At 44.2% G+C, this 1,153,433-nt stretch overlaps 5 protein-coding genes and 1 pseudogene across 16 annotated transcripts; 4 read left to right on the forward strand and 2 right to left on the reverse strand.

Annotated features, from left to right (window-relative positions):
• Positions 1 to 37,068: 37,068 nt before the first annotated feature.
• LOC149324282 (C-C motif chemokine 19-like) lies at positions 37,069 to 43,059 on the forward strand. The gene is made up of 4 exons (XM_089513686.1): positions 37,069 to 37,135; positions 39,367 to 39,496; positions 40,964 to 41,084; positions 42,867 to 43,059. Exons 1-3 carry the CDS (start codon positions 37,069 to 37,071, stop codon positions 41,073 to 41,075), a joined length of 309 nt encoding a protein of 102 aa, XP_089369812.1. The 3' UTR covers positions 41,076 to 41,084; positions 42,867 to 43,059.
• A 13,715-nt stretch (positions 43,060 to 56,774) lies between these two features.
• On the forward strand, positions 56,775 to 85,019 carry LOC149324283 (C-C motif chemokine 19-like). Its single transcript, XM_089488635.1, has 4 exons — positions 56,775 to 56,855; positions 58,002 to 58,125; positions 65,003 to 65,099; positions 84,972 to 85,019. The coding sequence occupies exons 1-4, from the start codon at positions 56,786 to 56,788 to the stop codon at positions 85,017 to 85,019; spliced, it is 339 nt and encodes a 112-aa protein (XP_089344761.1). The 5' UTR covers positions 56,775 to 56,785.
• A 13,463-nt stretch (positions 85,020 to 98,482) lies between these two features.
• On the forward strand, positions 98,483 to 105,682 carry LOC149324284 (uncharacterized). Of its 2 annotated transcripts, XR_016280378.1 has the most exons (8): positions 98,483 to 98,756; positions 99,715 to 99,859; positions 100,564 to 100,650; positions 100,733 to 100,798; positions 102,288 to 102,370; positions 103,506 to 103,582; positions 104,754 to 104,959; positions 105,454 to 105,682. XR_016280378.1 is itself a non-coding variant. In XM_089513705.1 (7 exons), the coding sequence occupies exons 2-6, from the start codon at positions 99,731 to 99,733 to the stop codon at positions 103,576 to 103,578; spliced, it is 438 nt and encodes a 145-aa protein (XP_089369831.1). In that variant the 5' UTR covers positions 98,483 to 98,756; positions 99,715 to 99,730; the 3' UTR covers positions 103,579 to 103,582; positions 105,454 to 105,682. The 2 variants fall into 2 exon arrangements, 1 of the variants encoding a protein (XP_089369831.1); XM_089513705.1 differs by lacking the exon at positions 104,754 to 104,959.
• A 9,055-nt stretch (positions 105,683 to 114,737) lies between these two features.
• On the reverse strand, positions 114,738 to 261,476 carry IL11RA (interleukin 11 receptor subunit alpha). Of its 6 annotated transcripts, none has more exons than XM_089498406.1 (15): positions 261,392 to 261,471; positions 259,646 to 259,826; positions 189,796 to 189,874; positions 142,947 to 143,046; positions 142,148 to 142,208; positions 141,116 to 141,282; positions 140,610 to 140,724; positions 136,771 to 136,797; positions 133,196 to 133,359; positions 130,954 to 131,117; positions 127,506 to 127,647; positions 125,699 to 125,794; positions 124,039 to 124,138; positions 118,458 to 118,540; positions 114,738 to 115,594 (listed from the first exon to the last, which is right to left on the reverse strand). In XM_089498406.1, the coding sequence occupies exons 4-15, from the start codon at positions 143,044 to 143,046 to the stop codon at positions 115,578 to 115,580; spliced, it is 1,236 nt and encodes a 411-aa protein (XP_089354532.1). In that variant the 5' UTR covers positions 189,796 to 189,874; positions 259,646 to 259,826; positions 261,392 to 261,471; the 3' UTR covers positions 114,738 to 115,577. The 6 variants fall into 6 exon arrangements, with proteins under 6 accessions (XP_089354532.1, XP_089354511.1, XP_089354517.1 ...); XM_089498385.1 differs by having other exon boundaries at positions 124,039 to 124,141; positions 261,392 to 261,468; XM_089498391.1 differs by lacking the exon at positions 261,392 to 261,471 and having other exon boundaries at positions 124,039 to 124,141; positions 259,646 to 259,836.
• A 41,599-nt stretch (positions 261,477 to 303,075) lies between these two features.
• On the reverse strand, positions 303,076 to 861,318 carry CNTFR (ciliary neurotrophic factor receptor). Of its 6 annotated transcripts, XR_016277980.1 has the most exons (12): positions 861,131 to 861,318; positions 714,349 to 714,460; positions 560,096 to 560,180; positions 492,367 to 492,597; positions 390,494 to 390,611; positions 381,644 to 381,810; positions 366,178 to 366,341; positions 329,503 to 329,683; positions 320,352 to 320,512; positions 319,813 to 319,921; positions 319,491 to 319,617; positions 304,714 to 304,775 (listed from the first exon to the last, which is right to left on the reverse strand). XR_016277980.1 is itself a non-coding variant. In XM_089498443.1 (11 exons), coding segments are annotated over exons 3-11 (1,218 nt in total). In that variant the 5' UTR covers positions 714,349 to 714,460; positions 861,131 to 861,318; the 3' UTR covers positions 319,433 to 319,615. The 6 variants fall into 6 exon arrangements, 5 of the variants coding, with proteins under 5 accessions (XP_089354595.1, XP_089354569.1, XP_089354583.1 ...); XM_089498443.1 differs by lacking the exon at positions 304,714 to 304,775 and having other exon boundaries at positions 319,433 to 319,617; XM_089498457.1 differs by lacking the exons at positions 304,714 to 304,775; positions 861,131 to 861,318 and adding an exon at positions 859,536 to 859,650 and having other exon boundaries at positions 319,433 to 319,617.
• LOC149324287 (biogenesis of lysosome-related organelles complex 1 subunit 4-like) lies at positions 815,570 to 818,312 on the forward strand (annotated as a pseudogene).
• Positions 861,319 to 1,153,433: the final 292,115 nt, after the last annotated feature.

Below are 1,153,433 nucleotides of genomic sequence, written 5' to 3' on the forward strand. Positions count from 1 at the left end.
AATCAACTTTCACTCAAAGACACCTGCTCACACACGCAGACAACAGCTCGCAATGTAAAAGTTAGTAGCCGATAGCAATTCAGAGAGATGGGCAATGCATCACTGGGGTCCGGCATGGAGCTCCGATCGGGAGTGTGCAATAGAAGATTCTGGCTTAGCACACAGCTGGGGACATGTGCCAAGGAGTCAAGAGCCTTGTGGGACCCCACTGGTCACTTCTCTCCAGGATGAAAAGGAGCCATTGCTGAGCATCCTTTGGCTTCGGCCGGTCAACCAATTACAAATCCATGTAACAGTTACTTTGTCTAGCCCACATTTTACAAGCTTGTATGCAAGAATGTCATGGGAAACCTTGTCAAAGGCCTTACTGAAATCAAGATATACTATATCCACAGCATTCCCTTCATCTACCAAGCTGGTAATTTTATCAAAGAAAGAGATTTGTCTGGCATGACTTGTTTCTCTGAAACCCATGTTGACTTTTTGTGATGATGGCATTGCTTTCTAGATGTTCACAGACTCTCTGTTTAATGATCTGCTCCAGAATCTTTCCTGGGATTGATGTCAGACTAACTGGACGATAATTGCCGGGTTCCTCTTTTTCCCCTTTTTGAAGATGGGGACAACGTTTGCCCTCTTCCAGTCTGCTGGGATTTCTTCTTTTCTCCAGGAGTTTTCAAAGATTATTGCCAATGGCTCTGATATGACATTTGCCAGTTCTTTTAGTACCCTTGGATGTAGTTCATCTGGTCCTGGAGACTTAAATTCATTTAGATTAACAAGGTATTCCTCTACTATCTCCTTACTTATTCTGTGCTGAAATTCCTCTATTCTGTCCTCTGCTCCATTATCCTCAGGTTGAGCCCCTTTTCCTTTTCTGAGAAGACTGAGGCAAAGAAGGTGTTGAGGAATTCTGCCTTTTCTTTGTACCCTGTTAGCATTTTGCCATCTTTTCCGCGCAGTGGTCCTACCTTTTCCTTCTTCCTTTTGCTGCAGACATATCCAAAAAAGCCCTTTTTATCATTCTTAACCTCTCTAGCAAGCCTGAGTTCATTCTGCGCTTTAGCCTTTCTGACTTCACCCCGACACATGCTAGCTACAGTATTTGTTTGAATTCCTCTTTGGTGATTTCCCCATTTCTTATACATGTTCCGTTTAAAACCTAGCTCAGTTAAAAGTTCCTTAGTCATCCATCCTGGGTTCTTGACTAAGGAACTTTAAGCTGAGCTAACTGTCTGTATCCTGCTGAGACAGAATTGGAACTGCCCCAAATGGGCATTTTATAGGGTCCTCCAGAGGCAATTTTCCAGGAGTTCAAAGGATTTTTCCCAGGGGGAATAACTACCATGGTTTGGGGGAAATGGCAGATCAGTCCATCTAGCTGTGTCACACAAAAGGTAACCCCTCCAGAGGGGAACACCCTTTGATTCACAACCCTTTGGCAACAACCAGATGTTTTGACCTCCATCATTCACCTGTCTGATGTAGAGTCCAGCCTCAAATGATCCATCCTGTGTACCTGCAGCTAGTGATCCCAATCTAAGTCTGCTGGATGTCCATTTTTGGGCAGGCTATTCTTCCTCAGCGTCTACTTGACCAAACCTCCCTTTTTAACGTCAAACTGATATCAAAGGTCAACTAGGGGTAATGGAGGGCATCGTGTCTTCTAGCCTAAAACCCCCATTATGCCACCCCCAAGCCAGGAAAGGAGGATCATTGAAAGTGACTGTGGAGGGGGAACCTTAGCAGAGGTGAAGGGACATGAAACATCATTGGGCTGCAACTCCCATCCAGCCACCTAGCCCATTGTTGGTCAGTTTCAGCCTGTGTGCCTGCCACCCTTGGAACCGCCTGGCAATGCCAGTCCTGGCAGTTCTCACCCCAAGAGCCTGCCTAGGGAGGTGTTTTGATGCTGGAGGAAAAGTCTGGCATCCTCTCCTTCTCCCCTCCTATGCCCCGGTGTGCCAGGCACAGTTGACTCATGGAGATGGGATGGTGGTGGTGGGGCTCACAGGGCCCTAGAAATCCCAAGGGGTTTTGGATGAACCCCATGGAATGTCCCTGCACCCTGCTGAGTTTAGCTCCATTCCCCCAGGGGCTGGCGAGAAACACATTCTTTCAGAACCAAATAAAGGCATAAAGGTATTCTATAGCACCTTTGAGACAAACTGGGAGGAAGGAATTTCCAACAGAAGCTCTTGTGGACATAGTTCACTTCAAATCAACTGCAGGAAAAGAGATTCCACCTCAACATTAGGAGGAACTTTCTGACAGTAAGAGCTATTCAACAGTGGAACACACTCCCTTGGAGATTTTGGTGGAGTCTCTTTCCTTGGAGGTCTTTAAGCAGAGGCTGGATGGCCATCCATCAGGGATGCTTCAATTGTGACTTTCTGCATGGCAGGGGGTTGGACTGGATGGTCTTTGTGGTCTCTTCCAACTCTGTTTCTTTTTCTCATCGTAACCAGATCTGACAGGTCAATTTGCACTAGTTTTAGCTGTGCAAATGTACCCCTGGCCATTGCCAAAACCTAGCATCCAGGTTCAGAGTTAGGTCTAGGAAGAAAACACCCAAACCGCGAGCCTGAGATTTCTATGGGAGTATAGCCCCAGCCAGGAATGGGAGAGTCCCTGTTCCCTGATCTGCCTTTCATGCAGAAGCTGCAGCCCATACAGGCCTTGTTCTGTCCATGGCCCAAAGCATGTCCTAAGTCCCCCTTGTGCTTCTGCCCAGTTATACTGCCTTGCTCCTCATCAGAAGATCCAGGTGAGCCACTTGCATAGAGATGATGCTTGTTTAGGGGCCTTAGTGCTACCCACTGCTGCCACCTAGTGGCCAAGGGGAGGGAACATCAGGCAGGAATGAAGACATATAGTGGATTGCAAAAGTGGAGTCCTTGTTGATATGCAAATAAATTTTAAATTTCCTGGACTTTGCCCAGTTGCCACATGGCCAGAGGAAGAGCGGCCAGCCTGCTAAAGACACCCTCCCCATACTATCTTAACTAAGGACAGAAACAACAAAATGCAGGCATCTTACTAACATCTCTAATTTTTCACTTGTTTGGATTGTAACATCTTGCCTGATGAAGAAGCCAGTGGAGCCTTGAAAGCTTGCAACAGGTATATTGTGCATTTCAGTTGGCCAATAAAGGTAGGGTTGCCATAAGTCAGGACCTCCAAACTGGGACAAATGTAGGACAAATGTAGAACAAAATTTCAAATGGAGGACACATTTTGAAAAAATGGAGGACGCTCAAAAAGTTGATGGTTTTTTAAAATTTTTTTTCATATAAATGCATGTTTCTTAGGCATGATAAAAATGGAGGACATTTGGCATTATTCCTAGACAGATGGCAGAAATGTGCTTCCCTTTCTGGCCAAAAACCAGAAGAGGAGGAAGAGTGGAAGAAGCAGAGGAGGAGGAAGCGGAGAAGAAGAAAAGGAGGAACAAGAGGAGGAGGAGGAGGGGTAAAGGAGGAGGAGGAAGAAGAGGAAGTAGAGGAAGAAAAAGGGGAGGAAGAGGGGAAGGATGAGGTGGAGAAGAAGAGGAGGAGGAGGAAGAAGAGGAGGAGGAGAGGAGACAGAAGAAGAGGAGGAGGAGAAAGAAGAAGAAAGGCTCTTTCTCCTGCCTTGAAGCCTCCCTTGCAGGCGGAGGAAGCTTCAAGGCAGGGGGAAAAGGGTCTCCCCCCGGGGAGAGACCCTTCCTCCCCGCCTTCAAGCCTCCCTGGCCGGTGGAGGAAGCTTCAAGGCAGGGGGAAAAGGGTCTCCCCTTGGGGAGAGACCCTTCCTCCCTGCCTTGAAGCCTCCCTTGCAGGCGGAGGAAGCTTCAAGGGAGGGAGAAAAGGGTCTCCCCGAGGCGAGACCCTTCCTCCCTGCCTTGAAGCCTCCGTGGCCGGCGGGGAAAGCGGCAAGGGAGGGGAAAAGGGCCTTGCCGAGGCGAGACCCTTTCCCCTGGCCCTCCCAGGCCGCCTCCCTGGCCGGCGGAGGAGGCCAAGCAGGGAACGAGCCTTGCTGAGGCAAGACTCTTTTCCCTGCCTGGCGTCGGTGGGGGGGTGGGGGTCCCGGGGGCGGGGCCAAACCGGGGCGGGACCGTGTGGCCACGCCCCAAACTGGGAAAGTCCCGCCCCCAGGCGGGATATGGCAACCCTAAATAAAGGTATCACTGTTTGTGGATTTTTGTTTGAATTTACTAAATGGCCAACACAGCTACCCCTGAATATTTTCTGGATACTCCCTCCCTCCCCCTCTGCAAACACAGCACAACAGAACAGATCCCGCACCGATACAAAGGGCCAACTGTACTACTCTCGATTTAGACGCTATACTTCAATTGATGCAGCCTAGAATTGCATTGGCCTTTTTAGCTGCCGCATCATACTGTTGGCTCATGTTCAACTTCTGGCCTACTAGGACTCCTAGATCCCTTTCATACATATAAGTCTGGTGTCCCTCATTCTATATCTGTGCATTTCATTTTTTCTGCCTAAGTGCAGTAGCTTACATTTTTCCCTGTTGAAATTCATTTTGTTAATTTTGCCCAGCTTTCTAATCTATTAAAGTTATCTTGAATTTTGATCCTCTCCTCTGGGGTATTAGCTATGCCTCCTAATTTGGTGTCACCTGCAAATTTGATAAGTATGCCCCCTATTCTTTCATCCAAGATTGATAAAGATGTTGACTAGTACTGGGCCCAGGACAGAACCATGTGGGACCCCACTAGTCACTTCTTTCCATGATGAAGAGAGTGGTGGAGTCTCCCTCCTTGGAGGTCTTTAAACAGAGGCTGGATGGCCATCTGTCAATGATGCTTTGATTGAGAGTCCCTGCATGGCAGAATAGGGTTGGCCTGGATGGCCCTTGGGGTCTTTTCCAGCTCTAGGATTCTATGATTGTAAGAGGAGTCATTGCTGAGCACCCTTTGGTTTTGGCCATTCAAACAACTACAGAACCACCTAACAGTTGCATTGTCTTGCCTGCATTTTACTAGCTTGTTTGCAACAATATCGTGGGGGATCATGTCAAAGGCCTTACTGAAATCTTTCCTCTGTATTAATCATAAAAACATAGAGTTGGAATTTTTAACATCATTTACCTGATGAAGAAGCCAGTGGAACTTCAAAAGCTTGCATTATATGTCTTGTGCATTTCAGCTGGCCAATAAAGGTGTCACTCTTTAGTGGATTTTGGTTTTAGTTTTATTATGGTGGAACACACAGTCAAACCTGAGCAGGCTGAAGCAACTTCAGAGAACCTGGAGAACAGCAGAGGTTTGGATCCAAAGGTTCTGTTTGATTGTTGGTTCTACAAAGGCATGGAGAACCCTTCCATTATGACAAGAATGCTTCTCTGAACCAATGTGGAAGAGGCGGCATTGTCCAGATGAATTCCGTCTTCGTTTGGACAGATTCCAGGACCCAGTTCAGGGTTAGAAAGATGGAGCCAGCCTCCTCCAACTACATTTGCCAGCCTTTGGACTATCCCTTGGTTTTGTATGGCATCCTATTCATCATCATCACCAGAGCAGCAATCTGGATCGTAAAAGGTTTGGGAACCACCAAGTCTTATGAGGAACACCTGAGGGAGCTGAGCTCAGTTAGCCTGGAGAAGAGGAGAGTTATATGACAGAGCCATTTTAGACATCCCAGGGGGCATCATGTAGAAAGTGGAAATAGTTTGTTGTCAGCTGCTACAGAGGCTAGAACCCAAACCAAATGGGTGCAAATTTCAAAGAAACAGATTGCCTCAAGGGCTCTCCTTCTTTGGAGGTCTTTAAACAGAGGTTGGAGTGAGGGGACATCTCACAGAAGCACTTTAGTTGGGGATTCCTGCATAGCTGAAGGGCGTGGACTGGTTCTAGGTTTCTGTTATTCTTTGCACCATGCAAAGTAGTTTTAAAAACTGATTGGATTTTTAAAGTATGCTTGCAAAGAAAAGAGGGGGAGAAAGAGAGAGAGAGAGAGAGAGAGAGAAGGAGGCAGAAAAATGGAATAGGAAGTACAAAAGATATGAATGTGGATGAGGCATATACATGCCACAGCTCCAGAGACTAGGACACAGAGCAATGGTTAAAAAACTAAAGGAAAAGAGATTTCGCCTAAACATAGGGAGGAACTTCCTGACAGTAAGAGCTGTTCGACAGTGGAACACACTCTCTTGGAGCATGTTTGAGTCTCCTTCTTTGGAGGCTTTTAAACAGAGGCTGGATGGCCATCTGCCAGGGATGCTTTGTTTGTGAGTTCCTGCATGGCAGAATGAGGTTGGACTGGAGGCCCTTGGGGTCTCTTCCAACTCTAGGATCCCATGATTCTATGATTCTAAGATTTAATTTATTTCATATTAGCTGACCATGGTCAGTTATGCGCCAGTAAAGCAGACCCACTCAGCCAATTTTTGAGTGGGAACTCAACACATTGGTAAATCCCACTGATTCAATGATTCTCCTCTAGTCAGGACTATTTTCAAAAATACATTTTCTTGACATTGACGTCCATATGACACTCATTCCTGAGCAGCTAAAGCAGTGAGATATTCTGACTGTCAGATGATAGATGATGACGTTTATCTCCCTGAGCTTGACTGTAACAGTCCAAAGACAGAGGATCCAACCCCATTGACCTTCTGTTAGATTCCACATCAAAGAGACATTATTTAGAAGAATACGCAGGTCTACCAATCCCAACAATTTTTCCAAAGCCAAACTGAGATGCTGTAGTGACACTTCCAACCCAAAGGGCTGCCCTTCCTGAGATCCTGTCTTCCTTTCTCTTCCAGGTGCCTGTGTCTGGGAGAGAGAGACGTGGCTTTGGCCCTCCCGAGATGGGATCAAATGCCGTGCCTCCATTCGCAAGTTGCTTTGCAGCAACACATCATGTGCCGTGTGCAAGCGTGCAGCCAGGGAGGCTGAGAAAATGATGCATGCTCAAACATCACTCCGTACCACTTTGTACACTGAGGGCTCCAGCTTGGCATGTGCTGCTGGTCTGAGAGTCTCCATGTCTGTCCCACGAAGTGCCAGTGAGCCTGCTCCTGACTGTGGCCCCCTCCTTCTGGACTCAGAGGCAGCCGCTTCATCCCCACAGTTGGTGCCCCATTCTAGGACTAAGGAGCAGGAAGAAAAGGGGCTTCATTCTGTTTGGAAGACCACCACTGCCTTTAGGGAAGGGGATGGGTGCTCCTGTTGTGCCCCCAGCCTTCTATCAACCAGCCATGGAAAGGCAAGTAGAGGTAGTCTGGAGGACAGTGACAGTGAAAGGGACAAGGAAGAGCCCATTAACTCCTCTTCCAGTGCATCCAGCCTGTCGGTCACCAGGTGGATGCAAGACAGCCTCTATTCCAGCCTGACAACATCACTTGAATCACATGAGAGGTACCACCTTCACCAGCGTGGCCAACAGGAAAGCTCTTCTCTGAGTGACAGTGATTTGTCTTCTTCTGAGAGCCAGGAAGAGGGGTCTTCAAGTCCAGATTTCCTTCCCACACGAAGGCAGCATTTCTTCTGTTCATCCCAAAATGCCTCATCTGTGAGTTCCTATGAAAGTGTCAGATCACAAGGGGCTGTTTTTGCTGGCATGGCCACTCCCTTTGTAACGGATGCTGTACGGACAATCTTGGAAAAGCACCTGCTTGTAAAGAGAGTCCAGTATAAAATGGGACTGCCTTCTGTCCTCCTCAGATCACTCAGGGCCTTTTTGCCACTAGCTCCAAATCCCACTTTTCGGCAGCCCCCAGAAGAGGACCTGATGGTAGTGACAAGGCCTCAATTGTTTCCCTTCAGGAGCATGGCCACCAGAAGGACATTGGAGCACCATATGAAGAAGATAGTGTACCACAGGTGCTGCAGGCTGCCCAGGAAGGTCCGAAGGGTTCTCAGCCGCATGGAAGGGGGTTCCCAGTCCACTTGGGACAGGATGGCAACCTATTCATTCACAGAGGGAAACCTCACTGGAGTAAAGGGTCAGAGGGCAGGAAAGACTCGTTGGCATGTATTCCGCCATGCTTCCGCAGCCGCCAAGGACTGGCCCCTTATGTCCCCACTTCCCCTCCAAGCTAAACTCCAAATTCATGTTGGGAAGAAGTCACTCCAGATTGGACAAGAGGCATTTCCTACACTGGTGGTGATTTCTCAGAGAGTCACTGGCCCAGAGGAACAGAGGAAGCTGCCCTTACCCAAGTTGATCCCACGGCACAAGAGCCGTCCGCAATGGCGTAATGGACCAAGCCTTCGTCTCCGGAGGAAGGCGGACTATGTGGAGATGAACCTCAGATGCAAATCTCTCCAGATCTTGTGGACCCTCCCCTCCTGGTACACTCAGTCCCTGTCCAAGGTGATACCCAGTCCATTTGAGCCACCAGCATTTGCTCCATCTAACATGCACCGCACCGTTGAGTTCAGAGAGGCAGAAACATCATTTCTGCCCCACTGTACACGCCAGCTCTTGGAGTCCCACCTCATCCGGAAGAAAGTCCAGCACCAGTGGGGACAGCCTGGGCTTGTCCAGCGATCTGTGGAGAGCTTCCTCCCAGATGCACCACTGGCCGCTGCCCGCTGTGCCCCTGTACCCTGCTTCCATCTTGATGTGGAGGTGTTCCCAAGTGGCTCCCTGTCTTTGCTCAGCAAGGAGGCCACAAGGCAGCTGGAAGACCACATCAAGAGTAAGATTGTAGAGAGGAGGTGGGGACTTCCCAAGCGGGTCATGGAGTCTCTCCACCACTTCATGCCAGGCTACCTCACCCTGACAAAGGAGTCTAGAGAGGACAGGGCCACCTCAACGTCTTCCCAAGGCAAGAGAATTTGGAGGAGAACAGCTTCTGGTGAGGAGCTAAATCTCCTGGGGCAATGTCCAGGACACAATCAATATCCAATACTGCAACAACATGTGGCCAGAAAGCCCCTTGAGATCTACCTGGAACTGGCAGGTTCTGCATTTGATGTGTCCGCAGCAACTGCTCACCAGGCCAAGGAACCTCACAGCCTCCCTAAAGTGGTGCCACGTGGGCTGAAAGCCCAGCAGCTGCGGCCCCAAGAGCTCTGCTTTATGGAGAAGGGCGTCCTAGGCCATATTGAACTCAACCTCATCCATAAAAACTTGACTCTCAGATGGGGTCTGCCCACACTCTACCAAACGTCCCTCTCCTCTCTGTTTGAGGATGACAAGTTTCAGGTAACTCCTCCTTCCTTAACCCACAAAGGCACCGAGTTTGAGTTCTTCTCCACAGAGATTCCATTCATTGCCCAGAAAACCCAGGCAGAGCTTGAGTGGCATGTAAGAAAGAAGAAGCTGCAGCACTTATGGGGGCTGCCTAGTCTTGTCCAGAGTTCCCTACAGTGTCTTTTCCCAGAGGCCCCCCACATGCAGAGACCAGGACACATGGATGTGGCTGCCCTTCCTGCTCAGCTCTCCTTCATCAGTGACACCACCACACAACAGCTAGAGAGAAATGTCCAGAAAAGGACCACCTTCCAGCAATGGCACCCATCCAGGAGAATCCTTGAGTCCCTCTGGCTGGTTTGTCCAGAGACGGTGGGTATCGCAGGTGCAGAACATGGGATAAGGAAATGGAGAATGACGGCAACATCCTCTTCACATCCTCCGCGGGTGCTCCTCACACTGCAACCTGAAGCCCTGGAGAAGGTGATGCTTCACTTCAATAAGAAATGTGTGGTGGTACCTCTGGGAACTTCCCCCGCCCTGGCTATACTCTCTTCGTCGCCCCCATCAAGACAGACTCTGCCCCAAATGATCCTCCCTGGCCAGAGATGCCCAAAACCACGCTGCCACTTCCTGCCCTTTCTGCGCCTGGAGGACTTGGACCATATTGAGCTGACTGTGCGACACAACCATCTAATGTCCCTCTGGGGGCTGAGCAGTCATTACACCTCCTGTTTCTTGAAGCCTCCCAGGGCCAGGAGGGCAGAAGCTGTGTTGTTTCCAGACATGGAGACACAAGAAAGGGAAACCTTGGAGCTCCACTCTAGGAGGAAGCGACACGAGTGGGGCTTCCCAGTCCTTGTTCAAAGGTCACTTAGGGGCTTCTCAGAAACACAGACACTGTTCCTCTCTGATGTGGACCGAGAGACCTTAGAGCACCACCTCAAGAAGAAGCGTCTCCAGTATGAATGGGCCCTGCCCAGTCTTGTCAAGAGATCACTTGCAGGATTCATGCACATGGCTCCTTCCATGCAGCCCCTTCAGAAGTCCAGGGCACACATCCAGGTCAGGGTAGAGGAGCCCTCCTTCCTCCCTTCTGGTGCCTGCAATCTTCTGGAGCAACATACGGAAAGGATAAAGCAACACCAGCAATGGGGTCTGCCCAAGAAGATTCGTCAGTCCCTGAAGCATTTAGGGTTTCAATTCAAGTCAGAGATCACAGGGAAGAAAGCTCTTAGGCCTCATCTTCCAACCACTGAAAGAAACTGCAGGGAAATATCAGGAGAGCTGGATGTAGGGAGAACCAGGACATCTCCTTCTCCTTCTCCTCCTGAACATCAGCCATTCTTCATGGTTGAGTGCAAGGTTTGTAGGAAGATGCATCTCTTTTTCCTTAAGAAGAGTGTAGAGGTGCTGCTGGGTGTTTTCCCAGATCTTGCAAAGGAATCCTGGCAACGTGTCTCTACCAGGCCAACCCTCAGCAAGCCAGTCTCCCTCTGCCTCCAAGTCCCCCCACAACCCCGCCACAGCTTCTTGCCCTTTTTATGGAGGGAAGAGGTAGGTCAATTGGAGCTGGCAATTCTGCGCAGCCACTTAGAATCCATATGGGGGCTGGGCAGAAGCTACACTGGTGTTGCGAACGTGTTGCAGAGCAAACTGTTCTCCGGGACTCCAAGATGTGCTGAAGATGGCATTGAGTTCTCAGAGGAGCAGACCCCATTCCTCCAAGACCAGGTCAGAGAGGCTTTAGAACTGCATGTGAGGAAGAAGAGGCTGGAGCATGAATGGGGCTTCCCAGGGCTCATTCTGAAATCTTTGGATGGCTTCATGCAAAGGCCTCCCCCACAGGCCAACCCCCCAAAGGCTGAAATCCAGGTCCATGTTCTGCGGCAGGACCTCACCTTCCTTCCACAAAGGGCTTGCAACCACCTGGAGTTCCACATTCAGAGGATGAAGCTACAGCGGCAGTGGAGGCTGCCCAGAAGGGTTCTGGATTCCCTCAGGGTCCTTTGCCCTGAGTCTGAGACACGTCCCTCTGATGCCAAAGAGACTGTGTCTTATGGGAAGGCCTTCCCCCATTGTTCTTTCCATAGGGAGGATTCTGGGCTCTCCTCCCTTGGCAGAAATAAGAGGAAGGTTCTCTCCTTGTTGGAGCCCAAAATCAGGAACAAGATACAGGTCCACTTGGCCAAGAAGTACATGGAGGTGCAGCTGGAAGCCATATCAGATGTTGCCAGCCACTCTTGGGTGCAGATGGCCCTTCCTTTAAGAAAGCCCCTCCCCAGGCTGATCCCTCCATGTGTCATGCTGCACCAGCTCCGCACTTCCTCCTTCTCATTTTTCCATGCAGGGGAAGCGGATCAGATTGAAATGTCTGTTAAGTGCCACCATTTGGCATTCCTGTGGGGCCTGGGGACCAGCTATGTGGAGGCTCTGGGGGGGATGATGGAGCTCAAACTAGCCCCTGAACATCCACAGCCAAGGTGGACCCACATTGAGTTCTCAGAGGTAGAAACACTCTTCCTCCAGGAGAAGGAAAGAGAAGCATTAGAAGCTCATGTGAACAAAAAGAGACTCCAGCACACATGGAGCTTGCCAGTCCTTGTCCAGAAGTCACTGATGGCCTTTGTGCAAGAAGCTCCTCAAGCGCTCTCTCAGCAGAAGACCAAGACCGACATCCACATCATTCAAGAGGAACCATCTTTCCTTCCCCAAAAGATCTCCAGCCGCTTAGAATTCCACATTTATAAGAGAACCATCCAGAGACAGTGGGGGCTGCCCAAGAGGGTGTTGCAGTCCCTTCGCCTGCTGTCTCCAAGTGAGGGGGACAAACTCCATGTGCCAAGAGCATCCCAACCTTCAGTTGATCAGATCTGGAGGAGCCTTGGAACAACCTCAGAGGGTTTACCAATGGGAGCAACACACACTGAGAGGGATATCTGGAAAAGGAGAGAAGCAGAGAGTACACTGGAGCCCAGGATCTTGAAAATGATGCAGCATCACTTAGCTAAGAAACATGCAGAGGTCCAGTTTCAGGCTCTCCCAACTGTCCTTGGGATCTCTGAGCAACAGGAGAGTCCCTTAGAAGGAGAATCCTTTCCAAAGCTGATCATTCCTGGACATGGAACCAAGCAGCCTCGCAGCACCACTCTGACTGTTGCATCACCAGCAGAGATGCGGCGGATTGAGTTGGCTGTTCAGCGGCATCGCTTGGCTTCCTTGTGGGGCCTGGGCACCAGATACGTGGAAGGGCTTGCTGGAATGGAGCCTGGCTTGCCCACCCTGTTCTCCAAGTACAGACAGATGGAGGTTGAGTTCTTGGAGATGCAGACACCCTTCCTCCAGGAAGTGGAGCGAGAAGCACTAGAACTGCATGTGAAGAAGAAAAGGATCCAACACACATGGGGTTTTCCAGTCCTTGTCCGGAAGTCACTGATGGCCTTTGTGCAAGAGTCTCCCCAAGCACTCTCTCAGCAGAAGACCAAGATTGATGTCCACATCATTCAAGAGGAACCATCTTTCCTTCCCCAAATGATCTCCAGCCACTTAGAGTTCCACATTCATAAGAGGACCATCCAGAGACAGTGGGGACTACCCAAGAGGGTGATGCAGTCCCTTTGCCTGCTCTCCCCACGTGTAGGAGGTGATCTCCATGTGCCAAGAGCACCCCGGCCCTCTGTTGACCAGATCTGGAGCAACATCCTCAAAAGGCCCAGCTTTGGGACAACCCCAGGCAGACAGGCGAATGTTGAGTTCTTGGAGAGGCAGACACCTTTCCTCCAGGAAGTGGAGCAAGGAGCACTAGAAATGCATGTGAAGAAGAAGAGAATCCAACACATGTGGGGCTTACCAGTCTTTGTCCAGATGTCTCTTGAGGGATTCATGCACAAAGCTCCTTCCTGGCCCAGCCATAAAAAGGAGCAGGTTAAGGTCCATATTGTGGTGCAAGAGTTATTTTTTATTCCCCTGGCCACCAGGAACCATTTGGAGCAGCACATAGAGAGGTGGATGCTGCAGCACCTTTGGAGGTTACCTAGGCAAGTGCTTGGTTCCTTGAAGAGCTTCCTCCCACCAGCCGGGCCAGTGACCGTTCCCCGTTCTTCCAGTAAGGAACTTGGAGAGGATGATGTTGATGAGGAAAAAGAACAGACAGGTCAAAGATGGAAAGGGGTGTCCCATGCCTCATCCCCAGAGCAGAAGTGTGTAATGCAGAGCCATCTCAACAGAAAACACCTTGAGATGCACCTGGAAATGGGCCCTGGTTCTGTGAGGAAGTCTTGGGAAAGGTCCAGCTGTTTGGAAAGGGGGTCGCTTCCTATATGGAGTCCTGCTGGTGGGGTCCCACTAGTTGCAGAAGGAGTGAATGTTGGGCCATTGAGCCCCCCAGGGGCAAAGGCTTCTTTTGTTGCTGCTGGCGAGAGCCCACATGCCATGGAGAAAATCAAAGAAATGCTCCCATCATCCACAGAGGAAGTGAGCAGAGGTGGAGAGAGGCCATCATCCTTCATGAAGGATGGGAATAAGCTGGAGGAGAGCCCAGAAAATGCCACAGGAACAGTGATTCCTGAGGAGGGAACTCAGGCTATGGAAAGAGTCAGCCTTGGCTCTGAGACTCCACTACAGGCTATAGAGGAAATGAGCCTTCCTGGGCCACAGACTTCACAGGACAAAGAGGATGAAAGCACCCCTGAATCTCAGAGTCAATTGGCCACAGAGGGCATGACCACCCTTACTTCTTCAAGCCCTCAGGCTTCAGAGGAAGAGAGCACTCCTGTGGCACAGAGCTCACAAAGCATGCAGGAAGACAGAACCTCTGAATCACAGAGTCAATGGGCCACAGAGGATGTGACCACCCTTGTTTCTTCAAGTCCTCAGGCTTCGGAGAAAGAGAGCACTTCTGGGGCACAGAGCTCACAGGGCACAGAGGATGATAGCACCCCTGATCCATCAGGCTCACAGGCCGCAGAAGATACCTCTCCTTCTGAGTATCAGAACCCACAGGACATGGGAGAAGAGAAGATCCCTGATCCATCCAGCTCACAGGCGACAGAGGAAGAGAGCATTCCTGGGCCACAGAGCCCACAGGGCACAGAGGAAGAGAGCACCCCTGAATCTCAGAGTCCACTAGTTGTGGAAGGAGAATGTTTCACTGGTGAAAGCACTCAAGATGAAGATGAGCTGCACAGTCTTGTTGAGGCTCCAAGGGCCATGGCCAGAGCTAGTCTTCAGGTGGAAGAAGGAATGAGCTTTTCCAGTGAGAGTCCACATTCTAGAAAGGAAAAATATCCCCATCCAGCTAACTTAGGTAAGAGTTCGAAGGCTGCTGAAAAAGACAGCATCCCTTCATCTCTGGAGGAAGGGAGCCCTGACAGTGGAAAGGAAGCAACAGTCAACAAGGAATCCCCAGCAACAGCAAGTCCACCAGGACAAGAGGGGATGCCAGCTGCCCAGAAACATTTCAGGGGGAAAAGGGAAATGACCAGTGCATCTGAGAATCGCTGGAAAGCAAAGCAAAGGAGTATCCGTGGCCAGAGCGTGTGGCCAGGCACAAAGGAGCACATGGGTGCCTACTCCAGAAGGCACAGTAGGTGGGGCTTTCCTAAAAGGATCCACAAGTTGCTGAAGACATTTTTGCCTCAATCACAGCTCAGGTCTCTCAGCTGTCCCAAACCAATTCAGGGAGTCAGAGTCCGAGCTATGGCAGAAGCAAACTTAGATCCTCGATCAGGCCTGCGGGAGAAATCTCTGTCCTACCATTCCGAGCTGTTGCTTCAAGTGCAGCGTGGTGGAAGAATCGGTTCCTGGGTGTCTGCTGAACGGTCTCTTTTCCCACCTTCTCCGCAACTTTATCCCTCCATGGTGATTCCAGAGGAAAGCGGCCATCTGCGGGTGACAACAGATGGGAATGAGGCAAGAAGCACCTGTCTCAAGGGAAGAGCATCACAGGACAAGCCAGCACAAAGGTCCATTCTTCACATCCATTTGCAGAAAGCAGCCCCAAAGGAGGAGTCAGTGATTTCTTGTGAGCCAGGAAACCATGAAGTTATGCCATGTTCCCCTCTTACTGTTCAGCGCAATGAGTTTGATTCTGGCCCCAGCCGTGACCAACTCTCCTCCTCCTCTTCGGAGCTCAGCTCTGCAGACAGCAGCACTAAGCTGACTCCGAAAAGTCACATTGAAAGATTGCTTTGGGACAAAGGGAAGATTTCCCGGCAACTGGAATGCAGCCTCCAGGGGATGGTGCAGAGCAGTCACTATTCCCTGTCATTCCCTGCAGGCCACATCCTTGTTGCTGGAAAATCCAAGAAGCCAGAATGGGCATCTCCATCCCCAGGGGTCTCGCATGTTACTGGCTCTCCCAGCGTTTGCCCATCAGCAGTAAACCAGAGATGCCCCATCTGTGATCCTTGTTTTTCCTCTGCAAGGAACATAATGGATACCAGTATCCCAGACAGTAAAGGTGTAGATGAGGAAAACCTCCTCAGGCCTTCTGAAGCATCAGTGCATCACCTGCTCTGTGCTCACATCTCCGAAAAGGCCTTGGGATCCTTCCTTCTTCCTCCCTGTGACATTTCCTCACAATCCACCAATGAAGACTTGGTTGTTCAACTGATCAGGCAAGCAGGCAGGAAGCGCCAGGAGAGAATAAGAAGAGAGTTCAACAAGAGGAAAGCCAAAGAGGACCATGAGGAAGAAGTGAGGCTCTTGCAGGAACACTTGGGCCATGGTTTCCCTGATGGAAGGTCAGAGATGGCAGCAGAAGAGTCTCCTGGGGAGCTGAAGGACTGGACTGATGGAGTCTCACCTAAGGAGGCCACTCAGGGCATGGAATTTCTTCCGGCCCATGGAGGCACAACAGCTGATGAAGAAAGTGGTGAGGCTTCAGCTGTGGGCTCTGAAGAGGTCGCAAGAGAATTGGGACAGCTGGCCCCTCCATCCTCTTCTCCGGATGCAGAGAGTGACCTGCCAGCCCCTCCATCAGATTGGTTTGAATCAGAAAGAAATGATGCAGGGAGAGACCCTGAGAGCAGCACCAGCAACCTGAAGCCCCCAAAAGCTTCTCAGGAAGCTCCTGCCCACCTCCCCAAGGAACAGCCCCCACCAGCAGAAGAACAGTCCCAATTCAGCACAGAGTGGGAGTGGGAGACAGTTGGGGACTGGGACAGTGACAGCATTCAGACATATGACAGCAAAGGCTTGGCCAAAGAAGAGGACAGCGCTGGTCATCAGGATGGATGGAGGAGACCAAGGGGGCCATCTTGTTCCAAGGATGAAGTCCCCTTGAGATCCCATGGTCAAAGGGTCTCATCCAGCACTGACAAAGAGGCCGCTGAGCGCATGTCTATCATTGGCTCCATCTTGGAGAGGAAGCTGATGCTGAGGGATGGGATGAAGGTCTGGCTGCAAAGCCAGGGGACAAGGAGGGCTGCCTGGAAGGAGGGGGACAGGGAAAGAGACCCCACTCTTTATGGCCTTCTAGAAGAGGAGTCGGTGAGAGAGTCAAAGGAGTTTCACTGCCTTGAAGAGAAGATCCGATCGAGGCGCCGGGTGCTATGCGGCTCCTCAGAGAGTGAGGAGGAGAAGCCTGTATAGTTCATTTGTTCCAAGTGTTTTAGGGGCTGGGGGGCTTTGTAAATATTAGTGTGGCCAGTAAATAATAATAATAAACCTTTGTTTTGGTAACAGGCCATTTTATGTTTAGGATCCTTGCTTTTTTCTTTACACTTAGGAGTTTATCACATTGGGACAAATTTTGGCATTAAAGAGAGATTAAAGAACATTTAAAGCATCCTGCAAACAAAGCGAAAATGACGAGTAAATGCGTGAATAATTAACACATGCATTTACGCAAATAAAGTCATATTGGAAATGCATTGTCGCTGAAATCCTGAAAGTAAAAAGATGCACGTTAATGCTTCTTTGTGACCACTTTAATGACAGGTTTTGTGCAACGTCATGTGAAATTGTTTCACATGATTATGCAGTTTCCCCGGGATATTCATGGGATAAACATCCGATCTCCTTTGTGTGATAAACTCCTTAGTGGTTTTATTGGTTTCTTGAATCCAGTTGACCATGGGCCTTGGCCCCACCACACCTTTGGGGCCTCCCAAACTGTACCTTCCTCCCCTCTCCCAGGTAATCCTACCTACACATCCCTCCCTATGAATAATTCAACCACACAGAGTTCACCCATGCTTGCTGTCATAAATGGGAGTCCCTCCAGCTTCCTTCCCTGATAAGAAAGTCTTAAATGCTGGGGGAGGTACATTTCAATGAGGGTCACATCACAGGTGATGGGATGGCAACTGACCAGTGAGATGGGGCAGTTGGGAGATGGTTCTGAGAGAGACACTTTTAAAGGCTGGATGCAACAGGAAGCTTTTGTCTTGAGCCTTCCCTTTGGGGCCTGGCTACTGTATGTAGGTCTGCCTGCCTGCCTTCTGGCCAGCAGTGAAAACTAAGCTGATGGAACTGGATAATGGAGTCCAGGCTCCCAGCTATCCAGAAACAGTAAGGACTACCTGGGACCTCTTCCCCTCTAGATCTGCATCACATTGCTCCTCCAATGTTGCTGGACTGCTGCACCAAGAATTCCTCATCCTCAGCTATGTTGTCTAGCACAGCTGGGACTTGTAGTCCAACCAAACTCGGAAGGGCCACCTGATTCCCACCCCACCACAGCCTTTCTTCAAATGTTTGCTTTTTACTTTTTAGTGCTAGTAGCGTACAAACTACATATCATTAGGTGCCTGCTCTATCCCCCCCCCCATTTTTTTAAATACTCCATAAAAATCCTCAGATTAGAAGATGTATTTTATAGGAAGTTTACAGTACACAATAAAATATCTACATATTAAAACAGTTTAAATGTGTTCAATATAGGTAACATTTTTCCATCAGCAACGACCTAGTAAGAATTCGCTAACTAGAAAACTTACCTACCTAGTCTGGAAACATCTTAGTGGAATGAACATTTGAGCAAAACAGAATCTAAAATCCAAAACATCCTGCAGAAATAATCCAGTTTGAGACCGCTTTAACTGTCCTGGCTCAGTGCTAGGGAATCCTGGGAACTGTAGTTTGTTGTTGAACCAAGCCCTCTCTGACAGAGAAGGCCAAATGTCTCACGAAACTACAATTCCTAGAAATTCCTCAGGTTGAGCACCCTTTTCTTTTTCTGAGAAGACTGAGGCAAAGAAGGTGTTGAGTAATTCTGCCTTTTCTTTGTACCCTGTTAGCATTTTGCCATCTTCTCCATGCAGTGGTCCTACCGTTTCCTTCTTCTTCCTTTTGCTGCGGACATATCCCAAAATCCCTTTTTGTTCTTTTTAACCTCTCTAGCAAGCCTGAGTTCATTCTGCGCTTTAGCTTTTCTGACTTTACCCCTACAAATGCCTGCTATTTCTTTGAATTCTTTTTTGTGATTTCCCCCTTTTTCCATTTCTTATACATCTTCCGTTTCAAATTTAGCTCGGTTGAAAGTTCCTTAGTCATCCATCCTGGTTTCTTGAGACTTCTCCCGTTTTTCTTTCTCACTGGAACTGTTTGAAATTGTGCCTTCAGTATCTCCCTTTTGAGAAAGTCCCATCCATCCTGAACTCCCTTCCCTTTTAGTATTTCTGACCACGGGATCACCCTCAATACTTCTCTAAGTTTAGTGAAATCCGCTTTCCTAAAGTCTAAGATGTGTGTCTGACTATGCCTGGCTTCTCCTTTCCATTGTATAACAAACTCCAGGAGAATATGGTCACTTCCGCCTAATGATCCCACCACTTGCACCCCATTAACCAAGTCATCCTTGTTGGTTAGGATCAGATCTAAAATAGCTGACCCCCTTGTTGCCTCTTCCACCTTTTGGATCATGAAATAGTCTTCCAGGCAAGCGAGGAATTTGCTAGACCTTGTGGATTTGGCTGAGTTTGACTTCCAGCAAATATCAGGATAGTTGAAGTCGCCCATCACTACTACATCTCTCTTTTCTGACTGTGTGGTCATCTGTTCTAGAAAGACATCATCCAATTCCTCAGTCTGACTTGGGGGTCTGTAGTAGACTCCCACCATAACATCCTTGTTGTTTCCCTGCCCTTTGATTCTTATCCAGATGCTCTCCACCTGGCTTCCATGATTGATGTCCAGGATCTCTTCACTGGTGTAAATATCTCTGACATATAGTGCTATTCCTCCTCCTTTCCTGTTTGGCCTATTTCTCTTGAAAAGGTTATACCCCTCTATTTCCACATTCCAATCATGAGACTCATCCCACCAGGTTTCAGTGAGGCCTATTATATCATATTTGCTTTGTTGTACTAGGAGTTCGAGTTCATCTTGCTTATTTCCCATGCTCCCATGTCAGTAGGCTTGACCAGTCTTGTCAGCCTCTCTGTCACATCACGGATCTTTGCCCCTGGAAGACAACACACCTCTCGAGACTCTTGTCAGGCCTACAAATCACTGCTTCTGTACCCCTCAGCAAGGAGTCCCCCACTACGACCACTCGCCTCCTCCGAGGCTTAGCAGCGACTGTTCCCTCGGGTGGGACTCTCAGGCTCCCCTGCTCTGTCCCTGAAGTCTGTCCATGCTGCTCTTCTTCATCCTCCTTGATAAGGGAAAGAGCTTCGAATCGATTCTCTAGCTGCAAGCTCCCTGAACAATCCCTTCTTGGCCTACTTCTCTGTGTGACATTCCTCCAGCTGTCTGCCTCCTGTGTATGTGAAGTGACCTCCGCTCCAGCATCCTCCTCTGCGTGGTATTTGTCCAGGATTGTTAGTTCTGTTGTGTCCAGGAAATCCTCCTGCTCCCTACTATGCTGAAGTGTAGCTACTCTGGACTCCAACTGCTGCACTTTCTCCTCCAAGAGGGCTACCAACTTGCACTTAGGGCATGTGAAGTTCTCCACGTCTGTAGGCAAGAAGACAAACATCCCACAAGTGTTGCAGGTGACTGCTGTGGTTCCGTCAGTGTCCATACTGAAACGTCTTAGGAAATTACTGGAACAGGACTGTGGTTCCTCCTGAAAAAAAGAATCCTCCAGAAAACACCAACATTAAAGCCCCTGATGTTTCAACAATTTGTGGCAGTGAGCTCAATCAACTCTGCCTCTGCTGTAGATTTCCTTGGATGAAAAAAAATGAAATAAAAATAGAAACAGAACAGAGCGCGCGGCTCTGGGAGGAGTAATATAGAGCTAGTCTGCTAGCTCCGCTCCTAGTGACTCACAGATGTGCCTCACTGAAGATGTGACTACAAGCACACTCTTCCTAGAGTTTAAAAAGAAATTAAACAGTCACCACTTACAGTGGCTGACCAGCTACCTCTCTCCTCCTCCTCTCTGTAGCAGGAACTGCTCTGGAGAGGCTCTGGGAAGAGTAATATAGAGCTAGTCTGCTAGCTCCGCCCCTAGTGACTCACAGATGTGCCTCACTGAAGATGTGACTACAAGCACACTCTTCCTAGAGTTTAAAAAGAAATTAAACAGTCACCACTTACAATGGCTGCCCAGCTACCTCTCTCCTCCTCCTCCTCTCTGTAGCAGGAACTGCTCTGGAGAGGCTCTGGGAGGAGTAATATAGAGCTAGAACTAGACTTCAACATGTTAGGGAGCAAGAGGCTTTCCTGGACAGAACAGACTGGACAGTCTTGGATGGGAAAGTTGCTGGGGAGGAGCAGGTCACTTCACATACACAGGGTGTAGGCAGTTGGAGGAATGTCACACACAGAGATAAGGAAACCAGGAATCGTTCTTCTCCCTTAGCAGGGATGATGAGGAACAGCATCAGGGACAGACTTCAGGGACACAGCAGGGAAGCCTGAGAGTACCACCACAGCCAGCCTCTGCTTAAAGACCTTCAAGGAAGGAGACTTCAACTCTCTCTGAGGGAGTGTGTTCCACTGTTGAACAGCCCTTACTGTCAGGAAGTTCCTCCTAATGTTAAGGTAGAATCTCTTTTCCTGTAGATTGCATCCATTGCTTTGGGTCCTATTCTCTGGAGCAGCAGAAAACAAGCTTGCTCCCTCCTCAATATGACATCCCTTCAAATATTTAAACAGGGCTATCATATCACCTCTTAACCTTCTCTTCCCCAGGCTAAACATCCCCAGCTCCCTAAGTCATTTCTCATAGGGCATGGTTTCCAGACCGTTCACCATTTTGGACAAGCTCCACTTTCTCAATGTCTTTTTTGAATTGTGGTGCCCAGAACTGGGCACAGTATTCCAGGTGGGATCTGACCAAAGCAGAATACAGTGGCACTATTGCTTCCCTTGATCTAGACACTATACTTCTATTGTTGCAGCCTAAAACTGCAGTAGTCTTTTTAGCTGCTGCATTGCACTATTGACTCATGTTCAACTTATGGTCGGTCCTCCCTCATTAACATCCCTGCCTCTCTAGGAAGCTGAGCACTGGCTTCTTTCACCCCTCGAGGACTGACAGGAGCGCTGTATTTTTGGCTCCCCACTCCCTCCTCTGTGCTGCCTACAAAGCTTTAATCTGCCTCCTTTTGTGCCTTAAAGAGGATCCTATGAAAAAATGCTGGGATAGCATTGAAGCTATACTTGGAAACTACCCCTTTCTCTCCCATTCATCCCGACCTGCTTTGCTTAATATGCATCCTGAGGAATAATTTTGTGAAATTCACAAGATTGAGCCTACTATTGTAAACAATGCCCTGGGTCCCAATAGTCTTCTAGAAAGTTTTACGTTTGTTCAGCAAGGAGAAGAGATGATCGACAGACCTTCAGAACTGACATCTAGGGCCCTGCTAGTTTTAAATGGCTTCTCTCCTGTGTGGGTCCTTTGATGTGTGTTTAGACTTCCACTGTGACTGAAGCTCTTTCCACATTGCATGCATTTATATGGCTTCTCCCCTGTATGGTTCCTTTGATGTGAGTTTAGATTTTCACTGTGACTGAAGCTCTTTCCACATTCCATGCATTTATATGGTTTCTCTCCTGTGTGAGTTCTTTAGTGCCCAGAGCAGGCATTACTTTCTCTGAAGCTCTTTTCACATTTCATGCATTCATGTGGCTTCTTCCCTATGCGAGTCCTTTGATGGGAATGCAGATGTCCACTATGTGAGTTCTGTAATTTTTTTTGGGGGGGGGGGGAGGATGGGATATAAATAAATAGAATAATGATGATGTAAAGCCACTTGCAGGGAGAACCTTTGTGGCTAAAAAGCAGGGTAGAAATATGTTAAAGAAATAATAATTGTAATTTCAACCACAAAGAGCATAAGCACGAATAGTTAATATGGCAGAGTCAGAGAGGAATGGTGGTCACCTGCGTAACATTTGCATCTGATGGAGAATAAAAATGCAAATGTGACCAGCTTGCAGGGAGGCTTGATCCAAATGTTACCCAGGTGACCACTGTCCCTCTCTGACTCTGCCATATTAATTATTTGTGCTTATGCTTGTCATGGTTGAAATTACAATTATGGCAATTAGAAACCAGTCACTTTAATAATAATAATAATAATAATAATAATAACAGATTTATATGCCACCCAATTGCTGGGAATCCAGGCGGCTTACAACAGAGGGGATAATAGACGGTTCCCTGCCCAGACGATGTGGCCTATGTTCTTACCACAGCAACGCACACCGAACCAGCCTTGCTGTCCTGCTTTCATAGAGTTGGAATTTGTAACTTGGAAGATTTTAGCATTCTCTCTTCCTCTCCTCAGACAGATAGGGTTTTTCTGCATACAAACTCCGCTCTCCACCCCCTCATTTAAACATCCCATTTGCTCCTACTGAATCACAGGGCAATAACTTTGCAAACTGGTAAACTAACCAAGTGATTCAGGCCAGGCCACATTTTGGGAAGCTCTCTCACGTTAAAGAGATTTCTCCTGCCCTGATGGGTCCGCCATCTTCCTCCTCTCTCAACTTTCTTTGGAAAGATGGTGAGATAATGATTTCTTCTTTACTTGAACTATTCCTTAGCTAGATTAGCATATGGCCTTTATGTATATCTTAAAGACACTAGTAAACATTTGTTTAAACTGAAAGCTACTTGTGTTGTGTCTGAATCAGTCTCAGTTCTTACAGGAGCATTGGCAGGATACATGTAGACAGGGTGCCACCATTTTGATGTATAATAATAATAATAATAATAATAATAATAATAGTTTTATTTATATACCGCTTTTCCAGCATGATTGAAGTGGTTCACATCATATCAAATATATCACAAGTACAAAGAATAAAACAACTGTTAAAAACATCATATAAACAATCTTAAATATCTTAATCGCAGACCAGACATCTAAGGTAACTTCTGTGAGGGGATAATTTTCTTTAAGAAGAGTCGGGAGGGTATGCTAAACAGAAGAGATGAGTTTTCAGGAGTTTCTTAAACACATCCAACGTGGGACTAAGTCGAATCTCTTCCGGAAGTTTGTTCCAATATTTTGGAGCTACCGCTGAAAATGTTCTTTGGTGAGTTGTTTCCAGTCTCACCTTGGGGTACTCAAGTATATACTTCCCTGATGTTCTAAGAGTGCAAGGCGGATTGTGTAGGGAGAGGCGTTCCCTCAAGTAACTCGGGCCCAAGCCATATAGGGCTTTATAGGTAATAATCAACACTTTGTATTGAGCCCAGAAGCTAATTGGCTGCCAGTGGAGAGATTTTAAAACAGGTGTTATATGGTCCGACCTTGAAGTTCTGGTGACCAATCTGGCTGCAGCATTTTGGACTAACTGAAGCTTCCAAACCTGGTACAAAGGTAGCCCCATGTAGAGCGCATTGCAGAAATCTAAGCGAGAGGTTACCAGTGCATGTACAATTGTTTCAAGGTCCTTTCGGTCCAGACAGGGAAGCAGTTGGCGTATCAGCCAAAGCTGATACCAAGCACTCTTGGCCATCGCATCCACTTGAGATGATAACTGCAGAGATGAATCCAGGAGTACTCCCAAACTGCGAACTTTGTCCTTTAGGGGAAGTGTGACCCCGTCCAGGACTGGATGGCAAATTTCCCTGTCCGGACTTGGGGTGCCTATCACTAGTACCTCTGTTTTCTCCGGATTCAGCCTGAGTTTGTTTTTCCTCATCCAGCCCATTACTGACTCCAGGCAGGCATCCAGAGGAGAGGTGCCATCCTTAGTCACTGTAGCAGTCAGAGACATGGAGAGATAGATCTGGGTGTCATCAGCGTACTGATAACACCGAACTCCATGGCTCCAGATGATCTGTCCCAGCAGCTTCATGTAAATGTTAAACAGCATGGGGGACAGAATGGCGCCCTGAGGGATGCCAGATGTCAGCTCTCTTCTACTAGAGCAACTGTCCCCCAGCATCACCATCTGGAACCTTCCCGAGAGGTAGGACCGGAGCCACTGGAGCACAGTGCCACTGATACCTAACTCTCTCATGCGTTCCAGAAGGATACCATGGTCGATGGTATCGAAAGCCGCTGAGATGTCCAAGAGCACCAGCAGGGTCACACTTCCCCTGTCGATGCCCAGACGGAGATCATCGACTAAGGCGACCATGGCAGTTTCAACTCCATATCCCGCCTGGAAGCCAGTTTGAAATGGGTCCAGATAATTGGTTTCATTCAAGACAGCTTGGAGTTGGAAGGCAACCGCTCTCTCAATCACCTTGCCCAAGAATGGTAAAAGGGAGACCGGTCTATAGTTGCTCATCTGCAGGGGATCTAGGGAGGGTTTCTTCAAAAGTGGTTTTACTATAGCCTGTTTTAAGGCGTATGCAAATATTCCCTCCCGAAGGGATGTATTAATTAGGAGCTGTAATGAAGATGTTATTATATCACCTCCCTGAGCGGTCAACCAGGATGGGCAAGGGTCAAGAGAGCAGGTCATCCTTCTCACGCAACCAAGGAGCTTGTCTACTTCATCAGTACTCACAAACTCAAAACGATCCAGAATAACCTTGTTTCCAGAGTCACTGGACACCTCTTCTCGTGATTCTATCAAAGGACCTGCGTCAAGATCAGCCCTTATCTGAGAGATTCTATTGGCAAAAAAGTCATTGAAAGCGTTGCAGCAGGCTGTAGATGGTTCTAATAAAGGGTTCAGGGTGGCTGGCAGTTGTGTTAGTTCCCTAACCACCCTGAACAGCTCTGCTGGAAGAGACTCTGCTGATGCAATCCGTGCAGCACAGAATGAATTCTTTGCTGCATCGACTGTCACTCCGTAGGAACGTAACATGTTCTCATGGAGTGTCTTGTCAGATATGCGCTGATGTTTCCGCCAGTAGCGCTCTAGTCGTTGTGCTGCCCACTTCATCTGGCGTAGATCTTTAGTGTACCAGGGTCTTCTATTAGAAGCGGGCTGGCAAGGACGCTTAGGAGCAGTGCTGTCTATTGCCCCGGTAAGGTTCTTATCCCAGTAATTGACCAGGGTTTCGACAGGGTCGCCATCGTTCCCAAACATAGAACCCTCTAGGGCTTCTTGGAACCTTTTGGGTTCCATCAGCCTTTGAGGGCGGACCATTCTAATAGGTTCTCCACCCCTGAGGGGTTTTTGGATTGTGGCCTTCAGTCCTACCTCGACCAGAAAATGGTCCGTCCATGACAAGGGGGAAATCGCACTTACTTCTGCCCACGGATGTTCTCGGTCCGTACTGAAAACCACATCGAGTGCATTACCAGCACAATGTGTTGGACCCGAGACCAGTTGGGACAGTCCCATGGCCGTCATGGAATCCATGAACAGCCGAGCTGCACATATGAAGTATGTGCTAGGGTTAGGGAGGGTCTGTAAAGGATGCTCTGAGGCAACCCTAGCACATACTCAGTACGTGCTAAAAGGCCCACCTGGACAGGGCCATAGTTGGAGAAGGACACTTTTCTGCTACTCATATTATTTGAATTTAGATCTTAACAGGCTTAGCTATTAATATTTTTGATCTTGCCTTCCTTCCACCTGGGCTCCACCCATGCCTTAGCTCCTGGACTTAAGGAGGAAGGCTGGCCCTCCTCCTTCCCTCCTCTTCACCATCTGCCAGGGAATGCTGGGCTGAGTGTTTGCTGCCTTCCTTCCACCTGGGGTTTGCATTTGGGGTTTGTGAGTTGGCCCAAAAAGTGTATTGCTGTTTTGTGGGTTAGGGATTTCAGTCTGTTTTGCTCCATGCCTGACACTACTCCATGCCCGAAACTACCAAGGTCTGGCACGGAGCTCCAAATGGGAGTGTGCAACGGAAGATTCTGGCTCAGCACACAGCTGGGGACTTGTGCCAAGGAGTCAAGGGGAAACTAGAATCATAGAATAATAGAGTTGGAAGAGTTAGTCCAACCTCCTGCCATGCAGGAAATCTCAATCAAAGCATCCCCGACAGATGGCCATCCAGCCTCTGTTTAAAAACCTTCAAAGGAGGAGACTCCACTACACTCCGAGGAAGGAGTTTGTTCAGTTGTCGAACAGCCCTTACTGTCAGGAAGTTCCTCCTAATGTTGAGGTGGAACCTTTTTTCCTGGAGCTTGCATCCATTGCTCCAGGTCCTGTTCTCTGAAGCAGCAGAAAACAAGTTTGCTCCCTCCTCAATATGACATCCCTTTAAATGTTTAATCTATTTTATCCTTGTATTTTTAAACTGCCATTTAGCTATCTGTTTTAAACAGAATTTAAATTGAATTGTCTTTACCTTTGCACTGTATACTTTTTAAAACAGAATTGCTATTTTGAATTTTGTAAGCCACCTCGGGTCCCCAGCAGGAGAAAGGCGGGTCATACACTGAATGAATGAATGAATGAATGCCACTGTGACACACCATCTTATGTAACCTTGGGGTTCATTAGAATCCTGGAGTTGGAAAAGTCTTCAAGGCAGGAGGACAGAATCAAAGCCCTCCCTGGGAGAGATGGCTGTCCAGCCTCTGCTTAAAGACAGCCTCCAAAGGAGACTCCACTGCCCTCCATGGAGGCAGCAGCCTCTTCATAGAAGCCTTGAATCCTAGAGTTGGAAGACACTGCAAGGGCCATCCAGTCTAACCCCCTTCTTCTGCCATGCAGGAAGTCACCATCCAAGCCCTCCCCAAAGTTGGCCATCCAGCCTCTCTTTTGAAAACAGCCTCCAGAGAAGGAGACTCCAGCACCCTCCATTGAGGCAGGAGCAGTGTCTGTGTGAGCATATATATAGCCATACATACAGTGTACACGCACACACATGTTTTCCTAGAGGCCAGTATTCTCCAATGATTGCCTATTGGCAAGTACTGATATATCTTTTATTACCTCCCATTCAAAATATTCAAAGTACCGTAAGTACAAATACATCTAGCAGCCCTTGACTTTGTCGTTTTGTATAATACTCTGGGGTCAACCTCTGCCAGGCATTGACCGTGCCATTCAGCCGGAGGAGCTAGGAATGCCCAGAGCTTTATCTAGCAATCTTTAGGTCCTTCGCTGTTGTGCCTTTGATATATCTATATCTATATCTATATCTTACAAATAATAAAATGACACATGATAATACATTGAATATTATTTCTATATTTCCCCCTATGAATATGGCATTATATACAGTGTTTTCTTCATCTCTATTAGTTTGTCTTTTTCTGTTTTATGCCAGACATAAACCTCAAAGCCTTTAAACCCTTTCCACTGAGTCTCCGTCTTCCCTTTGAGGTCTAAAAGCTCCTTTCCTTCTAAGCGCAACATGTCCTCCGTAATCCTTTACATTTTAGCAACCATTCTGTCCCTTCAGTGAAATATTTTCCCCGTATTATACCGCAGTTTCCTTTCTTTTCGTCCATTGTTTTCTTCCTCTTCTTCATGAAGGAAGAGAGCCTCGCAACCTCCATAGAACTGCTCTGGGCTTTGCTGAGGGAAGTCCATGGTCCTCCTCCACTGAGACCTTTGGTTCAAGGTGACCCCAGAGTTGCCTTGGAGGAAGGACCTAGAGGCTCCCAGAGAGGACGCATGGCTAACATCTGGGAAGAAGCCTCATCTGCAACAGTCAATGCCACAAATGTGGATGGACGAGGGTCTAGACATTATATACACACACACACATATAGATATACACACACACACAGACACATATAGACACACAGACACAAACAGGTATGCATTCCAAGTACGTCCCTCCCTTTCCCTGCTGAGGGGAAGCCTTCCCTCCTGAGCCCTCTTCACCTCGGGCTCCATTCCTGCCTCCAAGGAAGGAAAAGGAAGGAGGGCCTTGCCTTGCTTTGACTTCCCTCAAAGGCCGCCGCTTCAGGAAGAAGATTCAGAAGCAGCAGCAGCAGCAGAGGCCCTGGCGATCACTGCGCATGCCCCATGGGAAAAAAAAAGAGGCGATGAAGCACGCATGCGCAGTCTTCGCCGCTGAAGCCATTACTGCCCTCACTGTCTGCCCTGAAGGGAAGGAGGGAGGAGGAGGAGGAGAAAGAGGAGGTCTGCTGCCTCTGAGCATGCGCAGTCCCTCCCAGGGAATCATAGAATCATAGTTTGAAAAAGACCGCAATCGCAGGGCCCTGATCCAGTCCAACCCCATTCTGCCATGCAGGAACTCTCAATCAAAGCATCCCCACTGACAGATGGCCATCCAGCCTCTGCTTAAAGACCTCCAAGGAAGGAGGAAGGAGTGTGTTCCACTAGCCCTGACTGTCAGGAAGGTCCTCCTAATGTTGAGGTGGAATCTCTTTTCCTGCAGCTTGCATCCATTGCTCCATTGGGTCCTGTTCTCTGGAGCAGCAGAAAACAAGCTTGCTCCCTCCTCGTTATGACATCCCTTCCGGAAACCATAAAGCCCTCAGAGGAAAGACTCAGGGAGCTGGGGATGTTTAGCTTGGAGAGGAGGAGGCGAAGAAGTGACATGATAGCCCTGTTTAAATATTTGAAGGGATGTCATATTCAGGAGGGAGCAAGCTTGTTTTCTGCTGCTCCAGAGACTAGGACCCAGAGCAATGGATGCAAGCCCCAGGAAAAGAGATCCCACCTCAACATTAGGAGGAATTTAGGAGGAGGGGGCTGTTTGGCTTGGGGTTCTGAAAAGAGCCTCAAAGGCCATAGCCAAGAGGAGGGAGGAGGCGGAGGGACCCCAAAGCTCCTTTTGGGGACACACACACACACAGAGACCCTTCAAGGGATGTAGGTTAAAGGAGGAGAAGGGGAAATGCAGAGGGAAGGAAGGGAAAGTGCCAAGGAAAGATGATAATGATTATAATAATAATAAGATGATGATGATGATGATGATGATGATGATGATGATGATGATGGAAAAAATAAAATAATTGAAGCCAGGAAGAGAAAAGATTATGCGTTGACTCTGTGGAAGTGGGAAGGAAAATGTTGAAAACTGCTGGCTCTCTCTCCTTACACAACGTTTTCTATCTGCTGTAAAAAGTGACACTATTTTATCAATGGCAGTTGCTGGGTTTTTTAGTCCTGATTTATGGTGACCCTAAGACTCCATCCTGTGGAATCTTGGGACTTGTAGTTTTGCAAGGTATTTAGCCTTCGCTACCAAAAAGTGCTGGTGCCTCAGAAAAGGACAAATCCCCGGATTCTGCAGGAGGCAGCGGTGGCAGTTAAAGTGGTGCCAAACTGCATTATTTCTACAGTGCAGGTGCACCTGCCTCAGAGCTCTTAATGGGTTCATAAAGAGAGAACGCAGTCCTTCAAATAACCCGGGCCCAAGCTGTATAAAGGCAAGATGGTGTAATGGTTTGAGTGTTGGACTAGGACACTGGGAGACCAGGGTTTGAATCCCAGCTTGGCATGGAAACCCACTGGGTGACCTTGGGCAAGTCACACTCTCTCAGAGGATGGCAATGGCAAACCATCTCTGAAGAAACTTGCCAAGAACACCCTATAATGGGTTCACCTTAATGGGTTGCCATAAGTTGGACACAATTTCAAGGCACACAACAACAACAACAAAATGGTGTTGTATAGGGCTGTATAGGTCAAAACCAGCATACTGAATTGAACTGACCTCATTTAACCTGTCCCACATTGAATGCTGTGACAAAGATGGAGAGCAATACTGGAAGAAGGATAACAATGATTTGTTATTGGCAGAATGGTCTCCTGAGATGTATTTATTTTTACAAGTGAGGTAACAGGGGAGATGAGAAGCCATGCAAGGAAGTCGGGAATGCCAAGGGTCTCCCAGACCCAATAGAGGATCGACTGGGGTTGTCCTTGCCAAACTGAGACAGCTGAAGGACTTGCTTTTACACAAGTAGGTCAGCAGGTTGAAGACCAAACAGCTTGATTTCTCAGCACCAAACCCAATGTTTGTTCTGACAGGTTGTGCCAAGTCCACTTTTCTTCCATATCAGCTCTGTCCCAGGACCTCGCCTGCTCCTTCTGCCCATGTTTGCTCATCTCTGTCCCTGGCTTCCTTCCAGGTGCTTTCCTTCCATACAGTAAAAAGGATCCTTCCTATATCTCTGGAAAAGAAGAAAAGGAAACGAAAAAGAAAGTAGGTCAAACCAAGGGAGGCAAGAAGGGCAAAGATCTTCCCTTTGTGCCTTGACTAGCTGAGAATGTCAGGGTTGCAGGAGGGGAAGGGACCAAGTCAGGACATGACATGGAGGAGGATGGGAGGATGGGAGGGAAGGAAGGAAGACCGCTTCCTTCCCTGGGCAGAAGATCTTGGCCAGAGGGCAAATGGGGAGATGGTGAAATCCTAACCAAGATCCTATGTCATGGCAAAGATCTCCAAAGAAGGAGAGTTCACCACGCTCCAAAGCAGCCCATACTCCACTCACAAACAGCTCTTACAGACAAGAAGTTCTTCCTAATGTTTAAGTGGAATCTCTTTCCTTGTCATTTGAATACATTGGGGTAGAATTCAGAGACATAGCTGTGTTAGTCTGGAAGATCAGTATGCAAAGGGATCTGGTAGCACCTTTGAGACCAACTGTGAAGAAGCTGTAACATAAACTTTTGTAGACTTGGTCTACATCCTCAGATGAATGATCTTATCACATCTTTGGGACTAACAGTATGAAAGACATTGTAGCATGAGCTTTCGTAGATTTGCATCGGAGGTAGTAGACCGAATCTACAAAAACGTATACTACATCTTCTTTTGCACTGCTAGTCTCAAAGGTGCTACAAGATCCTCTGGAGTAGCTGAATCCACTGTTCTGTGTTCTAGTCTCTGGAGCAGCAGAAAACAAGTTCCCTCCATTTTCTACAGGACATTTCTTCAGATATTTAAAGATGTCTTTTAGATGCTACATGGAACATGGAGGGAGGTTGTCTTCTGTAGCTGCTTCATAGAATCATAGAATTACAGAATCTGAGAGTTGGGAGGGTCCCCAAGGGCCATCCAGTCCTACCCCATTCTGCCATTCAGGAATACATGATCCAAACCCTCCCTGCAACTGAGGCTGGATGGCCATCTGTTGGGGATGCTTTGATTGTGAGTTCCTGCATGGCAGAGTGTGGGACTGGATGGCCCTGGGGTCTCTTCCAACTCTGTGATTCTGCAACACATGGCCATCCAGCCTCTGTTTAAAGACCTCCAAAGAAGGAGACTCCACCACTCTCCAAGGCAGTGTCTTCCACTGTCAAACAGCTCTTACAGTAATAAAGGTCTTCCTAATAGGAGGAATCTCTTTTCTTGTAATTAGAATCTATTGGGCTATTTTCCGTTCACACTATGAGCCTTATTGCATGAGGAAGGGAAACCTGAACTAGTGGTGGACAAGTGTGCTTTGCTTGGGGTTTATTGCACTGTGCCGTTGCTCTCCTGTTATTCTCCCGTCAGAGATGGTCTAGAGAGCTTTTTTTTTTTTACAGATACACACACACACAAATTGTTAATGACCGCCTTTCTGTAACTGTCTGGTTTTGAAAAACCAGAGTGCAAAAGTTAAATTCCACTTTAATTGCAATTTTGGGTGGTCATGCTGGTTAGTGGGTGTGCTATGGATGGGGAAACTAGATCAGGGTAGAAGGAGGAAAAGGAGATGGACTTTGTTTTTTATTGTCAAATAATAGTGAGAAATCTTTAAATCGTCTTTTCTATATAGAAAAATAATCCTTTGATAAATGTCTGCTCTCCACTTTGGGGCTACTTAGAAGCTGAAACTTTGCTCGCTAACCCCATGCTTTCTTTCCCAGTCCAGTTCTGTTGCTAGAACATTACAATGCTATGGTGATATATCTTTATTTGGAGGGTGGTGCACACACATGCACGTGCGCACACACACAGAGTAAGGAAAGCAAAGGCCATTTTAAAAGCAAGACTGTGATTTATATTTCAGTGGACGGAGGATCTCTGTGTGTGTCAGTGGCATACGTAGAACATTTGACACCTGGTGCAGATCATTTTTAAACACCCTCCAACAAAATTATTGTCAGTAATCATCATGAAATGAAATGGCCCATCTCTTTGGGGCACCCATCCTGAAGAGATGAGCTTATTAGCAGCAGTAATAGGGGTGACAGGCCAACTCCAGGTTTCTACCACCATTGCTTTGGGGCACCGTTCCCCTTTGAAGAGATGGGCTCTCAGCAACAACATGTTTTGGCCATGGCCACCTCTTTTCCCTTCCTCTGCTTACCTTTCCACTCAGGTCTGAAAGGTCTGGCCAGGGAGTAAAGGAGGAGAAAGGGAGAAGTCCGTGGCCACCAAGTCTCAGTGGGTGGAGAAGGAGATGCTCGTCTTGGAGATTTCAAGAAGCATCTCCTTTATCCATCCACTGAGCTTTACCACATCCCACACCTTTGACATTTGGGGAGCAGTGTCATCACCCCACTTAGGGTGCAGCCTGAAGTCTCCGCACAACCCTAGTGCGCCAAACTAGGGAAAGGGGCAGTACTTGATGGGCAATGCCAAATGCTGTGTGCGATAGGTTTTGATCACAAATGAAGGCTGCAATGCTGGGAAGATTCCAAATGGGTGATGATGAAGAAAGCAGTCCTTGCATTGCACCTTTGAATACAGTGCTTACATTCAGCAAGAGAAGAGTCTAATGTGATAAGGCCCTATGCAATTATAGCACTCTGATTCTACTTTAATTGCCACAGTTTGGTCCTATGAAATTCTGGGACTGATACTTTAAGGCAGGATATTTAGACAGTCTCATCAGTCTACAAACTCCAGGGTTCCATAGGATATTGCCATGGCATTTGAAGTGGAATCAAAGTTCCATAGTTATGCAGTGTGCATGGGCCCCTATTCTCTGGCGCAGCAGAGGACAAGCTCACTCCATCTTCTACATGACATCCCTTTAGGTATCTGAAGGCGGCTGTCTCACATCACCTTTCTGTTTTCTTTTGTTGGAGCTAAGCAGTCACAGCTCTCTAAGCCGATGCTTGTAGTGCTTTTGGTTTCTAGACCCTTTGCTATTTTGGTTGCCCTCCACTTTCCTGGTACAACTGACATTGTGAGACTGATGGTGTTCTTGCCAATGTTCATTGTGCTATCCTGCATTGGAGGATGCCCAGTGGCTGTTTCTGCAATCCCAGAGAATCATGAATAGTTAGAATAGTTGAATAGTTATGTGCAACTGTGTGAGCAATGCCTACTTTGAAGCATGGCAGGGGGAGGTCCAGGATTAAATCCTCCAACTGAGGTCCCAAAGTTCATCGCTCCAACATCAGCTTTCCAGTCAGGAATCAATGATTTGGAAAGTACCTCCAAAAGGGTCTCCAGGCCAGTCCCAAATCCTTCGATGATATTCTCCAGAAAAGAGCTCCAGAGCTCTCCTGCTATTAAAGGCATGGAGGTCTGTGAGAGAGGGATAGACTCCCATTGCACTCAAAGTGCTCTGACTCAGAATGCATTTTGTTCCTCCCTCCAGGAAGATTTCCAAATTGGCTTTTGGAGAGACTCTTCTTGAAGTGCAATCGGTTTCATTTTGGGAACATTCCTTGCTTTCTCATGCATCCCACACACAAACATAGTGTGAAGGAAAGCTAGAAGTTGGAGAAACACTTGAGAAGAAGAGCTAAGGCCCAGCTGCACAGCCACAAATAACATTTGCCACTTGAAACTAGAAAAAGCCAGTTGAATCCCCTGTTGAATTGCTTGGGACTTGGAAGGAGATGACTTGCTTTTGGGGGGAGCAAATAGGGAGGGGTGCTAAGCCTGAAGGAGGGTTAGCAGCTGGTGTGCAGCTCAATGCAGGATGCAATTGCTGATGAAGGTTTTGAAGACTGTGTTGAGGGACTTAAGTCTGGCCTGGAGACCCTCTTGGGGTACTTTCCACATCAATGATTCCTGACTGGAAAACTGATGTTGGAGCAATTAACTTTTTGGACTTTTGCTTTTGGTGTACATTTGGTTCAAGGTTATAGCTACATGGGGCAAAATGTCGGCATTGTTTCCCAAAATAAGAATTTTGCCATTCTTTCCCATAAAATGTTCCCCTTCTCCCTAAATTTCTCGCATTCCAGCAACTGAAAACTTCAGTTGAGCATTTGGAAATAGAGTTTAGGCATCCAAAGAAAAGGTGCAGCAGGAAAGGGGCACCCAGAATGCAAACAGAGCAAACTGAAGGGATTTTGGTATGAATCAAAAATCCAGAATCTCACTGTTTGCAGTGTTAGAAATTTGGGGACGGTATAAAAAATCCTTGGTGGGAGAGGAGATCTTAGTTAGGGAGCAATGCCATCATTTCAACACCCCCCCCCACAACTGCACTCCTTTCACACCACCTGTTTGCATCACCCATTTGCATTAGATTTCCGCATTGTGGTCTTACTTCTCATGGCAAAGAAAGATAGGGCTGCTGAGAAAGCCAGTTTCTGCGCATGGAAAGGTGGGGGCCAGGATTCGGAAATAAATTAGGTTCAAAACACTGCAGAAATAATCTGATTTGAGACTGGTTTAACAGCCCTGGCTCAGTGCTAGGGAATCCTGAGAACTGTTATTTTGTGAGACATTTAGCTGTCTCTGCCAGAGAGCTCTGGGGCCACAATAAACTACAATTCCCAGGATTCCCTAGCTCAGGGCAGTTAAAATACTCTCAAACTGGGTTATTTTTGCAGTTTGGTTTGGGCCAAAGTAACATGTAATTAATAACTTTTTGACAGTGAGGGTGCCATGACATTGTTTTGAATAACCATTGGTACAAGCGGAAATGAAATTATATTACTCCTATTGTTGCTGTGTGCCTTCAAGTCGTTTCTGACTTATGGGGACCCTCAGGTGAAGCTATCATGGGCCTTTCTTGGCAAGATTTGTTCAGAGGGTGCGTCGTTTTTGCCTCCTTCTGAGGCTGAGAGTGTGATTAGAGACATACTAGTAACATAGGAGGAGGAGTGGGCTGCTCTGCGCAGATATTGTAGTACTATGACTCCGATCATCCACCACTGGCCAGCTAGCAGAGGCTGGGAGAGTCCTATCATCAGCATCATCACCACCACCATCATCATCCACGCCTTTTCCAATCTAGGACTTAAGTCAGCTAACAAAAATTAAAACAAATACTGATCAACACTTTTCATTGTATAAAGGGATTTGTGTTAGCTGTGTTTGTTTTGACATTTGACTGTTCAACCATTTTGCTATTGTGGTTGTTGTTGTTGTTGTATGCCTTCAGTCATTTCTGACTTATGGAGACCCTAAGGCAACACTATTATGTTTTTTGGGGCAGGATTTGTTCAGAGGAGATTTGCCATTGAGGTTTCTGAGGCTGAGAAAGTGTGACTGCCTAAGGTCACCCAATGGGTTTCCACGGCTGAGTGGAGATTCAAACCCTACGCTCCAGCGTTGTAGTCCAATATGCAAACCACTACATTGAGCTGGCTCTGACATTATTGGTAAAACAAGCAATGTTTTCTACCTCCTGTAAAAAGTTACTTTTGGAGTCCATTTTCCAAGGGCATTCAGACACAGTTGAATAGGAAAGGTTCCTGATTGCCCTCATTATTATTATTTTAATTGTTTTTACAAACAAGTTGGTAAATGTACATTTAACTCTCTCTCATTCTCTTTTTTCTTAATACTATCTTTCATTGAAACTTAATATAAGTTCCATTCTGTATTTTTTCTGTATTCTTTCAAGCATTTCCAATCATTCTCTGCCTCTTTCCGGGGCTCGTTTTTCATTATCTTTGTGAGTATATCCATATTCATATTTTCTCTTAGTTTCTTAGTTATTTTATCAATGGTTGTTGTTTTTCAGACTTATGGTGATGCCAAAGCATGGTGCCTTGGTGGCGCACTGGTTAAACGCCTGTACTGCAGCCACTCACTCAAAACCATAAGGTTGCGAGTTCAAGACCAGCAAAAGGGTTCAAGCTTGACTCAGGCTTGTCTCCTTCTGAGGAGGTCGCAGAAATGAGTCCTCAGATTGTTGGGGGCAAATTAGCTTACAAATGTAAACTTCTTAGACACTGCTTAGCCTTAGGTGGTATGAAGCTTCTTTGTTTTCTGGACAAGGTTTATTCAGAGGAGGTTTGCCATGGCCTCCTACTATTTTTTATAAGTAGCACAAAATGATGAGCAAATGGATGCCCACGTTCCCAAGGTCTGGGCATAGTATCTAAGGTGGCAAAATGTCCTGGAACTGACCCGTTTGTCTGAAAAGGAAACCTGTGCCATGATGGAGAGCAGCAGGAAGAAGAGCAATTGCATTGCTTGCCACTATGTGTTTGTTCTGGGCTAGAATATTGCAAGTTGCTCACTATAGCCTACTGATGAATTAGAAACAAAAGTTCATTCAGGTCAGTGGGACTGGGTTTGTGTAGGAATCTGTTCCAAGGATTGGGAACTGCAGAAGCAGAGAAGCTGGTTTTCCAAATGAGCAGGACCATGCCGGGAACACTGTCCCCCCTTTCCCTCCCCAGCACATGTTCTGGCAGGAAGGAGGCATTGATCTGCCAAGAATCCCAGGCAGAAAAGAAAGTGAAAGGCACCAAAAGAGGTATATATTGGGGGTCAGCAAGGGAAGTGCTCCACACCACAGAGCTCCCTGCAGCCTCCTGAGAGCCCACAGAGAGAGAGAGTCCATCTCTGCACACTTCCTCCATCATCATGGCTCTCCGTGCGCAGCTCATCTTCTGCCTCCTAGCTGCCAGTCTCTGCATCATTCAAGCCCAAGGTATGAGATGTCTGTAGTTGCCATTCCTTTGCACATGTGTGTGTGTGTGTGTGTAATGCTTCCTTTCCTGCAAGATGCCCCTGCTAAGTGGAGAAGGACCTAAAAGAGCACTGTCTACCCCTGCTGCCCTGCCTTAAGCAAAGTGGGCAGAATTATCTTGCTTAGCTGTGCCGCTCTCATAGAATCCAAGAACTGGAAGAGACCCCAAAAGACCATCCAGTTCAACCCTCTTCTGCCATGCAGAAAGACACCATCTCTCTGGGACAGATGGCCACTGAGCCTCTGTTTAAAGGCTGTGTCTGGTTCTGGGCACCACACTTCAAAAAGGATGTGGACAAGGTGGAGGGTGTCAGAAGAGGGCAGCCAAAATGGTAGAATTCAAATATATAGCTCTGTTAGTCTGTAGAACCAGAATGTAGAGAGATCTTGTAGCACCTTTCAGACTAACTGAAAGAAAGAAATTGTCAACATGAGCTCTCAGTGGGTTATGTCTGCGTTCTCGGTAGACTTACATCTATGAAATGCATCTGTAAACTTAAGTCTACGAAAGCTCATGCTACCAACTTCTTTCTTTCAGTTAGTCACAAAGGTACTACAAGATTTCTCTCTACATACCAAAGTGGTGGAAGGTCTGGAAACCACCAAGCCCTGTGAGGAGTGATGTAGGGAGCTGGGGATGTTTAGCCTGGGGTAGAGAAGGTTAAGAGGTGATATGATAGCCCTGTTTACATATTTGAAGAGATGTCATACAGAGGCTGGAGCTTGTTATCTGCTGCTCCAGAGAAGAAGACCTGGAGCAATGAATTCAAGCTACAAGAAAAGAGATTCCACCTCAACATTAGGAAGAACTTCCTGGTAATGAGAGCTGCCTTGGAATGTGGTGGAGTCTCCTTTTTTGGAGGTCTTTAAGCAGAGGCAGGGCAGCCATCTGTCCCAGAGAGGGCTTGGATGGTGTCTTCCTGCATGGCAGAAGAAAGGGGTTGGACTGGATAGCCTTTGGGGTGTTTTCTGACTAGGATTCTGTAATTCCATGATGAAGACCTCCAAAGAAGGAGACCCCACCACTCTCTGCTGGAGTGTGTTGCACTGTCAAGCAGCTCTTACTGTCAGAAAGTTCCTCCTAATGTTGAGGTGGAATCTCTTTTCCTGAAGTTTGCACCCATTGCTCTGTTTCATAATCTCTGGAGCAGCAGAAAACAAGCTTGCTCCATCCTCTTTATGACATCCCTTCAAATATTTCAATATGGCTATTATGTCACCCCTTAAAGTCCTTCTTTGATAGATGATGAAACTGAGGCCAAGGGTGGTCAAGTCTGAGATAACCCACACAAGTCACAGATGAGTGGGGACCCCTGGGTTCTCAGAAAAGCAACTCATGAGCCATTTACTTAGCTAAAGCAACCTGCCTGATTCTCCAGTCTACTTGAGTACCAAGCCTGTAGCCCAGAGGAGAGATTAAGAGGTGATATGACACAACCATATTTAAAAGGCTTGTCATGGAAAGGGTGGTTGTCACATAGAAGATGTTTTCTGCTGCTCCAGAAGATAGGACCTGATCCAATATAGATTAAAATTGCCTGGACTAGACATTAGAAGAACTTGAGTGTAAGAGCTCTTTGGCCCTGGAATGGACTCCCTCAGGGGCTGGTGGACTCTCATTCACTGCAGGTTTTTAAACAGAATTTAGATACCCATCTTTCAGGGATGCTTTACCTGTCATTTTTTTTTTTTTTTTTTTTTGCCTTGCCCAGGGGTGGGCACTGAGCAGTTGGGATCCTTTCCAAATCTGTGATTCTATGACCATCACCCAAACTTTGGCCCCAGTCCGTTGTTCTTTCAGTTGATTTCTTCCAAGGCTAAGTAAGCCATGCTCTCTTTGATAAGGGAGCAGTTTTACCATGGTCTTTGGAGTCAGGGGGGATGCAATTCCCCAAATCCTTTTGGGGACCATTTAAAACAGAACAAAGGCTTTATGACAAAACATTGTATAGTTTTGTCATGTTTTATCTGTGAGCAGCTGCCAGGTAGAAATTTTGGGGCAGTGTCAAATGGATGTGGTATCTGGAGCCTAAATCTCAACAGTTAGTCCCAGCCAGAATAAAGTCGTTGAACCCAGGGAGCTGTCTAGATGACCTTTGGTATTCCTTCCAGCTCTATAAGCAAAACTGAGCTCCGAAGAGCAGAGAAAGATACCTCCGATTTGCAAACTCCTTTTCTCCTCCCTGTTTCAGGAAGCAAGAACAATTACCTGGATTGCTGCGAGGCGACCAAGGATGTCCCGCTCTCTCTCAGAAGGTTGCACCTGTTTAAGTCTTACATTATACAGGATCCTCAGATGGGATGCTCTCTTCCAGCGATTGTGTAAGTAATATGTAAAAGTACCACATTTAAAAGTGTGTGCCTGCGAGTGAAGAAGCTTCTTGGGAATGCACTGAACACTCCTTAGGCTGCACCTGCATTGCAGAAATAATGCAGTTTGACACTACTTTAACTGTCATGGCTCAGTGCTATGGAGTACTGGGCTTTGTAGTATTGTGCGATATTTAGCCTTCTAAAGGCTAAATATCGTGAGGCGTCAGAGAGGTGGGGCGTCAGAGAGAGCTCTGGCGCCCCACCAAACTACAAATTCCAGGATTGCATAGCATCAAGCCATTGCAGTTAAAAGTGGTGCCAAAGTGCATTATTTCTGCAGTGCAGATGCAGCCCTGCACACTGCACACTGATGGCATAATTTTTGGAGTGGTGACAGATTCCACATTGTCTTTTATTCACCTGCAGGGATGTCATTTTGGATGCAAACTCCCAGTGGCTCCTAACCTGGTTGGGGGACTATTGAGAAGTTGTAATTCAAATATGTGAGGACCCTGACCTTACACACACACACACACACACACACACACACTCCCATTGCCTGCCCTCTTTGGACACATTTGATGAAGTTCAGGCTTTTACTTGAAACATGTCCTGAAACATGGAACGTGATTCTTCCTTATCTGGGTTGTCAGCATCCCAGCCTTAGAATTGCCTAGAAGAAATAAGGTGCTGGTGGGGGAATAAATGCAATGAATAAATCAGAATAATTATATTAGTGGCAAACCATGTACAACAACATCAGCAACATGCTTTGGAAAAGACTCCACTTACCAGTCTGGATACCCTTTTTGGACTTTGATGCCCAGAATCCCAAACTGGCTCAAGGACTGTGTGTATTGGGGTCCAAAGAATGGTCTTTTCCAGCCTCTGATTGTCAGATTGGATTGTACATATTTATGGTTAAGAACTGGTGCAAAATTTGAAATATCTGAAGGGAAAGGAAATATCTGAAAGGAAAAGGCTATTATGAAATTGGAAGCTAGGAGATAATGTGTTATTTTCTGAATTATTCTCTGGCTTCCAGTTTCACACTATTGCCTTCTTGCCTTTGGTCCAGAGGTTTCAGCTTTTGCATTAATACTCTGGTCTGATCCTGGATGGCTGCCCTTGTGTTCTTAGGTTAAGATGGAATTAATGGCTAAGATCTGTAAAAAAAAAAAGAAAAAAAAGGGGGGGGGAAGCATTTTTTCCCTCCCTGATTCCATGGAAGAACACTTTTTCACTTCTCAGCATTTCACAATGAAGACCGGAGACTTTTCATTTTCCTAAAAGGAAAGGGTTCTTGAAATCCTAAAACCCTTTGGCTCAAGGTGTGATGAGACCAAAACCAAGATCCCAGAGGTCTCAGTGTTGCATGATCAGTTGTTGTAGTTGATAAATGGGATTATTATAGATTGTATTGCCATGGGCCAGATTAGCGAGGTCTCCAGTAATTCTCCCTCATTCTTGGTACAGGTTGGTCACCAAGGCTGGACGCGGGCTTTGCTATCCTCCTGACTCTCAGTGGGCTCTGGACATCAAAAATGCCCTGGATGCCAAGAAGGCTCGGAAATCAAGGCGATCCTAAATGTAGGAGGTGGGTACAGTGAGGATTTCTGGGGTGCCCTGGCATCAAAAGGGGCAGAGCACAGGGAAATGCAGTTCCGATGCTTCCAGAGCAATATTCATCATCCCCAGCTGGCATGGTTACTGACCATGGTGGAGCAGGATGATGGAAAGATGATCCAGATGATGCACATCTGCAAGGCATGAGGAACCATGGAAACTGCTTTGATGTGTACATGCAGAGCCAAGGCTGCACTTTGCCTCTTTAATTTAGAGCTTTAGAAAGTTACCTTTTTGGACTACAGCTCCCAGCATCCCTGAGCAGCCTTCCAGAGCTGCTGTTTTTAAGGTTTGTATAGAGTCTTTTAAAGGTAAAGGTAAAGGTTCCCCCTTTGACATGATTGTGTAGTCGTAGTCTTTTAAATTTTTAAAATGGTTAAAGTCATGCTCTCTCAGCCTCAGAGGGAGGCATTGGCAAATTCCTCTGAACAAGTCTTGCCAAGAAAACCCTATGAAAGGTTCACCTTAGGGTTGCTATAAGTTGGATATGACTTGAAGACACACAACAACAACGTCCACATGTCGGTTAAATCGAATTGGTTCAATGATTCTACTCTAGGACTAAAAGAATTTACAACAAAAAAGAACAACAACAATTGTTTACAATAGCACCCCAAATCTATCAAACAGTGATACCTTTATGGGAACAACCCAAACGCACAAAATATATGTTGCAAGCTTTTGAAGCTCCACCGGCTTCTTTGTCAGGCAACGATATTAAAAATCATACAGGAGAAAAAGTTTTTGACAGTATTAGTCACAAGCCTCCATTTTGTCAAAACGTTGCTGTTGTTCTGAATTGAGATGGTACAGAGGGATATCTGTGCTGGCAGAGGCCATTCCTCCTTCTGTCCATTAGCCACACAAAAAGATACTTCCTTTGCAATCCAGATTGTCTCTGTTCCTTGTGAGACTGCAAACCCTGGATCTCAAAGGAAGAGAACATTGAATTTCTCAAGAAGCCTGCATGCTTTTGCATTAGGAAAATGTTTAGATGCTCTTTAGGTAAGACAATCCCAATGTTGTTGCTGTGATTTAAATGGTTCATTCATGGCAAATGATATTACTTTCCCTGTGCCTAGCGCTGGTGAGGTTAAAGCTTCGTAGGGCACAATCCCAGCTGGTTTTTTAAAATTACTTTTTATTGGAAACAAACAATTAAAAGAGATGAAGTTAATCTTCCAACATACTTTCATCCATTTCCATACACTGACTTCCCCCGGCAGGTCTTGGTCCCTATATCAAATATATCTATTCTGTACCCTCTATAAACTTACATCTGAATCTAACATATACATTCCAAAGTGAATATAAATATACAGATTACAAGCAGTTCCCACCTTAGACTTTAAAGCCCCTATCTGCCAACTCTCCTCACTTAATAATAATAATAATAATAATAATTTTTGAATATTATTTTTTCATTTTGTTTTAGACTTTTCTGTTCCTAATAGGTACAGTTAGGGATTTGTTTGGAACTTTATTTTTAATATTTTCTCAATCCTTTGATGTATTGGTTTCCAATTTATATATATTGCTTTAAAACACTTCCACCAAGTATGATAAAAGGGATCTGTTTCTGCCTCCCACTTCCAACATTTACTCTCTAATGTCTTAGACATTTTGGACTTTTCAGAGGTGAGGTACCACCTATAATGCATTTGGATATAGATCCAGCTGTTTTTAAAGCACACTCAGCCTGATCTGTCAGAAGGATCCCTCTTCATTTCTCTTCTCTTCTCTTCCTTTCCAGGAGAGCAAACCATCCCTGCCAATGGCTGAACCTGCAAGAAAGAGAAATGCAAAGAACGTCCTTTGGCAGCGAATGCACTTTGGCTTTGTATATACCGCCATCCCTGCAGTGATGCACCTGCGTAAGGGTGACGGATGGGGGCCTCTGGAATTCATCCCTCATATTTGTCTTGCATCCGCTGCCCTCCCATAAAGCCTCCCCAGCCTACCCTTCAAAGCACCCATTTCTCCCTTCTTGCCTTAATGGAAAATCCCTCAGCCTTGGGTGCTTTGTGCTCAGCCCCAGAATGACATCCCAAACCTATAAGGCTGCATCCGCAATGGCAAACTCATCCGGTTTGACACCACTTTGACTGCCATGGCTCCATCCTGGGATTTGCAGTTTGCTGTGGCACCAGAGCTCTCTGGCAGGGAAGGCTAAATATCTCACCAAACTACAAATCCCAGTAGAGGTTCAGATGGGGATAAAATAAAGTTAGCTTTATGGGTCAAAAAATGATGAGAAAGAAATGAAAGCCAGAAAGAATGATCAGGTGGGAAGTAGCTTTGTATTTTTGTATCTTTGTGCTCCACCAGATGACAAGCCCCAGAAGACTGTAGGATGCAGCCATGGCAGTGGGACCAAAGTCTTATCATTTGATAGTATGGATGAGCGCATTGGTTGAGACTAGACTTGAGTAGGGGGATGCTGGGCATTTCAGTCCAACAGTATCTGGAGGCCATGCAGTTCCCACCTAACTATTGCCCACATTGGCTGAGGGATTCTGGGCATTGTAGTCCCAAAACACAATTGTGATTCAGGCACTGGAGTCATTATTCATCTATGAACAAAAGGAAGCTACAAGTTGAATCTCTCTTAGCCAGAATTCTGAAATGCTCCAAAATCCAAAACATTTTCATGGGTGGCTGAGACAGTGATGCCTATGCTTTCTGACATTTCAGTGTGCGCAAACTTTGCTTCATGCACAAAAGTATTAAAATTATTTGGTATAAAATTACCTTCAGGCTATTTGTAAAGGTGTATATGAAATGTAAATGAATTTTGTGTTTAGACTTGGGCCCCATTCCCAAGATATGTGTATGCAAATATATATACATTATGCATGTATATGCAAATAAACATGTATATATATTCATTATGTATATGTATATGCAAATATTCCAAAATCTGTAAAAAAAACCACTTCTGGTCCCAGGCATTTCTGATAAGGGAGACTCAACCTGCACCTAAAACCTCAGCCACAAAGTCTATGTTTAATGCCAGGCATTCAATCCCTGACAATGTGAAACAGATCGGGAGAAGGGGATACCACATAACCAAATTAAAATTTCATTTCTTTGAGCCGAGGCTTCAAAGGCAAAGAGGAGAGAGTTCCTTAGGAGGCCAAATGCAAGACTCCTGCCTTTTCTTTCTTTCCCTCACATTTAGTTAACCTCCTTCAAGATGGCAGCTTTCCCCTTTCCCAGCAAGGATGTGAGTAAACAACAGGAGTCTCTGCTTTTTGTAAAGGGCATTAAAAAGCCCTTAGAAGGATTTGCAAATGACTGAAATCCTAGTCCATCATGTAAGAGAGACAGAGAGAGAAAGAGGAGAGGGGTTCATTTTTTACTTGAATGGAGATACTTAGGTCAAAATCCCATTTAATTCTTGCTGTGCTGTGATCCCTGGCAGAGTAGCTTTATTTAGGAAAAAGGATAGGTCCCCTTTCCCTGTTTGGTGGTTTGGACTCTTTCGCTGTGAGGAAAAATGTTAGTAGGCTTTGAGAAATGGGGAAATGGGGATCTATGGAGATGTTTGCAATGCTATATTCATGCAGACATGTAATATGTAATCTGTGTTTCTTGCATTGCCTGCCTTCTCTTTAGCCACTGTTTTATACAGAAGTATGCTTAATAAAAAGTATTCTTTTTAAAACGTGTGCGTGGTTGCTTCATTTTCTCTCTCAGCCACCTAATCCTATTCCAAGTTCAGGAGGAGCTGATGCTGGACAGGGGATGATGATGATGATGATGATGATGATGATGATGATGATGATTTCTTACCCACCTTTCCCCATAGATCAGGGAGGCAAGATGACCACTGTTGACTATCTCAGTCCTTGCAAAGTGAGATCCTAAATGCTGGACTTAATTCCCAAAACAATAACATTTCCAGAAAACAGAAAGGATAAGTGGGATTCAAATTCCCAGGATCTCAGGGCCTGTCCTGCCTTCTCCATTTCTCAGGGAGAAAGGAAGGCTCTCAGGGTGAGGACATTTCCTTGAAAAGCATGTTCATACACATTTTCCAGGTTTCTCAGACCTGGGCTTTTTGTGTGAGTTATATTCTTGGAGCAAATGTGGTTGATGCTGAGCGTATCACGCTTGATGGCATCACCAGGGATACATTTCTAGAATCAAAGTGTTGGAAGGGGTCTGCAGAGGCCATCAAATCCAAGCCCCTGCTCTCTGCAGGATTTCCAGCTGAAGTATCTCCAGCAGGGAGCTGTCCAGCTTCTTTTGGGAGACGCCCAGAGAAGGAAATCCCATCGCTTCTCTAGGCAATTGGTTCCATTGTCCAACAGCTTCCAAAGCCAAGACATTCCTTCTAATGTTCAGCCAAAATCTGCCCTCCTGGAACATAAAACCATTAGACCTAGTCCTCACCTTTATGGCAGCCCTTTAGGTATTTAAAGGGGGCGATCATGCCACACACAGCCTTCTCTTCACCAGGCTGAACATGCCCAGCTCCTCCAACATCTCCTCATAGGTTTTGTTCTCCGTACTTCTTATCTCCCTTGTTGTCCTTCCTCCATCACCTGTGTGGCTTCATTTGGCCTCAAGGATACCATCCTTTGGTCTAGGCTTTTGGCTTTGAAATGTCAGGGATGGAGATATTGACTCAAGTTCAGCTTGTGGTCTACTTGGACTCCTAGATCCCTTTCACACATGTAAGTCTCACTAAGCCAGGTGTCCCCCATCCTATATCTATACATTTCATTTTTCTGCCCCAAGTGCAGTATTTCTCTGTGTTGAATGTCATTTTGTTAGCTTTGGCCAAACTTCCTTGTCTATTGAGGTCATTTTGAATTTTGATCCTTGTTGGAAAATCACTGCTTTCCCTCTCCCCTCCTAAGATAGATAGGATTTTCTCTGCATGTATATTTCACTGTCCTCTCTCCTTGAAGCATGCCATTTGATCTTGCTGGATCCCAGGGGCAATTTAGTTCAGTATGAAGTGGTATATAAATGAAGATGTTTTGTTTTGTATGTTAATACTCAGATGGGAGACCAGCAACAAATCCCAGGTGCTGGAGGCTACATTTCAGAGAAAGGCAATTACAAAACCTCCTCTGAGTATTCTTTGCCTAAGAAAACCCTATGAAAATCATGGAGGTGACTTAAAGTGACACAGGCGATGCACACATACTGTACACACACTGCATGTGAAAATAGTTGTTTTCATGCTCCAGGAACTGCAGCCTACCAAATCTCTTTCTCTCTTGCACAACCTGCAAAGGAAGGGATTTTTCAGACAGGTGGCTGGGAAGGGTGGGGAGTCCTTTCTTTCCAAACAGAGCGGAGGAGGAGGAAAAGGAGGATGTTTAATGAACAACTCCTGAGATAACCAGCGGTAATAAAAATATCAAATAACTCAGGCTGATTTGCAAATGAACCTCCCAGTCCCTTTGCTGCGGGGAATGCATTGCTCATTTTCCCTTCTTGCATATGATTGCCAGGAAAGAAGGGGAAGACAGGTTGGAGAGAAAGAAGACACTCCTTTTCAAGTGTCAATTCCCCTCAAGACTAAAGACATAAAATTTGCTTCTCAGTCATCTGGCACACACACAGAGCAATTTTGTCCGTGCAAAAGAAAAAGGGGGAGAGGATGCTCAAAGCAGCTTTAATTTTAAGAGCAATGATCACATTAAAGCAAAGGGGGGGGGGGGGCACGGCAAGGTCCTGCTTTTTTTTGGTCGTCATTTTTGTGTGTGGCCCCTATCCCTATCCCTGGCCAAAACAAGACAGAAGAAGCCTTTAGAATCAACAATCCAGATTTTAAATAGGTTGGAGAGTTCTACATTTCTTTAAAATACCAATTTTTCAAAACCAGCAAAAGACTTCCCACCCTCTCTGGGTTCTCCCACCAGTTTAGGACTTTTTCAGCTGTCTGTGAGTCTCCCAAAGTGTCCCAGGGGTAGAAAATTGGCTTCCCAAACTTATCACAGTTGTCAACTCCTGTATGAGAGGCTTTGGAGTTTTTCCTTTGGTGTGAGATTTCCTGGCCAGACAAAATTTCCTAACCAAGTACCTCTTTGCAGACAGTGATGGGCCTTCTTCCTAAGAGCTGTGCTGTGACTGTGAAGGGATCTGGGGGTCTTAGTGGGCCACAAGCTGAACATGAGCCAACAATGCCATGCTATTCTGCTTTGGTCAGACCTCACTTGGAATGTTGTGTCCAGTTCTGGGAACCACAATTCAAGAAGAACGTTGACAAACTGGAGTATGTCTAGAGAAAGGTGACCAAAATGATGAATGGTCTTAAAACCACAAAGCCCTATGACAGTGATGGTGAACCTTTTAGAGGCCAAGTGCCCAAACTGCAACCTCAAACCCACTTGTTTATTGCAAAGTGCCATGTACCTCTGGCTTTCTAGTAACAAACTCTGTGCTGGGGCAACCGCACATGTGCCCACAGAAAGAGCTCTGAGTGCCTCCTCTGGCACGCATACCATAGGTTCGCCATCACTGCCCTATGAGGAAAGACTTAGGGAGCTAGTGATGTTTAGCCTGGAGAAGAGAAGGTTAAGGGGAGCGGAGGAACATGATAGCCCTGTTGAAATATTTGAAGGGATGTCACATTGAGAATGGAGCAAGTTTGTTTTCTGCTGCTCCAGAGACTAGAACACAGAGCAATGGATGCAAGCTACAGGAAAAGCTATTCCTCCTCAACATTAGGAGGAACGTCCTGACAGTAAGGGCTGTTCGACAGTGGAACACTCTCTCTTGGAGTGTAGTGGAGTCTCCTCCCATGGACATCTTTAAACAGAGGCTGGATCAAAATCTATAAGGGGTGCTGGAGGTCAGAAGAGGGTTGGATTGGATGGCCCTTGAGGTCTCTTCCAACTCTATGATTCCATGGAGATTAGAACGTGCTTAAAATAGGAAGAAAGCCTAATTGCACTAAAAGAAAACTAAGAGGCAGAAGTGAACATTTAAGGGGAAATACAAGGAATTCATAACATGTTGACATTGAAAGGATAACAGAGGAGCTTAGAGAAGAGATTAAAGTAAAGCCAACATGTTCAGACACGCACGCACGCACGCACGCACACACACACACACAAGTGGGCATATTAACTCAGTCTAGCTTTGTCAGGTCAGGAGCATCTCCAGCCCAAATATTTCAAATAATCCAAGGCCTACATTTGAGGCCCTTGCAATGCCACAAAGGGCAAGGATGAGTGATGTTACACTGCTGTTGTCACAGGGGCTCGAGGGAGAAAATGGGACATTTGGAAAGTAGCTGAAAATGTGGCAAGACAGAGGATTAACTGAGACTATCTCTACCAAATCAGGAAATCTGAGGGTATAACGTCGGTCTGGAGAACAGGTCTGAAAAATTGATTGCAGTCTTTTTATGCTAGGCCTCCAAAATTCCAAAAGGTGGATTAGTTGTGTGTTAGTGCGTTGCACGGTTTGCAAACTTGCCTCTGATTTTTGGCAAAGGTGCATTTGTATGTGGCACTTGTGGGTGAACCCTGCAAATGGCCCTCAAGGCTGTCCTTGCTGCTCCTAGTGCACCCTTCAAAGAATCCTAGAGTTGGAAGAGACTCCAAGGGTCATTCAGTTCAATCTCATTTCGCCATGCAGGAATACACAAACAAAGCATTCTATCACAGATCAATGACTGATATTTTTCACAGAGATGAGACTGGTGTGTTATACCGATCTCTCAAGGCATCCCAAATAAGCTATATAGGACTTTCTAGAAAATGCTGGTGGCCGGACTATGGTGAACCACCTGCAGAAAACAGAATTACAGAGTACTAGACTTGGAAGAGACCCCCAAGGGCCATCCAACCCCTGCCATGCCATGCAGGACTGCATATTCAAAGCAGTTTCTGTGATAGATGACCTTCCAGCCTCTGCTTAAAGGAACCTCCAAACAAGGAGACTAAGCAAAGGAGACAAAGTCCTCATTCACACGAGGAGATAAACCGATTTTTGCACTGGATCATTTTGATTTGATGAAGCGATTTGGCACCGAATAGATGTTCAGACTATTGCTTGCCACAATCGAAGCTGTCCATGATTGTATTAAAGTTAACACTGAAAGTGGCCATCAGAGCTGGCACCCAGGAGGGAGGGGCAATGGACAGAGGGTAGAGTCATGGGGGTGGGGAGTCATGGGTGCCATGAGAGCAATGGGTCCATGGGTGCCATGGGGAATTACACCCTGGCATGCATGGATTCATGGATTTATAGATGCCATGGAGAATTCTTCCCTGGCATGCATGGATTCATGGGTACGATGGGGGATTACACCATGGCATGCAGGGAAAAATCCTCCATGGCACCCATGAATCCATGCATGCCAGGGAAGATTGCCCCCACGGTACCCATGACTCCCCTCTCATGAACCTACACAAATGCAATAGTGCACAGAAGCTTTCAAAGTTTTAAAACAACAACAACAATGAAAAACAACAACAAACAACAACAACAACACGGTATAGCATGCCTCTCTATGGAACCCCCTGACTTCCCCAACCTCTGGCCCACAGGGAAAAGAGAACCAGTTCACCAGCAGAAACAGATGCATGGTGATTTAAAGGGACCACTTTGACAGCCCAGGAAATTTGAATTCACAAAGAGCCCCATGGAATCGTGAGCACTGAGAGGGGGAAAAGAATGGCGGTTTGGCAAGACTTTTGGGATGGCTATGTCCCACCCCTCTGCCCACCCTCTGCCCATTGCCCCTCCCACCTGGGTGTCCCGAATGTGATTGGCAGCATGTTCACTTTTGGAAAAACTTGCGTCTTTTCAAAAGATGCAAAAAAAGATTCATATTCAAAAGAACTCATTCAGGCAGGCTTGAGCAGATTCACCTCGAACAAACTCATGGGAGTAATCGACTTGACTGTGAATGGGGCACATTTAACCCAGTTTGCAAACTGGTTAAATCATCGTGTGAATGAGGCCAAAGAAGGCTAAATATACCCAGTTCCCCAAGATGCTCCTCATAAGTCTTGAGGGTTTCCACACCTTTCATTATCTTGGTAAAATTCAAAGATATAGCCATGTTAGTCTGTGAAATCAGTATGTAGAGAGACCTTATAGCACCTTTGAGACTAACTGAAAGAAAGAAATGCATCTGAGGAAGTAGACTGAGGTCTACAAAAGGTCATGCTGCCTATTTCTTTCTTTCAGTTAGTCTCAAAGGTGCTACAAGACCTCTCTACATCTTGGTAAAAGATGGTGAAGGGGTGTTGGGGCAGATGATCATCCAGGAGGACTCCTGGCAAAGTTCCTGGCAAGCGAGACAGGGGCCAATGTGTAACTCTGTAAAGACAGTGATGTGCATGAAAATGGGGCTGCTGGGCGGTCAGGTTGAAACACCGGGATCTCTGTTTTCTCCATCAACTTTACACACTCAACAGGCAGTCCATCTGCCATCACTCTTTTGGGTGAGATGAACTTCTTTCACCCCGGGAGCAGAGGGATTTTTGCTGCTTCTAGGAAACGGGCCAAAGACCAGACTGAATTCTAGGAAGGCCTGGGGTGTTGATGTGATGGAGGTGGGTGGGCACCAGAGAGCCCTCAAAGCTCTGGCTTAGCAAAGGGAACTTTTCTCTTTTTCTAAACAATGGCGTTTGGCTGGTTGTTTCTCTACCTTGTGAAAAATCCCCATGGGATTTTTCTATGGTTCCATTTATTTGTATTTTTATTTTTGCACCAAGCCGCAAAGCCTGACAGAGGAAGCAGGAAGAGGACCTGAGCAGCTGGGAGATGGATTTGAAATAAATGTTTGAATAAGGGAGGAAGAGACGGCTGTGTCTTGAACAGGAAAGAAGGAAGGCAAAGGGAGGGAGGGAGGGCAGACCTTTGTGGCACCTTTGCCTTTCCTCTACTCTTGGAGAAGTCTTGCAGAAGGTTTCCACCAGGACCATTCCCTCCTTCCCTCCTTCCCAGCAAATGCAGAGTACAACTTTTGCCAGGAAAGCAAGTACTGACAGGATAAAGTAACAACCTGAATCTAAAGCCCTTATCAGATGAGTCTGGAACTGGGGGTCTTCAGCACTGGGCGGTTCGAATTCACGTTATTTCGCACAACACCATCATACCTGGGAGCCCCTCCGAATTGGCATGATTCAAATTGGCCAATACGCATTCGCGCGAAGTGCATTCAGTGCAGAATGTTTTGTCACACCGGTGCTCAACATGAGGATTGGCCGATTCGTATCGGCCCCCTCGCACATGCTCAGTGGTGCCCTGCATGGGTTGCGACCTTAAACGCTTCCGGGGTGAAAGGGGAGGTCACGTCATGACAGTCCGGTAAACAGCTGGAGAGCCAGCTCATGCACATTAACAATCGCGATACAACGTGCCCTCTCTACATTCCTCTCTGTTTCCTCTCTACATTCCTGCTTGGTTTTAACGTTACCATGACCTTCCCTTGCAACAAATTAGCAATGCCCGGTTGTACGTGTGAGTGTGTGAATATGTATTCTGGGGGGGGGGGGGGGAGGACCAGTTCCAGCGGCTGTCAAAGAGGCTGGATGGCCATCTAAGTAAATGGGGATGATTTTTTCCTCCTCCTCCTCCCGGCTTGGGAGCCAGCATAAGCTGCATCCCAAGAAGGGAACAGGCGCGGGGCCACTAGAATCGCGTTCCAGCGGCCCCCGCACCTCTTCCCTTCTTGGGATGCAGCCTATGCTGGCTCCCAAGCCGGGAGGAGGAGGAGGAGGCTGCCGGAACCACGATTCCAGCGGCCCCCGCGCCTCTTCCCTTCTTGGGATGCAGCCTATGCTGGCTCCCAAGCCGGGAGGAGGAGGAGGAGGCTGCCGGAACCACGATTCCAGCGGCCCCCCGCGCCTCTTCCCTTCTTGGGATGCAGCTTATGCTGGCTCCCAAGCCGGGAGGAGGAGGCCGCTGGAACCGCCCCCCCCCCCCGCTTCCCTGGAACCGGCAAGAGGAAAGACCCACCGGAAGTTAAAATTGGAATCTGGGGGTCTTGCGATGGAATTCAGGATTGGGTAGTCACACCAGAGCCATTCGCACTGAGATCGAACAGAGCCCCAATCCAGGATATTGCCAATCCCCTTATCAGCGCACTGGCCAACACGCTCCAAAAAGAGGAGCCAGTACGCATTCAGTTCGGCATCTCGCGCATTCACGTGAGTTCGGATTGGGCCATTCGAATGCTGGTATGATGGTATTGTGCGAAATAACGTGAATTCGAACCGCCCAGTGCTGAAGACCCCCAGTTCCAGACTCATCTGATAAGGGCTTAAGAAATAAAAGGGCTGCAATGGGGGGAGAGAGGAATGGCTGGTTCCCTTGAGAGAACGGAAAGAAACTCAACCCATGTGAGACTGCTGTTCTGTTTCACCTGCTGCTTTGAGCATCTCCAGGTTACAAATGTCTCCAACCTCCTTTCTCTCACCAAATCTAGGGGAGGAGAAGATCTTCAGATCAGTTTGCCGAATTCATACTTCACAAGTGGAAAGTCCCAGGTTAAAGCACATGGAAGAAAGAAGGAAGGAAGGAAGGAAGGAAGGAAGGAAGGAAAAAGACTGATGTAAAAGACCTCTGAGGCTGTATCTGCACAGCAGAAATAATGCAGTTTGAGACCACTCCAACTGCTATGGCTCAATGCTATGGCGTTCTGGAATAAGAGGTTTTATGAGCCACAGTCAGTCCTCTTTATTCTCTTTATATTTTTTATTTACAGATTCAAGCATCCACAGTCTGAAAATATTTTTAAAATCTATAAATTCCCAAAAGCCACCCTTCGTTTTGCCATTTAGTATAAGGGACACCATTTCACAATGCCATTTTATTTCATGGGACTTAGTGTCCATGGATTTTGTTATCCATGGGGGGTTGTTGAACCAGACCCCAGTGGATACCAAGGGCCCACTGCATTTTGACCCTCTGTAAGAGACCTCAGGGGCCACAAACACTTCAAATCCCAGGGCTCCACAGCATCAAGCAATGGCAATCAAAGCAGTGTCCAACTGTATTATTTCTGCAGTACAAATGCCATCTGAGGTTCCAGAGTCAATTTCTTTGCTAGAAAGATGGTCAGCACATAGAATAGCTGCAGGAACAGGAGCAAGGAAGGACAAAAATTAAAACAAATACGAGGAAACATTTTTTTTCATTGTACAATAGCTGTATTTGCTTTAACTTGTGTCTATCCAACAATTTTGCTGGTGTTGTTATGTGCCTTCAGGTTTTTTTATGACTTATGGTGACCCTAAGGCAACTCTATCACAGGGTTTTCTTGGTAAGATTGGTTTAGAGGAGGTTTGATCTTGCTTTCCCCTGAGGCTGAGAGAGTATGACTTGCCCAAGTGGGTTTCCATGGCTGAGCGGGATTCGAACCCTGGTCTCCCAGTATCCTGATCCAGCACTCCAACCATCACACCAACAACAATTGTCCAACAATCTACTCCTGCATTAACAGGGGTCTGAAGAGACTAGCCCCCCATTTTTATGAGAGAGTAATCTCTCAGCAGTTAGGATGGCCACACCAAGTAAGAAACATACAGGCTAAGTGACCCTCTCTTAGCCCTCTTTGGCCCAACTCATCTTGACATGTCAATGGCTGAGGACCTGTGGTGCAGAGCAGACATGTCTGTATGCAAAGTTACACACTGGTTGTGTGATGAAGTCCTTGGACTGAATGGCAGTGAATCAAGACACCAAATGTGCAGCCAAATGCACAATGCCAAATCCATGCTCAGTGCATTCCTGCATGCACAAGCCCACTGTGTGCCCAACTCTGTTTCTGCAATCTTGAACTGGAGTCTCCTTTGTTGGAGGTTTTGAAACAGAGGCTGGATGGCCATCTGTCGGGGTTGCTTGGATTGTGTCATCCTGCACGACAGAAAGGGTTTGGACTCTAGATTCTATGATTCTAAGTCTGAAACAGGATTCCAGCCAGTGGACAGGCTTTGGAGCCACACAGAATTCAGCTTGCACACAGAGGCAATGAGGTGCAGGCACTCTGGCCATGCTCAGAGGATTCCCTTCTCTTTATTTACTGCTCTCCATCTTCCTTGACAGTAGACGTTTTCAGGGGCAGTTTCTTTGTGAGGAAACTGTCAGCTGAGTTTATCACATGAAGGAGCTTGGGAGTTTATCCTGTGAATATCCCGGAAAAATCATGTAATTACACAAAACTATTTGACATGACATTGCACAAAACCTGCCGTTAAAGTCGCAATGAAGCATTAACACACATCTTTTTACTTTCGGGATTTCAGTGACAATGCATTTCCGACATCACTTTATTTGCGCCATTGTGTGTGATAATCATTCGCACAATTACTTGCTATTTTCACTTTATTTGTGGGATGCTTTAAATGCACTTTAATCTCTCTTTAATGCTAATATTAACTCCAGTGTGATAAACTCCATTAGTCTAGGAAAGTATCTGCAAAAGCAGGAGGAAGGAAGGAAGGAAGGAAGGATGACCAACTGTCTTCCACAAAAGCATCACTGCCCCAGAAGCTAGAGCAGGATGACCAGATGTCCTAATCAAAAAGGAGGACAGAGCACTACAAAATGTAGGACAGTCAAGCAAAATGTAGGACATGACGAAATAAGAGCTAAAAACTCTCATATAAATTTAAATGTATGCTTCTTAGTTGTGCTCAAAATGGAGAACATTGTGGAATTCCTCCTGGACAGAAGGCTGAAAATGTAGGATGTGTCCTGGAAAAAGAGGACCACTGCATGTGCTACACACAGTTTTCTCCTCTGGCTGCCTGTTAGCTATAGAAGATCCTTCTTTGCCATTTATTTTTGCTGGCTTTATTAAAACAACAGTTCTCCCTATGGACCAGAAATACAACTGCGCCCAAGGAAAGTGACTTGCTTTGCGCAATAACTCCCAGTATTCCCCAGGCAGCAAGGCCAGTAGGACATTCTGGGATTTGCAGTCCAAGAAAGGAACTTTCCAAGTTCTGTTTATCTCCAGTCTCATCTAGTTCTTGACTATGTGCTGAAAATCTTGGTGTGAAGGAAGTGTTAGGAAGAAGGTGGAAGGTGGCGCTCGGCTCAAGGAAGGACATTAACAGTGGTGGGCACCTGCCACAGGGCAGTGGTCACATGACATTCAAAAAGGGAGCATTAAAATAGAATTCAACTGTTTTAATGTTCACTTTGTGTATGTTTTAATTGTATTGTCCTTTAAAATTGTGAAATGCTTTGAGTCCCACTTTTCTCATTTAGGCAGAAATAAACCAGTTCGACATCATTGACTGCCATGACTCGAGGTTTGACCATATAACACCAATACTAAAATCTCTGCACTGGCTGCCAATTAGCTTCCGGGCGCAATACAAAGTGTTTTTATTATCTTTAAAGTCCTACATGGCTTAGGCCCGAGTTACTTGAGGGAACACCTCTCCCTACACGATCCGCCTGCACTCACAGAACAACAGGGAAGAAATCACTAGACTGCGTAAATACCAGGCTAGTGAGCACTTCCCACAGAACATTTTCCTCCGTGGCCCCCAAGTTGTGGAATGATTTGATGGAAGAGATCGGTCTCATTACCACCTTGGATGCTTTCAGGAAGGCCCTGAAGACGGATCTCTAGTGGAGAGCCTACCCTCCAAACCTGCTGTAAAATCCTCACCTTTATCAGTATGGTATGTTTTTTACAGAGAGTCCACCAGCTGTATGTTATTGATAGTAATGTATATATATTTTTATGCTATGTATTTGATATTGTTGAAATATGTTTTTATTGTTGAAATTTGCTGACTGCTGTAATCCCGCCTCTATCTGCAAGGAGAGGCAGTCAATATAAATAAATTATTATTATTATTATTATTATTATTATTATTATTTGACTCAATGCTACGGATTTCTGGGAATTCATAGAATCATCATTGGAAGAGACCCCAAGAGCCATCCAATCCAACCCCATTCTGCGACGCAGGAACTCTCAATCAAAGCATCCCTGACAGATGGCCATCCAGGCTCTGTTTAAAGATCTCCAAAGGAGGAGACTCCACCACTCTCCAAGGGAATGTGTTTGACTGTCGAACTGCTCTTACTATCAAGAGGTTCCTCCTAATGTTGATTTGGAATCTCTTTTCCTGTAGCTTGCATCCATTGTTCTGGGTCCTAGTCTCTGAAGCAGCAGAAAACTAGCTTGCTCCATCCTCAATGTGACACTGCTTCAGATACTTAAACAGGGCTGTCATATCACCTCTTAACCATCTCTTCTCCAGGCTAAACATACCTAGCTCCCTAACTGTTGTAGTTTCTTCTTGCACCAGGGCTTGCTTACAGAGAAAGCTCACAACTGTCTCACAAAACTACAATTCCTAGAATCCCAGAGCATCATGCCATGGCAGTTAAAATGGTGTCAAACTGAATTATTTCTGCAGTGTGGATGCAGCCTTTGTCTTGCCACCTGGCCCACCGTATAAGCCACCAAAGGGCAAGAGGGTGGCCAGGTGGGTCCAAGGCAATGTCCCTGTGTAGAAAGTAAACTGCTCAGTCACTGTGATTTCCTTCATTGCTGACTGAGAGATAGAATGAGGGAAAGTGAAAACGAGAGTCAGGAATCTTGGTAACCATAAATAGGAGAGGCAGGAGCAGGTTGGGCACCAGACAGCTCTCAAACCCAGCAAAGCCATTCCTGAGAGGGCTATTTTCTCCCTCCCTTGAGTTCCCTGGGCTCCAGCTGACATGGTCCTCTTCAGCTCCCCCCAGGGCCTCCTGTGTCTGCTGGCTCTCTCCTTCTGGAGCCTCCTACAAGGTAAGATCCAATTAACAAAATGAGTGGGGGAGAGGGAATGTAAAGTACTACACTTGGGCAGAAAAAAAGGAAATGCACTGATATAAGATGGAGAACAGCTGGCTTAAGGAAACTACGTGTGAAAGGGATCTAGGGCCACATACAGACAGGCCAAAATAAAGCTGCTTCGGGTCACTTTGGAGGTATGCTGTTTAAATGACACTCACATGCATCTTAAGAAGTCAGAAGCTGCATAAAAGCTTACGACTGGAGTGTGCCTTTGATACGGCTTCCAGCCTCTTGGGATGCATGCATCGTTTAAACAGCATACTTCCAAAGTGACCCAAAGCAGCTTTATTTTGGCCTGTTTCTATGGAGCCACAGAGTCCTAGTAGACCACAAGTTGAACATGAGACAACAGTGTGATGCAGCAGCTAGAAAAGCCAATGTGATTTTAGGCTGCATCAATAGAAGCATAATGTCTAGATCCAGGGAAGCCATAGTAACACTCTATTCTGCTTTGGTCAGGCCCCACCTGGAATAATACTGTGTCCAGTTCTGGGCACTAAAGTTCAAAAAGGATGTTGAGAAGTTGGAGCGTATTCAGAGGAAGGCGACCAAAATGGTGAAAGCACCAAGCCCTCTGAGGAGAGGCTTAGGGGGAGCTGGGGATGTTTAGCCCAAGGAAGGAAAGGTTAAGGGGTGACATGAGAGCCATGTTTAAATATTTGAACTGGTGAAAAATGGCCATTCTTCTTCACAAAAAGTACGTAACTTCCACTAGGGACCTGAAGGTTCACTATTTTAGCCTCTTTTCCAGACTTTAGTCTCCAAATTTAAACAAATGCAAGTTAGTTTGAATTAAGGGTTTCTGTTTTTCCACATATTTGTTTCTTGCTGAGCTTTCCCAGCTCCCACTTTTTCCTATACTGTGCAGCTTTTTCTATTTTCCCAAAGTCCCCCCTTAGGCCATCTATTCCCTAGGATGGTCTCCCATTCAAACCCTATGTTTTTGATTTGGGTACATCGTAGCAGGCCTAGGCTTCTGCAAAAGAAGGTTAATTCTTCATAACCTCATTGCCAAGACTGGAAGGCAGGCTGAGCAAAGGGGAAGCCTTGGCTTGATCTTCCTCATTACTTTCTCCTTCTTTCTTTTTTCTCCCTCAGTGTCTGGCCATTCCCAGGTGATGGATTGCTGTGTGAGGACCAGCCCAATTCCCATCCCGGCCAAAATCGTCCGTTCTTACTGGGAACAACATGTCCAAGAAGGATGCCTTCTCCAGGCCGTGGTGTAGGTTGGGGTCTGTACTTTGCACTAGGGAAGCATCAGGCTTGCTGGGAATGGAAATCTCTATCCCTTTGATTCTTGTAGGCAAGATTGAACAATTGCAACCCTTTTCTCCTTGCTGTGAGAATGTCCTGGAAAACTGCACCATTTTCGACCTTCAGACTATGGGACTTATTTGGCACATGGTGCCTCTTCTGCAAAACCCCCTGAATTTTCTGCAAAGAAATAGTATTTTCTACACAGAAGCACAATTTACTGTGTAGACATATTTTCTGTGCAGAACAATATGCTTTTCTGAGCAGGAACATTGTTTTCTCTGCAGAAAATGCCCCTTTCCATCCATCCATCCAAAACACCCCCCCCCCCAAAAAAAAAAAAAACCATGTCTGTGTTTATTTCAAAGAAAATGGCCCTTTCTGTATAGATGCTGGTTGAGTTTCTCTTATCTGAAATGCTTGGGACCAGAAGTGTTCTGGATTTTGGATCCCCTCCCCACAATTGCTTCTGTGTCACTTCTTGATAGAAAACTAGGTCTCTTTTTGGCTTATAATAGACAAGAGAGTGTTGAAAGCGTTGTGAAATGCCGCCCAAAAGTATTGGGGTGGAGAGTAGGGAGAAATGATCAATTTCAGGAGGGTGAAAGGTTCTTCAAGGTGCTCTGGAGAGTCAATTGTTGTTGGGTGCCTTCAAGTCATTTCTGATGTATGGGAACCCTAATCTTGCAGTTTCCTTGACAAGATTTATTCAGGTGAAGTTTCCCCCAGTGCCTTCCTCTGAAGCTGAGAGTGTGTGACTTGCCCAGGGTCACCCAGTGCATTCCATGTCTGAGCAGGTATTTGAACCCTAGTCTTTAGTGAGGCTTAGCAGTTTGACCGTCACACTATGGCCCCACTCACGCTAAATTTTAAACTGGGCTCCAGACCAGTTTAAATTCTATGATTCTATGAAATTGCGGTCGTTCACACTTGAGCAGGGTTTTCCTCACCCAAATTAGGGGATCTGTTCACACTTGCACTGGGGTTTTACGACCCAAATTAGGGGGTTGTTCACACTTGCACCAGGGTTTTCTGACCTGGTTTGGGGAGGCATGGTGCAAATCCCCTTAAACCCGGGTTTGTTTTTTTTAAAATGAGATTTCTTGTGGTTCTTTTTAAAAAAAAATCGGGATATTTTTGCAGGAGCTGCCAATGGGAACTCAAAAGTTGATCCCATTCGGAGCATCCTGCCACCTCCATTCTTCTTCCTGCTCCTCTCCTCCCCCCGTCCTGCCAGGATCGAATCTCACCATGGCATTTTATCCCTAATTGCCAATGTGAATCGAATTGGGGATAAAATGCCATGATCGTGGCAAATCAAAGCCACAGAGAGTTTCAATCGTGGCAAATCATGAACATAACATAGTTACCGGTTCTGAATGTGAATATGAATGGGCCCTAAGACTGCAAAGAAGATCAAGGTTTGATTCCCTGCTCAGCCATGGAAACCCTCTGAGTAGAGAGTAAATCTTTGCAGCCAGCTTTGGGTAGTGGTTTGAGTGTTGGACTGGGAGTCCAGGAGACCTGAGTTCAAATCCCTGCTCAGTTTAGGAAACCCACTGGAAACCACACTTTTTCAGCCCATGAGGAAGGTAATGGAAAACTTCTGTGGAAAAAATCCTACCATAAATTGGAGTTGATTTGAAGGCACACAATAACAACAACTAGCAACCCAGCCATCTTAATCCAGACTTGACTGTGCAGATGGGCTAAATCTGTTGGGGGAGATATTTTTTCTCTTGGCTTCTCAGTCTAATGCCATTTGCCGCCTCCTAGTTATAGCTATTCAACATCGTTATGAGTGACTTGGATGACAGAATTGGGGACATAGTTACTGAATTAGGAGGAATAGCTAATACTCCAGAGGACAGAATCAAAATTCAAAATGACCTGAATAGACTAGAAATCTGGGCTAAAGCTAACAAAATGAACTTCAATGGGGAGAAATGTAAAGTACTGCACTTAGGGCAAAAACAAAACAAAACATAGATATGGGATGGGGGACACCTGGCTTAAGGAGACTATGTGTGAAAGGGATCTAGGAGTCCAAATAGACCACAGGTTGAACAGGAACCAACAGTGCGATGCAGCAGATAAAAAGGCCAGTGTGATTTTAGGCTGCATCAAAAAAAGTATAGTGTCTAGAGATCAAGGGAAGTAATAGTGCCATTATATTCTGCTTTGGTCAGACCCCACCTGGAATATTGTGTCCAGTTCTGGGCACCAAAATTAAAAAAGGATGTTCACAAATTGGAGCGTGTCCAGAGAAGGGTCACCAAAATGGTGAAGGGCCTGGAAACCATGCCTTATGAGGAAAGACTTAGGGAGCTGGGGATGATTATCCTGGAGAAGAGAAGGTTAAGAGGTGATATGATAGCCCTGTTTAAATATTTGAAGGGATCTCATGTTGAGGAGGGAGCTAGCTTGTTTTCTGCTGCTCCAGAGAACAGGACACAATGGAGCAATGGATGCAAGCTCCAAGAAAAGAGATTCCACTTCAACATTAGGAAGAACTTGCTGACAGAAAGGGCTGTTCAACAGTGGAACACACTCCTTCCTCAGAGATTGTGGTGGAGTCTCCTTCTTTGGAGGTCTTTAAGCAGAGGCTGGATGGCCATCTGTCAGGAATGCTTTGATTTAGATTTCCTGCATGGCAGAATGGGGTTGGACTGGATGGCCCTTGCGGTCTCTTCCAACTCTATGATTCTATGAAGATTATCGCACCGGGGTTAAAACGTTCCCCGGTGCGTTCTAATGGAGGCGCGCACAGAGCGTGACGGGAACGCGATGGGGCCTCGAACGCCAGTTTACTGCACACCGGAATGCCGCCTTTGCCTCCAGGCATTCCCATCGTGTTCCCATTGAGTTCCAGAGGGTGCCATTTCTGGGAACTGTTTCAAAGTGTCCCCAGAAATGGCATCCCTTGGAACTCAATGGGAATGCGATGGGAACACCCGGCGGCAAAGGCGGCATTCCAGTGTGCAGTAAACTGGCGTTCTGGGCCCCATCGTGTTCCCATCACGCTCTGTGTGTGCCCCTGCGCGGGCATGTTAGAACGTACCGGGGAACGTTTTAACCCCGGTGCGATAACCTTTATGATTCTGATTCTAGTTCCTGAGCTACCCCCCCCCCCCCGCCCCGGTAAACTCCGCACAGGTGTTTGGGCTCTGTGAGCTCCAGTTACTCTCCTTTGCCTTCAAGGAGAGTTCACACAGGTGCTGAGGAGGACTTGGAGTGCTAGCATTTACTGCCAGTCGAGCATGAGAGAGGCCCTGAATAGGTTCTTTTATGACAGATCTGCTCTTCAAGAGTGTAACCAAGAGCTTGCTCCACTAGTAGCATGAAGACAGGGGTACAATGAGTCCAATTCTCCTGCTTGATGCTAGAATGGATTTGCATCCGTGCAAGGCATGGAGCCATTCTTGATGGGTTGGATCCGTTAACACTCGCAAGGGAATATTCCGGGATCTGATATGTTTGACTGACTCCCAAAAGACTAAAGTGGGAGAAGAGAAAGAGGGCCATGTCTCCCCCGCTCTGATCTCCTTCTTGCTGTGTCTTCATATCAATGAACTTCATATCTCAGGCATTGAGGGGAAGGCAGGCAGAGAGGATGGAGACCTTCCTTTTAGGGACTCCATCTCCCAGATTCTAGTAGCCAGGAATTGGTGGAACACAGAGCTCGAGGAAGCTCTCTTTATTGGACTATAACTCCCAGAAGCCACCCACCAGTGCCATTGCCATGGCTTTATCCTACAGAATCCTGGAAATTTTAGTTTTGTGAGCACTCTTTGGCCAAGCCAGCTAAAGACATTGTAAAACTACAAATCCCAGAATTTCATAGGATGGAGCTACAGCAATTGAACTGACATCAAATTGCATTATTTTACAGTGCAGATGCATCCTAAGTCTTAAATGCTTTAAAACTGATTGTATTGTAAGCCAGCCAGGTGAAAGAAATAAAAGGTAATATATAAATACCGATTCCCTGCTTAACCATGGGCACCAACTGGGTGACCTTGGGTAAGTCACACTTCTTTAGCCACAGAAAGCTCCATGCTGTGTTTGTCTTAGGGTCACCATAAGTCAGAAGTGACTTAATGGGACACAATGGCAAATATTTCAATCAGCAAATATTCACCACATCTGCACATAGCCCTGCGGCTGGCAATACCAGAGATGCAATTCCTTGCTAGGTTCCCTCTGAAATGAAGCTATAAAACTATGAGTAATTTTGGCCGCTTTCTTCCTGCCATGATAAAGTCTTCAAAACTCATGCAATTTCTGAAGCCTATTCACAATTTGGGACTACTTCTGCACAAAATTCGCACGTGGTTGTTTTCCACAAAAAATGCCATTTTTGGCACAGGAACCATCATTTTCTGTGCAGGAAATAATGAAAATACCATTTCCTGTGAAAAACAACCATGGGTCAATTTTGAGCAGATTAAGTCCTGAACTGCAAAGCTTCCCCTCAGTCCAGGGTTCTTTTTGTTGTGGTTACTCAACGCTCAAAAAACCTTTTGCAAATATTTGCAAATATTCCTTCTATCCCTATGCACACATGACAGTTTTCAGCTCCTGTACCTTCCCATTTCGGACCATAATCTCTGATGAATTTTGGTGCAATTCAGTTGGCATCTGCGGTCTGTGGCTTGCAGCCAAACCAGGCTTAAGAGGCTTTTGCGTTCCACCTGCACAACCCGCTGAAGGATGGGCAAACTTGGCAATTGTGTCCCATGCCTTGTAGCTGTTCCTTTGGCACAGTCCCAAACCACAAGAGAAACCGAGACAAAAGAGGGAAAACGAAACCCTCTTTTCAATCACGCTGATGAAGGAACAGGCAAATAGTTTCATTTCACAGTCCATTTCACAACACTGAGGCCTCTAATCTGGGGCTCTGTCTGCACGGGTCAGGATACTTGTGGGCACTCTGGCATATTCTGGGCCCAGAGCTGCCCTGGCACTCCCACTGTGATGCAGGCAGCTGTTTGCATGTGTGTGCTGCTGTGTTGCCCAGCCTGGCTGCCAATGTGGGCAACTCACTTACTCCAAGGTCAGAACTAAGTGCCTAGCATTGATCACATAGCTGGGCACCTCGTTCTGCCCTCAGAGCAATCGACTCACGGTGGTTGCACCAGGTGGCATGGCGGGACATGGTGCAAACAGCAGCCTGATGTTGCAACGGCAGGCTCTGGATTTTCCAGGAAGATCTGGAGCAAAAAGGGGTTATTTTAATTTGTTTTTTTAATTTAATAATTAAAACAATGATTTACAAAACAAGAATATAGAATAGTTGGGATCATTTGTATAAGTACAAATAACCCTGTTTAGACATGTCCATATGGTATGACTTCCCAACAGTTCAATTCGTATCTACTCCCTCAGCTCCTTTATTCTTCTAGACTCCTTTTCATCATTTTTCTTCAAACACAATTTTAGACTGTCCTCCTAAATTTGCCCACCATTCAGATTAAGATACTCCTGATTATTTATTCCCATCTTTTTTTCTTTTTTACAATATTCCACTGCTGGAGGCTATTCCTCTCCCCTTTCTTCAATATCTTTATTATTCAAAGTAACCAGTCAGTTTATCCATTTCTAATATGTTGTTAACTTTTAATATCCACTCATTTATCTTTGGTACTTCCTGATTTTTCCAATTCTGTGCTAAAATCAACTTGGCCATTGTAATCAAAGACAACATAACTCTTCCATATTTCCTTTCTATCTGAGAAGGTAAATTATTTAACATGTTTAGTAAACTTCCGGTTCCATTTTGAACTTTATATTTAACATCTTTTCAATTGTTATTGCTGAACCCGATTCATCTTTTGTCCTTTTAAATTTCTTTGTTATCTTTTAAAGTGTATGTTCCAGTTGTTTTAGCACCATGAATGCTTTAACCCCAATTTAATGTTTACTTTGTGTACATTTTAGCTGTATCGTTTTTGTTTTAAATTATAAGCCTCCTTGGCTGCATCTACATTGCAGAATTAATGCAGTTTGACACCATTTTTACTGCCATGGCTGAATGCCCACTTTTGTATGTTTTTGACTGCACTGGGTTTTTTTAATTTGTAAGCCGCTTTGTATCCCAGTTGAGGGGGAAATCTGGGATATCATCTCAATCATAATCATGTTATGGAATTCTGGGATTTGTAATTTTGTGAGAAATTTTGCCCTTGCTGTCAAGAGAGCTGTGATGTCACAACAAACTACAAATCCCAGGAGTCCATAGCACTGAGCCATGGCAGTTAAAGCATGTCAAACTGCATTATTTCAGCAGTGTGGCAGCAGCCCTTGACTCCCAATTTTAGGGAAAAGGTGTAGCAACAGCAGCAACATTTTAGAGTTCAGCTCCCTGGATAACTCCTGTAAGGTTTGGACTGAAACCAAAAAAAGATTCACCACCAACAGCCAGCCGCTGCTCCCTCCAGCCTTACTCAAGAGAAGATTCCAGCATATATATATATATATATACGTGTTTCTTGAATGTGTCTTGGAAGCAGGGTTCCAGATTCCTACTCCAGATGCTGTCAAAATAACAATAGCAATAGCATTGACATTTCTATACCGCTTCATAGTGAACTCCACACTCTCTAAGCAGTTTGCAGTCTGTAAGCCAATTGCCCCCAACAAACTGGGTACTCATTTTACCAAGGTACAAAAGGATGGAAGGCCGAGTCAACCTTGGAGCCCTGCAGGGATCAAACAAACAACCTTGTGGCTGCAGAACCAGCATTTAAACACTGCAACACCAGGGCTCCCTAGATTGCAAAGGTCATCTCTTCTTTTCTCCCTCTCCTCCGTCTAATTTTTTGCTTCCATGTGTTTTCTTTCAGCTTCATCACCTTCAGAGGGAAGCACCTCTGTGCCCCATCCCATGCCTGGTGGGTGAAGCATCTGAAAGTGAGGCTGGACCAGCGGCGGCACCTCAAGGTGAGAAAGAGTGGGTTATCTGTTGCAGCCTTGGCCCTGACAGGTGTGTCTGCTGGGTGGGGGGCTATTTTGCACACTCAGGCAGAAGGGCCAGCTTGGATTTAAAGCAGGGGTGGGTAAAATGTGGCACACATACGACCTGTGGCTTCCAAGGCTTGCAAAACTTACAGGCACAGCTGCCTTTTAAAGATTCCCCTACTCACTGGGCCAAATTAACAACCCATAGGAGTTCCACTGAAACCGTTACCATCAGATTTTGACCCAAGCTTCTTTTAATGCAGGAATCATAGAATCCTAGAGTTGGAAGAGACTCCAAGGGCCATCCAGTACAACCCCATTCTGCCATGTGGGAATACCTAGAATTAAAGAATCCTAGAGTTGGAAGGTACACCCAACGTCCATCCAGTACAATCCCATTCTGCCATGCTGGAAGACATAATCCAAGCACTCCCTGGGACAGATGGCCATCTAGCCTCTGTTCAAAAACCTCCAAAGGAGGAGACTCCACTACCCTCCAAGGCAGTCTATTCTACTGTGGAACAGCTCTTACTATTAGCAAGTTTTTCCTAATGGTTAGGTGGAACCAGTGGAGTGTGGTGGTTTCAGTGTAGGACTCAGGAGGCCAGAATTCGAATCCCTACTCAGCCATGGTAACCCACTAGGTGACCTTGGACAAGTCATGCTCTCTCAGCCTCAGAAGAAGGCAATGGAGGCAAACCTCCTCTGAAGAAATCTGTCCCCACAAATAGAGTCAGTGTAGTGCAGTGGAGCAAGTACTGGACTAAGATTCTGGGAGACCAAGATTCGAGTCCCTGATTGGCCATGGAAACCCTCTGGGTGTCCTTGGACAAGTCCCACTCTCTCAGCCTCAGACGAAGGTGATGGCAAACCTTGTGTGAGGAAGTCTGTACAAGAAAACTCTATAATAGCTTTACTTTAGTGTCATCCTAGGTGAGTAATGACTCAAATGCACACAGCCACAACCTGTTATCACATATTGTGGCTAAGTAGAAACCAATAGCCAACATTTTCTCCCTTTCTGTGCAACATTTGAATGCACCATTTGCTATTCCTCCTCTCTTGCTAATTTAATCAATTGTTTAACAGCTGCTCTAACTGCCTCTGCCCTGTTTTTAATAACTGATTTATTAATTGTTTAATAATTTAATTGTATTTTATTGTGGATAGGAGGGTTTGGGATACAACGAATATAAGTTATTATATTTTACTGATGCTTTTATTGTTAGCCACTTTGATCTGTCTGGAGAAGCAGGATAAAATAATAATAATAATAATAATAATAATAATAATAATAATTCATTCTTTATAGATCTATATGTCTCTTTTAAAAGACCTTTGCCTTCTGGAGGAAGGAGGGCCAGCTTAACCTATAATGGGAGGGAGTTTCCAAGCTTGGGGATAGTCACCAAGAAGACCCAGAACATTAGTGGCACCAAGTGAAACCTTCTCCAGATTATTTTAAGCTTTGAACAGGATTTTAAGTTATACGCATATAGGTTCAGGCTGGAGGTCTTATTGCAACCTGTCCTGAGCCCTTGTGATAGGGAGGGAAGCCATCTAAAGAAATCCTTCCAATGTTAGCACTTGAGAGTTATGGTAAAACGGCATTGCTAATAATATTGGTCTCTTTCTAAACTTCCTAGAGATCACCTTGGACTCCCTCCTAGACCATTGGCCAGCCAGCTTGCCTCCTGGATGGAGGACCTCTCTAATAATAACCAGCTTCGCCAAATACCTGTCTTTCCTCAAGGTGGATCCCGGCTGTGATCTGGCAGGGAGGCTTGTTGCTGCTTGACTTTTGCACACTCTTCTTGCACCTTCTGCATTTGCAAATGTCCACCTGAGGTTGGCTGAGCCAAACCCACCAGCTGCCAATGCTCCTAGATGTTGGGCCCGGAAAAATAGAAGTTCCCAGTCTGCAACATAAAATGCAATATTGTCAAAACTAGATCAGGGATGGATTTCAGATTTCTTGGGATCTCGTTTTATTTGAAGCTCTATGCTCAGCATTAAAACAAAGGGTAAAAAAGGACTAGGAGGTGTGGGAGCAGACAGGGACATGCAATGAATGGTAAGGGTGCTTTTCTGAATGCCTGCTTGGCTCCAGAGGATGGAGTGCAAAGCCTTTTGAACCAAAGTCCACCCCAACCTTCTTTGTTGCAACAGTCAAGATTTTAAACTGTTTGCTTGTTGAAGTTTTGGGAGTCAGAAAATCTGGGCTGATGTACTTGGAATCTTAGAGACAGAATCCACCTTTCGTCCATCCCTGCGATAGAGGAGCAATTTTGCAAAAGTCCCATTGGTTTGCCTTCCTCTTTTCTTGAAATGTTCTCTTCTTCCTCCTCCTCTCCCAAATTTTGACCTCATTTGCTGTTATTGCCATGCTCAAAGGGAAGAGGGAATTGGGTGTCTTTGGTCTCAGGGATACATTATTTTCACTCCTTGCTTGCTGCTGCTTTCGATCCTGAAATAGTACGGCTGGGTTGTGAATGAATTGCCACTGCACATTATGCATGCACATTCATTTGTGCAATGTTTCACCTCACTACCAAGTTGGCACTGCACAATTGTTGTGTAAAGCCATGAATATAAACCAGGGCTGCTCAATTGTAGAAAGGTGGGAGGCTGCATTAGCCCCTCAAATAAATAAATAAGTAAATAAGTAAATTTTAAAAAAAGTACCTGATATAACAAAAAATTGTCCCCAAATGCTCTTTAAGGGACACGGGAGGCATTTTTACCCAATTTGGGGACATTCTTGGGATGCATCTTTAAACACCAGAAAGTGAGTAAAAGCCACTTTCAGTTTCAGGAACCCATTGGCATCCCTGCTGGTGGCTGCATCCTCCACAAACTCCAGGGAACATGATGCCATGAACCACCATGGTAAGGAACTGCCTTCTGTAAATTAGTTGCTGGAATGAACTAGACAGACCTGGCATCTATCTATTGAGTGGCACTATCAGGAACTTGCCAAGGGAAGATGTAGAAGAGGTTCCCTTCACTTGCTGCCACCAAGGACTGAGCCTGAGACTTTCTGCCTGGGCCTTCTGCCATGGGCCCACCCAGGCTGCATCTGCACTGCAAAATTAATTCATTTTGACACCACTTTGGCTGTGTCTGTACTGTGGAATTAATGCAGTTTGACACCAGTTTAGTTGTATATGAACTGCAGAATTAATGCTGTTTGACCCCACTTAAACTGTCATGGCACCATCTTATAGACTAGTGGGATTTGTAGTTTGCCATGGCACCAGAGCTCTCTGACGGAGAAGGATAAATATCCTACTAAACTACAAACCCTAGAATTCCATAGGATGGGGCCGTGGCAGTTAAAGTGGTGTCAGACTGCATTATTACTGCAGTGCAGATGCATCCTCAGTCCTTTCCAATCTCTTCGGATGTTTTAATATCTAGTCTTCAAATCCTGTCCAGTTCCCCAAATGCTCCTTAGCAGAGTGGCCCAAACCCATCCTTTCATAAGTCCATGATCTTCTTGATTTCTGTGTTGAAAAGTCTTTTTAAAAATGTTTGTTAAGCGGTAACTCAAGCATTTCAAGGGAGCTTGGAAGTGGAGTCTCTGCCCCAGCAGTGTTTGGAGCAAAGGTTTCTCCGTTGTTTGCCGTCATGGCATACATGTCTTACAAATGTTTACTCATGGATCTTAAGTAGAGGTGTTGTTATTCTTTCTTTCTCTGTAATCTCGTTTGATTCCTAAATAAAAAAAGTAAAAGAAAAACATGTTGGCCTGGTCCATCTGAGATAAGAAGAATATGAGACGCTACCTATTATAAAATCAGTTCACTGCCGCCTTAATGGACCAATGGACTAATTTTATAATTCTGCAGAATTAATGATTTTATAATTCTGCAGAACTGATGCTGTTTGATATGACTTTAACTGTCATGTATGTTAATTACATTCTGGAATGTAAAACTAATTTTATAGATTTGTATGATCATGCGGTTGGGAGGGACCTCCAAAGCTACCTAGTCCACCCCTACACTGCATTTTCCATGTAGTCGCAGCCTTCCAGATATTTAAAGATGGTGGCATCATGCCACCTCTTAAGGCTAAACATACCAGCTCCCTAAACCATTCCTCATAGAGCTTGGTTTCCAGAACCCTTTAAACCATATCAGCCTTCTCTCAGGGGTGTCACTGTCTCAGCCACTCATGGAAACAGTTTTGGTTTCTGGAATATTTTGGATTTTGGAATTCTCAATAAGGGAGACTCAACCTTTGATTAGTTTTGTAACCTGGAAGACCAGTCATGCAGAATCTGGCCAATTTTGGATTTTGGAAATCCAATAATGGAAGACTCAACCTGTATTAGGGCTTGGGTCTTATTCCCTGGAGCAGCAGAAAAAACCATCTTCCACACAGCTGCAGCCTTCCATAGGAAGTCTAGGTTTAGGGAGCTGGGCATGTTTAGCTTGGAGAGGTAGTATGATACAGAGATCTTTAAATATAGCTGTATCATACCACATCTCCAAGTTAAAGGGGCCCAGCTTCCAAAACCATTCCTTATAGAGCTTGGTTTCCAGAACAGCCTCCTCTCAGAGGTGTAGCTGCAGTGGGGGCAGAATAAGGGCATTGCCCCCTCCAAATGAGAAGTCTCTCCCCCTCAAAATGAAATTTTCATTCAGTTCCAGATTCATAAGCATTGCAGAGAGTGAGTCATTGAAAATGGTTCCTGTTTTGCGGTCTTATTTGCCCTCTCCACCTTCCCTGGGTCCCTTTGCCTGCTGGCCCTTTTTTCTGGATGTCAAAACTCTTATTTCTTAACGCTCAGCTGACATTTTAAGTTACTGCAATGTTAAAAACCTGGGGACTGAAGGACATTTTGCACCCCTGTAAGGACACACTGCCCTCTTCTCAGTATGTTCTAGCGTGTCATGTTCCAGCTTTGGTACTTTCTACCCCAGGGATCTATTTTCCCAGGCATTTGGAGTGCAGTTTCTAGCAGGCTTAGTAAGGAGTTCTCAGCCTAAAATAGGGAATGTAGGAGCTGCAGTCCAACACCCCCAAGAAGGCTGTGTGATTTCTACCCCTGATCTATACTGACTAGCAGTAGCTCTCTGGGGCTTCTGTAGGACATTATTTACAGTATTTATACCCTGCCCTTCAGCCCTAAAGGCTCTGCTAGCCCTACCTGGAGAAGACAGGATTCAAACCCTGGACCCTTTGCTTGCAAAGTAGGTGCTCAGCCATGGAACTATGGCCAAATTGCAGTGATGAAGCTATATCTGTGTGAAAAGGCTGTAACACAGCCTTCTCTCAAAGGCATGCCTTTCAGATATTTTAGACTACAACTCCCAGCATCCCTGGTCATGATGCTGATGGAGATTAGAGTGCAACTTCTCTGGAGAGGGCACCTGGTCGAGAGGGACAAATGGATCAGAGTTCAAATTGGAATACCGGGGAGAACCACAGTGGTTCAAGCCTCAATCCTGGTTAGACTATTGCAGTCTAATGCATGTAGGACAGCCCTTGAAAAGTGTTCCAAAGGAACAGTTTTCATGCACATACTCACATGAACACATGCACAGATATTATTTTGCAAGTTCTTGCACAATGCTCACCCTATGACATCACAAGAGTCTAAGTGGTGAGAGGGCACCAAGAGAAATCTGTTCCAGATTTTAATTTGGACTCCATAAAAGCTGTCCAAGGTTAGCACCTTGGACAGCTCCCTTAACATTTAAACATAGGTTGCTGCCACATTGCAGTCTGACACCCCTTCAGCTTCCATGACTCCATCCTATGGAATCCTGGGATTTGAAGTTTGTTGTGGCACCAGAGCTCTATGACAGAGAAGGATAAATATCTCACCAACCTGTGTCCCTGAATTCCAAAGCACTGAGCCATGGCAGTTAAAGTGGTGTCAAACTGCACTAATTCTGCAGTGCTGGTGCAGACTAAGATGAGTAATTGATTTAGTGCCCTACTAGTAATGGAAGTCAGCTGCTGCAGGTTTAGCTTCTCCGGGCAGCCACAAAATAGAGCTTAAAACCATAAAACAGTGGTCCTCCAAGTGTTTTGGACTTCAGCTCCCAGATGCCCTACCCAGCTTGACCAACACTCAGGAATCCTGGGAGATGAAGTGCAAAACATCTGGAGGGCAAAAGTTTGGGAACCACTGCCATAAGATGTAAGAACATTGGAAATGCAGCATTAAAATCTTTAGAAACCAATTGAAGGAAATAAAGGTTTATCCAAACTAAACCCAACAACAATGGAAGATCTCCCCCCGACCTCAAACACACACCAATTTTTAAAAACTGAAGTTTGGAAAAATAAAACAATGTACAAGATTCTGTGGCTGTCTTACATGTGCCTAAGTTCCCCTCTGGAAGGGAAGGGGCATGTATGCCTAATATGGAGCAGTCATATCCAATTCAAGGTTGTCAAAATGAAGCTGTGCATGGAGTGCCATTGCACACAATAAAAAACTGAGCATGGGTTCATGCTGATGCACACTGTCTATCCAGATTTGCATGCACCGCTGGCATTACAATTCCCTAACAAGATGCTTTTGCATAACTCCATGAGTGTAAAATACATCTTCTTGATGTAGGAGGTCAACCATCCTTTGTCTGGAGGCACAGGGGCTTCTGGCAGCGAAGGAATTATGCACCTGGGAAGCCACCACTGAAATGTCCATCACATTTGTCTCAGGTACCTTGGGGAAGGCCTCCTCTGAGGATGTCCTAAACATCTAGGAGGGAAAAACTCATCCAGGTAATATGGCCCCATGATCCAAGGTAGAGAGGTTGAGTCTCACTTGAAATGCTTTGGACCAGAAGTGTTTTGGATCTCAGGGATTTTTTTTTTTTTGGGGGGGGGGATTTTGGAATAGCTGTGTTTGTATACATGTATGACTATGGAGACCATAGTTTGATTCCCAGCTCAGTCATGGAAACCCACTAGGTGACCTTAGGCAAGTCACATGCTCTCAGCCTCAGGGGAAGTTAATGGCAAACCTTCTCTGAACAAATCTTGCCAAGAAAACACCATGATAGGGTTGTCTTATGGTCACCATAAGTCGGAAACGACTTGAAGGCACATACCACTGCACATAATGAGATAGCTTGGAAATGGGACCCAAGTCTAAACACAACATTCATTTATGTTTCATATATGCATCATACACGGAACCTGAAGGTAATTTTATTTATAATGTTGCTAGTTGCAGCAACCAATGAAGCCTCTCTGCTGCTTAAACTAGAGATTCCTCTTGTCTGGAGCTGAGACCCCCAAAACGAGAATTTGCACCTTTGGCTCCTGCCTGGTAGAAGACCTGTGACAACTGGACACTTTGTGCTAAGCCCCCAGACCTGGAAACTCTAATTCGGGCAGCTCCAGGGAGAGGAATCCAGCCCTAGGTAGGGAAACTTCAGTCTTGCCAACCAAGGATTGACGATAAGAATGATTTAAGTGATTTACAATAAAAATCCTTTGCTTTTTAAACAAAGCATTATTTACATTATAAAGAAAGGCACTGAGAAAGGGGATTTTAACAAGACTTTTTTTGACTGATGTGTTTCTAAATGGCTTTTTAAATTCAGCAGTACATTAATATGATCACTTCTTGGGTTTGATCTTCTTTAGGTCTGTTTCTGCCTGTACTTTAGGACTTTATCACACAGGAGGAATTTCTCTTAATTTCGAATGAAAAGAAAGTGGGGCCAGAACGCATTTACATGAATTTGCTAGTTCAGCGAATTTACGTGAATGCAAATTGCGTTCAAACTGGCTTCTCATTGCCTGAAAATAGTATGCCATTGCCCAAATTTGCGTGTGATCACCTCTCACACAATTTTGTGAAACCCCATGATTGCGCTCGGACTGACTTCCCATTGCCTGAATTTGTGTGTGGTAGTCTATCATGCAATAACGTTAAACCCCATGATTGCATTCGGATTGCCATTGGATTATACTTCCAATTTCCCTTGTCTGATAACGTCCCTTGTCAGGAACTTCCTTGAGTCCCAATTTTGAGGGAAAGGAGGCTAGAAGTCAAAGGAAGGAAGGAAGGAAGGAAGGAGCTGTGTTTTGCATTTTGAAAATTGTTGTAAAGGGTTTACATTTGAGTAGCCATACACATGCCATGCAGAATGTTGTCATTTGCATTCTCTAAAGCTAAAGCTTGCTGCAGTGGGCATGAAAAGGCATATCTTGAACTGAGGTTGCATCTACACTAGAGAGTTAATGCAGCTTGATACTGTTTTAATTGCCATGCCTCAATGCTATGGAATCCTGGGGTTTGTAGTTTTGTGAGATATTTATCCTTCTCTGTCAGAGAGCTCTGCTGCCACAACCAACCATAAATTCCAGGATTCCATAGGATGGGGCCATGGCAGTTAAAGCTATGCCAAACTGCATTAATGCTGCAGTGTGGCAGCAGTCTGAGTTGTGCTTCATATCCTTGGGAGCATAATGTCCAGTTGGTAAGACTCTCTTGGTCCTAAAATGACACACACATACCCACAAAACATGGCAAAATGCTCTTCTCCACCTGGCAGAGGACATTTGGGATACTCTTTTATTGGGGGGGGGGCTTTTTCTCCCCTTTAAAACCAATTAATTCTAGGGGATGTTGCCCAAGGTCTCATGTACAGTTGCTCAAGGTCCAAACAATGTGCACACTGATTTGGCAAAGGCTCCTTCTAGCCAAACCAAGGGCCAAAAATACCAGCCCTTTGCCCACCCATTTCCTTCCAGAAATTCGCTTTCTTCAGTGGCTTAGTGACTGGGGAAACAAGAGTCGCCTATGGCGATCAGACTGTGACTCTAGCCAGGCTCCTGTTGCTCCACATTCTTATCTGGCAGCAGCACCAGCACACACTGATCTCAGGAGATTAGATTCAACAGGAGTTTTCTCCTGGCGCTCTAATCTTTATGGCCGTCACCTTGAGTACACAGAAAATGAAGGGAAATGTGCAGGTAGGGCTGGGAAGCTTTGCTTTGAGCTGGGAGACTATTCTCCCCTTTGGAAAGCCCCAAGAAATTCCCATGGGGAGGGTGGCGGGTCATTGCAGGACACGCGCAGGCCAAACATGTGCACATCTTTTGATGCAAGCCAGCAGGTGCGGCTGCATTTCCTCCTATGGGCCTGATCCCCATAGGTTTAACCTAAGAAAGGGGTATGTAGAGAGAGCTTGCAGCACCTTTGAGACTAACTGAAAGAAAAATTGGCAGCATGAACTTTCTTAGACTTCAGCCTACTTCCTCAGGGTGTTCACTGTGGTGGCAGCTGAGAGTTCCCATGTCATAGAAACATAGCATCAAATTGGAAGGGACCCCCAAGGGCCATCTAATCTAACCCCCTTCTGCCATGCAGGAAGACACCATTAAAGCACCTCCAACAGATTGCCATCCAGGACTAGTTACCACAATAACATTTCTCTTTTTTGACAAAAACCCCATAACTGCACCTTCAAAGAAGGAGACTCTACCACACTCCAAGGCAACGTCTTCCACTATTGAACAGCTCATAACTTCCAGAAGTTCATCCTAATGTTTAGGTGGGATCTCTTTTCCAGTAACCTCCATCCCTTCAAATATTTAAACAGTATGACAATATGACATCCCTTCAAATATTTAAACAGGACTATCATATCACCTCTTAATTGTCTCTTCTCCAGGCTAAACATACCAGCCATCACAATTCAAAAACAATGTTGACAAGCTGGAGTGTGTCCAGAGAAGGGCAACCAAATGGTGAAGAGTCTAGAAACCTTGATTATGGTTCTATGATTCTATGGAGGATGTGGCTATAAATGGCTCCTAGTCAGATTGGCTATATGGCACATCTGGCACCAGAGGCAGAATGCCCCTTATTACCAGTTGCAAGATGAGAGGTGCACTTGTGCCCATTTCCTGCTGGCTGGCTTCCCATGGGTAACTGATGGGCCAATGTATGAACAGATGATGATCGATGTGTAAAGTAGTAAGGCCCATCACTTGACCCAGCATGACTCTGCTTTTGATCTCACAGACCAATTTCCTGCACTGTCTCCTAAACAAAAACAGTCAAGAGACATTCCAGTTGCCACAGCCAGTGTGCTTTCCACGTCTGGGCAAAACAAGGCACATATTTACCATGTAGTGTCTGTCCCTTTGATAATAATACCTCAGGTTCTCAGAGAAAGGCATGTCTGCCTCCACTACCATCCACTCCATTCACACAAAAACCTTTTAAACCCATAATCAGATGCATAAAAATGAAGATACTATTGATCTACTAGGTTTATAGTCTAGCAGGAGCTACCAATTGGACTTAGGCCATAGAGACATGAAACCCCAGGGTTCAAACCTTTCTGCTCAGTCCACAGTTTGGAAAAGTTCCTTTTTCTTGGGATTGCAGCTCCCAAAATCACCAGCCAGCATGACCTTTCCATTTGGTAGGACCTTAAAGAGCTTCCGTGGCCTGAGCAATACTTTGGTTCAGGCCAAAAAGGATAAGGGTGGCCACAAAGCAGTGACACACTGCTAGGTTGCATCTACACTGCAGAAATAATCCAGTTTGACACCACTTTGCCATGGCTCCATCCTATAGAATCCTGGGATTTGTAGCTTTAAGAGCCAGTGTAATAGTGGTTTGAGTGTTGAACTATGACTCTGGAGACCAGGGTTCAATTCCCAGCTCAGTCATGAAGCCCACTGGGGACCCTGGGCAAGTCACACATTCTCAGCCCCAGGGGAAGGCAATGGCAAAATGCCTCTGAACAAATCTTGCCAGGAAAACTCCATGAGATTTACGGCCTTGTGACTGCCGTCAATCAGAAATGACTTGAAGGCATACAACAACAATGCGTACAGAAGACCTTGTCACCAAAGGAGTTGGCGGTCATGCATGTTCTCGCAGGGGAACATGATGTTTCTGTCTGTTGTTGCATTCTCAGGTTGCCAGTCTGGATGACAATATCATTTTCCCAGTTGGAGCACAGATGCATGTGCCTTCAAGTCATTTCTGACTCATAGTAACCCCCAGGTGAACCTATCTATCCTGGGCTCTCCTTGGCAAGATGTCTTCAAATGAGGTTTGCCCTTGCCTTCATGCTTGCCTGAAGGAAGAAGAAGGCAAGCAGGGATTCAGCCCCTGATATCTCAGAATCCTAGTTCAATCCTCAAACAACTGCACCATGCTGGCTCTCCATAGACAGATGACAGGCTCTTTTCTTTTCTTTCTTTATTTTAAAGAAAATAGGGGAGGCATACTCTTCCCTTTAACAAGCATGGGGGAAAAACACATTTGTCACTATTTCTTTTTTGGCTGGAAAATGGGTTTGCTGGCATTTGAGGAATCCTGTTGGGAAGCATAACACAGCAGCAGACTTCTTTGCCCCCATCATTGTTATCATCATCGCCATCATTTTTATTGTGCTTTTCCCCTGAGATGGAGATTCAAGGCAGTTTGCAGATTAAAAACAATGACTATATAATCAAGAACATAAAACATATAAAGTCAGCATTAAAATGGAATTGAATATTTGAAAAGGTGTCATACTGAGGATGGAGCAAGTTTGCTTTCTGCTGCTCCAGAGACTAGGACACAGAGCAATGGATTCAAACTACAGCAAAAGAGATTCTACCTAAACCTTAGGAAGAACTTTCTGACAGTAACAGCTGTTTGACATTGGAAAATGCTGTTGCCTTGGAAGGTGATGGAGTCTCCTTCTTTGGAGGTCTTTAAACAGAGGCAGGATGGTCATGAAACCCACTGGGTGACATTGGGCAAGTCACACTCTCTCATCCTCGGACAAAGGCAATGGAAAACCTCCTCTGATCAAATCTTGCCAAGAAAATCTGTCCTGTTCATTGGTTCTGTCCTGGGCCCAGTGCTATGCAACATCTTTATCAATGACTTGGATGAAAGAATAGGGAGCATGCTTATCAAATTAGCAGATGACAACAAATTAGGAGAAGTAGCTAACACTCTAGAGGAGAGCATCAAAATTCAAAAAGACCTGAGTAGATGAGAAAGCTGGGCCAAAGCTAACAAAATGGCACACTCTAATGCCCCTTTCTTTAAAAGTCAACAGTTCCAAAAGTCAGTCTGAATTTAAAACGTCTTCCACTGCTGGCAGAAGGGGAGCATAGAAGGAAGGGGCCGTTCTAGTCTTCCTGGAGAGTGAGCTCCAAAATCTTGGACAACCACTAAGAAGACCCTCCCCTGTTTTCTCACCAACTGTATGAAGATAGCAGGGCCTGGGCAAGCTCATATTGCACAATACAGTGGGTTTACATAGCTGAGCCAGGATTTGAATGCTGGCCTCCAGGCTCCAACCACTACACCACAAAACTATAAATCCCAGGAGTCCCATAGCATTGAGCCATAGCATTTCAAGTGTTGTCAAACTGCATTATTTCTGCAGTGCAGATTAGACCATGGTCTAGGGGGACAGTGTAAAAGGGAAAGGCAGATGCTTGCTACCTGCCACAATTCAGAGTCATCTGAGCATTCAATGACCATCTCCAGGACCCAATTACCATCTCATTACAGTAATCCAAATGTAATGCAACCAAGGCAACCATCACTGTTTTCTCCTGGTTCCCTAGCATTAGTCTAGAGATGTGGGTTTTCTAAAGAAAATATTCCCTTGCCCATGTTTTGTACAATGATGTGCTTTTCAGAACAAAATGCTCCTCACTTTGGGATGTGCAAATATGGGGAGAAGAGCACACAGAAATAATGTTACTTAGAGGTTATTTGACCTTTCACAGAAGGATGAAAAAGTCAGAGTTTTTGATCCCTAGTCCTCAATACGAATTGAAGACACTGCTTAGGAAATGTGATGCTGAGGATGCACCTGATGCTTTGACACCACTTTAGGGGTGAAAGGCGGGGGGGGGGGGGGGTCTGGCACAAACTCCAAGTTCTTCTCTTGTTAAATACTTGCTGCCTCTGGACTTAATTCCTTCCCCGCTTTGCCCCCCAGATCTCCATGGCTCCCTAATATCACACTTTCCAGCTGTTTGACTTTTCTAGTGCACTGACACTCCAAGTGCTTGTCCTCTTGTTCTCCTGCCAATCACTTCTCATCTTCCCAGTCAGTCATTACAACTCTGCAATGCACACCCCTTGATGTGGAAACCATTCATTTTGTAAATGTTTGTGTTTCTTAATCAACTCAAAGAAGGCATCAAGGAGTGTTTGCAATCTTCCAGGCAGTGCTCCTGCCCAGGTCACATTGAGGCAGGGTGAGCAGATGGTCTTGCTGCAAAGGAGGACAAGGCACTGCAAAATGTAGGACACTGAAGAAAAATTTAGGATGCAAATATGAATTCATGCTTCTTAGTCCTGCACAAAATGGATGACGTTTTGGCATTCCTCCTGAACAGATGTAAGACATGTCCTGGAAAAGGAGGACAGCTGGTCACCTTGCAGTGAGGGCAAAGAGGGACTGTGCACAGTACATAGCAGTAACAGGATTCAGGCCAATGAGATTATGTTGCTGTTGTTAGCTGCCATCAAGTTGACTTTTACTTACTGCATCCTCATGAATGAAAGACCTAAAAAAAGAAAAGAAATATGTGTGTGTGTGTGTGTGTGTGTGTGTGTGTGTGTGTGTGTGTGTGTATGGTTTTATTATATTGCAGGATTTGATGTTTAAAGATGTAGATTTCATGGACTTTTTGTTAACATTGAGCCCTTACAGACAGGCCAAAATAAAGCTGCTTTGGGTCACTTTGGAGGTATGCTGTTTAAATGATGCATGCGTCCTAAGAGGCCAGAGTCCATAGAAAAGGAGGAAAACAGCATTATAGGTAATTAAAAAGAAGCTGGATGGTCATTTGTTGGGGATGCTTTGATTGTTTGAGTTCCTGCATGGCAGGGGTTCGACTGGATGACCCTTGTGGTCTTTTTCAACTCTATGATTCTATGTGTATCTTAGGTAGATTGACTCCAGCTGCATCTGCACTGCAGAAATAATGCAATTTGACACCACTTTCACTGTGGCATCAAACTGCATTATTTCTGCAGTGCAGATGCAGCCAGAGTCAATATTCCCATAATGCAGTCTCCCTCTTTTTCTACTGTCTTCCATTTCAAGCATGATCATCTTTTGCAAAGAATCCTCATCTCAGGATGTGTCGAAAGTACAATGGCCTTTTTTTGGCTGCTGGGAAGAATTCAGGCTTGATTCGCCTTTGGGGCCATTTGTCTGTTGTTGTTATTGAATTGAATAAAACTCTCCTCCAACCCAGTGTTTCAAAGGGGTCAGTTTCTTCCTGAGTTGAGTTTGCCAATGCCATAGTAATATTTCTTTTTCATGTTCTGCCTTTTGTTTTGTTTTCCCCTCAAAGAGCATCCTTGTGCATTTCCCCATGAGGTTGTGATTGTTATATTTCTTGGTTGTGACTGTTGTGAAATGACATAATCAGCTTTGGCATGTTGAAACCAGCTCCAGTTCAGGAAAACTCATCGTCGATCATAAAACCCTGGGATCTGGCACAGTGAGATGGCAAATGAGTCTGTGCCAACCTTCCCTGACCTGGTGTTTCCCAGATGTGCTCAGACTATGATGCACACAACCACCAACCAGCATGGTGCATAATGGCTATGCTGGCAGGGCACCATGGGAGTTGTAATCCAAGACACTTAGGGGGAAGTTTGTATTTGTCTTATATCTTGTTGCAAAGAGAATGGGTGTTGTGGCCAACTTACTGAAACCTGCGGCCAGCACTCACAGACACAAGCTGATAAGAATAGCTCAGCTCAGCAAGTGGAGGCAAAACACAGACCTTGCAAGGATTCAGCGTGAAAGCAGTCCGAGAAGTCAAGCCGAGGTCGGGATACCAGAAGTCAATGCAATCCGAAAGCCAAGCCGAAGTCAGGATACTGGGAGTAAGAGTGGTCAAAGCAGTCCGAGGTCAAAGCCGCCAGAAGATAACAAGGGTCCAGTCCAAGGTCAAAGCAACAAGTAATCAAGATACAAGAAGCCAGTGCTAGCAGCAATCACATCAAGGGATCATACAATAAACTCTGACAAACAGTGAAGGTCTCTCAACAGTTTAAATAAGGGAAACTCTCCCCCGTGCCACCTGAGGCTGGTTGGCTAATTGCCTCTCAGCAATCCTTTTGGATCTGCGCCTGCAAGCACTCTCAGCCCTTCTCTCTTGGAACGTAGGCACCTCCAGGCAAGCTTCCTCCCCAGAGTCACCACTAGGCTGTTGCACCATAGGAGGCCCTTCTCTAGCACTAGGACCTGGTTGGGCCTCCTCCTCTGGGGCTGGGAGAGCACAGCTGGGACCTGGCAGAGCAGGATTGACACCTGGTGTAGCCTCAATCAGCTCTTGCTCTGGAGGAGGCTCATCCTCCTCCTCATCCTCCGAGAGCTGATCTTGGCTGGCCATGACAGGAATGACTTGAAGGCACACCACAGTAACACAAGTTATGTCACAACGATTACCCTGTAGTGATAAATGGGGATTATGATTATGACCAATGATTCTGTATAGTGTTTTTGGGAGGAGGTTAAAGGGGGATGGCACCTTGAATTATCGCACTGGTTGACGTCAACCTGAGTGTTGCCTTGGAGGTATGTGACTCACCTGCTTTCCACTTTTATCCTCACAACAACCCTGTGAGGTCAGGCTGGGAGACACAGGTTGAGCTTCATGGCTTAGTCCTAACTATTAGGCCTTTCAATATCACATTTTCAGTCTAGTTCTTATTTTTTTAATATTACAGTTGGCCCTCCATATCCACAGATTCTTTAACCATGGATTCAATCATCCACAGCTTGAAAATATTTCTTCAAAATTAATTAAGCAAACCTTGATTTTGCCATTTTATATAAGGGATGCCATTTTATTATGTCATTATATTTAATGGGACTTGAGCATCTACGGATTTTTGTATCCACAAGTGGCCCTGGTATCCCAGCAGATACCAAGGGCCCACTGTAATTTATGGTTTAGATATGTTTTTACCATTTTAATCATGAATAATATTGGCATTTAATTCTTTTTATCTTTTGTAGAACAGGATTTTTTTTTAAAAAAATGTCATAGGTGTTTTATATTTATATAAGTCACTTTGGATCCCATCCTGGGAGAAATGTGGGGTAAATACATGAACCCTCAAGACTTCTCTCAAGATTTAAAGCCCAAATCATCATCATCATCATCATCATATGAACACTGAACTATTTGCAGTTACATCAGCCATAAACCGTCCCTTGGAGACATCAGAGAGGGGGGGAAGACTTTTCTCCTGCTTTTCTGGAAACCGCCAAACCCTCTGAGGAGAGACTTAGCTGGATATGTTTAGCTTGGAGAAGAGAAGGTTAAGAGGTGACATGATAGCTGTGTTTAAATCTCTGAAGAGATATCATATTGAAGCTTATTTTCTGCTGCTCCAGAGACTAGGAGATGGAGCAATGGACTCAAGCTGCTGATCCCCTTCACCACCATCAATCCCTTCTCCTTTTGTGTCGTGTCTTTTTTAGATTGTAAGCCTGAGGGCAGGGAACCGTCCAATTAAAAATAATAAGTGAAAGCCACTCCGAGAGCCTTTAGGGCTGAAGGGCGGGGTATAAGTCCTCAAATAAATAAATAAATAAATAAATAAATAAGGAAAAGCTACAGATAAAAAGATTCCATCTCAACATTAGGAAGAACTTCCTAAGGGTAACACCTTCCCTTGGAGAGCGGTGGAGTCTCCTTCTTTGGAGGTCTTTAAACAGAGGCTGGATGGCCATCTCTCCCAGGGAGGGCTTGGATGATGTCTTCCTGCATGCCAGAAGTGGGTTGGATTGGATGTCCCTTGGAGGTCTCTTCCAACTCTATGATTCTATGATTCTTCCCGCGGGGTTGCAGCTGCAGCGGGTTGAACGGCAACACATAGGCCCAGCCACCCAGTCAGCCTTTGCCTTGGCTTCTGCCATGTGGCCACACTGCTGTGGAGAGGAAGTGGGTTGAGCAACCTTGAAGCCTTCATGGACCCCTGTGAGAATATCTCAGCCCCTTGGTGGTTCTTAGATGAAGAGCTACTGGTCTAGTTGGATCTCTTGCACTGAGAATGTTTGTGTGCGAAAGAGCTGAACTAATAGAATCATTGAGTTGAAAGGCACCTGCAGGGGCTATCCAACACCCCATTCTGCCACACAGGAAGACACCATTGAAGCCCTGCACCACCTTCCAAGGAAGCAACATATTCCAATGTTGAACTGCTCTTACCCTCAGGATGTTCCTCCTACATTTAAGTGGACTCTCAGTGGCCTATGGGTCCCTTCCAACACTGTGATTGTAGGATTTTAGGTTTCCCATTTGTGTTGTAGAGGTATACCTCCTGTGGAAGATATTTTCCCCATCATTGCAAACCAAGATTGACGGTGCAACCATACAGATGATAATTTAGAAATTAGGTACCATTGTGTTCTGAGGAGACTGATGATGAGGGACGCAGGGATAAGTTTGCAGCCATGGATGGAGGGGCAGGACATGCGGTCGCTTCCTTCCTATCAGTTTCATGCAAGCTTTTTTTTTAATGTGTTTTGATTCAGCTTCGACTCAGATTTTTACTCAATTGTGCAGAATGCTGAGGTTTCTCTTTCTGGCCAGAATATGTACTTGGATGTGCATTTTACAATTTCAAATGCTAAATTGTTATTGGCTGCTCTTAAATTGTGTGTTGCATTTTAATTTTTGCTCCTTCTTGTAAATGACTTCAGGACTTTTTTCCTTTCTGATAAACAGTCTGGGAAGCATCCTTAATAGAGGAATAAACAGCCCTGTGTCTCAGTCTGCACCATCCCACCTGCTTTTAACAATCTTCCCACAATATCCGCCGGATCAGCTCTCACTTTTGTAGGAGGACAAACTCAACTTTCACATTACACTTTCTGAAAACTTGGCCCAGCTGTCAAATTTATTTTATTGTTGCTTAATGCTATTTCTTCCCTAAAGTACTTTCTTGGCAGCCATGTGCTGGAATTTCAGCCAATTCGAAGGAAAAAAGGAAAAGCTTCAACTGCTTTCCAGATCTGACAGAAAATGCCTGCCCCTGCATGCCAGCCCAAAAGTCATGTTACATTAAATATGTCTTCATATTTACATTTCTGTTCTCCCACCCTCTGAAGTTTGGAGATGGTGCTTTGGGATGGGAAGGAGAGAGAGACTTTGCAGAGGGTCCTGGTGGAGCGCCCACAAATTGTACTCAGTGGGGAAATTAATTTAGTTCAATAGGAAGCAGCAATATGGCTTTGGTAACATAAAGCTGGGATCCTGACCTGTGTGTAACGGTTCCAAACCCAGTGAACACCAGAAGCAGTTCCAAATTAATTCAGTTTATACACAAGCACATTCTTTCATGCACACAAGAACTAACAAAGCAAAGCTAATAGTTAATAGTGAGTTGCATGTTCTCTAAGAGGTAATACTCTGTCGATCCTGAAGCATAGCTCCAATTGCAGGGTTACCAGAATGAAAACGGCTCAGTAGCTGCCTGCAGAACCTGGGGTAGCCAGCTACTGAGATGTCGAGTCAAAATCGAACAGAGGTTCTGTCTACTTTCCAAGTAGACCAATTTACTAGTATCTGGGTATCCTTATCAACACCCAGAAATGGGTCTTGTGGGCAGTGTTTCAGGATTTGAGAGGCTTAAGCGACTTTCCCAGGGGAAAAGAATGGAGCTGTGTGCGTTCCTGCATATCAGAAAGGGTTGTACTGGATGGTCTTTGTGGGCTCTTCCAACTGTATGGTTCTATGGGTGCAATATGCAAGAATGTCTGGACAATCGGCGTCAATGTCTTCACACAAAGGTAGCTCTAATCTCTGAAAGAAGCTCTCTTTGTCTTCTGTATGCAAACCACCTCCATGTCCCATTTGTTACCACCACTCCCTTAGTGAGGGGATTATGCCAACTCCGATCATGAGAGATCCCATCATGGCAAAGTGCCTTGGGTTTCTCCCATGCTGAGCCACCCAGATGCCCCAGCATGGCATGTCTGGTTTCTTGGGCTGGGGAGCCCTCTTTTAGCTGCTTACCAGCAACCTCTCTTTTTGACATTAATTTGATATCCAGGGTCACAGAGGGTGACTGAGGGTTGGATCCTGGGTTACACATGGGATACACATTCAAATTTAATTCTTTACCCCTTACTCCATGACACTACTGTACATTGTGGCTATGCAAAATATACCCACCCACACATTTAATATAAGGTGTGGTTTGTGTGCAATCAGAGGAGAACTCTGAAATATAAGGAATAACTTTCAAAATAAAGTACATATTCAGCAGGAGTTGCTGTCAGAGACATAGCTGTGATAGTCTGGAATATCAGTATGCAAAGGGATCTTGTAGCACCTTTGAGATGAATTGTGTGAAAGATGTCGTAGCATGCGCTTTCGCAGATTTGGTCTACTTCCTCAAATGCATGGAGTAAACTGTTGCATACATGCATGTACTCCATGCATCTAAGTAAGTAGACTCATGGCATGGCAGGGGGTTGGACTGGATGGCCCTAGTGGTCTCTTCCAACTCTACGATTCTATGATTTCTACCAAAGCTTCTGCTACAATTTCTTTTGCATGGTTAGTCTCAAAGGTCCTACACGATCCCTTTGCACACAGGAGTAGCTCGGTTGGCCATGCAGCACAATACAGCAAAAACGAAAATCCACAAAAGAACAGTACCTTCATTGACTAACCAAAATGCAAAAAAATATATCATGCAGGCGTGTGCAGGTCCGCTGGCTTCTTCGTCAGGCAGCAAAGTTAAAAAATATTGAGAAAATAGCCCACTAAAGATATGAAATTGGATGAGCTTTAATTCTGCTTTGATAAAGCTTGCTGGTTAGTTCTAACATTAACTGTCTCTGTTGTACATCTCTCTAGATGCTGAATAAAGGTTTTCTTACTTCTCAAACCAAATGTCTGAACTAAGGGGTTACCAGACTTGACAAGGGAGGACTAGATACAAAAATCAGAACCATCCAGGACACAGAATTAAAAAAACATAGCTGTTTTAGTCTGGAAAATCAATCTGCAAAGAGATCTTGTAGCACCTCCAGGGCACAGTAGTTCCAATTTCTTTGCTATGGAAAGTTGGAGAGTCAATCAACTCATTTGAAATGTGGTACCGGAGGAGAATTTTATGTATAACATGGACTGCTAAAAAGATCAATAAATGGGCCCTTGAGCAAATCAAACCTAAACTCTCCCTAGAAGCCAAAGTTACTAAAATTGAAGCTTTGGACATCGCATGAGAAGACAGAGCCCACTGGAAAATGCAATGATGCTGCATCAAGTGGAAGGCAGGAGGAAAAGGGGAAGTCCATATTGCAGATGGAACAGGATGGAGCCAATCAAGGAAGCCCCAGCTGCTCCTCTGAGTTTGCAAGACCTGAGCAGGGCTGCATCCACACTGCAGAATTAATGCAGTTTAACACTGCTTTAACTTCTATGGCTCCATGCTATGGGATCCTCAGATTTGTAGTTTTGTGAGATATTTAGCTTTCCTGGTCAGAGAGCTCTGGTGCCACAACAAACTACAAGTCCCAAAATTCCATACCATGGAGCCATGACACTTAAAGTGGAGTCAAACTGCATTAATTCTGCAGTGTGGCAGCAGCTGGCTCTTGGAAGTCTCTCGTTCAAAAGAGTGTCATAAGTCAAAGTCAGCTTGATGGCAAATAACAAGAACAACAACAAATCTATTTCCAGTTCTCCTTACAGCAGATATTTCCAACCATAGAATCAAACAAAGCTGCTAACTATTATAAACTGTATATTTCCAGATAAACTGCAGATTAACCATGGAGTCTAGGGGCTCAGTCACAATAAAATAAGGTTCCCTTTTCTCTCCCTGTATCCTATGATTCCTTACATTTGTATTTTCTCCCCCTTTCTGTAATTTTCTTCTTCTTTTCTGTCCTTCTTTTTAGCTCTTTAAGCTACTCCTGTCATTTTGAAATAATATCAGTGGGAACACAATTGGTTACAGTTTGAATTATTAAGATTCAATATTTATTTTACGTCTTCACTTCTTTTTAGTTTACTTAATGCATGTGGACTAATTGATAGAAAAACAACAGCTAGGTGATGATCAATGTTATAATCAGAAGGAAATTTTTCCTTAGATTTTTAAAAAATAAAAAGAAATCCTATTACTCCTTTAGTGGAGGATAACAGTGGTTTGCCTTTGAGGACCAAACCAAACTAAATGGCTTTGAAAGCACACGACTGCAAAACATATATAAAAGCATTATTACAAAAGTACAAAATTACAAAAATATAATTGTAGAAGAAAAAATAGTGTAAACCTAACACCAGGCTACTAAACTTTTTATGTGTATGTAAAATATAAATAGATATGAATATTATAAAAGCATCTTAAAGAGTAATTGATGTTTGCAAAAACATTGTGTGGAATGGTTGTTGCTGAGTGCCTTCAAGTCTTTTCTGACCTATGGCTACCCGAGGCTAGGCTTGCCATATCCCGCCAGGGGGCGGGACTTTCCTGGTTTGGGGCAGGTCCGCACGGTCCCGCCCTGGTTTGGCCCCGCCCCCGGGACACACACCACCCACGCGACGGACACCAGGCAGGGAAAGGAGCCTCGCCTCCGTTCCCTGCTTGGCCTCCTCCGCCGATCGCGGGTGCTTTCCTCCCTCCTTCCCGGCCCCTATGGAGGCCCAAGCCTCTACCGAGGCCGGGAAAGAGAGTGGGGGCCGAGAGGAGGCTGCTTCCCACCGCGGTGATCGCCGCGATGAGGAGCAGCCCTTGCATCCTTCCCGGCCTGAGAGGAGGCCGAGGCTTCCTCCCAAGCCGGGGAGGAGGAGGAGGACAAGGTTTTAAAATGTAGGACCTTAAAAAAAAGTCCTACATTTTTAAGCCTTGTCCTACATTTGTCCCGGTTCGGAGCTCCTCAGTTATGGCAACCCTACCCGAGGCAAACCTATCAAAGGGTTTTCTTGGCAAGATTTGTTCAGAGGCGGTTTGCCTTTGCCTTCCTCTGAGGCTGAGAGAATGTGACTTATTGGCCAAAGCCACTCAGTGGGTTTCATGGCTGAGCAGGAGTTGTAGTACAACACTCAAACTACTACGCCACAGTAGCTTTCTAGCATGGAAAGAAAAATGAATAAACTGTACGCACTAAACACCAAATGTCTACCAAACAAAGCTAAGCAATAATAAGCAGAAGGCAATGAAACAGTCAGCAACTAAATGCATATCTACAGCAGGACATCTTGATTATATCCTGTGTCATGTCAATATATCTCATGCCCTCTGACATTTCCAAGCTCAGGATGGGGAAACATATGGCCTAGCAATTTCAGATTGTGGTCAATTTTTACACTTGACACTTTTGCAGTTTGCAACAACTGAAGAAAAGCTGAGAACAAAGGGGAAAAGCGGGAGGAGGAAAGAGAAACTGGGACATTTTAAAATCAGCTGGGAAAGTGGGATGGCAGAGGATTAATAGGGACTGTCCCTGTTATACAGTTGGAGAGTATGCTATCTTCCACAGAGTTCTTCCCATTACACTTCCAAAACACACACAAACATAATGACAAACACAGGCTTTATCTGCAATGCCAAAAGAATGCAGTTTGACACCACTTTAAATGTCATGGGCCAATGCTATGAGATTTTGGGGTTTGTAGTTTGGTGACATATTTAGCCTTCTTTGTCAGAGAGGTCTGATGCCACAACAAACTACAGATCCCAGGATTCCATAGCATGGAGCCATGGTAGTTAAAATGGTGTCAAGAAAACCATATGAAACCATAGAAAAAATTAATGGGGTTGCTGTAAGTCAACAGGTGAGTTGAAAGTACATACACAAAGAAACAAACCGCAAAACCCAGGATTCCATATAATAGAAGCAGGGGAGTTAACTGCCATGGCTGAATTGCTATGGAATTCTGGGATTTGTAGTTCTGTTGGAGGGCCCTGGTGCCACTACAAACCACAAATCCCAGCTTTCCATTGCATGGAGCCATGGCAATCAATGCGGTGTAAAACTGCATTATTTTTAACCATTCTTGCCCAGTTAGTCTGACATCAATCCCAGGAAAGATTCCAGAGCAGATCATTAAACAGAGAGTCTGTCAACATTTAGAAGTGAATGCCAGAATCACTAAGTCATCATGGATTTCAGAGAAGCAAGTCAAGCCAGATTAATGTGATCTCCTTTTTAAATAAAATTACCAGCTTGGTAGATGAAGGGAATGCTGTGGATATAGTATATCTTGATTTCAGTAAGGCCTTTGACAAGGTTTCCCATGACATTCTTGCAAACAAGCTTGTAAAATGTGGGCTAGACAAAGGAACTGTTAAATGGATCTGTAATTGGTTGACCGGCCGAACCCAAAGGGTGCTCAACAATGGCTCCTTTTCATCCTGGAGAGAAGTGACCAGTGGGGTCCCACAGGGCTCTGTCCTGGGCCCAGTGCTATTCAACATCTTTATCAATGACCTGGATGACAGAATTGGGAGCATACTTATCAAATTTGCAGATGACATCAAATTAGGGGGAATAGCTAATACCCCAGAGGACAGGATCAAGATTCAAAATGACCTGAATAGACTAGAAAACTGGGCCAAAGCTAACAAAATGAAATTCAACACGGAGAAATGTAAGGTACTGCACTTAGGGCAGAAAAAAATGAAATGCACAGATATAGGATGAAATGCATAGATATAGGAGACTTTGTGTGAAAGTTGAACATGAGTCAACAGTGCGATGTGGCAGCAAAAAAGGCCAATGTGATTTTAGGCTGCATTAATAGAAGTCTAGTGTCTAGATCAAGGGAAGTAATAGTGCCACTGTATTCTGCTTTGGTCAGGCCCCACCTGGAATAATCATCTGACAAGTTATGGGCACCACAATTCAAGAACAATATTGAGAAGCTGGAGCATGTCCAGAGGAGGGCGACCAAAATAATAAAAGATCTGCAAACCATGAAGCCCTCTTAGGGAGCTGGGTATGTTTAACCTGGAGAAAAGAAGGTTAAGAGGGGACATGATAACCCTGTTTAAATATTTGAAAGGAGGTCATATTGAGAACGCTGCTCCAGAGAATAGGACCCAGAGCAATGGATTCAAAGTAGAGGAAAAGGGATTTCACCTGAACATTTGGAAGAAGTTTTGGAGAGTAAGAGCTGTTCAAAGCAGAAGATGCTGCTTCAGAGGGTGGTGGAGTCTCCTTTTTTTGGGGGGGGGGGGGGGTTTAAACAGAGGCTGGATGGCCATCTGTCAAGGGGTACTTTGATTCTGTATTCCTGCATGGCAGGAGGTTAGACTGGATGACCCTTGGGGTATCTTCCAACTCTGTGATTCTAGGATCATCACCATTATCATCAAGGTGGCAGCAGCCACATGGAGGTAGCAGAAACAATATTTGAACTCTCCTGGGATTGTGACACCAGAAGCATGGAAATTCCCTGCACTGGGCCTCTCCCCTGTTTACTCATTGCCAGTGACTTCTAGTACATTGGGTGGCCCCATGTCCCGAGTTGGCCTTATGGGAAGCTGGAAAGTGAGGCGTGTGTGTATCTCAGGGAGCTTCGTAGTAAGAGCACCACAACTGGGAAGCCCCACGATCAATGCTCTCTTTTCCGTTGAGATTTTTTCTTTTTTTAAGTTTCCTTCTTCAGTGATGGAAAAACAAATTGGGTTCAGGGTTTGGGTCATCCCAAAGTGATACACTGGATATGAAGGGACTAGGAGAGGATGGAGTCAATGGATGGGAAATGGGGAAATGGTGTGGAGTGGGAAGCGAATGCAAAACACCCATTTGTACTTGCAAGGAAAAGAAACTGAAAGCTGGAAGAGTTCCAGGAATGGTTCTGAAGAAACGTTATAAGAACATTAGGCTGCTTCTGCCACACTGCTGAAAGAAAGCAGTTTGAGACTGCTTTAACTGCCATGGCTCCATCCTGTGGGATATTGGGATTTGTAGTTTAGTGCAGACACTAGAGCTTGCCGACAGGGAAGGTTTAGTAGCTCACAAAACTATAAACCCTGGAATTCCATAGCATTGAGCCATAGCAGTTAAAGCAGTTTCAGGGTGTGCAGGCTTCCTCCTTTTCCAGGATGTGTCCTACATTTCAACCTTCTGTCCAGGAGGAATTCCAAAAGGTCCTCCATTTAGGGTGACTATATGCCCTCCTTTTCCAGGACCTATCCTACATTTCAACCTTTTGTCCAGGTGGAATTTCAAAATGTCTTCATTTTGAGTATGACCAAGAAGTATAAATGTATATTTTTAGACGAGTGTTTTTAGTCTTTCTTTGGTAACATCCACCATTTCTCTTGAATGTTCTGCATTTTGCGGTGCCTTGTTCTCTTTTGCAGTTAGGACATCTGGTCAGCCCGAAGCAGCATTGAAATGCTTTATTTCTGTGGTGTGGATGTACCCTTAAACCATCATCTGTGTATTAGGGGACAGATAAGACAGGAAGAAACTGTGGGAGCAACCAGCAACGTTAAGGAGATGTCCCCAAGGAGACCACGTTGCAAATAATCAGTTATGGAAACAGCTGGGGAGATTTTCCAAAGTGCTGTGGTTCCACATCTGGAGCCGGTGACAAGAATGTTTTGAAATCACCCCCAGGAGATGATGTGTCTGTCTAGGATGAAACCAATAGCAGACGTCTGGCTGTGCAGAGCCATGAAATCCCCTTTCTTGCTCACATGAGAAGACAGAAAAGGAAGAGCCAGGAGAACTCAGGAGGCATTTTTAAGTTTGCCTTTATATTGCCTAAGATCCAGAATTGATGCCATGGCTGAATGCTATCAAATCCCAGGATCTGTAGTTTTGCAAGGTTTTCAGACTTCTCTGTCAAAGAGCTCTGGTGCCACAACAAACTACAAATCCCAGGATTGCATAGAATGGAGCCATGGCAGTTAAAGTGCTGCCAGCGTGCATAGTTTCCACAGGGAAGATGCACCCTAAGAAAACCATATGAAAAATTAGTGAGGTTGCCAACTCATAATAAGATGAGTCAAAGGCACATACACAGAGACACAGAAGATTTTCATGCCAGCTCTTACTGTGGGGTAAGCGCTGGTAAAACCTCAGTAAAATGTCAGGGAAGTGTGTGTGTGTGAAAGCTTGATGCCCTTCTGAAACATCGGAGAATCGTCCCCTCGCCTCTATTGTCCTTCAATCGTTCATGTAGCAGCAATTTCTTATGAATGCAAAGTTTCTGTTCATAGGAAATTGCTGCTCCACGAATGATTCAAGGACACTAGAGGCGAGGGGACAGTTCCCTGACATTTCAGAAGCACATCAGGCTTCCACACACATGCGCTTCCCTGACGTTTTACCAGTGTTTTACCAGCACTTACCCCACAGTAAGCCCTGGTGTGAATATCTTTATAAACTGCAAATACCAGGATTCCATACGAGAGAAGCAGGGGATTTGAAGCGGAAGTGTCATGTGTAGTGAGAAAATGCCCAAGGAAAGTTTACAGAATCATAGTATCAGAGTTGGATGGAACCACAGAGATCATCCGGTGATTCCCAAACTTTGGTCCTCCAGGTATTTTGGACTTCAAGTCCCAGAAACCCCAGATAGCTTAACCAACTGTCAAGAATTCTGGGAGCTGAAGTCCAAAACAACTGGAGGAACCAAGGTTGGGAATCACTTATCCAACTTCCTGCCATGCAGGAATATACAATAAAACACTCCAGAAATGCACCCATTCAACCTCTGTTGAAAGACTCCAAAGATAGAGAATCCACCACCCTCCAAGACAGTCCATCCCACTCTCAGAGTTCATGCAGTAAATAAGTCTTTCCTGTTGTTTAGGTAGAATTCTTTTTCTTGCAATTTGAATCCATCAATTCATGTTTTAATATTTGGAGCAGCAAAAACCAAGCTCACCCCATCTTCTAGTAGACCACAAGTTGAACATGAGTGAACAATGTGATGTGGCAGCTAAAAAGGCCAATATGATTCCAGGCTGCATCAATAGCAGTACAGTGACTAGACCAAGGGAAGTCATAGTTAGGCTTGCCATATCCCGCCTGGGGGCGGGACTTTCCCGGTTTGGGGCGGCTCCACACGGTCCCGCCCCAGTTTGGCCCCGCCCCCGGGACACCCCCCTCCCAGCGAGGGCCTGGAGGCTGGGGCTTGGGAGAAGCTCTCCCAGGCCCCTCTGGAGGCCTTGGAAGCGGCTCCGCGATCGCGGAGCAGTCCTCCAAGGCCTCTGGGGCTTGGGAGAAGCTCTCCCAGGCCCCTCTGGAGGCCCTGGAAGAGGCTCCGCGGTCGGAGCTCCGGCTGTGGGGTCCTCCAAGGCCTCTCCAGAGGGGCCTGGGAGAGCTTCTCCCAAGCCCCAGAGGCCGAGGAGGAGGCCGCTTGCCACTGCGGCGATGGCCATGATGACAGGCGGCCCCCACGCTCCGTCCCGGCCTGGGAGCAGCCCGAGGCTTCTTCCCAAGCCGGGAAGGAGAAGGAGGACAAGGTTCGAAAATGTGGGACCTTTTTTTTTTTTTTTAATATTTCTGGCCAGGAAATTAAAAAAAAAAAAAAGTCCTACATTTTTGAACCTTGTCCTACATTTGTCCCGGTTTGGAGGTCCTCAGCTATGGCAACCCTAGTCATAGTGCCACTCTATTCAGCTTTGGTAAGGCCCAACCTGGAATATTGTGTCAGTTCTGGGCACCACAATCCAAACAGATTGTTGAGAAACTGGAGCGTGTTCAAAGGAGGGTGACCAAAATGGTGAAGAGTCTGGAAACCATGCCTTATGAGGAAAGACTGGGGGTGCTGGGTATATTTAGCCTGGAGAAGAGACAGTTAAGGAGTGATATGATAGCCCTGTTCAAATATTTGAAGGGGTGTCATATTGAGGATAGTGTCAAACTGCATTTAGGAGATTATGCACAAAGCTTCCATCCGGATGCTGTTGTTGCTTTTAAAACACCTGAAACAGCCACCTCAACATTAGGAGGAATTTCCTGAAAGTAAGGGCTCTTCGACAGTGGAACACACTCTTTCCTCATAATGTGATGGAGTCTCCTTCTTTGGAAGTCTTTAAGCAGAGGCTGGATGGTCATCTGTCAATGGGAATGCTTTGATTGAGATTTCCTGCATGGCAGGGGGTTGGACTGGATGGCCCTTGTGGTCTCTGCCAACTCTACGATTCTGATTCTTATCGCATTATCACGCATTCACAAACTGATAACAGGTTGCACACTTCTTATCACACTTCTGTTCTGTTTACTATCTAAGATTCATCAGTGTCTTGCCTTTGACACTGGGGTGTGTACATTGGAGGCCCTTTAAATCTAGTTTCAAAGGGGTGGTGGAGCAGTCAAACCCCTCTCTGAATTACCCCTGAATGACCTATGGCACATTCTTGTCGCGGCAAAGAGACGCAGAGACAGGAATGGGGGTGCACAAGACTCCCTAGCCATATCTTGGCTGGGCCTTTTATTGTCATCTTGCTTACTTCCGTCCATTGTTTTCCTTACAATCATTGATGATAGCCTTGCTCCTAGGTCATCTGACTGGCATGACAGGTGCGTGATCAGTGCATGCAAGGTGCGTGCTTCAGAGGCAAGGAAGCAGGATATGGGGACCAGCTAAGCCAGCCAAATCAACATGGGCTTATCTATCTAATTATGGATAAAGCATTGTCATCTTGAGAGAGGGTCGAAGTCCTATGGTTTGCCAATAGAACTGCCACGTCTCAATCTTGATGAGTATTGCTATCCTGAGAGAGGGTCACGACCCCACGGTTTTACCCATGGGGTTGCCACACATTCTTCAATAATGGGCCTGTTGCAGAATTGACAACTATTCACAAGATTTTCCCATTCATTAAAAGCAGTGGCAGAAGCACGGATTGACTACAGGATACCTACTGCCTGGCCACGATGTAGTGCAATAAAATCTGTGGATTACAGTGTCAATCCCACTTTTATCCAACTATTAAAGAACCGTGTGATAATCTATAATTCTGCAGTGTGGATGCAAGCAAAGATGCAATCTATTTTTTTTATGGATTGCAGCTCCATGGATTTGGTGATCTCTAGTCTCCAAAGTCATTCTCCAGAAGTACGTCCAGGATATTCTGTGAACATCCTGACCTATGACCATGACATCTGTTGGGAATTGAGCTGGGCACAAGCATGCCACCCGGCCACAACAGCCTTTCCTCCCTTCAGTGCTGTCAGCTGAGGACTGGCATCTCTCCAAGGGTCCTTTCTGGGGCGTGTTTCACTTCTTGTCTGGCTGCCAGTTTCCTGATGCCCACTAAGTTCTGCATTTAGTTTCTGTTCTGGTTTGAGGAGGGCTGAGCTTTAACTTTGAATAAGAGTTCCCCAGAAAAGAGAAGCCTGAATGGAGAGGAGGGAAATTTGCAGGGCAGAAGAGAAAGAGGGAGAAAGAAAGGAGGAAAGAGGAACAGAGCTGTTTCAGCTGGCTCCAAGATGCTGCAGTTTATAGAGAATTGTGTTTATCTTAGCAAGTAAACTTCACCAGAAGGAACTGCATGTACCACACAGAAATCAAAACTGCAGCAAGAGGATTTGAATCACCTCCTCTGTGCTGATTGGCAGAGTTTTGTGGGCCTTGGAAACAGAGAATTGGGCACAGCAGATGTTGACAGCTGCCCTGTTGCCCACAATGCAAAAAATACCTCACTCAAAAATGCCCCCCTTAAGCATGTGTTTGTTGTTGTGTGCCTTCAAGACATTTCTGACTTATGGCAACCATAAGACAAACCTATCATGGGTTTTTCTTGGCAAGATTTGTTCAAAGGAGATTTGCCTTCCCCTGAGGCTGAGAGCATGTGACATGCCCAAGGTCACCCAGTGGGTTTCATGGCTGAGCAGAGAGGGAATCAAACCGTGGTCTCCAGAGTCGTAGCCCAACGCTCAGACCACTACACCGCCCTGGTATCCAGAGATAAAATTGTTTTCTTTTTATTTATTAAAGCATTTGCATGCTGCCATGTATCCATGGATCTCAGTGAGGACACATGCAAGAGAATCAAATCAAAAAGTTTAAAAGCAATTTAAAACTGTAAGGAACATTTTAAAAGACTAACATCACGTTAAAGCATTTAACACTGAAAACGAGACAGTTCAATACTCACACGAAGGCAAAGCAGGTCTTTCCAAAGTTTGGCTGCCATCCAACAGCCATTCAGCCTAAATAGCCACATGCAGAGAGACATTACTGTAACACTATACTGTACTACCCCCATGTGGAATAGTAACATGGCACAACACATGCCCATGACTGTGTGCCATTATGCATTGCATGACTGCAACACATGAAGTGGAACTGCAAAGTGCATCTGCAATGCACAATTCTGATTCTACCACTGTCAACAGAATATATCTGTTGCACTATGGGAAATCATGGAATCATACAGTTGGAAGAGACCTCAGGGGTCATCCAGTCCAACCCCATTCTGCCATGCAGGAAGACACAGTCAAAGCACCCCCAACAGCTGATCATCTAGCCTGCACAAAATCCTCCAAGGAAGGAGACTGCCACACTCCGAGGGAGCGTGTTCCACTGTTGAACAGCTCTGGCCATCAGATATATATATATTCTATAACCACCCCCCGCCCCCCAATATTCTCAGTACTTATTCCTAGCATGTGGAAAACACAGAGGTGTACAGGTTAAGTCATCAGAAAACATAATTTTACGCATAGAAATGTTATTATCTATGAGAAAATCATGTTTCTAACCAGGGAACTTATTTTCTGCACAGAAAATGCCAATGCATGAAGATTCTTCTCTGTTCTGGATTCTCCTAATCAATTTTCCAACAGCTGGGAAACCATTTTTTCAACTGTTATTCCAATATTTCTGAATAATCTTTCTCATCTGTATTGTAAAGTTAATTTCTTTTCATGGCTCCAACCCATGGAATCCCGAGATTGGTAGTTTTGTAAGGGGCATTTTAGTGATGTCAGTACATTAGAGCTCTCCAGCAGACTACGGACTACAAATCCCATGGTTCCATAGAATGGAGCCATAGGAGTTAAAGTGGAATCAGACTGCTATCACTTACACAGTGCGGATACAGACTGAGGACACAGTGTGTACTGACACTCATGGAATTGTGGAGCAATTATGCAACACTATCTTTGTGTGTGTGTGTGTGTGAGAGAGAGAGAGAGAGAGAGAGAGACCAAATGTTCAGAGTGCATGGATGCGCATGTACAATGCACATCTGTTTCTAGTACACCCTATGCAATGGCTCACAATGTGAATGCACACCCCCCCCCCCCCCAGCATTGCATTTCAGTAGTGCCCTTCTTCATCCTTCATCTCCTCCCTCTGCCTCCTGCTTTTCCAGAAAGCACTAGGAATCGTGTCCTTTTGGAAGGAGAGAGCTGCCCTCTAGTGGAAAATCTCAACAACGCTTGCCTCAGATTTTCCCATATCTGTGCCCACAACGGCTGCTGCCACACTGCAGCATTAATGCAGTTTGACACCGTGTTAACTGTCCTGGCTCCATCCTGATATTTTTAGTTGGCTGTGGCCCTAGAGTTCTCTGACAGAAGACCTTATCACACGGGAGGGAGTTGCCCAAATCCCATGGATAAACGGGGTTTAAATCTGGGAATATCCCCAGAAAAGTTTTTAGATGATGTCAGGTTAATTGTTTTTAGACAACATCAGGCTAATTGAGCATTAATGTGACATTAACCCATGCAGAAAGTCGCAAAATTGCAACGCATTTTACATTCGGGAAAATCCCAGAAGTAAAAAGCAGTGCGATTTTGCAACTTTCTGCACGGGTTAATGTCACATTAATGCTGAATTAGCTCAACGTGTCTGAAAACAATCCCGGTTTTGTGGGATATTCCCAGGATCTAAACCCCATGCAATTGAGTGCTTTGCCTCCCATGTAATAAGGTCCAGAAATGGCTAAATACCTCACAAGACTACCAATCCCAGAATTCCATAGCATTGAGACATGGCAGTTACTGCATTAATCCTGCCATGCAGGAAATATCAATCAAAGCATCCCCACTGACAGATGTTCATCCAGCCTCTGCTTAAAGACCTCTAAGGAAGGAGACTCCACTCCACTCCGAGGAAGGAGTTTGTTCCACTGTCAAACAGCTCTTACTGTGAAGAAGTTCCTCCTAATGTTGAGCTGGAATCTCTTTTCCTGGAGCTTGGATCCATTGCTCCATTGGGTCCTATTCTCTGGAGCAGCAGAAAACAAGCTTACTCCCTCCTCAATATGACATCCCTTCAAATATTTAAACAGGGCTGATATAGCCATGTTAGTCTGTAGAATCAGTACTTAGAGAGATCTTGTAGCACCTTTGAGATTAACAATTAAAATCATCTAGCTTTAAAAAGCTATACAATTACATAAAAAATGTAATAAAGAAGTTGGCAGCATGAGCTTTCCTAGACTTAAATCTACTTCCTCAGATGCATTTAGTGGATCTGAGGAAGTACACTGAAGTCTAGGAAAGCTCATGCTGCCAACTTCTTTAATCCATGTTTTATGCAATTTTATACCTTTTAAAGATAGATGATGTTAATTGTTTTTAAATTTCTATTGTAAAACGATTTTATCTGTGAGCCACCTTGGGCCCCTTTCTGGGAGAAAGGCAGCATAGAAATAATAGTATTATTTAATTGGTTCTTTTTAAAAAAGCTTTTGTTGGCTATTGCTTTAATTGTTGCAATGTTTTATATTGCGTGTATATTGTGGTGTAGGGATAAGAGGGATGAGGAAGAGGAACAGGTTGAGTCTTCCGTATCCAAAAGGCTGAGGACCACAAGTGTCCTGGAGTTTGGATTACCTGCATTTGCATATACATCTACATGATGAGATATCTTGGAAATGGGGCCCAAGCCTAAACACAAAATTCATTTATCTTTCATGTACACCTTAAACAAATGGCCTGAAGGTAATTTTATACAATATTTCAAAATTATTTTGTGCATGGAACAAAGTTTGTGTACACTGAGCCATCAGAAAACAAAGGTGCCACTTCCATAGCCACTCATGGGAAAAGCTTTGGTTATTGGAATATTTTGGTTTTTGGAATTCTGACCAAGGGGGATTTCAAGGCTGAATGCAGACACCAGCTGAGCTTTTCCATCTGCACAGTCACATCTCAAGCCATCCTTTCCAGAGCTTTGTTTTTCATTACAACTCCCAGAATCCCTCATCTAGCTTGGTCAATGGCCAAGTTGAGCAGGATAGAGGACTCTGGGAGCTGAGTTCCAAAACAGTAACTCTTCTGAGCTCCATCTCCTGTCCATTGCTACCCAAGAAGGCCTCTCCTGATCTGGCTTTGGCCATCAGTTCTGCTGGTTCTTGGAACTCTGGCACGGCATTCTAGAGATGGAGAAACGGACGCTGGCAGCCATTTTGTCCCATTGCCTTCCCACTGGAAGTGAAGGGTCTGCGGAGTCTTCTTTAGCTGGCCTTTGCCACAGGCCAAAGTGTTACTTCTCAGAGCGGTGGATGGTCGAAAGGTCTTCCTTCAGACAATCCACCAGTGGCCATAGGGTCTGTGTTTTAGCTGGGAGGCAGCTGTGTCCTCCCTCTGCCTCTGCTGAAGACGAAGAAGACCCCAAAGCATTTCCACTCCAGGAGAGACCTTTGGGAAGAGGCTGAGAGATTGGCAGGCTTGGAAGCTGTACGTTGTGGAGAGCAGAGGAGAAGAGGTTCATATTATTTTTCTTGGGATTAGTACTTGGATGGGAGACTGCCAACCAAAAGCAGGTTCTGGAGGTCTCAGAGGCAGGAACTTGCAAAATTACCTCTGAGGTCCCCAAACCACCTCTGAGGTCCCCAGAAGTCTACAATTGATTTGAAGGTGTGTGTGTATGTACATGTACGCACACACAAATAAATGGTTTTTGCTTTGAGGCACAACAAGGAATGTCTCTTCATGGTCTGGTGGCAACAGACCAATGGAAATTCCTTGTACCTCTTCTTGAGAGAACAAGGCAATATCTTCTTTGGCGGCCAGAGCATTTGAGTCCATTTCTTGTTGGGCTGCCATGAGCAAACCAAGGCGTGGGCCAGGCCTTGCGTCTCAGGGCTGGGACCTTCTTCTCTGGTCCTCAGGAGGGGATGATGAATTTCAGGGTGAGAGCATTGTCTTGCAAAGTGTGTATGTATTTCTATTTCTATTCAGATTTGGTTTTCTTTATTGCTCAAAGGCCATCCACTGAGCAACTGTGGTCAATGTTTTCATGCCCTCCAACTGACCCAGTTTGGCAGGGACAGTCCCTGATTAATCATCTGTCATCCCACTTTTTCAATTGCTTTCAAAATGTCCCAGTTTCTCTCTCAGTCTTGCACTTTACTTCTTCATCTTCAGCTTATTTCAGTTGATGCAATTGCTGCAAAAAGATTTTGTACTCAGTTAACTCAGTGGAGGAAAGAGGACAGGAAAGGGCAGAATCCTGCTCTTTCCAGCATTTCCAGGCAAAAGCAAACTGCTGCAGCCTCCTTTAGCTTGTCCATTCTTCCTGCTTCACAACTTTTGCCATCTCGAACACACTCTAAAATTGCTAGGCCATACATGGGCCACTTTTCACCTGTGAAATATTGGAGGGTAGGTACTTAATGACTGTGCTGAATCCCTTGCTGTCTCCTCTTTCTCTTCCTTGCAAGGCCCCTGCGGACAGAGATGGATTGCTTCAGTGGTCAAAAGGTTCCCACTGCCCAGTCAGTATCAGACCAGCGAGAGATGGTGCCAAGGTTGAATTGGGGGAGGAAAAGTAACTGCAAAGCCATGGGAGGAGATGGCACCTACCAGGTCAGTCCCACCCTCCGAGAAAGCAGTATGATGGGGAACTTGATCCTCTGCCACACATTACGTGTGTGTGTGTGTGTGTGTGTGTGTGTGTTGGGGTGTGTGCAGACTGTACTGGGTGACACCTTGGAGGAGTGACACCCAACTAGGTCCTTCTCCCACTGCCAGGGGATAGTGTGTGATGCTGCTCCTGGTGCCAGCTTCTTCTCCGATGCTGTGTCTCTCTCGGCTGGGGGAGCTAAGGCAGTGAAGAAGGAGGCATGGGAACATGCCCCTTACAGCTTCTCCACTACCATGGCTCTTTCCACCAAAGGAGCCAAGACACTGGAGAAGAATGGATATGGACGAGCACACATCCCTTCCATCCCTTCCTGATGCCTCGCTTGCCTGGCAGCCTTTTCCAGGTCATGGTGAGCAGATGGCAGAGGGGTGGTGGGTGGGCAAGCAAGGTAGCAGGAAGGGAGAAAGGGCAGGGCAGGCTTCTGCCACCACTCACAGGGCTTTCTGGGCACCTACACCAGGTAACACCAACTCTAATGATGCCACTGCTCTCTGGCAGTGTCAGATAGGATCTCAACCAGTTACAACTGTGCCTGGGTTCCTAGAGGAAGTCTTCTCATCCTTTCCCATAGAGAGGTTATGGGTGCAGTAGGTGTAAATATCCCCAAAGTCCCTTATCTTCAGTTCTCTCTATCTCCCTCTTTCAGAAAAAGAAAGAGAAGCTGTCTCAGCAGCTGCTGGAAACAAGAGCTGGCGAGGACCGCTTGGCCCATGGAGAGGGATGCTTGGAGCAGGTACAGGGTGCCCAGGTGGCTCTTGGCATGTTGGCCACAGCCTCGAAGGAGCTCTCAGTGACATCTCTTTTCTGACCCACAGCACAGCCACTTGGAAGTCAAGCAAGTCTTGCAGCAAGGAGTGAAAGGAGATGAAGACCATCTGGAGGCAAGTGGAGGCTTCCAGAGGCCCGATGGGAGGGAGAGCCCTTGCAAAGGTGGCCCAGGGGACTGTCAATGGAGGAAAACACAGCCTTTTCTGAGCTGCCTCCTTTCTACACTAGGTGGAAGGAATCCTTTGTAAAGTGATGCCCAACCTCCAATGGTTCATGCCCTAGGTCCATGGTGGCGAACCTATGGCATGCGTGCCCTCTCTGGGCATGCAAAACCCATCTCTGAGGGCATGCAGATGAGGATGAAATCCAGGTGCAGTAGAGAGGGAGACCCAAGAACACAGCTCCGTGTGTGTGTGTGTGTGTGTGTGTGTGTGTGTGTGTGTGTAAGCTGTGCCGATCCTCACTCCCATTTCACAATGCACTCTGGCACTTGGTCTCAAGCCCTTCCAGGGTGACAGAGGTTCGGGGGAATGAAGTGCTCCCTTCCTCTGGCCCCTGTCACCCTGGAAAGCCGCAGCTGTCAGGGTATCCTTGGGGCATGAAGCCCCAAGGACACCCCATTCCAGGCCGGGGGGAAGTGGCGTTTTGCCATTTCCCGAAGACCTGGTGAAGTGGTGGATTGGGGCCTCTGGGGCTGTCACTGCGGATGCCCAGGTCCCAATCTGGTGGGGAAAGGGGCGGGTGCAGGCTGCCTCAAAGGGGCGGCCTGTATCCCGCCATAGATTTTTTAGAAAATCTCTGAATAGTTGGATCACTAGCCAAATATTCACTGATTATTTGATCTGATATTTGACAAGTCTTGCTAACTGGCGCTCATACCTCCTTCCCCCTGAAACCATGAAAGCGTTTGATGATGTTGTAGGCATCCTAGGAGAATTCACACTTGACTCCCACCTATACCAAAATAATCAGGAAGGGGACAACTCTGAACCTAGGAGAACAGCAATATCGCAATTATTAGAGTGTAGATTTCATGTTTGAAATTTTAGAGCCAGGGTCCTACATTGTCTTTGCAGCATGGACATATACATTCAAAATGTTGATAGTGATGTGATGCAACTGATTGTGTATCTACCAGTGTGCAATGGATGTTTCTGCAAAGCCGGTGAATCAAGGTATCCAAAGGCACGGATGAATGTTTACATATCACTGTTGAACATGCAATGCTTGCATTTGTGGAATTCTGCGTAGGCAACTGTGAACTGAATACAGACATAACAAGATGCCTCAAAAAGTTACAACCAGAGGTGTAAGGGAACCTTAGGCCTCAAAAGTGTGATGTAGTATTTTGTAGCTTGTGGCTTCAGTCCCAGCAGGGTACAGAATCTGCTCTGTCTTTTAGTCCAGACTTTAGAAATGCTATCCAAAGTGCTGAAACTTCAGGGAGGGATGGAGGCTGTCATCTTGGGTAGCTCCTTTAAAGTTCAGGATGAAACCCAGAGTGGATTCTCTACCCCACTGATCTTAAAGTCATCAGTTGCCATAGGATGATGCAGAGAAAGGACCCCATCTGAGACCACGAATCCTGATTTTGTCCCATAGGATGGAGTCCTGCTAGGGCAGAAGGAGGGGCTGGACACTGGCAGCTGGACGCTGGACTTTGAGTCAGAGTCGATCCATGAAGAGTGAGTATGGCAGCACTCTTAGCGGATTCTTCTCCCTGGTCCCTTCCTGGTGAGGTTGGGTCTGTTCTGTAGGGTGCATTCATCATCTGCATGGGTGGTATTGCATGTGTAGAGAAGCACCAAGATGCACCAGTATGTCTCAGAAGGTGATGCCATCCTTTTGCATCTGGCTTTGAATGCAAGTGGTTCTGTTGCATTTGGTGACAGTAGATACAGCTTTCTAACATGGAGCGGGGCTGTTTAATTTAATGACGTTAATGTTTTTAAACTTGTGTTTTAAATCAAAATTAGTTTCATTGCATTTTAACTTTTGTATTGAGAGGTTTTTTTTAAAAATGTATTGTGTTTTTTATTATTGGGTCCTGTACTTGGATAAAGCTAGGATATAAACTAAATAAAATGAATAAATAAAGATGGGGTCCTAGCCAGATGCTTGTCTTATCTGCACCACACTCCATCAGCCGTGGAACGGCATTGGGAGAGGAACTATCACAAGGCAACAAAGAGTGATGGGAGGACTTTGCTTACTGCAAAGGAAGGAAAAATATACCAATCCATGAGTCTACTAAATGTAGAAATCTCTGCAATGACAACAACAACAACAGCAGCAACAGCAACAACAACATACACAAGCATCAGGTAGACTTACAGTGACTGACCTATTGCTTCTACTGCATTGGAAACATGAGTAGCATCCAGTTGGCGACGCATACAGGCATAAGTAGCCTTACATAAATGGCTAGACATTTTTGTCTGATGCATAACAGCAGTATTCAGTTTTAGTTTGTAAAAGGAGAATTACATATGTTGCACCATTGGTCATGGTTGCACATCGTGTACTGATATGCACTTTGCACCAAAACATATTGTGTACTGCTCATTGGGGTACCTTGTTGTCCACTGCACAGTGTGCATCAGTGCACACTGCACACTTAGTTGTGCATTGGTGCAATGCTATAATAAGGTGTTGCAGTGATTCCATATAGCTATCCTCAATGTGGGATCCTGGTCCATGTTTTCTGTACAGGAGCCAGGAGCCAGTAGACACCATGTTCTAAGGTGGCTTCCATGTCAGTGGGGATAGTGGCCCAGATACCTCAGGTTTGCTTGATGACCTCTCTTGTATGTTTTCCAGGATTTATTGGGGCTGTTTCTACTTTTTCCCTTGGCTCAGGATGTGCAGGAAAGACAAAAGGGAGCAGCCGTAATGTGGTATGTATATGGGGCTCATTTGCAAAGCGGGAGATAGACTAACTCTCTAGGAGGCTTGAGCAGTGGGGGATGTCTGCACTGGCTGAGGGTCAGATTAGATGGCCCTTGGGGATCCTTCCAATTTCATAACTCTATAAGATGAGCTGGTGGTCACCTTGGCAAGCGGAGGAAGGGATAAAGGTATAAGAAGGCTGGGGGAGGACCAGATCTGTGAAATTATTCTGCACATATACATTAGAAGCCAGAGAATAGGCAGCAGCAGGGGATGGCTTGATCTCAGAAGAACTGGAAATTTCATGAGATTACTCGGAGAGCAACCGCACAGTGTCCTTCTGTTTGTCAAGGAGCCCAGAGCTGTTCTAGAGTTGCCAACAAACTCAGTGAAATCTTTTTTTGTGGCTGGATATTTTGGAGGGAGGGAGGACTCTTGTCTTGCTTCCCGCCTTCTGATCCCTCAATGGAGCACAGGTGAGCCCCCACGGTGGCATTCTGCCTTCATGCCAAGCAAGTGTGCCATGACAGAGAGCTGGCCTTCTCCTTCTTTATTTGGAAACCAGCTGGCAAAGCAACACAGCACAAAAGCCACACTGGGTGGTCAGACTCCGAAGTCAGTGGGCAACAGCTGTAAAATATATGGCTTAGTTGGGGTCTTTCAAGGGCCATGTCTCCCTTTATGAGCCCATAAGGCCATCTGAAGAGGTGCTTCTCTCCATCCCATTATCTTATCAGGCTCATTTGGTAGAAACAAGGGAAACGACAGGGTCTCTTGGGCAGCTGCTTTCAGACTCTGGAACTCCCTTCCTAGAGAGGCCAGGATGCTTCCCTCCTCACTCTCCTTCCACTGGCAAGTTAAATAATTCTTGTGCCATCAGGCTTTTAGAAACTGACCTTAGGTTTCCTTCTGTCTCTGTGATACTGTGTTTTTAATCTAAGAGGTAACCACTGCTACACAGAAGCCAGGCTGGAGCTGAATGCAAAGACCAGGAAAGGAGCTCTTTATGTTGGAGTAACTTTTCTCCAGCCTGAAGGGAAGCTTTCTGGGAATCATGGGAGTTGTAGGTGCTAGGTCTAAGGGGAGACTGCTCTAGAGTGCAGGCTGATGTTTCTGGAGTTAACATCTGACATGATTAACCAGTTGCTCTGCTCTTTCTTGCCTTTTTCTCCTTCCAAGGATGCTGCGAAGGAAGGGGGGATTCAGTCCCTGCTGCCAACACCCCTAACCCTCCCCCCTTTTGCCAGATCACAACGGAAGCATTTCAAGGAGCTTTCTCCTCTTGTCCCTGATGTTCCCTATGCTGGTCGTCCCGATATATAGATATATATATCTGCCGTTCTTTAGAAGTATGAAAGTCTCTGCCATATTCAAGTATTAAAAAAGTATGAAATCACTTTTTCTGTTGTTATTGTGTGCCTTCAACTTGTTTCCAACTTTTGTTGACCCTAAGGCAACCCCATCAGGGTTTTTTGGCAAGGTTTGTTGAGAGGGGGTTTGCTTTTGCATTTCTTTGAGGCTGAGAGTGTGTGACTTGTTCCATGGCTGAGCAGGGATTCAAGTCCTAGTGTCCAGAGTCACAGTCTGTCACTCAAACCACAGCTAAAAGGCCATCACCATTTTAAAACAACAACAACAACAACAACAACAACAACAACAACAACTCTCCCTTCCCATCATAATATTTGGCAAGATTTGGCTGGGCTTGGTCATGTCTCCCTTCTGACAGCAGAGAGTGCTAGCTCCCCAAGTGTGGCCTTCACTTGGACCAGGAATTCAGCTCCAAAAAGCAGGAGAGCGGAAGGGAGAAAGTGTGTTGTATCTGTATTCGTCAGTTCTCTTTACTTTTTCTTTCTTTTCTTTTCCTCCTCCTCCCCAGGAGTTACTTTATTCATTCAGAAATAATAACCGAAAACTATTTGGCATCAAAAGGAGTACAGAGTCCAGATCCAGGGAAGTACAGTTGCCCTCTGCCTTGGTGGCTTTGATTTTCCCGGACTTGTAGCACATTTGAACTTTTAATGTGTAATGTTTTTAGCTTTTAAAAACGTTGTATTTACCTTTTAATCAGTGTTGCCGATTTCTGGGGAATTCCCCGGAAAGTAATTACTTTTTCCCCATGGATTTTGTCTAAATAATAATAATAAACATTGGGGAATTCCGGGGATTTTGGAGTTTAGTAAAACATTCTGAGGAATATCTTTGAGACTTGTTGGTAACACTCATTTTAATGCTTTTGTATCATTTTTTAACTTGTATTTTTAAAAAAATTGTTGTTAGCTGCCTTGAGTTCCTATATCAAGAGAAAGGCAGGATATAAACAAACAAACAAACAAACAAACAAATAAATAAGTTATCTCTAGGAGTCTCTACATACTCCAGTGTGACGCTGTGGTCACCTTCCACCGGACATTGGCCATGGAGTGTGCTGGAAGACTTAGAGATTGCTAGAGAGGACACTTTTCTAGGCATATGTAGGTCTCTCTGGTGCAAGTCTCTGGTCAACTTCTTCTACTGGAGGACCTACAGATTACTAGCAAGGTGTTCTTTCAGGTTAAAAATGCTTTTTTTATGTGTGTCTTTTCCACTTTTATGAGGGTCCTGAACCCCTAAACCCATTCACTGAAATGTGGAGAACTCTCTGTAGTAGCATCACTCTGTTTTGCTCTGGTCAGACCTCACCAATTCAGGGAACCACTGTTCAAAAAGGAGGTCAACAAGCTGAAAGGTTTCCGGAAGCGCTATGGAGGTGGTCAAAGGTCTGAAAACTAGGTTTTATGAGGTTGACTGAGCTGAGGAAGCTGGGTATGTTTAACTTGGAGAAGAGAAGACAGGGAGGTAACATACAATCAAGTTCCTCCTAATATTGAGGTGGAATCTCTTTTCCTGTAGCTTGCATCCATTGCTCTGTGTCTCAATATGACATCCCTTCAAATACTTAAACGGGGCTATTTTATCACCTCTTAACCTTCTCGTCTCCGGGCTAAATATCCCCAGCTCCATAGTTTTTTGTGGGTTTTTCAGTCTATGTGGCCATGTTCTAGAAGATTTTCTTCCTGACATTTCACCAGCATCTATGGCTGGCATCTTCAGAGAATGCTTTGCCTGGAAAAATTGGGTGTATATATACTGTGTGAGCCTGGGAATGCAGGAGTGCTTTGCATGTGTCTTGTTCTGTGCTGATGGCAGGCCTCAGGCTGGGAGGCTAATGCAAACGAGGATTAATGTCTGCTAATTGGTGATCATTATCTGCTGGGAAAGCCCCTGACTCTGAATGGTTTCCCATTTGCTGAGTCCTTATTTTGCTATTCCTCAGGACTGGTAGCCAAATCTTGTTCACTTTAAGGGTTTCTTCTTTCCGGTTGAAATTGTCCAGGTGTTTGTGGATCTCAATGGCTTCCCTGTGCATCTTGGCATGGTCCAAAACTTCAGTGTTTTCAAACAGTATTTTATGCCCAGGATGGTCTGTGGCATGTTCTGCTACTGCTGATTTTTCTGGCTGGCTCAGTCTGCAGTGTCTCTCGTGTTCCTTGATTCTGGTTTGCACACTGCATTTGGTGGTCCCTATGAGTCAGGGGCTTTCCCAGCAGATAATGATCACCAATTAGCAGACACTATTCCTCTTCTGCATTAGCCTCCCAGCCTGAGGCCTGCCATCAACACAGAACAAGACACATGCAAAGCACTCCTGCATTCCGAGGCTCACACAGTATATATACACCCAACTTTTTCCAGGCAAAGCATTCTCTGGAGATGCCAGCCACAGATGCTGGTGAAACATCGGGAAGAAAATCTTCTAGAACATGGCCACATAGCCTGAAAAACCCACAAAAAATTATGGATGCCGGCCATGAAAGCCTTTGACTTCACATCCCCAGCTCCTTAAGTCTCTCCTCAGAGGGCTTCATGGTTTCCAGACCCTTCAGCATTTTGGTCACTCTCTTCTGGACATGCTCCAGCTTGTCCACATCCTTTTTGAATTGTGGTGATCAGAACTGGACACAGGATTATTCCAGGTGTGCCCTGACCAAAGCAGAACAGAGTGGCACTATTACTTTCTTTGATCTAAACACTATACCTCTATTGATGCAGCCTAGAATCGCACTGGTGTTTTTAGCTGCCTGTTGACTGATATTCAACCTGTGGCCCACTAGGACTCCTAGATACCTTTCAGTGTCAAGGGCTATCCTGTCAGCCCTTAGCCTTCTCATCTCCAGGCTAAAGACCCAGCTCCCTAAGTTGCTCCTCAAAGGGCTCTGCCCTGATGTCACAGCTACAATTCCCAGAACTCTAGTTTGGCTTTAACAAGGGGTGTCACCTTGAGGATGGAGCAATCTTGTATTCTGCTGCTCCAGAGACTAGAACACAGAGCACTGGGTGCAAGCTATAGGAAAAGAGATTCCACCTCAACATTAGGAGGAACGTCCTGACATTAAGGGCTGTTCAACAGTGGAACACACTCCCTTGGAGACTGTCTCCTTGTTTGGAGGTTTTTAAACAAAGCCTGGATGGGCATATGTTGAGGATGCTTTGATTGAGAGTTCCTGCATGGCAGAATGGGGTTGGACTGGATAGCCCTTGCAGTCTCTTCCAACTCTATGATTCTAAGCCATGCCAATTAAAGTGGTATCAAATTGCATTAATTCTGCAGTGCAGGTGCTGTCTTGGTTTCCATTTGTAACTATTTGTTGCCCAATCATAGGTGCTAGGATTGCCTCCAGACAATCATGGTCTGGCCTAAATAACCTAAAGACATTAGATCCCATCTGATCCATAAGCCGGGACAGCACTAGTTAGTGTTTGGATGAGAGACTGCCAACAAATCTCAGGTGTTGTAGGTTATATTTGAGAAGGAGGAACTGGAAAAAGCTCCTCTGAGGGTTACATGCCTAAGAAAACTCTATGAAATTCATGGGGTTGCCATAACTTGACAGGTGAGTTGACAGCACATCCACACACACATTCTATTAATGCACCTGTATGTTGTGCTATGTGTGTGGAGTGTGTTTTGGACAATGCACAATGGTTGCACCTAGCTTGTGGGTTAAGCAGAGTTGTACACATCAAACCATTGTGTACATGGTAGCACATTCAAGTATACAGAGTAGCCTTTGTGCACATTTTTATTGCATATTAGGTTGTCAGCCATGTTCCTGATCCATATATGTTGCTGTACATTGGTGTATAATATAAGGGTTTGTTGTTAACTACTGGCAAGTCGACTTTGACTTCTGGCAGCCTAGGAATGAGAGACCTGTAACCCTGTCCTCAACTGCTCTGCTCAGCTCTTGCAGACTGAGTCTGCCTTTGTGGCTTCTTTGATGGAGTCTATTGACTTGTAATACAGCCCTCCTCCTGTCTGTCTTCCATTTCTTGTTGTTGTGTGCCTTCAAGTAGTTTCTGACTTACATAAATTTTTCACACATTGCGAATCATTATCCCGGGAATAACCAAAGGAAATCTCATGAATGATTTGTTGCTGGTTATTACCTGGATAATGATGCTTTAATCATGATGTGTGTGAAAATCTTAATCACAATGGTACGATTTTCACAGGATAATCACTGTTTAAATCCCCAGTTTCCCCCCGTGTGATAAAGTCCATAGTGACCCTAAGGCAGCCCTATCATGGGACAAGAGTTCTTCAGAAGAGGTTTGCCATTGCCTTTCCCTGAGGCTGAGAGCCTGTGCTTTGCCCAAGATCACTCAGTAGGTTCTATGGCTGAGCTGAGAATCAAACCCAGGCCTCCAGAGTCCTAGTTCAGCACTCAACCAACTACAGCACCTTACCAAGCATTATAGCCTTTCTAGAGAGTCATGAGTCATATAGGAGTTATGTAACATTAACCCCACCAGTGGGTATTTATGCTACTCTGAAATGATGTAGATGTTTGGCCATGGAGACCAGTGGGGCCAGTTTAGTGGCAAAATAGCCCCCAATCCCAGTAGGAGAACAGAGAGGTTCTGAGAATTGTCAAAGTTGGCTGCTTCTCAAGTACCCATTGCTGCAACTGGTAGGCCGCTTCCACGTATCTCCTCTTAATGCAGTCATGGCCTTCTGCCTTAGGATTGGATGGCCCCTTCTTAGGATTGCCTTAACTGGGATCCTGCTCTCTTATACCTAAAATCCTCTGCAGTGTCGAAAGGGGTTTAGATTAGTTAACTCTTGGGCACCCCTTTAAATTGCTGTGATCCTTCTCCATTTGCTAGCCCTTTCTCCCACTTCTCCCCCTTTCTTGCTTTACCATAAGATAAAAGAGAAACAGAAACACAACTGTTAGTTTTTCTAGCGAATTTATCACATGGGAGGAATTTCTCTTAATTTCGAATGAAAAGAAAGTGGGGCCAGAATGCATTCATGTGAATTCACTAGTTCGAACTGACTTCCCATTGCCTGAAAATAGCTTGCCATTGCCCAAAATTGTGTGTGATCACCTCACGCAATAACATGAAACCCCATGATTGCATTCGGATTGCCATTGGATTATACTTCCAATTTCCCTTGTCTGATAACGTCCTAGGACGTTCATGTGCATTTGAGAAGTCACCAATCCCAGAACCCCAGAGTTAACAGAGGACCTGCCTTCCTTCATTTCTTTATTTATAGGCGAGCATGACAAAACCCGCAGCTATTACACCGTCTGGCATTAGCTTATTGTCACCAGGTTCAAAACAGGAAGGGGATGGGTGAATGCCACCCGAAACAGTGCATAATGGAGCTGGTTGAGAGAAGCCAACGGCAAGCGTCCATGGTAGAAGAAGAGCTGCTCTGGTCTTGCATGGTGGGGTCAGTCTCTTTGGAAAAGCAGAGCAGAGGGTGGAAGACTCAGAGAGGAGCGCAGGAGTGCCCTGTCGTAATGCTGGGATGAGAGGGTGGCCAGAGGGAGAAGGGCAGAGTGTTTCATACAGACCAGCGACCAAAAGAGCAGTGGGAAAACTGACCTCTCTGATGGGCCATGGGCAGAGGAACAGCCATGGGGATGGTGACAGCCGCCTAACTCCCCTTCCAGACAGAGGAATGGCATCCTTCTAGAAATCAGCCCAGTCTCACTGCTGTGTGCAGAAGAATATCTCAGTCCTGAATCAAAGCAGCAGAAAAACTCTGGCACTGAAAGAGCCCAAGGAAATGGCACAGATCAAGACTCTGAATAAATGTGGCTGCAAGGCGTTTGGCCTCTTCCCTTCATCTCTCCCACCCCCTCTCTTGGCACATCTGGCCATTTGGCAAAATATGTTTTGCTTTTGGCTCCATTTCTCCAGTTTCTTCTGAATCCAGAATAGGCAAAGGGGGATAGACATAGGATACTGAAGTCCCCATCTGACCACTGGGCTTCACTCTGGCCTCTCTTTGCTTCTGGGGGCCCCAGAGGCACAGCACACACCAGCCAAAAACCTGGTAGTAAGTTTACACATGAATGAGTCCCTTTTTGGATTCATTGACCCTCAGCTCTGACCAAAAACTTCCCATGCCCAGCAGCTATCACTAACCAGTGGGGATGGGAAGGAGGAGGCAATAGGGGCCATGAAGCACTCACTGCTCTGAGCTCCTGGGGAAGGGAAAAGTGAGCACACCCGCACTTCAACCAAGCTGAGACCATCTGCTTTTCTGTGGTCTCAGTTTTCTCCCTCCTCTTTCCTTCCCTCCATTGAGAACAACAGAAGACCCACCTGGACCTTGACAGCTCCTGGGTGGAAGGAGGATGCAGAACTGCAAAGCCACACAAAGACATCGGAGTTCGGTCATAGCCTCGACCTCCTCTCCGAAATCATGAGGGCCAGGAAGCCATGCTTCTTTTGAAATAACAAAGCTGAAATGCTGCATGCTGCCAGACTTCCTATGAACACATTGTGGGGATGGATCACACACACATGCACACACCCAAATACTGCATTAGATAAGCATCATACATACACGTGCGTGCACACACACAGAATCAATACTTCAGCTAATATAGAAATATGACCCCTAATTCTAGAGTTAGGCAACTGGTAGTAGGTCGGGGGGGGGGGGCAATTTTCTCCCCTTCAGGGGACACACAAAAGAACAAAAAGCATAAAGCAAAACAGGTAAACTTCTGGTTTTGGAGAAAAAAAAGAGAGATGGAATATTTTTGGATGCTGAACAGTTGAGGAAGAGTTTTGCAATTCACAATCTGGAGAACCTGCACAAGCTGAGGGCTACAAGAATAGCACTGGGCCCCACATCTGGTCACAAGCTAGCCTTGCCCACCCGCTGCCAAGCATGACCTCCTCTCTGCCCACAAAGGTGTGGAAGAGTCTTCTCTGATGAAGCTGCAATCCCCCTCCTCTCACTTCAAACACTTGGATCACAATGCAGACTCCAAAGCACAAGTGTTAAGTGAGGAGGGAGAGTGGATGGCTACCAGAGACAATGGCAGCTTCCTTCTTCAAACCAAACTGCAGGACAGCTTGGGGATGGGCGAGCTGGGAGCCCACAGGCTGTGCACAACCCATGAAAGAAAGAAATGCCCATCTGTGGTACCACTTTTTCCACTGCCTCCCACCCTCAAGTTGTGGGGAGGGCCATCAATCTCCTCAATTTCCTCTATAAAACAGCCTGGTCACAATCCTGCTTTGTTCTTCTTGGCCAGTTCAGACCAAAGCTTGGGTACGTTATTTTTTAAAAAAGACAACTCCCAGCATCTCTCAGCCAGTGTGGCCATGTGCTGACCAGGGGAACTGTAGGCTGGCATCCTATGGGGGGTCTTGCACACATGTTAGTTCTCTTCTGCACATGGTTGCACTTTTTTGGCTGAGGCTGGATGTCTATACTGAATTCCACAAAACAGAGTAATGTATGCAGTGCCATTGTATGCCATTGTGTACTGATTGCATGCTTGTGTATAGTGCATCAATGTGCTATGAGCTTAATTTGTGCAACTTTGCAATTCTGTAATAAGGTGGTGTAGCACAAATGTGGCATAATTCCATGAGTGTAAAGTTATACCAAGTCTTGTAATTGGAGGATCTCAACCACAGTCTGGAAATGAAGTTTCCATGCTCTGGTTCAGAGCTAACACTCTTTTGAACTACACAATCATACCTCTCTGACAACACTTTCAATTACCGAGGCTGTGCCCTGGGATTGTAGTTCCATGAGGCATTTATCAATCTCTGGCAGAAGGAGGGGAGGAAGAGTGGAGGTGGCTGAGGAAGAGGAGGAAGGAGAATGATGGAGGGAGCAAATGGAGGCAAGATTGGTGTGACAGAGGAGGGAGGAAGAGGAGGAAGGAGAAGGACGGAGGGGGCAAATGGAGGCAAGATCAGGGGTGGCGAATGGAGGTGGCTGGAGGGAGGCAAGAACAGGGGTGGCTGAGGGAGAGGAGGAGGAAGGAATTGGATTGGAACGATTTTCAAGTTCCCATCGGCAAAAAAATGGTTCTTTTGAAAAGAACTGCAAGAAAATCCATGGCAAAAAACCCTGGGTTAAGGGGGATTTACACCCCCCCCCCAAATCGGGTTAGAAAACCCCGGCACAAGTGTGAACGACCCCCTGATTCGAGTCATGAAACCCTGGCGCAAGTATGAATGATTCCCCAATTAGGGTCATGAAACCCCGGCACAAGTATGAATGACCCTCATTTAAATTGGATTGGAGCCCAGGTTAAAATGCAGTGTGAATGGGCCCCTAGTTGAGGGAAGAGGATTAGCAATGGCAAAGCCTCCTTCTTTGGAGGTCTTAAAACAGCAGCTGGATAGTCATCTGTTGGGGGTGCTTTGACTGTGAGTTCCTGCATGGCAGGAGGTTGGACTGGATGGCCCTTGGGATCTCTTCCAACTCTATGATTCTATGATTCAAATGCCTGCAGTAAACTACAGATCCCAGGATTTCAAGTGATGGAGCCATGGCAGTGGAAGTCCAACCAAGCTGCTATAATAGTGCAGTACAGATGTCTGTCCACCAACGTGGCTACAACTACCAGAAAGTGAATAACCCCACCATGTTAGTGGCAAGGGACAAAAAGGGCTCCAGGTCCAAGACACACAGACCACCACACTCCCTTTTGTGCACATTCACACATGGAACACCTCACAGAGCCAGTTGCAACTTTCCTCTTCTACCTCCTCCCATCCGCAGCCCTTTCCCAGCTACTCTCTTTTGGACTTTGCTTCCCTCCCCAGTTGGCAGGAAGGACCACTTTGACCCCTGTGCCCGGCTCAGTTCTGGCAAGCCTCCTGGCAGGAGAAAGTGTACTTGATTATTTTTAGCTTCCCTCCTGCCTTTCCCCTCCTCCTGCCATCTGGCGCCTGCCACCACCACCACCGCTGCCTTCATCTCAGGAAGTTTCCATCAAGTTTGATGCCTCAGAGGGTTTGGCAGGAGACGGGGACTGCTCACTACACAGCCCGACCCCACCCGATTGCTGGGCTGGCTGGTGGGTGAGGGGACTTTGGCACAGCTGGATGCATGTCTCTGTGAGCAACGACTCCTCAGAGGGGCCCAGAGGAGCTAGCTGTTTTTGCTGAAACTTGCAGCCTGTCCTAGCTCCATCCTTAGGCAGACAAACCCTAGGCAGGCCAGTGAGACACACACTAACACATCCTGCCTTGTGTGCCTATGCTTGCTGTATTTCCTAATTATACACAGAGGCCTGGAGGCAATGTGCTCTGCATAGAATCATAGCATCCTAGAGTCGGAAAAGACCCCAAGGGCCATCCAGTCCAACCCCAGTCTGCCATGCAGGAATACAACAATTAAAGCACCTCCAACAGATGACCATCCAGCCTCTGTTTGAATGATGGAGTCTCACACAGTCAGAGCTGTTCAACAGTGGACTACCTGATGGACTCTCCATCTTTGGAGGTCTTTAAACAGAGGTTGGATGGGTATCTTTCAGGAGTGCTGCAATTGCGTCTTCCAGCATAATAATGGGTTGGAGCAGATGACCCCAGGGCTGCCTTTCAATCCTATAATTTTATAATTCTACAAAGTGCAGGGGTGACTGAGTTGGGGTCCCCAAATGTCCAAAGAGTGCCAACAAGGGCTCCCTGTCTCCAACTATGCCACTCCTTGCCCTGGCAGATTGGCCAAGCTGTGAACAAGCTATGTAGCACTTACACCAATTTGAGCAGCTTCTCTTGAATGACACGGATGTCCTCATAGAGCCTGACGGGAGGACTACATTTTTTTTACAAAACAAATCAAAAGCCAGGAATTTAATTCTTGACCTGAAATGTCTCATACTGACCAAGTGAACACATATGCACAATCACACCTCACAAATACAAACGCACGCACGCGAGCAAATTCATGAGCTGGTAGCTGTGCCGTATGGTATTTGTCGAGATCTGTGCCACCACCTCCGGTCTCCCTGGCTGATGCTTCCACCCACTCTGGAAAAGGCCCCACAATGCTTTGAGTCCTCTGGACTTCCCACAATGCCCTGTTGCTTCTGGTGGCTCACTGAGCGAGGCTACCTTTGACTTGCAGGGTCACAATTTGAGACTCAAGCAGACAAAAGGTCTACAGTCCGAAAGGGCCATGTTTTAGTCCCATGGGAGTGATGAGGGAAGGAAGGGGATGTTGAGAGGGTGCCAAGTCTGTGAAGCTGAGCCAGGCATGCCAGTCCTTTTGCCCAATGCAATGGCTGCCGTCACCAATGCCTTCTGCCAGGCTTGGTGGACACCAAGACATCAGTTGCAGTTTGGTGTCCATTGCAAAGAACGAAGGTGGACACAGGCCAAGAATGGGTCCAACACCAGCAGCCACCATCCGGCCCGCAGTTTGCATCTAGAAAAGGGATGAGGTACTCCATCAGAGGTGGCACCCCTCCTTTGGTACCAAGGTGCCTTCCCAAAACGTCCTTCAGTTGGGTTACTTTCCTTTTGACTGCAGTGGCTGTTGTGCGTAGAGTGGCCAGGCAAAAAGGTACCCAGGTTGCCTCTCTTGGAGGGTTGATGGGCAGCTGCAGATGAGGAGATGAGTGGCTTGCTGCCCCTCTTGTGGGTGGGCATTGCCCTGCCAGGGGTCCCCGACCCAAGCTACAAGATCTGGGCTTCTGCAGGAGGAAACAATGGAAGAGGGTCAGGGGGGTTTCCTACCAGACAATGGATCACTAATTAAATAGACACCCTGAGGCCTTGCCATTCAACAAAAGAACAATACACAGATTAACATGCAAACCACTTCCTCTCAACCAACAGTATATATATCCCACTCACTTCCATGACAGCATTCTCTGAAGATGCCAGCCACAGCTGCTGGAGAAACATCAGGGATGATGGGTTAGAAATCCCAGGAGTCCAAAAAACTGGAAGGCCAAAGATTAGATAAGGCTGTTCTTGAGGCATTCTGATCCCTTAGGGTGTATCCACACTGCAGAATTACTTCATGTTGCCACCACTTTAACTGCCATGACACAGTTGTAGTTCTGTGAAATATTTAGCCTTCCCTGTCAGAGAGCTCTGATGCTGCACCAAACTACAAATCCCAGAATTCCTTAGCATTGAGCTATGGAAATTAAAGTTGTGTCAAACTGCTTTATTTCTGCATGGTGGCAGCAGCCTTACTCTCCTTTGGATGCTTACAGTATCCTCCAGGGCCAAGTTCAGACAGAAGCTTTTCAACAATTTGTGGTTCATTTTATCCGAGACTATTCCTCGCATTCCCCGAATAAAGAGAGAAGGAAATTTGAGAAGCCAAATGTGTTGCAGACAGGCAGAGAAGAAAGAAATCTAGTGGCACCTGGTAGTGGTGGGGAACTGCAACTCCCAAACATCTAGCAGTCTTCCTAGCTGGCCAAGCCAATGGTGAAGGATGCTAGATGTTGCAGTCCAACTACACTTGAAAAGCTACTGTGAATCTGTGGCTTGCTACAGAGGCCATGAGAAAGTCTCTTTTGTTGGTCTTGCTTCAGGGATAGGGAAGTTGCAAGCCACAGTCCATTAAAGCAGATTGTGTCTGAGAGGCTTGACAGACTGCCCCTTTTAGTGCCATATCAGGGCCGTGGCAACTACATGCTACAGCCCCGATCTCGCCGTCTCCTACGAAATCAAGTGAACCTTTTTGTCTGATACAAAACAACTGTATTCAATTCAAGGTTGTGGAATCTGGGAGCATGGAGCCATGGCAGTTAAAGCAGTGACAAACAGTTTTATTTCTGCAGTGCAGATGCATCCCACATTTGGGAAGGCCTTTGAAATGCCAGAGGAAATAAATAAATGCTCTGCTTGAACAAATCCCTCCCCTTTTGCTCCTTGTACTTCTAAAAATAATTGGAAGCACTGGCTTTACTACGTGGCTGGGTTCCCAGGAATGTCCAGGGCTGCTCTGCATGGAAGGTCTGACTCGCCCCAAATGTAGATGGACAAGGCTGTATTTTTTCCTCCCTGCAGGATTACCAATAAAGCACCATTTTATGGCGCTATGCAAAAAGGAATCATGCTTTTCCAATCTAACCTGCCTGCAGCACTGCCTCTTCTCTCCCTTCCTGCCTCTGTAGTGAATGCCACCGCCTTGGAAAGCTTCCAAAGGGTTGCAATAAAAAGCTTCCAAAGAATTTAGGGGTTATTCAGATGGTGAAAATAATCCAGGTTGAGTCTGGGTCGAATCTTTGTTGATCACATGCATTTCAAATGTACCCGATTACGTTTTTTCTTTGGTGGGGGGGCTGCCAGACCCCCCCCCCCCCACCTTAACCCAGGATAATTGATCTGGTCTTCCCCCCTCCCCAAGTATTCCTAAAAGATTCACCTTGTCGGCTGTGTGAATACCTGATGAAAATGGACCCAGGGTAAACCATGCTTAAACTCTGCATGCCTTGATCATGTTTTGAATACATTTGCATCATCAACTCCATCTTTATTTGTAGCGCTGGCATGTGTGAGCAGCAGAACATGCAGAGATGCATAGAGATGTGGCTCCATAGTGTGAACAAAAAATCCGGAATACGTGAGTGAGATTATTCATATTTTTTCTGCTAAAACAACAGTGTGTGAATGACCCCTTGATCTCAAGACACACTACTGGGCCATTAAGGGGCTGAACAGATTGCTTCTAAGGGGCGGCTTGCACCAGCCCCCTTTCAGGGCCAGATGCGGCCCCAATCTGGCCTTTCTGTGGTGTAAAAAGGAGCCGCAAAAACTGTGGAAAGGGCGCCATAGCCATGGGCACTGTGGCTTTTCAGTGCTCCTTTGGTGCTGCATCATCTGGATGCAGCGCCAGAGGAGCACCGTGATGCCACCCACCATGTGGTGGGGTGCGCGGTGTCACACCAGCATGGGGCAGAGTTGGGGCATGTGTTGTGCAGGTACCATGCCCCCACTCTGCCCCAATGTTGTCCTTTATGGCCAGTCTGTGGAGGCTTTAAATCCCTAGCAATGACTCTACATTCTCCCATTTGGGATGTACTTTGGTTGCAGACGTCATACCTACAATATCCAGCCAGATTTTGGGATGCCATGCCACTTCCCTCATCGCTTCCATTTTAATTTTTTCCCACACCCCCACCCTGGGAAGAGTTGTGGACAAAGTGAAAGCTTGCACAGTCTTGTGGGATTTTACAGGGTGTAGTTATGGTGGGACAAAATGAGGGCATGGCCACATAAATAAGAATGTTGCTGTGGGTTTCCATGGTGGAGCAGAGGGGTTTCGAACAGATGGCCATTCAGACTCTTTATAAACCTCCAAAGAAAGAGAATCCACCACTCTCCAAGGGAGTGTGTCCCACTGTCAAATAGCTCTTACCATCAGAAAGTTCTTCCTAATGTTTGGGTGGAATCACTTTTCCTGTGAATCCATTGCTCCATAAGATGGAGAAGCTGCTGTACTGAATTTCTTTTTCCCCTTTTGACAGTATGAATAAAAGGACGCTTTCTCTCTTTTTCTTCCCTCCACAGAAGGAGAGAAGGGACTGTACTCACTGGGCAAGGATTTCATGTGGATGGCAGCTGCAAGTAGATCATGGTTTTTTGTGGCCTCCTTGCTGTGCTTCTTCATCCGGATCCTTGGAAACAAGGAGAGAATTGGGGATGGGGAAGAAAGAGAGAGAGAACAAGAGAGATGAACCCTTGCAAAGGCAGCTGTAGAATCCTAGAATCCTAGAGTTGGAAGAGACCCCAAGGGCCATCCAGTCCAGCCCCATTCTGCCATGCAGGAACTCTCAATCACAGCATCCCCAACAGATGGCCATCCAGCCTCTGCTTAAAGACCTCCAAAGAAGGAGACTCCACTACACTCTGAGGAAAGAGTGTGTTCCACTGTCGAACAGCTTTTACTGTCAGGAAGTTCTGGCCCAACAAGACCAACCATGGAGTTAGATGAATGCAAGGAAACCTGAAACCATGTGCCCCCTCCCCCCCCCCCCCCCCCCGCTCAGGTTTCACCCTGCCTGCCCTACTATTTATTTATTTATCTGATTATATACTTCACTTTTCTTCTGGGATGGGATCCAAGGCTGTTAACAGCAACTCTCTGGATGAGATCCAATAGTGGTGTTGTGTAGCATAAATCTTCACATGTGATATTGTGTGTTAATTGTGCCACAACCCTTCTGTTGAATGGTAAGCTTTTGCAACTGATTTTTGTTGTTGTTAACTTCTTTCAAGTCAACGTTGACCTATGGCGACCCAAAGAATGAGAGACTTCCAAGTCATTCTGTCCTCAACCGCCCTGCGCAGCTCCTCTAGATTCATGGCCATGGATTCTCTGGCCCCATTGATACTGGTCTAAAAGACCTGGAAGGAACTGGGCTGATCCAGATGCCCCTCCCCCGAATCGCTCCGTTAGCAAGTGCCCACTACAAATTTGAAATCGAATGCATTTTGACCTGCAAATTAGAAATGGAATGCATTCTGTGTCTGCTGGCGAGGTGGCTGCTGCCAATCAAGCTATCGTCATGGTGACGTTTGCAGGGCATCGGGGAAAGTGTCCTCCCTTTTTAAAGAGCCAGGCACAGGGGTTTCAGCGGCTGAAGCAGGGAGAGAGATGCCTCTCTCTCTCTCTCTCTTTTTATAAACCTGTGGGCTTTGGGGTCAGATCTGCCCCTGTCCCAGGCAAAGGATGGGATTGCCATGCATTTTTTTTAATGCTTTTAAAAGCAACATTAGCTTTCCCTTTGCTTCCCTTGCTGTATCTGCTCAAGAAGACAAACCATGTGCATATTTGCTCCAAAAAATTGTTAAAAATGTAACATTGATTGTTTGCAACATTTGTAGCTTCCCCCTCTGCAGAAGGCAAGGAGATCCAAGGATATAAAGTGCAAGCCCAGCTCCATCTGCCTCTGGAATACAAACATAATGTATTCAATGCGCATATTTGCTCCAAAAAAATTGTTTGAATTTGAAAAGGGGGGGGGGGGTTGCCTGACGTGAGCTCCGTTCATGACCTGAATTTTTTCCTCCTGCAAGGGAAGGAATGCCCAGCGACAGAGGGCTTTGGGCAGGGGATGCAGGGAAAAGAGGCTCCTAAAGAATGCCTTCCCTTGCTCCCTTCTTCCCAGGGCTCTTTCCTCCTCCCCCTCCCCTCCAATGAGGGGAGGAAATGCCTTGCCCTTTGCCCACCCTCTGACCTAAATCCCTCCCTCAATTTGCCTCGATCGTGATCGAGGCCAAGTTCTCATTCCCAGGACCCGGGGTTTTCCAAAAGAAACGGTATTTGCGCCGATTTCAAAAACACCGCGCTAGGGGCCATTTACCACAGAACGGGTGTGCAAGCCTCGGATTCGCTTGTGTGAGATTCCGGGTGAGTATGAACTTCACGTGATTGAATCGGTTTGAAAACCGATTTTTTTTTTGTAGTGTGAATGGGCCCAATGATTGAATCTATCCACCATCTGTTTTATGATCTTCCTCTGTTCACTTCCACTGTCTTCCACTTTCCCAAGCATTATAGTATTTTCTAGTGAGTCCTTTCTTCTCATGATATGGGCAAAATAGGACAACCTATGTAGTCATCTGTGCTTACAGGACAGTTTGCTCTAGGATTCATCCATTGGGCATTTTAAAAGTCCACAATATTATCAGAACTTAGAACCACATCCTAAATAAGTCACTTTCCCCCTATCTTCTTTCCTTCTCTGTCCAACTCTCAAAACCACACATAGATATGGGAAATACACTGGCATGGACAATTCTAACTCTGGTATTTAATGATATATTTTTACACTTCAAGATCTTCTCTAATTCCTTCAGAGCTGCCCTTCCAAGTCCTAGTCTTCTTCTGAGGTCTTGACTGCAGTGTCCATTTTTATTCATAATCACCACAATCAATGTGATACAACACCCTTTCTTGTCAAGAAAAAGAAAATCTGTGAGTGTTCTTTGCAGCCTTAATATTAGTATTCTGAATAGCAAGATTATGTTGATCCTGGAAGCCTTTGACTGGCTGGCTGCAGTAAGTAACAAGAGACTGGGATGTTATCCAGCAGTCTTGCTCTTAGTGCCACAGCTGCCCTCAGCAAAGCAAATCTATTTTCCCCGTTATCCGCCGGACTTCCCTTCCCCGGAATTGGAAACCCTGGCTTCTCAATTCAGTTCCAGCACTAGCGACGCCACTAATTTTCATCTTGTTTGCAGTGGAGAGGCTCCAAAATGCAGGTGGATCCCAGCCAGAAAAACACAACAGGCTGGTGTTGGGCTGCAATGTGGATGAAATGGTGGTGGAGGGAAAGGGGAAAGGTTTCTTGCCAGACTTTCTGGCCTAGACCTGGTCAGAATTCCCTCTGGTGTGGATCTTCTGAATGTGAGAGTCCTGACCTCAGAGCTGCCATTAAGGTTTGGCACAGCAGGATAGTTGCTTGGAGAGAAGAAAGACATGCCACTCCCTGCAGATGATGGTGGTGGCGGTGATGCGGAGGAAGCACAAAAGCACTGCTTCTCCCCAAAGCATCCAGCAATGAAGATCAACCCTTGGTGAGATTTGGGGGGTCCTTTCCTCCACATAGAGGAGTGTCCATGAGTGGATTGGGGGCCCGTTGACAGTACATTGAGGGCTTTTCTTCAGGGCACCCAAAATGTGATAGCTATGGATCCCAGCAGGACTGGGTTGGAGCAGATGATCCAAATATTCCCTCCATATCTACTCTCTGTGTATGTGCCTTCAAGTCGCCTCTCCAGTTATGGTGACCCCATGAATTCCATAGGGTTATCTTAGGCAGGGAAAATTCAGAGATGGTTTTGGCAATTCCTTCCACTGAAACAGATCTATAGCACCCATGATTGGTTGGCAATCTCCCATCCAAGGACTAACCAGGGCTGACCCTGCTTTGCTTCCAAGATTAGAAGGGATCTGATGCCTTTAGGGTAATTAAGTCTACTAGATCTACTAAATCAAATGTGGAGAAAGTACTGCCCTTGGGCAAAATAAGGCTGCCAGGTTGAAAACTGGAGAGGATTCCTGTAGCTTTAATGCCAGTGTAGAAAAAGGAATTTCAGCAAGGTTAGCTTAGAATCTGGCTGAGTGACAAGTAACCCTTTGTGAAATCTCCTCTTCTACCTATCCATTATAAGTACAGGAGCCCCCTCTGGTTTTTAACCTGGCACTCTTATGGCCACAAGTAGTCCCCAAGGTTATTTTTTCAGTTCCCTAAATGTTCCCTAGCAACTCCTCTCCTTTCTAATGACATTTTGCCCCCATATATTTCAAATGTCCACTAGGAAGATTTGAAGGAGCAATTTTGTCATAGAATCATAGAGTTGGAAGAGACCACAAGGACCATCCAGTCCAACCCTGTGCCATGCAGGAAATCCAAATCAAAGTATCCCCGACAGATGGCCATCCAGCCTCTGCTTAAAGACTTCCAAGGAAGGAGACTCCCCCACAGTCTCCAAGGGAGTGTGTTCCAATGTCGAACAGCCCTTACTGTCAGGAAGTTCCTCCTAATGTTGAGGTGGAATCTCTTTCCCTGTAGCTTGCATCCATTGTTCCGGGTCCTACTTCTAGATCCCTTCCATGGATATTTGTCAGGGGTGGCTTCCATCTGTCGGGGATGCTTTGATTTCCTGCGTGGCAGAGGGTTGGACTGGATGTCCCTTGTGGTCTCTTCCAACTCTATGATTCTAATATTCTATTTTAGGCTGAAAAGAGGCCTTTTCTAAACAGAAAATGAACCAGATGTTGACTTCTGGATCATGTCCTGTTAATAAAAAGCCCCTCAAACAGCACAAAGGAGGTGAAATGTGATGAAATTTGCCTTCCCCTATAACCCCTCGGTGGACTATTGAGGCATTTGAGGGCAATTTTATTTTTGGATTTTTTTTCTAGAGTTGGGGATGTGAGGTCCTTCCAGGTCAACTGGGGGGCTAATGCAACCCCCCAACCTATATAGTCTCCTAAAGGACACTTTTTATTCAAAGGGGGCTTCTCCTCCCCGCAAGCCAAGGTTCCTGTCCCCAGTCATCAATGAGGGTGTTATTCTACCCCCAATAGCTTCTTTTGCCTCTAATTGAACCTTGATATCAAACTCCATACCTTGGCACATAGTCCTGGATGAAAGCACTGGGTGTAATTCACCCAGGAAGTGCCAAGATAGGCAGGAATAGATTTGACATTTAAATCTATTTCTCCGGTTTCAGAGGCAAAGATGGCTCTTCTACTTGTTGCCATCCAGACACCAAAGAGGCAAGCCATATGGATCTGCCACCTCTTTTATTTAGTATGCTACATTTTATGGCATAGGGTTTGCTCTTTCCTCCCCATGGAAATTTCCACCTTTCAGATTCCCAAGAATCTGCCTGCAAAGTAAAAAGTTTAGAGGGCTGTTGAAGCCATGATTTTATCTAGACTCCTCAGAATTACTAGCATTCTTAGTTGACTTTCTCTGCAATTTCCCCTCTGATCTGGACTTCTGGTCTTTGCATTGGTACCGTATGGTCCCCATCATTCTAATCTCTATCCCATTTAACCTACCTTTAATTTGTTCATGTCTGAGTGGGTGCTTTGTATGAATGTTACAATTATTATTATATTATATTTTCTTATATTCCGCCTTTCTCCCAATATAGGGACTCAAGGCGGCAAACATGTATAAAACAATACAGTCGGCCCTTCTTATACACGGATTTCTTATACACGGATTCAAGCATACATGGTTTGAAAATGTTCAAAAAAAGTATAAATTTCAAATATCAAACCTTGATGTTCCATTTTTTATAAGGGACACCATTTTGCTATGTCATTATATTTAATGGGACTTGAGTATACATGGATTTTGTTATACACGGGGGATCTTGGAACCAAACCCCAGCGTATAACAAGGGTCCACTGTACAATTTAAAAACAGTACAAAATATAAAAATACATAAATATAAAATTTAAAAAAACAATTAAACAATTTTAGGGATTAAAACAGTTATAAATTCAGGAATTTAGTTTCTTGGGCCTGGTAGACGAAGGCTGAAAGATCCTTGCTTTTTAAAGTTACCAAAAAGCCACCTCCCTGCTTCCTTGAGCCAATTCTCATATCAAAATTAATCTGGAGCAAAATAGGTAACAAGGGGCACCTACCACATCAGAAAAGCAAAGACCAGAATGGCCGCAAGGACGAAGAAGGCAAAAACACCCAGTGAGACCAGAACTGCCACTTTCTCCGTGGGATCACTGCGACCTGCTGGAAAGAGAAGGGGAAAGGTGATCCTTCGGGTCTCCTGCTTCTGCAAACTCCTCACCTCCTGCCCCACTACAGGTCTAGGGCCCCATGTCAGGATGCCCAACCAACTTGCATACTAGGCTGGCCAAACTGTGGGCTGTGGGTGGCACATTGCTTCCCCTTTACAGCCCTTATTTTATGGATCCCCATAATTTTTCTTAATCAACATTATGAATTTTCGTTCACGAAGTAAAGCCAGAGGGAGAGGTTTGATGTCAAAATCCAACACCTAAGGTTGCCAGAGGGAAAACTGGAGAGAGTTCCTGTACTTTTCAAGGTTAGGGAGGAGAAGGGATTTCAGCAGGTGTGCCTTGGTATCTGGTTGCATGACAAGCAACATCCGCTGAAATCCCCTCTTCTGGGAAATTATTAAGGATAAAGGAGACCTCTCTAGTTTTCAGTCTGGTGACTCTAGTTTTGTCTCTTTCCACAGTTTTAATAGTTTCACAGTAGTTATACATTCATCTCCATTCAGTTCAGTTCAGTTTCTTTCAACTAAGGAGCAGTACATCAAAGAGTATTTTCATAACTATCAGGCAACTTCATTTAGAATCCACTTTTCCTGCCTTTGATCAGTAGTTGGTAACAGTAAATCAGTCAAATCCACCAATAACGATTAAAAGGGGTTGGTGATGGCATTTGCTGGCTGCAGATACATGGTAGCTGATGCTCCCAATCTCCTCCACTTCTACTTTTCTCCAATCTCCTAATTTTTTAAAAGTTATCGAAAAACTAGAAGTGGGAACTAGATCTTTGTGGATTCCTTCGATTCACTCAAATTCCCGAGTAAGGCAAGAGGCTTCACAGACAATTTTGAAGTCCCTCTTCACACCACCATTGCCACCACTGGTGGCAAGAAGGCTCTTGCACTTACAATTTGTTAGCCAATGGAAGGCTAAGTCAACCTTGGGGCCTTCCTCTAGGATTGAATTTACAACATTGTGGTGCAGGACCAGCATTTAACCACTGCGCCACCAGGGCTCCTTAATGCAATGCAGCTGTTCACACAGCCGTCATGTTGTGCCATCCAATGCGTAGCATAGCTGCAGCAGTGGCAAACCACTTGCTCTAAGGCCAGAACAAGGGACCTCAACCACATGGCACAATAAGACACATTTTAAACACATTTAAAGGATGGATCTGGAGCTCCTGGAAAGATCTGGAGCAAACAGGGTGGTTTTTAAAATATGTTTTAAGAGGGGTATATCTTGAATTTGGTGCTGAATGGATTGGATATTGTCCAGACTGTTCACACCAGATTCAAGGATTGGGTGCTGCATCATTTGGACCCCATGCCAAGAGAATGGGGAGGGGCTATTTTATTTGGCTGCAAATGTGGCCCCCCCCGATAAGCTCTCTGAAATTAAATCTGGCCCTTAGGCTGAAAGAGCACCACCCATTCCTGGTTTAACATTATTTCAAATGTCCAGAGCAGAGTTTATTTTAGGAGATGTTGCTCCCCTCCATCCAGAAGTGTCTGTTGTGTCTTGTATTTGTGGGGAGATCTTGCGTACGTACCAACCAGCTCATTGTTGGGGGCCAGAGAGGGCTCCTCCGCTGGACTTTCTGGCTCAGCGACAGCGGTGGCAGCTTCACTGGGTGCCGCGGTTTGTCCTGAAGAAAGGAAAGGGAAGATTTGCACGATGGAACTGCCATGGAGAAAGGAAGTCCTGGTGGAAGACCAGGTTTAGGCTCATGGGTTGGTCTGAGGAGAAGCTTGCAAGAATGAAGAGTCCAAGGCCTACAAAGCCCACCCCTGTGCAATGCTGGCAATCAAGAGTTGAGGAAAGTACAGACTCTGGTGGCCCCAACTTTTCTTTTGTGACATTATATGCCTCCCACTCCAAATGGCCAGGCTGGGATTTGGAGCCTGGTCTCCATTGCTCAAATCACTACAACACACTGGCTCCTGGTGCACACAAAACGCCTCCAGGAAACACACAAAAGTCACCACCTGAAGTCATTTCCAATTGCTACCAGAGAGGGGGTGTTTTAGCAAACAAACAAACAAACAAACAAACAAACAAACAAACAAACAAGCATGCTACTCCAGGAGACCTGTTAGAGGACTGACCAGCCTTCCAGGGAAATGTTTTTGCTAAGCGACCCCTTGCCAAAATGGGGAGCTGCAACTGGACATGAAGCAACTAGTGCTTTTTGTCTGATTTCTTTTTGGCCAAACATGACCCCATGTGACCTGTTCCAGGTGCAGATGGAGCAAAAATTGCTCCCTTTCTCCACAGCAGTTAGCAATAGCAACTACATTTTTATACTGCTTCTCAGTGCACTTGAGCACTCCCTAACCGATTTACAATCTGTAAACTAATTGCCACCAACAAGCTGGGTACTCATTTGAGCGACTTCGGAAGGATGCAAGACTAAGTTGACCCTGAGCCCCTGGATGGTATTAAACTTACAACCTTATTTAAAAAAATCAATCAGTGATACCTTTATTGGTCAACTGAAATGCACAAAATACTTGTTGCAAGCTTTCAAAGCTCCATGGGCTTCTTTATCAGGCAAGATGTTACAAAATAAGAAGGAAAGAATTGGAGATGTTAGTCAGATATCTCCATGTTGTTTCAGTCCTAAGTAAAAAAGGTATGCTGGGGAGGATATCTTTTGCAGGCAGGTTCCTCCTCTATCTATCCATGTGGCAATAGGGAGAATTTCAAAGTCCAGGAAATTTAAAGTCTATTTCTATCTCAACAGGGACCCCTCTTTTGCAATTTTTTGTTGTAAATTTGAAAATCTTTGTAACATCTTGCCTGATGATGAAGCCCATGGAGCTTCGAAAACTTGCAACAAGTATACTGTGCATTTCCGTTAGCCAATAAAGGTATCACTGAAGGATTTTTGTTTGGATTTATTAAATGGCCAACACAGCTACCTCTGCATGTTCACAACCTTATGGTTTGTGAGTGAGTGGCTGTAGTACAGGCATTTAAACACTGCGCCACCAAGGCTCGCCCCTGCTGTAAGTTGCTCTACCATCCTCATCAAAATAAGTTTAAGTGGCAGTCCCTGCCAGAAGAGGTCAAATTTAACATCCAAGAGACAGGAGAGGCCAGGACAGCCAGTGGTCTGATGAATCACAGTAGCTCACCCCCGATTGGTATTTTACCTATACTTTGTCTTAATCTATGTTCCCAGTTTTGAGGAAAAGATGGCACATAAAATAATAATATTAATAACAACCACAATAATCTTAAATATTGTTGTTTTGTACAGGTCCGCTGCCAGGTGGAAGGCAGGATATAATTAATTAGTTAGTTAATTAAGTCCTAGTGACGCTCTTGCCCCAGTCTTTTCAGGAGCACCTTACCCATGGCAGGCATGCCCCATGCCTCTGAGCTCCATTCACTCCAGCTGCCAGCATCCAGGAAGTCCTTGGCACAGACCTGGACCACATGCACCAAGCCCATGACCGCATCTGTTATCACCTCGGACACATTGGCTGTCTCCACCTGCCAATCCAAGGAACGCAAGTCAGTTATTTTCAAAGGGAACCTCCAACTCTACAATCCCTTCCTCTGAATTTGGCCCTCCTTAGGAGTGAAGTGTGGCTTTGCTGCGGCTTCTGGTCTCTTGGGACACATGCATCATTTAAACAGCATACCTCCAAAGTGACCTGTCTGTTTGGGCCCTGAGTTCCAAGGTATTTGTGATCTCTCACAGCCTCAGGGGTTTACTGCATCCCATGCAGCTGTGTCTACATAGGGACCACCAAGCGCAGTGTCCAAACACAAATCAAGGAACAGGAGAGACACTGCAGACTGGGTCAGCCAGAAAAATCATCATCAGCAGAACACATTATAAACCATCCTGGGCTCAAAATGCTGTTTGAAAACACTGAAGTTCTGGACCATATCGACAACTATGAGGTCCAAATACACAGGGAAGCCATTGAAATCCACAAACACTTGGACATCTTCAACAGGAAAGAAGAAACCCTTAAAGTAAACAAAGATTGACTACCAGTCCTGAAAAACACCAAAATCAGCACTGGCAGATGAGAAACGACCCAGGGTCAGAGACTTTCCCAGCAGACAATGATCACCAATTAATAAACACTAATCCTCTTTCGCATATCCTCCCACCCTGAGGCATCTCATCAACAACAGAGCAATACAAATTAATATGGGAATCATTCCTCCTTACCCAGGGTCACACAGTATATATCTATCTATACCCACTCTCTTCCAGGTCAGCATTCTTTGGATGCCAGCCACAGATGCTGGCAAAATGTCAGGAATAAACTCTTCTAGAACATAGCCACAGAGCCCGAAAAACGCACAAAAAATATGGATGCTGGCCATGAAAACTTTCAACTTCATATTTGTGATGACTTTCAAAGACTCAATGAAAGCTGAGGGAGATCCTCTTGCTGACTATATCTGCCTGACCGTTAAGATCCATTGGGGCTGCTGGTGGATTAGGAGCAGTATTATCATAATGAAGGGCCACATATTGCCAATATTGGCTTTATTTTGTCCACAAATTAAAACATTTGTGGACCTAGGCTCTTCACCCAGGCTTTTGAGGCTCAGTGATCACACCTTGACATTGGGTCCTCTGGATTGATTGCAAGTTCTCTTCTGATTTTCTTTTTACATAATCACAGAACTAGAAGAGATATTTCTATATTCCCCTGAAATATTGCCCAGAAGCCAAGTACAAAACCAACTTCATGACATCCTCCCAGGTTGATCACAGAATCGTAGTGTTGGAAGGGATGCCAGGGGCCATATAGTCCAACCCTCTGCCAGTGCAGGAATCCCCACCAAAAGCCTCCCTGAGAGGTGGCCATCCAAACTCTGCTACAGAACTTCTAGTGAAGAAGAGCCTGCCACCTTCTAAGAGAGTCCACATTTAAGTTATAATCAGAAAACAAGCTCACTCCATCTTCCTTGTGACAAGAGCCTTTCAGATATTTAAATATGGTTCTAGTATATCCCTGCTCTAAGGATGCATTCACACTGTAGAAATAATGCAGTTTGACACCACTTTAACTGTTGTGGCTCCATTCTACAGAATCCTGGGATTTGTAGTTTTATGAAGCACTAGCCCTCTTTGGCAGAGAAGGCTAAAGACCTTGTAGAGCTAAAAACCCAAGGATTGCATACGATGGAGCAACAGCACTTAAAAGTGGTGTCAAACTGCATTATTTCTACAATGTAGATGCACCCTCAGTCTTTTTTCCAGGCTAAGCACACCCAGTGCCCTCAACTGTTCTGTTCCTCATGGGCCTTGTTTTCCATACTTTGCACTATCTTGGGCGGCATACGCACTGGAGAAATAGTCCAGTTTGACACCACTTCAACTGCCATGCCTCCCTGCTATGGCATCCTGGGAACTGTAGTTTGTTTTTGCACCAGAGCTCTCTGACAGAGGACTTTTTCACATGGGGAGCTATGTGCTTCCATTCCAAAAATGGTTAAAGTGGTGACATCCCGGAAAAGCAAGCCCATTTGCTAATGGTTATCACACAGAGCATAACAAGGTGTTAAAGGCACATTAAAGTGGGTCCAATGTGAAGTAGGGTATCAAACGGGTGAGGACAAATCCTCATTGCCTGCTTAGAAATATCTTTTCTGTGCATGCTCCAAACTGTCATTTCCCCAAGTGCAGACACACATCTGCTCCAGAGAGGGAAAGGTGGAGAGGGAAGGGTGCCCCCTTGCCCTGGCATTACCTGCTTCCACTGTCCCCCCCGGTGCACACTTTTTGCTCCTCCCCCCATGGGCTATCCCCTCCCAACTCGGAGATTGCCCTCTCTGGGGAAGGGAGGAGGAGGAAGAGAAGGCCATGCAGCTCAGCTTTCTGAGAGGCTAGACAGAGAGCCAAGTAAGGAGGGACTGCCACATGGCCAACAGAGCCGTGGCGGCAGTTCTGAAGAGCACAGAGCAGAAGACCAGGGCAAGTGTTACCTGACCCCCCCCTTTAGGGAAGCCACGGAGGGAGAAAGGCAGCGGCTTGAGGATTCAAGCCCTCCCAAACTCCAGGTCACTGCTCCAGGGGTTGCTGCCCCCTCCCGTTCTGCTCACCCACCCCCCTCTAGCATAGCTCTGAGGAGGAGGAGGAGGAGAGGAGGCTCGCCTTGGAAGGAGAAGGAGTGGCGGTGGGGCAAAAAGGGAGCCGTGATGAGGACTTAGGCTTGATTCCCTCAAGTGTCTAGGGTTTTGGGTGGCTCTTCTGCTGCCCGAAGGGATGCAGGAAGGGAAAACTCAGCAAAGGAGCATGAGAATTGTAGGTCTTTTTGTAGGAAGAGAATCCATGGCTGATGTAAATAAGCATTTCAGACCAAGGCAAATTCGAATTGACTCCAAATTTGCTGTTTCACCGAATTTAGCTATTTCTTGGATGACGCGTGATTCCGTGTGCATTGGCTGCGAATTGGTTGTGACGTCATCCGATATTCTCTTGCAAAATTCGCTAAATAGGAGGGTTGCCCTCAGATTCACCCTCAGATAACCATCCAATTTTCATCGTGTGAAAAAGTCCAGAGAAGGTTAAATCTGTCACAAAATTACAGTCCCCAAGATTCCACAGCATTGAGCCATGGCAGTTAAAGTGGGATGAAACTGGATTATTTCTGCAGTGCAGATGCAGCCTTGGTCACTCTCCCTCCAGACAGCATCCCACTTTTTAACATTTCTTTAAGTTGTATCATTGGTTATACTGTCTCCTCAGATCAGAAACAGGCTGAGATATAAATATGATAAATAATAGATCCTTAATTATTTAATCTGCTTTGCAAAGAAATAACTCACCACTGACCAGGAACTGTAAATGATGGGCCGATATTGCAGCCGGAACTGCAGTTCAAAGTGGGGCTTCTTAGGCCAGCTGGAGGGGTATTCCCAGCTCACCCGCAGCCGCCGGGGGGCAGAAGGCACCGGTTCCACCCTCAGACCCTCCGGAGGGTCCGGCTTGACTGGTGAAAACAAAGGAGAAGAAAGTTAGGGGTCGGCACCTGAAGGGGGTAACTCAGATCTTTTTTTCCTCCTGGATCTCCAGCTCCCCACAACCTGGGAACTCCCTGCCACTTGAATGAAAAATGAGCCCCACAGCCTGGGAGCAGCCACCAAGAAGGCCCTGCCTCCTATATCTTCCATGGAAAGGCTTGTGGGGGTGGTAGGACTAAAAGAAGAGCAGCCTCCAAAGATCTTAAGACTTGGACAGACTCGTATGATGAGAGATGGGCTTTCAGAAAACCTAGTGTTACATATAAATCATAACCAGTGCTTTGAAATGAGCTCAGAAATAGGAGCTTATCGCACAGTCCCTTGGTACGCTCCTGGCGCAGAACAAAAGGGGGCGAGATGGGAACAGAATGGGGGAAATCACCCATTTCATCACATACCGGAAGGCTGCCGATGCTGCCAGAAGTTCCCAATCCATTCCCATCTGTCCCAGAGGAGGTGATTTTCAGGAACTGTTCAGAAGCATTCTGAAAATCGCCTCCTGTGGGATAGATGGGAACGGAACGGGAACTTCCAGCGGCATTGGCGGCATTCCAGTGTGCGATAAAATGGGTGATTTCCTCCATTCTGTTCCCATCCCGCCCTCTTTCATTCCGCACCGTGAGTGTACCAAGGGGCTGTGTGGTAAGCTCCATAGTTTGGTTTAACTGTCATGCCCAGCTTGGAGGATAGCTCAGAGGATGAGCCAGAGACTCTGGGACCTGAGCCTAAAATTGGGGAATCTGTGGCCTCTCCAGAGGTTCAGCAGCCAAGTTTGCCTGGGGCCAAGGCTGTAGACATAGAGGAGGGTCAAGGGACTGTGCCTACCTTGAGCGTCAAGCCACAAAGGAGGGCCTTCGAAGGTCACAAAAGCTTTATCAGAAATGAGTTGGCAATCACACACACCTGAATGCCTGCCTATTTAGGCAGATGGAGCATGTGTGTCTGGTTGCCAGTGATTACTTAACCTTCTTGGAGGAAAGACTCTGTCTCTGTCTCTCGCGGCCTTTTGGAGCAAAACCCTTGCTTCTTAGACTACTGACCTATCTTGATTATCTGGAATTCTTGACCTTGGACTGCCTTATCAACCTGCCTATCTGATACCTTGAATCTTGGGCCATTTGACAACTCTTTTGGTAATCCTTCTTCTGATACTGCCTTTAAACTCAAAGACTGCATTGCTTGCATTGACTCTGCTAGCCAGGAGTTTGTTTGTTTGGGAACTAGGCTTGCCTTATCAGCCATTTGGCTGCCTTCCTGGACAATAGCAGGCCTTTGGTATCAAGTGGGATTTGGGTCTAGGACCCCTTGTGGATACCAAAATTGGTGGATGCTCAAGTCCCATTATATACCACGGCACAGTAAGATCATGTCCCTTATATAAAATGGCAAAATCAAGGTTTGCTTTTTGCAACTGATATTCTGGAATATCAGCCATGATCAGCCATGGATGGTTGAATAAGTGCATGCAGAATCTGTGGATATGGAGGGTCAACTGTTTGTTGTTGTTCTGTGCCTTCAAGTCATTTTTGACTTATGGAAACCCCAAGGGTTTTATTGGCGAGATTTGTTCAGAGGAGGTTTGCCATTACTTTCCCCTGGGGCTGAGAGAGTGTGACTTGCCCAAGATCACCCAGTGGGTTTCCATGGTTGAGCGGGGAATCGAACCCTGGTCTCCAGAGTCACTATCCAGCACTCAAACTGCCGCATGTACCCATGAAATAAGTAGTCCAGAAGACCACAGAGTGCTCAGCCCCAGTTACCCACACACACCCCTAGCAATTATGCTCATAGGTCAAAGCACACTGAGATGGTGAGGAGGAGCAAGCCAAGCCAAACACAGGAGAAACTGGGCAGTGGTGGACCAGTCGCCACTTTGCATTTGGCAGCTCATTTGGCCTGGGGATGGAAAATCTCTTCCTGATTGAACTGATATGTCAAGGGGGTCCTTCCCAAACATTAAGATGGTGGCAATGTGTCCAGAAAGTGTATCCACTTTCCCATTCTGACAAACACTCTCTTCTATCCTTTTCCAGAGGGCAAGACTTACTAATGGCATGCATTGTGACATCTAGAAGGCGGAAGCTAGAGCCCAGTGGGTTCACCTCCGTCACATTCATGCGGTAGGAACTCCAAAACCCAGAGTTGTTGACTGTGCAGGAGAGTGGGCGGGCAGGGTCTTGGATGCACAGCCCCATGTTGATGGTCGGAGAGCTGTCCAGATAAAACAAAAAATATGTCAAAATGTCAGGAGTTGCATATGCTTTTGTCCTGCCCCAATATGTGGGGCAATGTGATGATGGGATATATGACAGTAATAGTAGGATTTGAAAGGGTGAGCTCAGACACAAGATAATGCAGGGAAGGCGGTAAACCTGCTCAAGATCATTTATGTGAGACCACAGACAGAGGGTGCCGCATTTGGGCAGGCTGATGATTCTTCTCTCCTGGTCCTCTGCCCAAAATGACATCCCTCCTCAGGAATACTGCCTGCAAAAGGGTACATGCATGCACACAGCAGGGCTTGGCAGAGAAGTCTTGCCTGGGGCTTTCCTGCACCTGGCTTTGGGCCAAGCATGCTCCTACATTTCTGGAAGGTTACACAGAGGTTGCAAGGAGTGAGCTTCATGCCAAGTCAGGAAAAAGGAAACAGATTCAAATCCTGTGGTAGGCAACAGAGGAACGCAACAAGATCGTGTGTGGGACAGGGAAGAGAGTTCAGCTGAGGCATGCACCAAACGCCATGGGTATAAAGCAAGGGAGCCCTTCAGTTCCTTCACACCCACCAATTGCAAGATACCCAGCCTTTCTTTGTTGGAGGCAGGGTGACCAGATGTCCTCCTTTTCCAGGACATGTCCTACATCTCAACCTTCTGTCCAGGAGGAATTCCAAAAGAACTCTCATTTGGAGTATGATGAAGAAGCATGCATTTACACTTATATGAGTGTTTTTAGCTTTTACTTAATAATGTCCTCAATTTTTCTTGTCCTATATTTTGCAGTACCTTATCCTCCTCTGTGGCTGGGACATGAGGGGGGCTATCATAGCACAAGAGCTTGTGCAGGGTTTGTGTCATTGTAGAGGTAGACACTGAATGCTACTGTTAACTGATTTTGAGTTGACTCATGGCACCCCCCCTGGATGAGACATCTGCAAGATCCTCCATCTTCAATGATCGCTGCCACCATTGTCACTGACTAGGCCCCCTGTTCTAGGCAGTGTCCAATGTGACCCAGCCTGGGGACATCAAAGGCAGGTGAGGGTCCACTAGGATCACCACTGCCACTGCAGCAGCCCAGAGCAAAGAGGAAGAGGCACTGGAGGATGACCTGCACCAGCAACAAAGAACATCAGTTGACATCTTTAGACAGCTTTAAAAAGGTTGTCAAGACGGATCTCTTCCGGCAGGCCTTTCCGGAATAGATAACCCTGGCCTCAGGAACCCTGTTCTTATGAGAGTCCCCAAGGTCCTCCTTGGAAATGCTACCATAGTTTACTGTTTTATTTGTTTTGTTCTGTTTTGTTTTTGTCTTGTAATAATGGGTATGTGTTAATGTTGTTTAATTAGTTGGTTTTAATTATAATTGATTTAATAATTTTTAAGGGGGGGGAGGGAATTTTGATCTACAATGTATTGTATTTTATCGCTGTTAGCCACCACGATTGACCTCAAGGGGCGGGATATAAATAAACTTTTATTATTATCAATGACCTGGATGACAGAATTGGGAGCATACTTATCAAATTTGCAGATGACACCAAATTAGGAGGAATAGCTAATACCCCAGAGGACAGGATCAAGATCTAAAATGACCTGAATAGACTAGAAAGCTGGACCAAAGGTAACAAAATGAAATTCAACACGGAGAAATGTAAGGTATTGCACTTAGGGCAGAAAAATGAAATGCACAGATATAGGATGGGTGACACCTGGCTGAATGAAACTACGTCTGAAAGGGATCTAGGAGTCCAAGTAGACCACAAGTTGAACATGAGTGAACAGTGTGATGCGGCAGCTAAGAAGGCCAATGCAATTTTAGGCTGCATCAATAGAAGTATAGTGCCTAGATCAAGAGAAGTAATAGTCCCACTCTATTCTGTTTGGTCAGGCCCCACCTAGAATATTGTGTCCATTTCTGGGCGCCACAATTCAGAAAGGACATTGAGAAACTGGAGCGTGTCCAAAGGAGGGCGACAAAAATCGTGAAAGGTCTGGAAACCATGCCCTATGAGGAACGACTTAGGGAGCTGGGGATGTTTAGCCTGGAGAAGAGAAGGTTAAGAGGTGATATGATAGCCCTGTTTAAATATTTGAAAGGATGTCATATTGAGGAGGGAGCAAGCTTGTTTTCTGCTGCTCCAGAGAACAGGACTTGGAGCAATGGATGCAAGCTGCAGGAAAAGGGATTCCACCTGAACATTAGGAGGGACTTCCTGACAGTAAGGGCTGTTCGACAGTGGAATGCACTTCCTCGGAAGGTGATAGAGTCTCCTTCCTTGGAGGTCTTTAAACAGAGGCTGGATGGCCATCTGTTGTGGATGCTTTGATTTGGATTTCCTGCATGGCAGGGGGTTGGACTGGATGGCCCTTGCGGTCTCTTCCAACTCTACAATTCTATGATTCTATTATTATTATTATAACATGGGGGTGATAGTGGACCAAGAGGAAGTAGATTTGAGGGGGGAAGGCTGGAGTCATTGAATACCAATCTCCAAAATCACAAAAATATACATAAGCAAGTGTAAGAGAGACTTTTGCTTGCATATGTTGCTACCAGGATACTAGCTGGATTTTTTTTTCTTTGCACAAAACCCTTGTATTTTGCCCAAACATTAGTTTTTGTACTTTTGTTGTGTAAAAAGCCTTTCTGAAATGTTACCTCCCCCCCGCCCCAAAAGTCACGAGATGAAAAATTGCACCAATAAATAAAGGGATATGCTCTCATAATTTTCCAGAGTAGAGAATTTTCTTCACACACACAAACAAACACGCACACATCCTTGAAGCTGAGAACAAAATGAATTAAGCTATGCACTCCTGCTCAACTCCACTGAGGAAGAAGATATAGACATTCAAAGATACAGACATATTAGTAGTCTGTAGACTCAGTATCTAGAGAGATGTCTATAGCACCTTTGAAACTTTAGATTTTTTGCACAGCTAAAAAACCCAGCTTACCTTTCCCGGTTTGAATCCTCTGCTTGCATTTTGCTGCCAATGCTGCCTCCTGCCTGAAACCCGCTTAAATCCCAGCCATGCTCAGCTGGTGATTTGCAAAGTCAGGAGCTTCCCCGCTTTGCAAATCAGCTGGCTGAGCATGGCTGGGAGCCAGGCTTTAGGTGGGAGGCAGCATTGGCAGCAAAATGCAAGCAATAGTACCCGGCTGCATCCTGGAAGAGGATTCAAACCGGGAAAGGTAAGCTGTGTTTTTTAGATGTGCTAAAAACTCCTAACTGAAAGAAAGAAGTTGGCTGCATGAGTTTCTGTAGACTTAAGTCTACTTCTTCAGATGAGAAGGAATGGTTCCAAAGAGGATGATTTCAGTGTAACACATAGGGAGAGTATTTCTAAACATGCAAGTAGCACAATTTGCATGTAGACTGTGACATCAGCCAGCTCTTACCTTTCATTTGCAGATTGTTGCTTTTTCCTGAAAGAAAAAAGAAAGAGAAAAGAACTTTGAAGATCTAGATTTCACCTTACTTCACATGGTAGAAAATGGCAACTACTACAAAGGGTAGTCACTACAAGATTTGGGTGTCAGTTTTTTATTTGAGTGCAATGGCAGCCTCAAGACTGTGGCTCAATGTCAGGAAAATGTAACAGTTACATACAACAACTCAGGAGCCAGTGGTTTGTTTCTCGCTCTCTCTCTACACGGAGAGAAACAAATTTTACCCTGTTTCCTCTTAACCTCATTTTCTCCATGGAGGCCAGAGAAGCCCAGAAGCATTGCTTCCAGAGAGCTGGGTATTCTTTGCAAAAGAAAGAGTGCTAATGTCTCTCACCCCTCTTTTGCCTCCTTACACACTGGCTTTTGTATACTTTCAAGATGCTGCAAAGGCTCTTGGGCCAGGATGTGTGAAAGGGAAATATAATGGTGTATACACTAGCAAGGAAATGGATGCTCTATGAAAAACATCTGTCTCCGGCTTTCAGCAAGCCCAGCGTGAATGACAGATGACCTCCGAAATGCCCAGGGAGTGGACAGGATGGCTGGCTGAGAGGAAAGGGTTGCAATGTCTGAACTTCTTTCTTAGGCATTCGGATAAAGGCCTTTTGGACCATGGCTTAATGCCAGCAGTGAGGGTATTTTTGCTGAAAGGACACCAGGGCAGACAAATGCACTACCCACTCAGGATCTGTTACTACATCCAGTCAAACAGACTGCATCTTCCTATATGAGAATCCCTGGGCTTTAAGATGTTCCAGGGAGGCCTTTTGTTTCAGGCGTACCTTCCCAAATACATTTGGTGGGAATATGAAAGAGGCAGGGCCTTCTTAGTGGCTGCTCTCAAGCTTTGGGACTCTCTCCCAAGTCATTTCAGTTGTCTTTCTCTTTGCTGTTCTTCAGCCAAAAACGTAAAAACTTTTCTGTTCTGACCTATAGGTTTGTAGGAACAGACAGTAATGGGCTTTTAATGGCGTGCAACTTTTGTTGATTTTTATCTTCTGCCTTTGAATGGAATTAAAAGGTTTTGATTCTCTAGGTTGTTTAAATGCATTTTAAAAACAAGTTGCATATGTTTTATTGATGTTGTTATACAGTTGGCCCTCCACATTTGCGACTTTGACTTCTGCAGCTTTGATTATTCACAGCTTTGGTTAATATATTCTCTCTAGAAATCCCTAGGGACTTTATCACGCAAAGAAACTGACCATAGAGTCACATTGGAGGACCTAAGAGTTTTTCACACGGGGGGAAATTGCGGTTTAAACAGTTATTATCCCGGGAAACTCACGCAATCACAGTGAAAACTTTCACACGATGTCGCAATTAAAGAGGACTTATCCTGGGAATAACTAGGGAATAACCAGCAACAAATCATTCATGGAGAAATCTCTCAGGTAAAACAGCAACAACAAAATCCTGCCTTTTAAAATTTGCAGTTTGTCCCCTTTCGTGGGGGTCTTGTGCCCCTAACCCCAGCAAACTAGAGGGCCCAGTGTACAGTCGGCCCTTTGTATTCACAGGGGTTCGGTTCTGGACCCCACTGCAGATGCCAAAAATCACTCTACCTGAAGTCAGTTTTAACGATGGCACACAGTGAGCATGGCCATGGCAACTCAGCTGTGTGAACACACCACCATTGAGGGAAATGGGGAAGGGCCATCCCTGGATGCTCAAATCCGCAAATGGCAAGTCTGCAGTGGGGGGGCGGGGGGGGGGGCAAACTGTATGTATTTTAAGATGGGAGTTTAATCTTTGTAAGCTACCAAGGTCATCCTGTGGGTTTCCATGGCTGAGCAGGGATTTGAACTTTGTTTCCCCATAGTCCTATTCCAACACTGAAAGCACTGTACCACATTGCCCTATGCGGTTGTTATGTGCCTTCATCTCATTGTTTAATTGTGTTTTAACCTTTGTATCTCATGGATATTTAACAAGGATTTTTTCAATCATCATAAGTAATTTTGAGTCCCAATATGGGAAAAAGGCAGGATATAATCATCATCCTCATCACCACCACCACCTCCAGTCCAAGTACTGGGGAAAAGGCAGGGTGAAATCATGATGATCAGTCATGATCATGATCATCAAGATTTAGGAGATTATCACATGAACTAAAAACCTGACTGCTTCTCAACAGGAAACAGTCAGGTTGTGGGTTGCTGCCGGGTATTATCAGACTTCATTCGCCACTGCTGTCATTGGGCGAGTGCAACCCAGCTGCATCCTGGGTCCCAGGCACACTTTGGAAGCTGCTTTTCCAAGGTTGCAAGCTCCTGTCTTGGAAAAATGGCCTCCAAAGCACGCCTGGCATCTGGGATGCAGTCAGGTTGCACTCGCCTGGTGACAGTGCTGGTGAATTAAGTCTGATAATACCCACCAGCAACCTGCAACTTGACTGCATCCCATTGGGGAGTCAATACAATAGTCAATGCAATAATTTCCTTATTGTGAGGAGGTTTACCATTTAGGATGAGAAAGTGTAATTTGGCCAAGGTCACCCAGTGGGAAGGCCATGGAAACCAGTGGGTTTCCATGGCCTTCCTTCTGCAAATTGGCATTTGGCAATGCAGAAAACAGATCACACGATAATGGACTGCCAACACCCTATTGTGGGGGAAAGTGTGATAAGAAATGATGCCAAACTGGTATGCTCCTATTCTTAAACTAGCTCAATTGTGGTGGGAAAGCAGGCTGCTGGGATAAAGTCCTAAGATAATAATAATAATATTAACAACAATGGCCAGACTCGCTAGCTCAGCCTGGTTCTCCTTGTCCAGCCCAGCAGGACTAATGAAGCAAGCAGGGTGTTCCCCAAGTTGTGCATTGGGTGGAGGTGCCTAGTCTGAGTCCTTCCACCCTCATTTTCTTTCTGTCATATAGGTGGGGGAGTGGGGCTTTAAGTTCGGTTGCTGCCTGGCTCATGGCAGCAGCTGCGGTGGAGACAGTAGACCTGGCAGTGTTCACTCCACATTGTGATTCCACCCTTTTGGTATGCTGGGTGGCCAATCGAGGCTCCCTTTCCATGCGATCTGCACCCCCCCCCCTCTCTGCTGGAAAGCCAAATCTCTCTGTGAGTATCACTTTGGATGCTGCAATGGAAACCCATGTGATATGTGGGCTTTCTTTTCTTTTTGGGAAGGCTTTCGTTCCAAGAGCTGCAGCCAGCAAACAGGACTTGGAACATAACAGAGCAAACTTGCTACCAAAGAGAATGTTTAAATCATAATGGAGAAAGAAAAGGGAAGGCACAGAAATACAAAGGCAAGGCATGGCACTCGGGCAAATTACTGCTAGTGAATACGGCTGCGGCCACACTGCAGAAATAAAGCAGCTTGATGCCACTTTAACTGCCGTAACTCAATGCTATGGAACCCTGGGGGTTTGCAGTTTTGTCAGATATTTAGCCTTCCCTGCCAAAGCAGTCTGGTGCCCACCCCCAAACTACAAATCCCACAGAAGATAAACTGGCATCAAATTGCTTTATTTCTGAAGTGTGGCAGCAGTCTACATTGGCCAGAATCACTCAGCTACAGATAAGAGGAAGCAGGCCATCAGCATCACATATCATTTGTGTCTTTTCAAAAGACTGTCTGGTGGGTTCTGGGAGTTTGTAGGCATCGAAGAATAACTGTTACAAGGTCTGGCAAGACCAAATGGCCTCTAAAAACTGCTTTTTGTTTTAATTCTCTTGCCTTTCAACTAACCTCTCACTACAAATGAGTCACAGGTAGGTCTGGGCACTCCTTTGAGGAAGGGTACACCAAGACCTCATGGACACAGAGCCATACCTATAGGTGGTGATGTATTTAGTAGGCAGGAAGGTCTCAACGCTAGGAGCCCAGAAGCAAGAGAAGTTCTCATAGTTGGAAGCTCGGCATGAAATGGAAGGTAATCCTGGCACCCCTGCAGAGAAGGGAGAAAAGGAGACATTGTTTAGGGAAATGTCCACGAGTGGAAGGAGCTCCCCACATTCTACGCTCCTGGAGAGTCCTGGTTCATCTCCAGCTGCTCCTCAATGCCACATAGCAAACTGTCCAAGAAGATACTCCCCCAAAGAGGAATCATCTCCACATCGACCCCCATCTCTGCATCAATCCCCATCTAAAGGAAGAATTCATCTCCACATCTACCCCCATCTAAAGGAAGGAATCATCTCCCTGTATACCTCCATCTAAAGGAATTATCTACGTCCATCTAAAGGAAACATCTCCCCATCTACCTCCATCTAAAGGAATCATCTCCCCATCTACCTCCCCTTGCAGGATGTCTCCCAAGCAGAAGGGTCAGAACTTACGGCCAAGGCGAAGCATGATGGAGCTGAGGAGGAGTCCACCAGTGTCATGGCAGCTGTAGAGGCCTTCAGAGGAGCGCTCGGCGTGCGGCACGATGAGCTGCCCTTGCTGGACCCAGGAGTCCTCCGGCAGGACTGTGGCTCCATTCCACCGCCACTCCACTATGGACCTAAAGGCCAGTAAGATGCTGTGAGATCCATTGAGAAGGGGAGAAGAAGGAGAACAGAGAAGGGTTGGGAGGACCCTATGAGGTTCGACTTCTTGGCATCTCCTGTCATCTTCACCTAAAGTTGGGAGCCAAGATACATTAAACATCTACTATTGCACTCTTTTATACTGTGCTGGTAGTTTTACTTTGAAAGGAAAGCAGCTATGATGAGGCCCCAATTTTCTCTCCCCATGGTGGATTTTATTCTATTTATAGTGCCCTCCTTTTCTGAAGCCTTGGTACTCAAAATGGCTTACCAACATTCAGCCAGATATTTTTGTTAATGTATTTTCACTAACAACAACCACAGCAACAAATGTTTATTTCTTTCCCGCCTCTCCTCAAAGCTCAAGGTAGTGTACAACATGCTAAAATATAAAGCACAATTAAAAATCATAAATCCACAGTTAAAATACAACACTATAAAATCATTAGAAGACACTTGTAAGAGTACATGTACAATTAAAAAGTCATGATTTAAAATTGACTGGGTAGGCCTGCCAGAAGAGAGATTCTTTAATGCAGTTTTAAAAGTAGTTAGCATTTTCACCTGTCGTATCCCTTCTGGAAGATCATTCCACAGTCTGGTGGCAGTAGACAAAAAAGCCCTCTGGGAAACTGTTGCTCCCATTGGAGTAAACATTTCCAAGAGCACTTGAGTGGGTGAATTGTATGGATTGCACATCTGCACTGTGCAAAGGGATCTTGTAGCATCTTTGATACTAACTAAAAGAGAGAAGTTGGCTGCATGAGTTTAAATCTATGAAAGCTCATGCTACCAACTTCTTTTTTTCAGTTAGGCCCAGAGACACCTCAAAGCACTTACCCAGGGTTTACTCTGGCACATGTCAATGTCACATCTTTTCCTAGCTGTCCGTACATCACACCTGGAAGAGAAACCCATAAGTCGTGAGATGCAAGCAGGAGGTGGCTGCTTTCTTGACCTTTCATCTGCCACAGATTGTCCCATCCTTGTCCTTGACAAGACTAGACTGAATTCTTGGGATTTTATAGAAATCGGGCAGAAAGCAAGTCTTCCCACCTCTGTTCCACAAAAACGAAGCCATCCCAATTCTTTACCTCCCTTGTATCAAGAAATCAAGTCAAGGATCAGGGACAGTGAGTGTGGGCCCTTAGTTTTGGGGCTAAGGGCCACAAGTCATGCAAAAGGCTGCAGATACAAAAAGCTGTTACCTGCAGAGAAGTCTGGGATTATCAACATTTTAAGGTAATAAGAATGGAGATTAGGAGTATGGACAGTGTAAGGAGATATATATCTTCGCCTGTTTAATTTTTCCATGTAAGAAGGAATCATCTCAAACATCTATTCCCCGCTGGCTGACCTTACAAGTGTTTCTAAATATACGTTTTTGATTATTTTTTTACACTTCGTGGCTTCTTTTACAAAAAAATTTTTTTTTGCTTATTTTTTGCACCCCCCCCCCCCAAAAGAAAGAAAATCCAAATCCAAGAGTTTAAAGAGAATGCAGTGCCTTTCACCATCTCACTCCGGCCACTTTATCCCGACTGAATCCTGCTCAGATGTCATCTTGAAAAGTCTTTACCTCCTGAGCCCTAATATGGCAAAACTATCCCAGGGTTTTACTCCATGGGTTTTAGCTCACCTTCTTCTCCCCATTCTCCTGACATGGTGATGGATGTGGTCACCAGAACAGCTGCCAAAAGAACCACCACTCTGCTGACGCAGGAGAGGAGCCTCTGCATCTGTGGGACAGAAGAGGGGGGGAAAGACAGAGAATAATGGTACATTATTAGGCAGATGATGAACATTTGAATCCTCCTGAGAAGGACAAAGATGACTATGACCTACTTGTGGAGAAGGTTACCTAACATATACATCTCTTACCCCAAGATCTGGCCCTCTCCACCCATCCTTTTTCACAATATCAAGTTGATATCAAAAGGGGTGTTTGAGGCATGTAGCCAAGAAGGTACCCCCAGTGCAGGAAACTAGCCTTGCCATGTAAGGAGATCTGGGACAATATTTGAGGTCTGGGAGGCCCATCATGGGGGAAGCTCAAGAGCACATGGCCAGGACAGATCACTCAAGATCAGAATCTGCATAATCCCATCAATGATAGGAGTGATGGTGGAGGATAGACCTGGTGTTTGCAAAAGAACAAAAGTCTGACTATACTTCCCTCGGGAGGAATTACTCCAATGTCCAGAGACATTTGCAATGATTATCCAGTTATGTACAAGTCCCTTTATTGGTCCTCCCTTCTGGAAACCTCATTTTAATCCCAAACTCTGCCCCCAGGATATGTTTTGCCCCATAAATATGCCTGCATGCCATAAATATTGCCCCAGTCTGGTCTTGCTTGAGATTCAGATGACACTCTGTCAGCATCTTGCTTGACTCCTCAGCATTGCTGGCAGCTTGCTGAGTCACTTCTGCATCACGGTGTCCCCACGACTGAAACTCCACAAATGGAATCAGTACAGCATGGCCCTGCAAACCCTTATGCCACTGTCTGCTACCACCTTCTATATCATTAGTTCTTGGATGTGTATGTAAGAGAGTGCCTTTGTGTGAACAGCGATTCTCTTTGACTCATAAATAAAACTATTTTGGAACTTGTACTTTAGAATCATTTCTCAGAACTGGTATACACAGGCCTGATCCCTGATTTTAGTTACCTGAATCCTCTTGGTGCTGTCATTTGATCTAAGTAGATTCCCCATTTGAATATTAAATTTTTGCTCAGTATACCCTAAAACTGAGTCCAAGCTGCTGATTTACTGACAGGAGGAAGGCTGATAACTGTGCCATCTTACTGGCTATCACTACGTTGGACCCATTCAGGGAAAAATGAATGTACTAATCTCTGGAGACAAATATTGGCACAGGCAGAGACCAAAGGTAAGAAACAAAAGAGTTTCCCCTTAGGAGCTATTTGCGTGTGTTTGCTTGTGTGCATCACCCCAGCTAGGAATGGTTGAGGAGAAGAAAGAAAGAGAAAGAGATAGAAAGAAAGAGGGACAGGTGGCTTCCATTTATGATCTGGTTTCAGCAACCCTGTTAGAACAAGGATGAGAGCCAGCATGGTGTAGTGGTTGAGCATTGGACTGGGACTCTGGAGACCAGGGTTTGAATCCCAGCTCAGCCATGGAAACCCACTGGGTGACCTTGGGCAAGCCACACTCTCTCAGCCTCAGAGGATGGTAGTGGCAAACCCCCTCAGAAGAAACTTGCCAAGAAAACTCAATGATAGGCTTGCCTTAGGGTCACCATAAGTTGGAAAATGACTTGAAGGCACACAACGACAATAAGAACAAGGATGGGCAGAAGTACAGAAAATGCTCTCTGAGTATCCTGACACATTGCTGGCAGAGAGCCACAGGAGGGACCTCCAACTACTCCCTAAGAACTGCACATCCATGTTTTTCTACACACATGATTTTTCTGTTAGGATTAACCCTAACCCTAACCCTACAATTATCACTACTGAACATTGAATCATGTTACTGCTAGAAGATAACCTTTCTTGGTGGCAAATGATGCAAGAGATGGTACACAGCAGAGAAGCCTTCCTTCCTCTTTGGTGATGGATTCCAGCATCCTCTCATAGCCAGTGGTTAAACTGAGTCCCCTAATAACTAATTCTACCTGAGACATATCACTTGGTTGACAATTAAATCCAAGGCTCATTGCTGGAGATATGGGGAGCCCTTGGGCTTGGTGCACCTTCCAGGGAGGTCCATGGAAGATGGATGCCCAGGGGTTTTATTAGTTCTGAAGCAAAGAAAGACAACCAAAATGCATGAGCCTCACCTATCTCCTCCCTAACAGCCATGAGAACTGTGCAAGCTGGTTAGCAACAGAGGGAAACCCAGCTCCCCAGATCTTATCTCTTTCCAGCCCCAAACAGCAATGTGAATGCAAAAACTAAACAGCAAAGATCACCAACACAAAGGAGCCTTTCCATGCCACTGGGCAGCTGTTAAGGTTTGGCCATGAAGAGAGCAGAGCCTCTCAAAATCATCTGGCTGGTGGCAGAGGCCCAGCCCACTACAAATAATAATAATAATAATAATAATAATAATAATAATAAATTGGCAACATTATAGAACCATATCCAGGGTTAGATGTGTTGACCATATAGCAAAGTGCAATAACATCCAAAATCCACAAAACGGGGATACTTTTATTGGACCAAACAAAATGCATAAAAGACGTGTTTCAAGCTTTCAAAGCTCCACTGGCTTCTTCCTCAAGGAAAGGTGTTAAAAATCATACAGGGATTTTTGAAAAATGCAATGTAGATACAGATAAATTTAAAAACATTTTCAAACACACAATTAAAATAATAAAAACCTGGGGGTATCTTTCAACTCTTATGATGTTATGAATAGGTATTGGGGATCTTGGGGGGTCCCTTATTCACAGGGTCACCAGAAGCCAATAGCAATAGCAAGTACAAAGCCAACTTAACAGCAATTAGCAACAAAACTGTATACCAACTTAGTGCAACATATGTCAATCCATGATAAATGCGTATGGCTGACCATACATTGTGCAACTGCAATGGACAAGTGCAAAGGCAATTGCATAGAGATGAAGCACATTCACATGCAATGCTGTGTACTTTAATGAGCTACTGCATGTGAAATAGTCCCACATGTGTACAGTGGTCCCTCCACATTTGCTGGGGTCAGGGGCGAAAGACCCTCATGAATGTGGAAAGAGGGCAAATAAAAACCCCTGTTCTTTTTACCTGAGAGAACACCTTTCTAGGAATTTCCAGGTCCTCCAGTGCAACTCCGTGGTCAACATCTGCCAGAGGTTGATCATAGAATCATGCTGGAGGACCTACAAATGCCCATAGAAGTGTTTTCTCTAGGAATCTCTAGGTTCCTCAACACAACTCTACAATCAACTTCTAGCAGAGATGAGCTGGAGGACCTAGAGATTCCTAGAGAGCAATATTAATCAAAATTGCAAATAGTCAAATCTGCAAATGTCAAAGCCACAAATGTGGAGAGCCAACAGTAATTCTCACACTGTTCGCTAGATATGACTATTTCACACCGTAAGAAAATAAACATAAACAACCACTGCATAGATACTATATGTGTGCCACCACTCGGATGTTGGCCTTGGTGTAGTTGCTCATTCCTGCCATTAGAGGGGGTGGCATACTGAGACTGGCACATCTATTAACTAATTTTTGGCTTCCCTTGATTCTGCACCTCACCAATCTGAAGACGCCTGGTTTTCTTTTCAAGCTGAGGCTCTGTTATCTACCAAGCACATCTAGTTTCCTTCCTGGACTATTTCTCCCATCCCCAAAAATACTTTTGGGGGTATGTCCTGGAAACTTCAATGTCTCACTGAGAGCAAGTCTACACATCAGTGTATTAAGCGAATTTCTGCGGATTTTCGCACATTCGCTTTGCCAATTTATAGTCTTTCACATCTTTTTGTATGTATTTGCTGAAAATTCACACAAAGAGGTTGGCTGGCCATATGCATAATAATGCACCTTTTTACCAGCAGATACCCTGGTAAAAACCGTGAAGCCTTTTTCTGCCGCGGTGGCAAGTCACTCACCCTGAGGTCTGAAGAAGGTGCCCAGCCAAGTGATTGATGCTGGGTGCAGCATCTTGATCTCAGAACCAGTGGCTCACTGCCACCATGCCAGGTGACACTGCGGGATGTGTGTGCAAACATCTACCCAGCACCATGCCAGGCGGCACAGCGGGACGCGTGTGCAAACATCTGCCATGCACCATTTTCTGCAGAATTTAAGGAGTTTTTCAGAGACCAAATCACATTCTATTTGACTGGAATGAGGAGTATTTTAATCGTGTAGAAAAGACCTGAGTATGTACTGTATGGTTTTGAGCTTATGTTGTGAGCCACTGAGAGTGGCCATGTCAGGAAAAAAGTGGAATATCAAATAATAAGTAAGTTAGTATGTAAGTAAGTAAATAAATCTTGCTGTTGTATTGCTTTCAAGCCATTTCTGACTGATGGTGACTCTAAGGGGGTTTCTTGGCAGAATTTGTTCATGGGGTGGTTATCTTTAACTTCCTCTGAGGCTGAGAGTGTGAGTTGCCCAAGGTCACTCAGTGGTTGAATGTGGATTCGAACCCTAGTCTCCCAGTGTGGATATCTTGAAATCAAAGAGATTTCAAATACTGTGGTTTTACACACAACACAATTATGGCACTATAATCCCACTTATAGCACTATAATCCCACTTTAAATGCCATTGCAACATCCTATGGAATACTGGGATTTGCAGTTCAGGGAGGGGCATCCTGGTTTGGCCATGCAAACCCACCCTGTGATCTAGGGCAAGAACACACTCTCAGACTTAGGGTTAAGGCAATGGCAACCTCCCTGTGACAGAACAGTTGACAAAGGCTATGTGCAAATCAGGACTTATTCTGCTTTCACGTTGTTTCTGACTTATGGCAACTTTAAGGCAAACCTATCATGGGCAAGATTTGTCCAGAGCGGTTTTACATTTGCCCTCTTCTGAGGCTGAGAGAGTGTGACTTGCCCATGGTCACTCACTGGGTCTCCATGGCTAAGCCATGAATCGAAACCTGGTCTTCCAGTGCCTTAGTCCAACACTCAAACTACTATGCCATACTGGCTTTCCAGAAATGTTATTTACTGTGCAAAAAATCCTGTTTCATGTCCCAACAATGTTATTTTCAATGCAAATGAACCACATGCAACTTTTGAGTAGGGTATATCCCCAATTAAAGCATTTTAATTTTGGCACAGGAAATCATGTCTGCATAGAAATATTATTTCCTGTGCAGAAAATACTATTTCCCGTGCAAAGCATCCTTGAGCGAATTTTGAACAGGATTGGCCCTAATTGTGATCATTCTCATCAATCCAAGATTCTTCTCATCAGGGTTTCTCAGCACTTGAAAAACAGGCCGGGGGAAGCTGTGTTGGCCATTTAGTAAATACAAACAAAAATCCACCAAACCTTTATTGGCCAACTGAAATGCACAATATACTTGCTGCAAGCTTTTGAAGCTTTGCTGACTTCTTAATCAGAAAACATGAAACACGTGAAAAACATGTTTTTGACCACTTTGTATTTAAAATATGTTTTCTTCTGCTAAACTATTAATTAAAACAAGACACAGATAAATGTAGAAGTTCCAAATACTGGAAGTTGCACATGGGGTCTCACCACATGTGTATGTGCAGGCGCACTCCACATGAGTTCCCACTGTCCACTGTGCATGGGTGTGCATTTTGCATGGATTTAGATTTACATTTGGTTGTGCCTTCAGCTGCATGCTAGGTTCCTTGGTCCAATGGCACACTGTTGCCATGCATAGGATCAGCAATGGACTCAAGCTACAGGAAAAGTGGGTATCCTCATGCCCCACTGAAGGCATTAACACAACAAGAAGGTTATATCCCTTGTAAGCCAGGCAGGCGTTGGGTCCTGACTTTTCCTCCTCCTTCTCCTGCGTTGTGCAGAAGGATTCCAGTGAACCAAGATGTCTGGAATAGTTGGACATGGAAAAAATAACAGTGGATTCCAACCTATAATGGATTGGCATGTTTATTTAAACAGAGATCCCAGGGAACTATGTGGAGGCCAGGAGGGGCTGCAAACAGAGCAGGGAAATCTAAATTAAACCAACCCAAGGCAGTGGTTTTTCTTTCTGGATTAACAGGGAGATTTTGGGAGAGCCAGTGTCGGGTCTGGGATTCATCTGCCCTGCAAAATTAATGCAAACTGACACAGCTCTAACTGCCCTGGCTCAATGCTGTGGCATTCTGGAATGTGTCAGTTTGTGAGATATTTAGCCTTCTCTGTCAAAAGCTCTGTTGCCACAACAAACTACAAATCCCAGGATTTCACAGGATATTTTGGATCATTTTGGTGTGTGTGTGTGTGTGTGTGTGTGTTACAAAATTCCTTTGTAAAAATTGGTTTTAACCTCTAGGGGTGTCCAGGGGGATTCCAGATGTGGAGAAATGCCCTCCACACTCCCTAGAGTGCATTTGGGGGCCTTATGAAGCACCATATATATATGTGTGTGTGTGTGTGTGTGTGTGTATTGTAAAGCTATTCTGGTATATTGATGAAATTTTGTCAGAGTCATAATTGATCACTAAGTGCATGATGTTGAGAAAAATCAGCTCATTGTGCCCTTTATTTTTGTTACAAGTTGCACCAGAATTGATTGTAATATGTAATGTGTAATATGGAGAAGATTGAGGCTGATAAAGTTCCTACATTTGAAGGGTAATAGTGCCCAGCAAATTCATGATGAGATGATGGTAGTTTATGGAAACAATTGCCCATCTTATGACATCTTGTGAGGTGGCAAAGGAGTTTCCAAACTGGCCACATGTCCCTCACAGATGAGGCAAGACCTGGAAGACCATCATTGATGGACGATGCGGCCACAGTGAAGAAAGTGGAGTGTTTAAATCTGGAAGACAGATGAGCAACCACCCAAATGATCATGAATGAAACTGGTCTCGGTTATGGTAGTGTGTGGGAAATTATTCATGACAAACTGCACATGTCTAAGGTGTCAGCACACTGGGTTCCACATTTGCTAACTCCTTTCCAGAAACAAACACGATGTGACCTTTCAAGACAGATGTTGACACTGTTGACACAGGATGAAGAGGATTTTTTTTGTCATCTGGTAACCATGGATGAATCTTGGATCTATCAGTATAATCCAGAGACCAAAACTATGAGCATGGAGTGGATGCATGCTGATACCTCTCCCCCCAAAAAGGCAAAAGTGCAAAAGTCAGCTGGGAAGGTCATGCTCTCAGTTTTTTGAGACTGTCGTGGAGTCATTCTCACAGATTACCTTGAAAACAGACAAACCATCATTGGCTCATACTACAGCAATCTTCTGGACAAGTCGCGAGATTCTCTGAAAAGGAAACTCCATGGTATGCTCTCCTGAGGCATTAGTCTCCTAGCTGACAATGCACTAGGCTCACTCATCTCAAGTTGTAGTTAAAGCAAGGGCATGTGGCTTTGAGATTTTGCAGCATCCGCCTTATTCTCCCGACTTTGCATCAAGTGACTTTTTCTTGTTCCCAGAAATGAAAAATCCGTTGTGGGGTTGCCGATTTGACAACACAAATGACGTAATTCATGAAGAGGAAGAGTGGTTTAAGGTGCAATCTGCAGACTTCTCCAATAACGGTATTTGGAGGGTCAAGAAACACTGGGAAATTTTGTCCATCTCTACTCTAGAGGCAAGCTCTTTGCAGAATGTATAGAGGGGAAAGGCAGAGTTTTGGGAACTATAGTCCCAAAAGACCAGGGGACATTCCCAAACTTGGATCCTTTCAGAGCACATTCCCTCTTGCAAGCAATTTATTTCCAAACTCTTTTGATGTCTTGATGCCCACCTTTTGCTTGCAGGTTGCCAAGACTCTTTCTACAGCCAACCGGCCACCATTACAGCAGCAATCCACAAACATCAGTGTTTAGTCTGTGCCATGATAATTTATCACTTTAGTTTGTTTATTATTCCCCCAAGATGGCTCAAGGGAGGCTGCAACTATTTCCGCACATTCAGCTCCCTCCAAAATATCAAAGTCCTGGTGGAACCGCACAAAAGCTGCCTTTACTTCTTTGCAGACCATGGGTGGGCAGCTGCCCCAAGGGAACAATTTTCACCCCTGATCTCCCCCAGTGGAGTCCACCATGTTGAAAATAAAGCCAAAACAAAGCTGGAAGTCATTCACAACTTTATTTTTGGTTTTGGAGAGCTGGGACAGTTGGGGGAGAAAAATGTACATGCTGCACTTTAGGAGAGTTTTGCTTTAAATTTATTTCTGGCCATGCCTTTTCCCATTCATTATCAATCAAACACCCTTAACTAAGCACAATGTGTGCATAGAAGTGCCCTGTATGTGCTCAGTGTCAGTTATTTTCACTTATTTTATTTTGATAGAATACTATGATTCTATGAAAATAAGAATACAGACTCACACATGAAATTTTCTTTCTGTCTCCAAATCTGTAGCATTGCAGTGACATAAAAGTTTAGTTGAGCCTTTAGAAATGCAATGTAGGCATCCAAAGGAAATGGGGAAGGCAAAGCAACCAAAGGAATGCCAACACAGCAGAATATGAGAGCTTGCGATATGAACAGTTTTGAGTATCTCACGCTCTGCAGTTCTAGAAATTGGGGAATGGAGGAAAATTTCATTGGGGGAAATAAGTCTTCTAATTTGGAAGAGTGTCCTCATTTTACCTTTTTAGTTGCTGAACCTCTGACTGTGCTCTATATGGGGTTTTTGGCAAAATATTAGTCAGCCCTCCTTTTCCATGCAGTCTTTATCCATGGATTCAAGCATCCATGGCATGAAAATATTAACACACACACACACACACACACACACACACACACACACTCTCTCCAGTTTTGCAATTTTATTTAAGACCGATTTTGCAATATTGTTTAAGGGACACCATTTTATTTTATTCAATGGGACTTGAGCATCCACGGATTTTGGTATTCACAGGGGGTCCTGGAACCAAGCCCCAGCAGATACCAAGAGCCCACTGTATTTGAAACTATGAGTATTTCCATGTGTGCATGTGTACATGGGTCTTTGAGCCTTGTTTGTGCCAAGTCCCTGCCATGAAGAATTAGACCTTACAGGGAGAGGAATTCACTAGAACGAGGAGAGAATGTTTTCCCCCCATCTAGCTCACTCTTAAATCGTGCAAGACAGCATAAATCACAAGGCTGGCTGGCTGGCTGGCTATTTCAGCTGTTTTTCTGATGGGTTCAATATTTGGCAGTTCAATGACCATGGAACTCAGCGCCACAGGATGTGGCTGGGCTCAGGCCAGATGTCTAGCCCGATTCCTCGAGGAATTGGGGTATGTGATTGCATTAGGCGGACAAACGTTTCCAGACGAGAAACTCACGCCAGTAACACACACAGAGAAAGTGAGGGCTGACATTCATTTATGGACAGCTAAAGGTTGAAGGAAGGTTCACAACTGGGTCTTGCTCACTTGAAAACTGCTTTTACATTGGTTTCACTCTCTCCAAATTCATTTGGAATTAACTGTAGCTTTGCTGGGCTCATTTGAGAGACTGGACTCTCTAATAAACCCAATGCTGGTACTTTTGGGTCAAGGAAGAGGTAATTCTACATTAAAGGCATTTGCTAGGCACTGGGTCAAATCTATATTTATACAACGATGGTCCAATCCACACTGCAGAAATAATACAGTTTGACACTGCTTTAACGGCCCTGCTCAGTGCTAGAGAATCCTGGGAATTGTAGTTTGTTGTAGCACCAGAGCTCTCTGGCAGAGAAGGCCAAATGTCTCACAAAACTACAATTCCCAGAATTCCCTAGCATTGAGCCAGGGCAGTTAAAGCGGTCTCAAACTGAATTATTTCTGCAATGTGTACTGGGCCAATATATACTAATTTAGGCGCATTTGCTAGATTTTATTTAAATTTCATAAAAGGCAAAGGCAACCAACTAACTTCCTTCCATTACAGCCCAGGTGATATAAAGTCATCCATTAATTTTCATTCGACACTCCTAACTTTCCAAATCAGTGGTTCCTCTTTAATTACAAATAATTTGCAATGTAGAAAAGCGTTCAAAGATTTATTTTCATGAGGTACATAGCCCTCCAAATAGCAACTTTTGCATTGAAAGAGAGTTCCAGAATGTGGACAAAGTATTACCTATTCCCATGGCAAACACAGGTGAATCAGAGAGCTGTGTCTCCTAGGTGATTTCCTCCTGAGATCTTGCACCCAAAATGCAATCAGTTCATCAACAGAATCATAGACTCACAGAGTTGGAAGGGACCCCAAGGGCCATACAGTCCAACCCTCCACCATGCTGGACTCCACAATCAAAGCCGTCTCGAAAGATGCCCCCCCCTCTCTGTTTAAAGACCTCCAAAGAAGGAGACTCCGCCACTCTTCGGAGCACTTTATTCCATTATCAAACAACTTACTGTCAAGAAATTCTTCCTAATGTTGAGGTGGAGTCTCTTTTCTTGCAATTTGAACTCCACAATTCAAGTTTAAAATAAAAGGAACAGTGATTGAGCTGTTTATGTTTGTATGTTAGAAGAGGATGTAGTGGTTTCACAACTGAAGTATGACATTGGGAAACCAGGGTTTGAATCCCCACTTGCCATGGAAACCTAACGGCGACCATGGCAAAGTTGCATTATCTCAGCCTCAAAGGAAGGCAAAGACAAACCCTCTCTGAACAAATCTTGCCAAGAGACTCCCACCATAGGTTCCCCTTTGTTGTCATTGTGTGCCTTCAAGTCATTTCCAACTTATGGCAACCCCATCATGGGGCTTTCTTGGCAAGGCTTGCTCAGAGAGGTTTTGGCCTTGTCTTCCCGTGAGACTGAGATAACAGGACTTGCTCAGGGTCACCCAGTGCATTTATATGGCTGAGCCGGGATTTGAACCCTGGCCTCCAGAGTCCTAGTCCAATGTTCAAACCACTATGCCACACTGGAACCTTATGTTTTAGCTATTTTTCTAAGACTGTTTATGAATCAGAGCTTTGATTCTTATTGAAATGAAAGATATATTCATGTTTATTATAGAGAATTTTGTGTGTGCCTTCATGTCGCATCTGAATTATGGTGACCTTATCATGGGGTTTTCTTGGCAAGATTTGGTCAGAGGAGGTTTGTCATTGCCTTCCCATGAGGCTGAGAGAGCGTGACTTGCCTAGGGTCACTCAGTGGGTTTCATGGCTGAGCTGGGAATTGAACCCTGATCTCCAGAGTGATAGTCTCAAACTACTATGTCACGCTGGCTCCTTAGGGTTGTCATAAGTCAGAAATAATCTAAAAGCACACAACAGCAAGGAGGAGGCATGGAAATAGTTAGTGGGGTGTGTGTGGTTCACCGGGTGGGGCACGAGATAAGGACCATGAGGAGAAACAAAATACATTGGGAAGGTCTTTGCCTGAGTCAACAGTGTGATGTGGCAGCTAAAAAGGCCAATGCAATTCTAGAATGCATCAACAGAAGTATAGTCTCTAGAACAAGAGAAGTAATAGTGCCACTCCATTCTGCTTTGGTCAGGTCTCACCTGGAATACTATGCCCAGTTCTGGGCACCACAATTCAATAAGGATATTGAAAAATTGGAGTGTGTCCAGAGGAGAGCGACTAAAATGGTGAAGGTCAGGAAACCATGCCTTAAGAGGAGAGACTTAGGAAGCTGGGGATGTTTAGCCTGGAGAAGAGAAGATTAAGAGGTGATATGATAGCCCTGTTTAAGTATTTCAAAGGGAAGTCATATAGAGGATGGAACAAGCTTTCTTTCTGCTGCTCCAGAGGCTAGGACCCAGAGCAATGGATGCAAGCTGTAGGAAAAGAGATTTCACCTAAAAATTAGGAGGAACTTCCTGACAGTAACGACTGTTCGACCGGGGAACACATTCCCTTGGAGAGCGGGGGAGTCTCCTTCTTTGAAGGTTTTTAAAGAGAAGCTGGATGGCCCTCAGTCGGGGATGCTTTGATTGTGAGTTCCTGAATGGCAGAAGGGGGTTGGACTGCATGAACCTTGGGGTCTCTTCCAGCTCTGTGATTCTATGTTGATGGAAAGGGTCCAGCACAGATGGCATGGGAAGGGGCACCGCTCTGGACAGGCCATTGTTCCCCCGTGCCTGGCAGCTCTGGCTCCTTGCCCTGCTCCACACATGTGTTGCCCAGCCCCACATTTCAATAATGGGCCCATAAATCCTTCCTCCGCCACATGCTTTCCCCACTAAAGCAGATGAAAAATCCATTATGTTTCAGCGCGCGCCCAATAAATGAAAACTTAACCTCGTCTGCTGCAGCCCTAACGAGCTGCGTTTCGCATTAAGCGGTCACCCTGAAAGGAAAACATTTGGGTTCTCTAAATTGTGAAAATTTTTATTTCTTTGTTACCTATAATTTCCTTTTTTTGAGCCAGAAGCCATTATGAAATCCATCCCAGAAGGAGAGGGTGGTGGTGGTGGTGGGGACACGGTCTGCCCTCCTTGGATCTGAGCCTGCTCCTACAAAGGGATCAATGGGTCACCTCTTGAGGAGGAGAAACTGAAGTCTCTTGAAGGATACAAAACACAAATAATGGTCTGGAAGGATGCCTGACCTCAAGGTTTCAATGTTCAGGCTGCATCTGTCCTGCAGAATTAATCCAGTTTGATGCCACTTTAACTGCCACGGCTCTATGCTACTCAATTCTGGGATTTGTAGATTGGTGGAGCGCCACATGTCTCAGAAGACTACAGTTCCCAGAATTATATAGCATGGAGCCATGGCAGTTAAAGTGGTGTCAAACAGGATTATTTCTGCAGTGCGGATGCAGCCTCTCTCACACACACATGCTTGAGCTTCTTCCATTATCAAGAAGATCTGGAAGTCAAAGTCTATGAGAAACAGTTGAGGGACCTGGGGATATTTACCTGGAGACGACAAGGCTAATGTGACCATGATAAAAATCATCTTTAGATACCTGGAAAGCTGCCATTATATAAATATATATTATTTTAAAAATCACTTTTTAAAAGCTACAAATTCCAGGATTCCATAGCATGGAGCCATGGCCGCTAAAGCAGTGGCAAACTGCATTAATGTGGCAGTGTAGACGCAGTCTTTGACCTCTCTGCTGAAATGCTGCAGAACATTTACATGAACAATTATTCTTCAGTGACAGAACTCATACAAAAATTTAGGTAGATGTAGAGGAGGATTGGATTTCACCACAGTCGTACCATGAATATTTCTCCGATAAAGTCATCTTACGCAGCAAATTTCAGTCTTTAAACACCTTATCATAAAACATCTCACACTCCAGGACACAATGTTGCTTTGTTTTTTTTGACAACCACAGTTTCAAGTAGGGATCTTCAAACCATTTTTGTAACATAACAGGCCATTTTTCTTGACAACGGGACAAAATTGACATTTATATTAATATGATGAGACAGATGGTCAGGAAATATGAAGAAAACAGTACTGTCCTGTTTAAAACGGTACGTATGGCCAGCCTAAATATATCAGAGGCAGGAAGACAGACTGCAGAGGGCAAAGAGAAGGAGCAAAGTGCAGAGCCCATAGCTTTTTGTGGGTTTTTCAGGCTATGCAACCATGCTCTAGAAGAATTTGTTTCTGAGTCTTGTCAGCAGCTGTGGCTGGCATCTTCAGAGAATGCTGGCATGGAAGTGAGTGGTATATATACAGTATATACTATGTGACCCTGGGTTGAGAGGAGTGATTTGGTAAGCTTGGATATGTTAAGCTATGCTGGGACAGACAGGCATAGCTTACCATATCCAAGCTTACTTATCACTCCTCCCAACCCAGGGTCACACAGTGTGTGTGTGTGTGTGTGTGTGTGTGTATATGTATGTATGTATATATGTGTGTACACACACACCACTCACTTCCATACCAGCATTCTCTGAAGATGCCAGCCACAGCTGCTAGAGAAGCACCAGAAACAAACTGATCAGAAACAAGCAGAAACAAAAAGCCAGCAAAAAACTATGGATGCCGGCTATGAAAGCCTTTGACTTCACATCGCATAGCCCATGTTGGAAGATTTGTTTAAATTGCAGGAGGGCAGATTTCCTTAATTTTAGAAGGCACTCCCTGATGGTAAGAGCAGTTTGGCAATGGAACCAAAGACTTAGGAGCGGGGTGGGATTGCCTTGTCTGGATATCTTCAAAAAGAGGCTGGACAGCAACCTGCTGGGGATGTCTATCGGGAGAACCTGCATTGAGCAATGCGGTTGGGCTCCATAGGCTCTGGGGACCCTTGACAACTCTGTTGTGTGCTTTCAGGTTGTTGCAGACTTCTGGCTACCCTAAGGTGACCATGTCTCTGGATTTTCTTGGCAAGATGTGTTGAGAGAGAGGTTTGGTTTGGCCTCCCTCTGAGGCTGAGTGACTTGCCCAAAGTCAGCCAGTGGGTTTCCATGGTTGAATAAGAATTCGAATCCTGGCCTCCAGAACTGTAGTCCAACACTCAAACCACTGCACTACATGGGCTCTCCTTCTCCTATACTGTTATATTATTCTAAGCAGGGTCATGATTGGTTAGTACATCAATGGGGGACCACTAGGGGAAGTTTTAAAACAGATACCCACCTATTAAGGACCCTCAAGGGTAGCCCCTTGAGACCAGAGTTCTCTTTCCAGCTGGGCTTTGAAACCCACTGGGTGACCCTGGGCAAGTCTCACTCTCTCAGCCTCAGAGGATGGCAATGGCAACTCCCCCCCCCCCCGAAGAAACTTGCCAAGAAAACCCATGCTAGGTTTTGTCTTAGGGCCACCATAGGTCAGAATTGACTTGGAAGGAAAACAACACTACACAGATATATCCCTTCTGTGCAAGTGCAGGATGCAAGAGGCACTGGGGTTGAAGAAGAAAAGGAATTCCTTGCATCCCATCCTTTTTTCCCTTCCCCTATAATCAGCCTATAATAAGTGCAATTCTACAGGATTGTTTTTGCAAACAAAACCATCAAATGGGGGAAAGGAGGGGGAAGACATGCCTCTATGCCAGGCATCCTCCCATTCCTGCCACCCAGGAGTGGCTGCCCGCTGCTGTGGTTTCCAACTGGAGAAAAACCATAATCGCCAAGCCAAGATTGTTGTGGCTCTCTGGTTTCTACCCCACGCAAGGAGGAAAGCTTTGCATACTTCCTCTCTCTTCTCTCCATTTATTCTGTTTCTACATTAAAATATTCATAGGTAAGGTAAAAGTTTCCCGTTCACAAGGTTTTTAGGTTGTGTCTGACAGTAGTATATCCATGCTTCAGACTTAATTACTATTTTCAGTGTTAATTTATGTACGAAATTAAAAGCTAAAAAGACTCATATAAATAAAAAAAATCCATGCTGCTTTGCCATGCTCAAAATGGAGGACGTTTTGGAATTCCTCCTGGACAGAAGGCTGAAATGTAGGGCATGTCCTGGAAAAGGAGGACGTCTGGTCAGCTTGAATAGGGAAAATCCCATTTAATCCTCTGGCAGTTTCTCTTGCTTTTTAAAATGTCCCAGTTTCTCTCTCTTCCTCCCACTTTCCCCTTTGTCTTTCACTTGCTGCAAACACAGTTCAGAGTCTCAGAATAGTTTGCACTCAGCTCACCAAGAATGTATGTATGTATGTATGTATGTATGTATGTATTTTATATCCTGCCTTTCTCCCCAGAGGGACCCAAGGCGGCTCACAGATAAAAAGAACTGAAATAAGAAATCCCAGTCTTCCCACTTGCAGCCTCTTCTCCTTTGTCGCTCCTTCCTCATGCATACTCTACATCCACACTGCAGAAATAATCCATCTTGACACCACTTTAACTGCTATGGCTCCATGCTGCAGAATCTCAGGATTTGTAGTTTGATGTGGCACTAAAGCTCTCTGAGAGAGAAGGCTGAAGATCTCACAAAGCTACAAATGCCAGAATTCCATAGCATTGAGCAAGAGCAGTTAAAGCGGTGTCAAACTGCATCAGTTCTGCAATACAGATGCAGCTCAAGTCCAACACTCAAACCACTGAACCACAAAGTCACAATTTCGTGTCTGGATTTATTCAGAGGATGTTTTCCTCCATTGCCTTCTTCTGAGGCTGAGAGAGTGGGCCTTGCTCAAGGTCATCCAAGGGCTTTACAAGGCTGAGCAGGGATTCAAAACCAGGTCTCCTGGAGCCTGGGGTTATTATTCCCAAAGGGGTTTTCTAAGTATCAAGAAATCATTTTTCTAGCAAGTTAGTGAATAACAAGAAACATTCTTTCTATCTGTAGTTTGGAATTAGATCGATCAGCCAATAAACCTGCCATTTGGAGACCGCATTTCTTGAGTCCTCATTCAAGAGCATCCTGTGTGAAGCTCACAAATGGTCCCCAAATGTCTGGCGTTTAGACAGGCCAAGGAAGTCAGAGGATTCGGTTATTTTAAGCCCTTGGGGAAGGCTCAGTTGTAAATTACACACTGCAAGATCACAGCACACAGCAGTGGAATGGAGCAACAACTTCCATTTATGAATGGCATAAACAACAAATAATTGCAGGGTTATGCACTGCCAGCCAAAGGTCCTAATTCTGAACGTATTTGTGCTCCCAAACCTTTGAAGTCAATGAAAGAGGCTAGATTGGCACCTTCCTTGCAATCCTTCCACAAGCAGATAAAGCTCTTTTTATCCCACCAAGCCTTTGAGAACAGATTTGTTGCATGTTGTGGTTGTGCACCTTCAAGTTGTTTCTGACCCAAGGCAACCCTTTCAAGGGTTTCTAGGTAAGATTTGTTCAGGAAACGTTTGCCTTTTCCCTCCCCTGAGGCTGAGACAGTGTGACTTGCCCAAGGTTACCCAGTGGCTTTCTAGGGCTGAGCAGGGATTCGAACCCTGGTCTCTAGAGTTGTAGTCCAACACTTAAACCACTACACCATTCTGGCTCTTTGTTGCTGTGTGCCTTCAAGTCATTTCTGATTTATGGTGACCCAAAGGCAACCCTATCATGGGGTTTTGTTGGCAAGATTTGTCCAGAGGCGTTTTGCCTTTGCTTCCCTTTGAGGCTGAGAGACAGTGACTCACCCAAGCTTACCCAATAGGTTTCCATGATCGAGCAGAGATTCAAACCCTGGTCTCCCAGTAACTCAAACTACTATGCCACTAAACTGCTGGAGTCACTGTTATTTTTTCATTGTCCTTATTTTTTAAATGGTTAATGTTTTTTTTTAACTGAGTTTTTATTTGTCGCTGTGGTTCTTTTTATGTTGTTTGAACTGATTTCAAATTTTAGGATGGATTCATTGCTTTCTTCACTTTTGTATGTTGTTAATTTTTGATGATGCTTCTTTGAACTCTTTCGGCAGGATATAAATGAATGCAAATGAATGGATAAATAATTCTGCTCAGCCCTGGCTTTGTGGTGGCATCGTCCCACTTTGCATAGAAATGGTGAATTTTGTGGGATGCCTCTCTATATCAGTTGCTGGCGCATGTAGGGATGTGGTCACTCTGCAGAATTAATCCAGTTCAACACCACTTTAACTGCCATGGTTCCATCCTATGCAATCCTGGGATTTGTAGTTTGTTGTGACACCAGACAGAGAAGAGGCTCAAACTCTAAAAAAAAATCCCAAACCTACAGATCCCAGGATTCTATAGGTCTGAGACATTGCAGATTTGTTCCAAGGAGTTGTGCCATTCCTTTCCATTGAGGCTGAGAGAGTGTGACTTGCCCAAGGTCACCCTGAACCCACAGCTGAACTGGGATTTGAACCCTGGTCTCCAGAGTCATAGTGCAACACTCAAAACATTATGCCATACTAGCCTGAGGTTTTTAGGAGCTCTCTTTGCTTCTTCTTCCTTGTAACTGGACAGGATTGCTCATTCCTCTCCCTTCTGCATGCGTTCACAGACGCACACGCTGAACATTAAACCAGGGCAATAAATCATCCCATAGAAATATCCGCACTTATGAACAAAAAATAAAACAAGGCTCTGCCGCCCACCAAATCCTGAATGTGGAAAAACTAATCTTAAGATGATCCTGGCTCCAAAGCCAAAAACCTGATCCTAGCAATTAATGCAAAGCTCCTCCAGACAAGGCAAACATTTCGGAGGCTATTGTGTGGTATTTCTTGTCATAGTTGTTGCAGTTTGTTTAAAGCATCTAAACAATGTGTTGCTGTCCTCCTGGAGTATTTTCTAGCAATTCCTGGCATGGGTTGCAACATTCAGAATGAAAAAAGGATCATTTCTCCTTCCTCTTTTTATATCTTTTATTTACAGGGCTGGAAATGATGCCAAGGGGCATCTAGACCACCCCCTTGCCAGTGTGGGAAATGCACCAGAACTGGTCTTCCTGGTGCATCGGGTCCAGTCTCACAATGCCTTTCAATAAAGACATTCCTCTTCACTCCCCCCCCCCCCAACGCTAGACGCCCTGAACCACAATACAATGGTAGCTAAGCTGCTAGCAAAGGCAAGCCTTTGGGACAAGAGCCAAGACACTCAATCTTTAGAGGAATCGGGAGTGTTTTGCCAAAAGGTGATTTGGTTCAGAGACAGTCAAAAGACGACACCGTCTTGAAAGAGGAAAAGAGCAAGAGGATTGGTATGCTGTGCAATTGCCTCTAAACTGAGATAATGACTATGGCTGGAAGGGATGCTTTGTGTTAAGTTACATCAGCAGCCAAAGAGCAGCAGCAGCAGGAGCACCGGAAAGGGATCCCTGAGGGTCATCTAATCCAGCCCCATTGCCAGTGCAGAAAAGCCACCGGTAAAGCATCTCTGAGAAGGACTATTTCTACATTATTCTGCATGATTTGTACAGTATAGATGCACCTGTACTCCAACACACAAAGAGTGGGCCTCTTTGGAAATTTAGTCAGCATGTAGAGAGATCTTGTAGCATGAGCTTTCGTTGAGTAAAGTCTACATCACGGCTATATCTTTGAATAGTCAGCTTGTATTACTGCATATGCCTAGTCTACACTGTAGCCTCAGTCCCTTTCCTTGCAATTACACAACTACACTCAGTACCTCAGTTTTGGAAAATGCTATAACAACAATTTGTACTAAGGCAGCAAGAGATTATTACTCTCATCTCTGTGACCTTTGTACCCAGCACTCCCATTTTGTTCGGTCATTTAATTTTGGTTGAATTCCTAAGTTAATGTTTGATGGCTAGTCTGGTAATATTTTGGTTGTCATTCTTTCAAAACAAATGAAACTGAGTAACGGAAGTTAGGATGTATAAAATATATCACTAAATATAATAAAAGAAAAACTTCAAAAAGGAAATTAATACACCACCATTATACAATTTTATACAATCACTAGAAAAATGCATAAACCATTAAATCCTAGAACGAAGAACCGGTCTTTAATGGTAGGAGAACATATGCAATCTGACAAGATGCAGAAGCTCTTCTTGAAATAGATGACTAAAGTGAAATCCTTGATAGCAAAGAAGTCAGTTGGCTTCTGTATGGTACGGAACCACCATCTGCTCTCAACCAAAGTCTTCCTCAGTTATTCTTACTTGGTCAGTGTTTATTAAGTTCCTTTATTTAGATAGATAGATAGATAGATAGATAGATAGATAGATAGATAGATTCTAACTTGAGTTATTCAGTTTCTGTTGGTGTTGGTTAGGTATCATCTCCCCAATTTTCAATTCAAAACAAATGAAGCATTTATCTAAAAATGCCAGCCACAGCCGCTGGTGAAATGTCAGGAATAAACTCTTTGAGAACACGGCCTCAGAGCCCAAACCCCCCACAAAAAACAAATGAAGCATTTAAAAAAACCCAATACAAGGAAAAAGAAGGAGGTAAAGGCAATCAAATCAGGGGATGTGAATTCAACCAGGGAAGGACAGTCCGGAAGACAGAAAAACCAGGGAAGAAACAACCAGAGAGCTTTAACCTCCAGGAGCCTTTGCAGCTGCTCACAAAAACATCTTGGCACACATGGCCAGGCAAACTCAGGGAGGCGGCACAGAGGCTGGCAGTAAATTCTTGGTGAAGCAGAAATTATTTGGGGATGGGGAGATGGGTGGAAAGTTTCAATTCCAGAATCCAAAGAAAAGGTCTCCTCTTTCTCCTCCTTCTCTGCTCCCCAGACCTCCATCTCAGGTCACCGTCTTTCCTGCCATCCCAGTGAAGCTGTTTTGTTTCCCCCCTCACTGGCTTTGCCTCTCCGTTGGCTGGCGCAATTAAGGTCTGGCAGAAGCTGAGAGATGCAGGGTGCCAACAAACACTTAGCAAGGGCACAGTTATGCAAGCACAGGGCTAGGGCTAAAGCCAAGAGGCCTCCTTTCTTGTGATATGCACACACACATGTATACAACTAACACACACTGCTCCAAGGAACTGCTGGCATCTGGGCTAAACATCTCATGGCAGTTGCAGCCCTTCTTTTTGAAAGAGGGGCAGGAGGAGTGGATTGCCAATGGCACAGATGGCACAATTGCTCCTGGAACCTCAAAGGCTAGGTCCCAGGAAGCATACCCTCCAACTGTCCCTATCTGTTAATAACAGTTGCAATTAATGTTAAGGTGAAACCTATTTTCCTGGAGCCTGCATCCATCTCCTTCTCTCTGCCCACCCAATTTTTTCCTCATTTCCCCCCTCAATTTTTAGCTAACTCCATTTTAATGTTTTTATATTGTTTATTGATATTATAGAATCATAGAGTTGGAAGAGAACGCAGGGGCCATCCAGTCCAACCCCATTCTGCCATGCAGGAAATCACAATCAAAGCATCCCCGACAGATGGCCATCCAGCCTCTGTTTAAAGACCTCTAAGGAAGGAGACTCCACTACACTCTGAGGAAAGAGCGTGTTCCACTGTCGAACAGCCCTTACTCTCAGGAAGTTCCTCCTAATGTTGAGGTGGAATCTCTTTTCCTGCAGCTTGCATCCATTGCTCCGGGTCCTAGTCTCTGGAGCAGCAGAAAACAAGCTTGCTCCCTCCTCAATATGATATCCTTTCAAATATTTAAACAGGGCTATCATATCACCTCTTAACCTTCAGGCTAAACATCCCCAGCTCCCTGAGTCGTCCTCATAGGGCAAGGTTTCCAGACCTTTCACCATTTTAGTTGCCCTCCTTTGGACACGCTCCAGTTTCTCAATGTCCTTTTTGAATTGTGGTGCCCAGAACTGGACACAGTATTCCAGGTGGGGCCTGACCAGAGCAGAATACAGTGGCACTATGACTTCCCTTGATCTAGACACTATACTTCTATTGATGCAGCCTAAAATCGCATTGGCCTTGTTAGCTGCCGCATCACACTGTTGACTCATCTTCAACTTGTGGTCTACTTGGACTCCTAGATCCCTTTCACATGTTGTCTCCTTAAGCCAGGTGTCCCCCATCCTATATCTGATATTGTTTGTTTTAGCACTGAGAGGGGGTGGGGGGTGGGAAGGGATTATTTTGAATTTTATTGTATTTTTAATGTATTTTTATTGTTGTTACCCATATGGATTCCTTGTGATTGGGCAGGATACAAATAAATCATTTATCATTATTGCTACTACTACTACTACTACTACTACCCATTGTTCCAGGTCCTGTTCTCTGGAGCAGCAGAAAACAAGCTTGCTCCCTCCTCAATATGACACCCGTTCAAATATTTAAACAAGGCTATCATATCACCTCTTAACCTTCTCTTCTCCAGGCTAAACATACCTAGCAGCTCCCTAAGTCTCTCCAGGCCATGATTTCCTCATGGTTCCCAGACCCTTGTTTCTCTCCAAAAATTCATTTCTATAATAAAGTAATCTTACATGTAAAAAATATAAATAAACAAGAAGGAAAAGATACTGCAGAACATACCTCGTTTTCTGAGCAAAATGATGGTTTTCTTTTGTTGTTGGTGGGGAATTAATCACTTGGGAGCCTTAAAGTTTTTGTCCGCAAAGGCAGCTGCCATGCTGCAGAATTTACACAGTCTGACACTGTTTTAACTGTCATGGACCCATTCTAGAAAATCCTGGGATTTGCAGTCTGTTGTGGCGCCAGAGTGTGCTGACAGAGAAGGCTAAGTAGCTCACAAAACTACAGATCCCAGAATTCTATAGCACTGAGCCATGACAGTGAAAGCATTGTCCAACCTAGATGCAGCCAAAGAATCCCAAAGTTTTCCACCATTTTCTCAGTAGAGTCTCTTGATGCCTTAACCCACCATTCCAGCCAATAATGAGAACATTTGCACGTATTCTTTAGACTGGTGTGTCGGTATCGGGGGAGGATGAAGGGGCTGCCCCCAAATAAATATTCTGCACCCATGAACATTTCCTTCAAACCCTGTGTTTCTATAATTGCAGCAATTTACAATGTCCACCGAGCATTTAGGAGTACAGTGTATGCACTCAAAGAAAAGGAGGATGGCAAGGTAAGCAACAGAATGTGAACACAGCAAATGGAAGAAGAGTGTGAACTGTGAACAATTTTCAGCATCTCATTCTCTCTCCGCAAATGCTATACATTTTGTGGACTAAAGGAAAATTGCATAAGGAATATGGGAGGGGTAATAGCTAGGCTGGCCATATTTCCTTGAGACAAAAACAGGACATTTGGATGGCAAAAACAGGGACGGGGTTATGTCATATTCCGTACTCATGAAAAAGCAAGGGCATAACAAAAGTTTTATTGCATGAACATATTGAGCTAACAATTATTATTTGGTGACACAACTCATACTAAATTTGAGTAGATGTAGAGGAGGGCTGGATTTCACCATGACTGTACCATGAATATTTCTCCAGTGAAGTAATCTTTCAGTCTTTCAACACCTGATCATAAAGCATCTAGTCACACTCCACGCACAATTTCTTTTTAAAGATAACCACAATTTCAAACAGGGATCTTCAAACCTTTTTTGGCAACATAACAAGGCACTCTTTCTTAAAAACAGGACAAAATTGACATTTATATTAAACAACAGGATGAATTGGAAATACACACACACACACTGTCCTGTTCAAAAGGGCATGTATAGTCAGCCATTTTGGCCCCTTTGTACCTACAGCATCCCTGTTTAAACCTCTCCCCTGCTCCAAATCTAGATTCCTTCACTGGTTGGGGAGAGGAGGAGTTCCATGGTCTATGGCCATTAGCATTAGCAGCTTAAAGCAAACAGTAGCGAGATACATTGCAGATATATTGGGTGTCTATTGCAAAGGTAAACAGCCTGGAAGGGGGCAGAGCCGGCTCCATCTGTCTTCTTGCAAGGTCACAGCAGGGCACACCTGTGGTGCCCCTTTAAGCAGCAATGAGAAGAGGCTTGCAACTACACACTGCCGCCTTGTTTGGCTCAGGGCAGGGTGGAGGGATCGCGGGCCGATTCCTGGCAGACAGCGGGCCAAGCTGATAGCAACAAGTGTGCCAGTGAAACACGGGCTGCACACCTGCCGTCCGGCTCTCCATCTGCAAACACTGGCTTTGCACAGCAAACCTCTCTTATGCATTCCTGGCCAAGGAGGCACAAAATGTACTATATAAACTCATGTACAAGCCTAGAAATTTTAGTCAAAAAATTGACCTCCCCCCAAATCAACTTATCCACAGGTCAATGTAAGTACTGTGCTTTATTAATGCTTATAAAAAAGGTACCATTCCCTCGTGAAAGGCAAGAGTGTAATCTGTCCTGGAAGCACTGACCCCCCCTCTACTCTCTCATCCATCCAGCCTAAACAGTTATTACTGTAGTCAATTAATTCTGTTTTAATATACTGTACTACAGTATTTTTGTACACTTTTAACTGTACAGTCCATCCTCGCCTTACGCGGGGGATCCATTCCGGATCCCTCCGTGTAAGGCGAATTCCGCCTATGCTCGAGCCCCATTGGAAACAATGGGGCTCGTGCGCGGCGGCGTGGGGCGCAAGTGCCCATTCAATTGAATGGGATGTGCCGCCCCTTCCGCCCCGCGCGCGTGCCGCGGCTTGAGCACGTATGCTCAAGGCCGCGTATGGCACGCCCGCGTATGGCACGGGCGCACTGTATGGTGTTTTTAATGTTGTAAGCCATCCTGAGTTCCAGCCCTGGGAGAAGTGTGGGATATTAATAATAATGATGATGTTGCCTGCTGGAATTTCGTAAGTTCCTTGGTATCATTTTCCTTTGTTTCATCCTTTTGATCCTTTGTTACATGCCCTTAAGCTTTACCCTCAATTTATCCATGGGGCATACCAAACCTGCCCTCGTCTTATATATGAGGCTGATGTATAGTTGAGTATAGAGGGCAGGTTGTGTTATGGAACATCAAGGATAGAAAGAGATGGAAATAACTCCTTCAAGGGCAGAGAAGACTGTTGAGCAAAGGCCAGAGCTTGAGAAAATCAAGGTGCATTTGCACTGCAGAATTAATGCAGTTTGACACTGCTTTAACAGGCACAACTCCATGCTATGGAATCCTGAGATTTATAGTTTTGTAGTTCTCTCTGTCAGAGAACTCTGGTGTCACAACAAACTATAAATCCCAGGACTGGAAATTTACATCCAGGGGATATACTGTAATGCTGAATGCTGCTCTTATATATTATAACCCTCCCCCTTACGAAGACAAAGAGCAAAGTCTTAAAGAGGTCCAAGTAATATATATATTCAATGCAAGAAGAAAGAAGCCCCAAAAGACTTAATGGGGACCATATTGCATATTTTGAGTGCTAAGGGGAGATGGGTTGGATAATAAAAAAGTAAATGTGTCATGTGGAACAAGACTGCATTATTACCTTGAAAGCAGTACATGCCAGAACTTGATGTGAAAAAAGATCTTGGGGGTCTTAGGAGATTACTACACATGGCTTTTAAATTGCTATTAGACACGAGGAAAAAGCATCCTTGGCCATACCTGTCACATGATGACGCCTACGGCCCATAGCTGATGTGTGGTGAGGGTGTCCCTTTTCATTGGCAAAGAAAATCTGTCAATGACCTCCCAATCACGCAAGTCCCCAAGTGCAAACCATCACTGCCGAAGCAGCTGCAATATTTCTCAGCGTGGTGTATCTTCCTCCTCTTCTCCAGCATTCGCATCTCTAGTCCCAAGCAGCTATTACCTTTACGTTATTTTATTTCTTTTCTTCTTTTCAAAACTCTGCTCTACTGCACCCATTTTTCATCGATCTGAAAATACTTTTTAAAAAATAAAAAAAATATTCCACACTCCCTCCAGATTCACTAACTTCCCATTCGTGGTTTTGAATTTCCACGGATGGGAAGCCAGGAGGGACAAAATGGCACATGGATGTTGCCATGTGCGGGAGTGTGGCCATTAAAAACAATGGGGCTTCAATATTTGTGGTTTTCTAATTCGCAGGGGGATCAGGAAGTGTCTGGAACAGACTCCCTGCAAATCGGAAGGGATGTGTGTGTGTGTGTGTGTGTGTGTGTATGCATTCCAAAAAGCAAACTTTGATTTTGTCATTTTATATAAGGGGCACCATTCTACTATGCCATCGTATATAATGAGCATCCACAGATTTTGGTATCCATAGAGGATTCTGGAGTCAAACCCCAGCAGATACTAAGGGACCACCATAGTTTTCAGAAATGATTTCAGAGTAGTAAAGATGAACATTATGGAGATGAGAAGAATATTAACATATATTTGGGAAATGGTTTTTTAAAAAAACTACAGTAAGGGGAATCCTGGACTGACGCTTTGCAATTCAGGATTTGCTGTCATTGCTGTGTGCCTTCAAGTTGTTTCTGACTCATGGCAACCCTAAGTGGCGTTTTCTGAGGCTGAGAGTATGTGACTTGCCCAAGGTCACCCAGTGGGTCTCCATGGCCAAATGGGGATTCAAACCTTGGTCTGCAGAGTTAGAGTCCAATGCTCAAAGCACAATGCCACGCTGGCTCCAGTTCAGACCTTACTCTGTGCAAAATCTGGACATGCTTCTTTTGTGCAAAAACAGCATTTTCTGTGCAAGAGATCATCTTCTTCATGGAGAATGCCTGTTTTTGGCAACCCCTTCTCTGTGAATTTCACACAGAATAAGTCCTGAATTGTGCAATCTTCCAAGGTGGCACAGTTTTCAAAGACTTTCTTCCATCAGGAAGATATTTGCTAAAATTACTTGTGGTTTCCTTTGAGAATTAAATTAGTGATGAATTGCATCCCTTGTGAACACCTTGCCTTAAACATTTTATTCATCATTTATTTTTTTCCATTTTCCCCTGAGAGGGGGGAGCCTTGGAAAGAAGGATGGAAAGTCCCCCTCAATCCCCCCCCCCGACTTTCAAATCTCTATTCCTGACTCTGGATTGGGACCTTTGTAGCCAATCCATCTCCAGATACTTGAGGAAATTGGTGAACCCCCTCTTTGCTCTTACCTACTTGGAAAAGTTTGTCTCGTCCAATGATGTTTTTCTAGACTGGGTTCTTTCAGATGAAAGTTTCCTGATAAACCTTTGCTAGCTGCTAACTGACCTGATTTTGTCCAAAGGTTTGCACAGAGCCAGCTGCCTTGTTTGTAAGTAAGAAGACTCTGGTTACCCATTAAAAAGAGAGGCAGAGGAAAACCAGGCATTTGGCACTTAGGACAATGGGGGCAAAACTGATGCAAAAGTCTACAATTTCAACATCATGACATTTTACAGTAGTTAAAAATCTGTCAAAATCACAGCCTTCTTCATTTTTCTGATATTTAACAGTTGGACGGTTCCTTCTATGTTTGGAATGAGCAAAAAAACTTTAAATGGGGGCAGAGAAGGCTGACTGGAGACACAAGATGTGTGAATATATAGAAATTGATAAGTTAGCTCAGTTGATAAGGAAAAAACCAATAGACCATTTCAAAAGGGATTGGGAACTGCTTATAAATTATTTACAGAAGCAAAAAAAGTTCTAGATTTGTAATTGGTTTGGAATACAAAGGGAAAATAAACATACTGTATTATTTGTTATTTAGAAAGATCTTACTATGGAGAGTTATATAGGAAGACAACATAAGAAGCATGTATACTTTAGAGGATTGATATTGAGAGTAAAGAAAGAGATAAAGAAGTCATTATTAGTTGTGTTATGCATTATATTTAGGTGAAGTGTGTTTGTTTGTATAAGAACTGTATGTTAGGTATGTCTGTGTTGATGTGATGTGTGGTGATCTGATGCTTATTTTGTGGCCCTTGAGCTTCTGGGGGGGGGGGGGACAGGTAAGAAGTAGCATCACTAAGGTTGGTATTACCCAGTACAGTAACTCATGGAGTCACCCTCATGGATAGGAAAGAACGTCCAGGTGGTGCTGGTAGCAGCGGAGTAGCCCTTGACTCCCGCTGCCTGTCTGCCCACTTGGCAAGACCTGGAAAGACCTGGCAAGACCTGGCCAGTAGTGCAGAGGACTGTCCTATTCTCCTTTTCCTCCCACTGCCTCACCCACCACCCACCTGGAAAGACCCAGGTGGCTGACCGACTGGACAGGAGGGTGAGGAAGGATGGGCAGGGCAATGCTCTGCATTGGTGACATCCTCCTCTTCTTCCATGCCACTCTCTGCCCCCTTTTGCAAAGGTGCTGTCATGGGCCAGGAGCTGCAGGACTGGGACCCAGAGGAAGAGTCTGATGAGGAGGCAAATCTTCCAGACAGAGAAGCTTTCCCTGTTGCAGAGCAGCCTCCGCCAGCTCATCCTGTGGAAGTGCAGCCTCAGCCAGCAAGACAAAGGGAAGACTCACCTGCAGATGAAGCAGCTGGGGTCCTAAGTCCTCAATACAACAAAAGATAGACCAAAGATGCTCAGCCAGGCTGTGGGCCAAGCAGCAACAGGGAAGCTCTGAGTAGGACCAGCTGGCATCAAGCCATTTAGGAGCTGAGTCTGCTTAAGGCTAGTACTGGAAACAGCTTGTCTGTTTCCTGGCTAGCATTCCTATCCCTGATACCTGTTTCCAGACACCTGCACTTCATACTTCAGACCTCCTGGCTTCTGCAACCCTTGGACCATGCTGACCTTGATTCTTGTTGCCACCCTTGACTCGGGCTGCTTGACTAATGCCTTTCTCTTAACGGACTCCCGCAGGCAAGGATGCTTTCTAGCTGCTGGTAATTTACTGCCTCGGTTGATGAGTCCCTCCTAGCCAGCCTGTGGCGATGTTTGGTGAATCAGGACAGGTCCCCTGGCAGGGTGATTTGAGATGGATGCTCAATGCGTATGGTCTGTACCCCCAGCACCCCGTAGTGACTCCCCTGCAGGTAAGCTCCATGCATGATGACATGCCTCTCATATATGCCTGTCTGGGCATTGAAGTCTGTTGGCATGGCCCTCCTCTGTGTGCCACCACTTGGAAGGGCATGGGATCAGTGGTCTTCTCACCCTGATTATGGAACACCTTCCCCCCACAGGTCCAACTGGCACCAACACTGCAGTCATTCCTGGGCCAAGAAGAAACATTGCTCTTTATTAATGTCTTTAGGGCCTAATGGGTTGCATGTGTTATGGCTTATATTGTTTTCAGTTGTTTTCATTGGTTTTAAATGGTCTTGGTTTAAGTGTTAAATGGTTCAATATGCTTCTTATGATTATTCTTATCATTCTAAACTTTTCCAAACTGATTTTTATTGTCTGTCGCCCTAAGATCTGCAGGAATCAAGTAGATGATAATTACAGGTTTGGACACCAACCAAGCCATGGGAAGAAGGGCTTAGGAACCCTCCTAAGCCAATCTTCCTAAGGTTTGATTTCCAGACCTTTAATTATATTTTACCCCATTTCTGAGGGTTAGCTTGGAGAGAGGAAAAGATTGCCATCTTTAAATATCTGAAAGAATGTCATATAGAAGATGGAATGAGCTTTTTTTTCTGCTGTTCCAGAGAGTAGGGCTTTATCTGCACTGCAGAAATGATCCAGTTTGAGACTGCTTTAACTGCCAAGGCTCAATGCAGTGGAATCCTGGGATTTGTAGATTGTGGTAGCCTCAGATCTCTCTGACAGAGAGGTTGTGCAGACAGCCCCTACAGGGCAGCCTCCAGATGCCCTTTTTACAGCCAGATTGGGGCCATGGCAACTGCATGCTGTGCCCCCGATCTGGCTTTTGCAGGGTGCAAAAAGGAGCCTCATAAAGCTATGGCTTTATGGCGCTCCTTCCATGATGCATCATGCGGATGCAGTGCCAGAGGAGCACCATGGCACCGCACACCGTGTGGAGCGGTGTGTGGTGTCACACTGCCCTGGGAGCAGAGTCGGGGCATGCGTCATGTGGATGATACACCCTGACACTGCCCCCAAGTTGGCCTTTAAGGCTGATCTGCACAGGGCCAGAGAAGGATAAATGTCTCACAAAACTGCAATTCACAAAATTTTATAGTATTGTGCCATAGTAGTTAAAGCGGTATCAAATGGGATTACTTCTGCAGTGTAGATGCAGCCTAGGACACAGAGCAATGGATTCAAATTACAAGAAAAGAGATTCTACCTAAACATGAGGAAGAGGACAGGATCAACATTCAAAATGATCTGAATAGACTAGAAAGCTGGGCCAAAGCTAACAAAATGAAATTCAATACAGAGAAATGTAAGGTACTGCACTTAGGGCAGAAAAATGAAATGCACAGATATAGGATTATGGGGGACACCTGGCTGAATGAAACTACATGTGAAAGGGATCTGGGAATCCAAATAGACCACAAGTTGAACATGAGTCAACAGTGCGATGCGGCAGCTAAAAAGGCCAATGCAATTTTAGGCTGCATCAATAAAAGTATAGTGTCTAGATCAAGAGAAGTAATAGTGCCACTCTATTCTGCTCTGGTCAGGCTCCATCTGGAATATTGGAGCGTGTCCAGAGGAGGGCGACTAAAATGGTGAAAGGTCTGGAAACCTTGCCCTATGAGGAACGACTCATGGAGCTGGGGATGTTTAGCCTGGAGAAGAGAAGGTTAAGAGGTGATATAGCCCTGTTTAAATATTTGAAAGGATGTCATATTGAGGAGGGAGCAAGCTTGTTTCCTGCTGCTCCAGAGAACAGGACCCGGAACAATGGATGCAAGCTCCAGGAAAAGAGATTCCAGCTCAACATTAGGAAGAACTTCCTGACAGTAATGGCTGTTTGACAGTGGAATGCACTTCCTCGGAAGGTGATAGAGTCTCCTTCCTTGGAGGTCTTTAAGCAGAGGCTAGATTGCCATCTGCTGGGGATGCTTTGATTTGGATTTCCTGCATGGCAGAATGGGGTTGGACTGGATGGTCCTTGTGGGCTCTTCCAACTCTATGATTGTATGATTTTATGATAAGAACTTTTTTTACTGCAAGAGCTGTTTGACACTGGCATAGACTGCCTCGAAGGGTGGTGGACTCTCCTTCTTTGAAGGCATTTAAACATAGATTGGATGAGCATCTACTAAGAGTACTCTAGTTGTGTATTCTTCATGGCAGGAGGTTGGATTAGGTGGCCCTTGATGTCCCTTCTGACTCTAAAAGTGAACCTACAAGATAGAAATAATGCAATTCGACACTATTTCTTGGGATTTGTAGTTTTACAAGCCTTCTCTGCCAAAGAGTGCTGGTGCCTCACAAAACTACAATGCCTAGGATTCTGTGGGATGGAGTTAAAGTCGTGTCAGACTGCATTATTTCTCCAGGGTAGATGCATCCAAAAGCCACATCTGCACTGCAGAAATAATCCAGTTTGACACCACTTCAACTGGCATGGCTCAATGCGGTGGAATTCTGGAAACTGTAGTTTAGTGAGAGATTTAGCCTTCTCTGTCAGAGAGCTCTGGTACCACAGCAAACTACAGTTCCCAGTACTCCACAGCACTGAGCCATGGCAATTAAAGTGGTGTGAAATTGGAATATTTTCACAGTGCAGATGCATCCTGAGTCACGAAAACAACAAGAAGAAAAAAACCCTGCTGAGAATAGCTGATGTGTGTGGCAGGGAGGGCAGATCCATGCTTTGTTTGGAGGCACTGTTATACCCCTTCCTTCCATTATTGCCCTCCAAATGTTCCAAAGAGACTCCTTGACAATGTTTTGTGGTGAGCCAGTCCCCTTCTCCACCAGAAGCCTACCGAAGCCGTGGTGCTGGACAGAGGCAGCCTCTTGGCTCTGATGGCTCTATAAAACCAATTCCTCCAAGCACAAGAGTGGCCTGTTCTTGTGCTCAGCGAGTGTTTCCAGGCTGGTCCTTTTATAGGGGCTTTTAACTGCATGGAGTTTTAATTGTGCTGCAGCCCCGGGGCCTGGGCAAGAGAAGAGAAGGACTGGAGGACAGCAGCCAAATGCAGTTCCATTTTCCATCTAACGGCCTCTCTCTGCCAAAGCCAATGGCCAGCACTGAATGCCCAAGCTGGAGAGGCACTGAGCCAGATGGTCAGAGACTCCAAAATCCTCTTTAGTTTTCCAGGTGGAGAGTTTGGGAAGTTACTTTTCCTGGACTACAAGTTCCCATATTCCCCACCCACCCAGCTGTGGATTACAGGAGCTGCAGTCCAAAGAAAGAAAGAAAGAAAGAAAGAAAGAAAGAAAGAAAAGAAAGTAACTCTTCCAAGCTTTGGTTGAAGAGCTGACTGCAGTCAAACCAGTGGTACGAGAAATCCATCCTGCACATCATCGCAGAATCAAAATACCCAAATCTAGTCCAACCTCCTGCCATGAAGGAACCTGAAGCTAAACACCCCTGAGAGGTAATCATCCAACCTCCATTTAAACTAATGAGGGGGTCCATGACCTTTGAAGGAAATCCATTCCACCGGCCAACAGCTCTTAACATCAGAAAGTTCTTCCTAAAGTTTTTCAGAGTTATTCTGTAAGTCTGCTGTGAGCCTTCAAGTCATTTTCAACTTATGGCAAACCTGTCATGAGGTTTTCTCAGCAAGATTTGTTGAGGGGGGGTAGTTACCTTTGCTTTTCTCTGGAGCTGAGAGGGTGTGACTTGCTCAAGGTTACCCAGAGCGGTTCCATGGATGAGTGGAGATTCGAACTCTGGTCTCCAGAGTCACAGTTTAACACTCAAACCACTACACCAGCCTGGTAAGTATTTTCATGCTACAGGTTGAGTTTCCCTTATCTGAAATGCTTGGGACCAGAAATGTTTTGGAGTTTTTCAGAGTTTGGAATATTTGCATATATGTAATGAGGTATTTAGGAGATGAGATCAAAGTCTAAACATGAAATTCATTTGTTTCACATACACCTTATGCATACAACCTGAAGGTAATTTGATAAAAGATTTTTAATAATTTTGTACATAAAACAAAGTTTGTGTCCATTGAACCATCAGAAAGCAGAGGTGTCACTATCTCAGCCTCCCATGTGGACAACTTTGGATTTTGGAAGATTTCGGAATCCCAGAGAAGGGAGGCTCAACCTGTATCTCTCTTGAAAATGAGGACTCAAAAGGGAGGTCTTGTAGATTTTCATTCCTCACCATAAACTGATCAAAGGAAAGCATTCAGGAGATTAAGGGAAATTTTGCAGTCACTTAAAATCAAGCCCAGTCCCTGAATTACCTATTTTCACAAACATAAGCCCTTTGAAGACAGCATGTACTCCTCCAAAAGCCACAACACACCTTTGCAATAGCTCAAAGAGGACCCTTGCGAGGGAGCCAGCTGCAAAAACTGCAGTGGATGTTGCTCTTGGTTCTGGTTTTTAATGGGGGGTATTAAAGAAATTAATTGGGATGCACACTGCTTTGGATGTTTGGTACAGCAACACAACACACACATACATGGATAATTACATGAAACAAAAGCCAAGATCCTACCTGGTGCTTTGTTGTTGTTCAGACCACTATGCAGTGCCAGCTCCCACTTACAAATTTTGGGAATCCTCTGCATGGGTTTCCGTGGCATGATTTATTCAGAGGGGGTTTGCCACTCCTCTGAAGCTGAGTGAGGGCAACTTGCCCAAAATCACCCTGTGCATTGCCATGGCTTAGTTGAGATGTGAATCCTGGTTTCCCAAAGTATTAGTCCAACATACAAGCCACGAACGACTACACCATGCTGGTTCCACCACATGGTGCTAATCTACATGTGCATAGTCAAGTGGAAGTTGGACTACATCACTCTTCCACCAAATATAGTCTCCATATCCATGGATTCTTTATCCAGGAATTCAACCATCCATGGCTTGAAAATATTAAAGAATGTATACTAATTCCCCAAAACCCAAACAACAAACCTTAATTTTACCATTTACTGGTTCACTATGCCAATTTATATAATGGAATTTGAGCATCAACAGATTTTGGCACTCATGGAGGTTCCTGGAACCAAACTCCAGTGGACACCAAGTACCTACTGTACCAGCATTTTGCAACTGGTTGTATATCTGTTGATGCGCTTGCTCCTTCCACAATCACGGTGAATCAAGTGGGACCTTTTGCAAACACCATCCAAGAATGCACAACGGCATGTGCCACAGTTACACTTGTGGAGCTCTGCTTATTGAACCATAACCTGAATCCAGATGTAATTCCACTGGCCCCCAAAATAGAACCTAAAGGCGGTTATGCATATCTAAAACACTGGCAGGGGGCCAGTAAAGGATCCTTTCTCCCTTCTTCCCGGCTCTTTGGACTTGCTTGTTCCCCTGCACAGCTCCACTTTCAGCTCCCACCCTAGCAAGCAGGCATTCCTAGCTAGCCTATTAATTAGCAGCCTTCATTAAGCACTGAGAATAACGAGGCTCAGTGGAAAGCAGGCCAGGCATGTAATACAGCATCATTCTGGAGGCGCCTGGGGGTCAGAAGAGAGACCTACCCATCTGCACAGATTTCAAAGCCCCCCAGTTTCTCTAGTGGAAATTCACACGCCTCTCGTTCTTCCCTGAGCAAAAGCGAAAATGGTTTGGGCTTGCAAGGAAGGGCTGGGCAGATGTATTTATCTAATTAATGTATATTCCACCATTCTTTCAATATGAGCAGCTCAAAGCACCAGTTTTTTTTTAAGTTATAGCTAAAACACAATACATAGTATTGCAATTAAAGAACAATTTAATAAGCTGTCATGAGCCAGCATTGTACAGCAATCTGGGCATTGAGCTTTGACTCTGGAGAATAGGGTTCGAATCCTGACTTGATCATGTAAACCCACTGGGTGGCCTTCAGCAAGTCACACTCTCTCAGCCTCTGAGGGAGACAAAGGCAAATCGTCTCTGAACAAATTCTGCCATGAAAACCCCCGTGATAGAGTCACCTTAGGGTCACCAGAAGTCAGAAAAGACTTGATGGAGCACAATGACAACCTTTTAAAAGCATGAACTTAAAACAGTTGAATAGCATTTTAGACAAGGGAAATAAAAACACTGCACTCTTTTCCCCAGTAAAGGACTCTCCAACAACCATTTAACAACACGTTGTTGTTATTGTTTGTGTGCCTTTAAGTCATTCCCAACTTATGACAACCCTAAGTTGAATCTATTATGGGGTTTTCTTGGCAAGATTTGTTCAGAAGAGGTTAGCCATGGCCTTCCCCTGAGGCTGAGAGAGTGTGATTTGCCCAAAGTCACCGAGTGAGTTTCATCATGGTTCAGTTGGGAATCGAACCCTGGTCTCCAGAGTCGTAGTCCAACTTTTAAAGTACTATGCCATGCTGGCTCTCTCTTAACAGCCTGTTGAAATAAAAAGGTCTTTGCTTCCCAGCTGCAAAAGAACAGAGAGGGAGATAGTTTAGCCTCCTGTAAAAGGGAGTTCCACAGGCTGGAAGCAGACATCAAGAAGGCCCTTTTTCCTGTGGGTCTCCCCCCCAAAGGTCCTTGTGATGGTGGTGGGACTGAGAGAAACCCATACCTCAGTGTTCTGGATGGCTTCCGTAGATGAAGAGAAGGGATGGGAAGTCTCCTTGGCTGCATCTTTACTGTAGAATTAATGCAGTTTGACACTGCTTCAGCTGCCATAACTAAATGCTTTGGAACTCTGGGATCTGTAGCTTTGTGAGATATTCAACCTTTCTGTCAGAGACAGGGTGACCAGATGTCCTAACCACACCAGAGGACAAGGCACCACAAAATGTAGGACATTACAAAATAAAAGCTAGAACTACTAATGTAAATATACATTTATGCTTCTCAGTCATTCTCAAAATGGAGGACCTTTTGAAATTCCTCCTGGGCAGGAGGCTGAAATGTAGGACATGTCCTGGAACAGGAGGGTGGCTGCTCACCCTGACTGTACATTGTGTATTGCATGTTGCAGCTGTGCATTGTGCAGAGCAGAGGTGTGCAAACACCAGAGAGCCCTGGTGCCAGAAGAAACTACAAATCCCATTACCCCATAGCATGAAGCCATGGCAGTTAAAGCAGGGTCAAACTGCATTCATTCTGCAGTGCAGATGCAGCCACTGAGAGCATTCACAGTGGGCCAGTCCTGCGGCCATCAGTGAAGGGTGAGACCTTCGTGGATGCTTGGAGAGAAGGAGGCAAGGGTTTGCTCTGGATGGCTGAGCTGAGCAATTCCTGCAGGGCAGGGTGTCCATCATCATGCTGGTCTGCTTCCCTTCAAGGACAGCCACCTTGTGCTTGCATGCTCCAGTGCTCCAACCATAATTCATGCTTTTGGCCTTAGTGATTTATATGATTTATATAGGCTTTCTGCTTCAGCCTCTCTGACCAGCAACCATGGATAAGAAGAGTTGCTTCATTGCAGCCCAAGCAACATCCACTGCCAAACTTGAAGCTGCTGAAGCTGATTTGCAGCAGGTTTGGGAATAGATGAAAATTACCTTTTTGGACTACAAATCCCAGAAACTCCTGACAACCTTGCTGGTTGGGGGATACTGGGAATCGTGGAGCATAGAGTCTTCCCTAGATCTACTCAGGATGGCCCATGTACAAGGCAGTGGAAGCTGTGCTATTGTGCTATACACAATTTAGTTCTTAAAGTGATACAAAACTACATTATTTCTACCAACAGAGGCTTTGACATCTGGTGAAGTGGGCTGAGTCCAGAAAACCTTGTGCTAGAAATTTCTCTTTGCCAATTAAGACTGAAAGGGGCTACTGGGTTGCTTAATGTCCTTTCAAGCTTAAGAGAGAAGGAGAGAAGGGTGGTTTCTCAATTAGTCCCCCACGTTCAATCTAGCAAACAGATTTTACTGCTACACCTGTTGTTTATGAGATCTGTGACCCAGAAGCCACAGAGGTGGTGGCATGAGGGGGCTTACAAACAGCCCAGTGCCTGGCTGCAAGAGGAGAACTATTTGGAGCCTGGCACATTCCTGGGGAAAAAGCCAGTCCCTGCAGAAGCTGGGATGCCTGCAGGCACCTGTGCCCATCAGCTGAGATGCCTGGCTCCATCCAATACAGCTGCCAGCCCTCCTCCTGTTTTTATTGAACACTGCGCAGGGCTCAGACGCCTGCTGCTTGGGCAAAACAAAGTGTGTCCTAAGAGGAGCCTTCCGACATTCGACCATCAAACCAGGGCTCTTCAGCTGCATATGGCCCTAAAAGGAGTCCAGGGACCTCTTACCCTTTCCCTCCACCACTCCCTTCTCCTTCTGTGTCATGTCTTTTTAGATTGTAAGCCCGAGGGCAGGGAACCGTCTAACTAAAAAGATTGTATGTACAGCGTTGTGTAAATGTACAGCGCTTCATAAATAAAGGTGAATAATAATAATAATAATAATAATAATAATAATAATAATAACAGGGTCCAGATCTACTCAGTTTCTAGGCCAACCCGAGCTCAAAATGTCAAAATGAAAGGTAGTCTTAGGAGGAGCTCCAAAACAGTGGTTTATGGACCACACAGAGATACCCAACAGGATGCAGCAAGAAAACCAACACAAGGGCAAAGGCAGCTCACATCCCTCAGCTGATGGAAGCCATCCTTTGTCACAGTCACTGGGCTCCCTATAGACTCAAAGAATCAAGAGTTGAAAGAGACCCCAAGGGGCCATCCAGTACAATCCCATTCTACAATGTAGAAGACAAAATCCAGCCTCTTGCAATTGATGGCTATCCAGACTCTTGCTTCAAAAACCCCAAAGGAGACTCCACAATCCTCGAAGGCAGCATCTTCTACTGTGAACTAGCTCTTACCCTTGGAATGTTCTTCCAGAAGTTTTGGTGGAACCTTTTTTCCTGTAGCTTGAATCCATTGCTCCGTGTCCTAGTCTCTGGAGCAGCAGAAAACACACTTGCTCCATTCTCAACATGGCATTCCTGGCTATCATGGCTATCATGCCTCCTCTTAACCTCCTCTTCTCCAGGCTAAACATACCCAACTCTCGAAGCTTGGTGGTATCCAGACCTTTCACTACTTGGGTTACCCTCCTCTGGGCACCTTAGTATGCTGGGTTTGGGAGGACAGATCAGGAGATGGCATCTAGTCACAACATCATAACTATGGAATGCCGCCCCATTGGACTGGTTTCTTGAGCTGTGATACAGCTGGCACCCTCACCCCTAAAACCAGACCGATTCCTAGATTCTTATCACATTACGTTGCTAAAGTGCTATTTTACTTTAATTTTAATTAATAATTAATAATTTGTTTTATTTATATACCACTATTCCAAAGATCAGAGCGGTGAACAGCAAGTAAGCTAATTAGCAAGTAAGCTAATTTGCCCCCAACAGTCTGGGTACTCATTTTAGCTCCCTCCTCGGAAGGATGCAAGCCTGAGTCGAGCTTGGGCCCTTTTGCTGGTCTTGAACTCGCAACCTTCTGGTTTCAAGTGAATGGCTGCAGTACAGGCATTTAACCACTGTGCCACCAGGGCTCCTTTAACTGCCATGGCAACATTATATGGAATCCTGGGATTTGCAGTTTATGGTGTGGTGAATTCTCAATCAAAGATCTCTTGATCTTCATTAAACTACAAACCCCAGAATTCCACAGGATGTTGTTACGGCATTTCAAGTGGAAAATAGTGCAAAAAAAAATAAATAATCAATTTTAACTGCTATGGCAAGAGAGTCAACTGTAGTTGTTTGAGTGTTGGACTAAGACACTGGGAAACCAGGGTTCAAAAGCCCTTGCTTAGCCATGGAAATCCACTGGGTGATCTTGCAAGTCACATGCTCTCAGCAAACTCCCTCTGAATAAATCTTGCCCAGAAAACCCCATGATAGCTTTGCCTTAGAGTCACCATAAAAGGCACACAACAACAAAGCATTATTACAGCGTAGTGTGATATAGATTCTGTTCTTTAGATACCTTTCCTGGTTTGTTCTAGGTGATGATACTTTCCAGGGCTGCGTGGAAAATACTTTCTAGGGCTGTGTGGAAATCACCCCTCATAAGCAAGCAAGGAAAAATTTCCCAGGTATTCTCTGATGGAAACATTCCTATGTGTCCCTTCACATATGCTGATCTTGCATAGCCTGCTAGAGAGAATGCATACAGCTACTGTAACCCATCACCCTCATTACTATTATTGGAACCAGCCCACCTGATTAACTAGCAAATGCCCACCTGCTATGTTATGTTATGCATCACCCAAGTATGTGGAACGTGTCTATAGTGTGAATGCAAATGCAAAAGTGTGAATCCATTCTTCCTCCCCAAACTCTGCAAGTCCCAAAGGGTATTTTTCTGGCCTCTACTCCTCCAGATTCCCTAACTGATCTTCTGGGAAAAAATTAGTAACATTTGTCTGTCTTAGAAGCCTCCAGGAGAAGCAACCCACCTTTCAAATAGGTTGCAGGCCTCCTCTGCTTTGTTTAACACAGAAAAAGCCTTTAAAAAAACAAGCTCTAAGCTGCACAGCAGAAATAATGCAGGTTGACATTGTCATGGCTAAATGCTATGGAATTCTGGGTTTTGTAGTTTTGTGAGCTATTTAGCCTTCTCTGTTGGAGAGCTCTAGTGTCACAACAAAGAAAAAGAATCGTTTCTGTTTTCTGTGGCCCCCAGCAGAGGATCTCTGGGGAGGAAAACTGCCCCTGCCCCAGTCCAGCCTGGCTTTAAGGGATCACAAGGTAAACCCATGATTCAGAAACTGCTTCCGATAAGAAAGGGGAAAGAACAAACACTGGGCACGCCTGCTAAGCGCATATTTAAAGAGAAAGCCATGCTCAGCACTGGACAGAAGATTACAGGATACATAGATTGCAAAACTGTGGCACTGAGGGGACTGTTGCAGAAGCCAGGGAAAAATAGATCCTTACTAAGTACAATGCAATCGTTCTCTCTCCAATAATAGCCCAGCAATGCTTTGGCAAGGACAGTTTTGCCAATGTGTGTTGCTCAATTAAGCACATAGGAATAGCCCTGTGAGGTTAACTGAAGTTCCCTTCCAGCCCAGAGTGCTGTTCCACAGGAACCTACCAAATTAGAGAGCCCATCAGTTGGCCATAAATGCCACATCTCTACTTACAAGATCCAGGGGTTCTCATGTCTGTTCATGGAAGGAAACGGCAGAAGTTTCTGTCACCGATACCTAGCTCTCTCCATCCCCTGACCAGTTAGACACACAGCACATGGAGGTTGGGTGCAAGTAGCGGCATCACTTGGAGAGTGCGAGGGGTATGATCTGCACCAGGTGACACTCTAAGAGGAGTGACACCACTGCTCTCTAAACATCTGCCTTTGGGCAGAAATGAGCTGCGGTGTCACCTGCATCCCTTTAAAACACTGGAGCTCAGTGGAGGAGATGGTGCAAGTGGGACGAGGCTCAGCTGGAGGAGGAAGGAGGGGACCCAGAATTAAATTGTAAACTTTAACATTTTAAAATCTTCTTTAAAGACCTCTAATGGGCTTGTGTGAATTGTTCATGGCGCTTGGCTCATGGGGCCAAAATGATGGATTTTTGATGTTATCTGTGGAGAAGTTGAGGCCAGTGTGCTGTAGAGGTTTGAGTGTTGGACTATGACTCTGGAGACCAGGGTTCAGTTTCCCACTTGGCCATGGAAAGCCACTGGGGGATCATGGGTGAGTCACACACTCTCAGCCCCAGAAAACCCCATGATATGAGGAAAGAGAAACTGGGATATTTTAAAGCAGATGAAAAAGTGGACTAACAGAGGATTGATCAAGACTGTTCCTGCTAACCCGGGACATTTGGAGAATATGTATAAGATTAGCCATATCATATTTATTTGTAGCCATGATTGACCCAAGGATTCCTTTGGGAAAGTTTACCCTGTGATACTTATTTTCTTCTGGAAGGTCATCCAAAATGGTCTAAACAACATTGCCTCTGCCCATTTTCACACATCACATATAAATCTGGGATGTTGCTCTTATTTTTCATTTCCACAACCATAACTCAAACGAAAAACAAATCTTCACTGCGTAGTGTGTATGCTCTATTTTTAAAATGGCCATCTTCCACTTTTTGCACCTCATTAACCAATTTCACACTTTTCAGACCATTTTTTCAAAGCATCACTTCCGCAAATGTCCTTAGATGCTCTGTCAGAAAATTCAGGGCACAGACATGCGTTGGCCATGCACCTTTATGGGATACCTGCATGACAAACTGGGGATTAATTTCATGCTGCTTTCACCATCATGGCTTCTTCCAAGGAATCCTGGGAAGTGTAGTTGTTGAGCAGATCACTACCCACACCTCCAAATTGGAGAACTTACAATGCCAAGTATTTACTCTGGAAGATGGATGGCTGTGAAACACTTCTAGATCTTTCCTGTAGATACGGAGGAATGACCAACTTGTGGCCCTCAAGTTCTTACTAGACTACAACTCCCATCAAGCCCATCCAATAACCAAAGAGTTGGGTGTACCAAGTTTATCAGAAGCTATTTTGTAAAACAACGTCTTTGAGGAACTCTTGGGGGGAATTGGGTATGTTTGGTGATGAAACATTTGACAGATGATACAATACAGCCATCCTGAATTACCTGCAAGGCCATCATCACATGGAAGATAGCGCAAGCTTGTTTTCTGCTGCTCCAGAGACAAGGATATGGAGCAGCAGAAAAGGGATTCCACCTAAACATCAGGAAGAACTTCTTGATGGTAAGAGCTGTTTGACAGTGGAAGATATTGCTCCCTCCGTGGGCGGTGGAGTCTCTCTGGAAGTCTTTAAAGAGAGGTTGGATGGACATCCCTAGACATGATGCTTCACAGACCAGGGCACAAACCAACAGCGTGAAATGACAGGGAAAGAAATCCCACCTAAACATTAGGAAGAACTTCTTGACTGTTAAAGAGTTATTTGATAGTGGAATAGACACGCTTGGGCAGTAGTGGACTCTCCTTCTTTGGAGATCTTTAAACTGAAGTTGGATGAACATCAAAAAGCATGATTTCATTGCTGATTCCTGCATGGGACAGGGTTGGAATAGATGGCCATGGGGTCCCTTCCAACTATGATGGCATGATTACAGATGTAACAACAGCACACTAGATCTATTCTCATGCAATCAGTGCTTGTTTAATGCAGAAGACAAAGCAAGTAGATTCAAGCGATAAGAAAAGAGATTCCACAAAACACTGGGAAGAACTTCCCAAGAACTTCCATTTTCTGGCCCCTCTGTGGCCTCTGCTGTGGGCCTCTCCCCCTTTCCTTGCTAAGATGGCAGTGCCCCAAGGCGCCCGGGCCAAGGTTTGGCCTTCAGGGCTAAGTCAGAACACTCCAGGCAAACTGGACAATTCATTTATTGTCAGCTTGGTTCCAACATCCCAGAGAAGGTCATAAAACGAAAAGGGGCAACATAAAACATCATTAAAATGGAACTTTATTCCAGCACTGAAATCCATATTTTAAAAAAAAGCAGGGGGGGTGGGTCCAAGCCTCTGGCTTTTTCCTACATTGAGGCTCATAAAAAGTCCAGCTATGCTGAAACTATTTTTGAATGCTGGGACTCAGCCTTAAACCACAACAGCAACGTTTAAAAAAGAATGTCCCAGAGCATGTGCAGAAAAGTCATCAATTTTGGGCTTCATCTATCTCACGATTTTCAAGACAAAGCTGTGTTAGTCTGGAATCTCCATAACACAAAAGGATCTTGTAGCACCTTTGAGGCTGTGTGAAAGAAGTTGTAGCATAAGCTTTCATAGATTTGGTCTATACAATCTCAAGATCTGGGTAAACACCACCAGCCTGAATCTTACTTTTAGTCCCAACCAGAATTAGATCCAACAAATAAATTGCTGAATGGTGGATCAAAACAGAAGTAAATCCTTATTGTTACTGCAAGGACTGGTCCTCTGCACTCACTGTTTCACTAGCAAGTTGGTATCAAAAAGGATGTTTGAGGCATGTAGCCAAGAAAGCACCCCAGTGCAGGAAACTAGCCATGCTATATAAGGAAATCTGTGACCAAGTTTAGAGATCCAGGATGCTCAGCATGGTGGAAGTTCAAGATAGATCACTCAAGATTGGGATCTGTATGATCCCTTCATCAATAGAGGTGATGGTGGGTGGTACACCTGGTATTTGCAAAAGAACAAAATTTCAAGTATACTTCCCTCTGAGCATTCATAGATGTCAGCCTACTTCCTCAAAAGCATCTGAGGAAGTAGACTGAAGTCTACGAAAGCTCCCGCTGCCAACTTCTTTCTTTCAGTCAGTCTCAAAGATGCTACAAGATCTCTCTAGATACAGCTTTTATATTGTTAGTATGTGTGTGAGAGCATGCTTTTGTGTGAGTGGCGATTGTCTTTTACAAATACAACTGCATTTGGACCTTGCATCCTGGAGCTCCATTTCTTGGAATGGCATATATAGGCTTGATCCCTGCTTTTAGTTGCCCAAGACACCTCAGCAGCTAACTGAGCTAATGAAAATACTCTATTAAATATTGATTGTGGGTGCCCTCTCGGGACCCTGGCATTTTGGGTGACAGTGGGTCTACTCTAGGTGGAACGAACCAACAGTTTAGACCTTCAGGCATTGGCAGTTTTCTCTTGGGAAGTTTCACTGGGGTTTTTATTGGGGTGGTGGTGGTACAGCTTAGTGGCTGAGTACTGATTTGGCCTAGGGACGGTCTCTAGTTCAACTCCTGGCACTGTTAGTTAGAAGAAGCAGCGAGTGAACAAGCCTCTGTGTAGGCATAAGGGCAGCCATCAATTTGGAACTAGCTTGAAAAAGGTATTTGGGGGGCTATACCTCCCAGAACTCCACAATCAGCACAGTCATAGTTGGGACCAACAATAAGTTTGAGGATTTCAAGCCACTGATCGTGCTGTTTTGGAGCCACAGTCCCCAAAAAGTAATTTCCAAAAGCATTACACCAGACCCTACAGTCTTCTCCTCTGGCCTGAAGAACCAGCTACAAGCATGGCATTCTACAACATGGGCCTGCCCAAACTCTGTGGTCATCATCTGAAAGTTGTCCACACATCTGACAAGACAGATACCCTTTGAATAGATGGCTCTCATGTTGAGTTTGTGCAGCCTCTCTTAGATCAGCTTGAGGTCTTCTTGAAAGACCAGGTTAGCACAGATTTGGGGTTCTTCTTTGGTCCAGTCCTGCCACTTTGGACTCAGGTTATTAGTGGTTCCCACATCAATGTAGTGGTGGATCTGCTCTGAGTTTCAACTTAAACTTGAAGGCCAGAATATAAAGTTGTCGAGCCAGGTGTCCCACATCCTATATCTGTACCTTTTCCCCCCGCTACCTAATTGTAGTTTTCTACATTTCTCTTTGTTGAACTTCAAGTTGTTAGTTTTGGCCTAGCTTCCTAATCTGTTAAGATCATTTTGAATTCTGAACCTATCCTCTGGGCTATTGGCTAATCCATCTACTCAAATTCCCTTCCCAATGGAGGTATCTACCACATTCTTAACTTGCTCACTTTCGATAAAGAAGACCTCAGTACTCCCTGAGGCAGGTTTTCCCCATTAGGTTTTTCTCCTAATGTTTTAACAAAATCTGTCTCTATGAAATTTGTACTGATCAGTCAGATTTCTGTCTTCTAGACCAACAGAGAATAAGCTTGCTCCATCTTCTCCATGACAGACTGAGATATTTGAAGACCACCACTGTGTTCTCTCTTAATTTCCCCAGGTCCTTTTCTTGTACAGTACATCTTGAATTGGAAAAATACCAGCAAATGTCAGGGATGTCTATTGCACCCACTTATAGTCCTGGGCCCAGTGCTGTTCAACATCTTTATCAATGACTTGGAGGACAGAATTGGGGGTATACTTATCAAATTTGCAGAGGACACCAAATTAGGAGGAATAGCTAATACCCCAGAGGACAGGATCAACATTAAGAACGACCTGAATAGACTAGAAAGCTGGGCCAAAGCTAACAAAATGAACTTCAACAGGGAGAAATATAAGGTACTGCACTTAGGGCAGAAAAATAAAATGCACAGTTATAGGATGGGGGACACCTGGCTGAATGAAACTACATGTGAAAGGGATCTGGGAGTCCAAGTAGACCACAAGTTGAACATGAGTCAACAGTGTGATGCAGCAGCTAAAAAGGCCAAAGCATCACAAATCATCAATAGAAGTATAGTGTCTAGATCAAGAGAAGTAATAGTGCCACTGTATTCTGCTTTGGTCAGGCCCCATCTGGAATACTGTGTCCAGTTCTGGGCACCACAATTCAAAAAGGACATTGAGAAACTGGAGCCATGTGTCCAAAGGAGGGCGACTAAAATGGTGAAGGGTCTGGAAACCATGGAGCCCTATGAGGAGAGACTTAGGGAGCTGGGGATCTTTAGCCTGGAGAAAAGAAGGTTAAGAGGGATGTCATATTGAAGAGGGAGCAAGCTTGTTTTCTGCTGCTCTAGAGACCAGAACATGGAGCAATGGATGCAAGCTGCAAGAAAAGAGATTCCACCTCAACATTAGGAGGAACTTCCTGACAGTAAGGGCTGTTCGACAGTGGAACAAACTCCCTCAATGGAGTGTAGTGGAGTCTCCTTCCTTAGAGGTCTTTAAACAGAGGGTAGATGGCCATCTGTCAGGGATGATTTGATTTGGATTTCCTGCATGGCAGGGGTTTGGACTGGATGGCCCTTGCAGTCTCTTCTAACTCTATGATTCTATGAAGGCTGAATATCTCACAAAACATCAAATCCCAGAATACCATAGCATTGAGCCATGGCAGTTAAAGTGAGGTCAAAGGACATTATTTCTGCAGTGTGGATGCAGCCCTATTGCTAGCACAGGTGTCAGACACAAAAAATAGTACAAAAGTACTGTAATCTTCAACTTCTGTTTAAAGAAAATCTGAAGAATAAAACAATACTCAGATGAAACGCCAGCCCAAATACTCTAACACCTTCAACAAAAACATTAACCCTTACCTATCTCAACAAAAAGTATCCCAAAAACCTTATATATCAAAACTATAGGTATCGATTTGCATACTGGGCAATACAATTATTCACAACCAGGAGAGCACAGACAACCAAAATAATAAACTCTAGAAAATCTCTAGCTAGCTACAAAAAATAGCTGCACATACACCTATTTTATATTTTGCACAGTACCGAAATAAACTGAAGTAAATGATTTGCTTAAGGAATGGTTAATTAGAGAGCCATCAATGCAACTCCGTGAGCTCGCTCCACCCTGCAGACTCAATGCAGTTAATAGGCTGCAGTTAAAACAGTCATTTAAATTCCAGTTAAACACGTAGGACTGAGCTGTCACTCCATCCACACCCTGCGCATGGCATGCTCTCAACCTCAAAAGCAAATGCAAGATCTTACATCATTTTCGAAAAAGGCTACAGAGGAACTGATAAGCTTCCATGGAAGCCTGTCCCATAAATGCAATGGCACACACTGCCCCTGTTTCTCTCTACCTTCCTGGTTTATAGTCCTATTAAAAGGTTGCTTCTGGTTGGGCTGGGAGACGATCAGGCAATGAGACCACTATGCATCACTGCTAATGGGTTTGGCTTCTTTTTTCACTCACCGCTTGGAAAAGTTACCTTTGGGGAACTAAAACTCTCGGAATCTCTTGCCTGTTCCCAAATTATAACATTTTCCAAGCGTTGGTATTACTAGAAAAGAATTAGAGGGACATCTGGATTTAGATTGTGTCTAATTCAGTGTATACATTGAATTTTTAATTTTTTAAAAGTAATAATTTGTAATTAATGTTTTAGTAGTATCTCTTCCAAATCTTTGTAAGCCACCTTGAATCCCATTTTGGGAGCAAGGCGGGATAAAAATCCAATAAATAAATACACTATAGAATTAATGCGTTATGACACCACTTTAACTGCCATGGCTCCATCCTATGGAAATATGAGATATTTAGCTTTCACTGTCAGAGACCTCTGGTGTCTAAACAAACTCCAAATCCCAAGATTCCATCGGATGGAGCCGTGACAGTTAAAGCGGTGTCAAACTGCATTAATTCTGCAGTGTGGTAGCAGCCCATATCTGGTATAACTCCTACAAGGAGTAAAGGGAGAGCAATGGATTGGCATGTCTCTGCCCTTTCAACCGTATGTTGGAACTCATTTTACTTCACGATAAAGCCAATACATTAGAGAGAAATGCTTTTTAGTAGTCCCAGAACAGTATTATTAAAGCTCCATCAAACAAAATTTGATTGTTGCAAATTAATTGCATGTTGGAGCAGTCTTGTTTTTCGTCAGTGGGATATAGCTAAGTCAAATAAGTGGACCATCGAGAGATTATTGGAGTTGCAAAGACCATAGGAGGAACAAATTAAATGCATAGAAAGAGAAAGAAATGTACATATGCCTTCAGCTTCACCACAAACCTCTATGAAGTGCGCTGAGCCAGAGCACATGTTTAGCAACACTCTGACTCAGATGCCCCAGAGTCCACATTGTTTGGAGCGACCCCCACTGACTCAAGGGTCCTGGAGTTGTGACTGGGTGGACGATGACTCAGAGATGCCGGGTTGCCTCTGGAATAGCCCCACAAATTCCACTGGAATGAGCATGCGGAGAAAGAACAACCCAGGACTGCTCCACCGATAGGGCACATGAGGTTTTGAGCTGTGATTGCAGCTCTTTCTTCCAACTCTGGAAGGACTTCTTCGGTGGTGACTTGTGCATCATGCATCTGAACAGGACCACAACCCCAAAAAAGAGCCCCCTCTTTGCCCCTTGGTGCCCTGGGTGGGAACCCATCTACCTTCTCCCTCGATTGCAACTCACCTTCAAGTCCTGCTCCTTCTGCTTCCACCGCTGGCTCTGCTGTTCCCCATGGCCTTCCAGCTACCAGAACACAAGAACTCTGGAAAAAAGAGAGCAAGAAAGGGGGAAAGGGGGGTTATTCTTCAGGCTGGCTGCAGCTGGAGATTTGAGAACACACCCACCTTCTCTCAGTCCTCACCAAAGCCCCCCTTCCTTAGGCAGCCCCACGGCATCCAGCCACAATCCCTCATGCCTGCACCACCGCAATGGTAACCTGAGGCTCTCTGGCAGCTCCTGTCAAACAGCCAGGGCTCTGTTAACCATCCCAACAACAGCCAGCCCTCCTGCCTGCCGGGGAGGAAAGCAGAAACCTTCTTTCTCCCCCTATCCCAGCTCTGGCAAGTCCCAGCCACATGCTGCAGAAATTCCTAACGATAATGTCAAAAGCAAAATGCTTGTTTAAAAAAAGCCCCAAGAATTCAGTGACTGGGGATGTGGAAAAGGAGTAAGAAAGGAGGACGAAGGGCACGAACGAAGGACAAGCTAGGCCCAGGTTGTTGGCCAGAGGAGTGTGCTATCCAGGGATGGACCAAAAAGCAGTGGGACGGAGCAGCCATGGCAAGCACTCAGGATATAGAAAGAGTCTACACTGGTCTATTGGAGTCAGTATGGTGAAATGGTTTGAATGTTGGACTATGGCTCTGGATGCCAGGGTTCAATTCCTTGCTCGGCCATGGAACACGGTGACCCCAGTATAGGGTTGCCTTAGGCTGTCATAAGTTAGAAACAACTTGAAGGCACACAACAACAACAACAACAACAACAACAACACAGGTCTACTGAGCTGGGTTGGAGGTTATGGGGAGTTGGAGAGAAGCTGAAGGAAGCCACCATCTCCACCATAGTAGTTTTCATTGTCTCCCAAGTGTTACCGAAAGAAAATCGGAAGCATCATTGATTTGGATTCTAATTCAGAATCTAGGAATCAGCGAGGAATCATGTGGCCCGTTTGCATTTGGTAATTGTGATGTTAGGAACCTATCTATGACAATTTCATTCAGTAGTTTTCCAATTTATGGCAACCTTCATAGGATTGCCATAAGTCTACAGGTGACTTTAAGGCACATACACACATAAGGCAAACCTATCAATCGTTTTTCTTGGCCAGATTTGTTCAGAGAGCTTTTGCCATTGCTACAGTTTTTGTTATTGTTCCTACTGTTACTGTCAGGAAGTTCTTCCTAATGTTTAGGTGGAATCTTTCTATATTGTAGTTTTCATCCATTGCTCCAAGTCCTAGTCCCTGGAGCAGCAGAAAACAAGCCTGCTTCATCCTCAATATGACACCCTTTCAAATATTTGAACAGGGCTATCATGTCTCCCCTTAACCTTCTCTTATGCAGGCTGAACACATGAAGCTCTCTAAGCTGCTCCTCATAGGACTTGGTGGTTTCCAGACCTTTCCCCATTTTATTTAATATTCACCAATACTTTGTTTAAATATTTGAGAGGGTGTCCTATGGAGGTTGTAGGAAGCTTGTTTACTGCTGCTCTAGAGATAAGGACATGGGGAAATGGTTTTAAGTGACAGGAAAAGAGATTCCACCAAAACCTTAGGAAGAACATCCGGATGGTAAGAGCTGTTTGACAGTGGAATAGACTGCCTCGGAGGGTGGTGGAGTCTCCTTCTTTGGAGATTTTAAGCAGAGGCTGAATGGCCATCTGTCACAGGGAGGGCTTGGATACTGCCTTCCTACATGGCAGAAGGGAGTGGGTTGGATGGCCCTTGGGTCTCTCCCAGCTCTAGAATTCTATGATTCTAAAAACAAATGCCACTTTGATATGCTAGCAAGATTAATTGTGCTTTAACTTTTTTGTCATCAGTTTTTTAGCTTCATCTCATTTTAGACTTCTTGTAAGCCTCCTTGTGTCCTGTATTGGGAGAAAGGTAGGATACAAAGCAAGGGAGCAAAGCAAGAAAGTTGGTTAGTTAGCCAGTCAATCCAGAGAGAGACAGCCTCTCCCCCCCCCCCCCCCATCTTGAAAACCAGAGCAGTGTAACCTCCTTCCTTCTGGATGCAGCAAGGGAGCTGTGCCTTGGCTCTAGAAGCCTTTTGGCCCCAGGGCCAGGCACAGCCATGACTCTGCTTCCAGGCACGGAGGAGATGGGTCAGCCAGCAGGCGGCCTCCAAAGCAAACAGCCCACCATTCCTGCCTTCCTTCAGTCACCAGAACGAGAAGGTTGCATTCCAATAACGTGCAAAACAGCCCTCTGTAGCTCCTAAAACAAAGGCCTCATTTTGGTCTCTCTGGATTCTAAGTGTACCTGAAGGTTGGCCTGAAAAACAGCCCCCTCCCCAAAGGTATGTGTGTGGGGACCTTGACTCTTTCAGAGGAAGGAAAGGAAGGCCCCCTTAACCTCTCCACTCCTGGGGTCAGAAAAGCCCAAAGCCCTGCTGTGCTCCAAGCAGAGAGTTGGAAAGGCACAAGTAGAGTGGAAGATGCACAATCTTGTTTTGTTCCTACCCATAAATCATTTTCTGCTCAGATATGACCCTGCCAGCCATGCTGTGATCTCCTGTCACTGTCACAAGTCATGTCAGAAACATAGGCCTGAGACAGATGGGCCAAAAGGGGCATAGCCACGGTGAGACTAGGGTTCTGGACCCTAGCTGGATATGTTTCACAAGAGGAAGAGAAGGTTAAGAGGGCACATGATAGCCATATTTAAATATTTGAAGGGATGCCATGTTGAGAATCATAGAATCATAGAATTGGAAGAGACCCCAAGGGCCCTGATCCAGTCCAACCCCCCTGCCATGCAGGAAATCCCAATCAAAGCATCCCCGACAGATGGCCATCCAGCCTCTGCTTGAAGACCTCTAAGGAAGGAGACTCCACTACACTCCGAGGGAGTTTGTTCCACTGTCGAACAGCCCTTACTCTCAGGAAGTTCTTCCTAATGTTGAGGTGGAATCTCTTTTCCTGGAGCTTGCATCCATTGTTCCGGGTCCTGTTCTCTGGAGCAGCAGAAAACAAGCTTGCTCCCTCCTCAATATGACATCCCTTCAAATATTTAAACAGGGCTATCATATCACCTCTTAACCTTCTCTTCTCCAGGCTAAACATCCCCAGCTCCCTGAGTTGTTCCTCATAAGGCAAGGTTTCCAGACCTTTCACCATTTTAGTCTCTCTCCTTTGGACACATGGCTCCAGTTTCTCAATGTCCTTTTTGAATTGTGGCGCCCAGAACTGAACACAATATTCCAGGTTGGGCCTGACCAGAGCAGAATATAGTGGCACTATTACTTCTCTTGATCTAGACACTATACTTCTATTGATGCAGCCTAAAATCACATTGGCCTTGTTTGCTGCCGCATCATATTGTTGACTCATGTTCAACTTATGGTCTACTTGGACTCCTAGATCCCTTTCACACGTAGTTTCATTCAGCCAGGTGTCACCCATCCTATATCTGTGCATTTTATTTTTCCGCCCTAAGTGCAATACCTTACATTTCTCTGTGTTGAATTTCATTTTGTTAGCTTTGGCCCAGCTTTCTAGTCTATTCAGGTCATTTTGAATCTTGATCCTGTACTCAGGGGTATTAGCTACTCCCCCTAATTTGGTGTCTCTGCAAATTTGATAAGTATGCTCCCAATTTTGTCCTCCAAATCATTGATAAAGATGTTGAATAGCACTGGGCCCAGGACAGAGCCCTGTGGGACCCCACTGGTCACTTCTCTCCAGGATGAAAAGGAGCCATTGTTGAGCACCCTTTGGCTTCGGTCAGTCAACCAATTACAAATCCATGTAACAGTTGCCTTGTCTAGCCCACATTTTACAAGCTTGTTTGCAAGAATATCATGGGGAACTTTGTCAAAGGCCTTACTGAAATCAAGATATATTATATCCACAGCATTCCCTTCATCTAACAAGTTGGTAATTTTATCAAAAAAAGAGATCAGGTTTTCTGGCATGACTTCTTTCTCTGAAACCCGTGTTGACTTTTTGTGATTATGGAATTGCTTTCTAGATGTTCACAGACTCTTTGTTTAATTATCTGCTCTAGAATCTTTCCTAGTATCGATGTCAGACTAACTGGACAATAATTGTTGGGATCCTCTTTCTTCCCCTTTTTGAAGATGGGGACAATGTTTGCCCTCCTCCAGTCTGTTGGCACCTCACCTGTTCTCCAGGACTTCTCAAAGGATGGAGCATGCTTGTTTTCTTCTGGTCCAGAGAAGAGGACCCAGAGCAATGGATGCAAGCTACAGGAAAAGAGATTCCTCCTCAACATTAGAAGGAACTTCCTTGAGAGTAAGAGCTGTTTGACAGTGAAACGCACTTTCTCGGAGAGTGGTGGAGTCATCTTCTTTGGAGGTTTTTAAGCAAAGGCTGGATTGATATCTGTCACAGAGAGGGCTTGGATTACGTCTTCTTGAGCAGCAGACTAGGATTGGATTGGATGGCCCCTTGGCCCCCAACTCTATGATTTTAATCTATGATTCTATGAAAGGAGGATCGGTTGATCCCAAGGAAAACTGAAAAAATGAATTAAGCCCTGTCTGCACAGTCCAAATAAACTGGCCTCCCCCAGACCTCATGGCAGGGAGACTAGACAATGCACAGTGAGAACAGAACAGACGTTCCACCTGTTCAGCATTAGAACCAGGGTATACCCCTCTTAATACACATTTTATTAAGCGTAAAATGCATATTAAGAGGGGACACCCCAGTCCTGGTGCTGAATGGACCTGACATCTGCTCTGTTCTCATCAGAACTGGGGTTTGGGCTATGCATTGTCCTATTGCCAGATCTCCCCAAAGAATCCCATAGGATGGAGCCATGGCTGTTGAAATGGCACTGCTATAATTGTGCAATGTGGAAGGAGCCAAGGTGAGGTAGATAGATGTGGAGGGAAGAGGGTGGAAGATCTGAGTAGATGGCAAGGCAGAGCAGAGGCTTCGAGAGGTCAAGCTGACCCAAACCCCAAATAAACAACCCAGAAATGTGGATGCTGTTCCCTTCTTTTCTGGGCAAGAGGCCTTCCACGTGCCTGGCAGCCTCCCTTGGACTCACCGCTGCAGTCCAGGAGCCAGATGAAGATTTTTTGCTTAGCCTCCAGCCTCCATGCTAGAAGCCTCCAACATTGGTGCCTCTGACACAGAACAACGTTCATAGTTCACCCCACTGGTGATGTGCTGCTGGTGCATACTCCCTTTCCCTCTTCCTTGTTGTGTCCAGTCAGCAAAATAAGAGCCAAATCTTCTGCCCCCTTCCCACAAAGGCTCCCCAAATGGAGAGGCACACCATGGCCCTCCCAACTGTCAACAGCGGCCACGTTTCCCCTTGGCCTCTGCAAAGGGAGCAGTAAAACAAGACTCCCTCAGGTGCGTTTGCCTTGGCCTGGGTTCAAGTCCAGCCAATTAAAGCTACAGAAAACACACACATATGTGTGTATATATATTTTACAAACCCAATGGAGGAAAATAATCTTGCCTGGGTGGAATTGCATATGCATGTGTGTGTGTTTTCTATCAAACCCAGATGGCGAAGGCGCAGAAGTGAAAGAGGGAAAGCAGGAGAGAGGGGGAGGGAGGGAAAGGGGGAATGCGAAATACAAGGTTGGAAAAGAATAAAAGGAGAGCCTTGTCTGAAGCCTGCTGCTGAAGTGGGGAGCTGGAGGCACTGGTTTCTCCACATCCCAGAGTGGATGGGAGTGGTGTAAGGGGGGCTCCAATGTTGCTTTTGGGGAAGAGCAGTTCATGCTAGAAGGGAAGCGAAGGCTTACATTTTAAAAAGGAAAGCTAGACCTTCACACCTTTCAAATGCTCATGTTAGTCTGTTGCAAGAGAAAAAGGGAGGGGCAGAAAAACTAAAATAAAAATAGCATCCCCTTTAAACCTAACTGGCTTTTATTTAAACATATGTCCAATGTAGATTACAGAAGGGCATTGCTGACATAGGGCGGCACATGTCACCATGGAGGATAAGCACATAAATGCACTTTTGATACCATGCTGTACTGTATGTGCCTTCAAACCATTCCGACTAATGGTTACTCTAAGGCAACCCTATCATAGGGGTTTCCTGGCAAGTTTCTTCCGAGGAGGTTTGCCACTGCCATCCTCTTAGGCTGAGATAATGTAATCTGCCCAAGGGCACCCAGTAGGTTTCCATGGCCGAGCCACGCTGGCTCTCCATATCCATACCTCCAATATTTTACAGATAAAAATGGAGACATTGGGGACAAGCATCATCAAAATGTGGTCAAGAGGGAAAAGGGTAGGAGAGGCTGCAGCAGTTTGCTTTTGCCAGAGCCAACTGGGAAGGACAAATTTCCACCCTTTGCTCCTCTCTGCTGAGCTACTTGAGTGCAAACTATATTTGCACTTTGAACTCAGTTTGCAGCAACCGCAGCACTTACAAGCTGAACAAAACGCCCTAGATTTTGTTTCTGTTCTTTCTGATCTTATAATGGATTAAAACCAACTGACCTAGGGACCTGATATAAAACCAGATGTGTCCTGCATTAAGGTGAGGAGAAAAGAGGAAAGGTGGGAGGAGGAGAAAGGAATTTTAAAAGCAGCTGAAAAAGTGGAACCAGTTTCCAAAAAAGGTGTGGTGGGCTCTCTTCTCTGGGTGACATCAAAAAAGGCTGGACAGCTCCCTGCTGGGCATGTTCTAACTGGATATCTTGCACTGAGGAGGGGTTGGAACTCATGGATTCTGGGGGGCCCTTCCAGCTCTAGGATTCTAGGATTCCAATCCCATAAAAGCAATGCCAGAGTTGACAGCTAAAGCACTCCTGAGAAGTGGGCATCCAACCTCTGTTTGAAGACCTGGAAGAAAGTAGAGTCCACCATCCAGTGATATGATACCCCTGTTTACATATTTGAAGGGATTATTATTATTATTATTATTATTATTATTATTAAACTTTATTTATGCAGCACTGTAAATTTATACAGCACTGTACATGCAATAAATTAAAATAGATAAAATAATCCTGCCTATGGTGTACATTCTACAAAAATAATTAAATATAATACATATCAGTACATGTTAACATTTAATAAAATAAGACAGACAACAAATTAAAATAACATTAGATAACAATCATGTAATGCCTGGGGACACTTCCCTGAGCAGTATAGTCTTTAACTCAGTTTTGAAGCTGGTTAAAGAGGTGATGACCCATGTTCATGAGGGAAGGAGGTTCCAGGAGTGAAGGGCAGCAAGTGAAAAGGGATGGATTCAGGACGGATGTCATATTCAGGAGGGAGAAAGCTTGTTTTCTGCTGCCCCAGAGAACAAGACCCAAAACAGTGGATGCAAGCTACAGGAAAAGAGATTCCAGCTCAACATTAGGAAGAACTGCCTGACAGTAAAGGCTGTCTGACAGTTGAACACACTCCCTCAGAGAGTGGTGAAGTCTCCTTCTTCGGAGGTCTTTAAGCAGAGGCTGGATGGCCAAAGAGATGACAAACAGACGGAGATGGACCAACAGGTCCAAAACACACTGCAGAAATAACCCAGTTTGAGACTACTTTAATTGCCCTGTCTCAGTGCAAGAGAATTCTTGGAATTGTAGTTTATTGTGGCATCAAAGCTCTCTGACAGAGAAGGCTAAATATCTCACCAAAAATATAGTTCTGAGAGGCGCGTTACAGACTGCCTGAAAATGGCGCTCTGCCGGCGCCGCTGGTTGCTGCGTCCCGGAACCTCAGTGGTCAAGCCGTGCGGTTCCCAGACACAACAAAAGGAAGCTGGAAAAAGCAGCTTCTTTCTGTGCCCTGGAAGTGGCGCCGCAAGTGGCCAATGACGCACTCGCGACGTCACTTCTGTTGTGGGACGTGCAGATGCTATGCATCCGCAACGTCAAGATGGTGGCACCCGTGTAGAATGGGTGCCGCCATTTTGTACGTCCCCAGGACGTACTAGGGTTAGGGGCGCGCGTAAAGGACGCCCTTTCCTAACCCTAGTACATCCTGGGGACGTACTTTACGCTCATGCGGAACGGGCCAGAATTCCCTAGCACTGAGTCAGGGCAGTTAAAGTGGTCTGAAATTGGATTATTTCTGCAAAGTGTTTTGGACCACAGACAGACAGACAGACAGATGAGACAGATACTCAGGATGAAACCCAAGTACCTTGGCTCCAGAGATGCATGTGTGAACAGTCCCCCCCCCCCCCCATGTCACAATGAAGGACTCCAATCTTTCTGCAAGATTTGAAGTAAAAGTAAATTTTTAAAATGTATGTTATGGGTGTTATGCCCCAGTTCTAATGCTGAATGTGATGGACATCATTCCATCTGTTTGCACCAGAACTGGGGTTTGGGCCATGCATTGTCCAGATTCCTTGCAGAGAGGACATGGGGAGGCCAGTATATTTGGACCATGCAGACAAGGCCACAAAGATATACCCTACCCTTCCACGATCAGGGGGCACTATCTGGCTAATTGCTCTGTGAAGCTCTGAGCTGCTTCCTGGCCAGACACGTCTCATTTGGGATCAATTCTTTGCCCCCTCTTTTCCTGCATAGCAGCTTCTTTATAAGAATGCTTGCAAGGGGATGCAGCCTGTCACCAGCTTGTATTTTCACACCCTGGAGCTGTCTTTTGTTTGACCAGCAGACAAGCTTCCTCCTCCACCCAAAATAACATGAGCAACTCCGCTGCGGAGGCAAAGAAGGTGACAGATGCAACAGAAGGTTGCCCAGATAATTTGTTCTCCACAAGGAGTCTGGTGGGTGATGGCTCATGATTGCAGGGATGATAACCAAGTAGGCAAGGGAGTCATCTGAAGAGGTTTAAGGTATCCAAAAATGCTGGCTGACCTTTTTCTTCTGGAAAACAGGAGACATCAAAACAATATACAGTGAGCCCTTGGTATCCGCTAGGATTTGGTACCAAAATCCATGGATACTCAAGTCCCATTAAATACAATGGCATAGTAAAATGTTGTCCCTTATATAAAATGGAAAAATGAAGGTTTGGATTTTGGAATATATATTTTCAAGCCATGAATGGTTGAATCTGTGGATATGGAGGGCTGACTGTACCCCATTTCTTTCCTGGCTCACATCTGGAACCAGAGATCCATCCCAGAAGTAAGTCATTGATGCATTCCTTGGCTAAGAATCTGCATCAGGGTTGTGTAGCATACAATATATACTAGTTGTTGTCAAGTCCAGATACCCAGTTCAGGCTTTGGTAGTTAAAACTCAGAAGCCCTTTATTTAAGAAACTATAGATCCAGCCCACTGCTGTTCATTGTCAGAACTGACCAGCAAGAGTTAACATTGCATAATTAATCTACATACGATTTCAAAGTTCAGGGGGGCTTTATTCTTAATTAATAAACACATTTCTCCTCGCATTCCCTTCCCACTCTCTTCTTTGCTGTTATAACAAGATTCTTCCACAGAAGCAACTTTGAACAAGCTTGGCTCATGCTTGCCTCCCTTCCAGCATTATCTCAGCACCTGTGTCTGAAATCACCACAACTTAACAATGCCATTTCTACTGTATAACCCATCACACCTAATTCCCAACCTTTTGTGGCAGGCAAGCTGTCTATGCAACTCCTGACAATTGTGCGACACCTCCCTTGTTTTGAATGGCAACATTGTGCAACTGAGCAAAGCTTGCAACTGAATAAATGCACAGCCCAATGTGGATGCACATCCATGTCCCATGTGAAATGCAGGCTCATGGAATTGTGTGTCCATGTTCAGTGACATCACATACACAACTCTGAGGAGAATGAGGCTTTTGTGCATGGGGCATAGATGCCCAACTACATCCACAAGGAAACTTACACACGTGTAAGTCACCAACAGGATCCTGGCTGAAGCGTTAGGGAAAACACAGAACCCCAGAAGACAACATTTCTGTATTTTCCTTGACAGAAAGGAAAAAAAAGGAAAATCTGCTAATCCTGGGAAGGTTAAGAGAGAGGGAAGGTTAACATGAAATTTCTTATCTGAGCTTTAGGTCATAAAACGTCTCATATGTATACAACGATTGCACAGACAATAGTATCGATAAAAAGAAAGATATAAGCAGGGCTGGTTACAATCCATTCTTCTTATTGAAACCTGCTGTGCGGATTTCTAGATAAGATTGACAAAGTTTCACTTCCATAAAAGAAAATGAAGAAATAATGTTCTTTTTTCTCTTTCCATTTTCCTGCAGTAAACAAAGTATGTACAGCATGGAAAAGGAGGATCCCCCAGGCATAGCTGGAGAGTGATGCCAGGAACTTTCTGACCCCAGCACTCTTAGCATCCATGTTGTGGCACGGCCCTTGATCCCGTGGAGAAAGAAATGGGATTCTGCACATGTTCTAAAGCACCCTTTATCATGGCAATTGCACAATGTTCTGGAGTTAGGAGATGAAAGGACATAGACCACAGAAAGTCTCAGGTCTCACACTATGATCAAACTTTGTTGTTGTGTGCTTTAAAGTCATTTCCATCATGGGGTTTTCATGGCAAGATTTGTTCAGAGGAGCTTTGCCATAGCCTTTCCCTGAGGCTGAGAGAGTGTGACTTGCCTATGGTCACCCAATGGATTTCCTAGCTGAGTGAGGAATTGAACCCTGGTCTCCAGAGTCATAGTCCAATACTCAAAGATCTGTGAGAATGCAATTGCATCCCCAAGTCTGCAAATTGCAATGGATGGGAAGTGGCCATGCTGCAAGGGAGAGTGGCATGTTCTTTTCCTCACATGCCATGTGTTTCTCCCTCAAGAAATTCTATATAGTCACCCACCAGATCAAGGATTTGCATCCACAGATTGCAACATCCACGGAAAATATTTCTCCCCCAATAAAAACAAAACTTGGTTTTGCCATTTAACATTAGGGGCACCATTTTACTACCCCATTGTATATAATGGGATTTGAGCATACATGGATTTTGGTATCCAGGGGGGTCCTGGAACCAAAGCCCAGCAGATACCAAGGGCCCACTGAATCTCCTGTTTTTATGGGTGGAAGAGAAAGGTGGATGAGCAAAAAAAGCCAAAAGGTAGAGAATGAACTCATTTGAAAGGGTAGGACTTCTACAGACACAATGGACTGCTGAAAAGACAAATGAATAAATACTATAGAAACAATGTAGTCATGGCTCCATCCTACAGAATCCTGGGATCTTTAGTTTTGTGAGGCACCAGCATTCTGTGGCACTGTATTTTCCTCGTTCAGCTTCATAAACATTTCAGAAGTTAAGTCCTTGTCTTTCTCTCATGCCCTCTCTTTCTTTCCCTTTTCTCCAGCTGCATCTGCACTGCAGAAACAATGCAGTTAGGCATCACTTTAACTTTCATGGCTGAATGCTATGGAATTCTGGGAATTGTAGTTCATTGTGGCACCAGAGCTCTGTGACAGAGAAGGCTAAATGTTGCCCACAATTCACAGAATTCCATAGCATGCAGCCATGAAAGTTAAAGTGGTATCAACCTGGATTATTTCTACAGTGTGGATGTAGCCTCTTTCACATACACACATATGCATATGTATGGATCTGAGCTTTTTCCACCATCAAGAAGGCCTGGGTGCCAAAGTCTATGGGAAACAGTTAAGGGACATGGGGATGTTTAGCCTGGAGAAGACAAGGCTATTGTGGCCATGCTAAAACCATCTTTAGCTATCTGGAATGTTTGCATTATATATTTTTAATCACTTATATCCTGCCTTTCTCCCTAAATGGATCCAATGTGGCTCACATTAATTTTAAAAAACGTCCAACTAAAACTTTAATTTACAAAGGTTAAAAAGCAATTAAATATCAACTTTATTAAGAACCATATTAAAAACAGCTAAAAACCATTTTAAACAAGATGGAGCCAACTTGCTTTCTGCTGCTCCAGAGGGCAACACCTGAATTCAAATGGCAAGAAAGGGGACTTTGAATAAATATTGGGAAGAACTTGCTGACTGCAAGAGCTATTTGATGGCTTCTTAGAAGGTGGTCGATCGGTCAACTTTAAGCAATGTCCAGATGGCTACTTCTCAAGGATGCTTTCCTGTATCATTAATGAGTGTGGAAAAGATGACCCTTGGGGTCCCTTCCAAGCCATCTCAGACCCTCTAGGAATCACAAAAAACACATGGCTCTTTCCATTTGGTTTTGTATTTCTGCATTAAAATTACATTTGTTTTTCTGCAGAATAATTCCTTTGCTGTACTTCAGGACTATTAAAGAAGGCAAGTGCCGAGGATACGATAGAGGGCCAAAAGGACAACCAAAGGGTCCTTGAACAGATCAAGCCTGAACTCCTTCTGGAAGCCAAGATGATAAAATTGAAGCGGTCATACCTTGGACATATCATGAGAAGGCAGGGCTCTTTAAAATAACAACAATACTACTAGGAAAAGTAGAAGGTAATAGAAAGAGAGGAAGCCCCTGCACTGGATACACTCAGTCAAGAAGGCCACAGATAGATAGACTCAGTTAGGAAGGTTACAGGTATTATCATCATCATCATTTATTTATATAGTGTGTGTGCGCATGTGTGTATAGTTCTTTATATATTTATTTATATAGTATTTATTTATAGAGTGGTAAATATTATCATATATTTACATAGAATAGTAATTAGATCATCATCATCATCATCATCATCATCATCATCATCATCATCATCATTTATTTATGTAGTGTCACCAATGTACATGGCACTTTGCAAACAGTTACAAACTAGAATTTGATATGGTATGAACTTGCATGACCTGAGCAGAGCAGTGGAGGATAGGGGTTCTTAAAAAGTCTCATCCAAAGGGCTGCCATGAGTTGGGGTCCCCTCGAGGACAGTTAACAACAACAAACTTCAGGACATTCAAATGCAAGAGAAAACCATATAGAAATATTCATTTTCTCCTGCAATGAAGAAAAACCTACAGCAATGATTAGCCTTTGCATGTGAGGGTGAAGAAGTCAAAGGATTTCCTTCTCTAAATGGCACTCGGTCATTCTCCTTTAGCAGGGATGTCATTTCCGATGCCTGTCTCTTCTCCCGTCTTTGGCGGCCACCACCACAAGGACTGTGCCTCCTTCCCACCTTGTTAGAGCCAAGCTTTGCATTTCTGTCCCTGTTTGAAGGTTAATATGCACGCCTGCAAGCCTGGGGGCATGGCTTTCCCCACACTTCCCGGCTGCACATGCCACCCAAAGAGGGAGAACAGACCAGGCAGTGTTCCATAAGGGTCTCCAGTTACTGCTGGGAACCTGACACCCCACTCAAGCTGCTAGATGCTTCCACAACCTTTGTACCAATACAAGGACAATTCCCAGCTGCCGTCCCTCTGCCAGTTCACCACAGCAGCCCTCTTGAGACTCTGCAACCAGAATTCTTGGGGTTTCAATTTCGGCTCCAAGGTGGTTATCTGGAATCCAGGAGGCGCGTTTCAGGGTTGCCAGTCACAAGGAGTGCTGACATACACACTGAGACCCACACTGATTTCAGTAAGGCCTTTGACAAGGCCCCCCACGATATCCTTGCAAACAAGCCAGTAAAAGGTGGGCCAGACAATGCATCTGTTAGGTGGATCTCTAATTGGTTGACCAATTACAATTACAATTGTAATTACATATAATTACATATTACATATAATAATTACAATTACAATTAGGAAGAACTTCCTGACAGTAAGCACTGTTTGAAAGTGGAAGTTGCTGCCTTGGAGAGTGATGGAGTTTTCTTCTTTGGAGGTTTTTGAATAGAGGCTGGATGGCCATCTGTCAGGAGGGCTTTGGTTGTGTATTCCTGCATGACAAAACTGGATTGGACTTGTTAGTCCTTTGAGTTTTTCCCAACTCTATGATTCTATGAGTGGCCAAACCCAAAGGGTGCTCAGCAATGGCTCCTTTACTTCATCCTGTGGACAAATGACCAGTGGGATGCCACAGGGCTCTGTCCTGGGCCCAGGGCTATTCAACATCTTTATCAATGACTTGGGTGAAGGAATAGAGGGCATGTGTATCAAATTTACAGAAGACACCAAATTAGGAGGAGGAGTAAATACCCAGAGGATAGGATCAAAATTCAAAATGACCTCAATCAATTAGAAAGCTGGGCCAAAGGAACATGAGTCAACAGTGTGATGCAGCAGCTAAAAAGGACAATGTGATTCTAGGCTGCATCAATACAAGTATAGTGTTTAGATCAAGGGAATTAAATCTGGAGACGTTCTCTCTGGCTGAGAATTTTAGGTATTTTGTGAAACTAAGGGCCCAAACAGACAGGCCAAAATAAAGCTGCTTCAGGTCACTTTGGAGGTATGCTATTTAAATACTGCATGCATCTTAATAGGCTGGAAGCTGTGCCAAAGCCATGCTCCACTCCTAAGGATGTGTGTCAGATTATTATTATTATTATTATTATTATTATTATTATTATTAACCTTTATTTATGAAGCGCTGTAAATTTACACAGCGCTGTACATACGATCTTTTTAGTTAGACTTAAACAGCATACCTCCAAAGTGACCTGAAGCAGCTTTATTTTGGCCTGTCTGTTCAGGCCCTAAATTATCTTGTGAACCCTAGATTCCCTAGGATGGAACCATGTGCTACAATGTGCAGTGTGGATGGGCCCAGAGTTCAGAAGTGAAGAAAATGACTCAAGATGCTCAGGCAACATAGAGCTCCTGCTGCTTGTCTTGTCCCTCACTGGCCACTGTTGGCACAATGTACACTGGTATTCTTTGTGGTTCTGTGCTTTTAAGTCAATTCTGACACATTTTCTACTGTTCCAGGTACTAGAATGATGAACCAGTGGATTTACATTACAGGCTGAGTACCTCTTCTCTGGAATTCCAAAACACAACCAAAACTTCTTTGATGTGTGACTGAGACAGTGCCAACTTTGCTCTCTGATGGTTCAAGGGACACAAATTCTGTTTCATGCACAAAATTATTTCAAAATACAATATTGTATACAATTACCTTCATGAAGTTTGTATTTAAACTTGGAGCCAGTGTGGTTTGAATATTGGACTAGGACTCTGGAGACCAGGGTTCAGATCCCAGCTTGGCCGCTGAAACCCACTGGGTGACTCTGGGCAAGTCACATGCTCTCAGCCTCAGAGGAAGGCAATGGCAAACCCCCTCTGAACAAATCTTGCCAAGAAAACTTCATGATACATTCGCCTTAGGGTTGCCATAAGTCGGAAAGGACTTGAAAGCACACAACAATGAACAATAACAATGCTGTATTTAAAGCTGGGTCCCATCTCCAAGATACTCATTATGTACATATAGCCAAATACAGTACAGGTATTTTAAACTCCAAAAAAGAGAACAAAATTCCTAAATCCAAAACACTTCTGGTCCCAAGCATTTCAGATATGGGAGAATCAATGTGTTCAAGTAAAAAATTTTACCTAAATATTAGGAAGAAATTATTGATGGTAAAAGCTATTTAGTAGTGGAATAGACCACCTCAGAAGATGCTGGCCTCTCCTACTTTGGAAGTGGAATCAAAGAGTTGGAAAAGATCATAAGGGCTATCCAGCCCAACCCCTGCCATGCAGGAATGCTCAGTCAACACATCCCTGACCAATGCTGCCCAGGCTCTGCTTAAAGACCTACAAAGAAGGAGACTCCGTCACTCTCCCAGGCAGTGCCTTCCACTGTTGAATAGCTTTTACTGTTAGGAAGTTCCTCCTAATGTTGAGGTGGAATCTCTTTTCCTGTAGCTTCCATCCTTTGTTCTGGGCCCTATTCTCTGGAGCAGCAGAAAACAAGCTTGCTCCCTCCTCAATATGACATCCCTTCAAACATTTAAACAAGGTTATCATATCACCTTTTCACTGTCTCTTCTCCAGGCTAGACCTACACAGCTCCCTAAGTCTCTCCTCATAGGGGTTCATGGATTCCAGACGCTTCACCATTTTGATCACCTCTGGACACTTTCCAACTTGCCAACATCCCTTTTGAATCCTGATGCCCATAACTGGACCCAGGATTATTCCAGGTGAGGCTTGACCAAGGCAGAATACTGTGGCACTATTACTTCCCTTGATCTAGAGACTCTACTTCTATTGGTGCAGCCTAAAATTGCATTGACCTCTTTTGATGCTGCATAATACTGTTGACTCATGATCAACTTGTGGTCTACTAGGACTGCTAGATCCCTTTGACATCTAGTCTTATTAAGCCTTTAAGCAGAGGTTTGATGGAATCTTTCAGGTGTGCATCCATTCATGGCAGAAGACTAGATGACCCCTTGAGATCTCTTCCAGCTTTAAGAGTCCATGAATGTACCGTGGGGGCCATTACTTTCCTCTGAGGCTGAGACTGTGTATGTGACTTCTCCAAGATCAACCACTGGATTTCCATGACTGAGTGGGGATTCGAACCCTAATCTCCCAGAATGCTGCTCCAACACTCAAACCACCATGTCATGCTGGGTAAATGATGGTGTCTTGCAGAAAAGAGGTGCCCACTCTGCCCTGTAAGCCTGGTGTGTTCCACCTTCAGAACGGAGAAAGGAAGCAAGATTTCTGAAGGAGGACGGAGCCGGTGGCTTTTGCATCATGTGTTTCCTTTTAATTCTCTGCCTCCTGGGCTCCTGGGAGAGACACTTGACTGCCTGCCAACACTTATCCTGCACTCTTTAATTTGAGCCCTTTTACGAGCTGCAAGGAGTGAGATTGTTGGGCTGAAGGAGGAGGAGGAGGAGGAGGAGGGGGATGGCTAATTCCAAACTTTGCAAAAGCAGAGCTGCTCCCTTGGCAAAGAATATGGGGCTTTGCCAAAGGCTCGAGGCTATTCTCTGGCTCAGATTTAGCCCCATAACTCCACATCTGGGATCCTATTTGCCCCAACAGACAGGAATACCTGTGCAGGTAGACAGAAGCTGCTGCAAAACACGTGGTGTCTGTTTTCTCCAGTCTGTTGCAAAATAGATGGTGTGTTCCCTCCAATCCTTTGATTCTAGGCTTCTCTAGTCGCTAAAAGGAGTTGACATTTTATTATCCATCTTTTATTGCTCTTTGTCTCTAGCCCTCACAAGGCCAATAAGGGGAGCAGCTTCAGTCTGCACTGAAATCCCTCAGTACCATCTTAACTGACAACATCTCAGACGAAACGTAGGCCTGAGAACATCCAGGGAGCCATGTTGGCCATATAGCAAATCCAGGAACACCAAAATCCACCAAACAGGGATACCTTTACTAGACCAACCAAAATGCAGAAATATACAAGTTGTAAGCTTTCGAAGTTCCACTAGCTTCTTTTTCACCAGGTAAGGTGTTAAAAACCATACAGGAGAAAAAATTGAAGATGCTAGTCATGCATTTTGCTGGTTTTGTTCTCAGTTCAGATGATATGGATGAGTATTCTTCCAGGCTGGAAAATAGCATCACCAGCATTTCAATCCTGTATAAACATCTTTGATGAAGAACCCAGTTAAGCTTGAAAAGTCTGCATAATGTACAGGTTGAGTCTTCCTTACCTGAAATGTTTTTGGGACCAGGAATGTTGTGGATTTTAGATTTTTTTCCAGATTGTGGAATATTTGCATATCCAAAATGAGGTCTCTTGGGGTGCATCTACACTGTAGAAATAATGCAGTTTGACACCACTTGAACTGCCATGGCTCCATCCGACAAAATCCTGGGATTTGTAGTTGGTGAGGCACCAGCATGCTTTGGCAGAGAAGGTTAAAGACCTTACAAAACTACAAATCCCAGGATTCTATAGGATGGAGCTGTGGCACTTAAGAGTGGTGTCGAACTGCATCCTTTGGAGATGGGATTCAAGTCTAAACACAAAGTTTATTTATGTTTCATATATACTTTATTCACATAGCCTGAAGGTAACTTTATATGAAACAAAGTTTGTGTCCACTGAAACATCAGAAAGCAAAGGTGTCACTATCTCAGCCACCCATGAAAAAACAGTTTTGGTTTTTTGAGTATTTTGTATTTCAGAATTCCAGATAAGGGAGATTCAACCTAGAATCATAGAATCATAGAATCGTAGAGTTGGAAGAGACAGTAAGAGCCATCCAGTCCAACCCCATTCTGCCATGCAGGAAATCCAAATCAAAGCATCCCCAGCAGATGGCAATCTAGCCTCTGCTTAAAGACCTCCAAGGAAGGAGACTCCACTACACTCTGAGGAAGGAGTGTGTTCCACTGTCGGACAGCCCTTACTCTCAGGAAGTTCCTCCTAATGTTGAGCTGGAATCTCTTTTCCTGGAGCTTGCATCCATTGCTCCGGGTCTTTTTAATGTGTTTACTCCTTTCTCCCAAGGCAGCTCCTAGAGTGAGTCAATTAAACACCTTCACAGTAAAACATTAAAAACAGTTCAAATCACCCCATGAAATAGTACAAAATCATTTACAAGACACCCCAAAGTGTTAAAGATAAATAAGGCATCCCAATGAGAAGCTCTCCTGCTTACATATAAAAAGGCAGCTTAAACTAAAAGCTTGCCAGGAAAAACAAAGGTATCACTATACTGTATGGTGAATGTTTGATTTTGTTGAATTTTGCTGCATGGGGCTAAGATGTTCTCAGCAAAGCAAAGCAATGCCTCCCCCCTTCCTCTTATGGAAAGCAAATGGCTGATCAGGCTTCAACTTTTATTTCACTATTGATTTAAGAGAAACCAAATTAATCTTGGTTTTCGGAGGTCATTTCTCCTTAAATCCTAAAGAATCAACCATCAGCAAAACAAACAAGCAGGAATCATCCCAAGTCATATATTGCTCAAACGAATTGATATGCAGACCTTGGAAAAGTTTCTTTCTTTAGACTACAGTTCCCAATACTCTTCAAACAGCATTTTTGGGAATTATAATCCAGACAAGTAATTTTTAGAGATTATGTTAATCTGGCAGGAGAAAAATGCATCCCATTTGTTGACATTTTCCTGCACAACTGGACACAAAGACTACAGTCATAGCGAAACACAGCTATTCTGCACTCAATCCCAGAAAATGTCCAGGCTATCTGAAGGATCCTGTCTCCCTATATGAGCATGTTTGAGCTCTAAGATCTTAAGGAGAGGCCCTTTTCTTTTCCAAGGCTGCTTTGTGGGAACATGGGACCTTCTCTGTCACTGCTCCCAGAGGCTGAATCTGCACTGCAGAAATCATACATCCTGATACCACTTTAACTGCCATGGTTCAAAGCTATGGAAGTCATGGATTTGAAGTTTTGTGAGATATGTTGCCTTCTGTGTCAGAGGGCTCTGGTGCCACAACAGATTTCAAATCCCAGGATTTCATAGGATGGAGCCATGGCAGTTAAAGAAGTATCAAAATGCATTACTTGTGCAATGTGGATTCCATCAGAAACTCCCTCCCTGGAGAAGCCCAGCTGGCTCCTTCCTTGCTCTCCTGCCATAAAGAAGTGAAAACTTTCCTATTTCTTCAGGCTTTTAGGAATTTACTGAAATGGGCTTGTAATAGTGTGGTGTTGTCTTACTGACATTGCTCTGTTTTTACTTGGACTGCTGAGGAGACTTTTCAATATAAACCCAGAGAACTCAGGTATGAAACCCACAGCTACCTGCTGTGAAAAATATCTGCTAGGTCCTTCAAGGATAAAGTTCCTTGATTTGTTCAGGACTTGACACCACACTTGTGACAGAGTCCAGGAAGGTGTCCAGTACCAAGACTCATGGGGTCAGTGCCAAAAGCCAATGTGATTCTGGGCTGCATCAACAGAAGTATAGTGCCTAGATCAAGGGAAGTAATAGTGCCACTTTATTCTGCTTTGGTCAAGCCTCTCCTGGAATACTGCATCAGTTTCTGGGCACCACAGTTCAAGAAGGATTTTGAGAAGCTGGAGCGTGCCCAAAGCAGGGCAACCAAAATGGTGAAGGGTCTGGAAACCATGCCCTATGAGGAGTGACTTAGGGAGCCGGATATGTTTGACCTGGAGAACAGAAAGTTAAGCAGTGATATGATAGCCCTGTTTAAGTATTTAATGAGATGTGATATTGAGGATGGAGCAAGCTTGCTTTCTGCTGCTGCAGGAAAAGAGATTCCACCTCAATGTTAGGAGGACTTCCTGACAGTAAGAGCTTTTCAACTGTGGAAGACGCTGCCTTGGAGAGTGGTGGAGTCTCCTTCGTTGGAGGTTTTTAAACAGAGGCTGGTTAAATGAATGAATGAATAAAATATTTATTTATATCCTGCCTCTTCCGTTTTGGAGTCGAGGCGGGTAACAACATTATATAGTACATAAAGATCAATCATTAAAACCGACAAAACCCCTGCCTAACCCTCCCACCCAAATTTAAAATTACATAGTAGGACACAGTTAAAATATATAACAACACATCACAATTATTGCACAATCCACGATGAAAGAGGTGGTGGAAAAGGTTCAATTGGTTCTGGACAGTTTTCAGTCTGGGTAGGCCTGCCGGAAGAGAAGGGTTTTAGTCTCCTTTTTGAAAGCCTCCAGTGAGGAGAATTGGCAAATTTCTTCCGGCAGGTCGTTCCAAATTTTTGGGGCGGCAGCCGAGAAAGATCTCTGGGAGGTTGCCGCCAATCTGGTCTTTCTTATTTGTAGGAAGTTGAGACAGAATGAGGTGGGACTGAATGGCCCTTGGGATCTCTTCCAACTTTATGATTCTATAATTCAGTATTCTGGGCATTCAGCTCCAAACCTGAAGTATGGAGAAATGATAGGTCTGTTTAAGTATTTGAATGAATGTCATATCAAGGATGGAGCAAGCTTGTTTTCTGCTGCTCCAGAGAATAGGACAGAGCAACGGATGTAAACTATAGGAAAAGAGATTCCACCTCAACATTAGGAGGAACGTCCTGACAGTAAGGGCTGTTTGACAGTGGAACAGACTCCTTCCTCAGAGAGTGGTGGAGGCTCCCTCCTTGGAGGTCCTTAAGCAGAGGCTGGATGGCCATCCATCACAGGGGCCACTTTGACTGTGTCTTCTGCATGGCAGAAGAGGGTGGGATTGGATGGCCCTTTGGGAGCTCTTCCAATTCTAGGATTCTATTATTCCATCTCTTGGTCTTCCTGGATCTCTCAGCAGCTTTTGATGCCACTGACTGTTGGATCCTGAGCGAACAGACACTGTGTGGATTAGTGGCTCTTGAATCCAGGAACTGGGTGAACAGCCTGTCCTGGATGGGGTTGCTCTCCCCCTGAAGGAGGAGGTGGATTGCTTGGGAGTGCTCCTAGACCCATTCCTGTCCCTGGAGGCCCAAGCAGACTCTATGGCTCAGAGTGCTTGGTGCCAGCTTTAACCAGTGTGCTAGTTACAGCCTTTTCTGAACTGAGATAACTTACCCACTGTATGTACAGAGATCTTGTATCATTGTTGAGACTAACTGAAAGAAAGATGTTGGCAGCATGAGCTTTCGTAGACTAAGGTCTACTTCCTCAGATACATTTGGTGGAGTGGAAACAAGGGACGGACAAATACTGTATATGCCATTGATATGTGAGAATGTGGGAACATCTTCTTTTTATGCTGCCACCTTCTTTCTTTCAGTTAGTCTCAAAGATGCTACAAGATCTCTCTACATACTGGTTTGACAGACTAACAAGGCTATATCTTTGAAATCTAGCCACATTTCTAGTCCATGCACTGGCATCCTCACAATTAGACTACTGCAATGCACTCTACATGGGGCTGCACTTGGAGAAGACTCAGACGTTGCAGTTAGTGCAAAATGTAGAAACTGCAGTGCTGAGTGGAATACCAAGTAATACCAGTCTTAAATGAATTGCATTGGATGCCAGTAAGTTTGTAGTCTGAATCTATCAGGCAAAAGCAAACTGCTGTAGCCACTTCTTTCTTCTGGTCTTCCTCATTAATACCTTTTCCCATTTTGCCATTGTTTTGATGTTGCTCAGGCACACATGCCATGGTTTTCAACTGTGAAATGTTGGAGGATATGAAATTGCAAACTCCATAATTTCAAAAACATTTGCTTTTGAGCAGAGCTAGAAGGCTCTGGCAGATCAAAGAAACTGGAGATGGACTTTATTGGCCTTTATGACTCCTTGGTTGGGGTTAAAGAATAAAAGAAATCATTTCCTTGACTAGCAACCTTTCTCAAGGGAAATAAAGCTTTTATATTTGTATTTATTTATGATAAAATGACTAAGGAGCCTTCCTCTGTGATACAGGAACAAGGCAGCTTGTGAAAACAAAAAGCCAAAGCAGCTATCATATTAATATTAATAATAATAATAATAATAATAATAATAATATTAAAAAAGAAGAAAAGTGCAGCAATTTAACACAAAGCAGGACAGAAGATCTTGAAAAGTCTTGGCTAAAAGATGGTAGCAGTAACAGAAATCCTAGATACTAAATATTGAAGAGAGTCATGCATGTATTCCCTGAAGATGGCATCCCAGGAAATGACTACTAATGAATATGCAGGAACAAAATGGAAAAGGAACATCATACAATCATAGAGTTGGAAAAGACTGCAAGGGCTATCCAGTCCAACCCCATTCTACCATGCAGGAACTCTCAATCAAAACATCCCTGACAGATGGCCATCCAGCCTCTGTTTAAAGACCTCCAAAGAAAGAGACTCCACTACACTCCAAGAGAGTGTATTCCACTGTTGAACAGCCCTCACTGTCAGCAAGTTCCTCCTAATGTTGAGGTGGAATCTCTTTTCCTGCAGCTTGCATCCATTGGTCTGGGTCCTGTTCTCTGGAGCAGCCTAGAATCACATTGTCCTTTTTAGCTGCCGCATCACACTGTTGAGTCATGTTCAACTTATGGTCTACTAGCACTCCTAGATCGCTTTCACACATAGTCTTGTTAAGTCAGGTGTCCCCCATGCTATATCTATGACTTTCATTTTTCCGCCCTAAGTGCAATACCTTACATTTCTCCATGTTGAAACTCATTTTGTTAGCTTTGCCCAGTTTTCTAATCTATTAAGGCCATTTTGAATTTTGATCCTGTCCTCTGGGGTGTTAGCTATTCCTCCTAATTTGGTGTCATCTGCAAATTTGATAAGCATACCCTCTATTATTTCATCCAAGTCGTTGGTAAAGGTGTTGAATAGCCCTGGGCCCAGGACAGAACCCTGTAGCACCTACTGGTCACTTCTTTCCAGGATGAAAAGGAGCCATTGTTGAGCACCCTTTGGTGCAAACGCAAATGAGAAATCTCCCAGCAGACAATGAGCAGGAAGAAAGCAGACATTAATCCTCTTGTGCAGACCCGCCACCCTGAGGCCTGCCATCAGCAACAAACAATATACATGCAAATCACTCCTCCCTTTCCAGGTCACACAATATATATGCCCAACTCCTTTCCAGGCAAGCATTCTCTGAAGATGCCAGCCACAGATGCTGGCAAAACGTCAGGAAGAAACTCTTCTAGAACATGGCCACAGAGCCCAAAAAACGAACAAAAAACTATGGATGCCGGCCATGAAAGCCTTCGACTGCACATTAAAAACATAGTGTTTTTGTTATTTGCAGTTTTGCACATACATGGGGTTCCGCGGCTTCTAATTCCAGTGGATGTGGAGGGATGAGTGTGCATTTAAAACGTAGCTCCTTTGAAGGCTCCTTAGTCATCCATCCCGGTTTCTTGAGACACCTCCAATTTCCCCTCCTCATTGGAACAGATTGAAATTGTGCTTTCAGTATCTCCCTTTTGAGAAACTCCCATCCATCCTGAACTCCCTTCTCTGAATATTAAGGGAACAAAAAATAATGACCACCAAAAGATTTAAATAACTTAAAACCTGATGATGCATCAAAGTAGTGAAAGATTTGGAAAATCAGTATGAGACTGTAGTCATGAAATTAGAAGACTTGGAAAGATTGCTAGGAAGGAAATACTGTAGGTAAGATTCTGAAGTGCAGTCAGCCCTCCGCATTCACCTGGGTTAGGGGCACAGGACCACCATGAAAGTAGAAAAACCACAAATAAAAAACCCACTAATTTTTTTAATCTGAGAGAATACCGCTCTAGGAATTCAGCTAAAAATATCCCGCTCCCTAAGCCACTCCTCATAGGGCTTGATTGTTTCCAGACCCTTCGCCATTTTGGTTGCCCTCCTCTGAACACACTCCAATTTGTCAACATCCTTTTTGAACTGTGCTGCCCAGAACTGGACACAGTATTCCAGGTGAAGCTTAACCAAAGGAGAACAGAGTAGTACTATAACTTCCCTCAATCTATACTTGCATTGATGCAGCTTAGAATCGCATTGTTTTTTTTAGCTGCCGCATCTTACTGTTGACTCATGTTCAACTTGCGGTCTACTAGGATTCTTAGATCCCTTTGTCAAGGCATGTGTCCCCCATCCTATATCTATGGATTTCATTCTCCCCACCCAAGTGTAGTACTTTACATTTCTCAGTGTTTACATTCATTTTGTTGCAGTACTGTGCAGTGACTGCAGTTGCCAACACATTTCCAAAGCAGGGTGATGTGTGAACATTCACACAGCAGCCAGCTTTCAGAGGTGGTTGGCAGCCACAATTGCTTATTCATCCCCTTGAACTGCCTGGAATGCATGTTTTGCAGTGCAGAAAACAGGTCACACAACCATGTATCACCAAAGCTCTATCGTGGGGGGAAGCATAATAAGAAATGATGCCAAACTGGTATGCTTCCGTTCTCAAACTAGCGGGATTGTGGCGGCACAGCTGGCTGGTGAGATAAAAGTCCTCTGAGTGGTGTTGGTGGACCAGATGGAGTTTCTGGAAAGCACTTACTAGCCCCAAACAGAGACAGACCCGGGCGTAAACTTCCCAAGCCATGGACTGGTCATATTGACCAGCTCCAGAACATCACCTTGACCTCCAGAACCTTTGATGCTCTCCAGACGTTACAGCAGGAAGAGAAGCAGCTCCCTTTCTGGGCCTGTGAAGGCTGAGTGGGCTCACAAGACTCAGTGGGGCAGGAAATGAACTCTGCCTGCCCTTCTAGGATGGCGCCAGGCCGACATGAAGGGGAAGGGTGTTTTGGCCCGGGAACGTGGAAGCCCCCCAGCCTTCAAGCTCCAGCCTGAGAGGTTAGTCTCTACTTTTTGCTTTCCTGGAGAGGGAGGGAGGTAAGTGCTTCCCGGAGCCAGGATTCCTGGGGTCTGTTTATTCCGCTGACCCTTTTTTGCAATCCCTTTGGCAGGTCATGGCCCTCTTACGTGTCTCCTTCAGCTTGCTGAAAATGTAGACAAGACCTCCTTCCATCCCTTTACAGAGCCAAGGGGGATGCAGGGGGAATGCACTCTAAACAGCCCTAGGTATTATACTTTTATTAGCCCTGCTCAAAAGGAATCTGCCTATTCTGGGGGACCTTCCCCAAATCACACCAGGAAAGGCATTAGAAAAGGATGGGGAAAGTCTTCAACAGCCAGGAATCAAGGTCCAGGACCAAGGAACAGACCACCTTTTGGCTAGGAATAGTCTGCTCAAAGTATTTTCTCAAAAGTATTTTCATTGCAACTCTCTCTCTCTGTTTGAGTGTTGCATGTACAAGTGTATGAGTTCCCTCAAGGCACAAATGCAAATGTGTCATGCACTTCAGCCAGGTACCAATGAAGTGTGAACACCCCAAGTTATGTTCATGCCACCATCAGGGCTCACAATGTTCCAGATAGATGCTAAAACAGTGCACGGATTAGTGTTTGTTATTAGCATATGAATCATGCGCCTGGGGGCCATTACAAGCATTTGCATGTTCACCAATACTGCACGTTATCCCGAGGTGAGGAATGAAACGGTCAGGTCATATGCCGGTCATGTTCCTTTCTTAACTATTCCTGACCCTTGTAAAACCTGAGGTGTTCAACAGCCAGATCACAAGCTCTATCTTGGCTATATGTGTTCTTTACTCCTTGTTAATAGGGACAGAGAGCCAGCATGGTGTAGTGGTTTGAACACTGAACTATGACTCTGGAGACCAGGGTTCGAATCCAGGCTTGGCCCACTGGGTGACCTTAGGCAAGTCGCACTCTCTCAGCCTCAGGTGAAGACAGTGGCAAACCTCCTCTGAACATATCTTGCCAAGAAAACTCCATGACATATGGACCTTGGGGTCGCCATAAATCAGAAACAACTAAGAGGCCAGCATCCTGTTGATGTCTTATACATGCATAAATTGCTCTACAGAAGTGGTTTGACTGCGTTTTTCCTAAATCCAAACATCCTTGAAGAGTGACTGGCCAAAGGGATTGAGTCTTGCAGAATTGTGCTCTGCTATCTATCTGTGTTTTGTTTATTTGATTTTTATAATAGCTGTTTTGCAACACATTTTTAAGGATAATTTAATGATATTTGTAACTTTTGAGTCTGGTATATTTTTTCCCAGATATGTTTCTTTTAAGTATTGCAAGCTGCTTTGAACAGCATACTGGGGAAAAGGAAGGATATAAATAAATAGAATCACAGAATACTAACAACAACATTCAGTTAAAGGTTGCAGAAGCAAAGTTGCGCATTGCAGCCATGTGCAAGTGGATATATGTAAGTGTGCAGGTGTGCACCTTGATGCACATTGGGGACTTCCTATATTTAGGTAGGTATTTGGTTCTTAAATTATATGTTGAGTCTCTCTTAGCCAGAATTCTACAATCCAAAATGCTCCAAAATCCAAACCATTTTTCATGGGGGGCTGAGATGGTGACACCTTTGCTTTTTAATGGTTCAGTGTACACAAACTTTACTTCATGCACAAAATTATTAAAAGCATTATGCATAAAATTACCTTCAGGCTATGTGTATAAGGTGTATACAAAACACCTTTCCCTGAGGAAAAAGCCAGTGGAGTTTTGAAAGTTTGCAACATGTGTTTTGTGCATTTGGGTTGGTCCAATAAAAGTATTGCTGTTCTGTGGATTTGGGATGTTATTGTACTCTGCTATACAGCCAACGCAGTTAACCCTAGCTATGAGCAAACTTGATTCATCCAATTGCCTGGCTTTCCTTTTTCATTCCATCTCTTCACAAGCTATTGTACAGCAACTCCCATCAATAGTCCCCCATTTCTTTGTTAGTTCTACTCCCCTGAAAAGCCCCATGTTCTGCAAATACACAAACCAGGCCTCCATCCAAGGACCCTATCAAGTCTGCCACCCTGTACAGTATCTCTCCCATCACTGGCGCCAAGCAACAGTTAAAGAGAAATTACAGGCGAGTCTGCAAAACCATGTGTGAGCAGGCAACTAACTCCTCTTACCCCAGAGCAGCCCCATGGTCTCCAATAGGGCTTTGGAAGAACAAATGGTTTTATGCAACGCAGCCAAGAATGACTCATTCTGGTGCCTCATGTACTCCTGTGGTCAGGGGTTTGTGGATTGCTATAGTGAAGCCCACCAAATTTTGCATCAGAATAAGTTAGGGAAAATTACTTAATTTTCCCCTCCAAATGACTTCCAGATGCAACATCTGGGTTTCTGCAAGAAATTGATTTTTTTTTTTAAATTACAAATACTGGGGTTATAGAGTGCAAAGTAACAAGCAGTATGGGAATGAGTGAAGTTGGGGAGGGAGGCTCCAACCTTTGGAAATTGGAGACGGAGATGAAGGAAGGGGCAGAGAGGTGTTACAGAAACTAGGAGACCTCTTATTGGAGAGGTTTATATTTGTTGTTGTTGTGTGCCTTCAAGCCATTTCTAACTTGGAGGTCTCTGTCCCGAAGGTGAAACTTTCATGGGGTTTTCTTGGCAGGTTTCTTGCCATTGCCATCCTTTGAGACCAAAAGAGTGCAACTTGATCAAGGTCACTCAGTGGATTTTTCATGGTTGAGTAGGGATTTGAACCCTGGTCTCTAGGGTCATAGTCCAATGTTCAAACCACTACACTTCCCTGGCATTTAGGCAGCTCTGTTTTTTAACTTCTGGATTTTGGGACTATCAATGGGCTCAAGAGAGTCAGCATGGTGATATGGTTTGAGCACTGGACTATGACTCTGGAGACCAGGGTTCAGGTCCCTGCTGGGCCATAAAACCCACTGGGTAACCTTGGGCAAGTCACACTATTTCGGCTTCAAACTTCCTCTGAACAAATCTTGCCAAGAAAACCACATGATAGGGCCTCCTTAGGGTTGCCATAAGTCAGAAATGACTTGAAGGCACACTACAACAACAAGCTCAAAGGCCTGGACTTCATGCAGGAGAGCTGAGTTCAAGTTGCAGGACAGCAATAAACCCAACTGGTAGAGTCTGGACCATGTCCAGCTTCATATCTAATACATTTGTGCAAACTGTTTCAAGTTCCTTTGCACAGGTAAGGGCTAGGTTCACAAATCTAAATGTTCCAAAAGCATTCCCAGATGTGTGTTACTAAAATCAAAAGTGGGTTTGGAGCAGTGAATGGAAAGAGAGATGGCCTTTTGCCACAGAGAACTGGATAAAATGATAATCTCCTACCAGTTGCAATTAGATGCACAAAATACTACATATACTCATATGTATGTCTAGACAGTTTAGCTGAAAAATTTGACCCCAAAAACCTGGGTCAACTTATCCGCAGTACAGTCAGTCCTCCTTAACCACTGATTTTTATCCATGCTTTCCACCATCCGCAGCATAAAAATGTTCACAGATAATATAAATTCTTGATTTCACAAATTTAGTTAAGGACAACATTTCACTATGCCATTGTATTTAATGGGACTTGAGCATCCATGGCTTTTGTTATCCACGGGGGTCCTAGAAGCAAACCCCAACAGAAATAGTACAATAGTTTAATGTCTATCAAAAAAGGAACCATTCCCTTTGGCAATAAGTGAGCACCTTACCAAAGCTCTGACCTCCTATAATCCTTTCACTGAGGCACAACTTCTGGCCTTTTTTAATGTCTGGGTGCAAAAATGGCAGCGACAGCATCTCTTTGGTGCTTCCTCTCAAAAGAGCTCCAAGAGGAATCAGGCACTGAAGGGTCTGAGAAAGACATTTGTGTGTATTTGCCAGCTTTTCTGGGTTAAAATCAGGCAAAGTTATCACATTAAAGTTATGACGTCACTGCTAACGTAGTCGCCATTTGTTTTGCCTTGCTTTTTAAAAAATCATTTTTGACACGTGCCTGGTTGCCATTTACTGTCATTTCCTCCTCATCCAGAAAGTGAACACAAAAAGTTATGCTTGCTGGAATTTTGCAAGGTTTTTTGGGCATCGTTTCCCTTTGCTTCATCCTTTACATCCTTTGTTACATGCCCATAAGTTTTACCCAGGACTTATCCACAGGTCAAATCAAAATCCATAACTGTGGCCCCAAAACCTGCCCTTGATTTATACATGAGGTCAACTTATACATGGGTATATGTATTAGCTAAAGATTCAAATGGACTAGACATCATCCGTTCAGGTCCCAGGAACTACTCCCCTCCTCTAAAGAAGAATCTACCATTTTGTTTTCCAATATATTCTGATTTGTTCTTACAACCTCCTTACTGCAGTCCAGTCTTTCTTTGTTTCTGCCTAACCCAAATACAAAAAACGTGCATCTTTTCCATTATTGCCTAACCTTTGCTGTTGTTGTTGTGTGCTTTCAAGTGCGACTTATAGTGACCCAAGGTGAACCATTGGGTTTTCTTGGAAAGATTTGTTCAGAGGGGGTTTGCCACTGCTTTCCTCAAGGCTGAGAGTCTGTGGCTTGACCAAGGTCACCCAGTGGGTTTCATGGCCAAGCAAGGAATCAGACCCCAGTCTCCAGAGTCCCAGTCCAATGCTCAGACCACTACATCACACTGGCCTCAACATATCTACAGATAAAATCAAAATCCATAATTCTGACCACAAAACCTGCCTGCAATTTATGCATGAGGCCAACTTACAGTCAAGTATATATGGTAGGCATTGGGGCAGGTCAGATTTGGGGTTGTTTTTTTCCCAAGTCGCCAGAGGTTTCCTGCCAGTTATCAGCATCTTGGCTCAGCACATCGAAGGCATTATTATTATCTGGAGGGGCTGTGCTCCTTGCGGGAGGACAGGGCCAGTAATTAAGTCCTTGCTGGCATCGTAAACCACTGTGACAGGCAAGGCAAGGACGGCAGGTTGAAGGAACAGCTGAGCATCGGGAGCAGTGCACCAACCAGGTGTGCCTTGGAGCTGTGCAAATGCATTCGTTGTAGAGCTGCCGCAGCCCCTACAATAAGCATCCCTGGTGCCTTGTGTTCTTCTGAGCAGGAACTGGCTGCAATTCCAAGCCTGTCCAAGACTTTGTTGGGTACTGAAAACTGACACACATCCTTGCTTTATCGGAAAAGATTTATTGGAGGTATAGGGATGCAGTAGTTCATCTGCAAGAGAGGAATTATCTCAGCCTGTTAACTGATGGCTGGCTGATGGATCCTCTGGGATAGGATAGGTTTCCCACCCACAGCAAGGCCACTGGTAGATGGATTGTTGTTGTGTGCCTTCAAATCATTTGTGACTTATGGTGACCCTAAAGAACCAGTGTGGCAAAGTGGTTTAAGCATTTGACTATGGTCTAATCTGCACTGCAGAAATAATGCAGCTTGACCCCTTTAATGCCCCCAGCCCCAGCTATGGGATCCTGGGACTTGTAGTCGGTCACAGAATCCTAGAGCTGAAGCCTTGGAAAGAACCCTACAGTTCATCCAGTCTAACCCTCTGCTGATGCACTGGGATAAATCACTGCTGAGAGATGGCCACCCAACCTCTCTGCACATACTTCTATTAAATCGTGCTTCTGAAACAGTTAGTTACATCCAGCTACCCATAAACTGGAATAGGACAAATGCAGAACTGGCTGTAATTCCAGGCTTCCCCAAGACTTTGTTTGTCCCTGAAAACTGACACATTATTGCTATAAGATCAGCTTTACTGATGGCAAATGATCCAACTGATGATCTCCACCAGAGAGGCCTCCCAGCCCTTTCATTTATGGGCTCCAGAATCCCCTCAAAGTAGAACCAGACCTCAGGAACTAATTCTGTGGAGACCATCCCCTGGCCAGCAGTCCAATTCCTCACACCTGGGTTAATGAGAAACCCCTGAGCTGGGATGCACCCTGGCACAGAACAGGTCAAGGAGATGGAAGCTGGACCCCCAAGGCATACCATCCAGAGTGACCAGATGTCCAAACCACAAAGGAGGACAAGGCGCTGTAAAATGTAGGACATTCAAGAGAAATGTAAGACACTGCCAAAAATGCTAAAAACACTAATATAAATATAAAAATATGCTTCTCAGTCATGCTCAAAAAGGAGGACATTTTGGAATCCCTCCTGGACAGAAGGTAGAAATGCAGGGCATGTCCTGGAAAAGGAGGATGGCTGGTCACTCTGATAACATCCAATTGTCTTAATTTGGCAAGGACAGTCCTGATTAATCCTCTGTCATCTCACTTTCTCCATTGCTTCTAAAATGTCCCAGTTTCCCCCTCTTCCTCTTCCTTTATCTGTGCTTACTTCATCTTCTGCAAGCCAAGTTGAAAGTGCAAAAATAGGTTTGCACTCAGTTACACTTGGCATGGGAGGAAAGGAGAGGATAGGATGTAACCCTTCAGTAGGCTCAGGTAACAGCAAACTGCTGCAGCCTATCTTTTGTGTGTTCTTCTTCATTAAAAAACCTCTTAACCTCTTGTGGAAAAACCACAAATAAAAAACCACTATTCTTTTTACGTAAGAGTCCGGCCAGAGAGAGGAGAAGGAGAGGAGCTGCTTGGCAGCCATTTTGAGACCGTGTGCTTGAGACCGTGTGCTCGTTGCTGAAGGGGCGGAGCTTCTGTGAGTCACATCTGTGAGTCACAAGGGGGCGGAGCTAGCAGACTAGCTTTATATACCAACTTCCAGAGCCGCGCGAATTTTAGTTTTCTTTAACTGAACAACTCTGCTCAAGTGGCATCAGGTTAGAATCAGATATTGAAACAGAACCTTCCCTTTAAGTGTAAGATAGCAGCCAGTACATTCCTTTAAAGAAGTATTCCCAGTAGATTGACTGTTATACTCATTACTAAAGACTTTGCAGTATGGACAACGAGGGATCTGCTGCAGTCACCTGCAACTCTTGTGGGATGTTTCTCTTCTTGCCTACAGAAGTGGAGAACTTCACATGCACCAAGTGCAAGTTGGTAGCACTCTTGGAGGAGAAAGTGCAGCAGCTGGAGTCCAGAGTAGCTACACTTCAGCAGATTAGGGAACAAGAGGATTTCCTGGACACAATAGAACTAACCATCTTGGATGAGTACCACGCAGAGGAAGATGCTAGGGTGGAAGAGGTCACTTGCCAAACAGAGGAGGCAGACAGCTGGAGGAATGTCACAAAGAGAAGTAAGCCAAGAAGGAATTGTTCGGGGAGCTTGCAGCTAGAGAATCGATTCCAAGCTCTTTCCCTTATCAAGGAGGATGAAGAAGAGCAGCATGGACAGACTTCAGGGACGGAGCAGGGGAGCCTGAGAGTCCCACCCGAGGGAACAGTCGCTGCTAAGCCTCGGAGGAGGCGTGTGGTCGTAGTGGGGGACTCCTTGCTGAGGGGTACAGAAGCAGTGATTTGTAGGCCTGACAAGATGTCTCGAGAGGTGTGTTGTCTTCCAGGTGCAAAGATCCGTGACGTGACAGAGAGGCTGACAAGACTGGTCAAGCCTACTGACCAATACCCCTTCCTTTTGGTCCACATGGGAACCAATGATACTGCAAGACACAGCATTCAGAACATCAAAAGGGATTACGAGGCGCTTGGTAGGAAGCTGAAAGGAATGGATGTACAGGTTGTCATCTCGTCTCTTCTGCCAGTTGAAGGGCATGGTCCAGGAAGGGAGAGGAAAATAGCAGATGTGAACAACTGGCTTCGCAGATGGTGCCGCCGAGAAGGATTTGGATTCTTCGATCATGGGCTGCGGTTCCATGAGGAGGGACTTCTTGCAACAGACGGGTTGCATCTCACGCCAGTTGGAAGAAATGTTTTTGCCAACAGTCTCAAGAACTTGATCAGGAGAGCTTTAAACTGAGTTCCGAGGGGAAGGGAGACAATATTAAGGAAGGCGAAAGGGATGGCGAAAATAGTCAAAATGACATAGAGGAAACAAGGCAAACAGTGCAAGGACCCAACAGTGGGAGGCAAAAAAACTTGCACAGGCAGCAAGTAAAAGGGAACCATGGTCTGCGATGTCTCTACACTAATACACAGAGCATGGGAAATAAGCAAGATGAACTCGAACTCCTAGTACAGCAAAGCAAATATGATATAATAGGCATCACTGAAACCTGGTGGGATGAGTCTCATGATTGGAATGTGGAAATAGAGGGGTATAACCTTTTTAAGAGAAATAGGCCAAACAAGAAAGGAGGAGGAATAGCACTATATGTCAGAGATATATCCTGGACATCAATCCTGGAAGCCAGGTGGAGAGCATCTGGATAAGAATCAAAGGGGAGGGAAACAACAAGGATGTTACGGTGGGAGTCTACTACAGACCCCCAAGTCAGACTGAGGAATTGGATGATATCTTTCTAGAACAGATGACCACACAGTCAGAAAAGAGAGATGTAGTAGTGATGGGTGACTTCAACTACCCTGATATTTGCTGGAAGTCAAACTCAGCAAAATCCTCAAGGTCTAGCAAATTCCTCACTTGCCTGGAAGACAATTTCATGGTCCAAAAGGTGGAAGAGGCAACAAGGGGGTCAGCTATTTTAGATCTGATCCTAACCAACAAGGATGACTTGGTTAATGGGGTGCAAGTGGTGGGATCCTTAGGTGGAAGTGACCATGTTCTCCTGGAGTTTGTAATACAGTGGAAAGGAGAAGCCAGGCAGAGTCAGACACGCATCCTAGACTTTAGGAGAGCGGATTTCAGTAAACTTAGAGAAGTATTGAGGGCGATTCCATGGTCAGAAGTACTAAAAGATAAAGGAGTTCAGGACGGATGGGAATTTCTCAAAAGGGAGATACTGAAGGCACAATTTCAAACAGTTCCAGTGAGAAAGAAAAACGGGAGAAGTCTCAAGAAACCAGGATGGATGACTAAGGAACTTTCAACCGAGCTAAGTTTGAAACGGAAGATGTATAAGAAATGGAAAAAGGGGGAAATCACGAAAAAGGAATTCAAAGAAATAGCAGGCATGTGTAGGGGTAAAGTCAGAAAAGCTAAAGCGCAGAATGAACTCAGGCTTGCTAGAGAGGTTAAGAACAATAAAAAGGGCTTTTTTGGATATGTCCGCAGCAAAAGGAAGAAGAAGGAAACGGTAGGGTCACTGCGTGGAGAAGATGGCAAAATGCTAACAGAAGACAGAGAAAAGGCAGAATTACTCAACACCTTCTTTGCCTCAGTCTTCTCAGAAAAGGAAAAGGGTGCTCAACCTGAGGATAATGGAGCAGAGGACAGAATAGGGGAATTTCAGCACAGAATAAGTAAAGAGATAGTAGAGGAACACCTTATTAATCTAAATGAATTTAAGTCTCCGGGACCAGATGAACTCCATCCAAGGGTATTAAAAGAACTGGCAAATGTAATATCGGAGCCATTGGCAATAATCTTTGAAAACTCCTGGAGAACAGGAGAGATCCCAGCAGACTGGCGAAGGGCAAACGTTGTCCCCATCTTCAAAAAGGGGAAAAAAGAGGATCCCAACAATTATCGTCCAGTTAGTCTGACATCGATACCAGGAAAGATTCTGGAGCAGATCATTAAACAGAGAGTCTGTGAACATCTAGAAGGCAATGCCATAATCACAAAAAGTCAACATGGGTTTCAGAGAAACAAGTCATGCCAGACAAACCTAATCTCTTTCTTTGATAAAATTACCAGCTTGGTAGATGAAGGGAATGCTGTGGATATAGTATATCTTGATTTCAGTAAGGCCTTTGACAAGGTTTCCCATGACATTCTTGCAAACAAGCTTGTAAAATGTGGGCTAGACAAAGGAACTGTTAAATGGATCTGTAATTGGTTGACCGGCTGAACCCAAAGGGTGCTCAACAATGGCTCCTTTTCATCCTGGAGAGAAGTGACCAGTGGGGTCCCACAGGGCTCTGTCCTGGGCCCAGTGCTATTCAACATCTTTATCAATGACCTGGATGACAGAATTGGGAGCATACTTATCAAATTTGCAGATGACACCAAATTAGGAGGAATAGCTAATACTCCAGAGGACAGGATCAAGATTCAAAATGACCTGAATAGACTAGAAAGCTGGGCCAAAGCTAACAAAATGAAATTCAACACAGAGAAATGTAAGGTATTGCACTTAGGGCGGAAAAATAAAATGCACAGATATAGGATGGGTGACACCTGGCTGAATGAAACTACGTGTGAAAGGGATCTAGGAGTCCAAGTAGACCACAAGTTGAACATGAGTGAACAGTGTGATGCGGCAGCTAAAAAGGCCAATGCTATTTTAGGCTGCATCAATAGAAGTATAGTGTCTAGATCAAGAGAAGTAATAGTGCCACTGTATTCTGCTCTGGTCAGGCCCCACCTAGAATATTGTGTCCAGTTCTGGGCACCACAATTCAGAAAGGACATTGAGAAACTGGAGCGTGTCCAAAGGAGGGCGACAAAAATGGTGAAGGGTCTGGAGACCATGCCCTATGAGGAACGACTTAGGGAGCTGGGGATGTTTAGCCTGGAGAAAAGAAGGTTAAGAGGTGATATGATAGCTCTGTTTAAATATTTGAAATGATGTCATATTGAAGAGGGAGCAAGCTTGTTCTCTGCTGCTCCAGAGAGCAGGACCCGGAACAATGGATGCAAGCTACAGGAAAAGAGATTCCACCTAAACATTAGGAGGAACTTCCTGACAGTAAGGGCTGTTCGGCAGTGGAATGCACTTCCTCGGAAGGTGATAGAGTCTCCTTCCTTGGAGGTCTTTAAACAGAGGCTGGATGACCATCTGTCAGGGATGCTTTGATTTGGATTTCCTGCATGGCAGGGGGTTGGACTGGATGGCCCTAGTGGTCTCTTCCAACTCTATGATTCTATGATTCTATGATTCTAAGAGGACACCTCTCTAGTAATCTCCAGGTCCTCCAGTGCAACTTTGTGGTCAACATCTGCCAGAAGTTGATCATGGAACTATGCTGGAGGACCTATAAATGCCTAGAGAAGTCTTTTCTCTAGGAATGTTTAGGTTCTCCAGCACAACTCTATGGTCAGTTTCTGGCAGAGTTGCGCCAGAGGACCTAGAGATTCCTAGAGAGAACGTATGAATCAAAGCTGCAAAGAATCAAATCCACAAAAAGTCAAAGCCACAAATGTGGAAGGACAACTGTAATAGGCTCCCACTGAAATCATTCACCTCTCAGCTTTCTGTTTAAATGTTTTTGGAGTTAGATCAGCCTGGTACGTGATTTGGGGGGGGGGGGCAGAAGTCCTCCAGGGCAACCCAGCTACACAGCGCACCACAACCAGGAGGAAGATACACACGACAACACCACAATCCCCCTCCTCTTCCTCCCAGTGGTCAGGAGTAATGCTGTCCACACCGGGTAGTAAAAGGCCAGGGAAAGTGATTCCACAAAAGAGGAACAGTCTATGTTTGAGGAGGTAGAAGGCTGCCCATTTGTCTGTTTCCATCCAAAGGATGGTCCCTTTTTTATGACCAGGCAGATTTAAAGACAAATACTGCACATACAGTATTTGTGCATCCTTTCATTACGTGAGGGATCAGTTCCGGACTCCTCCGCATAGAGCGAATTCTGCCTATGATCGAGCCCCATTTAAATGAATGGGGCTTGTGCATGCAGCAGCACACATGCGCCATAGGCGCATGCCCCATTGTTCCCTATGGGATGTGCCGCCCCTTCTCCCTGCATGGCTTTCAGCGTATGCTGAAAGCTGCCTAAAGCCACACTGGACTCATGTATACACTAGTCAGACAAGGCTGCATCTTATCTCCCTACCTGTTCACCTTATATGCAGAACATATTGTAAGAAAAGCAGGCTTGGATACAGAAGGAAGAGGAGTGAAATAGGAGGAAGGAATGTCAACAATCTAAGATAGGCAGATGGCACCAGAAAGGGAAAGGTAGTCCCTTGACATGAATGTCTAGTCGTAACCAAGTGTAGGGGGCAGTGCTCATCTCCGTTTCTAAGCCACAGAGCCAGCGTTGTCCAAGGACTGCTCTGGTGGTCATGTGGCCAGCATGACTCCACCGAACACTGTTACCTCCCCACTTAAGTGGTACCTATCTACTTGCATCTGCATGCTTTCGAACTGCTAGGTTGGCAGAAGCTGGAACTAGTGATGCGAGCAAACCGCGTCATGCAGCACCTGGCCCTTGAACTGCCAACCTTCTAATCTTCCATTCATCAGAACTATCATCTTAACCACTAAGCCACCGCATCCCTGGATGATACCATAATACCAGCAAAATAACTAACAGATTTCGAACAACGACTAAGGAAAATGAAGGAAGAAAGTGAGAAGTTAGGCTTACTGTTGAACATAAAGAAAACAAAAATAATGACCACAGAATGTACACAAATTCAACCTAGACAATGGGGATAGAGAAATAGTAAAAGAGTTCTCATGCCTGGGATCAAATATTGGTAGGAATGGGGACAGCAGCCAGGAAATCAGAACTAGACTCAGAATGGGAGGGCGGCTATGAAAGAACTGGAAAAGGTCCTAATATGCCAAGATATACAGCTGAGCATAAAAGTTAGAACTGGATAGTTAAGAAAGAAGATAGGAAGAAAACTAACTCATTTCAGATGTGGTGCTGGAGAAGAGTGCTGAGGATCCTGTGGGTGGCCAAAAACACAAACACATGGGTCCTACTAGCCAGAAATCTCCCTGGAAGCCCAAATGACAAAACTTAGGGTCATGTCATGAGATGGGAAGACAAATTAGAAAAAAACAATAATGCTGGGAAAGGTGAGGTAGAAGCAGAGGAAGGCCACATGCTAGATAGATAGACCCTATTAGGATGGCCACGAATATGAATGTACAGGTGTTTAAAAACACTTAAAGCAGAGCAGTGGAAGATAGAGGGGTCTTGGAGAGATCTCATACACAGGATTGCCATAGGTAAGATTGACTCAAAGGGCACTTAACAAACAACAAATAAGTAAAAAAAGGAAGCCAGTGTGGCATAGTGATTTGAACATTGGACTATGACTCCTGAGATCAGGGTTCAAATCCCAGCTCAGTCATGTAAATCCACCAGGTGATTTTGGGCAAGTCACTTTCTGAGGCAGGCGATGGCAAACCTCCTCTGAACAATTCTTGCCAAGAAAACCTCACCGTAGAATAGCCATTATTCAGAAATGACTTTAAGAGATACATCAACCACCTGCAGTTTAGGAAATTGCTCTCTAACATGTGAAAAAACATTGCGGGTAATGAATTTCATAACAGCATTCCACAACCTGTCCTGCTCCAGATGCGCTGCACTACAACTCCCAGTGGCTAGACTAACTTTGCTTTGCCTTTTCATTCTTTTATCCTCTTAAAGCATAAAACTGAGAATGAAAGTATGGCACCCCCAAGATCATCCAAACTGACCCAAAGAAATATCGAAACACAGAGGTTGGGATGATTCTTGAGCCAGAAAATGGGGCACAGGAGAAGATCCCAGAGGAGGAGAAACTGACCAACAATCCCACAACAACGTTGAAAGCAAACCCATTTGCAATTGCAAGAGCTTTGGTGGCAATCCACTCAATTAGAGGCAACACGGGTGATCCAAAATTCCAGGAATGCATTGAAGATGCATAAAAAGGAGGAAGGCGGGAATGGGGAGATAAAATAAATATTGCAGCACTTTTACGACTAACTGGTTTTTATTTTTTGCGTGGGCTTTTGGTGGATGTAAACCCACTTCTTCCGGGGGCAGGCAGAATGAATGCAGTCAGCCAAAGGGGAGGAAGGAGGGGGAACTGCAGACTGCAAAGGCAGAGGGAAATTAAATGCTGGCATTCCTGACAAGGGCAATGATGCTCTTTGCCCTGGGCCACCGGCCAAAGGGCTGCCGATAAGACACACTTCCTGGCGCTGGGAAAGCCGCAAAAAGCTGGTGACAGACTTAAGACTTCCCCACACATTCTTTAACTCAACGCACACACTCTCCCTGGCTGCATCTGCACTGCCAGATTTAATCCAGTTGGACACCGCTTCAATTCTCTGTTCTATGAACTCCTGCAATTTGCAGTTTGTTGTGGCACCAGGGCTCTCATGATAGAAAACGCTGAATACCTCACGAAACTCCAAATCCCTGGACTCCATAGCATGGAGCCATGGCAGTTAAAGCGGTGTTAAACTGCATTAAATTCTTCAGTGCAGATGCACCTTCTCTCTCTCTCTCTCTCTGGCACACACACCTATACTCCTCTCTTTGCTGCTCACACTGTCTCAACAGCTATTTTAAGGTCCATGACGAAACAATGAAACTGAAAAGACCAAAAGAAAAAAATACTACAAATAATCTTTATATCTGCCTAAAAGGGAACAAAACAATGTATGTAACACAAGCATTCAAAACCAATAGATACAACATGGACCATAGTAATAATGGCAAACAGAATAACACAACATAGCAAATACATCAAATAAGATAAACTACATTGACACAAGTAACAGAAAATATAATGCCCCAGAAAACAGTCTAAGAGAAAAGAGTGAGTGAAAAAGAGAGAACCACAACCTACAGCCAGCCTTTTGAAGGCGCAACAGCTGATTAGGGCAATACAAGCAGCTGAAGATCATTTCTATCTCAGTAGCTCACCATCAACCCTATAATGGTCATTAACCCTATACTGACTCAAGGTATAGATCTTGTTCCTATTCCAACAATGACAAGGTACTTGGGGAGGCTGGAAAGCTTATTTTTCAGGGCTGAGGCTTTCGCAGTCAAATCTGTGTCCATTTCCTGCACACAAAATGCATTTTGCTGGTTGCATGTCGGCCCAAAGGCCTTTTGTTTGCGGCTGATCCAGCCCCTCCAGAGACCCCAAGTCACACCCCTATATTTATTTATTTATACATTTACCACCTTTACTCCAATATGGTACCCAAAGCATCTCACAACATGGATTACTTCTGTAAGGGAAATATGAGCAAAGCTTTTCCCTTCTGGGAAGGTTCTTGGAGTGCCCAGCAACAAAGGAGAATCAGAGTTCGAGATGTGGTCCAAAGTAAGACACAGGTTTATTTCACCGATCGGGGCTGGCAGCTCACCAAGAAGGTGAATCCAAAACTGCCGCGCCCTGCTTTGTATCTTTCACATTCTTATACATTTTCCTACTTCTCTATATCCTAGCATAAGCCAATTACAAAAGCAAGAACAGCCCACTACCTAATAAGGGTGCAAGGTTCAAAAATTCATGAGTTAGGCTTGAAGTTACTAGCAAGGAGTTTCTTCAGCCGTTGCCTTGCGAAGGGAGCTAATTAACAAAATAGGGTCGCGGTCAGGCTCACTTACAGGAAAGAGCAAGGGGTAGCTTCAATTGCTTGAGCAGAGCTTGTCTGTGGCAAGCTTTGTCCCTGTTTCTTCATACAAATGAATAACATGAACATAGCTATTTCATATTTATAAACTTCAAACCTCTCACTTCTTTTTTTAAAAAAACAACAACATTTTATTAATAAAGCAACACCAATACAGAGACAAACAAACAAAACAGTGAAACAAAACAAAAACAAACAAAAAATCAGACACATCTAATACAAAACAGTAACAATAATAAACCAACACCTAATACCTAACACTAACAATAACAAACCAACATCCATTTCAACTAAAATTGACTTCCTTGTCTTTGACTTTTTCTCCATCTGTATTGTATCAGATTCGAAACACTTTTTATTTCTGCAATACATATATCTTTCCCATCATGTCAACTTTCTCAGCAACAAAACAACAAAGATTTTATTCCCCAGTATTTATTTATTTATACATTTCCGACCTTTACTCCAATACAGTACCCAAAGCATCTCACAACACAGAGTCAAATTAAATACAGCTTTTTAAACAATCAAAATGGTTATGCGTGGTGTAGTGCTTTGCACCTTGGACTATGACTCTGGAGGCCAGGGTTCAAATCCTGGCCATTGAAATCCACTGGGATGACCTTGGGCAAGTCACACTCTCTCAGCCTCAGAGGATGGCAATGGCAACTCTCCTCTGATGAAATCTTGCCAAGAAAACCCCATGATAGGTTCACCTTAGGTAGCCCTACGGCAAACTACTTGAAGGCATACAACAACAACAAGACAAGTTTACAAATAAATTAAATAAGCTCTCTAATTAAAAGCAGCACTAAATTAAAACAGTTTAAAAGCATTCAAAGCATAAAATGTTGAATAAAACTATGCCACATCTAAGATCATTCAAAGAAGTATCAAAATGCAGAGATTTTGGTGATTTGGCTCCATTTTCAAATCTCACTCCTCAAAATCAGAAAAAACATTCAAAAATCTAGAACTGTGGAGGCAACACACCAAACCTTTGACGCCAACATTTTTATTTTTCTGCCGTCCAACTCTGACTCCTTCATAAATGGCAGCTGAATATAAATTTACAACAACAAACGTACTGCAGCAAAATGGCAGCACAAGCATTTCACCAGCACCATCTGGATCCATTGGGCTGCTTAAACTGATAGAACATGAAATATATTTACGGATTAAACTTTCAGACCAAGAAAACTTTCCTAAATTCCTATATGAAAGTAAATATGCAACAAACTAGGCATTTCATATTTTATATGTATTTTAACATGGAATTGGTACATTTCTACTGACTCCTATGCCTCTCCAAACTGCTTCTGACTCTGATTTCACTCAGCCCAAATTGGAACCAATTTCCAATTACAATCTGGCTAGCAGGATCTTATCATTGCAGCCCACTGGAGAAGGAAAGCAAAAATGGTCCCACATTTAAGATGCTGTCACCCATCCCGATTTTACTACATTGTTTACAGACAGAATCGGTCCCAGCACAGTGTCATGATCTGAACTAGGATTACAGGAGACCCGAGTTCAGATCCCTGTTTGACCATGGAAACCCAAGAGGTGACCTTGAGCAATTCTCACTCTCTCAGCCTCACAGGAAAGCCAAGGCAAAGCTCTTCCAAAGAAGGGTTGCCAAGAAAATCCCATGATAGGTTTGCCTTAGGATTGCCGTAAGTCAGAAACAACTTGAAGTCACATAACAACGACAAATTACTTCCCTTGATCTGGACAATATGCTCGTGTTTATGCAGCCCAGAATTGCATTGGCTTTTGTAGCTTTCACATCACAGTTTGCAATTATATTAATTGTTTATGGAACACATTCAGAGGAAGCCGTGTTGGCCATTCAGTCAAATATGACAAAATCAAAATCCACAAAAGAGTGATACCTTTATTGGCCAACCAAAATGTGCACAATACATCATGCAAGACTCCAACACTCCACAGGTTTTTTCCTATGGCTAAGTGGCAGAATGGCATCGGCCGAGATCCCTCCAGAACCCCCGAACTATTGCAACTTCAAGGTACACAACAATAAGTGGAGACTGGCCTGTTTGCCCTACAGAAATATCAGAAAGGTACTGCAGGTGACATATTCCTGACAAAGCAGTCAAAGCAGTCTCCCTTCCTGCATCAAGATGGGATGTTGAGATCTTTCACACCAGAAGAAAAAAGGTGACAAAGAGCCTATTTTGCATCAAGGTTTCTCCAATTTGCACAAAACATGTCTGCACAAAACTAGCCTCCTTCGTGCACACGCACACCACATGTCCAGAGGTATTGGTTGCTTGATCAAAAAGACACAAACAACCCACAGGATGCTTCTAATTTTCTGAAGCCCATGCAACAAACTAGCCGCTATCGTAACTTAGTCACACAAATTGTGTGGTTTCGCAGTATGCAATGTGTGCGAAAATGGTTCTCACAAATGCAGACACGGGCAGAAAATATTGCATGGGCCAAAGTGGGGGAAATTTGTGGTTTCTAATTTATCTTTTTAATTGTATTCTGTTTTTAAACAACTGATCTGTTTTAATTTTGCAACAGTATAATTCTATTTTAATTGTCAATTTTGTAAGTTTTTAATTGTAAGCTTTTAGACAAGCTGCTTAGGGTCCCATTTTTGGAAGAAAAGTGGGATACAAATTAATACAACACCACCAACAACAACACATGTACACAAGAATGGGACAAGGATTCGCATCACCACTGGACCAGGACTCTGGAGACTACGGTTCGAAACCTGGTTTGGCCATGGAAACCCACTAGTCAGTCTCTCAGCCTCAGAAGAAGGCAAACCCCTCTGAACAAAATCTTAGAGTCACCATAAGTAAGAAATAACTTGAAGGCATACAGCCACAACCTGCACTTTAGGCAAAGTGTTCTCTAGCAGGTGACAAACCATTGCAGATGACAAATTCCAAAATGTCTTTTCACAACTTGGCCTGCTCCAGATGTGCTGCACTACAACTCTCAGTGACTACTCTAACTGGGGAGGGGGCGATGGGCTTTGCACTCCAACACATCCAGACCATTTCGGTTAGGAAACAAAGAGTTACAGCTTTTGAATGGCAGGAAAACCATCCGGTTTGTATCTGGAAAATTGAAAAGCCTAAATTCATAAAGTGTAAAGTGGGACAGCATGTCAATGAATTCTTTCGAGCTGTGGCCAGAGGCACTTTATATCAAAAGGAACGAGGGAGAGCAATGGGTTTGTTTCTCTCTTGGCTCAGCTGGAAAGCATGTTTCTGTGATATTTGCACATTGCACACAAAAGCCTTTTATTTATCTCCATAGTAAAGGTTTTATGGCAAACCTTGATGTGTTGAGAAGAAAGGAAGGGAGGAATCATGTTTCCCCATGGAGAACAATGTCTGGCTCCCATTCGGAGCTTTCCTCCACCTCTTTTCTCGATTTCATTTGCTTTGGTTATGCACTTCCTCTGGGTTCAAAGGAAGTAAGTTGCCTGTTATCCTCCTCTTTCAACATAGAAATCAAAGAATGCTGGGAAACAGTGAAAGAAAGAGCAATGCTGAACAGCCACTCGGCTCCAAAGAAGACATTTTAGCAGCAAAGAATAACTGGTGGCGAACCAGAGATGCTATGTTGGGGCAGCAAAAAATACTTGGAAATTTCTTCCTTTTCATTGTGGATCGTTCCCCCAACAAACAAAAAAACCCACAACACTTTCGTTCTTTCTTTTTTGCAGAAAATAGGGATCGGATTCTTCACTTGGGGCCTCAACAGATCGGCAGTAAATGCTGGCCTCAGGGCAGAGCGGGGGCGTGGCATCCGCATGATGTACATCACAAAGTTGCCCTGACACTGATGTCATGCTATGCGCCCAACCACATGGCAGGTGGCATCACAGCACTCCTTTGGCGCTGCGTCCAGATGACGCTTGCCAAAAGGAGCACTGGAAAGTCAACCATGGCGGCAAAGGTGCTTTTTCCCTGGGGGAAAAACAAGTGCAAGGGAAAGGCCAGATTGGGGCTCAGCAAGTAGTTGCCATGGCCCCGATCTGGTGAGGAAAGGGGCTGTGCTGGACTGGGGCCGTGGCAACCACATGCCGTGGCTCCGATCTCTCCTTTCCACAGAGCAAAAAAGAGCTGCAAAAAGTGGCTCTTTCTTGTGCCCCGGAGGGTGCCATAGCCCACAGCCTTGCGGCTTTTCTGTGCTCCTTTTGTGCTGCGTCATTTAGACACAGCACCAGAAGAGTGCCGTGATGCCATGCACCATGTGGAGCAGTGAGTGAGTTTGCCATAAGTTAAAGCTGACTTTGAAGGCACATAACAACAATGACATGACCACACATATCCCCACAAACTCCTAACATTGAGCAATTAAGAGTTAGGTATTAAATGCCTCCTGGATCCTGCGGAAAATTAGAACTGTTACCACAGTGGACAGCTATGTGCTGAACACAGAATCCTAGAGCTGGAAGAGACCCCACAAGTGTCATCTAGTCCAAGTCCATTTGGCCATATAGGAAGACACAATCAAAGTTCTCTCTGGGACAGATGGCCATCCAGCCTCTGTTTAAAAGCTTCCAAAGAAAGACTCCACAACTCTCTAGTCAGTGTCTTTCAATGTTTAACAGCTCTTACTGTCAGGAGGTTCTTCCTAATATTTTGGTGGAGTCTCTTTTCCTGTAGCTTGAATCCATTGCTCTGGGTCCTAATCTCTGCAGCAGCAGAAAACAAGCTTGCATCATTCTCAATATGACATCCCTTCAAATATTTAAACATGGCTCTCATTCCACCGCTTAACCTCCTCTACTCCAGGCTAAACATACCCAGCTGCCTAAAGCTGATCCTCATAGAGCTTGGTGGTTTCTAGACCTTTCACCATTTTGATCACCCACCTCTGGGCATGCTTGTCAGTATCCTCTTGAACTGTGGTGCCCAGAACTGGACACAATAATCCAGATGAGGTCTGAGGAAAGCAGAATAGAGTGGGACTATTACTTTTCTTGATCTAGATACAGTGCACCTGTATCATACACTGGAAGCGGTGCTGGGAGAAATGGCACTGTGCGCCAGGAAAAGTAATGGGGCTGCAGGCACAAGCCTCATTATTTTTAACGGGGCTTGAGTATCCACGGAATTTCCCTTATGCAGGGGGTCCAGAACAGATCCCCCACATAAGGGAAGGGACTACTGTACTATTCTCCTACTGATGCAGCCTAGAATTGCAATGGTTTTCTTAATGCTGCATCATATTGCTGGCTGTGTTCCACTAAGACACATGTTGCACATGTAATATCTTCCTAATGTACTTTTTTCTATGTTTTTAATTGTACTGTTTTTTAATGTAGTGAAGTCGTTCTGAGTCCCAATTCTGGGGAAAGAGCGGGATATGAATAAATATAATAATAATAATAATAATAATAATAATAACAACCACCATGTGGCGGGTGGAGGGAATGCATGAATAGTGATCCTGCACAATTGGGGCAAAGGATAGACGGGAAAGCTGGAAATGTGTCACCAATGCAGCAAATGACGCAGAAGCAGACCGGTCATCCCTGGAAGCTCAGCTCCATCACAGGTCTGTCTTATGCAGAACTAGTGCAGGTGAAGCAAGTATAGGACAACTGAGAGAATTATTTACAGGGATCTCACCCAGACAGAGATACTTTTTGGGCTCCAGTTTGATTTGTGGTCAGAGCTATTTAGGAAAACCAAGGCTGAGGACTTCAAAGGAATGGAGCTCTGAAGTTGCTGGGGATCAAGGAGATAAGAATTAATCACTGCAGAAGACCTGCAAATATTTGAAGGACATGATGACTCTTTGGTGCTTAAACTGGTGTGTGTGTGTGTGTGTGTGTGTGTAAACAAAAATGGTTTGAGAGATAAGATTAGAATTCAAAGCGTTTGCAACCAACAAGAGCCCTCTGAGAAGATCATGCTTAGGGAGAACATAATAGTGGGATTTGCCTAAGAAACAGGAGATGTCCATGCCATGAAAGGGCCATGATTAAAATGATAAAGTAAAAGAAAAAGAAAATAGTATGTCCAAGAGGGAAAGCAATGTCCAAAGAGCACTATCAGACAATCCCACCAGTGTCTCCTCCAACCAAGGCTGCTTGGTGGCTTCAGTTTCAGTGGAAATAGTTAATCTAGCAGAAAACAAAGTATGTTAAACAAGAGAGGGACAATGAATACCCCTCTTACATGTGAATATATATATATATATATATGAGTGCATATAAATATTAAGGAGCATGGATGTGTGTGTGTGTGTGTGTGTGTGTGTGTGTAAGTTTGCAAGGGAAATATGAGGAAAGATGAAGGAGGGGAAAGAGTGAAGAAATAAAAGAGAAGGATAAGAAACTAATAGGGAAATATACATCTCTTGGGAATAGAAATAAATATATTTCTTGACATTTGATGTGTTGTAATGCTACAATTATGGATGATAGAAACACAATTATAAAGCATAGAGTCAGGAAAAAAGAATCTAGATAGGAAACTAAACAAACAGGAAAGGACAGAAGTCTAAACACCGTCCAGGAAGGGGAACAAAGCAAGGAAATAAGATTCATGTAACTCAACCCTATTTGTGACAACTTAGGCCATATGTATCATATGTGACCTACTGTACTACTGTATTGAATTCGTATTGTATTTGTATTTGTTTGGTGTATGTAAGATATTGTCTTGTTAAATTTTGCTTAAATAAAAACTTTAAAAAAGAGAGATAGTTAATCTAGACTAAGATCTAGCTTGAACTTTAAAAGAACTATCCATGGTGTTGACAAATAGCACCACAAAATAAGTTACTCAATCCAGAGAATATCTCCAAAGCAGGGTTAGGCAAATAAATGGGGATGAAGAGCCAATCTCCCCCAACTCACCCAGCCCAGGGGCTGCATCCCCCAACACACACATAAAGCAAGCCTAAATACTTCCATTTCCCTCTGTGGGCCCTTTCAAAATGGTGACGATGCATCACTTCTTGCCACCATATTGAGAAGGACCACAGAGGAACACAAAGGCATTTGGGGGTAGTATTGGGTTCTGAAGTGCTTGACAGGATGGTGTTATGTTGGACTATGACTCTGGGGATCAGGGTTGAAATCCCCACCATGAAAGCACTCCCTGTGACAGATGGCCATCTGGCCTCTCCTTAAAAAATAACATGATGACTAGGAATGGGAATAGGAATAGGAATAGGAATGGGAAGTAGAGAGATCTTGTAGCACCTTCTCCACGTACTGAGTCTACAGACTAACACGGCTATATCTTTGATTCTAGGAATGGGAAGGGCAGTCATGAAAGAGCTAGAACAGATCCTAAAGAGTATAGATATACAAGTGAGCAGCAAAGTTAAAATTGACCAAGCATTTTATTCCCCTTCACCATGGAACGGATGTGGGAGCTGAACAGTGAAAAAAGTGGACAGAAAGAAAATCAACTCATTTGAGATGTGGTCCTGCAGAAGAGTGCTGAGATAGCCAACAAGACAAAGAAATGGGTCCTTCGACAGATCAAGCCTGAACTCTCCCTAGAAGCCAAGATGCCTAAATTTAGGCTGTTGTACTTTGGCCACATCAGGAGATGGCACGACTCTTTAGAAAAGACCATGATGCTGAGAAAGGTGGAGGGGTAGTAGAAAGAGAGGAAGACCACACACCAGAGGGCTAGCCTCAGCCAGAGAGGTCACAGGCATGAATTTACAAAGCAGTGGAGGACAGGTCTTGGAGATGCCTCATCCATAGGGTCTCCATGAGGCGTAGTCAACTCAAGGGCAGCTAGCAACAGCAACATTACTTCCCTTGATCTAGACCAGGCCTGCACAACTTGGCACTAGGTAGGGGCCAAAATAAAAATAGGCTAAACTTCTTCAAGCCGTAGATATGTTTTAATTAAATGTTATTAATTAATTAATAATACTAATTAATATTAATTATTAATTAATTGATATTAATTAATATTTATTTTCTCCTCCTCCTTCCCTTTCCTTGGCCCTCTCCTCGGGAGAAAGCTGAGCAGCAGGGGAGCCTTTCCTATCATTCTCCTCCACCTGGACTTTCCCTCAGGCTCCTCCACTACTTGGTTTTCTCAGAAGGAAGCCAAGTGGCGAAGAAGCTTTGAAGTCGTTCCACATCCCTGCAGGTCATCCAAAATCCTTGGCAGGCCGCATGATGCCCCTGGGCCGTATGCTGTACAGGTCTGCTCTAGACACTACACTCCTACTGATCAAGCTAGAATCACATTACCATTACCAGCCTGGAATAAATTACCATTCCCTTCCACCTGGCACCAGTAGGAATGAATCTACAAGATTGTTTTTGTGGGTTTTTCGGACTATGTGGCCATGTTCTAGAAGAGTTTATGCCTGACGTTTCGCCGGCATCTGTGGCTGACATCTTCAGAGAAGATGGCTGGCACCTACAAGAATTAAGCACAGCAGTGGAGGAAAGGGAGCTTGGAGATGTCTCGTCCAGAGGGTCACCATGAGCCGAGGTTGACTTGAGGACCACACAGATCTGACATCAAAAGTGTAAAGTGTTAAGTATCTTAGCCTCCCAAAATACCTTCTCATGGATGTTAAAGCAGCTGTTGAGACAGTCTGTTTCAGGAGACTGACTCTCTGACTCAATGGCCTTGGGTTTCATTCTAGAAATTGTGTCAAGAGAGGTGCTAAGTATTTGTCACTTTGTCTAATGAAACCACAGGGCCTCTGTGCAGCCTCTGAGCCTGCAGAGCAGATGTTTCCACAGATCTCCTTCTCATCCACCAGAAGGCTTGGTCCCTGGAGGAACAGTGAGTTCATTTGGAAGCCAGGAATGCACAGCTGCCACGGAGCGCATTCTCACGGCCACAGAACATGAAGCACCGCTGATGTCCTGCACAGTCACCCAGCTCCGCTGCAACCCACAAGGTGCCTCTGCAGCTCACCAAAACACCTTCTTCCATTTTTCTCTCCTCCATCTTTGTACCCTCTCCAGTACAAAAAGGGTTGTTGCTGTTGTTCTTGTGTGCCTTCAAGTCATTTCTGACTTATGGTGACCCTAAGGCGAACCTAACACAGGCTTTTCTGGAGCTGAGAGGATGTGACTTGCCCAAGGTCACCCAGTGGGTTTCCATGGCTGACCAAGGAACCGAACCCTGATCTCCAGAGTCCTAGTACAACGCTCAGATCACTACGCCATGCTGGCTCTAAAAGGGTTACCAATGTTTTATTCCATGTGTATGTGTGTTTGCTCAGCTCTACTTTTCATCCTCACCTCTATGCTTCAGGTTTTGTTAAAAACAGGACTGTTTTTAATGGGATAGCTTGAACTTTTTTATTACAATGATTGGGTTTTTAGCTTCTTCCTCTTTTTAATACACGCTGTGAGCTGCTCTGGCAAGACATGAATACACTTTGGAGGAAGGCAAGACATCAATAAATAAATGTATGAAATAAATAAATACAGTGAATAAATTTAGCCTCAGCAGCATCTATCAACCATGTTATTCCTCTTTTTGTTTTGCTTTTCTTTTTCCTTCCATTTACTTTTGTTGTTGTTGTTGTTGTTCTACTGATATTTTTTTGTTATTATCATTATATCCTGGGTTTGTTGGGACTTTTTTTGAAAGTGTGTACAAAGTGAAATGATGATGATGATGATGAAGAGGAGGATCATCATAATCATCATCATTTCATTTTGCACAAACCTTCCCACTCAAAATCCCAGCAAACCCCAGGACATTTAAATTTTATTGTTGTTGTTGTTGTTGTTGTTGTTGTTATTTCTTACCACCTCTCCCCATGGCAGGGGACAACAACAATTAATAAGCAAACAACATCAGTTAAAACACGTTGGTTAAAATACACAAATAAGATGCACACATATTAAAACAATCCACATCTAAAATTCAGCATTTTAAACCCACAATTTAAGCAACATGCTCATTAGAAACCACAGGTCTGGAAGCCATGTCCTATAAGGAAGGCCCACCTAACCCTAAAAACTGTGATGATCTGATATTGTAGCAGCCCAGGTAACCTGTGCAATTCTTGGTCTGTTGGCAGGCTGCAATTATTTCCCTTAACTGAAATACAAAACTATTTGCTTTTGTCTTTCTTTTTTGTTATTGTTGTTCTATTGATTTTGCTTGGTGCGGTGGTTTGAGTGTTGGATTATGACTCTGGAGACCAGGTTTTGAATCCCAACTCAGCCATGGAAACCCACTGGGTGACCTAGGGCAAGTCACACTCTCTCAGCCTCAAAGAAGATGGTATGTAATTTGTTTTAACATTGTAATAATCTGATTTCTACTTTAATGTACCATTTTGTATGCTTTTAATTGTACTGTATTTTAATGTTGTGAGGTGTCCTGAGTCCCGGTTTTGGGAAAAGGGTGGGATAATCATCATCATCATCATCATCATCATCATCATCATCATCATCATCAAACCCCCTCTGAAGAAATGTGCCAAGAAAACCCCATGATGGGCTCACCTTATGGTGGCCATCAGTAGGAAAGGACTTGAAGGCACACAACAACAACAAATGTGTGTAGTGAAAGAATGAATGGGCTACCAAAGAAACCACAGGTAGGTGTCTCTGACCAGCCTGAGCAACCCCAGAACCGAGTGGTTTTTGAATGCAATTTCCTTTTATTTAAGTTACAAACAGCCCACTGGGCACAGCAAGTTGGTATTCAAAGCCCCAAGTGAGCTTGTGTGACTCAGAGCATCTTTGTCCCAGCCGCCTTCTGGCTCTCTGCAAGGCCTTGTTGCTGGGTCAGGACTCAAACCCAAGCCTCAAACCAGAAAAGGCAGAAGCAAAACCATCCTCATCCACCTCAGACCACATCACAAGGCCAAGGGATTAAACACATTCCTGGTGTAAAAGCATGCAACTTCCAGGCCATGAAAAAAAGGACTCAGCTGTCAGGAAGAACAGCTGTAAAGATGCAAGGAATCTGCACTTGGAGGGGACTGATGTGCACTTGGAAACGTTCCTTTTCCTAGTTCCCCAAAGGCCCCAGACAATGTGAGCAGTGAGTCTGAATACTGCTGTTCCAGAAAAGTCTATTATGCCAAGCTCTGGGAGGGACAAGAAAGTGGTTCCCAAACTCTGGCCTTCCAGGTTTTTGGACATCACCTCACAGAATCCCATTCTATTGGCCAAGATGGCTGAAAAAACGTGGAGGACCAGAGTTTGGGAATCACAGGATTAGAAGAAGAGAAAAAGTGAAGGACCAGGGTGCCCAGATGTTCTCACTGCAAAGGAGGACAAGGCAACACAAAATGTAAGGCATTAAAGAAAAAATGTAGGGCATTGCAAAATAAAAGCAAAAAACGCTCATACAAATACAAACTCATGCTTATTTGCCATGTTCAAAATGGAGGAAATTTGGGAATGACTCCTGGGCAGAAGACTGAAATGTGGGACATGTCCTGGAAAAGGAGGACCTCTGGTCACCCTGTGAAGGACTCACTGAAAAGTCTCAGGCTGAAGTAATGCAGTGTGACATGCCTTTAACTCCCATGGCTCTATGCTAGGGAATCCTGGCTCAAAAATGTTCAAAAATACAGCAATATAAATTTCCAAACACAATCCTTGATTTTGCCATTTTATATAAGAGACTTGAGTATCCATGAGGGGTCCTAGAACCAAATCCCAGCGCATACCAAGGATACTACAGTATTTCTTGTTCTGTATCTAAAAGGTGTGTTTGTGTGTGTGGTACCTCCCTTCCCTTCTCTCAGGTGTTTTGCAAATTAAAATGTGTGCAAGTTAACAGTTATACTTCGTAGCCTCCAGAAAAGCAGAAACGCTGCCCTGAGTGAAAGACTGAAAGTGAGGAAAGTGTTTCATCTTTGCTCTCTTTTCTGATGACAAAATCCTCAAACACAGGCCAAGGAGAACTGCATATTATTCTATGAGATCAGGAAGAGGGTATTTGTGGCTTGAGGTTAGCAATTTAGCTGATTCTTTGCTGTTTTGCCCAATATACCGTATTTTTGGCTGCTTTTTAATTTTTAATGGTGCAGCATCAGCCCATTGAAATTTCAATTTAAGCTTTGGTTGGATGGGAACAATTTGTATGGTGCAATTGCTGGGAGACTGAGCCTGGGATCATGAAGTCCCTGGTTGAAATCTCACCTCAGTCAACAACTGCTGGGATGTTGTTGCTGTTATTGTGTGCCTACAAGTCACACAATAACTTTGGGCGCCCCAAAGAAGAGATACAAGGACTCCCTGAAACAACATCTCAGGCTTGGCCAGATAGATCACCAACAATGGTCCTCCCTGGCCTCGCATCGGGAGCATGGAGATGCACTATCCATGACGCTGCAGCCTTCTTCAAAAGCTCACGCCGAACGAGCCTCGAAGAGAAACGACAACGCAGAAAGAACTGCAACCTGGAAACATCACCCAAGGAGACTTTCTGCTGTGCTTTCTGCAACCAGACCTGTTTATCTCGAATTGGCCTTTTTAGTCACCAACGCGCTGCTTGTACAAAGCGCGGGATGCGTCCTTCCTGAATCTTCGTTCGCGAAGCAAAGCCAGAGAAAGAGAGAGAGAGACAAGTCATTTCTGATTTATGGCAACCCTAAGAAGACCCTATCACAGTTTTTGTTTTGTTTTGTTTTGTTTTTTTGGCAAGGTTTGTTCAGAGGGGTTTGCTACTGCCTTCCTCTGAGGCTGAGAGAGTGTGAGGTGCCCTTTTCCATGGCTGAGTGGGATTCAAATCCTGGTCTTCAGAGTTATTATCCAATGCTCAGACCACTACACGACACTGGCTCTCATCAATCCATGAGACGGCCTTAGGTAAATATGGGTAACTTTAATGCTCACTTTCTCTTAGAGGGCTGTGTGTAAGGACTGCAACTAGGCAGTGCATGAAAAAGCCCTCTGCAGTGTTCAAAGTACACTCCAAAGGCTAAAGATTATTATTGTGAAGTCGAAGGCTTTCATGGCCGGCATCCATAGTTTTTTGTGAGTGTTTCGGGCTATGTGGCCATGTTCTAGAAGAGATTATTCCTGACGTTTGGCCAGCATCTATGGCTGGCATCTTCAGAGAATATTTGCCTAGAAAGGACTTGGCTATATATATTTTGTGTGATCTGGAAAGGGAGGAGTGATTTGCATGTATATATTGTTGGTTGCTAATGGCAGTCCTCAGGGTGGGAGGGTCTGCACAAGAGGACTAATATCTGCTTGATTCCTGCTCACTGTCTGCTGGGAAAACCCTGACCCTGAGAGGTTTCTCATTTGCATTTGTCTTTATCTTGCTATCTTTCAGGACTGGTAGCCAAACCTTGTTTACTTTAAGAGATTCCTCTTTCCTGTTGAAACTGTCCAGGTGTTTAGATTATTATTGTTTAAAGCATGCAATCAATGGTTCCCAAACTTTGGTCCTCCAGATGTTTTGGACTTCAGCTCCCAGAATCCCTGACAGTTGGCCAAGTTGAAGTCCAAAACACCTTGGAGGACCAGCGTTTGGGAATCGCTATGCTAAAGCAACTGCAAAACATTCAGAAGCCTACTTTGAAGAAACATGTCCCATTGTGAAAATGGCTGCCTTGAGGACCTTAGGATTGCTTAGTGCAAATCTCTGAGTTATGATTTGATTGTGTTATGCAGCCCTTGTACTAAGCGGCAGAGTATTGAGCAACTGAACCAAGACAACAAATGCACAGCTGAATACACAACACACTTTAAATCCACATTCAGACACAATGCGTCTCCAAGCACACCCAATTAAAATACATACACATATCCATGTATGATGTGTGCCCATCCAAAATGGTATCACATGCACAAATCTGCTTCTGTAGCCTGAGTGCAGCTGTACCACAATAGACAAATATGTCCAAACGCTTCCACAGAGAACTTGTGCCTGCCCAAGAAACCAACATAATTCTTGTCTATGTCATTTCTTCATTGGGCTAACCTCCCGGCAGGCAGAGACACTACAAACCCTCTCTAGTAAAAGTCTTGTGGTGCTCAAATGCAGCCTGCCCTAACCTGGTCCCCTCCAACTGTATCAGGCTACAAATACCATCACTCCCAGCCAGCATTTGGCAGGCACTTGCTTGGGGACTCCTGCCTCCAATGAGAGATGGTGTGTGCATGCTGCCTCCCTTCTTATTATTTCCTTGTTATTTTGGTGTTGTGTGTGCCTTCAAGTCATTTCCAACTTATGGTGACTCTAAGGCAAACCTATCATGGGGTTTTATGAGGTTGAGAGTATGTGACTCACACCCAAGGTCACTCACTGGGTTTCCATGGACAAGCAAGGAATCAAACCCTAATCTCTAGAGCTGCATCCAACACTCAACCACAACACCACACTGGGTCTCTTTTTTAAAACTGTGAACCTTTTGCAGGTCTTCCTTCATCAGTCTGATCTGATCTGATCAGTCAGTGCTTGTTTGTACGAGTTGTATTTTTAATGCTTCTGCTTGTTGAAAATTTACATGTTGAACATTGAAAATAACCCCACTGAAAAAGACCAACAAAACAACTGTACAAGTTCCTGCATTTCCTGGTCTTAACGTATTAAAATTGGGTGTAGTTGTTCTTTCCGCATGAGCATTTATAATTTATGTCATGGTTTGTTGGAACTCTACTCAAGCGTGCACTTTTGTGGTTCTTCTATTCTCTGTTTGTTGTTGACTTATGGAGACCCTATGAATGGCATTCAGTGTGGCTTAGTGGCTTAAGTGTTGGACTATGACTCTGGAGACCAGGGTTCAAATCCCCACTTGGCCATGGAAACCCACTGGGTGATCTTAACAAGTCACACTCTCTCAGTCTCAGGGAGAGAGAATGGCAAACCTCCTTTGAACAAATCTTGCCAAGGAAACCCCAGTGATAGGTTATGTTTAGGGTCACCATAATTTGGAAATGACTTGAAGGCACACAATGCACACAGTGTATGAATGACAGACTTTCAAGTCCCTCCCCGTCATCAACCATCCCATCTGAACAAATCCTCTCTGAACAAATCTGTGCAAGAAAACCCCATAGGTCTGCCAGACCCAAAAGGCAGCCCCTTCCGACTAGTGGCCAGGGGGGTCTTGGGAACCACCATCCCATCAGGTGTTCAACGCCTCCTGCGGTGTCAACACATGCAATCCACACTCCCTGCACCTCCCTCTTGACACCTTTTGTTCAAGCAGAGAGAGCTTCTCCCCAACACCTGGTTGTGGTTGTCCTCCTTTTGGATCAAAAACTAACATAGCTCTTATCTGTATGTAGAGAGATCTTGTAGCACCTTGGAGACTATGGTCCAATCCAGACGGGCCTTTGAGGCACCCTCATCACGTGCGAGGGTTGCCTGGTAGGCACAGCGGTCACACAGCCGGCAACCCTTGCACGTGACGAGGGCGCCACAGCTGCAGCATGCCCACCAGACACGGCGCATAATGGTGACATTGCAGCTGTGCCACTTCCAAATGGGGCAGCGCAGCTGTGACGTCTCCGTGCTGTTGCTGGCGCTTTGGGGTGGCGGAAGTGCGCCACAAAAAGGAGCCACACAATTTGGTTGCTGCGGCGCTCCTGCAGAGCTCCTGCGGAACAAAGAGAGGCACTGGGGATGTGCCTCTTTCTGGCGGTGTGTACCCTGCCTAACTGAAAGAAAGAAGTTGGCAGCATGAGCTTTCATAGACTTAAGTTTACTTCCTCCGATGCATTTGGAAGAGGAAGTAGACTCAAATCTATGAAAGCTCATGCTGCCAAGCTCTTTCTTCCAGTTAGTCTTAAAGATGCTACAAGAATTCTCTACATACTGGTTCTATATGGTTGTATCTTTGAATGGCTCTTATCTGTACATCTGTCACCTCCAAACAGAAAACATTATCAGTTAGTTCACTGGAAGGCACATGTACAGGATGGTGCCCATGGCCTCCATCACTTTGGTATACCTAGCAGAACCTCTGAGCATGATGCTTCCAGCCCACTAGCATCATACTGCCAGTGCAGAAGGGAACAGCAGCCCTGGTTTACCCACAGTGCACAAACATAGCAGTTTAATACCACTTTAACCATCATGGCTCCATCCTATGGAATTCAGTCATCACATGGAATTATGTAATCTTGAAGGTTACATAGAATTCTTTGTCAGAGAGCTCTAGTGTTGTAGCACTAAAGGATTCCCAAGAAAGTCAGCAAACTGTAAATCTCAGGATGCTATAGGATAGAGGCATGGCAATTAAAGTGGAGTCCATCTGCCATAATTGTGCAGTGTGGATGCAGTTAAACTGGGAAAGCCTTTGGGGGGCTTGGAAACCTTCCTTGTACAGTCTATGACAGAATCCCCTACTTGGCTTCCAATATGAAAGCGACAAACCTGACCTTCAAGCAGAAACTCATCCACCTGGTTGCAACTTGCAAGTACCAAATTTGGCCAAGGAGATGGGCTAGCAGGAGGTGATTTTGTGTCCTCCCACAAACTAGACAATGGGGAAAGCAGGGAGGAAAAGAAAGATACCTCGGGGTTATTTATTCCAGACAATTTGACTTATTAACACATTTAAACTTTCAAGGTAGGAGAAGGAGAGCATCCACTGCTTTTTTTGAAGACGTTAACCAATTAGCAGATTCATTAGCCTATTAAAATAAAGTATGACGGTATTTCGGAAGAGGTGATATATGAAAGACATTGCTTTTGACTTAATAACACAGACAAATCATTTTTACGCAGTGCATTCCAGTCATGGTGGGTGAGCTTGCTCTAATAGGAATGTCAGGTTCATTGCAAGGGTGGGCACGATCTTGAGCTCGGAGGGCTGCTGGCACTGTTTTTTGGCTCCTCTGGACATGGCACCATCACAGACACCCACTGGGGTGACTGGCCATGACACCAAGCCACTCTTGGTCACCTTTCATGCCTTCCATGGAAAGGGAATCATGTGAATTTGGGTGGAGTACAGCCCCAAAAGAGCATTTTTAACCATTTGCTGTGTGGCGATGGCTATCATGTCTCTTCTTGGTCTACTCTTCTCCGAGCTGAACATCCCCAGCTCCCTACATAGTTTCCAGGCTTTTGAAGTAAAAGAAAGCCAAGTAGCTCTGTGTACATTTGTGAGTGTGTGGGTGTGTGAGTCACACACAGAATGGCCTGCTATAATCTGCATGCTGATGTCTCAGAAATGCAATTTGGGAATCTGCATTTTCCAGCATACCAGTGTATGTGTACAAGACCCTATACCAGTGATTCCCAAACTTTGTTCTTCTGTGTGTTTTGAATTCAAGAATCCAAAACCTAAACACCTTTAGAGGTGGTCATCCACCCTCTGTTTAAAAATTTCCAATGAAAGAGAGTCATCCGCTTTCCAAGGTGGGAAATGGTTAGATAAAAATGATGTCCATATTTTCAATGGAGTTATAAGAGAGATGCATAGGTGAGTCATAGGCTTATGGTGCTTATCCCAAATTGCAGGGCCTGTGTCTCCTTATTTATTTTGTTGCTGTCTTGAACACAAGACACATCAAATTCAGTTTTCTTGACCAGATTTGTTCAGAAAGGTTTTGCTTTCACCTTCCTTTGAGGCTGAGAGTGTGTGACTCGCTGGGTTTTCATGGCTGAGTGGGGATTCGAACCCTGCTTGCCAGAATCCTAGTCCAATGCTCAAACCATGACACCAGACTGGGTCTCCTCCACACTCTGATGCAAGGGGTGCAACTCTTACCCTCTGGTCACTATTACAGGCTTTGCTAGAGAGGGCAACGTTTTCTAGAATTTGACAAAAGCCCAGGAGAATTAAGAACGGTCATGAGAGACAAGGCACAGTCTCAGGTTTAATCTGCACTGCAGAAATAATGCCATTTGGCACCACTGTAATTGCTATGGCTCAGTCCTATGGAATTCTGGGATTTATAGTTTTGTTTAGCCTTCCTTGTCCGAGTGCTCTGGTGCCACCATGAACTAAAAATCCCAGGATGTCATAGCATGGCAGTTAAAGCGGTATCAAACTGCATTAATTTTTCATTTCAGAGGCAGCCTCAGAGCCCTTGAAAATGCTGCAGTACATTCCATGGCATATTTTGACAATCTAAAATTAAAAGGCACAAACAACAACTTGCCAGGTCCTTGGCTTCCATCCAGGGAAGTCAAAAGAAGGAGCCCAGAGCCCTTCTGTCTTTCCTCAGGCCTATTTCCAGCCCCCGCAACATGACAGGACCCATCTCTGCCCCGCAAGCAGTGCTCCAAATGCACGGGATGCCTGCCTGCCCACCCAGAGGGTGATGGAAACTATGAGTATCTGGAACCAGCAAATTGATAAATCATCCCGAAGAGCCTTCACCTCATCTCAGCCCTTGCAGCGGTTAGAAGCAAGACCAAACAAGGTTTCAAGGAGCTGCCAAAGAAATATTTCTATTTATTACTCAGCAGGAGATTTTACAAAACTGGCAGTTTTTGCAATATATAATAATACGTATTTAGAAATGTTTCAATAATTTATTGAAAGTTTTTTTAAAAAATGGCTTTCATTTTAAATCATTTCCTCCTAGAAGAATGGTGCAGGAAGGGGCCTCCGAAGTTATCTGCTCCAACTAGTTGGCAGCACCAGAAAATTCACAAGAGAAGTGTCCCTGACGGACAGCCATAAAACGTCTTAAAACAACAACAACAACAACAACAACAACCACACAGTCCATCACCCGCTGATTTAATTGTTCCACAGTGGAAGAGCTAGAACCATAGAGTTAAAAGGGACCCCCAAAGCCCAAATGGTGTAACCTTTTTCTACTAGTGTAGCAGAACCACAAGTAAATCACCTCTGATATAGGTGGCTATCCAACCTGTTTGAAAGCCTCCAGTGAAACTGAGTCCACCATTTTCATAGAATAATATAATCCTAGATTTGGAAGAGAACCCAAGGGTCATTCAGTTCAACCTCCTCCCATGCAGGAATGCACAATCAAAGCTCTCCTGACAGATGGCCATCTGCTGGTAAGAAATCCCCAAAGAAGGAAATTCCATCGCTCCCCCAGACAGCATCTTCCTCTGTCAAACAGCTCTTACCAGCAGGAGGTTCTTCCTAACCTTTAGGTGGAATCCCTTTTTCTGTAGAACCAAGAGGAAGGTCTCCTCAAAGGATCTTAAAACTGAGGCAGGCCCATAATATGTCATACTACAGGTTGACTCTCCCTTATCCAAAATGTTAGGGACCTGAGATCTTTTTTATTTCAGAAATATTAGACAGACAGACAGACAGACAGACAGAGGATTTCAGAATACCTGTATTTTGTGCTTTGCAGGATCCTGCAAGCTCTTCCCAATTCTTCATTTGCTTGAATGTTTGATGTTCAGAGCTGGGCAACCCATAGCCCTTCCTAGATATTGTTGAATGCCAAATGTCCCTCAGATGCGGCCAGCAGGGCCAATAGTCGGAGTGGTTGGACTTTCTTCACCATGGACAAGTTTTTGAACTTTGCATTAGGAACTAGGGAGATCTGGGTTCAAGCTCTAAGTCAGGCTTGATATGCTGTTTAGGCAGTGGATTTGAGTCTTCCTTTCTCAGTCTTGGGCGGGTTATAAACCGCCATGAAAGTACGGAGTCAGTCCGTACTAGGGTTAGGAAGGTGCGGTGCTTCCGCACCCCCCTAACCCTAGTACGGACTGAGTCCGTACAAAATGGCAGCTCCCCTTCCACATGGGGGCCGCCATGATGACATCATGACCGCGCTGCCTCTATACGGGGCGGCGCGGACGTGACGTCGTCGGTCTGTGCCAGGGCAGTTAGTGCGCCCTTTGCTCGGACCAGGAAGGAGCTCCATTTCGGAGCTCCTTCCTGGTTTGCGGCGCCGCTTTGCGTCGCTGGGTGCAGCCTTCAGACGGCTGCGCCCAGCGAAGCAAAGGGAGAAAGGGGCCAAGCGGCCCCTTTCTCCTCCTCCCCACCGCCATGGGGTGTCCTTGGGGCTTGAAGCCCCAAGGACACCCATTTCCAGGCTGCGGGGAAGGGGCCTTTTGCCGCTTCCCCACAGCCCGGAAAGCGGCGGATCGGGGCCTCAGCGGCTGCCGTTCTGGCAGCTGAGGCCCCGATACACTGGGGAAAGGGGCGGGTACAGCCCGCCCCAAATGGGCGGTCTGTAACCCGCCTAAATCACCTTTTTGGGGCTGATGTGAGTATAAAATATGACAGAGGAACAAATGTGATAAATTCCATCTCAAACTCTTTGGATGAAAAGTACAATATAAAGTGCAATACAGGTTGCGCCTCCCTTACCTGGAATTCCAAAATACTTCAAAATCCAAAACTGCTTTTGCTTGGGTGGCTGAGATAGTGACTCCCTTGCTTTCTGATGGTTCGCAATCTTTGTTTTATGCACAAAATTACTAAAGATAGAGTGGGCCCTTGGTATCCGCTGAGGTTTGGTTCCAGCAGCCCCCATGGAGACCAAAATCCTTGGATGCTCAAGTCCAGTTAAATACAATGGCACGGTAAGATGGTGTTCTTTATATAAAATGGCAAAATCATATCTTGGTTTGTTGGATGTATGTCTTTTAAAAATATTTTTAAAACATGGTTGCTTGAATATGTGGGTAAAAAATCTGTGGATACGCAGGGCTGACTGTATTGTATAAAATTGCCTTCAGACTACGTATATGAGGTGTATATATGAAACATAAATGAATTTTGTGTGTAGACTTGAGTCCCATCTCCAAGACATCTCATTATGTACATGTTGGATCACAACAAGCCAGGAAGGCAGCCCACTTTTTGTCCAACACACCTTCAAGAGGGTTGCCCCAACCTCTTCCATTGGGGAGCTGGGTATATCTAGCCTGAAGATGAGAAGGTTAAGAGGGGAAGTGATAGACCTGTTTAAATAATGTCATACTGAAGATGGAGCAAGCTTGTTTTCTGTTGCTCCAGAGACTAAGAGGCTGTACAGACCGGAGAAGAGATTCCACCTCAACATCAGGAAGAACTTCCTGACAATAAGAGCTGTTTGACAGTGGAAGACACTGCTGCCTTGGAGAAAGTCTCCGTCTTTGCAGGTTTTTAAACAGAGGCTGGATGGACATCTTCCAGGAGTTCTTAAATGTTGTATTCCTTCATGGCAAGGGGTTGGACTGGATGGTCCTTGGGATCTCTTCCATTTCTACGATTATATGAGAACATAATTGAAAAAAGCTGGGAAAGTCCAGACACAGGCCCCCAGATTACACCATTTCTGTTCGCCCACATGTGTCCCAGCCACGGGGCACCCAGTTCAGCACATGGATGAGACCTATAGCCAAGATATTCCTCCCACCCGTCCACAATTCCCTGGGATGAGCTGGCCAGAATGGCATGGCTCCTACCACTAGTCCCTTAAAGAACAAGAACCCAGAAGGACAGGCGCTGGACTGTAAACCTCAGTGCCAAGGCTTCTGATAAGGCTGCGGAAAAGACCAGAAAAGAGGAAACTTGTGTGGCTGCCAGGATGAGCCAAGCTCAGGGACGGAGCACGGGGGCTGAGTCACTTGCTCCTCGGCGGTTCATTCATTCCTTGATTCATTCATGCTTCCTAAGCCAGGCCAGAGGAGCCAAAAGGCCTCCCAATCTCCCCTCCTCCTCCTCCTCCTCCTCCTCCTCCTTCCTCATCTCTCACGCCAGAGGGAAGAGATTTCATATTCCAGCCAGGAGAAAGTTGCTTCACCCACATTACAAGGCCATTGTGAACTCTGTGGCTTCCCACCGCCTGAGGCCAGATTCAGCTTTTTGGGGCCTTGGAGCTGCTCCTAAATAAAGTTGTCAGACTGAAAACTGGAGAGAGCTTGTTGTGTGTGCCTTGAAGTCATTTCTGACTTACGGCAACCCTAAGGAAAACCTATCATGGGATTTTCTGGGGGGAATTTGTTCTTGCCCAGTGGTTTGCCTTTGCTTTCCTCTGAAGCTGAGAGAGTGTGACTTGCCCAAGGTCACCCAGGGGGATCCCACAGCCAAGTGAAGACTTGGACCTTGGTCTCCAGAGTTGTAGTCCAATGCTCAAACCACTACCCCACACTGACTTTCTCCTCTACCTTTAATGGTTGTTCCAAAGAGGACATTTCAACAAGTGTTTCTTGCTATGAGAAGCCTCACCTGCTGAAATTCTCTCCTCTACAGAACCATTAAAGGCATATGAGCCCTCTCCAGTTTTCACTCTGTTGTTATTGTTGTGACCCTTCAAGTCATTTCCGACTATGGTGACACTAAGAGAACCTCTCAAAGGATTTCCTGGGGCTGAGAGTGTGTGTCTTATCCAAGGTCATATAGCGAATTTCCCTGCCTGAACAGCAAATTGAACCCCAATCTCCAGTGTCCTTTGAGCACGTATGTACGCTTTTTCTCAGAATCAGGGGATAGAAATGAAAAGGTACGGCAGAAAACAACATGCAAAATCTTCATCTGTGCAAACATGTTTTCAGCACAACCACTTTCACAGAGGAATGGACTCCTTCAGAAGATAGTGGACTCCTCTTCTTCAGAGGTTTTTAAACAGAGGTTAGGTGGCTACCTTGCAGAGTTGCTTTTGCTGTAGATTCCCTGAAGGGCAATGGCCCTTGGGGTCTCTTCCAACTTTATAATCTTAGGATGAGACTAACAGTCTGGTCCCCGGGGGTAGAATTCAGAGACTTAACTGTGTTAATTTGGAATATCAGCATACAAAGGGATCTTGTAGCACCTCTGAGACTGAGTGAAAAACATTGTAGCATAATGTGAAGACAAAGGCTTTCATGGCCGGCATCCATAGTTTTTTGTGGGTTTCTCAGTCTATGTGGCCATGTTCTAGAAGAGTTTATTCCTGGCGTTTTGCCAGCGTCTGTGGCTGGCATCTTCTCTGAATAAACTCTTCTAGAAGATGGTCACATAGCCCAAAAAACCCACAAAAAACTATTGTAGCATAAGCTTTCAAAGACTTCCTATGGGTATGGTGATGAGGTGACAAGTTCAATTTTAACCTTCATTTGTCACCCCATTACTATACCCAAAAGTGTTACATTTCTACATTTATTCATACAGTCTGCTTTTAAAGGACCTTCCTGGGCACCAGTTCGCTCCATGGATCTGAGGACGTGGGCCAAGTCTAAAAACGATTTTCCTAAAACTTCTTTTGCACAGTTTCAAAGATGCTGCAAGATCCCTTGGCATACACATACTCGCCTTGTTTTGTTGAGGCTTAGGACCCATTACAATTGTAGGATCCCAGCCCATTACACAGAGCTGTTTTGGACTACAGCTCTCCAAAGCCTCCAACCAGTAACTTTGTGGGGACAAAGCTCTCAAGTAACACGTACAATGATGTTGATATTAGAAATACATGGGAAACGGAAAAGAAAAGGAAGCTAACGGCACCCATTTGCCTTCGGTCTTGGGCTCCCTTTGATAGCCAGTGAGAGACATAGTGCAGCTGCACAATTGCATCATTAATCTGGCCTCTGCCTCTGTCTCAATGCTGGACTTTCCCATGCATGGGAATCACTGAGACACCACAAAAAGGTATCTTGAGAAGGAACCAGAGGGCAAGAAAGAGAGAGATCAGCCTCCTTCTTCTGAGCACTGGCTTCCATTCAAAGACCCCCTTGGCAGCCCCTTCCCCACCTCTTGCCCAGCCAGCTTCTACATCCTTTTGCCAAGACTGGCTTTCTTCCTCCTCTCTTGTAATGGCAGCTCTCTCTCTGGTCTCCCCTTGTCAAATCGTTCTCTTTCCCTGGAAATTGCAGCAGCCAAGACCCAGTTCAGAATAATCCCTTCTTCCTCCCTTTCTTTGCCACCAGTAACTATCACACACACACACACACACACACACACACGACAATGTGCTAGGAAAAAGGACAGAGATGTCTCCATAACAGACAGAGGCATGGTGCCAAGATACTCAGACAGCTGCAAAGCCTCTTGGGAAGTTAGAGCGGCATTCCAGACTTTGGGTCTGGTGCCCTAGAAAGCACACAAGAGCAGGAAGCGAGCTGAGCAAACCCCAGCAAGGCTGAAAAGAGCAAATGGGCAACGCAGGAGGAAGAGCGCAATTGCACCAGGTGCAGGGAGGAGATTTTGGAAATGCAGTGGAGAGATAGATCTGGCCTCAGTGGCAAGGACTGGGTACAAAGCAGGAGGTCCCATCATCCTGAGGGCCCAGGGCAATCCCAGTCCAACAGCTGCTGTACCCCTGAATCCAGTGGCATGACTAGAATTGGCATCACCTGATAGGGTAACTCACCCACTGACCTCCTCCCATGCCACAACATTACATCCTTAGCAATGATTTACACTAAAATTGCTCATAAATCACAATCCCCGTATATCACTGAATGTAATGGCAATGGTTGTGACGTAAACAACTATGCCTTTAAATTACACTATCATATGCACAGCCTGGCTCCGAACCTTTTTGACTCACTGAGCCCTTATTTCTATGGTGGCACCCCTAAGAGACCTACTCTATGTCTTACAAGTTAATGGTGATATAGGAGTATATATAAGAATATAGTTGGCCCTCTGTTTTTGTGGAGAATCTGTTTCGGACCCCCTGCGAAAATGGGGGCTTGTGCATATTCAAGCCCCATAGGCTTGAATGAGGTACACTCCCATATGTGTATGTGTTGGGCATGTGTGCCAGGTGCACAGCCCATCGAAAATTGTGAAGGTCGCCCCTCCATGGATTTTCGAGGTCAGTTAGGAGGTGTGACTGTATATTCTTATTCTTTAATTTCATTCAGTTTTTATTTCTTTCTTGGAGTGCCATGGAGCACCTGAGAAGCATACATTGGGAACCCCTGGCCTAGATGTTGGCCCTCCATATTTGTGGCTTTGACTTTTGCAGATTTGATTATTTGATGTTTTGATTAATATGATCTCTCTAGGAAGCTCTAATTTGTCCTCTTGCACAATTATGCTGGAAGTTGACCATACTTGTGTTGGAGAACCTAAAAGTTCCTAGAGAAAATCCTTCTCTAGCCATTTGTAGGTCCTCCAGCATGATTCTACGATCAACGTCTGGCAGATGTTGACCATAGAGTTGCACTGGAGGACTTGGAGATTCCTAGAGAAGTGTTCTCTTAGGTAAAAAGAATAGTGTTTTTATAGTTTTTTGTGGGCTTTTGGGGCTATGTGGCCATGTTCTAGAAGAGTTTATTCCTGATGTTTCACCTGGGGAGGGCAGGAAATGTCTAGGACCGAGCCCCCTGAGAGTAGAAGCAAACCAGAGGAACAGAATCCTAGAATTATAGGATTGGAAGGGGTCCCGTTAAAGCCATTAGGTCCAACCCAGTGTTCAATGTAAGATATCTTCAGCTAAGCACACCCAGCAGGTAGCTGTCCAGCCTTTTTTTGAAGACATCCAGGGCAGCCAGCATGGCATAGTGGTCTGAGCATTGGACTATGACTCTGGAGACCAAGGTTCGATTTCCATCTTAGCCATGAAACTCACTGGGTGACCTTGGATGAGTCACACTCTCTCAGTCTCAGGAGATGGCCATGACAGCCCCACTCTGAAGAAACTTGCCAAGAAAACCCCATGATAGATTTACCTTAGGGTAAGGTAAGTGGGAAGTGACTTGAAGGTACACAACAACAACAGCAGCAACAACAGAGAAAGGCCTCTCTAGGCTATTGGTTCCATTGCCCAACCTCACACACTGTCAAGAAGTTCCTTCTAATGTTCAATCAAAATCTTGTTATTATGTGCTTTCCAGTGGTTTTGTTTTATGGCAACCTTAAGGCAACACTAGCATGGGTTTTTCCTGGAAAGATTTATTCAGAGGAGGTTTGTCATTCCCTTCCCCTGAGACTGAGAGAGTGTGACTTGCCCAAGGTCACCCAGTGGGTTTCCATGGCCAAGTGGAGACTGGAACCCTGGACCCCATAATTGTACTTAGGGTGTCCAGGTGTCCTCCTTTTCCAGGACATGTCCAGCATTTCAACATTCTGTCCAGGAGGAATTTCAAAATGTCCTCCATTCTGAGCATGACTAAGACATTGAGCACAGAATTGAGCTGGAGGACCTACAGATGCCTAGAGAAGTGTCCTCTCTAGGAATCTGTAGGTTCTCCAATCTGTAGGTTCTTCTTCTGGTGGTGGTTGACCATAGAGTCATGCTGGAAGACTCTGAGAGAGATCATGTTAATGAAATCTGTGAATAATCAAATCCGCAAAAGTTAAATCCACAAATATGGAGGGCCAACTGTATTTCCCTATAGAAAGTTTAGGGGGTGGTTCTAGAAAGGGAAGGGACTGAATTTGAATGCTTGATGAAACTACAATTTCCCGAAACTCTGCCAAAGAATATCTAAACACAGCAATGGAATTTTCAGCATCAGCCATTTTGTGTCACCCAAAAAAGCATGGCTTTTCTGGGCAGAGGATTTGGTTTAGCACAAGAATGAGGATTCTCTGCACCAGAAACCTGATCCTGATGCAGAAAATCCAATTTTCTTGCCTATAAAACCGCCAAGATTCCTGTACAGAAAATCCCGGCTAGAATCCTGAAGATTAGTCCCAACGAGAGTAGACCCATTCAGTCAATTGTTCAATGGTGAGTCAACACAGAAGTCAAACCCATTGTTTCAAAAGCTCCTCTCCAGTCAAAACTAATTTGTTCTTCTTATTTCCTGTGCTCTTTTTTTAATCCTCTGATTTAAATGTCTTTTAAATTAATATACTAGCAAGACTGCTTGTTTAATAGCCTTTGAAACTGTTAAACATTTTAAATCTGCCTTGGGATCCCATGCTGGGAGAAAGGTGGAATAGGAACTGATTTCAAAGAAAGAAAGAAAGAAAGAAAGAAAGAGCAGGAATTAGGCCAACATTTTTTCTCTGCAGAAGATAAAGATTAAAAAACAAAATTGGTATTTTGTTTTGGTTCACTTTGTACAGAGCAAGACCTGGCCTGAGAAAAATGCACCAGTTTCAGGGAGTCTCTCAAAGCAGGAAGAAAACGGCATCAATTATTTATTCTTGCTGGTGAGAATAAATACAGTAATAACAAATAACTACTAAGACGATTAGCTTCCCTGGGGAAGGGGCAGGCAAGGAAATGGGGCTTTCTAGGGCTTTTCTCCTCCCCAGCAAGGAACACACGGATTATGGGGAAGGGTTTCATTGTTGTTCATGTTCCAGCTGAAAAACAGGTTTCCCAATAATTGAAAAATAACACAAAGGCAATAATGTTGTACGGTTATTCCCTGGACTTCTTACATCTTGACATCATTTGGGAAATTATTCTATGCAGAAATACATGGAGGTGGCTTGGAGTAAAAAAAGGGGGGTTTGCACAAAACCTGCTTGTTTGCACAAAAAGTGTATTTTTGGAAGCACTATTTTTGTGCACAAAATCTTTTTTGGTGCAAAAAATGATTTTGTTGCAAAAAATGAATTTTGGGTGAAAATTCATTCCTCTATTATTCTTGTCAACTGAATTTTTCAACTATTGAGAAACTCATTTTTCATCTGGGACATGAATAACGGTGAAAACCCTTTCCCTCCGCAGTGTGTTCATTGCTGGGTGTACATTTGGAGACAAGAAGGCCTTGCCCTACAAAGCAAAAAATGAATTTTTGGTGCAGGTTTTCATCAGTTTCCCCCGACATCTGAGGGTAGGAAGGAGCAAAGTAGAGCCCACATGCCACGTTTTTGTGGTAGCTTGGGCATTTTTGTATCAATGTTTGGCCCTCCAAAATGATTTTCTTAAAAGAAAAAAATTCTAAGGGTGTGAAGTTTTGGAGTACATCCAATGCAACTTCAGGGGCCTGCTTTATCACCCCTGATGTTCCATAGGATTCACCCCAAAACCTCACAACCCCGGAAAAAAGAGGTGGCATGATTATTTTCTTTTCCCCTTCCCTGCTCTAGTTAGAATTGGCTAGGGCCATGGAGGAATAAGTCGTTGTCGTCGTCATCGTCATCATCATCATCATCATCATCATCATCATCATCATCATCTCACCTTCCTCCCAACAATGGGACTCAAGGTGGCTAGCAACATATCTAAAAGAATACAAATTAAAACCAATACAAAAATGTTGATATAAATATCAATACCAAAGAGGAGCCAGAAGCTCAGCTTGACTTTGTGATGTAAAACAAGGAGACAAGAACCTTGCACACATTTGGAAACTGGACACTATCGCAAAAAGACTGTGTGCAAGGAGACCCTTTCTTCCCACCTACTCAGACAAACACCAAGTCTAACAAATGAGAAATGCACATGCTTTTCAAGACACCGCTCTCACCCTGAGATTCCTTCTTCATGCCCTGAGGACCAGAGGTGGCCCATACTCTGAGATCTGGGGGTTTTGCCTCCAACCCCCTTTGCTCTTCCAAGGCTATTGAAGCAGAAAGGCAACAAATACAATTCCAAACAGCAGTTTGTGGCTTGTGTGAATGATGCGGCCTGTCTCTCCACAAAGCTCATGCTGGCTGCAACTACACTGCAGAAATAATCCAGTTTTATATCACTTTAACTGCTATGGCTCCATGCCAAGGAATTCTGGGAACTGAAGTTCTGTGATACTTTTAGTCTTCCCTGTCAGAGCACTCTGGAGCCACAACGAACTACTAATCCCAAGATTCCATAGGATGGACCAATGGCATTTAAAGTGGTGCCAAACTGGATTATTTCTGCAGTGCAGAGGCTGCCACTGAGATGTATCTTTTGGGGCCAGCTCCAGTTCTCGACTCAAGTCTTTTGTCTGCCCAAGCCTTTCCAATCTGGGTCTCAGGTAGATGCCTGGTCCATTACTATGGCACAGCAAGATCTGTCAAAATCTACAAGAATGCAAGCTCCGTCTTGCACCAACACAACTTCCACAATCTGCGCCAAGCACACTTCTGGTTTTTCGTATGGCCATCAGCATGTACTACAAATGCATTATACAAATCACTTTTGGGGGAAATCACCTTTGTTGGCCACAGAGCAAAGTACAGTCAGCCCTCCCTATCCACAGACTTTTTTTTTATCAAGCATCCACGGTTTGAAAATACTTTAAAACCATCATAAATTCCAAAAATTCAACCTTGACCTTGCCATTTTATATAGGAGACACCATTTTACTATGCCATTGTATTTAATGGGATAAGCATCCACATGGATTTTGTTGTCCATGGAGGGTCTTGGAAACAAAATCGGAACGGATGCCCAGGACCCACTGTAATATAAAAACTGCAGGTGCATATTTCATGTTGTGCAACCCAATGTAGGATCTGAGCCATAGTCTTCTAGAGTTGGAAGAAGCCCAAGGGGCCATCTAGACCAACGCAATGCCAAGGCAAGAATCCACATTGAACCAACCAGGAAGGTGGCCATTCAACCCCTGTGTACAAAGCTTCAATGGAGGAGAGTCCACCACCTTCCCAGGTTGGCAATTCCACCATCAGAAAGCTCTTACCACCAAGAGGACCTTCCAGATGTTTCATCAGAATGTATTGTTTCATCATTTGGACCTATTGCCTTGGCTCCAACCTTCCAAAACACCAGGAAACAAGCTGGCTTCACTTTCCATGGAATGGCAGCCCTTTAGATATCAAAAAACAAGGAGACCGTTCTGGGACCAACCCAAAAGCATCATGCAAAAGTCCCCTTTCTTCCTTTTACCTCCTTAGCTTTCTTCCACACCGGAGGCCTCACTGCGTCGTCCCAGATCCTTCCAAATCCTGCCGCAGCCGATGCTTAAAGAAGGGGCATTGGGATGCCTGCCAAAGCACACAGCAGAGCCTCCCAAATGACGCCCCTTCGAGGCGGGTCCGGTCTGAAAGCGGGTGCTGCTGACCAGGACCTGCACACAGAGAAAGATTTGTCTGCTCAGGAAGTTGTGCATGCATGGCCTCTGTGTGCTGTGTGTGTGTGTGAAGTCACAGCTGGCTGGCATGGATGTGCCAAGGAGAGATTTACTACTGTTTATGTTTTGGAAGGGGGAGGAAGGACAGCCAGAGGGAAGGCATGTGCCATGCGCAATGAGAAGTAGGCAGCTCCACATCACTGTGGATGTGGAGCCAGTGTGGCCTAGTGGTTTGAGTGTTCGGCTGGGACGCTGGGAGACCAGGGTTCGAATCCCAGCTTGCCCAGGTTAAACCTTGGCCTTGGGCAAGTCACACTCTCTCAGCTTCCAGGGAAGTCCATGGCAAACCCCTTCGGAACAAATCTTGCCATGACAACTCCAGGATAGGTTCACTTTAGGGTTGCTGTAAGTTGGAAATGACTTGAAGGCATGCAATCACAACCACAACAGAAGCCACAGACACCAGCTATGTGCCCTGGACAAGTCACACTTTCTCAGCCCCAGAGAAAAGCCATGGCAAACCCCCTCTGAAGAAATGTTGCCAAGGAAACCCCTGGATAGGTTTGCCTTAGGGTTGCTGTAAGTTGGAAATGACTGGAAGACCCACAACCACAACGAAGGTCCCAAGTTGGGCCCAGAAGGTTCATCCTTTATTTATTTTTTCTCTGCAGGAAAGGAAAAAAGTGGGAGCCCTTCTCCAATTCTGGGAGGGAGGGGCAGGACTGGCATCATGGGAGGGGTGCCCTCAGCCCCCCCCCCCTTTGCTGCCCTTTTGGGCCCTTGCGGCAGGGCAAGGGGGGGGGAGGCTGGGCAGCATCTCTTCCACTCCTCCTTTGCCTTGCCTTGCCTCCCCTTCCCTGCCTGCTGCCTGCTGCCTGGCACTTTTACGGGCATCGAGCTGCTGGCTTCTCTCTCGCAATAAAAAGCTTGTTTGCCAGCTGCAGCTGCGGAGAGGGAGGGAGGGGGCAGAGATGGCAGGTTTTTTGGGAGGCTGGCAAAGGAAGGAGGGCGATGCAGAGGGAAAGGGAGGGCTGGGAGGGGCAGGGGTCTCTTCCCTGGAGGGCCTTGGAAGGAGGCAAGGAAAGGAAGGGGAGAGAGAAAGAAAGAAAGAAAGTCAAGGGGAAGGAAGAGGGAAGGGAGGAAAGAGGGAGAGGGAGAAACAAAAAAGAAGGAAGGAAAAAGGGAGAAAGAAAGAAAGTCAAAAAGGAAGAAGAGGGAAGGAAGGAGGGAGGGAGGGAGAGGGAGAAACAAAGTCAAAAAGAAGGAAGGAGAGAAAGAAGCCGAGAAGAAAGAAGGGAGAAGAAGGGGGGGAGAGAGAAACAAAGTAAAAAGGAAGGAAGGAGAGAAGAAGAGGAGGGAGGGAGGGAGGGAAGGAAGGAAGGAAAGAGAGGGGAATAGAAAGGAAGGAAGGAAAGAAAAAAGAGCGAAGAGGAGGAAAGAGGGAAGGAAAAGAAAGAACGGAAGGAAGGCAGGGCTGAGGGAAAGGGGAGGCAGGCTCCCGGGTCCCTTGGGGCTGGGAGAGGAGCCGCTGTCGTCCCGGGGCCTCTCTCCGCCTTCCCTACCTTCCTCGGCCGGCGCTGCTCTCTCTCTCTCGGGGCTGGCCCTCCTCCTCCTCCTCCTCCTCCTCCGGGGCTGGCCCTGCTGGGACTGAGTCGGGAGGGCCGGAGGGGAGGCGGCCAGGCCAGGCGCTGCTTGGGCTCCCTGCAGCAGGCCCAGGAGGGAACTAGGGGCCCTGGAGCAGCCAAGAGCCTCGGCTCCCTCCCTGCCGCCCAGGAAGGGGAAGGAGGGGGCCCACTGCTGCCAGCAGGACCTTCCTCCCAGGCTCAGCTGCAAGCCCTGCTCCTGGAGCTTCTGGCGCTGTCTAGCCGCCACGGGGCCAGACCTCCAAAGGAGCAGACTCCATCCCCCTCGGAGGCAGCATCTGCCACTCCCGAACGGCGCTTAGCCTCTGGAAGTTCCCCCAAAGTCTCTTTCTCTGTAGCTTGCATCCATTGCTCCATTCTGCTCTCCTCTCTGGAGCAGCAGAAGACAAGCTTGCTCCCTACTCAATGGGATGACACCCCTTCACATCCTGAAACAGGGCGATCATATCACCCCTTCAGCTTCTCTTCTTGCTAGATGAAGAGAACACTGTAGATATACTATATACGCTATATAGATATAGTATATCTTGATTTCAGTAAGGCCTTTGACAGGGTTTCCCATGACATTCTTGCAAACAAGCTTGTAAAATGTGGGCTAGACAAAGTAACTGTTACATGGATTTGTCATTGGTTGACCGGCCGAACCCAAAGGGTGCTCAACAATGGCTCCTTTTCATCCTGGAGAGAAGTGACCAGTGGGGTCCCACAGGGCTCTGTCCTGGGCCCAGTGCTATTCAACATCTTTATCAATGACCTGGATGACAGAATTGGGGGCATATTCATCAAATTTCCAAATAGCTAATACTCCAGAGGACAGGATCAAAATTCAAAATGACCTGAATAGACTAGAAAGCTGGGCCAAAGCTAACAAAATGAAATTCAACACGGAGAAATGTAAGGTACTGCACTTAGGGCAGAAAAATGAAATGCACAGATATAGGATGAAATGCACAGATATAGGATGGGTGACACCTGGCTGAATGAAACTACGTGTGAAAGGGATCTAGGAGTCCAAGTAGACCACAAGTTGAACATGAGTCAACAGTGTGATGTGGCAGCTAAAATGGCCAATGCAATTTTAGGCTGCACCAATAAAAGTATAGTGTCTAGAAAAAGAGAAGTAATAGTGCCACTCTATTCTGCTCTGGTCAGGCCCCACCTGGAATATTGTGTCCAGTTCTGGGCCCCACAATTCAAAAAGGATGTTGAGAAACTGGAGCCATGTGTCCAAAGGAGAGAGACTAAAATGGTGAAAGGTCTGGAAACCTTGCCCTATGACGAACGACTCAGGGAGCTGGGGATGTTTAGCCTGGAGAAGAGAAGGTTAAGAGGTGATATGAGAGCCCTGTTTAAATACTTGAAGGGATGTCATATTGAGGAGGGAGCAAGCTTGTTTTCTGCTGCTTCAGAGAACAGAACCTGGAACGATGGATGCAAGCGACAGGAAAAGATTCCACCTCAACATTAGGAGGAACTTCCTGAGAGTAAGGGCTGTTAGACAGTGGAACAAACTCCCTCAGAGTTTGGTGGAGTCTCCTTCCTTGGAGGTCTTTAAGCAGAGGCTGGATGGCCATCTGTCAGGGATGCTTTGATGGAGAGTTCCTGCATGGCAGAATGGGGTTGGACTGGAGTTGGCCCTTGTGATCTCTTCTAATTCTATGATTCTATATTGATGCAGCCTATGATGACATTGGCCTTTTTTAGCGGCAGCGTCCCATTGCTAACTTATGTTCAGGCTGTGGTCCACTAAAACTCCCAGATCCCTTAGATATAGGGTAGTGTCAGCTACCCTATATCTATGCATTTCGTTTTTACTGCCAAGGTGCAGCATCCTACATTTCTCACTGTTGAACTTCATTTCTTTTAGTTTTGTCCCAGCTTTCTAATCTGTTAAGGTCATCTTGAATTTTGATCCTCTCCCTTGGGGTATTAGCTACTCCTCCTAATTTGGTCTCACCTGCATCTCCTCTATACCATCTCCTCTATACTATCATCCAAATAACTGATAAGCAGCGGGGGGGGGGGGGAACAACAGGGCCTCGTGGTCATAGAATCATAGAATCATAGAGTTGGAAGAGACCACAAGGGCCATCCAGTCCAACCCCATTCTGCCATGCAGGAAATCCCAATCAAAGCATCCCCGACAGATGGCCATCCAGCCTCCGTTTGAAGACCTCCAAGGAAGGTGACTCCGCTACACTCCGAGGAAGGAGTTTGTTCCACTGTCGAACAGCCCTTACTCTCAGGAAGTTCCTCCTAATGTTGAGGTGGAATCTCTTTTCCTGGAGCTTGCATCCATTGCTCTGTGTCCTATTCTCTGGAGCAGCAGAAAACAAGCTTGCTCCCTCCTCAATATGACATCCCTTCAAATATTTAAACAGGGCGTCAATTGATTGATTGATTGATTTCCAGGATTTATAGCCTGCCTTTCTCCACCATAGGATCAAGGCAGGTCAGCCCCCACTCAGCCCCATGGCCTTCTCAGCAAGCTGGGCCTTGGATCCTGAACTCAGTGAGATGGAGTAAAAGTCTGCTTGGAATTCTTCCTGATCACAATTTATATGCCCTGCCTTTCCTTCCAAAAATTCAGGGCTCAGGCGGCTTGTACAATAAAGCAAACAAAATGTAGTTAAAATGTAAGAAGCCTTTGGGATTTTAGCTATTATTTCCATAGACCTCTTAAAAGGGACCCCAAAGGGCCATCTAGTTCAACTCCTTTATGTCAATGCAGGGAATCCACTATCAAAGAACCCCTCCAACCTCTGAACTTGATTTGAATTATTGATTTACATCCCACCTTTCCTCTAGCCTTGGGTCTCAAGGCAGCTTGGGAAAAACTAAAGCAGATCCAGGCTTGAGTCTCCCTCAACTTGGGACCACAAGTGTCTTGGGGTTCAGATTTCTGCCCCTCTCCCCCAGGTTTTGGCATATTTGCATATACATAAAGAGACATTTTGTACACCGAACCATCAGAAAGCAAAAGTCTCACTGTCTCAGCCACTCAGGTGGAGAATTTTTTATTTTGCAGTATTCCGGAATTCCCAGTAAGGGATACTGAACCGGTTCAGAGGAGGACTCCTCAGTAAAGAAGTGAAATTCTTAAAACAGAATTAAAGTATCAGTTGAATGAAAAGCCAGGAAAGGCTCCTAGGATGAGGAGGAGCACCTCAGAAGAACACTGCAGTGCAGCTTCTAAATCCTTTTCTCCATAAGCTGTTCCCAGAGGCCTGACACAACTGTCTCCATACCCCTCTGCTGAGTGCAAATGTTATGCATCAGACAAAAATGGCCAACTGTTTCTGCAGGGGACCTTGCACATGAGTAAAGCACCAACAGGATGCCAACCCAAGTGTACACATACAAGTGCCTGGGCAAAAGGACCCATGCATCTCTGTGTGAATTGACAATCTGCAAAGGCTCACATAGGATCCCACTATTGAAGCACATCATGGGCTCCATGATAATGTCTCCCACTCCCATATATATATATATATGTGTGTGTGTGTGTGTGTGTGTGTGTGTGTGGTCTAATTGCAAGGTAAGATTGCAAACTGAAGGCTTTGGTTAGTATCATTATTATCTCAGTTTCACAGTCTACCAAGTACAACATGCAAAATGCACAAACAGCAATTACCTTTATGGGGCCAACCAAAATGCACAAAATCCATGTTGCAAGCTTTCAAAGCTCCCTTGGCCTCTTCATTGGGTGAAGGTGTTAAAAATCATAGAGGAGGGGGGAAAACTGACAGTGTTAGAGTCACAGGTCTACAATTTGTCAAGATTTTGTTGTTGTTGTTGTTGTTGTTATCAGTTAAGATGTTATGGAGGAATATCCATTTGGGCCCTGGAAAGGAAAGAGTCGTAAAGTCCAGGAAATAAAATTTAAACATCTTCTGCCTGATGAAGAAGCCGGTGAAGCTTTGAAAGCATGAAACATGTTATTTTGTGCATTCTGGTTGGTACAATATAGGTATTGTTGTTTTGTGGATTTTGAATGTTATTGCACTTGCCTGGCCAACATGGCTATCCCTGGATGAGTCTGCCAGGTGTTATTGACCGGAGTTTTGGACTGTCAGTGATTCGGATTCTGTCCAAGAATCTAGCAATTGTTGGGCTATCGTCAGATATTGTGGCTTGTTCCAAGTAGTGTCGCTTTTTGCAACTGTGCCCTTGTGATCCTCTCTATGGCAACATCATTCAGATGCTTTGGCAGTCCGTTTGGAATGGTTCCCAGAGTACTTATTATCCCTGGAACTACAGTTGTTTTCTTTTCCCAGAGCGGCTGAATCTCCCATTTGTAGGTCTCGATATTTCAGTAAACCTTCTCCTCTCTTTGTCTCCGAAGAGTCTTCTGTCTCTTCCCTGGGAGGGACTGCCACATCTAGAACCCAAACATTTTTTCCTTCTCAGCCACAGCTATGTCTGGCATATTCCATCCAATTTGAATCTTCAAGTTCCATAAACTTGTTTTACTTCACTATTTTCAACAGCTTTTTCAGCCTTATGTTCTCACCGGTTCTTTGCAGATGGTAAATCGTAATTTTTGCACAGATTCCAATGTCTCCTTGCAGATAGTTCATGGCGTTTCTTATATCTAGTCTGTGCAATCTTGATGAAGGAACCTATATGAAGATTGGCACTTTCCTATCTTTTGTTACATCACTGGTGACAAAGTGTGACCCGTGGGCCATATGTAATCCATAGGACTTCGCAGAAGCCCCTCAAAGTCCCCCCAGATCCCCCATCATTAAAAAAAATTGGACTGATTTTGGGGTGCCACAAAACAACCTCAGATCTAACCCTCCAGACCCTGAAACCTTCCCAAAAGAGTGATATCCATAAAAATATGAGTTCATTGCCCCAGTGAAAGTTTGCCAATTTCTAAACAGGGGGAAGGAGAATTTGGGGCCATTCAGACTACCTTTTGCCTCGGTTCAGAACCCGGATTAACCACGGGAAGTTCATATTGGCCCGATCCTTCCACAAGCTAAAACAAGGCTTTCACACCTGTTCAGGGGCAAATGCCCCTTGGCGCGGGTCTTTTGCAAGCGGAGTAAAAGCTGTATCTTTTGACAAAAAAATGGGTCCGGCAAATATGAACTTGGCCCCGGTCATGATCGGGTCAAGTTCAGGGGAGGGATTTAGGTCAGAGGGAGGGCAGAGAGTGGAACATGCCTCTCTTCATTGGGGAGGAGGAAGAGGAGGAGGAAGAGGAGGAGGAGGAGGGGGGATCCGGGGGCGCCAAGGGCAGAATCGGGAGACGGAGCAGGAAAAGGAGAAGGAAGGAGCCAGAGAAAGGGCCAAGTTCAGGGGAGGGATGGTCAGAGAGAGGGTAGAGAATGGAAGAAGCCTCTCTCTCGCACCCGGCGGCTTTCTCTCTCTTTTTATTTTTTTAAAATTATTTTTGACAGACTATGAGAATGATTTTTCTGCAGCGTGATACATATAGGCAGAATGTGTGCGCTTGTGCTACTTTTCCCTTTCATTTGCTTGCTCCCGGAACGACAGCCTCACTTTGCAAGAGGCTTTTTTTGGTAATATGCGGATGCTACAATGTGAATGTTACAAATGTTTCTCTTTCTATTTGGCAAATTGATACAATATGTGAATGCTTTTGCTACACACAACACACACACACACACCCCTGGAGGTTTTTACATTTGACAGAATAATCGCACTCTGCTACCAGTTTTTCAAATAAAAGGAGGGGGTCCAGTTGCTGTCGGAAACGTCACCTTTGATGAAAGCGGAAGTGAATTTGATTGACAGCAAAGGAGGCTTCATTTTAAACAGTGCCACAAATGTGAACTTCAGAGCGGTAAATTACCCCAATCAAGTTAAAAGGTAGTGGGCACTTGCTTCCGGAGGGATTTGAGATGGGGGGGACCCAGATCTGCCTAGTTCCATCCAGGGCAAATAGGTGAGTGGGAATGGGGCCTTTGTAGTTTTCTTTGCTGCAGCAAATAGGTATTTGTCATTTTATTTGCTGCTGCAAATAGGTATCAGTGGTCTCCTGACCCAAAAAACTGACACAAAGGAAAGAAACAGACATTGTTCCATATATACTTTCCCATACGATAACCACAGAGCATCTTATCTCTAGAGTCACAGTGTCACTAATCAGCAGGTTACATTTGAGCATGTGTACTAAACAAGTCAAGTACTCCAATCCCATAATGATATTGCACTGTCTAGTGAGGAGGATACTTTGGGCATTGGTGCTTTAGGGCTGTGCCATCAATAAGGCACCCAGAGTTCAGGAATATGGATGAATCTGGGATGCCTCCAAGTGTACAAGTTGAGTACCAAGCATCAGCCATAGCTGGACAAGTTTGCCAAGCAGGTGCCACTTTATCTGCCATGCTTGCATGAAACCTCAGGTTTTGTCTTTTTCATCCCCCTTGATGCATTCGATTCTCTGTTTCTCTGTCAAGCGGATATTACCAGGGTTGCTTGTTATGTTGAAAAACTGGGAAAGGGCAGGAAGATACATTTTTGATCCTATTCTATTGGCATGGCGTTTCTATACTGATTCCTCTTACTGGTTTTTGATACCGGTTTTCCATTTTCTACCAGTATACCTTATCAACAGCCACACCCTCCCAAAAAAAGAAGAAAGAAAAGAAAAGAAAAGAAAAGAAAAGAGAAAGAAAGAAAGAAAGAAAATGGATTGAAAATGGGCCAAAATAGCACCAAAAGTGATATCATGTCACTTTGGGTGTATTCAAATGTGCTGCTGCATACTGCCATTTGGGCTCAGGGAGGAAAAATGGCCCTTTGCTCTGTTTTTAGCTGCCCATCTTTGTTTTACATTGGCAAGCTGCCCTTGAATCCCATTTTGGGAGAAAGGTGGGATAGAAGTCAAATAAATAAATAAATATTGCAATGGGAACTTGTAGCACTTCTGAGACCAAGAGAAAGAAGTTGGTTGCATAATCTTTCATAGGCTAAGGACTTTATCACCCGACATGTGAAAGGGACCTAGGAGTCCTAGTAGACCACAAGATGAACATGAGTCAACAGTGTGATGCAGCAGCTAAAAAAGTCAATGCGATTCTAGGCTGTATCAATAGAGGTATAGTATCTAGATAAAGAGAAGTCATGGTGCCACTCTATTCTGCTATGGTCAGGCTTCACCTGGAACACTGTGTCCAGTTCTGGGCACCACAATTCAAAAAGGATGTGGACAAGCTGGAGTGAGTCCAGAGGAGGAGGATCAAAATGGTGAAAGGTCTGGAAACCATGAAGCCCTATGAGGAATGACTTAGGGAGCTGGGGATGTTTAGCCTGGAGAAAAGGAGGTTAAGAGGTGATATGACAGCCTTGTTTAAATATTTGAAAGGATGTCATATTGAGGAGGGAGCAAGCTTGTTTTCTGCTGCTCCAGAGAACAGGACCAGGAACAATGGATGCAAGCTCCAGGAAAAGAGATTCCACCTCAACATTAGGAGGAACTTCCTGACAGTAAGGGCTGTTTGACAGTGGAAAATGCTGCTTCTGAGTCTCCTCCTTTGGAGTCTGGATGGCCATCTGTCCCAAGGAGGTCTTGGATTGTGTGACTTGCATTGGATGACCCTTGGGATCTCCTCCAGTTCTATGATTCTATGAACCCCCGTTCTCACCACACAATCATGGTAATGCATGCATACTTTTTTGGACCCACTTCTGTTTGCATGTCCCTTCAAAAGTGCAATAAGGGTGTAGTGGTCCTGTGTGCTCTCTTCCACACATGTCTTTAATCCTGCCTGCCTCTCCTACATTCCTACCCAGTGTGCCTTTCATTTGTATACATATGTTCGTGTGTGTGTTTGTTTTTTAACACAGTTTTGGAGTTATGCTGTTGTGGTTTAACATAAAAACATAAATAAGAAAGTCCAATGAAAACAAAAACTAGGCTGTTCTGGAATAGCAATGGGGAGAGGAGACAGGGAAGAGGAGCAGAGGTTGTCACCACACGACTGTGCAATCCTGGAACTGCCAGAGTAGTTAACTTATCACACCTGAGGATGTCCTTTCCCACCCATGGAGACCCTAAGGTGACCCTTCTTGGCAAGGGTTGTTCAGAGGAGGTTTGCCTTTGCTAATACTAATACTGATACTATAAGTCTTTTATATGGGCTGTGTATTCTATTTGTGTTTTTTTAAACTTTTGGATGCTTAATTGCAACTTTAAATTATTTTAGCAAGATGATTTTAATCATTTTTACATTGTATTGTAAAATTTTAACTGATTTTATCTGTAAGCTGCCTTGAGTCCCTTTCCAGGAGAAAGGCGGCATATAAATGAAATAAATAAATAATAAATACTTCACAAAGGCTGCGTCCACACTGGAGAAATAACCCAGTTTGGCACCGCTTTAACTGCCCTGGCTCAAGGCTATGGGATTCTGGGAGTTGGAGTATGTTGTGGGGTCCAGAGCGGAGCAGAGCTTCCAGAAAAACATGGCTCAGATGTCCCACGTAAACCCTGCGAAATGCCGGAGCAGAAACAGAGGACGTTTATTTCTTGATTCAGAGTATTTCTGCATTGCCTCCCAGTCTGCAAGGGCTCTTGAGGCAATGAACAAATAAAATCCTTTTGTGCTCCAGTAATTGGTTTTTCCTCATCCAGAAGGTTGGGGTAGAAGAGTAATTGGATGGGTATTTGAAATGTTTAATCGTTTTTCTAATTTCTGGAAATTGACGAAATTGAAAAAACACACAGCAAGATATAAATAGCTCTCCACTCTGCGATGCCGGTAGAAATACCAGTTGTGGTTGTTGACTTTTCCATGGAGCAAAAACTGAACTGTGCCAGCTCTCGCCAGCCAGTTCTGTGGCAAGTCTCAAGTAAAGCCTATTTTAGCGTGTGGCGTTTGGGCTGGTTTTGGGGTCTTCAGGGTCCTCCATCCCTCTTGCTCTCCATCTCACCTAAGGCTAGCGGCCCTTAACATACGGACAGTAGAGAAATTCTGGTTTATGATAAAAATGCAAATGCAAATTATCTTACTGAGAAAAATTAATCTTAATGCAGACTTGTTTCTGTTAGGGCTATTCCATTATGATAAAAATGCCAAGAAAGAGATTGTCAGGCTCAGCTGGCACATGGGATAATCCTCTGGATAAACATTGGCGATTGTGCACTCCTCCGACAGAAGCGGAATGGATAGGGAAGTTAGTAGATGTAGCCCAAATGGACAAATTTATGTACGTCCTGGAAGGGAAAGCTAATAGCAAATTTACCAGAGTTTGGGAAAAGTTCTGTGTGTATTTACAATAAGAATGCGATGATTTGACTATTACTGGATTTGACAATGGTTGAACTCTTTAATTTTTGTTCATAGGACATAGGTCTACAAAGTAGATAGTTTAAATTAAAAAAGAGGATTTGAAAACTGAAACTATTAAAGGAAAATGATATGAGTATCTTACCAATTATCAATTCTTTTTCTGTCTCGACTAAGAAAGTCGGATAACTACAATGACTTATGCTGGCCCCTGTTATTTGGGAAGTCTTTTTTATCATATTGTCAATGCGTAATTGATTCCCGTGTATGTATGTGTTTTTCTAGTGATATAGTATGTTTTATGTGGATAATTGTTACATGTTGAATTATGTTTTATGTGTGTGATAAATCAATAAAGATATTATTAAAAAACGTGCAGCCAATAGTGGCTGGTGAAGACTATATTTTTAAATATATGCAATCATTTTGGAGTGGACTGACATGGCAGCCACCAGCCACCAATGGATGTCCTCCAGCTTTGCAAAAGAGGAGCTGGGTGGCCAACGCTGTGTTTTTGTTGTTAGCTCCCTTCAAGTTGATCTCGACTCATGGTGACCCTGTGAATGAGGTGTCTCCAAACCCCACTATTCTCTCCTGCCCTGTTCAAGTCCTGTAGGCTCAGGTTCGTTGTCTCTCTGATTGAGTCTATCCATCTGGCACATAGTCTTCCTTTCTTTCTCTTTCTCTCCATCTTACCCAGCAGCATTGTCTTTTCTAAAGAGTCATTCCTTCTCATGATGTGGTCAAAGTACAACAGCCTCAGTTTAGTCATCTTGGCTTCCAGAGAGATTTCTGGCTTGATTTGTTCCAGGACCCATTTGTTTGTCTTTTTAGCTGTCCATGGGATCCTCAGCACTCTTCTCCACACCGCATCTCAAAGGAATTACTTTTCTTCCTATCCACTTTCTTCACTGTCCAGCTCTCATAGCCCTACATGGCAATAGGGAATCATAGACTCCTAGAACCATAAAGTTGGAAGAGACCTCAAGGGTCACCCAGTCCAACCCCATTCTGCCATGCAGGAACTCTCAATCAAAGCATCCCTGACAGATGGCCATCCAGCCTCTGTTTAAAGACCTCCAATGAAAGAGACTCCATCACTCTCCACCACACTTGAACAATTCTAACTTTAGTGTTCAGCTGTATTCAGCTGTTTTTCAGAAAGGACATTGAGAAACTGGAGCGTGTCCAAAGGAGGGCGACAAAAATGGTGAAGGGTCTGGACACCATGCCCTATGAGGAACGACTTAGGGAGCTGGGGATGTTTAGCCTGGAGAAGAGAAGGTTAAGAGGTGATATGATAGCCCTGTTTAAATATTTGAAAGGATGTCATATTGAAGAGGGAGCAAGCTTGTTTTCTGCTGCTCCAGAGAACAGGACCCGGAACAATGGATGCAAGCTACAGGAAAAGAGATTCCACCTGAACATTAGGAGGAACTTCCTGACAGTAAGGGCTGTTCGGCAATGGAATGCACTTCCTCGGAAGGTGATAGAGTCTCCTTCCTTGGAGGTCTTTAAACAGAGGCTGGATGGCCATCTGTCAGGGATGCTTTGATTTGGATTTCCTGCATGGCAGGGGGTTGGACTGGATGGCCCTTGTGGTCTCTTCCAACTCTACGATTCTATGATTCTATGATTCTATATTTTTACACTTTATGATTTTGTCTAGTTCTTTTATAGTTGCCCTTCCCATTCCTAATCGGATTTCTTTATTGTAGTCTCCTTTCTGATCAATATTGGATCCAAGATACTGGAAATCTTTAACTATTTCAAGTTCCTCATTTCCTAGGTTGAATTTATGTAAATCTTCTCTGACCATTATTTTTCTTTTCTTTAGGTTTAACATTAGGCCTGTGTTTGCGCTTTCTGCTTTGACTTTCTTTAGTGATTATTCCAGATCTATGATATTTTCTGTCAGTAGTATGGCGTCATCTGCATATCTTAGATCGTTGATATTCATTCCTCCTATATTTACTCCTCCTTAGGTGTCCAAGCCTGCTCTTTGTATGACATTTTCTACATACAAGTTGAACAGATAGGGGATAAGATGCAGCCTTACCTATTGGGAACCATTCTGTTTCTCCATATTCTAGCTACATGTAGTTAGTTCCATCTCTGATGGCCCAGCTCTCTGCCCTATAAGCTCCAGTGGGCATCAGCCACCACTGACCACTGAAGGTTAATGGATATGTGGCTAGAATTTAGAAATACATCCATGTTTTTCTTGCCTTCAGGGCAGCTATTACTTATGGGGATCCTATCACAAGGGTTTTCCTGGCTAGGTTTCTTCAGAGGAGGCTTGCTACTGCCTTCCTCTGAAGCTGAGAGAGTGAGACTTGTCCAAGGCCACCCAGTGGGTTTCTGCAGCTAAGCAGAGGTTCAAATCCTGGTCTCCTGGGATTCAAACCACTATGCTATGCCAGCTTTCTAACTGATATACAGCCAAAATCTAATGCCCTTATTCAGCATCCATTCAGCCTCTATTTGGAATCCACTCAGGGCTCATGAGTGTTTCTCAATGAGCTGGGAAAAGACAGTAACCAAAGGCCCACATTGTGTTTGCATAGAGTAAATCTACACGTGTGTAATTAAATTGTGACTGCACTGTTACACCCTTCAGCTCAACACCAACATTGTGTAGCTTGTGGTGTATCTACCAATGGGTTTATCAATCTGCAATCCCAGTGAATCACATGCAACAGTGAAGGCACTGATGACAGCGTGCAAAGCCTACTCTTGCAGAATTCTATGTATGGAATTGTGAGCTGAATAGGAAGGTTAAGCTGGGGCCAAACAGGACAATAACTCGAGTAAGGGAAACCAGTGTGTGTAGGGATGCCATATCCTGCCTGTAGGCGGGGCAATCCCGCTTTGGGCGGTGCCATCCCGGTCCCGGTCCGGTTTGGCACCAAGAACAGGACGGCACCACCCGCGGCCACCTCTGCCCCCGCGTGCGCCGCGGGGTCCTCCAAGGCCTCGCTGAGGCCTGGGAGCGCTCTCCGCGGTCGGAGCTCCGGCTGTGGAGACGCTCCCTCCCAGGCCCCAGCGAGGCCTTGGAGGTGGCTCTGCAATTGCGGGGTCCTCCAAGGCCTCCGCGAGGCCGGGGAGGAGGAGGAGGCCAATTGGCACCGCGGCGATCGCCGCGATTCCAAGCAGCCCCTGCGCCCTTCCCGGCCTGGGAGCAGGCCTAGGCTTCCTCCCAAGCCGGGAGAAGGAGGAGGACAAGGTTTAAAAATGTAGGACCTTTTTTTAAAATTTCCTAGCCAGGAAATTTATTTTAAAAAGTCCTACATTTTCAAACCTTGTCCTACATTTGTCCCAGTTTGGAGGTCCTCAGTTATGGCAACCCTAAGTGTGTGTGCCAAAAATACAAATAGGTACTAGCCAGTGTCTGTTTTGGAACATTTCCTTTTGGTTTTTCACGCTCTTGCACCATGTGCTGATGGTGTACTCCGTGCATGTGTTTGCATGGGTATCTTATCATTTTGACTCTTGAACATGGCAGTTCCCAGCACAGGCTGTCACTTGGAAATTCAAACATACCCCAAGGAAAACAAACACTCCTGGAATGGAACAGGGAAAGTTTGGGAACTGGACAGGGGGAATGCAAACAATGATTTGTAACAAATCCAGGACTTGCACCCTAACCCTAACCCAAATGGTTTCAATACTTTGAAGAGACAATGTCAGGATGGTATGCACCTGTTGATGACCCCTGTGCAGAAACAATTCCAATTTAACAAATCTGGTACAGTTCACTGCATAACAATGAAACAGCCACACTGAATTGGCTGTGCTGAATCATCCCATTCCAGGCAGAAACAGAGTTGCACAGGTGGTGCCACTGTTCATAGATGTTCATTGTACATGGATGGACATCACAAATAGGCATGCATGCACATTTGGTTGTGTGTTCGGTTTCGGTAGCACATAGGGTGTCTTGGATCAGTTGCAGGAAGCAAGCTGCAGGGCTACTCTCTTCACTCTGACATTGAGGGTGATACTGTTGTTTCTGCTTGGTGTGCTTCTCACTTTCAGCTGCCTCAGCTAGCCAGCTTATGAGAAAGGGACAGATGGTCATCTGGCTCAGGACCTGGATGGGGGGGGGGCTGGTCCTCCAAAGACTGGGCACCTCAGACAATGGTTTGGGGAGGGGAGTTCACAGCAAGTTGGGGCAACAAGGAGGCAGCAACTACAATCAGCCCTCCGTATCCATGGATTTTTTATCGACAGATTCAAGTATCCACAGCTTGCAAATATTTTTAAAATATTTGTGCATGGTTGTGCATGCACATTGTGAAGAAACTGCATATGCATGTTAGGCATGAATGAACATCCATGCACATGCATGTAGATTGCGCATGGACATGCATGCATGTTGGGGATGGAGGGATATTGTGCATTGTACAAGTAGATGCATATTCAGTTCAATAACTTTCCAATTCACAACTGCTGTGCACAACCCTTTGAGCAATGGTTTGCTTACTTGATGAAGAATTTCAGGTCTAGATGTCTATGCTCTCCTCTCACACAAGAATGGGAAATCTCTGTGTGTGTGTGTGTGTGTGTGTGTTTGTACTCCTGAATCTTCCAGAGAAGTCAAATACTGATGGTTTTATGGTGGGTGGCGAAGTTTAATTTATCACTGCACCAGTCATACATGGTAGAGGAAGAAATGGCATCCCCTTTTACAGTCTTGTTTATGACTCTTTTATTTAGAGATGAAACCACAGGGCAGAACAGCAAAGCTTTTCCAATTTCATAAGACATGTTGTGAATTTGGCCATCTGGATCATTGTGGAAATGGTCTGTCGCTGTTATCCTGCGTGAGATGGCACCTAGAAGGAGAATCACAGAGTTGGGAGGGACCAAAGGGCACCTAGATCAACCTTCTGCCAGTAAGGTTCTGGGACACTCACTTTGGCCAACTGTGATCTCTGGCCTCTATGCAATATCTCTACCAGACTTGCAGATACTATTCCAGTTGGTTGATGTGCTTAAATTACTTGATATCCTTCAACTGTTCCATGTTACAGATCCCAGGTTACAGGTTGCTATACAAAAGAGGGTACTGATACATCACAAATGGGTTTATAGTTTTCACACGCACACACCATTATCAAATCCTGCTCTCCATGCCTATGTGAAACATCTAGGCTTCTTATGGGCTCTTTCAGATCATAAACAGTGTGAATTAGTACCATTGTAACTATGAGCATCGCATAGCTGATGTTAGCTGGCAAATATCAGACTGCTATCTCTTCCAAGGGATAGAAGGGAAGCGGTAGCTTAGTGGTTAAGACACCAGTTCTGATGATCAGAAGAAGGTTGGCATTTTGAGGTCCAAGTGCTGCATGATGGGGTGAGTTCCTGTCACTAGTCTCAGTTTCTACCAACCTAGCAGTTTGAAAGCATGCAAATGCAAGTAGATAGACAGGTACCACTTAAGTGGGAAGATAACAGTCATTCTGGCCACATGACCAGCAGAGCAGTCCTTGGACAACACTGGCTCTTCGGCTTAGAAATGGAGATGGTCCCGGCGTTGGTTCCTACAGTTGGTTATGACTAGACATTCATGTCAACGGACTACCTTCACCTTTACCTTTATCCCTTCCAAACTTGTGCCAATGTTTGTTGTACTTCTGTGACTTCTTCTGAGGCAAAGCTATACTAAGCAACATAAGATGGAGTGAGTTTGTTTACTGCTGCTCTGGAAAATAGACTGCCTTGGAAGGTGGTGGACTCTCCTTCTTTGGAGGTCTTTACACAGAGGTTGGATGGGCCTCTCTCGGGTGGGCTTTAGTTGTGTATTCTTGCATGGCAGTTTTGCTGGCTATTGGCCATAATAAATGAATTTAATTGAATTGCATGGCAGAGGGGTGGACTGAATGACCCTTCCAGTCCCTTCCAAGCCCATGGTTCTATGATTCTATGAGAGTAGGACACAAACCAGTATACACCATCAAAAATGTGTAACTACTGTACATGGCTGCAATCCTGTGGATAAGAGTAAAATAATTGACTCAATCACTGAATGGAGAGTCAAGGCATAAGTAAACCCAATAGATCCATTGCTCCTCTCACAGGATTCCAGCCATGCACTTGCACACTGTTGGAATGTGCTTTCAGGGGTATGCAGAAACAGCCCATTCCCCATTGCACAAGGAGGGCAACCAAACTGGTGAATGGTCTGGAAACCTCCAAGTCTTCTGAGGAGAGACTATGGAGCTTATCACACACACTTTTGTCTCCATTCTGGGCAAGGGGCAGGGAACGCATGTGGCAGAGTGAAAACAGAGTTTATCACATGCTAAACCATTTTCAAGGTGTCCCCATGCCATTGCTGATCCTAACCCATCCCTGAGCCAGGCTGAGATGTGAGAATTTTCCTCAGCCAGAAAGCTTTCTTGCTCAGCCAGATCTTTCCAGCTAAGCAAATTTCACATGCCTTGCCTGGCTTGGGGATGGGTTAGGGCAGTTTTGGCATGAGGATGCCTTGAGGACAGTTTTGCATGCGATGAACTCCATTTTCACTTGGCCAAGCATGTTCCCTGGCCGTGCCCAGAATGGAGACAAAAGTGTGTGCGATAAGCTCCTAAGAACCTGGAGCAGTAGATGCAAGCTACATGTAGATATTCTACCTCAATGTTAGGTGGAACTTCCTGACAGTAAGAGCTGTTCGACAGTGGAACACAATTCCTCGGATGTCTTTAAACAGAGGCTGGATGGGCATCTGTCGGGGATGCTTTGATTGAGAGTTCCTGCATAGCAGGGAGTTGGACTGGATGGCCCTTGTGGTTTCTTCCAATTCTATGATTCTAAAGACTCTTGGGGGCCCTCTTCTAACTCTAGGATTCTATGATTCTAAGGGGGCATAAAGGAGGAGTACTGGTCATGCCATGTTGGTATTCAGAAGTTTGGAATAGCACAACCACTGTGGAACTACATGAATACTGATTTATACTGCACTGCAGAGCTATACTGCATGATATAGAAAAATAGAATCCTAGAGCTGGAAGAGACCCCAGCCATTCAACCTCCTGCTGTGCAGGAAGACACAATTCAAGCACTCCCATCCAAAGGCTGTCCAGCCCCTGTTTAAAAGCCTCTAAAGAAGGTGACTCCACCACTCTCCAAGGGACTGTGTTCCATGTCGAACATCTCTTACTGTCAGGAGGTTCTTCCTAATGTCGAGGTGAAATCTCGTTCCCTGTAGTTTGAATCCATTGCTCCAAGTCCTATTCTCTGGAGTAGCAGAAAACAAGCTTGCTCCATCCCCAATATGACATCCCTTCAATTATAAATTCCTTCAAATATAAGATCACAGCCATATACTATAACAATAGGCTGCATATGCTATTCTGCAGACAGCATGTATAGGGCTGGACAGTGCACTTGGGGTATCTGTAGCTTGTTGACTGACCAAACCCAGAGAGGACTCACTAAAGGTTGCTCTTCATCCTGAAGACAACTGACAAGTAGGGTACTTCAGGGTTCTGTTCTGGGACTAGTGTTGTTTAACATTTTTATAAATGACTGTATCCGCACTGCAGAATTAAGGCAATTTCACACTTTGTTCACTACCATGGCTCTATCTTATGCTTAGTATAACTTTGCCACATAAGGAATCACAGAAGTACAACAAACAAACCTTTGGTGCAAGTTTGGAAGGAATAGAAGTCTGAGATTTGCTAGCCCACTTCAGCTATGCAATGCTCATAGTTCCACAAGCATTTCTGATCTGAAATAATAATAATTTATTTATATTCCGCTTTTTCACAAAGGAATCAAAGCAGATTCCAACAACATAAAATAACACAGTATACAGTTAAAAATCACAATTAAAAGAATTAATCCCAAGACCTAACCCACCCCAATCATAGATAGAAACATATGTACAAACAGCAAAAAATATAAAAGATATACCAGAGCAACATAATAGAATAATAAAATTATAAGTAAATTATACAAAACAGTTATCCCATGGGAGGGACAGGGAAAGCGACAATTGCCGATGTCAGTATCAATATTGGGAACAATACAAGCGACAAGAGTACCATCAGCAGTAGTTGCAATAATCGGGGGAGAATGATCACGGAGGCTCCTCGGGAAAGGCCTGCCAGAAGAGATGCATCTTAATTGCCTTTTTGAAGGCTTCCAAGGTGGATCTCGTCCAGCAGGTCGATCCAGAGCCTGGGAGCAGCAGAAGAGAAGGTCCTCTGGGTCACTGCTGAAAGTCTGGTCTTCTTAGGTTGCAGCAGGCTCTTCCCAGAGGACCGAAGTGTGCGGGGAGGATTATGTGGAAGAAGACGCTCCCGCAGATAGACTGTAGGGCTTTAAAGGTTAAGACCAACACCTTGTATCTTGCCTGGAAACTAATAGGCAGCCAATGGAGAGATTTTAAAACAGGAGTCATATGCGCAGTTCTAGGAGTGCCTGTGACCAACCTGGCTGCCATGAAAGAGACTGTAAGTAGGCTAGATGTTTGGCATAGGCGTGGGGTGTTTAGGGCTTTCATAGTGGTGTGTGTGTGTGTGTGTGTTTATGAACAATGAACCCACACAAACCCATCAAGCCTGAACTCTTCCTAGAAGCCATGATGGCTAAACTGTGAGTGCATCTACACTGTGGAAATAATGCAATTTAACACCACTTTATGTGCTGTAGCTCCATCATATGGAATTCTGGGATGTGTAGTTTTACAAGATTTCTGCCAAAGAGTGCTAATGCTTCACAAAACTACAAATCCCAGGACCCCTTGAGGGATTTAAAGAGTGCAATCATGTCATCTCTTAGTCTTCTCTCTACTAGGCTGAACATGCCCAGCTCCTTTAACTTTTCTCATAGGTTTTGTTCTCCATCCCTCCTATCATCCTGGTTGCCCTTCTCTGCTCTTGTCTATTATCCTTCCAAAAATGAGTTGCACAGAACTGAACACAGGACTCCAGAGGAGATATGACCAGCACAAAATATAATGAGGCTATGACCTTTTTTTCCTACTTGAAAATTATATGTCAATTAATGCAAACTAAAGTAAAATTGGCCTTCTTTGCTGCAGCATCACACCACTGGCTCATGTCCAGCTTTCAATAGTAAGATAATCCCCAAATCCTTTTTCCATGCTCTGTATTATGCCAAGTATCCTCCCTCCTATACCTATGCATTTGGTTTTTGTGGTCTAAATGTAGAATTTTGCATTTGTTTCTGTTGAATTTCATTTAGCGAAATTCAAATAATTCCCTACCCACTTCCTTCACACCCTGCCTGTTAGCCATACACTTTTCTGTGCCTCCTTTAGTCATCCTTTCTCCCCCATTTCATTTTACACAATTTATTTATTATACTTTTAGACCACCCAGCAGCAACCAAAGTTCACATAAAAGACCACCCCCCCAAAAAAACGCAAGCTGTAATTTAAAGAAAAGAGCATGTCGTAAAAATGAGATACAACCAGTAGCAAAGAGGAAAATGCACGGCTGCACAAAAAGAAAAGAGGGATGTAAACCAGGGGAGGAGGAACACTTGTGGCCCCAAGATAATTTCTGAGGGGCCTCCTTTATCCCCAAAATTTTGAATGAGCCTATTTAAAAAGCAAAACATCTTGATAATAATGATAGAGAGCCAGTCTGCTATAGTGATTTGAGTGTTACTCTGGAAATGGGCATGCTTTTAAACTGCATTTAATTCTAAGGGTAGTTGAATTGTATTTTAACTTTTGTGCAATGCGAACTCTTAGCTGGATCTGTTTTAGGTTTTGTAAGCTGCCTTGGATCTGAAAGTTGGGAAAAAGGCAGGCAGGCAAGAAATGGGAAGGATATGGCAGGGCATGGCCCTCTTAAGACATTAAGATTAAGAAATGCATCCCCAAACCCTGGTGGTTGCACACTTCTGATCTGCAGTGCACATCTACAACATGTAATGCCCAAAGTACAGTAATAGAATCATAGAATTAGAGAGTTGGAAGAGATCCCAAGGGTCATCCAGACCAACTCCTTTCTGCTGTGCCCTCCCTGGTACAGATGGCCACCCGGCCTCTGTTTAAAGACCTCCAAAGAAGGAGACCCCACCATCCACCGAGGAAGTGTCTTCCATTGCCAAACAGCTCTGACTGTCAGGAAGGTCTTCCTGATGTTGAAGTGAATTGCTTTTCCTGTAGCTTGAATCCATCCTTCTTGTTCTCTGGAGCAGCAGAAAACAAGCCTGTAAAATGGTCCTTAGCATGGCATTTACCAAGACAAGCCTCAGGATATTAGTAACTATCCAGGAGAAGGACGAGAAAAGGAAGAGGAAGGATGTATCCACATTGCAGAAATAAAGCTGTTTGATACCACTTTGTCCGCCACAACTCTGTCCTACAGAATCCTCCGATGTGCATTTTGGTGAGGCACCTGACCTCTCTGGCAGATCAGGCTTATCAAACTACAGATCCCAAGATTCCAAAGATGAAGCTGTGAGAGTTAAAGTGGTGTTAAACTGATTTGTTTCTGCAGTGTGGAAGGGCTGCTAGAGGCAGCAGCTAGCAAGGCCAACAGCCACCCTTGCTTTGAAAGAGAGCAGAGACATATTTTTACCATGCTCAGGCTCTGATGTTGTTTTCGTTGATCTTATGTAAGCTGCTGCCCTGGGAGCTCCGTCAGCTGAAGAGCAGGTTACAAATGATGACAATCAAATTAAAGAGTACATTCCCCCAAAGGTAGGCAAGCCCTCCAGCTATGAGCCAAACAGGAGGCCTCTGTTCACTTATTTAATGAAGCATTTCTGTTCTGTGCTCTCTTGATCTGTATCTGTTTTACTGTTGGTAAAAGGTGGGATAGGAATAGCTGAAATAGTAAGAACTATCAAAGCATCCAGTGGCCTCTTTCTTTTTGTAAACCAACCAGATGCTTTTTCCAAGCCCCAGGGAACCTGGGCATAGGCTGCCCTCTGCTGGCCGTCTCAGGGGAGGCACACAGGTTAAAAGGATGTCTAACAGTAAACAGCCATCTCCCTACATTTGCGGCTTTGACTTTTGCGGATTTGATTATTTGCGGTTTTGCTTAATATGTTCTCTCTAGGAATCTCTAAGTTCTCCAGCGCAATTCTGCTGGAAGCTGACCATAGAGTTGTGATGGAGAACTTGAAAGTTCCTAAAGAGAATGCTTATCTAGGCATTTGTAGGTCCTCCAGCATGATTTTATGGTCAAATTTTAGCAGATGCTGACTACAGAGTTGCACTGGAGGATGTGCAGGTTCCTAGAGAAGTGTTCTCTCATGTAAAAAGAATAGTGGGGCTTTTTTATTTGTGGTTTTCCCACACATAAAAATTTTTCTGGCATTTTCCAGAAAAATATTTTTTCTTAAAACACAAACACATTTTAAAAAATTACTACTGTATATAGACAAACACATATGTCTCTCTCTCTGTGTGTGTGTGTGTGTGTGTGTGTATACATATCAATGTATAAACCACAAAAGCACACCACTATCAAATGATCAACCAGAACCAGACACACTAAACATACACTCCTTTAGTATGACTAACATACTAAAGGCTTCCCCTTACTAACGGAGAATTCTTTTTCTCTAATTCTTCATCCTTCCATTAAACCTTAAAATGTGTTTTACTTCTACTAGATAATCCAACCTAATTCACTTAGTAAAATTGATATTTGCCGCCGGCAAAAAAGAAATAAAAAGTTCCCAATCTTTCTTAAATCCAATTAAAGGCCAGTTGGGCCTTTTTGTTTGATGAAAAAGTCTATATTCAGCTGGAGGCAGTGGAAGTAGAGTTGTGCATCTGGTGCCTCTGCAAAGGGGCTGGAATCAGCCTCTGTGTTGGGGAACTACATATGCCATATTTGTTCTGTTTTCCATTCAGAATGACCCAACAACAACACCTTTCCTTTCAGAGGGTCTTAAGATCCAAGGCTGACACTCAGAGAGTGGCAGATCTATATTCCTTGGCTAGATTTAGGTCTTTATATAGCATCACAAACATCACATTCAGACAAAACATTACATTCAGTGGACTAAGACACTGGGAGACCAGGGTTCAAATCCCTGCCCAGGGAAACCCACTGGGCGACCTTGTGCATGTCACACACTCTCAGCCATAGAGGCAGGCAAAGGCAAGAACCCCTCTGAGCAAACCTTGCCAAGAAAACCCTGTGATAGAGTCACCTTAGTGTGACCATAAGTCAGAAATGACTTGTGAGCACTTAACACCCACAAAATTCAGTGCCTGTTGATGAATCAAGCAGTGACAGAAATAGAAAAATGGGCTGGCTTTTCGTTGAATCAGAAATGCATGAATCAGAGAAGCTGAGCTTAAAAGAAGCACTTGGATGACCCTGAGATTCCTTGGCTCAGATCATATTGATAAATCTGCACTCATGTAGTTTCGTGGTAGTTGTGCTCAACCACTCTTTGGCCAAATACTGACACTGTGCAACTGATGTTAGTCTCTCTCTCTCTCTCTCTCTCTCTCTCTCTCTCTCTCTCACTCACTCACACACACACACACACACACAGTGGACCCCTGGTGTTCACTGGCTTTTGGTTGCAGGATACCCCATGGATTACTAAATCCGTGATGCTCAAGTCCCATTATATACAACAGCACAGTAAAATGATGTCTTTTATATAAAATGGCAAAATCCAGGTTTGCTTATTGGAATTTATATATTTTGATGAATATTTTCAAGCTGTGGATGCTCAAATCCATGGATAAGAAAATCTGTGTATATGCAGCTCCAACTCTGCTGCATATATATACATATATATATAAAATCTCATATATATGTGTTTGTCTACATCTGTGTGTATGTATATGTATATATGTGTGTATCTCATATATATGATAGATGTACCTGTTGTGTCCACAATCCCAGTGAATCAAGTGGGACACTGAAAGTACTAAGTAGTTCGAAAAATGTATGACTGCTTATGCAATTGTGAGTTGAATATAGACATGATTCCATGGCAAAAAAGGGTACAGCCACATACATAAAGGGTGTGTGTTGTTGCTGTTGTTGTTGGCCCAGCACAGATGGACCAAAAGTGTTGTGCCGCTGCCGATACTAGGGTTCCGGAGCGTGCAGCATCTGCATGCTCCGGATGCCTAGCACATGACGGCAGCAGCATCATGGCAGCATCCTGTCCACACGGGCGCTGCCATAATGACGTAAGCGATGTGCACTGTACAGATGTTGCTGTGGGTCACTTATGTCACAAGTGCGCCAATGACACAGTCGTGACATCCATGTGGCGTCAGAAAAAGAACCCTGTTGTTCTGGGTTCTTTTTGGGGTGCAGTTTTGCTGCTGTGACGTCCCTCTGGGGGAAAACCAGATGCCTCCAGCCCGCCCTGAAGGGGAGGTATGTACTGGGCTGTTGTGTGCCTTCAAGCCATTTCTGACTTATGGTGACCCTAAGGCTTATCATGGGTTTTTTTTGGCAAGGTTTCTTCAGGAGAGGCTTGCCATTGCCTTCCCCTGAGGCTGAGAGAGTGTGACTTGACCAAGGTTACCCAGTGGGTTTCATGGCTGAGCAGAAATTGAATCCTAGTCTTCAGAGTCAAAGTCCACTATGCCACACTGGCTTCAAATGTTGTTGTTGTTATTATCCACCCTCGAGTTGATCTTGACCTATGGCGACCCTGTAGATGAGACATCTCCAAGAGTCCCTATGCTCCACTGCTCTTCTCAGGTCCTGCAAATTCATACCCATGACCTTCTTAATAGAGTTCATCAATCTAGCATGTGCCTTTAAATCGCCTGTTGATTTATGGTAAGCCTATGAATTTTATACGGTTTTCTTGGGCAAGGTTTGGCCATTTCCTTCCTCTGAGATAAAACCTACAGCAGCTGGTATTTGTTGATGGTCTCCCATCCAAGGAGTAACCAGGGCTGACCCTACTTACCTACATAGATCAGATTACATGGGATCTGGTGCTTTTAAGGAATTTAGGCCTGTAAGGGATCTTTTCTTTGCTTAACACATGAATAGGATGCCAGTCATATTCTTACAAATAATAATAATAATAATAATAATAATAATAATAATAGCTTTATTTTTAGCCTGCCTTTCCTGGGATCAAGGTGGGTCACAACAGCCAAAAACACAATACAATCAATATACAACAAAATTAAAATACAGAAAATACAAAATCTTACAACAGTTAAAATACAGCTAAAAAGTTTCCCAACTAGCACAAAATTGCAAAAACAATGAGGAGAGAGAAGGGGGCAACATGGAATGTTAGGAGTAAGCATGCTGGAACAGAAAAGTTTTAAGCCCCTTTTTGAAGTGGTCCAGGGAGGTGGCTGAGCGGAGCTCGTCCGGAAGCGAGTTCCAGAGGATGGGGCCCGAGATAGAAAAGCCCCTCTGAGTGGTGGTAGAATATCTTGCCTCTGGGACACATAACAATTGCTTCCCAGCAGATCTGAGTGTGCGGGGCGGAATGTATGGGGAGAGGCGGTCCTCCAAGTACCCTGGGCCCAACACCTTGTATTGTGCCCGGAATAGGCAGCCAATGGAGATCTTTCAGAATTGGTGTTATGTGACTGGTCCTGGAAGAGCCAGTGACCAGTCTCGCTGCCATGTTTTGAACCAACTGAAGCTTCCGAGTATGGTACAAGGGTTGCCCCATGTCGAGCGCATTACAGAAATCCAAACGAGAGGTTACCAGAGCATGTACTACTGTTTCAAGGTCCCCCCAGCCCAGGTAGGGTCGCAGCTGGCGTATCAGCCTAAGCTGATAACAAGTGCTCCTGACCGCCGCATCCACCTGAGATATAAGATGGAGCGACGAATCCAGAAGCATCCCCAGACTGTGAACTGAGTCCTTCACGGGGAGCGTGATCCCGTTCAGGACAGGTGGACAAACAGCCTGTCCCGGGCCAGGAGAACCTATCACGAGCACTTCCGTTTTCTCTGAATTCAAACTGAGTCTGTTTTCCCTCATCCAGCCCATTACCGACTCCAGACAGGCATCCAGAGGAGAGATGCCATCCCTGGTCACTGCAGCAGTCGGAGGCACAGAGAAGACTATCTGGGTGTCATCAGCGTACTGATAACACCACGCCCCGTATCTCCGGATGATCTCACCCAGCGGGTTCATGTAAATGTTGAATAGCATGGGGGACAGAATGGCTCCTTGAGGGACACCAGATGTAAGCGCCCTCTTATCGGAGCGCATGTCCCCCAGCTGCACCATCTGGGACCGACCCGAGAGGTAGGAACGGAACCACTGGAGCGCAGTGCCACCAATTCCCAACTCTCTCAGGCGTCCCAGAAGGATACCATGGTCAATGGTATCGAAAGCCGCTGAGATGTCTAAGAGCACTAACAGGGACACGGTACTCCTGTCCATGCCCAGACGGAGATCATCGACCAGGGCGACCATGGCAGTCTCAACTCTGTAGCCCGCCCGGAAGCCGGTTTGAAATGGGTCTAGAAAATCAGTATCATCCAAGATCGATTGAAGCTGGATGGCAACCGTCCTCTCGATCACCTTCCCTAAAAATGGCAATAGCAATACCGGCCGATAATTATTATGCATCAGGGGGTCAAGGGAGGGCTTCTTTAACAATGGTTTTTACAATAGCCGTTTTCAAATTAGATGGAAATTGCCCATCCCTGAATGATCTATTTATTATTCGGCGTAACAAGGTAGTTACCACCGATCTGATGAAGTTCAGAGCTGCTATTCCATTAGAGAGACTAGAACTGGATGTGTCTGTGTGACTTTCTTACCTCTTCCATAAACTCGAATCCTGTTGGTAAGACACTGTGACACCCCCTCCTATGACTCCAAGGTATGTACCTCTTTGCACAATGGCTACCTTCCATGCAGGAGGAGTAGCCAGGGCCTACCCAGTTGCATTTGCACAGCACAGAAAGAAGTAGCAGACTTCTGAACCTCCAGTGCATTTAGTGGAGGTTACACAACTAAAAGCCTGGAGGTGCAGTGCAAAGGAATCACTGTGTGACAATAATGGTCACATACTCTCCAGCTATCTTAATCCAGCAGGGACAATCTTGGTTAAGTCTCTGGTGCCCCACTTTTCAGCTGCTTTTAAAATGTCCCAGGTGAAGCATCAGCACTTGGGGAAGTTCCTTTGTTGGGGTGGGGTGGACAACAACTCCCAGAATCCCCCAGCTAGCATGACTACTATGGGGAGGGGATGTTTCTGGAAGTCATTAATAAAAAAAAGGAGAGGAAGTTTTCCAGCCTGTGGATCTGGATGAACATGCAGTATATAATGGCTGGGATCCTCTCAGTGTCATATGCATGGGGTAAATTGTTTGCCATGGCACAAAAGATGTACAGAAGCGGAACTGTGCATAAAGCAGTGTTGCATGTTGCAATTGTGTATAGCAACAGCACATTGTATATTGTGGGTACACATTGTGCATTACAGTTGAGCACTACAGCAGCATTTTATGCATTTTGCAATGACACCCAGTCCATTGACGTGTTGTGCAATGTGTCTACCCTCCATGGAGGTTGCATAGGCTGCCATAGCATTCAGCTATGGAATGGGCTGCCTCACAGGGTGGTAGAGTCTCCTTTGGAGGTTTTTAGAGGTTGGATGGCCATCTGACAGGAGTGCTTTGGTTGTGTCTTTCTGCATGGCAGAAGGGGGTTGCATTGGATAGCCCTTGAGGTCTCTTCCAATTCTAGGATTCTATAAAACAGAGACAGAGAAAGGAGAGAAAGTATCAGTGAAAACTGCAGGGGAGATCAGTGGTCCCCATGATGATGGGGAAATGAATTCACTCTGGAAGTTTATTTCTTGAATTTGGAAGAACCTACTGAGGGTGTTTTACTGTTCAAGAAGGCCTTAAGGCAAAAATAAATAGCTATTCAATTGCCTGGAGGAGAAATATCTGAGACTGTTTCTATATTGTGCTGATGCTGATCTTTGACATATTTTAGTTGGGTTGTCTTTGCAATGTTTTTTGCCACCCCAATCTTTCTGTACAGCGTTCTGCAGACTACGGACTTTATCACACTGGGGGGGGGGGGGGGTTGCAGCTCAGATCCGCAGTCACTCCTGTTCTAGCAATGCAAAGCATGGTGTTTTTTCACACCAGATCCAGAGTCACTCCTGTCTAGCATTGCAAATTAAGGCTAAAACGTGAAGTTTTACCACACCTGGTTGCCTTACTGTTGCCCTTCCGAATTGAGGGAGAAGCGAAGTCAGTTCTATTCTAAGCAAAGCAGAGTGAGTGCACATTGTATTACCACACCGGAGGGTTCAACGATTCAAATCGGCCCCCTTGCACATGCTCAGTTGGGCTCTGGATGCTGTCTTCCTCCCCTGCCCCCTCCTTAGCTGTCATCCTTCATGGGGTGAAGAAGCAGTCAGGGGATGATGGGATAGATGGCAGGTTGGCAGAGAGGGTGAGATGGGGATGCAGGAGCAATCGGGGGATGATGGGATGGATGACGGGGTCACTGGGGCCAGGATTGGGATGCAGGATAAGGCAGGGGATGATGGGATAGCTCTCTGGGGGTCACTGGGGCCAGGATCGGGATGCAGGAGAAGGCAGGGGATGATGGGATAGCTCTTTGGGGGTCCCTGGGGCCAGGATTGGGATGCAGGAGAAGGCAGGGGATGATGGGATAACTCTCTGGGGGTCGCTGAGGCCAGGATCAGGATGCAAGAGAAGGCAGAGGATAATGGGATAGCTCTTTGGGGGTCCCTGGGGTCAGGATTGGGATGCAGGAGAAGGCAGGGGATGATGGGATAACTCTCTGGGAGTCCCGGGGCCAGGATCGGGATACAGCAGAAGGCAGGGGATGATGGGATAGCTCTCTGGGGGTCTCTGGGGCCAGGATCGGGGTGCAGGATAAGGCAGGGGATGATGGGATAGCTCTCTGGGGGTCCCGGGGCCAGGATTGGGATGCAGCAGAAGGCAGGGGATGATGGGATAGCTCTCTGGGGGTCGCTGGGGCCAGGATCGGGATGCAGGAGAAGGCAGGGGATGATGGGAATTATGGGATGGGTTGCAGGGTGGCAGAGGGGGCAAGATGGCATGAAGGAGGAGGGGGGATGACAGAGCAGGATGTAGGGGGGCAAGGGGAGTGACATCGGAGTGGTTTTCCACACCAGACCAATTCGCAGTGCAATCGAACGGAGCCTGGAAGCGAATTCTGTGAAGTCACTTTTTTCCGGTTTTACCAAAATGAGGGATCACTTTGGAATCACTGCAGAAGCACCTCGCAAGGAGCTCCCATAGAAAGGAATGGCGTCTGATAACACATTCATGTTACGATGTGAATGCGCATCGTTGGAAGCGCAGTCACGTCGGAACTGAGCTGGAAAATCTCCAAAAAGCTCCGTGTGATATACTCCTACATCTGTGTGGAGGATTTTCCATCTGACAACCCCAGAGACTCCAGCATAGCTATGCATACTTTACTTCATTGCTTGCTAATAACAAATTATAGCCACCCCTCAGAGCCTTCATAGGCCTGACTTTTTTTTTTATTACCTTAAAACCTCTCATGCTCAGCATGTCTGGTCTTGCATCCAACAAGTATTATGATAATGCAGACTCCAGATAAATCTGCCATCTGTCTTGGGACAATGCTGTACAAGTTATTTATTGGAGCCTGGTTTTTGACAGCAGCTCCCTGAAGTATGTGTGTGTGTGTGTGTGTGTGTGAGTGCAATTTAATAGCATTTTGAAACAACATGGCCTGCAGCCTACTGTTAATCTTGACTAGAGTATAGCTAGTAACAGAACTAGTGTGATGCAGTGGCAACATTATAGGGGTGCAGGTTGTACGGACCACACCAGGTGACGCCTTCTCCACTGCTCTGGCTCTCTTGGATGAGGGAGCCCAGGCACTGGAGAAGGAAGGGCACATGCATGTGCATGCCTCCTGCCTTCCCTGGTACCATGGATCTCAGATAAGGGAGCCAAAGCACTGGAAGAGAAATCATAGAATTATAGAATCATAGAGCTGGAAGAGACCTCAAGGACTATCAAGTCCAACTCCATTCTGCCATACAGGAACACACAAGCAACCACTCCTGACAAATGGCCATTCAGCCTCTCTTTAAAAACCTCCAAAGAAAGAGACTCCAGCACCTCATGCGGCAGTGTATTATTCCACTATCAAACAGCTCTTACTGTCAGGAAGTTCTTCCTAATGTTGAGGTGGGATCTCTTCTCCTGTAGTTTGAATCCATTGCTCCATTGCCCTGGTCTCTGGAGGAGCAGAAAACAAGCTTGCTCTATCCTTAATGTAATATCCCTTTCAATATTTAAACAGGGCTATCATATCCAATTCCCTAAATTGCTCCTCATAAGGCTTGGTAGTTTCCTAACCTTTCACCATTTTGGACATGCTCCAGTTTCTCACCATTCTTTCTGAATTGTGGTGCTCAGAACTGGACACAGTCTTCCAGGTGAGGCCTTACTAAAGCAGAATAGAGTGGGACTCTTACTTCCCTTGATCGAGACACTATACTCCTGTTGATGCAACCAAGAATCACATTGGCTTTCTTGACTGCCACATCACATGCCCCTTCTGTGTCACTTGCTCATCTTGTCCCTGATATCCCCAGGTGGGCAGTGGGTGGGTGCGGGGTGACCAGGCGACCATTTGAGTTAGTGAAGCCGTGGGAGGGGAGGAAGGGCAGGGTAGCCCACTGCCATTGCCTGGCAGCCCATTCTGGGTCTCGCTGGGCAGCAGCTGGTCAGGTAACTTGGGGGGGGGGTCATGTGAGACAATGGGAGGGCAGGGGCAAGGCAGGCAGCCAGTGCCACCCCACCAGTATCCCTTTCCAGGCAATTGTACTGGATCGTACCAATACTAGAGGCATCACTGGTATGATGTACTGGTTTGTTTGCGTGTTGGATTAGGGCTTCAGGGAACCAGGGTTAGAATCCATACTCAACCATGGGAACCCACTAAGGGACAGTAAACATGTCACCCTCTCTCAGTCTCAGAGAAAGAAAAGGGCAGACCTCCTTAGAAGAAATGCTAGGAGAGCACTGTCATAAGTCAGAGAGGACTTGGAGGCTTAAGACAACAGAGTGTGGCCAGTGAATCCATATTATTTACTTGTGTGTTGTGTGTTGGCAATACTGTGTTCAGTTCAGGCCGCCACAATTCAAAAAGGATGTTGAGAAGCTGGATGGTGTCCAGAGGAGGATGACAAAATGGTGAAAGATCTGGGACCCACCAAGCCTTATGAAGGGAGACTTAGGGAGCTAGGTATGTTTAGCCTGGAGAAGAAAAGAAGAGGTTAAGAGGTGATAGCCCTGTTTAAGTATTTGAAGGGGTATCATATTGAGGGTGGAGCAAGCTTGTTTTCTGCCGCTCCAGAGAATAGGACCCAGAGCAATGGATGCAAGCTAAAAGAAAAGAAATTGCACCTAAACCTTAGGAGGAACTTCCTGATGGTAAGAGCTGTTTGGTCATGGAAGACACTGCTATGGAGGGTGGTGGAAACTCTGGAGATTATCGCACTGCGTTCTGAGAACGTTCCTATCATCACGTGATGAGAACGTTCCTGGAACGGATATTACTGCATTAGTAAACTAGAACGTGATCAGAACGTGATCAGAACTGCATTTTACCGCACAGCGATTCCTGAAACCGTTCCGAGAACATATTCCACCAAGGCCGCCTCCGTCTCCTGATTGGCTGAAAGAATGACAGGCAGGCAGGCAGGGAAGCAGGCAGGCAAGCGACTGCAGTGAGGGAAGGGGTGTGTGTGAGAGAGAGAGGGGGGAAAGGAGGAGGGAGGGAAGGGAGGGAAGAAGGAGGGATCGGGAGGAAGGCAGGGAGAAAGAGAAATGGGGAGAGATGAGCCTTGCAAGTTACATCCCAAACCTCCTTTGCAAGGCTGGGAAGAAGGAGGAGCTCCATGCAGGTCTCTTCAAGCCGAAGAAAAGCAAGTTGCCAGGGAGGGGACTGGGCCAAGGGCAGAGCCCCGGCAGCCATAGCAGCTCTTTAAACCGGTTAGAAAAGAAGAGTCCTCTGCTGTCATCCCAATTCCCCATTTTGGCTGCTTGTCAGCCTTTTGCCTCCTGTGTGTGTGCGCATGTAATGTGTGCCTTCATAGAATCATAGAATCATAGAGTTGGAAGAGACCACAAGGGCCATCCAGTCCAACCCCATTCTGCCATGCAGGAAATCACAATCAAAGCATCCCCAACAGATGGCCATCCAGCCTCTGCTTAAAGACCTCCAAGGAAGGAGACTCCACTACACTCTGAGGAAAGAGTGTGTTCCACTGTCGAACAGCCCTTACTCTCAGGAAGTTCCTCCTAATATTGAAGTGGGATCTCTTTTCCTGGAGCTTGCATCCATTGCTCCGGGTCCTAGTCTCTGGAGCAGCAGAAAACAAGCTTGCTCCCTCATCAATGTGACATCCCTTCAAATATTTAAACAGGGCTATCATATCACCTCTTAATCTTCTCTTCTCCAGGCTAAACATCCCCAGCTCCCTAAGTCGTTCCTTGTAGGGCATGGTTTCCAGACCTTTCACCATTTTAGTCGCCCTCCTTTGGACACACTCCTTTTTGAATTGTGGTGCCCAGAACTGGACATAATATTCCAGGTGGGGCCTGTGAGCTTCCCTCCCCGCTTTAATTCTTGTCTGGCTCTTTGCTATGGAATTCTGGGAGTTGTTTGCTTGCTTTTGTGTGTTGCTCCAAACAGAGGAGCTTTTGTGGGTTCCTTCCTGGAGGGAAGGAGGAGAAGGTCCTGGGCATCCCTGCCATCCCTGTTTCCTGCAGGCTGCCAGCACAGGAGCCCCGCTGGACATGACACCAGAACCGCCCCCCCCCCCCCCCCGCAGAAGCAGCCAGACTCTCTCCCTCTTGCTCTCTGCTCTGGCCCCCCTGTTTCCCTCTCTCTTTCTCTCTCTTTCCCTCCTTTCCTCTTCTCTCACTTGTCCCAACTTTCCTCCCTTCCCTCCCTCCTTCTTTCCCCCCCCCCCCCACACACACCTTCCCTCACTGCAGTCGCTCGCCTGCCTGCCTCCCTGCCTCCCTGCCTGTCATTCTTTCAGCCAATCAGGAGACGGAGGAATGAGAGAACGGATTTGAGAACAGATAAGAATATCGCACACACCTCTGTTGGAACGTTCTCATCACGTTTCAGCTCTCTGGGAACACATTCATATCTGTACCCTCCTGGAACACATGTGGAACACATTTAAACGTTCTGAGAACCCGATTGGAACACATACGTGCGGTATACTCAAATGTGTTCCGTTCTCATCACGTGATGAGAACGGTCTCAGAACGCAGTGCGATAATCTTCTCTTTCTTTGGAACCTTTTAAACAGACCAGGTGGCCAGCTGTTGGAAGTGCTTTGATTGTGTTTTCTTGCATGGCAGAATGGGACTGGACTGGATGGTTCTTGGAGTTTCCTCTATGATTCTCTGAAGGTTATCGCATGGGGGCAAAACCGTCCCCCGATGTGTTCTAATGAGCACGAGCGCGGGCGCGCACGGAGCATGATGGGAACCCGATGGGAACCAGAACGCTAGTTTACCGCATGGTGGAATGCCGCCGCTGCCGCCGGCGTTCCCATCGGGTTCCCAATGTGTTCCAGGAGGCGCCATTTCTGGGAACGCTTTTGAAACTGTTCCCAGAAATGGCGCCTCCTGGAACACATTGGGAACCCGATGGGAACACCGGCGGCAGCGGCGGCGTTCCACCGTGCAGTAAACTAGCGTTCTGGTTCCCATCGGGTTCCCATCACGCTCCGTGCGCGCCCGCGCTCGTGCTCGTTAGAACACATCGGGGGACGGTTTTGCCCCCATGCGATAACCTTCTATGATTCCAGGATTCTGTGGCTCAATAGTTAGCTGACAGGGTCGACTCTTGTTGGGACAAAACATACGGCTGCCAGGCCATGCTGACTTTAATGTTAGGGTTAATAACACAGGCCTGCAAAATTAAGGGTCGTCTCTCCTCTCTCTCTCTCTCTCTCTCTCTCTCTCTCTCTCTCTATATATATATATATATAATTTAAAATATATATTTGGTTTTCTAAGAATTTGGTGTTCTAAATCCAAAAAGGACCTCAGATTTGCTTCATCACAGTTTTTTCACAACTCGCTTTGACATTTCTGTGTTGTAATATGACACTGAGTGAAATGATCCTACAAAGATTTACCCTGCAAAGAGTAAGTAAGGGGTTAGAGTCTTCTAATAGACTTGCAAAATGCTTTAATCCGCTGACATGAAACACAAAATCTGTACAAAAGCATTAGAAGGAACCGCGCCGGAACGTCAGCGTCCATACTTAATCAAATCTGAGTTAATACTCAATTGATAAAAATAACAAATTGGTGAAAGAACCATGTGGAACGACAATTTTATTATGTTTTTTAAATTAAGCACCCAAAAATACATCAGTAAGAGCTACAACATTGAAGAAGGGTTTTTTCATCACATGTCGGTGTAATTAATTTGTGAACATTGCTAATCAGAAAAGGAAATAATCAATTCATTGTCGCTAATGATGGGATGGTGGAAATTCAGTTTGTTGCCTTGCTTGTTAATTAATTCATTAATCAAATCTGCAGTTTTGAAAAGAGCTCTGAGCTTTAGAGGGAATGGCATATTTGGCTGTCACTGTTGTCCCCAATGACATACAGTCAGCCCTCCTTAAACACAGATTTCTTATACACGGATTCAAGCATCCACGGTTTGAAAATGTTCCAAAAAAGTATAAATTTCAAATATCCAAGCCTGATTTTCCATTCTTTATAAGGGACACCATTTTGCTATATCATTATATTTAATGGGACTTGAGCATCCACAGATTTTGTTATCCACGGGGATCTTGGAACCAAAGCCCAGCGTATAACAAGGGCCTACTTGTTATTGGCTCTCTCAAAAGCCCATTTTTGTGTGTAATTTTAAGTTAGCTCTGTCATCTTATTCACCATGAGAGCTTCCAGATGTGTTGGACTACAAATCCTACCGTATTATTGCCTGGGGATTTGTAGTGAACCACATCTGGAGATTTCCAGCTTGGGATGTCTACCCCATTGCATGACATCTAACATTTTAGGCTCAGTAAGCCAGCACTGAAGCGTGTGATCCTCTTTTCTTGATGGCCCCTTGTGCAATGAACAATGAGGGCAAACTGCATATCCAGTGCATTACAGAGAGAGTGACTGTTGTTTCTTAAGTCTTGCTGGAGAAGGAGGAAACTGGCTTCGATGTCAATGGAGTGGTGAAACCATCCCAGGTTTTATCCTGAATTTAAAAGAGCAATCCAAATTGTTGAGCCTAAAACCCAGAGTGGATTCACTGCTCATCTGACATGGAGGCACCAGCCATCACCAGTAGTAGAATGCATGTAGTTTCCAATCAGAACAACCCAATAGCAGGGACTGGCAATTTTCAGAGAGTAGGGGTTCTCTATCTTAAAGAATCCTGGGATTTGTAGTTCAATGAGGCACCTGAGCTCTCTACAAATCCCAGGATTCCATAGGATAGAGTCATAGCCTTAAAGTGGTGTCAAACTGCTTTAATTCTGCAGTGCGGCTGCACCCGAGAGGACCTTAGAGGACTGCAACACCATCACACACTCTGAAAAAAATAAAGCTTTCTTTGTTACACAAATGCAGGTGCCCAGCTGTCCTCACTGAAAAGGAGGACAGGATACTGCAGATTGTAAGACAATCAAGAAAAATGTAGGACATTACCAAATAAAAGCTAAAAATATCAAATATTTTTTCATCGTGCTCAAAACGGAGGACATTTTCAAACCCCTCCTGAATAAAAGGCTAAAATGTAGGACATATCCTGGGAAAGAAGCATGTCTGGACACTCTGCCCAAATGCCCTCTAGAGTTCAAGGGAGGGTTTTTTTTAGTATGCTTTTCAGAGGGAACCCTGGGACATTTTACACTCAGTAGGGAGGGTTTTTTTTTTGGCAAAGGAAGCGATCTGGGGCATCGAAGGTGGCTGTCCAACAGTGGAACACACTCCTTCCTTGGAGGTCTTTAAACAGAGGCTGGATGGCCATCTGTCGGGGATGCTTTGATTGAGAGTTCCTGCATGGCAGACTAGGGTTGGACTGGATGGCCTTGTTGTCTCTTCCAACTCTATGATTCTATGATTCTATGATCACTTTTTGTTTGTCAAAACCTACTCCTGGACTTAAAATGGCACAGTGCCCACTCCCAAAGAGCACAGTCAAAATGCTTCCTACACTCCTAGCTACTGTTTGGGGGTATTCTGTGATTAAACACCCCCCCACCTCCCATTTTTCCCACTTTAAAATAATAAAACCCACAAAAGATGTCTTTAGGTAGCTGCACCGTTCTTCCTTTGCCCTACCACTGGAACACTCATCCCTCCACATTTGCTGGTGTTAGGGGCACAGGACCCCCGTGAATGTGGAAAAAATGCAAATAATAAAAACACTATGCTTTTACTAGAGTGAACACCACTCTAGGAATCTCTAGGACCTCCAGTGCAACTCTGTGGTCAACATCTGTCAGACATTGACCATAGAATTGCACCAGAGGAGCTACAAATGCCTAGTGGAATGTTCTCTCTAGGAATCTAAGTCCTTCACTGCAACTTTTAGTTAAAGTTGGCCACAGAGTTGCGCTGGAGGACCTAGATATTCCTAGAGAGAACATACTAATAAGATCCATGAATAATCAACTCCACAAAAGTCAAAGACACAGATGTGGAGGGGGGCAAATGTATTTGTAAAGGACTTCCAGTTGAGACTTTGGACAGGAGCTGTTCCTTACAAAGGTCTATATATCTGTGGCTGAGATCAGCAGAGTTTGACTCCAAACAGTTTCCGTGATTCCAACTGAACCCTGGACCAAACTCAGGACTAGAACCATAGAGTTGGAAGAGACCATCCAGTCCAAACCCCTAATCTACATGCAAATGTATTATGCAAATTGCTGCGGATTTTCGTGCATTTGCATTGACGTTTCCTTCCCTTCATGTTCCTCCACAAATTTGCATCTATTTGCCCTCCCTCTGCCCAAAATTACCAGCAATGCCAATGGTTATAAGCATGTTGTCTTTTGTAACGTAAGCCTGAATATATCAGAATATAAGCTTTTCTCCCAATGAAATCTAAAGTAATTTGATTTGTTACTATCTTTTTAGGATATGGATGCAGCATACATGAACAAAGTAGAGCTGGAAGCCAAAGTGGATTCCCTAACAGATGAGCAACACTTCCTGAGGGCCCTCTATGAGGCAGGATTCAGTCTTCTTATATTGAGGCAAGTAAACCCATGAGTTCCGTAATGCACATCTTCCAGTACATAGCTCAAAGCCTTCCATCGCTTGTGGAGTTTTTTGTCCCCTGGACCACAGTGTGCAAAACGCCCAAATTCCTCTGAATCATGTGTGCCACATTCTTAATAGAATGAGGAGTATTTCAATGGTGTAGACAAGCCCTGAGAGCCAATGTGGTGTCATGGTTTGAGTGTTGGGGACCGGGGTTTGATTCCTAGCTCGGCCATGAAATCTTTTGGGTGGCCTTGGGTGAGTCACTCTCTCTCAGCCTCAGGGGAAGGCAATGGCAAAACCTCCTCTGAACAAAACTTGCAAAGTAAACCACATGGTAGGTTTGCCTTCATGGTCTCCATAAGTTAGAAAATACTTGAAGGCACGGAACACACACACACACACACACACACACACGGTTGGACTACAACTCTGGAGACCAGAGTTCAATTCCTCGCTTGTCCACGAAACCCACTGGGTGATGTTGGGCAAGTTGCATGGTCTCAGCCTCAGGGGAAGGCAATGGCAAGCTTCCTCTGAACAAATCTTGCCAAGAAAACCCAGTTATAGGATCACCATAAATTCGAAATGACTTGAGGGCACACAACAACAACAACAACGAGATCATGTTACCTCTACATAATCTCTCCTCCATGTACCCAATGAATATACCCAATATAGACCGATGATGTTGTTCAAAAGGTATCACCAAAGGTGCTATTATGCAACTTTTATGGCTATTTAAAATCCACATCCAGTGGGATAAAAGTCCCAAGTCTACTTTATCAGATAAAGTTTTGTTGTTGTTGTTGTTGTTATTCCTGTCCTTTTGTGTCACCTACTAATCAAAGTTTCCAGAGCACTGTGCAAAATGCTAAAATGTGAAACGCTTTCATCTCTAGATGCAGCAGTAGCAGCTGTAATATAACAGCAACCACAAAGCTCAGCCAACCCCCTTGGGTAACCTTGGGCGAGCCGCACTCTCTCAGCCTCAGGGAAAGGCAATGGCAAAACTTCCTCTGAACAAAGCTTGCCAAGAAAACTCCATGATAGGTTTGCCTTAGGGTTGCCATAAGTTGGAAACAACTTGAAGACAAAGAGACAAAGCATGAGAAGCCAGAGGTCAAGTGTCCAGTTCTACTTGCTGGTCAGTCTGGCCTGATGGTGCATCACTGCACCTTCCTCCTTCCCTCCCTCCCCAAATGTGGACCCAAACAAGTTGCTTGGATGGTCAAACAACAGACACAATTCCCCATCCTTGTCCATTAGGAAGAGCCATGTGCCTTCCACTCCAGAGAAAAGCCGCCATCGGCTGTAATAAATCACTCAGGCTTTTAGGGCCCTTAATCTATAATCAGTGCATAATTAATTACCAGATGTTTTCAACACTAATGAAACATTAATAAATGATGAAGCCATATTGTCTGGTAATGGAGCATTTAAAAGGCTGACGGCGAGGAGCCGGCTAATTGTCTGACGTCCTGGAGGCACTCACTCTCACAGCGGGACCTGAAGCAATCGGAGGTTTCCTTGTGAGTAGGTGGACGAGGAGGAGGAAGAATCACGAATGAGGAAAGGGAGAAGGGGAAGGACAGGGGTGTGTGTGTTGTGTGTAACCTGGAAAAGTATTCCAAGGGTACAATTATCTATTTCATAGAATCATAGAGTTGGAAGAGACAACAATGGCCATCCAGTCCAATCCCATCCAGCTTCTGTTAAAAGACCTCCAAAGAAAGAGACTCCACTACACTCCAAGGCAATGTCTTCCACTGTTGAACAGCTCTTACAGTAATAAAGTTCTTCCTAATGTTAAGGTGGCATCTCTTTTCCTGGAGCTTGCATCCATTGCTCCGGATCCTATTCTCTGAAGGAGCAGAAAACAAGTTTGCTCCATCCACAAAATGACATTCCTTCCAATATTTAAACAGGGCTATCATATCACTTCTTAATCTCCTCTTCTCCAGGCCAGGTGTGTGCATCGTGAAAAATATTGTAAGGCTGAAATGATTGTTTCTTTCAATCCCTCTCAAACATTATTGTAATGCAAGAACCTGCAGACTTGCTGCAGACACAGAGTTCTGCAACTGACATTGCATCTGTTTCTCTCTGAAGATTTTGGTGTAACAAGTGAAGAGGTAGTAGTGGGGGTGAGCTTGTAACTAACTGGAAGCAGAAGCTAGATGGCCATCTGTTGGGGATGCCTTGTTTGAGAGTTCCTGCATGGCAGAATGGGTTGGACTGGATGGCCCTTGTGGTCTCTTCCAACTCTAGAATTCTGTGATTTTAAGTGCAAATGCAAATGCTCAATGGCTGTTCAATCCCAGTGATTGAAATGGGGCATTGAAGGCACCGCAGGATAGTTATGCACCATCAAAGAATGCACAAATACATGTGAAATGACTACACTTGTGGAACTCTGCTTTTTGCAGCCATGAACTGAATATGGACCTTATCACACATGGGGGGTTTGCAGCTCCGATCTGCAGTCACTCCTGTTCTAGCAATGCAAAGCGTGATGTTTTTTCACACCAGATCCAGAGTCACTCCTGTCTAGCAATGCGAATTAAGGTTAAAACGTGATGTTTTTCCACACCTGGTTGTCTTTCTGTTGCCCTTCCGAATCGAGGGGGAAGTGGAATCAGTTCTATTCCAAGCAAGTCATGTGATGCGGATTCAAGCAAAGGGGAGTGAGTGCACATTGTATTACCACAACGATTCGAATTGGCCCCCTTGCACATGCTCAGTGGGGCTCTGGATGCTGTCCTCCTTCCCTGCCTCCTCCTTAGCTGTCATCCTGCATGGGGTGAAGAAGCAGTCAGGGGATGATGGGATAGATGGCAGTTTAGCAGAGAGGGTGAGATGGGAATTCAGGAGCAATCGGGGGGTGATGGGATGGATGGTAGGGGGTCACTGGGGCCAGGATTGGGATGCAGGAGAAGGCAGGGAATGATGGGATAGGTCGCTGGGGGTCCCTGGGGCCAGGATCGGGATGCAGAAGAAGGCAGGGCATGATGGGATAGGTCAGTGGGGGTCCCTGGGGCCAGGATCGGGATGCAGAAGAAGGCAGGGATGATGGGATAGGTCAGTGGGGGTCCCTGGGGCCAGGATCGGGATGCAGAAGAAGGCAGGGGATGATGGGATAGCTTGCTTGGGGTCGCTGAGGCCAGGATCGGGATGCAGGAGAAGGCAGATGAGATAGCTCACTGGGGGTCCCTGGGGGCCAGGATCGGGATGCAGGAGAAGGCAGAGGATGATGGGATAGCTCTCTGGGGGTCGCTGAGGCCAGGATCAGGATGCAAGAGAAGGCAGAGGATGATGGGATAGCTCTCTGGGGGTCGCTGGGGCCAGGATCAGGATGCAGGAGAAGGCAGAGGATGATGGGAATTATGGGATGGGTTGCAGGGTGGCAGAGGGGGCAAGATGGCATGAAGGAGGAGGGGGGATGACAGAGCAGGATGTAGGGGGCCAAGGGGAGTGACATTGGAGTGGTTTTCCACACCAGACCAATTCACAGTGCAATCAAAAGGAGCCTGGAAGCGCATTCTGTGGTCACTTTTTTCCGGTTTTACCAAAATGAGGGATCACTTTGGAATCACTGCAGAAGCACCTCAAGGAGCTCCCATAGAAAGGAATGGCGTCTGATAACACATTCACTTTACAACGTGAATGCGCATCGTTGGAAGTGCAGTCATGTCGGAACTGACCTGCAAAAGCTCTAAAAATCTCTGTGTGATAAACCTGTATGTCTACTGAACAATGGCCCCCAAAGTATAACCACATACGTAGTGGAAGATGCTTGCTGAAAGGGCAGTGGGGTCTACCTCTTTGGAGGTTTTTAAACAGAGGCTGGGTGGCCAACTATCCAGAGTGCTTTGAATGTGAGTTCCTGCATGGCAGGGAGTTGGACTGGATGGCCCTTGAGCTCTCTTCTAACTCTAGGATCCTATGATAGCCATGTTTAAACATTTGAAGGGATAGCATATTGAGAATAGGACAAGCCTGTTTTCTACTGCACTAGAACATGGGACAAGGGATCAAAGCTACAGGAATAGTGATTGCACCTAAACATTGGGAAGAACTTCCTGATGGTAAGAGCTTTTCAGTGCTGGAAGATGCTGCTGCTTTGGAGGCTGGTGGAGTCTCCTTCATTGGAGGCTGTTTTTAAAGAGAGGCTGGATGGCCATTTGTCTGATGGAGGGCTTGGATTGTGTCTTCCTGCATGACAGTCTTGGACTAGGTGGCCCTTGAGGTCTCTTCCAACTCTAGGCTTGTATGAATGTAACTAAATGCAATGCCATCTTGTTAATGAATTGCAACCCCCAACACACACACACACACACGCACACGCACACGCACACACACACACACACACACACACACACACACACCTGTATATGCAATATGTATCAATGTACACCCATAAAATGTCCCTTTGGTATCCACTGGGGTTTGGTTCCAGGAACCCCCCCTCCCCCAATAGATACCAAAATCTGAGGATGCTCAAGTCCCATTAGAAATAAGAGTAATGAAATGGTGCCCTTTATATAAAATGGCAATTTTAAAGCTAATTTTGTGTGTGTGTGTGTGCGTTTGGGGGGGGGGAGTATTTTCAAGCCATGAATGCTGATCAGTGGGTCTCCATAGTCAAATAGGGATTCAAATCCTGATCTCTCAGAGTTTTAGTTCACCACTCAAACCACATTTTCAGGGCAAGACTTCTGCCAAGAGTCTTTCATTGCCATCCCTTCATTGCCAAGGAAAAGGTGGGCATATTCCATTGGTCAGCCCTTGCCTAAGCTGAGACTAATCTCTAGAGTCAGAACTGCATCCCTCATTCCTCCCTTTCCCACTGGTAAGTAACAACAACCTCCTCCACCTGTGCGTTGGGACACAGAATGACACATGCACAGTTATGTTCATATGTAGGGTTTCAGCTAATGTGCATCCATGTGCAATGGCAATGTATGTGCAATTCCATTTCTGCAGCCTTTCTCCATCAGACAAAAATGTCCAATGTCTTCTGTGGGGAAAACTTACACCTCTGTAAGAGACCAGTAAGATGCCAGCTCCTGGCCTGGATGTTTTTTCTTAAAACAACAACAACATGTTCACCGAAAAGTCATAATGAAATGGTCACATTTAATGAACAACCTCTCTCCTATGTGTGCCCCCCCGCCCCCGCCCCACATGTATGCGCGTGAGTGTGATTTTGTAATATTTTTATATACATCTATAAAAAGTTCAAATACATGGTTGTTATCATTTGGAATAATAGGACGTACGGTATTAAATACTGCACTTTGAACCAGGGGGAGGTGGGGAAAGGGGAGGGCCAAAAGGGGGCATTACAAAAACAGGACTTGGGGTTTTTTTGGAGGGAGAGGTACAGAAGGGGTGTGTGTGTGGGGGGGGACATTTCAGTGTCATTACATTTCCCTTACGTATACACCCCACTCCCCAGTAATAAGACCAATACACAAACCCAAGTGTTTCTTTGTATAAACGGGATGGGTGCAGTTACAAACGGAGGGAGTCAAGAAGTCAGGGAGGGGAAGAGACGTTCCAGGATCGGTTCCTCCATCTTGTTCCGATCAGGGAGACACACCGTTTGTATTTCAGGTTGCAGGTGTGTACAGTTATATGCATTGTCCTTTTGTTTTGTTTTTTAAAAAGAAAAACAACCCCATTTCCACCCTCCACCATCACTGCTCTTGACACACACATACGAGTCTTGTGGCCCCCAGAGTTTCTTTCCTTTCTGGTGGTGGGGGGATACTGATGCTTTCCCATACTTCTTTTTTTCTAGTTTTGCTTGGCCAAGGACTTGTGACAGGTTCGCTCTTCTCACAGCTGGAAAGAAGAGGAGTTGCATCTGCAGGGTTGGTCCCCCTTCTGCCCCCGACAATTTCGAGCCAGGTGAGTGGCCTCCCCACCTGAGCTGTCCAGTCCAGCTTGCTTCTGTGGCCCAGAGTTGCAGGGGAGCATCTTTGGCATGATGGCTTAGCTGTATGATCCGAACTCAAGGCCAGGATAGCTGGTGCTCCCTCCTGCTCCCCTCTGTCCCACCCCCACCCTCCCTTCCTCTTTTCACTCTACCAGGTCAGACCCCCAGCACCCCACCCCACAGAGAAGTCCTTCAGTTTTGCCCAAGAAGCATTTCTCTGTCCTTTGAAAGGGTTCCTTGGCTGAATTTTCAACTCAGGGAAGGTGGAGATGGTGGGGTGCCAGGCAGGGCAGGGAGCCAAGAAGGGGGATCTCTGGATTTAAGAGGACTCCTCCTTCAAGGAAATGAAGCAATGAAGAGAAACATGACACGTCCTTCAGACCATGTGCAAAACAGAAGCAAAGACAGACAGTCTGGCAGGTTGGTGACCTTCCTCAGTGGGGCTTGGAGGCAGAGTCTATAGGAATGGGGAATTGGGAAAAAAGGAATGAAAGAGAGAAAAAGAAGGGGAGTTAGTGTCCTATTCTTGTAGGTCAGGGATGCAGCCCACCAGGGCTTCCTACCTAGCCTGCGAATGTCTTCTGCTCTTATCTCCAATCAATGATTGGTGATAAGAAGCTATTTGGAGCCCAGTAAGCTATTTCATGGAACCCAGCTGTGCTTTGCATGCCTGAAAGCAGTTCCACCAGAACCAACCCATGAGTAGACATGCCTCAAAAACATGGGGATGTGTCCCAATTACATCTCATTCCAACTGTGTGGCATTGGTTTTGCCTTGAGCCTTTGGCCTTGCCCACTGCCAAACAGGAAACCCCAAGATCCATTCTGCCTTCTGGAGTGAGAATTGTACCCTATTGCTCTCATGCAATTGTGGGGAAGAACTTGTTTTTTAGGGAAAGATGGCTTTAGCACCATTTGAGCTTTTCAATAGGAGAGAGAGCAGGACAGATTTTAGCCATTCAAACATGCATGATTAAGAAGGAACAAATGATAGCTTGGAAATGGAGTAGTTGGTCTTTAATTTCTCAGACATGCAATCCCTCCATCTGTCCTTCAGACACCTGAGGATTTTATTCCTGTTCTCAACTCTCAGGGCAAGCATATCACTGGACTGGGAGGGGCATTGCCCTGGGGTCCCCTTTTGGTCCCCCAGTCCTTGTCCCAAGAGGGCTAGAACCCTGTTAGTAGACGTGTACAACCAGTAGGCGAATGGTGAGTCAACCCATAGGTAAATCCCATTGGACCAAGGGGTCTACTCTGTTGGGGACAGAGGGCCTGTGCAGTCCACCTCTAAGGGGCAGCCTGCAGCCACATTCAGGTGCGCTAGGTCAAAGTGCAAAAAGGAGCCACTTGAAGGCTCTTCTGAGGGTGCAGCGCCAGAGGAGCACTGTGGAGCAGCGCATGGCATCATGGCACCCTGGGGGCAGAGTCGGGGTGTACGTCATGTGGACGTGACGCCCCGACTTCACACCCAGGCTGGTCTGCACAGGGCCAAAGTAAAGGATTTGGATCAATGGCTGCTATGTTTCGAGGACTCATTTGCCTTTAATGGAATTACAGCATCATAGAATTGGTAGGGACCACAAGGTCTATCTAATCTGAGAAGAAGGATATAAATAAAGCTTAGCTCTCTCCCTGGGGATCCTTTTCTGAAACCCCAGTCATGGCCACTTGGAGACCCATCTGGAAAGACATCAGGGATACTCACTAAAGAAAGTGAATGCTGAACGCCACCAGTACCAGGCTGACTACCAAGGAAACTGCCACGGCTCCATCGCTGCTTTGCTCATCTGAGTCATACACGCTGGTGGTGGGGGGTACCATGAATGCTGATGTGCTGGCGGTTGTCGTCTCTGCCAGGAAAGGAAAGAATAAGAGTGGAGGCCAGGAGGTGAATCAAGCTGGCATTCTGTCCTCACTGCACACTTTTTGAGCACAGAGCAACTTAATAGTAGTTACATGCAATTAGTCCCCCCTCCCCCATCAAATAAGGTACAGTCATGTTACACTGCACTGTAACTCAACCTGGCATTATGGCCAGATCAGTGTATGGGGATTGTGGTGTATAAATGCCCGTGTGCAGTTTTAAGATGTTATGGTCAAGATTTTACATTGCTCATTTTAGTAGATTACTAGACACGGCTTTTAAACTGCAATTACAGCCGGGGGGGGGGGCACCTTTGGTGATACTTAATGCATGCTGCCACCTCCAATCCACAGCTGATGTGTGTCTGAAGTACGCTTAGAGCATCTCTTTTCATTGACAGGGAAAACTTGTCAATGAGCTCCCAATTGTTTTTTCTTTCTCTTTTAAAACTTAAACCACATTAAATCCAATAATATCAAAAATATTGGATTTGCTATATGGCCTAAAATCACATTAGCAGAAGTCTGGGATTGCATGAAAACAACAACAATAAAACCCCCCAAAGCATGCTGGGTAAGGGCCAGGGTATAAAGGCAAGGTTAAGCAGGAGCATGGGATAGAGCACAATGGCAGAAGCAGCCCCAGTTGTGCAGCTGGCCAGATGTGTGAGAATGGCTGCTCTGAAACTGCAAAATGTAGGCCATGCAAGAAAAATGTAGGCTATTACCAAATGAAAGCTAAAAACACTGATCTACATATCCATTCATTTCCTATGGTTTACTTACAGCTATATTAGAGATATTGTATTTTATTATGGACTCAGTCGTATTTTTCTGATCAACTTGTCTTCATTAAAATGCTTTGTTGGCTTGCAATATACTTACTGAACTCTGAACAAGACAAATGCTTAAAATTGGACTTTACTAGCCACAAACCCTTGACTGAATCTATGTTTAAATCATTCCTTTCATTTGTCCACAGTGCTGAAATTAAGGGGAAAGCCCTTCCAACATGCGTATTGAGTCCTCAAGCAGCCCATTGCCTAAGACGTTTGCTGTCCTTTCCCCCTCTGAGAAACAAATGTACCCCAAGCTCTTGCTGGCTGCTGCTCTAGGAAAAAAGTATTTTAGAAGGACCCATCCTGTCCTCCTTTTTGCAGCAAGGACAGCCTGCCATGTAAGTGAATTTCTCAAAAGGGAGGAGCAAACATGGAGTTGCTCAATGGGCTTCTTAGTCATGCTTAAAATGGAGGACAGAAGGCTGAAATGTTAGAGATGTCCTGGAAAAAGAACATGTCTGGTCACCCTACTTTGGAGAACCCAGCAGATGATAACACCAGTCTGCACCTGGCTATTAGGACCTAGCCAGATGCTCCTTCAATCCGCCATGCTCTCCACTAGCCAAAGAATGGCTCTTAGGTGATCGTGGTGGGACTTTAACATCCAAACTGAGAGTCTGGAGGGGCTTTGGTGACTGCAGAAGGTGGAGGAGAACACCATCCTCTTCAAAGACCAAAACAAGACACATGCAGGTGGACTCATACTTGGATAAACCAATAACCACAGCTTGTGACACAACTCTAGTGCTGAATGGCAACATTGTCCAACCAACTATCTAACTGAAAGAGTTAGCCTGATTTGGTGTCATCTGCAAATTTGATAAGCATGCCCTCTATTCTTTCATCTAAGTCACTGATAAAGGTGTTGAATAGCACTGGGCCCAGGACAGAACCCTATTGGACACCCCACTAGTCACTTCTCTCCAGGATGAAGAAGAGGAGCTATTGTTGAGCACCCTTTGTGTTTGGCCGGTCAACCAATTACAGATCCATTTAACAGTTGCCTTTTACTATCTTGTTTGCAAGAATGTAATGAGGAACCTTGTCAAAAGCCTTACTGAAATCAAGGTTTGCAATATCCACAGGGGTCTCTTGCAGATGCCTGTTGGCAGTGTATCCAGCTCCAGAAAAACAGTGGGTGCATCTCCGTTGAGCCCCTCATGCTCCAACAGCACAGTACTGTATAGGAGGCTGTGTCTCTTACAAAACTAGAGATTTGATGTGGGAGGGGTGAGACAGCATTGAGAGACATAGAATCATAGAATCCTAGAGTTGGAAGAAATCTCAAGGGCCATCCAATGCAACCTCATTGTGGCATGGAGGAAGGCACCATTCAACCCCTCCCTGTGACAGATGGCCACCCAGCCTCTGTATAAAATCCTTCAAAGAGGCTCCACTACCCTCCAAGCCAATGTATTTTACTATTGAAGAGCTTTTACTGTTAGGAAGTTCTTCCTAATGTTGGGGTGGAATCCCTTTTCCAATAGCTTGAATCCATTGTCCAGGTCCTGTTCTCTGGAGCTGCAGAAAACAAGCTTGCTCCACCCTCAATATTAATATTTAAACATGGCTATCATGTCACCCCATGATCATCACTTCTCCAGGCTAAACATACCCAGCTCCCTAAGCCATTCCTCATAGGGCCTGGTGGTTTCCAGACCTTTCCCCATTTTGGTCGCCCTCCTCTGGGCACGCTCTTGAATTGTGGTGCCCAGAACTGGCTATAGGATTATTCCAGATGGGGCCTGACCAAAATAGAATAGAGTGGTATTATTCATTCCCTCACTTTAGACACTGTTCTTGTACTGATGCAGCCTAGAACTGCATTGGAATTTTTAGGTGCTGCATCACACTGTTGACTCATGTTCAACTTGTGGTCTAGTAGGACTCATAGATTCCTTTCACATGTACTGTTGTCAAGCCAGATCTATGTATCTATGCCAGATATGTGTCTCCCAACAGAATATCAACTGCATTAAAAAAAAAAAACCCTGACCGAAGGATGATGAGATGACAAAATGAATGCAGTATCCTGGAATCAGTTGGGCTACTTAGATTTCATTAAAGTCATTAAAGATTTAGGATTGCAGATGCAAGTGGCTTCCCCCCCCCCGAACTATGTGTTCAGGCATGTGGCCACCAGAGGGCAGTGCAGGCCTACTGAAAACTCAAGGTTGCTACATTCGTCACATTTGCCATCTTTTCTGTAGGTGAAAAATGTCATTGAGAATGATGCTATTTTGTTTCAACGAGAAAGCATATGTTTTGTTCTGCATGTTTCTGATTGTCACTGATCATCACTGGTACAGATTTTTAGTTTTACATGCCAAACTGAACTAGACCCAAAGTGGGGAGACTTTTGCAGATATTTATTTAAGGAAGCCTTACCCATGTTTTGGATGCTCAACAATTCAGAACTGGGATAAACTTCCATTAGCAAGTATCTCTCCTGTCCCACCTGGATCAATTTGCCCTCCAAGATGGCATCATGTAGCCAAACTGACTGGCCATGGGGTGTTGTGATGTCACTGCATGGACATTACAATCCCCACTTGGCCAGGAACACCCACCTATTTGTTATTAATTGGCTGGGATCTCCCACATATTTGTTGCTAATAGCTGTTTAGAGTCCCATTTGGGAGAAAAGTGGAATGTAACCCAAATAAATAACTAAAAAAGAAAGAAAGAAAAAAGATTTAGGGCTGAATCCAATTAGAATAAATCTTTCAAATCAGTGGTGAAGTCATGAGTTAATATACAAATACATCCCATCAATTCAATGGGTCTACTCTAGTCAGGACAACCAATAGGAAGCAGGCCTTAATAATGAAGGGGAGAAGGGAATAGCGTGGCAGCAAAGATCACAAACACATTGCAGCAAACAAAACAGAAAGGAAGTGAACCCTCCTAAAACCAGTACCATACCATCCCAGTCTCATTTGATTTTGGAACCAAGTAGGGTTGGACCTGGTTAGTTTGTGGACGAGAACTGAGTAAGGAATGCCAGCCAATCTCAAAGTTAAACCAATGGCCAGGCAATGCCTGCCTTCTATAAGTGCACTCTAGCACTGAATAGTGAGAGCGCATAAAGTCACATGGTTGGATTTGTTGGCTATAAAGTAAAATATACCACCAAGATGTAACATCACTCACAAGGGACCTTACAATTGCAGAAGAGTAAAGCGGGGTGGATATTTTGGACTTCAGCTCCCAGAAGCCTCAGCCATCTTGGCTTGAGGTTCTGGGAGTCGAAGTCCAAAACACTTGGAAGGCAGAGTTTGGGAACCAGTGACCAGTCCATTCAGAGTGAGAAGCGCTGCCCTGATTCTGAGCTGGCATTGCTGACTGTGCTAGTTGGCTCTCTCTGCGGCAGAGATCCTGTGGCTCTGAAGCAGCCATAGTCTGTGTTTAAACAAACAAACAAACAAACAAACAAACAAACAAACAAATCAGCACTGCCAAAAACAGGCTGGTGAAACAAACAGCCAAGAAGAACAGGATACAAACAAAACCAGGGAGATATTTTGAACACAGCCTGTTCCAAAAGCATCCCTTTGCTTTGCAGGAAAATGTTGGGCGCAGCTCTCAAACAATGAGATCAAGTTTGCTTTTTTAAAAAAATACTTATTGGGGTCATTTTTTTGTAATTATTATTATAAGTAAACAACTATGTACAAAACAATAAAGCAAAATAAAACAATTCATCTCACAACTTTGAATTATGTTGCAGGTCTGCTTCTTGGGTTCTGTTTAACGTAAGTGGTCATTTTAAAGTCCATTGCTGTCTTTGTGCAAATCTAGTTCAGAATGTCTGACCAAAGGTTCAGATGAGATAGAGGCTGTCTTCTCTTACTTCTGTCTTTGTTTAACAAGTCAATGAGTGGGAACCATTTGTCTATGAAAGGTCCTGATTTTGGTCATCCTGCGTAACTTGCCATTCTGTCAGGCAGTTTTTCGAGTACCTATAGGTCCCATACCTTTTCCCACCACATAAAGATACCTCCCCTGTTTTCCAGCATCTGGCAATTTCTACATGGGCCGCTGCGAAATCTATGAGGTCCACATATATTGATAACAAAAGCATTTCTGGACATAACTCAACTTCTTGGTTGCTAATCAAGGAAATTTGTTCAAGTACCAACTGCCAAAATATGTTTATTTTGGGGCAGTCTACCTGCAGTTGTAGAAATGCACCATTACAATGACAGCCGTGCCAACATTTGGAGGAAACATTTTTAACCATTCTGGCAGCTTCGCTGGAGTCAAATACCACCTGGGCATCATTTTCAAGGTGTTTTCTCTAATCTGTGCTGATTTGGATTTAAAAGGGGTGGAAGACCAAACTGTACTCCATTTTGAAATGACAATTGAAAGATTCAAATCCGTTTCCCGGGTTAGTTCTCTGCCACGGACATTTCGGTAAGAGTGGTCAATCAAACAGTTTTAGATTAAAGATGTTAGTCCTTTGGTGCTTTGGGAATGGGGAATACACCTCAAAAAAGGTAAGTGCCTCAAAAAAGGTAAGTAATCTAGGTGGTCCTCCTTTTCCCTTTAACTTGTGTGTAAAAGCAATTATCTGATGTAGATGAAACCAACTAGCTTTTAATGGATCTAGATCTAAAGTTAGTTTGTCAATTGTTTTTGGTCTGCTATTATGAAAAAGGTCTCGGAGAAAGTATACACTGTTGTTGTTGTTCCCATCCATGGAATTGATTGAATTTATCAGGGGAATAGAAAGATTTGTGGACCAGAAACGGGCAAATAGGAGAGGGATGTGGTGCTAGAATTTGCTCGCATCTTGACCATATCTTTACTGATGTTTGTAGCCATGGGTTTTTAATTTTTTAAAATGTTTTTAATTACTGAGATCAAGCCTGCTACATTCAACATGGAAAGCAGACCTAATCTTTGGAAAATGCACAGGCTTGAACCTTGGAGAATCTGCAGGTGAAGGGAGATTCAGGGCTGCGCCATGTCCTAGATCCACAGCTGATGCTCTTCAGAGGCCCCTTGCTGCTTAAGCTCTTGGTGGAATGAAAGAAGAGGAGAGGTGGCATCTTAAGGTGACCAGATCCATGCTGAGGTCCTAGATCAGTGATGGTGAACCTTTTAGAGACCGAGTGCCCAAACTGCAACCGAAAACCAACTTATTTATTGCAAACTGCCGCATTATTATTATTATTATTATTATTATTATTATTATTAATTAACTTTTATTTATAAAGCGCTGTAAATTTACACAGCGCTGTACATACAATCTTTTAGTTAGACGGTTCCCTGCCCTCAGGCTTACAATCTAAGAAGACACGACACAAAAGGAGAGGGGAGTGGTGGTGGGGAATGGAATCAGGTCCAGCAGTTCTTCTCCACCTCCGAGGCCTGGACCAAGGCAGATCTCTGGCTTTCTAGGTACTACCTCTGGCAAACTCTGTACTGGGGTGATGGCGCGTGTGCCCAGGGAGAGGGCTCTGAGTGCCCCCTCTGGCACCCATGCCATAGGTTCGCCATCACTGTCCTAGATCAAGCTAGCGATCTATGTCTTCTGACAGCTGCTTGAGCATGAGGAAGTGGATGGTCTGGGCTGTAAGGAGAAGGAAAACCAGGGTCCCCCCCAGCACCTGCTATCCTGAAAAATACAGCCCACATCATCTGAGTCATCTTGTAATAGGCAATAAGAAAACCTCAGCCCTGCAGATGCACATTTTCCAGTGTCTAACTGGCCACCTTCCTCTCTCATTAAGACAACTTTTCTCCTTCAAAAGGATTGCTAACAGAGACAACAACCCTGTTAGCCAAGGAGCTGAACACTTGCAAGGGGGTCCATTTCACAGGTCTGGAAAGGGATTGGGGCCTTGCAATGTGATTTGCTTCTTCACACAACACACAATCTGAGAAATGGTTGGGTCAGAAGATGGTTATGGCTTTGAGAAGGAGTTAGACACATTGGGAGTTATGCGCACTCCTACTGGGTCAGGCTATTGGCTGATCTAATCTCCAACAGCCTGCTAAGACATGGGCCAACATGACCATCCAAGATGGACTGGGGAAAATTTGGTCTCAGGGCCACATATGGCTCCCAAGGCTATATTTTGGACGGCCTTTTTCTGGAAAGAGCAGTTGTTCGCCTCTGAAATGGGTTCTAAATTCCCCCTGCACTGTTTAGCATTTTCAGCACCATACTCCTTTCCAAACCTAGAAATCTGGACTTCTTTCTGGCCACTTATATTTTAAGAAGCATTTTCCCTGGCCGATCCAAGACATGGACAATTGCTTTCTGGACTTGCTGTTCTCCATCATCAGAAACAAAGCTTGGGTGGATTTATACCCAAGTCTTTCTGCCTGGGATTGATCCAGAGACTTCAAATGCATGCAAAAGAGATGTTTTGACACTTTTCCTCTCCCTTCACAGAGGAGGAGGGCTATTAACAGCCATGGATCATGACAGCTAGATAGACCCCCCATCTTCAGACACAGTGTACCTGCAACACTGAAGATAGCGAAAAAATGGAGACCATCCCTAAGATAGATAAATGGATCTACCTGTCATGACTGGGAGGGAAATCATACCTAGGACAGGTAAAAAGAACCTCCATTTTCAGATAAAATGCATGTTGGTGACAGAGAGGAGGAGGTCAGGAGAGATAAAAAGTAATAGATAATTATTCTAAATAGTAACTCCATCTTCAGAGGCAGTATACTTCAATTCAAGGGACAGAGAAGAGGGAGGCCATCCCTATGACAGGTACATGGGCACTCTATCTTCAGAGACAGTGTACCTATAATTCAGGGGACAGAGAAGAAGTAAGAGGTCAAGCCTAAGAGACTCCATCTCCAGGGAGAGTGAAGCTTTCCTCCTGGACACAGAAAAGCTATTTTGAAGAAAAGATAAATGGAACCTCCATCTCCAGAGACAATCTACCTGTCATGCTGGGGACAGAGGAGAGGAAAGACATCCCAAAAGGAGATAAATGAACCCTCCAAAATGAGTGAATGTGCTCCTGTAATGCTATAGATGGAAGAAGAGGGAGACCTCCCCTGGATAAATGGAACCTCCACCTTCAGGGGCAGTTTACCAGCAAACCTGAAGGCAGAGAAGAGGAAACTGTGAGAGTGAAATGTCCCGGCCAGCACAGCTGGTCCTTTGCAGCTCTCTGATCCAGGACTGTGCCGTGTTGGTATTTCCAACAGCACAACGGGGAGCCTGTTAGCGAGGAAAGCCACAACGTTAACAGCTCTCTGTTTCTAGGAAAGTGCTGGGCTCCCTTCCAAGTGCATAATGTGATATCGCCGGCCTCCGGCTTCCCAGAAGGAGTCCAGGCCTGTCCCCCTCGCTGGCACCGCTGGCCCTCTGGGGTTGGGAAATCAGGCAGAGAGCCTGCCCGCTACTAGGAAGGGACTGGGAGACGTGCCAAAGTCCCTTGGGGAGCTCTGGCCACACACACACACAAACAAACACACATAGGAGGGAGTGTGCAGATGTATTGCTGTGGCTTGTGAGACATTTCAAGAGCGCAACAGAGGTCAGCTTGTAGCAGCTGCTGCATTGGGGACCAGGCAAGGCAGATTTCAGATTAACAGAACCACAGAATTATAGAATTGGAGGGCACACCAACGGCCATTTAATCCAACCCCTTGCAGGAATCCACAACCAAAGCATCCTTCACAGCCAGCCATCTGATCATTGGCCAAAATGCTACATCATGCTTGCATTGTGTCAGTCTACACTCATGCAGTGTTACACTATCCTTCTGTTGAAATCCAATACTGTGCAACCAACTGCATATCTGCAATTGTCTTTGCCCATTCACCATTGCGCCACAAGGGATGTGCAGTGAAGAAAGTGGTACTGTATATACTCGACTATAAGTTGACCTCATGTATAAGTTGAGGGCAGGCTTTGGGGCCAAAATTGTGGATTTTGATATGATCCATGGATAAGTCGAGGGTAAAATGTAGGAGCATGTAACAAAGGATAAAAAGGATGAGGGGCTGGAGCAGACAAGCACAAGAAAGTGGCCAGAGTCCACTCCAGCCAGAAGTGGGTCAGACCCCTGCTGTCCACACAGTTTGCTTCCAAAGCAGGCTTCAGATGCAGAGGCTGATCAGCGTTGTCAGGAGTTGGTTTTTCCCAGATCCTTTTTGCTCTGGTCCCAAGGACTTCGGCACAGCTTCTGGCCACTTTTGAGGCATGCATCATTTGAATGGCATGCCCCCAAAGCTGCCAGAAGCCACTTCATTTGACCGTCTGTTTGGGCCCTAAGTAAAGGAAAACAATGCCAAAGAAAATTCTGGTGTAACTATTTGTGCTCACCTAAAGGCTGGATGGATGAGATAGTAGAAGGGATCAGTGCTTCTTTTAAGTGCTCCAGGACATTCCATGGTCTTGCCTTTCACTACTCTACTCAGAGAAAGGGATGGTTCCATAAGTACTTACATACACTTATATACATGTACTTATGTACTTATATACATTAATCTGTGGATAAGTCAACCCAGGTTTTTTAGGTCAATTTTTTTGGCTAAAATTTCTAGACTTACACATGAGTATATACTGTATATTGAACGTACCAATGAGCAGTTATTTATAACCGAATGCACAAATGTACACACACTACGTGGAATGAATATGGATGTTATGCCATGGCCAAAAAGGCACAACTGGACAGGTAAGGGACTTACATGTCCACCAAACCCAAAGAGGATGCCAACCTTTGTTTAAAGATCTCAAAGGTGGGAGAGTCCACAACCTTCCAAGGCAGTCTATTCCACTATTGAAATTCTCTTCCACTTGACCCCCCCCCCCCAAATGTTTAGGTGGGACCACTTTTCTGGTACTTTGAATCCACCGGTTTGTGTTCTGGTCTCTAGAGCATCAGAAAACAAGCTTGCTCCAGCTTCTCCATGAAATCCCTTCAGATACGTAACAATGGCTCTGTCATGTCACTTCTTCTCCAAGCTGAACATACCCAGTTTCCTCAACTGCTCTTCACAGATTTTGGTCTCCAGAAATAACCTCTTGGTCACCCCCCTCTGGGGATTTATAGATTAGCAGCACTTGGGGGGGGGGGGAGTCTGAGACTACAAGCCCCCCCCCCTTCACTACATGCCTAGTTTTTTCCACTGTTTATCCTCAGAACAACCTTCTGAAGCCAGCGCTTCTGAGAGATTGCAACACAAATCAAGGAACACGACCGACGCTGCAGACTGGGTTAGCCAGAAAAATCATTATCAGCAGAACACATTATAAACCATCCTGGGTGCAAAATGCTGTTTGAAAACACTGAAGTTCTGGACCATGTGAACAGCTATCAGGTCAGAGTGCATAGAGAAGCCACTGAAATCCACAAACACTTGGACATCTTCAACAGGAAAGAAGAAACCCTTAAAGTAAATAAAGTTTGGCTACCAGTCCTGAAGAACACCAAAACCAGGACTCAGCAAATGCAAATGAGAAACCATCCAGGGTCAGGGGCTTTCCCAGCAGACAATGATCAGTAATTAAGCAGACACTAATCCTCTTTTGCATATCCTCCCACTCTGAGGCCTGGCCATTAACAACAGAACAATACACAGATTAACAGGCAGATTACTCCTCCCTACCCAGGGTCACACAGTATGTATACACACACACACACTCACACACACTCTCTCTCTCTTCCAGGTCAGCATTCTCTGAAGATGCCAGCCGCAGATGCTGGCGAAACATCAGGAATAAACTCTTCCAGAACATGGCCACATAGCCCAAAAAACCCACAAAAAACTATGGATGCCGGCCATGAAAACCTTTGACTTCACATTGCAAGTGTTTGCTCCCTTGATTGAGTGGGGTTTGAAGCACTCAAATATCGAAACCATTTTTTGGTGCAATGGAAAAGGCTGTATTTAGTGTTTAATAAGCGATATCCTGTTCTATATCATAAGACCTCAGGCTGTCGTAAAATAAAATCAATTTAACCAATTGAAATGTCATTAAAATGGTTTGAAAACAATTAAGCAGACTAAGGGCTTTATCACATGGTAGGTTTTTTGCATGATTGCACTGGCGCTGTTCTGTGTTTGAGCTTTCCTTATTACACAATGATGTTTATTCTCCTGTTGTTATTTGGTATTCACATCATTGTTGGACCAGATCTTTTCATGGCTGGGGAAAACCTGTCAATGGCTCCAATACTGCTGCTGTTCAGCTATTGCTTCTGGTGTGATAGTCTCATTCCAATGCAGTTCTAATATCCCTGCATTCATGTGGTCTGAGTGGGCAGGGCTCTCATTTTCTCTCCCTCCCTGTTCACAAGTAGGGCAAAGTCACCCCACTTCTGGTGTTTGGAAGAATGGGACAGAATGGTATGCAAGAATAATGATACTTTTACACCACTGTTCTGTTCCCTGCTTTTAATTTTTTAAAAAAGTTTTACAGTCATCATGCAATTCCACTGCTGTGGTAGTTCACCAGCATGCCACAATTACACAGTTATGACAGTGCCCACCATTTGTTGTGGTTTCCACTATTTTGGATTAATGGTGAGGATCTTGCAGAGTTCCATGGGAATTTGAAATTATGTGCCATCAGTGGTTGTTTGTATGTAATCACCCCTTTGTTTTCCCCTGATGGCTCACTCTAAACCCATGTACCATTCTTTAACTCACATCTTCTAACCACTTTTTCTTCCAGGATAAATCCAGGCCTTGTCTATGTAGGTTATTTACACTGAATCCTCTCCAAGCTTACTGACCCCTATTTACATGATTTAGGGATGAAACCCTGAATTGGATACAGACTGTCTTTACGGTAAAGGTATTCCCCATGCTGAAGAGCCAGCATTGTCAGACTACTTTGTGATCATGTGGCCAGCATGAGTACACAGAACGCTGTTTACCTTCCCACCCGAGTGGTACCTATTTATCACTTTGCATTTGCATGCTTTCAAACTGCTAGGCTGGCAGGAGCTGGGACTAGTGATAGGAGCTCACCCCATCATGCATCGGGTTCTTTCTGCAGTGATGACAAGTGCTGCCATTCCACCTGGCGCCATTGCTGATGGCACAAGCGGCTTTGAGGTCAGAACAAGGTGCCCAGCATTGATCACTTTGTTGTGACCACAGTGGTGGTGCCAGTCTGATGAACAGGGCAGCCAAGAGTGTTTTACCCAGTGAAGACAAGCCCCCAAATGAGTCAGGGCTGGACTCTCATGTATCCACTCTCTTATGCGTCCATGCTGTGGGGAAGGTTGGTGCACAGATTGGATTACATAAATCAGGTTACAGAGTGGATAATTTGTTTTATGTGTGGAAGTGTATATAGTGTGGTTCTGATGCACAGTGGAAATGGTTATGGGGTATGGAAATATGCAATGGCTGAACTACTACATATTGCCAGAGAGAGACAGAAAGAAAGAGAAGCAAAGAGAGGATATAAGAAGCTTGCATTTCCTCCTACCTCCCTTGGGTATTGCGCCTATTACCCATGCCATGCTGCTAATAACTCTTCAGGGACAAAGAGGATTTAAGGGCTTTTAGGAGCAAAGCTGCTCCTCTCCCAATATAATAATAATATATTTTTCTATGTAATGTGGTTTTGTGAAATGTACATGTACACGTACATTAATGCATCTTGGTGCATACCTGTGCACATATATGTACAGGATCCTCAATACGATGCTATTTCATGCAATGGATGACATTGGATTTAGATTGTCCTGAGCAAATTCTCAGAAGGCATTCACTGTTCCAGTGCTCTGCTCTGGGCAGAGCCTGGGAAACAGAGGAATAAAAACTCCCACCTCTAAAGCTTGGAATGGTGGGACTCCTTCCCATGCTTCACCTCCCTTGTTGAACCTTCTGTGATCACTATCTGATTCCTCCCTTGCTTTTTGGGTGACTTTGGGTTCATATGGCCCTGATCCTTCAGGCGCCACTTCCTTGGGATCTGTTGCAAGTGCACACCCAACCACACTGTCCACAATTGCCAGGCTGTGGGTCAGAGACTCTTGCAGCTGTGGAAAGTGAGTGGTGACTGGAAACCACACACAGAACAATCCCACCCAGAATAAATTGGAGAGAGTTCAACAGCAAGTCTGGATGAATGCCGGTGAGTTGAGCAAAATGATACAGAAGTCTAATAAGGTACTGGCTACATTGTGTGCTGCTTTGACATTATCAGCTGCAGTATCAGGGTGCTGCACCCGCTCTGTCTTCATTTGATAACTGGGGTACTAATGCATATTATTTGCTACTGATTCCACCTAGACCCCCTACCCACCTAATAATCCTTCTGTGGACATACAGGGCATTGCAGTGAAGGTATCTGTTGTATTTTGTCAGTATAATATTATGCCTGTGCCGCATCTTGAACTGTTTGTCTCCCTCTCTAAGTTGCAAGCCAGAGTAATACCCTAAACATCCCAGAAGTGATCTGTGGCCCAGATCACTTCTGGGATCTACAGCCCTGGTAGCATGACTCTGGTAGCATTACAGTGTGTGTGCTTGTGGGATTGGCAGCATGTTTTGGAAGTTGTTTCTGAAAGTAACTGCACCTTGAACAGCATGGCACATTCTCCCAATGCTCTGTCCCAAGCGATGTCAAGTCTCTGGTGCAGCTGCCCTTGGTGTCAGCATTGCTCATCAACTGTTTTAACTGGTGGACTTCCATCCATGGCAGCATCACTGGATAATTGCCCTCTGCATCACTCCTTGACAAGCTACTAAGGACTTCCACTCCCTTTTCTTCCTCCAAAAATAAGAGCTTTCCCTTTTGCAAGGAAAAGTGAATGCCTGGGTGCATGGGTTCTGTGGATGGATGCTAGACATCTCTGTGTGGGGTGTTAGTGTTTCTGCTTGTAGTTCTGACTGCTGTGTGTGTGTCTCAAACAACCCACTGGGGTATGGACTAAGAAGCTGGTGGGATGTTACTCTCAGTGTTATTAATGCCCCATTTCATAAACAACTATGGTGCCTTCATACAACTTCCTTGCTTTAACAGGCTTTGTTTGTGGTAGCTGGTCCAAAATGCAGCAAGCCCTCTGTATCCAAGGATTCTGCATCCATGGATTCAACCAACCAGGGTTCAAAAATATTCACAAAAAGAATTCCCAAAAGAAAAGACTGATTTTGCCATTTTAGATCAGGGATGCCATTTTACTACACCATTGTATATAATGGTACTTGAGCATCCACGGATTTTGGTATCCACAGAAGGTCCTGGAATCAAACCTCAGCAGATATCGAGGGCCCACTGTAGCATTCATTTTACACTGAAGTCCCTGTTTGCCTCTCAGTCTCATGCAGCTAACTCACTTGTTTGGGAGCGTAATGATGATGTTTTGTCCTCTCATTGGTCTGGTAAATTGGGTTTCATTTGCTGGCGGATCACATGAGGAAAGAAAGCAAAAGTTTAGTCAGATAGTAGTGCCTTTCTATGTGCCTTACAGCAAGATGTCGTAGTTCTTCAGTTCTCTTCCAATGGGAAATAGTCTTAAAAATGAATCTTTTGACAAATGGATTTTTCCAGCTAGAAAGAAAGATTCGCTTTTAAGACTGTCTCCTATGGGAAGAGAATGGAAGAACTACAGCATCATATGGTAAGGCATACAGAAAGGCACTACTATTCAGCTTAACAGCTGCTTTCTTTCCTTCTGTGATAAGCTACTTAGAATCATAGAATCGTAGAGTTGGAAGAGACCATACTTGGTGTATGATCATCTCTTTTGGCAGATATTGTGCCCTTGTTCAGATTTGCTAAAACTTTCCTTCACTATTTTCCAATCTTTTTCGTAGGTTGAAAAGATATACAGCAATTGCACACTGAGAACTACCAGGCTTTAATTTTCAGAACTACATACAACTATATACAAATGAAGATGTGCCTACACCACATCACCACTCCTCTTGTAGCTATCCATCCATTGCAGCAGGAGATTTACAGTTGCTTCCATGGCACTAAATCGATGCTCTACCCTGCTCATAAATGCCTTGGTCTGGGCAGCAAATGCTTGCTCTGCATGGAAAAAAGGAAAACAAGATGTTAGGGGCGTGGTATGAGAGCAGCAAGATCTGCTTATTGCTGGCACTCACTTGTTGGTTAGACATGCCATGCATCTAGCTATGTAGTGTCAGACTTTGCAGTGTTACTCCATTGTGAGCATACTGCTCTTTTTCAGTTGCCAAAGGTGCTCTGGGCAAGGATATGTACAGTCAGTTTTGAGAGACTCTTTGTAGGAGAGCACATATGGGGATGTGGACTGGAAGTTTGTCCTGGCTCCTCTGTCCCTTGCTCCTGCCTCTTTGGAGGTTCGGGTTTCCTGTGTGTGTAAAGAATGTAGTTAGGTCCCACAGACACAGACCACTAACATCAATTTACCTTGCTTTGGCCTAAGTCCATTAATTTAGGGACAAGGGGGTGCAACATCTGGACCCATGTTACACACTCAGTATCTTCTAAAGCAGTGGTTCTCAACCTTCCTAATGCCACAACCTTTTAATACAGTTCATCATGTTTTGGTGACCCCCAACCATAAAATTATTTTTGTCCCAGTTCCTAAGACCATTGGAAATATGTGTTTTCCGATGGTCTTAGGCGACCTCTGTGAAAGGGTTGTTTGACCCCCAAAGAGGTCATGACCCACAGGTTGAGAACTGCTGCTCTAGAGGGAAAGGGGGAACATTCCCTGAGAAGAAAGCAGACAGCTGTCCTCTCTCCAATAGCAAGTGAGGTGATCATGGTGTGCCTACCTGTGCTCTGTGGGAGTTCACTTGGCCCACCTTCACTTGGGGCAGGCCTGGTGTCTCTGCAGAGGGATGCTCCTCTCCCCACTGTGGCAGGAGTGATGTAGCAGCTTCTAGGGAAGGCTCCCACTGCAGAGTGCCTTCCTTCTCAGCCACAGGAAGTGCACCTATGGAGCAAACATTATGAAGATGGCCCTGGAAGTGCATTTTGGCTCCATTATCCAGAGGATGAGGTGTACAGGGCTCAGAACATTTCTTATTATGCTACCAAAGTACCTGTGCCTATTGTGACGCACTGCCTTTGCACAATTATATATGATTCCACTTGAAAGCCATGGGGTTTATAGTTTAGTGAGGCCCTAGACCTGTCTGGCTGAGAATTCAAAATACTCCTGAACTACAAATCCCATGATTCCATAAGCTGGAACTATGGAAGTTAAAATGGAATGGTAGTGCAATAATTCTGTAATGTGAAAAGGAATAGAACACCAATGTGAATCAAATAATGGACAGGCACACTACACAAAGATGTGAATGAAGCGAGTAGATTATGAACTGCATTGAGGATGTGTGAGGTTTCAATTGGATCATTGTTGGGAGACATGTGCTATAGATCAGAGTTCAGTCAGGTTCATCATCTCCTTGGCCCAACAGTGAAGTCCACAATCTATGCATAATAGTTGCATTCTGCCAAGTCTCTTGCTATCTAGTTTATAGATAAGAAATCTCAAACTGGCGAAGCCATGGCAGTTGAGGTAGAAAACCAGTGCAAAGCAAGGCATGATCAGGGAATTCGGCTCAAGACAGAAAAGTCTACAGATATGTTGCACCAGGAAATATACCACTCCATATCATCCTTTCTGCAATGCCCAGCATAATTCGAGCATAATCACACTAAGTCATTGCTGTACTATAGTTCTACTAGCACTGCCATGGACCCGTCTTGAGAAATGCTGTGATTTGGAGGGGCTTTAAGAATCAGTAGTCATAGAGTCCAGGTTCCTTCACAAACTTTAAACCCCAGGATTCCAAAGGAAGTTAACATGTCAGTTGCAGCAGAATTACAGCACTGTAACTGTTTAGCGTGAAAGGACCTATGTGTAAAACCTTTGATCATTGACAAAAATGGCACCCAAACATGATTGAAAGCAGCATGGAGAGGATCTCACATCATTTCCAGCTCAGCTGTCCCCCAGCTATTGTTTTTAAACAGGAAAGAACAGGGAAACCACATCTTATGCAATCCTTCCTTTCATGTGTTGGCTGAAACTCAGTAATGCCATGAAAAACATAATGGCATGCTTGTTGTTCATGTCTTGCACAATGGCCTTCTCAGGAATCCATTGCAAAATGGGAGCAGGATATATCCAGATTACAACTTTAAGCATTCCTCACCTTCTGCAAGCAATATCAGAAAGGGGAGATTGGTTTAATAACACAATGGCATCTTTATCAGGATATTTAATCATGAAGCCTGAAGCCATCTGCAAATGGGACTTGACATCTGAAGGAAGCCTCCAGGTCAGTAACTGTTGTGTTTGGGGATGGTAAAGCTTGCAAGTTCAACCACATTTGTCTAATGAGAGTTCAAAGTGTAAGCTTTATGTGGATTGGCTTGAACTGCCAGCAACAACGAAAAGGGAGTGATAATAAAGCACAAAGAGTTTCTCCTGTTCTATCCTGCTCCTAAGCCTCAGGGAATCTACCAATATTGAATTAAGGGAAGTGGGAAATGAGGTTTCTTGTGGAGGGAATGATATTTCAGTTCTCCCCTGGTTGTTTACAATGGCATGGTAATTCCTGCAGCAGTGGATTTTGGCAAGTTGTTAAATAAACTTTGTTTACATGCAAACAGCAAGCAGAATCCACACAGCAGTTTATTTGGAACAAGGGGACAGTGAGTTTACTCAGTGAGGCTGTAGTAGGAAAAACAGAGTGCAGTAAAGTTCTTTGTAAGATACTCCCAAACTTGACAAGCAATAACAGGAACTGGCCTCCATGGTCCAGCCAGCATAACAGCTATGGCGATCCTGACCATCTTCCCCTCCTTTGCTCACCTGTCATTGTAGGACTGATACTGTTCCTGATATTCAGGAAACTCCAGCTCAGCTGGAGCCCTAATGTCCTCATCACATACCTAGCCCCCTGACTCACAGATGTTGTGTAGCACAGGGACAAACACATTAAGTTATGCTCCAAGGTACTGTCACCTAGATGTCAGACATCCCAAAGCCTACTCAAAAACATTTCATGTATGATTAAAGACACTGTTAAAGACCTGCTTTCTGTTGTCCAGGAAACCTCTAGAAACCTTCATCAGTTACTGATGCATAGGGTAGGTGCCATCTGAAAGGATGAGTGGAGGAATCTGAATCCCATGGATGGTTATGGTTGGGTTTCCAGGCACAAACACACCTGCATCCATGGTCTGGCATAAAACAGAGTGCCTGAAAACATGGGTATCATTGTTCCTCTCAGTTGATCCAAGCTCACTGTCAATAAATCTGCCAGTGCGATCAGTAGTTCCTGGGCTACTGCAGGACTCCATTCTGGAGGATTTGTGATTCACGATCTCCTCATCTCTACTGGGGGAGGGGGGGATAAACAGGGATATGTGTGAGGGCGATCAAAGTGGTGAAGGGTCTGGAAACCATGTCCTATGAGGAACGTCTTAGGGAGCTGGGGATATTTGTTCTCACCTGGAGATGATAAGGTTAAGGGGTGATATGATAGCCCTGTTTAAATACTTGAAGGGATGTCATATTGAGGAGGGAGCAAGCTTGTTTTCTGCTGCTCCAGAGACTAGGACACAGAACAATGGATGCAAGCTGCAGGAAAAGAGATTCCACCTCAACATTAGGAGGAACTTCCTGACAGTAAGGGCTGTTTGACAGTGGAACACACTCCTTCCTCGGAGTGTAGTGGAGTCTCCTTTGTTGGAGGTGTTTAAGCAGAGGCTGGATGGCCATCTGTTGGGGATTTGGATTTCCTGCATGGCAGAATGGGGTTGGACTGGGTGGCCCTTGCAGTCTCTTCCAACTCTATGATTCTATGATTCCATCCATGACCCCCACACACTGAGGGAGTCCCATTACCTGGAAACCATCCATGATCTGGGGAGGAAAAAGAAAGCAAAATGATAGTTATTTGAAAACTAATGAAGGTGCAGTGTCAGGAGCAGCTGCACTATCACATCGCCCTATGAGCCACCTGTCCAGGTGTCCAATTGCAGTGTTGCAATGGATTGAGATCCTCCCTCCCACATCTCTCACCACAGCTCCTACAGGCATGATGTAGATATTGGATATTCTCTAACAGGCTGCTCCCAAATTAAGCACTATGGCATGCTCCATGGTATAAACACAGAACTGAAGCATGGCAGGAGCCCAATGATGTTAGGGAGATACATGGCCCAGGCTACTGCCAAACACCTTGGAGTGTATGGCAAAATATTCCCAGATCCAAAGCACCTACAACAGTGAAGGACACAAAGGGACAATGAAGAGAAACTGAGAAAAAGGGAGGAAGGACAGCATACCTTGCGATAGTCACCCAATTGAACAGTTTTTCTCAATAGCATATGCTCTGTGGAGAGGCAGACCTCTATGGCAATCTCTGGAACTATTGATGTGCTGAATCCAAAGTGAGCTGGTACCGTGTGGTATAAGAGCCTATAGGGCCACTAAATTGCGGTGACAACTCTGTCTTCAGTGGTAATGGCCTCCCTTGTTATTGTTCTTTTGGGCTGGAAATGAGGTCACAGAATCATAGAACCACAAGAGTTGGAAGAGACCCTAAGACCATCCAATCCAACCTCCTGCCATGCAAGAATACACAATCAACACATTTCCAACAGATGGTCATCCATCTGTTTGAAAACCTCAAAAGAAGGAGACTTCACCACACATTGAGGAAGCATATTCCATTGTTGAATATCTGTTATCGTCCGGTACCATTTTACTATTAGCAATCTCAAAAAGTATGGCCCTGGTCATTCTGAAATTGTGCAGCCACGTGCCATCATCCTACAAGGCAAATACCTTCACCACTACTGTCTGACACAAGATTTCTCCACCAACCTCTTGGTGCAAGCAGCTGTCAAACCAGATCAGTAGAACATCCTTGGTTCCTAGCTCCAATTGTTCGTTGTTGAAAAGAGTTGCAAGTAAAAGTCTCAGTTGTTGCAAATTTCTACAAACACACAGGCGTAGGCATCACTACTTAAGCCTTTGTTGCAGCTCCCCCTTAAAGAAAGCCTCCATCAGCTCTCCCTAAATGCTGAGCACAAGGGAAGCCACCTGGACAGGATCCATGGACAACTATAATACAGTGAATACATATTGCCAGCACCAGAGCAGCAGATCAAAAGACTGCTATTATCAGATGGTTGCAAGAGCGAAATGGCAGCAGCACAGGAGCATATGACTCCACAATAGCAGCAGCAAAGGAAATGATGCGCATAAGTAGTCATGTGAGAAGGATCTAAACTGTGCAATTATACAACTGCAGCAAAAACAAACAAACAATGCAGGTGTGCTATGTAGGACAGACACAGGTAGCCAGGTGGGGTGAGCAAGGCAATGCATAAGACCGATTGTGGGAATGTGGATCACCAAAGTAGCACCATAGCACTATTACAGAGGTATGAAAATTGTAGTTTCTTTAATGGCATGTTTCTGTTTGCTTAAACAAATAAATTTGACCCCAAAGGTTTTAATAAATTAAATAAATTAAATAAATTCCCACAACTCGCCATGCCTGGAGGATGTAAGAAGAGAAGAAGGTTCAGAGCAAGGAAGAGCCATCTAGATTAGGAGCCCTTTCATACTGCATAGTTATAGCATAGTTATAACCCATGGATTCCTGGGATCTGTAGGTTGGTGAAGCACTAGATCTCTCTGGCTCAGAATTCTAAATATCCGTCCCTAAACTGAAAATCTCAGGATTCTGTAGAATGGAGCCAAGGCAGTTAAAGTGGAATCATAGTACTACTAATTGTTTAATATAAAAGGGCCCCAGAACCAGATGTAGGAGACCAGAAAAGACAGAATCCTTTCTCCATACCCATCTGAGGCATTGCATTTGGAAGGCAAAGCCATGGTGCAGACAAAGGGAAACATTTTACTCTCACATCTCCCTGATTCAGGTTTAGTACTGGCCACCACACAATACAGCGACATTCCACCTGATAGCAGAAAAGGCCCCTCAGAAAGCTGTGGGCCCCTTGGATAGATACGAGTGTGGAACATGCCAAGTCACATCCAAGTCACCATTCCTATCTTGGGTTCAAAGAGATGCTGTGCCATGGCTTACTTCTGATGCCGGAACAGATAATTTTAGGATCTATCTCAGAGGAAGCACGAAATCTCTTGGATTTCATGTGCCAGATACTTGCCAGTGTTGCCATTTTTCAACACTGAGAGCTGGTTGCAGGACCTCTTGCATGCTGGACTGTTTTTTGTGGGTTTTTCAGGCTATGTAGCCATGCTCTGTGTGGCAGATAATGATCACCAATTAGCAGACATTAATCCTCGTTTGCATTAGCCTCCCTGGCTGAGGCCTGCCATCAGCACAGAACAAGACACATGCAAATCACTCCTGCATCCCCAGGCTCACACAGGATATATACACCCAATTGTTCCAGGCAAAGCATTCTCTGGAGATGCCAGCCACAGATGCTGGCGAAACGTCAGAAAGAAACTCTGCTAGAACATGGCCACATAGTCTGAAAAACCCACAAAAAACTATGGATGCTGGCCATGAAAGCCTTCAACTTTACATGATGGACCATTTGGTTGAGACTTGTGCAAGTCCCAGGCAGAGCTTTTGCTAGTTCCAGAAAAAAGAGTGATCCAAAGATAGAATTGAACACAAGTTTAGCTTCACCCCTTCATGTTGAAACAGATCCTCATTTGTCAGGTTTGGGATGCTTTGATTTATGGGGAATGCCACAAATCTCAGCCAACAGTTATCCTCCCACATCTTTGTTTCTGACATCACTTCCACCCTTCATGGATTTTTCTCTGCAAAGAGTGAAGGCAAGCATTGCTACAGAGTGGAGTGTAGGGTGGATAAAATGTGCCAAGAGGATTTAAAGGCCTCAAGTCTTGGGTGCAGACTATCTGAAGGACCATAACTCCCAATATGACCCTCCCTAAATTTTAAAATCTGCTGGAGAGTACCTTCTCTCAGGCCTATCACTCTCAGAGCCATCTCTGGTGAGGATACGGGATGCAAGGCCTTCATGCACAAAAGTACTAAATATTGTGTGTAAAATTTCCTTCAGGCAATGTGGATAAAGTGTATACGAAACATAATTGCATTTCATGTTTAGACTTGGGTCCCATCTCCAAGGCATCTCATTATATATTTATATTTATTTATTTATGTATTTATTTATTTGGAATAATAAATTCCAAAGTCAGACTGAGGAATTGGATGATATTTTTCTAGAACAGATGACCACACAGTCAGAAAGGAGAGATGTAGTAGTGATGGGCGACTTCAACTATCCTGATATTTGCTGGAAGTCAAACTCAGCAAAATCCTCAAGGTCTAGCAAATTCCTCACTTGCCTGGAAGACAATTTCATGGTCCAAAAGGTGGAAGAGGCAACAAGGGGGTCAGCTATTTTAGATCTGATCCTAACCAACAAGGATGACTTGGTTAATGGGGTGCAAGTGGTGGGATCCTTAGGTGGAAGCGACCATGTTCTCCTGGAGTTTGTTATACAATGGAGAGGAGAAGCCAGGCAGAATCAGACACGCATCCTAGACTTTAGGAGAGCAGATTTCAGTAAACTTAGAGAAGTATTGAGGGCGATTCCATGGTCAGAAATACTAAAAGATAAAGGAGTTCAGGATGGATGGGAGTTTCTCAAAAGAGAGATACTGAAGGCACAATTTCAAACAGTTCCAGTGAGAAAGAAAAACGGGAGGTGTCTCAAGAAACCAGGATGGATGACTAAGGAACTTCCAACCGAGATGAGTTTGAAACGGAACATGTATAAGAAATGGAAAAAGGGGGAAATCACGAAAAAGGAATTCAAAGAAATAGCAGGCATTTGTAGGGTAAAGTCAGAAAAGCTAAAGCGCAGAATGAACTCAGGCTTACTAGAGAGGTTAAGAACAATAAAAAGGGCCTTTTTGGATATGTCTGCAGCAAAAGGAAGAAGAAGGAAACGGTAGGGTCACTGCGTGGAGAAGATGGCAAAATGTTAACAGGAGATAGAGAAAAGGCAGAATTCCTCAACACCTTCTTTGCCTCAGTCTTCTCAGAAAAGGAAAAGGGGCTCAACCTGAGGATAATGGAGCAGAGGACAGAATAGGGGAATTTCAGCACAGAATAAGTAAGGAGATAGTAGAGGAATACCTTGTTAATCTAAATGAATTTAAGTCTCCAGGACCAGATGAACTACATCCAAGGGTACTAAAAGAACTGGCAAATGCAATATCGGAGCCATTGGCAATAATAGTCTTTGAGAACTCCTGGAGAACAGGAGAAGTCCCAGCAGATGGAGGAGAGCAAACGTTGTCCCCATCTTCAAAAAGGGGAAGAAGAGGATCCAAACAACTATCCTCCAGTTAGTCTGAGATCAATCCCAGGAAAGATTCTGGAGCAGATCATTAAACAGAGAGTCTCTGTGAACATCTAGATGGCAATTCCATAATCACAAAAACTCAACATGGGTTTCAGAGAAAGAAGTCATGCCAGACAAATCTAATCTCTTTCTTTGATAAAATCACCAGCTTGGTAGATGAAGGGAATGCTGTGGATATAGTATATCTTGATTTCAGTAAGGCCTTTGACAAGGTTTCCCATGACATTCTTGCAAACAAGCTTGTAAAACGTGGGCTAGACAAAGTAACTGTTAAATGGATCTGTAATTGGTTGACCGGCCGAACCCAAAGTGTACTCAGCAATGGCTCCTTTTCATCCTGGAGAGAAGTGACCAGTGGGGTCCCACAGGGCTCTGTCCTAGGCCCAGTGCTATTCAACATCTTTATCAATGACCTGGATGACAGAATTGGGAGCATACTTATCAAATTTGCAGATGACACCAAATAGGAGGAATAGCTAATACCCCAGAGGACAGAATCAAGATCCAAAATGACCTGAATAGACTAGAAAGCTGGACCAAAGCTAACAAAATGAAATGCAACACGGAGAAATGTAAGGTACTGCACTTAGGGCGGAAAAATAAAATGCACAGATATAGGATGGGTGACACCTGGCTGAATGAAACTACGTGTGAAAGGGATCTAGGAGTCCAAGTAGACCACAAGTTGAACATGAGTGAACAGTGTGATGCGGCAGCTAAAAAGGCCAATGCAATTTTAGGCTGCATCAATAAAAGTATAGTGTCCAGATCAAGAGAAGTAATAGTGCCACTGTATTCTGCTTTGGTCAGGCCCCACCTGGAATATTGTGTCCAGTTCTGGGCGCCACAATTCAGAAAGGACATTGAGAAACTGGAGCCATGTGTCCAAAGGAGGGCGACAAAAATGGTGAAGGGTCTGGAAACCATGCCCTATGAGGAACGACTTAGGGAGCTGGGGATGTTTCGCTTGGAGAAAAGAAAGTTAAGAGGTGATATGATAGCCCTGTTTAAATATTTGAAAGGATGTCATATTGAGGAGGGAGCAAGCTTGTTTTCTGCTGCTCCAGAGAACAGGACCCGGAACAATGGATGCAAGCTACAGGAAAAGAGATTCCACCTGAACATTAGGAGGAACTTCCTGACAGTAAGGGCTGTTCGACAGTGGAATGCACTTCCTCGGAAGGTGATAGAGTCTCCTTCCTTGGAGGTCTTTAAACAGAGGCTGGATGGCCATCTGTCAGGGATGCTTTGATTTGGATTTCCTGCATGGCAGGGGGTTGGACTGGATGGCCCTAGCGGTCTCTTCCAACTCTACGATTCTATGATTCTATATATTCCAAAATCTCCAAAATCATTACACTTCTGGTCCCAAACATTTTGGATAAAGGAGATCAACCTGTAGTGTTATTTTGTTTACATCGATGCTGTAAGCTATCTTGGATCCCATACTGGAAGACAAGTAGGGAATAAATTGATGGATGGATGTATACCTCTCCATGGGGCATTTCCCCCATCCCTGTCAACCAACTCCACTGGCCCCATTTCCCATTTCTTCACCTGCTCCCTGGGCTTCTGTGGTGAGATGTTTGGGCTCCTCTGTCCACGGCGTGGCATGCACAGCTACGCTCCAGTCACTCCATGTGCCAATTTCATTGTCCTTGGCTGCAACCTGGATGATGTATTCCTTGCCTGCATAGGCATCTGTGATGATGTGGGATGTTCCATCGGACAGTTCTACCTGTGTGGGTGAGAAGGAGAGTTTTGTGAGATACACCCAGGGATTGGGATGTTGCTTTTAAAAAAGGAACAAGTTACTTTACTCATTACTCTGACTACACAGTGGGTCATAACTTGTTACTATTAAAACAGTCCAGAAAGATAGCTCACTAGTTATTTGCTATTTGTTATTAACTTTTGTCATAATGTCACTGGTAAATATAATAAGGTGTTCGTTCATTTCCTCAAGTGGCTAATCTTGATTTTGATTTTGATATTGCATTGGAAATTCTGAGAAAAATGGCAGACACTGCAAAGCCATCCTTCCTGGCTACTACACAAGGAAAACACCTATGAACTCTTTCTCCTCACTCTCCTCCTTCTCTGACACTACACTGCCCTTGCGTTGAAGAAGATGTTGTGCAACTGAATGGAGACATGGGATGTGCAACCAAATGCACCACCAAATGCACAATGGGCATGCATACACAATACAAAATGTGGCATGCATGTATAATAGTGTCACATACATACACTGATTCTGCACAACTGAACTGCATGGGGATATTCCCTATTTCCATCTGCTTCCATAGTGCAACCAAAGTGCTGCCTTGGTGAGCCAGGCTATAGCAGAGGTTTGGGCCAGGAGTCACCTCTGGGAACTCAACTTGCTCAGGAGAAGACTATTTGGTGCAGCAGCAGCTTCCTTAGCTCAAGGGGGGCCTTTTGGAGACTGCCCACATCCAACCCTGACAAAAATACAGCATCATCTGGGGATATATGATATTCAAGGACAATACGATGAAAGGCTGCTTAAGACTTCTATAGGACTTGGCTCCCTTCCTCATTACAAACTGGGGGGGGGGGGGTGTCTGTGTAGCCTTGAAAGTCCTTTGGCATTTAGGGAAAAGATGGCAAAGTTCAGGAACAGAAGCGAATTGTATGAAGCCTGGCAGATGTCAGTCAGAGAACCATGGCAGGAAGGGGCATGAGGTGGCATACCAGCAGACTCCAAGGGGACGGGACTGTTTTCCTCTGCCACTCCAGTGAGACTGTTCTTGTTGTGTGCCTTCAAGTTGTTTCTTATTTATGGTGACCCTAAAATGACCCTATCATAGGGTTTTCTGGGCAAGGTTTGTTCAGAGGAGGTTTGTTATTGCCTTCTTTTGAGGCTTAGAGAGTGTTTTGCCCAAGTTCACTCAGAGGGTTTCCATGGCTGAGCAGGGATTCAAATCTTGGTCTTCTGGAATCCTAGTCCAAAACTCAAAGCACTTCATCATGCTGTCTCCAGAAACTAGAAGGGTCCAAATTGCAAGGAAAGAGACACTTCCCCCTCAAAAAAGAACTTCTTGATAGTAAGAGCTGTTCTTCAGTGTAACAGACTGCCTCAAAAGCTGCTGGATTCTTCTTCTTTGTACTGTACAATAACATCCAAAAATGATGATACCTTTACTGGCCCAACCCCAAATGCACAAAATATAACATGCAAGCTTTTGAAGCTCAATTGGCTCCTTCACCAGGCCAAAGTGTTAAAAATCATACAGGAGTGGAAGACAAAAATGACGTTATTTGAGTCATGGGCCTACATTTTGCCAAGATGTTATTTTTGTTGTTGCCAGTTAAGGTGTTTTGGAAGGCTATCAGTGAAGGCAATGAGAAAGCGCTCTTCTCTTTGGCCATTTGGGCTCTGGGAGGCAACGAGTCATAAAATCCAGGCAATTAAATTTCAACTCTATTGACAACAGAAAAAGTAACTTCCCTTGAGATCTATACTGTTTCTGTCTGTTTCTATTTCTCCTTCGTTTTAGGTTTTTCAGCAAAGGTTGGATAGGCATCTATCAGGAGTGCTTTAGTTGTGAATTCCTGCAAGCTAAAAGGGTTGGATTAGATGACACCCAGGATCTCTTCCAAGTCAGAGGATTTTATGATTCTATGAAATTGTTACCACTGGGAAAATCCTCTGTGACCTCTCTTGGATAGACTGAGCCAATCTTTCCCCTTCTCCTTCCCTCCATCTGGGCTCATGGTCAAGTCCTGGAACCATTAAAGAAGGCCACAGCAAAGCAACTTTACATCAGAGACAGGCTAGGAAGACCATCAAGCTTGCTTTTTGCTGCTCCAGAGACTAGGACATGGAGCAATGGATGAAAACTATATGAAAAGAGATTCCACCTGTTCAGTAGTGGAAGACACTCCCTCAGAGAGTGGCAGAGTCTCCTTTGTTAGAGGTTTTTAAACAGAGTCTGGATGGGCATCTGTCAGTGGTGCTTTGATTGTGTCTTACTGTATGGCAGAAGGGGGTTGGATTGGAAGGCCCTTGGGGTCTTTTCTAACTCTATGATTCTATGATTTTAAGTTAGACCAGCACTGACTGCCTTGGTTGGACGAAATAGCTCTCCCAGCTCCATCCAGTTTTCAAACTGGAAATTGGAGTTTGGGAGCGAACTGTTACAGGTACACAGTGGTAACATAGGCTGTGCCCCCACAGGCCTTCCCCTATCCTCATGGTAAACAGTCCTGATAACATAGGGATCAATCCCCAGTTCTGGTGCAAACTGTCCAAACGATGTCCAGCCAGTTCAGCACTGAATTTGCTGCATGCTCCACATATCCAAATTTTAAAAACTCACTCCAGTACTTCCAGAGTTTTCTGAAGTAACGGTGGGCAGCAGTTTACAATGTGTCCCATTGTGCCATGCACTTTCACAATTTGCTCCCTCTCAGGTCAGAAAGAGATGCATAGCCATGATAACGATGCCATGTGCCTTATTTTGGCCTCAAGACAGCAACCTGCAGTAGCGGTGGGTGGCACAGTGGGACATGTATGTGAACAGCCACTTGCCATCACTCGAGTTTGCAGGTAACAAGGGAACATTGAGGCAACTTTGGGATCAGAATAGTATGGGCTGCTCCCAGAGTATTCTGGCCCATGCAGACACCACCTTAGTGGCATAGGCCAATATTCAGCATTGTAGTTATGGATTTATACCTAGTGTTGTGGGTCTGGAACTGGTCTATATTCAGCAAGACAGTAGAGTCTTCCTGGAAACCTATGTAAATGCCACCCTCACCCATTTTAAGAGCTGAAACTTGGATTTGGAGAAGGAGGTCTGCTCAGCTTCTAACTGGGGTGCAAGGAAAAGGATATTTCCATCTGTTTCTCAGCAGCTGAAACAACCAAGCAAGATCCCTGGAAGTTGTCTACACAGGCAGGAAACCCTGTAACCACCCTGTTGTTGCTGGAAAACACAGATTTCAAGTCTGCAGTGACTCCGCGAATGCTACACTCAATGAGTGAGACTGGAGCAGCCCCAGATGAAAAGGTCAGTCCTACGACGAACACATATCCTATAGTGCAGAGTATTTCTGGCCACATGGTTATGTCCTCTACGCTGATCTGGATTTTCCAGGCAAATGCAGGGTAAAACGAAGTTCTTTTTTCCTATGGATTTTGGGGAAAAGTCTCATGTTGCCTGTGAATCCTGAAGAACATTGTGTGTCCAGGTCGCAGCTGCTATGAGGTGGCTATGGGGTTTCCTTTCTCTGTAGACAAGTCCTTTGCCTACAAGCCCCTTGGAGTATGGTGGACTCTCCACCTTTATAGGGCTTTAAACAGAGTTTGGACAGCCAGCTCTCAGGATTGCTTAAGTTATGGATTCTTGCATGATGGGGGATTGGACTAGATTGCCCTTGGGGTACCTTCCAGTTCTATGATTCTGTGATTCTAAGTGCTGGTTCCACAGCCAGCCTAGCAAGGATCTTTCCTCCTCTTGAGAAAAAGAAAGTGGTTTTCCAAACCATTTGCTCCCCATTATAGCTGACCAGTTTGGCCAAAATGCTGGCCATTTCTGAAAAGCAACAGACAGTCAAAGAAAAGGTCTTCTAAACCAAAAACCATGCAGAGGTAGCTGTGTTGGCCATTTAACAAATGCAAACAGGAACCCATCAGTGATAACGTTATTGGCCAACTGAAAGCTTTCAAAGCTCCATGGGCTTCTCCATCAGGCGAGATGTTACAAACCAAACAGGAGGTAAAAAACTGAAACAATTGGAGATGTTAGTCAAATGCCTGCATGTTGTTTCAATCTTTAGTAAAGATGGTATACTGGGGAGGATATATTTTGTGCAGGCAGGCTCCTCCTCCTTCATGCATCAATGCCTTGCAAATGGACTTGTAAGTTTCCTGGACTTTCAAAATCTCCCTATCACTGCCTGGCCAGAAGGAGGAGGAACCTGCCTGCACAAAATATATCCTTACCCGTATACTATCTTTACTATAGACTGAAACAACATGCAGGTATCTGACGAACATCTCCAATTGTTATTTTTCTACTGTTTGGTTTGTACCATCTTGCCTGATGAAGAAGCCCATGGAGCTTTGAAAGCTTGCAACAAATATATTGTGCATTTCGGATGGATTTTTGTTTGCATCTCCTAAACCAAGTCAGCATCTTAGCTGCTGAACTACAGGAAAAAACCCTCTGCTTTTCTTCAAGTTTCTTGGCTCACTCAGCCATTCCTCTGTTGAGTGGATCGGCCGTCAGCTGTCCCTTTGTATCTTTCCTTTTCCCATGATTAAAGGATGGAACCGCTTTCCTTCATGAAAAGCCTCAGAAAACCAATTCCTGGTTCTGTGGCCAGTTTCAAAAAACAGCCCTGCCAGCTCTTCCATTTTGAAAAAGAGATAGTTGCTTCTGGACCCTCTCCATCCCTCTCACTCCAAAATCTGATTTTGCTTTGTCCCAGACAATTTGACCTCCATTACATTCCCCCAAATAACTGGCAAGGCTTTCAAGAGCTGTTTGCACAATCAAAGCATAACTTGGCAGGACGGCTCTGTTTGGGCCAGATTTCATCTCCTTTGCAAATTATCCCTGCTAACTTCATTAAAGTGGAGCTGTTAGAAAGGTCAGATCTTGGGTCCTGCCAAAAGATTTTGGAAGACCTTGGCTTGAGCTTTCCCATAGTTTAGAGTTTAGCACAGTTTCTTAACTGGCACTTTTGCCAAGAAGATCAGCAGGCAATATCGAGATTAAGAATTACTAGCATTGTAGTACAAATCAGCCTTAGGAAATGTGAATAAAGCATTCTGCCCCTTTGGTAAACACAGCAAACTGGGAAACCTGAAGGACAAATGAAGGATCTCTACAGCCTGGAGAATATAGAGATTTGAAAAATATTCACACAGTTTATCAGTCTCAAGAAGAGAGACTTTCTTGACCTGCTGCAACAGATGACCAGAAAATAAAAGCCTCACAACATCCTCATTCTCATCTAAGAACACGAATCATAGAAACCCCGAGGGCTGTCCTGTCCAATGCAGGAAGACACAATCAAAGCGCACCTAACTGATGGCCATCCAGCCATCCAATGAAGGAGACTCCGCCATGCTTCAAGGCATCACCCAAGATACCATCCAAGCCCTCCCTGGGACAGATGCCCATCCACCATCTGCTTCAAAGCAGCCTCCAAAGGAGGAGAGTCCACCACACTTTGGGGCAGCCTCTTCCATTGTCGAACAACTCTTACCATCAGGAAGTTCTTTCTAATGTAGAAGATGAATCTCTTCTCCTGTAGTTTGCAACCACTGCTATAGATCCTAGTTTCTGGAGCAGCAGAAAACAAGTTTGCTCCATTCTTAATAGGATATTCCTTCAAATATTTAAACATGGCTATCATGTCAATTCTTCACCTTCTCTTCTCCAGGCTAAATATACCCAGCTCCCTAAGCCATTCCTCATAGAGCTTGGTGGTTTCCAGACCTTTCACCATTCTGCTCACCCTTTTTGGGCATGCTCCAGCTTCTCTACATCCTTCTTGAACTGTGGTGCCCAGAACTGGACACAGGAGTCCAGGTGAAGCCTGATCAAAGCAAAATTGACTGGTACTATTACCCCCCTCAGTTTAGTCCTTTGGATGCAGCTTAGGATCATACTGGCTTTTTAAACTGCATCACACCATTGACTCATGTTGAGCTTATAGTCTACAAAGAATACCAAATCATGTTCACACGAACTGTTGTCAAGCCACGTGTCCCCTATATCTGAGCGTTTCATATTTTTCTGCCTAAGTGCAGTACCTTACATTTCTCCCTGTTGAAATTCATTTTGTTAGTTTTGGCCCAGCTTTCTAGTCTGTTAAGGTCATTTTGAATTCTGATGCTATCCTCTGGGATATTAGTTGCCTCTCCTAATTTAGTGTCATCTGCAAATGTGATAAGCATGCCCTCTATTCCTTCATCCAAGTCATTGATAACAATCATAGAATCATAGAATTGGAAGAGTCCACAAGACCACAAGTTCTCCAGTCCAACCCCTTGCCATGCAGAAAGACATACTCAAATGTTGAATAGCACTGGGGTCAGGACAGATCTCACTCCTCCCTCGGGACACTCTTTTTCCCCCTCAGGGCAGATGTCGGGGTTTCTCTAATTTGTGCACAAAACTCTCTGTACAGACCGATGGTCTTTTTCTTTTGTGAAGCAAGACACTCACAGCAAGCACAAAACGATGGAACAGCTCATCTGATACCTTCTTTTTTTTTTTTTTAAAGCCCATGCAAGAAGGGAGCAGTTATGGTAATGTAATGTCACTGTGCAATTGCCACACAAGAATATCATCCTTGCAAATGTGAGAGCTCTCATCAAAAAGGGCAGGAAATGATTTCAGCACCTCACAAGGCTAGGAGAAAATTTATGCGGTTTCTTATCCTCCTAGGCATAGGATGAGACAGGTGAGGATTTACCTTCTGAGTGAGATGGCAAGGTGCTAGTCCCTAATCAAGTAGGAAAAGGGAAGCTATAATTTGGCTTTATGATCCCACACACAGAACACTACAACCCATTTTTTCTTGAACATGCTGCATTGGTACAGCTTTCTGCTTGCAAAAAGGATAATCCCCCCTTTTTTAATTAGAAGTTTTGGCAAGCAAGAGGGGAAAAGCAAAAGTTTAGCAGCCACGAAGCTATTCATGAATTAGGGCCGTCTGGCCTCAGTTGCCTGCATATTTTGATAGAGAATAAAGCCCAGAAATCTTGGAAATTAAACCTTGCAAGTCAATGCAAACCATCTTGGGCTAAGTGGACCAGCTGGTGTGACTCGGTATAAGTGTTACTCCCAGGAAAGCCAACCAGTGAAGCCAAAAGAAACTTTGGCTATGATCTTATACATGGGTCATGTATCACAAACCTCTGCGGGAGGAGCTTTGAGATTAGTTTTCATAGGCTGAAGGAGCTGTGCAGACTACCCCTAAGGGGCAGCCTGTAGCTGCCTTCAGGTGTGCCGTATCAAGGCAGTGGTAACCGCATGCCACAGCCCTGATCTGGCCTTTCCAGGGTGCAAAAAGGAGCCGCAAAAAGAGACTCCTTTGCACCCTGGAAAAGGAGTGATAGCCGCAGCACCATGGCTTGAAGGCGCTCCTTTGGTGCTGCATCATATGGATGCAGTGCCAGAGGAGCGCCATGACACTGTGCGCCGTGTGCAATGGCACGCAATATCATGGTGCTCTGGGGGCAAAGGTGGGGTGTGCATCATGTGGATGTGACACCCTGACTCCACCTCCAGGCTGGCCTTAATGGCTGGTCTACTCAGGGCCTGTAGTCTACTTCCTCAGATTTAAGTCTCCAAAAGCTCATGCTGTCAACTTCTTTCTTTCGGTTGATCTCAAAGGTAGCTACAAGATCTCTCTGCAGACTGATTCTACAGACTATTTCTTTGAATTCTTTTCAAGATGTTAAAATGTAAGTTCTGTCTTAGATTCAAACTACAGTGGATCCTCCATATTCACTGGGGACTGCTGTGAAAGTGGAAAAGCAACCAATTTTTTAAGCTGAGAGAACACCTCTCTTGGAATCTCTAGGTCCTATGGTGCAACTCTGTGGACAGCATCTGCTGGAAACTGACTGTAGAATTGTGCAGGAAGACCCACAAATGCCTAGAGAAGTGTTCTCTCTCAGAATTTGTAGGTCCTTCAGGTCAACCTCTTGTGGAAATTGACCATAGAATCATGCTGGAGGACCTAGAGATTCCTGGAGATAATATACTAATCAAATCTGTGAATAATCAAACCTGCAAAAGTCGAAGCTGCAGATGTGGAAAGCTGACTATATTTGAGAGACTGTATCTCCCCATATGAACCTGCAAAAATTCTAAGGTCTTCGGTGGAAGGCTTTCTCTTAGTTTCGCCACCATCCCAGGGTTGCTTGGTGAGCACAGTGACTGCTCCCAGTCTCTGGGGCTCTGGAAAAGGAGCCCTGGTGGCACAGAGGTTAAGTGCCAGTCATGCAGCCACAAGGTTGTGAGTTTGATCCCAGGCAGGGCTCCAGGGTCCACTCAGTAGGTCAGTAAAATGAGTACCCAGCTTGTTGGAGGCAATTGGTTTATAGATTATAAGCCAATGTGAAGTCGAAGGCTTTCATGGCCAGCATCCATAGTTTTTTGTGGGTTTTCTGGGCTATGTGGTCATGTTCTAGAAGAGTTTGCTCCTGATGTTTCACCAGCATCTGGTGCTAGCATCATCAGAAGATGCCAGTCACAGATGCCAGAGAAATGTCAGGAATAAACTCTTCTAGAACATGGCCATGTAGCCTGGAGAACCCCCCCCCCCAATTGTAAACCACTTAGGGAGTGCTAGTTCCCTGATAAGTGGCATAGAAATGTACTTGCTATTGCTAACTCCCTTCTGCAATGGTTGGGCTGGCCGCTTCTCTGCTCTCTTTTTGGTGACAGGCACAAACCTTTCTTTCCAAGCAGACTTTTATAGCAATAGCAAGTACATTTCTATACCGCTTATCAGTGCACTTAAACACTCTCTAAGCAATTTACAAAGTGTAAGCTAATTGCCACCAACAAGCTGGGGACTCATTTTAGTGACCACCTCGGAAGGATGCAAGCCTGAGTCGAGCTTGAGCCCTTTTGCTGGTATTGAACTCACAACCTTATGGTTTGTGAGTGAGTGGCTGCCGTAATACGTAATTGCGCCCAGGGAGCCTTCTCATTGAGGTATGTTTTTAGTGGGTTTGATATGTTCTTAGTAGTTTTATATTTCTAACTTAGTATTTTTAAGGATTTTACTTTTGTTTGTTTTTTACTTGTTGCATTAATGTCGTGATTATAATTGTGTCTTTAAACTGTACTGTTTTATTGTTGTTTTTAAGTATCTATTGTGAGCCGCCTTGGGTCCAATTTGGGAGAAAGGCAGCATATAAAACCATTCAATCAAATAAGTTGGGTTATGCATGGAGAGCGATATTATTAGTAGTAGTAGCAATGGTCACATCCAGCTGATGGTGTCTTATGCAGAGCTGCATATTTGGGAATGCTGTGTATTATGTTACAGAGAGTACCATGTGAATGCACAAGCTGTTGCATGTTTTTGATTAATGCATTTTAATTGATTTTATTCATTGTTGATTTTGTTCCCCTCTTCGATCTATGCAGAGAGATGAGTAAGAAACAACAAGAATAAAAACAACACTCTTAAACCCCGTTCCTTAAAATAACTTTCAGCTTTAAAAATATGTGGGAATAGTAACAATAACAACAACAATATAAACAAAGTCTCTGCCTGCAAAAGGAAGGGCAGAAATAAGGGGGTTCTTTGGCTGTTCCCACATTTTGGAACTCTCTCCCACAAAAGGTTAGGAAGGCTCTTTCTTTGTTTTCCTTTCAGCAACAGCTTGACATCTTTCTTCCCCAGAAAGCCTTTGGAAACTGATTTTTTAAATAACAGCTTTTATGGCACTGTTCTGTTTTTAATCTCTTTTAAAGTAAGATTTTAATTGGCTTTTATTTTTTTGGGGTAAATATTTTTATTGTCTTTTTACATGTTCATTCCCCCTAATCCTACCCTTCCCCTCCACAAATACAAACTGTATAATGGCTTCTCATGCCCCAGGCCCAGAGACATAATTACAAAGCTCTCATGTTTTTCTTTACTTCTACTACCAATATAACTTGCATAAATAAACCATAAATATATAACATAATTTAACATATACAGTCAGCAATCCATGTTTGCAGATTTGACTTTTGCGGATGTGACTATTTGCAGTTTTGATTAATATGTATATTATCTCCAGGAGTCTCTTGAGATTCAGTGCAACTCTGCCAGATGTTGACCAGAGTCACTCCGGAGGATCTAGAGATTCCTAGAGAGGTCTTCTATTATATAGATATTGTTAATTTGTTTTTAATTTGCAGCCCAATCCCACTGAATGTAGAAAATCCACTGTATAATACTATACTAAAGCTACCATAAACAAACAGGTAAAAGCAAAAGGTTCAATGTCCATCACTCAAACGCCAGAGATAGTCTTCCCTTCTCAGTTCTCTAGAAACTGTATAAATGGTCCCCACTCTTTCACAAAATTATCTAATGATTTCTCTTTCATCAAAGTGGATAATGTATCAATTTCTCCATTTCAAGGATTTTCACTCTCCAGTCCTCTTTTGATAGAATTGCCATACTTTTCCATTTACCTGCATAAATCTGCCTTGCTGAAAAAACAAATCACCTTACATTTTAGCTCCCTAATTTTCTTATATGTCATTCCTAATTAAAAAACCACAACAACTCTGGTTTACTTTTAAATATACTTTTCCTGCATATTTATTACTTTCGCACATCAGCCCTAACTGAACACTGCAAAGAGCTGAAAGATCCATATCTGGGCACCCCTTTGAAAATTTAGGGCAAAGGACATGATTTGTATCCTTTTGGATCCTATTACATTCTATCCCACTCCCACATCTGTATAAATATGCTTTATACCTGAGACTTTAATACTACTTATACTGCATCTGAAGAAGTGGTTTCATATTCATGAAAGCTCATGCTAAAATAAAAGCCAATTATAGGTTCATTACAACTACATCCCTTATTTGGAGTTCCAAAATCCCAAATGTTCCACAATCTACAATTATCTGCATGGGTGGCAGAGATAGTGACATCTTTGCTTTCTGATGGTCCAGTGAACACACACTTTGTTCCATGCTCAAAATATCATATAAAATTACCCTCGCACTATGCATATAAGGTGTATATGAAATATTAATTACTTTTGTGTTTACATTTGGATTCCATTGCCAAGATTTTTCATTATGTACATATATAAAAATACAAGTATTCCAAAATCCAGAATATCAGAAATCCCAAACAACCGTGGCCTCAAGCATTTTGGAGAAGAGACTCAGCTGGTAGTCCCAAAAGTGTGATCACTTTTCTTTTCCCCTCTCCATTCCTTTCTTCTTTTTAATGTAGAAGCACTGTCTCCTGATCCGCTGCACAATCGCCCACCTGCCAAACTCACTGGCTTTGCAAGGCATCTAGCAAACACATCCTTCAAAGACAGATCATGACCTGCTAAACTGATATTCCTTCTTTTTGAGAAGGCAGCTTATTTGCCAAGCAGAGAAATGAGACTGGTTTAATCTGATTTCAGTGTGGTTCTAAAACACATCTGAGCGCAAGAAATTATGTCAGTGGAAAATATGAGCATCAACAGAAGTGGTGCAAGGCAGATTGGTCAAGGGGGCAAGTGGGTGGCCGGAAGGGTGGGAGACTTAGACCAAAGGCCCTCCTCACCAGTTCCCAAACTATTTTTCGATGTACGCTTGCAGACGGTGGTGGCTCTCTTAGCAGACCACTCCAGCTTTCACAACCATACATACAAATACAAAAAATGATGGAACGGACCATCCTAACTTCAGCATCCAAATATATACCTTCACACTTCTTATCTAGTTCCTTCATAGCTGCCCTTCCAAGTCCTAGTCTTTTGATTTCTTGACTGAATTCTCCATTCTGATTATGACTGACATAAGGTGCAGAAAATCTTTCAGGGTCTTCATTGTCTACTTTAATTTACATCTATTATTTGTGGTGATCATTTTTTCCCCTTAATGTCCAACTGGAAACCTGCCTTTGCACCTTTTTCCTTAACGTTCTCCAGTAATCATCCCAAATCCTTGCTATTTTCTTCTACTAATATAGTTCATCTGTGTACCTTCAACTGTTGCTGTTTGTTCCTCCAGTTTTCATGCTTCCTTCCTCCGAGTCTAATCCTGCTTTATGTATGATATGTGCAGCATACAAGTTAAACAGATAGGGTGATAAGATGCAGCCTTGCCTTGCCCTGTTGTCACCTGCAAACCCTTCAGTTTCTTTGTATTTTGTCCTGGCAGTGAACTCTTGCCCTGAGTATAGGTCATGCATGTGTTGTTGTTGTTGTTGTTGACTGCCCTCAAGTCGATCTTGACCCTTGGCAACCCTGTGGATGAGCCAGCTCCAAGATCCTCTGTCCTCCATTGCTCTGCTTAGTTCCTGCAAACTGATACCCGTGGCCTCATTAAAAGAGTCCATCCATCTAGTATTTGGCCTTCTCTTTCTGCTTCCCTCTTCCTTTCCTAGCATTATTGTTTTTTCCACTGAGTCCTGACTGCCTTCTCATGATGTGTCCAGAAGTTTTGTTATCTTGGCTTCCAAGGACCCATTTCTTTGTCCTTTTGGCTGTCCTTGGCATCCTCAGCACTCTTCTCCAGCACCATATCTCAGATGAATTCATTCTCTTCCTATCTTGTGTCTTAATTGTCCAGCTCTCACATCCATACATGGTGACAGGGAATACAATGGCTTGTATGATTCTCACTTTTGTACTCAGTTGTATATCTTTGCATTTTTATTTTTGTTTTCTTTATGTTCAACACTAAGCCTGCCTTTGCACTTTCTTCCTTGATCTTCCTTAGTCATTGTTCAGTCTATGAGTTATTTTGCTAATATTATGGTGTCATCTGTGTATCTTAAGTTGTTGATATTCCTTCCTCCAGTTTTTAATCCTCCTGTGTCCTGTTTTTCTTACAATATGTTCTGCATGTAAGTTGAACAAATAGAGTGATAAGATGCAGCCTTGCCTGACTCCTTTGCCAATTGAGAACCATTCTGTTTCTCCATGTTCTGTTCTGACATTAGCCTCTTGTCCTGAGTACAGATTCCTCATCAGGATTATCAGATGTGTTGGCACTCCCATCAGGTCTTTAACGGCATTCCATAGCCTTTCATGATCTATGCAGTCAAAGGCTTTGCTATAATCTATAAAGTACATGCTTATTTTCTTTTGGAATTCCCTGGTGCACTTCATTAGCCATCGTATATTTGCAACGTAGTCCCTAGTGCCTCTTCCTTTCCTGATCCCTGCTTGGACCCCTAGGATTTCTCTCTCCATGTATGGTTGGAGTCTATGCTGCAGGATTTTGAGCATGATTTTGTTTGTGTGGGAAATCAGTGTTATGGTCCTATAGTTGCTATAGTCTTTGGTGTCTACTTTCTATGCATAAGGACAATGCATAAGGACATATGTTTGTATTGTTTGGACATGCCTAAAGAAAATTTTGCACATAAAACTTTCTTTCTGCACAAAAACCACTGTTCTGTGGGCTAAAATATTTTTGCACAAAAAACAATACATAATTTTGCACAGAATTGTGTATAAAAAAGTCACTACCTGTAAAAAAATAACAGAAAGGTGTCCAAGAATCCAACAAGTAAGGGGGAAAAAACCATTTAGAATTCTATCGTGTCTCTGAGACTGAAATAAGTGAAAACGCACATCCCCAGCAATGAGCGCATGTGTCTGAAGACGTGTCTGTGTGATTGGCAACATGTGTGAGAGCCAGGCCCCTCAGGCGGGAGGGTTGATGGTGTGAGTTAACTGACGGAGTCTGCAAAACCAGAAACAGGCTATTAGCGATCCATTAGGCAGGCGTATCCAGTTCCAGCCTAGGTAAACCATTAAAGGAACATCTGAGCACATTAGGAGTGTGCTGGGCTTGGCCAAGGCCAGGACGTGACTGAAAAGAAAAGGGAAGGAGCCAGGCCAAGCTGGGTTGAATTACAAACTTTAAATGCCTTAAATGTTTAATGTTTCATGTTGAAGGAGACAGAACAGGAAAGTCAGCCAAAGAAGGACTGGGAAGATCCTTGATGCGGCTACAAAGGCTGATAGTATAAGAGCCTGGAAAGGGGTTACATTTTTTGAACTACAAGTCCCATAATTCCCCATTGCCCATGCCAGCTGAGAGGAGATTCATAGCATGAAACCCCGCCTCCCAAAAAAAATAAAGAAAAAGAAAGAAAAGAAAAAAGAAAGGAAAGGAAAGAAAAGGAAAGAAGAGAGAGTATATTTTCAAGACTCTATGACTTTCTTTCTTTCTTTCTTGGATTTATTTATTTATTTATTGTATTTATGCCTTGCTTTTCAGCCCCAAAGACTCACAGAGCAGATGGTTGATTTGACAGTCCTGGGCCCGCAGGCTTCCACCACCATTTTAAATTCCTTGCTTCTAGTAATGGGGAACCCAACGATGGTGCTACCTTTCTTTGATGGTATGACTGCATGCTCCTGAAAGTCCAGAGGCTATTCTGACAGCAGCAGTATGGCTGGCGAGATCTCCCATGTCAGAGAGGCTTTAATTTCCTACACATGCAAAGTGATGCTCAAAATTCTACAACAAAGACCTTTACAATAAATGAAGTGAGAAATGACAGACGTCCAAGCTGGGTTTAGGAAAGAAAGAGGCACTAGGGATCAGGGACACCTGACTTAAGGAGACTACATGTGAAAGGGATCTAGGGATCCTTGTAGACCATAAGTTGAACATGAGTCAACTGTGTGATGTGGCAGCTAAAAAAGCCAATGCGATTTTAGGCTGCATCAATAGAAGTATAGTGTCTAGATCAAGAGAAGTAATAGTGCCACTGTATTCTGCTCTGGCCAGGAATCACCTGGAATATTGTGTCCAGTTCTGAGCACCACAATTCAAAAAGGAGGGCGACTAAAATGGTGAAGGGCCTGGAAACCATGAAGCCCTATGAGGAACGACTTAAGGAGCTGGGGATGTTTAGCCTGGAGAAGAGAAGGTTAAGAGGTGATATGATAGCCTTGTTTAAATACTTGAAGAGATGTCATATTGAGGAGGAAACAAGCTTGTTTTCTGTTGCTCCAGAGAACAGGACCCAGAACAATGGATGCAAGCTAAAGCAAAAAAGATTCCACCTTAACATTAGGAGGAACTTCCTGAAGAAAGGGCTGTTTGACAGTGGAATACGCTGCTTCAGAAGGTGGTGGAGTCTCCTTCTTTGGAGGTCTTTAAGCAGAGGCTGGATGGCCATCTGTCAGGGATGCTTTGATTGTGAGTTCCTGCATGGCAGGGGGTTCTGGGTGGCCCTTGGGGTCTCTTCCAACTCTAGGATTCTATATTGCAAAAATATGTTGTCTAATGAAGCACACTAAATAATTTCAGAAGAAAATCAGCCTGTGCTCCATAGATTATAGCAAAACCTTTGGTTGTGTAAATCATGAAAAGCTGTGGGTGGTTCTTAAAGAAATGGGTGTGCCATAACATTTGACTGTCCTGATGCATAACCTGTACTCAGGACACAAGGCTACAGTTAGGACAGAATATGGAAAAACAGAAAGATTTCCAATTGGCAAAGGGTTAGGCAAAGCTGCATTTTATCACCCTATCTGAGTGATGGTGAACCTTTTAGAGGCTGAGTGTCCAAACTGCAACCCAAAACCCACTTATTTATTGCAAAGTGCCATGTCCCTCTGGCTTTCTAGTAACAAACTCTGGAAAACTCTGTGCTGGGGCGACGGCACATGTGCCCACAGAGAGGGCTCTGAGTGCCACCTCTGGCACACTTGCCATAGGTTCGCCATCACTGCCCTATCTGTTTAACTTGTATGCTAAACATATCATATGCAGACACTGAGATTAGACAGTGAGATTAGGAAGGAGGTGTGAAAATGAGAGAAAGGAACATCAACAATGTAAGATATGCAGATGACACCATACTACTAGCAGAAAATAGCAAAGTCTTGGAATGGTTATGGAAGGAAGTTAAAGGAAGAAAGTGCAAGTGGCAGGTTTAGAGTTGAACATGAAAAACAAAAATAATGATCACAAATGATTTACATAACTTTAAAGCAGACATTGAAGACACTGAAATAGTTCAAGTCTTTCCATACCTTGGCACAGTAATTAATTGGAATGGAGACTGCCGTCAAGAAATCAGAAGACGATTAGAAGGGCTGTCTTGGCCAAATTATTTCAGTGCTTTTCAGTCTGTCACCAAAAAGACAGTTGCACCCTCAGAAAGTTTGGAAAGAAAGGACAGATGGCTACTAACATCTCTGGGACATGGCTTGGGCTTTTTCCAGAGTAGATGTCCACTTGTCAAACGGTGAGATGATGGTGTTAAGTAAATCCCCAGCAAGATGAGCAGTTTAAGGTTTTGAATCTGCCATGCAAGTGAATGGGGCTATGAGGGAGACCCACTTCCTGTGAAGCATCATGTGTGCATGCTTAGTTGGAGAATAGCTGTCAGGTGGGTTTTTGAATTGTGAATGTTATCAGAAGGAAAGCAACAACAGGTGAACAGATTTCAAAGCTGGAAAAGAGAGAGAGGGAGAGGGAGAGAGTGAGCACAGGAGATCAAACCTAAAGACAGATATACCTCCCACTTCAAAGAAGCATAGTTGGTAGAAATGCAAGAGAAAGGGAAACTTCTCTGCAGGGATCCCACTGAACACTTTTGCCCGGTCTTAGATGTTGTTTTGCTCTCTTCTGGAAGAATACATCATAGAATCTTAGAGTTGGAGGAGACCACAAGGGCCATCCAGTCCAACCCCCTGCCATGCAGCAACTCACAATCAAAGCATGTTTGTTATGGTTTCCATTTACCAGCCATGCCTTCATAGCTCCTTCATTTCCAACATGGGTGAGCCTGGGGACAATCTACAGCCCCTTGGGCCTGCCGGGGCCACATGGGTTTGCAAAAATGTCAGAACAACACACCAACAAGAAGCCAGATGTTCTCTATCTATGGCATGGTGCTAAAAGTTCTCTGTAATACCTACTTCCCAAAATCTGCATGTAATTTTGTCACAGTAGCTTGAAAGGTTGCCCTTTTGTATTGTAATCTTCCAATTTGCAGGATCATAGCTTTAATTTCTGGATTTTTTCAGATCGCCGATAGAACCAGGTCAATGAAATGTATGGACTTTTTAAGTGCTGAACTCCAGGTTGTCATGAAGTTCCTGTTCTTGCAGAAGAAAACTCCAAAGGAAATCCATGTGAGTATGAGGCAACCATTGAATGACAGGTGTCTGTCATACTCAACTGTCAAGAAGTGGTGTGCCAACTTTCAGTGTGAAGATTTTGAGACTGAAGATGCAGCAAAGTCTGGGAGACCTTCAACTGTGTCAACTCCTGAAATACTTGAGACTGTTCATGACCTGATTTTGGCAAACTGGAGAATCTCATCTGTAACAACTTCTGTTCTGAGACACTAGAGGTATCACAGGAATGCCTTGGGTCTATAATTCAGTTGGTGATGCAGAAGCTGTCAAGTGGGTGCTGAAACCTTTGAATATTGACCAGAAATGAAATCGAATGGATACCTCCAATTGGATTCTGCAGCATTTTGAGTGATAAACTTTTCAAATGACTCATCACTGCTGATGAAACATGGTTACATCGCTATAATCCAGAGACCAAACAACAGTCCTTGCAGTGGCAGCTCTTGGGTTTTCCACAGCTAAAGACATTCAAGACTCAAAGATCAGAAGGAAGGATCATGGCCAACATTTTTTGGGATCAGAAAGATATTTTGGTGAAGGGCCAAACAGTTAGTGCCGAATTCTACTCTGTCTTGCTGTGCCAATTAAAGGAGGCATTGAAGGCTGAACATTGAGGGAAGCTGAGGAAAGGTGTTCTCTTTATGCAGGACAATGAGCCTGATGCTCACAGGGCTGATAAGATGATGGACATTTTGAAGAATTTGGGGTTTCAATCCATAGACCATCCACCCGATGCACCAGATCTTGCTCCATCTGACTATTGCCTGTTTTCAAACCATAAAAAGAGTTGGAAAGTAAAATAACTTTTTGAATGTTTCTGAGATGATAGCAGCAGCAGAGTAGTATTTCAGTGACCAGACATCAGATTTTTTTTTTCTTGGAAGGGTTAAAGTAACTTGGAAAATGAGGTATCAAGAGTGTTGAACTTTGGGGTAAATATGTGCAAAAGCAGATAAATTTCATGGTTAGGTAATTCCCTTCTTGGTCAGGCTGAGATCTATCTATCTATCTATCTATCTATCTATCTATCTATCTATCTATCATCCCACCTTTCTCCTTGCAGAGGATTCATAAAAGAGTTGGGAAGGACTGACCAACACTTTGAATTCTGCCTAGAAATGGATTAGCAGGCAGTGACGCTTTCAATATGGGAATCATACCTTCCCTGTAATTGGCCCAGACACCAGCATTATGGAGCCACTCAAGTTTCCAAACAGTTTCCAAAGGTAGACCCACATAAAGTGCATTACGGTAATCCAGACAGAGTGTTACCAAGAGGAATGTACCTAGCTCTCCTTGCTTTCAATTCTGCCATCCTCAAAATTGTGTGTGTGTGAATGAGAGAGAATAACGAAAACGTTTAAAAGTTTGTGGTTTCCAATAGGAGAGAATCTGGGTCATTGATGTTTCAAAACTCTAGTCAATAAAACCTTGTAGACTGTGCAACAGATGTTGATGATGATGGGTGTTTGGGATGATGGTGTGTATCATACTTCAAGGTGCACCAAAGTGCCATTTAGCAGCATGGAGAAAAAGAATAAATGCTCAGCTTCAGAGTACCAACAGACTCCCAATGGAGACACAAACCTGTTTTTAGATATCACGAAGACCTTAAAGGAGAAGTGAGCTGAGAAAAGGTGGCCAAGATGAGCAACTTCAGTAGGAAGAAATGCTGAAACAAGAGTATAAATTCTCTCTCAAGAGGAGAAAGAGAGCAACAGAATTGGGGCACCAGGCTGGAAAAAGGGACCAGAGACATACAGAGAGTGAGCCTGAATCAACACAGAGACTTCCTGGGGAGAGAAGAGTAAAGGGGAAGCAAAGCTCAGCAGGATAGGCAGCTTTTTTAAAGAAGTGGGACAATGTGGGAGGTGCAAATTTGCAGCTTCTCTTTCTCTCCTGAGCAAATGATTACAAAAAATGACCTAGAGATCTAAAAGCAAGCATCCACGAAACGTGTCACCAAGGGGGAGTAAAAGGGCCTGCATGCATGAGGAGAGAGGATCGGAAAGCTGTGTGTGCGTGTGTTGGGAGGAATTTTGGTGGGAGGCAAGGGACGCTAGAAGAACGTGGTATGGGGCCATTGGTGGAAATTTGACCCAAACTGCAGATCAGAATTGGTGTGTGAGTAGCAGGTGGGACTAGTGCTCATGAACATGGATGGAAATCTCTTTCTAATATTGTTGTTATGTGTCTCCAAGTCATTTTTGACTAAGGGGACCCTATTACAGGGTTTCCTTCACAAGTTTTGTTCAGAGGGGGTTTGCCATTGCCATCCTCTGGGGCTGAGACAGTGCGACTTGCCCAGGGTCACCCAGTGGGTTTTTATACTTGAGTCCAGTATACTTGTGGATTTACTTGGGACCTGGCCTGAGGTTTCAGCTGCTGTTTCCTTAACCATAAAAGCTGAAAATGTGTGACCAGCTTCAGAGGGTTGTCATGCGTATAATGCAGGGAGGCATCACACCTCCTCTTGTATGTTGTATATGTATGTGCCTTCAAGTCACCTGTCAGCATATGGCAACCCCATGAATTTCCTAGGGTCTTCATAGGGAAGGGATCCTCAGAGGTGGTTTTCCCTGTTCCTTCCTCTGAAATAGAGACGTCAGCACTTGGCATTCATTCGTCGTCTCCCATCCAAGGACTACACAGGGATGACCGTACAAGATCAGACAGGATCTGGTGCTTTTTGGATATTTAAGCTACACCCCTTGCACATTAGTTGGAGCTGATGGGAGTTGTAGTCCAGCACATCTGGAGAGCATTGGCTTGGAAAGCAAGCCTTATGAGGAATGACTTAGGAAGGTGGAATATTTTTAGCATGGAGAAGACCAGATGGAGAAGGGACAGGACTGCCATCTTTAAATATCTGAAAGGATAGCAGGTAGAAAGTGGATGGAGCTTGTTTTGTCCTCTTTTAGAGACTAGAGCACAAACCACTGTTTTCAAAGGACAGGGAAAGAAATTCCACCTAAACTTTAGGAAGAATGCCTTGGTCATAAGAGCGGTTCAACATTGGAGGGATGGGCTCTCTGTCTTTGGAGGTCTTTAAAGAGACATGGGATGGGTGTATTTCAGGAATGCAGAGTGCATTGCAGGGGGTTGGATTAGATGACCTTTGGGGTCCCTTCCATCTTTCAGATTCTATGAATAGGGTTGCTAGATTCTACTGATGGCTGCTTTCTGTACTCCAAGTGTCTGGTGCATACTCCCCCAGACCTCCCTTCCTCCTCCCTCAGCCTAGATAGAAGCAGAATTCCATCTATGAAGCCACTGATGACACCCATTGCTCCTCCTGGAACTAGGGGTGCATCCGCACCATGGAAATAAAGCAGTTCGACACCACTTTAACAGCAACAGCCATGACTCTATCCTACAGAATCCTGGGATGTGTAGACTGGTGACACACTAGGTCTCCCTGACAGACCAGGTTGAATACCACTCCAAATTACAAATCCCAAGATTCAATAGAATGGAGCCATGAGAGTTAAAGTATTTCAAACTGCTTCGTTTCTGCAATGTGGAAGTACTGTCAGTTTCATTATTTGGCAGGCTTCATCCCATTGCCCAGCTGTGATGGCCATTTATAAAAAGAGAAAGTCGTGTTGTCTGAGTTATACTCTTAATAGATGCCTTGAGGAAGCCAGAAGAAGAAAACCAAGCCTCTCATCCACTGCTTGCAGACACACCTCAGCAAGTTGCAATAGTGAAGGACCAGAGCATTGCAAGCTTTCTTTAGACTACAACTCCCAGAATTCTTCAGCCAGTCCAGCCAGTGGCTAGGAGATTCTGGGAGCTTTGTAGTCCCAAAAAGTAACTTCACCAGTCTCTGAGGTAAACTGCTCCTGAGCTGTGAGGTTCCACTTAACAGAGTTTGGGAATAACCTTTGCTAATGAGTGCCTCCCTTCCCTCAATGAGGCTTAAAAGACAGCACTGTTCATTCTGGGGATGCTCTCAAGAGGAGGAGGATCATGTGGTTCAGTGCTGGTGTGTTGTGTCTGAAACATATTAACTTATTAGGTTTCATGCTTAGGACAGTCTTTCCCAACCTGTCTTGCACAAAAATATCTACTGATCCCAGAGATCAGTCAGATTGAGAGGTTTGTAGTGCAAAGTACAGTATTGGAAAAGTACCAGGCTGGGGAAGGAAATCTATAACCTAAAACAGGAGGAGCCAATCACAAAATGGGCCACTAGGGGGCAACAGAGTCCTACCATTCTTTGCAAACACTAGAGTTTCTGTAAAAACAAATGATCTAATTAACTAATTAACTTCTTAATGCTGAATACAACATATTAAACTTCCTCCATCCCAGAAGTAACAAAAATGAATTAATTTCCTAATTTTCCTCTAATTAATTAATATATTTTAACTTATTTTTATTCAAAAACATGAAAATGAAGAATCCAAATTTTAATCAAACTTAAAGAATAATTTCTAACAACAACCAAGAAATGTTATCCACACAGTTTCACAATTTTACAAAGTAAAGGGTAGTCATTACATACAATAAGATTCACAGTAAAGTATGATGTTGTTGTTAAATGAACAAGAAGGCCTCTTCTATTTAAGAAATCCAAATGTTCATATTAAAATTTATAAGTAACTTAAGTATTAATAGAAAGTGCTAAAAATTAATATTTATAAGTAACTTCCTAAACTCTCGGTGTCAGGCGCTTCTCTCATGTTTAAGGTTCTCCAGCTTTGAGAATTTTCTACATTGACTCCTACCTTCCACTTCACGATTCATCTAAACATGTTGACTTTTAATGTTGACTTTTATTTAACACCATGGAATTCTACTAAACATGGATTTAGCTTCAATATATTAAAGAGGGTGTACTAAATACTTCTTAAATGGATATAACAGATGTCTGTTATCATTTTATGTAAAGCTAAGGGTAATTTCATTCAAAATATAAGACTGCGAAACTCTCCCATTTGTCCTTCCATACTAGGATAGTATCTTCCCAATCTTCTATTCCTTGTTTTTTGGTTGTATCATCTAAAAAGGTTTGTTAGTATATCCATCTCAGCTGTATCATATAGTTTTATTAACCATTCTTCTTCCTCTGGAAATTTCTGCATTTTCCACTTCTGATTTATAAAGTTAAGGTTCTAAGCTGTGACTTAGAGAGATGTCCCTCCAGTCCGATCTGGACATCAAACCTTGGACTGAAGAAGGAGCCAATGATTAGTGATAGAACATCACGATCTGGAGCAAGTGGCTCCCAAATGTTGGTCTTCCAGGTGTTTTGGACTTCAGGCCCCAGAGGTCCTGAGAGTTGGCCCTGTTGGCTGGAATGTCTGGGAGATGAAGTCCAAGACATCTGGAGCACCAAAGTTTGGGAACCACTGGAAGATCAAAGTTTGGGAACCACTGATTTAGATCAAGGATGGGCATCATAGCCTTTTAGAAGTTGTTGAACTGCAAGCCCCATTAGCCCTAGACCAGTGGTTCCCAAACTTTGGTCCTCCAGCTGTTTTGGACCTCCATTTCCAGAAGGTCCAGCCAGTTTGGCCAACAGTCAGGAATTCTGGGAGATGAAGTCCAAAACACCTGGAAGGCAAATATTTGGGAACCGCTGTCCTAGACAATGCTGAGGAATGCTGCACTCCAGTAACATCAGGAGGGCCATATAATTTCCATCCCCAGTTTAAAGTTTTGGACTGGGGAGACTGAGGTTCATGTAAGCTTCCTAAGCTCACTGGCTAGGCATAACTTCTCAGCCTAGCCTACCTCACAGGGTTATTGTGAGGAGAACAAGGGATGAGGAGAGCCATGCATATGGCCCTGAGGAGCACAGAAATGCTAGCAAAACAGAGAAATAAATGAGGTGTTTCCCAGGACAGCGGGGTTTGATTCTGTTTTAGGATAGTGCCCTCCCCGTGTTTTGGATTATGCACAAATAAGCAAGCACTGGGCCATGTGATCCTCCTCCTCTTCCTCTGGAAAGCACCCCCTGCAGTGAATAACATGGCAAAATCTCCTACTTTCTGCTTCAAAGGAAGAATGAGTGATTTCAGCTAAGCCTCATTGGCAATTGGGGGAAAGGGGGGGTGGGGGGTGGAATTAGCAAATAACCCATGGCTCCTGCACCCCTCCAGCTCCATCCCGTCCCAAACATTTGGAAGTAAATGAATTTTAAGGAAGCCTCCAGATGTTTCATTTCACAAGTCTCCCCTACCGCATCTGCCTCCAATTTCTCACAGGGATGGGAGAAGGTAAAGCAAGATATTAATTTAAGCCACATGGACGAAAGGAGGAAGGAAAAAGGAATAAGAAGAGCCCAAATTGCTCCATTCCTATTTCACTCACACGCCACAAAATGAGAGAAATTGTGACCAGATGATTAGTACTATTTAAATCAAACCAAGCTGCCACCACCTTCGCTGTCTCCTCTTTCCTTTGCAATCTCCTGACCTCTGCATCCAGACTGCTGGCTCTGGAGCCTCTTCATTGGAGCTCTTGGCTTTTCCGATCCTCCTAGCCTTGCCTTCCTCCTTTGCTCCTCCACTGAGCATCATCCTTCCTGCCTCCGCAGCCAAGAAAGCCACTGGGCAACAGGCCAGAGAAGTAGCAAAGGTGGCCGGGGAGAAGGTTTCTCTGTCTATATTCAGCAACAAAGGAAACAACGGGAGGCTTCTTTCTGCAGAAGCAGCCAATTTGTTTAATTTATTGTTGATTAGAGTTGCTCTAATCAGCTCTAAAATTATTGGTATCATTTTATCTTTTACCATTACTCATGATGATGTGCTGGTTATCTTGTGAGCCGCTTTGGGTCCCTTGTTCGAAAATTAAATTATTTTGAAATTTTTAATTTTTTAAAATTCTTTTTAAAAAATTCTTTAAAAACATAATCTTCTACCTCAACCAAACGAAACTAGGCATATGTAAATACACTGAGGCTAAGTGTATGTTATTCTATGTTAAAGATATAATTTTAGTTTTGCTAGTTGTTTTACATAACAACAATGGCTGTTGCATTCAGTGATAAAAACAAGAATTACGATTTCATAGAATCAGAGTTGGAAGAGACCGCAAGGGCCATCCAGTGCAACCCCATTCTGCCATGCAGGATCTCTCAATCATCTAACCTCTGTTTAAAGACCTCAAAAATCTCCAAGGGAGTGTGTTCCACTGTCAAACAGCCCTTACTGTCAGGAAGTTCCTCCTAATGTTGAGGTTGAATCTCTTTTCCTGCAGCTTGCATCCATTGTTCTGGGTCCTATTCTCTGGAGCAGCAGAAAACAAGCTTGTTCCATCCACAGTGTGACACCCCTTCAAATGTTTAAACAAGGCTATCATATCACCTCTTAACTTTCTCTTTTCCAGGCTAAACATACTCAGCTCCCAAAGTCTTTCCTCTTAAGGCATGGTTTCCAGACCCTTCACCATTTTGGTTGCCCTCCTCTGGACACGCTCCAATTTGTCCACATCCTTTTTGAATTGTGGTGCCCAGAACTGGATTATTCCAGGTGAGGCCTGACCAAAGCAGAATATAGTGACAGTATTACTTCCCTTGATCTAGACACTATACTTTTATTGATGCAGCCTAAAATTGCATTGGATTTGTTAGCTGCTGCATCACACTGTTGACTCATGTCCAACTTGTGGTCTACTTGGACTCCTAGATCCCTTTCACATGTATAAGTCTCCTTAAGCCAGGTGCCCCTCATCCAATGCATTTCATTTTTTTCCACCTAAGTGCAGTATCTTACATTTCTCTGTATTGAAATCCATTTTGTTAACATAATCTGTTCAGGTCATTTTGAATTTTGATCCTGTCCTCTGGGGTATTAGCAATACCTTCATTTATATACCACTTCATACTGAACTAAGCAGTCTCTAAGCGATTTACAACTAATTGCCCCCAACACGCTGCATACTGATTTTAGCGACCTCCTCGGAAGGATGCAAGCCTGAGTCCAGCTTGAGGCCTGGCTAGTACTGAACTTGCAACCTTGTGGTTTTGAGTGAGTGAGTGGCTGCAGTACAGGCATTTAACCCCTGCGCCACCAGGGCTCCTATTAGCTACTCCTCCTAATTTGGTGTTATCTGCAAATTTGATAAGCATTTATGAGTAACATTAGTACAAAAAACATGACTAAGGATACTCTATGGTGTGATATAGGAAAAGGTCAATGGAGGGGGAGTGACACCACGAGATACCACATCGGTGACACCAACCTTAGTGACATTATTGTCTATGGATATTCAAACTTTTGGACTATGCCCAGTGCCTGTCTTGGCTACTTTTGTTCTGAGCTGGAACTGGACGCAATTCCTGGTCTCCTCAAAGCTTTGTTTGGTACCAAAAAGGCACACACATTCCAGCTCTACAGAGGTATATAAGCTGGAGAGCAGTGGGCAAAATGGAGACATTGCCCCACAAATAAGAATTCTACCCTCCAAAGAAATTTCCTTCCATCCTTCAGATCTCTAGCATTGCAGTAACATAAAAAACCTGATTGAGCAATTAGAAATAAAGTTCTAAGCACGCAAAGAAAGTCAGCAGGCAAAGTGAGTAAAGGAATGCAAGCACAGCAAATGGAGGCATTTCAGATGTGAACGATTTTCCATGCCTCATTCTCTGCAATGCAAGAAATCTACAGGCAGAAGGAGAAATTCATTTGGAAGGGCAGAATTCTTATTGAGCGGGGGGAGGAATGCATAGAATAATACAGTAAAATTCAAAACACAGCGATACCTTTATTTGGCCAGGCCAAATGTACAAAATACACTAGGTGAGCTTTCAAAGTTTCTTCATCAGGCGTAGATGTTAAAAATCACTTTTAAAGGGAAAATGTAGAATCATAGGATCATAGAGTTGGAAGAGATCCCAAGAGGCCATCCAGTCCAGCCCCAAAATGCCATGCAGGAAGTCACTATCAAAGCCCTTCTGACAGATGTACATTTAGCCTAACAGCCTAAAAAGCTGCCAAAGAAGGAGACAATAGCATATAGTTCTATAGAATTGTAGCAATATAGATATAGATAGATGATATATAGGGCCACACCCAACTGCAGCAAGGAAATTAGGCTGCATCTACACTGCAAAACTAATACAGTTTGACATCACTTTAGCTGCCATGAATTGATGCTATGGAAGTCTGAGATTTGTAGTTTTGTGAAATATTTAGTCTTCTCTATGAGGGAGTTCTGGTGCCACTTTGTTGTTGTTGCGTGCCTTCAAGTTGTTTTTGACTTATGGCAACTTATGGCAACTCTAAGGTGAACCTGTCTTTGCAGGATTTGTTCAGAGGAGGGTTGCCATTGACTTCCTCTGAAACTGAGAGAGTGTGACTTTGCCCAGGATCACCCAATGGGTTTCTATGGCTAAGTGTCCAAGTCCTAGTCTTAAACTGTTTTACCACACTGGCTCTAGATAGACGGATAGACAGACAGATGGATCAATTAGTGATTGGCTGTTTGTTTGATCAATTATTGCTGTCGTGTGTCTTCAGGTACAGTGGACCCCCACCCCCCCGCGTAAGCCAAAAAATGTGTAAGCTCGAGTCCCATTCAATTGAATGGGGCTCATGCTCGCGTCGTGTGAGCATGTGCGCCACTGACGTGTGCCATCCACTCTCCCATCGCATGGCTTCCACATAAGCTGGAAGCCGCATATGGGGTATCTGCCTATAGCATGGGCGCACTGTAATTTCTGACTTATGGACACCTAAAATGAACCTATCATGGGGTTATCTGGGGCTGAGAGAGTGTGACTTGCCCAAGGTCACCCAGTGCATTCCATGACTGAGGTAGGAATCACACACTGGTCTCCAAAGTCATAGTCGAACAGTCAAACCACTACACCATGCTGGCTCTCTCTGATGCCAAAACAAACTACCAACTGCCCAGTATCCCATAGGAAGGAGCTGTTAAAGCAGAGTCAAAACTGCATTAGTTCTGCAGTGTGGAAGCAGACTTTAAGGGAGTTAAAGGGGACTGGCAAAGCTATCTCTGAGCACTGCTAGGTTAAGAAAACTCTATGGAATTCATGGGGTCGTCCCAAGTTGGCAGGTGACTTGAAGACTCATGTACACAAAAGGAAAGATTATTTCCTCCCCATTTGTACCCAGAAGAGACCCTTCCATTGCCCTCATTGGAGATCCCCATGGCTGAAGAAGGAGTCTCCTGGACCAGGCTGCATCCCTCCCTGGTGAGGTGGCTGGAAGAAGGGTTAGATAGCAGACCGAAATAAAAGAAATGGAGCTGTGTAGTCAGGACCCATCTCTCATCCTAACAGATAGGAGAGCCATCTGAGCAAGGCGCTCACTAGGAAATTCATTCTCCTGGTCTCTTCCCAGCCTCCTCTGTCTCCTTGGATTGCCAGGCTAATGCATCAACAATCTAGTAGGTCCTCCTGAACATACAATAGTCCTTCCTAGGCCACTGGACAGCTCTTAGCATTTGACCATGGTGCTAGGCTGACCATATTTCCCGGACACAAAAGCAGGACATTGGGATGGCAAAAACAGGACAGGGGTATGTCATATTCCATATTCATGAACAAGACGATAACCAAAGTGTTATTACGTGAACCTATTGAGCTAACCATTATTCTTCAATGACCAAACGCATACAAAAATTTAGGTAGACGTAGAGGGGGAACTGTATTTCACCACGACTGTATCAGAAATATTTATCCGATGAAGGAATCTTCTGGAGCAAATTTCAGTCTTTCAACACCTTATCATAAAACGCCTCACACCCCCATGACACAATTTTGTGGGAGATGTTTTGTTTTGAAACCACAATTTCAAACAAGGATCTTCAAAGCATTTTCACAACGTAACAGGGCATTTTTCTTGAAAACAGGACAAAATTTATATTTATATTAGAATGACGGGATGGTCTGGAAATATGAAAAAAAAAAGTACTGTCTGTTTACAATGGTACATATGGCCAGCCTACCATGGTGCTGGCAAGGACTCTAAGGCCCATCAGTCTGGTGACATGGACCACACTGACTACAAGCACCTCTTGCCCTTTGCAGACATTTTGTTCCCTTGGAGCTCCCAGGAATGTTCAGTCTCCATCTCCCCCAATCTCCACCCCAGAAAAAGCAATAATGAAGGAGAAATATGATAACCGCCAGGCAATTTCCATGTCCCTGACAGGACGGAGTGTTATGACAGAAGATAGTTTATCTCCTGTTCATAATCTATCGCACCAGAGAGCGCATAAATGCTGTGACATTTATACTTTAAATACCTTTTACATCTTGCCGGGCAAGTTTTATGCGGAACATATGTATGGAAAATAGACCCCAGTTTTTAGAACTGCGGAGAGGGACGGGAGCCAGAAAGAGCATCTCCGAAAGCAAAGAGAAAAAGGGAGTTAAAAGAGAGATGAAGGAGGGGGAGAGGAGGGGGATGCGTCTCTGTGCGCCTTTGTTTTGTGGTCTGAAATAAAAGACGGCAATCAAAACGGCCGGCACATCCCTACCGGCTGTTTAACAGGTGCCAATGTCGCTCCAAGGACGCAAATCAACCCTACAAAATGGGAAGCAAGTTGGCTCCGGTTTAGCCCTCCCAAAACTCATTCCTCTCCCTTGCAATTTGAAGTTGCACAGAATTGCCAGGTTTCCTTTCCAATGAGAAACAGTCCACCTGGGTTTATCTTTGCAGTGTGGAGACAGAGAAAGGAAATGGCAAACCTCCTTGGAACAAATCTTGCTGAGAAATCCCTCAGGTAGGCTCACCATAAATTGGGGATGATATGAAGGCACGTAACAAATGCAGACATACTCCAATGGACAGATGAATGACAGTCCACACCATGGGACAGGATCACAGAATCATAGTGCTGGAAGGAACCACAAAGGTAATGTAGCCTGACATCCTGCCCTGTAGGAAGGCATCACTCAAGTATCACTGAGAGATGGGAAGTCTGCCTTTGTTTGAAAACCTGGAAGGAAGGCGGACACACTCTGAGGTTATTCCATTCCACTGTTTTATCACCAGAAAGTTCTTCCTAATGGTAAATAGAATTTCTTTTCTTGTAATTTGAATTCATTGGTTCATGTTCCAATCTCTGGAGCAGCAGAAAACAAGTTGCCTCCACCTTCTCCATGATGGCAGCCCTTCAGATGGCTAGCATGTCACCTTTTAATCTTCTCTTCTGCAAACATATCCAGCTCCCCAAGTCATTCCTCATAGCATTTGGGGGCCTTCACACCTTTGCCCATCCTGGGCACAGGGACATAGCTAGGATTTTAGGAAGGGGGGGGGGGGGTCCAGACTAAATGCCACCATTATAATGGGGCTTGGGTGCGGCGGCACAGCAGCACACACCATTCATTTTTCTAATGGAAGGGGGGGGGGTCCGGACCCCAAGAACACCCCTCCCCCTTGGCTACGTCCCTGCTGGGCATCCTTCTCTGGCCATGTTCTAACTTATATTATTTATTTTATTCCAAGGATTTATATCCCACCTTTCTCCCACAGAGAGATTCAAGGAGGTTTACAATACTTGCCAACCTCCTTCTTGAGAACTGGGCACTGGATTCCTCCAGGTGAAGTCTGACCAAAGCAGAATAGTGGCAGAGAGCCAGTGTGGCATAGTGTTTTGAGTGTTGGACTATGATGACTCTGGACCCAGGGTTCGAATACCGACCCTGCCATGAAATCCACTAGGCAACCTTTGGCAAATTCTACTGTCTTGGCTTCACAAAAAGGCAAAGGCAAAATCCCTCTGAGCCAATCGTGCCAAGAAAACCCCATGATATGGTCACCTTAGGGTCACCATGAGTTGGAACTGACTTGAAGGCACACAACAACAACAACAACAAATCACTTTCCTTGATCTGGACACTATGGTGCTGTTGATGCAGCCCAGAACTGTGTGGTTTTTGTAGCTATTGCATCACTTTTATATTAATTGTTTATGAAACACATTCAGGGAGAGCAGCGTTGGCCATTTGGCAAAATATGAGATAATCAAAAATCTACAAAAGAGTGAGACCTTTATTGGTCAGCCAAAATGCACAAAACCCATCATGCAAGCTTGCAAAGTCCCACAGTCCCCCCCCCCCATAGCCATGTGGGAAAATGGCCTTTGCCTGCACTGAGATCCCTCCAGAACACCTGAACTACAACAAAAACAACATCTGATACAAAGTGTAGGCCTGTGACTCTACCACATGGGTCGGCAACCTACGGCCCGTGGGCCGGATGCGGCCCACGAGCACTATAGGACCGGCCCCTGGCCGACCCTGCCGCCGATTGCCGCCGCCCCAGGGGGCGGGGGCAAGCGCTGGGGCCGCCGGAGCGCTCCGTTTCCCTGCCCCCTGGGATGGCCTCTGGCCTCCCAGGGGGCGGGGGCAAGCGCTGGGGCCGCCGAGCGCTCCGTTTCCCCGCCCCCTGGGATGGCCTCTGGCCTCCCAGGGGGCGGGGGCAAGCGCTGGGGCCGCCGAGCGCTCCGTTTCCCCGCCCCCTGGGATGGCCTCTGGCCTCCCAGGGGGCGGGGGCAAGCGCTGGGGCCGCCGGAGCGCTCCTTTCCCCTGCCCCCTGGGATGGCCTCTGGCCTCCCAGGGGGCGGGGGCAAGCGCTGGGGAAGAAGGAGGAATGGAGGAGGAGGAGGGAGGAAGGGAAGAGGAAGGATGAAGAAGAGGAGGAAGAAGGAGGAAGGAAGGAAGGAGCAAGAGGAGGAGGGAGGGAGGGAGATTGAAGAAGAGGAGGAAGAAGGAGGAAGGAAGGAAGGAGCAGGAGTAGGAGGGAGGGAGGGAGGATGAAGAAGAGGAGGAAGAAGGAGGAAGGAAGGAGGGAAGGAGCAAGAGGAGGAGGGAGGGAGGATGAAGAAGAGGAGGAAGAAGGAGGAAGGAAGGAAGGAGCAAGAGGAGGAGGGAGGGAGGGAGGATGAAGAAGAGGAGGAAGGAGGAGGAAGGAAGGAGAGAAGGAGCAAGAGGAGGAGGGAGGGAGGGAGGGAGGATGAAGAAGAGGAGGAAGAAGGAGGAAGGAAGGAAGGAGCAGGAGGAGGAGGGAGGGAGGGAGGGAGGATGAAGAAGAGGAGGAAGAAGGAGGAAGGAAGGAGGGAAGGAGCAAGAGGAGGAGGGAGGGAGGATGAAGAAGAGGCGGAAGAAGGAGGAAGGAAGGAAGGAGCAAGAGGAGGAGGGAGGGAGGGAGGGAGGATGAAGAAGAGGAGGAAGAAGGAGGAAGGAAGGAAGGAGCAAGAGGAGGAGGGAGGGAGGGAGGATGAAGAAGGAGGAAGGAAGGAGAGAAGGAGCAAGAGGAGGAGGGAGGGAGGGAGGGAGGAAGAAAGATGAAGACATGCAGTCTTTCTGAAGGTGAGACAGTGTGACTTTCCAAAGTGCATTTCTATGTATTTTCAGTGCTTTCAATGCTGAAAGGTGTGCTTTTACAAGGAGAGTGGTAGTGATGGTGATATGTCAGTATGTGGGACATGCAGTCTTTCTGAAGGTGAGACAGTGTGACTTTCCAAAGTGCATTTCTATGTATTTTCAGTGCTTTCAATGCTGAAAGGTGTGCTTTTACAAGGAGAGTGGTAGTGATGGTGATATGTCAGTTTGTGGGACATGCAGTCTTTCTGAAGGTGAGACAGTGTGACTTTCCAAAGTGCATTTCTGTGTATTTTCAGTGCTTTCAATGCTGAAAGGTGTGCTTTTACAAGGAGAGTGGTAGTGATGGTGATATGTCAGTTTGTGGGACATGCACTCTTTCTGAAGGTGAGACAGTGTGACTTTCCAAAGTGCATTTCTGTGTATTTTCAGTGCTTTCAATGCTAAAAGGTGTGCTTTTACAAGGAGAGTGGTAGTGATGGTGATATGTCAGTTTGTGGGACATGCACTCTTTCTGAAGGTGAGACAGTGTGACTTTCCAAAGTGCATTTCTGTGTATTTTCAGTGCTTTCAATGCTAAAAGGTGTGCTTTTACAAGGAGAGTGGTAGTGATGGTGATATGTCAGTTTGTGGGACATGCACTCTTTCTGAAGGTGAGACAGTGTGACTTTCCAAAGTGCATTTCTGTGTATTTTCAGTGCTTTCAATGCTAAAAGGTCTGCTTTAACAGTGAGAGTGGTTTCGGCCTTCCCCTTCGGCTGAAAGGGCCCCTTGGAGCCCTTTCGGCTGAAAGAAGGGGCGAAGGAGGAGAGGGCAGGCACACGCCTCCTCCTCCCCACGGGGCTTTGGCAGCCCTGAGGTGTCTTTCGGAGGACACCTCAGGCCTGGCAAAGCCCCGAGGACAGGAGCTGGGGCCGCGCGCCTGTTGCTCCTGCCTCTCACGGGCCCTTACTGCTTCTCTGAGAGGCAGCTGGGGTCAACGGAAGGGCAGGAGGAGCAGGCGCGTGCCTGTCACCCCCTCTCCCAATCCCCCCCTTCTAGCTGTCTCTCAGACAGCGGGAGGTTGGGAAAGGGAGCAGAGAAAGCCCTGCCCCCAGAGGGTGGAAGCTCCGCCCCTGGCACGCAGCCCCACCCCCAGAGGGTGGAAGCTCCACCCCTGGCACACAGTCCCACCCCGGAGGGTGGAAGCTCCGCCCCCAGCATGCGGTCCCGCCCCCGGAGGGTGGAAGCTCCACCCCTGGCACGTGGCCCCGCCCCCGGAGGGTGGAAGCTCCCCCCCCTTTCGGCCCCCCAGTTGTCTCAGGGACAGCAACCCGGCCCCCGGCTCAAAAAGGTTGCCTACCCCTGCTCTACCATCATCACTTTTCTTCTCATGTCTGTGTTTTGCAAAACACCTTTTGCCTGATGAAGAAGCCAGTGGAATGGATTTTGTTGTTATTTATTTATATATGGCACAGAATTTTGCATGATAAGTCATGTTTGTTCATATTACCCTGGGATATAGTTCATCTCATCCTGCAAATATCAGCTGATGTAGGGCAGCTAGGTAATTCCTGATTAATAATTCCCTATTAATCTCAGTTTGCAATCCAGATCCATTGCTAAGGTCTCTGATGCTGCATGGAAGCACACAATTCTCTTTTGGGGGATAACTGAAGCAAAATAGGTACTGAGCAGGTTCTGCTTTCCTTCTGAGCTGTTAGCATTTTTCCATCCTTACTGAGCAGTGGTCCCACTGTCTTCTTGTTCATTCTCTAGCCTCAAATGTATCTGAAAAACTCCTTTATGTTGGTTGCCTAGCCAATCTCAGGTCATTCTTTATGTTAGTCCTGCAAGCTTGGGCTACACATCTTTACTCTTCCTTGGAGGTGTACCCTTCTTCCATTCTTCATGCATGCTCTTTGTCTCTTGTCATGCAGCCACACTGGATTTTTCAGAGGTTTCCCCCTTTCTTTTTCTCCCATGTGATTGTGCTTTTTGCAACTCCTTCAAGAATTCCCACCCTTGTTGAGTATGTTTTTTCTTTAACACCTCTAGCTATGGGATTCCAACCAATATTTCCCTGAACTTGTTAAAATCAGTTTTCATGAAATCTTTGCTCTGTCCCACAATTGCAAATTCTAGCACACCGTGGTCACTGTCCGCAAAAGTGCCACCTGCTTTGATGCCACTGACCAACTCCTCGCTGTTGGGTGAGACCGAGTCCAGAACTGCCGATTCCCTTCCTCCATCATTTGAAATGGGAAATTATATCCAAGGCACATCAGGAATTTATTGGACAGCCTATGCTTGGCAGAGTCAGCCTCCCAGAAGATTTCTGGGTAATTGAAATCCCGCATAACTACTAATTCTTGCATCTTTGAGATTTCTGAGATCTTTCTCTCTGAAAAGCATCATCCACTATTTTGGGAGGCTTCCAGGAAAGGCTCTACGTCATTTTAGTTTTATTCAGAAAAAAAGACTGAAGGACATCCTGGGAGAAGTATTACATGGGACTCCGGGGCTACTCTTTCCTCACCTGTGCAACATATATTTAACCATACACATTTATTTCATTTTATCTGTTTAAACAGTTTGAAACCACCCACACCACCCATCTGCTGTTGCCAGCATGCTCTCCTGGAATAATTGAAACAATGCAAAGCAATTAAAACTTTAAAAAAGGCAATACAAACTCTTCCTGAAAACAAGCAACCAAGCAAGCAAGCAAAGGTACCAAAGCAGAACAATAGCAATGGAAACTGGAAAGTACCCCCAAAGACCAGCTAGTCCAGCCCCAGGCCAATGCAAGAAACCCAAAGGTAAAGAGTTCCCCCGAGAGGCGGTCACGATCCAACCTCTGTTTAAAATCCTTGAAATAATGGGAGTCCACCCTCTTTTGAGCATAATGAAGTAGACATTAGCATACTTTTCTCGTCAACAAAATAAATGGCTCTGAAATAAACGTATGGTGACCATTAATTCTTATTTCCCAATGGATGAAATAGGAGCAAGCTATGACCAAGGCCTATGGACAATTCCACTCTAGAAAATAATAGCTCTTTGGTCCTTCTTTAAATGCCATAGAGCTGCATTTTGTGGAAACCTGGACTTTGTAGTTTGTGGGGATTTTGGATTCTTCATGGAACTACAAATCCCAGGATTCCATAAGATAATGCTATAATAATGGTGTGAAAGAGACCTTAGTTACTTGCTAGAAGATTTTCAGCTAAAAGCTGCTAGTATTTTTGGACCCATCCTTTTGCTTTGACCTGGAACATGATCCCTAAAATCTTTCCTGGATTTGGATTTGAGTTTCAGCTGAAACAAAGCCCTCAGATCACTTTCAAGCAGCCAAGTTGTAAGTGTTCAAATCATAGGAAATCTTTACATTTAAAGGCCCCCTTCACATTACACAAGTAAAACACCTTGATGTCATTTTAACTGCCCTGGCTACATCCGATGGGATCCTGGGATGTGTAGTCCTGTGAGTCACTAAAGCTCTCTAAGGCTGCATTCTTAGCATCTCTTGAAAGTAGACATTGCAAGGCTTCATAGTATAGCACCAACGCAGTTAAAGTGGTATCAATGTGCTGCAATTGTGTAGTGTGAATGAATCCTTAGCAAAGGATCCTGGCGGTAGAGATGTGGGCAGACAGACTCTCTGAGGCTCAACCAAGGATGTAAATCTTCACTAATTTCATTCTTGAAGTAAGCAAGGAATAATTTCAGGTACTATCATCCCATCACAAGACAGGCTTCAGATACTGCATAGTTGCTTTTGAAGAATATTCGCAGTTTGGAACTTTTTATTTGCAAACCTCACAGCAAAAACAGCATTTTGCAGTGTAGGAAACAGCTTTCTCTGTGTAGAAAATAATATTCGATTCTTCTTTATAGCCGATCCTTCTCTAACTGCCATAGAGCTTTTAATTGCACAGAAATATTACTTTTTCTGCAGAAAATGCTGTTTTCCCAGGATTTTGGAGGGTGTAGGATTCAGAAGCTTTAAAATTGAAAACAGCATTAAAAACCAATCTCTTCCAGCAGGTTTACCCTGAAGAATTTTAAATTCTGAATTTTAAATGTGGATTGTTCTAATCAATGTAAATCTTATTTTTAAATTGATGTGTGTTTTAACATGTCTTTTAACGGATGTTGTCTTGTCTGGTAATTGTTGTTGTTCCCTGTAGAGACTGGTAAGAAATCATCATCATCACCACCACCATCATCATAATCATCATCAACATCTGCATTATTTCCATGGTGTAGGTGAACCAAGGTTTCCGAATACTTGAATAATAATAATAATAATAATAATAATAATAATAATAGAGTATTTGGAAACCTTGGCTTATCTAAACCATGGAAATAACATAGTGACACCATTTTAACTGCCATGGTTCAATAATAATAATAATAATAATAATAATAATAATAATAGAGTCATGGCAGTTGAAGTGGTGTCAGACCACATTATTTCCACAGTGTAGCTGAACCAAGGTTTCCAAATACTATAATAATAATAATAATAATAATAATAAAACTTTTTTGTGTAGGGAACATCACTTTCTGCAGAGAAAATAATGTTTCTGTGCAGTTAAAAGTTCTATGGCAATTAGAAAGGGATCAAGTAGAAAGAGGGATGAAATATTATTTTTTGCACAGAAAAAGCTGTTTCCTACATGGAAAAATTTGGTTTATAATACAAAAACAAAGTGTGAGGTTTGCAAAGAAAAAGTCCCAAACTGCGAATACTCTTCAATTGAGTATTCTTATTCATATTATTAACTATTTGGAGAGCTTGGTACTACACCATCGAAATAATGCAGTTTGACACCACTTTTATTGCCTTGGCTCCATCATCATCATCATCATCATCATCATCATCAAGTCACGGCAGTTAAAGTGACATCAAACTGCATTATTTCCACGGTGTAGAGGAACCAAGGTTTCCGAATACTGAAGAAACACATTTCCCAACCACTTTCCTGATTATTGTCAAATATTCCTTCCACCTTTAGCCTCAACATGCCATTCAAATGCCCCCCCAAACCCAGAAAAGCAAAGCCCCCAGAGGGTTGCCACTCACATGCTGCCACTGGTCAATGATGAGCGGCCGGTACCTCAGGAAGAATTTGAGGGGGAAGGAGTCGGGGTCCGGCCATGAGGAAGGGTACTGCCACGTCACCAGCAGCCTCCGGGGGTTGTGGGGGATGGCCTTGGCCACCACGTTCTCCGGAGGGTCCGGCTTTACTGTTCAAAGAAACAAGACACGGAAGAAGGCGAGAGGGAGGGGGAGACAAAAAGGCTTGGTCAGTGAACCTTTTGCACACCAGAAAGGACTTTCAATAGGTGGAAGCAACATCTTTTCTTTTCTTTTAAAGCCATATTTAATATTTTGGGGTTGTGATTTGTTCAATTATGTGTTAAGATTATCATTTTTGCTGCTTTTATTAGTGGAGGGCACTACTTAGTGTAAGATGATTAGTCTAGGGCAGGGGTAGGCAACCTACGGCCCGCGGGCTGGATGCGGCCCGGCGAGGCCTTGGGACCAGCCCAGCCCGGTCCTGCCGCCGATTGCCGCCTGGGCCTTTGGCCTCTCGCGCGAGGGGGCAAGGAGGGGCAATTGTCTATAGAAGCCTCAGAAACATGCATTTATATTAACATTTTTGAAAAAATCAGCAAATATTTTCACATGTCCTCCATTTGAAAATTTTGTCCTGCATTTCTTTCGGGTTATTTATTTATTTAATTTTTTTTAAAAAAATTATTTAATTATTTATTTTTTGGCTTTGGCCCCCCAGTTGTCTGAGGGACAGCAACCCGGCCCCCGGCTCAAAAAGGTTGCCTACCCCTGGTCTAGGGCTACATTTGCAAGGCAGAGTTAATGCATTTTGACACAGATTTAACTGTCATGCTCTATGCTATGGAACCCTGGGATTTGGCACTAGAGCTCTCTGACAAGGAAGGCTAAATATCCCAGAAAACTACAAATACCACAAATTTCACAGCATTAAGCCATGGTAGTTAAAGTATTTCTACAGAGCAGATTACACCGTAGTCTTTGCCTTTCTCTTTTGCAAAACCAAATGGCTGCAGCCTCTCCTCGTATATGTGTTCTTCTTCATTAATAACTTTTGTCATCCTGAACAGACTCTGATATACTTGCGCCAACTTGTCCTGGTTTAGATGTGATAAATGTTTGAAGGTATGTACTTGCATTGTATGCATCTCCACTTCTATAGCTACACAGTGTTTGAGCTATGCCAACCTTCTGAAAACCAGCATTGTAAAACTTAGTGATGGTCTCATAGAATCATAGGCCCGTTCCACACGAGCGTAATAGTACGGACTGGGTCCGTACTAGGATGCCCCTAACCCTAGTACGGATCGAGTCCGTACAAAATGGCGGTGTCCGTTCCACATGGGGGCCGCCATGACTATGTCACCACCACGCCACCTCCAAACAAGGCGGCACAGTGGTGACGTCATCGCACCGTGCGAGGGCGCCTAGAGCGCCCTTTCCGCAGTGCGAGAAGGAGCTCCGAAATGGAGTTCCTTCTGCGGTTTGCGTTGCTGGCTCAGCCTTTAGACAGCTGCGCCAGGGACACAAGGGAGAAAGGGGCCGAGCGGCCCCTTTCTTCGCCTCCCCACCACTGTCAGGTGTCCTTGGGGCATGAAGCCCCAAGGACACCCATTTCCAGGCCGTGGGGAAGCGGCCTTTTGCCGCTTCCCCACGGTCTGGAAAGAGGCAGATTGGGGCCTTGGAGGCTGCCGTTCTGGCAGCTGAGGCCCCGATCCGGCAGGGAAAGGGCCAGTTACAGGCCGCCCCAAAGGGGTGGTCTGTAACGTGCCATAGAGTTGAAAGAGACCTCAAGGACCATTCAGTCCAACCCCTGCCATGCAGGAGCACAGAATCAAAGCATCTCCACAGATGAACTAAAAACAGCCTCCAAAGAAGGAAAGTCAACCATGCTCCGAGGGAGCATCTTCCACTCTCAAACAGCTCTTACCATCTGGAAGTTCTTTGTAATGTTCAGATGGAACCTCTTTTCCTCTAGCTTGATTCCATTGCTCTATATCCTAATCTATGGAGCAGCAGTAAACCAGCTTGCTTCATCCTCAGCATGACATCCCTTCAAATATTAAAACAGGGCTATCTATGTCTGCTCATGGTCCCTTTGCGCTATGGGGAAGGCGCAGTGGCAGTTTCTGAATCCCAGTGAATCAAGAGGTCCAATGAAGGCACATAGAAATACTTGTGCACCATCCAAGAATGCACAAATGTGAAATGGCTATATTTGAAGAATTGCCCTTATACAACCATAGACTGTGCAATGGCCAAAAGAATACAATTGCATATGTTATGGAAATTAGTTTCTGGACTCCTGATGTTTTACAATATCTGGTTTCCACACAGAGTAGTGTGAGTAGATGAAAGGGCACATCTGAGGTCTTGCCAGGCCTTTCTAGTGTCAATCCAACCAGATTTTATGGTTGGGTTTCATTTGTATCTGGATGAATCTCCTTCCGATAGTTGTGGATTTTATTCAGAGACAACATGAGGTGAGGGAGGGGATGTCTATGCAGACTCTCACATGGCTCTGCAACCTTTCTTTGTTCTCCCATTGAGTTGGTGGGAGCAGGGGGACATCATGTTATATAGAAAGAGCCTTGGAAACCTAATCCAAAGCCAGAGAAATCATAAATCTGACAAGGAAAAATATAAACCCAACATCGGCTCTGCAGGCTTCATAGGTTTTGGCTTCCAGAAGAAGAGAGGTTGTTGAGCCAAAGGGACCCAGAGGATTCCCAAATTCAGTTTAGGGTCAGAGGTTGTGAAGAGCCCCGGGGTGAAAAAAGGCTGGGGCCAACTCAGCAGGAGACCTTGTGATGGGAAAGGCTCAACAGCCTTTCCCAGCTGTTTGCTCCACAGCTGTTTCACAAAGCTGTCTCCAGATAGCTTGTTTTTCTTCCTCTTGGTCTCAGACCCTTTTTAGTTGAGTAAAACTGCATAGATGTAACTCTGATAGAAAGTAACCACAAGGGAATGGGGATTGTTCAGCCTTCTGGATGTTGCTGAACTCCATTCTCCAGCATTCCTCATGATGCTGGGCTGCCTATAGGGCTTCTGGGAGCTGCCGTCCAGCAACATCTGGAGGGGCTTCATTGTCCTCACATCTGCTTTATAGGGATGGGTATGTAAAGCTAGAAGGACAAGACAAAGGACATCAGTTGGGGTTTCTCAGAGAGCAAGAAGGCCTATGTTGGATCAGAATATAGTTCTGTCTAGTTATAGAAGCACAGAATCATAGGGTTGGAGGAGACCACAAGGGCCATCCATGGCCATCCAGTGCAATCCCTTTCTGCAGTACATAAATACACAATCCAAGCACTCCCACAGATGGCTATCCAACCTTTGTTTAGAAACCTCCAAAGGAAGAGACTCCACCTCACTCTGAAGCAGTGTCTTCTACTGTCAAACAGCTCTTACTGTCAGGAAGTTCTTCCTAACGCTGAGGTGGAATCTCTTTTCCTGTAGTTTGAACCCACTGCTGTGTGTCCTGTTCTCCGGAGCAGCAGAAAACAAGCTTTCTCCATCCTCAACATGGCATCCCTTCAAAGAGGGCTATATATCACCTCTTTAACTTTCTCTTCTCCAGGCTAAACATCCCCAGCTCTCTAAGCCGCTCCTCATAGGGCTTCATGGTTTCCAGGTCTTTCACCATTTTGGCTGCCCTCCTCTGGACATGCTCCAGCTGGTCAATATCTTTCCCGAACAGCCTTAGGTGCCCAACTGGCAAGGACACAGGCCTCATTCTGATGCTAAGTTAAATCATGGCTGTTCATGAAAGCTTGAAAGGTTTAGTGATCTAATCCATGTATTTCTATTTAAAAAATACATTGGACTGTGAGTTCTATTTTGCTTTTAGTGAAATGTTTTATATGGCTGTCATTATTTGGGTTGTTGGGTAGGATGTAAATATTTAAGCAAACAGCGGCCTAAATCCTGTTCTTGGTCCTGACTAGTAGAACCAATGAATCAGTGAGATTTACCTATGTGTTGACTTATCATTCAACAATTGACTGAATAAGTCTATTCTAGTTGGAACTCACCAAAGGATGTCTTTCACATGCATATGTTCCCTACTGAAATAGTTGGCCATTTTTGTCTGAAGCAGAACATCCACATTAGGTTCAATGTTGCAGAAGTGAAGTTGCCCACGCAGTACCATTGTACAGGGAGGCACACTGGGTATTGCTATGCAAGTGCATTGTGCATGCAGACACACTATGATTTGGTTGTGCATTTGTCTGCATGTGTGGTGTCTTGATCAGTTGTGCAATGTTGCCATTCAGTACAAAGGGTTGCATAGCACAACTAATGCATAACTAGGCTTGCAGAGACTTATACTTTGGAACTCCAAAGTACAATCTTTGCATAAATGTTCCAATTTTCTGTAGCCTCTAAGGGGCTGAACAGATTGCCCCTTTCAGTGCCACATTGGCGCCGCAGCAACTACAAGCCACAGCCCCAATCTGGCCTTTCTGTGGTGCAAAAAGGGCATCATAGCTGCCAGCACCATGGCTTTTTTGTGCTTCTTTGGCACTGCATCATCTGGACACAGTGACAGAGGAGCACAGTGATGGCGCCCATCATGTGGAGGAGCGCACAGCATCATGCTAGTATAGGGGAGGAGCAGGGGCATGCGTTGTGCAGATGCCATGCCCCCACTCTGCCCCAATGCTGGCCTTTATGGCTGGTCTGTCGAGGCCCTGAGTCATCTTTTTTTAAAGGCTCACAACTTTGAGAGGGCACTAAAACATAGAAATGAAATAATGGCTGAAACCCTACACTGAACTTTCACAGTGTAAATTTGCACATTATGGTTGCACTATCCCACCCTCCTTCTGCATCCTGATGTTCCACAACTGATATTTTTTTAAATTTATACTTTCATTGAAGTTTTTGTAGTTTTGCTCTGTATTGTTCTAAGTAAGTTGTTAGCCACTTTGAATCTCATTATTGAAAGAAAAGCAAAATATGTATGAATAAAATAATATTAAAAGAATTGTAAGACAACATGAAGACTTCTTGAAGTCCAAAACATGAAGCAAATGTCTGGACACCTGATTGTCCTGGGCTTAGTCATACCCCATACTTGCGTGCCCACCTGCCTGCCTTCTCTTTTGTCTTCCTACCTGGGAAATTTGGTGCCTTGTTAAGTAACCTGGTTGCAATAATTTTGGACAAATGTCTCATGATACCTTTCATCAAGCCTATTGTTCTGTTTCTTCCCATTTATGAGACATTTACATAAATCTACCAGAGACAGATTGCTATTCTGGTCGTTGAGAGAGGGATTATTCCTTACTTGACACAATCACACTATGAGCTCACAGAAGGATCACACAGAGACACTGTACGTATAGTTCTCTATAGAAGAAGACTAGGACAGGGGAGGACAGCTGTGAAAGACCTAGACAAGATCCTTGAGTGCAAAGATATACGACTAAATACTAAAGTTAGGATCGTCCAAACCATAGCCTTTGGGCTGAAGAGTGGGGTATAAATTTATCTATCTATCTATTTATTTATACGCCACTCTTCCTATACTGGGAAAGGTGGAAGGCAGTGGAAAGAGAGGAAGACCACACATCAGATGGTCAAATGGCATTGAGCTTTTAGGACCTGAGCAAAGCAGTTGAGAGAATAAAGCATATTTGTGCAGGCTAGTACAAGGGGAGTCTGCCCTGTTTAAAGCTGTTGTAGCATGAGCTTTCATAGACTAGGTCTACTTCCTCAGATGTATGAAGCGAACTGGTGCTCAGGAAGGACCTTTATAGACTATATGAATACCCATGGAAATGTAAAACATGTGGGCATGTTAAGCATGCAGACAAGTGTCTCTTTCTCTTCCTCGTGGTCTGCAGCTGTTGCCTGAGATGGACTGGTATCTGCCTTTCCCACAGAGATGCTGTGGCAGGATAAGCTGGCCCAATTCAAGCTGAAGATGTTGTGGCAGTCCTGCCATCATCCTCATCTCATGCCCCTTTCTTGCTAGTTTTGCTAAGAGGCTCTCCCTCCAGGCTTTGAGTGACACAGGTTCCTTAAGGAACAACTTTGTTCTTGTGCGCCTTCAAATTATTTCTAACCTATGGCAAACCTAAGGTGAACTGATCACAGAGTTTTCTTGGTAATATTTGTTTCACAGAGGGTTTGCTTTGCTATTCTCTGAGGCTAAGAGAGTGTGACTTGAGCAAGGTCACTCAGTGGGTTTCCATGGCTGAACAGGGATTTGAACCTTGGTCTCCAGATTCATAGTCCAACACATAAACTACTATGCTATACTGCCCCCCCTCTCTCTCTCTACACACACACACACACACACACACAAAAGTTATGGGAAGAACATTTAAAGATACTCCAAAAAAGGTTGAAAATAGGAGCTGAGAAACCCTAATGAGAAGAAAGTTGGACTGATGAGAATCTCTGTAGTTCGGGTTTTTTTTCTTTGCAAAACCTGCACTTGTTTTGTCCAGAAAACAACATTTTCTGCAAATGAAACAGCATTTCTGCACAGAAAATAGTATTTCCATGCAGTAATTTTATGTGTGGGAGTATTAATATAGCATGTGCAAATTTTGCGCAGAATAAGTCTCAAACAGTGAATGGTCTTTGAAAACTGTGCAATTTCCCAAGACTTTCTTCCAGTGAGAAGTAAATTGTAGATATTACTCATTGCTTTCCCTGAGAAGAAAAAATTATGTCCCCGTTGTGTAGAGAGGACAATAAAACCCAAACCAAGCCCAGATGTTTCCCTTGGACTATTCCAGCAAGAGCCATCATCTGTGCATCACATGGAGCAGCAGCAGCATCCGCCCTGAACGGCTTTTGATATGCAGAATAATTAGCGCTGTCAGGATGTTACATTTTTAATGCCCTGTGTTTGCTTTCCATAATTTGCCCAAGGCTCCTGTTAGAAAAGCCAGGGATGCAGCATGTGCCCACTCATCCTCTTGTTTTCTTGTTGCTACACTGGGTGTCCCCCCCTTTGCACTGAGGATGCAAACACCATCTGTCAAAGCTGTGTTCTCCATTAGAGCTGTGAAAAAAAAGAGGAGAAACCAACAACGTTGTACCAGCAGCAACTTGGCTCTGCTTTCCTCCCATTCAGGCAGATCTCTGGATCTGTGACCCAGCAACTCAGACAGAGGCCTTCCTGGGACATTTCAGTAAGGTGGGTGCTGAATCACCCACTGATTTTTGCTACTTAAATATCAAGCTTGTTTAGCTGTTTCTAGTGGGTTTTGGACCACTGGCACAATGGAGAGCTTGGAAACCTTTCCCTAACATCTTGTATTTTGGGTTGCAATGAGCAAGGTTACAACAGGGGAGCTTTGTCACTGACATAGACTCCAAGAATCCTAGAGTTGGAAGAGACCTTGTGGGCCGTCCCATCCAAGATGAAGGGAATGCTGTGGATATAGTATATCTTGACTTCAGTAAGGCCTTTGACAAGGTTTCCCATGACATTCTTGCAAACAAGCTTGTAAAATGTGGGCTAGACAAAGGAACTGTAAAATGGATCTGTAATTGGTTGACCAGCCAAACCCAAAGGGTGCTCAACAATGGCTCCTCTTCTTCCTGGAGAGATGTGACCAGTGGGGTGTCCAGTGGGGCTCTGTCCTGGGCCCAGTGCTATTCAACATCTTTATCAATGACCTGGATGACAGAATTGGGAGCATACTTATCAAATTTGCAGATGACACCAAATTAGGAGAAATAGCTAATACTCCAGAGGACAGGATCAAAATTCAAAATGACCTGAACAGACTAGAAAGCTGGGCCAAAGCTAACAAAATGAAATTCAACACAGAGAAATGTAAGGTACTGCACTTAGGGCAGAAAAATGAAATGCACAGATATAGGATTATGGGGGACACCTGGCTGAATGAAACTACATGTGAAAGGGATCTGGGAGTCCAAGTAGACCACAAGTTGAACATGAGTCAACAGTGCGATGCGGCAGCTAAAAAGGCCAATGCAATTTTAGGCTGCATCAATAAAAGTATAGTGTCTAGATCAAGAGACATAATAGTGCCACTGTATTCTGCTCTGGTCAGGCCCCACCTGGAATACTGTGTCCAGTTCTGGGCCCCACGATTCAAAAAGGACATTGAGAAACTGGAGCCATGTGTCCAAAGGAGGGCAACTAAAATGGTCAAAGGTCTGGAAACCTTGCCCTATGAGGAATGACTCAGGGAGCTGGGAATGTTTAGCCTGGAGAAGAGAAGGTTAAGAGGTGATATGATAGGCCTGTTTAAATATTTGAAAGGATGTCATATTGAGGAGGGAGCAAGCTTGTTTTCTGCTGCTTCAGAGAACAGGACCCGGAACGATGGATGCAAGCTCCAGGAAAAGAGATTCCACCTCAACATTAGGAAGAACTTCCTGACAGTAAGGGCTGTTCGACAGTAGAACACACTCCTTCCTCAGAGTGTAGTGGAGTCTCCTTCCTTGGAGCTGGTAATTTTATCAAAGAAAGAGATTAGATTTGTCTGGCATGACTTGTTTCTCTGAAACCCATGTTGACTTTTTGTGATTATGGCATTGCCTTCTAGATGTTCACAGACTCTCTGTTTAATGATCTGCTCCAGAATCTTTCCTGGTATCGATGTCAGACTAACTGGACGATAATTGTTGGGATCCTCTTTCTTGCCCTTTTTGAAGATGGGGACAACGTTTGCCCTCCTCCAGTCTGCTGGGATCTCTCCTGTTCTCCAGGAGTTTTCAAATATGATTGCCAATGGCTCCGATATTACTTTTGCCAGTTCTTTTAATACCCTTGGATGGAGTTCATCTGGTCCCAGAGACTTAAATTCATTTAGATTAACAAGGTGTTCCTCTACTATCTCTTTACTTATTCTGTGCTGAAATTCCCCTATTCTGTCCTCTGCTCCATTATCCTCAGGTTGAGCCCCTTTTCCTTTTCTGAGAAGACTGAGGCAAAGAAGGTGTTGAGTAATTCTGCCTTTTCTCTGTCTTCTGTTAGCATTTTGCCATCTTCTCCACGCAGTGACCCTACCATTTCCTTCTTCTTCCTCTTGCTGCGGACATATCCAAAGAAGCCCTTTTTATTGTTCTTAACCTCTCTAGCAAGCCTGAGTTCATTCTGCGCTTTAGCTTTTCTGACTTTACCCTACACATGCCTGCTATTTCTTTGAATTCCTTTTTCGTGATTTCCCCTTTTTTCCATTTCTTATACATCTTCCGTTTCAAACTTCGCTCGGTTGAAAGTTCCTTAGTCATCCATCCTGGTTTCTTGAGACTTCTCCCGTTTTTCTTTCTCACTGGAACTGTTTGAAATTGTGCCTTCAGTATCTCCCTTTTGAGAAATTCCCATCCGTCCTGAACTCCTTTATCTTTTAGTACTTCTGACCATGGAATCGCCCTCAATACTTCTCTAAGTTTACTGAAATCCGCTCTCCTAAAGTCTAGAATGTGTGTTTGACTCTGCCTGGCTTCTCCTTTCCACTGTATTACAAACTCCAGGAGAACATGGTCACTTCCACCTAAGGATCCCACCACTTGCACCCCATTAACCAAGTCATCCTTGTTGGTTAGGATCAGATCTAAAATAGCTGACCCCCTTGTTGCCTCTTCCACCTTTTGGACCATGAAATTGTCTTCCAGGCAAGTGAGGAATTTGCTAGACCTTGTGGATTTGGCTGAGTTTGACTTCCAGCAAATATCAGGATAGGTGAAGTCGCCCATCACTACTACATCTCTCTTTTCTGACTGTGTGGTCATCTGTTCTAGAAAGATATCATCCAATTCCTCAGTCTGACTTGGGGGTCTGTAGTAGACTCCCACCGTAACATCCTTGTTGTTTCCCTCCCCTTTGATTCTTATCCAGATGCTCTCCACCTGGCTTCCATGATTGATGTCCTGGATCTCTTCACTGGTGTAAATATCTCTGACATATAGTGCTATTCCTCCTCCTTTCCTGTTTGGCCTATTTCTCTTAATAAGGTTATACCCCTCTATTTCCACATTCCAATCATGAGACTCATCCCACCAGGTTTCAGTGAGGCCTATTATATCATATTTGCTTTGCTGTACTAGGAGTTCGAGTTCATCTTGCTTATTTCCCATGCTCTGTGCATTAGTGTAGAGACATCGCAGACCATGGTTCCCTTTTACTTGCTGCCTGTGCAAGTTTTTTTGCCTCCCACTGCTGGGTCCTTGCACTGTTTGCCTTGTTTCCTCTGTGTCATTTTGACTATTTTCGCCATCCCTTTCGCCTTCCTTAATATTGTCTCCCTTCCCCTCGGAACTCAGTTTAAAGCTCTCCTGATCAAGTTCTTGAGACTGTTGGCAAAAACATTTCTTCCAACTGGCGTGAGATGCAACCCGTCTGTTGCAAGAAGTCCCTCCTCATGGAACCGCAGCCCATGATCGAAGAATCCAAATCCTTCTCGGCGGCACCATCTGCGAAGCCAGTTGTTCACATCTGCTATTTTCCTCTCCCTTCCTGGACCATGCCCTTCAACTGGCAGAAGAGACGAGATGACAACCTGTACATCCATTCCTTTCAGCTTCCTACCAAGCGCCTCGTAATCCCTTTTGATGTTCTGAATGCTGTGTCTTGCAGTATCATTAGTTCCCATGTGGACCAAAAGGAAGGGGTATTGGTCAGTAGGCTTGACCAGTCTTGTCAGCCTCTCTGTCACATCACGGATCTTTGCACCTGGAAGACAACACACCTCTCGAGACATCTTGTCAGGCCTACAAATCACTGCTTCTGTACCCCTCAGCAAGGAGTCCCCCACTACGACCACACGCCTCCTCCAAGGCTTAGCAGCGACTGTTCCCTCAGGTGGGACTCTCAGGCTCCCCTGCTCTGTCCCTGAAGTCTGTCCATGCTGCTCTTCTTCATCCTCCTTGATAAGGGAAAGAGCTTCGAATCGATTCTCTAGCTGCAAGCTCCCCGAACAATTCCTTCTTGGCTTACTTCTCTTCGTGACATTCCTCCAGCTGTCTGCCTCCTCTGTTTGGCAAGTGACCTCTTCCACCCTAGCATCTTCCTCTGCGTGGTACTCATCTAAGATGGTTAGTTCTATTGTGTCCAGGAAATCCTCTTGTTCCCTAATATGCTGAAGTGTAGCTACTCTGGACTCCAGCTGCTGCACTTTCTCCTCCAAGAGTGCTACCAACTTGCACTTGGTGCAGGTGAAGTTCTCCACTTCTGTAGGCAAGAAGAGAAACATCCCACAAGAGTTGCAGGTGACTGCGGCAGATCCCTCGTTGTCCATACTGCAAAGTCTTTAGTAATAAATATAACAGTCAATCTACTGGGAATACTTCTTTAAAGGAATGTACTGGCTGCTGTCTTACACTTAAAGGGAAGGTTCTGTTTCAATATCTGATTCTAACCTGATGCCACTTGAGCAGAGTTGTTGAGTTAAAGAAAAGTAAAATTCGCGCGGCTCTGGAAGTTGGTATATAAAGCTAGTCTGCTAGCTCCGCCCCCTTGTGACTCACAGATGTGACTCACAGAAGCTCCGCCCCTTCAGCAACGAGCACACGGTCTCAAGCACACGGTCTCAAAATGGCTGCCAAGCAGCTCCTCTCCTTCTCCTCTCTCTGGCCGGACTGTTCTGGAAGGCTCTGGAAGGTGGTATATAAAGCTAGTCTGCTAGCTCCGCCCCCTTGTGACTCACAGATGTGACTCACAGAAGCTCCACCCCTTCAGCAACAAGCACACGGTCTCAAGCACACAGTCTCAAAATGGCTGCCAAGCAGCTCCTCTCCTTCTCCTCTCTCTGGCCAGACTGTTCTGGAAGGCTCTGGAAGTTGGTATATAAAGCTAGTCTGCTAGCTCCGCCCCCTTGTGACTCACAGATGTGACTCACAGAAGCTCCGCCCCTTCAGCAACGAGCACACGGTCTCGAGCACACGGTCTCAAAATGGCTGCCAAGCAGCTCCTCTCCTTCTCCTCTCTCTGGCCGGACTGTGAAAGTCTTAGTAGACTACAAGCGAATATGAGTCAATGGTGTGATGCAGCAGTTGAAAAAGCCAATGCAATTCTAGGCTGCATCAGGACGAGTGTAGTGTCTAGACCGAGGGAAGTAACAACCCCACTCTGTCCTGCTTTGGACAGGCCTCATCTGGAATACTGTATCCAGTTCTGAGCATCACAATTCAGGAAGGATATTGACAAGGAGAAGGAAGGAGGATCATTAGCAGCAACAACAAGTGATACCCCCCCCCCCAGTCTTGAAATGAAAAAGTCACCCACTCAATTGGATATTCTGAAAAACACCATTTGGATATTTTTAAAACTCCAAGAACTACCGAGTTATAAATACTGCATCTTCCCAACACATTCCTTCTGTCTGCAGGAGACCTCTCTTCCACTGACCTGGAGGGGGCCTTTCTTCTGTCCTCCCTCCTCTTATGCTGCATCTTTTCAAACCAGCAGCTGCACTTTGAGCTGCAAGCACAAAGCCAAGCAATATGTTCCAACAGGCACAGTGTGGAAAATTTGTTCTCCCACAATGCTTAAAAAACAAAGAAAAAGAAAATCCATCTGAAAAACAATTGGATTTATAGCTGATAGATTTTTTTCTTTTACTACATAACTCTCGTTAAGGGATTTCTAAACTGCATCTGGCACAACGGCTATTCTTCAGTGTATCTACATGATTATAGGCAGAATCTTGCTGGTGTTTTATGCATGTGTAGGTTCCCCAACATGAGAACCAGTGTGGCACAGTGATTTGAGTGTTGGACTATGACTCTGGCGACTGGGGTTCGATTCACAGTTTAGCCATGAAACCCATTGGGTGACCTTGGGCAAGTCATGCTCTCTCAATGGCAAATCCCTACTGAACAAATCTTGCCAAGGAAGCCCAATTATAGGGTTGCCATAGGGTTGCCATAAGTCAGAAATGACTTGAAGGCACACAACAACATTCTGCTGCAGAAATACTGTAATTGGATATTTCATTCAAATTTGCAAAACTGGAGTTGGACAGGCAGCATTTCTGTGCATGTGCAGATTTCCATCTGTTGGATTCAAGTGCTGTAAATGATCAAGTGGAACCCAGATTGCAGATCTGCATGTTCATGTGCATTCAGGTGTGCATTTAGTTGAACATTTGGGTGTGTGAAACACAAAATTTTGCAGCACAAGCAACTCCACATGTGAAGCTTTACATTACTCAATCCCAATGTACAATCTCTATTTCCCTACCTTTCCACCACAGAGTTAGATCAGTTGAGTGCCACTTTAATTGTCTTGGCTCCTTCCTGTCAAATTCTAGGATATGTGGTTTTCCTTGGTACTTGTATTTTTTCTGCTAGTCCTTAATTCAGGGGAGAGGATTAGATTTTCTTTCAGAAAAAAAATCCTGTGGCTTCCCCAAACCACAAATCCCAGGACTCCTGCGGACAGAACCATGGCAGTTCAGGTGGTATCCAACTGCTATAACACTGTGCACTATTTACAGTATCAGGGATGGAAAGGAATTTTGTCAGTTCCCTGGAGAAGAGAAGGTTAAGAGGTGATACGATAGCCCTGTTCAAATACTTGAAGGGATGTCACATTGAGGAGGGAGCAAGCTTGTTTTCTGCTGCTCCAGAAAACAGGACCCAGAACAATGGATGCAAGCTACAGGAAAAGAGATTCAAGCTCAACATTAGAAGGAACTTCCTGACAGTAAGGGCTGTTCGACAGTGGAACACACTCCTTCCTCCTTGGAGGTCTTTAAACAGAGGCTGGATGGCCATCTGCCGGGGATGCTTTGATTGTGAGTTCCCGCATGGCAGAAAGAGGTTGGACTGGATGGTTCTTGTGGTCTCTTCCAATTCTATGATTCTATGATTCTATGAAAATAATTTACCCTGCCTTTGCAAATGTCACTGTTACTGAGACAGTTAACACTGTGGGATGTGCTGTGCTGAGAAGGAGCGTGAAGCTTGTAGCTCAAGTGCCATTTTAATTGCTTTTTAATTTCCTGCTCCCAGATCTGAGACCCTCTTTCAATTTCGAATGTTTGCACAGTTAGTCTGAAAAGTCCCGTTCTCTCCATCTGCTTCAGGTATCTCCTCACAACAAAGAACAAGTGGTACTTGGTGTGTGAACTCGGCTGATATCTCTTCTGCAATTCTGATAAAGAGCCAACCTTGAGCATCTCTCCATCTATCTGGGTGGAAGGCTCTGGTGAGCAAGGGGGGCATTACTGGTGGGGAAAGCAAGCGGTGGGTCAGAGGCAGTGGCTTCAGAGGAAGAGCTGAGCACTCCAGAATAATATGAACTCAAAACGAAGGGGAAGGGGCACATTTCTCCCACTGTAATTTAAAATGGAAATGTGGTGCAGCTTCTCACAGCTGGAAACTAATCACTGTTGGAGCATAGCTGTTGCAAGGGATCGCAAAAGGACAGACCCTTCATTTCCGACTCCATGAACACTCTTCCATCTTGTGGGTGAGAAAAGGGAGTTTTCTGCTGGAGGTTCCTTGCTGTAGGAAATGGGTGATGACCATTCCATTTGGAGGACTGTCCCTTAACCCAAAGACAGGGTGAATCGACATGGCAATTTAAAGTCAAGTCCAGTTTTCCTCAAGATCGTAGAATTGGGAGTGGAGGGCTGGATGACAGAAAGAATAGAGGGGAAGTGGCTTCAACCACCAGGCTTCCACCCTTGTTCCCATCATGGCCAAAGGATCCCTGCTCTACATTGGCATCAAAAGGGTTATTTGGGGGTTAATAGGACCAGTGTGGTGTAATGGTTTGAGCGCTGGACCATGACTCTGGAGATCAGTGTTTGAATCTGAGCTTAGCAATGGAGGCCCACTGGGTGACCTATGCTCTCTCAGCCTCAGAGGGAGGCAAAGGCAAAGTCCCTCTGAACAAGTCTTGCCATGAAAGCCTTGCGATAGATTCACTTTAAGCCCTCTATAAGTTGGAAATAACATGAAGGCACACCACCACAACAAACAACAAAGTCCTAGCCAGCCAGCATTGTCTAATGGTTTGAGTGTTGGACAAGGATGCTGGGAAGCCAGCATCTTAATAGCTGCTGGGTGATCTGGCACAAATCACACTCTCTCAGCCTTAGAGGAAGTCCGTGACAAGCCTCTTCTGAAAAAATCTTGCCACCTCCCCAAACCCCCAATGATAGGGTTGCCATAAGTCAGAAACAACTTGAAGGCACACAACAACAACAAGGGTGCTTAACACAGCGATTCTGCAAAATGTGTAAACACATTTTTATTAGGTTAGATTATTAGATTGTTAAATTATCAATATTGATGGGGGGATGGATGGAAAGAATATTCATTACTGTTCGTTATTGAACAATGGGGTTCCCAAAACTCAATAAGCCCTTGTATGAAGAATAGAGCGCTGTCAAGGGTTCTTTACACCTTGCCAAGTTTTTTTTTTCTTTTCAGAATGATTCTATGCAAAAGCAGAAATGGTGAGAATGAACCAGGACTGAAGCCCATAAGCTCCCCAAGGCTGGAGGTTTAGTGCCCAATTTACCTATCATAAATTCGTCGAAGGAGATGGTTGTGGAGCTGCTGCCCAGTGGGTTGGTGGCGGTCAGAGTCACCCGGTACTTCTTGGAGGAGAAGAGGTGAAGGTACTGGATGTAACACCGGTTCTTGGCAGGTATGTCCTTCTTGCACACAATCTCCTTGGAGTCATGCCTAGAAAAATAAGGAGGTTTTAGAAAAAGAAAAGAACAAGGAGAGATCAGATGAGAAAATGAAGGTTGGGTGAGGGAGAGAGAAGGTTTGGGAGGTTTCACCGGTGGGTATTGCTGTGCTGAAAGCAAGGAGAGAGACTGTTCCTCCCCTTCCATTGCAATATCCACACTTTAGGACTACAGTCACTATTATTTAGCTGAATAATTAAAAATCAGCATACAGTGTGCACTGCAGAAATAATGCAGTTTGACATTGCTTTAATTGTCATTACTCCATCCTACTACATACTGCTACAGCCATTATTACAGGAGAGAAGCTCTTATGGCTGCAGGAATCTATCACATACCATGCAGCTGCGGACAGGTCTACATAGGGACCACCAAATGCAGTGTTCAAACACAAATCAAGGAACACAAAGAGACACTGTAGACTGGGTCAGCCAGAAAAATTAGCAGTAGCAGAACACATTATAAACCATCCTGGCCATAAAATGCTGTTTGAAACCACTGAAATTCTGGACCATGCCAACAACTATGAGGTCTGAATGCACAGGGAAGTCATTGAAATCCATAAACACCTGGACAACTTCAACAGGAAAGAAGAAACCCTGACAGTAAACTATGGCAGGGTACAAACTGTGCAGCTCCCTGATGCAGCAAAAAGAACCCTCAAAAAGCGGGTTCTTATTGTGGTGCGATTATGATACCACAGTGCACCAAAGGCGCACTTGTGGCATCATAATGGTGCTGTGATGTGCAGACGCTAAGCGTCCGTCACGTCAAAATGGCGGCGCCCATCTGTACAAGGTGCCGCCATTTTGACGCCCTTGTCACATGCGAGGGGTGAGGGGCATCTGGAAGTGCCGCCCCTTGCACATGATGAGGGTGCACTATAGTGCCCGTCTGTACAGAGCCTAAGGGCCCAAACAGACAGGCCAAAAGAAAGGTGTTTTGGGTCACTTTGGAGGTATGCTGTTTCAATGACACACACATCTTAAGAAGCCAGAAGCTGCACCAAAGCTGCACTGCAGGTCATAGGACTGGAGCGTGGCTTTGGCGTGGCTTCCGGCCTCTTAGGACGCATGCATCATTTAAACAGCATACCCCCAAAGTGACCTGAAGTAGCTTTATTTTGGCCTGTCTGTTCAGGCCCAGAGTTTGGCTACCAGTCCTGAAAAACACCAAAATCAAGATCCAGCAAATGCAAATGAAAACCACCCAGATTGAGGGGGGTTTCTTAGCAGACAATGGATCACTAATCAAATAGACAGGCTGTAGGCTTTGCCATTGCTGTCAATGTCTTTCTTTCAGTTAGTCTCAAAGATGCTACAAGATCTCTCTATGTACTGATTCTACAGAATAACACAGCTATATCATTGAATTCTGTATCACAAAGATTTCCTTTGATTGCACTGGCTGGTTCTCTGGATCTCAGCCTTAGAGCTCATGGGATGTGGACTTGCCTTCATCTACAAGCCCTTCCAACGGGGCTAGTGGCTCAATGGTTAAATGCCTGTACTGGAGCCACTCACTCAAAACCATAAGGTTGTGAGTTCAATACCAGCGAAAGGGCTCAAGTTCAGGCTTGCATTCTTCTGTAGGTGGCTAAAATGAGTCCCCAGACTCTGGGGGCAATTAGCTTACAGTTGTAAACCACTAACGAAGTGCTTAAGTGCACTGATAAGCGGTATAGAAATGCACTTGCTATTGCTATTCAACAACAGAACAATACACAGATTAACATGCAAATTGCTTCCTCTCAACTGGTATATATACCCCACTGTCTTCCAGCATTCTCTGAAGATGCCAGCCACAGATGCTGGTGAAACATCAGGAAAAAACTCTTCTAGAACATGGCCTCATAGCCCAAAAATCCCACAAAAAACTATGGTTGCCGGTCGTGAAAGCCTTTGACTTCACTATTGTGCATATCCAAAACAATAGCTCTGTGTGCGTAGTGCTACCTCCTTCTGTGTGGGTCACTAATAGGTATGCAGTTCTTCACTAATTTTCATATTAAAGCCAAAAACAAATAATTTTAATTAATTTCTTCCCATTGCAAGAAGTCTTTGAAAACTTTGTGCTTTTCAAAGCGTAATTGCAATTCAGGTCTTTTTCTAGGCAAAATTCACATGTGGCTATTTTGCACAGGAAAAAAAAAGCCTTTTCTTTGCAGGAAACAATTTCTTTGCACAAATAATAATATTCCTATATATAAATATTAGTTTATGTGCAAAAAGAGATATTTTCTATTCAGAAAAGCCTGTTATTGACACAAAACAACTACATGTGAGTTTTGCACTTAAGTCCTGAACTCTGAAGATTCTTGGCAGTCTATGATTCTTTTCATCAAGGTTTTCTTGACGCTGGAAAACCATATTTTAAAACTAATTTTAAATTAATTTCATTTTCCCCATCCTCAGTCACCAACAAGATGCCAGCCTATGCTTCTATGACACGACCAAGCCCTAAAGTACTGGACTAGCTCCAGAGCATATATAGGACACAAACAACATTTACAGGGGGACAAATACTTGCAGAATGCTGCCTGCTTAAAGATGTCAGATTTGCCCTTAGTAGACAAAGCTGTTGCGAGCTCCTCTGCCCAATCTCTTGTCTCAGAGTGTAAACTCACCTTGGCTTAACAAAACAACTGAACATGGATATTTCCTAGGGCCACTGCGGGGGCCAGAGCAGTCTATCTCTGCCTGGGACATGGAATCTCCAACCAGGCTGCCACAACTGGGAGAGAGAGAGGGCAAGCTACTTCTCCCATCTATTACCAGTCAAGCATCCTTAACTATAAACACTCCTACAAGCAGAATGTGTACTTAGAAAAAGCCTTCATACATTCACTGTTGCTTACTCCTAAACAAGTGTGCCTATCATAGACAAATTATTATAGAAATAATAGGTATGCTTTGATTGAGAGTTCCTGCATGGCAAGGGGTTGGACTGGATGGCCCTTGTGGTCTCTTCCAACTCTATGATTCTATGAAAAAAACTAGGGATCAGGGGTCATACTTGCCTCCACCCCTATTATGGGTACAAAAATATGGATGGGTGGAAGCAGAAATGACCTCTTGTTGATAACAAAGGGTGTGTGTGTGTGCGTGCGTGCGCGTGCCTGCCTTTGTGTGCAGATGATTTTGTATTAGTATGTATGAGAGGAAAGTGTATGTGATTGTGGTCTATCACTCACATTTCAAACATTTTCCCAAGAAACAGCCAGATATCTGATTATAAAAGTATATTCTTTGAACCCAATGTTCATAGAATTGCAGATGAGAAAGTTCTGGACACACAAATAAAGGTCCCAGTGGGAAAGTTCAGATGGATGCCTCATGTTCTCCTCATCCTTGAACATGTACATGAGGTTGATTCTGTTGACCCCCAGAATAATATCTGTTACAGTCACTGAATATAGAAGAAAGCAGCTCCATGTCCTTGTCATTCTGGAAGGGAAGCCTACGCTCTCTCCTGCACTCAAGATCAGAAGAATGATCCACCAGAGATGAACACTGGTATTGCAATCACACTTAGGTGATCCCAATTCTACTCCATGTGACCCGCAAAACTCCTCCTTGGGCTACTTGCTCTCTCAGCTTGACCCTCCTCACAGAGTTGTTGTGAGGACACATTAGGGAAGAGATGGAGGAAGATGTGCCATTGGGGGGTGCAGAGAGAGTGGATCAGGTAAGCAGGCAAACTCTTATCCTGGAGTCCAGAGTTCAAATCCCCCCCCCCCCAACACACACACTCTCTCAGATTCAGAGGAAGACAAAGGAAAAACCCCTCTGAACAAATCTTGCCAGGAAAACCCCATGATAGGGTTGCCATAAGTTGGAAATGACTTGAAGACAACCACAACTAAATACACAACATCCAAGGTCCTACACGGGACCATAGCTCCACCTGAGCAATTCAGCATCCTCTCCTCACACCAGCAGATGTCAGGCCCTTGGCGAGGGTGCTACTTTCTGGAGGGAACGGGAAGAATCAGGGAAGTAACTTGCACCATGCAGTAGCACCTGGTCTCTGCTGGGTATGCATGGAGTGAGGAATGGCAGTGCACTCTCAATGGGAGTGCACCCTTGTTTCCCTTCTCCTGGGACTCTACAGCAGCTGTGTCTTCATGATCTGAGTTATTTCCCTGATCCATGCCCTTCCTTCGTCTCTGGTGCTTGACAGATGTCCAGGATTGGAGCAGGCTTTCAGATGGAGGGCAAGAGGAAGACAGTAGCCCCCTGCACACTATACCAAAAAGAGATGAACCATGCCCTCCTTCTGTCCAATTTGGCAATGACAGTACTGACATTCCCACCTGCTTTTAAGATGTCCCAGTTTCTCTTTCTTCCTTCATCTTCAGCTTACTTCAGTTGTTGCAAACTGAGTGCAAAGTGCAAAAGTAGTTTCCACTCAATTAACTCAGTGGTGTGAGTGGGGTTTTGTCCTTCCCAGAAGGCTCAGGCAAAAGCAAAGTGCTGCAGCCTCTCCTAGCTTGTCTGTTCTTCTTCTTTAATAACTTTTGTCATCTTGACAACGCTCTCATTTTCCTTGGCCACATGTGGCCCAGTTTTCATTTGTGAAATGATGGAAGGTGTGATATATGTGCGCATGCGTAGAGCCAGCGTGGCAAACTGGTTTGAGTGCTGGACTATGACTCTGGAGAACCAGGTTCAATTCCCAGCTCCACCATGAAACTCACTGGGTGACCTTGGGTAAGTCACACTCTCTCAGCCTCAGGGAAGGCAATGGCAAACTCCCTCTGAACAAATCTTTCCAAGAAAACCCCTTAGGGTCACCATAAAATGGAAGCATCTTGAAGGCACACAACAGCAACAACAGCAACAACAAAGCTGCACTTATACATGCACACTCCACTAGCAGTATGTCTGCAGCTATGTGTGGCATGGATGTCATTCGGTACAAATTATGCACGCAGGCCTAGGACAATGTGAGACTGTAGAACGGGGATGGGCAACTGTGAAGGGCTAGGGGAGACCCTGGATGGCCACCCCCCCCCCCCCAACATTTGCTCCTGGAAAAGAGAAAAAAACCTTTATCCCCAGATGTCATCTAGGAACATGGGGACATGTTTTTGGGTCTTACTGGGTCCCTAGAGGGCATTTCAGGGCAAGACACTATTTTGTAGTGGGAATGCCCCCCATATATCATTTTGGGGCATTTCAGATCTCAAAAGATTTGGTCCCTGGGAGTCCCATGGGGCCTCATGCAGCTTGAGGACTGCACTTTGCCCACCGCTGTTGTTGAAAGAGGGCAAAAGAGGAGAAAGAATGTAAAATAGCCCAAATTCTGTGGGATAATCCCAACTAGGGAAAACCCACAGAATCAGTTGTTGCATTGTGAGTTGACACATAGGTAGCTCCCATTAATTCAATGGGTCTATGCTAGTTGAGGAAAAAAGCTGGGAGGTGATACCCTAAACAAACACAAGCAGGTGAATGAGCAAAAAGTTTAGGGGAGATGGACACTCGGCAATTTTATTTAAACAGTGTATTGCACTCAAATGCAATGAATGTATTTAAAAAAATTATTAAAATACAAAGCATGCGATCTATAAAAGGTAATTCAAGCCTGTGGGCCACGTCCTAACAGACATAAACGTAAAATGAACAATCAGTACTGGGCCAGAAAACTGCAAATCCCATGGGAACATATACAGTACATGAAATATCAGTTCATTTGTGCCTCACAGAATGAGATTAAAGGGTATACAACGGGTTAGAGAGTGCACAATGACTAACAAATTAAAAGGGATAATGCAGTATGCCCATTACAAAAGAATAAATGTTGACCAAACGCGTTTCGACATATGTGTCTTCCTCAGTGGTCATGTACAACTAATGAAACAATCTTGGAAAGGTACTCATAAGATGTATGGGGACATCCCGTCTCTATGGGTAAGTTGTAGCTCCTAATGGACCAAATATCCTGCCTGAAAGAATATACATGCAGGCAACTAGGACTGGGAGCTTGCTACTGTGTGTGGGACATCCCAGTCCTAGTTGCCTGCATGTATATTCTCCAATGGGATTTGGGACCCACTGTGTTAGAGGGTGTCATTCAGTTCAAATTAAGTCATAATAGGACCCTGATATCTCCAGATCATGGTCACCCCCAAAACTGCCACCCAAACTGAAATCTCATGCTGTTACTGGAAATTCTAGATCCAGAAAAATATTGGGAGATTGTGAGTGGGTTGGTGGGTGGGATTGCCCAGAAAATGGCACGCCTTGCAGAAAACATGCATTTCTGCAGAGAAGCAAAAATTGTGTTTGTGCAAAAATGCACAGTTTGCAAACCCTAAATTCTTTGTGAATCTTTCACAATTTCTTAAATTAAAGAAGTCTCAAGTGGGAGATTTATGTTTTAAAAAAGTTGCAAAACCACTCTCAGTATCACCTTGTCTAAGGAGGGAATGTTTGTGGTTTTCCAGCCTAATTCATGACAATGAAATAAGCAGAGATGGAAGTTTCTGGTTATTTCATTCTCACAAACTGCAATGGAAAATCTTAATGTGTGATCAAATCGGTTCCTGTGTTCCAATTATGTTTCCTTCATAATTGTTTTAGCTCAGCTATTTCCATAGTCCAATATTCATTCCTGAAACCCAGGAGGCTGAGTTTGTTTTGCCAATATTTCCTTGTTCCTCTGTGTGTATTTGAGAGCTTTGGGGTCTTCTCAATTTCCCCCCTTGCTCTTGCTCAGTGAAAACATGACTATGTTTGCCCTCTCCATTCAAGACACGCTCTAGTTATTTATACAAGACTGAACTCCCAATCTAGATTCATTAATGCAAAGTGAGTAAAAATACAACCCGGGTCACTAATTCATCCTCGAATCCTTGTTTTCAACGCTACAGATATTTTAATTGCATTTGAACGATACAGGTTGAGTCTCCCTTATCCGAAATGCATGGGACCAGAACTGGTTTGGATTTTGGAATATCTCTATTTGCATATATGTACATAATGAGATATCTTGCATATGGGACCCAAGTCTAAGCACAAGATTCATTTATGTTTCATACACACACAGCCTGAAGGTAATTTTATATATAATACATAAGTTTAATAATATTGTGCATGTAACAAATTTTGCTTACACAAAACCATCCGAAAGGTGTCATTCTCTCAGCCTTTTGGGAATATTCTGGATTTCAGAATTCTAGATAAGGAAGACTCAACATGTAACTTTCTGTATGATTTTATTTATGCCTCATGTGTACTTTTAACTAAATTTGATTTAATTTTTTTAAGCTGCCTGGAGTTCCTGTAATGGGAAAGGATGATATATAAATGAAACAACAACAACAACAACAACAACGTTAATTAGATAAGATTTACTGAATCAATTGGATTATTATTATCAATGTTTATTTATATAGCACCATAAACTGCCATGGCACATAGCGATTTACCTATGTGAGCCAACGCATTAATTCAATGCATTTCCTGCAGCTGAGTTTAACTAATAGGATTCAGGCCAAGGTGTTTATAAGTGCCACAGTAAAACACAAGTTTAGCATCTTAGGTACCACCTAGAGCCTTATCTGCACTGCAGAAATAATGCACTTTAACTGGCATGGCTCAATGCTACAGAATTCTGGGATTTGTAGTTTTGCAGGATATTTAGCCTTCTCGGCTGAAGAACCATGATCAGCCATGCTGGAAGCCACAAATTCTCTGCCTATGTCCTTTTTGTGCTCTTTTGGCTTTTTATCTTGGCTATTATTCGATACTGTGTTAGTTACTTAGGTGTTTTAATCTTTTCTGTGTTTCAGTATATAGAAAAAGGTGGCTTGTTTGTTTATGGTTTTTTATAATAGAAATATTATATAATAAATACAATCATAGAATCATAGAATCATAGAATCGTAGAGTTGGAAGAGACTGCAAGGGCCATCCAGTCCAACCACCCCCCTGCCATGCAGGAAATCCAATTCAAAGCATCCCTGACAGATGGCCATCCAGCCTCTGTTTAAAGACCTCCAAGGAAGGAGACTCTATCACCCTCCGAGGGAGTGCATTCCACTGTCGAACAGCCCTTACTGTCAGGAAGTTCCTCCTAATGTTCAGGTGGAATCTCTTTTCCTGTAGCTTGCATCCATTGTTCCGGGTCCTGTTCTCTGGAGCAGCAGAATGGATAATAGTAAATAACAACAACAGCAACAACAATAGCAAGTATATTTTTATACTGCTTATCAGTGCACTTAAGCACTTCATAAGCGGTTTACAAAGTGTAAGCTAATTGCCCCCAACAATCTGGGGACTTATTTTAGCCACCTACGGAAGGATGCAGGCTGAGTCAAGCTTCAGCCCTTTCACTGGTATTGAACTCGCAACCTTATGGTTTTGAGTGAGTGGCTCCAGTACAGGCATTTAACCACTGGGCCACTGAGAAATCTTGTAGCACTTTTGAGACTACCTGAAAGAAAGACGTTGACAGCATGAGCTTTCATAGACTTCAGTCCACTTCCTCAGATGCATCTGAGATCTCTCCACTTCTCCACTTCCACTTGTGTGTCTGTTATGGAATGGCTAACTACATCACTCTTGTCATACTGCCAACAACTTCCCACCTTTCTACCCATCTGCAGAAGGAACATAAGCTGTTCCCTGCGTAGCCTTCGGTACCACCATCCCACAAGCGCCACTTACATTACAGTGATGTCAAAGGTGTCATTAATGTAGGTTGGGCTGGGGAGGTGCCAACTGCAGTAGAATCCGTTGGGGTAATTGTTTGACCGACACATCAGTATGGGCTCCTTTGGTGGTGCTGTTGGGAAAGAGAGAGAGAGATAGAAAAGATGGAAAGGTCATTGTAACTCCTCTTTCCTGCCAAAGCAAACAGTTTTGCAACCTAGATCATTTCTTCACTATGAGTTTCAATAAGTTTTTAAATGTCACCCTGTTTCCCAAAGAAAATGGCTGTCTGCTGAGTTTGTGGGCATCTGATGGACCATGTCCAGAGAGGATGCTTTGACTGAGAGTTCCTGCATGGCAGAATGGGGTTGGACTGGATGGCCCTTGTGGTCTCTTCCAACTCTACAATTCTATGATTCTATGACTCTAAGAGCATCCAAGATGGTCAAAAGTATGGAGACCGTGGAGATTACCGCATATCGTTCTCAGAACGTTCTGCACTTAACGTGATGAGAACGTTCCTGGAACGGATATTACAGCATTGAGTAAACTGGAACGTGATCAGAACGTGATTGGAATGCATTTTACCGCACAGCGCTTCCTTTTTCTTGAAACCGTTCTCAGAACGGTTTGCTGTATTACGTTTTGTGGGCTGTGTTCTGATGACGTCCCACTCAGTGGTTGGACGGCTCGGGAGAGGCGCTGCTCCCAGGAAAGAGGAAAAAGGGAGGCTTGGGCCATGGAGCTCGCCTCTCCTGAGTCCCTCACCTCCCTTCCCCATAGGAATCTGAAATCCCTCACCTCCCTTCCCCATAGGCCGCCCCCCCCCCAGCTTGTCTTCCCTCCGAAGGGAGTCCGAGGATTCTCTTGGGAGGGAAGGAAGGCAAGTCCCTATAAAACGTTGGGGCTTCATATGCTGGCATATGTTTGAAGAAAATAGGATAAAACCTATGTAACTTGATGGGCCAAGGGCAGAGTCCCCTCCTTGGCAGCCTGGGCTTTAAGGGAGCTCCACAGAGGTCCCTTCAAGCGGAGGGAAAGGGAGGGGACTGGACCAAGGACAGAGCCCCGGCAGCCACTGCAGCTCTTTAAACCGGTTAGAAAAGAAGAGTCCTCTGCTGTCATCCCATTTCCCCTTTTTGGCAGCTTGACACCCTTTTGCTCCTGTGTCTGTGCATGTAATGTGTGCCTTCAGGTTGTGAGCTTCCCTCCCCGCTTTAACTCTTGTCTGGCTCTTTGCTATGGAATTCTGGGAGTTGTTTGCTTGCTTTTGTGTGGTGCTCCAAACAGAGGAGCTTTTGTGGGTTCCCTCCTGGAGGGAAGGAGGAGAAGGTCCTGGGCATCCCTGCCTCCTGCATTGTGACAGCACAGGAGCCCCACTGGACATGACACTAGAGGCCCCCCGCAGAAGCAGCCAGACCCTCTCCCTCTTGCTCTCTGCTCTGGTCTCTTCTTTCCCTCTCTCTTTCTCTCTCTTTCCCTGCTTTCCTCTTCTCTTCCTTGTCCCACCTTTCCTCCCTTTTTCCTTCCTTCCCTCCCTCCTTCTTCCCCCCATCTCTCTCTCTCTCTCTATCTCTCTCTCTCTCTCTCTCACACACACACACACACACACACCCCTTCCCTCACTGCAGTCGCTCGCCTGCCTGCCTGCCTCCCTCCCTGCCTGTCATTCTTTCAGCCAATCAGGAGACGGAGGAATGAGAGAACGGATTTGAGAACAGATAAGAATATCGCACACACCTCTGTTGGAACGTTCTCATCACGTTTCAGCTCTCTGGGAACACATTCAAATCTGTACCCTCCTGGAACACATTTGGAACACATTTAAACATTCTGAGAACCCGATTGGAACACATACGTGCGGTATACTCAAATGCGTTCCGTTCTCATCACATTTTGAGAACGTTCTCAGAACGCAGTGCGGTAATCTCCTAAGTCTTATGAGGAATGACTGTTTAGCTTGCTGAAGAGAAGACTGACAGGGGACTTAATAGCAATCTTTAAATATCTGCAGTGATGTCATGTAGAAGATGGAGCCACAGAATCATAGAAACAAAGCGTTGACAGAGTCACAAAGGCCCACCCGGTTCTGCCACGCAGGAAGACACAGCCAAAGCCCTCCCTGGGACAGATGGCCATCCAGCCTTTGTTTCAGAATCTCCAAAGAAGGATTGTTTTCTGACTGGTTTTTTTGCTGATCCAGACACTAAAAGACAAACTGATGAATTCAAATTGTGAGAAAGGAGATTCTACCTAAACATTAGGGAGAAACTTTTGACTGTAAGAGATGTTCAACAGTGGAACAGACTGCCTTGGAGGGCGGTGGACTTTCCTTCTTTGAAGGTCTTTAAACAGAGGTTAATAATAATAATAATATTATTTGTAAGCCGCTTTTCCAACTTGTATGATCGAGGTTGGATGCATATTTTCCAGGAAAGCTTTAGTTCTATAGTCCTACATGACTTAAGGGGATTGTTCTAGATGGCCCTTGGTGTACCTTCCAGCTCTATGTTTCTATAAAAGGGTTAAAGGGTTGATGACTGAAATTTTCACAAGGGTCACACAAAGCCCCTATTTATACCACAGTAATAACATTTACGTCATCATCATCATCACCACCATCACCACCATCATCATTGCTATTGTTGTTACAGCACACCTTTTCCTATGCCTGCGGCCTCAAAGTGGCTTACAAAAGTTAAAACAGATACATATAAAAGTACACATTCTACCAAAGTTAAAACATAGTCAAACCATAAACAGAACTTAACATAGTTCAAAGGTCAACTATTAAAAAAGAAAAACAACAAATATAGACAATATTATTATTAATATGAAAAGCCCTCTCCTCTTGAGCAATCTGCCCTCCAAGCCCTGATGAAATGGAAAGATCTTCAGCTTCCTACAGAAGGATAGTTTCCTTAACCTTTCTAGGGAGCTGTTTGCATGGGCCAAAAAGCCCCATCCCTCCGTTTGGACGAAGCAGACCAAAACCCTGGGGCAGACTGGGCATGGATGCCCTGGGTCCAGCCCAGTCGCAGGGTGAACAGCCCTTATCCCTGGTCAATTTGACTCCCAGTTTGCCACGGAACTTCCTGGAAACTCTGCAGCACATCCCGATAAACGGCCCCTGCATGCGCCTTATCTTTCAGAGTTGTTGCTCCTACTGGGAAACCCCTGTCAGCACATCTGATATGGAAATTAGGCACCTGGCCACATGGGTGCAGCCAGGCACCCTGTTTGTGTATCACAAATGGCGATGGGGGGCAGGCTTCCTAGTAGAAGAGACAGTGTTGAAAGGTATGGAGTGCATGCAAGTAGTGGGTCCCTGGGCCCTTGCTTTCTTAGCCTGTCTGCTCAGGGCCTAGGAAAGGAGTTCCAGATCCTGTGAGGAGCCATTAAGAAGGCCCTCTCCTGTGTTCCCACCAGAAGAACCTGTGGAGGGCCTCCCTGGAAGTTCTCAAAACACAGTCAGGCTCATATATGGAGATGCAGTCTGTTAGATAGCCTAGCCACCCACAAAAGGCTTTAGAAATGGTCTAGGAGCAAGTATAGTTGTTTCAAGGGAGTTGTGTGCTCCCAATCTGAGTCTCAGTTCTTGCAAAAACCTACCAACATTAGGTCTGAAAAGAATTTGCTTGCATAGTGCAGAAAGACTGACATCGATAAGGCTTTGTTCTGCCTTTGAGGGGGAAAGCCAGTGATATGTTTGTGTGCTGGATGTGTGCCCCCCCCCCCCCAGTGCTCCATTCCTTCCTAGTCTTTTGCTATCTCTGGAAACTATGAATGGACGCCACCCAGCCCTATGAGGCGCAAGTTAGGGATCTGGGTAGCATGGAGAAGTGATGGTTAAGAGGTGACAAGACAGCCCTCTTTAAATTCTTGGAGGGATGTCATATTGAGGATGGAGCAGAGACAGAGTTTTCTCCTGCTCCAGAGACTGGGACCCAGAGCAATGGGTTCAAATCAAAGGAAAAGAGATTCCACCTCAGTATTAGGAAGAACTTTCTGATAGTAAGAGCTGTTTGACAGCAGAAGATGCTGTTTCAGAGGGCGGTGGAGTTTCCTTCTTTGGAGGTTTTTAAACAGAGCCTGGATGGCAGAATGGGGTTGGACTAGATGGCCCTTGGCGTCTCTTCCAACTCTAGGATGCTATGATTCTATGACCTTTGGCGTGAAAGCTCACCACTAGTACAAAAGATTGCAGTATTGGATACACTCTTTCCCAGCTCTGCTGATCTTGAAACTGTGTTGATGATGCGCCCAAGTGGAGATAACAGTTACTCTACTTCTCTTGTGCTGCTTTGGGATGCAGTGAGTTATTGATGTGAGACTCTGTAAATTACTGTAAAATTACTCACTAAACCCTTTAATTAAAACAAGGAACAAGAAAAGATGTGCTCATTTTGAGACAAAAAATTTCATCAAATGGCACCTGTTGAGCTTATAATCTGAAACTTAGTGCCCTTGATTGATGCATGCTCCCACCGCACCAAATTTTGAAAGGGTCCCACACAAATTGCCAGCAATCTATCAAGTTGTAAAATGTTGAAAATTGATACATTTTCTGCCTTTTATAAGAACAAAATAATGACCAGCAATTGCGCATCAAGATTTTATAGGGGAAGATAAATCAAATCCAAACACAAAATATATCAGTGTACATGCCAGCTTCAGTCACAAGAGTTTGATGTTTGCATCTGTTTTGTCTTCCCTCATAAAATCTTGATGCTAGTTGTTATTTTACTCGTTTACAAGATTGGAAAGATGTGTTTTGCATTGGCAATATGGTGATTAGCCTCCTGTACTCCAGTTTTCAAACAGGAGTATCACACATTTCTGTCAAATTTTGTTGTAAATGTCTTTGATTAAGTGTAGTGATATATATATATATGTATTTTACTCAGGCTTGGAGGAGGTGGCCAATCCTTTATCAGGCTGGGGGAATTCTGAAAAACAGTTCCAAAACTACTGAGCTTTCCTGTCCCATTAAAGAATGGCAGCCACTGCTGGACAAGGAACCTTGTGCACGACCTTTTCCACCATGAAGCTAAAAAGCCGATGGTACTCTTGAGTTTCCTGAGGGACTGTATGTTGCAAAGTTAATCTAATCAATTCTATGTACATGCCTCCCAAGTTCAGAATACATGTTGCTATTTGTATAGAATCATAGATTCTTAGAGTTCACCAGGTCTGCAAAGACCTCTAGTTCAACTTCTTGCCTGGCAGGAATATACAACTAAAGCAGTCCTGAAAGATGGCCATGATCCATCCTCTGTTTAATAATCTCCAAAGAAAGAGACTCCACAACCCTTCGAAACTGCAATGTATTCCACTGTTGAACAGCTCTTACTGTCAGGAAGTTCCTCCTAATGTTAAGGTGGAATCTCTTTTCCTGGAACTTGCATCCACTCTGGTCTCTGGAGCAGCAGAAAACAAACCTGCTTGATTCTCAATGTGACACCCCTTAAAATGTTTGAACACGGCTGTCATGTCACTCCTTAACCTTCTCTTTTCCCAGCTAAACCTATCCAGCTCCCTAAGTTGCTCCTCCTCATAGTGTTTGGGAGTTTCCAGACTTTCTATTGTTTTGGTTGACCTCCTTTGGACACCCTCCAGCTTGTCAATATCCATCCCTCTTGAATTGTGGTGGCCAGAACTAGACACAAAATTCCAGGTATCAGGGACTGGCATGGTGCTATTCCATTTTTAATCAATATTTTTACATTATTGTTTTATATAGTTTTAATTCCATTCTATTCTTAACTTATCGTAGGTTGTTAGCTATATGTGGTTTTGCTCCTACCACTGCTGTGGAAGCTGCCTTGAATTGCACTCTTGGAGAAAAGGTGGGACAGCAGTAAACTGACCGACTGATTGATTATCTGGAGCTGGGTTTCTCAACCAGGGTTCCCTGGAATCCTATGGTTCTGTGAGAGATCATGATTTGAGGGGAAAGTAGATTGTTTTGAGCTGTAGCAATAATGTCTGGAATGCATGATTGCAGAAGCAAGAGCTACACATCCACAACTGATTCATTTTCACTATCCCTGCATGTTTGATAGTAGAGGGATTGCCTAGGGATTGTAAAGTACATGTGAAGGGAACTAGGAATCCTAGTAGACATTGCATACAATGGGGATTATCACACGGAGGCTTAACTTCTCTGAAACATTGCTAAATCATCCGTAAAGCGCTAGGGTGTGATTGCCGGTCACACTCTTCCCTGTGATTAAATCGTCATGGAGGCGTCTTGTCATTAAAGGCTTCGCGGAGCAGCCATTTCTCTGCATAATGGAAGCTCCTGTTATGCAGAGAAATGGCTGCTTCATGAACATTTTAATGATGAGACACCTATGAATTCTATGATTAAATAATGGGGGGAAAGCGCAATTGGCGATCACACCCTCATGCTTTACGGATGATGTAGCAACGTTTCAGACACTGTAAGCCTCCCTGTGATAATCCCCATAGTTCTTTCAGCCTCTCCCAGATGAACTGGTGGTTGTGGAGATAAAGAGGGTGAGAAGGAGAACCATGTAAATAGCCTCAGGGAGTTCTCTTGGGGGAGCACTATGAGATTACAATGCAACTGATCTTATCGAAGGAATTTAATGTGTTGGCATCTGGCATGGGTTTTTGTTGTCCCCTGCTTATAATTATTTCTTCCTATTTATTTCTTTAAGTCAAGCATGGCCAGCCGAGTTCCTTGGAGTTCTGACAGGCAGCTGGTTAAATCGGAACATGTGTACATAGCAAATGAGGCAGCAAATTACATCTGTGGAGTTGCTAGCTTCTCTTTTGGTCATTATTATTATTATTACTTTAAATCATAGTAATTGTAATATTCCTTTCCCCCGGAAGGAATGGTTGCATGAATTGGATGGCAGGGCAGGCAATGAGGGGACCATGAACTCTTTGCTGGACCCAAGCACTCCAACCTCATCCCCATCTAGATTTGGACCTGAAAGACTAAAAGAAAAGGGTGCAAAAGTTGTGGTTAGAATCTAAGCAAGCACAACCAGAGACACTGCACAACTGGATACAGTAAGGGATTACGGCTCAGGGAACATGGAGGAAGCTGCTGTTTGGCTTGCCTGTCATATGCAGATGCACAGAGGTAGAATAGGATCAGCAAGAGGCAAATCCCCTGCTTTCCCATCTCATGCTTTATTGAATTATTTCTGGCAAACATGCTGCTGCAACCTGGTATCAAAACTCTGGGTTTCTCCAGTCCTCCTTCACCAACCTCCCAATGCCCATGCTGGTAAAAAAAAAACCTCCCAACTGGACAGGGGATGAGGAAGGAAAGGGGAGAGGCATAAAACACCTTTGTAAAAAGTAGCTTCACTGGCAGAGTCTTTATTAAATGAGGTATACCTATACAGTAGGCCTGCCACATTGGCTGGCTAGCAATCCACAGATTTGACCACTCATGGATCCCCACAGCTCAGATTATTCAATAGTAGCCTGTGCATGGAATTGCACCGACATGGACATATCATCACACATGTAGGGTGCAACTGTTTGCATTTTTTGCTCATCGGGAGGTTCCCCCCCCCCCCCGAACCAAACCCCTGTGGATGAGTAGGAGGTTGCATGGCTTGATATACACACATGACATTAATATACATGAACACCAGATATACATACAGACTATGAAATTGAAGGGTTTCACAGCTGGCATCCATAGTTTTTTGTGGGTTTTTCAGGTTATGTCTAGAACACGGCCATATAGCCCGAAAAACCCACAAAAAACTATACAAACAGACTGCTTACTAGAAAAGTTAGAAGGGAAACGTTCACACAATTGTCCCCTACAATGGGACACATATCAGTCTGCTCCATTAAAATGTATACATCCCAGAGGATTACAACTGGGCACATTTTGAACGACAACAAGTATGGGACCATTCTGGCCTCCTTGGGAAGAGAGTCCCAGTCTGGAGGCAGCCCTCTTGTGCGTCCAAGCCAACTGTGAATGCAGTGGTGGTGGGGCTGAGAGAAGAGCCTCTCCTGAAGATCTCAGAACCAAGGCTGATAGATACGGGAGGTACAGTCTGCTAAATAGCCTGGACCTTAGGCATATCAGGCTTTATAGGTCATAACCAGAACTTTGAATTGTGCCTGGAAACAGATTGGCAGCCAGTGGAGCTGTTTCAACAGGGGCATTGTGTAGTCTCTTAACCTGCCCCAGTTAACAGCCTGGCTGCAGCACTTTGGACCAGCTGAAGTTTCTGAACACTCTTCAAAGGCAGCCCCAAGCAGAACACATTACAGTAGTCCAAACAGGATGTAACTAAGTGCTCCTGGCCAGTCAGAAGTGCTCATGACATGTACCATAAAGGCTAGATCCGGTGTCTCAAGGAACGGATACAGCTGGCACACAAGTTTTAAATGTGCAAAAGTATTCCTGATCACTGCTGAGACCTTGGCCTCCAGGTTCAAAGCTGAGTTCAGGAGTACCCCCAAACTGCACACCTGCATCTTCAGGGGGAGTGTAACCGCATCTAAAACAGGCTGGGTCCATATTTCCTGACCTGCCTTCTGACTGGCCAGGAGCACTTCTGTGTTATTTGGATTAAGTTTCAATTTGTTTGTCCTCATCCTGTCCATTACTGAAGCTAGACACTGGTTTAAGAGCAAGACTTCCTCCTTGGATTGGGGTGGGAAGGAATAATAGAGAGTTATCTGCATATTGATGGCACTCTACTCCAAAACTCCAAATCCTAGCAGTTTCATGTATATGTTGAATAGCACTGAGGACAACACAGAGCCCTCAGACACCCCACAGGCCAATGGCTAGGGGATCAAGCAGTCCCCATTCATAAGGTCAGCGTAAACTGAAGTCAACCTGATAGCAAATAAGAACAAGCTAGCATCCATCAAGTAACTGATGGGGTCCAGTGAAGAAGGAGTACTATTTATCCATCCTGAATCCACCCTTCCTTCAGTTGCAGTAAGCAATTCTTTCCCACCTCTCAGTTTCAGTACTAGCAAATGGTTGGGGGGGGGGGTGTAGGAACAGGCTCTCTGTCCCTTTTCTACATGTCAGCAAACATTTATTGAAGTTGAAGCCATAAGGGACTCATGTTCCTCTGTCTTGCAGAGCACAGGGTGCTAAACCACCTCCAGTAATTATAAGCATCTGTCATGAGCGCCAGAGTTGGAGTTGGCATCCTCACATTAACCCCCCACAGAGAAGGATCTCATGCCTACCTTCCAAAAGGAGGCGGAGGAGGCGCACTTGCAGCTCACTACAGAGAGAAATTAGCCTGCAAATTAGCCATTGGCTAACTCATCTAGCAACACAGCTGCAGCATTTGCCCTTTCAGGCCATGTTTTGCATCAAAAGTTTTTAAAAGCATCCCGCAGATGAGACACGGCATCAGAAATATACTTTGGTCCCCCTATTTCCCACCCCCCAAAAGCCAGTGGCACAAGATATTGGCACTGATCCTAAGGGTAACAAGGTGTAAATCAACACATGTGGGAGTTGTGTGTCAATTGTACACTGATTCAGAGCTGTGTTTATAAAGGGCGCAAAATGAGGGCTTTTCTTCCTCCAGAAAAATGGAGGAAGATTTCCTTTCTTTCTTCAATGGGATTTTCTTGTTATAGAGGGCATATTGTGGAGAGAGGGAAATGTGCTGCTGTTGTTGTTTTTGCCCCAAACCCCTTTTTTTTCTGCAAAGGAAATCTGTTTTCAGCACAGAAAACAAGATTTTTTGCCCCCCTCCCCACAAAAAATGCATGCACTCCCCCCTACTGAATACTTTTCCTGAAAGACTTTGCTACATTCAACTACAGGGAAAATACTGAGGAGGGGTGTTCGTTTTCTCCCACAGTGAGGAGAAAACTGTCCTAATTATTCATCCTTGCAGGCAACAACAACAGCAACCACACACACACACACACACACACACACACACACAGAGTAGGCCCTCCGCATTTGCTAGGATTAGGGGTACAGGTCTTCTATGAAAGTGGAAAAACCACAAATAAAAAACCACTATTTTTTAACCTGACAATACCTTGCTAGGAATCGCTAAGTCCTCCAGTGCAACTCTGTGATCAACATCCACCAGAAATTAACCATAGATCTGTGCTGGAGGACCTACAAATGTCTAGAGAAGTATTTTGTCTAGGAATATCTAGGTCCTCCAACATGAGTCTGTGGTCAACCTCCAGTAGAGTTACTTTGGAAGATGCAGAGAGAACAGATCAACCAAATTTGGAAATAATCAAATGTGCAAAAGTAAAAGCCACAGATGTAGAGGGCTGACAGTATGTATGTGTCTATCTATCTATCTATCTATCTATCTATCTATCTATCTATCTATCTATCTATGAGGAATGGTGAAGGACGTACATCCCTGTGTTTGCATGTGTGTAGTAGTGTCATGATTGTCAAGTAGAGTGTTAAGATGCAAAGAGAGCAGGGTGCATCCACTTTCAACTGTTGAGTAGCAGACATTTTGGTAGGTGTGGCTTTGCCATAGCCAGCTTGTTGACGCTGTGTGTTTTCAAGTCATTTCCAACTTATTTATGGGAACCCTAAGCCAAATCTATCACAGGGTTTTCTTGCGTAAGACTTTTTTTTGCAGATGAGGTTCCCCACTGCTCTCCTCTTGGGCTGAGAGAGTGTCACTTGCCCAAGGTCACCCCAGCCCCCCCCCCCCCCAACGGCCCAAACATTTATTTCAGCAGCTAAAATATTATTAAGTTTTATGGAACATAACACAACATATATAATAAAACTTTATAAAATAGGATCATTATTAGATCACATACTTTTCTCCCCCTCCAATGGCTATGACCAAGTAAATTAGTACCCAGTAGCCATAATGTAGAATAGCTTATTAATAATTTCTCTAACTTCATTGCACCCCCTTTCAATTTTAACTTTTTCAATCCAACATCCCCATTTTTCCCACCAGACCATTTTGTTTATTTGACCATTATATTTTCCTTTTCTTTCCCTTAAACATTCAAATTAAAGATATTCTGTAATATAATGTGGCCAATCCCCCCTCCAACTTTGTTTATTTTTCCAACCCAATGCAATTACAGCATGTGTGGCCCTTACCAAAGGTTTTATTATGTAATCTTTTGTTTTATTCAATCTGAATTTTCTCAGATTCAGAGTTAAACAATTCTTCTTATCAAACTGAAAGTTTGGGAGTATTCTAGCCCCAAACCTGTCCCAATGTCCCTCTGTTGTCTTGCTCACTGCATTGCAACTGCAAGTGGCTGTTCACATGTACATCCCACTGTGCCACTTGGCACTGCTGACACTGGTGCGTGTCACTCCCTCTGAGGTCAAAACAGGGAACACACCTTTGATGACATTGCTGGGTGGCTTGTTCTGACCTCAGAATGAATGACTTGCATCATCATCATAAGCAGAAGATGTGGGTGGCACAGCGAATTGTGCGTGCAAACAGCCACCCTGTGTTGCAAAGAACAAGAGAAGAACTGGAGCAAAAGGCAACTTTTTATGAAATTGTTTAGGGGGGGTATAGGGAGGGTTCATTGATGAAATGGCTGCACATCATCTGGACAGTTTGCACCAGAACCTGGGCCATGCATCATCCAGACTCATCGCCAAGAGGACAGGAGCATTTTGTTTGGCCTGTGTGGACAATCCCTAGTGTCCCGGAGTCCTAGCCCAGCGCTGAAGCACCACACCATGCAACCTCCCATAGGGTTTTCCTGCCACGATTGCTTCAGAGGAGGGTTCATACCTTTGCCTTCCTCTGAGGTTATCACATGGACATGGATTCTGACTCAGAGATGGAAGTAGTGGACCTGGAGGGACCTGGAGCTGAACCAGAGCAGGACGACGTTCCAAAGCCATACATGTCAGAGACCAAACAGAGTGCAGGACCAGCTCTGAGAGAGAGTCCTGCCCATTCAGATACACAAGACCACTTACCCCTACCTACCTCAGGGGCAGTACAGACAAGAGACTCCGTGCCGCCCCTGCAAGCCCCATGTCTGTGCTGCAGCATCCCCATCCCCTATGTGGCTTTTTTTTGCGGTGTGTCCCCATTCTGCAGCACAGACATACCACACACACACACACACACACACACACACACACACACACAAATAAATCCGTGTAGCATTCAATCTTTGGCTGCTTGCCTGGATTGTGTCTGGGACATAGGCTGAGAGAGTGTGACTTGCCTAATGTCACCTAGTAGGTGTCCATGGCCCAGCCACAATTTGAACTGTGGTCTCTCAGACCTCTCACCCCACCTTCATACTACTGTGCCATGCTCATTCTTCCATCCATTAGGGAGCCCTGGTGGCGCAGTGGTTAAATGCCTGTACTGCAGCCATTCACTCAAAACCAGAAGGTTGCGAGTTCAAGACCAGCAAAAGGGCCCCAGCTCGACTCAGGCTTGCATCCTTCCGAGGAGGGAGCTAAAATGAGGACCCAGACTGTTGGGGGCAAATTAGCTTACTTGCTAATTAGTTTACTTGCTAATTAGCTTACTTGCTGTTCACCGCTATGATCTTTGGAATAGCGGTATATAAATAAAACAAATTATTATTATTATTATTATTATTATTATTATTATTATTATTATCCAAGCCACACTATATGAAGCTATCTCCTAAGAGTACAGGAGTCATGTTTTCTTTTACATTTGGCAGCCCTATAATCAAGTTTAATTCATCATCTTAGAATTCTTTTCCTAATTACTCTTTTCAAAGATTTCCGAGACACAATCTAATGTGAATAACCCTTAAACCAGAATGTATTAAAAGCATTAATTTAAGTTTAATATCATCTTCTGTCACCATTGCCTTCACCCCAAATTAGATCCATATATCATCAATATCACCTATTTCCCAGACTGTAAAATATCTTAATTTCTGTTGTGTATTACATTTTGGGTTTATATAGAAAACAGATGTTGGTGGGGTCAATTGAAGCTTAGTCTATTCCTGAATGTATCTGAAACACTTAGCAAATTGGATAATAACAAATTATGTATAATTTTTAGAGCCTTTCCGAGTTATTCATCCATAATGACAATGAGACAGGAACCTTTGATGGCGAGCTTGTTCAATTTCCAAGCCATTAAGTATTCCGAAAATCGTTCGTCAATTCTATGGCCCAATCTGTGCAATTAGTAGGCTAACATTAGGAACGGATAGTTCTTTGCTTTAATCTTCCTGCAACAGGCTAATCGTTGCACAGAAGAGAGAAGTTCACAGGGCCCAAATCTGTGAAAAATGCCTTCTGGAATTGCCTGATAGTCTTCTCCATTTTTGGACTTTAAAAAACCATTTTGAAATCTGCTGATTATTTTAGCTACCCAGAGCCTTCCTGGGACAGAAGCCAGGCCTGCAAATCATGCAGAATAAGATAATAACTAGCCTGGAAGCCTGGTGGCATCTTGTTATTAGATGTCTTTAAGTCAATTCCAGCTTATGGCAACCCTCTCCAAGGATTTTCCTGGCAAGATTTATTCCTAGAAGGTTTGTCATTGCCTTCCTCTGAGGATACGAGTATGGCTTGCTCAAGACCACCCAGTCGATCTCTAAATCTGGGATTCGAACTCTGGTCTCCTGGGTGCAAGTCCAAGACTCTGACACAACACCATATTGACTTTCACAGGAAAGATTTCATCAGAAGAAGACTTGTCAAGGCGAAGGTTGAGGCTGAGAGAAGGTGACTTGTCCAAGGTCACACATGTGGGTTTCCATGGTGGAGTGGGGATTTGAACCCTGATCTTCCAGAGAACCCTAGTCCAACATTCAAACCACTACACCATACTGGCACTCAACATTATTTGTCATCAATGTGATTCCTAATTATTACTATCCTAGGGTGATCCTGGTGTAGGGGAGTTGCCACTCCCTCTAGGGCTGAGAGAGTGTGACATGCGCAAGGTCACTGAAGGCTGGCTAGTGATTGGAACTCTGCCCTCCAGGTATCCAAGCCCAGCACTTAAGCACTTCATCATAGTGGTTCTTGTTGGTGTCTGACAGATGTATAGGTTTCCACATGAAAGTAGTTCAACATGTTTATCCAACATGGAACATCCACATTTAGTTCGAGCTTGCAGAAGTTGATTTGCACATGTGGTGCCACTGTGCATACACATGTGCATACAGTGGTGCCTTCAGCTGCACACTCAGATGTGCATTCAGTTCAGCAACTTTGCCATTCAACACAAGGTTTGCATAGTCAATGCCTACCTCCACCTGTGAAGACGTACACTACACAAAGGCAATGGAGGATTTCAGCCTTAGAAATGTGGAACATGTAAAGAATGAAGCTTTGAGAAGAGATGACTGACAGGTGATATAACAGCTGTCTTTAAATATCTGAACGGAGAAGGGAGAGTTTGTTTTTTTGCTGCTCCAGAGACAAGGGCTGCATCTGCAATGCAGAAATAATGCAGTTTGACACCACTTCAACTGTCCTGGCTGCATCCTATGGAATCTTAGGACTTGTTGTTCATTGTGGCACCAAAGCTCTCTAACAGAGAAGGTTAGATATCTCACAACCCTTCAAATCCCAGAATTCTGTAGCACTCAGCTATTGCAGTTAAAGCGGTGTCAAACTGAATTAATTCCGCAGTGTGGCAGCAACCAGTGGATTCAACTAATAAGAAAATAGATTCCATATAAATATTAGGAAGAAATTCCTGGCAGCAAATGCTACTCAACTGTGGAAAAGATGGCCTCAGAGGGTGGTAGGTGCTGCATTTTGGAGGTCTTTAAACAGAAGTTGGATGGGCATCTTTCAGGGGAGCTGGAATGGTATATTCTTCATGGCAGCAGTATTCGACTAGATCGTCTTTGTGGTCCCTTTCAAATCTAGGATTCTATAATTCTAACAAGCTAAACAAAACTATCTATCACATTTCACAAACCATAAAATAACCCCCAATATGCCACCAGACAGCTGTTAATGTTTGACTGTGATGTTGACAAGGGCTGGATCTACACTGCACAAATAAAGCAATTTAGACATCGTTTTGACTGCTATGGTTCAAGGCTACGGAATCCTGGGATTTGTCGTTCTGTGAGATCTTTAGCCTTCTCTGTCAGAGAGCTCTGGTGCCACAACAAACTACAAATCCCAGGACTCTATAGCATGGAGCTGTAACAAAGTGGTGTCAAACTGCATTAATTCTGCAGTCTGGCAGCAGCCAAGGACTCCAGAACCCATCAACCTGGTGGCAGATCACCACCTGCAGCATCACATTGCCCTCCTCACCAGAAGCTGTGAGTTTCCCATATCCATCCCCTGTGGACTCTGTGAACAGTTTCAACACAGGATTCTGTATAAGGTGCAGAATGCGAATGCTAAAAGTATGTACTGTATATTGTTCTTTAGAAATAAATTCAACATTTTAGTTCAAAAGACAGCAAAGGTCCCTGCCGCCTGTCTGGGCTCATCAAAGCCTGACACAACTTTAATTTAAGAGTCAGAAGTCACCCCAGGCAAGCAGAGCTACAGCACTGACTGAAATGCCCCAGGGTACTGGGTTCAAGTCCTGCATTCCAGGCACCTGGAAGACAGGGCCTCAGTCAGGTCTTGCATAAGATGCTTGCTGGGGCTTGGAGGCCTGGTCCTCAGCAGCCCTGCTCCGGGAACAGACTGAGAAGCAACGAGCAGAGCAATTAATAATGAGTATTTACCAAAAAAGATGTTTTAACTAAAAAGGAACAATCACTAGATGAAGAAAATGGAAGAAAAACCGGGTTTTATTAGAAATTTGTCTAGTAAATTTATGTAATAACAAGGAGAAGAATGAAAAGAAAATTGTTTGCATTTACTTTATAAATCCCCATTAGATATGATCGTTGCATAAATTAATTTCAGAAAGATAGGCAATTCTTGAATTCATCCGAGAAAAAAGAGGAAAACATTAAGCTTCATATAGAAGTTTGTAGAACTGGAAGTTACAAGAGAAAGATGGATTGTACTGTTTGTGTGTCTGGTAACTTTAAGGATTATATTAATAAAAATAATGGGGAAAATATTTTAAAAACCAAAAATCAAATGCAACCTTTCTGGGAATGAGAATTAAACAAAACTGGCTGCTTTGAAGCGTGGAAGGAAGACCCCGTGGTCCCAACGTCTGCCGGGTGACCAGGTGTCCTAATCCCCAAGGAGGACAAGGCGCCACAAAAATGAAGGACGTTCCAGAAAAATGTAAGATATAACCAAATAAATGCTCCTAGTCATGCTCAAAATGGAGGACATTTTGGAATTCCTGCTGGACGGAAGGCTGAAACGTAGGACGTGTCCTGGAAAAAGGAGGACATCTGGTCACCCTGCAGCATCTGGAAATCGCAAACAAGCTTGGGAGTCTGTTTTACTCTGTTATAGAGAGTGGCACAGATGTTAGATTCCTTTTTCGGGGAAAAAGAAGACGACTCCAGGTTCTTTAATTAATTTAAAGCCCCCAACTAATGAACAGATTTACTTGCAAATTCCCAGAAAATCCATTTTGCATGCAAGGACTAAGTGTCTCTATGGCTGGGGAGGAGCAGACGGTGGCTGGCACGTGACCCAGCGTGGCTGAATTAAGTGCATCATAAAACTCAGAGCTATTGACAGACTGGAGACTGCTGCCTCCATGGAAATCTGAGCTGGGATCCTTTAGTGGAGGCTTCTGATTCCTGGCAGGTAACTGGGCTTCAGAGGAAGCCAAGGAGGAATCTCTCAAAAGATGCCAGGGTGGCTAAAAGGGCACTCTTCCAAGCAGGCCATTAATAAAATCAAATCACAGATGCCTCTCCTCCTCCTCCTCCTCCTCCTCCTCCTTTTCCTTTTAGCAAAGAACAATCAGGGCCTGTCGCATTCGTCCCAAAGTATGAGAGCGAGAGAGAGAATGAAAGAGACAGAGAGAAAGAGGAATGAAGCTGCTCCTTGAATCAAGGTCTGATGAAGAATTACATGAAAGTCAAAAGCTTGCATATTGCCTTATCTTTCTCTTTTCTTTTTTTGCATCCTTGACAGAGAGATGAATAACGAAGCCCTGACAACTTTGGTCTTCAAGGGGAGAACACATCAATGCGCAAAGGTTTAAGATTGCAGATAGCAGATATTCTAAACCTGCAATCCTCCCCCCCCCCCCCAACACACACTTTCTCTTTTCCCTTGCAGAGCCCTTGGAGTTGGACTTTTAGCAGATGCACAACAGACAGAATTAACTGATTAATTCATTTCTTGAGTTTCTCCTAGTGTGGGATCCAAGATAAGCTGATACGTCAATCAATCAATCAATCAATCAATCAGAAAAGCAGCCATCTCTCCCTAAATTGGGATGATTGGCTGCATCCACACTGCAGCAACAATCCAGTTTGACACCACTTTAACTGCTATGGCTCAATACTATGGAATTATGGGATTTGTAGTTTGTTGTGGCACCAGACAGAGAAGGCTAAATGTCTCACAAAATTACAATTCTCAGAATTCCATAGCACTCAGCCATGGCAGTTAAAGTGGTGTCAAACTGGATTATTTCTGCAATGCAGATGCAGCCACTGACAGCTAGAAAACAATTGACCAAGATCTAACATTGCAGTCTATGGCCAGAATTCAGGCAAGGGATCTGCCTTCTTTGGAAACTTCAGGGGTTGGTATTAGGGATGTAATACTTCACTAAGGCTCCATCCATGCAGCAGAAACAATCCACCTCAACGTTAGGAAGAACTTCCAGGTAGTAAGAGCTGTTTGACAGTCAAAGATGCTGCTGTGGAGAGTAGTGCAGTCTCCTTCTTTGAAAGTTTTTAAACCGAGGCTGGATGGCCATCTCTCAAGGGTGCTTTGATTGTGAGTTCCTGCATGGCAGCAGGTTGGACTGGATGGCCTTTGTGGTCTCTTCCAACTCTGTAGCCTCATTCCCACTTACAAATAAATGGGTTTGCAATCCAAATCGATGGATCGATTTGAAAGCAGAACATGGTTCACACTACATTTGCCCGATTGCATTATTTTCCTGTAAAATAACCCACTTGTCGTTCATATTGATGAATGAATCAGTTCAAAATGGACCTACTTCCGCTGGCTGAAGGGCAGATTTAAATTGATTCTGATCCACATTCTGTTCACACTTGCGCAGAATCAATTTATCACAAAAGAAGTGGAAAAAAATCAGCATCAAAAAAACACTCATTAAATGGGTCGAGTGTAAAGCTTCCCTCTCTGAACCACTTCAACGATTCAGTTCAAGTGTGAACCAGGGTCATTTAAATGGCTTCAAACCAGATTGCAAATTGGTTTAAAATGTAATGGGAATGAGGCCTATGATTCTATGTAATGGAGTAAAACTCCTCACATTTCACTCTGGATCTTCCCTCCGATGCAATGCCAGCTGGCCCGGTGTTGAGGTCAGAACAAGGCGTCCAGCCTCATTTTGACCTCAGAGTCAAGTGGCCCATGGTGGTGGCACTGGGTGACACAGTAGGCACATGTGCCAACAGCCTTTCAGTGTCAAAGGGCCCTGGGAAATGGGGAGAGGTCAGGGCAGTTGGTTCCAGACTATTCTGGCCCATGCGGACACTGCCTAGGATTCTGTGCTTCTGTGATTGCATTCTTCCATATCTTCAAATAACAGTCAGAGGGAAGGATCTCTCTCAGACTGAGATGTTGGAAAGCCATTGCTACTGTATGGGCTGGAGAGGTAGCCAGTCTTATTGGTTTTTAAGATGTCTGCATGTGTAACCGGGAGGTGGATTTGACCCTCCAATTACTAGTTACAACCCTCCTTTCTACTTACTAACCTGCACTTCTTGGCAGGGTAATTTATCTTAAATCCAAGCTACTAGATGGCTCAGACCTACTGTCTGAAAAAGCTGAGGCTGGTAGAGATGCATGGCTCAAAATGAGACTGAGAGATTGAGAAAGGGGGGAGTGGATGGAGAGAGAGAGACCTGGCATCCTCGCTTCTCCCTTTATCATCTCCCTCCCTGCTCTGCTTCAAGATGAGCATCTCTACTAATGGCTATTTCAGCCCTCAGACACTAGACGAAGGCCAGCGCCTGGATAATGAGGCTGACAGATAGATTATTCAAACAGGCCCACGACAGGGAGACACAAAGAGGAATAGATAAGAAAAGAAAAGATTGCAATGGCCAAGGCAAGGCTGGCATGAACCTTTCCTGCTGGAGCTGCTCTGTCGCAGCTCTGCTTGCTAGCAATGCCAAAGGGGCAGGCAATCAGCATAAAGGCTGCCCAGTCCTGGTGTGGAAGGAGAGAAAAAGGAGAACACCACCCCAGGGCTAATGTACCCCTGCCATCCCTTTCTGGACTTGTCTGTACAAGAGAAAGAGGCATTTCGGAAGGAGGAGTGATGTTCAAGAAATCCCACAAGGTGGCAGCACATTACAGAGAGTTTGGTTCCTTACAGAAAATTCAGGAGCCCTGCTTAGCTGGATCAGGCCTGGCAGGGCTTGGAAACATTATTTTAGTGCAGTGGTTCCCAAACTTTGGTCCTCCAGATGGTCTAGACTTCAGCTCCCATAATTCCTGACTACTGACCAAGCTGGTGGGGGGCTTCTAGGAACTGAAATAAAACACCTGGAAGATCAAAGTTTGGAAACCACTGTTTTAGTGGAAGACAACTCCCAGAGTTCCTACCATGTTGGATTGGGGATGCTGGGAGCTCTGACCCAACAAAAGTGCATTTCCCACACCATCCAAGCCCTCCCTGTGACAGATGACCACAACGCCTCTCTCTAAAAGCAGCCTTCAAATAAGGAAACTCCAAAACTCCTCCACTCTCTGAGGCAGTGTCTTTCACTGTCAAAAAGCTCTTACTGTCAAGAAATTCTTCTTAATGTTTAGGTGGAATCTCTTTTCCTGTAGTTTGAATCCTTTGCTCTTTGTCATAATCTCTGGAGGAGCAGAAAACTAACTTGCTCTATCCTCAGTATGACACCCCTTTTAATATTTAAACATAGCTATTATGTGATCGCTTAATCCTCACTTCTATAAGATAAACATATAGGCTAAACATTTGTTGTTAACTGCCCTCAAGTTGATCTTGACTCATGGTGACCCTTTGGATGAGACATTTCCAAGACCCCCTGTCCTCCACTGCTCTGCTTAATAGAGTCCATCCATCTGGCATGTGGCCTTTCTCTCTTCCTACATCTCTCCACCTTTCCCAGCATTATTGTCTTTTCCAAGGAGTCCTTCTTTCTCATTATGTGTCCGAAGTACAACAGCCTCAGTTTGGTCATCTTGGCTGCCAGGGAGGTTTCCAGCTTGATCTGCTCCAGGACCTATTTGTTTGTCCTTTTAGCTGTCCATGGGATCCTCAGCACTCTCCTCCAGCACCACATTTCAAAGGATTTCCTTCCTATCTTCTTTCTTAAGTGTCCAGCCCTCACATCCATACATAGTAACAGGGAATGCAATGGCTTGTATGACTCTAACAATTGTGCTCAGTTGTATATCTTTGCATTTTAGAATCTTTTCTAGTTCTTTCATAGCCACCCTCTCCATTCTTAATCTTCTAATTTCCTGACTACAGTCTCCATTTCTATCAATGTTTGATCCCAGGTAGGGGAATTCTTTTACTATTTCTATTTCTTCATTGTCTAAGTTGAACTTGTGAAGGTCCTTGGTGGTCATTATAGACACTAAACAGCTGGCTCTTCATATCTGTGGGGGTTCTGTTATGGATCTCCCTCCCTGCCAATAGCAAAATCTGCAGGACCTGAAGTTCTGTTGTTCCCAATGGTGCACAACATGTATGCAAATGCATTGATGCAGTTGCATGCAAATGCCACAACTGGGAACAATGGGCTGGGGCGATATGTGGATGCTCAAATCCAAGGATGGCAAGCCTGTGGAAGAGGACAGCCAACTGTACTCTTATTGATGCAACCCAGAATCGCATTGGCTTTTTTAGCTGCTGCATCACACTGTTGACTCATGTTCACCTTGTGGTCTACTAGGACTCCTAGATCCCTTTCACATGGAATCTTGTTAAGCCAGGGGTCCCCCATCCTATATCTATATGTTTCATATTTTTTTTCTGCCTAAGTGCAGTACCTTACATTCCTCCCTGGTGAAATTTATTTTGTTAGCTTTGACTCAGATTTCTAATCTATTCATGTAGTTTTGAATTTTGATCCTCTTCTCTGGGGTATTAGCTCCTCCTCCTAACTTGCTGCCATCTGCAAATTTGGTAAGTGTCCAGTGTCCAAAGAGGAAAAGACTAAAGGTCTGCTATGAAGTATGTGCGGTGCTACCATCTTACCCATCAGTCCAGGTGGAGACAGGCATCAGTAACAGGGCCAGTCCTGTGGTCCACCCCTGGTATGAAGAGTTGTTCCTCCAAAACTCAGAAATCTTTCTAGAAATACTGTATGGAAAAAATTTGTAATGCAGTTCCCAGAATCCCCCAGACAGCTTGCCATCCTGTCTAGTGGATTCTGGAAATCGTAGTTGAAGCCCCCTCCCCAAGCCTTCCTGAGCATTAGGTTTCATAGCCTTGGTTTACTTCCCCAGATGCATGCATGTAGCTCATTCTACAACTAGCAACCCAAAGAACAGCCAAAGCAATCCTAGGCTGCATCAATAGGAGTATAGCATTCCCAAATTCTAGTCCTACAGGTGTTTTGGACTTCAGCTCCCAGAAGCCTCAGTCATCTTGGCCAATGGCCTGGAATTTTGGGAGTCAAACTCCAAAACATCTGGAAGACCAAAGTTTGGTAATAGAGGTCATATGATAGCCCTGTTCAAGTATTTGAAGGGATGTCATATTGAGGAGGGAGCAAGCTTGTTTTCTGCTGCTCCAGAGAATAGGACACAGAGCAATGGATGCAAGCTCCAGGAAAAGAGATTCCACCTCAACATTAGGAGGGACTCCCTGACAGTAAGGGCTGTTCGACAGGGGAACAAACTCCCTCAAAGGGTGATAACCTCTTTCATTGAAGGATTTTAAACATAAGCTGGATGCCATCTATTGGGGATGCTTTGTTTGCGTTGGACTGGATGTCTCTTGAGGTCTCTTTCAATTCTATCATTTTATGATTGCATTCTATGATTGTATACCCATGTCATATCCCATGCACAATAGCACCACATGCACAACCATGCTGTCACAGTGCAGAACTGAATATGGATTTGAGCCTCAGTGGAAAGAGTCTGGAAACCATGTCCCATGATAAGAGACTGAGTGAGTTGGATGTGTTTAGCCTCAGGAAGAGAAGGTTAAGAGGTGATATGATAGCCCTGTTTAAGTATTTGAAGGGGTGTCATGTTGAGGATGGAGCAAGCTTGTTTTCTGCTGCTCCAGAGACTGAGGGGCTGTTGAGACACCCCTGAAGGGGTAGCATGGAGCTGCCCCTGTTTCAGCCACATCGGGGCCATGTCTCTGAATTTATTAGCATACTTTCTCATGTAACAGTCAACAGTTCACCCTGCTGAGAGAGAAAAGGAATATTCTCTTGTAGCATTTTTCACCATTTGAATGTCTCAAACATTTTCTCTGTGTGCAAAATCTTGTCTTTTGTGTAAAAAAAAAAAAAGAATCTTGCACAGAAAACTACTCCCAGCACAGAAAAGTGTTTCCTGCACAGAAAGTGGGTTTTTCCACTGGAAACCTGTTTTGCATGTAGGTTTTTTGTGCATTAATAATCCACTTTTTTGTACATAGTATAATTTCTCTGCAGCACTTTGGAACATTCAAATACTGAGAGAAAACGTTCTTTTTGTTGTTGTTGTTGTTGTTGTTGTTGTTGTGTGCCTTTATGCTGTTTCTGACTTAAGGCGACCCTACAGCAAACTTATCATGGGGTTTTCTTGGCAAGTTTTGATCAGACGGGGATTGCCATTGCTTTCACCTGGGGCTGAGAGTATGTGATTTGCCCTTCTATTATTTCCACCCCCAACAGCTTTAGCATGGTGTAATGGTTTCAGCTTTCGACTATGATTCTGCAGACCAGGGCTCAAATCCCAGCTCAGCCATGTAAACCTACTGGGTGACCTTAGGCAAATCACACTCTCTCAGCCTCAGAAGATGGCTGAAGAAACTTACTAAGAAAACTCCATAATAAGGGTTGCCATAAGCTGTAAGTGATTTGAAGGCAAACAACAACCCCCCTCCCCCCCCCCCTTGAGAATGAATCATAATGAACATTTGAAAGAAAAAAGAATATTTTTCCATCCCTAGCAGAAGGGTGATGTGGAGATGCTGCACCTTAACAATGTGAGTGTAGATCTGCATAATGCAAATGCAATGCAGGCTCTCAACTATGATCACCTGCTCATGTTTATGGATGAAGCTGCATTTACAGGCACAGTGAAAAGCCAGCAGAAAAAGTTGGCAACCCAAATGCAAACTCAGCATTCCTGTCCCCCCCATCACCACCATTTGAGTGCAACTCCTGTTCCTTCTGCCCCCCCCCCTGCTGTTAAGAGCTTTGCATTAGGAAAGGGAAGATCAAATAGCTGTGTCCAATCAATATGGAGGGTGGATGGTGGGCTTAATGCTGTTTTTGGACCCCTGCCAGCCCTACTGGGGATGGAGAAGGAGAGAGAGCAGAGTGAGTGGCAGGCGAAGGAGATGAAAGGTGTTCCCCTGCTCGGAAGCTCAGACTCCCTGAGCCCCCAACAGCTGATTAAACAAAATGGCTCCATTTGCCAGCACAGCAGCTGAGCTGCACACGAACCAAACCAGGAGGGAACGCAGCAGCGCGGTGTCACTGGAAGACAAGGTGCTGAGTTGTCAGATCACCTGTGCATTGAACCTTCCGCTCGTTGAGAGCCTTCTCCCTGAATCCCAGACTCACAGGTGTGCATTGGAGTCGGTGCATGGCCACAGCCAGAGTGGGAGAGGCTGACTCTGTCACAACTGAAGGCAATTTCTTCTCTGGTACCATAGCACAAGTGCCAGGCCTTACAGCTGGCACCAAAAGCAAGCTTGGCTGCAAAAACTGGCAGGAACAAAGTTCTGCAAAGTAAGATATCCCCGTCTCGTTTTCACGCAGCGGCTTGGCAGGAGACATAAGAACGGACTTCCAAGAATGGACTGGCCAGGTTCCTGCCAGAGATGGATCCTTCAAGCTATCTGTCAGTGGGTGTCAATGGAAACTGTGAGCAATAACCCACTTGTTCTGATAACAATAACTCCTCTGGCTGCCAGGTAGTTTCCAGGCAAAGGCAAAGTGTTGGTTATTACCTTTAAAGCCCTACATGGTTTGGGTCCAGGTTACCTACAGGATCGCCTCCTCCCATATAATCCACCCATACGCTCAGGTCCTCTGGGGAACATTTACTCCAGGTGGTCAGGACTAGGAGCTTTATCACACTAGGCAAATCCTGCACAGAAACGGGATTTTAAAGGTAGAAAAAACCCGCGCTTGCACCAAAGAGTAGTAATGTGAAAATAAAGCAAACGGAAAGTCAACAAAGATGACACCTTTTTACTTTCGCAAGTTCCCAAAAGTAAAAATGTATCATTTTTGTAGACTTTCCGTTTGCTTCATTTTCACATTACTGCTTTTTGGAAGAAACATCATCTGAAAAACATCCCACATTTGCGGGGTTTTTCTACTTTTAAATCCCATTTTTGCCCAGGATTCATCTAGTGTGATAAAGTCCTAGGCTGGCAACTGTCAGCCAGGGGACCTTTTCTTCAGCCGCCCCAAGAATGTGGAATGACCCGCCAGAAGAGATTTGACATACACTGTCTGGATTTAAAAATGCATTAAACACCAGTCTCTTCCGACAGGTTTATCCCGATGATTTTGAACTTGAGAATTTTAAGTTTGGACACTTCAGTTAGTTCAAAACATGGCAGCCAGATTGACTACTGGGCCATCCAAGAGCAATCACATTACACCAGTATTAAAATCACTCCACTGACTGACAGCTAGTTTCTGGGCAAAGTACAAAGAATTGGTTATTACCTTCAAAGCTCTACATGATTTAGGTTCAGATTATAACCTCCTCCTCCGATATAATCTGACCCATACACTCAGGTCTTCTGGGGGACATTTATTTCAACCAGTCAGGGCTAGTTGGCAACTGTCAGCCAGAGGAGATTTTCTTCAGCCACCCCTAGACTCTGGAATGACCTTCCAGAATAGAGTCAATGGCTGAATACCTTGTCTGAATCTCAAACAGGATTAAAGACCTATCTCTCTGGCAGGCCTCTCCAGTCGATTTTAAAGTACAGTTGGCCTCCATATCCACAGATTCAACCAAAAGATATACATTCCAAAAAGCAAACCTCGATTTCGCTGTTTTATATAAGGGGCATTATTTCACAACACCATTATATTTAATGGGACTTGAGCATCCATGGATTTTGGTTTCCATGTGGGGTCTTGGAACCCAACCCTAAACCAAGAGCCCACTGTAAATTGATATATAATTTTAATTTTATGTTGGATGGTTTTAATGTGTTCCATGTTTAATGTGTCCTATGTTTAACACAATGTGTCTAAATGGCTCTATGTGTTTTAATTAGAGATGGGAAGGCGCAGAAAAAAGCTGGAAAAATTTGGAAACACCCCCCTCCCCCCCCCCCAAATAAATTGGAAACATTGGAAAAAAGTAGAAAATTGATTATGGAATGTTTTATTTTATCATGATGAATAAAATCTTTAAGATAAGTGCTCATATATTCTCCAAATTACTTCTAAAAACTAAGTACAATATCAGATTATTCCAATTTCTGTGCACTGAATGAGGACAAGCAAGTCCTCGGTTACAAACTGAGCTCTCCAATGCAAGAGCAAGATGCATTTCTTCCTCTCCCAGACTTCCTGGCTGTTGGCCAAGCTGACTGGGACTTCAGGGAGCTGAAGTCCAAAACACGTCAAGGACCAAAGTTTGGGAATCACTGATCTAACCCTAACCCTATCCTGCCATGAAGGCATACACAGATAAAGCATTCCAGAGATATGGCCATCCAACCTCTGTTTAAAGACCTCCAAGGATGAAGAGTCCACCTCCCTTGTCAAATATTCTCTTCTCAAATAGCTCTTACAGTAAAAAAACAAAAAGGCCCAAATGTTTAAGTAGAATCCTTTTTCGTGTCATTTGAATCCACTGGGTTTTGTTCTAGTCTCTGGAGCAACAGAAAACAAGCTTTGGAGCACACCTCCCTGTATCCCCCAGCCATCTAGGCCCCTGGGGAACTGTAGGAAAGAAAGAGTCATGCTTCCAAGCTCTGCGACAAACACTTAGGAGAGCAATCATAGCTGTTCAGGGGTGAGGCAGGTCCTGTTCTATAGTGGGACCTAGTGACCTCTGAATAGCCCTAACAGGATGACCAGTAGAACAGCTGGCATCTTATTGGTGTTTTATGCATTGGTTGCATTTTATTATTATTTTGGCCATGGTACAATGTTCTTATTCCATTCAGAGTTCCATAAGTGCTGGATGTACAGTTTCAGGCTCTTGAATTGGGCATGATGTTGGTATTCAGGAGAAATATGATGTAGTGCCATCACCATCGAATGATATGAGACTGGCACCTCAGCAGTGACTTACACATGCTTAAGTCCCCCACACACATGCAGTTTTACCTTTTGGCCATGGCATGATGTTGGCATTCAGGTGAAGTTTGTGAAAGCATAGTTGAATATGTGGTGCCATTACACACATAAGATGCCACACTGCATTGTACATGCAGATATGCATGCAAAAATGCATTCTGCATTTGTTTGCAAATTCAGTTGCTTAGTATTGCAACTCACTAAGGCTAAGTCATCACATAAATCCATTCCTGGCATCCTGTCAGTGACTTATGCTCACAAACTCAGTGTGATGCCCGTCTTACAGTTATTCTGAAATTGTGTAATGGCCAGATTCAGCTGATGGCAAAGGAAAGAGAGTTGTGGATGTGGTACTGTTGTGCATGCATTTGGAAGACCTAAAGATAGCAGTGCACACATTGGTAACCTCAAGGCTAGACTTCTGCAATGTACTCCACATCAAGCTACCTGTGTATCAAATTTGGAAAATTCAATCAGTTCAAAATACGGCAGCCAGACTGATCGCTGATACATCTAGAAGTTAGCATATCACACCAATATTAAAATCACCTCCACAGGCAAAGTACAGAGTGGTGATTATTACTTATAAAGCCCTACATGGTTTGGGTACAGAAAAGGGTGAGCAAAATGGTGAAAGTTCTGGAAACCACCAAATCATCTGAGGGGCAACTTAGGGACCTGGGTAGGTTTAGCCTGGAGAAGAGAAGGTTAAGAGGTGATATGATAGCCCTGTTTACATATTTGAAGGGATGTCATATTGAGGAGGGAGCAAGCTTGTTTTCTGCTGCTCCAGAGAACAGGACCCGGAACAATGGATGCAAGCCCCAGGAAAAGAGATCCCACCTCAGCATTAGGAAGAACTTCCTTATGCTGCCTCAGAGTGTAATGGAGTCTCCTTTGGAGGTTTTAAAACAAAGGTTGGACTGCCATCTGTCAGGAATGCTTTGATGATGCCTTCCTGTATGGCAGAAGTGTGTTGGACTGGATGGTCCTTGGGGTCTCTTTCATCTCTAGAAGTTTATGATTCTAAGTCAATTGCTGTGGAACAGGACTGGGTCCAGATCTTCTGCAGGAATCCCTGCTAAGCCATCTGCCTTGGGAATGGAGGAGAGAAGCGCTCCAGAAGTCCCTCTGCCCAAATCACAGCAATACTCCTCCAGCCAAGCTGCTCTCTCCAGCTTGCAGGCAGCAAAGATTTATTCCTGGCTCTGGCCTTGCTGGCCCCTCCGTTACCTTGCTCCATCTTCCAAGGAGACTATCAATTCTCCAGGCCTCTCTGGATGGATATGACAAGGGGAAAATAGCCGGAGTAATCAGACACAACAGGGGCCCATCAAGGAGAGTCATGTGTCCTCTGCAAAGCTGTCCCATCAGAACCCCCGCAAGCCCTAGATTTAATCGGAGTTGGGGGTGGATCTCTGGAGACTCCAAGCAAGCTATTTGTCATGCACCGTGCAGAAACAACTCCTCTCCATATCCAGGTTTTTCTTCTCAGTGTGCTCTCCCTGTGGATGGGAGCGCATACTAAAGGCAATTACCATGAGCCCCAAACTCACCGGGGGACTCTCCATCTTTTCTCCTCTACAGATGGATTTTCATTTTGTCTCCCGCATGCATTAAGAAAGAGGCACTGGTGTGTTTGTGCATGCATGCACACATGGGGCCTTGACTCTCGCACTCCCCCAGCATTTAGGAAAGGCATTCTATCTTTTGGTGGTAGAGTGGAGTAAAGAGAAGCAATAGCACTTCACATCAGTGGTTTGGGAAAGTGACATTTTTGGACTAGAGTTCTCAGAATCTTGCTCCAAATGTGGTCAGTGGACATATTTCTTTGGAAAATCCAGCTTCCAAAAATGACGTGAGAATCCAGTCTGAAAATGGAAGTTCATTTTATTTGTCCCTTTGCAAAATCTGGGTCCACAGGACATAGGGTTGCTTTGGTTTTAGACTTGCCACCTGGTGCTCATTTCAGGCATTCACTGGTCTGGATTCTAAGGCTGAGATCAGACTCTGGGGCTGTAAATATCCCCATGTAGAGTTAGGTCCTGATTTTGCTTTATAGGTGAAGTCGCCCTTCTCTGAACTGCTTGGGACCAAAAGTGTTTTGGATTTCATAGCTTTCCAGATTTAGGAATATTTGCATATACCTAATGAGATATCTTGGAAATGGGACTCAAGTCTACACATGACCATCATTTTTGTTTTGTATGCCCCTTATATACATAGCCTGAAGGAAATTTCATATACAATATTTTAAATAATTTTGTACACGAAACAAAGTTTGTGTACACTGAACCATCAGAAAGCAAAGGTGTCATGATTCTCAGCCATTCATGAAAACAGTTTTAGATTTTGAAGCATTTTGGATTTTGGAATTCAGGACAAGGGAGACTCAACCTGTACAAACCTTGTGCTGAATGACAACTTTTATATGACAGAAAGCACACATTAATGTACAAGTGAAGGCACAGTGTAATGCAGAATCCAAAGCACATTTGCATCTGCAATAGGACAGCATCTGCCATCACTGTTGCTTCTGCAACCTTGAACTGTCTCTGAATGTTCTGCCTTGGATAAAAATATCCAGTTGCTTTGGTAAAAGAACTTAGGAATGTGTAAAATCCCAACCCCAACTTAAGGTTGTTTGGTTTTTAAATATGCTTCTAGCAAGGGTGGCCAGATGTCCCAAAGATCAATATGGTACAGCCCTCCCTTCTGCCAGGCAAGCTTATAAAAGGTCTGCACCATCAAAGGCTCAACTGAATGTATAGCCAAATGCACAATGAACCACCCTCTTTCATCAGGTGCAGGAAAGCTCTGCTTTCATTACCTTGAATTATGAAATACAATAACATCCAATAGCCACAACACAGTGGTATATTTCAAAGCTCCACAGGCTTCTTCATCAGGCAAAAATCATACAGGAGAAGGGAAAAATTGACGCTGTTAGAGTCATAGGCCTACATTTTGTCAACATGTTTTTGTTGTTGTCAGTTTTTCCAGATGCAACAGTAATGTTTTCCTTCTAAGAAAGGAGCAGGAAGGCTCTCCCAGGCCTGGAAGTCACTAATGGAGTTGATGTTCTATTGCCTGGATTTTATAACTCTTTTCTCCTCCTCCTCCTGATTTTAACACCTTTGCCTGATGAAGAAGCCAATGGAGCTTTGAAAACTTGCAAGATGTATTTTGTGCATTTTTGGGTTGGCTCAATAAAGATATCACTGTTTTGTGGATTTTCAATGGTATTGTATTTTGCTGTATGAATTTGCAGACTAAGCAAGAAGGTCCAACCACTTCTGTAGGGAGGTCTTACATATGTGTAAAACATCCACAGGATGCACGTAATTGTCATGGGCAAGGGGCATGATGTTGTGGAGCCAGGGCTGTAGGACACAAAGCATCAGAGAGCTGACTGTCTGTCTGTCTATAGCAGGGATGATGGCTTCATCTGTCACCTCTCAAACTCTCTAGGATTGCTTGTTTCAGTCCTCTGAATTTAGCCACAATTAGTATGGAGCACAAAGGACTTTCTCAGAACAAATATATTATTGTGGGCGATCTCTGTTATTATTCAGAGTATTTTGGGGCAACCTGGTTTTGAATGAGCAATTAAGGCCCATTAGATTTACAAAAGATCCATTCTTGGTGGAGATGACAAGTTCTAGAACTGGTTTGTCAATATGGATTGACACAGAGGCTGGGCTCAGGATAATCACTACATCACCAATATCTATGCTGGCTGGGGAAGATGGGTGTTGTAGTTCAATGTATCTGAAAAGTGACAGGTTTGGGAAAAACTATTACTTTTTTTTAAAAAAACTCAAAACAAATGTGTTGCCAAATTAATTGAGTGCACCATTTTAGTCAGTTTTAAATAGTTCCTAATTGATTTATAATATACCTGGAAAAAGTCCTAATTATGGATATTAAACTCTCAGGTTCACGATTAAAGTGCCAGATTAATGACTCTGACAAAGTGAACATGATGGTTACAAATTCCAGTCTGTAGCCTCAAATTTGACCATGGATAATATGAAGGCAAATTATAATACTTCTGGATAAAACCACAGTACTATCAGTTTTTTACTCTTGGGAGAGGATTAAGACTTAGCCTTCTCTTTTTCTGTACAAAGCGTGGATCACGGCGAATTGATGGTGAGACATCTTGCATTTATTCATTAGGTGTATTTGTTTCAGAAGCATTGTATGCAAGGCTTCAATATAAATATTCATCAGATGGCCAGCAAACCAGCAAAACATTTTTTTAAATAAAAGCCACCCATCAGTTTTTGAAAATAACAGCAAAACAATGCAAAGGATAAAGAGAGGAGGAGAGAAGAGTGTCAGACAACTCCACATATTTACAGGGTCTGGAAAAATAAGGACAGGCGATCTGATGTGGAGGACTGGCAATTATTTTTCCCCAAGTGTCAGGGACCATCACCAGATTTCTGTCCATTATCTATAATTATTATTTTTCCTGGATTACAGACCAGCGCCTTTCATGGATGTTGTCTTACATGTCTGTAGTTCCCTTATTTATTTATTTATATTTTATTTATTTACTTTATTAATATGCTGCCTTTGTTCCAGGCTGGGTCCCAAGGTGTCTTCCATAACAATACATTAAAATGTTACAAAGAGTTAATTTAAAATATTAACTAAATTAATTTTAAAAAGTAATTTAAAAACACCACATTAAAACACAATAAGGCTGATTAAAGTCATACAAAAGTTAAAAACCCTGCAGATGAGACATCTTCAAGACTCCCTCTCCTTGACTACTCTGCATGGTTCCTGAAGATTCATACCAATGATCTCCTTAACAGAGTCCATCCACTTAGCATGCAGACTTCCTCTCTTTCTGCTTCCTCCACCTTTTCTAGCATTATTGTCTTTTCTAATGGGTTACTCCTTCTCATGATGTGACCAAAGTACAACAGCTTCAGTTTAATCATCTTGGTTTCCAGGCAGATTTCTGGCTTGATTTGTTCAAGGAGCCATTGGTTTGTCTTCTTGGCTGTCCATGGTGTCCTTCTTCAGCACCAAAGCTCAAAAGAATTCACTTTCATCTTATCCGCTTTCCTCACTGTCCAGCTCTCGTATCCGTACATGGTAAAAGGGAATACAGTAAAAGGGAATATCATGGCTTGTACGATTCTAACTTTGTTACTCACTTGTATATCTTTACATTTTAGGATCTTTTCCAGTTCTTTCATAGCTGCTCTAGTTCTTTCCTCTTTCATGCAGAGAAAGAAAGAATGACTCAGCTAAGATGCCCTCCCTTAAAACTGAAGACTGGGAGGAACTCCTCCAATGGACTCTGGGGATGGCCAGAGGTGCAGGAATTAGACATCCAGGAGGCCTGCCAAGGACTCCAGATGTTTAATTAAAAACCCCTCCAAAATCACCTCTATTCACCTGCTGAATGGAAAGGGAGCAGCGGCTGGGAAGGATCTCCTGCCAGGACTCTGCTGGGCCGGCGCTGCCTTTCCTGCCTCCGCGGAGGAGCTTGGACACATCCTCTGACCTCTTCTCCCCGGATTGTGAGCTCGGCTGGCCCTGAGGCGGGCGTGAGAACCAAGTCTTTTGCAAAGACTTTCTACCTGGGGCTAGAAAACCATGGAAAGCTTGGAGGTGGTGGTAGACGACTAATTTGGACTGTAGAACCCTAGGTCAGTATCGTCAGGCTGACTAGGGATTCTTGGAAATGTAGTACAAACTACAGGAGGACAGTTTAGTCCTCCAAGGGCCCTCTCAAAGATCAGGGTCTGCTGGAGGGCCCCTTTGTTCTCAAACCTTTTTTTAAATTGCCCTTAAACTTTCTTCAGCCTCCAAAACCTAAGGAGAATGACTGAACTGGCTGTTGTACTTTGGACACATTGTGAGATGACATGTCTCATTGGAAAAGATGATACCATTTCAGTAAAGGGACCGAGAAACTGTGGTGCACGTGTTGATAACCTCACGACTCGATTTCTGCAATGCATTCTACATGCGGCTACCCTTGTGCTTAGTTCGGAAACTTTGGTTAGTGCAGAACATGGCAGCAAGGTTGGTTTCTGGCAAAGCCAGAAGCGATCACATAACACCTATTTTAAAATCGCTCCACTGGCTGCCCATTAGTTTCCAGGCACAGTGCAAGGTGTTGGTCATCACCTTGAAAGACCTAAATGACTTGGGTCCAACCTATCTCCAGGACTGCCTCCTTCTGTATCATAGAATCATAGAGTTGGAAGAGACCACTAGGGCCATCCAGTTCAACCCCATTCTGCCATGCAGGAAATCCAAATCAAAGCATCCCCGACAGATGGCCATCCAGCCTCTGTTTAAAGACCTCCAAGGAAGGAGACTCCACTACACTCTGAGGAAGGAGTGTGTTCTACTGTCGAACAGCCCTTACTCTCAGGAAGTTCTTCCTAATGTTGAGGTGGAATCTCTTTTCCTGCAGCTTGCATCCATTGCTCCGGGTTCTGTTCTCTGGAGCAGCAGAAAACAAGCTTGCTCCCTCCTCAATATGACATCCTTTCAAATATTTAAACAGGGCTATCATATCACCTCTTAACCTTCTCTTCTCCAGGCTAAACATTCCCAGCTCCCTGAGTCATTCCTCATAGGGCAAGGTTTCCAGACCTTTCACCATTTTAGTCTCTCTCCTTTGGACACATGGCTCCAGTTTCTCAATGTCCTTTTTGAATTGTGGTGCCCAGAACTGGACACAATATTCCAGGTGGGGCCTGACCAGAGCAGAATACAGTGGCACTATTATGTCTCTTGATCTAGACACTATACTTTTATTGATGCAGCCTAAAATTGCATTGGCCTTTTTAGCTGCCGCATCGCACTGTTGACTCATGTTCAACTTGTGGTCTACTTGGACTCCCAGATCCCTTTCACATGTAGTCTCATTCAGCCAGGTGTCTCCCATAATCCTATATCTGTGCATTTCATTTTTCTGCCCTAAGTGCAATACCTTACATTTCTCCATGTTGAATTTCATTTTGTTAGCTTTGGTCCAGCTTTCTAGTCTATTCAGGTCATTTTGGATCTTGATTCTGTCCTCTGGAGTATTAGCTATTCCTCCTAATTTGGTGTCATCTGCAAATTTGATAAGTATGCTCCCAATTCTGTCATCCAAGTCATTGATAAAGACGTTGAATAGCACTGGGCCCAGGACAGAGCCCTGTGGGACCCCACTGGCCACTTCCCTCCAGGATGATGAGGAGCCATTGTTGAGCACCCTTTGGATTCAGCCGGTCAACAAATTACAAATCCATTTAACAGTTACTTTGTCTAGCCCACATTTTACAAGCTTGTTTGCAAGAATGTCATGGGAAACCCTGTCAAAGGCCTTACTGAAATCAATCCACCTCGCACACACAGGTCCTCTGGGAGGAATTTATTGCAGCCTATGGAAACTAGGCTGTCTGCAACCACCCAGCGGACCTTTTCGGCAACTGCTCCCAGATTATGGAACAGCCTGCCAGAAGAGATCCATCATATTACCAGTTTAGACAGCTTCAAAAAGGCTGTCAAGATGGATCTCTTCCGGCAGGCCTTTCCTGAATAGATAACTGGCCACCAAAATTGGAACCCATTACTGCTCTGAATCAGCTATAGCCATTGTTAGAACTATTTATCTTGTTTATCTTAAGGTATGTTTTAAATTGTGAATTGTTTTTTATTTTAGGTGGAGGGAGGGGGGAGATTTTGGCATATTGGATTGTACTTGTAACTTGCATTGAGGCCTAAACCCATATTCACTTCTGCACTATGGCAGCATGGTTGTGCATGTAGTACTAGTGTGCATGGGGCATGAGATGGGCATACAATCACAAAATATAATCATAAAATCATAAAATTGGAACAGCTCTCAAGGGACATCCAGTCACCCCCTGCCATGCAGAAAGACACAAACAAAGCTCCCTTGACAGATAGCCATCCAACCTCTGTTTCAAGACCTCTAAGGAAGGAGACTCCACTACACTTCAAGGAAGGAGTGTGTTCCACTGTCGAACAGCCCTTACGGTCAGGAAGTTCCTCCTAATGTTGAGGTGGAATCTTTTTTCCTGCAGCTTGCATCCATTGCTCTGGGTCCTAGTCTCTGGAGCAGCAGAAAACAAGCTTGCTCCCTCCTCAATATGACATCCCTTCAAACACTTAAACAGGGCTATCATATCACCTCTTAACGGTCTCTTCTTCAGGTGAAACATACCCAGCTCCTTAATCCGCTCCTCATAGGGCTTGCTGGTTTACAGACCTTTCACTATTTTGGTCTCCCTCCTGTGGACACGCTCCATGAGATAAGTAGTTGTACACAGGTGCTCATTTTCGTGAATGTGCATGCAGATGCTCATAGACATGCACCCCAGAACATTTGGTGGCCCTGAGTGACAGATCTTGCTATATGTTAATGCTGATTTGATGGTACTCAGATTAGCAAACAACAGTCTTGAAGTTCTGATCCAGAATTCCCAAGGTAGCATGGTTTTACTTTTAAACCAAGAAGTAACCAGTTAACCTCCCTCTGCCTCCTCCTTTTCCTCTTCCTTTGACCTGCTGTACAAACACCTGGCATTAAATTGGTTGGCAACCTTCAGGAGAGGAGTGTGCGGGGCTGCCTGTAAGAAGATCCTTCCAGCTTTGGTGTGGTTACAGCAGCCCTTCATTATCATAATCCCTTTCCCAGATGATTTTTCCCCTTCCTTTTTAGTCTCAGTGACAAGTTTATAGGGCTCAAGAACTTAACAAAATGCAAAAGGGGAAAAAAAGAGAGAAAGAAAACAAAAAGAAAAGTCTGTAAGTTTTGGACGTTCTTCAAGGGCTGGCGAGCAGCCAAGGGCTTGCTGGCTTGGGGACAGGAGCTGGGAGATAAATACCTAGGAAAGGATTAGAGGAAGTGTAGTGTAGCTGTTATGTCCCTTGCTAGCAACAGGCTGCAAAGCCAGGATGGAGAGAATGACCCGGAGGCAGCCCGGTTCCTCCTCTTCATTCATGCCTGGGGTGTCCATCCCTTTCCCAGCCTAAACCAGGCCACCTGATGCAGCCGCCTCTGCGGAGCAGAGTCATCAGGTTCCTCACCCAGGTCATGGACACATACTTCTCACTTTGCAGAACTCGAGTAGGCTCTTTTCCAGGGACTCACAACTGCCAAGAACTCTTGGCTGCCCCCTTGAACAAACAAACAGTCCCCCCCCCCCCCCCACATACAAGGCTTTGGCCTCCCCGCTTAGCACTTTGGGGGTGAGAAACATAGACGTGTTGTTAACAATCTGCAGGTACTCCCCCTTGGAGACAGCCAGCACATGGCTGTCAAAGCTCTTGTCGTGGGCAGGGAGTGGGTCTTGTGGTTTGGGACGGAAGGGTGTAGCACTTATTCCATCATGTCAAGGAGACAGGCAACCAAATTGCAGTATCCACTTTCTAGCCAAAGGGAGCATTCATTGTCAAAGGCTCTGGGGGCAAAGAAAGAAACCAGTGGCTACCAAGAGCGGGTTATGGCCATCTTTTGCATTAATTTATGTCAAACTCTCCTTACAACCAAGATGATGGATTTTCTGAATTTTGCACAGACCTTCAAGTTGGTGGCCTTGAGTTCTGCTAGCAAAAGATGGCCAGGATCCTGCATCAGGGCTACATAGTTTTAATCTCCACATGCAGAGTTATGCATTAATTGCAAGTTGCAATGAATGGCTGGCAGCTTGCTGGTGAAACCCTCAAGCCTAAATCCAATTTACTCCTGCATATGCCTTATTTTAGCTGTTGTGGAGCTTGGAATTCCCTTCCTTCCTTCTTTCCTCAGCAACAATCAAAGCCTCTCTCCCGCTCAAACAAAATTCACCATTTAGCTGCTACAGCCCCCACTCAATGGCCACTCAGTGGCTGGAGAGGAGTCAGGGGGACCTGAGAAGCATCTGGCTGTGTCCCTGTTGCCAGATAGAGAACAGTGAGATAATCTGCCATGACCTCCAGAGGGTCCCAGCACAAAATGGCAAATGATGTCCACATTTTGCATCTGGTGAAGGTGATGTAGCCAGATGCTTCTAGACTGAGGGAAGTAATAACAGCACTCTACTCTGCTTTGGTCAGACTTCACCTGGAATAAGAATTGCTATGACAGCCCTGTTTAAGTATTTGAAGGCGTGTCATAGTGAGGATGGAACATGTTTGTTTTCTGCTGCTCCAGAGAACTGGACCCAGAACAATGGATGCAAGCTCCAGGAAAAGAGATTCCACCTCAACATTAGGAAGTACTTCCTGACAGTGAGAACTATTCGACAGTGGAACACACTCCCTCAGTGGAGAGTGGTGGAGTCTCCTTCCCTGGAGGTCTTTAAACAGAGGCTGGATGACCATCTGTCAGGGGTTCTTTGATTTAGAGTTCCTGCATTGCAGGGGTTGGACTGGATGGCCCTTGTGGTCTCTTCCAACTCTATGATTCTCTTGTATCCAGCTGGGCACCACAATTCCAGAAGGATCTTGAGAAGCTGGAACATGTCCAGAGAAGGAAAACCAAAATAGTGAAGGATCTGGAAACCATAAAGCCCTATGATGAGAGATTTAGGGAACTGGAGAAAAGAAGGTTATATACTATAGTATACTGTATACTATATCAATGGGCCCGAACAGACAGGCCAAAATAAAGCTGCTTCGAGTCACTTTAGAGGTGTGTTGTTTAAATGACACACACATCTTAAGCTGCCCCAAAGCTGTACTCCACTCCTTAGAACTGGAACATGGCTTTGGCGCGGCTTCTGGCCTCTTAGGACACATGCAGCATTTAAGGAGCATACCTTCAAAGTGACCTGAAGCAGCTTTATTTTGGCCTGTCTGTTCAGGCCCAATATATACTATATCCACAGCATTCCCTTCATCTACCAAGAAACAGATAAGCAGTGATATGATAGCCCTGTTTGCATATTTGAAGGGCAGTCATATTGAAGGGGGAGCAAACTTGTTTTCTGCTGCTCCAGAGAATAGGACATGGAGCAATGGATTCAAACTGCAGGAAAAGAGATTCCACCTAAACACTGGGAAGACAATGATATAGCCAGATGCTTCCTCAATCCCCTCCACTCTCTCCATCAGCCACTGAATGGACATGGGGTATAGCATCTGAATTGTGAATCCTAGATAGGGTGATAAGGGAACCATAGGGTGATTCTGCCCATCGGACCTTTATGCTATCCTCCATGACACAGGAGCTCAGCACTTGTGTGGAATGGCAATGTTGTGCTGAAGGCCAAGATCCAAAGCATGCAGCCAAGTGCACAAGAGAATGTGCATGTGCATCCACCATGTTCCATGTGCATCCATGCAACACAGCACCAGCAGAAATAGATATATTGGCAATGTTGATCAAAGAGAAATTTTGAAATAATTTTAAGAAAGATTGGGATTTGTTTATTGCATACTTGTAGTTACCTGGGAGATATGCATCAGTTTTGGATTTGTAACATGAACAGAATTGGTATACTTTAGAGGCATAATTACCTTATCATATATTAGGAAGTAGAGAAATAGTGGTATAGATTCATCACCTGGGATGGGAGTCAGTAGTGTATGTTTATTTTTGTCTAATGGTTTGTTTTGTTATTATTTGTTTGTCATTATTGTAGTTTAGATATATTTATAAATTTGGTTTGTGATTATTTATGTCATTAATAAAATGATTTAAAAACAAACAAATAAACAAAAATCAGGACCATACATGCAACACATCTCCCACAACCATTCCAGATGAGGCAAAAATGCACAGCTGGCTCAATAGGAGAAACCTACCTACTCTGCGACAAATGAGAGCTAGTAAAACTACTAGTGGAAATCTTGAGACCCAGTATAGTGTAGTAGTTTGGGTGCTGAACTATCTGAAGACTAGGGTTCAATTCCCAGCTCAGCCATCAAACCCACTGGGTGATCTTGGGCAAGTCACACCCTCTCAGCCTTAAGGGAAGGCAATGCCAAACCTCTTCTGAACAAATCTTGCAGAGAAAACCCATGACAGGGTTGCCATAACAACTTGAAGACACATAATAGCAGCAACAACAACAGACAACAACAATAACAACAACAAAGTGGAAACTCCACATCACAGTCGTAAACTTGCACTCAAATGCTTTGACTTCTTTGGAGATGGTGGAAAGGTCATACTCAGCTGGAGATGGCAGGAGTCTCCAATTACCACATTAGAGCCTGGATACTGTAATGAGCTAGATGGAAGCCAGAAAAGTAGAACTGAATCTCAGGCCTTGTCTGCACAGGCCAAAAGGCCCTTTCCCCCTCTCATTCTGATATTGTCCTGCTTGGATAATGCACATCCCAAAACCAGGTTCTGGTTCAAGCATTCTGGTTGGCGTCCAGCATGTTCCACACCAGAACCTGGGCAGAACAATGTTAAAATGGTGTAAAATAACCTACCAGTTGCTCTGGATCTTTTGGAAAGATCCAGAGCCCTCCATTCCTGTGCCATGCTGTCTGTCTCAATAGGTGACCCATTGGGCCACCCGGCGCATCTGCCGCTGCTGCACGCCATTCGTTGTGAGGTCAAAACAAGGCGCCTAGACTTGTGACCATCACTGGGCACCTCGTTCTGCCCTCAGAAATGCCATGGTGCAGGAATGGAGGGCCAGTAATGGGGAGAGGTTGGGGAAGCTGTAGGGCCAGGTTACTCTGAACTGTCCCGGGAGTATCATGGTTAGTGCAGACAAGGCCACAGACGTTGGAGGCTCCATAGGTCAGTGGTTCTCAGCTCCAGGAACTGGGCAAGGAAGCAGCCCTAGATGGGATTCTTCTTCTTCTGCTTAGAGCAGCATTGGGACCACCCCTGTGCTTGACTCGGAAATTACAGCTGGTTCAAAACATGGCAGCCAGGCTTGTCTCAGGAACATCTAGGAGGGACCACATTACTCCGGTTTTGAGGTCCCTCCACTGGCTGCCTATCAGCTTCCGGGCCCAGTACAAGGTGTTGGTTATCACCTTTAAAGCCCTAACTGGCTTGGGTCCAAGCTATCTCAGGGACCGCCTCCTCCTGTATAATCCTCCCCGCGCTCTCCGGTCCTCTGGGAGGAACTTACTGCAGCCTCTAAAATCTAGGCTTGCAGCGACCTCCCAGAGGGCGTTCTCTTCTGTCGCCCCCAAACTCTGGAACGACTTGCCGGATGAGATCCGTCAGATAACATCATTAGACAGCTTTAAAAAAGCTGTCAAGACGGATCTCTTCCGGCAGGCCTTTCCAGATTAACCATCCCGGCCCAGGTTCCCTGATTCCCTCATTCCTCCCGTGGCCCCATCTTAGTGATGGTTGAGGATCAACAGAGGGATATCAGGGGTTTTAGTTTTTAATTGTTGTTTTTATGCTTTGATATTGTGTTTTTAATATGTTATACTGTTTAATACTGTCTTAAGGGGGGAGGGATAAAGTGTTTTTAATTGTTGTATTTTATATTTTACTGTTGTCAACCGCCCGGATTGGTTTCCCATAGGGCGGTATACAAATTATTATTATTATTATTATTATTATTATTATTATTATTATTATTATTATTATTATCCTGGACCCATCTTTGGCCCTAGAGGTGTAGGTGGGCTCCACAGCTAGGGGTGCTTCAGTGATGTATTCAAGTCAAGACTCATGTCAAGTCTCAAATCTCTACCTTCAAGTCTCAAGTCCTTGCAAGATACTTTCAAGTCAAGTCTCAAGTCTGAGAGTCAACATCTTACAGGAAAAATAAGGCAGGGTGCGTTTCCTGGAGGGAACAGCAAGTGCATTAGGCAGTGGGCTTGAAGTCTGCTTGGCAGCCCATGCCCATTGCACATCAGAGAAGCCTTCTAAAGCTTTTCAAAAGCTTTAGAAAGATCCTTCCACCTCAACGCTTTTCTTGTTCCCTTCCAAAAAAAAAAGTGCTCTGCAATTTGGGGGTGGGTCTTGCCTGCTGCTCAAAGTGAATGGCACCAGCAAGTCAGGCACTAAAAATATACAGGTCTCAAGTCAAGTCGAGTCAGTGTGTCATTTTTGCCAAGTCCAAGTCAAATCATGGAAGTGACTTGTGTCTGACTTAACTACGAGTCAATTGAGTCAATCTACACCTCTGCCAACTTCAACTGGTCCACCAGCTATGACTTTTCCTGGAAAGTGATAACCAAGCCACAGGAGTTCATGCGCTGGTAATTCCCCAATGAGATTACAGCAATGCACTCTACATGAGCAAATTAATTTGCAAACAAGATCTCCTATGAACTGAATGCCAGGTTACCAAATATATTAATGCTGGAGGTGTGAGATGACAAAACACACTGGCTCATGACCCCCCCCCCCTCTCTGTGTGTATTTAAATCATAGATATTTTGAGGTTAACACCGAAACCTTTGCCAGGGCCCACTGCCACCAGATATTATGGAAGGAACAGCTTCTTTGGCTTTACGCTTTCCATTCCGTGCGCTCTTTGTCCACTTAACATATAATGAGTGCTACAATTTTTCTTTGTCAAATATTTAAGAGCATGCAGCCTTGGCAGTTCTCCCGGGTGACTAGCAGCCAAAAGCGTCCTCTCCCGATTAGCCTGTGAGATAATCACCTTGGAAGACAGCTGCTCTTTGTGGTGTCCTAAGATACAATCTACCACATCATTTCTTTATACAAAATGCCACAAAAATCTCTCTCCCTCCCACTCCAAAAGGTTCATTCAAATTTTTGTGGCCTTTGGTCTGTGGAGCTGTGCACATCAAATCCTGAGCCAAAGTTATGTCAAACCAACAGATCTCAGGACAACATCCATCAGAAGGAATTCCTTCACATTCCTCCACAGATCTTAATAATCAGTCTGTTATATCCTCTTTCCAACAGCAAACATTTATGTTCCATGGAAAACAAATGGCTAAGATCCTACATTGAGGAGAGAGAGTGCAATTTACACTCACACAGATGAATGGCAGCTGCAAAAGGCTGTCTCAGTAAATTACAACACTGAACAACTAACAATGCATTATACATTGGTGTGCATGCATGATGCACATCCATTCACAATCTGCAATGTACACTGTATGTGTTGTTGTTGTTGTTGTTGTTGTTGTTGTTGTGTGCCTTCAAGTCGTTTCTGACTTATGGGAACTTTAATGCAAACCTAACATGAGGTTTTCTTGGCAAGATTTGTTCAGAGGGCGTTTACCACGATTTCCTTCCCCTGAGGCTGAGAGCATGTGACTTACTCAAGGGCACCCAGTGGGTTTCATGACCTAGCAGAGGATTGAACCCTGGTCTCCAGAGTCATAGTCCACCACTCAACCCACTATGCCACACATGTATCACGTGCCTTCAAATTGCCTGTCAACATATGGAGACCCCATGAATTTCATATGGTTTTCTTAGGCCAAGAAACTTCAGAGGTGGTTTTGCCAGTTATTTCTTCTGAAACAGAGTCTACAGCACCTAGTATTGGTTGGCAGTCTCCCATCGAAGAACTAACCAGGGCTGACCCTGCAAGAGCAGTTGGGATCTGGTGCCTTTAGGGTATTTAGGCGCTGGAATGTGCACTAATGCATAATTAATACCAGTTCACAATGGCACCATATGTGGAACTCTGCTTACATGTTCAAAATGTGACTTCCTCCATTGTACCACAGTGTGGAAGGTCAATCCATAGCACAAATGGGATGCCAGCTACACAACTGAACATCAACTCCTTAAAAGCCTCCAGAGGGTAGCAAAACATAAAACTATAGAATCATAGAGTTGGAAGAGACCACAGGGCCATCCAGTCCAACCCTATTCTGCCATGCTGGAAGACACAATCAAAGCACCCCCAACAGATGGCCATCCAGACTATGTTTAAAGACCTCCAAAGAAGGAGATACTACCACTCTCCAAGGCAGCGTCTCCCATTGCTAAGCAGCTTTTAGTGTCAGGATGTTCATCCTAATGTTGAATTGGAATCTCTTTTCCTGTAGCTTGCATCTATTGCTCCGTCTCCTATTCCCTGGAGCAGCAGAAAATAAGTTTGCTCTATCCTGAAAAGGGACACCTCTTCAAATACTTAAACAGGGCTATCATATCACCTCTTAACTATCTCTTCTCCAGGCTAAACATACCCAACTCCCTAAGTCTCTCCTGATAAGGCATGGTTTCCAGACCCTTCCAGACTAGGACATGAATTTCAAATTTGGGGAAAGATACAAACATTGGAATGGGAAAACAAACAAATCAATGGTGCTATGTAACCAGAACCTAATTTCAAAGACATGTGTGTATGGATTCCACTATCAATGGAGTGATGGCTGGAGTGCCCTTAGTGTTTGTCATGCACAAACCACTCTTAAGTTAAGATGCACAAGAATGCCATTTTAGAACTCCAGATTCACCTATCTGGCCTGAGTCCCAGGCAAAGTTTCATGGCAAAGAACATTTATGGCATGAGTTTGTCTGTAAAGGTAGTTCAGCTGCTCCCAAGCTCCAGTGATTTTGTTTCCTTTGCATGATCCCCCCCCCCCCCCCTTGCCCTCCTGAGATATTTTTGTGGAATTTCTACAGGATTTGAATAAGCCCTGACCAGATTTATGGGGAAAGCATTATCAGAGGCTCAGAAGGATTTTGCTACACTCTTCAAAAGATTCCACAGGAAATTACTATTAGCCCATGGAGGAGTTCAAGGGATAGCCTTTTTCTTCCTCCCTCCCTCCCCCCAAAGTGACATTCACCTTAATCATTCAGTGTTGGGACACATTTTTTACAGGGTGAAGGCGAATGGATGTTCTCTTTCTGGGATCTTTTCTGCATGAGCCAAATAAAACAGCCCCTTCCTCCCATTCCCACAGCAACTACACAGCCCTCCGTATCCACTGATATTTTTATCCATGGATTCAAGCATCCATGGTTTGAAAATATTCAAAAAATATATAAATTTTTAAAAGCAAACCATGATTTTACAATGCTATATAAGGGACACAATTTTACTATTCATTGTATTTAATGAGATTTGAACATCCACGTATTTTGGCATCAATGGTGGGTCCTGGAACCAAATCCCAGATGATACCAAGGGTCCACTGCAGTCTGAATCCGGCAGGATCCAGTTGCCAGTTCTGGTGCAAACTGTCAAGGCAATGTCTGGCCAGTTCAGCACCAAACTTTCAAATTTCACTATTTTGCTCCAGATTTTCCCAGAAAAATACAGAGCCCTCCACTGCAATGTTAAGGAGCTATATACAGCACATCCTGATGTGGTGCCCAGTGTCAATGGTGCACATCGCTCTGAGGTCAGAACAAAGTGTCTAGCCATGGGATTAATGCTGACCTCAGAACAAGCAACTCACACCAGTGGCCATGGCACCAGATGGCACAGCGGGATGCACATAAAAACAGCTGCCCAGCATTGCAATGGCTGGAGTATTCTGTCCCATGTGGATCCAGTCTATATCACCAAGATATAGCCATAGCCACATAATTCTATGGTCCAAATGATGTTACAGGGGCCCCAATGGACACTGGGCTACTTTGAAACAACAACAAAAATTGAGCCGCAGTCCAGATATCTGCCCTTCTGGAAAGTATGATGTGTTCTTGAAGGATGCAGTGGGCACAATATCACTGGGTTTTGGAACCTTTGTTTTCTCTATTTGTGTCTGAGAAAGGTTTCCCATCCATGGCTGTTGTTTCTTAAAAGAGTCTAGCAGAGCATATATGTTTTCTGTAGATAAAGAGCCATCTGTGCGCTGCTTAAATAGCAGGGTCTAGATATGGGCTCTTGGATGTAAGAGATTATTCTTTTTTATAGTGAATATGAACAAAGACAATGGCTTAGTAGCGCACTACAGATATTAATACAAAAGTCCTTGCTACTGCACATATAACAAAAAGAGAGAAACGTGAAACAAGAGAAATTGACTTTTGGTAAGCAGATGTATTCTTTTCATGTATCAACGCTAACAGACCAGTGTAAAGATCAGAAGACCTGTAACACCTCAATCAGCTCTTTGACAATTTGCTTTGCAAATATTGCTGTGCAAATCATCCTCAGTGCAACCACTCTTCTTCTCCCCCTTTTTTATGCTACAAAAGCTACCTCTTTGAAAACCTTTTTTGCTGTGTAGTCCCAGTAAGTAGCTGCCTTTCTTCGTGTTTGTCTGAGTCCATATCTGGACTGGAAGACCAAGAGATTTGTTGCTGCTGCTCCTCTTCCCACATGCTTTCAAGTTGATTCCAACTTAATTAATATTTCTGTGTTCTGTTTTGAAATATTATTTCCCATGCACAAAATGCTGTTTCCTGTTGTAGGAAATGCTGTTTTCTAGGTAAAACAACCCCATGTGAATTTTGTGCCAAGTACGTTTCTTACTTATGGTGACCCTAATTGGGAATACCCTTCAAAAACTGTGCAGTTTGTGAAGGTTTTCTCACAGTGGGAAGACAACTGCTGAAATTACAACACACCCATATGTGGGTATGCCATACGCTGCTTTCAGCTTATGCCTGTGCACCGGTAGTGGCAATGGTGTGTGTGCGCCACATGTGCGAGCCCCATTGTTTTCAATGGGGCTTGAGCATTCATGGTATTTTCCTTAGGCAAATCCCCCACATAAGGGAAGGGGTCATTGTACCTGTTACTAACTTTGAGAAGGAACTAAGGGGTTGTACAGACAGTCCCGAAGGGGCGGCCTCTAGCCACCCCTTTTACAGCCTGGTGAGGGCCGTGGCAACCACATGCCGTGGCCCTGATCTGGTCTTTCCAGGGCACGAAAAGAAATTTTATGGGGTTCCTTTGGTGCTGCATTGTGTGGACACAGTGCTAGAAGAGCGCTGTGATGCCACGTACTGTGCGGTGCATGGTGTCATACTGCCTTGGGGCAGAGCTGGAGCATGCATCATGTAGATGGTACACCCCGATTCCAACCCCAAGCCAGCCTTTAAGGCCCGTCTGCACAGGGCCTTAGTGAAATTGCATACTTAGTTCATGTACAATGAAGCCACCTTGCCTTGTTGCTGTTGACATGTGTCATCAAGTTGTTTCTTACTCATGGTGACCCTAAAGTGAACTTTTTATGAAACTGAGAGTGTGTGACTTGCCCAAGGTCACCCAGTGAGTTTCATGGCCAAGCTGGGATTTGAACCCTGTTCTCCACAGTCATAGTCCAACAGTCAAGCCAGTACACCATGAAGGCTCCTTACCAATACCAATGCAAACCAACAGCCATTGCACTGAATCACAGAGTTGGAAGGGAACCCCAAAGGCCACCCTGTCTATCCCCCAAACAGTACAGGACATGCACAGCTAAAACGCTTCTCAGAGGTGGCCATCCAAACTCTAAAAGCCTCCATCTTCTGAGATTGCCCATTTCACTGTCTGCCAATACTTAGTAATGTTTACCTGGAATCTTCTTTTGTGTAACTTGAATCTGTTCGTTTGGGTCCCAGCCTCTGAAAATCTAATCTAATTCAAATAAACAAATAAATAAATCACAGGATTAAGTTTTCCGATCTTCACAATGCCTTTATAGCATCATACTCTTGCCCCAGATCTGCATGCCAATAGACACACAAGAAAAAAACTTGGGGGGAAATCTATGGCAACTGATGAGAATTTAAGCCTTTCCTTTATGAGGAAGAGAGGGATTTGGGAGACTAAGGGGTTGTTCTCACTAGGTGAAACCCCGCGTTCTGAATCGAATCCAAGGAGTGGCGTTCCTATTAGGATCCGATTTAAACCTAGAACGGTTCTAGAGCAACCCGCAATCGTCCCCACTACAAATCGAATTGTAGAGCGGAATAAAATTTTGAATCGAGTTTTCCTCATTTAACGCGTGTTAAAAAAACACTAGGGTCCGACCTACGTTTTTCCAACCGTTTAGGAACCGGAGCATTTAAATAGGAACGACAGCCTTTGAAATTGCGTTAGATGAATGGGAGGAGCGGAGTGCGATGGGGCTGTCCTTGGGGGAGTTGCCCTTTCTGTCCCCATCCGTCTGGCTGTCGCCATTTTTGCTTCCCTCACCCCTTTGTCCGCTGTGGTCTTTCAATAAGAGATAAGGATTATTTTTATTTTTTATTTTAATGGTTTACAGGCGCTTAATCTCTTCAGCGCTTTAAACACCTGAAGTCCCGGCTGCTCAAGGCTTCCCCCGGTGGATTGCAACCTCCCCTCTGTGTGGGGAGAGCTCATTTCTAACGGAGGAGAGGCAGGGAAGGGATGGCTCCTCGCGAGGAGACATCTGATCTCGCCCAGGCAGGGAAGGGCTCTAATCAATGGGGGGGGGGGGGGATAGAGCCTTTGTCTCTCCCTTTCTCAAATGGAATCTGCCTTCTCCTCCAACCCTGGAAAGAGAATCTTTGGGAAGAGTGCTCCCTCCCTGCTTTTCCAGCAGCCTCCTTCATTGATCTCTGGGCTCTCTGAAGGGATTCTCCCATAGTTCCTCTGGAAAGAGCTTCGCTTTTTGCCAGCAGCCTCCTTCATTGATCTCTGTGCTCTCTGAAGGGATTCTCCCTGGCTGTCAATGAAATGGAAACGATGCCAAAAGATAAATCGCTTCCAAATATTCCGGATTAACGTTACGTCATTCTGACGTACTATTGATTGACAGCTCCAAATAAGGTATGGAGGAGAAGAATCGCTTTATTTAAACACCGATTTCATGCCAAGTAGGAACGCTTGCAGGTAAAAACTTCGATTTAAACAAACAGATGGGAACGATGAACAAAGCGATTCGGATGGCGGGATAAGAACAGTGTTATTTTGAATCGATTTTATTAAAAACGTTGTATTTTAAATCGTTTCAAATCTTAAGTGAGAACAACCCCTAAGGCAGAGGATTCCTTTTCGGGGACAGTGGTGTGTTTTAACATTCTAGTCAATAAAAAGGCTGGGAAAGTTGTGATCCGAGTCAAGAACCTGTGAGCATGTCTATGGTTGCATCCACACTGCAGAAATTGGGAACGGTAGTTTGTTGTGGCACCAGAGCTCCATAGCATTGAACCATGGCAGTTAAAGTGGGGTCAAACCACATTATATCTGCAGTGGGAATGCAGCCTATATATGTGTCCTTCCTTTCCCAGCCAGCCTGGCAGCACAAGTTTAGCAGTTCTTTGCCCATGTGTACAAATGATCAAATTGTGGGGATGAGCCAAGTATTGTACAGCTGAAATAATAGAGTAAAAGCAGCTGGCTTGCCTGCCAGTCTCACAAGCGGAGCCTGGGAGAGCTGACTCCAGCATTCTCATGCCTGAATCTGGCAGCCTTAATAGGCTTGTGATGTATTATCGGTATTCCTATCATTAGTCATGCCTATTAATATCGATTCAGGTCTGCACATTTTAACTTTCATTCTTATTTTGCCCGTAAACCATCCCGAGTGTGTCCTTCATGGTTACCCAGGCAGGACAGAGCATTTAAAATGAAATAAAATAAAATAAAAAATAAAGAAGATCAGTGGTTTTTAAATTTTTCTTTACCAGGGACCCCCTTTAAATATATTTTGTCACTGCACACTCTCAAGGCTTAATTCATTATTTTAGTAGATAAAACCCTAACAATGATTATGATCACGATGGTATCCACTGTGGTTTGGTTCCAGGACACCCCCCCCCCCCCCCCCATAGATACTAAAATGTGTGGATGTTCAAATCGCAGTTTATACATTGGCATAGCAAAGTGGTGTCCCTTATATAAAATGGCAAAATGAGGATTTTTTTTTGGGATTTATATATTTTTTCAATACTTCCTAGTCATGGATACTTGAATCTATGGATAAGGCATCTGTGGCTATGGAAGGCTGACTGTAATATTAATAATACCTGTCCTGTGGCTGCTCCACTGCAGAGAGGAGGTGGGCAGGACCACCTTCCAGCCTTCATAGATCCCAAGTGAGGTCACTGCACTCCCCTGGAGGGGCTTGGGCAAGAGGTTATGAAACTCTGGTCTGGGTTATTCTACATCCTGAGCCCTTGAGTAAGGGATGGAGAGCTAGTAGCTGGGAGCCTCTATTTCCTAGTTGTACTCTCCCTGCACCTCTCCCCCACTATTTTCCACAGGAAAATGGAGAAGCGCATGAAGTCTGCTACCACCTTGGCCTCACAGGGAGAAAAGGGACAGGCTTGGCTCCACCATGCCTAGCCCCAAAGGCAGATGAAAGGCCCTCCTTCCATCTTAAGTGCTAGCACCCTGGCTTTGGAGGGAGAGAAGAAGAGGAAGGCACAGCTTCACCATACCTAGAGACAAAAGAAGGACCCTCCCTCTATTCTAACTGCCACCATCCTGGCACAGAGGGAGAGAAGAAGAGGCAAGACAGGCCATGTCTCCATTTCAGCTGCCACCATCCTGTCCTCGAAGGGAGAGACAAAATGGCAGCATCTGCTGTGCTTGATCCAGGAAGCTGGGGATATTTAGCCCAGAGAAGAGAAGGTTACAAGGTGATACAATAGCCCTGTTTAAATATTTGAAGCTCTGTCATATTGAGGAAGGAACAAGCTTTTCCCTCGCTGCTCCAGAGAACAGGACCCAGAACAATGGATGCAAGCTCCAGGAAAAGAGATGCCACCTCAACATTAGGAGGAACTTCCCGACAGTAAGGGCTGTTTGACGGTGGAACACACTTCTTCCTCAGAGAGTGGTGGAGTCTCCTTCCTTAGAGGTCTTTAAACAGAGGCTGGATGGCCATCTGTCAAAGGGGATGCTTTGATATGGATTTCCTGCATGGCAGGTGGTTGGACTGGATGCCCCTTGTGATCTCTTCCAACTCTACGATTCTATGATCCCTTTATCCAGTACTGTACCATTCCCTCCTCCTTTTGTAGCATGTCTTTTTAGATTGTAAGGCTGAGAGCAGGTAACTATCAAATTAACAATCTGTTAGCTGCTCTGAGAGTCTTTGTACCTGGAAAGCAGGAGATAGATAGATAGATAGATAGATAGATAGATAGATAGATAGATGTCTTGTTGATGCTTTGCACAGATAAAAAGTTTGCTTGCACATGCAGTTGTACTTTTTTGGCCATTAAGCAATGGGCTGGAATGTATCTAGTTCAAAGCTGTGTAAGCAGAGCCCCACAAGTGTAACCACTGCATTCTCAGATGGGGTGCAATTATTGTGCAGTGGCTTTAGTACACTTCCTGATTCTCTGGGATTGTAGCAATAGCTATGACATATTCCCCATTGCACAATGGAACAATAAGCAGGCACATTGGGAAGCATGCAGTTGGTTGTAAAATGTTGGTATTTAGCGGAAAGATGGAATAGCACAACTACCTCTTGACTACATGTGTACAAAATTAGGCTATCCAGGTGTGGCACAGGAGAATCCCAGCCAGTGAGTTAGCTGAAATGAGCCAGCTTGCCCCTTCTTTTTACTTGGAAAAAGTGCATCCTGAGACCCGTGTCATCAAAGCGCCATTGAAGTATAACAGGTGCAGAAAAAACATGTTTATTCTAAATTCAAAGGATTGCTTCAGGGTAGCAAGGCATCATAGAGCTTGGAGTCCCTCTCTAAAACTGTTGTTGCTGTTGTTGCTGTGTGCCTTCAAGTCATTTCTGATTTATGGTGATCCTAAGGTAAACTATCAGCTTATAATATTGGGGAATTAGAACTCCCTCCTTGATCTCCTTTCAATAGCGGGTGAAGACATATGGCTAAAGTATGCTAGCCTCAGTTTAATCATCTTGGCTTCCAGGGAACTCTCAGACCTGATCTGTTCTATGACCCATTTGTTTGCCTTTTTGGCTGACCATGGTATCCTCAAGGGTCTTCTACAGCACCACATCTCAAATGAATAGATTTTCTTTTTATCCATTTTCTTAATTGCATCCATACATGGTAATGGGGAACACAACTGCATGTACGAGTTTGACATTTATGCTCAGTTGTATATCTTTGCTCTTTAGGGCCTTTTCTAGTTCTTTCATAGATGCCCTCCCCATTCCTAGTCTTCTTCTGATTTCTTGACTGCACTCACCTTGTTTGATCCAAGATACAGGAACGCTTTTACTACTTCTATTTCCTTATCATCTAGGTTGAATTTATGTAAATCCTCCATGGTCATTATTGTTGTTTCCTTTATATGTTCAGCAGTAAGCCTGCTTTTGCACTTTCTTCCTTGATCTTCCTCAGTAGATACTCTAGCTCTGTGATGTTTTCTGCTAGTAATATAGCAATAGCAATAGAATTTACATTTCTATACTGATTCATAGTGAACTCTCAGCACTCCCTAAACAGATTACAATCTGTACCCCAATTGCCTCCAACAAGATGGGTACTCTTTTTACTGATCTACGAAAGGATGGAAGTCTGCGTCAACAATGGAGCCCTGAGATTGAGCTCACAACTTTATGGCTGCAGTACTGGCATTTAACCACTCGGCTCTTAATATGGAGTTATCTGCATATCTTAGATTGTTAATATTCCTTCCTCCTATTTTCGCATCTCCCACATCTGTGGGATCCCAAATACTCACTCTCCCCCGAGCCTCTGGGGTAGCCCCATCCCTTGCTGCAAAGCTGCTCCCAAGTGCAGTTTCCTTGCATCCTGAACAGATGTTTGGGGTTCTCTAAGAAGGGATGGCTTCCCTCTCCTGATTTATTACTGGACGGGACCTTCTGGAGCCTCTCAGCAATGCCTCCACCCCCTTCCCTATCTGCTTTCACAGTCACTTTGCAGATGCCCCTCTGACAATTCCTTGCTGTATGCACAACAGTCTCCTTTCCAGTACTTAAAAACCCACAGGGTATGTCCCATTGAGTCACAAAGAATCTGCTTCCCCCACTCACAAACTCCATTTCCTGACTGCATTTTATTCTCAGGGAACAGTTTTTTTGTTTTATTACATCCCAACTTCTCCTTTGGTGTTTTCCTTAAGATTTATAACGTGTCCGACTAAGGCTGGGGTGGCCTCTCCTTTGCCACATCACATATGCACTGTTAAAAGAAAATCTAACGATATATCCCTGTAAGCAAAGCCACATTGAGGGAGGAAGAAAGCCTCGAAAGAACCCAAACTCTAAAATAGTGTCGGAAGGTACAGCAAAGATGAGAGTCCCCTTCCCAAAATCTCTCTAAAGGACTTTTGAGTAGGAAAGGCCATTCACCATAAGGACTTCTAGGGCTTTCTAGTGTCGTATCAGACAACTGCACTGGGACCGGTGGCCACATATGGGCTGGTTGAAGGCTACATCCTTTTCCCATTTTAAAAATATTTTAAGAATGTAATTAACTATTTTTAATGTTAAGGTTATTATTTTACTTAACCAATCCTACTTCCTTACTTATGATTAGCCTTATGGCATCATAATAAGAATATTATTATTTTCTCTGTGCGACACAAAAGAAAATGAAATTGCTGTTGATCCTCCACATTTGTGGCTTTGATTCATATGTTCTCTCTAGGAATCTTATCTTCCACCATGACTGCTGGACTTTGACCATAGAGGCACCTAGAGATTCCTAGAGAAAACACTTTTCTAGGCATTTGTAGGTCCTCCTGCATAGTTCTAGGGCCAATTTCTGGAAGATTTGGACTACAGTTATGCTGGAAGAACTAAAGATTCCTAGAGAGCTGTTATCTCAGATTTAAAAAATAGTGTTTTTCATTTTCAGTTTTTCCATTTTTCAGGGGTCCTGCACCCGTGACCCCAGTGAATGTGGAGAGCCCACTCTAGTTTGTTATCTCACTGATGCAAACTTACTAGACCAGGTTCTGGTCGATCTGCTCCTCTCTGGAGCCATTGCTTGGTGTTCTCCAAGCACCAGAGTGTGCTCCCATGATCATTTAGAAGGAGGGGGTTGAGGGTTCAACATGAACACAGACATGACTATCATACCATCCGGAGATCTGGGAGTCCAACATCTGTTCTCTTCATCCAGTTGCAGAATTGCAGCTAGACACTGCCTGATCCTCAGCCACAAATTGGCCAGGTGTGTACAACTCCGGAACTGGGAAGCTACCTTCTGCAGGAGGTAGAAGGGTTAGCTGAGCAGAATGTCATGGGCAAAGTGTTACATTGTGGAGGTGCAATGTAGCATCACAAACTTTTTTGGATTTTGTTTTTGTTTGGCTACCACTCTTCCATGACATGACAAGCTCTCTCTGTGATCTGTCACTTTTTAAAATGAAGCTTCAGTCCCAAATAGATTTGCCAGTAGGGCTGTCACTAGGGGGTTGCGGTGAGTGTGGAATGCACCAGATGACATCTCAGAGGGAGTGGGGTGATTGCACCTGTCCAGCCCAAGACCACCACCCCCCGGTCAAACCCCTCCATCCCTCCTTTGCTGTCCATTGGCTGTGGCTACTGATGGCGGTGGGTTGGCCTGCTGCTGCCCAGCAACTCCTTCTGGGTCTGGCACAACTGCTGGGTGAATGGGGGAAAGTGTGCTGGGTGGCAGAAGCAGGCCACTCCCACAATGGCAGAGGTGCCCTGATTGATGGAGAAGGACACGTGAGAGGTGTACGAGGCAGACTGGGGGTAACAGCATGAGTTACCACACTGAGGTGGCACCAACCTTAATGATGCCACTGGCTGCCAGTTCAGGATTGCCCCAGGCCCTGAGGTTTCCAAGCCCAAACCTAACACCTCAGGATGGCTCCTGGTGATATCATTAATGCATTTAGTACCAACCACAGTTGCTCACAGCTTCTCATCCAAATGCACACAGAAACATTAACCAAGGGGAACTATTCCTAGATCAAAGTCAAATGGGGGGATTATTTCTTCTTGCTTGTTTAGGGAGACAGGAAAAGGGACATTTCATCTGTTAAAATATATTTCTAAATTGTATTGAAAATGTTCAGATGTGTCAATGGTTAACTAAGGTTTAAAATGGTTCCTGTTGCAGGCCAGAAAGCCTAGGCCTGGAAGAACAAGTCTTCAAGGACATGTGCTGAGACATAATATACACAAAATGTATTATTGTTATGGTCTTGTGTAGTATGGTGACTTCATGGGAAAGAGGTGTGTCCACTTGGTGGGAAGGTTGATCTTGTGAGAGAACAAAGACTGATGTCACATTCAAGCTTCTAGCATGGACTCTGGAAGAGTATAGATGTATAGTAGCTTACTGTGTAAAGTGTAAATAGCAACAAAGTTAATAAACCCTCATTTGAGTGAAAATCTGTGTTGAAGTTACTTTGTTCCTGAGTAGCTGAGAAGACTGCATCTGTTGCAGTTGGTACCAGTCCAGAACCACCGGTAACAAGAGACATCAACCATCCCAAAGATCCTTTTTCTCTAACATCATCTAGCCTAGTTGCTAGGTAGATGCAGAGTAGAGAAGAGGGTGAGCCCTGGTGCCATAACTGCTGGCAGAGAAGAAGGAAACTAGCTCAGAAAATATACAGAACCCACTCACCACCAGAAAATCTCTGCAAGTGCAGCAACCAATCACTGAAGACTCCAAAGTGTAGCAAGCTGCTCCTCTACTAGCTCAGCTGGATATTTTTTTACACAGCCCCTTGCCTGGAAACAACACTGGAGAACCTGCAACCTCATCTTCCACCTGAAGATCACAGAATCATAGAGTTGGAAGAGACCGCAAGGGCCATCCAGTCCAACCCCCTGCCATGCAGGAAATCACAATCAAAGCATCCCCGACAGATGACCATCCAGCCTCTGAAGACGTGTTTGAAGATGACCCACAAAAACTGGAAACTCCAAGCCAGACCTTGAGATCTGGCCACCCTAGTCCCAAAACATTATGAGTTGTCCTTTTGCAGTTATGGCCTGTTTTTCTGCTACACACAATTCCACCATTTACAGAAGGGGAGAGGACAGTTAATGGAAAACAGAACACTCTTCAGGCCACTCTGTTCCAACCAGGAGCAGAGTTTGTGCCCACCAGGCTTTGTTAAAAGTCACCATGATTGAGTTGGCATATCTTGTTGACAGAAGGCTTTCCAGCCTTGGCTGCATGGGACTTTCATCTCTCTATCCACTGTGCAATGTCACACGGAGGAGGTAACTTATTTACACAGATGAGCCTGACCTCTGCCAAGAAAACACACACCTGGCAGTTTTGAAACGATTCCCTCTTCCGGAACCTCACCTACACACATTGCCGATTAACTACCACTGGATAATTCCTCCTCCTTGTTTGTTTGCCATTCATTCAGTCTTTGTGGGCCACACAATAGTAGAACATGTTCTCTTTGTTTGTGAAGCAAAGACGAAGGCTTTCATGGCCGACATCCATAGCTTTTTGTGGTTTTTTTGGGCTATGTAGTCATGTTCTAGAAGAGTTTATTCCTGATATTTCACCTGAATCTGTGGCTGGCATCTGCAGTTGAAAATGCCAGCTGCAGATGCAGGCAAAACATCAGGAATAAGCTCTTCTAGAACATGGCCACATAGCCCCCAAAACCCGCCCAACCCCCCCCAAAAAACTAAGTTATCTTAAGATTCTGTAGATCAGGAACTGATGCAACAGTCATTGCACTGTGGTGAAGTCTTCCATGCTCATTGCCAGATTTGCGACTGTTGGGGCTCTGGAACATTTCTCAAACCAGGGCAAATACTGAGTTGCTCTAGTAATAGTGGACACTGAAATTTAACAGTACAATAGAGAGCAGTACAAAAATCTCCACATCGAAACCCATTCTCACCCTGCAACTTCAGTGGAACAAACAGTCTGGTCCATGTGCATGTTGACTCAGATACTCAAGAAATAAACACCATGTTGATAATAACAAGCGATTCAAGATGTGACTGGAGAGGAAGAGGAAGCAAATGGTCCAGCAATGGGCCTTTTGCCCAGGGATGGGCCTGGAGAAATTGCACCCAGTGAGCCAATAATCAAGGTAGTTGCATATATAGTGCTATTACTCAAGTCAATGCATATGCAGTTGTGCATTCCACTGTGCACCTGCTTCAGCAATATTGTCATTAAACACAAGGGTTGCATAACACAGTCAGCACAGTAGACCACCTATAAAGGTTTGTAGGATGCAAACATGATATTCCAAAATAAACTGAGGTTGTTGTACTTTGGACACATGAGACAACATGACTCACTGGAAAAGGTGGTAATGCTGGGAAAAGTGGAAAGCAGCAGGAAACAGGGAGAATACAGTACAAGTGGATTGTCACCATCAAAGAAGCCAAGACCTGATCAGGGATGTGGTAGACCAAGGTTCTTGGAGGTCCCATTCATAGGGCTGTCATACACAGTGTGTAGGCACTCAGAAAGGAAAGCTGTGATAACTAAAAGTCAACATGGGTTTCTCATGAGGAAGTAGGGTCAAGTTTACAAAAGCTCATACTACCAGCTTCTTTCTTTCACTTAGTCTCAAAGATGCTATGAGAACAGTGTGATGCACAGCTAGAAAAAAACCAATGTGATATTAGGCTGCATCTATAGGAGTATAGTGTCCAGATAAAGGGAAGTGATGGTGCCACTTTGGCCAGACCTCATCTAGAATATTGTGTCCAGTTCTGGGCACCAGAATTCAAGAAGGATGTGGACAAGCTGGAACATGTCCAGAGGGGGGTGACCAAAATGGTGAAGGGTCAGAAAACCACCAAGCCTTCTGAGGGATGGTTTAGGGAGCTGGGCCTGTTTAGCCTGGAGAAGAGAAGGTTAAGGTGTGACAAGATAGTCCTGTTTAAATATTTGTAGGGATATCATATTGAGGATGAAGCAAGCTTCTTTTCTGCTGCTCCAGAGACTGGAACATGGAACAACGGGTTTGAACTATAGGAACATTAAGAACTTCCTCATGGTAAGAGCTGTGTGACAGTGGAAGATGCTGCATCAGTGGATGGTGGAGTCTCCTTCTTTGGGGATTTTGAAACAGTGGCAGGATGGCCATCTGTCAGGAGAGCTTTGATTGTGTCTCCATGAATGGTAGAAGCAGGTTGGACTGAATGCCCCTTTCAAATCTCTTCAGACTTTATGGTTATGTAATTCTATAATATGAAACCAACTTGACTGCATAAGAACAATGATATCAGCAACCACCACCAGCACCACTACCATGATGTAGGATCTCAGCCAGAGAACCTATAAGCACAAAAATAAATGCATAAGAACATGTGTAGAGTCCTGTCAAAAATCTCCCTAGTCCAGCATTTTGTTTACACAATGAGCAACCTGCTGGAAGTCGACAAACAAGTCATGAGCATTGCTTAGGAGAGCTATTGCTTGGGAAAGCAGTCACGTAAAGGAATGGAGCAGAGGATATTAAGGTCAGTGCAATTACCCCACAGATGAGAACAAGACACCAGGAGGATAGTAGGTTGTTGGAGTTAACATCCCCTAAATTCAAGTTGGAAAAGCTTTATTGCTTTCAAAACTTGGCATGTCTGTTTGTGTGTTACTGATTCTTGTCGGCTGCCCCTCCTGATAATTGGGAAAACAGCCCATGAGTGTAGACAGGCTCATTTTGTGGGGTATAAATGCCAACAATCTCAAACGATAAAGGTTTGACTGGATGCATTCCTCTTTATGACTTCTCAGCCTCAGAGAACGATTTACATTATTATATGCCTCTTCCATAGTTGTTATCAGTCTGCGCCGTTTTCTTGTTTGCTGTCCGTTTTCATTAATGCAATCCTTGTAAACCCTACAATTCACTTGAATAATTTTCAAACAAAAAAATTGGGCTATTTTTTAATTTTTATTTTTAAAGGAAATTGGTCAAGTTTTGCATTTCAGCCACAAAGCAGCTAGCCAAGTCATGCGCCTTCCAATCCCGGTTCTCATCTCAAAGGCAGGACTCCCTGTGGGTCCTGAAGAGAGAGGAAAACCCATTCCTCACCGCCAGGAACACTTGAAAGCATGTTCCACAGCAGGGATGTGAAAAATACTCCGTAATGTTGGCATTCTCACCCCCAAAGGATATCTCAACACTCAAGACACGTCACCAAGGAAAAGGACGCAGATGCAAGATTCTTTTCAGATTTCATTGGGGAAAATTTATTTGTGCTCAAATGCACATGGTTTTCCTGTGCGGTCTGTATTAAGAGATAGATTTTTGCTCAGAAATATCATGTGTGGTTTTCCTGCATGTATTTTCTGTGCAAATCACCCCCCCCTTTTTTTTTTTGCAGGAAACAGCATGTTTTGCCTAAAACACAAACTTTTTACCCCCAAATATGCATGCAGCTACACTGTGGAAATGATGCAATTTGACCCCACTTTAACTGCTGTGGCTCCATCATACAGAATCTTGGGATTTGTAGTTTGGTGAGGCACCAGCACTCTTTGGCAGAGAAGCTAAAGATCTATAAAGCTACAAATCCAATGATTCATAGGATGGAGCTACAGTATTGTCAAACTGCATTACTTCTACAGTGTCGATCCCCCTTATATTTTCTGTGCAGGAAAACCATGTGTACTTTTGCACCAATGAATCTTCCCCAACAAAGTCCCAAAATACAAGAAGTGCTTGGAAATCTCAGAGAAACCCATCTGGCAGACCAGGGAGAAAATGGTTGAAATCCTGTATTCTTGCAGGTAGGAACAAATGAAGCAAAGGTTTTCATTGTGACTTCACAGTGGCATTCTGTTCTTTCCAGAGATCGTGCAGAGCTAGCATTATATTCAGGAGTACCTTTTTGTCTCCTCAAAGAAGCTGTGCTAGTTTATGTAGCAAGAGGTGTGCAGAAGATCCTCTCTAACAACTGATCGAAGCTTGGATTAAGCTTGGAGGGGGAAGAAAAGCAACCACAACAGCCACAACCTGTCATCTTTCTATTGCAAAGGAAGGGCTCACAGCCTGTTTCCTTGGGAAAACATCGCCTCATCATTGCTATTAAAGCTGACTGCAATCTGATGTGTTTGGAAGAAAGAATGATGTCTGAAGCAAACACTGGGAAGACACCAGGCACAGATCTGCCAGGAAAATCCAACGACTGATGATTCATAAACTTGGGCAGGTGGGGATGCCGACTGAGGTGCCAGCCATTGCGTTATCCCTGGTCTTTGACACATTTGCAATAGTTGGTGTGGTTGCTAAGAGAAGCCACCTGGCGGCTGGAGGGACCACCTGTCTGGAGTACCCATGTTGGCTGAACTTCACAGGTGCCAGCTGCTAGTGCCAAGCCTCCCTACCTGTGCCTGCTGATTTGGAACCATCTGTGCCAGCCTCCCCAGTGTCATCAAAGTAAGGAAGGGCATGGATGTGTCTCAAAATATTATATTAACAGTTCCACCTGCCTCTGTTGTGCTGTCATAAGATAGGAAGTCATTTCTCAATGCAGACAATTGAAAGTTGTTGACACGCTTGATCAGAAAGAGTGTTCCGACACATTGAGACATGATAAACTGATAAAATGCCACAAGATCACACACACACACACACACACACACACACACACACACACCTCTCAAGACTACTTTTGTGAAAAATTCATTTTTGGGAACAACAAGTGGGTTAGCATTGGAAAGTAGAGTTTCGTTTTTGCAGAATGCAGTACATTTGGCAGAAGATACACTCCTTTCTTAGCAGAAATGCTGTTTTCCGTGCAAAAAATCCAAGCTTCTTTGGCACAAACAAATATTGTGCAAGAAAGTCTCTGTGTAGCACCAGCGTAGTTAGTGGCTTGAGCATTGAACTATGACTCTGGAGACCATGTTTTGAATCCTGACTCAGCCATGGGTGACCTAGGGCAAGTCACACTTTCTCAGCCTTAGGGGATGGCAATGGCAACCCCCTCTGAAAATAAGTCAGAAACGACTTGAAGGCACACAACAACAACAACAACAACAACAACAACAACAACAGAAAGTGGTAGAACACTTCCTTTGCACACAGGAGGCTCAGGTTTAAATCCCTAACATATCCAGTTTTGAAAACATTTTGGAGAGGATGCCACCTGTGGGAATTTGGAAATTATAGTACAAAACAGTAAGTATTGCAAGCTCTGATGGGGCTGAGAAGGACCTGAACCTGAGAAGCCATAGACTTGTTGGCGTATAGAAGGTAAGAAGAAAGGAGGAAGATGGAAGGTACCCATTTCAATCTCTGGATTCTCCAGCAGAGAGGATACCAGCATGAGATTCTGGGAGCTATAATATCAAGAAGGACCTTTTTCCAAGCTCTGAAAGGACCTCAACCTGATGTCTTGACTAGATGGCTCAACTTATTTGTGCACATTCTGCTATCCTCCCAATTCCACAACATTGAGCATAGAGCACCAGATGCGGCAGAGCAAAATCCAAGTACAGGAGGACATTATCTGGACTCCAGCTACAGCCCAGAGAGCCTCAGGTCTAGAGAGGGTTGATTATTTGCACAATTTGATGTGCCATGTCAGACACAACTGTGGCGTTTAGAAGGGCATCAAAGATCAAGGAAGGCCAAAAGACAACAAGGATCACATCACATCACATCAGTTGTTCTGCAAGAGGCGATAACTGTTCCTGGATGAATGAACAGGGTGACTGCCAATAAGACAACAGGGGGAATGTGTTGAGCATTTCTGAGTGCCTCCATAAGTCGACAGGGAAACTGCAAGCATGCGCGCGCGCACACACAAACATAATACTTGAAGTTCTCTGGCCACAATGCAGATCAAACAGCTCAAAACACAAAATAAACAGAAAATAAAATCAATAAAACATAGCGTTTCTAACAAGTAGTGTACATTGGCCAAAACCCTGTTGGCGTCTTACGTATGAGTAAGGAGGCCCTTTATTTTTGTCTAATGCAGAAATGTCCACATTCAGTTCAAGGTTGTGCAGACAGATTTGCACATATGATGTCCATGAAGATGTACATTCTGCATTGATTGTGCACTTGGTTGCACATTTGATATGTTGGTTCAGTAACATTGACTTTCAACACAAGGGTCACCAGGACAAGTAACACATGCAGAGGTTTATGTTACAGAACTTAATGTAGGATATGGGCCATTACTTTGCTTTACTCTTGCAGGTGTACTCCTCCCAGATACTACTGGAGAAGACTGGAGAGAGACACAAGAATCTGTGAAATGATGTGAATTCAAGCATAGTGTTTGGCGCGACTCCATCCTTCTGCCATTTCACAGATCCTTGCATCTCGCTTCAGCCTTGAGTCTCTCTCCAGCTTCACAAACATAGTATGGACCACACGACTTCAACCTCCTCCCAAATCCAAAATATTCCAAAATCTGAAAAAATGCCAGGTACAAGCATTTCAGACGAGGGATACTCAACCTCATCTGAAGATGGGTAAGGGGGTGTGTGGGGGGGTATGTGTTATTGTGGACTTTGGGGGGTTGTGGAAATGTTTTTATTTAGTGGGAAGGGGGCAAAATTATCACCAGTGCAAGCTGGAAAGATTATGACAAATGTTTCATTTGAGGAAGGTTTAACATGGCCATCATTCCTTGGCTGAGCTCTTGTGGTCCATACAGAAATTTCCAGGTTCAATCTGGTGGAATCTTCAAGTAAAGTGGAAAAATACTCATGTCTTAATCCCTGGAAAAATGGCGACCATCCAATGTAAACAATGTCCTCCATCCTAGTGTTACTCCTGACTACTGTGAAGCCATTAAATCTAATGGATTTACCTATATATTGACTCAATGACTGATTCAGCAGGTCTACACTTTGTTGTTACTTTCTATCAAAACAACTTCAGCTTAAGGTGATCCCCTGAATGAGAGACCTAGAGGTCATCCAACTGCCCTGCTCAGGTCTTGTTGACTCAGGACAGTCCTTGACTGAATTCATCCACCTGCTCTGTAGTCTTACTCTTTTCCTATTGCCTTACCAGGCATTACCATCTCTTTCAATGAGATACATCTTCTCATGATGGGTCCAATGTATGACAGTCATGGGGTGCATCTACACTGTAGAAATAATGCAGTTTGTCACCACTTTCGCTGCAATGGCTCCATCCTCCAGAATCATGGTATTTGTAGTTTTGTGAAGCAATCTTTGGAAGAGAAGGCTAAAGACCTTTAAGACTACACACTGCAGAATTCCATAGGATGATGAAGCTACATCACTTAATGTGGTGTCAAACTGAATTATTTCTACAGTGTAGGTGCACCCACAGCTTAGTCATCATGGCTTCTAGGCAGAGTTCAGGCTTGATTTGATCCAGGATCCATTACTCTGTATTATTAGCTTTCCACAGTATCCACAGAACTCTTCTCCAGCACCATATTTCAAATGGGCTGACATTACCTATCAGCTTTCTTCACTGTCAAGCTTTCACAGCCACACATAGACAGGGGAAATAGCTACTGAGCAGCAGCATTACAAGGGACTGACACTGTTCAAGGATCTCTCAGAGGCAATGGCAGTGGTTTCCCTGTTGACTCCAAAAGAGCAGATACTGCATCAGGGAAGACAATGGGAAGCCACACCTGGAGCCTTTTATCTTGAAAACCCTATAAGGAGTAAACTCTAGTTGGGATTAACTAATGCTAGGTTAGATGGACCAAAGATCTAACTGAGTATAAAGCACTTGCCTATATTTGCTTTCAGTCTGTTGGAGAAGAGAGTGCCTCTCAGGCAATAAGGGTGCCTTCCCTCTTCTTTGTGTAACCATCAGGGCACCCTATGTTTTTGAGACTGGGTAGGAAGATTATGGCTGCATCTACACTTCAGAATTAATGCAATCTGACACCACTTTAATTGCCATGGCTCAATGCTATGGATTTCTGAGGTTTGTAGCTTTCTGAGATATTTAGCCTTTTTTATCAGAGTGCCACAACAAAGTACAAACCCCAGGATTTCATAGCATTGAGCCATGGCAGTTAAAGTGGTGTCAAACTGCATTAATTCTGCAGTGTGAGCCTGGCAGCTTAGAGCTTGGGAAGTTTACATTACTATGATTCCCTGACTCCTCTAGCGTAAATAACCATGAGGACAAAATTTGGAAAGCTGAAGTCTAAAAAACTCACATTTCCATGCGCTGCGAAATTTCCAGGCAGGAGTTGCAAGGGGCAGTTTGCTTTTCTGACAAGGCAAATTTCAGAAAATGAAGTGCTGATCTCATCTCAGGTCACTTAAAACTTCCGTTCCCAGTAAGCTGGTGGCAGGGACTTGCCCCTGCAATTTAAATAACTTATTTTAAAACAAACAGCCAGCTGACACATGCCACTGTCCTGACGGCACGTCAGCGAAATATGGATTAGGAGTGTTGAAATAATTGATCAGGCCTGCCTCACGTACAGCACGGCTGCTCCCGGCTGTCTATTATCTCCAGTGAAACCAAGTTAGCAGCGTTTTTATCTGTCAATTAGGAGCTATTTGAAGCCATTATTATTAGACAGAGGAAGTTGTGAGTCTGCTGTTTCCTCCTCCCCTCCCAGGCAGAGCCCAACACACCAGCAAAAGAGTTTGCAACTAGACCATCACAATGAGGAGCTGGCGTATTGTGGCTCCAGGGTGGGATGGGCAAATGTGGCCCACAAGCTCTATCCAGATGCAGGGTCCCCACTATTTCTGGCCCCTGAAATTCCCCAGCAGTCTCACAAACTCTCAGTGTTTTAAATACAGTGCACCGTGTCATATGCGGGCACATGGCTTCCAACATACGCTGGAAGCTGCACTGGAAAACATCCTCGCACGACCCAGAAGGAGTAATGAGGCATGTGCCTGTGGTGCGCCGCAGGCACAAGCCCTATTACTTCTTATGGGGCTTGAGCTTATGTGTCTTTTCTCTTACGCGGGGGGAGGGGAACAGATCCCCCATGTAAGAGAAGGGACCACTGTATACAGTTGGCCCTCCATATACACCAATTCTTTACCCATGGATTCAACCATCCATGGCTTGAAAATATTCACACACACACACACACATATTCCAAAAAACAAATCTTGATTTTGCTATTTTATATAAGAGACACCATTTCACTGTGTTGTTGGTGTGTACCTTCAAGTCATTTCTGACTTATGGTGACCCTACGTTGAGTCCATCATGGGGTTTTCTTGGCAAGATTGGCTCAGAGGAGGTTTGCCATTGCCTTCCTCTGCGGCAGAGAGCATGTGACTTGCCCAAGGTGCCAAGACATATACACACACCGATGGAGAGTTGGGACTTTGCTATGGGGATACAGGGAGTGTAGACCACACTAGGTGACATCTCAGAGGTAGTTGTCTGCTTACTGGTGTGGAGTATACCAGATGCCTCTCTGGAGGTAGACGGGGACTCTGGGAGACTAAAGTGACTGGGAAGAAACCAGTCCACCTGCCTGGGGGCAGCAAGGATAATGTTGGCATGCCATGGTGAACACCTGGAGACCTCTTCCATTGCTCGATGTCTCCTGGACCCTTTTTGGACCTGCCAACTAGGCAGGCAAACCACAACAATCCGGGACACTATCCCAAATAACAGAGCAATAAAATGATACTAAAATAAACTTCTTTGCATACTTACAAATTTATATTACTAACAGGTATACATTTCAAAAACCCACATTTTTTTCATGTGGTAATACAATCAGACCAATTGCTGCTCCAAATTCTTGAAAAAGTCCTTCATATATGCAGTTGACATAAGATCTCTAGAAGGAGTTCTACATATGCATAAATACTGGAAATTCAGGGCCATTACACATGAATACTAGATATTCAGGGCCAGCCCCTGAGATCTGGCAACTCTATGTGCAACTGAATGTACATAGATGCACACTGTACACAACCTATGTTGGTATGGGTGAACATCACATAGTCATGTGCATACACCTGGCTCCACAGGCAGATGTCTCTTTCTGCAACCATGAACTGATTGTAGATGTTTCAGGGAGCTGGGGATGTTTAACCTGGAGAAGAGAAGGTTAAGAGGTGATATGATAGCCCTGTTTAAATATTTGAAAGGATGTCATATTGAGGAGGGAGCAAGCTTGTTTTCTGATGCTCCAGAGAACAGGACCCAATGGAGCAATGGATGCAAGCTCCAGGAAAAGAGATTCCACCTCAACATTAGGAAGAACTTCCTGACAGTAAGGGCTGTTCGACAGTGGAACACACTCCTTCCTCGGAGTGTAGTGGAGTCTCCTTCCTTGGAGGTCTTTAAGCAGAGGCTAGATTGCCATCTGCTGGGGATGCTTTGATTTGGATTTCCTGCATGGCAGGGGGTTGGACTGGATCAGGGCCCGTGCGGTCTCTTCCAACTCTATGATTCTATGTTGGTCAAAAATATTTCACTGTGTCCATAGGAGGAGGATTTGCACATGTGTAAGACACCAGTCTGATCAAGACATTGCTAAAGACACAGGAGTATGAGCTGAGAAATGAATCATAGAGGTAGAATAGATCTGGCAATTATTGTGGACTAGATAAGATGCTAATAGGATTGAGACCTAGAATAGTCTCTGATCAAAACAGGTTCCACTTGCTGCTGTCAAATCTTGAGGGAGTCCAACTTACAGAGGCTAACAGTTCTGACTGGCAGAGTCTCTCCAAAATCTGTGCAACCAAGAGAGCTTTCCTAGCCTTCTTATTGAAAATCCATTAGCAAGAAGAGTCTGCTGGGGATTAAACTTGAGACTTCATGCAAGGCAAGCATGTTCTCTGGTATGGGATGAGGAGAGACTCCCCTCAGAAGAATTGTCAAAGGACGTTATTACTGTGAGCCCCTTTCACCCCGTGGTTTCACTTTTCCTTTGCATTTTTGTTCAGGAAACAATTTCCAGGGATTACCAATGGTCATGCTCTGGTGTGAAGGGTATTAAAGGGATGTGAGATTAGACACGCTGTTCTAATGGAAGGAACGGCTTTAGTTCTTATCTGATTGCCTGCAGATGATGGTAACCACAAAACATCCCTTCCACAGGGAGCACCAGGCACGTATTGGCCAGGGCGGCTCGGCAGATGTCATCTCACCTTCTCACAGCTATGTGGAGGGGAAGAGAAACGGCAAGGAGGTTGCCAACTGATTAGATTTTGCCTCTGTGCTTGTGCCAAGAGATTGATCTCCAGAAATCAGCACATGGGCATGTTCACAGCTGTTAAAAGCACAAGAATAGGAGCTGGTAAAACAATTACACATGTGGAAAGGGAATTTTTGTGTGCATAAAACTCCAACAAGTTCTTGGCCAATGCTATGCAAGGTTTCCCCCCTCAAACTCCCAGTTTCCAAAGTACAGTCGCCCTTCTGTTTTTGCAGGGGATCCATCCCCCCCCCCCCCAAATGGAGAATTGCTGATATTCAAGCCTCATTGGCATGAATGGCAGCGAGCCCTATTTTGTCCCCTTCTGTTTGCTGCTCGAGAACAGGCGAGGGATGATGATTTCAAGTCCGCAAAAACTAAGGGGTATGTACATTTTTCAGTGAATTGCTATTTGTGTGCATGTGCCTTCAAGTAAACCAAATAAAGACTTAGGCCTTGCTTGCCTGTTGCCTGCGGCCGTCCTGTTCTGGCAATGCTCTGTTCAGATGATGCACAGCACAAACTTTGGTTCGAGTAGAATCCGTGCAGATGATGTCTGGCATATTCTGCACCAGAACCAGAGTCTAACATGCCTGACTGGGTTTCACCCTTCCTTTGGCATCTCAGCTGGTGCAGTCCACACCCCTCACATGCCCCCATTGATACCACTGCTGTGCACTAAAACCTTGTCTTTAAAATAACTTACATCTTAGATCTTCCCAATACAGAGCCCTTTATTTCTGCAATGGACCACCTGGAGTATCCACCACAATTGCTTGTCACTCCCTCTGTGGTTAGAAAGAGGTGTCCAGCCATGACAATTGTTGGATACCTTATTTTGACCTCAGAATTGAGTGACCCATGGTGGCAATGGATATGCCAGGTAGCTCATGCAGACAGCTGCCCGGGTGTAGAAACAGAAGGCCAGGTAATGGTGCCAGGTCAGGGCAGCTGTGGAGCCAGGACACTTTGGGCTGCCACTGGAGTATCCTGGCCAGTGCAGACAAGGCCTCAGTATCCAAACTAGTGTTCTCTGCAAGTATAGAAGCCCAAATTCCTGGACTGCTTTGGCCAGCTGCCCTTCCTTCCTGCCTTTTTGCCTGCTGATCTGCTCGGGAGTCGCTCAGCTTCCCAGTCATCTGTCCACTTAACTGAGTCTCTTGCTTTCATTAGCACTGGCTCCCGAGTTCATTTGGCAGAAGCAGACGGCAGACAGACAAAGTGCGAGAGAGAGCATGAGACGGAGAGAGGGCAGGTTTTCTTGTCAAGCTGTCTGTGGCAGACAGAGGGAGAGGAAAAGGTGATGAGAAAAGGCCTGCTGGAAAGAAAGAAAGAAAGAAAGAAAGAAAGAAAGAAAGAAAGAAAGAAAAGGGGGCATGGAAATAATGAGCCCCATTCCTAGTAATGAGAAGGAGGTCTCCTGATCTCTGGCTAATGGGAAATTGGCCAGGGGCTTTTTACCATGAAACAGGTAGATACAAAGGTGAAGATGATGGAGGAGTCCCCCACTGCCTTTCTGTAGCATAGTATGAATCCCCTCTGCCATTCTGCAGACTCATCCAGACATCTCCAGGTCCATGAGAGAACTATTTCTTCAGCATTTTGAAAAAGACTCCATTGGAGGTGTGTGAGGGGCAGGACTTGTTGCAGATACATTTTTAGTCCATACCAGTGGCATCAATGGGTGTGTGTGAGGGGTGCAGACTGCACCAGATGTCACACCAGAGGAAGGATGACACTTAGTCAGGCCCGCTTCCTGTTCTGGGTTTATGTGTGTTAACCGGTGCTGCTGCATCTATCTCTGGCTCATTCTCCACTGCCTGGGTCTCTCCCTGAGGAGGAAGCCCAGTAGCAGAAGAGGAGGAATGTGCAAATGCTCGCCCCTCAAAGCTTCTCCACTGCACAACTGTGTCCTGAGGAGGAAACTGGGCAGCAGAGGAGAAGTAGGATTGGGTGCACCCCTCTGTCTCCTCCCAGTACTCCATTCGCCTGGCTCTCCCTCATCTGGCCTTGTTTGCAGCCAGGAAAGCAAGAAAGGGATTGAGACAGCAGGAGGGGGGGGGAGGCAGGGGGTCCTACTGCTCTGCTTCCAGAAGCCCTTACAAGGTCTGGCCAGGTATTGGGCCAGGTATTGGGTGGGGGGGGACAGGTGAGTGAGGTAGCAAGCGTGTGTGTGGGGAGACCACTGCCACACTCTCTGGCACTCTCTCCATACCAGATGACACCAAAGTTAGAGACCCCACTTATCCATAATGCCTGTTAATGATGCTGAGTCTCATGGTCAACAGAATCCAGAGTTGCACCAGTTTTGCAAAGAACCAAGATGCCAAGAGCACATGGAGTAGGTTGGGATAGATGTAAAAGTTGGCTAAGATCCTACACTATGGTCATTTTCAAAGAAGCAGCTGCATTAGTCTCTTGCAGCATACAAAGGAGGCACGGAGGTGGAGGGGGGTAGGAATGTGGCTGCATCCTTAAGTCTAACTGGTTTCTATTTTAGCATGAGCGTTTGTGGATATCAATCTACTGTTTTGGATGCAATGCCAAGTGGTATTAAGGCCTTACGTATAAAGGATATTTATACAGCTGTGGGAGAGTGACAGAATGCTGAAGGATCCAGAAAGATGCATCTAGATGCAAATCACATCTCTTGCCCTAAATTTTCAAGGTCTGGGTAAAGGACTGAGGTGGCTGTCCCATCTCAGAGGGAACCCCAGGCTCATAGGTACCCTCATGAACATCCTGGACTCATGATTCCAACTATCTGTGAGTAAAATAGGAGAATGTATTAGCTAGTCACAGCAAGGTTGTTGTTGTGTGCCTTCGAAGTCATTTCTGATTCATGGCAACCTTATAATAGAATCATAGAGCTGGAAGAGACCACAAGTGCCATCCAAGGCCATCCAGTCCAACCCCATTCTGCCATGCAGGAACTCTCAAACAAAATACCCCTGAGAGATGGCCATCCAGCCTCTGATTTAAAAAAGCAACTCCTTCTTCGAGGAAGGAGTGTGTTCCACTGTCAAACAGCTTTCACTGTCAGGTTCTTCCTAATGTTGGGGTGGAATCTCTTTTCCTGTAGCTGGCATCCATTGTTCCGGGTCCTGTTCTCTGGAGCAGCAGCAAACAAGATTGCTCCATCTTTAACATGACATGCCTTCAAATATTAAAATGAGGGTGTCATATTGAGGATGCAATGGATACAAGCTACAGGAAAAGAGATTCCACCTAAATATTCGGAGGAACTTCCTGACAGTAGGAACTGTTCAGCAGTGGAACATACTCCCTCAGAGAGTGGTGGACTCTCTTTCTTTGGTGGTTTTTAAACAGAGGCTGGATGGCCATCTGTCAAAGGATGTGCTTTGATTCTGTGTTCCTGCATGTCAGAAAGTGTTTGGACTGGATGTCTCCTCCAACTCTATGATTCTACGATTCCATGGTCCTAGGTGCTCTCTGGAGGTCCCATCTGCCCAGCAGAAGCAAAAGGAAAGAACCTCAGAAGCATCACACCATAGATTAACTTCCAAATAACCTTGCCCACTTTTGAGTTGTCTTTCTGCAGAAAAGAAGGTGTCAGCAAAGGCCTTCCAGACCAACGTCCTTCTCCTTCGTGGATCTGGAAGTGTTTACTGTCAGCAGTCATCCCAACCATGCCTGAGGGCTGTGTTAACCTTTACAGAGTCCTCTCTGCCTGAGCAGCCGGTCCGGGCTGATATTAAAATTAAATTAAAAGGCAGTGGAGAGCAAAACTTGCCTCTCACTCCCCCATATAAACAACTGTGATAGCTTTACTGTAATAGCGGCGTTTAATTTATATTTACGCTGTGCTCTTGTACCAGTTGTGGCACACTGCAATGTGTTACTGCTTAAAAGCTTCACTTACCGCTACATATCATTTATATGGCACTTTTAACCTGCAGAGTGCATTATGACTCTTCCTGCCTCCCCTCCCGTCACTACTTTTGTGAGATGGGAGATGCAACTGTTGCCTTTGGCACTGGTGGGAAAATAGGCCTGTTTCAATGCTTATGCTCAAAGGTGAAGATGTGCCACCAAAGGCACACTACAGGGGCATGCACAATGATGCATCATGTACAACTCTGCTTCTGCTACCTTCAACTAAAGGCAGATATTTTGCACCAGCCATTAACATATAATCTCTCCTTTAGGGGAATTTACACCTCTGTAAGGCACCAATAAGCCTCCATCTGCACTGCAGAATTAATGCAGTTTGGCACCACTTTGTGATGGCTCAGCGCTATGGAATTCTGGGATCTACGAGATATTTAGCCTTCTCTTTCAGAGAGCTCTGGTGTCCCTACAAACTACAAATTCTAGAATTTTATAGGATGGAGCTATGACAGTCAAAGCGGTGTCAAACTGCATTATTTCTGCAGTGCAGATGCAGGCCAAGATTCCCAATAGATAGAAACATATAGATAATGAAGGAGGAGGAGGAGGAGAAAAGCTCTTCAAAGGATGCTCTATATGTGATAAACAACATTGTCAAAGGAAGTGGGGTGATGCATTTCCCCTCCTTCTAGATATGTCCTCTTCCTTCCCTCCTAGTGACCAGGATGCTGTGGTGGTACTGGGATTGTGACCTGGGTGCAGGGTGACCAGATGTCCTCCTTTTCCAGGACATGCCCTACATTTTAACCTTCTGACCAGGAGAAATTCCAAAATGTCCCCCATTTTGAGAATGACTAAGAAGCCCATGTATGTTGTTCCCCTTCAAGAAATGCATCTACTTGGCAGCCTGTCCTCTCTTCCAAATAGGGGAATAGGATGGATTTTTTCCTAGGAGCAGCAGCAAGCAAAACTTATACCCAGAGCTTGGAGAATGTTTGTTTCTTGGAGGGGAAAAGAACAGCAGACATATTGGGCAATGAAGACACACTGCAAATGTTGAACCCCCCCCCCCCCAATTTCAACTCAACAGGCTGAAGGAATAATTTCAATGTAGATTCAATTAAGGGTTTCTTGCTAAGCAAAGTCCATTTTAAGCCTTTGACTTGCTCAGAGTTCTACAACTATCTTGCAAGCCAGCAAGGTATTTTAGCAACGATAAGTTCATCAGAAAAATACATTACTTTTATTTAGTAATGTCCTTCATTTTTCTTGACTGTCCTACACTTTGCGGCGCTTTGTCCTCCTGTGTGGTTATGACATCTGGTCACCCAGCCCAGGTGTCCTTTTGGAGGGAGAGCTGTTCATTGAAGTTTCTTTATGAGCTCATAAATGACCTTGTGAGGGTTCAGTGACACAATGTAATTAAATGAAATGCTTCACTTCCTCTGTGACCCCACGCCAACATCCTCTCCGCTAGCACTGAGTTGGCATAGTGCAACCATCACCCCCTGGCACCGCCTCCAAGCCACTCAACCAATTCCTGTGCCAGCTTTGGCACTTTCTGTAACTTTGGCTCAAGGTGAAAAACCCAATCTTTCCTGCCAGGTGGGGAAAAACCAAACATCTGCTTCCTCCCTCTAATTGGCAGTGTTCCTTCTTTCTGTGCCCTGAACCCACTGGGTTGGAAGGAGGAGAAGAAAACAGCAGCGGTTGGAGATGTTCCTGCAGAAAGCCACCTTCATGGAGGAGAGCCATAGCAGGAGAATACCAAATGCACCTGAGGAAGTAGATTTAAGTCTATGAAAGCTAATGCTAGAATCATAGAATCATAGAGTTGGAAGAGACCAACAAGGGCCAGCCAGTCCAGCCCTATTCTGCCATGCAGCAACTCACAATCGAAGCATCCCCGACAGATGGCCATCCAGCCTCTGCTTAAAGACCTCCAAAGAAGGGGACTCCACCACAATCTCCGAGGAAGGAGTGTGTTCCACAGTCGGACAGCCCTTACTGCCAGGAAATTCCTCCTAATGTTGAGGTGGAATCTCTTTTCCTGGAGCTTGCATCCATTGTTCCGGGTCCTATTCTCTGGAGCAGCAGGAAACAAGCTTGCTCCATCTTCTTTATGACATCCTGTCAAATGTTTAAACAAGGCTATCATATCACCTCTTAATCATCTCTTCTACAGGCTCTTTAAGTCTCTCCACATAGGGCATCGTTTCCAGACCCTTCACCGTGATGGTCGCCCTTCTTTAAACACGCACCACCTTTTCAACATCCTTTTTGAATTGTGGTGCCCAGAACTGGATATATTATTCCAGGTGAGGCCTGACCAAGGCAGAATAGAGTGGATCTATTACTTCCCTTGATCTAGACATTATACTTCTATTGGTGTAAATCTACAGCGCTATATAAATAAAGTGTAATAATAATAATAATAATAATAATAATAATAATAATAATAATGCAGCCTAGAATCACATTGGCTTTTTTAGTTGCCACGTCACACTGTTGACTTTTGTTCAACTTGTGGTCTGCTAGGACTCCTAGATCCCTTTCACATGTAGTCTTGTTAAGCCAGGAGTCCCCCATCCTATATCTATGCATTTCAACTTCTTTTTTGCAGTTAGTCTCAAAGGTGCTCCAAGATCTCTCTACATACAGCTTTTAAAAGCTATTTGTGGACAACTTCCAGAATCTCAGGCAGTGGCTGCTGGTGGTTCCCAATTCAGTGGGACGGAGACTCTACCACCCTCCGAGGCAGCATATTCTACTACTGAACAGCTCTTGCTGTCAAGTTCTTCCTGACATTTAGGTGGAATATCTTTTCCTGTAGTTTGAATTCATTGCTTTGGGTCCTGGCTATCATGCCACCTCTTAACCTTCTTTTCTCCAGGCTAAACATACCCAGCTCCCAAAGCTGCTCCTCATAGGGCTTTGGGGTTTCCACACTCCACCATTCGGGTTGTCCTCCTCTGGACACTTCTCTGGACAGATGATTCTGCCTAATTGTAAATAATTCATTATCTTTAACTCATTGATCCCAATTTCCAGTAGAGACAAAGGTCCAACACACTCCAACAGCAGAAGGAAGTGCAAAAGAGTGCTTCTCCATGACAATACTTGCTCTGCGTGTAGACAGGTAGCTTGTAAAGAAAGCCTACACTTTCCCCTGGCTTATTAGTGGCAAGAAGGGGACTTCTGGAGAAGACCAAAAAACCATTGTGGCTGGAAATGTTTGGAGTTAACATCCCCTCCTCTCAAACCCAGTGCTCCCCATTTCCCCAAATGCCAACACCCCTCAAAGAGCCAGTTTTAAGTTGCTTTTTGGAGCAATGACTGTTAGTTTTAAGGAAGTAGGAGCTAGGATTCAACCCCTGGGAGTCTGTTTGAAGTTGAAAAGCAGGACATAAATATGCAAAATGAAGGATAATACAATAAAATAAACACGGGACGACCTGGAAATCTCTTTGTAATTCAAATGTGGGGAGTAGCAGTTCCGTTGGTTACAAATCAGCAAAGTTCTATTCCTACCAGCTCTAGAGAACTGCAATATTTTTAACGAAGGAGTGGAAATGAGGTTGTTTATTCTGGGAATTTGCAACTAATAATCCTCTTCCAAGCATAATGGGAGAGCAAAGTCAAAGGAAGCTTGCTATGCATGCATATGGGTGCAAGAGTGTCAGGTTGAGGGAAGTATCAGAATGGGGCAACAAGCAACCATTCTTTGCCTTTGGGATCTTTGCTATAATTTGGGATCTTTGCTATAAGTCCAGGAAATCAGAAGCTACAGAGCTTGAAAAAGTGATGTTTTTTGGATTGTCATTTAAGATTATCATTTCCCAGAATTTCTCTGTCCTCTCCCAGCAGCAAGTGTGGCCACTGGTTGGACGATTCTGTGGGTTAAGTCCAAACCCCTAACTTTCCCATGCTCAGAGGCATATGAGTCAGTTGAACTCACCCGGCAATCCTTAGTATGGCATGTAATTTAGAAATGTCTCCCTCATCTCTCCACCCCCAGTGTTCTGGTTCTCATCTCTCCACTTAATGTCTTTGGGACTGCAGGCAATCTCTGCTTAAAAGGACTTCAGGTACATTAGTCTGAATTAGCAGTGATGCGCTCACTACACCAAAGATTCTCGATGTCTTGGCAAAAAAGTTTGGCTGGCATCCTCTTAGTAACTTATGCATGCATAGGTCCTCCTACTGAAGTGGCTGGACATTTTTGTCCAATGCAGAAGTCCTCATCTGGTTCAAGGTTACAGAAGAACTGCTTGTGGGGTGTTACTGTGTATTTCACATGCAGATGGGTATTGAACATTGCAACTGTGCATTTCATGCTTGTTTGCACACTCACTTGGGCAATGTTGAGATTCACTGACACACAATCATTACAAAACTCTACCAATGCAAAGTTACATTCTTTCTCCTAGATGCAGGGTCTTGGAAATGAAGAAGCTGCCAACAGAAATCTGTCAGTCAGTCAGTCAGTCAGTCAAATTTACTTAATTAATTGCTGTCCAACAGGAGAACAGTCTACCTTGGAAAGCAGAGGACTCTGCCTCATTGGAGACTGTAAAATAAAGGTTGGATGCCCCCTCAGGTTCTCCTTCTTGGGACAGCAGAAAACAACTGAGTTCACTGTTGACATGACAATCCTGAAGACATTGATCCTTTGTTCATGCAACAACTCTTTAGAAAAGCAGAGATGTGGTCTGATTCATCTCTTACCCCATCAGTTTTTGGATTAGTGTGTGTGTGTGCGTTTTAAAAAAGCAAAATCCATACATATTTTTGCTTGCATCTCCCCAGAGTATGTGCATTTTTGCAAGCTATTTCCTCTAATTCATTCTTTTGCTGTGCTGCAGTCTAATGTATGCATGCTGTATGCAATTTCTCCTAATATATGCCTTTTATGTGGGAAAGAAGAACAGGATCATAACATTTAGAGATGAGAAAAAAAGAAAGGATAACAACATGTTTCAGTACACATGATAGTTTGGGATGCGTAAATTATATCACCCATAGATATTTGTGAAGCAAATCACTCCCCTGCCCCCATCTGTAGCTTTCTTTGCAAACTTTAGTAAAATACAAATGAGAAAGAGAGAGCACAACTGCAAGGTGATAGACAACAGTTGCATGAAAAAAGAAAGAATAGCACAAGAAAATAAGTTCAATAACATTAAAGAAGTTAAATAAGAAAGGTACAGTATTATAGATGACAAATTCTAGCCACCCTCCTCCATCTGGACTGTGTAGTGTAAACATTGCATAGTGGTGATGTTACACACAATTGTGCTACACAACCCTTGTGCTGAATGGCATGTTTGTGCAACTGAATGTGCACCCAAATATGTAACCAAATATACATGTGCAAGCACATGCACATCTGGATGTATGTACACATCTGCAGGTGTATCAGTATACAATGTGCAGTTCAGGTTTGGCAACTGTGAACTGATTGTGGACATTCCTTATCAAACAAATATGCTCAACAGTTTCTGTAGGGGAACGTGAAGTCGAAGGCTTTCACAGCCTGCATCCATAGTTTTTTTGTGGATGTTTGGGACTTCTCACATAGCCCAAAAATCCCACCCACAAAAAACTATCTGTGGGGGAACTTGTGCACATATAACACACCAGCAAGGTTCAAGCTATTAGTTTCTTTCATAGATACAAGCTTTATCTTTCCATTTTCCAATGGAAGGGGGCAGCACTGATAAAAATGTTGAGTAGTCCTGCATCTACCTGCAAAATAAGAGGGAAGGCTGTATGCTAATTAAAATAAATGAGACAGCATGGTGTAATGGTTAGAGTATTGGACTCTGGAGAGCAGGGTTCCATTCCCTGATTGGCCGTGGAAACCCACTGGGTAACTTTGGGCAGGTCACACTCTCTCAACCTCAGAAAAGGGCAAAGGCAAACCTCCTACAAAGAAATCGAGACAGCAAAGCCAGTGTGGTGTAATAGTTTGAGCATTGGACTATGACTCTGGAGACCAGAGTTTAAAACCTTGCTCAGTCATGGAAACTCACTGGGTGACTTTAGACTAGTCACACTTTCTCAGCCTCAGAGGAAAGCAAAGGCAAAAACCTGCACTGAACAAATCTTGCCAAGAAAACCGTATGATAGGTTTGCCTTAGGTAAAGGTAAAGGTAGTCCCTTGACATGAATGTCTAGTCCTAATCAACTATAGGGGGTGGTGCTCATGTCTGTTTCTAAGCCGAAGAGCCAGCATTGTTCGAAGACGACTCTGGTGGTCATGCGGCTAGCATGGCTGCACTGAACGCTGTTACCTTCCCACCAAAGTTATACCTTTTAATCTTCTTGCATTTGCATGCTTTTGAACTGCTAGATTGGCCTATATCATAGAATTACTGAAGCTGGGATTAATGGCGGGAGCTCACCCCATCATGCAGCACTCAGGCCTTGAACTGCCAACCTTCCGATCTTATGATCGTCAGAATGTTGGCCGCTAAACCACTGCATTACTATAAATTGGAAACCAATAGAAGGCATACAACAACAAAAACAAAAATAAAAAGCACCCACCATCCTACCAAGAACATTACCGCTGCTGCTGCTCCCATTCTTCACAGTTTGAAAATGTTACTTTCTTGGACTACCACTCCCAGAATCCCCAAGCCACCATGACACCTATTTGTGCTGTCAGACGGTCTCTGGGAGTTGTAGTTCCCCTCTCAGACAGTCACAAAGCTCTGCAACTGATGTGCTTCAGCATCAACATCCAGAATGGGAGAAGACAAGAAGAAGGAAAAGAAGGAGAAGAAGAACAGGAGAAGGAGAGGTTATTTGGGGTGACAATCAGGGCCGGGTGCTTTTCTGCCCAGTGGCTGCCAACGGCCTCCCAGGCTGCCATTGGCAAAGTGAGTCTGATCAAGGCGAAATGGGAGAGGCTGGGATGAGCTCTGGAGGAGGAATCCGACCGTCCCTTGAGACTGCCTCATTAAGGGGGAATCGGCTTCGCTAAGAACCTGGCCAGCCTCTGGCGCACAGCCTGGGACAGCTAATTCTTTAGAAGTGGGATCAGGTTGCTTGTTGGAGATGATGCAGCAAATTAGATTTTTTGGAAAGAAAACTCCTAACAACCGGAATAATTTAACAGAGTCAAGCAAGGAGAAAGTGTCTCTCTTTCTTCACCTTCTCCATCCCTCCTGACTCTAGATGTTCTCTCAACCACCCAAGCTGTTTGGCTTGGTATCTCTTCCATGTCCTTGGAGCAAAACCCCTGACACACCCTCAGAAAACTGAAATGTGGAGCCTGTAATATCATCACAGTGGTTCCAAAGATTCCTGCTTTGACAGTGCAGAGGGTTGTGCCATCAGCTAATTTGACTTAGTGGAAAACTCTGGCTGTTTCCATCGAATGGAAAGGACTCCAACGGTTGTCTACTTCAACCTTCTGGCATGCAGGAATGCACCATTAAAGTACTCCTGAAAGATGCCCATCCAACCTCTGTTAAAGACTTTCCCCTAACATTTAGGTGTAATCTCTTTTCTTGAATTCAACTCCATTGGTTCTCATTCTAGCCTCTGGGCAAAACAGGATTCCTCCATCATCTGCTTGTCATCCCTTCAGATATTTCTTGAGGTCTACCACACCTCTTTCTAGGGTTTGGTAAAATGGAAGGCAGTAGGAAAAGAGGGAGATGACACTACAAGTGGATTGATTCAAACAAGGTAGTCACAGCCCTGACTTTGCAAGATGACCAGGAGGAATCTTGGAAGTCTCTCATGGTGGCCATAAGTCAAAGCTGACTTGCCTGCAAATAACAACAAAGACAACAACTTATGCCACCTCTTTTTCTTCTCTAAACTAAACATCCACTGTTCTCACAGCTGTCCTTCATCAGGCTTGGTTTCCAGACTTTGGGTCATCTTGGCCGCCCAACTCTGGACAAAGATTAACAGCTTATCAATATCTCTCTTGAACTGTAGTGCTCAGAACTGGACACAGAATTCTTCCAGGTAAAGCAGAATAGAGAGACACTACTACATCTATTGATGTGAGCACTGTGCTCCTGTTGATGCAGCCTAGAGTTGCATCACCTTTTCCTCTTTTTGTGCCCACCTCCTGCCCTTTGATGCCTCACAGCTTGGAAAGCCAAGGAGTGCCAATCAATTGGCTTTGCCAGTTTACTCAGAGGTGAGTGGCGTGATCCTTGGCAAATCTGTCCAAAGTCAAATGCCATCCTGTGACCTACCAGCCGAGGCCCTTCTCTGGAGTTGCATTGCATAAATCTCCCTGTGTAGAGTCACACATTAATTGTGCTATGCAAAGTCATGTGGTGAATGGCAACTGAAAGTTCTACTGAGTGCACACCTTGACTCAACACTCAAGCCAAAGCATGTTCGCATGTACTACAGCACCACACGTGTACTCTTCCTGCCATAACTTGGAATTAAATGCAAATTTCTTCTGTATCTCACTTTATGAGGCCATTAGAACACTAAGATCATCTGGAGACTCTCCAGTGGAGAGGCCCTTCTCTCTCTCTCATCACCCTTCCAGGCTTGGCGTAGCCTAGAGAGCAGGTCTTCAGGACACCTGCCACTCAGAGCTATTGCCAGCCCACTTGGTATATATGTCTTGCAAGAGGCATTACTTTCCAGGTTACAGTGAGAAAAGGAAAAAAAGGCCATGAATCGTTCCTGTTTCACTGGGAGTCTAAATGCCTCATCTTTTAAATGTATACGGCGTCAGTATTGTTGTAATTCTTCATCACAGGGTCGTTTTTGAGGCCCTAAACACCTTTAATTGTAATATGCAAATTTCTCCCAAAGCTGACCAATAGGAAAGAAGCAATCAGCCCCCCTCCGCTTGGGTTGGTTTTCAATGGCTTGGAAGGAAGAGATTTTGCCTTGCAAGTTGCTGGTAAATAATAGAAGGCTTTGGGGTAGCAAAAGGCTGCAGAAATAGTTTGACCCCCCCCCCCTTAAACATCCATGGCTCAGTGCTATGGGATTCTGGGAATTGTAGTTTCTTGTGGCACCAGAGCTCTTTTGACAAAAGGAGGCTAAATGGTCCACAGAGGAGGCGTTGCCTGGGGGCAGAGCCTCTTGCCAGCAGTCTGCGGTGGAAGAGAGGAGGCTGCGATGATAAGGAAAAGCAGGGGCTCCTCCGGGTGGTCCTGGCCACTTCCCTTGGCTCCCTCCCTCCTCCTCCTCCTCCTCTCAGAGCTCATTCACTCTCCCTGGCTTTTCTCTCCCCCCCCCCTGCACTTTGAGACCCCTTTAACTGCCAAAGCTCAATGCTCTGGAATTCTGGTGTCTGTGAGGCATTTGGCCTTCTCTGTCAGAGAGCTCTGGTGCCACAATAAACTACAATTCCCAGGATTCCATAGCACTGAGCCCTGGCAGTGAAAGCAGTGTGTTTTGGACACAGATATCCTCCTTTTGTGAGTTAATGAACGAATCCAGTCCCTAGCCTTTCTATCTCTCTCACACACTGCAGGAGTAATAACCCACTTTGAGACTGCTGATCCAGCCTCTGTTTAAAGACCTCCAAAGATGGGAGACCTGACCCCACCAGGCTCCAAGGGAGTGTGTTCCACTGTCTACAAGCTCTTACTGTCAAGAAGTTCTTCCTATCGTTTAGGTGGAACCTCTTTTCCTGTACATTGTTCTTTTCTCTGGAGCAGCAGAAAACAAGCTTGTTCCATTCTCGATGACACCCCTTCATATTGGAAATGAATTGAAGGCACACAACAACATGCTTCAACACACATACCAGTATGCTAGAATGCACACACCTTCCAGTGGAACTTGGAGGCTGCAGTACCTTTTGGCTTCCCTTCCCAATGAAATTCATATAAGGAAAGCTTCTGCAAAACACCCCCTTCCTCATTTCCTTGATCAGGACACCTAAATAAGTGTGAGTGCATTTGCTTGCCTCCCTTGCCCTTCTCCTTCACAAACCATCTAAATTTAGATTGCATGCTCCAGGCAGGGATCTGTCTATGGCTTATCCTCTCCTGTAATCCCCCACGTTCTCTGACAGTGCAATATTAAATCACCACTGGAGGCTTGTAGCCAAAACACATGCATACACACACATCGCTTTGCACTGGTAAATTCCAATCAACATGTAAACTCCCTCTTTAGACTCAGTTCCCAGCCTAAGTCCTTTGTTCCCAACTTATGGCGACCCTATCATGGGGTTTTCTTGGAAAGTTTCTTCAGAGGGAGGTTGCCAGAAGAAAACCCCTCTGAGGCTGAGAGAGTGTGACTTGCCCAAGATTACCCAGTGGGTTTACATGTCCAAGCCAGGATTCGAACCCTGTCCTCCCAGTGTCCTAGTCCAGTGCTCAGACAATTACACCATGCTGGCTCTCCCTATACTTTAGAGTACTAGAGGGTTGCTCATTAAAGAAGGGGGTATCCCTGCAAATGGTGGGATGATAACCCTGCGCTGAGAGAGAGGGAAAACAGGCAATGCCTGGAAGGAGTGGATGCAAATATAGCACTACGACCCCACTTTAAGTGCCATAGCTTCCAGCTATGTTATGCTGGGATTTATAGTTTGGTAAAGCTTAGACTCAGAGGCTGAAGGCATGAAGATCAGAGGAAGGAAGATTAATAACTTATGATACACTGACCACACAATGCAATATCCACTGGGCTTTGATTCCAGGACCTCTCGTGTTTACCAAAATCCATGGATGCTCAAGTCCCATTAAATGCAATGGCACAGTGAAATGGTGTCCCTTATATTAAATAGCAAAACCAAGGTTTGCATTTGGAATATTTTCAAGCCATGGATGGTTGAATCCATGCATAAAAAATCGGTGGATACGAAGGGCTGACTGCATTACTAGCAGAAACAAATAAAGACCTGGAGCAATTACTGAAGAAGGTCAAGGAGGTAACTGCCAAAGTTGGATTAATGCTGAACGTTAAGAAAAACAAAAGTAATGACCATGGAAGATCTACAAGAATTCATCCTAGACAACAAGAAAATTGAAATAGTCAAAGAATTCCCATATCTTGGATCAAACATCAATCAGAACAAAGATTGCATTCAAGAAATCAGAGGAAGGCTAGGAATGGGAGGGCCAGCTATGGAAGAACTGGACAAGTGTAAAGATATGACATTGAACACTGAAGTGAGGATCGTCCAAGCCATTCCATTCTCCTTTATCATGTACGGATGTCAGCCTTCTCTGCCAGAGTGCTGGTGCTGCATAAAACTACACATCCCAGGATTCTGTAACATGGAGTCATGAAAATTAAAGCAATGCCAAGTTGCATTATTTCTACAATATAGATGCATCCCTAGTCCAATACTCAATCCATGATTCCACCCCCTCAGATCCAGGAAAACTCAGTAATACCCCTCCTCTGGTCTCTGAACCGTCACTTCAACATCATGGTTAATTCTGTTTTTGTTACCACCAAGAAATCCTAAACACAACTAAACCCTAATCCAATTACGGAGTGGCAAGTAAACAAAACAGACCACCACCACCACGCAGCTACTGAGCCAAGGATTAACACATATGAATGCAATTATACCGAGATGCAGGAGATGCCAGGAATTCCCATTCTAAGTTTCTGTTTGTATCAAAATACAAAATTTTACAAGGGAGTGTGTGTTTGAGGCTGCGTGCTTAAAACAGCCCCTATGGCTAAATCACTGGCTGCAACTGCACTGCAGAAATAATACAGCTGAATGCTGCTTTAACTGCCATGGTTCCAGTTTGTGGGATCCTGGGATTTGTAGTTTGTTGTGACAGCAGAGTTCTTTGACAGAGAAGGATAAATACCTCAAAAACTTACAAATCCCAGAATTTCAAAGCATCGAGCCATGGCAGTTAAAGCAGTGCCAAGATGCATTATTTCTGCAGTGCACAGCAATGAAGCATTTGAAAATAACATCTGGTTATTCTAGCTTCCTCTTACAGCAGTGACTTTGACTCTCCAGATGTTGCTCCTAAAATCCCTGACCATTGGCCAAGCTGCCTGAGGCTGCTTAGCGTTCAAGTCCAAAAAACACACCTAGAGGACCAAAGTTTGACAACTAATCTCTTCCAATACGTGTCAGCTGCTGTTCGCTATGTCTCCTTCTTGCCTGAGTCTCTGCAGCATAATTTTGTCATGGGTTGCCATGGAATTTTCACAAAGGGCTGAGGTAGAAAGGCCAGCCACAAAATGCCAAAGGATAATGGAGTGGCTCTGGAGGATGGGCAAAGTCAACTTGGCACTGAAAAAAAGCTTCTACAAAATCGTTTGTAGAAATGAATGGGGTGGAGGTGTGTGTGTAAGAGGGGGTTGCAAGTCCAAAGAAGGGGGGGCAGCTATAGACTGCTTTGCAATCCTAAACTGAACATGAGCTATCAGTGTGGTGCTGCAGCAAAGAAGGCAAATGCTATCTTAGCTTGCATTCATAGTTTCCAGGTTGAAGGAACTAATAGTCTCACTATATTCTGTACTGGTCAGACCTTGTCTGGAGGACTGCATCCAAGTCCTCGGCACCCCATTTTAAGATGGACAAGTTGGAGCAGGTTCAGAGAAGGGCAACAAGGATGATAGAAGGAATTGAGGACAAAACGTTTGAGGAAAGGTTAAAGAAGGTGGGCACGTTCAGCATGGTCAAGTGAAAACTAGAGGATGCTGGCTTGTTCTCTGGTCTAATTGCAAGAGGGGAGATTTCAGCTGAAAATTAGAAGGAACCTCTTGACAGTGAGAGAGGTTCAAGTGGTTGCCTAGAGAGGTGGTGGATATCTACGCCTCTGGACGTCTTCCAAAACAGACTGGACAGCTACCTGCCGAGGATGCTTTAGCTGGAGCTCTTGCACTGAGCAGGGGGTTACACTGGATGGCCCATGAGGCCCCTTCCAACTTCATGACATTTTGAGATTTTCAACAGGTGTGTGCTGTTTTCGTTTGCCCATTTCACCTTCTGAAGATTGATGTTAGGAAGAGCCCAAGTGAATGTGAGGGAGAGCTCCCTGGTGGAAAGAGCTGCTCAGCAGTGGAACCTAAGAAGGTGGTGGAATCTGCTTGGAAGCCCACCTCTGAGGGATGGGTTGGCCACGGTTCCTCAATATCCAGAGGAGTTGGATAAGTCTACAGTTCTTTGATGCAGTGCAACAGCAGCTGGTGCTCCCTGGGACTGGTAGGGTAAGGTGGCCTGCAGAAGGCAGGACCTGAAGAAATAAAATTCAGTTGTAGGAAAGGAGATACTAAATAAAAATTGGGAAGGAATTCCTGATTGCAATTGCTGCTTAGGTGGCTTCTCTTCCCTTGGATGTTTTAAAGGAGAGACTGTGTGGAGTGCTTTAGATGTGTGGTGTAGTGGTTTGAGTGCTGAGCTATGACTGGGTGACTTGAGGCAAGTCACACTCTCTCAGCCTCAGAGGAAGGCAATGGCAAACCCATCTCTGAATAAAGCTTGGTAGGAAAACTCCTTAGGGTTGCTATAACTCAGAAACAACTTGAAGACACACAACAACAAAGAGGGCTGGAATGGATAATCTTTGGATCCCTACCTGCACTATTTCTTCATTTCTGACAGTAAGAGCAGTTCAACAGTGGAAGACGCTTCCTTGGAGGATGATGGAGTCTCCTTCTTTGGAGGTTTTTCAACAGAGGCTGGATAGCCGGCTTTTGGAAGTGCTTTGACTGTGGGCCTGAACAGACAGGCCAAAATAAAGCTGCTTCGGGTCACTTTGGAGGTATGCTGTTTAAATGGCACACGCATCTTAAGAGGCCAGAAGCTGCGCCAAAGCTATGCCCCAGGACTAGAGCGTGGCTTTGGCACAGCTTCTGGCCTCTTAGGATGCATGCATCATTTAAACAGCATACCTCCAAAGTGACCCAAAGCAGCTTTATTTTGGTCTGTCTGTTTGGGCCCGGTGTCTTCCTGCATGGCAGAAGGGATTTGGACTGGATGGCCCTGAGGGGGGGGGTCTCTTCCAACTCCATGATTTTATGATTCCTATGTTTTTTGCTTATTTTTCTCAGCACGATCAGGGGATGGGGGGGATGAAGCCACTAACAAAGAGCAAGTTGCTAAAGAAAATGCTTGCGTATTTTCTTTCACACACACACACACACACACACACACACACACACACACACACACACTATTTGCAGGTGCAAGGGAGAGAAAGCTTGGCTGTTCCTCCCCAGCCTGCCCAGGGTCAGCCAGATGTTTTTCCATGCAAGAAGTGACCCCTTCCACCCTCTCACCACCCCTGTGTGTGGCTGCTTCAAATGCATCTTTGGTTTTCCTTCCCTCCGCTAATCACATTAGCAGCGCATAGCACAGGCCCGCCTTGGGGAACCTGTCCAGATCCCCAGGTCAGACCTCCACTGTGCATAGTGAACGATGCTTCATGCTTCTGCAGCCAGCTCTGCACAGTTCACAGTGGGGCAAACAGCAGGAGGAGAGGGAGGCAGGAGAGGGGCAGAAGAATGGCAAACTGGTTGCAGGTTAGGAGAAACGCCCTGTCTCTATAATCCAAAAAAGCATTCATAGGTATTTTTCCAGGTAGTCTGAAAAATCAATATACATACAGTGGTTCCCAAACTTTAGTCTTCCAGATAGTTTGGACTTCAGTTCCCAGAATTCCTGACTGTTGGCCAAGCAGGCTGGGGCTTCTGGGGGCTGAAGTCCAAAACATGTAGGGGTCCAAAGTTTGGGAATCACACCTTTGAGACCAATTGGAAGAAAAAAGTTGGTAGCATGAGGTTTCATAGTCTTCAGCCTACTCCCACAGTTGCATGGCTGACAGTGAAGCCTTCCTCACTTTGTAAAACGTTATTCAAAAAATCTTCTGTATATTTTTTAAATGTCGTTTTATACTGTTTTCAGCTCCTTGTTGTGTGTACCTTCCAGGGTGATCAAATGTCCTCCTTTCCCCAGACATGTCCTACATTTCAGCCTTCTGTTCAGGAGGAATTCCAAAGGTCCTCCATTTTGAGCATGCCCAAGCATGTTCAAGGCTCAGTTTATCCTGGGTAAATACATATTGCATCAGTTATTCACACAGCTGAGAATACAAATCTTTTAGAGAAACTCAGAAGAAAATCTAACATTGATTATCCTGGGTTAATTTGTTTTTTTGGTAGCCTTCCTAAAAAAAACTAATTGGATGCATTTGAAATGCTTGTGAACAACAAAGATTCAACCCAGATTCTACCTGGATTATTTTCATCATCTGAATAATCCTTGAGATTCCAGTTCAGGCCCTAAGATCTGACAACTCTAAGGCCAGTTCTTGCAAGTTCACTGGCTTTGCTGCAAAGAGCATGGCCACTTTCCCTGCTGTTTGCTGGCCATTAATCCTGGCACGTTCAACTTCCCTGGCAGGAGACAGACCACCACCATGGCAAAGCAAAGGCAGTGGTCTTCCCTGGGGGCTAAGATCGTAAACCATATAAGTAATGGATTAGTTCCTACCTCTCCCTCCCAACCGTTCCCTCCTTTCTCCAAACACCACCTTGTTTTGTTGGCAGACAATGCAAAATCCCTCCAGGGAGCCTGGCAAGAGAGAAAAGGGGCATGTGTTTAGAGCCTTTCCACTCAATTCAACTCTCCTGGGCTATTTCTATCTCTTCTTGTCAAAATTTATCAAGTGTGTAATTGTTTAAACAGCATTAAAGAGCCAGGGGCCAAAACAGCGAAGAATTGTCCCATGTCTGCCTGCACGACTCACACTGATAACTTGGGGGGTGGCTGGGGAAAAGATGTTACCAAGGAGAAGGAGGCCAGGACTGGGTAAAGGGGCACAGAGGGTCCTTGAGAAAATATTGCAATAAAGGTATCCCTTTTGCTGTGTGCTTTGAAGTCATTTCCAATTTATGGAGACCCAAAGGCAATGCTATAATGGGGCTTTATGGGGCTGAGAGTGTGTGCCTCACCCAATGGGTTTCCATGGCTGAGTGGAGAACTGAATTCTGATCTCTGTAGTCATAGTCCAATGCTCAAATGTAAGGTGACTGATTGTGGCCCAAATCCTATTGTGAGTTCCAGTTACAGCAAACACATTAAACCAGTGAGTTAACAGTAGACCTCTTTAGATATTTGAAGGGATGTCATATGGAGGATGGCACAATCTTATTTTCTGCTGCTCCAGAGAATAGGACATGGAGCAATGGATCCAAACTACAGGAAAAGACGTTCCACCTCAACATTAGGAAGAACTTCTGGACAGCAAGAGCAGTTTGACAGTAGAAGATGCTGCCTCTGAGATTGGTAAACACTCCTTTTGGGGAATTTTCAAACAGAGGCTGGATGGCCATCTGTCACAGGGAGGACTTGGATGGTGTCTTCCTGGAGCATGGCAAAAGAGGATGGCCATTGGGGTCTCTTCCAATGCTATTATTAGGGACTAATGAATTGAATTCATCTGAATCCACACACCTGCAAAACAGAGCTGAAAACTCAGATCTGAAATCCTCAGTAGAGGCCCCATTGCATGTTGCATCAGAGGTATTCCTTGGTTAACAAAGAAAGGGATGAGGAGAAATAAGAGTAATTCAGTAAATGTGCAAACCAGTCATTTTGCTTGTGGGACTCAGCCCCTTAGGATACAATCACCACACCTGAAAGCAGAGGTTGGATACTTGGGTGGTTATTTCTCTGTATAGACATTTGGGAGGTCTATACAGCCAAAAACAATCTATATGCAGAGTGAAAGCAACAAGTGTGAATAAATCCAGCATAAACATTTTCTTTTCTAAAGGAAAGCTTGTCTGGTCTGAGACAGACTGAGGCTGAAAAGTTTGACAGTGAGATGGTCCCAGGAGCAGCTTTGGCAGAGATCTGGCATCGGAGGCTAGAGCTTCATCCCTGTTTGGAGCCAGGAGAGATACAGAGCTCCTGCCTGCAGGGTTTTCCTGATCTTGGCTGGATCCACTAAAGGAGAGCCACAGAACCCAGCTAAAAGACCTATGTCTCACGGTGGGGATGGGTGGTGCTCCTGGCACAGGAGGTAAAAGATACCTCCAGGCCAAAGGGACACCTAGACTATGGAGCCCTGGGCTGGTGAATTCTGTGGCTTTGGAAGAAGGAGCCCATGAGGCCTGGACCTCAGTCCAACTCTCCATCTTGGGTCAACAGTGTCATTCTCACCAGTGGCATCACTAAGGTTGGTGCCACCCCAGCGCAGTAACTCATACTGTCACACTCACACACACCCCAAGCTGCCCGGCTGGCACGTCTCCAGCTGCCACCCTCTGCCAAACAGGCCACCTCTGCCAAGGTGGGTCTGGCATGACTGCTGGGTGAGCAAGAAAGTAAGGCCATGTCCAGCCAGCAACCATGCCAGGCCTGGAAGGCAGCCCCTTCCCACCAGTAGTTTCTGATGGGGGTTGTGATGCTGCCACTACCTGGCAGTGGGTGTTTGGTCTGGACTCTGGCGTAGCTGCTGGATGGGGAGAAAGGGAAGTGATTACCTTTCTCACTTGTCCAGAAGCTGTGCCAGATCCAGAAAGGGCTTCTGGGCATCAGGAGCACTGCCCCACCACCAGTAGCAGCCACAGTTGATGGATGGCAGAAGCACCCTGGCTGGCAGAGGGCAACTGGGGGGGGGGGGTGTCCTTTGGACAGATGTTCCATGAGGTGTCACCCAGTGAAGTTCACTCCCTCTGCATCCTCCAGTGAAGTCCCAGGTTGTCACTGGCAGCTTTTTTGGAATAGGAGGGAAAGAAAAGTGAGATGGGTTGTTGACACTACCACATAGATCTTTTCTGGGTTTGTTATATTAGGAAGGAGATACAAGTGGATGAGACCAGAGGCTGGTTTATCCTCCCTTCCTAAAGTCCAGTCACACTATCATCTGCCAGGCAGAAGGCTGCAGAAGCAAGAGAAGAGGGACAGACTTGAAAGGTTGGGATGAATTAAGGCAAGGGGTCTTCTTCCCCACCCATTGAAACATTGGTAGGATGATATTTGCATTGTCCTGATTTAGCTGAGATAGTCCTGATTAGTCCTCCATCATATCACTTTTTAGTTGATTTTAAAATGTCCTGTTTTCTCTCTCCTCCTCCTTCTTTCCCTCTTTGTCCTCAACTTACTTCAGTTGCTACAAACTAAGTTCAAGGTGCAAAAGAAGTTTGCACTGGTTAACTCAGCAGAGCGGAGAGGAGGGGGAGAGAGTCTTGCCCTTCCCAGGAGGCTTGGGCAAAAGCAAAGGGCTGCAGCCACTCCTAGCTTGTCTATTACTTGGCCATAGGTATTCCAGGTTTCACCTGTGGAATTTGCAGGGTGTCTTTTCACATCTGCTGTGCAACCAGAGACCTTTCAAGGCCTATCCATCTCCAGTGCAAGCCTGGACACTCTGCTTGCCTTCACCCATGGACATTTTGACTAGTCATCCCTACTACCCAACATCCTGATGTTGGATTGAACTGCTATGCCCACCATTCCCAGCCAGCATAGCCATGCTGTGGAGCAACCAGGGAAAGCAGGTCTAGTTAAATCCCTCTGGTTAAATTAATGATCCAGAGGCAGTCATCATTACATTGGACTTTTTCTCAATAGAGATCTATGCCCAGGATATGTGACAGTCTGTTTCTCTACCTCCAGGGCTGTACATCCATAATCCTTTATGGACGTGCCTCTTACGGCTGTGCGAGGGATTGGCAATTATTGTTTTCCAATGCACCAGGGACCAGCACAACATTTATTCCCATTAGGTACAATGGTTTCTTTCTTCCCTGGAAACTCACTGACAGCAGTCTAGGAACCGCCACTTTGAGTAGCATCACTTTACAGCAAAGCCACATCTCAGCCCTGGATTTAGTACTTCATCCTAATATTTTCCTGTGATGGAAGAATTTCCATGGTGGATAACACACAGACATCCCCATAATGGAAAGATCCTATATTATGTTTGGTTAGTGTATATCTAGACTCCGGTTGCTCCACCCTCTCCTAACATTACTGTCTTTTCCAATGAGTTGTGCCTTCTCATATTCAACTATAAGTTAACTTTTTGTATAAGTCAAGGGCAGGTTTTAGGGCCAAAATTATGGAAATTGTTATGGCCTGTGGATAGGCTGAGGATAAAACTTAGGGGCCCATAACAAATAATGTAAAGGAAAAAGCAAAGGGAAAGGCTGGCAAAGAACTTACAAAATTCCAGCAGGCACAACTGTTTGTGTGCCTCCTAAAGGCTGGATGGATGAGGAGGGAACTACAGTAAATGCATGGTGAATGTGGGAGGCAACCAGATGCAAGTGGGGCTAAGAAAATGTGTGCATCAAAAAGGGATCAAAAGGCAAAGCAAAGAAAATGGTGGCTATGTTAGCAGTGATTACAGTCTTGTAACTTTAACGTGATAGTTTTGCCTTTGTCGGGAATGCTTTCACTGTGTATTCCTGTATGACAGAATGGAGTTGGACTGGATTGCCTTTGGGAGTCTCTTCCAACTATGGTTCTATGAAAGACTCCTCTGCTTGTCCAACCTCCTGCTTTCTCCAAGTGGCCAAGCAAATCTCCAAAGGGGTTACTCAAAGCAGTATTTTTCTGGTGATCACCAGATCAGTGGAGGTAGGGAGGCTGCCCTTGGTTCCAGTGTGAACTTCAAATGACCTGATCAGGTGCTGATCTTTTTGGGAGGAATGAACTATCAGTACTTTTAAAGTTCAAAATAAAACCCAGACTGAATCTTTTGGCCCACTGAGCTCACAGCCACTGTGCCATTGCCCACAAGCCAGGCATGTATGCAACCACACACACCCATCTTGTGTTCCCCATGGTGACAAGAAGTCATTACAAACCTTCTGCTCCTAAAATTTGGGATGCTATAGGAAAGCCTTTACTAATAGGAACTGGTTTTGCCTCACTTGGTTGGATCTCCCACTCCATCATTCCTCTTAGAAAACTTATTTTCTCCCTGAACCTACAGCTAACCTCTTCCAAGATGAGGTTGTATATTCTTCAGAAGCTCAATGGAGCCTTCCTAACAGCCTGCTATATATTTGGAAATCATTACCACGTCCTGGCCCCCAATCTCCTTTGTTTTTCAAGAGAGGTGACCTGGCCTTGTGAGTCTCCTTTCATGTTTTTGCATTCTCAACTCAACTCAGAAGTGGAATGGAGTGGGGGAAAGAAGATCAAGGAACATCTTTAATCCATCCAAAGAGGGAGAGGGAGAAGATCAGGGAACATCCTTCATCCTTTTAGGACATCTTTGACCCTTCCCATCACCCCAAGCACCCAGCTCTGCAAAAAGGAAAGGAGATATTTTAAAAAAATTGTTCCTGATATCTGTTGACCCAAATTCATCCTTTCCTATCTTAGGCGTGTGCACATTCCCCTTTGTTGTTCTTACTTTCCATCAAGTCAACTTTGACTTATGATGATCTTCTGGGTGGGAGACCTCCAAGTCCCTCTGTCACTCACAGCCCTGCTCAGGTCTTGCAAACTCAGCTGGGGCTTCCTTGGTGGAGTCAATCCACCTGTACTACATTCTTCTTTTTATTAACATATTTCCCAGTGAATCACATCATCACATGAAATGTCGAAAGTATGTTTAATAATCAGTTTAATAATCTTGGCTTCTAGGGAGAATTCAGGCTTGATTTGCTATAGAAGCCATTTATGGATAGGGCTGCAACATATAAAGTGTTGTCAAACTGCCTTATTTTGGCAGGCTAGATGCAGCCTGTGTCTAGTCTAGGACCTAGAACTCAGGGAGGCCTAGAAGATTCTCTGCCAGGGTGACCAGATATCCTCATTTCTCAGGACATGTCCTACATTTCAAACTTCTGTCCAGGAGGAATTTCAAAATGTCTTCCATTTTAAGAAGCCCATTGAGTAACACCATGTTTGCTGTTCCTTCGCATGAAATTCATCTACTTGGCAATCTGTCCTCGCTGCAAATAGGGGCAGAAGATGGATCCATTAAAAGTTATTTTTTCCTAGGAGCAGCAGTAGACAAAACTCGCACCCAGAGCTCAGACCCCATTTGTTCCTCAGAAGGGAAAAAGACAGCAAACATGTTTGGCATTGGGCAGCTTGAGGACACAGTTTAAATTTTGAAAGGGGTTTCCCCTTGATTTCAGTACATGAACAAATGAAAGGAATAACTTAAACGTAGATTCAGTCAAGGGTCTGTTGCTAGTACAATTTTAAGCATTTGCTCAAGAGTTAAATAAGTATATTGCAAGCCAGCAAGGCATTTTAATGAAGTTCATCAGAAAAATACAGTTGAGTACATAATAAAATATAGCAACTGCAATATAGCTGTAAATAAACCATATTTGGTTTATTTTTGAATGTGGTTTATTTATGAAATGAATTTATATTTATATTAGTATTTTTAGCTTTTATTTATTAATATCTGGCATTTTTCTTTAAAATGTCCTACATGTTATGTGGCCTTGCTCTCCTTTGTGATTGTGGCATCTGGTCACCCTGTTCTCTCCTTGCTGTCCTTTCCTCAGCAGGCAAAGCCATTATTATTATTATTATTATTATTATTATTGGCTTTGACTGCTGGTGAAAGGACAGCAAGGAGAGAACAGGGTGATCAGATATCATTAATAATATCAATAATAATAATGAAAATAATAATAATTTTATTACATAGACATTTAGAGATGGACAGAATATTTGAAAGACAATTGAAGAATGGCCAGATAATGTGTTTTCTGAAAACTCTGGCAAGGCGAATCATGGATTGACAAGAATCTCTGCAATTCAGGTCTTCTTTGTGGGTATACAGAAAACCACACAGCTACCTGGGATGAAAGCAAAGCTGTTTTTTGTTTTGTTTTGCACAAAAGAGCTATGTGCAAATTTTGTGTTGTGAAGTTTTGAAAGACTCCCCCCCCCCCCCCCAGCAGCCGAAGGGAAATGGCTAAAATTACTTATTACTTCCTTGGAGAGAGAAAAAATAGCAACGATTCACAGGCTTTTCAGAAGTGAAGGCTTTTAAAGAAAGGACATTTTAGAGAGTGCTGTGTTGGTCTAACTGTACTGGGTTTTTAAAAACTGCCTTTTGTTATTCTAATTGTTCTTAACTGCCGTTAGGTTGACTTCAATTTATGGCAACCCCATGAAAGAGAGAGACCTCCATATCATCCTTTTATCAACTGTCCTGCTCAGGTCTTGCAAACTAAGGGCAGCCATGTCTTCTCTGATGGAATCTCTCCATCTAGAATGTGGTTTACCTCGCTTCCTACTGCCTTCCACTTTTTCCAGGCATCATCTTCTTTCCTGTCTTCTCATGGTGTGTCCAAAGTATGACAGCCCCAATGTAGTCATCTTGGCTTCTAGGGAAAATTCAGGCTTGGTTTGCTCTAAGACCCATTTATTGGTCTTTCTAGCAGTCCATAGTCCATACTACTCTCCTCCAGCACCACATTTCAAATGAGTTGATTTTCTTCTGACCAGCTTTCTTCACAGCCAAATGCCTGGCTTGGCTGTGTTTGCTTTTGTTGTATGTACTTCTTGGCTTTTTCCAGGTCTTTCCCTATCCAATTGCATGTGGTTTCCCCTCTCCTTCCTTCGCCTTTGCCAGCTTTGCAGTGACAGATTGGAGGCGGCTGCAAAATGAGGGCACCCAGCATGGAGTCTTTCCTCTCTCTTTCTCCCCTGCTGCAACGGGTGGCATGGTGCCAGCTATCTCTGTTTGGGAATTAGAACCATAGAATCATGGAATCAGAGTTGGGAGAGACCCCAAGGGCCATCCAATCCAATCCCTTGACATGCAGAAACACACAAAGCACCCTTGACAGATGGTCATCCATACTCTGTTTAAAAACCTCCAAGGAGACTCCATCACTCTCAGAGGCAGCAGCATCTTCCACTGTTGAACAGTTGTTGGTTCTCCCAAGACTTTAGAGCTGTTGTTTGACACACATCACGGTGACAGGAATGTTAATCGTGGGCTGGAGGGGGGGGGGAAGAGTGTTAAATTGAAATCCTGCCAATTAAATTAATTACCCCACCAGCACCTCACCTGATTAGCGCCGTGCATACATAATTCCATTACCAGCGCCAGGAGGTCCCCTGCACTGCAAATCCCCCTGCGCAGCTATGTACACAGTCACCTAAAGGCACAACAGCTCTTGGGGAAAGCTCTGGATAAACCCTACTCTAATGCAAACCAGCAGGACTTCCACTCCAACACGATGCCCTCCCTGCCTTCTGTGGCTGATGCCTCCTCTCAAGAGTGAAGTGGTGGACTTCTCCTCCAGAGACTTTGCCTGTAGCCAAGAAAGAAACACCACCATGGAGACAAAAATACACCATCACTGCTGAGAAAACTACACAGGAAGGCTAAGAAGAGGAGAACCATTTCCTAAAGTGGTTGTGTTTGTCTGAATTGCAAACCGCCTGGCTTTCTGGTTGCAGAATTGGAGTGCTCAGCTGAGCTCTCATTCTTCACCAGACCAAGTGAAGACTTGAATTCAATACCCAACAGCTTTGAACAGCTCAAGAAGGTGGTATGAGCCCATCTCTTGGTTGGCAAACTAGAGACAGGAAGAGAATGGTGGGGAGGTTTCTCTCTTGGTCCTCTATCTGATGCCACCTGCGATGCCTCCTCCTTGCCTATCTTCCCTGTCCAGATGGGGAGAAGGAGAGAGATGCCAACCTTTGACTGTTTCATCCTTGCATGCCAGGATGCATTATTTCCACAATTTTCTCCCTACTGTAAGAGAAAACAAATAGCTCTGTGCACCTCTGCTTAGTTTTCATACATTCTGAGCTCTTTCAGGAATTATTCTGTGCAGAGATAGATGGGCTTTTGCTCAATAGAAGCATGTGTTTCTGGGTTGGATGGGGGGGCAAAATGGTGCTTTTATACACATACAAACACACATAGACACGATTTTTCAGAAGCACGTGGTTGTTGTTGTTTTGTGGGGAAATACTGGTGGGTTCTCTCTTGCTCTCCCTTCCACCTTTCTCTTTTTTGTACCAAGAAACCGGATTGTACACACACACACGCACACACCTAGTCCTAGGGTTGCCATGCCCAGGGCTCTGCCAGGACATTCACGTTTAACTGTTTATGAATGTCCTGGCCCGAGTTTGGAGCCAGTCCTGGCTCCCGCCTTCTCCTCCGTCTCCCCTTCCAGGGTGGGGCCTGGGCCCTGAGGAGCAAGGCCTCTGTGGCAAGGTCTGTTCTCCAGTGGTGGCAGAGCCAAATGGGGCCCCGCACAGCAGGCATTGGTAGAGGAGAGGTCTTGCTGTGGTAGCCTCCCTCCTTGGGAAGCCAGCTGGATGGCTGAGGCCCTGCGTGGTTCTGCCGCCTCTGGAGGAGATGCCTTGCTGCAGAGGCCTCCCTTCTTGAGGCCCAGCTGTCTGGCTGAGGCCCCACATGGCAGGCAGCAGTGGAGGCCCTGCCCCGAGCCCAGCAAGCCTAGCAAGGCAGCAAGGCCCAGAAGAAGGAGGCTGCGGTGGCAAGGCCTCCTCCAGAGGCAGCAGAGCCGTGATGGCCTCCTTTTTGAGGACCTAGCTGGGTGGGTGAGGCCCCGTGTGGCTCTGCCGCCTCTGAAGGAGGCCTCGACGTGGCAGCCTCCTTTTTCAGGGCCCGGCCCAGCCTTGCTACAGCAGCCTCCTTTTTGGGGGGTCTAACTGGTCGGTTGAGGCCCTGCAGGGCTCTGCCACCTTTGGAGGAGGCCTTGCCACAGCGGCCTCCTTCTTTGGGGCCCAGCCGGCCTCATTACCGCCAGGAAGTTCTTCCTAATGTTTAGGTGCTGCTATTATTATTATATGTATTTATATCCTGCCCTTCTCCCAAGGCTGGGACTCAGGACGGCTTAAAACATTAAAAAACACCATATCGTTAAAAACATACAAAAATAGTATATTAAAATAGAATTAAATTACTACAAAAATTAAAACAAATTCAATGCTAAAATGAAGTTTAAAAAGATTAAAATGCTGAAAATATATAAAAACAATATAACAACACCCCATTACATGCCTTAAAACCTTTCTGTTTTAAATGCCTGTCTAAACAAGTAGGTCTTAGTCTGCCGGCAGAAGGATAACAAAGAAGGGGCCGTTCTGGCCTATTCCCTGGGCAGGGAATTCCAGAGTCTAGGGGCAGCCAGGGAAAAGGCCCTCTTTTCTCATGCCCTCCCAACCGTGCTTGTGATGGGGCTGGGATGGAGAGGAGGGCCTCCCTTGAGGGTCTCAGAGCCTGGGCCGGCTCATAGAGGGACATATGGTCTCCCTATATGAGCCGGCCATAAAGGGCATTATAGGTCATCACCAGCACTTTGAATTTTGCCTGGAAACAGACTGGCAGCCAGTGGAACTGTTTCAACAGGGGCTTTGTGTGATCTCCATAACCTGCCCTTTTAGCAGCCTGGCTGCAGCTCTTTGAACCAGCTGATGTTTCTGAATACTCTTCAAAGGCAGCCCCATATACAGCACATTACAGTAGTTCAAACAGGATGTAACTAAGGCAGGTACCACTGAGGCCAGATCCAGTGTCTCGAGGAACGGGCATGGTTGGCGCACAAGCTTTAAATGTGCAGAAGCACTCCTGGTCACTGCAGAGACCTGGGCCTCCAGGTTCAAAGCTGAGTACAGGAGTACCCCCAAACTGCAAACCTGTGTCTTCAGGGGGAGTATGACCCCATCTAATACAGGCTGGATCCCTATTCCCTGACCTGCCTTCTGACTGACCAAAAGCACCTCTGTCTTATCTGGATTAAGTTACAACTTGTTTGCCCTCATCTAGTCCATTATTAATGACAGACACTCATTTAGGACCATGACAGCCTCCTTGGACTGAGGTGGAAAGGAATAATAGAGTGTCATCTGCATATTGATGACACCGCACCCCAAAACTCCAAACAACCTCTCCCAGCAGCTTCATGTTTATAGTAAACAGCATAGGGGACAACACAGAACCCTGAGGGACCTATCAGGCTAATGGCTAGGGAGGGTTGAGCAGGAGTCCCCTAGTACCATCTTCTGGATTCGCCGCTCCAGGAAGGAATGGAGCCATTGTAAAACAGTGCCCCCAAGTCCTATCCTAGAGAGGCGATCCAGAAGGATACCAAGGTCAATGGTATCGAAGGCTGCTGAGAGGTCCAGTAGAACCAACAGGGACATACTCCCCCTTTCAAATCCACCAAAGCGACCAAGGCTGTCTCTGTTCCATAGCCAGGCCTGATCTAGATAATCCGTTTCATCCAGAAACCCCTGGAGTTGGGAAGCCACCACATGTTCTAAAACCTTGGCCAAAAATGGTAGGTTGGACACTGGCCGATAATTATTCATTATTGTGGGATCCAGGGATAGCTTTTATCTGCTACATTTTATTGTTTGAATGTTAACATGTATTAATATGTGTTATATTTAATTATTTTTGTAGAATGTATGCCATAGGCAGGCTTATTTTATCTATTTTAATTGACTGTATGTACAGCACTGTGTACATTTACAGCACTATATAAATAAAGCTTAACAACAACAACAACAACAACAACAGCAGCAACAACAATAACAACAACAACTGCATCCTCTAGGCAAGGTGGAACTCTGCCTTGTTGTAAGGAGGCACTGACTATCCCCTTTACCCACTCCGCCAGTCCCCCTCTGGCCTGTTTAATAAGCCAAGAAGGACAAGTGTGGTGGCTCTTACCTCTCCAAGGATCCTGTCCACATCATCAGGCTGCACAAGGTGAAAAGTATCCATTAACACTGGACCGATAGGAGCCAAAGTTACATTCACTGGTACTGTATTAACTGTAGCAGCCAAGTCAGAGCGGGTCTGAGCGACTTTATCTGCAAAATGCCATGCAAATTCTTCACAGCAGGCGTCTGAGTGGTCTGCATGTTCTGCTTGAGAGTGAGTGTGTAAAAGAGCCCTGACCACTTGGAACAGCTCTGCTAGACAGCTCCGTGCAGATGCAATGCTGGCAGCAAAAAATGGCCTTCAAATAAGCTCTAGCCTGTGTTCGGTCAGATTCACTTTGCGTCTTCTGCCAACGTTGCTCTAGTCTCTGTCTCACTTGCTTCATCACCATCAACTCCCTGGAGAACCAAAGAGCTGGTTTGGTTTCACTCCGTAAGAGGGGACACTCAGGAGTGAATGTGTCCACCGCCCTGGCCATTCCTCTCTTTTCTTAATGGAGAGACTCAGTCAAGGAAGCTACAGCCCGTGGTCTGCAAGACCTGACCAAGGCTGTTGATGACAGCATGACTTGGAGGTCTTTCCTTCATAGAGCCATCATAATTTGAAATGACTTGATAGGAATTATCAACAAAACCAATGTGAAGATACTAGGAGAACATTGTACAGAATTCTCCCCTCTCTGTTATGTTTTTCAACCAGTTTTCCCCAAAGTCATGAAACCTATTTTTCAGCAGGGAAATTAATAAGGACGAATATTCTTTCCATCTGTAGCTCCAAGTTTCTTATCAAGTCTAAAAAAGGAACAAGCAAGATGGCACATCTGGAGAGGAGGAAGGGGAGAGATATGGAGACTGAGGGCTAATCTGCACTGAAGAATTAAAACAGTTTGACACTGTTCTAACTGCTGTGAGTTCATCTGGGGAATTCTGGGGCTTGTAGTTTTGTGGGATATTTAGCTCTCTCTGCCAGAGAGCTCTGGTGCCACAACAAAGTACAGATCCCAGTGTTACCTAAACTGCTCCACAATTGACTTTGCTAGAGGCGTTCATGAATTAGCTCAAGGCAGCAGGAAGGAGGCTTTCGGGGACTTTAATAAGTGGGGATCTTTTTACCAGGTCCAAACACCAGAATTACAGAGTTCAAGGTTCAAATGTAGTTTTATTGAAACAGCAAAGGGGTTGCAACATTCACACAAAAGCACTCACTCACTCTCATACAAGAGCTAACAAAATAAAGATAGGTTTAATGGGGCAGAGATTAGAAGGATGGGACCATACATTACCAGTTCAAAGGCCAGGTTTCCAAATCAGAGGGAAGATTGTGGGGACGATGGACTCAGGTTGCTGCCTGGCTAGAAATCTGAGCAGCCTAAATGAAATCCGACAGCGTAATTGCCTGGATTCTCCCAAAACCAGACAACCAAGAGCAAACAGCTCCCCTTTATACTTTTTAGGTTTGGGGGCAGATTCTTGGGAATCTTTGGGATGGAATTTTCCAGGGAAGGAAAGAGGAACCAACAGAGAAATAAAATGTAGCCCTCCTAAACAAAGCGGTGGCAAATCCATATGGCTGTCCCTTAGATGTCCAGATGGTACCAGAGCAACCTGTGTCTCTGAAACTGAAAGAATGGATTTGAATTTCAAAGGATACCTTTCTGCCTTTAGTGCTTCCTGGCTGAATCACTCTGGGGGGCTTTTTCCAGGCCTACCTAACAGGGCATGCCTTCCAGGATGGAGTTTGATGTTGAAGTTCAGTCACAGTGAGAGCCTTTAGGGCTGAAGCGTGGGGCATAAATACTGTAAATAAATAATAAAATAAATACATAAAAAGAGGCTATTGGGGCTAGTAATACTGGGATTCCACAGGATGGAGCCATGGCAGTTAAAAGTATTGTCAAAGTGCTCTGTTTCTGGAGTGTAGATGCACCCTGAGATTCCCAGTCTCTAGATCATCTGGTTTCTAGGAGAAGAACAAAGTCGTGGTTCCAGCCACAGGGGTGAGATGGGGGCAAGTGTCAGGGTGGCAAAGAAATGGGGGGCACATGAAAGAAGAAAAAGAAAAAGCACTAGAAGTACATTAAGAAAAAGACAGGACAAGTTATAGAATCATAGAGTTGGAAGAGACCCCAAGGGCCATCCAGTCCAATCCCATTCTGCCATGCAGGAACTCACAATCAAAGCATCCCTGACAGATGGCCATCCAGCCTCTGTTTAAAGACCTCCAAGGAGGGAGACTCCACTACACTCCGGGGGAGTTTGTTCCACTGTCGAACAGCCCTTACTGTCAGGAAGTTCCTCCGAATGTTGAGGAAGAATCTCTTTTCCTGCAGCTTGCATCCATTGTTCCGTGTTCTAGTTTCTAGAGCAGCAGAAAACAAGCTTGCTCCATCCTCAATGTGACACCTCTTCAAATACTTAAAGGGTAATACTTGAATTAAGTCAGATCATTTAGAGGACATTGTGATGGTTTACTGAAACAGTCGGGTCCTTGGTTTTGCCTTTCTGCCAGGTCTTCTTGGTTTTGTGTGTTGCCTTTTCCCATTTCCATTTGGGTGATGAAATTTGACATTTGGCAGCAGGGAAACGCAAAGGCTGTGGGCCGCCAGCCGCCTGTGTGTTTGCTGTCATTGTGCCTCTGTCACTTCGCATGTGTCTGCCGATGAAGACTGTTTGGTCGAAATGCCTTTCAGAGCGTGGCTTCTAAATTTGTACTTCACTCTTACTAACACATGCCGCTGTTGTTACCCTAGTTAGTTTTGCTTGTTCATTTTGCATGCAGTACACATAAAGTGACTGTGCTTTTCTTACCCTTGTATCTCTTTAGCAGTACACTTTCCTTGGGTTTGTTTGCTTGTTGTTTGCTCAGACCCAGCAGAGAAAGAAACCAATTCTGAGGCTGCATCAAGATTGCACTTCCAAAAAGGTGAAGATGGAAAGAAGAATAAGAGGAAGGGAAGGTCAGTGGAAGGACTGGAAGAGATGAAGTGAAAAAGAGCAAGAATGATTAAGGAAGGAAGGGAAGAAGAAAGAGAATGGAGAAGTAGAGATTGAAAGTGAAAGAGGAGTGAGAAAATAAGAGAGACTGTAAGATCAAATAGGAACAGATGTGTAGATAAGAAACATTTTAGAATGCATTGAATATATTGAAGATTCAGCTGATGGGTTAAGATTAAGATCCATAAAAATGAGATGATTGTGTGGATGTTTGTGATATGGAGCATTTTGGTCTATATGTTTGCAGTTTTTTTATGGCAATAAAATTTAATTATTTAAAAAGGTGGTGTTGGTGTTGGGGAAGGATTGTGCTTCCAAATGCCCACTGCATCACCACATACACCAGCATGGATGCTATGTGCTCATTGCAGCCACTTCTGCTGAGCTGGTCTGCTCTGAAAGGCATTTGCCGAGTGCTCTGCTCCTTTTGTGCCAAGGGGAAATAAATAAACCACACAGCTTTCCTCAGGCTTCCTTTTGGCATTACTTTGGCTCACAGAAAACCACTTCGAAAGACAAAATGGAGAAAAGTAACCCTTACGAATAAGGCTGACACTGATGTCCCAGAAATCTAGATCAAGGATGTGCAAGTCTAGATCTTTATGGGACTCAGATAGGGTTGCCATATCCCGCCATATCCCAGCCGGCAGCCATTAATGTGGCCGGCCGACCAGCCACCCACCTCCTCCTCCTTCATGCTCCTGGGTGGGCCGCGGCGGCAGCTGCAACGCCCAAGGCAGCTGTGCAGACTGCAGATGGTTCCTCAGAGAAGGAGGAAGCTTCAGAAGAGGAGGAGGAGGAGGAGGAGGAGCACTGAGAGCCTCTGGCTCTCGACCAGAGGGAGGAGAATGGGCCATTTCCTGGCGCGATTTGGCACCAAGTATGAAGAGGAGGAGGTGGGTGGCTATTTGCACAATTTTTATTTTACATTTCTGGCCTCTGTCTAGGAATAATGCCCAAATGTCCTCCATTTTGATCATGCCTAAGAAACATGCATTTATATTTACATTTTTTAAAAAATCATCATTTTTTTCGCGTGTCCTCCATTTTAATAAAAATGTGTCCTACATTTGAAAATGCTGTCCTACATTTGTCCCGGTTTGGAGGTCCTGACCTATGGCAACCCTAGACTCAGAAAGGTTGTCTGGCAAAGTCTGCTGCACTGAAACTGCAAAAATTGTTGTGGGATTGACTAAATAATTAGTTGCCTTAAATCCTGTCCCAGGAGAAAGGTGGCATGTAAGTTCAATATAATAATAATAATAATAATAATTATTATTATTATTATTATTATTATTATCCCACCCTTCTCCCAAGAATGGGACTCAGGATGGCTTACAACATTAAAAACAGTAAAATTAAAAGCATATAAAAATAGTATATTGAAAGAGAATTAAATTACTGCAAAAATTAAAACAAATTACATGTTAAAATATTAAATAGATTAAAAGAGATAGGAAGGTTTAAAACACATAAAAAAGCCTGCATGCTCATCTGTGCCTGCAGTGTACAAGTTGCACACTGTGCACTGCAGTTGTGCATCATGTATTGTGCATTGCACAATGACACCTAATCATTGGCCTGTGTTTCAATGTGTCATTTCTTAAATTCATGTTTCTTTTTCCCAGTTATTTTTTTTATTGAAAATTTACACAAATTAACAACAGTGAGTGATCGCCTCTCACTGATTCCTGTAGAGAACATTCAATGAATTCAAAATAAGATCAGTCACAGGCAGAAATAGATCAGAACAGACACTGGCTATGATTCTCCATGATTGCTTCCATGCTTTGAGAGTGGACCACCTGCAGAATTTACAGGAGAGATGTGTGTGATAAATGAGTACCTGGTGGCCTCAAAGGTATCTTTGGCTCTTTTGCCTCTTAGAAGAACAAGTTTAAATACCAATTTCTGCAATGTACCAAGGGTCCAAACTCTGTCCAGCCACTATTAGAAAGACAAGCCCTTATAATTTTATCAACTATTACCTGTCAAGTTTCCCTTGTCTGAAATGCTTGAGACCGGAAGTGTTTTGGATTTTGGGGGAGGATTTTGGAATACCTTTATTTGCATATACCTGCATAATGAGATATCTTGGACATGGGACCAAAGTGTAACCACAAAATTCATGTATGTTTCATATGCACCCTATACGCATAGCCTGAAAGTAATTTTATATGTAATATTTGTAATAATTTTCTGCATGTAAAGGACACCTGGAAACTCACCAGGAAACTTCCATTTAATAGCAATAATTTAAACTATAAATATCCATTGTTACACATAGTTTTTGTTTGTTTGTTTCATCATGCACTCACTTTGTTGAGTCTATTTTATTCAAAATGCTTGGGACCAAAAGTGTTTGGGATTTTTTCAGATTTTGCAATATTTGCGTATACATAATGAGACATCTCAGTGATGGGACCCAGGTCTAAACACAAAATTTATTCATGTCTCATGTGCACCTTATACATAGCCTGAAGGCAACCTTATACACTATTTTAAACAATTCTATGCATGATACAAAGTTTGCATCCACTGAACCATCAGAAAAGCAAAGGTGTCACTATTTCAGCCACCCATGAACAAGTTTTGGTTTTTGAAATATTTTGGAATATCAGAATTCAGGATCAGGGAGACTCAACCTGGACCTTGAATGCCAGTTTCCTTGCATTTTTGGTTATTTAACCACTTTGCAAACATTTTGTGCTGGTTCTTGAGTCTATAATCTGTTTTCTCTTCAGACCATGCAAATCTTTCACCTTGAGTCTATTTTCATAAAAAGGCTGGATAAGAAAAACCCATAATAGATAGATAGATAGATAGATAGATAGATAGATAGATAGATAGATGATAGACAAATGCAGAAAGAGCACACACAAATTCTGACTACAGATATGACTTGTATCTTATTGTCAATCCTAATCAGGGTAGGCCCATCAAATCAATGGAATTAACTTGTGTTTTGACTTGTAACTCAACAGTAGGTCTACAGTGGGTATATAGTCTATAGTTAATCTGTCTTGAGTCCCATTTGGGTAGAAAGGTGGAATATCAATCAATCAATCAATCAATCAATCAATTACAAGGATTCAGGTCAAATTTTTCCTTATGACAAAATTCTAGATGCACAAAAGGCTGGTGAGGCAGATTACCAGTTAGCAATGCAAAATACTGTACTTACTTCCAACTTTGAGGTTGACCCGATACTTGAGGTGCCACGATGTTCCCTCATAGCAGGAGTACTGGCCGCTCTGGGAGAGGTCCACGTTGCGAAGGACAAGGCGTGACCCATTGAGATGGGATGCATCCAGGTCGGTGGTGTTAGCTGTCCAGGTGACTACAGCTTCAGGGTCTACTGACCCACACTGTAAAGTCACATCGGTCCCCAACTGTGCGTAGTGAATGCGGGATTCTGGGATTGGAAAGAGGAGAGTAGATTCATCAATACAACATCAAGTAGGGTGGGCAAAGTTTATGTGCACCTCCAAGTCTATTTTTAGCTATTTCACTAGGGTTGCAGCTACACTGCAGAAATAATGCAGTTTGACACCACTGTGACTGCCATGGCTCAATGCTATGGATTTTGGGGGGTTGCAGTTTTGTGAGCTATCTACTTTTCTCTGTCAGAGAGAGCTCTGGTGCCTCATCAAACCACAAACCCCAGGATTGCATAGCATTGACCAATGGCAATGGTGTCAAACTGCATTATTTCTGCAATGCAGACACAGCCAATATGATATTTAGCTTTCTCTCTCAGAGAGTTCTGGTGCTACAACAAACTACAAATGTCAGGATTCCATAGGATGGAGCCATGAGAGTTAAAGATGTCTCAAACTACATTCATCCTGGAATGTGCCAGCAATCCAGGACTAGCGTTGCAAGTTCAGATTTATTCCAGGTCCTAAGATTTCTGGGCCAAAACCTGAGACCTGGGAAGAATGACCTCTGGCGATGTGATTAAAGGTTATGACTTAAGTACCAACCACAGCTGCTCACACACAGGGAGAGATTGTGGATTGTATATAGTCTTGCCTTGAATCCCATTGTGGTAGAAAGGCAGAAAATATATATATATATATATATATATATATATATATATATATATCCTACCCCACTTTGAGACTCTTAGTGCAAGCTGCTGAAACAATGCAAGCCCCCTCCCCATTTATATAAATTTGGGCATTTCTCCCGAAACACCAGAGGAGGCTGAATTAACTGAATGCAAATGAAATTTGCACTTTGAACCCAATTTGCTGCAAGTAAAGTAATGCAAAGGAATAAGAGGGAACGTGGGAGGAGGAGAGAGAAACCAGGACATTTTAAAAGCATCTGAAAAAGTGGGGTGACAGAGGATTAACTGGGACTGTCCCTGCCAAATCAGGACAGTGGGAAGGTATGCATCTCTAGTTTTGGTGTGGTGGCATAGTGTGGTCCACTGGAAGTGAAAATTGCCCCTGCAGTTAGTGGCATTGCTAACTGCTTTAGAGGCAAACGCAGTGGGCCCTCCACATTTGCTGGGGTTAGGGGCTGAATTTGGAATTTATATATTTTTAAAAATATTTTCAAAGTTGAATCTGTGGATAAATAATACGTGGCTATGAAGGGCCAACTATACACACAGAGATCAATATACAGGGAGTGAGAGAGACAGAGAGACACACAGAGACAGAGTGAGTGCCAGGAGGTAGGTAGGAAATCAGTCTATCAACCAATCAATCAATAAACAAACACTTCAGATGAGGGGTGAACCCACCAGAGAGAGAGTCCACTGCTCCCATTTCACTCTTTCATTTGCCCTAGTTTTGCTCCCCTGGACTTTCCACACAAGACAAGGCAATATATTCCACTGAATTGCAGAAATGACTGAGTGCAGCCCAGACAAACTACAATACACTCGAAAGTACAATAAATCTACATTAAACCTCGATTGCTGCTGATGGATCGCATTAGCTAAATGAGACCGTGCGGCAAGGAAAAGTGCTCCTTTGACTTCAGCTGCCGGTCAGCCAGGAAAGATCAGCTTTCTTGCTATGATTGAATTGCAAAAGGAATTGAAAAACAGGAGGGATCAATTTTGTTTGTTTTAAATCTTTTCCTTCCCCTTTTTACTAACATTTCCCAGTTCTGCAATCAAGTATCAACAACAGCAAGAAAGAGTAGTTCACGAGAGACTTGGATCTCCCCAAAGTAGAAATTTCATAGAAAATTTTGTAGAAATTATAATTGATAATAGACACTTATTAGCCACAGTAATTAACTGATTTAGAATGAATTTTCCCAGCCTTTTGTCTCTTTCTGCACAAAATTTGTCCTCCCAACTATCTGGTTCTTAGCAGGGCACCATAATATCAGTGTCCAGAATGAATAAATCCAAGAAGTGGAAATTAAAATGGCAGATCTCTGCAATGAGATCTTTCCTTGGGATCCAATACTTGCATCCATTACCTAACAGATAATGGGCATGTTTAGCATGGAGAAAAGAAGACAGAGAGGCAAAATGATTGCTATCTTTAAATATCTGATGGGATGTTAGGTAGAAGATGGAGTCAGCTTGTTTTCTCCAGAGACTAGAATGCGAACCAATGGATCAAAATTACTAGAATAGAAATTCCCCATTTAAACCTTAGGAAGAACCTCCCAATGGAAAGAACTGTTCTGACAGCAGAACAAATTGCTGGGTACATCTACACTGTAGAAGTAATGCAGTTTGACACCACTTTAACTGCCGTGGCTCCATACTACAAAATTCCAGGATTCTGTAGGATCCCTTGTGTCCTGTTATTGGAAGAAAGGTGGGGAATAAATGGATAAAATAACTAATACATTTGTAGCTTGGGGAGGCACCAGCATTCTTTAGCAGAGAAGGCTAAAGACCCTGCAAAACTACAAATCCCAGGATTCCATAGGATGGAGCTACAGCACTTAAAGTGGCGTGAAACCCTGCTTTGGATGGTGCTTGAAGCTTCCTCATTGGAGGTTTTTATTGAGAGATTGGATTTTCATGAGAGCTATGGTAAACCCATGGATTCCTCCATTGTGGGGGTTGGAGTAGAGTGCCATTGAGGTCCCTTCTGAATCTATGGAGTTTATCACACTGGGGCTAATTTCGGCATTAAAGAGAGATTAAAGTGTGTTTAAAGCATCTCACAAATAAAGTGAAAATTGTGTGAATGATTATCACATGCAATTGCACAAATAAAGCGATATCGGAAATGCATCGTTGCTGAAATCCCGAAAGTAAAAAGATGCACATTAATACTTTTTTGTGACCACTTTAATGGCTGGTTTTGGGCGACATCATGTGAAATTGTTTCGCGAAATTATGTGATTTTTCTGGAATATTTGTGGGATAAACTCCCGCTCTCCTTTGTGTGATAAAGTCCTATAATTCCATGAAAACAGAAGTCTAGTGTCTAGATCAAGGGAAGTAATAGTGCCACTTTATTCTGCTTTGGTCAGGCCTCACCTGGAACACTGTGTCCAGTTCTGGGCTCCACAATTCAAAAAGGATGCTGAGAAATTGGATTGTGTCCAAAGGAGGGCAACCAAAATGGTGGAAAGGTCTAGAAACCATGAAGCCCTATGAGGAACAATGCAGGGAGCTGGATGTATGTTTAGCCTGAAGAAGAGAAGGTGATATGATAGCCCTGTTTAAGGACAGTGGACCCTTCCCTTATGCAATGGGCCGCATGCTTGTGGTGCGTACACCATTCGTTTAATTGCTGCGTAGCTTCAGCATATGGTGTGGGCACACTGTATTTGAAGAGGTGTCACATTGAGGATGGAGAAAACTTGTTTTCTGCTGCTCCAGAGACTAAAACACGGAACAATGGATGCAAGCTACAGAAAGAGAGAAATTCACTTTAACATTAGGAGGAACTTTAAGAGCTGTTTGACAGTGGAAAACACTCCCTTGGAGAATAGTGGAATCTCCTTCATTGGAGGACTTTAAACAGAGGCTGTTGAGGATGCTTTGGTTGTGAGTTCCTGCATGGCAGAATGGGGTTGGACTGGATGGCCCTTGAGGTCCCTTCCAACTCTAGGATTCTATGATGCTGTGATTTCATGAGAACAGTGACTTCCAAGTGCTCTGTGGATGTCACTGCTGATCGATGGTCAGGAAACTAATCCTGTTACATCAGTTTGCAACGGTGCGCGTTCTTTCCCTTGAGGCTGATCTCCACTTTTTTCATTTTATGGCTAAAATGAAGGACATGCAGTCAAGTCCCTACTACTACCACTACGACGACGACGTCTTCTTCTCCTTCCTTCCTGCCTGCCTGCCTGCCTGCCTTCCTTCCTTCCTTTCTTTTAAAAAGAAATGCTGCTTCAATAAATAATAGTGAAACGGGACTTTAAAACTAATGAAAGCCAGGGTATCTGAAGAAAGGGCTTGGGGTTTGTGCTGTCCTAACTTGGGGACCAAGCCAATTCAGTCCTTGACTGGCTTGCAACGTCCGTCCCACAAAATGTGCAGATGGAAGATATGCAGAGTATTACCTCTGAATAACCCTTATCATCTGTGTGCTTCTAGGGACTTGCGGGAGAATTCCTCCCGCCTGCTGAGGCATGACCTCTCCTTCCACGAAAGCTGTGTTGACTCTACCCTGATGCTGCCTGTATTTATCGACACAACTAATAAATCTCTCTCCTTCCCTGGAGTGGCTGCCAATTTGTGGTGTGCTCCAGCTGTGTAGCCTCATCGCCTTCCACTCCAGAGGAGTTCAGACCAGACAGGAGATAGGAGAGTCCAACTGGGACCAAGCTGGAAAGGCAGCTGGAAATGGGAGTAGGGGGAAGTTGGAGATGCATCCTGGACCTGAAACTGATCCTGGGCTTTAGGTTTGCCCTTCCTAATCTAAGGCCAAACTAGGGATGGCATCCTGCCTCTGTGTTGCACAAACCTAAGTTCCTTCATGTATGTTTTTTTTTTTGGAGGGGGGGCAGGGGCATGATGTTAACATCTCTATTTAGAACACAACTGCATATGTGAACCTCTACAAATGCCACCATTGCACAGGCAGTTTCACACATCTCTCTGTCTCTGACTTCAGGTTGCCTCTTGACTTATGGCCACCCCTTTAATTTCATAGAGCTTTCCTCAGCAAGGAATACTCAGAAGTGGTTTTCCCCATTCCTTCCCCAGAAATAGAGCCTATAGTGCCTAGTATTCATTGGCACTATGAATAGTGCCAAGAACAAACCAGGGCTGACCCTGTTTAGCTTCTCAGATCAAATGGGAACTGGTGCCTGTTTAGGATATTTGGGCCACATTCTTGGATTGTGCATAACTCTTTATCAGTGTCTTCAATGTACGGGTGCGCGGCAGGGACGGAACGGAGCCTCTTGGAGGATCTCTTTGTGTGCGATAAACTCCATTTTCTGCCGGATGCACGCGCACAGGAGCATCCTCCTTCAGTACCCAAAACATTGAAAATTGTGTGTGCGATAAGGATCAGCTAATGGCTCCGACATTGAAATTACCAATGCTGGAGACTGGGAAATGGAAATCTAGTCAAAGTATGCCTTTCCAAAGGCACTAGCAAAAGCAGCAAAGAAGGAGGGTCCTTTGACCAGCCCTCTAGAAAAACTGAATGTTCACATTTTTAACTTTTTCTTCCTCAACACTTCTTTCTTTGTGTCGTTCCAGATGACAAACCTGTGGACAGGGACTGGTCCAAATCCAGCTGCTCATCCCAGTCAGAATAGGTCCACCAAACCAATCACTGAGTGGTAAAATGACACTTGTGCAAATCTCACTGACTCAGCAAGCTTACTTTTGCAGAGACTGGCAATCAGATTTTGAATACTGTCTTTTTAAAATACTACGACTATGACTACTACTACTACTACTACTACTACTATAAATAATTCAGCTACTGTAACAGCCCTGTTGGCTATTCAACCTGGCCTGTGAAGGAGAGCATTTTGGGTGTTAACTGATATATGGGGATACATGGATTGCAACAGGGCAGGAAAGGGCAAGCTGCACTGCCATATGCCTTAGAAAGATATTACTGTCTGTTGCTTGAAGGTACAAGGTCACGGGTTCAAGTGCTGGCAGCATCTCCACTTAATCTTAAATAAGAAATAGCTATTCTTCCCCCCACCCCCACTGGAGACCCCAGAGCATCACCATTTCCCTGGGCTAGAAGAGCCCAGTATTTGAATCTAACAACAGATTAAACAGAAGCCGGCTCCTTTGTACCTTTTTCACATTCCACGCAATTCTTTTATTGCAGTCGGCAAAAACTTTGCAATCCTGGCCTACTTGCATTTGCTTGGACAAAAGAGGAGGACGTTCACAGGCCCGAGCATGGAGAGATTGCCGGCAAGTCGTTGCGCCGCCTAATTAGCTCCCCGTGCCTGATTTCTCCTTCATGAATAATGGATGGATTGATTTCCAAAGAGCCACAGGTGCACAACGAGATTGACGGGTGGATGAAAAGTACCGTCTCCGGACCCTGCGGCTTACTATGTGGGTGAGATGTCCAGACGCCACCGGAAAACAAGAGCCAGGCCTCTGGGGCATGTGAGCGTGTGGGGAGAAAATAAGAAAAGTCCCCCACCTCGGAGGGAGGGAGGGAGGGAGGGAGGGAGGGCTAGGGAAAGACTCCCGCAGCAAGAGACCTTCTGGGTGAGGATGAAGGACTACATCTCATTGCATGGGGTGGAAATCATGTAGACCTCCAGGTGTCTTTGGGCCACAACTCCCAGTGTTCCTTACTCAGAGTTATACAGTGCAGGCCCAGGCTATTTGAATGACCTTATCTTCCCCTCTCAGTCTGACCAAGTGCTTTTGGAGAAGCAATTCTCTCTGTCCCACCAAAGGACCTTCTCTTTCGTTGCTCTCACACCTTGGAAGTCCCTCATTAGGAGCTCTTACAGTAAATAAGTTCTTCCTAGTCACACACTCTCAGCCATAGAGAATGGCAGTGCAAATCCCCTCTGAAGAAACTTGCCAAGAAAACCCCATGATAGGTTTGCTTTAGGGTCACCATAAGTCAGAAACAACTAGAAGGCACACAACAACAGCAACAATAAAATGATTAGGAGGAAACCCTTTTCTTGTCATCTGAATCCAGTGGTTCATGTTCTATGGAGCAGCAGAAAAGAAGCTCAGAAGAGTTGGGGGGTCTGAGCTTCAGTTCCCGGGCTCCCCAAGATTTCATTTAGTACCAAAAGCTGACTCACTTCGAAAGCTTGCAATATGTATACTCTGCATTTTTGCTGGCTCAATAAAGGTATCACTGTTTTGTGGGTTTTTGGATGTTACTGCACATTAAAGCTTTAAGGTAAGCGCTATGGATGGTAAATGGATGTGACAGTGATTGCCAGCAAAAGGAAGAACCAAAGCCCTTTAGCTGATGGGTTCCAGCACCATCCCAGAGAAAGTGGTAGAATCAGACCCCTAAACAATAAATCCTACCAGACACTACCAAGTGGGGAGGGAAGGGTTGAATAAGATAGCAATGCTATGCATGTGCAGTAGGCACAGGAGCCCACAGGGCAGGATGAGGCTCCCTCCAGTGCCAGTCTTCCTGCCCAGTTTCCAGCTTCATCACCACTGCTGAATTTTAATTTACTCACTGACCTGTGATAAAGAAGGAATCCAGGGCATTTACTGCTTCAACTGGCCCAGCCAACTGGGACAATTTTTTCTTCCTTCAATCTGGGATTTTCAGTTTTCTAGGACAAATGGCAACCCTAGAGGTGGGCTGCACCCCACCTTTGGCAAAGCTATGGAAGAAGGATCCCCAGATTTATGTAGAACCAAGCAAGGGAAACCAAACCCCACAAGAGCAACCATTTCCCACGAGATATGAGAACTGTACAAATGCCTGGCTGGCAGGAAAGTCACCCCTGGCCCGTCTACTGCCAGTCTACTTCCTGCCTTGAATTGCCAACCTAAAGCATGAACCATCTAGAAAGGCCAACTGAGCACAGTCCTTTCAAAGCCATTGGGTAGCTGCTGACATTTGATGGTGACAAGGACTCCAGAACCCATCTGCCTGGTGACAGAAGGACCTACCCACTAGCCGCAGCAACAGTGTTTGCTGTTGCCACTACACTGTTGTGTGCCTTCGAGTCATTTCCAAGACTAATGCTATATCATGGGATTTTCTTGGAAAAATTAGTTTGCCTTTGCCTTCCTCTGAGGCTAAGAGAGTATGACTTGCCCAAGATTGCCCAGTGGGTTTCCACGGCCAACTGGGGATTTGAATCCTGTTTTCTTGAATTGTAGTCTGACACTCAAAACTACTATATCATGCTGACTGTTTACTGGAAGAAAATGCTATTGTGTTCATTCTCACATAGAGCCAATTGGGAGGGGGGGGGGACACCACCTTTTGACTTTTTCATCTCAATGCGTTGGCTCTTATCATGTCATAGAGAAGAAAATGTGTGGATATATTCTTTATGTCCCTAAGTGAGACACATATTTTGCCATTCTGTTTACAAGTTGTTTCACAAAGAGAGAACTAGGCCATGTGTGAAATCAATTAAAAAATAAAACCACAACTCCAGTAAAACAAGGACCAGGCCTGTTCCAAGGGAGCTGGTGGTAGCATCGCAGATAACACAGAGACCAAATTTATTGAGATTCATTAATTAAAACATTTATATCCTGCCCTATATTGAAAGAGCTCAGGGTAGCTTACAATACCATTACAACAGGTTAAACAGGCTAAAATCAGTAAGATAACATAAGGCTGGTACAGATGGGCACTTTGTGGCATCCTCACTGCGAACTAGGGCTAGATGAGGCTGGGCATTTACATGACGGCGACATCCTTGTGAACTAGGACCTTGTATTGCGCCCGGAAGCTAATTGGCAGCCAGTGAAGAGATTTCAGTATTGGTGTTATATGGTCAAACCTACCATGTTCTGGTGACCAATCTGGCTGCTGCATTTTGAACCAATTGAAGCTTCCAAATTTGGTACAAGGGTAGCCCCAAGTAGAGTGCATTGCAGAAATCTATATGGGTTGAGTCTTCCTTATCCAAAATGCTTTTGACCGGAAGTGTTTGGGATTTTTTTCCAGATTTTGGAATATTTGCATATACAGTGGGCCCTTGTTATCCGCTGGGGTTTGGTTCCAAGATTCCCCATGGATAAGAAAATCCGTGGATGCTCAAGTCCCATTAAATATAATGACATAGCAAAATGATGTCCTTATAAAAAATGGAAAACCAAAGTTTGATATTTGAAATTTATACTTTTTTTGAACATTTTCAAACCGTGGATGCTTGAATCTGTGTATAAAAAATCAGTGTATAAGAAGGGCCGACTGTACATTGTGAGATATCTTAGAGATGGGACCCAACTGAAAAGAAAGAGAGTCGTGCAATTGGTAGATTGACTGTCCTGAAATGAAAAGGAGTTGCTGTGTGTCCTCAAGACATTTCTGATTTATGGCGACCCTGAGGCAAAGCTATCGTGGTTTTTCATGACCCGATTTGTTCAGAGAGGGTCCGCCAATCCCTTCCCCTGAGGCTGGGAGAGTGATACTTGGCCAAGATTGCCCAGTGGGTTTTCATGGCTGACCAAACCCTGGTCTCCTGGAGCTGCATTTCCACTATAGGAATAATCTAATTTGACCCACTTTAACTGTCCTGCCTCCATCCTATGGAATCCTGGGATTTGTAGAGCTCTCTGGCAGAGAAGGGTAAATATCTCATAAAGCTATAAATCCCAGAGTTCCATAGCATTGAGCCATGGCAAATTGGTGTCAAACTGCATTATTTCTGCAGTGCAGATGCAGCCCTTGTTTAATGCTCAAACGACTACACCACATTGGCTCAAAATGCAGAGATCTCCTGTTATGATCAGTCTAACCTATCTCACGGAAGGTTGGTTTTGAAGATAAAATGAATTGGAAACCATTGATAGTGCCTTGCTTTCCTTGGTAAACCCTCCTGGTACCAATGAAAACAGATAAATAAGAACAGCGCCTCTGATGAATTTGGGTTATTTTGCTTGCTAGATTTGTTTCTTAACACTTTCATTTGGGATACCTATAGATCACTGCCAGAACAGCTTGTTGGAAAGTGGCCTCTACATTTGCAAATATGAAACAGCATAAAATATTGCAATTATCTCAGCAGCCTCAGGACTACAGCATGATTGTAAGGAAATTCTCCTCTTTCGACCAGCCTCCCTGGAGGGTTTTGTCGAGGTAACAACTATCTGTCTGCTGCTTTAGATCAAAGGCAGGCACCTGCTCTGACGACATCGGATGCCTTTAGCAAAATCCGATATGACAGATCAAGCACGGATGGTTTAGCCTCCCACGGATGTTGCTCGGAGCAGCTAAGGTTGTCATCTGTTTGGTAACTGGAATCGGGCTGACAAGATGTGAGGGTGGCATCTTGTTAGGGACACACTTGTGTGTAAGTGCAGCTTCCGCACATGGATGAGTGCATTTACACTGCTGAAACAATAAAGTTTGACACCAGTTTAAGTGCTGTAGCTCTATCCTATGGAATCCAGGGATTTGTAGTTTTCCAAGGTTACTAGGTTTCCTTGCCAAAGAGTGCTGATGCCACAACTGTGAGAGTTCTCTGGGTCCTATTATTGTTGTTGTTATGTTCATGTTTATGTTTATTTAAATCCTGCCTTCCTCCCAGTACAGGGACTCAAGGTGGCTTCTCTTCTCTTCCCTTTTCTTGCCTGAGCCAGATGGAATCCCAGTCTTTTATCTAAATGCAGTGATTCCCAAACTTTGGTCCTCCAGGAGTTTTGGCCTTCATCTCCCAGAATTCCTGACTACTGACCCAGCTGGTTGGGGCTTCTGGGGGTTGAAGTGCAAAACACTTGGAGGACCAAGTGCACTGCTGAGAAGGGAAAGAACGGTGTACTGTGGATACACTCTCATTTCTTTCCTCCTCCGAGCCAAGATATTCCACTTTAAATCATAGAATCATAGAGTTGGAAGAGACCTCAAGGTCCATCCAGTCCAACCCCATTCTGCCATGCAGGAACTCACAATCAAAGCATCCCCGACAGAGGGCCATCCAGCCTTGTTCAAAGACCTCCAAAGAAGGAGACTCCACCACTGTCCAAGGGAGTGTCTTCCACTGTCCAACAACTCTTACTGTCAGGAAGCCCCTCCTGAGTTTTAGGTGGAATCTCTTTTCCTGTAGTTCGAATTCATTGCTTCATCCATCCACTTCAACATCTGAATTGTTTTCTCTTGTCTCCCTCCACCAGTAAGCAGCAACCCCACCCCCACCCCCCACCTTGGATTTCATTTTCTGGGGCATGGAGTGTGCATGGGATTCTGCTGAGGGTCTTCCATCAACTTTATACCAGAGGAGGGGAGTGAGGCTTGTGAGTTCAATGTGGCCCCAAGTCAAGTTTTGGGGTGCTTAATCCCCCTGATGTACCTGAATCCATATTTTTAAGAATAAGAATTTCTCCTCCTGAAAGTCTCCAGAAGCAGCAATGTTCCTTAAAAGCATGGGTACAGCCACACTCACACCATGCCCCCATAACCTAAAGGTGTGTGTATGTGTGTAGATCCAGAAACAGAGTTGTACTTCCTTCTAGTTTTCTTTACAGGGTGGCTTGTTTTTCTTTGCACTGCTAAGGCTGGGAAGGTCCATGTGGGTCCTAATGGACCATCCCATGCTCAGAACATACTGATCCCTGGTCTATGTTGTCTTGGGAAATGATGCAAGGTCACTGGGTAACTCTTGGAGGTATTAAAATTCAGAGTCATTGGCATGTTAGTCTGGAAAATCAGTATGCAAAGGGATCTGGTAGCACCTTTGAGACCGACTGAAGGAAAGGAGCTGGTAACATGGGTTTTCGTAGACTTGGGTCTACCTCTTCTTGGAGATGCGATAACAATGAGTGAGTATATGGCAGCTCCAGTTAACAGTGTTCTACTCAAAGCTAGGGCATATTCCATGCTTGAGGGCAGGGAGATTTGGAGAGCTGGTTGTGCTGACTGGGGATTGTAAGAACTGTAATCTGAAAAATGTTCTTCCTTCAGTTCTGGTGCTCCCCAGTGCTGAAAGATCTGGAAACCATGTCCTACGAATGAGGAGCAACTTAGGGAGCTGGATATGTTTAGCATGGAAAAGAGAAGGTTAAAAGGTGCCATGATAGCCATGTTTAAATATCTGCAGGTACACCATTTTGAGGATGGAGCAAATTTGTTTTCTGCAGCTAAGGGACAATAAAATCAAGCTACAGGAAAAGCGATTCCACCTTGACATTAGGAAGAACTTCATGAGGGTAAGAGGCCCACCTTCGGAGGGTGGTGGAGTCTCCTTTGGAGTTTTTTTAAGCAGAGGCTGGATGGCCATCTGTCACAAGGAGTGCTTGGATTGTGCCTTCCTGCATGGCAGAAGAAGATTGGAATAGATGACCCTAGGGCTCTTCCAGCTCTAAGATTCTATGATACTATAATTACCACCCCTTCTGGGATGTCCTGAAAAGGGACAAATTATAGTCAGCAGACTCTTGATGATATGTGACTTCTCTTGTGCCTCAGGAATCCCTCTGTCCTGGGGGATGCTGCCAGGTCTATGTGCACCAGCAATGGGTTCATCAGGCTGATTAATATGAGTTATTAAACTAATGCTGAGATCCTTCATCAAATCTATGAAGTGTGATCAAATGCTCATGAGTTACGCAGCAGTCATGCAATGTCATTCCACCAGTGAATTGCAATGTGGCACAACTAAATGTGCAACTGAATGCTCATCAACGTGCATATCTGTGCATCCACAAACACCATCATGTGCAATAGCACCATATGCTTAATTTTATTTCTGCAACTTTGACGTGAAAATGGATGTTTTAATTTTATCAAGGGGAGACAGTGTGGTGTAGTGGTTTGAGTGCTTGACTATGACTCTGGAGACCAGGGTTTCAATCCCCTCTCGGCAATGGAAACCCATTGGGTGACCTTGGGCAAGTCACACACTCTCAGTCTCACAATCCTGTGATCTGAAAGAAAGAAGTTGGCAGCATGAGCTTTCGTAGACTAAAGTCTATTTCCTCAGATGCATTAGATGAATCCGAGGAAGTAAACTTTAGTCTACAAAAGCTCATGCTGCCAACTTCTTTCTTTCAGTTAGTCTCAAAGGTGCTACAAGATCTCTCTACATACTGATTCTACAGACTAACATGGCTATATCTTTGAATCCTGTGACAGGCTTGTCTTTGGGTTGCCTTACATCAGAAATGACATGAAGCCACACAACATGTTTAGGCAAAAATGTTCCGCCACTTCTATAGGGTAACTTGGGGAGGATACCAGTAGGCTTTTGGCACAGGTCTGCTTTCCTATTTGCTTCACTTATGAGATGTATTTCACAAAGGCTTATATGCTTGTGTACCTCCAGAGGTGTAGCCACATGGATGGATAATGAAGGTATTGCCCCTCCAAATAGGAATTCTGTGCCCTCATGAAATTTTCCTTCACTCTCCAAATTTCTAGCATTGCAAAAGATCTTGAAAATCATTCACTCTTTTAAAACATGTTTTCTGTGCAAAACAACCACATGTGAATTTTGTAAAAGGTTAAGTCCAAAATTGTGAAAAAGCTTTGAAAACTGTGTGGTTTTCAAGGACTTTCTTGCAGTGGGAAGAAAATAGTGAAAAAGTCCTTGTTGCTAGTTTCAGGAAGAAACATAGTGAAGAATTACAGCCGTAGCCAGGAAACCATGGTCTCTATTTGAATCTCTGTGTTGAATGCCAGTGTTGCACAACTGAATGGACAATCAGTTGCAGCTGAAGTGTGCAAAACTGGAAGTGCATGCATGCACATAGACCTATGCATCTGCATGCACATACATATTTTCATGCACAACAGCACTGCAGAAAGGGCAACCTTAGTGCTGAATGGTGCCATTTCACAACTCAATACACAAAGGAATGTGCAGCTTACTGCACATCTGCATGCACAATGATAGCACATGCACAAATTCATTTCCTCAACCTTGAACTAAATGTAGATGTGTCAGACAAAAAGTCCAATCACCTCCAGAGGAGACTTTATGTATGCATAAGACGTCAACAGGAGTCCATCCAAAATATTAATGGAGAAAATAGAGTAAAGCAGAGGAGGAGGGAAGATTGGGGGAGGAAAAAGCAACTGGGGAGGGAAGAAGATAGAAATGATCAGACAAAGATGAGGTTGGAAGGAGGACAGCTTGGATGTCTGTGACAGATTTACAATTTGGACAAGAGCAGCAGTGAAATGTAAGGCGATTACTTGATTGGGAGACCATTAGCAGGCTGAGCGCCTCTGTTGTTCTGGTTGCCTTCTGACAACTGAGTGTTGAATGAGAGCAAATATTTAAATTGCTCAACTTGTCATCTTAGTTCTCTAATTTGGAAATGTCAGGAGCGGAGAGATTCTGGATCACAGGGCACCCGCGGAGGAGCTTCAACTACCTCCTCTACATTTTCAGAAGCGGTCAGGTGTGTCGATGGCAATTTGCCTTCACACTCATCCCACCCATCAGTTAAACTCTGTGGTTTCCGTTGCTCTTTGTGGAATCTGTAAATTTCAGCCTGATCCCTTCTTAGAAGCAAGTTGAGTCAAAGGCCTTTTATCTCGCACCGAAGGAAAGGCATAAGGGAAGTGACAAAAGATATCACAGCAGAGGAATGCCTGATCAAATGCAAACTTGATCTGCAGGAATGTCTGGCAAGTCATTGTCACGTTAGGTTGTTTTAGTCACCCTTACCTAGCTTCCTGATTTCTTCTCATGCTGGAAAAATGGTCAGCTATGGAGTGTATTTCAAAATGGCGAATCCCTTTGGAAACAGGGCAGGAGGGAAAGTAGGGGATGTGTGTTCTGCAAATAAAGGCTGCATCCCTCATAGATCATAGAGTTGGAAGAGACCCTAAGGGCCATCCAGTCCAACCCCTGCCATGCAGGAACTTCTAATCAAAGCATCCCAACAGATGGCCATTCACCTTCTGTTTAAAGACCTCCATCACTCTCCGAGGAAGGAGTGTGTTCCACTGTCGAACTAATGTTAAGATTGAATCTCTTTTCCTGTAACTTGCATCCATTGTTCTGGGTCCTAGTCTCTGGAGCAGCAGAAAACAAGCTTGCTCCCTCCTCAATATGACATCCCTTCATATTTAAACAGGGCTATCTCAACCATCTCTTTCCCATTGCCAGCTCCCCAAGTCTTTCCTCATAAGGTATGGTTTCTAGACCCTTCACCATTTTGGTTGCCCTCCTTTGGACACATGGCTCCAGTTTCTCAATGTCCTTTTTGAATTGTTTTGCCCAAAACTGGACACAATATTCCAGGTGGGCCTGACCAGAGAAGAATAGAGTAGCACTATTACTTCTCTTGATCTAAAGACTATACTTCTATTGATGCAGCCTAAAATTGCATTGGCCTTTTTAACCACTGCATTGCACTGTTGACATTGGTAGACTGCAGCCAAGGGTAACCCCAAATTACTTTCCTGATCCAGTCCCCGAGGGGAAGAATGGAGGTATGAAGCTTAGTAGCTCTCTCTCCCAATAAGACCTCTACCCTCCTCATAAATTTTTACATCAGTCCCCAGATTTATAGCATTGCACAAAGTTACATTTTCACTTGAGTATTTAGAAAAAGAGTTTAGTCAACCAAAAATGTAGTGGTTTGAGTGTTGGACTATGACTCTGGAGACTCTGAGTTCGAATCTGTCCTCAGCAGTGTAAAACCTTCGGCACGTTATATGCTCTCAGCCTCAAGGGAAAGTAATGGCAAACCTCCTCCGAACAAATCTTGCCAAGAAAACTCCACGATAAGGTCACTGAAAGTCAGAATCAACTTGAAGGCATGCAACACATACGTACAAGTTACGAAGGGAATGAGAATCACAGCAAAAAGAAAAAAGAAAAAAGAAAGCCAATTTTATGCATAGAAAATCTATGCAAATAACCAGCATGCAAATTTTGCACAAAATAAATTCTGAACCTCAACATTTTCTGTTTATGAAATGTGATTTTAGGCTGCATCAACAGTAGTGTCTAGATCAAGGGAAGTCATAGTGCCACTATATTCTGCTTTGCTCAGGCCCCACCTGGAATATTGTGTCCAGTTCTGGGCACCACAATTCAAAAAGGACATTGAGAAACTGGAGCCATGTGTCCAAAGGAGGGCGACTAAAATGGTGAAAGGTCTGGAAACCTTGCCCTATGAGGAACGACTTAGGGAGCTGGGGATGTTTAGCCTGGAGAAGAGAAGGTTAAGAGGTGATATGAGAGCCCTGTTTAAATATTTGAAAGGATGTCATGTTGAAGAGGGAGCAAGCTTGTTTTCTGCTGCTCCAGAGAACAGGACCCGGAACAATGGATGCAAGCTCCAGGAAAAGAGATTCCACCTCAACATTAGGAGGACCTTCCTGAGAGTAAGGGCTGTTCGACAGTGGAACAAACTCCTTCCTCGGAGTGTAGTGGAGTCTCCCTCCTTGGAGGTCTTCAAACGGAGGCTGGATGGCCATCTGTCAATGGGGATGCTTTGAGAGTTCCTGCATGGCAGGGGGTTGGACTGGATAGAATTCTATGATTCTATGATTCCTATATGGAAAATCCTGGTTTTTGCACAAAGTTCCCACATGAGAATTTTGTAAAGAATAAATCCCAAAATGAAAACGCTCATCATTCCAGAATTCTTCTCATCAGGATTTCTTGACAATGAAAAGAGCATGCTAGTTTTTTGGACAATTTTTCAAGTGTTTTCAAACATTCCTTCTATTCCTATTCCTGGCACATTGCACATATTAAAATATTAGTTGCCCTCCCAGCTACAAAGTAGGGTTCCCATGCCTCCTTTATGGCAACACTTCCAATATAGCCATATCAGTGCACTAAACCCAGAATTGCTTCAACTGTTCATTTGTTTATCTGCATTCCTTGTCTTGTATGTGACACTTTTCCCCACCTTGTTCCTTTCAATACTCTTTAGGACCCTCCTTGAGGATAAACCTGTGTCCCTGTCATCATACCCACATAATTTGCACTTCTTTCATAATTCACACACTCCCCACCAACTTTGTTGCTATACATGTCTGTCCATAGAGGCTTCACTCCATGCATCTGATGAACTGTATGGAGTCCACAAAAGCTTTTTTCTAGACATTCCTTTTCCTCAGGTCTAGTCTGCACTGTAGAAGTAATGTAGTTTGATACCAGTTTAACTGCCATGGCTCAATGCCATGGGACTCTGGGATTGGTAGTTTTGTGAGATATTTAGCCTTCTCAGTCAGACAGTTATGGTGCCATAGGTAACTACAAATACCAAGATTTCATATGATAGAGTCATGTCAGTGTCAAACTGCATTATTTCTGCATCACAGTTCCAAAGGTGTTATAGGCTCCCTATTACTGTGAGCTTCTATGGACATAGAAGCCGCCAGAGAAAAAAAGAACATTTCAATTGCAAATATGTACTTTATGAAATAGTTACTAGGGGAAGGGGAAAAACACTTTGCAAAACAAAACAATGAACCCTAAGAAATATTAGCTTACAAGCAATATACTAGGTTACAAGCAATTGCTGCATCCAATTTTGTGGGTGGAATGTCATGAGCTGACATTATCATTTTTACTTTTTAAGAATCAAGCTGCAATGGAAATCCCTCGGCGTAACCACCATGGTGCCATGTTTCAGAAAGGAATTAAACACTATCAGTTTCATCTTTCCCTTCTTAACCATTTCAGTTTCAGCATGATTTTCAAGATTTACATTTTGGAACCGCTATAGGCAATCCTTCATTTCAAAATGTCAAATGGAAGAGATTCCGTTGTTCATGTTTAAAACCATGGCTGAAATCCTATAGTTAGCCCTGACTAGAGCAAAGTCAAAGGATCAGTTGAATTTACCTATGGGCTGACTTACCACTCAACAACTAATTGAATGGATCTACTTTGATTGCAACTAAACAGGATTCCTGTCCATAATTTTGACAAAAGCATGCAACCAGTAGATCTTATGTCAGGATTTAATGACTTAGGCTCTGTCTGCGAGGGCCAAGTAACATGTCCTCCCACCGAGGGGAGGTCTGAGGTCTGCTCAGCAGCCTGTCCCTGCTGCACATCAGAGGAGACTTCTAAGGCTTTTCAAAAGCTTTTGAAGGATCCCTCTGCTTCAATCCATCAGGACTAGCCTGGAAGAAGGAAGAGCCCTCCCTCCAATCCATCTGCCTTGGTCCAGGCCTTAGAGGGAGAGAAGAACCACTGGACCTCATCCCCTTTCCCTCCACCATTCCCTTCTCCTTTTGTTTCGTGTCTTTTAGATTGTAAACCTGAGGGCAGGGAACTGTCTGATTAAAAATAATATTGTAAGCCGCCCTGAGAGCCATTAGGGCTGAAGGGCGGGATATAAATACCTAAATAAATAAATAAATAAAAATCCCATTCCCTAATAAGTTTGCTGTCCCCTTCCAAGAAATGCACCCCACATTTTGGGGAGCGGGTCCTGCCCACTGAATGAAATCAATGGCACCAGCAAGTCAGAGTTGAGTCAACTCAAGTCAGTGTGTCATTTTTGCCAAGTCCAAGTCAAGTCATGGAAGTGACTTAAGTCCAACTTAAGTCCAAGTCAATTGGCTCAAGTCAACATCACGGCAAACTGTCTATTCCCAATTCAGTACCGAATCCACAGTATTTTAAAAAGTCATCTTTTGAACCAGATCTTCTCAGAAAACCCAAAGTGTCTTGCTGTACTGTCCATCACTGCTGGTGCAAGTTGCTCTTTTGACATCAGAATGAGGTGCCCAGCCATTTTTGGCATCAGAGGAGTGACCCATGGTGGTGGCAGCAGAAGGAACAATGGAACATACATGCAAACAGCCGCCCAGCATTTCTGTAGAGTGCCCACATAATGGGAGGACTCTGGGAATCTTCAGTGCCAGTATACTCCAGGTTGTCCAAACACAGCCAGAGAAAAAGATAGGGAACATGTGGGCTTCCAGATGATTACAGGACCATAAGAGTTAGGAGCAATGTCAAAAATCATATAGTCCAGGCATGGTCAAAGTGCACCATGCAGGATGCATGCAGCCATCAGGGCTCCTGGGGTGTGTGTTAAGTTCTTTTTCAATATTTTTGCCCCCCTAAATGCCTTCTAGGGTTATCTAACTCAACATTCTCCTCGCCTTCTGCTTCTAGGTTCCTTTCTCTGTCCGTTATTTAACCAAATATCCCTTGAAGAGGAAGGACGCACCTTGTGCAAACAGCACCAGTTGCTTCAGGTGTGATTTAAAAGGATGCTTCTCTTTCAAGAGGAAACAGATGTGATGAAGTGGGGTCCACGCAGCCAGAGATATGGACCGTTCCAGGTTTAATTTGGTCATTAACCAAGAACGGCGGGGAGCAAAGCCTCCGTTTTGTTTGCAGAAACCTCCAGAGTCAGCAGCTCGGCTCTCTTGACAAGGAAAAATAATTAGCAAGGAACTTTAATTAAGAGATAACAGATGAGTGCTAAAGGACTTCCACTTAATCACAGTGAGACACTCGGCAGCTCGATTTCTATTTACTTCAGTGGCATAAGCCAGAGGGGCCTTTGCAAAATGGGGTACCTGGCTCTTGCTCTGTTTTGGTGCGGAGGAAGCCATCCATTTTCTGTCCTTCTCCATCGCTGGTGAAGAATGGCAGCTTCCTGCAAGGTCCTTCTCCCTTGGAGATATTGCCAGGAGAGCCAGTGGAGAATGGTGTTGGCTGGCATTGTGTGAATCAAAAAGAGAAGCAAGAGCAAATGATGCCTGAACTCTCCCTAGAAGTCAAACCGACTCAACAGCAGCCATCATACTTCGAACATATCATGAGAAAACAGGACTGACTGTAAAAAATGGTCATGCTTGGTGAAGTGGAGGGCAGGAGGAAAAGAGGGAGACCGCCCTATTGGTAGATTGAGTGAGGGTCCATCTGCAGTGCAGAACGAACACAGTTTGACACCACTTTGAGTGCTGCAACACCATCCAATGAAGTCCTGGGATTTGTAGCTTTACAAATTCTTTAGCCTTCTCTGCCAAAGAGGGCTGGTAGCTTGCAAAAGTACAAATCCCAGGATTCTGTTGGATGGAGCCACGACTGTTAAAGTGGTGTCAAACTGCATTATTTATAACCAGTGTAGAGGCACCCTCAATCAAGGAAGCCACAGCTGCCCTGAGTTTGTAAGGCCTGAGTAGGGCAGCTGATGACAGGGTTGCTATAAATCAAGCTGACTCAATCGCAAATAACAAGGAGCAGGAGGAGGACAGTGAGAACAAAACAAGACGGAACTCTCCTAGAAGCCACAATGACTATATGGGAGCTATTGTACTGTGGACATATCATGAGACAACATGACTCACTGGACAAGATGATAATGGTGGGTAAAATGGAAGTTAGCAGGAAAAGATGGAGACCGCTCTCCAGATCAATTGATTCAGTCAAGGAAGTTTAAGTTTGCAAGACCTGAGAAGGGGGCTCTTGGAAGTCTCGCATTCATAGGGTTGCCATAAGTCAAAATTGTGACCACATTCTCTTAGCCTCAGAGGAAGGCAAAGGCAAACCACCTCTGAACAAATCTTGCAGAGACAATTGTAGAGTCACCATAAGTCTGAAACGGCTTGGAGGCACACAATAAGAAGGAAGAAACTCTGAGCAAAATCCAGTCCTGCACCAGAGACCAGATGTTTTCAGTGGAGGCACTGGAGGCCAGCTGTTCCTTAAATCAGCTCCAGCCCACCACTGAACCATACTAAAGTTTTAATGTAGGCAAGCCCTCAGTGGGACAATCCATTGGAAGAAATCAGTTAAGGAGGAAATATTGCAGAGCAATTCCAGCGTGGTGCCTTTTACGTCAGCCAGAAGAGGTAAGAATATATGACTCCCATGAAGAAGAAGGAACAGAGGGGGCCTCAGCTGAGACAACATTTTCCTTCATGGGAGCAGATCTGGAATGTGTTCGGTGGAGGCAGAATAGTAAATTCTGCAGGTACAATGAAATCAACCAAATCTGGCTGAGAGCAAAGTAGTGAAAAGTCTGGAAACCACAAAGCCCTACAAGGAGAGGTTTAGGGAGCTGGCTATGGTTAGCCTGGGGAAGAGACGGTCAAGAGGAGACATGATGGCCATGTTTAAATATTTGAAGGGGTGTGATACTAAGGATAGAACAAGCTTGTTTTCTGCTGCTCCAGAGGCTAGGACCCAAGCAATGGATGCAAATGACAGGAAAAGAGATTCCACCGCAACATTAGGAGGAACGTCCTCAAAGTAAGAGCTGTCTGACAGTGGAAAACGGTCTTGGAGTGTGATGGAGTTTCCTTCTTAGGAGGTTTTTAAACAGAGGCTGAATGACCAAGAGGGCTTTGGTAGTGTATTCTTGTATGGGAGAAGAGAGCTGGACTGGATGATCCCTTGGAGTTTCTTCCAACTCTATGATTCTATGAAGCCTAATGTACTGAAGGGCTTGAGAGACTGAACAGCATACCATAAACTCCCTGCTACAGTTTTGGGCTCTGCCACAAACCCTTTGGAAAAAGTTGTTCTCAGCCTCAGTTTGTTTGTTTTTTTAACCTGCAAAATGGGGATAGGAAGATGGGCATGCTCTTGAAATCCTTGGAAGACCATTTACGTAAAATAATTTGAATCAGAGCCTGGAAGTACTGAGCTACAAGTAACTAACTATACATCTTGAAACAGTTACATTAATTCAGTTGAGTACCATTTTTTAAGTGGCAGTACTAATTCAGTTGAGTACCAACTTTTAGAATTCAAGTCTGTTTTCAGGGCTCAAGATGAGCTGAATTCACACAAAGACGGGGCAGTTCTGGACAAAAAGGCCTGCAGGGAAGCCGCAGCCACCAAACCGTGTGGCTTCCCGCCGGCAAAAAAAGAACCTGCAAAAAACTTTTTGTGCCACCACTCATGATGTCACAAGTGTGGTGCAACGTGCGGATGCTATGTGTCCGTCACGTAACAATGGCGGTGCCCATATACATGGGGTGCCGCCATTGTTATGGTGCCGTGCCGTACGAGAGTTAGGGACTGTGCGGTTGCCGTGCAGTCCCTTAACCCTAGTATGCCACCAGCATGGCGCATTTGGTGCATCTGTACCACATCTATATGAAACCAGCCTCTTTTACAAAGGTTTTATCCAGTCCTTTTTGGAGTCTGGTGGGCACTTATCTATCACTGGCCAAGCTGCAGACAAAATGTTTTGCTTCAGAAATTCTTTGTCTTTTAAGTGCTAGAGAATATGTTAGTCCCAAAGTGGATTCCCCCCCAGGTAAAATAACTTCATTTTGATGAAATGCAACAGCTTGCCCTCTCTTCCCCCTCTGACACATTCCTGCTTGTAAATCAACACAGCTTGGCAGCCTGCGGGTGTTGTAAGCACATGTAAACAGCCTTGTGCATGCATTTGTACTATTTTTTGGCCACAGTGTTAATGTTTAGTTCACAGTTGTGTAAGTGGAGTTCCACAAATGTAGTGCATGCAGTTGTGCATTCTTGGATGGCACATAACTACTCACTGGTGCTTTCAAGATCCCACTTGATTCACTAAGATTGCAGATACGGCTAGCGCACATTCGTAGATACATGGCAGAGGTACATAACATTCATATTTAGCAAAAGGGTTGTGTAGCACAACCAACACTTACCTACGATCTTGTCTGCATTGTGGAAATAATGCAGTTTGACATACTTTAGCTGTCATGCTATGGAATTCTGGAATTTGTAGTTTTGTGAGATATTCATTCTTCGCAGTCAGAGAGTTCTGGTGCCCCACCAAACTACAAACCCCAGGATTCCATAACATTGAGCCATGGTACAGGGACGTAGCCGGGGGGGCGGTTCTTGGGGTCCGGACTCCCCCTTCCATTAGAAAAATGAATGGTGCGTGCCGCCATGCCGCCGCGCCCAAGCCCCATTATAATGGTGGCAGTCTGGATCCCCCCCTTCCTAAAATCCTGGCTACGTCCCTGCATGGCACTTAAAGTCATGTCAAGCTGCATTATTTCTGCAGTGCAGATACAGCCTACATGAGTGTAGGCTGGTGGAGGATTTTAAATTCTCATTTGTTATACAGCAATGCCCACACACAACAGATATCTTTCAAAATGAGTGTTCTGCCTGGTGGACCTTTCCTGAACAATCCTGATACCTGACTTGGGTTTTTTAAAGTCATGCCTTGAAACTGTTCTGAAGGCAATTCACCAAATAGATAACATAGATCCAGGGGAGAAGGGGAATGGGAGAAGGATGGCAGGGTTTACTCCATGTAGTATTTCGTCATATATTTAGCCAATTGTTTTCCAAGTGTGATCACACTGTGGATATTTGTGCCCTGATATTGGTCGTTTTGTTTCTGCTTGCTCTTCTAATTATATCCAGTTTGAGATTCCCTTCCTTTTCTTCCCACAGCAGCACTGGGTCAACAGGTTCACCAAGACATCGTTCATGGGACCAAGATCTCCAAAGATGCTTCTCAATTTCAGGTATCAACCTGCCTGGTACCTTAAAGAAATTGGGAGATGTGTTCCAGCATGATGGAAGGGCCAAACCTTTGGTTCTCCAAACACGTTGGACTTCATCATTCAGATGACCTAACCAGCATGGCCAACTCTGAGGGGTTAGAATAATCAAAGGTGGAAGGGACTATGTAGGCCACCTAATCCAAACCCCTTCCCATGCAGGAATACATGAATAAAGCACTCCTGAGAGATGATGACCCAGCCTCTGTTTAAAGACCTCTAAAGAAGGAGAGTCCACTGGCTGTCCATTCCACTGTTGAAGAAGTCCTACCATCAAGGCATTCTTCCTGATGTTTAGGTGGAATCGCTTGCCATGTAGGGTCAGCCATCCATGGCTTGAAAGTACACACACACACACAAACACACACACACACTTAAAAATCCCAAAAGCAAACCATGATTTTGCCATGTCATATAAGGCACAACATTTTACTACGCCATTGTATATAATGGCACTTGAGCATCCACAGATTTTGGTATCCATAAGGGGTTCTGGAACCAAACTGCAGCAGATACCAAGGGCCCATTGTAGTTTGAACCCACTGGTTCATCTCCTAGGGGGTCATGCAGACGTCAAGTTTTTTAGCACAATGATTTTGCTCATGCATTCTAGATTTATTATTCACGCTATGGAACTGCATCAATGGGCACCTTTGCAACTATCATTGCTCACATGTACAAGCATTTGGGTAAAGATGGAGTCGATGATGAAAATGTATTCAGGATATTTTCAAGGCATGTTTTAACCCAGGTCTATTTGGGTCTATTCACATTGGTTATTCACACTACCAACAATGCAGATCATTTAAAAAAAAAAAAACTTGGGGGAAAACCTGATATCAGTTATCCTAGATTAAGTGTGGGTTTTTTGGCAGCCTCCCTCCCCCCCTAAATAAAAAAATCAGGTGTATTCAGGCTGTATGTGAACAACAGAGATTCAACCCAGTTTCATCCTTGATCATTTTCATCATCTGAATACCCCCATCCCCCAGTATATGGATCAGCAGAAAACAAACTCCATCCATCTTCTACATGGTCTCACTTCTGATATTGAAAGATGGCTCTAGTATGTCACCTCTCTGTCTTCTCTACTACAAGCTAAAGATCCCCAGTTCCTGAAGCTGTTCTTCCCAGGGCTTGGTGATTTTCAGACATTTTAACTGCCTTCCTCTGGACATGTCAGTATCAAGCTGGAGCACGGGAACAGCAGGAGGTGAGGTCCAAAGTACCAGGAGGAACCAAGGGCTCCCCATCTCTGCAGTAATGTGTGGTGACAATTCTTCTCAGTTTGCAACACCCTCCTTCCATTTAGGCACCCAGTGCCTGCCAGTCCTCATGAGTATTCATCACTGCATTAGTCACCCCAGCCCAAGCCTTTCAATTCATGTTATTGTCATTTTTAATCTGCTACAATCCAACCTTCAGTAATTCTGGAGTGTTTTATCTGCTACTAATTCAGTCCTTAGACTGGTTTTCATCCTTTGCTGCTATGTTTCTTAAAACAAAGCACAATCAAAGCTTTGGCCATTATAATTATTCCATTGTGGTAAGCTGCCTCATAAAAGACTCTTGATCAACTAGGATGCAAAGTTAGTTAACCAACCCACCCTTGTCTTGGGGGGGGGGGGTGTCTAAGGATGCATTTCCACTTTAGAAATAACACAATTTGACACCACTTTAAGTGATGTATCTCCATTCTATGGTATCTTAGGATTTGTAGTTGTACAAGGTCTTTAGCCTTCTCTACTGAAACATGCTGGTGGCTTGCAAAACTACAAATCCCAGGATTCTGTAGGATGGAGCCATGATAGTTAAAGTGGTGTCAAACTACATTATTTCTTCTGTGTAGATGCAATGGATGTCTGCATGTGTCACTAACAGGATGCTAGTCACAAAATTGAGGTGCGATGTCTTCCTTGCTGACTGGTCTCTCAGGTGTATTGGTCTTCAACTTCTGGCTAGCTCACTTCTCTTAGCTACATTCCCACTTTCTGCTATACCATCTAGACATATGTCAAGATATGACCAGGCCACCACAGATGTGGCCAAAGGTTCCCTCCTCCCATTGCTGACTCACTGGAATTGATGTGGTTGCATCACTGGCTCTCCTGTTCACGCAATAGGAGGAAACCTGTTTGTATCTTATATATGTGTACGTTCCTCCACAGAAGCAACTGGACATTTTTGCCTGATGCTGAATGGCCATAACCAGATCAAGTCCGTAGAAGCAAAGATCTGCATATGGTGTCCTTTTGCATGGAAGTACATGGTGCATTGATAGATGTGCATACTGTACACAGCTGCACACTGATACAGTTAATGCCTGGATGTGCTGCATATGTGCACCAATGTGCAAACAATGCACCTTTAGTTGTGCTACACTGCAATTCAGTAAGGAGGCAATGTGGTGCAGCTGCCACATAACTTTGTGGTTGGCATTCTGTTAGTGAGTACTCAGTTTGTTGGGGCAATTGGCTTACATATTGTAAGCCACTTAGAGAGCACTGAGTTCACTATTAAGTGGTATAGAAATGTAAATGCTATTGCTGTTAGTGCCACATGCAGACTTAAGTTGCAATATGCATGAGAGTGATTTGTTTAGACAATGCACAGTGGACGTTTCCAATTGACAGTGGTGTACCTGGAGTTGTGCATGTGGGACCATTGCACACACAGTACACATTAAATTACACAGAGCACCAAGTGCATTACCTGCTATCCAGTGCACACTGCAATTGCACAATGAGTTATCAGCCATCTGTCCAAGACCATAGATCCATATATACTGCTTAACTATCATATTTGGTATAGAGGTTGCAGAGCTTGAATCTCACAGCAGATATTTCATATTCACCAACATTTCATAGATGCAAACTGGAACATATGTGGTCAAGCAACATCAGAGTGTGGTGAAAGTGGTCAATTATTAATGAAAAAGAACCCACAAGCAAGGAGAAACTGTAGCAGTTTGTTTTGTCCATGCCTCCTGGGAAGAGCCAGATTCTGACCCTACTTCTTCTCTCCCCATGGTTGTTCTAATGCAGGGATTGGCAAACTACGGCGCGCGGGCCGGATCCGGCCCGGCGAGGCCTTGGGACCGGCCCCAGCCCGGTCCTGCCGCCGATTGCCACCCCCTCCGCAGCTTCCGTGCTGCTCCAGGTGCCATTTTTGGGAGGTCTGGCGGAGGAAGGGCCGCGATGGAGCCCAGGACCTGGCAGGCCACCGTCCTGGGCTCCCTCGTGGCCTTTCCTCTGCCAGACCTCTCTCTTTGGAAGGAAGAGAGAGGAAGAAGAGGAAAAAGAGGAAAGTGGAGGAAGAGGAACGAGAAGAAGAGGGAGGAGGAGAAGGAAGAAAGGGAGGAAAAGGAAGGAGGAGGAGGAAGAATAGGAAAGAGATGGAAGAAGGGGGAAGGAGGGGAGGGAAAAAGGAAGTGGAGGAGGAAAAATGGGAAAGGAAGAAGAAGGGGGAGGAAAGGAAGAAAAGGAAGAAAAGGAGGAAAAGGAAGGAGGAGGATGAACGACTAGGAGGGAGGAAGAAGAATAGGAAAGAAGGAGGAAGGAGGGAAGGAAGAGGAAGCAAGAAGAGGAGGAAAAAGGGGAAAGGGAGACAGAAGAGGGAGGAGAAGAAGAGGAAAGGGGAGGAAGGAAGAGAAAGAGAGATGAAGGAAGCAGAGAAGGAAGAAGGGAAGAGGAAAACAGAGAGGAGGAGGAGGAAGAAGGAAGCGGGAGGAGGAAGAGAGAGGAGGAGGAAAAAGAAGGAAGACTACAACTCCTGAGGCTGTGAATGGTTTTGGGGAACTGCGTTTTGAAAGGCGTTGCATGAGGAGAGTACGAGGCAGTGCTTATTTTTTATTTATTTATTTACATTTAAAAAAATTATTTATTTATTTATTTATTTATTGGCTTTGGCCCCCCAGTTGTCTGAGGGACAGCAACCCGGCCTCCGGCTCAAAAAGGTTGTCTACCCCTGTTCTAATGGAATGAAAGCTACTTTTGCACTTTGACCTGTCTGCAACAATTAAAGAGTGCGTTCCCACTATGATTTAAAGCGAATCGCTGATTGGGTTATATGACCGTCATTCCCATTTGAAACTGGTTCTGATCCTACTTTGATCGATTTCTGTTGCGATAAAGCAAAGCAAAGGCAAAAAAACCTCATTTTTTTCACACACTAGTTTCCTAGCAGTTCTTTTGAAAAGAATTGATTCCGGAGCGTGTTCAACAAGTGGGAATGATGGATCTGAATAAGATCATTCTAGAGGGGAGGGACTAATGGAAGAGGGGTGTTTACCACCCCTCCTCAGTTTTTGGTAGATCCAGCATCTCCCCCTTCTCAGCACTGCCTTTGTGCTTATGATGTGACCGATGGGTGCTTCATTTTTTTAAAAATAAAATTGATAGAAGATTGGATTAATTGGTTTTGCAACTACCACTGATTTGAATCTTCTATCCATTTATTTTAATAGTGTGTGTGTGTGTGTGTGTGTGTGTGTGTGTGTGTGTATAATTCCCAAGCTGGGCTGCCCAGGTTGCCACTTACGTCACTGATGATGCACAGATGATTGACATGCATTTTGAAGTGGTGCAAACTAGTGGGGACGACAATCCTGCCAAAAAAGAAGTGATTACAAAGGGATAATAAAAAGATCCACTTTCATAGTGGGAATGACGGATCTTCTGGAATCGATTTACCAACATGGAGCGGAGGCGAATCGGAAACCGGTTTAAATGTAAGTGGGAATGAGCCCAAAGTAATCTGGGAACAAAGGGGGAAAGTGGGAGGAGGAGAGAGAAACCAGGACATTTTAAAAGCTGCTGAAAAGTGGGATAGCAGAGGATTAACCAGGACGATTCCTGCCAAACCAAGACTATTGGTATTTACCTTGCACTGAAGGAATATAGAATCTTGTGCTGTGAGTTTAAATTTAATGCAGGATCTTGGACGGTTTGTCCATGGGACTGCTCATATTTATTTTTAAAGACAGAAATGCACAGAACTTGCAAAAAAGCAAAAGCAGAGCAACCAAGCCAGGGAAAGCTCTCCCCTCCCTCCCTCCCTCCCTCCCAAGTGCTAATGAAGGCCACGAAGCCTACAAGGATGTAAGACACTCTCCCATCTTTCCTTTAATAGTCCTCCTGTGTCTCATCGCTTTATGCTGGGAGCCACAGAAGAGCTTGGCATGGAGGAGGCCTCCCCCGTCCCCTTTAGCTATTCGGCTGGAAGAGGCAGAGGCATGTTCCGTGAAAGTTAATTCCACATTTATGGGGGAGTCTCTTGACGGGAAGGGACAATTGGGAGACTAGACAAATATGCTGTTGTCACAAGAGATGAGCTGTTCACAAGCCACCCTCCTACGCTTCTAGCTGGCAGGGAGGTAGTAGTTATGAGGAGGGATCCTATGATTTCTTAGCAAATACATATTGGGGACGGAAGGAGGTGTCCTACTGAGTGTGACGGGGGTACAGCAAAGGTGCAAAAATGATTTGTAAATGATTTGGGCACGGTACTCCGAAATAAGAATTGTGCCTGCGAATGAAATTTTCCTTTAGTCCCCAAATATCTAACACTGTAGTAGCATACTCTCCAGCTGTCCTGATCAATCCTTTCAAATCCCACTTTTCAGCTGTTTTTAAAATGTCCCAGTTTCTCTCTCCTTCTCCTGTTTTCCCCCTTTATCCTCAGTTTACTTCCATTGGTGCAAACAGAGCCCAAAGTGCAAAAGTCATTTGGACTCCATTAATTCAGCAAGAGGCAGAATACTGCCTTTCAAGGGAGGCTCAAGCAGAAACACACTGCTGCAGCTTCTCCTAGCTTGTCTGTTCTTCCTTTTTTGCAAAATTTTGTAATTTGGCCACTCTCTCATGTTACTTGGCAATGCATGTCTCAGCTTGCATCTGCGAAATCTTGGACAGCAGAAACTAAACCTCAGTGAAACAATTAAGAATGCCATTTATGAATTGTATAAAAAAAAGAGGATACAGTAGAATATTGCAAAATTCCAACACTAAGGATGCATCTCCACTGTAGAAATAATGCAGTTTGACACCACACTAAGTGCTGTAGCTCCAGCCTATGGTAACTTAGGATTTGTAGTTTTACAAGGTCTTTAGCCTTCTCTACCAGTGTGTGCTGGTGCCTTGCAAAACTACAAATTCTGGGATTCTGTAGCATGGATCAAGCGCAGTTAAATTGGTGTGGCAAACGTTCTAAAATATACATGTACAAGGAAGCCTTGACATGCATGTGCCCTGGGTCTGCTGCAGAATTCACTTCTGGTGCCTCTACAGCTGTGTGTGAAAACTCATTCTCAGCTTTGATGCATGAGGTGACTCCATAAAAGCACACAGTGCTTCATCAGAGAAAATTTAGTCATCTTGGTTTTTGACAGTAACATATCTGAAGGAGTTTCAAGTGGACCGTTTCTGCACAGGTTTGCAGAGAAATCAGATATGATGAACAGTTCAAACCATTATTGTTGGATGACTTTCATAATGTACATTCAGTTCCTAGTTACTGTTATTTAATTATTTTGGCATGTGGAAAATGTTGTATTTTAAATAGAATGCCTTTTTTTTTGCAAGCTTCAAGATGTATGTTGTAACTAAAATGCATTATTTGGGGTTTTTTTTGTCATTACTTATGAAACTCCCCTCCCCACAGAAACCTCTCTTATAGTGACCAATGCCGAAATCTTTCTGCATCTTCAATTTTTGCCTGTTTCGCCACTCCCCAGTGAAAATTGTCTTACTGCACTCCTGTAGGGCTGCTTACCTGACTCCAAGATGGAAGAGGTGTTGACAGGAGCAAAGACCCACTCACTCTTGGGGTGCATCTACCCTGTAGAAATCATGCCATTTAAGTGCTGCCTTAATGCACTTTAAGCATTGTAGCTTCATCCTATGAAATCCTGGGATCTGTAGTTTTACAAGAGTGGTGGTGCCTCACAAAACTACAAGTCTCACAGTATTGTAAGATGGAGCCATGGAGTTAAAATGGTGTTAGGCTGCATTATTACAACCATGTAGATGCAGTTCCTCACTGCTGAGAAATGATAGGGACAAAACAAACTGCCCCGAAATGGCGGACTGGAGTCTCCTCTTTTAACTCCGAAGGGATGCCGCAGCAGCCAAATTGCGTGGTGTCCCTCCGGAGTAAAAAGAACCTGTGAGAAGGAGGTTCTTTTTATGGCACCTGGCTGACGTCACGAGTGCACCATTGGTGCACCGGTGATGTAAGCTACATCATAATGGCAGCAGCAGTGTGGACGGGATGCCGCCATGATGCCACCACCCGTATGGACTAGGGTTCCAGAGCGCTGCATGCTCTGCAACCCTAGTATCGGCAGTGGCACACTGCTTTGCACCCATCTGTCCTGGGCCACTGAGTGCCAAAGCAATCCATTTTTAAGTACAGTATTTGCCAGCATGTAGTGCTTCAAAAAGAGGAACAGCTGAGCTTCTAGCCAGCCAGGAAGTTACAAAAATGTGCAGAAAGTTGATTTAGAGAGCATTATCTCCCTTCTCACAATAAGGGTCATCCGCTGCAGCTGAGTGGTGCACAGTTAAAGAGAGAAAAAGGAATACAGTACTTTCCTTTTCAAAGAGCAGAGTTTAACAGTGGAACTTACTACTACTAGGTTTAGCGATAGCTTCCAACTTGGGTAGCCTGGGAAAAAAAGGTCTTAGGCAAATCCACCTAAATTATGGCCACTGTTGGCTACTAGTCAGGATATATATCACCTCCAGGATTAGAGCCAGGAGGTCTGTTACTAGAGACTGAAAGATGGAAGGTGTAATTGCACTCACATTAGACAAATGGTTGGCCCGATGCAAACAATATATTGGACTAGAAAGGGGGATTTCTTTGGAATCATCATGTCTTTATTCACAGAAAAAATTAATAAAAGATTTATTTTATTTCAAGGATTTATATCCTGCCTTTCTCTTACAATGGGATAAATAAAATAACAAACTGGAAAGCAATAAACTGCCAAATAGTTCTAAGAATGTAATGGCCATGAACCTACGAATTTTATCACACAGGGGAAATCGGGGCTTTAAAAAGGCATTATCGCGGGACATTCATGTGATTGTGGGAAAGATTTTTCCACACATCGTGCTTAGAAGGGACTTATCCCGGGAACAACCAGGAATGCTCCAGCAACAAATCATTCCTGGTTCTTCCCGGGACAAGTCCTCTTTAATCGTGATGTCGTGGGAAAATCTTTAGCAGTGATCGCAGTGAAGATTTTCATATGCATCACGATTAAAGATGACTCTTCTTGGGAATAACCAGCAACAAATCATTCATGGGGAAATCCTGTGAATGATTTGCTGCTGGTTGTTCTCTGGCTATTCCCAGGATAATTCATCTTTAATTGCGATCGTGTGTAAAAATCTTTGCTGCGATTGTGCGACTATCGCTATATAAGCCCGTTTAAACCCTGATCTTCTCGTGTGATAAAGTCCAGAGGCTGGATGGCCATCTAGTACAGGGAGGGCTTTGATGGTGTCTTCCTGCATGGCAGAAGGGTGTTGGACTGGACGGCCCTTGGGTGGCCATCCAACGCTATGATTCTCTGACTGTCTTTGCTATTTTTTCCATTTTCCTTTCCAACTTCTCTCTTGCTTTCTCTCCCCCCTCCATCCTTATAGACTAGTCAAGGGGAGATGGAATGAGAAAGAGAGAAAGAGAAGGATTGGGCTTGTCTGTCTTTGATGCTACACAGGATATCCAGGTCTGGAATGGAGGCAGCTGCCTCAAGCCTTTTTCCTCTGGAGGCCCGTTTGGGAGAGGGTGAGAGAGAGTCCTGTTTCCCCTCCTGGCCGGGGGAAGCCGTAAACCAAAAGGAACATTAAGCAGACCAGACCCGCTTTTCCCCCTTTGCCTTTCTTCACAAACACCTCCGGATTGTTCCTTGGGACGCTGTCCCCGGAGCAGCGGCTGGGATTTTGGACGTGTTGACGGGACCCCGGCGTCTAGTTATTCCTCGGCTGTGAGCACAAGACGAGCGCTCAAAGAGATCTGGTTTCCAGTAGGAAATGGCTGCGAAACCTACCCTAGGATTACCTAATCCATCCATTTTGGGGATGGATGAATGGATGCAAGGGCCATCGGGGGATGGTCCATTGCCTCAGGCCTGACTGTTTGCAGCAAATTTCGGGGAGGGTAAGAGGGCACCTGTGTAGTGGACTGTTTAAGATGCTTTGGATCACAATCCTCATAATCCCAGGGTGGTTGGGAACTCTAGCCATAAGCATCCAGAGTGTGGTCAGTACCAATGTCAGAAAAGGCTGATGCCAGGCTATGTAAAAGAACATATCGCCAAGTACAGTCAGCCTTTCACTTTTGCAGGTTTGACTTTTGCAGATTTGATTATTTGTGATTTTGATGAACATGTTCTCTCTAGGAACCTCTAGGTCCTCCAGCACAACTCTGTCAGAAGTTGACCATAGAAATGTGCTGGAGAACTTAGAAGTTCCTAGAGAAAACATTCTCTAGGCATTTGTTGGTCCTCCAACATGATTTTATGGTCAAATTCTGGCAGATGTTGACCACAGAGTTGCATTGGAGGATTTGGAGATTCTTAGGGAGGTGTTCTCTTGGGTGAGAAAAAATAGTGGGGGGGTTATTTGCAATTTTTCCACATTCATGGGGGTCCTTCACCCCTAACCCCAGCAAATGTGGAGGGATCACTGCATCTCCCTACCAGTTGTTAACACAAAAACTCAGGGAGGATAAGAGGGCATTAATTTGGCATACTGTTTAGAGTGCTTTGGATCACAGTCTCCATAATCACATAATCCATGTGCCAGATTGAGTTTTATGGGAACCAAAAACATCTAGAGTATGATAGGAAGCCTGCCCTTAGGTCAGTGCCAATGCCAGACTTGGAGTGCCTCTACACGGTAGATACAATGCAGTTTGACACCACTTTAAGTGCTGTAGCTCCATCAGAGGGAATCCTGGGATATTTAGTTTTCCAAGATATTTCGCCTTCTCTGACAGAGTGGGCTGGTGTCTCATCAAACTACAAATCCCAGGATTCTGAAGTATGGAGTTGTGGCAGTTAAAGTGTCGTGATGAGCTCTCGACTGAAGCTGTATTTGCACTGCGAAATTAATGCAGTTTGATGTTGCTTTAACTGCTATGGCTCCATGCTATGGAATTTTAGGATTTGTAATTTGGTGAGCTATTTTGCTTTCTTTCTCAGCTCTGATGCCACCACAAACTAGAAATCCTATGATTCCATAGAATGGAGCAATGCCAGTTAAAGTGGAGTCAAATAGCATTCATTCTGCAGTGCAGATGCAGCCTATGTTAGCAACCATCAGGCTGATGATAGCCTTGTTCAGCACTGCACCCCCCCCCCCCCCAATTCTGGAATTGGTGACTTGGTTTGGTGCAAGAGATATGGGGAAATGGCCCTTTTATCCAAGCTGTCAAGACCTCTGTCTCCCCTCTGGTACAAATTTCGTGATGAGATTTGGCTTTACTGCCAACTCTCTCTTTCAATTTGTCCCAAGTAGAACATTTGATGGTTATTGCTAAGATTTTGCTTGTCTTGGATGTTTCTCTTCTGGGTAACCTGTTTAGAGACCAAACGACTGAAAAGCAGGTTATACTGCTCAATAAACAGAATAAAATTGAGGAGACATGCGAGGAACGCATACGCATGGTTAACTCAGCTTGAGCTCAGCAGCATAGCTAGGCTAAAATGGTCATGTTTGTCTTCTTATTAGCCCTAAAAAAAAGACGGTTAAGTTTATGATCCCTTTTACAGGGCAGGAAGATAAACATAAATTGCCCAAATCTTCCAAAAAGGGATTGGAACTTGGCTTCCTCCAGTTTCTTTGGGAATCACAGCTCACTTCCAACAAATTGTGCAACTCTTATTACCCCAAAATTTCACAGATAAAAACTGGAACATGTGTGGCAAAGCAACCTTTGAGCATGGGCAAGAATGCAAAGGTTATTCATGAAAAAGATCACATAAACTAGGAGATTCTACAGCTTCTCTGCTCTCCCTTTGACTCGGGTTCAGTGCAAACCATAAAAAAATTATTGCAGTTTGCAGCAATATGCAATAAGCTGAGGACAAAGAGGCAAAGCAGGAGGAGAAAAGGATGGATGTGGGATGGGGAACACCTGGATTGACAACAGTGCATGTAAAAGAGATCTAGGAGTTCTAGTAGACCACAGGTTGAACATGGGTCAACAGTGAGATGCTGTAGCTAAAATAGGCTGATACAATTCTAGGTTGCACCAATAGAAGTAGAGAATGTATTCTGCTTTTGTCAGACCTCATCTGGAATATTGTGTCCACTTCTGGGCTCCACAGTTCCAAAAGGATGTTGAAAAGCTGGAGTGTGTCCAGAGGAGGGCAACCAAAATGGTGAAGGGTCTGGAAACCATACCTTATGAGGAAAGACTTACGGAGCTGGGGATGTTTAACCTGGAGAAGAGAAGGTTAAGAGGTGATATGATAGCTCTGTTTAAGTATTTGAAGGGAGATCATATTGAGGATGCAGCAAGCTTGTTTTCTGCTGCTCCAGAGAATAGGACCCAGAGCAATGGATTCAAACTACAGGAAAAGAAATCCCACCTCAACATTAGGAAGAATTTTGTGATGGTAAGAGCTGTTCGACAGTGGAAGACACTTCCTTGGAGAATGGTGGGTTTTCCTTCCTAGGTCTTTAAACAGAGGCTGGATGGCCATCTGCCTGGTATGCTTTGATTGTGAGTTCCTGCATGGCAGAATGAGGCTGGACTGGATGGCCCTTGTGGTCTCCTCCAAGTCTATGATTCTAGGGGAGAGATACTGGGCCTTTCTAAAAGTAGATGAAATAGTGGGATAGCAAAGGACAGTTTAAATCTGGAAAGTTAAATGGTATGGCAACGTAACATTTGAAGACTTCCACAGCAAGCAAAAAGTTCAATAATATCCTTCCTGGGAGTTTTTTAAACAGAGGCTAGATGGCCATCTGTCAGGGGTGCTTTGACTGTGGTTTCCTGCATGGCAGGAGGGAGGTTGGGCTGTATGGCCCTTGGGGTCTCTTCCAACTCTATGATTCTAGAGTGTGGATTAGCCCAAAGCAAAGCCCCTGAGATCCGAGGGCACTGCTGGAGAAGGGAGATGAAGCCTGCATCCTCCCAACATCCTGGAGATGGGAGCAATGCTAGGCAGAGAGGTAATGGAGCAGGATTTTCCTATCCAATGACTTCCTACAGAGTTTCATGCGCTGGCTACTTGCACACAGTGGATTCTCCATTGACCGCTTGCTGAGAAAGGCCATTGCTTTACCTGCCTGCAGGTCATGCTTAGCCATAAACCCACACAGAGGCACGTACGCGCTTTCCACCCGGGATGATGTGGTCTGGATATGCAATCATTTTTTTATGAGGACATTAAAATGAAACTCAAATAAAGAATCGCAGCATTAGAGAAAGTGTAAAAGATCTACTGGGTCCCATCCAAGACACATTTGCCATGGGCCCCGGTGGCGAATTTGCTTCGACATTCTCCGCTCTCGTTTTACATCCCATCCCGCCTGCACAGGGTCACATTATGGCCGCCGTGTGAGCATTGAAATGCTCTGCTCAGTGGCTCTGGGGTGTGCGAAATCTTAACCATGCCGCAGAATTAACATCCCTCCCCTGCCGTCCGTTCCTTTTTCCTTGTGCATTTAATTGCTTTTAAAATCCCTCCCCTGGGTAGACTTGCTGCCTGGTTGTTTTTCTGGGCTTTGCATCGGGTGTTTTGTCACTTACTAAAGATCAGCCTTTTATTTTTTGGTACACAGACACACACAGAAAAAATTAAACACATCTCAATTAAGCTCAGTCCAAAGAAAGTACGCTGGGAAAAGAAAATGTTTATTTTGAAGAGTCGTTTAAAATAGAAGAATGAATCCCAGCTTGCATAAACAGAGGGAGAAAAGATGGAGAAAGGAAATCTTCCCTTTGCTAGACAAATGAGTGAAATCTCAAAATAGTAACCAACTCTATGAGTCTGTAATTCTATGAAAGGGAAAGGGGATGCATGGTCTACTTTGACAGACTTGCAAGTACCGGGTTCAAGTCTGCTCTTTGCCAGGGATGACTTCCTTCTCTGATAAGTGGCTTCCATCCCCCTCAATTGAATAAGGGAGATACAGAGAGTAGCCACAAACAAAGGGTGGATTTTTAAATTTGTTTTCCATTTCTGGGATGGAGGGGGAAGCAGTCAAGAAACTGTATCAGGAAGAATAATGGAGCAGTGGGACTTCTACAATAGGACAGGCTCACCACATACTACAGACAGATTGGTGCAGTAGTTTGAGTGTTGCGCTAGGAGTCTGGGAGATCAGGGTTCGAATCCCCACTCAGCCTTGGAAATCCACTGGATGACATTGAGCAATTCGCACTCTCTTGGCTGTAAAAGAAAGTCCGAGGCAAACCTCCTCCGAAGGAAGCCTGCTAAGAAAACCCTAAGAAAGGGTCACCTTAAGTCAAAGTCAACATGAGTGTTTTAAACATTTTAATGTTTTCATTGTTTTTTATTCTTTTGATATGTAACTTCTTTTAATATTGTAATACTTTAATTCTATTTTAATGTATTGTTTTTATTTGCTTTTAATCATACTGTTTTTTAAAATGTTATGAGCTTCTCTGAGTCCCAGTTTGGGAAAAAGATGGGATATAAATAAATATAATAATAATCACATCAAAGCACATAACAGCAACAACAGAAAAAGCCTATGATCAGTTTGCGGGACCTAAGGATTCCTTTTTACTTTCCCAGATGCCACATACAAGTGGTAACCTGTTGGTGTTTTGCATGCATGAAAGTTCTTTTATCTATGCACATGGTGCAACTTCCACGCTCACAGTTCTGCAACTGTAATGGTTGCATGTGCATCTGCGCCTTCTTGGATCATAGAATCATAGAAACCTAAAGTTGGAAGAGATCCCAAGGGCCACCCAGTCCAATCTCATTCTGCCACGCAGGAACACACAACCAAAGGACTCCCAACAGATGGCCATCCAGCTTCTGCTTCAAAACCCCCAGAGAAGGAGACCACCACCCTCCAAGGAAGTGTCTTCCACTGTCAAACAGCTCATACTGTCAGACTGTTCTTCCTAATGTTGAGGTGGAGTCTCTTTTCCTGTAGTTTGAGCCCATTGGTCTGGGTCCTTTTCTCTGGAGCAGCAGAAAACCAGCACCATCTTCCCTATGTCACTACTTCAAAGATTTAAACAGGGCTATTGTATCATCTCTCAACCTTTTCTTCTCCAGGCCAAGCATACCCAGCTCCTTCAACTGTTCCTCAGAGGGCTTGAGGTTTCTCAGACCTTTCACCATTTTTGTTGCCCTCTTCTGGACATGCTCCAGTTTCTCAACATCCTTCTTAAACTTTGTTGCCCAGAGGTCTGAAGATGTTGTGGAACTGTTCACCAGCACCTTCCATGTACAGCTTGTTTCCATTGGATTATGCAAACAGCAAACCCATTCACTGGTTGCACAGTGTTGGAATTGAGCAGAAAGACGGTGTAATGAAACCGCCATTGAATTATGCAAGTGCAGATTTATCCGATGCAACCACAACATAGGATCCCAGCTCCATCTTCTTTTTCTTTCATGTCTCCATATTAGCAGCCATGCTGCACTGGTGTGTGTGTGTGTGTGTGCATGTGTGAAACCCTATTTCCTAATTAGTATGGGAAAACAAGTCCATTTCCCCCTCTGCTCTATGCAGGGCTGCTCTTCCCAATGCTCCCCCCAAAAAGATCTCCGCGTTTCCTATTCTTTCCCCTGCAGAATATTTTAACCCCCTCTCCCTGCAAAATCCCCCCTCTCTGATTCTTGTCTAGCCCAAGAATGGTTTCTCTTTTCTTTAGGTGACTGGATTTGAAAGGATTGTTCTCCATTGAAGGCCTCAGAAAAGGCATTTTCCTGTCTGATGGTGGATTTCTATGCCTGGGTGCATAGATTTGCATTGATGCGAAGGCGGGAAGAGGCTTCCTTTTTTTGTAAAGCTCTGCGCCTGCTTTTCCACTTTGGGTCCAGAATGGCTCTCCGATGGCTGCGGCTTTTGTGTCTGTGTTTTGTTCCCTTCATCCCCTGAACCGTTTTCGTGCCTCGTTATTATTATTCATGACTTCATCTTCATTCTCCAGCTTCTAACAACCTTTTCACAGCAGTCTCATTTCAGGATTCCCAACCCCCCTTCCCTTGTTACCAAAGCCAAGATTTTTTCCTCCCTCTCTTCCTCCTGAACCCCAATGCAATCGGATGCTCAGCCTAGGAAACAACACACACACACACACACACTTTCCAAAAATTAATTACTTTGTGTTAGGGGGGCGAGGACATTTGACCACAAAAGAAATCTGTGCAAAGGCAGCTAGAATTTCAGTTCCTCCGTGAAATGTTCCATTTGTTTGGGGAATTTCAACACCCCCCTCTCCCCCCCTCCTTCGCCCTTTCCTTTCCTGGTGTTTAATTTTAAAACATGTCCTTGTGACTTTTCATATTACTCTCCCTGTTTCAAATGAGACTTCCAGAGCCTCACTCAAACTCTTTTTCTTGCTGCGGCTAGAGAAACTGAGGTCTCATTCCCGCTATGTTATAAACTGGTTTGCTAACCGATTTGAAATGGTTTAAATGACCCTTGTTTGCACTTGAGCCGAGTCGCTGAAGCGGTTTGGAAAGGGGGGCCCTGAACTAGACCCATTTAATGTGTGTCTTTTTGACACTCTTTTTTTCTGTGTTGTTTGCAATATATTGATTCAGTGCAAGTGTGAACGGGATGCAGATGGAAACTGATTTAAATTTGCCCTTTAAATTTGCTGGCCATTTTGAATCGATTCATTAGTCAATGTGAACAACAAGTGGGTTATTTTACAGCCAGAAAATGAGATTGGGGAAAATGTAGTGTAAACCATGCTCCGCTGTCAAACTGATCCAGTAGATATCAGGCAAAGCTTTTTAAAAATAGAGCAGATCAAGCCGGAAACCTCTCTGGAAGCCAAGATGACCACATGCCAGATGGATGGACTCTATTAAGGAGGTCACCATGAGTTTTATGGGGTTGCAGGAATTAAGCAGAGCAGTGGAGGGCAGAGAGTCTTGGAGATGTCTCATGCATAGGGTCGCCATGAGTCGAGATCAACAAAACAACAACAACAACAACAACAACCAGGCAAAACATGTAAAAATAATATATGCAGGCTTTGCTATTTTAAACACTTACGTTTTTAAAACAAAGAGGCTAGAATCCTTTTTCTTTTTCTTAAAGACACATGAAAATTCTCCCGCATTTTCCCTCCAATGTGGAATGACCATATCCAGATCAAAATTGCAGATGGAGAGTTGAGTACTCGCTCCCCATGATGCATTGAAGCACACATAGGCAATGTGAACAGATGTGCGTTTTGCATGCAGCTGAGTATGCATGATTGGTTGTGCATTTAGTTGTGCAACATCACAGTTCACTAACTAAGTGAAATGGTGCAACCAGCATGTGACTCTGTGATCATCAAGTTATGCTCCTTCTCCACATCCAGGTCGCAGGGAAGCGCGTTTTGCTGCTTCCCCGAGGCCTGGAAAAGCGGCGGATTCGGGCCTCCAGGGCTGCTGCTGTGGCAGCTCAGGCCCTGATCCGTCGGGGAAAGGGGCAGTCTGTATCCCACCATTGTTTATTAAAAAGAAGCACTGAGGTGAGGATGCCCTCCTTTCCAACTCAGTTGGTAGACCACTGCATGTAACTGTGTTGAGTGTAGCAATAACTGTTCATTTTCAGAATATCTGTACACTGAGCCCTAAAAGGCTTATCCACAATCTGATGGATAACTAACAGATGTGATTTCTCTGTTGCATGACCTTGTCACAGCTAAGGCAGCTTTCAGAGGAGATGAGACAAATTCCCAAGTGGCAGTTGCTACAAAATGCCAATCATACCCACTTCTATGGGGCTGGTGTTTCCCATGTAATTATGTGTGGATGTAAAGGGGAGTGGATCATCTCCAGGATTTAGGCTGAGCTCTTTGGAAGCAAGGTGCTGGATCTATCAGGGAACTAAGTTCAGCACAGAGTCTGACCAAAGCAGAATAGAGCGGCACAATTACAACTGTTGTTGCAATAAATATCTTCCTCCTAATGTTTAGGAGGAATTTCCTTTCTCGCAATTTGATCTGGTCTTTGGAGCAGCAGAAAACAAGCCCACACCATCTTTTACATGACATCCCTCCATATCTTTAAACTTGGCTATCATGTCACCCGCTAATCTTCTCTACTCCAGGCTAAACATACACAGCTCCTTAAGCTGCTCCTTTTAGGGCCTGATGGTTTCCAGACCTTGGAGCATCTTGACTGCTCTTCTCCAGACACCTTCCAGCTTGTTGCTGGTGTTTCCCTAGGGCAGGCCCAGTAGATTCCTCCTCCCCAAATATTTTCCCCTACTTACATGAATCTGAGGGCTGACATTTATCTCTCAGAGGCTCTGTTTTGGCTATATGCCTTTCAGCAGTTTTCACCTACCTCTTTCAGGGTTTGTTGTTGCCTGCCATCAAGTCATTTCTGACTTATGGTGACCCTAAGGTGAACCTATCACAAGGTTTTCTTGACAAGTTTCATCAGAGGGGGGTTGCCATTTCCATCCTCTGAGGCCGAGAGAGTATGACTTGCACAAGGTCACCCACTGCAGTTCCACGGCTGAGTGGGGATTTGAGCCTCCAGAGTCATTGAACAACACTCAAACCACTACACTACACTGGCTCCACCAGATGGAAAGTAGAAGGGCCGTTTTATGAAACCTTATTAGCCATGACAACTAACTAGAAGATTCATGTTTAAGGGCAGTCTCCATCTGAGTACAAGGGATGGAGGGAATATTCAAAAACATTTGGAAATGTTTACAAACCCTGTCTTTCCAGTCTTGAGAAACCTTGACAAGGAGAATCCTGGACTGATGAGAATCCTCACACTTCAGGACTTATTCTGTAGGAAATTTACATGGGGTTGTTTTGCAGAGAAAACAGCATTTTCCATACAGGAAATAATATTTCTGCCTTTAAATATTATGTTCCACACAGAAAATGTGGTAATTAGGGATTTATTCTATGTAAAATCTGCACATGGATAATTTACACTTTCTGCTCAGAAAAACAGCATTTTCTATGCAGGAAATAATATTTCTGTGCTGAAATATTATTTTCAGTGCAGAAAATGTTGTTTGTGACAACATTTGTTTTTTTGTGCAAAACAATCACATGTAACTTTTATACACATTAGAATTCCACAGCGTGGTTTTTGAAGACTGTCTTGGAGCAAGAAGAAAATGTCTGGATTTGTTTGTTGCTTCTTTCAATAAAAGAACTTGGTGATGAATTACATTTCTGCTGAGCAGAGACAAAGGTTGGGTCAAGGAACCGGTGTTTGCATGTGTGGTTGCTCTCGCACCCTACTTGTGAACTTACTAAAGGCACCACAATATGTGGGAGTTCTGAAAAGTTCTTCCAAAATGAGCATAATCATATCACTGTGGCTTGAAAGAGTGTCCTTTTGTGTTGTAAACTGCAAGTTTGCAAGATTGTAGCTCTAATGCAATGGTTCCCAAACTTTGGTCTTTCAGCTGTCTTGGATTTCAGCTCCCAGACTTCTTGAGTGTGTACCAAACTGGCTAGCACTTCTGGGAGCTGAAGCCCAGGCCCCTGATAGAGCAGAGTTTGGGAACCACTGCTCTAATTTCTGATTATTTTTCCAGCACAGTGATAGAACAATATCAATGAAAAGTGTAGAATATCCTGGTGCTGAACTCTGGGCTATCATGAAGTTTCTGTTCCTGCAGAAGAAAACTCCAAAAGTAAATCCACGAGGATATGATGCAAACATTGAGTGACAGGTGTCCACCGTACTCAACTGTCAAGAAGTGGTGTGCCAACTTTCAGCATGGAGATTTTGAGTCTAAAGATGCAACAAAGTCTGGAAGGCCTTCAACAGTGCCAGCCCCTAATATTGTTGAGTGTGTTCATGACATGATTTTGGCAGATTGGCGAATCTCAGCTAAATCTGAGACCCTGGAAAAATCCCAAGAACCAGTGTGGCGTAGTGGTTTCCGTGTTGGACTATGGGACCAGAGACCAGGGCTGGAATCTCTGCCAAGCCATGAAGTCCACTGGGGGACCATGAGCAAGTCCCACTCTCTCAGCCCCAGAGGATGGCAATCACAACATCCCTATGAAGAAACTTGCCAAGAAAACCCCATGATAGTGTCATCTTAGGCTTGCCATAAGTCAGAAATGACTTGAAGGCATACAAGAGCAACAAGGATGTCCCAGAAATGAATTGGGTTTATAATTCATGAGCAGCTGGCTGTGCAGAAGCTGTTAACCATCTGGGTGCCAAAATGTCTGAAAGCTGACCAGAAATGAAACTGAGTGGCTACATTCAAGTTAATTTTATAGCATTTTGAGCAATCTGTTGATAATTTTTTGGAACAAGGCATCACTGTTGATGAAACATAGTTACATTACATTGATCTAGGACCCAGCAACAGTCTTTGTAGTTGCAGCATTCAGATTCCCACCCAAATCCTGTTGGTAATTCCAAATAGATTAGTGGGATTTCCCTGTGTGTTGACCCACTGTTCGACAATTGAGTTTCTGGATCTACTGTAACTGGGAATAACTCACATAATTTCAGCCAATGTGGGCTGCAAAAAGCCCCACGGACCCTCACCATTCTCCCTGATGCATCAGAGATTTACAGTGCAATCCTATCCATTTCTACTCAGAAATACTTAAATCCTATTGACTTCACTGGGACTTCTCTTCAGATAACAGCACAACAGCTTAGGGGGACACAGCCTTGCCTGAACTGAACAGACTTTTCTTCAGAGGAGACCCATAGAAAGAGATAACATTGTTTCAAACCGATTTATCCCTCTCCCACTAAACCCCGAGAATTGTCATTTTGCTTGTGTGGGAAGACTGGGGTTGCGTCTACACTAAGAATTCATGCAGTTTTACACTGCTTTAACTGCCCTGGCTCAAAACTATGAAATCATGGGATTTGTAGTTTAGTGAGATATTTCACCTTCTTTCTCAGAGAGCTCTAGCGCCACAACAAACAACAAATCCCAGGATTCCATAGGATGGAGCCAGGGCAGTTACAAGTAGTATCAAACTCCATTATTTCTACACTGACGCAGCAGCCTGAGATTGTCTTTTAAAAAATAATTATCAATATCATTTTTGCTGAACTAAAGCCTTCCAAGGATTTATTTTTGGGAGATGAGGGGAGTGGTGGTGGGAAGCCAATGACACTCTGTGGCCAAAAGCCACAACGTTTTTGTAATGGAGAGATGCTCTTCCCTTTGCTTAAAAAAAAAATACTAGAAGTGAGAAAACATGTTTGAAAACAACTCTCCAGAAAGGAATCCAATGCCAAAATTTTATTTTCGATGCAACTCTAAGGATGGCAGCAGGACATTTGGAAAACCTCACCCGCAGATTGTGTTTGCTTGGTGATGAGCTGCTAAACCTCCTTCCCAGGTTGCCATTTTCCTCTCAGTAAGCAGGAGGTCGGGTGGAGAAGGATTATGGCTGCCATCTTAATCCTGAGAGAGGCCTTCTGGGTTCGCAACCAGAAATCCCATGGATGGATCAACTTAAATGGACATCTCTGTTTGAGCTGCCAAAAATATAATTGCAAAAACCTGGCGAATGGGGATGGGGACATGGTTAGAAAGTGTGAGGCAGACAGAGGCTTCAATTTCCCTGCTTATTCCTTTTCCAAAGCTATTTGGTGGGAGTAGAGCTTAATGGAAGGTAACATCTCCCTTCCTGGGGAGCAGGGAAAACGTGAATTAAAGCCTTGTTTAACCCAGGAGAACCAAAGAGAACATCTTTGGTGTATGCAAATGCGTTAAACTTCCTACTCAGGAGAGATCAACTGCCCAGGAAAAGGTGGATTTTCTCTCCCTGCCCACACTCACTCACAGCCCATCATCCACATGGCGGCAGCAGTTGGCAGCAGCCATTGGTCTGCGGCTACCCCTGCCTACATCGCTTCTCTTTTAAATGTGTTGATTTGCCTTCCTCCTACAAAAGATATCACTAGTAGGGAGTACACTGCAAACATCCAATGGTGAATGGAGTGCACCAAGGAATTCCAGAAGAAAATTAGCATGTGCTCCATAGACTACAGCAAAGCCTTTGACTGTGTAGATCACGAAAAACTATGGAATGGTCTGAAAGACATGGGCGTGCCACTACATCTGATAGTCCTGATGAGGACTCTGTACTTAGGGCAAGTGGCTACTGTTAGAACAGAATTGCGAAAAACAGCACCGTTCCCAGTTGGCAAAGGGGTCAGACAAGGCTGCATCCTATCTATTCAACTTATATGTAGAACATATTACAGTTGGCCTGCCATTTTCAAGGGAGATCTGCAAAAATGGAGGCTCGTGCATATTCAAGTCCCATAGGCTTGAATGGGGTGCCCCCATGCATGCAGCCTGAATGCATGCACCATTGAAAATAGCGGAGGTCACCCCTCCACGGATATTCAAGGTCATGGACCTCAGAGCTGTGAGTTAGGAGGGGTGACTGTATAAGGAAAGCAGGCTTGGACACTGAAGAAGGAGGAAGGAAAATAGGAGGAAGGAATATCAATAATTTGAGATATGCAGAATACATCACAGACCTAGAGTAAGTACTAAAGAAGGTCAAGGAGGAAAGTGCAAAGATAGGCTTAATGGTGAACATAAAGAAAACAAAAAATGATGACCACAGAGGATCTACATAACATGGATCGCTCTTTGTTTTGAGCAATAAGGAGGCATCTATAGCAAAATTAGGCTGTGAGGTGTGATGGCGTAGTACTAAATGATCTGTGAAAGGAGCATCTCAATTGTCTGTATCTGCCCTAAAGAGAATATCGTCTTCCTCTCTTTCTGTTGCCTTTCCTAGCATCATCATGTTTTCTAAGAGGAAACTGAAATAGTTAAAGATTTCCTGTACTTTGATCAAACATTGATCAGAACAGAGACTGCAGTCAAGAAGTCAGAAGAAGACTAGGAATGAGAAGTGCAGCTATATACGAACTGGACAAGATCATAAAATGTAAAACTCTGAAGGCTAAAGTCAGAATGGTCCAAGCTGTTGTATTCCCCATCACCAGGTATGGATGTGAGACCTGGGCAGCGAAGAAAGCAGACATAAAGAAAAGCAACTCATTGGAGATGTGGTGCTGGAGAAGGGTGCTGAAGCCATAAAGACAAGCAAATGGGTCCTAGACTAGATCAAGCCTGAAATGCCCCTTGAAGCCAAGATGACTAAATTGAGGCTGTCATACTTTGGCCACATCATGAGAAGGAAAGACTCATTATAAAAGATGAAAATGCAAGGAAAGGTGGGAGGCAGCAGAAAGCGAAGAACCGAGTTGAGCAGTGGAGGATAGGGGTCTTGGAGATGTCTCATCCAGAGGGTCGCTATGAGTGGCAGAATGGGGTTGGACTGGATTGCCCCTGGGGTCTCTCCCAACTCTAGGATCTTATGATTCTAGGACTGAAGCGTACAGTTGCTGCAGGCATCTCATGTTCTCTTTAGGGCAGATACAGACGGCCTCAACACAATTCTTTCCTTCCTTTCTCTCAGTTCTGCCAAAGAACTCCAGCAGATAATTGAGCAGCTCCCATCACGGATAATCTAGTACCACGCCATCACACCTCACTGCCTAATTTTGCTATAGATCCCTCCTTATTGCTCAAAGCAAAGAGCGATCAATGTTAATTAATTAAGGGCTGGAATCTGCCAGCCTCAGTCATTCGTGAGGCCCAAGGAAGGCTTGCAAATTATGCCTCTTGAGCAGTTTCTTTCCCCCCGAACAGCTGTCCCTTGCTATATTTCAGAAAGACACAGAAGAGCAATTATTTCCAAAAAATTCACAGCCTTTTACTCTGGATCAGTTAAAATCTGCCCTGACCAACATTGCTACTACCACCATAGAAGTTGTATCTTTATGCATGTCTAGTATTTTTTAAAAATTAATATCTGTTTGTTGGTTCTTGGTACACAATGAATAACACTATGGAGTAAGTGGCTTTGAGACCACTGTTTCCCCAGATTCCAGGAGATGAAGCCAGGGGCCCTTTCACACTACACAGTTATAACTCTATGATTCCACTTTCATTATCCTGCTTGCAGCCTAAGGGACCCTGGATTTGATGTTTAGAAAAGGGCATATGGAATTCTCTGGTAGGGAGCTCTAATGCCGACCCAAACTACAAACTCCACGACTCCACAGATTTCAGCCTGGGCAATTTAACAAGGAATCATAGTGCTATAACTGTCTCTGTGGTATGAAAAGATTCCAGGGCTGCATCTGCATTGAAGAAATAATGCAGTTTGATTCTGCTTCAACTGCCATGGCTCCATGCTATGGAATTCTGGGATTTGTAGTGTTGTGAGATATTTAGCCTTCTCTGTCAGAGAGCACTGGTGCCCCCAACAAACTGCATTATTTCTGCAGTGCAGATACAGCCCATGCCTGCTAAAATGGGATCATAGCCATATGGCTTTGAGGTTGTTCCAAGACAGGGAAGGCAAGACTGATCAGCTCCCAGTCCCACCAGAAGCATCCACCCAGCCTACTGGTCCTGTATTTTTCTACCCATCCACTTTCCCCCATATGGATATTTTCCGATTCTTTGCAACCCAGGCAGCCTCAGAACAGAACTCTTAATGCTTAATCAATCATGCCCAACCAATCACTCCATTACTCAGTCTAATCAATAGCTGCACAGCAGGAACACAACTATGGCTCACTCAGACTAGGATATCCCTGCAGAGTCCTGAACAAGTCCCAATGACAGGGCCTATGCTCGGTGTTTTACGGTATCCCAAAATAACCTAATCTTGTATGTTAACCTAAGAACCAAAGGGGGGAATATGTCAAATAACAAGGGAAGGATGATCACTGACATATAAATCATGCATGGATTAAATTGTTGCCTGTTTCATCCCAGTAGTTGAGGACCAGTAATTTCTGTAGATTCCCACTCTTGTAGAGGAAGGGTGTTTCCATACTGCAGAAATAAAGCAGTTTGAGACCGCTTTAACTGCCATGACTCTATCCTACAGGATCGTGGGATTTGTAGTTTGGTGAGACATCAACAGCTCTCTGACAGACCATGATGAATGCCTCAGCAAACTACAAATCTCAGGATTCCACAGGATGGAGCCATGGCAGCTAAAGTGGTCTCAAACTGCTTTGTTTCTGCAGTGCGGCTACACCCAGACTCTCTCCTTCAAAACTACCAAAACGAATTCCATCAGGGAGAAATGTAAGGTACTGCACTTAAGGCAAAAAAAAAGAGAGAAATGCACAGGTATAGGGTGGAGGACACTGGCTTGACAACAGTACATGCAAAAGGGAACTGGGAGTCTTAGTGGACCACAGGCTGAACAAGAGTCAACAGTGTGATGCTGCAGCTAAAAAAGCCAACATGCTCCTGTGCTACATCAATAGAAGTTTAGTGTCTAGCCTGAGGGAGGTAATAGTGCCACTCTATTCTGCTTTGATCAGAGTCACCTGGAATAGGTATGTCCTGTTCTGGGCACCACAGTTCAAGAAGGACGTTGAGAAACTGGAGCGTGTGCAAAGGAGGGCGACCAAAATGGTGAAAGGTCTGGAAATCACCAAGACCTATGAGGAGTGACTTAGGGAGCTGGGTGTGTTTAAGAGGTCAAGAGGAGACATGAGAGCCCTGTTTAAACATTTGAAGGGATGTCACATTGAGGATGGAGCATGCTTGTTTTCTGCTGCTCCAGAGAATAGGACCTGGAGCAATGGATTCAAGCTACAGGAAAAGAGATTCCAGCTAAACATTAGGGAGAATGTGTTAACAGTAAGAGCTTTTTGACAGTGGAAGACACTGCCTCAGAGTGTGTTGGAGTCTCCTTCTTTGGAGGTTTTTAAAGAGAGTCTGGATGGCCATCTGTTAGGAGGGCTTTGACTGTGTCTTCCTGCATGGCAGAACGGATGGCCCCCGGGAGTCTCTTCCAACTCTACGATGCTATGAATTATCTTTTTGCTAGTCAATGGTCTCTGCAATACTCTCCTACAGCGACATGTTTCAAATGAATTGATTCTCTTTGTCAGCTTTCTCTGCTGTCCAGCTTTCACAGCCATGCATAAAAATTGGGGAAAGAATTTCTTGGATGATCCTGACTTCCTGTATCTTTTTAGTAGTCCATGGCATCTATATGCACCTCTTCTCCAGCACATTTCAAATGGATTTATCTTCTTTCTCCTGAAGTTTGCACACCCCAAAATTTTCAATGGAATTATCCTCTATTCTGTTTTTCCCTTTTTTTGGCAAAAGAAACATATTTTCACAGGAAAACCATGTGCGTTTCTGCAAAGAACTGTTCCTTGGAACTCTTCAGGATGCTTCCAGTATCAAGAGAAAACTGTACAAAAGGTCTTTCTCTGATATTATTCTTCCCAATGGGGTTTCTTGGGTTTGGGACAACGCTTTTCTCAGCTGAATATTCATTCTCTTCCTAAGGAAAGCCAAACATAGGCCGCCAAGGTAGCCAGAGGTGAAAGGCAAGGTCCCTCCGCTAGCACAGGTTGAGATTAAAGCAAGCTTCCCCGTTCCAGATATGAAACCTATTTCGTGTTACTGAACTGTGATTGCAATAGAGAAATATTATCGCAAAAGTGGAGGATATAATGAAATTCACAGTTTGTCTCACGCTGGACAAGAAGAGGGTGCCTCATGTTGTGTTTGTGGTTTTTAATCTTCAGATGTTTGGTGTACTTTTATACTGTTTTAGCAAGATGATTTTAACTGTCTTTTAAACTTTTATTGCAATTCTTTAAACTGGCAGAATTCCTCAACACCTTCTTTGCCTCAGTCTTCTCAGAAAAGGCAAAGGGGCTCAACCTGAGGATAATGGAGCAGAGGACAGAATAGGGGAATTTCAGCACAGAATATGTAAAGAGATAGTAGAAGAATACCTTGTTAATCTAAATGAATTTAAGACCAGATGAACTACATCCAAGGGTACTATCAGAGCCATTGGCAATAATCTTTGAAAACTGCTGGAGAAAAGGAGAAATCCCAGACAACTGGAGGAGGGCAAACGTTGTCCCCATCTTCAAAAAGGGGGAAAAGAGGATCCCAACAATTATCGTCCAGTTAGTCTGACATCGATACCAGGAAAGATTCTGGAGCAGATCATTAAACAGAGAGTCTGTGAACATCTAGATGGCAATTCCATAATCACCAAAAGTCAACATGGGTTTCAGAGAAACAAGTCATGCCAGACAAATCTAATCTCTTTCTTTGATAAAATCACCAGCTTGGTAGATGAAGGGAATGCTGTGGATATAGTATCTCTTGATTTCAGTAAGGCCTTTGACAAGGTTTCCCATGACATTCTTGCAAACAAGCTTGTAAAATGTGGGCTAGACAAAGGAACTGTTAAATGGATCTGTAATTGGTTGACCGGCCGAACCCAAAGGGTGCTCAACAATGGCTCCTTTTCATCCTGGAGAGAAGTGACCAGTGGGGTCCCACAGGGCTCTGTCCTGGGCCCAGTGCTATTCAACATCTTTATCAATGACCTGGATGACAGAATTGGGAGCATACTTATCAAATTTGCAGATGACACCAAATTAGGGGGAATAGCTAATACCCCAGAGGACAGGATCAAGATTCAAAATGACCTGAATAGACTAGAAAGCTGGGCCAAAGCTAACAAAATGAAATTCAACACAGAGAAATGTAAGGTATTGCACTTAGGGCGGAAAAATAAAATGCACAGATATAGGATGGGTGACACCTGGCTGAATGAAACTACGTGTGAAAGGGATCTAGGAGTCCAAGTAGACCACAAGTTGAACATGAGTGAACAGTGTGATGCGGCAGCTAAAAAGGCCAATGCTATTTTAGGCTGCATCAATAAAAGTATAGTGTCCAGATCAAGAGAAGTAATAGTGCCACTGTACTCTGCTTTGGTCAGGCCCCACCTAGAATATTGTGTCCAGTTCTGGGCGCCACAATTAAGAAAGGACAATGAGAAACTGGAGCCATGTGTCCAAAGGAGGGCGACAAAAATGGTGAAGGGTCTGGAAACCATGGCCTATCAGGAACGACTGAGGGAGCTGGGGATGTTTAGCCTGGAGAAAAGAAGGTTAAGAGGTGATATGATAGCCCTGTTTAAATATTTGAAGGGATGTCATATTGAGGAGGGAGCAAGCTTGTTTTCTGCTGCTCCTGAGACTAGGACCCAGAGCAATGGATGCAAGCTCCAGGAAAAAAGATTCCAGCTCAACATTAGGAAGAACTTCCTGAGAGTAATGGCTGTTCAACACTGGGAAACACTCCTTCCTCAGAGTGTAGTGGAGTCTCCTTCCTTGAAGGTCTTTAAGCAGAGGCTAGATTGCCATCTATTGGGGATGCTTTGATTTGGATTTCCTGCATGGCAGAATGGGGTTGGACTGGATCAGGGCCCGTGCGGTCTCTTCCAACTCTATGATTCTATGATTCTATCAGTAAGGCAGCATAGAAAAGTAATACATACATAAATAAAGCAAATCTGGCTGAGATGCCTCATCAAGAAAGTGGTCAGTTTTTGTGAGATTGTTCACATTTGGGGTCAATTTTTGGAGGTGTCAAGTGCATCAAAAGGGGTGGGTTTTTAAAAAAGCACTTATTGCACAGAACAACCGTTGTGTGTTTAAATTAACAACCTTTTGGGGTAGAAAGTAATCCATTTTGAGGAAAATGTAGTGGTCCTGTGTGACCTTGTTTTTATTTTTAAACAATTATTTCCCTGAAAATATTCCTGAAATGTGCAAAATAATAATAATCATCATAAACGAATGTAGAAAAACTCTTATAATCTCAACCAAAAAGTTTTGAAATTGTTTTTGTTCTTAAGCAAATAAGCAAAAAATCTCCCTCCTTCTTACAAAGAAGAAAGATCAGGTTCAGTCATGTTGCTGCCCGATTAACCGCAGTATTTTTTGTGGATTCAATGCAGAATTCTGCATTTGTCTCTGCTGAAGTTCATTTTATTAATTTTTGCCCGATTTTTGAGTTTATCTAGGTCTTAATGAATTCTGCTCCTCTGCTCCAATGTGATAGCCACCCATCTCAGTCTGGTGTCACCTGCAAACTTGAAAAGGAGTCTCTCCACCGTCCTCTAAATCATTCGTAAAAATGAAGCATAATGGCCCTTGGACAGAACCCAGAGGCACTCTCCTCCAGACCTCCTTCCACTTTGAAGCATAGCCATCGAGAAGGACTCTTTTGAGCCCTGTTTTTTTCAACCAATTATGGATCCATCTAACAGTATGTGGCGAGTTTATATGACTTTGGTAACCTTTAGTTGCTCAGATGCTGTCCATTGTACATTTCTGTAAGAATACTGTATGAAATTGATTTAGTTGCTTGTCTGATATAGAACTCGAGGCTTCCAGCAGCCCTATTGAAAGGGTTTTTAAATGGTGAATTTTGAATTACGAATTTTAAATCTGGAATGATTGTTTCAATATGTATTTGTCTTATTTGAGCCTCTAAACTGCTGCTGTGTTTTGGATAGTGTGTGCTTTTAATTGATGTTGGATTATATTAGTCTGTTGCTCTTCCCTGCCTCAATTCATGGGGAGGGGTTGGTAAGAAAGACATCATCATCATCATCACCATCACCACCACCATCCTCACCAACATCATCATCATAATCAAGCAATTATTATTATTATTATTATTATTATTATTATTATTATTAATTACCAAGCTGCTACATTGTTGTTTTGATGATAATGATGATGATGATGATTACCACCAAGCCAGAGCCCACCTAACAATCTGTCATTAAATAAACTGCTGGGTTCAATCTACTACTAGCCTCCATTCTTGACACTTAAAGGGTTAAAAATCCCATTCACTGTCTCAACTCTGGCATTAGGAAGAATCTTTTGATAGCAACAAAAATTTGAACACTGCAATGGACTCCCTTGGAAGATGGTGGCCACTCCTTTTTTCATAGACTCACAGCCTCCTAAAGTTGGAAGATCTCTCCAGTGCGCATCCAGCTCCCTTCTGCCATGCAGGAAGACACAATCGAGCCTTCCTTGTGACAGATGGCCATCCAGCCTCTGCTTAAAAACACCCAAAGAAGGAGACTGCACCACTCTCTGAGACAGCAGCATCTTCCACTGTCGAACAGCTCTAACTGTCAGGACGTTCTTCCTAATGTTTAGGCAGAATTTCTTTTCTTAGGATCCACTGCTCTTGTTCCTAGTCTCTAGAGAAGCAGAAAACAAGCTTGTTCCATCCTCAATATGATACCCTCCTCAAATACTTAAACAGGCCTATCACATCAACCTTCTCTTCCCTAGGCTTTTGAAGGTTGTTAAGCAGTGGTTGGGTGGCCATATCTTAAGGGTGCTTTAGGTGTGGATTCTTGGCACCGTTAGGGGAGTAGATTAGGTGGTCTTTGGGGATCCCTTCCACTTTGCATCGATTATATGATCTTTGGCCTTACAACTTCCATGCATCCTACAAAGCATGGCTGACAACAAGGGATTTGGGGAGCTGTAATCCAAAACAGCTGGCAGGGCAAAGGGAGAACTCACTGAACTCCCAGAGCGACTTCCAAATGAGTAAACACACTTAAGACTCAACTGTCAGCCAAGATGTTGCACCAGCAAGTACAGCCATATCAATCATTGCAGAGCAAACAGGCACACACACACACACACACACACACACACACACACTCCCTCTCTTCTTGTGTGTCTTTGGCAGGCATGCCTAGAACAGATAATCCTTTATGACTGATCATCATACTCCCCACTCAGTAGGTTGGCTAGAGATCTCACAGTGGCAAGGGGATGACACAACCACACATGGCCTGGGTTTGGGAGACTGAAAGGGTGGGAGTGACACCACCTCCTATCTGTCCCTCCACTCCCTGGTTGAAGGAGAGGTGCTGTGAGATGCAAATCTCTGAATTTTGATCACACAATCATGCAAGGCTTGAGTACTTTACTTTAATCAGGTGCAACTGATATATTATGCAACTGCGACTTCAATCAAGTGCAACAGATATATTAGGAACCAGCACCAGACAGCATAAAGAGCTCAACCTCAACTGTTGGTAAAGGTGCTCTGGGAGGAAGCGGGTACAACTTTCAGGACCATCTAGCCTGCATGATTTGGGGATTCTGAGAGTTGCAGTCCCCAAAAGTAACTGCCAGAAGTTCTGAGCTGAAGTCAGCTGGGACTTCAATATACTGCGATGACCTGGAATCTCACATTAGAGAACCAAAGCAATAACCAGAAAGTAGGCTAAGAAAGTGAGGCAGGGTGGCATCCAAACCTCTCCAGGCACCATTAAATAACCTGGAGGTGTGTGTTTTTCACAGTGGAATGGAGATGGAGTGATGCATGGGGGTTGTAAAAGAAGTTCTGATGTTAACAGGAAAAGAAATGCTTGCATTGCAAGTTCAGAACACAGTTTTGGAGCCACGTTGAACCATCCATGGAAGGTTGAGAGAATAAAACTACTGATAGAATTAAAAGCAATTTAAAATCATAGCAATGGCAACGGGTTGGACTGGATGGTCCTTGAGATCTCTTCCAACTCTATGATTCTGTGGTTTAAATGACAAAAGCAACCACAAATACAGACAATACTGCATATCATTAAAAGGAGTCAGCTTTCAAAAGGCCTTAAAAAAGGTCTTCATTTGTTATTGGAAGGACACCATGGAGGGAATCAGTCCAGTCTCTCTATAAAGGGAATTCAAGAGCCTAGGCACTACCACCAAGAAGGCCCTGCCCCATGTTCCTAGCAGATGTACTTGCGAGGGCTGATGGGGTGGAGAGAAGGGACTCTCCTGAATAGCTCAAGATATGGGCAGACTCGTAAGGTGGAATATGGTCCTTCTAACTTGGACCTCAGCTGTACAGGACGCATCATTGCCTCTGAGCATAATCGTATAACCTAAGGATGCATGACTACATTTGTGCACAGTCTCTCTTTGCTAATCTTGTCTGAGGCAGTGTCATGGTGAGGATGGAGCAAGCTTGTTTTCTGCTGCTCCAGAGACTAGGACATGGAGCAAGGGATGCAAACTAGAGAAAAGGAGATTCCATCAAAAATTTGACAGAACTTTCTGAGGGTAAAAGCTGTCTGACAGTGGAAGACACTCCATCGGAAGGTGGTAGTATTGCCTTCCTTGGAAGTTTTTAAGCAGAGGCTGGATGGCCATTAGCCACAGGGGAAGGCTTGGATGGTGTCTTCCATGGCAGAAGGGATTGGATGACCCCGGGGGGGGGGGTCTCTTCCAACTCTAGGATTCTATGCTTCTATGTTTCTAGTACCCCCCCCAGCTGTTTTGTACCCCAAAATTCATGTTTCCTATGTAACCTAAGGAGGGGATTTTACAGGTGAAAGGGAAACAGCTGAGCTTTTTGCTGAGGCTGGTCATAATCATAATCATAGAATCCTAGAGTTGGAAGAGGGACCTCCCAATCCAACCCTATTCTGCCAGGCAGGAAGACACAATCAAAGCATCCCTGACAGATGGCCATCCAGCCTCTGTTTAAAACCCCCCAAAGAAGGAGACTCCATCACCCTTGGAGGCAGCAGCATCTTCTGCTGTCCAACAGCTCTTACTGTCAAGAAGTCCTTTGAAAACATTAGGATAGAGGCTTCAATGCTTAGGAAAGGAGAGACTTCAAGACTAGCAGGAACAGGTCCGTCTTTTGGCCAACTGGGCCTTCCTTGCCATCTGTCTAGATGTCCTCCCTTGCCCCCAGGTGCCCTCCTTTCAGTTTGTTCTGCGTTTTCTCAGACCTGTAAGCTCTTTCCTCCACTTTGGCGGCAAAAGGCACGCAAGGGAGTCCAATACCATTATTCAATATTAAGAGAGAGAGAGAGAGAGAGAGACGCAAAGCACAGAACAGAACAGCCTGAAGGCTCTTTCCTGCTTTTAAAATATACATGGGTGTTTGTTTGTCTGCTGGCAGGTACCGGGCAGGGCTTGCAAACAAAGCCACAGTGACAGCTTTGGGAAAGCTCCAGCAGTGCCTGGTTGCTGGCCAGCTCTTGGCTTGGCAACTCTTTTCAAGGGATGCATCAGTAAACAGAGAGAGACAAAGAGAGTGGCAAAGGGGGACCGGGAAGAACTTTTTGACTGCTGTTTGGCTTCCTGTTGCTTTAGGCGACTCTCTGGAGATTTTAAAAGACTCTTCTCTTGTAGTATTTGTTTTCATCCTGAGCTGCCTGGAGGGCCTCCCGTGGACCAACAAAGGCAGGATTAAAATTTAAATACCGATAAAAATAAGCCCGAGAACCTGCCCATGCATTCTCTGTCATCAGTCTCTGATGGTTGTGAACTCGCTGTCCTGGTTCTGCTGGAGCCCTGCAAGCAAGGCATGGCAGACAGACCCTCACTGAACTGGGGAACCCACTGCCACAAGGAAGGGTGGCAGCTGCCAACTTGGATGGTTTTGAAAGGGGACTGGGAGCCATCTGTGAGCAGTAGCCAGGATGGACACCAGAGTCTATTTTTAATGAGGCGTGTGTCCTATATTTTTAGTACGGTTGTTATGTATTGGTGTGATTTCCCATTTTGTAAAAATGAATTATATTTTAATGTGAAAGCTTGCCCTTTGTGTTTTAACTTTTTATTTCCAGGGTTATGGCCAGTGTGGCCCAGTGGTTTGAGCGTTGGTCTATGACTCTGGGCATATATAGGTCTGTCCCTGGCTTTCTACTCCACCAACGGCATCTGAGGAAGTAGACTTAAGTCTACGAAAGGTCATGCTGCCAACTGCTTTCTTTCAGTTAGTCTCAAAGGTGCTACAAGATCGCTCTACATTTGGGAGATCAGGGTTTGATTCCCAGCTCCACCATAAAACCCTTTGGGTGACCTTGAGCAAGTCACACTCTCTCAGCTTCAGGGGAAAGTGATGGCAAACCTCCTCTGAACAAATCTTGCCAAGAAAACCCATGCTAGGTTCAGCTTAGGCCTGCTGTAAATTGGAATTACATTGACAAGAAAATCCCATGATAGGTTTACTTTAGGATTGCCATAAATTGGGAATTACTTGAAGGTAGATAACAACAATTTCTTATGGTTTTATGCTGGAAGAAAGGCAGGGTGAAAACAAAATAAAATAATGAACACAAAACAGTGGGTTCAGTTGCACTTATGCCCTACTTGTGAGTTTCCCAGGACCAAGCATCTGACTGACTATGGAGCTTTAGACCCAGTGTTGCCAACAAGCCTCAAAGATAATTCCCCAAAATGTTTGTCCAAAACCCACTGAATCCCCCCAGATCACACAGAATATTCAGCCACAATTCCCGGAAAATTCCCATCATGTTAAAATGGCAGATGTTTTGCAAATAAACGTAAACATAATTGAATAAAAATAACTGTAACTTATTTCAACTCTCAAAATCACCATTGAACCAAACAAAGAATCTTTCAGTCCTTTAAAGATATTTATTTTGACATGAAGGGCGTTCAGGAAGCTTTGTGCCAAATAGAAATGTTTTAGGCTGCAACCGCACTGCAGAAATAAATCCAGTTTGACACCCTTTTAATTGCCATGGCTCAGTGCTAGGGAATCCTGGGAATTCTAGTTTTCGGAGACAGTTAACCTTCTCCCTCAGCAAACTCTGGTGTGACAACAAACTACAATTCCCAGGATTTCATAGCACTGGGCCATGGCAGTAAAAACGGTATGAAACTGGATTGTCTCTGGAGTGAAGATGCAGCCTGAGTTGGGTCCAAGACACACTGCAGAAATAATCCAGTTTGAGACTGCTTTAGCTGCCCTGGCTCAGTGCTAGGGAACCCTGGGAAGTGTAGTTTTGTGAGACATTTAACCTTCTCTCTCAGCAAACTCTGGTGTGACAATAAATTACAGTTCCCAGGATTTCATAACACTGGGCCATGGCAATTAAAACGTGAGTGAAGATGCAGCTTGAGTTGGGTCCAAGACACACTGCAGAAATAATCCAGTTTGAGACTGCTTTAGCTGCCCTGGCTCAGTGCTAGGGAACCCTGGGAATTGTAGTTTTGTGAGAAAGAGCTCTGGTGCCACAGTGAATTACAATTCCCAGGATTCCCTAGCACTGAGCCAGGAGAGTTAAAGAAGTCACAAACTGGATTATTTCTGCAGTGTTTTGGACCTTCGTTATTAAAAATGCTCAAGGTCCAATCCATACTGCAGAAATAATCCAGTTTGAGACCGCTTTAATGCCCTGGCTCAGTGCTAGGGAACCCTGGGAATTGTAGTTTTGTGAGAAAGAGCTCTGGTGCCATAATGAACTACAATTCCCATGCATCTGAGGAAGTACGCTTAAGTCTAGGAAAGCTCATGCTGCCAACTTTTCTTTCAGTGAGACTCAAAGGTGCTACAAGATCTATCTCTCTATCATCATCACCATTATTATTATTATTAAATCCAAATGCAGCTGAAGAAGTGGACTTAAACTGGCAACACTGATATCCTGTAGACTCATTCTTTGGGGCTGTGATCTGGAAGCGTGGAGGCAATTCCCTTGTCAAACCAGGGAATCCTGGGAATTGTAGTTTGTTGTGACATGTTGAGACACTGCTTTTACCGGCAGCCAGGGCTCCATGCATGAAATTCTGGGCTTGGTGGTTTGTTGTGCCCAGAATCCCATCATCGCAGGGAGCCTTGCAGTTAGAAGCAGTGCCAAAGTGGATTATTTCTGCAGTATGGATGGCAATGGAAAAGGGAACAAAAAGAGAGCCACAAAACAACATTCTGGGAAGACAGGGCAGGGATGCCAACTTACTAGGTGCTCTGCCCATGCTCAGAGGCATATTTAATCACTAACACACACACACACACACACACACACACACACTCAGGGACATCACATTCACATGATCACACAGCAGCCACTTTGCTTTCCCCTGGAGCCTGAATGCCTGAGGGGGGGGGGGGGCAATCACTGTCCTCTCTCTGATTGGCTGAAAACTGTTAGTGTAATTCCTCCAAACAGTTGGTTGGTTGGTTGGTTTGCTCTTGCTCCGTCCGTCCTCGCTCTCTCAGAGGGAGTCATTGAGAGAGAGAGAGAGAGAGAGAGTTTTTTCTCCAGCCCTCTCTCTGATTGGCTGAAAACTCTTACACTCCAAAGGGTTGGTTGCTCTGCAGCAGTCTGGAGCTGAATGGGCCAAAGTCGCAGAAAAGGCACTGAATTAGAGCCAGGCGTGAAAATCACACGAAAAGCTCTGAAAAGTCCCCGTTTTCGCGTGAAAGTCGCGAAATTGGCAACACTGTTTAGACCAGATCTCAGGAAAACAGCAGGGGATACATTCAATAAGTAAATAAATACTCAGCCCGATCCAGGAGGGCTAGGCTTATATTCTTATGACTTTGCTTTACACAAATCCTCAGCTGTTCCGCCAACTTTGCACAGAAGCCTAGAAGCCTAAAACTGTAGAGTCTTCAAGTGAGAAGAAATAATGCCAGCTTTGACTTTGGCAGAGTTGATTTATTCACCAATTTGAGTCATATGTTCTCTCTAGGAATCTCTAGGTCCTCCACAGCAACTGTGCCGGATGTTGACCATAGAGTTGCAATGGATGAAACCAGAACTCTACTTATTAAACATAACTTCGATCTTGGAGTTAGATGATGGGAAAAAAAATACTGCCGTATTTTATTACATCTAATAACAGCAGCAAGGATATTAGTTGCCAAAAAACTGGAAATCAGAAAACTCCCCCAATTTAGAAGAATGGATGCATAAAGTGAATGAAATAAGAGAGAGAGAGAGATTAACATTTATGGTTAACAATAAGAAGACAAGTGATGTAGAAAAAGATTGGCATCCAATCTTAGAATACTGGGCGGATATTTGGGGGATAAAGCAAAGAACTTTTAGAAAATTACAATAACAGATAATAACAAAGCAGAGACAAAATAAAAAAGAAGAATTGTGAAATCATTAAATAGAAGAGAAGAGGAAGAAAATAGGCATTATACTGGAGAATAGAGAGGATGAAGATAAGGAAAAGGCAATATAGTAGCTCCTCTGTTTTCGCAGGGAGTCCCATCTGGACCCCCCCCCCTGCAAAAATGGAAAATCACTGGTATTCAGTCCCCATTGGCTTGAATGATGCCATGTGCCCACAGGCACTTGCAGGTGCGTGCCATGGACACGTACCCCATTTTGTCCCTCCATTTGCCGCCCACGAACAGGCGAGGGACACAGATTTGAAGTCTGTGAAAATGGAGGGGTGACAGTAGTTTTATAAGTAATGATTCTGTAATGGATATTTACAAAAATAAGGAAAGAACAGAAATATGATAAAAATTGATAAGGGAACCAGAAGGGATTAAAAAGATGAAGTCTTTACAGGAACAGCAATGGAAGGAAGGAAGCACTAGAAAGAAAAGTTACAATAATGATGTAAACTTATGTTGAACTGTGTTTTTATTGTAGGAATTACACTTGTTGGTATTTATAGTTGTTGTAGTAGTTGTTAGCTGCCCTTGAGTCGGTTCTGACTCATGGGGACCCTGTGGATGAGGCATCTCCAGGAACCCCTCTCCTCCACTGAGTCTTGCCCAGATCCTGCAAGCCCTTGTCCACAATAACCCCCCTGATTGAGTCTGTCCACCTGGTTTGTGGTCTTCCTCTCTTTCTTCTACCCTCTACCTTTCCTAGCGTCATTGTTTTTTCTAGTGATCCATGCCTTCTCATTATGCAGCCAAAGTACAATAGTCTCAGCTTGATCATCTTTGCTTCCAAGGAGAGCCCTAGTCTGATCTGTTCAAGAACCCATTTGTTTGTCTTCTTGGCTGTCCATGGGATCCTAAGTACTCTTCTCCAGCACCACATTTCAAAGGAGTTGATTTTCTCTCTGTCTGCATACTTCACTGTCCAGCTCTCACATCCATACATGGGGATGATGGGGAATACAATGGCCTGAACTGTTCTGACTTTAGTGCTCAGTTGTATGTCTTTGCTCTTCAGTATCTTTTCCAGTTCTTTTGTACTGTATATACTCACGTATAAGTCTAGGAATTTTAGTCAAAAAAGTGACCCCAAAAACCTGGGTCAACTTATCCATGGGTCAATGTAAGTATTGTACTTTAACTCTTACATATATATAAAGGAACCATCCCCTTTCCCTGAATAGAGTGATAAAAGGTGAGAGCTTAGTCCATCCTGGGAGCACCAGAAAGAAGCATGGATCCCCTCTGCTTTCTCATCCATCCAGCCTTTAGGATGAGCACAAACAGTTATGTCTGCCAGAATTTTCTAAGTTCTTTGGCCTTGTTTTCCTTTGCTTCATTATTTAGATCCTTTGTTGCATGCCCCTAGGTTTTACCCTTGACTTATCCATGGGTCATATCAAAATCCATAATTCTGGCCCCCAAACCTGCCCTCGACTTATACATGAGGTTGACTTATAGTTGAGTATATATGGTAATTATAAAAAATAAAGTGATGGATGACCTAGGGATTCCTAGGGGAAACAATCTCTAGGCATATGTTGGTCCTCCAGTGTGGTTCCCTGGTCAAAGTGTCTTTGCTAGAGATGTCATTCTGCTTGCAGTGCAATCATGGCCTCTGTGGCCAGAGGATTTTGCATCCCTCTGGGGTGCTGTGGCAAGATGTTAAGAACCGATTGCCTACATTTCATCCCAGAGACAGACCCACGGGAGAAGGAGAGGGAGGGCACAGGAGGGAAAGTCAATCCTCCCTCCCTCCCTCCCTCCCTCTGGTTAAGTAACGGCAGACCCTAATTGCTTATTGCTGGTTACTAAGCTACGGGATGGCAGGAGCTTGGACACCCATCGATATATGAACCTTCGGCATGCAGCCTGAACAAGCTCATTCATTTCCAAGTGTGTTTATCTCCCTCCTTGTCTCCTCTCTGGGAAGAAAACATAATTATTATTTAAACGTGAGTTAATTCAGCCAAGGTGTGGATCAATAAAGGAGAATTATTCTTTGGGAAAAGAGAGGCCTTGGGAGGTGAAGGCAGGAAAAACATGCCCAGCCCTAGGAGAACTCAATTATGGTGAAGGGGCTCTGCAAAAGTAATGGAGGGGGACCCATTAAGGCCAGGTCAGAGGTGAACTCCAGCTGGGCCACCCAGCCCTGTCTCCAAAAGGACACAACCTTTGGCCTCTGCAGAAGAGGGCTAAAAACATGTTGGAGCAGATTCATTTGTCACATTGTCTGTCTGTGTTTCTGGTTTTACCCAGAAAGATAAAGGCTAGATTCCTGTTGGTGTCATATACTTGTGCAATATCCCTTTCACATGACAGTCTCACTTCTTTGGTATCTGTGTGATGGGTATTTTCAGTTCAGTTGTGAAACTCAGTGTGTAACCATTTCACATCAGCATAAATCCTATTGTTAGCTATGACTAAAGGAGGGTCATTGAATCCATAGAGAGCCAGTGTAGTGCAGTGTAGTGGTTTCAAGTGTTGGACTCTGGAGACTAGGGTTCAGTTCCCAACTCAGGGATGAGACCCGCTGGTTGACCGTGGGAATAGGGTTGCCATTTCACGGTGGTGGGCGGGACTTCCCCCCCTGGGGGGCGTGCCAGGTCCCGTCCCGCCCCCGACCCCACCCCCGGGTGGCTGCCCAACTCTGGGCTCCCAGGGCTGCTGCCTGCCTTCTATAGAGTGCTGCCTGTGAAGCATGGCTGGAGCAGCAGCAGGAGGACTGAACCCAGCAGGGGCGGGGTCTGCTGCACTGCCCTGCCTCTATTGGCCAGCCCTCTGCTTCCTTATTTGGGCAACATCCAAGCAGGGAGGAATTTACACTCAGGCAAGCTGCTTCCCCCCTTTCTCTTTCTCTTTCTCTTTCCCCTCCTTCTCTTCTTCTTGTTATTCCGTTTTTTTCTCCTCCTCCTCTTCCCCTCCTCTTCCTCCTCTCCTTTTTCTTCCTTTCTTCCCCCTCCGCATCTTCTTTTTCTCTTTCTTCCTCTCTCTAAGCCCCCCTCCTCTTCTTCTCAGGGGTCCAGGGCTTCTCAAGGCTTTGCCCCCATTAGAAAAGAAAAAAGGCTTTGGATCTGTCCCATAAATCCCTCCTAAGTTGAGACATACCTGGGAAAAAGAGGGGGCGAGGGGTTTGGGGGGGTTGGAGGGGGCAAGGAAAAGGAGGAAGGGGGGAATTGCTAAGAAGGCTTGGGAGTGGGAAATGTAGTTTGCAGTGGCACAAGGGACTGCCTGTGATCTTGCAAATGCTATGCCTGCTTGGGAGTGGGAAATGTAGTTTTCAATGGCACAAGGGACTGCCTGTGATCTTGCAAATGCTATGCCTGCTTGGGAGTGGGAAATGTAGTTTGCAATGACACAAGGGACTGCCTGTGATCTTGCAAATGCCTGCTTGGGAGTGGGAAATGTTCTTGTAGAATTTGGGGGGGGGGTGTTTGGCCAGAAAGAGAAGTACATTTCAGCCTTCTGTCTAGGAATAATGCCAAAATGTCCTCCATTTTGAGCATGCCTAAGAAACATGCATTTATATTAACATTTTTAAAAAAAATATCAATTTTTTCATGTGTCCTCCATTTTTTAAAAAACGTGTCCTACATTTGAAAATGTGGCCCTACATTTGTCCTACATTTGTCCCAGTTTGGAGGTCCTGCCTTATGGCAACCCTACGTGGGAAAGTCACACTCTCTGAGCCTTAAGGGAAGACAATGGCAAACCTCCTCTGAACAAATCTTGCCAAGAAAACCCCATGATAGGTCTGCTTTAGAGTAGCCAGAAATGACTTGAAGGCACACAACAACAACAGCAACAGCCTTCAGTGTATTCAGTGCTTTCTGCTAAGAAAGGGGTGGGCAGCCGCACAAAGGACAGAGGCAGCCTGGATTTCAAAGGAACTATCTCTTTCTGTTATTGCTAATGGAGTTTAAATTTTATTACTTGGACATTAAGGCCTTTTTGTCTCTCAGAGCTTACAGGGCCAGAAGGAATAGCCTCTGCCCGCCTGCCATCTCAACTCAGAACAACAATAACAATGTCTTGTCAAAATGCGTAGGCTGTGACACTAACACTGTCGTTTTTTCCTTTCTCCTGTATGATTTTTTAACAGCTTTGCCTGATGAAGAAGCCAGTGAAGCTGTGAAAGCTTGCATTATGTATTTTGTGCATTTTGGTTGGCCCCATAAAGGATATCACTGTTTTATGGATTCTGGATGTTGTTGTACAGTGCCTCCAATGCCCTACTTTATTCACTGGCATTGCAGAAACAATTTTTGCTCATTCCCCATGGTACCAGCAGGGAATAAGTAGGCATAGAGATGCCTATCCAGGTGCACAATGTCAGTGCTCAGCAAAAGGGAGCAGAAGCACAACCATTGTGTAATTACATGTGTGTAAATAGACACGGCACAAGCATGATGCAGATGTTCTCTGTCTTATTTGCTAGACTCCCAATAAATATGGAGAGAGAAAAATGCAAATGATGGGAATAAGTTCTGGTTTGCAGATCAGGAAGACATTGCTTGGCACAGGAATCCTGGTGTACAGACTGCAAAAGCTTTGCTTGAAGCCACAACTCTATATTGCAGATTGGCAACAGTTTGTTTTAAAAGTAGCAATTCCTATAATGATCCATTCTCAGCACGAAGCTAACAATTACAAATTATTTATTGAACCCCACTAATGATAAGTGAAACGCATTCATTTTTCAAATTAATGCTCCAATCTGGAGGGTAAACAGTTTGGCTATGTCACGTGCGAGGAAATCCCATCTGATGACCCAGTGATGAGATGGAGCATAACTTCATGCTCATGGAGCGGTGGTTGCACAACACTGCATGTAACTAAGTGAATTGCAGCACTGCAGAACTGAATCCACTATCAAGTGTACATGCACATCCCTGCGCAACATGCATGGCCATGTATGCCCAATGTGTATGTGCAACTCCAGGTCCACAACTTTAAACTAAGGGTGCATCTACACTAGAAATAACAACACAGTTTTTAAGTGCCATGGCTCCATCTGAATGAATCCTGGAAGTTGTAGTTTGGTGAGGCATCAGCACACTCTGGCAGAGAAAGCTAAAGGCCTTGTAAAATTACAAATTCCAGGACTCCATAGGATGGCATGTAGAACTTAAAGTGGTGCCAAAGAGCATTATTTCTACCGTGTAGGTCTACTATACATGTGGCTACTTCATATCAGGCAAAAATCACCACCTACTTGTATAAGGAAAAGTATGCAGGTGTAAGACATCAACAGGATTTAGTCTTTATCTGTCCTGTATCTCCCACCATTCAGCTGCCAAGGGAGACCTTGCTGGATTCTCACATTGCGAGAGAGAGAGAGAGGAAAAACATCTCTCTGTTTACTTTTTCTCCCTTACGCATGTAATTACTTCATCGTACAATTTTTAACATGCTTTTTAAAATCATCTCTGCCTTTTTAATATTTTAAATGTTTGGACTCTTGCGGTAACTTTTCCCATTTATCAGTGTGGACTGTTGGTTTTAGCTGTTATTTTTGTGAACTGATGTTTAGTGAGTTTTGTTTCAAATGACAAGGATGTTTTTAGTTGCTAAGTGTTTGGATCTGGTTCCTTGCAGCTTTGAGCTTCCAGGGGGAAAGCAGGATGCACATGCTTTAAAATAAAATAACATATTGTTATTTCACAGCTGACAAATCTTTCCAAAGAAAGAAAAAAGAAAGAAAGAAAGAAAGAAAGAAAGAAAGAAAGAAAGAAAAGCAAACATACCAGGAAGCATCTCTGAGGATGTATCTACATCACAAAATTAAAGCAGCTCGACACCAATGTAACTGTCTTCACTATCCTGCAGAATCCTGGGATTTGTAGTTTGGTGAGGCACTAGAGTTGTCTGACAGACCAGGGTGAACATGCCTCCTGATGTCTGCTGTCACCCCTTTGGTAGTGTCACCCAGTTCAGTCCACATCGCCTGTATCCCCCTCGTGACACCACTAGCATGATATTGCGGTTTGAGTGTTGGACCAGGAGATCAGGGTTTGAATCCCTGCTCAGCCATGGAAAGTCAGTGGGTGACCTTAGGCAAGTCACATTCTCTCAGCTTCAGAGTATGGCAGTGGCAACCCCCTCTGAAGACGCTTGCCAGGAAAACCCCACGATAGAGTCACCTTAGGACCACCATATGTTAGAATCAACTTGAAGGCATGCAAGAACAATAAAAAGGTCCCTAGGTCTCAGATTTCAACACAGAAACATCAAGAGATAGGACAATCTTGAACTGCCAACTCTACCCTAGACAGCAGGGACAACTGTTGTCTTCCAAGCCAGTAGTGTGGTAAATGTATCCTGGGGCTTAAAATACATATCTAAAATGTTGAAACCAATATCCAAATGGGTTCAGCTTCTTGGATAGTTACTTTACGGCTGAGATTGAACTCCAGAGTAGAAGCTCAATGACATGGTCATGACCAGCTGCCATTGCTTGGCAAAGGGAAGCAGCCTGAAGCATACATAGCAGAGGTTGAAGAAACCTGTGTGGTGTGTACATGTGTTTCCACTGTTGTGTACTTTGCAAGGGGGTATAAACAGACCGCTGTCTGGATGCTTCAGTAATTATAGAAAAGCACAGACTGGCCTGCTGAGATATGGGTTTCTATCACACCGGGCTTGTAAAGCACCACAATCTCAACAGTGTTAGAAATGCAAACATGCAGGGTTGGAGACGATCGTCATTGCACAGCTCTTCAAAAGTGAAATGGTGTGGCTACTATCCTGGCCTCTGTCATTCTCACAGCAGCCACTATAGCCTCACCTCCCTGCCCTAACCACTTCCCAGCATGCTTTTCTGTCTGTATTTATTTTCACTTTTAATTGTTGTTACTATTATTTATTTTTAGTGGCAGTGTGGCATAGCAGTTTCAGTGACTCGGGTTTGAATCCCCACTTGGCCACAGAAACCCACTGGGTGATCTTGGTCACATCCTCTCAGCCTCAGGGGACGGCCATGGCAAACTTCAGCTGAACAAATCTTCCCATGAAAACCTCATGATAGGTTCACTATAGCATTGCAAGAAGTCAGAAATGACTTGAAGGCACACAACAACAACAACAACAACATGTTTTTAGTGCAATTACAGGATCATGACAATCCAACAAGTAAAAAAAAGAAAAGAAAAGAAATTGAAAGGAGGAAACAGCTTGCTCAGGAAAAGCAAAGAGGAGCAGAATCTCACCCATTCACACCACTTGGCTACCTGCAGAGCAGAACTGCAGCGGGAGGAACTTATCATAGGTGAATTAATAGAGGAAAAGCAGCATGACCAGAAGGCATTGGTGGGTTTTGCCTGTCAGTGAGAAGGAGCGTTACAGCAATGGATGGATTACAGACCAGATACTGGACAGACACAGCATTGTGTGATAAGGTAGGGACACAGAATCTGCTATCCTATTCTAATTCGGCTTTTCAAGCCTGGTATGGTAAAGCTCTCAGATAAACCCTTTCATCATCATCATCATCATCATCATCATCATCATCATCATCATCTATTTCTTACCCACCTCTCCCAATGGATCAAGGTGGGAAACAAACACAAATAACATGACATAACACATGACATCAGTTTAAAAAGCATATAAAACCAAAACATATTAAAATCATTCAATAAATACAAGAATTCATAATTTAGAACTCATCTGGATAAGTCTGATGGAAGAGACTGGTCTTTATTGCTGTTTTAAACTCTCCAGCTCTTCTGGGAGGTCATTCTACAATCTGGGAGCGGCTGAAGGAAACGTCCTCGAGGGTCACACTTTTCAGGCTATTACAATAACATCCAAAATCCATAAAAGAGCAATATCTTTATTAGGTGAACCAAAATGCACAAAATACAAGATGCAATAATTGAAGAAGCTGGTGGAGCTTTGAAATAATGTGTTTTGTGCATTTTGTATTGCATCACGTATTTTGGATTGTATCGTGTATTTTGGATGACTCAATAAATCCCAAAGTTTTGGAGATTTTGAATCTTATTGTACTTTGCTACTCCTGGATAAGTTCTCAAGTCTAATTTTGGCTGAGTGAAGTAAACATCCCCGAGAGGACCTGAGAATCCATATGGGCCAATTAGACAAGCGAAGGCAATTCTAAGTAACCTGGACCCAAACCATGTTTCGCTTGTAATGGCAATAACTAACACCTTGTACATTGCCTGGCCAATGTGGCATAATCAATGGCTCGGAGAAGGAACTGCATGCATAATCCAACCATTGCATGGCTACTTGACCCCACACTGACAGCCACACAAACCAAGTCAACCAACATCTGCTACATGATGCAAACCCACTCATTCAAATGTGCCTTTCGTGCAGAAACTAGATACTCTGTGGCAGAGAGAAAAGGGGAGAGAGGGTGGCTACTTACCCAGCTGGCTGTGCCTCTGAACATAGCCTAGCACTGCTGCTGCTGCAAGGAGCACCCAGCATCCTGCCGACATGGGGAAAGCCATCTGTGGGAAGAACAGACACAGTCAATTAATTACATTATTTATTTATTTATTTAAAAAGGAACCTGGGGCTTATCATTTGTACTCCCACTGAACCTTGCCCCGCTGTTTCTACTCAAAGGCTGATGTCAGGAGATCAGTGGTGTCACTCCCATCTTAGAGTGTCACTCGGTGTGCTCTGAACCCCCTGCACCCCTCTAGTAACACCCCTGACTTCATGGACAACCTTGCTTCTACTTCAAGACAGTGGTGTTACTTCCAGGAGGGGCTTCCAGCAGTGGGCCCAAAAGAGCATGCCCCCTTGCCTTGCTGCCAGGCCCTGGCTTATCATGAGTAAAATAGCACATGGCAGGGAGGGGGGTGCTTTGGGCACTCTCCCCTCCCTGCCAGGCACAATTTTACTCATGAGTAAGCCAGTGCCTGGCAAGGGTTGGGAGTGCTCTGGGCATCTCCCTGTTACACAGTGGCATCACTAGGGGGGTACGGGAGGAGGTGTGTCGATCATACCAAGTGACACCCCAGAAGTGGGGTGACACCAGGCTGAGTGCACCCCCCTCCCTGCCACAGGCCATTTTATGCATGAGTAAGCCGGTCTCCTTCCTTGCTGGGAGTTGGCATATTCATGAGTAAAATGGCCTGCAGCATGGAAGGGCATGTTCTGGGCACTCCCCCCCCCCCACCAGGTGCTGACTTACTCATGAGTAAAATGGCCTGTGGAAGGGAGGTGTGTGTGTGGTCAGCCAGGTGTCACCCCTCTTCTGGTGCGTCACTCGGTGTGGTCCGCATCCCCTGCACCCCCAAGTGATGCCACTGCTTCCAGAAGGGAACTCAGGCATTCATAAGAAATCACCAAGATTCCAGACAATGTGAGTTAATCCAGAGACCGGAATTGAATTTGTGCCTTCTACCTCTTACTCTAACACAGGAAAGATCTGCAGCACTGAGTGTAACAGAGTTACATTTCCTCTTAATATGTTCTTCTTTGCAGTCTTTGCAGACTGTGTCCCTCCGTCCAGGTGGGAAATCATCCCCTTAGAGGTAGACACACCAGCAATTCATTCTGTGTATATAGCAATACTTTTTAAATGGCTGTACCTCTTGCAAGGACACTGCCATCATGTGTTATTTTGAATAAATAAGCAGTAAATCAGGACGGATCAAAACCACCACAGCAGTTGTGTAGAGAATGACCTTCTGTTGGGCATTTTTCTTCACTTATTCACTCTCTGTCACAGACATATCCTTGTGATGGTTTTGTGAAACCAACGTTTTCAGAAGAAAAGATGCTTCTTCTGCTTTGACGGAAAATGTCACCTTGGTTTTGCTAAAAGAAGGCAAAACAAAACACTTCGTGTCTAAATGTTTGACTTCATGTCAATTTGCAGCACTTCAAATGGGCTTCGCAGGCTTGCTTTACCAAAAAAAGAGAGCGAAGAATAATCTTTTACAAACTTATTCAGATTAAAAGCATCTGTCATCACAATGGAAAAGAGAGATGAGTGCTGGTCCTGTTGAAACAGATGGAGCATGCTTTTCAGGGTGCAGGATGATTGAGAAATGATCCAATATGGGGATGTAACCAGATACACACAGGGACACACACACTCACACACACCTCATATCCGCCAACATTTCACAGGCAAAGACTGGGACACATACAGTCAAAAAACATCAGACTGTGGCCAAGATGCTGAATATTATAAATGAGGATAAACACACAAACTAGGAGAGGATGCATCAGGTTGTTTGTGCCTGAGCCTCTTGGAAAGGGCATGGCTTTGCCTTCTCCTCTTCTTTTCCCTTCCCCAGTTGAATTAATCTTGCTGAATAAACTTTCCTGCTGGCAATCTGTACTGTTCTCATATCTATTTGGATGGGAGATGGGCTGTGCCTGTATGTCCACCAACAATTAAAACTGGGATATGCGTGGCCAAGCAACATCAAAGTGTGGTCAAGATGGCAAAAGGTATAGATGTGGAAGAGCACACGAGCGAGGAGAAGTTGGAGCAGTTTGCTTTTGCCTGAGCCTACTGGGAAAGGCAGGCTTATGCTCCTTCCTCTCCTCTCTCCATTGCTGAGTTAATGGCACACAAAATACTTTTGCACTTGGAATTCAGTTTGCAGCAACTGAAGGAAGACAAAGAGGAAATGTGAAAGGAGGAGAGAGAAACGAGAACATTTTAAAAGCAGCTGCAAAGTGGAACAGCAGAGGATGAACTGGGACTCTCCGTGCCAAACTGGCATAGTTTGAGGGTATGACACAGCCCTGAAAAGAGGTGAAGCTTATCACAATGGACATATCATCATCTTTGTATTCCTGCCTGGTGCCAGCTTTTACTAGAACTTGACAGGACATCAGGAGAAAATCCATACACATACCTCAAATTGCCTTTTGTGGCCTTCAGGAGCCACTGAAATCACCCATTTTAAAAATTACACAATTTTCAGCTCCAGCACTCCCAGAAAAGAGTGCCAGCATGTGTACTGGTTTGAGCATTGGACTATGACTCTGGAGACCAGGGTTCAAATCCCAGATCAGCCATGGAAATGCCCTGGCTGACCCTGGGCAAGTCATACTCTCTCAGCCTCAAAGCATGGCAATGGCAAACTAACTCAGAGCAGGTCAAGACAAGTTTTGTTTGTATAATGCTGAATAAACTAAAATAAAGTAAAATAAAAAATAAACATGCCACCCCCCCCCCCAACAACTAATGATAGGGTTGCCATAAACTGGAAATGACTTGAAAGCACCCAGTGAAGAAAAGTCTTGTTTGGGGGAGCAGAAGGTGGTCCCATCCTGGCGAAGTTGCTTACCTCTCATATTCATGGAAAGGGACACTCCCCACCTTTCCAGTCAAGATGGAAAGGGCCAGAGCCCCAAATCTATCCTCTTTGAAGCTTCTCCCAAGTTCTCCCAAAAACTCAACAAAGGACAGGGGAGATCTTAGGTGGCGGATCATGAGATGCAAATAGCAAAGTCACAGGAAGAGAGCAGAGAACCAAGGAAACCAGTCTCAGAAGAAGCATCACATTTGGAGAAACAACAACAACAACGACCACGGGTGATTTACGTATTTTTGCAGTGGATAACAAAGACATGAAAACAGGTACAGATTTTGTATCACTGGGCTCAGTCATTAATCAAAACAGCCGCTGCGGTCGAGAAATCAAAAGACTTGGACATGGAAAGACAGCTATGAAGGAAGGAGACAGAATCCTGGAGTGTCAAGATATATCACTGGACACTAAAATTAGGGTTGCCCCTGCCATCTCATTTTGTATAGAACAAATCAAGCTTGAGCTTTCCCTACAAGATGACTAAGGGTTCATCTACATTGTAGAAATAATGCAGTTCGACACCACTTTACGTGCTGTCGCTCCATCTGATGGAGACCTGAGATCTGTAGTTTTACAAGGTCTTGAGCCTTCTCTGCCCAAGAGTGCTGGTGCCTCACAAAGCTACACAGCTCAGGATTCTGTAGGAGGGAGCCTTGTCAGTTGAAGTGGTGTCAAACTGCATTATTTCTACTGTGTAGACACACACACTGAACCTCACATTATGAGCTGGTCTACAGCTCATAATTATTCACTTCTGATGATGGTGCACTGAAACATTGGAACAGCTGGGAGCTATGCTGTGCTTGGCAGGTGCTGCCCCTTTTATGCCAAATGGAATTAGCAATGGCAACTGGATGGGGCAGTCAAAGGGACGCAAAGACCAACTGGTGTTCAGTCTTTGTCAGGCAGCTGTAAATAAACAATTTGTTTAAAAGGCTAATTTATGGGTGGATAGGTGTGTTTTCTAACTGTTATAAGTACAAGATAAGAGCGGCAATGGCTGAGGGACAGAGAATGCATCTACACTGTAGGAATAATGCAATTTTAACACCACTTTAACTGCCTTGGGTCCATTCCACATAACAGCAACAACAACATTTATTTAGTTATTACCCACCTATCCCCATGAACTGAGGTGGAGAACAACAACAGACCAACAGACACACAACATCAGTTAACAACACGCTTCAATTTAAAAGCACAAACAAGACACATATATAGTAAAACAATCTACAGTTAAAATTGATCATTTAAAATGTACATTTAAATATCATCTGGATAGTCCTGCTGGAAGGCCTGCTTGTATGTAAAGCACTGTGTACATTTACAGCACTATAGAAAATAATAATAATAATAATAATAATAATAATAATAATAATAATAATAATATTGGAAGACACTGATCTTGAATGGTGTTTTAAAATTGGTGGCGTATTCAGCTGTTGAGTGTCTTCCAGCAGGTCATCCCAACAGGCTGAAGTTAAAGTCCTCCGGGATTTGGGATATGTGAGCACTCTTTCGCAGAGAAGGCTAAACAGCTTGTAAAACTACAAATCCCAAGATTCCCTAGGATGGGTCTGCAGCACATAAAGTGGTGTCAAACTGCCATATTTCTACTGTGTAGCTGCACTCTCAGAAAATCATTATGCTCTGGGCTTTTCTGGGCAATCCATATTTTGTGCAACCCTGGGATTTGCCTCATCCACAGAGTCACCCAAAAAATTCAGCACGGACCTCCATTACAGTATACCAAACAACAGAGCAATGGAATAACACTAACAAAGCTTTTTTTTTTTTTTTTGCATACTATAAAACTATATTACAAGCTTGACTATACATTACAGAAGCCCCAAATAGCATTCTTTCCCCACCTCCCATGCCCACTGTGTATGTGGAAGACTTTTTTTTTGGAAGAATTTTGAACAGCCATTTGCTGTATTGTATGTTCATCCACAGAGTCATCATGAGTTCTTGCGGTTGATTCAATGGTAGTTAACAAAAAATCCTACCACCTCTTCATCTCACCCAAGAGGTGCTTAACAGTGTACTGACCCATGGTCATCTGCCACTGCATCTCCATCATGTGGATCTGCTGCTGGAAAATAGCTGGGGGAGCACCTGAAGATTTCTTTTCATGGGTACAGAAACGGGCACTTGGCAGCCCTGTGCAAGGGCTGTGCCCTTTTGGGCATCCTATGAATCCTGCATCATTTTTCTCCAGAGGAAAATTACCATGGCTTCACCGCTGTGGATGCTGGATGCTGGAGTGGTGGAGAGGAGTGAGGGATTGGTGCATGACCTTGGGCCACACTGCTGACCTGGGATCTGCCTGGCATGCAAGGAATGATGTGGCAGCTGCCAGGCTGTGGGCTGCCCATCTGGCTGGGACCATGCTGTCAACGCTGTGCCATTTCTGGTTAAACAAAAGGAGTAAATAACTGATTGTTTAAAACCCACCAACTGACATCTGAAGACGTGAAGCTTAAATTGAGGGTGGCAGTGGAGAAGGGAACAGGATGGCTGTCTTTACAAAACCAACGAGCAGCTCTTGCAGTTTAATTTGTTGTGTTGAATGAGAGCTCTGGGTTAGCAGGTTGCGCACCTGATGGAAGCAAGAGCCAGCCAGAGGATTAGCGTTTCGCCAGAGGACATGAACAGCCTTGGGAACTCACTTCCTGGGGATATTGCAGCAGGGCCAGGCTGGCCTCTCAGAAGAGCTAAACCTGGGCTATCCTAGCTCTCATCAGAGGGGCAGAAGCTGGAATCTTTTTCTGGGACAGACAGTTCTTGCCATGTTCACAGCATGGTTTCATGCAGCTTCTTCAGTTCTGCCAGGGAACATTTTGAAAAGAAAGGCAGCCACTGGAGCTGTTGCAACATGCTCCCTTGTTGCAACATAACGTTGCAACACACAGTGGCTGTCTCTGCAATCCCAGGGGATCTGCAAGTAACACACTGTAGACAGGACAAATAGCTAAGCATCATTCAAGAAGCATGTGAAATGGTTAAACTTGGGAAACCTGACTTATGCAACCATGAACTGACACTACAGCCAAAAAGGTGCAACCCCACAAGAGTAATGTAACTTTACACATGTGTATGATGCCAACAGGATTCTCACCTAAACTGTTGTATCAGAAATGCAAGTCAGGTAACAGGCTGTTTGTTGCCTTGAGTCCCTATATTAGGAGAAAGGTGGGATATAATAATAATAATAATAATAATAATAATAATGGGCCTTAAGGTGCCTCCTGAACCAATAAGTGCAGAAAATGGAGATGAATTAGGAGAGTGAAATTGCACCAATATGTTCTAGACTAGAGGTGAATCTACACTGTAGATATAATGCAGTTTGACATCACTTTAACTACTGTACCATCCTATGGAATCCTGGGATTTAGGATATTTAGGCCATCTCAAAATATGATAGCCTCAGTTTAATGTCAAATTATCTCATCATAGGGTTTTAATGGTAAAAGATATTCAGGAGCGGTTTCACAGTGAAGTCGAAGGCTTTCATGGCCGGCATCCATAGCTTTTTGTGGGCTTTTTTGGGCTTATGTGGCCATATTCTAGATGAGTTTCTTCCTGATGTTTCGCCAGCATCTGTGGCTGGCATCTTCAGAGAAGATGCATAGTACTAACAAGTGTTAGCTATGGTATCTATGGTAGGATCTTCCACCAGTGTCACCCCCCCCCCCATAATGCTGCTGACCAGTATCTTTTTTTTTTTGTTGTTGTTGATAGAATTACCAGCTTGGTAGATGAAGGGAATGCTATAGATATAGTATATCTTGATTTCAGTAAGGCCTTTGACAAGGTTTCCCATGACATTCTTGCAAACAAGCTTGTAAAATGTGGGTTGGACAATGCAACTGCTAAATGGATTTGTAATTGGTTGACCAGCCAAACTCCAAGAGTACTCAGGAATGGCTTCTCTTGTTCATCCTGGAGAGAAGTGACCAGTGGGGTCCCACAGGGCTCTGTCCTGGGCCCAGTTTGCCATTCAACATCTTTATCAATGACTTGGATGACAGAATTGGGAGCATACTTAGCAAATTTGCAGATGACACCAAATTAGGAGGAATAGCTAATACCCCAGAGGACGGGATCAAGATTCAGAATGCCCTTAATAGATTAGAACCCACTCCCTCAGAGAGTGGTGGAGTCTCCTTCCTTGGAGCTCTTTAAACAGAGGCTGGATGGCCATCTGTCAGGGATGCTTTGATTGTGAGTTCCTGCATGGAAGGTGGTTGAACCAGCTGGTCCTTGCGGTCGCTTCCAACTCTATGATTCTATGATTCTAGATGTTTGGCACATTGAAGTCTGGCTCTTCAGCAAAATTGGTCTGATGTGGGAGACCCTACCAGCAACAGTGGCATGGCTGTCATTCCTTGGGTCACAAATAACCATTGTATCACTGGTTATTTGTAACTGACCTTCCCCCATAAAATAGTTTCTCACATTCCTATTTAGACAGCAGCCCTGATGATGGGACAAATAGCCAATTCTGGAAATGCAACACGGCTTGAATGTGGCAGAGGGATCTGGAGAAATCTTGCTAAATTACTCATCCTTGATGAGACAACCTGTTGAGAGTTCATTAACCCTCCAGAGATTTCTCACCTCCAGCTTGTGTACAAGAATAACACATTTCTTCTTGTTGTCAAGTTCCCTGCAATTTTTGCATAATGTCCCTTTGCAAAACTGTGTTTGTTTTTTTCACTCAGTGAATCAGAGAATGTAGCATGAAAGACAGACTGGTTGACTGATGGAACAGATGCAAACAAATTGTTTGAAGTTTCTGCTTTTGAAAAGTCACCAAGCCACCAGCTTTATAATTTGCACAAATGTCACTGTTGTGAATGTGAAAAGCAAAATGTCTGACTGTCTCATAAATAAGGAGGGGGAAATTTGTTCTCTTAATCTTGCATATGAGACTGAGACATGTGAGAATCTAAGTCCTTGATCCAACAGAGCCTCATTGCAACTTTCATCTCACTTCTCACAATTTTGGAAGACTATTTGGAGTTTCAAGACTTATCCTGTGCAAAATTCACATAAGATATTTTTTGTACAGAAAACAGCACTATTTGTCCAGGGAACAGCATTTTCTGTGCATTATTTCAACCGAGCTAAGTTTGAAACGGAACATGTATAAGAAATGGAAAAAGGGGGAAATCACGAAAAAGGAATTCAAAGAAATAGCAGGCATGTGTAGGGGTAAAGTCAGAAAAGCTAAAGCGCAGAATGAACTCAGGCTTTCTAGAGAGGTTAAGAACAATAAAAAGGGCTTTTTTGGATATGTCCGCAGCAAGAGGAAGAAGAAGGAAACGGTAGGGTCACTGCGTGGAGAAGATGGCAAAATGCTAACAGGAGATAGAGAAAAGGCAGAATTACTCAAGACCTTCTTTGCCTCAGTCTTCTCAGAAAAGGCAAAGGGTGCTCAACCTGAGGATAATGGAGCAGAGGACAGAATAGGGGAATTTCAGCACAGAATAAGTAAGGAGATAGTAGAGGAACACCTTGTTAATCTAAATGAATTTAAGTCTCCGGGACCAGATGAACTCCATCCAAGGGTATTAAAAGAACTGGCAAAAGTAATATCGGAGCCATTGGCAATCATATTTGAAAACTCCTGGAGAACAGGAGAGATCCCAGCAGAATGGAGGAGGGCAAACGTTGTCCCCATCTTCAAAAAGGGGAAAAAAGAGGATCCCAACAATTATCGTCCAGTTAGTCTGAGATCAGTTCTAGGAAAGATTCTGGAGCAGATCATTAAACAGAGAGTCTGTGAACATCTAGAAGGCAATGCCATAATCACAAAAAGTCAACATGGGTTTCAGAGAAAGAAGTCATGCCAGACAAATCTAATCTCCTTCTTTGATAAAATTACCAGCTTGGTAGATGAAGGGAATGCTGTGGATATAGTATATCTTGATTTCAGTAAGGCCTTTGACAAGGTTTCCCATGACATTCTTGCAAACAAGCTTGTAAAATGTGGGCTAGACAAAGGAACTGTTACATGGATCTGTAATTGGTTGACCGGCCGAAGCCAAAGGATGCTCAGCAATGGCTCCTGTTCATCCTGGAGAGAAGTGACCAGTGGGGTCCCACAGGGCTCTGTCCTGGGCCCAGTGCTATTCAACATCTTTATCAATGACCTGGATGACAGAATTGGGAGCATACTTATCAAATTTGCAGATGACACCAAATTAGGAGGAATAGCTAATACCCCAGAGGACAGGATCAAGATTCAAAATGACCTGAATAGACTAGAAAGCTGGGCCAAAGCTAACAAAATGAAATTCAACACAGAGAAATGTAAGGTATTGCACTTAGGGCGGAAAAATAAAATGCACAGATATAGGATGGGTGACACCTGGCTGAATGAAACTACGTGTGAAAGGGATCTAGGAGTCCAAGTAGACCACAAGTTGAACATGAGTCAACAGTGTGATGCGGCAGCTAAAAAGGCCAATGCTATTTTAGGCTGCATCAATAGAAGTATAGTGTCTAGATCAAGAGAAGTAATAGTGCCACTGTATTCGGCTTTGGTCAGGCCCCACCTAGAATATTGTGTCCAGTTCTGGGCGCCACAATTCAAAAAGGACATTGAGAAACTGGAGCGTGTCCAAAGGAGGGCGACAAAAATGGTGAAGGGTCTGGAAACCATGCCCTATGAGGAACAACTTAGGGAGCTGGGGATGTTTAGCCTGGAGAAAAGAAGGTTAAGAGGTGATATGATAGCCCTGTTTAAATATTTGAAAGGATGTCATATTGAGGAGGGAGCAAGCTTGTTTTCTGCTGCTCCAGAGAACAGGACCCGGAACAATGGATGCAAGCTACAGGAAAAGAGATTCCACCTGAACATTAGGAGGAACTTCCTGACAGTAAGGGCTGTTCGACAGTGGAATGCACTTCCTCGGAAGGTGATAGAGTCTCCTTCCTTGGAGGTCTTTAAACAGAGGCTGGATGGCCATCTGTCAGGGATGCTTTGATTTGGATTTCCTGCATGGCAGGGGGTTGGACTGGATGGCCCTGGTGGTCTCTTCCAGCTCTACGATTCTATGATTCTATGATTCTATGATTCTATTTTCAGCGCAGAATATCCAGTTTCCTGTGTAGAAAATGCTGTTTGCTGTGCCAAAATACTATGTCCAAATTTTCCATTAAATAAGCCCCAAAATGTGAAGACTGTCGTCAGTCCAGGATTCTTCTCTTTGAAGTTTAGCCTCTGCTGTGACAGTTAAAATGGTGCCAAAAAGGATTATTTCTGCAGTGTGGATGCAGCCTTCTTCTCCATCACAATCCCTCATTCTCACATCCATTCATCCCAAAACTGGATTCTGCCCCTACACTGGAGCACAGCTACAATAAAAGGTGAAAGCCATTCAGGGATGAACTGGTGGTCTTAAATTATAATTAAACATGGCACTCAAAACTCAAAAAGCAAGACAGAAGGAAGGAAGGAAGGAAGGAAATTCCACCTTAACATTGGAAGAACTTCCTGATAGTACGTAAGCGGATATACATTGTGCATGGATGTGCCTGGTGGATTCAGTTGTGCAACACTGCAATTCACTTACAAGGCAGTGTTCTGCAATCACTGCTCCATGAACGTAGAGTTATGCCCCATCTTGTCATTTGACCATTAGGCAATACTTTCTTTCACATGGCAGAACCAAGATTTGGGATTTAATCTCCAGATCTTGGAGCACTAGTTTGAAAGATGAATGTGTTTTGCTTATCATGATTGGGTTTCAATAAATAATATATAACTATTGGCTTAATACTGAGGATGGATCATTATATGAACTGCTACTTTTAAAACAAATTGTTAACAATCTGCAATACATAGTTTCTGTTTTCAAGCAAAGCTTTTGCAATCCTGACAGTAAGAGCTACTTGACAGTGGAAAACAAGGACAAAACCTTGTTTGGAGGATTTTAAACAGAGGTTGGATGGCCATCAACTGTGTATGTGTGTGTGTGTGTGTGTGTGTGTGAGGGGGGGGGGGTTGATTCTGAGTTCCTGCATGGCAAGGGGTTGAATTGGACAGTCCCTAGAGATCTCTTCCAACTCTGATTCTAAGAAAGAAAGAAAGAAAGAAAGAAAGAAAGAAAGAAAAATGAGTACAAGTGTTGGGGGGACTGGGGATATCTCCTTCCCTCCTCTTGTCATCTCCAGATGTTCTCCAGTAGATGTTTCCTCTGCCCTTTTCCCAGCATGATCTCAGCACACAGTAGTACCTTGCAGTCTATGCTGGTCTACACCACCGCCAGCATCGCCCCAGATGTGTCTTTTGCCCCCTGTGTCTGGACAGCATCACCCCACAGCTAATAACGCCATGCACATTAAAGCCAGGAGAGGCGCATAACTCAGCCAGAGGGGCCTTTTGCTCTTGCCCCTGTCTGACCTCGGTCCCTTGGGGCCGCTGCACACCTTGGCTCCATCATCGTAAATGTGTTTCTTGTGGCTCCCTCAAGACCCACCACCAACATCCAGGATGGAGTCCAGGCTTCCCTGAAAGCCTTTGAACCTTCAGCGAATGCAACTCTCTCTGTGTGTCTTTGTGCATGCGCCATTGAGGGGAACAAAGAGGAAACCAGTTCCCTCTCCATGCTGAGAGGAAAAGGAGGTCCCCCAAAAGGGGCCGAATTCAGGGCTGGATCAGCTGTCTGACCTCAACAGTTTTTTATTTTATTTTATTTTTTACACAACAAACAGTTTTAAAACATTTCCATACAATAAACACAGAAAGAGAAACCAAATCGTTTGTCAAAACGTACAAACATACACAATACAATATACTATCTTACAACACTTACCCATTATTTCAACACTAAACACTAAAGCAATAAAGACTTCCTAAATCTCTGCCTTCTGAATGTTTCTTCATAATTACATTATTTTTATCTTTTATTCCATTCCAATTTTACTCTATCTTGCCACCTCTAGCAATCGTCTTCTATCCCTAAATAAAGGAAAAGAAAGAAAAACAGGACTTGCTGTCCTTCAATCTATTCTTTTTCCCAATCCCCCCAATATATTCTAAGACGTTTGACCATTCTTCTTTATATTTCTCTGTTGATCTATCCTTAAGCAAATATGTTGGCTTACCTATTACAATGTAATCATACATTTTCCATAGCCATTCTGTTACTGCTGGACTTTCTTCTTTGCAGGTTCTAGCATGTACTATCCTTATTGCTGTTCTCATATAATATGACCTTACAGGGTGTGTTCTGGGTTTTTTTGTTGTTCAATAATGGTATCGCTCTTTTGTGGATTGTGAGGCCAGCATGGCTACCTCTGAATACATACACCATAAGGTTGACAGGAGTATGGCATAGATCAACATAGCAGCTACTCATGATATTATGTGGGTACTGTGATTATCCTCTACTGTCTCAGGGTGATCAGACATCCTCCTTTTCCAGGACATGTCCTATATTTCAACCTTCTGTCCAGGTGGAATTCCAAGGTGTCTTCCATTATGATCAATGTACACACACTTTCCAAGGCAGTGCTCTCACCCTGAGAGTCCTCCCCTAAGAGGTGCCAAGCCCTGAGACCTGAGGAACCGTAGCATGATGGGATGTGTAGGGTTGGTTTTTGTTTGTTTGTTTGTTTTTAGAAAACATCAAGCTATAGATAGGGGTGGAACATCTTTTCTGAGGACCCATGGAACATTAATAAATTGTGCATGGGATTCTTTGACTTCAAACCCAAATTGATGGGTTGTTTTTTTTATCCCTGAGATATTAATGCATTTCAAATTTTGCTACAGCCCTTCTCTCAATCTCAGCCTGCATACTGACAAAACAGGCATGCAATGGCTTAGTTTATACACACAAGGTAATTTAATCCCCATCATGGGTATGAATTGGGCCGGGCTTTCCATCCTTCAAATCCCTGAGTTGACAAATTCTGACCAAAGCCATAAAAGCTGTGTTATGTTTACAGCAAATGGAAACCCGTGATAAGGGAACTGGCTGTGAACAGCCAGGCAGAAGAAGGGGAGGAAGGCCAGGAGTCTTTTGCTTGCGTTTGAAAAGGGAATTTCTTTTATCAAGGACACAGCACCATCTGTTTCTGTGGACTGTGTGACCTCTTCCCACTCCCAGCCCAAGACAGCTTTTGAAAAGAGCCTTTTCTTTTGAGGCAACATTAGAAATTTGGCAAGGAAGGCTGGATTTGCACCAGAGGAAGGCAGGGGTGTAGCTATGGGCATGTGGGCAAAATGAGGGGGTTGCTCCCCCCAAAATAAGAATTCTGCCTCCCCAAATGAAATATTCCTTCACAACCCAGATTTCCAACATTGCAGCAACGTAAAACTTGCATTCAGTATTCAGAACCAGAGTTTACACCTGCAAAGAAAAGAGGCTGTCAACCCTAAAAAGACAGGAGCAGCAAAGCTCTGGTGCCACAACCCACCATAATCCCCAGAATTCCACAGCAGTAAGCCAGGGCAGTTAAAGTGGTGTCAAACTAGATTATTTCTGTAGTGTGGATACAGCCCTAAATCAACCCCACCAATCTGGATTTAACGACAGGGGTTTGCTCTCTTGACTTCTGACAGGGATGCAGCAGATGGAGATTTCCAAACCCACTCCTGGGTTGATCTCTGGCATGAGAAGGAATTGCAACAGGGATTCTGCTTCTGATTGTCGCACCAAAGATTGCTCACAAAAGGTGGTGGTGGAAACATCAATCTCCCATGTCCAGATTGACAGGAGAACAGACCACTGCTGCTCACAGCGGCTGATGCCCTGTAAGGAAGGATTAGAGGGCGTTCACAATCCCTATGTATTCCGTACACTACTGAATGCATAGAGATTGTGAATTTAGATCCATTAGAAATTTGTGATTGTAAAATTCCAGCCAAGAGGAGGAAATACTAGTACTAATATTTTAAACCCGGGGGGGGGGGGGAGTAGGCAGCCAGTGTGTTGTAGTGGTTTGAGTGTCGAACTACAACTCTGGGGACTAGGATTTGAATCACTGCTTGGCCATGAAAACCTACTGGATGACCTAAGTCACACTCTCTCAGCCTCAGAGGATGGCAATGGCAAACCCCCTCTGAAGAAACTTGCCAAGAAAACCCCATGATAGGTCTGCTTTAGAGTAGCCATAAGTCAGAAATGACTTGAAGGTACACAACAACAATGCTCTCTGCTAATACAGAGGTGAGCAGCCTCACAAAAGGACAGAGGCAGCCTGGAAATGGCAACCTTCCTTCAAAGACACTTGTTAAGAAAGCCCCATGATAGGTTCACCTTAGGGCTGGGAAAAACTTGAAGGCACACAACAGCAACACACAAGAAAGGCAATGTTTTCAAATCAAAACTAAACAACCCTGAGATGATTCAGGCCATAGACCTCTGGGCCCTGCTAGTTATTCCATACGGCACTGAATTTATTTGAATTAATACAACATTATGTTTCAGCGCTGGATGATGAGTGCAGAAAACAGGGTTCGAATCTCCACTCAGCCCTGGAAAGCCACTGGATGATCTTGGGCAAGTCCCACTCTCTGTGCCTTAGATGAAGGCGAAGGCAAACTCTTTCTGAACACATTTTGCCAAGAAAACGCTTAGAGTTGCCATAAGTTGGAAATGACTTGAAGGCACAGAACAACAACAGCAACAACATAAACATGAGCTTTATACTATCATTCAAGAGGGTTTGCATTCAATTTTGAACCAAAACACAGAGCTAAAAATGACTTTAATGTTCTCATCCTTAATGAAGAGTTTATTTCCAAATGTCAAGGGAGTCAAAGAAACCTAGCTGCAAGATCTCAAAATAGGCTTAGATGATGGAAAATGAAACCGTAATTGGAAAGAAAAACACACATACCAGATATTGCTGGGATTGTTGTCTGGATTAAAGCAAAACTAGATGTGCTAGACAGGAATACTCAGAAAATTATGGCAAGAAACCAGGCTTTATAGTCTCAAAGTGATATTGACTGACTGTATCTATCACATAACATTGGTGCCCAGGGGTTATTGCAAGGGAAATAAACTGTTGAAGGATAAAGATCCTTGAAGGATCATCTAAGGAAGCAAAGAGAAATGTTCATAGATGTATAAGGAGAAAACTTATAGAACATTGAAGAAACGAAATATGCATATAGAATGAAAATAATGTAAAACTGCCTTTAAGCCTGGCAAAATAGACCACTCTATGGTCAATACATTGAAGGCATAGAAGGGAGACCATTGGGAATTGTGACAGAATGTGACATTGAAAGAATTATTTGTCGCTCAAGAGCAGGTGCTCCAAACAAACAGCATCAAGGCAAATACTGAGGGAGAAAAAGAGCTATGCTTAGTGACTGTTGTCTGTGTAAATAAAAATGTGAAACTGTTGACCACTTTATTGGCTTATGCAGCAAGATTACACAGACCAAATATACTGGGCCCTCAGTATTCGCTGGGGTTTGGACCAGCACCTCTCATGGATAGCAAAAACCATGAATGTTCAAGACCCATTAAATACAATAGCATAGTATTTTCCAAGCTTCCCAGATGGGAAAAGCAGCTTCCAAAGCGTGGCTAGGACCTGGGATGCAGCTGGGTTGCAATCGCCCAGCTGCACTGGCAGCAAATTACATGTGATAATTCCCAGTAGCACCCCAAAAGGCGACTGCATCCCATTGGGGAGCAGTTGGGTTTTTTGTCAGTGTGATAAGGTCCTCAGTTTTGGAGTCTCTGAATGCAGTTAAAAAGCAAGGGCAATGCCATGGCTACTCATGGCCCCTGAAGGTGTTTCTCTATGGCCCTTAATCTATTCAGACCCCCTTTACTGCTCCCTTTCTGCACCACTCAAGGAAAGAGGGAGTGTTGAACTGTCTATCCCCTCACATGGCAAAAATCTCTATTTGGGTTTTGTACAGCGCTGTGTACATTTACGGCGCTTTATAAATAAAGCTAATAATAATAATATTTCTTTTCAAAGCAAGACATGGATTTTCAGCCACTTCAGGGTTTTATTGGGGGAGGGGGGGGGAGGGTCTTCTTTCAAGGGAGCCACATTGAATCTCATTTTGGGAGAAAGGTGGGATATAAATCCCACTAATAAAAATAAATAAATAATGCTTTTGACAGTCCCATCGTGCCATTGCCAGGTGGTCATCACATTTCCCAACTCTTCCCAACTAACATCTCATTACTGAGCTTGGTTTAAACAAAGTGGCTCTTAGTCCAAGTTGTGAAAGAGAGAACTTGACTTTTATACAAGGTACCTGGTAAGGGCACACCTGGTTTGAAGGAAAGGTGGCATCTGGAATGCATGACTGCTGTGATAAATGCATAACATAGAGCCACACATCCACAACTAATTTGTATTCACAATCCCTTCATATTCAATATTGTAAGAAATATGTAGGGGTTGTAAAAATTCCCCAGCTTTGTTTACTGGGCAGCTGGGGCAAGCAACTGAGGTATATTCACAGCTGACTTCCATCCTTGCAACTGATCTCCAGTGCAAGGGGAAATTACAACCATTACAATTGCAACCTGGATCCTGGTTCCTGTTGTTGCACTTCAGATTGGTAGATGGAAGGGTGGTAGCTCCTGCATCCTGATCAACAGGAGAACAGATCCCCATTGCTCACCGCAGCTGCTGCCCAGTTAGTCATGCCTGGGAAAGGGATCAGGCCAAGAGGCCCTATTTAGTTAACAGTTCACCCTCCACATTTTCAGCTTTGACTTTTGTGGATTTGATTATTTGCCATTTTGATTAATATGTTCTCTCTAGGCATCTCTAAGTGCTCCAGTGCAATAGAGTTGTACTGGATAATCTAGATATTCCTGGAGAAAACAGCTCTCTAGGCATTTGTAGGTTCTCCAGTAAGATGCTATTATCAGCTTCTGGCAGACGTTGACCATAGAGTTGCACTGGAGGACCTGGAGATTCCTAGACAGGTGTTCTCTCAGGTAAAAAGAATAGTGTAATTTTATTTGTGGTTTTCCCACATTCACGGGGGTCCTTTCCCCAACCCTAGTGTGGAGGGAACACTGTACTTAGACAAGGAAACATATTCAGAGGTACCTCTGTTGGCCATGCAGCAAAATAACACAAAACCCAACATCCCCAAACCTATCACACTTTCATACTTAATTAAGCAGCTGATCTAGAAACTCAGACATCATCTTAAAGTGTCAAGTGCTTCATTTCTTGCTGCTGTGCCACTCAAATCTGGTGGTAAATTTCATGGTGGCAGAGTGCACCTCCTTGTTCTTTTTCAGAGACAGAATGACCCCCAGACATGGAAATGTTGCCCATCTGGAAGTCTAGAAAGTGCACAGTAAGCCAGGCTCATTGAGACTCTATATACCTTCCTTAATCCGTATGCAAAGAGATCTTGTAGCACCTTTGAGACTAAGGGGCTCGACAGATGGCTCCAAAGGAATGGCTTCCCACTGTCCCTTTCAGCACTGGATCAGGGCTATGGCAACTGCACGCCATGCCCCAATTCGGCACTTTGCCAACTGTGAAAAGGCCGGCAAAATGTTGTTTTTGCCACCCCCACAGAGTTTCTTTAGCGCAGTATGTCTAAACGTACACCAAAAAAATGGCATGAGACCGCCTGCCATCTGGTCAGGCAGGATAACACTGGAATTGGGACAGAGATGATGCATGTGGTCACCATGGCCCCACTACTCCCCAATGCTGCCATTTATCACCAATCTATTTAGCTCCTTACTAAAAGAAAGAAGGTGGTAGCATGAGATTGAGTCTGACAAAAGCTCATTTTACCAGTTTCTTTCTTTCAGTTAGTCTCAAAGGTAATACAAGATCCCTTTGCAAACTGATTTTTCATACTAACATAGCTAGGTCTTTGAATTCCTCCTTAATTCTTTACCTCTTATTGTCTGATAAGAATCTCTTTGGGGTTGCCCACATGGGCCCCCAAAAAAGTAGTTTCGCCTCAGTTATTTGCACGACACATGAGACCAAAATGGGGTAAAACTGTGACAAAGCCATGTTCCAGGCTGAAAAACCAGAGTAAACAAATGTCTATTTGCTCCACTCTGGTGTGGGAAGTGTGCATTATTGCACCAATGTATGTACAACATGACATGAGTGTGGGAACCCAGGCCCAGGTGGCTTATGGAAGCAGTCTCCTGCATGTACCCTGCGCCTGGTAAGATGCAGCCACCAACACCATTGCTTGCCATACTTTTTTTTCTTTCCCCCTTTTGTACAAGTTGCTAGCTGCATCACTGGGATTCCATTTGGCATGTTTTGCCTAACAGTACCTAACATTTTCCTAATACAAAAGCATGGCGACTTCTGGAAAAATTCAGTGTTCTCTGCCAAACAAAGGGGTTTGTAGCCCCACAAGGGACTGAGACATCCTGGATCTCAAAGGGAGTTCCTTTTTGCATTGCTAATGGAATTTAAATTTCATTTCCTGGACATGGCCAGAAAGAGGAGTGGCTGGCCGGCCTGCATGGATATCTCTCCTTGCCATCATAGCTTAGAACAACACCAACAATATCATGACAAAATGCAGGCTTGTGACTAATATAATCAATTTTCCCCCTCCTGTATGATTTTTGACACTTTTGACTGATGAAGAAGCCAGTGAAGTTTTGAAAGCTTGCATCAAGTATTTTGTGCATTTTGGTTGTCCTCATGAAGGTATCAATGCTTTGTGGATTTTGGATGTTGCCATACTTGGCTATACAGCCAGCACGGCGAACCCTGGATATATACTCTGGGATTGTATTCAGTCTCTAAAGGAGCTATCCTAGGTCCTGAATATTTTCTCCAAATTAGGTTCAGAACCTTGGAAAGCTCCTTTCTTGGTTGAAATAAAGTGAAGACCGTGTAACCACTACAAAGCCCAGGATTCCATAGCATGGAGCCGTGGCAGTTAAAGTGCCATCAAACTGGATTATGTCTGCAGTGCAGATACTGCCTTGGTTGCCTTTCTAGGAAGGATGCCCTGTGTTGAAAAAGGTCAGGGGGAGCACAGTCTTGATTCTAATGGACTTCTCAATGGATTTTGATGCCAGGGACTGGGGCAGCAATAATTCCCAAGTCAAAGGATGGCAAAGGCACTCTCTCTCTATAAAACAGAAAACATGCAGACCTGTAGTAAGTATCTCCAACAATATCACATTTCACCCCTGTGTTAACTTCGTACCATCTTTGCCAGAGGAAAAGAGCAGTGAGCTCTGAAAGCTGGGTTGTTGTTTTTTTAACACCTTCTGGTTGGCCTATGAAAGGTATATTTTGTATATAATGGAGTATAGATTTGTTTAATGGTAAAAGTGGCTCCCCCTGTATTATTTTATATGTTTTATTTCAGGGTTTACAGCAACCTAGGGGTTGGCTGTCTGTCTGTCTGTCTAGCTATATATGCTCCCAAATGACTTCTAGGGAATATTGGGGGGGGGGGGTGTTGCAATTTAGGCCACTTTTGAAACACATTTGGCTTCTGCTAACTTTCTCTTGTTGAAAGGGGTATCTCCTGGGTCTAACATGCACTCTGGGGAGTTGAAAATATGACAAAAATGCCCCATAAAGGGCATTTGGTGGCATTTTTTGCAGCGGAGGTGCAGTGGGGGTGATGCACCCTCCAAGGTCTCTTGAGGGCTAATGCAGCCCCTCAGCTTTACACACACACACACACACACACACACAGAGAGAGAGAGAGAGAGAGAGATTGTATATATAGTTTTATTTAACATAGTTGAAAAGACTATAAAGGAGGTGCCTAAGGTATTGAAATCTAGCCTAAAATTTGCTTCAGAGCCATGGATACTTTGTGTGTGTGTGTGTGTGCATGCACATGCTTTCAAGTTGTTTGTCGACCATGAATTTCATAGAGTTTTATTAGGCAAGGAACACTCAGAAGTGGGATCAGGCAAGATATGGTACTTTTAGAGTATTTTAGAGTCCACTTACAGCAACCTCATGCATTCCATAGGGTTTTCTCAGGCAAGGAATACTCAGAAGTGTTTTTCCCTAGTTCCTTCCTCTGAAATGTAGCCACCAGCACCTAGGATTTCTTGGCAGCCTCCCATCCAAGTACCATCCTGGGCTTAGCCTGCTTAGCTTCCAAGATTAGACAGGGTGCTCTTTCATAGTCACCCATAAAAATTAGAGTGGATAAAAGCCATATAATTTAGAGCAACTCAGCAACAGACAGGTGGGATTTCGGTCCCTCCTCTATGCCCAGCCTCCATGCCACTGGAGCTACACATTTTGCTTGCCAAGCATTCTCCTCCCCCATCAGTTGCACATCAAAGGAGTCAGCTTGGTCCATTGCAAGACACTTGGGCTCATGGGACTTGACAGGCCAAGTGCTCAGAGTGGGATGCCCACAGGCTCTGGCTGCTGCTGCCCAGCTGTTCAGCTGCATTTCCCTGGTGCTGAGATAGGACACAGAGAGGCTGTCTGTTATGGTCCCAGCAGGAAAGCAAGGCAGGAGGATGTAGTGCTGGGAGCCTTAATTCTGGCATGGAAGAAGGGAATATCTGCCTCCTTCTGCCATCTCTCATTTGCCTAGCTGTCTCTCCTTCTCCCAGCACAGAATTAAGCTCTGGAGTTCAGTGCCACACTGAGGGTCAGTAGCTTCCATGTCTTTCAAGGGGGGCGGGGAGAAAACCCATTGCCAAGAGCAAAGTCTCTCCATTGCTATTAAGGCATTTCTGGAATCAGAAAATCCTAGAGCTGGAAGAAACCCCAGGGACCATCCAAGACCTTTCTGCAATGCAGGAAGACACCATCCAAGCACTCTCGAAAGATGGCCATCCAGCCTCTATTTAAAAAACCTCCAAAGAAGGAGACTCCACCTCTCTCAGAGGGAGTATCTTCCACTGTTGAACAGCTCTTATTGTCAGGATGTTCCTCCTAATGTTGAGGTGGAATATCTTTTCCGTAGTTTCAATCCATTGCTTTTGGTCCTGTTCTCTGGAGCAGCAGAAAACAAGGTTGCTCCATCCGAACCATGACATCTCTTCAAATATTCAAACATTTTTATCATGTCACATCTTAACTTTCTCTTCTCCAGGCTAAACATACCCAGCTACCCAAGCCACTCTGCACTCACAGGTTTCAGCGAGTACCATTTACTAAGAAATAAAAATGGGGAAGGGTTCTTGCCCTCATGTCCTGTTTGTGGACTTCTTGGGAGAAGAACTTAGAACTTTTACTTTTAAATTTCCAAACACTAATTGGAAAGTTCATGTTTGGACTAGAGCTGCCAAAGATTCCACAAGCAATATGGCCCATCCATTAAAGAGGCAGGTCTTCCAAATTCTCCATGTATCAAAATGGCACTTCAAGAGACAAAAAGCTGGACTCTATAGGCACCTACGCCCAGTTCCTACGGCAGGAAGATGGAGCATAACATTTCTCTCACAGTGTTTCATAGAATCATAGAATCACAGAGTTGGAACAGACCACAAGGGCCCTCCAGTTCAACCCCATTCTGCCATACAGGAAATCACAACCAAAGCAGCCCTGGCATCCAACCTCTGCTTAAAGACCTCCAAGGAGGGAGACTCCACCACTCTCTGAGGAAGGCGTGTGTTCCACTGCCAAAAGTTCCTCCTAATGATGAAGTGGAATCTCTTTTCCAGTAGCTTGCATCCATTGCTTCATTTCTAGTCTCTGGAGCAGCAGAAAACAAGTTTGCTCCATCCTCAGTGTGACACCCCTTCAAATACTTACAGGGCTATCATATCACAGCTGCTACACACCACCACCTTGCTAGTGAGTTGTTACACTGTGCAACCGAAAGTGCAAACAAATGTGTTTTTTCCTTGCACCTGTAACTTATGCCTGCATGCATAAAGTATAATGTGCACTATATCTGTAACTCTGCCTAAAGACCAAACACACATGTGCATCCATGTATAATAATTACAAGGCTGTATTCACACTTCAGATATAATAATTACATGTTCAGAATGTGGACTTTATATGCCACTCCATCTCTGCAACGTTGAACTGAACACAACTGATTGCATTAGCCTGAAATGCCCAACCACTTCTGTAGGGAAACTTACACATGCATAAGGTACCACATAATTCTGGCCATGCTGCATCACTCTGTTTCTTTGTCTGATGGGGCAGCATAAAGTGTTGAAGCAAGATGTTCATTACAACTAATTCAGCCCATGACCACTGCTACCTGCCTCATCTCTCACTACTCCTAGAGTCATATAGTGGGGATAATGGGGCTGTTTGGAGATCCCAGTGTTGCTCCTCACTAGAACAAATCCCCCAATTTGCTGCCCTTCCTGCTGTGCTGCTTGAGATCATATTTTCATCCCACATCATGGAAGATCTAGCCTTCCCATGGGAGTCATCATAAATCAGAAACAATTTAAAGGCACACAAGACAATAACAACAGTGTTAAGGGAGGGTCGCCAGCTCACAGTTCTATTGATTTGCTAAAAGAAGCAACTACAGGTTGAGTCTCCTTTATCCGAAATACCTGGGACCAGAAGTGTTTTGGATTTTGGAGTTGTTTGGATTTTGGAATATTTGCATATACATAATGAGATATCGTGGAGATAGTGCTCAAGTCTAAACATGAAATTCATTTACATCTTCTACAAGCTGGAGGCAATTTTATACACAATGTTTTTTTAAAATAATTTTGTGCAGAAAACGAAGTTTGTGTACATTGAACTATCAGAAAGCAAAGGTATCACTATTTTGCCCACTCATGTGGCCAATTTTGGAATATTTCAGAATTCCAGATAAGGGAGGCTCAGTGAATACTGCAATTGCCAAATGCTGTGTTGGTACTCTGCAAGAATCCTGCAGATCTCCTGCTTAATTAACTTATCACAAAGAGCATAAATTGATTAACAAAAGCCAGGTAAGTGCCCTTGATGTGCATCTTGGATGCACAGATGGTGTTGTTAACAGAGCTGTTCTTGGGGTGACTTTGGTGATCAGCGTGGAACTGTAATGTATGCAAATGAGCAAAGGACAAATACGTTTCTGTCTCTCCTAGGGAGGATTAAAGAAACAGAGGATAAAGTCCGAAAGAATCTTAAGAGTCCAGGCTGAACCTCTGCCCTGAGAAACAAACCCAGCAAGAATTTGTTCATCTGTTACACTACACAAATCAGTTTTTTTGCAGTCTCAAAGGTGCTACAAGATTTCCTTGCATACTGATATTCCAGACTAGCACAACTACGTCTTTGAATTCCACCCTGTTGGAATAAAAAAAAGCTTTGCCCACTAGCAGAAGGAAAGCAAGGAGAGGGCCATTCTGGCCTCCCTAGAAAGGGAGCTTCAGAGTCTAGAGGCAGCCACAACGAAGGCCCTGTCTCAAATTCCCATAACAGTGGCTGTGGCTGCATCTGCACTGCAGAAATAATCCAGTTTCACACACTTTAACGGACATAGCTCAGTGCTGTGGAATTCTAGGAACTGCAATTTGTTGACGGGGCTTGCAATTTTTTTACTGTCCAGCTCTCACATCCGTACATGGTGAGGGGGGGTACAATGGCTTGGACAATTCTCTAACTTTAGTGTTAAGAGTTATATCTTTACACTTTAGGATCTTGTCTAGTTCTTTCGTAGCTGCCCTTCCCAATCCTAGCCTTCTGATTTCGTTGTTGCAGTCTCCATTTTTGAGTCGAGGTATGGAAATTCTTTGAATATTTCAATATTTGCGTTGTCTAGGATGAATTCTTGTAGATCTTCCATGGTCATTTTTGTTTTAAATGTTCAGAGTTAATCCAACCTTGGCACTTTCCTCTTTGGTGTTCTTAAATATTTGCTCCAGGTCTTTGTTGGTTTCACCTAAGAGTATTTTGTCATCTGTGTATCTTAGTTAATGTTCCTTCCTCTGATCTTCACTCCTTGTACATCTGAATTTAAGCCTGCTCTGCATACAATATTTTCTGCATACAAGATGAATAAATAGTGTGATAAAATGCAGCCTTTCCTGACCCCTTTGCCAGTTGGGAACCATTCTGTTTCTCCATATTCTGTTCTGATGGCAACCTCTTGTCCTAAGTACAGGTTACACATCAGGACAACCAGGTGTTGGGGCACTCTCATTTATTTGAGAGCATTCCATACCTTTTCATGATCTATGCAGCCAAAGGCTTTGCTGTAGCCGGTAAATGATACTGAATACCATAAATTTCAATAAAGGATCAGAGGTACAGAGAACAAAATGTATGAGGAAAAGTTGAAGGAATTGGGCATCTCCACTTTGGGGAAGAGAACGGGGAAAAGGGTGACATGACTGCCCTCTTTAAATAACTTTAGGGCTGTCACAGAGAGGAGATGGCAGATTGGTTCTCTGCTGCCTCAGAGGCTAAGACCAAGTCTAAGGGGTTTAAATTACTGGAGGGTAGATTTCAACTGAACATTAGAAGGAACTTCTTGACAGTCAGAATGGTTTGCAATGGAACCAATTGTCTAGAGAAGCGATGGGATCTCCTTTTCTGGGTGTCTCCAGAAAGAAGCTGGCCATCTTCTTGCTGGGGATGTTCTCACTGGAGACCCTGCATTGACCAAGGGATTGGACTGTGTTGATCAAGGGGCTAAAGATCCTACATTGACCAGGGGTTCTCTAGCAGTTGCTAACACTACAAAGCAGCCTCCAGGAGAACAGACACTGCCCATCCCTGTCTTACAGACTGTGGTCTTTCCTGAACTCCTCAAGATGCTGTTTGTGGATAACATGCATAGCTATCTTCAACCTTTCATGAATATTTGAGGCCTGAGACCAGAGACCTGTTTGTTTTCAAGGCAGCCTAGTAAATGCCATCTCTGTGAAGGAGCAGATGAGTTGGCAAGAGCCAGGGACAGATGTTCGGAGAGAGCCCAGGGGTTGCTGTGCACAACCCTGGAAAGATCTTTTACAATAAGCAAAAGCATACCATTTTCCCATGAAGGCCACAAGAAAAGGAAAGCACACACTGAAATGGGATTTTAATTGCAATTGCCCCCCCCCCCAATTGGAGGCATAAGAGAGGCAAGACCCTACATTCCGCTTGCATAATAGTATAAATGTACATCCCCAAAATTAAGTGGTGGTTGCACTATACCACACTTCTGATGAATACCGACACACAGGTGTAAATATCCTTGACATATAATACTACTACTACTCCCTTATAATAATAATAATAATAATAATAATAATAGTAGTAGTTTTATTTATATTGCTCCGCCTCTCCCTTCGGATCTCCCTTCCTCCTTGGCCTCCTTGGATGAAGACAGGGAAGGAGACAGCCTGATATACAGTGCCCCCCCCCCCACATACACTGGGTTAGGGGTGCAGGACCCCCATGAAAGTGGGAAAAACACAAATAAAAATTGAATATTTTACCTGAGAGAACAGGTAAATCTACGGTCAACATCCACCAGAGGTTGACCATAGAATTGTGCTGGAGGACCTACAAATGCCTAGATAAGATAAAATCTCTAGGTCCTTCATTGTGACTCTATGGTCAATGCACAGCAGAGTTGTGCTGGAGGACATAGAGATTCCTAGAGAGAACATAGTCCTCAAATCTGTGAATAATCAAATCCGCAAAAGTCAAAACTGCAAATGCAGAGGGCTTACTGTGTAGCCATCCTGACTAATAGCCATGGATGAATCTATCCTTCATGAATGCATTTAGGACCTGTGTAAAGCCTTCCAAATTGGCAACTATCATGACACCCTGTGATGGTGAATTCCAGCGATTATCTGTATCCTATGTGAGGAAATCCATCCTTTGGCCCACTCAGGACTGTCAACCTTCAGTGGAGGACCACACTGGGTTCTCCTATGATCAGAAAGGGAGAAGGCTTCTCCTTCACTACCACTTCCACACCAAACATAATCTTATATAATGCTATGGGGAAAGGTTGAGGAAGCTGGGCATGTTCAGCTTGGGGAAGAGAAGAATGAGGGGTGAGATGATTGCACTCTTGAAATACATCCAGGGCTGTCCTAGATAGGAAGATACAAGTTTGTTCTTTGCTGCCCCAGAGGTTAGGACCAGGTCTCATGGTTTGAAGTTACAAGAGAGTAGATTTCAATGGAACTTTAGAAGCAACTATTGACAGTAAGAATGGTTCAGTAGTAGAACCAATTTTCTAAACAGGTGGTGGGGACTTTTTTGAACATCTCCAAAAAAGGGCTGAACTGCAACCTGCAGGGAATGCTTAAAGCTAGAGATCTTGCATTGAACAGGGGGGTGGGTTAGATGGACCATGAGGCCCCTTCCAACTAAGTAATTCTATGTGTGAATGTGTGAAGAAGTGACATGGAGCAGGAACAGACTTTTCATCCCTATCTCAGAAGATGTTCCTGGCACACACAGAAAGCGGAAACCTTTGAAGCTAAACCTCATGTGTATGTACCTTTCAAATGAATCTAAGTGTCATCATCATCATCATCATCATCTTCATCATCATAATCATCAGAAAAATGATTGCATCACACTGTATTTGGCTTCTCTTTGGAAATGAGGTGTGGAGAGGGAAGAAACAAACTTGCTAGCTTCGCAACATTTTTTAAAACCAAGTCTTCAAAGAAAGCTCACATAGTCATAGCTTCTAATGTTCTGAAATGTACAAGAGGTTTCTGAAAGGCCACCGTGTAACTAGAAGAAAAGAAGAGACAGAATCGTTCATGCAGCAAGGAGAGGTGCAAGAGACAGAGCCTTGGGCAAATCAGCCAGCAGTATGCCAGGAAATAAAGTCAGAGAATCACAGAATCATAGACCCAGACCCTACATTGCTTCAGAGCACTGGAAATAATCTGCTGGCAGAGTTATGTTATGAAACCCCTATAGTGAATGCCAACCTTAAACAACGTATATGGTTCAATGATGAATGTGCACGGCTGACAACCAACTGGAATATGCAACGCAGAGAGGGAATGTGCATGCATTCCATTCTCTGTGTAGGTGTGAATGTACTACTACATGCACCATGGACCTCACACACATAGGTCTGCTTACATTGCTGCCATCTTACAATGACCATTATGCTTTCTCCAAAGAAATCAGTCAGGACACCTCTCTGGACACTACATAATGGAGTTTGTCTGGAGGATGCAGACCAAAATGGTGGAAGGCCTGGAAACCACCAAGCCCTATGAGGGGCAATTTAGGGAGCTGGGTTTGTTTAGCCTGCAGAAGAGAAGGTTAAGAGGTGACATGCTAGCCATGCTTAAACATTTGAAGGGATGTGATACTGAGGATGGAGAAACCTTGTTTTCTAATAATAAAATAAAATAAATAAAACTTTTATTTCTATCCTGCTTTTTGCTGCTCCAGAAACTAAGATACAGATCAATGGATTCAAGGTACAGGAAAAGAGATTCCACCTCAGCATTAGGAAGACCTTCCTGGCAGCAAGAGCTGTTTGACAGTAGAAGACGCTGCTGCCTCAGAGAGTGATGGAGTCTCTTTCTTTGGCGGCTGTTTTTAAACAGAGGCTGGATGGCCATCTGTCACAAGGAGTGCTTTGATGGTGTCTTCCTGCATGGCAGAAGGGGGCCGGATTGGATGGCCCCTTGGGGTCTCTTCCTTCGCCATGATTCTATATAGTATAACTTATGTCTACATATGTCACTGACAAGATACCAGGTACTGAGACGAAAGGGATCCCAAGGGTAATGTAGTCCAACCCTTTGCCAATGCTGGGCTTCACAGTTAAAACACCATCCTCTGGTTAATATCCTCCAATGAAGGAGCGTCCTCCACAATGCAGTTTGACACCACTTTAACTGTTATGGCTCCATCTTGTGGAATCCTGGAATTTATAGTTTGGTGCGATATTTGGCCAGATGTGTCAGAAAGCTCTGGTGCCCCAACAAACTGCAAACCTCAGGATTCTGTAGGACAGAGTCTTGACAGTTAAAGTGGCGTCAAAGTGTTTATTTCTGCAGTGTAGATATACCCTCCATTTCATTTCTGAAGAGCTCTTAGCACCAGAGAGTTCTTCCTAATTAATGTTCAGTCAGAATCTCCTCTCCTGAGATTCAAATCCAATGCTTCAAGAGCAGAGCAAAAAAGAAAAGGGTCTCTCAGTCTTCCACGAACGATGGGAGCATCTTTTCTTTTCTTTTCTTGCTACTCTTCTGTAAATGGGAAACTGAGACAAATCGGCTGTTTCTCCTCAATCTAGACAGGAATTTGTTGTTGTTGTTGAAGACTGATACGAACCTTTTTACACAGGAAAGCTCAGAAAATAGCCCATGAAATCAATGCAAATGATCCTGTCTCCTTTTCTTATCACCAATGTAAAGAATATTCACAAATATTCTTGTCCCCAATGAGAAACATTTTTCTCGGGGAATGATTTGTGTGAAAAGTTCAGTTGTGCAACATCTCTTTGCACATTCTTACACAGTAATACTAAGTTTTCTGGACAAAATGTAATATTTTGTACAAAACCTTTTTTATAGGTTTATATAGATGGACATCCAGCCTCTGTTTAAAAGCATCCAAAAGATTAGAGAAAACACCTTGAAAATGATATGCAAGTGGTGTTTGACTCCAGTGAAGCTGCCAGAATGGTTAAAAATGTTTCCTCCAGATGTTGGCACGGTTGTCATGATAATGGCACATTTCTACACATGGGACTAGACTGCCTCAGTAAAAGCTCATTTTGGCAATTGGGACCTGAACAAATTTCATTGATTAGCAATCAGGAAGTAAAATTGTGTCCAGAAATGCTTTTGTTATCAATATATGTAGACATAAACTCAAATTTGAAGCATAAAAACCTTACAGATTTCTTCATTGCAGCGGCCCGTGTCGAAATTGCCAGATGCTGGAAAACAGGGGAGGTATCTTTATGTGGTGGGAAAAGGTATGGGAACTATGGTACTCGAAAAACTGCCTGACAGAATGGCAAGTTACGCAGGATGACCAAAATCAGGACCTTTCATAGACAAATGGTTCCCACTCATTGACTTGTTAACAAAGACAGAAACAAGAGAAGACAACCTCCATCTCATCTGAACCTTTGGTCGCACATTCTGTTCCAGGCAAAGCATCCTCTGGAGATGCCAGCCACAGATGCTGGCGAAACGTCAGGAAGAAAATTTTCTAGAACATGGCCACATAGCCTGAAAAACCCACAAAAACCCATGGATGGCAGCCATGAAAGCCTTCGACTTCACATTCTGGACTAGATTTAAACAAAGACAGCACTGGACTTTAAAATGGCCACTTACGTTGAATAGAACCCAAAAAGGAGACCCACAACATAATTCAAAGTTGTTAGATGAATTGTTTTCTTTTGCTTTATTGTTGTGATATGTCTTGTACATAGTTGTTTACTTATAATAAAGCTAACTCAGGTTCAACATGTGATTTACTAGGATTCCTGGATCCCTTTCCCATGAACTGCCATCAAAACAGGTGTCCCCCATCCTATAGCTGAGCCTTTCATTTTTTGTCTGCCTAAGTTTAGTACCTTGCATTTCTCCCTGTTGAAATTCATTTTGTGAGTCTGGGCCCAGTTCTCCAATCTATTCAGGTCATTTTGAATTCTGATCCTTTCCTCTGGGCTGTTAGCTACTCCTCCTAATTTAGTGTCATCTGCAAATTTGATAAGCATGCTCCCTATTCCATCATCCAAGTCACTGATGACTTCTTTATTATGGACTGGTTTCCATTCATTTCTTTTATTAATAGAAACAGATATAATCTGGCTCAATCCAGTTCTCATGCCTGTCTTTGGAATGCTATCTTAACTTGAAGGCTAGAAAAATACGTGTGAGCGCATATGCATGCATTTCATGTTTGGCTAAGGCATGCTGTCAGGTTGCAAATTTAATTTTGTCCTGTTGAATTTGTAAAATTATATTGATTTCAATAAAAGTTGGGGGGTTTTAAGATAAAAAATGCACAAATGCTCTAATAATGTTGCCTAGCACACAAACATATTAATGTTGCCTAGCACACATAAAAACATATGATTTGCTTCTGGGTGCAAGAAATAATATACAGTTGCCACTTCTTTCTCGTGGACTTGAGGTCCACAGTCTTGGATATTCCAACTATCTATATCTATTTTCACATTCAGGAACAAAAAAAGTGAAGGTTTATAATGCTGTTGTGTGAATACAAGACCTTTCAGAAGGGCAGGCAATTGTGTTTCCTTCCATTGCCATAGTTCAGTGCAGCAATCTGCAAGCCCACATCTTCCTTGAAAGTGGAAAACAAGTTCATTATCCCTCTTCTTTTCTCAGACCTACTCATAGGCATGAAGAACAACTACATCATCCTACAAATGCGCGGACAAATAATGTCCATAGTTTTCTCCCTGATTCAGGAGAACACAAATATTTCTACACTGCAATCTCCCTGTATTCTCACTGTCTCAAGCATTCGGGGAAACTATTATTTGCAGTGGATCCATCTAAACTGCAAATCCCAGAATTCCATAGCACTGCACCATGGCAGTTAAAACAATGTCAATTATTTCAGCAGTGCAGGTCACCTATCTTCAAACTGTCCTGATTTGGCAGGCACCAGTCCTAATAAATTCTCTGTCACCCCAATTTTCCAGGTGCTTTTTAAAAAATACCCAGTTTCCCTCTCCTCCCCTCCTTTCCCCCTTTGTCTCTGGCTTATTCCGATGGCTGCAAACTGAGTTCAAAGTGCAAAAGTAGTCTGCACTCCGCTAACTCACCGGAATCTTGCCCTTCCCAGTAGACTCAGGCAAAAGCAAACTGCTGCATTTTCTCTTAGCTTGGTTGTTTCTTCTCCTTCATAACTTTCACCTTCTTAACCACACTGTTTGGCCACATGTCTCCTGGTTTTCATCTCTGAAATGTTGAGAGGGTACGAACTCACCCTCCTTTCCCTCCAAAAAGCCGGCAAAGAAAGGAAAGAAGGTTTCAATTTAAAATCCAAACGGAGCCTGATTCCTCAGCCTCCCCCTCCTGTGAACCAAAAGGTTGGGGTTTGTGTGTTTTTATCTGCAGTGAGTTAGAAACTTCTGAAGCCTTTCCTTCTTCCTTTGCCCCTTTCCCAGCCCCCGTCCCGATTCCTTTCCTGCCTCACTTCAGAAATTTGACAGGACCATTAGAAATCTATTCCCTCCGGCTCAGCCCTTTCAGACCATATTAGTCAGACAATCCATTAAAGCCCGGCGCATTCTTTCGCTAATGCCCTTCTGCAAAATTAAAGGAAGGAGGGGAAATATTCCATCAAAGTCATCCCCATCACCTTTGACGAGTTACTGTAACTGCCCCTCTCTGTCGGCCAAGAAAGAGGCAAGGCTGGTGGGGAAGGAGAGGATCTTCTTGGAGGGAGAAGGATGCCTGGGATCATCCCCAAAACAAGCTGAAAGAAGCCATAGGAGGGATGCTGGAAAGGGGCACTGTTGTTACCCAAGTGCCATCTTTGCACACGGAGCTGCGGCAAGGGATGGGCAAAGGAAAGACACTTGAAAATTCATGGCAGTGAAGAACAGGAGAAAGAGGACTTCCCACCATCAAAGAACCACATTTATGTTTGTGTGTGCCATGTACCAGATGAAACTTGCAAGGTTTCATTGGCCAGATAGTTTTTAGGGACATTGCCGTGTTAGTCTGGAATATCAATTTGCAAAAGGGTCTTCCATCTCCTTGAAGACTAAGAGGTTGTTCAGACATATAAATAATCCCAGATTACTATGGGATTAATCTGTTGTTCACATGAATTTTGAATGCATCTGATTATGTTTGGGATTAAATTGGGATCTTGCAACACCATGCGGATGAGGTTGTAGCATGAGCTTTCTGAGATGATATTCCCACGTTGTTGTTTTAGCACAACTATGTGAATAATCTCACTCATGCATTCTGGTGTTGTTCACACTACTTTGTTTATCTGAACCGCCTCTATGTGCATCTCTGTGAGTTTGGTTGCTCACACATGTCAACATTAAGAATAAAGTTGGGTCGACAATGCAGAGGTATTCAAATCACTTTCAAGGCATGCAGAGTTTTATCCTCGTTTATCCAGGGTCTATTTGCATTGGTTATATACACAGTGAACAATGGAAATCTTTTAGGAAAACTCAGAAAATCCCCTCAATCAATTGCTTTATCTTAAATGGGGTTTTTGGAAAGCCCCCCTCCAACTTACTTGGGTGCATCGAAATGCATGTGAACAACAAAGATTCAACCTAGATTCTACCGGGATTCTTTTCGCCATCTGAATAACCCCATGGACTTCAGTCTCATGCTACAACTCCTTTCGCACACTTAGTCTCCAAGGGGATGCAACATCCCTTTTCATACTGATTATTTTTAATAACCCACAAATAAAAGCCATCTTTAGATCTCCAAAGAAATGCCAGGCAGAAGGTGGAGCAAGCTTGTTTTCTGTTGCTCCAGAGATTAAAATATGAACCAATGGATTCAAATGACAAAAAAAGAGATTCCATCTAAACATTAGGAAGAACCTGCAGTTTATAAGAGCTGTTTCATAGTGGGATAGACTTCCTCAGAAAGTGATGGGCTTTCCTTCTTTGGGGGTTATTAAACAGAGGCTCGGTAGCCATCTCTGAGGAGTGCTTTCATTGAATATTCCTGTATGAGAGGAGGCTGGAACAGATGGCCTTCTGAAGAAACTTGCCAAGAAAACCCCATGGTAAATTCACCTTGTGTGTGAAGTCAAAGGCTTTCACAGCTGGCATCCATAGTTTTTTGTAGGTTTTTCAGGCTATGAGGCCATATTTTAGAAGAGTTTATTCCTGACGTTTTGCCAGCAGCTGTAGTGGCATCTTCAGAGAACACAGCCTCATAGCCCAAGAAACCCACAAATATGTTCACGTTGTGTGTTTGTTGTGCACCTTCAAGTGGTTTCTGACTTATGGTGACCCTAAGGCAAACTTAGCATGGGGTTTTCTTGCCAGGATTTGTTCCGAGGGGGTTTGCCATTGCCTTCCTCTGAGGCTGAGAGAGTGTGACTTGCTCAGGGACACCCAGTGGCTGAGTAGTGAATCGAACCCTGGTCTCCAGAGTTGTAGTCAAACACTCAAACTACCACGCCACGCTGGTTCTCAGGTTCACCTCACCATGAATAAAAAAATGACTTGGAGACAGACAGCAGCAACAACAACATGGATGTCAAGCAAGCACTGAATTCCTATTCTGGATTTAAGAATCTGAATCTGCTCTCAGCAAAAATCTGCCCTCCATGCCACCAAGAAAAGATAGTTGGAGTGCCACCCTTCCAGGGCTCAGATTTCACCAGCCACTAGTTCTGCAGCCACCAGCAATGAGAATCGTTTTTAGTAGCAAGGACATAACCAAAGTAATGTGATGAGTTTAATGAATACTGGCATCTGGTTGCTTCTAAAAGTTACTTTGAGGCCTTAATCCTATTGCTAGCCCAAAGCAGAGCAGATGCATACAATTAGGGGACCATACCAAACATAAGCATTGATTTACCAAATTACTGTTCATTAAATGGGTTTACTTTAGTTGAAACTAACACCTGGAATTAATGCATTTTTTTTATTAACTTTTGAGAATATTTTATTATGCTTTTTTGTCTGAGGGTCTCTAAAGCAACGAAAGCAGTATTAGTAATGAAAAAGTAACCATGGAAAAGTACCAACTAATTGGGGTCTAAACAATTGCAGGAGTGTAAATGTCACTGAGCTGGGATTATCCAGTCAGTAAATGAATGAAGACAGATCCATCAATGGATGTTACAGTATCAGACATAAGAGCTGCTCAGAGTCCTGCAGAGAAAATGCAAGAGATGCAAGAAACAAGCAAAAAACAAAGTTGGCTTTGGGTTGGTTTGGTTTAAATTTTTTCCACCTGGGAGGACTTGTACAGTTGCAATATCTAGCCTTTTAAAAAAGTGAATGGGCAAAACCTTGCCTCCAGAGGTTGCTCAGGGTCCACCATCCAGTTGCTGGATGAGTGAAGTCAAATTGTCCTCATCACTTCCATGACTCTTCTGTGAAATGGAAACAAGAGTCTCCGAGCTGAAAGGCAGGTTGCCAAAGTCCATGAGCTCCCCAATTGTTCTGCACATCGGCAATAAAAATGTATTTCTGAGCAGCCTAGGAATGGGAGGAATTTTTCTTCATTGAAGACAACTATTTTTTGACATAGGAGTTTATCACACAGAGGGCAAATTGGTTAAATCCCATGCAGAAATGGGACTTAAAAGTCCGGGTGTTGTTTGTCAGATGCGTTGGCATGAAAGAGAAATAACGCAAAATAATCCAAATGGAAAGCTCATTTGTACTTTCAGAATATAGTGAAAGTAAAAAGGAGCTGGTTTTGATGACTTTCCATTTGAGTTATTTTCATGTTATTTGTCTTCCACACAAATGTCTGAAAAACATCCTGCAAATGTGAGTTTTTTTCACCTTTCTGTTCAGGTTAACCTCAAATGTCGTCTGAAAAACAACCCACAAATGCGTGTTGTTTTCAGTTTAAATTTAGTTTTTGCCTGGGATTCGTCCCGTGTGATAAACTCAATAGAAAACAACGCACAGAAATATTATTTTCTGCACTAAAAGCAGTGCTTTTTCACATATTTTATTATGTGCAGAATATCTATTTAGTTATTTTTTGGGTTTCCATCCTGCCTTTCTCCCAAAATGGGAATATGAAACTTTATTTCTTCATAGAAATATTTTCTGCACAAAAACAACCACATGCGACTATAGTGGGCCCTTCCCTTATGCAGGGGATCTGTTCTGGATCCCCCTGTGTAAGGGGAGTTCCGCGTATGATCGTGCGCCATTGCAAACAATGAGGAGCATGCTCGCAATGTGGTGCAGCACACGTACCACAGGTGCACATACCATTTGTTTATTTGTCATGTGGCTTCAGCATAAGCTTGAAGCCGTGTATGGTGTGCCCATGTACGGTGTGGGCACACTGTGTTTTGCATGGAATATATGGGATTGCAAACACTCCCTAAAAATCCTGCAATTGCTGAGGAAGAAGAGAAAGAGCAATAACACAATGGACAATGAATTGGCAGAAAAAGGCCACTACTTTATTGAATACAGCAAACAAACAAAGAGGGTTGGACTGAAAGCATGAGGTCTGGATCTGCCATACACCAACCCGTGTTGTTCGATGAACCGAAATGCCTGGTCACAGCCAGGCTTCGGGATGACAGAGGGCGAACCGGCTTAGGGTATGCATGCCACTCAGGGATCTGGTTATGCACATATGTGCATCTTAGCCCCATGACACTGGGGGACACTGAATTAATGCCGTCCCCACATTGGTGACATCACTAGACCCTCAGCACTCCCATGTCCCCGAGGGACTCCCGATTCAGTGCTCCACAGCACTGGAAACCACACCCTCCAGATCAAGACCTATGCTGCTGCCCTCGAAAAATTGTGACAGCAGATCAGCAATTCTGGAAGAAAGGGAGGGAGGGTTGGGAGCCAAGCAAAAAATGGCACTGAGCGCTAGTGCCGTATGGCCCTAAATAGGCTGGCCAGGCAATCAGGGGCCGGGAAGCCTAGGAAGAACACCCCCCTTCGGACTCCCAGCCAATCCTGGGCTGCAGCCCTGGAAGCAACCAACTCAAGGCCACCTCCGCCCCGCAAGGGAACGTGGGAATTGAAGTCTCCCAGTACCAGAAGTAGCCCAGCTGCCTGATGGCGGTGCTTCCGGTCCCAGGGAACCTGGGAGTTGGAGTCTGAGTGGACTGGAAGCGCCACTGTCCTGTCCGTCGTACGGAGTCCTGAGGCTCGTGCCACCATGCGGGGCCCCAGGACACCACCAGACCACCAGCGAGAGCTGCCTTGCTCCCTCCCCAGCAACATAACCAGCCCGGAAAGTTGGGAGGTCGCATTTTTCAGAGACTTTCTCTCCGTGAGGAGAAAATTGTTAAAATTCCTCACTACTTCCTTTGAGAGGAAAAGGAGCAAAGGATTGCATCCCAAAAGCAGCTTGATGTGTGGAGTGTGGCTTGTAGGAAGGAAGTCTGATTTACCTCCCTCTTTGATATTTTGAAGCTTTCTGGAGTTTTTTTGCTTTTTCTGCTGCCAAGATTTGTTTACGGGGGAGAGAGAGGCTGCAGGAGCTAGGCCAGCATCTGACCTTTCCTTCATGAATAATTTACATTCTCATTGCCATCGGTGAGACCCCATTTGGGGTGCAAACATGAAGCTGTCAGGAATGATGATCAGAAGGGACAGGCTTTCCAAAAGGCAGCAAAGGGGCCAAGACAGCCTTGTGTGGGAACCCAGTTTTGCATGCAGAAAAATGTGCAAAATCTGGGCAGCAGGAGAGAGATGAGCAGCATGAAGACAGTTTTCAAAGATCTGAAAGAATAGGAAGAACCCATTGCCAGGAGGGCAGAACAAAGGACTGATGGCATTCATGGATGTGGAGAAGTACAAAATCAGCCAAGGAGAAATAGTCAGCACCAGCAGAAGAGGATTAAACAGGAACTAAGGCACGGGACAGACTGCCAAGAAATGGCAGTCTGCCGGCACCCATTTTTGCTCCTTTAAGGATGGCGCAGCCCCCTAATGGAGTGCCACCACTGCGGAGCAAAAAGAACCCAGAATTTCCAGGTTCTTTGTGTGATGCCACAGTGACATCGCAAATACACCATTGGCGCACTCGCGACATAAGCAACACGCAGCACCATGTGGATGACACGTGGCGCTTATGCCACAATAGCAGCACCCGTGTACATGGGGCATCACCATTGTTACACCACCACCACATAGTAGGATTGCGGGGCATTTGTTTGTTCTGCCCCCGGGCAACCCTACTACGTGTCCAGGCTGATGCAAAGCACTGGTCTGGATCAGGCCAAAGCTCTTTGGAACTTATTTATTTTATTTCTAGGCTGCCATTTTCCCAGAGTGGGACCCAAGCTAGCTATCAAAGAAAGACATTTTTTACCCAAAGAACCAATATTTTTCTTTTTAAAAAATTAAACATAGAATCATAGAAATATAGAATTATAGAGCTGGAAGAGACTTTCAAGGGCCATCCAATCCAACCCCATTATGCCATGTGGGAATACACAATCAAAGCACCCCCAACATATGGCCATCCAGACTCCCTTTAAAAACCTCCACAGGATACTCCACCACCCTCCAAGGGAGTGTCCTCCATTGTTTAGGTAAAAAAGGCAATGCGATTCTAGGCTGCATCAATAGAAGTATGGTGTCTAGATTGATGGAAGTAATAGTGCCACTCTATTCTGCTTTGGTCAGGCCCCATCTGGAATATTGCGTCCAGTTCTGGGCACCACAATTTAAAAAGGATGTTGAGAAACTGGAGTGTGTCCAAAGGAGAGCAACCAAAATGGTGAAGGGTCTGGAAACCATGTCCTATGAGGAACGACTTAGGGAGCTGGAGATGTTTAGCCTGGAGAAGAGAAGGTTAAGAGGTGATATGATAGCCCTGTTTAAATATCTGAAGGGGCATCACTGACATTGAGGATGGAGCAAACTTGTTTTCTGCTGCTCCAGAGAACAGGACCCAAAGAATGGATGCAACCTATAGGAAAAGAGATTCCACTTCAACATTAGGAGGAACATACTGACAGTTAGGGCTGTTTGACAGTGGAACACACTCCCTCAGACATCTTTAAACAGAATCTGGATGGCCAGATGCCAAAGGGAAGGCCTGGATGGTATCTTCCTGCATGACAGAAGAAAGTTTGACTGGATGGCCCTTGGGTTCTCTTCCAACTCCATAATTCTATGATCCGATCTGGATTAGCCAAAAGACAAGAGATGTCAATGAATGAATCTGATTACTTGGGATGCAAGGTACCTCTAGTGTAAATCGGCACTCCCCATCAGGCAACCCCATCCAAAGCCCTGGCAAAACAGTTGTTGAACTGATGTGGTTTAACAGACTGCCGTTTATGACACCACGGTAGTTAAGAGACACGGGGTTTTTTCAGCCCCTCTAGGAGCCGCACATAAAATTTGATGGCTAAATAGTTGTAAATGTTACTGAAGTCTGACAAGTTGGAGAGAGGAAGCGAAGAGAGGCGGAGGGAAAAAAGAGTCCACCATGCGCTCAAGTGGGCCCAAAACACTCAGTTCCATTGAACCAACAAGACTTCCGCTCTCATAAAACTCTTTTTATATTGGGAGTGAGAATGTGTGCCGAGCACATGGACGCCTGTTTATTGGGCTGGGTGTGATGCTGAGAAAAGGTTGTTAAAATCTCTACAAGTCTTCCTGGGAGCACCAACAAGGGGACTATAAATCAAAACCACCGTTCTTTTTTTTGAAAAAGTATTTTTCTAAATTAAAAAAGAAAAGGAAAAGAGGAGGCTTCCATTTTGGCCCAACCATGCTGGTTTTCGAGGCAACTTTGGGAGTGTTAAAGGGGATGCAGCCACATAACATCCCTTGACATCCACAGAGGTTGCCCAGCTAACCTAACCAGGGGATAGACGGGGGAGTTGATCTGGGTTTCATACCCTCCAACTGCCCCAATTTGGCAGGGACAGTCCTGGGAGCATCTACACTGTAAAAATAATAGTGTTTGACACCATTTTAAGTGCTGTAGCTCCATCCTATGGAATCTGGGTATTTGTAGTTAACTGCCATGGCTCCATCCTACAGAATCATATGTTTTGTAGTTTTACAAGGTCTTTAATCTTCTCTGCCAAAGAGTGCTTATGCTTCATTGTTATTGCTGTTGCTGTTGTTGTGTCCCTTCAAGTCATTTCCAAGTTATAGCGACCCTAAAGCAAACCTGTTATGGAGTATTCTTGGCAGAAGAAGTTTGCCATTGCCTTCTCCTGAGGTTGAGAACATATTTTTATGCCGTCTTTCTCTCCAAAAGGGACCCATATGCCTTGTCTAAGGTCACCCAGTGGGTTCCATGGCTAAGCCAGGATTCGAACCCAGGTTTCCAATGTCGTTATCCAATGCTCAAACCAATACACCATGCTGGCTCTCAAAAACAACCTTAAAATAGTCTTTAAAAAGCCTACTTTTTACCCCAGACCTTCTGGGAAATCCAAACCCCTCCACTTCTATGCCAGACCCGCTGTCTTCAGAGGCATCCCACTGAGTCACCCGACACATCCACTGCTGCCAGGGGTCACTTACTATGTGGTCAGAACATGGTGTCCATCACTGGACATCTTGTTCTGACCTCAAAAGCAAATGACCAGCAGCACTCTTAGGTGCACCCAATGTCTCAGCAGGACACCAATGTAGACAACCACTCCAAGTGGAAACAAAGGGCCAGGTAACAAATGGGGAGACTGGGTCCAGGAGAACCTGGGTTGCCCCAGTGTATCATGGCCCATGCAGGGTCAGGGCCTATGCTGATTTTTCCCCATTCGACACTGTTCCTGTATGTGTATGTGTCTCTGGGACTGGGGTTTGTCCTGCTTCTGCTTTGCCAGGTCAATTACTTGGCTTGAGAGATCTAGTACTGTACTATCTCTCACATTTCCAAAGAGTCCTAAGGTTGAGGAAGAACTTCTATATGCACACACAAAAAAGAAGCTGCAGTGAACTAGAGCTCAGGGCCTTAAGGAATCGGAGGGGGCTGCCTCTCCAAATTTAAATGTAGGCACAGACTCTCTGCCAAGCTTCGTAACCCTAGGTTATTTATTACCTCTTTGGTTTCCTGCTTAACATTCAAGTTAGACCAAGGAAAAAAGAAAAAGAAAACAGACACACACATATACACACACCACCCAGGGCATCATAGAAGGAATGTCAGCCAGACAATTCCTGTCGCTTCTAAGATAATGGATTTTTGTACTTGATAGGATGCCCGTGATTCGGGTGCCGATTTCTCCAAGGCTCCTTTTTAAATTCCGGCACTAATCTGTTTATGGCCATCACTCCCACAGTCATTTTAAGCTTAGATAATTTATATATCTAAATGCACACATCATTTTTCATGGCCACTATCCTTTTTTTTTCTTTCAAATGAGGAAAACTATTTCTTTTCTGCTTCCAAGAATAAGTCCATCCACTGAGTCGATTCACAGCCTTGCTTTCTGCTGCATATCTGGCAAAACATGGATTCATTTGAGTACATGACATGGCAATGTGGTGGAGTGGGTTGAGTGTTGGACTGTGACCCTGGAGACCAGGGTTCAAATTCTGGCTTGGCCATGTAAATTCACTGAGTGAACTTGGGCAAGTCATATTCTTTCAGCCTCAGAGAATGGCAATGGCAAGCCCCCTCTGAAGAAACTTGCCCAGAGAACTTCATAATAGGTTCACCTTAGGGTTGCCATAATTCAGAAATGACTTGAAGGCACACAATAGCAGCAACAACAACATGCCAGAAAGGTCCCTGATGGGCTAGATCTCTTCTTACTGGAATGCTCATGCCAATATTCATTTTTGTAAAAAGTTGCAAGTGCAACTGTTGCACAGGCTGTTGTGCATTCTTAGATGGTGTGTAACATCAGTGCCTTCCATTGGGACCGTGGAACCAAAAAGCACATTGGCAGGTACACAGTGAGTCAGACAATGCTAGCATCCTGCAGAAGGGCAACCGCCACTCAACTTTGTCAGTTTAGATTTGCTCTACACAAACAAATCATGTATAGTTGGATTTTGGCTCACACCTCTTTTTGACACTGACACCTGCTCCTTTTAGGAAAAACTAATCTGCATTACATCTGGGAACCTACTGTCTGCATTTCTGCTACGTAAGACTATTCGTCCAAGCATTGTTTCACGTTGCTCTCAATATGCCCAAATAGATGGGTGTGTTTTGCAGAACAAAACCATCCTTCAGTCTTCATTTGGCAATTGTTTTGCCCAGATTATTCCAGGCTCTAGATAATGTCTTCTGAGAAGCAAAAACTATGTTATGTTAAGTATAAGACTAAGGAAAAATATTCAAGACATTGAAAAATGTCTGTTGGCAGCTGTGATGCCCAAAGGCGAACAGGTGAGGTTTTATTGGTGCTTAACAAGGGCAAGTTCAACTTTTTTCCTAATAACCTCCACAAAGAACTGAGGCCATAAATATTGGAGCTCATTAGCCACATACTGGGCACAAGCTTCTGGGAATTTCTGCCATGCAAACATGACGAAATGTGTCCTCTTGCATCAGTCCCATTCCTTTCAGTGAAGTTTGCAAGGGGGAAGGGGGAAATGACCGATGTACTTTGCTTACTGGCTTTCCCATTCTTGCAAGGAGATGGGAGGAAAGAGACACAGTGCTCCTTTGAACAGCTTCCAGGTCTGGAGCATCTGCAAAGTTGCTCTGGAAACTTTCTGGGAATGCACAGACCCCAAAGAGTTTGGATGCTTCCTCTCTATCTGAATTTCATCTGTTAATGTTGTGAAACCTAGAAACCCAGTTGATGCTCCAGACTGGAGTCTGCGAGTGTGAGCATTTGGACTAGTCTCTCTCTTTCTGTATGTGTGTGCAGTGTACAAATCTAGGGCAGCTCCCTTGGTCCTCTCCTACAGCTGTGCAGCTTATCTCATCTCAGATGGCGTCTTCGAAGCACACATCTGTCTTTCTACCATCTCCCAGTGTGACCCTTTCTCAACTGCTGAGGTCAAGGAATCTGCCTGGCCTTCTATGTATCATAAATCAAGAAATGCATTCTCCCAGGAAGGATCTGACAGGTCCCCAGGGAGCCAAGCACAGGTTTAGAAAATACATCTTAGTTTGCAGTCACCTACAAACACAACCCCCCTCCCCCCCAACAAAACACTTTAAATTCAATGAGATTTTTTAATTACTATTTTCGTTTCCATTCAGTATTGCAAAATAGACAATTATCAGAGTCAACAAAGGCTAGACTCCATAAAGGTTAGAGTCCAGATCCTACACACACACAATTATGCAATGACTGTACCACCTACCTTTATGCAGAACACTAACATTGCACAACCAATTGCAAAGCTATGGATGTGCTATGGCAACCCTAGGGGATCAAGTGGGACACAGAAGGCACTCACGAGTAATTATGAACCATCTAAGCGCTCACAGTTGCATGGATAACATATCCAGGGGTAGCAGCCACGTTGGCATATAGCAAAGTCCAATAACATCTAAAATCCACAAAAAATGTGATAGTTACAGTTGTGGAACTCCACTGCTTAAGCAACTGTGAACTGAAGACACACATTATGCTATGTGGTTAAAACACCAAGAGGGTGCCATCCTTGGGGAGGTGTGTGTGTCTTTGTGTGTGCGTGTGCATGTGTGTGTGCCTATGTGTGATTGTTGTCTGCCTTGAGATTCATTCAGTCAAAATAACATCAGTCTTCTAAAGAAACAAACACTCTATGAACTATCATGATAAATGAGACCCAAAAAGCAGCCATGCAACCCAGAATTCTTGTCCTAACATGGCTAGTTGTTGATGGGCTATAGAAAAAGATCACCATCTCCCAGGATTTTATGGCCTCCAGTTCTACCAGCTTCCTTCAGCTCTCATGGTAAGGAAGCATGGGTAGAATCACAGAGTTGGAAAAGAATCCCAGGGGCCACCTAATCCAACCCAACCCACAGCAAAACACCCCTAAGAGGTGGCTACCCAACCACTGTTTAAAAACTTCCAAAGAAAGAGATTCCATCACCTTTCAAGTTACTCTATGCCACTGCCAAACAGCTCTTACAATTACTTTCTTCCTGTCTATAACCCCCAAGGCTTTAATTTCCAGACTTCTTTCAAGCTATGTACAAGCTGATAAAGGGGATGCAGTGGCTTAGTGGTTAAGATGCCAATTCTGATGATCGGAAGATCAGAAGATTGGCAGTCCGAGGCCCAAGTGCTGCATGATGAGGTGAGCTCCTCTCACTAGTCCCAGCTTCTGCCAACTTAGCAGTTCGAAAACATGCAAGCAATGGACTCGATGAGGGAAAACCGATTCAAGCTGAATCCAGGTAAGATGGAGGTACTTGCTATAGGAACCCCGAATCCAGGAATGGAGTTGTGTCAGCCAGTTCTGGATGGGGTCACACTTCCCCTGAAGGATTCTGTTCGCAGCTTGGGGGTGCTTCTTGACTCGTCGCTCCAACTGACAGCTCAGGTGGATGCGACAGTCAAGAGCGCCTACTATCAGCTCCGTCTGATACGCCAACTGCGCCCCTTCCTGGAGCCGAGGGACCTGGAAACAGTAGTACATGCACTGGTAACCTCTCAACTGGATTTCTGCAATGTGCTCTACTTGGGGCTACCCTTGTGCCAAGTTCGGAAACTTCAGTTGGTACAAAATATGGCAGCCAGATTGATTATGGGAACTTCTAGGAATGACCATATAACACCAGTCTTGAAGTCCCTGCACTGGCTGCCTATTAGTTTCCGGGCAAAGTACAAGGTGTTGGTGATTACCTTTAAAGCCCTCCCTGGCTTGGGCCCAGAGTACTTGAGGGAATGACTTCTTTCCTATTGTCCATCGTCCCGCACACTAAGGTCCCCTGGAAGAAATCTACTACAGCCAAAAAAATCTAGGCTAACATCTGTCTCCCAGAGGGCCTTCTCTACTACTGCTCCTAAACTATGGAACGACCGGCCGGAGGAACTCCGTCACATTCCCACTCTGACAGCTTTTAGAAAGTACTCAAGATGGATCTCTTCCGGAAGGCCTTGCCAACTTAGTTCCCCTCCCCAGATATAGAGATATTTGTCCCCTCATCTGTCTATTCTTCCCCACTTATGTTTCTGCCTTTTTTTTGTTTTTGCTTAATGTTTTTAATGTTTTTATTGTCAGGAATTGATATGGATGTGGCCACTAGGTGGAGCTGTTGTGCAAGTTATATACAGCTCTAGTGGCAGTCCTATGTGTCAGCATTCGAACAGTGCATCATTGGAATGTTGATGCAACTGTCAACTGTCAGTTCTCAACTGTCACTGAGGGAGAGTGAGACAATTGGTGCCTCAGAGTGGGCTGTCTCCAAATCTGAGAGACAGTGAGTTGTTTGGTGTAGCTGTGGCTGTCTCAGAGGTTGTGTTATTATTGTTGGTTGGTGTAAATAGTGTGTATTAGAGATGGATGTCCAATACACTGTGTATATCTATTTCGTAAATACTGCAAATGAAGATTAAAGCCCTCGTGAAGAGTGAAGACTTGCACGAGTCATTATTAGTTGCAGATATCTTCACAGATTCCTTCTTCCTGTCGTCCTGTCGATGTGGTTCAACTCTGCAGGTGGTCGTGGTAGACACATCGCGTCTTTCCTTACGCCCCAACATTTATATTATTACTGTTTAATTCTGTTTTAGTACTGGGGATGGGGGGGGGGGGGGTAGGTCTAGGGTTTGATTTTATTTTAACTCTATTGTAACTTGATGTATTTTACTGTTGTAACCCGCCCAGATTCTTCGTGATTGGGTGGGCTAGAAATAAATCTTTATTATTATTATTATTATTATTATTATTATTATTAGATAGATATGTACCACTTTTCCGTGGGAAAGTAACAGCATTCGGTACAGGCATGCTAGCCACATGACCACCTGAGCAGTCCTTGGTCAACGTTGGCTCTTCGGCTTTGAAACAGAGATGAGCATCACTCCCTACAGTCAGTTATGACTAGACATTATGTCAAAGGACTACCTTTACTTTTGAAAAGATGATAAGCACCAAGAAGAATATATCAAAGTGGCATTTGTCACGCATTAGGATAATAGAATCATAGAATTCTAGAATTGGAAGGGACTCCAAGGGTCATCCAGTCACAACATGCAGGAAGATACCATCAAAGCACTCCCAATAGATGGCCATCCAGCCTCGGTTTAAAAACTTCCAAAGAAGGAAACTCCACCACTCTCCCAGGCAGCCTGTTGCAGTCAAACAGCTCTTTTCTTGTAGTTTGCACCCATTGTTCCATGTCCTAGTCTCTGGAGAAGCAGGAAACAAGCTTGCTCCATTCTCAGTATGGCATCCCTTCCAATATTTAAACATGGCTCTCATGTAACTCCTTAACCTTCTCTTCTCCAAGCTAAACATACCCAGATCACTGATTCACAGTGTCTCCATAAGCTGAAGTAGACTTGATGGCAAATAACAACCACAAGACATACAAGGACAGCATAGTCAAGGGTTAGCATCTTCAGCAGAGAGAAGTGTGTGTGTGTGTGTGTGCATGTGTAGATGCAACTAGGCTCAAATGAAAGAACCAGATTTTTCCAATTCCAAAACCCAGCTCCCCTCTTATGGGAAATTCTTTCCTCTCCCCTGGAAATATTTTTCCTCCATACTTTAGAGAAAGAACCCGTTTGCTTCCTCTCAAACACACTGACATTATTTTTCACCTGGGTTTGCCAACAGCTCAGGCCTTTTCCCACGGTCTTACAAATCAACATGTCCAAGTCCCAGTCACTGGTGAGATTGGATATCAGTAACTGATTGCCTTTCCTTTAGCAGTTATTGCTGGAAGCCAAGAAATAAAGGAGGGAGGCTGGGGAAAGAGAGGAGCAAGAAATGGGGAGAGATCAGAGATGGGTGAATTTCAGGAGAAAGGGCATGGCCTCCACACAGACCTCCCCCCGGATACTGGAGGGCAACCAAAGAAATTATGCAGTTTGCCAACAGCTCCTCTCTGGCTGGCAGGGAAGTCATAACTCATGGGCAGAGCTTTAAATAACACTTTCCCCATTACAACTCCTAGAATCCCCAACCAACATGGCCAATGGCCCCAGTAGTCCAAAAGGCTAACTTTTATGACTTGCAGGTAATGCATTAGGTAACAACCAAATAATCCTCTCCACAATGGTATCAGTCCATCTTCTTTCCTGCCCCATCGTCAGCTTATTAATAAAAAAAATCAATTAATATACAGGATTGAGTGGTACACATCCAAATTAACAAAATCAATTTTGCTCTCAGAAAGGTATTTCATTTCTTAATCAATTTTTGAAAACAAGAAGGCTCTCAATGCTTGGATTTGACAGATGCAAAAAAGGCATTGTTTGCTTTTTAATATCATTTCATCAAGACGTCAGGTAGAGGAAAAATGGGATTGGGCGTGAGTTCCAGCACGGCAAACAGATCTTAGCAAACTATATTACTGAGTATATCAGCTAACATTGTTCTAATCTGCAGTGCAGAAATAATGTCTGACACTGTGCTCCAGTGGTTCTGTTTCTACCTCTCGGGCAGATTCCAGATGGTGCAGTTGGGGGACACTTGCTCCTCTAAGAGGGAACTTACATCTGGTGTCCCCCACTTTGTTTAACATTTACATGAAACCGCTGGGAGAGATCATCCGGAGACACAGGGCGCGGTGTTATCAGTATGCTGATGACACCCAAATATGCTTCTCTGTCTCTCCGACTGATGCAGTGTCCAGGGATGGCGTCTCTCCTCTGAACGCCTGCCTGGAGTCGGTAATGGGCTGGATGAGGGAAAACAAACTCAGCCTGAATCCAGAGAAAACGGAAGTACTGGTGATAGGTCCCCCAGGCCTTAGAAAGGAAATTTATCCACCTGTCCTGAACGGTGTCACACTTCCCCTGAAGGACGAAGTTCGCAGTTTAGGAGTACTTCTGGACTCGTGTCTGCAGTTGACATCTCAAGTAGATGCGACAGTCAGAAGTGCTTGCTATCAGCTTCGGTTGATACGCCAACTGCGGCCCTTTCTGGCCCAAAGGGACCTTGAAACTGTGGTACATGCTCTGGTAACCTCTCGCTTAGATTTCTGTAATGTGCTCTACATGGGGCTACCCTTGTACCAAGTCCGGAAGCTTCAATTAGTACAAAATATGGCAGCCAGATTGGTGACTGGTGCATCCAGGTTTGACCATATAACACCTATCTTGAAAGATCTTCACTGGCTGCCCATTCGCTTCCGAGTGCAATACAAGGTGTTGGTCACTACCTATAAAGCCTACATGGCTTGGGCCCGAGTTACTTGAGGGACCGCATCTCCTCATATGATCCGGGGGCCCCGCACACTCAGAACATCTGGGAAGAACTTACTGGTAATTCCACCTTCCAAATATGTTGCCACATCCCAGATGGCCTTTTCAGTGGTGGCCCCATAGATGTGGAATAATCTACCCAAGGAGCTCCGTCTGACAACCCCCCTAGAAACATTCAAAAAGAGGCTTAAAACTCTTCTTTTTTGTCAAGCCTTCCCCCCGAAGAATGAAGTTATCTACCCTATTGCCATCGATTCCCTGCTTACCCTTGAAGGCGAATGATTGTGCTTAGACTTCTGTAATTGTATGGTTTTAATTGTCTGTACACCGCTTTGATCTGTGGAAAAGTGGTATATAAATAAAATTTATTATTATTATTATTATTATTAATGACCATGGCTCCATCAATGGAATCCTGGGATCTGTAGTTAGTTGTGGGCCAGAGCTCTCTGACAGAGAAAGCTAAATATCTCACCAAACTACAAACCCCCAAATTCCATAACACTGAGCCATGGCAGTAAAAGTGGTGTCAAACTGCATTATTTCTGCAGTACAGGTTAGATCAAAGCCTCTGATCTTGAAGCTTCTTTTTACAAAGATTTTTTCATACCCACCCAATCCCTTTTGCTCCCTATCCTCTGTCTATCTTCAAGTTTCTTAACAACATCAGTTTGAGGGAGATGATGAAAGAAGACTGGGGAAATGCACACTTCCAGTGTTGGGTGCAGCAGGGAATTTGCAATAAACGATACAATAAAATTTGAGCTGGGAAACAGTGGGATTCAGCTGTGTCCAATCCTATTGTAGTCATATGTGTTTGCATGCAACAGGCAAGGTGAACAGCAGTTGCCTCTAGCATCCTTTACTGACCATGCATGAAAAGCAAAAGAGATGAAAAGGGGAGAGGTGATAAATCTGCCTCATCAGCCCAGATCATATTTTAAAAAATAAGCCATAAATCTGTAAGTTTGGCCGCTAAAGTGGAAATCACAAGGAAAGGTGGAGGTGGGTAAAATAAAAGGTCATCCCTGGGTGCATTTTGGAAGAAACCTTCCAGTGGTCTCCTGAAGGTTCAAAACCTCTTGATATACTTATGCAAGCCTCATTTGGCCTGGTTGTTTTATTCCACAGGTACTGGGCCTGTTTTAATCAGAATCATCCAGGCATTTCAAATTTCTATGCAGAAGGCTGAAAGCTGGACAGTGAAGAAAGTGGATAGAAGAGGATCAACTCATTTGAAACGCGGTGCTCAAGGAGAATTCTGCAGATGCCAAATAGTCTAATAAATGGGCCATAGATCATACCAGGCCTGAGCTTTCCCTAAAAACCAAAATGACTAAACTGAGGGCATGTCTACCCAGGCCAACTGAGCCACTTTCCCCCTTGCCCTGTCTTCACAGTGCAGGGCCAAAGTCCAAATCAACTGTGGCCTGACTTCATGACAGAAGGCCAGTTCTGTATCAAATCTGGCCCATCCCTCCCTTGAACTGAACCAATCAAAAAGACTTACCTTTTGCTCTAGATGTTTCAAGAAAATTCAGAGCACTCTAGAGTGACGCTGGGTGGCTGTTTACACACATCTCCCACTCTGCCACCAGCACTGCTGTTGCTAACAAAAGTTACTCCATCTAAGGTTGCAATGAGTTGCCCAGCCATATGATTGATGCCGGGTACCTCATTTTTGATCTGAGAGGAGTGACTCATGCCAGTGGCAGCAGTGCCAGGGGACACAATGGGAAGTGTGTGTAGACATCCGGCTGGTGTTGCTACTTAGTGCAGAGGTAATGGGGGGAATTCAGAGCAGTTCTGGGGCTAGAATACTCTAGGAGCAGCCCAGAGTATTCTGGTTGGTGTAAACCTGCCCTGAGGCTATTGTATTTTGGACACATAATGAGACAACATGATTCACTGGAAAAGACAATGGTGCTGGGGCAAGTGGAGTGCAGCAGGAAAACAGGAAGACTGCACTACAGGTATAAGCTGGAGGACATTTGGCTTGACAACAGTACATGTGAAACGGCTGTAGGAGTCCTAGCAGACCACAAGTTGACCATGAGTCAACAGTATGATGTGGCCGCTAAGAAGGCCAATGCAATTCTAGGCTGCATTAATAGAAGTATAGTGTCTAGATCAAGGGAAGTAATAGTGCCACTCTATTCTGCTTTGGTCAGGCCTCACCTGAAATATTATGTCCAGTTTGGGGACTAATTTCAAAAAAGATGTTGAGAAGGTGGAGTGTGTCCAGAGGAGGGCAACCAAAATGGTGGAAGGGTCTGGAAACCACCAAGCCCTCTGAGTAGCAGATGAGGAAGCTGGGTATGTTTAGCCTAGAGAAGAGAAGGTTAAGAGGTGATATGATAACCCTGCTTAAATCTTTGAAGGGATATCACACTGAGAATGGAGCAAACTTGTTTTCTGCTGTTCTAGAGGCTAGGACCTGGAGCAATCGATACAAACTACAGGAAGAGAAATTCAGTCTAAACATTAGGAAGAACTTCCTGATGTTAAGATTTGTTTGACAGTGGACGACGCTATCTTGGAGAATGGCAGACTCTCCTTTGGAGGTTTTTAAAGAGACCCTGGATGGCCATCTGTGGGAAATGCTTGGATTTTGTACTCCAGCACTGTAGAACCGGGTCGGATTGGATGGCCCTGGGAATCTCTTCCAACTCTATGATTCTATGATTTCAAGGAAGCCTCAGTTGCTGCCTTGTTCTTGCAAGACCTGAGCAGGGCAGTGGATGACTTCTTAGAGAGGTCTCTCATTCACAGGGTCACCATAAGTCACACCTGACTTGAATGCAAGCAGTAACAATTACAGGTCAAAGAATTCATTTTCCCCAACATCTCTTAAGACCCACCTCTCTGTGCCTTATACTTTTAATGTCAAATCTATCCTCTCCAGAAGCAAAGAGAATCCATTAGAGCAGAAGGGGAGGAAGAGGGAATGAGGCAGTTACGCGAGGCGAGTTTGAGCAGATGTATCCAAGATTGATGAGACAGACGAGTGGAACCAAATGAGAGGACAAATGAGTCTCTTGCGGAAACATCTCCTGGATCTCTGCCTGTCAAAAATACCGTTTCCCAGGTGCCTGATCTCTTCTCTCTTCTGGCAGCTGAGACAAAAATCCCTGTCAAGTGGAGTGATATGAGGAAAACCAGGTCACGCAGAGAGGATGGTGTCTTCCAAGCCAGTCCTTGATGGATGGATCACCTGAAAAGTCACCTGCCTGCCTTACTGCCAAGAATCCAAAATAATCCAGGTGTCAGCAGCACCTGAATTTGTCATGTCCCCCATAGGCTCAGGGCTCCATCTAATGTCAAATTTCACTTTTGGAAAGGTTTAGGCAAAAGTCCTGGTATCACAGAATCATAAGAGTTGGAACAGATCCGCAGGGCCATCCAGGCCAACACCATTCTACCATGCAGGAGTACACAATCCAAACATTCCCAACAGATGGCCATTCAGCCTCTGTTTAAAAACCTCCTTTAAGACTTCCAAGGGAGGCGACTCCATCACTCTCTAAGGCAGTGTTTTCCACTGTCAAACAGCTCTTATTGTCAGGAAATTCTTCCTAAGGTACAATCTCTTTTTCTGTCGCTTGAATCCATTGCTCTGGGTAGGGTAAGAGCTATGGGCCAGTGAAGACACTCCCTCAGAGAGTGATGGAGTCTCTTTCTTTGGAGGCCTTTAAGCAGAGGCTGGATGGCCATTGTGTCACAGAGAGTGTTTTGATTGTTTCTTTCTGCATGGCAGAATGGGGTTGCACCAGATGGCCCTTGTGGTCTCTTCCAACTCTATGATTCTATGGTCCTAAGTGCAGGCCTAGGACTCTGGGAGGCCTGGGTTCAAAACCCAGCTCAATGACCAAAACCCACTGGATTACGTTAGGCAAGTCACTATCTCTCAGCCTCTAAGGATGGCAGTGATAAACACCCTCTGAAGAGGACTTGCTAAGAAACCTCCATAATAGGTTTGCTTTAGGGTCACCATGAATCTGAAACAACTTGAAGGCACACAGCAATAACAACAATGTATCATGAGAAGTCAAAAAAGGATTCTGCACAATCCATTTGCCAGGCTACAGGGGGCCATATCCTTCAAAGTTTTTAGTTGCTGCGAAGTTACTGATGATTGGGCTGCAAGACATAAAATAACGTGTCAGTGATCATACAGACATCCCAGCATGAGATTCGGAAGAGGACCCTCTGGAGTGGGGTAACAGACCCCCTCTCTGGTCAAGGAGAACACCCCACCAAAGCCAACAGCTGCACAACATCACCTCCATCCTCGCACCTAGCAGAGGCACATAAGCCAGCAAGGGGAACGTTTCCCGGAGCCAGTGCAGATGACTCACAGTCGGGGCTGTTCCTCCCAGTGGGCCCATCCCTCGTGAGCTGCCTGACAAAAGATGCAGCAATCACAAGGATGGAGTGCACATTTCTCTTGGCTCCCTTGTCCTTTGCAATCCATCTTCCCCTTAGTCCATGTCCCCAAAGGAACCGCAGCCCAGGTTCACCAAATTCCTGGAGTGCAAGCCTGCACAGCAACACACACACATGCATACACAAATCTTTCTTTGCAAATGCAAACCAAGTCACAACTGGGTTGGGGAAATAGTTGTTGAAGGACACATCCATCCACCTACCCAGAGTGTTCTTGCCTTCTCCAAAAAAAAGGTAAATATAATCCTAGTGAACCTTATCCTCCCCCCCCCCCACACACACACACACTTTTTGCAAATGACATATTATGCGATCAACTGTGGATTGCATTCCTGCTCTTGTATGGGACTTCAGGGACAATCATGGAAAGGCTAAGATATATCTGGCTCTGTTGTGCACATTCTCTACCTCAGTCCTGCTCCATGGGGTGGGAGTGAAGGTATAATATGAGAAAGGGGTTAATTCCTCTGTGGACTTTTCCCAGAAACCCACCCTCTCTTAAATAAGTTTCTTGTCCTTTTTTGCAAATGGAATATCCAGGATAGGAACATTTCAGGCTCTCTAAGCTGTTCCTCATAAGGTTTTGTTTCCAGACCTTTGACCATCTTGGGCTGCATCTGCACTGCAGAAATAATGTAGTTTGACTCTGCTTTAATTGCCATAGCTCCATGCTATGGCATTCTGGGATTTGTAGTTTGTGATGGCACCAGAGCTCTCTGACAGAGAAGGCTAAAATATATCACCTAACAACAAATCCAAAATTTCATAGCATTGAGTCATGGCAGTTAAAGCAGTGTAGCTGCATTAATTAAAATTAACTGCATCAATTTTGCAGTGTAGACTCAGTCTTGGTCATCCTTCTCTGGACACCTTCCAGCTTGTCACCATCCTTCTTGAACTGTGATGCCCAGATATTGATGTTGAATTCCAGGTGAGAAATCTTAAACCTTTTCTACTTCCCTCGACTGGGACACTATGCTCCGGTTGATGCAGCCCAGAACTGCATTGGTGCCCATCAAAAAATCCACACAGCACCACTATCACCTCCAGAAGGAGAGTTGCCCCTTTGATTAAGCCAGGGCAATTGTCAGAGCAGTTCTAACATGTCCCTATGGAGAGGGATCTTGTAGCATCTTTGAGACGAATGGAAAGAAAAAGTTGCAAGCACAAGCTTTTGTAGATTTGAGCCTACTTCCTCAGATGCATGTTTGGAGTGGAGAGTCAAGAGACAGACATATATAGGCCCAATTCTGTGTGAAAATGTCAATAGAAATGCAAAACTTTGTGGGTCTGGAGATGAAGTGGCAAGTTCAATTTTAATGATGGTAATTGGGGGGACAAAGGCAGGAGGAAGGATGTTGCCTACAGCCAAGGAGAATAGATAGCCATATGAATGAGTATCTGATTGTAGTATGAGAGACAGAGAGGGGAATGTGATGGCCAAGGATCAGGATGGGAGGTTACATAATATTGAAATGTGTGTAGTGTGCCAGGAAACCATTGTCTCTGTTCATCCCACTGCTGGTGAACTGGAGTCTCTGCAAACATTTCAGCTCTGCTATTGCTCTTTCCAATCTTCCTTTGTAGTTCTTTTGTTCAAGGACTACTGTTCTAATTTTCCAGACTAACACAGCTCTACTTTTGAATTCTACTAACATCTCCCTAGACCTAGTCATTGTACAAGTGGGCTGTACTACTTTGGACCACTCATAGGATTAAGTGCATCTTGATTAAAAGAAAGAAAGAAAATAACAGAGTGTGGTGAAGAGGGCAAAGGAAAGAAAAGCACCATTGAAGAGCTGAAGTGTGCAGTTGATGTGCAGATAAAAAGAGATACAATGGCTTGTTACAGACAGCCAAAATAAAGCTGCTTCGAGTCACTTTGGAGGTATGGTATTTCAATGATGCTTGAGTCCTAAGAGTCTGGAAGCTTCACCAAAGCTGCACTCCAGTCCTTAGGACTGGAGCGTGGCTTTGGTGTGGCTTTTGGACTCTTAGGATGCATGCATCATTGAAATACCATACCTCCAAAGTGACTTGAAGCAGCTTTATTTTGGCTGTCTGTAACAGGCCAATGATGTTCTGAATAGATCCCTCTTAAAAAAATGTTCTCAGAGTGTTGCCTTTCCTGATCAGAATTTCAGTAGTCTGAGCATGATTTGAGGACAGTCTTCCAGCCATGGTTCTTTGACTGGCTCATCAGCAAAAATGCAAAATCAAGATATCAAAGTACTCTGTGTGGGAGACAAATCCAGGCCACAACTTATGATGAAACTGCCCCTGGAACTTTGTCTTGGAAAGTCTACTGGATTGTGCAATTTTTTGTTGTTGGAGACATTGAGGTGGGTAGAGCAATATTTGCAGAGGTAATTGCAGAGTTGGACAAGGTGCAGGAAGGGGACAATTCCCCTTTAAAGGAATGACTGCCATATTTCATACCTTCCAACACTTCACATATGAAAGCAGGGATAACATCCAAGTGCAGTAAAGGGGACAAAAGCTATTATACATATAAGCCAGAAGAGGCTGCAACAGTTTGCTTTTGCTTGAGCTACCTGGGAAGGGCAAGATTCCACCCCCTATTTTCCTCTCTCCTGACTGAGTTGATTCATCATTTTGCACTTTGAATTCATTTTGCAGCAACTGAAGTAAGTTGAGGACAAGGGAGGCCAGTAGGAGGAGAGAAAACTGGGACATTATAAAAGCAGCTGAAAAAATGGGATGACACAGGACTAATTGGGACTGTCCCTGCTGAACTGAGAGATAATATAGTATACCCATGTATTCTCATGTTGTGCAATAGTCAATATAGCTCCCCATCCTCCACAAAGGACTCTATTTTTGGGTCTTCTACTCATCTCAGCATCCATCCTAGCTGAGAAATTCCAAGAACTGTCATGAAGAAAAGAGGCTTCTCCAAGCTCTAATTAAGACACTGGAAAAGGTCTGGCTTGCCCCTCTGCCTCCATAGTGGGCTCTGCGGATGCAACCCATTGTGTATCAACTGTCAAAAGCTCCTGCTTCAAGAAGCTCTCTGTATGTGACATCCAGATTCATCCTTGGCAGAATTAAGTGCTCCTAAGGATGTCAAAGGGCATAAATTCCCCCAAGGCTCCAGGTCCCATCTGATCTTGGAAGCTAAGCATGGTTAACCCTGGTTAGTACTTGGAAGGGAGACTGTCAACAAATACCAGGTGATGTGGGATGAATTTCAGAGGAAGGAATTGGCAGAACCATTCCTTCCAAATAAAGCCATATGAAATTCATGGGGTCACCATAAGTGGACAGGTAACGTGAAGGCAGATTCACACACATTCCTAAATACCATAAAGGCACGATGAGATTTTTGGATGGTATACTCCTCTGAAACATGGTTGGGAATGCCAGATGCTCTAGGCGATATTGCAGAGGAAGATACTGGCAAAACTACCTCTGAATGTTCCTTGGAAAGAAAATCATATTAATTTCATAGGGTCACCATAAATCAACAGGTGTCCTGAAGGCTGATCTTTTCATGCATTTAAAGTGTGCTAAAATCGAGGACTTCAGTCCATTTCAGGGATCTGTCAAGAGGTGTGTTGGTGCTCAGCCCTGTTGCCATCTCTCAACTGCTCCCTACCTCTTGGGGTTAAAATCATAGATTTGGAAGAGACCTCAAGGGCCATCCAGTCCAACCCCCGGCCGTGCAGGAACTCTTACTGACAGGAGGTTCTTCTTAATGATGTGGAATCTCTTTTCCTCTAATTTGAGTCCACTGCTATGAGTCCTATTCTTTGGAGCTGCAGAAAACAATCCTACTCCATCCTCAGTTTGACACCCCTTCAAATACTTAACAGGGCCATCATATCACCTCTTAACTGTCTCTTCTCCAGGCTGAACATACCTAGCTCCCTAAATCTCTCCTCAGAGGGCTTCATTGTTTTCAAATCCTCCACCATTTTCATGGCCCTCCTCTGGACTGAATGGTCCTTGTGGTTTCTTCCAACTCTATGATTTCTATGGAATTGATCCAGCTTGTCAACATCCTTTTTAAATTGTGGTGCTCAGAACTGGACACAGTATTCCAGGTGAGGCTTGACCAAAGCAAAATAGAGTGGTACTCTTACTTCCTTGATCTAGACACTATACTCCTATTGATGCAGCCTAGAACCTATTAATGCAGCCTAGGTTGCTGTGTGGATTAAAGTGTATGTGTGCACATGTCTCTCTCTCTCTGTCAACCCAAGTCTCAACCCACTTACCCATTTCCTCCAGATTAACACTACATGCTGGTGCCTCAGGTAGGGAGGACTTTTAGGGAGGGTCAGCCATGCATGCCACCTGCAAAGAGGTTCCTCCAGTCCTTCCTCCACCCAAGCATGGTCCCTTTTTCTTTCCCTTGGCTGAAGAGTTGGCTCAGGAGAAGGCCATCATCTGCCGCCATGGAGCCAGCAAGCCAGCCCTGCACTATTGTTGTGCAAGGAACCAAGTGAGAGAGACAAGGCTTCCCTGCCTCCAGATTGCAAGCAGATGTGAGCCTAAATTGCTTCTGCTTCTGAGGTGTAATAATATTAAGCACTGTTCTAGGACTTGTGCTGAGAAGCAGCCTGAAGGAAGGAAATGTGGGGAGCAAGCGAGAAGGTGGATGGGGCAAAAGTCACCATCTCGGGAAACAGAAGAGGTTTCCTGTGAGGTGGTTGGGCTTCCCATAGCGGAAATAAATCACCTATCAGCTCCCCAGCCCAAATAGACAAAAACCCCTTTTCCCTCCCCTCCCAGCCTGGGCTGTATCTGAGACTGCCAGTTTTACAAAACATTCTCTTTTGCTTAAAGAGCAGCAGGAAAAATCCCAGATTAAAGTATGTGAAATCTCTCCTGTTTCAAGTCCTGAAGCCAAGTGTGTTGGCTCTTGGTACACATTTGCACACAGTCTGGGACTGACAAGATCACAGAATCATAGAGCTGAAAGGTACCCACAAAGGCAACCTAGTCAAACCCAGGACTGCTAGTACAACAAATCACTAGTAAAGCATCTCTGATACCAATAGATATCCAATCTGTTTTAAAAACTCCATTGAAGGCGATTGCACTACCTGCTAAAGGAGACTATTTCACTGTTTTAAGAGCCAGAGTTGTACAGTTGTGGTCCCTTCCAGCTCTGTAGTCTAATCTGCACTGCAGAATTAGTGCAGTTTAACACCCCTTTAATGGCCATGGTCCATGTATCCTGGGCTTTGTAGTTTGTTGTGGCCCCAGAACTCTTCATCAGGAAAGGTTAAAGATCTCGCAAAACTACCAACCCCAGAATGCCAGAGCATTGAGCCATGGTAGTTAAAGTGGTGTCGAAATGCATTATTTCTGCAGTGTAGATATACCCCCAGTCTTCTCTTCCCCAGGCTAACCATATCCAAGCCCCAATGCTGTTCCTCTCACTTAGTACTTAGTGAAAATGGCAGAAAATTATCGCATTTGTGTTGCTTTTTCCTGACCAGGTTTTCTTTCCGCTTGGAAAGGAATAGAGTGAATATCCTTTCCATGTGGGAGAGGAGGACACAAGTCAACCAGCCCCTGCTTGCACCATTGCCTTGTAGACCCATAGTCAGGCTTACCTGAACCTTCATTGTCTTCCTAGCCAGAAGAGGACTGCCTAGTCAGAATCTCACTGGGGCTTTATTTATTTTTATTCCCGCTTGACTCTCAAATGGGGATTATTTCACTGTTTTCCTGGAGTATAAGCCTCACCCAGATCAAGAGTCCTGGCCAATGGACCATGCTCACCAGGGAGGTCCTGCTGGGAATAGGTGGAGCATCACAAGTATCTGGTGTAGTTTCATCAGATGACATTCATTAGCAAACATGGCCCTGCTGCCATTGACCATGAGATTCCCCAAGCCAACATGTCAGTCATTGCTCCATGCAAGACAAACATTACAAAAGGACAGTTCAGGAAGGATTTAATAGCCAAATTACTGAAAGCTAAAGGCTTGGAGGCTCAAAAAGAAAGAAAAAACAACCCTACAAACCTTCTCCCTAGTGTGGCTGAGGGACAGAAGTCCTACCAGAAAGGCTGTAAAAGATGGGCAGAGCTTGGGAAATTTCTTTAAAAATATTTTTGGATATGGCTCCTATTCCAGGAATAGAAGCCAACATGGCAACAGAATGGGCACATTGTCTGGGGATTCTGGGAGTCCTAAAAAGAACTTTCTGAACATCTGGGGATAGAAAACTCAATGGGGAATTCCTTAGCTTGAAGGAGATTTTCTCTAGGCTTCCAGGGCTGCATCTACACTCCAGAATTAATGCTGTTTGACACCACTTTAAGTGCCATGGCTCCATGCTATGGAATTCTGTGATTTTTAGTTTGGTGTAATATTGAGCTCTAGTACCACAACAAACTACAATCCCAAGATGCCACAGGATGGTACCATGGCAGTTCAAGTAGTATCAAACTGTATTAGCTGTGCAGTGTGGCAGAAGCCTAGGAGACTTGCAAAATACTCCTCCCCCCCAAAAAAGTAGGTAAAGATGGTTTTAGTGTTGCAGTTTGTGACCTTGCATCCTGGTTGTAGGATTCTGGGTGCTGTAGTCCCCTGTGGTACCATTGCCAAGGCCTATCCTTGCCAGAAAACTGAGAGCGTATCCACACTGCAGAAATAAATTGACGCCACTTTAACTGCCATGATTCTATCCTATAGAATCCTGGGATTTGTAGTTTGGTGAGGCATCAGAGCTCTCTGACAGACCAGGATGAATACATTATAGAATCATAGAGTTGGAAGAGACGCCAAGGGCCATCCAGTCCAACCCCATTGTGCCATGCAAGAACACACAATTGGAGCACCCCTGACAAATGGCCATCCAGCCTTATCAAGCTACAAGTCCCAGGATTCCACTGGATGCAGCCACGACAGTTAAAGTGGTGTCAAACTGCTTTATTTCTAAAGTGTAGCTTAGCTCTTGTTGTGTAAAGCAGTCTGGGACTGACTCTTAGCAATGCCTGAAGTGAACTGGTTCTCTCCTGTCTCTGGAGGAGAGATCCTGACACGCTTGCAGCCTTGCTTGCTCTGAGGCCTATTCCCCCCAGGATCCAGACTGACATTTTCCTTTGGCCAGTCTCCGTTTAAGTAGCGGAAAGTGAAAGGATTTAACAAGGCAAAGCGGACTCCTCCTCGAGGGGAGCTAGAGGTCAGTGCCAAGTGAGTCCGTGAGCAGAACAGAGGTTTTCAGCAGCCGGGGAACTGGGAAGGTGGAGCGGAGGATGGGGTTGTTTTGGAAAATCCTAGAAATACAGAAAATGGAAAACTTCTGTCAGGCTTCCCCCAAGGAAGAGCCTCTCAGGTTTTCTAATGCCTTGCCCAGGCCAGGGATCTACAGGAGGATTGCAGCTCACTTTGGAAATTGTAGTGCATTCAGTGAAATCCTGGGGAACCTCTGGGAAGGGTTGGCTGCAAGAAGTCCAGAGAAGGTGGAGCAAAGTAGCAAACCCCTTCAATGTAATTTCCCCTGGGCTAAGAATTCACTTCTGCTGGTCCAGAAATGACTGCACAGCTCAGCAAAATCTCCACTAACAGAGGAATCCATTGGTTTTGCTGTATCACAAATCATGAGAGAGAAATTGGGTAGCCTCTGGGTGTCACAATTTTGGGGAGTCCAGTGTGCTCTCCAGAAAGCTCAATGAACCTTTCTCATCTAGCCTCCGGCAACTGCCTAAAACACCCTCTCTATTTTCAGCTGGAGAAACATTAAAAAGTATTTGAGGACATTTGAAAATGCTGTTTTGGGGGTCCACTGCCCTAAATGGCAAGATCCACTCCCCCAAATAACCAGGCTCTAAGCTGACAGGGAGTGATGAGATGTTAATTCCAGCTGCCCAAAGTAGAAGCCACAGAGACATAGTCCTCTGGAGCTGTGATGGAGCAAAACTGGGGTGGTGCCCCTGTCTGTGGTCAGGTTGCAAGGCATTTCTTCACTGACCAAATGCTTCCAGGACAGGCAGTTCTTGGGCTTTCTGGGAATGATCTGCTGCTGGGACCAGGGGCATCATTGGGGGGGGGGGGGTGCTGGGAGTGTGAACCGCAGTGGGTGACACTTGAGAAGGAATGAACACCTGGTATGCCTTACACTTTATATCCAGCCCCTAGGGATACTTGGTGACATTTTGTAACAAAGACCTGATGGTCTTCTGATGAAACCAATAATGGGATTGGACAATGACTGAGGGTTTTAACTTCAGATTGACAAAACAGTGATTGGATTTAGGACCACCCTAGGATAGCTGGAGAGGGAAGGTGTCTGGGAACATGGCAGGGAGTGGATAGGAAAATTGACTTACTAGCCTTGGTGCAATGAGCCCTCTTATCTCTTGGTGCAAGATATAACTGGGGCAGGAAGGAGTAATCAGCTTTTTTCTTGTCATTACCTAGTTTTGTGGGTGGTGATGTGAGTGTTGGGCTATGACTCTGGAGACCAGGGTTCAATTCCCAGTTCAGCCATGAAACCCACTGGGTGACCATGGGCAAGAGACACTCTCTCAGCCTCAGAGGAAGGCAATGGCAAACCTCCTCTGAACAAATCTTGTCCAGAAAACCCCACCTTCGGGTGGCCATAAGTCAGAAATGACTTGAAGGCACACAACAACAGCCTAGTTCCTCTACATATCTTTGGGGCCACATTCCTTTCCCATGGGAAGTTTCCCTGTGTTTCAAAGACTGTGACCTCTTCAAACATGATGTGAAAATATGCTCTAGATGTGAAAATATGAAGAGTCCCGTATACAGCACAAGTATGCAAAGTGTGCTAACACTACACCACCAAGTGTAGTCCCTTGCCAGTAAAGGAATCTATCGCTAAAGCACCTTGGAAAGGTGGCTGTCTAAGCTTTGCTGTAAAACCTCCAACAAAGAGAACCCACCATCTTCTGAAGCTGTTTGGCTCCACTTTCAAAAGGCTGCCATCAGGAAATTCTTCCTAACACTTAGTCAGATTCTTTTGTTTTTCCCCTTGAAATTTTAAGCAATTGGTTGGGCCCTTTCTCACCACTCAGTTATAGCACTGTGATTCCACTTTAACTGCAATGCTTACCTCCCATTTTGTCCTGGGATATGCAGTTTGGTGAAGCTCTAGAGGAGAATGCTAAGTATCCCTCACTAACCTGCAAGATCCCATAGAATGGAGCCCTAAGGACAATTAAAGTGGGATAAAAGTGCTATAATTGTGTAGTGTGAAAGGGTGCCAGCATAAAATGAGCTTGCTCCATCTGTCCTTTGAATATCTGACAATGGGTCTTGTATCATCTCCCAGCTCCCTCTTCTCTAAGCTAAACATCCCTGCCTCTTTCAGCATCTGAGGTTTCTCCTCAGTTCCTTATCCTACAGAAGGCTGGAAGCATTGCCTGAAGTGGTCAGTTTACTTCCATCACCTATCCATTTTTTTAAAAAAGAAAAATAGCTCATGATTAGGGATAGAAATACTTCAGTTTTCCCTGATTAATTTTGCTTTGCCATTTTGTGCACAGCTCCTTGTTTCCAGGACCATCTGAAATTTAATTATACCTTGTTTTGCACCTCCTGGCAGACCCTTGCATTAAAAAGGGAGAATTACACCTCCCCAAGGCAACTGGGAAAGGGAGAAATGTGTTCCCTGTGTTTCTTAAGAACTGGATGAGAAACACATCACACGGTACATTGCAAACTTGGGATGTGGCAAAATACCAACAACTGTTGCAAAGCCAAACATCAGGCTGAAGCTGAGCTTGCAAACACAGGGCCTGGCCTTGCTGGTGATGTGTTTCATATACTGAATAAACTGCTGTTTTGGAAACAGAGAGAGAGAGAGAGAGAGAGAGAGAGAGAGAGAGAGAGAGAGGGAGGGAGGGAGGGAGGAGGTGGCAGCCAACAGTCCAGGAATTCACTCTGCAATGAGGCCTATTAGGTGGATTGTTCCATGAGAGCGTTCGCTTCTGCCCTGTTGATAGAGGAGGACATTGGATGTAATTTGTGCTATGGATGAAACAATTATTTGGAAATATCTGAGAAAAAATACTGAATAACATGCTTCTTGAGTGTTGGAAAACCCTGTCAGGAAAAACCTGGACTCCCAAGAATCTTTGCAGTTAGGGACTAATTCTATGTAAAATTTGCACTTGGCTGTGTGTGTGTGTGTTTGGTTTATGCACAGAATAAAGAAATTTCTATGTATCAAAAAACATTTTCTGCACCAAAAGCACAACAAATGTTGTTTTCTGCACTAGTATTGCTGTTTTCTTTGCCACCCTCCAAAACCCACCATCTGCAAATTTTGAATAGAGTAAGTTCCCAGCTACATAATTTTGTTCTCAGGAAAGAGCATTCTCTGCACAGAAAACAATTTCTCTACGCAGAAATATTATTTTCTAGATAGAAACTGCTGTTTTGTGCACAAAAATGCCATGTTCGAATTTTGTGCAGAACAAGTCTTCAAAAACTATGCAGTTTTCTAAGAAGTCCTCACAGCAGGAAGAAAACGGCTAGAGGTTATTCATTACTTCTTCCAAGAAGAAAATTATCAAATAATTACATCCCTAGTTTGTGCAGAATTAAATGAAGAAAGATGGAGCAAGAAAAGAAGTAGTTCCTTCCTTGTTTTCATCCTCATTTCTCCTTGGCTGAACTAGGAGAGAAAGTAGAGGAACTAGCTCAGAAACCTCTCTGTTCTCTTTGCAAATACTAACAGCTTATAAGCAGGAGGCATGACCAATTTGGAGGGGGAAATGTCGACAAATTTCAATTGTATTTTTGTCTCTGGCATCTGAAAGCCTCCTTCCAAATTGGAAAATTAATGAAGACGCCTGCCTAGATAGAGCAACCAATCCATTTCAACTGTCAGTTTCAGCCTCTTGCTTGAACGGCTACCTTGCAGGGAGAGGCATGTTCGGTTATGACTGAGACAGAGGTGTCGCTACAAGGGCAAGGGGCAAAATGAAGGCATTGCCGCCTCAACAGGAATTCTGCCTCTGGAATGATTATTTCCTCGTCTCCATATTTCTAACATTGCACAGTGCGAGACACTGAAAATTGTCAACACCTTCAACTCCTATATTTCTCCCATTCGCATTCCCTCAAGTAGTTTGCTGTCCCTTTTCTTTGGATGCCTAAACTGTATTTCTAATTTCTGAATGGAAGTTTTAAATTACTGCCATGCTAGAAATTTGGGGATGGAAGCAATGGTGTCACAAAGGTAGGTGTCGCCCAGTGCGCTAACTCATGTGGTCATCAACTGTTAGGTGGATTTGTAATTGGTTGACTGGCTGAACCCAAAGGGTGCTCAGCAATGGCTCCTCTTCATCCTGGAGAGAAGTGACTGTGGGGTCCCATAGGACTCTGTCCTGGGCCCAGTGCTATTCAATATCTTTATCTATGACTTGGAGGACAGAATTGGGGGCATATTCATCAAATTTGCAGATGACTCCAAATTAGAAGGAATAGCTAATACTCCAGAGGACAGGATCAAAATTCAGAATTACCTGAATAAACTAGAAAGCTGGGCCAAAGCTAATAAAATGAAATTCAACATGGAGAAATGTAAGGTACTGCACTTAGGGCAGAAAAATGAAATGAACAGATATAGGATGGGGGTCACCTGGCTGAACGGGACTACATGTGTGAAAGGGATCTAGGAGGTCTAGTAGACCACAGGTTGAACATGAGTCAACAGTGTGATGTGGCAGCTAAAAAGGCCAATGCAATTTTAGGCTGCTTCAATAGAAGTATAGTGTCTAGGTCAAGGGAAGTAATAGTGCAATTCTATTCTGCCTTGGTCAGGCCTTGCTTGGAATATTGTGTCCAATTCTGGGCACCACAATTCAAAAAGGATGTTGAGAAACTGGAGCATATCCAAAGGAGGGTGACTAAAATGGTGAAAGGTCTGGAAACCGTGACTTATAAGGAGCGCCTTAGGGAGCTGGGGATGTTTAGCCTGGAGAAGAGAAGGTTAAGAGGTGATATGATAGCCCTGTTTAAATATTTGAAGGGGTGCATAGAATCATAGAGTTCAAGAGACCTCATGGAGGTTTAATCCTTCTACCGTGCAGGAAGGCACAGTCCAAGTACTCCTTGTGACAGATGGACATCCAGTCTCTGTTTCAAAACAGCCCACAAAGAAGGAGACTCCACCACTCTCCAAGGCAGAGTCTTCCACTGTCAAACAGCTCTAAATGTCAGGAAGGTCTTTCTAAAGTTGAATCTCTTTGCCTGTATTTTCTTGCTCAGGGGCATCCCATCCTTGCTGTCTTGGGCAGAAGAGGATGGCAGCAGTACAATGATGGGTTCCAATGGGGTGAGACCCTCCCTCCCATCTTTATCCCAATCACAGGAGATCCATAGATAGAATAATAGAATCATAGAGTTGGAAGAAACCCCAAGGGCCATCCAGAACCCCCTGCCATGAGGGAACTCACAATCAAGGCATCCCCTACAGATGGCCATCCAGCCTCTTTTTAAAGACCTCCAAAGAAGGAGACTCCTCCACTCTCTGAGGAAGGAGTGTGTTCCACTATCAAACAGCCCCTACTCTCAGGAGGTTCCTCCTAATGTTGAGGTGGAATCTGTTTTCCTGTAGCTTCATTCCATTGTTCCAGGTCCTGTTCTCTGGAGCAGCAGGAAACAAGCTTGCTCCATCTTCAGAGTGACACCCCTTCAAATATTTAAACAGGGCTATCATATCACCTCTTAACCTTCTCTTCTCCAGGCTGCATTTAGTTCAGAGTTGCCAAATGTTCACATGGCTCCATTGTGCATGCTTATTCATTGTGTATGAACACTAATATGCACACAGAGTGCACATGAATACAAAGGTGTGTTGAGCATGCAAACAGATGTGGAAGTGCATTTGGTTAGGCATTCGCTTGCAATCCACTAACCACAACACCTGTGACCCCCTTGGCTCTGCGCCACCAGCCACCAATTCTCACTGCCAACTAATTACAACCAGACCCACACTGAGAAATTCATATGCTCCAAATGTAAGCCAGAGGCATGAAAGAACATCTTGGCACTGTTCTTTACAACAACAATCGATAACAACAATTATAGCTGCTTCCTTTTCAAGCAACTCCTCTTGTTGAGTCTCATAGTCCTCCCCACCCCAAATTTCAAATCGCAGCTCCTGATTTTGTTCTGATCTTTTACAAATCAAGAGGTCACTCTTGTCCAAATATCATGCTAAGAAATTCCAGCTACACAGCCTGACCTTGCAAGATTCAGAGAAAAACCAGGAAGCCTCTTTGCAAACATGTCTAGAACACTACCTGAATGAAAGCAGTTACCCTCCTAAAAGAAAAGAAAAACAGCATCCTGGTTTAACCCCCACTCATCATTGTGAGCCTGATATAGAAATGTATTTGCTATCACTAGCAGTCACTATTAGTTGTGTCCCAGCTAAGGAAAGGTAGTAGCAAGACTTCTGTGCAATATTCTTCTCATATTTGCATGCCTCAAAATGCCCTGAGAATTCTTCTGTGCAGAACTACAAATACATTTTGTGCACAAGGAGATGTGCGTTTTGTACAGAAAACACATTTCCTTTAGAGAAAACGTGGCAGTTTTTACAGGAAGAAATGTAAGGTACTACACTCGTCCCTCCTCATTTGTGGTTTTGACTTTTGTGGATTTGATCATTTGCAGATTTGATTAATATGCTCTCTTCAGTTCCTCCAGAGAAATTCTGCTGGAAGTTGATCATAGCGTTGCAATGGAGGATTGAAAGATTCCTAGAGAAAACACTTCTCTAGGCATTTGTAGATCCTGCAACACGATCCTATGGTTAAATTCTGGCAGATGTTGACCACAGAGTTCTGCTGGAGGACCTAGAAATTTATAGAGAGGTGTTCTCTCAGATCAAAAAAGTACTGTTTCTTTATTTGCATTTCCCCCCACTTTCACACTCCTTCTTTGGAGGTTTGTAAACAGAGGCTGAATGTCCATCTGTCACAGTGAGGGCTTTGATGGTATCTTCCTGCATGATAGAAAGGGGTTGGAATGGATGGCCTCAGGTGTCTCTTCCAACTCTATGATCCTATGAGATACAACATGTAGATTTCTGCGTACAGAATAATTCCCTGGAACCCTCTGAGATGTGCAAAAAGCAGATGGAAACTGCAAAGATATATTCATTTTCTCCTGAAGTGAGGAGGAAACTATGGAAATTAGTCTCTGTGGACTGGACCAGTGACCTGAGGCAAAAACCTCCAGCGAAACCCTTCTAACCTATGTCTCACAGCTCTGAAATCAAACTTCAGTTCGGTCCGCTGTGTGCAAACTCTGGGTGTCAGGGTGGGATGTTTTAGAAATTCAATAGCATTCTCTTCCTGGTGAGTTTTTCATTTCTTTACTTTTACTTGACAATTGCTTTGCAAAGTTCCCATGAAGACTGGAATACATGAGAGAGAGTGATTGGCGCTAAGCTCCTGTTCGGCACTTCCACAGTGTGATCAACACACTCATACACAGTTGCACTACACTGCACCATTGTGCCATTGATTGTGCCAAAGGTAGTAGGGACACCTCTCAGGGTGTATATGTTGCACACAAATCTTTGTGCAAGTGGGTGGAAGCACTTGTGCAAATATGTTCTGGATCCCAACTTCCATTGGGACTGCATTGTTGTTGCTGTTGTTGTTGTGTGCCTTCAAGTCATTTCTTACTTATGGTGCCTCTAAGACAGCCTTATCGCAGGGTTTTCTTGGCAGGTTTTTGCCCTCCAATACTTCACAGATGAAAACCAAGACACATGTGTCCAAACAATTTCAGAATCTAGTTGAAGTGGCAGCAATTTGCTTTTGCTGAACCTGCCAGGAAGGACACAATTCCTTCCCTCCTCTCTCTGCTATGAGTATAAAAGGTTTTCGCACTTTGAACTTTGAACACCATTTGCAGCAATTGAAAGACTGCTACTGCTTTGCTTTTCTGAGATGCTGAAACCAGAAAGTAATGAAACTGGGCTTCCTTGGTTGGTGCTCAACCTCAGTAAGCCCTACAGGCCTTTTGCATGCATGCGTTATGTAGATGTGAAATTAAACATGCAGGGAATGTTATAGAAAATATGTAACCATTTCACAGATGAGAATACTGTGAATGAGGATTAACCCAAATGGCAACCATTTGGTCTCTTTTATTTATACAATTGGCTTAAGGAGGGTCTCATTTTTATATCCAAATGGGTGCACTTTGGAGAAGATCTTATTCAATTGCATTCAGCTACTTTTAGCTGTTTTTCCAAATAGGACAAAAAAGGAAGAGGATGAGAGAGAGAGAAATGAAGGCTGCATCAGCACTGCAGAAATGATCCAGTCTGACGTCACTTTAACGCCCATGGCTGAATGCTATGGAATTCTAGGAACTGTAGTTTTGTGAGACATTTAGCCTTCTCTATTAGAGGGCTCTGGTCCCTCAACAAACTACAATTCCCAGAACTCCATAGCATTCAGCCATGGTAGTTAAAGTTTTTGTGGCCTGAGTGCTGCGCCCATAACCCTTGTTGGGACCTATGGAAATGACGCACAGTGTCCACCACGACCATCTGCAGAGTTCAACCACGTCGACAGGACGCCAAGAAGAAGGAATCTGTGAAGATGTCTTCAACTAATAACGACTCTTACAAGTCTTCACTCTAAACGAGGGCTTTAATCTTCCTTTGCAGTATTCACAACATAGATATACACAGTGTATTGGACATCCGTCTCTAATACACACTATTTACACCAACCAACAATAACACAACCTCTGAGGCAGCCACATTAACACACAACCATCTCACTGCCTCTCAGTAACAGACACAGCCCACTCTCAGGCACTAACTGTCTCACTCAGTGACAGTTGAGGACTGACAGTCGACAGTTGCATCAACATTCCAATGATGCCCTGTTTGAATGCTGACACATTAGCTGCCACTGGAGCTGTAAACTATCAGCACAACAGCTCCCCCTAGTGGCCACACCAATGTCATTTCCTGACAAAAGTGATGTCAACATGGATTATTTCTGCAGTGTGGATGCAGTGTAAGGCATTTTAAAATCATCTGGAAAAGTAAGTTGTTAGAGGATCAATCAGGACTGTAGCTGCCAAATTGGGACAGCTGTGAAAGTGCATCATAGGAATTACACATGCAAGAAGATTCCAGCCAAACTTTGCTTGGGGTGGTGTGGAGATTTGTGGGATTTTCTTCCACCCCACTAATAGTGGATTAATGTACTGAATGATCAAATATCCTTGGTTCTTCTTCTTCTCCCACCAGATCCCACATCTGTCCATCCATCTCCACAGATAAGCAACACAATCAGCCATGGCCGCTCTTGTCTTGAATTCCTTCTCCTTCTTCCAGCCAAAGACGGAACAGTCTCTGGTGGCCTCGATTCACTAAATAAAACCCGCCTTGAAGGCCACCTGTAATAACACCGGCACAGAAAAATTGACATTCCTCTGACTTCCCATCAGCCTTGGCGTTGTTTGTTTGTGAATTAATAACATTGACGCTTGGCTGCATTATCGATCGCCGGCTCCGCACAACGGCAAAATGCAAAAACTAAATTAATGAGCCGATGATAGCTTAGCTCTGATGAACTTGCAGGGCATCCAGTGGTCGATGGCTGGGGTCAGAGCAGGGAAGAGGCAGGTGGGGAGATGCAAGGAGGCCTGAGGCACTAAGGAGCCCAAACCCCTGTAAATGTGGGTTGCAAAAGAACATTCTCTTCCACCCCAGTTTAATCCCTTTCACACTCATGTTACAGAAGATGACAGACTGCCCTTTACTGGAGGTTTTGTTTTAAACAAAGATTGGATGGATGCCTTTCAGGGATGCTTTATCTGTGGATTTCCTGCATCAATGAGAGGTTAAGTCGTCCACCTTTGGAAAACTTTCAAAACCTGCAGTTCTGGGATTCCTGTGAAAATCAGGTTTTCCCTTCCTCTTGCCAAGAGAGGAACTGCCTTAGTTAGCAACATTCCAGTGGCCATGAGGCTAAGAAACCACAAAGGTTGTTCCAGGTTCAGATTTTGCTTTTGCTGCACATTCAAAGGAATTCTTCAAAGAGCTGAAACTTATGCTCCAAAATAGGTTCAGCACTTTGCAATGCTTCTCTTAATGTTTGCACTGAAATCAAGAGAAGATTCACCACCCCACTGATATGATTCTCTGATCACCTTCTGGCAGATGTTGACCATAGACCTGCTCTAGAGGATCTAGAGATTCCCAGAGAAAACACATCTCTAGGCATTTGTAGGTCCTCCAGCATGATTGTCTGGTCACCTTTTGGCAGACGTTGCACTGGAGGACCTAGAGATCCTTAGAGAAAACACTTCTCTAGGAATTTGTAGGTCCTCCAGCATGATTGTCTGGTTACTTTCTTGCAGATGGTGATCACAGACTTGCATCAAAGGACCTTGAAATTCTTAGATAGGTGTTCCCTCAGGTTAAAAAAAAGATTATACACACACACACACACACACACATGTTTTTTCCACTTTCCTGAGAAAGTCTTATGACCCTAATCCCAGAAAATGTGAAGGGGACACTGAAAGTGGTTGGACATTTTTATCAGATGCAACATGTCTGCTTTCAGTCGGAGGCTGTGGAAGAAGAACTGGGCATGCAGAATCAAGGAAGATGTCAAGTGTCATGTACCGGCTAACTTCAGTCCAGACAATACGAGCTTTAGCAGGTTGAGAAAGCCTTTCTTTCAGAAGATGAAAGTTGTGCCCAGAATAACAATGTTGTCAGGACTAAATCAATTTCAGTTGCACAGTATAATAAAAACACGTAGTTTGATGGTACGGGTTCAAATATTTTGGAGCAGTGATACCTCATTCTTCTCCAGACTAAAAGATTTCTGTTCCCAGGACTGCCTCGCCTTCCCTGCTCCATACCAAACGCCACACCAAGCTTTCCCATCAAATTGAACTCGGACAGTTCAAGCATATATTTATTTTATTTTAATGCTACATTTCTCCTAAGTTAGACCCAAGACAGCTCACAAAAAATACTTTAAAACAATACAACTTTCAAACAGACTTAAAAACATCAACTCAATAAAGCAAGTTAAAAATACCAAATCATTAAAAATACGCTAAGCTAAAAATATAAAATCATTTTGTTGTTGTTCTTAGCTGCCCTCAGGTTGGTTCTGGCTCATGGCAACCCTGTCCATTAGACATCTCCAAGAATCTCTCTCCTCCATTGCCCTGCCCTGCAAGCCCTTGCCCACAAACGCCCCGATTGAGTCTGTCCTTCTGGTTTGTGGTCTTCCTCTCTTTCTTCTACCCTCTACCTTTCCAAGCATTATTTTTTCCCCTAGTGATCCATGCCTTCTCATGATGTGGCCAAAGCACAATAGTCTCAACTTGGTCATCTTTGCTTCCAAGGAGAGCCCTGGTCTGATCTGCTCAAGAACCCATTTGTTTGTCTTCTTGGCTGTCCATGGGATCCTAAGTCCTCTTCTCCAGCCCCACATTTCAAAGGAGTTGTATCAGCAATTGTGACACTACTGTTCTCTTTGAGCCGACTTCAGCATCACCCACCACTACTGCTGCAGCCCAGTAGCTGTTCCTATGTTTTATAATCATTAAAAACATACCAAAAACCACTCCAAAATAAGAATATTTCCTCTCCTCACATCTGCTCATTAGTCAGTCTCAAAAAGATAAACAATCTTGTCCACCCACCATCGCCATTTGTATAGCATACCCTACCATCCAGTATTACAAAGCATAAACAGAATGAATGACTTACAAGCATGGCAGGACTACGATCCTAACACTGAGGCACCTTTTACATGGTGCATGTAGGCTCATTATATTTGTAGCTGCACAGAGTTTGTACAGAGGCACTTGGCACATAGTGTGCCTGTTGCTCTAGATCAAGGCAAGTCAAAGTGCCAGTCTGTTCTGCTTTGGTTAACCTCACCTGGAATATTGTATCTACCTGGGCATCACAATTCAAGGAGGATGTTGACAAGCTGGAGCATGATCAGAGGAGAGTGACCAAAATGGTGTAAGGTCTAGAATCCATAAAGCCCAATGAGGAGCAGCTTAGGGAGCTGGGTATGTTTAGTCTGGAGAAGAGAAGGTTAAGAGGTGGCAAGATAGCCTTATTTAAATATTTGAAGGGATGCCATATTGAGGATGGAACAAGCTTGTTTGCTGCAGCTCCAGAGAATAGGACCTGGAGCAATGGATTCAAACTACAGTAAAGAGATTCCACCTAAAACATAGCAAAGACATCCTGATGGTAAGACCTGTTTGACATGGGAAGGTGCTGCTTCTTTGTGGGCTGTTTTGCAGCAAAGCATGGATGGCCATCCATGACAGGGAGTGCTTTGCTTGTGTCTTCCTGGATTTCTGGTTGGACTGGATTGCCCTCGGGGTCTTTTCCAACTCTAGGATTCTGATTCCTTTGGCTGCATCTTTCATTCCTCGGTTCAGTTGCACAAAAGTGTCATTCAACGCAATGGCTGCACAGCAGAATTAAAGTGTTAACTCTCTTTGCATGAACAAATCCTGCTCAGCCATGAGGTAAGATTGCAGCACCTGCCATTGGACACATGAAAAATCCCCCAATTTCCCCAAATTTTCTAAGCCAAGGATCATTTCATTGTGAACAAGTGGCTTCAAAATAATCCAGCTATATTTACTCTGGCAGATACCTTTATTCCAATGCACCTGCTTCTCTGCTCCTTCCCCAGGAATCCCATTTTCTGCTTCTCCATTCTTGCCTGCTGCTTTCTTACTCCCTCTCCACTTACTCATCCTCTCCTCTATTCTTTTTCTTCTCTCCCCCCAATATTTATATTCTGCCTTTCTCCAAATTTGGGACTTGCGGCTTACAAAATTAACTGCTGATAAAAGCACACACAAAGACTATGTGAAAACATACAGAACATTAAGATGCAATTAAACTGTCCGCAGAATTGAAACAACTCCATTAAAATAATCAAAGATTTTTAAAAAGCCAGTATAACAGCATGCTATTAAAAACCCTGGCAATCAGTTCCTAAAAGCCTATTGGATAGCAAAGTTTTCACTTGCTGATGGAAGGACAAGGAGAAGAGAGCCATCCTGGTGGGGATGCAAAGACTGGGAGCAACCACCACGGAGGTCTTCCCAGCAGAAGTAACTGTGGAGCTGATGGGACTGGGAGCAGGACCTCTCCTGGGTGTTTCAGGGCCCTGGAAGGCTCATATGTGGAGATAAGGGGTGGCATTTGGTTAGTGAGCAGCTCACCCTCCACATGCAGGATGAATTATTCACTTTAAAACAATGTACATATTCTGCTGAAAGCAGCAAAAACCAAACTATACATACAGCAATGTTGTACATTGAGGTTTCAGATTCTACATTTCATATTGCAGTTGCACTTTGCATATTGTACATCTGGTACTGAATTTTTGGTTAAAGAGGTAATCCCCAGGAACACATCCACTTCATTGCTTGGAGGTATACCTGAACTATTTACATCCCTACTATGAATTTTCTGGGTCCTAAATACCCTCAAGGCACTGGATCCCACCAGATCTCTGAAGCTAAGGAACTGGGAAAACCACCCCTGAGGGTTCCTTGCCTAAGAAAACCCTATGAAAAATCCATGAGGGTGCCATAAGTTGACAGGCAACTTTAAGACACACACACAGAGACAACTAAATACCCTGAAGACACAAGATCCCATATGATTTTGGAAGCTTAGCAGGGTCAGCCCTGTTCAATTCTTGGAAGGGAGACCACCAACAAATACCAAGTGCTGTAGGCTCTATTTCAGAGGAAGGAAAGAACTAGCAGAAACTCTGGTTATTCCATGCCTATGAAAACCTTATGAAAAATTAATGAAGTTGCCATAAGTCAACAGGTGACTTGAAGGCATATGCATACATGCGCATGAATCTTCCAGAGACCTAAGACTGGCAGTGGATGCTGGGCTCACATCCCTCCCCATAAGATTATTTAAAACACCTCAGGATCTTTTAATTAACTTATGTTACTCTGCGTTTCTCAGTTTTTACAATCTCTATGTTTTACTTTGGGGTCCTGTGAACTTTAACTAGTTGCAATATTTTATGTTGCCTTTGATTGTATGGCTTTACATTCTACTTTGCATTTAAATTGTGTTTGTCGATATTTATGCATTGTAAGCTGCCCACACAACTTTGCTTTGGGCAGCAATGCAGAAAGTCAAATAAAATAAGAAGTGTAGCTCTGTAAAGTTGTTGGCCTCAGGTGGAGGGGCCTTTTCTGCAAAGGTCCAGTCTTTCTGGAATACCATTTTCAAATGCTGGACCCCTCTCTGTCTCTTTCTAAAAGGGACGTTCAAATGGTTTCTGACTACTTTTAGATGAACAGATGCTGATGTTTAGTTAGTTCATAAATTGCTGCTATTCTAAGCATCTTATGCTGAGGTCTAAGTTGATTGCATTAAGGTAACTCTGCAAATTGTTTTATATCCAGCAGCAGCCATGTTGGGCATGCGGCAAAATACCTGAACCCTTTCAGGAAAATAGTTTCTAAACCTCTGGATAGCTCCTTGGAATCCTGCAAGAAAACTCTGAGAGGATTCAGTGTTTTATATCTTTAGTATATTCAATTATCTGCACTATCTATTTTGTTTTATTTTGCATTATATCTATGTGTGGAGGGGGGGGGAGTTCATTGTATTTTAAGATTTCATTTTAGTATTTTATATTATTGAACAGTATAGATATGTTTTATTCTGCAGCTGTCTGTAAAGCGCCATGAGGGAACCAGTGTGGTGTAGTGGTTTGAGCCTTGGACAACGACTCTGGAGACCAGGGTTCGATCCCCATCTCAGCCATGAAATCCACTGGGTGATCCTCATTGGGAGTCACACTCTCTCAGCCTCGGAGGCGGGCCATGGAAACCCCCCCTCCCTGAAGAAACTGGCCATGAAAACTCCACGATAGGGTCGCCTTAAGGTCGACATAAGTCGGAAATGACTTGAAGGCACACAGCAACAACAAACATGGATGGCACTATACAAAATTAGTAGTATTAGTAATAATAAATAATAATATTTATTGCACCCCTGAGACACAGAAAGCCTAAGACACGATTGGATGAGATTTCAATGAATCGGCTCATCATTATTATTTTTTTCAGACCGTAAAGGAAGTGTCCGTGGTGCTGAAGTCTAGCCTGAAATTGGCTTCTTGACCCATTCTGACTCCATGAACTTCACAGGGTTGGGGTTTTTTTTTTTTGGGGGGGGGGGGAGAATCCTGCCACATTGCAGAAACAATTGAAGCATTGGGAACATTACTTGGGGATTCTGGGAGTCTCCCAAAAAGGAACTTTCCCAAGTGCTGGGGATGGAGACCTCAATGGGGAACACCTTACCTTAAAGGAGACTTTCTCAAGGCTTCTAGGGGTGCATATACACTCCAGAAACAATGCAGTTTGACAATAGTTTAACTGTGCTGGTTTGATACTATGGCTTTCTGGGATGTGTACTTTGGTGAGATATTTAGCCTTCCTTGTCAGAGAGCTTAATGCTCTACCGAACTACATATCCTATAATTTTATAGCATAGAGCCATGACAGTTAAACTAGTGCCAAACTGTTTTATTTCTGCAGTGTGACAGCAGGCAAGGAATCCTCAGAAGTGTTTTTTCCAGTTCCTTCTTCTGAAATAGAGAGCTTGGTATTCACTGGCAGTCTCCCTTCCAAATACTAAGCAGAGCTGAACTTGCTTAGCTTCAAAGTTAGATAGGATCTGGTGCCATTAGGATATTTAGGCTAGTAAAATGAAAATTTAAAAACCACAGTGATCCTTTTTATTGTTGTTGTTGGGTGCCTTCAGGTCATTTCTGACTTATGGTGATTTTAAAGCAATCCTATCATGGGGCTTTTCTGGGCAAGATTTGTTCATAGGAGGGAGGTTTGCCACCATTGCCTTCCTCTGAGGCCAACCCAAAGATGCAAAATCCATTATGCAATCCTTCAAAACTGATAGGCTTCTTCATCAGATACAAAGGTCAAACATCATTTTAGGGGAAGAAATGCAATGATGGAGGATCACAGAGCTGCATCTCTCTTGAGATGTTAAAGGTGAGTTGAAGATGATTGTGAATATAGGTAAAAGCCACCTTGCTTGCAGGCCACGAGGTACTGGAGACCCAAAATCAAGGCAAGGCAGTACATTTTCTCCTTCGTTTTTAGAAATTCTCTGGAGACCAAGCCCGTTCCTGTCTTGTGTGAAGCAACAAGCTCCTATGTAGACAGGATACAGTGAATCTTGAGAAGCCTCTGTACTGATGAACTTGGCAAGAAAATTAGGTGCTGTAAGAGGTCAAAACTCCTTTCTCCTTTGCTTTCACTCACAGACATTCTTATTCCCCTCTTATGGGTTTGCCTTTGCCATCCTTTCAGGCTGAGAGAGTGTGACTTGCCCAAGTTCATCTGGTGGGGTTTCATGGCTGAAGAGAGATTTGAATCCTGCTCTAGGTTTGTAGTCCAACATTCCTGAGAGTAAGAGCTGTTTGACAGTGGAAGACACTCCTGCTTCAGAGAGTGGTGGAGTCTCCTTCTTTGGGAAGCAGATGGCCATTTATCACTGGGAGCGCTTGGATAGTGACTTCCTGCATGGCAAAAAGAGATTGGACTGAATGGCCCTTGAGGTCTCTTCCAACTCTAGGATTCTATGATTCTGAACAAAAATAATTACCACTGAGGACCTTCACAAGTTCAACCTAGACAATGAAGAAATAGAAATAGTAAAAGAATTCCCATAACTGGGATCAAACATTGGTAGAAATGCAGGCTCCAGTCAAGAAATAGGAAGAAGATTAAGAATGGGGAGGATGGCTATGAAAGAACTAGAAACGTTCCTAAAATGCAAAGATATACAGTTGAGCACAAAAGCTAGAAATCAAACAAGCCATTGCATTCCCTATTATCATGTATGGATGTGAGAGCTGGACACTTAAGAAAGAAGATAGGAAGAAAATCCTTTGAAATGTGGTGCTGGCGGAGAGTGCTGAGGATCCCCTGGATGGCCAAAAAGACAAACAAATGGGTCCTGGAGCCCATCAAGTTGGAAACCTCCCTGGAAGCCAAGATGATCAAACTGAGGCTGTTGTACTTTGGACCCATCATGAGAAGGAAGGAAGGACTCATTGGAAAAGACATTAATGCTGGGAAAGGTGGAGGGAAGTAGGAATAGAGGAAGGCCACATGCCAGATGGATAGACTCTATTAAGGAAGCCATGGGTTTTATGGGGTTTCAGGAATTAATCAGAGTGGTGGAGGACAGCGGGTCTTGGAGATGTCTCATCCATAGGGTTGCCATGAGTCAAGATCGATTCGAGGGCAGTTAATAACAACAACATGTATAGAATATCTGCAACTCTGGTGAGTAGGGTGCTGTAAAAGGATGCATCCGTGAGTTGTGGTGTTTGAGCTCCTTGTGAAACAATGGCTCGCTGGTAGGTGGGGACTGGACATATCAGCACCCTGTACACAAGTACATCAGACTACGGCCCTTTATGTACAAAATGGTGGTGCCCATTCTACATGGGTGCCGCCATTAGGATGTCATGGCCGCACCGCCTCCAAACAGAGTGGCGTGGACATGACGTCCTGGCGCCGTGGAAGGGCGCCTGTGGTGCCCTTTCCGCAGCGCCGGAAAGAGCTCCATTTCGGAGCTCCTTCCTTCATTTGTGTGGCTGGCACAGCCTTTACACGGCTGCACCAGCAACACAAAAGAGAAAGGGGCCAAGTGGCCCCTTTCTCTTTTTCCCCACCGCTGTCGGGGTGTCCTTGGGGCTTGAAGCCCCAAGGACACCCCTTTCCAGGCTGCGGAGAAGTGGCCTTTTGCCGCTTCCCCGCCGCCTGGAAAAGCGGCGGAACGGGGCCTCAGGGCTGCCGCTGTGGCAGCTGAGGCCCCGATCCGTCGGGGAAAGGGGTGGGTACAGGCCACCCCAAAGGGGAGGTCTGTAAACCACCATAGTCTCTCTTTAGGGCTGTCTGGATCCATAAAGTGGGTTTGAGGAATGTTTGAGAGCTAGGGTTTGAGTGTTGAACTTAGACTCTGGAAACCAGGGTTTGATTCCCCACTTGTCCATGAAACCCTCTGCGTAAAAGACCCACCCTCTCAGCCTCAGAGAAAGACAATGGTAGCAAATCCCATCTGAATAAATAGCCAAGAAAAACCCAGGATAGGGTTGCTGTAAGTCGGAAACTGACCTGAAGGTGCATAACTACAACATGAAGATTTGGACCTACAATCTTTAATTTGAATTGAACAGAGAAAGTATACATCAGAACACATGCGTGGGTATGAATGTAATATAATTACATAAAGACATGAATAGAATGAGCAATTGGCAGGAAAGATTGCATTATATGCCCCTGTGTCCTGCCCCAAGACATATCATTGGTTATGCCTTTCCAAGGGCATCTGGAATATGTGTATATACAGAAATGCTACACTGTCTGGTCCCTTTATCTCTATAGTTCTGTAATTTGGAGAGTGTTTACAATTCCAGTGATTTCTCGCAAAGAGTATGTATAACTTTGATAAGATTTATAAGAGCAATTTTATATCATAATTTAATGAGTGTTCTCCTATCTTTTAAAATATTTATCTTAAGTGTATTTATATTTGTTTTCAGCCCCTGAAGAAGGTCTAGTGTGGCTGAAACACACTGGGCTTTTTAAACTCTATAAACATTGAATAAACAGCTGACCATCTTAGAGCATGTGGAGCTTGTCTTCTCTCGGTTTGCTGCTTGGCTACGTGTTTCAGTTCCTTATTTGTACTGCACAACAACAACAATAAAGGAAGCATTTGCAATGGTGGCAATGGTCAGAAATGTAAATACCAAACAGCTGTAAGGTTGCAAATCCAGCTTCCCATCTCATAACTAACTAACAGGAAGCCAGCTGATGCATGATGCCTGTAAGGAGCTATCCCTATGTGGGTATAACAAACTCATGTTTCAGAAATGATGCAAAGACTGTGGACAAAGTCAGCTCACTGGTGCAACAAGTTACAAAATGCTAGAATCCTAGAATTGGAAGGGACCCCCGGGGCAATCCAGTCCAACCCTTTTTGCCATGCAGAGAGGCACAATCCAAGCAGAGAGACACGATCCAAGCCCTCCCTTCGACAGATGGCCATCCCCCGTTTTATGCCCCTTTCATTACTTCTAAAGGTGGAGGGAAGTTTTAAGTTTAGAGAGAAAGAGAGAGAGAGAGATCCTTCTACTGAAACAGATTATCTCTCTCAAAACCTTGTACCATTTTTGATTTAGTTAAGTTTTCAAGGTTTTTCGGTAGCCAGTAAAACTGCTGACAGTGAAGTAAAAAATGCCTTCAGTTACTTTTTGAAAAATCCACTGTAATGAACAGCAGCAACAAATTATTTCTAAAACACTGCAATGAATAATAGGAACAAACTACCTTTAAAAAGATAAATAACTTTGCAAGGTCTGAATAGGATAGTAACAATATTTAATATGGTGCACATTTACTGGACTGTCTCACCTCAGGATTGTCAAGGTACACAGCTTCAGGAGTGGCTTACCATTGCCTTCTTCTGTGTAACACAAACAAGCATTAGCTATAGTGTCACTGCTATTGTCTCTGCCAATGACAACTGCTACCATACAACCCCACCATGGAAAGGTAGTGCCTTGGTGGGAGTTTTGGGGATACCCTGTACTACCTAAAGGGCAAATAAAGGGGAACTAGGTTGTACCTACACTGCAGAATCATAGAATCATAGCAATGGAAGAGACCTCAAGAGCCATCCAGTACAACCTCCTGCATGCAGAAACTCACAATCAAAGCATCCCTGACAGATGGCCACCCAGCCTCTGTTTAAAGACCTCCAAAGAAGGAGACTCCACCACAATCTTCAAAGAAGGAGTTTGTTCCACTGTTGAACAGCCCTTACTGTCAGGAAGTTCCTCCTAATGTTGAGGTGGAATCTCTTTTCCTGGAGCTTGCATCCATTGCTCTGGGTCCTGGTCTCTGGAGCAGCAGAAAACAAGTTAGCTCCCTCCTCAATATGATAGCCCTTCAAGTATTTAAACAGGGCAATCACATCATCTCTTAACCTTCTCTTCTCCAGGTTGGACATACCCAGCTCCCTAAGTCTCTCCTCATTGGGCTTTATAGTTTTCAGACCCTTCGCCATTTTAGTTGCCCTCCTCTGGACACGCTCCAGCTTCTCAACATCCTTTTTGAATTGTGGTGCCCAGAACTGGACACAGGATTCCAGGTGAGGGCTGACCAAGGCAGGATAGAGTGGCACTATTACTTCCTAGAACTAATACAGTTCCAAAACCACTTTAACTACCTCTATGCTATGGGATTCTGGGATTTGTAGTTTTGTGAAATATTTAGCCTTCTCTGTGAGAGAGTTGTGCAGCCAGAACAAACTACAAATCCCAGGATTCCATAACATGGAGCCATGGTGGTTAAAGTGGTGTCAAAGTGGAGTTATTCTACAAAGCAGCTGTAGCTGTAGAATAAATCAGGCCTATTCTTTCCCTAGAAGCCAAGATGACTAAACTGAGGTTGTTGTACTTGAGACATCTCATGAGAAGATAGGACTCGCTAGAAAATAAAAATAATGCTTGATAAGATGGAAAGGAGTAGGAATGGAGGATATAATTTCCCAAAGGCTAGATTCAATGAGAGAAGCCATGGCCCTGAGTCAGTAAGACCTGAGCAGGGCTGTTGGGGGGAAGAGAGTGTCTTGGAGGTCTCTCATTCACAGGGTCATCATAAGTCAAAGTCAACTGGATGGCAGTTAGCAACAGCAACATTTACGGAACCTGAGGAGGAATATTCAGACCTCGAAACCCTTTGCCAATGTGTTCTCTTGTTATCCCATTGTGCAGCAGAAGTTGTGCAACGGCCCTCTCTGCAAACCCATGGAATTGAGTGGCACAATGAAGTCACTTGTGAACCATTACACCAAGAATGAAAAACTGCATGCACTATGGCGATATATGTGGAACTCTGTTCCGCTGGCTGCAAACTGGATACACAGATCATGCCACATTTTGTTTTTTAAAGGACAATCACATGTGTAAAGGACCTCCTATGTGCATGAAACACCCAAAAGATGCTGGACATATTGAATCAATGGGTATACTCCAGATGGAAAGAATATTTGAATACTTTAAAAAAATTGTGAAAAGCAAATTTCTGAAGTGTTGGAAAACTGTAAGATCATCAAATCATGCCATGCAGGAGTACCCAGCCAATGTGCTCCTAAGAGATGCCCATCCATTCAATTTAAAGACCTCCAAAGAAGGCAAGTCCAACACCCCGCAAAGCAATCTGTTATGCTGTTGAACAGCTCTTACCATAAAGAAGTTATTCATAATGCTTAGGTGAAATCTTATTTCTTGTCATTTGAGATCAATTTACAGCAAAAGAGGTTCTGCTTGCCTTGATGAGGAGAATCCTAGACAGTCCAGGGAATCCCTACAGTTCAGGACTCATTCTGTGTGGAAAACGGACTTTCTGCACAGAAAACAGCATTTTCTGTGCAGAAATCCATACTTTTGTGACATCTTCTGTGCAGAAAATGATTCCTGCACACACACACACACACACACACACACACACACACACACACACACACACAAAACCTACATGCCTCTTTCTGACAGACTACATCCTGCTTTGTGAATAGCTTTCAAAAGTTGCAGGTTTTAATTCCTTTCTCACAGTGAGAAGGAAAATAGTAACATCATTTCTTCTTGCCTTTGAGAATGAAATGTGCAAAGATTTACCTCCTCCAGTTTTACTCCAGTTGGCACTAACATGGAGATCAAGGCCCAAGTGTGGAAAAGATGCTTCTGTGTGTGTGCCAGAAATAGCTTGCATTCTTTCAGCCTTGCAAGGTGTATCCTCAGCAAATATTTCTCTCCTCTTTTCTCCAATTGCTCTTTTCCTCTGACTCGCTTTTCATCCCTGTTGGGAGATTTCCTTGCCCCTCCTGGAGGCATTATTCAGGTTTTAAAAACACCAGTATAAAGCAAATATAGAATGCCTTTCATTCAGGGAATTTCAACTTCCCCTCAACAATCAAACTTAAGTGTGCGATTACTAACCTGGCAAGAAAAGTCCTGCTCCTTTGCAGCCAGCCAGAGAGACACTTGGTTGTTAACGCTGAACTGCTCATTTGCCTTGTGCTGGTTTACGCAGCTAGCAAAGCAAAGGCACATGCGCATTATTCTGCCCTAAAATGATCTCCAAGCCTCTGGCTGAAATAAGAGGGTCCCAGACCCATCCAGGTGGGCTTTGGGCTTTGGGATGAACTTGGATAAAAACAGGGCGATCAGATGCCAAAACTGCAAAGGAGGCCATGGCACGGCAAAATGCAAGGCTTTCCAGGAAAATATAGGACATTACCAAATAAAAGATAAAAACACTAATATAAATTTAAATTCTTTTTGCATTGTTCATTTACCATTATATGTCATATACAGCCTTCCATGTCCACTTAACATTTATCCACAGCATCCATGGCTGAAAATATTCAGAAAACATATATATTCCAAAAAAAAGTAAACCTCAATTTTGCCACTTTATATGAAGGACACCATTTTACTATTCACTGTATTTAATGGTACTTGAGCATCCATGGAGATACCAAGCCCCAGCAGATACCAAGGGCCCAATGCAGAGTACTTTATTTTGGACTCAACCATAGTTTTCTGGTGAACCTTTCTTCATTAAAATGCCTTGTTGGCTTGCAATATACTGACAGAACTCTGAGCAAGACAAAAGGCTGAAAACTGTACTTTACCAGCAAAAAACCCTTGACTGAATCTACACTGAAATTATTTCTTCCATTTGGCAATTGTGTTGAAACTAAAGAGAAAAAACCTTGTCAACATTTGCATTGTGTCCTCATGCAGCCCATTGCCCAGCATATCTGCTATCCTTTTCCTCTCTAAGAAACAAATGCGCCCCAGTCTCTGGGGGCAAGCCTTGTCTGCTGCAGCTCCTAGGAAAAAAGAACGTCAGAAGGATCCATCCTATTTCCCTGTTTTCCAGAAGAACAGGCTGCCAAGAAGAGAAATTTCTCAGAGGCAGTCAGCAAATGTGGTGTCACTCAATGTGCTTCTTCGTTATGCTCAAAACGGAGGACATCTTGGAATTCCTCCTAGACAGAAGGTAGAACAGTAGGACAGGTCCTGGAAAAGGAAGTCATCTACCATAGTCACCCTGGATAAAAGGTTGTGGCCATGAAATGTGCCTGCAAGCCTAGTGAGGATCTAACCAATATGGATGGACAAAGGGGAAAGACAGGACCTGAGATCTGCAAAGAGGAGTAAATGGAGAGAACCAACACCATTAGGATGAACCATCCCAAAACCTCCCTGGAGATACCCACATTTCCTTATTCTGGATCACATTTAAGCAGTGGAAGGGGCGCAACAGTTCCTTCTAGGGCTGCTGTCACACTGCAGAATTTTCTGTCTGGAAAACATCCTTTTCTGAGCAAAAAAAAAAATAGCACATGTAAATTTTGTTCGAAATTCATATTTTGTGCAGAATCTTCACAGTTTGGGATTTATTCTGCACAGGATTTGCATCTTGCCGTTCTACACATAAATATGCTTTTCTGGGAAGAAAATGATGTTTCTTTCACAGGAAAGAGTGTTTTCTGCTCAAAAAAGAAACCAGGACAAACGTTGTGTAGAATAACCCTTGAATTGCAAACAGGCTTTGAAAATTGCACAGTTTTAAGAGACTTTCTTGCAATGAGAGAAAAACGGCTATAATGTCATATATATAAAACACAGTAAATGGAGTTGTGTTGGGTCTGATACCAAGAGAAAGGCAATATGTGAATGTAATAAACAAATACTTGTTGCTTCCTTCGCAAAGCAAGTTTCTGAACATTTACATCCCTTCTCTTACCCGGACTCCATCATTTCTGCTGGACATTAAGAGAGGAGAAAGATTTAGGGAAGAGATGGCTCCACACCTCAACATCACCGGAAAGAGGGAACTGGATCTGTGGCATGATCCCAATGTAAATCCAACAGACTTTCCAAGATCTTCAACCAGGGTTGCAATATGCAAATCTCTGCATGCAGAGTTCACATTAATTATGCTATTCCACTCCTTTACATTGAATGGCAACCTTATGCAGCTGAACTAAGGTACAAAACATGCAACTAAAGACGTGGCCAAATGCACATGTGCCTCCACACAGACTGCAGAGTGCTCTTCCATGGGCAAAATGCACAACTATTTATTATCCATTCATTTATTAATGCTTAGACCAAAGGCCATTGGCGTAAAAAATGATAAAATGCAATACAACATGTAAGAGCAGCATTATAAAAGTACAATATAAAACAAATAGCTTAACACTCTTGCATATAAAGAATTTAAAATTCAGTTTTCATGGCTGCCAAGGCAAAACCAGAAACCTTACAAATTACCATAAAATTAGTATCAGTCAGGAAATAAAGAAACATCTTTTCTGAAACATTATTAGAATCTAAACAGGGAAGAATAGATCCCAGAAATTTGCTTCTAGATTCAGAATATAATGAACAGAGAAATGCACAATGGATCCATGCATGAAGCTCTTCTTCTATTGCTTTGAAATGATGAATGCAGATGTTTCACATCAGTCCAATCTATCTAACCACTTTTGTAGAACTTTGACCTGTGAAAGATGCCTTTTCTGGCGTTTCTGTTTATAATCTCATACTGAAGGATCATCTGCTGGTCTGGAGACTAAAACGAGAACCAATGGACTCAAATGGCAAGAAAAAGAGATTGCACCAAAATATTAAGATGAACTATTTTACTGCAAGGGCCACTTGACAGGGAAAGGGCTGCCTCATAAAGTGCTGGATGGCCATCACTCTGGAGTGCTTTGGTGGTATACCAGTACATTGGAGTAAATGGCTTTTGTAACCCCTTTCAGAGTCTGGGATCAAAATCCACACCGGGTCGGAAACTGTGTGGCATTCAAAGCAATAAAGACACAAATAAGACTTTAAAAACCCCCCACCAATGAAGCCCCTCCACTTTTAGACTTGGGAAAAGGCATTTCTGAACGGCAGCTGTTTTTTGTGATCCAGAGGCTGCTAAGTGTTTCCCCGGTGTGTGAAGCATTGAATTTGCAAGATAAATCCGTCCGCTCATCAATAACCTTGCAATGAAAGCTAACCACAAAATCCTTTTGGAGACAGGAACATAAAAATTATCTCAGACCCCATGAATAACCGATATTGATTGCCTTAAGTGCAAGTCCGCGCGCGTGCATAAATTACACGAGATGATCAATAAAGTTTTACACTTTCCCCCTATTGAACGGCATTATTAAAAAATTCCCCTGAAATTATAAATACTCGACGGCGAACTCCTGCCAACTGATAAATACAGTGTCATCTCCCCTATTGTTTCTCCAGACTATTACAAGAGAATAGGTACTTTAAATCAAGTTAACAAAGATATAACCTCCAAATAAATCCTTGGATCAGAAGTAAGTTTATTGAATTTCATTAGAATAGGAATCTTCTTGCTCAATGGACACAATCAGTCAAAAAATCCTATTGTAATGAATGCTTCTGGCTTACAAAGTTTGAAGTTATTTTTTAAAAAATCTGTTTTAAAGTAATTTGTTACTTCTTCCAGAAGATAAAAACTAACTCCTTCTTGTTACTCACGGCACTGTTCTTGGCTGCATCTACACTACAGAAATAGTGCAGTTTTACACCATTTTAACTGCCATAGCTCAGTGGTAGGAAATCCTAGAATATGTAGTTTTGTAAGATATTTAGCCTTCTCTGTCAGAGAGCTCTGATGCCACAACAAACTACAAATCCCAGCATCCCACAACATGGAACCATGGCAGTTAAGGTGGTCTCCAACTGCATTATTTCTGCAGTGTGGATTAAGATGTGCTACTCATTGTTTTTTGTTACTTGTTTTGAAGATTAAGATGGATTTAAAAGTTTCCTAAAAATGGAAGACCATGTTAAAAGGCAGCTAAAAATACCCTTATGTTACTGGACAACACATTTTTCTACATAATAAAGGGAGGTACTTCCCAAGTACAACATTACTTTTGAAATGTGGGTTTTTGTTGCAGGTAACTTTGTTGTTTTTTTACTAGTTACTTCCAAAATTTGGTATTCTACAAAATATCAATGGCACCTTCCTTGCAACTGCTTCCTATAGATCCAGGGTTTTTAACTTGCGTTTTGTGGACCTTTTCAGGGTTTATTAATGGACTTCAAGCTATCTGTGATATGCAAGAAAAAACAGGTTTGCCTCCCTAGAAAGGTAGAATCTTAGATCTGGAAAGCATTCCAATGGCCATTTTGACTGACCCTCTGTCAAGCATGAGTAGGCACACCTAGAGCACACCTAAGGCTGCATCTACATAGCAGAATGCGATGGAATTCTGCAATGTGTAGTTTGTTGTGGCAAACGTCTGTCTCTCTGATATCTCACAGAACTACAAATCCCAGAATTTCATAGCATTGAGCCATGGCAGTTAAAGCCGTGTCAAATTCTGCAGTACAAATGCAGCCCAAGAGACATTTATCCAAATTCTGTTCACAAAGCCTTGTAGAAGTGGAGTCCACTGCCTTCCAAGGAAGTCTGTTCCAATGACAAACAGCTCTGACACTTTTAAATTTGTGTTCATGTGATTTTTTTTTTCTGCAAAAAGAGCTCCAAAAAATTTGCCTCAGATAGTAACGGAAAATGATGAAGGAAAGACTGTGTCTATGTCCCCAGATGTAGAAGGTAGGATCCTGCATATCCCACCATGTGTGCTCCAAATCCAAGATCCAAAATTTGAGGGAGGGGTTGGATAAAGTGAAGGAACTGTAGGAATGCTTGGACTTAGTATCCTCGTGGGTCCCTAAAACATATAAGATTTGGGACCTGCTTTACCTGCATGCAGCTGAGTAGCAGAAAGGAAATAAGTTGGAACTGACTGAAATTGGAGGCCTTCCCAAGACTGTTTAAAACTGAAAACCAACGCACATGCATATTTCCACTGTCAGATAATTTTGTTGTTAGCTGCCCTTGAGTTGGTTCTGACTCATGGTGACCCCATGGATGAGACATCCCCAAGAAGCCCTCTCCTCCACTCCAGTCTTGCCCAGATCCCTGCCCACAACCCCCCTGGTTGAGTCTGTCCACCTGGTCTGTGGTCTTCCTCCCTTTCTTCCACCTTCACCTTTCCTAGCAATATTGATTTTTCTAGGGATCCATGCCTTCTCATGATGTGGCCAATGAACTACAGTCTCAACTTGATCATCTTTGCTTCCAAGGAGAGCCTTGGTCTGATCTGTTCAAGAACCCATTCATTCGTCTTCTTGGCTGTCCATGGGATCCTAAGTATTCTTTTCCAGCACCGCATTTCAAAAGAGTTGATTTCTTTCTGTCTGCTTCCTTCCCTATCCAGCTCTCACATCTATTCATGGTAACTGGGAATACGATGGCTTTCTCAACCCCAAACAATCCTTTCTGTGCTATTGGTCAGCTGTTAACACTTGAGGTGAGCTCCTATCACTAGTCCCAGCTTCTGCCAACCTAGCAGTTTGAAAGTATGCAAATACAAGTAGACAGACAGGTACCACTTCTCAGTGGGAAGGTAACAGCATTTGGTGCAGTCATTCTGGCCACATGTTCACCAGAGCAGTCCTTGGACAACACTAGTTCTTCGGCTTAGAAACGGAGATGAGTGCCGGTCCCTACAGTCACTTATGTCTAGACATGCATGTCAAGGGAGTTCCTTTACCTTTTAACTTAGGAATCTCTAGGTCCTCCAGCACAACCCTGCCAGAGGAAGACCATAAAGTTGCATTAAAGGATCTAGACCTTCCTAAATAGAACACTTCTCTAGGCATTTGTAGGTCCTCCAGCATGATTTGATGGTCAACATAGAATAGCCGCCTTGAGTCACTATACTAGGTGGAAGCGGGGTATAAATCACTCACTCACTCAATCAATCAATAAAACAACATCATCAACAACAACAACAACAACAACAACAACAGGCAGATGTTGAGCACAGAGTTGTGCTGGGGACCTAGAGATTCCTAGAGCAGTCCTCTCAGATTTTTAAAAAAGTATTATTTCACAGTGATCCTTTTATCCGCTTGGGTTGGTTCCAGGATCCCCCATGGATAACAAAATCCATGGATGCTCAAGTCCCATTAAATATAATGGCATAGCAAAATGGCATCCCTTATATAAAATAGAAAATCAAGGTTTGCTATTTGGAATTTGTATATTTTAAAAAATATTTTCAAGCTATGGATGCTTGAATCCATGGATAAGAAATCTGTGGATAAGGAGAGCTGACTATATATGTGTTTCCCCCCCACTTTCATGGGGGTATTGTGCCCCTAACCCCAGCAAATGTGAAGGGTCCACTCTATGTCCACAATATCTCAGTCTTCAGAGGTGGGCCAGGAATTCAGTAAGGAGGCTTATCCCCTCTGATGTTGCAGCAGATGTAGCATGAAGAGTTTGGGCTCAAAAAAAAGGACACATACACCCATCTCATGTTCAAAGCTGCAACTGTGGCATCCCTTCAAGTGGGATTAACACAATGAAGAAGGACATGAGAGAGAGGCTTATCCACCTGTTGAATGCCCTCCCCTCGGAAGCCCAGCTGGTGACAACATTGGTTTCGTTTCCATGCCACATCAAGGCATGTTTTTAATTATTAAATAATAATAATAATAATAATAATAATAATAATTTTTATTTCTATCTTCCTGCCTCTCCCAGTGGATCGAAGCAGGATCACAACAAGGTTAAAATTACAATTACAATATAGCAGCATTAGTTACTGCACCAATAAAACCACAATTAAAAGAATAAAAGCATAAGAACATAAAAACATAAAAACTTGAAAACATTGCAGTATAATTTTCTTTTAAGGATGCGCAGTTGGCCCTCCTCATCCAAGGATTCAAGCATCTTACTGCTTGAAAATATTTTTAAAAAATACAAATTCCAAAAAGCAAACCTTAATTTTGCCATTTTATATAAGGGGCACCATTATATTTAATGGGACTTGAGGATCTGTGGATTTTGGTATCTGGGAGTCCTGGAACAACACTACACTACACTATACTATACATATAGTCTTTCCTATCCTTTTAAAACCATTTGAACCTGTTTGAGTTATTTAACACATTTTTTATCTTGTTTAAATTATTTATTGATTTGAGTTTGGAACTGCTTAAATTGCTTTATCTATTTGCCACCCTGAGATCTCATGATAAAGGAACAGAATAAAAAAAACATTGTAATACCAATATTAGGCAGTTAGCCAGTTATGAGGTCCTAAACTAGGCTTAGGACCTCGTAACTGTTCAGTATTCACATTTATGAATATAGCACCATTGCCACAACCACAAGTACACTACAAACCCACCTTGAAATACAGGCATTATTTATACTTATAATAGTTATTATATTGAAATACAGGCATTATATACAGTACATAGAATATCTGGTTGCATCTGCACTGCAGAAATAATCCAGTTTTAAAGCATTTTCGCTGCATTCGCATTGCAGAAATAATCCAGTTTGGCACCATGTAAACTGCCATGGCTCACAGCTATGGAATTCTGGGATTTGTAGTTTGCTGTGGCACCAAAGCTATCTGGCAGAGAAGGCAATATGTTCCACAAAACTACAAATCCCAGAATCCCATTGCATTGATCCATGGCAGTTAAAGTGGTGTCAAACTGGATTATTTCTGCAGTGCAGATGCAGCCATAGAATCACAGAGTTGGAAGAGACCACTAACTAGGGCCATCCAGTCCAACCCGCTGCTGCTAGGCATCAAGGGGTTTTCGTAGCAAATTTTATTCAGGGAAGGTTTGCCACTGCCTTCCACTCAGAGAACATCTGTCCAAGATTAATTAAGCATAGTGCCTAGACAGAGTGAAAAACATAACTAAAACAGACACCCCATGGAAAAGCCACCTGGCATGGTTATATATTAAAAAGCCTGCCTGAATAAAAATGTTTTTGGGTGCAGATGAAAGATAAGCAGGGAGAGGGCCAAGCTAGCCTTTTGTAGCAGGGAGTTCCTGAGGTTGGGAGCAGCCACCGAAAAGGCTCTGTCTCTCCTGTCCTGACCAAGCGAGGCTGTGATGGTGGCAGAGCTGAGAGAAAGGCTTCTCCTGAAGACCTTCGGCAGGTTCATATGAGAAGGGACACAGCCACAACCTTGTAGCTGTGTGTCTCATGCAGAATCATGGCCAGCAACAAGAGGTTAAAATAAACTACAGACATCAGACAAGATTGAAGTGCATTAACTGGGCAAAGGAGCAGAGCATCATGGCTGCAAAATGGATCATTTCCCAACATTACTTCAACAGTACTTGCCAGCATGGCATAGTGGTTTGAGTGTTGGACTATGACTCTAGAGGTCAGAGTTCGAATCCCCACTAAGCCATGAAGCCCACTGGGTGACTTTGGGCAAGTCCATTCTCTCAGCCTCAGAGGATGGCAATGGCAAATCCCACCTGAACAAATCTTGCCAGGGAAACCCTATTATAGGTTCGCCTTAGGGTCATCATAAGTTGGAAATGTCTTGAAGGCACACAACAGCAACAACAAAGTTGATAACTGCTGTTATTTGGCAAAGAATCCTCTCTGACAAGCTTGAATTGCATAAGGGCGTGTGTGTGTGCGTGTGTGCGCGCGCATATAATGCATGGCATAATTTATTTTATTTAAGAGATTTTAGATTGCAAACTGGTAAAATAAATGGAAAAGAGACAAAGCCAGAGACAAGGAAATGGCTGAACTCATATTCTCCAGTCTACTAGAAATATTTGAGAGTCAGCTTAATGGTTGATCAAGGAGAATGGGATTCAAAAAAAGAATTAATAGCTTTAGCAAAATCAGGTGCTTTTGTAATCTGCCTCAGAATGGATTTCTTTTCAAGGTAAGCTCAGGGACTCCCGTTGAAGATAAATTTTTAGAGGCAATTGTTAATACAAGATGTATGTAAGTTTAAACAAAACCAGAGATTATTGACTGACAGATGTGTATTTAAACATAGAAAGTAAATGTTGAATTGATTTAACACACATTTTTTCTCTCTTGGAAATTTTCTCTTCAAAAAATGGTGTTGGAAAATCCTGACATGGAGAAACTAGATGAGGATTTTTTCCCTAGATGGGAATTTTTTGCACTTTGGGACTTCTTCTGCAGGAAAAAGGCATGTTGGTTTTCAGTGAATGAAATAAGGATTTAAAAATTAATGTACACATGCTCAACAACCATTGCAACTGTGATGATGGGTGCTCTTGTTATCTGGCCAAGGCAGCTGAAGGGTATCGTCTCTTGTCCATGTAAACAATGTGTGGATGATGTTTAGGGTATATTTATTGGGGATCAGGAGATCTCACAAGAAAATGGTCCAATGTGAGACATGTGGAAGCTTGGAGATGCTTGCAAGAGGACAGGTTATAAAAACAAACAAACAGTGCCACACGGAACCACAGACTGAGAGAGCCTTTGGGACTGATCAGTGTGCAAAGGAATCTTGCAGCACCTTTGAGACTAACTGTGCCAAACACGTTGCACCTTACACTAGGTTTACTTCCTCAGATGCATGGAGTGAATACTGTCGATTGATCAGGAAGCAAAGGGATCTTGTGGCACATTTGAGACTAACTGCAGCATGAGTTTAGAATTAGGATTAGAATTAAGGTTTTTTTTTCGGGGGGGGGGGGGCAGCTGCCAACAACCTCACTTTACCCAGGATAATCAATATTGGTCTTCTTTCCCCCGAGTTTTTCATTGGCTTTATAAACAATGATGTGAATAGACCCGAGTAGATTTAAAATACAACTCTCCATGCCTTTAATGGGTTTCGAATGCATCCGCGTTTTCAACATCCTACACAGTTGAGAAAGTGCAGCCCCTTCCCCAGAAGAACAGCCAAAGCTGGGGAGAAAAGAGGAAGAAGAGAGGAAAAGAGGGGAGAGAAAAAGGGATGTGCAAAGAAGGGAAGGACAGCTGCATGTGTGAGCAACCAAACGTGCAGAGATGCAGAGCAATACGCTTCCCAGAAAGATATGGTCCCATGGTTGTGAATAACAAACCCAGAATGTGTGAGTGAGGTTATTCATTTCATTTTGGTATTAAAAAAAAAACCCTGACATATGAATGAGGCTCCCATTGACTTCCTTAGATGCATAGAGATTGATTTAGGACTGATGGGGTGGTAAGAGACATGCCGCTTCCCTCACCATCCCTGAGGAAGCTTGGTCATAGGCTGGACAAAAGGGGTGAAAACTTCCAGTTTTCCACAAACTTCCAAAGATCCAGAGCTGTCTCTGAACTTTACCACATTGGCCTTGGAACAGGCCTGTAGCGTTCCAAAACGGAACGTTCTGGCAACGGGAGGCAGCAGATTTTACTGCACAGCAAGAACGTTGCCGCCACCTCCGAGTGTCCCCATCCCATTTCGGATGTGTTCCCCAGGGGGCGATTTCCTGGAACGTTTCTCAAGCATTCCCGAATGTTGCCCCCTCTGGGATGCATCTAGAATGGGATAGGGAAGTGCGGCGGCGGTGGCAGCGTTCTCGCTGTGCGGTAAAATCCGTTCCCTGCCACCTCCCATCCCCAGAATGTTCCGTTTTGGAATGCTTCAGGCCCCTTCCAGGGCCAATGCAGTAAAGTTCTTTGTTTCACGAATAGAATAGGAATGTTTAACTAGTGTTAGGGCTTATGTTTATTTTAACTTCAGCTGAATATGACTTAGGCTGCATCTGCACTGCAGAAATACAATCGTCCCTCCATGTTTGCAGCTTTGACTTTTGCAGATTTGATTATTGATGGATTTGATTAATATGCTCTTTCTAGGAATCTCTAGGTCCTCCAGCACTACTCTGCCAGGCATTGACCACAGAGTCACACTGGAGGACCTAGAGATTCCTAGAGGGAACACTTCTCGAAGCATTTGTAGGTCCTCCAGCACAATTACATGGTCAACCTCTGGCAGATCTTGACCATTGTCTTGGAGAACTTAGACATTTCTAGAGATGTGTTCTCTTGGGTAAAAAAAAGTATTTATTTGTTGTTTTTCCACTTTCACGGGGGGCCTGTGCCCCTAGCCCCAGTGAATGGGGAGGGTCCACTGTAATGCAGTTTGACACCACTTAACTGCCATGGTTTAATGCAGATTAATGGGATTTGTAGTTGGTGCCATAACTCTCTGACACAGAAAGCTAAATATCTCAGAAAACTACACATCCTAGGATTCCATTGCATTGAGCCATGCCAGTTAAAGTGGTGTCAAACTGCATTAATGCTGCAGTGCAAATGCAGATGCAGTCTTCAACTGAAACCTTGTAATTACTCAATTACAAGGGTAATTGAGAGGGGTAAATTAGTGGTTTGTGGCAGCTAGATACTCTTTGGAGGTCCCGTCTCCTACTCAAGATCATTAGATGAAGCCACAAAGCCTGTTACAACAATGCACCAGGAACTGGGTGTGACAGGACAATACGGGGCTAGCGCTTCCCTTTTGTTTGTTTTTTGAAAAGCAGGGAGTTTATCAGCAACCTCTGCTGTCTTTTTAGCACTGCCTGGAGGTTCTTTTTAAACTTGTCTATGCCTATTAATGTCCCCTTTACAATGCTCTTTCTGTGATGGAGTTTAGCTGCTGGAATAGTAAGCCAGCATTGCTTGTTTGAAATTAACAGCCGATAATATATGGATCTGTTTCAACAACTGAGCTCCTCTGACACTTCAAAAGTGCATGTCATATAAATGCTTTCTCTGCTATAAACTCACTCCCTAAGGAGCATGAGGCACACATTGGTTTGTACACATTTTTCACCATGGGTACAAGCATTTCCTATTAGTACAGAAGTACCAGCGGCATTCTTCCATGGATATGTTCCAACAAAGTGCCTGTAAGGAAATAGAGGCTTCTGCATCTCAGACCCTTCTAGACTTGTTTGACTAAAACTTCTAACCATCCCTAGGTCACCCTGATCTGGGGATGATGGGAGATGCAGCCTAACACAGAATCATAGACTCTTAGAGTTGGAAGGTACCATGAGGGGCATCTAGCCCAACAACCACAATACAGGAATACACAACTAAAGCACTCCTGAAAGATGTCCATCCAACCTGTGTTTAAAGACCTCCAAAGATGGAGAATCTACCACCCTTCAAGGTAATTGATTACACTGTTGAATAACTCTTCCAGTAGAAAAGTTCTTTCTAATGTTTAATTGAAATTTCTCATAACGTGTCTTCAGAACAGCAGAAAACAAGCTGGTTCCATCTTCTACATGCTCTTCCTGCACATATGTTATGACAGGCCCGGGACAGTCCGCCCCAAAAGGGTGGCCTCCCAGCAGCCTATTTTCCTCCTCAGGGACGGCGCAGCCCCCAAACGGCGTTCCATCACTGCGGAGGAAAAACAACCCGGTATTTCCGGGTTCTTTTTTGAGCGCTGCAATGATGCACGACATAAGCGATGTGCGGTGGTATGTGGATGCCATGCAGTGCTTACATCACAATGGTAGCGCCCGTATGGATGGGACGCCATCATTGTTGCGCTGCCACTGTGTACTGGGGTTAGGGACCATGCGGTTGCCACGCAGTCCCTAACCCTAGTATCGGCTCTTGTACGTCGCTTGTTGGTGGTGTGTACCAGGCCACAACTACCATATCTCAGCCTTCTCTTCTCCATGCTGAACTTACCAAGCTCCCTATGTTGCTCCTCATAAGGCTTGGCTTCTAGACGTCTGACCACCTTGGTCATCCTTCTCTGGACATGTTTCAGCTTGTCAGTATTAGTCCTGAACTGTGGTGCTCAGAACTTGAGACAAATCTATTGGTGGATTCTTGTTTGCTGATCAGAAGAGACTGGGCAATGCATACAGAATCTCAAAAAACAGCCACCCAACAATTCTCTTTAGGAATCAAGCTTTTTAACCTCTTCTAATTGCCATTCATTAGGGAGAGAGAGAAGATCTCTTACTTGGAGATCCTGAAGCTGATAAATCAGCATACAAAGCAATTCTGGACAACCAAATCTTTCCTCTCAAAGTGCTGAGCTTGGCCCATTTCTCCCCAAAGGACTCGCATTAAGAGAACAAATAGTCTGCCAAGGCCTATTAGGCAATCAATCCCCCTTCCCAATGCTTTTTCTTCTTCTCTCTTTTTTTAAAATAAGGAAATAAAAGACAATTAATGCTACAATACATTCATGTGATCCTTCCATTTTTATAAAAGCCAAGAAGAACCCTGCCCCTCATCTTTCCAAGCACCATCCTCTAGAGTCTCAGAAATATCCAGAACATCTGTCATTTCAGGGGAGCAAGGGGACGGATGTAGCGGGGGGGGGGAGGAGTTAAACTAGAGTTTTAGTGACATTTTTAGGGTTCTTTTCATGCTTTTTCAGCCTATTTTGGAAAAATTATATGCTGACTGTTTGAAGTAATAAATGAAATGTAATGTTAGGCAAATTTTTCTTAACTATGTAGGGATCTCAGAGCTTTGGGGACCTCCAAGGAAGATCTGAAGACTGCAAAATGAGCCCCCAGCAATGGCATGTGGCTCATGGGTCACTCAACTCTTCGTCCCTGTTCTAGAGCCTTCTCTAAAATTGCCTCCTTTTCCCAAATCAAAGATGGCTTGTTAAGCCATGCAAAGGAGGGCATGTCTAGAGGAAAGCAACCAAAATGGTGGAAGGTTTATAAATGCCCAAGCCCTCTGAAGAGTGGCTTAGGGAGCTGAGTATATTTCACCTGGGGAAGAGAAAGTTAGGAGGGGACATGATAGCTATGTTTAAATATTTGAAGATATGTCGTGCTGAGGATGGAACAAGCTTGTTTCCTGCTGCTCCAGAGACTGGGACACAGAGCAATGGATTCAAGCTACAGGAAAAGAGATTCCACCTCAACATTATGAAGAAATTCCTGAGAGTAAGAGCTGCTTGACAATGGAACAATCTCTCTTGGAGAGTGGTGGAGTCTTCTTCTTTGGAGGTCTTTAAACAGAGGCTGGATGGCTATCTTTTGGGAGGGCTTTGAAGGTGGATTCCTCCATAGCAGAAGAGGGTTGGACTGGAAGCTCCTGGGGGTCTCTTCCAACTCTTTGAGTCTATGAATCAAATTATGAGTAAAGCTATAAAGCCCATTATTCCATAGGATGGAGCTACAGCATGTAAAGTGGTGTCCAACTGCCTTATTTCTACAATGCAGATGCATCCACTGAATTTAGTTTGATGCAGTATGAATCTGCTCTTATATTCTTGGGCATGGCCAGACAGAAGCATTTCTAGTGGTTTTCTGCCCAGGGGAGGGATATTACAGAGCAGACCGACTCCTTTCAAATCCAGGAGGAAGCTTTGATTCACAAACTGCAATCCTCCAACTGTCCCCATTTGGTAGGGAAAGGCCCAATTTAAAAAAAGGTAAAGGTAGTCCCTTGACATGAATGTCTAGTTGTAATGCCTGTAGGGGGGCAGTGCTCATCTCTGTTTCTAAGCTGAAGAACCAGCATTGTCCGAGGACTGATTTGGTGGTCATGTGGCCAGCATGACTGGACTGAATGCTGTTATCTTCCAACTGAGAAGTGGTACCTGTCTATCTCCTTGCTAGGTTGGCAGAAGCTGGGACTAGTGACAGGAGCTCACCCCATCATGCAGCATTCACACCTCAAATTGCCAATCTTCCGATCTTCTGATCATCAGGACTGGCATCTTAACCACTAAGCATCCCTCGGCCCAATTAATCCTCAGTCCAATGCTAAAAACAATACTTCTCATAAATCCCCCAAATTACATGTCTACTTATTAACATAATATCAAACATCAAATCCCAGAGTTACTATATTATCCCACTCCTGCTTCATGAAATCTATTAATAATCTGACTGTAGGATTCTAGTTCATTTGGCTATACACCAGAGTGCCCTCCATCCTGGAACACATTACAATTATAATACAGCCGGCCGTCTGTATCTATGGATTCTTTATCCACAAATTGAAGCATCCACAGCTTATAAATATTCAATATAAATAGATTCCAAAAAGCATGTGTGCATGCCAAAGATTTTAGGGGTGTGTGTGAGAGTCTAGGGTTGTTGTTGTTGTTGTTGTTGTTGTTGTTGTGTGCCTTGAAGTCAATTTTTACTTATGGTGACACTAAGGAAAAGCTATCATGGGGTTTTCTTGGCAAGTTTCTTCGGAGGGGGTTGCCATAGCCTTAACCTGAGACTGAAAGAGTTTGACTTGTCCAAAGTCAACCTAATGGGTTTCATAGTGGAGCAGGGATTTGAACCCTGGTCTCTAGAGTCCTACTCCCATGCTCAAACTGCTACATTATGCTGAATCTTTTGAGGTTGCTAAAAAAATGACAACCTTTGACAAGACTGTCAAAGGGGGAGGTGCTCAATACTAAGCCAAAAAGCCAGCATTATGAAAGACGACTGTGTGATCCTCTGGCCAGCATGACTGCAGAACGCTGTTACCTTCCCACCAAAGTGGTACCCATTTATCTACTTGTATTTTGACATGCTTTCAAACTGCTAGGTTGGCAGAAGCTGGGCCTAGTGAAGAGAGCTCACTCTGTCATTTGCCTCGAACTGCCGTTCTTGGAGTCATCAGAGTTAGCGTCTTAACTGCTAAGCCATAACTGAGGTTGTTAAGCCCCGCCATAGCCCCTCAAAGGGTCCCTTGCTGCCCATCAACCATATAATTTCTACCACTGATCTCAACAAAACATTCCCTCTCCCTTTCCTGGGAAGTGCCGAAGGAAACAGCAGAGGTTTCCTCCCTTTGGGGGCAAGTTTTGTTGGGACACATCAATGGTCATTGCTTCAGTCCTCCTCCGCCCTGGAGAGACAGCTAACACTGTTTCACACAGCTGTAGTTATAACCAAAATATGGGTCCAGCTTGTGCCTGCCTTTGCATTTGGGCAACCTGCAATCTTGGTGAGCAAGGTTCAGAAACCTGGTCATCCCTTGGTCATCATCAGACAACCGTGAGCTTGTAGCCTCAGAGACAGAGAGACAGAAGGACTTGCTCAGCCTTTCTCACCCCATGAACAAATTTCACATTTTGCTTTCTGCTCAAAGAAATCATCCGAGGCCTCTCCCCGGCCTCCGTATGCGCTGTCCATTGAGCAATCGCTTGGCCACTCTGTCTGTTGTTGACAAGAGTTGGAGTTTGGCAAGAGGGGCCCATGTCCTCCTCCTTGGAAAGGATGCTTGGGCCGTGCAAGAGAGAGCCACAAGAGTAACTTCCACAGATCGCCTCTGGAGAAGGCTGGATGGAGCAAGGAGAGCACTCTGCAAACTTTTCAGAGGGGGAGACCTTTCCCTGAAGCAGGAACAGAGCCAAAAGCAAGTCCTTTGACCAAGTTCCACTGCTGCTAAAACTTATCCCTGCTTTGCCATCTGGCTTTGCCTATGTCCTTTGCAAAACCGAGTCTTTAGAATCATATTATTCTTTTTTTATTTCAATAAGTGAAAAATTCATTCCAAAAATGAAACAAAGTTAAATAAATAATGCTTGATTACATCACATATTTGATATTTGACTTCCAAATAAAATCACCTAACTACTTAAAAAGAGCCATATTAATGGATGTTGTCCTCTGTTATATATTAACAGTTTCCCTTTCAAACAAATGTTACATCTTCTTCATGTTTGTACATAAAACTGTAGATAAGACTTACATCTTATTCATTTTGTACATAAGACTGAATCTTTACACGTCTGTGTTTACAGCAAGGTATTATTATAATTGATCATACCACTGAAAGTATATTTATACCTCTCTCTCCGTGTGTCTATGTGTTCCTTTATTTCTCCTCATCTTACTTACATATTTATATTGAATAATTTCCCCCGGATTGTAGTTTTTATTTCCTAGTGTGTGGCAAAACCTAATCTTTGTGCTCCTGACATATACTGGAAATATCAAGGATAGATTTAGGCTGCATCTGCACTGCAGAAATAATCTGGTTTTACTGTCATGGCAGTTAAAGTGGTGCCAAACTGGGTTATTTCTGCAGTGCAGAGGCAGCTTTAGATGCCGTTCCAACTCAGAGTTGGAGAGACTGATGCAATCGCCCTGTGAGGAAAGTTTGGGGATCTTTGTCTGAGACAAATAAGGGGAGATCAGACAATTGCATAAAATTTAAGACTCGAATGAATACTTGAAAACACTTGGAAAACAATTGAAAACTCTTCCTCTCTCCCTCTATAAATATAGGCACAGACCTGTTAAGACAATGACACATTTATATATAGATATATACCCATGCATGATAATGGCGTGTAGGTATGAAATACTGGTGTAAGAATTGACAAAGCAGAAAAAACTTACATCAGATATGAAGATGGTTGCTGTACTAATGGGAGAGATAGAATAGCAATGAAGGACATAAATTAACTGAAGAAATGATAATTAGATTAAGGCGGATAAACTCAATTCTGTAAGGAATAAGGAAGGGAGAAGAGGCAGGATTTAAAAGTAAGAGAATGGGAAGATTCGAACAAACTGTTTCAAGTTGAGATGGATGGAAACAATGGATGCATTTTTCTGTTTAAAGAAGAAAAAACAGAAAACTGTATTTCTCAAACTTTGCGAAAGCTGATGAGAAGAACATTGGAGCAACAAGAATCTTTGCAGTTTGAAACTTACTCTGTGCAAAGCTTGCACACATCTCTTGAGAATGCTTTCATTGGGTATTTCTACAAAGCAGAGGGTTGTACTAGATAGCCTTTGAGGTCCAATCCAATTCTTTACATTCTCTGGTTCTATGAAGAAATCTGAGGCCATATTTGCACGACAGAAATAATCCAGTTTGATATTGCTTTAACTGCCATGGCTCAATGCTATTGAATTCTGGGCTTTGTAGTTTGCTGAGATATTTCGCTTTCTCTGGTGCCATAGCAAACTACAGATCCCAGGATTCCATAGCATGGAGCCATGGCAGTTAAAGCAATGTCAAACTGGATCATTTCTGCAGTGTGGGTGCAGCCAAAATACAAACTACTTTTGCTCTTTGAACTCAGTTTGCAGCCATGGAAGCAAGCTGAGGACAAAGGAGGAAAAGAGGAGGAGGAGAGAGAAAGTGGGACTTTTTAAAAGCTGCTGGAAAATTAGGATGATAGAGGATTAATAGAGAATGTGCCTGCCAAATCAAGAGGATAGATGACTTTCAGCCTTGACAGACTGGCCATTAAGGCTGGCATCGGGGCAGAGTGGGGGTGTGGCTTCTGCATAATGCATGCCCTGACTCTGTCCCCATACCGGCATGACACCACACACCCCACCACATTGACGCAGCATGAAAGGAGTGCCAAAAAGCAGCTATGGTGCCCTTTCCACAGTGCAAAAGGGAGCCGTGGAGAGGCCAGATAGGGGCCATGCCATGTAGTTGCTGTGACCCTTATTTGGTGCTGGAAGGGCAGTCTGTTTGACCCCTTGGCATCTAAATTTACACTGCAGAAATATTGCTGTTAATTGCCATGGCTCAAAGCTATGGCTTTGGGGGTTTTGTAGTTTGGTGAGAATTTTAGCCTTCTCCGTGCCACATCAAATGACAAATCCCAGGATTCCATAGCATGCATCCATGGCAGTTAAAGCAATGCATTAATTCTGCTGTGCAGATGCACCCGGAGAATGGTGCTGAGGTCTGTTGCTTGCCTTCTTCTTTCCTTCCTTTCCTTTTTGGATGCACAGAAAGGATTTTGGACAGGAGAGGGGTGACCTCTACCCCAAGAAAGGATTGGTCCTAGAGACTGGACTCAGCAAGGAGAGGGGGGCCGAATTGTCCAGCACCTGCCGGCCTGAACTCAGAGGCTGACCTGCAAGGAGACCACGCAAGGGAGCAGATTCCAGACAATTCTTGGCAAGCCTCTGTGTCCAGCGCTTGCTCTCGCTTGATGGTTCCTTTGGGCCCTGTGAGGGGCCGTCAGCACAATGGATGAGCGCATGCAACGTGCGAGGCGTGGAGGCTCTTGCCGTGTGTCCTGGTCTGTATGCGTGTGTATGTGTGTGCAACTGTTATGTGTGCCTCTTCTTGGTCCCCCTAGGCTCAAACCAACCCAGAGACAGAGCGCAAAACAACAGCAAGGAGATGTGAACGAACAATTTTCAGGATGGAACTGAGGCAAAGGCAGCCTTGTGGAAAGTCAGGTTTTAAAAAGAATTCATTCCCCACTTTTTTTTCTTATTTTCTTTTTTCTTTTTCTTTTTTGCACTGTCCATTATTCGGTTCAACGCGGAAACATTATGATGTTGAAACTCTTCTATTCCCAAATGGCTGCCTTGTGTCATTGGGTGCATCTGCACTGCAGAATAAAGCAATTTGGCACCACTTTAACTGCCATGGGATTTGTAGCTTGGTGAGGCACCAGGACTCTTAGGCAGAGAAGGTGAAAGACTGTATAAAACTGCAAATCCCAGGATTTCCATAGTGGTGTCAAACTGCATTATTTCTACAGTGTAGATGCATCCTCACTCTTGGGGAAAAGGTGGACTTTTCCCCAAGAAGTAACCAATTGATTCATTGATCAATTGAAAGTTGTTGCATCACATTTCTATGACTTTTTAAAAGGGAAAATCATCCCTCCTTCCTCAACTGTCTCTGATTTTATCAGAGAATAGTATAAAAGTTAAGGGGGCAGCTGCCAAAATATCTCTACAATCCCCTTCTAAAAGGAACTTTTGGAAGTATCGAGTGCGTATGACTCCTTGCACTAGCAAAGTAACTTTACTCTTTCTTATCAGATTGTTTTTGAAATGTAACACTGCTTGTTACCCGAACAGGAACCAATTCTAAGGAGTTTATCACACTGGGGTTAATTTTGGTATTAAAGAGACATTAAAGCAAAGTCAAACCATCCCATGAATAAGGGGGAAATGACATGCAATTTTAGAATCACACATATTTGCATTCTGCATGTAACAATGTGAAAATGGGGGGGGGGGGAGAGAAACCGAATTTCATATTCAGCAATGTTTTCAGTGAAGATAAAGGAGAATAGGATGTACTGCGCATGTTCACAAACGGAGGAAGAATCATCCCGTAGCCTGAAATCATGGAGCCCCACAGCTTCTACCTCCTTTTGTGACAGCTAGGAGGTGGGAGCTTTGGGCTGCCCCTGAGGTCCAGTGCCTCGTGGGGCTTTTGGGAAGGAGCAGGCACCTAGAGATCATTATGGGGTCCTCCTCCCACCCCAACAAGGCAGTCTACATGCCAGGATTGCGAATAGGTTAGAGACATATAAAGGTGCCTCAGGGACATAGCCAGGATTTTGGGAAAGGGGGGGGGGGTTCCAGACTAAGTGCCAAAATTATAATGGGGCTTGGACGCAGTGGTGCAGCAGCACACACCATTCATTGTATCTAATGGAGGGGGGTCTGGACCCCATGGACTCCCCCCTTGGCTACGTCCCTGGGTGCCTTTATCTATCTCCCTATTACACTATCCATGTGTGTGTGTGTGTGTGTGTGTGTGTGTACACACACACACACACACACAGAAAGATACTACATGTATACATATGGTTTCGGAAACCAAAACATGTTCCTACACATTCTGCCAGCCATCATCAAGTCCCACCAAACGCTATCTCCCCGAGGAATGGGCAATGCTGTGTCTAACCTCCCTTTCCAAAAACCAAATAACGACATATCAAAACTGGATGCGATCTTTGGCGGGGGGGGGGGGAGGCAGCATCTCTTTCTCCAAGGCACCACCAGCAGCAATTCTGCCCCATAGAAGCATGGGAAAACAAAAAAAAAACACACAAAAAACTAGGGTTATCATGAAGATAACATGAATCATGCCATCACAATTTCACAAATATAGGAAATTCGAAAATGCATTTTCACTAAAGTTCCAAAGTTAAAAAGATGTGGATTAATCCTACTTTATGTCTGGTTTAACTGCAGTCTTTGTGCGACGCTGTCTGAAATTGTGCCGCATAATTACGCAGGTTTTTTGGGGATAGTTTTGGGATAAGCCCTTGATCTCCTTCTTGGGATAAACTCCTTAGTAATTCCATTTCTCGTTGCTCATATTGCCACATTCTGGGCCTAACTGATTTTGTCCAAATGTGCATATGGGTGTCATTTCAAATTGCCTTAAACTGTTTCAAACTGCTTCCAGTGCAGAATTGCTTAATTCACCATTAGTCTGTTTCAATTATTCTTCTTTTGAGCTGTTTTAAACTTTAATTCTATTGCATTCAGTCCTCAGATCCTTGGATATAAGGCAGGAAATAAATATGAAAGCCAGCATGGTTTAGTAGTTTGAACATTGCACTAGGATCCTGGCAGACCAGGGTTCGAATCCCTGCTCAGCCCAGGAGCAACCACCGGGTGACCTTGGGCAGGCCACACTCTCTCAACCTCATAGGAAGGCAATGGTGGCAAACCCCCTCTGAATAAATCTTGTAAACCAGCATGGTGTGGTGTGTTGAAAGTTGGACTAGCACTCGGGGAGATCAGGGTTCAAATCCTCACTTAGCCCTGGGAACCTGCTGAGTGATCATGGGCAAGTCATACTCTCTCAGTTTAAAAGGAAAGCAACGGCAAGATTCAAGCTGCTGCACCTCTGGGTCCCTCAAAGGCCCATTTTAAAAAAATTGTATCTCCAATTCTTCCCCATGGATCTTGAAAATATCCCCAAAGCAGCAAGCAAGCAATAAATAAATAAATAAATAAATCAAGCCCAAATAGACAGGAATGATGTAGACAAGCTGGAGTGCAGTCCAGAGGAGGATGACCAAAATGGTGAAAGGTCTAGAAACCACCAAGCCCCATGAGGAGTGGCTTAGGGAGCTGGGTACATTAAGCCTGGAGAAAGGAAGGTTAAGAGGTGATATGACAGACCTGTTTAAAACTTTGCAGGAATGTCATATTGAGGATGGAGCAAGCTTGATTTCTGCTGCTCCAGACAATAGGACATGGAGCAATGGATGCAAGCTACAGGAAAAGAGATTCCACCTGAACATTAGGAGGAACTTCCTGACACTAAGAGTTGTCCAATAGTTGAAAATGCTCCCTGGGAGCGTGGTGTTGTCTCCTTCTTTGGAGGTTTTTAAACCAAAGCTGGATGTCCATCTGTCATGGAGGGCTTGGATTGCATCTTCTTGCATGGCCTTTGAGGTCTCTTCTAACTCTAAGATTTGGGAATGCTGGGCGAAGAGACTATGGCATTTTTCATCAGTTTGGAGTGACTGGGGTGGGAGACAAATCACCAGGGATTTTTTTTTTAAAGGGGGGGGGGTCTGGTAGTTTCCATGAACTCAAGGGACTACATTTTTGGAATCATGCAGGCTAATTTTGCTCAAGGTCTGCCATTTGTCCTCATCCATCCCAAGAAACTGGATTTTGCAGCTCTGAACTCTGGGACCTTTTGCTGAGTTCCACACGGCAATCAGTAAGTTAGACCAAGGAATGAGAGAAAGAGGTAAGATTGCAAGGGAGGGAGAATGGGAAAACCACAGAAGGGTTTGAGGTGGATGAGAAACAGGGGTTTCAAAAATCCATGCATCTATGTCCTTCTCTCTTGGGCTCAAAACAGAGAGAAAGAGAATCATGGATGGTATTTTTCACCTTTGATCTTGTAATGAATGTACTGTAGTCTTTCAACTTAAACTTAACTGGCAATTTAGCATAAAGGCAATAGTTAATTTCTTCCTCCATTTGACATAAATGTAATTGGATTAGATTTTTTTACCTTATTAATGTTTAACTAAACACATCAGCCCATTTCTGCTGACATTCCTATATCTGATCCTGGCTTTATAAAGGTGAAGAATATACCAGCCATTCATTTTTTGCTCTGGCATCTCCCTCCCCAAAGGGACCTTCTCAGGCATTTCCCCACACTTTCTTCCTTCTCCCTGACTCTGTAAACCTCTGCAATTTACTCATGGGAACTGCACTGAAACCACTTATCATCCTCTGCATCCATCCCAGGATTGCATCTTTGTGAATCCAATCATCTCTTATTGCCAGCAGTTATCTTCAGAAAACTGTCACCTTCAAATGCGGTGACTGGCAAGCTCTGTTAGCATTCTGTAGATTGTCAGCGGCTCGTAGGGTGCCTTAATACAGAAGGAAGGCAGACAAGGTGCTCCTTGCTGGGGAAACAATGACAGATCTCCATACCTGCACCAGAAATCACAAGTCGGCAATCAAAACAGAAATGCTTCAACAACTTGTGGAGTCAGTCTCCATGTAGAAGGTCCCAAAGTTCAAGTCTTGGCATCTCCAGAGAATCTGGAGCACCATTGTTTCTTTAAAATTAGATTTTGAAAAGTATAATTACAATGGGGGGGGGGGGGGAGGAAGGAGAGGAGAAAAAAAGCATGCAGGGAGGAAATACATTGGATGTGAATGTGGGCAAACATATATGTGGATGTAAGCGGACCATATCTCCAAAAACAGGGTTTTCTCCCCTTGAAGTTGACATCTATAAAATGCACTTTTAGACATAGTTGAAACAGAAGTGAGATCTTCTGACCACTGAGTGATAAACAGTGAATGTTTATCTTTTTAGCCTAGGAGCGCAAGTCTTCTGGCGTCAGTAAAAGCATCCAGAGCACAACCACATCGACCCTATGACAAATGCTACATTACAGAGCTATAATTCAATGTAACATGCATGTCAACAAATGCAAACTTTTTTTTTCCTAACAGAAAATTAATATGTTGCCATACATCCACTGTGGTTCAATGGCTTGAGTGATGGACCAGGGCTCCTAGAGACCTGGTTCTAATCTGCACTGCAGAAATAATGCTGTTTGACACCACTGTAACTGTCACGGCTCCATGCTATTGAATTCTGGAGTTTATAGTTTTGTGAGATATTTAACTTCTGGCAGAGAACTCTGGTGTCACAACGAAATACAAATCCCAGGATTCCACAGCATGGGGCCATGGCAGTTAAAGTGGTGTCAAACTGCATTAATTCTGCAGTGTAGATACCTTTGACTCCTGAAACATCGAGTGACTTTGGCAAAGTAATATCCTCTCTGCCTTAGAGGAAGGCAAGGGTAGCAAACCTTGCCTATGAAATCTTACCAATAAAACCTTGTGATAGGTTTGCTCTGGGATCGCTATACGTCAGAATCGACTTGAACAACAACAAGCCATCCAACCTAGATAAAGTACCCACTGTCTACACCATATGCCACGGGGGAAATTGCCAGTGTTGTATTGCCAATATCTAGTTGAAGTTGACAATTTTGGGTGGCAGTGAATATTGACCCAGATGGACCCAAGGCCTCAGTAGAAGGCTGCTTCTTATATTCAACCTGCTCTTAGGACCTTTAAGTTGGATAAACACAACTTTTCAGGCTTCAGAAGAGTTTAGATGAAAATATTCATCGAATCTTGGGACCTGAGAACCAAGAAGGAACCTCAAGATATGCACCTTCAGTATTCTGACACTCAACTGCATTCAGTCAAAGGTTAATTCACACAACTTTCCATTGATATATTAAATTGGGGTGGGAAACTGTGGTAAGTAGGAGAGAGTAACATCCTCCAGGATCCTCTGGGAGTTGTAACAATTGCCCAAAAGGACAAAACATACACACACAAAAACTGGAAGAGGGTGTTGCAATGACGATGATGATGATGGTGATAGTGATGGTGGTGGTGATGATTCAGGGCAGCAGACCCTACAATCTACTTGAGAAGAAAAGAGATTCCACCTAAATAGCCTTGGAGTATGGAGGAGTCTCCTCCTTTGGAGGTTTTCATACAGAGGTTGGATGGCCATCTGGATGGCAGAAGGGGGCTGGAGTGGATGGCCCTTGGGATCTCTTTCACCTCCAGGAATCTATGATTCTTAGGAAGAACCTGCTGGTAGAAAGCTGTAAATAGTGGATCCAATGTCCAGCATCAAGAAGGATGTTAAGAGTAGGCTGATCAAACTGGTGAAAGGTCTGGAAATCCCCAAGCCCTTTGAGGAGTGACTTAGGGAGCTGGATATGCTTAGCCTGGAGAAAAGAAGGTTAAGAGGGGACATGATAAGCTTGTTTAAATGCTGGAAGGAATGTCATATTGAGGATGGAGTAAGCTTGTTTTCTGCTGCTCCATAGACCAGGACATGGAGCAATGGATTCAAACTACAGAAGAACTTCCTGACAGTAAGAGCTGTTTGACAGTGTCCTTCCTTGGAGGTTTTTAAACAGGCTGGATGGCCATCTGCAGGGGTGCTTTGAATGAGTGTTCCAGCCGGGGATTGGACTGGATGGCCTTGTGGTCTCTCCCAGCTCTATGGTTCTATGTTCCTAAGCACTGGATTCAAATTACTAGAAAAGAGATTCCATCTAAACATGAGGAAGATCTTCTTGATGGTAGAAGCTGTCAGACAGTGGAATGGACTGCCTTGGAGGGTGATGTACTCTCCATGTTTGGAGGTCTTTAAGCAGGGCTTTGGTGGCCACCTCTGGAGGGTTCCTTCATGGCTGAAGGGGCCTTTGTGGCCCCATTCAACACTAAGATTCTGTGATTCTAGCCAGATGTGTCAAGGCTTACAAAACTACCTTTGCCCAACCCTGTAGCATTTTTTAAAGCCATCACCTGAACATCTGTAGCAGCAAAGGTCACTTTTCTGAAAGATTCCTCCCTCATTTCTGTTCTCAAAATGGCTTCTGAAAACCAGTTGGAAATCCAGCTGGGTGAGTGTTTCATGAAAATGGAAGCCTAAGCATTTGATGGCATCATTTTCATTTCTTAATCACATTCATATGCACATGCAGGCACGATCCACACACACACACACCATAATTATGAATGTGTTAGTATTCTTCATCCATGCACAGTATTCTGATTCTTCATTTTAATTATAATAATTGTTATTATGGCAATCAGCTCATTTTTAAAAAAAAAATCAGTTGATTAATCTTTAAATTAATTAAATTCAAATTTGCATGATAAATTCTCAAGAAAGGTGCCTTTTTGAGATGCTTAAGAAGTATGGGAACTTGCAATGCAAACAAACAAAAACACAGTTGCTTGCTAGCAAGAAAGTCTTTTGGAGGCCTTCCCATATCGCAACCACAAAAAAGCAGTTTCCTGTGCAAACCAAGAGAGTAGAAGATGGAGAGAGCTTGTAGAAGATGGACTGGACTCGTTTTCTTCTGCCTCCAGAGATCAGAACATAAACCAATAGATTCAAAATAGATTCAAATTACAAGAAAAGAGATTCCACCTAAATGTTAGGAAGGACTTCTTTACTGTAAGAATAGTTTGAGAATGGAATGGTTTCAGAGGGAGGAGAGTGGACTGTCCTTCGTTGGAGGCATTTCAATAGTTTCAATAGTCTCCGAGGGATCTTTTAGTTGTTTATTCCTGTATGAACAGGTGGTTGGACTAGACTAGGCCTCTGTGGTCCCTTCCAAGTCTTAAGAGTCTATGATCCTAAGGCGCATTTTAGTGGATCTGGCAGTTTATAACCAAGTAGATGGGTTCTAGAATCCTTTTCTGATTTTTTCGTGATACCTGATGGGATATATACATTTTAATAATTGGAATTAGTGAATGAATGAGTGTGTGTGTGTGTGTGTGTGTGTGTGTGTGTTGTATTCTTGTGGTTAAAAACCTCCTTTGGACAGGCATTTCTTATGAATGCTTATCAAATTTGCAGATGACACCAAACTAGGAGGAGTAGCTAATACCCCAGACGACAGGATGGAAATTCAAAATGACCTTAATACATTAGAAAGCTGGGCCAAAGCTAACAAAATGAACTTCAACATGGAGAAATATAAGGTACTGTACTTAGGGCCAAAAAAAGAAAAAAAAGAAATGCATAGATATAGGCTGGGAGACACCTGGCTTATGGAGACTACATGTGAAAGGGATCTTGGAGTCCAAGTAGACCACAAGTTGACCATGAGTCAACAGTGTAATGCGGCAGCTAACAAGGCCAATGCAATTCTAGGCTGCATCAATAGAAGTATAGTTTCTAGATCAAGGGAAGTAATAGTGCCACTGTATTCTGCTTTGGTCAGGCCCTACCTGGAATATTGTGTCCAGTTCTGGGCACCACAATTAAAAAAAGGACATTGAGAAACTGGAGCCATGTGTCCAAAGGAGGGCGACTAAAATGGTGAAGAGTCTGGAAACCATGACTTATAAGGAGAGACTTAGGGAGTGGGATATATTTAGCTTGGAGAAGAGATGATGGATGTCGCACTGAAGGAGTGAGCTTGTATGGGTCTATAGTTTTTTGTGGTTTTTTGGGGCTATGTGGCCATGTTCTAGAAGAGTTTTTTCATGATGTTTCACCAGCATCTGTGGCTGGTGATTCTCTGAAGATGCCAGCCACAGATGCTGGCAAAATGTCAGGAACAAACTCTTTTAGAACATGGCCACATAGCCCAAACACCCAGAAAAAGCTATGGATGCCGGCCATGAAAGCCTTTCACTTCACATTGTATGGGTCCTAGGAATGCTTCAGCTATATATTCCTGCATGGTGAGGGGCTGGATTCGATGGCCTTTGAGGTCCCTTACAGCTCTAAGATTCTGTGATCCCCTCCATCCTGCTTTTTCTGGGATGAAGGTGGGGAGCTGTCAAGTTAGTCCTTCTTGCTGCCCCTCCGAGTTTGAGAGGAAGTCAGAAAAGTGAAAGGAGATGGTGGACTCCTTCCAGCCTTTTGGTGGCAGCCCTTTTGCAATTAGCTCCTTTGGATTATGCCAGGAGACAAATGCCTGTAATTTACAAATAGATTTTTATCTGAAGACAAGTCCCTCATCTGACACCGATTGATTCCCAGCCCCAGCTTCCTGAGGAGGAGCCAGGCTGCAATTAAATTGTCACATAATTAATACACCGGGGGGGGGGGGGGGGATAAATAAATAAAAGCCAACCGATACCAGCATTGTCCAGCCAGATTACAAAAAAGCTTCATCTGCCAGGTCCACTTTTATCCCCCAGTCAGCACATGGATCAGATTTATCTGGGAGAAAGTGAGGCTTTTATCTGCCTCTCAGAGGCTGCTGCCAGCCCTAAGGCAGAGACGGCTCAAATTATGTCTACACACGTCGGAGCGCCTGCCAGTTAGCGGCCGACGGACGGAGCTTGTCTAGAAGTCTACTCTCGGGAGAGTGGATCAGCAAGGAACAAACGGAGCTGAGGGCATGATCTGCTTCAGAGATCTGCTTTGACTCTGGAAAAATCTCCCATATGGAATTTGGTTCCGACTTTAGAATCCTAGAGTTGGAAGACACCTCCAGGGCCATCCAGTCCACCCCATTCTGCCATGCAGGAAAACACATTCAAGCATCATCCAGACTCTGTTTGAACACCTTCAAAGAAAGAGACTCTATCACACTTTGAGGGAGTGTGTCCCACTGTCGTACAGCTCTTACTGTCAGGACATCCTTCCTAATGTAGAGGTGGACTCTCTTTTCCTCTAGTTTGAATCCATTCCTATGGATCCTACTCTCTGGAGCTGCAGAAAACAAGTTTGCTCAATCCTCAGTGAGAAACCCCTTCAAATACTTAAACAGGGCTATCATATCACCTCTTAACCATCTCTTCTCCAGGCTAAACCTACCCAGCTCCTTAAGTGTCTCCTCAAAGGGCTTCATGGTTTCCAGACCTTTTGCCATTTTTGTGGCCCTCCTCTGGACACACTCCAACTTGTCAACATCTTTAATTGTTGGGCCCAGAACTGGACACAGTATTCCAGGTGAGGCCTGACCAAAGCAGAATAGAGAGGCACTATTACTTCCCTTGATCTAGACACTATACTTCTATTGATGCAGCCTAGTATTGCATTGGCTTTTTTAGCTGCCGCATCACACTGTTGACTCATGGTCAACCTGTGATCCATTAAGACTCTGAGATCCCTTTTGCATGTGCTGTTGTTAAGCCAGGTGTCCTTCATCCTATGTCTGAGCCTTTCATTTTTTTCCCCATCGGTCTCAAGAGCAGCACTGACATACCTTCCTCAGAAGCATCTTTTCTACCTGGTTTTCTACAGTTTCTCCCTAAAGGTAAATTCATACTTTCCATCCCTTTGGTGAACTTTCAGTTTCCCCAAATTAATGCAAATAAAAATAAAATCAAAAAACCAGAAGGCCTGCCTCTCTGCCTGTCACTTCCGTATCTCGGGCTGAGCAAGGAAAGGAGAAAGAGCAGAACAGGAAGTGTGTTAAAAACTTAAGCTGCTTTTCAGCAAGCAAATGTCACAGGAGACTGAGCTACAAAGGATTAGGATAGGATATTGGAAGCTTAGGAGGCGTTTGGGGAGTCTTGGCATAATTACCCACCAAAGGCCCCGGGAGATAAGAGCACAGGCCAGCCTGGGTTTCTCTGGCAGAGAGGAAGACTTTGACCATCTCCAGAGCTTAACAGGAAAGCAAGGTGCTCTACTGATATCCTTCAGGCTTAAGTTGTTCCCCAGGCACTTCTTCACAGCAAGGAAACTGGAGGGTGAGGTGAGGGAAAAGCCTCAGAAGGCCCATGGCATCATCACCACCACCACCACCACACTATCAGCCTAATGGACTATGTTCTCCAGCTGCAAGGTCCGTGAGAACTTCATTGAGTTTAATGCCAACTTGTAGCACGGTTGCCACATGTCATTCACAAAACAGAAAGCAGCCGAACAATTGAAAGCTATGTACAAAATTCCCAGGCCACAGATTTCTTTTTCAGTTTTGGGGATTTGAATGGCCTTCCTCTAGTCATCAATGAGCCTATCAATGCTTTTGTTTGATTAATTAACTAAATTCCATTTATTCATCTATCTATTTCTTGCCTAAGAAAACCCTATGAAATTCACAGGGTTGTCATAAGTTGACTGGCAATTTGAAGGCACGCAAACACATACAAACACACACAACTCAATACCCCAAAGTAATGGTTCCCAAACTTTGGGCTTCTAGATGGTTTGGCTGCCCAAGATCCTCAAATTATTTTTGTGCCACTGAGTGCACCTCAAAAAAACACTGAACCCCCCTAAATGCTCCCAAACCTCTTAGGGTGAATGGCAATCTTTCATGGCAATTTCATCAGGTTCTTTTGGCTCTCTCTATGAGCTGTTTTAGGCCTAGGAGAGGCAGTTGTGTTGATCTGCTGGCTCTAAATGCTCCCGAACATCCCTTCGGGAGGAGTATGGCAATTTTTTGGTGTTTGTCTTGAAAACATCACCTTCTGAACTACAACTCCCATCATCCCCCGGCAGCACGATCATTGCATGACAGTCTTTTTGACTCTCCATCCACTGGAAAGGACTTCACTTATTAAACTTCCTATGAAGCAAAAGTACCAAGGCTTGCACAACCCTGGAGAAGACACCACCCTTGTGCAACAACCCTTGAGAAAATACAAGCACTGGCATAGCAGCTTTTCCGCCAGTGCAATGCCACAAGAGCTTGGCTTGCCCAGAAGCAAGTCCTAGGACTGCAGGCTTAATAAGTGTTGTTTTTTCATCCCAAAAGACCTCAAGGAACATCTGAGATTATTTTTGTGTTTTCCAAAAAAGAAGCAAGAAACAAAACCCATCCTGCATGTGAGCATGCAAAACTTTAAAAGCTTCCAAACTTTTAGCAGAGTACAAAATGGCTGCAGAATGCTGGCTTTTCCATCTGGGGGAAAGATTGTCATGGCAACCAAGAAGAGGAACTGCTATGGAGTGTGGATGCCCCGCTCCTGCCTCCAGTTCTGTGTGAATGTCAGTTTGATGGGTGACCCTTGCATGCCAATTTCACTCAAAGCAGAACCTACAGAGATTTTGAATGACATCTGCATACAGCTTCCCTTCTTTTTTAAAAAGAAGGTTTGGAGGGGAGTCTCAAAAATAAACCTACTTTGGCTTTTTAAGAAAGCCATGGTATTAAGAACCATCTCCCTCCCTTCCTTCCTTGGTGCTCAGAGTTTATCAGATTTGGTCTTGGACCAACCTGGCTAAGCAACGCTCACACAGTGTTATGCCAAAGTAGATAAGAACCTCCTTTCAAAGCAGGAAAGAAACTTGGGCCAAGGGTTGACTCTGGTGCCAAGGAGGGCTGCTAGGTCAGGAGTATAGCAAACCCTGAAATTTCAGGATGAAAACCTGGAAACTAGGGATGATCCCTTGCAATGTTAACAGCAGTAGACCCTGAGGATGCTACATGGCAGTCATGTAGACTCAAGTCAACTCACTCAGACTTAAGTCACTTCAGTGACTTGACTTGGCAAAGATGACACACTGACTCGACTTGAGACTTGTGTATTTTTAATGACTAACTTGCTGGTGCCATTCACTTTAAGCAGCAGGCAAGACCTGCCCCCAAAATGTGGGGTGCATTTTTTGGAAGGGAACAGCAAATGCATTAGACAATGGGAGTGAGGTGGAAGGAAGGATCCTTCTAAAGCCACAAATCAGAAACAACATGAAGGCCCACAACAACAACAGCAACAAGGTGGATAACAAAAGATGAAGATTTCTAACACTTCAAATTATTGGTTTTCCAAATGAAAATAAAAAGGTGCATTTTTCCCCTGTGAAAGCATGAATATTTCATGGAATGGCAAATATCACTCAATGGAGCTGTAAGAGCTTCAGGTCTGTTGGCAAAGTTGTAACTTGCAACACACACACACAATCCTTCCCATAAAGGAGAATGCACTTCCAGTCTGGGAAAAATGAACCCTGGATGTAGATAGAACTCAAGATATAAATGTTCATTTTTTTTCTGCTCACTTACCAGAATTAATCATTTCAGTAGTACAGCCAGCCCTCCTTATCCACAGATTTTTTATTCTTGGATTCAAGCATCCACAGCTTGAAAATATTTTTTTTAAGTATAAATTCCAAATAGCAAACTTTGATTTCCCATTTTATATTAGAGACACAATTTTCCTTTTCTATTATTTTTAATGGGACTTGAGCATTCATGGATTTTGTTAACCATAGAAGGTCCTGGAGCCAAACTCCAGCGGATAACAAGGGCCCACCATTCTGGCAGTTGGGGAGAAGTGGAAGCAAAAAAGAACTTCCAAATTTATGCCTCTGCTTAGGCTTTGTGAGTTTTGCCAGGACATGGCTGACAGGTCAGAGTTGCATTGCAGTTTCTACTTTCTTTCATTGAACTGGCTGAGAGAAGAAGTAGATGAAGAAACAATGTTGGGATGGTGGGAGGGATGACTGGAGCTCTGCAGGGCAGTTTCATCTCTGCGGGAGGAGTACCTGGGTTCAATTGTTGGAAAGACTCCTTTGCCTTGGAGCAGCTCCAATAGTTAAAATATCTCCCTTTCCCTCTCCTTGCCAGTCTCCAGTCCAGAGCATCTGGCTTTTATAAACCTCTCTATACATACACCTGCTGCACCCCTCTCTGCCCCAACGAAGAAGGATTGAGAGTCCTTCCTTGCCAGGAAGAAGCATTTACCTTTCCACCTGGTCACTTTGGGAGCTGCAACTGAACAGCTAGCTGAGCAGTGACCAAAAGGCCTTTTCTTCTTCACTTTGTTCTTAGACTGTATGCCACAGGAAGGCCTTTATTTGTATTCTGCTACTTACTATGTACAGCGCCATGTAAATTTATGGTGCCTTATAAATAAACATCGGCCCGATACAGACAGTGCAGAAGCGCCATCCTCGGGCCAAAACTAGGGCTGGGGAGCATGCAGCATCCACACGCTCCCCAGCCCTAGTTTGTATGTACGGTGCCATACAGTGCACGTGACGATTGCATCACGCATGCACCGCCTCCACACAGACCGGCGCATTTGTTATGCCACCGTGGGGCTGCAGGGCGCTTGGGGTGCCCTTTCCACATCGCGGGAAAGAGCTCTGAAATGGAGCTCCTTCTGTACACGTTCACTGCTGGCGTGGCCTTTACATGGCCGCGTCAGCAGGGCAAAGGAGAAAGGGGCTGGGCAGCCCCTTTCTCCTTTTCGCCATGCCTGTCGAGATGTCCGGGGGCATGAAGCCCCATGGACACCTCTTTCCAGGCCACAGAGAAGCGGCATTTTGCTGCTTCTCCATGGCCTGGAAAAGCGCCGGGTTGGGGCCGCAAGGTTTCCTGGTTTGGCTGTCCTGCCTCCAACCCAGCAAAAAAAGGGGCGGCTGCGGACCACCCCTTTTCCATGGTCTGTACCGCGCCATCATCATCATCATCATCATCATCATCATCATCATCATCATCATCATGTTGCCTGAACTGGCCTTTGCCACAAGGCAGTAGCGTCAACAGGATTGGTGTCACCTGGTGTGATAACTCATGGTGTCACACCCCCTTGAGCTCCACCCCTACCAGACCAAAGAGAATCATTAGTAATGCTTTTTGTACTAATGTTACACCTTAATAATTCTGTATATCTCTGAACGTAATGCCAATAGTTGTGACTTAACTCCTAAACAATTCTAACATTCGACCTCCTGAAGCTGGAGGCTGCTCTCCACAAGAGACTGCAGCTTCATGAGTGGACAAAAGGCATCCATTTAGGGAGCAGCGCTGGTGTTACTTGAGTGGTTTTCGCGAGTCACCCCACTTAAAGTGTCACCTAGTGTGGCCCGCACCCCCCATGTCCCTTAGTGATGCCTCAGCCACAAGGCTGGCATGAGAGAGGAGCTTCTCAGTCAGTGCGCAGCCAGCTATTCCATTGTTGTTCCCAGGGTGACCAGGTGGCAAAGGGAGCAGTGACTGAGATTGATTGTTTTGAAAGTACAGTAGAACAGTAGACCTAATATCAAGAAATACATGTAGAGGGAGGGGAGCTAGGGTTGCCACATAATATGAAAGGGGGTAGTAGCACAAAAAAAGTTTGGGGACCACTGTGTTAGGTGTTGACAAACTTGTAACTTATGACAAACACATCCTCCCCATAAAGAGGAATGGGTGTGGGCAAATTACTTTTCTTTTCCCAAAACATGTCACCAAAAGTATTCTTTATGATGCTAGACAGAACCCATGACTTCTACCTTCTGAAGATCTCTCTTCAACTATTTTTTAACCTTTTACATTCTAGATATGAGGTTATAACTTTAGGTTTTCCACCATGGGATCCAGCACATGGGCACAAAATTCTTGAACGCTGGAACACTTAATCTTTCTTTGCATTTATTTCCCAGAAATATTTCCACCTCTCTGAACACGGAATTGTGTTGCTAGTTTGGGACGTATTTCACTTAAAGCAGGCCATTTCCCTTCTTTAAAACATACACACACACACAGGCACTTTTCACAATTCTAAATCCCTGGCGCACATTGCCCATGGGGGTGATGTGACTGTGCGTCATCATGCAACCCCTTCTGCATTAAGCTCAGCAGTGCAGTGCTTCCTTTTTGCATTCTGAGACTCTACTAGGAAATCCAATACTCTTATTCAGTATGTTCTACCTCTGTGTTGAAAAGGAAAGCCAACACCTACACCATATTTCTTTGCATCCCAGCTGGAAAAACTTACTTTCTTAGACTACCAAAGATATGGATGGTGTAATGGGTTGGGCCGAATGGCCCTTGTCGTCTCTTCCAACTTTGTGATTCTATCTATGATTCTATGGGGTTATTCAGACATGGTTTTTTAGGAGTGAATAAGCTCACTCCCGTATTCCTGTTTTGTTGTTCACCCTATTTTTAATCGGAAATGCATCTCTGTGCATCTCTGCAAGTTCTGTTGCTTGCATGTTTCAGCACTGCAAATAAAGATGGAGCCAATGATGCAGATGTATTCCAAACACATTCAAGGCATGCAGAGAAAACTTTATCCTGGGTCTCTTCTCATTGGTTATTCACACAGCTGACAATGCAAACCTTTTAGGAAAACATTGAGAAAAAAACCTGAGACTGATTATCCCAGGTTAAGTGGGGGTTTTAGGTGCCCCCCCCCAAAATACTTTAGCAGATGAATTCAAAATACACATGAAGAACAGAGATTAATCCCACATTCGTCCAGGATTTTTTTCACCATCTAAATAATCCCTATGATATACATCCAGGGTTAGCTGTATTGCATAATATATTTTGTGCCTTTTGTTTGGTCTAGTAAGGGTATCACCACAATGCCTGCCTGCCTCCTTTTTTCCTCCTTTCTTTTCCTTTCTTCCTTCCCCCTTTTCTCTTTCTCTCTCTTTTTAATTGGGTGGAGTTTGCTGTATTTCTTGAACTACAACTCCCAGAATCTGACCATGTTGTCTGAGGACTCTGGGAGCTGTACTAAAACAAAACAAAACACCCCCCCCCCCTGTAAACCCTCTGTAAAGCTAACCTGCCCTTTGCAAGGAGTGAAGAAAGTCTGGAAGGTTTTAAATAGTTCCTCAGGGAGTTAACTAGCAATAAACTGCTTGTGCAAATGCTTTAAACTGTGCTTAAATAGATGACCCTTGAGGAAAACCAGTTTTGTGTGTATTATGGAATAAAAGCAATTCTGAGTGGAAGCAATGCTGATTCTTTTAAAGCTAAGTGCAAAGCAAAAGGGGAGAGGATCACATCAGCTTTTGTGAATGTGTTTGGCTTTCTCAAATGGTACTATCTGTGTGGGATGAATTTCAAGAAGCTTTGCTTCGTGACTCTCTTTCTTTGGAGATCTTTAAAACAGAGGTTGGATGGGTCTCTTCTGGGAGGGCTTTAGTTGTGTATTGAGGGTTGGAAGAAATGTCCCTTGTGGTCCCTTCTGCTCTATAGGCTTGTCCACATGGCCTAAAAGGAAGATCTCCATCCTGTTCCTGTACTGACCTGTTTAGACAATGCCTGGGGCCAAAACGGGTGGAACATGGGCCCAATCCACGCTCCAGGGTGATTCTCTGGAGTAAAAAGTGTAGATGGAGGCTCTACACTTCAGTGCAGGGATGGGAGAGGAGCATTAGCAAGCAGTGAAAGCTGTGACCTCTTCCTACCCAGAAGCTCTAACTTACCACAGCATTTTCACTTTCGAGTTTGCACGGTTCCTCCTCCGGCAACATTCCTTTTGCAATCCATTGCACTGACATATTCACACAACAAGTTTGTGGAGAGCGTTGGCCCATTGTGGAGGCCAGATATGTGGACTGCTCCTGCTCCCCATAGATCTGGAAGCCCTGATGGTAAGCCAGGTTTTCCCATCAGAGTGGACATGACCTATGAGTCTATGAAGTTTGGCTTGGGCTGCATCTGCACTGCAGAAATAATCCGGTTTGACAGCACTTTAACTGCCATTGCTCAGTGCTATGAAATTCTGGGATCTGTAGTTTGCTGTGACACCAGAGCAAAGCAAAGCTCTGGTGCCACAACAAACTGTAGTTCCCAGAATTTCATAGCATTGAGCAATGGCAGTGCTGTCAAACCGGATTATTTCTGCAGTGCAGATGCAGTCCTGCTTGACCATAACATGAACAGTAACCTCCCCAATATAGTATTATCTTTTGTAACCCATCCTATAATTGGGGTCCCTCTGTGCCAGCAACAGAAAGAATATGTTTTTTTAAATAGTTGAAAGATATGTTTCTTGGGTGTCAGGCATCCCTGAGAAGCTGAATCCTGGACTGATGAAAGTCTCTGCAGTTTGCAATATATTCTGTGAAAAATTCACACTGGCAGAAAACAACTTTTTGCTGTGAAGGAAACAGACATATTAATTTCTGTGCAGAAAATGCTGTTTCCTGTGCATGAAATGATGTTTTCAAAGCAAAAATATCCCATGCAAATTTTGTCTAGGATCCCAAACTGCAAACAGTTTGCTTCTCAAAACTGCAAATAGTCTTCAATAACTGCACAGTTTTTCTTTATCTTTCTTACAGCAGGAAGCAACTGGCTAAAATGACTTATCGCTTCTTTAGGGAAGAAAATTAGCAAAGGATTGCACCTCTACTATACTCTAAGACCATCTGAGAGGTTCTCAAATCACCACATTGCTGCTGAAACTCTCAATGAACCTGTTGCTTGTTCACATGTTCATTGTGCCATAACCAGACGCATACACACCCTTCTACCAGTCTTTCCCCAGTTCTGAAGGATTGGCTCTACCCTGTTCAACTATTTCTCACAGGAACCAGCTGCTGCCCTGCAGGTGAGTTTCCTCGGAAATAATAAATAGCTGAAAGGAAGCCACACTGAACAATTCACCAGCCAGGAGTGTCCCTGGAGCCTTATTAATCGCAGCAAGAGTGGCAGTTCTGCAGACGACAGGCTCCTAGGCCCCCAAAAGTTCCTCTTCATTGCTCTTTGCCACTGCTGACACCTTTCCAAGAAGATGAAACAGTAGTAGGTTGTGTTACTAAAAAATGGAGTGGTATAAGTTGTGTACCAGCAAAAGTGAGAATTTAGTAACAAATCTCTGTTAGCATTAGAGATCGTGATGTAATTCTTCAGCAATGTGGTCTTTCCAACTAAAAATATACATAATATAGCTCAAGTGTTTTAATTGTTTTCAGTGTTATTGTTTTAAAAATTGTGTTTTACTTGGAGATATTATTATTACTATTATTAACTTTATTTATATGCCACCTTTCTCCTAGGCCAGGACCCAAGGCGGCTTCTGTAACACATTAAACGTATCTACAAAATGTTAACTGCTCCGTTTTAATTTCATAGACTCATAGAGTTGGAAGAGACCACAAGGGCCATCCAGTCCAAACCCCATTTTTTCTGTGAGCCGCTTTGAATCTCATTCAGGAGATAAGCAGGAGATAAAATAAATAAATAAAATGCAGGGGTGACCTGTTTTTATTAACATTTTTAACACACACACACACACAATAATACATCAGTACTGATATTCAACCCATCTTCAAATCCAGTCAGCCCTCCATATCCATTCATTCTTTAGCCACAGATTCAGGCATCCATGGTTTGAAAATATATACATTCCAAAAAGCAAGCCTTGATTTGGCTATTTTGTATAAAGGGACACTTTTTTTTACTATCAATTGTATGTAATGAAACTTAAGCACCCCTGGATTTTGGTATCCACAGGGGGTTTTGGAACCAAACCCCAGCAGATATCAAGAGCCTTCTGTATCTCACAAAAGGACATATCCCAGAATTCCATAGCACTGGGCCAGTTCAAATGGTGGCAATTATTTCTGCAGTCCACAGTCTTCAAAGTCTATTCACAAGTCAGAACTTACTCTGTGAAAAATTGTGCATGGTTGTTTTGCACAGAAAACAACACTTTCTGTGCAGGGAATGGCTTTCTTTATGCAAAAATATTCTGCCCAGATTCCTATGCAGAAAATGCTGCATTCTGTACAAAACCACTGTGTGCAAATTTTGCGCAGAATAAGTTCCCAAAGTGCCAAGACTTGTCAATCCAGGATCCTTCTCATCAGAGTTTTTATATACTCAAAAAACCTTGCTTTTCAGTCCTCTTTCAGCTATTTTTGAATACTACATCCATCCATAATTAGAGATGCTGGGGAAATTGTTTTTGCAGTTTGCTGGTCTCAAACCTTCTCTCATGACCATAGACACTCATGATCCTGGACTGCTTTATCTCTATTAAATTTCTAGCCAGGAGGGAAAGCTCCACTGCTCTCAAAATTTATGGAGATATTTAAGTTTATGCCTGTGGAAAAGCACTGTGTTACTTTTGAAAGTGATGGATGATGATAAAAGAGATGCAAATGAAAGGGAAGCGAGAAGGAGTGCATAGATTTATGTAAACAAGTGCATATAAGTGGCTTCATATTAGCACGCCTTGTAGAAAGTATTACTCTGTGTAGTATTTTCTAACCAAAATCTACCACCAGGAGGGTGGAAGTGATGGTGATGTGAGAAGCTGGACAATCCTGGAGAAAGCCAGACAATCCCACATTGATGTGTGCTGGGTTTTAGCACCAAACACAGTCTTGGATAGGTCTGGGACTTGCAGTCATTTCCAACTCCAAACAGGCAGAATAGAAGTAGATCAATCAATAGGCAGCAAACTAACCAATGGGGTTTTAGTGGAGGCAAAGGAATGTCCGTGAAGAATAAAGTGCGAATTCCCCACGTCTATTCTCATGTTGCCGCAGGCAAAAGAAACATCTGCAAAGAATGTCTGGAACCAGAATTGTTCAGGTTTTCTGAGAACATTTTGTAGTGCTAGATCGGAGGCTAGATTTTGATCAGAGGCTAGATTATAACAGCCGGGGTGGGGGAGTTGGAGCTGCTACTTTGAATCAATTTCTCTCCCCTCTTTTTCTTTCCTGACAGCTCTGTCCTCCTTTTTACAAATTGGACTGGCTCTCTTCTTGCACTCCCAAGTCCAGGAAGCCTCCTCGATTTGGCTGATAACTACAGCCTCCATCTCCCAGGGCTGTTGACATGGAAGCCGTCCATGACCTCCCTCTCCCAATTTCAAGACCAGTACCAAAGAAACAAATAATGAGGAACAGAAACCAGAACCTCAAGGCTCCTAGGGAAGAGTCCAAGGCCCTCCCGGCCTGCATTCTGATTTATGAAAGCCGACATGGCTGCTGACCTTTCACCGTGGCCGCACCACTTGAGGGGACTTGTGAGCCCACCCGGGACTCTAGGAGTACAAAAATGACAAGGAGCGCCAATTAGGTTGCGCCGCCCTCATTAACGCCATTAGGCATCCGCATTTGGAAGAGGAAAGGCGGCTCGATCGGAGATGAGCCAATGTTGCTGGAATGTCCATCCAGGCAAGCCAGCAAAGCAGAGGCTGCATTACTGGACCAACCTTCCTGATATCCCTCTCGGTAGAAATCTTGGGGTTTTGCTACTCCATATGTCATTTCCAGATGCAGTTTTCTCAACTGCATACACTTCATCCCTGCCATTCTTTCCTCTGGAAAGGCTGGAGGAATCACACACATCCCTGTTCATGTTTTAGGCAAACAGAAATTCCTTTTGCATATGCTGTTGTACCTTTTGGGCCATTGCACAGCATTCCACATTCAGTTCACAGTTGAATACAAGCTATAGGCAGAGTCCCATAAGCATAACTGCTACATGTGCAATTGCACTATCTTAGAAGGTGAACGGCTATTTGCTAGTGGTTTCGATGTACAAGAATCTTCATGATGTCATAGAAGCATAGAGTGGGAAGAGACCGCAAGAGCCATCCAGTCCAACCCCCTGCCATGCAGGAACTCTCAATCAAAGAATCCCCGATGGCCATCCAGCCTCTGTTTAAAGACCTCCAATGTGTTCCACTGTCATGGTCAGTGGAATCACTAGGACTGGTCTCACTCCAATGTGGTAACTCATGCTATCATCTCCAGGCTCAGAACCACAAGGCTCATGGTCCTACAGGAGAAGATTGCGATACTGTGGAAGAATGAAAGAATCATAGAATCATAGGATGAAGCAAGCTTGTTTTCTGCTGCTCCATAGAGTAGGACATGAAGCAATGGATGCAGACTACAGGAAAACAGATTCCACCTCAACATTAGTAAGAACTTCTAGGCAGTAAGAGCTGAAATGGGCTTCAAGGGAGCCCTGGTGGTGCAGTGGTTAAATGCTGATACTGCAGCTACGAAGTTGTGAGTTTGATCCCAGGCACGGCTCCTGGTTGACTCAGCTTTCCTTCCTTTTGTAGGTTGGTAAAATGAGTACCCAGCTTGTTGGGGGCAGTTGGCTTACAGATTGTAAGCCACTTAGAGAGTGTTGAGTTCACTATTAAGTGGTATAGAAATGTAAATGCTATTGCTATTGCTGTTTGACAGTGGAAAATACTGCTGTCTTGGAGGGTGGTGGAGACTCCTTCTTTGGAGGTTTTCAAGCAGAGGCTGGATCTCCATCTGCCACAGGTAGTGCTTGGATTGCACCTTCTTGCATGGCAGAAGGGGGTCTCCCTTGGGGGTCTCTTCCACCTCTAGAATTCTATGAAATCTCTGCATATTGAGTTATGAATTAATTTTACTATGAATAGCATCATTGTGCATCTGAATCAAGGCAGCCTGTGCATGATGAATGGCACAATGAAATGTACCTGCACATCCATGCATGCTTTGGAAAGTATGTGCCTGTGCAACCCACACCTGCATGTACAACTCCACTTCTTCAGCCTTAAATTGAATGAAGATGTTCCACATAGAAGAAAACTGTCCAGCCACTTCACTTGGGAATGCATATGGGCCATAGACACCAATATCTTACCAGCCACTGTAATGTAGATATACCCCATGCCATGTTGCTAGTATAGGATCTATTGTGTTGTAAGTGTGTTTGAATCCAAGAGACAAGATCCAGGAGTAGCTGTGTTGGCCATGTAGCAAATCCAATAATTCCTGTATGGTTTTTGATACCTCCTAATGAAGAAGCCAGCAGAATTTTGAAAGCTTGAAACACGTATATTGTGCATTTTTGCTGGCTCAGTAAAGGTATCACTCTTTGGTGGATTTTTTTGTATTAAATACAACAGGTCTAGTTTCAGCTTACAATTGAAACACTGAGCTCTACTACACGAATCCCTAGAAAAGAAAGCAACAGAATAAAAGGGAGAGAGAGGACAAGAAAGGAAAACTTTCAGCTACAGATAACTGGCAGCACACACTTATATTTCGAGAAGGAGGTTTCTTGCAGACAGCCAGAATCCCCGAGGTTTGCACCTAGGACACGCCAGCATTCAAGACACAGCCGTGGGATTTGATCGTTCTCCTGGGGCCTGGACGTCTGCAAAGCAGAATGTATAAATAGCTCTTTCGGGGGGGGGGGGGAATTGAAATTGCACACTCTTGCCAATCCTCTTTGAGCACCACACATGTGGGAATCGGTGCCAGGCGTTTGGAGGAGGCTCTGTTCTCAACAGCTCTTGTGTTTTCTGGCAGTGCCCTGGGGCATTTGTTTTGAAGCGGTGTTTACGCGCCTTTGATCAGACATGTTTAACTTTTCAGCTGCATGACAGCAGCAAAACAACTTTGATACGTGGCTAATGAAACACATTGCGTTGGGGAGCGCTTAACAAGGTCTTGCACATCCTCTGCTATGGCAGCGGATGATGTGAGTTGTTGGGGGGAGAGGAAAGAGCAGGGTGCAGAAATGTTGCAAATATAGTTTGGAGGGGAAGAAAACAAAAGCAAACACAGCCGCCAAGAACAGAGTGCCAACTCTGGATTCGGAGCATCTCAAACCAATTTTAGACTGCCTTTGATCTGACATGGACACAAGAGCCATGCAAAATCCTCCGTAATTTCATCTGGGGGCCTGTCAGACCGTAACAGGGGAAGAGGCCACAGTACTCCATCCTTAAGGCTTTTATTCAGGGTGGGCCTGTAAACATAGCCCTCTTCTACCTCACTGCTCAGGGACCTTAATATAGCAAGCCAAACCATGTATCCAAGCCTGCTTCCTATTCAAAAGATCCCAAGACTTAGAAAACTCAGCCACAGGCGCTGGCATTAGCTATGAAAGTCCATGCCCTGAGTAATTTTGACCCTCTTCTTTACGATTCTAGCCCTCGTGGCCTCAAAGAGGTTTGATCATGCCACAACTTGGGTGCATCTGCACTAGTGATTCCCAAATGTTGGCCCTCCAAATGTTTTGGACATTAGCTCCCAGAATTCTGGACCGTTGGCCAAGTTATCTGGGACTTCTAGAAGCTGGAGTCCAAAACACCCAGAGGGCCAAAGCTTGGGAATCACTTATTATAAAATATAGAAATAATGCAGTTTGACACCACTTGAAGTGCTGCAGCTCCATCCTATGCAGGGTGAGCAGACGTCCTCCTTTCCCAGGACATGTCCTACATTTCAGCCTTCTGTCCAGGAAGAATTCCAAAATGCCCTCCATTTTAAAACTTAAAGCATGAATTTACATTTTGTGATGCCTTGTCCTCCTTTGCGGTTGTAACATATGGTCACCCCTTGCATCCTATAAAATGCAGGGATACATAGTTTTACAAGGACTCTAGCTTTCTCTGCAAAAGAGTGCTAGTGCATCACCAAACTACACATCCCAAGATTCTGTAGGGTGAAGCCATGGCAGTTCGAGTGGTGTCCAACTACATTATTTCTACAGTGTCTGGACTCCAGGTCACTTTGTCAAAATGCCACTCAAGGACATCTGTGTCAGCCACATTTCTTGATTCCTCTGTTTAAAGTCAAAGGAAACTAAAGTCTGCAAAAGGAGCTCCTTGACATCTGTGAATTCAATATTCATATTCAGGACAGTTTATTGTTACTGTTATGAACATTCAAATCAGCTCCAATTTATGAGGATGGTCTCCCAGGATTTCCTTGAGCGGATTTATTCAGAGGAGGTCTGCCATTGTCTTCCCCTGAGGCTGAGAGAGTGTGACTTGCCCAAGGTCACACAAGAGGTTTGCATGGTTGAGCGGGGATTTGGACCCTGGTCTCCCAGAGTGTTGGATCAGGACTCCATTTGGGTCCTGGTTTTCCTCTGTGAGATATGGGAGAGTATGGGACTTATCACATGAAAAATTTGCCCGTGGTTCTTTTGTGCACAAAATGTTGCTTCCTTGGCAGAAAATGTCGTTTTCTATACAAAAATGTGTGTTCCTCTCTGTGTCTGTTTCTGCACACATGTGTCTTCGCGTTGCTTGTTGAGCTATGATGACCCCATGAATTTCAGTGGTGCCCTGAGTAATTTGGAGGCAACTGGCAAAACTGAGTATTCCTTGCCTTAAAAGATGAAGCCCATGTTGCCTGGTATCCACTGGCAGTCTCCCATCCAAGTACTAACCAGGGCTGATCCTGCTGAGCTTCCATGATTAGACAGAATCTGGTGCCTTTAGGAGGTTTATATCCTACTTGTATAAAAATGCCACCTGCAAACTGTGCACAATAAGTCCTGAAATACTTTCCCGCATCCAGAAAAAATAATCACTAAAATTATATGCTTCTTCCTTCAAGGAGAAAATTGAATGAAGAACCAAACCCCTAGTTTTCAAAGAGATAGATTTGCTAATCTGTTTCAACATAAAAAAGTAAGGTAGGGGCAGAGAAGGTATTTAGTTATATTGATGGGCTTTAGCATGAGGTTTTGTGGATTTTAGTCCATTTCTTCAAATGCATTGACAGAATCAATATGAAAACCACAGGTTGCTCAGTTGTATAGGGGTTTCTGGGGAGGGGGGATCAGAGTGTAAGAGGATACAGAAAGATAAAATTTATGGCCTTCAAAGAGCTGTGTACCTGTATCATCTTACACAACTCTTTGAAGGTTTAAGGCCAGCATCACAATTTGTAACGTTCCATTATCCTATTACACTCTGACTGCACTTTTGTCACCATCACTTGGAAGAGGGTTCTTTTGTATTATAAATTGCCAATTTGCTCCAATTTCTGATTATTATTTTTTTCAGATCATTTGTAGACCCATGTCAACAAAAAGTGTCAAATGTTCAAGTGCTGAACTCTGGGCCATCATGATGTTCCTGTTCCCACAGAAGAAATTTCCAAAGGAAATCCATGAATGCATGATGGCAACATTGAGTAACAAATGCCCGTCATACTCAACTGTGAAGAGATGATGCTCCAACTTTCAGCATGGAGGTTCTGAGCCAGAAGCAAGGTCTGGGAAGCCTCCAACAGTGTCAGCTCCTGAGATTATTGACCATGTTCATGGCCTGATTTTGGCAGATCAGCAAATCACAGCTAAAACAATTGCTGAGACATGAGAAATATCGTGGGGTGCATTGGGTTTATAATTCATGAGCAGTTGGCAATGTAGAAGCTGTCAGCCAAGTGGGTGCCAAAATGTTTGAATGCTGACCAGAAACAAAACTGAGTGGATAGCTCCAAGTTGATTTTGCTGCATTTTGAGTGATCTAGTGATAATTATTTTGGAATGACTTGTCACTGTTGATGAAACGTGGTTACATCACTATGATCCAGAGACCAAAGCACAGTCCTTGCTGTGGCAGCACTTAGGTTTTCCATGGCCAAAGAAATTCAAGACTCAGGGGTCATCAGGAAAAGCAATGGCCACAGTTTTTTTGGGATAAGGAAAGTATTTTGATGACCGACTATCATCTGAAGGTCCAAACAATGTAGCACACTACTGTATCTTACTGAGCTGACTGAAGGAGGCACTGAAGGAAAACACCAAGGGAAGTTGCATAAAGTTGTTCTCTATTTGCAGAACAATGCACCTGCTCACAGAGATGGCAAGAGGATGGACATTTTGAACAATTTGGGATTTGAATGCATAGACCACCCACCCTACTCACCAGATCTTGCTCCATCTGACTATTTCTTGTTTTCAGACCTTAAAAAGAATTTGAAAGGAAGAAAATTTTCAAATGGTTCAGCGGAGTTAGCAGCAGGAGAGCAGTATTTCAATGGCCAGACACCAGATTTTTATTTTTTATTATTTTTGGATAAAGAAAATCCAGAAATGATGTGCCAAGTGCATCATACCTCAGAGTGAATATGTGGACTAGCATGCAAGTTTCATGGCTCTCAGTCATTCCCTTCTTGGTTGGGCTGAGACCTTTTCAGCATCCATTCATATGTAAATGGGCATGGATTACAATAGGCTGGGAGCAATTATATAGCAAAACTGGACCCCAAGCGTCTCATGTTACTGAGCCCCTCAGGCACTATGACTCAAAGTGTGCTAAATGACCAAGATCACAGAAATATTAAGAAAGGTGTTGTTGAGCCCTCCCAGGAATAATAAAGATCGTCTGCCATCTAAACTGTTCAAATTGACTTGGTTATAAGCGCTATTGAGGAAGAAAGCATGATGAGAAATGATGTCACACCAGTATGCATTGCATAAATTCGTAAACTAGCACAATTGTGGCAGGACAGCAAGCTGACGTGATAAAATCCTAAGGAAATGAGGGTCCTCGCCTCTTGTAAGCTAATCTAGATTCTTTCTAGGGTTCCATTATCACCTTCCAGCCACCTGAGTGCCCAGTTCAAGATAGTAGGTAAACTAGATCGTCCGAATTCCCACCAACACTCCATTCTTAAACATCGGTGATCAATGCAGGATCCCAGCTGGAGTATCTCAGCTGGCAAGTGTCCACCCTCTTTTTGAAGATGCCCAGAGAGGGAGAACCCAGCTAAACAGAGGCTGGATGGCCATCTGTCGGAGGTGTTTTGATTGTGTATTCCTCCTTGGCAGGACTGGATGGCCCTTGAGGTATCTTCCAACTCTATGATTCTCTAGGCAATTGGTTCCACTGCCAAATAATTCTTACTGTCAAGAAGTTCCTGCTAAAGTTCAGTCAAAATCTACCTCCTTGTAACCCAAAGTGAGGAGTTCCTTGAAACATCCTTCTGCTACCTTTAAAAGCTTTTGTTCAGCATTTAGAATGGGGTTTTTTGTGGGCCAAACTGGCATTTTGGGGGCAATTTTAACAGGGAATGCTTGGGTTTTGAGAGGGCATGCAGGATTTCTCAAAGGACTGCACAGGTTCCCATCCAGAGCACATGGCCGCCTTTCTAAAGATGACCCCAATGGCTTTCTGAGCTATTGACCTGAGTTTTCTCTAAGAAAAAAGCTCCCAGCAGAGCTTCTGGTGGCTGATGCAGCAGAGAAGACTGTAATTTGGAAGAGCCAAAAGGGAGGAGGGAAGGAGGCCGTAAAAATCACTGGGGAGGAAAAATGGCTTCCACTAAGTGAAACATATATATATTCCCTTCTTAATTTCGTTTTCATTTAAACATCTTTAACATTTAAATCTGCTGTGTACATTTTTTTTGTAAAGAAAAGACAAAGATTCTCTGTCTCTCTCTTTTACCTTTACCGCTTTAAAATCTATGTGGTTAAAGTGGCCCTATTAAAACTCTCTCCTTTGCCAAGTAAATCCTCCCCCAGTAAAACAGCATTAAAGATTGAGGAAATTAGCTGAGAACTGGGACTGATCCCAACCTCCCATAAACGGGAGTACTTTGACCCATTAATCAGGCTTGGCCTCCGCTTTAAAGAATGAGAGCCTCCCGGCAAGATCTTCCACCACTAAAAGCATGTTAAATATTTATTGTGTCTGAGTGCTGGAGCACTTTCTTTGGTGGGAGAGAAGCTGTTTCAAACACACACACACCGCACAAAGAATGGGGACTGCAAACCCCATTGGCTTCTCACCTGCTAGCATTATTCTCCAAAGACCCCTCATCCTAGAAAGCTATGCTATATATTGGTTTGTGAACGCCCACAACATCAGGGTAGTTAAACAGTGACCCATGGAGCAGATGCATCCTCCTTCCCATTGGTCCTTGTGACTTTCAGGGTAACAGAGAACCTTCTATTTTTCGGGAGGTGGGGGTGGGGAGAGACCCTTTGGTCGAAACAGAACAGGGCATCCAATGAAACAGGGCATGCTGTCAGGGGATTCTAAGAATCGTAACCTAAAAAGGTAACTTTCCTCAATGTTGCTTCCACCCTTGCAACCCAAGGGTGGTTGCCACCACCCACTCATGACCCTTTCAGACATGGCAGAATTAAGTTCCTGGTAACAATTTAGCCTAATACCACGTTCTGTCACTAGGTGCCACTATTGCAAATACTTGCTTCCTGTGCTGCACATGGCCTAATATTCCACATCACACTGAAAAGCAATGCTCACAATCAGCTTCCTCCCAAAACCAAGAAACCAAGAATGTTAGCCATGCAACACTGACTGCACAAATCCAATCCTCCAGGGCATTACTAAAATTACTATAAGCTTGCACTTGACAGAGTTCCCCTCCATCTCTTGATTTTCAGACCAGCTGCACTGGGACAAACAAACCAGTATGAATGCACACCTTTCTCCAACTGTTCTTTAGAGCTCAGTGGAAATAACTCTTCCACCCAATGGTTGCCTTCATTTTCTAATCTTAGTGGTCCAATGTGGCAGAAGTACAATGTGAGTAACAGAAGGAGAAGGCAGGAGAACTACATCCTGTCTGCATCTTGCAGGGAAAGCACCAGTAATTCCCCATTAAGCCACTTAAATGTGTCAAGTGTCCATCCAAAAAGTAGAATCCTTCATATGAGCTCCATAGGTTGCCACCACCAGAGAGCAGAGACTTTGGCCTCTGTTTACTTGACACCCAGCCAGCAACATAAATGCTTCCTCAGCTGATGTGTAGAGATCCTTTCTGATAGGACTGCATTTAAAACTGGACAGGATAAACCACTACCAAAGCCTGCTAAGCAGATGTTGACTCTCCCTTATGCAGAATGCTTTGAACCAGAGATGATTTGGATTTCAGGTGTTTTTGGATTTTGGGGGGGAGGATTTTGGAATACTTGTACTTGCATCAACAGGTATCTTGGAGATGGATCCAAGCGCAAACACAAAATTCATTTATGCTTCATATACACCTTATACACATAGCCTGAAAGTAATCCTATACAATATTTTAAAAATAATTTTGTGCATGAAACAAAGTTTGTCTGCATTGAACCATTGCAAAAGTGTGTCACTATCTCTGCCGGCCATGAAAAAAGGTTTGTTTTTTGGAATATTTCAGATGTCAGAATTCTAGATAAGGGAGACTTAACTTGCATTTATTTTGAAGGTTAAAGTAAACAAGGAAGAGAACTGGTGTGGTGTAGTGGCTTGAGCAGTGGACTGCAACTCTGAGAGACCAGGGTTCAAATCCCTGCTCAGGCCTAGAAATGGAGTAACTTCAGGCATGTTGTACTGTCTCAGTCTCAGAGGAAGGCAATGGTCAGCCTAGACAGACAGACAGACAGATGAGTCATAGATAGAAATGGATTTGCACATGAGCTGTGCAAATGCAGATAGAAAGACAGAATTGGATTTTCACCCACTCCTGCCAATAAATGAATTTAATGTTTGTGAAGAGCTATGACTTGTAGTAGTAATTGTAGTTGTTGTGTCTGCCTTCAAGTCACCTCCTTACAGACACATCCAACTGGGTTCAGGGAGATTTAGTTTTGCTAAAGTCCCAAAGACAGATCAGGGCTCAGGCTGTTGAAAGAGGAGGGCTTGTCCCAAGAGTTGGTTTCCCCTGCCACAGCACTGCAAGTCAACACTCCAGCATCTGTTGACAGCCAGTGAGACACAGCCTGGCTAAGATCCATCTCCTTCTCCTCCTCCCTTTTCATCCACTCCTGCTGTTTAATGAACCCCCGAGTTCCCATAATGCTCTCCACCAGCACTAGCAACTCAGTGGTCCAGCCGGCTTTCATCTGTAGCCTGTCATTACTTTCTAATATCCGCTGTCACTGCCGCTGCCTCCCGCTCATCTTCTCTCACACTAACTGTTCTTGCAATAATTGTCTTTTCTCACTCCTGTAAACAAAAGGTAGACCCATCAGTGCAGATTAACCTGTACGCTGTTGGCGGCACCAACAACCCCGGCGCTCGGCGGCCCGAGCATGGCTCTCCTTTGCAGAACTGACAGCCAGCGAGCAGCTTCTCCAATTAGGGCCTCCAAGACATCCCACCAGGCATATGCCTGTTTTCACAGAGGGATGTCTCTCCAGCTTTGCACCCCAAACAAAGATATCCCTACTTCTCTCATCAATGGATTTTGCATGAAGCATAAAGGCCAGAGAAGAGATACCACCAGACTATTTGTACAGCTGAGGTTCAGATTGTCTGAAAGAGCATATATTCCTATATTAACCTGGCAGAGACTTAAGCTCCCCAGAAAAGGGCTATCTCTTGGTCCCACCACACTCACAAGCCTGTCTAGCAAGGACACAGGAGACAGTCTTCTTGGTGGCTGCTCCCAGGCTGTCAGATTTCTTTCCAAAGGTCAATTGCATTGGCTATGTTCTGCAATAGAACATGCAACTTGGTGCATAACTGTACATGCAACAGGATATGCTACAAAACAAACAATGGAGTGTACCCTGTATGCATTCCACACACATGCACAATGGCACTGTACACACAACACTGTTTCCAAGCTGTTGAACTGAACATCATATGAACTTATTTGAGTCACACGATCTTTGCAGGAAGGCCTTTCTCTTAGTCTCACCACCATTACAGGCCTTCTTGGTAGCTGCTCCCATGCAGCCCCTGAACCCAAGTTTTGTTGCTCATGGGGCACTCTGCCAGTCCCCCCCCCCAACTAATTTGGGGCTAATTCTTTTTTAAAAAATATTTATATTGCATTTATTTATTTGCCTATAAACGGCCCAAAATGCCATATAATTTCCTCCTTCTTTGGGTTTTTTAAAGCAGAAGCTAGGTGACCATCTGCCAGAGGGAGTGCTTTGATGGTGTCTTCCTGGTGTTGGACTGAATGGCTCTTAGGGTCCCTTCTGACTCTAGGATTATGTTATTCTAAACATGTGTTTCTAGTTCCTCAGAGATTTGGGAGCTTGTAGTCCCAGAAAGTCATCTTTTCCAGACTCTGGAAACAGGATACACTATGCAGCCCCATTGGGAGATATTCAAAAAAGACTAATCTGTGCCTAATCCCCGCCCCACAGTTGCAAAACCCCCCAATGGAATTGATGCTTTGGCTATGCACATTTTTGCTGATGGCCCCTAACAGTATATCTCCTTGACTGCCTGCTATGTTGTCACAATTTTAATACAGAATTCTAGATGGAGTATGTTTACCAAAGAAAAAGAGGCAGAAAAAAAGGGAGAGGCGTTTGTGTCACCATTCAGCCTTCTCTCCTAATGAAACCCAGGACATCATCTTAACATTATTTGCAAGACCTGACAGAGTCAGCCCAGAGCTAAAAAAATAAGCTGCAAAATGGCAAACAGAAATGTTGTGACACCATTCTCCATGTGTCCAGATATGCTGGGGTGTCCCGTGGGTGGGAAACAAAGGGGCAACAATTGTTCCTGTCCCATGCAATTGTTTCTCCTTCCATTTTGAGGCAGCTAGGCTCTTCTATTTCCCCATCTGGCATCAAGAAAGGCTTAGGGTTGTGGAGGGTGGCAGAGAATTCAGAACCGAAGGGAGACGAGGGAAGCAGAAACAAATAAACCTGACACGAGCCAGGAAGTTTGATGGAGGGAGACCGTTGGTGGCTTGGAGACTGCTATTAATGGAGAGCTCTCTCTAATTGCTTTTGTGTAATTGGCGGCTGCTAGGCGGAACTGGGTAATAAATGAAATCCAATTACATTTTCTCTCCGTATTTATTTTATTAAGTAGAATTCGTCAAGTGAATGAAAGGCCCACTTCAAGGTAATGGCTCGTGACTGAGAAGGAGGCAGCCTTCATTTCGCTGCCTGGCGGACCAACACAGGCACTGCTTCCTCCCACGTTGTCCACATCCTTGCATTTAAGAGAGGAGACAGTGGTGGGCCAGTTGTCCATTTCAGGAATTTGACCCCAGACCAGAAGATTGTTGGTGAATGACAAGCATCTGACACGACTTCTGGAGTCTGGCTCTGCAAACCAAGATTCCTTCTGCATCCTGTGAGCCACAAAAACTGTTCATCTAGCACTTCTCCCATGTGCCAATGCATGCATAGCCAAGAATGCACTCAAGCTGGAATCTTGTGTTGATCTGGAATCCAGTGTCTAGGTCTGGGCACCACAATTCAAGAGGGATATTGAGAAGCTGGAGCTTGTCCAGAGGAAGGCAGCCAAAATGGTAAAAAGTCTGGAAACCAAAGCCCTCTGAGGAGCAGCTTAGGGACCTGGGTATGTTTAAACTGCAGAAGAGGAGGTCAAGGGGAGACATGATAACCATGTTTAAATATGTGAAGGGATGTCATATTGGTAATGGAGCAATGTATCACCAGAAATATAGTGTCTAGATTGGGGGAAGTAACAGTACCACTCCATTCTGCTTTGATCAGGCCTCACCTGGAATATTGTGTCCATTTCTGGGCACCACGATTCAAAAAGGATGTTGACAAGTTGGAGTATGTCCAGAGGAGGACCACCAAAATGGTAAAGGATCTGGAAACCATGCTGTATGAGGAGAAACTTAGAAAGCTGGGTCTGTTTAGCCTGAGGAAGAGAAAGTTAAGAGATGGCATGAGAGCCCTGGTTGAATATATGAAGGGATGTCATATTGAGGATGGAGTGAGTTTGCTTTCTGCTGCTCCAGAGATTAAGATACAGAGCAATGGATTCAAACTAAAGAAAAAGAGACTCCACCTCAACATTAGGTTGAACATAATAACAGTGGAAGACACTGCTGCTTCAGAGTGTAATGGAGTTTCCTCCTTTGGAGTTTTCAAACAAGGTCTTTAGCCTTCTTTCCCAAAGAGTGTTGGTGCCTTACAAAACTACAAATCCCAGGATTCTGTAGGCTGGATCAAGGCAGTAAAAGTGGTGTCAAACTTGATTATTTGCACAGTGTAGCTGCACTCAAGATCTGTGGGCTGCCATGGTTCTATGATACATTGGCCTGAGATCTTGTGGGACTAATCCTTAGTTAGCCACAAAGTCATGGTGCTGTTTTAGGAATCCTGATGTTTCGTGAACTTCTTCAATGCCAGAGGTTTAAACTGAGAATCTGTGTGACAGCCGGCTCTGAGACTCCCTTCCTAGCAAGGCTAGAATGTTCCCTTCATTGGCTGGTAAAGGTTTAGTAATAATAATAATAATAATAATAATGTTTATTTATAATGCCCGTTCCACCAAATTTTAATTATTATTATTCTGGCAAGTTTTTGAGAACAGAATGTCTTTTTAAAAAAGCTTCTGTAATAGGCTGTAGATGGCTTTTAATGGAATGGTTTTAAAACTACTTTTTTATTATTTTTAATGGCACGCTTTAAACAGTTTTAAATTTTACTGATAGCTTCAATTTCATTTCACTGTTGGCTTTCCATAGATTTTAACTATATTGTACTTGTTTTAATTTGTATGCACCCATCGCTCAGCTGTTTATGTGCGTCCATCACTAGTGAAAATTAAGGATGCACAGATCCAGGTCGGATCTACAGAACAGAGCTTAGAAATATCATCATTTGGAGCACAAATACCAGAAGCCCACTCATGCTAAGTCCTTTCTTTGAAGAAGAAGAAAAGCCCAGCACATTTCAGTTAGGAGATTATATATATATATATATATATATATATATATATATATATATAATAGAACCAAGGAATCATAGAGTTGGAAGAGACCACAAAGACCATCCAGTCCAATCCCCTGCCATGCAGGAAACCAGGAGATTTCAAGCTGCTTTCTTTTGAAGAATGCCTTGAAATAGGCCAAAGGCACTGGGCTATTTCTTCAAATGAATGCACTCCAAGACTTTGCCCCTATTTTTAATGCACCACAAGACTTTGTCTCTACATTGGATACTTTCAATTTTCTTTGCTTTCACTTGTAGTTCCCTGAAGCAACTTTCCTAAGCTCTGCTCAAGAATTCCACCTCACTTTTGCACCTTTAAAAAGGAGATTATTATTACACTGTCCTATAGAAGTATTTTCTCCCAATAGGGAATTAAGATGACCAATTCTTTGGAATGAAAATGTGTTTTGCAGGCTAAAAATGCTATCAGGACTCAGTCCCCAGACTATAGACACTTCATGCGGAGTCATGGAAATGGAAATGGTCTTGAAGTGTTGCTCTGTCTCTGCCTAACCCATTTCTCCCAAGGATTGTGCCGTGTGGCATTGTGGGCATTGTGCTGTCTTGTTTGGCATTTTATGTTATTTTGGAAGTGGAGGGATTTGGAACCATTTGGCAGTTGATGGCAAATCCTCAGCAACATGGCAAGGGCTAGGAAATGAAGATCTCTGCTCTAATGTATCAAACCAAGGTGTTGTCACACAAACATTGCAACCTGCATTTGACAAAGAAAAGTGGCATCACTAGTGGTAACCACTGTGTCCATTAGTAAGGATGGGGTGGTCCTGTTGCCCCTTCCAGATCTGGTGGGGCTGCTGACTGGACAGAAAAGGAAAGCGAAGGTGGCAAGAAAGGAAGGAGTCTGTGACACCACTTCTGTCACTGTCGGCACCCCGCTTTCCCAACCAGCCAGCATCCCTACCAAACCCAGAAAGGGCTGCTGGATGGCAAATGCACATCATCTCCACCAGCAGCTCAAGGGCAGAGGAGCCCTGGATGGAGGGTTGTGGGACAGAAAGTGAGTGATGAGTCCCATTGGTGTCATCTCATCCCAGTGAATTCCACACACTCCTTGTAACTCCCCTGGCTAAGAAAGACATACTGGAGAACAGGAATTGGGTCAAGTCACATGGACCCCTCTACATCACCCCCAAGGACATGATGAAGAAGCCAAAAGTGTACAACCCCATGCAATCTCCATGGTCACAGAAAAAGGCAGTCCACAGCAGTTCCAGGATATTAGGGTCTATGGGTGAGCAGGAGACCCTCATCCTCAGTTGTGGGAGAGACCTCTGAATGGTTGCCATGGACAAATGTGTCAGTGCCACAGTGCCAGCAAATGTTTCCAAAGGCATCAATTGCCCAAGATGGTGTTTCCATCCTGGAAGGGCTTGCATGGACCATAGCCTCCAAATGTCCTGATTTGGCATTTTGCAACCCATGAACAAATAATAACCAAACCATATCCTACATGGGAACTAGGTACATTTAGCCTGGGGAAGAGAAGCTTAAAGGGGTGACATGACAGTCCCGTTTAAATATTTGAAGAGATGTCACACTGAGGAAACCTCTTTTCAGCTGCTCCAGTAAGTTCTGCTGCTACAGGAAAAAAGACATTCTGCCAAAATATTAAGAACAACATCCTGATGGGAAGGGCTATTAAACAGTATAATACTCAGAGGATGGTGAAGTGTCCTTCTTTGGAGGTTTTCAAACAGAGGTTGGATGGCCATCTGTCACAGGGTGGGCTTTGGGTGGGTGTGTCTTGGTGCATCCTAAAAGAAGGTGGGACAGGATGGCCCTTGGGATCTCTTCCAGTTCTATGATTCTTTTATTCTTTCCACTTCTACATTGTGGTCCTTTGCACACTACACAACCATAGGCAGTTTGATCCCACATTAACTGACTAGGGGCTCATTCACTCTGCACCATTATAACACTATTATTCACACACTAACTTTCATGGCTCCATCCAATGGAGTCCTGGGATTCATAGTCCACCGAGGGACTAGAGCTCTCTGGCTGAGATTCCCAAGCACTCCACACTGAACCTCCAGTCTCAGGACTGCACTTGATGAAATGTTTACAGTTCTCTGCCAGACAGTTTTAGTGTGCCCCCTAAAACGATAAACCCCACTGCTATAATCATATGGCGTGAACTTCAGTGAGGTCCAAAGCTGGCCTAGAATGGTCCTATGGAGCAGAGGTCCTCTTGCCCAAAGGTCATGCTATAGATGACTAGAAGCAAAGTTGTCACCATCCTTGGGGTGAGGAGGAAAGAGGGAGAGAAGAAGGAAGGAAGGAAGGAAGGAAGGAAGGAAGGAAGGAAGCCAGTCACACAAAAACCACGGTTACCCACACCATTGCTAGGGATGCTGATATGCGTTTGATGTGAGACTGGATGTTGGAACATTTTTATTTTATTCTATTTCATGTGCTGCCTTTCTCATGGAGTATGACCCAAGGTGACTCACAGAAAGAAATCAATTAAATTTTACAGTGCAATTTTAAAAACAATTAAAATAGTCACAATGAAAAGAATATACAATTATTTAAATACATACAAAAGCTAAGAAGTAAATAAAACACAGACCCCAATAAAAAGCCTCCCTGGTGTAGTTACATATTAAAAGCCTTCTGGAACAATACTTTGCCTGGTGGCTAAAGAAAAACAGCGAGGGGTCCATCCTAGTCTCCTGTGGAAAGGAGTTCCAGAGGTTGGAAGTAGCCACAGAGGAGGCTCTTTCTTGTTTCCTCACCAAGCAAGCCTGTGATATTGGCAGAGCTGAGAGAAAGCCTTCCCTAGGAATCGTAGGATGAAACTAAGAATTGAGATAATGTAGTGTGGCACCACTTTAAGTGTTGTAGCTCCATCCTATGCAATCCTGGGATTTGTAGTTTTACAAGGTCTTTCACCTTCCCTGCCAGAGATTGCTGGTGCCTCCCAAAGCTACAAAGCCCAGCATTGGAATCATAGAGTCAGAAGAGACCACAAGGGCTATCCAGTCCAACCCCCTGCCATGGACGATCTCTCAATCTGTAGAATGGAGCCATGGCCATTAAAATGGTGTCCAACTGCATTATTTCTATGGACCCTGGTGGGTCCAGGCTATCTGAAGGTCCGTATCTGCCAGAGGCCTTTCTCTCTATCCCACCACCCTTTGAGGCCGATCTGGTGGGAACAAGAGAGACAAGGTCTTCCTGTTGGCTGCTCCCAGACTTTGGAACCCCCTTCCTAGAAAGGCCAAGATGGCCTTCTTCCTGCTCTCCTTTCGACAGTAGATCAGAGAATCATAGAGACTCCAATACACTCCAAGGAAGGAGTGTGTTCCACTGTCGAACAGCCCTTACTGTCAGGAAATTCCTCCTAATGTTGAGGTGGAATCTCTTTTCCTGCAGCTTGCATCCATTGTTCCGGGTCCTGTTCTCTGGAGCAGCAGAAAACAAGCTTGCTCCCTCCTCAATATGACATCCTTTCAAATATTTAAACAGGGCTCTCATATCACCTCTTAACCTTCTCTTCTCCAGGCTAAACATCCCCAGCTCCCTGAGTCGTTCCTCATAGGGCAAGGTTTCCAGACCTTTCACCATTTTAGTCACCCTCCTTTGGACACATGGCTCGTTTCTCATTGTCCATTTTTAATTGTGTCACCCAGAACTAGACACAATATTCCAGGGGGCCCTGACCAAAGCAGAATAGAGTGGCACTATTACTTCTCTTGATCTAGACACTATACTTTTATTGATGCAGCCTAAAATCGCATTGGCCTTTTTAGCTGCCACATCGCACTGTTGACTCAAGTTCAGCTTGTGGTCTACTTGGACTCCAAGATCCCTTTCACACGTAGTTTCATTCAGCCAGGTGTCCCCCATCCTATATCTATGCATTTCATTTTTCCGCCCTAAGTGCAATACCTTACATTTATCCATATTGAATTCCATTTTGTTCGCTTTGACCCAGCTTTCAAGTCTATTCAGGTCATTTTGAATGTTGATCCCGTCCCCTGGAGTATTAGCTATTCCTCCTAATTTGGTGTCATCTGCAAATTTGATATGTATGCCCCCAATTCTGTCCTCCACGTCATTGATAAAGATGTTGAATAGCCCTGGGCCCAGGATAGAGCCCTGTGGGACCCCACTGGTCACTTCTCTCCAGGATGAAAAGGAGCCATTGCTGAGCACCAGATATTCATTCAAGAGATTAACTTTTTAATGGCAGAGAGTGGGGAAAGAAATGAAAGATAAATTAATAAGTAAACCACTGCATTGTACTATTTTTAATGTGCAATATTTGTAACTTTTAAAATTGTTTCATTGCTTTTAAATTTTGTAGCTACATTTTAATGCTTTTGTATTATTATTAACTTGTTTTAAAATTTGTTGTTAACTACCTTGAGTTCCTATAGGGGGAGAAAGGTGGTATATTAATAAATGGCTGATTGTCATCATCGTCATCATCATCATCAACAACAACAAGAACAACAACAATATAAATCCACATCCCTATAGTTGCACATGATTGTTCTCAACCACCTTTCTGGTGAATATTGACATTGCAGAACTGGTTGTTTCGTTGCACAATGGGCCACATGCAGTGACTGCCTATGGAATCCCACTGAGTCAGGCAAAGGCCCTGACAAATCACTAGATAGTGTTACAGAATGTGCAACTGCACGTGAAATTCTGACTGTGCAACTGAGGACAGAATCCATCAATTGCACAATGGCCAGGGAGGTAAAACCACATGTGTGAAGGAACATAGGCAACACACACAAAAGACTCTAGTTAGTCTACAGTTTTTGCTTCTTTTATGCTGTGCTGAATGGGCTTGCTCCTATTGCAACCTTAACAAGATGGCTGGGGATGGTGGGGATTGTAGTCTAATGCCTCGGATTAGAAACCACAACTATGCAAACACAACAGCAACAACAACCTCCCTTTACATCACATCCCACTTCTACAACTCTTCTTTTGACACTTCTCAGGCTGGCTCTACACCATGTTTTAACCACTGTGTCACTTCTGTCACTGACAAAACCTTCTCTGCTTGGTAATTTGTGGCAATGAAGTGTCAGCGGCAAGGAAAATCTATGACATCCCAGGAGCGTGTAAATCTCTGATCCATAAATTTGTGCAGGCAGGGCACATCTACCGGTGCCCCATCTAAATCCCCCACCCTACTCCGCTTTCCTCAACATGCAAACTTCTTTTCTTTTTCACATCAGTGTCAACATTTAGCAAAAGAGAAGCCAAAGCACACATGGAAGAGTGAAGGCGAGAAAGGGGCCCGTGTGTGATCTCTCTCGCAGAACCTGTCTGTGCGAGTTTGTTAGACACAGTAATGAGCCGAGCGCCTGTTCTGTTAAAAAAGGATTCGGCGGAGCTGGCACTGTCTCAGCAAGTGCACTTAGAGCTGCTGCAAGAACCTGACTATAAAGGAGCAAGAGGAATCTTTGCAGGCAAGACTTTCAGGTGTAAATTTAAGATATTAAGTCACGTTGGGCCACACGCACAGAGAGGCATTGGAGAGGTACGCCAGCCAAGGAACCAGAGTATCTAGCAGTCTCAGCGGAGGGTTTAGACCAGCCTGGGTTTCAGACCAAACTTTCATCAAATCATAGAATTTTGGAGTTAGAAGGGGTCATAAGGGTATCTAGTCTAATCCCCTCCATGCAGGAATACACAGCTAAGCACTCCTGAAAGATGCCAATTTTAAAGAGCTGCAAAGAGAGGGCACCACTGAGAGTCTATTCCACTGCCAAGCAGTAAAGAGGTTCTTCCACCTACTGTTTTCAACCTCTAGTCTTGCATTTTTTCACCCACAGGTTCTCAATCTAGTCTGGAGGTCTTCAAGGAGAGGCCACAAAATTGCCTCCTGGATTTCCTGCACTGAACTGGAGGACCTCCTCTCAATCCTGCCTCCATAAGAAGCAGGTCTGATGCAGTCAAGAGGAGTGACCAAGGGACATGAGATCCATCTTTAAATATCTGAAGGGATGTCATGGAGAAGAGGGAGCCAGCTTGCTTCCTGCTACTCCAGAGACCAGAATGGATTCAAATTACAAGAAAAGAGATTCCACTAAAACATTATGAAAAACTCTTTTACTGTAAGGATGGGCTGCCTCAAAGGGTGGTAGAGGCTCCTTCTTTGGAGGACTTCAGAGGTTGGTAAGGCACCTTTCAAAAGTGCGTTAGTTTTGCATTCCTACATGGCTGAAGGGGACCCTTGCTGCCCCTTCCTCCTCTGGGATGCTATGACTCTGAGAGAAAGCTTTCTCAGTGACTGCTCCCAGGCGGCTGTGGAACTCCCCTCCAGGAGGAAATGATTTATTCATTCCCCACCCTTCTCCTGATAGAGGGACTCAAGACAGCCAAGGCTAGCTGGCTTTCTGTTTTCCTCCCACCAGCAAACGGAATATTTATACAAACTGCTTGGATACTCTTATTTCAGGTTGCTATTGGTTTGAGTGCTGGACACTACAACACACCTTGAATCCCATTGTGGGAGGATGGTGGGGTATAAATCCTGGAAATAAAATAACATAAATACATTTCTGGAGACCAGGTTCGATTCCCCTCTCGGCCATGAAACCCATGAAACCCTGGTAAGTCACACGCTCTTAGGAGTTTATCAGACAAGGGGAATTGGAAGTATAATCCAATGGCAATCTGAACACAATCATGGGGTTTAACATTATTGCATGATAGACCACCACACACAAATTCAGGCAATGGGAAGTCAGTCCAAACGCAATCAGGGGGTTTCACGTTATTCCGTGATAGACTGCCACACACAAATTTGGGCAATGGCATGCTATTTTCAAGCAATGGGAAGTCAGTTCGAACGCAATACGCATTCATATAATTGCGCTAAACTAGCAACTTTAAGTGAATGCGTTCTGGCCCCACTTTCTTTTCATTCCTCCCATTTGATAAACTCCTCAGCCTCAGGGGAAGGCAACAGCAAATCCCCTTTGAAGAAATCTCACCAAGAAAACCCCACAGTCGGTTTGCCTTGGGGCTGCCATACGTTAGAAATAACTTGAAGGCACATAACAACAACAACAACAACAACAAGAAACAATGCTTTTAATTGAGGCTTGAAACTGATTGCTTTTTTTAGTTGCTCTAATTTTAAGTGTTGCTTTTAATTCTCTGCATTGGAGTTGCTACTCCATTTTGGTGGGGACATGGGATAGAAATATAGTAAACCTGTTAAAGAATAAACACCTGGTTCCCCAGTGATTCTGCACTAACAGAAAGGGCTGATACTGAAACATGTATCTTCCTGCTGAGTCCTAACCTTCACTTATCTCTTATCCTTACACACACAAGTATGTAGCCAGGGGCATTGTGGTGTGTGGCTCTCCTATTTCTGCCCGTAATGATGTTGCTGAAACCCAGTTGCACCTCTTTGTGCCAGGTTTGTACCAAATATGCATTTCTCCAGCTGGTTGCACTCAGCTTCAGTCAGAAATGAGCTGCCTTTTCTTTGCAAAATGTTGCTACCTAGCTCAGTTTGTGAGACAGGCAATCAGGGTTCAGCACTCCGGCTGCACACAACCACAATGGTCAGCTGGCAGTAGCATTTTTTAATGTCAGACATCTAAATTGTCACCCTTCCCATCCTTGCATTCAATGGCAAATGATTACCATAGGATTCTCCCCAGTGTCAAAAAACAAAAACAAACAAACAAACAAACAAAAACAAAGTTCTTTAATAGTTAGCAGTCTGGAAAGCCTTTCATGGACTTGTTCTGTGCAGAAAAATATATATCGCTTTTCTGCACAAAGATGTGTGTCCCTTTGTAGAGCACATGCTCTTTGTGCAGGAAATAATGCTCTCTGTGCAAAATGCAATATGCCAGCAACAGTGTTTTCTGTGCAAAAATGTCAAGATCACTGAGCATAAAACAGCATTTTCTGTAAAGGAAAGAACGTGTTTTGCATAGAGAATTATATTTCTGTGCAAAATATATTTTCTGTGAAGGACATGAAGTTTCTTACATGGACAATGATGTGGTTCAGCACACCACTGTGCCCAAAAATCTTCATGTATTTTAAGAGCGTTTTCGCATTAAAAACAAACAAAGTCACTTCCAACTTATGGCGCTGCTAAGGTGAACCTATCATGGAGTTTTCTTGTCAAGATTTGTTCAGAGGAGGTTTCCCATTGCCTTCTTCTGAGGCTGAGAGCATGTGACATGCCCAAGGTCACCCAGTGGGTTCTGTGGCTGAGCGGGAACTGAACCCTTTTCTCCAGAGTCATAGTTCAGCACTCAAACCACTACATGCACTGTCTCTCTATGATTCTATGATCTGATTATTCTAAACCTCTACAATTCTGGGGTTTGTAGTCTGCAAAATTCATCTTTTCCAGATTCTGGAAACAGGGTACCACCATGCAGACCCATTGCGGGATATTTTTAAAAGACTGTTTTGTGCACCATGGCTGCAAAAATTCCAGTGGGACTGCTGTTTTGCCTACGCATATATTTGCTGGTGGCCCCTTGCAGTATATTTCCTTGACTGCCTGCTGTGTTGTCACAATTTTAATACAGAATCCTGGATGGAATACATTTGCCACCAAAAAAGAGGCAGAAAGAGAAGGAGAGGGAGAGACTTTCATCTTGCCATCCAGCCTTCCCTCCTAAGGAAACATACTGCAGCACCTTAACATTATTTGCCAGACATGACAGACTGCCATCCATACTGAAGGATGTGACTTATCAGGAAACGCTGTCTGTTTGCATTAGGAGATGCAACACAGCCAATAAGCGCTCTATCAGCTAAGTCCCACAGCCACTTTCAATACACTGCTCTCTGGGGATGTCTGTTATTTTACCCCAGATCCTGCTTTCACTGCATGCTCTATCAACAGAAGCAAGAAATATATCCATCTGTGCTGAGCCAAAGCAATGAAGAGCTCAGAGATAGCAAATAGATGGTGGGGGAGAGGGGGAAGAAAATATAGGTGAAACCGCTTTCAGTGCCAGCCTCTTGGTTTCCTTTCATCACGAAAAGGTCTACATATTCCCAGCTGAGAAAATGCTTGCAATTGTAACTGTGCAAATAAAACAGGCACAAACACAAACACACACAAACACACAGGGGGGCATTGCAGGGCAATCGCGCCACAGGGAATTCCACCATCAGTAGAGAGTAGCTAAGAATCTCTCCATGCTCTGTGAACAGGTTTGGGCACGCTGGAGTGAAAATGGAAAGCATGATGGAGCCAACTACATTTCCAACGGCACATGGGGGACATCAATCAAGACACTTCAGCTAACACAGTTCCTCAGTCTGTCCCTTGGCTGCCTTTAAAATGTTCGGGGGGGGGGATTATGCTGGGCACGACTCAGGTTTGGACCCTATAACAAGAACACCCCCCCTCCTGTGGTACAGTAACACTTTTTCAAACCAGAAGACATGCTTTTTTGTCTATGGTGACAGATGCTTTGATTACATACCGTTTGGACTACTATAATGCACTCTACGTGGAGCTTCCTTTGGAAACTGTTTAGAAACTTCATCAAGTTCAAAACTCTGTGGCCAGAATGCTGACCAGGCCCAGTTATAGAGAGCTATAACTCCCTTGTTGAAGCAGCATCACTGGCTATTGGTTTGTTTCTGTGCACAATTCAAAGTGGTTATGGTTATGGTTATGACTTATAAAGCCCAACATTGCTAGAAGGAGTAGAGGACAGGATAAAAATTCAAAATGATTTTAATAGGCTAGAATGCTGGGCCAAAACTTACAAAATGAATTCCAGAGAAAAACGTAAGATGCTACACATAAGCGGGGGGAAATGAAATGCACAGATATAGGATGGGGGGCATCTGGCCTGACAACAGTACATGTGAAAAGGATCTATGACTCTTAGTAGACTTACAAGTTGAACATGAGTCAACCGTGTGATGTGGCAGCTAAAAAGGCCAATGTAATTCTAGGCTAAATCAATAGAAGTATAATGTCTAGCTATATGGAAGTAACAGTGCCATTCTATTCTACTTTGGTTAGGCCTCATCTGGAATATTGTGTCCAGTTCTAGGCACCATAATTCAAGAAAGATGTGGACAAGCTGGAACATGTCCAGCAGAAGGCAAGCAAAATGGCGACTGAAATGAATTTCACTAGAGAAGAATGTATTGTTGTTTTTATTGCATTTTCTGTACACCGCTTTGATCATTGTGGAAAAGCGTTATAAAAATAAAATTATATTATATTATTATTATAATGTAAGATACTACATAGGTGGGGGGAAATGAAATGCACAGATATAGGATGGGGGACATCTGGCTTGACAACAGTACATGTAGAAGGGATCTAGGAGTCTTAGCAGACTACATGTTGAACATGAGTGAACAGTGTGATGTGGCAGCTAAAAAATCCAATGTGATTCTAGGCTGCATCAATTCAAGTATAGTGTCCAGACCAAGGGAAGTAATAGTACCACTCTATTCTGCTTTGTTCGGGTCTCACTTGGAAGACTGTGTACAGTTCAAGAAACTGGAGCATGTCCAGAGCAGGACAACTAAAATGGTGAAAGGTCTGTAAACCATGCCTTATGAGGAGAAACATAGGAAGCTGGGTATGTTTAGCCTGGAGAAGAGAAGGTTAATGTTAATATAATAGTCATGTTTTAAATATTTGAAGGGATGCCATAGGGAGGTTGGAGCGAGATTGTTTTCTGCTGCTCCAGAGACTAGGACCCAGAGCAATGGGTGCAAGCTCCAGGAAAAGAGGTTCCACCTCAACATTAGGAGGAACTTCCTGACAGTAGAGCTGTTTGACAGTGGAACACAATCCCTTGGAAATTGGTGGAGTCTCCTTCTTTGGAGATCTTAAGCAGAGGCTGGTCGGCCATCTGTCACAGGGAGGACTTTGACTGTGTATTCCTGCATGGCAGGGGGTTGGACTGGATGGTCTTTGGGGTCTCTTCCAACTGTATGATTCTGTGATTCTTTCTGAAAGACTATCTCCTCCATATGAACCTGCCAGACCCTTAAGATCTTCAGGGGAAGGCTTTCCCTAGGTCATGCCACCATCACAGACTCACTTGTTGAGGACATGAGAGAGAGCCTTCTTGGTGGCTGCTCCCAATCTCTGGAACTCCCTTCCACAGCTTTCCTTCTGCCAGCAGACAAAGGCGTTTTTGTTCAAGCAGGCTTTTAATACTGTATATAATAATTGTCAGAGAAGCTTTTATATGTGTGTGTTATAGGGATGTATTTTAGCTTTTGTAAGTTTAATACAATTTTATTTTGTTTAACAAAATGTTTTTTACATTTTTATTGCAAAGTTTCTAACCATCTTTATCTGTGAGCCCCTTGGATCCCATTCTGGGAAAAGGCGGCATGTAGAATAAATCAATAAATAAATTCAGCAGTTTTGGAGAGTGGAGTCATGGGAGCACAAGAAAGAAAGACTCCATGTACATATGTATGCATGTGCTTATGTATAAATAAATACATATTTAAATGTTCTGGGGTACTTTTGAATGGCTGGGGAGGGACTTAAAATTGGCCAATGAATGATGGATACTTTGGGTTGTCTCCTGGAGGTTTGGGAATGCACATGGTCAATGGGTCACACCACTCCCCACTGTACACACCAGCCTTGCATGTCACAACAACCTATACTGGCCTTCTTTGAATTCATGTAATTCTGTAGGGTTTTCAATAGTTGTTGCAAAGGCAATGCACTAACAATGTGCTATTTTAATTTTTTTAAAACAATTAACATTAAAGGATGGGATTTTGCATCATGGGCTAAAATGTGTAACTTAACAATGATGGAGCTATGCCACTGGCACCATACCCATACACCATGTTAGAGAACTGCAAAGTATGCAGCAGTGCACTGCACAAGATCTCCTGTTGTACAACTAATTGTGTATCAGCAAGTCATGTCTGTTTACTGTCACATTTTATATCAGGGAATGCGCAAGGGCTGTCTCCACAATCTCAATGAGTCGAGAGGTACCCTGGGGTTCCCACAACACAACAGGGCATCATAAAAGCTGAGGACCTTTCCCCATATGGATGCAGCGTAACAATGGTTTTTTCCACTTTGGGTTACCAGTGCCTTATACAGTAGCTCTGTTGGGGGCTCTTGCCATTCACTCTTTGTGGAATTAGAATCATAGGATCTTAGAGCTGAGAGGGTCCCCAAGGGTCAACTAGTCCACCCCCTGCCATGCAGGAATACACCTTCAAAACACTCCTGAAAGATGCCCACCCAACCCATTTTTAAACTCCTCCAGAGCTGGAGAGTCCACCACCCTCCAAGGCAGTCTGTTCCACTGCTGAACATCTCTTGCAGTCAGGAAGCTCTTGGCAATGTTTAAGTGCAATCTCTTTTCTTGCAATTTGAGGGAATTCATCTGTTTTCTAGCCTCTGGAGGAGCAGAAAACTTGCTCTATTTTCTATAACTATAACTATTTAGGTGTTTTTGGAATCTGAGGTTGGCTCTCCTCCTCCACTTTCCCTTATGTTTCTTCTGTCCTGTGAAAAGTTTGATGCTGTCACTCTTATTTTTCTCTTCCTTGGATCTTTATGGATGGCTTTTGCCAATGTTCAGGAAAAAAAATAAGTTTTTGAGAAAAATAGTATGTCTTTTAGATGAAATTGATTTCAAATATGTTATATCTGCACTAAAAAAACCATTTCCTTGTCCTTGCCCATTAAATAGGATAGCTACATGAAGAAACACTTCTGTATCATTTCCCAGAAGAGCACCATTGTCAGGATAAGTTGAACCTTTTTTTTAAGGGAGAGGATTTGAAAAGCTGGGATTTGCATTTTGCTTCCTCTTTATTTCAAAAGCAAGATGAATGTCATACTTCACATAGCACTAGAAATACGCTGCAATATTTGTGGTGGGCCTACTTGCCATTCTCACCCCTTGAGATAGACTGTGAACACTAACATTATGAAACCAATTGTGCATCAGAAAGTCATGTCGGTTTACTGATACATTTTGCATCATGGAATGTGCAATGGCTGCCTCCACAATCCCAATGAGTCAAGAGGTATCCTGGAGGCTGCAATGAAATTGGCATGCACCATCCAGTAATGTGCACTTGCAGAGCTCTGCTCCAGCAATTGTGAATTGAATATGGATGTTAGACACAGGCGTCATTAAGGAGGTGCATGGAGTGCAGTCTGCACCAGGTGGCACCCTGAAGGGGTGACATAACTGTCTTTAGGTAGAAATGGATGTGGTGTTTGCCTCCATCTCTTTAAAATGCCAGAGATTATGTGAGTGGGAAGTTTTTTTAAAATTTAAAATTTAAATATTAATTTAAAAAAACAAAAATCACATCTTATGAAATTTTGCCATTACATTCAGTGATCTATAGGAGTTACAATTTATGAGTAACATTAGGACACCATTGCTGTGGTTGTAATGTTGTGGTATGGGAGCAGTTCAGTGTGGGGGCTGACACCATGAATTACCACACTGGATGAGGCCAACCCTAGTGACGCCATTGATGTTGCACAATAGGAAAAAAGAGAGAGAAGAGAGAGCTCAACCATACATCTAAGGAAAACTATATGTGCATAAAATGCCAACATGATCCCAACTCGCTGTTCAAAGCAAAATGCTGGCAAATTATAACTGTTGGTGCATTGCAAACCAGCTCTTTGTAATACTGAGTTTTAAAAGAGGACATTAAAACAACAGCAGAGTGGTGGCAAATGCTTCCTTTTTGTACACGCTGTGTGTGTCGGAGGAAAGAGAATGGCTCTCGCTGCTTGCAACGGCCTCCATTTCTTGGAGGCTAATTAGACAATGGCACGGGACAGGCTCGGCTGGAGGGAAAAAATAATCCCCGTCTTTTCCCCCTCGAGCCACAGACTTGGAATGGACGGCCAGAGCCTTATTTTTACAGATTTGTAAATGCAAGCTAATTGCGTGTTTAATGGCTGGTGCATACCAAAGGGCCCTGGAGGGGCAGGAATTATTTAGATCTTGCTTAATAAAGCGTATGATCAGGCCCATTAAAAATAATAAAAAATAATAAAAGTACTGCCGCCACTCCAACGCCGGAGACATGGCAGCTGGGCTCCGGTCGGCTGATAAGGGCCCCCCAACTCACCCCAGAAGTTGAACAAGGAAAATAGGAACAGGAGCCAGCAAGGCGGGGGGGGGGGTAGTGATGGAAGGAATACTGGAAAATATTGGAGATATGGTAAAAACTAGTATTGAAAAAGGCTGACAAGAGGAATCCTTTCTGACAAAAATCTTCAACGTTCAAGATTTATTCCGAACAAAATTTACATGTAGTGTTTTTGCACAGAAGGAAACAGAATTTTCTGTACACAACGACAACAATAACAACAACAAGAACAAATGGCCATCTGTCCCCAGGAAGGCTTCAATGGTGTCTTCCTCCATGGCAGAATGGGGTTAGAGCGGATAGCCCTTGGAGTCTCTTCCAACTGTGACTGATAATCGATTTGCACACTGAGACAGACTCTTGGGAGTCCCACCTTGCTCAGTTAATGTCAGCTCTGGATGGCAGCCCTGGTTCCCCAGGGTTTCAGGTGAGATTCTTTCCTAGACCACCTGGAAATTCCTGGTCTTCTCACCTTGTGGCCTCTCATCCAAGGACCAATCAGACCTCACTCAGCTCGGCTTCCAAAATCAAAGCATCAGCTATGGACTAAAAGGGTCATATTTCATGGTCTCAGAATACAGTTAATGCCCAGGGATTTGCTGGCTCCATCCTATGGTAAATCTAAAAGCATTTCCAAACATACCCAGCAAGCAACACTGCAGCAAGTAAAGTGTTAGCTGTCCAAGAGCATGGAACTACATAGGCTTTTTGCTGAGCCAAGGAGAGGGGAAAGCTTTGCTAACTAGCAGCATATGGGCAAAAAGACCCTCAGTAAACTTTACCCCAACCCTGAAAAGCCCCCTCCCCACAGATGCCCCACTCTGGCTGGTTTTGCTCTGGGCCACTAATCCAATTGAGCGAAGCGCCGCGCTCGTAACAAAGCTGCGAGACACGTTTGTCAGATCTCTGACTAGACCCGTGGCTAATTTTACAGTGTTAATTTATCTTAGCATATTATATCGCTTTAATTTTGTCCCTCTGGATCCCATTACTGCCTCTGTACCTTGTAGCCAACGTGTAAATGGTAATTGCTGTTATTAGCAATGTACCGTGCATTGGAGCTGCTCCACAAATAAAGGGCGCAAGGAAGATTGGAGACGTCGGGCTGGCACAGACTTGGCACATGGGGAAGGCCTGGGGGTTTAGGAAGGGGATGGCGACAAGCCCATACAGCAGGAGGAAAGAAGGTTAGCCAGAATGATCAGGGGGACAGAGAATGGAGAGAGTCAGTGTGGTGTTGAACTGTGGAAAACGTGGGTTCAAATCCCTGCCTGACCTTGGAAACCCAGTGGGTAACCTTGTGCAAGTCACACTCGCTCTACAATGGAAAACCTACTCAGAAGTCTTAAGCACAAACATAGTGCAGTGGTTTGAATGTTGCACTACACTACATCCCTGGGAGACCAGGGACGTAGCCAGGATTTTGAGAAGGGGGGTCCAGACTAAGTGCCACCATTATAATGGGTCTTGGGCATGATGGCACACACCATTCATTGTATCTAACGGAAGAGGGGGGGTCGGGACCCCACAGACCCCTCCCTTGGCTATGTCCCTGGGGAGACCCAGGTTCAAATACCCAGTCAGCCCAGGAAACTGAACTTGTAAAAATGAATCAAGCCACATTTTATTAGCCTCAGAGGAAAGCTATTATTATTATTATTATTATTATTATTATTCACCTTTATTTATGAAGCGCTGTAAATTTACACAGCGCTGTACATACAATCTTTTTAGTTAGAGGGTTCCCTGCCCTCGGGCTTCCAATCTAAAAAGACATGACACAGAAGGAGAAGGGAGTGGTGGCGGGAAAGGATAAGAGGTCCAGCAGTTCCTCTCTACCTCCGAGGCCTGGACCAAGGCAGATGGACTGGAGGGAGGGCTTGGCTTCATAATGGATGCTTAATCTTCCAGGGAAAATACATATGCTCAAATGACAAACCTCCTCTGAAGAACTCTGAAGCACAAGCATAGTGTAGTGGTTTGAATGCTGGACTAGGTTTCTGGGAAACCTGGGTTCAAATGCCCACTGAGCCCCAGAACCCTAATGATCTTGGGCAAGTCACATTCCCTCAGCCTCTGAGGTGGGCAATGGCAAACTCCTTCCATGTAAATCTTACCAAGAAAACCTTAGGATAGGTTTGCCATACTGGAGCCAGTCTCGTGCAGTGGTTTTATTGTTGGCCCTGGACTCCAGGAGCTCAGCGTTCAAATCCCCAGCTCAGCCATGGAAACCCACTGGATGAGCTGGGGCAAATAATTTTCTCAGCCTCAGAGGAAGGAAAAGGCAAACTCTCTCTGAATAAATCTGGCCAAGAAAACCCTAGGACAGAGTGGCAGTAAACTGGAGAAACTTGAAGGCACATAGCAACAACAGAAACTGCAGCCATGATGAATGGACTGGAGAGATTTCAGCTTTCCGTCTATTTCCGTGTTTTAAAGAGACAGCCAAGCGTGTTGATATGGGGAAACTTCATAACACATTTATACAGTTGTGAATTGCATGGAGAGAACTGAAATAGATGTAAGTTCTAAACTCACTCAAAACTGTAGGATTTGATATCAACAAAGGTAACTATTTGATGGGAAGTTCAGGGCAGAGGAACAATTGATTTCCCCCTATTACAAACTGATATTAAACCAAGGAACTCACTGCCACAAGATGTGGCAATTACAGTCCTTAAGCGAGAATGGGAAGCATTGACTCCTGTGAGGCTTGGATTGAAACCCATCCCCCTGATATGGCAGCCATGGTCCACCACTGGGAACCACAGAAAACCATAGTCTTCCATGATCTTCTTCCCAACCCAGTTGGGGTCTTGACACTGGACAAGATGGGTCTCATTGCCATCTGGGAAGGCGACTGAGGTTTTGGAGTCTCACAGAGGATGGAAGATCTCTCAGCAGCTAGGACCCACAAAAACTCTGGGAAGAGGCCACACAAGGGCAGTTTCTTTGGTGTCCCTTTGGTGGATGTCTCCTAGAGGCATTCCCTGTGGGATGCATGAATCTGAATATTATGTAGGTTTTTGTGGGTTTTTCCGGCACAGACGTATTATTTTCTATGCAGAAAATGCTGTTTCCTGCATAGGAGATACTGTTTTCTGTGTGAAACAAACACATGTGAATTTGCTGCAGAAGTTCTCAGTTGTGAGTAGGCTTCAAAACTGTGGGTTTTGAAGACTTTCTCCAGCAGGAAGAAAATTGCTGAAATTACTAATTGCTTCCTTCAAGGAGAAGCCTAGTGATGAAATGTCTCTGTGGCAAAACACTGGTTCCCAAAACTGCCAGGTTCTCCATCCCTGGACCAGAGTTTCCTTGGAATAATTCACCAGGGTTCTTTTAAACTAGTTGTAGTTGTTGCTGTGTATCTTCAAGCTGTTACTGACGTATGGCAACTCTAAAGTAAACCAATCATGGGAATTTCTGGGGCTGAGAGCGTATGACTCTCCCAAGGTCCCCCAGTGGGTTTCCATGGCCATGCAGGAAATAGAACCCTGATCTCCAGAGCTGTAGTCCAATGCTCAAACCACTACACCATGCTATTTCCAACTAGTAGACCCCAGTGTTATTCTTGTGCCTCAGCCTCTCTGAGGAAACTGAGTAATTCAGCGACTGAAGTAGAGGGATCTCTACAGGATCAGTGCCAACAAAAGGCAAACATTTCTTCTCATTCCTGATATTGCACAACTGCTGGTCCGGATGTTGCTGTTTGATCAGAGATTTGAGGGCTGGGGAGCACTAGTGAGTTTTACTACATCCTCAGCTTAAACAAACAGATAAGTCTGTCTTCTCAGATCCTACCAGCCGCCAAGTCCAGGACAAAATGTCAAGCTTGCTGACAAGAAGCAGCTGTTGTTCCTATCTATCTCCAGCCCTGTTCAAGCAGGGATCTCACTGGTGTTCGCTGAAATGCGAAAGAAAAAAAGGCTGTCCAGTGAAATCCACCACGTATTGACATTGCTGTGGAGCCACGGAGGTCAGCATCACATAAACTGAAAGAGGTCCGGTTTCATAAAAAAAATTGCAGAAGATTGAAGAGGAATTCTTTTGTTCGACATTTGTCAACCCCTATTTAGCTAGAATTTTTGGTGCGTTGTTGCTGTTCTTGTTTGTGTGGGGTTTAAAGGTTGTAAATAGCAATATTCTTTAGTAGATATTGGTATTATAAGTTATATAAGCACTTAAGTTATATACCAGTGATGGCGAACCTATGGCATGCGTGCCAGAGGTGGCACTCAGAGCCCTCTCTGTGGGCACATGTGTCATCTCCCCAGCACAGACTTTGCCAGAGTTTGTTACTAGAAAGCCTGAGGGATATGGCACTTTGCAATAAATAAAGGGGTTTTGGGTTGCAGTTTGGGCACTCGGCTTCTAAAAGGTTCACCATCACTGTTACATACTGTATATACTCATGTATAAGTCTATAAATTTTGGTTTAAAAAATTCCCCCAAAAAACTGAGTCGACTTATCCATGGGTCACTGTAGTACTGTATCTTAACTTTTACAGCATTTTCAAGAAGGAATGATTCCTGGTGAAAGGTAAGAGTATAATCTGTCCTGGAAGCAACCCCCCCCCCCCCCCCCACACACACACACAGATACTCTGCATCCATCCTGTCTTTACTGTGAGCACAAAAGGTTATGCCTGCTGGAATTTTGTAAATTCTTTTGCATTGTTTTCTTTTGCTCCATCTTCTATGCTATATGCCACTAGGTTTTACCCTCGATTTATCTATGAGTCATATCAAAATCTATAATTTTAGCCCTCAAACTTGCCCTCGACTTATACATGAGGTCAACTTATAGTCAAGTATATACGGAAAGCACTCACCCAAGATCCAACGTTGTCGTCTATGTTTTATAACTTTACAAAACTGTAGCCATGTTGCAAGAAATACAACAGAACCTTGTTAGTGAATTGCAAAGATGTGGACTGAGAGTTTCTGAAGCACACTGGGCACTTCTGAAGACCTTTGGGCACTTCGAATGTCCATTAGTTGCTCCTAGTGTGCAGTAATGTACGTGAAGTGGTGTGCTTGATTTTGTTTCACATATAGTACTGCCATATAATTTACAACTCAAAGGCTTCCCTGAATAGAAAGATCTTTACCAGCTGATGAAAAGAGGGCAAGGAGAAGGCCAACTGGACTGTGAAAGAGAGATCTACTACCAGGGAGCAACCATGGAGAAGATCCTCTCTGGACTCCTCACCAAAAGTGCCTGTGAAGGTGGTGGGGCTGAGACAAAGCCTTCCTCTGCAAATCTTAAAGCTTGTGCTGGCTTGCACAGGGAGATATAGTTTTTCAGACATTTACATCAAAGTGTCAGTGAAGTTCTTGATCTTCAGTTCCTTGGATAGCTCCTTTAAAGTCATCCATCCAGACTGGGAGGGAGTGAAAAGGCAGGTCCAACTCCATCAGGCCTAGCCAGAGCAAGAAGAAGGGCCCTCCTTCTAGTCTATCTGCCTTGGTCCAGGCCTCAGAGGGAAAGAAGAGCCACTGGACTTGATCCCTTTCCCCACTACCATTCCCTTCTCCTTTTGTGTCATGCCTTTTTAGATTGTAAGCCTGAAGGCAGGGAACCATCTGAATAATTATCTGTAAGCCGCTCTGAGAGCCTTTAGGGCTGAAGAGCAGGGTATAAATACCACAAATAAAGTCTGGTTTTAAAACCAGGGTGGATTCACTACCCCACTAACTTGGAAGACACCAGCTGCCTCTGCTTTCTTCCATTTTTCTCTCAGTATTTCAGCGTCTACACACTGCGATCGCTGGAACAAAAGATGGCAGAACAGACTGTAATCCCAGCACTGAGATTTCAAGAGACCTTTCAAGGAATTTTTGGAAACTTGCAGAATTCTTTACTTTGCTTCAAAAACAGGCAAAATGTACAACAATCCGAAATCTATATTACATTGAGGCCATTCAGAACAATAGCAACAAAAATAAATCCACTGTCTGGATTCTATTACAACCAACACCACCTATTCCTTCCCCCAATGTACGAAGACTTAAGGTATATTTGCAACCAGCATGTGTCTCTATGTGCTTTCAAATCACCTGTACATTTATAGTGACTCCATGAATTTCATAGCATTATCTCAGGTAAGGGATCTTCACAAATGGTTTTTCCAGTTCCCATCCTCTGAAACATAGCCTACAGCTCCACAGATTTGTTGATGGTCTCCCATCTAAGTACTAACCAGGGCTGACCCTAGCTAGCTTACATGCTCAGATGGGACCTGATGCTTTGAGAGCAGTGGTTCCCAAACTTTAGTCCTCCAGGTATTTTGGACTTAAGCTCCCAGAATTCCTGACTATTGGCCAAGGTGGCTGGGGCTTCTGGGAGCTGAAGACCAAAACAACAGGAGGATCAAAGTTTGAGAACCACTGCTTTAGAGTGTTGGCCTATTCTCAACCAGTATCCAAGCCTAAAAGAAGAAACAAGCAGATAAAATGAAGATGAACCCCAGAATTGTTCAAGAGTCCTTTGAGACCCTTGCATGAATCCTCACTTTCACATTACCCTCCAGAGTGATGAGCTCAGAACAGCTCTCAGATCATCTCCAAGACTGGCACAATGACCTCACCACAGACCTGAAGACTCAGCTAAAGGCTTGGATCATTCATGAGATCACCTTGAAACACGAGACACAGATATCTCATTTAGCAAACAAATTGCACAAATGCTGTTCCAAAATTACCCTGAGTTATTCCACTATGCGGGAGTGTGTCTGTTACCCACAATGCAAAGTCTACAATCTGTGATTTTGGGGACTTGCCAAAGTAGCCAAACCCAAATAAACTTCCACAGGTCTCCAGGAGCGAAGGAGTAATATCTCATGAAGTCATTGTTATTCTTTTGACAAGGACTGGATGGAGAAAACCCAAGAGTGTATTGAGTACTGTTAAGGGCAAGTGCAGAACAGAGAACCTTTGACATCCCAAAAGTGCAACATACAAGTTGCTGATATAGTCAGATTTCTGTTCCAGCTTTGACGTACCACCACCACACACATAGCTATCCATCTGAGACATAATGTGAGGATTAATCACACTTAGATTGCAATGCTATATTTCTTGATCAACAATTAACAGCAATGGCTGCCGACCTTCCAAGGAATGAAACATGCATTTGGTGATGCAAGGATCAGACACTTACCTTTTCAGTGTTCCAGATCTCTCAAGGTCTGGTGCAAACAGCTCATCCAACCCCTCTCAACTTCTCCACACTCAGTCTGTGCTTCAGTCTTGTCTTGGAAATATGTGGCTTTCTGCCAAAAGAAAGACATGGGTCATGATCTTAGAGCTCTCTTTCCTTATTTTACTAGTGGCACTGATGCATAGTATCACAGCATTCTGTGCAAAATGCTTATACAAAAGGTATTGGCTCAAATCTTACATCATGGTTGCATATTATAACCTTGGGCTGAATAGCTGCATCACACAATCAAATGTGCACTCAAACGCACAACCCAGTGCTCACCTGGACACAATGCAGAATGCACACAACTTCTGTATGAGACAAAATACTGACAATGTATCTTTTGTATCACACAAAGTGTCCAACTGCTTCCATAATGGAACTTACACAAACATAAAACGTCAGGATTTTGACCCTTGTCTTTTTACACTACTCATTTTCCATGGAGGCCATGGCAGTGTGCTTGGCCTCTCAATAGCTCTGTAAGATAGACAAGACGGAAAGACATTAACCTGTCCAATAGCACCTTAGCCAAGTTTATCCTGGCTGAGCCAGAACTGAACCACAAATTTCCCACACTCCAAGAAGAAAATGAGGGAATACGTCAATAAAGGAATGAGAGAAGGGAAATTTCGGAAGGCACCCAAAGTGGCACCTTAGTTACTCGCAGGCGGTTCAAGTACCATGCTATCAAGGGTGTTGATACGCCAAAGTGGCACTGCTTTCTAAACACTACAGTGTTAACAAAATAATAAAAGCTGAGATCCTACACTGTGTTTGTCTAATGTACGTCTAAATTCACATACTTAAGTGGTGATTGTGCTATTCCACTTCTGTTGAATGTTAACACTGTACAAACAACTGTCTTTCTACTGTCATGGTGAATCAAGTGGGACATTGAAAGAACCAAGTTACACACCATCCAAGAATATATAATATTTGCAGTTATGTAACTTATCTTACACAACTGCATACTAAATATATCACGGCCAAAAATGTTCAACTGTATGCATAAGGTAACTTCAAGATGTTTCTAACTGCTTTATCACACTAGGGGGCAAACAGGATTTAAACGAGAGTTAAACAGGAAATGTTGTGTGATAAACATCAGGCATTTCCTGTTTAACTTTTGTTTAACTCTTGTTTAAATCCTGTTTGCCCCCTAGTGTGATAAAGCAGCCCATTTTTGCTGGGTTTCCTTGCCAAGCTTTGCTCAGAAGTGGTTTGCCAGTACCTTCCTCTGAGCGTGCGATATGCCCACGATCACCCAGTGGTTTCCATGGCTGAAAGGGGATTTAAACCTGGTCTCTGAAACCTTGGTCCAATAACGTATGTGTACATAAATCACTAACAGGATGCCAGACAACTTGTATTTTGGGATACCAAAGTCACAGTCTCTCTCTTCTCCTCACTATATATACACCAAACAACATCACAAATCTTCCACCTCCCATCCATCTTCACAACACTCCTTTGAGGGAGGCTGCCATCATTGTACATTGTTGGCTTTCCAAGAAATGCTGAGGGATGACCTATATCTGCAAATTTTACAGCGCTTTATAAATATAATCATCATCATCATCATACAAACACTTCTGTGCTTTCGTTTCCATTTCTGTGCTTCTGTTCTACTGGTTGTGTGAAAGAGGGTCCATCTTGCAACTCAACATAATGGAACTGGGGCTGCATAAACAAGAATCATAAAGTTGGAAGAGAACCCAAGGGCCATCCACTCCAACCTTCTGCCATGCACAAATCTGCAATTCATAGATTCATAGAGTCATAGAATAATAGTCATAGAATCACAGAGTTGGAAGCGACCACAAGAGCCATCCAGTCCAACCCCATTCTGCCATGCAGGAAATCCAAATCAAAGCATCCCCGACAGATGGCCATCCAGCCTCTGTTTGAAGCCCTCCAAGGAAGGAGACTCCACTACACTTCAAGGAAGGAGTGTGTTCCACTGTCGAACAGCCCTTACTGTCAGGATGTTCCTCCTAATGTTGAGGTGGAATCTCTTTTCCTGTAGCTTGCATCCATTGCTCTGGGTCCTATTCTCTGGAGCAGCAGAAAACAAGGTTGTTTCCTCCTCAATATGACATCCCTTCAAATATTTAAACAGGGCTATCATATCACCTCTTAACCTTCTCTTCTCCAGGCTAAACATCCCCAGCTCCCTGAGTCGTCAAGGACTCTCAACAGCCAATGTTTAGAAACTTCCAAAGAGAGAGACTGCATCACTCCCCAAGGCAGGATCTTCTATGGTCAAACAGCTCTTACCATTAAAAAGTTCTTCCTAATGTTTAGATGGAATTTCTTTTCCTGTAGTTTAAATCCATTGCTCCAGGTCCTAGTCTCTGGAACAGCAGAAAACAAGCTTGCTCCACCCTCAATATGGTATTCCTTTAAACATTTAACAAGGGCTATCATGTTACTCTTTAACTTTCTCCTCTCCAGGCTAAACATTCCCAGCTCCCTAAAGTTGCTCCTCATAGGGTTTGGTGGTTTCCAGACCCTTCACCATTTTGGTTGCCCTCCTGTGGACATGATCCAGCTTGTCCACACCCCTCTTGAATTATGGCGCCCAGAACTGGACACAATATTCCAGGTGAGACCTAACCAAAGTAGAATAGAGTGGCACTATTACTTCCCTGTCTAAACACTATACTTCTGTTGATGTAGCCTAGAATCACATTGGCCTTTTCAGCTGCCGCATCACACTGTTGAGTCATATTCAGTTTGTAAGTCTACTAGGACTCCTAGTTCCCTTTCACATGTACTGTTGTCAAGCCAGGTGTCCTCTAGTCTATATCTGTGCATTTTAATTTTTTCTGCCTAAGTTCTCCCCATTGAAATTCATTTTATTAATTTTGTCTCAGCTCTCTAACCTGTTAAGGTCATTTCAAATTCTGATCCTGTCCTCTGGGGTATTAGTTAGCCCTCCTATTTGGTGTCAGCTGCAAAGAAGAGGCTAGTGAGTAAGGGCAGAGAACTCAGGACAGGTTGCTGGCCAGCCAAGCGCCATTTTGTGCTGAACAGCTGAGAGTAGAGAATTTGGCCAAAATCGGTGGGAGTCCTTGCATTGTGCTTGGATCGGATCTTTAGCAGGACCATTAAACAGAAGTAAATAAGGCAAACTCCCATGTGAGGCTGATTGAGAAACTCATTTGTGAAGCGATAGGAAATAATTGCAAAGTTTTCCTGGAGCTTGAAGGAGGAAGCCGGCCGTTCGTCACGCCGGCAGCCCATACCTTATCCAATTCATCATGCTTGTCAGGTGTCAGCCACTGAAAAATTTAACTATGCCTTCTTTCTTCCCACTGGGTGCCCCTTCGATGACAGCGCACCCTGCTAGGATGGCTGGAGCACCAGAGCAATGAGTGACAAATTTGACTCCACTCCCTCCAACATTGCTACACACACACACAGAAAGAGAGAGAGAGAGAGCGAAAGAGAGAGAGACTGCCAGTTGCATTCCACACCTTGATGCTCACAGATTTTGATAGAGCTCGAGACTGCACTGGCAACAGACTGCTAAGTCTATTTTTCTTCACTGCCAGGTGGTTGGCAATGTAGGGGCCAAGTTTTGTAAATTCTTGTAAAATAGGAACAGGGCCCAAATTGGTATGTTGCATGTATGTGGGAGGTACAGGGAATACCTTGCTTGGGAACAAAGATCCAGAGGTTCCTGCAGCCCCATTGCCATGGAAAAAAGAAAGAAAGAAAGAAAGAAAGAAAGAAAGAAAGAAAGAAAGAACCAGGCTAAATTTTGGATCATAATTGGGATGCTAACTTCCCTGTATCTATGTAAGTATAGTTGGACCACCATATCCATAGAGGATCTGTTCAGGACCTGACTCCCACCACCCCACCACCCCCCGCACGGATAAAAAAAATGAGGACCTCAAGTCCTGTTCTCCCTAATGGCAGTGCAACATGTGCATGACTGCTAACACAGCTGCATGCATGCATGGCCATTGGGGACAACAGGGGCTTGCTATCTGCGGATGCTCAGATCAGAGGATCTTCTGACCCCCCACCCGCTGCTAGCCCCATCCCTTGCACTGGGTGACACGCTGGGTGGGGATGCCACTGATGACTTCAGCAAAGTTGGTGTCACCAATCTGGTAACTCCTAGTGTCACCCCCATACAGAATCCTTAGTAACATTTTGCTTTGTGATGGCAGGCCAATCATTGCAAGCTGATGCTTGGCATCAGCCCTAGCAAATGGGATGGAAAAATTGGTGTGCTCTGCCACCCATAACCCCAGGAGACACAGCTGGCATTTGTAAGGTTTCAGTGCTGCATCAATGCCATATGCTTGAGAGCACAGTTGGTGACTGCTCTCAAATACAGGATTTGAGGCACCCCATTTCACTCCAAAATGGTACCCAACTTTCGGTCCCCAAATACGGGATGTTTAATACAAGACTCCACAAAAGTCTAGATTCCCCCTCCACACCTGAACTTTCACTACTCAGTCCTTTCCCTGGCTGAACAAGCTTTTATTCTCTCTCAGGATAATCAAGCATTTATTCCGGCAGTATATTTTAAGAAGCCATTTCTTTATAGACCTGTTTTACCTTGTCATTTCCTCTTCATACCTTGATGGCTTTATAATTAATATTTTTATGCTGCAATATTCTTTGTGTTTATAAAGCCTGGCATCAGTTCAAAGCTCTCCCTGTGTAGATATGCTGGCATATAAACGCGGCGAACATGTCTTTTTGTTAAAAAGGAAGTATACCTGTTAAAATTAATAAGTGTGTGTGGGGAACAAAACAAGAATGGGTTGGCTGGTGAAACCAACTGGCTGGAAACCTGCTGGAGTCCTACACTTGTGCAAGTACCTCTATGGAAGCTGTTGGGACATTTTTGTAGCATGTGGAATGGTGATGTTGAAGGATGTAGTTATGGGGCCATTTCTGCACACTGAACACCACACAGATACATATGCATGCACATTTGGTTATCCATTCAGATGTGCCTTGTCATAATCCTCAAAACAGCATATGTATGCACCCCCAGAGACCAGGGTTCAGATTTCCACTTGGCCATGGAAACCCACTGGGTTGCCTTGGGCAAGTCACATCCTCAGAGGAAGGAAGTGGCAAACCTCCTCTGAACAAATCTTACCAAGAAAACCCTGTGATAGGCTCACATTAGGGTCATTATAAGTCAGAAATAACTTGAAGGCACACAGCAACAACAACCATTATGAATGTATGGACATATGGCTGGACACTGTTCATAGTTGCACTTTGTGAATGGTTGTAAATTGCATGTGCAAATTCACATTTGGTTGTGCACTGCATTGCACAACCACTTTCTAATTCCCTGACCGTTATGGTCCTTTGCCTTAATGGAGGATCTTGTCCACAGACAGCTGCTGTTCCTGTTCCCCATCCCCATCCTGCAAGACCCCTTGCAGAAATGACCTTCTGATGGAAAGCAGAAGCAAAGCAGAAAGAGAAAAGGACCCAATGAGGCCACCTGCTATTCCCCCAGAACTAAGTGTTCCATGGATGTTGTAAAGTATTGACAAAACCAGAGACTAAAGAACTGTGACTGCTGCAGCTGGAGCTCAACACTCCCCCAAGGATGGGGAGGGAGCCTCTGTGTCAATGTGAGGAAGGGAGGCAGCCCTTGGGACGCGGTGTGCTTTGCCTAGCCCCATTTAGTGCAATCAAGCCTGAGCTCAGCTAACCAAGAAATTGGGCTGTTGTCTTAAAACAAATGCACTTTAAACAAACCAAGGAAAGGGAGCAAGTTGATGTTTTGGAGAAGCTACCCTGAGAGTGGGGAACAAGCAGGCCTTTGGATGGTAGCCTCCTATCAACCCCAGCCAGTAAGCGGATGGTCAGGGATGCTGGGATTGCCACCCAGCAGTTGAAACTGACTTAATTACCAACAATCCTACAAAAAAACAAAAACAAAAACAAATGGGTGCTGCAGATGCCATAAACTGCCCCACAGACAAATAAATGGATCCAAGAATAAACCGGAACTCGATTCTCCCGAGAAGCCAAAATACTGAACTGAGGCTGTCATGCTTTGGATACATTGTTGGATCATGCAATTCACTGGAAAAGAAAATGCTGTTCAGCAGCAGGAAAACAGGAAGACCACATTACAGATGGATTGACTCGATCAAAGAAGCCATGTCTGCCCTGAGCTTGCAAGACCTTGTCAGGGCCATAAAGAACAAGGTCACTTGGAGGTTTTGCATCCAGAAAGTTGGGCATGATCAGACCAAAAGCAGGGCATGGAGGCAAGAGCATATGTGGATACACAGACACACATTCTCACACACCAGCGCATCCCCAGATTCTGCATCTGGAGTTTCTGTTGATCCGTCATGATTTCTTGTTGTTGTGTGTCTTCAAGTCATTTCCAACTTATGGTGACCCTAAGGCAACCCTATCATGGAGTTTTCTTGGCAGGCTTCTTCAGAAGAGCTTTGCCATTGCTGTCCTCCGAGGCTGAGAGAGTGAAATTTGCCCAAGGTCACCCACTGGGTTTACACGGACGAGCTGGGAACTAAACCTAATTAGAGAGGGAGGCTTGGGCAGGAGATGCCAGCCTGGCAGTAGCCGTTTTGGCACTGGGGACTCCATGCTGAAAGAAACCAAATTAGTACATAATAAAGGGCTCCTCCAGAGAGGAAGGAGGAGCACACAACTTTGTCACTTAGGCAAAGTCATAACAAATTAAGCTGGGAAGAGGAAGAGGAGGAGGCAGTGTCCCTTAGTGTTTTTTAAGTGTTAAGATTAATTTTCTGGGAGACAAGGAGCAAGAGCATGGTCACATGAAGTGGGAGGGTTTCATGTGCAGAAAGTCACTATGGCTCCCTGGTCACTTGCCCCCAACTTCATGGTGCTGCTCTGATTGCAAGCCCCATGGCCATTTCATGGCTGGTGGAGAGCGATGGGGATCAGAGAAGCTCCTGGCTATATTCCTATGTATGTGTGTCCCTGCAAGTCCTCTGTTGACTTATGGTGATCGTATGCATGTCACAGAGTTTTCTTAGGCAGGGAATATTCAGGTGTGGTTTTTCCAGTTTCTTCTCTGAATAAACCTGGTATTCATTGGCAGGGTTCCTATCCAAGTCCTAACCAGGACTGACTATGCTTAGCTTCCAAGATCAGATGGGATCTGGTGCTGATGATATAATCTGCCAAGATTTGTCAGGTTCTCTAGAGATCTCAAGGGATGATGTTCATGATGGGGACATAGCCAGATACGTCTCCAGTTCTCCTCCTTACCAGCAATGGAACTGGCTATCACAGTGAGTCTAGAGAACTAAGTGAGAAAGGGAATACTAAGCTCCACAACAACAATCACAAAAATACACATGCAAGTGATCAGTGGAATTACACAAACCAGTGTGGCATAGTGGTTTGAATGTTGGACTACATTGCTGGAGACCAGGGTTCAATTCCCAGCTCAGGCAAGAAAGCCACTGGGTGACCTTGGACAAATTACATGCTCTCAGCCTCAGGGGAAGGCAATGGCAAACCTTCGCTGAAAAAATCTTGCCAAAGAAAACCCTTGATAGGTTTGCCTTAGGGTCACCATAAGTCGGAAACGCCATGCAAGACACACAACACAGCAACAACAACAAATGCCGCTAACAGGATACTGGCCAGGGTTCAGCTCTCCACTCAGCCATGGAAACTGGGTGACCTTGGGCAAGTCACACTCTCTCAACCTCAGAGGAAGGCAAACATCCACAGAATAAACCTTGCCAAGAAAATTCTGAAAGAGTTAAGACAGTGGCTTCAGTATGGGATTGGGAGATGTGGAAAGCAGAGTTCAAATTTCTTCTAAGCTCTGGAAACCTACTGGTGAGCTTGGCTGAGTCACACCCTCTCAGCCTGGCCAAGAAAAACCTGTGACACAGTTGCCACAAGTCATAGAGGGCTTGAAAGCACTTCACAAGTAGATCAAGGAAGAGGAACAGGAGGAAGTTTGTTCCACCTGAATTAACCTCTCCTTTTTTTCAAAACCATTTTGGAAGACTAGAAAGAGCTTTAACATTTGGCACATTCCAAGACATTGGTGAAACCGTTGCCTAGATCTCACATGTTTGGGTTTTTTGAGAAGGTTTGGGACATCTTGCAGGAAGCTTGTCAATCTTGTTAATTGGGATCAGATGACTTCTGCTGCCAAAGACATGGATAAGAAGTTAGAAGAACCATTCTGATCAGGCCAAAAGCTTCTCAAGTTCATCCGCTGTTTGCACAATGGCCAATCTGTTGCTTCAATGGGATGCCCACTACAAAATTAACTGCATGCAACATCTCGCGTTCACCAGCAACTGATACACAGAATAGTATCAGCCTCCACTGCAGATGACATATGGCCATTTTGACAAGTGGCCCTGGATTGACATGCTCAATCATCAGTTTATCCAACTCTTTTTAAAAGTCATCCAAGATGCTAGTCATTACTAGTACACTTTGTGGCGGTGAATTCCATAGTTTTTCAAAACATATTGTGCAAAGGATTTAAATAACTTTTTTAAAACTTTTGTAATCAATGTTTGTACTTTATGATTCTATGAAATAAAAGAGGATTTATAGGTGTAAATCGTTTTCATTGTCTCACCCTTTGCAAAGCTAGAAATTTGGGGACCACAGGAAAATTTCATGGGATGGGGCAGACTTCTTCCTCCTCTTCCTCCTTTAGTAGAATAACTACTGCATTTGACCCCACTTTCATTTCCCATACCCAATGCTATGGAACCCCAGGAATTGTAAATGTCCTACAATCATAAACCTGGAATAGTTGGAATAAAGTTGGAAGAGACCGCAAGGGCTATGCAGTCCAACCTCTTTCTGCCACGCAGGAAGACACAATTCATGCCCTCCCTTTGACAGATGTCCATCCAGCCTCTGCTTAAAGCCCTCCAAAGAAGGAAATTCCAACACTCTAAGGTACCAATGTATTCCACTAACAAACAATACATAGATGCCTTCTTGTATTTACTGTATTTGCATTCCCCGTATCCCTCTACATGCTCCAAGAGTATTAAAAGAACTAGTGGCAGAAGTAATCTGAGGACCTTAGTTTTTTTGGGTGGGGGGATTCGGGTTATGATGCCATGTTCTAGAATGAGGCTTTGTATTTGCAGGGAAGATGCCAGCCACAGCTGCTGGCAAAACATCAGGAATAAACTCTTCTAGAACACAGCCTCATAGCCCAAACACACACACACACACACACACACAATGGATGCCTGCTGAGAAAGCCTTTGACTTCACAAATATGAGAACCACTAATCTTTGAGAATTCCTTGGGAACAGAAGAAGTCCCAGCAGACTGGAGGAGGACAAATGTCCCCATTTTCAAAAAAGGAAAGAAGAGGATCCAAACAATTACTGACTGGTTAGCCTGACATCAATACCAGGAAAGCTTCTAGAGCAGATCATGTAACCAACCATCTGTAAGCACTTAGAAAGAAAAGCTGTGATTACTAAAAGTTAGCATGAGTTTCTCAAAAGCAAGCCATGCCATACTAATCCCATCTTCTTTTCTTACAAAATAAATAAAAACACCAATGTGATTCTTGGTAGATGCAGGGAATGATGTGGATGTTGCTTAACTTGATTTTAGTAAGCTCTCTGACAGGGTCTGCTATTTCTTTGCAAAAATATTTCCTTGCAAAAAAGCTAGTAAAACGTGGGCTCAACAATGTCGCTGCAAATCTCAGGAACTAAAGTGGTGTCAAACTGCATTATTTCTACAGTGTAGATGCACCCTAAGTAGCTGATACAGAATACTGGCCTAAATATCTGTGCAGAAATATTGTACTGTGAAGAAGAAAAAAAGCTGGTCCCTTGCTCAGAAAATGCTGCACAAAGCAACTACCCACAAATGTTGCACACAGAGTAAGTGCTGAACTGCAAAGATAAAACTAGGATTCTTCTAATCGGGTTTCTCAACATGTTCTTCAACATTTTTTTAATTAGTATTTTTGAATATTGTTTCCATTTCAGGCTTGGAGTCTGGGTGGCCAAAGAGAGGGAGGTTGTGAGAAGGTGCTCCCAGGAGCCATTGTCACTCTGACCTCCCAGACCTTGTCCTCCTTGGCTGCTCTGAAGCTCACTCAGCTGTGACTCAGGCCTGAGCTGGAAATGACAGCGGGGCCATCTGTCAAGCCCCATCTCCTACCCTCCCTCTCCAATTGCCAAGGAGGCTTTGACCTTGCTGGTGACACTGAGTCATGCTTGGCTCTGAGTCAGAGCAACGTAATCCCAGCGGAACCTGCATCGTGGTGGATGATAATACAATATTACACATGCTGTTGAACACTTCTCTGAAATCCACAGGGGCTCGGGGGCGGTAGATCAATGCAGAAAAGGACAAGTGAAGTCAAAGGACTGGAGCAACTCCCTCATGGGGGAAGAATAATAGAATTATAGAGTTGGAGCACACCCCAAGCATCATCTAGCCAACCCCCTACTATTGTACGAATTCTAGATCTAAAGATGCCCATCCAACCTCTGCTTATTGAGGATGGAGCAAGCTTGTTTTCTGCTGCTCCAGAGACACGAAGCAATGGATGCAAAACAGGGAAGGAGATTCTACCTGGACATTAGGAAGAACTTCCTGACAGTAAGAAATGTCCATTAATGGAACATAGAATCAAAAAGGGCGCTCTGCTGGCACCCGTGTTTGCTGCGCGAGGGAGCCACAGCAGACAAACTGCGCGGCTCCCTCGCACAGCAAAAAGTGGGTTCTTCTTGCAGTGCAGTTGTGATGCCACAAGGCGCTGATGGTGCACTTGCGGCATCACAGCTGCGCCGCGCCATGCGGACACTAAGTGTCCGTCACGTCAAAATGGTGGCACCCACGTGTATAGGACGTCACCATTTTTACATCCCCAGTACGTACTAGGGGTGAGGCCTGATTGGACGCTGCATCCTTGGCCAACCCCTAGTACGTACTGGGAGAGGAGCAAAGGCCCGTCTGGAACGGGCCAGAGAGTTGGAAGAGACCACAGGGGCCATCCAGTCCAACCCCCTGCCATGCAGGAAATCTAAATCAAAGCATCCCCAACAGATGGCCATCCAGCCTCTGCTTAAAGACCACGAAGGAAGGAGACTCCACTACACTCTGAGGAAGAGTGTTCCACTGTCGAACAGCCCTTACTATCAGGAAATTCCTCCTAATGTTGAGGTGGTAGCTTGTAGCTTGCATCCATTGCTCCATGTCCTGGGTCACTCTCCCTGCCCCTTTCCATGAAACTATGTGTACTATCCCTTCCCTTGGTCTAGTTACTACACTCTGATTGATACAACAGAGAATCACATTGGCTTTTTTTTTAACTTCCCACCACAACCTGAAGTACTTAGCACTGTCTCCTAGAGAGCACTAAAAGAATTCAGTGAACTGCATTGGAGAACTCTAAGTACCCTTCCTTAAACTACAAGTCTCAGGATTTCATAGACTGGAGCTGTGGCAGTAGAGTGATATCAAAGTGCTCTAACACCCATGAATACCCTCAGGTTGAGTATCCCTAATGCAAAATGCGTGGGACAAGAAGTGTTTTGCATTTCAGATTTTATATTTGGATCTTGGAATATTTGCATTTACATAATGGCATATCTTGGAGATGGGACCCAATTCATTTATGTTTCATATGGACTTTATAAACATAGCCTGAAGGTAATATGAAACATAATATTTTCAGTACTTTTGTACATGAAACAAAGCTATGCACACTCAACCATCAGAAAGCAAAGGTGTCACTCATCAAAATTTTGGGGAATTTGGAGTATTTTGGATTTTGGCATTCTGGATACAGGTGACTCAACCTATAGTGCCAAAATGTAATTGCTGTGCAGTGTGTATAAGTGCAGAGATTCTGATGGTGGATTAACTTTATTAAGTTAGTGAGAAGAATAAATACAATCATGCACATAGACAGAGGCATGTACACATGATGTTCGAGTGCAAGGATTCACCATAGGGCAGGCTTTGAGTGCTATATCTCATTCCTGGAAGCCACCATGCCCTATGAGTGTGGCTTAGGGGACTGGGTATGTTTAGCCAGGGGAAGAGAAGGTTTAGGTGTGACATGATCACCCTGTTTAAATATGTGAAGGGCTACCATATCAAGGATGGAGCAAACTTGTTTTCTTCTACTCCAGAGACCAGGATATAGAGCAATCGATTTAAGCTACAGGAAAAGAGGTTCCATCTCAACATTAAGAAGAACTTCCAGATGGTAAGACCTGTTTGATAGTGGAAGATGCTCCGTTGGAGAGTGGTGGAGTCTCCTTCCTTGGAGGTTTTTAAGCAGAGGCTGAATGGCCATCTGTCACAGGGAGGTCTTTGGCAGAAGGGGGTTGGATTGCATGGTCCTTGAGGGTCTTTTCCAACTTTCTATGATTCTACATCTATACTGGTATAAGGGGTCCTGGAACCTAAACTCCAGAGGATACTAAGGATTCAGTGTACAGAAGAAAAGGTCCCACCAAAAATATTAGGAAGACGTTCCTGCCAGTTCCTGCCGGAATCTTTCTCTGGAGGTTTCTAAACAGAGGCTGCATAGCCATCTGTCACAGGGAGTGCTTTGATGGTGTATTCCTGCCTGACAAAGTGTTGGACTGGATGGCCTTTGGGGATCACTTCCAACTCTCTATGATCCCACTCATGTGTGAAATCCAACAGCACCCTTAGCAAAGCAAGCCAGGGCTGAGTCAGCCTCTTCAGCATCTCTTGATGTCTGAATGGCTCCAGTTATTAGCTGGCGTAGGCAAAGAACACCAAGGCTTTTCACCCACCTCTGCTCAGCAGAGCAGACAACTGGTTGCTATTTGCCAGATGAAGAGGTGAGTCAACAGCCCTTGACCCTGTTGGAGAAGAGATTTTGTGCCTCTCTGTGTGTCCTCTCAAGCTTCCCACCGCTGCTTTGCTTACACAGTGAAGGGTGAAAGGAGGAGAGATTGCTAGAACTCACTGATCTCAAAATTCAACTCTTGACTTAAGGAGCAGGCCAATTCTTGCTCCTGGTGTTGTGGTTTGAGTGTAGGACCATGACTCTGGGAGAGCAGGGTGTAAGTCCATTTGCTCAGCCTCAGAGAAAGGCAAAGGCAAACCGCCTGGATATAAACCTTGCTTTAAAATCCCTAGGAAAGAGTTTCCAGAAGTTGGAGTCAGCTTCAAGACACATCATCATCATCATCATCAACAAGGTAATTGTACTGTTTATACAGCCAACGTGATCAGGGTGACCGGATGTCCTGACCACAAAGAATAATAATAAATAAATAATTTGTTTTATTTATATACCGCTATTCCAAAGACCATAGCGGTGAACAGCAAGTAAGCTAATTTGCCCCCAACAGTCTGGGTACTCATTTGAGCTCCCTCCTCGGAAGGATGCAAGCCTGAGTCGAGCTTGGGCCCTTTTGCTGGTCTTGAACTCGCAACCTTGTGGTTTTGAGTGAATGGCTGCAGGACAGGCATTTAACCACTGCGCCACCAGGGCTCCAAAGAAGGAGAAGGCACTGCAAAATGTAGGACATGACTAAATAAAAGCCCCCAAACCCCTATCTAAATGGAAATTCATGCTTTTTAGTCATGCTCAAAATGGAGGACATTTTAAAATTCCTCCTGGATAGAAGGTAGAAATGGAGGGCATGTCCTGGAAAAGGAGGACATATGATCACCCTGAATGTGATGCAGTGAACTAGGGTGCATCTACACTGCAGAAAAAAATGCAGTTTGACACAACTTTAACTGCCATGGCTCAATGCTACGGAATCCTGGGGTGAGTAGTTTTGTGGGCTATTTCACCTTCTCTGTCAGAGAGCTCTGGTACCACAACAAACCACAAATTCCAAGGTTTGTAGTTTAAAAAAAAAAAAAAAAAACACCTTTATTTTCCAAATGTTGTGCAGGGTAATAGTGAGGTTCCACAATCTGGGCTGCCCCCCTGTACCTCAGGTCTGAATTATATGGCCCCTCAGATGTTGCTGAACTGCAGTCCCAGAAGCCCTGGGCAATATACTCGATGGTATGGAATGCTGGGAGCTACAGTCCAAGAACATCTGGAGAGCTACACAATTCCTGCCATTGCCCTACTCACAGGGAAGGTACTACTTTGCTGCTCTGACACACAAACTGGAGCTTAGAGAAAAGACTTGCCTCTCAAAACTACAAAACCCAGCATTCTGTAGGATGGGGCCATGGCAGTTAAAGTAGTCTCAGACTGCATTATTTCTGCTGTCTAGATGCAGCTCTGGGGAGGGGGGGGGCTCCACAATTCCCACTCTGGTCTTACCCACAGGGAAGGTACTACTTTGCTGCTCTCTATATCATCCAGTGTATAGACTGGAACTTAGAGAAATAACTTGCTTAGACTAACACTCCCTGACTCTCCGCCAACCACACAGCCTTTCAAGGGAGAACTGCATGAGTGTCTTAAAGAGTCATTTTTAACACACCCAGACACTTGCAGCATCACACAGGTGCTAAATCAGAACCGACATGGAGGCAGTGGCAGCAGCGAGTTAGATTCCTGCTTTGGTAAAGAACAGCTGCTTATTCAAGGTCTAAGCCCTTTGCCTCATTCATCACATGCAGCTGCCTTAATCTTGCTTAAGTGCCTGGGCTATATTTTAGAGAAAGGAGCATTGCAGGTAGCTGAATACTCTAGCATGGCCCAGCGGTAGGAGTTTCTCCTTGCCAACCTTCTAAAGATGGGGCTGCACATTTGTGTCACATCACCATCTCTATACTGGGGTTGTGCTTATCCCAAGTATCATCATTTGCTGCACTTATCAAAGAATCATAGAGTTGGAAGAGATCCCAAGGGCCACCAGTTCAACCCACTTCTGCCATGCAGGAAGCCACCATCAAAGCTCTCTCTCATGAGTCCTCACTGGGTCAGTGAAGGTGCTCCCTTGCAGATCTTAATGCATACACTGGGTTATATAAGGAGATAGAGTCTGTAGATGGAATGTGGCCATGCAACTCTTGAACAATCCTAGCATCTTCATGATGCTGGATTGCTTTCATAGAATCCTAGAATTGGAAGAGACTCCAAGGGCCATCCAGTCCATCCCATTCTGCTGTATTGGAAGACACCATCACAGCATCCTATGATGGCCATCCAGCCTCTGCTTAAAACCCCCCAAAGAATGAAACTCCATCATGCTCTGAGGCAACGTATTCCATTATAAAATAACTCTTACCATCAGGAAGTTACTCCTAATGCTGAGGTGGAATCTCTTTTCCTGTAGCTTGCATCCATTGCTCCAGCTCCTAGTCTCTGGAGCTACAGCAAACAAACTTGTTCCATCCTCAACATGACATCCCTTCAAATATTTAAACAAGGCTATCATATCATCTCTTAACCTTATCTTCTCCAGGCTAAACATACCCAGTTTCTTAAGCCACTCCTCATAGGGCATGGTTTCCACTGATCCGTGTCCCAGTCTCTGGAGTTGAGGAACACAAGCTTGCTCCATCCTCAATGTGACATCCCTTCAAATACTTAAACAGGACTATCATATCACCTCTTAACCATCTGTTCTCCAGGCTAAACATACCCAGCTCCCTAAGCCACTCCTCAGGGGGCTTGATGGTTTCCAGACCTTTCACCATTTTGGTGTCCTTCTCTGGCCTTTTCTCAACAGAATCTGAAGCCTCTTCCATATCACATCCCCATACACCATTGCTAGCCATTGTTCCAAAAAAGAAAAACAATAAGGGGCTTATGCCCAGTGTAGCTACACTTGCATGAGTCACCATCCAATGTGTGTAGAGCCTCTGCCCATCCATCCATCCATCCCTTTCCCCATTTTTTGATTAAAACCACACCTTCCTCTTCGAACGGGACTCAAAGCTGCATAGAAAATTACAAAAACACAGACACTTAAAAACAAAGAAACCCTTGTTGTGACTGTTATTAAAAATACTTATAAAGTAATATAGGGGTTTCCAACTTGCAGTGCAAGAGCGTATGAGATGGAATATCAGGTGGTGCAGCAAACAGTGGCTTGTGTCCTTTAGTGACACGTCACAAGTCATCACTCTTTTATTCGGAATAAATTAGAATCTAATTGCTCAATTTGGATTTACATTTTATGCATTGAGTTAAAGTTTATCTTTTAAAGTTCAATTTGTTCACCAGCAGTATTGTATGTGGTTCAATTTGTGGTTCAAAAATTAGAAAATAAACGTCTTTATCTTCTAATGTGATATTACTTTTGTAGGGGGGGTGCAAACATTAATCCAACAATTCCTAAGAGAATGAGGCATAGAAAAGGTTGTGAAGCACTAAACCGACACCAGAAATAAAGCCATTTAAAGTATAAGCTATTATTGTTGCATCTGTACAAGTTGTTTCTGATTTAACGGCAACCATAAGACAGAGTTTTATTGCCAAGACTTGTTCAGAGGGGATTTCCCATTGTCTTCTCTGAGGCTGAGATGCTGTGACTTGTCCAGTGGGTTTCATGGCAGAGCGGGGAATTGAGCTTTGGAATCCATCAGCCAAAGGCCTAGAATTAATAATAATAATAATAATAATAATAATTTTAATTTATAGACCGCTATTCCGCTTTGATCATAGCGGTGTACAAGTAAAAAATTGCAATGACAAATACAAAGTATAATGAAAATATTTTAAAAATAAATAATTGATATTAATTAAAAAAGAATGTTGTCTTCCAGGTGAAGCCTGTTGTTTCTGGCCTGCCTCTCTCCCCCTCAAGATGGTGGTCCGTAGGAGGGCTCTTTGCCTTTGAATTCAAGGTGTCATTATGCTGGTGTTTAAAGCCCTAAATGGTTTGGGACCTCAATACTTGAAGGAACACCTCTCCCTTTATATATACATCTGAGAAGGGATGGCCCTTTGTATTGCCAGTCGGAGCAATACAAAATGCAGGGATATGAGAGAGGACCTTCTCAGTTGTGGCACCGCAATTGTGGAATGCCCTGCCCCTGGCACCAACAGTGATTTCAATCTGGCACCAAAACTTAACTTTTTATTAAAACTTTTGAAAACTGAGTTGTTTCAAGTGTATATGTACATGGTTTTAAATTGTTGCAATTGTTTAAAAAGTAGTTTCAACTCTTGCTTTAAAAGTGGTTTCAAATGTTGATTTGCTTAATATGTCTTTATATTGCTCAAAATACACCCCCCCCCCCCCCGCTCACTCAATATCCATGGATTCAACCATCCATGGCTTGAAAATATTTCCCCCAAGAAAGCAAACCTTGATTTTGCCATTTTATATAAAGGACACCATTTTACTCTGCCGCTCTATATTAAGGGATTTGAGCATCCATGGATGTTGGTATCCATGGTGTATGCGTGTGTGTCGTGGAACCAAACCCCAGAGGATACCAAAGGCACATTGTATTTATGCTTTTAGCCTGGAAATGTTTCAGATTGTTTGTGTTGTACGCTGCCCTGAGACCCTGTGATAAAGGGTGGGATACACAGGCTTTGAGGGAATTCAAAGATACAGCCGTGTTGAATCAGTATGTAGAATCGGTATGTAGAGAAAACTTGTAGTACCTTTGAGACTAACTAAAGAAAGAAGTTGGCAGCATGAGCTTTCATAGACTTGAGTCTACTTCCTCAGATGCATTTGGTGTTGAGAGTGAGAAAGCTTTCCTCTGCTGTTGACTACCTCAATGACATGTGCCAGTTTTTAGTAGCAAATTAAATCTTTGGCAGGCCTGGAATGGCAGACAGATGTTACTGAGAACAGTCACTGACATCCTCTGGAGCAGTGATTCTCAAACTAGCCTTCCAGATGTTTTGGACTTCAGCTCCCAGAGTCCCAAGCCATTGGTTGAGATGGCTGAGCCTTCTGGGAGCTAAAGTCCAAAACACCTAGAGGACCAGATTCTGGGAATCACTGCTCTGGAGGAACACTTTTTGTTATTGTCTGCCTTCAGATCCTTTCTGACTTAAGATGACACTATCATGGGGTTCCTGGGGCTGAGAGTCACTCAATGGGTTTCCTTGACTGAGCAGGGAATTGAACCCTGATCTCCAGAGTCATAGTCCAATGCTCAAACCAACAGTTTATCTCCTAAGTCTATATCCACCCTCCTGCCTGAGAGAGGAGAAGAAGATGACCAAAGCCTTTTAGATGTTCCACTGGCTCCCAATATCCGCCTGCCTTTCAACCTTCCAATTCATCAATGCCACATTCACAAGCCAGCAGAGCCTAAACAGGATCATTTTAATACTCGCCAGCCCTTGTAAATCCTCCATACAAAATGCTCTTTGGCGGGCGGTGAAAAAGGAGAGACCGAGGGTGGTGTTTTCAGAGATGCAGATACATTTGCAGATGCAAGGGAGGGATGGCATGGATAGCGAAACCCAAATTCCCAACAAGACAGTAGCAAATGAGGCTCTCGTTCAATGACTACAGAGACCCCGGGAACTAATAAACACAGACATGAGAGCTAAATTGTCTCCTGAAATCTTGTATCAGTATTCACATTACAGAGGCCTGCTTCCAGCAATTTCAACATATTAATAATAAATGCTACCTAATTACAGTAGTGCAGCTCCACTCCCACTCTCTCCTCCTTTTCCCTGCATTTCATCCATGGCAGCTTAAATAGGGAGGAAGGAAGCCAAGCATCCACTGCCTGGAGTGGAATAGCCCAGCAGGCACCAGAAAGCAGCCCCAAGCCCATGCATTAAACCCCAGCAGCCTTGGTGGCAGGGGCAACTTTTAGCTGGAAACAACTTCTGCAAGGATTTGCCTTTCAGACCAAAAGGTTTCAGAGTATCAGGAGAAAAAACAGAAGCAGAAAACCTCTTCAGAGACCGACCTTCTGCCCAAGTTTGCAAATATTCAAACATTCCACACTGTCAGTTAAGGGATGGAAAGAATATTCACCTTTAGTCATTTCTCACTTGTAAAAAATGAGCTTCCCAACAGTTGGAAACACTTTCAGGATGAATAACACAGAAGGTGCTCGGGTTTGAGCATTGGGCGACACTTCCAGAGACATGGATGTAGCCAGGATTTTGGGAAGGGGGGGTCCAGACTAAGTGCCACCATTATAAAGGGGCTTGGGTGCGGTGGCGCGGCAGCACACACCATTCATTTTATCTAACGGAAGGGGGGTCCGGACCCCAAGAACCCCCCCCCCCCGTGGCTACGTCCCTGCCAGAGACAGGGTTTGAATCCCCACTTGGCCACGGAAAACCACTGGGTGACAATGGACAAGTCACACTCTCTCAGCCTAAGAGAAAGGCAATGACAAATCTGCTCTGGACAAATGTTGCCAAAGTCTAGTCTGCACTGCAAAAAATGAGGCTTTAACTGCTATGGAATTCTGGTATTTGTAGTTTTGGAAGACATTTAGCCTTTCATGTCAGAAAGCTCTGGTGCCACAACAAACTGCAAAGTCCATGGCATTAAGCCATGGCAATTAAAGCGGTGTGAAACAGCATTATTTCTGCATTGCAGATTAGGTCCCAGAAAACCCTGTGAGAGGTTCACTGTAGGGTTACCATGACTGAGAAATGATTTGAAGGCATATAACAACAACAGCAAAAGAACTCCATATAGGTTTTGTTTGGGATTTTCGCTTCCCAAAATGTTATAGGAAATGATGCCACACAAAATATCCACCTTTTTTGTATAAAAACATGGCTGGAATCTTGTTGATCTTGCCTGGAGTAGATCCGGTGAAGCAATTACTACACAATGAGTAAATCCAATTGGTTCAATAGTTCTGTCAGGACCAACAACAGGACTTATGCCCATTTGTGGTTCTGGAAACAGTGGGGTTTTGGTACATGTGGAAAAAAAGTGTTACCTTCAACATTTTTATGTGAAAACTCAGACGTATTGCCATGCAAAATATTTTTCCAAAATACACTGAATACCATGCATAAACATTTGGAAATGTTCATTTTTCTCCAGAGCAAGGAGAAACACTGAAAATTATTCATCCTCCCATGTGAGGAGAAGGAATTAACAGTATTAGCCTTACTAGGGGTAATTTGGAAGAGCTAACAAAATCATTAAAATGCAAAAAGAACATGAAGCAACGAAACTTGTCAATATGCTTGATGTGCTTTCTAGGTGACACAGCTACATCAGCATTGACTTCTGGTGGAGACTTCTTTGACTTTACAGTGGGCCCTGCACATCCGCTGGGGTTCAGGGACAGGATCCCCATGAAAGTGGGAAAACACAAATAAAAACACACACCTTTTTTTACTCAATAGAACATCCACCAGACATTGACCACAGAATTGCACTGGAGGACCTACAAATCCCTAGAGAAATATTGTTTTCTAGGAATCTCTAGGTCATGGGTCAGCAACCTGCGGCCCGCGGGCCGCATCTGGCCCACGGAGGCTTTTTAGCTGGCCCACGGCAGCAGCCACCGCCGCCGCCGCCGAATGCGGCTTTTTGCCTCTATGGGCGCCACCATTTTGGGAGAAAAAATGGCGGCGCCCATAGCGGTGAAGTCTCGCGCGACCTTCCCTGAGGTCGTGTGAGACTTCGCCGCCATTTTGGGAGAAAAAATGGCGGCGCCCATAGCGGTGAGGTCGTGTGAGACTTCGCCGCCATTTTGGGAGAAAAAATGGCGGCGCCCATAGCGGTGAACTCTCGCGCGACCACAGAAAAGGTTGCGCGAGACTTCACCGCTATGGGCAGCAGGCCTTTAAGAGACCCGCTGCCGCCGCTGGAGTCCCCAAACGGGGCTCCGGAGGAGGCGGGGGGCCTTTAAGAGACCCGCTGCCACCGCTGGAGTCCCCAAACGGGGCTCCGGAGGAGGCAGCGGGCCTTTAAGGGACCCGCTGCCGCCCCAGGAGTCCCCAAACGGGGCTCCGGAGGAGGCAGCGGGCCTTTAAGGGACCCGCTGCCGCCGCTGGAGTCCCCAAACGGGGCTCCGGAGGAGGCGGGGGGCCTTTAAGAGACCCGCTGCCACCGCTGGAGTCCCCAAACGGGGCTCCGGAGGAGGCAGCGGGCCTTTAAGGGACCCGCTGCCGCCCCAGGAGTCCCCAAACGGGGCTCCGGAGGAGGCAGCGGGCCTTTAAGGGACCCGCTGCCGCCGCTGGAGTCCCCAAACGGGGCTCCGGAGGAGGCAGCGGGCCTTTAAGGGACCTGCTGCCGCCCCAGGAGTCCCCAAACGGGGCTCTGGAGGAGGCAGCGGGCCTTTAAGGGACCCGCTGCCGCCGCTGGAGTCCCCAAACGGGGCTCTGGAGGGGGCAGCGGGCCTTTAGGAGGCCCGCTGCCATCCCTGGAGTCCTCCAAGAGGCCTTCGGTGGCGGCAGGGGGTCTCTTAGGGGCCCACTGCCGTCCCTGGAGTCCTCCAAGAGGCCTCCGGCGACGGCAGGGGGTCTCTTATGGGCCCACTGCCGTCCCTGGAGTCCTCCAAGAGGCCTCCGGCGACGGTAGGGGGTCTCTGAGGGCCCGCTGCCGTCCCTGGAGTCCTGCAAGAGGCCTCCGGCGGTGGCAGGGGGTCTCTTAGGGGCCCGCTGCCACCCCTGGAGTCCTCCAAGAGGCCTCCGGCGGCGGCAGGGGGTCTCTTAGGGGCCCACTGCCGTCCCTGGAGTCCTCCAAGAGGCCTCCGGCGGCGGCAGGGGGTCTCTTAGGGGCCCACTGCCGTCCCTGGAGTCCTCCAAGAGGCCTCCGGCGGCGGCAGGGGGTCTTAGAGGCCTGCTGGCGGCCCCCGCCGGCTTTTTTGCCAGCCTCTGACGGGGCCTGGGGCCCTGTCAGGGGCCGGCAAAGAGGGGGAGGCCTCCAGCGCTGGCAGCCCCCACCGGCTTTTCTGCTGGCCTCTGACGGGGCCTGGGGCCCCTCAGGGGCCGGCAAAGATCGGGAGGCCTGGCTCCTGGAGGGTGGAAGCTCCGCCTCCGGCACGCGGCCCCGCCCCTCGAGGGTGGAAGCTCCACCCCCGGCGTGCGGCACCGACCCCGGAGGGTGGAAGCTCCACCCCCGGCCCCCCAGTCGCCTGAGGGAAAGCAACCCGGCCCCCAGCTCAAAAAGGTTGCCTACCCCTGCTCTAGGTCCTCCATCCCAGCTCTATGGTTAACTCCTGGCAGAGTTGCGCTGGAGGACATAGAGATTCCTAGAGGGAACATATTAATGAAATCCATGAATAATCAAATCCGCAGAAGTCAGAGTCACAAATGTGAAGGGCCAACTGTACAGTTTGCCTTTTCTTCAGAGTCCTGCTGTATGTAAAGTGTGTGGAGCTCTTAATGCCATTTCACAGGACATTTTCTCAAGGCAGGGAAATGCTCTTTGCAAATTCAGTCACACATTTCCAGCAAGTGCCAGGCTGCAGAAAAGTGCAGTCCTCCTTCAGACCGTGTGTTGCTTACTTTGCAGTAAGCACTGTCTCTCACTGTGACACATTGGTGTGGTTGAACCTAGCTGGGTTTCCTCACGGTCCTTTCACAAACCTCCCTCCTCTTTCTTGGGAGAATGGTCCACTGATGCCATGCCTTTCGTTGCTGGCTATTGACCCTGTGCCATAAAACCCTCTGGACCCATTCTTTTGGGGAAGGTGAGGGGAAGAGTCATGCCAAACTGGAAAAGAGATTCCATCTCAGTATTAGGCAGAACTTCATGACAGCAAGAGCTGTTCAACTGTGGAAGATGTTGCTCAAACCTTCTTTGGAGATTTTTAAACAGAGGCTGGATGGCCATCTGTCGGGGGCACTTGTATGGTTTATTCCTATATAACAGGGAGTTATATTGGATGGGCCTTGCGGTCTCTTTCAACTCAACAATTTTATGATTCTCTTGAGTGAGGAGGGAGTCACCTCTGTGGTCATCCACCATTTCCCCTCCACACTAGTAGGAGCCCTTGTCACCTCTTCCATCTCTCTAGTGCTATAAAAATTAGTAGTACTTTCTCACTGTTTTTTTAAAGAGATTAAATTATTTTAATGTTATTATTTATCCTGATACCAGTATAGAAGACAACACAAAAACAGTCATGGAATGGCATCCTTCATAAAGGTAGTACTGAGTATCCTGGGGCCCTACCATTCCCAGATATGCCGCAAGCCACTAATGTGGACAGAATAGAGAGTCATAGAGGTACAGAGCTGGAAGAGACTTGGGGGGGGGGGGTGGAGGATGTAATCCACTGCCATGCAGGAATAAAGCACACCTGAAAAATGGCCACCTACTCTCTGCTTAAGGGCCTCCAAAGAAAGAAAGTCTGGCACTTTCTGAGGAAGCTCTTACTGTCAATAAGGTCTTCCTAATGTTTAGGTGGAATCTTCTTTCTTGAAGTAAGAATCTATTAGTTTGTAATTTCTGGAGCAGCAGAAAACAAGTTTGCAACAATGTCCACTGGATATCCCTTCATGTATTTCAAGATGGTCATCATGTCAATTCTTCAGTCTTCTCTTTTCCAGGCTGAACATGCTCTACTCTCGCACCTGTTCCCCAGAGGACCTGGTTTCCAAACTCTTTACAATATCAGGATATTGTTAGTATGTGTTATTAAGTCACCTTTGAATTCTGGCACTCCGATGTCTGAGAGACCTGCAAAACGCCATGTTTGTAACAGCCCTGCTCAGGTCTTGCAAGTTGATTGAGTCAATCATAACAAGATATGCTGTTTGTTGTTATGTATGGTGACTATGATAGGCAACCCTATCATGGGGTTTTCTTGACAAGAGTTGTTCAGAGAAGGCTTTCCTTTTCCACTGAAATACTCTGAAGCTGAGAACATGTAACCTGTCCATGGTTACCCAGTGGGTTTCCTGGGCAAGTGAGAATCAAACCCTGGTCTCCAGAGTTGTGGACCCAGCACTCAAACCACTATACCATGCTGGCTTTCTATAACAGGATATACACACAGATAATCACAATACACCTGACAGCAGAGGAAGTCAAATGCAATTCCATTTGTGGTTTGCAATGAAGTTAACACTGCGTGGATAGTGCTCTACAAGCACTCTTCTGGAAGAAGCCAAGTTCTTAGAGCCAGTCTACACATGAAGCCAACACCCTGCTAGCTTAACAGTCAGTCCTCCATTTCCTCCTTCTAGTTTTGTGATCAGGGTGGAGGAGATTAGTGATTGTGAATCATACAATCTCAGAACCCTAGACTTGGAAGGGGCCCCACAGGTCACTGAGTCCACTCAGTGCAGGAATTCCAGATGGAGAAGATCCAGACTCTTTTTGAAGGCACCCAGAGAAGGAGACTCCACTTCTTCTCTAGATCATTTCCTCCATCACCAAGCTTCTTGTACTATCAGGAAGTTCCTTCTAATCACTGGCGTCACTAGGGTTGGTGTCATCCTAGTGCAGTAACTCATGTTGTCACCCCTCAGGCTTGGGAACTCTATGGAAGAGAAAGCCTTTGGTCTACTTGCCCCCACTGGCTGGTGGACCAGGGCACCCAAAGAGATTCGTGTTCTTGGTTGTTCCGATCTCCCCACCTTGTTTGCAAGTCCCAACAAGACCCAGACACCATTCAGCGATGAGTGAGACTTTTAGGAATCAGATTGTAAAGTGCTTTGCATGCTAGAATAGGACTTTGGGAGAGCACGCTCCGTGGTCGAAAGACATTGGGTGACTTTGGGTAAAGTCACACTCCATCAGCCTAAGAGGAAAGCAATGGCAAACTTACTTGGAAAAAATTCTGGCCAAGTTTGCCATAGCATGCCAAAAGCATCCCAGCCAGCCTCCTTGCTAGTTTTGGGTACGTGGATCAGGTCCTTCTCAGGACCTTCATTCTCCAGCAGTCCTGATCTACCCACAGAGAGGTGCAGCAGAAGTCAGGCAGCCCTCCAATGTGTCACCCAGTGTGATCCACACCCCATGTGCCCCTTTTAAAACACCTATGCTTCTAATGTTCAGTCAAAATCTATTCCCCTGTAACTTCAAACTAATGAGGCATTTAAAGAGTGTAATCATGTCACCCCTCAGTCCTCTCCTCAAGTTGAACATGCCCAGCTTTTTCAACCTTTCTTCACAGGTTGTCTCTCTCTTATCTTGGTTGCCCTTCTCTGAACCTTCTCCAACTTGTCCATATCCTCCTTAAGATGAGGCACCCAAAGTAATCCAAATAAGGCCTGATCAGCACCGAATATAGTGGGACTATTGCTTCCCTTGTTTTGGATACTATGCTTCTATTCATGCGGGCTAAAACAGTACTTGCCTTCTTAGTTGCACCATCATACTGCTGGGCACAACTTACGATGCATATAATCCAAAGGTGCCTTATACATGTGCTGCTGCTAAGCCAAGTATCCTCCATTTTATAAGTGTGCATTTGGGTTTTGTGGCTTAATTGCAGAATTTTGAATTTCTCTCTGTTGGATTTCATTCTATTAGCTTCAGCCCAATATTTGAGTTTATCTAAGTCTTTTTGAATTCTGTTCCTATCTTCCAGTGTGTTAAGTACCCTGCCCTATTTGGTATCATCTGCAAGAGATGTTAGTGTTGTCACCAAAGAGCAATGACTGAGATTGATGTGCTTTTCTGGAAACAGTGCCAGTTAATATATGAATAAATAAACTCACATTGCTTTGAAATGCCAAGGTACATGCAGAGTTTCAAACATCTCTCTCTGCCTGCAATTCATGTCGCGCTTTGCCAGTTTCCCACACAGTTAATCCTTTTGCCTGATCTTTGGCGGCAAGGTACCCTTGATATATTCCAGCATGTTTCCTTTTTTGTTTTCAGATCACTTTTTAAAAAACCAAAAACAGCACAGTAGAATGGAGAAGCATTTTTCTTTTCTCGTTGTGGAACGGCCTGAATTCACAAGCCTCTTTTTTCCCTTTCAACTGTTCCAATTTGTTAAGAAAATTGCCATGTGAAACCTGTCATTTTTTTTGTCTGCCTCTGCTTTTTTCCACCATTAATTGGTTCTCTACAAATATCTCTTAGCATCTAAAACTGATGGAAAATTGCACTGAATTTTATTTAAAAACCACATATGTGGAATCGCATATGTTGAATTTTAACTTAGAATTTTTCTGTTATATACCTAGGAAGGGGGGAGGGGAGAATAGGAATATTGATATAACTAATATTTGTGCTTAAAGCATTACTGTAAACCCAGGTTTCAGTAAACCCAGGTACAGTGGTTTGAGTGCTGGACTCCAGGAGACCATGGCTTGATTTTCTGTTCCTCCATGGAAAGCTGTTGGATGTCCTTGGGAAAGTCACACTCCTTGAGCTGAAGGGGAAGGCTATGACAAACGTACTTGGGAAACATTCTGGCCAAAGAAAGGACTGATGTAAGTCGGAACTGATTTGAAGACACTTTGAAGGTCAGGTTCTCACCTGGAATCCTGTGTCCAGTCCAGACCACAATTCAAGAAGGATGCTGACAGCTGGAGTGTATCCAGAGGAGGGAAACCAAAATGCTGAAAGGCCTGGAAACCCCCAAGCCCTACGAGGAATGGCTTAGGGAGCTGGGGATGTTAGCCTGGAGAGGAGAAGGTTAAGAGGTGATAGGATAGCCCTGTTTAAATATGATAGCCGGGGTCTTGTGGGGCTTGTTGTTTTTATTATTGTGTATTGTATGAACTTTGTTGTTACCCGCCTCGATCCTCAAAGCGGAAGAGGCGGGATAGAAATAAATATTTATTATTATTATTATTACTACTATTATTATTATTACTTGAAGGGATGTCATGTTGAGAATGGAGCAAGCTTGTTTCCTGCTGCTCCAGAGAAAAGGTCATGGAGCAATGGATGCAAGCTCTAGGAAAAGAGATTCCACCTCAACATTAGGAGGAACTACTATAAAACTTATTCTAAGTTATATAGTCAGCCCTCCTTAGTCACAGCCTTGACTGAGAGTCACGGTTTCGATTATTCACAAGTTCAAGGCCACTAAAGTGGGCATTGCTCCTCCCTTGCCCTGCTCAGTCTCTCCTTGGGCAGCCCAGGGAGAGATGGGGAGGCCTAAGTAGGAGGTGCCCTGTCCCCCCCCCCAAAAAAATCCTACTCCTCTCCGATCCTCTCCTTGGGTTTCCCAGGGAAACAACTGGGGAGGCAAAGGGTCTTGGAGGGGCCAAGGCACCGCTTGCCTTCTTCTCCCGGATCCTCTCCTTGGGCTGCAAAGGGAAAGGATGGAAAGACAAAGGGTCTCAGAAGGGCAGGGGGCCAATTAAAGGGACAGGAGAGCAAGTGTTCCCCAGTCACCCTTCCCTTGAACTGGCTTCTACATGGAGGGTGGAGTCACTCGTGATTTCTCCATAATCGCGGAGGTCTCATTCCCCCAATCCTCACAAATATGGAGGGAGGACTGTATTAAGTTACTCTATAACTCCTTGGGTTTTGCCAGTTGTCGTCTCCTCCTTGTCTACCACCACCACCATTTGTTCCACTGTTTTGGGGGCTGCTTGTAGCCATTGATAATAATAATAATAATAATAATAATTCATTTTATTGGTACGCACACTAGGGCTCTTCCAAGGCTTTTTAAACAGGGCATGGTTTTGATTTTCTCCTCTGACTTTTGTGTTGTTCCTCAGAGTTACAGTGTAATGTGCTATTTTACTGATAACACTGTAACACTGATCGAAAGAGAAAAGGAGGGGTGTTTGTTTGTTTGTTTCAATATGCCTTGGACTTAAAAAGAAACACACAGATGGTGCCAAGAATTGCCAGAAAATAATCTGGGACAACAAAAATATTGTTTGATATTTTGATAAACCCTGCAAAGTATAGCAAGAAATGCTGCAACTTTCCCACAGGTTTGACCCATTTAGACTAAGGTTTGGTGCTGCAATAAGAGAGAAAAACAAGATCCAAATATTCTGCACATGCATGCTGCAAAGCTATGCTCATCCATGCCACAGTATTTCAGATGTTCAGGTATGGTCTATGAAAGCTGGCCAGTGAATAAAGCTGATAGGAAGTGAATCAACTCATTTGAAATGTGGAACTGGAGAAGAGTTCTGTGGAGGTTACAGATAGTCAAGAAACCAATAAATGGGTCTGGGGGTTGCATCTGCACTGCAGAACTAATACAGTTTGATACAGCTCTCGCTGCCAAAGCTAAATGCTATGGAACTGAGGGACCTGCGGTTTTGTGAGCTGTTTAGCCTTCTCTGTCAGAGAACTCTGGTGCCACAACAAATAACAAATGGCAGAGTTCGAGAGCATTGAGCCATAGCAGTTAAAGTGATGTCAAACTGCATTCGTTCTGCAGTGCAGATGCAGCCCCAGACCCATTTGTTGGTTTTCTTGACTTTCTATCACTTTGTTTCTTTCTTATTTCTGCAGTGTGGCGGCAGGTGGGGAGCAAATCAAGGCTGAGCTGTCACTAGAAACCTAAGTGACTCAACTGAAGCCCTTTGGACATGCCATGAGATAACACATTAGGAAAGATTATAAAGTCAAAAGCAGCAGGAAAAGAGGAAGACCACATCTTGCAGGTGGATTGAGTCCATGAAGGAAGCCACAGCTGCTGCCTTGAGTTTGCAAGAGCTATGCAGGGCAGTTGATGGCCAGGGCTCTCGGAGGTCTCTCAGTCAGAGAGGTCAAGCCAACATGGCTGCAAGTAACATCAACAACATTATGGGAGAAAGGAAAACACAAAAACTGGATTGCACCTCATGAACTCCACAAAGGGAAAGCATGTCTCTACCCCCCAAAAGCCCATCCATCTTTTTATTTTTAGCAAATTAAGACCACCTTTCCAGCATCCTGGCTCTTGTGATAGTTTAACTACACTTATTTTAACATAATACGCCTTCATACACACATGCACCCACATTCAGGAGCTGTAAGTGATACTTTTTCCTTTTAAACCCAACACACTTCCATCTACCAGACAGTGACAACAGATTTTACAGCTCCTTGTGTAAAAGTGTGATGCTGATTCTGGTTTGAGCTTGCACTTCCTCGTTTCATTAAAATGTGTCAAGTTCAAATATAGAGCATAATCCACAGCTGCCAAGGCTGCAAAAATCCATGGGCACAAACACAGATACTTGAAGGCTTGCAGAACCTGGAGAGGGTACTTTTGAGCCGGAAGGTTTGGGCACAACCTGAGGGCCTATAGAAAATCTTCTAAAGAGACATGGACCCACAGATCAGTGGTGGAGAAAGCCCTGGGCTCAATCCCTGGAGGCTTTAGTTAACCAAATCCATCTGAGTATCAAGCAGAGTGACCAGATCTCCTAATTGCAAAGGATGGCAAGGCACCACAAAATGAAAAACGTAGGACATTACCAAATAAAAGCTAAAAACACCAATATAAATATAAACCCATGCTTCTTAGTCATGCTCAAAATGGAGGTCATTTTGAAGTTCTTCCTGGTCAGAAGGTTGAAATGTGGGACTTGTCCCAGAAAAGGAAGACATCTGATCACCCTGTATCAAGGATGTACAGAATCAAAGGTCTGAATATTGTTGGTGCCTTATTCACATGCTTATGTGCCCCTAAAAAAGCAGCTGGATATTTTATTTTTGTCCAATGCAGAGCATCCACAGTGCAATAAAAGAGTTTCCAACTAAATTATAGGAAGAACTTCTTTCCTGTAAAAGCAACCAAGATGCTAAAAGGTCTGGAAAACAACTCGTAAGGAGCTGGGTACATTTAGCTGGGAGAAGATAAGATGGAAAGAAGATAGTCATCTTTATAGCTAGTCCAACTCAAAGATGGACAGTAATGTTTAAGCATCTGAGGGGATATAAAGATGGAATGAGCATGTTTTCTGCTGCTTCAGAGGCTAATACATCAAGTGATGGGTTCACTTTGTAAGAAAAGAGATTCCACATCTAAACATTAGCAAGAACTTCTTTGGTGTAAGAACTGTTTGACACTGGAATATACGTACTACCTTGGACGCTGGCGGACCTGACTTCTTTAGAGGTTTTTCAAGGAAGGTTGGATGGGCATCTTTCAGATGTGCTTTGGTTCTGTATTCCTGCATGGCATGGGGTTGCACTAAATGGTTCTTGGGGCCTCTTCCAACTCTAAGATTGTATTATTCATTTCAAGGCTGTGGAAATGGAGTTGTGCATGCGGCACCATTGTGCATGGATATGCCTCTGGTGTCTCAATGGAGTTGTGTAATGTTGATATTCACCACAAGGGTGGTGAAGCAACTAATGTGCAATCCTGCATGCAGGGATCAATGCAACACAACCCTTCTGACTAATTAATTTGAAGGAGATTGGTAAACATTTCCAAATTTCAAATACTCAACACTTAAAGCCTAAAGAAGCAAAGAATGAGATATGGTATCATTGACCATCTTCTAACATCTGAAAGCCTGTTGGGTGGATGATGGATCAAGACTGCGTTGTGCTGCTCCAGATTTTTGTTGTTGCTCTTAACTGCCCTCAAGTTGATTTCAACCCTTGGTGACCCTATGGATGAGACCTCTCCAAGTCCCCTGTCCTCCACTGCTCTGCTTAGGTCCTGCAAACTCAAACCTATGACCTTCCTAATAAGAGTCCATCCATCTAGCATGCAACCTATTTCTCTTTCTACTTCCCTCCATCTTCCCTAGCATTATTATTTTTTCAGCCTAGACTGGAATGAAGAGCATTTTAATCGTGTAGACAACCACAGGCAACTACAGAACGCATGTATCCCCAAAGGAAACTGAATTGGGCGATGGGGAAACTACAGATCCCACACATCCCAAAAGCAAATCAAGTTGGAGCACTTTTTTCCCTGAGCCTTTTATACCAAGTAATATGGGCCGGCCTCCTCCATGTGCAATTTCTGTTTTGTGGCTGCTCTTTTTCTTTGTGCCCTTTTAAAATCTTGATGTCTCTCTCTTTCCCTTATTTTGAAAGCCAATGTAGCTGCCTGACAGGCCATCAGTGGGAGGTCTGCAGATCCTTTTAAAGCCAGAACCATCACCAGAGCGTTGGGTAATAATAAAATCCATACATTAATGATGTGTTATGTGAAAAAGAGCTTCCTTTTACTTGAATGCAGAGTCAGTTTTCCCCTCCAACCACCACCTAGTCATATGAGAGAGGGAGAAAGAATGGAGATAATTCTCCATCAAGTGCCCCACACACTTTATTTATGTACTGGATGCATGTCTGAACTGCCCCCTCCTTTCAATGACTACTCAAGTTGATGTACAATAAAACATCAAGATAATAACACAATCATTGCAAACAATACTAGTAAAAAAAAGCAGATGAAATACCAGTGTTGCAATAAAACCAAAAGTCACTGACTGGCCTTGATCAATGATAAAAGTTCTGGCTCTCTAAAGGCAAACTGTGATGGAAACCAACTTAACCTTTTTAGGAAGGAAGCTCCACAACACTGGTGCGGCTACAAAGAAGACCCTGCCTCACATCTTCACCAACCGCTGCAAGGAAATGCAATGTCTGGGGAAAGGGATCAGCTCTCCCCATGATTTCTGAGTGAATGCTCCCCTATGTGCTCCATGGACTTCCTTAACCATCAATGTGTTGGAGGTAGGACATGAAGCACCGGCTCAGAGGATGAATAGAAAAGAACGACCGAGATTAGGAGTTGTAACGAATTTTCTTTTTAGAAAAAAACTTTTTAAATTTTAAATTTAAATTTAAGGTCCTTTTAAGAGACATGTGCGAACTTTCAGGTGTGACCTTTGCATCTCAAGAAATGGAGGTCCCCCCCCACAGGACTTTGGTTCTTTTTACTGTAGACCTGACCCTCTGTATCCACAGATTTTTTTTTATCTGCGGATTCAACCATCCGCAGCTTGAAAAAATTCAAAAATAATATAAATTCCCAAAGAAATCTTGTTTTTCTCATCAGGGACGTAGCTAGGATTTTAGGAAGGGGGGGTCCAGACTAAGTGCCACCATTATAATGGGGCTTGGGTGCGGCGGCGCAACAACACACACCATTCATTTTTCTATTGGAAGGGGAGGTCTGGACCCCAAGAACCTCCCCCTTGGCTACGTCCCTGTTCTCATGTTATATAAGGGATGCGGTTTTACAATGCTACTGTATTTGATGGGACTTGAGCATCCACAGATTTTGGTATCCATATGGAGTCCTGGAACCAAACCCCAGCAGATAACAAGGGCCCACTGTATATTGCATGGTACAACTGAAAGTTGTGTGTGTGTGTGTGTGTGTGTGTGTGTGTGTATATACACTGTATAGTATTAAAAAATCCAGGAATTTTAACTGATGAACTTTAGATGTGGATTGTTTTAATGTGTGTACGTCCTTTTTGTCCTTTCAAATTGATGTGTGTTTTAACTGATGCTGTTTGTTGCTTAAATGTTGTTGTCGCCTGCCTTTGCCCATGGGAAGAGGTGGATAAGACATTCATTCATTCATTCATTCATTCATTCATTCATTTATTATGCCCTTTCCACTGTCTTCCTGCACTTCTCAAGAGAAGACTGGGGACAATTCTTTCAGACGAAAGAAGAACTAAGTACCAAATCTTGAGCCTTTTAAACTGATGTGTGTTTTAACTGATGTTGTTTGTCTTTGTTGCTGTCCCCTGTCTTGATCACTGGAGATAGAGATAAGAAATAATAGTAATAATAATAATAGTAATAATAATTGTTATTGTGGTTAGGTTGTTACTAACAATATTTATTCATACTGCCTTTTCCACTGCTTCCTGCACTTCTCACGAAGATGAAGGACAATTCTTTCAGAAGAAGGAAGAGCTAAAGAGCCATGTTTCCATCCCAGTTCTTTGCTTCCTTCCCTCTTTCTTGACTGCAAGGCCTCCCCGGGTGAACCAGAAGAGTCCATGGCCTTTCCAACATCACAACCGCATTCGTTTCAGAAGCAGATTCTGCTTTTAATTCACACGCTTCAGACAGGCTCTCTTTTTCTCTGGATACAGCTGCCCTATTCTTTTATTCTTTTCCCTTTTTGAGACAGAGAGAGAGTCTTCAAATAACAGCAAGGAACAACGTACCAAAGAGAGCTTTGTTTTTTGGGGGAGATTCAGAAGGCAGGCAGCCTCCCCCCAGCTCCCCACGCAAATTAACTTGACTCGTGCCCCTTATTATGGTCTCAGCAAACCAAGAGGGGGGGAAGAGAAGAAGTCTCCTTTTGAAAGGGAACAAGCAAGCAATTGAGAGACAAATCCAACAGTCAGCTAAGGAGCCCAAAGAGAAGGGGGAACAGGGTGGGATGCAAACAAATCCTGCAAGATGAAGGAATAACCATCAGAAATGTTGCAAGAAATATTTGGGAAAAGTTTGCATCTCTCGCTTTCACTCTGCCCTCTCCGAATTGTAATTCATGGCTTTGGGGATCAAGGTTGCCCACTCTGACCCCTGGAGAAACACACAGAACAATGGCGTTCCTGAACCGTTATTGGGAGATGGGGAAAGCCTTGCCTTTCGAGCAAAAGCATCTTTGCCAAGTTAGGGTGGGAATGAAGTGGGCCCCAGATCCCTCTTTCGCAGCCTCATCAAGTTGGAAGGGATCCCGAGGGTCATCTACTCCAACCTCCTACCTTCCACATCGTTAGCTTTGTGTGGGCAAGCTCAAGGGTAGACACATTTGTCAGGGATGATGGGAGTTGTAGCTCTTCACCTCTGGCTCGAACTCACCACCTTGTTATGCACCGGCGCTGACCAGTTTTGGCCAGTGGTTAAAGCTTTGCTCAAAAGCAGCAGAGTTTCAGAGAATAGGCTGAAGACCCTGACAAACTCTCCAAGCCTTCTCACTCTTGCTTCCACAGAAGTCTTCACGCTTCTTCAGGATCCAGCTGGCTCTTGTACCTTCACCCAAGACACCAGACAACTCAGTAGTCTTATATAAAAGATCTACTTTATTCTACTATATACAAATACTAATGCCCTCACAAATCACAATCTCTACACTCTCCAAACTACTCGCAAAACTCCACAACTATCCAACAACTACCCACAAAATACATTGGGAATCAAAGCAATTATTATAGTCATAGTAAAACACCACCCACTTAGCCAGTTTCCACCCAGTGGGCGTGTACATCCATTTTGATTGGTTCTCATAGTTCAACCCATAATTAATGATTTCATCATCTCACCTTGTCCACTTAATGATTCTCAGGTGTTTTCAATTGTACACTCTACATTTCTGTCCTTGGCATTTAGGACTGCTAAATTGCATTAGCTTTTACACCTGTGTGGCTTCTTAATTGCTTTTGCTTAGTCATAGTGACTCTCACATACATGTTTTATTTCTATCACTGTATATCCCATGTTGCTTTTTCCTTAACAACATTTGCCATTCATCTGAGCCAGCATGGTGTAGTGGTTTGAGTGTTTGACTACAGCTCTGGAGACCAGGATTTGATTATCAGCTCAGCCATGAAACCCACTGGGTGACCTTGGGCAAGTCACAGGCTCTCAGCCTCAGAGGAAGGCAGTGGCCAAGAAAATGCCACAGGAGGTTCACCTTAGGGTTGCCAAAAGTCAGAAATGATTTAAAGGCATACAACAAGAACAACAAAGAAAGAAATGAGCATTTCCTTGCCCCTATAAAGCAGCCAGAGGCAAGTATACAAACAGAGAAGCCTCCCAACAGAGAAAGGTGCTTATTTATTCCATAGAGTCCTAGAGCTGGAAGGGACCGCAAAGGCAATCTATTCAAACCCTTGCCATTGTGAATGTGCAACTACAGCACTCCCTGAGATATGGCCATCCAGGCTCTGCTTAAAGACTTCCAAAGATGGAGAATCCAGGCTCCCTATTCCACTCTCAAACAACTCTTCTTACCCTCACAAAATTCGAAGTTTGGGTGGAACCTCTTTTCTAGTTATTTGAATCAACAGGCTCATGCCCTGGTCTACGGATTAGCAGAAAACAAGTTTCCTCCATGACAATGTCTAGCGTCCTCTACCATTTCCCCTGACCCATTTTTCTTTGTTTGTTCGTGGGTCCTAACCTCCTCCCATTTTATCCTCTGAGCAACAACCCTGTGAAGTAGGCCAAGCTAAAAGAGAGAGCCAGAAAAACTAAGCTCAAAATCATTCCATCAGTTTCATCACTTGGGGCCACTCAAACATCGTTTTTTTAGCACAATGATGCGAATCATCTCACTCATGCGTTTCAAGTTTGTTGTTCATACTATGGATCCACATTGATGCATATCTCTGCAAGTTCAGTTGGTGACATGCGCTAGCACTTGAACAAAGATGCAGTCAACAATGCAGATGCATTCAGAACACATTCAAGGCAAGCAGTGCTTCATCCTGGGTCTATTCAGGTTTATGTGCATCGGTTATTCACGCTACTGACAATATGGATCTTGTTTAAAAACTCAGGGGAAAACCCGATATCTATTATCCCAGATTAAGTAGGAGTTTGGGCAGCCCCCTCAAACTTAATCAGATGCATTCAGGATGCATGTGAACAACGGAGATTCAAACTGGATTCATCCGGGATCATTTTCACCATCTGAAGAACCCCTCAGTGGGGCACTGAACTTGGTGTCAGTCCCACAACTCAACAAAATCTCTGCCTTTCTCTCTCCAACCACCAGATGGGTCCCGTTGGTTTTCAAGAAGGACAGACTTTGGGGGACCCTGAGTCTCCAGGCAAAAGCGAATCCCAAACAACTGTCCGTTTCAAGAATTAAGCCCTGGAAGTTCAAATGGCAGCCATTGTCCCATCTCACAGAAGTCTCCGGCAGTAATTGGGGCAGCGTGACAACCCGCCAGGAGGATTGACCCCGAGGCAGGCAAAAAATTAGATGCAGCGTGACCTGCGGGGTGACCCGGGGGGGGGTCTCACCCCTCCAGCCTTTCCCCCCCGTGTCCTCCCTGAAAAGGCTGCTGGGAAAAGGAAGCAGCTCTCAATGGGGGGAGCTCAGCTGAAAGGTGGACGGGTCAGGAGAGGAGAAGATGAGCATGCTGGGAAATCTCCAAAGCAGATTCCCTTCTGGAAAGCAGGGAAAGCCCAACAGCAGCTTCTCTTGGTGCAGAATAGCAATGCAATTCTTGATGATTTTTCTGCCCCAAAAGAAGCAGCAAGTCATTTTTGCAAATTTCTTTCCCATTCCATGGAGCAAGGGATTGACTAACTTGTGTTAGTCTCAGTATGCAAGGGGATTTTGTAACCAGTATGCAAAAGGGATCTTGTGTTAGTCTCAAAACCTTTGGGAGCTGGGTATGTGTCAATGAAAGTATAATGTCAAGATCAAGGAGAGTAATAGTGCCACTCTATTCTGCTTTGGTCAGGCCTCGCCTGGAATCCTGTGTCCAGTTCTGAGCACAACGATTTGAAAAGGATATTGAGAAACTGGAGCATGTCAAGAGGAGAAGGGTGACCAAAATGGTGAAGGGTCTAGAAATCATGCCTTATGAGGAAATACTTAGGGAGCTGAGTATGTTTAGCCTGGAGAAGTGAAAGTTAAGAAGGGACATGGTAGCCATGTTTCAGTATTTGAAGGGATGTCCTACTGAAGTTGGAGCAAGCTTGTTTTCTGCTGTTCTGGAGACAAGGACCTGGAGCAATAGATTTAAGCTACAGGAAAAGAGATTCCACCTCAGCATTAGCAAAAACTTCCTGGGTGTAAGAGCTGTTGGTCAGTGGGAAAAGATGTCTTGGAGGGTGGTGGAGTCTTTTTCTTTGGATGTTTTTAAACAAAGGCTAGATGGCCTTCCATCAAGGGTGCTTGGATTGTGTCTTCCTGCATGGCAGAAGATTGTTAGACTGGATGGCCCTGGGGAGGGGTCTCTCAGATTTGATTATTCTAGTCACCATTCCCCTCCTCCTAACTCTTTAGCCTCTAGGTTATATGCCCTCACTCAGAGGGCCTCTTCCACGGCTTTCTTATGCTTAGCTGCATGAGCTAGTGTGGCGTAGTGGTTTGAGCACTGCACTACAACTTTGGAGCCCAGGGTTCAATTCCCCACTTGGCCATAGAAACCCACTGAGTGAGTCACACACTCTCAGCCCCAGAAAACCCCATGATAGGTTCCCCTCAGATGGAAATTAATTGAAGGCACACAACAGCAACAGCAAGGCATGTCTAGCTTCCGACTCCACGTTGCCATTCCTAAGCTATGCTTGCAAAGCGTTAGAAGGTGCAGGTTGATGCTGTCTCTGGCCAGTCTGCACACAAACCACTGGGATGACACCAGCAGGCCTATCAGGTGCAGAGGCTGGAAACCTACTACTACTTGCACAAACACACAAACATTCACACACACACACATATATATATACAAGCATGATCAGGCTGCTTTAACAGGTGCCAGTTTGCACAGCCTTTAGCCAAATACTCTTTCCATCTCACTACAAAGAAGAGCGCCTGCCTCACAGGGATTTATTTTTCTTTTAACACCAAAGATCAAATAGAAGCAAACAACAACAAAATGTACACCAGCGGCGCTATATTAAATAGCCCCCAGTCCTCACGTCAAAGTCCAAAGGGCCCAAGTCAATTGATGTTTTCCAGAGCCAAGCTGCACGTTAACAAAAACCTTGGTGTGTTTTACCTATATTGATATATAAGCCACTTGGAGGCATATTTTTCTTTTGGAGAGGGGCAAGTTGCATAAAAAATAAAATGAATCATTCTCTCTTCAGCCTCGTTGGCACTGCAGAATTAATCCAGTTTGACACCGCTTTAGCTGCCATGGCTCAATGCTTTGGAATTCTACGATTTGTAGTTTTGTGAGACATTTAGCCTTCTCTGTCAGAGAGCTCTAGTGCCACAACCAACTACAAATCCCAGGATTCCATAGCATTGAGCCAGGGGAGTTAAAGTGGTCTCAAACGGCATTAATTCTGCAATGCAGATGCAGTTTTACACAATTTAAAAGTAAACCCATTCTCCACCCCAAACACACACAGTCCACCTCCCCTCCAGAATATTCCCTTGCCTAACAAAGAGGCTGCAGTAGGCAGGACGCTGGGGGCTCTTAACATGGGAAAGTTACTTTCTTGGGCTATTACTCCCAGACATAACCATGTGGGCTAGGGCAGTGGTACTCAAGACTTTTTACCCTTGGGGCCCCTCTTTATGTCTACATGCAGATCTCATGCAGCCCCTAACGCTCAATGAAGAATATGAATAAAAATATTCAGTGTATTTAGTGTGCATATTTTCACCCACACACTCATGCATATTCATTCATTAACATTTTATAAGGGAATGACATCATTCTAATTAGAACAGTTTTACTTAAGTAAATACAATGTGGCATAGAGGTTTGACAATTGGACTACAACTACTCTGGAAACCAGGGTTCGAATCCCAGCTTGGCCATGAAACCCACTGGGTGACTTTGGGCATGTCACATTATCTCAGCCTCAGGGGATGTCAAAGCAAACCTTCACTGAACAAATCTTGTCAAGATAACTCCATGATAGCTTTGCCTCACGGTCACCATAAGTCAGAATGACTTGAAGGAACATAATATATACACAATATTTAACTCAACACATGTGTAAATACTTCACATAAAAAAGTTTGGGTGGAGGAGGAAGAGGAGGGATCATAGGCCCCCAACTGTCTCACACACACCTCAGGAGGTCCCATCCCACCATTTGAGAACCATTGAGCTAGCATCTTCTGCAAAAAGTCATTTCCCCAAACTCAGGGGACCACCGCCATCCATTTGCCATGGAGGGAATGCATAGGTGGCCATCAGAACTGTGATATGGGAAAGGGGTATGAGTAAATTCTCCTCCAACAACCCAACAAGCTTCTCCAAACTGATGATCAGAATCCACCAATACACAAGCAGTGGCTTTACACCAAGAGCCACCATACTTCCAAAGTGGCTCATACTGAATTGACACCTCTTATACAGCTGGCCCAAGACTCGCCTCTCTCCAGGCTCTGCCCCTTCCCACCAATGAGAAAGCCCTAAAGGTTCAGCACCTTGGTCTTCAGCCTGGCACTTTGTTGTTTCTCCAGGAGCTCCTGCTAAAAGTGCACTTCTGGTGTTGGTGTTAGTGTTCTGGCTCACACAACTCTGGAGCTCCTGGAAGACAGCAGGATATAGAATTTTAGACTCATAGCATTGGAAGAGACCTCAAGAGTCATCCCAGTCCAACCCCATTCTTTCATGCAGAAACTCACAATCAAAACACCCCCAACAGATGTCCATTAGTCTCTCTTTCCTTCTTTGGAAGTTTTTAAACAGAGGCTGGGGGGCCATCTTCAGGAGTGCTTTGACTGTGTATTCCTGCATAGCAGAACAGAGTTGGATTGGATAGCCCTTGGAGATCTCTTCCAACTCTATGATTCTAGAGATTCAGATTCATGAGCCCCGGTGGCACAGTGGTTAAATGTCAGTTCTGCAGCCTGATGGTTTTGAATTCGATCCCAGGGCACCAAGGTTGACACTGCCTTCCATCCTTTCATAGGTTGGTAAAATGAATACCCATCTTGTTAGGGTTTACAGATTATAAACTGCTTAGAGAGTGCTGAGTTAACTGATAAATGGTATAGAAATGTAAATGCTATTGCTATTCTATGATTCTATGTTTTAAAACCTCCACTACACTCCAAGGGAGCATCTTCCACTGTCAAACAGTGCTTACCATCAGCACTGATAGTCCTGTTTAAATATTTGAAGGGATGTCATATTGAGGAGGGAGCAAGCTTGTTTTCTGCTGCTTCAGAGATTAGGAGACATAGCAATGGATGCAAGCAACAGGAAAAGAGATTCCACCTAAACATTAGGAGGAACTTCTTGATGATAAGAGCTATTTGACAGTGGGCCATGTTCACTCGGAGTGTGGGAGAGTCACCTTCTTTGGAGGCTGTTTTTAAACAGAGGCTGATGACCATCTGTCCCAGGGAGTGCTTTGTGTCTTCCTGCATGGTGGAATCAGGTTGGACTGGGTGACCCTTTGGATCTCCTTCAACTCTATGGTTCTATGATTCCCTCTTTTCCAGTGGATCCTCAGCCTCTCTCAGGCTCCGGGTACAGTCATGATCCTGATGGTACTAAATCTCCCTTTCAGACAGTATGGGAAAATGAATCCTCAAAGCAAAGCTGTTACTCCCCCAAGGCACATGTGCCGGCCTCTGATCCATCCCCTTCACTGGGCTTTAAATGTCAGCCATAAACCAAGCAGCAGATCACAGAAAACTGAACAAAAGGAGGAGCAGGAGGAAGGGGGAGAGCAGGCAGGTGTTCTACTAAGAGACAGGCAGGAGCCTCTGATCTCTTCCCAGGTATGTGGGGCTTCACTTAACTTAATGGGTTTGTCAAAGGTAGTTGGTTGCTCTCATGGAAGGTAGCAATCCCTGGGAATCTGACTCCAGCCAACTCCCTCTGCCCCAAAAAGCATCAGGGCATCAATCCATTTCTCAGTGGAAAAACACATTGGATCAAAACTTCTCCATCTGCAGTCTGACATCCCTTCCATTGCACACCCCTTTTCCTCATCTCAAATAGACAGGGATCGTGTTGACTCAATGATAAGGAACTTTGCATGTGCTTAAAGGCACAGCAAATACTGTGGACTGCTAAAAAGACAAATAAATGGGTTCTAGAGCAAAACAGGCCTGAACTCTCCTTAGAAGCCGAGATTACTACACTGAGGCCCGTTACAAACGGGCGCAATAGTACGGACTGGATCCGTACTAGGGTTAGAAAGGGGTGTCACTTCTAGACGCCCCTAACCCTAGTACGGACCCAGTCCATACAAAATGGTGGCACCCGTTCCACATGGGGGCCGCCATTACGACGTCACCGCCGCGCCGGCTCCAAACGAGGCGGCACGGTTGTGACATCGTCGCGCCACACGAGAGCGCCTAGAGCGCCCTTTCCGCAGTGCAAGGAGGAGCTCCGAAACAGAGGTCCTCCTGCGGTTTGCGTCGCTGGCACAGCCTTTAGACAGCTGCGTCAGCGATGCAAGGGAGAAAGGGGCCGAGCGGCCCTTTCCTCCTCCTCCCCGCCGCCATCAGGTGTCCTTGGGGCATGAAGACCCAAGGACACCCCTTTCCAGGCCGCGGGGAAGCGGCCTTTTGCCGCTTCCTCACGGCCTGGAAAGCAGCATATCGGGGCCTCAGAGCTGCCGTTGTGGCAGCTGAGGCCCTGATACAGCGGGGAAAGGGCCAGTTATAGGCCGCCCCAAACAGGTAGTTTGTAACCCGCCTGAGACTGCCATACTTTGGCCATATCATGAAAAGACATGATTCCCTAGAAAAGACTATAATGCTGGGAATGGTAGAGAGCAGTAGGAAAAGAGGAAGACCACATTAAAGATGGGTAGACTCAACCAAGGAAGCCATGGCTGCCCTAAGTCCGCAAGACCTGAGTGCCCTGTGGTTGATGGCAAGATGACTTGGAGGTCTCTCATTCACAGGTTTGGCATAAATCAAAATTGACAGTTATCAACAAGATAGAAAGAAGTGGGGAAAGAGGAAAACCACATTCCAGATAGACAGAATCCATCAGGGAAGCCACTGTTGCCCTTAGTTTGCAAGTCTGAGCAGGGCTGTGACTTGGAGGTCTCTCATTCATAAGGCTGCCATGAGCTGAAGTCAACTTGATGGCAGTTAACAACAAGGAGTGTACACAGGATAGACTTTATTTTCCCTTGTCTTGTGGGTTACAAAGACATTAGCTCCCTTAATATTTCTGAGTGTTTTTTCTAGTCTAGGGGAGGTGGCTTGAGCTTCCCTGCTCCCTCCATTCTTTGGTCCATGCCAATGATAAAGTCCTCCCTGGGTCTTCTCTCTCCTTCCCAAGTTGGTGGGGCACACGGGTATCACTAGGGGTAGTGCAGGGGATGCGGACCACACCGGGTGACACTTAAGTGGGGTGACACCACTGCTCCTGTGGTGTTTGCCTGAATCCTTTTAAAATGATGGAGCTCAGTGGAAGAGATGGTATGAATGGGACAAGGCTCAGTGGGAGGAGAAAAGAGAGACCTCGGGGTTTGTTTGCTTTTTAATTAGTCTTTCTAAATTTTCATAAAAGATGTCATACTTTACCAAAGTTTCACGTTAACCCTATGAAACTATCTAAATGTACAATGGGCTCTTGGTATCCATTGGGGTTTATTTCCAGGACTCCCTGTGGATACCAAAATCCGTGGATGCCTAAGTCTGTTGAATAAAATGGTGTCCCTCACCTAACATTGAAAAACCAAGGTTTGCTTTTTGGAATTTATATATTTTTAAAGTATTTTCAAGCCATGGATGGTTGAACCCATGCATAAGGCATTGGAGGTAATTTGAAGGTATAATTTCAGTTTTGCTAATTGTTTATGTCACAACTACTGACATTAAATTCAATATTATACAGGAATTGAAATTTCCAAGTAAAATGAGTACAAAACCATTACTAAGAAGTCTGTATGGTGTGGGATGAGAGGAGGTCAAGCGGGAGCGACACCATGAGTTGCCGCACTGGGTGATGCCAACCCTAGTGATGCCACTGGTGGGACAGGTTTCCATGCTGGTAACAAGGGAGCCCCTGGTATTTTTTGGAAAGGTTCAGAGCATCAATGGTTTCCAGCATGTGGGGAAATCCTCTGACCCACTCCCTTCTTCTTTTAAGCACACAATGCTCTGATCAGCTCACTTTCCTTGTGTGAGTAGGAAGAGCCTGCTTTTTTAAAGCCATTCTCCACAGCCTGCCTTTGTTCCAGTCAATTTCACTTTCATTATGGCTTCCTGTGCAATCTTATTGTCACTCTTAAGGCCAAAAAGAAAAGAAAAAGAAAAAGGCCCCGGGTGTGAGAGAGAGAAAGAGTTAGACTTTGCTATCTGTCAAAGCAAAGCACTCTGCAACAGAGCTCATCTCTCTTGCAAGCTTTCTGCAACGCCAGCCGACTTAATGAAGGCCGCTCAAATCGAACCGCTTGCAAATTGCAACACTTAAGATTAGAGCTATTTAACTTCAAGTCTTAAGTTATGCCTAACATGTTTCTTGATCTGCAAATGAGGAAGCAGAAGGGCATAGGAATATCTCTCTCTGCGGATCTGAAAACCTCTGAAATACTTGGGCTTCGTTGTTGTGTGCTCTCAAGTCATTTCCGACTTAGGAAGACCCTAAGGCCTATCGTGGGGTTTTCTTGCCAAGTTTACTTAGGGGGGTTGCCATTGCCATCCTTTGTGGCTGAGACAGTGTGGCTTTCCCAAGTGCTTTGGCATAATTTAGGACAACGAATGGAAGCAGTGCCACCTTTCTGATACATACCCACATGCAAGTAGTGTAGAAGGAAGCTGGTACACTGGAGTTAAGGAGACAAGTCTCCTTTTTTGGACTTCCCACAAACTGTTCACCATGTTTTTGGAAATTTGTCTGTCTAAATAGCATCATTTCTGCAGCGCAGATTAGGCCCAAGGAAACCGATGGCCTTCACAGTAACAAACAAGAGCTTGAAAAGGTTAAAAAAATGGGATGCCAACTCCAAGCAACCCATTAAGAACCTCTTTAGAGAAAGGAGTAAGTTCCAGTTAATGACCCAGCATGGCATGGGGTAGGCAACCTTTTTGAGCCGGGGGCCGGGTTGCTGTCCCTCAGACAACTGGGGGGCCGAAGCCAAAAAATAAATAATTAAATAATTTTTAAAAAATTAAATATATAAATAAACCGGGACAAATGTAGGACAAATTTTTCAAATGGAGGACACTTTTAAAAAATGGAGGACACACTAAAAATTGGCTGATTTTTAAAAAAATGTTAATATAAATGCATGTTTCTGAGGCTTCTATAGACAATTGCCCCCCTTGCCCGCCGCTTGCCTCCCTTGCTTGCTGCTTGCCCCCCCTTGCCCGCCTCCTCCTGATACGCCAAAGGCCCCACACCCTCACGCGAGAGGCCAAAGGCTCCGGCGGCCATCGGCAGCAGGACTGGGCGGGGGCCGGTCCCAAGGCCTTACCGGGCCGCATTTGGCCCGCGGGCCGCAGGTTGCCTACCCCTGGCATAGTGGTTTGAGTGTTGGACTACGAATCTGGAGACCTGGGTCAGATTCCCCTGCTTCTCCATGAAACTCACTGGGTGACTCTGGGTAAGTCACACTTTCTCAGCCTCAGAAGATGACAATAGCAAACCTCCTCTGAACAAATTGTGCCAAGAAAACCCCAGGATAGATTCGCTTTGGGGTTTTCATATGTCAAAAATGGCTTGAAGACACACAATAACAACAAAAGGTGAACAAGCAGCCTTTGGAAGTATTACTTTTTTGGGTGACAATTCTCAGAATCCTTCAAATCCTGGCATTTTTGCACAGAGAACCATATTTTCTGGGGAGAAATTTGTATTTCCACACAAAATATTATTTCCAGTGCAGAAAATGTGGTTTTGGAGTAGATTACCTCTGTTTTCTCTCAAAACCCACTATCAAATAGAATGCATGGAAAAAAATGTCATGCTTTCTTGATGCAATTCCACTGACATCCTTGAATCCTAGAATTGTAGCTACTCGACCCATTTGTGAATATTTCTGAACATTCTTCACATCCCCATCACAGAGTCGCTGCCATCATGGAGAAACCTCTGAACTGGAACAAGAACGGGGCAAGAACACAAGCCTTGCCTAAGCAAGCATCGACTTCTAAGAAGTGCCAAAATTTTCCCCTCGGCTGTTTCACCAAAATCACCATTCACTAACAAAAATACTGAGCAAAATTTGGAGAGAAGTGCCATGGATCCTTCAAATTCTGGGATCTGAGAAGAAAGAGGAGGAGGAGGCGGCGGCGGCGATGACACCTTTTCCCCCCTGAACTCAGAGCAGGAGTCCCATCTTTCCCCTCCTTCAAAGCACATGTTGGGCCTGTCCATCCATTCTGTCCTTGGAAAGACCTTCCCTCCCTCCCCCTTGAACCCACCCCAGTTGGGCTGAAGTCACCCGTGAGGGAGTTGAACGCTCCCTGGCTGGCCCTTGACTCCTTGGTGGGAGTTTTCCACATCACAAAACCACTAGACAATTCATCTTGACTGATAGTCTTTCATCCCGAGGGGCCCAGGAGAGGGGCCGACAGGTTTGGATTTAGGCTCTTTAGCGAGTGGGCAGGGGGTCCTGAGCCGATAGACTTGCAGGGTGGAAGGGGGGGAAAGATCTGTCAGTCAGGATTGAATGGAACTGGGGGGAAGGAGAAGACCAAAAAGCCTACAGAGAGTTCAGAAATCGGCAGCCTCTGAATGGCACCGCTTCTTTTTGCAAAGCTCAAATCATCCCAATTGGAATTTGCCACATTTCGTCAACCATGCAACCTCAAGCCTCTAGTCCTCATCCATGGAAAGGACATACACCTGGAAACTTCTATTTACTATCAGTTTTGCATAACAATCAATATTCATTGTTGCACATGTTTTGGTGTGCTTGTTTGTATGGCCATGCACTTGCTTTGTATCCTATTTCTTGGGTACATAGAAGGGCAGGGGAATACCAACCCAGCCAAACAAACAATTTTGTCTTTAAATGTTTTTGGGATCCAAACAGTTCATCCTGAGGAAGAGTGCTTTTGTTTCTTGCTCCAAAAGCTTCCTGCCAGCATTTTATGTCTCAGATGGTTTAGCTCTTAACTATTACTGTGTTTTAGTTTGTGGGCCCAACATGGCTTGATCTGCAAAGAGGTTGCTGGGTGAAACAAACATGTTTGTGCATTACTTTTCTTTTTAAAATGGAGGGTGGGTTTTTTTTTAAAGGCAATGAATGAAAAGCATTATATTCTTCTGTAGCAGAATGGGAAAGAGTTAGGTTCCATTGAAGTGAATCAACAGAAAAGTGCTGCAAGAATGGAGCCAGTGAAAGTGTCAGGTTAGAGCTTCGATAAGTTGAGATGTACTTTTCTTCCCAAAGAGATCAGACAGTAATTTAGAAATTTTCTTCTCATTTCATTTTTGTGTAGAAAATATGATTTCTGCACAAAATCTTATTTCCAGTGAAAAAAATGTTATTTGCTGAGCACATAATTCTGCTTTCTGTTGGAAACAGTCATATACAAGTTTTGCATGGAATTAATGTCACGGTTTCTTGATATTCAAGCAATTTGTGAGTATTTTTGAATATTCATCACATCCCCATCACAGAGTAGCTGCCATCATGGGAAAGTGTCTGATTTGGAACAAGAACTGTGCAAGAACACAAGTCTTGTCCAAGCAACCGTCCGTTTCTAGAGAAGTGCCAGAAGTTTCCATCCCTCTGTTTTACCAAAATCACCATTTGCCCAGAAAAACCATCAGGAAAACTTGGAATTTCTGGGTATAGACAAGAGAGTGAAGTTTGGCCAGAACCGAACAGTAAGAATGTAATGGTAGATAGGATCAAGTTTGTTGAAAAGTCCATTGGTCTTGAAAACAGATGACAAAAACAAAAAGAAAGAAAGAAAGAAAGAAAGAAAGAAAGAAAGAACAACAACACCCAGCTTATTTTGCTGCTCCAGTCCAGTCTCCTGGGGCAGCCATTTTGGAGGTGTCTTCCTACACCATCATTTTTTCTATTTTGCAATGGAAACCAGGCTTTGGAAGGAGCAGAACAAAGAAAAGGGAATTGTTTCCAAACTGAAAATGCCGCAACATGGCTTTTCAGGATAATTCCTACACTGTGGAAACATTTATAACTCTCCATTTGTGACATGTGTCTTAGAGTGTCGCCACGAATGTACAGTGTTAACCTCAGTCAGGGTGACCAGACGTCCTCCTTTTCCAGGACTTGTCCTACATTTCAACCTTCTATCCAGGAGGAATTCCAAAATATCTTCTATTCTGAACATGACCAAGAAGCATGAATTTACATTTATATGAGTGCGTTTAGCTTTTAGTTTGTAATGTCACATTTTTCCTTTCCCCCCCTTTTATACATTTTTATTGTTTCTGTATAGGAAAATTGAAAAAGCAAGATTATACAGCTTCATACATCGTTCAGTTCAGACAACATAATTATGAATGCTTCTTTCCTTTGACCATTTGGAGTTAAATAAATCCATTTGAACTTTACTTCTTTTAACCTTATTCTCATGTCTCTAGTTCTAATTGAATTTTCTTATCCATCCTATTATACCTCTTTGGTATAGTATCTTAAATTCTTATCTATTAATGGAAGCCTTACCAATTTGCAAGTCTAAGTTTAACACCAGATATACTTGTGTTTAATAAATGATCTGTTCTTACAATACAAACAGCACATATATCATAATAAATCTTTAAAGCAGTTAGTCAATGAAACCTAAAGTATATTCTTTCCCCCATCTAATAGTAAAATAAGCTATTAATGGCTTCCACTCTTTGATTCTGTTGAAAAGTAATGGCCTACATTTAATGTAATGCCCTACATTTTCTTTAATGTCCTCCATTTTGTGGTGCCTTGTCCTCCTTTGAAGTTATGACATCTGGTCGCCCTGATCTCAGTTGACAATGCATATGACAAAGCAGTTCCTTTTAACCAAACTTACGCTTGGCAGCATCCCTTTCCCTCCTCATCCTCAGTCTGGCTGGAAGTTGCTGGGTTATTTTTTAGCAGCATCAGCATTGGGAGGATGGTGAAGGAGGGCTGGAGAAACACAGACTTTCCTTGAAGTCTTGCAGCAGTATTTCTCCAGTAAACAATGCAAGCGAGCTTGAGCGGGGAAAGAGTGGGATTCTGCTTTAGCCGGTATAAACATAGCTGTGCATGCCTGCCAGCAAAAGGCAAGGAAAGCAGCAAGTATCTCTACAATGGGGAGCCAGTGTGGTGCAGAACACAACAATATGACCCTTACCCATGCCATGATCACAATGTAGTCACAATTGTGATGCTATTGCTATGACCCAAATCCCCCTCACCTACATTGCTGGGTATCCGATGCATGGAGAAAAGAAGGTCAATTCTGCCAGTGATTAGAACTCAGGTCAATGATATTTCCGTCATTCTGTATACATAAAACTGCACAGTATTAAATTTGCTGTTAGCTGCCCATATTGGGAGAAAGGTGAGGAGTAAGATTAATAATAACAACAACAACAGATACAGAATACTGGCCAGGGTCTCCCTCCTTCCCTGGCCACTTCAATGGCCCGCATGGAAAACTTCCAAACAAAGTAATATCTTCTCATTTGCTAATTTCATGTTTAGCTCTGGGCAACTGGGACTGGTGCTTAATGCATCTTGCTAAAGGACACCAAGAGAGTCAGTGTGGTGTAGCGCTTTGGGCATTGGACCACCCTGGAGACCAGGGTTCGATTCTCTGCTCGGCCATGGAAATCCACTGGCTGACCTTGGGCAAGTCACAAACTCTCAGCCCTAGAAAACCTCCTGATAGGGTCGCATTTAGGGCCACAGTAAGTCAGAAATGATTTGAAGGCACACAACACCACCGCCACCAGCACCACCACCAACAACGCTCCAGACTGCCTTGCTGAGCATGACTGACCAGAGAGAAAAGAGAGGGCAGATAAACCTCCTTGAGCTTACAAACTGCATGTTTTTTATATATATATAAAAAAGAAATGCATAGATCTATAATTCTGGCCACCCAAATGGAAATCACTAAGAAAGGTGGGGGTTGGTGAAAGAAGAAGTCATCCTTGGATGCATTTTGGAAGAAGCCTCTAAACTTGCATCTGCATTGCAGAAATAATGCAGTTTGAGAGCCACTTTAACTGCCATGGCTCACTGCTATAGAATTGTGGGATTTGTAGTTTTGTGAGGTATTTAGCCTTCCATGACAGAGAGCTCAGGTGCCCCACCAAATTGCAAATCCCAGAATTCCTTAGCATTGAGACATAGTGGGTAAAGCGGTGTCAAACTGCACTATTTCTGCAGTGCAGATGCAGCCCAAGTGGTCTCCAGGAGATTCAAAATGTTTCTCTTTACTTACGCAAGGCTTACCTGTGTTGTTTCCTTTCGTTGTTGCATACTGTTAGTTTGAAATGAAATATTAGTTGAAAGATTATGAGCTGCCTTTTCATGCAGGGCAGGCATCTCTCCTTATTTTTTTCTGTGTTATTTCTGGTATCAATTTTTCCGTTAATGAAGGGACGCTGAGGAACATGTCAACATTATTAACTGAGGTATATCTGTATATTCTTATTTGTATTTCACTTGCTGTATGAATTATGAATGAGAGACCAACAGATCCCCATTCTCACCCCATATCCCACCCAGCAAACTGAAGACAATGGGTGCTAGCAAGGCAATCCAGAGCATGGAAAAGTGACTTCGTTAGTTAACAAATGCCATTATTCCTCAGCTAGCACAACCATCTATTACCCCCAAAAGGCAGCTTGTAATCTCAGAGAAAGGCCCCTTCACTGGCTTTGCAACTCTCCCCTCAATATATATGCTCTTCTTCTCAAAACCAGCCACTAACAGAGCCTGGGAACATTCTTTTGGGGGACTACAACTCCCAGAATCCCCCAGCTAACACAGACACAGGTTCTAGGCTCTGTATTCCAAGGGCCCTTTCATATTACACACTTATAGCACTATGCTTCCACTTTAATTGTCATGGTTCCTAGCTTTGTGTCATAATAAATATTGCTAATAATAACAACTCACTTGCCATGGATCCAGCCGAGAGTTTCAGGATTTGAAATTCAGGGAGGAATATTTTAAACTCTGAGCCAGAGAACATGAGTGCCTCTCCAACCTGCACATTTCAGGATTCCACAAGATGCAACCATGGCAATTAAAGTGGAATCAAAATGCTCTAACTGTGTAGTGTGAAAGGGCCCCAGTTTAACCCTATGGAATCTCAGGATTTGTAGTATGCTTTCCAACTTGCGGTAACCCTAAAATAGCCAGGTTGCTGCCTTGGGTCCTTATAATGGGAGAAAGGTGGAACAAAAGTAAAGAAATAATAATGATAATAAGATTTTCTTGGCAAGATTTGCTCAGAGGATGTTTGCCCTTGCCTTCCGCTGAGGCTGAGAGTATGTGACTTGCCCAAGATCACCCAGTGGGTTTCACGGTTGAGCTGGAATTTGAACCCTGGTCTCCAGAGTCATAGTCCAGGACTCAAGCCATTACACCACACTGGCTCTCAAAATAATCCATGCATGCATACATTTAAAATTGTGTCCCAGAGAGTCCTGGGAACCCACAGGCTGACCTTGGGCAAATCACACTCTCTCAGCCTCAGAGAAAAGCAAAGAAACCCCTCTCTGAACAAATTCTGCCAAGAATCCCCTCCTCCCAAAGGAAAGGGTGGCCTTAGGGTCACTGTAAGTCGAAAATGAGTAACCTCAACCACAACGCTCTCGAACTTCAGCAAACTACAAATCCCAGGATCCCACAGCCATGAGGCATCTGAGGCTGCATCTACACGGCAGAATTAATGCAGCTTGGTGCTGCTTTAACTTTCATGGCTCCATGCTCTAGAATTATGGGATTTGTAGTTTGGTGGGCTATTTTGCTTTCCTTCGCAAAAGAGTTCTGGTGACACAAACAAACCACAGACCCCAGGATTCCATAGGATGGACCCATGATAGTTAAAGCAGTATCAAACTACATTTACTTCGGCGACATAGTAGCAGCCAAAGTGGTGTAACTGGCATAGTGTTGAAGCCCCCCCCCCCCCCCAAGAATGCAACTTTTCCAAGCTCTGGCCACTCAGGGCCACCAGAGCTAGGTCTTCCAGAAAGTGAACACTACTCAAAGGAGAGGGAGAAGGAGAAAGTAACGCAAAGCCAGAGATGGGAGGCTGAGACTTCCCACTTGTCCAGATTGTCAAGAGAGCAATAGATCTGCAGACTGGGCTGGTTCTTTGAATGGCTCTGGGGTCCCCTTTTGTCCTCCCTGCCAGAATGCAGGAGTGACAGGGGCTGCCCAGCGCATAGTGGCGCTCTGCTCTCTCAGAAGGCAGATCAAAGGCCCCATTTGCATCAACCGCCTTTTCTCTCCCCATCTCTCCCACCCACCCCAGTTCCAGCACCTTCTTTGTCCTCTGGGACTCAAAAAAAGATTTGCATCCCTCACACGGCATTGAGATTACACCTGCTAGTCTTTTGCTCCTAGTGGATGGAGGGGATAGAGTAGCATAGTGGTTGGAGTGTTGGATTATTACCCTCTGGAGACCTGAGTTCAAATCCCAGCTCAGCCACAAAACCCACTGAGTGACTTTGGTGAGTCACACTCTCTCAGCCCCAGGGGAGGGCAATGGCAAGCCTCCCCTGATCAAATCTTGCCAAGAAAACCCCACGACAAGTTCGCCATAAGTCACAATTGCCTTGAAGGCACACAACAACAACATCATGGTTGGGAACCAACATGGTGTAGTGGTTTCAGCATTGGACTATGACTGCTCAGCCATGGAAATCAATTTGGTGACTTTAGGTGAGTCACACTCTCTCAGCCCCAGGGGAAGGCAATGGCAATCACCTCTGGAGAAATCGTGCCAAGAAAACCCCATCATATAAGCCTTAGGGTTGCCATAAATCAGAAACAACATGATGCATGGAGGAGGTGGGTATGAAGATACGCATCCAAAGCATCCCAAAGAAGAACTGGAGAAGAATTATCATGCTACAAAGGCCCCCAGAACTAAGGAGGAAGAGGGGGAAATGGCACCTACTGGCATCTAGCTATCATCATTCAAGTACCAAAGTTAGGAATGTCCCTAACTTTGAATGGGTCAACCAAAATTCACATTATGCACGTTGCAAGCTTTCAAAGTTCCACAGCTGCCCTGAGTTCACAAGACCTGAGCAGAGCTGATGAAGGAAAGGGGGACCTGGAGGTTTCGAACCCAGAGGGTGCCCATAAGTTGAAAGTGAGCTGATGGCAATTAACAGCTACAAGCCTTTAGAAGCCCTTTTGAGACCCATTGGTTGATTTTTGCATAAATAGGGACACTGGAACAGTTTTTAAAGTGGGGGAGAGGGCTCTGCTCCAGCAGGCAGAGTTGGTAGTAATTTATCCTCTTTCAGGAGGAGGATAAAGTACTCCTCCATCCATTATCATTCAACCATCCTTACCTGAGAAGACATTGAACACAACACTCTTATAAGTGGGGTCACTGGAGTGAAAACTGGAGAGGTCTTCCTTTTAATGGTTGTGTAGAAGAGGGGATTTGAGCAGGTTTTCCTCCTCATGCAAGCAGATCACAACAAGCAACACCTGCTGGAATTCCCTCTTCTACACAACCATTAAAGGGACAAGAAGAGAAGAGCCAGCATGATCTAGTGGTTTGAGTGCTGGACTACAACTTTGGAGACCAGGGTTCAAATACCTTTTTGGCCATGAAAACCCACTAGTTAACCTTGGGCAAACCATACTCTCTCAGTCTCAGAGGAACACAAAAGCAATCCCCCTCTCAACAAGTCTGCCCAAGAAAATTTGGCTGACCTTGGGCAAGTCACACACTCTCAGCCTCAGGGGAAGATAATGGCAAACCTCCTCTAAACAAATCTTGTCAGGAAAATGCCATGGTAGGTTCACCTTAGGGTTGCCATAAGTCAGAAATGCCTTGAAAGCACACACAACAACAACAACAACAACAACAACAACATGAGCTGCTTCTAGTTTTTACTCTGGCAACAGACTACAAGTCTGGAGACCAGGGTTCGATTCCTCACTCAACCATGAAACCTTCTGGGTGACTTTGGGCAAGTCACACACTCTCAGCCTCAGGGGAAGATAATGGCAAACCTCCTCTGAACAAATCTTGTCAGGAAAATGCCATGGTAGGTTCACCTTAGGGTTGCCATAAGTCAGAAATGCCTTGAAAGCACACAACAACAACAATAACAACAACAACATGAGCTGCTTCTAGTTTTCACTCTGGCAACAGACTACAAGTCTGGAGACCGGGGTTTGATTTCCCACTCAACCATGAAACCTTCTGGGTGACTTTGGGCAAGTCACATGCTCTCAGCCTCAGGGGAAGTTAATGGCAAACCTCCGCTGAACAAATCTGGTGAAGAAAAACCTGTGATAAAATTGTCTTAGTGTCACCCTGAGTCAGAAATGACTGGAGGACACACAACAACAACCAAACCCTACGTTACACACACAAGATGTACTTAAGATGTGTCCTCCATGGGTTCAGGGATGTTTACTCCCAAGGAAGTGCACATGCAGCTTTTATTATTCTTGGGCAGGCACAACATCAGCAGTTGTTTGAATATTCTTAGCACTTGATAGTTTCTGGTGAGGCTTAACCACACTGGACTACATGAACTTTGGTGGGCTTTATTCTATTGGAATAACTCAGCTGCAATTGACCTATTAGGCCCATTGGAGATCTCTTTCCTGATCTGAAGGGTGCCATTGTCCACAACTGATGCATGCAGAGAGTGTGCACCTGGGATCCAAAAGGGAGGCACAAGTAGAATAATTTTCTTTTTGCAAAATAGAACGGATAATGAATCCAGAGGTGGATTGTTCACTCCTTTATGGAGCAAAACCAGAAAATGTTGTGCAAAGATTTAACTCCTGCAAGAGTGGTAAAGCAATCTGAAATGCCATTTGATCTCCACAACTAGACTCTGAAGACTCAGGGGCTCAGCTCTCCAAGTCTCCTAGGGAATCAACCCTGTTCTAGAAAACAGAGCTCAAAGATGCACTGAAGGGATGTAGTTTGTAGTACAGGGGTGAAAAGATGCTAAAATCAAGGTGATAGCCCACAGAATGGAAGGAAGGAAAGGCAGGATTTGGCTCAATGGGTTGCACTAAGGAAGAGACAAACTATGGGAACAGGGTAAAAAGGAGGCAAGTAGAGAATAAGCAGCACTATGTTGGGGGAAAAGGTTTTGCTAATAGGGTCTGTTCCAGAACCCACATCTACCAGGAATTACCTCTTCTGACTATCCTGGGAATGCTAAACCCAACTCTCTTGGCTATCCAAAGAGATCTCAACGCTCTGCAGTTCCAAAGCCAAATTTATGCATGTAGTCTGTTCTGATGAATGTAAACCACATACATTCAATTGGTTTGTTGTTGTTGTTGTTTACAATCAAGTCAACTCCACCTTATAGAACCTCTATGAATAAGAAACTTCCCAAAGGTCTGCTCAGGTCTGAAAAACTCTGGGTAGCCATGGCTTCCTTGATCAAATTCACTTGGTAGGAAAATAGAACTACTAATTCTAGGACTCCAAAGGCTGGAGCTACAGCACAAGTGGCATCAAACTGCATTATTTCTACAGTGTAGATGCACCCTTAGAGTTGTTGTTCAAAGAAGTAACATCCCAAATCTTTGCATGCTACATACAGTGGGCCCTTGGTATCTGCTAGTGTTTGGTTCCAGGAACCTCTGTGGATCCCAAAATCTGTGGATGATCAAGTCCCATTATATACAATAGGGAAGTAAAATGGGTGTCCTTTACATAAAATGGCAAAATTGGGGTTTGGTTTTTTAAAATGTATATATGTATTAAAATATTTGCAAACTGTGGATGGTTGAATCTGTGGATAAGAAATCCATAGATATGGAGGGCCAACTGTGCTTAGAAATGAGATGATGGAGAAGGAACAAACACAGCTTCCAGACAGTTTCCCAAAACTAGACATCTCTGGATGCCATGTGAGCAAGAAGGGATGGGGAAGGATTCTGGTGGATGGAGGAAGGTCTTCTACTCTTTATCACAAAAGGACCGGTGATGCAAAAGTACAATGGCAAATGAGATACATGCAGTGCAGACATTCAAGTTCAAACCACTCTTAAGACAACTAGGAAAAGTTGGCCTCACTTTGAGAGAGTGAGAGAAACACACAGAGACAAATCTGGGCATCTAGAAGGCAGGCAGGAATTTCTCCTCATATACACAGCTGTTGGGGGAGTGTATACTATCTGCGGAAGCAATGTTTATGAAAGAGAATGTGCCTAGACTGCAAATGTCTATGTGATATAATGACCCTCCATAAGCAGAGTATAAATGCATCCTCTAATTGTTATACATAATAAATACATATAAAGAATGATAAAGCCCCATGTTTCTTCTCCAATAAGGTAAATGTTCTGGAGTTTCAAAGCTTAAGATATTCCTCAGTGCAATTGTTGGTGTTGATCTCCCTTAGATAGGGTTTGCTCAGTGACCCCAATGGGGAATTCTAAGGAACTCTAGCAAAATGTGAATTGACAAGCATAATGCACAGAACCTTCACACTCTCTACAAAGAGACAGGATGGGGGAACCGTATCACAGAATCATAGAGTTGAAGGTACCCAAGGGTCATCCAATCCAACCCCCTTCTTCCACACAAGAAGACAGGATCCAAGGACTCCCTGTGGCAGATGGCCACCCAGACTCTGATTCAAAACCTCCAAAGAAAAGGCCTCCATCACCCTTGAGGCAGCAGCGTATTCCACCTTCAAACAGCTCTTCTTGTTAGGAAGTTCTTCCTAATGTTTATGTGGCATCTCTTTGTGTATTTCTGTGTGCCCCGATGGGTTAACCTCCTCAATGGACCACCACCATCAAAGGTCATCAGGTAGCAGAACTCACTGGACAGCAGAGTCCTGTCCAAGTTCTGAACAAGGACAGCAGGCCAAGGAGATTGTTCCTCCAAGGAAGGGTCCTTCCCCCACTCTCCCAAAACTAAGCCTGAGCATCTTTTAGCAATGAGACTTACTGTATATACTCATGTATAAGTCTAGAAAGTTTAGTCAGAAAAACTGACCCAAAATACCTGAATTGACTTATCCACTAATCAATGTAAGTACTATACTTTAACTCTTATAAAAAAGAAACCATCTCCTGATGAAAGGCAAAACTGTAATCTGTCCTGGAAGCACTGGCCCGCTTCTATTCTCTCATCCATCTAGTGTTTAGTATGAGCCCAAACAGTTATGCCTGCTCAAATTTTGTAAGTTATTTAGCATCGTTTTCGTTTGTTTCATCCTTTGCATCCTTTGTTACATGCCTCTAGGTTTTATCCTCGACTTATCCAAGAGCCATATCAAATCCATAATTTTGGCCCCGACACCTGCCCTCAACTTGTACATGAAGTCAATTTATAGACGAGTAGATACACAGCAATTAAAAAGAAAAAGAACAAATATTTAGGCCCAAATCCTTTTGTTAGCCCAGAACAGAGCAGACCCATTACATCGATGGGATTTATTCACATGTTGACTCACCACTGAACAACTGATCCCTTGAGTCTATCCTCTTGGGGACTCACCAGTTCAGGCTTTGCTCACAAGGCAGTGGAGAAAGCACAGATGAGTTTTCAAGGCTTTTCAAAGGCATCCACTGAAGTTGCTGCTCTACCACATTCCCTCACCCCAGACGTTTAGCGCGTAACACAGATCTGGGTCCTTGTCACAAGTCCAGGCTGACAGGCATGAAGGAAGGACAGAAGCTGGCCCAGTTGCCAACTCCAGTGGATAGCCCAGGTCCACTGTGGCTTGCAGGATTTCCTGGGATCCTCTTTCCCCTTGAGCTGGTGCTGAGCTCCCTTGGATCCCAGAGGTGCAATCTGCCCTCTGAATCCTTGCAGAGGAGAAGAGTTCAGGAGATGCACCAGATTGTTTCAAAGCTGGCACTGTTGTCGCAAGAGAGGAGTGCGCGTGGATCAGATTAGCATCGAAATTAGGACATTCATCCAGGGAGTGAAGGGCATGATCTAAAGGGATGTGCTCTCTTCCAGCGCATCGGGTGGTACAGAGGGAGCTTTCAAGTCTGCTCGGGAGGAGAAGGCGCACTTGGAGAGGCCTCACATCTCTCCCCTCTCCTTCCCAGTCCTCCCAAAGAAGCCGGGGAAAGCAATTACAATTGTAAATGATGCTTGCCGCCACTTTGCTGATCCTTCTTCTATGGGTGAGAGAGAGGCCGGCGGAGAATGAGGGGGAGAGAAAAAAGAGGGGGATTGAGAGGAGAAAGAGTGAGAGAGAGGTTTGCACAGCTTCCAAAAGGGCAAACCGTCTCTCTGCCATTGAGGCTGCGGGCAAAAGTCACCGCATGAAGGAGCACAAGATGCATCATGCAATAGGTCTCCCCAGGAAAGGGGGGGGGGATGATGAAAAGGCAAGGGGGAAGGAATCCAGCACCATCTTTAAGATGAAGTGGCTTTATTTCTGCAAGAGCTTTCGTGGATTTCAAGCCTCTTCTTGAGAAACAAGGGTGTTGTGGAAGAGTCAAGCCACAGGTATCGCTGTTGCACACTTGTGCGGGGTGGATCAGAGTGCGAAGTGACACCCAAAAGATGCCAAAGGTGAACATAAATCTTCCAAGACTTGTATAAGCAGATACACAACATCTGTCAAGCAGGCAGATTGTATTTTGAATCACTTGGTTTGCATCTTTGTCTCTGGAACAGCAGAAAACAAGCTGACTCCATCTACATGACATTCCTTCAGATATTTGAAGATGCATCTATCATTTCTCCTTTTCATCTTTTCATCTCCAGGCAAAACTTGCTTGACCTTCTCAACCATTTCTCAAATGACTTGTTCAAGACCAACACCTCACTGGTCCCATAGTGAAAGACAACCAGGGACCACCTAGTCCAGCTTCTTTCTTCCCAACAATGGCTAGACTTTGGAGAGGTTTGTGACCAGACCATGAAGGCAACAGTCCCTTCTGCCTCTGTCCAAACACAGGCTGTTCAGAGACATAGCTTTCTGTGAGGGATGCAGTCCTCAAGGGCGGAGGGGGGCTGGCTTGAAGGCAATGTGGGCTGCTATCAAACTGCAGGTTTAATATAGTTTGCCACCACTTTAACTGCCATGCCTCATGCTATGGAATTCTGGGGTTTGTAGTTTTGTGAGATATTTAGACTTCTCTGTCCAAAAGCTCTGGTGACGCAATAAACTACAAATCCCATTGCATAGGAAGGTGCCATGACAGTTAAAGCCTTATCAAACTGCATTAATTTTGCAGTGTGGCAGCAGTCATAGCCAGTGACTGTTGCCAGTTACTTTCTTTCTCAGAGACTTTACCTCCTTCAGGCAAGCCCAAGACTGTCAAGAAGTGACCCTGACTTTTATTAATAGAAAATTTCCATCAGGGCTGTCAGATGGACCAATTTGAGGTGATTATGCTGTCAGATGATCAATCTTGTTTAACTGAAATGTGCGTCACCTCTCTCTCTGATCCACTTACCGAGAGATGACAGGACCCAACCTGGAAACTTTTGGCCTCCAAACATATGATTTGTGCTGTGGGTCCTTCTCCTTTCGTTCCCCATCAAATCCCCTAGAAAAACATCCTCCAGAATATTCTTTATGTCTTGCACCTGTGTAAGCTCCCCTCTGGAAATTTACATCCAATACTGTGGGTTCTCTATTTGCTGGGATCAGGGTCACAGGACATTGCAAATAAAAATACACTATTTTTTTGACCTGAGAGAACACCTCTCTTGGAATCTCTAGTTCCTCCAGTGCAACTCTATGGTCAACATGTGCTGGAAAATGACCATAGAATTGTACTGGAGGATCTACCAATACCAAGAAAAGAGTTCATTCTAAGAACCCAGGTCTTCTAGCATGACTTCTGGGGGAAGCTGACCATAGAGTCGTGCTGGAGGACCTAGAGATTCTTTGTTCAGTTACCCAAGACTGTCCGTCAAGAGAAGGGTTGCAGAACCCAATGAATGCATAACTCTGCATGTGAAGGTGTATGCCACACAACCACAATGTAAGATCACAGCCAAAGTGGGTCCTCCCATTACTCACAAGACTACAGCCAACTGGTACTCCACAGCAATGGAAACATTTGAAAAGGATCATCTCTAATGCCAGCCTTAAGCTGAGATCTGGTACCACAGTGGTGTGCTCCAAAGGACGCCTTTATTAGAGATGTGGAAAAATCTTGCCACGTTACTTGCACTCAATGAAATAGGCTCTCTCAGTTCTTTGACAAAAGCCCTTCAAGGGTTTGTTGACTCCCACAAGACTCCTCACCTCCATCAAGAGAATATGTTTTTTTCCAGAATGGGACAAATATTCCAAAATATTTGGGAAACGTTTGAAATACAGTCGGATCTTGGTATCCGCTGGGTTTGGTTCCAGGATCCCCCGTGGATAACAAAATCCGTGGATGCTCAAGTCCCATTAAATATAATAGCAGAGCCAAATGGTGTCCCTTGTATAAAATGGAAAGTCAAGGCTTGCTATTTGGAATTTATACTTTTTTGGACTATTTTCAAGTCCTGGATGCTTGAATTCATGGATAAAAAATCCATGGATCAGGAGGGCTGACTGTAATGTGTTTCTCAAGTGCTGAGCAAGCCTGGCAAGAAAAATCCTAGACTGACAAATGCAAAAAAATGCTTGTCAGCCTAGGATTTTTCTTGCCAGGATTTTTGCACTTTTGAGATTTATTCCACCTAGAATTTGCACAATTGTTTTATGCAGAAAACAGTATTTTTCCCTAGTATTCTGGCCTGTGAAGAATATTCACAGGAAGTGTGATTTCTGCACATAGTGATTTTTTAAAATATGGATTAATTTTTGAACTATTAATGATCTTTAAAACCAGAGACTTTCTCACAGTGAGAAGAAAATTGCAAAAATCACTGTTGCTTTCTTTGAGAAGAGAATTAGCAAGCTTTGTTCTCTTCACCAGTTTTAAGGGAGAGAGGAGCACAGAAAGACTGATTACTTACTAGATTAAGGGGATTCATATACATATGTGGTGGGAATGCCCATCCGTTCAAGCCTTTTGGACCGAAGTTATGGAGCAGATAAATATAATAATAGGGACAGCAAATAACATTGTTTACCTCTTCTTTTAGGGGGATTAGGATTGGATAGGAATCAAAGATATGTAACAAAACAAATTTTAAAAGCTGCCCATGCAGTGATTGCTTTTGGATGGAAAAATAAATCTAATTGGAATAAATCTTATTTGTTTAAATATATAAAAGAATATATATTATTTCATTTCCTTAGGGAAAGAAGACTTAAATATACTGGGGAAAGCAATAAAGAATCATGGAAAGATAAATGGGAAATTGTCATTGAGAAAGTGGAAGGTAAAATAGGATATGAAGAAGTAAAAATATATATAATTAATCTTTTCCATATCTCCAAAAATGATTGTTAATTTAAATGAAATGTATGTCCTCTGAGTGTCTGTCGGAGGGGGAAGGGGGAAAGATCACTTACGAGATGAAGGACAATGCAAGCAAACCATCCAGAATCTCTCATTTTTTAAAGTACAGTCAAGACAAAGCAAAACTTTTGTGGATTAATTCAAGGATGGAGATGCCTGGGTTTCCAAATATTGCTGGATAGGGCTGATGGGAGTTGCAATCCAACAGCATCCAGAGGGTTACAGAATAGCAATTTTTAGCACCAGAACCCAAACAATTTAGTCCATGGCAACAATGCACACAATTTTAGCAATCTATGCACCGATTGTTTTCACAAACATGAAAGCACTCACACAAGGCCCATCAGAAGGGGATTGAGGGAGGGGATTTCCCTTTCTTGAAGAATGTGAAAAGTGAGGATGTATATCTCCACTCTTCACCCCCGAAAGAATAAAAGGAGGAGTCCCAATAAGCATGCTAATAGGTTCTAACTCGGCACCCGTTTTGCACATGGGGAGCATCAATGTGGGGAGGGAAGTTGAGGGGAGAGAGACATGGGCTGGCATCCTGTTAATGAATTACAATAGTTAAATCCAATCTGCATTATTGTAAGTCATTGCAAAAGTCAGAACTCTTTATCCCCAAACCCATCTTTTAACTGATGTAACACCTTCCCCATTGTGGCACTTTCTGTACCTTTGGAGAATGGGGACATCAACAGAAGAGACCTATTAAGCTACATTCTTGTCTCTGGATGAATTGCAAAAACAGCTATTTACTGCATTGCCAATGTAGAATACTGGCCAATATCTTTGCAAAGCATCCAGGGACAAGAAGGTAAATGCCTTTCAGACAGAGCTTGTGTTACTTAACTAAGTAACCTCTTCTGGAAGAAGGCAAGCCCATCTGTTGGTGATCATGAGGTGATCGTGATCAGTTATCGGATCACAGGTGAATGATGATTCTGTCAGATTTAGGGAGGCCTGCCAGGCCAAGAACTTACTTAGGGGGTGTGCAAACAGCCCTGAAAGGGCAGCCTCCTGCCCCTGATCTGATAACTGATTGTGATAATCTCATGATCATCAACAGATGGGCTTGTTTTCATTTTCAGCCAGATCGGTGCTGTGGCAACCACATGCTGTGGCCCTGATCTGGGCTTTCCAGGGTGCGAAAAGGACCACAAAAAGTGGCTCCTTTTTGTGCCCTGGAAAGGGTGCAATAACTGTGGCACCGCAGCTATATGGTTCTCCTTCGCCACTGTGTCATGTGGACGCAGTGCCAGAGGAGCGCTGTGATGCTGCATGCCGTGTGGTGTGGTGCGTGGCATCATGGTGCCCTGGGGGGTGAAGCCAGGGTGTGCACTGGGTAGACACTACGCCCTGACTCTGCACCCAGGCCAGCCCAAAGTGCCAGTATGAACAGGGCCTTAGTTAAGTATACTTAGCTAAGTAGCTGAATTGCCAAGATTTGTAGGGGCCCTCTGTGGTGCATCCAGTTGCAGGAAAATACAGTTGGTCCTCCATATTAATAGATTCTTTATCTATGCATTCAGCCATCCACAGCTTGAAAATATTCCTAAAAACAATAAATCCCCAAAAGCAAAGACTGATTTTGCCATTTTGTATAAGGGACATCATTTCACTATACTGTTGTATTTAATGGGACTTCAGCATCCACAGATTTAGGTATCCATGGAGGGGGTCCTAGAACCAAACCCCTGCAGATACACCCACTGTATCTGGATGTATCTCTGCTGACCTCCCTGCTCCCCAAACACATGGAAATGTTTGTGTTGGGAGGTGTTGCATTGTTTAAAATGTGGGTTTTGGGGGTAGCACCAGAAAATGTAGCTACAGAGATGTGTCCCATGTATGCCTCATGATGCACGATTCCAGAGATGGTCTGTGTTGACTCTTGGTTATCAAACTCCTTTCTTCATCCCAGGTCTCCCTCTCACTTACTCACCCTGCATGCCACAGTCAATTCTTGACTCTTTTGCTTTCAATTCTGTCAACAAAACCCATTTACCGTGCCTGTCTCCTCCACTTTCCATCAAGCCCTCCGGATTCCCCCTTTGGTGGAATAAGCGAATTTACTGTAACACCTGCCTTTGTATGAAAACAGCTAAAATGACAGTCTTCCTGCGGCCATCCCATTTCCCACCGCAGCGGGAGTTAAATGTTCCGTGTTTTCCAGCATGAACCACTTCAATCTTTTGAAAAGCATGAAAACTACTGAGGGGGCTCACTTTCTCCAAGAGAAGGACAATTCTTATTTACTCTTCACTTTGCCATGAGTTGAGTAATTTCTGAGGTTATGAATGTGGGGGATCTTTGCAAACATCACTGCCAAGGAATGGTACGTTTTCTGTTTCTAGCCCATGGAAAACCTGGACACGATGACAAGTGTCAAATTGTCTCGGCTTTCACCAGCTTTCCACATTGGTTTTGCCTTTTCCCTGCTGAAGATAACCCAGGTGGCTTCCCATGCAACTGACAATCACACAAAATTGGAAAAACTCAGCAGAGGATGGCATTTCTACACATTTATGAGTCTAAATCCATGGGTTCCAGAAAAGGGGGGCAGGGGGAAATGAGTCCCCTCCCAAAGACTAGGCAAGGAGATGTGTGAGCCATTCCAAAATTGGACCAGCCAGACTCCAAGATAGTTGAGCCTCCTTAGGCATCATCAGTCAGAAGTGTACTAAATGATCAAGCAATCATATATGTTATTAGATGATAGTGATGGTGATACAGTCGTCCCTCCCTAGCCAGAGATATTGTATCCATGAATTCAGCCATCCATGGCTTGAAAATATTTTTAAAAATATATAAATCCCAAAAAGCAAACTCTGATTTGGTCATTTTATATGAGGGGCACTGTTTTACTATGTGATTGTCTATCATGGGAACTGAGCATCCATGCATTTTGGTATCCATGGGAGGAGGGTGTCCTGGAACCAGTCCCCAAGAGATACAAAGGACCCACAGTATTTAATTCAGCCTTGTCTTTTTCCCAGGTTGGAACTCAAGGCAGTTTACAACAGATTAGAGAAAACACAGTAAAAAAAACTCTATTTAAATTCATTTTGTTACTTTTAGCCCACTTCTCTAAACATTTTGAAATCAGATCCTGTCTTCTGGGGTATTGGCTCATCCTAATCTGGTGTCATCTGCAAATTTGAGAAGCATGCCCTCTATTCTTTCATCCAAGTCACTGATAAAGATGTTGAGTAGCACTGGGCCCAGGACTGAACCCTGATATGTCCGAAGTACAACAGCCTCATTTGAGTCATCTTGGCTTCTTCCAGGGAGGTTTCCAGCTTGTTCTGCTCTAGGACCCATTTGTTTGTCCTTTTGGCTGCAGTCCACGAGACCCTCAGCACTTCTCCAGCCCCACATCTCAGATGAATGGATTTTCTTCCGACCATCTTTCTTAACTGTCCAGTTCTCACATCCATACATGGTAATTGGGAATACAATGATCTGAATACACAATTGATAAAAAAGGAAGAGCAAGGCAACTTTACACAAACGTCTGAAACCGACTGCATTTTAGTCACAGTTGCTTACACACCAAGGGCAATGCAGTTCTTCTTTAGATGATGTTCTGTTTTCTACCTCCTCTGCTTTACAGCATTTACATATCCTAAGTACTGCAATTAAGGGTGATTTTTTTTAAAAAAAAATCCTATGATTTTCAAGTGACAGGTACTAATGACAAGTGTTCCCTACAGTCAAGAATTACCATTTGACTTGCGCTACTAAATGAAGAGGGTTCACCTGCAATAGAGAAATGCAGTAGACCATGACAATACTGTCAGAAACATACACTCATGCTCCTGCATTGCACATGAGAGATCCTGCTTCCTCCTCACCTACCAAACTCATGTAAAGTTGACTGAACCTATCTGAACAGAAAAACAAGTGTTATCCATGATTTGATTCTGGATGGGCATGCCCACCTGGCCTGTATTACAGATACCTTTCTCTCTCTTTTGGTGTGCGTTAATTTCTCTCAGCTCTGCCTGCTAGGTTTTTATGTGCAGCAACAGGTGAGACCTGGCGGAGGGTTGAGGAGGACCTGCAGTGATCTATCCTGATTCCATCCCCCGACCAGTTGTCTTCTCCCATAGTTTACAAGTCTTGAGTATGTATACCTAAAGATGGGTAGCTGGGACAAAATAGGGATTCTGTTAGTGTACCACCCACCTTACTGCTCAACATTTTCTCTTCCTGAGCTGGGGTAGTCTCAGGTTTGGTGTTGGAATCCCCACAGTTACTAGTGCTGGGGAATTTCAACATCCATGCTGAGACTGTCCTGTTGGAGTAGCTCAGGTGTTAGCATCACAGAATCTTAGAGTTGGAAGAGACCCCAAGTGTCATCCAGCCCTACCCCCTGCCATGCAGGAAGACACTATCAAAGCATTCCTGATGAATGGCCATCCAGCCTCTGTTTAAAAACTTCCAAAGAAGATGATTCCACCACCTTCTACTCCTGATAAGGCATGGGTTTCAGGCCTTTCACCATTTTGGACTTTATGGCTTCTATAACAGCCATGGGTTTGTCCCAAGTGGTATCTGGTTCCACTCATGCTGCCAGGCACACTCTAGACCTTGTTTTCTGGGCTAGGTGGAGGGATGGTGATCTTGTTGTGGAGGATCTGACCACAGTTCTGTTGTCATGGACAGATCATTACCTGGTCAGGTTTAGACTCACTGGGACTCAGAATCTCTGCAGGGGTGGGGGACCAATTAGGATGGTCCATTCAAGGAAGTTGATGGATCCGGACAGATTCCTGATGGCTCTTGGGGATTCTCCTGTGACCTTGGAAGGTAAATGGGGAAATGGCCAGGGCAGTGGACACAATCGCTCCTGAGTGTTCTTTCTTACCAAGTGGAGCCAAACGTGGTTTTCCAGGATTGGCGGTGATGAAGTGAGGGAAATGGAGACAAGAGCAACAAGACTTGAAGTCAGTGTGACCAAACAAAAGCTAGAGCCTATCTGAAGGCCCACTCCATCTCAGTTCAAGCAGCATATATATATATATATATATATATATATATATTGCTGTCACCACTGCATCACGCCTTGGGGAGAGGTGGGTAAGAAATAAAATGCCTTGTTGCCATCATCATCATCGTCGTCTTCATCATCACCACCACCACCTCATACTGGTCCACTGGTCCTCAAGTAGAAAATGCAGACAACTCAACAACCCACTGTGAAGTATTTTAAACACTTTGCAGATAAGGTCGCTCAGATCCTCTTCGACTTAGATGCTGTATAGAATTGGAAGAGACTTCAGGGGCCATCCAGTCCAACTCTATTCTGCTGTGCAGAAATACACAATCCAAGCCCTCCCAACAGATGCCCATTCAGCCTCTGTTTAAAAACCTCCAAAGAAGGGAATGTCTTCAACTGCTAAACAGCTCTTACTGTCAGGAAGTTATTCCTAATGTTTAGGTGGGATCTCTTTCCCTGTAGTTTGCATCCATTGCTCCATGTCCTGTTCCTGGAGCTCTGGAAAACAAACTTGCTCCATCTTCAGTATGACATCCCTTCAAATGTTTAAGCATGGCTATCATGTCACCCCTTAACCTTTTTTCCAGGCTAAACATAGCCAACTCCCTAAGTCATTCCTCATAGGGCCTGGTCGTTTCCAGACCCTTCACCATTTTGGTCGTCTTCCTCTGGACACCCTCCAGCTTGTCCACATCCATTTTGAACTGTGGTGCCCAGAACTGGAAACAGTATTCCAGGTAAATATTCCACGTGAGGATAGTTAATACAGTTCTAGTGGATGTCATCTTGTCTGACCAGTGTTGATGGATACTTTTCAATGTGTGAAGTCTGAAAATGTGCACAGGATCCTTGGAGAGGTAAGCGCCACCACATATGTAGACCAGTGATTCCTAAACTCTAGTTTTCCAGGTGTTTTCGATGTCAGCTCCCAGAAGTTTCAGCCATCTTGGCCAATAGTCTGAGATTCTGGGAGCTGAAGTCCAAAACACCAAGAAGACAAGAGTTTGGGAATCTGATCCTTGTCCTTCCTGGCTTATCACACAGGCCAGAGGAGGACTGGCTGAGTGGGTGAAGTGGGTAGTCAATGTCTCCCTACAACAGGACAGCGTTCCAACTTGCCTAAAGGAGGCAGTTGTGAAGACATTGTTGACAAACCATCCCTGAATCCTACTATCATTATTGGTCAGTGTCCAACCTACCATTTTGGGGCAAGTTATTGGAGTGCACCGAGCCCTCCCAGCTCAAGGGATTTCTGGATGGATGATTCTGACCCTGGTTGTTTTTGTTCCCCCACAGATTTAAAGTGCCAAGTCTTGACAAGCTCTGTTTGCTGTGTACCCCATTGTCACCTGGCTTATTTCCCCCCCCCCCCCCATCTGTTTATCTTTAGAGCTCTGATATGCTTTGCCTTCCCTGTACCCACATGGAAAGACACATACACAAACATGCACAGAAGTCACCCAGGCTCAGCACACTCCCTTTCCTTCTGGCATCAGCTGAGAATCTACAATGCATCCAGCATTGCCTTTTTACTGCTGTGAAGAGACACATTTTGCCACTTTCAGCTTCCACCCTGTCATTAACCGTCAGGCCCAGGACGTGCGACGTCTCTCTTCCAGGGGCCCAGAAGAGGATGGATGCAATTGCCTAGTACCTAAAATTGCTCCTTTGTCAAGGTGGGCACCATACATGGTAAAAGACCTTTATTAGCTGGCTAAATGGTAGCAGAGAGTTGTTGGAAACCATTTGCAGTTGTTTGGGTCTCAGCGAAAAAGGAAGTCATTTTGCAACGCCTGCCTTTCACCATTGTCAGGTTTTATTGGAGTGGCACAGTTAAGTACAGCATTTCCAAGGCCCGCTGCCACCTTCACTTCCTTCCCTGTCATCCCAGCAAAGACTGTGACAAACTTTCCAACTGAGGCTGCAGAAATGCATTCTTCACTGTGGAATTAATGCAGTTTGACATCACTTTAACTGCCACAGCTCCTTGCTATGGGATTGCTGGGATCTGTAGTTTTGTGAGCTATCCAGATTTCTCTGCCAAGGAGCTCTGGTTCCACAGCAAATTACAAATCCCAGGATTCCACAGGATGGAGCCAAGACAGAGAGGTATCAAACTGCATTGGTAAGTACCGATGATGTGGACAAGATCCTCGGAAGTGTTCGGAAGACAACCTGTTCTCTCGATCCCTGTCCCTCGTGGCTAGCAGCCCAGGGGGGACCGGCTGTGACTTTATTGTTACGCCGGATTATTAATACATCTTTGAGGGAAGGGCAATTTCCATCTGATCTTAAATTGGCCATCGTAAAACATTTATTAAAAAAGCCCTCCCTCGACCCCCTGGTACATAATAATTATCGGCCAGTTTCACTGCTGCCATTTTTGGGGAAGGTGATCGAGAGGGCGGTTGCAATCCAGCTTCAGGCGGTCTTGGATGATACGGATTATCTGGACCCATTTCAAACTGGCTTTCGGGCGGGTTACGGGGTTGAGACAGCCATGGTCGCCTTGGTTGATGATCTCCGTCTGGGCATCGACAGGGGAAGCGTGTCCCTGCTGGTGCTCTTGGACATCTCAGCGGCTTTCGATACCATAGACCATGGTATCCTTCTGGGGCATCTAGCAGAGGTAGGAGTCGGTGGCACTGCGCTCCAGTGGTTCCGCTCCTATCTCTCTGGAAGGTCCCAGATGGTGCAGCTGGGAGACGTGTGCTCCGATGAGAGGGCCCTTAAAACTGGGGTCCCTCAAGGAGCCATTCTGTCTCCCATGCTATTTAACATTTACATGAAACCGCTGGGAGAGATCATCCGGAGACATGGGGCGCAGGGTTATCAGTACGCTGATGACACCCAAATAATCTTCTCTATGTCTCCGACTGATGCAGTGACCGGGGATGGTGTCTCTCCTCTCGTGGCCTGTCTGGAGTCAGTAATGGGCTGGATGAGGGAAAACCGACTCAAGCTGAATCCAGAGAAAACTGAGGTACTTGTGATAGGTTCCCCTGGTCCAGGAATGGCGGTGGTTCCACCTGTCCTGAACGGGGTCACGCTCCCTGTGAAGGACTCCGTGCGCAGTCTGGGGGTGCTTCTTGACTCGTCCCTTCGCCTGACTGCTCAGGTGAATGCGACGGTCAAGAGCACCTGTCATCAGCTTCGGCTTATTCGCCAGCTGCGCCCATACCTGGCCCAGAGGGACCTTGAAACTGTGGTACATGCTCTGGTAACCTCGAGACTGGACTTCTGCAATGTACTCTACATGGGGCAACCCTTATACCAAACCCGGAAGCTACAAATGGTGCAGAACATGGCAGCCAGGCTGGTCACTGGTACTTCCAGGGCCAGCCATATAACTCCGGTGCTAAAAGATCTCCATTGGCTGCCCATTCGCTTCCGGGCGCAATATAAGGTGTTGGTGATGACCTATAAAGCCCTAAATGGCTTGGGCCCAGGATACCTGAAGGACCGTCTCTCCCCATACATTCCGCCCCGCACCCTCAGAACATCTGGGCAGCAATTACTTAGGGTTCCCGGGGCGAGGTTTGTCTCCACTACTAGGAGGACATTTTCCATCGCTGCCCCGGCCCTTTGGAACACGCTGCCCATAGAGCTCCGCTCAGCCACCTCCCTGGCCCAATTTAGACGGGATTTAAAGACCTTCCTGTTTGGGATCGCATTCCCTGATTAAAGTCCTCTAGGCCTCCTTCCTCTGCACTGGCAAAGGGATCGGCTAATCCGGGGCTTTTCTGTCTTTGTTTTTATGGAATTATTGTATGGATTTATTGTTTTATTGTATTGTTTTTAATCTGTTGTAAACCGCCCTGATCTGTTGGAAGGGCGGTATATAAATAAAAATTTTATTATTTATTATTATTATTCATTCTGCAGCGACTCCCAAAATGCACACCTCCTACAATCTCACTGGCTTATTGTCTCCAACTCTTCTACCCACCAAGCTTTTCCTTTGCTCCATGCCTCCCCACCACTGCCCCACATCTCTTTCCAAAAACAGATGTAGCAATCTGTGCAAGTGGCTGTGCAAGCCTGAATACCTAAAGGCACCAGATCCTGTCTGATCATGGAAGCTAAGCTGTGTCAGCCATGGTTAGTACTTGCATCGGAGATCGCCAATAAATCCCATGTGCTTTGCAGGAAGAAACTGACAAAAACCACCTCTGAGGATTGCTTGCCTAAGAAAATCTTATGAAATTTATGGGGTTGCCATATGTCGACAGGAGACTAGAAGCCACAGACACACAGTTGTGCTAGACCCTTGCAGCTAAAACAAGAAAGATCTCTCAGCAGCTGAGGTGACCAACTTTTCTTTGTGCTTGGAGAAGATTGAAGACTTCTTGTTGTTGCTGTGTGCCTTCAAGTTGTTTCTGACTTATGGTGACCCTATCATGAGGTTTTCTTGGCAAGGTTTGTTCAGAGGAGATTTGCCATTGCCTTCCTCTGAGGCTGAGAGCATGTGACTTGCCCAAGGCCACCCAGTGGTTTTATATATCATGTAATAAAAAAGGGGGGCACCAGGACCGTAAAAAATATCCTTTGGGGTCCCCATGTGTCCCACGGGCCACACTTCCCCCCCCCCCGGACTATACAATGAAGATGTGTGTGTGTCCATGCTACAAAGAAATGCACTGCACTCATTATTTCCCAAAGCTAATGGATCTGATTTTAAGCCATTACAAACTTTCAAACCTATTTTAAATTTGTTAATCACATTTATTTATTTATTTATTTAGTCTGTTTGAATTAGTTCGATTGTTTTAAACTGTTTTAACCCTGTTTGCATCGATTTCGTTTGTGCACCGCCCTGAGATCTTTTTGATATAGGGAGGGACAGAGGTATTTTAATGAAGAAATGAATGAATAAATGAATAAATATAATGCAGTGTGAGAAATGCTTACAGAGCAGCAGCACCAGATGACTCATGCCAACAAACTGAGCTGAGCCAAACCAGCTCCGGCGAAAGGAAAACTCATGCGGACACAGAGGCCAAATCAAATCTAGGGTGAGTCAAATAGAATGGTGCAAAACTGAATAAAGGCTGCATCCGCACTGCAGAAATAACCCAATTTGACACAGCTTTAACTGCCATGACTCAATGCTATGGAATTCTGGGAGCTGTAGTTTGTTGCCGCATCAGATTTCTGTTAGTAAGAAAGTCATACAAATTTTGTACAAAATAAGACCTGAATGCCACGTGGCTTTCAAAGACTTCTGTGGAGTGGGAAGAAAACTGGTAAAATTACTTGCTGCTTCCTTTGAGAATGAAATTAGCAAAGAATGACATCCCTCCTTTGGTAAGCGGTAAGATCATGTTTTGCCTGTTTGGTTGCAGCTGAATATTCCTGGTCCCCCCCCAAAAAAAATCCTAACTGCTAATTTTCTACCATTCTTATTCTTCTTGCCAAGTGACACAACTGCTGTTTCATTATATCTGGCAAATTGCACTGAGGCAAGGGAGTATTTCTCATACATTACAGGAAATTCTATATGAGAACTGGGATCTGTGTGACTTTATGTTCAAAACACGTGTGCATGCTTGTCATACATGAAAGATTTTATGTTTATTTGCCCAGGAGTTGCTGCTAATCTGTTTGCTTTCACATTTTTAGCTATAAAATGTTTTACATGAGTTTGTAAAGGATTTCTGTGAAATCCTTTTGCTTTTCCCCCATGTCTTTTGCTGCTAGGTAATCTAAGGCGGTCATAGATTCTTTCGCTGCTGGGTCTGTTTTCCTTGTGTCTTCTATTCTTCTGTGAATTCTCTCACTCTAGCAATTTTCAGAAGGAGAGGGAAACAAAAGGCAGCACATCTCCATTTAGTTCCAGGCTGGGAAAAGGAACCCCTTTCCCAATTAAACAGCCAGAGTAATGTGTGGAGTCTGATTCTGCAAATCTCTCGTCCAAAAAGGTGAACCAAAGGCGTGTCTGCAAATCTCATCCAAGAGACTATCTGCATTTAAGACATTAGCACATTGTCCTGGGACACAGTATATATTGTATTGGAGCCAGTGTGACATAGTGGTTCAAATGGTTGGAGAATGACTCTAGAGACCAGGGTTCAAATCCCACTCAGCCATGGAAACCCACTGGGTGACTTTGGCCAAGTCACACACTCACAGGCTGCATCTGCACTGCAGAAATAATACAGTTTGGCACCATTTTAACTGCCATGGCTCAATGCTATGGAATTCTGGGATTTGTAGTTTTGTGAGATGTTTAACCCTCTCTGTCAGAGAGCTCTAGGGCCACTAGTTGTTGTTGTTGTGTGCCTTCACATCATTTCCAACTTATGGCAACCCTAAGGCAACCTTGTCACAGGGTTTTCTTGGCAGGTTTCTTCAGAGGAGGTTGCCATTGCCATCCCATGAAGCTGAGAGAGTGTGAAAAACTCAAATAAGAAATAGATGAAAAAATGGGGGAAAAGATTGTGACATGCTTTTATCATTACTTTATTTTTCAAATAACATATAAATATTGTAATCCATTGGATTTGTTTTGATTTGTCATTTGCTAACCTGTTAATAAATATATGGGACCATTATCCTTTTTAACAAGTCTAATGTGTGCCTTGATATATTGTGGAAACACATTTTAAATCCATTATTATCATTCTGTTGGCTGTCATGATGACCTAGGATTGAGAATAACATGGGTCACCCCTTGGGTTTCCATCACCAAGCTAGGATTCAAACCCTGGTCTCCAGAGTCATAGTCCAATACTCAAACCACACCACACTGGCTCTCTACAAGACTACATGTGAAAGGGATCTAGGACTCCTAGTAGACCACAAGTCGAAAATGAATCAACAGTGTGATGTGGCAGCTAAAAAAGCCAATGTGATTCTAGGCTGCATCAATGGAAGTATAGTGTCTAGTGTAATAGCGCCACTCTATTCTGCTTTGGTCAGGCCTCCCCTGGAATCCTGTGTCCAGTTCTGGGCACCGCAATTCAAAAAGCTGGAGTGTGTCCAGAGAAGGCGACCAAAATGGTGAAGGAACTGGAAACCATAAAGCCCTCTGAGGAGAGACTTAGGGAACTGGGTGTGTTTAGTCTGGAGAAGAGATAGTTAAGAGGTGATATGATCACCCTGTTTAAATATTTGAAGGGATTTCATATTGAAGAGGGAGCAAGCTTGTTTTCTGCTGCTCCAGAGACTGATTGTGAGTTCCTGCATGGCAGGGGGTTGGACTGGATGGCTCTTGGGGTCTCTTCCAACTATGATTCTATGATTCAATGAGGCCTCTAATCCAACTGTGAGCCATGTAAAAATCCATTGCTAAAGCATCTCTCAGAGATGGACATCCAATCTGTTAAAAGTAATTCCAGTAAAGGAGACTACACCACCTTCCAAGGTTAAAGCAGTCTTGGGACATCTTGCTAATGACATCAGTGGAATCTCTTTCCTAGTTATTTGAATCCATTGGTTTCAGGTCACAGTTTGTGGAGTTGCAGAAAATAGGCTCACTCCATCTTCCACCCAATAGTCATAGAATCATAGAATCATAGAGTTGGAAGAGACCGCAAGGGCCATCCAGTCCAACCCCATTCTGCCATGCAGGAAATCCAAATCAAAGCATCCCCAACAGATGGCCATCTAGCCTCTGCTTAAAGACCTCCAAGGAGGGAGATTCCACCACGTTTTGAAGATGGCTAAATTCAATCACCTCTAAGCCTGACTCTGCATTGCAGAATGAATGCAGTTTGACACCGCTTTAACTGTCATGGCAGTGAAAGCAATGTCAAATTGCATTATTTCTGCTCAAGTCTGCTCCAGATCAGAGAACTCAAACTCTCACAACTAATCCTTCCAGGGTTTGATTTCCAGGCCCTTTATTATCTTGTTCCTCTTTTCCAACTTTCCTTGGCAAACTTTTACCTTTTAGTCCACGCTAATCCTCTTATTTGCTATACTCTACATCTTGCAGAGCAGGGTTCATCCTTTTGTAACTCAGTTATCGTGATCTATATAGTAATGAATATTTATCTCTTCGATCCAGCTAAAGGTTAGCCATCGCTGAGGCTGCAGCCTGTTGTCTATCTCTTGGGGAGTTCAGCTCGACTCTGATTTTAAAAGACTTAAAAAGAACTGGGAAGATGCAACATGGTCTAATGAGAAGGACTGCATCCACACTGGAAAATAATCCAGTTTGATCCTGTATTAACTGCTCTGTGCTATGGAATTCTGGGAAATGCACTTTATAGTGGCACAAGAGCTCCTACTTTATGTTACATCAGAAGAAGGAGGTCTATTCAGGAGCCCTGGTAGCGCAGTGGTTAAATGCCTGTACTGCAGCCACTTACTCAAAACCATAAGGTTGCGAGTTCAAGACCAGCAAAAGGGCTCAAGCTCGACTCAGCCTTGCATCCTTCCGAGGAGGTCGCTAAAATGAGTACCCAGTTTGTTGGGGGCAAATTAGCTTACAGCTGTAAACCGCTTAGACACTGCTTAGGTGGTATGAAACGGTATATAAATGAAGCTTGTTTTATTCTGCTGCTGATCAGAGCATGGAGAAGGTTTTGGGGGGGTTGTTTGAGCCGGGGAAGTTAGTTAGTTAGTTAAGTATATTTAACTAACAAATTATACTTAACTAACTAGCTAGTACAGGATATATGAAGTCTAAGAGTCAGCATGGCATAGTGGTTTTAAATCATCATCATCATGCCACCTTTCTCTCATAAGGGACCCAGAGCAGCTCACAGGTAAAGTGTTGGACTACAACTCTGGAGACAAGGGTTCAATTACCAGCTCAGCCATGAAACCCACTGGGTGACCCTGGGCAAGTCACACTCTCTCAGCCTCAGAGGATGGCAATGGCAAGCCCCCTTTGAAGAAACCTGCCAAGAAAACCCTGTGATTGGCTCAACTTGGGAATGCCATAAATTGGAAATGACTTCAAGGCACACAACAACAACAACAACAAAAAACAGGATTTCAACACTGTAAAATGTATTTGGGACATGATCTGTGCAAAATTCACATCCCCCCCCCCCCCCCAGCATATTCTGCTCAGGAGCCAGCATTTTCGTCACAGCAAATAACATTTCTTTGCACGAGAAAGTACTAATTTTCTACACAGCAAATGGTGGCTTCTGCAGCGGAAAACAAGTGTGCAAATTTTTCACAGAATGAATCCTAAAGTGTGATGATTCTTGTTGGTCCAGGCAGTCAGGGTTCCCCGCTTCTTGAGAAACATATTTTAAAGCTACACTTTTTCCAAATATTTCCAAATATTATTTTCATCCCTAGTCTGGAAAGATGCAAGCAGGGCAAGAAGGGAGAAGCAGCTGACATTAGCAAGCACAGCAAAGCTAATGTTGTCTTGCCTTGGCAGGAGGAGAACCAGCCCTGCTAAATGGGGCCTAAGAGGCGGCTCTCCCTCATCCCCATCAGCCCTCCCATTCCCTTGCTAGTGATTTATTTATACTGTGACCATCTCTGCAAGATCCAGGTCCATTAGAGAAATTAAAATGAACAATTGCCAGCAACCAGCGCACATCAGCCCTTCTCTGCACCTCCCCTGCCGAACACTCAGGAGATAGATGCCCTCTGGCAAGTGTCCCGGACGGCGGAGTTGAAAGCCTGGAGGAGATGACCAAACCCACCTTGCAAAGAACCTTAAAAGCAACCAGATTCCCAGCGGAGAAACTTCCTTTCAATGCAACACACACACACACACACACCATCAAGGCTGAACAAACACTGAGTAACAAGAGCAGATCAAGCTCTTGATATATTTGAAAGAAAAGACACCCTTGGTTCAGATGTTAAAGAAAACCTCCCCGTGTGTGGATCGGAGCCAAGAGCAATTCCCGTGTGTCTGCATTTGTCTAAATAGATCCTTCACATTATTTTAAAAAGCTGCATTACTCCGAATGGGAATGAGATGGATAGGAGTCCTCTACCAGTCTCCCCCAAACTGAGGACCCTGGATGCTCAAGTCCCATTAAAGACAGTGACATAGTAAAATGGTGTCCCTTATAGAAAATGGCAAAATGCTTTTTTGGACTCAGATGTTTTGGACTCAGAACTTGGACTGAGAGCTTGGAGGAGCTACGTTTTGTCCAAGATGTTTTGGACTCAGAGGTTGGAGGAGCTATGTTTAGGGTTAAGGGATGCTAGACAAAAACCCCAGGACTGAAGCCTGAGACCTGGGGATAGCCCCCTTTCATGTCCTTTGTTGGTGTTGAGGTTGCTGTGTGTCTTCAAGTCATTTCTTACTTGCAGTAACCCTAAGGTGACCTATCATAGGGTTTACTGGGGTTGAGAGTGTGTGACTCACCCAAGGTTTGCATGGCTGAGCAAGGAATCAAACACTGATCTCCAGGGTCATAGTCCAATGCCCAAAGCACTACATACACCACATTGGCTCTCTTGGTGTCCTTTAGCAAGATGCATGAAGCACCAAACCCAATTGTCCAGAGCTCTGGACTGAAATAATAAACATGAAATTAGCAAATGAAAAAATATTACTTTGTTTGGAAGTTTTCCATGCTGGCCATTGAAGAAATGGTATTCTGTATCACCAACAACAACTATTATGATTATGATTATCCACCTTTCTCCCAATATAGGGTCTCAATGAGCAAATTTAATACAGTGGGCCCTTGCTATCTGCTGGGGTTTGGTTCCACAATCTCCTATGAACATTAAAATCTGTGAATGCTCAAGTCCTATTAAAGGTATAGTAAAATGGTGTCCCTTATATAAAATGGCAAAATCAAGGTTTGCTTTTGGGATTTATGTATTTTTACAATATTTTCAAATGGTGGATATTTGAATCCATGGATAAAAAAAATCCGTGGATATGGAGGGCTGACTGTACTATGCATTTAAAGTATACAGACTGGTAGAAATGGCATTCTCCTGTGCTCTAATCACTGGCAGAATTGACCTTCTTTTCTTCACGCAGCTGAAACCCAGCAAAGTAGGTGGAGGTGGGGGATAATGGTCGTGACAATAGTGTCACAATTGTGACTACATCATAATCACGAATTGTTTCAGACTTATGGCAACCCTAAGGCAAACCTATCATGGGGCTTTCTGGAGGGTGTGTGACTTGCCCACAGTACCCAGTGCTTAAACCACTACACCACAGTGGCTCTCTATGGGACATTTATGGATGAGTAAATCTAGGTTCCATTTTCATGAATGCTACTTAGTCACAATTGAATATCTGGCAGTTACTTACTCAAGGAAAATTTGTTTAGGACGACTATATTTTAAAGCTTATTCATATTTGATATGCTTAGGTATCTCCCCCCCCCCCTTTATTTACTAATGAGATAATTGAGAATGAACCAAACATATTACATGATTTTGAGATGATTTAGGTACTGTTATAGACAGCTATGAGAAGACTTACAGGGTGATCATATCGCCTCTTAACTATCTCTTCTCCAGACTAAACACACCCAGTTCCTTAGGTCTCTCCTCAGGCAAATATGGCGCCCATCAGCACTTGCTGCTGGGTGACAGAATGGGGCCTGTTGGAGGACGTTTTGGTGTGCGGTAAAATCCATTATGGGGCAGTCGCACGCTCACACGAGCGTCCTCCTCCAGTTCCCATAACAGTAAAAAATATGGGTGTGATAAAGTTCTAGGTCTTACCTTTGGCTAAATCACATCCTTAACCCAACTTTGTGCCTTTGACAAAGCAGGCGGTTAGCTGTGAAAATAACTTGCAATAAAACAGTCTGTCCCTCTGCTTGCACCACCCACCAACAGAGATGCTTCTGGAATAATAATAATAATAATAATAATAATAATAATAATAATATTAAATGTAGTGATCATGCAGTGTCACGGTGCATCAGTTTGTGTCCCAGATGATCTGTGGAGGCCTGAGTTCCAATCTCTACAGAGCTATCCAGGTTCACTACTTGACCTTGTGTGAGTTCCTATCTCTCAGTTGAAGTCACTTGATCAGAGGATAAAGGGGATTGCTCCCTGTCTGCTCACTCCTCAGAAGGACACAGAGAGACAGAAATACATAACCGCATCATTTTCCACCATGCCACCAGGCTCTCCCTCCCCAACACAGTCCTATTTTCAAAGAATTACTTTTCCTCCTGTTGAATCAGGCCTTGAATCTTCATGGCCGTCTCCCTGCCTCTGTTATACCCACGCATCTTGAAAACCACCCTGAAATCTCAAAGAGAACTCCAAACTCCCCCTTTGAGTTGGAAGCAGCCTTTGATTCTCTCTCAAATCAAAACACTCCACTTAAGATTTCAAGAAGAAAAAGAATTTCCACCTATTTGCCTGTAACTCTTGTCACTTAATCAAATTAAAGCAGATTTCCCTGAAAGGGAATCATCCATTTTAATTATGGCCCAGCAAGAGGCAGAGGAAAGTTGAGATTATTTGACAGGAGTTGCAAAATGATCTTCAGTCTCTTTTCTTCTTTGGGGAAGAAGAATCTCCTCATCGCCCTCCAGGCATCTTAAGGAAGGAGCAGACAATGCCACCCATTCCACCTGGGTGTCCCATTGCCCCTCTCTGCACTCCAAGGCTGCATCTGTGCTGCAGAAACAATGCAGTCTGACACTGCTTTCACTGCCATGGATCCATGATATGGGATCCTGGGATTTGTAGTGTTGTGAGATATTTAGTCTTCACTGTCTGAGAGCTCAGCTGCAACAACAAACTACAAATCCCAGGATTCCATAGGCTGGAGCCAAACAGCATCAAATTACATCATTTTTGTAGCGCAGATGAGACTCAAGATACTCAGCTGGCTGGCAGGTTGTGCCAAGGCGGGGCACTGATGGCGAGTGATGAGTTTCCTACCCACTCAGTTAAAATATAAAACCATAGAATCATGGGACCATCATGTTAGAAGGGCCTCATGGGCCAGCTAGTCCATGGGCCACCTAGTCTCAATGCAGGAACTCCAGCTAAGCATCCCCAACAGGGAGCTGTCCAGCCTCCAGAGAAGGAGACCTCACAACCTCTCTGGGCAATTGGTTTCATTGCTGACCTGCCCTCACTGTCAAGACGTTCCTTCCAATATTAAAATCTGCTCTTCTGTAACTTAAAACCATGAAACCTGGTTCCACCCTCTGGAGCAGCAGAGGACAAACCTGCATCCTCCTCTCTAATTTTCAGTCCTTGAAGTATTTAAAAAGTGCAACCATGTCTCTTCTTCTCTTCCCCAAAGTGAACATGCCCAGCTCCTTCAACCTTTCCTTATGTGTTGTGTTCTCTATACCTCTTATCATTCTTCTTGGCCCTCTCTGAACTCACTTCAATATGTCTACATCCTTCTTAAAATGAGGTTCCCAAAACATACTCCAGATGAGGCCTGACCAGCACAGAATAGAGTGGGACTATGACTGCCCTCAACTTGGAAACTATACTCAGCCTTTGAGATGTAGCATCTCCTTCATACAACTTCAGGAGGTACAATTTTCAGGAGGACACTCTTTAGCCAGGTAAACATCCCCCACCAAGAGAAGTTGCAAGAGTTTACAGAGGAGAATCTCAAACTATGCTGCACTGCAAAGAAGAGTTTTGATCTGAGCATGGAAAAAGTTCCTTTGTTTTTTGTGGGTTTTTTCGGCTGTGTGGCCATGTTCTAGTTTTATTTATTTATTTATTTATTTATTTATTTATTTATTTAGTAGAGTTTATTCCTGACGTTTCACCAGCATCTGTGGCTGGCAGCTTCAGAGAAAAGTTTCTTTCTTGGATTACAGCTCCTCAAAGGCCACCTCGTTGGCAAACTGGGACATTGCACAACTGAATGTGCATCCAAACATGAAATGCAGACTGTAATGTCCAATGCACATCTGCATGGAGAATGCATGGTGTACAACGGCCCCACAAGTTCTGTTTTGGGAAGTCAGGGAGCATGGCTGTCTGGGAGATTTGGGGAAGTGTGGTACAAAAGAAGAAACTTTTCCTAGCTTTGGGGTTTCAGAAAGGATGGGTTGCTTGCCAGAGGAGACTCCACCTTCAGGGCAGACTTCTTATCATTCTGTCAAGATCATGATGCAACAGAGGATGCAGATTTTGGAATTCTGAGAGGAAATCTGAGCTGCCTCTTGGAGTGACAGGTTCACTCTTATTGTCCAGACATGACATTGCCTCTAGGCTCCAAGATCCATTTTCCCCCTCATTGTGGGAAAAGTGTAATTCATTCTTTCTGTCTGCTCCCTTCCCAGAACTGGCTGGGGTCGCCTTGCCTCTACCTGCCAAGAGAAGATGGCTTTGATTCCTTGACTTGAAAGGGCTGTTTTCAGCAAGAGAGGCAGCTCCCTCCCCGCTCCTAGGACTTTGCACAAGGCCTACTGAGCTATGCACATGAGAGAGGCAGGAAGAGCCTTTAATAATAGATAATGGAAAGTTCAAATGTTTTGCCTGTTTTCTTTTTAAAGGCAAAAAATAAAGCGGCTGGTAATCACACGCCACAGAGGTACTCAAGGTGAAAAGGCTGTGGATGCAACATAAAGGGCAGGAGGAGGCCTAGAAGAAGAGGATTAATTTGAAGAAGCTCACCTTTTCAGGATTCTTGAAGGGGAGCTCATTTTCAGAAAGGCAGGCTGCCGCATGAGCCTATCAGAAGAACATAACTCTGCCTGGCCACTTGTAGCAGCCACAGAGGAGAGCAACTGCTTCTTTGAATACACAAATGAGACGGTGCATGTGTTTATTTTCATTATGCGTGTACATATCCCTGCATGCAGGCCCTCCCAGAGCTTGGAAAAGTTACTTTTTTAGATGTCATCTCCTCAAATTCCCCTAGCCCAAAGGATCAGCTACCGAGTGACCTGCAGATTCTATGAGCTGTAGCCTCCCCCCCCCCCCCTTCCAAAGTAACCTTTTAAGTCTTTGCAGAAGAAAATCTATTAGCGTCAGAAGGTTCAAGGAGCTATTGTCCAAAAACCCAACTGGGCACACAGTTCAAAAAGGATGCTAACAAGCTGGAGCATGTCCAAAGAAGGGCAACTAAAATGGTGAAGCATCTGGAAATCATGCCCTATGAAGAGAAACTTAGGGAGCTGGGTATGTTTAGCCTGGAAAAGAGTTGGTTAAGAGATGATACGACAGCCTTTACTTGAAGGGCTGTCGTACTGAGGATGAAACAAGCTTGTTTTCTGCTTCTCCAGAGACTAGGACCCAGAACAATGGATGCAAGCTTCCTGACAGTAAGAGCTGTTCGACAGTGGAAGACGCTCCCTTGGAATATGGTGGAGTCTCCTTCTTTGGAGATTTTTTAAACAGAGGCTGGATGGCCATCTGTCGGGGATGCTTTGATTGTGAGTTCCTGCATGGCAGAATGGGTTTGTACTGGATGGCCCTTGTGGTCTCTACCAACTCTATGATTCTATGATTTTAAACCCAGTACACTGAGAAAGGTCTAGGAGAACAAGCACCAGAAAAGCAACATTCCTAGGTTCTGTACATGTTCGATGCTCTGGGCACACTTGGAAATGTTACTGAACTTCCTCATTTCATTAGACCCATGTGTGCAAAGCTCGGAGAAGTTACCTTTTTGAACCACAGTTTACAACACTTCCTCCTACAATTTCTGAAGACATTCTGTGGGCTATGGTCCAAAAACAAAGAAAGAAACTTTTTCCAAGCTCTGCACATATAAATCTAGTGGAGTGTGGAAGTTCTTGAGGAAAATGAATTGGTAGCATATTCACTTTCTTTTCAGGACTATATTAAAATATTCCTTTCTCCCTGATGTTTTAATAGGGATATATATAACGGTTGATTTCTTTGCTGGTTGAATAGTTTTTGCATTTTTAAATTTTTTAATGCACACACACAAACATACACATCACACATTGCTTTGTGATCCTTCATGGGTGAATAACAGTTTATGTATCTGAAAAACAAAAAAGGTAGGAATGAAACAAATTAACTAACCCATGCATTATTTTTTCCTTCATTCAGCCTGACAGCCACCTGGATTTCTTAAAGCCGAAGCTGTTTCATCATTACATGCCCAAATAAATTAGAGCAGCTTAAAATAACCTGTGAATGCACAGTTTGGAAACAATCCTTTTTCAGACTACAGTTCCCAGAATTACTTGGTCAGCCTGGTCAGTAATTTTTCCAGGCTCTCCATCTGGACCACCAAAGTTCCATCACAACCAACTGAACATTACTATCATCTCATGCTCAGCAAGTGTGCAACATGTGAGCACATCAGAGGTTGCACTAAGCCAAGGTCACCACTCGCAAGGTAATAGCAATAGTGATAGCAAGTACATTTCTATACCGCTTATCTGTTCACTTTACAATGTGTAAGTTTTTGTAATGTAAATTTTAAGGTAAGTGTTAAATACTCCTCTGACTTTGTAATCTTTAATCTAGAGGAGGGCTCTCCCACATCCATATTTAAAGGAAGAAGAAAGTGACTGGTCCATCTCAAAACCTATTTTCCTCAGGCCAATATTCCAGCTTCTCTCCACAACTCTTTCCTAATTCCAAGGCATTTGAACTGGAGATGCCCCTCTAGACACACAAAGGTGGGAGATCATGCATAGTGGGCCTGTATTAAGGAGCTGTTATTAGCCAAAAAGTTGGAAGGGACTGCAAGGATCATGTACTCCAATGCCTTGCAAGTGCAAGAATCTGGGGGAGGGTGGGGGGATAACTAACTATTCAACCTTAGTTTAAAGGTCTCCAGAGTTCACCACCCTCTGTGGCAATCTATTCCACTTTTGATCAGTTCTTATAGTTAAAATGTTTTCACTAATTTATAGAATGAATCTGTTCTCTTGTAATTTCAATTCATTGATTCATGCTCTAGTCTCTGGAGCAGCACAAAACAAGCCCGCTCCATCTACTCCATGACATGCCCTCAAATATTTAAAGGTGGCTATCATTTCACCTCTCATTCGCCTCTTCTCCAGCATTATCCAGCCAGCTTGCTGTCCAAAAAGTAATTTTCCTAAGCTGTGTTCCTTCGTAGCCCTATCAGGAGATGCCAAGATTTGAATCGGGGACTCTCTACAGAAATAATCCAAATAGATAATCTGAAATAAATGCCCATGTCACTGATGGCAAGCTAAGAGAACAATGGCTTCCTTAAGGCCATCTAATGAATTTGTGGCAGGAGTGAAACTTGAACCCAGTATCTCACAGCTCAGACAATCTTAGCGCACAGCACTTTCTATCTTGCCCATCTAAATGTGGGGTGAAATCTCTCAGTAAACCCAGCAGCATCAATTGAAAAGGTCTCTGGACAACTCCAGCATGGTTTAGCAATACCTTCAGGGACCAGAGGTCAAATACACTAAGCCTCCGAGTTGATATGATGGTTTCTAAGCCATTGAGCTGGAAAGCAGCTGCCTAATAATGGACTCTGGAGAAAATATCCAAGAAAGCTGGAGGTGGAGATTTCAGGAGCAGTATTCTACCACTTCTGACATGGCTCTTGGCTCCATTGCTTCAGGGTGGGGACTACATGCTGGGTTTTGCAGGATCTCCCACAAAGTTTCTGGGAGCTATCAAAGGTGCTGAACATATTTGGAGGACAGTTCCCAGCACCTTGGATAGCTCTCATAAACCATGGAGTTGCTCCCAATTTGGATTGAAGACATTTTCTGCTCTGTGAAACTCAATAGCAGCCCCCCTGCTGCCTCAGATGCAAAAGAGTTCCTCTAGATGAGTGGTTCCCAAACTTTGGTCTTCCAGAGGTTTCAGACTTCAGTTCCCAGAGTTTCTAACTGTTGGCCAAGCTGGCTGGGGCTTCTGGGAGTTGAAGTTCAAAACACCTGGAGGACTAAAGTTTGGGAATCATTGAGCTAGATGAAGCTCCCAGGCTAATACTGTTACAGCTAAACAGTCTGATGCCTTACAAAACTAAAAAACCATGGGACTTTGTAGGATGGAGCCATGACAGTTAAAGTAGGGTCAAACTGCATTATTTCTACAGTTAGAGAGACAGACAAATGCAGCAGAGATCAGAAGTTACTTTGTTGAATGACAGGTTCCAGAATCCCCATCCTAGGGATGGGGATGCAAAAAGTATGTTTCCTTCTTATTCTCACCGCCTCTGTATCTGTCTCTCAATCCTCCTAACCTTCGATAGACAGAATAACTTTAATTCCAGACTACACTGGAAAGCAGTTGTTTAATTAATTTGTACCAATATACAGAATATATACTTCTCCGTTCCAAAGTGAATCTCTAAGTAAAGGTGTGAAGATTATTCATAAATTGTCAAAAATATTTCTCAAGTGCTGGGAGATCTTGATGAGAAGAATCCTGGACTATCTATAATCTTTGCAATTTGAGGGTTATTCTGTGTTTTTGGTGGTTTTTGTTTTGTTTTTGCACAGGAAACATTATTTTATGCACAATTTTCTCTGCAGAAAATAGTCCTTTTCAAAAAAGGGGGGGCATTTTTTTTACAAAATTAAGTTCCTAATTATAGCATTTTCTGCTCAGAAAACAGTATTTTGCAAACAGAAAATATTCTCTCCATGTACAAATATTATTTTCTGTCGAGAAAATGCTGTCTCCTGTGCAAAAAAAGTCTGGTTTTTGTGCAAAATATCACCTGCAAAAATTGCACAACTGTCAATTGTCCTTGTGGCAGGAAGAAAGTGGCTAAAATCGTTGCTTCCTTCAAGAAGAAACCTAGCAAAGATTGATACAAACACTAAAGTAAAAGCAATCCCATTATTACAAGGATGGTAAGAAAACATGTGAGTAAAACACAGCTGCTGCCATCTGACAGACAAGCTGATCTTGAAGCTACCAATTAGCAGCCTTCATTACTTCTTCTGTACTTCTGTACCCTTAACCAGGGTATGGTTTTAATGCTTAAAAACATATAAGGTGACTCAGGGGCAAAACAGATAGCCCTGATAGAGCAGTGTCCTGCTGTCTCTTTCAGCACTGGATCAGGGCCCTGGCAACTGCACACTGCGGCCCTGATCTGGCAGTTTCCCAGCTCAAAAAGAGGCAGCAAAATGCTACTCTTTTTAGAGTTGGCAAAAAGGTGTCTTTGCCACCTCAGTTTCAGCGCTCCTTTCGGCATACAGCATATAAATGCACCGACAAAGGAGTGCTGTGATGTCACCCACTGTGTAGTTAAGCAGCATAGGGGTGGCATTGGATGTGCATCGTCCAAACCCCACACCCCCATGATGGCTCTTCAAGCTGGTTTATTTAGCCCCTTACTCAAAATACCAGCTCCCCTTCTCAGTCCAAAGTCCTAAGCAGTCCTTATTTTCCTTAAAAGGGTTAATACTGCCTTGCCAGGGTGCTTCACAGAGCAAAAACACAACACTGATGTCATTATCTGTTCAATGCAATCGACTGAGGCAGCAGTGTTAAAATATCCAAATGCCACTGATGACAAAACAATCAGAAAAAGCCAAACTCATGAAACATAAGCTAGACCCTTGGGCAAGTCACACTCTCTCAGCCTTAGGAGAAGATAATGGGAAACCTCCTCTGAACAAGAAAACCCCATGATATGTTTACCTGGTGCCCTGGTGGCGCAGTGGTTCAGTGCCTGTCCTGCAGCCATTCACTCAAAACCACAAGGTTGCGAGTTCAAGACCAGCAAAAGGGCCCAAGCTCGACTCAGGCTTGCATCCTTCCGAGGAGGGAGCTCAAATGAGTACCCAGACTGTTGGGGGCAAATTAGCTTACTTGCTAATTAGCTTATTTGCTGTTCACCGCTATGATCTTTGGAATAGCGGTATATAAATAAAACAAATTATTATTATTGTTATTATTATTATTATTACCTTAAGGTTGCCATCAGTCAGAAATGACTTGAAGGTGCAGAACAACAAATAGGAAGTCAACTCTCATCAGTAAAAAGCAGACATGCAATGCAATCCTGTGATATGTCTTTGCAGAAGTGGCCCCTTGTCTTGAGTATAGATTTCTCCACAGAGCTATCCAGTGTATTGGCACTCCCATGTCTTTGAGAGTATCCCATAGCTTTTCATGATTGATGCAGTCAAAGGCTTTGCTATAGCCTATTAAACACTAACTGATTTTCGTTTGGAATTTCTTGGTGCTTTTCATTAGCCATCGTACGTTTGCAATGTGGTCCCTGGTGCCTCTACCTTTTCAGAACCCTGCTTGCACCTCTGGGATCTCTCTCTCCATATGTGGTTGGGATCTGTGTTGCAGTATTTTGAGCAGGCAGAGAAGCACAGACACCACTTAACTATGTGCATACCAATCCACATCATGCCAGATCAAATTAGGATCCCCGCCTTAGTATTCATATCCAAAGAGGTGCTATGTGCTATTTAACCTTCTCCCCCCCCCCCCCGCCCCAAATAACCACTCTTGATGGTAGCAGCATTCTCTGGAATGGGAAGAGGCATGTCAACTTTTTCCCTTGACATCTCTTGGCTGCTGAAACTTAATTGTCTTTCAAATATATCTGGCATCAAGTCAGATGGTTTTTTTCAGGGGGGCGGTATGGGGAACATAATAGTAACTGCCACCCAGTTTTGCCTGGAGTGTTTGGCTATGTTTCCTAGCCAGTGAGGCAATGCAAATTTGCTCATGAGTAGCCCAATTATCACAAGGATACAGGCTGCAGCAAGACAAAAAGAAATCTGAGCAGAACTTGTAGGCAGAGGCTTTGTGGGAACAGAAGTGCCTCCCACTCATTCAAGGGATTTTCTAGATCCCTGTCTAGGAAACTTTCAATGAGCATGCAGCCTAAGTGTTGAGAAACTTGCAACAAATCCTTTAATCCAAACAGTCTACTTTCAGTCTTCATCATTAATCTTTTCTTTATTTTTTTATGTTCAAAATGTAAGCTGCTATAACCACCAAGGATACAGACAAACAGACAAAAATCATGTATTTTGAGTGCCACTGACAGATACAATAACTAGCAAATTAAAGCCTGACTTGCGTTAACAGACAAGCTCACTCACTTATTCCCCCCCCCCCCACTCAGCTTTAGGCAGCCAGCTTTTTTATTACTTTAAAGAAGAAGAAAAACACACAATCACTCTTCTTAATGCATAGTCATTCAGCGAAGCGTTCATCCAACATCTTATTTTTCAAAAAATGATTCCACTTTCAAGTGGAAAAATATGCTTTGAACAGGGAGAAGGTAGATATCTTTTTCCATCACAGTGATATCACATCAGGGATGCATAGCAAAAATCTTTGTGTGCAGAGTTTTATGCAACTCTTGTGCTGAATGGTAGTGATGCACCTCCAACAGGACAATCAGATGCACAACCAAATGTGTATACACATCGCATGTGCAATGCACTTGCAATCAGAATGAGCAATGCCATGTATGTGAAATGTTCGTGCTTGCCTAGGCACAATGCACATCTGCATACACAATGGTACCACTGTGCATAAAACTCTGCACAGAATGCAGACGTTTCACATTGGACAAAAATGTCCATATGCTTGCATAAAAAAATCTTACACATGTGTATGACATCAACACAATTCTGGCCTGACCCCCCCCCCCCCAATTATTATTGTTATTATTACTGGAAGCAATTTTCAGATAATTTTATTTTTGTCACAAAACTGCCCCAAACCGCTTAAAAAGTCAGTGGTTTGCTTCTTTCCAAGCAGAAAAATACTGTTTCCTGTGCAGAAAATGATGGTTTCTGCTCAAAATAACCCCATGTAAATTTTGCATGTGAATTTTGGTGGCCCTTGTAACCCAGGATTCAGTCCTCAGTCACTCCTCTGTGACCCTTGATATCAAATCAGTATTAAAATAGGAGGTTGCTGGTAAGCAGACAAAAGGGGACTCTCCGGTGTAGGAAACCAGCCATAGCACATTGGGACATGCAGATGGCTCAGCATGGGAGAAGCCAAGTGCACTTAGCCATGATGGGATCTCTCAAGATGGGAATCGGTATAATCCCTTCATCAAGGGAGTAATGGTGGTCAGATGGACTTGGAGATTGTTTGCATACAGCAGCCAAAGGGAGTTTCCTCCTGGGAATGAAACTCTTTTTTTGTCTGATGACATTCATGCCAATTATCTGGGTGGTCTTGCATATCACACCTCGTTCTTCTCCCTGGGGAAAGTCGCTAAGCCTTTCAGCTCTTGAAACACTGCCCTCAGGATACATTTCTTGCTATAAACACATGTGCCCAGACACTAGCAAATCAGCCCAGTTTGAAGCTGGACAGAACTACTGTTCGATTTCAGCTAGATACCTCAGTAGCCATCCACCCCACATGCCACAGGTAGCTACTGGGCAATCCGTATTTCAGCAACCCTATATTAAGAACTACAATTCGGATCAGGACAGTATTTCCTCTCATCCACCCTGCAACTTGTTATTACCTACTACCTTTGCATTGTTAGTTCTTGTGCATGCAAGAGAGAGAGTGTGCTTGTGAGTGTGAACACACTAACTATTTAAATAAACTAATTTGGACACCGTCTCTGGAGTTCTCTGGGTTTGGAACTGTTATACAAAGGCTAAGACCCTGGCTTTCTATTACTGAAGCCTTCTCACTGCTTCCTATTGAGCTAAATTAATTTCCCCATTGAGTACAATTTGTGGGTGTCCTGTCTGGACCCTCTGCAATTTAGGTAACAATCTGTTACCACAGGATTGGTGATGCTTCTGTTGGTTTTATAGCCATTCCTCCCTTTGTTGTTCCAGATTGTACAGCAGCTTTTGGACCCCCTTCCTGACAAGGTTTTGACATGGCAACAAGCGTCAGTACAACAAGCATCAGCTGTAGGAGGCATAGTTGTAAACCTGAGAGTGGATTCACTACCCCTATGGCATGGGACCCACAAGACAGTGAACTAAAGCATTATTCCCCAAGAACATACTCAGAAACACAAGACAGGTCTCCATACCTCCCAAAATCTCCCTGAAGCTTCCAGCCCACAAACCTGGGGAAAGGCTATTTTTATAAAAGCTGCACTTAAGCAATTCAAGTGGGAAAAGACAAGGAGAGCTGAACCCAGCGATGCATGTGGACTCTGATTAAAAAGAGCTCTATTTTCTCAACTGTTTGGCTTGGCGCCTCAATTAAGGAGCCTTTTGACTCCTTACAAATTCCCCAGAGATCAAACACACTTGATAAGATGCTAGCAGTTTGTAAGAATGCAAGGAAAGCAACCCTCATCTCTTCATTGCTCCAAGAGAGAATTGTAGAGAGGAGAAAGTGAGACCTTTCACACTTTCCTCCTCTGACAGATTTTCCAAACAGCAGACAGCTTAAGCCCAGTTGCATGGGTTAGGTGGAATCTTCTGGCGTAATTGGCCTTCAAGGTGAGGTTGTGGCACATGCAAGCTGGAGCAAACATCGTTTTAATTAAAAGCCTTCGTCTCTTCTTCGCCTAACTAGCTCCTTGCAAATGGTCTGCAGAGACCAGAGTTGAAGGGGAGCAAATGGCATACTAATGAGGTCTCCCAGAAATGGACAATTCAGGTGCAAATACTGAGACAAACACAGTGGGAAAATGGAGGAGTGAGGAGGTAGTGTTCTTGCAGTCCAGAAGGTGCAATGGGTCTATAACAGAGCCTGAATTTTTGGAGCTGGCTAGCAGAAATCTCTGCTTGTAGAGTTACTGCAACCCAACTCTAGAATCACAGAATCTTAGAGTTGGAAGGGACCACAAAGGTAGCTAGTCCAACCTCCTTCAGCCATGCAGGAATACATAACCAAAGCACTCCTAAAAGATGCCCATCCAACCACTGTTTAAACATCTCCAAAGATGAAGATTCCACCATCGTCCAAGGCAGTCGATTCCACTCTGCAATAGCATTTACAGTCAAAATGTCCTTCCTAATGTTCAGGTGAAATCTCTTTGCTTGTGACTTGAACTCATTGGTTCGTTTTTTAGACTCTGATGCAGCATAAAAAAAAAACAATTTGCTCCATCTTTTACATACCAGTCCTTCAGATATTTAAAGGTGGATGTTATGACACCCCTTAGTCTTCTCTTCTCCAAGTTAAACATATCCAACTAATAGTTGGAAGGGACCACAATGTCCATCTTCTCCATGAAACCTCTTCAGATATTTTCCTAAATTCCTATGAAAGTAAAACCTTGGCATTTAATACATTTTAAAAAATGAAACATGTGCGTATAAAATGATGTAGGGTGCATCGACACTGCAGAAATAATGCAGTTTGACACCACTTTAACTGCCACGACTCCATCCTACAGAATCCTCAGATTTGTAGTTTTGTGAGGCACCAGCCCTCTTTGGTAGAGAAAGCTAAAGATCTTACAAAAGCACAAATCCCAGGCTTCCATAGGATGAAGTGACAGCACTTAAAGTGGTGTCAAACTGCATTATTCCTACAGTGTGTGTGTGTGTTGTGTGCCTTCAAGTCGTTTTTTGGCTTATGGAAACCCTAAAGCCTATCATAAGGTTTTCTTGGCAATACTTGTTCAGAGGAGGTTTGCCACTGCCTTCCTCTGAGGCTGAGAGCCTGTGAATTGCCCAAGGACACGCAATGGGTTTCATGGCTGAGCTGAGAATCAAACCCCAGTCTCCAAAATTACACTCCAACACTCAAAGCACTACACCACACTGTCACTCATTTTTACCATATATTGTTGTATTATTACAAGTTTCATTTTGAAGCTGGAATTGGCATATTTATAAAATTCCAACTCTGACTCCGTTTAAGATTGCTATTGATTCCAGCTCCATAATACCAACTCCACAGCCCCCTCCCTATTAAATAGACTTTTTGCACTACTAATCCCAGACTCTCCCAAGCAGGCAAACATGAGCTAAGCATATGTGTGTACTTCTCTGTTCCTAGTGTTCCCAAACTCTGGTGAGGATGGTATACACACATTCTAGCTCATGTCAAAATTCAAAATGACCTGAAAAGACTAGAAAACTGGGCCAAAACTAACAAAATGAATTTCAAAAGAGAGAAATGTAAGGTACTGCATTTAGGTAGAAAAAAATGAAATGCATAGATATAATAATAATAATAGGATTTATTTATATACCGCCCAATCACTGGGAATCCGAGCGGTTTACAATAGAGGGGATAACAGACAGTTCCCTGCCCACAGGCTTACAATCTAAAAGACACGACACAAAAGGAGAAGGGAATGGTGAGGGGGGGAGGGAATCAGGTCCAGCATTCTTCTCTCCCTCTGAGGCCTGGACCAAGGCAGATGGACCGGAGGGAGGGCTCTTCTTCTTCAGGCTAGCCCTGGTGGAACTGGGCCAGCCTACTCTCTCCCGCAGAGGCCGAAAGATGACAGTTAGGGAGGGAGGAGCCTCTTTCTTCAGGCTAACCCCTGATGGTACTGGGCCAGCCTTCTCTCTCCCCCAGAGGCCGAAAGATGACAGTTAGGGAGGGAGGATATAGGATGGGGGACACCTGGCTTAACAAGACTATACGTGAAAGGGGCCTAGAAGTCCTAGGACACCACAAGTTGAACATGAGTCAGCTGTGTGATGCGGCAGCTAAAAAGATCCAATATGATTATGGGCTGCATTAATAGAAATATTGTGTCTATTATAGATCTAGTAGATCAAGGGAAGTCATAGTGCCACTTTATTCTGCTTTGGTCAGGCCTCACCTGGAGTAATTCTGTATCCAGTTCTAGGCACCAGAATTCATAAAGGATGTTGAGAAGCTGGATCTTGTCCAAAGGAGGGCAACCAGAATGGTGAAGGCTCTGGAAACCATGAAGCCCTTTGAGGAGAGACTTAGGGACCTGGGGATGTTTAGCCTGGAGGAGAGACGGTTAAGAGGTGATATGATGGCTATATTTAAATATTTGAAGCGGTGTCACACTGAGGAGGGAGCAAGTTTGCAAGCTAGAGGAAAATAGATTCCAGCTCAACATTAGGAGAAACCTCCTGACAGTAAGAGCTGTTTGACGGTGAAATACACTTCCTTGGAGAGTGGTGGAATCTCCTTCTTTGGAGGTCTTTAAACAGAGGCTAGATAGCTATCTGTCAGGAATGCTTTGATTGGGAGTTCCTGCATGGCAGAATGGGGTTGGACTGGATGGCCCTTGTGGTTTCTTTCAACACTATGATTCTATTTCTACGGTTCCAGCACTGTTTATTTTTATTTCCCCTTCCAAGGAGGTTGGAGGGATTGCAGATCCAAGCCAATTAAGTGCATTCCCATCCACACAAGGCAAGAGATGTTTGACTCAGTCCCAAGTTCAGGGATGCTCCTTTCCCTTCAATTGCATCTCTCTGCACAGAACAAAGGCCTTCTTGCACACCTGAGTGGGTTCCTTTGAGAGACGATGGGGACCAAATCACCTCCTGTTTGGCTTGCAAGGAAATAACAAAACCACATTTGACTCTTTGTAGGAAACAGAACAAATTATTTTCTCTTCCTTTACTAGCTAGATCAACAGAAGATTTTCTACAAGGAAAGGATAAAAGGGCTTTTGGAAGAAAGAATTGGTATTTTCAGGAAGATAGCGTGAAGAGTCGAGGTAAATAATGGTGACCTGAGATGAAAAGTCTACTAGGCCTGGATGTAATCATGCAGCGTATTGGTCTCTTATACCTCCTGGAAAGCTTCTGAATTCTGCACCAGGGGAAAAACATGGTTGACAAAAGGAAAAGGCTATCTCTCCTAGCTTCAGTGGCATTACTAAGGTGTTTATCACACGGAGGTTTCTGCAGCTCAGATCCTGGGTGACTCCTGGTTCAGCTATGTGAATTCACATTATAATGTGAATGTTTGATCACACCTGGTTGCCCTTCCGTTGTCCTTCCGAATCGAGGGGGAATCGAATCCAAGGCATGTCACGTGATGCGGATTCACACAAAGCGGAGTGAGTGCAAATTGTATTACCACACCAGTGGGATTCTATGATTCAAATCGGCACCCTTGCGCATGCTCAGTGGGGGTCTGAACGCATTGTGACCTTGTACGTTTCCGGGGTGAAAAGGGGTGCAAGTTCTTGTTCCCTGTTTTGCGTAATTGTGTGATTGCATGAATATTTGCCTTGTGAATATTTCTGTGTCTTCTTCATCCCCCTTTTTTATTTTCCCTTCCATATCAGCAATTTCAACACACACATATATAGATATATAGATAGGTTGATATACATACATATCTGTATATCCACATTCACACACATACACACACATATATATATTCCCAAAAAATGAGTTGCCCTGAAAGTGAAAGCACCACCAAAAGGAAATGGGGGAAACTTGCAGTGCTGCATCATGGGAAATTTGCAACTCGGGGGGTTTGTGGTGGTGTACAAGACCAGAAGCAAAGTTACATTCCACACCAGACCAATTCGGAGTGAAATCAAAGGGAGCTTGAAAGCAAATTCTGTGAATTCATTTTTTTCCGATTTCATCAAAATGAGGAGTCAACTTTGGAATCACCGCGGAAGCGCCACGGAAGGAGCCCCCATAGAAAGGAATTGCGTGTGATAACACATCACGTTGTCACATGAATTCGCATCGTTAGACCCGCAGTCACATTGGATCTGAGCTGCAAAAAACTGCAAAAACCTCCGTGTGATAAGGCTCTAAGAGGCTATTTTTCCTAGCTTCAGTGGCATCACTAGGAGGGCGCAGGGGATGTGGACCGCAGCAGATGACACCCTAAAGGGGGTGACACCACTGCTCCCCAAACACCTGCCTTTGGGCAGGGAACAGACTGTGGCATTTGTCTGTTTCTGTTTAAAATGCTGTAAGAGATGGAATGAGTTGGGTGAGTCTCAGTGAGAAGAGAAAGGAGTATTTTTTTTCATTTCATTGAAAATTGGCTACGAAAACTGTTTAAATTAAGTGAAATGGATAGACTATCTCATAAAATAAAAAATATAGCTATGGCAAAATTTGAAAGAGAATGGCTTCCTATTGTAAACTACTGGGAAGAAGTATGGGGGTCAAGAAGGCGCGACTTAAAGATAGAGTATAATGTTTTGCAACAACAGAAAGGAGCATGAGATACAATTAAGGAGGGACACTCAATAGAAAACAATACAATTAGTGAATCATAGGCCCGTTACGTTGCAGCGCTTCCGCACACCCCAACCCTAGTACGTGCTCAGCATGTACAAAATGGCAGCGGCCGTTCAACACGGCCGCCGCTATGACTACGTCATGACCGCGTTGCCTCCAAACAAGGCAGCGCGGTTGTGACATAGTGGGGCCGCGCGAGGGCGCCTAGTGCACTCTTTCCGTGGCCCCAGAAGGAGCTCCCTTTTGGAGCTCCTTCCAGCTTTGCGTCGCTGGGCACAGCGTTTAGATGGCTGCGCCAGTGACGCAGAGGAGAAAGGGGCCAAGCGGCCCCTTTCTCCTCCTCCCCGCCGCCGTGGGGTGTCTTTGGGGCTTGAAGCCCCAAGGACACCCCTTTCCAGGCCGCGGGGAAGCGGCCTTTTGCCGCTTCCCCACGGCCTGAAAAGCGGCAGATCGGGGCCTCAGAGGCTGCCGTTCTGGCAGCTGAGGCCCCGATACACTGGGGAAAGGAGCACCTACAGGCCGCCTCAAAGGGGCGGTCTGTAACGCGCCTCAGAATCATAAAAGTGGTTGTTTTACATCTTATTTCTTATTTTGAGTTGAGAAAGGTTTTCTCATTAAAGGAAACCAAAATAAAACTATGGTTAAATTAACATGAAAAGCAGAGGGGAACGATAAACGGGCATCATCGGCATAATAAACTAATAATGTGCATTTCTATGCCAATCGTTTGTATTTGTATACTAATAGTAGCTGACAAATAATTGGTAACTTTTGGGTGATAATTTGATTTAAGTTATAGAATTCTTCTTATACGAGTGACGCTGCAAAAGAAAAAATGGAAGGTTTGATTAGTAGAAAAAGGAAGTCTTCACACTGGAACTTAACAAACGGAAGTGATGAAAACCAAAGCAGTGAGAAAAGAGATGTAATGATGGAAAATATATTTGTGTTTTTAATGAAAATTACCATAAAAATATTTTTTAAAAATAAAATTTTAATTTTTTAATTCTTTTTATATTTCCTTTTGAAAATATCGCCTTTTCATCATTTTTTCACTTTAACCATATGAGACTATGCAGATGTAAATCCATTCAGATTGTGCGTATGACATTGTAATTTAAAGGTATAATTTTCTTTGTGTCAATTGTTTATGTCACAGCTATTATCATTCGAGTCTGTGATGTATGGGAATTATGATTTATGAATATTGGTACAAAAACCATGACTAAGGATTACTTATGGCGTGGTAGTGAAGGGGGTCAATGGCAGGGGGTGACACCAATCCTAGTGACTCCATTGCCTAGCTTCCAGGAGTTGCAATACTTGTTTTAAACTGGTCATTGCTTCCCTTTGCTTCTTTTGAAAGGGGATGATGAAGAGAGGGAGAGAGAGAGAGAGAGAGAGAGAATTATGAAATATGAAGACCTACAAAAGGAAGAAGAGCAAGCATGGCATATAGTGGTTTGAGTGTTGAACTATCACTCTGGAGAACAGGGTTCGGTCCCCAGCTCAGCCATGAAACCCACTGGGCAACCTTGGGCAAATCACACTCTCTCATCCTCACAGGATGGCAACGACAAATGCCCTCTGAAGAAACTTGCCAAAAAACAACAAAAACAACAACATGATAGGTTCTCCTTAAAGGTGAAGGTAAAGGTTGTCAAATTGTGTCCCATCATAGGGGCTGTTGCTCATCTCCAAAGAGCCAAAGATCCAGCATTGTCAGAGACTACTCTGTGATCATGTGGCTAGCATGATTGCACAGAACACTGTTTACTTTTCCACTGGGGTGGTACCTATTTATCTACTTGCATTTGCATGCTTTCGAATGGCTAGGTTGGCAGAAACTGGAATTAGCAATGGGAGCTCATCCCATCATGCGGCACCTAGGCTTCAAACTGCCAACCTGTCCATCTTGCAATCAACAGAGTCAACGTCTTAACCACTTGAGCCACCGCCTCCAACAGCGGCCACACGCAAGGGCCACTGGAGCGGCTGCTCCTGAGGCCGGGGCACGAGGCCGCTCCTCCAGCCCTTACTAGCAGCTGGAAGCGGCCGCGCACAAGGGCCGCTGGAGGCGGCTAGGGTTGCCATAACCCTCCTGTCGGCGGGACATTCCTGGTTTTTCACCACTAGGGGGCGTCTCTGCACGGTTTCCTCCTTGACTCAGGTTTGTCCCAGGTTGAGGAGGTTGCCAAACTCAGGAAGAGGGCAGCAGGGGGGAGAGGGCCATTTCCTTTGGCACCGAGGCGAGGATGATGAGGAGGAGGAAGAGGAGGAGGAGGTGCGTGGCCATTTTCAATATTGATTTTGCCCCTGTGTATTTTTCTAACTTTGGCTGCCAGGGCTCAATGCTCTGGAACTCTGGGGTCTGTGAGGCATTTGGCCTTCTCTGTCAGAGAGCTCTGGTGCCACAATAAACTACAATTCCCAGGATTCCATAGCACTGAGCCCTGGCAGTCCAAGCAGTGTGTTTTGGACACAGATATCCTCCTTTTGTGAGTTAATGAATGAATCCAGTCCCTAGCCTTTCTATCTCTCTCACACACTGCAGGAGTAATAACCCACTTTGAGACTGCTTTAACTCAATGCTAGGGAATCCTGGGAATGCTAGTGTTTGGGAGACATTGAGACTTCTCTGTCAGAGATGGCTCTGAGGCCACAATAGACTACAATACCCAGGATTCCCCAGCACTGAGCAGTCTCAAACTGGACCATTTCCTCAGTGTGGATGCACCTGGTGAGGCATTCTGGGCACTGCAGTTCACACTACATTGTGACTCCCTGTCAGAGATAGCTCTGGGGCCACAGTGTACTACAGTTCCCAGCATTCCCCAGCACTAACCCAGGACAGTTAAGTCACTCTCGAACTGAATTATTTCCTCAGTGTGGATGCAGCTTTGGTGAGGAACTCTGGGCATTTCAGTCCAGCATTGTTTTATTTCTGCAGTGTATTTTGGACCAGAGACGAGGTGACCAGGCATCCTCCTCCTTTTCCAGGACATGTCCTCTTCTGTCAAATTTCAAAATGTCCTCCATTTGGATCATGGCTAAGAAGCATGGATTTATAATTACATGGGTGTTTTTAGCTTTTATTTTTGGCCATGTCCTACATTTTTTGCTTGGGTGCCCTACATTTTGGGGTGAGGGCATTGGTCACCTTAGTCAGAGAGCTTTCCAGGGGTTTAACTGCCATTCTGCTGTGGTGCTGGAACAGACCACCATTCCCAGAATTCCATAGCATTCAGCCAAGGCAGTTAAAGTGGTCTCAAACCAGATTATTTCTCCAGTGTAGATGCAGCCCAAGCCTTTTGCCTCTCTTATGCCTGAGATTTCAAAGCCCAGCCTTGGCACCACAACAAACTACAAATCCCAGGATTCCATAGGATGGAGTGATGAGAGTGAAAGCAGTGTGGCAGCAGCCTAAGTGTGCTTAATGCAGTTCTTAACATGGTGCACCTCTTGCCTACAGAGTCTCACAAGACTTTTTTGTTTAACAACTTGTACCCATTAACTCCATTTCATGTCTCCTTTATTTAGTGGGGAGGAATACAGACAAAACAGGTCAAAATTTAATTAATTGATTGATTATTTATTTGGACCCTGTGTATTTTTTCTAATATTTATTTTTCCCAAGTGTATTTTTTGTGTATTTTTTCTGCTTTTAATGCTAACAAGTTTGCCTTCTTTTAACAATGTTAGTGATGATGATGGTGGTGGTGATATTGATATCGGTCAGCTTCAGAGGCCTGCGCCCACTGTTTTTGAAGCCGAGACAGTGTGACTTTCCAAAGTGCCTTTTCTGTGTGTTTTTTCTCCTTTTAATGCTGCTGATGATGATATCAGCAAACCTCTGAGGCATGGACAATGTAAGTCGCTCTGATTTTTACAAACTCATGCGCAGTGAAGAAAAACCAAAGTCCCTTGACCATGTACACACTTCTGAGAAGTATAGTTGGTGCAAGACACCTGAAACCGAGGGCAAATCCACTTTTTGTTTAACCACCTTGACATGTTCGATATGCATAGCCATGTTAACCCATGTTCAGTGTTAAACCCAAAGGGTTTGGTTATGGAATAAGCCTCTGAAATATGCAAGAGGCCATGTTAAGTAAAGCCATGTTCAATGCCCAAATGTGCTGTCGTGTGTTTTGGAATGGGGAGGGGGATGGTTTGGCCAGAAAGGGAAGTACATTTCTGCCATCTGTCTAGGAATAATGCCAAAATGTCCTCCATTTTAATCATGCCTAAGAAACATGCATTTATATTAACATTTTTAAAAAAAGAATCAATTTTTTGTGTGTGTCCTCCATTTTAAAAAAATGTATCCTACATTTGAAAATGTTGTCCTACATTTGTCCTACATTTGTCCCGGTTTGGAGGTCCTGACTTATGGCAACCCTAGAGGCGGTGCATGCACAAACGGCCACAGAAGCAGCCACTTGCAGGAGCAGCCTCTTGCCTGGGGCTGGGGCACGTGGCCACGCACAAGGGCTGCTGGAGCAGCCGTGCGCAAGGGCCGCTGGAGGCGGCGCTTGCACATAGCAGCCGCTCCAGCAGCCCTTGTGCGCAGCTGCTCCTGGAGGCGGAGGCTCAACCCGGGTCAAATTAGAAACCAGGACAGGACCTCCCCGACCAGTTAAAAACTGTGAATGTCCCGTCCCCAGGCGTGACATGGCAACCCTACATCAAAGCCAATCCAACAAATGGCCATCCAGCCTCTGTTTAAAAAAAAAAGACCACAGATGATTTTCATAACTTTAAAGTAGAAGATGAAATTGTTTTGGGTTTTCCATGTTGCCTGTTGCATCTGAGGAAGTAAGTTCAAGTCTATGAAAGCTCATGCTTCTCTTTTCCAGTTAACCTCAAAGATGCTATAAAATTCTTTTGAATCCTTCAAAAAGCTTCAGACTAAAACCCGGAGTGGTTTAACACCCTGGATACCTCCTTAAGAGTTCAAACTAAAACCTGGAATGGGTTCCCTTCCTCCTACTGACATAGAATGCACACTGGAGAAACATAGCGTGGGCAGACTCTTCCATTGGTCTGGGCAAATGAACAGGAGGCGTTTCTCACCAGCTTCAGTCTGCCCTCGCTTCTCACAGAAAAACAGAAGCTGCACACAGCAGATGCAACAATTTCTTTGTGGGTGTTTGTGCGAGGGCGAGTAGCAAAGAAAGCCTAGTATGGAGGAGGAGGAAAAACACAGACGTTGCACATATGTGCATGCACAGACACACACAGGCGCATAGCACTCCATCCGTACTCCAGAGCCACTTCTTTTGCATTTGTTGGTTTGTTGTTGTTTCCCACCTTGATCCATGGGGAGAGGCAGGTAAGAAATAATAATGAAAATAACATCATCAACAACCACAAACCATCTTCCCCAGCAGTGGCATCACCCAACTTGTGAGGGGTGGGACGTCCGGATCATGCACAAAGTGAACTGTGTGTGCAGTCCCGTGGTGGGCCAGATGGAAGGCCTTGTGATGGGGGCGGGGGGGGGGGAGACTGACCAGGTTACACCCCCTTTTCTGGGTGTCACCTGGTGCAGACTCCACCCCCTAAACCCCTATTGACACTACTGCTCTCCAGGTCTCTCAACAAGGGTAGGCAACTACAGCAACATCACAGTAGCCCTCTTGCTGGCCTAAAGAAGTACAACCAGAAGACATTCCTAACACCAATGCATCTGAGGAAGTAGACTGAAGCCTATAAAAGCTCATGCTGCCAACTTCTTTATTTCAGTTTAGTCTCAAAGGTGCTACAAGATCTCTCTAGCTACCAGTTTCCAAGTTTCAGGTCGGCTTAACGTTCTTTTAATCTCAGATATGAATTCCATGTTGTAAAAATAGTAAGATATCCAATCAATCAATTCAGGTAGAAATTAATTAATTAATTAATGATGCTGTCTGAACTTAAAACAGTATTAAAGATGTATCTCTTCCAGCAGACCTATCCAGTCAATTTTAAGCTATGGATTTTAAATGGGTATATTTTTAAATGCTATGAAATGATTTCAGTGTGTAATGGTCAACTTGATCACATGGTTATGTGTTTTAACGTATGTGTTTAAATGGTTTCATGTATTCAGAACTATGTTGTACCTCACCTTGAGCCTTGGGAAGAGCTGGGTAAGAAATTAAAAATATATATTAGTATTATGTAATTAATTAATTGATGGATGGGAAGATCAATAAATGGATTTGAGTTGTTTAGGAGTGTTTAAATCCAATCAGAGTGACATTCTGGGGCATTTTTTTCCTGAAAAAATGGGGGCATGGCACTTCTGGAGAGGTTATGGGTTCTAAAAAGAAGGGTTAAGGACCACATGGGTCTCATTTTCCTCGCGCCAGCTGCATCTGCACTGAAGAAATAATGCGATTTGACACCACTTTACCTGCCATGGTTCAATCCTATGGAATTCTGGGGATTGTAATTTTTGGCAACACCAGAGCTCTGCCAACCTAACCATGTCTAAGGTTTCTGGCCATATCTACAAAGAAAATGAAGTGAGTTTTTTGCAAGTTTTCTCTTGCTCTCAGGGAATGACAGTATGCAAAGGGATCTTCTAGCACCTTTGAAACTAAGGCTGCATCCTCACTGCAGAAGTAATCTGGTTTGGCGCCACTTTGGGCCAAAACAGACGGCCCTGAAGCGGCGGCTTGATGCCACCCCTTTGAACGCCGGATCGGGGATGTGGAAACTGCCTGCCATGGCCCTGATCTGGCTATTTGCTGGCTCAAAAAAAGCAGCAGAAAGCTGCTCCCTTTTGAGCCGGTCAAAATCCAATTGTTCCATTGCAGAAACAGCTTTTTGGCACTCCTGCGGCATGTGGTGTATAAATACTGCACCACCAGAGCACCGCAATGCTGCCCAACATGTGTTTGGGTGGGTGGTGTGATGCTGGCTTGGGGCTTGCGTCATCTAAATGCCATGCCCCACACTGCCCTGAAGCCAGTGTATTGTGCTATTCTGTTGTGCCCTTTTGACTATAATTCCCAGAGCAGAGCTCTGGTACTGCAACTACAATTTCCAGAATTCCATCACCTGGAGCCATGGCAATTAAAGTGGTGTCAAACCAGATTATTTCTGCAATGCAGATGCAGCCAAGGTGCTACAGTAAGCCTAAATATCAGCAGCTGAATTGAATATACTTTACTCCTGCTTGGCCTTCCCACACCAGGGCACAAATCTATGCTGAGATCCTCCATAGGGGAGACAGAGTGTAACTTTACTCTCACAGAGCTATTGAGTAGTGGTACTGTGCAATCTGGTTAGTGAACTGTGCATTGTGTAAATGAATGCATAATCAAATGTGCATCTCTGTGTGCAATGAGTAGTGTGCACCCATGGGCATTATGTGTCCCATGCAATGCCAGGTACATAGGCATTCATACATAATGCCATGTTCATTCGTGCTCAGTGGCACTGCACACACAACTCTGTTTCCACAACCTTGAACTGAAAACAACTGTTCCATGTTGGACAAAAATGTCCAGTTGTTTCTTTAGGGGAAGTTACAGATGTGTATGTCACCAAGAGGATTCCAGCTCTAGGCACAGTGAGAGTTGTTGGCTAAGAGTAGTCCCGCAGCATCCAAAAGGCCCCTCGAATCCAGGGTCACCTCTTTCTCTCTCTTTTGTCCTATCCTCTCCACTTGATCCATCTGTCTGTGGCTTAGCGTTGCACAGTTGTTGCTGTTGTTGTATACCTTAAGTTGACTTCCATTTGTAGCAAATGGGTAACAGTTTTTTGGCCTGATTCATTCAGGGGAGCCCCTCTGAGGCTGAGAGTGTGTGACTTACCCAAAGCCACACAGAACTTCAGAGCCTGGTCTCCCAGACTCCTAGTCCAACACTGAAATCACTACACCACACTGGCTCTTAAGATTTCTTCAAAAGGGGTTTGTTATGGTCTTCCTCTGAGGCTGAGAGAGTATAACTTGTCCAACAATCACCCAGAAGATGTTCACGGCTGAACAGGATTTGAACCCTGTCTCCCTAAGTACCAGGTGGCATTTGCACTGCAGAATTGGTGCAGTTTGACTGCTTTAACTGCCATGGCTCAATGAAATTCTGCAATTTGTAGTTTTGCAAGATATTTAACCTTCTGTGTCAGATTTCTCTAGTGGCCCACCAAACTACAAATCCCAGAATTCCATAGCATGGAACATGGAAGTTAAAGTGGTGTCAAACTGTTTCATTTCTGCAGTGTGGCAGAAGTCCCAGTCCAGGGATTCAGACCACTTCCAGGCTGCTCCACCAGTCCCCTGAGAACTCCATGGCTCCTCCAAATTCTCACAGGGTCACCCCCACCAAGATATCCAATTCTTTTCCTGCCTGGCTATTCCCAGGCTGCTCACGTAGCAATTCAGGCACCACTGAATTTCCTTTAAGCTCAGTGAAGATTTTGTTTGTTTGTTTGTTTGTTTGTTTGATTTTTATTCTTGAAAAGAAGAATCTCTTTTCCCAAAAGAGCAAAGGAAGCTTCAGCAAACATGCAAGGAGCAAAGGAGGCAAAGGAGGCAAAGGAGGGGGAACTGACCTCAGGTCTGACCCATTAATTATTATCTTTGTGTTTATACTGCAGTTAAAGGCAACCTGCTGGATAGCCATGTCTCAAGTCTCTTCTCCCTAGCAAGCAAGAGCAACTATTCCTCTGTGGCTAACCTTAGGAAAAATGATCAGGAGGGCTGCTGACCTCCTGAGCCATGCGCTTCATAAAGCACCACGCATCTGCATCAGACAAGCCAAAATCAAGAAGGCCACTTTAGCTCTTAGGACTGCCTCAGCAGTTTCTCCCTTCTGATCTTACCATAGAGGGTCTGTCCTGTTCCCAAAACAGCGGCCTGCAAACTTGGTGGGGTCTTCTGAACTGGAGCCAGAGTGACCAGATGTCCTAACCGCAAAGGAGGACATGGCACCATAAAACATAGGCCATTTCAAGAAAAATGTAGGGCATTACAAAATAAAAACTAAGAACACTAGAATAAATATACATCAGGTCCTTGCTATCCACAGGATTTGTTTCCAGGACATCCCATCAATTCTAAAATCTGTAGATGCTCAATTTCCATTAAAGACAATGGCAGAGTAAAATGGTGTCCCTTATATAAAATGGCAAAATCAAGGTTCGCTATTTGAATTTTTTTGGAATATTTTCAAGTCATGGATGCTTGAATCTCTGGATAACGAATCCATGGATATGGAGGGCTGACTGTAAATCCATTTCATATAGTTTACTGACAGCTTTATGACAGACAGACCCCCTTCCCCACTGTAGGCTTGCCATGCGTGGATTTAAGCATCCATGGATGGCAAGTCCCATTGCTGCTAATGGCTGTGCATTCATGCAGCTGCAGCAGAGTGGCTGCCTGCTGCCATTGAAAACCACAGGACTTGAGGTCCCACTTTTTTTCATCCATGTGTCTTTGTGTGTGTTCAGAGCAGAACCCTTGTGGATAAGAAGGGTCCACTGTAAAGGCTTTATCCGCCCCACAGAAATACAGTGGGTCCTCCACATTTGCTGGGGTTAGGGGCATAAGACTCCCGTGAAAGTGAAAAAAATGCAAATAAAAAACCACTAATCTTTTACCTGAGAAAGCACTTCTCTAGGCATTTGTAGGTCCCCCAGTGCAAATCTATGGTGACTATCTGCCACAAGTTGCCCACAGAATTGCACTGTAACTGCATCTGGACTGCAGAAATACAGTGGTCCCTCCACATTTGCTGGGGTTAGGGGCGAAGGACCCCTGTGAAAGTGGGAAAACCACAAATAAAAAGCACTACTGCTTTTACCTGAGACAACACATCTTTAGGAATCTCTAGGTCCTCAGATGCAACTCTATGGTCAGCATCTGCCAGATGTTATCCATAGAATTGTGCTGGAGGACCTACAAATGTCTAAAGAAGTATTCTCTCTAGGAATATCTAGGTCCCCCAGAGTAAAACTGTACTTTACTAGCAACCAACACCTTGACTGAATCTACGTTTAAATTATTATTTTCATTTGTAGTGTTCACACATTTGCTCTCTCATCCTTCCTGCTTCTTCCTTAACCCAAATTATACACTTTCACCTCGCCTTTCTCCTTGGTGCCTCTGATCTGCTCCAACAACCTAGATTGTCTTTTCCTTTGCACACCTCCATAATAAAACACACACACAAATAAACAACAACACCACATGGTGAGCGACCATCTTCTCACCTCTTCTTCTCTCCCCAAATGCTGGGATCATGCAGCTCAACAGTTTTTCTGTAGTCACCAGGGTGTATTGTTTTGGTCATGGTTATTGTTTGGTGAAAACTAACAAACTCTTTGCATCAATAATAAATAATCCGTTGGGCTACCTTCTTTCTTGTCTAGTGAGGCACTGGATGGCACAACAACTGGTTTTATGTTTACAGGACCTTTTGGAATTTTTGGATATTTTGTGAAAAGGTAGGACATGTCCAGGAAAAGGAGGACCTCTGGTCACCATCCCTGGAACGGGCAGAAATTCCTGACCTTGCTGTCTATTTGGTGGGCCACCTCATATCTGGGATTGTCCCTGTTGGGCTTCTACAGCAAATGTTTGTGACGACTGGGTTCCAGATGTGCACAAGGAGAGTGTAGGGTTGGCAAAGAGGATTATAGAGGAGGATCTAGCATTGCCTCAGCTGAGCAGTGACAGTGGCATGATCTTGCAGAGCCAGAGCAGCTCCGCTAACATTGTAGACAAAAGTGTGGCAGAAGGAGATGCCAGGAGAGAGAAGGTTTTGCTGGATGCTGCCATGGCCAACCACAATGCCTGTCTCCTGCCCTTGCCTTTTGGGGGCATTGCCTCGGCTGGACAGACTGAAATCTTAGACAAGAGTCTGGAAGATGTATTGACCAAGATAGATGAATTTGTGGACATGCTAGACATGATTCAACATGATTCCTCTCTCAAGTAGTAGATGAAAACATGCCACAAATTCATGCAAAGGCTGCAGAAATGAGGCAGCCAGATTGACAAATTGGAGGTCTTTGTTGGAATGGTTGGAATAATGTCACTGGGATGGAGGAACAGATCACCAAAGGAGAACTGGATCTTGGAACTTTTCCAAATACTTAAAAAAAAGTTCCACACACAATCTATGTGCCCTTCTTTTCTTAACAAATCATCTTCCTCGAGGCAGAATCAAACCGCATATCAACCTCCTGATCTCTTCAAGACTAAAGACTACATTCCTTGTCTTGGTGAAGCACAATATATGTGATTTAACTGACAATGACATTCTCCAAATGATAGTATTGTAAGTGAATGAGAGCTACGCTGGTCTTCAGGTTGTTGATCTTTGAAAACGTTTTTGGTTTTTTAAAAAGACTCAGTTTGATACCAAAACAGACACACATCAGAACATTGTTGTTGTTGTTGTTGTGCACCTTCAGGTCATTTCTGAATTATGGCAGCCCTAAGGATAAGTCTTTTAGATTGTAAGCCTGAGGGCAGGGAACCGTCTGTTTAAAAAGATTGTATGTACAGCGCTGTGTAAATTTACAGCGCTTTATAAATAAAGGTTAATCATCATCATCATCATCATCATCATCATGGGATTTTCTTGGCAAGTTTCTTTAGAGGGGATTTGCTTTAGAGGGGATGCTTTGATTGTGATTTCCTGCATGGCAGGAGTTTAGACTGGATGGCCCTTGTGGTCTCTTCCAACTCTATGATTCTACCATTGCCCTTCTCTGAGGCTGAGAGTATGAGACTCACCCAAGCTCACCCAGTGGGTTTACATGGCGGAGCCAAGATTTGAACCATGGGCTCCAGTGTCCTAGTCCAACGTTCAAACAACTACTCCATGCTGGCTCTCTATCAGAACTTTATAAGATCAGCATTATTGGTGGCAAATGGATGCAGTAGCAGAGAAGAGCATCACCAACCTTTAATGGACAAGTATTATGTGATTACCATATTATGAAAAGCAAAAAGGAGGTACATTTTCCAATGGATGACTTCAAACCACTGATCGCTATGATGAGCCCTGGTTTAAATATCCAGCAAGCTCCAGGCAGCTGTAAGAGCAGCCACCAACTCTTCACTTTAGTCAGCCCAACAGTCAAGACAGACCTTCCTTGCAACCAGCCACCTTCCCAGTGATAAAGGCAGAGTGCCTGTCTTCTCTCCATTGTTGTCTTCACAATAGACCTTCCTCTCAGAACAGAAGGGGATGGCAGTCCCAGCAATGACCCCAACCCAGTTGGAAGCCACTGAGTCAGTCAGTAAACCCCACAGGAATGAGGTTGGATGCTTTGGAGACTTCCCTTGCCATAATGCCAGCATCCTCCTTTTCCAGAATATGTTCTACATTTCAACCTGTTCAGGTGGAATTCTAAAAGGTCATCCATTCAGGGTTACTAAGTATCCTCCTTTTCCTGGACATGTCCTACATTTCAGCCTTCTGCCCAGGAGGAATTCCAACAGGTCCTTCATTCTGAGCATGGCTAAGAGGTTCATGGCTGGCTAATGGGACAGAAGCCCCTCTAGGGCAAGACGACTGGAAGATGGATTGCCAATATATATATAGTACAGAAGCAAACAAAGGAAACTGAATTGTGCAAGTGTGACCTGTCTCCTAATATATAGGAGAGAAGTTGAAGCAAGATGCTCACAATAAGGTTTGCTCCCCCCCCCCCACTTCCCAGTCTGTTTCCAGATAGCTATATATCTTGGAGCTCTGGGGCTAAAACATCCACCATCTAAACACTGCTAAACACCAAGTAACCCTTTCAGTGTCACCAGGCAGCTGCTCACATTTGGCTGTGATGCTGATAAGGATTCTGGAATCCATTTGCGTCTTGGCAAGGGTCCACAGAAAGAGCCGTAGATAGGCAAAATCGCTTTTAAAAATAAAACCCTTGAAGTGTATGTTTGCAGGAGGTGGAGAGACCCAGAATAGTCCCATATAACTCAGTGGGGTGGAATATTTACTGACTGCAAAGGGAGAACTGTGAGTCAGATGGAAAGGGGAATGGAGTGGAACAGCTGGGAACAGAGGAGGAAACATCATGGATAGAAACACAAAGAGTAGAAACAACCATGCCATTGTCTGGGATGTTACATCCTGAGTCAGGGAAATTTATTTTCAAGTAACCCCAGGGCCAGAACGGAGAGCTGACCAGGGAAATCAATGGACGAATTAAAGGTTTTAATATGATACTGATAGCCCTGCTGTAGAGCATAGTCCATACACACATGCACAAATACCTGGATCTTCCACTCATCTTTTCTTCCTCCAGAAGGTAATGAAAAGGCCCCAATCATTCTGTACATCATTTGGACAACTCACTGTGAGAATTATGTGAGACCTTTTAATTTGACCTGTGAGGCACACCCCTAGACACTAGGCTCCGATTTTAGCTGCTGCATCACACTGTTGACTCATATCCTGGGGTAGCCATGTTGGCCATGTAGCAAAGTACAGTAACTAAAATGGACCCTTGCTATGCACTGGGGGTTGGTTCCATGACCCCCCCCCCTCCATGGATACCAAGATACGTGGATGCACAAGTCCCATTAAGTATAATGGCATAGTAAAATGGTATCCCTTACATAAAATAGGAAAATCAACATTTACTTTATGGAATTCATATCTTTTTTGGAATATTTTCAAGGCGTGGATGCTTGAATCCATGGATGCTGAGGGCTGGCTGTACTTTGTACAAAACTGATTCATGTTCAGTTTGTGGTCTACTAGGAATCCTAGATCCCTTTTACATGTACTACCTTCAGGCCAGGTGTCCCCCATCCTATTTCTGTGCATTTCATTTTCCTCTCGCCCTGAGTGGAGGGCCTTACATTTCTCCCTGTTGAAATTTATTTTGTTAGTTTTGGCCCAGCTTTCTAATCTATTAAGGTCATTTTGAATTTTTATTCTCTCCTCTGGAATATTAGCTATTCTTCCTACTTGGTTTACAAATTTGATAACTATGCCCCCAATTCTTTCATCCAAGTCATTGATAAAGATGTTGAATAGCCCTGGCCCCAGGACAGAGCCCTGTGGGACCCCACTGGTCACTTCTCTCCAGGATGAAAAGGAGCCATTGTTGTCAACCAATTCCAAATCCATGTAACAGTTGGCTTGTCTAGCCCACATTTTATTAACTTTTTTGCAAGCATATTATGGGGGGACCTTGTCAAAGACCTTACTGAAATCAAGATATGCTACATCCACAGCATTCCCTTCATCTACCAAGCTTGTAACTCTATCAAAAATAGAGACAGATTAGTCTGGTATGACTTGTTTTTGAGAAACCCATGTTGACTTTTATTAATCCCAGCATTTCTTTCTAAGTGCTTATAGACTGTTTCATGATCTGCTCTAGAATCCTTCCTGGTATTGATGCCAGACTGTCCGATTACAATTCCACCTAACAGTCACATTGTCTAGCCCATATTTCACTAGCTTGTTTGCAAGAGTATCGTGGGGGAACCTTTTCAAAGCAACACATTTGGTTATGCTTTTGGCATCTTGGTCCAGTTGTGCATTGCTTCCTTCAGCACAAGGGTGAATTAATTAATTAATCAATCACTGCATCCCTGTGCTTGCGGAGATTTATGTGACACAACCCTGCTGCCAGATCTCAGCCCAGCTGTATTTATGTCCTGCAGAGATACATCACTCCTCCTATGACTACCCAGCTATCTAGCTCAGGGCCTGTCCCACAGATGACACACCTGCAAACCAAGCCTGGTGGCACAGAATGGATGGGAGATCTTTCTGGCCAACAACAGCACCGGGTTGCATCAGCCTCCTGGATCCAGTCTCAGAGCTCCATGGTTACAAAGTGCTTTCTTCTCCCCCTGCAGCCCACACTTCTCCCTGCCATGGTCTGTCCTGGCTGCCTGTGTAACTGCTCTGCTTAGAGAACATGATCAATCCCACCACTTAACCTTCTCTGGGAACAACTCAATAACACATCCTGAAGTCTCCTGCTGGAAGGAATGGCCCCAACAGCTTTGATAAGTTCTCTTCCAATTTGTATCGATCCAAGAGACCAGTGAATTGAAGCTGCTGCCTTACTTTTCTTTCCACAGCAGCTGTCTTGGGGAAACTTTTAGTTGTAGAGGAGCAGAATTGACGCTTCACATCCTACCTCCCCTGACAGCACAATTCTCTCCCTGTTCCCTGGAGCCTCAGCTTGTATTTACACCCAGAGAGTAACCACTGTATAATGTGCATTTTGGTTGGCTCAATAAAGGTATCACTGTGGATTTTTGATAATACTGTACTTTGTTTTATGATGAACACAGCTAGCTCTGGATATGTTTTCTGGATGTAAAAATACCACATTTTAGCCACCACAGGGGAATCCTAAAGAGAGAGGCAATGGACTGGGACTTTAAACAAAGGTGAAACAATGTTTTTTCTTTCAAATTGGCACTGCATTGCCTTAAAGGTTTTCCTGATGCAAAAGCACGGAGGCTCTCTCAGAAATTAGTGTTCTCTTCCTAACAAAGGGCCTTGTAGCCTTACAAAGGATTCGAGACAAACCAGATCTCGAAGGCAGCAGTTTTTTGTCTTGTAAATGCAATTTAAAGTTTATTTCCCAGAATGAACCTCCCAGTATCCACATGGCCAGAAGAAGGAAGAGGAGGGTCCCACTTGCATGAATACCCTTCCAGCCCATTTGAACTGAGGACACCAAGCACAGCATCTGGACCAAATGCAGGACTACCATTGACATCATCATTCCCTCTCTCCCTCTTTTCTTTCTTTCTTTCTTTCCCCTGTATCATTTTAACACCTTTGCCTGGTGAAGAAGAAGCAAGTGGAGCTTCAAAAGCTTGCAGTTGTGTAATATGCATTTTGGTTGGCCCAATCAAGATATCAGTGTTTTGTGGATTTTTAGATGATAGTGTATGTTTCCTCCCATGTCACACAACCAAAGGCAGCTGGTACCTTCCATGTCAGTGGAGTGGTGATTCTACTCTGGGTTTTAGCCTAAAGTTTGAACCATCCAAGGGGCTGAACCCTACGCCCCCAAATAGATTCAACTTCTCAGATAGCTCCGATAAAGTTTAGATAAAACCTAAAATAGATTCACTGTACCCATTGAAACAGAAACTGACATGCATACAACCATGGAGTGGAGAGTTCTGAGAAAGGATGATCAATGAAACCATAAAGGGGATGGGGAGACAGCACAAGAAATTAGACAGATTCACCTAACCTAGGATTCACCTACACTGTAGAAATAATGCAGTTTGATGCCACTTTAAAAGTGTTGTAGTTCCATAATAATGTTTATTTATAATACCACTTCTATGGCTCAGTGCTATGGAATTCTAGGATTTGTAGTTCGGAGGGAGCACAAGAGTGGTGACAAAACTATAAATCCCAGAATTCCATAGCATGGGGGCATGGCAGCTAAAGCAGTGTTAAACTGCATGAATTCTGCAGTGTGGCAGCTGCCGCAAAGGTATGGATCCGTAACTGCTCCATATGAAAGGAGGCTACATATCTATGACCATGGCACCTTAAACTCAAGGGAGCTCCCTGGAATGACAGAGAACTGTGTAAAATACTGTTAGTTGTTTGAGCATTGTACAATGACTCTCGAGACCAGGTTTCGAATCCTGCTGGGTAACCCTGGGCAAGTCACACTCTCTGAGCCTCAGAGGATGGCAATGGCAAACCTATTCTGAAGACATTTGCCAAGAAAACCCTGCAATTGGGTTACAGCCTTTAAGTCACCATTAAGTCCGAAACAACTTGAATGTACACAACAGGTGCTGAAATATTGTTCACTGTGCAAAGGCATGTGTATGTAGTGTGCCTTCAAGTCATTTCCAATTTATGCCAACCCTAAGGCAAACCTATCATAGGGTTTTCTCAGCAGGATTTATTCAGAGGATGTTTGCCAACGCCTTCCCCTGAGGCTGAGAGTTTGTGACTTGTCCAAGGTCACCCAGTGGGTTTCATGGCCAAGCTGGGAATTGAACCCTGGTCTCCAGAGTCATAGTTCAATTCTTAAATCACTAAACCACGCTGGGATTTGCACAAAGGTACCATAGCTGAATTTTGAGCACAAAATGTCCTGAATTAGGAATAGTCTTTGAAAACCTTTCGCAGTTTTGAAAGTTTTTGTTTTGTAGCAAGAAGAAAGTTGCTAAAATTACCTATTGCTTCTCTCCTTCAAGGAGAACATTAGTAAGAATTGCACCCCTAATGCAATCCTTTGTTCCACTCAGCCAAATGAATCTGGAGCTCCCCAGCATACCTTATGGGGCTGTCAGGCTAATTCTGTTATCAGAACAAGAGAAACAGCAGCAGCCCTGCTTGGCCCTGAAAGCTGTTGGCTGGCAGAGAGGGGAGAAAGAAAAGCCTCCCTCATTCCGGGAAGGAGGCTCAATAAACCTTCCGATCAGCTCATCTGCCAGGCGCAGGCAGGCTTCTCTGTCCTTCCTCCACGGCCGACAACAGCAAAGATCAGCATCTTGGGCTCTTTTGGCAGGAAAGAGAAAAGGCCCATCGATGTAAACAGGCACGAGAAGAAAGGGGGTGAAGAGGGAATGGAAAGAATGCAACCAAAACAGCAAAGGGACCCCAGCGAGGGAACCGAAATGTGGGCAAATGAGTCTGTAATGCAGGGTTAGAGAGCCATCAGAATCTGCAATCATGCTCTCTCTCATTGCACAGTGCGCTCCCTGAGGAAATTGCCTCCGACTGCTAACTCATTCCAGCTCATGGGCCAAGCAAAGTAAAATAAATAGACGGACATTATGCTGGGAGAGTTTTGCAAAGGGGCTGAAAGGGGCAATGGGTGTTCAAACTGCACATAGCCATGTGCAATCCACAAATCCACACCCCAGCAGGCTCTCCAAATTTATCCTGACAGCTGGGCATGAGAGGACCCTTCCTCAGTTTCTCTTACCTCATGTTCCTCCTTGCTTCAGTTGCTGCAAACTGAGTTCAAAAGTGGTGCAAAAGGGGTTGGCACTCAGCTCAGCAGAGAGGTGAGGTGGGGATGGAGTCTTCCCAGGAGGTTCAGGCACAAGCAAACTGCTTCAGCCTCACCTAGCTTGCCTGTCCATTCTTCCTGATTAATAACCTTGTGCCATCTTGACCCATTCTGATGTTTCTCAGCCACATGTCCCCTGGTTTTCATCTGCGAAATGTTGGAGGGTATGGAAGTCCCTTCTAGCTTTACAGCTGCGTCTACGCTGCAGAATTAATACAGCTTGAAACTGCTTTAGCTGCCATGGGTTCCATGCTATGGAATCCTGGGATGTGTACAATGGTTCCTCCATGTTCACTGGGGTTAGGGTTGAAGGACCCCAATGAATGTGGAAAAACCACAAATTAAAAAACACTATTATTTTTAGCTAAGAGAACACCTCTCTAGGAATCTCCAGATCCCTCAGTGCAACTCTGTGGACAACATCTGCCAGATTATCACACCCGAGCTTACTGTGGTTAAAACACTGGTAAAAGACCCCAGAAGCACAAAGATGTGATAGTTGATCACACTTCTGAAGCATCATTCTCCTCTCCTGTCATCAAAGCATTTGCGGAGCAGCCATTTCTTCCCATTGTTAAAAAAAATGGCTGCTTCACAAATTCTTTGAGGATGGGAAATGGCAGGGGGTGCCTCAATGATGCATCAGAAGCGTGACTTTCTATCACACCTTTGCACTTCAGGATCATTTTGCTGGCATTTAACCCATGGTAAGCTTTTCTTGTGATAAACCCCATAGAGCAGGGGTAGGCAATCTGCGGTCCGCGGGCCGGATGCGGCCCGGCAAGGCCTTGGGACCGGCCCCAGCCCGGTCCTGCCACTGATTGCCGCCGGAGCCTTTGGCCTCTCACATGAGGGCATGGGGCCTTTGGCCTATCAGGAAGAGGTGGGCATGGGGGGGCAAGTGTTAGGCAAGGAGGGCAAGCGGCGGGCAAGGGGGGCAATTGTTTATAGAAGCCTCTGAAACATGCATTTATATTAACATTTTTAAAAAAATCAGCAAATTTGAAATTTTTGTCCTACATTTGTCCCAGTTTATTTATTTATTTATTTATTTATTTATTTATTTATTTTAATTATTTATTTTTTGGCTTCGGCCCCCCAGTTGTCTGAGGGACAGCAAGCCGGCCCCCGGCTCAAAAAGGTTGCCTACCCCTGCCATAGAGTCATGTTAGAGGATCAACAAATGCCTAGAGAAGAGTTTTTCTCTAGGAACATCTAGGTTCTCCAGCACAACTCTCCAGTCAACTTCCAGCAGAATTACACTTCCGGACCTATAAATTCCTAGAGAGAACATATTAATCAAAACTGCAAATAATCAAATCAGCAAAAGCCAAAGCCACAAATGTACTTACTTGTGGCATCAGAGCTCTCTGAGAGAGGAGACTAAACATCTCAAAACACTACAGATCCCAGAATCCCACAGTATGGAGCCATGGCACTTAAAGTGGTCTCCAACTGCATTAAATCTGCAGCGTAGATGCAGCCTCAGATGTTTCACCACTTCTAAAAATAAAAACAGTAACAAAAGGGATGCCAGAAACCTAACTGGTTGTCCGGGCATCTACTCAGAGCTGTCAACCAGAATTTGCCCACCCAAAGAGATGGCCCCTGACGATGGATCTGTCCTTGGATCATCTCCTCCAGCCTTTCCATCCATATTGGATGTGTGTCTGGGACACCTGTGAGGGACAAGCTGTGCAAGAGAGCACACAAGGGACGAGAAACCTTGGAACTGATACAAAGCCAGCCAGACAGAGGACTGGCAGAGGAAAACAGGTGGGAACAATAGAACATATTCCAAACCTGCTAAAAAAAATCAGCGAGGCCAGCCATAGTCTGAGACGCAGTCCAAAAAACTGGTCTTTCTTGCTAGATTATTGAGAAGCAGACAGGAGCCCTCTGCACGGCTCCTTAGCAAGCTGGTGCATTCTCAAAGATACTGAACTGTGCTTGCAAACGCTTGGCTTCCTTGCATCCAGACGGTGATTTGACAGAGCCAAGCCAAGCTTTAGAGACTGCTAGGAAAGGCATGCAAGCTGTTCAGAGTGTTGGGGGCTAACCAACTGCCTTGTTTAGCTGCCAGACCAAAGTCTGTCCTGGGCATTCAGACTTCTGAGAGTTAATTTGGATGGTTTGATTTACAGTACAGTACTCAGTTTCCTTTCCAAGGTTCACCTGCCCAGCTGGGTCTGCAGATGACTTTGAGGATGGGTGATGAAAAATTTTTCAAGCTGAATTGTAATTTCAAAAGGGTATCCAGGACTGCATTCCAATAGCAGGCAAGACCTGAGGGCATGAGCAAGAAGGACCAAAGCAAAGTGAGCCAGGCCAGATGGAGTCCCTCCCAGGTCAGAGATCATCCCACGGTTATCTCCATATCAGCAACACCTCTATCTGCAAAGCATAGCTCAGTTTGCTGCAACAACTTTCCTTCCTACAAAGGTTCGGTTTTGCAAAAGATTATTTAAAGTTTCAGTACGGTCAGACCCCCCCATCTCCCACCCCCATCCATGGAGGATAGGTTCTTGGACTAACAATGGAAACACAAAACTGCAGATAATACCAAACTCTATTGAAATGAATGACTTCCTGAGGAAACTGATCATTGAGTTGCACTGGAGAACCTAGAGATTCATAGGGAGAACACCTCTCCAGGCAGTTCTAGATCTCCCAGCGTATCTCTATGGTCAACTTCCCACAGAAACCTACCACAGAATTGTGCTGCAGGACCTAGAAAATGCATAGAGATAACTTTTTTCTTCCAGATGTGCATAAGTGAAAGCACAGGTACCACTTCTGTGAATATAGGGGGTCCTACTGTACTTGCACTTCTGGACCTAGAAATTCCTAGAGAGAACATATTAATCAAAACTGCAAATAATCAAATCAGCAAAAGTCAAAGCCACAAATGTGGAGGGCCAACTGTACTTACTTGTGGCATCAGAGCTCTCTCAAAGAGGAGGCTAAATATCTCACTACAGATCCCAGAATCCCACAGTATGGAGGCATGGCACTTAAAGCGGTCTCCAACTGCATTAAATCTGCAGCATAGAATCATAGAATCATAGAATCATAGAGTTGGAAGAGACCACTAGGGCCATCCAGTCCAACCCCCTGCCATGCAGGAAATCCAATTCAAAGCATCCCTGACAGATGGCCATCCAGCCTCTGTTTAAATGCAGCCTCAGATGTTTCACCACTTCTAAAAATAAAAACAGGAACAACAGGAACTTCCTAGTGCATTGCACATGCATGTGCATTGAATGTGACTCCAAACTGCAAATTTTGCATGTATGGAGATTGTGTCTGCACATGCATGTGCCTTTGGCTGTGCATTCTGCTGCGTATTTGGCATCTTGATTCAGTTGTGCAACACTGCTCTTTCCCACAAGGATTCAATAACTTCACACCTGTACATTTATACTATGCACCCCTGAACTAGGCTCTAACCCTAGAACCCCACCAGTTCCACATTCTCCTTGAATCTTTTTGCTTGTACAGTTATTCCTGCTGATAGGTGTTTCTTCTTGACTGTTAACCTCAAGAGTAAGGTTTCTGTTGCAAAATTCTCAGTCCACTAAATCCACTTTCAGTTGTTCTCTTTGCTAAATCTTCTGATCTGTATAGTGCAAAAGGGGGTGTCGTGGTCTCCACCAGCACCATGCTTCCAGCATTATTTTCTCCCAAACCCTCCATAACTCAAAGGCACAGGCAGAAGAACTGAACAGTCAGAGTTAAGGGTTTAATATCTGCCTTGGTTCAGACCATAATTCTAGACGTATGTGGCAAGCAAGCCTGCACATAACGATGCTTCCTACTGGTCTGCTTACAAAGCTGAACAATCCATTTCTTATTCTACTCTGTAAATTCTGATCTAACTATCTCCTGCTTGGCTTGTCAGCAAATGAGCCTTAGGTTTCGCACACACCTTTCTCTGCACACCATACATAAAGTGTGAGAATTGCAGTTTTTGCATTTCGGATGGACAGTTGCGAGGGAGAATAATGGAAATATGTGTATTTTATCAGGCATATAACATATCGTCTTTTGAGAGCCAGCATGGTGAAGTGTGTGTGGGATGAGGACTCTGGGAGGCCAGGGTTCAAATCCTTGCCCAGCCATGGAAACCAGTGGGTGACCTTGGGCATGTCACACTCTCTCAGCCTCCTAGGAAAGCAAAGCTAAACCACCTACTCTAATGAAGGCAATGCAACAGCAAAGTTACAGCTGAGTATTAAGAACACCTAATACTGACCACAGATCCTCTACGTAACTTTAAACTGAGTGATGAAGGCGCTGAAACATTTAAAAGATTTTCTAATCTATACCTTGGCTCATTAATCAATCACAATGGAGACTGTAGTCAAGGAATTAGAAGAAGGCAAGGACTCAGAAAGGCAGCTGTGAAGGGACTAGACAAGACCCTCAATTGCAAAGACAATGAATTAAATAGCAAAATCAGGATCATGTAAGCCACAGTACTTCCAGTTTCTATGTATGGATGTGAAAGTTCAACAGGAAAGAAGCTGGATTGTTTCCAGAGGAGGGTGACCAAAACAGTGAAAAGTCTGGAAACCGCCAAGCCCTATGAAGAATGACTTAGAGAGCTGGATATGTTTAGTCTGGAGAAGAGAAAGTTAAGAGGTGATATGATAGCCCTGTTCAAATTTTTGAAGGGACATCACATTGAGGATGGAACAAGCTTGTTTTCTGCAGCTCCAGAGACTAGGACACAGAGCAATGGATGCAAGCTCCAGGAAAAGAGATTCCAGCTCAACATTAGGAGGAACTTCCTGAGAGTAAGGGCTGTTCAACAGTGGAACACACTCCTTCCTTAGAGATTGTGGTGGAGTCTCCTTCCTTGGAGGTCTTTAAGCAGAGGCTGGATGGGCATTTATCAGGGGGGCTTTGATTGCGTCTTCCTGCATGGCAGGGGTTTGTTTGGATGGCCTTGGGAATCTCCTCCAAATCTAGGATTCTGTGATTCAAACATAAAGAAAACCAGTTCATCTGAAATGTGCTTGAGAAGAGTTCTATGGCTACCATGGACAGCTAAAAAGAAAAATGAATGGCTTCTAGAGCAAATCAGGCCTAGAAGCTGAGATGACCAAACTGAGGTTATCATACTTTGGCCATATCATGAGATGACATTACTCCTTGGCAAAAAAATGATCATGAAAGCACACAACAAGAGCAGCCATCTTATCCCAGTTTTCAGGAAAGGAGCAGAAAGATGGATGACTTTAAATAAATAAGGGAGGATGGGGAAAGGAAAGGAAATCTGGCTTTGGTCCAATCTGCACCGTAGAATTAATGCAATTTGACAGCACTTTAATTACCATGGCTCATTGCTATGGAATTCTGGGATGTGTAATTTTGTGTGATATTTAGCCTTCTCCATTAGTAGCACTCTGTTGCCATAACAAACTACAAATCCCAGGGTTCCACAGCATTGAGCCATGGCAGTTAAAACAGTGTCAAACTGCATTACTAGATGCAGATTAGATATTTGTCCATGGCTGCTGCCACACTGCAGAATTAATGCAGTCTGACACTGCTTTTATCTGTCATGGCTCTATCCTATGGAATCCTGGGATCTGTAGTTTCTTGTAGTACTTGAGAAGGCTAAATATCTCACACAACTACAAATCCCAGAATTCCACAGCATTGAGCCATGGCAGTTAAGGTAGTATGAAACTACAGTCGCCCCTCCATTTTCATGGATTTGAAATCCGCGCCCCTTGCTTATTTGGAGGGGACAAATGGAGGGAGACTAAATGGGGCATGAAAATGGAGGGCCGACTGTACATTCATTTTGGTGTGTGGATGCAGCCTAAAGGTCTTTTCCACTCCCAAACTGGAAGAGTGGAAACCAAATGCCACTCAGCTATGGGGCCAAACCCATGTGCTAACCACTAGAAATCACCATCATGAAATGAGACCTGTGGTTAGCATCCACATTTAATTTTATGGATGAGGCATGCAGCTTCAAGCCAAGCCATTGTAGAAAATTGCAGTTTCAACAGAACCTTAAAGGTGGCAGCAGGGAGAATGGTCCTGAGCGCAAGGGCTTGCCAACCCCTCCCAGCTGGAAGCAGAGGGAAACTTTATGCTTCTTGTAATTGGCCAAATAAAGGATAAAAGGCAAAGGAATTCCCCCAGGGATGAGGCCCAAGCTCAAGTCAGCTCTGCTCAACCTGGAGCTGCTGAAAAGAAGTCAAGCCGCCTGGGGAAGGTGGGGGGGGGCTGGAGCAGTTTGCAGAAGGCTGCAGAAGGTCACCCTGAAAGGGCTTATTCACTGGACCCTGGCGCCAAACCCTTTCCAACAATGCCATGCCCTGAGTGGCCCAGATTTCACGGTGCAGTCTAGGACCAAAACTCCTTCCTGTCGCAGCGCATCTTGGAGACGGGATGCAGACCTCTGACACCACAGACCTTTGTGACACTGGTGAAATAACCACACAAATGCCACTTGCACTAGCTTTTGTTACTTAACAGTATTTTTACCGTACTTTTTATACCACCATCACTCTGAGTCTTGTAGACTTTTTTAAATAATAATAATAGTCATAATAGTAGTAATAAGAATGAATTTTGTGAAGTTGAAGGCTTTCATGGCTAGTATCCATAGTTTTTTGTGGGTTTTTTGGGCTATGTGCTCATGCTTTAGAAGAGTTTGTTTCTGATGTTTCACCAGCATCTGTGGCTGGCATGTTCTCAGCCACAGATGCTGGCGAAACGTCAGAAACAAACTCTTCTAGAACATGGCCACATAGCTCAAAAAAACCACAAAATACTATATAATGAATTTTATTTCTTTCCTGCCCCTCCTCAAGGCTTGAGATGGGTTACAATATGTTAAAATACAAAAGGAAACACATAAAACCAACAGTTAAAATATAATGCTACAAAACCACTCATATAAATACAGCCAGCTCTTTGTATCCACAGATTCCTTATCGATAGAGTCAACCATCCACATCTTAAAAGTATTCAAAATATTTATAAATTTTAAAAAACAAACCTTATGTTACCATTTCATATAAAGGACACCATTTTACTGTGCCATTGTATTTAATGGGACATGAATAGCCACGGATTTTGGTATCCATGGAAAGTCCTGGAACCAAACCCCAGCAAATACCAAGGGGCCACTGTACATTCTTTAGGAGATACCAATTAAAAAGTCACGATTTAAAATTGGCTGCCGGAAGAGATGTATCTTTAAGGTTGTTTTAAATGCAGTCTGCATGTTCAGCTGTCACATCTCTTCCAGCTTAGATAACCACAGAAGTCTGGAGAAATCATAGCACCTGCCATGTTGGAATCCATCAGGAAGACACTCCTGAAAGATATCCATCCAACCTCTGCTTAAAAACCTCCAAAGAAAGAAAATCCACCATCCTCTGAGGCATTGCATTCTACTGTTGAACAACTCATGCTGTCAAGACCTTCTTTCTAATGTTTATTTGGAATCTCTTTTCTTGCCATTTGCATCCAGAGGTTCAGGTTCTCTGCTCTGAAGCAGCGGAAAACAAGCTTGCTCCATCTCCTATATAATGTCATAGAATCATAGAGTTGGAAGAGATTCCCAAGGGTCATCCAGTCCAACCCCATTCTGACATGCAGTAATACCCAATCAATATCCCTTCAGATATTTAGAAATACCTACTGTATATCTCAATCTTCTCTTCTCCAAACTAAAAATACCCAGCTCTCTCAGTCATTCTTGACCAGGCTTGGTTTCCAGACCTTTGATAATCTAGATAACCCTCCTTTGGACACCTTCCCATTTTATCAATATCTTTATTGGACTGAGGTGTCCAGAATTGGACACAGGACTCCAGATGAGGTCTACCTAACCAGAATGGAGTGGTGCCACTATTTCCTTCAATGAGATATTGGAGTTGGAGAGAGATATTCAGATCAGACCAGAGAGCTCAGAACCTATCTTCTCTTCTGATGGTAGTCCATTGTTCAGACCCTTCAGCAGATGGGCCGCAGTGTTTAGCATGCAGCTACCATCAATCCTTAGTGGCATTTTCCAATAATGCTTGGAATGAACCCTGCCTCTACCTATTACGTATAGATACTGAGGTTTAATGTTGTTGTTCATAGAATCATAGAATTGAAAGACACCCCAAGGGCTATCCAGTCCAACCCACTGTCATACAGGAACACCATGTATGCCTGTGCATCTCTGCTTCTGCAACCTTGACCTGCATGTGTATGTTTCACATTGGACAAAAATATCCAGATGTTTCCATAGGGAAGCTTGCCCATGTGTAAGACACCAAAAAAAAATTCTGGCCAGTGGCTATAAAGTCTGTTTAGGGAAGGTGACTCCAGTTTTGCAAAAAGCATGCCTGCCTCCACACAACCCATTTGCAAGTGCCAGGGAGTATGGATGAGATTTCAGCAAAGTACAAAATCCACACATTCACACTGAATTCCAGAGCAGAAGACCATCCAGTTGTCTGCTGACTCCCAGCCAAGGACTTTGCTTGGGGATGGCAAAAAAGCACCATTCTTCTCTGTCTTTCCTCCATCCCATTTCCAAAAACAAAAACCTAGAGAAGTGCTCTGCTACGGGGGGTTTTTGTGCAAAATATGTAAAAAGACTTGAGCTTTTTAAAAAATGCATTGTTATATAAAATTTATTAGTAACGTAATGCAATGCCAGCTCAACTGGGACGCTGGACACAATTCCGGATTTGTATACAATACAAAGCTGTTTACTTTGCTTCATGGAGGGAAAATAACCAAGGCAGACATTTAGATGAAGAATTTGTTGGGACCGGCAAGCTCTCTGCAAAGTTCCTTTTTTCAGGCCACAAGCTGGCTGGGGAATTCTGGGGGTTGTGATCCCCACAAAGGAACTTTGCAGAGAGCTCCCTGGCCAACCACATTGAAATTAGTATGCTAACAGTTCTGTAGGTATTTTTTCCCCCTTCAAAACTAAACAATGCAATGGAAATGTGCACTATCATGTCTTGTAAATATTTACAAGCCTTCCAATAAAAATACATTTGCAAGGAAAGCTTTGAAATTTGTTTAAATACATAATGTTTAAGTCATCCTAAGTGCATCCTCTTCCCCCTCCCTCCGTCGCCTCGTATATCTCAGTTCAATTTCAATTCATTTCGGTTCAACGGCTTTTGGCTACTGGAATTTTTCTCTTTTCTGGAGACAATTATCCTACATGTAAAATCAGCATGGCGTGGTCTCGGTAAATAAATCCTACGCCCCTCTCCAAACCCGCTCCCCTTGGATTTCCATCAGGATGAAGGAGGCAGGCAGGGAGTGACTCTGTTTCTGGAAAAACTAGAATTCCCCAGTGTCCTCCATCCTCTTCTGGTCAGGGGCTAATGGGAGTTGCAGTCCAAGAGTATCTGGAAGAACCCATCATGTCTGGGGGAAAACTACACACCATGCAATGGCTTGGATCCTAACGTAAAGGAACTTAAAGAGAGTTCATAGAAAGTTTGCCAAGTCTTCTCCCACAACCTCTCGAGCTATTTGTGTGTGTGTGTGGGGGGGGGGGAGTAATTGCTCTGAGCAATGTAAGATGATTGCTGGACATGGGAGTGTTCACCAGTGGTTAGAGAGACCTCAGCAGTCTGTTCCCTGTCTCTCAGTGCTTAGGAGGCTCACTGAACACCCCCCCCCCAAGGCTTTTTTGCTGAGGAAGGGAAATCTCCCTTCTAGAAGTGCTGGGCGCCCCCATTGCCTCGGATTCCAGCCAAGCAGATGTGTGCACAACCCACACCGCACACCATTAGTTCTGCAAGCCTTGCCATGTTTGCTATTTCTACAATGCAGCATAAGAAAACAAGTTGTCCTCCAACTAAACATGAGGAAGAACTTCCTGATGGGAAGAGCTGTTTGACAGCGCTAAGGGCGGAAAGAATATCTGCAATTGTTCAGTTCCAGATTTGGGCAGTGGAGTGGTTTCCTCACAGTCAAGAAGCCCACTCAGGAACAATGTTACGGCTGGGAGACTTTTGCACAGTTTTCCACATCATCCAAACATCCTGGAGTGCTGCGGAGCAATTATTCCCACACTTGTGGCTTTAAACTATCTGAAAGATGAGACTGCATCTGCACTGCAGAAATAATCCAGTTTGGATCTACTTTAATTGACATAGCTCAATGTAGTTGAATACTGGGATTTGTAGTTTTGCGAGATACTTGCCCTTCTCTCTCAACAGCAAACTACAGATCCCAGGATTCCATAGCATGGAGCCATGGCAGTTCAAGTGGTATCAAACTGCATTATTTCTGCAATGCAGATCACACCGTCATTTGCAACTCACATTCATGGGCAATGAATGGCACCACTTGCACAGCTCAGCATCCACAACCTTGAACTCAATGCTTCCACAACTTTGAACTCGTTTGGCCATTTCACCAGGCAGAAATACCCAATGCCTTTGAGAGAGAGGGATATATGCATATGTAAGCCACCAGCATCTACAAATCCACCGGACTCTGCAGAGGTAAGCACCTGTATGAGGATTAACTCTCAGCCAGCTCTCAGCTAGACATGTTGCAAGAGCCCTGGAGGGGAAAACTTGGGTTGGTTCCACATTGCAGATGCAAGGCCAGGAGGAGACTTGTGCAGGCTTCCCTTTTATGAACGAGCAAGGAGTGGCGAGGAAACTTTTATTACAGTTTCCATTAAAGTATTTACATCCCACCCTACATCGTGGGATCTCCGATTTACAATAAAATCAATTCAAACCACTTTAGAATTCATTTAAACAGCTGAAGAGCATCTTAAACTGTTTTATGAGACAGTGTTTAAAACTAGTGAAAACTGTTCAAGGCAGCTTTGGAAAACATGCAAAGAGGCAAATTTGTCATGAGTTAATTAACATCTAAAAGCTTTTAAAAGTCATGCGCTTGACTTGGCATGGGAATAAAATCAATGTTGGCATCCATCGGACTTCCAAATTGAGGATAGTTGACAACCGGGGTGCCACAGCAGAGAAGGCCCTGCTCCCATGGCCTCCCACAGTGTGTTGCCCCACTTCTGGGACCAAGAGGAGGCCCTTCCTTGCAGAATTCATTCCTTGGGCAAGGTAGGGAAAAGCTGTCCTTCAGATGGTGAGACCCCAAGGCATCGAAGTCTTTGATTGTCATCCCTAGCTCCTACAGCTCAGACCCGAGGCTGATCTAATCTGAGATTCCACCTCAATATTAGGAAAACTTTAGGAGAAATCAACATTAGAAGAACCTCCTGACACCTCAACATTAGGAAGAAAGTTTCAACAATTGAAGAAGCTGCTGCTCAGAGTTATGGTGGAGTCTCCTTCTTTGGAAATTATCAAACAGAGGTTGGATGATTTATCTGTCGAGGGTGTTTTGATTGTGTCTTCCTGCATGGCAAAATATGGTTGGACTGGATGTCCCTTGGGGCCTCTTCCAGCTCTATGATTCTAATCTGATCAGGACAATTCTGAGTCTTCATCATCACTCTAGTTGTCTCCTCACCCAGCCATTTCTTATGCACCAGGGGGAGGACCTTTGCCCATGGGATCCTCTAGGAGCCAAAATCACAAACCCCAGACCAAACCTGGCTGGAAGGGATATTTATTTCTAGTATCAAAGAGTGTAGGAGGAGTCCTGAGACCTACTATATATACTCATGTATAGGTCTAGAAGGTTTAGTAAAAAAAAAAAATTGACCCCAAAAAAACCTGAGATGATTTCTCCACAAGTCAGTGTAAGTTCTGTAATTTCATTTGTATCCAAAAATAAACCACCCTCTTCTCTGAGTTCAGAGGCAAAAGGTGAAAGCTTAGTCCATCCCAGGAGAACCTAAAAGAAGCACCGATCTACACTACTCTCTCTACCACAGTGCCACTTCTGGACATTTTGAATGCGCACAAAAATGCAAGTGGTGGCAGCTCTTTGATGCTTCCACTCCAAGAAGCACTGCAAGGAGTCAGGCTTTGAAGGATCTGAATACGACAATTGGATATGTTGGTCAGTTTTTCTGGATTAAAATCATTAAAGTTATGACATCACTTCTAATGTAATCACCATTTTCTTTGCTTTGCCTTTTTATCCTTTTTGACATGTATGCACTTTCTTAGCCCAACCCAAGTCTGGTTGCTTCCCACACATATCATACAACCACGATTTTATCACATTCCCTCCTCATCCATCCAGTTTTTAGGGTGAACGCACACAGTTATGCCTGCCAGAATTCTGTAAGTACTTCAGCACTGTTTTCCTTTCTTTCATCCTGTACATCCTTGTTACATGCCCCTAAGCTTTACCCTTCACTTACCCAAAGATATCTACCTTGAATCCCATTCTGAGATAAAGGTAGGATATAAATCCTTGAAATAAAGAAATAAAATCCATAATTTTCTGGCCCCAAAACCTGCATCGGACTTATCCATGAATTCGACTTGTACACAAATGCACAAACATTAATGCTTGTTGGAATTTTGTAACTTCTTCGGCATTGTTTTATTTTGCTTTGTCCTTCATTACATGCGCCTAAGGTTTACCAAGCAACTTATCCACAGGTCATACCAAAATCCAATTTTGGCCCCCAAACCTGCCTTTGTCTAATACAGTGGTTCTCAACCTTCCTAATGCCAGGACCCTTTAATACAGTTCCTCATGTTGTAGTGACCCCCAACCATACAATTATTTTCATTGCTATATCCAAATATGTGTTTTCCAATGGTCTTAGGCGACCCCTGTGAAAGGATTGTTCGACCCCCAAAGGGGTCCCGACCCACAGGTTGGGAACCACTGGTCTAATACAAGAGGTAGAGTTATACATGAGTCTATGCAGTAGTTGTGTGATAAATTGCCAGTTCTGGGGACTTCTAGGAGAAGCACTTCATCCTCTTTCATTCTCCCAGAAAAAAGGGTAGTTTGGGGGGGAAACAACCTTGGGGGGGGAACACTGACCACCCCAAAATAAACCATGAGCACCACAATCTACTCTCCTAGGACCCAAGACATCCACAGAGAAAGTACCATTTAGCTGACCCGCAATAGACCTCCCGGTAATTCAATCAACTCCAGGACTAAATATTACTTTAAACAAGGCATACCACAGAGAGAGAGACAGAGAGCGTGCCAGTTCAATACTGTAAACCATGAAATTAGAGGTGACTGTCCAAGGCAGAGTTGCCAACAAAGGCCTGAATCCTGTCCTTTGGTCCCAACTAGAATAGACCCATGGAATATGTTCTTAAATCGTGAGCCGAAATGTGTATAAATCCATTCATTCTATGCACCTGTACTACTTGGGACTAACAAACAAACAAACAAACAAAGAATTTAGGACAGGGGTGAGGAATGTCTGGATGCATGGGTTTTTGATCTGCTAATCCCACCAGAGGTTGAGCATGATGGAGGTTGCAGTCCAATTGCATCTCAAAACCCACAGGTTCTGCACCCATGGGGTTGCAAGGAATGTCTTTAAAGGAGAACAAAATAAGATTTCTCTACCTTTCCTGATGGATTTCCTTCCCCTTTTAGCTCAACGTTGCTCAGGAGCAAAACAGGAGGGTGTTGGGTTGGGTTTATTTTTTGCCGGAGAGCGTTGGCTTCAGATGAGAAATCCGCCTAACGAATGCCGGAGCCGTCACATGAGGGAGAGCCGAGTCACAGTAGCCACACCAGAAGGATCCAAGCTGCTCGTAAGGCACGATATTTAGAAGTTTTAACAATTTAGAAATGCATCTGGAAAAGACCTCGGCTTGGAATCCGTTTGGAATCCCAACATCTGCTCTGGTGAAATGCAGAAGAAACTCTTGCAAAGACAGAGCGGGGGTCTTTGCCAATGAAAGGAAAGTGTAACCAAGCAAAGCAGCAGGCAGAACAGGGGGGAAATCACAGGGAGGGGGGAATAATATTAGCAAATAAAGGAGATGCGCGTCAGCCTCAAAATTCACAAAAAATAAATATTGAAACGACCTCAAATAGTTGTTTAAACACAGTGTTTCTCTCCCCATCTGTCTCTGAGCTCTCTCTTTTCCTGGCAGCGAGTGGAGGCGGGTGGGTGCATGTTTGGTGTGGGGGGGAAATACTAATACACAGCGGGAGGCTGTATCCTTGCAGAATCCATGCGCAGCGTCCGGAGATTCATAGATAAAGGCTTTCAGAACAGAAGGAAACGGTTTTGCGTACATTCCTGTGTGAAGACCCATAGAAAGGCATGGGTGCTGCTGTGATCTTGCCCAATGCCAGGTCATTCCAATGGGGCATGCGTGCCGAGGCCACCACCGCACCAGAGGGCACCATTAGCCAAATTTTTACAGTTAAAGAAGTTCAGTTTGCATCCAAGCATTCATGCAGAGGGTCCTAATTCGTTGCAAGAGCTGAGAAAGTGGAACAGGGAGAAATCATACATACTGTACTTCTGCACGGCGGGGCGTGTCTTTAGGAGATATTCCAACTGTGCAAATGCTCCCACATGGAAAGAAAGAAATGAAAACCTAAACCAACCCAAGACTGGCTTTGTTTCTTGCTTTTGTGCCTTTGATAAGTGTTAGTTCCTCCCAAGTTCTATACAGCAACAATTCACTGACAAATCAGCCTTCAAAAAACTATCTCATGACTACTGCACCAACATAAACCCCAACTCTGTGCATCTACACTGTAGAAATAATGCAGCTTGTCATCACTTTAAGTGCTGTAGCTCCATCCTGTGGAATCCTGGGATTTGGAGTTTTACTAGATCCTTCACCTTTTCTGCCAAAGAGTGCTGGTGCTTCACCAAACTATAAATCCCAGAATTCTGTAGGACAGAGCCATGGCAGTTAAAGTGGCATCAAACTGTATTGCTTCTACAGTGTAGATGCACCCTCAGTGACTGTTATGCTGTGCAAAAGCTGTCCTTGCTTCCGCCACAAATTTTGGAGAACTGGCATCTCCCTGGAACTGCCCTTGACCCATTTCGCCAAGATTGCTGGATCAACAAAAGCCAGGACTCTGCATCAGGGTTTGTGGCATCATGGGCCTTCAATTCCTACTTCAGGAAAGTCGAATAGAGGGACTTCTTGGCCATTCATTACCTTCCTCTGAGGCTGGGAGACCATTTTATAATAATACATTTTATTAAATTCAAACACAAGATACAATTATATAGTTCAATAGATAAGTAAAAGAAAACTGACGCCCATGAAAGTGGGGAAATGACAAATAAAAGAAAAACACTGTTTTCTTTAACCTGAGAGAACACTCTTTAGGAATCTTTAGGTCCCCCGGTGCAACTCTATAGTCAACGTCTGCCAGAGTTGACCATAGGATTGCACCGGAGGACTGACAAATGCTTAGAGAAGTGTTCTCTCTAGGAATCTCTAAGTCCTCCAGCATAACTTCTGGCAAACATTGACCACAGAGTCACACTGGAGGACCTAGAGAGTGCTAGAGAGAACATACGAATCAAATCCATGAATAATCAAATCCGCAAAAGTCAAAGCTGCAAATGTGGAGGGCCAATTGTATATTGCTATCTTATCCCAACCTTTTTTATTAACCTAACACAGGTTGAGTCTCCCTTATCCAAAATGCTTGGGGTCAGAAGTGTTTTGGATTTCAGGAGCGTTATTATGATTATTTCAGAATACCTGTATTTGCATATGCATACAGGAAACATCTTGGAGATGGGATCCAAGTCTAAACACAATTTTAAAAAATGTTTCATATACATGTTATCCATATTGTATCAGCCACGAATGCTTTTGGTTTTTGGAAAATTTCAGATTTTGGAATTGGGGATAAGGGAGACTCCACCTGTTCATCCTTCTTTCTGTTCACACAAAGATTCCAGCCTATTATAATCAATAATGCTGAGAAGCCATGACTGGCTCAAGATCACGCAGTGAGTTTCCATGACTGAGTGGGTGGCTCCGCTGGAGTCCGAGGGCCTTACTGCATTAAAAACAAACCTGGCAGCCAAAAGGAGAGAAGCACGTTTGTCTTTCTGTTTCTGCATGATGTTGAAGCACTTGCATTCTTTTCCACTTGTAAAAGCATGGGAGAGGATGGTAAAACATCCCTTGTGCCAAATGGATTTTTCCATTTTGGCAAAAGGGACACTTTTACAACATTTTGATGATCCTCTCCTATGCTTTTACAACTGGAAGAGAGTGAAAGTTCTTCAACCACATGCAGAGACAGAAAGATAAACATGCTTCTCTTCACTTCTCTGCTAGGTTTGTTTTAATGCATAAGGCTCCTAGTCTGGCATTCAATATATTACCCTACATTGGTTCCCTGATGCCATCAAGCCAATTCCAACGTCTGGCATGCCTATCATAGAAGCCTATCAGCCCTATCACAGCATGGTGTAGCAGTCTGAGCATTGGACTCTGGAGATCTGTATGTTCAAATGCTCACTCTGCCATGGAAACCCACTGGGTGTCCTTGGACAAATCACATTCTCTCAGCCTCAGAGGAAGGCAATGGCAAATCCTCTTTGAAAAAAGTTGCCAAGAAACCCCTGTTATAGATTCACCTTAGAATCACCATCAGTCAAGAATGAATTGAAGGCACACAGCAGCAACTACAACAACATAAGGATTTTTAGGGAAGCTTTGGTTGGAAGAAATTTGCTGTTGCCTTCCTCTGAGATTTGCCCAATTTCACCCAGTGGATTTCCATGACTGAGTGGGAATTTGAACCCTGGTTTTCCACAGCCTTCCACAGTCCTAGTCCAATACTACACTAGGCTGATTCTCAGCATCACATTAGCATAGAGCTTGAGATGTAGAGTCACACATCGATTGTGTAACATTTATTTATTTATTGAATTTATGTCCCAACTTTCTTCAGAATGGGAGGCATGACTCCATCCTAAATGCCAAAGATACACAACTACAGTAAATGAGCACCCAAATTAACCACCAAATTTGCATATTCAGAATGCATGTTTCAGCATCACTTGTGAACTCCACTTCTCTCACTTCTGAATGCACTTCCCCAGGAGAACGTATATGGACAGAAACTGCACACAGATTCCCACCTGTGTATTTCCTTTGCAATTTCTTCCTATTGTACATTATTAGTTTTCAAACTGCACATAGTTTTTGCTCACAGATGCATATGTTTGTGTCCATCTGCACACTAAAGAAAGAAACTGCTTCTGCAACCCTCTCCCATGCCTTCGAAGGAAACTACAGCCTGTCTGTTTGATTGTATTTGAACACTTCTGTAAACATCAGTCTGTAGGATATCTATTTTTTAGAACCAACAAGCTGGAGATCCTCCATCTCAAGCCTCAGAGCCCAATTTCTGTGTAAAAGCTCAAACCCAGGACAAGCTAATATCTCTGACATCTTAAAAGCCCACCAGCCTCAACAGTTGTTGGATTAATTCAGCAAAAAGGATCTTCCCAGAAAAGAGAGGGGAAAATACAGCCCTGCTTCCAGACAAGTCTTTGCTCCGAGCCACTCTCCCTTTAGAAATTAAGCACTGCAGGCAGAGAGACTCTTAAAATAGATCATGTACATGTTCTAAGTATATACCAGGGGAGGGGGAACATAGAGAGAAATAATGCATTTATAGGTTTTATTGTTTGGAGAACGCTCTTTAGGCAGAAGAAAGCCAAGTCATCACTTTCTCCATGAACCTTTTGGGATGGAGGAAGATTTGCATCCACATTTTGCAAAAACATCATTGAAGAAGCTGGGACACCCTCTGCCTCTTGCCACCAAAGAAAGATAGGGGAGAGAAGCCCTTTGTATCATGGGGCAAAATAAGTCCCTGGAACTCAGTGCCACAAGATTTTGGAATAGTGGCAATTTTGCATGATTTGATTTTATGATTGCATGATTCCCTCCCTCCTTTGAGATCCTTAAGCAGAGGCTGGATGGCCGTCTGTCAGGGATGCTTTGACTGAGAGTTCCTGCATGGCAGGTGGTTGGACTGGATGGCCCTTGTAGTTTCTTCCAACTCTATGATTCTATGACTGGGTGTGTTTGCTTTTATAAAAGGTTTTCTCCATTAGTAGCTACCAGACCTATAGTCAGTACTGCAAAGTCTGTGCCAACAGTCCTCCCCAACTACCTGCTAATCCTAGGAACTGTAGTTTGTTGTAGCACCAGAGCTGTCTGACAAACTATAAATCCTAGAATCCTAGAAATGAAGGCTAAAGGCATCACAAAACTACAGTTCCCAGAAATTCCATAGGATTGAGCCATGGAAGTGGTGTCAACCTGGATTTCTCTCCAGTGTGGATGCAACCTCAGATAACCAGGTCCTGAACTCTCCTGAAAGGGCAGTTTCTGAAACAGAGATTGATTCGCCATTTCTCAGGAGTGCTTTAGCTGTAGATTGCTGCATGGCAAGGGGCTGCATTAGATGACCTCTTGGGATGCCTCCCACTTTATGATTTATGGTTTCACACACATACAATCTCTCACACAGATGCACACACAGATGCACACACAAAAGATGAAGGGAAGATTCTACACTCGTGTATTTTCTCGGTGTACAATATGAGACTGTTTCATTTTGATATGAAGGACGCCAAGCCTTTGATGCCACACAACACAGAGAGCCCGCCAGGACTAATTGAAAGGCACTGCAGTGCTACTACAATGTTTCAGATCAAAACAAAATCCTACACCTGTGAACCAAAAATCTCCGTCTGTTTCAACAGCTCAGGCTTTTGCTCAAGTCAGAGAAGAACAGGGGGCTGCAACTCTGAGCAGATTCCAGTCCATGATACAGGAGGCCGGCAGGAAATTTAAATGGCAACAAACTCCAAAATGCCGCAGCAGACAGCGCTTTCCTGAAATACTCAAAAGTTTGACTTTTCCATGTTTTGGCGTGCTCCAGCCTGGAAATGAAATGAGTATCATTGGCATGGTGACCACTTGATGTACACAGGATGCCAGGTCAGGGCCTGGGAATTTCTAGGCTGCATCTACCCTGCAGAATTAAAGCAGTTTGACACCGCTTTATGTGCCATGGTGCAATCCTATGGAATCCTGGGATTTGTAGTTTGTTGCAGCACGAGACAAAGAAAGCTAAATATTTCACAAAACCACAAATCCCAGGATTCAAATGCATTGGGCCATGACAGTTAAAGCGGTGTCAAACTGCATTCATTCTGCAATATAGATGCAGGCTTGGTCCAAATCTGAGACCTAGCAATTATGCTTTGAGATGCCACAGAGGACACTGAGGGACAAGGCTATGCCTCAACCACCATTGCGCAGAGTACACCAGGCTGTAGCTGTGACAAAGTGGACAGAATTAGTACTTTGTCTCCCAATAAGGCTTCTGCTCCCTCCTATGAAATTTCCCTTCAGTCCCCAAATGTGTAGCTTTGTAGAAATTATTCATGCTTAGAGGTATTCTGTTTGCTGCACTGGCATTCCCTGGATCACTTTGTCTCCTGCCCCTTTTCTTATGATGCCTAAATTGTATTTCCAAGTGATTGACTGGAATTTTGAATTACTACAATGCTAGAAATTTGAGGACTGAAGGAAAAACTTTATTCAGGGAAGCAGAATAATTACAGTTGGCCCTCTGCATCCACAGATTTTTTTTTTTTTTATCCACAGATTCAACCACCCACAGCCTACAAATGTTTAAAAGTAATATAAATTCCAAAAGCAAATCTTGTTTTTCCCATTTTATATAAGGGATACCATTTCATTATGCCATTGTGTGGGACCTGAGCATCCACAGATTTGGGTGTCTATCGGGAGTCATGGAACCAAACCCCAGTGGATACCGAGGGCCCACTGTATTTGGGAGCAATGCCCTCCATTTGCCTCTCAACACTCTGAAGGGGGAAATGTTTTTATTAAGGTGAGGAAGTAAAGGTGACAGATCCTACCAGTTTGTTGGAAGCAACTCACTGGCTCCAGTTGATCACCAAAGAGCCAGCCAAGCCCATGAGGACTAGCAGCTTGCCTTGCCAATTCCTTTTGGATGCTAATCATATTGATTTTGCAGTTATACGCTATCCTTTTAAATCAAATTCCCAAGTGCTGTACAGCAGGAACAAAGCATTTCCCAAAATCGAATTATGATTTTAATAAAACATACTTTTGGAAAGAAAATATAAGCTTGCTGAAAGGTTACTTCAACAAAGTTCATAGTCACTAAAACAATTCCAACACGGGGAGCCTTTCCTGTATTTCTTGACATGTTTGCCATCCAGTATCTGAGTGGCTTCTCAATCACATTCTGTTTGATATTTGTTTGCTATTCAGAACACACGGTCTCAGTTACAAAGCGGTACACTCGCCTCTCATACACAAACTAGAACTCTAGCAGAAAAGAAAGACATGAAAGCTTCAAAAAAAGTTAGCACAGAGGAGCAAAATTATACAGCCTTGTCACAGAATGGCAAATTTTTCCTTCATGCTTCCAAAAGTCTAAAGGAAACACATGGAAAGTGTAAGTAAACTAAAAAAAAAAAAATTCACATTAACAAAGTTGTACAACCAAGATCAAGTAAAACAAGCGCTGTTGCTACAGCCAAGATAATTGATAAACCTGTATAGTATACTCAGACTTCAGCACAAATGCAGTATAGACTAGCAACTAGTACACAAGTTAGGAAAACAGTACCTTGGATACAATATCTAACTCAGGGCTTTAACCCATTTGTTGTTACGATCCTTGAAGCCAGTTCTGATATATGGCAATTTGAATCCATTGGTTCAGGCCCTACCAACTAGAGGAGCAGAAAGCAAGTTCGCTCCACCTTCCACTTGACAGTCCTTCGGATATTTAAAGATGCTGTAGATTCCACCAAAACATTAGGCAGAAGTTCCTGGTGACAAGAGCTGTTTATGATAGCTCTGTTTAAACATTGGAGAGGAAGTCATATTGGGGATGGAGCAAGCTTGTTTTTCTGCAGCTCCAGAGAATAGGACATAGAACGATGGATGCAAACTCCACAGGAAGAGATTCCACTCAAACATTAGGAAGAACCTCCTGACAAAAAGAGCTGTTCAATAGTGGAAGACGCTCCTTGGAGAGTGGTGGAGTCTCCTTGCTTGGAGGTTTTTAAACTGAGGTTGGATGGCCATCTGTTGGGAGTGCTTTGATTATTTCTTCCTACATGGCAGAATGGGGTTAGATTGGATGATCCTTGGGATCTCCTACAACTCTATGATTCTATATTTAGGATCCATCATTGATCAGAACAGAGATTGCAATCAAGAAATCGGAAGATTAGGACTGGGAAGAGCAGCTACAAAGAACTTGACAAGATTATTAGAAAGCAAGAATATAACACAGAATATTCAAGTTGAATCATCCAAGTCATTGTATCCCCCATCGCTATGTATGGATGTGAGAGCTGAACAGTGAAAAAAGTGGATAAGAAGATCAACTCATTTGATCTGTGGTGCTGGAGAAGAGCTGAGGATACCATGGAGGGCCAAGAAGATAAACAAATCAGTCCTTGGAACAGGTGCAGGCTGAAGTCTCCCTGGAAGCCATGAGAAGGCATGGCTCATTGGAAAAGACAATAATGCTAGGAAAGGGGAAGGGCAGTAGAAAGAGGGGAAGACTTTTCGACTTTCTGAACAGAAATAGGAGACCTACCTCCAAGTTCTGAGTCAGCACCTGCATGTTCCTTTTGGCTTGATTTGGAACATATAGTTTCCAGCAAGGGCACTTTGATAGACATCCTTTTTCATGATCTGACTCACTTCATATCCTAGCTCTGCCACAGACCCACTGAGTAACCATGGGCATGTCACTAACTCACTCTCCAAATTTCTCCTTCTCTAAAAAATGGAATTATTGGAACCTAGCTGACTGGAGTATCTAAAATAAAATATGCCCAGCTTTTTGCATGATATTAATGGGGAAAGTGGCAGCCGTCTTGCTGCTTCATTAATTCAAAATCCATGTGATCAATTCTCTTTTATTCCAAAGCAATGATTTAAAATTTAAATATACCTTGAGCGACTGTGCTTTCTTGGTCTATTAAGGGCCATGCTCCAGGGGCTTCGAAGGGTAAGTAAAACTCTTGTGAACACACTGGGGCTTTCCCTTCTCATCTAAGTATATAAAATTATTCCTGTGAGCCATGGGGTTTCCCCATGTACCTGTGAAGCAATTCCTTTGATAAAACAGAGAGGAAAGCCCCCAAATTTAGGAGAGTCAGATTACATCCATGAAGCAAGAACCTAGGTCCCAATCCACATTGAGTAAATGCAGCCAAAACATGAGCTGAGTGTTCCAGCTTGTGGCAATGGGGCCTTGCTTTTTTGCAAAGTAGAGTTTCCACAGCAGTCATTTAATTTCCACCCACCCACCCAAATTCCATAACCTTTTCTTTCAGCAAAGCACTTGGGACCTTTCCTTTCCTGCTTATCCCTATTTGTATTCCGCCCAAACAGCAGACCCTCTCTGGACTATTCACATTAAAATTTAAAGCTCTTAAGGTGAGGGGCGGAGGGGGGAAAGGAAACCAAGTGAAAAATTGAAAACAACCACAATATGAAACTCAAATAAATAAAACCACCAGCAGCAACACATTAATGTAGCCATTACTAGAAGCACTCACAGGATCTTAAGATTAGAATTTACCTGGGACAATATAAAAAGATCTTCATTTGGCACCCAAAAGACTTTTGCTCCAAGCATGCTTCTTAAGAAAAGATGAATGGAGGGGACACCACCAAAAGGCCTTCTGTCACATCTCAAGGGTTGCACCCAGAAACAGAGAAAGAGTCTCCAGGGATGGGCAAATGTTGGTGTCTGTTGTTGTTAGGTGATGGTGACGGTGGTAGCAGTGCACAAACCTTCCTTCCCTTCCTCTGCCTCGCCCACTCACCTGGCCCACCATGGAAAAACCTGGTAGCTGGACAGGTGGGCAAACCATTGGAGGAAAAGGAGACTGGGGCAACACTGCAATGGGGCCACCTCCTGCTTTTTGCAGAGGTACCCCGGTTAGACTGAGGCACCCTGTGTCACAGTTCTGGACACCACAATTCAAAAAGGACATTGAGAAGCTAGAGCATGTCCAGAGGAGGCATCCAAAATGGTGAAGGGTCTGGAAGCCATCCAGTCCTGTGAGAAGTGGCTTAGGGAGCTGGGAATGTTTAGGCTGGAAAAGAGAAAGTTAAGGGGAGAAATGACAGCCAGGGTTAAATTTTGGGGATGGAGCAAGCTTATTTCCTGTTGCTCCAAAGACTGGGACATCATGGAGCAGTGGATGCAAACCACAGGAAAAGAGATTCCAGCTCAACATTAGGAGGAACTTCCTGATATAAGAGCTGTTTGACAGTGAAAGACACTCCCTCAGAGTGTAGTGACATTTCCTTCTTTGGGAGTTTTTAAACAGAGGCTGGATGGCCATTTGTCACAGGGAGGATATAAATGGCATCTTCCTGTATGGCAGAAAGGGGTTGGAATGGATGGCCCCTTGGTGTCTCTTCCAACTCTATGCTTCTATAGTGGCAGCAGCAGTGGGGGGTTTAAGACAGATGAAAATGACCACCCCACCAGGTCTTTACCCCACCTCAGGACTTTCACCCTATGAGGATAGCACCCCTTGTACCCCCCAAGTGATGCTCCAGCTCCCAAGGGTCTAGGTTAAATTCCCCCCCCCCCCGACCCTCTGAGCTGACCTTTATCTGGCCAGAAAAGGAAATAGAGTGAATTGTCTCTTTTGGAAGCTTCCAAAAGTAGAATTTCACCTTTTAAATATCTTGTAGGTTCTCCCTGTTCTGATTTAACATATAAAAGACGCCTTTAAGAAAAACACAGAAACAATTCTATTCACTTCTGAGAGTATTGTTTTAATTTTGTGGCCCCTGGAGCCTTCCTGGGGTAGAAAACTGTGTCCCCAGACCTTGCGTTCGCAATCTGGGGGTGCTCCTTGACTCGTCGCTCCTGATGTTGAACCAGGTAAATGTGACAGTCAGGAGTGCCTGTTATCAGCTTCGGCTGATACGCCAGCTGCGCCCTTTTCTGGAAGTAAGGGATCTTGAGACTGTTGTGCACGCACTGGTAACCTCATGCCAGCCTTCTGTAATGCGCTCTACATGGGGCTACCCTCGTGCTTGGTCCAGAAACTGCAACTAGTACAGAATATGGCAGCCAGAGTAATTTCTGGAACATCCAGGAGGGACCATATTACCCCGGTTCTAAAGTCCCTCCACTGGCTGCCCATTAGCTTCCGGACCCAGTACAAGGTGTTGGTTATCACCTTTAAAGCCCTAAATGGCTTGGGTCCAAGCTATCTCCGGGACTGCCTTCTCCCCTACAATCCTCACTGCGCACTCCGCTCCTCTGGGAGAGGCCTACTTCAGCCACAAACATCTAGGCTTTTGACTACCTCCCAGAGGGCATTTTCCATCGTCGCCCCCAGACTGTGGAATGGCCTCTGGATGAGATCTGTCTACTTACATCCATAGACAGCGTTAAAAAGGCTGTTAAGACGGATCTCTTCCGGCAGGCCTTCCCAGAATAGAGAACCCGGCCTTAGAAAAACGTCTGGGAAAGATACTGCTGCTCCCACTGGTTGCGTGTTGGTATGATGTTGTTGACCTTTTGGTCAGATTTTAACTTGTATGTTTGTTTGTTGTTGTTTTTTGTTCTGTTTTTTAAATATTGCATTGAATTTAATACTTTTTTAAGGAGGGGAGGGTACCAGGGATTTTATATGTCTTGTATTTTAGCTTTGTTAGCTGCCCCGATTGTTCTCAGAGGGGCGGGATACAAATAAATTTTATTATTATTATGATTATTATTGCCCATCACTCTCCTCCACTCGAGTTGTATGCCTTTAATAGTCAATACCAGCTGTAACTCTCTCTAGAAGCCCAGATGACTATAGTCATACTTTGGAGATATCATGAGAAGACCCAGTTACATGTATGCACCTTCATGTTGCTTGTTGACTTATGGCAACTCCATGAATTTCCTGGGGTTTTCTTAGGCCAGGAATCCTCAGAGGTGGTTTTGCTCTGAAATAGAGCCTGCAACAGCTGGTATTTGTTGGTGGTCTCCCATTCAAATACTAACCAGGGCTGGCCCTGCTTAGCTTCCAAGATCTGATAGGATCTGGTACCATGTGTACATCTGGTGCCATGACAGGATCCGGTGCCACATGTGCATCTGCAAGTTGCCTGTCAACATATGGCGATCCTATGAATTACCTGAGGTGTCCGGGAAAGCAGCCAAAGGGCTGATAAGGCAGCTAGTTCCCAAACAAACAAACCCCCTCCCAGCACAGCAAAGTCAGTGTAAGCTACACAGTCCTGGAGATTCACAGTAGTTCTACCAAAGGGATTACCAAGAGAATTGTCAGACGGTCCGAGGTTCAGGGCAACAGATAGACAGGTCGATAAAGCAGTCCAAGGTCAAGGTTTCCGGGTAGTCAAGACAAGAAGCCAAAGGAGCCAGAGACAGAGTCTTTCCTCTAAAAGAGTCAGATATCCACTGGCAAAGAACCACACATGCTCTAGGTGCTTAAGAAGGAAAGGAGCCGGCCTTCAGCTGTGTCTGATTACGAAGACGCTTCTGATAAAGCCTCCGAGATCTTCGAAGGCCCTCTCTTTCTGCTCGACGCTCATTGAAGGTAGGCACACTGCCCAGATCCTCCTCCGTGTCCACAGCCTCGGCACCAGGCAAACTTGACTGCTGAATCTCTGGAGGGGCCATAGACTCTGCTCCAGCAGAACTAGGGCCAGCCTCTGGCTCCTCCGTTACAGGTTCAAGTAGGGTTGCCATTTCACGGTGGTGGGCGGGACTTTCCCGCCCCCTGGGGGGCGTGCCCGGTCCCGTCCCGCCCCCGCTCCCATTCCCGGGTGGCTGCCCAACTCTGAGCTCCCAGGGCTGCTGCCTGCCTTCTATTGAGTGCTGCCTATGAAACATGCCTGGAGCAGCAGCAGGAGGAGGACTGAAACCAGCAGGGGCGGGGTCTGCTGCACTGCCCTGCCTCTATTGGCCAGCCCTCTGCTTCCTTATTTGGGCATGATGCTCCAAATTCCAAGCAGAGAGGGCTTTGTAGGCAAGTTGCTTTTTGTTCTTCCCCTCTTTCTCTTTCTCTTTCTCTTTCTCTTTCTCTTTCTCTTTCCCCTCCTTTTCTTCTTCTTGTTATTCCGTTTTTTTCTCCTCCTCCTCTTCCCCTCCTCTTCCTCCTCTCCTTTTTCTTCCTTTCTTCCCCCTCCTCATCTTCTTTTTCTCTTTCTTCCTCTCTCTAAGCCCCCCTCCTCTTCTTCTCAGGGGTCCAGGGCTTCTCAAGGCTTTGCCCTCATTAGAAAAGAAAAAAGGCTTTGGATCTGTCCCATAAATCCCTCCTAAGTTGAGACATACCTGGGAAAAAGAGGGGGCGAGGGGTTTGGGGGGGTTGGAGGGGGCAAGGAAAAGGAGGAAGGGGGGAATTGCTAAGAAGGCTTGGGAGTGGGAAATGTAGTTTGCAGTGGCACAAGGGACTGCCCGTGATCTTGCAAATGCTATGCCTGCTTGGGAGTGGGAAATGTAGTTTTCAAAGGCACAAAGGACTGCCTGTGATCTTGCAAATGCTATGCCTGCTTGGAAGTGGGAAATGTAGTTTTCAATGGCACAAAGGACTGCCTGTGATCTTGCAAATGCTATGCCTGCTTGGAAGTGGGAAATGTAGTTTTCAATGGCACAAAGGACTGCCTGTGATCTTGCAAATGCTATGCCTGCTTGGGAGTGGGAAGTGTTCTTGTAGAATTTGGGGGGGGGGGGTGTTTGGCCAGAAAGAGAAGTACATTTCAGCCTTCTGTCTAGGAATAATGCCAAAATGTCCTCCATTTTGAGCATGCCTAAAAAACATGCATTTATATTAACATTTTAAAAAAGTATCAATTTTTTCACGTGTCCTCCATTTTTAAAAAAACGTGTCCTACATTTGAAAATGTTGCCCTACATTTGTCCTACATTTGTCCCAGTTTGGAGGTCCTGCCTTATGGCAACCCTAGGTTCAAGCCCCAGGGGCTCTGGCTCCTCCATTACAGGTTCAGGTCCCAGGGGCTCTAGCTCATCCTCTGAGTCCTCCAAGCCATCCTCCAGGCTGGGCATGACATGAGGTTTACTTAGGCAAGGAGTACTCAGAAGTGGTTTTGTCAGTTCCTTCCTCTGAGACAGAGACTTACAGCACCTGGAATTAATTGGTGGTCTCCTACCCAAGTACTAACCTGGGCTGACCATGCCTAGCTTCCATGATCTTAGATTTCCAAGTCCTGAGCAGGGCTATTGATGCAAAGGGTGACCTGGAGGTCTCTCATTCATAGGGTCATCATAAATTGAAGACAACTTGACAGCAGTTCACAGTAAAGTATGCAAAGAGATGTCACAGCATCTTTGAGAGTAACTGAGAGAAGTTAGGAGCATCATTTTTTGTAGACTAAATCTACTTCATGAGACACATGGAGTGAAATGCCTAAGGAAAGACATTTATTATACCTATGGATGAGCAGGTTGTGTGTGTGAATAGCAACAGAAATGCAAAACATGTGGATAAAGGTGACAAGTTCAGCTGGGGGAACAAGGTGGGAGCTTACACTACCAACTTCTTGAAATTCTAAAAGCCCCCTCCCTACACTATAAATCCCAGGATTACATAGGATGTTACCAGGGCAGTTAAAGTGGAATCATAGTGCTATAACAATGCAGTGTGTGCTACATTCCTCAGGAGTCCCCATGGATTGCCCTTCCTCCAGCGCATTACCGCACCCTATGATGGGAATTGTTGGCATTCATCTGTGACAGAAAAGGAATACCAATCCACAAGCTCCAAATATTGAAAAGGAATGGTTAATACTGCACAATGCAATATTAAAAATAGCACAGTGCATGCATGCACATGAAAAGACAGCAGAAAAGGCCAATGGATCCTTCTTAGGAGAAAGCCCCTTCAAGAGGAACCATAGCTATGGGGCCTGAGCAAAATGGCCTTCCTTTCCACAGGCCTCTCTGCAGGCAATGCTCCCTTCTAGCAGACCATGCCCTTGTCATTACCCATGAGCTTGTTCTTTGCCCTAGCCAGATAAGGAGGCTCCATGCAGATGGCGAGGTAATTACCACTTGTTTTAAAAAATGAATCACAGCGTCTTAGGGAAAACACGTTTGCAATGAAAATGTATGCAACGGAAATGTAAGGCACGCATAGCTTGCTTTTTTCTCTGCAGCTGTATCCTCATATGTATGCAGAAAGAGCACACTTGCCCGCAAACAGAGTGCATCTGAGGAAATGGACCGGAATCTGTGAAATAAATTGAGATTGTTTAAAGATGCCACAAGACTCCCCTTTTCTTTAAAAAGGAAATCTCTTTCTTTCCTTCTTCTTCTAGAACAATTGCAAGCATTCATGAATGCATAATCTGAAGCATTGTTTCGTTCTTATTACTTCCCATCAAGTTGGCTTTGACTTATGGAGACTATGAATGAGAGACTTCCCAAAGCCCTTGCCATCAACTGCTGTGATCATGTCTTGCAAACTCAGTATCCTGTTCAGTTCTGGGTACCTCATTTAGACAAGTTGGAGCAGGTTTATAGAAGGGCAACCTGGATGACAAAAGGGATGGAGAACAAAATTTATGAGGAAGAGTTGACAGAGCTGGGCATATTCAGCTTGGTGATGAGAAGCCTGGGGTGACATGATTGCACCCTTTAAATACTCCAATCTTCTGAGTTATGGTGACCCTAAGGTGAACCTTTCATGGGATTTTCTTGGCAACATTTCTTCAGAAGAGGTTTGCCATTGCCTTCCCTTGAGGCTGAGAGGGTGTGACTTGACCAAGGTCATGCAGTGGGTTTTGTGGCTGAGCTGGGAATTGTACCCTGTTGTCCAGAATCATTGCCCAATACTCAAACTACTACACCACATTGGCGTTCCTTCTCTGTGTGCCTTCAAAAAGTGACCAGACAGCAATCTGCTGCTGGGGATGCTTCAGCTAGACATCCTGCACTAAACAGGAGATTGGATTTAATAGACTCTGGGGAACCCCATCCAGTCCTAGGATTCCATGACTCTGTTCTATGACTCTATGCAAACATCCATAAATGCATACACTGAAGTGCTGTCTTGTCGGCAGCCCTCTGAATGACTGACCTTCTAGAGATCCTGTTCGTAGCAGTCTTGCTTGGGTTTTGCAAACTCAGGGCAGCCACGACTTCATTTACTCCACCTGTACTGCAGTTTTCCTCTTTTCCTACTGCTTCCTTCTTCTGTTGTTGTGTGCCTTCAAGCTGTTTCTGACTTATGATGACCCTAAGACAAACCGATCATGGTTTGCCATTGCCACCCTCTGAGAGAGTGTGACTTGCCCAAAGTCACCCAGTGGGTTTATATGGCTGAACTGGGATTTGAACCCTGGTCTTTGGAGTTGTAGTCCAATAAACCACTACACCACTTTACCAAGCATTAATGTCTTTCCCAGTGAAGGAAGGCATCTCATGAAACGTCTGAAGTACCACAGCCTCGGTGTAGTCATTTTGGCTTCAGACTGGAACTGCTCTTGAATCCACCAGCCTGTCTTTTGGGCAGTCTGTGGTGTTTGCAGAACTCTCCTCTGGCACCAAATTTCAAATGAGCTGATCCTAACCAAAATTCCCCAGCAAGATCTCAGCCCCTCAGGGGGACACAGCATCCCTTGCGGGCCATCCAACTCCATCCTCACTTGTGGGATTCGGCCAAGGTATAAATAATGAAGCCCAGAAACAACTTCTCCTGGCTTTGTTGAGCTCCAACTGCTGACACTTAGAGGAAGCCACGGAGGGGATGTTTCCCTCTTCTCTGGGAATTATTTGCCAGAGCAGAACAAGAGAAAGAGAGAAGGGTTATTGTGTCTAACCAACAAGACAAGTGAGTTATCCTGGAATGGCTGTTTTGGTAGCCACATTAATGGTTTGCAACAGGGAGTCCATTCCAACCTTTGGGAATATAGGGGATTAGTGAATTAAGAATTACTCCCAGGGTTTCATGGACACCAAAGTGCTGAGTGCCAGTGCTATACCTTGGTGCCCAGGAAGGTGCCTACCCCGTCTCCACTCGGCCTTGCGAATGCACCACTACGGAAATAATTCATTCCGTCAATTCCTGCCTTTGATTTCTCAGCACTGCCATCTCACTTCCAAGATTTCTTAGAAGACTCAATAGCTTGGAATTGAACTTTTAAAAAAGAGAGAGAAAGCAAAGAGGAAAACAAACCAGGGTTGACTCTCGGGGTTCTGTGCGCTGCTGCTGAGGCTTTCTTTCAAGCCACCCCTGAAGAGAAGATGCCTTGGGAGAAGAACAGACAGCCCAGCATATGGCTCTACCGTGAAGTGTAAAAACGATTGTTTCTGTAATACATCTCGCTCTGTTATAAACAGCAAGCTGGGCTGAAACAAACACAGCAACACTCAAATTGGGCTCAGCTGTCACCAGCAGGAAAGCAAGTCCTTCAGTTAAGGAAATTTCCCAGGCAATCAAAGGAACCCCAAAGGTCATCTAGTTCAACCCCTTCATTTGGAGAACAGACAGCTAACCGGCTCATCCAAATTCACATCTAGTCTCACCTGTCAAATGCCCCAAGCCTCCCATCATCATCCCCAGTTCTCCATTGACCAAGAACATCCAAGACACCCATATGGCAAAGCTTCTCACACTTTTCTCACTCTTCTGCTAGCAAACCCAGCTAGTAACCTGGGTGAAGTTGCTCATTTGAGGGATACAGGAGCGGGATGGAGTTTCCAATCCTAGATTTACCCTCTCCACCCTTCAAAAATCTCTCTAAATAACTGCAAATCAAGGAGCCATCAAATGCATGCCAGTTTTGTACCACCGACGCAAACTCATACCTCCTGCAAAGCAAAACATCTGGAAAGATTTTTGGGTCTCCCTCCAAAATGCTGGCCAGTTACAATAATGACAGACTGCAACTTTCACAGGCAGGCAGTGTGTCTCAGCACCCTCAAGAAGATTTAAGAGTGATCTCTGAACCTTGCTCATAGCAGATCCCAGCAGAGAGGCAGCAGGCAAGCAACCCTGCAAATATGCATTCTCTACAAGCCATTGAACCAGTGAAAAGGTGCATTAGAGCCCAGCCCTCATTTTGGCCATGTTCAACTGCTCCTTTAAAATATATATATCTAAAATCAGGGCCTTTCCCAATTCATCCCCAGCTCTATTCCTTTCCTCAACACAGACCTTTTCCACCTTAGTCCCTGACACCACAGACGCAGGAAAGCCTGAATCACAAATTTGTTGTTATGTGCTTTCAATCGTTTCCAACTTACAGCAACCATAAGGGGACCCTATCATGGGGTTTTCTTGGCAAAAATTTGTTCAGAGGGGTTTTTGCTCTGAAGGTGAGAGAGTGTGACTTGTCCAAGGGCTTCAGGGCTGGGCTGGGAACCGAACCCTGATCTCCAGAGTCGTACCCCAATGCTCAAACTACTGCACCATACTGGCTCCACATACAAATACATGTACCATGCACAAATACACACACACACACACACATATATTTGAAAAGTCACCTGGGAACAGAAACTCAACAGCAGGAAGATGGACAAGTGGGAAGCAGGAGATCGGAGAGAAGCAGCGCACAAGGTAGAATGGTCCTGGAAAGTTTGCAGGAAGATGGAAGCCACCAAGAGGAGGAAAAAGGAGACAATGGGCAGAGCTTGCGTGAACCCCTTTGACTTTGCCCCTTGACCTGCAAAGAATTTTCCCAAGCCACAAAAGGGCACCTTTGTGAAGCTCCTCTGGATTTTGCCCAGGTGCACTGAAGGAAACCATGGCTTCTAGAGAGTTGCAGATAGGAAAGGGCATTTGGAGGAAGTTAAGAGAAGCTGCATGGTGCAGTGGTTTGAGCGTTGGACTATGACTGGAGACCAGGGTTCGAACCCCAGCTCAGCCATGGAAACCCACTGGATAGGTTTGGGCAAGTCACACTCTCTCAGCTTCAGAGGATGGAAATGGTAACACCCCCTCCTTTTGAAGGAACTTGCCAAGAAAATGCCATGATAGGTTCACCATAGGTTTGCCATAAGACTTGAAAGCACGCAACAAGAACAACAAAAGAGAATGCACAGAAATTCAAATTCAGAGAAATTCAGATTTGGTTTCTTCAGCCCTGTCACAAGGGTGGAAAGAGTTAGGCTATATCTTAAGGGAGGGAAAGGGAAGGTTGACAGGAATGGGGATTCTGGATGTGGGTCAGTGCTATGCAAAATTCATAGTTTCCCTCCAGTAGTTTTAAGCCCTTCTGAACCTATCGTTGTAAGGAGCCGGTGGAGACTAGAAAGGGATGGAGAAGGAGGAAAAGAGACAAAACTTGCTGGAAAAGTTTTGCGCACGCACGCACGCGCACGCACACACACTATATGTATTTATTTCATTTCATTTTTGTGCCACCTTTCTCAGAGAAAAGGACCCAAAGTGGCTCACAAGATTAATAAAAAAAAATTAAATGATTTCACAATAATCATTTTGAAAACAATTAAAAGCATCTAGTTAAAACAGTATGCAATGAACACAAAAACATACAAAGGCTGAAAACATCTATGTGGGTGAGGGTGGCACCCCTGGCTATGGAGAACTCTTTTATGCTCATGCCCATGCTCTTATTAGACGTGGGTTGATTTAAATGTGGGTTTTAATATATTTAAATATTTTAAAGAATATATTTTAGTATACACCAGATTAAACTGATGTGACTTTTAACTGATGTGTTTTAACTTACACAGTTTGCTTGTTAATGGTGGTTGTTCCCAGCCTCGATCCATGGGGTTGGTAAAAATCACCATCATCATCATCATCATCATCATCATCATCATCATCATCATCATCATCTCTTTTTTTTAGATATCTTAGACCCCCCCCCCCCTTTTCCTGGGAGCTGAATATTGAAAAGTTGGGAGGGAGGACTCTTTGCAAGTCTTTCTTTTTCTACCTGCTCCAAAAAGAAAGATCCATAGAAGCTTTCTTTCTTTCTGGGGGAGGAAAGCAAGAATTTGCTATTCATGGAAAAAGAGGACAGGAGGAGGATAGTAAGTGACTCTACTACACCCTCTTTTTCTGCAAAGAGACCCTCAAAGAAGAAGCTACAGCCCCTGCTTTTTCCTGCAAGGATGGATTCTCCCTCTCTCTCTCCCCAAGAGAAAAAAAGTTTCCTCTCGAAAGAGAGACCTTCGATGGGAGAAAATACTAAAAGGACCTGTAAGTGGGGAGGGGGCGTAAAGAAAGGGGGGGGAGAGAGGGGTCGCATCTACAGCAACAGGTTGGGGGCCCCCAAAAGGTGGTTGAAACCCCCCCAAAAGTCCATCGGGAGGAGCGCGCAGCGGAGATTTCTTTCTCTCCCAAAAGCCACCCCAAAAGTCTCCCTCGTTGGCACTTTCTGGCTCATGGACCCCTCTTGCTCCCCCAAAAGTAACAGGCACTCTGCAACTCAGAGACACCCCTCCCCAAAAAGGTCGTCCCCCGCCCCCCAAAAAAGCAACAGGCAGAGAGCATCTCTGGCTCGGTGACACTCCCCCCAAAAAAAGACCATTCCGCAGCAAAGACTCAGAGAACCCCCTCTCCAAAATTGCCCCCCAAATCAATGATCACCGACCCTCCCCGACTCAGAGACCCCCCCGCAAAAAGGTTCCCTCCAAAAAGGCCATTCCACAGCAGAGAAACTCAGAGGCCCCCTCCCCCAAAGGGTCTGCCCCCCAAAAGCAACAGGCGGTGACCCTCTCCATCTCAGAGACCTCTCCCCCGAAGGGTCTCCCTCCAAGAGTCCCAAAAAGGGTCCCCCCCAGGAGCATCCAGGGCCCTTCCCAACGGAGAGAGACCCCTCTCCCCCAAAGGGTCTCTCTAAAAGCAACAGGCAGCAGAGACTCTCTCCGACTCAGGGGCCCCTCCCCAGAAAGGTCCCCCAAAGAGTCCCCCCAAAGACCGTTCCGCAGCAGACCCTCTCCATCCCAGAGATCTCTCCCCAAAAGGGTCCCCCAAATCAACGCGCGGCGACCCTCTCCGTCTCAGGACCCCTTAGGGCTACCCCTTCTCCCCCCCAAAAAAGTCCCCCCAAGAACATTAAACAGCGACCCTCTCCAACTCTGAGACCCCCTCTCCCCAAAAAGGGTCTTCCTCCAAAACCAAGAGGCAGCCGCCTTCTCTGGCTCGGAGAGTCTTCCCCAAAAGGGGTCCCCGAAAAACCACAGGCAGCGACCCAAAGCGTCCCCACTCCCCAAAAAGGGTCTCCACCCCCCCAGAGCGTTACCCAGAACGTTACCTTCTCTAACTCAAGAGACCTCTCTCCAATAGGGTCCCCAAAAGAGAGTGCAGCCCAAAGACCATTCCGCAGCAGAGAGCCTCTCCAACTCAGAGACCTCCCTCCTTCCCCCCTAAAAGCGTCCCCCCCAAAAAAAAAAACATTAGGGAGAGATGCTCTCCAACTCAGAGACCCCTTTCCCAAGATGGGTCTACCCCCCAAAATCAACAGGCAGGGAACCTCTCTGTCTGAGACACCCCTCCCCAAAGGGGTCCCCCCAAAAAAGACCATTGCGCAGACCTTCTCCAACTGCGAGACTTCTCTCCTCTCCAAAAGAGTCTCCCCAAAAAGCTTCAGGCGCCCCCTCCTCAAAAGGGAGCCCCCCAAAATGACCACTGCCCAGCAGACCCTCTTCCATTCAGGGACCCTTCCCCAAAGAGGGACCCCCTCCTCACAAAGGATCTCTCCCTCCAAAAAGACCGTTCCGTAGCATGGGAGCCTGCTCCCCCCCACCAAAGGGGAAAAAAAACATTTGCCAGGGACCCTTTCTGACTCAGGGACCCCTCCTTGAAGGGCTGCTCCTTTGCCCCAAAGAGTCCCACTTCCTCTAAAGGGGTCCCCCCCAAGAGACCTTCTCAAACTCCAGAGACCCTTCTCCAAAAGGGTCCCCAAAAGAGAGTGTCTACCACAGACCTCTCCAACTCAGAGACTTTCCTCCCCACCCAAAAAAAAACAAAACCCAACATTAAGGAGAGATACTCTGCAACTCAGAGACCCTCTCCCCAAGAAGGGTCTGTCCCCCCCAAAAAAAATCAACTGGCAGGAACCATCTCTGTCTGAGACACCCCTCCCCAAAGGGGTCCCCCCAAAAAAGACCATTGCGCAGCAGAGACCCCCTCCAACTGGGAGACTTCCCTCCTCTCCAAAAGGGTCTCCTCAAAAAGCTTCAGGCATCCCCTCCCCAAAAGGGTGCCCCCCAAAGACCATTGCCCTCTCCCACTCAGGGACTCCTCGTCCCTCTGTCCCCCAAAAGGATCTTTCTTTCCAGAAGACCATTGCGCAGCAGGGACCGCTCCAATTCAAAGACACCTCTCTGAGTCCCCCCCAAAAAACATTAGGGAGAGAGAGACTCCCCAATTCAGAGACCCCTCTCCTCAAGAAGGGTCTGGTCCCCGCAAAAAACACCCTCTCTTTCTGAGAAACCCCTCCCCAAAGGGGTCCCCAAAAGGATCTCGCCCCCCCCCAAAAAAAGACCATTACGCACCGGGGACCCTCTCCAACGCAAAGACATCTCTGAGTCTGCCCCCAAACGGGGGGAACATTTGGTGGGGACCCTCCCCCACTCAGGGGCCCCTCCCCGAAGGGGTCCTCCTCCTCACAAAGAGATCCCTCTTTCCCCCAAAGGGGTCCCAACTCCCCAAAAGAATCTCTCCCCCCCCCCCAAATAAAGACCATTGAGCAGCGGGGAGCCTCTCCAACTGAAAGACAAGTCTCCCCCAAAGAAGCCTTTGGCAGGGAGCCTCTCCGACTCAGGGACCCCTGCTTGAAGGGCCCCCCTTTGCCCCAAAAATGGGACCCCTCCCCAAAAGAGCAGACCCCAGAAGGGTCTCCCACCCGGACTGTGGCGCAGCAGGCAGCCTCTCCAGCTCAAAGGCACCTCTTCCCCCCAAAAGGCTCCACTTTGGGCAGGGACCCTCTCTGACTCAGGGACCCTGCCTCCTTCTCGAAATGGATCCCCCCTTTCCCCCAAAGAGGGACCCCCCTTCCCCAAAGGGGTCCCCCTAAGAGCATCACCCCGGATTCGCCCGTCCGGCGAAGGGGGTCCCTCTTTGGGGGAAGGGGGTCCCTTTGGAGAAGGAGGCAGGGTCCCCGATCCCGATCCCGATCCCGCTCACCGGGGCTGGCTTGCTGCTGCTGCTGCTACTGCTGCTGCTTCTTCCTCCTCCTCCTCCTCTTCCTCCTCTTCCTCCTCCTCCTCTTGGGCTTCTTCCTCGGTAGCGGACCCCGGCTCTCCAGGGCTCCGGCTCAGCCCCGGCTCCAGGAGGCAGTGCCCCGGCTGCCAGGCGAGGAAGGAGAGAAGAGCCCCGGCCCGACGCGGGCGCGCGCTTTTCAAGCCTTCCCCTCCCTCCCTCCCTCCCTCCCCCTCCCAGCCAGGCAGAGCGCGCCCCCGAGGCCCCTTCCCTCCCCTCCGATGCCTGGCCATGTGACCCAAGGGTTTCCCCAATCACTCAAAGAACCCCCCTTTCTTTCCCCAATGGGGGCAAAGGAAAGGAAGAATGAATGAATGGATGAATGAATGAATGAATGAAAGAAGGGAGGGAGGGAGATCACAGAATCATAGGCTTGGAAGAGACCCCCAAGGGCCATCCAGTCCAACCCCCCCTTCTGCCATGCAGGAACTCCCCCTCAAAGTATCCCCATTGACAGAGGGCCACCCAGGCTCTGCTTGAAGACTTCCCGGAGGGAGATGGGGGTGGCTGGGCCTCCTGATCTGCCAGGGCCGGGGGGAGGAGGAGGAGGAGGAGGAGGAGGAAGGCAGGAGGGGGAAGGGAAGCCTGGAGAGCAGCCTCCCGGGGAGCCCTCTCTTTCGCAGGGGAACAAGAAGGCTCGACTCCCCTCAGCTTCTGGGCTCTCTTTGCTCGGGCCCTTCTTGGCCCCAACTGCAGAGGAGGGGGACTACCTCGCAGGGAGGGTTGAAGGGTTTCTCTATCGATGGGATTGGGGGTCGATGTCCCCCTCAGGGCCTCTCCTGTCACTCAAGCGGAGGGGGGTTAGGGGAGGGTTTCCCTGTGGATGGGGCTTGGGGTAGATGCTCCCCTCTCAGGGGTCTGTGGGGGGGGTCTCCCGTCTCCGCCTCCAGCAGAGGAAGGGAGCCTACCTCGCAGGGGTGGTTTCCCCACATTGGTTGAGATGGGGGTTGGAGGAGATAACCTGGGAGGGGGGCTCCCTTCTCCATTCTGGCAGAGCTGAGGAGGATGGAGGGCCGGCCTTGTGGCGGGGTTGAAGGGTCCTGGAGGACAAGTCACACTCTCTCGGCCTCGGAGAGGGCAAAGGGCGACTCTCCCTGCCTCCCTCCCGGGAAGAGACCTGGCCCACCCCCGGGGCCTCCGGAGACTAGTGAGGCCAAAAGACACTCCCGACCCGCCCCCGCCGGAGAGCCTCCACCTCTCTCTCTCTCCTCCTCCTCCTCCTCCTCCTCAGGCCCCGAGGCGCCAAGGGTCCCGCGAGGGCAGGAGCCGAAGGAAGAAGCCCTGCTGCCCCAGAGAGCCCTCCGGGACCAGCCCCTGCCTTCGGCCCCCGACATCCGACTTCCCTCCTTCCTTCCTTCCTTCCTTCCTTCCTTCCTTCCTTTTTTGAAAAAGGGGCCTAAAGTAGCCACAGAGAAGGCAGCGAACAAGGGACACAAAGGCCTCCGGAATCCTCTGGGAACGGGGCTCCTTCCTTCCTATCCTCTTCTCCCTATCCTTTCCTTCCTTTTTTCCCTTCCTTCCTTCCTTCCTTCCTTCCCTCCTTCCTTTTTTAAAAGCCCAATCGACAGGTGCGTAAAAGAGCCACAGAGAGTCAGCAACGCACAATGGACACTAGGCGGCCAGTCCTGAAAAACTCTCTTGAGACACTGTCCTTCCTTCTTTTCTTTCTCCCTTCCTTCCTTCTTTTCTACCCTCTCCTTCCATCCTTCCTTCCTTCCTTTTTTAAAACTCCAAATGACAGATGCATAAAACAGCAACAAAAAGCCGGAAACAGACGATGGACACTAAGCACTTGGTCCTCCAGAACTCCCTTGGAACAGGGGTCTTTCTTCCCTCCCTCCTTTGTTCAAAGTCCCATTCATAGCTGTATAAAGCAGTTCCCCAAAGTCGGCAGTGCGCATGGCACATTAAGCAGCTAGTCCTCAAGAACTCGCTTGGAGTTCTTTCTTTCTCCTGCCTTCTTCTTCCTTCCTTCCTTCACGGAGCAAGCCAGGTCCAACTGAGCGGGGGGGGGGGGGGGGGGGACGGTGCTGGCCCTCTCTCTCTCTCTCTCTCTCGCCCCTCATTGCCCCCCCCCACCCATCTGGAACCATTCTTGCCAGATGCCCATCGATGAGATGCCCAGGAGGTCCAGGCCGCCATCCATTTGCAAACCCATCTCAGCCTCTGCAGAGAGGACCTGGCATTCAACAAATGACAGTCATCAGCCAAGCTCCACAAGACAGGGGTGCCTTGATGGCGCCAACCCAAATGTATAGGGGTTTATTGGTGGGTTTTTTGGGCGACGCAACCCAAATCTACATTCTCCATATTGGAAGCGTTAGAAGCTGCACCTGCTTCTTCGTCAGGCAAAGGGGAGGAAAAAAAACATTGGCAATCTTAGCCCTTGCCCTGCATTTGGCCCAGATGTTGCGGCTGGTATCCTCAGTTGAGATGGCCTGGAAGGGTATTCATGCAAGTGGTCGCTTCCTCCCCCTTCTAGGCATGTGGATACTGGGAGGTTCAGTCCTGGAAATAAACTTTACATTCCTGTCACACGACAAAAAGCCAATGGAAATCCAATTTGTCTCAAATCAGGTTTCTTGAGGACTAGTTGCCTTTGAGATCAAATGACAGGATTTGAGACAAACTGAATCTCAAAGACAGTAGCCTTTTGTCTTGATAACGGAATTTAAAGTTTATTTCCTGGACTGAATCTCCCAGCATCCACATGGCTAGAAGGAGAAGGAAGGAGCCACCTGCATGAATGCCTTTCCAGACCACCTGAACTAAGGACTACAACCATATCGGGACCAAATGCAGGGCTAGGACTAACATCGTCCATTTCCCCCTCTTCTACCATTTAACACTTTTGCCTGATGAAGAAGAAGAAGCCGGTGGAGCTCTGAAAGCTTGCTTCATGTATAATGTGCATTTTAGTTGGCCCAATCAAACTATCCCTGTCTTGTGGATTTTGGGTGATAGTGTACTTTGCTATATGTCACTGGGTGACTTTGGGAAGTCACACTCTCACAGCCTCAGAGAAAGGTCGGGTGGCAAGCCTCCTCTGAAGAATCTGGCCACTATTGAGTCAGTGAGGGATAGTGGTTTGAGTGCTGGGTTAGGACTTGAGACCAGAGTTCGAATTCCACTCACCGATGCTTATTGTCCATTATGTATTCCTTGCTCACTTTGCTTTTTAATAGAACTTTAAAAAAGTTATCTTTTTAAAAAAAAAAGACAGGGAGGAAACACTTAAGTTAATGTAGCTAATTAACATATTATATCAAATTAATTATTGACAGTAATTAAACTATCAGTAACAAAAACACTTTCAGACATGGATTAAAAGCATTTTTCTAAAAAATAAAAAAGAGAGAGAAGAAATACATTTGTTTTTCTGCAGAAAAAGAACAATGCAGCAGCCGAGTTGAAAGTTCCCTCTTCCAAAGCACAACGTTCCCCAAGGCCTTGCTGTTTTGTGCCCGCAAGTCGCTTCGGACCTCATGGCAATCCTAAGGAGAAGCTATCACAGGGGTTTCTTGGCAAGATTTGGTCAGAGGAAGGTTTGCTTCGGCTTTCCTCAGAGGCTGAGAGAGTGTGACTTGCCTAAGGTCAACCAGTGGGTTTCCATGGAGTCAAACCCTGGTCTCCAGAGTCCAATGCTCAGACCACTACACCATGTGGACTCAAGAGTTTATTGAAATAACAATATATTTTTTAAAAAATACAATGTTGGGTCCCTTTCATGCTACACAATTATAACACACTGAGCCCCCTTGACTGCCATGGCCCCCGCCTTATGGGCTTTGTAGTTTCTTGAGGAATTTAGATCAGAAGAAGAGAGAACGCTCTTGCCTCACCAAAAGTACAAATCCCAGGATTCTGTAGAATGCAGCCTTGGAGAAGGAAGGGAGCTCTAAGTCTGGGAGTAGCCACCAAAAAGACCTTATCTCTCACCTTTCAACCCATGATGGTGGTGGGACTGAGAGAAGGTCCTCTCCTGAAGATCCTCTCAAACCCAGATAGGATTGTAGAGGAGGATACTGCCTTGAACTCTTGAAGGTAGAAAAAATGAAATGCATAGATACAGGATGGGGGACATGTGGCTTAACAACAGTACATGTGAAAGGTATCTGGGAGTTGTAGTAGACCACAAGTCAACAGTGTGATGCAGCAGCTAAAAAGACCAATGTGATTCTAGGCTGCATCAATAGAAGTATAATGTCTAGATCAAGGGAAGTCATAGCTTCAAAACGGAGCTGAAGACCATCCTGTTCAGAGAAGCCTTCCCAGGCATTGCATAACTGTCACTTGCTATTTGTTGTTCTTTTGTTGTCTGTTTTATTGAATCATTTCCTGTATTGCTATGTATTTTATATGTGTTATCCTACTAGAAAGGCCCCTTCCCCACCACCTTTCCCTTCTCCTTCTGTGTCGTGTCTTTTTAGATTGTAAGCCTGAGGGCAGGGAACCGTCCAATTAAAAAGATTGTATGTACAGCGCTGTGTAAATTTACAGCGCTTTATAAATAAAGGTTAAATAATAATAATAATAATAATAATAATAATAATAATAATAATAATAATAATAGTGCCACTCTATTCTGCTCTTACCAGGCCCCACCTGGAATACTGTGTCCAGTTCTAGGTGCCACAATTCAAAAAGGGTGTTTAGAAGCTGGAGTGTGTCCAGAGGAGGGTGACCAACATGGTGACAGGTCTGGAAACCACCAAGTCCACTGAGGAGCAATTGAGGGATCAGGGCAGGTTTAGCCTGGATAAGAGAAGGTTAAGGGGGGAGGGAACATGATGTCCTTGGTTAAATATTTGAAAGGATGTCATAGGGCCTGTACAGACAGGCCATAATAAAGCTGCATTAGAGATATGCTATTTAAATGATGCATGTATCCTAAGAGGCCAGAAGCTGTGCCAAAGCCACGCTCCAGTCCTAAGGACTGGAGTGCAGCTTTGGCGTGGCTTCTGGCCTCTTAAGATGCCTGTGTCAATTAAACAGCATTCCTCCAAAGTGGCCCAAAGCAGCTTTATTTTGGCCTGTCTGTACAGGACCATACTGAGGATGGAGCAAGCTTGTTTTCTGCTGCTCCAGAGAATAGGACATGGACCAATGGATGCAAACTACAGGAAAAGAGATTCCACCTCAACATCAGGATGAATTTCCTAACAGTAAGGGCTGTTCGACAGGGGAACAAACTCCCTTGGAGATTGTAATGGAGTCTCCTTCCTTGGAGATCTTTAAGCAGAGGCTGGATGGCCATCTTTTATGAGCAATCAAGAAAAAAAATGTATTTTTCCCCTTGCAAAAGACCAGTTTTTTTGCACCCCAGAAAACACTGCTTCCAAAGCTACAGTGGGGGCAAAATGGGTGCATTTTGCTCAAAGCCAGCAATTTTGTGCAAAACAAACAACCCACCCCCCAAACCAGGTACATTTCTGAAAAGTGCTTTTAGCATGTGCAAAAATAGTGGATTTTATTAAAAAAATGTCTACAGATACAAATCTATTTGTGCAAAATGCAGAGTGTTTGCACAAATTCTAGAAGTTTGCACAAAAATCCCATACAGTTGTCCTGCGTTTGTGCCATTGATTATTCACAGATTGTTTGCTGCTGCCTCCTCATAGAATCATAGAGTTGGGAAAGACCCCAAGGGCCATCCAGTCCAACCCCCTGCCATGCAGGAACTCACAATCAAAGCACCTCTGAAAGATTGCCATCCAGCCCCTCTTTAAAGACCTCCAAAGAAGGAGACTCCACCACTCTCCAAAGAAGTGTGTTCCACTGTCGAACAGCTCTTATGGCCAGGAAGTTCCTCCTAATGTTGAGTTGGAATCTCTTTTCCTGGAGCTTGCATCTATTACTCCGTGTTTTAGTCTCTGGAGCAGCAGAAAACAAGCTTGCTCCATCCTCAATGTGACACCCCTTCAAATACTTAAATAGGGCTATCATACCACCTCTTAACCATCTCTTCTCCCGGCTAAACATAACAGTTTCTTCTCCTCAGAGGGCTTCATAGTTTCTAGGCTCCAACTTGTCCTTTTTGAATTGTGGTGCCCAGAACTTAACACAGGATTATTCCAGGTGAGGTCTGATCCAAGCAGAGTGGGAGTATTACTTCCCATGATTTAAACACCATACTTCTATCGATGCAACCTAAAATTGTATTGGCCTTTTGAGCTGCTGTTCCTATGCCATTTTAATAGGGACTGGACACCCTGCTATACTGAGAGCTTGTGAACATGCAGCAAGACTTGTACATTCCTATTAAAGGCCCCACCATCCTCCCATTTCTGGCTTGCAAAGGACCCCACTGCTGTGAAGGCATCCATGGTGGGTTGAATCTGTGAATCATACTTTTTCTCTGTATTGGAAATGGTTGTGGGAGGCTATTCACAGTTTTTACACATTTGTGGAGCTCCTGCACCCCTAACCCCAGTGAATGTGGAGGGCAGATTGCATTTGTTTCTTGCAACAGTGTTCTTATTTCATATGTGGATTTTTTTCCACAATAGCATGATTTTAAAGCAAAAAAAAAAATGTATTTCTGTATAGAATAATTTCCCAAATCATTTTGGGATTTATGAATGCTAAGCAAAAGCTGTGTAGAATTATTCATATCCCCAGCACCAGAGAGAAAATTGTAGAAACTATTTATCCTCTTAGGCAATATTGGAAAATGAATAAATGTATTCCTACTAATGACCCCACGCCACCATTTTTCTGCCAAAAGAAAAGTAAATTCCTCACCTGTCCCTGTCCAAACTGTTATCTCTCTCTATATATACATATACATACACACCCTGTTTTTCAAAACCAAAAGTTGAGTTCATAGAATCATAGAATCGTAGAGTTGGAAGAGACCACTAGGGCCATCCATTCCAACCCCATTCTGCCATGCAGGAAATCCAAATCAAAGCATCCCTGACAGATGGCCATCCAGCCTCTGTTTAAAGACCTCCAAGGAAGGAGACTCTATCACCCTCCGAGGGAGTGCATTCCACTGTCGAACAGCCCTTACTCTCAGGAAGTTCATGTGTTATGTCTGCAGAAAATGAAGCCTTTTCCCCATTGTAGAACAGTATATGGACATGGGTTAATCCACCCGTAATTCAGAAGCATTGGCTAATTAATCAAAAAGATTCAAACCATCCAATTTTTTGTGTTGTGTCTCTCTTGCAAAAAGAAAGGTGGAATAATTCTTGGAGAGGTATAGAGCCAGCATGGTGTAGTGGCTTGGGCTTTGCAGTATGATTGTGGAGACAAGGGTTCGTATTCCTATTCAGCCACAGAACCCCACCTTGGACAAAGTCACACTCTCTCAGCCTTGGAGGATGGAAATGAGAAACCCCTTTGAAGAAACCTGCCCAAGCAATCCTGTGACAGGTTCACATTAGGGTTGCCATAAGCCAGAATTGACTTGAAGGCACACAGCAACAAAAACGTGAAGAAGAGGTAGACCAGAAAGATAGATTCAATTGTGAAGGACATGCCCATAAGCCTGAAGAAACTATGCATAGCGGCTGAGGACAGAGGGGCTTGGAGCTATCTCATTCATGGGGTTGCCATGAGTTAAAGTCAACTCAAAGACAGTTAACAACAATCACCTAACTGTGCATGCAACATTTGTTCGTGCATTTATCTGCACAAAACTGCCATTCAACACAAAGGGATGAATAACACAATTAATGCAATAACCCTGCACCTGGAGATTTATGCAGTGCAACCTGGGTGTAGGCTTTCAGCCGTGGTCTTATTATTCACTTATAATAAAGCACCTACAATTTACCGAGTCCCTTGCAAATGTTGAAAGATAGAACAGTTCCTGCCCACTGCCTCTCTGGCTAACAGACCTGATGCCAAAGAGAAAATGAAAAGGGAAGTGGCCAAAACCAGCGTTCCTTGTCTGGCTGACAGAGGAGATGTCAGGTTTGATGTGAAGTATGGAAGCAGTGGAGACACTAGGGTTGGCATCATCCAGTGCGGTAACTCATGCTGTCGGCCTCCCTTCATTGACCTCCTCCCATAGCACACCATACAGAATCCTTCTGGGGTAATTTAAGGGGTCAGCCTTTGGTAAGGAAAGAAAAAATATTTAGATATCAAAAATGTCAAAGCCAAGCCTGTTAGGGTCTAGCTTTAAATTAGCAGCATAACAGAAATATGGGGGGATACAGATGGGCAGAAAGGGATGCCAAGATGCCTTCTCTTTCTGCCCCAGATGGAGGCTGCAGCAGACAAACACTGAAGGCTTCACAAGGCCTAAAAAGAACCTGCTCCCAGTGAGTTCTTTTTGTGCCACATGCCGAGCTCATGCGCAGCAATATCATTCGTGTGGTGTGGCACTGTTTGAATGCTGCGGCATGCGGACATCATAGTTGCACACCTCATATGGATGGAGGCAAGCAATTATGGCACTCAGGCAGCGTGGGGAATGTTGCCCATAGAATCATAGAATCATAGAATCGTAGAGTTGGAAGAGACCACTAGGGCCATCCAGTCCAACCCCATTCTGCCATGCAGGAAATCCAAATCAAAGCATCCCTGACAGATGGCCATCCAGCCTCTGTTTAAAGACCTCCAAGGAAGGAGACTCTATCACCCTCCGAGGAAGGAGTGCATTCCACTGTCGAACAGCCCTTACTGTCAGGAAGTTCCTCCTAATGTTGAGGTGGAATCTCTTTTCCTGTAGCTTGCATCCATTGTTCCATTGGGTCCTGTTCTCTGGAGCAGCAGAAAACAAGCTTGCTCCCTCCTCAATATGACATCCTTTCAAATATTTAAACAGGGCTATCATATCACCTCTTAACCTTCTTTTCTCCAGGCTAAACATCCCCAGCTCCCTAAGTCGTTCCTCATAGGGCATGGTTTCCAGACCCTTCACCATTTTTGTCGCCCTCCTTTGGACACGCTCCAGTTTCTCAATGTCCTTTCTGAATTGTGGCGCCCAGAACTGGACACAATATTCTAGGTGGGGCCTGACCGAAGCAGAATACAGTGGCACTATTACTTCTCTTGATCTAGACACTATACTTCTATTGATGCAGCCTAAAATAGCATTGGCCTTTTTAGCTGCCGCATCACACTGTTCACTCATGTTCAACTTGTGGTCTACTTGGACTCCTAGATCCCTTTCACACGTAGTTTCATTCAGCCAGGTGTCACCCATCCTATATCTGTGCATTTTATTTTTCCGCCCTAAGTGCAATACCTTACATTTCTCTGTGTTGAATTTCATGTTGTTAGTTTTGGCCCAGCTTTCTAGTCTATTCAGGTCATTTTGAATCTTGATCCTGTCCTCTGGGGTATTAGCTATTCCTCCTAATTTGGTGTCATCTGCAAATTTGATAAGTATGCTCCCAGTTCTGTCATCCAGGTCATTGATAAAGATGTTGAATAGCACTGGGCCCAGGACAGAGCCCTGTGGGACCCCACTGGTCACTTCTCTCCAGGATGAAAAGGAGCCATTGCTGACCACTCTTTGGGTTCGGCCGGTCAACCAATTACAGATCCATTTAACAGTTCCTTTGTCTAGCCCACATTTTACAAGCTTGTTTGCAAGAATGTCATGGGAAACCTTGTCAAAGGCCTTACTGAAATCAAGATATACTATATCCACAGCATTCCCTTCATCTACCAAGCTGGTAATTTTATCAAAGAAGGAGATTAGATTTGTCTGGCATGACTTGTTTCTCTGAAACCCATGTTGACTTTTTGTGATTATGGCATTGCCTTCTAGATGTTCACAGACTCTCTGTTTAATGATCTGCTCCAGAATCTTTCCTAGAACTGATGTCAGACTAACTGGACGATAATTGTTGGGATCCTCTTTTTCCCCCTTTTTGAAGATGGGGACAACGTTTGCCCTCCGCCATTCTGCTGGGATCTCTCCTGTTCTCCAGGAGTTTTCAAATATGATTGCCAATGGCTCCGATATTACTTTTGCCAGTTCTTTTAATACCCTTGGATGGAGTTCATCTGGTCCTGGAGACTTAAATTCATTTAGATTAACAAGGTGTTCCTCTACTATCTCTTTACTTATTCTGTGCTGAAATTCCCCTATTCTGTCCTCTGCTCCATTATCCTCAGGTTGAGCCCCTTTTCCTTTTCTGAGAAGACTGAGGCAAAGAAGGTGCTTTCCCAAGAACTGAGACTGACTCCAAAAAACAACAAACACTGTGATGTTACCTGGCTACACACATTCCAGTTTTCACCTGTGAAATACTGGAAACCTTCTCTGCATTTTACTTTTGCTTATAAGACCACACAGATACTCCTCTGTGGAAAAAAAATTACTGGCCTTTTTTATTGTGTTGTAAATATGCATATCCCAAAGGCACATGAAGCCATGAAGTAAGACAGTTTTCTGACTCTGCCGATAGTCAAACAAGAGCTCGGGCAAGTTATATTTGTACATAATAACTCCCAGAATCCACCTCCCATGATATCTGGATTGAACTTCCCTGGGCTGAGCTGTCTGTCATCCCAGTCTGTCTGCATCTTGTGTTTCCTCTTGGCAGCTGGGAAGCAAAGTTTTGACATCTGTTAGGTGCAGAGGTGTGATAGCATGTGGCGGAAAACATTGGAGACATACATCCTTGCTTGTGTCAATCTTGAATTCAAGAACAATTATTTGTGATCTTTTTTTTCATGCTCAGCTATAAAACAAGGCTTTCTAAATTGTTTTTGATGACTATTTGCACTACACTATGATTTGATATTTTTGTGCAGGAATTTATTTTGTGCAGCAGTCAATATAAAACACACTGCTTGGAATGCTGCATGAGCTACTTTGGGTGTGTCTGCATCAGCTGAAATAATCCAGGTGCAGAACTGCGCCGGATACACTACTTGAGCATCTCATGTTCCAGCACAAAAGTCCTGTAAAGTCAGCCAGCCAGCCAGCAGGGTCAACAGCGCATTGGCACTGGTGCCCTTTCCTCCCTGTGTGATGTTGATTTTGTTGAATGGGGCAACCAGCTTTGTGACCAATGACAGGACATGGCAACATCTGCCAGCACTAATCTGCCCTAGTGGGTGTTTGTGATATCTGGACAACTGGATCACCTTGATCCAGTTGTCCACACTTCAAAAACACTGTCACACTGGAGTTCCTTGGATGCATCAGCATAACCTTCAAGTTTACTTAAGATTAATCAAAGGCTAAAATAAGTGGTTTTGCTGTGGAAGTGGCCATACATTGACTGATGGCTCCAGGTTCAAGGTGTGTAGACGCACCCTGGTTAAGTATAAGTAATGTTTCCTGGTCCAACACCCCCCTCCCTCCCCAAACCTGATGAAGCCATCATTCCCCTATGGTCTGATCACTAGAAGAATGGGCCTCCTTCTCCCCATAAAAGGGGGTAAAAGCATGGGAGAGTGAGGTAAAAGTGTCCCATTTGCCAAATGGATTTTTCCAGCTTGTCAAAAAGGATGCTTTTACAACCCACTCCTATGCTTTTGCAACTAGAAGAGAATGAAAGTGCTTGGATGTCTCTGCCTGTGAGGTTTGTTTCTAATGCAATAAGGGTATAGGTAGCGATCATGAGTATGGAACACTTAGCTAGATACACTCATCTGTAACTGTTTTGCATGCATGGTTGCTGATTAGAACCTTAAGGCATGAACAAAGAAAGCTGAAATGAAGTAGGAGGATAGTGGATTACTCTGTGCTTCTCTGCATGCCACATGTATAGCACTTCCATTCTCTTTCCCAAGGGAGATGGTGGTAAAAGTGAGCCTTTTGTAGAGCAGATTGTTCCAGTGTGACAAAAGACACACTTTTATGATTGTCCTTCCTTGGGGAGAGACTGGATGTGCTATGATGGCATCGCTGGTACTCTTCCACTTTGTTTCAGCTTTCTTTTCTCATGCTATGCGGTTCTTAGTCACAATTTTGTCTTAGGATACTTAACTAAGGCCCATTACAGACTGCCGAGAAGCGGCGGTCTGCCGCCATCACCGGTTGCAGCGTCCGGGAACCGCAGCAGCCAAATGGCACAGTTCCCAGACGCTGCAGAGAAGGAGCATGAAAATCGCGCTCCTTCCTGGGCCCTGGAAAAGACGCCTTGAGGCGCTAGTTGCGCACTCGCAGCATCACTTCCGGGTTGCGACGTGCGGACGCAGAGCTACATCAAGATGGCGGCGGCCGTGTGGAATGGCCGCCGCCATTTGTTACAGACTCAGTCCGTGGTAGAGTTAGGGGTGTCTTTCTAACCCTAGCACGGACTGAGACCGTCCTAGGGTGCCCTTGTGTAACGGGCCTTAGGCTTCAGAAATAATGCAGTTTGTCTCTGCTCTTTCAGTGTGGAAGAGCTCTTATCTCTAACCAACTGATGATGAGAGATAAGAGTTTTCGGTGGGGAAGAGTTCTTTTCTGTGTTCAGGTGCTGATTTGAGATATTGTCTCTTTTTGGGGAAAGGGATTGCATGAGGAGTGGTGGGAGACTGATGTGGAGAAGCAGCGGATGGGCTGCCTTGGGAACCGTTATGCTCCTTATCTCGTTCTTGAGCTGGCAGGCCCTTAGAGAGGGGGAAGGGGGCAGTTCTCAACTGGCTTGGACCTGAGCCTGGAGGGACTCAGTCTTACTAGTCCAGTAGTGAAGTGAATTTGAGGAAATATTATTATGTATTTTGCCAGAGTTGCTTGGCTGAAATTGGCTAGCAGGGGAAAATAAAGTAAAAGCGTACACAGACAACAAGGTTAGGGCTGCCACATTTAATTGGCTCTCAGGGTGCCAATTTTAATCAGTGAGGGGCCATTTTAATCAGAAGCACTGGGTTTGAAGGTCATACGTTTCATTTATACTTTTGGAATCTAGTTTGATTCCAGTGTGTTACTAGGAAGATGGCCTTTCCTTCCCAACAGGAGTGGCTGCCTTTGGCTTATTAACCTCAACCCTCTCTTGCACTTTCTTCAGTACCTCAAAAGGCCACTCCGCTGGACTTTATGCAGATGTATGTAAATTGGCAGAGGGGTCTTTGGACTGCACAGGCCACAGGCCTGAACCAGCAGGGCTCTTCCTGGGTTCCCATGGCTGCCCATTCTTGTGTTTGCTCAGAACTAAGTCCCACAGAGTTCAATTGACCTTATTCCCAGGCAAAGCTATACAGAGGACTGGAATGTTTTTCAGAGGGTGGATTATGTGTTCGTTTAAATGAAAGACAACAACGGTAAATGCCCCTTAATTGACAGACACCCTTACAAACAAACAAACAAAATAGGCAAATTTTCAATGTACATTCTCATCTTGTAAACTTTTCGCAAAGGCTGGAATCTAGCTGATGTCTTTATACATTCATAAATTCCCCTATGGAGGTGATGGGACTTTTTTGTCCTATGCCAACTTCTATGTCCAGTTTAAGGTTGCAGATGCAGTATTTCATATGTGGTACCACTGGCCACTGTGCATTGCATTTTGTGTATTGTGCACATTGCACATCGTGTGCTGTACATGCCGATATCCATTGTGCCTTCGGCTGCACTATCAGTTGGAGGGTGTTACAATTCACTAATACTGCACAGGTGTTTTTAAACAGGTCTGTGAGTGTAAATGCCTGCTCCATATCTTTCCTTTAAAATCTCAGCCATTATCCCCATATAGGCACATAAAACATTGCCCTGAATGTCCCTGTTTTAAAGAATGTAGGTTGCCTTTTTAAAAGGTTACCAGTGTGTGTAACAAAAACGCTGGGACATGAGTCTTCATTTACTTTGTTCTTGCAAATAAATGCAAATGATTGTATTTTATGTATCCTGCCCAGAATGATAAAAATCCAGAATCCTCATGCAAAAAAGCAAAACAAGCATTTCTGCATAGAATGATTTCCTGAAACACTTTATTGTTGTTGCTGCTGCTGCTGCTGTTGTTGTTAACTGCTCTCGAGTTGACCCCAACCCATGGCGACCCTATGGATGAGACATCTCCAAGAAGACCCTCTGTCCTCCACTACTCCGCTTAGGTCCTGCAAATCCAGACCTGTGCCCTCCCTGATTGAGTCTATCCCTCTTCTTCTCTTTCTTCTGCCCTCCACCTTTCCCAGCTTTATTGTTTTTTCCTAGTGAGTTATTCCTTCTCATGATGTAGCCAAAGTCAAGCTGCCTCAGTTTAGTCATCTTGACTTCCAGGGAGAGTTCAGGCTTAATCTGTTCAAGGACCCATTTGTTTGTCCTTTTGGTTGTCTGCACTATTCTCAGCATTCTTAGAATCATAGAATCCTAAGGTTGGAAGATACCCCTAAGTGCCATGAAGTCCAACCCCATTCTGCCATGCAGAAAGACAGCATCAAAGCACTTTAAGCAAAGGCTAAATGGCCGTCTGTTGGGGATACTTTCATTGTGAGTTCCTGCATGGCAGAGGGTTGGACTGGATGGCCCTTGTGGTCTCTTCTAACTCTATGACTCTATGATTCTATGGTTCACTCCTGACAACCTTTGCTTACAACCTCCAAAGAAGGAGACTCCACCACACTCCAAGGGAGCAGCATCTTCCTCTGTTGAACCATTAGGAGGTTTTTCCTAATGTCGAGGTGGAATCTCTTTTCCTGCAGTTTCCTTGCAATAGTGTAGAGGTGCAGCAAGAAAGGAGGAGCCACCTAGATATTAGGAAGATTTCCTTGACTGAAGGAACTGCTTGACAGTGGAGCAGATTGCCTTGAGGGGGTGGACTGTCCTTTGGAGGTCTTAAACAGATGGGCATCTTTCCGGAGTGCTTTATCTGAGGATTCCTACATAGCACAGTGTTGGATTAGGTGACCCTTGTGCTCCTTTCAATTCTAAACCTCTGTGATTTTCTATGAGTCTGGATAAGAACTGAGCAGAAATATTCACTTTCGTTATACTTCAGAGAAAACTGTGGAAATGATTTATTCTCACTTTCAAATAATAGAATATAAACATCACTATTGCAACTGTAATACACATAATTGCACAATGAACATCAGTGTACACAATGCACAACTCCACTCTTGCAACCTTGAATGAAATGTGGCATTGTCAGAGCTGTCCAACTGCTTCTGGATGTGAACCTATGCATGCATAAGATACAACCAGCATCCTGGCCTTTCTTTCCTTGGACAAATTTTTACTCCTTTTGTTTCCAACCAGCTAGGTTTTTAAATACCCACTCAGAAACCTTTCTTAAAACATTCTCAGCCTCTTTGTGGCTCTCAGCAGAGGAAGAGGGAAGCTTGGGGGCTTAGGGGCTTAGGGAGAAGAACTGCTTGAAATTTCCTGTAGACATCCATGGAACAAGGACATTGTCATGGGAGTTTTGTGGGCCTCTTTTGAACACTGGAGATTGGGGAATGTAACTTTGCCAAAGGAGGAAAGGAGAAAGGGAGGGAGAGAAAGAGGACTGTATGGCAGAAGATGAGGCTCATCCAGCAGCCGGTGATGTATTCCTTACACTGACTTGTAGCTTACTCAGCTTTAAAAATAGATATTCAGTGTGGCTTCCAAGAATCAACAAACATTTTGAAAGAGTAATAAATACTAAAATGAAACTGTGCAAGAATCAAACACAAATACTGTTCTGATAACAGATGGACAAAGAATATATATGTGTATGTGTGTGTGTGCACATGCACACACATATATCTAACAACTTCATCTTTAAATGTCAGGACTTTCTTAAACATCATCACTTTACAGCACTTGCAAAAGATTGGTTAGTTTGAGTGCTTCCTAATTTTCCAAGCTCCATGATCCTAGGACTCTGGCTCTGAGTGTTTGAGGAGGGGGTTCTTTCTCACAAGGACACAGGATTATAGAATCATACAGTTGGAAGAGATCCCAAGGGTCATGCAGTCCAACTCCATTTTGCCATGCAGAAAGACACCATCAAAGCACTCCCAACATATGGCCACCCAGCCTCTGTTTCAAAACCTTCAAAGAAGGAGACTGCCACTCTCCCAGGCAACATCTTCCACTGTGGAACAGCTCTTACCATCAGGAGCTTCATCCTAATGCTGAGGTGGAATATGCTATCCTGTAGTCTGAATCCATTGCTTCGTGTCCTAGACTCTGGATCAGTAGAAAACAAACTTGCTCCAGCCTCAATATGAGACCCCTTCAGATATTTAAAGAGGGCTATCATATCACCTCTTGACCATCTCTTCTCCAGGCTAAATATCCCCAACTCTCTATGCCGCATTACAGACCGCCGAAAAGCGGCGGCCTGTACCCACCCCTTTCCCCGCCGGATCAGGTCCTCAGTGGCCAGAGCGGCAGCCGCTGAGGCCCTGATCTGCCGCTGTCCAGGCTGCAGGGAAGCAGCAAAATGCCACTTCCCCGAGGCCTGGAAAGGGGTGTCCTTGGGGCTTCAAGCCTCAAGGACACCCCAGGGGGGCGGGGAGGAGGAGAAAGGGGCCACTTGGCCCCTTTCTCCTCTGCGTCACTGGCTGCAGCCATCTAAAGGCTGTGCCAGCAACGCAAGACCAGGAAGGAGCTCCGTTTCGGAGCTCCTTCCTGCGCTGATGAAAGGGTGCACTAAGCGCTCTCGCCCGGCGCGACGGCGTCATGTCCGCGCTGCCTCGTTTGGAGGCGGCGCATTCGTGACGCCATCATGGCGGCCCCCATGTAGATGGGGCACCACCATCTTGTACGTCCTCAGGATGTATTAGGCTTGGGGGCATCAAGAAGTGACACCCCTTTTTAAACTTAGGACGTCCTGAGGACGTCCCTTATGCCTGTCTGTAACACACCTAAGTCTCTCTTTATAGGGCTTGGTGATTTTTAGACCTTTATCCTTTTTGGCTGCCCTCCTCTGGACTCTTGCCAGCTTCTCCACAACCTTCTTGAATTGTAGTGTCCAGAATTGGAAAGAATATTCCAGGTGAGGCCTGACCAAAGCAGAATGGAGGGTCACTATTATGTTTCTTGATCTAGACACTACACTCCTATTAATGCTACCTAGAATTGCATTGGCCTTTTAAGTTTAGTAATACACTCAGCATGGTGTAGTGGTCGGACATATGAACTATGACTCTGGAGACTAGGATTTGAATCCCTGCTTAGCCATGTAAACCCACTGGGTGACGTTGGTAAGTCACACACTCTAACCCTCTGAGGGTGGCAATGACAAAGCTACTCTGAAGAAACTTCCCAAGAAAACCCCAAGATAGGTTCAACTTAGGGTTGCCATAAGTCACAAACCACTTGAAGGCACACAACAACAACAACAACTCACTCCCAGAAGCCCTTGAGAGCTCTAAAGGAAGACATGTTCCTTGGAAAAGAATAGATTATTTCCTGAGCCCTTGGTCAGACAACTACACATGAACTGAAATCCTGCTGGTATCTTACACATATGTTTCCCCTACAGAAGCAGTTGGAAATTTTCCAACGTGCAACAACCACATTCACCTTACATTGTCCATTCAGCTCCACTCATGGCATCTTGTTTCAGCGTTACAATATTGGCATTCAATATAGTCTTGCGATCACAGTGAATGGGCAGCTCAGATGTGGAGGTTTGCCCTACACAACTCTGGGGGCAGATCTTGGTCATGGCCAGAAATCTGTGTGTAGTTTGTGGCAGCTGGTGGGGAAACAACTTCAGGTTTTCATTCCGCCTTTACAGTTGCTGTCCAAGGTGCTTCACCCTATTAGCCAAATACGTTCAGCACCACAGAGAGCTCCTTAAGGCTAATATCAGGAGTGGACTGGGTACCCCTGGGACAATGGGCTTTTTACCATTATCTTAGCAGCATGGGTAGCAAAGGGTTGAACAAAGGGTTAAATGATGCCATGGGGTTGTTACACTTTCATGGGGTTCAGCATCACAGGCATGTTGTTGTTGTTTTTAACAGCCTTCAAGTCGACCTCAACTCATGGTGACCCGGGGGATGAGGCATCTCCAAGATGACCTATTCTCTTCCTCTCTGCTCAGGTCCTGCAGGCTCAGCCCCATGGCCTCCCTGGTTATCTTCCTCTCTTTCTACTGTCTTCTATCCAGTGGCATCACTGGGGTTAGTGTTACCCAGTGCAGTAACTCATGGTGTCACCACCCCCAATGACTTTCTCCTATACCACACCATACAAAATCCTTTGTAATTTTTCTACTAGTGTTACTCATTAATCACAATGACTGCATATCACGGAATGTAATGGTAATAGTTGTGATATAAACAACTGGCAAAATTAAGATTATACATTTAAATTACAATATCATATGCACACCCAGGGCCCTAAGGGAGGAGGAAAGAATAGCAAAGAAATAGGGAGCTGATGCGGCTCTCTCTGCTACCCCTGATCTCACCTGTCCAGGCTGTGCTTTCTTCTTGGACTTTCCTTCTTTGGGGGCCTTACAAACTGACCTCTGTTTGGCCTTCTCTCAGGAGTGCTTCAGGTCTGTATTTCTGCATGGCAGCGGATCAGATTGGATGGGGAAATCATGTACCTTCTGCTTGGAGGTTCTGACTGGAAAACACAAAAACACAAATCTTTCTATTTTCCATACAAAAACAAGACTTCAGGCAAATCTTTAGTTGAAATCCCCCCCAACACACACACACATATATGCATGCAAATTTGTATCCAAATTTCAACAGATTTCCCCATCTCTCCACTACTTAATGGAACATGTTAAGCTGATTTTGATTTATACACAATAATTGCCTTTAGGGTTTTTGGATTGTTTTATACATGTGGAAAAAGGGGGAAATACCATGTTGTGCTCTACACCAAATTATATGTATTTGTGTGTGTGTGTGTGTGTGTGTGTGTCCTCAGCCCTCCCTAGTAGATGTCTACACATTTCTCCCCCTAAATGACTGACTCTCTCTCTCTTCCTAACGATTGATCGATCGATCGATAGATAGATAGATAGATAGATAGATATGATTTTGCACACAATACAGCTGCTGGTCAAAGTGTCTCTCTCTGTTCTGGCAGTTTTTCCAACTTTTGGATGTCTCCCAATATAAATGCTGTGAGAACTACAAAGCCAGTTGTCTTTCATCCCAGCTTATTCTATGGCAAACTATTTTTTTCCAGTTTGGGAGTCTCCACATGTGTCAGACTGTAACTCCCATCATCCCTAACCATGACAACTGAAAATAATTTTTGAAATGGTTTTCCTTTGGACTTTTGGCTGGAGGACGATTTCACCCACTTTTGTAAGGGGCTTAAAGACCTTCCTCTTTGATTTCGTGTATATTTATAGTGTTATGTTTTATTATCTTTGTCTCTGATTGCATATGTTTGATAGTCCTTCCTTCGATGGAAGGGAGACTATAAACAGTTATTAATAGTAGTAATAGTAGTAGTAGTATTAGGCAGTAGTCTAATACACTTGAGCTGCATCTGCATTGAAGAAATAATGCAATTCGACATTGCTTTAACTACCATGGCTCCACACTATGAAATTATGGGATTTGTAGTTTTGTGAGACATTTAGCCTCCTCTGTCAGAGGGCTCTGGTGCCACAAGAAACTACAAATCACAGGATTCCATAGACTGGAACCATGACAATTAAAGCAATGTCAAGATGCATTATTTCTGCAGAGCAGGTGCAGCCCAGATGTCAATAGGTTTGAGGAAGGCAGGTGTAAATCTTCCCAGTGGGCTTTAACCTCTTACTAGGACTGGGATGGCAAGATGCAATCCATGGACCCTATTTGGTCCCAGGGCTGTTCTTCTGACCCTAGCCCCCCCCTTCCCCGGGGTTTGGGATTTCCCATCCCCCCATTCACCCTCCCCTTGTGTTCCCCAATGCCCTCTGGGAAACAGAAGGGGACATTTTTGTCACATTTTGGCCCAGGAGAGGAAGTGAAGCAGAAGGGACTGCCAGGTTACTTTTTAAAAGTAAAGCCCTGGTGGCGCAGTGGTTCAATGCCTGTCCTGCAGCCATTCACTCAAAACCACAAGGTTGCGAGTTCAAGACCAGCAAAAGGGCCCAAGCTTGACTCAGGCTTGCATCCTTCCGAGGAGGGAGCTCAAATGAGGACCCAGACTGTTGGGGGCAAATTAGCTTACTTGCTGTTCACCGCTATGATCTTTGGAATAGCGGTATATAAATAAAACAAATTAATTATTATTATTATTATAAAAACAAGACATTTTTTGCAGAAGTAACTTTTAGGTTATTTTCTGGGGTAGAAAAGTAATCTGCTGAGCTGAAAGTGGACAAGCAGAGGCAAAAACCATGGCAAAATGCCCTCCATGTGCCCTAGAGGGCATTGGGGGAGATTTGAGGGGTGTATGGCTCCCCTCCTAAGGGGGCAGTGGAGCCCCCTAACCCTAAACATCAGGGCCAGCTCTTAGGTGGCGGTACAAACCTCTCACAAACAGGCCCTACACAACCCTTCATGAAGCTCTGTCAACTATCAGTGGCATTTGCCATGGCCAAGATCCTCCTCTAATGTTTATTCAGGAGCCAATGCTACCCAGCAAAGGTATTTTTTCAATGTTATTTAAAAGTTTCCTGTTTGTAGGTCCTCCTTACCTTACCACACTTTTTAAAATTAAAAAGCACAAAAGCACACAAATAATTAAACCCACTTTCTCTGTATGGTCACAAACTGACACAGAGGCAATTAAGGCTGCAGTCTCAACAACCACACAATGGCTGCCTCTGGACTGCAGAATTAACACATTTTGACACTGTTTTAACTGCCATGGCTCCATCCTACAGAGTCCTGGAATATGTAGTCCTGTGAGGCACCAGCACTCTGTGGCAGAGAAGGGTAAGGAATTCCAGCACTTAAAGTGATGTCAAACTGCATTACATCTGCATGCATCCCCCCAAATGTCCCAGGGGACAATATAACTACTCTGCACTTTGATTGGAACCCCCTGTTGCATTTTCTTGGGTAGCAGCCTATGAATAAGATTGTGAACAGCCTGGGAATGTTACGTTTACAGACCACATCTCCCAGAATCCTCCCAGCTGGCATAGCCATTAGATTCAGAGAATTTTAAATCACAAATAGTCCTTTTCAAGGTCCTGGATCGCACTGTCAGACAAACTGTTGAAGGTGCTTGGAAGAAGCCTTGCCTCACTAATTTCCTGCCTGTTTTCAACAAGATGTAGCTGAACAAGCAGGAAGCTTTTAATGAAAAGCTCAGTAGCCCCAAACACTTCAGTCTCCCTTGGGTTGTCTATATCAGTCAAACTGATGCTGAAACTGTGTCACCCAAAAACAGCTTGCCATAAAAGATGTGAAAGAAAGCAAGAAGACAACAATGGAGAAGCCGAGCATTGACATTTTTTAATACTTTCCAAAGTGAGTGAACCTAGAATGGTTGACGCTAATCCTCTTTGCATATCCTCCCACCCTGAGGCCTTGACATCAACAACAGAACAATACACGGATTAACATGGACATCACTCCTTCCTACCCAGGGTCACACAGTACACACACACACACACACACACACACACACACACACACCCTACTGTCTTCCATGCCAGCATTCTCTGAAGATGCCAGCCACAGATGCTGGTGAAACATCAGGAAGAAACTCTTCTAGAACATGGGCACAAAGCCTGAAAAAAAAAACCTATGGATGCCAGCCATGAAAGCTTCAACTTCACACTTACACCCTCACCGCAAGCTGTTCAGAAGCACAAAATTGTCCCCAAACATGGCAGGTCTGGCTCTTGCATCTACAAGTCTTCAAAGGAATGAAAACCAGAGCCAGAAGCAGAAGTAATGCCATCTCCCTTCCACTTCTAGAAAAATAAGGTGCAGGTGGGTTGTGAGGGTGAAATATAACCCCCATCCAGGGCAGTTTCCCAAAACTCTTCAAGGGTCCCAATGAGTGCAGTTTTGTCTAGTAAACAGAGGAGGCTTCACAACTTCAAATGGCTATAACTTCTCTTAGGATTTGGATGTAATCATGCCCATGCCAGCTGCTGGTTGGCTTAAACTGGGCACTCCTTGTACCATCAGCCACACAGGAAGTAAAAGATGGGAACCATGGGTCAGCTTTTGCAAGGGTTGAAAGCTCAAAGAGTTAGTGGATATTAGAGTATTCTCCTGGACCATCAAGTTACGTTCTTGCAACTATTAAGTACCCTGTCTGGCAACATTGCACTGATGTGACATGGGGCTCACACGGCGATGTAGTTGCTCTGCTATTGACAAAAGAAGTATTGATTGATTCAATCCATCAATGGGGTGAGTACATCATTATCGTCTGCGGTGCACCATTAATGCAAAATGCCTAGTTATCCACTCCTTTGCTTTGGAGAGACGTCAAGGTAACAGTAGCAGCAGCAACAATTAGTTTCTCTTTGCACGTAATGGGTTTTCTAGCCGTGGATGTGAATATTATACAATGCACCCTCTCCATAACCATTATGTATAGTGATAACTCCACCTTAAGGACCAAACCTTGATCCTGAGGACTCAACCTTCACCCAGATGAAGCCTTCTCCTTTTTCTGCCTTGCAGCAACAACATTGCTATTCCCTCCAATGGGTGATGAATGAATATATCCTCTACATAGGCTGGAATTATGTCAGGTTATTACACATATACTTGTTCCTCTACAGAAATGGCTGGGCATTTTTGTCCAATGCAAAATGGCCACATTTAGCTAGAACCTGCAGCGGAGTTACACATGTGGCACCATTCCACATGAATATGAATTCTGCATTGTGTATCGATCTGAACTGTGCATTGTGCATGGCTGCACATTATGCACAGACACAAATTTGCATTTGTTCATAGATTTAGTTGCACATTTGCAACATTGGCACAACATTGCTACTTGACACAAGAGTTGTGTGTTACAATCAAAGCAAAGCTCTTCATGTGGAGATTTACACCACACAATCCCGATGCAGGATAGCAGTGAAACATTCACACACCTTTTCTGTTTATCCTTCTCTCTGTATCTCTGTTACACCCAACACAGAAACACACACTCTACACTGTGGCCCACTGGAGCTGGTGACAAAGCTCTGAAGATGCATCTGAGCAGAGCCACATGGGAGTGTGTCTGTGTGGGACACATGTTTCCAAATGTGTCAGCATGGAAGTCAGGAGGAGGAGAAGGAGACTGCTTTCCTTGCAGTATTGAGAATGGTTTGGTGGAGGCCAGGAGCTCCCAGGGTGGCTTCTCCTTGCTTGCACTGCCATCTACTGGCAGGGCCTAGAGTGGCTTTGCAGAAATCTTTGCCAGGGTCAGCATGGCTTGGATGGAGTCTGTTTGGTGGTGGACCTGGCCCAAATGTTCAATCCTTCCTCCAGGGTTGCCCAGAAATGTCCCAGGAGCAAGACTTTTTAAAATCACTTTTTAAAAAATGAAAGGCTGCATTCTCTATCAAATCTTTCACCCCAAATATGTGTAAAAAAGGTACACACATGCTGTGTAATATCATTTTGCAGTAATATCATTTCAATACAGCCTTTGGAGAGCCAGTGTGTTGTAGTGGTTTGAGTGCTGGACTCTGGAGACCAGGGTTCAATTTCCAGCTTGGCCATGAAACCCACTGGATAGCCTTGGGCAAGTCACACTCTTTCAGCCTCAGAGGATGCCAATGACACCCTCTCTGAAGAAACTTGCCATGATCGGGTCAACTTGCTTCAGGTCAACATATTTATTTATTTATTTAATTTTATTTGCCATGAGTCAGGAATGATTTGAAGGCACAACCACCAACAACAAATTCTCTATCAGCTATCTGGATAAGTACACAGACATTGCTGTGTTAGTCTAAAACATTAGTATGCAAAGGGACTTTTGAGACTGTTTAAAAGAAGCAGCAGCATAAGCTTTTGTAGACTTGGCTACTCCATGCATCTGAGGAAGCTGACCAAGGTTTCATTTGCACTGCAAAATTAATGCAGTTTGACACCACTTTAACTGCTATGGTTCAATAAAATTGAATTCAGGGATTTGTAGTTTTGTGAGATATTTAGCCTTTTCTGACAGAGTGCTCAGGAGCCAACATGGCATAGTGTATTGACTCAAGACTATGAACTTCATTGCTTGGGCCCTAGAATGGGCCTGTCGCGTTCCAAAAAGGGGGCGTGACGAGAACAGGATGGGGCTAAGAACGGATCTTACCACACAGAGGAACGCTACCACTGCTGCCGGACGTTCCCATCACATTCTACATCCGTCCCAGAGAGGGTGGTTTTTGAGAACACTTTTGAACAGTTCTCCAAAATCGCCTCCTCTGGGACAGATGAAAAACGTGATGGGAATGTCCGGCAGCAGCAGTAGGATTCCTCTGTGCAGAAAGATCCATTCTTAGCCCCATCCCATTCTCGTCACGCCCCCTTTTTGGAACGTGATGGGCCCGTTCTAGGCTGGTGCAATAAAGTTCTATGCCTCTGGAGAACAGGACTCAAATCCTGGCTCAGCCATGTAAACTGTCTCAGCCTCAGAGGATGGCAAAGGCAACCCCATCTGAAGAAACTTGCCTAGAAAACCACATGATAGGTTTACCTTAATCATCATAAATTGGAAACAGCTTGAAGGCACACAACATTAGAGGGCTCTGGTGCCAAAGTACAAATTTGAAATCTATAGGATGGAGCCATGACAGTTAAAGCATGTGATTTGTTGTCACACCAGAACTCTCTGAGAGAGAAGGTGAAATATCTCCCCAAACTACACATACTAGGATTCCATAGTATGGAGCCATGGAAGCTAAAGAGGTATCAAACTGCATGACTTCTGTAGTGCAGATACAGCCCTAGTCATGATTGTGACAACCTACTTTTTGGGGCCACATGGGTGAATGGTCTTTCCATCAGGATTGGGAGGGTCAGTCCAGGAGAGGTTACTTAGTATCTTTAACATATCCGGGGTAGCTGTGTTGGCCATATGGCAAAATACAGCATCATCCAAAATCCACAAAAGAGTGATACCCTGCATCAGTACCTTTCCATCCCATCTGAACTGAAGATTACAACTACAGCATCTTGACCAAATGCAGGGCTCTGACTAAAATTGCCATCACCACCACCACCCCTTTATCATTTTAAACAGCTGTGCCTGATGAGGAAGAAGGCAGTGGAGGCTTGAAAGTTTGCAACATGGATAATGTGCATTTCTGTTGGTCTAATAAAGGTATCACTGTTTAGTGGATTTTGGATGATACTGTACTTTAGTTTATTTAAGTTGCTGATAGGAAATACAAGATGAAATCAGTAAATTCATCCTATTGTTGTCCTTTGCAACAACTGCTACTCTGAAATAAAAGAACAGAAATGTCCCTTAGATGACACCAGTCAAGGGGGCAAATTGCCTTCTTTTGTTTAACAAAGCCCTTTGCAAGCAAGGCTTTAGTAGGCTAATGGCCCAGCCTTGCTAAAAGGGATTTTAGGGGGCATTTGGACAGAGAGGGAGGGAGACCCCAGTTTTCGAGTAACCACAGCTGGCTTCTCAAGTGACTTCCTGGGGAAATTGGACTTTTCTGGCCTCAAGGCATGCTGAGACTGCTGATCTTCTGGGGAGACCGATTGAAAGTCCTTTATACTAAGCCCTTAATATGTTTTCACCATTAAAATGACTTCAGATCTCTCCCTTGGAGGGCAGAGAATAAAGAGGCTTCTGGGGTAGTCCTACAGTGGCATGCTTTAGAAAATATTCTCCATCAGCTCTGAAAGCCCAGTGGATGTAAATGCTAAAGCATTTGAGGGCCACAGGGACTGCCATGGGCTTCCCTCCCTTCTTCCTTTACTTATGGAGCTTCTTTTATTCCCACTTCCTTTGCTGGAGACAGGCAGGACACGGTCCAGGACAATCCTATGGGTGTTGTGAATGGAGACTAGGACTTGGAAGGGCAGCTATGAAGGAACTAGGCAAAACCCTGAAGTGTCAAGATATATCATTGAATACTGTAGTTACAATTGTTCATGCCAGTGGTATTTCCAATTTCTATGCATGGTTGTGAAAGCTGGACAGTGAATAAAGCTGATAGGAAAAAGGCTCAATTGATTTGATCAGCACAATGGGATTTACCTATGAGTTGATTCACCAGTCAACAGTGGATTCAGTGGGTAAAGTCTAGCCCAAACTTACCAATAGGATTCAAGCCTTTGAATGTGAGGACTGCCTGAAGGAAGAGGCCCCTCCCTCCTCAACTGTCATCTTGGCCTCAGAGGGAGCCATCAGGCAGACCCAGCAACATCAGGGACTGCCTGAAGGACGAGACTTCTCCCTCCTTTAACTGTATTTTGTATTGTGTTACAATTTTTACTGTACACCGCTATGATATCGCGGAATAGCGGTCTATAAATAAAACGTATTATTATTATTATTATTAAGTTTTTTCTTCTTCCTTTGAATGGAGAGATTTCCACTGAATATGTCTTCAGCACCATAACATCCCATGCGAGTGACCAAAATTTACTCTCACTGCACCTGGGATAGAGACAAACATTTGTCCTTTGGGAGGTATGACTTTGAACCTCTCTTGGGAAAGGGATGGGCAACAGTGGTGGATGCAAGGACCATTCTCCCCAACCTGAAACTGGTTAGGCCACACCATCTTAATTTAGCTGAAATGAAAGTGACCAGAAATCTACTTCTAACTGCAGCTATCAAGGTGGTTTGAGGAAGGGTTGAGCAATGAAAAGTGGAAGATAGATGATAATAGATAGATAGATAGATAGATAGATAGATAGATAGATTTGGAAGAGACCCCCAGAGCCATCCAGCCAACCAATCCTGTGACAGACGGCTATCCAGCCTTTGTTTGAAAACCTCCAAAAAAGGAGACCCCACCACCTTCCAAGGCTGTGACTTCCACTGTTGGACAGCTCTTATCAGATAATAAAAGATGACAGTTGATAACAAATGATTGATAGATAGCCAGAATCAAATTGCTACACCTGGAGGCTTCCTGGAATAGTGATTAGTAGATTTGGACATTTGGTGGGTCTGGATGGATGGAGCAAACAGGTAGGAATAGTGTCCATGCCATCATATTTTCCATTTCTATGTATGATTGAGGAAGATGGAGAGTGAAGAAAGCTGTCAGGGGGGAAAATCTACTCATTTGAAATGTAGTGCTGGAAAAGAGTTCTATAGATATAATGGATTAATAAAAACGCCAATCAATGGGACCTAGAGCAAATCCGTCTTAAACTCTTTCTAGAACTCGGTTTTTCACACACCTGGGATGGAGGCAGACGTTTGTCCTCTTGGAGGTATGACTTTGAACCATCTGAGAATCTGAGGCTGTTGTGCTTTGGTCACATCATGAGAAGAAAATAATGCTTGGTAAGGTAGAAGCCAGGAGGAAAAGAGGAAAACCACATTCTATATGGATAGACTCAGTCAAGGAAGTCACAGCTGCCCTGAGTTTGCAGGACTGGAGCAGGGCTACTCATGACAAGGTGACTTGGAGGTTTCTCATTCATAGCATCACCATAAGTCAGAGTCAACTTAATGTTGGTTAACCAAAAAAAAACAAAAACTCTTCTGTTCAGTGAGGCTCAATTCCTGAACAGATCTTGGGCTGTTGGTGTCTTGTGCATTCAGTAAGTTCCCCTGCGAGGCCCAGTGTGTGGTAGTGGTTTGAGCATTGGACTACAACTCTGGAGACCAGGTTTTGAATCCTTGCTCAGACATGGAAACCCACTGAGTGACCTTGAGCAAGTCACACACTCTCAGCCTGAGAGGAAGGTAAGGACAGGCCCTCCTCTGAACAAAGTCTCCCAAGAAGACCCCATGATAGATTTGTTGGACATTTTTGTCCAATGCCAAATGCCTGTATTCAATTGAAGGATGTGAAAGTACAGTGGTATATGCAGTGCCATTGTACTTCCTGATGCACACTGTGCATTGAGACACATTGAAACAGCTAAAGTACAGGCTATCTGACAGATCATACTTCCTCATAGCTTGCATTCATTGTTCTGGGTCCTGTTCTGTGGAGCAGCAGAAAGCAAGCATGCTCTATCTTCAATATGACACCCCTTCAAATAGTTAAACAGGGCTATCATATCACCTCTTAACCATCTCTTTTCCAGGCTAAACACACCCAGTTCCCTAAGTCTTTACTCACAGGGCTTCATGGTTTCCAGACCCTTCACCATTTTGGTCACCCTCCTTTGGACATGCTCCAACTTCTCAACATCCTTTTTGAACTGTGGTGCCTAGAACTGGACACAATATTCCAGATGAGGCCTGAACAAAGCAAAATACAGTGGCACTATTACTTCCCTTGATCTAGACACTATACTTCTAGTATAGTGGCCTTTTTAGCTGCCGCACTGCACTGTTGACTCATGTTCAACTGATGCCTTGGTCCAGTTGCACCATGTTACCATTCAACACAAAGGTTGCATAGTACAATAGATGTGCAACTCTGCACATGAACATTCATCCTACACAACCCCAATGTAGGATCTTTGCCTTTTTGGCGTGGGGAAAACCTTTTTTGAACTACAACTCTGAAATGGTCATTGTGACTAGAGGATTCTGGGAGCTTTGTCAGATGGGCAGTGATTCAATTCAGGATTTTCACCTGAATTTTAAAGGATCTATCCATGGTGCTGAACCTATTTGAAGGGGAGGGATTACTCTAAAGTCAGTACAAAATTGAGAGCAGAGTCCCTACCTCACTGACATGGAAGCCATTATCAGTTGCAGACCAAAAATGTGACCGTGGCAGTTAAAGTGGTATCAAACTGTGTTACTTTTACAGTGCAGATTAGACCATGGTCTCCTAATCCAACACTCAAACTGCTACACCACACTGGGTCTCTTAAAAATTATTAACATATAGTTAAAAATATACAAGAGGGTCACTTTTAGAAAAGAACTAAATGATTAACAGTGTTAAAACAATTTAAAATAGTCCCTTTCAGATGGGTTCCATTCCTTCTCCTAAATGCACCATCTCAGTCCTTGCTTTGTTCCCATTGCTAAAAACAGAGGCAGAAAAAAGGTCACTTGCAGCTCATGGTCAATACCACTGCCTCCAGCCAATCTCTCATAACATTTTTCAGTTCTCAGAGGTGACATACCAAGTGACCATGATCATTATATTCCTGCAAAAAGCAATTATGGCTTTTTAAAAGCACGGATTTGGGATTCCTCATTGCTAGCTGTTCTGAAACATTTAGTTTGAAACTGAAAGTACCACTGATTGAAGTCTGTTGGTCCCAGGGGCAAAGATAGGGGCCAGGTCCATCCAGGATGGAGAGAATTTGACTCTTGAGGACATACATAGCCATATTTTGCTGCCAGGGGCTTTGAAGTTTTGGCAGCTGCACAATCTCCTCTTCCTGCCGGCAAAGGAATGATTCTTTGCTGGGCAGGAGCTGCTGGGCATATTTTCCAATGAAAGTATCCCAGATAGCAGCAGCTCAGGCTGGGAGAAATTCTCACTCTCCTGCCTAAGATCACGAAAAAGAAGACAAGGAGGTATCTCCAGCTTTTCCCAAAAAACTAGGACTCAAAATTGGCTTTCAAAAAAAATATAAACGCAAATTTAAAATATAGCGATAAGAACATGCAAGTGGTGAGGGCCACAATCCTATTGGCGCCTGTAACTTTTGCACGTTCTTATAGCGATATTTTAAGTTTTCATTTTTTGAAAGCCAGTTTTAAGTCCCATTTTTTTTGGGTGGGGAAGCAAGGGATACCCTGTTGTCTTCTTACGCCCTCAGGGCACCATTCTGTCCCCTATGCTATTTAACATTTACATGAAGCCGCTGGGAGAGATCATCTGGAGTCATGGAGCTCAGTGTTATCAGTACGCTGATGACACCCAGATCTACCTCTCCATGTTTCCGACTGATACAGTGACTAAGGATGGCACCTCTCCTCTGGATGCCTGCCTGGGGTCAGTAATGGGATGGATGAGGAAAAACAAACTCAAGTTGAATCCAGAGAAAACAGGTACTCATGATAGGTGATCTGAATCCAGATAGGGAAGTTTGTCATCCTGTCCTAGATGGGGTTACACTTCCCCTAAAGGACAAAGTTCGCAGTTTGGGAGTACTCCTGGATCCATCTCTGCAGTTATCATCTCAAGTAGATGCGATGACCAATAGTGCTTGGTACCAGCTTCGGCTGATACACCAACTGTGTCCCTGTCTGGATCGAAAGGACCTAGAAACTGTAGTACATGCGCTGGTAACCTCTCGTTTGGACTTCTGTAATGCGCTCTACATGGGGCTACCTTTGTATCAGGTCTGGAAGCTTCAGTTGGTTCAGAATGCCGCAGCCAGATTAATCACGGGAACATCCAGATCAGATCATATAACACCCGTGTTAAAATCTCTTTACTGGCTGCCAATTCGTTTCCGGTCCCAGTACAAAGTGTTGGTTATTACCTTTAAAGCCCTAAATGGCTTGGGCCCGAGTTACTTGAGGGAGCACCTCTCCCTGCATAATCCGCCCCACACCCTCAGAACAGGCAAGCTATTACTTGAATACCCCAAGGAGAGGCTTGCGTCAACCCATCAAAGGGCTTATTCAGCCATAACGCCCTCCCTCTGGAATGACCTCCCGGAAGAGATCCGCCTCAGCGGCTCATTGGAAGCCTTCAAAAAGGCATTAAAAACCTACCTCTTTCAACAAGCTTATCCTGCCGACTCTCTTTAGTGAATTCACCCCTCACTCTGATTTACCTATCTGTATATAATTCGATTTTAACTAATTGTATGTTTTTAGATAATTTTACTGACCTGCTTTTATTGTATTGTAATAGTATCATATTTTTAATTGCCTTTTGCTGTACTGTGACTTTGGTCATAATCTTGTGATGTAAACTGCTTTGATCGTCTGGAAAAGCGGTATATAAATATACAGTTATTATTATATTATTATTACGAACTACAGATCCCGGGATCCCACAGCATGGAGTCCTGGTAGTTAAAGCAATGTCAAATCTCATTATTTCTGCCTTGCAGTGGCAGCCCAAGTCTCTTTATTTCTGTTACTTGTCTTTCTTTTTTGGTGGTTTAAAATTCTGCCTGTCCACTTAAAAAAAAGAGCTCTCAAGACAGCAAACATCACTCCAAATAACTGAAACACTCACATTGTGAAAGCCCTTAGCAGGTCTATTGCAACAATTACTGGGATAAAACAAACAAACAAAAGGGAGAATCTCTTATATATTTTAAAACTCCAGTTTGCTTTTATTGATGGCTTTTCCCCCTTTTACACTTTTTCATTCACTCAAGATCATGTATCAAGGAGATAGAATGTAATTCAGCACTCATGAAGTTACACAGGAATTGTGCAGTGGCACCTCATTGGTAAACTGTGGCATTGTATAACTAAATGCATGGGTCCAATGCACATATACAAAGAGCATGCGGCATACACCCATGTGCAGCTGTGCAAAATGCACAGCAAATGTGCAATGGAAATGCACATATCATTCTGGGCCTGAAATGAGAATGCAACACTGCACTGGTCAACAATGCAAAAATCTGAGCCACACTCAGATTCTAGGTTGCATCAACAGAAGTATAGAGTCTAGATTAAAGGAATAGTGCCACTCTATTCTGCTTTGGTCAAGCCTCCCCTGGAATAATCATATGTCCAGTTCTGGGCACCACAATTCAAGAAGGATGTTGAAAAGCTGGAGTGTGTCCAAAAGAGGACAACCAAAAGTTGAAGGGTCTGAAAACACCCAAGCCCTATGAGGAGCAGTTTAGGGAGCTGGATATGTTTAGCCTGGAGAAGAGAAGGTTAAGAGGTGATATGAGAGCCCTGTTTAAATACTTGAAGGGATGTCATATTGAGGAGGGAGCAAGCTTGTTTTCTGCTGCTTCAGAGATCAGGAGACTGAGCAATGGAGTCAAGCTACAGGAAAAGAGATTCCACTTAAACTTTAGGAAGAACTTCTATGATTCTATGATGTCAGCAACAGGATGCCAACCATTGTATCTGAAGGATGCCAAGCATGCTCAAAAACCTGTTTTGAAAAAAATCTGCTAGCTATCCCTTTCCAATATTTGCAGGCAAGTCTTGTTTCATCTTTAAATCAAAGGCAGCTTTGGTCTTCTATAACAGAAAAAGATTTATGGGAAGGAGGCAGAAAAACACAATGCTGCTTGGCAAGGTAGAAGGCCATAGGAAAAGTGGAAGACTGCATTATAGCTAGACAGACTCCAACAAAGAAGCCACATTTGCCCTGCGCATTTCAAGACTTGAGCAGGGCTGTGGATAACATATCATATACAGTGCATACACGCCATACACGGGTGCACCATACGCAGCTTCAAGCATACACTGAAGCAGCACTGCAATTGGGGAAACGGTGCATGTGTCCATGGCATATGCACTGCTGTTCCATGAACATGAACCCCATTGTTTCCAATGGAGCACGAGCATACATGGAATTCCCCTTATGTGAGGATCTAGAACGGATCTCCCTGCGTAAGGGAAGGATCCACTGTATATTGGTAATATATCCAGGGATAGCCCTGTTGGACATACAGCAAAGGAGAATAACATGCAAAATCCAAAAGGCAGGGACACTTACCTTGGGCCAACCAAAATGCACAAAGAACATGTTGCAAACTTTAGGAGCCCACAGGCTTCTTCATCAGGCAAAGGTGTTAAACATCATACAAAAGGAAGAAAATTATGACAATGATGCTGTGTTTATTAGAGAAATATAGGTAACGCATAACAATGTATGTAAAGTTTAGCAAATGCCATGAAGTAAGTGATCTGTTGGGAGGGCGTGAGAGTGCGTTATCTTTGGAATGACAACTGATGGGCTGAAAGTTTTGGATGGGATGTTTAAAAGGCAGATGTGTAGGACAACTATTAGTCAGCATGAGAGCTAAGAGTCAGTCAAAGAGACACAAGCAGAGAGAATGAGGCTGCTGCCACGGCAGAATTAATGAAGTTTGACACTGTTTTAACTAGTCTGGCTCCATCCTATGGAATCCTGGGATTTGTAGTTTGCTGTGACCCCATAGCTCTCTGACAGAGAAGGCCAAATCTCTCACCAAACTACAAATTCACATGTTCCATAGCATTGATCCATGGCAGTTAAAGTGCTGTCAAAATCCATTAATTCTTCAGTGTAGTCCCATCTTAGTCAGGGACATTAGTTAGACACATTAGTTAGTTGGGATTAATAGAGAGAGACAGTATGTAATCCTGGGATTTGTAGATTTAGAAAGTCTTTAGCATTCTCTCCCCAAAAGTGCTGGTATCTACCAAGCTTCACATCCCAGGATTCTGTAGGATGGAGCCATAGCTGTTAAAGTGGTGTCAAACTGCATTATCTCTACAATGTAGATGCACCCATAGTGTTGGGATGGGAGGAGATCCTCAAACTGAGCAGCAGTGGTGAGGATGAGTAGAGGTCCTCACATGGCATGGACCTTCTAGATGACCCTGCAAATGAACACAAAGAGAGGAGGACAGGAAGAAGAAAAGGGGAAGGAAGGAAGGAATGGAGAAGTCTAATAGAACCATGGAAGTGGAAGCACCCTCACTTAGGCAAGCTGTGCTTTCTTCTATCGTGTCTAGCTTGAACATTATCATATTCTACACCGCAGGGTTGTTGTGCAAAGTATCCTGACAAATTTGGTTTTTATGGGCAGGGCATACCCATGGGCTTTGCACCCCCCACCTGTGTTCCCAAATCTCTTCATCTGAGTCCTTCTCAAAATGATGACAGGGCCATATTGAGAAGGCCTGTGGTGAAAATGCATGTCTTGGAAGGATTCTAGGGTCCTTTTGTGGGGTGTTTTTGGAACTTTTTGGGCACTCCCAGTGTGGTTTGGGGCCAAACAACCCTTGAACGGTGTGTCATTTTGTATTGAGGTCGGACAGAAGATTTTGGGGGATTGGGAAGCTTCAGAAGGTGCATACATGAGCTCCAGGTACTCCATGCAGCCGTCAGGTCACAATTCACCCACTCCTGGACTTGGAAATGCTGGGAATTGCAGTCCTTGTTGTCATCATTCCTTTTGCTTTCCCTGTTGTTGTTTCCTAAGCACTGGTGGCAACATGATTCACTGAATGTCAAGGGATAAGATATGCTCTTTACCTGAAAAAATTTAATTTAAAAGGATTACATGCCACCCTGTCCAGGAGATCCAGGGCATTCGTGAATTGAATACAAAGCAAAGATAGTTGCTTTGGTCAAGGGTGTGTGTGTGTGTGGCTGTGTGTGGAGAGGAACTTTTCCAAACTCAAAATCTGGGCAATACTTGCTAAGTAGCATACTGTGCTTATCTAGATCCATTCTAGACTGGAATACTGTGTACTGTTCTTGGCACTGTACCAAAAAAGGATAGTGCAAAGTTGGGAAAGGTGCAGGAAAGAACAAGGAAAAGGATCAAACTCCCCTACAAGGAAGGACTTCAAAGTTTGGCGCTCTTTAGGTTAAGGAAGCAGAGGGAGACATGAAAAAGGTGTAAACAGTTACATGTGGTGTGAGTATAATTGTTGTTGTTGTGTGCCTTCAAATAATTTCTGGCTTATGGTGACCCTAAGGCAAATCTAACAGGGGGTCTAAGAGAGTGTGATTTGCCCAAGATCACCCAGTGGGTTTTTTATGGCTCAGTGACAATTCAAATCCTGGTCCCCAGAATCCCAGGGTGCATCTACACTGTAGAAATAGTACACTTCGATACCACTTTAACTGCCATGACTCCATCCTTACAAAATCCTAGGGATTGCAAAAGCAAACTGCTGCAGTTCTTTCTCACTTGTGTGTTGTTACTGCTATTGGGTTCCTTCAAGTTGTTTCTGCCTCAAGGTGACCCTAAGGCAAACCTATCACCGGGTTTTCTGGGCAAGATTTGTTCAGAGGGGGTTTATCTGAGGCTGAGAGTGTGTGACTTCCCCAAGGTCATCCAGTGGGTTTCCAGGGTTGTGTGTGGATTTGAACCTTAGTCTTTCAAGATTCTAGTCCAACACTCAAACCACCACACCACACTGGCTCATCTAGTTGTGTGTGTGTGTGTGTTTTCATTAATAACTTTCCCCATCTTAACCACACTCTGATCTTCGTTGGTCGCATGTGATTCATTTTTTCATTGATGGGTAAACTCTGTCAATGTCTCCCAATTGTGCTACTTTTCCATTGTTGATATACCCATGCTATGTTCCTCCAAAAGCAGTTCTGAAATGCAGGCAGCCATGTTGTATGAATAGCAATGATTCTGCTCCTCTATGTCTCTTCCACGTCCACCATGAAATTCTCAAGTGGGTGGTTTTTCTTTTTTTCACTTTGCCTGCCTGCCTGCCTTCCTTAATGAATTGCCATGATCATGTAATTGTGCTAAAAATGAAAACAAACACAAACCAAAAGGCATGCTGGGAAGGGCATAAAACACACAGATGGGACTATGGAAGCGGGAGTATGGAGGCAGAGGCTAGGACAGGATCAGCAGTCTGGCAATTTGGGAGAGCTGTGGGATAATAACATCAAGTTTGCATTTTCTAGACAAATGTGATTGTAACACAACCAGCCCTCCGTATCCACGGATTTTTTATCCATAGATTCAAGCATCCAAGGTTTGGAAAATATTTTAAAAATATATAAATTCTCAAAAGGAAACCTTGATTTTGCCATTTTATGCAAGGAACACCATCTTATTGTGCCATTATATTTAATGGTACTTGAGTGTCCATGGATTTTGGTATCCACGCGAGGTCCTGGAACCAAACCTCAGCAGATACCAAGGGCCCACTGTACCTTACTAGCACTGGTAGCATAGTGGTTAAATGCTGGTACTGCAGCCACCAGGTTGTGAGTTTGATCCCAGGGCTCCAAGGTTGACTCAGCCGTCCATCTGTTCGTCGGTCGGTAAAATGAGTACCCAGTTCGTTGGGAGCAATTACCTTATACATTGTAAACTGCTTAGAGAGTGCTGAGTTCACTATGAAGGAGTATAGAAATGTAAATGCTAAAATCTATTGCTAGCCGTTGTCATGGTCAGCCACGAGGAGGACTCAGAGGAGGATGAGGAGGAACCTGAGAGAGCACCAAACCTCAGCCCTGCCCTGCCAGGTCCTAGTTCTGTCCTGCCAGATCCCAACTCTTCCCTGCCAGGTCCTAGTGCTGTAGAGTCTCCTTCAGTGGATGTTGTGGATCAGCAGCCTAACCTTGCTTCAGCAGAGCTGCCAGGCCTGGGAGATGTAGAGCAACAGCTGGAAATGGAAGTTCCCAACTTCAGCCAAAGGAGGGCAGAAACGGAGGGCCTGCGAAGGTCGAGAAGGATAGCTGAGAAACACCCATCAATCACTCAGCAGCTGTGATAAGGGAGCAACTCGGTGATTTAAGGCACCTGACGAACGCTGAGTTCCTTTGTCAGAGATTATTGTGCTTTCCATTTAGTGAACACTGCTTGATCTGGCTCTTCTAGATCTTGTCCCTGGACTCTTGGCTCCCTAGACCTTTGACTGCTCTTGAATCTACGACCTCGGAACAAACTTGGCAACCAACCCTCTGGCATCCTTGACCTCGGACTGGACTTGTAGTTGTGACCTCTGGAATCCTGAATCTGGACTGGCTTGTGGCTCACTCTATTCGGACAGAGGACAGGTCTGTTGTTTATAAACTGCCTGCTGGCAGCTTGGCCTCGTTTCCCTTGCCAAGCCGCTCTTATCAGCTGTGTGTGTGCTGGCAGCATTCTCGGACAGCCGTTATGACACAGTCTTTTGTGATTTGATTATTTGGGTTTGAATTAATATATTATCTCTAGGAATCTCTAGGTCCTCCAGAGCTGCCAAATGTTGACCTTAGAGTTGTGCTGGAGATCCTAGAAATTCCTAGAGAAAACACTTCTCTAGGCATTTGTAGGTCCTCCAGCATGATTCTGTGATTAATGTCTTGCAGATGTTGTCCACAGAATTGCACAGGAGGACCTGGAGATTCCTAGAGAGATGTTCTCTTAGGTAAAAAGAATAGTGTTCTTTTATTTGTGTTTTTCCCACATTCACAGAGGCCCTGTGAATGTGGAGAGACCACTGTAATATCCTGGATCCTTTCAGAGCAGTTCTAATGCTCTGTAACTTCACTGTGGGCAACCAAAAGGCCCAAGTTCTATACTATTTGTGACCTTTTGGTTGGTCTCCAATTGATGTGCATTTTGGATTGTTTCCCTTTATGTTTTCAGTCCTCCAAACATACATTTAATCCTTGTCATTCGGGGCAATGGGGCTGGAGCAAGTGTGCCACGATCTGTCGGCTTCAAGACAGCTCCTCCCTGAGGACATCGCAGCGTCTCCTGACATGGGAGACGAAAGCCAAGAAACCTGACAAAGCTGAAGGCTTGGCAGTAAAATTACTTGTGAGCTTTACGGGTCAGGTTGTGTTTCAACTTTAATGGCCAGAGAGTCAAGCAAGGAGTTTTAATTTGTGTGTTTCAGGCTTGGCCAGTCAGAGGCATGGCAGGTGGCAACTGATGGGTGAGTGGATGGGAAGGAAGACGGATACACAAAGTTCAGAGCTGCAATAGGGAAATAATGCAGTGCTCAAGTGGATGGGGCATGGCAGAAGAGAGGGGTGTTTTCCCAAACTCTAGGCTTAGTACTGTATTTTTTTTAATTTATAGAATTAATTTGTTGTTGTTATGTGTCGTCACATCATTTCTTACTTATGGTGATGCTAAGGCAATCCTATCATGGGGTTTACTTGGCAAGTTTCTTCAGAGGGGGTTTACCAGGACCATCTTCTGTTATACATGTTATATTTTAATTTATAACTGTTTTAACTCTTAATATTGTTTAAGATTCCCAATGTGGGGAGAAGCTCCAAGATTATATTATTTTGAGTGCATCTACACTGCAGAAATAATGTAGTTTGACACCACTTTAACTTTCATAGCTCCACCCTATTGAATCATGGTACTTGTAGTTTGGTGAGCTACCAGCACTCTTTGACAGAGAAGGAGAAAGACCTTGCAAAACTAGAGATCCCAGAATTCCATAGGATGGCGTTGCAACATTCAAAGTGGTGTCAAATTGCATTATTCCTTCAGTGCAGATGCGCCCTCTGTTTTCAGCACTTACATGCCAAACAGTGAATCCAGACATTTCTGTGTCTGCTTGATGAATCCACTTTAGAAAAACAGATGCTTTGGACCTGAACCCGGGTGCCATGCTGCCTTCTCCCTTCTTTTGTCTCTCGCACCTGGATCACTAGTCAAGACAACTTGCCCTCACCTTCCTAAACACACATTCTTGACAGCATGCCGAAAGTAAGCAGGAGACACACTCAGTGGGAGATCGTTTGGGGCCATTATTTCAATTAATTGCACATGTTACGACACTAATGAAAAATAGAAGCTTAGCACCCATTATTCAAATCAGTCCCTGACAGTTATACATCCGTGCCATTAGTGGCTAAGAAAATGTGTTAGGAAAATAGCCTCAATGTTTGCACAGCTCAGTTGTATTTCACTCCCTGTGTAAACTAGAGCCGGTGTGTCCTGCTGAGTCCTGTTCTGACTCCAGCATTTCAAAATGAGACATGCCAGTGTTCAAAATGGCTCAACTCTTGCAAAGGAAGATGATATGTTTATGTTCAGCCTGGTATGTTTAGCCTGGAAAAGAGAAGGTTAAGAGGTGACATGATAGTACTGTTTAAATATTTGAAGGGATGTCATATTGAGGAGGGAGCAAGCAACTGGAATTCAAGCAACTGGAAAAGAGATTATACTGTATTATGTTTGTTTGTGGTGTATGTATATGTGGAATTTTAATAATAATAATAATAATAAAAGAAAAGAGATTCCAGCTAAACATTAGGAAGAACATCCTGACAGTAAGAGCTGCTTGGCAGTGGAAGATGCTTCCTTGGAGGGTGGTAGATTCTCCTTCTTTGGAGGTTTTCAGACTTTCTTTGGACTTCTGGAGCCCCTCAACACAGTTTCCTAAAGCTGCCAACCCCCAAGTTTTTAAACATTCCAGTGCATTTTGGGGTCACCTTTGTCCAAAACCATGTTAAAAGCTCTAAACATGCATGAAGACATGCAAAAAAACTCAGCCTCTTACAAGCACCCCGCAACCTGTCCTGCTCACCAACTTTCTCTGTTTTCCTCTACAGTCCCTCTAGAAATGGTGATAGGAAGGGAGAAGGCATCACTTTCTGACACCATTTTGAGACATATTAGCCCTGTTTAAGTATTTGAGGGTGTGTCATATTGAGGATTTGTCCCCCTTAACCTTCTACATGGTAAACATAGGAGCTTATCGCATGAACTTTAAAATTGGCTCAACCCTCCCAGGTGCAGCCAGAACATGGGATGGAAGTGGGGATTATTGCATGTTAAATCACCTGGACGCCTTTAGCCCGGGTCCCAGCCATGCTGTGCCAGCACTTTTTAGAAGCTGGAAAGCTTCTGACATCGAAAAAGTGCTGGCAGAGTGTAGCTGGGACCCGGCTTGGACCCGAGCTCATGGTGGCCGGCGATTAGGCAGAGATTTAGCATGTGATAATCCTTATGTCCATTCTGCAGCCCAGCTGCAGCCTGGGAAGCTTGAGTCAGTTTTAAAGTTCATGGAATAAACTCCATACCCAGATTCCTAATCCATTTCTGACAGGGCTTGGTGGTTTTCAGACCTTTCACCATTTTGGTCATCTTCCTCTTGTCCACATCCTTCTTGAATTGTGGTGTCCAAAATTGGACACAGGAGTCCAGGTGAGGCTGACCAAAGCTGAACAGAGTGGCACTATTGATTCCCTTAATCTAGACACTACTTCTATTGATGCCGCCTAGAACTGCATTGGCTTTTTAGCTGCTGCATCACAAAAAGTCTAGTCCAATAAAGCCAACTCCACAGGACAGTATCAGTGGGTGGATTCCATCTCAGTGGGGCAGTCAATCTCCTCTGAGTTTTATGCTGAACTTTATAGAGGCATTTCAAAGTGCTGAATCGATTTTGGAAGGATAGGTTTCAGCCCATTGTGCCTTTGAATTTCAGGCTAGAACCAGATGCCCCATTCCATTGGCACGGGAACCTCCACATTCCACCAGCCCTCACTCCTTTCCTCCCAGAGGTCCTGAGATCAAACCAGTCCTCTCAGCAGTCCCCACCACCCCACTGTTCCATCCCAAGATATTTTTCTATCTAGTTCATGAGGTTTCTCCTGCCTCCCTTCACCAATGGATCCAAATTAGAAGAAAAGAGATTCCATCTGAAAATTAAGAAGTGCATCTTGACTGTAAGAGCTGTTTGGGAGTGGAATAGACTGCTTTGAGGTTGTATGTGTGAACTCTTCTATTTTGGTGGTTTTTAAACAGAGATTTGATGGCCATCTTTCAGGATTCCTTTAGTTGTGTGTTCCTGCATGGCAGGGGGCTGGACAGGACAACTCAAAGATTCTGTCATTCCTTCTGGTTGCATCTGCACTGCAGAGATAATGCAGTTTGACACCACTTTAACTGCCATGGAATCTTGAGGTTTGCAGCTTGTTGTGGCTCCAGAGCTCTCTGACAGAGAAGGTTGAATATCTCACCAAATTACAAATCCCAGAATCTCATAGCATGGAGCCATGGCAGTTCAAGCAGTGTCAAACTGCATTATATTTGCAGCACAGTTGCAACGCATCTCTCCATAACCTTCAGCTGTCCCACTTTGCTAAACTACGGAGAACCTCCATTCCTGAGCCCTTGCATATGGGCCACTGTCAACATTGTTGGTCAGCTTGCCTTGCAGAGATATTCCCTGGCCCTTCTGCCTCCTCATTCAGCTTACAGGAGTTGCCAGGGGTTCCCTTGCAAATCTGGGCAGTGGCAGCAGCACTGAGAATATTCTTGAATCTGATCCCTGGAGAGACCTCCCAGGATCAAAAAAAGCCTCCCCCGCCACCCGCAACCTACTGCTAAAGCTTGTTAGTTTAACCTGCATAATTGCCACCCGTCTGGGGAACTCAATCTCGCAGCTCGGCTAATGTGTATTCACGTTTGAAATTCTGAATATTATGATATTTTGTAAATGAGGGCGCATTTTTTTTGTCTTGCAATTAAAACCGGCAAGTGTACAACCGCTCAATGTGAAGATTTGCTTCATGGGTTGGGGGAGGTCTCTTTTGAAGCTAATAATAGCTTCCAAAAGCCCTTCGGAAGTGCATGGTTCATTTGCCTTGCTCGCAATTATACTCTATGAACCTTCTGTTCATTTAATGTAGGCTTAGGGCTGTTCCATGAATCACCCAGCAACAAACCTTGGTTAGGCTTTCGCAAGCGTATGGCTGATAAAGGAACTGTAGCTGATCTCGGCTCTTTGATGAATGGCCTGGGTGATGCATCATTCCAAATGCTCACTTGTCGCAGTTGAGCTTTCGCATACACACTCACACTCACCCACACCTTATATGTACATATATATGTACACACACACACACACTCACACATATACACACAATCATTATTTTTAATTTGTGTTGTTAGCTGCCCTTGAGTTGACCTCAACTCATGGTGAGCCTGTGTATGAGACATCTTCAAGCCCCCTATCTTCCACTGCTCTGCCTAATTTTAAAATTAGGCACACATAAGTTCCCCTAGGGAGGACATTTTTGTCCAATATGAAACATCCATGTTCAGTTCAGTGTGAAGAAATCAAAGTTGTACATGGGTGACACTGCACATATGAATGTACAATATAAAATCCGGGGAGCGTCACAGACCGCCTAAAAGCGGCGGTCTGCCAGCAGTGCTGGTTGCTCCGCAAGGGAGCCACAGCAGCCAAACCACGCGGCTCCCTCGCAGAGCAAAAAGAAGCCCCAAAATGGCGCTTCTTTCCGCAGCGCGGTTATGATGTCATGAGGTGCCAATGGGGCACTTGTGGCATCATTTGTGCCATGTGACGTGTGGACGCAAGCGTCCGCTACGTCAAGATGGCAGCACCCCTGTGGAATGGGCACTGCCATTTTGTGCATGCTCCGCGCGTATTAGGGTTAGGGGCATCAGGAAGTGACGCCCCTTTCTAACCCTAGTATGCGCGGAGCACATACTATAGACCCGTGCGGAATGGGCCTTAGAGTTGCAAGTGACCTCAAAAGCCATCCAGTCCAATCTGTTTCTGCCATGCAGAAAGACAGAATCAAAGCACACCCAAAAGGGGGCCATTCAACCTGTGATTTAAAAACCTCCATAGAAAGAGACTCTTGGACAAGAGTGGAAAAGGACTCACCAGAGGCACCACCTTGCTCTTCCCAGGTCCCCAGTCTCAGGAGAACTGACTGGTGGACTCAGTTGAAGCTTGTATAGCAGGACAAGGCAAGGAGACCAAAAAAGACCACCAATGACCTCTGAAAGGAAGAAAGTGCAAGATAGGAGAAGGGCTGCAAGGGTCTGTTTTGGACCTGAGCTGCAAAGGGATGAAATGCTGGGAACAAGGACTTGGGCAACAGTTGAGCATAGGCTTCTCTTGGCTGAGTTGGAAGGACATCCAAGATTACTGTGAGCCAAGTGGGACTTAGAGGGAGCCAGGAGATGAGGCCTTCTATAAATCAGGAAACCAGACAAGTTAGCAAGGGACTAGGGGTGGCGGATGTGAAGCAACTTGTTGTGTCTTTGAAGATACTTTCTCATTATTGGTCCAGCCATACAAGTCTTACAGTAAAGAATGTTTAGGTAAAATCTGGGGCAGCAGAAAACAAGCTAGTTCCATCTTCAGATATTTAAGGATAGCCATCACAGCATTTCTTAGTCTTCTCTTGCTGACGCTGAACATATCCAAGCTCCCTGAGCCATTCCTCATAAGGAATGTTTCTCTGGAGAAAAGATTCCTGGAGAAATAAACAGCTGGAATCTTGTTCATGTCTTACACCAGAGTAAATTCATTTATGGAACAGCTTGGATGTTCTTGTCTGAAGGAGAAAAACTATATTTGCTTCATGGTTGTGGGAACAGAGCCATTGTGCATGAATGCACAATTCACATTTCATTGTGAAACATTACTATTCTCTAACATGATGGCATTGCACAATTGCTACATTATTCCATGAGCAGAAAGTGACATTTAAGATGTAGGATCTTGGAGATGTCTTTAAAATAATAATAATAATAATAATAATAATAATAATAATATTTATTTCTATTTCCCGCCTCTCCCTGCGGATCGAGGCGGGATTACAGAAGTCAGCAAATTTCAACAATAAAAACATATTAAATACATAGCATTAAAAAAAACCCATTGGTCAGCTCTCCGTAAAAAACATACAATACAGATAGAGGTGAGGATTTTACAGCAGGTTTGGAGAGTAGGCTCTCCAGAAGAGATCCGTCTTCAGTGCCTTCCTGAAAGCATCCAAGGTGGTAATGAGACCGATCTCTTCTGGCAAATCATTCCACAACTTGGGGCCATGGCAGAAAATGCTCTGTGGGAAGTGGTCACTAGCCTGGTATTTACGTAGTCTAGTGATTTCTTCCCAGTTATTCTGAGAGTGCAGGCGGATCGTGTAGGGAGAGGCCTTCCCTCAAGTAAGCCATTTAGGGCTTTAAATAGCTGCCAGTCAAGGAGAGTCCAATGCCTTCCAAGGCAGTCCATTCAAGAAGTTCTTCTTGATGTCTAGGTGGAATCTCTTTTCTTGTACTTTAATCCATTGGTTCTAATTTCATCTTCTGGTGCAGCAGAAAGCAAGACCTCTTCATCTTCAGCCTGGTGATCCTTTAGATATTTCAGTATGGCTGTGAGAGCCAGAATGGCATAATGGTTTGAGTGTTGGACTACAATTCTGGAGACCAACATCTGTTTCCCTGCTCAGCCATGAAACCCACTGGGCAACCTTGGATAAGCCACATGTTCTCAGCCTCAGGGAAAGGCAATGACAAACCTACTTTCAACAAATCTTGCCAAGAAAACCCCATGATTGGTTCGCTTTAGGTTTGCCATAAGCTGAAAATGACTTGAAGGCACAAACAACAATATCATGGTTGGGATCCAGTGTGGTGTAGAGGTTTGAGCATTGGATTATGACTCTGGAGACCAGGGTTCAGATCCCCTCTCGGCCATGGAAACCCAGTAGGCGACTTTGGGCAACTTACCCCCCGCCCCAACCCTCAGAGTTAAGGAAACCCCCTCTGAATAAATCTTGCCAAGAATATCCTGTAATAGGTTCACCTTAAGGTTACCATAAGATGGAAATGACTTGAAGGCACACAACAATTGCCAGCAGCAACAATATCATGTCATCTCTCTATCTTCTCTCCTCCATGTACCCAATGAATACACCCAACTTACCCAGCTGTTCCTCACAAAATTTGGTTTCCAGACCCTCTTGCCATCTTGATCACCATCTTCTGGACACATTCCAATTTATCAATATCTATCTTCAAATGCAGTGTCCAAAAAGGAATCAGGACTCTAGCTGAGTTCTCCTAACAACAGAATAGAGGGCTTATCTGGACACATTCCAATTTGTCAACATCCTCTTCTTCTATCCTCCCCTGCCCCATGCAATGCTAGCACTCTTTGTGCCACAGAGACATTGCAAGGAGGGAAGCTTTTCTTCACCCGCTGGAGGCTTTTGCATGCAGGGTGTCTCTGCCACACTGAAAAAATCTGAACCACAGGCCACAGAGTTGTAACTCCAGAGTTGTTTTATGATGCTGTTCATTTAAGTTGCACTAATGAGGTTTTTTTGTAGGTGGCTACATTAATTGGCATGCATGGCAGTGGGCTGGGTCTCTCTTCTGATGCCATGTAAAGCGATGCCCCCTGTAGAGACTTTGTCATGTTTTACTTTAATGTTGTGGCTTTTTATACAACTAAATAAGAGGAAGCAGAAGAAAGAAATGGGAAGAACCTGATCCAGATGGCTTAAAAAAAAGGAGGGGATACTCAGTGTTTTGGTGGATTCCTAAGCTGTGCCAAGTGCAAGGCAGAGAACGCACAGAACCTCATTAAAGAAACCCAGATGGCACAGGGAATGGCAATTGGGCACATCATCATCATCAACTCATATGTATCCCACCTTTGCCCCAATACTAGGATATTACAAAAATCAAATGCACACAGTTAAAATGCTTGCAAACTCGTAAATGAAAATGTGCTTAAATTGTCCATAGAAATTAACATCAATTAAAAAGAACCCCTCAAATCGTCTAACTAAAAGATTGTATGTACAGCGCTGTGTAAATTTACAGCGCTTCATAAATAAAGGTTAATAATAATAATAAATATCTATATAGCTATATAGCTATATTCAGATCCATTATGGTCATCACAAAAGCACACTGTTAAAAGACCAAGGAGTCAATTTCACCAAAGAACAGAAAAGTTTTCTCTTGACAACAAAAGGAGGGCAAGGAAGATTTCTGAGATCTGGAGTTTTGTGAGATACTGTACTACTTAGCCTTTTCTGTCAGAGCGGTCTGGTGCCATGTTGTTGTTGTTGTTGTTGTTGTTGTTGTTGTTGTTGTCATGTGCCTTCAAGTTGTTTCTGACATATGGCAAACCTAAGGCAAACCTGTCATGGGGTTTTCTTTGCAGGATTTGTTTAGAGGAGGGTTGTCATTGCCTTTCTCTGAAGCTGAGAGAGTGTGACTTGCAAAGGCCAGGCAATGGGTGAGTCGTCTTATCCTCTCTAGGGAGCGAGTTCCTAAGCCAGGGAGAACCCATTGCGAATACCTGGGATTTGTAGTTGTTTCCACCAAACATGTCTGGGTAGGTCATGAGACGGAGAGAAAGGTACCAGGAGTTCTTTAGTTGTGTATCCCTGCAGGGAAGGGGGTTGGACTACATGCCCTTTGGGGTCCCTTCCAACTCTGTGTTTCTATGAAGTTACAATGACTTGTGGTGCATCTACATTGTAGAAAATAATGAAGTTTGATACCACTTTAGCTGCCGCGGCTCCATCCGACAGAATCTTGGGACTTATATTTTGTTTACAAGGCACTAGCACTCTTTGGCAGAGAAGGCTAAAGCAAAAACATGTTTATTTAGGCAGGCTTTTAAATATGTACAATCCTGACAGGGTGTATTTTATATGGAGTATGTGTTTTATGGGGGCTTGTTTGTATGTTTACATGTTACTGTTATACTATTTTAACTGGATGCTTTTAATTGTTTTTCACTTTTTCATCATCACAAAGTTTTAAAAATGTTTTTATCTTGTGAGCTGCCTTAGGCTCCTTTCTGGGAGAAAGGCAGCACAGAAATGAAATGAAATCAATAAGGCTAAAGTGGAGCAAGGGCACATACAGGATCAGAGCTGGAGAAGTTATTTGATTAGACTACAACTCCCACAATCTCATGCTGTTTGAGGAATTCTGGGAGTCGTGATCCTGCTTGTGGCGTATGCCTGGGTTAAGCTCCCTTACACATCTGGTTGTACTTTTCTGGCTGTGGCGCAACAGATGTGTTCACTTCGCGGTCGCCTAAGGAGAGTTCAACAAGTGTAACAATTTACGCACTACTTTGGATGGCTCCCTTAAAGTTCAAAGAAAACTCTGGAATGGAGTCAGTGCCCGGCTGGAATTGGAAATCCGAGCCATCACTGCGCATTGCATGATATTTTTAAAAGCACATTTGCTCTTCTTCAGAGGATCACAAACGGGGTGATTCATTCCAGATTGTGCATGGGAAAGCAGTGATAGTCTTTCCCTTTCCCTCCCCTTCTGTTCCTTCTTTTTTGTCTTAGTTTAGGATGGGAAGGAAAAGAATAGGAAGTTTATTGAATACATGATAACAGCAGCCAGATTATTGTATACATAACATTGGAAGGATTTGGGCTGCTGCCGCACGGCAGAATTAATGCAATTTGACACCACGTTAACTGCCTTAATGCTACAGAACCCTGGGATTTGTAGTTAGTATAGTGGTAATAGTGTGCATTGTACATGCAGAAGTCAATAAAGTTTTGTTGGTTGCTATTTTGATTTGTAATATTTGTAGTGTCATAATCTTGTATCTATGTTTTGGATGAATGAAACATTTGTGTTGGAATATAGGTCCAAAATACTCTGTAGAAATAATCCAGTTTGAGACCGGTTTAACTGCCCTGGCTCAATGCTAGGGCTTTCTGGGAATTGTAGTTACCTCTGACATTTAGCCTTCTCTGTCCGAGGGCTCTGGTTCCACAACAAACGACAGTTCTGAGGATACTCTAGCATTGAGCCAGGGCAGTTGAAACAGACTCAAACTGGATTATTTCTGCAGTGTGTTTTGGCCCGTTGATATTGGTCCCACTTTAGAGAGGGGAGGTAACTGTGGCAAGGCACAGAAGGTTGACTCACCAGTATCTCCAGGTAGGGCAAGAAAAGCTTCTTTTCCCTAAACCTTCAAGATCAATGGCTGTTATCATACATGGGATATGTGCCCCCATCCCGAAGGAAATGCCAAGCAGGGCCAATTTGAAAATAAGCCAAATTACACGATTAATTATCACACCTGAAGAGCAAAATTAGGGTCATTCCCAAGGCAAAGCAGAGCGAGCGCAAAATAAATGATCATAAAAGTACATACCATGCTGGTTCTCCAATTTGAATTGGGATCCTTGTGCATGCTCAGTGGGGCTCTGAACGCATCGTGAACTTTAACACTTCCGGAGTGAAGAAGGGAGCCGCTTCCCCTGTTTCCTGTTTTGTGTGAATGCAGGCTCCACGTGAAATATAGATGTGGGCACACACACACACACACACACACACACACATATGTATGTATGTATATATATATCTGTGGGCACAGGCACTTGGTCTACGCACATTATTACTACACTTTATATATGTATATCTGCACATATAGATGGATGCACCTATGCATGCATATACAATAATGTATATATGCATGCACACTTATATGCACACACACACACACACACACACACACACACACACACACACACTACTTCCCCCATGAGTGTGCAATTGGTATGGGCATGCATATGTATACTTACATGTACATATATGTACGTATATACATATATATGTACGTGTATATATACATATTTATATATGTATGTATATGCATGTATATGTATGAGTATGCATATGTACGTGTGTGTGTGTGTGTGTGTGTGTGTGCGTGCGTGCGCGCGCATCCAAATATGACATGTATTGGCAAAATAAGACACCTCCCTCCCCATCATATTGAGATCAGAATATGACTACCCAAAGGAAACCCCCATTTGCAGATCTGGCGCGGGGGCGGGGGGGGGGGAGGGAGGCACAAACCATGCACTGCTCTGTTCACGTTAAAATGAGCACATATGCATTTTCCACTAGCTCTCCGCCCATGCCATCGGAAACATCTGTTTTTCCCCCTCGCCAGCACTAGAAGTGGAAGGACTACCGGAAGCAAAATAGAAGCAAGATTGCAGTGAAACTTCATGGGAATTCTAGTACCTTTCTACGTTGAGGGGAATACCAGGACCAAAGCAAACATGCATTCCACACCAACACAACTTCGAACTGAATGCGAACCAGCCTGAGAGAAGTATTTGTGAATTTGGTAATGTATCAAATTTAGCTATTCCAGGGTTGATTTTGGATGAGCCTCGGAATGACTCCATAATGACAGCGACTGCGTGTGATAATCTCTCACACATTAATATCAATACCCATGATTGACTTCAGGATGACTTTGGAATAGACTGGAAGTTTTGGTCATGTGATAATGACCAATGCTAAAAGTGCTAAGGTGAGTGGATCACCAGCTCCAGGAATGACTGGGAGAGAATTCTGCCTGGAACCCTGGAGAACTGTGGTACGATAGCCCTGTTTAAGTATTTGAAAGAATGTCATGTTGGGGATGGAATGACCTTTTTTTATGCTGCTCAAGAAAAGGACATGGAGCAATGGATGCAAATTACAGGAAAAGAGATTCCACCTAAACATTGGGAAGAATTTCCTCATGGTAAGAGGTGGTCAACAGTGGAAGAGGCTGCCTTGAAGTCTGGTGGAGTCTCCTTCTTTGGAGGTTTTCAAACAGATCAGATGGCCATCTGGTGGAGTATTGATGGTGTATTCTTGCATGGCAGGAGGTTGGACTGGATGGCCCTTGTGGTCTCTTCCAACTCAAGGATTCTTTGACAGTCAGAGGTGACTGGACTCCCAAGACTAAAGGGTCTGGCTCAGTACAAGTGAAGCCTCCCATGTTCCTATGCAGATGGTCCCAGTTGACCCACCAGTATCTGCAGGTAGGGTTGGAAAGACTTCTGTCTTTAAATCTTTCAGGGAGCCTCTTAGAGTCATTGGCCCGTTACAGATGGGCTCTTGAGGCACCCCCATCACGTGCTAGGGGTTGGCCAGGGACCTAGCGTCCACACCGGCCTCACCCCTAGCACGTGACGGGGGGTAATAATGGTGGCGCCCTATACACACAGGCGCTGCCATTATTACGTTCCGGATGCATAGCGTCCGCACGTCGCATGGCGCTTATGATGCCGCAAGTGCGCCATTGTCGCCTCGTGGCATCATAACCGCGCCGCAGGAAGAAGCGTCATTTTGGGGCTTCTTTTTTGATCCGCGCGGGAGCTGCGCGGTTTGGCTGCTGCGGCTCCCTCGCGGAGCAACCAGCAGTGCCGGCAGACCGCCACTTTTAGGCGGTCTGTAACGCGCCATAGACTCACAGAGTTGGAAGAGACCTCAAGGGACATCCAGTCCAACTGCCTTTTGCCATGCAGGAAGGCATGATCAAAGCACTCCCTGTGACAGATGGGCATCCAGCCTCTCTTGAAAAACCTCCACCACCCTCTGAGGCAGCATGTTCCCCTGTCATTGTCTAACATCCATGTACAATAGCCCTGTTTAAATATTGGAAGGGATGTCATATTGAGGAGGGAGCAAGCTTGTTATCTGCTTCTCCAGAGAATAGGACCTGGAACAATGGATGCAAGCTGCAGGAAAAGAGATTCCACCTCAACATTAGAAAGAACTTCCAGACAGTGACAGCTGTTTGAGAATGGAACAAATTCTCTTGGAGAGTGGAGGAGTCTCCTTCTTTGGAGGTTTTTAAATAGAGGCTGGATGCCGTCTGTCATAGGGAGGTCTTTGATGGTGTCTTCCTGCATGGCAGAATGAGGTTGGAGGGGATGGTCCTTAGGGGTCTCTTCCAATTCTAGGATTCTATGGTTCTATGAATTCAGCAAAAGGGAGAGTTGCCTTGCCTGCCTTTTCTTCCTCATTCATGACTTTTGCCATCTTAACCACTCTCTGATATTGCTTGGCAACACATGCCCAAGTTTTCATCTGTAAAATGTTGGAGGGTATGAGAAGTCTGCACACACAGCAAACTCCCCCCCCCCCCGCCCCGCCCTCTACACACACACATCAAATAATGGTCCATCTTGACAAGACTCCTTCTGGTCAAATAAACCTCCAGCTTCCTCCTTGCTAAGACCTTCTTTGCCTTGATCAGCAGGAGGTCACCCATCTTTTGCACATAGACACACAAATGCACAACTACAGCAGCAGCTTAATGATTTCAAAATAGATATACTTGAGCTGTCGCCCAAGGACTATGAAAAAGTCAGAGGTACAAAAACCACCCCAGGCTCTTCTCACAAACAAGGGAACACCAAGGGAGTGTTGGGGAGGGAGCTGACATTTTAATCGACACAATGGTGTCTGCTTTCTCACAGGGATGTGTGTGTGAGAGTCTATGTGTTGCTCTCTCTGTGGTAGCAGCAAGCAGTAGGAAGGGAAACAAAGAAACTTTGGCTCGTGGGGGTTGAACTTTTACCCATGTTTCCTCCCCTTCTCCTCTCCATGCCACAGAATTCTGCCTTGGGGGGTTAATTCTCCCTCCTACCTTTTAGTCTTGAGGAAATAAAACCCTTCAGGAAATAATTTAGGAGCAGGGAGACTGGGGCCGGCTAATAAGCTGCAGCTGAAAACCATGTGGAGTGTTTATAGTCGTGTTGCTGACCTATGTGTGTGTGTCTATGTATGCCCATGTGCTGGGTACATAGTGGGGCCAAAATAAGCATGTACCTTTGCTGCTGTAAGAAGTGCCACCAGAGTGAAAGTGAACAAGGGGTAAGCCTTAACTTAAGGAGATGGAATGCAACTTTACATTTGCAGGACTATGTGATGACTGTACAGTAGTGGACTGCAACATATAGATTGGAATTAGCATTGCATGTGAAAAAGATCTAGTAGTAGATCACAAGCTGAACACGAGCCTACAGTGTGATGCAGCAGCTAAAAAAGCCTATATGATCCAAGGCTGCATCAATAGAATTGTAGAGGGAAGTAATGGTGCCATTCTATTCTGCTTCGATCAGACCTCACCTGGAATATTGTGTCCAGTTCTGGGCCCCACAATTCAAGTTCTGGTCCCTGCAATTCAAACGTGTACAGAGTACAACCAAGATTATTGTGGGTCTAGAAACCAAGCCTCATGAGGAACAGCTGGGTATGTTTAGCTTGGAGGAGAAGAGTATACTGAGAAGTGATATGACAGAGCCATCTTTAAATATTGGGAAGGATGTCATGTAGAAGATGGAGTAAACTTGTTTTCTGCTGCTCCAGAGACTAGGACATGGGCCAGTGGATTTGAATTACAAGGAAAAAGTTTCCACCAAACCATTAGTAAGAACTGTATGGCTGTGGAATAGATTGCTTCTGAAAGGGGTTGACTCTCCTTCTTCAGAGATCTTTATACACAAGTTGGATAGGCAATTGTGTAAGTGCTTCAGTTGTGCCTCCCTGCCTGGCAGGGAGTTGGATGAGATGTCCTCTGAGGTCCCTTTGAACGCCATGATTGTCTCATGCTGCTTTTAGCTTTATGAAATTAATCTCCACTTATTTCATACAAGAACAAAGCGTTTTTAACCAACAAAGGCTTACAAGGGAAATATGTTGTAGAACCACTGAAAAGGCAAGCAAACTAAACTTCTAAGGCCTAGGATGTAGTACTTGTCACCCTGTAGGTCTTCTTGGACTGCAGCTGCCATGTTCCTGTTCCTTTGGTTATGCTGGATACGGCTGATGGGTGATGCAATCCAGCAAGAGGGTTGGAAGTTGTCCAGCTCTACCTCACTTCTACTGCAATATTTGCTCCTCCTGATGGCTTATTCTTCCCATCTCCAAACCCTGGAAGTAGTGTTTGAAACGGCATTGTTTCAGCCAATGACACTGCTATGAAAATCCAGTACTGGAATTTTGCAGAGTTTGGCCCTGAGATGTGCAGACACAGCTTGAATTTCCTTTTAGTGGAATTCTATAATCTGAAATAGTCCACGGAACAAAACCTTTTTCTTGAGTGGCTGAGATAGTGACACCTTTGTTTTCTGATGGTTCGGTGTGCACAAGCTTTGTTTCATGCCCCAAATTATTAAAAATATTGTATAAAACTACCTTCAAGCTATGGGTATAAGGTATATATGAAACATCCATCAATTTTCCAAAATCCCAAAGTTATCTGAAATCCAAAACACTTCTGGTTCCAAACATAAGAGAGAATCAGTCTGCATCACCTTTGAATTATGCCTGAATACCCTAAAACACAAGAGCTTGTGTCTGATTTTGGAAGCTAAACTGGTTCAGTCCTGGTTAGTTTTTGGATGGGAGATTGCAGAGAAGTACCTGGTCCTGTAGGCTATGGAGATTATCACATTACTAATAAACCTGATTTGCCTCTTCTGAGTTACGTTCAAATTCAGGATGCAGCCGAGTTTTATCTCATGGATTTTGCCATTGTTGCTGCCTCCCGACTGCATCCAGGCAAAAATCTGGCTAAAATCTGCCCTCAACCGGCTGCTTTTCACTTTTGGGAGCTTCCTGGCTTTCCAAATCGGTCAGCTGAGGGAGGATTTTAGCTGGATTTTTGTTTGGATGCAGTCAGGAGGTGGCAATGGCAGCAAAATCCATGAGATAATACCCAACTGCATTCCAAATTCAAATGTGCCTTGGAAAAAGTAAATCAGGTTTATTAGTAATGCGATAATCTCCTATATTTCAGAAGAAAGAACTGGCAAAATCACCAAATTCCTTGCCTAAGAAAACCCTATAAAAGTCATGAGGTCGCCATAAATCTAAACCTATTTTCTGCATGATAAAATTGTTTTCTGTGCATTTTTTAATATATGTTTAGTGCAAATGGACCACCCATGCACGTTTTTGAGTAGATTAAGTACAGCATGGTATAATGGTTTGAGTGCTGGACTATGATTCTGGAAACCAGGGTTGAATTCCCAGTTTGGCTATGAAACCCACTGGGTGACCTTGGACAAGTCACACTCACTCAGCCTCAGTGGAAGGCAATGGCAATCCTCCTCTGGAACAAGTCTTGCCAAGAACACCCCGTGATAGGTTTGCCTTAGTCAGAAATGACTTGAAGGCAGACTACAACAACTACTACTAAACTGTGAAGATGCTTGTCCATCTAGGATTCTTCTCATTCGGGTTTCCTGACCTCCCAGAAACTCCTTTTCTGGAACAATTTTGTCCCCAATTATTTATGAAATGTGTTCTGTTTCTCCTTGGGACCAGAGTTTTCACCATCTCCAACCAGCCTGGTCCTTGGGGGTTTGTAGTCCAACTGATCAAGATGACATTGGGTAGGGGAAAGTTGCATTAGCTCCTTCCCAGTGGAGATTTATCACTAATAACCATTCTTTATGCATGCATGCATGCATTCATTCATACATGCACGCACATATAATAATTCATACCCTGTCTCTTCCATTGAGCTCAGGGAGAATCAGAGCACCATAGAGATAGAACTGAAAGCCCCAAATAATTGCATTAAAAAAAAAAATAAGACAAACAGCACCAGAAGATGTCTCTTAAGGCATGGACCCCAAATTTAATCCACTTTGAAAGAAAGGGAAATTGCCCCCAGTGAAGTGGCAGACTGTCCATGCAAACTCATCCTTATTTTGTTCTCTCCAAAATACTGCAGGGACCCATCACTAAGTGCTTAGCGGCACAGAGGGAGGAGGAGGAAAGGGAACATGGAGGGGGAAGAAGAGGACAGGATGCTTTGCAGCTGGTGGATTGACCCCCTTGCCATCCTGGAAATTTGCTGGAGGGCAGAACTGCTTGTCTTGCTGTGTCCATTCTCAGCTGTCAGGAGAGGATGGCCAGAACTCCAGGGAGGAACAAAGGAAGGAGACCAAATGGGGTTTATGAGCTCCATTGGTTTGAAGTTTCAGCCGAAAAGGCCTGGACTGGTTTTTAACAAGATTTTGTTTGTCCCCATTTGGCAGGATCTCCAAAACGGAAAACAGAGAGAGCAGAGCAGGTCAGCCAGTGGATTATTTGAGACAGGATTCTGCCCCAAAAGGGAGTTTATATAACCCCCCTTCTTCCAGTCATCCTAGCCAATCAGGAAATCCAACTAGGGACCAATCAGGGTTCAGAAACATCTGGGCCACTTGAAAGGGGACTCTCAACAATATTCTGGTGCAGCAAAACAACCAAGAGTCATGTAGCATCTTTGAGATGGGCAGGTTCATGATAGCATGAGCTTTGATCTATCCAAATCCTCAGATGCATCCCTCCCAGTGCACATGAATCTCTGAGTTTGGAGCAGAATTAGATCCAGCAAAGTGACCATAGCATTAATAAGATTGACCATTAGTAAAGGTTGTCTGTCATGGTGGCCTAGGCTTTCAAAGTGGAGAGATACAAGTGCAGATCTGCAAACTTGAAATGGGAAGCCAAGCTGCTTCTCTTTTATTGCCTTTGCTCTCACTCAGGGGCTCGACAGACCCCCGCTTTTAGTGCTGGATCAGGGCTATGGCAACCACATGCTGCAGCCCCAATCTCTGTTTTCTGTGGCACAAAAAGGAGCTGCAAAAAGTGGCTCCTTTTTGCACCCTGGAGAAGATGCCATAGTCGCTGGTGCATGTCTTTTCCATGCTCCTTTGTCACTGCATCATGTAGATGCAGTGCCAGAGGAGTGCCATGACGCCGTGTGCCATGTGGTGTGGCACACAGCATCACGCCAGCCTGGGGGCAAAGTCGGGGCATGCATCATGTGGATGCTACACCCCAACTCTACTGCCAGACCAGCCTTTCCCTCAGTCATTTGTGCAGGCCAGGTATTAGGTGATGAAACTCTAAGAGGTTTCAAGTTGCAGGCAAGGGAAGTAATAGTGCCAGTCCTAGCATCCACAATTCAAGAGGAATCTGGACAAGCTGGACTGTGTCTAGAGAAGGGCAACCAAAATGGTGGAAGGTCTGCAAACCACCAAGCCCTATGAGGAGAGACTTAGGGAGGTAGGTACGTTTAGCCTGGAGAAGAGAAGGTTAAGGGGGGACAGGATAGCCATGTTTAAATATTTGAAGGGATTCATATTGAGGATGGAGCTTGTTGTTTGATGCTCCAGAGAATAGAACCCAGAGCAATGGTTGCAAGCTACAGGAAAAGAGATTCCACCTCAACATTAGGAAGAACTTCTAGACAGTAAGAGCTGTTCAACAGTGGAACCCATTCCCTCAGAGAATGGTGGAGTCTCCTTCTCTGGAGGTCTTTAAACAGGGGCTGGATGGCAATCTTTCAGAGGTGCTTTGATTGTGAGTTTTTGCATGGCAGGTGTTTGGACTAGATGACCCCTGGGGATCCCTTCCAACTCTGTAACTCTAAAAATGGGGTTGGGTACACAACTCTTTTGTCACAACAGCTCCACTGGCTGTTGGTCCATTTCCAGAGACAATTCAAAGTACAGGTTTTGACCTATAAAGTCCAATACTGCTCAGGTCCAGGTTATTGGAAGGACCAGATTCCCCCTTACAAACCAGTTTGTCATTTGAAATCTGCTAAGGAGACCCTTCTGCCTCTTCCCTTCTACCATCACAGGTCAAGTGAAAACACAGAAGACAAGTAGCAGAAAACAAACATTCTTCATCCTCAATATAACCTCTCTTAAAATATTTGATAGCCCTATTTAAACATTTGAAAGAAAGTCATATTGAGGATGGAGCAAGCTTGTTTTCTGCTGCTCCAGAGAATAGGACATGGAACAATGGAGGCAAGCTCCAGGAAAAGAGATTCCACTTCAACATTAGGAGGAACTTCCTGACAGTAAGGGCTCTTCGACAGTGGAACACACTCCTTCCTCGGAGTGTAGTGGAGTCTCCCATCTGCCGGGGATGCTTTGATTGTGAACTCCTACATGGCAGAATGGAGTTGGACTGGATGGCCCTTGGGGTCTCTTCCAAATCTACATGATTCTATGATTCTCGATGGCAGCCTCCAGTCTCTGGAACTCTGTTCCCAGGGAAAGTTAGACTGGAACTCTCCATACTCTCTTTCCAAAAACTGGTGAAAGCCTTTCTGGAGTTTATCATACGGGAGGAATTTCTCTTAATTTCAAATGAAAAGAAAGTGGGGCCAGAATGCATTCACGTGAATTCGCTAGTTCAGTGAATTTACGTGAATGCAAATTGCATTCAAACTGACTTCCCATTGCCCGAAAATAGCTTGCCATTGCCCGAAATTGCATGTGATCACCTCTCATACAATAACGTGAAACCCCATGATTGTGGTCGGACTGACTTCCCGTTGCCTGAAATTGTGTGTGGGAGTCTATCACGCAATAACATTAAATCCCATGATTGCATTTGGATTGCCATTGGATTATACTTCTAGTTTCCCTTGTCTGATAATGTCCTCTGTTTCGACAGGCCTTTGAGGACTTCTGATCCATTATTCTTGTTGTGTTTTTAATGGCTTATGTTTTTACAGTTGTCCCTTGGTATTTGCAGGTGTTTGGTTCCAGGACCCCCTGTGGATACCAAAATCCATGTCTGTTCAAGTCTCATTATATACAACTGCATAGTAAAATGGTCTCCCTTATACAAGACGGAAAAATCAAGATTTGTTTTGTTCGTTTGTTTGTTTGTTTTGCAGGGGCGAGCAGATATTTTCAAGCTGTTGATGGTTGAACCCGTGAATACAGAATTTGAGGATATGGATTGCCAATGGAAATTGGTTTTATTTTTATTATTATTTAAACTTATGTATTTTTAACTATTGATAAGGAGGTTGTTTTAGTATATTAGTATATTATTTTAGCATTTTAGCATTTTATAGTGTGGTGTTTTATCATCCATTTGCGATTATATATGTTTGATATTCCTCCCTTTGATGGAAAGGGAGTTATAAATAAGTGTTATTACTATTTCATTTTCTAAAAGAAAAAAAATATTGTAAGCTGTCTTGAGTCTCAGACAGAAGAAAAGGTGTGATGAGGATGATGAAGATAAATAACGATAATGATGATCAAAGCTACTGTTTTGTAGGCAGTTTAACATGGCCTCTATTATGAACAAGCTGGAGATTGGATTTCATTTGCCCAGATGGATGGTTTTTATACCCTTGCTTTGCCTCACTATGGATGCATCTACACTGTAAAAATAATGCAGTTTGCACCACTTTAACTGTCATGGCTCCCTTCTACAGAATCCTGGGATTTGTAGCTTTGGGAGGCACCAGCACTTTTGGGCAGAGAAGGTTAAACACCTTGCAAAACTACACACCCCAGGATTCCATGGGATGGAGCTACAGCACTTAAAGTGGTGTTAAACTGCATTATTTCTGCAGTCTAGATGCACACCCGATCACTCTTGCCACCCAGTTTTTGCCACTGTGTCCCGAGGGGTTGCTTGACCACATCTTGAAAATGTGTGGCCTGAAATATTCATGGAGACCCCCTCCCTTTCCTTTCTGTTCCTGGTGCCTTAGCTCCATCCCCAAGTGAAGCCTGGGTCTTGGAAAGAGACCTGCAAAAGTTTGCAGAGATGCTACTGGAAAATCAAATAAAAAGCAGGAGAAAAAACTGAGATTTCTTTCTCGTCCTCAAAATGACACTCTGGATCATTTTCTAATAATTGAAACTATAGCCCGTCTGGCTCTCTGTCCAAAGTTTCCATGCAACAGTGGCCCAAAAACACAGATGCTCTTGGCTTCAGCTGTTTCCCTGCTCTCCTCTTCCCTTCTATTTTTTGAAAACTTACTAATATTTTCCACTCCAAGATCCCCCACATGTCTATTTCTATGACTCCTCACCAGGCTAGCATAAGCCTAAGATCATTTTACTTTCCCAAATGATGAGAAAATTTATATAACATGATATTAACTGGTTTCAGCCTCTTGGATAACAAGAGGAGCGGAGCTGAAGTCTTGATGGCAGCACTTCGGATGAAATGGGAGAGAAAGACCCAGTCAGTGGAGATCATGAAGAACCGAACCAGTAAGTACTAAAAGATTAGTATATTCAATTACGTAGGAACCCTGCAATGTTTTAATCCATGTACCCTTCACCCAATTATGACCACCTGTTTTATTGATGGCCAGTTCTATGAGGGTCAGTGTAGGGTAGTGGAGACCACGGTTCAAATCCCATGTAGCTATAGAAACCCATTGGGTGATCTAGGGTAAGTTACACACTCTCAGCCCAACAAAACCTAGCGATAGATTTGCCTTAGGGTCACCACAAGTCAGAAGTGACTTGAAGGCACAACACAACAACAGTACTATTGGTTAGACCCAACTAGAGTAGACCTTTTGAATCAATTGTTGAATGAGTCAACACAAGGGTAAATGCCCTTGACGCAATGGCCCTACTCAAGTTGGGACACTAAAAGGATTTGGGCCAATATCACTGTGCATTGGGACTCATGGGGCTATGGGTCTTGTTGTGCAACAGGGGTCCCATTGCATCTTGCGGCATCTCACTCACCATTGTACAAGGAAGACACCCGATACCCATTGTTGCCAATTGACTCGAACAGGTACACAGTGTATCAGATGTAGGTACTTCATTATAAAATCACAACTTGTAATCTCCAATGAAGAATCTCAGTGATCCAATCAAAACAGTCCAGAACAAAAAGAGAAAACCCATTATATGAAACAATCAGTTCCCAAGAGCCTACCAGAAACTCATCATTTGATGGTGCAAAGACAACAAAGGAAAGCCTCTAGGAGCCTGTCTGCATGGGGCAAATAATGTGTCCTCCATCTGTTCTCATGGCAATGAGTTTGGACAACACAGGGCCCAGGTCTGATGTCAACTGTCTGGATGATGTCTGGTTAGTTCAGCACCTTGCCCACTGCAAGCCCCTTTTAAATGGTTGTTTTTTCCCCATTTTTCTTCTTCATCCTTGTTGTTGTGTGCCTTCAAGTCGTTTCTGACTTATGGCAGCCCTAGGCAAGCCTACCATGGGGTTTTCTTGGACTGGATGGCCCTTGGAGTCTCTTCCAATGCTATGATTCAGTGGGAATAAGAGAAAAAGTCAAGATGTCACCTTTCCTCACCTCCCATCCCCAGGAAAAGTGAGACATCTGTTCCAATGGACCTGGAGCAGCCCACAAGCCAGCCAAGTGTGTTATGCTCTGTGTGTGAATGCTAAGATTGCAGCCCACCCTGTCTCTGAAGCACAGCGTCATAAAAGGGAAGCCTAGAAAGGCCAACTAGTCCTTCCCTTCCTGCCCTCAGTGTGCCATCTCTTGTGATCAGCTGCCGTCAATGGCAGAAATCAATGGTTTTTATTCAGAATGTTAAAAATAACTCACATGGATGATTGGGGCTGCCTTTTGAGTCAGTTTTACTCAGTTGTATTAATTGGCTAATAATTAATAATATCAGTTAATAATAATGAAGTTGCTACCCTAATTGTAACTTTCTTAAATGCCTAAAAGTGGGAGTGGGAATCATGTGGCCTTCCAGGTGTTGTTGGACAGCAGCCCCCAATAGCCTACAAAACCATCATAGGTAATGGTGAGGCATGCTAGGAGTTGCAGTCCTACCCCATCTGGAGACTGAGCAACACCAACAGCATTACTACCCCTAGCCTAGGAAGAAGGACCAGTTTCATCTCTGTCCTGATGGGGGGGAATCATGGCCTGGATCTTGTTGATTAATCTCAACTAGAGTAGAATCAGGCTGCATCTATACTGCAAAAATAATCCAGTTTGACACCACTTTAAATGCCATGGCTCAATGCAATGGAATTCTGGGTTTGTATTTTTGTGAGACATTCAGCCATCCCTATCAAAGAGCTCCGGTGCCCACTAACAAACTACAATTCCCTGCATTCCATAGCATTGAGCCTTAAAGTGGCATCAAACTGGATTATTTCTGCAGTGTGGATGCAGCCCTACTTTATTTACTACATGTAAATAAAATACCCCTCCAATTCTGCACACTGAATACATCCTCTAGAGACAAGTCCTCCCATAATACCTTCCAACTCTCCTGGTTTGGCAGGGAAAGCCCAACTATTACCCCACTGCCTCAGCTTTTTCTGTCATTTAAAAATATCCCAATATCTCCTCCATCCCACTGTCCTCAGCTTAGTTCAATTGCTGCAAATGGTGTTCAACCTCATTTTTACTTAGAGTCACTCTGGTTAATTATCCATTTTTAAAACCTTCAACCTGTAAGGTCCTGCAGAGAGTTAGTGCCTGGAAGAACTTTTCTCCGCAAAGCAGTAAAACCAGTGCGCTGCTCTTAAAACAAATATTTAAACATGAATATCATGTCACCTCTTAACATCTTCTTCCCCAGGATAAACAGACTCATTTCCCTAAGCCTCTCCTCACAGTAGTTTTGGTTTTCAGACCTTTTACCATTTCGGTGGCTCTCCTCTGGACACTCTCCAGCTTCTCAACATCCTTTTAGAATTGTGGGGCCCAGAAATGGACACAGGATTATTCCAAGTGAGGCCTAACCAAGACAGAACAGAGTGGCACTATTACTTCCCTTGAACTAGACACTATACTTCTATTGATGCATTGGCATTGGCTTTTCTAGCTGTCACATCACACTGTTGGCTCATGCTCAATTTATGGTCTACTAGGATTCCCAGATCTCTTTCACATGTACTGTTGTCAAGCTAAGTGTCACCTCTGGGCTTGGGTTCAATTGAGGTGACCATAAGATGGACCCCCAGAATTATACAAATCTGGAGAGAGAGAGAGAGAGAGAGAGATTGAACTCTGCGGGCATAATGACCCATCTCCCATCCAACTAGCAGTGATTACACAATAAGCAAATTGCAACATGGAAAGTATATGGTCCTGTATGCTCCCAGCCACTTCAGTACCTTTGAATTGCCAAGTTAAAACATAAACTATCTTGCATGGCCTACCAAACATAAAATAATCATTTTAAGCCCACTGGACAGCTGTTAACATTTGGCCATGATACTGAAAAGGATTCTGAAAGTGTCTGGTAGAAAGGAGTCACACCCGCTATAATTCCTCATACAGATGGAGCCACTGCAGATTTTCAGGTATATCATTCGTTGGTTGTTTTTTTTTGGGGGGGGGGAGGGTTGTTATCTCATACAAAATTTATCCCTTTCTTCTTAATTGATCTTTCTTGCCCAGTTCTTTGAAAGAAGAGATCCATCCTGTTCCAACCTGATGCCCTCCAGATGGGCTGGACTGGCCAATAGCCATGCTGGCTGAAGGATGAGAAGAGTTAGAGTCCAACACATCTGGAGGGCATCAGCTTGGAGCAGAAGTCTTGTTGAATCCAGTCAAGACCCAGAGGATTTTTTTCAACAAGGGGTTACATGTTGCTGAGATGTCTACAAGGCAGATGTTGAATCAAAGAATCATAGAGCTTGAAGGGACCACAAAGACCATCTAACCCAATACCCTGCCATGCAGGAAAAAACAACTAAAGCACTCTAGTGAAATGCCTGCCCAGAGAAGGATAGTCTATAGGTCAGTGGAGAATCTCAGGTCTGATCAGCACCGTTCTGCAGAAATAATGCAATTTGAAACCACTTTAACTGCCATGGCTCCATGTAATGGAATCCTGGGATTTGTTGGGGGGTTTTGGCACAAGAGCTCTGTGACAGAGAAGTCTAACTATCTCACAAAACTACAGATCCTAGGATTCCATAGCATGAAGCCATGGCAGTTAAAGTGGTGTCAAGCTGTGTTGTTTCTGCAGTGCAGTTTGACCATAGAGTCAGGAGGGTCAGCAAAGGGACAACTCATCCAACCCCTCTCATGCAGAAACACACAATTAAAACACCCTTGAAAGATCCTCATCCAACCCTTATTTAAAGGCCTCCAAAGAAGGAGATGCCATCACCCTCCAAGGCAGTTTATTCCACTGCTGAACAGCTCTTCAAACAGAGGCTGGATGGCCATCTGTCGGGGATGCTTTGATTGGGATTTCCAGCATGGCAGAATGGGGTTGGACTGGATGGCCCTTGGGGTCTCTTCCAACTCTATGATTCTTACAGTAAATAAATTCTCCCTAACATTCTCTTTTCTTCCAATCTGAGCCCATTGGTTCATGTCCTGATCTCTGGAGCAGCAGAAAACATTGTTTGCTCCCCCTTCTATATTACATCTCTTCAGATAGGTGAAGATAATTCTTTTCAATATTTAGGTGGAATCTTCCTCGCTGTATCCTTCCCACTCTCTTATTCTGAAATTTGAATCCATTATATTCTACTTTCCTGTGTTCTGCTGTCTAGAAGAGCAGAAAACAGAAAGGCAACCTTTCTGTAAAGCAAGGAGTGGGACTTTTGCAACCCTCCAGCTGGTGTTGGACTGCAATTCCCAGCATACCTTATCATTGGGGATGTCAGCTTGGACTTCTGCCCCAAGACTCACTTTCCTATTAAATGTCCCCAGTTTCCCAGCCATTTCAGAGATATATAACTGCCTAGCTATTCCATGCTTGATGACTATTAATAGATCCCTCAACCCACTGTGAATGTTTTTCTTTCTTACTTTTTAAAGAATGCTGTCTAGACTGCCCTTTCCTCACATTGTGGCAAAAAGGGCAGGCAAATTAAGGCCCACTCTTCCATCAAAGAACTGGGCATTGTGTGAAGCTGTCTTTTTATTTTATTTTTAAATGTCTTTACATATCTCAGAATTCTACTCTGAAGAGCTCCCTTGCAAGCAATTCAAAAGCTGTAGCCAGAACCATAGAACTATAAAGTACCCTAACAGCCATCAAAGTCCAGTCCCCTGCATTGCTAAAGGAAAAGCTACCAGGTGCAAGAAAGCACAGCTCTCCTGTGCCTTTAATAGTGCCTAGCAGTAATTTCGGCAGGTGTTGCTCATCACATAAGCAACACCTGCTGAAATTCCCTCTTCTGCACCACCCTTAAAGGGCCAGGAGTCCTGTCTCTTTTTCACTTGGCAGCCCTACTGAGAGGTGGCTGTTTTGTTACAGAAACGGGTGTCATTCCAGGCCTCTCTTGTTCAGTGCTGAATATTGATGCATGTTACAGCTGTAGCATAAGGGTTATTGGAGGTAAAGGATACAGCAGGTGGCCCTTTGGCTAATGGGGTCTGGTGTCCCCGCACAGCCCTAAGGGGAATTTGGCCTCTAGAACAGCTAATTCCATCCCTGGCCAGCAATCCAATGCTGTACTGCCAGCTAAATGGTGCACATTACTGGCTCATGTTCATCTTATAAAATCATAGAATGGGAAGAGACCTCATGGGCTCTCTAGTCCAACTCCATTCTAGTATTCAAGAAGACACCATCCAGGCACTCCCTGTGACAAATGACCATCCAGCCTCTGTCTGAAAAGCTCTAGAAAGGAGTCTCTGCCACTCTCCAAGGCAGCATCTTTTACTGTTGAACAGCTCTTATCACCAGTGGAATCTCTTTTCCTTTATCTTGGATCCCCTGCATTATGTTCTAGTCTCTGGACCAGCAGAAAATAATCTTGCTCCACCCGCAAAACATCTCTTCAGATAATTGAACATGGCTATCATGCCCCCCCCTCTCTTCCCCAGCTAAACATACCCAGTTCCCTAAGCCACTCCTCATAGGACATTGTGGTAACCACAGCTTCCTCCATTTTGGTTGCTCTCCTCTGCACACATTGTTTTTGAGTTGTGGAGCCCAGGACTGGACACAATATTCCAGGTGAAGTCTGACCAAAGCAGAATAGAGTGGCACTATTATGTCTCTTGATCTAGAGACTATATACTTGTCCCTCCACATTTGTGGCTTTGACTTTTGCGGAACTGATTATTCACTGATTTTATTAATATGTTCCCTCTAGGAATATCTAAGTCCTCTAGTGCAACTCTATGGTCAACTTTAACCAAAAAGTTGTACTGAAGGACCTAGAGATTCCTAGAGAGAATACTCCACTAGGCATTTGTAGCTCCTCTAGCTCAATTCTATGGTCAATGTCTGGCAAATGTTGACCAGAGAGTTGCACTGTAAGGCTTAGAGATTCCTAGAGAGGTGTCCTTTCAGGCTAAAAACATAGTGTTTTTGTTATCTGTGGTTTTTCCACATTCACAGGGTCCTGTGTCCCTAACCCCAGTGAATGTAGAGTTACACTAGATGTTCCTAGAGAGAACATATTAATAAAATCTGTGAATAATCAAATCCACAAAAGTCAAAGTTGCAAATGTGGAGGGACAAGTGTATTAGTTTCTGCCCTATCTTTCACCCTGCCAGTTTGATGTCAACCTCAAACTTGATAAGGATTCCTCCTAACCCTTCATCTAAGTCATTGTTAAAACCTTGAAGAATATTGATAGAATATTGAGGCACTCTGCTCAAGATTTCCATCTAGGGTCCAAAGCACACTGCAGAAATAATCCGGTTTGAGACCACTTTAACTGCCATGGCTCAATGCTAGGGAATTCTGGGAACTAGTTCTGTGAGACATTTAGCCTTCTCTGCCAGAGAGCTCTGGTGCCACAACAAACTACAATTCCCAGGATTTCCTAGCACTGAGCCAAGGCAGTTAAAGTGGTCTCAAACTGAATTATTTCTGCAGTGTGTTTTGGACTTAGTTTGAGGCACAGCCATTGATGATGACACTTTGAACATGGTTTTCTAAATAATGATGGATCCATCTGACCATCTTCCCATCCAGGGGTGTCCTTAGCAGTGTGTGAGGAGCAAGGCCTGCACCAGGTGAAAGCCCTCAGGGGGATGGACACTTGGTGAGGCCCTCCTGCGAAGGCAGTACAGGGCAGTCTGCTGGCTCACCCACCCATCCAGCTGCTTAGGTCTTTCTGATGCTGCTGAGGCGGAAGGAGGGAGGGCCATCCACTGCTGCTGATCACATCCCTGCACCACCCGCTGCCATCTATTTCACATGTCATCAGTTTGCCAGTCAAACTATTACAGGGGACCTTATCATATGCTTTGTTGAAATCCAGATAAATGACATCCATAGCATTCCCACCATCTACTAAACTAGTGAGCTGATTTTTTTTTAAAAAAAGATATAAGTTTAGCTTGGCAGGATGTGTTCTTGACAAACCCAAACTGGCTCCTACTGATCACTACATTGTCCTCAAAATACCTGCAGACTAGTTCCAGTATAACCCAGTCTAACATTTTCCCTGGCACTGAGCTCAGGCTGGCTGTCCTGTAGTTTCTTGGATCTTCTCCTTTTGCCCTTTTTGAAGTGAAGGACAGTGTTTGCCCTTCTCCAGTCCTGTAGCATCTCAGTAAAATTGTGTCTCTTTATAAAATGGAAAAATCAAGGTTTGCTTTTTGGATTGTTTTTTAAAAATATATATTTTTAATCCATGGATGTTTGAATCTGTGGATAGAGAATCCATGGATATGGCAGGCTGACTGTAGCATAAGTCATCACAGGTAGCATTATGTATTTATTGGGCAACATAGCCCTTGGGTTGAATGGCAGCACTGGAAACCTGAACAGAGAAAGCAAACAGGCAATTAGATGCACAGCCAAATGCACACTGATGAGCAGTGGGCTTGTACATTCATGCACAAAGCAAATCTGTCCTTCTGTAACCTTGAACTGAATGCAGACAATCTGAAAAGAAAATATCCAGCAGAGAGCTTAGACATCATACCACAGGACTCCATCTATTTTAGCCTGACTTTTTAAACCTGTGTGACTATTCTGCTGGAGCATCTTCTCCCATTCTGTCTTGTCTGGCCTGAAGTGGGTAATAGTCTGGAGGCTGAATGAGAAGCACTTCTGGCTTCACAGACTGCAAAATATAATGCAAATCCTTCCAAATCTCATGCACAACATTCTGGGCTTTGAACACAGCTCACAGCAAAAGTGATATGGCGCATGGAGCATGCAGCAAGCCACAGCCTCCTGTGCTGAGCGCATTGATGATGATGATTACCTGTGGCTAGCTTTCTAAAGACATGTTCCCCCAGCTCTCCTCTCCCACATCTGCAGCTCATCCCCCCATCTCAGTCTCAGGAGATAATGATCTCCACGCCCGATTCCTCCCTCTCTTCTCCATTTCAGGATAGAAATGTTATCGACCAGCTGTCGTTCGCTGTCAGGAAAACGTTATCTCTAGACGCTGCTGGGGACTTCTGCTTAAGGGAGCTCCAGAAGGGCCTGAGATATATAAAAGAAGGGAGAGGAGGGGAAAGGGAGCCAGAGTGAGACTTGCAAATGCTGTTGCCTTGCTTTCCTGTGGAAAGAGCTGGTGATGCATGTAAGAAGGAGAGGAAGATCAGGCAATGACAGTACAAAACTAGGGAGGGGAAGGTTGGACCATGTGTGAGGCCCAGGAGCTTCATGTGGTGGGGTGAATTGTTAGGCACTCCAAATCTCCAGCAAAACCCCTGCACATCGCTTAATAGACCAGTAGACTTGGACTCATGGCTCAGCCTATAGTCACAAGCATAAGGAAGCCTAGGGAAACTACTCCACCCAGCTCCTGAACCACCTCCAACCTGCATGCATTCACAAAATGGGACGCAATTCAGCATGATCCTAAAGGAGCATTTTTGTAGAAAGACCCAGCACCCTGTGCTCAGATTTGAACCCTGCACATAGTTGTGGGTGAACATGACCAGCTGATCTGCCTATGGGACATCCCACCACTTTCCTCATGGACTGCATTAAATAGCCTCTTGCACAAGTATCTCTTGGTCTTGAATGGACAAACCCCTATTGATGTCGAGTTTTGTGAATTTAATGAAACTCATTAACTTAGATGTGTATTCCTGCATGGAATTGAACTTGATGGTCCTTGAGGTCTCTTCCAACTCTGTGATTCTATGATTCCTTCATGAGAGACTTCTGCTGGACAGAGTGGTGATTTTGGTACTTCTGTTTCTATAGGGAACCCTGTGGTGCAGTGTTTAAATGCCAGTACTGCAGCCCCAACTTTGTGAGTTTGATCCCAGGGCTCCAGGTTGACTCAGCCTTTCATCCTTTCATAGGTGGGTAAAATGAGTAACCAGTTTGTTGTGGGCAATTGGCTTACAGATTGTAAACCACTTGGAGAGTGCTGAGTTCACTGATAAGTGGTATAGAAATGTAAAGTGTAAACTGCTATTCTATGTTGCATGAGGAAAGTCTGTAAATTAGTCCTCTCAGCTTTGCCAGGTGGGAACCCTGTGTGAAATTTGGAGAAACTTCTGCCAGTCAGTGCACAGTGTATACAAGGGGTAGAACACACTCCTTTGGAGTGCGGGAGTCTCCTCCTTTGGAGGTTTCCAAACAGAGTCTGGATGGCCACCTGTCACAGGAAGGTTGGCCTGGATGCTCCTTGAGGTCTGTTCCAACCCTGTCATTCTATGCAAGCCATCCTTTTTTATGTGAGATTATTTGGAACACCAAATAGATATGCCAGCCTAAATCCCTTTGCTAGTTCCAGAGTAGATTCATTGAATCAACTGGCTTTCCCTAAGTGTTGGCCCACCATTCAGGAATCAGTTCAATGGTCTATTCTAGTTGTGGAGAGAGCTTGCATGTTGTTTTGGTTTGAGCACTGGGCCATGATTCTGGAGATCAGGATTTGAATTCCCATTCAACCATGGAAACCTATTGGTCAAGTCACACTCTCTCAGATAAAGCAAACCCTCTCTAAACATTTTTTCCCTAAGGAAACCCCCAGGTAGAGTCACCTTAGGGTCGCCATGAGTCGGAAATGACTTGAAGGCACACAACAATTCTAGCTGTGACTACCCACTAGGATTCCAGCCATAGAGTCCAGTTAAATTCTAGGCACTTCGTTTTCAGCATTGCTGCTTGCAAAGTATAGTTCAGATCTATGCCATGGGATTCATGCCTAGAAACCATGGTTCAAACATGTGCCAAAGATTTCCTGTCTGCAATCTTCTGTTCTGTGCAGGGCATTCAAAGTTTTAATAGTGTCTTATCTCCGATCCCTGAGCTGATTAGAGATAAGAAGGTAGCTACTGCATGGGAACTGCTGGAGGACCAGAGGTTCCTCATCTGTGGTGTGAATGACACTGAGATAGATGACCAATGATGTAACCCAGAATTAGCTCATAGTTCCCCATATGGTCTTTCAACAGCAACAACTTGTTTTGTTACTGCTTCTGTAAAAGGATTTTAACAAGACTTTATATCAATATTGTTTCTATTACCCGGACTAATGAGGAATTAAAGGGCTTTAACAATTAAATAAAACTTTTCAAAAGCAAGTTATTGTGGAAAGAGACATTCAAACATTAAAGAGGAACACATTTTAAAATTGGATGAATGGTTGGAAACTTCAGGAAGCAAGATTAGCAATATTGGCAAAACTCAGTCAGAACAAGAAAACTGGGAACAAAGGTTTACTGAAGAGGACAGAGTCATGTAAAAAAGTCCAATAGAATTGAAGAGCTAGATAAGAAGATAAGGAACAATAATGATGTTAGGAGGAGTTCCTGAAGGAACAAAAGAGGGGAAAAGCCAGTAACGTTTTTGGGGGAAATGGAATATGGTTATTAATCTTTATTAGAGTTGGAAAAAGAACAAGGAAGAATTCAGATTGCAATCAAGATGTGTAGCCAGTGACAAAACACCTAGAGCCATTGTAATTAAATTATATGACAAAGGACTTAAGCAATTAATTTAGCAAGCATTTCAGGAAACCTTTGAAATCTCTATTAATCTGGCAAAAATTCAAGTCCTCTCAAACTTTTCACCAGAAATGGTCCAGAAATGCACAACAATAGAGTCCATTCTTGCAGTTTTATCACAGATGAAAATCAGTTAACTGCGGGATTTTTCATGCAAACTAATTATTATCTTTAGTCTACTATCTGTCCTTCAGAAGGAAGGAACTTGTCTTGGAAGAGATGGAGGCATCTAATAGCAGTGAGTGATAGGCTAATTTGTCCTGCTGAATGGGGACACTGGCTCTGCTGGCTCGGGGATTCTGGGAACCGTAGTCCAGAAAGGAAGGCTTCCGAGCTTTGCTCTGAGTGACTCTTTAAAGGTGAACATCAATGTTAAACAAAGTCACCCACTTTTGGTAAAAGAGAAGCAGTCCAAGGCCCTGGGAATCCAGTCAGTGGATGATTAATTAGGGCATGAAGGACGCCGGAATTAATAACACTGACAGGATTCGTTGGGTCCACACAAAGGAGGCAATTTTGTAATTGTTTTAATAGAACACTGCATGCATTTCTGAATAAGAGTAGATTTGGTATTGACTGAAATGTTATTTTATCAGTTTAATGAAATGCTTGGCTTTTTTCATAACTCTGTTACTTTGCATAATTCATAAATACAAAACACACATTTACGAATCTGGAGCAAAACAAGGCTATGGACTTATGCTTGAATACCTGAGAGTAAATCTCATTAAAATCAATGGCAATTGCTTCTGAGTAAATATGTATAATAAGAAGCTTTTCATCAGTTGTATGGATTTTGTTTGTCTGGAATATTTAAAATATGTACCAGCTAACGGAGGCACCAAGGTAAATACAATCGGATAGACAACCAGATTCTTGGGATGGATAAAGATACTTATACGCTTTCTCCCAGGCCTCAGGTTTTTCCACTGAAGGTACACAGATCAAGTGTCTTCATGCAAGCTTGGCTCCTGTTCTTAATTTATTCTGAAATAGGAACTGAAGTTGAAGTTTTTAAAAAATACAGCCTTTCCAGAAGGACAATTTACACATTCAGTGGCTTTCTCATTTAACAAGATAGAAGGTAGATTCCTGTTGGTGTTTGCACACATGTAGGTTCCCTTACAAGAGGCAACGTTTTACAGTGCTTTGAATGTTGGACTAGGGCTCTAGGAAACCAGAATTCAAACCCCTGTTCAGCTATGGAAACTCACTGGCTGCCTAGAACAAGTCACACTCTCTCAGCCTCAGAAAGAAAGTCAATTCTAGGAGAAGGTTGTATGTTGGAGTGGATTTGAAGGTGGGAGCAGCATGGTGTAGTGTGGTTTGAGTCTTGGAGTGGGACTCTGGGAGATCAGGGATCAAATCCACACTCAGTGCAGGAAACCTACTGGGCAAACCCCATTCTGGGTGCATCTATACTGTAGAAACAATGCAGTTTGACACCACTTTAACTGCCATGGCTCCATCCTACAGAATTCTGGGCTCTTTCTTCCTCCTCTTCTTCTTTTAATTTTAAAAGAGATAAGTGCACTCAACAACAGTACAGTTTAAACAGTACAACATCCCCAGACTCCAAAGACTTCCTGTTTTAAAAGCCTGTCTGGATAAAAAGGTCTTAGGCTGGCCACAGACTAACAATAAGCAGGGGCTCATTCTGGGAGTGTTTTTGCAGGGAAGTTCTTGGGGCAGCCACTGCGAAGGCCCTCTCTTGTCTCCGCACCAGCCGTGCTTGTGATGCTGGTGAGGCTGAGAGAAGAGCCTCTCCTGAAGATCTCAGAACCCAGGCCATTTCATATAGGGAGATGCAGTCTGCCAAGTAGCCTGGATCCTAGGCATAGATGGCTTTGTAGGTCATACCCAGCACTTTGAATTGGGCCCAGAAATAAACTGGCAGCCAGTAAAGCTGTTTCAACAGGAGCATTCTGTGGTCTCTGTAACCTGCCCCAGTTAACAGCCTGGCTAAAGCTGAAGTTTCTAAGCACTCTTCAAAAGCAGCCCCAAGTACTGTAGAACATATTACAGTAGTCCAAAAGGGATGTAACTAAAAAGTTTACCACGTTGCTAAAAGACCCAATTTACAACTACTGCGTCAAAGTCTCTTTCAGAATAAAGTTGGGTATTGTCATACGCAAAATGCTGCTGATGCCACTGGCTGAGTGCAGCCCGGCTAAATTCTGAGTAGAAGCCATGGTCAGCCAACTGATTTGCAAAGCTGGAAGTTTCCTGGTTTTGAAAAGAGGCTAGATAAGCACGGCTTCTACCTGGAAGTTAGTCAGGCTGCACTTGACCGGTGGTATCAGCAGTATTTTACATATGATAATACCTGACTTTATCCCGAAAGAGACTTCAACGTGGCAGGAGTGTTTTTAGCAATGCGATAAACTCCTAAGACATGTACCATCATGGTGTTTCAAGGTGTAATGACTGGGCCACCAGTCATTTGTGGACTTCTCTCAGACAACAAAGGGTTAAGCTGGGGAGAGCTACATGCTAATGAGATTTACATCATAGCTGACCTAAGGCCAAACTGGCCAATCAGTTGAGCAGGACCAGGAGTTTCAAGAATCTTCCAACAGAGGTTTTTAAAAGGTCTCTGAGACCATGTGGTCCTTGGTGTGGCCTGTGTGGCTGTGAGTCTTTCCCTTGTGTGGCCCATGTGGCCTTATGAGTTAATAATAATAATAATTATTATTATTATTATTATTATTATTATTATACTTTATTTCTAAAGCGCTGTAATTATAGTCAAGAGCAGCTAAGCAATGGGGACCAGCTCCTCGCATCCAAAACCCATCAAGGACTGTGGATCCCATCTCTGTGTGAATAGCTTAGGAATGTGTTAGCTAGAGCATTTAGGCTTTTGTTATTTTTATGTTTTGGCTTGCTAGAAATGAACATCTTGTAACTATGCATTCTGAACCTGCAAGGCAAGGAGGCCTTGCATGAATGATACCTTATTGCTCTATTCTGTCTAGTTAGGATAACTGATTTCTTTAAAAGTATCTGCTGCCTGTACTCCTATACATGTGCCTTAGCTCGGTTGTGCTTGTGTAGGTTAGCAAGGGAAGAAAGTTAAGTCCTTAACAAGTCCCAGTGTGTGCTAAGGGAGATTCACTGGGTGGTGGCAGCTTGACTAGAGGATCTCAAGGAGTATCATTCAACTCAGCAAGGAGTAGGAACAGAGACCAAGGAGACTAGGGGATATTAAAAGATCTGCTGGGGCTAAGAGCCAAGAACAGGGTATTGTTTGGCTGCTTGGTCCCAGGGATCATCCCATGCACACAAGGAATGATGTGCAAAATCGCTCCTCATCAGTGCAAAAACCTAGGCCTCCAGGTTCAAGGTTGAGTCCAGGAGTACTCCCAAATTGTGAAACTGTGTCTTCAGGCAGAGTGTAACCCCATCTAACACAGGCAAAGTCCCTATTCCCTGACCTTCCTTCCAACTGACCAGAATCACCTCTGTCTTGTCTGGATTAAGTTTCAGTTTGTTTGCCCTCATCCAGTCTATTAATGATGCCAGACACTGGTTTAAGGGTAGGACAACCTCCTTGGAATGAGGTGGAAAAGAGTAGTAGATTTGGGTGTCAACTGCTTATTGATGGCACTGCACCTCAAAACTCTGGATGACCTCTCGAACAAACAGCTTCATTTATATATGGCTTCATACTGAACTAACAGTATCCAAGCGGTTTACAACTGTAAGCTAATTGCCCCCAACAATCTGGGGAGTTATTTTAGCGACCTCCTCGGAAGGATGCAAGCCTGAGTTGAGCTTGAGCCCTTTTTCTGGTATGGAACTCACAACCTTATGGTTTTGAGTTAGTGAGTGGCTGCAGTACAGGCATTTAACCCCTGTGCCACCAAGGCTCCTTCACTCTCCTAGCAGTCATGTTGAATAGTATGGGGACAAAACAGAGCCCTGAATGACCCCACAGGTCCATACTCCTGAAAGTCCCCTCTTATGGAGTGGAGCCAAACCAGCCCCTAGGTTTCCCAGGAAATTGGCAGTGATGAAGCAAATGCTATTTTAGGCTGCATCAATAGAAGTATAGTGTCTAGATCAAGAGAAGTAATAGTGCCACTGTATTCTGCTCTGGTCAGGCCCCACCTAGAATATTGTGTCCAGTTCTGGGCGCCACAATTCAGAAAGGACATTGAGAAACTGGAGCGTGTCCAAAGGAGGGCGACAAAAATGGTGAAGGGTCTGGAGACCATGCCCTATGAGGAACGACTTAGGGAGCTGGGGATGTTTAGCCTGGAGAAAAGAAGGTTAAGAGGTGATATGATAGCCCTGTTTAAATATTTGAAAAGATGTCATGTTGAAGAGGGAGCAAGCTTGTTTTCTGCTGCTCCAGAGAACAGGACCCGGAACAATGGATGCAAGCTACAGGAAAAGAGATTCCACCTGAACATTAGGAGGAACTTCCTGACAGTAAGGGCTGTTCGACAGTGGAATGCACTTCCTTGGAAGGTGATAGAGTCTCCTTCCTTGGAGGTCTTTAAACAGAGGCTGGATGGCCATCTGTCAGGGATGCTTTGAATTGGATTTCCTGCATGGCAGGGGGTTGGACTGGATGGCCCTGGTGGTCTCTTCCAACTCTACGATTCTATGATTCTATGATTCTATGAGATGGAGACAAGAGTGACATTGGCAGAAGACCTGAAGTGAATCTGACCAAACACGGGCTAGAGCCTATTTGAAATCTTACTACATGGCAGTCCAGGCAACAAAGAAATTATTTTGTGTTGCCATCATTGCATTTGCAGGGAGTCATCCAGTAGAGCTGCTCTGAGTGGCCAGAGCTCAATTACACACAAACCCTCAAGTAGAAAATGCAGGCCAAAATATTTTAGTCAAGCTTTCTAACCTGTTAAGGTAATTTTGAATTCTCATCCTGTGCTCTGGGGCATTAGAAACTCCTGCAGATTTGATAAGCATGCCCCCATTCCTTCATCCAAGTCATTGATAAAGATATTGAACAGCACTAGGTCCAGGATAGAAACCCGTGGCATACTGCTGGTCACTTCTCTCCAAGATGAAGAAGAGCCATTGCTGAGCACAGCCAACCAATTAGAAATCCACCTAACTGTCACATTGTCTAGCCCATATTTCTCTCTCTCTCTCTCTCTCTCTCTCTCTCTCTCTCTATATATATATATATATATATATATATATATATGTGAATATAATGGAGGATACTAAGATGGCATGATATTGAGCCCTCTGAAGGAGGCCTCAATATCACCCACAGGCTGAAAGTCTACAGGTTTTTAAATGAATAAACAGAACATCTTATGAGCTTCTGGAGGCTCAACTAAAGTAAACTGATAGAATCTAAATAGCAAGTCAACATGTCTGTTAGTTCCATTGATTCAATGGGTCTACTCTAGAAAAGACTGCCAACAGGATCCAGGTGTTTAACCTCTCCCCTTTTCACAATCCCAATGAAAATCCACTCCCTACTCACTCTCTCTCTCTCTCTCTCTCTCTCCAAGAGCAATGCTGCCCTTGGCATAGATTCTTCAGACAGTCCTTATTACAAGAGCACATTTCAAGTGAGTGATGTGAAGTTTAATATGATGCTGTGCCTTGTTACAGACACTCATTGGAGGGGGGAAAGTACTAATAAATGGACATTTTTCCACAGTGGATGGCAGCAACCAACAAGCTCCCTCTGGATCTCATTCTCTGGCAGGATGCAGGAGCTGCTTGCACAGGGAAAGAGCCCAATCTGCAGATGTTTCTGAGTTATTTAGGCTGGTAAAGCCAAAACAGACTACAAAAGGTCTTTTTTGTTTGCACTTCTGGGTGTCAGAACAGGAGACAGGATTTAGCATTGGTTGGTAAATGATGTGCATTGGGACGAATCATCCAAACAAGCAATCCACTCTGGTGGGTTCTCTTGAACTGGCAGCTACTGTTGAAGCAAGGGGTGTTACACCAAAAGGGTCTTAATAGACCTTTTTGGTGGCATGTAACACCCTTTCCCTGCCCCCAAAACATGAGTCAACAGTGTAATATGGCAGCCAAAATGCCCAGTGCAAATCTAGGCTATATCAACAGGCGTATAGTGTCCAGACTAAGGGACAACGTATACCTCTTCTGCTTTGGTCACACCAGATTTGGAATAATGTGTCCATTTCTGGGCATCAGAGTTCCAGAGGAAAATGGAAAAGGTGAAATGTGTCCAGAGAAAGGTGACCAAGATGATCAAAGGTCTCCAAACTAAGCCCTGTGAGGGACAGCTTAGTGAGAACTTGGGTATGTTAAGCTTAGAGAAGAGAAGAATGAGAGATGATACGATAGCCATCTTTAAATACCTTTAAATATTTGAAGAGATGCCATGTAGAAGATGGAATGAGCTTGTTTTCTGCTGCTCCAGAGACTGGGACATGGAGCCGTGGATTCAAACTACAGGAAAAGAGGTGCCACCTCAACTTTAGGAAGCACTTTACTATAGTTTCCTGTGGGTTTTCTGGGCGATGTGGTCACGTTCTGGAACAATTCATTCCTAACGTTTTGCCAGTATCTGTGGCTGGCATCTTCACAAGATGCCACAGATGCAGGCGAAATGCCAGGAATAAATTCTTCCAGAACGCAGGCACATCGCCCAGAAAATCCACAGGAAGCTATGGACACTGGCCATGAAAGCCTTCTTTACTGAAAGAACTGTTTGAGAGTAGAATAGACTGCTTCAGAAAGTGGTAAACTTTCCTGCTTTGGAGTTATTTAAACAGCGTTTGGAAGGACATCATTCAGGTGTGCCATAACTGTGTATTCCTGTGTGGCAGGGTGTTAGACTAGATGCATTTGTGCTCTTTTCCAATTCAATGTCTCTATGATCCTAATAAACACCAAATACTCTAGTTTTTTGTGGGTTTTTCAGGTTATGCGACTGTGTTCTGGAAGAGTTTATTCCTGATTTGTCACCAGCATCTTTATTCTCTGAAGATGCCAGCAACAGATGTTGGTGAAACATCAGGAATAAACTGTTCCAGAACATAGCCACATAGCCCGAAAAACCCACAAAAAACTATCGACGCCGGCCATGAAAGCCTTTGACTGAACCAATGTACTCTCCTCAGCTATTTTGAAAAGAAGAGTTAATGGCATTCTGTGTGCAAACTGGAATGTCCATGTGGAAAAGCAACTTCCCATAAACGTTAGGAAGAATGTCCTGATGGCAAGAGCTTTTGGCAGTGGGAAGGACTGCCTCAGAGTGTGATGAACTCTCATTTTTGGAGGTCTTTAAACAGAGGTTGAATAGATTGGCCATCTTTTAAATGTGTTTTAGTGCATTCCTGCATCTTAGGAGGTTGGCATACATGGCCCTTGTGGGTGCTTCCAATCCCATGATTGTATGAAACAACAGTGAGTGTGTGGCTGCAGTGGAGAAGGCAAAAACAATACTTGGTATTATTAGGGATGATAGAAATAGCAAATAGAGCTACATGTTATTATGAAGCCCTGATAGGTTTAGGATGCATTCCCCATTTAGAACGCTGTTTCCAATTTCCACTGCTCTGTCTCATAAAGAATAACACAGAGATGGGAAGGTTGTAGAGGTGGTGGGTTAAAGAATATGCAGAAAAGACTGAGGCGGTTGTATTAAAAGGGATAGGCTGTGGATTGAATGGAAATAAAAGCGTTGCTTTCATGCATACAATGCATAATCAAGGAGTGGAGACCATTGCCAGAGGATGCTATGAAATCCACCAGCGTCAGTGGCTTTTGAAAGAATAAATGGTTTTGCAAAGGATGGGCCGTATCGGCTGGTTCTAGCCATAAACACTGGAATCACAGCATCCATATTTGGAGAAAGCGCATGATTCTAAACACCAAAAAAGGAAGATTAATAAGAACAGATAAATTGTCAGGTGACAAATATTCATTCACCCGAATATCCAGCTTTTATATGGGTTGTGTGTTTTAGTTATGTTTTTAACTTCTATACTGTTTTAAATAGATGATTTTAATTGTTGATAAATCCTTATTGTAATGTTTTTACAATGTTTTTATCTTGTGAGCCCCCTTGGGTCCTGTTTTGGGAGAAAGGCGGCATAAAAATGAAATAAATAAAATAAGTAAATAAATAACAACAACAACAACAACAACAACAACAACAACAATAATATTCACTGTTCATGCTCATTCAGGCTGTCCTCACATGCCAAGCGTGATCTACATACGTCTCAAAGTGGTAGTGAATCCAATTTGGGGTTTTATTCTGTATTTGTGGTTGGAAAGAATTATTCATTCTCAATTCAAGTAACAGGTTTCCCAATAGTAAAAAACAAAACAACCCAACAGGAAGAACAGTGCAACAGTAAAAAAAACATTCTGCAATATCTCCTGATATTTGACATCCCAAAGGTTTGCAGGGAAATCATGCTGCAGAAAAAATATGTGTTTATTTGTCTTCAAGTCACTTGCCGACTTATGGCAACCATATTAATTTCATAGGGGTTTCTTAGAAAAGGAAGCTTCAGAGGTTGTTTTGCCAGTTCCTTCCTCTGAAATATAACTTACAGCACCTGGGAGTCATTGGTGGTCTCCCCTCCAAGTACTAACCAGGGCTGACCCTGCATAGCTTCCAAGATCATAGAGGATCCAATGCATTTAGGTTATTTAGTTGTGAGCGTACGTATGTCTTCGAATCACCAATTGACTTATGGGGACTTCATTAATTTCCTAGGGTTTTCTTAGGCAAAGAATACTTGAAGGTGGTTTTTCCAGTTCCTTCCTCTGAAATATAGCCTGGTATTTGTTGGCAGTCCCCCTCCAAGTACTAACCAGGGCTGACCCTGCTTAGCTTGCAAGATCAGATGGGATCTGGTAGATCTTCTGTAAAGAAAAAAAGTGGCAACACATGGGCACACATGGTTTTTTGTGGGATTTTCAGGCTATGTGGCCATGTTCTAGAAGAGTTTCTTCCTGATGTTTCACCAGCATCCATGGCTGGAATCTCCAGAGAAAGCATTCTCTGAAGATGATAGCCACAGATGCTGGCAAAACATCAGGAAGAAACTCTTCTAGAACATGGCCACATAGCCCACAAAAAACTATGGATGCCAGCCATGAAAGTCTTCGACTTCACTTTTTGCACATGTTTTTTTCTCCACAGAATAATTTCAGGGCATTAAAACATTGGGGGAATACAAGATGGAAGAAAGACATAGTGCCACTCTGTTCTGCTTTGATCAGGCATCACCTGGAATACTGTCTCCAGTTCTAGGAACCACAATTCAAGAAGGACATTGAGAAATTAGAGCATGTCCAAAGGAGGGCAACCAAAATGGTGAAGGGCCTGGAAACCATAAAGCCCTATCCGAAGAGACTTAGGGAGCTGGGTATGTTTAGCTTGAAGAAGAGATGGTTAAGAGATGATACAATAACCCTGTTTAAATATTTGAAGGGATGTCATGTTGAAGATAACACAAGCATGTTTCGGCGGCTCCAGAGAAAAGAACACAGAGCAATGGATGAAAACTACAGGAAAAGAGATTCCACTTAAACATTAAGAAGAACTTCCTGACAGTAAGAGCTGTTTGACAGTGAAAGATGCTGCCTCAGAGTATAATAGAGTCTCCTCCTTTGGAGGTCTTTAAGCAGAGGCTGGATGGCCATCTGTCAGGCATGCTTTGATTGTGAGTTCCTGCATGGCAGAGGCTTGAACTGGATGGAGCTTGGGGTCTCTTCCAACTCTATGGCGCGTTAAAGACGGGCCTTTAATACGCCCCCGTCACGTGCTAGGGGTTGGCCGAGGACCTAGCGTCCATACCGGCCTCACCCCTAGCACGTGATGGGGGTGTAAAGATGGCGCCGCCCTATACACACGGGCACCGACATCTTTACGTGCTGGATGCATTGCGTCCGCACGTGTCGCCCCGGAAATGACGCCGCAAATGCGCCCCTTGCGCTTTGCGGCACCTCTTCCAGAGCCTGAGAAGGAGCGCGATTTCCGCGCTCCTTCTCTGCAGCATCCAGGAGCCGCGCCGTTTAAAGGCTGCGGCTCCCGGATGGTGCAAGCGGCGGCAGCAGCAGACCGCCGCAATCCGGCGGTCTGTAACGCGCCTATGATTCTATTATTCTACTTCTGGGTTCAAGCCTATTTTTGTTTTAAATATTTTCTGTATTCTGGGGGGAGGAGGGAAGACTCTCAGAACCATGGAATCATAGAGTTGGTAGAGACCCCAAAGGGCCATCCAATCCAACCCTTGCCATGCAGGACCTCACAATCAAAGCACCCCTGACAAATGGCCATCCAGCACAGACTCCAGCACAGTCTGAGGAATATGGGGAGAACACTGCAGAGGAATATTCTCCCTCCTCCGCCCCATGGCAGGGAGAAAAAATCTACCATATTCATGCTTGCATGTGAAGGTGAAATAGTCATGGATCTACTATGCATCCCTAGTCTGAACAGTAAAGGAGCTGTGAAGTCGAAGGCTTTCATGGCCAGCATCCATAGTTTTTTGTGGGCTTTTTTGGGCTTATGTGGCCATGTTCTAGAAGAGTTTCTTCCTGATGATTCACCAGCATCTGTGGCTGGCATCTTCAGAGAAGCTAAAGGAGTTATCCGTGGTGCTGGAGCTCTATTGGGGGACAGAGTTCAGCACCATGGACAGCTACTTTAACGTCTAGGCTGGAGATTTCCAAAGTGTGATTCTCTGGGTGTTTTGAACTTCAGCTCCCAGAATCCCCCAGGCAGCTTGAGCTACAGCCAGGAATTCTGAGACCTGAAGTTCAAGAAGACAAAATTTAGGGGTCATTGTTATAGTATAACACCCAGACTAGATGTACAACTAGATGTAGATCTATCTCCAACTGAGATGGGACCTCCTGTCATCAGCTTGCCATGCACATGAAAATGTCTCATGGCACCTTGAAGACTATTCCAAGAAAGGAATAAACCCCAGAACCCATCTCAAAAGTAGTAGAAACCAACTACAAAACTGGGGTAAAGAACTACTAAGCATCTGATATAGCAAAATATGGACCTTAATAGAGTTTAAAAAGGGAGTGGGGGGTTAAAATGAAATTCATATACTTGTTATGACTTACACAAGAGAGACTAACCTAAGAACAATTTTCTGTAGCAGTTATATTTTAGTTCCACAGTGGAAGTGGAGGACCCATGAAATACCTACGCATTTAGATTGGATAGAAAAGGTCATGGAATTAGCTCTTTTAGATAAATTGTTTAATTTGGTGAAAAATAATTCAATAGAAACATTTAAGAAAACATGGGAACCATTTATAGAATATATTAATCAAACAAGAAGAGGTTTCAGTACTGCTGGATTTGATGTATACAGTATATTCTTTTCCCCTCTATTTTGATTTGTGATTAGGAGAGGATAGTTGGGGAGGGGGCTTCATAATAAAATTAGGGCTAGATAAATGAAGATGAAAAGAAGAATAGAGAGGAGAATTTAATTTAAAAAGCAGTCAGAGAGAAGTGGGAGGTCAAATTTTAGCTTTTATGTTGTTCTTTGCTCTTTGGTTTTTAAGAATATTTTTTGGGAGGGGAGGGTTTTTATATGTGTTTAGATGCTTGTCTGTTGGCTTGTTAGTTCTACGGTTATGTGTTTTAATATTGAATAAAGAAAGAAGCATTGCAAAAATTTCCATGCACATAACTGCAATCATTATTAAGGCCCATACGCTGCTATTTCAGATACTGAAGCATCATCCGCACTGCAGAAATAAATCCAGTTTGATACCTGTTTAACTGCCATGGCTCATGTCTATGGAATTCTGGGAATTGTAGTGTGTTTTTTTAAAAAATCATTAAACAGTAAGAAATATAAACAATGCAGATAATTGCTCTCTCATTTCCCCTTCTCCTCCCCCTCCCACCACCCAATTCCCACAAAGCTTTATATACTTCAGATTACTCTTAAATTTGTATCATTATATGCAAATTATATATTTTCATATATAACTTTGCCAATTCTAGTCAATTGTAGTTTTGTGAGACATTTAGCCTTCTCTGTTGGAGAGCTCTGGGGCCACAACAAACTACAAGTCCCAGCATTCCATAGCACTGAGACAGGGCAATTTAAGTGGGATCAAACTGGATTATTTCTACAGTGTGGATGCACTGATTTCTTGTTGGTATCTAGTACCTTGAAGACGCTTCAGTAACTGCTATAGCAATGTATGGGCCTTAATAAAGACTGGAGCGATGCGCATGGAAGTTTTTGCAGTGCATCTTCTTACCTTGAAGACAGTCCCAACCGAAAGCTTTTGTGAGCCACTGTTAATCCCTCCAACTGATACCTGGACTATGATGCAAAAAGATAGGCCTATATTCCATTCAGAGGGTTGGGGATGGGATTATAGACAGAGAACGTGGAGGGGAATTAAAAGTACAAAACGCTGAGAATGAAAATCCCATTATCACCATTGGCCATTCACTAAACTGTTGCCAATAACACAAACATCCTCGCACCAGGCAAGCCAATTAACACATGTAGTGCGATAAGGATCTGCTCTCCAGATTCAGACGTCTGGCAATAGACTGGAAAGAACTGCCTTGTGAATTATAACTCAGCAGTCTCTCTGGCTCTGATCTCCCTTTGAAGTTTCTTTGTTCCATGATGGCTTCTTTGAGGTCCAGGGGAGAAAAGCCTGGGAGGCTAAAGCGCCCTCCGGCTGGTTTTGGAATATTGGCCTTTCTGATGTTGGATTGAGGTCCATTGAGAGCCAGCGTGGTGTCGTGGTTTGAATGTTGGACTATGCTTATGGAGATCAAGGAAATCCACTCAGCTATGGAAACCCACTTGGGGCACATCACACTCTCTCAGCCTCGGTGGAAGGCAAAGGCAGATCCCCCTCTGAACAAATCCTGTCAAGAAAAACCCATGATGTAATTGCCTTAGGATTGCTATAAGTTGCAAAAGACTTGAAGGCACACAACAACAAAAACTCCTTTCCATAGAGACTGGTCCATTTGAACTCAGAAGGGCATTGGCTGGCAGAAGGTGGCATAAATATTGGAAAGTGAGCAAGTGGCTGAGCCTATAATCTTGTTGATGACACTATTATATCCTATCATAGTGGTGACAGATCAGATATGGGGCAGAGGGCAGCATCATACACATGCATAAACATGGCTTACATGTATGCATGTCTCTTTTTGGATGGGGTGCAGAAGGTTAGTCTCTAGGGGTAGATAAAGATACACTTTCTCCCAGGGGATCTTGGAGGGCTGCACCCCACTGCAAAAAATAAAAATAAATGCCGCCAAGTAGCCTGTAAGCAGTTAGCTATGTTGTTCGGCCCCTTTGGGTCATTTTAGCCCTAGAGAAGCCTTTGCTAACCAGAGGTGTTCACATCTTTTTGTTTAAGAAGTCCCCTTCTGGGTCCAAACTGGTCCAGGAGGTACCAAAAACATGGTGAAGATGCCCCCATCTGGGCATTTTGGGGCAAAACAAGTTTGGAAAAAGTGGCCCCTGACAGACAGAAAAAAGGGTCTGTGGGCCACATGTGAATCAGAAAGGGGGGCCCATGCTTTTGACCCATTTAACCCATGTCAAAAAGACACTTTTTCCTGTATCTTTTGGGCTGAATCAATTTATTTTATTTCCTATGATTCTATGACTGGAAAACATTCACACCTAGAGCTCTTCCATTGGCTGTGCTCACATTCCCTCCATCGCCTTCCCTGTCTCCTTGCTCTGAAGTGTGAGGAATGAAGGGAAACTTCAGGGGAGACCGAATCCTTCTTTGCAGGGCAATGCCTTCATTCTGATCCTACCCCACCCACAGTCGCTTACAGCGTTGCACCAGCTGCTGACTCCAATTAGGCCCCACCCTTTTGACAATCAAATTATCCCAGCTATGATTTCTTTCCTGCACGCTCCTTCTCCCCAGCCATGTCTTCTGCAGCACATGGGTGATAGGATCAAGCAATTACAAATTCTTGTCACCAAGGAAACTCATTCAGAATTGCCTATTGGGATCTTTTGCTTCTCTAGAGGGAAGCAGCCAGTTCTGCTAGTGGAACCATTCCTCATCTGGATCTTTCTGATCACACAGAAGCAACTTCATTGGACAATGGAAATGGTCCCTACTGGCTGAGATCCAACCTCACAGTTGTGTAGCATTGTTCTCTGTGTATGGTGTTACACCTTGATTGTGCTAGGCAGCCCTCATGTTGAATGGCACAAGTGAGTGCACACCTGAATGGGCAGTGGAATGCACAACCAAACACACACACAGCTCATGCTTGTCTTCTGCATATGTGCATCTCCTAAGTGCTGCACAACCTTTGTGCTATGCAAACCTTGTGTTGAGTGGCAATGTTAATGTTGTTGTTGTTGTTGTTGTTGTTGTTGTTGTTGTTGTTGTTGTGTGTCTTGAAGTCATTTCTGACTTATGGCAACCCTAAGGAGAACCTATCACTGGGATTTCAAGGCAGAATTTGTTCAGAGAAGATGCCAGCCACAGATGCTGGTGAAACGTCAGGAAGAAACTCTTCTAGAACATAGTAACATAGCCTGGAAAACCCACAAAAAACTATAGGGTGTGACCTGTTGAAAGCAGCCAGTGAGTTTCCATGGCTGAGCAGGGATTCAAACACTGGTCTTCCAAAGTCTTAAGCCATCACTCAAAAATTACATTAACCTGGCTCCTTGGCTCTTTTTCACTTTGCAAGACAACTAGAAAGACTGACAACATTTCACCAGTTAATGACCCAACACTTAATTTTGTTCCCTTACAGTCTGGAATGAAACAGTGGATTCCTTAATGTGGAAGGCACCATCCCTCTCCCAGTGGATGTGCGGTTGTTGTTTAGAAATCCAAATGCATATTTAAAAAGACTCCCTCCTCTTCCTTTTTCTTCTGACGCCCCGGTCAGTGGAATGACCTGTCGGAAGAGATTAGATAGCTGTCCAAATTTAAAACAGCACTGAAGACCACTAGTGAGCTTGTTTTCTCCTGGTCCAAAGATTAGAACACGGAACAATGGATGCAAGCTGCAGGAAAAGAGATTCCAGCTCAACATTAGGAGGAACTTCCTGACAGTCAGGGCTGTTCGGCAGTGGAACACACTCCTTCCTCGGAGTGTGGTGGAGTCTCCTTCTTTGGAGGTCTTTAAACAGAGGCTGGATGGCCATCTGTCAATGGGGATGCTTTGATTTAGCTTTCCTGCATGGCAGAATGGGTTTGGACTGGATCAGGGCCCTTGCGGTCTCTTCCAACTCTATGATTCTATGACTCTCCTCCAGCAGGCTTATTCATATGATTTTAACTTGTAAACGTTAAATAAGGATTGTTTTGATATGCGTGTGTCTTATTTGTCCTTATAAATATGTGCTTTTAACTGGTGCTGTGTATTTGTAATTTGTTATTGTTCCCCACCTCAATCATGGTGAAAGACAAGTAAGAAATGATGACGACAACAACAACAAAGACGACGATGATGATGCTTAGGAATCAGGATGCTTCCTGGTCTCATCCATTCTCAGCATTCACTTCCAACTTTTTGAAGGTTTGGGTTTGGTAGTATTTTCCTCAATGAAACAAGATAAATGAGGCTCTTTAAATAACATAATTGGGGTTGTGACCTGAGCCAGCGGAATTTGGAAAATGTAAAAGTCTTTTTTCTTTCTCCCTCTCATTTCTGTTTTTAGCCTTTCCAGTGTCAGAGTCAGTGTGAAATGGCGGCCTACATAACATGGTTTGGAACTTATCTAGGGAAGGCGGTGCTTTGGTCTCTTTTATTCAAAGATAATCTTCCTGGAGCCATTTGATTTTACCAGATTGTGTTTGCAGAGGCAGATGGATCATGCTTCTGCAGTAATGTGCAAATCCAAGGGTTGGATGATCCTCTGGGCTCCCCAGCTGCTATTTGTATTGGGAAATATTGGAAGGGAGATTCCAGCTGGACGCCTGTTAGTCTCTTGCACATGCATAAGTTCCCTATGGAAGCAGCCGGACATGTTTTTATTGGTGCTGAATGGCTATATTCATTTCCAGTTTGCAGGATTGGAGTTATGCATGTAGTGTGGAGTTGTGTTGTATGTTTGGCTGCACATTTGTTCTCTTGATTCAGTTGCACAATGCTGCCACTCAACCCAAAGGTTTGCAGTCAAATTGATGAGTAACTGTATGCACACAAGGCCAAATAGGACCTCAGCTTCAGAGTGCTTTCAGACACATCCTTATTGTGCAGTTACTTGCACTTATTCACAGAATATTACCCAAAGCCTAAAATGCCAACTTCCATGTTTCCCCCCCTGCTTTCCCCTTTTCACCAGATTCTTGCATCTTTTTCCTTTACGTTTTTGTTTGCTTATAAAAATCCACAAAGGAAAGGAAAGGACATTTATTTATCTATTAAAATAAACATTGCCATTCTTATTAGGTGTCCTCAGCCTACTATGATTTATGCTGACCCTTTGATAAACAAGATTTATTGAGAGGAGGTTTGCCATTGCCTTCCTTTGCAGATGCAAGAGAGTGTCACCCAGTGGGCTTCCATGGCTGAAGAGGGATTCAAATCCTGATCTCCTGGAGTCCTAATCCAACACTCAAACCACTACACCATGTGGACATGTAACCTTGTCCATATAAAACTTGGAGGTTTTACATCAACATCTTTCGAGAATGAGAATGTGACTTGCCCTCGTTTACCCAATGGGTTTCCATGGCTGAGCACGGATTCAATTTTCTCATGCCTCCCCCTTGAAAGTTTATCTTCTTTAGAAGATGAAGCAGATGTACCTTTGGAGGATCCTCACCATATGCTTAATAACCGGCCAAATCCTCCTTCAGTTCAGTAGGCTGGGATGCATTCAGCACAGGAAGAGGAGTTGGAGGAGAGGCCCCCACAATCCTCAAGAAAGGTGGGGACTTGGGTGTCTAGATCAGACTGTTCCCCAAAGATGCAATGTAAGGGCATCATGAGGGACACAGCTGTGGAGCGCTCTCCCCAAATATCGCCTGGGATCAGGGACTGGGTGAACAGGTGACATTCTCCAGCCAAGTTGCTGAATTCAGTTTCAGTTCTCCTCTTGACAGCTCAGCTCTTGCAAGCTGGTTTAACCGATTTATGACCCTGGAATATTTATGAACTTGGTTATCTCTGCTTCTTGGAACTCTGTCTCTGATTTGTGGCTTTCTTGACTCTGGGCTGTTTTGAGACCTTGGATCAGAGGTTGATCAGAATGGAGATGAGTCAAAAGATAAGAAGAAGATTAGAAATGGGATGGTCAGCCATGAAGGAACTAGACAAGATCCTAAAGTATAAAGATATTCAACTGAGCACTAAAATTAGAATTGTCCAAGCCTTGTATTCCCTATCACCATGTACGGATGTGAGAGCTTTGAAGTGAAAAAAGCGGATGAAAAGAAAATAAGCTAATTTGAGATGTGTTGCTGGAGAAGATTGCTAAAGATATGTGGATGGCCAAGAAGACAAATAAATGGGTCCTTGAACAGATCAAGCCTGAAATACCTCTAGAAGCCAAGATGATCCAATTGGGGTTATATTACTTTAATCACATCACGAGAAAGCACAACTCATTGCAAAAGACAAGAATGCTGGGAAAGGTGGAGGACAGAAGAAAGAGAGGAAGACTGCATACTAGATGGATAGACTCAACCAGGGATGTCATGGGAATGAATCTGCAGGACCTCCGCAGAGCAGTGGAGGACAGGAGGTCTTGGAGATGTCTCATCTACAGGGTCACTCAAGGGCAGTTAGCAACAACAGCAAATCTCTTGCTTCCATGGCTTCTGACTTTGGTAACCTGAATTCTTGTTTGAAGATGAGAGCCAGACAAACTCCTGGTGTCCTGGAATCCTGGTCCATCATTCAAACCACTATATTATGCTAGCTCATTGATGCCAAGATGTTGACACTGCCCTTTGTTGACCCTATCCTAGGATTTTGTTGCCAAGATTTATTCAGATTGGGTTTGCCTTTGCCTTCCTTTGAGGCTGAGAGAGTGGGATTTGTAATTTGGAGAGGTACTGATAATTCTTTCTTAGAGAGCTTTCGTGCTGGAGTTGGAGAGCACTACAGCTCTCTAGCAGGGAATATCATGTCCTTACTCAATATTTGGTAGTAACCACAAAACTACAGTTCCCAGGATGGAACTATGGCAGTTAGAGTGGTTTGAAATTGCTATAACTGTGTAGCGTACATAGCGGATCAGAATAGGATAACCTCTTGTGTATTTTTTCCCTAAATAGGTGCCAAGAGTAGGAGAGCTTTATGTGGCAGGGATAAAGACTGAAGCGTCTGTATTTTGTGGCTAATTGTTCCTGAATGGAAAGAGCTTCATCTCTCAGAGTTAATTAAGGTGCAAACCTGCTGAAATTAGAAGGGGAAGGTGTGCCTTTCTTTTACTGGACGGCTATTAACATTTTTTAATTTGCTACATGAAATTAGCTGGGCCTCCCCATTTCCCCGGCCTGAAAACTTCGGCACCTTAATTAAAGTTAAGTGTGATTCTCTGGCAAGAGGCTGCCAGCCATGGGAGAAGCGAGAAGCAAAGGGTCGTCATTTATAGCAGTAATCTTGCTACCTTATTGGAGAGGAAGGTTCCCCCCCCCTATACACACACACTGTGATCTTTGGTATTTTTGAACAGTAAAGTAGAATACAGGGGTAGAACCAGCATGCTGTTGTGGTTTGAGTATTGGATCAGGATGCTGGGAGACCAAGGTTCGAATCCCCATTCAGCCAAGAAAACCCCATGGGTAGCCTTGGCAAATCACACTCTTCAGCTTCAGTGGAAGACAAAGGCAAACCTCTTCTGAACAAATCTTGCCTAAAAAACCCGGTGATAGGGTTAACATGGGCTCATTCCCACTGGGATTTAAATCGGATCATATGGAATTATGATCTGATTTAAACCACTATAGTTCCCATTGGCGAATCGATTTGGAATCGATTAGCCAAGGGGGAGGTTAGGGTTTTCACCCATTAGACCCATGTCAAAAAGACGGTGGGTTTTACCGCTCCTTTTTGGATTGATCCAAAAAGGCAGGCAGGCAGGGAGGGAAGACGCAGGACTGGAGGATGCAGGATGGAGACATGCACACCGTGGAGGCATGGACACATGTCCTCTGTCCTCCGGTCCTGCGTCCTCCCTGCCTGCCTGCCTGCCTCTCTCTTTCTGCCCAGGCCTTCTTCTAAGGAGGCCTACTGGGGCAGAGAACTCCTGGAGAAGGAGGCTGGGCAGCAGATAAAGGTCCAGCCTGGAGGAGGAGGAGGAGGAGGAGGAGGAGGAGGAGAGGGCCAGCCCCAAGCCCTGAGAGCTGCTGCCGCCGCCACCACCAGGACCAGGACCCATCCACCAGCAGCACCCAGGTAGGGCAGGCCAGCTGGCAGAGGGAGGGAGGGAGGGAGGGAGGGAGGGAGGGAAGGGGGGAAGCCCTGGTGGCACAGTGGTTAAATGCCTGTACTGCAGCCATTCACTCAAGACCACAAGGTTGCGAGTTCAAGACCAGCAAAAGGGCCCAAGCTCGACTCAGGCTTGCATCCTTCCGAGGTCGCTAAAATGAGTACCCAGACTGTTGGGGGCAAATTAGCTTACTTGCTAATTAGCTTACTTGCTGTTCACCGCTATGATCTTTGGAATAGCGGTATATAAATAAAACAAATTATTATTATTATTATTATTAAGGAGGAGAAGGATGGAGGAGGAAACAGGACGTTATCAGACAGGGAAATTGCAAGTATAATCCAATGGCAATCCGAATGCAATCATGGGGTTTAACGTTATTGCATGATAGACTACCACACACAATTTTGGGCAATGGGAAGTCAGTCTGAACGCAATCATGGGGCTTCATGTTATTGCATGAGAGGTGGTCAAATGCATTTTCGGGCAATGGCAAGCTATTTTTGGGCAATGGGAAGTCAGTTCGAATGCAATTCGAATTCACGTAAATTCGCTGAACTAGTGTTCTGGCCCCACTTTCTTTTCATTCGAAATTAAGAGAAGTTCCTCCCGTGTGATAAACTCCAAAGAGAGATAGAGGGAAGTATTTTTTTCCCTTTTCTTTCCTCCTCCTCCATCCATTCTTTCTGTGGCCATTTTTCCTCTTTTCTTTCCCTTAATGTGAATGACAAAGGGGAGTAAAAGGGGAGTAAACGGCCCCGGAGAGAATTCACTTTCAAAATAATCCAGTTTCAAACTGTGCTTCTTTAAGGGAAGTTGGGTTTCCATAAGACCCCAGCATTATGGAAGATATTTGCTGAGGTTTAAAGTCTCTCCAAGGTGAAGTTTCTTGAATAATGTTCTGAAATGTAAGACAGTTCATTCAACAGTCTCAAAATGTGTGTGCATCTCTCTCTCTGTGTATGTATATATTTTAAAAAATCTCATTAGTGCTTCTAGATAAGCTGTAAATATATATATATCTTTCATTTCTATCTTGTGGAGAAGATACTTAAAATTCCAGCATATCATCAGGCAGCATCAGACATAAATAAGCAGGAGCTATTTATGACTTTGGGTTGCTAATCCTCACCCATCTTGGAGGATCTGGGGGAAGGGCAGGACACAACCATTTACATGCCCGATGCAGAGAATCAATAAAGAGCATCGCACGCCCCTTACGCCCACAATTAATAGATTGATGGAGCTGGAATGTTATCTTGTCCAACACCTGCTTCAGATTTATTGATCACGGTTACCTCTCTTTCCCTCTTCCTCTGAGACGTGCTGAGCCATTTGCATGGGATTCCAGCTTATTGTCCTTATTTAACCATTGAGCCAACATGGTGGAGGGGTTTGAGTGCCGGACTAGGAGATGAGCAGGCCAGGGTTCAAATCCCTGTTCAGCCATGGAAACCCATTCTTGAGTCTCTAGAGTAACTCAAAGTATATACAGTTTTGTGTCTTTTTGGTTGGCCCACCAAGATGTGATGCAAATTGGATTTTCTTTTATGGACAACAAAGCTATTGTTTTTCTGTTTGCGTGACTTATAATGCGTCATTCCCCTACAGTGTGTCTCCTCTTGCAGCCAATGACAGAGAAGTGAATTCGATTTGAGAAAATGACCATTCTCAGGTTTGCATTATGGGAATTTCACACAGGAGAGCCAGAATGGTGTAGCAGAAGAATAGTATTTTCCATGCAGAAAAAAGGTTTCTGTGCAAAAATTACCCTTTTCTGTGCAGAAAGTGCTGTTTCCTTTACAGGAATGGCTATTTTGTGAATTTTGTGCAGAATAAATCTCAACCTGTGAATACTCTTTGAAAAATGACACAGTTTTCAAAGATTTTCATGCAGAGGGGGGAAAATTGCTCAATTTACTCATTGCTTCCTTTGAGAAGAAAATTAGTGAAGGATTCTGCATAAGAAGAATTAATGTGCAACTCTGCTTGCACAAAAAGCAGATGCTCGCCATTGGACAACTACAACCGACCATTTCTGTAGGGGAACAGAGCGCATCAGACATCAGCCATAGTCTCTCAGATAAATATTCTCCAATCTCAAATGATACAAGGTACATAACAGCACTTTATTCAAACTCTGACAAGTTGCGTATGCTGCAGTTTGACAGCTGTTTCACCTCATCTCACAGCAGACATTAAAGGCGCTCGGCAAAGCTAAGATAGTTCAATCTGCAGTGAAATGATTTAGCCTCTTATATGGATGGTGAACTGCAACCTCTTATATTGACAGGTGTCAAAGCAAAGAGATCAATCATTCTCTATGCAGATGATGGACACATTATTTATTTATAATAAGTAGTGAGTCACTGAAGGATGACCTCAAAAGATATTCAAAGACATAGCTGTAATAGTCTGGAAAATCAGTATGCAAAGAGATCATGTAGCACCTTTAAGACTAACTGAGAGAAAGAAGCTGGTAGCATGAGCTTTCATAGATCTGAGGCTGAGGAAATAGGCTCAAACCTGTGCAAGTTCATGCTACCAGCTTCTTTGTTTCAGCAAGTCTCAAAAGTGCAACAAGATCCCTTTGTGCAAGTGCGCGTGCACACACATACAGTATATAATTCTTGTCAATATGAAGTCTTATTAATTATCACAAAGTGAAGATTATGGTCTTTTCCCAAAGGTGTGGAGAAAGGTAGGGGGGGTCTTGAATGGGCATTTTATAGAGCAAGTGTGGGCAATGATATTATTAAAGTAAAGCTATCTTGGCAGCTCACAAAACAGACCTGGAAACCATAAAACATAACAGCACAATATAGTACAATGCCAAAAGTGTTAAAAGCTTAAAGCAGGGTTTTTTAAAAAAGATTTCAGCAGTGCAGCAGTCAATAAAACACAAACACATAGTTTTTAAAAAGTGGTGGAGGAAAACATGAGTTTGGCCGCTGCGAGATGAGACTCCAGCTGGATGGAGCAGGGCTTGGACTTGACGTAAGCTGCTCCCTATATTGATATGTTAGCTCATAAGCTAGGATTTAACAGAGTCCAGATGTTGGACTGTAACTTCCAGCATCCTTAATCACTGGGGGTGCTGGGAGCGGGTGTGAATTAACCCCTGTGGGTCTCACACTTTGCCTGCCCTGTCATAAGCCTTACAGAAAAGAGGAGGCGTTTTTTCAGCCCAAGGGCTGAAATAATAATAATAATAATAATAATAATAATAATAATTTGGAGAAGTCATTGCGCTCTTCTACAGTGGCCAGAATGTTCTGAACCCAGAGCTGCCTTGGATTCCCCCTATTACTGGGACACTCCAACATTTGCATTCACTTCAGAGTTATGGAAGCATGAAAATGTTTTCTGCAGTTTCTGCACAGGAAACAGCACTTTCTGTACAGAAAAGAGTCCTTTTGCATGGAAACATTTTTCTGCAAGGAAAATACTATTTTCCTGCACACATTGCTTCTCTGCATATCATGCCTGCTACTGACTGCACAAAATCTGGGCCAGAGATTCAGTTTCAAAGAGGATGGAACTGGTTTCCCGGCCTTGGCCCTGCAAGAAGAGTTCTGTAACTGTGATGTGGGGAAACCCAGGGCCCTGGGTCACTGTGTGATCCCCCTTTGGTCCAATGGCTATGTCTCCCTGAGCATAATGCCATCATTGGGTCATTTCCTAGCTTTTGAAAGGTTCCCCCCCCTCCATCCTAAAAAGTTTAAATGCTCCACCTAAACTTTAAGTGATGTCAGCAAGAAATAGAAGCTAAAATATGTGGGTAATTTTGACCCCTCCCTGTTGGTGTTTGGCCTTCCCCATAAGTGAAATGGGCATGTCTACATGGGCCAATTAAACTGGCTTTTCCCTGCCCTCACTGCCACCTGTCCACACAATGCAGGGCCACATCCCTGTTTTGAGTACGGACTGCCTTCATGACGTAATTCATCTTATCTGGTGGTGCTATGGTTAAATGCTTGTACTGCAGCAACTCACTCACAAACCATAAGGTTGTGAGTTCAGTACCAGCCAGGGATTCAGGGTCGACAGCCTTGCATCCTTCCAAGGTTGGTAAAATGAGTACTTAGCTTGTTGGGGGCAATTGGCCCACACATTGTAAATCTCTTAGGGAGTGCTTAAGTGTACTGATAAGTGGTATAGAAATGTACTTACTATTCCTATTGCTATCTCTCCCTTAAAATGGTTTACAATAATTAATCTTTTGCTTTGCATTTTGAAGGAAAATCTGTAGCACTCTGCAGCAACATCAGGTGGCTGCACATATACATCCCATTGTGCTGCTTGGTGCCACCATCAATGGCACGAGTTGCTCCCTCAGAAATCACAAGAAGGCACCGAGCCATGTCTTCAATGCTGGGCACCTTCTTTTGGGCCTCAGAGGGAGGGACTCATGCCAGCAGTGGTGGCACCAGGCAGTTGAATGGTCATTGTTTAGGAGTTGCTGCAATGGTGTATTGCTGCATGGTAGAAGGAGGTTGGATTGGATGACCCTTGTGGTCTCTTCCAATTCAATGACAGTATGATTCTAATGCATACCAACATGCTCACCCCAGCTGTTTTTTTTTTTATAATAGTTTTTATTGATTTTGAACAGAAGAAATAAAAATAATAAAAACAATCGTCCCACATATACCTTACATCCAACATTTGACACTACATAACTTAGACCAACATATACTTTCTAAACAATATTAACTGCTAAACAACCCTAACTTAAAACCTTTCTTACACATACCCATTCATCCAACTTCCATAGCTATCATATTGCTCTACAATCTATGATCTTTGTCTACTGTTCTTTAATATTTCATACTCAAGTCTATATCAAAAATGAGTGTCTTGCATAGTTTAAGTACCTCATTTCCCAATGGTACTACACAGAAAAAAAAAATACTTTTAAAAGTATTATCCTAAAGATCATAAGGGCGTAAAATTCAACATTTTATCGAACAGCTGTATTCTATTATCCAGCCTAAAGGGAGTTCTAATACCAATATCGAAAGATGATGTAAAATAATCTTATCTATTTACAATGAGTTTGGAAGCCAGTTATTCCCCCATGAGTTTTGAAGGTAATTCTGGATAGCCAACCATTCTTTCTCGTAATCGCTCAAGGGCTCATTCCGTATGCCTCTAGACAGTTTGTCCATAGCCATCATGTCCATTAATTTCAAGATCCAATCTTCTTTGGGTGGTGTTTCCTTTAACTTCCACTTTCGGGCGTAGATTATTCGCGCTGCCAATAACATATAAAATAATAATTTACCATATTTTTTTTCCCATGATTGGTCAATTATATTTAACAAAAAAATCTCCGGTGAGAATTTAAGTGATAGCGGTAAAATCTTTTGGATTTCAAATAAAATCATTTTCCAAAAGAGTTTCGCTTTCCCGCATGTCCACCACATATGGTAAATAGAGCCCCTCTCCTTCTCACACTTCCAACAAATATTACTACAATTTTTAAACATTTTACTCATTTTTTCCGGGGTTAGGTACCATCTAAAATATATTTTATAGTAGCTTTCTCTGATCTGTTGAGAGCTAGTATAACTCAACCTTTTCCGCCATGTGTACTCCCATTGCTCTAACTCGATTTCAAATCCAAAATTTTGGGACCATCTTATCATATTTTCTTTAATTAATTCATCTTCAGTGTAAAATCTAAGAAGGCATTTGTATATTCTTGCTAATAAAGATTTTTTCTCTGATAATAATTCTTTTTCTAGATTTGAGCTTGTTGGACCTATCCCCAGTTGCTTATTATCCATTAGGAAGCGTTCCCGTAATTGCCTATAAAAGAACCACGTAACATCATAACCTTGTTCATTGAGCTCTTCACAAGTTTTTATTTTATAACTGGCACCCTCTAATTTTACTAAATCTTTGTATGTTAACCAGGTTCCCATTTTTTTAGGGTTCAATCTGAAGAAAGCTTCTTGCGTGGATGCCCACAGAGGGATTTTAGAGCAGATCCATTTTTGGTATTTTTTCCATATTCTCATTAGAGAGTGCCTTACAAAATGGTTATTAAAGTCCGTATTAACCCTTACTTTGTCATAAAACAAATAGGCATGCCAGCCAAATCTCAGATTGACACCTTCCAGATTCAATAAGTTTTCATCTTCTTTCATCTTCTTTAATCCAAGTTAAACAAGCTGCTTCATAATATAATTTGAGATTTGGCAAGGCTAGTCCCCCTCTTTCTTTAGCATCCTGTAGGTATTTCAATCTAATCCTCGGTCTTTTTCCTTGCCACACAAATTTTGAGATCCTTTTTTGCCATTCCCTGAATGGTAAATCTTTCTTAATAATTGGGATCGTCTGAAATAAAAACAAAAATTTGGGTAGGATGTTCATTTTCACTACTGCAATTCTACCTAATAATGATAGATTTAATTTTTCCCAGCTTGCCAAATCTTTCTTAATAGTCTGCCATACCTTTTCATAGTTGTTAATAAATAGATCCGAATTCTTATTCGTAATTTTAATACCCAAATATTTTGTTTTTTTAGTCGATATAATTCCTGTTATTGTTTCTACTTCCTTTATTTCCTGTACTGTTAAATTCTTAGTTATAATAGCAGTTTTTTCCTTATTAACTTTTAAGCCCAAGACTTTCCCATATTTATAAAGTTCTTCCATCAGATATTTAGCTTGTTGGGTTGGATCACTGGTAGTTACCAATAAATCATCAGCGAAAGCTCTTGTTTTATGTTCAGTTCCTTTGAGCTGTATCCCCTTAATATTCTTATTGTTTCTAAGATTTTGTAATAACGCTTCTATACATAAAACAAAAAGCAACGGTGATAAGGGGCAACCCTGTCTTGTTCCTTTATAAATATTTACATAATCAGTCTTTTCCCCGTTTACATTAATCCTTGCTTGTTGCTTTCGGTAAATAGCTCTTATCCATCCTACAAACCTTTCTCCCAACCCAACTTCTTCCATTACACAAAATAAGAGATTCCATGATACATTATCAAACGCCTTCTCAATATCAAAGAAGAAGGCAGCTAATTTCTTATCAATAAAAACCTCATGATATTCAATTAAATCCAACAAGTGTCTTATGTTGTCTTTAATGTATCTCTTGGGGATAAAACCCTTCTGGTCTTCATGTATCACCGTTGTAATTATTCTCTTTAATCTTTCAGCCAGTATCGTAGAAAATATCTTATAATCATTGTTCAATAATGAGATGGGTCTATAGTTTTTAACCTGAGTGGGGTCTCTGTCTTCTTTAGGAATTAATGAAATTGTCGCTTCCTTCCATGTAGGGGGAAAGTTGTCTTCACAAAGCTTGTTCATTAAGTCCTGTAATGGCTTTATTAACTCCTGTTGAAATGTCTTATAATAAAGAGATGGGAAACCATCAGGACCAGGTGCAATTCCTGTCTTGCTGATATTAATAGCATTCACTATTTCTTCAGAGGTTATAGGTTGGTTTAAACTAGATTTTTAATAAATAAAATAATAATAAAATCTTTATTTATATCCCGCCCTTCCAAAAAGATCAGGGCGGCTTACAAATGCAACAGTGCAACAAATACAGGTTAAAAACACAACAACATCAGTACCAATACAAATTTAAAAATAACAATAAAAGCCCCATTAGCCCATCCTCATGGCCACGGAAGAGGAGGGAGGCCCACAGGATGTTTAGTCGGGGAATGCCTGCTTAAATAGGAAGGTCTTAAGATCCTTCCTAAATTGGGCCAGGGTAGTAGATGAGCGGAGCTCGGTGGGCAGCGTGTTCCAGAGGGCAGGGGCAGCTGTGGAAAAGGCTCTTCTAGAGGTAGAAGCTAGCCTAGCCCCTGGCACCTTCAGCAATTGCTGCCCAGATGTTCTGAGGGTGCGAGGCGGATTGTACGGGGAGAGGCGGTCCTTCAGAAATCCTGGGCCCAAGCCATTTAGGGCTTTATAGGTAATAACCAACGCCTTATATTGAGCTCGGAAGCGAATAGGCAGCCAGTGAAGATCTTTAAGTATAGGTGTTATATGGCTGGTCCTGGTAACACCAGTGACCAGCCGGGCTGCCATATTCTGTACCAATTGAAGCTTCCGAGTTTGGTATAAGGGTTGCCCCATGTAGAGTACGTTGCAGAAGTCCAATCTCGAAGTTACCAGGGCATGTACAACAGTTTCTAGGTCCCTCCGGTCCAGGTATGGGCGCAGCTGGCGGATCAGCCGAAGCTGATAACAGGTGCTCTTGACCGTCGCATTCACCTGAGCAGTTAGATGAAGCGACGAATCAAGAAGCACTCCCAGACTGCGCACGGAGTCCTTCACAGGGAGCGTGACCCCGTTCAGGACAGGTGGAACCACCGCCATTCCCGGACCGGGGGAACCTATCACTAGTACCTCCGTTTTCTCTGGATTTAGTTTGAGTCGGTTTTTCCTCATCCAGTCCATTACTGACTCCAGACAGGCCACGAGAGGAGAGACGCCATCCCCGGTCACTGCATCAGTCGGAGACATAGAGAAAATGATCTGGGTGTCATCAGCGTACTGATAACCCCGCGCCCCATGTCTCCGGATGATCTCTCCCAGCGGTTTCATGTAAATGTTAAATAGCATGGGAGACAGAATGGCTCCTTGAGGGACCCCAGTTTTAAGGGCCCGCTCGCTGGAGCGCACGTCTCCCAGCTGCACCATCTGAGACCTCCCAGAGAGGTAGGACCGGAACCACTGGAGCGCAGTGCCCCCGATCCCAACCTCCGCCAGGCGCCCCAGAAGGATACCATGGTCTATGGTATCGAAAGCCGCTGAGATGTCCAAGAGCACCAACAGGGACACGCTTCCCCCGTCGATGCTCAGACGGAGATCATCGACCAAGGCGACCATGGCCGTCTCAACCCCGTGACCCGCCCGGAAGCCAGTTTGAAATGGATCCAGATAATCAGTTTCATCCAAGACCGCCTGAAGCTGGATCGCAACCGCCCTCTCGATCACCTTCCCCAAAAATGGTAGCAGCGAAACAGGCCGATAATTATTATGTACCAGGGGGTCGAGGGAGGGCTTTTTTAGGATCGGTCTTACGATGGCCAATTTAAGATCCGATGGAAACTGCCCATCCCTCAAAGAGGTGTTAATTATCCGGTGTAGCAATGTCGTTACTACCGGTCCCCCCTGGGCCGCTAACCACGAGGGGCAGGGATCAAGAGAGCAGGTCGTTTTCCGAACACTTCCGAGGATCTTGTCCACATCCTCGGTACTCACCAACTCAAACTGATCCAGTGTAACACAGTCCACGGAGGCTCTGGACACTTCTACCCTAGGCTCTGCATTAACATCGGCGTTCAGATCTTCGCTTATGCGAGAAGTTTTATCCACAAAAAAGTCATTAAAAAGGTCGCAGCAGGCCTTAGAAGGTTCAAGGATCTGGTTCGGGGCAGGAGGGAGCTGAGTTAGCTCCCTGACCACCCTGAACAACTCTGCCGGACGTGACTCAGCGGACGCAATACGAGCACCATAGAACGAATTCTTTGTTGCTCGTATTGCCTCTCCATAGTCCTTCAACAGCCGGTCTAGGAGAGTCTTGTCGTTTAAGCGAAGGTGTTTCCGCCAACGGTACTCTAGTCGTCGCAGAACCCGCTTCCTCGCCCGGAGATCTTCCGTATACCAGGGCTTACGATTGGAAGCGGGCCTGAGAGGACGCTTGGGAGCGATTCTGTGTATAGCCCCGGAGAGACCGGTATTCCAAATACCGGTAAGGGCATCAACAGAGTCGCCGTCATTTCCAACCGTGAGCCCCTCTAAGGCTTCTTGGAACCTCTGAGGTTCCATCAGCCTTCGAGGGTGGACCATCCTAACTGGTCCACCACCCCCGGGGGGGATCTGGGTAGAAGCCTTGATTTCCACCTCTACCAGGAAATGATCCGTCCATGACAAGGGGGAAATCTTAGCAATTTCCACCCACGGATTTTCCGCATCCGTACAGAAGACCAAATCGAGGGTATTACCCGCACAATGCGTAGGACCCTGTATCAGCTGGGACAGGCCCATGGACGCCATGGTCTCCATGAATTCCCGAGCCGCACCGGATGGAACGTAGCTGGCCGTGAGGGAGATGTTGAAGTCGCCCAGGACAAGAAGCCTGGGCGTCTCCAACATCAGCTCAGCGACCAGCTGTGTCAGCTCGTTAAGGGAGTCCGCTAATGCACGGGGTGGCCGATACACCAACAGAATCCCTAGACTGTCCCTAGCCTTTAGGGTCAGGTAAATACACTCGAAATAGGTGGTCTGTCGGATGTGGTTCCTGGTGAGGGACACGGTGTTCCTATGTACCAAGGCCACACACCCCCCCCCCCGCCCACCTAACCTGCGCTGGTCCTTCACCGAGTACCCGGCAGGCAGGGCCTGAGCCCACACAGCATCCCCTTCAGGCCCCAGCCAGGTCTCGGTAATGCAAGCCAGGTCACACTTAGAGTCCTCCAAGAGGTCATGGAGGATGTGGGACTTGTTAATAGACCTGGCATTGCACAGGAGCAGCGACAGGGTTTGTGGCACGGTTGGAGAGACCCTCAGGTCCTTTAGGTTGGGAGGGGGACAGGAAGGCGGGATAGATATAATGCATCTATCTCGCCTTCCCCTGGAACGCAAGTCCCTTCTCCCACCGCCATGCCTCCCCCTGCCCCACACTACCTCGATAGGAGCTCCGCTCTCCCAGGTGTCATCCCTGGCCCTGGCATCCCCCGCGTCCCTAACCTCCCCCCAACCCTCTATGGCAGCTAGTGGAGCAGAGGGCAGCCACTATAGGCATCCTCATGCTCCGCGGGCTAAAACAACCCTCCCACGCTCTGATCGGAACTGCGCAGCTGCGCAGTTCCGCAGCTGCGATGTTCCCCAAGTCCAAGGGCGGCACTCCCGGGGGCGGTGCGCAGCTGCGCACCTCGAAAAACCCCGGGAGGAGGCCGTCCGGCAAAGGGGTGCAGTCCAGCGGTGGCGGGGCGACAGCGGCGTCCGGCGTGACGGCAGAGGGGGCGTGTCGGGAGGGTCCGGTTCCCCGGCTTTTTATCCCCGCCGCTCTCACCAGCGGGGCTCCTCCCGAACTTCCCCCTAGATGGTCATTAAAGGGCCCTCACGCCCAGCTGGCCGCCAAACGCCAAAGCCAGACAGTCCCGGTCTCCAATGGGGATGTTCCCCAAGTCCAAGGGCGGCACTCCCGGGGGCGGTGCGCAGCTGCGCACCTCGAAAAACCCCGGGAGGAGGCCGTCCGGCAAAGGGGTGCAGTCCAGCGGTGGCGGGGCGACAGCGGCGTCCGGCGTGACGGCAGAGGGGGCGTGTCGGGAGGGTCCGGTTCCCCGGCTTTTTATCCCCGCCGCTCTCACCAGCGGGGCTCCTCCCGAACTTCCCCCTAGATGGTCCTTAAAGGGCCCTCACGCCCAGCTGGCCGCCAAACGCCAAAGCCAGACAGTCCCGGTCTCCAATGGGGATGTTCCCCAAGTCCAAGGGCGGCACTCCCGGGGGCGGTGCGCAGCTGCGCACCTCGAAAAACCCCGGGAGGAGGCCGTCCGGCAAAGGGGTGCAGTCCAGCGGTGGAGGGACGACAGCGGCGTCCGGCGTGACGGCAGAGGGGGCGTGTCGGGAGGGTCCGGTTCCCCGGCTTTTTATCCCCGCCGCTCTCACCAGCGGGGCTCCTCCCGAACTTCCCCCTAGATGGTCCTTAAAGGGCCCTCACGCCCAGCTGGCCGCCAAACACCAAAGCCAGACAGTCCCGGTCTCCAATGGGGATGTTCCCCAAGTCCAAGGGCGGCACTCCCGGGGGCGGTGCGCAGCTGCGCACCTCGAAAAACCCCGGGAGAAGGCCGTACGGCAAAGGGGTGCAGTCCAGCGGTGGCGGGGCGACAGCGGCGTCCGGCGTGATGGCAGAGGGGGCGTGTCGGGAGGGTCCGGTTCCCCGGCTTTTTATCCCCGCCGCTCTCACCAGCGGGGCTCCTCCCGAACTTCCCCCTAGATGGTCCTTAAAGGGCCCTCACGCCCAGCTGGCCGCCAAACGCCAAAGCCAGACAGTCCCGGTCTCCAATGGGGATGTTCCCCAAGTCCAAGGGCGGCACTCCCGGGGGCGGTGCGCAGCTGCGCACCTCGAAAAACCCCGGGAGGAGGCCGTCCGGCAAAGGGGTGCAGTCCAGCGGTGGCGGGACGACAGCGGCGTCCGGCGTGACGGCAGAGGGGGCGTGTCGGGAGGGTCCGGTTCCCCGGCTTTTTATCCCCGCCGCTCTCACCAGCGGGGCTCCTCCCGAACTTCCCCCTAGATGGTCCTTAAAGGGCCCTCACGCCCAGCTGGCCGCCAAACGCCAAAGCCAGACAGTCCCGGTCTCCAATGGGGATGTTCCCCAAGTCCAAGGGCGGCACTCCCGGGGGCGGTGCGCAGCTGCGCACCTCGAAAAACCCCGGGAGAAGGCCGTACGGCAAAGGGGTGCAGTCCAGCGGTGGCGGGGCGACAGCGGCGTCCGGCGTGACGGCAGAGGGGGCGTGTCGGGAGGGTCCGGTTCCCCGGCTTTTTATCCCCGCCGCTCTCACCAGCGGGGCTCCTCCCGAACTTCCCCCTAGATGGTCCTTAAAGGGCCCTCACGCCCAGCTGGCCGCCAAACGCCAAAGCCAGACAGTCCCGGTCTCCAATGGGGATGTTCCCCAAGTCCAAGGGCGGCACTCCCGGGGGCGGTGCGCAGCTGCGCACCTCGAAAAACCCCGGGAGGAGGCCGTCCGGCAAAGGGGTGCAGTCCAGCGGTGGCGGGGCGACAGCGGCGTCCGGCGTGACGGCAGAGGGGGCGTTTTTGATCTTCCGTTATTTTTCTCAACTTCGAGCTTCTAACATATTCTCTTATTTTTCCCAAATCTTCTTTATTCTGGTAATATAGCTTTTCATAAAATGCCTTAAAAGCTTTCTTTATCTTATCTTGTTTTGTAATGGTCATTTTCCCTTCTTGTATCTTAGTTATCAACTTCCTTTCCTTCTTCTCTCTTAATTTATATGTCAACCATCTCCCCGGTTTGTCAGCATATTGAAAGTTTTTTAACTTGAGCTGTTTGATTTTCTTTTCTATTTCTTCCGTCAGGTACACGGACATTTGTTTCTGCAACCGCTTAATCTCATTTTGTATTTCTTTGTTATTGGGGTCTTCCTTATGATTTTTTCCTTCTCCTTTAGATTTTCCATAATTATCCGCATTTGTTTTTCTCTAGTCTTTCTATATTCAAAATTTTGCTTCATAAAAAAACCTCTCATTACCGCTTTAGAGGCCTCCCAAATAATTGATTGATCCATTCCCTCCTTGGTATTTTCTTGGAAATACCACTTAAGTTCTTGCTTAGCTTTCTCTACTATTTTTGGGTTCTGCAATAATTTCTCATTCAAAGACCAGTGGAATTCCCTTTTATTACTCTTCAGTTTCATAGTTATGGGATTGTGGTCTGATAAAACTTTGGGTAAGATGGCCACCTCCTTAGCTTGGAGACAGATTGACTTAGATCCTAAAAAAAAGTCTATCCTAGAAAATGAGCCATGTCTGCTAGAAAAGAAAGTGTAATCTCTAGAGTCCCCATGAAGATGCCTCCATACATCTGTCAATTTAAGATTATTCATCATGTTAAAAAAGGAGGAGGGTAACTTTCCCTGATTTTTTTTTCTTCCTACAGGTTCCAGATCTATCTAGCTCTGGTTTTATGACAGCGTTCCAATCCCCCATCATTATAATATCTAAGTAATCCAGTTGTGTGACCACTTTGTACACTTGCTGGTAAAATTTATCCTTGTTCTCTTGGGTACCATAAATGCCCACTAACAATATCTTTTTCTCTTGTGCCTCAACTTCAACTCCTATAAAGTGACCATTTGTATCATTAAATATTTCTTTGGCCTGGAAAGATTGATTTATATACATTACAATTCCTTTTTTCTTTTTAACTGAAGATGAAATAAATTCATTACCTAATTTCCTATTTTTCAGCAGGTTAATGTCCTTCTTTCTGATATGGGTTTCCTGCAAACAAATAACGTCCTTTTTTAATTTCCCTAGATAATGAAAGGTTTTTTTCCTCTTAACTGGTGAGTTTAAACCTTTTATATTCCAGGATAAAATATCCATCCTCCTTATATTTTCAGATCTTTCTTCCTTTCCTCTTTCTCTTACTTATCCTTTTGTTTGTTTTTCCCCCCACCACCACTTAGAGGATGTTTTTTCCCCATTTTGAGTAGGCTCTTGTTTATCTAAACAATCCATACTTACTTGCCCCGGAGTTTCCTCTTCTTTATCTGATTTATTCTCTTGGCCCTCTTCCTCTTCGCTACTGCTTAGCAATGGATCATTCGGTAAATCCTCATCTTGTGGTGTTCCTCTATCTTCCTCATCTTCTAGGTCTTTGTTAGGTTCCACAGATTCAATCTTTTTCCCATACTTGCTCCAGAATTCCTTAGCTTTCTGGACAGTATTTAATTTATACCACTTTTGTCTCCATTTCACAGAAATCCCTTCCAGTTTCTCCCATCTGTAGATAATTTTGTTTTTGTTCAGATTAGAAGTGATAAATTTATAGTTCCCTCGTTTCTGCAAAATTCTCTTAGGGATATCTTTAAAGATCTTCAGTTCTTCTCCTCCTACTGTCAAAGGTTTCTCATAATTTAGGAATAGCAATTCATCTCTTATGTTTTTCCTGACAAAGGATATTACCACGTCTCTGGGCTGGTCCTTGCTTCTAGCAGCTTGGGAATTAATCCTAAATGTTTTATTGATTTCTTTAGAGAATTCCTGATGAGGGGTTTCTAAGTAATCGGCCAAAATTGTGGTTAAATGTTCATAAAGATTTTCATATTTCTCCTCTTTCAGTCCTCTAATCTTCAGTGAGTTTTCCCTAAGTTTTAGTTCTTCTAAAGCTTTCAGATCCAATTGCATCTCTTGTTGTTGACTAATTAGGGCCGTTTTCTCCTCTAGATTTTGTGTTTTTTCCTCTAAATTATCAATTCTTACTATCACTTGATTTATTTCTTTCACAACTTCTTCCAAAGTGCTCTTAATTCCTTTCAATTCCGTCCTTAATTCCACTTTGATGTGATCTTTTAAATCTTTCCTTAAGTCCTTTATCTCTTGCTTGAAATTCCTTTCCATGTCTTTTCCATTCTTCTCCATTTGGGCTGTAAGTCTTCTAATCTCTTCCATGATAGAGGGTTGGTCCAATGAGTTTCTTCTACTCCGAAGAGTGGCTGCTTTTGCTGCCATCGTTCTTGTATTCATTACACTATATTTCAGTACTCCTACTGGTGACCTTCTCTTTAGCTTCTACAAGTTCCCTTTGAGGATCTTATACAGGAGCTTGGAAAAAAAAAGTAGAAGTGCAGAGTAACAAGCACTAGTGACCTTCTCAAATAATAGTTATAACCTTTTCCAATTTCCACTTCTTCTTTAATTCTTTGCTTTTAAGGGGTCATGTTTCACCTCCAGTTTCTCTCTCTTTCTTTTGTACCTCTTAGCTCCCCTTATTCCTTTATAAATCCTAATATGCTTTATGCTTTTATGTCTCTCTATTCAGTGGAAGAGGATCATCTTGAAATATAAGACTTCTTTAAATCAATACTTAATTTATTAGTTCTGTTGGTAAGTAATAAATTAATGTAGTCAAATGCCACCAGATTGTTACCGGTTTGTTGCTTTTCTCTTTATTTTCCTTCATGAGACCTTTATAAAGTTGATACTTCATAAGCCTCTCTCTAATTCCATTAATTTTCTTTTACTTCTGCAGTGGTTCCCCTCTTACAACTCTACACAAAAGAAGCAAGCAGTCTTCTTGCACTGGGTGACCTTGAGAAGTCACACTCTCTCACCTTAAAGGAAAGAATGCCAAACCTCCTATGAATCAATCTGGCCACAAATCATAAGCAGAAATTGAGGTGAACTGACATGAATTCGCATGAAGTCATTCAAGCCAGAAGTAATTTGAGGGCACATAAGAATAGCAATCTCATTGGCTTCACCAATCCTCCATTGCCTCTTGGTTCCAGTTTCCTTCCAATTCAAAAGTTCTTCAAATTTAAAGTATATTAACTATAGCCTCTTGTTATTTCTCAGTTCCTTTGAGTTCATATAGCCTTTATCCAGTTCCTTCTTTCACAACCTTTAAGTTTTGCTCCCAATCTCTTTAGCTTCTACAAGTTCCCTTTGAGGATCTTATACAGGAGCTTGAAAAAAAAGTAAAAGTGCAGAGTAACAAGCAGTTCCCTTCGCCCTCTTTATTCAATTCAGCTGGCTAATTCCGCTCTTACAATCACTCTAGCGCAGCTGCATTTAGCAGTGTAGATACAGTTTCCATTCCCAATTGCATGAGGTAATCCTCTTCCTTATTTTGATACAAGAATAGTTGCCACAGATAGTTTTTAAAGTGGGCAATCTTGATAGCTTTGCTTTATTTCAAGTTGCTTGCCTGTTTGTTGCTGCTGGTTAAAACCCCAGCAAAGGCGCTTGTAGCCAAAGGCTCCATTCGCGGCTTGGCTCCTCTCGCTGCCCCCGCTCTGGGCTTCCCCCTCTCGCGGATCGCCCTCCGGATCTCCGCTAGTAGGGGCTCCTCAGGAACGAGATTGGCAGCTCTGTGAGGGTCCACTAGAACCCCCTATGGCAAGGGGGTTTGCCAGACAAACTGCGACGGTGAAGGTTCGCTAGGTCCGGAGAAAAAAGCCCCTGAACGGGAGAGTTTTGGCGGAGCTCCACCAAAAACGCTCCTCACGCCTCCGTAGCTGGGTGGAAGTTCCACCTCAGCTGTTTTGAAAAGAAGATTGAATGGCATTCTATGTGCAAACTGGCTATGCCCATGTGGTTGCAAATTAATATTATTGTGCAGTCATGTATTGTTGTACATTACTTGAAAGGTCTTTAGAGGATTACATGGCTTTCTTGATCGCTGCTAACATAATCTTAAGGAACTGAATCAGTTGCTAAATTTCTATACCAAAATGTGTATACCTTTCACATTACACAATCACAGCGTCATGAGTCCCATGACATCCTATAGAATCCTAAGGTTTGTGGTTTGAGAATCACTAGAGCTCTCTGGAAGTCACTAGAGTTCTGTCAGTAGAGATCATTCTAAATGCCTCTTCTTAAACTGTAAATCCTGCAATCCTGCAGGATGTAGTCATGGCAATTAAAGTGGGATCATAGAGAAAGGGTCCATGATATATCTATACCTCATAAACAAGGTCTAGAGAGAGAAATGAGTGTCTGGCTTAGGAAGAGTGACTTAGAGATAAAAAGACATACAGGAATCCAGTAGCACATTTGAGAGTAACTGGAAAGTAGAAATGTCTAGTATAAGCTCTTATGGACTCTTCCTGGTTCATCAATTGTATCTGACATCATGGGCTAGAGATGAGAAGACTACCCCACTTGGATGGAGAGATGGTAAGGTCAGACTACTAGGCCACAGGGCTTTCTAGCTGTGTTATGCTCTTCTGTTGATCCCAAGTGGTGGGTTTCTTTGTCGAGTGTCCATTTGCTGTGTCTTCATTAGGATTAAGAAAAGACTGCATCTACACTACAGAAACAATGCAGTTTGACACTGCATTAACTGCCATGTGCTTCATTCTATGGAATTCTGGATTTGTGGTTTTTGAGCTATTTAGCTTTTTCAGAAAATTCCCTTGCCAAAGCAAACTACAAATCCCAGGATTCAAAGGATGGAGCCATGACAGTTAAATCAGTGCCAAACTATTGGGGGCTAATGATTGGCTAATGAGGCAAGGGAACTTGCCCCAACATATCTCAGGGGAAGTACAGACCGCTGAGAAATGGTGGTCTGCTGGCACTTGTTTTTACTCTGGAGGGACAGCGCAGCCTCCAAACTGCGCGCAGTCACTCTGGAGTAAAAACCCAGAAAAACCTGGTTCTTTTTACACTGCCATTGTTTCATCACGAGTGCGCCAATGGTGCACTTGTGATGTAACAAGCGTGCCACAATGTGTGGATGCTATGCGTCCATTACATCAAAATGGTGGCACCCATGTACATGTACTAAGGTTAGGGACCATGTGGTTGGTGTGCAGTCCCTAAACCTAAAATTGGCGCCAGCACAGTGCATTTGAATCGTCTGTTCCGAACCTCAGTTGCACAACTGGTTTGTTGTTGTTGCATGTCTTCAAGTCATTTCCAACTTATAGTGACTCTAAGGCAAACATTATTTTGCTCATCCTGTTGATATCTTACACATGCAGAAGTTTCTCTAGAAAAGCGGTTGGATTTGTTTGTTCTATGTAGAACTTCCATTCTCATAGTTCAAAGTTACAGAAGCAAACGTGCCAATTTGGTGCCATTGTGCTTGAAAGTGCATTACTCATTGTGCATGGGTTGAACAGGACTATTGTAGTTGTTGTTGTGTGCCTTCAATTTCCAACTTATTGCAACCCTAGGGCAAACATATCACAGTGGGGTTTTTTTGCAAAATTTAGTCAGAGGAGGTTTTGCCTTTGCCTTCTTCAGAGGCTGAGAGAGCATGACTTGCTCTAGGTCACCCAATGGATTTCCAAGGCTGAGTGGGGATTTGAACCCTGGTCTCCACAGTTATAATCCAGCGCTCAGACCACTACACCACACTGGCTTTCAACACAACAGGTACACAAATGACATTCTGGAGACATAAATGAGTCTTCATCTCTGTCAAATGCCTGGTGAGACAGAAATCCTGCAAACAATTTGTGAAGAGGGATGCCGTGGATATGCAATATATTTAAAAAAAAGAGAGAGAGGAGCTCTATAAATCTCCCTGGTGTGCTCTGGGCGTTTTACAACTCTCTGTTTTCCCCCACGAAGTGGCCATAAATAACCAGGTGGTGGTCTCTGCCACCTGTCTCCCACAGAGGATTTATTTGGGTGTAAATGCAATAGATCTTAGCGGCAGCTACAGGAGCTGTAAATAAGCAAAAGTTTAAACATTGGCTGGGGACTCTTTTGAGGACCGGAGTGAACACGTGCCCCCTTTCATTTTCTCCCCAGCGCTCCACCTGTTTTGTTCTTGCTGGCTCCTCTCTTGTTACAAGCCACCAACGCCCCTCTCCTGACGCATGCAGATGCCAGGTGCATCATGTGGGGTGGAAGGCAGCAGCTGCTGTAAGACATTCTTTCTCTTTTGGGGCTTTGGTATTCTGTTCATGGTAAGGATGAAAAAAGAGAGGGGGGGGGATCAAGAAAGAAAGATGAAGGCGGCCTACTTTTCAGACGCAATGCTTGGCTTGAATGCCGAATCTGCCGCTGTGTACTTTTTCAAGTGTTCCTTTGAGTTTGCGGCTCAGGAATTTAATGATGCTGTTAGTCTTGTTTAGTGGAAGCATCTGGTACCCTGGCCTGTTTCAGTCTGTGTTATGCTTTGCAGGGCTGGTGTGGAATTGCCTGTGATTCACAGCCACAAATTCCAGAGGCCATAAGCACCATCTCATCTGCATACCTTTAAACTGGTCTGTGCAACGGTCTCACCCACCTGTTGGTGCTGTCGGCTTCCATGAATCGGTCACAAACAGTCCAACTGCTCTGGAGGAACACAGCCAGCCAGGGAATGTTGATCGGCAGCACAGGTGAAGCATGAGAGAGAGGAAAGCAATGGATGGAGGCTGGCAAAGACTTCAAAGCCTGGGGGAAAATTTTATGTCTTCCTCACTTTGATTTTCAAAATATAAAAGGATGAAAAAGGGGAAGGGGGAGGGGAATAAATAAATGTGGCAACACTTTTAAGACTAACTGCTTTTCATTTTCACATGAGTTATCAAGGATATAACGCCACTTCTTTGGATGCAGTACACAGTGATAATGAACTTTATTGTTATCTGCCATCAAGTTGAGTTTGACTTATAGCAACTCAATGAATGAGAGACCTCCAAGTCTCCTTATCATAAATAAAAATAAATAAATAAAACTTTTATTTATATCCCGCTTTTCTGTGACAAGACGATCAAAGTGGCTCACAACACATTAAAAATCCACATTTACAAATTTATGTCCCAAATTCCCCCCCTTAAAACAGGATTAAACAAGTTACAATTAAAACATCTATTAAAAACACAATAAAATGCAGCGAGGACAGAGCGGGGGCTGATCCATGATGCGGGGGGCAGTTATTCTGTGGCTGGGCACTTTATTCAGGAAAGGCCTGCCGGAAGAGATCCGTCTTGACAGCGTCTTTAAAGCTGTCTAAGCTGGCAATTTGACGGATCTCGTCCATCCGTCCGTTCCATAGTTTGGGAGCCATTGCAGAGAAGGCCCTCTGGGAGGGAGCAGTTAGTCTGGTCTTTAAAGGCTGCAATAGATTCCTCCCAGAGGACCTGAGGGTGCAGCGGGGCGGATTATATGGAAGCAGGGTCAAATAGGTTGGACCCAAGCCATGTAGGGCTTTAAAGGTTATAACCAACACCTTGTACTGTGCCCAGAAACTAATAGGCAGCCAGTGAAGAGATTTTAAGAAGGGTGTTATTCAGTCACTCCTAGTTTTTCCAGCGACCAGCCTGGCTGCCATATTTTGCACTAGTTGAAGTTTCCAGACTAGGCACAAGGGTAGCCCCATGTAGAGCACATCAACCCTCCTGTTCAGGTCTTTCAGATTTGGAGCAGCTGTGGTTTCCTTGATTGAGTCTATCCATTTGGAATGAAGTCTCTACCCCCACCCCCTTTCTTTCTTTTCTTTTCTTTTCTTTTCTTTTCTTTTCTTTCATTTTTTTTTTTGCTGCTGTCTACTTTTCTCACTTTTCTAGTGAGTCCTGCTTTCTCATGATATGTCCAAAGCATAACAGCTTCAGTTTAGTCATCTTGGGTTTTAGGGAGAGTTCTGGCTTGGTTTGCTCAGGTTAAAAAAATGTTCACATTAAAGTTAATGGGGAAAGAACTCATAGAATGCAGGAAGCAGCCCAAAGACTGTGCGCAGCCTACAAGTCCCACTTTTCTACCACCCAACCACCCACAAAAACATTTTTTTAAAAATCCAGACTATTTCTGGGTGATTACTTGTTCCAAACCCAGCTCCAAACTGCCTAAAACCATGAGTTGCTCCTCTGCTGCCCCTTGCTCTGCATCAGCCACTAAGTGGCCATGTCACCACCACTGTCCCGGAGCAATTTGAATCCTATGGGGAGAGAAGACAAAGCATACTGGGCAGAACTTTACACTCCATCTCCCTATTCAAGACCCCAGATACAAGTCAGCAGTGAGACTTCCATAATCCCCAACCACAGTGGAGTGTCTGCCAAGATTACTGATCTGTCATACATGCTCTAGGTGAGACGACATGCAATGCAAGCCTGAGAGCAAACATGGGCTACTGTGCAGAGAGCAGAAGGCAAATTTCCACCCTGAGCCCTTTGTGAGCTGCACCCCTTGAACTGTACCAAATTATCGTATTCCCCCTCCATTTCTCCTTCAAAACCATGATCAGAAGTGCCAACCATGTTGGTGGAGAAATGTAGGGGAAAGAAGGTATCTGAGAGGAGGTGGGGGTTTTGAGAGAGGACTGGGGGGATTTTTGTATGTTTGCACACATGGCAGGGGACTTTGGGTGTGATTTTTGGACTGATTTTAGCCTAAATATTATGCCATTAAAACCTTGGGGAGGGATCAGAGGAATTTGGGTGACTAATATGAGGATTCAGGGGCCACAAAGGTGGGATTCAAGGACTACAGGCAGCTTGTGAGAAGCTCTTTCCCCACCCCTGCTGTAACGAGAATGGCGGCATCCTATATAGTTGCTGGGCATATTTTGTTTCCTACGTAGCTCCCAAATTCCTTCCACAATATGGCTCTGGTTCACCATATTGCACAATTAATAATAATAATAATAATAATAATAATAATAATTTATTTATACCCCACTGGATTCTGGGTCCATGGATCTAGATGCCTCTTGAGGCTGTTTCAACCATCATTTGGACCTGGGGAAAAAGGTTTGGGTTCCCTCCCAAATCCTTGCCTGCTCCACCTCTACACTATTGAACGGATGACCTTTGTGATAACGTACACACACTGAAGACATTACGAGGGCCTGTCTTCTTGGTCTTGGCAGGACAGCTGCTGCTCTGTCCTCAGGGCTTTGGGGCAGCCTTCTAGATGAAATCTGCCAGCACTTCTCTCTTGGTCAGCAGCTTTCAAAGGAAACAAAGGCTCACATGTCAAGGATCTTGGTGAGGAGGAGTAAAGTATAGAATCATAGTGCCCAAATAGACAGGCCAAAATAAAGCTGCTTTGGGTCACTTTGGAAATATGCTGTTTAAATGATGCATGCGTCCTAAGAGGCTGGAAGCCATGCCAAAGCCATGCTCCAGTCCTAAGGACTGAAGTGTAGTTTTGGCATGGCTTCTGGACTATTAAGACATGTGCATCATTTAAACAGCATATCTCCAAAGTGACTCGAAGCAACTTTATTTTGGCCTGTCTGTTTGGGCCCATAGAATCACATAGCTGGAACCCAGAGGTCATCCAGGCCAATCCCCTTCTGACATGCAGGAATGCAAAATCAAAGCACTCTCAACAGATAGCCACCCAGCCTCTGTTTAAAAACTCTAAAGAAAGAGACTCCACCACCCATCAAGACAGTCTTCTCAACTGCCAAATGGCTCTTACCATCAGGAGGTTCTTCCTAATGTTGAAGTGGAATCTCTTTTACTGTTGCTTGAATTCATTGATCCGGGTCCCATTCTCTGGAGCAGCAGAAAACAAGCTTGATCCATCCTCAATATATCACTTTAAATATTTAAACATTCGCTATCATGTCACCTCTTAACCTTCTCATCCCCATTTTCATCCTGTGCGGTTTTTACACAGATTGGCCATTTTCAGAGTTTGGAAACTATGGCCAGAATCCTTTGGTGTGACAGAGAGACATAAGCACACAGTTGTAATTTTTGGAGTGTCACACAATGGACATATTCAGTGCATAGCTGTGCATGTGGAGTTCTTAAAGTATAACCATTGCACATCCAGTTGTTCATTCTTGGATGATGCATCATGATTTGTCAGTGCCTCCAGTGTGCCACTTCCTTCACTTGTGCCACTATGCATTCTACACTGCACAAAGCAGTGGCATAGCCAGTGTATTTGACATCCAGTATGGATATTTTTTTAACAACCTCCCAAACAAAATTAGGTAAAGGTAAAGTTTTCCCCTTTGACAAGGTTGGGACAAAGAGTGGCCTCTTCTGTACATACCACATGGAAGATGTTGCTGGATTAAGGTAGCAATCTACCTGTTTATCTGGAGAAAACTCCCTTTCAAATTCAGTGAGGCTTCCTTTTGAGTGAACGGGCTTGCACTGAAACAGATTGTCCTGTCATCACCTAGAGCAATGTGTGCATTTGCTCACTCACTCACATACACACATACATAAGCCCATCCCAAGTCAGTTTGTTCACCATCTGGCCTGAAGTTCCCTTGGAGGTGAGAGGAGATCTTCCAGCCATTGGGTGTCAAAGCAAGACTTCTTTATTCAAGGTATGATATGAGATTTTTTGGACAGGGGCACAGACCACTTGCAGCTGAACAGATTTAAAATCAGGGCCAGATGCTGAGCAGTGACTGTGATCTTCCACAGCCCAAGCTGCCCAAGGAAAGTGGGGTGGACTCCCTCCCGTCTTCTTGCAGGCTGCAAATCAAGGTTAGTTGTCCTTTGATAAGACAAGCCTCAGCCTTTACTAATGGGAGAGTTCAGGGATTCCCTCAATTGGACTCAGAGCCTGGTCAGAACATAGCAGTGTTTCCCAAACTTACCTCACTTCAGAGGGGCTGGATTACAGCTCTCATCATCCCCAACCAAACTGATCAACAGCACGCTGGGGTGACAGCAACTGCAGGGAGTTATGTCTGGAAAGAGGTTGAAAGGCACTGGGACAGAGGGACTCTGCAGAAATCCCCCACCCCAATATAAAATACATCTACAGTGCACCCTTGCCTCATGGGGGGATCCGTTCCAGATCCCTCCGTGTAAGGCAAATAGCGTGTATGCTTGAGCCTCATTGAAAATAATGAGGCTTGTGCATGATGCATGGTGCGGTGTGGCGTACGCCATTGCAATTCCATAGCATGGCTTTCAGCATAAGTTGAAAGGTGTGTAAAAGGCACCCATGTATGACGTAGGTTCACTATACATATATTTGTTTCATTTCATTTGTACTCCATCCATTTCCCAGAGTGGGACCCAAGATGTCTTCCAGAGAGAATCAATGTAAAAAACCTTCACAATAAAATTAAAACATAACATCATGTAAAAGACAGATGAAAGTAAAAAAAGATAAATAAAACATCCCGATAAGAAGTTTTGCTTGCTTAAACAAAAACATCTTTGCTTGCCGGTGAAAGTAAAGCAGGGAGAGGGCCAGCCTAGTCTCCTGTGGAAGGGAGTTCCAGAGATTGGGAGCAACCACTGAGAAGGCTTTCTCTTTATTCAGAGGGAAAAAAGGGGCCACCACCTTCCTCTGAGGCTGAGAGTCTGTGGCTTGCCCTGGGGCACCCACTAGGTTTCTAGGGCTGAGCAGAAATTTGAATCCTGGCCTCCTAAAGTCATAATCCAACATTCAAACTGCTATACTATGCTGGCTCTAAAACTTCAAGTTGATGCCAACATATGGAGGCCCTCTTGTAAGTTTTTCTTTTCAGTGTTTACTCGGAGAAGGTTTGCCACCACCGTCCTTTCAGGTTGAAAGAGTGTGACTTGCCCAAGGGTACCCACTGGGTTTTAATGGTTGTGCAAGGATTCAAATCCTGGTCTCATGGAATCCTAGTCCAACAATCTAATCCCTTCATTTCACCTTGACCTGGCAACAGCTCCTTAGGAGGAATATCTGTCTAAATTTCCAAACAGGGAAATATGATATGTGTGTGTGTGTCTGTGTCTCAGTGCTTGAGCTGTGAGGATGTGGGAGAGGGTCTCATCAGCTGTGGCACCCAACTGGGAATACCTTCTCTTTGGAGACTCAATTGGCACCAATGCTGTCTTCATTTAAGTGTCAAGTGAAAGAAAAATGGTTGCTTGGGCCTCACTGACTTGTCTCAGAATGCTTCTGCACATGTTTTTACCCCGTTTAAACCTCTTTGAACCTGTTTTACTTGCTAGTGTGTTTAACAAGTATTAAGTCTATTTAATTTTTTTACTGGTTTGAATGGGTTCAATCTGTTTACAATGGGGCAGTGGGAAAAGAGGACTGAATGGGGGAGAAATTCAGTGAGAATGCAATGTGGGTGGTAAGGCTGACAGAAAACAAGAAAGGCTATTTGATGATCGGTTTACACACGCTGGAGGGCAGGGGTGCATGGGAAGAAATGCCCTTTTCTCCCAATTTAAATTCCGCTGGTGGAAATGTGTGGCTATCAAGACAATTTGAGTCCAGATTTTGAGGGGTCAGTGTGGTGTAAATGGGGTGAAATCTGGGTGAAATCTGGATTGGTTTTATTTTGCTGGTGTGGATCCAGCCTTAGTTTGCCTGGTGGGGGGTGCCACACCTAGAAAAAATTGTGGCTTTTATAGTTTTTTGTGGGTTTTGGGGGCTATGAGGCCATGTTCTAGAAGAGTTTTTTCCTGATGTTTCGCCATCAGCTGTGGCTGCATCTTGAGAGAATGCTGGCATGGAAGAGAGTAGGGCATATATACTGTTGGTGGAGAGGAAGCGATTTACAAGTTAATCTTTGTATTGTTCTCTTGTTGAATGGCAAGGCTACAGGGTGACCATTTACTGAATGATCCATTGTCTGCTTGGAAACCCTCTGACCCTGGGTGGTTTTCATTTGCATTTGCTGGGTCTTGATTTTGGTGTTTTTCAGGACTGGTAGCCAAACTTTGTTTACTTTAAGGGTTTCTTCTTTCCTGTTGAAGTTGTCCAGGTGTTTATGAATGTCAATGGCTTTCCTGTGGATCCTGACATGGTAGTGGTTGGCATGGTCCAGAATTTCAGTGTTTTCAAACAGTATTTTATGCCCAGGATGGTTTGTGGCACGTTCTGCTACTGCTGATTTTTCTGGCTGGCCCAGTCTGCAGTGTCTCTCATGTTCCTTGATCCTGGTTTGCACACTGCATTTGCTGGTCCCTATGGAGACTTGACTGCAGCTGCATGGTATGCAATAAACTCCTGCAGCTGTGAGAGGGTCTCTCTGGTCCTTGGCTGAGCGAAGCATTTGTTGGATTTTCTTCGTTGGTTTGTAAACCATTTGCAGGTTGTGCTTCCTTGCCACTTTGCCTATTCTGTCTGTGACTCCTTTGATGTATGGTAGAAATACCTTCCCTTTGGGTGGCTGCTTGTCTTTACTCCTCTGGGTTTTTCTGAGTCTGGCAGCCCTTATGATGTCTGAGCTGAAATAACCATTGGCCTGTAGAGCCCAGTCCAAGTCCTTCAGTTCATCTTCCAAGGAGTGGGGTTCACAGATGCATTTTGCTCAGTCTACCTGTGTTTTTATTGTGCTTCTTTTTTTGTCCTGAGTGATGGTTGGAGTTCTTGTCCATAAGTGAAAGTTTTCTGTATACTGTGTGACCAAACGTTGGTTTGGTTTGCGGATGACCAGGACATCCAAGAACGGCAGTGTTCCTTCCTTTTCTTTTTCCATAGTGAATTGGATGTTTGGGTGGATGCTGCTCAGATGGTTCAAAAACATGGTCAGATCTTCTCCTCTGTGGCTCCAGGTGGTGAAAGTGTCACTCACATATTGGAACCATGTTGTGGGCTTTTTTGGTGCTGTTTCCAGGGCTTGCTTTTCAAAGTGTTCCATGCCAGCATTCTCTGAAGATGTCAGCCACAGCTGCTGGTGAAATGTCAGGGATAAACTCTTCTAGAACACAGCCTCATAGCCTTTGAGTTCACATTGTGGCTTTTGATTTCATAAACCACACATAATCAGGGCAGAAGAAGAGATTAAACATGGGCACAGTCTCATGTTTGGAGATACAGAGCAACTAAATGAACCCACTGGGGTCAAAATCTGTTAAAATGTTCCTGTACAATTGAGAGGGAAAGAACTCATTGCCTATTAACTCCATTGTCAGGAGACACCGAGGCAGAAATGGGATCCCATTTGGGAATATGTGATAATCACAGAAAGGTTATAGAAATGATTAAAAGCACCAAGAAAAGGAGACGTAATTCCAAAGCAGTGAAACATGGCAAATCCCAACATACCAGCAAGGATGAATGTGTTGTTGGTCAGAAAGTAGGAATAATAGGAAAGAGGGGATTGGAGAAAGAGCAGCAGACTCAGTTCAAGGTAAGATTAGGGCTATAATTTTGGGGATTTGGTTGTTGTGATTGGTTAAAAAATGGAGTGAAGCTCAGAAATGAAATACATTTCTATATTCCACACTTTTGTCAGTGAAGTTTACTATGTTTAATCTAACAAGTGACATCAGAATTGATGCTGCAAATGCATCCTCATTGCAGAAGATTAGTTTTTTTTAGAAACTGCACAAATCTTTAACATTGTGGGAAGAAAACACAAAGTCCAGGATCCTACATGGTGGAGAAAGTGTGATGCTGCACCCATGTAGTTTCACCCGCTACTCAGGTGTGCCAGGCTGCTTGAAAAGGCAGGTGCATGCTTCTATAGCTATTTATTAGCTGTCAGAGGCTGGGGGAGACATGGACAGCAGCCACTTGCATTTCTACAGCCAGGAAGCGGGGGGGGGGACAGCTGTCCTGCTCCCAGTCCTTCCAGTACTGAAAATCAGGTGGGAAATGGCAAATTGCCTGGCATCCTCTCTCCTCCTCCAACCATGGATAACTAGTTATGCATCATTCAGAAAACTCAACTAAATGTGCAAGGTAAAGCAATTTTTTTCTAATATTAGGACTGTTTGGCATGCTTTGCCTCTACACCACCTAAAGTTTTCCTGATGCAAAACATGAAGACTTCTTGAGAAAGTCAGTGTTCTCTACCTACATAGGAACCTGTGATTTCACAAAGGAAGGAGACATACTGGATTCCAAGGAAACATCTTTTTGAATTGCAAATGGACATTAAATTTTCTTGACTTTGAAAATTTGCCAGTGACTGCATGGCCAAAGGGGAAGGTGCCAGCCTGCAGATAGCCCTCCCTACCATCTGAACCAAGACCAGAAATACAAAATGCAGGCCTATGACTAACATCTTCAATTTCTTTCTCCTGTTTGCCTGATGAAGAAGCCAGTGTGATTTCGAAAGCTTGCAACATGTAATTGTGCATTTTGGTTGTTCCAATAAAAGTATCATTGTTTGGATGTTATTACATGTGCAATAGTTACACTTCTGGAAGTCCACTTACATCAATGTGAACTGAATGCAGCCATTACACTACAGGGGGGAAAAGTACAAACACATCTGTAAGCAACGTACGTGTGCCTAAACCACCCAAGGGATGTCAGACAAGATTTTCAGGAAGACCCTCAAAATGTGTGTCAGCTTTGCACAGCCTCCCAGCAAACATTGTTTCTGGCTCTTGCAGAATAAATTAGCACAGTTTGCAGAAGTTGGTGAAGACCTTTGAGCAAGGGGATGTGGAGAAGGGGGCATCCAGGCTTCCAGCAAGGAAGACGAGTGGTCTGCAAATACACAAGAATGTCCTTGTTTTCATCTGGGAAATGCTGGAGGATGCGGAATAAATGCATTTTTAATATTCAGCAACAAAGACTTGAAATCCCCTGCATGGAAGCAAAGAGCCATTTCAATTTTCAACAAGTGTTGGCTTTCAAGATGGTCAAGAAGTGGTGGGAGAAATGTGGTGTAGAAACATCAGTCAGCATTTCAACACCTCTAACCAAACCCATGAAAGTCCAATATTGCCTCTCGTAGTCTGTTCTCTCCCTCCTTCTCTGAATATGAAACTAAATTATATGAATAGGTCAGCACTGTCCCATATGTCGGGAAAGGCATCATGCATCTTGCCTGTCAAGATTTTAGTGCAAAGACTGGGTAATGGGTGTTGGTATGCTGAAGGCTGTAGTGGCTTGAGTGTTGGACTACAACACTGGAGATCAATTCCCTGCTCGAGCATAAAAACCCACTGTGTGGTCTTGGGCAAGTCACACTTTCTCACCCTCACTCTGAACACACCTGCTCTGAACAAAGCTTGCCAAGAAACCCCTATGATAGGTTTAGCTTAGAGTCACCATAAGTCAGAAATGGAGGCACATGACAACAAAACAACAAATGCTAAAGTAATGTGATAGGATATGCAATGAGGTGATTGTAGCCAGGAAGTGTTTATTGCATTCACAAAGGAGAGGAAGCAGGCTTGGCTCAAGACTACTCCAGCTGGTAGGGACAGTCTTGATACAGGAGTTTATCACATGCCATTTAAAGTGACTTACCCCATTTGCATTTCATTTTGAAGCCAGGTCTTATCGCATGCGCCTAGGGGCCAGGCGAGTGCAATGCAGCTGCAGCCTGAGTCCCAGCCAATCTTATCTGGCATCTTTTCAAAACCTGGAGTCTGCCGTTTTTGACAAGGTGCCGAATAAACATAACTGGGGTTCAGGATGCAGCTGGGTTGCACTCGCCTGGTCCCCGCACGTGCGATAAGATCTTTCTTCAAAATGAAATGCAAATGGGATAAGGTGCTTTAAATGGCATGTGATAAACTCCTAAATCTCAGGCATCCTACTTCAGGCTGCATCTACACTGCAGAATTAATGCAATTTGACACCAATTTAATGGCCATGTCTCCATCTACAGAGTCCTATGATTTGTAGTTTTGTGAAGCACCAGCATTCTTTGGCAGAGTAGGCTAAAGATCTTGCAGAATGACAAATTCCATAGGATGGAGCTAAGTGGAATAAGAGTGCATTATTTTTACAGTGTGGATGCACCCTGGGCCATAACCATCACCTTGAATTGATTTAAAGGTTATAGAAATGCTATTATTTGTATACACTGTTCCCCTTTACCTCATCCCCATGACTGGTTCTTCTTTTCTACCCCCTATGATCCTAGAGTTTTATATTATTAGAGTTTTACTTACAAAATCAAGGCAGCAATAACAACAACAAAACTTCTCTTTGTTTTAGATTCCAGGTCTCTTCACACAGAAGTGCACAGTCCAGTCTGGAGAACTTCATGGATGGGAATCATAGCAAATCTTGCCACTCTGTGTTTACTTTTACAATTGTGTGTTTGGCTTGACCGCATGACAGGTTATGTCGTATTTTGCTATACTGACAAATTGTTCTCCTGCATTACATTATGTGCATGAGAACGGAGATATTTGGGTGCAAGACTGATCTACATGGTGCAAAGGGCAGATATCTCATAAATGCCCACTACACACTCCTCTAAGGATGACTGGCGTTGTTTAGAAAAGAATGATAACAATGTCATAATCCAGCACACCTTCCTGTTATCATCAAATGAAGAGTCGGAGCTACCAGATTTTAAGCTGTTACCGTTTTTTGACTGGCTTTCACTCTCAGTTGCAGTTCTGACTTGCACACAGTTGGAGAGAGGGTGGGATAGATGCCCTCTGGTATTCCTCTGAGCCTGCCTGTTTGCTGGTGCATCCTGATTCCTTTGGAAAGCTGTATTTAATCACGGCGGCCACCCCTTTGCTGGCCAGCTCCAGTTCAATCCAGTTTGCGGCTGAGATTGAAAATGAAATATCTGTTCAGTATTCATCGAGTTTCATTTGCCGGCTCACAGTGACAGCTTTGCCTTCCTTGGGGAAACAAAAGGAAAGAAGAAAAAAGGAGAAAGGAAGAAAGGAATGTTATTGTAAAGAGATGCTAATAGCGCTACGGGGATCTCCAGAAGAAATAAAATGAAATAAAAAATGGGCAGCCCTTTGTTGAGAGACGCAGGTCTTGTTGTCTTCAGTTCTCTGGCTTTCCTGTGATTTCTCCAAGATGAGTAGCTGCAAATAGAAAAGAAAGACTGAAGGAATCATATGGATTTTGAAGGGCAATGGAAGGGCACCAAGGCTGGTTCCTTCTGCAAAGACCATACATACTGCCAGCTTTTGCAATTTGGGCACACCTTTGTTCCAACTGGCAGCAGGGGCAGTCCTGATTAAACCTCAGGCATGCATCTACACTGCAGAATTAAGGCACTTTGGCACATCTTTGACTGCCATGGCAACCCTTAGCAGCAACCAGAATCATTGACGGATTACAGACCGCCCATTTGGGGCGGCCTGTATCTGGCCCTTTCCCTACCGGATCAGGGCCTCAGCTGCCACAGCGACAGCCTCCGAGGCCCCGATCCACTGCTTTCCAGGCCGCGGGGAAGCGGCAAAAGGCTGCTTCCCCACGGCCTGGAAAGGGGTGTCCTTGGGGCTTCAAGCCCCAAGGACACCGAACAGCGGCGGGGAGGAGGAGAAAGGAGCCACTCGGCCCCTTTCTCCTTTGCGTCGCTGGCGCAGCCATCTAAAGGCTGCACCAGCGACACAAACCGCAGAAGGAGCTCTGTTTCAGAGCTCCTTCATGCGCCGCAGAAAGGGCACTCTAGGCGCCCTCACGCGGCACAAAGACAGCACGTCCGCGCCGCCTCATTTGGAGACGGCGCATTTGTGACATTGTAATGGCGGCCCCCGTGTGGAACAGGTGCCGCCATTTTGTATGGACTCGATCCGTACTAGGGTTAGGGGCTTCCAGAAGGGACGCCCCTTTCTAACCCTAGTATGGACCCAGTCCATACTATTACGCCCGTGCGGAACGAGCCATTGTTTCAGGTAATGGGCAAGTCTTCAAATCATTTAAAAAGCAGCTGACAAAGGCTGCATCTGCACTGCACTGATTGCCATGGCTCCAATCCTATGGAATCCTGGGATTTGTAGTTTGTTGGGGGCAGCAAAGCAAAATGTCTCACAAAATCCCAGAACATTGAGCCATGGCAGTTAAAGCGGTGTCAAACTTGCATTAATTCTGCAGTGCAGATGCAGACTTTGTCAGCTGCTTTTCAAACGATTTGAAGACTTCTCATTACTTGAAACAACTATTCAGGAGGTCAAATCCTCATTAATCCACTGCCATCCCACTTCCCCAGCTGCATTTAAAAGGCCCCAGTTTCTTCATCCTCCTCCCACTTTCCCCCTGTGTCCTCAGCTTAATTCCACAGCTGCAAACTGAGTTCAAAGTGCAAAAGTTGTTTGCATTCCATTAACTCAGCAGAGCAGAGAGGAGAAGGGTCAGAATCCTGCCTTTCCCAATCAGCTCAGGCAAGAGCAGACTGCTGCAGCCTCTCTAAGCCTGTGTGTTCTCCTTCATTCATAACTTTTTGTCCTTCTGGCCCACATTTGGATGTTTTTTGGTCCCATGTATCCGGGTTTTCATAGAATCATAGAGTTGGGAGATAATTCAAGGGCCATCCACTCCAACCCCATCTAGGAAAACACAATCAGAGTCACAGAGACACAGTCAAAATACTCCCAGTGACTGACCACCATCCAGCCTCTGTTTAAAAACCTCTAAAAAAAGAGAAACCACCACAATCCAAGGCAGCATCTTCCACTGTCAAACAGCCCATGCCTCATAATGTGGAAGGCCCCTGATATATCTTTGTAATATACCTTCATAGATGAAAAGATGGAGCATGTCCAGAGGAGGGTGACCAAAATGGTGGAAGGTCTGGAAACCACCAAGGAGCGGCTTAGGGAACTGGGTAGGTTTAGGTGTGGGAAGAGGTTAAGGGGTGACATGATGGCCATGTTTAAGTATTTGAAGGGATTTCATATTGAGGATGGGAGAGTTTGTTTTTTGCTGCTGCAGAGACTAGGACACAGAGCAATGGATTCAAGCTACAGAAAAAGAGATTCCACCTCAACATTAGGAAGAACTTCTTGATGGTTCCCCAGTGGAAGTCACTCCCTTGGAGTGTGGTAGGGTCGCCTTTTTTGCAAGTTTTGAAACAGGCTGGATGTCCATCTGTTGGGAGGGCTTTGATGATGGATTCCTGCATGGCAAAAGAGGCTTCAGACTGGATGGCCCTTTGGGTCTCTTCCAACTCTGTGATTCCATGTGGTGCCAGTTGTTCACATCTGCTATTTGCCTTTCTCTACTTGGACCATGCCCTTCAACTGGGGGAAGAAATGAGATGAGCATCCAGCTCCTTCAGCTTCCCACCCAGAGGCTCATAATCCCTTTCATATTCTGAAGGATGTGCTTTACGGTATCATTGGTTCCCACATGGATCATGTATCTCCTCTTCCTTCATGGGTTTCATTGGATGTGCTCCATTTTTTGTTTGTGCCAGATTAGTAAACATGGTGGGCCAAGCAGAAAGAAGGCAGGCAACACAGGTGACCACTGGCCAATGAGTGAGAGTAGAGTTGCCCTGGCACAGTCTAGCTGCCACTGTGCATCCTGGGAAAGCTATTGCACCAGAAAGTCTCAGATACTGCCTTCTACAACACCCCAAATTCTTAACCAGGACCCAGTCAAATCCCTGATGGGCATCTGCCCTTGGTCTGCCAGTTCTTCATTTGAAGCCTTGGAATAATAATGACCCTCTTTTGAATGTTACCAGAGAGAAAATGCTGCAAAGATTTTGCCAATTTGGAAGCAAGAAACCTTTGCCTGGCAGTAGGTCCCATTGAACTCAACGGGGAGTTGCTCCTGAGGAGACATGTAAAGGATGGTGTTGTTAATGATTAACATTTGCGGAGAAAGAGACCATTCCATCACGCAGAGGGTAGTTGAATCCAGGTGGATGTAACTGGAAGCAATCATTAACCAAAAGGAGGGGAAGCATTGATGTCTAGGGATGGAGAAGGAAGGCTCCACTGAAACCCTTCTCGACTTATCTGCGCACTTGAATTTTTTAAAAACTTCTTGAAAGCAGCATGAATTTCTAGTTATAGCATGAAGTCCATATGCACTTTCACACTGTGTGCTTTTGTGATGGATTTTGTTCCCACTCTTTACAGTACTAAACAATAGTCTAACTATAATAAGCAGAAAGTGATTCCAGATTCTTATTCTGGATGGTTGCATGGCTGGCAATATATTATCCTCACCCACTTTTGAACTCACTTTTTAGGTTTGGATGGGATCCCCAGTGCTCCTTGGTGACTTCATTTGTTTGGTTCTCATGGAAATTCAGGGTGACTTCATTTGTGTTGTTCTTATGGAAATCTAGGTTGACTAGGCCTTACGGTGACAATGCGTGTATATGTGCCTTTAAGTCACCAGTCGACATATGGCAACCCCAAGAATTCAAGTCACCAGTCAACTTATGGGGTTTTGTCAGTTCCTTCTTCTGAAATATAGCCTTGGCAGTCTCCCATCCAAGTACTAACCAAGGGTTCCCTTGGCCAGATTTCTTCTGAGGAGGTCTGCCACTGCTTTCCTCTTTGGCTGAGAGTATGACTTCCCTGGGGTTTTTTTGGCTGCACAGGGATTGAAACCCTGGTTTCCAAGAACCAAGGACTACTGCATGCTGCCTCTCATGGGGTTCTCTTGACAAGATTTCTTCAGACTCAAATAACTGCACCATGCTGGCTCTATTTCTTAGCAGTGTATATTCAGATTGCCTTCCTCTTAGGATGTTATCACACAGGAGGAATTTCTCTTAATTTCAAATGAAAAGAAAGTGGGGCCAGAACGCATTCATGTGAATTTGCTAGTTCAGCAAATTTATGTGAATTCGAATTGCGTTCGAACTGATTTCCCATTGCCTGAAAATAGTTTGCCATTGCCTGAAATTGCGTGTGGCAGTCTATCACGCAATAACGTGAGACCACATGATTGCGTTCGGACTGACTTCCCATTGGCTGTATTGGTGTGTAGTAATGTATCACGCAATAATGTTAAACCCCATGATTGCGTTCGGATTGCCACTGGATTATAGTACTTCCAATTTCCCTTGTCTGATAAACTCCTTAGACTGAGAGAGAGTGTGACTTGCTCAAGCTCACCCAGTGGGTTTCCATGGATTGAAACCTGAGTCTCCAGGAGTCTCATGCTATTGCCCAAACCACTACACCATGCTGACTCCATTGTTATGTGCCTTTATGAAGTCAACTCAGACTTATGGAGACCCTCTGATAGGGTCTTCTTGGCAAGATTTATACAGAGGAGGTTTACCAATGCCTTCTACTTAGGTGAATAGAGTGTGACTTGATGGGATGATCCACATCCTAGTCTCCTTCTGATTTCTTGATTGATGTCCTCATTTGGATTAATGACTGAGCCAAGATATAGGAAATCTTTCACAATCTCAGTGTCTTCATTGTCTGCTTTAAACTTATAGAAATCATTTCTGGTAAATATTTTTGTTTTTATCCTGTTCAGCTGTGAATCTGCCTTTGGACTTCCCAGCCTGACTTTCATCTTTAGTCATTCCAAGCCTTTACTAATCTCTGCTTCTAGCAGAGTGTCATCTGCATATCATACATTGTTGATTTTTTACATCTCCTTCCTCTGAGCCTAATTCAGCTTTACATACGATATGTTCAGCATACAAGTTAAATAGGTAGCATGATAAAATGCAGCCATGCCTCACTCCTTTGACAATCTTCTCCCAAAAACCTTCAGAGGAAAAAAATTGCTGTTTGAATAATAGGAAAAACTCAGGAAACTATACTCCCCTTTCAAAGGAAGGAAGGAAGGAAGGAAGGAAGGAAGGAAGGAAGGAAAAGAAAAAAACCCAAAGAGCCTCATGACAGAGTCAAGAAACTGCTGCAAACAATCCTTCTCTCAAGAATGAAATAAGGGGATGCAGAGGTGAAAACAACAAGCATGTCAGAACCAGTCATTTGGGTTCAGTTATAATGGTAATTCATATAACTGTTTATATTCCTGTTCTGTCTAAAGGTATTATAGTGGGAGGAGGTTGGGTACAGAGTAGAAAAGTTGAGTAGATGGTAGCTTGCTGCAGAGGCCTAGCCAGGCAGTTTGGAAGGTTAGTGATAAGGCCCTGTGGGCATCTGGCATCCAAGGCTGAGGGCTTGAGAAAGTCTTGCCTGCCATGGCAAGATGCGTGCGATGTGGGGATAGAACTGGGCTGGAGAAAGGAGGGGCTGGGAGAAGGTTAAAAGTGGTCCTTTTTTCCTGTGGATCTCAGACTCTGCAAAAACGTGTCCATGGCTTGTTTCTGCCTTACTTCCTCAATAGACCTGTTTATTGTAAAATGAGTTTTCTTTGGGGAATATTGGTCTGAAGAATCCCAGATCTCACAAAGTACACCCCAAGAACTAAACAGCAAGAACTTGCTCTTCTTTAGATCAATCCAGAAGAGCTAACACATTCCAATTAAAATGAACTAAAGTAACCATAATTTGTTGCAACAATGAAATGCGACTGTAACAGGGTTATGAAATAAAGCAATGGAATATATGTAAATAAATCAGTATAATGGAATCAATATGCAATCTGAATTCAGCCGAACTATGTTTTTGATAGAATCTAACGGGACGCGTATAATTCCCCCAGCGCCCGCCGTGTGTCTGACAGCATAGAGCAGGTATGCAGAACACTCGGTCTTACAGCAGAGAAGCCAAGCTTTAACAAATAATAAGCAGGGCATTAGTGGTATATATTTACATGTTTATAGATAGGGAGCTGAGTATTCCTCTGTTCCTCTGTTGTTCTTGTTGCTGTGTGCTTTCAAGTCTTTCCCAATTTAACAGCAATTCTAAGGTGATCAGGTTTCCTGGGGCTGAGAGTGTGTGACTCACGCAAGGTCAGCCAGTGGGTTTCTGTGGTCGAATGCAGAATCAACCCCTGCTTTCCAGAGCCTTCTCGAATGCTCCAACCACTACACACACTGGCTCTCTTCTATTACTCTACTCTTATTTTATTGTGGTTCCTGATTTGGTTTTGTTCTGAAATCCCCATAAAAATGCCGGATTATTCATAAGAGAGGAGCAAGAGACTGCCTTAGAAAACTTCAGAGTTGGAAGGGACCTCGTTCAGAGAAGCGTTCCCAGGCATTGAGTGACTGTTACTTGACGTTTTTAATTTGTTGCCTGCTTTACTTTATTGTACCCTTTCCTGTATTGTTATGTATTATTTATATGTATCATGCTATTATTTCTTAGATTGTACGCCATGGGCAGGTTTAACTTTATCTGTTTTATTGTTTGTATGTACAGCACTGTGTAAATCTACAGCTCTATATAAATAAAGCATAATAATAATAATAATAATAATAATAATAATACATTGCAAATGCAGGAATCCACAGCTAAAACACTATTGACAACTGCTTATTCAATTTGTTTATCACAGGAGGCCCACCGTATGATGAGTTAATCTATGCCACAGTTAGTTAAATTATTTAATAGTTGAATTGATGCAATTATCAATTGATAATTATATAGCTAAATTGATAGTGTATATGCCCACTTTTCTATGTTTTTAACTATTGCTTTTTAATTTGTCAGCCACTTGGTATTCCAATTTTGGGGGGAAAGTGGGATTAACAACAACAACAACAACACCCAACTTCTCTCCAAGGGGTAATAATTTGTCTGTCCAGCTCAAGTGACTTGCTGTGGTTTCCCACCATAGAACCATAGAGTTGGAAGAGACCGCAAGGGCCATCCAGTCCAACCCCATTCAGCCATGTAGGGAATCCAAATCAAAGCATCCCAGACAGATGGCCATCAAGCCTCTGTTTAAAAACCTCTAAGGACCATCTTGGTGCTTTTGCCACCACTGGATCCTTGGATGTGCTGGGAACTGATTCTCAGATTTCAAAGATGGAAAGGCATGTTTGCTTTCACTGAGTTAAAGCCCTCCCTTTGCACATAGTTTCGTATCTTTTTGGTTGATCCTCCTAGTAGGCCACAAGATGAACATGAATCAACAGTGTGAAGCTGCACCTAAAAAAGCCAATGCGATTCTAGGCTGCATCAATAGAAGTATAGTGTCCAAATCAAGGGAAGTAATAGTGCCACTCTATTCTGCTTTGGTCAGGCATCACCTGGAACAAGCAAACTTGTTTTCTGCTGCACCAGATAATAGGACATGGAGGAATGAGGAATGGGTGCAAGCTACAGGAAAAGAGATTCCACCTCAACATTGCGAAGAACCTCCTGACAATAAGAGCTGTTTGACAGTGGAAGATGCTCTCTCGGAGTTTAGAAGTTTTTAAACAGAGGCTGGATGGCCATCTGTCGGAAGGGCTTTGATTGTGTGTTCCTGCATGGCAGAATGGGGTCAGATTGGATTGCCCTTGTGGTCTCTTCCAACTCTATGATGCTATGATTCTATAAACCCTGGTCTTCAGAGTCATGCTCCAACACTCAAATCACTATGCCAGGGTTGTCATAAGTCAGAAATGACTTGAAGGCACACAACAACAAGTGCACATGGGGAAATATGCACTGATTGCACCAGAGAGCAATAGCAAAGCATTTACATTTCTATGCTGCTTCATAGTGAACTCAGCACTCTTTAAGTGGTTTACAATCTGTAAGCCAAATGCCCCCAACAAGCTAGGGACTCATTTTACTAATCTACGAAAGGATGGAAGGCTGAATCAACCTTGGAGTCCTCTGGATCAAACTCACAATCTTGTGGCTGCAGTACTGGCATTTAACCACTGCACCACCAGGTTTCTTGATGAAAGATATTGATATACAACAAGATGTACAACTCAGTGCCCAACTACAAATGCATTTCCATGTGCAACAGCACTGTATGTACAACTACACTTCTGCGTATGTTGCAAAACAAACAAAAATTCTAATCACTTCCATCGGGGAATTTATGCATGCATCAGATACCAGTAGTATTCCAGGCAATGTGTATCTCTCAACTGATGTATCTGTATAGGTCCTATAGGGTGTCCCTACCATGCCCTCCCCTCTTGCATCAACAGTGTTGATGGAGCCTGAGGCACAAAGGCAAAGATAATGTCATGTCTCTTTCCTGTTGTAGTGCAATTTATTACCTGTATTGCGAAGAGAGGATAGCAAGAGCCATAAATCAGTTTCCGAGCAGAAGCATCTGCTCAGGCATACATGGCATGATGAAACACCAGCTCCCCATTGTACTGCTGCAAGTAGTAAAGTAATTGTAAATGTAGAAAAAAAGCAAGCATGCATAGCCACACTCATATTGGCCAGAAAGTTCTTAATTTCAAAACAAATGTTTGTCCTTTTAAAAAAATGGCCTAAAGACAAGTTTACCTCTTGTCTGGTGCAGAAAACTGTGATCATCAACAAGCCATTGGGATTCAAGCTCAGGGAGAAGGCTACTGTTTGCTTCCTTGGGGCTTCTGAATGAACAAGAGGCCTACTTTCTGGATATGCCACAGAATACCAATGTCAGGATCATTCGCACCATGCTATTTTTATTTTCTATGTATCGATGTGAAAGCTGGACAGTGAAGAAAGATAATAGGAAGACAACTCATTTGAAATGTGGTTTTCGAGGAGAGCTGTAGGGAAGCTATGGATGACCAAAAACAAAAATAAATGTGTCTAAGGGCTCATTACCACTTAGATTTAAATCCGTTTGGGATTTGCCTTCGCTCCATGTTGGTAAATTGATTCCAAAAGGTCTGTCATTGCCACTATGAAAGCGGATCTTTTCATTATCCACTTGTAATCGCTTCTTTTTTGGCACAACTGTCGTCCCCACAAGTTTGCGGCATTTCAAAATGTACGTCAATCATCTGTGCATCATCAGTGATGTAAGCGGCAGCCCAGGCAGCCCATCTTGGGAACTATACACACACACACACACACACACATACACAAAATAAATTGATAGAAGATTCGATTCATTAATTTTGCAACTACTTGCAATCAGTGAGGCAAGTAGTTGCAAAACCAATGAATCAAATCTTTTATCAATTTTATTTTCTTAAAATCAGGCAGTTACAATGGTATCAAATTGCTATAACTGTGTGTGAAGACACTCCCAGGCCTTGGTCTTCCTATGGAGTCTTGTTTGTTGAATCAGATTTCCATTTATTTTTATTTTTAATACATGTATTTTAATTTCGATAGATGTACCCAACTTGGGATGCATAGTGGGAGAAAGGAGGGACATAAATGAAATGAATAATCAATGAATAATCAATAGTTCATCTTCATTTGCCTACTTTGTAGTGAGATTTATTGAACCCCATTTCTCATGAAAATATGAGATGCAAGTTTAATAAGTGGAGATGCTTTGACAGACTATATTGGCTGCCTCTAGTCTATTGTTTTTCTGCTCCTTGTGTTGACATTCTGACCAATCTGATCCAAGGCAAAGTCTGCAGCCCCTACCGTCTTTTGTGCATGCTTTTTAAACTATGGACAGTCTTGGCCTATGGCTCCCATGTTAGGAAGGCAATGAATCCATGACAGGCTTTAAACTGAGTTTTCAAGGCATTTCCCAACATGCTGAAACCTATTTTTAGGGCAGACTTTAGCATTTTTGATAACTTCATTGAAGAGAATAAAACCCAGAACGGATTGACCACCATTGTTGACTATCTGGTATGTCACAAGGCACATTCTTCTGCTAAGCCTACCCTTTTGCACATACCACAATGTCCTCTGATGTTCCTGCTCTGTTTGGGAAGCTTCCACATTCAAAGTTGGTTGGGACCCATTTCCTTTGCACTGCCACTTAACCCAGTGTAAGAACCGAGGATGGAAATCCTCGCATCCACCTTTTCTTTCATGTGTCAACTGCCGCTGGCCCAGCTGCAAAGCCAAGCTGTTCTCATTTTACTTCATTTTCTTAAAAAAATATATTCTCTGGTGGAAACTAGCTCTATGGTGCTTCTGCAGTGTTGTGTCATCTGGATGCAGCACTGGAGTCACGCCATGACACCGTGTGCCATCTGGACTGGCGTGCGGTGTCAGGGCACCCTGGGGGCGGAGTCAGGCATGTGGCATGAGGATGCAACACCCCGACTCTGCCCCCAGGCCGGCCTTTCAGGCCGGTCCGTTTAGGGCCTAACTTTGGGGAAAGTAACAAAAGCCTTGTTATTCAGCTAAGCAACCATTGTGGTCCCTTCCAACCCCATGATTCATTGATTCTTTAATTCAGTGCATGGGGCCAGACATGCCGTGATACAGAAAAGGACTCTGTGCCATTATTCTGTGAACTCCATGAACCTTGGCACACGCCCACATCTACAACGATTCTGCCTGTGGCACTTTGCTTTCTCTGCTGGGGCCTGGGTGTGAGCATTGTATGTAGTCCAGTGGTGTCATTATGGGGGTGCTGGGGGTGCTGGGGATGTGGACCACACCAAGTGACACAGTAAGCAAGGGGGACAAATGTGGCAGAAATGAGCTATGGTGCTCACCTGTGTCACTTTAAAATGCCGAAGAGATGATGTGAGAAGAGGAGATACCTGGGCAGTGTGGCATCACCCAGAAGAATAACAGCCAAACCCCTATGTGCCATTTCAAATCTGGTCTTTTGTCTTTTAGTGCCTGACCTCTGCCCTTCCCATTGCTGCATTTTTTCCCCTTGAATTCCTAAAAAAACACAAAGAAAGAGAACAGCTGTTCTTGATTAACATTTGCCAAATCACTTATTATTCTATTAACCTCCAATTTAACCCCCTTGGCAGGTTCAGAGCAAAACCATATCAGTGTGCTTTTCACAGACAATATAATGTCTGATAGTTGGCACTGAAAAAAGGCACTACTCCTTTCATTTGACTCTTTTTTTAGGCATACTGACAGCCTGTCCTCAAACTCCAGTTAGGATTGCAATAGTTTCAGGGACTAACTGGCCCAGTCTGGGTATTTGTAATTCCACATTCAAGATGAATTTAAATTAGAAACAAATATGTATAATTAGAGTTGTGGGTGTCCCCTATCTATGCATTAAAATTTTTTGCCCTAAGTGTAGTACCTTACAGTCCTCTGTGCTGCAGTTCATTTTGTTAGCTTTGGCTCAGCTTCCTAATCTATCAAGGTCATTTTGAATTTTGATCTGGTCCTCTGGGGTAAGAAGAAGATGAACATGCAAACTTACCATAATGGATGGGAAAAGATCCATTATGGCATAGCAGTCAAAGGACCTCATCGCACGGGGCTCATGGAACAGGCCCAGTGCAGAATGAAAGGGGTCAGGAAGGGTGCGGAACGGGGAAAGGACAGAGGGTGATTTTCAGGAACTGTTCAGAACAGATGGGGAATGGAACGGGGACTTCCAGCAGCGTTGGCGGCGTTCTGGCATGTGGTAAAATGGCCCATTCCTCTCCCTTCCCACCCCCTTTCATTCTGCACTGGTTCTGTTCTGTGAGCCCCATGTGAGGAGGCCCAAAGTTAATTTTTGGGAAAGGAAGTTGTGGGCAAGAACCTCATTTCCTAAGCAGCAAAGAAATGCTTTCACTACATGGGGAGATCCAGCCCCTGACACTTGGAACAAAACAGCTTCCTTTCTTCTGCTTGTGTTTTGTGAACATGGTAAATGCATAATTGTTTTCCCTCTTTTGTTCCCAGCAACTCTGGTGTGAGGTTGTCAGGGTAATTTAGACTAAAAGGTTTTGCTTGAGCAACATGCAAATAGCTGGGAAGAGACAATCAAATCAAATCAAATCAAGAGGCTTCGAATAGGAGATGATTTAGTCTTCTGGGCCTTTTGTTCCCTTCTCCCAAGGTGGAAATTGCTCTCCAAGCTCTCCATTGTCAGTGCTTAGCACTTTGTGGCAGCTACATACTTGCTAACCATTCACAGATGAAAACCACAACATAGGTGGTCAAGCAACATCCCAGCTTAGTCAAGAGGCAAAAGTTTTTAATGAGGAAGAGCAGACACACTAGAATTGGCTGCAGCAGTTTGTTTTTGCCTGAGCCTCCTGGGAAGGGCAAGAGTCTGCCTCCTCCTCTCTTATCCTCTCTGCTGAGTTGGGATTGTTCTTCTTCTTGTTGTGTGCCTTTAAGTCATTTCTGACTTATGGCAACTCTAAGGTCAGCGCAAACTGCTGGGGTCCAACAACCACTGTCAGCAACTCAAACGAGTCCTGGGGTTAAATCAGACCTTTGTAGTAGAGCTAGCAATTTTAGAAGCAGAAGCGTGGTTCCAAAGGCAGTTGAGATAACAGCAACTGGCGGTCTTCTAGGAACTGAAGCAATGCAGGAACCTCCGGGGACACTCAGCAAAGCAATGCAAGACTTCTACTGATAAACCAACAGAGAAGCAAAGTCTCCCGAAGTGCTCTTTATTCACAGTGCTATAATACAAATACAGATCTCCAAAACTCCAAACCATACCAAACCAACTCCTACTACAAACCCACAAGCTATCACTTGCAACCCCTGGGTTTATATAGACTCCAGACCATGTGGTCTCCCAAACCCATTGAGTTCCTGTGTGTAACCATGACAAGTGTCCCCTGTGCAATCCAGCCAGGTGGTTTCATCATCCATGGCTACGTGCACCTAGACACTAAAGTGTCCTTGAGCCAATGAGCCAATGAGCATCAGCTGTGCTGATCAGCCTTGTCCTTCTGCTGAATGCTCATGGCCAAACACACATACATCAAGCATTTCCCTGTGTGCTGTGTTTTAACTCTTCAAATCCCTGACAACCCTATCATAGGGTTTTCAGATGAGGTTTGTGATTGCCTTCCCTTGAGGCGGAAAGAGTGTGACTTGCCCAAGGTCTCCATGGCCAAGTGGGAATTGAACCCTGGTCTCCAGAGTCATAGTCCAACACTCAAACCATGATGCTACACTTGCTCTTAACTGAGTACATTGCACTTTGAACTCAATTTGCAGGAATTGAAGTAAGCTGTAGACTAAAGGGAAAAGTGGGAGGATGAGAGAGAAACTGAGACATTTTTTAAAAAGCTGAAAACGTGGGACAGCAAAAGATTTCTTGAGATTGGTCCTGTCAAATTGGGACAGCTGGAGAATATGAAAAGTTGAGTTGTGGGCTTTAGGGAATTTCTGAGTGGAGCTTTAGGACCCACAAAAGTGGGGTCCCAGGGTGCATGGGGCCCAGAGGCTGCACTTTTTGCATACTTGGACTAAGGTGTTTCTGTGGACATTTTTCTATTGTGTGCATTTTTAGCCATCCACATTTTTAAAATGTTCAGATGGAGAGGCTTACATTACTTCTCAAAAATGTGCACCAAAAGGCTCCCAAATGTGTGGTTTTCCAAGTCAGGTTGAACTGAGTTTCAGGGATGTTTTCCTTAAGAATCTTAGCCCCCAAACAAATCTAACCCATCCCTGCTCCAGACCTCCCTCAACTATACAATTTGGATAGTCAGCCATGATCCTATCCAAAAGAAGTTGTATAAGTTTCTTGTAATGTCAGAGGCCCTAGAACTACTTTCCTCAAGGTATGTTTGGAAAGAAAGGTCCTCTGGAGGGCTGAGAAGACCTACAGAGTTTGCTTACAGGTCTATGTTTAATTGTTTAAACGCAGAGTTAGGCAAAATGCATACTGAGGGTCACACTACTCCAAGATTCCCCTGATTTCATAGAATAATAGAGTCGGAATGAGTTGCAAATGCCATCTAATTTAACTCCATGGGGAGTTAACAGGGATGCACAACTAAAGCACTCCTAAATACGCTCCCTCAGAATGTGGTGGAGTCCCCTTTCAAACCTCTGTTTAAAAAGGTCATTGGCCAGAGGTACTTGGCTGGTGTGTTCCTGCATGGCAGGGAGTTGGACTGGTTGGCCCTTGAAGTCTTTTCCAACTCTATGATTCTATGATTCTAAAGGATAGCCATCTGATCTCCATTTCAAAGGAGGAGAGTCCATGAGCAGTCTATTCCACAGTCTAACTGCTGTTACAGTCAAGAGGTTCTTCCTAACGTTTAGGTGGAATCTCTTTTCTTGTCATTTGAATCAACTGGGAAAGTAAGTAAAAGGAAACTATTCAACCTCATTGAGCTTATAGAGAACATTCAGGATTACTGTTGTATTTATAGCAACATAGTATACAAAATAAAGTAACAAGTAACAAGTCAAACTAGAGAAACAAATTGAATTATACTGCACCCTCTTAGCCCTACTAGGGTATAACAAGGTTTTAATTTAAGCTGTCTCCTTGGACTTACTGCAATACCCCTTCCCTATCATTTCTATTTGTTCTTCTTTCTGCTGATTGCTCAAAAAGCCTGGTGATAAATTTTGGTTCCATTCACATTAATTTCATGGTGGCGTGATCTAACCAACAATTTTTTTGCAAAACCCCTTTTTTACTTTATCTCTGTTGGGTAATCATTATCAATACTGTGCTTTTATCCAGTTTTGTTCTTGTTCCAGTATCTTTGGCGAAATTTACTCTCTGTGAAATCCATTTAAGTCCTCTCAAGTTCTTAAGGATTAAGTGTCCACAACTTTGGAAGAAGCTATCAAAAAGAAAGGCAAAGGAACAGGCAACTATATAGGTACGAAATATTAATATTTTATAAAGAAATATATTTCAGGGTAGCGACTTCTGAGAGACCTTAAAATTTGAACAAATTACCAACATAGATAAATAGAATAAATCATTGGAATTAAAGGAAAGCTGAGCCACATTATTCACTTTGGAGATTGATAAGCTAAAAACTTGTATTTTAAGCTATCCCTGTTCAAAGATCACTCAATCTACTAGTGGCATATAGGTGAACCTGACTAACCCTTTCTTTTGTAATAATTAAGATGCCTGTTGGAACAAGGAAAACAGCGCAAGCTGCAACATCAGCTCAAAGAAGATCATCGACTTCACTCTCTACTCTAACTGAAATACCCAACAAAACAATGGAAAACAACGATTACCTGCTTGATGAAATGAGAAGACTTCAAGCTGAAACACATAAAGAAATTTGGAGTTCTAGAGATGAACTGAAAAGCGAGATTGTGGAAGTCAAAGCCAGACTGGATAAGATTGACTTGGACATAGTAACAATTAAAGAAAAAGTGAATAACTTGGAAAAGAGAACGGAGAATCTAGAAAAGCAGAGAGAGGATGAAATCAAGGAATCTAAGGAAGAACAGGAACAAGTGTTAAGGATCCAACTTAAACAAAGAGAAAATTGCCTGAAACTATGTGGCCTCCCCGAAAAAGGGAATGAGAATCTTTACGTTGAACTATCCCCGATCTTGGCAAACTTCATAGAGGAATCAGAAGACCACTTTCCGTGGGAGCTAGATCGTGTCTATAGACTAAACTCCAAAATTGCCAAAATGAAGAACCTGCCAAGGGACGTGGTGGTTTATTTCGTCCGAAAACAGACAAGAGACATCGTGCTGCAACACAGTTATAAGAAAAAATTGGTGATCAACGGTAAAGAAATATTGATACTGAAGGATATTCCCGGTAAGATTTTGAAGAAAAGGAGAGATTACTACTTGGTGTCAGACAAACTAAAAAATCTCGGAATCCCTTTCAAATGGGACGAAATCGAAGGTCTACATGTGTTTTGGGAAGAAAAAAGAATAAGAGTCAATTCATCGGTAAAAGCTGCAAAATTACTGGAAGACTTGCGAAGAGCACACGAAAAGAAGAAATCAGTTGACGATACCAAAGGGGGGGGGGGACCCCACGTAACTTTTTTCTTTAAATTGTATAAACTTTTTACCTGTAGTGTTCGTGCAATCTATTAACCATTCCTATCCCTCATTCCTGTATCATTGATTGTTTAGTTACTCAAGTTTGAAAGTTTTTATATTTCTTTGGAACTTCGCTTCATATATCTATAAGAATCTTGCTTATTAGACATTTTTTTAAAATAAATTCCATTGGACTATAACTTAATCTTATAATGTAAAAATCTTCTACTATTAACTTACAAATTGAATAAAGGTTCTGATATTACTATACAGTGAGTCATTGTTTTATTCCTCCAAAGGAAGCAAATACCTTGACCTCCAACATCCAACCATCTCTCTCTCCCCCATTGTTTTGGAAACTTCAGATACACTGTTCACTTCTTTTTCAGATAAAGAAATTACCTAATTATGAAAATTTTATCCTTAAATATCAAGGGGCTAAACTCCCCTCAAAAAAGGAAAAGAGTGTCACTCTTCTTAGAGAAGCAAAAGGCTGACACTGTATGTCTCCAAGAAACCCGCTTAAGGAAAAAGGACTCCAGATTAGCTAAAAATAAGAAGTTAGGAAATGAATATCTATGTTCGATTGGCAAAGCTAAACGTGGAATAATTATTTATGTTAAAAATTATTTAGAATCTAAATTAATTATATGTGACCCAGAGGGACATTTTTTGGGAGTTGAGGTAATCTGGAATGGTGCGAAAACCCTGGTGTTGGGAATCTATGGCCCACAAGAAGGTAAGAGTAAATTCTTTAAAAAATTGAAGAGGAAAGTAGATGATTTAGCATACACAAATGTGATTATGTTGGGGGACTTTAATGGGGTGATGAATCCCCAAATGGATAGATGTTCAAAGAAAAAAATAAAAGTAAAACAAGGGAGATTACCCCAATCCTTTTTTGATTTCATTGAAGATTGGAACCTAATAGAAATTTGGAGACATCTATATGAAAATCAGAAAAATTATACCTTCTACTCTGAAAGGCATGATTCACTATCTAGAATTGACATGTTCTTTATATCCAATTCTTTAGTAAACAAGGTCGAGAAAATGGAAATTCTAAATAGAAGCCTTTCAGACCACAATCCAATAGTATTAAAAATCAAAGAGACATATAGAAACCTTAATTGGTATTTAAACGAAGAACTGTTAAAGGATGTGAACATTGTTAAGGAAGCCAAAATAATGATGAGAAACTACTTTAATGAAAACATAAACAAAGGGGTTAAACTACCAATCGTTTGGGATTCAGAGGTTTCTTCACACAGCAGAACATTAAAATTCAGAAAGAAAAGAATCAAAAGACCAATTTACTGAACATGGCACTGAAAGAAAAGGAAGAGTTATTAGCCAAATGCCCAGGTAACAAAAAACTTCTAAACGAAATCAAGGTTTTACGAAAACAACTAGAATCGCTCACGACTGAAGAAATTGGGAAAAAATTGAAATTGGCCAAGCAAAATTATTTTGAGCATGCAAATAAAACGGGGAAATGGTTATCGTATAGATTGAGGAAAGAAAGAAAGAAAAAGACAATTTGTAAGATTAGGAAAGGTAACACTATATTGACGAAACAGGAAGAAATAAAAGAAACTTTTAGGGAATTCTATCAAAATTTATATACAGGAAAAACAATTGATAATGGTAAACTGGAAGATTATCTCCACAACTGTGCTATCCAACCATTTTCGGAGGAGACGAAACAAAATTTGAGCCAACCAATAACTAACTCTGAAATTGAAGAAGCCATTCAATCTTCTAAATTAGGGAAAGCTCCCGGAAATGACGGTCTAACAAACCTATTCTATAAGACATTCAAAGATGAGGTAGTTGAAATCCTCCGAAATATAATGAATGAGATGCCATCAGGAAATATACCCCCATCATGGAAAGAAGCAGAAATTATCTTAATCCCTAAAGAAAATAAAGATTTGGAAAATCCCTCAAATTACCGTCCAATTTCCCTGTTGAACTGTGATTATAAAATCTTTGCAACCATTCTCTCCAAAAGGTTAAAAAACTGTCTGAAAGATACAATTGGGATCGAACAAAGAGGATTTCTACCCCAAAGATTCATTAGGGATAATACGAGGTGGTTATTAGATATTTTGGAATTTTATGACAAACATTATGATAAAAAAATGGGACTCTTTTCCCTTGATCTGGAAAAAGCTTTTGATTCTGTAAACTGGGTCACCTTACTAAAAATCTTGACTAAATTTAATGTAGGAGATAATTTCATGAATTGGATAAAAGAGATATATAGTCATCAAAAAGCCCAAATAAAAATTAACGGAGATAAGACACAACCTATTGAAATTCAAAGAGGTACAAGGCAAGGGTGCCCTTTATCCCCATGGCTATTCTTAATGGTAATTGAAACCCTGATCAAAAAAATCATTGGAACTAAAGAAATTGAAGGGCTAAAATTAAAAAAGAATAATTATAAGATAAGAGCATTTGCGGATGATATTATCCTACTTAGTGGGAACCCAGATGAAAGCATTGAAAATATTGTTGAACTTTTAGACAAATTTGGGGAAGTGTCGGGTTGTAAATTAAATAAAAGCAAATCAGGAATTTTGACAAAAAAATTGAATATGGATGAACAAAGAACAATAGAGAAAATATCAGGCATTCAAATTATTAAAAAATTTAAATATCTAGGGCTCCAAATTTCCAATAAATTAGCGGAACTATTTGAGATTAACTATGGTAAATTATGGAGGGAAATAAAAAGTGATTTGATCAAATGGAACAAACTGCAGCTTTCCATGATGGGAAGGATTGCGACTATAAAGATGATGGTACTGCCCAAAATGCTATATCTGTTCCAAACTTTGCCCATTAAAATCCCCAATAAATGCTTTAATGAATGGCAGAAAGATTTATCAAAATTTGTTTGGAAAGGGGGAAAACCAAGAATCAAATTTAAACTACTACAAGATGTAAAAGAAAGGGGCGGTTTAAACCTACCAAACTTAAAAATCTATTACGAAGCATGTTGCCTGTTATGGACTAAGGATTGGATTACGTTAGAAAATAACTCATTGTTAGATGTAGAAGCGGACGGAATTCCCTTTGGGTGGCATGCATACTTGATTTATGGGAAAGGGCAACAGAATAGATCATTCGGATCACACTGTGTAAGCGGTTCACTAATTAAGGTCTGGAATAGATATAAAAAGAGAATAATCCCGAAAATACCTGGTTGGACTTCGCCACAGGAAGCTTTCTATAGAAAAGAGATGTATAAAGAAGGAGACTGGATTAGGTATATTGACATCATCGACACTAGTAAATCGGATTTGTTTCTAAAATCTAAAGATCAATTAAATAAAGAAGGGTGGAACATAAACTGGCTTGTTTACAAGCAATTACAAGAACAATTTAAAGATGACAAAAAGGAATTTGGATTTGCTCCACCTCGAGATAAGTCAGAACTAATTCAATGTATGATAGACAACACCAAAAATATGATAGGGAAGCTATATAAATTGCTGTTAAGTTGGGACCTGGAAGAAGAAGTCGTGAAGCAACAAATGATCACATGGGCTAATAATATTGGGCACCCTATAAATTTAAACCAATGGGAAAAAACATGGAGGAACAATTTCAAATTTACGGTCTCCCAGAATTTACGTGAAAACTTTTATAAAATGTTCTTTAGATGGTATCTAACCCCGGCTAAATTGGCGAAAATGTCCAAAAACTCAAATAATAAATGTTGGAAGTGTAAAACCGAAGTTGGGTCTTTCTACCATTGTTGGTGGACCTGCAAACTTGCCAGAGAATATTGGAACTTGATCAACAACCAAATTAATTTAATTATGGGTAGGGTAATAAAACACAACCCTGAATGTTTCTTGCTAGGGATTTTTGAAGAAGAAATCAAGGGGAGAGAGGAAAAACTGTTATTCTACTTGGTGGTAACAGCAAGAATTTGTTATGTGCAGTATTGGAAAAACCAGTCCAATCCTTCTATGGAAGAATGGATATTTAAGATATATGAAGGAATAGAAATGGATAAACTGACTCAAATCCTGAAGGATAACTCTATAAGCAAGATTAACGATGATTGGGAAAGATTTTATAAATTTTTGGAATCCAAATAGGTAACATTGCAATATGTTATATATGAGAGGAATATATAAATATTGTTTTTGTCTCTAACTAAAAGTGTATAATGCATTATGTTTGATAAACAACCTAAATGTTTCAGTTGTTGTAGGGTAGGTGGGTCTAGATTGCTATATCTCTGTATTTTAAGAAAGGCATGTCAATCAAAAATAGAACAGATACTGGTGACAGGAAGTCAATTTTTTATGTCGTATGTTGGCAAATCTGTCTACGAGTGGTAGAACGAACTTGGGAAGAATAGTAGGAAGAGGAAACGAAGAAGAAGATGATTAGGAATAGGTGAGGTGAGAAGAAAGTGTAGAGGGTTAGAGTAGGTTGTTTTAAGTATCAAGGCTAGTCTAGGAGGTGGGGGTAGAGAAAGTAAGAAGTAAGAAAGTTTAAGGAAGGAAGATAAGTCGAAGGCTAAGGTAAGGGTGAGTACTTTTAGATAGGTTTCCTCTTATATATTCCGTGTGATTAAGTATGATTGTTTTGTTTGTTGTATATACTTCTTGGTATTGTTTGTCTTTGTTACTATATTTTTGTTTTATTAATAACATTTAAAATTTAAAAAAAAAAAAGAATCAACTGGTTTAGTGTTTAAGGACCCAATCACATGGGGTTAAAACCCTGGTTTACCTTTCCAAATTCAGCCCTAATTTGGGAGGCAACTGGATGTTATAACAAAGAAATTGTCACCGAATCACTGGCCAGGTCCATGCCGGATGCAGCCGGGGTCCTGTAAGCCCCATCGGGGGCCATTTTTAGAATTTGGCAGCTTCCTTACAGGACCCGGGCTGCCTCCGGCATGGACTCAGGCACCAGTTTGGCAGTGATTTCTTTGCAATAACACCCGGCTGCCTCCCAAATTAGGATTGAATTCGGGAAAGGTAAACTGGGATTTTAACCCCATGCGAAGGGTCCCTAGTCTCTAGAGCCAGCTTGGCATAGCAGTTTGAGTCTTGGACTACAACTCAGGGTTCAATTTCCTGCTTGGCCATGAAACCCCCTTGGTGACCATGCGCAAAACCTCCTCTGAACAAATCTTGGCAGGAAAACCCAATGATAGGTTTGCCTTAGGGGTTAGGGAAACAGGACCCCTGTGAATGTGGAAAAACTGCAAAGAACAAAAACACTGTTCTTTTTACCTGAGAGAACACCTCTCTAGAAATTTCTAGGTCCTCCAGTGCAACTCTGTTTATTCATCATCTGCCAGACGTTGACCATAGAATTGCACTGGAGGAGTTTAGTTGAGTGTTGTCTCTAGGAATCTAAGTCCTTCAGTATGACTTTTGGTTAAAGTTAATCATAGAGTTGCACTGGAGGACCTAGATATTTCTAGAGAGAACATATTAATAAAATCCATGAATAATCAAATCCACAAAAGTCAAAGCTGCAAATGTGGAAAGACGAGTATATATGAAACAGATTCCTAGTGCTCTCTCTCAGAGAATTATAAAGACCTCACCAAACTGCAAATCCCAGCATTCTCTAGTGTGGAGTAATATATAGATAGCACCAAACTACCATGCTTGCATAATATAGATGCAAATCAGGGGATAAGAGATGTTAGGGATGAATTTGCTTTTAAACCCAGAATGAAAGAGATCCTCTCTAACCCAGCATGCATGAGAGAGGGTTGAGAGAGTTCTGTGTTGAGCAAGTTCAATGCTGGTCTAGGTACTTCCTTTGAACGAATACTTATTTTTTGAGCTGGGAGGAAGGAACAAGCACTGGATCTTGTTTGAGTATTGTTTCTTGGTGTGTTTCAGATGTGAATAGCTGGCTCTGACACAAACACCCCTTTGCCAACATCTGACTGCTACATGAGTTGCCCCATGTGAGAATCTGCACATGCACAGACTTCAGATTCAGATCTCAGCTTGTGATGCTTTTGTGTTTTTGTCATCTTGGCACAAGGGTGCAACTTAAGATTTCAAAGCCTTTCTCCACAACCACCCTCCCCACCCGCTCCTGTTGTCTCCATCTGTGATTTTCCAGAAATCTGGTTCAAACCTGTCAGCTGGATACTGGCTTGGAAGCCTTTCTTTCGGATTGTCGATCCATCACTTTTGCAACCAATCAACCTGGTCCTTAGATTCAAGGAACCAGGACTCGACTTGCAAGAAATGTCTGGAAATATTTAGTGTGGCATCTTCATCAGACTTGGAGGTCATAAATCATGGAAGCAATCTATGCTGGGGAGCCTAATATTCATCTGTTTGAGGTGCTAATAAAGGAAGAGAATTCAAAATGCATGACGGTGAGCTAATGAAAGCAATTTGGGTAGACTTTCTCCTTCATCCTGTAGCCAAGGGTCCATTTAGGGGAATTTTATTATGTTGTTATTAGTCCAAATATTGCAAGAGGGGGCTGGCTACGAGAGCCCACCGAAATCGTCTCCCGATATATATACGGAGTAGACCAGGGGATCCCAATAAATAAAGCTAAGACGGATATTAATAACTAGATGTCTAATTTATTGAAATAGGGGAAAAACACATGCGTTGCGCATACACTCACACACACACTCAGGACTCAGGAAAATTAGGGTTGGAAAATAGGAACAGATTTCAGGCGTCACTAATGGAGATGCTTACCAGAATGTAGATTCCCTCCGGGAAGTGAATGGAGTGGTGGACAGTGAGACAAGTCTGCTCCGCAACCTGGGAGTGAGCAGAAATGCCGGCTATCAGAACAGAGGTCCGACTGACGTGGAGTAAGTAGACCTTGTAAAATGGCGCGCTGAGCAGCAAAAGTGGGGACCTTTTATAGGCCAAATCTGGCCTGGGGCAAAGAGGCTGGCTTGGCCAAAACAAAGGTGTTTAATTATTTTCTTTTCACCTGGATGTCTGGATCTGATAACATCAATGACTTAACAGATTTGAGGAGGGGGTGATAGCTTCAGGCAAGGCAAACATTTGCTCTTCCTGATCTTATGATAATCCCTTCATGCGACTTCCCAGACCTTCTAAGATGTTAATGTGGCTGCTCCCCTCAGGGGAGGTGTACATGTCCTCTCGCTTTGCCAGTAATGGCGGACAGGCTTGGAGTCTGGCCAGGGGTCATCCAAGGGTTATCATGGATTCCAAAATTTATATAAAACAGCCTGGGTAACAATCCAGGTTGTGGCTTTCAGGGAAATGGAAGAATACTCATTTTGGTCTCATATTATTGTGGTTGTGTGCCTTCAAGTCCTTCATTGAAGCACCCTTTCTGTACGGGGGCCTTCCTCTTTTCCTACTGCCCTCTACCTTATAAACATTATTACCTTTTTATGATATGTCCAAAGGTAACTCAGACTGAGATAGTTGCCCATATGACTACCCTAGAGATTATAGAGTACGATCAATCAGTCATTCCTGAGAAGTCCTTCTTGCCTTCCAATAGTCTCCAAGGAAGAAGATAATTCTTCTGCCACTGACTTGCTCTTACAGCTAAGAGGAGCTTCCTTTTGGCCCATCCCTCCAACAACTTGCCAGCTTCTCATCCTTTCCATGTGGTGATGGTTTGGCAATCAATTCCAGGTTTCCTTTTGGATTTTGAGGAATACACTGTCAAACATCTCTTACCATCAGGAGGTTCTTCCTCATGTTTAGGTGGAATCTCTTTTCCTCAGAGATGATGCTCTGAATTAGTCCTTCTAATCCTTGATACTTGCTTTTCATTGGAAGGTGTAGATTTGTTATACAATGATAGCAATTGCACATATTGCTATGCTCCATTTTTAAAGTATCTCCCAGAGCACCTTAAAACAAAAGGAAGATAAGAACAGTGGAAGAATGAAGCAGCAGCAGGAGCAGGCAATAAAGCAATCGATAAAACAGCAGTCAGTCACATAAACAGATCAGCAGGAATAAAATTCAGTCACATGCCTTGGAGAATAAAAAAGTTCTTCGCCTGCCAGAGATAGGACTGGGAAGAAGGCAACTCCCAGACTTGGTTAGGAGATGCATTCCAAGGAATGATGTTCTGGAAGGCCTTCTTCTCTCTAGTAGCTGCACTCTGATTGTGTGGGAAAGCTTGAAATCAGAGGCCCTTTCACACTACACAATCATAGCACTATGATTCCACTTTAACTGCCATGACTCCATCCTATGGAACCCTGGGATTTGTAGTTTGGTGAAGTGCTGGAGCTCCCAGACTGAGAATTCTCAATGCTTCTCCAGAACTGCAAACCCCAGGATCTCACAGAATGCCGTTTTGGCAATTAAAGTGGAATTATAGCACTACAACTGCATAGTGTGGAAGGGCCCCAAATTTAAGGGCACGTTCATGCTTGGAAAGCCAGCCTGATATTGTGATTAGAGCACTGGAGTTGTACTTTGGAGATCTATGTTCTAGTTCCCACCGAGGCATGAAACTCACTGGGTGAGCTGAAGCTAGTCATTTTTAATCCCGCCCTACTTCACAAGATTGCTGTGAGGAAGGGAAAAGCATGCATGCTTCTTTGAGCTTATTGTAGGAAATCTGGGTTAGCATGCATCTCAACTAGGGATGCAAATCTTTGCTAGTTCCAGAAAGATAATTTTGAAGATTTATTCCTGAGATTATAAGAGGTTTTGCTCATTTTTCAAAAAAGCAAGAAAGAAAATGCTTGAAAATACCTATGCCTTTTTTTTTTCAACATACATGTTCAATTCCTATTGTTAGTCCAATCTGAATTATGCTCCAGCCTAAAGTAGCGTGCTGCTGCCAGTGCTGGGGTTGGGGAGCACACGGCAACTGCACACTCCCTAACTCTAGTAAATACTGACGTCATCATTGCAGCATCCTCTCCACATGGGTGCCACCACGATGATGCCACAACCGTGCAGCGTCTGCACATTGCTGAGCGTTGCGTACGTCATGAATGCACCAACATGACACAAAAAGAACCCGGAAGAACCAATAAGTATTCTTTTTACTCTGGAGGGGCGCCGCATGGTTTGGCTGCTGCGGTGTCCCTCTGGAGGGAATCAGGCCGCCGCCAGCCCACCTTTTTTCACAGGTATGTACCGAGCCTAAGTTACCTATGTGTTGACACACCATTCAAGCAATTGAATCAGTAAGTTTACTGTGGTTGAGTGACCAGTAGGCCTCCTTCCACATTGTTTTATGCCCTAAACATTTTTTTTTTGCAAAAACAAAAACCCACAAGGGACCTTTCTTTTTTGCAAAGAGGTGTGACTTTTTATGTTTTATTTATTTATGCTACAAAAGACCCTCAAATGCAAAGACTTTTATGATAATTTTCTTGTTTGATGTCTCTCTGAGAATGGGGAAAATAACAAGTATTGCCTAATAATAGAATCCTAGAGTTGGAAGGGGGCTTTGGGCTATCTATTCCAATCCCTGGTCAATTTAGGATCTCCAGCTAAAGCATTGCCAGAGAAGGTGGCTGTCCAGCCTCTTTTTGAAGATGCCCAGAGTAGGAGACCCTACCATCTCTCAAGGCAATTGCCTCCACTGCAGGATCAACCTTACTGTCAAGACGTTCCTTCTAAAGTTCAATTGAAATCTACCCTCCTGTGACTTAAAACTATTAGACCTAGTTCTATCCTTTGAGACAGCAGATAATTTCATGAGCACTTCCATACGCTAAAATTAAATGTATCTATGGGATTATTACAGCCAGTGTGGTGTAGTGGTTTAAGCGTTGGGCTAGGACACTGGGAGAGCATGGTTTGAATCCCTGCTTGGCCACCCCATTGGGTGACCTTGAATGGGTCACACTCTCTCAGCCCAAAAAACCCCATGACAGCTTCCCCTTAGGGTCACAATAAGTCGGAAACAACTTGAAGCCACGCTACAGCAACAATGGGGTCATTAGAATTTGTGTCATCAAACACCACTGTGAATATCTTCTATTATTTAGCAGAACAGAGAAGGTGGAAATAAGATCTTCCAAAAGACAGATTAGTTATTGACTGGAATTAAAATTAATTCCCTAGAATTAAAACAGTTTGTATTGAGTAAATGTGACCTTCCAGATATTGTTGGACTACAAATTTCATCATGCTTCATCTTTGGCTAAGCTAACTAGGGTTTCTAGGAGTTGCAGTCTAATGGCATCTAGAAGGCTGACCACTGTTGTAAAACTCCTAAATGAAAGCTGGCATTTACACACTTAAAATTAATATTCCAAATGAGCAAAGATGCAAATGTTTCTTGCAACTATGGCTGAGACCTTACATTGTTGTTGCATAACTCAATTCTCTGCATGTGGGGTGATGCAGTGAGTGTGCTACACAAACCTTGCATTGAGTGGTAACAGTGCACAACTGAACCAAGACACAACAAGTGCTGTTGAATACACAACCAAATGCTCATGCACATCCATGCATTATGTACACCGTACTTCTATGCACAATGGCATTGCATGTATAAATCCACTTCTGCAACTTGAACTGAATACAAACATTTTGCATTTACAAAAAACCCTTTGAACTGAATGCAAACATTGTGCATCAGAGAGAAATGTCCAACCACTTCCAAAAGAGAATTTACACATGTGTAAGAAACCAACAGGATTCCAGTCAAGATCTCTCATAGTGTCCCAGTGAGGATTCCTTAGAGAAAAGTTTTCCTGAATTTCACTGACTTGTTTTTCTTTTAAATCCCTGGCTTTAGGTTTAATGATTTCAATTACAAAAAAAGAGGTGCATGCATCTTCGCCTCTCCGACGTCTCATCAGATCTTTGATTGGAATGTTAAAAAGATTAAGGGGTGCCGTCAGGAAGAAGGAGTGACTCTGTGACTCCTTTCCACCGAGTTATCGATTGTGTGCATGTTACATTAACATATAAGCAGAATCCATTCCCTGACAGACTGCTGCTTGTGCCTGGGGCATGTTTAACTTTGAGCAAGCGATCAGGGAAAATGGCAAGATGCAGAGAAAGAGGCATGGGAGAAATGAAAAAAGAATTAGTCAGGAAGGAGTGCAAACGTGACTGAAAGCCAATCTTGCAAAGGAGGCATCTGCAGTTCTTTTTGTAGACTGGAAGCGAGACTCCTAGTCTCAGTTTAAATTACCAAGGGCTGCATCACACTGCAGACATAATTTGGTTTGCCATGGCAGTTAAAGTAGTGTCCACCCAGATTATTTCTGCAGTGTGGGTGCAGCCCAGATGACAGCGGTGGTGACTGGGTATTGGGTAACATGGGAGAGGATCCTGGAGGTGTTTAGGGATTTAAAGGTCACCTGGGAGAAAGATGGCATATAAATGAAATAAATAAATATCTCTGGCCCTTTGAGAACAATATAGTCTCCAGCAGGGATGGACAACTCTGCCACATTTATTTTTCTACTTCTGGGACCCTCCACTGGCTGCCAAAACAGACAAACAGTCAAAAACATCTGGAGACAGTCTACTTCTTTTGCTGGAAGAAGTGGCATTTTATGATGTTCAACAGTTGAAGGGGTCTTGCAACCTGTTTCAAAGGAGAATTTGTGCTTCTGGAAGCTTCCAGTGGGATTATACTACCTTGTGGTGGTGTGGTTTGAGTGTTGGACTATGACTCTGGAGAATAGGGGATGCTTTAATTGAGAGTTCCTGCATGGCAGGGGGTTGGACTGGATGTCCCTTATCATCTCTTCCAACTCTATGAATCTCTGTTCAGCCATGAAACCCTTTTGGTGACCTTGGAGGAGTTACGGTCTCTCGGGCTCAGAGAATGGGAGTGGCATACTACCTCTGAACAAATCATACCAAGAAAAACCTGTGATGGTTTTATCTTAGAGTTGCCATAAATTGGAACTGACTTGAAGGCAGATAACAACAACAACAATGACCAGAACTCTCTTCTGTGTCTCTCTGTTTCTCTCTCTCTCTGTCACTCATGGCTCTGTCCTACAGAATCCTAGGATTTGAAGTTTTGTGATGCTCCAGCACTCTTTGGCAGAGAAGGCTAAAGACCTTGTAAAACTGTAAATCTCAGGAGTCCCTAGGATGGAGCTACAGCACTTAAAGTAATGTCAAACTGCATTATTTCTACAGTGTAGATGCACCCTTAATCTCTCTCTTCTTTAACCAGAAAAAAGGCAAGCTGGGAGTGCACTTTGTTCTCCCCGCTCAGCTGGCTTCTTCAGCCGTCCCTCTGGTTCTTCCAAACTTTAGTTGTGGTTATCATGTGCCTTCATGTTAATGCTGACATATTGTGACTCTGTTGTTGGGGTTTTTGGTGATATTTATTACAAGGAGATTTGTCATGGCTTCTTCTAAGACTGAGAGACTGAGCAGGGATTTGAGCCTTGGCCACACAGGCTGCTAGTCTGAACCACTTGCGCCCTCCGCTCTGGTAGTCAAGGTCAACTGTCTGTACGCCATAGGCAGGTTTACTCTTTTATATTTATTGTTTTATGTACAGCGCTGTGAAAATCTACAGAGCTATATAAATAATAATAATAATAATAATAATAATAATAATAATAACAACAACAACTACTCAAACTACTATACTGGCTCCAGTATAGCAACCCTGTCTTAAGGTATTCTTGTCCAGAATTATTTCAGGGAGGTTTACCATGGCCTTCCTCTGAATTTAATAGTGTGTAGCCTGCCAAAGGTTGCCCCCTGAGTTCCCATGGCGGAGTAGGATTTTGACTTCTACACTTCTAAAACTTTCCGATTAGTTCGTGTGATTTGAACCTAGAGCTAGTCTCCAAGTCAGAAGATAATTCTTCTGCCAATGACCTGCTCTTACAACTAAGAGGAGCTTCCTTTTGGTCCACTCCTCCAACAACTTGCCAGCTTCTCACCCTTTCCATGTGGTGATGGTTTGGCAATCAATTTCAGGTTTCTTTTTGGATTTTGAAGAGTAATTCAAGCAGCCAAACCTTACTTGCAAATTGAATTGGTACATTGGATAGCTCCTTTTAGGCTCAGATTAAAACTTGGAATAGAATTGCCACCCTGATTTAGGATGAGCTTTTCCCCGCTTCCTCAGTATTACAATCCAAAGAAACTTTTCAAGATTCCAGACTCAGCTATGACAGTTCTTATCTCTGCCTGGATGATGCTCTCTTCTTTTGAGGACCACAAGTTAGAGAGAAATCCTTCTTCTATGTTTGGCTTCCATTCCATAGCTGAGATCCCAGAGTGGAGCTGGGCAGTGTAAATCTCTACATGCAGAGGGAGTCATTGGTTGTGAATGGCAACACTGTGCTGACTAATGCACCACCTCATGAGCATCTGCATTTCACTGGCACTGTAGGTACAGCTTTCCTCTTTTTGACCCTTCACCAAATGTGTATGTTCCGCATTGGACAAAAATGCCCAACTGTTTCTATGAGGGAATTTGTGCAGTGCAATGCTCCAACATAAAAGGCCAATGCAGTTCTAGGCTGCATCAATAGGAGTATAGTGTCTCGACTGAGGAAAGTATAATAGTACAACTCACTTTTGCTTTAGTCAGGCCTTACCTGGGATCCTGTGTCCAGTTTTAGGCACTACAGTTAAGAAGGGTGTTGTCAACCTGGAATGTGTCCAGAGAAAATAGACCAAGATGGTCAAAGGTCTAGAAACCATCAAGCAATATAAGGAAAGGTTGAGAGATGACATCTTTTAAATATCTCAAGAGATGGGGGAAGCTTGTTTTGTGCTGTTTCACAAGGCAGGGCCTAGACCAACAGATTCAAACACAAGTAAGATTCCATGTAAATGTTAGGAAGAACTCTTTCTGATGGTAAGAGCTGTTGGAATGAAATCCCTTGGACAGGGATAAGCTCTCCTGTGTTGGAGCCCTGGTGGCGCAGTGGTTCAATGCCTGTCCTGCAGCCATTCACTCGAAACCACAAGGTTGCGAGTTCAAGACCAGCAAAAGGGCCCAAGCTCGACTCAGTCTTGCATCCTTCCGAGGAGGGAGCTAAAATGAGGACCCAGACTGTTGGGGGCTAATTAGCTTACTTGCTGTTCACCGCTCTGATCTTTGGAAGAGCGGTATATAAATAAAACAAATTATTATTATTATTATTATTATTATTATTATTTATACATAAGAGGCTCTCAAGGATACTTTTGCTGTGGACTCTTGCATGGCAGGGGGTTGGATTAGATGTTCCCTGTGGTCCTTTCCAACTCTTTGGTTTTATGATTCTAAGACACCAACTGAATTCCAGCCTATGCTTCCTTTCTTGGCTTTTTAAAGCTTTTCTTTAAAAAGTAAGTGGTAAAGTACTCTGAGTTTTGTTGGCTTTCGGTCAAGTAGATTAATGGCAAAGAGGAAGATTGCAGAGGGCTGATCAAGATTGATGGGAACTGAACAGCAGCTTCTTGTGTAATTAAAAGCATTGCCTCTGAAACAGAAAACAAAAACACCAGCTCTCAGCCAAGGAGGAAGACCTTGCCAGACCTCCAAATCACTGGATGAAATTCCTTCTTCTTGCTCTGATCCCCAACTCTAGTACTTTTCAATTTTCCAAGCTACCTCCTCCGTGTTATTCCTAAGGTACCCTCACATATTCAGCCTTGCTGCCATGGAGTCTTTGCTTGTTTAGAGATTGTGGCCTGTTGTCCTGATGCCAAAGTGTTACTGGCTGATAATAATTTAAACTCACCATCTCCCCTTCCCCTTCTCTGAGCATGTGTACATCGCGGGGATGTACTTCTCCACAGGTTTTATCTATATTTCCTGCTATTTTTTTAGACACACCTAAGTACCCTAAAACTTTCATTTGCTCTTTTTTAGCCAGGGTTTAATCTCCATATTCAGTTGTCTAAGTGAAGCATAGCCCTTTCACACAGAGGTGAACATTTCTGGATGGTGTTTACCAGGACTGCAGAAACAGACACTGCAAATGTGCAGATAAACAATAGATGTTTTTGTTGTTCATATGACTTATGGGGACCCAATGAATGAGAGTTCTTGTTAAGAGCAGTGAATGGAGTTTACTGGTTAGAGGAAAAATCTCTTCCAGCCACTAACTCTCTACAAAACCTTATAGGCTTTAAAAATGGACAATTAGCCAGAGTAAATCCAAGTGAGGATGAGGGAGGAAGACAAGCTGATTTTGCAGCAACCATTTCTTTATTTGAAAGACAGGAAAAGATAGCAGCAGAAATTGACAGAACAGTCTATATTCAATGCAAGCTGTTTCTTAAAAGTTAAAAGAAGGGGAAAACGGCATGGGAGCTAAAATCCTATTCCTAGCCAATTTAAGAGGGGTATAACTAAATTTAAGGGATTACAGACTAAAACACATACATGGATTTTCTCATCCTCTGATGTGAAACGGAGTCTGGATGACTGAAGATCAGAGCAGCAGAAAGAGAGAGAGAGACTCAGTCTCTTTATATTTAACATCTTCCTGACCTGGGAGTTGTCTCTTAAAGCGAAGGGAACACCTCTGAGTGGAGCAAAACACGACCTCAGTGTTTCCTTAAACACTGGCAAAAAAGGGTAAAGGTAGTCCCTTGTTGGTGCTATTGTTATTGTCTGACGTTGGATATTTTATTGTTTTTAGCTGCTTTTAATTGAATTTTGATGTAAACACTTTGTGCTTTTACTTAGTCTGTAACTTAGCCTGCTTCGATCCACCAAGAGAGGCGAGGAAACATAAATAAATTTTATTATTATTATTATTATTAATGTCTAGTCGTAACCAAATGTTGGGGGCGGTGCTCATCTCCGTTTCTAAGTCAAAGAGCCAGCGTTGGCCAAGGACTGCTCTGGTTGTCATGTGGTCAGCATGACTCCACTGAATGCTGTTACCTCCCCATTTAAGTGGTACCTATCTATCTACTTGTATCTGCATGCTTTCGAACTGCTAGGTTGGCAGAAGCTGGGACTAGTGACAGGAGTTCACCCCATCATGCAGCACTCAGATCTAAAACTGCCAACCTTCTGATCATCAGAACTGGCATCTTAACCACTAAGCCACTGCATATATAGAGGGTTCAAAAACAAAACTATGTACTTGCAAAGGGAAGAGGTGAATGGGCCCTTCAGGTACTGATAATGACTCTTGGATAGTCTGTGTGGTGAAAAACAGTGCAGCTACATACAAAAGAGAAATCCATTTCAGTATAAACATTTATCCACTTTCAAATCCAGATGGGATTGCCCAATATCTCTGGAAACTGCACAGTATCGTACAATTCGGGGGGGGGGGGGGGGGCTGTACACATCAGAGTCTGTTTTGCAAGGTTTCCATTCAGTGGAGTTAAAGAAAACCGTTGAACCCTGATTGATCTCCTGAACATATCCCCCATTTCCATGTCAGCCTGAGGAAGTGGGCTTGGAGTACCTATTCCAGTTCATATTGTTAAAATGAAGCTTGACTTTTTCCAAGATGGAAAGGGGTCCAGGCCACCAACCTTACCCTTCCAGGATGTCTTTTCAAGGATACAGGCCAACAGACCTGCCATTCCAGGATGGCTAGTTAATGAGCATAACTCATAACAACCTCCAAGTCCATCTGTCATCAACAGCCCTGCTAAGGCCTTGCAGACTCAGGGCTGTGGCTTTCTTGATCGAGTCTATCTATGTGTAGTCTGGTCACCTCTTTTCCTATTGCCTTCTAATTTATCAAGCACCATCATCTTTTCTAATGGGTCATGACTTCTCATGACAGGTCCAAAATTCAATGTAGTCATCTTGGCTTCTAGGGAGAGTTCTGGCTTGATTTGCTCTTGGTCTTTTTGGCAGTCCACAATATCTGTAGAATTCTTCCTCAGCACATTTCACATTTCAAATGATGATTTTCTTCCGATCATCTTTCCTCGTTGTCAGTTCTGATCTTGATATTCAATTATGTATCTAAGTCTTTACCATTTTCTGGTAGTAATATGGTGTCATCTGTTTCTGTTAAACTGTTGGTGTTCCTTCCTCCAATTTTTCACACCTCCTTCCACTGAGTCTGATCCTGCTTTATGTTATGTTCATCATAAAAGTTAAACAATAGGGCAGTGATGGCAAGCCTTTTAGAGACAAAGTGCCCAAACTGAAAGGTGTTACCATGCCGGGGGGGGGGGGGGATTTCCAGGGGTGGGTCTTCTGCCTTCCTGGGGTGGGACTTCTGAGGGCAGGACTTCCCTGGAGACAGCTAAAGGCTCAGGAAGGCATGGGAGAAGAGGAGGAACAGGCACTCTTCCCCCACCCTCCTCTCTCTCCACATGCCTTCAGAAATGGCATTGTGTGCCAGAGTGGGCACGCGTGCCATAGGTTAACCACCACAGCGATAGGCTTATAAAATGCACCTTGCTAATAGGAAATCTTCTGTTTCTTCATATTCTGTCCTACCAGTAGCCTCTTGTCCTAAGTACAGAACAATCAAATGTTGTGGCTCACTCATTTCTTTAGGAGCATCTTACTCCTGCATTAAATTCCCCTATGAAAGTGGTTGGTCATTTGTGACGAAGATGGAAGGTACACATTCAGTTCAAGTTGTGGGAGCAGAGTTGCACATTCAGAGCCATTGTGCATGGAGATGCTCATGCAGAAGCAAATGAGCAGTGCATTCAGTTGCACATTTGGTTGTGCCTTCCATCGTGCAAGATTATCATTCAACCCAGAGATTGCAGGGCACCAGCAATGCATGGCTCCAGAGATCTATATTACACAAACTTGAAATAAGCTTCAACTTCTGAAAGGGGATCAATTGCACACAACTACATACATTTTTATTACACAAATGTCTTCCTTATTCTACCTGACAAAAGTGATTGTAGAATCTTAGACAGTGCACCTTAATATAGTTTCAGAAGCATATATCTTAATTAAAGAAAACATATGTGCACCAGAGATAGGAAGAATATGAATTTCTTTTTATTTCCTCATGCACAGGAACCTCATCAAGAAAAAGGGAGCAGCAGTGAGATTCGTCACACTTTCCCATGACTTTTGGACAAATTATGGAGAAATGTAGATCATTTTTCTTTGCACAGAATAGGGGGGTTGCACATAAAATATCTTTTTCTGCACAAAATACAGTGTATTTTAAATTTAAAATATGGTTTTCTGAACAGAAATGCTACATGTATTTTTTGCACAAAATAATTCCATGAAAGACTTAGCAAAGTGCAAAATTCTCTTGAAAACTGCAAAAGAAATTTTGACTCAGCTGTTTACTAATGTATGAGGCCAAAATCAGGTGAAACTGAGACAAAAACACACTCCAGGATAAAAAAGCAGAGCAAAATAAAGTCCTTTTGCTCCTCCACTCTAATGCAGAAAGTGTACATTATTGCACTGGCATATAAACAGCATGATTCAAGTGCAGAAATGCTAAAAGGCCCAGGCAGCATATGGAAGTGGTCCAGAGCATGCATCCTGGGCCTAGTGAGGTGTAGGCGCCATCATCACCATTGCTCACTATACTTTCCCCCCTTTTGTTGAATTTAAAGACCATGAGTGGTCAGATGCAATCAACCTATCATGCCAGCAAACTGTCACATCCCCCAAGAAGTGAAATTACATCAAACATGGCAAGTTGCCAATCATGCAATGTATATAATAAAAACATACACAAACTGGTCAGTCCATAGGATGAACAGAGTCAAGGGAGCATGTATGGGGGGTGGGGGGGGGTGGGAGGGTCTCTATGATTTTGCTTTACCAATGTGTCACAGGGTGCACTGATGCACTAGACAGGCAGTGCATTGCTCATGCGACTGGTCGGTCACATGGGGCATCCAATGGGAGGGCAGTTAGGTGGGGCAAGGGGGGTAATTGGCAGTCACAGTGTGTTCATGCAATGGTGCAATGGTACACATGCATGGGGGAGGTATAAATATAGAATTGATAGCAATAGCAGCTCCATTTATATACTGCTTCATACCACATAAAGCAGTCTCTAAGCAGTTTACAGTGTGGACCCTGAGCCCCTGGCTGGGACTGAACTCACAAACTTGAGTACTGGCATTTAACCACTGTGCCACCAGGGCTCCTTGAATGGTGTGGTTGGATGCAGTGTGGTGCAGACTGACTGTGGGTGTTTGCCTCACCTTGGAAGTGGGCCTCGTGGACAGCAGGAGTTCTAGCCAAATGAAGAAAACCTGGGAACAGCCTGGTTTTTCCTCTCTGCAAAACCCTAAAATTTGGATGGTCATCGCTTGGGGTTCTTTAGCTGTAGAGTCTTGCACTTGCAGTTTGTTTGGCTAGCTGGCCTTTGAAATTCCTTCTAGTTCTAGGGTTTTATTATACTTTGAAGATGAATTTAGAGGTGGAGCAAGTGGGTATTTAGGCTTACAAACATGTCTCCTTTTCATCCTGGAAATAAGTGACCAGTGAAGTGCCACAGGATTCTGTCCTGGGCCCAAGGCTGTTCAACCTCTTTATCAATGATGAAGGAACAGAAGGCATGCTTATCAAATTTGCAGATGACACCAAATTAGGAGGAATAGCTAATACCCCAGAGGACAGGATCAAAATTCAAAATGACCTGAATAGACTAGAAAGCTGGGCCAAAGCTAACAAAATGAAATTCAACACAGAGAAATGTAAGATACTGCACTTAAAGTGGAAAAATGAAATGTAGAGATATAGGATGGGGGACACCTGGCTGAATGTGAAAGGGATCTAGGAGTCCAAGTAGACCACAAGTTGAACATGAGTCAACAGTGTGATGCGGCAGCTAAAAAGTCCAATGTAATTGTAGGCTGCATCAATAGAAGTATAGTGTCCAGATCAAGGGAAGTAACAGTGCCACTCTATTCTGCTTTGGTCAGGCCTCACCTGGAATATTGTGTCCAGTTCTGGGAACTGCAATTCAAAGAAGGGCCACCAAAATGGCGAAGAGTCTGGAAACCATGCCTTATGAGGAAAGACTTAGGGAGCTGGGTATGTTTAGCCTGGAGAAGAGATGGTTAAGGGGTGATATGACAGCCCTGTTTAAGTATTTGGAAGGGTGTCACATTGAGCATGGACCAAGCTTGTTTTCTGCTGCTCCAGAAACTAGAACACAGAACAATGCAAGCAAGCTCCAGGAAAAGAGATTCCACCTGAACATTAGGAGGAAATTATTGACAGGAAGAGCTGTTCGACAGTGGAACACACTCCCTCAGAGAATGGTGGAGTTTCCTTCTTTGGAGGTCTTAAAACAGAGGCTGATGGCCAAATGTCGGGGATGCTTTGATGGAGAGTTCCTGCATGGCTGGGGGTTGGACTGGATGGCCCTTGTGGTATCTACCAACTCTATGAGTCTATGAATCTTCCAGCCAACATGGCTCAAAAGTTTGTACCTTGGTTTTTTGCTTTGTTTTGGTTCCAGAACCCCCACTCCACATGGATACCAAAATCCATGGAAGCTCAAGTCCCATTAAATGGTGTCCCTTTATAAAATAATCTGCTCCGCACTCTCAGAACATCTGGAAAGTTCTTACTAGAATATTATAATACCAGGCTAATGACAACTTCATATAAAGCATTCACTGCCATGGCCCCAAGATTATGGAATGACCTATGGAAGAGATCCGTCTCATTACTACCTTAGAGGCCTTGAAGAAGGCACTCAAAACGGATCTCTTCCGGCGGGCTGATCCACTGGATTCCATATAAAAAGGTTATGACGACTGCTCTTCCTTGACTCTGATTGTTGGCTAATGGACGAGAACTAATAGGAATTCTTGGTAAATTCAGTGTTAGTATTTTATTGTTGTATTGATTGTAAATTGTATTAAGTGTCTTTTAAGGTTGTAATCCTGCCTCAGTCCGTGGGAGAGGCAGGAGGTACAAATAAACTATATTATTATTATTATTATTATTATTATTATTATTATTATTATTAAATGGCAAAATCAAAGTTTACTTTTTGGACTTCATTTTTTAAACAATATTTTGAAGGTGTGGATGTTTGAATCCATAGATGCTTAAATTCATGGATGCGGAGGGCCAACTGTAGTTCCAAAAGCCATTTTATACTGAGTAGTTCCCAAAGCCATTTCCCCCATTTAATGGGGGGGGGGGAGTTTGTGTAATTAATTTCTGTGTGATGCAAAACCAAACAACCAACAACTGGCTGATGCAAAACCAAACAACCAAAATGTGACATAGCAGAAATCTCCACATGCAGAATTGTGTTATTGTATTGCACAACTCTTGTGTCGAATGGCAATGTTACAAAACGGAATGCATGAGCAGGTGAGCAACTGAAAACATAAGCTTGCACAATCTCATGCAAGACCCAAACGATATGTGCAAGGGGCCCAAATGCGCAGCACAGCTTCTGCAAGTTTCAACTGTATGTGGATGTTTTGCAACAGACCAAAATGCCCCACTAGTTCCATGGGGGAAATTGCGCATGTGCAAGTCATCAATATGGGTCTGTTTACCTTGTTTGGATTCAGAGAGTGTGGGTGACTCCAAAATATAACTCAGTATAAAGCCCCACATGCATTACACTGACCCTGGATGCCAACCACTGAATCTTTTGCATTTGACAAAAGGCCCATAAAAGAGTTAATGGCAATAAGAAATTCAAACACACTCCTGAGCACAGTTTACTTGCTTTTTTCCAAAGATGTTTGGACAAGGTTCTTCACAAGGGACTGTGAAAGAAAACAAATGTGGATGGGAGTAAGGGGCAACATCCCGTCGTGGATCAAAAATGGTTCACGTGTGAGGGAACAAAGAGCGTCAGTGCATGGGGGCACCTCAGCATGGAAGGGGGTTAAGAGAGTCAGGCCTCCAAGGGCCAGGCCTAGCGCTGGGGTTTATTAATCTATTTATGAATGGCTCGGAGAGCTGGCGAGGACAGAAGAGGTGATGAAAACTCCTCCAGCGCAGGGAACTGTTTCCTTTGAAAAAGATTTTTTATTTTCCCTTTAAAGAGGGAGGAAAAAAAATAAAGAAGGGAAAATAAAAGGAGGAAGGATCGTGAGAAAGACCAGAAGGATTTAATCAAAATGAGAGAGAGGTAGGGGGAAAATAGTAAGGGAAGGAAATGTAATGAAGATAAGTGAGGGTTGGGAATTAGAGGTCTGGCTGCCTTGGCCACTTTGAGTCAGAGGAGAAGGCTGCTTCAGGTGGAAAGATCAAAAGAAACGGGCTGGGATAACTCATTCAGAGCCGGTATGTGTTAGTCTCCGAGATGGAAGGGCTGAGTTCAAATTCCCCCTTCTCTGTTCAGTCTCCCTCTCTTTCTTCCTGGCACTACCACCAAAACAGCTCAGGGACTCTGGATCCAAGGGATGCAGGACAGAATTCAGTAACGGACTTAACATTTTGTAAGTGGACTTATGATTGCAGGGATGGCAATTGAGCAGTTTTTCAACTTCTGTATTCAGCAAAGGACTGCCATGACATTGGGGCACTCTTGCCAGTACCTTGATATATGTGTGTGTGTGTGTGTATGCGAATCTTCACAATTCACTAAGAGGGTTCCTTAATGCCTCTACTATGTAGTTAAGAATGTGTGAAGTTCCATAAAGTAGACTGCAGTATAGAATCATGGCCATAAATCTTTGCTTATTTTGTTCCAAAATGCAAGAATAAAGAACTTCAAAACTGTTTTCCCTACAAGTTGAGAGCTGCTAAATAATTGGGACATTCATGATATCACAGCAAAGATTTTACCACGAGATCACGATTAGAGAGGACTTATCCCAGGAAGAACCAGAAATGCTCCAGTGGCAATCATTCACGGGAAATCCCTTGAACATGTGGTTGTGTATTCCTGGATGGTGTTCATCTACTTATCAGTACATACAGTGTACCATTGGATTTCCTGGAATTATGGAACCAGCAAATACATTGGCAAATAACAAGTCAACTACTCAGTGGACCATTTGATTCACTGGTTTTGCATAAGCAGCCAGTGTACATTACTCCCCATTGCACAATAAGGAAAGACAGTTCCAGATATGCAGTTGGTTGCAGGAGGGGAGATCAGAAGGATAGTGTAGCACAGTTTCTGCATATCAACATGGGTATAGATGTACACTATGCAAATTTTGCATAGAATCTCAGCTAATGATCAAATTTTTCAGATTGGGTTGGCATATCTCTTGGTAGCAGTGGTGTCACTAGGTTTGGTGTCATCCAGTGCGGTAACTCATTTTGTCACCTGCATGAACCTCTTGGGATGGGAATGCAGGTGAGGAGGAGCCAGCATCCTACCACCACCATTGCCCCTGCCCCCCCCCCCCCAATCGAAAAGGCAAAGATGGGGCACTCTCCTGAGCAAGAACAGTGTTTTAATGATGAAAGCTCTCCACCCTCAAGGAAAAAGGTAGACACTGTAAACAGCCCATTTCCCCCAGAGAACAATGGTGGAAAGGAGCCAAACAGATCAGGAGAAGGAGGCTGTAGGAGGGGGGATCAGAGAGAAAGGCCCACGGCTTTACCCTCGTCCTCAACTCCCAAATGGGAGTGGCATGCTAAGAAGAGTCCCCCTTTCTTTTTGGAGAAGTGGTTTTGGGACACCTCACTGGTGCCTGGTGTCACTCCTTCTGATAGTGTCACCCAGTGCAATCCACTCCCCCTGCACCCCCTAATGACACCACTGCTTGCTAGAAATTCACAGCCAACAGATCATTTAATCTCTCTCTCTCTCTCTCTGTATGATCCTGGCATGCAACTATTTTGCCAGGTAGTAGGCGGGAGTAAAAATCACCCCCATCTATGCCCACCTTAAATGCACACGAAGTTCTGGGCAGCTACTGGATCAGAAGGGGAGTCTTGTGCAAGTCCTTTAGTTTCAATTGCAGGACTCCATCTGGCCAGGGATAAGAACCTGCAGTGTCCAGTAGTTCCCAATTCAAGAGTTTAGTCCAAACTTTAAAGGAAACATCCAAGATGGAGCACCCTATTTGAGGACAAGATCCAGGACCCAGGACACCTCCTTTAATATTTAATACAAATATAATTAATATAAATATAGTTTAAACCCAGCGTAGAACCAGTGCCCTACGATGCTGTGGTCATCTTATGCCTGGCCCCACAGTTCCTCCCTCCCTCCTCATCTGCGCACTCATCTTGTGCCGTTTGACTTTTTCTGTCATGCCCGAAGGAGCTCACGACCAAAAGAGAGTTGTTCACACAAATGTATTGAACCAGGGGTCAGCCATGAAGCTACAAACTAGAATGAATATATATATATATATATATATATATATATATATATGAGAGAGAGAGGGAAGGGGGAATGAATTGGGGGCAAAGCATTCCAAGCCCTCAGCGTTATGTTTTCAGGGCTGGATTGATGGCTTGCCTTCTCTCTTGCTGTGCTCAATATTTTCCAGATGGGCGCTAAGGTCAACAAGCTCTATTTCTGCCCAGTGTTTGGCATCCACTTGTCAAAATCTGACCATGCTGAGCCCTGAGAATTGAGAAAATCAGAACATTTGTGTGTGTGCATGTGTGTAGGGGTTGTGCGTGTTTGTTTTTCATTAACTGCCATACAATATGCAAGGTGTCTGCTTCTGGAAAAGTGGCTGCACCAATCCTGAACCCCTCTACACTTGGAAAAGTTACTTTTGGGGGGCACCTACTCCCAAAATCCCACAGCCAGCATGTCCACTGCCAAAAATCCATTCTCCAAAGGAGCAAGAGGGTAAAAAACTTGAGTGACAGAGTATCAAATGTTAAGAGACCAAAAAAGAGATCTTGTTTCAAAGATCAGGAGATGGTACTTTTTGAGGGCATAGTCCCCAGAATCAGTCCCTAGCTGGTGTGGCCATGCTGGCTGGGGTATTCTGGGGCATGAAATCCAAAGAAAGGGGGGGAAGGAATTTTCCCAAATCCTGGTCATTCTTAATATCATTTTAGCCAGCTGCATAGACTTTGCACAAGATTGTACAAATGGATGCCTGGGTAACCCCTCAAACCTCCAGCTTCTGGAATTATAACATCATAGGTGGAAGGGAACTCAAGGGCCATTTAGTCCAACCCCCTTCCATGCAGGAATTCACAGCCAAAGCACACTTGAGATGTGGTCATCCAAGGTTTACTTAAAAGCCTCCCATGAAGGAAAGCTCACTGTCTCGTGGGTGGCCCATACCACTGTCTTATTGGCTTATATTACAGTTATACTCCTCCTTTTGTTCAAAATTGTCAAGGCCATATACATCTTCCCCCCTTCCTCCTCTTCTTCATTTCTCTCCCCCTTTATAGCAAGCAAGTAGCAATAGCAAGTACATTTTTACACTGCTTATCAGTCCACTCTCTAAGCAGTTTACAATCTGTACGCCAATTGTCACCAACAAGCTGGGTACTCATTTTTAGTGACCTAGGGAAGGATGCCCAGGCTGAGTTGACACTGGAGCGCTGGCTGGGACTGAACTCACAACCGTGTGTTTGTGAACGGCTGCAGTACTGGCATTTAACCACAGAGCCACCAAGGCTCCCTTTATCTCCACAACATCCCTGTGAGGCAGGCCAGGCCTTCCTTCAGCCTCCATCCAGGTCCCCAGATCTCAGTGCCTGGAGCATCTTCTCCAGTCCTCAGTGAAAGAGGGAGGAAGGAAGTGCCCAAGGAGGCAAGAAGACAATGTCAAATGACCAGTCCAGGTCAGTCATGGGTTATCTGAGCAGGATACAAGGAGAAGCAATGCAAGGTTGTCACTAGCTAGTCCAGAAGTCCAGGTACACAAGCCAGCAGGGAGTCCAAACATAGTCAGTCCCAAAGTCAATGCAAGACAGCAACACAAGAGAGTAGTGCCAGCAGATGTCAGCACTAAGCCTGAGAGAAAACTGTCAGGGTATTTATTGGGGGGGGGGGGTCTTGGAATGGTCACCTGTGCCCCATTGATGCCTAATAAGTTTAGCATTTAGTATTTAATCTGATTTGGCCACAGCACCTCTTCCTCCTGTGTTCACTGAAGGATGGTGGCATGCTGTCTTCTAAGTCTGTGTCTACCAGCTCTGCAGAATTTCAGAGGGCATTATCTCAGCTTCCTGCCAGGCACACTGCCCTTTCCTTCTCTTCAGCTGCATCGCCCAGGGGAGAGTAATGATATCTTCCTGTTCTTCCTTGAATTCATCCAGGGGATGAGTTTTGACAGTGTTGTTGCTGTGCATCTTATTTGTGCTTTCAAGTCATTTCTGACCTATACTGACCCTAAGGCAAAAACGCAATTGAGCTTTTGTGGCCAGATTTTTCCAGAGGGTGCTTTGCCTTTGCCTTCCTCTGAGGCTGAGAGAGTGTGACTAGCCCAAGGTTACCCACTGGGTTTCCATGTTCTCCAGAGCTATAGTCCAGTGCTCCAACCACTTACACAGCTTTGATTCCTTCCTTCCTTGCATGTGCCCATTATTATGTTCCTTTATTCCATGCTCTCCCTAAGGTCCAAGCATAGGAGTTTATCACACGGGGGCTAAGTGACACAGAATCTAAATCCCAGAAAAATCCCACAAAAGTGGGATTGTTTTCAGAGTCAGTGGGGGCATTGAGCATTACCACAAAAATAACCCGCACAGAAAGTGGACAGAATTGGCTGCTTTTTACTTTTGGGAAAATCCCAAAACTAAAAAACAGCTAATTTTGTCCACTTTTTGTGCAGGTTAATGCTGGATTAATGCTCAATGCCCGTGATGTTGTGTGAAAACAATCTCGCTTTTGTGGGATTTGTCCACTTTCTGTTTGCATTAATGTGAAAATGATCCTGTTTTGTGGGATTTTCCCGTTTTAAATCCCATTTCCACATGGGATAAACCCCGTGTGATAAACTCCATAGACTCACAGAATTGTAAAATCATAGAGCTGGAAGAGATCACAAGGGCCATCCAATCCAACCCCAGTGCCATGCAAGAATGCAAAGCTAGAGCACCCCTGAAATCTGCCCATCCAACCTCTGTTTAAAGATGTCCAAACAAGAGTCCACTGCCCTCCAAGGCAGTGTATTCAACAGTCAAGAAGCTCTCACCATCAGGAAGTTCTCCGGAGCAGCACAAACCAGGCTTGCTCCATCTTCAATAGGACATCTCTTGACACGGCACAATTATGGCACTTGGATGGCTTGTGTTGGCAGTATGGCGGGATGTATACTTTGGTGAGTCACTGCAGCTCTCTGGCAGCCAATTCCAAGTCCCTCACCAAAACTACACATCCCAGGATCCCATAGAATGGAGCCACAGCAGTTAAAACAGGAACAAAACTGGGTAGTGTGAAAGAGACCTAATACTTTCTGTCCCAATATGAACTTCAAGACAATTTGGCAAAACCTTCCCCTAATTCTCCTCAGCTGTTTACTCCAGTGTGACAGCCAAGGCACAGTGAAAAGCCCAAATGCCCAACAGATGCTCTCTTGCCATGTATTCTGGGACGGAGAAAGAGAAAGAGAGAATAAGCAGAGTGAAACCCTTTGCCCGTGTCTCACTTGGGTATTGGATTCACCAGTGCAGAATTCAGCCCCTGCTGTGATTTACTTGCTAGCCATCCAAAAGGTTGCCTCTTCCATGATATCTGCTCTGAGACACTGCATGCAAAATACAAGAGTCTCTGACATAAAGCGAATGGATTATGAAAATGTGGGGCTTTGCAAGTACAGCTAAACGAGCAAATTATGTTAGGATTAAAGCAAAGAGGCAGGAATGGGATGGTTTTGCAAACACTCTTTATTCATGTTTGCAAAAAAATTAATCTTCTGTATCCAAACAGATAATTATGTGATGATTATTTCCTTTCTTGGAATTGTTTACAACTGCACTGGTGTACTTGCTTTAAATACTGGAAAGGAAAACAGCGGCTGACCATGGACTGCATGCAAACACGAGTGCTAGGCCTCATGGCAGCATTGCCCAGTGGGCACATCGCTAGGAACCAGTAAATCACGGAGTCAGAAGCACAGCAAGAACCATCAAGGCCAGTCGCTTGCCATGCAGGGAGACCCAATTAAAACACTCCTGAGATATGGCTACCCAACATTTCTTCAACAGCCACCGCCATTCCCTCCCCTACATTTTTGCACATATAAAAGACATCATATAAAACTGAAAGAAATGATGGACCTAGATAAATCATCTGCTCTAATAAATGACAGATCAATAAAACAGACTGAAGAGGAGTAGAAGTGAATAAAATTATTCTGGAGTAAGAAATGGTCACGTTTAGAAACTGAATAATAAATATTAAGAGAAAGAGAAAGAAAAAAACAATGCTACAATAAGGAAGGGAAGATAAAGTGTATAAGTCATACATAAAGAACAGAAGGTGCAGTTTCCAGCTAAAGTAATAGAAAATCAGAAAACTGAATAAGAAAGTCCCACACAGTCTTCTGGGAAGTTGATAGTTATTTAACAAGAGGCAGTTTGTAAGAATAAGAGATATATTTTATTTGTAAGAAATGTAAATTATTCAATGATAGTACAATCTATTGTATGTTTTTGCTTATATGATGTATCGATATGTGGTTGATGTCAGCAACAGAAGATAACGTTTGGAGTTGATATGCAATTTTTTAGAGAGTGATTTCAAAAACAAAACTCTAAAGAAGGAGAATCCACCACTACCTTCTAGGAAATCTATTCCAGCGTCGAACAGCTCTAACAGTTAAGAGGTCCTTCCTAATGTTTAATTCTTGGGTGCAGAAATAATGTAGTTGGACAGCACTTTAAGAGCTTTAGCTCCATCCTATGGTATCCTGGGACTGGTAGCTTTACAAGATCTTCTCTTCAAAAGAGAGCTGGTGCCTGACAAAACTACAAATCCCAGGATTCTGTAGGATGGAGCCATGGCAGTTAAAGTGGTCTCAAACTTCCAAGCTTCTGGGAGAAGAAATGCCTACTTCTTCTTCTTTAGAGGTCTTTAAGCAGAGCCTGGATGGCCATCTGTCAGGGATGTTTTGATTGAGAGTTCCTGCATGGCAGAATGGGGTTGGACTGGATGGCCCTTGGGGTCTCTTCCAGCTCTATGATTCTATGACTAGTTTCAGGTCACCCAGTAACTTTCATGCTTCGGTGTGGACTGGAATATGTATCTCCAAAGTCGGAGTCCAGCGCTTTAACCACAACACCATGCTGGCTCTCCAAGCATGAACTAGTCCTTACAATCTGGAGCCCTTCCACACTATACAGTTATAGTGCTATAATTCCACTTTAATTGCCAAGACTGCATTCTATGAGATCCCAGGGTTTGCAGTTATGGCAAAGCATTTAGAATTCGCAGTCTGGGAATTCCAGGGCTTCACCAAACTACAGATCCCATGATTCTGTAGGATGGATCCATGGCAGTTAAAGTGGTCTCTGTTATTTCTACAGTGTAGATACACCCCTAGTCTCTGGAGCAGCAGAAAACAAGCTTGCTACATTTTCTATATGGCATCCCTTCACATATTGTGTCCCCTCTTCTTCAAGCTAAACATATCTTGCTTCTCATAGGAAATGGCTTGTAGACCTTAGATCATCTTAGCTGCCCTTCTCTGGACATGCTCTACCTTGTCAATGTCCTTCATGCATTGTGTTGCCCAGAACAGCAGACAGGTGAGGTTTGTCCAAAGCCAAATACTCTTTTTCCCTTGATCCTAACACTATGTTATTTATTTATTTATTTAGGTATTTATATCCCACCCTTCAGCCCTAATGGCTCTCAGGGCGGCTTACATTTATTATTTTTTAACCAGACAGTTCCCTGTTACTGTTGATGAAGCAGCTTAGAATTGCACTGGCTTTTTTGGCTGCTGAATCACACTTTTGATTTGACTTGTGCTCAGTCTGTGGTCTATTAAGACCCCTAAATCCTTTTCACATGTATTTTTTTCCTTAAACTAGGTACTACCTTTCCTCTATGTGTGCATTTCATTTTTCTTGCCTAGATGTAGTAATGCACATTTATTCCAAATTTTGGAAGCAAATTAGTCTTTGGAGGGAAGACGTGGTATTAAAACCATGCTCAGGCATGGACACAATATGTGCTTTGATTTATATTGCTTTCTGCATCCTGTGCCTGGTTAAAAACCCTACAGTTGTGATTACAGAACAAACTAAATTGTTATTTTGTTTTATTATTGTGCATGGATTTACACTGCACAAGAATGATGTAAGAACTTGGCTAAATGGTTTTGATGTGTGTGTGTCTGTGTGTGTGTCAGTGTGTTTGAACTCTGACTGCATGTGCTCCAAATAATGTTTTACACTTCATAACAGAGATGAACTTTGGAAGGAAATGACACTAGGTTCAGAACGCAGTGGAGCATTTCAAGCTAAACGAATTTGTAGTGTGAACCAAGAAATTGGAGATTTTGGCAAGGTCACTAGATACACTTGCCACAGGAGAAGAACCCCATCATATGGGGCTCTGCTTGTTGAAAGCATGTTGAGGAGGACAGAAAAGAGAGAAAGGCACAGAGAGAGAGAGAAAGAGAGAGAGAGAGAGAGATGCCAGTCTGACTTTTTAGATCCAAACTGAGACAGAGAAGATCAGGTAATGTTATAACCACCAAAAACTGAGATAAGAGGAGACCACCAAGCAATGGAGAAAAGCAGGCAGTACATTTTCTTCCTGTAAATCACTCCTTTTGGACTTCATGACCATCAGGCTTCAATGGCATGACATTTGTCTGCATAAAGTCCCAGGTACAGTTTCTAGTGGTATTTCTTATTGGGCAATTCAAGTTTCCTAAGGTTTCAGCCTTTGTTTAGGCAACAAAATATTTAAATATCAAAATATCAAAGCTAAGCCTGTCAGAGTCTAGCTTTAAAGATGCAGAGTAATAGAAACATGTCTTCAACTGCTGATACTTCTCTAAGAACTGAAACTGACTCAGAAAAGAACAAGACAAGTAGCTTGCAGTTTAACAAAAGTTTACGGATGGCTTGAATCTACATATGCACGGGGAATCGGGCATCCTAACTAAGCTAACAAATATTTCTGGCAAAAGAAGAAATTTTTAATTTCACCATCTCTCCAGAGGAGAGTGGACACACTTGGAGAGTGCCTTCCTAAAAGGAAGTGACATGAATCACATAGTTTGTGTACCAGTTTCCAAAACATTTATAACTATGTAATTGAGTGCTAATGCTGAGCAAATTGGAGGTTTAAATGAAGGGAGGCAGCAGGGCTTTACCTGCAGGAACTTCTAGCTATCTGAAAATCCTACTTTCTCTAAGTAGCAAAGAGAAAAGGGGGAGAGACAAGATTGAAATTTTCTAACACTTCTCAGGGTTATGATGGTGGAGGAAACATTCTTTTCCTAAATGTACCAGGGACCAGCACTATGTTTGTGTCAACTGACTACAATGGTGTCTTTCTTTCCTGGAACTTCTCCAAGGGCTGGCAGACTCATGGACCACTACTGGTCCAGGAACCGCCGTTATGCGTAGCACTAGTCTACAGCAGAAGCATCACTAGGGTTGGTGCCACCCCAGTGCGGTAACTCATGCTATCACCTGCAGGCTACCTGGCACATCCCCCACCCAGGCCAATAGTCCCACAGGAGTAGATTGTGCCCCTGTGGAAGAGAAAGACATGCCTCCTTGCTGCCAGTTTGCCTGGTGGACCAAGGCACCTGAAGGGACTCAGTGTCCTGAGCAGTTCTGGTCTACTCATCATGTCTGCAACTCCTGAAGGGAGTGGAGGCACCATTTGGTGAAGGCCTTTAGGATTTCCTCCCAGAGAGAAGGCTGCATGAGACTGACTCCAGGATCTGAAATGCCAGTAGATAGCTGGATGGTCAAGGCACAAGAACTGGCTCCAGAGCAGGAGGGTGGCAATATGGAATTCTCTGACAGACTCATAGACCCTCGCCAGGAAAAGCTTGCACACTTGGGCCCTTCTGCAGCTTGGAGCTGCCAGACCAATAATCCATCATGAGCAGATTGGGCTGCTGAGAAAGAGAGGCTGGCTTCCTTGCTGCTGTTGGGATAGTGGTCCGGGACACCAGAAGGGAACTATCCCTTTCCCAGGCAATTCTGCTCAACCTGCCTTGTTCAGAACTCCTGAAAGGGTCCAGACCTCCCCAGGAATTCACCACTCTGTGCCCAAAGCATCCTGGCCAACCTTCCTTGCTATCTCTCAGTGGGTGGACCAGGTCCTTCCCAGGACATTTACTTTCCAGGACCCCTAATCTGCTCACGGAGAGGCACTGGAATACATTCCACACCAGAAGTCTGCGCCTTTCCAACATTACACCTTTGAGGTGTCACCTGGTGCAATCCACACCACCTAGAAACATCCCTGATCTAAGCAAGCATCTCCAGAGTTGGGCTCAGAAACCTGGTAGACCAGCTGTGGGCAACTGTTGATAAGGGTCAAGCTTTGCAACCCTCAAATAGGGGACATTCCTCATAATAAAGCACACCTGCAAACCCTATCAGGGACAAGCTTTCTGACCCTCAAATAAGGGGCATTCCTTATTCCTTATAAGGGATAACCTGACAAACCTAACATAATAAACATGCCTCCAGCTTGGGGATGCATGTAATGTTCAAGGAGCTATCAACTTACAGAATGTGAGCTAAATGAGATGGGCGACAAAGCTTGCTGCAGTTTCCATCTGGACTACAGATTCCCAGGAGAGGTAGGAACATGCTGTCAGGGGGTGGAAAGCAATCTATTTTCTTGGAGCATGAAGGGAACCAAGCAGGAAAACAGAAGAGACTTTCATTGAGTTTGGCATAATTATCACATCAAAAGCTCTCACCTGGGAAAGGGAGGTGGGTGGGCGGGTAGAGGTGGGTGCCAGACATCTCTTCAAAGTGCTTTTAAGCGAGATTGCCAGAGTTGCTGCATGAGTTGAAACAGGAGAAAGGAGAAGGCAGTGGAGCTGTCAGAAGAGCCAACTTCTCTTTAAAAAACAAGTCTGAGCGGCAGGGAAGCAGAAAGCACAAACAACATGGTGGATCTCCATGCTCAGCCCACGCAGCTGGAACCAGCCAATCCTCCCATTACTCCAGCCATCCCCATCTCTGAAGCAGGAAGAGGGCTTCAAAGGGCACAGTAAAAATAGTTTTTAGTAGCAAGAGCAGGAGATGACATTTCCAATCCATAATTAAGGAGCTCTTTTCAACTTGCAATTATTTGGAAACGCAGTACAAATTCTGAATTAGTTGTGAATAAGCCTTCACAGATAGCAGATTGTGGTGGGGTGCAGAGTGGAGAGGAGTTTTCAACCTTATATGCCTTGGTGGGATGCATGAGCGTGTTTTTGGCAACCCAAAGGTGATGTAGAGTTATTTCTACTTTTGCTTGCATCCCAGTTTTGACCTTTTGGAGTGGGAGGAATAAGAGTTTTGTGGGAATGTTTTTGCACCTTCTTGGGTGACTTTTTTTTAACCCAGAAGAGATATGTGTGTGTGTGTGTGTGTGTGTGCTTGTGTGCATTGATTTAGGGACTTTGGGAGTGCTAAAAAACCAAAAACAGATTGAAAACTGTGTGAGGTCCATTGGCCACGGTTCCTCTACCTCATGTATGATGTCTTTGCCCTTGTGCCCCATGAGCCCCAAAGTCTTTGAGAGATTAGTAGGTTTGTTTGAAATTGAAATGAGGTCATGTTCTTTCTATCGCTACCAGAATGATTTCATTTTATATTAGCCAATGTCATACCCTCCAACATTTCACAGCTGAAAATTGGGTCATGCGTGGCCAAACAACCTCAGAATGTGGTCAAGCTGGCTAAAGGGAACTTGTACCACCTTTGAGACTGACCAAAAGAGGTTGTAGCATAAGCTTTGGTAGGCTTGGTGTGCTTCCTCAGAGGCATGGAATGAGCAAGTGCCCAGGAAGGACCTTTATAATCAGACTGTATGAATAGTCATAAAAATGCAAAACTTGTGAGTATGGTGATGAGGTGACAAGTTCAGCTTTTAACTATGGTCATTGCTTCCTTATGCATGCTAATATTCCAGACTAACATGGCTATGTCTCTGAATTCTACCAAGATGGCTAAGGTTATTCATGATGAAGAACACACAACCCAGGAGACAGTGCACCAGTTTGCTTTTGCCTGAGCTGATTGGGAAGGGCAAGTTTCTGCCTCTCCTCCATTCCTTTCCTCTCCTCTCAGCTGAGTTAAAATAAAATATGGAGTACAAACTACTCTTGCACTTTGAACTTAATTTGCAGCAACTGAAGTAAGCAGGGACAAAATACAAAAATAGGAGGAGGAGATAGAAACCAGGACAATTTAAATGCAACTGAAAAAGTAGGACAAGAGAATATTAATTTGGACTATCCCGGCTAAATCAGGACAGTTGGGGGGGGGGGGGGCATGCAAGATGTTACATCATGCTTACATAGTATAAATCTATACTTCCATAGTTACACAGTGATTGCATTACACTACTCTTCTGCTGAATGTTGATTTTATGCAACTGATGATGGAGTTGATCACACGGGAGGAATTTTTCTTATGTGAATGCAAATTACATTCAAACTGGCTTCCCACTGCCCAAAAATAGCTTGCCATTGCCCAAAATTGTGTGTGATCACCTCTCACGCAATAATGTGAAATCCCATGATTGCGTTCAGACTGACTTCCCATTGCCCAAAATTGCATGTGGCAGTCTATCACGCAATAAAGTTAAATCCCATGATTGCCTTTGGATTGCCATTGGATTATACTTCCAATTTCCCTTGTCTGATAACGTCCAATGTATGTGCTAATATGTTTGCTTGTTGTCCCATTGTGAAACAGGGAATGTGTAATGGCTGTTTCTGCAACCCCAGTTAGGATTGTGGGACACTGAAGGCAGTGTCAAATAGTTATGTATAATCCAAGAACATGCAACTGTATAGTTGGGAGCCTATGGGCAAGATCTGTTCAACCAACTATTGAATGGTGAGTCAGCACTTAGATACATCCAGTTAAATCAACAGTTCCACAGTAGCAATAGGGTTAAGGCCCAGGTGAAATGTTCCACTTGCAGAGCTCCACTAATGAGACTGTGAAGTGAACATCTCTGTTTTAACAATAGCCAAAATAAAAGTACAGCTGCATGTGTACCTATCTATGACCATTGAAACACCAACCTTTATTTACAGACTGCATATTTATCCTGCCTTTATTCCAGTGAGTTCAAGGCAGGGTACATTTTTCCTTTACTTCCCATGACTGGTTTCAGGCCACCCAAGTCTCATTTTAACATGCTAAACTGAGGTGTGCATAGTGTGGACCAAATATGGTCCCTTGCCATTGTTATGGCCCTCAAATCTCTCCCAGGATGCCCCTAAACCCTCCCTAATGTGGCCCTCGAAAACACTTCTTTTAAAGAAAATTCAAAGATCACCCAAAGTCCCTTAGAATTTCACTAAATGCCGCATTTTAGGCTAATCTAGTTTCCGAAACTTCCACAATTCTGGAAGAAAAAGCCAGCTGAATCCCAAACTTCCAGGGAGGTGTCAGTGTGACCCATCAGGTGGGGGTCATAAATTTGGCCTCTCTGCCTGGCACAGTGTCCCACACCTCCTCTAACCCAGGGATATAGGTCTTCATTAATTCTGAGGGAAGCAACAAATCATGTTAGAAAGGTTCATGCCACCTTGATGAACTCTGGAAAAGTGCAGGATTTTTAAAGACTATTTGCAATTTTGGAATTATCCTGTACAAAATTCACATCCAGTATTTTTGGTGCAGAAAACAGCACAATAGAAAACGATCCTGCTCCCCTTCCATGAAATCTCCCCACCCAACTTCACCAGTTAGACTGAGAGCCACAACAGCACTTTTGGGATGAGTGCATTTATAGAATCATGAGTACATTTACAGAGCCATAGAACCATTTTTAGTTTTGCAAGATATTTAGCCTTATCTGTCAGAGAGCTCTGGTGCCACAACAAACTACAGTTCCCAGAATTCCATAGTATTGAGCCCTGGTATTTAAAGTGGTGTCAAACCAGATTATTCCTGCAGTGCGGATGCAGCTTACCATCCCTTCACACCTGCTTGTTACCCAATTCCAAGAAAGATAAACACCACTTCCACCCAGCAACATCAAAGGGATGGCATATTGTCACATCCAGTAATACAAAGCAAAACAGGTACAGCCAGTGACCGGATGTCCTCCATTTCCAGGACGTATCCTACATTTCAACCTTCTGCCCAGGAGGAATTTCAAAATGTCCTCCATTTTGAGCATGACTAAGAAGCCCATTGAGTAGCACCATGTTTACTGTTCCCCTCTGAAATATTTGTTTACCTAGCAGACTGCAAAGAGAGGAGAAGGATGGATCCTTCTAAGATTCGTTTTTCCCTAGAGCAGCAGCAGAGAAGACTTGAACCCAGAGCTTGGGCTGTTTTGTTTTTTGGAGGGGAAAAGGAGAGCAAATGTGGAGGCCAATGTTGAAAGGTTTTTCCCTTTAATTTCAGCATTATGCACAAATGAAAGGGATCATTTAAATGTAGATTTAGTCAAGGTCTGTTGCTAGCAAAGTACAGTTTTGAGCATTTGTCTTGCTCAGAGTTCTGTAAGTGTATTGCAAGCCAGCAAGGCATTTTAGCAAAGTTAAGTTCATCAGAAAAAATATGGTTAAGTACATTCAGTATATGTCATATAGCTGTAAATAAATCATATGAAATGAATGTATGTTTATGTTAGTTACAGCATAAATGACTTGCAAGCATGGCAGGAACTCTGAGGGACTCTGATCCTGGCACTTGTGGCCCATGGGTGGCATTTGCCCCCATCACGGCTTTAAATGAGTGCATCCATTATTGGATCTCTTTAGCGTGTCAGACTGGTTCATTGAGTCTCAGCAGCTGCTCCATAATCATCATCTATGTGGTGATTGAAGAGGAACCCAAAAGATGTGTCCATGTTTTCAGTGAAAAGGCCACTAATTTTTGTAATGGTAGGGGGAAAGCAAAGGCTACTGGGCCCACCAGGTTGGCTTTATGCCTGCTCTGGAAATGGAGTGTGCGTTTGTGCATCCCCAGGTGCAGAAATGGCACATGAATGGCAGTCCTTGGGATTTGGAATTTCTAGGCACGAAGGGACAGCAGATGCTGAACTGTGATCTTTTGGGCGTTCAACAGAAGGGAGGAAATGCAGATTTTTATGTGTCGCATTCTGCAGTCAGAAATAAATCAAAGAAATCTACATATTTCCTCCATTGGTAAAACTAGAGGGATGTGTTGTGTATGTGAGAGCAGGAGGACAGCATAGCTTTCTCTTCCTTGTCCTGTCAACACATACACACATACATACTCCTCGGTTGATTGTTATGATTGACTGTGACAAACTCAGAACGGTAAAGCACAGGCCAGGGAAAAGAAAGAAGTAGGACTTGTTAATGTGATTTATCTCTGCCCTTCCCCACTGAATAAGGGGTCTCTCGGCAGCCAGAAATATTCTACAAAGAAAAAAAGAAAGGATGGATTTAGAACATAAAACAGACGACTAAAAACAAACAAATTAAAAGTACTTTAAACAAATAATTTTCTATAAAGGTCAGTGTCTACCCTGCCCAAGTTAAAAAAAAACCTTCTGAAGGCAGAGCACCTTTGCTGCCCAAGCCTCCCGCTTCAAGTAGGAGGTCTTAGAATCACATAGATGGAAGAGCCCTCAAAGATCACCCAATCCATCCCCATTCTGTGGAGGAATATAGAGTCAAAGCGTTCCCTGTGACAGATGGCCATCCAGCCTCTGCTTAAAAACGTCCATAGAAGGAGACCCCACCACTCCTCAAGAGATTGTCTTCCACTGTTGAACAGCTCTTACCGTTAGGACGTTCTTCTTCATGTTGAGCTGGAATATCTTTTCCTGTAGTTTAAATCCATTGCTCTGGGTTCTAGTCTCTGGAGCAGTAGAAAACAAGCTTGCTCCATCCCTTTAAATATTTAAACATGGCAATCATGTTCACTATTAACCTTCTCTTCACAAGGATAAACATATCCTGCTCCTCATAAGGCTTAGTGGTTTCCCGACCCTTCACGATTTTGGTCTCCCTCCTCTGGACATGCTCCAGTTTGTCAGTAACCTTCTTAATTGTGGAGCCTAGAATTGGATGCACAGTGAGGTCTGACCAAAGTAGAATAGAGTGGCACTATTACTTCCCTTTAGATATTAAAGTCCTATTGATGCAGATCATATTGGTTTTCTTAGCTGCCACTTCACACTGTTGACTCCTGTTCAGCCTGTGGTCCACTAAGGTCCAATACACACTGCAGAAATAATCCTGTTTGAGACCACTTTAACTGCCCTCAGGAATCCTGGGAATTGTAGTTTATTGTGGCACCAGAGCTCTCTGACAGTGAAGGCTAAATGTCTCACAAAACTACAGTTCCCTGCATTCCCAGCACTGATCCAGGGCAGTTAAAGCAGTCCCCAACTGGATTATTTCTGCAGTGTGCTTTGTCTTCCATGTCAGGGGTGCAGTGGATCTGCTTTGGGTTTCCCCCCAGATGTTAAAGGAGCTTCCAAGGTGTAGAAACCTTATCTTGAAAATAATTTCAGGACCTTGGTTGTGGTGACCAAGGCTAATGGGAGCTGCAGTGCAGCCACATCCGGAAGGTTGTGCCTTTCTAAGTGCAGGATTGTTCTGGCCCTTGAGGTGGATCCATGTGCCCCAAAGACACCCCTCTGCTGAGCCACTTTCATCCAGCTCCCTCACCTGCCCCAAACTAGAACACTCCTGAACTACAAAGGCTCTTCAAAAACCACAAGTCATAAAGATTTTCTTGCAGTTGCAAGAAAATGGCTAAAACAAACAAAATTTGTGAGCTGCATCTCTAACCATGATTCATATTCTTCTTTCCCTCCAGAATTGGATCATCTCTGAGTTCCTGAAGGGATGTCATGTGGAAGATGGAGCAAGCTTCTTTTCTGCTGCTCCAGAGACTAAAATATGAACCATAGGATTCAAATTATGAGAAAAGAGATTCCATCTAAACATTAGTAATAACTTTTTCTTTTATATTCTTTTTAAACATTAATAACTGTTTGAGAGTGGAATAGACTATCTTCCTTCTTTGGAAGTTGCAAGAATGCTTTCCTTGTGTAGTCCTCCAGGCCCTCATAGTCCCTTTGAGCTTTAAGATTCTATGATGCTATCATTTTGTGACCAGTAGCTTCTATGTCAAAGACCCAGTGTAATGTAGTTGTTTCAGCATTGGACTATGACTCTGGAGACCAGGGTTCAACTCCTGCTTTGCCATGAAACCTTGGGCAAGTCACACTCTCTCAGCCCCAGGGGAAGGCAATGGCAAACCTCCTCTGGACAAATCTTGCCAACAAAACCCCATGATAGGGTCGCCATAAATTGGAAACGACTTGAAGGCACCCAACACACATGCATACAGCTTCTATGTCAAGGATGTAGTGAATCCATTCTCAGTTTTATAACAAGACTTCAAAGGACTTATTCATGATGCTGAACCCATTTGGTTTTTTCTAAAAAAAAATCTTGAATTTGCTATATACATGTATTTTTTTAAGTCAGAGCAGTTTTAACATAATAGCTGTTTAAAGGTAGAAAAATTGTTCTTTTCAAACAGAGATGGCTCCTCTTGGAATGACCAAATATGGGCTAGTTGTTGTGAGATGCCATATAATGTTTGGGTTAATGGAGGAAGAAAACAAGAAAACTACAACATGTCGCCAGAACAGCTGCCCTAGTAGTGAAGTTTCAAAGAGCCAACAGATGCCACTGAAGAGTGGCTTCAGAATGAAGGAGCCTCAGTGCTTTCCAGACGAACAGAGAAGAAAATCTCAGGCTTTGGCTGCAAAAGCTGTGAGAGGTGATGTGAGTCTAATTCCTGGTATAGAAGACATGACCACCATAAAAATAATGCCCTTGATAATGTCTGCAAGGCAGATACACAAAACTAAGCAGTTGTAGCCTCACAGTGGAGAGATAATATGGATGGCGAACCAGGTCTCAGATGCTCTGCTTGATGACCAAACCAGAACAGAAAGACATGTCTCAGGCCCAAAGAACCAAGGATCAAGGATGCCTGAAATGAATGAAGCCGGAAGCACTGAGTAGCAGTAAGAGATTATTTCAGCAAAAACAGACAGGCAAAAAGAGCCCCAGATACACATAGAGACCACACTTGTTTCTTTTGAATGCAGCAATCAAAAGTTTCAGCTGTATTTTGTTTTGATCGAGGTTATGAAAAGGAAGGAAATGATAAGCAGGTATTGCTACAAAAGCAAGATAGGAGACAGGCTCCATGTGCAAATACAATGGTTCTCAACCTGTGGGTCGCGGCCCCTTTGGGGGTGGAATGACCCTTTCACAGGTGTAGCCTAAGACCATTGGAAAATTAGTTATGAAGTAACAACGAAAATAATTTTATGGTTGGGGGTCACCACAACATGAGGAACTGTATTAAAGGTTTGCGGCATTAGGAAGGTTGAGAACTACTGTGATAATAGATTGGTCACTTCTTTATTGTCTTATTACTTTAAAGTAATAAGGAAATATAGAAGTGACCATCTATCAGCATATGGAGTCTGTCTCCTATTTTGTTTTTGATCAAGGTCATATCAGCGACCTTGGGTCCCGCATGGGAGAAAAGCAGGAATCAATAAATAATTTTGATTCTATGATTCTATGTTCAGCACCTTGGAGACCTTCCAGATCAAGGGAAGTAATAGTACCACTCAGTTTGGCTTTGGGCAGACCTCACCTGGAATCCTGTGTCCAGTTCTGGGCACCACAATTCAAGAAGGATGTGGACAAGCCGCAGCACGTCCAGAGCAAGGTGACCAAAATAGTGAAAGGTCTGGAAACCACCAAGTCCTTATGGAGCTGGATATGTTTAGCCTATGTCCTAAACGCAGCCTGTGCAACCAGCCAAAGGCTGATTGCTACACAACTGATAGCCAGTAGCTAATGATCAAGTCTGGTCACAGAGCAGCTTACAGTTCAGCACTTCTGCTTTAGTATATACAAGCCGTAAGTCCCAAACAGAATTCATCAATGCCCAAGTCAGGTAAATGGCATCCAGAGTCAACAAGCACAATCCAGGTCAAGCACAGAGTTCAGGAACATGGAAGGGAGCCAGGTGGGTCAGATAATCTCTGAAACATTCTGGAAGGCAGGGCTGGGAATTTATAGATCAGCTATTCAATGTAGCAACTGCTCAATTAATTGCTGCTTCCTATAAATCCTCTGAGACCTCCTCAAGCCTTCCCTTTGTTGTCTCCTCTTGGCAAAAGTAGGTATGGGTAAGTGGTCTTCTTTATCTGAATGGGCAGCAGGGGTCTTTGTCTTTTCTGGTCTTGCACTCTGGTCTGTCTTTGAAATGTGTGGCTCTGGAACCGCCTCCTTCTCTGGTTCAGCACCAGGTCCCAGCAGGTCCACTGCTTCTGTCTCTGAGTCAGAGTCCATGTCCATGATCTGGAAGCAGGGCATGACATCCTGGAGAAGAGAAGGTTAAGAGGAGACATGATAGCCATGCTTAAATATTTGAAGGGGTGCCATATTGAGGATGGAGCCAGCTTGTTTTCTTCAGCTCCAGAGTGTACTACTACTACTACTACTACTACTACTAATTTTTTATATTTCCCGCCTCTCCCTGTGGATCAAGGCGGGATTACAGCAAAAAATTCTACAATACAAAATGCAAATACAATGTTATCTAAAAATACAAACAATAAAACGGTCAGTAATACTGCTACCAATAATAATAATAATAATAATAATAATAATAATAATAATATACTTTATTTGTATACCGCTCTTCCGGAAGGATCAAAGTGGTTCACAGAATTTTTAAAAAACACACATCATAAAAACACTTATCATAACATATCTATACAGTTAAATACCAATAAAAATCAAAGCAGCATATAGAACAAACACATACATGGAATCTGTTGATCGTAGTTAGCCATTTCTATCAGAGGAAACATTCTCTATAAAGAGTCCGGAAGATATGCTAAGATATGCAGAGGTAGGTCTTTAAAGCCTTTTTGAAGGCATCCAATGTGGAATTCATCCGAAGTTCTTCTGGAAGTTTATTCCAGTACATTGGTGCAGCCGATGTAAATGCTCTCTGGTGAGTTGCTGCCAATCTCACCTTAGGCTGTACTAGTAAGTTTTTCCCTGATGTTCTGAGAGTGCAGGGTGGATTATATGGGGAGAGACGTTCCCTCAAGTAACTCAGGCCCAAGCCATATAGGGCTTTATAGGTGATAACCAACACTTTGTATTGAGCCCGGAAGCTAATAAGTAGCCAGTGATCTTAATACTGGTGTTATATGGTCTGAGCTGGAAATTCCAGCGACCAATCTGGCTGCAGCATTTTGAACTAACTGAAGCTTCCGAACCTGGTACAAAGGAAGCCCCATGTAGAGTGCATTACAGAAATCTAACCGAGAGGTTACCAGTGCATGTACAATTGTTTCAAGGTCCTTTCGGTCCAGACAGGGAAGCAGTTGGCGTATCAGCCAAAGCTGATACCAAGCACTCTTGGCCATCGCATCCACTTGAGATGATAACTGCAGAGATGAATCCAGGAGTACTCCCAAACTGCGAACTTTGTCCTTTAGGGGAAGTGTGACCCCGTCCAGGACTGGATGGCAAATTTCCCTGTCCGGACTTGGGGTACCTATCACGAGTACCTCTGTTTTCTCTAGATTCAGCTTGAGTTTGTTTTCCCTCATCCAGCCCATTACCGACTCTAGGCAGGCATCCAAAGGTGAGATGCCATCCTTAGTCTCTGTATCAGGCGGAGACATGGAGAGATAAATCTGGGTGTCATCAGCGTACTGATAACACTGCACTCCATGGCTCCAGATGATCTCTCCCAGCGGCTTCATGTAAATATTAAATAGCATGGGGACAGAATGGCGCCTTGAGGGACGCCCAATGTCAGCTCTCTTTTACGAGAGCAACTGTTCCCCAGCCTCACCATCTGGAGCCTTCCCGAGAGGTAGGACCGGAACCACTGAAGCACAGTGCCCCCTATACCCAGTTCTCCCAGGCGTTCCAGAAGGATACCATGGTCAATGGTATCAAAGGCCGCTGAGATGTCCAAAAGCACCAGCAGGGTCACACTACCCCTATCAATGCCCAGACGAAGATCATCGACTAAGGTGACCATGGCAGTCTCAACTCCGTATCCCACTCTGAAGCCAGTTTGAAATGGGTCTAGATAATCAGTTTCATCCAAGATGGCTTGGAGGTGAAAGGCGACTGTCCTCTCGATCACCTTGCCCAAGAATGTACTACTGCTCTGGGCCAGGTAGGGGCGCAGTTGGCGTATCAACCAAAGTTGGTACCATGCACTCCTGGCCACTGCCTCCACATGAGATGACAACTGTAGAGATGAGTCCAGGAGTACTCCCAAACTGCGAACTTCATCCTTCAGGGCAAGTGTGACCTCATCCAGGACTGGTTGACAAATCTCCATCCCTGGACCAGGGGTTCCTGTCGCAAGCACCTCCGTTTTCTCTGGACCCGAAGCAATGGATTCAAGCTACAGGAAAAGAGATTCCCCCTAAATATTAGATAGAACTTCCTGCTGATAAGAGTTGTGTGACAGTGGAAGACACTGCTGCCTTGGAGGGCAGTGGAGCCCCCTTCTTTGGGGGTTTTAAGTAGACACTGGTGGCTATTTGTCACAGGGAGTGCTTCGATCATTTATTCCTGCATGGCAGTAGGGAGTTGGACTGGATGGCCTTTGAGGTCTCTTCCAAATCTGTGATTCTATGATTGTTCAAAGAGTGGGATAAACCTGAAAGGATTCTCTGACACCCCACAGATGTGGAAAACACAAGTAGCCAAGATCACCAGTGCAAATAGAGGGAGGTGGAAGCAACTGGGGGCATGAACTGGTGGAGTGATAGGGTGAAGCCTAATGCAACTTCCTTAACCTCATTCTTGGCCTCTAGCTGCAATTTTCTCCCCAGCAAGGAGCCGAGAGACACACAGAGCTAGAGAGATTGCAGACAACATTCTGCATTTGTCTCCTGGATGTGTTTTAGCTTTATAATGAGCCATTGGCACTTCCACACCTGCAGTTGGAAGGTATCGTAGTAGCAAGTGGAAAGGTGTTGATGGCTTCACAGAAGACTTGGGGAAGGCGGAGAGAGCAGTCTTTTTGGAAGATTGTTGTATCTCTCAAAGCAACCTCTCTGTGAATCTTATATTCCTGCTAAAGGATAAGAAAGGACTCATGGCTTATAGCATGCTTCTTCATGCAAACATTGTAATGATGATTTACTCTGTTATAGTCATCACACTTTAAGGAAGAGAGATAGTGTGACATAGTAGTGTTGGCCTACAACTCTGGAGACCAGCTCAGCCGTGAAACCCACTGGGTGACCTTGGGCAAGTTACACTCTCTCAGCCTCAGGGAAGTCAATGGCAAATCTCCTCTGAACAAATCTTGCCAAGAAAACCCCATGATAGGTTGGCCTTAAGATTGTCATAAGTCGGAAACGAATTGAAAGCACACAAGACACCTGGGCATCAGTTCACAGAAGAGCAGTAAGTATGACCAGGAATATGGAAATGTGACCTTTAAGGAAGGTTTACCTTGAAGAAGAGGAGCTTAAGATGTGACATGTCAGCCCTCTTTAGATACCTGAAGGGCAGTCACCAGTGGCAGCTCATGTCTCAGGTGCCATAGGGGTGATTCATTTGCTCCAAGTTTTCCTCAAAAATGTTAAAAGAGCTGTCCAACATGCTCAGCCCTGTCCCTTAAAAGAGATTCAACACTTGGAAAACTCCCTTAAGCCCCAGAGTAGATTGACAGAGTAGACACAGACATGTGAAAGGGATCTAGAATCTTAGGCCTGTTACAGACAGCCAAAATAAAGCTGCTTCGAGTCACAGTGGAGGCATGGTGTTTCAATGATGCATGCGTCCTAAGAGTCCAGAAGTCGCACCAAAGCCACTCTCCAGTGCATCACTGAAACACCATACCTCCACTGTGACTCGAAGCAGCTTTATTTTGGCTGTCTGTAACAGGCCCTAGTAGTTCACAAGCTGTACATAAGTCAACAGTGTGATGCAGCAGCTAAACATGCCAATGCGATCCTAGGCTGCATCTGTAGGAATATAGTGCTCAGACTGAGGAAAGTAATAGCACCACTCTATTCTGCTTTGGTCAGGCCTCACCTGGAATATTGTCACAACAAATTACAAATCTCTGGATTCCATAGACTAGAACCATGGAAGTTAAAGCAATGTCAAACTGCACTATTTCTGCAATGGAGATAAGACCCAGGGCTCAGTCTACACAAGGGCTGTATCCCAGCTCCACGGGGTTGTTTCCTTGCCCCTGTTTACACACCTGTTTTAATCCAAAGTGAAATCCATTTGGAAAGCAACACAGGCCAACCATTATGTAATCACAATGATGCAAGAGGTTGTTTCTACTGTGTTCATGTATTCACCTCATCAGTTTATGTCTGGCCACATGAATGCAGCCATTGCAGGGTTGTTATTGTTTTTATTCCTGCAATGTATATGCATATATGCTTAATATAATAACCTTTGTTCTGATTGCCCACCTGTGCTTCTATAAAGTGAAGCCAGTAGAGAAAAGGAGGCGGAATGGCAACCTGTGAATGTGTCCATGTAAACACCAAGTCCAAAAAAAGAGACAACATTGCCTTTTCTAGTTGCTGATACAAAGGAGCTACCATTCTGAGGTAAGAATGATAAGGTGACCTAGGTCATATTAAGGATGGAGCAAGGGTGACCAGATGTCATAAGTGTAAAGGAAGACAAGGCACCTCAAAATGCAGGATATTCAAGAAAAATGTAAGACAATACAAAATAAAAGCTAAAAACTCTAAGGTAAATAGAAATTCATTTCATATGGGCCCGTTACAGATGGGCCATATAGTATGCGCGGAGCGCGTACTAGGGTTAGGAAGGGGCGGTGCTTCCACACACCCCTAACCCTAGTGCACACTCTGCGCGCACAAAATGGCGACGGCGTTCCACACGGCTGCCGCCATGATGACGTCACGACCGCGCCGCCTCTATATGGGGCGGAGTGGACGTGACGTCATTGCTCCGTGCCAGGGAGCTTAGTGCGCCCTTAGCACGGAGCAGGAAGGAGCTCCATTTCGGAGCTCCTTCCTGGTCTGCGCCACTGGGTGCAGCCTTCACATGGCTGCGCCCAGTGGCGCAAAGGAGAAAGGGGCCAAGCGGGGTGTCCTTGGGGCTTGAAGCCTTTTTCCGCTTCCCCGCAGCCCGGAAAGCGGCGGATCGGGGCCTCAGCAGCTGTCGGTCTAGCCGCTGAGGCCCCAGTACACCGGGGAAAGGGGCGGGTGCAGACCGCCCCAAACGGGCGGTCTGTAACCCGCCATGGTATATTTACAGCTATATTGCAGTTGCATGCATTTCCTATGTACTCACTTGTATTTTACTGATTAGTTTTCCTCGTTAAAATGCCTTGTTGGCTTGCAATAGACTTATAGAATTCTGAGCAAGACCAATGCTTAAAGTTGTGTTTTACTAGCAACAAACCCTTGACTCAATCTATATTTAATTTATTCCTTTCATTTGACCATTGTGTTGAAATAAAGGGGAAAACACTTTCAACACTTGTGTTGTGTTTAGGTGGCCCATTGCCTAACACATTTGCTGTCCTTTTCCCCTCCAAGAAACGCACCCTGAGCTCTGGCTATGAGTCTTATCTGCTGCTACTCCAAGGAAAAAAGAACTTTAGAACGATCCTTCCTTCCCTCCTGTTTGTAGTGAGGACAGGCTGCCAGGAAGACACATTTCTTCAAGGGAACAACAAAGGTGCTATTACTCAATGGACTTCTTAGCTATGCTCAAGATGGAGGACGTTTTGGAATTCCTCCTGCACAGAATGTTGAAATGCAGGACATGTCCTGCAAAAGAAGGATGTCAGGCCACTCTTTGCTTTGTGTTACTGGATGATGGGATATGTCATCCTTTTGGTTTTGCTGGATGGAAGGGATATTCATCTTTCTTGGAGTTGAGTAACAAGCAGATGTGAAGGGAAGGTAACATGCATTGGGAGAGGTCAAGGGGTGGTTCTGTACTGACCAGGATACTCCAGGTTGCTCCTGGATTATTTTGGCCAAAATACAGGCAGGTTGCCCATGCCCTATGAGGAGTAACTTAGGGAGCTGGGTATGTTTAGCCTGGAGAAGAGAAGGTTAAGAGGGGACATGAGGACCCTGTTTAAATATTTGATGGGATGTCATGTTGAGGATGAAGTGAGCTTGTCTGTCTTCCTGCATAGTAAGGGGTTGGACTGGATCTCCCCTGGGGATCTCTTCTATCTCTAGGATTCTACGCTTCTCAGATTCTGTGTGACCATCTGATCTAGATGACCACCCACCAACCCAGCCCCACTCTTCTCCCACCCCCTGATTCCATCCTGATTCCATTTTGCAGGTCAAACCCAGTTCTTCCCAAAGTTATTTTAAAGAAACGGTTCTTCCTCAAAATGGCAAACTGCAGGCTTTAAAAATTAAAGCCCTCAGACATTGAAAAGTAGTCTTTTAACATCTAAAGTAGAGGAATGTCTTGTGTTCCAACAGGACTGAGATCAAGGTAAGGACACATTTTTTAGCCTGTGGAGATTCAGCCCTAGACTGATGCCATCTTGTTATGCTGTTTTTCAAGTTTCAGTAACTCCTCCAAAGAAGAGAAAGACATCTTGTGGGTGCATATAACTCCATGTGTCTTTTTGCTAGCTCACAAGCTGCAACTAGATCTTTTCTGCCTTTCCATCTTGATATATTTATCTTAATAAAGATGAATTTTCTCACTTAATAAAAAGAAATTCTGTTTGATCCCTTTCCATCATCATTTCTGCATAGCAAAAATATCCATCAGTGGAGTTGTGCCATGCTAGCATTATACAGTAGTCAGCATGCTGTTAGGAACATGCACACACATAAGTCACACTACATACATTAAAAAGTTAGCATTGTGCAATGAAACAATTCTGCTGATAGTGAGGGAAGCAGAATTGTACAAAGAGCATTTTGCCATATTTTGCCATATTGTGGTTAACCCAGAAGAGGCCTTTTAAAAATAAAAACAAGGAGTGAAGAGGAAGAGAGTTCCTGGATATTTCTTTTTTCTTTTAAAAGGCCTCTCCAGGCCTAAAATGTCCAAAGGGGCAAAAGATAAAATAAAAATGAAACATAGCAAAAATGACTCTCACAGCTTCTAGAGGGCATTTGGGGACAAAAAGAGGGGGTTTTATGTGTGGAGGATTGTGTTGGAGATTGCAGCTTTTCAAGGTCTGCTGAGAAGCAAATGCAACCCCTAGCCTGCTGCCACACTGCAGAAATAATGCAGTTTGACATCACTTTAACTTCCATGGCTCCATCCTATGGAATTCTGGGATTTGTAGTTTTGTGAACTATTTAACATTAGCAATAGCATTTATATTTCTATTCCATTCAATAGTGAATTCAGCACTCTCTAACGGGTTTACAATCTGTAAGCCAATTGCCCCCAAGCTGGATCATTTTATTGACCTATGAAAGGATGGAAGACTGAGTAAACCTGGAGCCCTCTGGAATTGAACTCACAATGTTGTGACTGCAATACCAGCATTAAACCAATGCACCAAGAGACCTCTGATGCCAGAACTACAAATCCCAGGATTCCATAGGATGGAGCCAAGACAATTAAAGCAGTGTCAAACTGCATCAGTTCTGCAGTTTAGATGCAGCCCTAGTCTCTGATATTTGCCCACCCCTGTTTTGAAAGTATCACAAGACAGACATTGGACTCTGCCATCATGTTTCATTTTTGGAATGGTGAGGCTGGGCTCATGCCAAATAATGAAGAAGCCACAGGAGGACTTTAGTGGGTCCAAGACTCTTGTTTGCTGCACCCCAGGCCCATCCATACTCCACAATTATAGTGTTGTTGTTCCACTTTAAGGGCCATGTTTCCTTCCTGTGGAATTTGGGGATTTGCAATTTACTGAGAATTCTCAGCTGGAGAGTTCTGGTGCCTGTGCCTCCCTAAACTATCAATCCCAGAACATAATAGGATAGCACCAAGGCAGTTAAAGTGGAATAAAAGTGCTATAATTGTGTAGTGTGACTGGGACCCAGGTGTCAAAAAACAAAGCCAGGCTCTGCTGAGGAACACACCAAGAAGCTACTGAAAGTTGTAATGGAGGCAGAAAAAAAGTCTTTGTTGCTTTCACTATGGAGGAATGGACATGAAACGTACTAACAAGCGTTCAGCCCTGTTAGAGCATGTTAGAGAATCAGAGCTTTGCATTCCAGTCTTTGTCTGACCTTTTCATTGGCAACAACTCCAGGGTGTATTAGGAAGCTACATGAACCTCACAGCACTGGAGCGAGCAATTCAGAAGCTGATCTCTAAAAGGCCTTCTCTGTTCCAAGAAGCTGTGCTTGTTGGGGGATTCTAGGACTTGTAGTCCAAGTTCTGCACTTACAGTGTTGGAAGGTGTGGGAGAATAAATCTAATGGTCTTTTAGTACCTTAAAAGGCATTTATCCTTCATGTAAGCTTTGAAAGCCCATTGCAACACATTTACAAAAATGGAAATTTTGTGCAAAGATAAAGGAGGCCGTGCTCCTACTCAGTTCTGCAGCATCTCCAGAGGGTTATACAGAAGTTGTGTAGTTAAAATCTCCACTTGCAGAATTAAGCATTGTATGGATGTAAAGAATATTTTAAAATATTTGGAAAATGGTCCAAAATATGTTTTTTGAGTGTTAGAAAACCTAATGATAAAAAACTGGGACTGTCAAGTTATTCAGATTGCGTAAATAATCCCAGTAGAACATGGGTTGAATCTGTGTGCATCCAGTTAAGTTTTGGAGAGGCTGCCAAAAACCTCACAAAACCCTAGATAATTGATCTAGGGGTGTTTTCTCCAAGCTTCACTGAAAGATTTGCATTGTCGGTTGTGTGAATAACCAATGTGGATAGACCCAGGATAAACTGGGATAAAGCTGTACATATCATGAATATGTTTTGAATACATCTGCACCACTGACTCCATCTTTATTCACAGTGCTGAAATGTGTGGGCAACAGAACTCACAGAGATACACATAGATGTGATTCTGATAAAAAAAATAGTGTGAACAACAAATCGGGAATGTGTGGGTGAGATTATTCACATAGGAGTTTATCACAAGGGGACCTATGTGCTTGCACCCCAAAAATGATTGAAGTGCTTGCATCTCGTATAAGTGCACAATTGCACTCATGATTTCCACATGCAGAGCACAACAAGGTGTTAAAAGCATATTACCAATGGGAGAAAGTGGGTAAAAAGTGTATTTGGTTTTCACATGGATATGGACAAATCCCGTTGTTGTTCTGGAAAAAACTTTTTTTGAGCATGTGCACAGAAGCAGTAGTTGTGTCACGAGACGTGACATGCAACTCTGTCATTTCTCCCTGGGAGAGTGGTGGGGTCTCCTTCTTTGGAGGTCTCTGGATGGCCATCTGAAACAGGGGGTGCTTCCACGGCAGTTATAGTGATGTCAAACTGGATCATTACCGCAGTGCAGATCCCAACTTGGCCCTGTGTCAGCGGTGGGCGAGGGACTGGCAGAGAGGTGTGGGCTGTGGAGCAGAGAGACACTGAATGGCGAAGTGAGGGAGGCATCCCTGGAGCCAGAGGTTCCTGCACAACAGAAAGGAGTTGGTCTGGACGGCCCTTGAAGCAGCAGCCCAAGCAAAAACAAGGAGGCAGGAGTCCTTGCTCCATTTTGCCAGGCCCTGTCTGCCTGTTTATTTGCCTGGGATGGGAAGGACTGCCTGGCTGTCTGTCTGCCTGATGGAGGAAAGCTGTTAGTGCTGGTGCTACCGCAAGAGAGAGGCTTCCTTGGCAGCCCTTCCTTCCCTTTGCTTCCCAGTTGGCACAGAAGGCACTCTTGCAGGAACCTGGCTGGTGGGTGCTTCCAGCCCCAGGGAAGGAGAGTAAAACTTCTGCTCTGGGACCAAGCCCTGCCAAGGGACTCAGGTAGGAACTGAAAATGAAAACACGGTGTTTTACAGAAAATGCCTATTTCCTGATTCCTGCCACTTTCTGTTTGGATACCATGCGGTTTGCATGCAACGTCATCTGAAAACCATTTGCGCAGTTGTGCTTAATATGTGGGATAACCCTGGGTTCTATCCCATCTAATCTTCCAATTTCCCTGTATTATCAAGTCCACAATCACATTGCAAAACATTTCCCACTGTTTGACAGTGGAAGATGCTGCCTTGGAGGTTTTCAAATGTAGGCTGGATGGACATCTGTTGAGAGTGCTTTGATCATGTCTTCCTGAATGGCAGAAAGGGAAAGGAATGGATGGCTGTCAGGATCTCCTACTGTCAAACAGTTCTTACCACCAGGAAGTTATTTCTAAAGTTTAGGTGGAGTCTCTTCTCCTGTCACTTGAATCCATTGCTCTTTGTCCTCTGGAGCAAGAGCAAACAAGCTTGCTCCATGCTCAATATGACATCCTTTCAAATATTTAAATAGGGCTGTCATATCACCTCTTAACCTTCCCTTCTCCAAGCTAAACATACTCAGCTCCCTTAGTCACTTCTCAGAAGGTTTGGTGGTTTCCAGACCTTCCACCATTTTGGTCAACATTCTGTGACCATGCTCCAGCTTGTCCACATCCTTCTTGAATTGTGCTGCCACTTCAATATGACATCCCTTTGGTATTTAAACATGGCTATCGTGTCACCCTTAACAATCTTCAATATGTCCTTGTTCTTGTTGTGTGTCTTCAAGTTATTTCTGACTTATGGCAACCCTAAGGCAAACCCATCATGTCCAGAGGAGATTTGCCATTGCCTTCCCCTGAGACTGAGAGCATGTGACTTGCACAAAGTCACCCAGTGGGTTTCATGGCTGAGGTGGGAATCAAATCTTGCTCTCCAGACTTGTAGTCCAACACTGAAATCACTATGCTGCTGGCTCTGTCTTCAATATGAAGCCCTTTCAATATTTAAACATGGCTATCATGCCACCTCTTGACCTTCTGTTCTCCAAGCTAAACATACCCAGTTCCTCAAGTCACTACTCAGAGGACTTGGTGGTCTCCAGACCTTTCACAGTTTTGGCCACTATTCTCTGGACATGCTCCATCTGCCAGCCCTATAAGGGACCAGCCTTCTGGCCCTGAAATAAGAGCCATCCCTTACAAGTAAAGGTCATTTAGCAACTTAGTTCTACCTCCTAATTTGGGTCAATGGCTTTGCATGTTCCAAAGATGAGACCTGGCATCCTGATCAGGTCTGGAGGTTAGAAAGCACGTGCGCGCGCACACACACACACAGTTTTCTCTCCTTCATTCTCTCTCTGAAGGGGGAAGAGAAAATGAATATAGACCCTTCTTAATGGGAGGACATTAAGTGAAGCATTAAGATTCACAGCCATTGTCTGAACCAGACACTGTTTCATTTACTTGGGACTATTGTTAGGAGCATTTGAATAATGCTTTGTTCAGATGAATCTCGCTTTCCCTTGACAAATGGATTCGGGGATGAAAAAGGTTTCTTTTCCCCAGAACAGGACTACAGCATTACTGTGTGACAAAGCTCACTTCGGCCTTCTACAGGGGATGCTGGTTCTTTGGTCACTGGTTCCCCCACAAATATATGGCCGGAAGAGAAACAATTGTGGGTAGGAGTAGGTAATAGAAGAATCAGTTATGGCTAGGAGAGAGGGAACCCATTCTGGTTTTAGTTCAAAGTTTAAGGGAGCTATCCAAGGGGTTGAATTAGAGGGACAGTTTGGATGGATGCTTTAAAGGTCTAAAACTCAGAGCGGATTCACCAGACCATTGGCAATGGACTCCTCAGCAACCCCTGGAGTGAAGTTAATATATGAGCTCTAATCCTTCAGTTGAAAATGACCAGACCACTTCATGCCAGGTCCAGGTCCTTTGACATTTGCATCTTCCTATAAATAGGGTTTATTGTATTATGGAGTTAGACAGAACCCCAAGGGGCATCTTCTCCAGTCTCCTGCCATCTACAGATAAAACATTCCCATGAAAGGTTTTTGTAAGCCTATGGGTCCCTTGCTGGAAGAAAGGTGGGACAAGTCATACTCTCTCAGGCTTAGAGGAAGGCCTTGGCAAATGTCCTCTGACAAGGACAACCTAGGAGAGGGTCACCAAGTCAGAGTCAAACAAAAGGTAATTATACTGTTTGTAAACTCAATGTACTGGAGTGGTTTGAATGATGGATGATGATGCTGGGAAGCCAGGGTTCAAATTCCTGCTTGGCCCACTGGGTGACTTTGGGCAAGTTACATTCTCTCAGCCTCAGCAGAAGGCAAGAACAAACCTCCTCTGAATAAATCCTGCCAACAAAATCCTGAGCCCAGTATTGGGGACCGTGTGATGGGTTAAGTGTCTGGGAGACAGGTTCAAATCCTTCCTCAGACAGAAATTCTTTGAGTGGCCTTGGGCAAGTCACACTCTCTCAGCTTCAGAGATAAGCAAGGGCAACCCATCTCTGAACTACTGTCAAGAAACCCCCATGATAGGATCATCTGAGGATCTCCATAGGTCAGAAATGACTTCTATACCTGTTCTTCTAACAAGTTGAATGGCTGTCAAGAAGTCTTCTCTTTCAGAATTATTTTTGTTGTACTCCTATTTGCATGAGTTCCCCTATAGAAGTGGTTGGACATTTCTGCCTGATGTGGGATGTCCACATGCAGTTCAAAGTTGCAAAAGTGGAGTTGTGTATGTAGCACCACTGCACATGTGGATGTGTTTTGGGTTGTATGTTCAGCTGAATATTCATTTGTGCACTGTACTGTGCATTTGTCCACCCAGCACCAGAGTTGCACAGCACAACCAATGCATAATTCCACATGCAGAGATTTCCATTACACAGTGTCAGCCTAGGATTTCAGCCTTTGTATTCTGTTCTCTGAGCTGGTGTTTTAAAGGTAGCATCAACCCTCTGCTGCTTTGTGTTTCAACATTAGCATTGTACCTTTTAATTTTACCTTAGCTGCACCTACCTGCAGGAACAATGCCCTTTGGCATCACTTTAACTGCCCCATCCTACAGAATCCTGGGATTTGTAGTTTTGTAGGCACCAGCACTCTTGGCAGAGAAGACTCAGAACTGCAAATCCCAGGATTCCACAGGAGTAAAGTGGTGTCAAACAAAAAGTGGTGTCAAACAGCATTATTTCTACAGTTTCGATGCATGCCCTGCTATGCTTCCTTTCTGGTTATCTTTTATAGTGCTTCTTTTAAGTCCACAAAAGCAAGATACACAGGATGGAGTGGTCCCCTGATATGGAAAATCAGCTTTCAGAAACAGAGGAAAGGAAATCAACCTCCCAACCAGGCAGCTGGCAAGTTTGACAATACTGTTCCTTTAAACAACTCCACTTTGGAGCACGTAAAACTTGGTCAGATTCTAAACTAGAGAAATTCCTCTGAGTTTGTCACTGATTGCAGCGGTTCTTATTTATTAGGAACTTGGAGCGGAGAAGCAAACAAGACATAAATAATCTTGGGATGGAACAATTGCTGATTATTTGTGACATAAGCCAAGGAACAGCTTCCTACTGCTCCCGGCCCTCTCGGGTCTCCCTCTTTATTAATCAGAGATAAGGCCAAATTGCAGGGCTATCTGCGGCTATGTCACAATCGATTGTTAATTGTTCCAGTTGAAGATTATTTATCTCTCTCCCTCCGGATCGTTCTCCCCCTCCCAATCCACCCACCCATCCATCCCTTTTCAGCGCTCGTCCATAAAACTGGAAATAAGCGTAATTTATCTTTGAGAGGGTACTGTGCCTCGGAGGAGAGGCTATTACTCACAGTTATGAGCTGCTGGGGAGATGGAGGCTGGGGAGTGACATCAAGGAATCTGTCCCTTCTCATTCCGGGGGTGTATATGTGCATTAGAGGCAGATTTAGGATATGGGTGTCTATTTTGCTTTTCTTACCCCCCTCCCAGAAGATATGTGTGTTGAATGAATGCATGGAATAAAACCACAGAATGAAAAAAAATGGAATGGAGCTGAAAGGTCATCTCATCCAGTGGTTCCCAAACTTTGGTCCTTCAGGTGTTTTGGACTTCAAGTCCCAGAAGACCCAGCCAACTCAGCCAACAGCTGGCAATTCTGGGAGTTAAAGTCCTAAACAGTTGGAAAACTAAAGTTTGGGAACCACTAATCCAATCCAATGTAGGAAATGCAGGACTAAGGCGTTCCTGAGAGGTGGCCATCTAATCTTTGTTAAGAAGCCTCCATCTACCAAGGTACTGTGTTCCTTGAAATTTCTTGCCCTCAAGATGCCCATCCTAATGTTTAAACAGAGTCTCTTTTCTTATACTTTCAATCCATTGATTCATTTCCTAGTTTCTGGGGCAAGAGAAAGCAAGCTCACTCCATCTCCCATGTGAGAGTTGTTCAGATATTTGAAGATGACTATCATATAACCTTTCAGCCTTGACTTCTCCAGGCTAAACATATTCAACATATTAGATCTCATTAGATTTTGAATACTTAGCAGGACTGGAACTTGTTAGTTCTTTGATGGGATACAAAACAATGTTGGGATCTCCAGGTAGATAAAAAAGGAATGTGCTTCCTTGGAGGGTAGTAGACTCTCCTTTTTGGACACCTACAACTGGAGGTAGAATGTGCATTTTTCACAACTGCTTTAGTTGTGTATTCCTGCATTGCAAAGGGTTGGATTAAATGGCCCTTGTGATCCAATCCAACTCTATGATCCTTTGGTTCTGCCTGAAACCCTGGATAGTTGTTGTTGCTAATGAGAGGAGAATCATAGAATTATAGAGTTGGAAGAGACTGCAAGGATCATCCAATTCAACCCTCTGCCATGCAGGAATATACCATCAAAGCACTCCTGTCCGATGGACATCCAGCCTCTGTTTAAAAACAGCCTCCAAAGAAGTAGGCTCCACCACACTCTGAGGAAGCTATAGCAAGCAATAGCAAGTACATTTCTATACCACTTGTCAGTGCACTCAAGCACTCCTAAATGGTTTACAGTGTGTAAGCTAATTGCCCCATCAAGCTGGGTACTCATTTTAGCAACCTCAGAAGGATGCCAGGCTGAGTCAACCCTGAGCCCCTGGCTGGTACTGAACTCGCAATCTTGTGGTTTGTGAGTAAGTGGCTGCAATACAGGCATTTAATCACTGTGCCACCAGGGCTATTGACTGCGCCACCAGAGCAGCTCTTATTGTCAAGACGTTCTTCCTAATGTTTAGGTGGAAACTCTTTTTCTATAGTTTGCATCTATTACTCTAGGTCCTAGCCTCTAGAGCACCAGAAAACAATCTTGCTCCATTCTCAATATGACATCCCTCCAATGACTTTATAATTGACTAAGATTAAGGAATAGGAATAGATGGACATCATCAATATTAGAGATATATAGTTTGGATATATGTAATGATATAAGATTCATGTGATATTCAGTTTGTTGTTGATGTGATGTCTTGATGATATTTAAATAGTTTGATGGTATATATAGGTATATGTTGTGTTTTCTATGCTTTGTTGTGTGACTTCAAGTCATTTCTGACTTACAGTGAACCTAAGGAGATCCTATTATGGGGTTTTCTGGGGTGAAAGTGTGTGACTCACTGCAGGTCACCCAGTGGGTTTCCATGTTCAAGTGGGGAGTCTAACCCTGGTCTCCAGAATCATAGTCCAACACTCAAACCACTGCGCCATGCTGGCTTTCTCCATTTCACTATGTCATTGTACAGTGTGCCTTTGCCTTACCTGGGGGATCTGTTCCGGACCCCTCTGCATAAAGCAAATTGTGAGTATGCTCGAGCCCCATTGAAAATAATGGGGCTCGTGCATGGCGCGCAGTGTAGTTAGGGTTGCCATTCATCAGGACCTCCAAACCGGGACAAATGTAGGACACATTTTTTTTGTGTCCTACATTTGAATAGGAGCCTCGCTGAGGGGAGGCTTTCCCTCCTGGCCTGGGCCCCCGCCCTCAGCGGGGGCGGAGCCCAAACAGGGAGGGAATTCTCTCCTCAGCCCGGGGGCGGGGGCAAACCGGGGCGGGACCATGCAGACCCGCCCCAAATCAGGAAAGTCCCGCCCCCAGGCGGGATATGGCAAGCCTAAGTGTAGTGCTCATGCATCATTATTCTCTCATTGTGCGGCTTTCAGTGCCTTGTCCTTTTACTACCTCGTCTTTGCTATTGTTAGGGAAAACCTGTCAATAAGCTCCCAATCGCACAGGTATGATGCAGGCGCACTGTATTTAATGGGGCTTGAGCATCCATGGATTCTGGATTCCATAGGGAGTCCTGGAACCAAACCTCAGCAAATATAAAGGGCCCAATGTGATAGATTGCTTTTTAAACTTTTGTATTATCCCTTGTTTTAAACAGATTTTGGTTGAACTGATATTGTCATCCTCCCTGGATGCCATACTGGGTGAAAAGGGAGATAATAAATAAATAAATAAATAAATAAATAAATAAATAAAGTGCCAGTGTCCCTTTAACTATATAATGTGATTTTTACCACTTCTAGATTAGGGCTCCTGTGAAGAATTAATGCTATTTGACACAGCCGTAACTGTCATGACTCCATCCTATGGAAACCTGGATTTGTAATTTGTTGAGGCAGCAGAACACTGACTGAGAAGGTTAACTGTCTCCTAAAACTACAAATCCCAGAATTCCATAGCATTGAGCCATGACAGTTAAAGTGGTATCAGGCTACAGTAATTCCTCAGTGACGGTGCAGCCTCTGTGGAATCTAAATTCACCATTTGTATGGTCCCAAAATGCTTTTTTAATAAAGGCCTTGCTTTCAATCCCATCCTCTACAAGCTATTTATTTTCTAAGCTGAAGAGTCATATTAGCCTTTCTTCATTGGAAGGGCATTCCATTTCACATCTCACAGGCCCCACAACTAATCCCTTTTTTCAGCTGTCTCTCTTACAGTTTTTGAGATTAACAAATGGAGCTGAAAGGGGCCTTTACATGATTTGGAGGCAATGTTTGTAATTATGTATATCAAGTTGACAAGGATTTGATGGCAGTTCCTGTTCGCTGGGGCTGCATTCTATTCCTTTGCTGTCTTCCCTCTGCTTTGACTCAGTCTCCTGCTGCCAAATAGAAGCAAATATAATTTCTGGAGGAAAAAGAAAGTAGATCTTAGGATACTTACTTCTCTTGGACTACAACTTCCAGAGCCCCAAGATAGCAAGGCTGGAATCTGGCTGCTTCAAATCATTTCTGACTTACGGCAACCCTAAGGTAACAGTATCACAGGCTATTCATACCAAAATTTGTTCAGAGGCTGGTTGCCTTTGCTTTCCTCTGAGACTGAGAGTGTGTGACTTGCCCAAGGTCATTCAATGGGTTTCCAAGGCCAAGTGGGGATTCAAACCATGGTCTCCAGACTTGTCATCCAGTGCTCAAACACCATGATGGATCTTGGTTGGCATCTTACCCTTGTGTAATTTCTGCTGTGGATGTGGTTGGATAGTTTTCTCCAATGCAAAACCTCTGTATTCAGTTCAGTGTTGTGGAAATGTAGCAGGGCATGAAGTGCTATTGTGAATGGAGATTCACAAATGCAATGACCTGTGCTTGCATGCAGTTGCACAGAGAGGTGCACATTTGGGTATGCATTCATTTGTGCAACTTTCTCATCAACACAAGAGTGTCTAGGTGTGTCTAGGGTGTGTCTACACCATAGAAATGATGCAGTTTGAGCACATTAATTGCCATGGCTTGATCCTACAGACTCCAGGGATGTGTAGTTTTGTGAGGCACCAGCACTTTTTGCCAGAGAAAGCTCAAAACCTGGATCAAGTGGGATACTAAAGACAGTGATGATTAATCATGCATCATCCAAGAATGCTCAAGTCCATTCACACTGGTTACATTTATGACATTTCACTTATGCAATTGTGAGCTGAATAGAGGCGTCTATCAGTGGAATCGCTTTTCTTGTCATTTGAGTTGATTGGTTCATGTCTTAGGCGGGTTATAGACCGCCTATTTGGGGCGGGCTGCACCCGCCCCTTTCCCCGGTGTATCGGGGCCTCAGCGTGCAGAGCGGCAGCCGCTGAGGCCCCGATCCGCTGCTTTTCAGGCTGCGGGGAAGCAGCAAAACGCCGCTTCCCCGCAGCCTGAAAAGGGGTGTCCCTGGGGCTTCAAGCCCCAAGGACACCCCGCGGCGGCGGGGAGAAGGAGAAAGGGGCCGCTTGGCCCCTTTCTCTTTTAGTCCGCTGGGCGCAGCCGTCTGAAGGCTGCACCCAGCGGACTAAACCAGGAAGGAGCTCCGAAATGGAGCTCCTTCCTGCTCTGTGTTCAGGGTGCACTAAGCGCCCTGGTGCGGAACAAGGACGTCACATCTGCGCCGCCCTGTCTAGAGGCGGCGCGGCCGTGACGTCCTCACGGCGGCGGCCGTATGGAAGGGCCGCTGCCATTTAGTGCGTGACGAGCACGCACTAGGGTTAGGGCGGTGCGGAAGCACCGCCCTTTTGTAACCCTAGTGCGTGCTCGTCACGCACTAAAGTGCTGGTCTGTAACCGGCCTTAGTCTCTGTTCATTGTATTACTTTTGAAATACAACTTCATTAATTCTACCCAGCAACATAATTCATCACAAGTTACCTACAAGTTGCTTTTTTTAACTTTTGGCTTTGCAGAGAGAGAAGAAGGAGTTGAGTGTCTTCAACCATTTCCCCGTACTCTGAGGCAAACACAGATTTAGCAATATAGCCAGATCTTCTTGATGACAGAAGTGTAAAGGTAAAGGTTTCCCCTTGACATGAATGTCTAGTCATAACTGACTGTAGGGGGTGGTGCTCATCTTCCTTAGTGTTGTCAAAGACGACTCTGTGGTCACATGGCCAGCATGTCTGCATGGATTGCTGTTACCTTCCCACTGAAGTGGTACCTATTTATCTACTTGTGTTTGCATGCTTTCAAATTGCTAGGTTGGAAGAAGCTGGGGCTAGTGATAGGAGCGACCTCCGTCATGTGGCACTTGGGCCTCTAATTGACAACCTTCCAACCTTTCGATCGTCAGAATCGGCATCTTAACCACTAAGACCACAAGTGTACTCTGCAAAATTATTCACAATTTCAGATATTTTTCAAATGGCCATGGAAGGAGGAAGATAACTTGAGGAGATGGAAGATGACTTTTCAATCATTGAGTTATAGGATGGTTGTGCAAAACAGTCTTGTTAGTGAATTGTACTATTTCACAAATGAATGCATAACCAAACTCACATAATGAAACAATGCAGAATAATCCTCAGCTGCACACATTGCACATCTCTGTGCATCTGTTCTCATTGCAAACTGACATTTCTTGCCCATGTCTGCTTCCACAACCTTGAAATGAATAATGTTTCACACTGGACAAAGATGTCCAACCACTTTCATGGGTCTGTTATGCATACAGAATATACCAATATTATTTCATCAATATATTCCATTTTGTGCTGCTCAGGCCAAGATCTGCAAATTCTGGCACAACCAGATAAATAGTGCAACCATTTGCCTAAGTCACCAACAGAATTCTGACCACAGTGTAGTTGTTGAAATGGCCATATCAGACTAAACATATTCATTGCCTTTGAATGTGTATCTCTTCATTGGATACAGATGATCAAATGGTCCATGCTGTAACAACTGTTGTTGTTGTTGTTGTGTGCCTTCTAATCCTTTCTGACTTATTGCAACCCTAAGGCAAAACTACCATGGGGGTTTCTATATTAGTTATGGTCAGAGGAAGTTTGCAGTTTGCCTTCATCTGAGGTTGAGAAAGTGTGACTTGCCTAAAACCACTCAGTGCATTTCCAGTGAGTTTCTGTGGCTGGGTGCAGATTTGAATCCTGCTCTCCAAGACACCTTGCCCAACTCTCAAACCATGCCGAAGCTACCCTGGTTTGCCTTTGAACAGGTGGGAAGACCTCAAGGAAATCTCCCTTTCCCCATGGGTGCCAAAATAAATGGTAGAAATCTACTTTATTAATTGGGTATTAAATGCAAATACTCAATTCAGCTCTAGGTTATACTTTTGGGACATGGCAAAAAAGAAACCAGATATGAACTAACGCCTCTGAGCTCATTTAATCTGTTTGAGATGTAATTTTGTCAGGTGGGTACTGTGATTGCATCTGCTGCACTTGGAAAATCCCCAAAGATGGCTAATTGCTTTTTGTGTGGGTAAAGATAAGCCATTTGGGACCTTTTAAATTTTTATTTATTAAAATACTTGTATCCTGCCATTGAGCTGCCTTAAAATCCTATGCCCGCTTTTCTCAGTAGCAACTACAGCCTTGTCTGCACAGGTCAAATAAACTGGACTCCCTGATTCCTCTTTCCAGGAAGTCCAGATAATGCACAGCCCTAATTCTGGTTCTGGTGCAAATGGACTAGAGGAGGTCTGGGATATTCAGCACAGAACCAGGCAATCGCACACTTATAATGATTTTTTAAAAAGTTACCTTTTACTCTGGATCTTCTGGGAAGATCCTCCATTCCACTTTCTGGGTGGCTGTTTGAAACATGTCCCAATGAGTCACCAAGTTTGTCTACCACTGGTGCCAGTCACTTGCTCTGATGTCAGAACAAAGTGCCCAGCCATGAGACCTGGGGTGAAGACCTCATTCCTTCTTCAGAGTGATGCAATGCATGGCAACGGTGGCCACGCTGGATGGCTTGGCAGCATGCACATGTGAACAGCCACCCTGGCATTGGAAAGGAGGGCCTTTACAACCAGAGAGGGTCAAGGATGCCCCCAAAAAAGGTTACATATTGTAATCTGGAGAAAGCTCCTTTATATTTAATGTATGCATCCAAGAAGGAATTTCAGCAGGTGTTGATTCTTACCTGGTTGTGTCACAAGCTGCACCTGCTGAAATTCCTTCTTCTATATACCCATTAAAGGTATAGGAGTCCTCTCCAGGTTTCAATAAACCATATCCTGGAGTATCCTGGCCTGTGTAGACAAGGCCTGGGTTTGAGTAGAGAAGAATAAAAGGGGTATCAAAGGAGATTATCTCATACAAAAATCAAGTGACTTACCCCTGTCAGGATACAGTTGCTTATGGGATGCAATTGGGAATTATTGCATGAAAAATGCTGCCGGATGACTGCATCTCAGGGGCTTGCTGGCTCCAAGCCGCTCTTAGTCTGCCACTTTTCACTTCCCATGTTTGCAAATCAGCCAGCTGAGCATGGCTGGGAGCCAGGATGCAGTGGCCCAGTGGCATCGGCAGCACTTTTCGTGCAAAAATTCCCAATTGCATCCCATCAGCGACTGTTTCCCAGCAGGAATAAGTCGCTTTATGTTTGCATTCGATAATCTCCTTAGTTGACCTGGCCAGTTGTCAAGTCCTTTCAAAAAGCGTCCACTCCATGCCAAATCTTTTCAAACTGCAGCCTGCACCTTATTGACAGCTCTCACCTTATTGACAGCTCTCAGATGATGTGAGATATTACAATATTCCCAGATGTGAAGTGGAGATTCAGAATATGAAATCCCAAATTCTTAGTTAACTTTTGCCATCAAAATTCATGGGGGGAAATTCTGAGTACACAGTGTGGGCAATGGGAACGTTCATTTTGGCTCTAGCTTATCTGGTTCCTCTCCCGTCAGTGAATTGAATCCTACTGTCTGGGATCATATATTGAGATTCTGCAGTAATGTGAAATACAGTTGTGTTAGATGGCAACACTGTGCAACTGAATCAAGTCTCAAATGTGCAGTCAAATACACTATAAAGGCTGAAAATTAACATCCTCAGAGTAGTGCAAATATCTACATGCTGAGGTATGCTGTACCAGAACTATGCAACCTGTCTGCAGAATAGCAACATTGCAAAACATATGGCAATGTTTGTCATTGTATAATGTACAATATAGGATGTGCAACAGTGATTTGCAATATAAGATGCACAACTGCAATGCACAAGGGTAATACAGACCATCCAATGCGAAACTCCAATACACAATATGGGATGTACAACTGCAGTGCACAATTTAGGATGCACACCCGAAATGCACAATATAGAATGTGAAACCACAATATGCAATATAGGATGCTCGACTATAAAGCACACAACTGTAACGAGCAGTACACAGTGTGAAACTGCAGTACACAGTGTACAATATGCAACTGCAAAGTGCAAATATAAAGCAAAAGGCTGCACAACTCCATCTCCATTGATATCACCAGAATACGTATATTCTTCAATGGTGACTTTTTGGCCACATACATGACTTACACATGTACATGTCCCTAACTGGATGACAGCCAAAATGTGTGTGCAAAACCATGAGAACCCATATGCATCACACACACCCATACCCACATGCCATGTACATTCATGTGCAATTCACAAGTGTGCATATGCAGTCATGTGCAATGGCACACATGCACAACTCTTTCCCCATGGCCTTGAAGAATGTCCAGCAGCTTGTATCAGCAAACTTACACATCTGTAAGATATCAAGAGATTCTTGTCCACTACGCCAACTGAAAGAATGCCATTGAATCAAAGGGATTCACCTTCATGTGGATCCACCATTCAACAGGTGCTTCGAAGGTATGAGAATTCAGGTCAGCATGTGTAGCATTGGGGCATTCATTTCTTACTGTGGCTTTGAAATCTCCACTCCTCTAATTCTCACAAGTTGCGGCTATCAAAGTCATGGAATCCAGGGTAAATATTTTCATATCATCATTCATTCAAATTGGATGGCTAAATATATCCAAGAAGGAAAAACATCAAGACGTTGTTCATTGTGCAGCTTTGAGGCTTAACAGTAGAATTAAATCTTCATTATTCTGCTACGCTTCTAAACTCTAAAGTAGGCATCTCCTGAAAAGTTTGACATCAAACTTTTAGATCTGAGCTAGTTGGAAGCTATATTCATGTTTATCTTCGGCAAGTTACAGACCGCCCAAAATGGGCGGTCTGCCGCCACCGCCGGTTGCTGTGTCCAGGAACCGCAGCGACCAAACTGCGTGGTTCCCAGGCGCAGCCAGAAAGAAGCCCTAAAATGGCGCTTCTTTCTGGGCCTCAGAAGTGGTGCCGTGAGGCACTAGTCGCACACTCGTGGCATCACTTCCGCCGCATGACGTTCGGATGCTACGTGTCGGCAACGTCAAAATGGCGCCCCCCGTGTGGACGGGCGCTGCCATTTTGTACGGACTCAGTCTGTACTAGGGTTGAGGGGCGTCAGGAAGTGACGCCCCTTCTCAACCCTAACACGCCCCTTTGGTGCATCTGTAACACGCCTTCATTAATGTGGAAAGTACTTGAGGTCTTCTTCTAACTTGCTTTGATACAGTGGATGGGAGTTTCAGCTCGACTTTACCAACTTCTAGGAGCTAAGCCTTCAAGATCAAATTAATGTGGTGCTGGTGCAAAGAACAGAGTGGAGCTGAAGTGTGTTACAAACTGTTTAGTTGGTCAAGAAAGCTGAGGTCCTGGGAAATATAAGATAGTTTGAAAATCCCTGGTGGATAAATGACCTACAGGCAAAATCAGCCACATGGATTTCAGAGAGCAAAAGATAGAAATTATGACTAAAACTAAGAAATAGGGTTGTAATGCTTTGCTCATTTCATTTTCAAAGGAAACAATGCATACTTTTTAGCAATTTCTTTTTAGCAATTTTGATTCTGCTGCAAGAAAGTCTTTGAAAACTGCAGCGTTCAAGCAGATTATCTGTAGTTTGGGACTTATTCTGTGCAACACTCAAACATGATGCTTGGCATGGAAACCAGCATTTTTCTGCAAAGGTAACAGCATTTGCTATACAGAACCTGCTGTCTTCTGTTTCCCCTCCCCAAAAGAAGGAATTTGATATAGAATTTTGCAAAGATTCTCTTCAGTCCTGGCTTTTCCTGATCAGGTTCCCCTACACTTGAGAAACACCATTTTCAATTATTTTTGGACATTTTTGAATATTCTTTCCTTCCCTACTAAGTAGTCTCCAGCCTGGAGGACCTGGTTGAGTTAAGCTCTATTAACTACCAGGCTGAGCATTTGTAAAACAACTTCTGATGAGCACCACAGCCAGGGTCTTTGCTGTCTCTTTCCCCCTCCTCTCCTTTCTTCTAAAGAGCTCCATTGCTTTTCAAACTCCATTCCCAATTCTCCAGTGTTCTCCATGAGATCAGTAGGGCACTGCCTATTGATTCCAAAAACAGTCCCTGCCAAAGCTCAAGGTATCAAGGAGGTGGGATTCAAAGACTGTCGGTGTTTCAAAGGTTGTCACCACTGACAAGAATGAAGGCCTCCCCTTCATTCAGGAAGACATTCGGCATCGGAGGCCTAGGGAGATGGAGCGGCCGGGATGCAGAGATCAAAAGCCCAACCCAAGCAACGCATCAGGCACATGGGAAAGGTTTGTGGGACATTTCTGCAAGACAAAGCACTGAAGGAAGACACTTTATGTGTGTGCGTTTTATTAACAAACAGGACATAAGATTACTTTGTTTTATGCCGGTGGCGATACCTAAAGGGCATTTCACCTGATTGTCTTTCTTTGCTGAGGTTTGGGGCAATCATGTTTGGGAGATAAAAGCACAGAATCATATGCAGCCATCATATTTCCAATTGCTGTGTGTGTCTGTGAAAGCTGGAGAGTGAAGAAAATTGACAGGAAAAGGATCAACTCATTGGAAATGTGGTGCTGGAGGAGAGTCTGCAGATACCCTGGACGGGTAAAAAGATGAATCAAGGGGTCCTGCCTAGCCAAGAGCAACTCACACCTGAACTATCCTTAGGAGCCAAGATGACCAAACTGAGGCTGTCATACTTTGGACATAGCATGAAATGATGGGAATGAAAAAGACGATAATGCTGGGAAAAATGGGAGGCAATACAAAATGAGGGTGAATGCAATATGGAAGAATTGATTCAATCCAACCAGAGCTGTCCTGAGATCGCAAGACCTGAGCATGTCTGTGGATCACTTGGAAGTATCAAAAGGAAAAACAAAACCCATGCCTCTGACTAATTGTAGCACGCAAGATGTTACAGGTAGACCCTGTTTGTTATTGTTGCAAGTCTTCAAGTCATTTCTGACTTCAGGTAACTCCAAAGTGAACCTATCATGGGGTTTTCTTGGCAAGATGTGTTCAGAAGAGGTTTATCAGCACCTTCTCCTGAGGCTGAGAGCATGTGCCTTGCTCAAGGTCACCCAGTGGGTTTGATGGTTGAGCAGGGAATCAAACCCTGGTCTCCAGAGTCCTACTCAACACTCTAAGCACTATGCCACACTGTCTCTCTATATAAACCCTATAGCACTCAGCAATTATGCAACATATGTACACATAAATTAGACATGGGATTAGATAATCAGTTTATCACTGGGTACCGTTAAATATCAAACAATTATGTATGATATCATAGACTCAATATTATATTCAGTGTTGCAGATCATAAGCATACATACATTTATATGTGTAGAAGTCAAAGATATAGTCATGTTAATCTGGAGAATCAGTATGTAGTTAGTTTGAGACAAACCAAAGAAAGAAATTGGTAGCATGAGCTTTTAAGTCTATTTCCTCAGATGCATTTCCACTCCACCAAATGCAGGCGAGGAAGTAGACTTAAGTCTACAAAAGCTCATGCTGCGAACTTCTTACTTTAGGGCCCAAACAGACAGGCCAAAATAAAGCTGCTTCAGGTCACTTTAGAGGTATGCTGTTTAAATGATGCCTGTGTCCTAAGAGGCTGGAAGCCACACCAAAGCCACGCTCCAATCCTATGACCTGCAGTGCAGCTTTGGTGCAGCTTCTGGCCTCTTAAGATGTGTGTGTCATTTAAACAGCATACCTCCAAAGTGACCCGAAGCAGCTTTGTTTTGGCCTGTCTGTTCAGGCCCTACGTTAGTCTCAAAGGTTCTGCAAGATCTCTCTCTCTAAATGTGTGTTCATCAAGGGTATTCAATTAGGACTGTAATACCTATATCAGTCCCTAAAAAATCAGTTTCAAAAGCGTTCCCAGAAATGGCGCCTCCTGGAACACATCGGGAACCCGATGGGAACGCCCGGCGGCAGTGGCAGCGTTCCATCGTGCGGTAAACTAGCGTTCTGGGCCCCATAGGGTTCCCATCACGCTCTGTGCGCGCCCGCGCTCGTGCTCGTTAGAACACATCGGGGGACATTTTTGCCCCCTTGCGATAAACTTCATGGTTTTCTTCATGAAATCATTCCTCCACAACTCTTTGGGCTGTTCAGTAACGGAATAATAGAATCATAGTGTTGAAAGACGCTACAAGTGTCATCCAGTCCAACCCTCTTCTGCCATGCAGGAAAACACAAGGAGAGAATACTATGAAGGAATATTTATTTACTCCCACAGAGGAGAGGAAGCTCATGCAATTTTTCATCCTTGCATACAAGAGTCAAATATTTGAGGACTTATATCCCTACTGGTTAGGTGATGTCTGCATGGGCTGGAGATCCTTTTTTGCCTCTGTGACCATGAACAGATTTGGACACAAACTGGACATTAAAATGAGAGCAAGTAATATAATAATAATAACAATATAAGGAAAGTAAACTGTCTGCCATAGATGTTTCATAGAATCATAGAATCGTAGAGTTGGAAGAGACCCCTAGGGCCATCCAGTCGAACCCCATTCTGCCATGCAGGAAATCACAATCAAAGCATCCCCATTGACAGATGGCCATCCAGCCTCTGTTTGAAGACCTCCAGGGAAGGAGACTCCACTACACTCCGAGGGAATGTAATCCCACAATTGCTATGCTAAACCACAGCTCCCCACCTTTCTTTTTTCCTTTGGAGGGGGGTGTTCACAAAGTCATCACGACAGTTGCATAGCTTGAATGGCTACTGGCTCATGTTCAGTTTATGGTCAACAATTAGCCCAAGGTCCTTTCCACCTCTACCGCTGCTGAGCCAAATAGCCTCCTAGCTTATAAGTGTGTGTTTGGTTTTTGTGGTCTAAATGTAGAAATAAGAGCAGGAGAAGAAAAGGAGGAGGAGTGGGGAAGATAAATGTCATTACTAAGAGCTGCATTAAAATAACATGACTCTGCTTGCCGTCAGTACCAAAAGATCACCAAGAAAGGGAGACCCGTTTTGACCCACAGAGAAGCAAACACAAAGCGAGGTGAGTTGTTTTGGTGCTGCAAAGGCTGACCTTCAGCACTGACTCATCCAAAGAGGAGAAGGAATAAATGAAGTGATTTCCCCGTTCCTGTTCTCTCCAGGGAGCATCATAAAAAAAGAGAGGCAAGCCTCTATGATATAGTTAGGGAGGAACATCTGAAAGAGTCCCAGAGAACCCAAAGCTCTGATAAGGGGCCTGTTTGCATGGGATTAGCCAAAGAGCCACAAAGGAGCAGCAGCCATGAATTGTGATAGGCAACCAATTAAAAGCAAACCGCGACAGAGCCTGGACTTAGGCATAGTGATGACTGAGCTGTAGAGTACTGCGCAGGAGGTAATGTAGTGACTAAAACATAAACTGGAGTTTTTCCAGCTCATATTTCATCTCATCACATGGAAAATCTTTTATCCTCCTTTCCTTGATAATAAGGAGACCAAGGCCTCAATCTGATTCTGTCCCAAGTGGCATAGATGCATTCAGTCAATGAAACTTAGAATAGTAGAATCATCGAATTTTAGAACTGGATGGGAAACACACAGGTCATCTATTCCAACCCACCTGTCATTCAGGAATATGGGGTCACCTTGGCTTTTAAGGAGAGTTCAGGGTGATTTGCTCTAGGACCCATTTATTGGTCTTTTTAGTATTGCTGAACCCTTCCCCAGCACCATTTGCCAGGTGAGTTTCTTTTCTTCCTGTCCGCTTTTTTCACGGTCAAGCTTTCACAATCCTACATTGAAATTGGAAATGCAGTGGATGTGGACAATTCTGATTTTAGTATTCAATGGTATATTTTTACACTGGAGGATCTTGCCTACTTTCTTCATAGCTGCCCTTCCAAGGCTGCATCCACACTGAAGAAATAATCCAGTTTGAGAGCACTTTAACTGCCATGGTTCAATGCTGTGGAATGCTGGGAACTGTAGTTTTGTGAAATATTTAGCCTTCTTTGTCAGAGAACTGTGGTGCTCCACCAAACACTGTATAATTACAGCACTTTAGAAATAAAGTTTAATAATAATAATAATAATAATAATAATAATAATCTTCAGTTCCTAGAATTCCATAGCATTCAGCCATGGCAGTTAAAGTGGTGTCAAACTGGATTATTTCTTTAGTGTGGATGTAGCCCAAGTCCTAGTCTTCTTTTGATTTCTTGACTCCATTTTCTATTCTGAATCATTACTGAGCCAAGGGACAGGAAAATTTGAACTCTCTCAGTGCCTCACCATCTCCTTTAAAGTGGTAATGGTTTTTGAGCTCTTAACATTCAGTTATAAACCTGCCTTTGCACTTTCTTCCTTAACTTTCTAACTAGGGATGCTGGGAGTTTATTTTATTTTATTAAAAGATTTACCCATCAAATGACTCGGTCATTATGCATCTAAAACAAATTGATTTCATATTCTGGTCAGAGAACTCTGTCAGTATCACTCACTCCTCTGGAAAGCGGAGAATGTCAAGGCATTTTAAGATTCGTCTGTAATGATCCAGGAGGCAAGATGGTTGACAAGATGTGCGCCATACCTGTGGCTAATGAGGAGACATTATGGCCATCCATGTGAGGCAAGATGGGGCAGCATCAGTGCATCATAATCACAGAATCATAGGAGTTTATCACACAAAGGAGATCGGGAGTTTATCCCGTGAATATCTCGGAAAATTTGCATAATTACACTTAAAGATTTCACACAATGTCACACAAAAGCTGCCATTAAAGTAGTCACAAAGAAGCATTAATGCACATCTTTTTACTTACAGGATTTCAGCAACAATGCATTTCCGTTATCACTTTATTTGAGCAATTGGGTGTGATCATCATTCAAGCAATTACTCACCCTTTCTGCTTCATTTGCAGGATACTTTAAATGTGCTTTAATCTCTCTTTAATGCCAGAACCAGCCCCAGTGTGATAAACTGGAAGAGTTGGAAGAGACCACAAAGGCCATCCAATCCAACCCCCTGCCATGCAGGAACTTTCAATCAAAGCTCCCTGGACAGATGGCCATCCACCCTCTGCTTAAAGACCTCCAAAGAAGGAGACTCCCCAACAGTCTCCAAGGAAGGAGTGTGTTCCACTGTTGAGCAGCTCTTACTGTCAGGAAGTTCCTCTTAATGTTGAGCTGGAATCTCTTTTCCTGTAACTTGCATCCATTGTTCCTGGTCCTGTTCTCTGGAGCAGCAGAAAACAAGCTTGTTCCCTCCTCAGTATGACAGCCCTTCACATACCTAAACAGGGCTATCATATCACCTCTTAACTGTCTCTTCTATCAGAGACAGAACAGGGTGACAGGCTGTTTGGCTGAAGTGGGGAAAATGGCATAGGAACTGTATTTGTTGCTGTTGTGTGCCTTCAAGCTGTTTCTTACTTATGGCAACCCTAAGGCAAACCTATCATGGGGTTTTCTTGGCCAGTTTCTTCAGAGAGGGTTTGCCATTGCCATCTCAGAGGCTGAGAGAGTGGGACTTGCCCAGGACTGCCCAGTGAGTTTCATGGCTGAGTGAGAATTTGAACCCTATTCTCTGGTGTCATAATCCAATGTTCATACTACTACACCATGCTGGCTCTCTCAAAGGAGCACTTAATCTGGAGGAGAAACGAGAGGCATAGTTTTCTGTGAAATTGGAGGCCTTTGTGGTGTTCGCATTAGCCCAGGCTTCAGATCTGGCCTCACACAGGAGATCTTTTTTACTCCTCTGAATTCCTTCCTTCCTTCCTTCCTTCCTTCCTTCCTTCCTTCCTTCCTTCCTTCCTTCCTTCCTTCCAGTAATTTAATCTTCTGGCTTTTCTGAACAATGCATAATCCTTAGGTTTTGTCATTCGAATGCCATTTAGGACCTGTCTTTCATTTCTGTTTAGGAAGCCCTGGCAGAGTGTCATCCTCTTCTCTGCTGCTTCAGAGGGTAGGTCTAGGTCTAATCTGAAGTTCTAGGAGAACAGATTTTGACTGAACCTTGTGAAAGAATGGTTTGGCAATGAAACCAGTGACAGAGGAGTTGGGGTCTCCTTCTCTGGATGTCTTCAAAAAGAGGCTGATCAATTCCCTTCTTTGAGGATGCTTTTAGCTTGAGATCCTGCACTGAACAAGGGGTTGGATGCAATGGCCCATGAAGCCCCTTCCAGCTCTATCATTCTATGAATTTACCACCCCTTGAATCAAATCTGGAATAGTGAGTGAACATGGAGGTAAAGGTCACCCAATGAGTTTCATGCCCGAGTGGGGACTTGAACCCTGGTCTCCAGAGTCAAAGGCCAACAGTCAAAACACTACGCTACACTATACATCTCCTCAATCCTTGTAGTCAAGTAACCTAATTCTCACTCCTCTGTGCGCATTCAATCCCCTTCTGAAATTTTTGGATATTCCACATATAAGTTCATACATTTAGACTTTGGAACTGTAAATCATCTGGGTCCCAGTTATCGTAAGAAATGTCCCTTCCTGCTTGGACTTCTCAAGGGCTGAGATTTCCCAGCCTGACAGATTCCATCTCGAGGGGAGCTGAGATTAGACAGAGTTTTGCAACGGCAAGATCGGGCAGGAAGCAGAACTTTTCCCTTCACACCCTGGAAAGCTGGAACTTCTCTCTGCAAGAGCTTTGGTACTTATCTTTTCTTTCCTCCAGAAAAACAGATTAAAACCTTTCTTTTAATCTCTCCCTTTGGGAACTAACTCATTTATAAAACAGCCACATAGGCTTGACTCTGGCTGTAGGGGGTATATATTGATGCATATTATTGTTTTAATTTTTGTAAAGTATTTTATCTTGAGAACCTGCCTGGCGTAGTGGTTTGAACCCTGGACTAGGACTATGGGGGGATCATTCAAAACTCAGAAACAGACAGGAAGTCACCATAAAGCAAACTAGCAATTGGTGACTACTGGGGGATGATATATATTTGGACAATCTGTATTTGAATTGCATTTTTTTTAAAAAATCTTTCTCATATTTCCTTTAAGAAAATAGACCATACACTTTTGTTTGGTTTGCCTTATTCTTTTCCTTTTGCACAGCACCATGTACGTCTGAACCAATGTGGTGTAGTGGTTTGAGCAACTCTGGAGACCCAGGTTTAAAACCCCACTTGGCCATGGAAACCTCCTGCGAGACCTTGGGTGGACCACACTCTCTCAACCCAGAAGACGGCAAGTGCAAACTTCCTCCGAATAAATCTTGCCAACCCCCCCCCCCCCCCCAATAAGGTTGCTATAGGTTGGACGTAAACTGAAACCATAGAACAGCAATCAATAAGTTACAGGCTTTATTTTTTAAAAAGTTACAAATTTTAAACTGCTGTGTGGTAATGTTAATCATTATATGGCAATTCAAAGCTATACTTTGGGAGAGCAGAGTGGTGTAGTGGTTTGAGTGTTGAACTAGGATTCTGGGAGACCAAGGTTCAAATCCCTGCCTTAAAGGCCTGTGTGAACAGGTAGGTCTTCACTTGCCCTTGCCACTGGAAGGCCATCAAGGAGGGAGCCATTATGATCTATTCCCTGGGAGATCAGAGAGTCCCAGAGTCTAGGAAGGGCAGCCACCAAGAAGGCCTTATATCTCTTGCGGCCCCACTGATCGTGTTTGTGATGGTGTTGGGACGGAGAGGAAGGTTTCTCCAGAAGATCTCAGAGTCCGAGTCGGTTCATACCAGGAAAAATGGTCTGCCAAATAGTGTGGACTTGAGCCATGTAGGGCTTTGTAGGTAATAACCAGCACCTTGAATTGTGCCTGGAAACAAACTGGCAGCCAATGAAGCTGTTTCAACAGGGGAGTTGTATGGTCTCTGTAATCTGCCCCTGTTAACAGCCTGGCAGCGGCCCTTTGAACCAGCTGAATTTTCCAAACACTTTTCAAAGGCAGTCCTATGTAGAGCCCATTACAGTAGTCCAAACGGGATGCACCATGGCCGGATCTGGCTTCTCAAGGAACGGGCTCAGCTGGCATACAAGTTTTAAATGTGCAAAAGCACTCCTGGTCAGAGCAGAGACCTTGGCCTCCAGGTCTAAAGTTGAGTCCAAGATTACCCCCAAACTGCAAACCTGTGTCTTCAGGTGGAGTGTAACTCCATCTAATACAGGCTGGATCCCCATTCCCTGATCTGCCTTCCAACTGACCAGGAGCACCTCTGTCTTGTCTGGATTAAGTTTCAACTTGTTTGCCCTCATCCACTCCATTACTGAAGACAGACACTGGTTTATGACCAGGACAGCCTCCTTGGGTCTTATTATCTCTTTCAGCAAAGGGTCTTCTAATAAGGGAAAGGAAAATGCAAGTGCCCTTGGGACACCAAGTCAGGGCTGTGATAAAGTGCCCTGCAAATATGTTGCTGGAGAAATTAATCTAGACTGCTCTGGCTTCAGTTCCCTTCCCAATTGAAAAAGGATTTAAGGGCATGTGACAAAATGTGGCTGATAAATAGAGCTGAGTTAAGCTGGACCTGGGCTTTCAAGGGGCATATGGCTTGGACAGAAATACCGGGCTGAATCAAACATCTTTATTAATGGTGTGGAAGGGAAGGTAAACACACTGTTCATAACACCCGGGTGAATGTTGGGCTTGGAATGACCAGTAATGAGAAGGTCATCAAATGAAAAACTACTTTGAACAAACTAGGAACAGATTTCTGATATATACAATTCTGGTGACAGGAAACCACAGAATCACAGGTCCCTGTTGCATTGTGCACTTTTAGTACTATGGTTTTACCATAACAGTTGTATCCAGTACAATTCTGGGATGTGTCATTTGGTGAGATGCTAGTGCTTCTTGGCTGAGGATTTTGCATTATCCCTTCTGAAACTACAAGTCCCAGGTTTCCATAGGATGTTGTCATTGCACTTGAAGTGGAATCATAGCGATATAACTGTGTGGTGTGAAAGATGCAATAGTCTTGGAAGGGTCCCTGAGGGCCATCTCATTCAACCAACTTCCAATGAAGGAAAACCACAGCTAAAGTGTCCCAAAGAGATGGCCATCTAAACTCTGTTTTGAAATGAAAAATAATCCAGCACCTTTCAAGAGAATCCATAGAGAGACAGGGTTGCATAAATGTCTCATTTGCACTGTGTGTGAATACACAATGACTTTAAAAGTGTTGGCACAGAAATACATACAGTGTCAATTACCTTTACAGTGTTATCTTTTATTGAAAGTATAAATGAAAGCTCTGGATAACTTTGTCCTCCAAGAATGCATGCAAATTTACAGAAGGATGCTAGCTTTTTAATATTGCCAGATTTTGACAGTTTGTGCGCCTATTTACTTAATATGTGGAAGCCACCATGCCTTCTCTTTTCTCTCTCCCCCCTCCCCGGTTTCTTATTGGCTGTGGCCTTCTAATAATAATAATAATTATTATTATTATTATTATTATTATATCAATAATAATAATAATAATAATAATAATAATAATATCCTACTTTTTTCCAAGTTGGAACTCAGTTTATCTCATGGTTCTTAAATAATGGGATAGAATCAGGATTGAAACTGTAATCGCAGGATTTTACCACACTACGTCATGTCTAGGCAGTAGGCATCCCATAGTCAATCTGTGCTTCTGCATTTAATGAATGGGAAAATCCTGTGAATAACTGTGAATTGTGCAATGAACCCCTTATGGAAGCATGTGCCATTGGTCATTCAGGAGCAATTCAGAGAGAAGGGGATTTAAACCAATTTCACTGCACACACCCCTCTATTCCTAATGAAAGCAAGGCTTCTTATTGCTGAGGAGACAATCATTTCAGGTGGAGCAGGAGAAAAGGGATTTAAAGGGGTTTCATTGCATACACACCCCATTCCCAATGAAGGCAAGACTACCTTCAAAAGCTGGGGTCAGCCCCAGAAACCCAACCACCAGTGCTGGAGCACAAGGACTACAGACTAGAATCCTAGAATCGTAGAGTTGGAAGAGACTACCAGGACCATCCAGTCCAACCCCATTCTGCCATGCGGGAAATCCAAATCAAAGCATCCCCGACAGATGGCCATCCAGCCTCTGTTTAAAGACCTCCAAGGAAGGAGACTCCACCACACTCCAAGGAAGCATCTTCCACTGTCAAATAGCTCTTCCTAATATTTAGGTGGATGTCTCTTTGGGCATATCACGAGACTTTGGACATATCATGAGACAACATGAGACCCTAGAAAAGACAATAATGCTTAGTAAAGTAGAAGGCAGTAGGAAAAGAGGAGGACCACATTACAGGTGGATAGACTCCATCAAGGAAGACACAATGGGTGCCCCGCATCTGTAAGACCTGAGCAGAGCTATTGAGGATAGGATGACTACCCTGAATTGAATGGGTGGTTTATTGTAGCAGCAGCAGAAGTGGAGATAGAGAACACCTAACCCTCCCACTTCCACTACCATCTTGAAATATACCAGTACTGAATTAGAACCATACCTCATAAATTACTTGTTGAAAGGCAGATAACAATTACCATCAAGCCAATTGTCAGACCTTTTTTCCCTCTGGAAATGGTTCAATTAGGAACCAGAAGTCAAACTGGCACTCAACTATTAAGTCTGATGCGCTCTAAATGGGGGCACCTTTATACCAAGTTTGGAAGGTTCAGTTGGTGCAAAATGCGGCAGCCAGATTGCTCACAGGAACACCTAGGTCAGACCATATAACACCAGTATTAAAATATCTTCATTGGCTGCCAATCAGCTTCTGGGCACAGTACAAAGTGTTGGTTATTACCTTTAAAGCCCTACATGGCTTGGGCCTGAGTTACTTGAAAGGAATGCCTCTCCTTACATAATCCGCCCCGCACTCTCAGAACATCTGGAAGGAATTTATTAGAGCATGTAAAGACCAGGTTAACAACAACTTCCCACACAGCATTCACCGCTGTAGCCCCTACATTGTGGAATGGCTTGCCGGAAGAATCATCACCACCTTAGATACCTTTAAGAAGGCACTTAAGACAGATGTCTTCCGGCAGGCCTATCCACCTAATCTGTTCTAAGAGATTCAAAAATGCTCCACCTCCATTCGTAATGGTATGTATTTTAGCTAATGATTTAATCTATGCATTGTATTGATAGTGGTGTTATTGTTTTACTGAGTGTATTTTACATGATATTGTAACTTTTATTGTTGTAATGTTGTTTTTATTGTTGTAATCCTGCCTTGATCCACAGGGAGAGACGGGAAATATAAATAAAAATTATTATTATTATTATTATTATTATTACTTTACTTACTTACTCTTGGATAGCTGATGAGTAAATGGAACTGTAGTGTGTTAAGATGCATTGGCAACCTGTTATCAATTCACAATTGCATGGTAATGTGAAAAGAATTGTTGCTGTTTTGGGTGTTTGAAAAGCTGCAACAGCATCAGGAGGGAACCTTCATGTGATAATCTCCTTTAGAAGAATACAGTTAAAAACATACGAAAGTAAACATTAACATAGAATTAAACTGATGCAGTATTAAAACACATTATTTATTAAAAGAATAAAATGGAGATTAAGAGATTAAAATTGTTTAAAAACAATACAATTAAAACAAAAAAAATCTCTATCTTGTGAGATCTTTTGTTCCCAACCCACATTCACTCTCCCTCTCCCTCTCTCACACAGAGCCTTGAACAGGATGCATTCATTGTGCTGCAATCCAAAGCAGTACAATGCTGACAGAAAGATACGCATACCAGCCTAAGTAACCAACATGATTCGCACCATAGCAAGTCGTCAGAGATTTGCAAAGACGTCATCCATTCTAGCCCACTGAACATCATCATCATCATCATCAGATGCTGGCCAAGTGCAGTTCCCATTGATCCTCCCCACCTTGTCAACTTTAGGAGAACCAAAGGGTTCCCACATCCAAGGCTGTATTGGGGACAGTGGTAAGCACTGTCTCCCCAAATAAGAATTCTGCCTCCTCATGTCACTTTCCTTTAATCCCGACATTCCTAACATTGAAGAGCATGAGATAGTGAAAATCTCTCTCAGTCCAAAAGGAAAGCAAAAATAAAACCAACTCTGAGCAAATCTTGCCTAGAAAACCTCATGATTGGTTTGTCTTCGGGTTGCCATAAACTGGAAGCGACTTGAAGGCACAAAGCAACACAAAATTTCAAGAGGAAAGGCAGAATTCAAATGGGGCACTATGCCTTCAATCCCACACCCCATAGCTACATGCCTGACAGTAGGGAGGAATGGTCTGAAATTGCTCTCAGGACTGCAAATTGATGCCTGTCACAGTGTCAGATGGCCTTTCGAGGTTTACCTTTAAAGCAAAACAAAGTTTTGAGAGATCACATGTGAGTCTGTTTTCAGGGGAGCATCTTCACCAATGGTTCCCAAATTCTGGTCCTCCAAATGTTTTGGACTTCAGCTCCCAGATTTCCTGACTGCTGGGGAAGCTGGCTAGGGCTTCTGCGAGATAAAGTCCAAAACACCTGGAGAACCAAAGTTTGGGTATCAATGGAGCGTTACAGACCGCCTAAAAGCGGCGGTCTGCTGGCAGCACCGGTTGCTGCATCCAGGAACCACAGCGGCCAAACTGAGTGATTTCCGGGCGCAGCCGAAAAGAAGCGCCGAAATGGTGCTTCTTTTTGTGCCCTGGAAGTGGCACTGTGAGGTGCTAGTCGCACACTCGTGGCGTCACTTCCGCCGCGCGACGTCCTGATGCTACGCGTCTTCGACGTCAAAATGGCAGCCCCCCGTGTGGACAGGTGCCACCATTTTGTATGGACTCAGTCCGTACTAGGGTTGAGGGGCGTCAGGAAGTGACGCCCCTTCGTAATCCTAATACGCCCCTTCCTAACCCTAATATGCAGTTTAGGCGCGTGTGTAACGCGCCAATGATCTACACTATAGAAATAATGCAGCTTGACACCAGTTTAACCACCATGGCCCCCTCTTAGAAAATCCCTGGCTTTGTAGTTTGGTGAAGTACCAGCACTCTTTGGCAGTGAAAGTGAAAGCCCTGGTAAAACTACATAAAATGGAGCTACAGCACTTAAAGTGAGGTCAAACAACAGTGTAGATGCACCCCAAGGCTTGCTCCTATGCAGATGATGCGTGCCTTGAAAATTAGCATCTCCATGCAGCTGGAGGGAAAAGAGCGGAAAACCATTTCCTTTTCTAGGTTATGTGACCCAGTCATTACTTGGCTCCTTCTCGGAGAAGTTCATCCCATTTCCCACAATGAGGCCTACTCAGTGCCCTTCCTTTTACTCTCCCTTTGGATATGCTTGGTATCTCTCCTGTGCACTTGGCGAGACGCCTGTGTGCTGTTTCCATAGTTACTCTTTTACCTTTAAGCGAGATGATCTTCCAGAGCCTACAGTGAGATTCCCGTGTTGTGCTGGGCGTTCAGAACAGCTACCCTATAAAAGTGGCACTAATTGAGCATGAAATAGTATGCACCTAAACGATGCCATAATTTATGCAGAGTTAAATAGCTCTAAGAAGCTCTTCTGGAGTGCTGGGATCCATCTTTGCCCCCCACCGCCTTCCAAAGCTCACCAAAATATCTTGTCCACATTTTAAGCCGAGACCATATTAGACATACTCCATAATCTCTCCCGGTCCCTTTCTGCATAGTTGAATAAAACTGCATTACTATTATTACTATTATTTTAAAAAGAAAGGTGAATTAGCTAATGTCTTGGGGCAGATTTCAAACCTGTTTAATCTTCCCCAGATTGAAGGTGCTTGAGGAATTTAATCCTTGCAAAATCCAACATGAATCAAACATAATACAGGCCTCCCACATGAATGCATAGCAGAGACGGGCAATTGCCAAGGGCTTGAGGAGGGATGCATTGGATTTCCATGGGAATTTGGAGGATGTAGGAAAATGAGGGCTTCCTCCCTCCAAATAAGAATCATGTCCCCTATTAAAACCCTCAGATTTCTAGGATTGCAGTACCTTAAAATGTGAGCAATTAGAAATCAAGTTTAGGCATCCAAAGAAAAGTAGGCAAACTGACCAAGGGAAACACAGTTAATATATACCTCCCAAATGTCTAGATTTGGAAGGGACCATCCCAATTAATTCTTTGTTATCCCACTTTTTCAGTAGTTTTTATAATGGCCCATTCCCCCCTCCTCCTCCCACTTTCCCCCTTTTACGCTTACTTGAATTGCTGCAAAATGAGTCCAAAGTACAAAAATCATCTGCATTCAGTTCACCCAGCAGAACGGGAGAAGACAGGAGGGAGCAGAATCTTGCCCTTCCCAGTGATCTCAGGCAAAACTAAACTGCTGTAACCTTTCCCAGCTTACATGCTCTTCTTCATTAACAATGTTTGCTATCTTGACCCCATTCTGATGTTGCTTGGCCACACATCCATCTCCCAGTTTCCATCTGTGGAATGCTGAAGGTTGTAGAACCCTGTTGGTGTCACATGCATGCATTAATCTGGGAGAGGCTGGACATTTTTCTCCAAAGTTGAACATTTGCATTCAGTTCACGTTTGTGGAGACGGAGGTGCAAACATGGTGCCACTACACATGCAAGTGTTCATGTGCAAATGGTATCACTGTGCACACAGATGAACATTATGTTGTACATTCAGATGTGCATTCATTTGTGCAGTGCTGCTATTCATCACAATAGTTGTACAGTCCCACTGAGAAATAATCACATGTGGAGGATGTAACAATTTGACACCCTTTTAACTGCCCTGGATCAGTGTTATAGAATTCTGGGATATATAGTTTTATGAGATATTTAGCCTTCTCTGTCAGCAAGCCCTGGTGCAACAACAAACTGCAGAACCCACGATTCCATAGGATGATGCCATGGCAGTTAAAGCAGTATCAAACTACATTATTTCTGCAATACAGATTTAGCCCTAGCCAGTATTTTAAAAAGAATTTTGTGTAGACATCTAAAGAAATTGCAGCTTGATGCAAAAACAAGAGCAGGAATGATATATGAATGAAGACAGATAAAACTGACACAAACCAGAAATATTATTTGTCTGTTGATACACTGCCCAGTAACAAAGTTATCCATGTAGCTTATAGTAATAGTAAAACTAACACGATGTGAGTAGAAACAAGAAAATGCAGCCTAGACTGTAGGTTTCAAAATTAAGAGTTTTGTTGTTGTTTTTAAGGCAGAATGATTGAAGCAAATATGAAGTCTAACAGACCCTCCATCATACATATCCAGGGGTAGCCATGTTGTCCATATTGCAAAGTACAGTATCATCCAAAATCCACAAAGCAGCGATAACTTTATTGGACCAACTGAAATGTACATGATACATGTTGAAAGCTTCTGAAGCTCCACTGGCTTCTTCACCAGGCAAAAGTGCTAAAAATGATACAGGAGGAAGCAAGCAAGCAAGCAAGGAAGGAAGGAAAGGATGAAGGAAGGAAGGAAAAAGTCAAGATGTTGTGGTTGTCCTCACTTCAGGTAGAGGGTTCAAACCTGCCATTGTTTCGCAGATGAAAGCTAGGACACATGTGGCCAAGCACACTCAGAGTGTGCTCAAACTGTTAAAAGCTATTAATAAGGAAGAACAGACAATGAAGAAGAGGCTGCAGCAGTTTGCTTTTGTCGGGTTGTCTTCAACTCAGCTTTGAAACTGGTTAAAGAGGTAATGGACTGTGGGAAGGAGGTTCCATAAGTAGGGGACAGCAAATGAAAAGGGGCAGATCTGAGCCAAAGAAGTGGGAATCCTTGGCTGGGACAGTAGTCCTTGGTTACCAGATCATAGGGCATGGGTAGGAAGGTAAGGAGACACCAACTCCAACAGATAGGGAGGGACCAATCCATGCAGAGCTTTAAAAGTCACTAACAGAAATCTGTAATGAATACAGAAAGGGAGAGGGAGCCAGTGAAGGGATGGCAATAAAGGAGAGATGGGATTGAAATGGTGAGCATACATGATGATACGTGCAGCTGAATGTTGAACAGAAAGTAGGGGACGAAGGTGGGAAATAGGAAGCCCCGGCATGGATCTGCACTAGGGCCGATTTTGGGTCTAGTAACGCTGCTGGACAAGTGGGAGAGCGCCCTTTCCCACTCTCCCGGTAGCCATGCCAGGCCCTCCAGGGGAACCACCTTGCCAGGTGACTCCTTGACCCAGTTTGGGCCGTACCCCCCACACTCCCCTAGTGATGCCACTGAGCAGAAGCGTGGCGTAGCACAACTACTGGGGTTTTCTTGAGTACATATTTATACCATGTAAGGACAATACAGGATCCCAACTCTTGATGGCTTTGATCAGTTTCCCCCTATATTTGCTTACGGGCTGAAAAAAGCACAGGGACCCTTCTCTTTTGAGGGTGGGTGGGAAGATAAATGGTGAACCTACCAGAGTCCCTCATCTTTCCCCCTCCATGCTGATTTTTGGAGTGTGAGTTGAAGAACCCAAACCATTGAGAATTGCTTCCATATGTCTCCATCACCTCCCAAAGATTAGCCCCATATGGGGAGGAAAACGTCCCATTCCCATCCATTGGAAGCTGGCGTTTGATCTAAATTTATAGCAGACGTCTTGAAAATATAGGCAACAAGGCAGGAGATAGACTTCAAACATTACACAAAGTGGCTACTTTGGGTGTTATTTGAAATATATGGCCCAACTCATTAAGTTCACCCCCCCACCATCCAACTGAAATCCTACATTACACACACACACACACACACACACACACCAGAATTACAGGCTGCTATCCTGTACAGTATATATGAAATTATTAACTAGACTTATGGTTTTGTAACTGTTGGGGTTCACATTAATGGTCATGAAGAACATGATCCTCCAAACCTAAGTTTTCAAGTAGGAAGCACTGCAACCAAAGGCTTTCCCTGCAGATTGGGAAGTGAGAAATGGCATCTTCAGCCCTTTCCTGCTTCAGGGGGACCTGGATATATCAAACCTATGTATTGCGCAGAACCCACCAAGATAAAACATAAAAGAAAGAACTAATCAAAAATCCCTAAAAGAAAAAGGAGAAAAAGAAAACAAGAAAATTCAGCACACAGATATCATGACTTCCTTCCCCAAAACTTTTGGTTATATTTGAAATTATCCTTAAACTTTCCTGTAAATGATAGTTAAATCTCCTTCCACTACCAAAGAATTGTAGCTATTAAACAAACCCACAAATAGAAATAGGACCACGTCTTCTTTTTTAAAAATGCAATAATCAAATCCCAATCATTCTTTAAAAATATATTAACCAACAGTTTATCCTTAATCAATGTGAAGCCAAAGGCTTTCATGGCTGGCATCCATGGGTTTTTGTGGGTTTTTCAGGCTCTGTGGCCATGTTCTAGAAGAGGTTCTTCCTGACATTTCGCCAGCATCTGTGGCTGGCTTCTTCAATGTTGTTGGTGTATCCATTTCTACACATTCATTCAGTTTTAACCAGTCTTTCATTCTCACCTTGGCCATGAAACCCACTCCATGGCCTTCGGCAGGTTACATGCTCTCAGCCTCAAAGGATGGCAATGGCAATGGCAAACCTCCTCTGAACAAATCTTGGCAAGTTTTTTCTGAGAAAACAACAACAACCACCATCTATCTACACAAATTTTAAAAGCAGTTGGAACCTAATTGTGATGATAAAAAAGAGCATTTTTACAGTTCAGCAGTGGTCATTTACCAGGCAAAGGCCTGGGTAAATAAAAAGGGCATGCCAGCAGAAAGAGGATAAACTGGGGCCAATCCAGCATCTTGTGGGAGTGAGTTCCACCTCCTGGGAGCAGCCACCAAGAAGGTCCTCTCCTCTCTCCTTACTGCACCATCCTAAGAGGGTGCTGGGACAGAGAGAAAGTCCTCCCCTGATGATCTTAAAATTCAGGCATAGCCATATCAGTAGCCCTTCCACATTTGCTGAGGTTAGGAGTGCAGGACATCTCTCTCAGAACCTCTAGGTCACATGCTCTCAGCATCATGGGAAGGCAAATCTCCTCTGAAGAAATCTGGCCAAGGAAACCCCATGACTGGTTCGCCTTAGGGTCTCCATAAATCAGAAATGACTTGAAGACACACAACAACAACAGCTCCACCAACCATCTGTTTGTTGAGGCCCAAATCTATGGTCAACATCTGCAAAAAGCTGACCACAGAATCATGTTGGAGGGCCTGAAATGCCTTCTCCAGCACAGCAGAAGTGGACCATGGAGTTGTGCTGGAGGACCTAGAGATTCCAAGAGAAAACATATTAAGTAAATCTGCAAATAATCAAAGCTGCAAAAGTGGACGGTTGACCATACAATCTTTCAGACAGTCTGGACCTAAGCTATCTAGGTCATAACATCATTTTGCACTATGCCTGGAAACAAACAGATGGTTGATGGAGCTGTTGTTGTTGTGTGTCTTCAAGTCATTTCTGATTTATGGAGACCCTAAGGTGAACCTGTCATGGGGTTTTCTTGGCCAGATTTCTTCAGAGGAGATTTGCCATTGCCTTCCCATGATGCTGAGAGCATGTGAGTTGCAAAAGGTCACCCAGTGAATTTACATGGCCAAGCTAAGAATCGAAACCTGGTCTCCAGAGACATAGTCCAATGCTCAAACCACTATGTTACACTGGCTCACTGTGGGGTGACATGCAGTAATCTAAACAAGATTTCCACACACTTGCAAAAGGAGGTATCCAGGACCCTCTTATGCAAGCAGTTGCATGTTCTCCCACAGTGCAATGGTCCAGCTAACCAGGCCAATGCAGGCCAATGCAGTTCACAGGTGTATTTCTGGCTCCACAAGGTGGAATGACCACCAGAACAGGCCCTAGATGGGTTGGGATGGTTGAACACAATCTTCGCTTGTACCTCCACCACTCGATTATAGGACTTTGGCTGCATCTGCACTGCAGGATTAAAGCTGTTTGACACAGCTTTAACTGTCATGGCTCTGTCCTATAGAATCCTGTAGTTTGTTGTGGCACCAGAGCTCTCTGGCAGAGAAGGCTAAATATCTCATAAAAGTGCAAATCCCAGAATCCCATAGCATGGAGCCATGGCAATTAAAGCAGCATCAAACTGCATTAATTCTTCAGTGGAGATGCAGCCTTTGAACATACTGCTCTAATTCCCATGGCCCTATTCTGAGGAATAATAGGATTTTTTGTTGGGTGTTGCTGTTTTGGAGGTCAAGTGAACTCTTCTGACCCAGGTACAGGGAAGAGTCAACCTCAAGGACTGAGATTCCCCCAACCATTATTTAGATACCAGTCTCTAATCCTCCCTTTCTGGCAGACATTCAGTTTTGACTTTATTGCTGGCATTTAGCATCTTTAAATCTATCATTCTGATAATACTTTGGCTGATTTATTTATTTTTCCCCCTATTAGTTTGCTGATGGTTTTGTGTTTTTACATCTGCAAACTGCCTTAAGGGAATTTTCCATTTGGGATGTGTGTGCATACAGACGCACACACACAGAGCAGCACTGAACATATGGCACATGTGTGTACATATGTATGTGCAAGCATAGGAACACACACACACTTTAGCTGCCAAGGCTTTATTCTGTGGAAACATGGGACTCGCATTTTGTAGAGGTACTTTGGGTTCTCTTCCAGATCCAACCGAAGGATGTCATAGAATAGAACCACGGTAGTGAAAGTGATGTGATAATTATGAAAACAAATAATTAGCCAAAACTATTTTCCATTCATAGAGACATAGAATCTTAGAGGTGAAAAGGACCCTAAGGGATGCTTAGTCCAACCCTATCTGCCATGCAGGAATACACAACTAAAACACAACCCAGAGATGGCCCCCCAACTGCTGTTTAAAGACCTGTGGAGAAGGAGATCCAACCTCTCTGCAAGGTGGCCTATTACACTTGCAATAAAGATTTCACACCAGGTTACTAAGATGGAGTAGTTCTATTGTCCACAGCACCCAGATGGCCTTAGCTGAACTCTAAAGCTTGCAGTAACTTAGCCCAGCTGGCATCATAAATTTAGCATGGTTTACTTGATATAATAATAATAATAATAATAATAATAATAATAATAATACATTTTTCTTGCCTCTCCCCAAGGCTCAGGGCAGGGTACAACATATAGACGAAAACACATAAAATCATTTAAACACTGTAAAAACACTGTTAAAAATACATCATCATAGGACACATTAAAACCATTGAGCATAAATTAAATTATCCTAATTTAAAATTCATCGTTTAGAATCAACTGGGTTTGCTCACTGGAAAAAGGAAGTCTTAAATGCTGTTTTAAATTCAGGCTGCATGTTTAGCTGTCAAATCGTTCCCAGCAGGCCACCCCACATTCTTGGGGAGGCTGAAGAAAAGGTTCTCTGGGTGACAGTTGCCAGTCTAGTCCTGGCCAGTTGGAGTAAAGGTCCCCCAGAGGACCTGAGTGTATTGGGAGGATTATATGGGAGGAGGTGATCCTGTAGGTAACCTGGACACAAACCATGTAGGGCTTTAAAAGTAATAACAAACACTTTGTACATTGCCTGGAAATGAACTGGCCGCCAGTGGAGGTGATTTTAATATTGGTGTGATATGCTCCCTCCCAGAGGTACCAGTCATCAATCTTGCTGCATGTTTTGAACTAACTGATGTTTCTGAACTTGGTACATAGGTAGCCCAATGTAGAGCACATTGCAAAAGTCCAGCATTGAGATTACCAATGCATGCCCTACCATCTTTAGGTCTTCCAGTTCTAGGAAGGGTTGTGGCTGATGCTACAGCTGAAGCTGATACGAAGAACTGTATATACTCATGTATAAGTCTAGAACTTTTAGTCAAAACATTGACTCAAAAAACCTGGGTCAGCTTATCCATGGAACAATGTAAGTACTGTACTTTAGCTCATATCACAAAAGGGAACCATCCTCATTTTTGAGCAGAGTGGTGAAAGACCAGGGCTGCATCCGCACTGCAGAAATAATTCACTTTGACACCACTTTAACTACCATGGCTCAATGCTACAGAATCCTGGGAACTGTAGCTTATTGGGGACCAAAGCTCTCTGTCAGTGAAGATTAAATGTCCCATAAAACTACAATTCCCAGAATTCTGTAGCACTGAGCCATGGCAGTCAAAGTGATGTCAAACTGTGAACCGGAAAGAAGGAACCCTTAAAGTGAACAAAATTTGGCTACCAGTCCTGAAGGATAGCAAAATGAGGACTCAGCAAATGCAAATGGGAAACCACTCAGTCAGGGGCTTTCCCAGCAGTTAATGATCCTCAATTAGCAGACACTAATCCTCTTTTGCATTATTAGCCTCCCAGCCTGAGGCCGGCCATCAGCAACAGAACAAGACACATGCAAACCACTCCTGCATTCCCAGGCTCACACAGGACCCAACTTTTTCCAGGCAAGCATTCTCTGGAGATGCCAGCCACAGATGCTGGCAAAACGTCAGGAAAAAAAACACTTCTAGAACATGGCCACAGAGCCCAAATAACCCACAAAAAACCATGATGTCAAACTGGATTATTTCTGCAGTGCAGATGCAGCCAAGAGCTTAGTTTATCCTGGGAGAACTTAAAAGAAGCACTGACCCCCTCTACTTTCTCTGCCATGGGACCACCTATGACCCTTTTAAATACCTGGGCAGGAAAATGGTGGCAGTGGCAACTCATTTCAAAAGAACACTGAGAGGAGTTGGGCACTGAAGGATCTAAATGAGACAACTGCGTATGTACGTCATATTTTCTGTGTTAAAATCAGACTAAAGTTATCATATTAAAGTTAGAGGCGATAATTACTGCTCAAAGTAGTCACCGTTTTCATTGCTTTGTCTTAGCCCCAGTTGTGTCTGCTCACATTCCTCACACGTGGCACAGCCATTATTAACCATAATTCCTTCCCCATCCATCCATCCATCCATCCATCCATCCATCCATCCATCCATCCAGCCTTTAGTGTGAACCCATAGAATGATGCCTGCTAGAATGTTGTGAATTTGTTTGTGTTGTTTTTGTTAGCTTTGTCCATTACATCTTTTGTTACATGCCCCTAGGTTTTACCCTTGACTTTTCCATGGGTCATACAAAATCTATAATTTTTCCTCCAAAACCTGCCCTCAACTTACACACAAGTTTGACTTATAGTTGAGTATATACAGTATTCCTAATGGTTGCATCTATCTGGGCTGACATTTGGGGAGATCTATCCAGAACTCCCAAGCTGCAAACACAGTCTTTTAGGGGAATGCAACCACATCCAGAACTGGTTGACACACCTCCAAACCCAGGTTAGGCCCCTTGATACTGAGCACCTCTAACTTGTTTGAAATTGATTTCAGTTTCACAAAATCATAGAATCATAGAGTTGGAAGAGACCCAAAGGGTCATCCAGTCCAATCCCATTCTGCCATGCAGGAAAACATCACCAAAGCACTCAGCCGATGGCCATTTAGCCTCCAAAGAAGGAAACTCCTCTAGTCTTTGTGGTCATATGTTCCATTGTTCAACAGATCTTACTGTCAGAATGTTCTTCCTAATACTTAGATGGAATCTCTTTTCCTGTTGTTTGAGTCCATTGTTCCATGTTCCAGTCTTTGGAGCAGCAGAAAACAAGCTTGCTCCATCTCCGATATGAAACCCTTTCAAATACTTAAACCAGGCTACCATATCCCCTCCTAACTTTCTCTTCTCCTGGCTAAACATACCCAGCTCCCTAGGTCTCTCCTCAGAGGACATGGTTTCCAGACCTTTCATCATTTTGGTGGCCCTCTTCACAACATGCTCCAGCTTCTCAATGTCTTTTTTGAATTGTAGTGTCCAGAACTGGACACAATATTCCAGGTGAGGCCTGACCAAAGCAGAATAAAGTGGCACTAGTACTTCCCTTGATCAACACACTATACTCCTACTGATGCAGCCTACAATTATATTGTCGTTTTTGGTTGCCACATCACACTGCTGACTTATGTTCAGCCTTTGGTCGAAGCTGCTTCGATCGTTTGGAGGAGCGGGATAGAAATAAATATTATTGTTACTAGTACTACTACTACTACTGTTATTAAGACTTTTGCACGTACTGCTACCAAGCCAGGTGTCCCACAGCTTATATCTGTGAATTTCCTTTTTACTGCCCAAGTAGAAATCAAAGGTACCTTACACTTCTCCCTGCTGAAACTGATTCTGTTAGTTTTGACCCAGCTTTCTAATCTGATAACGTCATTTTGCATTCTGATCCTCCTGGATTCCTCCTCCATTTGGACTGAATGAGCCTAGGGTACTTTCCAGTTTCTACAATCCTGTGATTCTCTTACTTCTCCACATGAAAATGGAACAAGTCTTCCAGAAGCTGGGCTGTGAGACGACAAAAGATATCCACTTAAAACTCAAGCTCCTTTACCATTAAGTACTGGTAAATGTTGCTAATCCTGAATTGCTAGAAACAGATCAGAACTTGTAAGGTTTGTGCAGTGTTAGAAGATAAATGTGAGTAACCATGAGCTGCTATGTATGAAACAGAGCTCCATTTATTCTAACCAACAAGCTAAGCAAGTAATACTTAGATTATCATAAGTAGATTCTGAAAGAAGAAGAAGCCTTTTTGATTCCCAGTCAAGAAGGAACAGAAAACATAAAATATGCCAATGACCCATTTTGTGGAGAGGAGAGTTGCACACATCAAAGTGTCCGACCATTGTGTGAGAATGTCAGCCCAAGTCACCTTTTAAAATCTTTTTGCTCTTCCGTTCTCCCACGCAGAGTGTGGACAAGTTATTTTGTTCACCATGGTCCAAAACACACTGCAGAAATAATCCAGTTTGAGGTCGTTTTAACTGCCTGGGTTCAGTACTAGGGAATCCTGGGACTTGTAGTTTATTGTGGCACTAGAAATCCTTGGCAGAGAAGGCTAAATGTCTCACAGAACTCCAGTTTCAAGAATTCCCTAGCATTGAGCCAAGGCAGTTAAAGCAGTCTCAAACTAGGTCATTTTTGCAGTGTATTTTGGACCTATGACTCCCAAAATCCTCCAGCCAGCAGCCTCAAGGAGATGCTTAGCTGGGAGATGCTGGGAGCTGTAGTCTAATAAAGTAATTTTTTCACACTCTGGGCCCTCTGTACCTGAGGGAATGGATGGTAAAGAAACCTCTGTTTGCAAATAAGAGGAGTTCAGATGGAAACCCAGAGCAAATATTCTCCTATCCCCTCATCCCCTCTGGTTGTGGCAATGCATTTATTTCCCGCTTCCCCCCAACCCCATGCTCCTGTGTGCAAAAACATAAAATGCACCAAGGCCTTGTTTCCTTTCCCTCTAAATTCATGAACGTTCTTTGAAGAATTACAACTAAGGGCAAGGAGGAGGAAGAGGAGGAGAAGCCTGGCCCATCAAGGACCTGGTGGCATAACCTTGGTGCCAGCAGGTTCTTCTGTCATAAAAACCTGTAACAGATGAATGCTGCAAAAGTTGGAGAAAGATCTTCTTTGCCTTGAAGGGGATTGTCAGAGCCTGGGCGCTTCTCCTTAGAGATGGATGAGAAGAGAACTGTTTTCCCAGGTGACACTTATTTTGTCAAGATATCACTGAGAAAAAGGTTCGTTGTTCTGCAGTTCAACTGGAGGTCATTTCCAAAGTCTGCTATCATCCCTGTTGAGCCCAAGTGAATGCACTGGGTGACAAGAGGCTAAGAAAGGCCATCATGTGTAAGAGCTGCATAAAGCACAAAGAAGAAGATACCCCAGTTTACAACCACCTTTGGACCAGTCTTTCTATGGGAAAGCACTAAGAGATCTGAAATCTCTTGCCAAGATCCGACCCTGGACTCACTGCATGGAAGCAGGAGTACAGATTGTGCTACACAACTCTTCTGTTGAATTCAAAGATATAGCCATGTTAGTCTGTAGGATCAGTCTGTAGAGAGATCTTGTAGCACCTTTGAGACTAACTAACTGAAAGACAGAAGTTGGCAGAATGAGCTTTCATAGACTTAAATCGACTTCCAAATGCATCTGAGGAAGTAGATGTAAGTCTGTGAAAGCTCATGCTGCCAACTTCTTCTGTTGAATGGCAACACTGAGCAATGGAATGCACAACCTGTTGTTAAAACAGATACACAACTCAAAGTGCAACTGAGTATACATTCAAATAAGCAATTGCATGCACAACTGAAATATGCAACTGCAACATGATAGACTACTAAAGAGAATGGAATGCAAGATAAAATGTGCAACCAAAAGCACAAGCAAATAAGCAACTGAATGAGCAACTGAAGGACAACAAAACACTTAGCTAAATGCACATCCAAAACATGCAACAGAACACATATGAATGCACAACTTAATATGGAACTGAGTGCATAACCCAATCCACAATTGAATGTGCAAATGAATAAGCAATTGAATATATAGCCAAACCCACAATGGACTGCATAACCAAAAGCGCAGCTGAATGCATAATTCCATAGAGTAGACCACTGAATGTGGGTCTGGACATATAGTGACTTTGTATGTGCAATTCATCTTACACAACCTTAAACTGAAAACAAACATTGTGCATCAGACAAAAACATCCAGCCACTTCCACTGGGGCATTTGTGTAACCCTAGATACCAAGTAGATTTCAACCTAGATTTCAAAACATGTTCTAGAAGGGCCATGTTTGTTCAGGTTCCTAGGCAGAGCTCAGAAAGGTTTCATTCTTTGGATGACAGCTCCCAGAATCCCGTAGTCAGCATTAGACTGAATAGAATAATAAAAAAAAAATCTGAGACAGATTGATTCGACTGCAAAGCTCCCCCCCCCAAAAAAAAACAAAACCCTATGGAGAAAGCCCCTACCACTCAATGCATAAACACACCAGAGTTAGGAAAAACCTCCCTTTGGGGGGCTGAACTTCCCAGAATCCCCAAGCAGCATGGCCACACAAATACACGGCTTGCTCTTGACTCTCCAACAAGGAGGGGTCAATACACAGACAGAATGCTGGCAGGCTTTTCCTCTTGTTATTCCATTACTGAGTGCATTCAGTCCATCTTTGTTTTCGACTACTGGAATTGAAAGCTTTGACACAATGAATCCAGGCACAAAATATGCTACCCACGGCTGCAGTTCACCCATCTTTTTTACATCTTTTGTAGCTACCTGCTTTTAATGTGTCATGCTATTGTCATTAAATAAACTGTGCGGGTTTGCCTTATTTTTGAACAGAGTGTGGGTAGGTAAACTTCTTACACTGGAATGGAAAGATACCTGCAGGAGTGATTAGCAGAGCCCAGAAGGAACAAAGTACTGTTGAACCGTAGAAACACAGAGTTTGAAGGGATCCCAAGGGTCATCTAGTCTACCCTGATGCAGAAAATCCAGAACTAAAGTTACTCTCACAGGTAGCCATCTAACCTCTTTTTAAAGACCTCCAAAGAAAAAGAATCCCACCACTTTCCTTTTTCATTACACTGCCAAACACCACTTACCATCAAGAAATTCTTCTCAAGGTTTAGTTACAAATAAATAGTTGCCTGTAATTAATTCTGTTTCCTAACCAAAAAAAAAAAGTATTGCTACATTATTTTGCAACAGTAACATTACAATTGACAACTCCGCCTCATTTGTAGTTTAACGTTTAGTTATGTTTTCAGTTCTAAAAATGTGGTATTATTAAATGGCAGAGGAGGAATATCACATGGTTCCAGCGCTGGTTTGCACTTTCATGTGGATAGTGAAATAGCAGTCAAGTGGACAGAGAGTACATTTTGTTTCTGAGGATGGTGGCTTATAGCACTTAAAGAGTTCAGAGTTCAGAGACCTTGGTCCAAAAGTATAAATTATGTGGTTTTTGAAGAGCCTTTGTAGTTCAGGAGTATTCTAGTTTGGGGCAGGTGAGGGAGCTGGATGAAAGTGGCTCGGCAGAGGGGTGTCTTTGGGGCACATGGATCCACCTCAAGGGCCAGAACAATCCTGCACTTAGAAAGGCACAACCTTCCAGATGTGGCTGCACTGCAGCTCCCATTAGCCTTGGTCACCACAACCAATGGTGAGGATCGCTGGGAGGTATGATTCAGTGACACTGCAGTGGCAGCCACATTCTTCCATGGATGGCAAATACGTTCTGAACCTTATTCAAGGTTTTAAAGGAAATATCCAAGGTCCTGAAATTATTTTCAAGATAAGGTTTCTACACCTTGGAAGCTCCTTTAACATCTGGGGGGAAACCCAAAGCAGATCCACTGCACCCCTGACATGGAAGACAAAGCACACTGCAGAAATAATCCAGTTGGGGACTGCTTTAACTGCCCTGGATCAGTGCTGGGAATGCAGGGAACTGTAGTTTTGTGAGACATTTAGCCTTCTCTGTCAGAGAGCTCTGGTGCCACAATAAACTACAATTCCCAGGATTCCCTAGCACTGGGCCAGGGCAGTTAAAGCAGTTTCAAACAAGATTACTTTTGCAGTGTGTTTTGGACCATAGTCATTTTAGACTGGACTATCAGTATGGAAAAGGATCTTGTAGCACCTTTGAGACGAAGGACCTTATCGCACACAGAATTTTAAACGTTTTGGGGACTGAAGGAGAACGCTTGTGTGCGCATGCGTCCTGCAGAAAATGGAGTTTATCGCACATGAAGGCGTCCTCCAAGAGGCCCCGTTCCATCCCCCGGTGCGCACCCGTTCCCATCCAGTCCTGACGGGCGCCAATTTTTGCTGATGGAAGGGAGTCCGTCAGGCAAAAATCACGCCCGTCAGGACTGGACGTGAATGGGTGCGCACCGGGGGACGGAACGGGGCCTCTTGGAGGACGTCTTCCTGTGTGATAAACTCCATTTTCTGCCAGATGTGAGCGCACACAAGCGTCCTCCTTCAGGCCCCAAAACGTTTAAAATTGTGTGTGTGATAAGGTTCTAACTGTATGAAAGAAGTTGTAGGATAAGCTTTGGCAGATTTAGGGGCTGAACAGACAGCCCCTGAGGGGTGACCTGCAGCTGCCCCTTTCAGCGCCAGATTGGGGCCATGGCAACTACATGCCACAGCCCTGATCTGGCCTTTCTGCTGCATGAAAAGGAGCCACAAAAAGCAGCTCCTTTTTGCGCTCCAGAAAGGGTGTCATGGCTGCCAGTGCTGTGGCTTTTCAGCACTCCTTTGGCACTGCGTCATCTGGAGGAATGCCGTGATGCCACCTGCCATGTGGTGGGGTGTGTAGCATCACACCAACCTGGGGGTGGTGTCAGGGTGTGCATCGTGCAGACACCACAACCCCACTCCACTCCGATGCTGGCCTTAATGGCCAGTCTGTTAAGGCTGTTGGTCCATTTCCTGGGATTCATGGAATGAACTGATACCCAGGAAGGACCTTTATAATCAGACTGTGAATAGCCATAAAAATGCAAAACTTGTGGGTATGGTTGTGAGGTTTTGTTTTGTTCTGTTTTCAAGTTCTGTTTTAATAATGTTCCTTAAGGGACAAAGGCAGGAGGAAAGATGTTGCCTGAGGCCAGGGTGGGTGGATGACTATAGTAATGGTGGAGGGAGTTCGGGAATCTGGCGTGTCTAGGCTAGGAACCAGAAAGAAGATGGGAGATGGGGCCAAAACACATGGGCAAAATAAAGCAGCTTCCAGCCTCTTTGAAAGTAAGGCTTTAGACAATGCACAAGATGAAAGCAGGTTAAAACCAACATGAAGCAGTGCTCCAGGGCTAAAAAATGGATTAAAAAGAAGCCCCGATACTCTGACCTGACACAAGAAATGTACAGGGCTGCAGCAAAGCACAAAAAGTGAAACTGCGACAATTCCAGTGGATGTAATTTAGCCATACACAAATATGGTCCAACAAGGGGGCATGGGCTGAAGAGGACATGAATGGGGAACCTCCAGGATTATGCTTTGCAAATACATTGAAGCCTTGCAGCCAATGGTGGGACATGGGAGGTACTTGGAGGTCACAGGTTGTGTGTTTGTGTGATGCGCAGTGGGGAGGTGACAAAACAACAATAATAACCTGTGGTGCAGCTTGATGCCACACTGTACAGACTACCTGTGGGTGTTTGGCCCACTTTAGAGCAGGCAATAGAAACAGTGGGGTTTCAACCCACTTTGGGAAAACACAGGGCTGAGCCACTTTTTTTCTGCCCATCTGCTCCGGCTGAAAGTCTGAAAGCTGCTGCAAAGCCCCTTTGCATAACGTAGTTTTCTTAGCTCATAATATTAGTATAGCTATATGAGGGCAACAAGTACTTTGTCCCTCCCCAATGAAATTTTCCTTGGGTCTGCAAATGTCTAGCATTACAGTAACTGAACACTTCACTGGAGGGTTTAGAAATACATTTAGCTATCCAAAGAAAAGGGGCAGGCAAAATGGAACCAGGAACAACAAATACAAGACAGCAAATAGAAGAGTTCTAGAGGTGAACAAATTTCAGCATCACACTCTCCACAATGCTAAACATCTGGGGACTGAAGGAAAATTTCATTTGCTTCAGAGTTCTTATTCGACATCCCCTTTCCACCTCCACAGCTACACTTTGGGTTAGATTCCTATTCACATCTTATTGTTATCTTTCATCAAGTCCATTTTGATTAATGGTGACCCTATGAATGTGAGAGACCGCCAACATCACAGGTCACCCACTGCAAACTCAGAGTGTCCTCAACTGAACCCATCCACCTGCAGCGACATCCAGCTGCTGCCACACTGCAGAAATAAAGCAGCTAGACACCAATAACTGCACTATCGGGATTCTGGGATTTGTAGTTTGGTGAGACAGCAGAGCTGACAGGGAAGGCAAAGTATCTCACAAAACTACAAATCCCAGAATTCCATAGCATGGAGTCATGACAGATAAAACAGTGCCAAACTGCATCATTTCTGCATTGCATATGCTGTCTCTGATGCCACAACAAACTACAGATCACAGGATTCCATAGCACTGATTGATTCCATAGCATTTATTTATTATTGTTATAGTTATTTTTAGTGTATTTTAGGCTCTGGCTAGACCGGCCCTATGGGGTGCCATCGTGACGTGCGAGGGGCGGGGCTTTCGGATGCCCCTCGCACATGACGAGGGCATCAAAATGGCGGCGCCCTGTACATACGGGCGCCGCCATTTTGACGTGACAGATGCCTAGCATCCGCATGTCTCGGAGCCCTTGTGATGCCACAAGTGCGCCATTGGCGCCTTGCAGCGTCACAACCGTGTCCCAGTTTTCTGCGCGAGGGAGCCACATGGTTTGTCCGCTGTGGCTCCCTCACGCAGCAAACCAGGGCAGCGAGAGACCGCCCTTTATCCCTCCATAGTGTGGTGCTTTATTGTTTCAGTCTTGATTATATATGTCTGATGTTCTTCCCTTTAGTGAAAAGGGCATTATAAATAAATATTATTTCTGAGCAATGGCAGTTAAAGTGGTGTCAAACTGCACTGATCCTGCAGTGCAAATGCAGCCTTAGCTATTATGGGGAGAAAAGGGAAAGTAAAGAGTTAATTACTAACTTAGAACTACAATGGCAGTGGATTACTTTTTGGCCTTGGAACTATTCCTGTAGCAATTTCCACCTCCTTGTAGCTGTCATTCCAAGCTCTGGTAATTTGCCCAGAGAAGACATTCTCAGACTTGAGTCTAGATACTAAAAAAATAAAATAAATGAATCTCAAACTACTTCTGTTTTAGGACTAAAGTGCCAAAGGAAGTGCCAAAAACCTAGCGAAGGCAGCTGAAAGGACTGAGTGCAAAGTTGAAAGGAAATTGTCATTTACAAAGAAAAGGAATACAGATGTCAAGAAAAGCCGGGATTGAAGGGAAATGAACTCTGAACTCCCCAGAGTGAGCAATAGCTCTGCAATTCAATCCGGCTAATGTACAGGGTAAATATTGTTATTCAGGATTCAGCAGACAGGGAACCGATAATAGACATTTTAGTAAGTGAATCCAAATGAAAGAAAGGAACTTGAAAAGGAACAGAGTGAAAAGACTAGGAATCTGAGGACAGGCGAGAAAGGGGGAAAACAAAAGAAAGGGGAATAAGCAGATGAAAGAAGAGCGAAGGGGAAAATGGAGCAGCAACAGCGTGTAAAATCTGCAAACGTGGAGGAGGCAGAACTTAAAAGTGGCTCTCCCAGCAAAGGAAAGAGGGGAAATGTTCATGCTTCCCCCCCAAAGCCCTTCTTGTAATAATGAGTGATTTTACCATTATTCATGCCAACATTGGAGCAAGGGAAAGGGAGGGGGAAAAGAGGGAGGAAGAGAGAAAGTGCATTCATGATGGATAGTTAGTTACTCCATCTCCTGTTTGGAACTAAGTAGATTTATACTTGACCTTTCGGTCTTTTCATCATGATCACTCTGCAAAACCCAAGCAGGGGATATTGTGCAAGACATTAATGGAGAGCCTTGTGCTGTAGCCACAACTTGTTCCAGCCTCCCCTCTTTTTCTTTTATGTAGCAGGCCACCTAAGAGAAGAGTTTAGGCTTTCCAACGACTGACTTTGCAGTTGACTAAAAGAAGAACAACCCCAAGACCCAACCATAGAGCCTCTTGCAAAAGAAGCAGTCTTTGAATTAAAGACTCCTGAGCTTGGGCTTTTATAAAAGAACTAGACAAGATCCTGAGGTGCAAAGATGTGCAACTGAACACTAAATGTAGGGTTACCTATGCCATCGTGTTTCCCGTCACTATGCATATGTGTGAGAGCTGGATGGTGAAGAAAGTGGATAGGGAGGGAATAACCCACCCAGCCATGGAAACCCCTGGGTGACCCTGGGAAAGTCACTCTCTCTCAGCCTCAGAGGAAGGCAAGGGCAACCCTCCTTTGAATTAATCTTGTCAGGGAAATATTCTTGCCAAGAACACAAACCCTAGGCTGTGGAATGACCTGCTGGAGAATATTTGACAGCTAAATACACTGTCTGAATTTAAAAGAGCATTGAAGCCCAGAGAATATGAAATTTTAGAACAGGAGTGAATAAAGTGTCATGCTGCATCTGAAGCTGTTTTTGTGACCATTGACTCCTCCAGACTTTCATTATTGGAACTGGCCTACTCTGATTTATGGTGACTCTACTATAGAGCTTTCTGGCCACATGTTTTTCAGAGGAACTTTACCATTTCCTTCGCAGAATGCATTCTCTGAAGATGCTGGCAAAACGTCAGGAATAAACGCTTCTAGAACATGGCCACACAGCCCAAAAAACCCACCAAAACTATAAAGTTATCACTGTTCTGCAGATTTTGTCAGTCTGTGCTTGCTCTTCCTGCTAGAATTTGCAGACATGAGGTTATTCCTTTTCCTTCTCCTAATAAACCCTGAATCTTCCCCATTGTGCTCAGCCGTGCGTTGATGTCCAACTCTTGATGTACCGAATCTCATGCTCTGCAAAATGGAGGGGGCCAGGCAAGGCAAAGAAAGTGGCATTATATTGCCAAGATTGTTCACAAATTAAGACAGAGCTGGAGCCATTTTATCTAAAGGAGGAAAGCATCCAGGGATTTCTATTTTGGGAAGAAGGGTTCCACAGTCCAACAACTGCAGTCAGCTCTAAGGGACGTCACAGCGAGGGTAGTACATAGTCAAAGATGTAGTTAATTTCATATTTTTAAAAAATCATCGTCATCATTTAATATGTATAAAGTACTTAACTTTATACTTTAAAAGCAAAGTAGAAGGTGCATTAGTAACAGACATGGCAGAGCCCTCCAAAACATCCATCAGGGATTCATCCTGAACAGATACGGAGGGAATAAACCAGGCATGGAGAAAGTGTAACCAATCAGCCCTTTAACAACAATTTTGAGGCCCCAGCACCCACTGCCCCCCAAAAAACCCTCAGAATAATTTATATTTTTGTTAGATTTTGGAGTGATAAGTTCACTTGAGCATGGCCCAAAAGACAAGAAATGGTTTCAAACATGAATGTTTTCCTTTCCTGGTCGCTGAACTAACCTCCTCTCCAACATTTTAAATCTCCAAAGCCAGTGAAAACAGCAACCACAAGTAACATCTCACACAACTTTGGGGTATGAGTTCATGGCCTCACATTAATTTGAGGCAGTGAGAGCTGTCAGGCAATTCCAAGAGTCTGATGAAATTACTCTTTTGGAAAGCAACTTTTATGCTGGTAGTGAAGGTGCTCTGGGAATTGTAGTGCAAAAAGTAATTTTTTCAAAGTTCTCACACCTCCTGATTTAAGTGTCCATGCTTGGTTCAGAAACCTTTTGAATGAAGTTGAATAAATTTGCCTTAGGCTGCATCTGCACTGCAGAAAGAATGCAGTGGCTTCAATTGCCAGGGCTCCATGCTATGGATTGGGGCACCAGAGTTCTCTGCCAGAGAGGGCTAGACAGCTCACAAAGCTACAAATTCCAGATTTCCATAGCATGGATCCATGGCAGTCAGAGTGGTGTCAAACTGCATTATTTCTTGTTCTTATTTATTGCAGTTAACCAAATAGGATACTCATCCTCATCCTCATCCTCACTGCATTATTATTATTACTATTATTACTACTATTTCTTACCTGCCTCTCCCCATGGATCGAGGCGGGGAACAACAATTAACAAACTATGGCATGTTACAGACGCGCCTACAGTACGTCCCCAGGACATACTAGGGTTAGGAAGGGGCATCACTTCCTGACGCCCCTAACCCTAGTACAGACTGGGTCCGTACAAAATGGTGGTGCCCTATACATAGGGGCACTGCCATTGCTACGTCACGACCACACCACCTCCAAACAGGGCGGCACAGAAGTGACATACTGGGGATGTGCGAGGGTGCCTGGGGTGCCCTTTCCACGGCCCCGGAAGGAGCTCCGTTTCGGAGCTCCTTCCACCTTTGCATCACTGGCTGCAGCCTTTACATGGCTGTGCCAGCGACGCAGAGCAGAAAGGGGCTCAAGTGGCCCCATTCTCCTCCTCCCCGCCGCCACCAGGTGTCCTTGGGGCTTGAAGCCCCAAGGACACCCCTTTCCAAGCCACGGGGAAGCGGCCTTTTGCCGCTTCCCCGCGGCCTGGAAAGCAGCGGATTGGGGCCTCAGAGGCTGCCATTGTGGCAACTGAGGCCCTGATCTGGCGGGGAAAGGGCCGGACACAAGCTGCCCCAAGCGGGAGGTCTGTAACATGCCTATATCAGTTAAAACACACATCAATTTAAAAGGACAAATAAGATGTGAAAGAGTGGAAATGTACAATGCTTTCACATCAGACTCAACAAGGAAGTTAGGTGAGGAACGCAAGTACGCCAATGGGATACAATCTTGTTCTCTCCCATAGATCATATTGAAGCTTTTCCTCCAAATTCATGTGCACCTCCTAAATAAATAAGATTAGGACTGGGAACCATGCTGAGGGTAGTATATATCCAGGGATGTATTCAATTTCAGCAGTTTCCTTGCCTTTTGGTCGAAGAGTAGGAACCATTGCTGAATGAGACAGTATCTGCTTACTATAAAGAAGAGCTCAGTTCAAGCCCTACTATTGCTAGGTAGAAGGAAAAATGACCCACACCTGCTGCTTCTATTCTGTAGAGCAGCAGGAGGAAAAAGCCTCCTCCATTTCCCACAAGCTGCTCAGATCAATCCAATGGTTCATTTAGCCCAGTGATGTCAAAACTGGCAGCAATTTTCAGCATTTTCAGGTGTAGAATCATAGAGATGGAAGGGGCCACAAAGGCCATCTAACCCAACCTTCTGCCATGCAGGAAAACACAACTAAAGCACTCCTGAAAGATGCCCATCCAACCTCTCTTTAAAGACCTCCGAAAAAGGAGACTCCATCACACTCCAAAGTTGTCTCAGCCACTCTCAAACAGATCTAACAATAAAGAAGTTTTCATGTTATGTTTGTTTGTTTGACCTTTTCTCCTAAATTGGAGCCAAGGCGGCTCACAAAAGTTGCTTAAACCTAGTTCAATTTTAGAACACAATTCAAAATATCATACTGAAGGTTAAAAATATAAAACCATACCAAATCAGCATCCCAGTAAGAACCCTCCCTGGGCTCAGTTACATATAAAAAGCCTGCTTGAAGCCTGCTTTTTCCCTGCTGGCAAAAGGAGAACATGGCCATCCTAGTCTCTGGTGGCAAGGAGTTCCAAAGGATGGGAGTAGCCACTTAGAAAGATCTCTCTCTCATGTCCTCAACAAGAAAGCCTGAATGGTTAGATGGAAGCTTTTCTTGGAATGTTCTGGTGTCTGGGCAGCAGAACAGCTAGCTCCATGTTCTACATGATATCCTTTCAGATAGGTAAAGGAGGCTGTTCTGTCACCTTTCCATCTTCTCATCTCCAAGCTAAACATACTCAGCTCAGTAAGCCATTCCTCATAAGGCCTTTTTGTTTCCAGACTTCTAACCATCTTGGTCACCTTTCTCTGGACACATTTCAACTTGTCAATATTTTCCTTGCAGTATTGGAGTTTAGTCACAGATTCGGGTCCCTGTTGTTGAAGCAAGGAGTGTAGCATCTGGTAGCTTAGGGGCAAAACAGATGGGCAGGAAAAAGTGGCTTGAAGCTGCCTTTTCTGAAGCCACATTGAAACCCCACAAACCGCACCACCGGCTCCCAAGGCAGATGGAGTGCTCATGTCATGACCACATGATATGGCTTCAAGCCAGGAAGAAGCGGAAAAAAGCTGCTTCTTTTTCAAACGGCTTTTCTCTGCATAAGGCGCATTTTCCTGCTGGCTTCAAGGCATGTGTCATCTAAATGCCACAGCATCAAGTCAGCCTGAAAGCACCTCTTGTTGCCTGTCTGTTTAGCCCCTTAGTGCACAATGGGCGTGGGCAACTGTGGAAGGAGGTAAGGAGACCTATTTCAGCCTCACAGCCTTGCAGAGGCTGCACCACACTTCAGGCATGATCAAAAGTGGTGTCACAACACATCTGGCATTATTTCTGACTAATTTTTAATTGTCACACCCTACCTGGAAAAGGCCTCTTTGGACTATGGATGTGTTCACACTAGAGAAATAATGCAGTTTGACACCACTTTAACTGCCAAGGCTCTATCCTGCAGAATCCTGGGATTTGGCATTTGGTGAGGGACCAGCCCTTCTTTAGCAGACAAGGCTAAAGACCTTGTTAAAAAAAAAAACACCTTCAAATCCCAGGATTCTGTCGGATGGAGCTACAACATTTAAAGTGGTGTCGAACTGCATTATTTCTATAAAGAGGATGCACCCAAAGGAAGGTAGTTGGAGGAGGTTGGCAGCCCTGTCATGTTATCATCAGAGGCAGAGCCTGGTCCAGCCCAGGACCACTGATATTCCCCCTTTGCCCAGATATTGTTGGATTCTTTCCCCATCCCTCATAAAAACTGAACATCACAAAAATTCAGCACAGCTTTACAGTTTTGTAGATGGTGTCAACAACTGCTTGATTTCTCTCCCAAGGGAGCTTGTGGCCCTCAGTGACAAGTGTCAGTGCCCAAAAGCCCATATGTCCCCCCTCCCTCCCCACACACATCTCAAAAGGTGTTCAGAAACAGAGAGGAAAGTGAAGGGAAATCACGAAAACAAGAGGAAGAAAATCAAAAAGCTGCCTTCAGGACTGGCATGGCAGGGGAGGAGAAATGAACACAGCCAAAGCCAATTCCTTTATGGAGATGGGGAGCATAAATCCGAGGGCAGCTACTGGCACAGACTACCTCTGGTGTGGTTTTTCCTCCTGAGTAGTTGCTTCAAAGCCTCCAGGTGGGACTCAGCAATGGAGAGAGGAGCCTTCCTCATGTCTCCAGGCTTCAGCACATGTGAGCTGATGAATTCCACCACGGAGAGGAGCCGCTCTCAATGCAAGCTGGGCCTGTTCGTGTGCGTCTATGTATATCTTTTCCCCTAGAAGCAAAATTGAGAAAGTTCAAAAGCAAGCCAGAATAGAAGCAACTCAGGTTCTTTATTCTCACAGACTGGGAGATACAGAGATAGCTTGGAAGGGATGCAACACAACTGATGATGGTGGTGATGGCAGTGGTGGTGCTGGTTTGATTTAGTTTAGACCCTTTCCCCAGTCCTGGGGCTCAAGACATCTTACAAGAATTAAGGATGAGATGCTACAACATTCATGTACAGTGAAAATATACATCAAGTAGTTTCAAGGCATTTCATGGCTGGCAAAAACATGGTTGTGCTGTCAGGCTTATTCATACTGATGGCTTGAGCTTTTAAATGCTGTGCAATTCAGATGTCAAGATGTCATTTTTAAATACATTTTAATATTTTTAATGTGTAATGTTTTAACTTTTTTAATGGTTTCATTATTTTTAAAAATTTATATTTACACTTTCTAATGTTTTTGTATTACTTTCAATTTGTACTAATGGCTGGTAGTCACCTTGAGTTCCTAAACTGGGAGAAAGGAAGGATAATAAATAAATAAATAAATAATATAGCAATAGCATGTCCATTTCTATACCACTTATCAGTGAACTCGGCACTCTCTAAGCGGTTTGCAATCTGTAAGCCAATTGCCCCCAACAAGCTGGCTACTTATTTTACTGACCTACGAAAGGATGAAAGGCTGAGTCAACCTGGAGCCCTCTGGGATCTAACTCACAACATTATGGCTGCAGTGCCAGTAATAATAATAAATGGATGGCTATATATAAAGAATGTGAAACTGCATAGCTGGGAGCCTAGTCCTTGGAGAGTGAGTGACACTTCACTAGTGAACTGTGACATTGTGCAACTGAATGAACAAGCCTATGGGCACATACAATGCACAATGTGCTCATCGATGTGTAACTTTACATTTGGCATCATATGTAATATGGGCCAATGAGGGGTAGTGGTTTGAGTGTTAGACTATGACTCTATAGACCAGGGTTTGAATCCTCATGCGGCCATGGAAACCCACTGGGTGACTTTTGGCAAGTCACACGCTCTCAGCCTCAGAGGAATCATAGAATCGTAGAGTTGGAAGAGACCACAGGGGCCATCCAGTCCAACCCCTTTCTGCCATGCAGGAACTCTTAATCAAAGCATGCCCATCCAGCCTCTGTTTAAAGACCTGCAATGAAGGTGATTCAACCAAAATCTCCAAGGAAGGAGTGTGTTCCACTGTCGAATAGCCCTGACTCTCAGAAAGTTCCTCCTACTGTTGAGGTGGAATCTCTTTTCCTGGAGTTTGCACCCGTTGTTCCATGTTCTAGTCTCTGGAAGGCAATGGCAAAACAATCTGAAGCGATCTTGCCAAGAAAAATTATTTATTTTATTTATTTCATATAGATGCTGCCTTATACCCAGAATGGGATCCAAGGCAGTCCTATTCTGGGACCTTGTGTTTGGTTCACCTTAGGGATGCCATAAGTTGGAAACAAACTGAAGACATACAATAAAAACAGCACTATGTGAAACTGTGCCTCGGCAAAGTTGAAGTGGATATGACTGTTTCTCAATGTCTACCTGCTTCAGTAGGGGGTCTTTATACATACATAAGGCACCAAAAAAGGATGCCATCCCATGTGGAATGGCTACACTTTTGGAACTGTGCTTACACAGTCATGATCAGGATATGTCTATTGTGCAATGACCAAAAAAAGGAAAACTGTATGTGTAAGGGAGCTTTACCTGTGTGTATGACACCAAAAGGATTCTAGCCATACATTTCCATTGCCATCTACAAGAAACGTTCAGAAAGCTCGTGCTCGAGCACAGACACACTATAAAGCACTTTCCTACAACTCTCTCTTTTCAAAAAGATGATGGCTGGAACAGGAAAGTTCCCATCAAGAAGGTGTTTTACGGAGTTCAGACTCAGCCTCTTTTCTCTATATGTGAGAAGACAAGGCCTGCTGCTTCCCATTTTGAGTATCTGACATGGCAAGAACTCAGTCCCCTGCCTCCTTACAGCTAACCTAGGGGTCTGAAGTTCTAGGTCTAGATTTAGCACTTCTGGGGAGCCAGTCACTTGCCTAAGGTATGCCATCCCAGTCACATTTCCTTTTCCACTAAGATCTTCCACCAAGAACCATTTGGTGATCTTCTGGGCTGCATCCGCACTGCAGAAACAATCCAGTTTGATACCACTTGAATTACCACGGCTCAAAGCTATGGAATTCTGGGAAGCTCTGGTGCCACAACAAACTACAGTTCCCAGAATTCAATAGCATTGAGCCATGATGGTTAAAATTGTGTCAAACTGGATTATTTCTGCAGTGCGCATGCAGCCTTAGGACTCACCAAGGCTTGGTTTGATGCTGAAAATTGACATCTCTTGCTGCAGAATGATATTTATGGATGGTAAATTGATGCAGGTGCAGAGTTTGGAAATTATAGAGTTATTGAATTCATCTAGTTATTATTATTATTATTATTTTTCAAGCACTTTCACTAGACTCCTGAAATGCTGAAGGTGAAGCTATGTTTTAGCAAGTGGAGTCATTAAAATTCATTTGAATTCGTTAGTGTGAGTTCCTCCCGTTTCTGTCAAATAGAGGGAAACAGTAAGTTCTGCTGCTTCAGGAGAAGTATTAGGAATGGCAGAAAGGCATTATGTATCTTTCTTGCTGGTTTTCCTCCTTTCTTTGGGAGTTTCAGGGCCTGGCCCTTCTTTTCACAACCTAAGGAAGAGATGGGGGGGGGGGGGGGAGGAATCCGAGTGTGAGAAGAAGTCCTGGAAATGTGTGTGTGTGTTCATTCTCCTTTATAAGACTTGTGTTTAAAAAAAAACCTGAATACTGGGAGAGCAACTTTGGTTGATGCTTAATGTTTCCTGCATAATAACATCACCAGGGGCTGACTTTGGTCTCATGTTTTGGCCTTCAGATTTTCTGGCCTGGAATGGAACTAGCTGGGCAACCTGAACCCAGTACTCACTAGAAAAGATGTAGGTGGGATTTCACAATTGGAGTTATCTAGGCTGCATCCACACTGCAGACATAATCCAGTTTGACACCACCTTAACTGCCATGGCTCAATGCCATGGAATTCTGGGAACTGTCTGTCAGAGAGCCCTGGTACCACAACAAACTACAAATCCCTGCATTCCATAGCACTGAGCCATGGCAGTTAAAGTGGTGTTGAATTATTTTTGCAGTGCAGATGCCCCCTTAAAGTTAACCAGAAAGTGTAATTGCAGGCTTACAGTTGAACATTAAAAAACAAAAATAATGACTACAGATTATCTACATAATTTTGAAACAGATGATGAAAACATTGAAACGTTCAAAAATTTTCCAATCCAAAGTCCAATCGTCAGCCAAAGTGGAGACTGCCATCAAAAAATCAGAAGAAGACCTGGACTTAGAAGGGCAGCTATGAAGGAACCAGACAAAATTCTGAAACATAAAAACATATCACTGGATACTAAAGTTAGGTTTGTCACCCCCTAATATTTCCCATTTCTATGTATGGACATGAAAGCTGGATAGTGAAGAAAGCTAGCAGGAGGAAAACCAACTAATTTAAGATGTGATGCCAGAGAAGAGTGCCGAAGGATAGCAAGGATGGCTTAAAAACAAGCCAAAACCCTAATGGGTCCTAGAGCAAATCAGGCCAGAAATCTCCCTAGAAGCAAAAAATGACTGAACTGAGGTGGTTGTGTTATGGACATATCATGAGAAGACAAGACTCACTAAAAAGAAAATGCTTGGTAAAACTGAGGGCAATAGGGAAAGAGGATGAATGTATACCCGATTGATAGATTTAATCAGAGAAGCCATGGTCCTAAATCTGCAATCGCTGAGCAGGGTGCTTGGTAACAGAGTGACTTGGAGGTCTCTCATTGGTAAGGTCACCATGAGTCGAAGCTGATTTGATGGCAGTTAGGCATTTGTAACCAATGTGTATTCACAATTGCTAGGTACTCAAAAGTGCAGGGAATATGTAGGGATTATAAAAGATCCCCAGTCCAGGTTTACCAGGTATCAGCTACTGGGAGTGACAAGACCCTGTTCTCCTGTCTGTCAGGAAGTTGCTGACTGGTGTTTCCACTCCCTCCAGTGCAAGGAGGAATTGAGACAGGGATTCTGCTTCTGTCTAGTGCACCTGAGATTCCTTGTGGGATGGGGTGGAAACATCACTCTGCAGCATCTCAATCAACAAAAGAATAGAGCCCTTTCACTTGCAGTGGCTGCTGCATGGTAACACCAGACCAGCAAGGATAGTTACATAACTAGGGTGTGGTACAAACCGCCTGTGCTAATGCCTATCTTAAGGTTAGGGACCACATGGCAACAGCACGGTCCCTAACCCTATCATGGAATGGCGGCACTATAATGGCAGTGTCCCATCCATACGGGCGCGCCATTGTGATGTCATGAACATACCACATCCAAACGGCACGGTGCAGGCGTGACGTCTCCGCGCCGCCCCAGGCCGCTTATGGTGGCCTGGCAGCAGAGTGGAAAAAACTCCGAAACGGAGCTCCTTTTCAGCGCATGCAATGTTGGCAAGGCAACCAAACAGCCACGCCAACCATGCAGTGGAGAAAGGGTGGCCCCTTTCTCCTCTGTTGCACCGGCCTCACCGAGGTGCACTGGGCACCTAAGGCACCAGGGCACCCCTTTTCCAGGCCAAAGAAAAGCAGCATTTTGCCACTTCTCTTTGGCCTGGAAAAAACACCTGATTGGGGCCGCAGGGGCTGCCGGTGCGGTTGCCCTGGCCCCAATCCGGCATGAACAGGGACAGCTGCAGGCTGTCCCTTTGAGGCAGTCTGTACCGTGCCTAAGGCTTGGTACAGACTGGCGCCTTGAGCTGGCCTGGGGCCGATTTTAGGGCTTGGGAGAGTTGGAGCGTCTGCATGCTCCCAAGCCCTATTGCACTGTCCGGACCCCATCATGGTGCATGACCATTCAGCCGAAGCTCGCATAGTGGGTTTCCATGGCCAACTTGAGATTCAAACCCGGGTTTTCAGAGTCATAATCCAACGACCAAACCACTACACCATGTTGGCTCCCTCTAATAGTGTTATAATTGTGTAATGCAAATGGATCCCAGATGAGCACGCAATGCTTCTCCCTATCAACTTTCTCCAGCCATGCCTTATTTCATGTGTATCTCTAATGCCTCCCCATATTCACCTCTTCCCTAAACTACACAACCTCAAACCTTGTAACCTTTTCTCATGGAACAATTCCTTCAGTCCCTAGACATTTTTGGCTGTTCTTTGCACCAACTTTTCCAATTCTTTTCTCGGTGCAATGACCAGAACTGTACACAGTATTCCAGATATGTTGGCACCGTGGATTTCTATAAAGATCCACTAGCCTTCCCCCCCCCCCCCCCCAAGTTCTTTTCTAATTATGCCCAACATGGCATAATTTTTAAATTACACCCAACTTTGAGGGCAGCTTGCCACCCTCTTAGACGTTGTGGAGGTGATTAATGCACTATTTTTGACCAGGTCCAGAGTCCCAAAATTCTAAGGGGCTAATTATTGAGAAGCAAGTGCATTTATTTATCTGTCAAAACAAATTAATTGAGGCTCATGTAGATCAGGAAGTTTCAGCCTGGGAACGTCTCCTCATAGAAGCACAATTTAACATTTTTTCTCATTTGGCTGCTAATTAAACTGGTTCTATCTAATTTACACATTTCAGATTTGTGTCGTTAAAATAATTTGCAAGGCAAGAACTTCCAATTATATCAGGGAAAGTTCAATTTATTCATTTATTAAATAAACAGGCCCTTGCTGATTTATAGATTTCAGGTGCCTACAAATTTTTAGGTTGAAGTCTCCCTATGCCACTGGGCAGATTTTCAGAGAAATAAAACCCTCTGAGTCCATGGGGCTTGCTCCCAAATATGTACATATAAGATCCTTGATTTAAATTAGTACCTGGATTTCCAAAGATGTCAATCACTGTTTGGGCTATGACTTTAGGTGAGATTCTGCCCAGCATGGTAGTTTTTGGCCAATGGGTGCAAAAGTCTCCAAATGTGAGCATAGATTGTTTTCCCATGGCAATCTTTTGAGCAAAAGGCCAAAGATATCCACAGTCATGGTCTGGAATGAGACGCCTATGATGAGCGGTGGTTGGAGAGCGGCTTTGACCTGATCCTTGGGTTTCCCTCCTCTCTGGCAGACCTCACAGGATCAGACATTCTCAGCAATGTCCTTTCCCAATGTATACATAAGCCAAGAACTCAGAAGAAGATTAAGATTTGGAATGAACAGCTATGAAAGAATTAGTCAAGATCTTGATGTGCAAACCATGCAGCTGTGGACCAGTCTAGATAGGGACCACCAAAGGCAGTGTTCAAACACAAATCAAGGAATACAAGAGACACTGCAGACTGGACCAGCCAGAAAAATCAGTGCAACAAGTATACTTTGCATTTCGGTGCACCAATAAAGGTATCACTATGGATTTTTGCTTGTATATGTTATAAGCCAGTTGGGGAACAGAATGTTATCTGAAAACACAGAAATTCTGGACCATGCCAACAACTACCAGGTCAGAATATACAGGGAGGCTATTGAAACCCACAAACCCCTGGACAGTTTCAACAGAAAAAGAAAAAATGCTAAAGTAAACAAGGTTTGGCTACCAGTCCTGAAAAACACCAAAATCAAGACTCTAGACAAGCAAATGAACACCAGCCAGGCTCAAGAGGTTTCCCGGCAGACAATGAATTACCAGTTAAATAGAAACAAATCTCTCCTTGCATATCCGCCACACAACACATTTCTAGGCTGCGCTATGCAACACAGTACAACACACAAACTAACTCCACCATTCACATGTAAAACCACTTCCTCCCAAACAAGGCTCCCACTGGCATATATACTCCAGATGCTTTCTGAAGATGCCAGCCACAGCTGCAGGTGAGACATCAGGAATAAATTCTTTCAGAATGTTCCACATAGCCCTAAAAACCCACAGAAAACTATGGCTTTTGGCCATGAAAGCCTTCGCCGTCACAAGCTTCACTTAAGTTAGCACTGCCCATGCCATTGTATTCCCCATCACTATGTATGGATGTGAGACCTGGATGGCGAAGAAAGCCGATGAGATAAAGATCAATTCATTTGAGATATGGTGCTGGAGAAGGGTTCTGTAAACTATGGACTGCTAAAAATAAACAAATGGGTATCAAGCCTAAAATCACTCAAGAAGCCAAAATGGCTAAGTTGGAGCTGTCATGCTTCGGTCATGAGAAAGCAAGACTCACTAGAAAAGGCAATAATGCTTGGTAAATTAGAAGCTGATAGGAAAAGAGGAAGACTGCATTTCAGGTGGATAGACTCAGTCAAGGAGGCCACAGCCCTGAGTCTGCAAGACCTGAAAAGGGCTACTTATGATTGGGTGCCTTGGAGATGTCTCATTCATAGGATCACTATAAGTTGAGGCTATCTTAAAGACAGTTAACACACACATAAGGTTGCTGTAGAGGAAATCTGTCATAAGATTTATCAATGCTTTATGAAGGGATGTTTGATGGTATACCTTAACTTGTTCTCAAGTTCCCCAGGACTCTCAATGCTTCCTGTCATGTCTTACTGAACAAGAACAATGGCTACAAGTCAGAATCTTGCTGGTACCATGTATGTCTTTGTACCCCTCAGGAAGCTATTTCACATTTTTGCCTGATGTAGTGTGTCTGCATTCAGTTTAAAGTTGCAGAAGTGGGGTTGTACATATGGTGCAATTTTGGATGCATTTGCACACAGGCCAGATTGCTTACACACTGCATATTTCACTTATTCAATTAATTTATATCCTCCTTTGCTCCCATACAGTCAATTGTGCATCCAGTAGCACAACACTGTCATTCAGCTCAAGGTTTGCACACCACAATCCATGTGCAGAGATTTACTCCATACAACCCACTGAGACTGACCTTCAATCTTATTGTGACTCTCAACTAGAATAAACTCATTGAATAAATGATTTACTTTGTGTTGACTTAGTATTCATCAGTGGAAATGGTGGGTCTACTGTAGTTGGGACAAGCCAACAATATTCAGACTAATATCTTAACACCTATACTAGAACTGTTTGGCAATAAATCACAATGGGTTCATTAATGTAACAAATTTGTTCTTATCAAAGTGAGCCATAAATCACCCAGGCGATTGAGATACTGCATATGAAGAGCTTATACAAATGGCACAGCCCCTAGGAAACCAGAAAGAACATACGGGAAGGGAAGGAGAAGTAGCGATGGTGCAAAAACTCTCCTACCTGAGAACTCACATGAGGAATGAAAATAATAGAATCGTAGAGCTGGAGGAGACCACAAGAGTCGTTCAGTCCAAACCCAGGCCAACTGAAAAGAAAAGAAAAGTCCCAGATTCGATCCCAGACTGTTTCTTGGCAAATCAAGTATATCCTTGTGAAAAGTAACATTGTTGTTTGTAAGAGAAGGTATATCTTCTGTAAGATTTTGCATGTCTGATATCTTTCAGCCTACTCATAGCAGTGCTGTAGACTTGAGTCAATTGGCTCAGGAGTTTGTGGCACTTATCCCATTCTCATTTCATTTTGAAGCCGGATTTTATCCCCTGCGCTGGGGCCAGGTGAGTGCAACCCAGCTGCAGCCTGGGTCCCAGTCATGCTTATCTTTTCAAAACTGGGAGTCTGCTGTTTTTGAAAAGATGGCAGATAAGCAAGGCTGGGACCCAGGTTGCAGCTGGGTTGCACTCATTCGGCCCCCAGAGTGTGCAATAAAATCTGGCTTCAAAATTAAATGTGAATGGGGTATGTCACTTTAAATGGTGTGCGATAAACTCGTCAGACTTGTGTCTGACTCAACTCACTTTAATAATTTGACTTGGACTCGAACCAGCAATAAATGATGCACTGACTTGACTCATCCAGTGACTTGTATATTTTTAGCAACTGACTTGCTGGCATCGAGCAGCAGGCAAGATATTGTTAGAACAATGTTCCTTAGTTTAAACTGTGATAAAATATTTTGAGTGGCAGGAATTGCTGAGTCAGAGCACTTGGCATGATGCAAAAACATACTACAAGGATTGCATCATGCTGAGTAGCACCAGGGGATGACTCTTAGCCAACTCTGCTTATAAGTGCACTGAGCATGAAGGCACCTGTGGGTTGATGTTGGTGGATTGTTGTTAGTGAGTTTGAGTTTGTTGGATTGTGGCTGAGTTGGTCAGAAGACACATGTTGATGAGAGTCAGGAGGAGAGTTTGTAAATATCTGTACATATTGCAACTGATGATAAAGAACCTCCAAAGACTTGGAAGATAGCAACAAGTGTCTGTGAGTATATTCAGGCAATCAGTGGACTGCCAATACTTAAACTGAACTAGTGCTTCCATACTCTGCTACTGCTAGCTACTTCTGAGCTACTTCGCCTCAGACAGTGCTGTAAGTTGGTGTCTCTAGTGGGCCTAGAGCTTTGTTTTTATTCTTGCACACCAGCAGGACATAGGAGAGAGCCAACAGATCTGCCCTCAGAGCGCAGGACGTGTTCCTTGGAGGGCAATAGCAAATGCATTAGACAACAGGCTTAAGGTGGAAAGACGTTTCTGATGTTTTTCAAAATGTAGTTTTTCACAAGCGTTAGAAGGCTCTTCTGCTGTGCAATGGGAACAGGCTGCCAAGCAAACTTCAACCCTCATCTCAAGCCCAGAGCAGAGAGTGCTTCCATACTCTGCCTCTGACAGGAACAGAAAACCCATTAGGCAATGGGCTTGAGGTGAGGGTTGCAGCTGCTTGGCAGCTTCTCTCCTCTCTATATCAGAGGAGCCTTCTGAAGCTTTTGAAAAGCCTTCAGATTTAGAAAGCTTTAGAAGGATCCTTCTGCCTTGCCTAATCAATGCCCAACTGAGACAGATGGCCATCCAGGCCCTGTTTAAGAACTTCCAGAGGAGGAGACTCCACCACACTTTGAGGCAGCATGTTCCATTGCTGAATATCTGTTACCATCAGGACGTTCTTGAGTGATAGATTCATCACTCTTCCTTTCTGACTCTAGATGAGCCTTCCCCAACATGGTGCTCTTCCAATTTGTGAGTCTGTGACTCCCATCAGCCCATAGCAGTGATATGGAGAGCTTTCACAGTGTCCTTGGGTCTCCTCTTATGCAGAGACTCATAGAATTTAAGGCCAGACTTTTGTTGGCATTATACATATGTGTAACTTCCCTCAGAGAACATATGCAATTTAGGCTGTTCTTTCATAAGTGTAGTTTCCTAGAATAATAGAACTGTAGAGCTGGAAGGGCCTGGAAAGCCATCTAGTCCAACCCCATGCCATGCATGAACACACAACTAAAGCATTCCTGAAAGATACCCATACAATTTCTGTTTAAAGTCTTCCAAAGAAAGAGAGTCCACCACTCTTTGGGACAATCTATTCCAGTGCCAAACACTTGTTACAGTGAAGAAATTCATCCTGATGTTTAGGTAGAATCTCATTTCTGATCATTGTAATTTATTGGTTTGTTTTCTAATCTCTGGAGCAGCAGAAATCAAGCTTCCTTCATCTTCTACATTACTTTTTTAAAAAAAGATATTTAAGGATGGCTATCATGTTATCTCTCAGTCTACAAAAGCTAGTGCTACAGTTTCTTTCACACAGGCTACAAGATCCCTTTGTATACAGTTGATTCATATTTAGCTTGTGGTCTACCAGCCATACCCAAAAGACTTTTTCTTCAGCCACTCCTAGAATGTGGAATGGCCAACTGATTCAATGGATTTACTTCAGTTGGGAATCATCCACAGCATACATTTGCAGAGTCCTAGATAGCACTAAACTGTGCCTTCACTGCACCACTGACGCTTCAGAAACAGGCAGTGTGGGTTTTCCCATTGCATAATGAAACAAGAAGCAGGCATCCTGGTAAATACACAACTTCAATATCCAGTGGGAGGGTGGTGTAGCACAAGCAGCTTATATAGATTTACTTGTATACACATATAGACTTATACTGTGCAAATATGATGCAGGATCTCAGCCAAAGAAGGATCATCCCATAGCTAGGGAATGGCTGAAATTGCTCAGTGCATCTGGAGTCCAGGGAAGGCTGCTCCAAATGGTTTCTAGCAAATCCAGAAGAATGGTGCTAAGCATCCCACTCCTCTGCCAAATCCAGTGCAGATCTAAGTAGGAGAGGAAACAAAGCCTTGCAAATAATGAAATAAAATTGGTACAGCTTGGAGTTGACTCCCCTTCCCCATCAGGGAAGGCCAAAGAGCACAGATGTAGAAATATTATTAAATTCCTTGGGATACATTTGATCTCCTTGGCCACAAAAATGTAAGAGGGACATTTCAGCTTATTTTTAATACCTTCTGCCACAGAAAATGAACAGTAATTCAATTATTAAAGTCTTCTCATGACATCAGCTCCCAGCTTCAGAACTGAAGTCCGCCTATGGCAATGGACACAAAGAATGTAGGGTTTTTATACAAAAGGGGGAGAGAATTAGAGGATTAATTTTCATTTTATAAATAAATTATTGGACAAAACTGAGAGAGGGTGGGTGGGAACAGCATGTCAAGTCCTCCTCTGCGGGTCTGTGAAGTTGTCCCATGCAGAGATTCTTGGAGTTTAAGGGGGACCACAGACGATGCTGAATTGTCCTGCACACTGTGATCGTCAGGCTTATTTTGATGACATAGCTCCACATGGTTCTTCATATAAAAAGGTTGCCTGGGGGTGTGGGGTCCTGGTATCCTCTATTGTTTAAGGAATTACATGCTTCCAGTCACTCGGGGGCCATCTGAAGAAGCCTTTCTATCTAACCTATCATTCACAGAAGTTGGATTGACATCTACTAGGAAGAGCGAGGACATCCAGGTGGCATCCAATAGGACTCCCTTTCATAGAATCATAGAGTTGGAAGAGACCGCAAGGGCCATCCAGTCCAACCCCCTTCTGCCCTGCAGGAAATCCAAATCAAAGCATCCTCGACAGATGGCCATCCAGCCTCTGCTTAAAGACCTCCAAGGAGGGAGACTCCACTACACTCCAAGGGAATTTGTTCCACATGTACTCCTTCCAAACTCACAATAAGACACAGCATAAGCCACTTTTTAAGGTTTGGAAGGCTTGTACAGCTAGGTTGATTTTTGAAGGCCCCCCCCCCCCCCCGTTGTTGTTTTGAATAGATAGCCAGATGTGAAAATTGCATCAAGCTCAGGAGCAAATGGCACTTTTGGCTTTCAGGAGAAGCTGGCTGTGGAGAACATTGGTTGGCTGACTCTTTAGACAATCCCCAAACAATGTTCTATGTTTTCTAAAGAGAAAGAAGCAGAGTATTCATTTTTAAGGGATCAAATAAATGTTTAATTGGGTGCAATGTAGATGCCTCAGGGAAGGAGGAGGAGGCTATGGAAGAAGGGGAAGGAGTGAACGGGAGAAGGTGATGAAGAAGGAGAGAAAAATGTAAGGTACTACATCTAGGCAGGGAAAATGACATGCGCAAATATAGATGGGTGACACCTGGTTGGGAAGCAGTAGGTTTGAAAAGGATCTGGGGATCTTAGTGGACCGCAAGCCAAATATGAATCAACAGTGTGAGGTGGCAAACAAAAAGTCCAAGGCAATTCTAGGCTGCATCAACAGAAGCAGAGTCAAGGGAAGTATTATATCCTTCTTTGGCCCGACTTCACCTGGAATCTTTGGGCACCATATTCAAAAAGGATATTGACAAACTCGAATGTATCCAGAGAAGAGCAACCAAGATGGTCTGAAAACCAAGCCTTATGAGTAATAATTTAAGGAGCTGGGTAGCATGGAGAAGACTGAGAAGGGATATAATAGCCATAAAAATCTGAACATATGTCAGGCAAAAGGCAGAACAAGCTTTTTTCTCCTGCTCCAGAGACTAGACATTGAATCAGTGGATTCAATTTACAAGAAAAAGGACGACAGAACACAAGCTTACTCTGCCTTCTATATGACATCCCTTCAGATGTCTAAAGATTACTGTTACCTCTCAGTCTTCTCATCTCCAAGCTAAACATACCCAGATCTTGAAATCATTTCTTATCAGGCTTGATTTCCAGACCTTTGATGACCTTGATGGCCCTTTTCTGGGCACACTCCAGCTTGTCAACAACCCTTCTTGAATTGAATGGATGTCGGATTTTGGGTGAGTTTTGACCAAAACAATATAGAATAGGACTACTCTATCCCCTAGATCTGGACACCATACTTCTGTCATGCTGCCTCAAATTGTATTATTTATTTATTTTTTTTGGGGGGGGGGTCCTTTTTCTTTTGTTACTCTTTAGCCAACACTGGCTTTCAAAAATGTTTAAAACAGGGAAGGATAATAAGTTGGGGATCCTGGAAGTCTACTTTTAACTTGAAAACATGAAGGTGTTTTTTGAAAATGATAATAGTTTAGGGGTCAGGAGGCTGCAACCTATTTTTTAAATGGTGTGCCTCTTCTAGGAGCTCCAAGGCAAACCATTCACCGTCTTTATTTTAGGTGGAAAAGGGGTAGCTCAGGGTGCTTAGAAGGGCCAAGGCCACAAAAAGAGGTCACATTTGTCCCCAGGACCACAAAGCTGTCCTAATGTTTGAACATGCAATACACAAACTACTCTCCAGACACCAACAGACACTTGTGCTATTAAATTAATTTTAGTAATCCTATTATTCACCAGGATGCCTTTTACTATGCTGAACATAACTCTCCTGATCCCCACTTTGCATCCTACGAAATCTTGCTGTCACTGAGAGATGGAGTCTTGCTTCCTCCTCTTCATATCTGAGGCTGTCCTGTGTCTTGAACAGCATCAAAAACCATGTGAAAAGCTAAACTGCCTTTGCAATATCTTTGGAGGACTCTTTTCTTCTTTTTGACAGGGGCCAATGTGGGGCTGCATTTCCATTTCTGCATCTTGACAGCTTCATGCTAAGGTCAACACACACTTCCCTGGTCTTGCATCGTTGCTGAAAAGAGAAACACACCACCCCTTCACACACTCACTTAACAGGGTTAATGATTCCTTCAAAGTGCTTTAGCAGTGCCACTCTTTCATGGTGGAAATAATGCCCGTCACACGTTCCCTCCCTCCAGAAGACCTCTCTTCTTTCCCCTGAAGTCTTTTCATGAGGAGCTGTCATTGGCTGTAGATGTTACTGCACATAGCTCTCTAAATACCCTAAAAGCACCAGATCCCATCTGATCTTGGAAGCTAAGTAGGGTCAACTCTGCTTAGTCCTTGGATGGGAGACCACCAACGAAGAGCAGGTGCTATAGTCTCTGTATCAAAGGAAGAAGCTGGCAAAGCCACCTCTGAGGATTCTTGGCCTAAGAAAACACTAGGAAATTCATAGGGTTGCCATAAGTTGGCAGGTGACTTGAAGACACACACAACTAAATACCCTAAAGGCACCAGATCCCATCTGATCTGGGAAGCAAAGCAGGGTCAGCTCTTGATAGTACTTGGATGGGAGACTACTAATGTGTACCAGGTGCTGTAGGCTATATTTCAGAAAAAGGAACTAGCAAAACCACTTCTGAGTATTCTTTACCTAGAAAAACCCTATATAAGTCATGAGGTTGCTATATGTCAAAAGGCAACTTGAAGGCATTAATACACAACACACACACACACACACATTGTTGAGCATGGTGCCCTCTGTGTGGGTTAGCTTAATTTCTTCTTGGTCAGTGACTGGCTCAAAATATGTTCCTGTAACAACCTTTGTCCTTCAGAGTGGGACTATGAATCTGCTCTTAAGTCATCATGCTGTGGAATCTGATGGAGCTACTCAAGCTGCTGAACTCTGTTTCCTCCATTGGACGACAACTTTACAATTCAGGCCTAAATCCAGGGTCAATTTACCATACCTCTGACATGAGAGCTGCCAGTTATCACCACTGCAGTAGGGTGATTTCAGAGGTTGGAAAGTTACTTGAGGAAGTAGGGAAGCATGTAAATTGAATTCCCTTAGTTGAACATGAATCAACAGTTGAACATGAGTCAACAGTGTGATGCAGCAGCTAAATAAGCCAATGCAATTCTAGGGTGCATCAACAGAAGTATAGTGTCTAGACTGAGGGAAGTAATGTTTAAATATTTTGAAAGGATATCATACAGAAGTAGGAGCAAGTTTGCTTTCTGAACTTCTGGAGAATAGGACTCGGAACAAGGAATTCATACTCAAGGAGCAGAGATTCCACCTCAACATTAGGAAGTTCAACAGTGGAAGATGCTGCCCTGAAGGGTGGTAGAGTTTCCTTCTTTGGTGGTTTTTGAACAGAGACTGAATGGCCAGCTATCAGGAAGACTTTGGTTGTGTCTTCCTGCATGTCAGGGGGTTGGATGTGATGGACTAGTAGGATTTAATAATGTGTTGGCTCACCATTCAGTACTTCATTAAATGGATCTCTACCTGGGACTAATTAATAGGACTCAGATGGACCATGTGTCTTTTCTGCAATTGCTAGAAAGGGAATGAGAGTCACGGACTCCTCCAATTGCTGTTGGACTACAGCCCCCAGCATTCCTCACCATTAGCTAGGCTGATGGAACCTGCAGTTCAACAACATCTGAAGATCTGCAAAATTCCCGATCCTACCCTATTGAAATGAGAATCAAAGAGGGATTTTTGTAAGATAAAATGATCTCACATGCAATCACAATCTTCTAGGGATTGTTAGCTGGAAGCAGCTTCTTCATGTTCCCCACAATCCAATGGGAAGTTCTCCTGCACAAGGCCCTTTGAAATCTCAAGGAGGAGGTCCTTGCATGGCTTCTCTCCTTCTTCATGAGACCATCCAGCGGATTGTGTTGCTTGGACATGCTTCTCCTTTCCAACTTCCACCCATTTCTCAACCTTTTGGCACCTTCTGACTCCCTTCCAACTCCAAGTGTTTCCAATCCTCACTTCAGGTGCCATGTTAAACAGAAGCTGTCAGCTCTTGTTTGCCTGAAAAGTGTCAAAATCACTTTCTTTCCCCCCACAAACCAGGATATTTAAAGTATTGTGCTTTGTGTGTGTGTTAAAATGACTAAACATTTTGTAGACTTCAAACTGAATTCTCCAAGCCCCCGGTTTCAGAAAAGAGATTTCTTTACAACACAAATACCTCTTGACTTAAATGATAGCTGACAGATGCTCTTTAATAGCAGATCCAGGCTGAGATTTAATCATCAAAATTGTAGCCAACATAAAAGAGATGTTCCCAATGAAACTTTAACTCTGCCTCCTCAAGTGCCTGCCTTACAAAGAAAACAAAAAACCCTGGCTCTTACAAGGCCAAGATCCAATAGAACGGTGGAGTAGTGGAAAGTTACACCTGCATAGCTGGGCTGCGGTTGCACTCTGCTGCCTGTATACTGGGTTACAGCATTGTGCAAGTCACATTATGTCATGCATGCTTCTGTTACAGTATGGCTGGAATCCCCTGCAGGTGTCTTATGGGTCTATCAATTCCTGTATGGAAGCAGATGGACATTTTTGTCTTATGCAGAATGGTTGAGAGGAAAGTAATGGTTCTTCAAAGTTGTGGAAGTGGAGTTGTCCATGTGGGGCCACTGTGCTAACCCACACAGAGGGCGCCATGCTCAACAGTGTGGGTGAACTCCTTCTAGTTGCCTTTTGACATATAGCAACTTCATGACTTATATAGGGACAGTTGCAGGACAGGAGACATTCATCAGCACCATGGGAAGTTGTAGATGTGTATTCCTACAAGCCAGTGGATTGAACTCGAGGTCTCTTCCAAGTCCAGAATTCTATGATTCTGTAAATGCTATAGCTGCTCTGTTCCAGCCAGAGATCTCAGGTAGCCACCCAAGAGGTCTGGTGTCCTTCTGCCAGAAACTGCAGGGAGCTATTCTTGCTCAGATGAAGCCATGTTTGAAAGACAGCTCCACAAGCTCTGGGTTCAGTGATCTGGCTTGTCCTGATTTCAAAGGAAAGAGGATTCTGTTCTTCAGCAGAGAGGAAAGAGAAGTCAGAAGAATGGAGACCTTGATAACTGACACAGTTTTTTCAAGAAAACACCCCCAAATCCAAAATAGACAGACCAGAAAGGTGAGTGCAAGAAAATCCAAGCTGCTGAAGCAAAACGAATCACTGGAGGCTTTTGTGATTTTCTTTTTCCCCTAGCAGTGCAAAAGGCATGACATTCTGTGGCAGGTTACAGTCCTGCAAGGTGGAAAGAAGGGGGCCCTTAGGACAGGCAAAGTGGGGGGCTTCATATCAGATGCTGTCAGCTAGAGTACTGAGAGAAATTCATGGACTTGTCGGTGCCTTCGTTGTGCACAGAATCATTTTTCTGCCTTCACTTCCAGTATTAATACCCAAGCTCTCTAAATTCTTCCCCAGTCTCCTTTCCCAGCATCCAGTTCCACATTGACTGGCCTCTACACAACTTGACAAGGCAGGCATTGAGGCTGCCAGAGAGCAGATGGAAGCCAAAGACTTTCCCGCAGGCTCAGTTTTACCACATGCAAAAGCCCACATGGCCTCAGGCACAGTTAGAATTGCATGCAGCTGATAGCTGTTTGGAGGCATCCATGTTGAATCTGTTCTCAGTTTTACTATGAACTCTGGAAGGGAAACTCAGAGTGCTGAACCTTATCCCCCAAATAGGTTCAGGACCCTGGAGAACTCTTTTCAAGGGGGAGAGGATCACTGTTCTAGAATAATAGAATCCTAGAGTTGGATGAGACCCCCAAGGGCCACCCATTCCAACTCCATTCTGCTATGCAGGAACACAAATCAAAGCACCCCGGACAGATGACTATTCAGCCACTATTAAAAAACCTCCAAAGAAGAAGATTTCACCACCCTCCAAGACAGCTTATTCTACTGTCGAACCCATTCCTCCGTGTCCTAGTCTTCGGAGCAGCAGAAAACAAACTTGCTCCATTCTTAATATGATGACATGGGATACACCAGCACCCACACACCCACAGTCTTGTGGGGTGCATCTACACTGTGAAAATAATGCAGTTAATGTAGCAAGGGTTGTAGCTCCATTCTATGGAATCCCGGGATTTGTAGTTATACACGCTCTTTAATCTTTGCTCTCAAAGAGTGTTAGTGCCTCACAAAACTACAAAGCCCAGGATTCTATAGGATGGAGCCATGGCAATTAAAGTGGTGCCAAACTGCATTATTACTACAGTGTAAATGCACCCCCAAAGTGTTTTCTCTGCACTGTCTCAGCTTTGGGATAACCCCAGTAAAGCAGCTCCATTCCCCATCATCATCCCACAGTCTCCTTGCTCCTTCACAAGACTCACCCATTTCATGCTATACAGTTATAGCACTAGGACTACATTTTAACTGCCGTGGTTCCATCCTATGGGAACCTGAGATTTTCAGGATTTGGGGGGGGGGGGGGAGGTACTCATAATTCCCATCCAGGGAGACCTAGTGCCTCCTGCCCAAACTACTAACCCCAGGATTCCCTAGGATACAGCCATGGCAGATAAAATAGAACACAGTGGTATAAATGTGTAGGATGAAAGAACCCTTACGGACAACATTCATGTCCATAGGTATGGTCAGAACATACTTCCAGGACACTTAAGTAATGTCATCTTCTTTCTTTCCTTCCAGATTCTCCCTTAAAACCCATCTTTTCCCTGGAGGTTTTGGAAATAACCCACAGATTTCTATAACTAAACTATAACAATAACTGAATTTATATACTTATAATGTGTTGTTGTGGTTGCTGCTGCTGTTGTGGGCCTTCAAGTACTTTCCAATTTATGACAAGGAAAGACTAGTTTTCTTGGGAAGATCTATTCAGGGGGAATTTGCCTTTGCTTTTGCCTTCATCTGAGGCTGAGAGAGTGTGACTTGCCTAAAGTCACCCAGTGGGTTTTCTCACCCAATGCTCAAAGCACTGCTCCACACTGGCTTTCTAATTATAAAGTGTACTGTAAGGCTAGGCATGTGCAATTGAAACAAATGCCCTGTAATGCCCTGTTTACCTTTCCTCGCATCCCTTTTTTGGGCATCACATTTTCAATTTCCGGCTCTTTGGAGAGGAAAGGGCCTATCCTCTTGTGCTCTGTAAACATATATACAGTAAGTGAAAAGCCCTAGAGAAGGTGAGGACAGGCTGAAGGCACGGCTGCTCTTTGCAAGACCTCTGCTGGGTAAATTATTCATGATAACTAAGCAGCTAAAACCGAAGTCCTAAGTGGCTTGCATCTAACATCACATGTGTACTAAACAGTGCCAGAGATGCCTAGCTTGAAACGTACAGATAGAAAGGAGTGTACAAATTTGTTAGAAGATGAAAGCAAACAACAGCATGAGGCACTATAACATTTGTGACAGTGATTCAAGGTATGAACCAGGATGTTTGTCAACTGCAAACTTGGGGCTCATTTCCACTTACATTTAAACCTGTTTCTGATTTACCTTCACTCCATGTTGGTAAATTGACTCCCAAAGGTCCGTTGTTCCCACTATGAAAGCAGATCTTTTCATTATCCCCTTGTAATCTCTTCTTTTTTGTCACGATTGTCATCTTCACTAGTTGTGCTACTTCAAAATGCATGTCAATCATCTGTTGCATCATCAGTGATGTAAGCAGCACCCCGGGCATATTGAAAATAAACTGATAGAAGATTCGATTTGTTGGTTTTGCCCCTACTTGCCTTGATCTGCCATTGGATCACACAGGTACAGTAACTGCAAGTGGTTGCAAAACCAATGCATCGAATCTTCTATCAATTTTATTTTTCTTTTAAAAAAAACCATGCACCCATTGGTCACACCACAAGCGCAAAGGCAGCACTGGGGGGGGGGGGGGGATGTGGATCTACCAAAAACTGAAGAGGGATGGGAAACACTCTTCTGCCATTAGTCCCTCCCCTCCAGAATGATGCAGTTCAGATCTGTCATTCCCACTTGTTAAATATTTTGGAATTGATTCTTTTCAAAGGAACCGCCAAGTCAGGAAAGTGCAGGTTTTTTGTATTTGCCTCGCTTCATCGCGATTGGAATTGATCACAGTAGGATCAGAACCGGTTTCAAATGGGAACAACGGTCATATAACCCCGATCAGCAATTCGCTTTAATTCATAGTGGGAACACAGCCTTGGATTTCTGCTATGCAAACCATGTTGGAACTCATTGAAGAAGAGCATATTATACCTTGCACAATCATAGCACTATGATCCCAGTTTTACTATCATGGCAATATCCTACAGAAACCAGGGATTTGGAGTTTAGGGAGCAGGTATTCAAAATTATCTGCCAGACAACTCTAGTGGAAAATCAAATGACAAACCCTCAAGCCCCATAGGATGGAGCCATGACAGTTCTTGTGGAATCATAGCACTATAATCACATAATGTGAAAAGGCTCAAGAACCACTGCATGCAATTCCTGTTTGCAGACTCCAGAGAACAATCCAGCCCAGAATTCTCTTCTCTTACAAAGCTGAGTGGTTTGGTGGAGCCAATTCTGGTGCATTGGGAAGGATGAAATCTCACAGGCTAGCTGACTTTCTCAATTCATTCAGTTTGATGCTGGAAACTAGTTGTCAGCTCCCTCTCCATTTGTGCACTGGCAAGTGCTTGGCGGGGGGTCCTTTCTAGGGCTACAGTTCCTGGTTGTACAGTAGGCCTTGGTAACCGCTGGGGTTTGGTTCCAGGACCCCTGTGGATACCAAAATCCATGGATGTTCAAGTCCCATTCAATACAATGGGGTAGTAAAATGGTGTCCCTTATATAAATGGCAAAATCAAGGCTTGCTTTTTGCAGTGTATATTTTTCTTAATATTTCCAAGCTATGGATAAAAAAAAATCCATGGATACAGAGTGTCAACTGTATTCCAAAAAAAGGAAGACCCTTCGCCTGTCCAGCTTTACAATAGCCATCTGTTCTTGGCAGCTGGGTTTAGGCCTACAGTCCGTCCTTCCTTCCTTTCTTCCTTCTTTGCTTTTTAAAGACATAGACTGAAAGAATCAAAGAATCTCTGAAGATGCCAGCTACAGATGCTGGCAAAACATCAGGAATAAACTCTTTTAGAACATGGCCACATAGCCCAAAAATGCACCAAAAACTATGGATGCCAGCCATGAAAGCCTTTGACTTCAAATCAGAGAATTTGTAAGGTACCTCAAAGGCCATCAAATCCAACCTCCCCCATCACCTCTGGAGGAAGCTGCAGCTCAACCATCCCTAAGAATTGCCCATCCAACATGTTTTAAACCCTCTAGCCCAGAAGAGTTCCTCACCTTCAAACATAACTCATTCCACCACAGAACAGTTCTTTCCACCAGGAAGGTCTTGCTAAAGTTCAGTTTAGATGTTAGGTAAAATGTCCCTTTAAAAGGTTATAAAAGAATTATATGGCTGTAAATGGTGAGGAACGCCAGGTTTCAATCCTTAGTTGTTACTAATATAAGGACTCTGAAAGCCAGAGCAGGTGTAGGTTGAGGATAGTGGATTGGAGAGAGGGGTTGGTGTGTTAGTTTGGAGAGTACAGATTGCAAATACTGTATATCAGACAGTGTATGTTGACAAAAGTCAGAGGTTTTGTTGTACATATTGTACAACAGGAAGATAAAAGTCTCCAAGGGCTTTGGAAGAAGTCAACTGTTTCTATCATTTCAGGTTGGTCAGTGCCTTGTTGCCAAATACTGCAATACTGCATCCTGGGTTGTGCTTCCGCACTCTGCTGTGTATGAGCTGCTGTTGAGGTCATGCACCTCAGACAGTGCTGAATGTTGGCACCTCTGTTTGGGCCTAGTTTTTGTCTGTTGTTGTCACTGCACACTTGCAGTACACAGGGGACAGCCAGCAACAAAGAAATCTTTCTTGTAATTTCAAAGTTGTTACATGATATGGAACAGTGAATGTTCATCTTTGGGCCACCAGTCTATGACAGTTTCTACAGCAACTTCAAAAGGAGAGTCCAAAAATGTAGGCAGGTGTTTTGGTATATATCATATAAAAAACTAATTACTAGCTGTTTTTAATCTCTATACAAACAGGTCTTTTTTAAAGCTAATGACTCTTCATTGCCCATTAAGGTACTGAAGGTTACAGTCATGTCACTCCTCAGTCTTCTCTTCGCCAAGGCAAACATGCCCAACTCTCTCAAGCTTTCCTTGTATGTTTTGTTCTCTATCCTTCCTATCATCCTTGTTGCCCTTTTCTTAATGAGTTGCTTTCTCGTCTTTAAAACATGCCTTCTTGGAATTGACTGGGTTATGTAAGGGCTGCCTTCGTCTGGTTTTCTCTTTCTCTCTTTCTTCCTTGGTCCTGTCTCTTCCTCCACACAGTTTGCCTCTGTAATGATTTTTCAGATTTCTAAAAAGGTGTCCAATGCCTCCAGGGCTCTGGCTACATATACATAATTAAGAAGAAATTCATGAAGAAGATAACTGAGAATATGTATAAGTTCATTGCCCATGTTCCTATGGAGCTTGACCTTCTCTGAGCACCCGTACGTGTCTAGGATACAGCCAAACTGACACCGTACGACTTGAATCTTTGATAATATTTTTACTTGATGAAAGCAAATGTATCTAGCAGCTAGTCTGGGCTCCAGGCTTCAGGCTGCAACTTTACCCCCACCACCCCATCTTTCAGAGTAAGTAGTGTGAATCCCTTGAAGCCAGCAAGGTGGTTCTTCAAGTCAGTATGCAAGGATAAGGCTGCATATAAAATCATAGAATTATAGAGCTGGAAGACTAACCCTATTCTGCCATGCAGGAATATAGACTCAAAAGACCCCCGAGAGATGACTCTCCATCCACTGTTTAAAAACCTCCAAAGAAGGAGACTCCACCACACTCTGAGGGAGCATCTTCCACTGTCGAACAGTAATGATGGGTGTTGTGCTCCAGTGCATTGAAGAGCATGAAGTCAAGGAGATAGTCATGAACAGAAAGGACCATACACAACTGGTCAGCTTCACACATCATGAGCTTTATGGATAACATTCATCACCAACTCTTTAGTACCTTGAAAAGCTCTTTTAAAGTTCTGGACCACACAAGATTGACTTAATTTTGGAATCATAGAATCATAGAGTTGGAAGAGATCCCAGATCATACTCTACCTCCTTGCCATTCAGAAATACACGGGTGAAGCACTCCCAAGAGATGGCCCTCTAACCCCTGTATAAAGACCTTTTGATGTGGAAAGTTCAGAGGGTTAGCATAAAGCCAAAGTAAAGTGCAGCCATGCTGCAGGCAAAAGTACCTTCACCCAGGAAAAATTTTAACAGCTGCAGAGTTATTAAGCTCTTACAAATCTAATGGAAAAGCAGATTTAACAGTTCCCATGCGTTATGGCCTTACCATTTAGCAAGGGTGCATCTACACTGTAGTAATAATGCAGTTTGACACTGCTTTAACTGTCATGGCTCCATCCAACAGACTCCTGGGATTTGTAGTTTGGTGAGCCACCAGAACTCTTTGGCAGAGAAGACTGAAGACCTTGCAAAACTACAAATCCCAGGATTCCATAGGATGGAGCTACAACACTTAAAGTGGTATCAAACTGCATTGTTTGTTAGCATAGATACACCCTAAGCAGTGCTTTCAATTTATAACAATAGCAATTTGAAATGCACAGGGAACGTTTGACATGAATAGCTTTTACTTGGTGCTTGCATAGTAGTTTCTATTTAGACTTAATGAGTTCTGTTTAACGATTGGCTAATATATATATCTAATCCAGTAGTACTCAAACTTTTTACCCTTAGGACCCCTTCTCTACATCTGCATCTAGATGTCGCACCACCTCCTACTTGATGCAGTGAATGAAAATATTTTATTTAGTGTGCACATTTTCATTTGGACATTCATGTATGCTCATATTTTAATATTTTCTAAGGAAATAATATCATTCTAGTCAGTACAGTTTTATTTATTTATTTCAACTCAAGGAATGTGTAAATTTTACACATAAAAAAAGTTTGGGAAGAGGATGAGGGATCAGGACCCCCAAGTCTCATGTCTCAGACACTTCATGTTTGAGAATCACTGATCTAATCTATGATTTCCTGTACATTGTATGCTTTTGCCGGGTAGATTTTCCAAAATTGCTATAAATGATCAGGTGTATGTTTGCTTTGATGCCAGATTGTTCAGTCTTAATGCTGACATCCGGTCCGGCATGTTGTGAAGCAAGCTGCTGTCTTCAATTCGCTACTGCCTCCATTCATAGAATCATAGAATCGTAGAGTTGGAAGAGACCCCAAGACGGGCCATCCAGTCCAACCCCTTTAATCTGCCATGCAGGAACTCTCAATCAAAGCATCTCCACTGACAGATGGCCATCCAGCCTCTGCTTAAAGACCTCCAAAGAAGGAGACTCTAGTACACTCTGAGGAAGGAGTGTGTTCCACTGTCAAACAGCCTTTACTGTCCTAATATTGGGGTGGAACCTCTTTTCCTGGAGCTTGCATCCATTGTTCCATTTCCTGTTCTCTGGAGCAGCAGAAAACAAGCCTGTTCCTTCCTCAATATGACATCCCTTCAAGTATTTAAACAGGGCTATCATATCTCCTCTCTTTCCAAAGGAGAGTCCCCAGCTTTCTGAGAAAGTCCATTCACTGCCAAAGAGTCCTTACTGCTAGGATGCTCCTCCTGATGTTGAGATGGACTCTCTTTCCATGCAATTTGAATCTACTGATTCATGCCATATTCTGCCGTCGATGCTGCCAGGTCCAATGGCCTGTTGGGCCTCTTTGTTCCCTCTGAGTGTATTTATTTATTATTGCTATAAAGTATTTCTGTGTCGCCTCCAAACCCACAATGGCTCCCAAGGCGATGAACAAATAAAAACCAATTAAATCATACAAAGATAAAAAAACATTTGTTTTCACAGTCTACACATAAAATAAATTATTTTTATAAACTGAGTTCAACAAGGATAATTGGATAATGAATTGCTAATACACTTATACATCCCCTGGTTTCTTTACAATCTTTCACTGTGTTCAAAGGCATCTTTCAATATTCAACTCAATCCACATATATTTCTTCTTTAAACCAACACACTATTTCTTCTTTAAACACTTCTTCATCAATATATTAGCATCTCCACCAGATAACATTTGCATTCATTCTCATTTTCTTTCCATGCTACTTTTATCTTTTTTACAGGTTCACTTAACTAAAATGTCCATCCCAAACCATAACATAGATATAAAACAAATATTGCAGCTTATTACAATAGTTTATAAAATCAAATTCCATATGAACAGGTTCAGCTGAATTTAAAAACAAGCAGCTGGGCATTGCATTGTATCACAGAATATAAAGAGATATAAGCATTTTAAAAACACATTAAAATATTCTTTAGAAACTCCTAGAAACTGTCTGAAAACAATCCTAGAATCCAGTGATGAAACAGTTAAAACAGAAGTTGCAAACACTGAATGCCATGCAGAACACACCACTCTTTTGCTGCTGATGGAAGTTTAAGAGATGGGGCCAGCCTGACTTCATTGGGCAGGAGTTCCACAGTCGAGAGGCTGCTACAGAGAAAGCCACGTAATGTGTGCCCACCAACTGAACTTCACCAGGTGTCAGAATCTGAGGCCAGCAGTCTTAAGAAACATATCATGTCTCCTTTGATTGGGGAATGGAGCTGGATGGCCATCTGTCGAGGGTGCTTTGATTGTGAGTTCCTGCATGGCAAGAGGATGGACTGGATGGTCCTTGAGAACTCTTCCAGCTCTTTGATACTATGGTAAATCTAGGAGTTACCATATCACACCAATGTTAAAATCATGTAGAATCCTAGAATCACAGAGTTGGAAGAGACCACAAGGACTGTCCAGTCCAACTCCATTCTGCCATGCAGGAAGACACAACCAAAGCTCTCCCTGTGACAGATGGCCATCCAGACTCTGTTTAAAACCTCCAAAGAAGGAGGCTCCAACAGACTCTGAGGGAGGGTTGAACAGATCTTACAGTCAGGAAGTTCCTCCTGATGTTGAGGTGGAATCTCTTTTCCTGTAGCTTCCATCCATTGTTCTGGGTCCTATTTTCTGGAGCAGCAGAAAACAAGCTTGTTCGCTCTTTGGTAGCAGGATGGCAGTCTCTACTGAAGAACTGTCCAAGGTGCTGTGCCTCTTTGAGGGACCACATCCAGCACCTTGGATAATATCCTTTAAACCTGGAATAAAATAGATTTCGTGTACCCCTGTCATGGAGGCCACCCTGAAGTTGGACAACTGCCAGGAGGAGACGGGGGGGCTGCATTGTACGTCCCAAAGGAAATTTGGATAACCACACCAACCATCATTGCCCAATCATTTCCTGTTTAGAACAAAAATCTGGCCCAAGACTTAAGAGGATATGTGAGACTGAAGATTCAATAAAATGGACTATGGCACACTTAAAAGCTTTGGGATCAAAACGTTTGTTTTTTTCTGATTCCCCATAAAGTAGTACCCACAGTTTCACTTAACCACATCCAAAAAAATATGTTCTCTCTAGGCATCTTCAATCATGCAACCCCACTGGGTGATGTTGAAGGCTTTCACGGCCGGCATCCATAGTTTTTTGTAGGTTTTTCAGGCTATTATAGAGTTTTTTCCTGATGTTTCGCCAGCATCTGTGGCTGGCATCTTCAGAGGATGCTTGCCTGGAAAGGACTTGGGTCTATATACTGTGTGACCTGAGAAGGCAGGAGGGATTTGCATGTGTATTGTTGGTTGCTAATGGCAGGCCTCAGGGTGGAGGGTCTGCAAAAGAGGATGAGTGTCTGCTTGATTTGCGCTCATTGTCTGCTGGCAGATTTCCCATTTGCATTTGTTGAGTCTTTATCTTGCTGTCTTTCAGGACTGGTAGCCAAACCTTGTTTACTTTAAGGGTTTCCTCTTTCCTGTTGAAATTGTCCAGGTGTTTGTGGATTTCAATGGCTTTCCTGTGCATCCTGACATGGTAGTTGTTGGCAAAGGAAGAGAGCCAAGAGCTTAGTGCTGGAAGGAACCAGTTTTGGTACCAATTAGATTGTGAAAGGAAGGGAATTCTGCAACCAAGGTGTCATGGTCCAAAAGGCTCTGCTTCCAAATCCTCCCACAACCCATTTAATCATTTTCTTGTTTCTTCCAACACATCCAGTTTTCCTGATGCCTCCCTTACTGGCAAAGAGTTCTATAGAACTTGAAAGTCTGCAAACCTCTGTGGCATTTTAGCTGGTCCTAATAAAAATATTGCTACCCTGATAGATTTTAGCTTTAAATATTGACCTGGGTGAACATTTTTATCACACACGCCCCATCCCTTGGAGTCACTACCAGTTAGGCTTCCCAGATCTCAGCCTGAACCTTGAGGCTGCAGCCACACTGTAGGTTTTCCACCACTTTGATGCCATGGCATTCTGGGTATTGTAGTTTGTTGTGGCACTAGAGCTCTCTGACAGAGAACGCTAAATGTCTCACAAAACTACAATGCCCAGAATTCCATAGCATTGAGCCAGGGCAGTTAAAGTGGTGTCAAACAGGATTATTTCTACATTGTGGATGCAGCCTGAGTCTAAAAGCCTGGCCTATCTACTCTGGTCCTCAGAGCCAAGAGGAAGAATCTAAGGGTGAGAGCATTTCCTTGAAAGTTATGCTGGGTCTACATTGTCCTCATTTGTTCAACTGGGTGATTTTTGTTTGGATCACGTACTCTGTGCAGCTGTAGTCAGTGCTTGAGGTACCACACTTAGTGATATCACCAGGGCCCACCCCTGTGGCATCACAAAAGGTCACTATCCCCAGGTCTCAGGTTTTGATTCTGAAATCCCAGGGCCAGCCATAGTCCTAGGGTTGCCAGTTTGGGGTTATCCCAGGCCCTGAAACCTAGGGACAAGCACCAGTAATATCATTTGATGCAGAGTGACCAGATGTCCTAACCACAAAAGAGGACAAGGCACCGCAAAATGTAGGCCATGCAAGAAAAATGAAGGACATTCCCAAATAAAAGCTAAAAACACTAATAGAAATACAAGTTCATTTCATATGGTGTATGTACAGCTGTATTATATATACTGTATTTTACTATGTGCTCAACTGCATTTTTCTGATGAACTTATCTTCATTAAAATGCCTTTTTGGCTTGCTACATACTTACAGAACTCTGAGCAAGACAAAGCCTTACAGTTGTACCTTACTAGTGACAAACCCTTGATTGAATCTATACTTAAATTATTCCTTTCCTTTGTCCATTATGCTGAAATTAAAGGGGGGGGGGGCTTCTACACTTGCATTGTGTCCTGAAGCAGCCCATTGCCCAACACATTTGCTCCTCTTTTCCCCTTTGAGAAATAAATGGGCCTTGAGCTCTGGGTGCAAGTTTTATCTGCTGCTGCTGCTGCTGCTCCTAGGTAAAAAGAACTTTAGAAGGATCCCTCCTGTTCCCCCTATTTTCAGTGAGGACAGGTTGCCAAGAAGACAGATTTTTCAAAGGGGAACAACAAATGTGGTGCAATTCAATGGAGTTTTTAGTTATGTTCAAAATAGAGGACATTCTGGAACTCCTCTTGGACAGAAGATTGAAATGTTGGATATCTCCTGGAAAAAGAGGGCATCTAGTCACCCTGCATTTGATTTTATGCATTTAAGTACCAACCATAGTTTCTCACAGCTTGTCAGTTAAACAGAAAAGTAGCGAGAGTGAGCATATCTCCTTGTACTTGGATGGGATACCACCAACCAATATATACCAGGTGTTATGGGCTCTGTTTCAGAAGAAGGAACTAGCAAAAGCCACCTCTGAGGATTCCCTGCCTAAGAAAATCCTATGAAATTCATGGGGATGCCATAAGCCAACAGGCATGTACAAACATTGAAAGTACATACACACAGTTAAGACAGAGAGTGGATCTAAAATTCTTGCCTACTTCTCCCAGAAATGAGGAAATATAGCAACTACGGCAAGAGAGATGGATTAAATTAGGATTAGAAATATAAACAGAACAAGAGAAAAAATAATATGAAGGTAGATTCATGCCAGATAGAGAAAAATATGCTTCAAAATGAGTAGAATTAGACCTAAGAAAAGTAAGGAAAGAAAATATGGTATTTTTTCAATTTAAGATGGTCTTAAATTGTTTTATGTTTAGCTATGGAAAAGATTAAATATCAAAGCTGGCATTAAAGAAGTAATGAATGATGTATCCTTATCTTCCACGTGGAACTGCTCCACAGAAACTGGAGACTCAGGGCCACAATCTGAGATGTGGTCAGGCGAGATAGTCCTGGGTCAGCAATCCTCCTACTAGCAATAACAACAGCAAGTACATTTCTGTACTGCTTAACAGTGCATTTAAGCACTCCCTAAGTGGTTCACAATGTGTAAACTAATTGCCCCCAACAATCTGGGTACTAATTTTAGGGACCTTAGAAGGATGCAAGGGTGAGTTGACCCTGAGCCCTTGGCTAGTACTGAATCCACAATCTTGTGGGGTTTGTGAGTGAGTGGCAGTACAGGCACTTAACCACTGTGTCACCATGGCTCTACCAGTATCCCCTCTGAAAGTGGTGATATGAAAGGTTGATTTTCATCTTTGATGTATGCATAATTTCATACATGCCAATTAATTTTCAAAGAACACAGGCTCACTGACAGGCAGAATGAATGAATGAATGAATGAATGAATGTCCATGAGTGAGGGTGAAGCCATAAAAATCCACAAAATCCATTTAGGGATGCAGAATTGACCCTATATCGTAGGGACTGACCCCAAGGTCAGCAAGGAAATCGGAGGAGTGGGCTGGAGATGGGTGGTGGTGGGGAAAGCCAGTTGAGGAAATGGTTGAATGTTTTAGCCACAACATCTGGGAGGGGAAGCTGGAGGCAAGGGTGATGGAGAAGCAAAACACCATTAATACCTGAAAGCAGTGGTATATTTCGAGAGGAGGGGGTGAAATGAAGCTCAGCACTAAAAGGGTTAGCTAGCAATAAAAAAATCCATTTAGTGTTTGTCCTCTTTGCTCCCTCCCAAGTGGAAGTCCTTAAGTGCTTTCTCTACCTCTGGAGCAATGCACGCATGTGCACATACATAGATATACACACACATACAGAGTCAGCCTCCCCACCAGCAAGGTTGATTCTGCTGCCATGAGATCCCTTGGGCCTGGTTCCAGAACATCCTCCTAATGGGCACAAGCAACACGCTGACTTCATTAAAGGCCTTCGATTAATGTCCGGATGGACCCACTCCATGGGCCACATTCATCACCCTGGTGATGGCATATTTAGCACGAGGGCCGTTAGCATAATCGGAATGGATGAAGCCACCTCAGGGAGAGAAAGAAGAAGAGGCAGCTTTTAATAGACCCATAAGTGCTGGTGGGATGAATATTTATGGTGTGTTTTCTTGCTTGGAGGTGTGTGTGGGAAGCAATGAAATATTCAGCTGAGAGACCAGACAGGAGGGATAATGGGACGAGGAGGAAGATGTGAGGAAAAAGAGTAAGAGGAGGAAGAAGACAAGAAAGAGGAGAAGGCAGGGAAGAGGAACAGGAGGACTGGTCAAGAACCTGAATCAAGGAGAAGGAGCATAGAGTTATGCTCCCAGGGTTAAGTGTCAGTTGCATAATTGCCTCTTTGTAGTGGCATCACTAGGGGGGTGAGAACTGCACCAGGTAATATCCCAGAGGAGGTTGTCACCTGGTGGGGTGGTACACCTAGAACCATGGTGGCGAACCTATTGCACGATTGCCAGACATGACACACAAAGCTATTTTTCAGGGCACGCAGAGGGTGGCGAAGAGAGGGAACAGGCACGTACCTGTTCCTCTCTTCCCAGCTATCCCTGAACCTTCAGCTGTTTCCGGAGAGGCAGCTGAAGGTCCAGGAGGCCAGGGTGAAGAAGTCCCAGCCTGGAAGTCCTTCCCCCGGAAGGTGGAAGTCCTGCCCTTGGAAGGCTGAAGTCCCAGCCTAGAAGTCCCATCCCCCTGGAAGCCCCCCCCCCCCCCGGCACCAGATAACACCTGGTACCAGAACACCTTTTAGTTTGGACACTCAGTTCCTAAAAGGTTCACCATCACTGATCTAGAGCATCTGGTACAGCTACTGGTATGGTGCTTTCCCAGCAACCCTACCAGACCCTAAATGGGCTTTCCAGAGCCATCCCTCTCAGGAGCAGAGGATGCTGGGGCCCTGCATGGCATGAGCCTGTGGGACTCCAGAGGCCTTGGGTGGGCTGCTGAGATCTGGCCTGGCAGTGGGGAGGGCAAGGGAATCCCCCCCCCCCACTGGGTGACACCAACCCGAGTGGTGTCACTGCCTCCTTGATGAATGGTGTCAGACTTGGGTAAACTCAGTACTAATGTGCATCAAAGAGTCTAGAATGGTGACACTGTATAACTAAAGGCACATAGCACAGGGGACTTTAGCACACCAGCCTATTCGCTACCACAATAGTGCTAGTTTAAGAATGGAAGCCTACTGGTTTGGCATCATTTCTTATCACACTTTCCCCCATAATAGCTCTTTGGTGATACATGGTTGAGTGATCTGTTTTCCACAGTGCCAAAATCACCTTCCAGGAGGACGGGTGGGAATGAACGGCTGACAACCACCTCCTGCAGTGCAGATGCAGCCCATCTGAGAAGTCTATATGCCCCAATTCACAGAAGAGCTATATAAAAGGGAGGAAAAATGGATGACACATGGAGTGAAGAACCATATGATGAGAAACCCCATGTTTTAGATAGCAATGTGGCACTCAGAGAAATTGGAAAGAATAACTCAGCAGGAACAGGGAACATCCCAATTGAATTGCTTCAAACCACACAAATGGAATCAATTGGAGTGTTAACTAAAATATGCCAACCAATACGGAAAACAAAACAGTGGTCAACAGACTAGAAACATTCAACAAGCATCCCCATCCACAGAAAAGGAGACACAAAAGCTTGCAGAACTATAGGAACATAGCATTAATTGAACATAGCAAAATTTTGCTCAAAATTCTGCAACACAGATTCCAACCATAAATGGAGAGAAAAAACCCAGAGCTTCAAGCAGGCTTCAGAGAAGGAAGAGGCACTAGGGACCACACTGCAAACATACGATGGCTAATTGAGTGCACCAAGGAATTAAAAAAGAAAGTCAGCATGTGTTTTACACAGTACAGCAAAGCCTTTGACTGCATAAATCATGAAAGGCTATGGAATGCCTTTAAAGACATCTGTACTTAGGAGAAGACGCTTCTGTATGAATAGAATACAGAGAAACAGAATGGTTCCCACTTGGCAAAGAGGCCAAGCAAGGCTACTTTATCACTCTATCTGTTCAATTCGTATGCAGAAAGTATCATATGAAGAGAAGGCTTAGAATCAGTAAAGAAGGCATAGTGAAGATAGGAGGAAGGAACATCAACCATCTATGCGAATATGCAAGTAACACCATACTACTAGTGGAAAGCATTGGAACAATTACTAAAGAAAGTCAAAGAAGAAAACCTTGAGTGTGGGTGACATCCATTACAAGAGGATCAGTAAGAGAATCTAGATCGCCTAGGCATTTCTGATCATAAGGAAAACAAAAATAATGACCATGGAAGAAATACATAAACTTAACCTAGATAATGAGGATATCAAAATAATTAAAGATTTTTCTGCACTTTGGATCAAAAATTAAACAGAATGAGAACTGCATTAAAGAAATCAGAGGAAGACTAGGAATTGGGAGGGCAGCCATGAAAGAGCTAGGAAAGATCCTAAAGAGTTAGCATATGCAACTGAGCACTAAAGTTAGACTTGCCCAAGCCATTGTATTTCCCATCACCTTGCATGGATGTGAGAGCTGGACAGAGAAAAAAGCAGAGAAGAAGAAAATTAACTCATTTGAGATGTGCTGCTGGAGAAGAGTGCTGAGGATATCATGCACAGTCCAAAAGACAAACAAATGGATCCTAGGACAGATCAAGCCTGAAATTTCCCTAGAAGCCAAGATGATAAAACTAAGCTGTCATACTTTGGACACATCATGAGAAGGCAGGACTCACTCCAAAACACAATAATGCTGGGCAAGGTTTTAGGTAGTAGAAAGAGAAGAAGACCCCACACCAGAGGATTAGACTCACTCAAGGAGGCCATGGATCTAGGTCTGCAGGACCTGAACAGTGTGGCTGAGAATAGGAAGACATGGAGATGTCTCATTCACAGGGTTGCCATGAGCTGAAGCCAACTGAAAGGCACCTAACAACAAACTACAAATCCCAGGATTCCACAGGATGGAGCCATGGCATGTAAACTTTAATGGTGAGTAGTGTGGAAAGGGCAAGTGAATTTTACATGTGGCTGATGGAATAGGGTGGGTGCATAATTTAGGGCACATGGAGCACATGGCGAGATGTTACAGAGCTTGCAAGAGAGTGAAGATGCACATTTCTGGCCAACCTGCATGAGAAATAGGAGGCAGAGAAAAGGGCTCCGAGGAAGCCCTTCCTGCAAGGAGAAAGAGCAAAGGAAGTTCTGCAAAGGCATAGAGCCTTGTGGCAAGAAGAGCACTAAAACTCAAGATCCAGGAGGATTTGCTCCTTTTAATTTTTTAAAACTCTCTTGCTTGATTCTTGGGTATGCCAGCACAGACAAAGCCTATAGACTTCTCTTTTCCTCTTCAGCTATTGTCAGCATGTGAAGTTCCTCCTGCTGTCTGAGCCATTGTCAACATTTCTTTGAAGTGCAGAAGGAGCCATGTAAAGACATTTCTCTACCTGCAGCTGCTGGAAATATTTGCATTGATAATGAATGCTCACTTCTAGAAAAAAAGGGGGGCAAAACACCCTTGAAGCTGCTTTCATTCTTCTCCTTGGCCCCTTGTTTTCATCTCTTCTCACTTTTCCCTGGCTTGCTTCAGGAGAGCCTTCCTAAAGCCCTCTCTGCATCTGGGGCCTAAACCCACTTGTTATGCCTGACTGGAGTTTGCTGTTCTTTCCCCACAAGCTGACTTTGAAATTATGGTGACCCTATGAATGAGAGACCTCCAAGGGTGCATCTTCAGGGTCAACATAAGACAGTTTGACACCACTTTAACTGCCATGGCTCCCTTCTACAGAATCCTGGGATTTGTAGTTTGGTGAGGCACCAGCACTCTTTGCCAGAGAAGGACAAAGAGCTTATAAAATTACAATCCCAGGATTCCCTAGGATGGAGCTACCGCACTTAAAGTGATGCCAAACTGCAGAATTAATACAGTTTGACACCACTTTAACTGCCATGGCTCAATGCTATAAAATTCTGGGATTTGTAGTTTTGTGGGATATTTGTAGTTTTGTGAGATATTTTGTGAGGGATAGAGGTTTTAGAATTTTAACGCTATCCTCTTTTATTGTTGTAATCCGCTTGGATTGCAATTGATTAAGTGGAATATAAATAATAATAATAATAATTATTATTATTATTATTATTATTAGCCTTCTCTGTCAGAGAGTTCTGGTGCCCCAACAAACTACAAATCCCAGGATTCCATAAGACGGAGCCATGACAGTTAAAGTGATGTCAAACTGCATTCGTTCTCCAGTGTGGCAGCACCCTTGTTGACTTGGGGGATATTGGAGCATTTCCTTCTCATATAAAGAAACAGTTTAAAAAGTCTGAGCCTCTTGATGGATGGTGAGAAAGAAAGAAAGAAATCCCTCTTTCTTCGCAAGGAGAAGTATCAGTTGTCCCAAAGCTCTGCTGGAAACTTGATTTTTGACTTGATGGATGGGGCGGCTATCCTGGCCTTCCTGTTAGGCGCTCAGTGCATCTCATCCTCGACCTAAAGCGTGCGCACACAAACCATTAAAATCTCAAATTACAAACATCTGAAATAATAAATTGCAGAGGTCTGACTTGTGCTCATTTTGCACAAGATGGATAGACAGGAGGTTGGCACGAAGTGACAGGAGATGTGTCCTTGCGCACAAAGTGTGATCAATCAACCTTTGGAACTCATCTCTACCTGGGGGAAAATGGTACAACATCCTTCCCATCATTCGGGGAATGGAAACATTCTGTCTATTCTCTGGCCATGACTTGTTCAGGTTTCGTAGGCTCACAAGCAATATATTCCTTACTACCTGAATGCACTTTATGTTCGAGGGATGTAAATCTTCCCGTAACTCACACTTGCAGACGTTTCTCCTTGCCTTGCCAATATACAAGGATTTCTGCAGGATCTTCTGTGACTAGTCGCACACGGGGAAAATGAGTTTGCACAAAAGCATGCTTTTTGTGCAGAAAGAATTTCTCTCTCTCTCTCTTTTTTGCACAGAAAACTTTTTCACTAAAAACTGTATTTAGAAAATACTTGAATGCTATGGTTAGTTTCAAAGAAATAGTGAAGTTTGACACAACTTAAAAACTGTCATGAGTCACTCAGTGCTATGGAAATCTGGGATTGGGGATTTGGGAGATATTTAGCCTTCCCGGTGAGAGAGCTCTGGTGCCACAACAAACTACAAATCCAGGGTTCCATAACACTGAGCCATGCTAGTTAAAGTGTTGTCAAACTGCATTAATTCTGCAGTGTGGCAGGAGACTAGACAGGGTTTATCTATGAGTTTACTCACCATTTATCACTTGAATCAATACATCTATTTGATTGGGCCTAACCAGAAGAATCTAAGTAATGATTTTTCTATGCAAAAAAGTTGCTTTTTGTACAGAAATGAAGTTTTGTGCAAAAAATACACTGGCCAAAATCCTATAGCTCAGTTCCAAATAGAATAAACCCATTAAATCAATTGTGCGGGTTTTTAAAAATTATTGTTAGAGGAATAATAACAAACATCTCAACATATACACACATATACAAATATACAACAAATAAACGTATCACCATAGACATCACATCCTCCCCAAAGAACAAAGCCCACAGTATACAAACCAAATAAAATACAAAACGTCCCATTAATATTTGTGTCTAACTGAATCTAGAACACACCCCAAACCCACATTAAAGAACATTAAACAGAAAGATTTCCAATGTGGAGTCAAAGACTTTCATGGCCGGCATCCATAGTTTTTTGTGGGGTTTTCGGGCTTTGAGGCCATGTTCGGCAGAAAGAAACTCTTCTAGAACATGGCCCCATAGCCTGAAAACCCTACAAAAAACTATTAAACATAAACTTGATTTCCCACTTTTCCAACCTTGGTGTCAATGTGGTCCCTAGACATGCTTAGTTCTGGCAGGAGGAGACTCATTCAATCCATTGCTGAATGGTGAATCAACACATAGATAAATCCAATTGATTCAATGGCTTGACTCTATAGGGAACTGTGTGTGTGTGTGTTTTGTGCCCTCAAGTCATTTCCGACTTATGGCAACCCTGTAATAGGGATTTTTTTTTGGGGGGGGGGATTTGTTAAGAGGAGGTTTGCCATTGCCTTCCCCTGAGGCTGAGAGAGAGTGACTTGCCCAAGGCCACCTAGTGGGTTTCATGGCTGAGCAGGATTTGAACCTTGGTCTCCAGAGCTCCATAGCCCTGTGCTCAAACCACTGTGTCATGTTGGCTCTTGCTTTTGGGAAGTGAGAACAGTTTTTGGGCCATTATTTACTGCCTATATTTGGATGAGTCACATGCTCTCAGCCTCAGGGAAAGGCAATGGCAAACCTCCTCTGAACAAATCTTGCCAAGAAAACCTCACAATAGGGTCACCATAAGTTGAAAACAACTTGAAGGCACACAACAGCAACAACAAATATAAATGGTTACTTTTGCAATCATATTCATATATATATTCTTGTTACCAGTGGAAAAAAGCAGCATACTCACACATACAATCCTATTTTCTATGCAGAGCCCAGGTTTTTCACCAAAGGGAAACTTCCAGGAAAAAACAAATTCTGATGTGCAAATACTCATGTTACTATTCCCAATTTTCTCTGTGTTGAGACACCCCTCCTTTTTTTGACAGAGGCTGAGGATGAGAAAAGAAAGAGTATTCTTTACACTCCTACGCCTAACAATCTCATTCTGCTACAAGCCCTAGTAGACACGTCTACAGACATCTCCCCTGCTTCCGACAGCAGTACCAGCAACAGCTTCTGGAGCTGCTCTGAGTTCCTCAGGACCTCAATCCCAATCTCAATGACTTTTTAATAAGCAGGACGGATACTATGAGGCTGGGCCATTTGAAGAGACCAAGGAAACCCTGGCTGGATTAACATTTTAGTCTATTTCATTTCCGTCTCGTCCTTGCAGGGAAGCTGAGCGTGGATATCTGACTAAAGACGGTAATTTGGAAAGGCAATTTTCCCTGAATTGCAGGTACAGCGAGATGGGGAAAGATGTAACTGCCGGCTCAGGCAGCCAGACACAGAATAAACACCAAAGCGATTTAATGGATTCTTTTCATGCTTGCTTCCCTGTGTTTTTCCCCCTGCAAAGCCTCCATGAACGAAGCAAAAATAATTATAAGCGCAAAGTGTCACTTCATTTGGCAAAATCGTTAGTCTCGCCTCACTTCCTATCAAGCTTATTCTCCAGGTGGAAAATAAACATCTCCGGGGAGGAGGCTATCGGCAGTCTTGCGGTTTGAAAGGAAAGGGATCCCATTGCAGTTGGGGTCATTCTAGAAAGCAACATGGGGTATAACAAACCAAAATCCCTCTACGCACTTCATGTGCAAGTACCTCTTGCAAATTCTTTATATGATTTTATTATTTCCTAGTCCAATGCTCAAACCACTAGACCCTGCTGGCTCCACTTCCATCTGCTGCCATCTATAAAACTGTATCTTATAACATCTGTGGCTTTGTTTTGTTCCCATGTAGCCTTGATCCTGATTTGTCTAGTATCTCAAGCAATCATAGTTGGAAGAGAAACCAAGGACTATCCAGTCCAACTCCCTTGTTCCATGAAGGAAGGCACAATCCATCAACTCCCAAAGGATGGCCATCCAGCCTCTTTTTAAAAACCTCCAAGGAAGGAGACTCCACCACCCTCCAAGGCAGCAGCCTCTTCTTACCATCAGGAAGTTCTTCCTAATGTTGAGGCGGAATCTCTTTTCCTGTCATTTGAATCCATTGCTCCATATCCTAGTCCCTGCTACATCCTCAATAGGAACTTCATACATTTGAACATGGCTATCAGTCACCCCTTAACCTCCTCTTCCCCAGACTAAACATACCCAGCTCCTTAAGTCACTCCTCATAAGACTTGGTGGTTTCCAGACCTTTCACCATTTTGGTCACCTTCCCCTGGACACACTCCAGCTTGTCAATCTGAATGATACTGAGTACCCTGGGTACCCTTCAGGGTTATACATCTACATAAAGAGAGAAAACACTTATTTTGTGCTGAGCCCCCCCTTCTTTTTTTGACAAATTATGGAAATTAGATTTAAAAAAACAACTAGTACTCTTGTTCTGACCATAGAGAGGAGAAGTCTCATGGACCCAAGCCATGTAGGGCTTTAAAGGTTATAACCAACACTTTGTACAGGGCCCGGAAACTAATAGGCAGCCAATGAAGAGATTTTAGGATGGATGTTATTCGGTCACTTCTAGTTTTTCTGGCAACCAGCCTGGCTGCCATATTTTGCACTAGTTGAAGTTTCTGGACTAGGCACAAGGGTAGCCCCATGTAGAGCGCATTACAGAAATCAAGTCGTGAAGTTACCAGTGAATGTACAACAGTTTCTAGGTCCTTTACTTCCAGGAAAGGGCGCAGCTGGCATATGAGCCGAAGCTGATAACAGGCACTCCTGATTGCCGCATTCACTTGGTTCGTCATGTGAAGCGATGGATCTAGGAGCACCCCCAGACTGCGAACACAGTCCTTTGTGGAGACCCCATCTAGGACTGGAGGTTGCAACCCTATACCTGGTTTGGGGGCCCCTACTGTAAGTACCTCCGTTTTGTCTGGATTCAGCCTGAGTCTGTTTTTCCTCATCCAGCCCATTACCGCCTCAAGACGCTGATTGAGGGGAGAAATGCCATCTGTTGTCATAGCTGCTGATTGGGACATGGAGAAATATATTTGGGTTTCATCAGCATACTGATAACACCTGCCCCATGTCCTCTCCCACCGATTCTGTGATTCTTCAGAACCTGTTTTTTTTTAAAGTCCATGTTGATTTCACATAGGATTTTTCATAAATCCATTCCATCCTGTTTTTGTGTTGATATGTAATTTAAAAAACACAGTGCACACAAAGCTCAGGCTATGTATTTACATATGTATTTTGGGATGTAGCTTCTCAGAAAATACGCATTCGTAACATACTTTTATCTGAATGTGCAGATATGATCCCAAAGTATTCATTTTTAATGCTTTGGGTACCTCTTTAAGATGAGAAGTGCATCACAAAATGTAGAGGTGTAAAATCTGAAGGACAATTGCATTCTGATCCGCACATTCATCTGGGAGATGTGGATCAGGTCAATTCACACCAGAATTTGCAGAGACTGAGTTCCTGAGGTAGCATTAAACATGTTTTCATGCTACCAGCTGCTGGGGAACCTCAAATACCTGACTTATATGAAGAGTCACATACTTCTGTGGAATTAATTGTCCAGTGGATTTTGTCAAGCAAAAGCATTTCCTGTTGAATCCTAAGAGGATGGGGTGATTGCAAAAGTCCATACACAATGAAAGCACTGTTTGTCTGTATCAGCCCTTTGCCAAAGCTGACATGTGCTCTTGTTTGCAAAACTGTTGAATGCAAATAGTTCTTCCCTTGGCAAATGCATCCAAACAAATAAGGGGAAGGCAAGACATTCACCTGGTTCCATCAGAGAGATGAGATTTTTTGCATTCTGTTTTTGCAACCTGTGTTCAGGGGTCCCAACCTGAATTAATATTACTGGGGAACTGAAGCATGGCTTAGATGCAAGTTATTAATTTACGCTTAACACCTGCCCAACCTTTACAACTGCAGCTGAGCAGATGAGTGCAAAAACATCCAAATTCTCCAGCAGCCCAAAATGGCTCTGAGAAGGCTGCCTGACCATCACAGCACTCAGCAAACACAAGAATAGAAAACAACATATTCATATAATACAACTCACATCTTAAACCAAACAAGAGTGCATGGTCTTTACATCTGGAAGAGTGTTCGTTGTCTCTTATATAAGAAGGCAGAAATATTTGAAAAGGACTGTATCAGCATGAATGTTTGAAAAGCACTTTCTCCAAATGAAGCTAGATTCCAGTTCTGTGTTCAGGTTGTGGATGAATCTCCTGAGATAAGGTTTCATTTGACTATTAAATGTCTACGGAGATTATAACACACAACTTTTAAACCACAATTAAACTGGGACAAGATGGCTCAGATGATATTTATAGCACAGCAATGCCTCTGACCTGCGCCTGCTGTGTTCCCCAACCACAATTAGGGTGTCCCTTCTCATTGATGTGGAAAACCTGTCAATGGGTTCTCACTAACGCAAGTTCCCAGGTGCGAAACTTTGCTGCCAGGGCAGTTGTGAGGCTGAGAGTCATGTGGTGTCAATGTCCCTTCCTAGCCTCCCTCTTGCTATTCCCAAGCAGCCTGTTTTCCTTTACATTTTTTCTATTTCTTTCCTTTTTTAAACAGAAGAGCTTAAGCCACAGAAGCAGAGCTCCAGGACTGCATGGGGAAAAAATGGAAAGATAAACATAATATAAGCAAAAGGCAAGGAGGCAGGGCTAAGGAAGAGTCAAGAAGTGAGCATGAAAGAGGCAGCGGCCCCAGTCACAGGATTTAGAAGACATGCGCTGGTCTCTGCTCTGAAAGTTTGCTTTAAAAAAAAAATCCTGATACAATTGCTTCTCAAGTGGTAATGTCCTACATTTCCTTCTCATGTGGGCCTACAGGGCAGCATGAGAAAGAAACATTTCAGAATGGTTGCACCTTATTTTGGCTAGGCAATGATTGAGTTTTTCAGGGGAAGAGTCTGGCTGTGGAAGTGGACAGAAGTTACATAGTTCAGACCCCAAGTTGCAAAGCCAACCTTAGGGTCTGCAGGACCAGGGACAGCTCTGTTGGATTACTCACAGCCAGGAGAGGTACGCTTCAGACTCTGCAAATGCTTTGGATGAGATAGGAATCCAAGGATTGGAAACCATGAAACCCTAGGAGGAAGATCTTAGGGAGATGGATCTGTTTAGCCTGAAGAAGAGACAGTTAAGGGGTGATATGAAAACCCTGCTGATGTATTTGAAGGGATGTCATATTGAGGATGGAGCAAGCTTATTTTCTGCTGCTCCAGAAAACAGGACCCAGAACAATGGATGCAAACTACAGGGAAACATTAGGATGAACTTTCTGACAGTAAGAGATGTTCAACAGTGAAACACACTTTCTCAGGATATGATGGAGTCTCCTTCTTTGGAAGTTTTTAAAAGAGGCTCCCTGACCATCTGTCCCAGGGAGGGCTTGGATGGCGCAGGAACGTAGCCAAGGGGAGGGGTTCTTGGGGTCCGGACCCCCCCTTCCATTAGAAAAATGAATGGTGTGCACCCAAGCCCCATTATAATGGTTGGACCCCCCCCCCCTTCCTAAAATCCTAGCTACATCCCTGGATGGTGTCTTCCTGCATGGCAGAATGAGGTTGTATTGGATGGCCCTCGGGGCTCTTCCATCTCTAGGATTCTCTGATTCTATAATTCTATGAATCCATAACCAAATTCATTGCTAGCAAATATTTCTGCTGCCTCCAAATGCACAACTATGTAGGGTCAAAGCAGACAGTGATGAAACAACCCAGTCCTTGGCTTTTGGACTCAGCTTGGAAACCCAAAGGGTGTGATCCCTTTATGTGGCATGATGTATTTTGTGCATTTTAAGTTATTCATAGAATCATAGAATTGGAGAGTTGGAAGAGACCACAAGGGCCATCCAGTCCAACCCCATTCTGCCATGCAGGAACTCTCAACCAAAGCCTCCCTGACAGATGGCCATCCAGCCTCTGTTTAAACACCTCTAAGGAAGAAGACTCCACTATACTCCAAGGAAGGAGTCTGTTCCACTGTCGAACAGCCCTTACTGTCAGGAAGTTCCTCCTAATGTTGAGCTGGAATCTCTTTTCATGTAGTTTGCATCCATTGTTCTGCATTCTAGTCTCTGGAGCAGCAGAAAACAAGCTTGCTCCCTCCTCAATATGACATCCCTTCAAATATTTAAACAGGGCTATCATATCACTTCTTAACCTTCTCTTCTCCAGGCTAAACAGCCCCAGCTCCTTCAGTCATTCCTCATAGGGCTCCATGGTTTCCAGACCCTTCACCATTTTAGTCGCCCTCCTTTGGACACATGGCTCCAGTTTCTCAATGTCCTTTTTGAATTGTGGTGCCCAGAACTGGACACAGTGTTCCAGGTGGGGCCTGACCAGAGCAGAATATAGTGGCACTATTACTTCTCTTGATCTAGACACGATACTTCTATTGGTGCAGCCTAAATTGCATTGGCCTTTTTAGCTGCTGCATCGCATTGTTGACTCATGTTCAACTTTTGGTCTACTCAGACTCCTAGATCCCGTTCACATGTATAAGTCTTGTTCAGCCAGGTGTCCCCCATCCTATATCTGTGCATTTCATTTTTCTTCCCTAAGTGCAGTACCTTACATTTCTCCGTGTTGAATTTCATTTTGTTAGCTTTGGCCCAGCTTTCTAGTCTATTCAGGTCATTTTGAATCTTGATCCTGTCCTCTGGGGTATTAGCTATTCCCCCTAATTTGGTGTCATCTGCAAATTCGATAAGTATGCTCCCAATTCTGTCATCCAGGTCATTGATAAAGACGTTGAATAGCACTGGGCCCAGGACAGAGCCCTGTGGGACCCCACTGGTCACTTCTCTCCAGGATGAAAAGGAGCCATTGTTGAGCACCCTTTGGGTTCGGCCAGTTAATCAATTACAAATCCTTGTAACAGTTCCTTTGTCTAGCCCACATTTTACAAGCTTGTTTGCAAAAATGCAAAGAGTTGTGTCCCCAAGATATATTTTTCTGACAGTCTGACTGAAATCCTGTTTACTCCAATGGGGATTCTGCAGGCGAGAATCCTGGCAGACTCTGCTCTCTGCTCACCAACATCCATTTGCTGGTACCTTTCTATTATCATTAGTACTGCTGTTTTCAAGATGGTCCCTTTTCATTTGATTTTCCATTGGAAGGAGACAGACAATTATTTGAATGCACTTTTATTTCATTCTTACACAACATGGGGTGTCTTGAAATTGCTGCCCTTTATTTTCCTGAGCCCCAGATGAAATGACAGGAAATAATTACATTCCTATCTACACTGAGTGCTGCTTGGTCTGATGCCAGATACAGGTAGTTTGTTACTCTTGTTTTATCACTCTTGGCAGAAGTGGGCCTCTGAGATTATGTACTGAAGAGCTGCCTGGGTCTCTTTATCACGGCATATTTTGGGAAAGTAATTTCTGGTAATTATATATCTATATTTTCCCTAAAGGGGTGGGGTGGGGAAGCAAATTAACCAGAAGAGTTTGTTTAGTCTCAGTGAAGCATTTGATTAATCTCTTTGCACAAGCTTCATTATAAAGCTGAATTGACCAGGGGCTGGGAGATGTGATGGAAACCATCTGAGCCAAGGTCTGGGCCCACAAGGATCGTTGGAAAGAGCTGGAGGACTCCTGCAATGGGCTACACACCAAAACATCTCAGAAGAGATTGTTGGAACCAAACAATGCTCCAGGAAACCTTGTTCTTGTTATTACTGTTGTTGTTGTTGTGTTTTCAAGTCATTTCCAACTGATGGTGATTAGAGTCTTATCACGGAACTTATCATGGTATTTTCCTGGGAAGATTCATTCAGAAGAGATTTGCCATTGCCTTTCTCTGCAACAGAGCAAAAGTGTAACTTGCCCAAGGCCACCCAGTGGGTTGCCATGTCTGAATGGGGAATCAGACTCTGGTCTCCTGGAGCCAGAATCTAATACTCAAACCACTAGTCCACTCTTCCCCTCCTGTTCCCCCCTCCCCCCCCCCCCCAGATGTATCCAGAAGAGGTTTGAAATTGCCTGCCTTTGAGGCTGATAGAGCCTGACGGTCACCCAGTAGTTTTCCATGGCTGGGCTGGAATTTGGAATTCGAATCCTGGCCTCCCAAGATGAAGATGGGATCTGATGTCCTCAGGATATTTAGTCCTTGAAAAAGCAGTTGTTAAACCATAATGGAAAATTTCCAAGCAAACACCACATAAAAGCTATTCATGTTGAAGCCTTTCCTTATGTTTCTGATAGTTGATATTATCAGTTGAAAAAGCCAATTAGTTGACAATAGAATCAGAACGCTGTGCTAATGCTTAATGTGCTTTTTCTTGAGATTCTTCCACACTTACTAACTCTGTAGCTTTGGTTCCCCTGCCCCTCTCTTTGGCTGCATTTGATCACCCTATTTGCTCAACTTCTATGCAGAGAATATGATGAGCAGATTTAGATTCAGAAGACGAAGAAGTGAAGACAGGAGGAAGGAACATCAACAATTTGAAAGATGCAGATGATCCCATTCTACTAGCAGAAAACATCATGGACTTGGGACAATTACTAAGGAAGGTCAAAGATGAAAGTGCAAAGGCAGGCTTAATGCTGATCATAAAAAAACCCAAAAATAATGACCACTGAAGAAATACATAAACTGAACCTAGATAATGAGGAAATCAAAATAGTTAAAAGAATTCCCATACCTAGGATCAAACATTTATCAGAATGTGAGACTGTTATCAAGAAATAGGAAGACTAAGAATGAGAAGGGCAGCTATGATAGAACTAGACAAGATCCTAAAGAGCAAAGATATACAAATGAGCACTAAAGATAGAATTATCCAAGCCATTGTATTCCCCATCACCATATATATGGATGCCCAAGTTGGACAATAGAGACAGCAGGCAGAAATAAAAGCAACTTATTTCAGATGTGGTGCTGCAGAAGAGTGCTGAGGTTCCTACGGATGGCCCAAAAGACAGACAAATGGGTCCTGGAACAGATCAAGCCTGAACTCTCCCTTGAAGCCAGAACGGCAGGTTTACTCTTTTATATCTGTTGTTTTTATGTACAGCGCTGTGCAAATCTACAACGCTATGTAAATAAATAAATAAATAAATAATGAGGCTGTCGTACTTTGGCCACATCATGAGAACGCATTGGAAAAGACCTAATGCTGGAAAGATGGAGGAAAGTAGAAAGAGAGGAAGACCAAAGACAAGATGGATGGATTCAACCATGGAGGTCACAGGCCTGGATTTGCAGGACCTGAGCAGAGCAGTGGAGGACAGGGGCTCTTGGCGATGTCTCATCCAGAGGGCCACCATCTGTCAAGGGCAGTTAACAACAACTACTTGATTCAGAATACCTTCCCTTTAGTATGACTCTATGTTACTTTGGCTTTGTGGTCAACCTCTGAGCTTTCCCCTCAATACCCTGAGTTTGTATCAAGGTGGAACACCATGAATGTTGCAGAGTTTTCCAGATATATGTCAAATCTGGAGAAATTTGCATGCAATATAGTTGGAATGAGGACACTTGCGTCCTCTGTCTCTCTCCAACTTCAGGGTACTTTGAATTATTCCAGCCACTACAACTTGAAAGGGCAACTATAGCTATTGTCTTGTATTTTCCAGACCTCTTTATTTCCACCATTCAGCTCTGGCTGGTGTTTGTCTAGTTATTCTTTCTTTCTTTTGTTTTGTTTTGGAGAGGGAAGAATGTTATGTGTGAAAGATATTGCAAAATCTATTTCAGGCGGTATTTGAGGTTCTTTGTTCACCCAGAATGGTGTCTCGCCTATTGCAATCTATTGTTTTATCTGCTGTAATAAGTTTATTCCAACAGAAGATGTAATCAGCGTCCTCAAGAAGACCGGGGTCAGAGCTATATTTGCAGTTGGGAGGCGGTTCTGAATGAATTCCTTGCCACATTCAGCTCTGCTCAGCAGCAGCAAACCATTCTTTTTGAACGCAATTGTGTTTGGAGAGAAACTCTGTGTTGAAAAAAGACGGGACACAAAGGCATTTGATGTTCTGCCTTTTCTGCTCTTCAACTGTGGATAGTTGTGGTTTTTCCCCACACGCCTGTAATCTTTGTCATATATTTTTTTAATCAGTAACAATTATGCAGCCCCAGACAACACAATTAAACCTTTGGATTGTGCTTTAAATTGGCCTGATCTGGCCATTTCATGGATGAGGCAACATTTCAAAGTGCTCCATTCATTTCTGGATATGGGTTATACCAGGCATTGGATTTTCATGCTTAGATGGGTAGCTGGGCCCATTTGTTGCAGCAAAAACAAGAGAAATGAAACACAGAAGAAATCTACAGTTCTTTAAAATGGCCTGAGTTTTCAGGTATATACACCTCTAAATCAAGGCATCGCTTCAAGTATCTGACCGTGTGTCTTGCTTGTTTTTTCTGCTAAATTTTCATGTTTTGTTTTTAAACTAATACTATGACATTGTCCCTGGCCAGAAGAATTCATCACTACAGTTAGGAAGGAAAGTGTGAAGTGAATGCTGTGAGCGCTTCCAAGGTTCCCAGGTGATGAACTCATTTTGAAGAATATACAGATTTAGACCTAAAGATCATTTAGTCTGACCCCTTTCTAGTGCAGAAAGCAACAGCTAAAGCACTCCTGAGAGGAGTTTGGAGACAAAACATGAGTTCTTCCTTTAATCAGAATCCACTTTCTTCTTATTTGTTTATTTTTAAATATTTTATCCTGCCTTTTTATCATGAGATCTTAAGGCACCAAAGAGATAACGCAATATAAACAATTTAAGCAAGTGCAAATTGAAATCAATAAATAACAAGCTTTTTTTAAAAAAAATTAAACTTTTAAAACAAGCTAAATTGGCTTTAAAGGTCCAAAAGAGTATCTTAAAACCATGCATATGCTCAAAAATGAAGCTCCAATTCAGGTCTCAAGATGGCTCAAAAGGAACCCAGTATTAACAGTTGTTGGGTTTTCAAAGGGAAGGTGTTCCACAAAGAAGGTGCCACAGCCAAGAAGACCCTCTCCCATGTTTTCCCCCATTCATATTCCCCCATTGGTGAGACATGGATCAGCATGCCTCTGGCAGGTCTCAACCCACAGGCAAACATATACCACCTTTAGTTCTGGCCCTTCCATCTGGAGAAGCAACATCAACCTAACAGATTTTCAGCGCTATTGCATCTCCATCTTTGCTTCTGCAAACTAAACATCTCATCCTCCTCTGCCAGCTTTCTGGGTTTTGTTTTGCAGACCAGTGATATTAATAGGATGCTTTCAATGTAGTGTGCATTTTATGTTTGTGTGTGTACCAAACTTTGGAATGCCCTCTCAGAGGAGATCCGACACATTACTACACTTGATGGCTTTAAAAAAGCCATCAAGATGGATCTCTTCCGACAGGCCTTTGGCCCCCCCACTTCGATCATCATTGATCTCTCCCCTTAGCTACTCAGGATATCCGCTTCTCCCTGTTTTGATCGGTTTTAACTTAACAACCTATTTTATATTTAGGGAGGGAGGGGAGGGGGGACTTATTTTTACTTATGTATATGAATGTATTAGAATTCACTTTGTAATTATTGAATTTTGTATTGAATTTTTTATTGTATTGCTTTATTGTGATTGTAAGTTGCCTCGATCCTACGGGAAGAGGAGGAATATAAATAAAAATTATTATTATTATTATTATTATTATTATTATTATTTGATGAGTTCTGAATGGTAAAAGTGCTTTGGAGTAGAAATGAGGGAGGTGCAAGTCATGGGCCACATTTAGTGACCCTTAAAGAACCCAGGAATCCTGTTTTTTAAAAAAACTGGTAGGAAAAAATGGCTGGAAGATATTACAAGCCCAGCCTAATAGCCACAAAAAATGGCATGAAAGGGATCTTGTAGCACCTCTGAGACTTTGGGAAATGTGGGGTGGAAGGAGGCTCAGGTCTATGAAAGCTCATGATACTAGTTTCTATCTTTCAGTTACTTTCAGAGGGGCTACAAAATCCATTTCATACTGATTTTCCAGATTAACATGGCTATGTCTTCAAAAAATATGGCAGTTGGACTCTCTTGGCCCCACTCCACTTCTTCTGAAGACTCACAAACAAACAAAAACACAAACAATAAACATGGAAATTGGTGGTATTTTGGTTGACTCCCCAAACTGGAAGTGATGGTTGCCTTGGAAGTGGCTGAATCACCCATAATTGTTGCTGCTGTTGTGTGCCTTCAAGTCATTCTCAGCTTAAGGGAACCCTAAGGTACACTTTTCATGGAATGTCCTGGGGCTGAGATTGTGTGACTTCTCCTAAGGTCACCTTGTGGGTTTCCATGGCTGAGTGGGGATTTAAACTCTGTTCCCCAGAGTCATAGGCCATTACTGCACTACACTGTTCCACTTTAACTGCTCTGGCTGCCTCCTCTTGCTTTCTGGGATTTGCAGTTAAGGGAGGAGCATTTACAATTCTCAGTCAGAGAGCTCTTAGGCCTCAATGAACTACAAATCCCAGAATGCAACAGGAGGCAGCCAGAGAAGTTCAAGTGGGATAGCAGTACTATAAGAGTGTAGTGCAAGATAGCCCAACACTGAAATCACTCCATCAAAGAGGAAAAGGGACTTGCTCCCGGCCAACTCTGAAGTTCCCTACTCCTAGTCTAAATCTGGTCAGAGCAGCCCTTGAACTGCTCTGGCTGCTCCCTGTTGCATTTGGATAAAAAACTTTTTTAGGAAGAACAAGAATTCACAGCAATATTCAGAGGTCCTGTCTTATCTCACCCTATAGAATCTGAGAAATCTCATTGTGGAAGACTTGAACCTTGAAAGTCCTCTGGCTTCAGATGATGTCTCCCTCCTTGAACCTGATGTAGCTGATGAGGAATTTCAAGAAAATGGGTCCCCACCTCAACCAGAACTGGCAAGGGAGATGCTGAGGAGTCACCCATCCTTTGCAGCACATCAAGAGGAACAGGGGCAGCATCAAAGGAGGCAGCACCTCTTGCAGAGGCGTAATTGAGCAACAGTGACCCACAATGCATCCCAGTCCGTGTTCATCATCAAGAGATTTCTTTCTCCAGTGGTAGATTCTTCTCCGAATGCATGAGAGAGTGATCCCTACCAAGATCAGAGGGTCTTGACTCACAAGGCTTTCTACCTGGAGACAAGTGATCATGCACAGACTGGCAAAGGAGGACTCCAGTGGCTGGAGTGCACAATTTCCCTCATAGCAAATTCACCATCGCATGAATCATAGAATCATAGAATCATAGAATCGTAGAGTTGGAAGAGACCACTAGGGCCATCCAGTCCAACCCCATTCTGCCATGCAGGAAATCCAAATCAAAGCATCCCTGACAGATGGCCATCCAGCCTCTGTTTAAAGACCTCCAAGGAAGGAGACTCTATCGCCCTCCGAGGGAGTGCATTCCACTGTCGAACAGCCCTTACTGTCAGGAAGTTCCTCCTAATGTTCAGGTGGAATCTCTTTTCCTGTAGCTTGCATCCATGAAGAGCAAGTCATCACTGGCTCACTGCTAGAGGCAGGACCTTCCATATTAAATGGGGCAAAATTCAAACAGAATATAGAATGCCTTTCCATGGAGACACTTCTGTACGTTCAATTGGAACAGCGTTCAAGCGAGGTAAGGGGAAGTGTTGGGTGTGCAAATAAGAAGCAAAGGTTCCCACTGCCCCCAAATTCCCCGAATGTTCCCTCTAAAGTTCCTTATTTGTGTGCATTAGGAATGGAAACAATTGTAATTGTTATAAATTCCTTGGCTAAAAAATGGGAGCTTCCCAACCTTTGAAAACCCCTTTTAGGTAAAAGTACACATCAGCAAGACCTTTGCACAGGTTTCTCCAGGTATTCACACATCCTGAAGTTTTTCAGGGGATTTGCTCTGCACTTAAATGTATGTAGTTTTTCTGTGGAAATACAAATGGCACAGAAAACATGTTTTCTGCACAGGAAGCATGATTTCTCTGAAAACTCCTCATTTCCTTACAAATAATGGCCAAAATTCCATTGCTGTACAGGTTCCTCTACAGAAGACATCGGACATCTTCCCTTATGGTTCAGCATATTTTGTCCAATGAGGAGCATCTATATTCAGTTCAGGATTGGAGAAGTGAAGTTCATACCTTTAAACTGTTCTGAATTGGCAAAGGCAGTCCTGATTAATCCTCTCTTATCCCAGTTTTTCAGCTGCTTTTAAAATGTCCCAGCTTCTCTTTTTTCCTTTCCCCCTTTGTCTTCAGTTTACTTCTTCCATTGCTGAAAAGTGAGTTCAAAGTGCAAAACCAGTTTCCATTCAATTAACTCACCAGGAAGAAAAAGAAAGGAGGAGTGAAATCTCATCTTTCACAGTAAATCAAATGAAAGCAAAATACTGCAGCCTCTCCAGGTTTGTGGGTTACCGCAATCTAGTTTTGCTTGGCCACATGTGTCCCAGCCTTCCTTGATGAAATATTGAAGGGGCTAGGAGTTGTAGTGTCATTGCACATGGACAGAATGCACATGGATGTACAAACATGTTGTGCATTGCCAATGAGATGCCATCCGCCGGCCTGAGAGGGAGTTCGCCAGGCAAGTCCAGTTCCATCAGGACTAGCCTGGAAGAAGGAAGAGCCCCCCCTCCAATCCATCTGCCTTGGTCCAGGCCTTAGAGGGAGTGAAGAACCACTGGACCTCATCCCCTTTCCCTCCACCATTCCCTTCTCCTTTTGTTTCGTGTCTTTTAGATTGTAAGCCTGAGGGCAGGGAACTGTCTGATTAAAAATAATATTGTAAGCCGCCCTGAGAGCCATTAGGGCTGAAGGGCGGGATATAAATACCTAAATAAATAAATAAATAAATATGTGCACTTTTTCAAAAAGTTAAGATTAACATAACAAAAAGTTATATATCTTAAGAACAAAAGGTCCAGCACAAACTAAAATCTATGATTCTAAAATGGGCAATGGCAACTCAGATTGTCTTCTGTCTTCAGCAGATAACTTTCCAGAATACAGAATGTGAATCTGAAAATTATAGAATCAGAGAGTTGGAGGAGACCCCAAGGGCCATTCCGTCCAAACCCTTCTGTCATGCAGGAAGACACAATGAAATCCCTCTCCATGAACTATGGCCATCCAGCCTCTATTTTAAAAACTCCAAAGAAGGAGACTCCATCACTCTCCGAGGGAACAGTGTCTTTCACTGTTGAGCAGCTCTTACCCTCAGGAGGTTCTTTCTAATGTGGATGTGGAATCTCTTTTCCTATAGCTTGCACCCATTGCTTTCAGTTCCAGTCTCTGGAGCAGCAGAAAACAAGCCTGCTCCATCAATATGACATCCCTTCAAATATTTAAACAGGGCTAGCATGTCCTCTTTTTACTGTCTCTCCTCCAAACATACCCAGCTCCTTAAGCCACTCATCATAGGGCTTTTTGGCTTCCAGACCTTTCACCATTTTGGTCACCGTCCTGTGGTCATGCTCCAGCTTGTCCACATCCTTCTTGAATTGTGGTGCTCAGACCTGGACACAGGATACAAGGGGGGGGTGGGTGACCAAAGCAGAATAGGGTGGTCTCCATGGGCATTTGTTTACAAATTGAATGAAGGGGAAACCAAGTGTCCCAAAAGGAGATGCATCTGTACATTCAGTTATGCAACATAACATTTTACTAGCAAAGTGACACTGCATAACCACTGCATAACGTCATGAGCTTAAAGTTAGGCTGTGTCTCCTCGATGTGGGACATTGGCCCATGAGTGTCTTATTGTAAGACCTTCACACTCCACTGGCTGGCCTGCTTCATCCACCAAAGTTTGTTATCCTGATCAACTGGCAGGTTCTGCCATGCGCAGAAACACCGGCAATTCCTCTGGGTTCTGCTTTAGTGAAAAACGTGTGGCTGATACAACTGACAGCCCTTCCCCAGAGGCTGAGGGCAGCCTGGCTGAGCTTGGCAGCTCTTCTCCTTCAGAGGAGATTATTTGGAGTTTGTTGGCGGTGCATTTAGAGTACCTCTCGCTCTCCGCCTCAATCTTTCCATGGGCCTCCTTTCTGCTCGAGTAGATAGAAGCTGTCCATCAAAGCAGTTGAGGAAAGCTCTGCTGTTAAGACCGTGTTCCCTGGAATAGAAAAATGCCTTCCATCATATTCTGGGCCAATATGTCAAGTGGTTCTAAAGGATAAAGGATCTGACAATGGCGATTCCCCCGTGGCGAGAGAAGGGAGAGCTGGGCTGCATACAGACAGGGTAAGCAGGAAGCTATTTCCCCTCAAAGTTACTTTTAAAAGTAAGACTCAAATCTCTTTGGTGCTCTACAAAGAGCATTGGGGCTTTGTGGCTGGAATATATTTTTGCTCAAGCGGTCTTTATTTCCAGCCAAGATGTGTTTCGTTTTGATGCTTGGTCTCTATGTTTAAGTCCTTTAGGCCAGGGTTGTTAGGGATGTGTGTGGAAGAGAGTGCCAAACATCTCTTTATTTCCTTGGCAAGGACAAGAAGAACAAAATACAACCAGAGACCATTGACACATGGAAAGGAGATTCTGTGAAACAAAGAACAAACAGATTCTGTGCAGACTTGAAGTGGGGGGGGGGGGGGGGGACTGGAGTCAAGTCAGTAAGATGGAAGAACATCCTGGCAGAGACCTGGGGATGCCTTTGAATTACTGGACTATTGGCCAAAGAAGGGGCCAATTTGGCATTGCAGTGCTTTGTTGGGCAACATGGAGAGCAAGATAAGAAGTTTCATGTAGAGTTGAAATGAAACGGGGAAGGAACATGCCAGAAAGGCTGTCTTGTTGGCTGTTGCATCAGGGCCAATTATGAAACCTGTTCAAGTAACAGGTTGCTTATTTGAAAGAAAGCACTATAAAAATGTTAGCGTTTTGCTTGGGGAACATTGCAGCAGAGCTCAGACACTCCGCCATTTTGAGTATTTTCCTTGTGCCTTCAAAATCCCCATTTTGTCTGGGAAGGAGAGATAAACCCCAGTGGCTTAGAACCTTTCATCTTGTTGTTGTTGTTGTTGTTGTTGTTACTTGCCATGAAGTTGACTTCAACTTATAGGGGCCCTCTGAATGAGAGCCATTAAACAGCCACAGTCACCAACTCTCCCACTCAGGTCTTGCAAACTCAGGACAAGCCCTGGTTTCCTTGAATGAATCAATCCATCTGTAATGAGGGTCATCTATTTTCTAATTGCCTTCCACTTTAGTGAGCATCATTATCTTTTAAAATGAGCAATTACTTCTCATGATATGACCAAAATACAATAGCCTCAGTTTAGTCATCTGGACTTCTATTGAGAGCTCAGGCTTGATTTTCCCTAAAAGCCACCATTTGTCTTTTTAGTGGTCCAAGGTATCTATAGAACTCTTCTCCAGCACCGCATCTCAAATGCATTGACTTTATTCCTGTCTTTCTTCACATCCGGCTTTACAAAGAAATACGTACATGCATACATGCATACATACCCATACATCAAAATGAGAAATACCATAGCTCTTTATCTCTTATGTTCCACTAATTACTTGATCAAAAAATCCCAGCCCCCCCCCATGAGAGAAACATACATCCCTGTTTAATCATTAGTAGCATAATTAACTGAAATAATTAAAGTATAACTACATTACATTAGGTTGTGTAAGCTCTTGGGGCACAGTTTCACACCTTTTAAGGTACAAATATATTAGGGAGGGAAAGAATATTCTAAAATAATCCCAAAATGGTCAGAAAACCGTGTCCTTTGAGTGCGATGCCTTGAGGAGGAGAATCCTGGATAGACAAGAATCTTTGCAATTCTGGACTTCTTCTGCGCAGAATTTGCACATGGTTCTTTTTCAGGAAAACCAGCATTTTCTTTGCAGAAAATAATATTTCTGCGCAGAAACTTTTTGAGAATGGAAAACACTTTTTTTTTCACAACCACAAGTGATTTTTTTCTTTACAGAATTAGTCCTGAATAGCAAATAGACATTGAACACTTCATGGTTTGGGTCTTGTTTTGTTTTTGAAAACTTTCATGCAGTGGGAAGAAAATTGCTAAAATTACCTGTTACTTCCCTTGAGAAGAAAATTAGTGAAGAATCACATCCTGAAAAGGCAACTTTTCATTCCTTTTGTGGTTAAGAAAGTTTAGGCTCATTAAATGATGAAGATGGAATATACTCATATGACGTAAGAGCTGCCTTGTGCTGATGGCACCTGGTGCACTTGAAGGCCGAGGCAACAATGGCATGGAAGAGAGCATGCTTGCATCACCGTTCAACAGAATGCAGATATTTTCACCTTCACTAGAAGTCACTTTATGAGTTACACGTGGCCATCTGTATCCATAGATTCAACTATCCATAGCTTGAAAATATTGCCTCCACCCCCCCCAATATATATATATATATATATATATATATATATATATATATATATATCCAAAAGCAAACCTTGATTAAGCCATTTCATATAAAGAACATCATTTTAGTACCCTTTTGTATATCATGAATCATTTCATATGAGAGACATCATTTTATTGTAGATCTTTGAGTATCCGTGGGGAGTTCTGGAACCAAAGCTCAGCAGATAAGAAGAGCCCACTGTACTTTCCAGAACAGCAAAGTAGAATTCACTTTTTAAAAAGCATTGGTTGCCATTCAGCATGGCAGTGACGGGTTAGTAATCTGGATTTAAGGATCCCTAACTGTTCAGTATTTAGTAAGAGTACATAGTCCTACTGTAAAACTATGTAATAGCCGTCCCCAGCCATCCTTAACATCCAGCAGCCAGTTGGTGAAGGAGTTTTCTCCACTTGCCAATTGGGGTACAAGGAGGATGGTGTTTGCAACTCAATCCCATTCTGCCATGCATGAGGACATAGTCAAAGTATTCCTTGTGACAAAAACCTGCAAAGAAGGAGACTCCACCACCCTCCAAGGCAGCTGCATCTTTCACTACTGAACAGCTCTTCTTATCATCAGGAGGTCCTTCCTCATGTTGAGGCAGAATCTCTCTTTTTTTGTCATTTGAATCCATTATTCTGCATCCTTGTCTCTGGAGTACCAAAGAAACAAGCTGGCACCATTCTTGCTTAGTCTGAGCAACATTCATACATTGGTTTGGGACAGAAAAAAATCACTTTCTGTGCGGAACATAATATTTCTATGCAGGGATAATATTATATGTGCAGGCAATGCTGTTTCATGCACACAGAATGCTGTTTCTTGTTCAAAACAGCCAGGTCTGAATTTTGTGGAGTATAAGTCCTGGATTCTGTATAGGCTTTGGAAAATGTGTGGTTTTCAAAGACTTTCCCACATCAGGAGGAAAATTGCTAAAGTTACTCATTTGCTTCCTCCAAGAACAAGTTTAGTGAAAAATTATACACCTGCAACAATTGGACTAAGTTAAACCTCCCATCATAGGAACAGGGCAGGAAAAGTATAGCTAAATCCTCCTTTGGCATGGAGCAAGAATGAGCCTGGCTCACAGGGAGACTAGGCAATCTCATTGAGGGGTAATAGATACTGCTAAGTTTGAAAGTGTCCAGAAGAAATTAACCAAGACAGTGTAGGAACTGGAAACTCCGTGAGGCATAGCAGAGGGATTTGGCGATTTTCACTCTGGAGGAGAAAAGACTGGGGACTAATAAGATGTAGGCTTCTGCCATACAGCAGAATTACTGCAGTTTGGCACCACTTTAGCTGGCATGGCTCAGTGCTATGGAATCTTGGAATCTGTAGTTTGCTGAGGCACTAGAGCTCTCTGACAGAGAAGGCTAAATGTCTCACAAAACTACAAATCCTCGAATTCCATAAGATGAAGCCATGGCAGTTAAAGCAGGGCCAAACTGCATTAATTCAGTCATGCAGATACAAGCTTGGCCATCTTTAAATATCTGAAGGGGAGTCATGTAGATCACTGGTTCCCAAATGCTGGTTCTCCAGAGGTTTTGAACTTCATTTCTGAGAAGCCCCAGTCAACAAGACAATGGTGAGGATTTCTGGGAGAGAAGCCCAAAATATCTGGAGAACCAATGTTTAAGAGCCATTGATGCAGATCAGGAATGGACAATTGTGGAAGTGGAAGGGCGCGCACGCGCACACACCCCATGCCAGTGCAGACGTTTCAGCAGTAACAGCACTTCCAACCACTCTTTTGGCCATTTTCAGCTTCCTTAGTTTTGCTTTTCTTTTTATCAGGCTTTTCCCAGGTACTTATTAGCATGGTTTAAGACTCGTGCACAGTTCACATGTGCATGAATAGAGTTCCATAGATTAAATATTATGCACACAATTGCATTGTCTGGATGTTGTGTCACTAATTCTAAGTGACTTCAGTATCCC

This window comes from Sceloporus occidentalis, unplaced genomic scaffold (assembly GCF_023333645.1).
Source record: "Sceloporus occidentalis isolate IW3139 unplaced genomic scaffold, rSceOcc1.0.p SCAF_1, whole genome shotgun sequence".
NCBI lineage: Eukaryota > Metazoa > Chordata > Lepidosauria > Squamata > Phrynosomatidae > Sceloporus > Sceloporus occidentalis.

Excerpts from the sequence above, each read along its gene's own strand:
- LOC149324282 (XM_089513686.1), top strand. The coding sequence starts at position 37,069 with ATGGCTCTCCGTGCGCAGCTCATCTTCTGCCTCCTAGCTGCCAGTCTC. Across the intron at positions 37,136-39,366 it reads CTGCATCATTCAAGCCCAAG|GAAGCAAGAACAATTACCTG; the intron begins GTATGAGATGTC and ends TCCCTGTTTCAG. Across the intron at positions 39,497-40,963 it reads TGCTCTCTTCCAGCGATTGT|GTTGGTCACCAAGGCTGGAC; the intron begins GTAAGTAATATG and ends TTCTTGGTACAG.
- IL11RA (XM_089498385.1), bottom strand. The coding sequence starts at position 143,046 with ATGCAGAGGCTCCTCTCCTGCGTCAGCAGAGTGGTGGTTCTTTTGGCA. Across the intron at positions 127,648-130,953 it reads TTTACAGTTCCTGGTCAGTG|GTGGAGACAGCCAATGTGTC; the intron begins GTGAGTTATTTC and ends TTGGATTGGCAG. Across the intron at positions 118,541-124,038 it reads GTCTTTGCTTTTCTGATGTG|GATCCGGATGAAGAAGCACA; the intron begins GTAGGTGCCCCT and ends CTTGTTTCCAAG.
- LOC149324284 (XM_089513705.1), top strand. The coding sequence starts at position 99,731 with ATGGATTGCTTCAGTGGTCAAAAGGTTCCCACTGCCCAGTCAGTATCA. Across the intron at positions 100,651-100,732 it reads GAGAGGGATGCTTGGAGCAG|CACAGCCACTTGGAAGTCAA; the intron begins GTACAGGGTGCC and ends TCTGACCCACAG. Across the intron at positions 100,799-102,287 it reads GAGATGAAGACCATCTGGAG|GATGGAGTCCTGCTAGGGCA; the intron begins GCAAGTGGAGGC and ends TTTGTCCCATAG.
- CNTFR (XM_089498443.1), bottom strand. The coding sequence starts at position 560,180 with ATGGCTTTCCCCATGTCGGCAGGATGCTGGGTGCTCCTTGCAGCAGCA. Across the intron at positions 390,612-492,366 it reads GGTCAACCTCAAAGTTGGAA|CACCACCAAAGGAGCCCATA; the intron begins GTAAGTACAGTA and ends CTTTCCCAACAG. Across the intron at positions 320,513-329,502 it reads CACAGAAGCCCAGGGAGCAG|GTGCACTTCCTGTGGCTGAG; the intron begins GTGAAGAAATGG and ends TTTGCTCCATAG.
- LOC149324283 (XM_089488635.1), top strand. The coding sequence starts at position 56,786 with ATGGTCCTCTTCAGCTCCCCCCAGGGCCTCCTGTGTCTGCTGGCTCTC. Across the intron at positions 56,856-58,001 it reads CTTCTGGAGCCTCCTACAAG|TGTCTGGCCATTCCCAGGTG; the intron begins GTAAGATCCAAT and ends TTTCTCCCTCAG. Across the intron at positions 65,100-84,971 it reads ACCAGCGGCGGCACCTCAAG|ATGCTGAATAAAGGTTTTCT; the intron begins GTGAGAAAGAGT and ends ACATCTCTCTAG.